Source organism: Microtus oregoni, unplaced genomic scaffold (genome assembly GCF_018167655.1).
Source record: "Microtus oregoni isolate MIOR12 unplaced genomic scaffold, Mior012 000013F_ref0000133, whole genome shotgun sequence".
Taxonomy (NCBI): domain Eukaryota; kingdom Metazoa; phylum Chordata; class Mammalia; order Rodentia; family Cricetidae; genus Microtus; species Microtus oregoni.
Window position 1 is genome coordinate 5,074,484 of NW_024543072.1, and position 1,102,797 is coordinate 6,177,280.

The following is a 1,102,797-nucleotide window of genomic DNA, read 5'->3' on the forward strand; positions in this document are numbered from 1 at the left end:
GAGATCCCAAGTGCTGGGATCAAAGATATGAGCTCTGTTTCTCTTTTAGACTGATTCAATCTCGTGTTGCCAAGGTGGCCTTGGACTCACAGAGATCTGTCTGCCTCCGGCTCCTGAGTGTTGGGATTAAAGGTGTGTGTCATCACGGCCTGGACTCTATGGCTAACTAGTGTGCTAGCTCCACACTCTGATCTTCAGACAAGCTTCATTTGCTGCAGCACAAACAAAATATCATCACACCCCTCTTTGGTTTTTTCAGCCACACACACACACACACACACACACACACACACACACACACACACTGAACACTGACAGGGGTTCGGGCCCACATTCAGAACTTTGGCAAGGACTCTTTCGAGCATTTCCACATGGAGCTGAGGTGTCACAGTGCCCCAAGGATCTTTCGGGCTCTTTCCACAGAACACATGAAACTAGCTGAGCGAAGGGCATCATACATTATGGTACCATGCACATGCCTGGATGCCTTCCCTATTTTCTTAGACTTGAAAGAACTGTGGTCTAAAATCGACTAATCACATCACAGATTACGGCTACAGCTACTGATTGCCAAACAAGCCAGAGCTAATATCACAGAAGTGTGGGCATCTGTGTGGAAGAAAGGAAACAAGCCCCTAGTGATGGAAGCAGCTCCCCAGCGTCAGGCCTACTACCGTTTCCCCACTAAGGAAGCTCACATTTCTTAGTGTACAAGTTGGGCAGATTTTTTTCCCCTGCTTGTTTCAGCCCCAGTGTTTTATTGTCCCAAATCCTTGCTCTTGACTTGAGTTCATGTGTTTCATGGAAGTACAAGTGGTAATTACAGAAGCCTTTCCTTCCCTGTCATTGGCAACAGTCACCAGGGAAATTTACAGCCCCCAATATCCAGATCTGGAACCTGGTTATTAAGCATGGTTGAGGAAAACCCTGACGTGGCAAATGGCATGCGAACAAGGACCAGCTCAAGCAGCTCTTGGGAGAGAATGGCTGGGAGCGAGCCAGTGACCAGCAACGTAATTTCATTACGTGCTTATTCTTTATGATATATTACTGCTAATAATAGCTATTATCTCCATTTTGTTCATGACCTGGCATTGTAACTGGCATTGTGTTAAGTGTTCATTTGGTCCTTTTATGATTTTTTTTTTGTAATAAAACAAACTTCTAGGTCTGAATGATAATTTGGGGTGAGAAAGCAAACAGCTATGCGGCAGGCCGATGCTGACTTGTTTGGCATGCAGTCGAATTGGAATCTAAAGAGAGTCATAAACTCAGACACACTCAGATGTTGGCAGGCAACACAATGGGTGGCCTTGGCCAGGTGTCAATTTCTAGAGGACAGTGAGGACAACGGAGGGATGGTCATCGCCTCCAACACTTCTCCACCTTCCTAAACTCTGAGCCCTCCGTGACTACGCTTTTCAAAAACACTTTTAAAATAATTTATTTTGAAACAACTTCAAACTTACTAAAAAGCTGGAAGAGTACAAAAACTGCATCTACATCTCCACGGTTTAGCGTGTCACTGCACTAGCTCCTGGGACTCTTTTCTGTCAGTGTACAAATCCATTATTATCAGTTTCTCTCAGCCACGGAACCACAAGCTACAAGGCCCTCTGAATACACCAGTATAGATTTCTCCTAAACAAGACTATCTCTGTATCACAGTATGAAGTAGGGTTCCCCTCTGTATGCTGTGAATACCATTGGTTAATAAAGAAACTGGCTTGGCCTGATAGGGTAGAACAGAGCTAGGCAGGGGGTGGGAGGTGGAAAACTAAACTAACTAAACTGAATGCTGGGAGAAAAAAAGGGTGGAGTCAGAGAGAAGCCATGTAGTCCCACCTATGACAGATGCCAGAACTTCACCCAATAAGCCACAGCCTTGTGGCAATACCCAAATTAATGGAGATGGTTTAATTTAAGATATGAGTTAGCCAGTAATGTGCTTAAGCTATTGGCCAAACAATTTTGCAAATAATATGGTTTCTGTGGTATTATTTCTGGACTGAGCAGCCAGCCAGAAACAAACAAGAGGCCTCCTACAACAAAAGCAACTCCTAAATAAGGAAACTATCTTGATATAGCACAAGCATCCAATCTCAGGTCCTCTTTAAATTCTGATGCCTGTCTCAACACATGGTCCACAGTCCCATCTAGAATCATACATACACTGTGGTCTGTTTAATTTGGGTAATTCCTCAGGTATTCTAAGTACTGAGGGTTAAACCTAGGGTCCCCATGCTTATCAGTCCCTTGCTCTACAGGAAGATATAGCCCTAGCCTTCATTCCTAATTCCTCAAGCTTTAAGATGCTGTGCTGGCCAAACAAGAAATGCCCTGGTTTTCCAACTTCTGTGATGTGAAAATGGGTACATACTGGTATTAACATTTCTTAGGGCAAATCTTTTATATGAGGTAGAATATAGGTTGCTTGATGAATTCTTACAACATAATCCTAACTTTGTAAATAATTTCTGGACTAAGAATTCAAATTCTTGCGTGATCTAGGAAGGTATTCTGTTTTGTGTTGATTTCATTGGTTAAATAAAGAAACTGCCTTGGCTTTTTGATAGGGCAGAAAATTAGGTAGGCGGAGTCGACAGAACAGGATGCTTGGCAGAAGGCAGTGTGGCAGACGCCATGGCTCTCCTCTCTGAGATGGAGGCTGGTTGGACTCATGCCAGTAAGCCACAGTCAAGTGGCAATACACATTAATGGAGATGGGTTAAACTAATATGTGAGATTTAGCCAATAAGAGGCTAGAACTAATGGGCCAGGCAGTATTCAAATGAATACAGTTTCTTTGTAATTATTTCCAGGGCTAAGCTAGCCGTGCGGGAGCCAGGCAGGACGAAAAGCAGGCCTGCTTGCCTCATCACTACACTTGTGCCTACAGGGGAATCTTAATCTTGTATTTTTCTGGGCTTTATCTGAAAAGACTCAGATGGAAGGTTCTTTTCTGTCTAGAACTGTAGGAAAGGTTGCAACGTTAGGGCATATGGCAACAATTTCTCTCCTAGCTCTGGCTCTCAAGTCAGTCACTTGATACAGTCCCTCTCAGGGCAGGTAGATATCTTGAGGCACTAATCAGCAAGTAAGAAGATGCCCCACCCCAAGCACAGGCCTGACACTGCTTAGGGTTTCTCCCTCAGACTCCATGGCTGGTGGCTAAGAGTTACAATGTTCCTGTGGGCTCTGACCAGACAGCGGCTACCTTCATATGTGGTATATGTTTCCCAAAGTAAGTTTGGAAGAAAGAAAGGAACGAAGGAAGGAAGGAAGGAAGGAAGGAAGAAGAGAAGGAAGAAGGGAAGGAAGAAAGGAAGGAAGAAAAGAAAAGAGAAAAAAAAGCTACACGGTAGTGACTGAGCAGCAGCCGCCTTGGCTTGCTGGTCTCATGCTGTTGCACTGAGCTATGGTCTTCTTTGGGAGTCATGGCGGAATGAAATGTAGCTTTGCTATGAGCTGTTCTTTTCATTGTGTAAACTGGATGCTTGCATCCTAGCACTCACTTCCTGTTTTTATTGAACCTTGAGCAGGAGACTCTATGCCCAGCAAGGAAGAGAATGAGTCTTTCACCCTCACTGAGGAGTTATGAACTCTGAGTTCTCACCTGTAGGGCTGAGTGCCCAGGAATATATATATATATATATATATATATATATATATATATATATATGTGTGTGTGTGTGTGTGTGTGTGTGTGTGTGTGTGTGTGTGTGTTTAGATTATGGAGCTCAGAGCTGCCTTGAGCTCAGAAGCATTCCACGCACGGTGGTTACAGGTAAGCACCACAATCTTCACTTGTGCACTGATTTATATTCATGAAACTTCTATTCTTTTCTTCTGTGTGTAAAGAGTCTATCCATGCAAAAGAAAAGAAAAGAAAAGCCCTAGCAGATAAATGCCCACCTTTCTGCCTGCAGCTGCTGAGCCATAACACACTCATGGGTAAGGTACAGGACTCACCAAGGTCTGTGTCCCCGAGTCTTCCTAGAGGAAGTTACCATGTTGTGACAGGCGTCACCTTAAACCAGCCTGCACTTGGACAGGGGTCTAGTCCTCTCATACTGGCTGTTTCTGTCAAAGATGCTCCCATAATCTAACAGGAAGATGGGACTGGAGGTAACTTCCATCCAAAAGGGACAGCTCAGACAAGCAACAGAAACTGTTGATCAAACTCTTTGCTCCTAAAAATTGGGAATTTTTTAATCATATTGGTACTGTGTCTTTTGCATTGCCCCCAGAACATTCTAAGGTAGAGAGTCAACCATTTATCTCTGTACCCTGCACATGTGGTGTGTATGTAAGTTCATGTGGGCGCGCATGAACCTGTGTGGAGACCATGGGTAGCCCTCAGGTGTCTTCATCCCCATTATTCTCAATTTCAGTTTTTGAGGCAGGGTCTCTCACCAGATGCAGAAGTCACAGATGGCTAGAGCTGTGGGCAGCAAGTCCTAAGAGCCTCCTTCTGCTTCCCAGTGCTGGGGTTAAGGTAGGTGCCATAACACACAGGTGGGTTTTTTTTTCACATGGTTGTTGGCCATCTGAACTCAGATCCCCATGTTTACATAGCCAATTCCCAGCCCCTACTTCAATACTCTAAAAGTCCAACACAGTGGGATGACCAGAGCGACCTTGGTAGCGAAAACTGACAAACACTGACCCAGCCAAAAGGGCAAGGTCAATATCACCAGTGCAGTCATGTTTCAAGTATGGGCCCTCCTTGATAAGCTGCCTGAAAGACAGCCATTTATCAGCTCCGTGGCCTTCCTCTGAATGGTCCTTAAGTTCCACAGGCTGAGCCCGAAAAAGAGAGAGCTGTCAAATCTCAGCAGAATGTATCCTACAGTAGACCTGATTAGTGACCTCCGGAGCAACCAAGGTCATACAAACAAGGAGAGTCTGAGTGGCTCTCAGTGATAGGAACTACGGCAGCATGACAATTAAATGCAATATGATCCCCAAGATGAAAACAGAAGAGAGGGGTGAACAGGAAGGAATCAGTATTCACTCCATCCCTAAGGTGTGATGTTACCGCAAGGAGGGGGGTACATATCACCCATTTATCAATTTCACAATCAAGAAAACCACGTATCTGTGGGTAGGGAGTCTCCTGGGTAGGCTCTGTGGAATGGGCTTAAACTGGTCTCTTATTAATACAGACTTATGCTTCATCCCACCACTGGATATCTGTGAGGGCTCCCTAAAAGCACTGCATTATGGCATTGTGGTGAAGGAACGTTCACAGACCCATAGCACCGAGTACACTATGACACTAAGTAAGGGCCCTGCATGGACTACATTTGGTCGTCCCCATGACTTCACGTCTGGTAGTTAGGTGAATGTGGGTCACGGTGGTGCTTACTGCAGAGCTGTTACCAGGGCGGATGAAGGTGGGTGCTACGACATCATCAGTTCACCGTCCTGACGCTGGCGATTCCTCAGGTCAGGTCAATGATTTACTACCTGTTTCCTTCTCATCAGCAGGGCTGCAGCTCTGGATCCAGGGTGAGGCTGTCTTCTCCGGTCTTCTGGAAGAGCAGTTCACAGAGCAGTTCACAAGAGGCAGTTGTGGGAGACTTGAAGACCCAAACCACAAGTGTGCCCAAGTCTCACCTGTGAGGCCCCAGGGAGCTCTGCAGTGGCCAACTGGTCCAACAACATGTGGGCTGCTGTTTGTCTCACCCAGGGGCTGGCTTTGTTGGTTACAAAGTGGGGGTTCCGTCTGGCTAGCTAGATTGACATGAACCATCCTGAAAAGTGCTTCAGCAGGCCTATGATGTGAGAAATTTTTCCCTGACAGAACTCTCTTTCTACAAAAGACAATAAAATGCAAAGGACAAACAAGGCCCCAGTGTACCTGATTGTCAGAAAAGTCAACCCCATAAACCCAAAGTACTGAGGCGGAATGATATTTTCCTTGTGGTCAAGGATCAGCTGGGACATCTGCCTAGACCAGTTGCTTATCCTGGACCTCAGTTTCCTCATCTGGTAAAACACAGTTTCTAGCGACCACTCAGCAGTTTTGTTCTTGGTAAGAACTGGAAATTCCATGGTGCTAACGTAATACAGAGTTCTAACGGAAAGCTGGACCTGGTTCTGTAGTCTTCAAATGGACATTGAGCAAGGTGCCGACACCGTGAGGTGGTATTGTCTATTATCCAACTCAGGCTTCCAGGGCCCATGAGTCCACACACGGGTGACCGTGGACATCCAAGCAGGGACAGTGCTGATCACAATTCTTCCTGCCTAAGTTTCCATCTCTCTTTTCTCAGATGGAGTCCACAATTTTCCCATTAGAAACCTCGTTCCTTCAGGCAATAAGGCTGTCAACCACACAGCCTCATCCTCTCAGCTCCCAAAAAAGGAAGGATTCAAAATCCAAACAGAGCTAAAATGTCTGTCCCTTTGGGGGACATTTGTGGATATTGAAAAGGAAAAGTCCCTTCTGTGAATGCTTCAAATGCCCAGAAAGATCTTTGTTACCAAGGAGAGAGCCCACACAGACTAACGCCACCAGCACAATGAGGAATGCGAAGAAGGAGAGGGGTGGGAGGGAGAAGAAAGAGGGAAAAAAGGAAAATAGAAGGTGTGTGTGAAAGGAAGGGAATGGAGAGGGAAGGAGGCATGGCCCACGACCTAACTTCCTGATCTGAACTGCATGGCCAGCTGTCCATTAAGGCAGATTTCCATCCTGGCCTTTCCAGTTAATAAAGACAATAACTTTCCTTCCTCCCTTCTTCTCTTCCTCCTTCCCTCCCTCCCTCTCCCCTCTCTCACTTTCCTTTTTGGCCTGTATGTTTCTTCAAATGGTAACCAATGGCCCCCAAGGTGTTAGAGACGGTCACCCAACATATTTGTAAAAGATGGAACGCAGTTACTTCGGAAAGAAACAAGGTTTATTTGATGAATATAAATAAGACAATCAGCACAAAGTACTCTTCATACACATGATAACAAAGTTATGAGCTGTACATACCTTGCACATGGTATTTCTACTAGACATGAGGTTACAATGACTGGCTAATACATGCCCATTGGTAGTTTTGAGGGTTCCTTAATTTTATTTATTTATTATTTATTTTTCATATCGATGTCCATAATCACATGGTCAATATCACAACCCACATGCCACTCACTTGAAGAAATATTACAAGAAGCACTATCAAACAAGGGTCTCAGGGAACTAGATACATGGACCCCTGGCAGCATCCAAATGCAACTCTACACAAAAACACGGCAGAGAGAGCTTATATCAACACATTTGAGGTCTCATCATAAACACTGTTTAAAAAGTAAAACCCACTTTCAAAGGAAAGTTGACACACTGTGAAGGTGCATACTGAATACACAAAATCATTAAATACAAAATCGAGACTGTATATAGAAATCAAAAGGGGTTATAAATACAAGCCTGCTCTTGCGCAAGGTAAGACTTAAACCAATTCCTCCTAAGGGTTAGCACAACCTTGTTTTTGTTTAGTTTCAGTCATCCCGGATTAGAAGGGAGCCTGCTCAAGGTTGCAGAAAGAAAATACCTTCCGAACGTCACAGTGTTTGTTGTAAACCCAGACACTATTTTCAATGTGTGAAAAGGGGTCTCTTTTGTAACCCCCAAACGTCAGAGAATATTACAGAAAATGGGAAAAGATGTTGTGTTAGATGGAATTCACTTTTCCAGGGACCAAATGATACATTCGCATGAATGTAAGATCAAAAATACTTTCAACCAACAAAAGTGGGGCCAAAAAAAATCCCCCAAACAATAGCTGTGACAAAATTGGCACAAATGTAGAAATAGGTAAATACACATGGTTGATCGCTTTGTGTGCTACTTCAAGGACCCCATTTACCATCCTGGTTCTCCTACTTCCTATTTCAAGTATTTAGTTGCAGAGTTCAAGTCATGACCTGGTGGTAGGCTGTGAGGACTTCTCTGAGGATACCCAAACCATACCTGGGGACCAGTCTGTGGCTTGGGTTTTCATTGCCACACTTCACCAAAAAATACTAAATAAACTTGCAAAGAACTCTGCTCCCTTCTCTAACAACGACCTACATCCTTTTGATAGTTAAAGGTCAAACTTTTAAAACACAAATGTATTTGGATCATTTATGTTAACATGTAAGCTTTACATAGTTCACAATTTACTGACAAGAACGAAGCCCACAGCAGGAAACCTGTTTGAATATATTAGTCCTGATGCACCAGGAATAAAGGGCGCAGTTCAGAAACAGTTTCCTTTCCCCAGCAAACAAGGGGTTTGTCTTCTATCTCTATGGCTCATGAGAGAGGTCCAGAGTTAATTGCACCAACATTTTGGAAAGTAATAATGATTTGATTCAATGCAAGATTTCAGCAGCTTCTGCTTAGAACCCTTTCCACAGCAGCAAAAAAAGACAATTGTATTTATTAAGGCCACTCATGCTAAAATTCACTGTTTGTCCTTTAGGAATGCAGGAAGGAGGGTTCCTCCCCTCGACAAGAATGGGTCAATACAAGAGCTGCGCATTTGCCAGGCTCAGTTGTGGGTTTTGTATGAAGTTGTAATGACTAATCATTTTTTATCTTCAGAGGAAGCAGCAGGAGTAGAAATCTCCTAAGTACCTTGTCATTGTATGTAGAAGACCTCGGAATGCGGTCTCTTTCTCTGGCATGTGCTTTAGATAACGACTCTACCGTACCCACAGACAGCCTGTGCAATGCTATTTACACACACACAACTTTTGTGATTGTTCTTCATTCATCAATGCTTGCATGTTTGATGCTGAAAATGCTTTGGAATCCACATTAGAGACATTTTCTTAAGAAAAAAAAAACAGTGAGAAATGACCCTTCATTTAGAGAAGACCCAAGCTCACACTCACTGCTTGCACAGCATTTGGATCTTGAAACATGAATGAATCTCTCAGCTTCTTCATGGAGACCTGCATGTGTGAGAACGAGAAGGGCCTGAGGCCGGGTCATGTCCCAGCCGTGCGTGGGGTTCAAGGAACAGGTGGAGTAGCCACACGCAAACGCCTCAGGCTTTTGCCACTCTCTTGCACATGAACAGGACAGTAAAATTATGAATGACCAATTTAGATGTGCCACGCACTGTCAGAGACACACACCATGTTCTCATAAGGCGATTTCTTGGCAAGTTATTAGTGGTTTAAAAAATTGATTTCATTTCCAACCTGGCCCAGAGGTAACAACTGATAACACCATCGAAATGTGGTTCCTTGACTGACAGATTAAAGAAATAGAGGAGGGCTCTCAGTTTTTGGTCTTTTGGTTTCCTCGTCAAACACTCCACGCACCATGGTGCATAAACGCCACCAGCAGCACTCACCCGCAGCAAGTTTAGACTGCACGGTAATCTGATGTGTTAGGACCACTTGGACCGACCAGCAGGATAATGGGGGATGGGGCGAGCTGTCCAACAGACACTGAATCCACAGTTTGAATCCCGTGCAGTGCCCGTGTATCCAGGAGGCAAAGCAGCAGAAATAAAACGCTCACCACGTGGATTTCAGCAGACACGGTCACACTGTAAAGGTCCAAATCCTGACAGAAAATGAAAGGACTGTCATCTTTCTCCTCCTTCATACACTTTCTTTCCCATACACCCAAATGCAGGAGGGATGAGGTGACCAGAATCACGCAGGAAAGCGAAGGTGAGGATCCCCCTTGCGTTCGGACCTGCCCCTGAGGCTGGTGGTAATGGGCAATGGAGACAGCCACGCTGCAGGAGATTACGTGGCAATGACTGCAGTGCGGAGCTTTCCCTTTAGCCAACCTTTCTGACAGCTGCAACGAGAAAGCACATGATTTAACAGGGAAGGACGCTGGCGGGACCATCTGCCACGTGTGGTGTGGTAGAGGCTTCCTCCCCTTCCCCGACCCAGCCGTGGCCACGCCCACTCCCTTTGGTTTGGGTCAGGTGAGAATGGAACGGGAGCAGAGAAGAAAAACAAACAGAACAGGAAGTGAAATTGTGTCCCACCAAGTGTCTTGAGAAAAGGCCCTTCAAACCATGTCCCGTACTGTGCACACATTACCGATAACCACAAAGAAAAGGAAGGGGAACGGATGTGTCGGATTCTCTTATGGGTCACTGTGGCATGATCAAACTGCTTGTCACTTTTTTCTTTCCATGTTTGCTTTCTACAATGTCTATGGTTTTACTTAAAAAACAAAAAAAAAAAAAAACTCAACTAAGAGACTAGAATGTTAAAGGCCATCAATCTGCCAAAAGCGTTAGCACTCACTTACAAGCCGGGTGACAGCAACCATTTGAAAGACCTGTAAGCCCTGTGAGAGCAATGACAAGTGACGGTTGGAGCTGGCAATTCCATTCACGTGTACATGCCAAAGAACTGAAAACCTGGACTCAAACAGATTCCCGAACACAAGCGCTCCAAGTGTCATTGTTCACAGCAGCACTAAGTGCCTGTCAACAAAGGAGTGGATAGCAAAATGTGGTGTACACGCTGCAGCTGCACCATGCTGGAGTTGCAGCTGTGCCTGGCTTCTCTGCTCATGCTCAACCACGTGCTCCATGCACTGCCACTCAGAGACCCTTGGAATGCTGGGTGTTTCCAACATACGGACGTCACGTGGCTATCTGGAGACTGTGGCAGGGAAGAGAGGGTGTACACACGCACACACACACATGCACGCACATGCACACACATTTTTGTCTCATTTTACTCTTTGAGACAGGGTCTTGTTACGTATTCTGACGTTGAATTCACGATCGCCCATCCTCTTGCCTCAGCCTCCCGAGTGCTGGGAATGCAAGCATAGCCCACCAGGTCCTGCCTTCTAGCTCACGTTTTATACCGACCCTTGGATGTCTGATTTGGCGGTTGATCCACAGCTACACTCAAGTCCTTCCGGCTGATGAGAAAGTCAAAGATCTCTGAGTCTGCCCCGGCAAGCATCTACCTCAGGACATCCTTAAGCAGTGTTCACGGAACACATGGCTTAGATGGGACTCGGCAAACTCACACTTTGAGGAATTTGGGGTAATTCTTCTGGTTAAAAAACTCGATTCAGGGCAAAGAGTGACTGCTGCAGAGGCAGAAATTTAGGGAGTTTCTAGTGCGGGTCAGGTTACTCACTCTGGCACATAAAATCTCTGCAAACTTTGTATGAAAATTGTAAGTCTGAGCACGCTTTCTGTTTCATGAGCTGTGCATAGCTCTCATTCTTTTGTGTGCTAAGCATTCCTTAATCATCCCTTTAAAGGGCTAAGCGATATATTAAGAGACCTGTGATGAGGCGGGAAAGAGGCACACGCGGCAGTATTAAAACACACAGGTTGTTTCCTTTGGGGAACTAAATGAAAAATAATTACGGTCGATGTCCAGTGTCTTTGATATTTTCCCAAGATAAAGCAGCAGAGAACAACTGTTCATGCGGTTTTGAGATGAGTTTCTAGCTGGCCACCAGATCACAGCAGAACACGGGTCTCTCTCATGGTCACAGTGGACTGCTGTGGGAAAGACAATCCTTATCTTTAGACAAGAGAGCTCTCAAAAGTCCCAGATGGTTTAAATACTGACCTTAAAATGTCATCTAAAAAAAAAAAAAGCTACAAACAAGAGAACTAATAAGTAGCACGCCTATCACACATTCAGTGAGGACCCCTCCGAGCCCTTACGCCAGCTACCTTTTTTAGGTCCTAGGACACTTCTTAATTCTTTTCAGTGGAAAGACGACAGAGAACATGGAGGTGGTCATAAACTATAACAGTCTACCATGCAAATAAATGATTTTTTAAAAAGTGTTGCCACCCTTCAATAAAATAGTTTTTTCTTTTCTTTTTTTTTTTTGATGAACCAATGAGTTTTATTGGGGTACACTTACAGGAATATGAGTGAGGGGTTACCTATGGGAACAGAAATGACTCAAAGGCAGCTACATCATCAAAGCCTGCCTTGTGGGTGACAACTCATCAAAGCTGTAAGCCTGGAGCTCACTGTTTCATACAACCTGAGGGTTAGCATTAGACTTAGCTTCACAAGTTAGAGAGGGCCTTTCAAAGTAGCTTGGTTGGTCTGAGACTCTTTCAGGGAGTTTGCCTAGTCTGAGAGTGTCCTTACTGTTTATATATGCTTGAAATAGTTTTTTCACCAAGAGGCTCAGATGCCTCTGAAGCTGAAAAACCAAACCAAACTAACCCCGACCGGATGTTGCCAGTAGTTGCAATGGAGAGCATCACTCCTTGAGGGGCAAGCAAGAAGGGACTTTTAAAACATTTAAAAACGAGGTGGGGTGGGATGGGGGTAAGGGGAGATGGGGAGAGAAAAGTGAGAAGGGAAGGATCGGGGGAACTTGAGGAAACAGGATGATTGGGATAAAGGAAGGTTGGATAGGGGAGCAGGGAAGCACAAATCTTAGTTAAGGGAGCCACCTTAGGGTTGGCAAGACACTTGAACCTAGAGTGGCTCCCAGGAGCCCAAGGCGATGTCCCCAGTTAGTTCCTAGGGCAGCTGAGGATAGGGAACCTGAAATGACCCTATCCTATAGCGATACTGACGAATATCTTGCATATCACCATAGAACCTTCATCTGGCGATGGATGGAGATAGAGTCAGAGACCCACACTGGAGCACTGGACTGAGCTCCCAAGGTCCCAATGAGGAGCAGAAGGAGGGAGAACATGAGCAAGGAAGTCAGGACCACGAGGGGTGCACCTACCCACTGAGACAGTGGGGCTGATCTATTGGGAGCTCACCAAGGCCAGCTGGACTGTGACTGAAAAAGCATGGGATAAAACCGGACTCTGAACATGGCGAACAATGAGGGCTGATGAGAAGCCAAGGACAATGGCACGGGGTTTTGATCCTACTTCATGGGCTTTGTGGGAGCCTAGCCAGTTTGGATGTTCACCTTCCTAGACATGGACAGAGGGGGGAGGACCTTGGACTTTCCACAGGGCAGGGAACCCTGACTGCTCTTTGGACTGGAGAGGGTGGGGGAGAGGAGTGGGGGCAGGGGGAAAAGGGTGGGAGGAGAGGGAGGGAAATGGGAGGCTGGGAGGAGGCAGAAACTTTTTTTTTCTTTTTCTCAATAAAAAATTAAAAAAAAATTTAAAAACGGGATCTAGCCTCCCAACTATGCCAACCAGGGACCCTACAGACTGTAAGGTGATTCCCTCACAAGTAAGCTTAAACCTCTCCAGTATTCTCTTGCAAGGAAGAGCCAGCTCTGTCTTCCAAGGCTGCAGACATTTCTGCTATAATGGTTATGGCCACTCCAATGCACAGTTGTTTACAGCATGCCACCCTTGTTCATAGCTCCCTGTAACCCTGCAGCACTTGGGATGGAGGACCTATGAACCCTGGCCAGGCTGGCAAGGTCGCCTTTAGTCTTTGCCCGCTCTTTATTTCTCCCCACGCTGTAGTCTCCGGCATCGCAACATTGTTCGTCTCCTAAGTGCATCATTTTCCACATACATTCCGGTCATTTCTCCATCGGATCGATCTCCTCATTCTCAGCTGAGATCCTGTGTTACCCCGGAAGTCTTCCACATGGTCTTTCTCTTATGACTTGTCTAGGCTTGCCCTACCCACTATGATAGCTGCTGACCACATGTGGCCACCGAATACTCAAAACACGCCTAATCCAGATGGAAACACACTTAAAGTGTGAAATGCGCACCAGATTGTGAAGATTTCAAACAGAAAAAAGAATGGACGCTATCTCAGGAACAATTTTTAATACTGACTTCATGTCAAAATACTTTGGATGTATTGAATCCAGTAAAATCCATTGCCCTAAATTCTACCTGTTTCTTACACGTGGAACATGTGAGCACTTCAGAAATGTGCGCTACAGAGGTGACTCTCCGTTCTGTTTCCAGTGAAACCTATAGCCCAGTTTGGTGAGGGCAAGGGCAGACTGCTCTTGCTTGCCCAGCATCCCCTGAGTTTGTACAGTTCCTGGAACAGATGTGACAGTGTGATTAGAATAGACAGGGTCCTGAAATCTCCCTCCCCAGTCTCCCTTGGAACAAGCCTTTCTACCCCAACTCCAACTCCAACCCCAAGCCCTGGTTGTTGAAGTGACCTACAGCAGACCATAATTATATTAATTAACCCAATTAGGGCTACGATCCAGTTTGTTTTAAATTAATAGAAAGGAAGTTTGCCCGAACAGATTTAGCTTAAGGATGGGGCCTTCTTTAGCACATGTCTTTCTCCTGTCATTGCTAAAGAGAAAGCCAGTGTGAAAGCTGTGGGGACACAGGGGTGTCACTCCTCAGGGGTGAGGCAGGACAACATCCTTTAGGACAGTGGTTGCTTCTCAACCTTCCCAATGCTGTGTGTACCCTTAATACCATTCCCCGTGTTATGGTGACCCTCCCCCCTCAACATAAAACTATTTCATGGCTACTTCATAACTGTAATTTTCCTAATGTTATGAATCATAATGTAAATGTCTGATATGCAGGATATCTGATACTCAACTCCCTTAAAAGCGCTGTTTGATACGCCCCCTCCCCCAAAAAGGAGGCACCACTGACAGGCTGAGAACCACCACTTTGGGTGACGAGCCTCTCCACAACACAATTGACAACCAGAGAGTAGTAAGAACCTCAGTTCTATACCCACAAGCAAGTCAAATTGGCAGTAATCTAAAAACAACTTAGAGCCCAGGGCTCCAAGAGCCTTCCCATTCAAATCCTCTAAGTTCTGCCTAGACTTGTGAGATAGGGACCCCCCACCCCCAGACCTTCTGGGCTTCCCTCAGGAGTCTATTAGCATACCAAAGCTCTCACTGGCCTCCAGGCTCTCTCAGCACCAGGAAAAGTTGTTACAGAGTCCATGCCAACACCTTGGCTCCTCTCAGCTCTTCTCACCCTACCCTCACCCAAAACTTCCCCAGTCATGCCCTTGCCCCCTCCCAGCTTCTCACTCCTATATAAGCCTGACATTTTGGCCACGTGCTGTTTTTTTTATTCTCACTCTCTCTCTTTCTCTCTCACTCTTACTTCCTGTATGGGCTGTCAGAGGGACCTGCGGGGTAAACATGGGTGTTGCTTGTAAGATGCTGTGTTTGAAGGAATCTTTTTGGAAGAACAGAAAACCAGCACTCTGCACAGGCAATGTGCCTGGTGTTGGCAGCAGTCACAGTAAAGGGCAGGGACAAAGTCCATGTCCTCACTTAGTCTACACTCTCATGGGGAAACAGACTATACAGATATACGAACTGACACCTGAAGGAGGTTTTAAATCTCTGTGCCCTGAAGGAGACAAATGCCTGCGATCAGGAAGGATCCATTTGATAGACTGATTATCAATAACCAAGAAACAGTACCTCTGACTTTGGATGGGGAAGGAGGCCTAAAAGTTCCTGGAGGAGGAGGGGAAAAAAGCAGATTGACTTATTTACACAGTTTGATCTCATGTCTGCCCCCAGACAAGCAATTACAAACATCCGCAAGTGTATGTACCCCCGAATATTGATGATGTTTTATCATGGAGGTATTTACATTTTTCTGAGAATTTTTTGGAGATTTTGAACTGAAGAGTGTGGGACTGCTGTCATGGCTGATGTAAAGAAAAACCCCTACTAGTGTCACTGCGGCCTAGGGTGCAAGAGGGACGGGGGACAATGTACCCCAACAGGGAGATTTTGGCCCAGGACATTCACCCCAGGAGAGCCAGCTATAAATGTGCCTTCAGACTGTTTTTCTTTGGAATAAAGGCACCTGCCTGGTTATGGCTTTCTTCTCTGCCCCTTCATCGGTGATTTGCAGAAACGGGCTGGGAGGAAGGGGTCTTTGGTAAACACAGAGGGGTTAAAGGGGAAACTGTTTAATAACAGTAGTAAAACGCAGGCTATTTTTGACATCTGGGTTAATGTCCACTCCGTTCCATGTGCGTCCCAAATGTGTGCAGTGTGCCCCAGGTACAAAAACAGACACCCATTCACAACAGCCACGGATGCCCCTAACATATTGCACATGGTACCCACATAAAAGGCCAGCCCCTGATAGACTAATTAACCATGGAGGAAGAGAGGGCTCCTTCAGGGCCTGGGGCATCCTATAGAACAGCTCCTCTGAGCAACTATGCACAGGAAAGCCCAATACAGTCATTTCTGCTAATAATAATAATAATAATAACATATAACTACATCTGTGTTATAACTTAACATCTTTTAAAATGGGATGGATTGGGTTTCCCGTTTTTTTCATGAAGATTTATTTATTATTGTTGTGATCAAAGTGGCAACAAATTATGTTAAATCATTTAATTTTCTTGATAGGAGCAACCACCTTGAAGCCATAATTCAAAAATATGAGTGGAGAGCAGCATTTTACCTTGAGAGTGGCCTCCTGCAGCTCACAGGGCAATAAAATGTAACACTTCGGAGTTACACTGCAGGGCTGGAAGGGTGGGGGTAGGGCTGGCCTTCCAGCCCGGGCTGAGGCTGTTGGGATGAAGAGCTGCAGGAGGCGGCAGAGGAGGGCTCTGCCTTTCATCTCTGCCCTTTTTCCGCTGGATGCGACTCACCCATATTTTAAAGGAAGGGCTTCAGACTGATATGCAACCTATACCTGGAAACGGCCTCACACGGGGCTGTGAATTCCTTGGGATTTATTTTTGTAATTATTATTGTGGTCAGGAGTATTAATGGCTCATGTTTGGAGCAGGCTGTCTGCCCAGCATCTCCTCATTAATTATCCCAAACAAGTCGTAGGGTACCACCCATCCACTTGCTTGGGTAGTGGCCCCTCGGCATCCGTGAGAACTGAGTGTTTGAATCACATGCCCTCCTTTGCCTCCTTTGAACCTACATCCTTTTGACTTTTCAGTCCTTTTTTTCTTCTTAGGTCAGAATTTCTTAAACCTCGGTCTTTGTCTCTTATCTTTCACCTCTCCAACTTGCGTGAGCTCTAACACGGATAGTATTTAACTCATATCTTTCTCGTGTAAACAACCTCTAAACACAAATACTCTGTTTCATAAAGCTTTATTTTAATACTTTAGCGGGACCAACTTTTGTCTCTTGTCTAGAATACAAGATGAAAAACTGCCTGGCCATTGCAACACGAGGCTTCATTCTCCGAAATCTAGTGGACAACATCCTGCCACATATTAGCTTTGCCTTGGACCACTCCTGACACCCAGCAATGACCTTGTCTCAGGGGAGCACCTGCTATGTATCATCTGGTCGTGCACACACTTCCATGGCCACCAGCAAGCTCTGATGCCACCTTGGTTTACATTGGGGGTCTAAGTATGGTGGATTGAATTACCTCCTTCACAAAAGCAGAAGGCAGGGGCAGGAAAACACCAAAGTCCCCCATCAGACAGGTGGGAGGAGCTCAATCTAATCTTTAACACACTGGTTGGGGAGTAATGAGTGATCTGTTGTAATTTTTTTCTTAAAAACAAACAAACAAACAAACAAAAAAAAACCAGGTCCTTGGCCAGCCTACTTTTGAAGGACTCTAGTTCAGTTTTCCTCAGTCTCAAACATATGCACAATTGTGATTGAAAGTTCTCTGCTGCCAGGCACTGACCTCAATGAATGATGGCCTCCAGTCTCCCTGACCTCTGTCACTAAGATGCCAATAGCATACCCTCACTCCTGGTCGTGACAATGAAGACTCCAGGTATTACCAGCTATCTCAAGGAGGAGCACAGCTAGTGCCAGGTGAGACTTCTTGGTTTAAATAACTGTTACGAACAAATTGGCTGGCTGTGGATTTTAAACATAGAAATACGTATGTGCATACATACAGTTACCAACCCAGAGGAGATATGAAAAACTTTCACAGAAACAAAGATTTATTTCTACACTACTTCATATTATTTGAGATACAGCTGCCTGGGCTTAAAAGTCCCTGGAAGTCGGTATAACCTGAGCACCAAACATAATGAAAATGTACAGCTATCTGACATGAAGTAGACAGGCCGCTGTGCTGAGAGAGCAAGGCACCTAAGACACTTGCTGAGCTAAGTGAGAAGGTAAAATCTAGTTTAAATTTATGGCATTCCTCTAGTGTCCCTCTAGGAGCTTGGCATTTCGCCAGGGTTCCTTGTTAAAAATTTGTTAAACGTGTTTGGCATTAACGCAAACACAGAGTGGCCATTTGTTACAAATTCTATTGGAATGCATTCATTTAAGGCAATGAAGTAGTTACTAGAAGAGAAAAAAAAGTTCATTAAGTACATTTCAAAAATACAATGATGTATGCAGTGTAAGTGTGGCGCCCCTGTGGCTATATAAATCGCCGACAGAATAACCACACATTGTGTTCAGTTTGAAACTGGACTCTCTTAAACAGAAATGATAGAACAAAAACTCGTTTTGTTTGTTGTCAAAACTGACGTGAGCCCTTCTTTTCTGGACTAGTTGAAACAGCCCACAGTTTGGCATGGATTTTCTAACATCTCCAATCAGGAGAACACACAGGTTAAAATAATGCTTTGGGAGTCTTTGCGGGAGGGAGAGGGCACTGCCGACCATACTGGACATGAGAGCTGATTCAGCAAACAGAATTCCCATGCTCTAGAGAGAAGGGAACCTACCCTGGGGAATCCTGCAGACGTTCACTCAGGTGGGGCCACACTTCCGCACCCTCCTACTCACAGGAAGCTGTTAAGTTACCCACAGAGGGGGAACCGTACGCTTTCATCACAGGGGATGGAATCCTATGTGCAAATACCCTAAGCCTGTGTACAGACCTCCCGTCTTCCTGTCCCACCCCCAGCCTATTCACAACCAAGGCATTACTGCTGAGTAATAGCTGCTCCTTGGCTGGCTGAGAATAGTTCCAAAGCTGAGCTTCAGGAGAAAGTGGCCATGGGCCATTCAATGACATGTGACCCTATAACACAGCTTACTAAGGATGTAAACTTAAAACATGTCATTTGGGGGCCCACTGAAGCTTACTTGTGGATCTTAAAACTGAATTAAAATTTAGGCTTACTCAGTCACCTTCAGAAAGTCTGACCCGAGTATTCTTGTTTCTGAACGAGCATCCCAGCAACCGAATCCTAGTTCTCAGAAGACACTGGAATAAGCCCACGTGAGTAGAACACCCAGGCCTCTCCTGTTTGGCTTTTTTGGTCCTCTGTGCTTGGTGTAACCTGGGCTGCCCTCAAAGGTGACAGAGCCAGGATCTCTTGGTCCCAAGCTTTTAAACCATTCTCCCAGTTCAAGTGTGAATTTAGAGAAAGCCTAGAATTCTGTGGGTGGCCTGAATGAGTCTGTTTTTCCATTCACAAGCGTCAAGTGGGACCAGGAGACAAGAGTGAGCAGAGGGTACTTACCTCCAACAGAGGCAAGAACATGAGATTCAAAAGGAAAAACAAAAAAACCAGAATAATGCAAAGCCAGTTTCAGTCTGTGTGCTTGAAAGTTCATGCCATTTGGGAAGAGCCTTTTAAAGAACACACACACACACACACACACACACACACACACAGAGAGAGAGAGAGAGAGAGAGAGAGAGAGAGAGGGGCGGGAAGAGAATAGAGGGTTTCACACTTGACGAAAAATACATAGCTATAAGGACACGATATAGGGTCCCTCAACAGACTCTGAAATTGAAGACTCACTCTCCATGATAAATCCCCACTTCCTCCAGCACAGGCTTGTTCTTGAGATGGAGTTTTTCAAAGTCAGAAGAGAATAAAGTAATCCATGTTTTAACTCCCTTATAAGAACTCCATGTCAGGATCAACTTGTCATATGTACGTACATAAGAGAGACCTTTCCAGAAACTGGATACTAAGAAGGGTGTCGTGTTCGGCAAAGAGATGTTCCCTCCAAGCAAGAGGGCTGGAGAAAGCATTTTGGAGAGTCTGAAATATGAAGGAACAGTTTGATAGCTGTTACCGAGCAGAAGCGGCTCAAATGACAAGTGTTTCCAGCAGGATTCTCAAGGAGCCCCTGACGGTAATTAGTCTCTGGGATTTGAAGGCACCCTTCCCGCCTTGCTGAGGTGGAATGCCATTTACTCTTGGGCTGGTGACTAATTAGGGGTCTCGTTTGAAGATCAAGGTTTTGCTATCCCTGCTTCTTAATAACATGGTTTGCCTGTCGGCCACCTGGGTCCAGGCAAGACCTCCCTTTCCCCCCCTCCCCAAACTACCAAGCACTGCCTTAGGCCAGAACAAGTGTGGGCAGGAAACCACAGATCCAGCCTTTTGAGCAGTTTAACCTCTTCCTCACCAGCATCTTGCAATCCTGCCCTTGACTGAGTTGCCCTGAGGTGAAGAAGTCTGACCTTGTTTCTCAGGCAGGGTGAAAGGCTAGGCTTCCAGGCAAAGGAAACGCTTGAAGGTGCAAACCCTCTGTACCATGCTTCCTCACTGAAGGAGAGAGTGGAGAAACTCCACTTTTCCAGACAAGCAGGGAATGAAGAGGCTCTTTGCGTTTGCTTTGAGTTGGGCCATTTCCGGAACATACTTTACGAGTGACTAGCTAAAGCAAGAAGGAGAAAGAATCCCAATGCATGAGATGCAGACTGTGTCTGCATGAGTACACCCCTCCCAGGGCTTGGTGGCCATGTGACAGAGCCTGGGAAGGGTGCTACACTCTTTAAGAGGTGGCAGGGGAGATGCCAAGGAAGCAGGACAAAGCATGAAGGTCTAACAATGTGGGCAGAGCACAAACAGCCCCTGAGGTTGGTCCTTTGGCTGTTGACCTGCTCTGGTCTGGGTAGGCTGTGGTCACTAAGCCCATTAGCATGCCAATGTGGCAACAGGTGATGCAGCAAGTTCAATCTGGCTCGGTTTAATTTCTAAATGCCCCTGCATGCCACCAGTGATGGCCAGCTGAAGGCAGGCAACCCCACCACCGTGGACACAGCCATCTTTGTCACCATTGTGAAATTCATTTTACAAACTCTTCACTTTTGGCAGATAGAAGTTTCGCATTTGATTAACTGGGCTTTGATTTCCATTTACTGCAAATTGTTTTGTGTTTTCTAAGCAATCACAAAGAGATTCCTCTAACAAAAGGAAGTAGCCCTCCCTTTGGGAGGAGACGCTCTTTGGTAGGTGGGAAGGAAAAGAGAAACAAATACAGGCCAGTAACCAGCCAGGGGGGCTGGGCTTTAAGGGTATTCAGAGTCTCTAAGGCTAATAATCCTCACCTTTCAACAATTACAGGAACAGGACAAATGCTACCTCGCTCCTGGTGGGTAGAGTGGAAAGTGAAGGAACGCATCCTGCAATGAACTGCATCCTCAGACTCAGTCTAGATTTTATATTGTCTGTGAGCTGTGCTTAGGCAAAGCACAAAAGCTGACCCATGTCCCCTTTCTGTTCCTTCTCCCCCTTTTCCTTTCCTCCCATCCCGCTGTGGGAGTCCTAGCTTTCTCAAGTGTGGAGGGCTTCCCTGTCTCTTTCCGTTCACCAGGAGCCGTGCTAAACTCCGACTTCATGCAACACGCACCTACTGGCAAGCCGGCCATTGTTTTACGCAAATCATTATGAGGAGCATGTGCTTAATTAGCTAAAGCCATGCTAAGTATCAAGCTTGATAACGCCCCGTTCATATTCACCTTCGTTCCTAGTCACCCTCGCATTCTGAGAGCGGGAAAAAGCACTGTAAGGGATGGTGGGATGGCGCTGTGCTCTGTGTACCCGGACATGGCAAACCCCCAGCTTAAAGCAGCACCCCCAGCTTCTGAACTGATCTGGGAGGAAGATGGGAAGAGTTTCCGAGGAGGAAGTCAGCCTTTGGGCTTTCCACATGTGTGCTGAAGCACGGGATCCCTGTTTTCGGACGGTGCTGACAGGAAAACACTGCGTAGTTCTCTATGTTTCCAGGGTTTTGCCAGGCCTCTGCTTCAGACAGTCTAGTGCCCCAGTGTCGGGTTACCTAGAGCTTACTTTAAAAGCCTCTGCTCGAGAGCATCAAGACACAGGTAGGTCTCTGCCTTTCCTGGGAAGACTGCTTTATGGTCTTCTGGCTTCCTGGTATTCTGGATAATTAATCATTTTTAAATATGAAAAAAATTAACATGTCTGAAGCATTCTTCCAAACTGTCAAATGTTTTGCCTTAACATAGATCCTGTGTCTCCATTTCCCAGTGAATCCAAAGCAATACATTTTCTGTTGGAAAGTCAACTCTTGAAATCCCATGCAGAAGCCCCAAGCAATATATCTTAGCATCTTAATTTCATTTAGGAGGAATGCAACGATTGATCGTTTATCATCCTGAGATTGAACGAACTATCTGGAGGATTCCAATCTATGGCTTCTACAAAATTGATGGAATATCCATATGTCTTCTGGCTGCATGGGGGCTTTGGAGTCCAAGTTATCTTTGAAGGAGTTGAATGCTAAAAAGATTACCGAGGGAGGGTCTGTCTTTAAAGACAAAGTGTAGCTCCGAAGCTTGAGTTGCTTCACTCCAGAACCTCCCCCAGCTATGACCAGGATGTCTGCTGCTGGATTACTCCCCTCTTCCATCCCTTATGCAAATCCTGTCTTCCTCCTCCTTATCCCTTCTTAGATAACCTTGAAGTGCCTGGGGAAAACAGCACAGAGCCCACTGGCATTAGTGGGACCTGATTTCTCATGCATAAACTGCCTGTTTAATGTACAGCTACTTTGTCTGAAAGGAATGTTGCTGGAGTAGAAACAAAATGAAGCCTTCCTGGGGATACAGTGTTGAGGTCCTTGGCATTATAGATGCCATCCTGGTTCCTATACCATGTATCATCATCACCCTGTATTTATGTTGCTAGGCAGAACTGGCCAAAATACTATCAGATACTGTGTAATTACTGAATAATGCTTCAGATGAGCCGGCAGTGTTACAGATCTTTTGCTACAGGTATGGAAAGGCGCAAGAAGTAACATCCTCAAGTGTATGAGTCCTACAATAGTATTTCTGCACTAAGTACCCGCTCTGTGATTTCCATAGGCTACAAAGCTGTAGGAAATGCACAAAGAAAACGATGGCTCCAGACATGTCTGAAAAGGCTTGCATCCCACTGCCCGGTGGGCCACTAGAAAGGGAAATGATGACATCCCCTCCAGAGAATGAGGAGTGTGATAAAGGCAGAGGTTATTTCGGAGAGACTCTAAGGCCAGCCATAGTCTCACAGTGCCAAAAAGCAGACATGCTCTCTGGTTTGAATTTACATTTAAGTCCCATGACGAAGTCTGACCTTGGAGGTCCGCACATGAAGTGCAGGGACCTAGGGCCGCAGCCCTCCATCTTCCATCTCCACTCCAGGTCAGGAAGCTAAGTGAACTCTGCAATTGTCCTGAGACATCAAGCATCAAGGCTCCACGTGTAACCAGAGCAGTTAACAATGGGACTCTCTCCCGGGCCTGTTCTCTCACCGCTATGAGGCTTCCTGCTATCGCACGTGTTGGACACATCGATGTGTGGGTTCTCTGAGAGGGAGGGATTCTAGACAGCTTTTTGTCATTGGCCACTCTGAAGAGCAGAGTCGAGAAAGAGCAATTTCATGACCAGCTAGGTTTCTTATTGTCTTCTAGGGCAGGCTCAGCATTCAAGATGGAAACTGTCTGGATGAAGTATGGCAGAGCAGGTGTCTGAATCTTAAGAGTAACCCTCAAAGTTCCTGCCATCCAGAGCAGCTGATTGCCAACATCCTCTGAAGCCAGACCTGAGAGTGGGCAGCACCTGTCTGGGTTGCGAGAGCTGCCCACTGGGACTTGGTACACAGTTCCTTCAGATCCGAGCACGGTGGCCCTGACCTTTTACCTAGTCACCCTCTGCTTTCCCATAGAGGTCACTCTCAGCGTCACTCCTTCGGGGACCTTCCTGCACTGTGGTTCCTGGTCTCTGCCAAACCCTTTCCCAAATTTCCTTTCCAATGTCTGTCCAGCAACCCCTGGCTTACAGTGTGTGTGGCGGGAGGGACGACGACACACATCATACATCTGCTATTGTTGGACTGCAGCCTGAGGTGGCCTTCCTGAAGATGGGCTGGGTGTGAGTCATTCACTGCTCCTAATGCACCTACCAAGAATGGCCTGAGGAGAGCTGAGTCTATTGGAGATATCAACTGTTTGCTCCGGGTTTACCATGTCCCAGGCAATCCCATAGCTTTCAGGAGTTTGACCTGGAGCATTTGCTGTTGCCCTGATCCTTAAATGTGACAGTGTGACAGGGTCTAACTGTGTGTGCATCCTGTGACCTCTTCCCCTTTCTAGTTTGGGTGACCCTGGCTAAGTCCCTACCCTCTCCCTGCCCCCTCCACTTTTCTCATCACTCTTATAAAGACAGTGATTCTCAGCACTTCAGGCTAGAGGACAAATGAATCTTCTAAAATGGCTAACTCTGTCAGCCTGACAGACTCTAGAGTCCCCACAAAGACACGCCTCTGAGCATACCTCTCAGGGACTAACCGCAAGGAGAAGACCTACTCTAAATGGAATGACACACTTCTAGGGGCTGGAGTCCAGGATGGCGGCAAGAACAAGAAGAAAACAGTGGGCTGAGTAGCAGCATCCATTCTCTGCTTCCTGACTAAGGGCGCGAAGTGACCAGCTGCCTCCCACTCCTGCCCCCCCCCCAAGGACTTGTGTTCTGCCAACCGTAAGCCAATATAACCTTTCTTCCTTGTGTGCTTCTACTCAGGCATTTTGTCAGAGCAACGAAACAAGTATCTAAGGTACCTGCCATCTGCCACCTGCCTTCTAAGCCCCGTCAGCAGCAATCCCCAAGACTTGGAACTGTCCATAAGGAACAAAGACCTGGCCATCAGGACCAGCTAGCCTGGGGTGTTCATACTTCAGATATACATGAGTTGGGCACGAGCCCTGTCATCGTCATGAAAAATAAATGTGTAGAAAAAAATGAGCTCACCAAAGGGGCCAGGAGGAACAGTGGCAGAGGAAGCCCAAGCTTCCTTCCAACAGTGAATTCTGTGCCTCCCACCTGGGCCACTCCAGTAGCCAGGCCTGTTGGCAGCCTTATGCTCTCTCTTGGGTTCTTCCTGTTGGCATGAGCCACTTTGCTTCACATAGCTTCGGGGGAGGGGGAAGCTCAGGGTTCGTTCCAGCTGTCAGACAAACTTTCAAGATACTTCTGTGCCAGGTACAAACCTGGACAGGACGGGTGGCTCAGGAAGAAATCTTCAATTAACTATCCGTAGGCGTTTAAGCCACAGGAAGGAGCAGTTCGCCTAAGTTTGGCGGAGGTCAGAATCCGATTTTTGAGCTGTGAATGCGAGCGAGTCACTGACTCCCTTGTGAACGGGTGCCAATGCAATGATCTATTTTACATTCCTTCACTGCTTGTTTTGGCTAAACACAATGAAAAAGGGGAGAGGGAGGGATTACAGCTTTTAATTCTTTAGTGGGCTGGGGTATCCAGTTATGCAAGAGTCACACCACACACGCACCAAAGCCACGGCGTTAGCTGAGGTTGCCTGCTTTCTCCTCTTGAAGAAAGAAATGCAGCTGAAAACTCAGGAGGCCACAGGCTATGCCTCAAGGTCTTCGGTGTGGCCTGTACTGGACATTCCTGATGGGAAAGCCAGATTCTAGGAACTGCCCTACTGGCCCGTGCTTAATTCCAATCGAGTCCCAGGGCCTGGAGTAATCTATGGATAACATTTTCTGGGAGTTGGAATGGTAGGGAACATTAGCAGAGAAGCAGAAAAGCCCCCAGTTACCCCCAAATTAAGAAGACGGTTAGGATAGTGTTATTTCTACTTTCTGCTTTTAAAACTTCTCTCTTCCCTTCCCTTTCCACCTATATACAAGTGATCATTCAATACAGCAGGCATTTATTTTTTCCAGCCATGAAGTAAGGTCGGGGAGTCAGTAACACAAAAGGTCCTGATATTTGAGGTTTGCAGAAATTGGGGCCAAAGAGGAATACCCGAGAAACTGCCACACTGTATGATAAATGAGCTAACTGGGGGCCAGAGGGCAGAAAGAACAGGTGGCACTTCTCAGAAGTAGCCTGAGAATCAGAAAAGACTTCGGCCAAACACCCAGGCTGGGATGGAAGGGCTAAGAAGCTGGAGCCCCAAGGAAAGGAAAGAAAGGAACATTCTACGGATCAACAAAAAGAAAGGCCAGAAGCAATACAGAGTAATGCGGACCAGAGACAGCTGGGCAGGGGAGTCTTCTCATTGATGTTGTAGACAAGGTGGAGAGACAACCAAGGCGGCAAGTTTATGGAGAGCCTTTCGGCTGCGTCATGGATGTGGGAGGCTTCCTTTAGGGCAGAGGTGGATAAATGAGTGGTTTAGGAAGGTCTATCCAGGCCAAAGGGAGATTGAATCAAAGAGATGGGAGGCCAGATAGCCTCCCCCTAGGAGACAAACAACCCCCTGAGCAGTGTGAGTTGAACTGTATCCTCTAGAAGACAGAGTCAAATCTTACTAATACATCTGAGTGTCACAGCATACCCTCGATGGCGCCCGTGGTAGACAATCACTTTTGGCTTTCTCCTGACTTTCTCACCTGCTTATTCATCCAGTGGCTTATCTAATTCAATAATCATTGAAGTTTTCTGACCACGATGTGACTTTATTTAGAAGTAGCCATCCATATACAATTTAATATAGACATGCTGGATTAGGACAAATCTTAAATAACTGGTGCAGGTGGAAGAGAGGAGGAAGACAGACACACAGACACAGCACTCCTGGCACAAGAGCTAAGTCAACTGGAATGAGGTACTTACACATCATGGAACACCAAAGAATTCAAGGAAGGGTCTTCCTCTGGACCCTCCAAAGAAAGCAAGCCATGCTGGCACCTTTATATTGGACTCTGGTCTCAAGAAGCATGAGGGAATATATTTTAGCAGTGTGTGTGCTAGTCAGGTTTTGTCAACGTGACCCAGACCTAGTTATACCTGGGAAGAGGGAAGCAGATGCCCTGTGAGCATGTCTATGGGGGCATTCTCTTGATGGCTAATTCGTAGGGGGCCTAATCCACTGTGGGCTGTGGCATGCCTGGACAGGTGGGCCAGGTCTATATACAGAAGATAGCCAGAAGATCAAGCTAGTAAGCAGCTGCCCCTGCTTTAGTTTCCTGCCTTGGATGTTCTAAACGATGAACTGTAACCGGTAAGCCAAACAAACCTTTCCTCCCCAAGTTGCATTTGGCTAGAGTGTTTATCCCAGCAATAGAAAAGCGAAGTAGGACCAACATGGGAAGTCATGCAGCTTAAAGTGCTTTGTTGGGGCAGCGCTAGGGAACTGTGAGGGTCCTGCAGCTCTGTACCCAACGAAACAAAAACTTCAAGGTGCTGGGGCCCCGGTAGCTGAGGGCCATCTGGGGGTTAAGAGGCATCTCCCCTCGTTCCACACTCCAGTTTCCCAATTACACAGCATGTGATCCGAGGCCGGGGTCAGGCTCTCTTAAGAGTGGCCATCTGTGAGAGAATTTGCACCCAAAGTCAATATTTGTTGCAGGCAGCTGTTGTGTTTGCGATCTGAAAGCCCCAACAGGTTTGTTAGAGATAGCAGCCCGTGTGGTCTCTAAGCCATCAAGTACCCTTGTCCCCAGGAAACCCCTGAAGATAAACCAACAGGACAGTGTACCACACAGTGGATTCTGGCAAGCAGCAGTTCAGGAAGCCTGAGGGGACAGACCAGGCAACGGTCTTCAGAGAAGCTGGGCACACAATTGAGGTTCTTATACTGCTGTGGGGTGCAGATGAAGCCTCTCTGCCCTCCCTTGGTGCTCATCAGCTGTTCTCAGCTGGAAGCAGTAAGGTCATCCTCTTCCCAGGGACGCTAGCTGAAACAGCTGATGGCACCGTGGGCCAGCAAGAGCACACATGTCACTACGCCTCCCAGGAGGACGACATCTAGGTGACCACAGTTCTGACCTGAGTGTGGTGTGGTCAGGAAGTACTGTCCTGGTTATTTAGTGCACAATAAAGGTCTTTGGGTAGTTTAATCCATGGAGGGTGAGTTCAGTCCTGGCCTTGTCTATGGTTAGCTGTGTAACCTTGAACCAGAATCTGGGCTTCCAGTGCATTATCTGTGAGACAAACAGAAAAATCTAAATGACACATAGAGGTGTTAAAAGGAATAGCAGACACTGTACGTGTTACTGACTTTCGTGGAGAGTTTGAGAGTTATGGAGCCTTAAAAAATATAATATATATTTTAAAATAACATGTTTGTTTTCATCATGATGTCATGAGTCACTCACCATCTCAGACGTACCAGTTGGCCAACTCTAGGCTTGGGAGTCAGGGAAAGGAAGGCGGCAGTGGGTAGAGAAATTCTCCTAGGAACTCTGCTCCCAGAGGCCATTTATTTCCTTGGTCTCTCTCGGCTATCATGACAGTGCCCATGTCTCCCCACTTCTGCTGAGGGGACCTGAGGTTGACAGTCTTTAAACGATGCGATGATTAGAAGAATAGAGACAGGCAGGGATCTTCCCTCGACCTCTATAGAACACAGACCTTCTCCTAAGTGAATTCAGGACAGATTCCTTTGCAAAGGATTTTCAGGCAGGTGGGAGAGGAACTAGGGAGAGCCCCACTTTCTGGAGGGCTTTGGAAAGTTCCTTCCTTTCTCCGACCTCTGTCCCCAAATCATCTCCAGTTTCCAAATTCTAGGAGGAGTTGTAAGGAACAGCTAGGGGCTCCTGACTCACTCCCTGGAAATTAATCTGCTGAGCCTCAGTTTCCTTATCTGTCAAATGGAGAAGGTAGCTCGCCCGCCCACAGACTTCCTGAGGCTTGAGGGTAAGATGAACATGAAAGGGTCCTGTCAGCAGTTGGGATATTCGCAAGGATGCACAAAATTATGGCAGATTGAAAAAAAGAGAACCGGAAGGAAATGGCCCAAGATAAAATGCATTAATATTAACCAACAGGTTTCTTCAGAACAACAAAGCAATGAAACAATAATTTTAGAGAAACAAAATCCTGCCTAGGAGAAGTCTGCCAGAGGGAAAGGAAATGAAGGCACAACCAAGTGGCCCTTGGCTTACCTATCTGAAAAACACAAGATGAAACAGATTCTTTGTAAACTAATATTTGTAAAAGCCCCACTGGGCTTTTTGCCTGCACAGACTGCCTATTATCTTGGCAAAGGATGAAAACAAGCGAATTCTTCTCTTAAACGAGCATGAAGCAAAGTCAGGTGAATTTCTTGGCATGACTGAGCTACCATTCTTCGAGGCCCTACTGTGTGCTGAGCACAGTGCTAGGCACTGGGCACCCACGTTCCATTTGACAAAAAAAGAAATCTTAGCCCTCTTACGGATGTGCAAAACTTAGTTATTCTCCCATTCATTCATATGTTCTGTGCCCCACAGATGTTCCTGGAGTGTATAACATGTGCACTTGTGGACTTGGCACTATATAGAGCAGATACCATCATGTGGATGGAGCCTGGTTCCTTGAAGTCGGGTAGGGTTTTCAGCCTCAGCATTTCTGATTTGGAGGAGAGGTGAGAATTCTTTGTTTGGTAACTGTGTTTGTATTCACTTATGTGTATGTGTGTGGGGAGCACAAATGTGCCAGCAGCTTGTGTGGAGGTCAGAGTACGATTTATAGAAGTTGATCTACTCCCATCATGGGGAGCCCCAGGATTGAACTCTGGTCCTCAGGCTTGGCAGTAAACCGCCTCATGTGCGGAGCTGCCTAACTGGTCCTGCTTTATAATTCGTTGTAGTAAGGAGCTGTCCTGTGAATGCTGGGATATTTAACAATGTCTCCTGGCTCTAACCACACAGATATTACCCTGCTGTAACGACCCAAACTCTCTCCAGATCTTGTTCCATGTCCTTGGTGGCTGGAGTAGGGATGAGACTGCTCCTGCTGGGAACTGCTGCTTTCGGTTAAGGGTTGAGAAAAGTGAATCTTAGAGAGGATACAGCCAAGGTTACCCTTGCAGTAAGGGAGTCGTACACATAGAGCAGAAGCCAGAGCTGATCTTTGAAGTCTATATGCCTTGTGTCTGCATGATGAGATCCACCAAGAGGTAGGAGTTCCTGGGCCTGAGCCAGCAGGACCCTATCTCCTTTACAATCAAGGCAAGTCTACCCTTCAATTACGCATTTGGATTCTCTGGCTTTTTTCCTTTCTCTCTCTGCCAGATCACATCAGCCATAAACATTTCATTCCTGAACGTAGGAGGGGACTCTAGTTTTCCTGCATTCTGGACCCAGATACCCTTGCATCTTGCTATGTATGAGACGTGAGTCAATCTCCAGCGAGCTGCTAGATTGCATTTGGACCATAAGTCATGTTTTGACTCCTTAAACAGTAAGTCAGTTGAGGCTTATGGAAAGTCCGTAAGGAAGGAGAACTGGGCTTATATCTACTATTTCCTCTGTGTAGCCCTGGCTAAAACACCATAGAACTCTTAAGCCTCAAGGTTGTGTTCCAGTTCTAAGTGTGGCCGAACAAACTTCCGCAAAGGTTACTCAGCCAATGTATGTAAGATAAAGGATTCCTTAGCAGAATGCCTGCAAGACTCCTGAGCCTGAGTTCCTATCTAATTTATAATCACCCTTTGAAAAACAAAACAGGTTCCTCTTTCAAGGAGATCACATTACCCAGGCCTCGCATTGTGCAGGGGAGCGACAGGTGTAATTTATGTGAATAATCACCCACAATCAGCTGCACTTAAGAACCAACAAGGAACATGCTCTTTAGAGGGAAAAACTGCTGAGTCACACGCTGGCTCGCTGCTCCCTAAAGGGTGCCAAGGCCACTGAGTGCTGGCATACCAAAAGGAATATGGCTGCCTATTATGATTTCGGTACCTTAGCCTGGAAGACCTGAGACCTGTGCCCATATGGCCCTGGGCTCCTTGTGTGCCCTGGGAGGAGAACTTTCTCTTCATTTCTGACTCAGTTTCCCTAAGTCAGGTCTAGGTTCTATGAGACAGGAAGGCTTCTTCTTTAAATGCCAGTGATGGCTTGCCAGCTGCAGCATCTTCTCTGAAGGCACTGCTGGAGCCTTTGAGTTTCTAGGTGAAGGACACCCATGGGAAGGACCACGACATTAACAATATCATCTCCCTGCAGACACTCGGTTGTGTCCGCATGCGTGAGCTTTACCTGCATGACCCTGTCTCTGCTGTCCCAGTGGAGCCAAAGCCAGCTATACGCAAGGACCCAAGAGACTTCCAGGTTTATGCTACAGACCACACGTCAGCAAGCCAGTAAAGGGCCAGAGAAACAATGCCCCTGTGCCTGCAGATGTTAGGGTCTCTGTCACAGTGCTGTTCTGCCATGGTAACATGGAAATAGCCACAGGTAAATATGTGAACAAGCACGGTGCAAGCTTATGAAATAAAAGAAGCTGACAACCCAGATCAGGCTATGGACTTGTGTGCTTCCAAGCACCTGGCTTGGGTCCTCTAGATTTCAGCTAGCCACTCAAGAAGCATGTCTATGCCTGAGGACCACAACCCTCTAGGTAATCACCATCAAAAGTGGTGCCATCTCCCTTTACTGAATCGGGGCTTCAACTGCCGGAGAACTCGGAAGAAAGGATGCTGGGAGCCAGGAGCACTTTTTCCAGGGACTTGGCTCATCCTTTCTGGAAAATCAAATCCCAGTGTGAGGAGAGATCTGGAGCCCAACTACTGCAGGCAGCACCTGGAGGTGGGGGGGGGAGGGGTGGCGTTTTTCCTCCCACCAGAACACCTTTTTGGCTTATGTGTGTGCACAGTTGGATCAGAAGGGAACAGTGAAGGAGCAGTTTGATTGTGAGGTCCTCACAGGGGGCCCCAGAGCCCGACTGACCTTTTGAAGTCTGCTGGGGATGAGGCGGGGGCATCTCGTTATATTGCATTTCTGACTCAATCCTGTCTCTGATTTTCCCAGAGTGTTTTCCCAGAATTCCTTTGATGGTGAGATTTCTACCTTGATAGAGAGGCACAGGCTAAGGGAAGAGACGGAGAGCAAAGCAGAAGGGCAGGAGGAGAGACCTACTTAGTAAGTGGATAATCCATACCAGGGACTTGGGCCTGCTACTCCTTAGCCCCCACTGCTGGCAAGGATGTCTTAAGGAGTTGTGACTCCTCAGGAGGTGGGGCTCTCATGGGCTCCTAGCACAGCTTCTGACGTGTGGAGAGAAGCTTCAAGTCATGTAGGAACCTGTGCCAATGCAAGCGCTTAGTTCCCAGTCCCGTAAAGCAATTGGAACCACTTCTAGGGAAGCAGAAGTGGGTCCCTCCCTATGACAAGCCACTGTGCCCTTGTCACCTGAACACTAATATTTGTTCAGCACATAGTCTTTGACTGAGGTACTTTGGAGTCCTTGGTGTCATTTTTAATGCCACCTTCCTGCTAGCAAAATGTCATAGCACAGAGAGGTCTCCAGGATGATAACGGGTGGCCTGTTACAAAACCACACCCACAAATCACCTATGCATCAAGTCTCAAAAGGCACTTTGATGGTAACTTGCTAAAGAAAGGCTCAGTGAGCTCAGGATCCCTCTGTATGGCTGCCCTTCCTGGGTGGTGGCAGGTCCTTTCCTAAGTCACCATGATAAGGAAGGGGCACAAATCTCCGCTATGGTACCATATTCAACATACGCGAAGAGTTTCAAGGTATAAAGCAAACTGGCAGAAGGAGTTCTTGTCTGTTCAAATGACTTGGGGATATCAGTAATCAATCACGATTGTCAAGGGGCTAGGCAGAGAAGATGTTGTCCTCGACTCCGTATGCTAATAACCTGCATCTAGGGTGGCCTTAGGCCCAGATCCCACGACACGTGGAACCTTTGGACCAGGCTTCTAAGACAGGATCAAGCTAAAGGACTGAGGTTAACCAGCGTGTTATAAGGTATCATCGGTGGAGGGTGTTTTAAGCAGTCAATTCCATCTCACGGGGGAGACAAGAAACTGTGGCAGGTGCATGATAGACAGGAAGGAGTGGCCAGACTGTGGCAAAAGCTCCTGGCCACAGGCTGAATCTAAGAAGGACGTGTGGCATTGTGGTCATTCCAGAACCGGGGCTAGAAGAACCCATCTCTCCAAAGGCTCTCTCAAGCCCCTGGGGTGTCCTTCCCCTTAATAGTACTTGGTAAGCATCACCCAAGGAGCAACGGTGTGCACCACAATAGCACCAGGCACCGAGCAGCCCTCCCGACATATACTGTGACATCAATTCCTCACTGCTACCCTCTGTGACAGGCTACTTCATCTCTATCCCAACCTGTACCACCCCGCCATACCTGCTGCCCTGGGCGAGAAGAGCCAAAGGAGCCAGAGCAGGAGTTGTAAAAAAACCAAAAAGGGGGGGGGGGTAGTGGTGGGAGAGACTGTGAGAAGAGAAGTTGGAGAGATGAAAAAGTGGGTGGGTGGGTGAGGGGGAGGCTAGGGCCGTGTGCAACAAGGATACAGTGTTGGATGGCCACAGCACCTCCAGGAAGCCCTCTCCTGTTTCCTTCTGAGTTCAAAGGCCCTTGTCTTTTTTCACAATGCCTCAAGCCTTGGCACTTCCCTGACACAACTGTATGTACTCCCAGCTAGAATGACCACACAAGGACGGGGGACCTTCTCAGGCCATAACTGGACCACAGCACTGTGCCTGAAGCAGAGGATGTGCTTGAGAAACTCACGCTGATCTCTTAAACGGACTTGATTTGGGGTTTAGAATCAGACCCAGACCAGGGCATGCTAAAGGGCAGCCAAAGTCATAGGCTGGAAAAATGCACAATATAAAAGTTGAAATCTACTGAACGTAATGGCTGGTACTGAATATGAAGTTTTGCCAGTGGGGGGTGGTGCTTACAGGGGCTTCTGGGAAATGGCTATGTGGGAGTCCCTTTTCCTCTTACTCAGATAGTGACAGACCCCGTTAGAAGTGGAGGCCGCCCTAGACGGTGAGCATGCTGATGGCTCCTCAGCCCTTCTGTGCGACAGGAAGGGGCTTTGAAAACACAAGCTTTTGCCTTGAAACTAGAGGCATCTTAATCCGTTGCTTAAGAACTTTTGCCACATATAATTATTGACCTGAAATATCAGTCACTTGCAAGAATTCTATGCTGACAGAGGGCAAAAGAGAAGCGTCTAGAATATCAAAAGGCAAAGAGTCCAGATTAAAAAGGGAGATGCGAAACGGGCTGCTCCCAAGTCACAGCCTCTAATTGAGTCCAGTCTCTGCACAGCACCTTGGCCCCTCTGTCCTCATCCTGCAGGCAGCTGGGCCCTGCTGACGCCATAACTCACTGCAGACCCTGTGGCTGGTCGGTCACATTTCCTGGAGAAACCACTCCTTACTACCCTTCTGAGTGCCATTAACAATCAGTGTCTGGAAGTGACGAGGCCGTTGAAAGAAGAGAGGTGGGGGTGCCCCCTGAAGGGACAGACTCCAGAAAGCATCTACAATATCACAAAGGGGAACACTAGCCTGAGATGACACCGTGTCTGGGTTGGCGATACTTCCAGTCACTGGCGATGGGTTGGGTTAGTCTTAGAGGAAGCTGGTTCCTTTGTCTGCACCCTAGACAGCTTGCCAATTTGAAGGGTTCTAGAAGGTGACTGGGATCTCTGTCCCCTGTGCCCATGCTAGAGCCGAAGTGTCCTTAAAATACGGAGTGGAGTCTTTTCCATAGGGAGGCAGCAGAATTTGGGGTAACACTAACAGATGAGGGGGCAACTCTGTCCCCTTTCAGATATAAAGAGATCACAGACTGCTGCAAAAGGAAATTAAACAGAAAGAGCAGTTCCCACGGAAAGCCTTAGAAACCAAAGTCTGTGGAGAACACAGGCCATGGGGACAAATGTCTGAGTCCCTGCGCCCTGGCCGCCCTTAGTGTCATTAGCATTTTACTTTTCAGCAAAGAAGTTCAAATGCTCAGACCAAAGGGCTTTTGAACCACAAATGTCGGGGGGGGGGGGCTATCGGTCCACAGGAACATGGCTTCCTCCCACAGCATGGGAGCCTCTGCCAACCTGCTTGTCCTTTTGAAGGCTTGGGGGAAGACAGTGGGAAGACATCTCTGTAGGTCAGTATGCCAACCCCTTTAAGGTCATTTAGGATGGGAAAGGAGTGGTCAGGCAGAGACTCTAAACAAGTCGACTGCTGAGCGGCTGCAGAGAATTGCCTCTTCTTCTTTGGGGTTTTGTCTCTAGTCCTTCTTTCTTCTTTGAATTCCCCACCAGCCCATGAGGCTGCTGAGCAAACCACAGATCTCACCCTGTCACCAGGCTGTGCTTATTAAATGTGGGTGAATGTCAATGTCACCCAGCTCATTAATAATTGATTTCCAGCCCTGTCTCTATTTGCAGAGCAGAAGCCACTTACAGAGTCTATTATTCCAACTCTGTGTGGGGGTCACGAGGCCAAAGAGGTTCCACCAGGGGTAACCTTTGTCGACAGCGATCACCATGACAACACCACACATCTCCAGCCTCAACACCGATGGCCTGGAAGGTGCCAAACCAGCCCCCCACACTGTTGACGGGGTTAGAGTTTGCTGAGTTAGAGAGCTGTATATATGAGCCGTGCAGCTGGCAAAATGGGATTTTTCCGTTTTAATTTTGGTCTTTGTTGAACAACGTTACATTCTTTAATGAACGTTTCTGGAAACGTTCATGGAAAAGGGCATTTTCTAATTCACAAAAACAAAACCCCACTTTTCTTCCTGCCTCCTCAGGCAAAAAAATAAAATAAAATAAAAATAAAGAGAAGGTAAGCCCACCCCTGGCTACTTGTGGGTCATTTTAAGTCCGTGAAACCCATATAATCCCAGAATAACTGTTTGTGTCTTTTCTACCTCAGCGACAGCAACCAGTTTAGAAAGGAATTACTGTTTTGCATTTACCTATTAATATTTTGTCCTACCAGCCATGATTCCTTCCAGCCCTTCTTTGAAGATTCCCTCAACACTAAAGTAATGTTTAACAATTAAATGAAACCAAGAGTGTTTAAAAAAAATCCTCACAATTGCGGCTCGGGGGTTGTGAGAAGTCTTTAAGAGAAAAATGTCTCTCCACTTACGGCCTGAGACCTAAGAGCTAATTACATAATTTTCTCTGTGTCTGAAAAAGAACTTAATCTGGACAAAATGCGTGAGGAATCACAGTGATAACGAGGATAAATCTGGAGGTGGGTCCATCCACAATCTTAGAAAAGGGAGCTACAGCGGCCACACAATACTCGAATGAAGCGCAGACCTGTGTGATGTGAGCTGGTAATTACCCTAAGCATGACAAGGAGGAGGAGGGTCCTTCATGAGACAAGATCCTTGTGGCCCAAATGCACTGGGAATCAGTGACTATTTTCCCTATGGTGTAGATTTCCTGACATGTACTTTTATACTTAGGGCTTTCCTAAGCCCTGTAATAAACCATATGTATGGACAAAATGTATGTGGTTAAATTTTTTTTTTTTTAATCTGGAGGTTTGGGCATATCTCTGCTTCAGGGTTTGCTTAGCGTACACAAAGCCTGGGTTCGATCCCCGGCAATAGAATTTATTTATTTTTTAAATATTAGAAAGGAATTCTTAGTTAAGGAATGTTGATTTAGATAATAAAGATTACTTACTACAAATAACACTGATTTAATATATCCTGTGCAAATATTTTCTTGTGGGTTAGCTCTTCCTGGTTCTATGGAACCTGGGCTTCCTGGAATATTCTTTTGGAAAGGTTAGTTGAATTCTGTGACTTATAAAGAAAGACCCTCAGGTACAGACAGAAGAGAAGATTCACTTGGGATCTACGGATTGTCTTGGGAGGTCTCAGGTAGTTACATTTCCAGGGCAATGCTCTGTGGGCTAGACCCCATTATGGCTGACCTGAAGTCATGCCTTCCCCTAGGGTACTCTTGGAGTCCAAGGTTGGAATGAGCTTATGCTTTTTTCTGTAACGATGCTTTTAAAGGACAACACACACACACACACACACACACACACACACACACACACACACCTGAGGACCTGGAGTGTGGTTCATCACAGCAGGTGCCCACTGAGAGAGTGTTCAGGTCCAGCATTTCACACCTCACTTCTGACTGATAGCTTGATGTGATAAGAATGATTCAGATCTAGAGCTGGGGAGCTGCACTGGCGGAGCCTAAGACAGACAGTGCTTTAAGAAAGTGGCTCAGATTAAAAGCTTGGCCACTGACTTTGTGCATGAGCCCAGAAAGCTTTCTTGGAGTCTTCAACTCCCCATCTGGAGAAGGGGAGCAGGAGACAGCTGGAGGATTCTAAAGGCCCCACCCAGCTTTGCCATTCTTTATCCTTCTCTACTGGGAGTGACCCACCAAGCTAAACCCACACAATGACTGTACCATGAATAGCTGCTTTTAAAATCAAAATATTCTCCTCTGGGAAAGACATGTCTTTTTCCCTTTAAGAACACAATCAGCTGGGATTGGCACCCCACAGTCCACTTGTTCATGCAAAGCTCATGCCATCTCTGGGAGATGCTGAGTACAGTCTTAAGATCTGATTGGCCCTTTTCCTTATAGACTTCCAGATGCTTTAGCCATTATCTCTACTATAGGTTTCTACTCCCTATGGAGCAACTTAGAGGGACAAGAATATGCAGGCTGTTTTTTTTAAATGAAAATTTTAGAAACTGAAAAATTAGATCCAAAGTTTGGGTTCAGCTCAGGTCTTCCTCCTTAGAAAAAGTCTCCATTCCTGAAACAGTATTTGAGAGAGAGAAAAAAAAATCGTATTCAGGACATCAGCTGTGAAATCATCCAGTTTTTGAAATATCAGCTTCCCAGACCACCACCCGTTATGCAAGCTATGTGCAACTGGCGATTTTTCTTGGCCAAAACACCAAATTCCATGTTTTTAAAATCGAGATCGCACATAATTGACTTTTCCAAAGATCTTCAGCCAGTTCCAAGACAGTCTAGTCGTTCTTAGGACCGAGCAAGATCACAGCTCTGCTGGGAGGCCCGACGCTGTCCAGTCTTGCCACTGGTTCTTGCTAGGGCTTGGATCTCTCATGGAGCGTGACAGCAGTCCAGTGGGGCCTCAGAGGAGAAGCCACAGACACTCAACCACAAGTCAAAGCTAGGGGCGACCGTTCTAATTCTCAGTGTTATCTGGCTTGTGCATCTGATTATCTTTGGCAAAGGGAAGTTCACAAGACAGCTTAACAATTCATCAAGAGGAGTTTGCATAACTTTCGCATTGCCTTCTCCAGTGTGAAAACTGTCCGCTTCTCAGCTCACACCATCCACGCAGTCCAAACACTGGGAGCCTAAGAGTCTCCACAAGATGAGTTGTCTGGAAAGCCAGACAAGGACTGTCGTTAGATTCCATAGAATAATCCAAGCAGGAATCTTCTTGCCCTGGTTAGTTTCACAAATGTTCAGAATAGATAAGCCTTGGTGGTCATGTGCCAAGACAATGCGCTTGGATCTCTTCAGCCTAAGACATGATAGGTCAAGTGACCAAACTGGAGACAATCTTAAGGACTTCTGCAAATTCTGCCAAAATACCCTTTCTCAAGCAGCCACCATGTTCCAGGCCCTGTGGAGATAGATGGCATGCACCATCTTTAGCCCTCTGAGCAGCCTGCCTAGTCAATATTATAAAACTCATTTTAGAATCTGAGAAATTGAGGCTTTAAAAAAATCTAAGAATTTAATCCAGGATCAAGCTTTAAATAAGACTTGGATTAAGACCAGGGCTTGTCTGTGGTTGAGCCAAGACATGAAACCTAATGTGCAAAGCCTGGCTTCTTCTCTGGGCCCTGGAGATGGAAGTTTGTTATTCTTCTCTTTAAAGGCTGTACCAGAGGTCACCACTCCGTGTGCTCCAATTCTGAGATCTCCAAGAGCAGAAGCTCTTTGGAGGCTTTGGCAAAAGCTGGGAGGTCATGGCGCTGGAAAGCAGGGATGTCTGGAGCTGGGGTTTCTTATTCCACCTGTGAAGTTAGACTAGTCTCCCAACTTGATCGAGTTGATAGGCACTCAGGCCATTAAAAGCTCACTTCTGGAGGGACCTGTGAGGAAAACGTATTTCTGGATATGTCTGTCTGTGAAGGTGGTTTCAGAGCGGATTAAGGAAGGGGTGGAGGAACTGCCCTTTGCCTCACAGACTGGGTGGGAGTGCAGGATACAAGGAGAAAGGGACCTAGTGAGCAATGCACTCTTGTGTTCTCCTTCCTGGCCGACAGTAAGTGAGCTGCTTTATTAGGCCCTCCCAATGTGCTGGACTGAAATCTCTGGAACCGTGGGACAAGACCAATCCTTCCTCCTTTAAAACTGGCCCCGCTGTATGTCACACTAATGAAGTGTTTAGCTACAGATACCAATATCAGGATTCCAAGCTCCCTGTTTTTTACATTCTGAACATGAGCCTCTGTTACACCTATCCTGAATTTCCTCCAAGGACTTCTATCTGCTAAGAAGGTGGTATAGTTATGATCTCAAGGGAAAAGCGCTTGGAAGGTTTCCCTCATGATTTCCCCTTATGACCTTTCTCATTCCCAGACACTTTAGGTCACCCTTTTCCAGTTAGGTTTTTGTATACTTCAAGGTCATCAACCTAGCTGCCTGAGGGTAGACCAGATGTCTCTGCTTGACACACAAAAAACAGGGTTCCTCAGCCAGACCCTCTCCTAGATTCCACTGTAGCCAGTATCTCTTCCCTCTTGCTTTTGATTTGCACCCAGAACCCCACCAAATTTTTCACACGGTACTCAGACGTTGGTCCTTCATAGGGATGTCCTCCTGCCATGGGCTATCGAGCTGGTTTTCTAGAACATTTGCTCAAAGCTTCTGTTGGTTCTCTACAAACCTGAGCCCCCCGTTTCCTGGCTGTCATCCGCTTCCTGAACCCACAGTGTCTAAGGCATTCTGGTATCTCTCCCTGAGGTTTCCTCTCTGAGGAGCATAGAGAAGTAAGGTTGAAACATCAACAGGACTGTGGAGGAATGGCCTGGGAGGAAAGCAGCAGCGAAAAGCTAGCCACGCTTAAGCAGTCAAATATCTGAACTCCGAGGGAGAGCTGCAGGCAGACAGGGTTTCTATCAGCCAGCAGCAGAGAGGGCCAGAGCAGGGACTCATAGGAAGAAATAAAGAATGGGAATGTTCGGCTGGACATCAAGAAAAACATCCTGATAAAAAGAAAAGGCTCCCACAAGGGGGATGTTCTCATAAAGATGAGCAAGTGGCCAGGTCATCCCTGTACCCTCCCAGCTCTGCTCCAGCGGCACAAACAAGGCCTGGCTGCCTCAGCAGCTAGAGGCCGACCTCCCTCCAGGTCCCCTCCCCTGGTAAAGACAATGGAGGTGGCTTACACAGATGATGGAGTGGAGTGAGGGGGTCACTGTTCCCTGTGAGGCTCCTAAGTTGTGAGAACGGAGGCAGCTTTTAGGCTGTATCACAACAATGGTGGTCTGGGGGAGCATCTGGCCAGTCCTTCAGGGGGTGGAGAAGTACCATGAGGTCAGCCAGCAAGAAAGTCCTTGTCCCTGGTTGTGTTTGTTGGCTCTGCATGCTGCTGGCTTCTCTTGCTTTCTGCTTACACACGACCTCAGCTCATGAGTTGGGGGCTGCTTGGTTACCCTTTTTAACTCTGGCAGGCCACCTCTTGCAGCTAATCCACTCTACCTCTCCTCCTCCACTTATACGGTTTCTCCGTAGATTTTTTTGGTTCCTGTCCTGGAACTAGCTCTTGTAGACCAGGCTGGCCTCGAACTCCCAGAGATCTGCCTGTCTCTGCCTCCCGAGTGCTGGGATTAAAGGCGTGCGCCACCACTGCCCGGCCTCCACTTATAATTCTAAAAACCATAACCTGGCTGCCCCAGGTCATCTGTTCATGGACGTGAGGTCACAGGCCCCATCCAGGCAATTAGTTGCCAGTGAGTGATTCGGCCACTAGCCTAATATAACAGTGATGTCCAGGGCAGGACAGGGTGGCGCTTACCTGGCTGCCTGGGCAGCAGATACCATAGATGGGAAGTTGTTTTTTTTTTTTTTAAGAATATGATATAGGCCCTTATGTATCACCTTACCTGGCTGGGACTATCCTTTCCCATGTTCCAAGTATTTAACTTACTCTTCCAAAACTTCAGGGCTCAACCTCCCCAGCTACGCTCCCCTCTGAGCTCCGAGTTGTCCTACTTGACTGGGTGACTGACTGCTCACCGGACAGAGGCAAGGCCACCTTCTTACTCACAAGTGAACGTCCGTTAGGTTTATTAGGCCTCAACAGCAGGCTTTTATTGGTGACTGATGTGCCATTTGTCCTGCCCTTCCTGACCTCATGCCAGATTCCACATTCCCACCCTTTGCTCTGTCTATAAAAAGAACAATCCTTCCCCACCTAGTATGCCACCGAGTCCCCCCCTCATTATTGATGCTGGATAGTGGAACAGAGGAAACGAAGAAACCGCTTCTGAGGTTCTTACCAAGGAAGGAGAGAAGGAAAGGAAAGGACTACATGGCAACCGTAGCTAAGACGTCATAGTAGTGGATGCTGCCCACCGTATGCCAGACACCATGCTGAGGCGGGTGCCTCACTTCATTCGCAAACAACCCTGAGAGCTAGGACTCGCCAGCCTCTACAGGAAGTAGATGAAGAAACACAGAGTATAAAGTTTTGCTTTCTTACCCAAGAATTTATGGTGGCACGGATCATATATGAGATTTGACATCCATTCAAACCCTAAATTATGTATACGGTTGCTATCACTGATAGGCCACTGTCGCCTTGCATGCTGCAGCTCCTGCACCTTTACCTGTGATGATAGATTGTTTTCTTCTGGCTGTTTCCTTCTGCCTCTTCCATAGAATCAACAGTACCAGGTTCTGCTGGTCCCTCCCATCTCTCTTTCTCTCTCCCCTCTCTCTGTCTCGTGTGTGATGTATATACGCATATACTGGCACATGTACACTCTAATGCCCCCATGCTGAGAGGAGCAGGAGCTGTCAGGTATTTACAACTCCGTCATTCTCTATCTTACTCCTTCAAGTCTCTCACCAAACCTGGGACTGGGCTGGGAGCCAATAAACCCTACTAATCCTCATGTCTCCATTCCCAACAGTGCTGGGGTTGCAGACACAGGTGCAGTCATGCCCAGCTTTTTAGATGGGTGCTGGGCATTGATCTCATTTAGATGGGTACAGCAAGCATTAGGACCCACTGAACCATCTCCCCAGGCCATGAATGCTTCTGTCTTTAGAATATCTCTGCAAGCCTACATGGAGGCTATAGTCCAGCTTCATAGGCACCAGGACCACATCTTCTCTCTCTCCTGCACTCCTTGCAGGGCTTCTCTGGAAGACCCACTGCATCACAGCCCTCCCTAACCATACTGCAAACAACTAGAGGGCTTCTCCTAAGAGGCAGATCCAGTTACAAGACTGTTGGGGAGGAATTAGGACGGAGTGGTGAGGCACATTCCTGCAGCACTATGGGAGGCTTAGGCTGCGATGTAGCTTGGGTGGCACTTGGAGAGCTCCGGTGCCTGGGGCAGAGCAATGTACCAGGCTTCCAGTCTGAGAAGTCTAGCCCCTGAGCATCTCAGGAGTGCCCATCTTCCAGGTAAGAGCTCTCAGAAATAACTGTCAGCTCAAGGAGCACTTGTAGCAAATGTTGCTACCTTTCAGGAAAGTATCGCATGGAGCAGAGACAGATTACACACACTGCAAAGACCAGGGCAGGGTGAAGGGGTCAAAGCAACAGCGAGCAGAGGATGACCTGCAGCACTCAGGTGTACCCCTGGGCCGGGCTTCCTGCTGGGGCTGTAAGAGGTGCAGCCCAAAGTTCCTCCTGTGGTTCAAAATGCTGGACTGGGTACCTGAGAGCCCCTACTGTTAACAGAGGGGCTCAAGGGACAGGGGAACTAAAGACTCCTTGAGAGGCCCTAAGACCCACCATCTTGTTTCTGATACCTTCGTTACACTCAGTAGAGATCTAAGACATGAGTAAGTAGAAAGTCCAGAGACGACAGAGCAGCAGCTTTCTAAACTGGCATAGATAAGCCTGGGAAATGATTCTCTTTGGGGAGAGGTGTCAAGCTGTCTGCTTCATTGTTAATACAAAGCAAAACTAGCAGAAGCTACTGAGAGCCAGGCACTGAGCGGGGCACTCTACGGGTGTCTCCAAACACCCGGCTTCAGGGTTCCCTTCCTAGCCCAGGCCTACTAGCAGCAAGGGTCCTTGCTGTTCTTGCCTTCTCCAGGAGCACCCTACCCTTGCCCCTGCTAAGTCCAAGCTCCCCATTTCCCAAGGGTCCCTGCCATTCTCTCCTTCTCCAGGAGCACCCTACCCTTGCCCGTGCTAACTCCAAGCTCCCCATTTCCCTCCGGGAGACCCTCCTTGATCAGCTTGTAGCCCCTTTTCCTCAGGCCACTCGATCCTACCCTTTCTTCTGGACTTCACTTTGTCCCAAGCTGTTCACATTTTATGGCACGCAGTGTCACTTGCTTCTGATTTTATTGGTAATCTGGCTCCTCCAAGGAAATCCAGAGCCTATAAGGGGAAATATTTTAATGTCTGGTTTTCTGCTACATTTCCAAGGCCTTCTTCGGCCCCTATTCAAAGTGTGCGCGACTTTACCACCATAACCCTGGGACACAGTGTGGTGTCTCTTCTTCTTTAACAGCCGGGGAAACTGAGATTCAAAGCAGGGTAAGGAACTTCTGAAGAACAGGCAGTCAGTGAAGCTCGCCCAAGGAAGCTGTGCACAGAGTGAAGCCCGGCCCAGCCCCTGCCACTTCAACTGAAAGCAGGGAACTAGGATCTGAACTCTGATTAACTTTCAAGGCTCTCTCTCTCCTAAGTCTGGAACTCAGTTCAAGTTCATAAGCGTTTCCTCACGAGAGGCAGAGCTGCAGGTGGTTTGGGGCACTTCCCTCCAAACAGAATTCGAGATCTGTTTTTTCTACTCAGCCTTTGGACTTGGGGCACTTTCTCAAGGGCTGGTAACAGCACCCGGCACACAAAGCTGTTGGCTGCGGAGGCGATGTCTCTCTGCTGATTGCACAGAAGAGCTCCCTGCTCCCCAGGGCTGAGCCTGTGTTTGTTCCCCATCCATGGAAACTCCTGATTCCTCTGTTCCTCTACCTCAACTTGCTGTGGACTGTGCAGCCTCTGAGAGGCAGGGCAGGACCTGGTGGGCCATGCTTGCAGCCTGGCAAATGTTCCTGGAGCCTTGTTTTTTGTTCTGTTGCTGGGCCATTTGTTTTTATAGCTTATCATTCCTGCAGGGGGGCTTTGAAAAGCTGCCATTGCTCAATGGATGTTTCCGGTTCGCCTCCATCAAGCCACATTTAATGAAAACCAGTTTAAGGCCCTTCTTTCTCATAAAATGTCTCAGTGCTGCTCCGGCAGCTCCTCTTCAGGAATAATGAAGATGAACACTCCCTTCCTCCTCTGGCTGCTTTTCCTCGGGGCTGCACACAAAACCCCAGCCCCAGGAGGAAATCAGGCAAAGCTACCCTCTGGGAGCCGGGCAGCTAGCCTCAAGAACGCCAAATATTCCACTCTGGGGCACGGGAGCTGGTTCTTCACCAGAATTGAGGAGTTAGCAAATCACAAATAAATTTAGTTAAGTCTTTCGATGAACTCTGGAGAGTCAGTACTGAACTCTGTACCTAGATCTCACAGCAGGGCAGGGTTCCCTGGGGTAAGCTGAAAAGAGAGGTGGCCTATGTGGGTTCCATCCAGAGCCCACCCCTTCTGCACTGGAGGCTCCACGAGGCAGCCAGGGGCTCTTCTTTAGTGTCTTAGCCAGCTTGGGAGATGCTCAGTGAGTAGTAAGATTGGCCTGCAGCCAGGGATGAGGAAGCTACCAGTGGCTGGTTTCACAATAGGAAGAGGTCCCTCTGATTATCCATGCAAGGCCTAGGTACCAGCACCTCCAAGGAACAGCTGCACAACCCCAGGTTCCCCTTTGCCCTCTAGGTGTGCCCAGTCTATGTGCATGACTGTGGCCCAATGGGGGTCCTTCCCTCCTATACCACTCAGCTGTTTGAATGGGCTATTTATTAATTTATTTACTTTTCTATTTTAAGAAGATTTCTGTGCACTCCTACATTCCTAGCCTCGGAGAGGTAGAGGCGGGAAGATGAGAAGTTCAGGGTCCTCCTGTATTACATGCACAGAAGCAGGCCAGCATGGCTACATGAGACCCTGTCTTTAAAAAACCAAATGGTCCCTGTGATCTCAGGCTCTTTGGCTTTAGCCTCCCACTGACTGCTGTGCCGTGGCTGCGGTGATCTAAAGGGCTGACCGCAGTGGGCCAATCGGCTTCTCCGCCTTGGAGATGTGGACCCTGTTTTCCTGCATGGGTCCCAACAGTCGCCATTAGTTTAGCCGTCACTCCTCCCACCACACATGTTCCATGTTGTACCTGTGAGCCAGGAAATGAAAGCTTGTAGCACTAATAATAAAAACTTAAGATCAGATATTGGGATTCAACCTGAAGACCAGAGAAGCAAATCAGCCTGCCACAGGCTCTTACCTCGACTTCAGTCTGAAAATGGCGATCCTGCCTCCAGGAAACCTCAGGAGACTGAGCCTGAGAGCTGTCTCCTCCCATTTTATAATCCTCTCCAGTTCTGGGATGAAGGGCGTGCATCACTTCTGCCTGGTTTCCATGGAGAGCTAGTGTGGCTACTGGGATTAGAGGTGTGTGTCATGGCTGCCTGGTCTGTAAGGCTGGCCAGTGTGACTGTTTCACTTTTCTGATCCTCAAGCCAGCTTTACTGCGTACAATGCAAATGAAACGCCATTGCAGAGGCTGAAGAGGCATGGCCACACTGATAATGCCTTAGTTGTGTTCATGACATTTTGTTGTTAGTGAGGAGAAGTGTGGGCCTGCCAGGAGTGGACTGAGTTAGGAGAGAGGATATCTCAAATAAGTCCACCCTAGTTCCGGCAGTCAAAAGCCACCCGTTTTCTGGAAGGCACTGGGTTTTTCTGAATCTCAGTTGTTCTGCAAACATGGCTGACCCACACAGGGCACCTAGTGTGTGCCCTGCTTACCTGCAAGTCAGGCAGGTAACAGTGCTGCTGGGAGAGGAAGCAAAGCTGGAGCTCCAGAGAGACCGTTGCTTTCCCTCTGGCCAACATCATTTCAGAAACGGAGCTCCTCGGGGGCCACACCCCACACTCAGTAAGAGAAATGGGAAGCTGATGTTGACACCACCTGACAAACTCTTAATATTTGGTAACAAACGCACTCAGATGTTCAAGTCACCTGGCATGCTGCAGGTTCACCAGAACAAGAGTTACAGTTGTTTTCAAAACTCTTCAGTCAAGACTATGAGATGGCTCGCTGAGTGAGGGTGACTGATACCAAGTCTGATGACCTGAGTCCGATCCCCAGGGCCCTCCTCGCGGTGGAAGGAGTCTGTTCCCTGGTTGTCTTCTGACCTCCACATATACACACACACACACACACACACACACATATACATACGTATATATATACGTATATATATATATGTATATATATACATATATATATATATACGTATATATATGTGTGTGTGTGTGTGTGTGTGTGGTATGCATGCACCCAAAATAAAAAACAAAAACATTTCAATGTAATAGAGAAAAAACACAAACAAAACAATTCTAGAGTGTGAATAAAACATACAATTGAAGTCGACTGCTTACTCAAAAAAATGGGTAACCTCTACTGCGGAAGGCTGCAGGAAGGGGACTCAGCGCTCCTCCTACGGTCCTGTCAGGATGGGGTGGGGATGAAATGAGGTCCCTTCATGAAAGCACTTGGTGAAGAGCAGAGAACTGTGCCCTGGTTATTCTCATTTTCTAAAGATGCTTGTCTGCACTGCTGAGACCCTGAGCCCCAATCTGGAACGCTGCAGCCCTCCAAGGCGGCCTTCTTGAAGCAAGATGCCTGAGACAATATGGAAACCAGATGCGCACACCGTCTTACCTCTTTTTTCCCCCTTTTCCCTGTGCTTTTGTAACTTTCAAAGCTGTTCCACATTCATAAGCTCTGATATCACTAAGCTCCCAGCTGCTCTGCCAAGCTGTTAGACTAGTTATTTCCTTCCAGAAGGGGAAACTGAGGCTGAGAGATTCAGAGACAGCAAGGGGCTTGAAATGGAAGGCCTTTGACCTAGGCAACTGCCCACTGGCAGACCTCTGCTGCAATCTACGAAAGACCTACCTTCCGCCACATGCTTAACCACCCATGCACAGGGCTGCTCTCCCGACACTGAGGAAACTGAAGCATCCTGGTAAACATTACCCTGACAGCAATAATGAGAATGGAAAAGCAGCAGCTGCTTCTAAGCAGTCCTCTCTCTCCACCCTCCTTCCTTCTCTCCCTCCTTCCTCTCTCTCTACCCTCCTTCTTTTTCTCCCTCCCTCCTTTCTTCTCTCCCTCTTTCTTTCCTTCGCTCTCTCCCTCCTTCTCTCCCTCCTCCTTTCTTCTCTCCCTCCTTCATTCTCTCTCCCCTCCTTCCTCTCTCTCCCCTCCTTCATTCTCTCTCCCTCTCCTTCCTCTCTCTCCCTCCCTCCTTTCTTTTCTCCCTCTTTCTTTCCTTTGCTCTCTCCCTCCCCCTTCTCTCCCTCCCTTCTTTCTTCTCTCTCTCTCCTTCATTCTCTCTCCCCCTTTCTTCCTCTCTCTCCCTCCTTCCTTCTCCCACCTCCTCTCTCTCCCTCCCTCCTTTTCTTCCCCCCTCCTTCCTCTCTCTCCCTCCCTCCCTCTTTCCTTCTCTCTGTCCCCCCCCCCAAAGTGCTAATAGAAAACCTGTGCCCATTATAGGTCACGATTTAGACCACAGACTTCATCTTGACTTCTAGCCTAGCCCAATCTGGTCTCTGTACCTTTGCCCTCAGCTGCCCTCCCTGACCTTATGCATACAGGCTCCTTGTCTCCTCATCAAGGCGTCTAGTAGAGATATCTGCCTCCTCCCCTCTTTCTTATAGGCCTCTCATGACTCCTTTCCTCTGCAATTCACATGTTCCAGCCCCCAGGAGGCCTCCCCAAAGTCTCCATTCTTGGTCATAGTCATCTTTCACAGAACTGTGGTCCTCTCCCTATAGGTTCTTCTCTGAATGACTTCATCTAGCTTCATCTCTTCCACTGAAATTGAAACCTCTAGAAGGCAGGGAGGAGTATCATGTCAGAATTCAAGGTTCAACACCAGGGACAGTGTGTAATAAATACCCCTTGAACTAATATATAAAGAAATATGTCAATTAGGTTCCACCTAGGCTATCCCTTAATTTGCAGGTCTGATGAGGTCTACAGGACACCTTGTGTTGAAGAAAACTGCCACTCACGTGCCCGAGGTCCCATGGCAGGATGGAGGCTGACTCGGCCACTAGTCTGCCTGATTTCCAAATGTCTGACCTAACACAATGTAAGAAGTCATGTAGGGAGCCTCGGAGACAGTCCTTACTTCTCTGGGATCTCCAGAGAAGCAAGACTTGGTTGGGCATGCCAAGGTAGAGAAAGAGCTATTTCAGGAACCTGTTTGGGTTCGGAGGCAAGTCTCAAATCTGAGAGGACAGGCTAGCTGGCTGGAATCCCGGAGGAGTCTGAAGCCTCAGCTGGGGTGTCGCAGACTTGCTTAGAGCTCACTTTCGGTTCTGCCAAGGTCTCCACTAGTTGTCTGAGGCCCAGTCCCATTACAGAGGGCAGGTTTGCTTTGATCAAAGTCCACCAATTTAAATTTCCAACTCGTTCACAACACGCCCTCCCAGAAACATCTCCAGTAATGCTTCAGTCACGATCTGGGCATTGGGAGCCTGGCAACGACACAAAACTCAGCAGCGGAACTCCTGACAGTCACTGTTCCTAGTCGGCGATGATCAGTAGGCTGCAGGATTCGCCACACCTTGCTTTTCCTCTTTCCTATGTCTAGTTTCCTCCCCCTGGTGAGCTGCTCAAACATTGCCTAGACTGCATCCCATCCTTGTGTCTGTTTCTCACTCTAACTCCAGGGCCCGCCCCCTGCAGAGCAGGTTCCCTGGGACTTAGGCGGGGCACCAGAACCAGGGTGATTGGTGGGATAATTTCCACGGTCTCAATATCTTCTATGCACAGGAAAGACTGGATACTAATGCCACCTTGGCCACTGCACGTAGGGAATCAACTCTCTGGGTTCCCATGGACACCATTGTTTCCATTTTCATGTTGGGACGGCCTACTCCCATCGATTGCTTTCTCCACTCTCTTCTCCCTCCCGGCAGCTCTACCTCTGCCACTTCCTCTACCTTGTTCTCCTCTGCCTTTGGGGTGTCTGGACTCATGCGCACCAGAGAACGGGACCTATTATAGTCTATCGTATTTACAGGCTCCGTAAGCAAGATCTAGTGACTGAATCATGGAAAATGTTCCTTATGTGAACAAGGTCATTTATGACTTTGTTCTATTAAGACTGTCCTGTATAAGGGGGAAAGAAAGAGAACCCTTAGTGTGCCCCTGTGGTCCTCATACTTTCTCACATAGCCCCAGACTTGTCATTTCTGGTGATTAAGTCCAGCTGAATGGAGTTCTCCTCTAGGGAGGAGATAAAGGGTCTGCTCCATGTTGCTTTCAAATAATCTCTCCCTTAAAAAAAAAACTGCATTAAAATTTTGTCCAAATGGACTTAATAAGAGGTTAAAAATCTGACCAGATTAATTCTTTTCTTGAGTAGCTGAATAATTTATAAACACTATTCTCACCAAGGCTCATTTTGTTTGGCCTTTTCGAGTTAATAATTGTGCTTCTGCATCATTACTGTGGAGCTTCCAGCTTTCACTGTTTTCCTTATGCTGACAACAGTGAATTATTTTAAAATGTGCAGAACGTCCTTTGTTAGTAACTGCCGATCCTCTAGGGAGCCTCATGAGGACCGAGTCACAGCTAGGAGATGGTGGCTTGAAACTCAAACTTCGCTGTCAAGCCTCTGCACCGAAGTTCAACTGCCAAAGAGGATGGGAGCCCACGGTTGTGTCTGTACTCGGACGGCTGAGCAGGGAGGGATAGGAATGAAGATGCCAGCAGGTTGGTTTTTTAACGTGTCTCGATGTTCCATGGCCATTCGTGGAACACTGAGTGCTTTTGTGAATGGTTCCTTGAGAACACTAGGAAGGAAGTAGCCTTCCCTGGCCTTATCTAGGGAAGATCTAGTGTCCCTTACAAGCATCTGGAGACACAGGAGAGGCCCAACTCCCATCTGGACATCTTTTCCCTATCTGTCTGTCTGTCTGTCTGTCTCTCATCTATCTATCTATCTATCTATCTATCTATCTATCTATCTACCTATCTGTTGCTTTTTCTGGAGTAGAGTGTATTGTTCTGGGGTACAGGACACCTGGATAATTGTTATTCATGAAGTTCGGGGGTCCTTTCCTGGTCTTCAGTTGTTCCATTTTCTTTTTTTTTTTAATATTTATTTATTTATTATGTATACAATATTCTGTCTGTGTGTATGTCTGCAGGCCAGAAGAGGGCACCAGACCTCATTACAGATGGTTGTGAGCCACCATGTGGTTGCTGGGAATTGAACTCAGGACCTTTGGAAGAGCAGGCAATGCTCTTAACCGCTGAGCCATCTCTCCAGCCCAATTGTTCCATTTTCTAGATGAGAAAGACCGATTGAAAGGGCTTCAGAGAGCCCCCTGGCTGTAAATTTCCTTGGTCCCTCTCATAATCTATGAAAAGAGCGTTTGAGATCAAAGATGGGCTCTTTTCCACCAAGTAGCCAAAGACTTGCCTGACAGGAGCACAAGGTGTCTTTAACAGGTAGACAGGAGCTTGGGGATCTCTCCTTTCTTCTAGTATGTCTATCTGCCTTCAGCAAGGAAGTTCAGAGAGGACCCGAGGGAACCCACATCCTGGTTGAGGTCCCTCTTAGGAGCACAGGCCTATATTCAGGGCGCATCAAATGGATAACTCTCTCCTGGGGTATAGTGGGTCCTAGACTGCAGCAATTGACCCTTTCTCATTATCCCCAACTCCAAACTGTCTTTCCTTACTGACAAGTAAAGACCCAGCTGGACCTCTTCCCTGCTGCTTGCCAGAGACTTTCATGCATGTCTCTACTGAGCACAGATCCTGGCTTTAAGGGCAGTGCCAGCCTTACACCTGAGTCACCAGCTGCACGTGCAAGGCTGGCAGATAACCCTCTGCCCAGACCCCAGAGAAGGTGAGGCTGGATGTCCAGTCTTTGATACCTTCAGCACATAGTGACTCTGGAAAGGAAGAAAGGAAGCAGGGAGAGAAAGGAAGGAAGGGAGAGTTCTTGGGCCTCGGCTGGCTGAAGCCAACCTGGAACACTGGCTCCCAGAAACAAGTATCCCCAGGGGGCTACTGATTCCATTCCCTACCACATGCCCTATCACTGTAGGGAAGTCAATGCTAGGTGCCATGGTCAAAAAAATCAAATCACACTCACAAATAACAGGCATAACCCTAATAGCAGAGACCTGCCGGCCCTGCTCACGGGACCAGAAAGGGCATTTGTTTCTAATTAAACACCAAAACCCTAAACCTTTCAACTCTGCATCCACAACTACTGTAAATGTTTATGAAAAACGGGAAATTCTCATTTAATTCAAACCATGCCAGAAAATGAGTTTTCGTTGTCTCAGTCTAGAAGCCCTCTGAGCCCAGCCTGAGTCCATCTGAGCTTGAAATTGAGAGAGACATGGCCTGCAGTGAGCTAGGGAGCAGCGGCCTCAGGGAGCTACTCTCAGGGAGCAAAACCGACCCTGTCTTCCTGAAAGAGATATGGCCGACTGAGCATTAGGGCTGGCAGGAGAGTCACAGACATCTAAGGAGGTCAATTATGTAGTCCAGAAAAATAATTAGGATGGGAAAGTCTAGAATCAGACAAGTCACGCCAACAGCTCTCTGCTGGAGGACTTGGACAAAGGAGTTTAACTTTCAGAGTCTTGAATACTTCAGAAATCATGACAGCCATGGAGGAGCTGAAGCCCCAGCAAGGAAGGTGGTCAGGTGGAAAGGGCAAGCAGGGACCTTACCTCTACTCTGACAGGCTGTCTGCTCCTCACTCACGTAGCTTGTCCTGAGAAGCCTTAGCAAGAGACACAGCCCTTCCATCAATTCTAGCATAACTGGTACAGTGCCTGTCTCCCAAATCCCAGTCACAGACCATAGCACCTGGGGGCATCACACCCAGAACCAGAGGGCTGTAGAATTCCCCAGGATAGTCGGGAGCTCTGCTTCTTACTCAGAGGCTGCTATGCTCCCTGAGGAGAAACATTTCATTTGGCTGATGCAGGCAGGGTAAAGAAGCCTTGGGGGCCAAGTTGACACATTTCCTAACTCTTCATTAAGCCATCCACAGATTTCTTGGGCAGATGTTTGGAGAAGAGGGTTGGCACCGAAGATCTGAACCTTCATCTCCCCAACCCTCCCCTAGTACTACCTAACACTGCTAACAGTGGTCCTTGGAAAGCAGAAGGGCTGGCTTCCCCGTGTCCCAAATGTAATGGCATAAGGGCCACCAGGCAGGGTAGAAGGCATAGGTTTAACCAAACAGTGACTATTCATCACACCTATAAGGAAGGTTGTGGCGATATCTTGTTTGTTCAAATAAATCTTCCCTGAAGATTAAGAGTGGGGAGCTAGCCACTAGCTAACTATAGAGGGCTGGAGGTCTGTACAGACAGGAAGTGATATGGCTAGGCAGGAGAGGAAGTAATAAAGCCAAGGAGACAGGAACTCACTCTCTTTTTGGCTGGGAAGTTGGATAGGTCAGCAGGCTGTGATTTTGCTCCTTCATCTCTCTGATCTCTCAGCATCTTCTCCTATGTTTGACTCCAGGCTTTTAGTATTAAGACCTATCAGAACTCATGCTACCAAAGGTAACCAGGCCCTGCCCCTTCCACCTCCAAGCCACTGGTAGATCTGCCTCTTTGCCGGGCCAACCGTAATGTCAACTCCTTGAACCGCTCTGATCTGACTCAGTGTGATCCTAGCTCTGGGCCGAGAGTTCTGCTGTGAGGAGCCGCCTTCTTTCTGCAAGAGGGGTCAGAGCCCGGAGGAGCGTGGCTGGCAGCCATCTTGTCTATCAACTAGAATCTAAGGAATAACCAACACACAGAGGAAGGCCTAGTACAGGGACATCTAGTCTTAAATATCATCAGAGTCCTTGGCGCTCAATATGCCTGAAGGTAGAGCTGGCTCTAATTCCAGTAGCCACGGAAGCTCCCCACCCGCCTGGTAATTTAGAACTGGGTCTTCTTTGACTCACAAACTAATAGGGAAGAACCACTGAGCACACGCGAAAAAGTGAAGCCTGGGGACAGCATCCAACAAATACTGTCTGTCTTCTACAACCTGGCACCATCATAGGTCAGTCATGGGGGCCACGGGTGTATACACTCAGAACCTCACAGTTTGCACCCTTTAAAGAGATACGCCACCTGTGCTCAAATGATGGCACTATAAAGAGAACCATGGTGGGCTCAGTGAGAGGGGGCGTACAAAGTTCTGTTGACGCACGGCTGAGGGCTGGAAGATGGATTCATGGAGGTAGCCTGGTAGTAACAGCTGAAAATGAGAAGCAGAGTTGGGGATAGGAAGTGACACATGGCATGCTAACAGAGTGAAGAGTATAAGAGAAGTTGAAGAAGCCATCTCTGGAACAGCAGAGGCAGTGTTGACAGACATCTGCCAAAGAATGCAAGTAGCTATTGGGAAGGGCCCCGTCCCTCTCACACACCCTGGGTGCTGCTTCTCCAGCCTGCAGCCCTTCTGCCCACTTTTGCCATTTCATGCTTCTTAGTCTATAAAGGATTTGAAATTTTGTTTCTCCTGGCTTCTCCCGGGAGAGTCATTTGTGTTTGAAGCTTCCCCATAAACTCCGCTGCCACGGAAAGTTAAACCACTTGCATGACTTGGTGTACTCTGAAGGCAGCTTCCAGCATGAAGCCACACAGCATAGGCAGGAAGTGCATCTTGGAAAAGGTCAAAGAAACTCTATTCATTGCTTTGTTTGGCCTTGGCAACCTCTTCCCACTGTATGCTGCTGTATTCCCTGAGGTGTTTGGGCTTTGCACCCACTGCTCCTTCTCTCTAGAATGGCATCACTTTAATGACTCAACTCCAAATTAGTCCTCAGATCAAGACTCATGTACCATGTCATCAAGGAAAATCCTCTTGAACTCCTAAGATTCAAATCTTCTCAGCGCAGGGTGAAGAGCAAAGCACTTGTAGACACAGAATATCGCGGTGAGAATTCTTGTGTATTTACTGAGTTGTACTCACTAGGTTGGGTGGCCTTTCTGTGCCCCAGAATTTTCATCCATAATGTTGACATGGCCATGGGAAGGCTCAGTTGCTACAGCAGTGCTCCCAGATGATGCACCCCAGTGAGCATGAGTCATCACCCCAAACTTCAGAGCGACTCTTCCTGCCTCAGAACCTCTTCAAAGGTGCAACTGAACATGGCCATGTGTCTGCATTGACATCTGCCTTTGCCAGCTGATCAGTGAGCAGGGCAATGTCTGGTTCTGCTTACCAGTCTACTTCAGGCACTTAGAACACTGGCACATAGTAGGTGCTCAATAAATGACTTGGGAGTTTGGGCCTGGATAAGAGAAACCAGAGGAGTAAAAAACAGAGGTCCAAACAGTCTCATACTTTGTAGAAACCCTAACCTCCGACTGTCCCTCCAATTAACCAAGGAACAAGATTGCCAAGGTTGCAAATAGCTGTGGTTTCAAAGCAAAAAGGTTTCTGATACGCTTCAGCCATCGGATTCCCCTTTAGCAGCTCATATTCTCCTTGCAAGTGGAGCAAGGCTCAGAGTACACATGGCCAGCCAACCAGATGCAAGAGCCCGAAGTGTGCAGAAGTCAGTCTGATGTGCATCAAATGACTCTAATCCCTCTTCTACAGTCCTTGACAGCTCCAGAGAAGTGTCTGTGTTTGTGACCTTTGGCTCAGATTTTACATAATATTTTGCTTTGCTTGGCAATGCTATTGTCTGAGCACTTACATGTTTGGGGTATGTTTTTAATACTTGTCTCATACCATATAATGGGCTAAATTCTCCTCTGAGATCCATGCTGGATCTTGGAAGTATGGAATATGTTATAGATCTGGGATAAACAGTGCTTTCCATGCCAAACTTCCCATCCATCCTAACTCCATGACCCTCCAGAGATCAGGGCTCAGCTTGCAAGTGACCGAAAATGAACATGGTGTGTAGGGAGATGCTATTCATATTTTACTCTACAGAACATGCTGAATGAATTCTTCATGAGTCTGCAAAGCAGATGGGCAGGCTGACACGGAGGGCCCAGAGGCGGGACGGTCAGCTCTGAGGCTCCAGTCTTTAGCTTCCCAAGGCCTACAGCTCTAAGTAGTGTTTAATCACCTGAGTGAGCTCAGCCTCTCTCTATGGGTGTGAATAGGAGATGCTTCCCTCCCTAATTCTTTAGCCTTCTCCAACCTGCTTGTTCTTTGCCGTCTCTCATCCTTCCCACAAAGCTAGGCATGGTTCCTCAACTGTGGGATTCTGGTTGCTTGAGGCACCCATGGTAGATAGCTTTGAACCACAACCCTCAGCTCCCCGTAGCTTCTAATGAAGAAGAAAGTGTCGAAGGGTGAAGAGATGCCTTCATGAGTTTATGTAAGGTTCACATGCTACATTGAGACTGAAACCAAGACACCAAGGCTCCAGAAAACCCATCCTGCCACCCAACGTGCCACCAGTGCCAGCCTAAACCCCCAAGGCACTGGGCCCTATCGCATCACCTCCTTTCAGACCTGCTTGACAACTAAGCCGTCAGTGCTTTGCATGCTAGAAATCAAATTATCTATACTAGACAACATGTGTGTCCCCAAGAGGCCCAGCCTGGGGAATAAAGCTGGAAGGCATCCCAAGTAAGAGGACCCAAGCCCCAGGTTTGGCCAGGTTTGTGATGTGGTACAGATCCCTGTCAAATTGTTCCCAAAGAGGCTGTGTGGGACAATGCCCTCAGCCAATCCATTAGTGCCCTCCTACCTCTGGACTCTCCTCTGGCAATGGTACACAAAGAATAAGAGAGACTGATTTCTTTTTTTGTTCCTTCTTTTCCCTCAAGGACATGACCCTGAGCAAGGCAAGTCCATGTAGACTCATCTGCTCTGGGGGAATGGAGGGAAGGTGAGCTTTCTACTTGGCAGACTAAGAGTGCTCAGTCATGATCTCACTATCATACTCCAGGAGCATAATGGAGAGGAGAGAGTTATCTCCTCTAAGCCACGGAAGGAAGTGCCAGGCAAAACTCTTGGCAGCTCAGCTCTCCACTCTGGGTAGGTCACAGGGTGGTGAGGTTCTCTTTGAGCCTTGATTAGCCAGGGCCCTGAAAGGCAGCAGTGGGTACATAAGTGGGCATGGCTATTTGCCAATAAACCTTTATTTAAAAAAAAAAGCAGGTAGTGGTAGTATTTAGCATCCTAACCACTTTTATGTCCCATACACCCAGATGGAGACAGACTTCTTACTCCAGAAACCATCTGAAAATGCAAAACAAGAGCAGGGATTATCAGCCTGCGCACTACTGACAATGGGGACAGGTAGCCACTGTGAGCTACTCAGCAACATCTATGGTTTTCCCTTTTACATGCCAGCATCATCCCTAGTTCACACACACACACACACACACACACACACACACACACACACGTCCTCAAACTTTGTCAGAGAGTTCCAAGAGAGCAAAATGGCCCACAGCAGAGATGTTCTCTGACATCTGAGTCCTTCAGCCATGCCCCTATCTGATGTTACACAGCCTCTAAGTTTGCGCATCTTCTGGTGGAGAAGCTTGCCACACGGCAACACACTGTTTTCACGGAGTGCTATAATAGCTCCCTTCTTGCTATTTCCTACAGACTTCATCAACACACTGCAACAGCCCTCCCCTGTGGAGAGCCCCCAACAAAGACCAGAGCAAAGCTGGATGGGCCCTAGATTACATGGCCAAGGAGACAAATGGAGGATCTCGTTTCTTTTTTTTTTTTTTTTTTTTTTTTTTTTTTAGAGTGTTCTCAACATAACTGTTTCTCAGGAGTTGTTTGCATTGACTTTTAGGACAGGGTCTCTCATCGTGACCTAAGACTTACAGATTAGGCAAGGCTGGATGGCCAGTAAGCCCCAGAGAATCACCTATGATTATCCTTTCAGTCCTGTGGTTTACAAACACACGCCGCCGTACCTTTTCTTGTTGTTGGGTTTGTTTTGTTGGCATGGGTCCTAGGGATTGAACTCAGAACTTAGGGGTAAACATTTTACTGACCAAGCTCTCTCCGCCACTGTAGACTGAGAATTTCAGTGTAGTGGCTGGAAAGAAGCATATGCTCTTAACCTAGCTGCTGGCCCAGTCATCCTTGCACGGGTTCTCCCTCATACAGCTAGTACTTTATATCTGAGGGCTATTTGTCTCCCCAATATACTCTACTTTTTGCCCTATAGGTGGAATACAGGGACAAGAGCTAGCCCTTGCCTTAAGCAAGAAACTCACCGAGGTCCAGTTTTAGATTCTTTGTCAATAAGTCAAGGGCAGTGTTAGTGCTGGCTATGGAATGCTTCCATAGACAGGAGAGACAATGCAGGTTCAAGGCTTTTGCACCCCTTACAACTGCACTGACTCTTACCAACATTGGTGACCATACTGCCTCGCTAGAGAAGTGGGTCTCAAACTTCCTAGCACTGGGACCCTTTAATATACTTCCTCATGTTGTAGGGACCCCCAACCATAAAATTATTTCATTGCTACTCGATAATTGTAATTTTGCTACTGGTAGGAATTGTAATGTAAATAATATCTGATATGCAACGCCTAAGGGGTTGAGAAGCATTGCTCTAAAGGTTCCTACCTGATTTTCCCTTCTTTTAATTTCAATTTTTATATTTTATTGATCATAGACTGGTGTGTTGTCTGCATGTAAGTCTGTGTGAGGGTGTCAGATCCTCTGGAACTAGAGTCACAGACAGTGTGTACTGCCACATGGGTGCTGGGAATTGAAGCTGAGTTCTCTGGAAGAGAGTTCTTAATCCCTGAGCCATCTCTCCAGCCCCCCAATTTCCCTTTACATCTGTTTTTTGGGTTCTGAGACTCCCTGAATCCTTTTCTGGCTTTCCATTGTACCACTCTTTCCAACCCAAATATCTCAGAGTGCCTTTCTTTTGTTCACATACAGGCTGAATCTGGGATTACCTTGCAGAACAGGATGAGTTATAGAAACACAGTTGGAAACCATTACTCTTGGGGTGTTCCCTAAGTGTTCAGCTTGAACCACAAACATTATTTGGGAAGTTGTAGGTTAAGGTCTCATGCAATACCAATTAGCAATGTCCAAAGATCACCCAAGAAGCACCTCTCTGCCAAGAATGAACAGCTCTGCTCTTGGGGTCCCCTGTTCTGGGAAGTCACATATTATAAGCTCCTCGGAGGCTGTGTCCTAAGAGCTCCTCTACTACAAATGGGACTGACTGTCAGAAAGTCTGGGAAAGCTGCCACTGGGTGACCCTTTAGTTATGGTGACATCTTTGCAAACCAAACAACATATGTTGTAAGGGAGTGAGTTGATTCTCCTCTGTTTCATTGCACACTTTTCAAAATGGCCACAAGAAGGGAGCTTGTTGTTCTGCCCCTTGACACTGCTTGGATTAAAATAATTGATGAACCTGGTAGAAATTGCCCATCTCTAAGACTACCAGCTTTTCCCTTGGTCTCCCGAAAGCCAAAGCTACTATGCAAGGGACCACAATACCCAGGGGAGGCCATTCTAGGAGAACAATGTAGAAGAAAAGCCTGGCCTTCAGCATCCCACCATGTCACCAGACAGGATAGAAATATCTCAGAGGTTCAAAGCTAGCAACTTACTGTCACCAAGTGAGCTCCCTGCATGCCTTATAGAACCACATCTCCAGCATAGCTTTGACGGAATGGTGAACCAAACCAGCCTAAAGACAATTTTGGGGTTGTTACTTATGCAACAAGAGGTAACTAGAAAAATTTTAGAGAAGAGGAAAAGCTATCATTATGTCACAAGTCAGCTTAGAAATATGACCAAAGAAGAACCTGATGAAGAAATATTCTGTCATGTGGCTCAGTTACTACGGTCACTGCCTGGTAAACTGCTGGACCACCGAGTCTCTAATATCCCTCCCCAAGAGCATCAAACATCTTCTAGCAAGACTCAGGAGTGGTGAGAGGTGAACTTGTTCCTGTATCTTGTGGCATGCAGGAGGTTGACTCATCAATCTGTCCATGCTTAAGTGCAAGCCTGGCTTCATCCATTCAGGCAGGTTTTGATCATCCTGACATTTTCTCGGTAAAAGGCTTACCAAGCTATCACCTTGTCTTTTTAAAAGGAGACCAAAGAGTTAAGGTCTTCTATGGATTTGAATGCAGGTAAGATAGACAACTCAGTGAACGCGGCTCTGGACTCTGTAGCTCTGTCCCAACAAAAAGTGTTTAATCTGAAGTGAAAGTCAAAACTATGCCTGCAGGTACCAATCTTCATGGTTTCTAAAGACCTTTCCAAAAACTTTAATTCTCTACCCTGAAGATGGGAGAAGAAAGCCAAAACCATGCCTGCATGTACCAATCTTCATGGTTTGTAAAGACCTTCTAAAACCAAAATTCTCTACCCTGAAGATAGGAGAATAGTGGTGGCATTCTGCACATCTGTGTTCCACATTGTTCCTTTTAGACAAGTAGGCATGACAGGCACACTTCCTGTATTATATCCATCCTCCTCATAATAATAGCACCCACAATTTCCTTGAGGGAAATTATCCTTCCTCTGCTTTTATTTTATGCCCCTCATGAGTGAGAATACTTGACTAGAATTGGCCAACTTCATCAAAACATGCCCAGGCATGGGTGGTGAGGCACCAGGATGCAAATCAATACAAGAAAAAGGACCCAAACAAACCCAAACCAAAAACGAATCCAGCCAACAGACAAGGAGAGCCTGGGATGAGAAAGAGGGTGTTTTAATGGTGTCACATGGACTCCTGAACTTTCTGGTTATATAAACTGTAAAATTCTAGATTTTCTTCTTTTGAAATTAAGCCAATGTGAGTTGAGTACTTATTACTCGAAGCCAAGAGTCTCAACTAACAGAACAAGTTCATATGTCTTAATTGAGTTTAGTGATGTCATCTGCAAGTCCCTGTGTTCTGTGTACACTATCTACAGAGAGATGAACTTCCAAGGCTGGCAGTGAGCACCAAGTTCACAGGTCCAGTTGCCTCCCTCTCTTCTTTTCACTGCTTTCCAGCTGTGTCTTTTTTTTTTTTTAATGGAGCTCATCTTTCTCCAGTTTAGACATCCCAAATGACAAACTATTGGAAGGCATTTCTCTCCATGCTAATACCTGTGTTTAACTTTTTTTTCATTGTTGGTTTAAAAAAAAAAAGATCATGATATGATAGCAAATGAATGTTGGCGAATTACCAAGTGACAGGCGTAAAATTTTATGAAATGTACATTCCAGAAGAATGTGGAAATAAGCCATCCACTGTAGTCCAGTTTGGCAGAACTATTACAAAAATATAAGTTTGGCGTATATTGTAATTCATTTAAAGATGCTTAAAAACCCATCCATCAAACATGCACTGAAGGTCAAAGAAACACATGAATCCCAAATTAACAGTCACTGGGGTACAAAGCAGAGGCCTGAAAGTCAGCTCTGGCTACCATAGAGAATGCACATGTAACAAGAATGGTGGTCTGCTTGTTTGGAAGACAGAATATCTATAACCTTACTTAAAAATAAAGAATAACCACCCATTAGCAGTAAGTAAAGCAGGGAGTGGTCCAGGAACGAACATCTCAGTTTTGATCCCTGAAGAGGATTTTGGCTAGTAAGAATATCTCCTAAGAGTCTGGATTATATTTTTGACTATAAGGACCATGACACTAAAGGGAGCAAAGAGAGTATAATCATTTGTTAGTGCCATACGGTACCCACTCTACCCTGTCATGAGCTCTGAGGGTTCACTTCCTTCTCTACAGATTACTCAGTCCTTGGGCTACAGTGATTGGCTCCAGGATGGGCAAATGTCCTGCCCAGCTCATTCATATGATCTGTTATGTGAATGCTGATATAGAAATGAAATGTAGTCATGTTAGTTAGGTTTTCTAGATGCACAGAGATGTATTTCAGATGGATAGATATTCCTTGAACCTTTCAAAGACCTACAGAATAAGGCATTTAAAATGTTTTAAGAACTTAGACTTTTCTTATCAGTGAGATATGTCTGCTTCTGGCAACACCAATTACTTCAGAGAGGTTGGTGAGCATTGAAAAAACTCGTTATAGAATTTGCCTTCAATGTGACAAGGTTAGCCGTCTGGGCAAGAAACTGTTCTTGCCTGAACTTCTTGATGTTATGCTGTAAGAACTTGGCATGAAGGACCCACAGAAAAGTGACTGCTGATCTTTCCAAAAGATAGAATGTTCCATCACTGTTCCTGCTTCGCGGAAGAAACTGCTAGACATTCTACAGGATACAGAAGAACGCAACTGACGAACTTTGCCACTAGAAGGTAGAGCAGACTTTCAAATTTCCTCTTCACTAAAAAGTCTGCCAGATATTATGGGCCTATAGGTTGAATATGGATGACCCAAAATTTATGAAAGAACTTTGGGTGACTGTCCAGGCAGCAAGATGTCTCTGTTAATTCTAGAGTTTTGGAAGTTGCTTACAATGCACTTAGGTAACAGTATATTCTTCTGGAGTCTTCGATAGAGTTGAAGACAGATAGTTATAGTTTTTCTTAGTTATGATAAAATATAAATTAGTTATGAATCTTTAGACTCACAAAGAAGCATTGTAACAGTAATTCTTGTTCGATACCTGTGTAACATGAGGGCCTACTTTGTTGGGGTTTCTGTCCTGCCCAGTTCCCACAGTCATTTAGTCCCAGAGAAAAGTCACACAGAGAGTCTACATTAGGTTATAAACTGATTGGCCCATTAGCTCAGGCTTTGTATTAGCTCTTATAACTTATATTAACCCATTATTCTTATCTATGTTAGTGACATGGCCCAGTACCTTTTTCAGTGGGGCAGGTCACATCTTGCTTCTTCAGTGATCTGGGCAGAACTGGGGAGAAATAGGCTTCCTCCTTCCCAGCATTCTCCTGTTCCCATCCTCCCTACTTCCTGTCTGGCTACTGGCCAATCAGCATTTATTTAAAATGTAATTGACAGAATACATAATTGCCCCCCACCATACCTGTTTTATTATATGTGTGTAATTTTACTATGCTAAAGCTAAAACCTTCCTTTTTAATTAGACAGAAAACGGGAGATGATGTGGGATGGCTTTCTGTATATGTGCTGCTTTTATTGGTTGATGAATAAAGTTGTTTCAGCCAATGCCTTAGCAGAGTACAGTCAAGTAGGAAATCCAGAGGAAGAGAGAGGGAGTAGATAGAGTCAGAGAGAGGCCATGTAGCTACTGAAGACAGGCCACAGCCTCGTGGTGATACACAGATTAATAAAAATGGATTAGCTTAAGAAATAAGAACTAGCTAGGAATGTGCCCGAGTCATTGGCCAAGCAGTGTTGTAATTAATATAGTTTCTATATGATTACTTAGGTCTGGGTGGCTGGGAAACAAATGAGCAGTCTTTGTTTACAGGTGACAGAGGTGGACTCTTTCTTCCAGGATACTGAACAGAAAATAATGAGGAATGTAGAGAAATGACTGCTTTCTGCCAGGCCACCATGTAAAGACAGGCAAAGAGAACAATACAATGGCGTGGGAGGGGTAAAAGATGGAGAGATAGATGGAGAAAGCAGAGGTCTGAGATCCAGCTGTGCCTGCAAGCAGAACTACCCCTTCCTGGACTTTGGAGGAACATTAGCCAATAAATATTCTTTTCAGCTTTAGCCAGTTGGAACTGGGCTTTTGCCACTTGGAATGGAACACATTTCCACGGACACAGCTACCCACCATATTTACAGCATGACCAGGACCATAAAAGAAGTTGGACGGAGCAGAAGGACGATACAGTTCTTACTTCAAAGCAGCTCCCAATCTGAGTTCAGTGTGCTGATGGTTCGCTAGGCACCTACTTGGTTCAAGGCCGAGGGAGGTACTAGCGACTCCATGGCAAATGTTAGCCAGCCCTCCCTTGACAGGCTTTTCTCCTGTCAGCAGGAAGGATGGCTTTCTCCTGACAGTTTGAAGAGAGGAAATTTGAGTTTATCTAGAAGTAAAAAGACACCATTTTGCCTGGGCAACATGGATGTGATGATGATTTACTTTTAGTGCAGTAGAAGCTACTGAGTGAGAGATCACAAAATGTCCACTCTTTCCTAACATCCTCTAGGTCCCTGGGTCTGTGAACCACTATATTCTAATCCTTTGGGATACTGAAGTGTTGTTTCTAAGAAGCTGCACAAATGCAGCAGCCCCAGCTTCCCTGGCTGTAAAGAGGAAAGTGTCATTCCCATGTTGACGGATCCTTGGGATGAAAAATTGCTAAGTGTACAACCCACTTCTTCCCTCCCTTTAACTATGGGATCTTCGATTTTTAGCTGGACTCCTGGCTACTAGAGAAAGGACTACATTTCCCAGCTTCCCTTGCAGCTGTGTCTGACCATCTGGTTAAATTTTGGTGAGTGGAATGCAGGCAGGAAGATCCTCCAGAACTTCGTCTTCATTTTCATATCCTAGAACACGGACCTCAGGGCCATTCTGAGTAGCCATTTGAATCAGAAGGTAGAAGTCACATGCACAGGCAGGTCCCAGTCAATGTGCTTTGCTGGCCACTGGCTTTCCATGGTAGCTCCTTGACTCTGCTGGTGAGCAAAGGCAGCCACGCACTGCACTTGTCCAAGGATATTTGAGTTATAAGGGCAGCTGCTGGGTTGAGGCTGTCATTTGCTGGTCCCTTGTCTAGGACCAAAGAGTGGCATAGAAGGGGAAGCCAGGTTCCTGGGGACACCATGCCACCTGCCCAGCGCCCAGATAGACTGCCATCTATCAGATCTATTTTACATAGGAGGAAAGAGGTTTCGTGATGAGGCTAGAATTTCTGTCATTCTAGGCAAAACTTGACACTAATTAAAATCACTGAGAAATATGATAGCTTTATGGTATGATTCTGTAATATAACATTATTTTACAAAAGAATCTATTTCATGCTATATTGGTTTAGCATAAGTATCAGAAATTGATATTAAAAGAACAAGGAATTTACTTATGATAATTAGATAGCTGTGTTTATATAAAAAAAAATTACCCCATACCCCAAGTTGGAAATTCAGTAGCCAACAGGCACACCAAGCCTGCTGGGAAGAGAAGGCAGTATGAGCTGCAGGCTAAAGGGGCAATTAACCCTTTCCGCTCTGAGTGGCTCTCCTTACTCTAGAGAAAGTCTGTACATCAACCCTGTGTTAGCACACTCTGCCCTCTGTTAGATGGGCCTGGCACGCCTTCCCTGTCCGGGCCATGCTCTGAGGAAGGAAGAGCCGCTAAGCTTTCTTAAACATCATAAAGAAGATGTGACTGCTGAAGCCTCGAGGCTCACTTGGGTTTGAGCTCCCAGGCTCGGCTGTAAGTCACCCTCTGGCAACCAAAACCACATGAAGCACAGTGTTGAAAACTTGCTAAATCATTTGTCACTCAGAGGCTTTTAAAATAAAATACTCTCAGAAACAGTCATTTGATTTCGGAGCCCGCACCCCGGGCTGTGCTGTGCAGGGTGTAAATACTTTCGTGAAGGCATGTCCCACACTGCTCTCCTTCGGAAGGACATTCCTCTTTCATTCCATATTTCCTCGGAAGGCTCAAACAAGATCCTTGCATCCAGCAAGGAGCAGCTATCTCGGAGGACAAGGTCCCAGGGCCTTAGCTTTCTGGCTCTGGAATTAGGTGGGTGCCCTTGGTAGGTAGGTGCCCTTGGCTTTGACTCTATGTTAGCCACTGATAGAGCTTCTACTGGGTGTGACTGCACGGGCTGAAATCCAGCCCCACTATAGACTCGGTGTAGGGCTTGGGGAAAAGGCAGACTCTCCCGAATGAAAAATAGATTCAAGGAAGAATTAAAACTACTTCATTCACTATGAAGAAAAGATTAAGCACCTGCTCAGGGCTAGATTCCATTTGAAATAAGGAAAGTAGGCAGATATAAGTAGGCACAAATCCTGCCCACATTAGAGAGGTGGAAATAGTTACCATTTCCTGTTACACCAATGATTTTGCTCGCTCTCTCTGTCTCTCTGTCTCTCTCTCTGTCTCTGTCTCTCTCTCTCTCTCTCTCTCTCTCTGTGTGTGTGTGTGTGTGTGTGTGTGTGTGTGTGTGTGTTGGAACATAGTCTATATACTGGAAATCCAAAGGAAAACAATGTCCCCACTCCCATGATTCTTGCATCAACTGCGAGAAAGGAGACAATAAACGGGTCTAATCAAGACTGGTTTCCAAGGTCACCACAGGGAAGAGTAGCATGAGGTAGTGCTGGAGAGGTGGGTCTGCCCCAGTCTCTAGGACCTGGATGCCCTAGTGAGTCATTTGGAACTTCTCGACATAAAATGAGATTCCAGTGGGATCATGGATGTGTGTGACTCTCCCTTTAAAGCCTGATCCTTTAAGAAGGGGATGAGGATCCTGTTGGGGGGGAGGGGGTGTGACACAGCAGAAGCTGGTGGGAGAAGGTGAGAAGGCAGGCAGGCCACAGGTCGGCTGATGGGAGGAGGGTGAGGAAGTGATGGAGGGGCAGAGGTTTGTCAGGAGGAGGGTGTGAGATACATTCCCCTGCAGGTAATGGATTTGGGTCTAGCGCCCTAACTGGGGCCTCAGAGAATCACCCCAGTTGAGACATGAAGCCACAGTGGGGGATGAGGTCACGTAGTGATTAGTGGAATAGCAGACAGCAGCCTGGACTATTTCCTTCTGGCCTTCCCTCTCTACTGCTTTATCACTATCCTGTGAGTATCACTCTTGGTGCAGGCTTCCCTCCTCGGGCCCTGCTGGTCTGGTTCTTTTTAAAGGTGACTGCTTTTGGTGCTTTTTCATTTTTCTCTGGACTAATTTTATTGCTCTTCGGCTGCCTTGGCAGGAAGATGCTGTATATTAAAATAGTTATTATTTTATTTCATGGCTCAGTCGAATCCATATTCAGCTCATTATAAGTATGCCGGCCCCTCTAGCCAAGTACATCTTGCCATGATGGACTCTTACCAGTGGAGATTTGTTCTTTGCCTTCCAGGTGAAGAACTGCACACGGCACAGCTGCCCTGCAGAGTGGGTCAGTGCAGTGATAGGGCTGTGCCAGTCCCATTAGGCCTCAAGGCAGGGCCCTATGGGCTATGGGCTCCGCGTGATGGGAAGGGCAGCAACCAGCAGGCAGCCAGCATTCCAGAATGACAACATTTAACTCCTATCTGCTTCCAGCTCAGGGCTTTCTGGAACTGTGTCCATTGGAGGTGGTGGCCTTGAATGTACAGAGCTCCACCTGCCTCTGCTTCCTGAGAGCTGGGATTGAGGGTGTGCGCCGCCACTCCTGGCTTCTGACCTCTTTCTTGCTTACTGCCTTTCCTTTCAAATCACACATTCTCCCTCTCAGGCCCCTCTGTTTCTCCCGTCTCACTGCTGTTGCCTGGGCCTTCCTCTCAGGTACATTTTCTGGGTTATTCCAAAAGCTTTCCTGTCTTTTTACTTCTCCTGACTGGTCTCAAATAAGCCAGAGGAATCTTATCAAAATAAGGTTAGTTTGTGACAAAGATGTGCCTGCCTTTTTCATAAAAATGACTTGACTCACTTGACTGTTCACTTTACTGTGGCCACAGGTGCCACATTTGGCCCTGGTTTCTCCTAATTTGCTCAACTTGATCATTCTGTCTGCCTTCACTATATTCTTGTTAGATGGCTAAAACATACAACAGATACCTCCTCACCCCAGGACCTTTGCACGTACTGCTTTACAATGTCAAGAGTGTTCGTTTCCAGAGGCCTGCAAGGCTTGCCTCTGCTGCCTTCAGATTCTCGCGCACTCAAGACTTTGTTGCCGGACCTTCTCTGAATCCTCTGGAAATGCTGGACTTTTCCACACCCACATATCTTCCTTTGGCTCTGTTCTTAACAACAGAGACACATTTATCACCAAGAAGCATTATCATGGGCTTATCATCTTAAAATCCCGTTCCCAAAAGCTACAACGGGAGCTGCTGAGGGGCGGAAGTTGCCCTCTTTTTTCCTCTGTGATGATCTCTAGTGATTCCTCTGATTCTGAACATACAAGGGAGGCTCAGTCAATGCTGACTCTAGTGATGGAAGGAAGAGACACTCTTTTAAAAACTGAGTGTTTAGCCAGGTGTGGTGGTGCACGCTTTTAATCCCAGCACTGGGGGTGGGGAGACAGAGGCAAGCGGATATCTCTGAGTTTGAGCCAGCCTGGTCTACAATGCAAGTTCCAGGATGGCTAGGGCTGTTACACAGAGAATCCCTGTCTTTTCTTTTTTTTTTTGGGGGGGGTTGGGGTTCGAGACAGGGTTTCTCTGTAGCTTTGGTGCCTGTCCCAGAACTAGCTCTTGTAGACCAGACTGGCCTCAAACTCCCAGAGATCTGCCTGCCTCTGCCTCCCGAGTGCTGGGATTAAAGGCATGCGCCACCACTGCCCAGCTGAGAAGCCCTGTCTTAACAAAACAAAACAAACAAACAAAAAACTCTGGCTGACTGTGTATTAGTCTAGATGTGCCAAGTTACACTGATGGCCCCATCTTTAGGTGTGGTTTTACACAATCCATATCGCTCTCATTTAGTCGTGTCTGCCTGGGGCTTCCTGTTGTGGTTACTTGGACTCTGGCTCCAGGGTCCAACAGTCAGGAAGGTAGGCAGGAGAGACCAAGGTAAACCACTCACAGACACTTCAGACTTCTCTCATTACCTCTGCTTATAGCTCATGGCTGGGACACTACTGACTTCAGGAAGAACAAAGAAGGTGGCCATGTTTCCCAGAATGACATTGGTGAAGGGATCAGGCTATGTCTGCTTCCCTCGATCTCTGCAGCCTTGCCAATTCTTCCCCTTCTGTTGGTTAACAGCCTTCCAACAGAGTCCTTTTTCTTGGCAACACACATACACACAGACCTCAAGAGCAGGCACCCACAAAGTCAGAAGTCTCACTTAGCCACTGGCACCCCAGAGCTGGGAGGGGGTGACGGTTCAGCTGGTGAAGGTTGACTGGGGAGAAGGCGGGAGAGGCCATAGGTCATTCAGCTGTGTCAGGCAGCCGTGGCACACGGTATCCTGTCCACTGGCTAGAACAAGGCCCTGCTGATCTCTGTGTGTTACCACAAGCAGCTGGAGGAAGTGAACCTTAGCTTTCTCTATCTTAAGAAAAAAAAATCTATTTTTTCTTAAATGTAAAAGGCCAGCGATGGCTAACCAGGCTATGTGGCTAGCAGAAATTCCCGATATTTCTTATTTCCTGACCACTGCTCTCAACAAGGATGTTGTTATGTCAGTAATTTAACGAACATCTAAATCTCCATTTGTCATTTTGACAACCGGTACCGAGTATCTGCTGTGTGCCAGGTACCTAGTGAACGCAATCTTTGTCCAAAAGGGAACCAAATTCTACAGGTTGACAGACAGTGAGCAAGATAAATATGTAAATATGTACTCTCTCTTTCTCTCTCTCTTTGTGTGTGTGTGTGTGAGAGAGAGAGAGAGAGAGAGAGAGAGAGAGAGAGAGAGATACTTAGAACAGGAGAGGAAGCTGAGGAGGGGACTCTTCCGTGTGGCTGGAGGTAGGTGTATCATTACCGGAAGCTGCAGATGCAAGCCCCTTGAGGATGCAGGAAGATGACATTAAGCCATCCATCACCTGTGGTCCAGGAGGCAGACAAAATGCTCCTGACTACTCACAGGCACTGCAAAAGGTGCACATGGAGGGACCATGACGTCCCATCTTCTTAGAGTGGTAAATGAGGGATGGATTTTCCATTTCCCTCAACGTCTAGTCCTCTCTCCTTTGGACTATTCCAAGAAGTTCCAGGGAATATGGCTGGGGGGCTAAGCAAACAGTAGCCTCATACTTATTTCCAGGAAATATCACCCAAACCTCAAATTCATTCTTTTTCATGAAAGAAGCTACCCTTCCCTCTGAATGGAGCAAGCCACAGTTTCTCAATTTATCAGGTTAAACAGATACTTGCAAAGACCATATTTGGCAGCCACAGAGGATTAAGAATTCCTCCACGAATGTCTTGGACTCCATCTAAAGAAGGAATTTGCATTCGTTTCCATGGCGTGATGAAGTTTAGTGGCTGCAAAGCTCGGCAGAAGCGGGGGTCCCTGTGCAGAGGGGAAGGGATGGACCACAGAGAGCTCTGCCAATGGGAGGGGAGAACCCAAGGAGGGCAAGATAAGAGCCAGACGTGTGTGGAAATATTTCTCTTTGAGGATATTCTTTGTACCAATTACTCTTCAAAGATATCACGTTAGCATTTTTGGCACAACTTGACAATTAAATTAGATGAATGGTTTCCAGTGTTTTCGCATCTGCAGCGCCTGAAACTCTCCTTAAGCTAACATTTTCGGCCTGTCACACACATTTTTAAACTTTGGCAAATCATATAAACACTGATTTCAATTAGGCAAAGAATTTAAAAACATTTCAGCATTCATCTTTTTCAAAAATGACACGGCAAATCATTAATTGGGTTTGATTATCTCTCTCTGGTGCCCACGGTTTGGGAGTGGAAAGATACAGTCAGCAAGCCTCCTGGGTGATGCTTTTCGAGGTGGCTTCATTTCTTATAGGCCGAGAACTGCCCCATCCCCACAAGGACTAATGCCTTGAGCGCCCCTCCATTTGAATTTAATCCTCTAGAGGAGCTTTTCTTCTGGAACTTCTATTCCCATGTGATGGCAGGCCTGGTGGGCAGTAGGTGACGGCTGGGACTGACCTGGTGAAGGAACCCAGGCAGAGTGTGGCCAGAAGCAGAGTCAAGCCTTTTCTTATCTCCCTGCTTGTTGATGCCCTGACGAAGCCTGATTTTCATAATGACTTCCAGATGGGTTCCAAATGGTCTGGGAGAAGAAGGTGAATGCAGAAGGTGGCCCAGGGTGATACCAAGAGGGATGGAAGCAGCCATTGTGGGGCCCTGTGTTCAAAGGTTTCCAAGGCCTCTGCCCATACTGTTCTCTAGCTCCAGGGAGGAACAGATGTTCCATGGTCAGATAAGCCACGAGGCCCTTGGAGGTGATTAGGAAGTTCAAGGAAAATTCCAGACCTTGGAGAGTCCTTCCTCTGTCCTTTCCCCATGCTGGCCTTTGCCCTTGCACAGACCTCACTTGGCTTTGTGTTTCCCTTGCTTTTGACATGCTCCAGTTCAGATTTCATTCGTCAGCTATGGCTGAGGGAGAAGACGCACTCATCTCCTTCCCTGCTTAGAGCCGAAGGCTTAGCCCACATCTTCAGGGATAATCGCTGGCTCCGCCCCAGTTTGATCCCTCAGCACACTTGACTATGCTCAGTAGTTCGCTGACTCCCTCCTTGGGAGAGGAAAGCTTTTGAGACAGGGATCTGGTGGGGTTTGTGCACTAGGGATCCATGGCCTGGCTACATTATATACTTTTCAGTTTGGATGCTTTGACAGCCGAGGCCTGAGTAGCTAGAAAAACTGTCCTTCAAGGGGTAGCCAATTCCTAGAGATGGCCATGGGATAGTTGGCCTGGCACGCAGGAAGGGGGGGGGGGTGCATTTCTTCTCTCTCTCTCTCTCTCTCTCTCTCTCTCTCTCTCTCTCTTCTCCCTCTCTCTCTCTATTGGAGGGTGGTGCTCTACAGGGCTCTTATACCTAGAGCAATCTTGCCCTGTCCCAGTGACCCTGGGCCAGGTACTAGATGTCTAGAAGAGTCCCTCTACCCCAGAGGCTGCGAAACTATTCAAATGAGTCAGTCCCTGGCTGGGCTTGCTGCTCCCCGCAGAAACCACTACAAAGGCTCGCCATGTTTTTCCTGGCTCCCTCTGCCTTCAGATCACTGGTGCTGCCCAGGTGGCCCCTGCACCGCACGCTATGGCTCCTCCTCTTGGGACTTTGAAGAACAAAGGATCTTTGAGTGACCCTTGTTGTCCTCTGGTATGTTAGCCTCAGCAATCTGAATAATAATAAAACCCCAAATCCACAAGCTCAAACCCCAGGGCTGTGCTACTCACATAGTAGACACTTAGTTAAAGACCCCCAAAGCTTGGGGACTGAGAGGCCAACCCCCAAACATACAAGTCTACTGTAACTTCCTGGCTATTGTTTCCCTAGGTCTCTTCCTTTCCCAGGAGATAAGGTCTAGAGCTGGCCACCCAGTAGGTGGAAATTCAGGTGATCCCTCCTCTCTCTGGGCCCAGGGAGCACAGATCTTCCAGCCATCCACTGGTGGGGTGTGCAACCCAGGAAGGTGAGGCTGATGGAGCTGCTGAAGGGAGGTGGCATTGGGACACTGAAGGGGCTTTTCCTCACTGCCTGTCATTGTGAGACATTCCAGCTCAGAAGAACAAAGGCAACAGCCAGGGAGCCTCTCCTTTTATGGCTCCATCCTGGCAGCACTTCAGAAATGACTTGGAGAGTGGAGAACAGGCCAGGCCGGCTTAGTCACCCTCCCATTCGTGTGGACCTGAGCCTCTGGTGCTTGAACAAGAGGCCAGGGATCGGAAGTGAGAATGGGGCTGCTGAGGGGACATCATTCTTGGTGATGGCCTTTTCTACATCCATCCCACCCAATGGTGGGTCCCCCTGTGGGCATCAAAAGGAAAGGCTGAAGCAACCATGCTTAAATTACTAAAGTGGCTATTTTTACACCTGGGTAGGGATATTTGGAATCTTCTAGAAAACAACAAATCGGGTGTCCATTTCAGGCCAGGTGTCACATGGAACGCTTTGTGTGTTACAACTGAGGACCAACCTGTACAGGAGCTACTATTCTCACTTTCACAAGGCAATATGGAGTCTGATGGGGTGAAATCACTGGCCTAAGGTCACTTAGGGAAGGTGGCTTAGGTTTAAGCATTTGCCTTCTAACTACAAAGCCCATCCACTACCCCAGACAGCCATCCTCAAATAGCAAATGTTGTTAAATGTTCAAAGACCCGTTGAGGGCCCCTGCTTTCTTTGCTCTGTTTCTCTGCTCAACCCAAAGAGCAGCAATTCTAAATTGCCAGCTTCCTCCAGAAGCTAAGAAAACTATGAGGCCTATGAAAAGTTCTTTTCTATACCCACTGTGTAAGTTTGATCACATTGGTGAACTTCTCTGGGGCTCAAAAAAAAAAAAAAAAAAAAGCAACGAATAGCACCTGCAGTAGATTTAACTGGCAAACCAGCCCCGGCTTCCCTGGCTGTTGCCTTTGTTCTTCTGAGCTGGAAGGTGAGGCTCTCTCCCGCTATCACCTCTTCGGCACTTGCCCCAAAGTAAATACTTCTGGAACATTATAGAACCACAGGACATGGCATGGTAAGGAACAGGTTTGGGTGTGGCATAGTCCTACGCTTATCTCTACGGCTTGCTGGCTAAGTACTTCCTTTTCCCTGAGCCTCAGTTGCCCCATCTGCCAAATGGGCACTGGGGGTAGCAAAGGCTGCACCAAGAACTGCCTGGGAGGAGGCGTTCTGCACAGAGCTGGGCAACAGCAGGCACTCAATAAATGTCAGCCATTAAGATGCTCGTTGAGCTTTACGACTCACTCAGTTCCTCACATGCCTCTGTATCTGGAAGGGCGCAGTGAAGAGCAACAGATGCTGGAAGCTGGAGTTGGGACACTGGGGCTGGAGGGTGGGCCCAGCAGCCACGTCCCAGCTTGCTGGAGGCATGCCACAAAAGGGGCGGAAGGGTAGCTAGATGACCCAAGGCGGGGGGGGGGGGGGTCCTCCTCATGTGGTGTTATTTCTTATTCCTCCACTTATCCAGCCAGGATCGATCTTCCTCTGATGGACTTCCCTTACTATAGTCAGCTGCCTGGCCCTTCCTCACCCTCTGGTCAGGCCTCACAGTCCGCACAAATGTCACGGCGCAGGGAGACACGGGACGCCTGTTGCACACCACAAGTCTGTCAACAAGCTTATGGCCGTGGAGAAGACCCACAATCTCCTTAGCTGAGGGGTCTTACTTGACTTTCCTACTGCTCTGAAGGGAGAAGGCGCTAACTTTGGGCCAGTATGTTTAACAAACTGCTTGTTCTCATCAGCAAAGACCCGTTCATTGACATGAGGGGCATATTAGAAATGAGGAAATATACTCAATTACGTTGGCATTTGTGTCTAGATTAGACACTGCCTTGCAGACAAGAAAGCTCACTGACGTGATGGGTGGCTCCTTGAAGTTCTCAGCCAGGCCATGGACTGCGCGTATGTCTTCCCAGCCTCAGAAGGACGCTGAAGAATCAGTGCTGCTATTTCTGTCTAACTGCTACAGACACTTCTGTCTATCAGGTGGAAGTGACCCACTGGACGCTGAGCAGCTCTGAAGTAAGGACTCTGGCTTTACGCTGTCCACTACCTGCTCCATCCACATCCTCTGGTGACTGTTGTTTCTCTCAAATCCCTGATAAAATCTGTCAGCATCTCCCTTTGCCAGAGTTCTCTAAGTAAACACTGTCCCGAATCATACTTTCACCTGCTAAGTCTCACGGCCTTTTAAGGGGCTGCACAGAATGAATCTTTCCCAGCGGGAAGAAATTCCAGTAATAAAACATGGGGAAGGAGGAGGATGCCCGAGGGAAGGGTATCACGGAAGATGCCAGCCTTAGGAAGACCTAGGGCTGTGGTTTAAATCTCCTGTCCTGTTGGTCAGTAGTAGGCACTGGACCTTGAGTGAGTCATGGAAGGGGTGGTGCTTTGGAAACAGTCTGCTCTGCCCTGAGTCTGCAGGCAACTTGTATTAAGCTATCTCAAAGTTTGTATCCTGAAGCAACAGCCAGAGTAGTCAATTGGCAACTACGCTAAAGGAGTACCTATGCTAAAGGGGTGACTATGCCAGATGTCACTACGAGAGGATGAGAGGTCACCACACACATCTGGGCTCCTCAGACATGTGACCATTGTTTCTGTATTCAGGGCTTGAGAGCATTGGCCCAGGAACATTCCCCCTGCTGAAAAGCCAGCTGCAGAGGAATCTCAGAAGGTTAGGAGCTGCCTGGCTATGGCTGGAGATACAGGCCAAATTCTGGACAGTGACACACAACCAATTCATGCCTTACTGTGATCCCAAGCACGGGTCTTTTCACTAGTCCAGTGTGACAGGAAAGAACCTCCGAGACCCAGACAGGCGATGGATGATTGATTTACTTGAAGACCACAAGGATGTAACTGAACCAGACTCAAACCAAGCTCTCGGAGATGCAAAGGCTCCTCTGGTTAACCTCTATCAAACTTCTTCCAGTAGAAGCATTCAAGCCACTGTCTCTATGGAATTCAGATCAGATCAGAGAGGACCAGGGCCCAGGGCAATGTCGCTGCAGGGACAGAACCTAGACCTGCATGGGCTCTCTGAGCATATATCCTTGGCATCACTGTGCCTTTGGTCTCTGGTTTCGCCTTATGGGATGGGACTGAAGCAGAAGCCCCTGTCTTTCTTTTTGGTTCAGAGACAAAACATGAGATGGAACAGTTGCATCTCCCTACACGGCTGACTGTCCAGCTGCCTGCCTAGCCCATGGCCCCCAGGCTCTCTCTGGCCTGGGCTGACTGCTGTGCCTCCTGCTTCCCATCCCTCAGTTTCCTGTCTTTGGCACCTTGTCAGAACTGAATTGGTGACAAGAGTTAGTCACACAGTATCCTGCAAAGCTTAGGGGAGACTCCCTTGAGGGTAAGGTCACTTTTGAGGTCCCTGAGCCCTTTTCCTCCGCTGATTGAGAGTTCTAGGACCTTGGGGATCCATGTCCAAAAAAGAGACGTGCCATGCTTCATCCTTGATAACCTGTGCTGATAGGAGACCAAAACCCAAATGAGGTTCTGACTGCCAACCGGGCTATCTACTCTCAGCCACTTCCCAGGCCCCAGAGGCCTTTGTGAGCCACTTGCAGCAAGACCACCTTCTCTTTCACAACTGATTTTTTTTTTTTAAATCTGCTCTTAATTGCATGCTGTGTGTTCAGATTTCTCGAAGTTCATGAACTGCTGTGAAATTCAAGACAGGTCTGCGTTCCCAATGGTTGCTACTTTTTAATTCTCAGTTCCAGCCACCCTCCCTGGGAAAAAAAGGGAGAGAGATAAAGTCCAAGCAGAGTCAGAGAAAATTTATGTCAGTTAGAAGGAGGAGGCCAGCAGTGAATAATTCTACTAATAAAAGGATGGCGTGTGTGCGCGTGCGTGCGTGCGTGCGTGCGTGTGTGTGTGTGTGTGTGTGTGTGTGTACATGCATGCACCAGTCAGGGTGCTCCATAAACATTGCCACACACACTAGGCCCCAGCACAAGCCTTCCGGGTGGGTTGGTAGAAAGCACAACCAGAGGAATTGGACAGCAGCCGAAAGGGGAGCCAGGAAACCTGAAGACTTCCCTGGGACACAGGATGAGTCAGAGGATCCCCAGACAGAGCCCAGGCAAGCTTCTACCCTGGGGCCTGGGAGAGGAACCCACCAGGTGGTGGCCACAGGCCCTTAAGAGGTGATCAGCAGCAACAAGCCAAGCCCTGCAGCATTTTCTGCTTTTCTCAGGCCTTGGGAAGAAGGAAGGAGAGGCCAGGAAAGGCACCACAGTTAAAAAGTGGGCAGAAGAACATAAAGTATTATCAAGGCAAGGGTTTTTTCGGTATAAGGAACTACCTCTTGTGGACCAGGATGGCCTTGAACTCACAGAGATCCTCCCACCTCTGCCTTCTGAGTGCTGGGATTAAAGGCTTGCACTGCCACCACCCAGCTACAGGCAGAAGTTTTCTTAGAGCCCACTGTGTGCCAGGCCTTGAAGCTGGAGAGATAATGGAGATGGTCCCAATGCCCTGAAGGTCACCCGCAGGCTGACACAGCAGGTGCTAAGGGTCACTAAGCTTCTCCAGCAGCAGGCAGAGAGAGGGCTTTGCTCACTCCTGCCCAGGAGTATTTGAGTCTCCAGTACTTGTCCTGTGACCTCTGCCAGGGTCTTTCAGGTGGGCTTCCTGTGTCCTTCCCTTGCCAGTGTCCCCCGTAACTTCTTCAGCGCCCTCACCAACACCTAATCTGTCTCCCTAGCCTGGCTGCTCCCTGCGTATTCCCAGACCTTGCCTCAGCCTTCCACACACTTCCTTCTGCTCTGGCCTCGGCTCTTACAATCAGCCCCCTCTTCTTGCTTCTTATTTAAAGTAGGCAGAGACTGCTCACATGGCACTATCCAGGAAGTGGTGGTCCTCTCTGAACTTCCCTCCCTTGTGGATTTCCTTTTTTAAAATTTTATTTTTAAAACAATCTTATTTTACACACCAATCCCAGTTCCCTCTCCCTCCTGTCCTCTTACTCCCTCCACCTTCCCCCAGCCCCACTTCCCATCCACTCCTCAGAGAGGGTGAGGCCTCCCATGGGAGTCAACAAAGTCTGTCTCATCAATTGAGTGAAGACCAAGGCCCTCCCCCAGTATCTAGAGTGAGACAGGGAATGGAATAGGGATAAATACTGGTTCCACGGCTAGTGGCTGCCAAAGCTGCCCAAGCCACATAACTGTCACCCACATTCAGAGGGCTTAGTTTGGTCCTAGCAGGTTCCCCAGCTGTCAGTCTGGAGTCACCGAGTTCAAACTTGCTCGGGTCAGCTGTTTCTGTGGGTTTCCCCATCAAGGTCTTGACCCCTTTGCTCATAATATCACTCCTCCCTTTCTAGGACTGGACTCCAGGAGTTGGGCCCAGTGCTTAGCTGTGGGTCTCTGCATCTGCTTTCAGCAGTTACTGGATGAAGCTTTATGATGTCATTTAAGGTAGTCATTAATCTGATTATGGGGGAAAGGGCATCTTAGGTACCCTTTCCACCATTGCTTAGATTCTTAGCTTGTGGAATCCTGGGAATTTCCCTAGTGTCTGGTTTCTCGCTAACCCCATAATGGCTCCCTCTTTCAAGGTATCTCTTCCTTGTTCTCCCTCTCCATCCTTTACCAACTCCGTCTTCCCAATCCCCCATGTTCTCCTCCCTGCTCCCCATCTCCCCGACCCACTCCCCTACTACCCTTTCCTCTCCCCCTATGCTGCCACATTACAAAAAAGATCTTGTCTACTTCCCCTTTCTGGGGATCCATGTATGTCTCTCTTAGGGTTCTCCTTGTTTCCTGTCTTCTCTGGAGTTGTGGATTGTAGGTGGTTATTCTTTACTTTATGCCTAATATCCACTTATAAGTACATACCATGTCTGCCTTTCTGGGTCTGGGTTACCTCACTTAGGATGCTTTTTTTTCTAGTTTGCCTGCAAATTCCAAGATGTCATTATTTTTTACTGCTGAGTAGTACTCCATTGTGTAAATATACCACATTTTCTTTATCCATTCTTTGGTTGAGGGATATCTAGGCTGTTTCTAGGTTCTGCCTATTATGAATAATGCTGCCATGAACATAGCTGAACAAATGTCCTTGAAGTATGGATCTGCATCCTTTGGATATATGCCCAACAGTAATATTGCTGGGTCCTGAGGTAGACTGATTCCAAGTTTTCTAAGAAACCACCATACTGATTTCCAAAGTGGCTATACAAGCTTGCACCCACCAGCAATGGTGGAGTGTTCCCATTACTCCATATCCTCTCCAGCATAAGCTATCATTGGCGTTTTTGTTTTTAGCCATTCTGACAGGTGTAAGATGGTATCTCAGAGTTGTTTTGATTTGCATTTCCCTGATGGCTAAGGATGTTGATCAGTTCCCTAAGTGTCTTTCAGTCATTTGAGAGTCCTCTGTTGAGAATTCTGTTTAGATCTTTACCCCATTTTTAATTGGATTATTTTATATTTTGATATGTAGTTTCTTGAGTTCTTTGTATATTTTGGAGATCGGCCCTCTGTCCGATACAGTTGTTGTTTTGTCTTGTTGACCGTGTCCTTTGCCTTACAGACACTTTTCAGTTTCAGGAGGTCCCATCTATTATTTGTCAATCTCAGTGTCTGTGCTATTGGTGTTCTATTCGATAAGTGGTCTACGGTGCCAATGAGTTCAAGGCTACTTCCTACTTTCTCTTGTATGAGGTTCAGTGTGGCTGGATTTATATTGAGGTCTTTGATCCATCTCAACTTGAATTTTGTGAATGGGGATAGACAGATCATTCTTCTACACGTTGTCATTCAGTTATGCCAGCATCATTTGTTGAAGTTTTTTTTTCCATCATATAATTTTAGCTCTTTGTCAAAGATCATGTGTTCATAGGTGTGTAGATTAGTATCAGGGCCTTTGATTTGATTCCATTGGTCCACCTGTCTTTGTGTGTGTGTGTGTGTGTGTGTGTGTGTGTGTGTGTTGCCAATTCCAAGCTGTTTTCATTACTGAATCTCTATAGTAGAGTTTGAAGTAAGGGATGGTGATGCCTCCAGAAGTTCCTTTATTGTACAGGATTGTTTATTGGCTATCCTGGGTTTTTTATTTTTACATATGAAGTTGAGTATTTTTCTTTGGAGGTCTGTGAAAAATTGTTTTGGGATTTTGATGGGGATTGCAATAAATCTGTAGGTTGCTTTTGATAAGATTGCCACTTTTACTATGTTGATCCTACACATCCAATGGCATGGGAGATCTTTCCATTTTCTAATATCTTCTTCAATTTCTTTTTTTTTTAAGACTTAAAGTTCTTGTCATATAGGTCTTTCACTTTTTTGCTTAGAGTTACCCCAAGACATTTTATGTTGTTTGTGGCTATTGTGAAGGGTGATGTTTCTCTGATTTCTCTCTCGGTCCATTTATTATCTGTATATAAGAGGGCTACTGATATTTTTTAAGTTAATCTTATATCCTGCCACATTACTGAAGATGTTTATCAGCTGTAGAAATTCCCTGGTAGAATTTTTGGGGTCATTTATGTAAACTATCATATCATGTGAAAATAGTGAAAGTTTGACTTATTTCTTTCCAATTTGTTATCTTCTTTTGTTGTCTTATTGCTCTAGCTAGAACTTCGAGTACTATATTAAATAGATACAGAGAGAGTGGACAGCCTTTCTTGTTCCCGATTTTAGTGGAATAGGTTTGAGCTTCCATTTAGTTTGATGTTGGCTGTTGGCCTGCTGTATATTGCCTTTATTATGTTTGGGTAAGCTCCTTGTAGCCCTGATCTCTCTAAGACCTGTATCATAAAGGGTTGTTGGGATTTTGTCAAAATCATTTTCGGTATCTAATAAGATGATCATGTGTTTTTCTTTCAGTTTGTTTATATGGTGGATTATATTGACAGATTTTCATATGTTGAATCATCCTTGCATCTCTGGGATGAGGCCTACTTGATCATGGTGGATGATTTTCTGATTGGTTCTTGGATTCAGTTTGCCAGTATGTTATGGATTTATTTTCATGTTGACAACCCTCCTGTACGAGTTAGTTATGGTATGCGACAAATTTTTCCCACAGCTATTGGATTAAAGAAGCCATCAGTTATTACTGATCATGTGTCTTGGTTAGTAGAGTAATTTGCCTAGCCTCGACTGGGCTAACTCATGCTCCAATGCCTGTTGACTGGGTGACTTATCTTGGCTTGGTTCTCTCATGTGTTCTGGAAGGTAGCTGGGACAAATAGTCGCTCTTGTACAGGCCTACCCTGGGTTTGCTTTCACACAGCAAGACAGAGTTCTGAGAAATGAAGACAGGGGTAAGGGTGTTCTGCATGAAACACAAGTTCCTGCGGAGATCACAGGCCCCACGGGACTGAGGCTCAGAAGAGACAACCTTTTATTTCCACTGCATTCTCTAGGCCACTCTCTCCAGGGAGTCCAGACTCAAGCAGAGGAGAAACTGAATCCTACCTCTTTATAGAAACAACGATCAAGTCACAGTGCAAAGAATGAGAATATGGGGAACTGGAGGAGTAGAGGCAATTTTACAATCAATCTCCTACATTCCTCCAAAGCAAGTTCTATCAGAGAAGGGGCTTCAGCGAACACATAGCACTGGCTACATACCACAGAGGTTTTCATCTGCCTCCTTACATAGTAATCGTGCACATGTGCGTGTGTGTGCGCGCCCGCACGCGCGTGTGAAAGAGCACATGCACACATGCACATACATATATTTTTGTTCAAGGTGTGTGCTTGGTGTGGTTTTTCAACTTGAAGAAAAGCAAAGGCAAATGACAAACCCTTTTATCACACTGGTTTCAGGGACAAGGTTATATTCTGGGTAAGACAAGCTACAACAGGCATCTGCAGCATGGAGCTTTTCTATGCTGGGAGACATATTTGCCCCATGGGATATCAAAATCCACGTAATAACAGGTCATGTTATAATGAGGTTTCGCTGCACATGCTTGCTCTCAATTTAGACAGCAGGCCTTGCCAGGTCTTCCTCCAGCTGCTGGCTTCAGACCTCTCTTTCCAGCAGGATAAGAACTACCTGTCAAAATGCAAAGCTCTCCCAATGAAATATACAGCGCGCGCTGTGGGAAAGCCGGCGGTTTACTTCCACAGGCTGCAGCTGGTGTGCATGGCTGAAATGATTCATTCCTCCAGCCAGCAAAACAAGTCCGCATACAGGGGCTCCGAAACAGAACACATCCTCCCCCTTCTCCGTGCTCCAGGCTCGGTGCATGATTTAACCTCCTTTGCACGGAGGAGCAGCAGGCTGGAGGCTGGAAGAGGACGCTCTCTTCTGTGCTGCCCCCTGCTCGGAGGCAATATACTGTTACAGTTCTAGGGAAGCAGAATGTCTTTTAAATCCTGCTTCAAGTATCTACACATTCCGTACTAAGCTGCAACGCTTAATTTAATATCTCCATGGCAGTGGTAAGTGTTTCAAACAAGACCGTCTACAGTCCCGGAGACACAGGAAGAGGACTCGAACAGTGATAAAGTAGCCTGGGGATGGTTGTAATTGGGAGGCAGGCGAAGACTCCACAATGAAAGAAGGGCTTCTCATGTCAGGTGTAGCCACACCTGCTTTCTAACCATGGGGAGGGCAGGTTGTTCTTTCTCCTTTGAGGGGCTCAGGGTTGTACCTGAGGAAGGGACAGGCACTGCAATGAAAATGATCATTTTTCTAAAAAATCTAAGAGCAAGAAACTCATCTAAGCTTCAAACAATGGCTTTTCCGTGTCAGAGAGCCCCAGCCCCCGATGCCTGGTAACAAGAAGAAGTTGAATTCATTCCTTTTGGAAACCACTGTCTGGATGAGAGAGCCTTAGATTTGCTACCAACTCCCAGGAGATCATTGAAATCATTTCCCTGAATCAAAGGTGCTAATTGCTTTCATAAGGGGGCAGGCTGCAGTGGAATCCAAGAACTTGGCAAATGGGATGTCCGCATTTCTCCAGGCCCGAGCTGTGGAAGACAGTCTGTTGACTGACTCCATACATGCAGATGACCCTAGAGGTGCTTGTCTATGTTCAATTGGAACCCTGCCAGTCCACAATTCATAACAGACTGACTGAGAGCTGGCATGATGACTCAGTGGGTAAAGGTGCCCGCTAAGAAGCCAGCTGACCTGAGGTCGATCCCTGGGTCCCACTTGGTAAAAGGATATAAAGTAGAACCGACTCTTGCAAAATTATCCTCTGGCTCTCAATAAGTTCACCATGGGTCTCATGTACCACCCTATGTCCCCCCCCCCCAACACACGTAATACAATAAATATAATTAAAATCTGTTTAAAAATACTAACTGAATGCCGCAAGTACTGGAACTGAGTACTCTTCTAGGCACAGCCAAAAAAGCAGCCTCTGCTCTTGGCTGTGTAAAGTTTATAAGCAGAACCAGGAGTCAAGCACACAGCTTGCTGGGCTCATGATAATGGCAGATAGCACTTAATCCAAGAGGGAGGCCAATGTGAAGAGGGCGGGTGGGTTTGGATGAGGCGATGAATCGATGCAGAAACTTGCCTGGCAGAAGGGAATCCCAGGCCGAGAGTACAGTCCTGCCAGAGCCCAGGAAACAGATGTCTAGGCAGCTGGGAAGATGGCCTGTGGAAAGAGGTAGGCGGGAAGGAAGGGGACACACTGTAGGAATCTTGGGTGACTCCACTTTTTTTTTTTTTTTTTTTTTTTACAGAATAATAAACACCTTTATTACATGAGCTATGATGGATGGTTTATTTGCCTTTCCGGGCTTTGATCTTCCTCAGATAGAACTCCAGCTCCTTGCCTTCTAGCACATAGCCATCGGCTCTGCCACACTGGCCTGGTCTTGAGGCGATACAGGCCAGAAGCTTGCCCTGCTGGAACTGCTCCTCCAGAAGACTGCTAATCTTGGCGTTCTTTTTCCTTTCATCGTATTTCTTCTGAATTTTCTTTGATCGTTTTTTGTTTAATATTTCTTCCTCCTCAGGAGTCAGCTTGGCCCCGGTAGCTCTTGGTGGCTTCCATTGTTTGTTCCTCCAAAGAATTGGTTTTTAGAGTGAACAGCTCAAAGAAGTACTAAAGGTATCTCTTTCGCTGTCCATCGTGCCCTTCCCTCACACCTGAGCCCTCCTCATCTCACTCAGACTTCCTTACCAGAGTGAAGAAACAGATAAAGAAAACTGCACACATCTAAAAATATACATGCCTTGTGGAAGAAAGGGGGCACGCAAGGGCACGCATGTTGGATATAGACCTAATCTCTTTGAGGCAGTGATCACCCTGCTGACTATTAACGTGGCAAGTCTCAAGGTCCAGGAAGAATGCTGGGTGGGTTTGTACAAAACAAACTTCCTATTTGTGGCCAGCCAGCCCTGTTTCCAAGGGGGAGTCGCGGTGAAGGTGAAAGTAGCCAGGGTCCTTGACCACTGGTCCCAAGTTCATGAGCAGGCTCTTGAAGAAGTGATTTGTAACGTTTCATGCACTAAGTATGTTTTCTTGGGAAAGGGTCGGGACCTTCTCGAAAATTTTTGTGACCTTCTACAAAATGAAGAGCCCCCTTTACATGGAACAGTATCTGCCCTAACTTTCCTTCCCATGGGAGGAGTCAGCGGATGGTTCTTCCCTTCCTGTCCCAGGATAACTCTGTCATGGGGGAGAGCATGCCCGGGCAAGGGTCTTCACCAGTCATGAGGCAGGTGCCCACGGTACTCGTCTGTGAATTCACAAGTGCTGGCCCTTCCTGTGCTCCAGTGGGCCGGACCACTGTCCACTCCTACAACTGCACAGAGGTTCTAAGCTCCAGACACACACTCTCCTCTGCTCGCACACAGCTTTTCCCTCAGCCAGCACACAGCTAAAATGACAATTCTATGCTGTAGACAGCAATGCCCTATGGCCAGCGAGAGCATGGGCTGAGGTAGCACACTCTGCATGGCCTCTATCACTCAGATGCTTAAATAATGACTTGTGACCATTTAGGGGCCTTGTAACTGAAAATGGGGATCGTGAAATATTTCACGGTGATAGGCAGCTTTTGAACTTCTGCAATAACAAAAAAGAATTCAAAATCAAATCTATGCTGAGTATGTTTCTGGCAGTGCTCATTCCTGCTGTCTCACATGACTGCCCTACATCTTGGGCTCTAAACACGCAACACATCACACTTATACTATGTGTTCTGTGTTACTAAGTCAGTGCCACAGTCTCCTGAAACACCTTGGTTCAGATTCGAGACCCCTGTATGTTATGACTGCATTGTTCCTACTAAACAAACAAGACCCTATGCTCTTACAGAAGCGTAATGGCTTAAGGAGGGAGAGCCAAGGCTTCTCTGGCGTCTCTACCACCATTCGCTAGTCTGTATGCATACAGATAGTATATCTTTGAGCTGTACTGCACAAGAATGTTTGATTTTTTTTAAAAAAAAATTCATGTTTGAGTTGCTGATGTGAACTAAAAAAAAATCACTAAATGAATTTTGGTTTGAGATTAGAACAGAATTTCCAACAATTTCTGAAATGGCCCTGAACACATCTCTGTTATTTTGTGCTGCATATTTACACGAAGTGGTTATCTTGGAACTCATGATTATAAAGTCAAATTATAGGTCAACTCTGAACAATGTTGAAGAAACTCTATGTCCTGCAGAATCCAGTGTTCACAATTTAAGTCTCTTTGTAAAAATAAGCAAGCAGACCCAGCTCACTGGTATGTAAATTTGCTTTCATCTTTAGTAAATGGTAAAGTTATATGGTTTTTTTTTTTTGTTTTGGTTTTTTTGAGGCAGGGTTTCTCTATGTAGACCTGGCTGTCCTGGAACTCACTCTGTAGACCAGACTCAGAGATTCACCTGCCTCTGCCTCCCAAGTGCTAGGATGATTAATTTTTTAAAAATAATGTTTGGCTTTTTAAATTTTATTTTAAAAAATATTTATTTATTTTATGTGCATTGGTTTTCTGCCTGCAGGAATATGTGTGCAAGGGTAACGGGTCCTCTAACTGAAGTTACAGACAGCTGTAAACTCCTTGTGGGTACTGGGAATAGAACCCAGGTCCCTCGGAAGAGTAACCAGTACTCTTAACCACTGAGCCATCTCTCCAGGCTGTAAAAATATTTGTATACCACTCTTTAAAAATACATTTCATAATGATTTATTATCAGTGGATATTTGATTTGTATACCTATTTCATGTACCTATATTCCTGGGATTGTGTGAGAATTTCTCAGGTGAAGGGGTTGCAAGCAGAAATGATAGAAGCCTGGCCCAGTTACTCCCCTTTAGAGCTAACAGGAAGCTCTAGAAACTTTCCGTGCTATAACAGAAGCATGATGAGGACAGAAGGGGGACTCTGCTCTGTCAAATAGAGCCCCAAACCTATAGGCAGTCAAGAGGCATTTATAGATGTATGTGCTGATCAATTCCTTCTCTTTTTCCGAGAGGCAACTTTATCTGAATTCCAACCCGTGGTCAGGTTAGGAGTGAGGGTGGTCTATTACAATTGAGACCGCCTGTTCTCAGGGAGTGTGGAGGTCACATCCATAAGCTATTACCTCATTGAGCAGACTTGCTTTGCAAATGATTGATCTATCTCAATGTTGCAGAGTTGACTGATTCCCATTTCAATAGTTTTCAAAGTTAGCCCAAACTGTTGACTGCCTTTCTATCATGTGCCTCTTCGGGACTCCATTCAACACTTCTGCCGGGCTTCAACCACTGGCTGTCCTTATCTAAAGGAGTATTTGCTGAGCCTGACCTGAAAAACCTCGTTAAGGCAGGTGACAGATGTCTGCTGAACACAAATTTCAACTTTGTAACATATAGCAGAGGGGCTGTGGCAATCCATCTGTGTCTCATTGCCTGCCACGTGATCAGTGCTTTGGAGAGGAAGCCCTGGTTAGAATAATGACCAGCCAAGGAGCTTTCCTAGGGTTTCTTAGTTTGTGATTGTCTCACTTGACAAAATAAAAATAATAAAGTTTTATTTATTAAAAATGGACTGTTTATCATGGAATCTGAACATAGTACCAACTAGTTATTGACTTAGTATCATTACTGCATTAGCTTCATAGTTGCTATTGTGTTATGAGGACCGAAAGAAGAACAGACAACCTTACATCTAAACCAGAAAGATGATGGTCAAGGATATACCAGGCAGTATCATTTTCTCTAATAATTTACCAGGTACGAGTGTATGAGCACTATGCTTGGTGCTAGGGTAGTATCCTAACTGGGAAATGTACTCAGCTCGGGTGAGGGATCCAGCCAAGTATATGATGGGAGAGACCCAGCTCCTCCCAAGCATTCGGGGATACACTGAGTTGTTTCCCTTTTTGTGACCTTCAAAGGGCAGCACTTGCGAGCCCACCCTTCTTAGCCTCTCCTTAAAGATACAAGGCAGGAATCTAGCTTCCCCAAGACTTCCTGGGCTAGAATCTCGGCTCCTCCACTTGTTAGCCATGCTGCTCTAGGGGTATCATGCAAGCCTTTGCTTTCTTAATTGTAAACCATAATAGCCCTGGACCAACTCTGGAGAGGTTCTTCTGTAACTGCACACTGCTTTAACACTAGCAGCCCCAGAGAACACACAACACAGCCTTGAAGCTCTAGGGCTCTGTGACCGATGTCTGAAGTTGGGTCTGCCACTTCTTAGCTCTGCGTCACTGAGGATAAGGTACTCATTCTTTTGCAGACGCCTTCCCCCTCTGCAAAGCTGGAATGAAAACAATACTCATCCCCTGAAATCTGGCTACAGATTCAGTGAGCTGCCAAGCAGGAAGCCCTCAGAACCTTGCCTGCCTGAGATCCCGGGCAATGAAAGCACCGCTGCTCCGTCAGATCTTTGTGCTTCCTAGCCAGGCACTCTGGGCTTACCGCCTGGCTGCACCCTTGGCTCGCCGCGATGGCTGGGGAAGAAAGGCAGACCCTCATCTAGATGAGCTTCTATTGCCACACGTCTCCCATCTTCCCGGTTACTTCATTGAATGAGGAGATCCAGAGACAAATCCCAGTCCATTTGCTTCTGTCACCTAAACTCAGCAGAGCAACCAAGGCTCGTATCTCCCTGCTTAGGTCATCGCTTTTGCAAGAGACACTCAAAACTGGGTGGGAATAGAGTTTAACACAAGACAGAGAACCACAACTCTTGGGAAGATTGACAAGGTAGCCCCACAAGCAAATTGCAATCACCCATGTAGCACTTGGGCAGTCCAGTCCTGAGAGGGAGGCTACCCAGATGAATGGCTTGTCTTAAGCTAAGCAGAGGCCCAGATTTTATCTCAGAGTCAATGGACAACGAGAACCAGACCTGCCTGCAACAGACCCTGGGAGTTACAAATCCAAATATGGTCTTGTCTTGGCTGTTCTGGGAGCCTGATGGATGTCAGTCCATTTGGTGGGAAGTGGAGAGGCACTCAGGTGGACACTGGCCTCCTTTTGGCTGCCTGCTCCTTCCCCAGTGGTGCCAGAGATTCGGTGATTTGGGCTCTTTGGTTTAACATCAGATCCAGACAGTGTTACCTGTTCTGTCTTCTTCTAGGAAAAGACCCCATAATGTTTTGCAGGGCTATTTGTCCTGTCTGCTGGGCAGCATTTTGTAAGATTGACGTCTCTAAAAGGAACCTCTATCATGTCTTGGTTTCTCTCGCTTGCAGGTGGTTTATGCATCAACAAAGCTCCAGGATGTCATGTCAGGTGACAGGGTTAGGCTTACCACTGCTGAACTATGGCTTCCTTCCTCCAGATGAGCTCCAACAGGCTACCTGACAATGTGGCCGCATGGCTAGTAGGGTCTAATGACCCCACCACAGGCTCAGTTTTAAGTTATAAAGAAAAAGACCCCAATACCCATGCGCTTGCCTGTTTGATTTTTCTGGGGTTCTAGACCTTAAAACTAAGATCTTAGGCATGAGATCTTTCATGTTGCCCCCCAAATCATAGGCAAGACCTAAAAGGAGGCAATAGGAGGGTAGATGTAACATTATAATCATGCATGAAAATGTCATAATGAGGCCCATTAGTATACCTAATTGATATTTATTAGTAAAAAACCAGTCATGAATTTTTTTTAAAAAAATAAAATGTCTATATGAATTCCTGCTTAGAGACTTGTTTGAGGCATGACAACTTGGAAGACAATAAAGCTACATGGTTGCTGTTACTTGCTGTCATGGCCAGGGAAAAGGCTAGTGAGCAGACTACGGCTTTGAGGTCTTTCTGACTCCCTGTCTTTCCTCTGTGGCCATACGAGCGACTACCTTTTCAATTATTAAGAACACAGCCTGACCTAGGAAAATCTGCAGGTTTCATGGAAACAGGCCCTACAAACAAGCACAGCTGGGCCCAGTTTTGATGCTGATAAACAAAGCGAAACGGGGCAGAACCCCAGAACAAAATCACAAGCCTGCCTGGGACACAGAAAAGGACTGCTTTCCCCTCAGCCTGCAGCCATAGGAGGGAAGGCTCCAGCAAGCTGTGGAAGCAGCACTGGGAGCTGGGCTTCCTGGGAGACCTGTGGGAACACGGTTCACTCAGAGGTCTCCTCTGAAGGCCTAACTTGGAAGCATGCTGGTGTACCCCCAAAAACCTGGAAGGAGAAGGAGCAGAGGCTATAGAAGGTTAAGGAACAGAAAGAAGTAAGCAAGGGGGAAGTTGATAATTCCCAAGAGAGAGGACTGAGTGGGTGGGACCAAAAGGAGTACGGCTTGTTCATACAATGGGGAAGCAAAGACCTCACAGCTCTTCTAAGATGCAACAGGGACCCTGGCCTTTAAGTGTTTCAGAGAAGCCCTGGGCAGTCATATGTGGGGCAGCCTGTGGATCCAGCACTCATTTCTATATTTTTCTATGTTAATTTCTTTTTTTCTTAAATTTTCTTTTATGTGCATGTGGGTTTTGTCTCCATGGATATCTGTGTTCCATGTGTGTGACTAGTGCCTGCTGAGGCCAGAAATGTGTGTGTGTGTGTGTGTGTGTGTGTGTGTGTGTGTGAGTGTGTGTGGCTTCTCCCGGGATTAGAGTTAAAGGTAGATTCTAGCTACCATCTGGGTCCTCTGGAATAGTGCCCTTAACCTCCGTGCCACCTCTCCAACTCCCCCTTAGTTTCTTTTAAAATGAAATTTACTTATTTGTTTTGTGTGGAATATGCACACGTATATGCATGTGTTATATCACATGTTTAGAGATCAGTGGACAACCTACAGAGTCCTCATGGTCTAAGCTTTCTGGCTGGTTTCCTTAGCCCTTTTCTTCTCTGGAAGAGAAGCTACACACCGCTTTTGTAATCTTATCATTTCTTCACCGTACGAAACAGCTGTGCTTATTAAAATTTTTATTCTAAAATGTTTAAAATATGCCAAATAAGATTGAAAATATGTTCCCATAATCCAGTGGAATAAAGCCCAACATTTTGTCATAATCCCTTTGCATCTGTTCTCCAAAAATTAAGAAACAGAGACTCTACATTAAGGCTTCGGCCACCTTTTCTGCTGTCATTCTACTCTTTCCAAACCACCATGCATGCACTGCGGTCAATAGTTTATACTCCACTAATTCACTCACTGATGATTCTCTTATGGATCTTTGAATTCCAATAAGTGTTATCATCAGGCACACATCATCAGAGCCTGCTTCACTCTTTAGAAGAAAAGCAGCTTCTGCACCAAATGATGTTGAGGAAACTGGGGATCTCCATGCAGGTGAACGAAACTCGATCTGTATTGCCGAGTCTGAACCAAACCAGTCAGACCTGGGTCAAGGGCCTTGATGTAAGCCTTGAAAGTCTGAAGGTGCTAAACTAAAGCATAGGAAGTGCACTTTAACCAACAGGCAAGGACAAGGGGAAGGCAAGGAATTGACAGGATTGCAAGAAATTAAAAAAGTTATGCGCAGAAAAATGAAGCAACAACCTCCAGAATGAGAGAAATTTTTGTCAACTATACAGGAATTAAATATCTTTATTATATAAACTTTCTAAACAAAAGACTTAAAAAACAAACAAACCCACCCTACAACAAATCATTCATCAATCGACGGACAAGTGAATTGAAAAACCAGTTTTCTCTTTGTTTTTTGTTTTTGTTTTTGAAGACAGCAGTGTTTCTCTATGTAACAGCTCTGGCTGTCCTGGAACTCACTTTATAGACTAGGCTAGTCCCAAACTCAATGAGATCTGCCTGCTTCTGCTTCCCACGTGCTGGGATTAAAGGCGTGCGCCACCACCGCCTGGCAAACAAGTTCTTAAAGGACGAAATGCAATGGTGAATAAATACTCAAATATTTGTCAATGCCTTTAGTGGTTAGGGAAGTGACATAAAAAGCTTTATTGAGATTCCATCTCACTAGAATGGAGAATGGGTTCAGCAGTTAAGAGAATTTGCTGCTCTTCTAGAGGTTTCCAGCATCCATGTAAGACAGCCCCAAATCACCTGAAATTCTAGCTCCATGGAACTTGATGGCCTCTTCTGGTCTCCAGAGGCACTTTAATGTGTGTGGCATATACTTACACACACACACACACACACACACACACACACACACACACACACACATCTTAGAAAAAATGGTTGAATCTCATCCTAGGCAGAATGCTATCATTAAGGAAATCAATGAAAGCAAATGCTAGCAAGGATCTCAGACAAGAGAACCCTTTAAACACAGGTGGGAATTGTAAGCAGGTAGAACATTTATGGAGATAAATTGAAAGTTCATAAAAAATAAACAAAACAAAAAACCAAAACAAAAAAATAGACAAAATGCTAGAAAGAGAAGCAACACAGCCACCTTATAGAGCAGCTATCTAACTTCTGGATAAATTTCCGAAGGAACCCAGCAGAAAAACATTTCCTTTCTATCCCAGCACCATCACCATGGCCAACCTACAGAACCAGCCTTGCACACATCGACAGCTGAAATGGAATTCCATCTCCAGAGCCCACATAAAAATAGCAGGTATGGAGGCACACCACCCAAGGTTGCTGCCCTCCTTGTACATGTACACACACATGTGTAAGCTAATCTCCTCACATGTGCACATGAACACTCGTGGATATACATACTTAAGAATATGCACATACATGCATTCACACAAAAATCTATTTGTAATTTATTAGTACAATGTGCTAATATGAAGTGTTTCCAACGCTGTGAGGTATTTTGCTAAAGCTTCTATTGATGAGTTTGTCTATTTTCCAATTTTTTTTGTCAATGCAAATCTTCAGTGGTTCTGTTTACACATGTCTTCTTATACAACGGTCTATACATTTTCCTAATGTGTAGACTTCAAGGTCAAATTGCCACGTCACAGTGACTGTCTAACACACGTGGGGCTAGTAATTGTTGACTTGTTCTCAAAAGTGGTTCCAAACTCCACCCCGGCAGAGTCTGGGGTGCCACTCTCTACGGTATAGCGCCATTTACTTTCCATATCTGGTGGTAACATGCTTTGGAGGTGCTCTGCCTTAAGCTGAGGTATTTACACATCAAGTCATCTGGAGAAGCCAAACTATGCCAAGGTAATAGGTGGCAACATGAGCTTCCTTTTCCATATTTGAACCCAACTCTAAGGGGAAGAATTTTCCTAGGCTTATTTTTCTTGTTCCGTTGCTGTTGATGTTATTTCTTAATTGTTGTGTTTTTGTTTTTCAAAGCAAATATTCTTGTATAGAGCGAATGGGAATTACTGGCAATCCTTCCTCACTTTCATCTTCTTTTAAGTGGGACTGATAGTCACATATGGCTTCCTGTTTACCACTCTGTGAGACCGAGCGCTGTCAAAGAGAGGTCTAGAGTTCAGAGAACTGCAATGCCAGGGCAAAGCCCCAGAGCTGGATGAGAGGAATGAGACCCTGCTCATGTGTTTTGTTTTCCAGATGTGGACACTGAGATCAGGGCACAGGCAGGGCATGGAGGATGCCATTACTCATGGAGACTAGAATGACTGACAAGCAGAATGACCACAGACAGTGGCAAGATCTGCACGGCTCTGGCCAGAGCAGCAGCTGCCTAGGTTGTACCAGACATCTGTAGCAAAGGTGAACGGTGGTCTCTGGGACTCTCCAGATAGGTTCGCTGATCTCCTCTTTGCCAGACTGCTTGTCAGAAAATGGATCTACTTTATTCTCATCCTTACCACTCCCTAGGAGACTCAGAGCAGGCAATGCAGTTCGGGAAAGTCACAATGCCTGTGACAGGAACAGACACAGAGCCCGGTTATAGCTGCCCAGCGCTGTGCCGCATACCTTCTGATGTTCCATAAGAACAGCTATGGAAAAGACTGGTGTCTGAAAAGATGCCAGCCCAAAGCTAGCCTTGTGAGGCATGGCACATCGACAGGTCCATGCAGGCTACCAGTGACTGCCAGGTGAGTCTTATTACCCTGACGCCCCTGGGTAAGTCTGCTGAGGCCTCTCCAGGGCAGAGAAGAAAGCTGTTTCTGTGCATCCAGTGTCCTGGGCACTGTCTCCATGTGCTCATGTCTGGCTATATGCTTGCTTATTCTGCTTTTCTCAGCTGTTGGTATGCATCTGAGTGGCAGTCTTTTGTTTTGAAAGGATCTCTGTGGGATCTCACATACTATGGGCACACCATAGACCCTTTAAAGATGCCCCATCTCCCCTGGCTGTATCTCTGTACAGATGTTTCCCCATTGCTGTCTGGGGATGGTACTGGCAACAGGGATGCTAGGGAAGGGCAGGGCAGTGGGGAGAGGGACAGTGTGCAAGACAGGCAGACTTAGCGTTTCATTTGGACCCTGCCCTTATTTCTCTCCCATGCCAGAATCTCAACTTCTTATCTATGGTGAGAAAGTGACTTGTTTCCAAGAGCTAGAGGGAAAAACAACGAAATTCCCTCCGATCAGATGGCCGAAGGCATAGGAACTCATTTATCTGGGAGGCAAACTGTAGGTGCTTAGCATCAGAGAAGTTCTGGCCAGGCCCCAGGCAGCTCTGCTGAGAGCAGCTCCCTCCACCCATCTGCCACTGGCAGTTGACATTCGACCATTTCAGTCAGTTCTTGCACTGGTGCTGTGCATGCTAAATTGCATATGGGAATAATAGCCCTCCCCCCATTTGTAAGGATAACGAGGTGTTTGATGATTTCTCTCCCTCCCCTTTCACTTTGCACATAAACGGTACAAGCATCTCACACGCCTCTGGCTTTGGATGACGTGATGATTGCATAGCGGCAAGCACACACAATGTGAAGACACCCTATGCTATGGGAGGGCACAGAGGAGGTGGGCCAATTAGGCTTGAGACTACAAGCTGTGCCCGTTACTCTGGATCCTCTGGGTGGAATAAGGCCTTAGTGCTTGGCCACTGTCTGCTTCTCGGCACGTCAGCCCTCTGGGTGAGTTCTGCTTGCTCTCTAAGCACAAGTGGGGATGGGAGACAACGGAGAGTCATGTGGGGGGTATGAGAACATTGGGCCAGAGATGGGATGCCAGGGTACCTACGGCTCATTGAGTATCCCAGGACCAGAGCAAGGATGAGAATTGGAGGTGGGGATGCAGAAAAGCCGTTTCCCTTCCCAGAGCTCCCGGCAAGTCTATTCACGACTGGCTAACATCCTCTGTTGTTAAAGGTGGTTGTTCTTCATGCCTAAGCCAGGCTCTGCTGACACCAGAACACTCATTTTGTAAGAAGCATCAGTTGATTGCTTTAAGAGGGCCAAGACCATGAAGCCTTACTGAGCACACTCCCTGTGTCCTTGCTGTGCTATTCAGGGATATAGGAATATTTTATGTGCTTTATGGATGAGGCGCTCCTACCCCTCCTTCCTCCACCCCAGGACCAAACATCTGCCTCATCCTGCTTGCACCTTCCCTCTCAGTTGCCTCTGCTTCTTCCTCTTGGTCCCCTAAGAGGCAACATTCTCCCTTGTCACACCAAGTATGTCTACTTCACAGCTTTTCAACTTCTCTCAACGCCTGTGGCTCCACTGCCGAACCTCCCGGGCTCCTTAGCTCTTCTTTCACTCATTGAGAGATTATTGTGTGTTCAGTGTTGGTCCTGGACAGTCTGCCTCAGAGTAACAGTTTTCCTAAGTCCTCTTCACTTCAACCTTCCTCTCTAGGAACTGTATTCTGTATTTCGTTTGTTTGATTTTTATTTTTGTTTTTGTCTTATCTCAGTGACACTATGTTCTACTCTTTTCCTACCTTGATGCTGGCCTTTGCTTCTCATGTATGCTTTAACACACACACACGCACGCACACACACACACACACACACACACACACACACACACACACACATAGATATATTTCTAAAAAAAGAGATTGCACAGACATGCCCAGAAGTACAGAATTCAAAGTTGCCCAAGGTTTAGGGAGCCAGATGAGATCAGGAGTAAACAACACAGACCAATAATCCTTAGCATTTCCTAAATGAATATACTTTCCAAAACACAACTGATGACTGAGCAGGTCTTCTGTAGGTAGGATTTTGTTTAAGAAGACCTTGTAGTAACTAGAATTGTCCAAGTAGACACTTGGAAACCATGGATAAGATCTCAAGAGATAAGTGTGCTTTTCCTCAAATACTTTGGTTACATGATAGCTTCGCAGGATCTCTTCAGTATCTGGCTATTACCACAACCACCATCTTCATCACCATTATTTCCAACACCGTCAACATTTTCGTCACCAGCACCTCCGTCATTGCCAGGTTTATCTTCTTTATAACCTGTACCCCATCAGTGCCAAATTCTTCATCTCATATCATCATCATCATCACCACCACCTCCATCATCATCATCTGATAGCATTGGAAAAACATCTCCTATGAACCAAGTTTTATGTTGTACACTTTATGACACTACTTATTGTCCACATCAATTCTAAAACATTGGTTTCTTATCTTGGTTTAATAGATAAGAAAACCAAAGCATTCATTAGCTATTCATGACCACACAGGCCCTCTACCCAGAATGCCATGCTGACTCTGCTAGATGGAGATTTGTTTCCCAGTCAAAGAGACTCGAGTGGATAAACCAAGCACACATCCAACAAAATATCACCGAGAAGGGAGGCCCTTTAAAAATGAGCAAGCAACCGGTCTTGCCATAAATTACAGATAATGCTGATACCAAGGAACGTCACCTCTCAGTCCCAGCTGGATTGAGACAAGTCTGTCTTTCAGCACGTGCACATTCCAGCTTGTTAAAATGAGATGATGGTATGGTTTTTTTTTTTTTCATGAAGATTTGTCATGTTTTCCAGATCTAATGCAGTGACTGGAAGATAAAAGGCTTCTCTTTTCCTATTTACTTAGAAAGGCCTGGCAGTTTAAATGCTTTGTCGGCTAACATATACGAGGGAGCTTACTGATGCAAAATCAAGTTATCTGTTTAGATGTCAACTAAAAGATTGAAAGAAAAGACATATGTGACTTGCTTATCTTCAGCGGGATGCACTAAGACCAAATAGACATATTAAATCTATGGATGCCTCTGAGGGTCACTCTAGGCTGAAATTATCTCTCCCTAATACTAAAGCTCTTCAAAGCCTCATTTCCCACTCATACCGTTCCGGAGACAAGAAGAGAAGAGGAGGTGAAAGCCCTCTTACAAATTGTTTTCCCCCAAATTTTGGCTGAGCAAAGATGCTTCCATGTAAGAGCAGGTGACATGAAGACCTCCCATAGGCAGTACATTAAGACTTTCCTTAGAAATAAACAAAACTGTTAGGATGAAAACTGGACATCTCTCCCAGTCAGGATCTAATGAAAATGTCAGTGTTCTATGCTCTTTAAAACTGACCACTCAACAGCTTTACAGGAGTTAGTCCATGTGTATCATCGCTTACAAGAGCTCAAATGCAGACAGAGGAAAGAGCAACAGAAGAAATCAAGTCCCTTTGCTCAGACTGCAACGGGCCTGGGATCCATGACTATGCAATTTTCAGTTACTAGTTTCTAGCAACAAAGCACAGCCTTGGCAGAAGCATGCTGGGAATCCACACTCCTAGATATAGTCAGCATGACACACTTAGCACTTTCTGTTCAACCTCACCTCATTAAGGACCCAAGGCTTAGGGAACCAAAATAGTGGAGAAGACCCTTAAACCAATCTATGGGGTGCATTAAAAGCTTTGTGGGGAGGGGTTGTCAAATCCTGCTTTAGAGATTATCTAAGCCACTAAAAAGAGAAACAGATTATGTGGCTTGAAACACAGTAGAGGGAAAAGTACAAAGCCTCAAAGCCAAGAAAGAACCATCAATTCAAACAGGGAAGTAAAAACGAGAAAAGGAATGAAAGGAGGAAAAAAGTATACTAAAATGTGCAAAACAAGACAAAGTTAGGGCACAGCAGTATTCAATAATAGGAATTAATTTCATCCATTTAAAGACAGAGACACCGGAAGTTTCTCTTAAAAACTATTCATAAAAATGGACCATTAAAAGATAAAGGCTAAAACAAGAAAAATGGAAACACACATACAAACCAAAATGATGTTGCATCAGAAATATTATCAGACAAAGTTGAAGGGGGATTTTTTAAAAGAAGTCATAAAGAGTAGCAATACTAGATAAGGCGATTCCTATATCTAGGAAAGCCGATCCTGGAAAAGAGAAATAAAAAATCGACAGGGTTACTCAAAAATGACCAAGATCTTCAATCAAGAGTATTTTCATCTTAAATCTCCTGGAGGCTTAGCAGTTAGCAGTGAGAACGCCAATCGTGACTTGGGAGATATAGGTTATATAATTTAGTAAGTTCCATTTAAAAGTATGCATTATCTCCACATGACTGTGGCGTGTTTACAAAGCCAAAAGAGTGCTCAGTCACTGAGTTGTATCAACACATCCCAAGATATGGGACACTATAGTCAACACCTGACCCGAAGTGCAACTACCCTGAGTCCCCGAGAACATGCCTTTAACTCGGGAGAGTGGGGCAGAAAGGTCAAGTGCTGCAGACCAGCAGACCAGCATAGTGAACTCTAGATAATCTGCAATGCAATGACAGACTCAGACAAAAAAAGGGAATAAAAACAGACTATTAAACTTCAGAACTTCCTACATTAAGGTCAACCCACACAACTTTCTGCCTAGAAAGCAAATTTCATTTCCTGAGACGTGTCTTTGCGTTTTCACTCTTCAGGAAAACTGTTTCTGACCGGCATAGGTCCATTCCCCTCAGTCCCAGCCACTCCACTGTGGTTTCTCCATGGCACTCACCCAAGGCGCCATCATTATCTGTATTCGCTTCCCGGTTTGCTATACTCAGCCCCACTGAACGATACATGATCTGCAGTATCTGCCTCCCGGCTTGGAACCTTGCACACGGTAGACACTCTAAGAACATTTGCAAATGCCAGCCTGACTCTCTGTAGCCCGTAGTAGTCATGGCTCCTCAAAAAGGTTTCAAAATCTAAACGGGATAGGAGGATGACCTGTGGTGCAGTTTCGAAAGGAATTGGCGAGTGGACCTGTCACCGTGCTTGTGGGATGTCCTCCATGCCAAACAAATGGCTGTTGAGCAAATGATTAGGCTACGATTCCCATGTGGAGCAGCTACCACATAGCTTAAGAAGCCATGTTGCCTGTTTAAAACCGTATCTTAGTAACCAGAGAGTTTGGCTCCTGGCTGCTTCTCCCACAGGCCTCTACTCCTCATTGTAACACATCCTGCCTTTTGGAGGCTTCAAGTGTGGACACAGAAGACAACGTGTAACACCTTTTGCACTAACTTGCCCCGTTCACGCCATTAGCCTACAAGCCTTTGTCAAATAGACTAAACTTGATGCATTCATCTCTTAAAACAGCTGCACGCAGACAGCGACCACTCTGTCCAATTAAAGAACAACTTCAATAACTCCAAATAAGAAGTGTGTTTATGTTACTAGTTCGCTGGGTAGAGGAGGAAGAGGAGGAGGAATCGTGGGGTGGGGGTGGAGAGGAGGCTCTGGACAAATGAATCATTGGCCTCCACCTCACTTCTAAATCTGCAAAATCGTCATGATGCTGGTCTTTATTTTAGAAGCAACTTTGGAGATTTGGGAGATTACTCCATTAGAATACTAAATACAGTGTGTCCTAATAACCTTGATCAATGTTGCTAAGACTTCTGGCCCTGGCAGAATAAACCAAACCACTTGGTATTGGTTCAAAAGTTTCCCTTAAGAAACTGTTTTTCATGTGGGCATGGCGGTTCCCACCTGTAACCCTAGGATGCAGGAGGCTGCAGCAGAGGACTCCAAGAACGAGGCCATAGCAGACACCTTGTACCAGAGGCCTAAGGACTGCGAGCAGTCTTAGAGGCAGAGCTCTCTCTTAGCACATGCAAAGCCTGATGGTTCCATTCACAGCACTCACTGCAAAACAGCCAGGAAGCCCTAACCAGCTGTTGTGATGACCTGTCTTCTAAATAGCTTCTGGAGAGCTACCATTAAGATGGAGTGAGTCCTAATGATCCTTTGAATCTGGTTGAATCTGCTCCTGACTAAAGCCCAGCTAGATCGACCTGCGCCAGCACCACGTGTATTTGTTAAGTGGCCTTATGGTGAAGGTTTCAAGAAGATGGGGATGGTGGAAGGGTAGCCAAGATAATACCCAACAAAGAGCAGGCTATTGCTATAGTCTTCTCTGGATTGACCCTCTTTCCTCAGAAGTGACTGTTCTAGAATGCAAACTTTCTGTCATAAACGTCTGCTTGCCAGATCTGCTTCAACACCATGGCCAATGGCAGGGGTCATCAGCCACCAAGGAGTCCCTTGGATTGTTGACTATCCAGAGAGCATGAACAGTCTTTATATTGGTTTCTGAACCCAGAATCAGCACTACTTTGATGTTGACTCTTTTGTAAATATTAGAAAATTCTAGAGGGCTATCCCCAAGAGTTACCTCCTAACCTTGCTTCCACGCAAGCAAAGACATCAGGAACTCAGCGATGCTCTTAAATATTTGTGTTCTAAAGTAGGAAATGCTTTTATTATTCAGAAGTCACAAAACTGTCTGTATACATAGTAGAGAAACTGCCATCATGGTCTAGGGATGAGTGCATGTTTCTCTATATGTGTGGTTTCCCAAGGGGCTTCAGTTCAGCACTGCTGACATTTTGGGATGGCTAATTCTGTGAGGAGAAGGTTAACCTCAGCAATGCAAATTGATGAGCCAAGCCTTCCCTACTTTGGATAACAAGAGCCCATGCTTTCTCCCCAAACTTTGAGTTATGACAAACAAAAATGATTCTGAACACAGCTAACTGTGCCAGAGGTGGGGGAAAACAGATCCCAACTGATATGTCTCTGTTTTAAAGTTTCTCCTTCTTATAGTACTTTTGAGACCATAGTTTATTGATTGAACCTATGCATAGTTTATTGAGAGAAGCAAGAATCATTCTAAGCTAGGCAAGTCTCAATTAAACTACTCATACTTTGATGTGGGAGTGTCATATATCAATTTGTTGATTTCATTGGTTAAGTAATAAACAAACTGCTTGGGCTCATAGCTTAGAACATAGGTGGGTGGAGTAAACAGAACAGAATGCTGGGAGGAAGAGGAAGTGAGGTAAGATGCCTCAGACAGAGACGCCATGCTCCGCTCTCCCGGGCAGACGCGATTCAGCTCCGACCCAGGATGGACATAGGCTAGAATCTTCCCGGTAAGTGCACCTTGGGGTGCAACACAGATGATTAGAAATGGGCTAAATTAATATGTGAGAATTAGCCTAGAAGAGGCTAGATAGAAATGGGCCAAGCAGTGTTTAAATGAATACAGTTTGTGTGTTGTTATTTCGGGGCATAAGCTAGCCAGGCAGCCGGGGTGCTGGGGACGCAGCCCCACCACTCCTAATACAACAGAACGGCACCCAACGCTCCTATTACTACAATACTTCGTATGTGTGAGGTCTTGGTCTGGCAAGGATGGTAACTTTTATGTTTTGTGCTTCTCAGATCTGATCTTTATTGGGAGCTTTGGGGTCAAAGCAGGCCCTTGCACTCTTCCACCCTGACCATGAGGCAACAGCATGTCTGCTGACAAACCACATTCATCTCTGGGACTCAGTTTCCCCACGAGTGGCAATGCTCTTATAGGGCACTGATGCAGCGGAGCATATCCAAGATGGAAAACAGAATGGGTTTCTACCGTTTACCTCTTACTAAAAATGCAGTGATGGGGCCACCGCCAGCATTAGAAACAGTGACCAGTTGCATCAGTAGAAAATATTGAAGAAGAGGTCATCAGTGAAAGAAGTTATAAATTCGTAAATTTATTCCAGAATAAGGAGATGCAATCTAGCGCTCCTAGATGATGGATGGATACAGGAATTAGATAGCAAGAACTGAAGATAAGAGATGGTCCAGCAGACAAGGTCCAAACCAAGCCAAGCAGAGATAAGTACACACAGATGGAAAACACATGGGCTTAGGGAATACCAGGCGCATGGAAAAGAGGCGAGCACTAGAATAACTTGGCATAAAGAAATAAGGAAAAACCACCCGTAAGGATCTATAAGGAAAAGAGCAGGTGGCTCCGAGGACTACAGATTCCTAGTCTTCAGGAAACAGCAGCCACGGAAGGGCTACCCATCACACAGAGGGGGATTCGAGTGTCTGTTCCCCTCACCCACTGCAGCCCAACTTCCAGCTGATATACTTGGGGTCCATTTCACTTGGTTATTGGAGTGGAAAGGTTTGAATGAGAATGTTCTCCCATAGGCTCGCCTATTTGAACATTTGCTTTACAGTTGGTGCTATTTGGGGAAGTATTGCCTAGTTGGAGGAAGTATGTCATCGGGGCTGGGCCTTGGGGTGAAAAGCTTCTTGCCATTTGCAGTTCTCTCATTCTGCTTTGGGCTTGCAGTTGAAGTAGTGAGCTCCCAACGCCCTGCTGTCATGCCTGTCACTTGCTGATATGCCTTCCTGCCATGGCGGACTCTTACCCTTCCGGAAACATGAGCTAAAATAAACTCTTCTCTGAGTTGTCTTGGACACTGTGACTTCTCACAGCAGCAGAAAAGTCATTGCTAGGTGGAGGAAACCTTCTCAGCCTCTGTGCCTGAGTTCTCAGACAGCAGAGGCATGGAATGTCTGTGGTGTCCATGTGGGACTGTTACTCAGAGGAGTGGACTGGCTTTCATTGAGAAACAGTAAGGCCCTGACTGAGGACAGGAGATCTTAAGGTACTGAAGAGACTTTCCTCCCCTTTCTAGGGAGGGCTTTACAAGGTAGGGGATGGAAGCCACATCTTCCCAAATTCCACACCTCATTCTACCTGTTTGCACCTTCAAACTGACTCATCGCCCCCTTGTAGAAGATCACAAATAAGCACCCTGGTGAGCAAATGATGTCCCAAAGCAGGGATGCTGCACTCAGATATCCATGGGCTGTTACTGCAGATACACAGCTGGGGATACTTAAGACCGCAGCAACACCCAGATCCCTTGGCCTTGTTCTCAGACTCAGAAGGTCTGGATCTTCAAGAAGCCCAATTCCATATGAAGCCTCAAATCCAATTTGCTTTCCAAAAGACAAGTCAAATGTTAAGCTTTCTCCTTTAAACGGAAGCCTGAAATATGATATTTTTCTTGTTCTTCCTTCTTCCCCCTCCTCTTTGTTCTTCTTATTTTGAGACAGGGTTTCACTGTGTAGCCCTGGTTGTCCTGGAGCTAACTTTCTAGACCAGGCTGGTCTTGAACATTCACCTGCCTCTGCCTCCCGAGCACCGGGATTAATTGTGTGTGCCACTACTGCCCAGCAAAATATGCTATTTTTACATTATAAAAATCCCGCTGGATCCTTTATTCCCAGAGTACATGGTTCCTTAATGCTGCAAAGATCCATATGGACATTCATAGTTTTTAAGAATGCAAATTCTAATAGACATGGTCATCATTTTTACTGAAACCAAACTAAAACATCAAGAGTCTTCCAGCAGCTCCATTCAGGTAATGGTGTGACACACTGAAGTGGGTTCTCCCACCCATTTATTCAGTTCCCACTCTTCCCACCTCGTCAGTTCACAGAGAAGCGCCAATAAAACACATGATGCTAAGAAGAGCTACACTCTGCTCCCTACATTCCTAATGACTTGACAGTCAGCCTCAATATGGCGCTGATAATAGTAACAATTATACCAATATATTATTGCGTCGGACTATCTCTATATTACTTTATGAATGCATCGACCAAAGAGGACAAAGGGATTAGACAATATTCTACTTTATGAAAAAGAATTAGTCTATTACTAATGCTTTACCAGTCCCTATTTCCTCCTTCCTGTCTATGTCTCTGCTTCCCCATATTTGGTTGCAGGCTTAGGGATCTCTAAGAAGGCTAGCATGCTGAGGACCATTGGAGGAGGGAGGAAGCGCTAAAAGATAAAGATGGAAGGTAGGCAGAGGAACATGCTAGTCCTTGAAGGACTGATAAACCTTTATATTCACTGAAAAAGATAAAAGGAAACCACTTGGAGTACGTTATGAAGTAAGTCCATGATATAATTTACATTACATAAAGATCGCTCTGCTTAACTGGCTGATGGGCTTATGCTTCATGTCCTTGATGGGTATCAATCTCCTGGAGAACAGTACTTGCTTATGTCCCTTGAATGTCCTCACATCACATACTGGTAAAACCAATGACTTTGAGAGTGTTGTATGCACCTGAGCACCAGAGATACCTTCAAGCACAGACTGCTTGGTCCCACAGAAAGTTTCTGAATCACTGGTGCCAGGAGGGTCCAAGTATATAGGCATTCCCAGGTGATGCCAGGAAACAGGCTGCTGGTCCAGGCATTGCACTTGTGCTAAGTCTATTGAATACATTAGCCAAGGAAGGGACGTGAAGATTCTAGAAGAAGGAGCAATGGAGCATAGCAATGTGGTTTGAGTGTGTCCTGGGAGAGCAATGACTTACTCTAACTATTCCTCTTTGTCTTTTCCAAATCATTCTCTTTGTCAGTCTCTATGATGACAACAGCAAAAGGACAAACACCCCCTACCCACAACCATTCTGAAAGGAGACATCCTACAGTGATTAGACAAGATGAGACACTGTCGAGACCACACTGCCTGGCTTAATTATATATTCAATGCCATTCATATAGATTCGCAAAAGAATGTGATTTATCTGTGTAGGCAGTTCTTATCTGACTCAATCTGGAGAGGATATGAGATGGTGATCCATCCCTTGGTAATATTCTGAAACTCAACGTCAAATTAAACTTTCCCCAGAACTCAGGAATAAAGATCATCATGGCCCATGGCTATCTGATTTGGAGTATGTGACGTTTGTGAACACACAGACCAACAACAAAGTGGATGCAAACATTTTTCTAGACGAAAACTTAGAATGCCAATCTTAGGAGGTTATTTTGCTAAGAAATATAATCTCAAGATTGCAAGGTAAATGGGACTCAGAATATGAGGACATTAAAGGGATAAAACCATGGGAGAGTGGATTTGGACCTGGAGAAGGTGGATATAGGTTGCTCCCACACACACAAAAACAAACAAACAAAAAACAAAACCAAATCAAACAAACAAAAAACAAAACCAAATCAAACAAACAAAAAACAACCACACAGTTAAGGACCTGTGGCCCTGTGGGTTTACTTGTGAAACCTTGGTTTCCATACAAAAGCATCACTCACAAGCAAGCTGTTACTGTAGGCCAATCAAAAATGAACAGCTCACACTCAGGGAGAGTTTGGGGTCTAGTAGAAGGGCCACTTGACTGAGGCTTGAGGTGTCATGGGTCCATGTTTTCAAGGAAGAAGCTGGTTAGACATGTTTCAGGCTTGGACAAGGCCATACTTAAGCATTGAGGGGTGTTCCTGTGTGAAACTGCATCTACTCAATAGGAATTCAGGATCTCTCCACTGTGAGGTCATTTGGGATGGGGGTGGAAGGTTCAAACAAACAAACAAACAACAAAATCCTTTGGCAAAAAAAAGAAAATCAATGTAGCATTCACTACATAGCACCAACCAGTGGTCCTCCTCTTTTTCTGCACAGCCAGATGCAGGACAGTGCACAGCTGCCATGGGGATGCTGTGGTAACATATATTGTGTGTTTGTTGGGCCTGGATCCACAGTCCATGATGTGGAAATCATGGAACAAACAGTGTGGCTAGGAATTAAATATAAAAATAAGATGTAATCCTATACTCTAGAAAAATAAAAAGAGTACAAATGAGTCCCCAAATCCAAGGTCTCTCTTAATCCCAGCAGTCCACATCAGTTGCAGTTACCCACCTCCGAAAGGGCAAGAGTAAACATTGGACCTGCTCTGGTGTTACAATGCCACTGGATCCTCCCCGCTGTCTCCCTCCTCCTCTTCTTCTTTACAGACAGGTAAAGTTGGATCTCTTGAAGGAACTGGGGACTCCCACTCTAGGCAAAGGTTGGACAGGTGATCAATGTATAGCATGAGATTTGGCTGTGCCTACACGTGCCTCCGACAGAGCTGGATCATCTAGGGCAATGAGAATTGTAAGCAACAGAGAGCAGCATTAACAGCATGGGCTGGGAACGATGGGCAGCACACACAGCTCCCAGGACACCCAGCAAACACTGGGGACCACGGGCAGCACACACAGCTTCCCAGAACACCCAGCAAACACTGGGGACCACGGGAAGCACACACAGCTCCCAGGACACCCAGTAAACACTGGGGACCACGGGCAGCACACACAGCTCCCAGGACACCCAGCAAACACTGGGGACCACGGGCAGCACACACAGCTCCCAGGATACCCAGCAAACACTGGGAACCACGGGCAGCACACACAGCTCCCCAGAACACCCAGCAAACACTGGGGTCCACGGGCAGCACACACAGCTCCCAGAACAACAAGCAAACACTGGGGACCACAGGCAACACACACAGCTCCCAGGACACCCAGCAAACTCTGGGGACCACGGGCAGCACACACAGCTCCCAGGACACCCAGCAAACACTGGGGACCACGGGCAGCACACACAGCCCCCCAGGACACCCAGCAAACACTGGGGACCATGGGACGCACACACAGCCCCCCAGAACACCCAACACTGGGGACCATGGGCAGCACACACAGCTCCCCAGAACACCCAGCAAACACTGGGAACCACGGGCAGCACACACAGCTCCCAGGACACCCAGCAAACACTGGGGACCACGGGCAGCACACACAGCCCCCCAGGACACCCAGCAAACACTCGGGACCACGGGAAGCACACACAGCCCCCCAGAACACCCAGCAAACACTGGGAACCACGGGCAGCACACACAGCTCCCAGGACACCCAGCAAACACTGGGGACCACAGGCAGCACACACAGATCCCCAGAACACCCAGCAAACACTGGGGATCACGGGCAGCACACATAGCCCCCCAGAACATTCAGCAAACACTGGGGACCAAGGGCAGCACACACAGCTCCCAGGACACCCAGCAAACACTGGGAACCACGGGCAGCACACACAGCTCCCAGGACACCCAGCAAACACTGGGGACCACAAGCAGCACACACAGCTCCCCAGAACACCCAGCCAACACTGGGGACCATGGGCAGCACACACAGCTTCCCAGAACACCCAGCAAACACTGGGAACCACAGGCAGCACACACAGCTCCCAGCAAACATTCCTCTCCTCACTCATTCACTCCATACACTCAAGCACCATGCCAGGCTGTGGGTGGAGAGAGAGATGAGGAACACACACACACACACACACACACACACAAACACACACACACACACACAGAGGCCCTGCTCTTGTGGATCTTTTGGGGTAAGAGACAAGGAACCACAGGACAGTAGCATTGAGAAGTCAGAGCTTGCTGGGAAGCACAAGGGCATTCAGTGATGGGGGGAGGCTTTCCAGAGTGACATTTACTATCTGATCTGAGAAGTGAAAGAGTTGGGGTGGGTCAGCATGTGCAGAACTCCAGAGATGGAGAGCAGGGAAACGAGGGTGCTGGGGTGGGCTTTATTCCCCTTCATTCTCCAGCCCATGAGCCTACACCCATCTGGAGCACCCAGGTTTGGCATTTGCTGTTCTCATCGTGGGTTGCTCCCCATAAGCCAGCTGCATTTCTCCTTTTGGTAGGATCTTACCAGAGCAAAGTCTTAGGCAGGAACTAGTTCTGTAGGAAGCGAGAAGAAAGCAGAGTCCAGAATATTCTGCAGTCTGTTGTAAAGCTCACCTAAGGGAGGTAAGCTTCACGTGATGGTGTTGATTTTAAAAGTCTGACTCAGAAGCACCTAGGGTTCCTCCCCTTGACTCTCCTACTGTGCCTGTGCTCTTCCTCCTAAGGCCCTGGCAGATGGCAAAGGAGCCAGCATCTTGTGCCTGCTAGCCTGGGTAGTTTTCATCTTCCCAGAAACCCTCCCACTTGCCTTAGGGAATTAAGAGAAACCAGACAGCTGAAGAAACCAGTGTTGTCAAGGGTCCCGACATGGGAAACAAAACAAACAAAACAAAACAAAACAAAAAGTTTGGGAAAGTCCCAATAGCTTGAATGCTGCCCAGGGTTCTAGCCGCTTCTGCGTTATGAAAGAAACCATTGTAAGGTGCAGTTAGAAAGACAACTCGCACACCGTCGTCACACCAGAAGCTCACAGCCCGGAGTGGCTTTCCTTTACGTTCTAATATTATCATAAAACACAGGTCTTGAAAATATCCCCGACTGAACCCAGGAAGAAACAAAAACCCTCCCTTCTAAGAAGGGGAGCAGGCAGCTACTTGAGAGACAAAGAGACGATGTCTTCTTACCCTCTGACAACACAAATTTGTTTAGGTTTGCCTTCCACTAAGTAAGTAAGCAATTAGGTTTTTTCCAATAAAAATATCCCTGTGCATGTGCAAACACCAGAGGCAATCATATAATTACCCTGCCCAATCAGATTCAATTGCTGACAGTTGAGTTCCCACTGCTCATTAGCCTCAGATCACAAGGAGGTCTTACGGAAGCTCTTGCCGGCTCCTCACAAAGGCTCCTATACACAGGCACAGACCTGGCAGTACCTCATGCAGGATAATCACCCCTCAACCAGCAGTGCCAAGGCAAGCCCACTCTGGCTTTCCTCTGGGAAAAAAAATGAGAGAACTTTGAAGACCCACTGCCTTAAAATGCCCTGGCTTCATTTGGGGGGATCTCACTGCTAAATATAAGGGCAACCTTTCACCCCCACACTTTAAGTGGCATAATTACATAATTAAAACCAATTATGTCATTTAACAGAGATGTTTCCAAGCCAATTACCTCAATCATTGACCTCAGAAGATTTCCCACACTGACCTGTAACAATGAAGATTGGGATAAATTTAGACACTGACTTCCGAAACAAGGCTGGCACGGCCGCTTGGTGGGTTGGCTCAGGTGCAGCTGCAGGACTGAACGGAGTGACTTGGTCTAATGACGCCATCACTGTATGTCTGCACAGTCCTCCCCACATTCTAAGGCAATGGATAATTGGTGTTTCATCCCTCTTGACAGGGACGTCTACATGGGGCTGGAAAGGGAGGTGAGGTGAGGAGATTCATAATGCTGCCTGAGTCAAGCTAGCTGACTGCAATGGTAGGGTACCCATGTCACCCCAACTTCCCTTTGCAGGCACACGTTTGCATTCAGCTCACTTGGCATGGATCCATGAAGCGCCACTCCAGCTCATGGATCTGGCACCCCTAGGTCACATGACAGTCTGCTGTCTCTTAGCATGCTTCTTGTCTGAGCACTAGTTCAGAGTGAGCGCACAACCCCACGCCGATGAGACACAGGGAGCCTCTGCTGGGGGTCTTGGGAAGGGAACCCACTTCTCTCAACTGTGCTTGGACGCGGAAGGAAGAAGATCCCAGTGTTCAGTAAGCCATCTTTGGCCCCAGGAAGGGAATAAGAAAATGGAGACAAAGGGCAGAGGAAGAACTTGGCTCTGGGAAACAACCCCCCATGAATCAGGTCCTGCAGACAGAGCATTTGGAAAGCGGGTCCGTTCTAATGGAGAGCAGGAAAATGATGAGGGCTGTCACGCCTATGGCTTGGACCCACTTGCTAACAAGGATGAAGTTAATGGAGCATGGCTGTGGGCAACAGGCTTGGCCCCTGCTCGCGACATGGTTAAATGCTGCCATTTTCTGACTTATTTAAAGAATATACCATTTTATGGGCAGGAAGAAAGACTTTAATCTGCAAGATGATTTTTATCACTAACTAAACATCCTTGTAACGTTTTGGCCCTCTGCTTTTGTCAAAGTTGTCTCTCCCCGGAGTTAAGGCAGCTGTTGGAGCTGAGACCTCCCTTAACTGTGCACTTTGCCAGTTAAGGGGATCCCTTGTGCTTACTGATGCCTGAATCCACATGGGATGGAGGAACTCAGGACAATGAACTCATTTTTAAAAAATGGGACATTTTCTCTCTTTTTCCTCAGACCTTGAGGAAACACAACATGAGCAAAAATTCCTTAAATGCCAGGGTTTCAGATAATATCATGTAAGTGTGGGACTAGAGTGTTCTGTGCTATGACGATCACCTGTGTACACTGGGTTGCAACAGCATCTTCAGCTACCTACCAGATGCCAGTATCACCCATTCCTCACTCTGAAACAATTAAAAATATCAGCAAACAGAGCCAAATGCCCAGTGATGGGACTGGGGCCAGAACTGCTAGAGAGCCACCATTTTAATACAGCATTTGCGGAATGACCAGCTCTCACCAGAGCATCTCTGAGAACATAGTGTCTTGTAGTACTGTGGTCTCGGAAGAGGGAAACATCACTTTCCTCAGTACTTTACAGAAACTATGTAAAATAGCCCTGGGGTGAGGTAGCAGAAGGAAACACAATGTCAAAAGTAGCCATCCTATCATCTGTTACAGGTGTGGAGCCTCTAAGCTGAGTCATTCAGAATCAGAGCAGAGGGAAAAGGTTTCTATAGGAGCAGTACTGCCTAAATGCCGAGAACAAAGGGCACTGAGGAAGAGAATATCACAAACCAAGGCCAGGCCGCTGAATGGGGCGCTACAAAATAAGCTTTGGCTTCCCCAGGAAAGAACAGAATTTTAAGAAGCCTTACCCTTTCTGAGGAGTGGATGGGGTCGGGGGAAGGTAGGAGAGCATGAGGAGGGGAGAGAGAGGGAAGAGGGATTGATATGTAAAATGAGGAATATTTTTTAAAAATTATTGTTGTTCTCCTCACATTCACATTTGACCAAAAACATGAAAGGGGGATGGCCTCTTTAAAGAAGACCTAAAAGTTACCTACTTTAGAGAAGGAAAAAAAGAAAGCCAAAAAGTGGTTAAACCTCACTGATTTGGACAAGTGAGAGAAGACATTTAAAAGCAGCAAAATTGATGATTTTGTAGAAGTTCTTCCAAAGAAAGGCACATGGTTGCACTGTAATAGAAGTGACTGAGAGCGGACTGTGGATCAAATGAGAAAATAAGATAAGCTCACTGACTTAACATGTCCATTGCACCACTGGGAGGAAGACTCAGTTAGCTTCACCTCCCTTCAATGAGGACAACCAATTGGCTGGCTGTTCAGCTGGAAGGCTCTGGGGTTTCCAGAGCTCTTGGTTCTAGGTACAGATTTCCAACTATCTCAGGGCCCAGTTCGGATCAGGTGAGTCAGAAAAACCATGTTAGTTTATGTGTGAATACTGGGCCTTTGGGGGCTTATTGGGATGAAAATATTTGGGTCCTAGCAACTGTCTAGGCTAGAAATTGTCAAAGGCGGAGAGTTGAAAGGGAGTGTAGGCTCCACAGAAGGGCATCTCAGCTCCCTCAAGTCTTAGGCCACCTTAGTGCTAGCTTTCAACTTCTCAACACCAGCTACCAGTGTTCCCAATCTTCTTGATCCTCACTGTCCAACTGCCTCCATGTCTCACCGACCTCTATAAAATCTAACTACAAAGGAGACATGTCTCAAGTAGACACAAAACATGAACAAGGATCTCTGAGGGGCCTTGGTACACCCTATTGTTTCTTTCTCTTTCTTTCAACGTTTTGTTAAATAACATTTAGAACAATCAGAGAAAAATAGAAGAGCGTGGCTTGAGGTTCCAGCCCATCAGTTCTCAACCTGTGGGTGGTGAAGGGCTCACCTATCAGACATCCTGCATATCATCTGTTAACATTACAATTCATAACAATAGCAAAATTATAGTTATGAAGTAGTAATGAAAGAATTTTATGGTTGGGGTCACCACAACCTGAGGAAGTATATTAGAGGGTTGCAGTGTTAGGAAGGGGGGGGGGAAACTCTGTTCTAGCAGAAGCCGCAGTTATTCTCATAAGTCCCATAAGTTAACAGCTGCTTCAAGAGGCTGGTGATTAACTCTAAAGAAGCTAGGCTTTAAGCATAAAGAGTTTTACAGGTCGTACACTCTTATAGACCAGTGTGTCTACGCTTCATATGTACTAAGTTCTTGTAGACCAGTGTGTACACCCTTCATATGTACCATGTTCTTATAGATCAGTATGTCCACCCTTCTTCATATGTACTGTGTTCTGTAGACCAGTGTGTCCACCCTTCATATGTATCGTGTTCTGTAGACCAGTGTGTCCACCTTTTATGTACTGTGTTCTTGTAGACCAGTGTGTCCACCCTTTATATGTACTGTGTTCTTGTAGACCAGTGTGTCCACTCAACACCTTTCCTATCACACATTCTGGCCCATTTGTGCCCCTCAGAGGACCTGACACTAAAAAGTCACACAGTGAGTTCTGTGGGTGTCGATAAAGGGGCATCCTAGGTAAGCCTGCAGGAATGGTACACAGACACGCCTGGTTTGTATCAAGAAGTTAAGGAGGGAGTGTCTGCTTCAGTAGGAATGTACTTCAGCTTCTGAAACAAGCCCAGGGCTCTATCTCACCCACAGAACAAGTATTGCCCCCTGATGTGCTGTCTGTATGAGAGGCACAGATCCCCGATGGAACACTATTAGAGCCAACAATAGGAGACTACCCAAAGCCACAGCTCTATACTGGGGCTAGTGTGGACTCTCACTGCCACTGCCCAGCAGTGGACAGAATCCTAAGTGGTACATCAGCTGGTATCTGGCAATGAGCTTCTCCAGACCCAGAAATTTTACAAAATTATAGCACAGATCCCTAAGAGTTTGATTCTGAGGCACAGATTTATGGCTTTTTATCATATTTATAAAGAAAAACTAAACAATGCTAGCCTTAAGTTTCTAATAATTTTCTGAAATGTAATTTATTATCAAGTTCATATTCTTGAGTGTGAAGTTCAATGATTTTGAGTAAATCAATACCAGTTTTAAAACATTTCTATGGTCCCTGCCCCAATCCCCAATCCTGTCACTGTTTACCGAAAATGTTGTCTAATTTCTGCAACGAAAGTTCTAGGGCTAAAAGAAAAATGCTTTTTAAAAAAATTCACCTTTAAAGTGTGTGTGTGTGTGGTGTGTGTGTGTAGGTCAAAGCCACTGGCTTCTCTGGAACTAGGGCTAGAGGTTGCAAGTTGCCTGACGTTAATGCTGGGAACTGAACTACCAGGAAAGTTTCTGCTCTTCTCCATTGAGTCAGCTCTCAAGCCCCAGGACTTTACATTTATTTATTTACTTTTACTTTTTATTTTTATTTATTTTTTTTTACATTTCATATACCTTTTATTTAAATAGCAACACTTCTTATACATCTGGCTGTTTTTGCCTCCATGTATGTGTGTGCACCACATGCTTGCCTGGTGCCTGAGGAGACTAAAAAAAGGGTGTTCGTACCCTTTCAAACGGGACTTACAGCTTGTTGGGAGCTTCCATGTGGACATTGGGAGCTGAACCAGAGTTCTTCTGCAAACAGAACATGCTTTTGACCCAGCCAATTGCTCTAACACTCCCAAGCCCCCCTATACTTGCTAAATATGACAATCCTAATCCAAGACCAAAGCAGAATTAAGCCAAGAAATGATTGTTTGTGTCTCAGAATGAATGGGATATTATAAAGAAACCTGAACTATTTCGGTAGGTTTGAAGTGTCTCAGCTCAGAGAGAATCAGAACCTGGCTCTAGAAAGAAATCAGCCCCAGTGACAACTTAAGGAATTCACAGCTCAATGCTGTTTTACGGGAATGCCTGGGACCTCAGGCACTCAGAGGATCATATGCCACATTTGCCTTGAATGGTTAAAGTGAATGTAATCCTTAGCCCTGTAACTCGCAATCAGAACAGGAAAAGGGACTTTTAGGGGCACAAATTATAGGGAAGTCATTCTTGAGCCTTTTGGGGGGGGGGGTCACAGATTTGAAAGCATTTGGTAAACGTTGTGGACCTTCCCCTTAAGAAAGTTCCTTTACAGTTACACTCCTTTACAAAGCATTACTTTGGAGGCAGCGTGAGCTTCATAGAGCCCAGGATATCCACAGGCCATTTAAGGTCCAAGAGGCTTCCAGGGGGACTGGCTACATAAACCCCCAAGTTCTCTGCCTTGGTAGTTCTCCCTCTTATTTGAGTGTGGATGGAAGACGCTGGGGCCACGGTGAGGAACTAAAGCAGGAAGACATGGCTGGCTGCTGTGAACGGTCTATCAGCCGAACAATGGAGCAACTCGCTGGGCTCCATGGGCTCTGGTTTCACTGTTCGGGAATGAACAGGCCAGCTTGACTGTTTGCACAGGTCATGTCCTTCAGACGCAGCAGCCAGGTTTCTGGGAAGGGCTCTCTTAGGTTCTGGAGCACTGCCCAAGATTTTGTATTAATTTTTTTTTTCTTTTAAACACTGGCTATGTGGTGACCGAAGTCAACAAAGCAGTCTTAGTTCTAAATCATCTGATTATCGGATCCCGCATCTGCAGCACAGAGGTCAGGACACAGTTGGGGAGGTTCTGGGACATTTTTCTTTGAGTCTAAGAGAAAACATTTGGCAGGGATAGAGGAGAACGACATCCCAGCCTGACCACTTTCCCATTCACCAGCACTCCTTTTCTCTTGCCAGCTGCTGGCCTTTCCTCACAGGGCAAGCAGTCTACTGCTCCAAACTGGCCGCTGGTCCTCCACATGACTTCAGTTTTATGAAGTTAACTTTCTTCGGGGGTAACCAAGTGACCAAACATAGACTGTTGAATTAGGTAATAGGCTCAACGGCTGAAGAACAGGTGTGTCCAGCTCTAAGCCTCACAGAGTTTAAAGACATCTACAAATTAGACTCAGCTAGTTTTCGGGAAGAAAACAGCCAGGGGCAGGGGTCAGTTAAATGCCTTACACAACTTTAAATACACAGTCAATGCAGAGAGCGCTATAGTCATACCGGCTTGAAGAGATTAATCATACAACTTATAATGGAAACTAAACAAGAAATAATGCATGTTTTATCCATTTATTTTTCCTCAAGACAATCTACCACTTTAAGGAAGTTTATTATTATGTCCATTGACATGAACCATAAAACTAATTCAAACGTTTATTAGTACTCGCTGACATCTCAGCAATGTAGTCCCTTCACGGTCATCACCTCAAAGACCTCGCTGTTCAGGTTTTCTTTTTCTGCCCTAGATCCTGAACAGCATGAGAACCGCATAGCCCCTGTTCCTGCTTGTCAAAGGGTACTAACGGCTGCTGGGAAGTAATGTTCTCCACTTTGTGTGAAGACTTAAGAGGAAAAAAAAATAGAGAGCTTGTGTAAATTACGGACAAAGTTGACAAATTTCACGGCTTAGTCATGGTTAACATATCAGATTTCATGCTTTGACAGAGATTAACAAGAAAATCATATTAGAGTTCCAACTATTAGTTGATTCTTAGGTATTTGGTAAAGAAACTCCATGGTCTCTGAAGTCCCACTGCCCATTCAGTAACACTTCGGTCTTTCCTGCGATGGATGCTCTCCCACCCCCCACCGCTGCCAGGCCAGCAGGAGCAAATGGGGTCTCCTAAGTTCCTGAGTTACCCTCTAGTCAGGGCAGGGGCCAGTCGGTGCTTAGCAGGGCCAAAGAGGGGGCTCTCAACCTCTGTGGAATCAGGCAAAGTCTAGTATTTGCAACTCAGCTGCTAGCACCACAGAGCTTAAAACCCAGCCTGCTTCTATGCAGTATGGAAGTCTGCCTCAGTGCGTGCACTAGGGAGGGAAATGAAATGTCACTTTTGAAGTATGATATTTGAGTTGAAAAGTAAGTTTTCCTATCTTTATGAGGAGGCCATACAGCTGAAGTCTTGCTGTTAGAAGTGGCCTGCAGGCAGGGACTTCAAAAAGCCCGCTGCCTGCCATTTGGCCTCAGGGTTCTGCATATCCTCTTTCTGCTAAGAGGCCTGCTTGCCTGTCAGCTTTGCATAAAAGATGCCAATTTGTCAGCCGTTTGCTTTTCTTCTCTCTTCGAGCCCGCGCCCATCTTCCCAAGGAGAAGCTCCCTCCATGTTCCATCTTCAACACTGCTTGTCCCACTAGCATCGAGAAATCCATTTGAATTCTCCCTGTCTCAGACCCATTTCCTTCCCAGGCTGTCCTCCTGGACCTTATAGGATGTCCTTAATCAGAACCACATTACTTAGCGAGAGGAAGTCCTCCAGCAAAGGCTGGCAAGATTCAATGGCAAATTAGTTTCAGAATGTGGAGGGTCACATTGGGAATAAAAGGCGCAGTTATCTATTGTGTTTTCTTTGGTGGAGAGAATTAAGGCAGGGTGCCAACTCTGAAGAACCTGGATTTGAATAAGGAGTGGCTGCCTCAGAAAGGAGCACCACTGATGGTGAGCACAGCCCAGGGCTGTGGAAACTCAAGCCCTTCCATTCCAGGTATCTTCTACAGGAGCAACAATTGTCTCTCTACCCAGATGGGGCTTCTTTACTTCAGTGAACCCTACGTGGGTAAGATCAAAAATAGCTAAGTTTCCTTTTTTCAAGGTAACTGTCTCATGACTACGTGTTTACACGCACTCACCACACGACATCTGTGTGTCAGATAAAGCACATTTAAAGAATAACAGCCCCCCACCGACTGTCTCATGTGCCATGATAAACACGTGCACACTTAGTTTCTCAAATCAGCACGGAAGAGGCCATCTTTGTCCTTATTTTACAGAGACCGAAGGTGACTGTACCCACAAAGTTAGAACAGAGAACCCATGATCACATTCAAGAGAACATGACTCTTCATGCTGCGTGTCTGTGAATGAGTCTGTGTACCCACAAAGTTAGAACAGAGAACCCAAGATCACATTCAAGAGAACATGACTCTTCATGCTGTGTGTCTGTGAATGAGTCTGTGTGCGTGCATGCGTGTGCACGAGTGCGTGTGTGTCTGTGTGTGACAGGCAAGGGTTTCTGAGCGTGTACTTGTTTGTGTGGTTGTGTGTGTGTGCACATGTATGTGGTGAGTGTATCTGGAGACCAGAGGTTACATAGGATGTCTTCGATTGTTCTTCCCGTTTTACATTTTGTTTTGTTTTTGTGTGTGCATGAGTGTATGGTCACGTGTGTGCCAAAGCGAATGCGTGAAGATCAGAGGACAATCTGCCCTTCTTACCACGTGGGTTTCTAGAACTGCACTCAGGTCATCAAGCTTGGTGGCGAGGACCTTTACCCGTTGAGCTGTCTCACTTTTCATCCGCCTTACATTTTTGAGACAGGGTCTCGTACCTAACCGGGAACTTTCTGGTTCAGCTAAACTGGCTGGCCAGGGAGTCTCCAGGGTTCTCCTGTGAAGGGAATCCAGATGTGTACCACCGTTCTTCGCTTTTTATGCCGTGCTGGGGACCTGACTTAGGTCACTCCGGAGCCACCTCCTAGTCCCATCAGTCTGTGTTTAAACGACTGAGCACACCCAGCTGCAGACGTGAGCATGGCTTCTACTAAGTGCCCATGTTGATAGGAGAGAGAGTCAGATTTCTAGGATGGGTTTGCAGAAGGAGCCATGTCACTTGGCTAAGGCGTGAATGTTAACCAGGGGTAGGCTTTAGCTGAGTGTGAGGCTTCCCTCACAGGATTGTAGGCTAAAGGCAATGGGCCCATGCAAGGAAGAGGACAGAGGGAGAAGTTGTGGAGAATGCCAAGATTAATTTGATGACTTTTTCCAAGTCCAGCTTGGCTGGAGAGACTGGGAGAAGCAGGGGGGCAGGGTGCTGAGAGGAAATCTGCCCCCAGCCACTTTCAAACTGCTGGCATTCCTTTATGGTGAGTGTGTGCACTTCAGAGACCTGGAAAGCACACTCCCAGGACACCCCCACCTTCTCTAACACCTTGGGGGCAGCAACAGTTTGAAGGAACTTTTTCATCAAACACCCCTCCATAAAACCATTTCCCAGGAAATGGAACACAGCATGGAACCAGCAGACCGCATTTTTCCACCAACAATGAGCTTTGTGGGGAACAGGTACTGTATTTAAATGATTTCCCTCCAGCTTTCAGCCAAGTCTGTTTTTCAAGGAGCCCTACATTGCTGGGTTAAGGTCTCCTTCCCCTCTGGCCACCAGGATTGGAATAGGGAATAGGCCCCTGTCTCTTCAACACCCATGTGTAAAACGCCAATAAACAAACCAGCAAAGACCTACAGGCCTAATTGCCTTTTAACTCCACCAAGATGATAAACTCTCAGAGCAAGAAGGAAAGACTCCCAGGGATTTAACAAGTTTATCTGTGGCCACTTGAACGTTTTCTGTCTGCCTACACTTCAGTGAATTCACTAATAAAAGGATAAAAGGGCCTGAGCCCCAACCCTTCAATGACTAAGAAATCCCAGATTTAAAACGTATGGCCAGCAAAAATTCAGCCATTAGCCAAGCTTTCCTTTGGGTGTTTGTAAAGGCTGAAGTGAGGGTGGCGGGCCCTGCTTATTCCCAGCACTGGGAATTTCCCCTCACTGACTGAAAACACCAATCTGACCTCCAAAAGAAAGACATCTTCTCCCCCAGGTCTCTGAGTTTAAGTGACCATAGTGACAGGGGAGAGAAGACCACACTGGTGATGGGGGAGGGTCCCCAGTACTCTCTACTTCCACAAGGGACTTGGAGGTTTCACTTTGTGGCTGTTTCTGTTAATTTACAACAACTCGGGAGACTGGGGTAGGAAATCCAAGCACTCCACACTTACTAGAATTAAACTGAAGAAGAATAAATAGGAAGACCAGGCAGGCACACTGGATACCGGAAGTGGGGGCGTGGCCTCCCGGGAAACTGGTTCACAACATTTGCCTGTATCAATGTGAAATTTCACTTTCCGAATTTATTCTAAAGAAGGATAGGATAAACAAATAAAGGTCAAGCACAAGGAACTTCCACAGGAGGCATTTTAACAAGGTCTGGATAGTCAAAGCCGTCGGTGTTGGAGGCACACACACATCAACATGGAAAGGCATACAATGCGTGTGTGAACTATAAAGAGCAGTTTTGTGAATTTTCATAATATAACCTCATTCTTTTTTTTAAATAAGGCTTTATATAGAAAAACTAAAAAGACACACAGTTCCCTGAAATGTTAGTATTTCTATGAGGTAGATTTGAGGGAATTTTTGCTTTCTTATACTGGGACTTGTATTAATTGATCACCAGTTAACTTTTGCAGTGCTGGGCTAGGCAAACCCTCTGCCGCTGAACATTTCAATTATTCAAAACCTTCTTATTTTGTTTTTATTTCTGTGGGTGACATGGGAGAAGGGGAGCACACACGCACCTGGAGGTCAGAGGTCTACTTGCGGGAGTCAGCTCCTTCTTGCTACAGTATGGGCAATAGTGATCACACAGGTCCTCAGGGTTGGCCACAAACACCTTTACCTACTGAGCCATCTTCCCAGCTCCAATTATTTAAAAAATTTTTAATAATAAATATAGATTGTATGCTGGCTAGTTTTATGTCAACTTGATACATGCTATAGTTATTGGAAGGAGGGAAACTCAACTGAGGAAATGCCTCTGTAAGACTGAACTATAGGCAAACCTATAGGGCATTTTCTTAATTAGTGATTAATGTGGGAAGGTACAGCCCATAGTAGCTGGTCCCACTCTGGGGTGGTAGCCCTGGGTTCTACCAGAAAGCTGGTTGAACAAGCCTCGAGGAACAATCTAGTAAGCAGCTCTCCTCCATGGCTTCTGCATCAGTTCCTGCCTCCGGGTTCCTGCCCTGTTTGAGTTCTTGCCCTGACTTCCTTTAGTGATTAACTGCAATGTTAAGTGGAAGCCAAATAAACCCTTTTCTCTCCAACTTGCTTCTCGTCACCATATTTCTTCATAGTAATAGGAACCCTAAGACATATTGCCTTTAGAAATGAGTTAAAACACATACACACACATACACCCCTCCAAAAACCCTACCACCCCCACTACACCACCACTATTCTCCCAGCAGCAGGAAGAGAGCCATGTCTAAGATGTCAGGGGACAACCTTGCTTCCTTTCATCTGAGAGACATGAACACAGGACGCATATGATAACATATGACTTTCATTGGTACAAAATCTCCAGAGAAATGAGAACTAAATGGAGCCACTAGGTGTAGGCTCAGTTCTCAGCAGTGACCTTATTGGGTAGCTCCCGTTTCTCTTGTCCCTTTCACCAGGAGACAAATGCCCTGAGATTCTCCACCACGCTGACCTGCTCATGTACTCCAGCCAGAGCAGCCCTGGAGCAGCGAGACGGCCAAGGGAACAACCTGGAGCGCTATTTTTCTATTAAAACCTTGTCCATGTTTTTCCTATTGGAACCTGGAAACAGGACAAATTCTGAAGGGATCCAAAGGAATTTCTTTAGAAAAGAATTCTGTTAACACCAAAAGCTCCCCAAGCGCCACACAAAGCAAATGCTAGACTTCATTAGGCTGAAATGTACAAGCAGGGTTCAAACCCAAAACGATCCGTCCTTCGCAGCAGGCTGGGCTACATCAGGGCTTATGCGTTTGTACACTGATCCCCTCACATGCCTGCATCTCCTTGCTTCATCATCTCCTAATCAGGTCCAGATTTTTCTATTGCTCCCACAGTGTGAGCCATGGAGTTTCAGATTTGGGAGATGCACTGTGGAAGGCTATGGAAGTACACAGGAAATCTGGATGGAAATACACTCCCAACTGAAGTTATGTTGCAGACCCCTGAGAAGGAACAAACGGAGTGCAGAACTTGGAACCTAAGTGGTCCCAAGGAACTGTTAGAACGCGGGTGCCTGTGAGGGTTGTGTGTAGAAATGGTGGGGGGAACTTCTGACCAATGGACGGGGTAAGCGGGAGTTGAAAGGATTCCTATGAGCAACACTGCATCCGTGTTTTAGGTACGCCTGCCAGAGCCCTAGACTGCTTACTGAAGGATCAGATTTATGAGGGATAAGCTTCATCTCCGCAGTTCAAACACAAATGACCTCTCGGTGGATTTCATCTGCAACTTTATTTGAAGCGCTGTTCTTAAAGTCATTTTAAGAAAGTTTCCTGACTTCATAGATGACAGTATTATATAACATGAGCCCTTCGTGGCCAAGCAAGCAACAGTCACATCTGGAGCCTGCAAATCGGGGTTAGGCTGTTTGTCATTCACCTTGAAGATAGCTCCACTCCACTGTCCAGTGAGTCCCCAGGGCAATTGTGTGGCTGAGCAGTGTTATCAAATTTATTTAAGCTACGCATTCTTCTCGAGACTGGCTTTGTTTTCATTTCTGTTTTCAAAGTGGTAACCCTGCTTGATATGAACACATCTCTTCTAATAGAATAATTAGAAAATGAGCCAAGATTTAGACATCTGAATCTAGTGTCCAGCTGGTTCAAAAGCCAGGCAGAGTGTTGGGCTACAAAAACTCATTTTAAAAGTCTGCCTTCAATTTCATGTACTCTGGAACCAGAGACAGGGAGGCATCTCCTCACAGCCCATGTGGATCTAGGGACCATCATCTACTTGCTTTTCCCAGTGACTCTGCAGATTCCAAGGACGCCTAGGCATTAACACACAGGCTTTCGCCCTCTAACCCCGCACCGTCTGCTTCCTCTGCACCATCGGAAGCATCTCCTCTTCACAGGTATATGGTCTTGGATTTGTCACGCTGAATGCGAGACTTTACGAGGCCAATAAAATGACAGCTGTATAGAGGGGACTGGGTGGCTTTTACCAGCTATGACACACCACTGCCTTTAACTCCAGAGGATCAGGAACTTGAAAGCACTGAGATCCACTTAGCTTGGCGTGTGTCATAAAGTTCAGGCTAATCACATTTCCCCCAACTTGCAGCTCTATCTTAAATCCTCAAGCTTCTCCTAGCAGACTTAACTGATGCGAGTCTTGATTATGCCTTCTCAGGCCATAAATTCTCGATATTTATAACGTAACTGTTGTCATTTGGGTCAATTAAGATGCTTTTACTGGCTTGGAACAACTACCTATGGGGCTTGTCAAATACCCTGACAGTGGTTTATGACCCTTTCTGGTGATTTTTATCTCACAGGGTTATGAAAGATGGCTGCATACAAAAATCACCAGGAAGCTTCTGAAGCATTTTCCCTGCTTCGTGATAACCCATACCTGTCTCTCCTCTCGCCCCTTTTCTTCTCACACAGAAACACAATTCAACTTTAAACCCTCTCCTCGAGTTGGTGTTTTTGGTGGCCTATTCTCCTCCCAGTGCCTAAGAGGAAGAGATAACACCTCATGAGACACTCTATCATTAAAACACAACACAAAACAAGCGCCTAAGTAGTAGGCTGGCTAAATAAGCAGCTGGAAATACCATGCTTTCCAGGGCCCAGCGTCTCTGACGAGAAGTCTTGCCTTCACTTTTCATGTGGGGCAAACAGTCCCTCCTGAAAAGCGGAATAGATGACAACAAAGAATGGAATTTATTGGGGGATTTCACCCAGACAGGTTACAGCTTCTGCCTTTCTGGGATATTACATCCTGCTGTGTCTTCCTTTCACCGAGCCCCTAGGTACCTACTGGTTTCCAGGCGCTGGGCTAGGCCAGGGATAGAGAGAGATCAAGGAAATTGGAGGGGGGGGGGTTGCTGGAGAAGCAAGCAAGAATGACGGTGCCAAGTGTTAACACACGCCAGGAGAGTTATGTGCACTAATGTCAAAGGCACTGACAAGTAACTTTGCTTCTTTAGGGTAAGGGAAGGTCAGAGATGCTTGCTCGAGAAGAAGTGTTTCTAGTTTGAGCCTTTGCAAATGCCGGGAGACAGATAGGCCAGCTGAGTGGAAGAGCATCTCCAGCAGGAAAAGCAAAAGCAAAGGGTGGCTCTGAAAAGACAGGATGCATGGGGACTTCCCATCACGCTTTGTCACTGGTAGCAGTAGGGTGAGCTGAGGTCAGAAGGGTACCACAAGGCAAGGCATTGGATTCCTCAGCCAAGCGCTTTCTCCTTCCTGAGTCAAAGGAGAGGAGGCACAATGGCTTTCCCCAAAGCCAGCTGGGTAGGAACCACTGCCCCCCGACCTCCAATGTCTATTTGCTCCATGGCCTCTCCACACCCAGGTAAATCTCCCAGGCTAACTTGGCACCCAGCATTCTGAAACTGTGGTCACACTTCCTGAGTGAGAGATTATCAAAACAGCACTCTTTGTAAAGCCAGGCGGAGCGACCACAGGTACACCTGGTAAACACACAACATGCTGACACCATGCAAGACATTGTGGTGAGGGTGAGTCAGAAGGGTGGTGGCACAGGCATGACTTCAGAGTGCAATGTGATCCCGAGGGACTCGGGGACACACACTGGATTTTAAGTTAAATGGTCTTTAACCGACTTGCTTCTCCCATCCCCCAACAATCTGATAATACAGTTCTGTTTGAAAGGGGACACCAGGAACAAACATCTACCACAAAGAAAAGATAGTGTTTGGAAGTTACATTACAGCTTGTAGAAATCCATACCACAGATAATGCAAATTACTGGCTACCATTCACTTCCCCAGACTGGCTGCTTAAACAGGCTCTGTAAACCCAGTGACAGTGTGGCTCAAAAGGTCGCAAGCCACCTAATGACAAAAAATAAATTTTCAAAAAATATTTTGGAGGTGTTGGTTGCCATTAAAAATGTAAAATATCCAGCTTTGCTTCTTTACACTCTGTTCTGTAACAAAAAGGATGAAAGCGTCTAAATGCAAATTAGAAGAGGCTCATGTTCCTAAGAACGGAGCAGGGAAGGCTGGAGTTGCATCCCCCGTGCCAGCATCAGGCTAGCTTGGAGTGGGATTTGGACAGCACTCATGTAAACTTGGAAAGCTTTTAAAACCGAGCATCCTCATTCAATACCCAACTCTCCAGCTCTGCTCCAGGAGCAGGGAGGTGCTCTGACCCACTCCTGCAAGAAAGCCTAGGAACAAAAGAGTCAACTTTCTTTCCTTTGTCCTAAGGCTCAGGTACAAGTCTCCTTGCAAGTAGTGGAGGATGGCAAAAAAGCCACAGAGCACAGGGGTCAAAGTCCCTCTGCCTGCTTCGTGCTGCAGAGTGGGAGAACACCCTTCTGTGTCCTCTAGCCGTTGACACTAATGTCAGTCTTTGGCTCAGGGTGTCATGAGGACGCTAGGCGGTAAGGCATGTAAGGGCGCCCATGACCCGTGCAAGGGCAGACCAGAAGAACGGGGAACAAACAAATAAACAAACAGAAAGCATGCAGGTGATTGCACAAGGGCCACTACCGGAATAAAGAGGGAGGTCTGAGGAATGCTGGCCACTATTCTCTCAGAACAGTGAGCTAGGGCTCTGAGAATTTCAGTAGGTCAGGAGAGGGAGACAAGGCCAGCTTCAAAAACTCAGAGGAGGCTCCTGAGGGGACATTTCGAAGCTGACTTCCAGAGAATGATTTAGGGAAATAATAAGGGCATTTAGGATAATGGCAGGCCACAATCACAAGGACCCGGGAAAAAGCAATGAACACTATTTTCATAAGAGGAAAAAACACCCCATTATCTGGGAGTGGTGGAAAATTCATAAAATCTATACAGGGAACCATCAAGGGACTAGGACTAGACACTGGAGACCAAACCTAAGCAACTAGAAACAGAAAGGGGATGGGTGAGTTGTCACGATGGGCTGGGACTGTGGGTTAGACAGGCTCCCACAGCTGTGTGTCAGGGGAATAGCCCCCAGAAACTGAAGGTGAGGGGGTCACCCTAGAACTATACTAGAACAGACAGGAGCAGTAGCCAGAAGAGGTACTCTCTGGGGAACACTGGGGAGCTTCCAGGGGTGATGAGCTACACGGGGTCTGGAGGCTACAGGGCCTGACCCTCAGTACCTCTGCTAGACCCACCAGACATGGCTCGGGCCCTGATTCATTGGCAATTCAGCTTCCCCCGTGCGGAATGGGAATAGAGTAGGCTTATTTCACACAGACTTTTGCTAGGCTCATCTTAAAGCGGGAAAAAGATGGTGACTATTTTGGTCATTTGGTTAAGATAAAGGCAGAAATAAATCAATAAGTCTGCACATGGTCCTAAGCTAGCAACTGAGACCATGGCCAATCCTCAGGTCTCTCTTTCAGGCTCACTGGCATCTAGCATCGGTCATTCCATGTCTGTCAAAGAAGTCACAGTGTCAGCCATCTAGCCTGCTTCCATGGAGGTTCCTTTCTGAAAACACAGGGCTCAAGGAAAATGATGATAGTTCTCTTTCACTTAAAAGAAATTAAGTTGCTTTAAAAAAAATAATAAAGGCTAGTACTTCTTTCCTAAGAGGAGGAGGGAGAAGATGACACATTGTACTAGTGATTACCTGCCCTGTTTAAGCCCTGTCAGCAGCACAAAGGCTTAAACTGAAGCTAAATCCAGGGCACATTATCCCTCTAAGCCCACGCCTTAACTCAAGGGGACTGAAAGGCATGTCTGCATTTCTGCAAGAGGAAACTTTTTAGGAAGCACCCTCTTCTCAAGTAGGTGTGCGCCAAAAAAATAAATAAATAAATAAATAAATCTAAACGTAAAATGAACTTCTGCTTTAGTTACTTAAAAAAAAAAATAGTTTCTCATCTCTATGTTTCCCAAAGTTCATCTTGCACAATACAAACTACAAAGACATGCTGGGTCTGACCTGGTGACCTGGTAAGTCTGGAATGAACAGCTAAGGAAGTGGGTAGCTGGAGAAATTCTTGCTTAGCATGTCTTTTTGATCCTTGAAAACCACCATTGAGGGCCCTGAGCATACATGCTTTTGCCTCTCCATTAAGCTCATGGTATTTGGAAACCAGGTTTTGAGAAAAGCCACATAATCAGAGGGGATCAGGCAAATGACCAAGTGCTGATGACTGTCAGTGACCAGCCCTGGGGCTCAACGAACAGGAGGACTTCAGATGGTTGAAGAACACAGCTGAAGAGAGGTGCTGGGGTACGGACCGAGGGTCTTCTCAGAGAGCCCCACAGCTCAACTGGCTCTTCACTGCTTGAGTGGCTATCATTTTTCCATCTCTTACTTATGTAACAGACGGATATTACAATGTAACATTAGCTTTTACTAGCCAGCTTTGCTGCCTTAATGAATCAAGTCCAAAGGCAGTGATTGCTTTGATTACAGAAGGAAACAGGTGGTTTATTGGGCTTTCTGGATGGGTAGCACCAGAAAGGTAACCTCTCCAAAATGCTTGGCCTCAAAGATTTGCTACTGTTACCAGAGGGAAAGACACCCATTCCCCTCTGCAGAAGCTCCATGGCTTCTCATGATTTGCAGCCAATGTGGTTTTGCCAAGGTTGGAGGGTTCTGTGCAGGGATTCTGGGTGACCCATAAGAGCCAGGTGTCCTTGGGAAAGCGGCAACATCTTTTGAGTCCCTTTTTCTAGCTTCTGAATTGAAACCTCCACTGGGCACTGGATGCGTGTATATGTGGGAACCAGGACACAAATATTCTCTATTGCTATTAATACAATATAAAAAAGTCACATCTTCTACCTCTCTCAAGTGTAGTGACTCAAATCCATGAGTAAATTATTTTGAATGGAGACATTTTCCTTTAGTAACACAGGAACAAACAGAAACGTGGGTTCAGTTCCATCGTCTCACTGGGTCGACTGTTTTAGCAGACAGCTCCTCTGCTCTGGATCTCCTGAACAAAGTGGATTGGCCTTGTGGGTGACCTAATGTTGTCCCTTTATGAGCTGAAAACTGTAAATTATGTGGGTGAGGGAAGAGACAGCACCTTAAAGTGATACAGCTGCAGGGTCACAGAACCGCTGGGCTGGCAGAATCCCTGAGCTCCGCTCTTCCTTGACATTTCTCTAGAATTCAGTTCATTGTCTGGACCTGGTGCCATTGTTCCGAGCACGGAAGAGAGGGTAGAATCACATCACGGCTACTGATCCCATTCTTTTAGTGACTGACAGATTCTTATTTTTTACTTAATTTTGTAATTTTTAAGGAAATGTCTGAATCCAGTTTAAAAAACAAAATCAACCAACCAAACAAGCAAAACCCCCAAACCCTAGCACAAGTATTAGTCCCTTCTCTACCTCCTTTCTCTTCTATAAACAGGACAAGGTGAGACCTTTCTGTGCAAATGAAACGTTTTGCTGTCCCAGGAGACCAGAGCTTGCCAGCACCGTCTAACGCTGAAGCACTAACTACCCACTTGACGTAGCCATCAAGCTCTTTGGAAAATGACCAGTATGATAGAGGAGCTATACTTTAGTTACTATTGAATTTTAGTGGATTCAAATTTAAACAGTCTCACATGGCTAATAAATACCTCAAAGATTCTCCTTTTACGCCTGTGAGTTATCTCTTGCTGTTCTGTTGTTGATGTTGTTTTCTATTTTATTTACTCATGCCTTTGATTTTTATCTTCTCGTCTGTATTTACTCTTACGGTTTTTATGAAGACCAGGCATTAACCAAGAGACAGATTACAACAGCACCCGTCCAGCCTTAATCCTTTATTCCATAGATCCCAGTCCTCAGGTTCAGAAGAAAACAAACAAACAAACAAAATCGTGAAAATGTAGTTGGAGAAGATGAAAAACCAAGGACTCCAGAGGAAAGCAGGTCAGGCCCTGGCTGGTGCTGTTGTCTCTCTTCCCCAGAGAAAATGCGTGGACTCCAGTGTGACCATGGAAGGGAACTGGAAGTGCTGGGGTGCAGTGTGGACTTGTACATCCACATAGTGGGATTCCTTGTAGGGTGGGGGACGGGGGCTCTGACAGATGTTACTTTGTAGAGTGTTCTGCTGGCCCTGATAAAAGGGAGAAGCTGCGGAACATTTTTATGTGGGGAAACTCTTCATATGACTAGAACTGAGAATTGGGAGGTCAACTTGTCAGGATTTCTCTGACTTAAGATAGAAACAGCAAGCAAAACACAGGTAGCTGTCCATAAAGGGCTTTTAGAAGGAAGTGCTACTCAGGTTTGCAGACAATATCCCTCCATAAAACAAGCATCCAGTACTCCCCAAGGCCTTGCTATCTGCTTCATGCCAATGAGCAATCTGCAAGCTGAAGCTTGGCATTGGCGGGACAGTAAGGCAGGATGAGAACTGAATACCTGAGGAACAATCAGAAGCCCCGAGTAACGAACTTTGGGGTGCTCAGGTCCTTTCATCTTGGATGCCTAGACTTGGGTGGTGTTGGAAAACTTGCTCCAAATCCTAAGAAGTAAAAGGGACCAACTTAAAGCGCACTGCTTAAAAGTGATGAGGGAAGTCCTTTAGATGAACTTAAATTTAGGTTTCTATTGGAGTTATTCATTGTTTATTACTACTTCTGGATTGTATTCTAAATGGACAAAGAATCCTAAGCACATATACACAGAAAGCCATTTATGCCATAAAACAACCAGCTGTACTAGACTCACAGTGGTAAACTCTACAGAGTGGGCACTCTGCTACTGAACACAGGTACGTACGTTGAAAAGCAACAATTCCTACGGTGACAAGTACCATGGAAGAGTTCAAAATAGGGCTCAGTGGCAGAAAGGCCCTGGGATATGTGGACGGCCCTGGGTTGGTGTGGTTGGGGTAGTTCATTTTAGGAAGCAACAGCTAAACTGAGACGGACATGATGGGAAACCATCAGCCTTTGAAGAGAGGGGGTGTGGGTAGTGAGCTCAGGTACAGCGGGTCTGAGACTTTGGGGGGTAATAAGCTGGGTACATTGGCAGCAGAGCAGAAAGCTGGAAGTCCAGGACTAAGTGAACATAATGTATGGTTTGTGACTGGAAGGGGAAGGGCATACGTGGGACCAGCTGGACAGTCCCTGGCAAGCAGAGTAAGGGGTACGGGTTACTGAAATATGCAGTGCCACTTTCTTTGAGGATACAATCAACAAAGACACTTCTATATTGCCTTCCTCTCTCCAAAGAGATTAGACCTTGATTGATCAGAAAGAATTTCCTCAAAGGGAAAATTTCACAGGTACCTGTTGAGCAATGAGCTGGGGGAGGAAACTGTGTTCTTCCAAATACTCACCATGCATCTCTAACCATCAAAGTCACTACCACAGGGGCTTAACAGAGTACAGGAGCCTCCATGGTAGGTACATATAGTCACCTCAGGTAGGTGACCTGGAAGCTGTATCACCTCTAGGTTTAATATAAATATTTTCCCTGCCACTGGGAAAAGTACAGAAAAATAGGTATGCCACTTGAAAATTAAATGGAGAGTAAATACCCAGAGTAGCTGGACCGAGATCTAGATAAGGGTGGGGAATGTAAGAGTGGGAAGTCACGTAACACAAAATAAGAAAGAAAGAATTTCGGCAGTAATGATTGGTTGGGGGGGGGGGTTAGATGGAAAGAATTTGGAAAGTAAGAACTTCCAGATGGCCTTGCTGGTGAAGATAGCTATATATAGAGACAGAGGGGCTAATTAGTTCCTGGGCCAAGGCCCCAGTTTCTGTTGAGTGAGTGATTGTCTTGTGGTGGTTTAGTTCAATACACACCACATCGTGAGTAAATTAAGTATTTGAGGGTTTTTTCCCCCCAAGCAATGGGAATTGCCCAACCTTAATATAATTAATTAAGAGTCAATGAATGTTTAATTTAGTTCTGGTACTTGTACCAGCAACACAATGAGCTCTTTGTCTTGGCCGAGGTTCCTAAATATTGGGAAAGGGAGAAAGGCTGGAAAAGAGCAAGAGTTAGTCAATAGTTTTTCTCCCAAATACTCTGATGCACAAATTGCCTCCCTTGCGCAGCAGCCCATTCAGTGAAAACCAAGAGCTTATCCCTGGAGAAGGCTGTGGATCTTCTAGGAGCGAAGATGTTGTCTCATGCCTCTCTGTTGGCATCAGGAGGTACAAGGAACACTTTCAAACTGCAGTTTTTTTTCACCTGACCAGACCATCTTTCTGGGTACTTCTCAGCTACACTCCCATCTTTCTGGGTGCATGCTCAAGTACACTCTCATCTTTCTGGGTACCTGCTCAACTACACTCTCATCTTTCTGGGTACCTGCTCAGCTACACTCTCATCTTTCTGGATACCTGCTCATCTACACTCCCATCTTTCTGGGTGCATGCTCAACTACACTCTCATCTTTCTGGGTACCTGCTCAGCTACACTCCCTTCTTTCTGTGTACATGCTCAGCTACACTTTCATCTTTCTGGGTACCTGCTCAACTATACTCTCATCTTTTGGGGCGCATGCTCAACTGAACTCTCATCTTTCTGGGTACTTACTCAACTATACTCTCATTTGACGTGTTCTTACTTTTGAGTCATAAGCAGGCAAAAAAAGGTTAAGGAAACATAAGGGATAGAGATGGGCTGAGTTGCTGAAATATTGTCTCTAGGATGCTATAACCAAATGAACAGCTTTGGCCAGTCTCCAACCATCATCTGGCAGATGACTAGACAAAGATGTGTGGATTTTTATTGCTGCAGAATTCCCATTACTGACCCCTTGAGAAAATTCTAGTAAAAACAACAGTGAAAGGTGCTTCCATTCACTGTGTCTACCATGTGTTAGCCCTATGAATGGTGTTTTATTGTCATTCTCTGAATCAGTGCTCACAACAGCATGAAACAGCCAGTGTTCTGACCACTCTCCAAGGAGCACCCAGAAGCTGAAGCTTGAGGTACCCTCTTGGTTAGTAAATAAAGAACCTGGGGTCACAGCAAAAGATGCTCAATCTTGCAGTCCACACTAACTTGTATTCACACCCCATCCTGTGTCAGGTTATTCTCTTAGTGAATTCTCACTGTGTGTAAGAGCTGGAAAGACAAACAGCTGGGTGAGTCTGTGTACCCCAGCAGAGGAAGGCACCGTTTCTTTTTTCAAAGAAGATGCTGGGTGCTATTTTCATTCCAGCCTGCAGAGCTGAGAAAGGGTTAGGAGTGATCCCTGGATCCTGGGGTCACTGCTTTCTCATCCTGGTCACGTTTGATTGAGAACTAACATGCTAGAGAAGAGAAGAAAGGAAACCCGGGGCACAGAAGGACATGAGAGTGGAGTTGTTTCCCCCCTGGAAGCTCATTTCAGTCCACTGCAGCACTGCAGTGAGGTCGGGAGAGAGGGATAGGGAGGCAAGGCCAAGGGGTCCAGTTCCCACTTGTCTATTCTACTAGTTTGCTTTCAGTGGAAGCACAAGGACAACCAGCTTGACCTAAGGTTAATTCACCTTCATTCCTACCACACCCTGTAGGATTTAAGTGTCCTGTGATGATTGCAGGTCTAACCTAGAACTTCATAGCAACACCACAGAAGACAACCAATGCACCACAGTCTTACAGGCTGAAAGAACCTTGGGAATTTTGGCGAATACAACTTTTTCTTCACTACTGACTTGCAGCTAACATACTCAGTGCAATTCTGTAGGGGAAGAGAGTAGAGAAGAGGGGACTGGTTAGTTTCAATTTCTCACTAGTTAAAGGGCTTAACAGTGACCCCAAGTTAGTGACCAGGATCCCTTAAGGATCCAGTTCTTAGCACACATCCTCTTCCCATGCTGCATTCTATCCTCAGCTGTCCTGCACATTCTTACTGTCTATCTGTCCATCTCTCCAGCTAATCCAGACAGAGCCCTTATTGCCTGCACCTGCTGGCACCGAAAAATGCAAAGTAAAGTTCCTTCTTTTAAGAGGCTTTAGGACAATTAACCAACGAGTGGTACTTTGCCTGGCTTACAGACACACTCAATAAATGCTTTCTTAAGATTCACACAGAAACCAAGACAGGACAGTCGTGGGAACCGGTATCGCTTCAGCAGCTCTGAGAGTACCTGGTGCAGAGAAGGCACCCATAACATTGATTAAAGGATGAATGGTAAAGTAGTGGGGTGGGCAGCTAGAAAGAAAATCCAGCCAATTCTGCACAGAAGCGGGGGTGGGGGCTTTCCAGGGACACCAGGCAGTGGTGTCTATGGAGGAATGACTCCCTTCTAAGGGATCTTGTCTTAGTTCAGGAGCTGTGATCTCAGGACTCTGCAGTCAGAAGGACCCCAACAGGAATCTTCTTCTGCCACCTTATTACCATAAACCCTGGGGCAACAGTTATTTGTCTTGCTAAGAGGGCAAAATAAGAAGCACCCTTTCTAAGTTGCTGGGAAGATTAGAGATTGGTCAAGTGAAATGCAGAGGAGATACAAGCAAATCCTACCAGGAATTCCTATCAGGCCTAACTAAAAGCTCCTCTCCATCCATCACCCATGGGTACTTCCTATTTACCAGGCATTAGCTTAGCCCTCGAGAAATGTCAACACACTGCATGCTCATAATAACCCCGTGAGTCAGGTACTGTTATCGCCCGGTCTGCAGATAAGGCAAATGGGAGCAAAGAGGGTAAACAGCTTGCTAGAGTCACGCAGGCAGGAAGTGGTCTAGCAGGGATTCCCACACTAGCAACCTGGCTAGTATCTGTGCACTCAGCCCCTGTGATGTACTGCCTGCCAAAAGAGTACAGGCTTACTTACTTCTTTCTTCTGAGGCAGGGATATGGGGTTGGGGGTGGGGACAATGTTTTCAACACTAACCGCACCTAAACCAAACCTCAAGGACATTATGTGAGATAATACATATTAATTAAAGAACAAAGAACCGTGATTGTCAAAATGGTCATATGAATATGTCTGTCATCCTGACAGAGTGTAACTGAACCCCTGTAAATGGGAAACTAGTTTCTATATACCTCTTCCTTCCCTCACCTGAAGCTGTTGCTATGCCATATTTATATGACCATTTTGACAATTCCATTTCTATTCTTCAATTACTATGATAAAAATTTATTCATTAGCTTAATTTTGCAACAACTCAATGACAATAGATGTTGCTGTCTGTGATTTGAAAATGATGTGGAGAGAATTTCCTTCATTCCAACCCCCCATCCCCACCCCGGCCAGGCCTCTTCCCAGTCTTGACACACTGTGAAGCCCAGTGCAGCCGGAGCCTGCCTTCCTGGAGATGAACCGCATTCCACAAGCAAAGGCAGCATGTCAAGGGGAGTGCTGGGTTGGAGGAGGGCAGCATGGTGCTGTGAGGGCATATAAGAAGGGCGTCTGCTCAGACTATAGGGACGTTCTTCCTGGAGGAAACAAACGGCGAGCACGGTTTGGAGCCTAAGATCCACACAAAGGGAAGAAAGAATCCAAGACCATCTGGGTTCATCCCTGTCTCGTCTGGGACAACCCATCTGGTCCTAGTGGGAGTAGGACCCATCTCATGCACTGCTCTGCCTGCCCTGCACAGGGCGTGAAGGTCATGCCCTTGTCAAATAATAGCATTTTTAACCATGGGGGAGATACTACAGGATATCCAACAAGTATCAGACATACAACGAGCCCGTGTTTCACGTGTTATCTACCATACTAAACACACACGTTTGAAAAGTGAACAACTGTTCTCTATTTCTTCACTTACTAGCCCAGTGGACAGCCAGGCACATTTGGGGACTTCATAAAATAAGCCCCTGTCCCTTGCTTATGGAGACATAAACCATTAGCTAAAACGTCTGACTCCCTTCACTGAACTGAACATCTTAGGTCAGATTCTAGTCTATTTGATGACAAAGAACAGGTATTCAACATAACATGTGCTGGCAGCACAGGCACATACGTGACTCCTCAGTGGTCTATCTTGCATGTAATAAGGGGATCTGTTCAGACCATAGGGGGATTCGGGTATTAATTGATGTTTACTATATGCCAGACACTGTCTAGTCCCTGAAGTCACAGAAGTGATGAAAATAGAGTCTGTCTTTATGGAACTTACATTCTACTGGTACAGAGGTGACATGATGTCAGTGCCTGACCCTCCTGTCTCCTTCTCTTCCTCCTCAGCATACTTACAATGCTTGGATGTAAAGGTGCTGGGTGAGAAAGGCCATGTATTCTGTCACCTCCCACATGGCCTTCTAGAGGCTCCATTCATCTTTTAAGAGCTGAGGACTTAGCCATGGAAGGTTTCAGGTGTTGTGGGCACACCAGCTGAAACCTCTGCCTTGAACAATTTAGCACAAAAGTAGGTTCCCTCTTCTTTCCAAGTATGTGGCTTTGAAGTACATCTGAAAGCATGGCTAGGAGCTCAGCTGGTAGACTACGCAAAAACAAAGACTGGGCATGAGAAGCTGCTCACACAAAGACAGACAGACAGAAGCTGAAGGCACAGCTTGTCCCCAGCATCACGTGCTGTCTGTCCGTGCATTCTCCCAAAATGCCCAGGCTATGACAACCTCGAAACTCCCCAAGTCCCATGTATATGACTGTGCTCCCGCTATTCACTGGGATCAGCTTGCTCTACTTCCACCATTTTGTCTGAACTTTACCAATCAAACGCTGTTGGTTCTGGCTATAATCTGATCCTGACTGAGATTCACCTATGAGAGGTAATCTTGACAAGCCATTCTCCTGAAAGAAAAACACAAGTAAACGCCAGCATTCTTCCAGGGGAATGGATCTGACTAAAACGTCCCCAGGTGAAGCGCCACCTGTCCGTATCAGAACCTGCCTGGAGAACACCTACACAGACGCTAAGATTAGAGCATCTTCATAAACGGTCTCAGAAGGAAGTGTGGCCCTTCTGCTATGTATCTCGTCTCCTGTTTCCAGTTAGAAATACCACCTTGCATGCATTGTGAGGAAATGCTGGCAAAGCCATGTCTAGAAGGAGCATTAAAGATATGACAAGATCTCACTCTGCAGGGGTTTCTTGCACCCTGTTGAAGTAATTCCTCCCTCTGGTACAGCAACAGCAAAAGCTCCCAGAGAGACAGCCTGCCTGGATTTATTATTTCTTTCCTTCTAAATATCCTTTTTTGGGGGAACCTCTTATCCAGATAATCAACCATTGGTTATTTTTAAAGTGTGCTAATATTCAGACAAATCCTTCTAGATCTCTCTCAGGTTGGAACAGGAAATGCTTCATGTCATTTTAATGTTTATCAACATTAGTGGTGAAATCATATCATTCTGAGGAGAAACCTTTTCAGATGGTTTATTTTTTATTTTTTTTAATTTATTTATTTATTAAGGATTTCTGCCTCGTCCCCACAACCGCTTCCCATTTCCCTCCCCCTCCCCCGATCAAGTCCCCCTCCCTCATCTGCTCGAAGAGCAATCAGGGTTCCCTGACCTGTGGGAAGCCCAAGGACTGCCCACCTCTTTCCAGGTCTCGTAAGGTGTGCATTCAAACTTTTTTTTTTTGTTTGTTTGATATGGCTTTATCAATTAGAATGTAAGGTCAGGACCAAGCAAAAAGGAAAATCACCTATAAGGCATGTACTCACCCTCTCTGAAGGTCAACAAATTCTACCATAGATTTGGTTTTTAAAATTCTTTTTGATTTGTTTTAATCTTTTCCCATTCTCACAGTATCCACAGTAACCAGGGATGGGGAGAATGAAACAAACCTAAGTCTATTATCAGAGGCGGGGTTAGCATGCAGTATCTGAGAACTGAAGAGTCTGCTTCCAGTCTTGGCTTTGCTGGCTGCTGACCTTGGGCAAATCACTCATTCTCCGTTTTGCCATCTGCAAAACGGGTAGTAGCATCCTTCCCTACGCCTCACAGCTGACGCAGGGTTGAATGCCATATCTCTGATGCTGTGGGCCTCGCCCAATGCATAGGGCATTTTAGACGATCCATAATCATCTAAATGAATGAATGGTTCTACAGATTCATCTCTCCTCACCAAACCAGTAATGCTCAAAATTGGGGTTTGGCAAGCTACCCTTGTGAGAAGCCAGCAAGTAAATAATTTAAACATGACTGGCCATATGGTTTCTATCACAGTGACTTAATTCTATGATGCTGCATGAACCTAGCCACAGAAAACAAATTAATGGGAGTGGCTGGGCTCCAATAAAACTTTATTTACAAAACCAGGCAGGCAGGAGACTAGACTAGCCTAGTAGGTCATAGTTCCAAAGCCTCTGCTTGCTAAAATCAAAGCCTTATCTGAGCATGCACATTTAACACTGGCTTAAAGGTTTTGTGTTGGACCAAATCCGGCAAAGAGAAACCAAGAGGTGAGTCTATTATACCCAGGTTCACTTCCAACACTCACTACATTCCAGTATACTTCATGGTATATCAATTATGACAATCACCTGCCTCTCATACCATCTCCTAGCTACTCACCCATACAGGAAATCAGCCTGTTGTACATCCAGTCCCTTAAAGAGACCAGGCCTATGGCTAATGCCTTGGTAGGCCAGAAGCTCTCTTGAAAGGTTCCCTTTCTCTTCCTACTCAAATCAGTGATAGCCCTTCTTTGTTTAATATTCAGAGATGAGTCAGTAACTTTATTACCCATATGTAGATAAAAAAAAAATGAAACTCCTTCTTCTACTTCCTTTCACTCTGTGGGGGATGGGCAGGCATGAGAGAAAGCTGCCGGAGGGTTGTTGAAGTAATTCATTCTCATCCTGAACAGCTCCGTGGTCCAGGCTCTGCAAGAGCTAGCTCAGTAGAGAGGCAGAGCTCAGAAAACATGGAGGACTTTCCCCTGCACCAATACTGGAGACAGAGATGTGTTGAGCAACTCTAAAGGCCAAGTTATTAAAATCTATATTGTGCTCATTGGTGGTTGACAGTGTTAACCTACTCCGTATCTTACGTAGTCAGATATTCTAACTTATTACAATCTACAAGCATTTCACAGATTAGTGGGCTTACTTTTCGGGTGTGTGTGTGTGGGGGGGGGCTCTCCTACTGGATCATAACCATAAAAGAATCAACAGATCTCCATATTCACTCTTGTCCTTGCTCCATCGGAGGCTTTTATTGTGTATCTGTAGAAAGAGACTGTAGATTGCAGTAAGGGCACTAGGTGAATCATTTGGCAGAATCATCTCTCTGACTCCACAATGGGCTGTTGTTATTTCCCCCATTTTACTGATGATAAAACTCAGCCCATAAAGGTTAAGTCTTCTAGCCCTAGGTCAGAAAGCTAACAAATGGCCAAAGCAATAACTGAACTCAGTTCTATTAAGGGCCACAACCTGACTCTTCTGATTCCGTCTAGTTCCCCTACACAATGATTCCCGTTGTCCCGGCACAGACAGTGACTCCATCGGCCCTGTGTATTTCAAAACAAAAAGCGATCGTTCTCTTTTTGCCCTGATCATGTTTGTTCCTAGTGTCTAGGAACTGCCCTCACTTATAAAAACAGGGTGATTTTCCACTGTCAATCCCCATTTCAGCCTCCTCCGAGAGATCCCTGTGTGGACTAACTCCATGCCTCACATTCATTAGGCTGTGAAGAGTACAAGTAGCTTTTTCTCCATCTTTCCATGGCTTCCCAACTGGTGAACGCTGAGTTCTTTCTTGGTACAAATACAAGGCGCTCATAACTTTTCAATGGATTATGAAAGTTATTCCCCCAGGGACTCAGCAAAGCCGTCATCTCTAGGCATAGCCTTTGCATTACGTCAGGGAATCCAGTCCTTTGCTAAGCTAATGGTGGTTCTTAATAATATTATTGGAATTATTATTACCTTCAATTAAAAAGCTGGCCATGAATGACTTACTACTTTAGAGAGACTCCCTAAAGAGTCACATCAGAATTTGGAATCTTTTCACCGAAGGGTACTGAGAGAGCAGGAGCCAGAGTCCCTGCCCATTCCCCTAGTAAATACATTATTTAATAAATATACCACATTCAAATACTTTTATGTTTTTGGCTGGTTACCAGGTTTTTAAATTGCCTCCCTTAAAGGTAGATAGGGCTGGTTAATCACTACCACTTTGTTCTAAAACATGCAAGGAAACCAAGAAAACTTGAAGCACCTACTCACCAAGGCATATTAGGATAATATTCATACTATGGCAGTGGAGTGCCATCCCTCCGGAGGTCATGGGGAGCACAGGGTGAGAAGGTCCGTGACAGTACTAGCTTTTGACAACACCTTGGAAGCCAGGAACATTGCTCACTGTATTCAAGGCCTACGGGTTCTTATTCTGTGTGTATGCTTACAATTAGAGGGGGTTCCTGAAAAGACAAATTGGAACACACAGGCAGCTCAGAAGCAGGCTTTGCTGTTCCCAGAACCTGATGTTAAGGCAGAACATAAATAGGTCCCCCACCTAGGAAGATGAAGTCCACGGCTAGGAGGGGAACAGCACCTTCAGCCCCGAGGCAGTGAGAGGAGAATAATCTCCTGGCTTAGGGACAGATCTCAGGGACTCAGGTGTAGAACTCTAGGAGATGGAATTTCTGAGGTCAGGAAAGACCAGAGGCAAAGAAGCCAAGGGGCCTGTGGACAGGAGAAAGAGTGCAGGCTCAGGGCTAGAGATGAAGATGCAGGGACACATTGTTTGGCTCCTGATACAAAATATAAGTAAATATTTGTTTAATAAGTGAATGAATAACTGAGACAACATTCTGCCTGGCCCAAAAGCTCTACCTTTCCTACATCAGCACCTACACAAACTCTGACTTTTAGTAGAAGATTTTCCCTTCCTGCCCCAACCAAGGCCAAGGCATTTGTATGAGCGGATGGCACTTTCTGAAAGTCTGTGGAGCTTGGAACTGGGTGTGCATACATGCACAGGCACGCATACACGTTCAGTTTTGTTTTTAGTAAGATGAATTGCTTCATGATCTGGGATCCCTTGAGTTCACAAAGGGTGGGGAGGAGATGGAAGGATAGGCTGGTACTGCCTAGTAGGCCTCACTGCTGCCTGGATCTGGAGGGCTGGAGCCCAAGGAAGTGTGCCATATCCTGAGGAGTTAACTAGGAGGTTCTCTGACAGACTCTCCTTGCCTGATGTAAAGGATGCTGAATAGAGCAGATCCTGAAAAGTTTTGCTTTTTGTATTTTTGTTTTGTTTTGTTTTTGCATTCCCATGAGGAAACTGAGGCTGGGGATCTGAGCTTCTTTGTCTTCCTATCCCTTTCCTAGGTGACTTCCTTAGCTGTACTGGTCCTCAACAGCCCAATCCTGATCATCATTCCTTTCTTTCTTTCTTTCTTTCTTTCCTTTTCTTTTCTTTCTCTCTCTCTGCCTCTCTCTCTCCTTCCTTTCTTTCTTTCTTTCTTTCTTTCTTTCTTTCTGTCAAGCAAAGGGGTACCACATTTATAACAAGGCTCCAGTTCTAGGAAGAGCCTGGGAATCTTCTGGCAAGCATTTCGCTGCTCTTCCTATGCACCTTCTGAAGGTCCTGCTCCACCTAGCCTCCATGCAGAACCCACAAGCAGCCTGATCTGCATAACTTGCAGAATAGAATGCACCAAGTCAGGACTCCAGCTTCAGGCAAATCCAACTCCAGGACTGGCTGGTGGTGTGCCCTTGTGACCCAGTTCTGAGATAACCAAAAGTGACTTCCTGCCTAAAGACTGAGAAAGAAAGATTTCAAGCAATGGAATCAGTCATTGATAAGGCTGAGGGGATGTTCTGGCTGGGGCAAGGATGTGATAACGTGGAGGAAGCTGGGTGAGACAGGACCCGGTCTCCATCTCTATGTCCAGTACAGCTGTGCTCTCTAGTGTCTGACCTCACCCCACAGGCTTTCCACTAGTCCCCTGCAGGGGTATTTTCTGCCCGCTTTCAACTGGCATGGAAGCAGTCTGCGGCTGCATGCTGATGCTACTTTGGAGACTCACTCTGCATTCTCAGACTCTGGGGAGGAGAGGTGATGGTCTGAGGCAGGCCAAGGCAATGAAGATTCTCTACTTGATACCCCAGGGACTGGCTCACTGAAGGGTGTGTGCTAACAGTGAGACTCCATGGGCTAGGAAGATTTTGTCTATGTTTTCCTGGGGTCTCCACATTGACATGGAAACTTGGCAGGGGTGGGGTGGTGGTGGTTCTCAACATCTGTTTACTGTCTTATGTGAATCTGATGTGTGTCCACTAGAGAATGAAGTCCCCTAGAAAGTACAAAGCCAAAGCTCTCCAGAAGCTGGGTGCTAATGACATCTTTTAAAGCCCCGGATGCAGCCATCCCTAAAATCATCAGACCCTGCTTTTGCAGACATCAAGCTGAAACAGTTGCCCTCTTCCCTTGTACTGACAATGGAAGCAGTGGCAGGGCTCGTCCACATTCAGATGGGTGGGAGAGGATCCTGCTCTCTGCCAAGAGGGATTGTGTCCCCACCTCCTACAGGTTCCTTGTGACAAAACAAGCAAACAAAGAAAACATTAGACCAAACACTCCCTTCTAACTCAGGCCCCGTGAAAAGAGCAGGTTCATCATGGGCCTATGTTCCCTCTGCCAGCCAGCCTCAGCTTAATTCAAGTACTTCCTGAAAGCTGAAATGACAGGAGTGTGACATCCTGCCCGGCTGAGGAACACCTAGTATTGACCAACAAGATGTGTACTCCAGTCACAAGGGCCAGTGCATGGTAGTGAAGTAGAATTTTGCTTCCTCAGGCAGCAGAGTCGGCTCAGGCAGAGGGGCGCATTCCGGGGGTCTCGCATACTTGCGTGCTGTGCCACCTCCGAGGAAGCACTCAGTATTTGCTGGATGAATAAAGAATAAGGAATTTGTAGAGTTGGGGACATGAGCAATTCCGGGGCTCTTGTTTTGGCTTTCTCATATCAAGGCAGACAATGGAATTTGAGGAGCTATACTCCATTGTCACCCGTGACACGTTCTTTCCCAGTAAAATTTCAAGAGCGGCTTTTGCTCTAGTCTCTGAGAAGTGTCTCTTTTAAACGCTTTGTGTGTGTGTGTGTGTGTGTGTGTGTGTGTGTGTGTATGTGTGTGTGTGTGTGCGTGCATCCATGTGTCTGTGCATGTGGGTGCTTGTGGAGGCCGGATGATGGAGTCAGAGGCTATGAGAGGCTATGGTGGGTGCTAGAAACGAAACTCCAGTCCTCTGAGAGAACAAAAGGGTCTTAAATGCTGAGCCATTTCTCCAACAGAATTCTCTTATTTGCTCTCATGCCTTTTGCCAACACGTTCTCTTCTTAAAACACAGCTACCTCCACCCAGGCCAAACAGTCCCTTCAGTGAGATGAAGACGGGAGAGGGGAGAGTTAGTTTTACACATTGACTTATCTAAGCTTTGCTTTTAAGACTAAGTAAGTAAAAAAACAGATGATAGGAAAATAGTGCTTTGCAAGACTATAGCCTGTAGGTGCATTTATTTGCCTGGAGGGAATGATTATAAAATCTTGTTACCACGCCATTTACCCAAGACCTACATTTTCATGAGCAAATGTGGCTCATGAAATCAATTCTTGGGAGTCTTAGGCTGAGAGGGAGTGGCCTGTTTGTTGGCTTACAGAGTCTTCTCTGAGGGGTTCGCTACCTGAGCTGGCAGCTGGGCTCTGGGATACCGCTTTCTGACATCCCGTTCGGGTTAAGCAAGACGTTGCATCTGTCATAGAATACAAGTCGGGGCTCACTGACAAAGCTTCTGGGTCTTTGCTCTCGTTTATGGGTCCCTTTCAGTCATACATTAAGCCTTTAAACCTCTCCTTTTGATTTAATACCAATGCTTTGCAGCTTTTAAGAAAATCTGCGAAGTGAACTTTGTTGTACAAAGTTGAACTTTCAATTTCTCCTTAAGTTTTTATTAGGTCAACAAGGAGAATAAAACAGATGCAAATTTCTCCCACAAACTATCTTTTCATTAAGGTCATAGCGATTTGTTAAGAGGATTATTCTGAAGGGTTAGAATGGAAGTTAAAAATCAGGATTTGCAACTATTAATGCTTAAAAGAAATTATATATATCTTTTATATATATATGAGAACAGAAAACTGCCCCACTTAGTATTGATATTTACTTGTCAAGAATTTTCAAAATCTTGGTCTTCTTCAAGTGAACATCAATGTATGATCATCAATCATTCTGTGGGCCCCCTCAATAACTCCATAGTCTCTACACCTTGGCCAGATAGAATTTGAACCTTCCTCCTTAACAGACAAGGTTCTTCTTACTGGAGGGAAACTGGGACTTGGAAAAGAGCACCTGCCTCTTTAACAGGACCATTTTCATAGGAATTCATGGGGAAGAGATTTGGGGTTTCATTCTTAAAATAAGACCAAATTTTGGGGAACAATTATACATAAATTATTTTTTAATAAAATTTTCATAGTTCATGAGTTTTATAAGGAGGAAAAAATGAAACAGGTGTTGGCTTATTCAGTCCATTTTTATTTCCTCAGCCAGATGGTCTGAGGGCTTGGTGAGCCATCCCTGTCTTCTGTCAGTGCCATCATCAAGAGAGTCAAGCATAGTGCAGACATTTACCATTTTACCCAGCATTGTTGCAAGCCCCTCCCCCGTCATGCACTCACTCACTCTGAAACCTCTAGGTTATCATCAAACTTATTAAATTCCCTATTTTTAATTGATATCACTTGATAACGAGCTTGCGGTGACACAAGCCAGTCTTCCCATGTGCCTTTATTAGCATGAGAATGCATGTCTTTGGAAAGCTTTATTGTCTCAGCTCCCAAGTGTCCCACAGTCTATTGCACTGGATGGTTGGATTGAAATGCCCAGATCATTCAGAAAAAGACAGACAGAGCTCAGCACCGACCTGGTGGGACGCCCACATCAAATGAAGAAGGATGTCTGGGGAGGGGAGTCAATACATTCATGGATGTTTTGATGTGATTTTGACTTCTTTGCAATCTTAAAAACACCAAAACAATGAGCTCCCGACATGCAGAACCCAAGGAATGCCCTGCACAGTTAGCACATGCTGCTGCAAGGTAGGCGCAGGGAGAGGAGGGCCCTTTCCGTCAGCCTCCTGCAAAAGTGCTGCGGCAGACTGTGGCCCATGAGGGGGAAATAATACATTTCAGGCAAGTGTAGGTTAAATAAGCCCTTGAGGACCAGTCCATGAACTCCACTCTAGTGGAAAATGAGGCCCACATTCCAAAGCAATTTCACAACACGCCCAACCCCCCCTTTTAATAACAGCCCATTTTTATGTAGGGGGTTGCCTATTCTGCAATTCTGTAATAGTGAATTTTTGCTCATTGTGTTTCGGCATCACAAGGTGTGCCTGTTTCTTCCCCGCGTATCAGTTTGCAGAAAGTAATTGCTCTTCAATTCTTAATCCCACCGTTCACGCATTCCTTTCTACATTGTCCCGGTTTGTCATGTCTGACATGTCACCTACGAGCTGATCTTCCTCAACTAAAATCCATCTGAGAACCATCTTTTCTCTTCATGATGTCTGGTATGAAGGGGTACTGTTTTGACTAAACTAGCAAAACATTTACAGAGTGTCTTTCCCAAGCCTAAGGACAAACCTGTTTGTATAATGAAATGGCGCACTTGGACTTAGGACTACTACTTAGTAAGTGTGACCTAGTGAAGAATAATCTTGATATTTTTCCTTTGCCTGTGCCACACACTATGCTAGGAATTATACACGTCCAATCCTTTTTAAATTCCTGATAATCTTCCCTGTAGGGTTTGTCCCTTCTCTATGCCCATGGAAAAGTGCCATTAGGACCAGAAATGTTGTCCCTGTCCCCTTTTATTGTTGTAGCCTTTTATCAAAACAAGCATCTGGAACAGAGCAGGTACCCAACAAGCATCTTCTGAATAATCAAAATCCCCACTTTACAGCTTGGGAAACAGAGGTACAGAGAAGCAATTTTTCTAAGGTCAAAGAAAGAGTAAGTAAAATTTTAGGCTTCAAATAAAAATTAATAACAAAACATACACTCTTGAAAGATGTATATTCTCCTCTCCCCAATACACACGCATACACACACACACACACACACACACACACACACACACACGAGAGAGAGAGAGAGAGAGAGAGAGAGAGAGAGAGAGAGAGAGAGACTCTCAAAACTCTGCCTAGTTCATCCTTACCTTTAGCTAACCATTGGTCAGTAGCTGAAGGACGCATTCATATCCATCCGAATCAACCTGTCCTTACTTTGTTGGCATTTTTAACTTGCTCTTGGCGACCTCCCTGCCCCTCTCCTTTGGTGTGCTGTGCCCCTGGACTATGGACTATTCATTGCAGCTACCACAAGGTATATAACCAATCAGCCTTGGAGAAAAGCTGTTTGGCAGCAGCCGTGAAAGCTGAACAAAGTTATTTGGAAATTAATCTGAGGCTGAATGCTGTCTCATGAGTCTGGCTTTGGGAGAAAAAAGATGAAAGGAGCCTATGCTTGTTGTTATTAACGTGAACTTACATATATCACACAGGCACACCACCAGTGCACTGACTGAAAGTTAAAATATGATTATCAAAGGATAAGAGGGACTTACAACTGTGATGTAAAACATCAAGAAATATGTCCTGGATCTCTGCATTCTGCATGGTTACAAAGTAAGTTCTGAGCTAAGGAGAGTTAAAAGAGAGAGCGGGGGTGAGCAAATTGAAATATCTTTAGGTAGACTTAAGTATAGCTTCTGAGATTATAATTCAGATCAGGGCTTGAAATCCATTTCAACATTCCTCAGCCGCTAGTCATCTGACAAAGGCCTGCAAACAGGGAGGAGGAGGACGGCTGCCACTGCACGGGAAGAGGGGCTTATCTGATTCCTGTCCATCTTTCTGCAGGTTCCAATCCTAGCACAGCTGGCCTCTCCTCCCAGAAAGCCTCAGCAGGAGAGGGTAAAACCCAGCAAGCTGAAGGCAGCGGCCTGTGGTCCTGCAGGGACCCTTCTTTGTGGGATGTACCTGGCATGTATATGCTGCTGGCAGACAAGCCAGACTCTGAGATAGGACAGCACCTGCTTGTGCCCTGGTGGCAGAAGACAATTCCATGTGGAGAGCCCACAGGGCCACCAACAAACAGTAAACCATGGCTCAAAGCCCCCCACCCCCGACCCAGGGCCAGGTAGACTTCCGAAAGCCAGAAGCACGCCTGCAGGGCTAATAAGCACTCTCCTTCATTTACATACTCCAGCATTCAATCTTCCATCCATTCACGGTCAATTCACCCACCTTCCTTTGTTCAAACTGTAACGGAGAGTTGGGGTTGAAGTGTGAATTGCACACCGCAGGCTTGTGTTTGAAGCACTTGGTTCTAAGCTGGCCATACCAGTTTCAGACGGTTATAAAGACTTGGGGGCATAGACCTCGCTGACAGATGCTGGACTTGGGATGGGTTTAGGGCGCATACCACATCTACACTGACCTTTCCTCTTTTTGTACTTCTCAATGCTCCAGCGTGTGAAAGCTTCCATGAGAGCCGCTGTCATGAAGCTGTTCTGCCACACCTTGGCCTCCATGACAGTCAATTCTTCTGCAGCCATGAGCTCGTATGCTTTTTCTTTTAAATCTGTTTCTATTGGGTACTTCTCCACCGGGATGAGAAAAGTTAGCACACGGAATAACTCAGTGCCATAATTAAATGCACAGACTTGGGTGGGCCTTTGGCGAGATTTCTGGAGAGCTCCCAAAGCTGACCAAACTCCAGAACCTTCATCTATAGAGATGGAATACCAGCACAGCCGACCCTTGAGGGCAGGCTGCCTAGAGGCCCCGCGTAATCCCAAACCCTTACTGTATTGTCTGGTGCAGAGGAAGTGTCCCACAGCCAGTGGGGTGAACACGTGGTTGAGGGCTCTGTGGAAGCTGCTGCAATAGAGGCGGTAGGTGCCAGCCTCCGAGCAAGCTGAGAAGGACCTCTAGTCTGTGTGGCTAGCACTGGGCAAGGGATGTAACACACGAGCAAGATGGAATGTACAAGAGAGCTCACCTAGAGTGTCAAGAAGCCCAAGGAAAAAAGAGGCTTAGCTCCTACGAAGATGGCCTTGTGGTTACTGGGAAAAGGAGAGAGGTAGAAGAACACAGTGAGAGACACAGGTGTCTGCCCCTCTGTGCTACTGTGGAGTAAGAAGGCCAGGAAAGGCCAAAACAGACCTAAGTTCGAACTCAGAACTATTCACAGACAAGCTCCTGAGACTGTCCTGAGGGGCCTGTTCTGAACGATGCAGCCGTCTCCTGTTCCGCAGGGGCACATCTGCCATCACCTGCAGGAAACGCATCCCAGTGCATGGCTCATCCTGGAGTCTGGCAGCGCTCATTTGCATATTTAAAACCCCAAGAAGTTCGACAATGGATAACTTGTTTAACTGGCTTGGTTCAAAATTATCTCAGCTTAAGATAATAGTTACATCCGGTACTCCACACAGGAAGAACTGCAGGTCCCGGGAGAAAGAGCGACGGGAACGGAGCTTGACCAAGCTGAACCTGATTTCTGGGGCACTGGGGAACAGATCCCCCCGTCCCTCTCATTCTCGTGGAGTGAAAGCACCCTCACGCACGCCACTGCTCTTTGCTATAAGTAGCGACAATGCTGACATGTCTGTCAAGCAGAAGTCACTCAAGGTGACTGCCTTTTAGCTAGCTACCGAAAACAAACGGCAGGCAGAATGTGCTCTCGAAGGGGTCTGACGGGGAACAGGTTTTCAGATCAGAGCCACTGGAGGATGTGTAGGTGGGCACAGAGGTAGAGAGGCAGGCAGGGGAGAGGACTCAGTACTCCACATCGGGTACCGCCCACCCCATCCCGCGCTCTCACTGGCCATGCCCTCAGTTTCCTTATGATGAAATTAAGGAATGTGCTGCTTTTCATTTCTGCCCATTTGTCACCCTAAAGCAAAAGGTCTTGTGGAGTTCACGGTGGCCACCATCTAGGGAGCCCTAAACCCACTCCTAAGATGCCATCTCCCAGCATGGCGATTGTCATGCTCTCTGTCTCCTCCCATGGACAGGACAGCATTCTCTGGCTTACAATCCTCCATAGCTCCCTAGTTCTCTTAGAACATTAGGAGGCGTGCTCTAGGCTGAAAGTCACCTCACGACACCTGTCCCTTCAGTTTAGGGACTGAATCTTTCCAGTCTGGAAGTCTCCCCACATCAGACTTTCCAGAGATTTTATCTGAGAGATTATCCTGGTTCTTAGTCTCTTCACGGACCCCTCCCCACCTCGTACTGACCATTATCTAACTAGTTCATTTACTTATTAGTATCTGATTTCTCCCAAGGACAGAATGTTATCAACTGCTCTGCATTTACCTGACTTATTTACCTAACAACTGCTTACTTGCCTGGCACAAAGACTTAGCAAGAAATGGATGCTTAGTACATTTCAGTTAGAATAAGGGGGTGATTGGTCTCTGTGAAGAGGCGGGGCCTGATTGCCCCTTCAAGGCCCATGGCACAACAGCATGCTGGAAACCACCCAGGTAGAGTGAAGAACCATGCCCCAGCACCCCCATTTTCCATCCTTGCTCCACATGCTTGTCCTGGCCCCTTAGAGAACACTGTGTTCTTTCTATCCTTGCTACTATGAAGGGAAGACCTGTGCTTGTGTTCTTTGTATCTCGGGTCTCTACTGGACTCCACAGGTCTTCCATGGGGATCAAGAACCCAGATTGCTCTCTAGACCCAAAGCATCTCTACACCATGCATCCAGGGCATCTTACCCTTAAGGCAGGAGGGGCTAGCCTTAAGGAATTGTAAAATGCATTAAATTCTGCTGTTTTCTTCTGCACATGCTTCTGCACATGCATCATCTCAGAGAAAGGACATTTACAGCAGAAATCGTACCGGTGGAGGCCTTAAACTCAGGGTTCCTGTCTCTCATCTTTGCTGGGGGTCCCTGAGCAGTCCTTCTTATCTGTCCAAACCTTGGTCTCTCTAGCACATGGAATGAACCTGAATACCCCCTTCCTTTGTTCCTACTCTGAGCCTCAGACCTCCATACCCTCTGTCTTACAGTCCATAGGCGTGGGTTGGTGAGGGGTAAATCTGAAAATTATAGCTAAACAAGTGTTTTCCCAAGAAAAGCTCACACTCAGGGAAAAGGGAGAGCAGACAGTACTCTCTAATTGGTGTTTCAATCCAGACTCCGCCTGCCATGCACAAGCTTGTACCAAATGAAGGGATTTTCGTATCCCTTTAAGATTCAAGACTTTCCACAGACAGCAAAACTGTCAAAATTATAGCAGTGCCAGTTGTCTCCCATTTCATCATTACCTACTCCTGTACGTTAGCTCAGTCTGCTCGGTCAGCAGACTCTGAGGCCGGCCCAGGAGAGCACAGAACTTCACAGATCTCCCCCAGGACGAGAATGCCACAGTTCCATGGAGGAGATGGGCCATTCCTTCTCCTGTGAACACTCCAGAGCAGGAGGCCCGCCTTCCTTCAGATCCTGGGGGCCTTCAGGAGATTGTATGACAGCTTCAATGTAAATAGGACACATCTGCATGAGTCGAAAAAAAATAGCCACATCCACGAAGGGCAGTGGCCTGTGTTTATTTATCATCCACAACTGGAAATCAGGTTCTGGTTTTGGTTCAGCTGATGGTTTCTGACAACCTCTAAGACATTTTGAAACAATTTCAGCTTACTATTGACTGCAGAAATTATCCTCCATTTGTTTTGTTTCCCAGTATTTTTTTCCTACTACCTGGCTGAGAAAAGATAGCTGGCATCAACAAAGGTGTTTGCATCTCTTGGACCAGGACCTGGCTACACGCATGTCTGATGAGACATGTGCTTCTTGCTGGCAATCAGACCCTCTTGCCTGCTTTGGCTCTCTGCTCCCTGCCTGGAGACACTTAGTGTCAGGTAGGAGGGCTTCTGAGGCATTCCTTCCTCCCATCCTCCTTACCAGTCGAGTGAGTGGTTGTCTTTGTCATCAGGAACTGAGGAACAGAAGGCGCAGGAAGAGTTAAACATATTGACAAAAGTCACATCCTGGAAAGTGTCAGTGATTACTATGGCTTATTCCTCACCATCAAGAGTCCAGACAGACAGGCAGGCAGGCATGCACGCACGCACGCACGCACACACACACACACACACACACACACACGAAAGTTACTCAGTTATAAAGGCAACATCGTTAGTTTTCCTTGGAGACACGATTTTCTCTCCTGAAAGTCACTATATTGTACATACCCTATACACTTCACATCCAAATCACCATTTCTATCATCTGTTTACCTCAAATTCCTGCACAACTTAATTCTATCGGACTCTGCAGGTAGATGATAAAAATGACTTCTACTAGCAGTAACACTGATGGTGTGTGCTGCTGACCTTTTGTTGACAATTGGTTGTCATTTGGGGGAGTGACCTTCGACGTTACCTCAAAGTTGTCAAGGGATTACTGTAACCTATCAAAACGGCACCTTAAGCAATGGCCAAGCCTGGACTGATGTGAAAAGATACCCATAAAAAAAGGAGTACAAGAGAGACGCCTACAGTTTTTGTAGAACAGCTTAAATCTTGTAAAAATAAAGTACGTGTATATATGCACCCCTGAGGGTGAGTCTTGGGAATCTCTGCAATAACATCGTTGGGGGGGGGGGCTGAGAATGTGGAAGGGAACTTTTACTTTTATATTCATTCATCTCTAGTCTATCCAAATTTTTTTTTTTTTTTTTTTTTTTTGGTTTTTCGAGACAGGGTTTCTCTGTGGTTTTGGAGCCTGTCCTGGAACTAGCTCTTGTAGACCAGGCTGGTCTCAAACTCACAGAGATCCGCCTGCCTCTGCCTCCCAAGTGCTGGGATTAAAGGCATGCGCCACCACCGCCTGGCTTTATCCAATTTTTATAAGTGTGTCATTGAAAAAGCAATAAAGAAGACAGTTTAAAGTATCTTTGGTCAGTGGGCATAGGCAGATCCAGTCACCTGCGGTGAGCGCTGCATGGTGATTCTGTGCAGGCTGTATCTCCTGTATCCCTGGACCTCCTGCCTGCTAGCTCACCTCTGTCTTAGAGCATCCACATGATCTACCTCTTTTCCTCGTTTAGAGCGATTCTCATTCCTGGTTACAAATCTCAATAGTCTTGCCTTCTGCATCCAGGCACATCAAGGCAGTTGAGAACAGATTGTACCTCAGAGGAAGCTGCTGAACTGAGTCCTGTAGACAGGGAAGACTTGCAGCACCCCAGCTGGTTAGGAGATGGCCAAGGGATTCACAGGTCACAGGCCCCAGCTAAGCAGTGCCCAAAGCTGCACCCCCATTTTGAACCAAGCCTTCTAGCTGTGCCACCCACATTTAGCATGCACAGCTCTGTGTTTCAGAAGACAGATGTCACGGTGCAATGGCAGGACATGGACCGGGTGCTGGGTAGTAGCACCTGCCAATCAAATTGCTTTTCCGGTGAGCCTACGGTGCCCAAGCTCTTAGAGTATAGTTTCCAATCTGACTTTCACGTTTCAGGCTGAAGTTTCAAGGACGCATCTGGACAAAATATGCTTTCCATAGAGGCCAGCAATTTATTTATTTATTGCTTATGACATTGTACTTGGCAGCTAAGAAGACATAAAACAATTTGAACCACTCTGCAGAAAACGGGTGCAGGGCTGTCCCCAGAGACCCTGATGGAAGATAATGAGGGCCAATGGAATGGAGCAGCTCTTTCTATAATTGACAGGCAGAGCTTTGAGAGGCAAGGCCAGCAGTTGGCATTCCTGGCAGGATCCCCCATATCTTTCTGCTCTGGCTCCTGCTTTGGCACAGAGAGGAGACCAGAGCCATATGCTGGAAGCCTCGTCTGATGGTTCAGATTGAAGCCAGTGTGAGGACCTTTGCCATCTGCCTGTTTTGCCAGGGTGCAGGGAGGTTTGGAAAACTCACAATGAAGGGCTAATTTCGCTTCCCTCCGCCTTTCCCCTGACACCAAAGGAGCCCTTCTCCTGGCCTACCCTCTCCTCCCAGAACAGAGCTCAGCCAGTGACTGACAGGAGAGGAGAGGGTGTGTACCCCAGCTCCTCACTCTTCTGATGGTTGAGGCTTAGGCTGACATGCCACAAGTCCGCTGGAACTTTCCAGCAGGCCTGTCTGCAGGTGTCAGGCACCTACAGTTAGGGTTTGACAGCTCCACTCCATTGCTTGCCTTTGCCTTCCTGTCCTGTTCCTCACTGCCAATCTGATGCTTCCTGGGCCACACTTCTCCACCATAAGTGTCTGTGTCATACCCATGTCACAGGACCTCTTACGCAGGCCCCGTTCAAACACTTCCTACCACAGTCCTGGCTAGTTTTTAAGGCAGAGGCTGAAATAAAGTCCTATGATTGTTCCTGGCATATAGACCCATGGGCCTGCACAGGGTTTAAAGTAATTCAAATCAGTGTACTTCTGTTTTTGTTTTTTTTAAAGGAAGATTTAACAAGTAAATCTAAATCTTGGCTTGTATTGAAACAAACAAACAAGAAAGGATGTAGTTATAATTCTACTGGGCATGCATTTCCTTATGGTCTGGGTGGAGATTCTTGTAAGACTTCTCTAGCCAGGCCTTAAAGGTGAACCTATTCCCCCATTGATGCTTCTGTCAATGGGCATTTTTACTTGACTCTTGAGGCTCCCTAGGTGAGCCACCTCAGCTATGAAACCAGGGGGTCTTTCTCTGCAAGAGTCTGCTTTGTTGAGGGCCGAAGGCATGGCATGCAACAAGACCTCAACTGTATGCAAAAAAAAACAAAAAAACAAAACCATGAGCTGAGGAATGGGCGTGGCCAGGGGTGCCAGAATGCCAGTCATGGAAAACCTGCTCACAGCTGGCAAGTCTATGTCAGGTGGTTGGCCAAGCCCTCCCCTTCTCTGTTTGGTCCTCACAGATGATCTACAAGGTTGTGTCTACTATTATCTTCATGTTTTACATGAGAAACTTCAACTTCAGAAAGCTGTAAAACATCTTCAACCCACACGTAAAGATGGAGCTAGGACTTTAATTCCTGTTCCTATAACTCCAGCATGCAGGTTGTTCTTTTTTCACATGATGTGGCTCAGCTCCTTTATCAAGGGCCTTGACGAGTTCAGACATCATGGCATCTTCATCCAGGCCTGACCCTGAGTCTGAGGGGTTCTAAAGGTGGACTTACCAAAAAGCAAAGGGAAAATCCATCTTCAAAAGGGCAAGACCTCATCAGTTAACAATGCAAACCAGAGGTCCCTGAGATTATTTCACCAGGACAACTGTAACAGACATATGGACCCAAGCCCTTGAGAGCTTTGGGCCAACCCAGTCTTCCCTTGTGGGAACTTTCAGGGAAGTACAGTTTCATTTACAATGGCTTTGGGCCATGCAAACATGGGAAAGAGGATGCATGGCCAGTACAGTCCTCTCCCCGCAGAAGCACTGCCTTAGGTATATGAGTGAAGGCTTAAAAATGGCTGCAGAGCACAAATAGGACTGCCTGTGATGAAAAGAAGCTAGGCATGGTCCAAAAATCCGAGATGCTGGCCAAAGGAGGCATTTGAAGGGACTGGACTAAGGCTCATTGCACTAATTCACAATAGGATGGTAGCTTTCAGGGAGTAAAATCTGCATGCTGTGGCTCCGCTTTCCACTCACCACCCTGCAGGGACCGTCTGGGTGTTGGGAAAGGGCCTGGACTAGTGCTACCATGCGCATCTCCCAGAAGCCCTTCTCCACCCCTTATTCTTTGCTCCCCTAGTAGGATGACAATTCTGACACATTTCTTCCTTTCTCGTCTCTATCTCCAGGTCACTCCACCTTGCCACTCTAGCTCTTTAGGGCCGCTCAATACATCCCTACTCCAGTCCATCCAGCTGAGCTCTGATGGCTATGACGTCATCACTCTTATTTTCACATCCTTGGCGTGTATGCATGCGTGTGCATGCATGCACATGTGTGTGTTAATCTCATCTTCCCTGACTACACAAAGCATTTCCTTTCTGTCTCTCTGGAAAGACTATGAGTTACCTTAGAGACAGAGGCAAGACAGTAAGTCAGTAAGGATACTTTACGAACACGGTACATCATAGATTACGGACTACCCCTATTGCTATTATTATTAACGTGTATCATTATTTCATCATTATTTAATTCATTAAATCTCTATGTCAAAGTTTCCTTCTCTGATAAAGGCAGATAGTTACTCTAACACAAAGATTTGTTCAGAGTCAAATGAAATAATTTGTCTAAAGTGCTAAGAAACATCAAAATAGGGGAAATATTCACCTCGAATGAAATCATAGTCATATCATTACTGATATGACTACACCATACCTTACATTTTCTCTGTTGTTCTGAGGTGTGTCTCCCACCACACATTTCAGCAAACACTTGATAAACCAGCTTGAACTAGGACTCAATAATGAATACAGTTTTGTTTCCAGACCCCAACTGGGTAATGGTAAAAGGTATTAAATTGGCCTCTGTAGCTACATCATTGAGAAGCAGGCTAAGCTGTGCTATGAAAAAATTCAGGATCTCAGATGATGTCTCTTGAGATCTCTATCTGCCTGTAATTACCCTTGTCTACTTCCTTCTTCTTTTGTCTTGACCTTCAGGCGGAGTTCTCTTCCTGATGTGGCCCGGCAGCCTGTGACATTCCATAATTTCCCATCTTGTCTTCCAGTTCCACAGAATGTCTAAGAATTAAGGCTTAGTGGTCAAGCTATGTCATTGATCTAAACATGATGATCCCAATATGAACAACTTTCTCAGAAGGAGCAGACCTGGAGAAAGCAGACTCTGACTGGCTAACTTGAGCCAGCAACACAGAACTGGCTGCAGGATAAACTCCAGACTTGCAGAGGCCAACCAGCACCTCTTAAAGAAAGTCCATCTGCCAGTATGAGAAGAGACAGAGAAAAAACTCAGGGGCAAGTCAAAGCAGAGGACAGAGGTATATCACTATTACACACTGCATGCATTTTGTACACAGACTCATGAACCCCTGCACCCTCAAACTAAGTCACAAGAGGTTAGGAGATCACCTGAGTGCCTTTCACCTGTCAGTACGTGATGAAGCTTAGCTATGGGGTTATGGTTGCCACAGGTGTGCAACCAAGCAAGGCCACCATGCTCGCTGACCTGTGGACTCAAGCTGACTGGCAGCCCTGTTGTGACATATCAAGCCAAGAGTCAGGACACCTGTTAAGACATCATCATGCCTTTGGTCTCATAGGACAAACGGGTTATAGCTGTCCTGGGCCTTTCAGAATCAGAAGCTCGCAGAACACCTTGCACCTGTCATTCTCTGGAGGCAAGCCACCTTCTCCAAAGAAAACAAGCACAGGGAAAACACACATTTGAAACAGTATCTTTTCCTGTTTCTGGGAGGATTTGGGCTTTGTTTTCTCAAAAGCTTTTGTTCTTCTGTCATTATATTCAAAACAACCCCGAGGAGGAACCTGTTCTGAAATCCCTAAGATGCCTCTTACAGGGCTACCTCTAGCCTAGAAGGAAGACCTGTTCTTGACCGGTGCCTTTGACTCTCTCTTCTCCTTCTAGTTCTTCTTCCGCTACTCACGCACGTACTCTGGCTGTCTTTCCCAGCACTGATACAATGGACTCCTTATCCATCACCTCCACTGCGCTGTCTCCGCCATCTCTATCTCTGCCTGCACTTCCACATCACATGGACCCTGAGTCTCCCTGCTGGAGGAAGCTCTGAAGCACTGGCTTTAGATACATGCCACCACTCTGCCTTTCTCCGCACATCCCCCTACGTACAAACTCTTTCTCTTCTAGCGGAACACTTTTCTGCTATGCATCCTCAGAGCAACTGGCAACATCTTCAGAATTCTGGCTGCTACCCTGTACTCATGCGTTTAAAAATGGAATCAAAACCCATGTCAACACGACAGACACATTATAGGCCTGGTTTTTGTTATTTCTGAAGTGGACAGGAGTTTCGCTTGGAGCCTTTTGCAAGTTGTTTGTTTTCTTTGGCCTTGGCCATTCTGCCTCTCTGTGTTCTATGGTCTAGATGTGCTCATGGACACTCATGTGCTCTCATATACGTCACACACATATATACATACACACATATATTCCATATAGATCACCACACTCTTCCCTACCTTCTACGCACCTGGCCAATACTTATTTCCCTTCTAACTCCCAGCTCAGGGGTCTAATTCTGGCATCCAGATGCCCTCCACACTGATCTGCAGCTGTCGGCTTTTCTAGCCTTCCTTCACTCACTTGGCGGCTCTCTGGATAAAGAGCTCAGTTTGCCCATCACCACATACTCAGCTTCCAGGGCAAACTCTGGCACAGTTCAAAGTTCATGTGTTTTACGTGTTCAAATGCATGGATGAATGAGGGCAAGGAGGTGCATGTCACATGCCTAGACCTTCCCTGAGTGAATCTAAGACCACACTCCTCCAAGGACACCCGAGGGTGCAAAGTCCTCCCTCCTGTGATAAAATGATGGTAATGTTGGGCAATTATTTTACTTGACTTTCCTTTTAGCTCCCGATACTACGTCCAAGGTGTAAACATGTCCCCATGACAGCTTTCGCCCATGGAATTGAGCTATTGGTGTGAGGAAGGCACAACGCTGGCACAGTCTAGAGCTGAAGGGACCCCTCCCCTCTCTAGAGCTGAAGGGCCCCTCCCACCCCCGCAAGGAATTGAGAAGTGTGTGTGTGTGTGTGTGTGTGTGTGTGTGTGTGTGTGTGTACGATCTTCAGCTTGAAGAGTCTGGGGAAGGAAGCTGGACGTCTCCGGTTTCACTGACCACATCTAACTGACCTTTCCTCCTCCTTGCCCTTTTTGCTCAAAATCTGATGGCAGAATATTCCAAGGGCATTAAAACAAGGTTGAAGGCTTTATTTGATGAAAGGCATTCTTGATGTTGACTGTCTGAAATCATTTAATATATGGAAAGACAGTAGTTTCATATTTATTGGAGTGGTGTAGTGTATTCATGTCTGTAATTCTGAGTGCTATGCCCTACAGACACAAGCTTGAGTCACAGTCCTCTCACTTGCCCTCTGCCCAAGGTCCTCACATCTTTGAGCCTCACAACCCTTACTAGCTAAAATGATGATGATGATGATGATGATGATGATGATGATGATACCAGAAGCATCAGTTCTTGTAAGGTGCAGAAACATCCACTCCTGCCCCTACCATGCTGGACACACTTCGACACATTGCTTTGCTTCACAGCATAACACCAGCCTTCCTTGCTTCAGTTGCTCGAGGGAGGGGGAAATGTAACAGGTTAACCCATTTCTGCTCTGGCCAACACTGAGATGCTAGGCCAGCCTTTGCTGTTGCTGTCATGAAAATGACCACATATTTAGGAGCTTATCATTGCCACCCCACAACTTACCACCCACTTGCAAATTCTGCAGGACAGGAGTCAGGCATAGCATGGCTCAGCTATTTGTCTGTTCTTTAGTGGTACATTAAAATGGAATTGTTATTCTATCTGCAAAGTCCTTGCACATCATGCATGGGTGAGTTTTGACCAAATAACCAAAGGACAGAAGTTGTAGGGCAGAACCTTTCAATTCTGCTAATTATACAATATACATTGCATTTAAAAATTGAATCAAGGGCTGGAGAGATGGCTCAGAGGTTAAAAGCACGGGATGCTCTTCCAGAGGTCATAAGTTCAATTCCTGGCAACCATGTGGTGACCTGCAACCATCTATAATGAGATCTAGTGCTCTATTCTGACATATAGGCACACATGCATGCAGGACACTACATATGCAATAAATAAATAAATCTAAAAAAAGAATTGACTCAAAAATACAATGCACAATACATAGTTGGTTTTTCATTTCTAGAGTTGTCTTATCTGGGAACTTTTAAAAGTAGTTTTTGTGTCTGTTTTCCCTCAAGAAAAATGAGACTATCTCCTTTCCCTAGGAGACTGAAAGTCAGTTTAATGTAGAGAGTTTTTTTTCTACCTATCAGAGAAATTCTATTTATTCTTCTCTTTTCTATCTTTTTTCCAATGAAGTCCATACCATATCATCTCAAGACAATTAATTATTTTAAATGTAAAGTTTTAAAGTTTTTATCTATGAAGTTTGATTCCACACTTGAAAGTGTCAGCCAGTGGGGTCTAAACATGGTGTGGGTGGGCATGTGGATCCCAAGTCAATCTCAACAGAACAGCGTGGGCTGAGAACCTTGAGACTCCGATTAGAATACATCTTCTAACTGGCAAAGAACTCTGTTCTCCCCAGTTTATTAGATCCATCTCACGTGGAAAATTAAAATCCTGGGTCTCTATTCTATATCTGCAAGTATTCTATATTTGCAAATATATACAAAACGTGCACACTAAAGTGCTTACTCCAGTCTTACCTGTCATATACAGAAAAGCAGTTTCAGCTGGGCAGTGGTGGCTCACACCTTTAATCCCAGCACCCAGGAAGCAGAGGCCAGCCTGGTCAACTTGTCTACAAAGTGAATTCCAGAACAGCCAGAGATACACAGAGAAACCTTGTCTTAAAAAAAAAAGAAAGAATAGCAACTTAAATATTTAGTAACTGTTAACAGCGAAGTTAGCTTTGCCAGGAGGAGTCTTTATTATAACAAAAGTACTTATTGTGACCACTAGAAAACAATGAGGTGGGTCCAAGCTCTCTGAAGTAGAAAGTTTGCACAGAGGAACCGTGAGGAGAGAAATGGCAATCACCAGGAACCTGCCCATACAGTGCGGTCCAAGCTACATCCACACACACTGTGCATACGCTGCAGATATACACAAAGAAACGGGGCAGATCTCAGGGGCCCGTTGCTGCTAACGAGAAGCATGAAATCACTTCAGGCAGCCCTGGAGCTGAGTCCTGGCCAGAGAGGCGGGGGGGACACTACCCTTTTCACTCACAATAGCTACCCAACACATACTGAAAGTATAAGAGAACTGGTACTGTTTAAGATGGGAAAATGTGACACCCCCACCCCCACAGCCAATTAAATCAAGTTTACTAAAATTCTGACTTACCCTGGTATAGACAAGACTCAACCCAATCTCTATTTTGGACAGCAGGAAGGAAATGCTTTTCATTATCGAATGCAGGCAAGGAAGACGCAGAATGTAGGCAACCTGGCTGTATTTTAAAAGAGAAGGAGACACAGCGGGCTCTGAAAAGCCAGACCCTCAGAGCCAGATCTGCACCATGTGTAGCCCTCTAGGATCTGCCTCTTATGCTGCACGTGGCAGAGGGCTCAGAAGAGCTGGGTTTCTGCCAGGGCTGTCCCCTTGGCAGAGCAAGTCAAGAGCTGGGATAAGTTCAGGCCAGGCTGCCTTCCTGCTTCAACCTTCAGGCCATCTAGAAGTGCTGTTCTGGTGGCCCCGGCTTCTCAAGGGACTTGGAATATGTCTTCCTCTTCAAAGACAAAGAGCCTTGGCTTTGAATGTCAAATGTCAGTGTAAACGAAGCCCCCAGCAGTCCCTGCGGACCACCTGTCAGGGGCCCGGGCTACAAGAAGGCTATGGCAGCCTCTTCCTTTTAGAGGCAGAACAGAAGGCAGTCTATGACAAAATGCTCTCAGCACTCAAGTATTATTTTTGAGTTCTTAAATGAGTTTTACATTTGGAGGCATAACTTTCACTGTGGATTTACTAGTCCAAAGTGTGGCTAGGTAAATACAGCAAACAGAAGTACCCCAGTGACCCCAGGCATTTTAACACTAAGAAAACAAGGAACCTACTTCTGACGATAGCGACTTGCTCTTAGCTGCTATTGTCTTGTTTCTGTCTGTGACAAGTTCCATCTTGCAGTGACCAGCCTGTGACCATAAGGAGCTTCTAAATTGTCCCAGATGCTCCTCCTCAGCTAGCCTGGCCTCGCCTGTTCACCAGACCTTCATGATTTTCTGATATACACTCTTCCGTTCAAAGTGTGGGCCTCACGCCGGCAGCAGGCATGCATCCCGGGAGTGGAGTTGCCAGAAATGTTCGAGACACACAAATCTAACTAGCTGGGCAGTCTTTCTACAGTTCCCTCCTCTTTCTTTCTCTCAGAATCTGGCAACTCTACCTGGGAGCTTGTCAGAAACACAGACCATCAGGCTCCACCTCGCCCCAGGGGAATCGGAATCTACATTTAACAAGATTACGGGTGGCTGTAAAAATCTTTTTGAGTCTACTTGATTCCTACAATTTTAACCTTTTGGGCTCGGCTGCTAAATTTTGATCTCACTTGTCACAAAGAGAATCACATGTCAACATGTTCAGTTGGTGTGCATGCTCCTTCACCAGAAACTCACAATATATTCTACACGTAAACCTGCATTTTTCTCAACCGGGGCACACAAGGAACCCCCACTTTCAACACCCATGAGTCAGAACTGGTCCTGAGCTGAGAATCCCCATCACTACCAGGGAGCCGCCAGACTGTGTTAATTGCTTTCTGGGTGGTGGGGAAGGGGGCGGGGCCAGCATCTAGCCTTTGATCAGGAGGGAGAAGGAATGGTTTTACTTACATCCGGCTTTGTCTCTGCATAGGCCCAGAGTCCAGGATCCATTTCAAGTTCCCTTTTTCTAACTGGTTTTCTATTACTGCATACATACCTCCACCCAGGGCTTGGGGATGTGGGAAGCAAATGTGCTTTGTGGTCCACCCACATGACAGGCTTCAAAATGGAAACAATATTTAAGTTAAACCTGGAAGATCAAGTTTGCTCAAATCTCACAACACAGGGATCTTTTGAAAACTTTAGCAGCAGGTCCCTGTTTGATGGAGAGAGGCCTAGAAGGAGAAATGAGGTTCTGTTATCAGACACCAAACCCTCTCTCGGGCCGCACCATCCCACTTGGTTAATACTGGGGATAATAAAGATACACCTAGGCTGAGTATGGAGAGTTTCAAGATGACTTTATAAGGAGAGAGGTGAAGCTGTGGAGCAAAGACACAGGCAGGATTCTATAGGAAGATGAAGATGGAGCCCAGGATGATGGACCACAAACTAAAGAACCGCAAAGGAGATTACCCACAAGCCACCAGACACTAGGGACACGGAACGGAGACACCCTCTTAGCATTAGGAGGATACCACTCTGTCCATATCATGATCAAAGTCTGTGGTACTTCGCTGTGGCAGCCATGGGAAGGAAAGATGCTGGGGGGGGGGGGGAGTTGTCATTGTGGTAAGAAAGCTGACAATGCTTCTTGCTGCTCCTCACTGACAGAGATCTCCCGATTCCCTCAGGACACACAAAGATTAACTCTGGCTGACAAGGCCCCAAGGGTGAGGAAACAGAGGCTGGAAGCTCTTCCAAGCTGAACTGCTCTGCCAGGTTCTCACAGAAACACAAGGCTGCACTGGGTTTACACCTGAGCAGCCTGACTCCAGACCCAACTTTCAGAGTCACTTAGTAAAAAGGCTTTTGGCCCAGTGGACAGGACAAGATATAAAAATCTGTCAAATACTTTCTATAATATGTCAGGGAGTTGACAACTCCCACCACCACAGTAAGGTAGAAAATAACAAGTGTTTATATTGTGTAGGAGAAGAAACAGACATTTAGATTGAATACATAGCCTGGGCTCTGAGAGCAGCTAGTAGTGGAGTGGGGTTTAAATCAGGCCTGTGAACTCTAGGAACACTTCGGTCACTGCAGGGACAGGATCTGGGATCTGCTCTACTCTTGTGTAAGAATATCACCCCACTCAACTCTCTGCTCCACCACCCAACAATACGCCCTGACTAGGATTCCATACACCATGCCCTAATGTGCACACCTATCCACTGTGTTCAGAAAGCACCTGCCCCCACAGACGCTGTGCTTCCTCTGAACAATGAAGAAGCTGGCTTCCCCCTGTAAAGCCTATGAGGAGGCTTCAGTTTGTGGACCAAAGCTCAATAATTGTCTAAATGAATTCTAAGAATTCTTCCAGGCCATGTGTCTACGTGTAGATATGAGATTCTCAACTGGGGGTGACCGGCCACATGAGGACCTTCAGCCATCTTTGAAATCGGTTCTGGTTGTTACACTGGGGGATAGGAATGTTACTAGGATCCAGTAGCTAGAGGCTCAAGGATGCTCTTCAATAGCCCACAATACACTGTGTGTAAGACCAAGACATCCCTAGTCCTGACTGTTAGGAGGACAAAGGTTGCATTCCAGGGTCTGACTGCCCGTTCACAGAAACCTGCACTACCGTTCACTGTCTGCAGCTTCCTGGGGACAACTTTCACGAACTCCCCAGGGTCTAGTTATCTTGAAAATGAACTGCTATGAGGGCCACCTCCTGGGTTTGTTAGGTAATAAGGTAGTACATGACAAAGTGCGAAGCTGGGCAGCAGTGTGGTGGCTCAGTAAAGTAGCCCTGATCCCCAAAGCAGGAGGTTAAGCCCCAGGCTACGGGGCTTCAGAAGCTGTAGCTTGGTATGATTAGGTTATTTTAGCAAGGGCAGGGGATCTCTGAATTAAGAATGGGAATCTCAGATAAGCATGGTTGATCCAGGTACTTACCATGTCTGTGCATACACAGCAGGGTTCAGCATAGAGGAAAACTCTTGTTTTAACTGAAGGCAAATATAATAAATAATTTATGTGGCCCTCTCTAAAATCATTCAAAGGATCCAGCAGTTATCTTTGCAATATTTTTTAAAGGTTTCTATGTATCAATGTAGCTAGCATGTTGCTTTTATAACACAGCAACCATCTTACATGGTTTAAAGGATTTAATTCACAAAACAACTTCATTAAATGGATACTAGCTCCCTTCTTTTTTAATTAAGGAAAACTAGTTCTAAACTACTTGGGCCTAAGATCACTGAAGGCTTTTCTAAAGTCTCCATTCAGTGGTCCTGGTTTTCCTACTGTATGTTAACTATCATCTTCCTTTACATGTCACAATCTTTTCCACAAGTAGAGGAGTTTTAGGAACCTAACAAAAGCTTTTGTCAGTGTGGTGCTTTGAACATGCATCCCCCCAACATAGACTCATGGTTTTGACTGTTTAGCTTAGAGAGAGTGGCACTATGGCCTTGTTGGAGGAAGTATGTCACTGTGGGGGCGGGCTTTGAGGTCTCATATGCTCAAGTTACACCCAGCGTGGGGCACAGTTCATTTCCTGTTGCCTGAGGATCAATATGTAGAACTCTCAGCTCCTTCTCCAGAACCTTACTTTTTGCAAGGATGATAACAGACTAAACCTCTGAAACCTTAAGCCAGTCTCAATTAAATGCTTTCCTTGGTAAGAGTTCCCTTGGTCATGGGTCTCTTCATAGCAACAGAAAACCTAACACGGCAGTCAGTTAGGTTGGATGGAGTACTTAACAGGTCATTTAACAAATAATATACTATGAGTATTATATAAGATATACGATGCACAATTATTTATATGTAAACATATGTCTCATGATTTAATTTTCAAAGCACAAGTCGGCTGATTCATATAAGTCAGTTGATGTACAAACTCTTAGAAATTCAACTATTTGGGGACAGACTTCATGTGGGGTGTAGGAGCTGTGTCTACATCACACCACCCCTAGGATGGCTCCCAACAGTCACACAGTGATGAAGATGAGGCAGGAAGTAGGATGGTAAATGCTATAACTAAGTTCCAGGCAGGCTTCTCTACGTAGCTCCATGGAAGCCTCACTTAACCTCTTCTCCTCAACTCAGAGCAAGAGAAGGGTTACACGCTGTGACTGAAGAAAAGGAAGTACAGGTCTGTGCGGATGGACTAGCCTTGATGTCTGTCCCTTCATTCAAGACACATGGAGCTGGTCATCCTGACTCTGGTTCCATGGCTGTGAATCTCACAGGACTCCGGTGGGCTTTGCCAGCTGGCTACTATCCTATATCCCAACACATCCCAACAGGAAGTCACTTTCCTGTTCTTCCTTCTACTTCATCTCTACCTTGCCCTTTTCCCCCAGTCCTGGTATTCAGGCCACACCACACATCTCTCTGTCAGCTGCTGGAACTATTCATACTAATTGGCACCTAAACACACTTGATGTTAGGTTATACAGTGTGAAGTTGTCTGATATTAAACTGGACGGCTTTAAATTCTTATGATCAGATCGTTAGATTGACAGATAATTAAGAATATTTATTGTACCAGTCAAGGTAGTACCTGCTGATAATTTAAGCACCTGAGAGTCAAAGACAGAAAGATCAGAAGTTCAAGTTTAGCCTGGGCTTTATAAATAAAAGGGTATTCTGAGATACATGAACCTTCTCTCAAAGAAAAAAAAAAGAAACAAAGAAAGTAAGGAAGGGAGGGGAAAAGGAAGAAAAATAAAACAAAATTCATTTTTCGGGTAAAGTTTTCAAAAGAAAGGGCTTTGCCTAGTTTCTGTTGAACTGCACATAGTAGGTACTCAACAAATACTGGTTGAACTAATTATTAAACAGATGAGGCCTTAGTTAAGCCTCATCTATTGTGGTATGTGACTCCTCCTTCCCCACCCCCAGTGTCGTCTTTCATTTCTTTTCAAATCATCTGAATAATTTGTAGGCAGGGGCACAAGAGCTTAGCCTTTAATCTCATCAACAAAGGACCTTCCAAAGAGGGGACATTCTTTTGGCTGTCGTTGTTGGCATTTCAGATATAATTACATTTTTCACCCTAAAATTTCCCAATGAGATTAAGACTTACATGCAAAGTCTCCTTAACTCTCTCTCAGAAGTCTGCACCGGGAGCTCTATCCACTTTCACACCGTTTCTGAGGGAGGCCAGCTGCTGGCAGCCATGAAAGACAAAGCACAAAGGCCTGTCATCCACCAGAGCAAGGCCTGCGTGCTCAGTTCCTTGGAACCTCTCTGAGACTGTATCACCACTAGCAAGTGTGTACACGCTTTTCTTCAGGCAAATGAGACACAACCCAATCTTTCTCAACACGCTGTCTCCAACATTTCCTGTTTCTACTTAAGCGCAGTGGCGAAAACCACACAGACATCTAGGAAATGCTTTAGCATTCCCTTTGCACTTGGTTGGGTTTATGGTACGTGGCAGAACTTTTCCTGACTTCAGAACATGGTGGTCATTCTCAAATAGCTGGAGATTCTAAGCCTTTTCACTAACTGAACTGCAACAGGCCACTGGTGGTACCAGTTTACTGTGACTGCCTAGGCATAGGGTTTGGAACCTGTGAGGATACAGTTTTCAGGGCCTAGACTACTTCCTCACTTCTGCCAGAGTTAGTTGTAACCCATTCTCAGCATGAAGATTCCCGGAAGGTGGTCTCCATTTGTCCATTATGCAAGAGGCGTCACTCTGAAGTGGTGACGAGGTAGATGAGTGTTTCTTTCAACCTCGCCTAGGAGACGGGAAGAAAGACATCCAGATTTTTCTCCCACCCCACAGATACTTGACTGGCACTTCTAGACACTGTACTAGCTTCTGGTGCTTCCAATCCTTCCCCCTTTTCGGACTCTGCATTCAAAGAAGGGGAAAAGAATTCTTTCCTGTGCCAATTATACTGAGGGCCTGGGAGCCTGAATGGCATTGGAGATTGGCAATGGGAAGACTATAGCTGTGTCCTTCCCTTTTAGGAGAAAGCAAGCTGTTACCATCCTCAGACGTAAAAGATTGGGAAGGGTTTCTTATGACATGTTTGCATCATGCTCCTGAGCTAGGGCCTCGTGCCAAGGAATGCGGACATAGAGAATAAATAAAACTGGTAAAACCATGCTGAATCAACAGCAGTCAGAGCCTGACTAGGAGCATCAGTTTACAGCCCAGCTCCATGAGGCAAGGAGACTCCCTTTCTAATGGCAGCTGCCAGAAATCAAGATTACACAAGGCAGTGACTAGGTGATTATCAGGTCCATTAATTAAACTATAAGCTGATCCAAGGCCACCACAGTCATCTCAAGGACAGCGGGAATGATGATGCCTCCAAACATTGCCATTAGCAGATTGACTGGGCAGTGGTGTTTCTCTATGCTCCTGTATGCCTAGAGGGACCCAGAGTGTCAATCTCAGTCAGCTACCTGAACCTGCCTGGATTCCCTGCCTGCCTGATAGCTGAACAGGTACCAATGTTATGAAGAGATGCCAGTTCATCCATGTGGAGAGAGGCGTGTGGCAGTGACTCCGTCTGGAACAACCATCATAGAAACTCTCTGATGTACAATGTACAAAAACTTTCTACAATGTGCAAAACAGTAATCAACGGCAAAAATGAATGGGGGCTGGGGGAAGTGCAAGCTGTGCAGAGAAGGGGACCAGTGTAACATTTAGTCTGGAGCTCGGTCCTGGGGTTTCCTAACCACAAATGACACTTTCTTTAAATCCTGGGTCTAACAAGTTCACTAGGTTCATTGAGAGAAATGACCTTCTCTCCCAGAGAGTATAACAACCTGTCCTCTACATCAGCGCTGCTCAACCTGTGGGTAGCCTCTTTAGGGGATGAACGACCCTTTCACAGGGGTCACCTAAGACCATATGTAAACATATATGTTTATATTATGATTCATAACAGTAGCAAAATTACAGTTATGAAGTAGCAACAAAAATAATTTTAAGGCTGGGGGTGTGGTCACCATAACACGAAGAACTGTATTAAAGGGTCATAGCACTAGGAAGGTTAAGAACCAGTGGTCTATAGCCTTCCAAGATATCAGTTAAATCTAGTTTCTGGATGGTTTGACACATTCACATTCAGAGACCTGAGGACATGCCTGTGGACAGGCAGAATCTAAAGTTGCCTATACCCCGTGACCACCAACCAACACAATCCCAAGGAGGGCCTGACTTAGGAGCATGCACTGTGTGGTGTCAAACAAGGCAAGACAGACAGCTCTAGGGTCATAGGAACCTTCATGAAGGGTGAAAGGATTAGAAGGGTACCTCCTACGGAGTCTTTTCAGTGACCTTTGTCACCTTGAGAACAGTCCTGAGAGCAGCAACAAGGTAAATGTGGTCCAGTGTTCACAGAACAGGATCCATGTAGAGAGCTGGGGCCTAAAACCCATAAAGATGAGCCTCTTGGTCTAAGGCCCCGCTCAAGAGAAGCTCCTAGCTGCTGTATGCTATTGTTCTTCCCATTAACACTGTATTTTTTGATAAACCAAGGTAGAGGAATATACAGTCCCATCTCAGTGTCTTACACAAACAGATTCATGGGGAAAGCTAAACGGGGATGGGGATTGCTCAAGTGAGAATACCTGGCACAGGAGAGACCTTGAAGGAGAAGGAAATACAGCCACTCTTGTTGGTGTACCCAGGGAGCACGTGTTCTTGTTATGGGCGCTGTTTGGCTGTCTCTTGGTGCACCCAGGGAGCACTTGTTCTTGGCTGTCTCATTTGCTGGAGCTTTTATAGATGTTTAGAAAGGGCTGAGGCTGAACCGAGAAGAAAACTGCTCCAGCCTGTGACAATGCCCACTAGTTAGATGGCCGCATGGCTGACGTCCAGGAAGGACCTATGAGCAATGGCTAAGGATGGGAACAAGAGCTGGTACCTTGTCACATTGATAAGTATTCCAAGAGGAATCCTGGGGACTCACTGAAAATACCACACATTAAAATGTGTGGTCAACACACTCTAATGCTGACGCTGTGGGGGAGCTCAGATCCACAGGCAGGGCAGAATGAAGTCCTGTCTTCATCGAGGGCCTGTGTTCTGTAAACTCCTCATCTTTCTGGGAAACAGCATGTATAATGTATGAGATCCTAATCATAAGACCGAAGCTATAGGGCAGGGTTGTCACAAATGGTCACATCTATTGTTCTGGTACCTACCAACACAGTAAGGGCTCACTGACCCCAGCATCTCTCTGCACTGATTGACCCATAGTACACTTCTAGGCTGGGCTTCCCAATGTGTGGAACTCTTTTCTCTCTTGTAATTCAGTATTTCATATTCCACCTACTCATGCCTGCATCTCTGATTAATTTCACCAGATGTGAGCATCTGGATTCCGCCAAGAGTTGCCCCCCTCCACATTCCTACCCTTTTTTAGGCCATTGGTATGACTTTTCTAACCTCATGGTGTTCCCAACACCTCCCAAATTGGTGTCATCTGTGGCCTTCCTTTGTTTGTTCTTTTATCATCTTTACAGATTATTAATAAAGAAGTTAAGCAAGACCAGACCACCACCACACTCTGAGACAAATGACAAGAGGGTGGGAAGGCCAGAGAACTCTCTGTTTACCAGTCTGGCAGAGGAAGGATGTAGTGCAGAGCCACAAAACTCTACTAGCAGCCTCCCAAGGCTAGCCCATGTCACTATCAACACTCTGCTAGCAGCCTCCCAAGGCTAGCCCATGTCACTATCAACACTCTGCTAGCAGCCTCCCAAGGCTAGCCCATGTCACTATCAACACAACACTTTGCTAGCAGCATCCCAAGGCTAGCTCATGCCACTATCAACACTGTGTTAGCAGCATGCCAAGGCTAGCCCATGTCACTATCAACACTGTGCTAGCAGCCTCTCAGGGCTAGCCCATGTCACTATTAACACTCTGCTAGCAGCATGCCAAGGCTAGCCCATGGCCACTATTAGTTTTTAACTTCTTAGCCAGGTTCCAGGTTCCATTGTTCTGAGAGTGTGGTCCTATCTGAGTCAGCATTCATACATAACTGTCAGTCAACGCTGATGAGTTCCAGAAAAGCCACAGCACGAGTGTTCCGGCTTCTCGGTCCTGCTGGAGATCGCCTATGTGAGCCCCAAGTGACCATCCTGAAGTACCGGGAGAGCTGGACTGAGACCCAGGCCCTTCACTCCCGTCCAGCTCACCCAGGAGCAACTGTTCATTACATACTCACTGGCTTCCCCTGTTACTCATTAGGTGTTCCTTTACCTGAAAGAAACACTCTGTTACAAGCATGGACAAACCCAAAATGCTTCTGAAAATCTCAAGTTTATCAGAGACAGAATTAAGTAAGAAAAACAAAAGATAATTGAAAAGAGTGTGCTTTGGGGATCACGTGCCTGCTTGGAAACATAGAGGAAGCCCATGCTCATCTGTGCTCATGAGAATTGATGTCCTATACTCATTTTCTACCTTGGTCTCACCGCCCCAATTCATGAGCCCCATAGAGTCAGTTACTCTCCTTAGCAGGCAGAGTGAGGAATGCTGAGGGATTGTACCTAACTCAACTTATCAGGTACTTACCACAGCCCTGTAATGGCTATGTGGAGCAGCCATCAGAAAAGGAAACAGAAAGCCAGATCACTATGGCGCCTGCATAGGTCACCCAACCTAGTCCATCAGTGCTGGGTCTAGGTCCAGGTCTTCCTACATCCAGAAATCATACTAGCTAGAGATGAGTGGCTCTTCCTTGGGCCTCTGAATGTCCACTGGGGATCGTGGGTGCTCTTCTAGAGGAATATGTCCGCACCCACACAGACACCTGCTAACCACAGCTCACAGACTCTGCAGGGTTCCTGACACAAATGTAAAGTTTGTGAACAATCCCCAGTCCTTTCCCGACAGCAACCACGCCTTTTCCTCTACCTGTCTCCTTTACTGAAATGAAAATTTTTACCCAATAAAACATGGACTACAAAGATTGTGGATAGGATATTCAAGTTCTAGCCCTTAACAGTAGCTTTACTGTCTACTCAGATAGAAGATAAAAATGTATCCAGAGAAATCACTAAAAGAGATAGTAGCAATGGGGACAGAAACGAAGCTTAAAACCACCTCACTCAGCTCAGGAACTGATTTTGCATCTGGAAGCAGAGACATCATCATGCCTATTCTGCAACATCTCAAAATTGTTTCTGGTTGTTTCTGAAGAGAGAGCTGAAATCACTTCTGCAGGGCAATATCAGCAACCCTTAAGTTCCAGATGAAAAGCGAAGCACCAGAGACAGCCAGAGCCTGCAAGGCACGCTGGACTGTTGGAGTCCTGGCTCTCTCAGGAGAATCCGTAGGTGATAGCGCCATTGTTCTCCCCTCTCCAGGGACTTGTTGGCCTCCTATAGCCTCAGGGGCTCTATTCTTTTACAGAACACCCTCTCCACACACACCTCCTCATTCCTTTATTCATTATTTTTTATGATGATGATTTTGTATAATGCTGGAGAAGAGCATGAGGCCTTGTGCAAGGAAGCGTGCACACTATCACTGAACTATCACCCGGGAGTCCTTATTTGTAGTTTTTATTTTGAATAGAGGGCTCACTAAGTTGCCCAGGATGATGCTGACCTAGTATCCTCCTTTCTTAACATCCCAAGTAGATTAGATTGTCAGCCTGTGCCACAAGGCATTGTTTCTTTGCAATCTTTGCTAATCAAGTTCTCGCCTTTTCTGAGAGTCGGAGAAGCCACAGTCTTAAACTTGGATTTCAGCCACACTTTAAACTCAGCTTGCATATCACTGCAACGGGAGGCCAAAGATTCCTAGGCTGTTACTCAAGCAAATGTGAAAGAGCACAGGTCGAGAGCCTACATGTGTCTTGGCCAGGACGCCCGGACATCTGGAGAAGAGTCCTGGATCCCTATTCCGCCCTCCGCCCTCCAGAAGCCTCTGTAACTCCGACACCCACAGAGGCCTTCTCACTTTCATCCCTCGTCCGACCGCCTCATCCAGCCCTCCTGGCTCCCTTTCCTAGTCTCTTCTCCAATGTGTACAATTGTCTGCATCTGTGCTGCGGCTGCCCTGGGCAAGCATCATCAGTTCTCACAGATAGTGGAAGCGCCACCACTTCTGCTTTCCTGCCGTGAAAACTTAGCCTTTCCATAGCACCCAGGGCTGTTCTCCATCTCCAACAAAAACTCAATTATGTCGTGGCCCTGCTTATGATCTTCCAATATCTGCTCTATTTTTCTTGGGCTAAAGTCAGGACTTTCTATTTGGCCTCGAAGGCCCTTTTTTTACCTCCCCACCCTCATCTCTCTGTTCTGTGCTCTACTCAAGAGCTACAGTTTCCCTGAAGGTTTTCCTGCTCCCAGCTCTCTGTGCGCCTGCCTGTGACTACGTCCTAAGCCCGTCTTTACCCGTGGTACACCTTGACTCTTACTCTTTCAAATTTGGCTGAAAATGCACTTCCTTACAGGGAACTCACAGAGCATCCTTGTCCAATAAGATCCTCTTTCACTCAGCATCTTCCTGGTTTCTACCCAAGCAACTACCAATACGTGTAAGATGGCAATAAATATGTTTAATCGTCATGTTCTGCTCTCTGTGATGACATGGTAAGAGTCACAGGGGATTGCCATGTGTCCTTTAGTCATCATCATCCTCCTTGCATATAAGTAAGAACATAACTGCTTGATGAGTAAATAAAACTGAATGGATGAAAGAACGTCTTAACATCCAACAGTACAAGGCCGGGCTATATCGGCCCAATAGCCATAAGGCCCTAAGCCAAACAGAAGCGCTGGTAAATACTTCAGTAGGGGAGGCAGGAAAGAAAACCCCAAAGGAAGAAGGAGCAGGAGGCTTCCGGCCATTCCAGTTCTCCAGATCCAGGACAAGCACAGGTGTGCTATATGCAGAGTGAAGCAGGGACTATGCAAACGCCACACTTCCAGTGGGATATCCCTTCCCCTATTCTTGCGTCTTTCCCTGGGGCTGATGTGCGGGGAGTTCCACTGGCCTTCAGCAGCACAGCTTCTGCCTGTGTTGAAATGCTTTATCTGCTGGCCACGCCACACTCATTTATTTATCCAGAGACGTATCTACCAGCATCGTGATCCCACAGCAGAACTTGCCGATGCTACGACTAATCTTTCATCAATCAGGTCATAAATTTACACATGCTCTCAATAGAGAACGACATTCCGTTCTGGTGACTTAAGGAATAAAAATGATGTTCTATGCCTGCTCAATTGTGAGAATTCATAACAAGAGCTCCAACAACTCAATGTCAAGACAAACGTGGCACTAGGTCTCCAGGTACCCCAGGTACCCTAACTTGGTCTTCTACTGCCCCACCTCCTTGAATGTGCACAGACAAAGGATTTCTTGAGACCCTAAAAGAGAAGCTTCATTCAATGAAGATGACAAGTTATTTGTTGACACCCGAGATTGTCACACCTGTGGGTTTTCCGTACGACAAGCAATAGAGAACGGAAGAGCTGCCTCTGCTGCTTCTGTGAGCACAGGAGATGATGTAGTTAAGGTTCCTTGCACGGTTTCACACTCAAAAATGCATGTGCTGAGTGAGGGGGATAGTCCAAGGATGGTGGCTGCAAACACACACCACAGGGATGCCCACAAGGACAGCTTGCTGGGAATACATCCCCAGGTAGATTCTCAGGGTAAGGAAACAGGGGTGTTGAACCAGTGGGGTCAGGAGCACACCAGAGCAACAGTTGGTCAGAGGGTGCAGAAATACATGCTGAGTACAAGTTGCCCCAACTTTGAAGTTTGGGGGACCCATTGCAAAATGAAAATGTAGAATTGCCTTGTTGGGAAATGTTAAGCATGTCACAGTGATGACAAAAGCCCTTTAAGTGAGGAGTGGGCCCAACCCTTCAAAGGGCAAGGCCCATGGACCGTATAGGCCACCCCCAGATAAAGCGAGGTCTGACCACAAGGATTAAAGGTGGAGCAAGGTTAATTCTAGGGACCATTGAAACTCCTTAGAAAAGCAAACTTCCCCAGTCCACTTTGCTCCCATAAAACACCACTCTTGGATGATCACAGGAAGACAAATAAATCAGGCCTGGGCCTCCCATTCAGAAGTGCCGATAGAGGGAGGAGCTGGTGGGCTGTTATGCTAATTCCGATTTGTTATAAATTTTAGAAAAACTTGGCCTAAATTATGATTCATTTCAGCACCAGGACTCCAGTTTCAAGTAAAGCCCTCTGAAGCTGTTATGAGCATATAACTGATGCCTACGCAAAAAGCATGTTGTAATGTTTCTTTTATAAGGGCTATAAATCAAAACATTCAAAACAGTTTTTAATGCACCCATCTTTAGTTATAAATTTAAAGTCTCTTCAGGCCTCAGAAATTGTAATACAACAGAAATATGTGATGGTTGTTCAAACATAGAAGGGTCCCCCAGCATCTCATTATTTCAACTCTTAAAGGAGCACCTTTAAAAGTCCACGGTTATCTGAGCATGCACGTTTAAATAAGTGCTAAAGAAAGATAGCACTTTCCTCCCAAGAAGTCTATAAAACTTAACTACAACGTAGTAAAGTAGAATAATATATTCACTAATTTTCTGAAGACGGTTGTTTTCTGGGATGTATAGTATTTTGGGGAACTTGACAGAGCAACACAGGGACAGGGACTCAACACTATTCTTTACAAAGAGACAGGACTCAACACTATTCTTTACAAAGGGACAGGGACTCAACTCTATTCTTTACATTTGTTTTGAGCAGACTTTCTAGTGATCTTAGAGCTGGTTCTGTTCTGAGAGGGACACAGGAAACAGAAGGGCAGATGTCCTGAGAAGGAACAGTCATTACTCAGGAAGGGACACAAGTACTGCTTAGTACCCTAACATTTGCTTATTGCAAAGGGTGTGCCTTACAGAAGAACCTTGAAAACGAACTTCTTAAAATCATCTCCAAACATGTGGAACCTTCTTTTTGCTATACATCCCTGGCATGTTTGGTGATAACCATTCCATGTTTGCTTTCCAATGTTAAAACCCTTCTCATTTAATAACGTTCTAGGTAAGTATACCTTGTCTCACTTCATGTTTTCCCCGGGCAGGCTCTTAGGGTTTGGACTCTTGCTATTGGGGATATCCTGGTGTCACCAGCTCCACATACTGACAAGCTTTCTCCTGATCCCATCAGCATCTAGAGTGTCCAGGCCAGTCCTGCCTTTCCATTGAATCGGGAAGGAGAGACAAGAACTCTTGACAGCAGGCTTTGCTTGTGGCATGGTACTTATGGACTATGCTGACAGATGTCCTCCCTGAAAACTAGTTCCTGTGTATTTCTTGTCGCCAGAACCACCAAAGTCAAATGGCACACTTGTGGGACTTTAGTAGGTTCTTTGGAGAAGTGAAACACAGTAGTGAAATCCATACCCAAGTGTGAAACACACCAGTTTGGGGTTAAAATTTCATGGACTGTACTGTATGCTTCAGGAATGCAGGGTTGGAGAAAACACACACACCAGCTGTCTCAATGCTGACTTTCCAGCACTGTGCTCACTCATGTTTGCCCCAGAACAAAGACCTGCATGTGGAATACTTTCTGACCAGAAAAAATTCCCCCAGCACAAAGTCTACCACATTCCTTGTTCTGAACAAAATGCCATGTGCAGTGTCATCAAATTCAATGGCATAGCCATGTCACCATATGAACATTCAACTTCAGGGAGTTGGAGGTAAACATTCATGGTGTACTGGAGAAGAACAATTCCCAGCTACGAGAGGTCAGTGTTCCATTTCTAACCGTGTGGTGTTTATAAGCACCCCTACTCAATTACAGCACAGAAAACAAAACAACAAAAGGAGGATCAGCTTTTAAAATAAGCAAAACCCCCTCTATAAAATGCAATGCACATAATTAATAATGCAGATACTAATCAGAGCCACAGATAAAATACCACTGAGACCTCTTTGGCGACACATCCATTCTAATTCCCGGGAAGAGTCCCAGTTACCCACGGACAATTATTATGCTTCATCCTCCTGTGCTCTTCAGAACTGCCACAGAAGGGACAGCACAATCCATTCAGCAGGCTTCTTAGAGATGACAAGTTCAGCTCCACCAGACATATACTTTTATTTTCCTTATTCCTTGCCAAACATTTGACATGACCATAAGGACACAAGAGTCACAGCACACTGGGAAATCTGGTCAAGCAAGCCGTCAGCTGCAAACATGGCTGGAGAACTGTGGCAGTTCCTGAGTCTGCAATCATGCCTTGAAAGAGTGTATAAGAACCCTAAGGGCAGCGTTTGCATCCAAAATGACATAGAAAACATTTGGATTTTGCTAAACCCAGCCCCAACAAGGCAGAGCAACAATGTAGTGGGGGTGGGGGTGGGAAAGCAAGGTGGGATGGACCGGGGTTCTTGAGAATGGTTAGAGCACGCGGCCATTCTGCGCTCATGGAACACAGTAGCAAACACAGGACACAATCACAAACGTCAGCGAGCACAATCGAGCACACACACAATACAACACTAGAATACAATCTTTTTTTTTTTTTTAAGAAAAATGATAGAAAAGATGGTTTCTCACCCCTCAAAACAAAACTGGAACTTTGGTTTACAGGCCCGGCTATGCCCATATGCCCTCCTCGTCATCCTGCGGCCGGCCCGAGGTGGGGAGGTGCACAGAGGGGAGGAGCGCCAGAATGAAAGAAGAGAAGGTTAGTCACACCAACATGCACTGAAAGCACATGATTCTGAACTTTCTGCTTCATCTGAAAGAGCAAGGAAAAAAATCCACAGTCACTTAAATTCCACATTGCTGGTTTGTCAAATGCATAACCAAGTTTTGTATCTATGGCAACCCCACACAAAAACATTCCACCCACTCAAACTGTGATTCTGTCAAGACTGGATTAGGAGATTAAAATTAGTCTACATTAGCAGATGATTATTTTTTTGGTAAGCATGCAATCTGAATTGCATATGCCTAAGGAGTGGATTAAACCTTTAAAGTAAGCAGAGAAGTAATTATAGTAATCAAATACCCTTAATTTCTCTTAAGCTTAAAGTATCAATAAAAGATGAAGAAGAATTAAAGAAAAACTTTCTACTTAGGTGGAATAAACTCTTTAGCATGGGATAACTCACATTAGCTACTTTACAAAGTCTCTGACACACCGCGGTCTTATTTTCTCGTTCTAGTTGGTACCCAGCATAGAGAAAGGTGTGCATCTGTGCAACGACTGGTTTTACATTTATAACCAAAGAAGACTGCAAACTTCTAATCAGGGCAGAATGCTTGCAAAAAGGGTATTGCTTAGTTTAACACTGTATTCATCTATGGCTAAACAAAAACCAATTTGGTTTGAATTCTGGTTGGAAATGTTTCCAAAATGCCCTGGCTAACTTCTCCTAGAGAAGTGGCCAATAAGCAGGGGGCTCAAATTCTTGAAGACAGTAGTATGCTCTATGATAGCCTTTGCTCTATGGCAAAGTCTCAACTGAGAACAGTGCTCTCTGTCATGGAGTATCTCCAAACAAACATGTAGGACAGAGTGGTCTATGAGCTGGCCCACACATCATCTGAGGGCAGGATGCTTATAACAACTCACCAATGACAACAGAGTTTGCAGGACTAGCTTCTTTGGAAAAAACTGGAAGTAAGGGGAAAGTAACTTGGAACATTTCTTCAGATTTGGGTCTGTACTGTGGCAGGTGTGGGGTGCAGTAGCAGCTTGAATCCCATGGAAATGCCACTACCTCAGACCTCCACAACCAGGAATTACAGTTCAATACACGCTTTCACACACTTCAGGAAGCCAAGGCAATTGTTATCTACTCGAGGATTCAGATATATTCTCTTTGAATTAGTTCACAATACAGTTCCCTCCTTTGTTTATCTTATGAATTTAAAATATTATTTTGAGAGAAGGTCCAGAGACAGATTGTCAAAAGGATCAGTGGTCCATAAACTTCAGAATTCCTCAAGGGACTCTCGATCAAGAGAGTTTGAATTGGGAAAGTCAGTCTGAATCTTCATTTGATAGTTTAGATGGACATATTCTAGCAGGAAGCAAACTCAGTGATCAGTTTGAAGGAGTAAGTGCTCCTGCAACACACGTCTTTATCCCTACAGGACAGAGGGACGCATACTGTCACACTCACTGACCTTCCTCTCTGTCTCTAAAGAAAAGCAAACTTGATGTCCCTTTCCATGTTAATAAAGAAAACACAGTTATAGCAGGGCACCCCAGGGCAGGATTAAGTAAGCTTTGGGGACCTAGCAACCTGTGAAAGTCAATGTAGAATTTCAGTGGGTATGTGTGTAAACATACTCTCTGAGGAGAGGCCCTGACTTTCATCAAAAGGTTCTTGACCCCCAAAGTCACCTCTGTAGGGAAACTCCAGGCATGGAAAGATGCTACAATTTGCCAGTTACAAAGCAAACTTGGAGGGTTTACTGTGAAATGCAACCCACAGACCCTGCTGACCGCTTCCTAAATGGCTGTCAAATAGTTTTGCTTGTGGAGCCATTTGTTTCAGTTTGCATTTAAAGCCCAACAGCATATTTACATGGAGATTGTTCCAAGTCCATTCATACAGGGTTTCAATTTCAAAAAAAGAAGAAAGAAAAGCCAATGCCACCAAAATCCGCCACTACTTTCCTAACAGTGAAACGTGGCCCTAATGCAAATCACTTTTAGCAAATTAAATATATTAAAGAGTGGTAATTAATTATGATTGAAACAGACAGGAGTTGTAGCTTGAAAATATACACTGCCAATATCACTACTGTTCCTCGTCCACCATAGAAATAAAAAGGAGCTCCCAGATGTCGAGGGTCATTACAAACCAGATGTTGAGATCGACGTCATGTATGCTAGCGGATAAAGTAAAGAAATATGACAGCCCAATATAAACTCAGCTAACATTTAACATGGTGCAAAGGTGGGGAAACTCCTCTCACGAACTGAGACTATTACGTATTTTAAAAAGTTCTTCATTTTCAAAGTTTAAGAAGGCTTTAGAAAAATCAGAAGGGGAAATGCTGGCCATTTCTGGTCTTTCTTGTCTTCAAAGTGTAAACACAAACTGCCTCTCACCACCAAGTCCTTTGGGTCAGAATGAGTGTCCGCTTGAGAAATAAAAAGCAAAGACGCAGGAGCTAATCTGAGAGGCAGCTCCATGTCTTCCAAACATTTGCAACTGTCTGACTGTTCCCTGCTCGCCTCTCTTTATGTAAATATAAAGTTCTCCAGCAACCTTACCCCACAGAAATGTAAATCAGAAGAAAACAAACAAAAACAAACAACAACATAACACATATGGACACTTGATCCCTAACTTCTGCCTCATCGTTTAGAGATGCCTGCAGTTTTCAAATGCCTCCTCTGACGTTTCTGTCTCCAGCAGCTTTTCTGGATTCTGACTGGTGTTTGATCCCTGGTGTGTCCTTTGTGAGCAACTGCTCTGCCAGAAGTTGCCAAAATATCTGGATGGGAAGAGGCTGTTCTGGTCCTTCAGTCATCTGTTTGCTTTTGTCTACAGCATCTTAAAGCTGGGAACATGCTCAGTGGATTGAAGCCCAGAGACGAGAGACCACAAAACAGCCAGTTCTGAGGTTAGGGGAGGCTTAACTGTCAAACAACCCCAGGATGTGTCTACAGCTCTGAGGATGATGTGACGGACAAGAGGCCCTGATGGAAATCCTTACAGTCCAGATGCCAGGCTCTAATGGGATTCTCTAAATACTGAGATAAAACAAATTCCTCCCTAGATGGGCTGCTCACTGTGGGTTTGTTGATGACAAGATCTAGAAGCAAAGGAACTGAGTCATTGTTGACAAGTCAAAAGGCTTGTTGTTATGTGTGTTGGGAGGAGGGGTGGCATTTATTAGCCCATCAAGGAAGCCCTGAACAGGAACCTGATAGCCTGGCATGATAAACGACCCAGGGTAAGCCTTTAATGGATCTCGATGTTGAAGTGGTAGGTATAGCAGGTAGGCAAACCCAAGCCCATCACTGGGTGTTTTCCAAAACATCTGTAGTCCTTTTGGAGTTATTAGAATGATTTTATTCCCCTTAAAAGTGTAAGGAGTAAGCTCTTAATGAAGACCTTATTGTCATACCTGTCTTACATAGAAAAGAGGAAGAAATCAAGGGAGAAACACTTTCAGTAGCTTTTGTCGGAACCTACCACTGTCTGCAAGAAAGTAAGCCTCACCCCTGGCCAGGAGTCCTTACTGTGCGGGATAGGGTCAGCGTGAACTCTCTCCAAACCATCCCTCACCCCTATTTTTGATCATGGCTTCTCTGAAACTTCAAGTCACAAAAGCAGGGCTATAGTGTGGGGTTCACGACATGCCCTAGCCCAGGTTCCATTAAATCATCCTCTTGACACTTTTGGCTGCAAAGTGTGCGAAGGGAAACTGGCTTGGAGAAAGCCAGGGAGGGAGCCTTGACAGGGCGCTGCATCGTCTCCCATGTTCAAGTCCAAATCTTCCTCTAAAGTCTGCTTGTTCACATCTTTTCTCCGTCTAGTTCATGGATGCTTGATCTACAGAACAAGTGTCTACTCAGGTGATGGAGTCAGGTATGATTATGATCTCATATGTGACTTCTATTTGCTTCAACTTGCATGTTCCCCAAAGAATAAGAAAGCCTCAGCCAGGCTTACATACATTTTCCTGGCTGTTTTAAGTATAAATGCTTGCTTGTTTCTGAGCTGTTTCAAAGCTACCAGCAAGTATCAGTGTCTCCTTTAGGTCAGAGAGACAACTCATAGCCAGCTGCATTTCTCCACTAAGTTTTATGCCAGCCCCCGGACACAGGTGCCAGGTAGCTTTTGGTATAGATACAGGAAGGTGAGCTGAGGGGAGGATGAGGCAAAGCACCAATGAACCTCTGGCAGGGTGCTGTGGAGCCAAGGCAAAATTCCAGACTGGCCAAATGGAAATGTGTACCTTCCTGACTCTGCCTGAGCTGAACCCTAGAAAGCATATTTGGGTCTCCCTTGGTGGTGTGTGTTGACTCTGCTCAGCTCAGGTCGGAAGTACTCTGGACCATACAGTGACCCCTTCCCTGCATGGGGATGATCCCTGCTCGTGGGTGATGCTACAACCTAGGTCCAGCCCTTTGACTCTTGTAGGAAATGGGTCCTCACAGGCCATGGGACTTGTTGCATATCAGCAACAGTTCAGCAAGTGTCCACGTCTCTGTGGGGGAAGGGCAGTACCTTACTCCTTTCAGACTGCCTGACAAGTTCTCAGACACAGGAGCCCAAGAGATATTTATAAGTGAGTGCCAATGCCAGGTTTCGTTCTTGCTTTTTCCAATGAGCCTTCTGAGAGAGAACGCTGTCTGGCTGCCCGAGCTGCCCAGGCTTGAGGATCGCTGGCCATGTCTCCATGACATATTTTTGCCCTTTCTATCACAAGCTCCATCCTTCCCTGGCTCGTTCTTTTCTCCCTGCCTGGTCAGGGCTGGAACTTCCCCGGCTGACTGGGGGAAATGAGTGAGTGGTCCTCATGTGAAAAGGCTCTGGAGCACCTCTCAGGACAGAGGCAGATGGGACAGCCTGCGGAAGCAGGTGGGCCGATCTCAGGAAGAAGAGTCAAGGCCACCACAGAGACACCCTTGCTAAAGCTCTCAAAACATTACAGACACTTGAGTGGCAGCCTTTTCCCTTTACTTTTAACTTGGCATCTTCAGGGAGTCACTCAAAATTTTAGTTCCATGTAAGAAATTTATCCTTATTCCTTTCCAGAGAAAAAGACAGCCAGAGAAGACAGTCTCTCGTGAATAGATCCAGTTCTCTGGGTTGGAGCGGAAACTGCTGGACGGCTCTCCATTGGCCAGCAATATTGTTTGGGAGCACAAAGTCAACATCTGTGAGCAGCCGAGTCACTGCCAGGGAGCCATAAAAAGGGGCGGGAGTGAGGACAGGCTTTATTTTTGCTCCTTCATCTATCAGTCATTAACACTTGGCTTTGTTAAACACAGTAAAATTTGTGTTTTGAACTGGAATATTTCTTGGCTGCTGGGACACCAAATTTCCTAGTTTTTGACTTTGTATGTCCCCCGTTGCTTACAGACAAAAACAGGATCCGTGCAATTCCCACACTTCACGGGGCGGGCACTGTGAGAATTAAATCAGGGAACGAAAACTAAACTACTTCCAACCGGGCACATCATTTGTGTTGGGAGTGTCCTGGCATTTTCTCTGCACACTAGTAATTAGGTGCACGAATCGGGATGTGTGCACTGTTGTGCAGTGCCATTATTTCACAAGTAAGTTGTTGTTTTATCGAGTACCCATCAGACTTTGTGAACGAGTGCGGCATGTGTTAAAAGAAGCCTCCAGCTCCTTTCCCTCCTTTGTCCTTCATCTGTGAAGAACTGCAAGTGCCTGCAGTGTGCATGTCAAACACGATCCTTATTACATCAGTTCAAGGGGAAGAAGAGGGAGTGGTATTCAGCAATCTAAAATGGATTTCCCTGTTTCCCAGCACTTCAAGGTTGGCCACCCCCTTTCAATAGTGAGTTGACATGCTGCCTGTTAGACAAATGTGACTGGATTAAAGCAGCACATTGAAAGGGAATCCAGCCTCTGATGTTGCCAAGCCTGAGTTCCACTACAGACAGACTGCGGAGTCAGGCTGGGCCTAAAAGCCCTGCTGACTGCAAAGACACACGGCAACAAATCTCTTAATGAAGCCCTAATACTGCAAACACAGTGCAAAAGGAAAACAACTCAGTAAACGGGAAAAGACCTGGTTTACCCTAAACAGAACAAGAGTGCAATCCTGGATAGGTGCTAGCCTCCTTCGAGGAAACCCCTTTTGATCCAAAGGGTCTCAACACCCCACGAAGCGGTGCTCTGCTCGTTTCTCACACTAAGACTTCCCCTGCAGGGGTTATCAGGTCTTGCCTCGTGAGTTTACACAGGAGGAATTAACATCCCACCCAGATTAAAGAGCTCTGGCAATAATCTACAAAGCCCAGTGCCTGCTAGCCTGCCTTCTTTCCTGGGCCTACAATGGCTGGGTGAGCATGCAACTGCTAGCTGAGGAAAGGGGAACTGAAATGCCTTCCAGAGCAGCATCTGTCCCCATCTCCCTCTCTGCCTGTGGCTCCATAGAGGCTCACTCCAGAGTTCCTGCTCTTAAAAGTAAGCAAATAGAATTCTCCTTATTGTTACTACTGGTGAGAAATGGCACATGCATTTTAGTGGCTTTGAAGATTCCTGATGGTCATTGTGAAGATCAAGAAAAAAGTGCTATTTATGCCATCTTTTTAGATTATAGATTTATTTTTCAACCTGCTGGGTTTTAAATAAAGTATATTCTAATCTACTTATGACCAAAGAAGCTCTGGGGACGAAGCAAGTGGCTTACAGAATGTAGCTTCATGGACACATCAGGAGATCCCTGGCTCAGCTCAGAGAGTTCTGGCCCCAGAGTGGCCGTGGTAGGAATCTCTGAACCTTATCTCACACAATAAACACCAGCACCCAGAGTACAGCTCTTCATGGGCTGCTGGGTTTGAAGCCAAAAGCTGAGGCTCCTTTCAGAACGTGGGCCATGGAATCAAATTTGCCTCACACAAAGCAAACAAATAAATCAAAGGGAAATGCTCCCTCGGGCAAATTTCTAGACACACCCACTAAAATGAACAGTGATACGAAGAGCTTTGGATGTATAACTTCATGGAGAACTAAAAATGATTGAGTCCCGCTCATCTCTCCTTCCCTTTCTTCCCTTCCTCTCCCCTTCTTCTTTCTTTCTCTTTCTCTCATTCTGGAACTGCAGTGTTATAAATTAGATACACAGTGGTTAATTTTTCTTCCATGTAGTAAATATGAAAATGCATTTATACACACGCGTCTACGGGAGAGAAATTCCTAGTTAAACATGATCGTGTGAGACTCTTCCATATGTGGAAAAGTCCTCAGTTCATCTGACACCGAGCGATACATACATATACACACACAGGACTCTGTGTATACATTTGTCCCTACCCATTTAACCTCAAAACAGAAAATAAATTCTTTTTTTCCTTTCCTAAGCAAAAGCTAAGAATAACAATTTTACATATAGAGTTCATCTTCTGGGGGCCACAGAGCACACTGAACTCTGTCAAGATTCAAAGGGCTTTGTTCTGGCTAATCTACTATTGAAGACATAGGGACCCAATAAAAGGCCCCAATCTCATATTTCACAAAGGGCAGAGGGGTCTCAGGGACTTTCCAATGGTTTTGTCAGACAGAAGTCACAGGGACCAGAAGGCAGACTGAAAGTACTGCCTCTCTCTGGACATATGGGCTCTATCAGATTTTCATTGACTGCACACAAAACATCAGAAGAAAGCTTGTAGGGTTTGCTAGACAGAAAGCTATAGGGCCTGGATAGGTTCTTTGTCTCCAGCCACTACCTCAGTAATGGGCTACTTGTAGAGTTGACGTTAAATTCCTCTTCTGCGGGAATGCTTTGAAGGAACAGGAGTACTCTACCTAGAGCAGATACTCAAGGCTCGGGTGTGAGTGATGCATGAGGTGAGAAGAATTAAAAGGGAGCAGGAACTCTCTTTTAATTCCCACAGTTTAACAAACCTATAGGACTTTGGCAAGTGGAAGGAGAGAGACAAGGACACATTTGGGGCCTAGAAGCCTCAAGAATAGGGCAATGAGAGTTACGGTCCTTGAAGTAGGTCACAGGTTAAGTCCCCTGAGCATCAGCCTCTGTGTGAAATACCACAGCTAAGAGGCAAGGCATGCTGGACGCATACATAGAAACCAGTGGCAGCAGAAAGAGGACCAATGATCACTATAGCTGAAGACAGAGTCAGGAAACTTGCCAAGTGGAGTAGGCCAAATATTTCTGCAATCAGTTTTCTGGGGGAATAGTTTAGCAGAGCAGGCCCCTAAAGTCAGAATGCAAAACCAAAAGGCCAGCACCTGCCAGGAGAGAACCAATACCTGAAACTAGCCCAGTGTTCCAGCTGAATGGAAGACAGGCCTGGACCAAGGGGAAAGGCCTCGATTTCTTCAGCCTCTCGTGGTGCCAGGGTTCAAGGGTGAGTGAGCAAAGGCATACTGGCCCTGGTGGTCCACACTAAGAATACTCCATGGTCTATAGTGACATGCCCACTCTGGGTCACTCTGTCTTCTCCTTGAGAGTCTCACTCTGGTGATCCCGTCGCCATAGCCGATTTTGCAAGAAGCCTTATTTTTTTTTTTAATCAGGAAAGTGATAGTAAGACTACAGAAGCATGAAGGGGGCCATGGGAAATGGCACGGGGGTGGAAAGAAAGGACTAAAGACACAAGACAGAAGGGTGGATAGAAAGCAACAAAAGTTGGGAGAAACGGGAAAGAACTGATGAAATATTTTAATTCAACTTCGGGGCTAAAGATCCCACCATTAGAGAAAATGACTATATTCAGCAGGGAAGGAAAAACACATTTGCATTCCAGAAGCTGTGGGTCTGATTTGGCCATAGCTAGGTGTATCTGCACAAAAATCCCACGCGGATACCCATACAGTTCGCAACCAATGCACTTAGAGCATGGGCACTTGCTTTAGGGTTTTGAGTTTCATGTGTTTATTTTTTTTTTAATGAATTCATTTCACTTTGTGTTTATGTGTGTCTGTCCTGCAGGGTATGTGAGTGCAGGATCCATGGACGCCAGAAGAGGGCACAAGAACTCCTGGAGCTGGAGTTATAGATAGCTCTACAGCACTCAAGTCAATGCTGGGCATTGAACTCACGTCCTTTGGGAGAGCAGCAAGTGCTCTTAATCACGTAATCCTTTCTCCAGGCCAGTTATGTGTCTTTAGATCATGAATAATCCTCCAAATACCAGTTCTTAACCTCTCTAACAGAGACATTTCCATCTGCCATTATTCTTTCATATACATAATAGGAATGGAGTAGGCAAGAAACATTATTGAATGTGCATGTGGAGGTCAGATAGGTGGTCATGTGCTTCATAATAACTAACACCGGACATCAATGCAGAATTCAACCACCTCTGGCTTTTTCTATAATTCAAGGAAGCATTACATCTCCATACTCCTGGAGTCTATAGTCCTCCTAGAGAAGTAGGATTTCTTTTAGTAAAATTAAAAATTTCAAGATCTGGAACTCATGTAGGTAGTGAAATACACTTAGCCCCTGCCATTTCCTGTGCTTGGGTTTTCCATTCAGTGAATGAGAGCAGAAGACAGAAGCCCTTTCTCATGGTCTTGGAAAGTGTTGTGTACTCTGGGGTTTCAGCTCTAAAATCCTCAGGTTCTGTGTCCTCCAGGCCCCACTTCCACACCATAATCAGAGCATCAGGTGCCTTTACATATATACGTGCATTTATAATGAGCAAGCAGTGAGATCTGGACCCTTAAAGATCTATTATCCCAGTCCAGTACCCAGGACAGAAATTCCTAGCTAGAAGGGCTGGCTGAACCGGCCTAGCTATCCTTGGTCTGAGTGGACATGTTGCTGTGCCATGCAGATTTCTCATTGATGGGTTGAGCACAAATTTGGAAGATAATAAAAAGGACTCACTAAAATGTGCCTTTTTTCTGGGACAGTAAACATTCTATGATGCCCACAAAAAAGAAAGCAGAGATTCAGTATCACCAATATGCTTACTATGTAAGGGAAAGAGCAGGTGATGTTCATGACTACAGGTGCAAAGGGCATTTAGGAGAGATTGTGTTTTCACTGGATTTGATGACATCAACCTTGGTAAGTTCAATAAAAGGTGAATCACTAATGTGTCTCCAGCATGTTCCATTTACTCTGGTCTTACTGTGCTGTGAGAAATAGCTTCTGTGCACTTTGTGGCTACTTCTTGGCTAAAGGGCCTTCCTACAATCTGGTCACAGTGTTGGGATGTTCTTTTCGACTTCCTACATTTTGGTCACAGAGTTGGGATGTTCTTTTCGGCTTCCTACATTCTGGTCACAGTGTTGGGATGTTCTTTTCGGCTTCCTACATTCTGGTCACAGTGTTGGGATGTTCTTTTTTACTTAGATATGATGACTGTAGTCATCCTGGGGTGACTGGCCTCTAGTTCTTAACTGTTCCTTTCTTAGGCAGGGGTTAGAATGCTTGCCCGAGGTACTGTCATGACTTCTTCAATCGATCTTCAAGTCCTACTATTCCCTCCTCATTTACTCGGCAATCCCCAAGGGCTGCGTATATATGACTGTCCTTGATTTCATGAGTCCTCACCCTGATTTCAGGAGTCCTGTCCTTCAGATCATCTGGGTTGTGGGTGAGAACCTCACCCTCCAGGAAACAATGGAAGAGGCGCTTTCGCTTTCCACAGTGCGAACCACTAGGGTTGGTGCCTAAAAGTCTTTTCCTCCCTGTGAAAGTTCTGCTAGAAATGGGACCAATCATATTTTAAACTAGGTAGTCTCCTGTTTTACCTGCTAGTCTGAGAACACAATTTCTCAAAGCACAGATGTTACTAGAAAAAAAAATAAAACCATGATCAAATAAGTCTGGGAAATGCTGGATTAAATAAAATTATAGAGCTTTCTTTATTATATGCCTTTTAGATCCTTTGATCTGCTAATGGCATCAGGATGCTAGGAGATAGAGTTAAAATGTACAGTACTTTCCCAAAGTTCTTGGCCCACCAAATCTTTGTCTCAAGACATCTCTCATGGGACTAATGTTCTAGAAGTTACTTGGGGGAACATGAGTTTAGACTTATAATGCTTAGATTCAGTTTCTTTCTAAGAGACATCAAAAAAATCACAGTAAAGGGCATATGGACAGGAAAGAAATGGGAAAAAATTATAAGTCTGCAAGTGCCTGGTAATTGTGTTTCCCAAAGAAAGATGAATTTCTCTGGAAACATAGCAAAGTGACTGAATTTTTCATAGTTCCTCATTTTTGTGTCTTCTGATCTCTTCATAGACCTCAGGAAACAATGGCAACAGTGGCCACTTGTCTAGAAGACATGGTTGGTTGAACCTGATAATGACCAGAAGGCCAGGCAAGAAGTCATTTTCCTTCATATCAGCTCAGCTAATTCTGCACAGTGGACACTCGATGGAATCTCACCCATACTAATTTAGTGTCTAGACTCCAGGATGCCACATTCTGATACAGGTCTCTCACTTCCTGTTAACCAGTAGCTCCAACCCCAGGGCATCCCTTTCCACAGCCTACAGAATCATGTATGGGGTAGCTCCACCCCCAGGGTATCCCTTTCCACCGCCTACACAATCATGCATGGGATTGCAATCACTTGGGAAGACTTTCACAACTTTCACAACTGCCACACTCTGTGACTGAGTTCCATAAAAATGCTAATGTTGACATCTAGGTTGTTGATACTGTGCAGGGGAGGACCCCATTTCCTAAATCTGGAGGCCATGGTCTAACAGGGACTCTGGCTCAGGAAGTCTAATGCTTCTGTCTCTGAGGCCATCCATATCCACCAGGGATCCTTGCTTAACATTCCTTTGCCCACTGAAAGGGTGAAATGTGGCAGCCTCAGTGATGCCAACTTCAAACTGTAAAAGTCCCCTCCTAGGTAAGGCCATTTTGCTTTTACCAAGTACAGAAACCATAGCCCTAATTAGCTTAAACCTTTTATTATCTATCTTGTTATGATTGACATGACCAAGGAAAAAAATTCAGTAGTAGACACTAAGGGACCTGCATTGTTGCTCTAGGGCTGGACAATAAGCACCTTGAAGTCAGGGTTTGTCTGGCCCGCGTGCGTGTTCTATTCCAGGCTCTGTATGTGCTGGCACGTAATGTCTACTCCAGGGATTACTTGGCAGAGTAAATGACTAGCAACCAGAGCATGGGATTTTCCCCTGAGGACAATGCTGCTACCATCTCCGTGCCCAAGAGTTGCTCAGAGTATTCACTGTTGATGACAGTAACAAACACGTGTCCAAGTTCCTAGGGACGTGTCTCAGTCAGACACTGTTCCGGGAGTACTAAGTTTTGGAACTCCAGCACTGCACAATAACTGCTATTCTGTGGACACATTTAGTGACGTAGACACATGGCAGGGGCAAATTGAGCAGCCAAGACACCCCACTGCCAGCCAACGCACAGGTTGGCTGAGAAATAACCATTCACAAAGCACACAGACTTGATCTGGCCACTATTTCCAGGAGAGCATGTTAGGACACACGTCTGGTTATATCAGCAGGTCCTTGTATGACTCATTCCAATTCTTTCTGGTACCGTTCCAGCTCTCCCTGTTAACTATGTCTCGGGGGGGGGGGGGGGGATACCCACGGGGGACTTCTGGCATGCATGGCTCAGAAGGATAGCCATCATGAGGTCTGCAGGCCTCCCACCAATGAAGTCTCACATTGACCTTTCATGGGAGAATGCCAAGGAACAAAGGGTAGTGTGCTAAAGGGCAGTAGCCAAGGGGAGGGAAGCATCTCAGACATGCTGGGATAAGCAGGTGTGAGCACGCAGTGCTAGGTGCCAAAGGCTGCACACAAAACCAGACAAAAACAAGGACATGTGTGGTAATGGCACATATTAATCTTTCCATCTTCCAGGTCACCAGCCTCTAGAGCTGTTTCAGAGGGATGTAGTCCATGAACTAGAGTCTTTCTGCTCGTGGCTTTGGAAACCCGTAAGTTCTAGAAAAAAACCTTCTGCAGTGCTGGGGTCTCCGAGGGGAAATTCTTCAGGGTACAAAGGCTTGGATCTCAGTGGTGTGTGTGCTCTATAGAACTGGCTCCCCCTGGAGTTTTATTCCTGACAAAACATTCTAAAGGCTAGACCTTAACTAACTTCCTTGGGATGCTAGTAAGGTGAGCGAGAGAGGAGAGGCATCTGAAAAGAGTGACAGGGGTATAATGAGCACAACCTTCCTAGCAAACACTGACACCTTCTCTACACACAGTTAATTACTGTTTCTTGCCAAAGTCTGAGATGCGCCGGCTTACACAGAAAAAGGTGCCTTTCCCTAATGCCCCACAACTACTGGAATTTATTGTATACACGATATTATGCTCATACAAAGGTACAGAAAGGAAGAAAAACTACTGATACTGACTATGTTGCTCTGCTTATTCTTATTTAACTTATTAATCTGCAAATGCATCATCTTCGGGAGCTTTGCTGCTAGTCCCTATAGCTTCTGCAGACGGGAAAAGTGCATCGCCTTCGGAAGCTTTCCTACTAGGCACTACAGCTTTTGCAGGTAGGGGAATGAGTGTGAGCGCAGCTGAAAACTGCAGGCATCTCCTCTTTTCTTCTTTGGTTTTATGGCTTTATCTTTTTCCTCGTTTTCCTCAGTCAAGGGAGAAGACAGGCTTCAAAGCAAAGAAGCCAGGCTCCTTGACTTCATTGACTCAAAGGCCAGCAAAATGGATTTCTCCTTTGGTATTTTACCTCACTATTAACTTGCATCGTGGAGGGACTGACTACAAGAGTGCTCAGAAAACTCAAGGTTTCTCTGCTTGCCAAGCTCTTGGGAAGAGTGTGGTTTCTTTTAAAACTTGGAAAGAGACATTCCAAAATAATTAGCCATTAGATATGAGCCAGCAATAGGCTGCCTATCTATGAAAGAAGAAAGGAGGGGAGGAAAGAAACTGCATAACATAAACAAGAAAAGACAAAACCTTAAAGAGGAAGGAGAAAGAAAAACATTTAGATTCCTTGAGTGATGGAAATAAATACCAAAGCTATTAGTTTCAGTTCAAAGAACGTATCACTTTATGCTGTTTATTATTTCTTGAGGATTATTTATTTTATCTTAAAATACCCAAAGCGTAAGAGGGGTTCTAGAGGTGCGCAGCAATGAAACTGACCTGGTCCGGAGAGGGCCTGTGGTTGGAATGCTGTGACCTCCCAGGAGATCGGTGGTGGTGGTGATGGTGGTGGTGGTAATGGTGATGGTCGTCATAGTTGTCTGCCATCAGCTTCATTCTGTTCTGGGTCTGTGCAGAAGGAAAAGCAGAGGAGAGCCTATCAGGAGGTAGACAACAAAGCCACCAGACACGGCACACTGACAGCACCTACAAGAAGGGCTTCAATTACTCCACTCCCAAGGTTCTCATTTCTAGGCACACTGAAACCTAATAAGAAGCTTTAGTAAAGGAAGCTTCATCATACTCTTGAAGCTATGTGACATCTGTCCATGTCAATGTTCTTTTGGGGGGGGGGGGGTAGATACATCCTAAGGTACAATCAGCCATTTGGAGTTAGCAACCCCAAAGTGCCCACCGATACATCCTACATTCTAGAGAAGGTCAGAAGGAAGCCTTGGAAGGAATGCTGGGAGAGGACTGTGTGGAAAAGCAGAATGACAAACAATATTCTCCAAGGACAAGGAAGGGAAGTCCACTCCAAAGCCGCCAAACGCAGGGACATAACGCAGGGACATTGACGGAGACGGGTCACTGCTGCAACGTGACAGTATCTCGGGAAAGGTTGTCTACAGACATTTAGCTGCCATTGTTCTTTGCGGGAACTGGTGCCAAGTCAGTGGAAAACAGGCTGACTGCTCTAATCATGTGGTGTTTGTCATAACGGAGACTGGGACTCATAGTTAAGTCCCAAGAGCCACAGGGCTATATTCCTTTGTTTCAGGGCAAGAAAAAGAACAGGGATGAATTGAATTAACGAGGCCACAATAACACACAAAAAAAAAAAATGCCCGAAGCCCATTCAGAAGGTCAGCAGAAGAAATCAGCTCGCCCGGAAAGTCAGAGAGTCTGGACTTAAGGATAGGACTACCCAGATTCAAGTGTTGCTCCACCTAACGTGCTGGCTCTGCTGTCCTAAGGGGATTAACTAAGCCTCAACTTCCTTATCTCTAAAATGGGAGGGATCCTTCCTGGGATTGTTGTGAGGAGCAAGTCTCAGCCCAATGCCTTTATTACCGTCTTCACTGTCATCCTGCACTACAAACTTTCTCCTTTGTGTGTGCTGTGTTCTCTGCCTGCAGTTCTTCTCCTTGGTTTTTCCTTCATCCTAACTCTCGAGTCTCACTAATTCACAGCACATTCTGCAGCAGCCTGCTCTTGTTCCTTCCTTCCTTCCTTCCTCCCTCCCTCCCTCCCTCCCTCCCTCCCTCCCTCCTTCCTTCCTTCATTTCTTCCTTTCTCTCTCTCTTTCTCTTCCTCCTTTTTTTACTCTCTTTTTCTTCCTCCCTTCTTTTACTTTCTTTCTCTTCCTCCTTTCTTCTCGTTCTCTTTCTTCTTTTCTTTCTTTCACTTCGACCGTTCCTTTGTTTCTTCCTATCTTTTTATTTTTTCTTTCGTCTTTCTCTTTAGCAGTGCTGGGAATTGAACCCAGGGCACTGTACATACTAAGCCTATTTTCTGCCACGGGGCAATAATCTCGGCCTCCTCTAGGTGCTTTCCTTGTGCCTACCCTTGAAGCTTGGACTGCAGAAGCAAACACCAAGCTGATACTGCTTCAAGGAGTAGCTGGAAGGATGAAGGATGCTGCCATGATAGACAGGGGCTGTACGTCTTTCTTCAGTAGGATAGGTTACCAAGAGTTGAGGACATAGTGTGGGTTGCTATAACAGTCCAAGATGACAGTGGACGACCATCAGTATTCTCCGAGAGCCAGAAGTTGGGGGCCAATTAGGGATTCCAACCAGTCAGAAGTTTACTGTGCAATATAAATAATTATTTAATAGATCTAATCTACATGGAAGGTAGAAAAAGACAAGATCTCCTGAGTAAATAGGGAGCATGGGGACCTTGGGGGAGGATTGAAGAGGGAAGGGGAGAGCAGGGAGGGAAGCAGAGAAAAGTGTAGAGCTCAATAAAAATCAATAAAAATAATTATTTAATAGCAAAGAGTATTATGGACCTAAAGTAGTACATGCTCATGGTATTTTTTCATGCCCAGTTGTGCTTTCCAAACTTCCTTTGGAAGAATTATTACTACTGTCATTTGGCAGCCAGGAAAGGAAGACACAGGCTTTAGCCTCAAGAGTCATTTCTTAACAAAGGGCATGGACATTTCTGGGTCTTTCAATTTTCAAACTCCAGGCCCCTTTCCTTGTCAGGCTGCTAGCAGAGAAAGCCAACAGCTGAACAGGTGGAAAGAGCTATCCCTTAAGTACCCAGGGTCTGTTAAGCTTTGGAAACACCTCATGTGCCAGCTCCACCTGCCAAAGGATGCCTCATAATTTATTCGTTCCATCTTTTAAAAAGTGTACAATATTTGAAAGGTCCCAAAGTGAGCATAAATATGCATGTATATGATAAAAAAATAAAAATATATAAAATAGAACAACTTAAAAATTAAATAAAAAAATCCAGGCACTCTATGGCAGCTGACAGAATTTCCATTCTTCATTTGTCCAATGGACAAGTGAGGACTCTGGGAAAGAGCAGGCCAGTAGAGCCCTTGTGGACAAGATTCTCCTTAGTCCTCCTGCCATTAGACAGGAGGTGCCGAAGCCCAGCACTCACATCTAAAACCCCAGTATCACCACGGAGCACTGTACTTTTGAACTCGCTGATTAATAAATCTGGAACAGCTTCTTCCAAATAGAACTCTAGGGGCCTGAAGGGAGCTATGAGGTCTGTGATGGCGGAGAAGGAAGGGCAAGCCCAAGAACAAGCGATCAAGGCTAAAGGAACAAATAATAACACTGCTAGTGTAAACATCGTAATGCCCTTATCCTTCAGGGGAGCCCCTGTGACTTTATGAGGTCATCCTCTTCCCAGTGACAATCCTAAAGCTCCCTACCTTTGAACTGTGTTCCATAAAAGAATGCGCAAGCTAAACAAGATGCTGTATGCAGCCCTAAATGTGTCCGCCGAGATGAGGTGTGAGAGAGTAGGCATGTCAAGGGATGAAGACTGTAAATGAATGATGTCATCTTTCCAATTTGGTGCTGAAATATAAATAAACCACATTGTTCATATGAATACCAGATCTGGGGGAAATGTACACAGAGCAATCGTGAGCGGAAGAAGCTTCTTTTGATTAGTCTGGGATGAGAGAAGAGTGTAAAACAGAGGTGAAAAATTGAGTTTGGTCTGATACTTCAGACTATTTTTATTTACCTTGCTTGTAACAGATCACTTAAACTGTGACCGAGCCCTTACAGCCTGGGTGATCATGTTAGGTCCCATAAAACAACTGGGCAATCTGGCTCCTTTAACGTGAATTGAAAATGGACTTCTTTTTGTATCCTGCCCCCACAATCTGCACTACTCACTGCATCCCTGCCCAGTTATATTGTTTTTCTACCATACAAAGAAAAGCCAGGAAGTATAAGAAATGGTAAAATAATACTCCTTAATGGTCAACAAAAGAAAACCTGTAGGATGCCAGTTTTTCAAACTCTGTAGAGTTTCAGCAGGTGGCCCACGTCCCTCCAACCAAAGGGCACATGAAAGATCCACCACACAGCAGCAGGTCTTCGGGGCAGACCTAACGGAGAACCTGAAACCGTTCATGGGGACTTGGAGATGGACAACTTTTCTGATATACAGCATCTAAGAACACAGGGACTTGATTAGGGAGTCACCTAGGTCCCAATCTGTCACTTTGAAGCTCCCATCTCTGTCCATCTGTGTTTGACTCTTTTTTCTATATGTGACATCATGATTGCTGAGACAAATATGGAGCTCCTAGCAAGTCAATTTGTTCTTCTTTAAGGAATATTCTATTTCTCAGTAAACCGGACCTAGTGCCAACCTGCCCAATTACCTCATCGTGAATAAGGAGTAGCTAGGTGTAATGAAGGGCATTTTATCACTCTTCCCTAGCCTTTGGAATACCAGGGGACTTTGGAAGGCTTTTACCAGTACCAAAAGTAAACGTGGAAAACCAAGACTTTATCCATTAACTAAAATAATTGATAAACACTGTGTGTACAAAGGTGCTAGATTCTGTATCCCTCTGATATTTCAAAAGGCTCTATCCACGGAGTTTTCAAAACAAGATGAAATCTTTGATTGACTAGTAGATGCCATAGCCTAATGACAATGCATAGCTATAAAAGTGTAATATTAAAACTTTATACCTATCTTAGTCAGGTGGCAATAAGAAATCAAGGTTTGGCCCGTCATCTAGATGATATTAGCATTAAAACCTACATTAAGTGTGGTTTAAAAAACAGAAGGAAAGTCGCATACAATAAGATTTGTTACCATGGGAAAGGAAGACCACACCACGCCATGGTAATTACAGTTCTTTTCTAGGAGGCTTTCTCTTTTCCCTCATTCCCAGCAGGGGAATCTAAAACATTGCAGAATTTTTCTATGTGTCATTCTCTACCTGATCTGAGTACAATGGAAAGTTCCTGTCTGCAAGTAAAAGATGAGAAACTGGCTGACAACCATAGAATAAGGATGAACGAATCGGGCCCCTCTGAATATTCATGAAACTTAGATGACAGTGAATCTTAATTGAGTAGGATCTGGATTTCAATGAATGCTGTGGGATAATGGTCTGTACCCTGTCACTTGTATTTTAAATAAACGCTGATTGGCCAGTAGCCAGGCAGGAAGTATAGGCGGGACGACCAGACAGGAAATAGAGGTGGGGCGATGAGAATTCTGGGAAGAGAAAGATTAAGTCTGCAGTTGTGACCCAGCAGCAAATGAAACAAACTGTGACTGCCTCGCCTAGAAAGGTACCACACCATGTGGCTAACAAAGCGAAGAATTGTGAGCTACTATAAGTTATAAGAGCTAATAAGAAGCCTGAGCTACTAGGCCAATGAGTTTATAATTAATGTAGGCCTATGTGTATTTCTTTGGGACTGAACGGCTGCAGGACCAGGTAGCACAGAACCCTCAGTCAACAAATGATTAGGTCACAGTGGACAATAAAATAAGCAGGAGATGAAGAGGCTACAGGAATCAATAAGAGGAGGCTCCATGTAAGAGCAGGAATCAGAGAGGTCAAGTGTTTATTACGGACAACTGTTCAGAAAGTCATTTTGTGCTGATCAATGACTGGAATAATTGTGTGCCAGGTTAAGTGTATGTAGCATGTACTTTTCAAAACCTTACTTTTGGGGGCCGGGGAGATGCTTAGTTGATCATCAGCATATGTGTAAAATTCTAGGGGTGCTGGTACACACCTATAATCCTAGCACTGGGGAAGCAGAGACAAGAATCTCTGTAGGAATTGCTGGCTCAGCAGTCTGGCCAATTGGTGAATCCCAGATCCCAGTGAGAGACCCTGTCTGAAAATCCAAGGTAGATGTTTCCTGAGGAACAGTATCCAGGTTGACCTCTGGGCTCTAAAATCATATGCACAAAGAACACACATAGATACTTACACCTCTGTACCTCTAACACACAAACACGCACAGTTGAAATAATTGTTCTAAGTTTACTTGGCAATGAGAAAGAGCTCCTAAGTTCGTAATCATTCTTCTCGTGAATGTAGGAACAGGGGAAAAAAAAATCCAGATTTGTAATTTCAGGATCTGACAGTAGCAATATGAAGAGTAAGGAATGAATCCAGCTGCAGAGGCCAAAGCAAAGGTCAATAAGACACATGGGTAAGGAGGACCGACTATAGCAGTGTGGGAAGAGAATGGGAGTGAAGGGGGGGTTACATGAATACCCAGAGGCAGGAGAGAGTCCCCACAGCTAAAGCTATGCTCCTTTGCAGCTAAGAGTTGAAAGTTGGCTTGGATATGAGTAGAAGGAGGCAAGGATAGGCAGGTGCTACAGCCAACCCGTCTACTCATGACTACAAACAAAAATGCAACTCAACTCAAGAACAATGGCAATGGGTTTCTGATCCTACTGCACGTACTGGCTTTGTAGGAGCCTAGGCAGTTTGGATGCTCACCTGACTAGAACTGGATGGAGGTGGGGGTTCCTTGGTCTTACCACAGGGCAGGGAACACTGATTGCTCTTCGGGCTGAGGAGGGAGAGGCACTTGATTGGGGGAGGGGGAGGGAAAATGGGAGGCGGTGGCGGGGAAGAGACAGAAATCTTTAATAAATAAATTTAAAAAAAAAACTCACAAAAAAGAAAAAAATGCAACTCAAGACATACTATGTGGATGTCACTTTCTTTATTCTTTATTGTATGTGAAAGAAACAGAAAAAATATTTGAACTAACCACTCACCCTCATATCTAAGAAGATCCTATCAGTTCTGGAAATAAGGGGAGGGCTTTAGGATAGAACCACACCCGTACACTATGTATGCCAAACTGTGATATCTCTGGGGAAATGGGCCAGGGTACTGGTGTCTGTTCACAAATGTGGACTGGCCTCTTCTCTCCCAGGCCTCACTTCCCCATTCTGCCATCACATTTTTTTGTTATTACTTCCCATGAAATGTAAAAAATTTCTGTCAGACTTTTTTCTTCTTCAGAAATCCCAGACAAAATCGTCCCGGATCATCCCCAAGCATATACCTCTCTTTTGTATGGGAATAATATACTCAAAGACCACTGGTCTCCCTTCTACAGATACTGCAGGCTTCTCACTGTCTTGAACGACATCTGTCATAGTCTGGAGAAGCAGCACCTGCCCAGCACTCAGTTTGTTTCTATCAAATATCTGCTGTGAGTCCCAGCGAATCAGTTCCATGACTCAGTTTCTGCCTCTCGGGAATGGGCAAGCATAGGAATGGGGTCTTCATCCTGGGCAGATGCTGACTACTCTCCTGGTTCCTTTAGAGAGTAGAACTTGCAGTTTTGTAGTCTCTCTCTCTCTCTCTCTCTCTCTCTCTCTCTCTCTCTCTCTCCTGCTAACATCAGAAGAGGAAGGTTATCCTATCAAGCAGCTTCCCCGCTTCTTAGGAAGCTGGGGGAATTCTCTGGAGGGTCATGCACAAGGATTAAAGCCAGTGTCTTCTCTGTCCTGCTACAGCCAGCACAGCTTACTGAGGGTGGGTGATGACTGACAGGGAGAGACCTCTACACTCTGTACATTGTAGGGAGCATGAGTTCCCTCACAGTGTGAGGAAGAATGTGGGCCTCTGCAGAATGGGCCACTTGCCAATGTCAATAGTTATCACTCTGCTTACCTGGCCCTTGCCGTACCAGGAATGGTGCGCTGCTATATCATCTTAGTTACCTGGCACAACAGCCCTGTGACAAAGGTTGGGATGGAGGCCTACTTTAATAAGGACAGAAGCCCGTGACAGTAAAAAGCTAGGTAAATGTGTATTACTGAGTACTAACCCATAGAGGTGATTATTATCCTGGCTTACCTGAAGAGGAAATTGAGACAGAGAGACTCAAGCCCTACTGTCTAGGATGGTAGCTTGCTTGTGGGACACCTGTATACTACACTTGAATCTTTGCGGATTGGTTCCCTCATAAAAAGAAAAAAAAAACAAGATTATTCTGGAAATGAGCTGGGACTCCGGAAAGACTGTCTGAACATAAAAGAGAAGCAGCTCACATGAGTTTAACATTCCTGGTGAGAAGGATGAAATCCATGGAGTCTTGACTGAGGTTCAAAGCACTAACCCTACCGTAAACTCACAAGTCATCCTTGGCAATCCTCAAGGTTCAAAGGGGTGCGTGTCGTTCACTAACCCCACTATCAACTCCCGAGCCACCCGCTCCAGTCCATACTGCTTCAATCAGCACCAGAGCGTTGGATCTGGCTAAAGAGCTAGCAACTGCAGACTACCAAGGAATTTCTAACATCCTGAGCGCTGGTGCTTGCAGTGGGGTGTTAGGGGAGGGGAGCCTAGACGTTTCCACCATTGAGCTCCTAGGCTAAGCGCAGGTCTGTTTAATTAAGTAGTGGGCAGCACATGCTATACTTAGCTTTTAAACACTTGTAAAGTCCTCTTTATTCATTTATCTTACTTGTCACTGACAAGCTCCTCAAGGACTGTAACAGTATGCAGAGCATGAAGAGCCTGGGTAAACAACACATATTTTATGTGGAATCTAAACTGTTTCAACCTGGAGAGTCAATAGAGGGTCTCAGAAAAGTCGGGACTCCTCTACTGAACTGTGAGAAGACTCTGGGCAGGGTCTGTTTTGAGCATCTCGACAAAGCAGACTTTGAGATCAAAGCTTAATTTAAGAAAAGAAAAACAAACCTGAACATATAAAGAAAGAAAAATAATTGGAAAGAAAGAAGGACGGGAGATGGAGAGAATGAAAAATAGAAGCGAGAGAAGGAAGGAGGGAAGATGAGAGGGGAGCTAGAAAGAGGGCACAAGAGGCACTGAGGGAAGGAAAACGAAAGGAAGCCAGTGAGGGAGAAAATGATAATGGTATCTTAAAGTATTATGACGTAAATTTGTGCAGATGAGGAAGGCTGAGATCTTCATCTGGTGCACAATTCCACAAATGTTTGTCCTTATTGGCTGAGAACTGCCCCACCAGATCATCTCTATCCAGTGATGAAAGCGAAAGGAAGTCCTTAGGGCCTGGCACAACGAGTGGTCAGGCCAGCGGGCCCTGATGATAGGAACCCTTGAGGCTGAGACACCAGCAGCAGCTTGAAAGGGACCACAATATTAGATGAATGAGGGAGATGTAGAGAAAGGAACAGGTGCCCACAGACACTTCATAGAACACAGAAGAGTCACAGATAGTACAGGGCCCTCTAATCGCTATATCTTTATTTTAAAACGCACTGTAATAAATTACAGCATGTGCCTCAGAGAGAACATCTAAAAAAAGTCCACCTTTGGACTCAGAAGACACACAGAAAGGCATCTTCAACATGACTGACACTTGAGAAACTACCATCACAATGAAAGAACAAAGTAAGAGCTGAGGCCTGGGCAGCCGACAGCAAACACTGGATGTTCAAAGCAGCCCAGGGACGATGAAGACACCCAAAAGAATCCTCTGTGGCAGAGGGACATTATTCACAGAGGTTTGGATGCTTGTGCAAAGCAGGGAGCCAACACCATCTGCATCTGCTCAGTTCTGAAAGTGGCCAACAGAAAGGAGAAAGCCTAAGACCTCTGAACATGAACCCTACCTAAGAAAGTAGTGACAACACAAGGAAGGGAGGGACCTTGGGAGCAAGGCCGTGCACACATGTAGTGGGGCTGCTGGCCGTACTGAGCACAGCCTGAGCCAGGAGAGAGGCTGATGAGACAGGAGGGAAAGTCTGGCAGGACTAAAGGAACCTGGCAGCCAAGAAAGAGAAAGAGACGCAGAGGGAAGAGATGGCTGGCGCCTTGGACAGGGAACAAATCGGTCTCCCCAGCTGGCCTCTGGCTTGGGTAAGACAAGTGGAAGAAATGTAAACATACTCATTCATTTTCCAATTGGTCAGAAAACAAGTAAGAAGAGAGAACTCACAGCAAGTGTCCCAAACCCCAAATCCCTGGAACCTTCTTTGTGGCACTTATCTTCTCCTGGTGGCAAGCTGGCTTTGCATCCCTTCTTTTTGTTTGACCTATGAGATCCTCGTTGGCTTTATACAACAGACCCTGAATCCACCATGGACAGGACTGGTTTAATCCTAGCTGGAGGGAGATTCCAAGTTACATATTCTACTCAGAATGGGTTTTCACTGCCTTCTTATAGATGATCAAACAAGATGGCTTATCAATCCAGCCCTCATAGGCTCTTCATGGCCGACATCCCTCTAGCGCACAAACATGGAATCTCATCTGTAGCAATCACACCTTCTCCTCTATATTTATAACCCTAAGCCTGAGGCAAGGTCCATGTCTGTGCGTCCGACAGAAACCCAACTTCCAGAAGGCAAGAAATGATGTTGTACTCCTATCATTTTCATTTTTAATCAACATATCAGATTATATTATCAAGTGGGTACATTAAAAAATAACTTCTAGTTATCTTTTAAAGACAAATCTTTTCTATAGTCCTGGAATTGAAATAGCACAAGCACAATGCTTGAACCTACACAAAATAGATATTCAAGTACATACATGATACATGTATGCTTACAGGCGTAGGGAAAGCTGACTGGAGAATGGGAGAGATCTTCTCAAAGATTCTAGAGAATTTTAGGTTCTCAAATCTTTTCCCTGTCACCAAGGACTTTCCAGAATATAGGCTCATTAAATGTTGGTGGTGGGCTACACTTTTAAGTAAAAAACTCTTACATAAGTTCACCATGGTCCAGAGGAGGGACTGAGATTTCCACGGGGTGAAGGAAACGTCACCACTGACAGAATCAGAACTGAGCTCAAGATTCTTCTGCTGAGCCTTCACAGTTGCCATCTGCCTTCCTACTGCTCTGCAAGGGAGGGCAAGTCTACCCTGCCTGAAGCCTGGAATTCCGCAGGCCCACGTCAAGACACAGCTGTGGTCTGAGTACTTCAGTATGAATTCTGATGCCATTCCCACAGTCTGGACAGCATTAAACATCCAATCAGTTTCATTTAGGTAGCTACAGACAGGTTGAAGAATTGTCCTTTTCCTTTGAAGTAGGAGCCTTAGTTCTCTGGCTGTATTATTGATTTGGCTTTATAACTGTCTTCTGTCTGATCACCCCTAAGTTTTTGTCTTACACAAGTCGCATTTGCTAATAACAAAACTAAGCAGGACCTGAAGCTGATTACAAAAAGAAAACCCCAATAGCCACTCCTGACATTGAGGTTTCTTGGCTAATATTTCTAAAAATGTTTAAAAATGCAAGCAAACTCACACACATCCACATCCTGTAAAATAAAGTATCAGAAAAAAAATAAAAGGGAGATGGCTTACTTGCTATACAAGCTGAAAGATCAGAGTTTGGATTCCTCCAGCCATGTACACATTGGGCACAACCCTGTATGTACTGTAACACTGGCATGAGAAGACGGAAACAAGAGGATCATGGGGGCTTGCTGACCAGCCAACCTAACCAAAACCAGAAATCTTTGGGTTGAGAGGAATTGTATCAAGAGTATACAGCATAGAGCAATGGAACAGGACGCCTGACATCTTCTGGCCTCTGCATGCATGCACATCAGCATACATGTGTACACACACACACACACACACACACACACACGAGTGCATGCGTGTGCTCACACACACACAAACATCACATGATTATAAATACATCAAACAATTGGTTAAAACAAATATCCACTATGTCTTGATGGTCCTACCTTGATGCATTAGGATGGAGATCCTGGGAGGCCAGAGATCTTCATTTTATCCAAGGAGATAACCCCAGGCCCCTGAGTACTGGCTGCTATACAGTAGATCTAAAGTAAATACTGACAGAATGCATCACTTGTGGACATCTGGGTGATTTTCAGCTTTTCTTTTGCCAGTAATGCTTCAAAGAATACTTTGGCAAGGGAGCAGCTTGCCTACTGACATGAGTTTGTTCTCAACAAGGATGGATGCTTCAACATACCACAGTTGTTTCCATAATAAGCTAGGAAAAGAGAGATTCGAATGATATTCGTGGAATAGAATATAAACATTTTAACCTTGGGAAGATATCACCAAATTCAACATCCAGTCTGGACCTCTTTCCCTGAACTGTGCTTACATGAACTTTCTTCAAACCCTTTAATTTTCAAACATCTCGTAGGTGAGAAAGTGTCCCGCAGGTATAGCTCCCTAATTATAATTTAAGATGGAATCTTCTGATTCACTTAGAGGCCATTACTATTTTATTAGCTAGAAGACTCCTTTTCATGTTCTTTTCCACGTCTGGGTCATCTGGAGACACTTTCTTACTTTGTAATGAGAAGAATTGTAGATGTCAAAGACAATAGTGGCGACCAAGTTTAGAAAGAGCAGAGCAAAAGTGAGGTGGGGAAGGGCATGTAGGATAGGTGTGTGGGGTTGCACACGAGACGTCAGGTTCAGGACGGAGAGCTCTGATCACTGGGGCACATCAGGATCTGCCAGGTTCACTTGTGAGGACAGAATCAGGCAAGCATCACTAGCCAGTGAGCCAGGATGCCGTCGGTTCCCCTTCTCTTTATGCTATACCCAGGATGGACGGCAGTTATTGACAGACCATTAGGAGTTTTAGCACTATCAGCCAATAAAGCACTTCTCTGAAAAAGACTTTTAGGTTTTGGCAAAGTCAAGTTTACTGATGGGAGTGTTGTGCCCATATAAATGCCGCCCAATACATCTGTATTGGGGAAAAGACTATGGTACAAACTTTTCCCTAGATGGAATTTCTATTCATAGCGGCATCTAGATGGTGACCTGGTCTTTACACATTGCCCCTAGAGATGGGAAACTCAGCACCTCAAGAGACAACGATGAAATGACTTCAATATGCTATCTCCTGACCTTCTGCTTATTTGGAATTCTCTAGTTTCATTTTCAGGCAGTTGGGCCTCTTCTGCCTTTTTTCAGTCTAGGGGGAGAACTTGGATCTTCAGATATGTGAACACAGTTATTTTATGTATCTAAACTCTAGCCTAACCACTCACAATACTCCGCACTAGCCATGCCTTGTCTCCTCCTCTCTTCTGTACTCTAACACATGCAAGTCACTATTAGGTCAGAGGAAGTCATCTTATGGAATAAGTTCCAGAACACAATCTAAACTAAAGTCTTCGCACGTGCCCCTCACAGGTATTAACACTATTTACAAACAGTTAATATGCTAGTAAGGTTCATCGATTATTCTTGAAAAAGCATAGGTTGTAATGCTAAATATTAACAATCAAAGAAAGTTATAAAATGTTAATTGATCAGATTTTGTTTTAACAAACTATTGACTATTTTTATAATGGAATATGTATAAACCACCCAAAAGAACGGTATATATTTATATTTATTAAAAGAAAAACATAGCATAACATAGGGTTGAACAGAGATAAAATAAAATCAGATTATCAAATAATCTGTTCATAGCAAATAATATATAAATATCTGTACATAAATGTATATGTATGTTTTTAAGCACATATGAAAAGGATTTACATTAGTGAGCATAAAATACTGATGACCATCACTAGATACTTAGAGTTCAAGGTAATGTTTTCTCTTTTATTCTCTCTTATAAGATGTGAATACTTAATGCATGTCATACACAAAATCACAATTATTTTTCTATATCATACACAAAAAAGAGATAAAAACTGCTTCTCAGAATATGAAATGCTATGGAAATCATTTCAGTTCTGCAGAAGGGACAGAAGTTTGGCTTTCGGGGAGAAACGGAGGAGCTTAACTTTAGAGAACTCAGGCTCCCGCCATCTTGTTTTAATGAACCCAGACAATTCAGAATTAAATGGAGGCCCCTGACTAACTGGTCATAGCCCTTCCCCTTTCACCCTAGTTTATTTCCCTCCTTCAAATTCTGGTGTTTCTTAGCCACCAGCATCAGCAATGTTTTTCTGGTTTTAGTAAAATACAGTGACTTTCTCCTCCAGGATGTCTCAGAAACCTGGCCCCTTTCAAATACTAAGGAATTCCTACTTCACAGCTGTAAGAAGAGGCATGACCGGAGATACACACACACACACACACACACACACACACACACACACACACAGCTGGATAGAAAGGGAATAAAAGTTCCCAAGACCCTGTCAGGCTCTGGACCAAGGCTCCAGTGCCAAACTCAAATCCTCCCCAAGAGCTCCGGGGACCTCAGCTGGATCAAGTCACTGTCCATCTGAATTTAGCACTGTGAGCCAGAGATAGGAGTCTCTTTGGTTGGGTCTTTTCAAGTTGAGTGTACAGCTCCAAGCTGAGGAAGCAGCCTGAGTACAGCAGTATAGTAATGTATAGGGTAAAGTCATGCAAAAAATATTTGTCTCATTCCCACACAGTCAACTTGGTAATTATATAGGAGCTTGGACATTAAGGACCCAGACATAAAGGGCTGGGTTAAAAGTGTAATTAAAGCTCAGAAGCACCATGTGCCCGGGGATATTATACTACACAACAACAACAAAGAAAAACATACAAAATCAAGTGGCGCATTGGGGTCGGCTCTTTACTGGCTTTGGGGGAAAAAGTCACATTAAAGAATAATGTTCCATAATGACTATTCAGGAGCAGACAGGAGTCGGAAAATGTTAATAAACTAGGTCTTTAGTTCTCTGGCATTTTAAGGTTAATGGACCAAAGTTCTCTCCAATTTTGAACCTTTATGGGACACTTTATTTGACATTTGTGCTACAGAGAAAACTCCTTCAGATGCCCACATCTTATAACTGTATAACTAAAGGAGGTTATATTTTTTTCTTGGGGTGACTGGGTGGAGACGCCTTAAACAAAAGAGCCAAGCCATACCCAACTGACTTCTATAAAGTCTATACACGATGAGAACATGGGAGGTGCCTAAGATTCGACAGGCTCTCTTGAGCTGAGATGATATTTCTATCTCATCCCAGGAGACATTTTATCATTAATTGAAAATTCTGGTTCCAAGCTTGCTTTGTGTTGACAGCTTTCATATCACACTCTAGCTTAGGAGAGCACAATGATTTCCTATTTTCTCGTGCATCGGCTAGAAATGGCTCAGTGTGCTGGGCAGGGCCAACGTCTCACTAAACTATCTATCTCCTCCTAGCTTCCTCCATAGAAACTCTCCCAAGAATAGTCTGTCTTTAATTACAAGGGTATACAGAATCGGCCCTTCCCTAGGGCTTCTCTGGTCTGGAACAAGCCCCTCTCTACAAAACCAAACTCTTCAACTCCATCAGAGCTGGGCTCAGGATGTACTCTATTAAGAAAATTATGGCAACTGCGAGTGTCCAGTGAGCTAAGAAATCTAGAAGAGGGGTCAGAAGTCCCTAGCCAGTGGCTAACACTAAGCCACATTGTTAGCCATGTAACCTACCAGGGTGAATGAACCTTTGATTCATTTCTGATTGTGACTATTTTTTAATCTATGTATATATGAGGCACCACCTTGAACCCGGGAAGAGGTGAAGTTCAAAGCCACTGTGCTGAGTATGTCTCTCTGCTTCCATTCAAATTCTTGTACTTTCTCTTCCCATTGCCTCTCTTACTGATTAAAAACTTTGGGTCTGAAAACAGGCATGAGCATGGCCTGACTCTGCCCTGAATTAACATGTGGTTTGTTCAAGAATTAGAATTCTTTTTATTTCACCAGGGTGTAGATCTGACATCCTAACATACCACTAAAATTCGAAGACAATGTTATATTTGACAAAAATGAAGCTCCTTCTGTCCTTTGTTTTCGTTGAACTTAAATATAAATGAATCATAATGAATGAAGAAAAATACAAATGGGGACCAATACTCTATTTCAGATATCTCTAGGTGAGAGCCATCATCCACAAATCTATGAGCAGGTCATACAGAGAGGGGAACAGGGGTTGTGGTTTTTATTCTTATCTGGGTTCCAGGGACCCTTCAAAAGTCATTTGGCTCTGCACACAGTACACAGGGACTGTTCCTGTCTTTGTTAAATCCAATTTTTATATGGAGATAGGACAATATAAGGTTCTGTTTTTGGGAGAGGCTGACGGGAAGGTACAGCTGAAAGACCATATATGACCACTCTTCCAGCAAGCACCGAAGGGTTTAAAAAGTACCTGCTTTCTCCTTGTGGATTTGCCCCAGAAGATCCTTAACTCATAAAAGTCTATAAAGCAGTTCTGCTGAAGCAAAGTGTAAATTGTAATCATGACTACAACAAGCCCATTTAAATATTTTTTTCATCTGCAAGACCACGTGATTCAGTCACCTCAAAAGCCAGACAGAGTCATTACCCTCTAGAGACTCCAGTGTATGAGGAGTGACTGACCACCAAACCCTGTGAGATCAAAGAAGAGGGAAGGGATAATTGCTTCTGACCCAAGCAATTTCAAACACTCGGCAGTGGCTTTCAGCATGCAACTGTCCTGGCCAAAAGAGGAGAACCTTTTTCCAAGCATATTTTCTAGATTCAATAGCAGCAGTGGGAGCAAAATGACAGGATCTGCCTGAGGTGGTGCCCGAGCAGACCTGGTTCAGAGTGCAGGATGCCTGTCTCACAGCCAACTTCTTGACCTCTCCTTGGAAGAAGGAAAGACCAACGTTAGTAGGCTACTCTGTCTTCCCCTGGTGGGCTTCCTCTGTCCTCAGTGAAGTTGCCATGAAGTTGCTGTCTGGGATTCATCACACAGCATTCTAGTATTTTCCTCAGAGAAGCCTTAGCTTTCTGCTTCCTTCACTCTTTTGGTCTTGGTCAGAACATTAATATTTTCTCAATAGCATGGTTTGGTTTTTTTTTAAATGGGAAGAAATTACAAAACTCAGATATTCTGGTTCATTTCAAAGAATATGTTCTCAGCTATATTCTGATACTTTTCTCCTGTGGGGGCAAGCCATAGTTGGCTGTGATTCATCTCTTTCCACCAGTTAACAATAAAAAATTATGTCCCATTCTGAAGAAACAAAAGAAAAATTACAGTGGAGTCGTGTATTTCCTTTTCCATCCCCAAAGAGAATCTGAAGAATGGATTCAATATGCCAAATTAAGCCATGAGAACTTATCCATATCTGATAGGGGTTAGCAAATGTTATAGCACTGAACATGGCTTTGACATAATTTATATTCCAAATTCTAAGGCCCTGGGTGCAGCATGGTCTGATTCCAGTTCTGACACAGCAGTTGCTGTGCTGCGTCCTCTGAGAACCCTTATCATGTGTATGACAAACTGGAGGCTCCTTGTGTGACAAAGAAAGTTTCTTTACACAGCAACAGCACCCACGAGCCAGAACTGGTAACTAATCTTACGGAACTCACTGCCACAGTGTTAAGCCTGGTCATTTCCTTGCAAGTCGAAGCAAATTGTCTGAGAGCAGAAAGCTTGATAATGTAACCTGCCTTGTCCTTGGCCAAGACAAAGTGTCCACCTGCAGCTTGGATGACTCCAGAAGCGATCTTAAAAACACAGATTTGGAGCTGGGAAGATTAGGACTCCTAAACCTTGGGCTAGCAGCTCTGGCTGGGTCTGCTCCACTCCACTTCTATCTAGACTTGCCAAAAGCACAAAGAGGCAACTGGGACATTTGCTCATTGTATCGGCTATTAAGATAAATCAGCAACACTTCAGTGTCCCAGCTTCATAAAACATAATCCCTTAGAGACACTGCTTCACTCTCCAAAATATCAACTGGTTACTCCCTTGCCTCACCAAGGGTTGCATCATTAGAAAGCCCAGGAACGCACAGGCTTTTCCTGAGAGCCAAATCTCAGCTCTGAAAGCCTCAGAAACCCTTGGCCCAACAGGCCTCCTGTTGCCTGGACTCGCATGATCAGGGATGGGAGAGATGGAATTCCTTTCTCAGAAGGAAACACTCCATATTCATCTAGTTTTTTAAAAAACCATGTGTGAGCCGGCAGCAGTGGCACCTTTAATCCCAGCACCCAGGAGGCAGAGGCAGGTGGATCTCTGTGAGTTTGAGGCCAGTCTGGTCTACAAAGCAAGTTCCAGGACTGTTTCACCTAGAAACCCTATCTCACCCCGCCCCCCAAAACAAAACAAAACAAAGAAACCATGTACATTCTTTCTGCTTCATTTATGGTAATTTTGATAATTCATGATCTGGTATACAGAAAAGCAGAAGAGGGGAATTCTGGCACCCAGAAAAGCAGAGGAAGGGGATCTGTTTATGAATGCTCATGTTCAAATTCCTCCTTGGTCAGAGAACAGGTCAAGTGGACTTTGGCCTGTGTTGAGAGATTGTCAAAAGAGATCGTTTGGAATCATCATTCCTATGACACTGCATGAAAACCCATGGCAGGCGCCATCTGCACATTCTCACACCGTTGTAGAACTTGCATGGCTTTTAAAATAGGGTCATGCACAGAATGTTTTAAATCACACATCTCTGTGGGTCAGGTAGCAAACAATAAACCCATTTTACAGAAAGGCAAGTTGACTTATTCATTCTCATCCAATCAGCAAGAGGAGACAAGTCCAGATTACACTTGCTAAAGGAGTAAGCTTTGAGTCTTCCCTCCCTACTCTCACTGACTCCTCAAAGACTGCCTGTGAAGAAGGAGCAGCTGAACCCTGGGAGGAACGGAAGGACGTGGAGAGTGGAGCCCTCCTGTGTGGAGCCATTGAGCCAGCTCATCAGCACTCTGACTGATTTCACTATCTGCAAACTGGGCATGGCGATGATCACCTGACATCTTCAACCTTCTGTGCGGGCTGCAAGAAAATAAACCAAAGGACACCATTGTGCCTGGCATATTGCTCATCTAAGAAGCACTAGCTGTGGAACAGTGCATCCTTCTTCCTCGATTGTAAGCTCTATGAAGGTCAACACTGCCCTAACCTGTGTACCACGTGCTGTGAGTGTGCCTGTGATGGATCAATCTCGGCACCACCAAAGCTCTGAGGATCTGGGAGGTTGGTGAGCTCATCCTCTTTGCTGTACAGATTGGCACTGAGTTCTTGAGAGACACGTCAAATGCACTACCCAAGTTTCCCAGGGTGCTGGGAAGAGAGTTGGGCCAGAACCACACTCTCAGTTCTACTCTTAGATCCTGAACCTTCCATACCTGCCGGGACCTTCCTGGTGATGTGAGCCATCTTTGTCATCTAAACTTAGAAAGCCAGTCACAGACCCCAAACCCAGAAAGCCTGACAATAGAAATGGCCTGACCTTGTGATCTCAAAACCTCTCTCTTACTCCAGCCTGCAGAAGGCAGAGTTGATGGTTGGGCCACAGGCTGTGTTTGTAATTCTAGGTGGGCTTGCCCAAGAGAAAGAGGAAGTAAGGCAGCCACAGGACGAGCAGCTAATTGGAGGTTTCTGGACAACACATAAGCACAGTCCTGCATTTGGCCTTCTGAGGTGCCATTCTTGCAAAGTCTCATGTTTTCTGGGATGATAGTGTTCCCTGTGATCTGAACTTGTAACCCTTGCACACGGTTCCATTACCAGACGGTGTCAGGGAGCACTAAGATGCTGACTTCGTGGGCTGTGCTCAGCAGGCATTTTCTAACGACCATATTAGGGTCAAGATAAGCCAGCTGAGCTTGGGCTGTTGTATGCACTAAAAAATAAATAAATAAATCTCATTTAAACAGTGGTGTTGTAGGGTTCTGGCTCCCCCACCTTGTCAACTCGGTAACTGCACTTGGGGAGCAGACTGAAGAATGGACTCAAGCCTTCTGGCTAAGTGTATTCATTGAGTGCTCCACATGAGTGCTCCCCCCCCCAATCCCTTTATTTTACGTAGTCTTCCTTCAGTGTATCTTTCTCAAGGATCCCCATCCTGAAGTTCTTCAGAAAACATCAGCGTTAGGTTTTCCCACTGAACTAGCCATTACTGCACGACTCTTGTTAGATGTTTTTATTTGCCTCTTCTTTGTCTCAGCCATTAGGAGATGAACTCCCTCGGGTGAGGGCTTTTGTCTGTTTTGCTCACTGGAACAGCCTCAGAGTCCAGAGCAGCACCAGGAACATAGTACGTGCTCAATTAACACTTGCTTTCTTACCCCCCCCCCCCCCCCCACAAACCCTCCCTCTGTCTTGGTTCTCTCAGTTCCCTGGCCGCTGGAAGAGCCTAGCAGCAGCCTTCCCGCAGTGGTGAGTGGCATGTATTTAGACTAGAGTCTGGCAAGACTGAAATAAACAGTTGCCAGTGGCCTAAGCATCAGCACTAGCAAATGAGAGACGTATTTACAGAAGAGAGCTATCCCCAATATTCTAAAATCTTCAATAAGCAACCCCAACTTCAGTGACTCCTCTTTGGGGTTCAGGGAAATAATTAAAAAGGCTACATATTTAAATGTTCATTAGAGTGTGATTATAAGAGCACAAACTAGGAACAAATAAAAACCCTCAAGTACAGGGGAATGAGAAGAAATAATCTGCATTTGATAGCTTTCAAGGGGACTCAGGAAACACACACAATATGAATGTACAGAGAGATAGCGAATCCTGCACTCTTCTGTGTGTCTCATCTACAGACCAATGTCTACACAATGGAATGTAGGAAACTGTAAATCTTAATGGCAGTTACTTCTGAGCGGTGGGATTATGAATGATGCCAAATTTTTCGAAGTTTTTCTAATGAGAATATATTATTTCTACACCAAAATATTGACATGCTTTCTACCATAGAAAAGTTCATGTAGAAATGGCTATACAATTGAATCGTATACAAATCAGTAAAAAACATCGAACACAAGAGAGTCCAAAACCTTTACATTTGCTGTCTAGCTTATTGCAGAGTCAACAACAGCAACACAGCCAGCATCTTAAGATGGAGTCAAATAAGCAAGAAGAAGATGTGATTTACGCCTGTGCGCAGTTTTCTGCCTGGTGCCTGCCTGCAACCCTGCACAAGCCCAGGACAGTGCAGACTGGCCTGCAGAACAGTGCAGATCCACGGCAGCATGGTGTGGCTTGGACACGGTTACTGAGGGGGTGAAGCACAAAGCCAGAGCAAAGGGCTTTTCACACATTCTGAAGTTCGGCTTCAGGAAGACACAAGGGCAGGAAGCTGGGAATTTTCCTCATTCATTTGAAATGATAAGGTGAAGACAGCCTGAAAGGACTTTTAATTATGAGGAGTAGGGAGGGGTGCAGAGAAGGAACGGGGGAGAGGGACAGGGATGGGGACATTAGGATCAGGAGAAACCGGTTTTTTTAATATGTCAAATGATGAGAAAGAAGTTGGAAAACCACCGAAGAGAAAATCTTCTAAGCAATTACCTTGAGATCAAAACCCTGCAGCCATGGGCAGGTACCAACATCTCAGGAAAGCCAGCACTCCTAATGGGATCCCTGGTGTCAGGATCTGGTGACAGGAAGAGACAGGGCACCCTCTAAAGCCGGCACAGGAAAGCCTGGGATCACGCTGGATCCAGATGAGTGTGAATGAGTGCTCGGAGTCACGGAAGGAATCTTTCTATGCTTCTTGTTTCTCTCTCTCTCTCTCTCTCTCTCTTTCTTTTGCATCATCTCCTGTGCAGAGTATGCAAGAGGTTTGGTTTGAGACCTGTCTGCGTTCTGCTTCTACCCTTTCCTAGAACTGGCACCACACAGTCCTGTTCTTTGTCTCTGCATCTCCAGATAGGATTCTTAGTACCTGGGTTTCAAGGTTACTGGAGAACTAAATGAGGGAATATATATATATATATTCTGTACCAAGTTGAATTCCAAACCAATTACTCCAGTCTAAAATGTGCACATTAAAGTCATGATGAAGAAGATTGTACCACACAAGCCTTTAAACAACGTCACCCTAAGATCCATACGTCAACACAATGTGACAATTGAATTCTTTCTCCTTACAGCATCGGCACCTTGACAAACTCCAAAAACCTGATGGTTCACTTGTCCCTTATGATGCTGTGTGCTGATGTGGAGACATCTTATCTGCACTCTGCTCTGGTGGTCGACCTGCATTTGTTGGAGGCGGTAATGAAGAGGTTAAAGTTGAGGGGATTTCAAACATGTCTAATCCAATAAGAGGCTTGGTAAAACATGCGTTATCACTTAAAGAATAAATGTTTAAAAATAGAGCACAGATGTGCAATTTGAATAAGAGAGAGGGAGGGAAGGAAGAAGGAAGAGAGGGAGGGGAGAGAGAGGAAACGAGAGAGAGAGAGAGAGAGAGAGAGAGAGAGAAGTGCAGCATGTGAGAGGTCTTCTTCGGCATCTGCATACAGTTTTGTTTGGTTCCCTAAGCCTACTATTCTGGTGTGTTCTGCCAACATAGAGGTACTATTTGGGGGCTTCAGATCACGGAAGTTGGCAAGCTGCTCAGACCCAGTCCCCACATACATCTTATATTTGCCTCCTCATTAAAATTTCATTTTTTATTTTGCTTTTGAAACATATGGCTTGGGCTGCCCCAGAACTCATAATCTTTTCGGTTCAGACTCCCTCCCACAAGTGTCCAGATTACAGATTTTGCCTTCTAGCTCCATGCTTTTCCATAAACAGGAGAACATAATGGTAAAGCTGCTTTCTTCAAGTTGTTCTACCGAAGAAAACCAAACATAAGCTAAAAGCATAATGCTATTCTTTGTCGCTGAGACATACACCAGAGAGAAAAGGTTTTAAAGGATGAAAAATTAGCATGGCTCACTGTTTCAGTGCCTATCTGCGGGCTGTACCGTTTGCCACTTGTGTGAAGTAGCATAGATGGCAAAGGGTCAAGGAGAGCAGAGTTACTCCCCTATCGGGTGCCAGGATGCAAGTGGAATATCAGAGAAAAGGTATGTCTTCTAAGGGCAAGTCCAAGTGACCTGCTTTCTTCAAATAGGTTCTAGTCTCTACTTTCCCCAAAGCCTTCAACACAAGAACCTTTTAAAAGTGGGCCCCCTCATAACCAAACACTAACAACTAGAAATATCTATTCTAGGAACCTTGACATATAATAGGAAGCATCCAAATTAGACAGGGATTTGTCACAAAAGACAGGCTTCTCATCAGACACCTCAGCAATTTCTGCTTCTGCAAGAAGCATTCTTTGATCCTGTGGGCAAGGAAATACTAAACAACAACAACAACAGAGAAACAAACAAACAGAAAACCTCCCATCTACCCCAAGCAGCAGAAATTTGCCCTGTCTCTTTCATGAGCGGCTTTAGTGGTGGTAGAAACCATAACTGTACAATCAGTGCTCAAGGATGAAGTTATTGTCTCCTAGGTTAGAGTGCCGACATATGCCAGAGGTTCTCCACCAAAGTCTATAAACAGGAGCTAACCTGTTCACATGACTTTCTGACCAGACTCACAGGTGGTCCACCAGCATCCCTTTCATGGTCTAAGAAGATGTTGTAAGAAGGTCTGGAGGAACACACAGATAACAGAAAATAGTTGGCCTCCACAGTCTTTGAACATACTCTGGGCTGCACTGGTGGTGGGACAAATAAATTCCTTGAGTGTTGGGGTTAAAGCATTAGCGTAGGAGAAGGAAATTATGCAGGCTGAGATAGCAAACCAGAATCCTGTCAAAATACAGTATATTAACAACAACAACAACAAAAACATTTTTCGTAACACTGGATTTTGCCTTCTTGGGAACATCCAGCCTTTGACCTTGGAGAAGGGATCTGAGCATGTTTGAAGAGGGTTCCCTGTAGCATTCTTCAGCCCAATGCATTGAAGTCAAAGATGGAGATGTGGCTACATCCTATCAGGGGAAAATGGACAACTTAACCCAGTGAGAGTCGGCTGGAACAACCAATGCATTTGCATTGTGGCAATTCAATCTGGTGTAGGTCTGTGATGCATTACAATGCTGGGATCAAATCAAGCTTTGTTGGAGCTCATCCAAGCACAACAAGAGGCTATGGGAACCCTGCTACATGGAGCTCCTCTATTGCTGTTTAATTGTGCTTACCCCACGCACTATAATAGTCATCTACATACAATGCAAGAGAAACAAAAGTGAACAATAGAGTTCCCGACTCTCAATGGGAGGGGACAGAGCTGGCTGATCAATGGGTTGCATTTGGCTTTCACCTCAACATGCTCAAGTCAGGCTCATATTCAGTTGTGACTAGGATCCCAGCCTCAAGAAGCTCTCTCCTGGTCACTTTCCAGGGTGGCCTCTCTCTTCTGCCATGAATGGCCATATCTGTTTAGCTAATCCTTGAGACATTCCTGACTTTTAGACAACCCAAGGGAGGCAGGGGAGATTGTGCCCTAACAGAGTATCCTGTGATAACCTGGCATGACTGACCAAATGTTTACCAAGACACAGGCCCTCCCTGCCACTCTGGGAAAACTGAATCAGTGGGCCTGTCTTCTCCTTTAACGCCTTCCTGCTCCCAACTGACCTGCTTATTTCCTGATGGCTCAGAGCGATGCCCAGATCTGGAAAGAAAGGAAAACAGAACCCAAGCACAATCTATCTGATCTCAGAAGTATTCTAACTGGTTCTGAGAAATAAGCTGGTTCTAATTTTCCCTAAACAATGGTGTCTGGCCCTCATTTAAAAAGGCATTTTCATCAAGGATGTGCCTATCAGTGCTTCAGCAACAGGGAAGCATTTGGGAATAAGGCTTAGGGGGTAAGATTTAGATTTAAGCTTTCTTCAAAAACCCTTTAGCAGCAGGCAAATCCAATGGTTTCAGAATTAATTATTTTGAAGTCAGCCCCCCTTTTTTTTTCAAGGGCAAAGGAAAGGGGTTGGGGGCTGGGGCTAGATGCAAGACACCAAAGACCAAAAGATAGTAATTTTCGATAATTTTTAAGAACTCCCTAGAGGAAGAAAAAAAAACAACAACAAAACTTAACTCATTCCCAGTTGAGAGCCACTCCCCTGCACAAATCTGGAAGGCAGATTTTTTTAAGAGGTGGGGTATACCATTAGAGGTGTATGCTTGTGAAGGAGCAGCAATGTGAAGGAAATAAAAGTTAGATTGACTCAGTGCCTCCTCTACCACAGTATGTCTCATCTTTTCTCTTCTTTTTAAAACTGCAATGGGAAACAGAAGGCTAATCTGCAGGGCTCCCTCACTCCTAGAAACTCGGTGTCAACACTCGAGGAGTATCACAGGCTTCCTTCATTGGCAGGCATAGCTGGAATTTCTGAACTCACTTTATATCACCTCTGGCTTTCCTGACAGCTGTTTAAGAGGAGGTAAGGTATTTCTCAGCAAGTTGATTTATGAGACTCTCAGGAGTTGCCAGCGTTGGAATGGAGGGGTCCCTGTCTAATGAGAATCCTCTGCTACATCTGGGAGCTGAGTGACATTTTACTCAAGAAAGACCCAGGACGCTGGAAGGGATTCAAAGGAGAACAAGGTTAAGAGATTTGGATGAAGGGCTCAAATTAACCACCCTTTCAAATGCTCTGGGCATGGGACAAGGCCCCAGCAAGCGCCTTATGATGCAGCAGAAAAGGGGAAGTACCCTTTTGACCTCTCTACCACCTTCAGGAGAGTCTAGGACCCTCGAGTGAGACTTAAGAGGTGAAGTATTGACCAAAGGGAATGCGATACTACCAATGCCCCATTTCTCATCCATTCATGCACGGAACAAGTGCTTGCTAAAAGTATACTATAAGCCTGCAGTTGTTCTGGGCCAGGAGATGCGGTGAACAAAAAGGTCACAAGGTCACCTTCTTGATTGGAGATCATAAAGTAGCAAGGCAAAAATTCATCTGTTACAAGTGCTAAGAAATCGACATGTAAACAGGGTAAAGGGGTAAAATGGAGGCTGTGACCCAGTTGGAAAGACTCCAGAAGGCTTTCCTGAAGAAGTGAGAGGGAATGAAAGAGCAAATGAAGAAAAAAGGGCAAAGTATTCTTGGCCAATGGAATGGTATGTGTAAGGTGTACACTGGTCTCAGCCTTTATCCCTACAACAAGGAGAAACAAGCAAGGGTTTCAGTATTCAAGGCTGGAGGGTAATGAGAGCAAAATGAGACTGATCTTTAGAGAAGATTCTGTTCTGCTCATTGATGCCAAGAATGACCCAGCTGCCAGCTATACTTTTAGGCTTAGACCACAGCACCACAGGAAGGTGCAGCAGTCTGCTGGCAGGCTTAGTGCTGAGGCTGCCAGTCAGTGAGGGGAGCATTCTGACAAAATGCTTTGCTCTAGGACAAACTGAAAATCTCAGGACATGTGACAGACTGGTGTGAGTCTTTACTGTAGCTTCACTGGAAGTGGCAATGCTTCTAATATGCAAGCCAACTCCTGAGGACCCTGGGAAGCTGCATCACTGGATGCTGAGATGTATGGGTTGGAGGGACCAGGCTCTGCTCTTGCGCTGTGTTTATTCTACTTCTTGATTGTTGAGACTGTCTAGCCCAGAGAAGGTCTCTTTTAGCAGACACTATACCAGAGTCATGCAGAGCTCACTTCACCCCACACACATATCTTGCTGTGTCCCACTACATCCCATTCTTCCTCACTTCCATCTGCTGCTCTCTCCTGTTCTGGTAGCTATCCTCTTGCTCACCCCTAGCAGAACACTGGCTTGCCTACTGCTTCCTGAACTGAATCCTATGTAAGGGTTTTACACAGGTTGTCCATTTCATGGACTATTACTATGCCAGAGACCTGCAAGACTCCCTCTCCCTCTTCTGTTTCACCTTTGCTCAAGGTTCTCCTTCCTGAAGAAGCTTTTCTTATTTACTTTAGTTTTAATTCCCTGCCCCCAAGTACAAGTCAAATACCTATAGGGAACTCGGTCTCACCAAGAAACCAATCCTTTCTCTTCTTTATGATCTGAAATATTGGAATTGGCTGATACCTGTGAAATATGGGACCAATGGTTCGTTCAAGGTAAGGAGCCTACTGGGTCTAGCTGTCTTTATCCTAATACCCTGGGGAGCTAAAGAAGGTCAACCATACCACAGTGTTCAGCCTAGCAGGAGCTAAGGCGTAGCGCTCTACCAGCCTTGGAGCCCAGGTCTGCACTGCAGGGTGCTATGATGGTAGTTAAGTCATCTGGCCTCTTGGAATGTTGGCTTGGGAAATTTCAAATCAAGATGATGTATGCCTTTCTCATCATGGTAGGGAAACAGATGAACCCCCAGCTCCTAGCAGAGATAGTGGCATAAAGAGCATAAGCTGGTTGAGTGCTGATAAGAAAAAAAAGACAACAGTGTGCATGTGTGCATGTGTGCGCATGTGTGTATGCGTGTGTGTGTTGTAGTAGTAGTAGTAGTTGGTATGGTACTTAGAATCTAGCAATCATGCATTCCCACAAGAAATGATCTTTGAATGTCCAGTTTGTGCTTAGCATGGTTCAGTGACCTTGGGGATGGCTAAATGAACCACTCTGTCCAGTCACCCAGGACTAAACAGTGGAGAGACTTCCTTGGTACAAGATACACTGACTAAAATGGCAGTTTGTATAACATGGCTTCTCTCATGAACCAGAGAGCCTCAGACACAAAAGCAGCTGACCCCACAACCTTCCTTAACTTCCATTTTCCTTGCCTCTGAGAGACATATGTTCTCCCCAGTCACCCAAGAGGAGAAAACAAGAGCTATCTAAGGCTCAGAGCCTTTTCCTGGTTAGTATCTATCTCCACAGGCTGAGCCCACAAACCAAGGAAATTTAATGAGTAGCATGGGGCTCATCAGACTGAGCTGAGATTGGGGTCTAGGGGTCTTGACATGTCTGCCCTATGCTCTTCCAGCGCTTGCGCGTTACGGGGAGGGCACTGGGAAGATTAGGTGCTAGCCCCCCCGTCTGCTCTCCACCATACTTCCTCAGTTTGTTCTCAGTGAGTAGCAACTCTCAGCGGGGTGCACTACAGTGGCAAGGAATAAAAAAATTAAACTGTTACCGAGAACTGGCGGGTACTGGTAATTAGAAGTCGTGCAGCAGTAGCAATAGCGGAAGAAAGAGGCCACATACATAAATAGAACACTCGTTACGTGCCAGGCGTGTGCAAGGTACTCTAAACCACTCAAGTCTCCAGATCAGTTTATTAGCTTGATACACAAAGGAAGAAAATGAAGATCAGGGAGACATCTGAAATCATTCAGAGAGATAACAATCAGTCTAGATAACAGATTCAAAGAAAGCAGTTCAACCATGAACGTCTTCGGTAAAAACCACTGAAGACTGCGTGGCCTAAGCAAAGAGCTTAGCCTCTCTGGACACTGTCTTCCTCTCTCTGAGAGCGCCAAGCCCCCAGTTCATTGGAGCTTGATGAGTGAGTGCATGCAAAGACCTTAGACTCAATCCCAGCACATGATAGGAACTCACAACTAAGACTAACTTCTAAGGCAATCCAGTACCGAGGCCTAAGAACTCCAGGCTGGCACTGGTGGAAGTCTTGACCTGGGCGTTTAAGCAATGACTTATAAAGTACTGGAACTTCCCAGTTTCTGGAAATATCTTGTTAGTTGTCCCTCAGGATTTCTTTCCACATGTGATGGGGTGTGTGTTTTGGGGATGGTAGATAGTCCTAAAGCCCAAGGCATACTACCAGCTATGGGTCTTTGGATAATAATCCTACACCCGTGAACCTGAGTTGTGTCCCCTTAAAAAGGAGAAAATTCTGCCCCGTATGTGCAGAGCTGCTGTGATGATAAGTGAAAATAAATCCCTGCGGGTCTGTGAACACATAGCCCATACCACAGCAAGCACAATAAAAGGGAGAAAGAACTGACATTTCAAGAGTCATAATCACTTGCAATGAAGATACCCAAATATGGGATTTTTATCACTGTGTGGAGGGGGGGGGGCTCGTGACGGCCTCCGCTTTTTAACGGGGAATGCAAAAGCTTCTGGGAAATGTGTCCCCAGGGGAACGCTGGGAGCTGTAGTGTTGCAAGAGAACAACATTAGGTGGGGTAGGAGAAAGGATTTCAAAGCTGAGCGTGTCACCAGGGAATCTGACTTCCTTCTTTGCTCTTCCCTTCACCATGAAAACCCTTCCAACTTTGCCTCACCCTAGGAGGAAGCCTAACTCACACAGCTAGGATTTCCACGAGTCCTATGACCCCCAAGCTGAACCTGCCTCAAGAATAAAGGCTTTATGCGGTTCCCCTCAGTTCTTACTGGCATTTGCGAAAGCAGTTATGATGCTGAAAAAGAGAGAAAAAAGCAGCTTAATTAAAAAAACAACAACAAAGAAAGGTAGAAGTGATATGGAGAAAAATGTACCTAAGAGCTGGAAAGGAAAAGCAATCCCCTGTGATTGGCTGTACCTCTCCCGCCCCCACCCCTGCTTGGCAGCCTGACCAAGCTATTTGACACTGAAGGTGGCCACCACGTTTGGAACCGCTGGGAAAAATAAAACCAATAAAATGATACTACAGATCACAAAATGATGTGGTCTTCTGTGTGGTCCCAGCCTTTATGGCCACCAAATCCTAGAAATCTGCACAAGAGGTGACAATCAAGATAAAAGTAGTTCTTCTATATTCCCCCCCTCCACAGTGGGGTGTGTCTCCTTAGCAGCTGACTGACCTGAGACCTTTGGCTCATGTGTGCATCGTAGCTGGAGCCGTGGTACTTGGCCGTAAAATCTGGGCTGTAGCCAGCATCACAATTGCACGGTATATTTGAGCACGGGGGCTGTTTCCTAGGCCTATAGACCTGTGGGAGAAAGCTACAATGGTTAGGTGCAGGAGGGGAGGGTGCTAGGTGCTCAGGAAAAAAATTAGGGGAAAGCAAAGAAAGAGGCTCATCTTGACTTACTAAGGCCAGGTGGTTGGAGAACCCAATGAAGAAGATGCACAGCCCCAAACAGAGGTCAGTTATAAGCAGTCCCCGAGCCCCGGGAACAATGCTAGCGAGGCATGCCACTTTGTGGAATGACCCCAATGTCTGGCAGCAACTGAGACCCTCCCTCTGCAAGGAGAAGGTTGCCCAGGCATGGCAGGGTTCTCTCTCTGTCTTTCAGCAAGGCAGTCCTATGGGAAATGGACTCAAGCTCACTGCCAAAGAATGCCTTTTCCTTCCCAGTGAGGGAGAGAGATGGCATTTTGCAAGGTAAGGAGGCTTATTCCAGGTACTATGTCCAGGAGAGTTCATCTTAGCAGGTAAAGAGTCAGGCCCAGGGTCCCAAATCCATGGAGACATTCTACATAGTGACCATGTGCCATTCAGAGAGTCCCACGGGTTCTAGTTGAAATGTGGCGGCCATACATCCTTGAGCTGAGTAGGCTTGATAAAGTAAGAATATGAATGGATATGCTTAACCACTGCTCTACCCAAGTCCTCATTATATATAGAAGTGATTTCTCCACCTCCAACCCATGGTGGGGAGAGAACACAGGGCTAGTCAAATTCCCCACCAATGAGCTACTCCTTGGTCCTTTGCCAAGTTACACACGGTGAAGAAAGATCATCTACAGGTTTCAGAGATGGCTTCCCAGTTACTTCAGGTACAATTATTTCTTCTCAAGCTCCTTCCGGAGAGCCCTCCCTCAAGCAAAGAGCTTTCGGTAAAAGTTAGGATTCTCCCTCCTTCCATTTCTCTAAGACGAACAAAATGGCCATAAGAAGGAAATAAAGGATAAAGGGGCCCAAAAGGTAACTTAAATTAGAATGGATCATGGCAGGCAGGTCTCTAAGCCTAGTCTAGGGGGACTAGAGTTGGGAGATGCTCCTTCACCGAAAGATCCTGGAGGAAACAGCTGGAGAACACACGCTGGAAGTAGAGAGGGAAGGAACCTCTTGAACTAGATGAGCAGGTTCGTCACAGAGCCCCGAAAGTGAATAAGACCGAAGTGAAAGATAGTGCCCAGAGTTTAACTAGGCATTTCTCGGGTTGAACTAGAAGTGGGAAGCTACTGAAAGGGAGAGAGCTGAGAGCTACTTCTGGAGGATGATGCGGATACCAAAGAAAGAAAAGCGATGCCAGTTGCAGGCCACACAAGCCCAGCCGCATGCACATCAACAGAGAAGCGGTAACGTGGTGTTCTAGCAACAGTGCAGGCCGTTCTGCTCCTACCTGGTTGTAGCTGCTTGAGCTGCAGAATGGGCATGGGAGAATGAAGAATAGCAAAACCCAGGGAAAGCACCGAGGCCCCAGACCCAGCAAGACACACCTTGCGTGCAGGACGCCCCACCTGCTGCTTTAATTGATGCACCAGCCGGTCTTTCTCTCGCTTCAGAGCCATGACTTCTTCCTGGGTCTTTTTCTTTTTGGAGGCAGACAATTCCAGCAAGGCAATGTTTGCATCTTTTTCACTAATGGCCGCAAGAAGTGCTTCCTGTCTGGTAAGATAAAGATGATTGTGATTCTTTTTGCAAAATGAAAAACAACAATAAAAGTCTTCAAATAATTGGTATTTGTAATTCAACTGAGCCACAGACTCTGACCTCTGTGGGAAAGAATTATACACAGTGCATAAGATACACTTGGCTCTCAGGTGGACAAAGTAGCTGGGTCAGAATCACTAAGATTGGCTCATTGTGTCATCTGATATAAGAGTTCTTTCTAAGGCTTCAGAGATACAGTGACAAATGAGAAATGGGAGGGGTCAAGATAAGTATCTATTCCTAACACAATTGTATCCATCCATCAACCCATTCATCCATCCTCCAAGTAAAACTCTGTCTCCAAGGCAACCCCAAAAAAGTAGGCAGCAAATTCACTATCATGTGAGATGTTTTTCATATGACTCTTTGTTTCTGATGCCAGGTAGAGATCTTCCCAAGGGTCTCCTTTCCATTTTCAATTGACTCAGTGAGTATGATCCTTGTTTTCATTTCGGAGACCTTGCCTGTGTCACGCAGCTCCTCTGCCTCGAGATTCCAGTCCAAATGTGTATTCTGCAGAGAAGTCTGTTCAGTTAGCAGCTTTCACAGCTGCCCCACCCTGAGTCCCTGCTTGGATTCTGTCACATCATACTGTTCCCCATGGTACCCTTCACCACTTGACAGGATAGCTCATGCTTACTACTTATAATGCCTATGAACTTGAGACCTCATTTATTCTCAGAGCTCAAACATTGATTCTACTAATAGATATGTTCACTTTTTATTTATTTTTACAAACTTTTTTATTACTTTTACTTTTTTAATTTTTTTTTATTTTTACAAACTTTGAAAGCATCATTGGCCTTCTTTTTTCCTCTTCAAAAATAAGAAATCTAGGGACAGCAAGATGATTCAGCAGTTAAAGGTATTTGCGTCACAAGCCTGATAAAGTAACCAGAGTTCAGCTCCCTGCAACCTAGCTCTGTCAAGCTTTTCTCTAACCTTCACATGCCTACTGTGCATACATACTACACCCTTCCACATCATCATGCATTCAAGGATGCATGCACAAATGTGTGCCTGAATGCACACACACACACACGCATGCACGCACACACGCACAAATAATAAATAAATCTACTTATGACCACGGCCTACTTAGAAGTCTCCAGCTGTCTCCTCCAATCTTTAGTCTACTTTTCAAGATGTACTGTTTCAAATTGCAATGTGGGATCGTCTGGGACAACCTTTGACAAGCAGATGGCCTTATTGGGGTGTGTTTCATAGATTCCTTCTCTTCCCCTACCCCCTGGGTCACTTCTGAAACATCCTCATAGCTCCAATAAAGCCTCGGTACTGGGAACTTTTCATGCACTTAAGTCCAAGACTAAAACCTGATTTTTAAACTAAGACATGCTTCTGGGCTGCATTTCTTAACCCTATCATCAGAATTGCCTTCTTCTAGATATTTGGACAATGTAGTCATTATTTGAATCTCTGACCCCTGTGGTTGCCCCCCTCCCCGCTCTTTTTCATGACAGGGACATGCATAGGTCTTTCTGGCCTCCACTAATGCCTGGCAGTAAGAGCTTCTGTCAGAGGCTCAAGCTCCACTTTTCAAATAAAAACTGGTATAACTCAGAATACTTGTAATAGCATCAGTACCGGCTTCATAGGATAATGTGTTGAGATGGAAGACCTGCTTTTGCCCATCTTCACCAGATAACATGTTGAAATGACAGAACTGCTTTTACCCAGCTTCACTGGATAACCTGTTGATATGGCAGACCTGCTTTTACCAGGCTCCACCAGATTACATGCTAAAATGGTGAACCTGCTCACCACTCTACAGGTGTACACATCTCTCAAAAACGCTGTGCCAAAGAGTCTGCGTGGACTTCGCAGTGGGGACAGGCCATATGCACAGGCTTACATTCCAGTTGTATTACCTACCCATGGACTCTTCACAAATACATTGTTAAAAGTGGTGACTGAGAACTGAAAATACTTTTATTTTAAGTTTTTGAATGGCTGAACCAAATTTTTACATACAGGGAAGAAAGCATATATACTTAATTTAAGCCTCGTAATTGACTCCAACGTTAGTCATTCATTCTTTCTACCAGGCCCAGGTACAACACATAGGTTCCTGCAATGTTTTACTCCACCCTAGGCTGGCATCAAAAATATTTTTTTTCATGAATGTTACTTAAAAGATGGAAGCTTGTAAATCCCAATGATTATTTCTTTATGGCTATGAAGCCACTGAAAATGCTGATAAAATTAGTGGTGTAAAAACATTTAAGGTTGCTGGGAAACCATTCATTAAGAGTCTTATGATTTCATACATTTTAGAAGTGAAGGTATTACCTTCTTTTCTGGTAAAATCATCTTTCCAGGATATGTGCACAGCAATGAGCCTTCACAGACACAGGTGGCCTCTTTCTGGGTCCAAGGGCAAGATAGGTTTACTATACCGTATCATAGTGATGAGCACTGGGCAGGCATGCCACTGCCTATTATTACAAAAGCAGGAGCAATGGGCAGGCATGCCATTGCCTCTTCCAGCTCCCTAAGCTCAGAGTTGCTCTCCTGTTATACACACAACTGCGTGAAGACGTTCATCTGATCTCTATGGGACCAGCTAAAAAGTGGAATAGTCGCAAACACACTAATGCTGATCCCTGAAGCAATAAAATGTTTTCTCTCTGGCACAGGTGTCTCTCCTCGTCTCTTGCACTCATGTTAGACATGGGGAGCCTGCTACACGCCACCAGAGGTGCCACAAACTCTCCATATCTCCTGAGATACTGTATATCCACCAGGATCCTGAATGCTGAGTGTGAGAGGCATGGAGTTCCCTTGACTAGTTTCCTGCTTATTTCTTTCTACGTTATCCTTCCTCCCGCAAAGACATCATCAGCGTAAATGCAGAGGACTCTAAGGAAATCCTGGAACCTCACCAAGAAACATCGGATACAAGCTTCCAGAGCTCTGTAGATTTAAACATTTTCCTAGAAGGAATGATGTTCTGTCTGTCATCCTCAGCCTTGAGGGCACAGAGGGGCACACAGCTTTCACATGTGCAAGCCTGGGACCATCCAGGTCGACTCCCACTTGAAAAATGTTGAGAATCTCCTAACAAGGCTTTCTGTGTCTCCTTTGCCCGCTTTGCCCACTCTCCTCTTCCAAAGTTGGATGGTGCACAGCTTGACCAGCAACTTTTAGACGCTACCAGAACCCAAAGACAGCATTTAAAGCTTCCTCTTACCCCAGAAGCCTAAAATTTAGAATCTTAAGTGTTTAATACTTACTTTTTCTTTTATGACACTATTAAAAGCCCAATAACAATAATAAAATCATTATGAATACAATAATATTATGATGAATTATGATGAATCACAGATATAATGATATTATTATCATTATTACTATGGCCAGGAATTGAGCCGGTGCACTATGTAGCCTTGATAAACACTCTATCAAGTGAGCCACATAATTTGTCCCAATAAATCAATTTTTAATTCTCACTTTAGTGCTAAAAATATGAATTAGTTTCTAATTTTTTATAGATAGTATCAACAAAAACAACTCACAAAGCAATTCTGGAACAAGTACTTTCAAGGCCATTCACCAACATTAATACTAAAAATAATCTATTTGGTTCTTCATATTTTTTTTATTTTGATTGACCAAACTGTCTTATATATGTTTGTGTAATACAATTATTGAATTTGAGGTAAAATTTATTTAATGAAGATCATATACATTTTGACCTCCTCACTGAAATATTGGCTAGAAATTAATGGTTCCCCTTAAAATATTGAGATTTATAGTAAATAACTGCATTATTTAAAACGGCAACTATCATAAGGTAATAAAAATGCATGAAGATGCAAAAGCATGATGACATCATCCATCAGGACATTTGCAAAGCTTGAGATTTGCCTCTGTCTGCGTTCGTACTGCAATCTATGCCAGGCTAAGGCTCTATGTTGGAAGAGTCATTGCACTGTGTTTTATTCAACTGGCTTCACAAAATGACTAGGGGGAAAAATTCATGAAACTGTTCTACTACCTGTAGTATTTTTAAATCATTATGAGTTAAATTCTGTGCAGTTACAGATTTTCATCATATTTACTTTAAAAGTATTCTTTTCCACAGTGACAGTGAAGATCATTTAGTAAAGATGAGCTTTATTTTGCCATCTTTACATCATAATCCACACTTTCTCAGTTCCTGGGCACCCCCTTGCCAATACACGGCCACAGAGCACCCACGCTCAAGTACTTCACTGAAGCGTGAAGACCTGATTGAGAGAGCAGAGTGGGAGGCTTGTGTGAACTATTTCCGTGCTTCCCCATGAGGAGAACTCTGCTTCGGCCACCTGAAAAGTTAAAAATATTCGCAATTATGAAGCGCCATGTTAAAACATGTCAGCTTAGAAGATGCACATGTGGCAAAAGGCGCGTCAGAGACACCAAGAGAAATCCTTCACTTTCCAATAAACACATTGCCTCCTGCCCCCAACACTAGGCTTACTCCGCTTCAGAAATCGATTCTGTGTCACCAGCCGGAAGTGTTGCTAGACCTTTAAATCACTTCCATCACTCACGCTACCCTTTTCTCGTATTCACGGACAACATAAGAATTACATATAAATACATCCTTAGTCGTTTAGTGCGGTTAAGAATAGACTGGAGGCTTGCAATATTATCCTTAGAACACTGCTCGACGCTAGGATACAGTTACTGAGGTAATCTGTCTGGGTACCAAAATATAGCTTAAAATATGAAAAGGAAGCCCAAATATGCTAGCAAAGAAGATAAGATAATGCAAAGAGAAATAAATCGCTGGGGTCTGCTGTGTGCCAAGCTGAGAAAGTGGAGCATAGACAGCGTTTTATCAAAGTGCAGCCTAAACAAATGTCAAGGAGAATAACTTCTTTAACAAATATGGGCAACAATGGAAGGGAAAGAGGAGGAGTTCTGCGCCCCCTCATGCATTTAGTAGGGGTTAACAATGGATAAAAATACGCACGGGAACACACTTAATAACCCTCAACTGTCATTCACTTTGTAGGAGGTAGTCAAGACACAGCTAATAAAACACCAGAAAAAAATGGTTTTAGCCACCCTGAAAAACATCCTCCAGGGGCTAGCACAAAAGAGGGCTGAAGGCTACCTTCTGCCACGATCAACGCCGCCTTTGTGTGTTGCCCGTGACTAACCCTCACAAGGAGAGCTTCGGTATCGGCTGACAGTAATCCCCAGCTATGACACTTATTACCGTCAATTTAAAAGGGTGCATGATAAACATTTCTGTTTCACTCCCTGCTGCTGTCATTCTGCTAATGATGATTTGAGCTTGGAGAGGGGAACTAAAATTAATTTTAAGAGTTTCAAGTGAAGCAAGCCAATTAGGGGCTGTTATAAATTGGACCAGAGCAGGAGCAGTGAACACTTTTTTTCTTGGGGGCTCTTGTTTTAGTTAAGCTGACCCATCTTTAGGAACACATTCAATTACAAAAGCAGATGCTTGAAAAAACTGCATTCCATGAAGAAACATTTGGATAATGACATACGAGGGTGGGCCTACATTATGTATGGTGCTCAGCCTCAGGCAGGCATGCTCCAATCAGACTGTGGGGGAAAAATCTGCTCAATCAACTTTACCCAGTTAATTGTTGTTTTCTTTCCCTTATGACCCTAAATCTTCAACCGTAAGTTCAGTAGGAGGTGACTTAAGACAGCCAGTGACGAAAGATCTTGCTCAAAACAGTCTCTCTCTCAGCCCTTGGTGAGTGCTGGGAGGAGGTTAGCTGTGATCACTCCTGGGAAGGGCTGCTCGTCTGCTTCTGTTGCAAAGGTGTCTTTTCAAATGGCGGCTGAAGATAGAAGCAGTCCTTCATATCGATTAACATTCACCCTGCCTACTGACACAATGATGTGTAGAACCAGTATTAGAGCTTTGGCAAAAAAGTGACGTAGCTCACTCAAGGTGTGATCTACAAGGTGAGATGTATTTGAGCCTCATCACAGACCAAGAACAGAGCAGATACATAAAGCAAGGCTCTGGCAGACTGGACTCTATAGTGTAGCTCGCTCTGTCACTCACCTATACCTGACCTTAAAAAAGAAATAGCTAATTCCAATTACCAAGGATGCTGTCTTTGAAACTTCATAGAACCCGACTGTGATTTCCTATCTCAGAGGACGCAGAGTCTTGGGAAAGTCCTTTGATCAACGCAGCGGCTTCCACCAGAATTCTAGTTTAATACGTGACCCAGCGGGGTAGCTGGTCAACCTAGCTCTCGCACGGGGACACCTGTGGTACTGAGATGGCAAACGCTAGCATGTGTAACCTTAAGGAAGGGCAAGTGCTGTGAATATAACAATTGATTTCCCCACATGAACAAGGTTTAAGGCCAGAGGAAGTGGAATGTCAGCAAAAGCTGCTAGCCCCACCCAAAACCCAGACAATTTCTATCCCTTTGGTGAAGTTGATAAAGAGGCAATGTGTGGAAGAAGACCGGGGAGGGGGGGATTGTTGTCTAGTTACCCAAGTCTATGGCTGATTACTGTGTGCTAGATGCCAAAGCAAGAAACTGAGGCAGGGAGGGCAGGGAGGGCAGGGCTGAAGGCAGGGACAGGAATAACTTAGTTTCTTAAGAAAAAGCTTACCCACATAAATAAAGTATCACTGGGGTAATTTCGAGAAGGTACTATTCCTTAGTGCCTGAGCTTTGCCATAAAACATTCCTGGAGTTGCATGTTAACATTGCTTACTGTTTAGCTAACTGGGCAATCATTTAATGTCTCTGAAACTTAGATTTCCTTGTAAATGAACTAAGGACAAAAACTATAAAAATTAAATGTGATAATGCACACAAAGACCTTTGTTCGGTTTCTGACTAGATCACGTGATATACGCTAGCAATTACAATTACAGAACTCCAACACCATCAAATTTAGAGATTTGAAAGTTTTGTATGGTGTATACCAGGACCCCCTTTGCATTAAATATATTTAAACATGTAATGAGTCTCTTACTTTCAAGACAGGGTTTCAAAGAAACTCCTAAAATTGGTTTCTGTTAACTGAACATTTGACTTTCATGAGCTGACATCTGTTTCACAAACAAACTTAAAGGAGAAAGCAGATTTTGAGTGTGGGAAAGGGTCTGTGTACCACAGAAAAGTGGCATCTCAGATAGCCAGGCCTGACTTGGTTACCAACGGTTCAGTCTCTCTCCAGTCAAAAGGCCACACAGGAGTGGGGAAGCTGTGAGTCCATGCAGCATCAGGGTGGGGAACTGGGAATGTGTTCCGAAAGGTAACTCTTTGAAAGCCAAGGTCAAGTACACAGTCAAACCAGTGTCAAACAATTGCAAAACAGCAACAAAATCCTCCCATTAAAAACAGTTTGCCGAGGGCTGGAGAGATGGACCAGTAATTAAGAGCACAGAGTCCAGAGGACCTGGGTTCAATTCCCAGCACCCACATGGCAGCTCGCAACTGTCTATAACTCCAGTTCCAGGGGACCTGAGACCCATCACAAGACATGCCTGCAGGCGAAACACCAATCTCCATAAAATACAAATAAATTATTTAAAATTTTTTTTATAATAACTGGTAAATGTGGAAATGTGGAAAAGTGGAAGGCAGGGAGGGTGAGAGGAATGGACTTCCATCATCTAACACATGGATATGATTAGATGTCAAGACTTGATCCTTTAACATCATTTGTCTTCTGGAATGAGAAGGATTCTCGATTGCCATTTACTTCCAGTAAGACCATTCTGTGTGAAACCAATCACCAGAGACCTGAGGGGTTATTGATGACTGACAGTGAGAAATCATGTGTCTGGACTTCCCTGTTGACAAATTTTGCTTAATGTCCACCTAAAAGAAATCTATTGTCTATGGTGATCAGTGACTTGTTCAAAGGTTTTAACTGTTTGGTTGGTACTCAGCAACGGCCAGAGAATAAGTCACCAATTTCAATGGTTAGCCCACAGGGTACTTGCTCATTTGTTCCTTTTATTGGCAAGTTCCAGATGTAAACATGGGGAAGGAGTACTCTGCAGAGCTGGGGAAGAGGCAGATGTAAACATGGGGAAGGAAACAATGCATCACATCTGTATGTCTTATGAACGATGGTGTGGCCAGGCAAAAGGCTTCAAGGGGGACTAAGAAGACAAAGACACAACACCTGCTAGAAAAGAGGCTGCAAGAGATGTCTACTAACTGAAAGCCCTCCCTCTTGCTGGGCACACAATGAATTGGCCAATAATTTAGGATAACCTTTCCCTGGGAAAGTAGATGCTGGTGAGGCATCTTCGTCAAAGATATAATCGCTCATGCTGTGTCTGTTACTTTGAGAAGTCTGGATTTTAGGTCTGCTATCTCATGGCCATTGCCATAAATACTGTCATTTTCTTTTCTTTACACCCGTGTTCCACCCAAGTAGCTTCAAGTCTAACATCTATATTATTAAAAAGTGACAAACAGTACTCATTTTTTTTTTAAAAGAAAAGGACATTGACACAGGACAGATCCACTTTGAATTCTAATTTCATTTCTGCCAACATATCTTCTTTTCATGAACATAAAGATTCAAAAGACTACTTATCAATTGCCAATTTATTGATACCAGATTGGGGCTGCTGAGGGGTCAGTTAAAGGTAAGAGACTTCAGCTGATTGGTTTTTCTGCTTTTATTGTCTTTACTTTAGAAGGAGGTCACTCACTGGACAAAAAAAATTGTTTCAGCATTTATGAACTTGCCAGGGAGTTGGTAGAAGAGCATCCATAATAAAACTGATTATAAATCCTCTGCAATGACACCAAGTGGATGGGATTTCCTGAAAATTATTTATGGGCCAAATGATTGAGATTACACACACATGCGTGAACATGGTGAGAGAGAAAAGCAAAACTGTATTCATCACAGCTCTAAACAAACCGGATTTTGAACCCAGGTCTGATTCCAGAGTCTGGACTCCTGGACCTTTCTTAATATGTTTGGCTGCAGTAAGAAAGAAATGTGCTTTTGATCTGGGAGGATGACCTTAGTCTGAAGGCAGGGAGGACCAGAAGGACTGACAAGCCCTATGGCCTGTATTCTGGCATCTAACACTAAGCAGAGACTAAAACACAAGTGGAAACTTAACCTTCTACCTGTAACTGGTAGGCTACATGACAGAAGGATATTTTTAGAGGTAAGGGGTTGAGACAGGGTCTCTCTATGGAGTCCTGACTGTTCTGGAACTCACTATGTAGACAAAGCTAGTCTCAAACTTACAGATATCTGCCTGCCTCTGTTTCTTGAGTACTGGGATAAAAGGCATGCGCCATCATGTTTGGGCAGGAAATTCACTTTTTTTATGGGACAGAAATAGATGAATATTGACACTTTCATGATTCAACCTAATACATTCCAAAAACAAAAGGAGTATTATTGGCCTCTTTGCTTGTTTAGCTGGTTATACCACACGCCAACAGATAATATTTTTATCCGTGAAGATTAAAAAGGCGGAAGCAGTTCACTTTCCACCACTAGAAGGGATTAACTCAGTGTTCAGCAAAAGCCTGTTACATAAATTGGAGGAGTGGGAGGGGACAAGAAGCTCACACTACTAACAGAATTCAGCCCATTATAGAAGGCCCTAGACCTGGAAAACCACTTAGTGAGAAAACATCCTGGTGACCAACCTGAAACAAATACCCATTCCCTGTGATGCTGATTTGTTTACTGATTACTTGGAGACCAAATCATCCCTCTCCCTGGACGGCTCCGAGGCTGCCCAGCTTAGGAGCCAGGGTGCTTAGATCTGAAGTTCAAGTCACACGTCAAAAGGCAGCAGTCAAAGAAGAATCAGACTGTACAGCAAGTTGCCTTTCCAAAGAGCCACTGAAGAAAGGCCCGATAAGAACACGTCCTTAAAGATGAGTGCATGCCTACAGGTGGGGTCCCAAAAGGGCAATCTAATGTTGTTATCCAATATCTTGGTGTCTTCCATATTCAGAGACAGTTTGCTAACGACAGGATACCATGCATATGCTAGGAGACAGAAGCAATTGATGAGGCCATATATTATTTTATCAAGTAAAATGAAATAATGTGGAAACTAAAGTAATAAAAGTAGACCAAAAATGGTTGATTTTTGACTCTGTTAGAGACTAAGCAAGCATGAATAATTCTCTTTATGGTTACTATATAAATGGCCAAGGCACAAGAAAGCACATTGTTTGATTTAGTCCTTTCAAGACAGCTTTTAACAAAGTTAGCACTGCCACGGTAAGGTTGAATGGTGAGACTGTGGAGTCTAAATGGAACACTCAAGATCTTACTGCATTTAAAGGAACTGGAATTTGAACCCAGGTCTGATTCCAGAGTCTAAACTCCTGGACCTTTCTTGAAATGTTTGGCTGCAGTAAGAAACAAATGTGCTTTTGATCTGGGAGGATGACAATGATACCTTAGTCTGAAGGCAGGAAGGACCAGAAGGACTGGGAGGAAAAGGGAGGCAGGGTGGCTTCTAGATGGTTTGTTTGGAGAAAAGCAAAGGAGAATCTAACATTTAAAGTGTGTCTCTCCTGCATATATATGTATGTATGTATGTACGTATATATATATATACAAATATATATATATACACATATATATGTAATTTAAATATGCATTGCTTTCAGGGTGTTGGAAGGTCAGCAAAGGAAAAGGGTGGTAAAACTAAGTAATTTAGAACTGTCAGCTCAAAGACTGTGATTAAACATATATGCAGACACATGTGCATGACCACACACACACACAAGAGGCATTAGGAGTAAGATTGCTAACATCTTTCCTGGAGAAAAAAACCATCTGAAGTATTGCAATTGTTTTTCCTCATTTTGATTACTAGTATGCTCTTTTCTATTCTATTCTTTTCTTTTTTTTTTTTTTGTTTGTTTTTCGAGACAGGGTTTCTCTGTAGCTTTGGTGCCTGTCCTGGAACTAGCTCTTGTAGACCAGACTGGCCTCGAACTCCCAGAGATCCACCTGCCTCTGCCTCCCGAGTGCTGGGATTAAAGGAGTGCACCACCACCGCCAGGCTGTATGCTCTTTTCTTACGTGATGTTAATGACATTTAATATTTGAATATTCATATTTAATAGCATTACATTGTCAAGCATATGTTGTTTTCAAAAACACTATTCCATATTTTTGTCCACAATATTCAAAGTCTAAAAGTATTCATTCTATTGTTGAATATTACTATAATTAGGATGGATCTGAGAAAACATGTTTGGTCCTTCTGTATCCTGCACAGATGGAGGCCTATCTTTCTCTTCAAAAAAATGTTCAGAATTTAGTTAAATATTGTTGAGAATGTGAAGTTGGATGACTTAAAAATGGTTTTGACTTAATTACTCCTAAAATAATATCTGTTTCAGATATGATATATTTAGGATATAGGTAGACTACTTTTGATACCAAAAATAGCCTATATCAGGCATAAGATTCAGGTTCCCTCTGGGTCCCTCAGTAACCAGAGAAGGAAGGAAAAACTGAGTTGGTTTATGTCAACCATTGGTAAAACTAAATCTGAAGATGGATGCTGTTGTAGGAGCCCACTTGTTCATTTCCCGGCTGCTCAGACTCCCAAAATAATCACACAAAACTACATTATTTAAATCACCGCTTGGCCCATTAGCTCTAGCTTCTTATTGGCTAACTCTTACATCTTAATTTAATCCATCACCATTAATCTCTATATCATCACGATGTTGTGGCCTACCAGCAAAGTTTCAGTGAGTTGTTCCCTGTCTCCAGTAGCAGCTCCATGGCTTCTCTCTGCCTCCCCCTTCTTTCTCCCAGCATTCAGTTTAGTTTTCCCTGCCTATCTCTGCTCTACCCTATCAACAGGCCAAGGCAGTTTCTTTATTCTCCAATAGTATTCACAGCATACAGAAGAGAATCCCATATCAGGATGCAAGGTCCAGGGTGAAATGCAATGGCTGCTGCCTCACCCTGCGTTGTTCCTTTGGGAACAATAGAACTTTTAACACAATGCAATATATAAATTGCTGGAACATATGAATAAGGAGATTATCAGTGCCGATGAAGACTCAGAACATGGCAGTTCTCACCTTACTTCTCTGCTGAAGTGAATTCTTGAGACACCTTCCCAAGAATACACTATGATTTCAACTAGCTCTCAAGGATACAGTCATAGATAGCTAAGAAGAAAGTTGGCTAAACCACTTGCTGAGCAATATTCATCACTGTTGAGTGGCTGCCACACCCTAACTCTGAAGGTTTTTCTGTAACAACAGAAGGTCATCTTGAACAATCCCAAGAGATAAAATCCTAGTAAAAGATACACTGTGTAACTCAAAATATGTTTTCACTCATTTCTTGGGAATGAAGCTGGAATTGATTTTCACTAGCAATCAAGTTAAGAATTAGATGGGCACTTGGAGAGATCAAGGGAGAGAGAGCCAGTGGGTAAGCATTAGGAAGGTGGGCAATAAAGTTACTCCTGCAGGAGGAAATCCCAAACCTTTCTTGGAAAGCCCTATATTTATGTCATAACTTTGTTACAACCTCCAGCTTTATTGTAAAAATTGTGATATTTGGCTTTTTTGGGGAAGAAAAAAACACTAGTTGATCTAATACTGGTCAATAAGATAAGGCCTGGTACTCCCATCATTGGGAACACACCTGGAATAAAAGGGTCACACCAAAAAGAAAGGGAATAGCTATGAGCTGGAGGCCACACTTGCGATTTACTCTAGTGATCCTATTGCCCATAGGGTCTATTTCTCTGTGTGCCAAAACCGGCTGTTGCCAGCTAGTGAGAACTATTCCCATTTCAGTGCTGAGTGCTCTGATGGTATTAACATATTCAGTCTGCATAGGAATCCATTGATGTAGGCAGTATTTTGTCCCATTTGAAAATAGGAAAAAACAACAACAACAAAAAAAAAAACGAAACAAGTGTGTCAACTTGACCAAGCTAAAATGTCTAAATTGCAAAGGAATAATCTGAACCTACATAGTATAGAGTTATTTTTCTTTAAGAGTTTTAAATTTTTTTAAGTATGTGTCCTTGGGTGCAGGTGCCCTTAGAGGATGTAGCTGGACAGTCTAGAGCTAGAGGTATAGTCCATTGTATGTTGCCCAATTTGTAGTTGTTTTGAGTTGTGATACCTCTTCCTCAACAAAAGAAAAATGTAACATGTTTGTTCATGGCAAACCCAGAACAGATTTGGCTGGATCTCAACAGGAGGCTCATCCCTCAGTCACAATGCTACTGTCAGTGGAAAGAGCCTACAACAGCTCTATACTGGAACATGGACGATCATTACTTGGGTTACCTAGGAAGCCAAGGCAGCTATAAAAGCTTCTAGCTTAATTTCTTGAAAATAGTCTCAGACTGTGATAAGATTCAGCAGACACAGACTACCATAAAATATTCCCAAATGGCCCATGAGGTCTCAACCCCAGTGAGGAGGCAGTGAGAAAACTGAAACTTCAATCTACTTCTCTTGTTAGTGTGAAGGAGAGGGCACCTAAAAAGTAGGACACAGGGGTTCAAGAAAGTGTGACCTGAATTAGATGTGTAGGGTGGAGCAGTCACTCGATTTTAGACATACTAACTGTTAGGTCTATACAATTAAAATGGTACCTAATACCAAGTCTACTGATAAGGTCACAAATTATAGCATCTGTCAAACTGCAAGATTCTAGAAGGATTTGCTGACATGACTCTGTATATCCATGCCTACAAAGCTATGTCTTCTAAAATCCAAGTAGGAAATATATATATATTCATTCTCAAATTATATCTGGTATAAACAAGCTTTATTGCAGATACTGCTTTTACCATTTTAAAAAAAAAACTTATCAAGCCAAAGGTAAATCCACAGATCAAGTGGTTGATAGAAATCTCAACTAGGAATCTATGGACAAAAGAGCAATAAATGTTTCCAAACAGATTAAAGATCAACTGTGTCCAATCGTCAAGACGTCTCATTTTGCATATGCACAGATCCCAAGATGTGTGGGGAAAGCAAAAGATTCAAAGCACTTCAGGTCTCACACGTTTTGGATAAAGGATACCCAACATGTATTATATGAGAGAGAACAGGTAAACCAGTTAGCACAGGTAGCTGCATTTATAACAAGCACTTATTTCTACTATAAATGTTAACTTAATGATTATAATTATTATTAGTGTAAATAAATCATAAATTTATTAGCTAAAAGACAGATGCATTGAAATCACCAACCTTTAGAAATCAGGAGGAAAAATATTACCTTAAAGAGGGGCTGGGAGGTATTAACAATATTCTTAAATTATTTTTCTCTACATGTTTATTCATTCCTAGTGTTTACAACAGTATCAAAATTTAACCTCGATATACAAAGCCTACAGAGTATAGGCAAGAGAAGGGAAATTAATCTGTCTGATGAATGGGAGAATAAAAGAACTGCTTCATACAGTTGGTGGTATATTCAAGATAATGTTTCCATTTAAACTTTGACTTCCTCTCTTAATTTCTAAGCAGGACTCTTGAATACTTAAGCCCATTATTCAAATAAATCATCACAGCCAAAAAATATATTCTGGAAAGGATTGAAGAACTGGCAAAATGTTATCAAGAATATGAAGTTAATTTGCTTTAAAGAAAAAAATATACATGGACATAATAATTACTCATTTTTACCTAAGGACTTTTAAAATCTCTCAACATAATAGAAAAACCAGCAACAGTAGATGCAGGTGCCCAAACGTCTCTCTGTTCTGTTAAAGAAATCTGAAATTCTTCAGCCCTCCTATCATAAACAACACAATGTGAGCTGTGACCATTTTGAGCTCAAATGGAATTAAATTTGCCTATAGATAAAAGAATACTAATGAGGTGCCTAGAACAGCCAAATAACAACTGTAATGTGACAGCTGTGCTCTTCAGATCATCCCCTTCTTAGACAAAAGTAGAAAGGTGGCAGGTGACACTGTAATTTTCCTGATATGAAGACAAAAATTAATCTCATATTTATGGCTTTTAAAATAATTTTACAAATAAGAAACTCACAGTTACATTGATTGGTTATTCATCATTCTCATCTTAGCCATTTGCTCCAAGATCAATCTACACCTCATTTATTTATTCCCCCACGAAGACTGCTTATAATTCCCTTATTCCAAATTTGAAATACTGCCCTGTCTGTGAATATAGAAGCCTAGAAGAAGTCCCAGTAATTGGTGCTTTTAGCTGACCACTTAATCTTGCTTAAATTGCCAGCATACATGAAGGGGAATGATGGAGAGGCCCAGGTTAAGAAACTACCCAAAGGAAAAGTGCCCGAGGAGGTTCATAAAGAACCCAAGGATGTTCCAAATCATGGAAACGAACAAGTCACCGAGAAAGAGCGCTCACTAGCTGGAAGCAAGGTGACAGCCAGCTGTGGTAGTTAAGACATTATTGCTTCTGTAAAGGCTGAACTCAAGTACAAAGTAGACATGTAATCTCCAGCTCCCCAAACACCCCAATTTGGCCACTAAAGATGCTGTTTTACATTTCCAAACATTTCCCCTGTCGCTACTTTTTAGACTTCAGTTCTCAGGTTGTAAGTGTTCCTTACTTGCAAAGCAGCCCCCTTTGAACACTGAATCATGGAGGCAATTGTAACTAACTGCCAAGGGGGCCTGCCAAACAAAAACTCCCTGCTGGTGACATGACCACCTAGTGACCTCTAAAAATGTTGTAACAATGTGAAAAATAGCTCCCTCTTGTAGGAAACGGCAATTTTTTAAATTAAACGTACATCGAGTGTTCACTTATATACAGATAAATGGTGTTCAGAATCACCTTCTCTGTTTCCAATTTCAATCTTTTGAAACTCAGCCCAAACCTAAATAAATAAACGTTGATACTAAGAAGAAACTAAGAACTCAAGAGCCTTGCGATTTCGCAAACAGCTTTTTTCCATTTTCGAAAATCTAAACTCCGGGCCAGACAGAGAACAGGTAATGAGAAAGAGCGGGCTTGGCAGTCCCTCTGTGGGTCTAAGCTGAAAAACACGTCAGGCAGCAGTAAGTGGCTATAATTTGGCAGGCTTAATGTCTTCAAAAGTTTGCAGCTTGCTTGAGGAAAAAATTTAAAAACAGTTATAACATTTACAAATTGAAATACAAACACTCAGCTAAAAAGCCACCCTGGTGACATCGCATCGTCCTGTGACTTTCAAAGATCGCCTTCAACTGCACCTTCCTCTGCACCTCCAGGACAGGACATAGCCACGATTGTTAAAGCTGGGCAGTGGGAAGCCACCTGATGCCGCTCCATTCGCAGTGACTATCATTGGTACATTCTGTCTACGCTAGGGATATCAAGACATTCAAGATGACTCTTGCTTTAAAAGATGAGATGTGTGCCCAACAAGACAAAGACAATGGGAAACTACATGTGACTGAGTGATTTCCAAGGCATCAGAGTGCTGTCTTCCCAGAGAGTTTATCTCTCTAAGTTCCAAAATTCAAAGTCTCAGAGCAGCAGAGGTGCGGCATGTCAAGGCCGTTTGACTCTCGTTGCTCTCTAGTTCATTCTGATGCCTTTGGATGAATTATTTGCAAACACTTGCCCAGGCCATAAAATTTCAAAGTGCTTCTGAAACAATGTGACATCAGCCACTGTTTGATTTTAAGCACCTAAGATGCCTTGACTAATGGAGTACCAGGCCTTTCCACCCCTCCCCCACACCGTCCTTGTACCAAGGCAAGGCAAACATCTTAAAGTTCCCCTCTCAAAGAGAAAGTAAGGAAATTTATGTTCTTCTAACTCTGATTTAAAAAATTATAGGATGAAAAATTATGCTTACATTAAAACAAGCTCATCTTTTCAAATTTTAGCTTTTAGAATTTGCTTTATTAATCAATGAACACATCAAGTTCAATATGCTTTGGGTGAACATGTCACACATGGAAGTAAAAGCCATTCCCCTTGACACTAAAGCATGAGGCAGTACTCAGAAAAGAATAGCAAATCATGTCCACATGTAGGCATGGGAAATCACTGTCCATGCACCTACTTCTCATTTTGTGATATAGTCTCCAACTTGAATTAGTAATTTTTAAGATGTTTTGTCTTCTAGGGAGAGGGGACGACTAGAGGCTAAAGAACACTGGCACATTACTGGGCACACTGCAATGTTGGGTTTTGTCAGGGTGTTTGAGAAGTAACTGAAGACATGCCCCTTCTGTCTCAGTATTTGAACTGTGGAAGTTCTCACTGATAGATAATTTGATCCGTAATAAATCTAAATGTATGTTTTAAGGAAATATTGGAAATAAAATGATGTTAAGTAAACCCATTTAATTCCCAGCGTCTTAGCGTGCTCATCCCACAGCCAAGACACTGTCGGAAGGCTCACTCGATTACTGCCAAAGGACTGCATTTTCCGACTTCTGAGTTGAGCCCAGTAATAATTATTCCACAGGATTGATGGAGGGAATCAATGAAATATTGCATATGACAAGTTCCACACAGGGCCTGGCACGTGGCCAGTGGGCAGTGACGAAAGAATGAGGGGCAGAAGGGACTAGAAATCCATAAATATTGTTAATTATGGTATTTCACGCCCTCAGAAACTATTTATCCCGTGAGCTGACAGTTGAGGAAATGCTGTCAGCATCCTTAGTGAGGATGACGGTGTACCTGCTCTCAGGTCTCTAAACCTCCTCTTAATGTTAGGGTCAGGTGATAGTTCTTTTTCCTAAATGACAAGGCAAATAAGGATAAAAAAACATATATATAGTTGGCTCAATATTCAAATATATATTGTTCAAATATTCATACATATATTCAAACAAATGGACACACCTTTGAATTTCAATTTGCCATATTCAAAAAGGCTGCTGTTCTTGTCTGCCTATAACTGTATTGCATGTGTGAGATGGAAGTAAATACTAGCAATGTTCTAGGTTTCTCAGAAATCCAGTATTTGCCAGCAAGTCACTGAACTGGCGCCAAGCACTACGGATCCTCTGGTATTCTCCAAAAGTTAGCATGGCTTGTTGTAAAGCCATGAAGAAGAGAAACAACTCAGGTTTTACTAAAATTTCTTCAGTGCAAAAACTATATCATACTCAACACAATAGTCCGAAGGATGGGTTGAGTGAGGACTCGGAAAAGGGGAGAAATGAGAACACATGAGGTGGATTCCATAACCAGAAGCAGCTGACTCGGCATCTGCCTTATCCTCCAGAAGCTCACCTGTTTCTGGAAGCTCAACATCCTTTGGACTGCTTCTTGGGTATGGTGAAGTGTAAGGAGGAATGGAAGGAAGAGGTTCTCTTGACCTTCTCAGAGCTCTGGTGGCCCTGTATGGTCTTCAGGGGTCTTTGGTCTTTTTGAATTCCTACTTTTATCTTATAACTTTTCAAGCAAAAATCCTGGTTTCCTAGGAAATGCTTTATTTGCATTCAGACAAGCTTTGTCAGGTTTGCAGCCAAAACAAACAAGCCATTTAATCTAATGAATTATATACAGGGACCTTTCTGTTATTATTATTATGTGCTAAAAGTGAAAACAACTTCCTTGCAAAAAGGAAAAGCACAAACTGTATAATGTTTTCAAAGATTATAGTGATTTTACCAGAAGGTTAATGAAGCAGAATGGATCAAATGTCATCTCCAGTAAGTTTTCCACCGACAAACCAGGCTTAAACATATTCAATAAAGAATTCAGAACACGTAGATTGCTAAGGTGAACACTATCCATCAGTTTCCACCAGATAAGATGTTTTTCTCCCCAGATCTTTTTAGCTAGGTTCTGACTAATGTTTTGATTATTTTAGTCTTTTGTAGTGGAATTTCAATTTGGATCAACTTATACTCCCTAAGAATTAAGCCACACAGCAAAAGCAGCTGTTTTACAACTCTGATGACTGCCCAGTTTACCTATCTGGTCCCTTTCCCAGGGACCAAGAGAACATGAATCAATGTCCATTGAATACAACGATCTGGAAAGGACACAGATCCTGAACCGGACAATCTTATTCCACAGTTCACCGAAATTATGTAGGCTTCAAGTCTTGAAAAAAAAGGGGGTTGCCATTGTCTCCCCATTGCTCCAGGAACAGACCAGTTGGACATTTTCAGTTTCTTTCATTTGAAAACAAAGACGGAGGTAAAATATAACAAGTTGGCATCTTCTATTCTCCATACAAAAGACTAAATGATAGCAAAACAGTATCATTAAACTTTACGGAAGTATGAGGAGACTCTCTTTCCTTAGCTTGTAATGTAATCAAGACAGAAAAGTGAGGGTTGGGAAAACCTGGTCTGCTCTGAATCTAGTAGCTAATTTTGCAGTTGCACATTCCTTCAGTTTATGTTTCTAATTATCGGAATGACAGACACTTTTTCAGTTTTACAGTTGATTCTGAGAAGCGGTGCACTTAAATTTACACGAAGTCTATTTTTATTCTTAACAAAGAATAGTAATTCAGATATGTTTGGCTTTCTAAGGTCTTCCTTTTCCTTCTGAAGTTGTGGCATGATGGTTGAAAGCCCTTCCAAAGTAAATTCCAGCAGGGACTTTTTAGAATGCAAGCTTTGACCTCAAGGCTTAACCTTTTGCCAGCCCCCCTCCCTGACATGAACCCCATACCACACAGTAGTTCAGGGTCAAGGTCATCACATGAAAACAGAGGACAGGTTCACCCCTTCTTCTAACAGAAGGCAAAAGGCAGACCTGACACAGGAATGAGCCGACAGGGCAGAGCCACAACACCACAGGCAGATTAATGTGCTTCCCACTGCCCGGGGCCAAGGAGCAGTCCCGGCTCTGCAGAAACCCATGGTGAAGTTGTTTATCTCCCAACCATCATTCATTCATTGTCCATAAGGAAGCAAGGATCTCACTGAGGCTGTGGAAATGTGATAGGGCACGTTGCAGACCTGGCTCAGAATCACATTGATCAACTTAATAGCTTCTTTTTTATGTTCTTTATCTATTTTTTAATTGATTTTTATTGAACTCTAGGCTTTTCTCTACTCCTCTCCCTGCCTCTCCCCTCCCCTTCAACCCTCCCACAAGGTCCCCATGATCCTAATTTACTCAGCAGATCTTTTTCTACTTCCCATGTATATTAGATCCATGTATGTCTCTCTTAGTGTTCTCATTGTTGTCTAAGTTCTCTGGGATTGTGATTTGTAGTCTGGTTTACTTTCTAGGCGAAGGAAGGGAAATCCTCTTTGACTTTAGTTTAGAAACCTGAAAAGAGGCTAAGCAAGTGTAGCCGAGTGGCTACACAACCTGGCACACACACCTACACACCTTGCAAGTTTTTTCATACATGCTTTTGAGAGAAAGGTAGATGAAAGATGATGGTTGGCCATGGCTGGACCACAATGATAAACAGCTGGAAGAACACCCTGAGAATATCACCATTAAATATGCATTTCTGATCAAATTCAGCTGCCTCCAAACTGTCTTGTGTGATTTATATGGAAGTAGTATGGCACTCACAAACAAATACAATACAAATAATTCTCAGATAAACAATGCTATAATTATTCGTTATAGCGGCTATGCAAACAAAGTGAGTTAGGCAAAGAGTGACCCATGGTGGTGATTTAGGAGTACCCAGATGTGGTTCTAGAATAATCACCTAAAGAGTGTGAATTATACCTGTGAAACAAAGAGCCATGAAGAGATACACATTTAGTCCAAAATAAGGGAGTAAAGCCAAAGCAGAGGGAGCACGTGGGCTAAGAGTGCAGGGATGTGGACTGCAGTGTCCCCTGGCTCACTGTGTGGGGCAGAACCTGCGCTAACCTCAGGAGACATGCTTTAGGGAGAGAGAAGGTAGTGCATTGGCACCGACAGCACTGACACCAGCGGCTGCTGCTGTCATTGCTCTTACATGCTGTCCCCTTCATCATATCTGTAATATGCACTGGTGTCAGCTAACACTCTCCATAAAGAACCAAGTAATTGAACATCAGAGTCCGTAAAAAGAGGTGCCAGATTCGGCATCTAGTTAAATGTCAGATAGACAGTGAGCATTTAGGTTTGTAGTAAGAGTATGCCCCCTTTACCACTGAGAGACCTAATGGGGAAACCCACTCATTGTACATCTGTATTTTGCTTTATCTACACTTCTTACGTTTTATTTGGCAGCTACTTTTATGGCCCCTTGGTCTCTGCTACAGCTATCTGCAGTGTAACAAATGGGGGCAGCTACGCTCTGATCAAACTTCACATACATAAGAAGAGGACAGATGATGTTAAACATTGACCCATGGGCCATACAGAAATCTAAAGCTAACTCTGCCCTGAATGAAACACTAAGATTTCACAAAAGGATGAACAGCCTCAAACATGGTGAATGGCACATTTTATGGCAGTAATAGAAACAGAATATGCCTGTGCACTATTCCTGAGTATTCATAGTTGCTTCTTTGTCTCAGAAAAATGCTTTTGACATCATAATGTGTGGATACTATTGCCATTGGGGGAGGGGAAATCAACAGTTCACAGGCATGCATGGTCCTTCAACAGCAATGATACCCCATCCCTATCTTTAAGGGTCTCACACTTGATGGAGGAAGGTCATTGGTTAAATAAAAAGAAACTGCTTGGCCCTCATTGGTTAGAAGCTAGGTAGGAGGAATAAACAGAACAGAATGCTGGGAGGAAGAGGAAGTGAGCTCAGACTCCACAGCTTTCCTCTCAGGAGCAGACGCCTCAGAGAGACGCCATGCTCCCAGCTCCCAGGCAGACGCACGCGATGAAGCTCCAACCCAGGATGGACATAGGCTAGAATCTTTCCGGTAAGCGCACCTAGGGGCGCAACACAGATGATTAGAAATGGGCTAAATTAATATGTGAGAATTAGCCTAGAAGATGTTAGATAGAAATGGGCCAAGCAGGGAATACAGTTTGTGTGTTGTTATTTCGGGCATAAGCTAGCCAGGCAGGCGGGGTGCTGGGACGCAGCCCCGCCACCCTTATTACTACACACACTGGATTATGAGGGTCCATTCTCAATCAGTAAAGAGCTTGTCACACAAGTAGTAGTATCTGAGTTCAAGCCCTTCATCCATCTAAAAAGTCAGACATGATGGGATGTATCTGTAATCACTAGGGCACTGAAGACAGGCAGCTCTCTAGGACTCGCTGGTCAGTCAGCCTAACTGCTAAGTCCAGGTTCCAGGGAGAGACACTATCTTTGTGTGTATGTGTTTACTGTTTTTTATTGAGCTCTACATTTTTCTCTGCTCCCCTTCTTGCCCATCCCCTCCACCCTTCAACCCTCCCCCAAGGTCCCCATGCTCCCAATTTACTCAGGAGATCCTGTCTTTTTCTATTTCCAATGTAGATTAGATCTATGTGTGTCTCTCTAGGTGTCCTCATTGTTGTCTAAGTTCTCTGGGATTGTGACTAGGTTTTTTTTTTGCTTTATATTTAAAAACCACTTATGAGTGAGCACATGTGATAATTGCCTTTCTGTGTGGGTTACCTCACTCAAAATAATGTTTTATAGCTCCATCCATTTTCCTGCAAAATTCAAGCTGTCGTTATTTTTTTCTGCTGTCTAGCACTCCATTGTGTAAATGTACCACATTTTCTTTATCCATTCTTCGGTCGAGGAGCATTTAGGTTGTTTCCACGTTCTGGCTATGTATTTCATAAATAGTATGAACATAGACATCTGACTTCCTTACATTACGGCATTTTTAAAAAAATTTTTATTGAGTCATTTATTACTTACTTTGTAGTATACTATACCTCATCTTAAAGTCAACCAACTTTGAATTAGGGTTTATTTATTCATTTATTAAAGATTTCTGTCTCTTCCCCGCTACTGCCTTCCATATCCCTCCCCCTCCCCCAATCAACTCCCCCTCTCTCATCAGCCCAAAGAGCAGACTGGGTTCCCTGCCCTGTGGGGAGTCCAAGGACCTCCCACCTCCTTCCAGGTCTAGTAAGGTGAACATCCAAACAGCCTAGGCTCCCACAAAGCCAGTACATGCAGTAGGATCAAAACCCAGTGCCACTGTTCTTGACTTCTCAGCAGTCCTCATTGTCCGCTATGTTCAGTGAGTCCGGTTTTATCCCAGGCTTTTTCAGACCCAGCCCAGCTGGCCTTAGTGAGTTCCCGATAGAACATCCCTATTGTTTCAGTGTGTGGGTGCACCCCTCGCTGTCCTGAGTTCCTTGTTTGTGCTCTCTCTCCTTCTGCTCCTGATTTGGATCTTGGGGTTGTAGTCCAGTGCTCCAATGTGGGACTCTGTCTCTGTCTCCTTTCATCGCATTACGGCATTTTTGAACACACAAAGAGAGTAACATAATGGATGCCTAGAAGCCACCACTAAAATTTCACAAATTATCATTCCTTCCTACCCTTTGTTTCTGAAATATTTTAAAGTTGACTATCAGGATATTACTCTATAAAATACAGCAGTTAGTATCTTTAAAAATGAAGAACCTTTTCCTATATACTAGAGTCTAACAAATGAAAGCCTCTTTACTTTGGCTGTCTTATTGAAAAGACACCGCATTCTCATGGTATGGTTTCCTGAAGGCAACTTTAGCCCATTCACTAAAATGCACTTTTCAGGAGAGTTATGAAGTTCCCCAAACAAATTCTCAAGGACACTTTTCCTGTTTCTCCAGCCCTACTGAGCCCAGAGCAGGGTTGGCAATGTTTCTCTTTGCATTTAAAGTAGGAGGACACATTGTCTGCATGGTTCCGTCATCAAGAGCCCCACCAAGCTCTCCAATTTTAGAAAAACCATTTACCTCTCTGAAGACAGATAATTTTCACTTAAATTGTATTTCCACAATAGCCAAAACAGATGAGAAGCGCATTCATAATTACTGTCCCAACTTATAAGCCCCTTATTTTCCTTTTTAAACAAGCTTTACTTCCAGGAAAGCCCAGGGCACTCCCTCCTTTTTAGAATGGACTTCAGCCATACATGTTATAATGTGTTAGGTTCTTTCCTCCTGACTGTGCACACTGGGTATGTGTCCGTCACAGTCTCTCATGGCTAGTAGGTGGGGAAGAATGCTGAACCCTTTGTTAGTGTTTACTAGTGCAGGAGCTACCTTGCCATCGTGGGTAGGTGAGAATTTCTTTTTCTTATATGTAAACATAGCATTCTGTTTATAACCTATGACTCTAAATTAACATATTCCAAACTAGTAAGATTTTCTGATTTTTTAAAATTCAATTGTGCATGCCATTTTTGGCAATTACTGGAATGAACCGTTATATGTATCTGATCAGAGTTTTACCGAGGTTTTACCCCCTCGCACACCCACTTGCATCTAATAAGATCAAACAGCTAAGACCTGCACAAGGGGCATTCTTCTTCAGTTCTGCAGTGAGAAGAGTGCATCTCCATTGTACAGAGCCATATGTGACGTGGAGCAATAGAACAAGTGCCAGCGAAGCCCAATTTTGGTGAAGTTTTTCTTCCTTTTTTGGCACGCACAGTGTTAGAGTCAGCTGCCAGATTGCACAGCCCTTCAACTCTGTGCCAAAGTCTGTCAATTTAAGAATGACCGATTAAAGCAATTTTTAGAAAATCCGTTTCCATCCAAGTGAAGACAGTCTTAGCAGTTGTCAGTGTGCTAATGGGCTCCCAAGTTTCCTCTTGGTCAGGAAAGTGAGTCATGATCTAGTCACCCTCTCTCTCTCTCCTTTCTCTCTTTCCCTCCCTCCCCCTCTCTGTTTCTCAGCTCAATCATCTTTTTTTTTTCTGAATGAAGCTAGAATTCCTAAAGTAGAGACTTCAGACCAAGGCACACATTCATTGACTACAGTATCCTCATAAATCAAATTATGCAAAACACTCAAAATCACCCACATTACCAACTTGGGGGAAAAAGGGAAACTTTTTTTCTTCTTCTTTGACCTAAGAATGATCTGAAATATACTTTTCTTGGCAAATTAAGTTGCCCATCCATCTCCAGCTATTGGTTCTTGTTCAAACTGGTGTAATGGTTCTACACGGGCTGGTCCTAAAGGGTCCTGAAATTTGTATTTAATCTAGAGATAAGTGCAGCAATCAATCATTCCCAGGGTCTAAGAGAGGCATTGTGTTCTACCTGCTGACACAGCACATACAGCTATTGTGAAGGCTTTCTGCCTATGACTCAGAGTGAGCATTTTCAGACAAGCCAAACTGGCAAGGAATTCTGGGGAGATGGAGCTCAGCGTTAAGGAGTGGGCTGTTATGGGAGGTTCTTCCTCTGGTTAAGTGAACGGCTGTCACTGGAGCTTACACAAAACCACCAGGCTGTCCAGAGGCAGTGGCTATGGACGAGGCTGCAAGCCAAGGGATCTCTTGCCTCATCTCTAGCCTCTCTAGTGTCTGCTCAGGTGAGCTTGGCTTAAGCGCATTTTGACAATGAGACTCCACATCTGCCTTGCCCTTGCCATTCTCAGGAAAAGATAGCCAACAACAGCAGTATCCAACCTTCGAACGGAATGCAAACGAGAAGGCACAGGGCTTTAAAGGAGTTGGCCTAGTGCCACGGCAGAGGAAACAAATCTGCTCAGGCATCCAAGCTCTAGAACAGTAAGTAGACTATGCGAATCTACAGCCCAGGCAGCCAGAGGAGCAGCTGACTAGGAAGTCCACCCCCGCTCCCACAGACCCACTAAGGGCCAGTGCCTCAGGATGGTTCTTATGGCTGCAGGGCCACCAACTAGTTTAAAAAGGGACATTTGCACTATTCAAAGGCTAGAACATGCTAGCTGGACACACACAAAGGAAACAACACCCAAATCCAATGAAAGAGGAACTGTGATGATCAATTTGGATTAATACCTTGAATAGCATGGGACGTTCGGAGGCGATGGGTAAAAGAGATGCATCTTTGAGGGCTCTGTAGATGGGAATACTTGTGTGTGTGTGTGTGTGTGTGTGTGTGTGTGTGTGTGTGTGTGTGTGTCGGGGGAGGGGCTCAGATCCAGGAAGGACAGTACAATCCCATAGAAGGAGCTGATGAAAGAAAATAAAAGCAGGGATGGGAAAAAGCTGCTAGCATGGATATGATTATTTCTTCTCCCTCCTCCACCTCTCTCTCCCCACTGCCTTCTGTCCCTCCTTTCTTTGTCACCTTCCTGGCTACCAGATGTGAACTCTTCTGCTCTCTCATGCTTTCCACACCTTACTGAGTTGAAACCAGGATCTCTCAAGTCATCTGCATCAAGTGTTCTTTCAAAGCAACAGGAAAAAAATCAATACAGAAATGGATATAAAAGTTTTAGTGTGCATAAATTTTATGGTATAGAACCACACGGCAAAGTTGTGTAGCCTTGCAAACAACTGAAGGAGGCAAAGTAATGCTGACTCTGTGGTGGAGGTGGAGTCAGTCAGAGGGGAACTTACCCCCAGGGACACTGATGGAAGAGAAGGCTGAATGAAGTGTGGGGACAGACAAGAGCCCTTTCTGCAGGAGCTCTAGGAAGCAAGTGCATATCTCTAAGTCTATTTCTCACATCTGGCACACTGGGGAGTGATGTGGGAGCCCCTTCTGTGTGCTGTGATTACCATTAATGAAACAAGAAACTGCTTTGGACCTATAGCAAGGTAGAACTTAGGTAGGCAGGGAAAGCTATGCTGAATACTGGGAGAAAGAAGGGTGGAGTCAGAGAGAAGCCATGGAGCTGCTGCCAGAGTCAGACATGCCAAAACTTTGCCTATGAGCCACTGCCACATGGTGATACACAGATTAATAGAAATGGGTTAGATTCATATGTAGGAGTTAGCCAATAAAAAGCTAGAGCTAATGGGCCAAGCAGTGATTTAATTAATACAGTTTCTGTGTGATTATTTTGGGTCTAAGCTAACTGGGCGGCCAGGAACCAACAAGCAGTCTTCCACAACAGGGGAGTGCTGGCTAAACTTTTGGAAACATCAGGTATGCTAGTACTTTGTTAGAGGCAGGACTCTGAAGCTGTAACGTTTATCATGCCTTTTCTAAGAGCCCAGCACCAGGGAGAAAGGGAGGCTAAAAGGAACTCTGTATGTTTCTATGACTAATAGCACCTGGGGAGGGGTCTCTGGGATGAGTTACCTGGCCAGTGTCCACTTTAAGCAATCCAGCTGATCATGTTCTCCTGTCACTTGCGGTTCCTAGCTTTTACCAGTTTGGGCTTTAGAACAGTTCCACTTGTTCACACAGTTAGCAAATATTTATTGAACATTTACTGTGAATCAGACTCCATGCTAGGCATCAGAGATAAACAGGTGAGCGAAATCAGCAGGCATCCTGCTACCCTCATGGGTTTATAAATGAATGAGGGAGAGAGCAATAAGAGAAGAGGTGCTAATTAATTAGTCAGGCATACTGAAGTGTCAACGTTAAATCTCTTGTGGCATACTTAATTACCATGGAGCAATTATAAAATGTAAACCGCAAGGAGGTTTTAAGGGTTTTTTGTTTTTGTTGTTTTACCAGAGAGCAGGTTCCAAGCCACTGGCTAAGGCATCTGTGGCAGGTGGTTTGAGAGACTGTCATGGCTCCCAGAGGTACCAGCAAAGCAGCTGGCTCAACTTGCTTTTGCTGCTGTCCTAACTGCAGGAGCCTTGCAACAGGTGAGGAAAGAAACATAAGCTCAGATGACAGCCAGGCAGAATAACTCAACTCTAGCCCTGCTTCTCCTGAATGCCTTAACCACCAGGAGAAAAGGCTGGAGGCCTTTCAGGAGCTTTCTAACCTGATATGCTCAGCAACACCAAGAGTGTTACAAACCAGGGGCAGCAGGGGGACTCAGACCTGTTCTGAACATGGATGACACCCTTCATGAGGGCTGCAATTAAAGATATTTTGAGAATGAGCAAGGATGTTGTCATACGTGAGGTGGAGCCATAAAAATGCAATATTCCTAAGTTTTAGTCCAATAACTATTGGAATCGACACTATGTAGGACCATGGGAAAAGGCTAATGAACAGTGTGGTACACCACAAGCTTGAGAACAAAGCAAAGGTAGCCCTTTGCATTATTCATCCCACTTTCCTGATCACCAGCTGTAACCAGTGCTGTGCTCCACCTTGGGAATACTGCTCAGACCTCCTCTTCTCCATGTCCTCTGTCCTGGGAATACTGTTCACACCTCCTCTTCTCCATGTCCTCTGTCCGGGTAATACTGCTCACACCTCCTCATCTCCATGTCCTCTGTCCTGGGAATACTGCTCACACCTCCTCATCTCCATGTATTCCGTCCTGGGAATACTGCTCACATCTCCTCTTCTCCATATCCTCTGTCCTGGGAATACTGCATACAACTTTTCTTATCCATAAAAATACTTCTTTAATCTCTAATGTCAACATTTCGTGCTCTCCTTTTCTTATGTTGGGGGTTTCTACTTAACACTATCAAAATATCTTATTTCTAGGTATAGCCACACAAAATTTCTCATTTTAAAAATATTTTTGATATCAAGTTTTTTGAGTTATTTCTATATTTTGGAGATCAGTCCTCTGTTCAATGTGGGATTGTAGTGAAGATCTTTTCCCATTCTGTAGGCTACCCTTTTGTTTTGCTGATCATGTCCTTTGCTTAACAGAAGCTTCTCAGTTTCAGGAGGTCCCATTTATTAATTGATGCTCTCAGTGTCTGTGGTACTGGGGTTATATTTAGGAAGTGGTTTCTTGTGCTGGTGAGTTCAAGTGTACTTTTTACTTTCTCTTCTATGAGGTTCAGTGTGGTTAGTTTTATGTTGAGGTCTTTGATCCATTTGGACTTGAGTTTTGTGCATGGATCTATTTGAATTATTCTACATGTTGATATCCACTTATGCTAGCACCAATTGCTGAATATGTTTTCTTTTTTTCCTTTTTATATTTTCAGCTTTTGTCAAAAATAAGGGGTTCATAGATGTGTGGATTAATATCTGGATATTCAATTCAATTCCATTGGTCTTACTTTCTCTTTTTATTCCAATACAAGGCTGTTTTTTTATTACTATAGCTCTACAGTAGAGTTTAAAGTCAGGGATGATGATGCCTCCTGAAGTTCCTTGATTGTACAGGATTGCTTTGGCTATCCAGAGTTTTTTGTTTTTTATATGAAGTAGAGTATTGTTCTTTCAAGGTCTATAAAGAACTTTGCTGGGAGTTTTGATGGGTATGCTGTTGAATCTGTAGATTGCTTTTGATAAGATTGCCATTTTTACTATATTTATTCTACTTACCCAAGAGCATTGGAGATTTTTCTTCTGGTGTCTTCTTCACCAACCCCACATCGAACAGAAAACTGATCTTCAAAGTATACAAAGAACTCAAGAAACTTGACATCAAAGAACAAATAATCTAATAAAAAATGGGGTACAGACCTAAACAGAGAACTCTCAACAGACAAATCTTAAATGGCTGAAAGAAACCTAGGAAAATTCTCAACATCCTTAGCCATCAGAGAAATACAAAACAAAACAACTCTGAAATTCCATCTTATACCTGTCAGAATGGCCAAGATAAAAAACACTGATGATAGCTTATGCTGGAGAGGATGTGGGGTAAAGGGAATGCTCTTCCATTACTGGTGGGAGTGCAAACTTGTACAGTCACTTTGTAAATCAGTATGGCAGTGTCTAAGAAAATTAGGAAACAATCTACCTCAAGACCCAGCAATACCATTTTTGCATATATGCCCGAAGGATGCTCAATCATACCACAAGGACATGTGCACAACTATGTTCATAGCAGCTTTATTCATAATAGCCAGAACCTAGAAACAACCTCAATATCCCTCAACTGAAGAATGGGTAAAGAAAATGCAGTACATTTACACAAGGGAGTACTACTCAGCAGTAAAAAATAATGACATCTAGCCAGGCAGTAGTGGCATACAACCTTAATTCCAGTACTCGGGAGGCACAGGCAGGCAGATCTCTGTGAGTCTGAGGCCAGCCTGGTCTACAGGAGTTAGTTCTGGGACAGGCCCCAAAGCTACAGAGAAACCCTGTCTAGAAACACAAAAAGCAAAAAGCAAAACAAAACAAAAATGACATCTTGAAATTTGCAGGGAAATGTATGGATCTAGGAAAAAAAAACACTGAGTGAGGTAATCCAGACACATAAAGACAAATATAATATGTACTCATAAGAGGCTTTTAGACATAAAACAAAGAAAAACCAGCTTACAATCCACAACCAAAGAGAATGTAGACAAAAAAGAGGACCCTAAGAGAGAGATATACATGGATATAAATAGGAAGGAGATAAAGACAAGATCTCCTTAATAAATTGGGAGCATGGGGGTGATGGGAGAGGATAGAAGGGGAGAGAAAAGAAGGGAAGGGAGCAGAGAAAAATGTATAGTGCAATAAAAACAATAAAAATAAAAAAACTAAATATAAAAATATTCATATAAATTAAAAACTCAACTGTAAAAATATTTAACCTATGAAAATAGCAATTTCATATATGTCGGCTTCATATCTCTCTTTCTTGCCATGTTTATCCCATCCAGACTATCAGGGAACTGTGTCAGTTTTGTTTAAGATATTCTTCCATAGAGAACAGTGTTTGGCATAAAGTAGACCCCAATATAACATCTATACAACAGACACGGAAGGTGGCTGGACGTTTCTGTTTCAAAATGTTGACGATAAAATAAACCAAACTGCTAGCAGGTACTCCCAGGGAAGGCAATTTTGGTTAAAAATGTCCTGGGATCCTTGAGAGTACACAAGGGAAAACTTTAAGTTTGTGTTTCGGTTCACTGAACACCAGGGCTATACTGAAGGGAACAGGATTACAGAGAAAAGAAAGTGGCCTTTGTGTATATACTTATCCAATTTGAGATTCTTGTCTTGTTAGTCTCCTCCCTCCAAATCTGGGCTGTTACCCCTGCCTGATACCCAAACTATTCTAACTAGAAGTCCATAATCATAATCTTTTCAAGAAAACATCCTTCTGGTTGTATTGCTGACGTTCAGCGTAATGATTAACCTCCACTGCCTGTTGAGACCCTCATTTAAGCCGTACTTTCAATATGCAATGTTCAGACTCCAGAAAGGCTAATGAGGTAGGGTCCTTACTTTGAATAGACAAGAGGACACAATCTTCACATCCACAGTAGTTCAAGAATCAGCCTGATTGGGAAGGAATCCCATGGGATTTTTTTGGAGAGGTCCTGTCAACCTCAGTTCTTCTAGTGAGAGTCTCATGACCCATGTTCAGCACCAGAGGACATTTAGACATCAAAGAAAATTCTCCCCAGACCTGTGACCTGGAGCAGAGAAAAAAATCACCCAGGCACTCCTAAACCCTATAGTCTTTCATCAGTTTCATAATGCTATGGTGTCCCTGGTCCCTCGGCTCTCCTGTGACCTTACACTGCCCTCAGACACTGCTCTCTGTGTTAAGGTGGTGTCTTACTGCCTTGGTTTGCAGGAGGTCACCAACTTTGTGCTCACTCTGCAGATGTGGCTCTATGTGGCAAGGCCCTCCCTCCTTCTGAGGCAGTGGGGGAATCTCTTCAGATTCTTGGCCTTCAGGATGGGTGGCTGCCACCAGGTAATGGGCATAGTCTGGCCCAGTGGCTAACAGGCAGCTTTCTTCTTCCCTAGTCAGCCTGGGGAAGTCAGTCTGCCTTTTAAACCGGTTCCCTTTACTTCCCCATTTAAAAAAGCAAGTCCTTCATTAATACTAATTACTATTATTTGCTTTGACAGAGTTAAGAGACATGTTGCCAGTTTTAGGGACATAAAACACAGGTCCATTTAGTTCTTGCCTCATTAATTATTCCAACAGTGATTCCATTCTCAACTACAGCTGGAGAACACATATTTTTTTTCTTCACTGGACATTTTAGGACCATCACATCCTGGGAAAGCAAGGTCTGCTCTCTCTGAAATGGACCAACATATTCCCTAGGTGTCAATCTCCTTATTGAGCTTCAAAGTTATCCACTGTCAGGGGCACTCTGTCTTTAATTTACAGTTCTCCCCACTTACTAATGGTAAAGGGGATGGGTGGAGAGAAAGGAGGGAGGAGGGAAAAAGGTGGGGAGGAGGAGAAGGGAAGAAGGAAGGACACTGAATAAATGAGAAAGGAGAGGATGGGACAGATAACACACCAAGGTTGTCCTAAACAGGCCCAACCAAAAATGTCCAGTGGGAAGACCCTTTCTCTTCTTTATCATCTTTCGAGGAAGTGTGTGGCAAGGCCAATAACCATCCAAGTGAATTCCAATTCCCATAGACACATGAACTAGCTAAACTGGCCTTTCATTTGTGCTTTTGTTTCAGGCCCAGGAAACACCAGAAACAGGTATCTGCCTCCTAAGTGGGGGGCAAAGAAATGGGCACAAGGAACTATTGTCAAAGGGATTGGAAGAAAACTTTCCTGGCTCTAAACAGAAGTTAATAGTAGAGCTGTTGACCTAGGCCTTTGACCCAGACTTTTTAACTATGAACCTTCTTTTTTTCTAGGTGGTACCCATTCCATTAATAAGGAGAAAGTGAGAGGTCACATTGATGTGGGATGTCCTTCTGTATATGTGTTGCTTTTATTGGTTGATGAATAAAGCTGTTTTGGCATTTTGTAAGCAGTCTCAGCTTACAAAATGGCACCCAATGTAGGGCCCAAACCAACAACCCAGAGATTAAGAGTCTCATGCTCTACTGACTGGCTCCTTTAAGAGAAGGTTTCCTGACTCAGCATTAGTAGCAAATACTACAAGACTTCTATAAGGGCCAGCTTCCTGGTTCATGCCAGTCCTGTTACCGAGCACTTAAATGGGATTTGTGAGCAGCATGTTATAAATTGCTTAATAGTGACATAGACCCGTTGTGTCTCTGGAAATGGGGTGCTTAGCATGGTTCACAGAGGCAGTGACCATACCTCTGTCATGTTGGACTGGGCAGACAAACAGGCAAGGCCATGGGGTTGGTCCTAACCACACCTGCTTAGCATTAAAAAAAAAAAGGTGCTCCTGGTCAGAAAATGATTACAGATACACAATAAACACAGATTCAGACAAAAATAAACTGAATGGTCACAGTGTTTCTAAAAAAAATGTACGTAGGCTTGGAAGAAACAGGAAAAAGAGTATAGACATTTATAAAAAGACAATCATAAATTAAAGGATAAAAGATAATAAAATAAATATTAAAAAGCAATAGAGCAAAGAAAATAAGCCAAACAGTCTGGATTATGTATAGTATTGTGTTTTCTTTGAATTTTTTTGACTGTGAATGGGCTAAGTACAGAGAGACATTTCATTGTATAGGCTGCTAAGCTACACCAACATATATATTTTAAAGGTATCTTGACTTCAAAATTTGACTCTAAGGGAGGATATATTATTTTGGAAAAGAGGTTCTGCTTTTGTTTCCCCAGATGAGAACCTTTTAATTCCTTCCAGGCTAATGAGGTTTGATGGAAAAAGAACCCTGCAAAAGTCTCCATGAATCCTAAAAATACTTTGCCCAACAAACAGCAGGAAGCAGTTTGGAAAAAAAAACACACCCAAATTCCCAAAATGATTGTTTAAAAATATTTGTTTTCATTAAAGGGGGATATGATATAGAAATGAATATTTTGCATTGGTATGAATCTTGGTCTATTGATACAAATTTAATATTGATTTTGTTACACTGTGTATATATATTTCTACTCTTATTTAAGGAATTATGTTTATAAAGCTCATTTAATAAGTAATATATAATTAAAATTACAGATTAATCAACATTTATAATAATCAAACTTTAGTCATATTAGTTAGGTTTTCTAGATATACAGAAATATATTTCAGTTAGATAATCTTCAACACTTCAAAGATCTACAGAATATGGCACTTAAAATGTTTTAAGAACTTAGACTTTTCTCGATAGTGACATATTTCTGCTTCTGGCAGCACCAATTACTACAAGAAGATTGTGCATTGAGAGGCTCCTTATGGAATTTGCTAGCCATTTGGGCAAGAAACTGCTCTTGACTGAACTGCTTGATAGTATGCTATATAGACTGTAGAAGTAGGACCCACAGAAAAATGACTGCTGAACTTGCCTAAAAAAGGTGAGATGACCCTTCAGGGTTCCTACTTCACAGAAGGAACCTCCAGACATTCTGCAGGACACAGAAGAAAGTGACTAACAAGCTGCCAATATAAACAAAATAGTCTTTCAAATTTTCTGCTTCTTGAAAAAGTCTGCCAGACATTATGGGCCTGTAGGCTAAAGATGGATTCCCCAACATTATAAAAGAACTTTGGGTAACTTTCCAGACAGTTAGATGTCTCTGTCAATTCTAGAGTTTTGGAAGTTGCTTACAATGCACTTCCTGTTTACTTAGGTAATATTATATCCTTCTGGGGACTTTGAAGAGATGAAGACAGACAGTTATAGTTTTCCTTAGTTATGATAAAAGATAAATTAGATATAAAGCTTTAGACTCACAAAGATAGGATAGATGATAGAGTATTTCCTTAATTTTCCAACTGTTTTATATCTGTAATTTTATTATGTTAAAGTTAAAACCTTCCTTTTTACTTAAACAGAAAAAGGAAGATGATGTGCGATGTCCTTCTGTATATGTGTTGCTTTTACTGGTTGATGAATAAAGCTGTTTGGACCAATGCTTAGCAGAGTAAAGCCAGGTGGGAAATCTGAAAAGATAGAGATAGAGATAGAGATAGAGATAGGGAGGGAGGGAGAGAGAGAGAGAGAGAGAGAGAGAGACTAAGAGGAGTCTAAGAGATGCCACATAGCTGCAGAATAAGAAGCACCCTTACCGGTAAACCACAGCCTTGGGGTGATACACAGATTAATAGAAATAGGTTAATTCAAGATGCAAGAGCTAGCTAGGAATATACCTAAGCTATTGGCTAAGCAGTGTTGTAATTAATATAGTTTCTGTGTGATTATTCAGGTCTGGGTGGCTGGGATATGAATAAACAGTCTCAACTTATAAAAATACCCGAAGCATGTACAAAGACATTAGGCATTAGACTGGAGTTAGAGTTGCCATTAGTTGCAGTACCAGTTGCAGTATTTCTGTAATGTGACTCCATTTAGTTGGAGACGTCTTAGAGAATAATAGAGCTGCCTAGAACATCATCTTTCCATTTCCTCTGGAACATTTTGCTTACAAGGCAAATGCTTTCTTTCCTCATTTCCAACCCCTTGCCCCAAGAAACAGTTAAAAATAAGTTAAAACAACAATAATATATAGCATCTCAAAAAGGCATGTGATTTCTCCTTATGGACAATGGTGCTTTACATTCAGTTTGTACCTGATGTCAACATGTCAAGGCATCAAAAAAGGATCTTCAATTAGCATAGAAAGCATGGGACTTGAGTGTAGCATCTAAAAGCCACACAGACCAGGTTCCCAGGCCACACCCTGCTGTAAACAGCCATTCCCAGTCAAAACAGGAAACAGATGCAGCTGTGCTATGAAAATCAAAGCTCAGAGAGGGCTTTTCATTAGGCTTGCAGATGCCCCAGTCCACGCTCAGGGCACACCTGGCAGACTACCTTAAAAGGTATGTCTAGCAACAGAAGTGGACACACAGGCCCCTACCACAACCAGGGGAAGGAAGGCACAGTGCAGCTCTGAGTCTAATCGGGGTGTATTTACAGCAGCCTTCAGCTCCACTGGAGATGTTGTTCATTACCCAGAAAGTCAGATTTACGTGAGTTAATTTACAACTTGAAGATGTGATGTTATGGGCCAGCCTAGACTTTGATTTACAGCAAATTTCCTACTGGCACGAGTTTTTATACAGCAGGCTTTAGGCTGATCCTCTGACCGACAAATAATGCTCCGCAATCATACACCATCGGGCAAACAAGCTGCAGTACACACTTTTACCCTTAATCCTGTATATAAATTTTACTCGTTAAACTTGTGTGGTTCTCCTCTGAATGAGTCGAGGAATACGGTGCCCATTTGGTGTGTTGTTTATTATGGTAAAATGTGACATAATTGACTATTTCCTTGGTGAAACACTTTTTAAAGTTAGTTTTTATAAGGTTTCTTAACTTTTACTTTTTAAAGGGAATCAAAGCTTTCAGGGTCCAGAAACATCTTGATGACTTTATGAATAAGAATGCTGGCTTATGGATGGCAGGCCTGACATCTTATCAATAATGTATGAAAGCGACTGTGAAAATGTATTTTAAAATTTTTCCCAGAAGAGGTTTTTTTTTTCCCTAAAAGTATTGCCATATGTGTAAGTGTGCATACTATGCACAAGTAAACACATTTATGAACACATCCACACATAGAAGGACACAAGATCACAGTGTTCCCTAACTCCTGACAGTATAAGTGTGGAGATATCTGGTCTAATAGCTTGTTTGGGTAAATCTAGCTGTTTCCAAGACAACTGCTGACATCATTTGGGATGGTGTGATGAGGAAGAAGGGAAAAAATGAGTCAGAAGTATAGGTTGAGAAGGAATATTTTGTAGATCTCTACTGCAAGTGCCTTATGGCTGTGATAGGTAATGCCAAGTTATTTTATTCATCAACATTATTTTCAAAACCTGGATGGTGGAAGAAATAAAATTTAGATCCCGGGAAGGCAAAGATTGAGATTCATATAATCTTAAAAAGTCTGTGAGACAAAACCAAGAAAGTATATCAGCAACCTGAAACTAACAGTTGTCAAGATCCCATACAAGTGGAAATTTAGATAAAAGACAAGAAGGTCAGCAAATTTTAGGTAAAAATTTATGTCTAAAATGTGACATTAGTTAAAGAAGAGTTTCCATAACAGCTCAAATGTGGACAAAAAATTAGACCAGAAAAAATCACTGAAAAGACTTTCAAGTAATGGATCAATGAAAGAATGGCCACATTGCTAACAATTGGGAAATTATGATGTCAAAGCATTAGGAAGCTGAGGCAGGGCATCCTGAGTTAAAGGCTACCATATGCCACATAACAGGTTTGACACCAGCCTGGGTAACACAGTAGGACTCTATCTCCACTAACTAACTAATCAACCAACCAACCAACCAACTACAGAAGTCAAATGACAAACAACCTCCTTCTCATAAAGTTGAATCCATTAGTAGAAAAAAGCGGGAAGGAGTAAAGACAGAATTCAAACAAATAATTCTAAAACTACCAAAAGGAAAGTTATTATAATGGATAAGAGATTAGAATATGTCTCTGTATGACCAAGCTAGGGAATACTTCCAACATAGCCGAATGTTGTTTTACAAGTCATGACATAAAATGGGCATATGGTGCAATGACAATGAATGATGTGGGATTTCCCTCTATATGCTGTGATTATGATTGGTTAATGAATAAAGAAACTGCTTTGAGCCTATAGCAGAGCAGGGTAGAGCAGAGCTAGGAAGGGGAATACTAAACTGAATGCTGGGAGAAAGAAGGTGGAGTCAGGGAGAAGCCATGTAGCCCTGACAGAGACAGACACCAAACCTTGCCAGTAAGCCACAGCCATGTGGCAATACACAAATTAATAGAAATGGGTTAAATTAAGATATAAGAGTTAGCCAATAAGAAGCTAGAGCTAATGGATCAAGCAGTGATTTAATTAATACAGTTTCTGTGTGGTTATTTTGGGGCTGAGCAGCTAGGAACAAACAAGTGGCCTCCTAAAACAAATGGAGTCAATGAAATAAATAAATAATATTGTTCAATAATTATCCCTAAAACTGGCCCTGGTGTTGGGTTATTGGACAAGAGACTACATGTACATGATCAAGAATGAACTTTTTTTTTGTTACTTAAAGGTTTCCATAAATACAGACCACTAGGCAATTTCAGCTTCAAAATTGCAATAGCTTTGATATGCAAAAGGAAGAAGCCCTGGTAAGTTCAATTTGAGATATGAAATAAAAGCTATAAGCCATAATGCCTTATAAAAAATGGAGCCACACATCAGAGAAACCAAGATGGCCATGCAGGGTTTACTTGAGGAGAGGAAGGACTGTTCCATCATCTGAGTTCTTCTGCCCAGCACTCTAATAATTTAAGAGAAGCAAATGCGTGTCCGTACAAACCAACATCTCCGTTGGTGATAGAGATCAGAAACACGAGTCTTACTGTACTGTAGAAATTAGCCTCAACTGCATCTTTAGTTCCCAAAGGGAACCAACATGTGGAGAAAGTTATTTATTTTATGTGCATTAATGATTTACTCACATGTACAGCTGTATACCACGTTCATGCCCGGTGCCCACAGAGGTCACAGGAGGTCACCTTGAACTGATACTACAAACAATTGTGAGCTGTCATGTGGGTACTAGGCACCTAGCTCAGGTCCTCAGCAAGACAAATTCTCTTCACTGATCCATCTATCTGGCTCCAGAAACTCAATATACATTTATTTGAAAACTATGGACTGAGAAAAAAATATTCAGGAGACTTCATAAAAATCAAAAAGTTTCTAACATAAAATCACGAGAAACTTAATAAAGCATGCACATTTCTTTAGCACGTGTTATCTCATCTGAGCAGTAAACATCATGTGGCGAACTGTAGGCAGAACCCACGTCTCCATACACAAGACACAGACAAGGAGTGGCACTATAGCCACTAGTATCTGCTATAGTTCCGCACGTTTAAACTAAGCAATAAACTAAAACAATAACAAGAAAACGGGGCTATAGCAAAAGCTAAATCCACTTGTGATGACTTCAGACCATTTAATTATTTATGTGGAAGGCAAAAAAGTTTCCTAAAAAGCAATTTGAAAAAGAAATCACATTTCAAAAAATCTTTTAAGTTCTCCTTTAGTCTGCCTGCCAGTTCAAAGAAAACAGAAAAACTTTCAACTCACAACAGCTAACAGGTATATGAGCCCAGTAAATAAACATAATAATCAACCATGACATCTAATTTTATAAATTCAAAACAAAAAATGTATCTTAGACTAGAAATCATGCAATAAATGATAGATACCATAATAAATATAAAAGAACATCTCAGTCATAAAACTGACTATTTAACGGGGCTGAAGAGATGACACAGGGGTCAAGAGGATCGGCTGCTCTGGCAGAGAACCTGACTTCAGGTGCCATGACACACACACACAGTGGCCTCGAACACCTGGTTAAATTCCAGAATATCATCCTCTTTGCGGTCTCTGCAGCACTTGAACTCATGCACATACCCACACAGAGACATAAACATATGTATAAATTAAAATGAAAATTTAAAGTGATCAATTTCCCTTCAATTTATGATCTATGGTGTGTATGTTAGCCTTTGTTCCACATGAACATTTTATGTATGTATATTATTTCCTACTCAGAAAGCTCTCCTATTTGGTGCATGCCAAAACTAGACCCATTTTATAGATTTTTTTTCCCCAAAGTTACAAAGATGCTGGTTTTGAGGATCCTGGAACTGGTCCATATGGTTCTGCCAGGCTACTGACCACAGCTGATGGCAGAACTCTTCCCTGCTGGTGCAGTCCGGCTTTCCGTCAGCAGGTGGTATGTCCAGAAGAGGCGAGCAGCAGGGGGCATAGACCTTCCTAACCCAAACATCCTCACAGGAAAAGAGCAACCAAAGGATTTAGGGAAGTCAGAACTGACATCTGGGGCCTCAGGTTGTGGTATGTCACCCAAATACATTTCGACATTCTGTCCTGGATGTTGATTTGGGCTTTTGCCCAAGATTTTGTGTGAAACCTTGGACAAGGAAGTCTGTCTCTGCCATAGCAAAGACTCTGTCAACAGTCAAAATAATGCTGAAGCAGTGACAGCACAGTCTGGAAAGTGATGTTCAGGGCTGGGACACTTTACAGAGGACACTCCACATTCATCACGGTGCTCCAAGTTCAGACCTGCCCATGGGACCTTTTCCAGGGTCCTACATGTGAAACCCTACGCAGCCCTTAAATGCTGGCAACAGAGGCAGTAGAAAGGGAACTCTACTCCTCAGCCCCCAAACCACAGGTCCTCCCTGACAGGCCTGTTTTCCAGGCTGGGTGTCAGCAAACATTCTGAGACTTTCCCGTAGGACCCTAAGGGAGCTGGTGGTGGAACCACTGGTCTGTGAGTTTTCAGGCTCATGTAATGGCCTCATCTCATTTTTAAAAACGCTTTTTTTCCCCCTCATGCCTTTGTTCCCTGTTCTATTTCCTGTTTTCAGAAAGTCTAAAGCCCATAAAACTGCCCTTGTATCAAAAGGGAAGAGTTATTCAAAAAGTGAAGGAGAATTAAACACAGAAGCAGTTCAGGGCTTAGAAGTCAGTCACGGGAGGGAGTGACTTTCGACTTAGCAGCTAAGCACGGACCAGGGGCTGACAGCAGAACACGATTCTGAACTTAGTCGTTAACTAGCCTTCCAGCATTCTTCCTGACTTCCAGTCTTCCCAGGGCCATGCCTGAGGATGTTTCCTAAACAAGGATTCCTAATAAACATAAAGAGTGGTCTAACATCATGGATGTTGGTCTGAAAGGAAGATGCAGTCATGAGAAAATGTCCACGTATTCACGGTAATGCGAAAATAGCAGCAGTTCAAACTCCAGCTTCTGAACAGTAGATAAAAGAATTTCTGCTTTCCACTTAATCAGCATTCTGCCCCTAATTAATGCCGCTTCTATCCCCATTTTGCAAAAGAAAAAAGTCAGTGGATAATGACTAGCTAGGGCCGGCAGGCACCGAAGCCAGGAATCTAAAATGTGGCTCCTTCCTTAGAGTTGCAACTGGATGTGTCCTGCACAGGGGGCCACTTCTCCACCCACAGACACCAACAATCTTCCTCAGGGGGACACCTCGAGGGGTACCGAGGTCACTCACTCTATCCTGCTGCAAAGGGATTTACACAGAGAAAGCAAGCTGAGTAGGAAGGACCTCCAGCAGACTCTGAGGGCTGCCTGTATTAGCGCCCATGCTAGGTGGCCACTCTAGCACAGAAACAGTTGGGGACTCAGTTTTCCCATGGATAAAATAGAAGCAATATTTATAATAGCAAGATCATAGGCAAAAATGAGAAATCAATGAAGTTATCTGAGAAAAGCATTCATACAGTGACCAGGTAAGCTGGTATTAATTATCACATTAATAAACATATTTTTTTCCTTAGCCCAGGAGGCCATCATTGTTAAATATGCCAGTATATTTGATCTAGTCGCAAGTAATAACAAATGTGGAATTTACTGCTTGAAATAATGTTCTCTTCCCCTAGAATAACAGCTCTAATGAAAAACTTCAAGTTGATCCTATTTTAAAGTACGATTGTTTCCCACAAATTAAGGACAGACAGATAATGCCATCTCAATATGCCTACCATTTGGATTTACTAAGGTTAAAGAATGCCTTCTATGACAATATGGAAAAAGAGTTATCTGGTTGGGCGACTTGTCCCTCAGATGATGACACCAGATAGACATTCCTAATGTCCCTATAGCGGAGGCCAACACTAAAAGCCACAGGTGGCCTTTGAGACACTGGAAGGTCTAACTGCACACACCCATAATCCCAGGACTAGGAGACTGGAGGAGGAAGAACAGGGGTTTGAAGTGGCCTGGACTGTATGTATACAAGATCTTGTCTCAGAAATTTTAAACAAATACTTTTTTTTTTTTTTGGTTTTTTCGAGACAGGGTTTCTCTGTGGCTTTGGAGCCTGTCCTGGAACTAGCTCTGTAGACCAGGCTGGTCTTGAACTCACAGAGATCCGCCTGCCTCTGCCTCCCGAGTGCTGGGATTAAAGGCGTGCGCCACCATCGCCCGGCGGTCAAATACTTTTTTTTTTTTAAGAGAAGAGAAAATAAACACAAACCAGAACTGTCACAGTCCTAAGGTGCTATGTCCCACGTCACCTTTCCATCTTTCCTTCCAACCACTGCAGGATACCCCACGTCAGTATTTCATTATGAAAATATTAAAAAGTAAGTTTAAATACTGACACTGCTCTGTTAAATGGGGTTGCTTTTACTATAGAGAGGGGAAGGGGACTTTTATAGTAGCTACAACTCATTTTGAACTAGGAAATGTTTCTGATGAGTTATATAAAGGAGACAAAATCCTTCATACTTGAGTTTTTATATGTTTTACTTTTTTTAAAAAAAAAAAAAAGAAAACGGTTTCTAATTTGTCATCCACGTTTTTGTGTCCCTGCACAGAATCCAAGAGTAGGATGGAAAGGCAACAAATCTGTTTCACAGCAGATTTAAGACTTACAGAAAATTGCCACGGAAGTTCATCACTTCTGTGTTTTCCTCCAAAGCAAGGAGTCCATACTGAGCTTGTCAAATATCTTCATTTTGGCTACCAGTTTGTGTAGCAAAGGCTGCCTGGTGGGGTCACTGGACCTTATGGGCAGTCATGTCAACAACAGAAGTTGTGAGACTTGGGAATACCTCAGACAAGCTCATAAATTATTGCAGCAAAGAAAAGGTTCAAGATGGTCTGTTCATTTTCTCCCTTGCCTTTTTGTTTTGTTTTTATTTTTATTTCACGTTGCTGGAGATCAAATCCAGGGCTTTGTACGTAGGAGCCAAGGGCTTCACCACTGAGCAACAGCTCAGCCCAGGAGGTGCTCTGTTCACTGTTTCGTGTTCCCTTCTTCCATGGATGCCTCAGAGAGCTTTCCTTGCTCCCTATGCCCCAGCATCTAAGATTTCTTGCTCCACTTACATTTCTTGCATTTACGTTCTATTAGCTTATCATCTCCACGAAGTCTTCTTTTGTCTATTGATATCTGCCAGGTATTCTTTGTGTGAATGGGAGAGAGAGAGAGATAACAGACAGGAGTTCAGAGGTCATGTGTCTGCCTTAATAATTCCCCTCCTTATTTTTCATAGTGTTATAATGTTTCACTGAATCCAGGGCTTACTGATTTAGCTAGGCTGACTGACCAATGAGCAACATCCTACTTCTTCCTTCCCAGGGCTAGGGTCACAGAACCACACCACCATGCCTGGTTTTTTAGGTGGGTGCTGGGGATCAGAACCCAGGTCCTCAAGCTTGCACCACAAGCACTTTACTTACTGGGCCATGTCCCCAACCCCACGAGCTAGTTCTCTGCACACAGCTAGCTGCTGTTGAGTACCCACAGAGGAAAGCCCTGCACATTTACCCAATGTGAGCGGTGAAGAAACACGGGGAGGAGAGATGCTCCCAGCACTCATGGAAACCCCCAAGCAGATCCTGATTCGGGAATTTGTTTTCTGTGTCTTTTCACTCAGTCTTTGAATGTTAGCATCACTTTTGGCTTCTCACCCAACCCCTCCCTCTTCAACTTACTGGAACAAAGGGACCGCCTAACTTGCAGTGGTCCAAGCTTTCTGTCCTGCCTCCCCCAGGGCTTTCCTTCAGTTGCCCTCCACTCTGATCTCGAATCTCAGACTTCTTATTGTCTCCATGGGTGGACAACAGCAGCTCACAGCGGCCGTGACATGAGTGTTCTTTAATGTCCAGCCAAGGGTCTGTATCCATGAAAGGCTAATTGCCCACAACACTGGGGACTTGGGAGGCAAGGAAGGGTAGTCTGAAATGTGGTAATGAAAGGACCATCTCCTGAAGCCTGCCCACTCCATACCCTCCCATTGCGTCACCTGGAAACGCCCCATACTTTGCTGTCCTCCCTTAACTAAGCCAGTTCTGTGGACCAGACTAGTCAGAGGCAACTTTCCCCACCCTGAGCCCAGTTTGTTTCCCCTGCTTCACTGAGCTCATAATGATTGCTTCTGATGGCTTCTTTAACATATGAAGGTCACAAGGAATTATAACCCTTTTCTGCAAGGTGCCAGCTACTTCCGCTCCATCTCAGTGATACTGGGGTACTGGGACTTTGAAATCAGCCATGTGGTTAAAATATTGAGCAAAGACTTAGATCTTGAAATGTGCATTTATCCTTTCATTTATTTTCTTAATTCATGAATTGAGTGCTGCTGCGGATTCCGCCTGGACATCTGTTTTAGATGTGGGAAATTTTTAAGTTCATTCATCACTTGAGCTAAACTCATCATAGTGTGTCACCGAAAGCCTGCAGAGCACCAGCTTACAGTAGGACAATTATCTTTTCCTTTGTAAATCTAATAAAAGATTGAGCCAAGTTCCACCCTGCTGTGGAGTGTATGTGCCTTGTAATGGGGGCAGAGTAGTAACAGAAGCATGGATTATCTATATATTTTGGAAGAGATTTTAGAGTCCTCTACACATCGAGCCATAAAAATGATTCAATTGCCTGTTTGGTGCCAATGTCCATGACTATCGAATATATTCTAAAGACACAAAACGCTTGGCCTCCCTGCTAAAATAAGGACTTACAATTAATTCCATGTGTCTCCGTGTGGGGAATCTGTGCAAAACACTCCCTTGTTGTCACCTCTGAGGACATATAATCATATCTATAATTTTCTGATGATTTCTATGAACTGGGCACTGGTTACACAAATTACCCAAGTATCTCATTTAGCCTTCTCAATAAACTTGTGTTAGGCAATTACAATTAGGATCCCCATTTCAGAGATGACCGAACTGCAGCTTAGAAAGGTAAAAACCATATGGCCCAAATAATACCACTATTCCTTTTCTCCACAGCTGTTATACAATGCCAGCCAAAGCAAATTAAAGGAGAAGGGGTTTACTCTGGCTCATAATTTAAACGGATATAGGCTATCATGGCAGGTGAATGAACAAAAAAAAGGAAAGGACATGACTGCTCCTAGGTATTATGGAAGAGAAAGTTTATTGCAGATAAAAGGGAGAGTATAACCAAAGACAGAGACATCTGGGAGAGTCCAGCGTGGACACGACACTGATCCTTGTGAGGGCTGGAGGGACTGGGGGACAGAGGGGAATCGTGGGGAGCATGTCTGGATCATATAGGGAGGAGAAGCCCAGCCCCCTGGACTGGGGAGTTCAGGGTAGGGGGTGGGGTATGGCAGCCAGGAGGACCCTGCTATAGGTAGGGGCTGAGGGATGCTGGGAGAACCCAGCTGCCAGATTCACTAAATAGGAGCCTCAGTAATTTGTCCCATGTATCAGGAGCTTGTATCTGAGCATGTATCACAGCACAGCTTTTTAGACCTTAATGGGGCAGGAACTGGAGAGCCAGGAGGGGAGGCAGGCAGTCTCTAGCTCTCCAGGCTCACCCGAATGGACTTCTACCTGCTAGTTAGTCCCCATGTCCGAAGACCTCTACTGTCTCCTACACAGCATCGCCATGGGAATCAGGTATTCAAATACAGGAGCCTATGGTGAAAGGGACACTTCACATCCAACCATAACCACCGGCAGTGCCACCCTGAATACATGCAGGTAAGTGTGGATGTTGGTTATCGGTTTTGGCTATGGCTAGAAGTCAATAGCAAATGTCCCTTAAGATGATGAATAATACAAAGTATTACTGGGCTGTGTCTAGAGAGAAACACGCACTCAGCTAATGCTCAGCCCTTAGGAAGGTCACTCCTGGAAGTCCATAGGAAAACAAGTTATGCAGTCCTACACTGGAATATGTGTGCACACAACACGGGCTGGGCAGACAGCCTGCTTCAATACCCGTTCTCCTAACTACTATCTATATGACCCTAGGAAAGGCATGTCTCTGGGCATCAATTTCCTACTCTGTAAAAGGAGAATAAAAATAGTATATGTCTACTAATATCTAGCATGGATACTGAGAAATTTTAGGTAAACCCCACCATCTGGATGTTTTAAGAACGATGACTGCTTTTGCTGCCCTTAGTCACACTAGACTTGATTTGGCTTCTCAGCTATTTCTTAAGCAGTAGAATGTTTCACTACTAACTTTTCATTCATTGCTTTATATAGTATCTTCTAGTTCTTAACACTTAATTATATTTTATTGAAGTGGAAAATCTGAACAAGGAAGATTTTAAAAAATCCTTTCCAGTAAATGTACAAAGATTCAAACTGAATGTCTCCTGAGCCATCAGAATTCACTGCCAAGAATTGTTAACTTCCTATCTTATCATAGGACTCTTATATGTCCAAAAGAGTTTCAAAATCAAATCTTGCAAAAACGATCATAGCTTGCCGCCCAAGAAGTCCCACGGCAGCCTCTGAAAGGCAGGGGCTTTCCAAGGCCTGAGACCTTTTGATCTCAGGGAAGAAGATGATCCATGTCCTAAAAACTGCCCCTTCTCCCTCTGGAAGCCACCACTTTACCCAGAGAGGCGTCCGACATGGTACAAAGCCCTCACCAGTGTTGCTGATGAATCATGCAACAACGAGTTCTTTTAATTCTTTCATTCTATGGCCATGCAAAAGGCTCCAGGGCTTCCGGAAGCTCACTAATTAGCCACGGTAGAATAAGGGCCTCAAAAGGAGTTTGTTGTTGGTGGTGGGTTTTGTTTTGTTTTTTTAAGATGTATGTATTTTCATTCTATGTATATAGGTGCTTTCCCTGCATGTATGTCTGTATACTGATTCCATAAAGTGCCTAAGGGGATATAAGAGGGCATCAGATCCTCTGGAACTGCAGCTTGAGGTGGTTGTGAGCTGCCATGTAGGCACTGTGAACCGAACCCAGGTCCTCTCTAAGATCAGCAAGTGCTCTTAACCGCTGAGCTCCGAGAGAGTTCTTAACTACTTTCTTATATGGTCAGTAAAATTTATTTGCCTTTACTGTTCAGACAGTCATATTGCCCCTCTCCTATCATCTGGAAGACATGAGGAATGTAGCAGAGGTCCAGTCCCTTCAAACTGAGATGAAGATATATATGTCATCCCTGAAAAATGAACAAGAATCTTTCCTGAGAATTGCAGTGTTCTTCAAACGCTGGGCAGTGATAGGCTATAGCAGGAGTCTGGGTCATTTACTAGGAAAGAGTTCATGTGCTATTTTGTAGTGATATTTTGTTTGTGTTCTAACAAATAAAGCTTGCCTGAAGATGAGAGTGCAGAACTAAGCCACTAGAGGCTCACACCTTTAATTCCAGGACTCAGGAGACAGAGGCAGGCAGATCTCTGTTAAATCAAGGCCACCCTGGGCTACACAAAATTGATCTAGTCTATAAGAGAAACAGAGTTGACACAAAGGTAATCCCAGCACTAGGGAGGTGGAGACAAGAGTGACATAGCTGGTCAGACAGAGGACTTCTAGGTGAGAGGAGACAGATGTTTATTGCAGTCTGCAGAGATGGGTGTAGTCTGAGGATGCAGTCTGCGGTTTCATAGAGACAGGATCGCCCCTTTTTGGTCTTAGGACTCGGTAGGGGTCTATTGGCTGGCTATACTGTTTCTCTGATCGCTAAGCTTTCACACCCTACTATCTGACTCTGGTTTTTATTTTAATACCAATTAGAATTCATGCTGCACTATTTCTCTTGTTTCTCTCCGAACATAATCTTTACTCCAACAGGAGAACAGTCAGCAATTCAAAAATAAGCCACAAAAGGACCTTGATCTTGTCTATGGACCATTCCTTAATAACTCAGCCTTTCTCTGCAGCTCTTGGGTCATCACCGGCTCCACACTTCCAGGCCTAACTTGGTTTGTACAGCTCCTGTGCTGGCCGTGATTGATAAGTGTAACTCCCACCATTCATCAAAGCCACTGTGTTTTGCAACAGATTGGAGACGATTAGGAACCTACAATTAGTCAAATGCAGAGAACGGCTTGAGGGGCTCAGTCCCAGTCCATGTGTCTGCAGAACAACTCCAACACCTAAGACTCGGGGAAACATTACAGAAGAACAATTGTATGAGCCAGAGGACGGAGACACCCGCTGTGTTCTAGACATGATAGGCAAGCTATATTTGAGAAACCTCAACAATAAGGTTGTTTGAATAAGATTTGCATAACGAATACACCAGTTGATATACCAGTACAGACGGGGGCAATTTCACAAGATCCCACCCCTTGATGAGGACTTCCAGGCAATCAAGGACCACTCAGAAAGAATCTGTTTTCTCCAGTCAAGATAATTGATAGGTTATGTATTCTCCAATGGCCAGCCCTAAATACAACATTAAAAGAACTTAGGAGAGAGAGAGACAGAGAGAGAGAGAGAGAGGGAGGGAGGGAAGGAGGGACACAGAGAGAGAGATATTAAAACAATCATAATTAAAGACAAGGTTATGGGTGGATTTGGACATGGGGCCAGTTGGAGGAAAGAGAGGAAGGGGTGAAAATAAAGTAAATAGAGTCGTATTCATGTGTAAAATTCTCAAAAAACTTAAAAAATATTTCAGCCACCTTCCTATACCCTGAGCTGGATATATTGAGTATATTGCATAACTACAGGGTTATGATAGGACTTACGGCCTGGGAAAAGGTCTCTTTGGGCATCACATTGGTTATATATTTGGTTAGTTGGTTTTGGCCTTGAACACATGATATTTATTCTCTGGGCCTTGGTGTACCAGAAATAAACAAAAACAGGCAGGACTAGATAGCCATTAGGATCAGCTGTCTTCCACTCATATGGCCTACAGTTTCTGTTTTCAATTTGGTCTTGTTTTAATAAATAATTATCAACAAACGGCCAACACTTAGTAATTTTTACACACCACATATGTATATAGCTGCATGAATTTTCACAAAATGATCATATCTGAGGACCCAGTGCATTTGAAGACACAAAAATCTACTTACAACCCAGAGGCTTTTTCTGCCTCTTCCAGTCACTTTGCGACTTGAGAAACCACTGTCCTCCCATTGGGGTTCTACCATTGGTGAATTTTGTCTGTCTGTTTATGCTTCACAGGGTTGTATACTCTTTTCTTTTTCTCCTTAATGGCTTTCATTCAACACGCCAGCGAAGCTCATCCCGCAGCAGCGTATTAGAACAGTTTGCTCTCATCTAATGCGCAGCACGGTGTGAACACGCCACTAGCCCAAGGCTTACTATTTGTGGTTATTACCAGATGTCTTCAATTGTAGCCTCCTTGTGTGGGTGGATACGGAATGGGATGGAGGGAGAGGATGGGGTGAACATGATTGAAATACATTATATGCATGTAGGAAATTCCCCCCAAAAATAAATAAAACATTATTTAAAAAATATCCTTGAAATCAGCATGATGGCACAGGCCTACATACAAAGATCTCAAGTTCAAGGCCAGTTTGGGCTCTAGAAGGCCTTGTCTAAACAAACAACGACTCAAAAGCAGAAAACCTCCCACAATAGCTTCAACAAGACTTTGCTTATTGCCTCTTGAGACCATGGACACCATGTTTTTTCTAAGTCCTCAGGGAAGCTGAGCATCTTCTAAGTCTCTGGAGATGCTGAGTGTAAAGGGTGAGCACACCAGCGTATTATCAGACCTTTTAGACCGCAGTGCCCACTAGAGCAGCGGTCTCAGCCTTCCCAATGCTGCGACCCTTTAATACACTGGTTCTCTGCCTTCCCAACGCTGCAACCCTTTAATACAGTGGTTCTCAGCCTTCTCAACACTGCGACCCTTTAATACAGTGGTTCTCAGCCTTCCCAACGCTGCGACCCTTTAATACACTGGTTCTCAGCCTTCTCAACACTGCGACCCTTTAATACAGTGGTTCTCTGCCTTCTCAACTATGCAACCCTTTAATACAGTGGTTCTCAGCCTTCCCAACGCTGCGACCCTTTAATACAGTGGTTCTCAGCCTTCCCAACGCTGCGACCCTTTAATACAGTGGTTCTCTGCCTTCTCAATGCTGCAACCCTTTAATACAGTAGTCCCCAGCCTTCTCAATACTGCCACCCTTTAATACAGTGTTTCTCAGCCTTCCCAATCCTGTGACCCTTTAATACAGTGTTTCTCAGCCTTCCCAATCCTGTGACCCTTTAATACAGTGTTTCTCAACCTTCCTGACGCCGCGACCCTTGAATACAGCGGTTCTCAACCTTCGCAACACTGTGACCCTTTAATATAGTGGTTTTCAACACTCCCAGTGCTGCGACCCTCCAGTTCCTCGTGTTGGGGTGACCCCAAACTGTAAAATTATTTCATTACTACTCCACAACTGTAATTTTACTGTTATAAATCTAACATAAATATCTGATATGCAGGATATCTGATATGTGACTCCTGTGAAAAGGTCACTTGACCCCCAAAGAGGTCCTGACCCACAAGCTGAGAAACACTGCACTAGGGTATACCCCTGAGGTTCCAAGTCCCTTTACGATGGGCAAGTCAAAAAGACAACAGTGTTGCCCAATCTCATGACTGACTCTGCCAAGAAGCCACCGCACAGTCTAACCTGAAGAAGATACGCTGAACACCACTGAAAGAAAGCCCTTTGAGAGCAAGGAGAGGGCTGGAGGAACACTATGAGATGACCTTTGAAACCCACTATCGTTTCTCAGACTATTAATCTTGGGGAGAATTAACTAGGAACACTGGAAGAGAAAGAAACATTGTTTCCTGCGGTGGTAATAAACAGGAGAGAGAATTTCAAGAGAAATTTGGCCACCTCTTTCAGAAACATGGAAGATTAAAAAGGGCCCCCGTGTTTGCAGAAAGACAAAAGTCATCATCCACATCTCTTGAGAAGGCCAGGATACACGATGGCATAAACAAGATGTGACGATGCAGCCAGTGTGGATGCCAGTGGGCTGTGCTGGCCTGCCGACAGACTCTAGTGCATTCTCGCCTGGGCTTCTTGCCCCTTCTGCTCCCCTCCCCACTTTCTGAAAGGAACCACAAGGCTTTTCCCCAGTTACACACCTAATCCCCACGATGTTCCCCACCTAAAGCTCATCATGACTCTGTGTTGTTCATAAGATCAAGTCTGGAGTCTTTTGTGGATTTTAGCACTTAGGCAAATGGGATCTGACTTCTGCTTGTCTGACCTGCTCATCTCTCTTGTACCTGGCTGAATGGAGTTTTTTATGGTTTTCTCTGTCTGGGTTCTCTGTCCATTTCAGGTCTGCACCAGCCATTTCTGCTTGCCTCCCGGCTCTCACACACCTGCCCAGTGTCTGGATAGGTTCCCGACAGTCTCTCCACGGTCCTGCAGTCCCTCTAACACTCAAATTACAGATCACAGCCTGGAACCCTGCTACAGATGCCTTGGTCAACACCTCACCTTCAAACCCTTAGCACTCCCTAGCATGACACTTGTCAGCCCAGCCCTATAGGGGACACCTGTGACTGCAGCTAATAATTTCCTCTTGACAAGTCGTGACTGTACAATTTGGGGCATTGGACAATACCGCTCCTCAGTTCATGGTGGAAGGAAGGCCAAAGGAGAGTGCCTCTACCTTCCACCCTTCTGCTTAAGCTACTAACAACATTCAAAAGACCTGCTTCTGAGGAAATCAAACCTAGACAGCCTGTCTACCTCCCAGCTGGACTGTGAGCTCCGGGGAGCTGGAGGCTGAGACAGCTCATCTGTCTGTAGACATCATTAGAGTGTGGGGCCGTGCAGAGCCATGTCTGCTGGATGCATGCATGTGAGCCACTCAGCGAACACTTGTCCTGCTGCTGCTTCCTATTTAGAATCGAAGAAGCCCAGCAAGGAACTCAGGCTGGGTTCAGTTCAAAGAGTGGACACCGTGCTACTGACTGTGTAGCCTGGAGCAAGAGGATGGGTAGAACATTTGAGCCCCGGATTTTCTTCTAGGCAGCAAGGGTTACAGGAGGGGCAGGGGGAAGAGTCCCCAAGGATGACACACATCTGTACATATGCTTGTGTGGGATGTTCAGGTGATTCTTTTTGAACAAATTCTCCCCACAGGTCTCGGAAGCACTGGAGGGAGGAGAATGATGTTCAAAGCAGGAGTGGATAAACAGTCTTCACAGGATCAGACTTCTGTTTTGATAAAGATTTTAAAAATCCAGAATGGAAATCAGGAAGAAAAATTAGGTTAAAAACTATCAAGACATAATTATTACATATAAATAGACATAAAAGAAGCAGTTATGGTTGCTTACACTTCTTTACCCAGGAGCTCAGGGGGAGATCCTGAGATTAAGGCTATTCTAGGCTACAGTGTAAGACTGTTTTGTTAAAAAAAGAGAATGCAAATAAGTAAATATATGTCAGGGATGTGTAGGTATCTATATCCCCTATACATAGGATACATATTACATACAAACATGTAATAATAAGTCATATTATGCATGAAGATTTTAAGTTTTTTTTTTGAACTTGCTTTTAACAGCTCCAAACACAACCATGTAAAAACTCAGAAATGCTTAACACATTTTAGGATCAAACTAAGATTAACTGGCATCTCACTGTCTCAATCCTGCCTTTATTTGAAAGACTTGTAAAAGCTACATTAACCCACCAGATTAAAAGCTTCGACTATGGGGCCAATAAAAGAAACATAATAAAAATTATAACATGGTCTAAAACCCACGAAATTTTTATCTGTGACTGAGGCTGAATTAACTGAACATCTTTTGACACCTTAGGTTTAAAGTCACCATTAATAGACAAACTTCAGAAAGAGGAGGAACTCAAATTCCTTTTCTTTCCCTTTATCTATAGCTGTTTTGTGTTCTAGGAGGGAGAACTCAGATCTCGGAAAGAACAGAGAGTGTGTGAAAGTTTTCACCCCAAGCTCTCAAAGTTAGTGCTTGCAGGGCTGGGCTTTCTCTCTCGACCCTCGCCCACGACTGTGTATCTTATGTATCTACGCACATGGAGGACATAAAATACATGTCAAACAAAATAAAGCAAGTTATTAAGTACAACAAAACCCTAAATCTTAGTGGAAGTCAACAGATAAACAGACTATAACAGTAGAATAGTCTAAATACACAATGCATAATTCATGGCTAAACCGAGGCCGGGCTTGGGCAATATTTCACAGGCTCCCCCTTGCAGTGTGAGAGGTTAAGACTGGGTAAATTGCTCTGCCTTTGCTAACTCAGCAAAACTATGGACAATTAAAAAGGAAATCTCCAGTCTCTCCAATAATGGGAGCAAGGCAGCAAGGCAGAGAGCTTAGACGGAGTTCTGTAGCTCTAGAAAATAGACATTAAACCTCTCCAAATACGAGGCCACCAATTGCCATACTGAGAAATCATTCTACAGTTGACAAATGTTCGTGTGCTGCTTCTAGTGCTGTGCTGCTGGAATTAAGGAAGCTGATGAACCTCAGGCCAGCACCTCAACATCCCCACCGTGCTCAATTCAAATAGGTCTCCAACTACCACTGCTGAATAAATGTCCTTGCGATTTCAACGTCTTGGCTACCAGCTACAACAATGAGATACGCAGGTCAAAGTGTGGCACATGCTGTTCATATTGCCAACTTGGCAGCCTAGAATCTCACTGAGATAAACCTCTGGGCATACTGTGAGGGATTTTCTAGATCTGACTAAGACGGGAAGGTCTATCCTAACCTTAGTGGCATCCCTCCGTGATCTGAAATCCCTGAGTGGGGAAAAAAGAACAAAGGCTAGCTGAGCTCAGCTCTGGCTGTTTCCTGCCTCTTAGTTTCAGGTACGTTGTGACCAGCAGCTTTTCATAGTCATGCAACCATGTCAGCCCCATCATGACAGCTTTCCTTTACACTGGAAGCCATAGCAAGCAAAAACAAACAAACCCTTCCTTACTTAAGCTGCTTTGATTAAATACTTTGTCTCAACAATAAGGATAATATCTAAGGCGGCACCCAAGAAACAGTGGTAATAGAAAGTTGAATAGTAATGAACGTACTTACTCAAGCTGAGAACTGACAAGCCCTCCCATTTATTTCCTCAAACATAGACCAAGCTAAGAAAACTAGGAAGGCCAAGCAAGACCTTGGCAAGTAGCCAATGGCGTCAGTGAAGTGCTACACTGCTAAAAACCAGCCTAACAGAGACCAAAAGGCCACATCAGCGCTGAGATACAGAGTAGAACATCTTTTTCCACACCTAAGAAATGAGAGCAGGAAACAATGCCACTACCCAGAAGCCAGCGCACTGGCTGGGAAAGCGGAGGAGGAGCTATGCTCCTGATGCACTGAGCCTGCGCTTTGGGGAGGAGCTGCATCCGTCGTGAGCTGAGATCACTGGCTGAATTTTCGTGCCTTCCAGCACTTTACAAATACTTAAAATAGCAGGACTTACAAGAAAGACGTGGGCAGAAAAGAATATGAGAACTCCACTGTTCAGACAGGCACTGCCTTTTGAATGTGCTCTGGTGGTAACGACAGATCAAAACAGCCACGTGACATGTTAAGAGAAAGGTGTCTTTGGTAGGCAGTCACCACTGACTGACACGGCCTCAAAGTGAACAGAACATACGCAGCTCTTAACAAATTCCATGGGGAGGTTGTCTCCACTAACTTTTTGAGCAGTTCTGAGAGATTTGCCAGCCTCCAGCCAGTTTTCTTTTGGTAACTATACAACTCAAGTTCCTTTGACAGATTGGTGGTATAAATAAACAACAGGCCACTACTGTTAGTGAGAACTGTAATGTTCAAAACTGATCAGAGAATTAAAGTAAAAAGTCATCTCCCTAAACATATCAGCTAGGAGGGATGGCGGCATACCTTTCTTGAAAGCCTGTCTATGGTTAACCACCACAGCTCAGTCCACCATTCATGGATCAAGAGAGCAAGGGTGACAGAGAAACTTGAGTGCCAGCATCAGTTGTCACTAACTGTGGAAGAGGATGGTGAGCTGGTGAATTTAACAAGAACAGGCTGGGCACAGTCTGGGGGACAATTTGCCCAGTGCCAGGTTTTGGCAGCATAGACACAAAAAGTAGAATTTCTTTCCAGGCCTATAAAATATATATTGAGAGCTAAGCCAGGCACCTTTCACAACATGGAAATAAAACCCCACACTCTCCATGGGCCTTCTCTGTGCTGCGCTTAAAGACAGGAGGGCGCGAAGTTGGGAGTCGCTGAGGAAGACGGTTCTATGAAAACCACATCTGCATTGGCTGGAAAGGGCTGGCGAGGACATCACCCATCATGTGGTTCAATACTCCTGTAGGAAATCAGGCCCCAGAAACTCCTGAGTATCCAGTGCCAGGAAAATCTCTATCTTCGCAAACCAGTCCACTTCCTTCTTTCCAGTAACAAGAATGGTACAATTTATTCTGTTGCCCTTTTTACCTTGGTTGCCAGGGATTTCGGGGCCAAACTGGATGATCAATTGCAATGATTATAATAGACTCTGTAGCTAAAAGAGTTATTTCCTTCAGATTTTTTTCAGGAATTTTGTTTTCCACTTTTAACTTTGCTAATCACAGTCCGTATTTCTGAGTCTGCAGTAAGGGAACATGGTAAAAGCACACACGTGATGAGGGATTTAATTGTAATTTTAGTTTTCTTTACAGAAAATGATAAATTGCATATAAATCATGATGGTTGTAGACTTAAGGGTCACGTCCAAATAACACAATAAATATTCTTTCGGTAGATCTGAGTGAGCATAGATAGAGGCCGCATCTTTCTCTCTAGGGTTAGGTAGCTATGGCTACATAAGTTATGTGCTAAGCTGCCATTACACCTAGACACATTTTATTTTGCTTACGGATTATGACTTTGACAAAATAATACACACTTATTTATAGTTGGTGCCGTGCAGAAAATGAATGCCATAATTCTGTAAAGCTCGGTGAAGCTCACGGTTACTGTGAGGTCTTGAGAGCCGGCGCTGAGGGTTTGGCTGAACCCACGGACTCTCGGCAGACAATTCATTTTGACTGCATTCACTGGGTGTTTGAAACGGACCATCATGCCATTTTCACTTTGCCTCAATGTTTTCTTTTTTTTTTAAGTAATACATATGAAATTAATGGCTGATTTGCTTCAAATGGTCTATTTTCCTGCCCCGAGCCTGTTCTATTAGCCAGCTTACATTAAAACATATTTTAGTCATATAGATTTTCCACTGACTAATAAGCAAAACACAGCTTTCCAAAATCCTAAGAAAAGTAAGTTAACCTTCTTTCAAATTGTTGTTTGAAAAAAAAAAATCCACATACATTCCCAGGCTTGGGACAACCCGGAGAGACCCCCCGAGTTTTGAAAACGTATCCATTTCCTTGCGCATGGGGGCTCTACATCCTGGATGGTACAATGCACTCAGTCCCCCTGTCAGTTAGAATTTAGGAAGTCATTTCTCTTTAATGGTTGCCAGACCTCCTGGATAAGCTGGGGCACTTTGCTCTGCCCTAGGTCTCTGCTGAGAATGGAACCTTCCTAATTCCTTTCCCTGCACCTCCCCAAGAACACTGGGATCCTGCTGGCATGGAACTGTTTTGACCCTGGATCATACTGCTGTACCTTTACAGTGGGGTTGCTGCAGTTTGGTAACTGATCCTTTCCTGGTTAACTCCAGTCAGCTCATTTGCTTCATCCGATACTACCGCCATGCTTCTGTAACTCCGCCTCGCCACCCCCTACTTCTCACTTGCTTGACCCAGCTCCAAGAATAGCTGGGGAGCCTTGTTCTTCATCTTTGCACAGGACCAAGAAACCAAGGGGCCCACACAGGGACTGTGCATCTGCAGAGAGATCTACTTGGGAAAGCTACTCAATGGTACAAAAGCTATGTTAGCCTTCCAGTCAAGTGTGCATTCTACTTACAGCACCGGCCTCTTGGAGATGCCTTAGGATCAGGTATAAAGATTAGGCGGGGTACCTACTACTGTAGGTATTGTGCTAAGTGCCGGTTTGAGGTGAGAGTAAGCAATGAGCCTGCACTCATGAAATTTGCTTCTGGTAGCAGAGAGATCAGATGCTAAGTGAATATGTGAAAATTATAAAGTTACAATTTTTGGGAACTGCTGTCAGCTAAGTGGACTGGTGAGAAGCAGAACCCTCTGAAGTGGAGATGAATAGAGATTCAGTACACAGAATGACTTGCTCCAGAGTTTAGAACAGACAGAGGTCAAGAAACTAGAGTGCACGGACCCACCGCCTGGGTCTGTAATAAAAGTCTAATTGGAACCCAGCCACATCCATCTGTTTACATCCTGTCTCCCTGCTTTTATACTAATATAACAGAGTTCAGTAGCTTCAATAGGCACACACATCCTAAATAGCTGGCCCTTTAAGAAAATGGTTGTCAATTCTGAGATAGAGTAACCCACAATAAATGTTTAAAACAAAAAAGTCATTTATATATTCTATTTTAAAATGCTCAAGAGGATAAATGTATACTGCATACCAGAATTCTTGAGAAGGAAATACTTTAGATTCTGTTTTCATACATGCAAAAGGATATTTAGTGTCAGTAAGCAAAGGGCTTTAGTCTAAGGAGATTGACCAAGGGCTTAAATGGAAAATCCTGGAAAACTTGAAAATGTGTACTATTATAAAATTATGATAGATGGGCTCAAAATATTTTAAGACTTTTCTGGTGTTATTTTTATTACTAGTGTGTGTATATTTCATACGCAAAGTCAGAGGCATCTGCTGCCAGCCTAAAGCAGGGGAGCTGCCATGAATGGCCTTAAAACACAACTGTGACTGCATTGCAGAGCTCCCAGAAACCCAGAAAGAGGTTGAGATAAACAGAGAAACACCATAGCCAAGCTCCAAATATGAGTTCAAACCAGAACCGCAAACTGAAAGGCCAAATAATATACAGGGTCACTCTGGGAGCAAACTCTAACATCTAAAGGATATAACTTTACTGTAAGAAACAGAATAAATGAAACAAAAATAATAGCAATGCAGTATAGCAGGACTACCGAGCAGTAAGGAAAGGCATTTTTAAAACAATCTGGAGAAAGGGTAACCACAATTCTCTGGACCAGAGTTAGGGAAGTAATTCTAGACACAAAAGAATAGAGTTAAGCAAGGCTTCTTGGTAGCAGCATTTTCTCGGGTGGGTTCTGCTTGCTAGAGGCAAGCATGTCTCATTTAAGAGAGGTTTCCTGATTCAGCTTTAGCTGCAAAAACCTTGAAGCTCTTTTAAGAGGCCCCACCAGAAAACACTTAAATGGTGTTTATGAATACCCAACAGTTTGCTTCTTGGTGGTAGCAGGACCTTGAAACTCCACAGAGTTGTGGCAATAAACATGGCTCCCACCAGTACCTCCGCTATGAGAATAGACTCTCAGAAAGCTAAGAAATGGGGTGGATTCAGCTGTCAAAGACACAGCTCTAATCCTAGCCACATTGCTTAGCAAATTAAAGACTCATGTGGTCAGAAAAAGAGAGATATACAGGAAAGATAAGATTCAGATGAAAGAAAACTTCTAAACAGTTTACAGTGTGATAAAAAATATATGTAGACTTGGGAGAGAAAAGAAAAAGAATAAAGTCCTTTAAAAGAGAGAGAGAGAAGATTAATCCAACCTATATTTTGAAAATGCTTTGACTTCAAAACTGAAGTCAATAAATAGGTTACTTTGGAGAAGAGGTTTTGCTTTTGTTTCCACAGGAAATGAGAGGCTGTGAATTTATTCTGGGTTAAGAAAAATCAGGTTTGATCAAAGAAGATCCCCTGAGAAATCTCCAATAAGAGCGAATGTCCCAGTTGTCTGAGTTCTACATCCAGAACAGCATCAAGATGGAGATGATCAAGTCTCACAGAATATTTCAGTCAGGAACCAGGCAGGAAGTACAGGCAGGTGACCAGACAGGAGGTATAGGTGGGGCAAGGGGAACAGGAAAATCTGGGAAGAGGAAAGAGTCAGTATGCAGATGTTACCCAGACACAGAGGAAGCAAGATGAGAATGCCTCACTGATAAAAGGTAACAATTCACGTGGTTAACACAGTCAAGAATTATGGGTTAATATAGGCTGTAAGAGTTAATAAGAAGCCTGAGTTAATAGGCCAACCAGTATATAATTAATGTAGACCTCTGTGTATTTCTTTGGGACTAAACGGCTGTGGGACTGGCTGGGACAGAAACCTCCGTCAACAAACCAGAAACCTTTCTATAGATGCAGCGGGAACTAGAAAAACAGTGGAGAGAAAATAACATCAACCTAAGAATGGATGATTTGAGACTGAAGTAAAAATAAAGACAATTCTAAATATACAAAATCTGGAAATGTTCATTGCTAAATACATTATATCAAAACTATTTCTAAGGGCATAAAGAATCATACATTTAGAAGAGAAGCTTGACATAGAAGAAATGATGAACAAAGTAATTCTTTTGAATATTATTTTTTAAAAAGATAAACATGGTGGTATAGGTCTATAATCCTAGTTTTCAGATGTCAGAAGCAGGAGGATTCCAAGTTTCAGGGCATTCATGGCATTCATGCCTGCATAGCAAGTTCCAGCCTATCAGTATATCAAGACTCAAGACTCTGGCTCAAAATAACATGCATATCACATAACACCCCCCCACACACCTAGAGAAGTTAATGAAGCATAAAGTGATAGGTTAAGAATATCAGATTGACTTTGGGAGAACAAGGGTTTGCCTTAAGTAGGATAGAAGCATTTTGCTGATGGATTTCCTACCTCTTCTCTCAGCACTTCATCAGAACCATAATTCTTGCGTGTGCCAAAAGCCTTGCATAGCATATGGAACCCTGCACAACATCACAGCCAGCTTCTGGAAAAGACTGACTGCAGAAGTAGTATATAAATGGCTCTTTTAGCTGGAAGTGCTAGTTTGGTACCAGCTGATTGACAACATACAAAGAAGTTAGGCTGCTGCCTCCATGTCAATTCAGAGTGTGCCTCAAGCCAGTGCATGGGACATGGTGTCATTTCCCTCCAGGATGAGTTCATAGACCATAAACAGGGCAAGAAGAGAGTACTTCCTCACCCAAACACCCATAACTCACTGGAGGACTATTGTTTCCACCAGAGAGTAGTGCTATGATACGATAGACTAGAAGCCAAGACTTCCCTGTGTTCATTCTAGGTTACTCATTCATTCTATTAACCCAACAATTATAAAGGAAATCAGCACTATTGCCACTCAACAGGGATAAATGTGTCATGCACAACCAACAGATTCACGAGAATGCTTAGAAGTGAAATACATGGCCAGTGAAAAGAGTAGTCACAATATGTCCAGGTCATCAAGGACTGAGATGACTTTCACCATCAAGAGGAGACAGAAAATGGAAACTGAGATTATCCATGAGCACTTGTCCCTGGGTGCAGAAATGGGGATTAGAGCATTTTTTTATTTTTGCATAACTTTATTGTTGTTTTGTTATTAATTCTTATAATATACATTAGATATGGGAGTAAAAAGGTTGTTTTTAATTTTTTTAATTAATTTATTAAAGATTTCTGCCTCCTCCCAGCCACCACCTCCCATTTCCCTTCCCCTCCTCCAATCAAGTCCCCCTCCCTCATCAGCCCAAAGAGCAATCAGGGTTCCCTGCCCTGTGGGAAGTCCAAGGACCACCCACCTCTTTCCAGGTCTAGTAAGGTGAGCATCCAAACTGCCTAGGCTCCCACAAAGCCAGTACGTGCAGTAAGATCAAAATTCAGTGCCATTGTTCTTGAGTTCTCAGTAGTCCTCATTGTCCGCTATGTTCAGCGAGTCCGGTTTTATCCCATGCTTATTGAAAACAGCTTGGTATTGGCATAAAAACAGAGAAGTCGACCAATGGAATCAAATAGAAGACCCTGACTTTAACCCACAAACCTATGAACACCTGATTTTTGATAAAGGAGCTAAAAGTATACAATGGAAAAAAGAGAGTATCTTCAACAAATTGTGCTGGCAAAACTGGATGTCAATCTGTAGAAGAATGAAAATAGATCCATATGTATCACCATGCACAAAACTCAAGTCCAAATGGATTAAAGACCTCAATATCAGTCCGAACACACTGAACCTGATAGAAGAGAAAGTGGGAAGTACTCTACAACACATGGGCACAGGAGACCACTTCCTACGTATAACCCCAGCAGCACAGACATTAAGGACAACATTGAATAAATGGAACCTCCTGAAACTGAGAAGCTTCTTACAGCAAAGGATACTGTCACTAAGACAAAAAGGATTAGAGTATTTTTATGTTTTAAATTGTCTGTAATGGTTAGTTTCTGTCATCAACTTGACACAACATAGTCACCTTTGGAGAAAACTTCACTAATGGGTTGTCAACAATGGATTGGCACTATAGGCATGTACATGCGAAAATCTTTTTAATTAAGGCAAATGATGTGGGAAGACATAGTTCACTGCGGGGAGCACCATTCCCCAAGCAGGCATTCCTGAACTGTTTAAGAACAGAGACATCAAACTGAGCACAAGCAAGCAAAAAAGTAAGCACACACACATTTATTTCTCTCTGCTCTTTATTGTAGATGTGATCTGAACGGCTGCTTCAAGCTTCTGGAACAATGATGGCTCTACAAGCTTGACTATGCCCTGAATTGTAAATTAAAATAAATTGTTTTTCCTCTAAGTTGCTTTGGTTGGGATATTTTATCACAGCCACAGAAATAAAATGAACACATTACTCATTATGCCTTTTCTCCCCTTTCTTCTCTTCTATATAACAACAAAAAGACAAAATGTATAATTGTTCTTGTTTGATATATGGTCTAAAATGTCATTATATCACAGTGACATAGCCCTCAAGGTGACTTGTAACTTTCCCTTGATAAGGACACAACAGATGTTAATATATCCTGCCCGAGTTTCTTTCTGACTTTTTATGATAAAATACACTGACAAAAGCAAGTTAAGGGAGGGCTGATCTAGTCCACAGTTCAAGTGGAAAGCCAATCACAGGAGGAACACCAAGCAGTCAGAACTTGGTCACATAAAATCCACAATCAGAATGCAAAGAGGGATGAGGACATGTCACTCTCAGTTCCCTTCTCTGCTTAGAGTCAGGGATCCAGCCAGGGAATGGGGCCACCCACAGTGGTCAGATCTTCCACATTAACATTAATTAACAGAATCAAGATAATGGCCTATAGGGATAGCCACGGGGTGGTCGCTCAGGTGATTCTAGAGTCTGTCAAGTTGACAACTAACACTAATATCACAGATGCAAGGCTTCCAGGTACTGTGCATCCATCCATTTAGCTCCATCTCATTCTTCAGCCCTCACTCCATCCCTACAGGATGGCACACTTGTACACTGGCATTCTGTGCACACTTGGGCATTCAGCAGAGTAGCTCCAAAGGCAGATGTACGCATATTCATGAGATTGGGGAATTTATTTCCTTGGTCCTCCCTGCTAAGTCCTCCTTTAAGACTGTGTTCCTCTAGAGAAGATCACCCTTCTTGGGGCAGCTCAAAATGACCATCTCTCCTTCTACATTCTAGAATTCCCTCCTTCCTTTGCCCTTTTGGGGCTGTAAGTGCTGACAACTCCGCTCTTATTGTCCCAGGTTCTTGCACAAATGTTAATAATTCCCCTATACCTTACTCACACTGTTAAAATTAAGCCTCATGAATGAGGATTGTTTGATTATCATAATTTAGAATATCTGCTTATCTATATGCATCACAATTACATGTTGCTACAAATCAACACATCTACAAGGAAAGATTCTTTGAGACATATTGTACCTAAAGATTTGGGGGATACTAAAACTAGCATTTGCAACACATGATAATATTAGAAAAAGTAGCTAAAAGATTTTCTGGGTAACTAGGGAAAAAAACAGTTCAAGGTGGTTTGAAAAATCAGCACACTTCACTTCTGGCTATCTCTTGGCTAATTTCTATGAAAAAGTCGGAAAGCTGCCTAAGACTCATCTAAAAACCAGGTAATTCTGGTTAAGTAAAATATGAACACAATTTACTGATGCCTTCTCTTGGGGCCAATGTCATATGGATGACATGAGCAGGCTTTTCTTTATTAGCAAATGGCCAACTAAACTGGGAAGAACCTGTTTGTGCCGGGTAGACAGGAGTTTTCAGACTGAGCATGCACAGGCAACCCCCTGCATGAAGGACTGGCTCTCATTTGGCAGCCCTGGGACAAGAGTGAGTAAAAAATAAACAAATGCATACACACATACATCATAGATATATTCATACATACAAAAAACTGTTAAGCAATCTTCCAAGATGGCCTGTATAACATACGCATCCCAGGATAGCTTTGGCGTGGCCTAATACATCTGTAGACTGTATTATGTTGCAGTCAGAAGGCTGGACTCCCTTGGCGTGTACACCCATTACACAAAGGCTCTTACACACTCAGAGTCTGTGAGTGCACCTGTCGCTCACGTACAGGGCCCACTCTACAGGAAGGCTTGTTATGGAACTGGCTGCTTCGGCCCACTTCCAGAGCCTCAGATTCTGCAGGGATGCAGGGGACCTGATGTCCACATCCCTAACGAGCTCCTGAGAGATTCTGAAATTGCTGGTTCAGGAACTACAACCAGAGAACCAAGGTAACATAATCAACAGGGGGAAAGATCAAAATAAAGTGAATGCTTTGCCAAATAATTTATTTAGAGATAAAATTATTTATCTGAATAGCTTTTTTTTTTAAAAAAAAAACTGGTTGTCAAGTATATCTATAATTTAAGAAGACTTTGTAAAAGCACCCCTTTATAAATTTCCAGGTATAAATGTGATGTCCTGGATAATATTAACTATTCCATATTTCTGTGTTCCTTCCCTGGCTAAACACTACCTCTGTGGCACACCATGAGTCAGCAGCACACTGTGCTTCTTCACACATTGTATGCAAATAGGTCAGAACCAGACAAAAGTGTGATTTAGAACAGAGATCTGAAGTGGGAGGTAGGGGAAGGCACTGTGATGAGATGAGTGACAAGTTCCAGGTAGGAAAATTAGAATCTTAAAAGACCATATAGTTTTTAATTATCTATTATTGGTCCACTTGAAAAAAATATAGTTGAAGAAAAACATTTTCTTTTTTACATAATTCATATTTAAGATAAAAAAGCATTATAACTGGGTGATTTCTTAAGTATTGTAAAACCTCTCTGTTGTTTGTATTTCTGAGGCTTCTGTCCTGCCTAGTCTCCATAGTCATTAAGTCCCAAATAAATCACACAGAGGTCTACATTAGTTATAAATGGATTGGCCCATTATCACAGGCTTCTTATTAACTCTTACAACTTATATTAAGCCATTATTCTTATCTGTGTTATCCACATGGCTTGGTACCTTATTCGGTGGGGCAGTCACATCTTGCTTCTTCTACAGCTGGGACAGGACTGCAGACTAGGATTTCCTTCTTCCCAGAATTCTCTTGTTCTCATTGACCCACCTCTATTTCCTGTCTGCTTGTCCTGCCTATACTTCCTGTCTGGCTACTGGCCATTCAGCGTTTATTTAATATAACTGACAATACAGACCATTGTCCCACACCATCTCTCATTTCAAGAAATTGTGAGAAATTAGGTTTACATGCTGACCTATAAAAATATATTGAAAACTATAGAATGTTGTCCTTTTGAAGTACCCAGCCTATATGACAAAAACAAAACATTTGAAAGATTCAGATACTTCACATGGAACAAACAAGCTATTGGTTGAGAAAATTAGTAAGTCCGAGATCCAAGGTATTTTTGTTGTTGTTGTTGCTGTTATTGCTGATTTTCCGTAGAATTAACATGAAGTTAGAAATCCTTCTATGAGCCAGAAGGTGGTAGCACACACCTTTACTCCCAGCACTCAGGAGGCAGAGGCAGGTGGATCTCTGTGAGTTCAAGGCCAGCCTGGTCTACAGAGCAAGTTCCAAGTCAGCCAGACAAACCTTGTTTCAAACAAGCAAAACAAAAAAAAAGAAAATAAAAAGAGAGAGAAAAGGAAGAAATCCTCCTGTGAAGATTAAACCATCTCCTTGTCTCAAGGTCACTGACACTTTATTTGCACAAACATTCTCTGGCGATGAGAGCCAATGCCAACTTCGGTGTGCTGGTTTCTTGAGTATCCGGTGTGGTTGGCAGGCCAGCATTCACCATTATGATCTTAAAGGTTGAAAAGCTCGGTTATGTGGAAGGTAGAGACTTATCAGTGCAGAACTCTATTGTTCTGGAAGAGGAGAAAACACAGGACAGTGGTGGCCCTGAACAAATCTGGTAAGTTCATTTTAGGCTTCAAGGAGGAACGGGAGCTGCAATTCCTTGTACATTCTGGCCTTTAATCCCTGAAGCCTGGAGGTTAACTTCCTGTTTTCCTGATATAGTTTACTACTTTTCTGCTTGTAATTTTGGTAAAATTAAGCAGTTGAAATTTTTAAAACCTTTAAATCAAAATGAGAAAATAAATATTTCTCCCCACAGCTTTTCCACCTTGGTAACAACACATGCCCTATACTTTAGAGCGCACTGTGATAGACACTAATGACGGAGCACTGAGAAAGTGCACGATTAGACTTTGTGTTTAAGGAAACATAAAAAGAGGCACTGTGCTGGAAATCCTAAAATCAAAAGCATTTTAAACACGTGAATATTCTCTATGATATGTTTGGTAATTTTTCTTTTTTGCAAAGCATAATTTTAAAAGAAAAGATCAAAGAGTATTTTATATCTGGTCCCTGTTGATTTATTTCAGTTTAAATGCTGATATTCCTTAATTCATGATGAAATTGCACAGAGCTCAATTTATAAACATTTCTGTATGAAGTTAACAACTGCCAACTGCAGTAGTGTGTCAAGCTGTAAACACAGTCATGGAATATTGGTTCTTTCCGAGAACAGATGTTGGGCCATCTCCACGATGGCTCTGATTTTCATAGGAAGCACAATAATAATCAGTATCCTTTTAAAGACATTCTCGGGAGAACAAACCTGGCACTTGAGTCTTTGTCACCTGCGTTCTTGGTATAGTGGTAGACATAACTAATCAGTCCTAGAACTCTCTTTGGATCTTAGACTAGTTTACACACACTTCTCAGCAACCATTACTGCTTTCACTTCCTATAGCTTAGGAGTGATAACTGAACTTATTTTCTATTTAACTCATATACTGTGTTGACTCTCAAAAAGCTTTCCTATGTAGTATATTTTCAAATGCTACAGAGGTATAATAAAAGTGTTTAAAGAATGAAAAAAATTACATATAAGTTTCACAGGCCGGGGTTGCAGCTCAGTGGTGGAGCATATGATTAGTGTGTGTGAGACGCTAGGATAAATCTCTAGCACTTGGACGTTAATAATGAAAATAATAATCATAAACAACATTCATCTTGGTTAAGATGCTTAGCTCATTTTGCATCTACTTCACCCTTCAGGGAAACTCTTGGCGGCTTTGGCTCTCTTCCTGCATGCACTTGCAGAGCAGCCCATGCTCCTGTGTCTTCCTTGTGGTCTGCTGGCAGCTATTCTTTAGATGGAACACTATACTTCATGAGTGGTAACCAGAATCCATGATCTCTAGACCCCAGGGACACAGTGTTTAGACTCTCCTGGGAGTTTCTTTTACAAGGAAGCTAAGACAGACACAGGACACTAGACTGTGTCTACAGATGTCCTCAGAATCAGCATCCTTAGATGCTCTGTCACTCTGCCCTTGGGTGAGTGGCACAGTCCAGTGACCTCTAAAGCAAGCATGGACATGGAAATGCACAGCCATAATCCTAGGATGTGGTGGTGGCTATCTTCACCATGTGGTCTTTCACCACTGCTTCAGGCAGAGGTGATTTTACTGAGGGAAGGCAAGATCTGCTGGGAGTGGTCTCCAAGGGATTACCCCTTTCCGTTTCCTTCAGCAAGCCCCTCAGAAAGCATCCCTCCATCTGACACGTGATAATTCACAGGAGACAAAGTGAATAATAGAGTTTTGTAAATAATGCAAACCACAGCCACAACAATGCAAACTTATCAAAATAACTGACATTGAGCCACATTTGGCACCAAACATTTGGGGTACGAGTTCACAGAAAAGCCATTTGCCTGTGGCTTTTTAGCCACTGACACAGGCCAGAGCTGGAATGGGGTTCTAGCCCCACCGGGCTAAACATTCTTTTCATTTTTCCTCAAGCCTGTGAGTAAGTTTGAGAATTTCTTGTTGTAGCCTCTCTGAAACAGTCTCCAGAAGCACCTGGGCTCCAAATGCCACAGGACTCCGTGGCCCTAGACTGGCTGGTTCTGCCTTTAGGCAGCCCCCACCACACCTGTTTTTTTTTCTCTTTCTCTGAAGTCCTGTGTGCTTTTCAGATCTCTCTCTCTCTCTCTTTCTCTTTCTTGTGGGTATGGACTCTCCCTTAATCCCCTTCTTGGGTTTCTGTAGCTTCAAGGTAGCTGCCTTGAAATCCAATTAGGCTTTTACTGTTCTACACAGCAGCAATCTGCCTCACATCTTCATCAACATCATCAGTAGATTTCATAAGACAATTCGAAATTCTTAAAGGGAGGGATTAATTAAAAGAGAGATTTTCCCCACATTAAAAAAGGGGACAAACCATTAAAATGGAGAGATTTGGATTTCTGTATGATAATATGCTAGACAGTTTGAAAATGAGAGGATTTGTGAAATTTAGATTTATGAAGTATCAGTTGTAAGCATTATTAGTTTATCATTTTTGTCTTATCACTTAAAAAGTTGGTTAATCTGAGTGCTAAGATACAGGCCTTAGAAAAACCAAATAAAACAGATCACAGAGATATTCAAATCCAGACAGAGAAATTTAATGAAGAGCCAATTTCATCATTGCATTTTAAGATAGGAACAGCCTAAGGTTTTCAGAAAATAACCTTAATATACCCAGTAACCTTGCAGAAATTGACAAATGGCAGAGGTTCTGTTACAGCTAACTGGATTCTTGCCAATGTTAAATTTAATGAGATTCAAGGAAGCAATAGTCTCAAATGGCATGCATTCACCTTTTGTGAAGCAAACGTTAAACTTGTGGTCAGTTTGCAATAGAATTATTCCTAAAGAATGGATAGAATTGGTTAAAGGTGTTTTAGAACCAGATCCACAATTACAATGGAGTATGTGGTTTAGAGAAAAGGCTAAGATTATTCAACAATGGAGTAAATTTAGGGGTAGAGAAATCTCCCAAGAACAAATTCTTGGAAATAGAGATTATGCTAATATAGAAAGGCAAGCTGTATATGATCACCACACCCTCGATTGATCCCATGCAGCAGCTTTGAATGCTTGAGACAGAATTATAGAACTAGGAAATAAAATTGAGTCATTTACTAAAGTATACAGGACCCAAAGGAAGCCTTTATGGATTTTTTTTTTTTTACAAAGACTGTTTTCAGCAGTAAACAGAATGATAACAAATTTAGAAGAAAGACAAATACTAATTGCATCTATGGCTTTTAAAATGCCAATTCTCTATGCAAAAAGATAATTTGGCTGTTAAAGGCAAGGTCAGCACCTTTGGAGGAATGGATTTGAGATACAATATTAAATTTCATGACCATGATAGGAAAGGTGATTTCCACAGGTTTGAGGGAAAATAAAAATGTAAGATGTTATAATTATGACAAACTGAGTCACTGTAAAAGGTATTGTAGACAGGGAGATTTTAGAAATAATGTTTGTTAATTTCAAAGAATAATCCATTCAGAATGCCTCTTCCTTCTGGATTATGTGAATGGGATGGCAAAAGTAGACATTGAACTAATGAATGTAGGTAGGTCAACAAGGAATATTCAAGGTAATCCTTTGCTGTTTGGAAAATAAGGTTCAGTCATTTCTTGCCATCATAGAGGAAAGTTCTTCCCAGAGCAATTAAAAAACATAATGCCTATAGTAAGAAACCATACTGCTCGGGATAATAGAATAGCTATAAAGAAAGAACAAAAAATTCACGAGAAACCATAAAGTGAGTATTTTGGCAAACTTCAATAAACAAAGACCAAAATTAAAAACATGGATGAGTGATGTCATTGAAGGTCTTGTAGACACAGGTGCAGCTGTAACAATAATTTCATCACAATCTTGGCATCCAAATCGACCCCTTCAGTATATAAATGTTCAGTTTTTAGGTACTGGAACTTTACCTCAGGTAAAACAGAGCATGAGATGGGTTGAATGTATAGAGCTAGAATGACGGAGAAGAATAGTAAAACCATATATGACTATCATAGCAATTAATTTGTGGGGACATGATTTGTTACAGCAATGGAATACTCAGATTCACATCCTCCCAATCTTAGAAACAAACCATAAATGAACATATGTTTCTGGGAAAAATATTAATAATATTGCAAAAATATTATAAAGATAGTCACTGACTATTCTGCTTGTACAAGAATAGGCCACAACAGCTGCTGGTATTTCAAAGGCACCAACAGCTCTGCCTTTAAAATGGTTGACAGACAAATTGGTCAATGGCCTTTAACAATAAAAAAATGCAGATATTAGAACATCTGCTACAGGAGTAACTAGATGCTCAGCATGTTGAAGAAGAAACCAGCCCTTGGAATTGTCCCGCATTTGTTGTTAAAAAAAAATCTGGAAAATAGAAAATGGTAACAGATCTAAGAGCTGTTGATAAGGTGACTCATCCAATGGGTTCTCTACAGTTTGGCATTTCATTGCCTTCTCTAATGCCTAAAGGGTGGCCTCTTGTAGTTATTGATTTAAAAGACTGTTTCTTTACCATACCTTTACAAGATAAAGACAGAGAAATATTTGCCTTTACAGTGCCAACTTATAATAATTCTCAGCTTGCTAAAAGATATCAATAGAAGGTTCTCAAAGTTAAATAGCCCTACCCTGTGCTAATATTTACTAAGTCAGCCATTGGAAATGATACATAAGCAATTTCCTGAACCTATAGTTTGCTATTACATGGATGACATTTTGCTAACTGATTGAAATGTAAATACTTTAGAAAGAATGTTTGAAGAAGTAAAGAAAATTTTGCCTTGTTGAGGTATACAAATTGCTCCTGTAAAAAAAATTCTAAGAGGGGATTCTATTAATTTTTAGGTTATAAAATAGGTTTACAAAAAATTAAACCCCAAAAGGTGCAAATTAGGAGAGATCAACTTTAGACTCAATGATTTCCAAAGATTGCTAGGAAACATTTCTCATCTATGATGCACTATTGGGATAGGGATAGGTTCTGATGACCTGATTAATTTAAACAAAACCTTAGATGGGTGACAATGACTTAAATAGTCCCAGAGAATTATCAGCTGAACTTGAGAGATAATTGACTTTGAAGAGAAATTACATAAAAGAATATTTGGATCATATGGATCCTAAACTTACCTGCATTCTGGTCATATTCCCCTCCAAGCATTCCCCTATAGGAATTTTAATGCAGAGGGAAAATATTGTTTTAGATTGGATCTTTTTTTTTTTTACCACATAAACCAAACAAAAAATTAAAAGCTTATGTGGAAAAGGTCTCTGAGATAATTCTACAAGGAAAATTGAGACTTCACCAATTAGCAGGAATAGACCCAGCAGAAATTATAGTACACTTTAATATTGATAAAATTGACAAATCACGGGAAGAAAGTGAACCCTGGCAAAGAACTTGTAGTAATTTTGGGGAGAGATTAACAACTGTCCTAAAAGCAAGAAAATTCAACTTACAAAGAGAACTTACTGGATCTTTTTTCACATGGTAAGGACACACCAATAACTGGAGCCCTATATTCTATACTGATGCGAATAAATCAGAAAAGGCAATTTACAAATCAGAAAATTTAGGTAAAGTGGATTTAAGCCCTTAAGATTCTGCACAAAAGTCAGAATTACATGCTATATAATGGTACTAAAGGATTTTAAAGAACCTCTCAACATAGTTATTGATTCTCAATATGTAGGAAGAGTTGTTTTGTATATTGAAAGAAATTGTTGAATTTATACCAGATGATACAGAATTGACACATTTCCGACAGGATAAAATTTCATAAATTTTCCCAAATGTCTGTTTCTCCTGTTCTCTATAGATATATAATGCAAATGGTCTTTTTGTAGTCCCAGTCTAATTAAAAATTAAAGCTGACTTTGGAGTTGGAATGTGGATCTCTCCTTCTCTAAACTCAGGAATGTTAGTTAAAGTAAAACCCAAAATGTCTGTCTCATGTCAGAAGAGTCACCTGATATGGGACAGAAGAAAAAAATATAATGACTATTCTATTGCCACTAATCTCGTAATCATTTGGTTATATATTGACTCCTTAACAGCTTTTCCTAAGGTATAAGATTTATAAGATTAATATATATATATATATATGTGTGTGTGTGTGTGTGTGTGTGTGTGTGTGTGTGTGTGTGTTTTAAACTTTTTGTCATGGTATTAATGGTCATGTAGAGTATTAACTAATTCTAGAATAAGGTTTCATCTACCTTCCTGTACATGATTTCAGGTTTGAGTCTTTATCCGTTTTCTGCAGTGAACCATGCGCACACCTAACAGTGACCTTTGAAGCCTCTAAAAGGAGCATGGGACCTCATAATGATGATTCCTCCAGGACTATGATAATACCATAAAGCTGAAAAACACCACTTAAAGATTGGCTTTTGACTACAAATTGCTCAGAAAAATTCCAACGTGGCTAGCTGAGATGATCCCATCTCATAGACTGCTCTAGCCAGGACTTGAAACAAGCCTTGAACTTTCCCATTACACAGAGACTGGACAGGACTTGATGATTAACCTAAATTTTCATTTTCAGGATCCCCTAGAAATATAATTGCTCTGAGACAGCAGGAAGTAAATTTAAGAATAAGACACCCACATTCATATGAGGTAGGATGGGTGTTTTTTGTACTCAATATGTTATGGATATTTGTTATTGTTCATGGGGGTTAGCTCTAAGTTGTTATTGGTATTAGTCAGGAAAAATCTAAACAAAGGAAATTAGACTCAAGGTTCTTATTTTGAAATAAAAAAGGGGAATATAAATATGATAGGATAAAAGGGTAGATTATGGAATCTACTCTGAAAAGAAAAATGGGGGAATAGAGATATGGTAAGATAAAAAGGTAGGCTATTGAATCTACTTTTAAAAAGCAACTAAACTACTAGTTTTAAAGATTTTTCATTGCATTGGACTTTTGTATATTGATATAAATTTGAGATTAATTTTGTTAAAGCATACTGTATATACATTATAATCTTGTTCAAGGTATTGTACCTATACAAATTTAACAATGCAATGCAAATTTCTAGTCCTTGAAATTTATTATAACCCATTGTTAGGATAATAAGGAAATGCAGGTTAGTAATTAATCATGTTGCCAAATTTAGGTATATTCTCAAGGTCAGAGAGAGATAGATTTTAAATAGACAGGTCATCTTGAACACTTCAGAGATCTACAGAATATGGCATTTAAGATGTTTTAATAATATCATCATTCTCTCTCTCTCTCTCTCTCTCTCTCTCTCTCTCTCTCTCTCTCAATAACAGTGAGACATGTCAGCTCCTGACAGCACCAATCTACTTCACAGAAGATGAGGGGCATAGAAGTAACTCCACATGGAGTCTGCTTTCTTTGTTGCAAAAGTAAGCCACTGGGTAAGAAAATGTCCTTACCTAGACTGCTGACAGTATACTGTCCTAATTGGACAGGCAGGACAAAAAAGAGAGTGACTGCCAAACCTTGCTCGGATGAGGCATGATAGTCCTTCAAAAACCCTGCTTCATAGAAAAGTCTGTCAGAAATCCTAGGCCTGTAGCCTGAAGACAGATGCCCTATCATTGCAGAGAAACTTTGGGTGACTGTCCAGGCAGCCAGTTGTTTCTGTCATTTATCACAGTTTTTGGAAGTCACTTGCTCACACTTCCTGCTTACTCAATTAATATTTCCTTCTTGTGTCTCTGTAGGAGTTGAAGACTAGATAGTTACAGTTACAGTTTTCCTTGTTTCTCAGATGCAGAAAGCAAGCTACAATAGAAAGTAAATTAGGTACAAGACTTTGGCTTACCAAGTTAGGATTGATAATGGAGTATTTTCACCGAATTTGTCAAATGCAAATGGACTAGACATTGTTGATATATTTGTTGTCTGTAAACATTACATAGAGCTATTGTACTTATGGTATATAGTTTTCTTATATTAGTTATAGCCTTCCTTTTTATTTTAGACACAAAAGGGGAAACATAGTGATATTTCATTTGTATTTTAATAAATAAAGCTTCCCTGAAGGTCAGTACAAAGCAACCACACTAGTCAGCCATACAGACCAGGCAGTGGTGGTCCACACCTTTGATCCCAGCACTAGAGAGGAATATAAGGTGGGATGAGACAGGAACTCACTTCTTTTTCAGTCTGAAGGTTTCTTAGAGGTAAGAGCTCTCTAGTGGCTTAGCTGCTTTGCTTTTCTAATCTTCAGTTTGAACCTGAATATCTGTTCTGGGTTTTGATTACTCATGCTACACCACCAATGAGATCAATACGTTTATCTTTACTTTTATAGGCAAAGCAGCCAAGGAAAGAGAGGGTCCCTAACCTTTCCATGCCAGCTCTGTACAGACATGTGACATGCGTGAATACACTGAGTCTTCACAATCTCCAGCATGGATATATTTTAATCTTCTCTAACTGCGTTTATTGTCATATCATCTACTATATAGTTTACCTGTTTCATTTGTTCAGTATTTTTGTCAATTAATCTTCCACTAGACTCACTGTTTATGTATTGATTCAAATCTTGGTCTGATTTATTTATCAGTATACCCCTAACCATGCACAGGTGGTTATCTGAATGAAAAGTAAGAAAGATATAGTAAGTTCCCCAATGTCAAACAGCTCAGAACTTGGTCTTTCATGATCTACATTCAATGCCCATATGCCTGCTCTCGGCTTCGTGTTGTTCACATAATTGAAGAGTTCCATCAGGTAGCCAGCAGAATGCTGTAGACAGTGCTGAGATATTTGCCATATCTCTTGAGAAATCATTTCATAGGAAATAGTTGTACTCACCAGGTATACACTAAAATTATCATTTATTTATAATTTTATTTTTGAAAATAAAGATGTTTAATGTAGAGATAGCAGATATGTTCCTAGACTTGTGGAAAACCTGAACAGAATGCAAATGATTATCATGAGATCATGCCAGCAAGTGGCCTAGGTAATTCACACTTCCTTCTCCATACTACCTTGCTGGTACTTTACCACCAGTTGGTTCAGACGGCTGAGTGACTCCTGAGGGTCAAACTCTGTCACACACAGGGGGTACTAGGAAGAGACATCCTCATTCTTAGGCAGTAGTAGTAGTAGTAGTAGTAGTAGTAGTAGTAGTAGTCTTAGTGAGCTAAAGGAACATAAGATTAACACAAAGCTCCAGATCACAGACAACATTAAAACAAAATTCAACAAGATAGCAGGATAAGACAAAAAAGAGTTCACAGATTTGTGCGCCACTAAAAAAATATTAGTGGCAGTTCTTAAAAAAAATAGAACTATTGTATGCTCCAACAACATTATTCCTGACTATACACACAAAGAAATCTATAGATACTACCTGTTTATGCCATCTCAGCACCGCTCATAAGAGCCATGGAACCAGCCTCAGAGCCTACCAAGGAATGAAAAATGAGGCATATATGCACAATGAGATCTTATTCAGACATAAAGAAGAATTAGGTCATTTAAAAAAATAAACCTGGAGGCTATCATGTTAAGCAAAACAAGCCAGGTTCACAAATACAAATACGCTTTCTCTCACATAAAATTTAGAGGGATTGAAAAGCCCCTGAAAGAAAAAAGATGGATGCTAGGAATATATAAAGAAGGAAAAGGAAGGGGTATAAAGAAGGAAGAAAAAGTCATGAATATGGTCAAAGCACACTATATAAATGTATGAAAATGTCACCATGAAATCCTCAATACAAATCACACATGCTGATGGAAAGAAAGTGAGGACAGGGAAGGATGTTCAATTCTTGCAGGGGTGAACTTGTGATTAGTTCCTTTTTCTTCTTTTCTGAATGTTAAACAGCACTGTGGTCTAGACTAAACTTAAATTATACTATACTCAAGGTAAATAGTGTCTCTGTGAAGGATTAAAGAAAATATTTCTGACTTTATAGGCCCAAATACCAAACTCTGTTGCAGTTCTTAACTTTGTTGCTAGAACAAAAGTGTTGCTTTGTAGACAATAAGTGGATATTGCTTAATTATACAAAAGTATCTGTCATTTAAAAAAAAGACAGGGTAGTTTGTCAACCCTGTGTGAAAGATAAAGGAGCAAAAAATGGAAAGAACCTGGGTAAAGGATGGACGTCATGGAATAGAACTTCCTTACCCTCTTAATGGTGGAACCAGCTTGGGAGCATAGAACCTGTAGTATTTAGAAATAAATACACACACACATCATATACACACACATACGCTCATGCATGCATATGCATGCACACGAACACACACTTTATAGCTAAGCTTTGACCTAATTAGCACATGGGTTTCCCAAGAATCTTTGGGTTTGAGAATCCCCTGGGAACCTAGGAACTACAGATACATCACAGAGTCTTCTGCAGAGGTGACATCAAGCTGTCTGATGTCTTGTGGGAGTGGTTGCTTCATCAGGGTGGGTAAGAGTTATATTCTTGACACTTACTCTCCACCAAAATGAGGCATGTGTCCTAAAAAAAACCCAAGTGTTACAGAAAACAAAAACATATCATCTAATTATATAAGGTGAAAGGAGAATTTCTTCTGGCCTTGTAGACCAGGAATTCATTATTTCTGGCTTGCTCTGCAGCTGTTTTGCTGAAGAAATGAGAAAGCAACAGTGCCCCAGGCAAACTTTTTCTAAAAATTTTTGAGACTATTGAAACACAATAGTCATAATTTTCTTTACATCCAAAATATATTTGCATTGACTGCTATATTTTAGGCAACTTGATCTCTTAGAGAAATTAATCACTGCCAAATCCTGAGACCATGACAAAGCAAAGCTAAGCTTGCCTGAGGCCCAGCCAGTATGCTTGAGCTGATAGAAACTTAGAAAATATTTTATTTTCCCATATTCTAGGTGAGAAAACAGAGACCATGAGAGATTAACCAACTCAGAGCCACAAAGTTAGGTAATGATTTTAAGAGAGAAAAAAACAATGAATTTATATTTGTGGGTCTTTTCTAAGTAGGATAAAAATATCTCTATTGCTTCATTTTCCCCTTTGCTTAAAAAAATCCAAGGAAAAATGTCAATCACAATGTTTTTATGGTGTTTGTGTGTGTGTATAGACTGTCATGTGAAGAGTCCAGATGAGGATGCTGGCTGTAGTGTTCTATTACTCTGCCATATTTCAGACAGGGTCTCTCCTTGAACATAGACTCAACCACAAGTTCCAAGGCTCTTTTCATCTCAGACCCCTACCTGGACTGGGGTAGGTAGGTAGGACAGGTGCTCTTTTCCTGGGTGTTAAGGATTGATAGCCATGTCTTGATGGTGTGCAGTTATCTCTCCAGACCCTACACCTCAACCTTTATATAAACTTTATGCTAAAATTATAACTATGAAATCAGAGTTAATAAGAATTCCAGATTTTTTTTTTACCAATTTCTTAGCTTTATTCAGTTTTGAAAGGAAATTGTCCTGGGTGGGAGTTCCGTTGGTGCTTGCCAAATAATAGCTGCTGTGTCTCAACAGGGATGCTTTCCCCCACACCTCTAGAAAACCCTACAACTCTCAGAGAGAAGATGTGGATAGAGAAGTACTAGTCACATCTACTCAGGTTTTGTGGGTTAAAAATTTCCCCATTTATTAAGTAAATTCTTACCTGAATTCCAAAGTATATTATGACTTATCTTGGGTATAGAGAAGAAGAAAGTACTGCACCAGGACACACACTGTAAGCATGGAAACCAGGCAGCCATCATTGAAGACTTCCTCTGAGCTGTAGAAGCAGCACACAGGGCATTGGGAAGGCTCCATTCTCAAGCTACCATGGCTTTGGACAGTAAGAGGCAGGACATGAAACAATTGAGATTATGGGCCTAGCGCTTTGATTTCTCTTATGCCAAATATTTTACAAAAATAGCAAGAATATAGATGATTCTCAACTTACCATATGGTAAGAAACTCCTCTCTGGTGAAAGTATTGTAAAGTCAAAAGGGCACTTAATATTCACAACCTACCATACACCATAGTTCAGAAGAGCCTACCTGCCAGGTACTCAGAACACTTACACTAGGCTTCTGTTGAGTAGAATCATATAACCCTAATGCAAAGCTTCCTTAATGATCAAGGGCAGGAGGACAGAAGTAACTTGCTGTGTAGTGCAGGGAAAGAGTGGTTAGATAAGCCATCTTTTGCAACATTGTAAAAAAGAGAAATTGTAAATCATCACAAGTCAGGGACAACTTAAAGGCATCATTTCCCCAGTGTGGTACTCATAAGGATCAGGAAGTCTAGAGCCTCATGACCATCTCTGTTAGAGTACACAGGAACTATCACCACAGCCGAAACAGTGCTGTCCCCACTGAGCTTTCCTACAAATTGGTTGGCAGTTATGCCTCAGATCATCAGGTTTGTGGCAAGGAAGTCGCTCAACAAGGCCAGCTCCACTTTGATCCCCTAGCTGCTGAGAGCAGGCATGTGCCAAGGCTCTTTACCGCATCCACGCTGCGTGCGTGCGTGTGCACGCGCGCGCGCACACACACACTCACTCACACACATATACATCTTATAGTAAGGGTGGAGCAAGAGGTTCTGCTGGCTCTTGAGCCTGGTGTCGAGGGGCTGGAAGGCTTCCCCAGTAAGGGCTCAGGCACACTGCACACTGAATAATCCATGATGACAGTGTTTTATGGAGATGATAAATCCCTTTCTTTGCAAAATAAGCATAACTCCCATGTCTGCAAATCATCAGGCACCTACCGTATGCTTTGAAAAAAAATGTGTCTCAGCTGCTGTTCAGACAAGCACTTTCATATCCAGGCATGTGCAAACACTTCTGCTCTCTTTTTCTTTCTTGGTTACATGGTTACATGTATCAAAAGATTCAGGAGACAAAGTAAAGATGAAATGTAAAAAACACACTATGATTTTATCAATCTAAAGTCACTTTCAGATGCTAGTAAATGCACGATGCCAACAGGCCTGTATTTCTCCTACCAGTCATACTTTCCCCTTTTCTTCCCTGAATACAGTGTGCAGAGACACACACCCTACATGTATGTACCAACTAACATCAACCCATGCCTTCACTATGTGTGGAATATTGGGTTTCACTATGTGCTCCTGTACATATATGAAGCTATCCAAACATAATACTATCCATTCATAAAGGCCCCGGTATTGGACAAATAAGTCTCTTTACCCTGATACACTTTCAGAAACAATGTTTTTAAAAGGTATGTACACCCATGTACCTAAACTTTTCTATAATTATCTAATTGTTTCCCATAGATACATTCCTTAAAATAATGGTCACATCAAGACTGTGACTGTATCGACGCCTCAGACCTACAGTTTCTGCATCAGGATGAGTCTAGTTCAGAACTCTCTGACAGAGCTCAGTGCTGTGGAAAAGCCGAACATCTGCACTAATACAGTAGCCACTGCCTACTTGTGGCAACCGTGCATCTGAAATGTGAGCAGTGGACTGGTTTCTAATTTTATTTAATTTTAATCTAAATAACTAGACTTGGCTAGAGGCTACTATATTCTAGGTCCTAGATCCACTTCATATTTCTTAAGCTTTTTAGAGACTATATCCATTACATCTCTTAATGAATCCCATATACAACCTTTCAACCTTGAAATTAAAGGATACTGTCTTTCCTATCAAAGAATTTTATGTCCTGTCCTTCAAAGGGGGTTTATAGCTCAGAGAGGTAAAAAAGGCCAAGCATTGTTTTGTTTTGTTTTTCTCATTTTATATATGGTAGAAACTGGAATGTGGGGAAGGAGAGCAACCTGCCAACAACTAGTTAGAATAGGCAAATGACACGTAATCCGAGCTTTCTGCTCTTTATCCATTGTTCTTTATTAATAAAGTTAGTTCATATTACCTGAGCCTAAGGCAAGTGGAGTCCTGCCGAAACTGCATGCTAGCCAGCCCACTCCTCAGCCTTGCCTCTGCAAGAGACACTGGCTGTCTCTTCTATCACCCTATCTTACCATAATCCACTTTGACATGACCCCCTTCTGCTGGAAACCTTCCCTGACTGGGACTGACTTAGGCGCCACCCTCACCAGCTCCTTGAGCCCTCACTTATGCACATGCATTGTAGCTGCCTGCTTCCTTATCTGAAATGAAGTCTGTGGATGCAAGTGCTATGTCACCTGCATTCTGCACTTAACAAAACAATTCCTCACCTAGGGTGGCCCGAGGAATACTTGCTGGTTGAGTAAGCGAAAACAGTAAAATGAATAATCCTCAAAGCATCTTCATTTGTAAGATGTAAGCACTCTGGGCTTAAAAAATAAGTTTTGAACACCATTAAAGTGATTGTCAAAAACATATACATAACACTAGAATAAATGAATCTTTCTGGAAGCTATTTATGATCTCTCCATGTATTTATTGTACATTGTACATTCCCGAGCCTAGAAGCTCCGGAGAGGATGAAAAAGACAGACTTGCTTCTGTAATATGACACAATGATTGGGAAGGCAGCGGCCAATTTCAAGCAGTGAGAAGCATGATGGATGAGGTCAATGGGTCAGTAGATACCCAGAGACCTGTAAGGAAGACGTGAACAGAGCAGAAAGTGACACACCCAGCACATGGAAGACTACCATCTTATAAAACTGTGGAAATAAAAACACAACATCCAGGTATGGGTTAGGAAAGGGGTAAAACCCACACAGACATAAAGCTATAATTAATACTTTGATTCTTGGCATAAAGGGAATGTAGCAGGGGCAGGATGTGCGTGTGTTTCTCTGACTCTTGGGCCTACACTAACAATACGTCCTGAACCAAGCAGCCTGGCTGAAACAATTCTATAATCTAAGATCCATTAAAAGGATGATGAACGATAGGCATCATACTTATTATGTTGATTCTCACAGCTGTCCAATAAAGTGGATACAACCTTCATCCCTTTTGGATCCACTAAGAACCTAAGGCATGGAGAAAAAGGCACAGCTCAACACACACAATGGGAACTGCACCGAAGCAGGTTGACCCCAGGCCCTCATCCTTTCTCCCTCACTATTCCACACAACTTCTTGACTACAGAGGACACTTTCTACAACCACACTGGACTGTTTAAATGAACTGAATCAAGGATAATTTGAAATTCTGTTTCAGAGTCACAAAAACCACACCTCAGGCTCTCGGGAGTCACAGAGAGTAGGCGGCCACCATTCAGATGAGTTTAGTCAAGGATTTCTTCACCACAGAAAGTTCTACAGGGCAGCCAAGGGCAAGACTTACAGGGCAACATGGCCCAATTCGTGGCTCCAGGATCTTTCCAGCATTCTGCCCTGCTTTACAAACTTAGCTTCCCACATGAGCATCCTTACAGGAACTTTGCCTATGAAGGCCCTTTGGATCCTGACCCCAGTCTGGGCTGACATGGTACAGGTAACCAGGTGGTCAACTAATAATGCCAACCTCGCATGCCACATTGGCCATTGTTCTTCACGAGTGAAAGACCCCAAATTGTGGCACACAGAACTGCTCAGCATGTGTAAATAGTTACATGAAAGAAAAGAAAAGGCTTGCCACAACGTCTTCAAAGAGCCGACCTTAATAGAAACACCGAATTTTTATCATTCCTTCAAAATGATTTCTCCTATTAAATGCAAGCCCCTCCATCAAAGCCACACATGCTCGTTTAGTCCAGGGCTCTCCTAGCCCTGGGCAGCACATGCTCGCTCACATCTTCTCATGTAACCCTCTTGGCTACTGTGAATGCTACAAAACCCACTTCAAAGACTGTGGGAGGCAGGAACAGGATCTACAAGGCCAGGAAAAAAGACTTCAGGGATGGGCTAATATACGAAATTTTGCAAAGAAGATGAAAGCATTTATGGATGTCTTCGCAAAACTATCTGCATCAGTAAGCTGCAAATGAAGCAAAAGGATAAACAAAAATATCTCTCCTCATCTAACTCCATTTGTAAGAACTCCAGTGTGGTAAGAAGCAGGAGAATGCTTGGCAGCGGTTTGGGAAGCTTTGGGCCATTGTGTGCACATCTCCTTTGCAGTCTCATGACAATCCCATTAGTGCACAGCAAGTTAACAGCATAAAAGTACGTGCATTTTTGCAAGTGTGAAAACGAAGATAATTTCTGCCTGAAATGGCCAGAGTGTCTACATATGATTACGATCAAAGCAAGATTTCCCACTGTCCACACTGAAGGACTGACACCATAATCTAATTCATTTTACTTTACTTTTGTATTTTGAAGTATAAGTCATATTCTCTATTTTTTCCTTTTAATTCAGACCTACAGTAGTAGGACTTGCATAAAAATGCCTTTTTGAAATAGAGTAACCCACAATATCCGCTGAAACACTATTTGTTGACCAAATCAGCACAAGAACAAACAAGAATCTAACCAGTAGTTCCAACTCCACATAGGCAAAACGCTTCCTTAGGAGAAATCTCTTTGGGCACTTGTTTTCTGAGTGGGATGGGGACTCCTGGATGTACAGTTTTGTTGCCCAGTGTTGTATCAATGAATAGATGGCAAAAAAGGACCTTGGGCATATAATTAATATCATTGAAGGAATGAAGTTAATAGGGGCAACATCCAGGATTAACCTGGTGGACCCAAGGCAACCACCTAAGCCCTTAAAAGCAGAAGAAGCTGAATATACCCTGCAGGCAGGAGAGCTAAAGAGATCTGTAATACAAACACTATACCTATGTGGTTGTCTTGTAGATAGGAAGGCCCATGAGAAAATCAAGAGAAGGAAATTATTTCTCCCACAGCTATGAGCTTGGAGCTTAGGTAAGAACCACAGGTCCAATTTAAAACTTAATGGCAGCCCAGTGAATCTCTGAGTGGACCATCCAGCTCAGCTTGGATTGTTTCAGACGTAGAGATAGCAAATTGATGTGGTATACTTCTGTACCTGTGTACCAGGGCAAGGTTCTCCCAGATGTGGAGATAGCAAATTGATGCGGTATGCTTCTGTACCTGTGTACCAGGGCAAGGTTCTCCCAGATGTGGACATAGCAAATTGATGTGGTATGCTTCTGTACTTGTGTACCAGGGCAAGGTTCTTCCAGATGCAGTCAACCCCAATACAGGAAATAGCCCAGCACAAGCTGTGAAGATAGAAGACTGATCTGGAAAATGGGAATTATCCATATAAAGGCAGGTTTCTGCAGTGCTCACACACCACTGGGGTTCTCTGGGAAATGCAGAGTGTGCCCAGTGCCACCTCTGAAAGTAGATGCTGGCCCATCAGTTCATGCTTCCTCAGGGACAGTAACCTCAGTACTCCCAACCTCGCCAGCCCCTGCTGGTCATGCAGTCTCTTCTAATGAGAAGAACACACTTGACCAAACATCTCCTCAAACAACTAGTAAGATGGGACCCCCTGGGCTGCTATGCATGTAGACAGTGGTTTACAGAAAGTGGGTAATGTTTAGCCTTCCCAACATTTTATCCCCAGGGGGAGAATTCCTCATATGTATGTGATGGGGGTGAGGCTTTCCATGGAGTGGTAGATGTAACGGACACATTTCCCCTCACTGAAGTCTGCTTCGGCACATTGCTGTATCCATTGGGGAAGCACTAGTGAGGCAGCACTGTGACAACAGGCAAGCTCCTTCCAATGTGACTGTGGGTGGCGTCTCCTCAGGCCACCGTCCATCCCTCAGCTTTAACCCATGCCAACGCTTTAATACGTTACTCTGTACTCACACAAGGAATAGGTAGTCCTCAGCTGCTCAAATCTTACAACAACTGCTTCATTCCAGAAAGCACTCCAGTTTGCAAATGTGAGATTTATGCTGTTATAAAAAATAGCTTGGAATCAATTTTCATATACCTAGAGGAGAGAACAAGCCAAACTTCTACTGAGGCCCTCTGGGTCCCGCTATCCATATTCTCTGAAACAGAATCTCTGTGGGCACCGATTTTATGAAGTTCACCTACTCTATTTTCTAGTAGTTCAAATGCATTCTCTGTGTGTAAAATTAATCCCCAAATGAGTGCTAGAAGTTAGGGGCCTAATTAATCAAAGGCATTAATGCGATTATCCACAGAGTGGGTTCCTAATAAGGAACCTCAAAAATCTTTTATGCTATTATGGCGCTCTCTCTCTCTCTCTCTCTCTCTCTCTCTCTCTCTCTTTCTCTCTCTCTCGTGTGTGTGTCCCGCGATGGTGTCACGTGAAGACCTGTATCATATGTAAATCTCTCAGTCTTGTATTTTACAGCCTCTAGAACTATAAGAAAATAAACGCATGTCATTTCCAAACTAGTTTATTTGTAGGTTTTTGTTACAGAAATGCAGAATGGAATAGAAAGGCAGCTAATGGAAACAGTTAAACTCTGAGTTTTGGTTAACCTGTCTGTCAAATGGATCATCTTAGAGTACCTGCCCATGGGCAGCTGTGAGGGTCAAGAGGAATGTATACCAGGAGCTTTGAACTCTTCCTAGACTACAGGAAGCCCTCAGTGAACATTAGGCTCGTCATAATTATTACCATGGTACCCCTTTTCAATTCTGTGTCATTAGCGACAAACTTCCAGCCAGCAGGGACACAACAGGCCGAGCGAAATCCGGATAGCTGCCTGCTAGTTCTCCAGCTGGATAAAAATCTTAGCCTTGGCTTCTCCTGCTGACGCTTGAGCCAGCCATCTGATGACTTGTTACTGTCTCTTTCACTGGACACCACACTTCTGGGGAGTCGTTACTAAGATTTAAGGTCTGTATGATTAGACTGTCGAGCAGAATTCCTCTTTTCTTTGGCAGAGCTGCCAGGACCGTCTACACCTGCCTTGGAAGAAGACCATAACCTGAAGGTTTCAGCTCATTACAATGCCTTGGGTGAAACACACATCCTGGGAATCAAGCTTCATATTAAGAGCTGAGTGCACAACAGTCAAGTCAGCCTGGTCCTGACTACCCAGAAAGAGCAACGTGGTGCCAACCTCTCTCCTCACCAGAATAAAGGACTTGGGATGAGTAAATAAACCTAGCAATCAGAATCCAAAGTGATTCCCTCAGTTCTTATGCCGAGATGAACACTATCAACATTAATTTATCTCTGAATCAAATACTGAGCAATTGTTTTCATTGACCAAATGTCACTGCATGAACAAGATGTCTATAAAATAAATGGCAAAACACTCCCATCACCCTTCTCCTTCCAGAGGCAGAGGAGGATCATGGAATCTGACCTCTGTCTTAGATGGATGGATGACTGCTGGCAGCTAGCCAGGCTACTCAGTCCTACTCCTCTCGAGATGCGGAGAGCACCAAAGTCAGAGGGCTGCTGCGTGATCATCACAACAAGGCAGCTATGTAGTTAGGACAGCACCTGGTATGTAAAACATTACAGAAATCTATTGTCTTATTAAAATGCCCCCAAAGACACTACATAGATTCACTGGTAATTCCAGTGAATCCAGCTTCCGAGGGATGCTGGCTTAATAGTCTCTAATGGAAAACACTTCAAGTTGATGTAGCCTCAAGTTCATAAATGTCTGTATGTCCAATTGGGCATGGGGAAAGGACCAGCTTTTGCAAAGTTGAGAGTATACACACTTAAAGCTCACACTGTTGACAGCTAAAGCTTCTCTCTCTCTCTCTCTCTCTCTCTCTCTCTCTCTCTCTCTCCTCTCTCTCTCCCTCCCGCTCCCCACTCTTCTCCTCAATTTATTTTTTAATGGTCCTTTCTCCACTGGGCAGTCTGGGCAGTAAGGGCTATGGTTTGAAGTAAATGCCTTCAAATAAACATCTCTTGGTGCCAGAACTGCCTTGGGCACATAGTTTTCTTTCAATGGTCCTGGGAAGTGGTTTGTTAAACTATTGTTCTCGATTAAAAACTCATGTGTTTGTTCAGTCCAATATGGGTCGTCACTTTGAGTGAAAGACCCCCTTGACATGGCGAAACCCCGACTTGTGACAGGCCTGTGCCAAGCATGCCTGAGCCAGATGCAGGCCCCGGGTTTCATTAGCAGCCACCGGATTCCATGTAAAATCAGAGAATGATGGTTTTTCTCCTCTCCGCTGAGCAAATATCCTCAGCTTTTAATCAAGTCTATATATGAGAAACCTCTATGTAAATAACACCACGCAGCACAATGGTTTTAAAACTATGGTTCATCTCAACTTTCCTGACCTCTGACTGTTTAATCTGAGAGGGACCTGTACAATAGCAACTAAAAATAAAGGGCTACACTATTTATTTTGGCAGATTCCATACAAATATCATGGGTGGACATGTGGTGTGTGGGAATTCTCTACCACACACAGAGAGAAAAGAGAGGACAGGCTCTGGAGCCCATGTCTCATTTCCCACTCGTGGGATAGCATCTCTTGGATAATGATGGTATTAGGATTGCAGGACGCATGCTGCTTTGGAACGCTGTGCCAGACTCTGTGGCTGGTTACCGGAAACCTTCTGCCCCACCCCTTCGGATGTTCAAAGGGTACAAAAGAAAACCTGGGGAACACAAACCTCTTCGGAGGGGCTGAGTCTCAGCCTGGGCTTCCTTTCCTTTCTTGTGGGCACAATTTGGGGGTGTCTGAAGTTAATTATTTGCAGGTGCATGTCAGCTGCGTGCAAGGGAATGGGTTCCCAATTCGGGTTTCGCAGGTGTAATTAGCAATTCCCACCTCAGTCTAAGGGGGCAAGTGGATAATTACGCCCACAAGGGGGTAACCGGTCCTTGTGGGGGTCTAGCAAGCATACTCATTCAAGACTGCTATCTTCACAAAGGAGGATCCCGGGCATCAGAGGGCAATGGCTGTCAGGTGTGCATCTGGGTTTAAAAGTGGAACCCTACTTGGAGGGTAGGTTGGGAGGTTTTCTCTGACTTGTTACATCCTTAAAAGAGTGATGCCACAGAATGCCATGAACAAACAAGGAGCACAGGATGCTCAGAGGAATAAAGGAATTAAAGCCAGGGCTGATGACAGAGTAATTCAAGGAAACCTACCTCTGAGGAGGGAGCTAATGAGAACCATAGAATTAACCTTTGGTAGTACAAGAAAAGGGACCCAAGAAGAAAAAAAAACAAAACAAACAAAAAACAAAAAAACAACGTGCTATTAACTTCGCAGTGTTTGACAAATCCATTTCATATAAATCATCTCATGGAAGCTCAGATGCTAAAAGTTATAATACTCAAAATTTTCATAGTAACAGAGTATTTACTGTTTTATGACATTGTTCTAAAATTGCTTGTGTGTAAGTAATGTTCTTAACACTACAAATAATGACTCTACCACTTTTAAAGATGACAGAATTGAAGCCTGTGCTGGTAAAGCGATATGCCCAAGGTCACATGATCTATGGAGTCAGGTCTCCAAAGGCTGGCTTCTGATGCCAGCTTATTCACTATACAGGATACCACAGTCTTCAAGGAGAAAATGAAGTCAGAAGCAGAAGGATCTGCCCTTCAGGGTATGTCTACATGAGGACATTCATCTGTTTAAATTTCATTCATTCATTCATTCATTCATTTAATAAGATAAGGCACACCCAGTAAGGACTGTGTTTTAGCCACTGTGCTGGCCACCAACACACAGGGAAGCATTCTTGGCACAACTGTCAGGCCAATTTATGATCTACTTTATGATCTAGAAATTTCCTAGGATTTGTGCTTAATGTGAGGAGGAAGAGAAGAGAGAACAAGAGAACTGGGAAGGAAACAATGAGCAAGGGAAAGAAATACGGAAGAAGTAAGAAAGGCAGTGAGGTGGCTCAGTGGATAAAGATGCTGCTGCCAAGCCTGGCAAACCGAGTTCAAGCCCTGGAATCCACATGAGGAAAAGAGAGAACCAACTCCTAAAAAATATCTTCTACCTTCCACATGTGTATCACCACTCATGTGTATAAAGATACATACACAAATAAATGTCATAAAAGTCTACAAATTATTATTAAAGTAAGAGGGAGAGAGGGAGGAGAGAGAGAGACAGGAACCTAGAGAGTGAAGTTAAGGGTGGAAAAGTCATCATCCTGAATTAGTTTGTCTTCTGAAGGTGAAAATCTTATTAGTGAGACAGGAAAAGTCACTTCCTTCAGCTAGCAGACGACTGAACTGTGCTGGAGAATGCTGTGGCAGTTCCTAGTGTCTACATCCTCCACTAACTGCAGGAACGGTGCCCTGGCCATGGTGGCCTGCGAAGGAGAGAATTCTGAGTGCATTGTGGCAGTCCTTCTGATGCACGGAAATGGGCCTTCTGAGGAATCCTTCATACAACAAGGCCAAAAGTTGCTAAGGCAAGCCCCACACCTGGGCAACTGAATGCATGCATTTTATCATCTGTAAGGAAGCAAGCTTTGACAGCACATTTCTGTATTTACCAGTTGGTCAGATGAGGGCCTCACACCAGAGTTGGACAGAAGACAATTTCTCTTAGGGAAGCAGGAAGATTGAGAAGGTCCCAAGACCCAAGAAACTTAACCACTGTCACCTGATAAGCTAAAGGTCTCATGAAAGAGAGATCAGACCTAGTGTGTGTGTAAGCCAAATATTTCAACGTACTGCCATTCATTTCTCATAATGGACTTAGGAGCACCCTGAATCTACAACCTTACTAAGAACTCTCTCTTTCACACACCCACACACTCACCCCCATACGCACACACAGCTCCTATAGACCCCATACTGCTGATAAGAGCTCTTTCTAGGACTTTCTGAGAACAGATGATCTGATATTTCAAAAGGTCTCACAAGAGTCAGTAGATGTTGTGGCTCGGAAATTCGCACATCACGCCCAAGGTGCTACAGCTGGCACATATCTCCACATAGCAGCGTCTGGGCACGCAGCTTGCTCACGTCACGCTGCTGGAGAGCACATGGAAATGTTTGGAAAGTGATATTTTCTTTGATGTTTCCTAGGACCTCACTTAAAACGTCAAACATCTTTTCTTTTTTGGAAAGGGTGTTAAGGATATTTCCACTGCGTGAGTCCCTTTGCTTTATCAGTTTCATGAAACAGCTGGACATCTGTCCTGCTGGCTTATGAAGGCCTTACAACAGAAAAGTACAATTCAAAGGACCTGAGGTTTTTACCTGGACTTGGTGTGGCCATCCAGGAAATTTGGAATCCAGCAGACCTCATCTTGGCATGCTGATAATTATCTACAATAATGACCTTTTAAGATCTTCACTTATTCTGCAAAGAATTTAAAAACCAAGCAACACGAGGCTCATTCCTAAAATGTATGCTGTTACAACGAAATTCACAAGCCATCTTGAGGGTCAGACCGGCTACACACCTTAGGGCAATGAGGATGCCTTAGTGAGCATGCTTAGTTGTAATTTATTTGTTTCTTTTTATATGCAGATGTACTGTTTGTGACTTAAGGAATTTTGAAGGTTTATCATGCTGCCTAGACTTTCCCGGCCTTCCTTCCTCTGTTCTCCTCTCCCTCCCTCCAGCACTCTCCAGTCAGAATAGCTTTGCCAGGATGGCTTTGCCAAGATCATTTTGGCTCAACTCGGAGGTCAGGTACTGCGCAGTGCCATTCATTTCCACTTTAAAAGACATGGCGGAACCATTTGGCTCCTTTGTGCCGAGTTAGTGGACCAAGACTGGGTCCATTTTAATGAGACACTTTATGTCCATTGTAGTGAAGCTGAACTCATTCATGAGAAAGCCGGTCATGGGCAGTCACCCATCTGAGTGATTTGAAGTGACCTCAAAAAGTTCACCTGCCCCAGAATCTGAAATTCCCATCATTGAAGAGAAGCCTCGTGCAATGCTCTTTGCAAATTTCCCACATGCTCCCCAAAGAAACATATTGTTCAACTTTGTAGCGGGCACTTCTTGTGTTTGCGGAGACCTTTCGCACTTTGGCACATGACCTTCTTCTCATGCCTTGCTGTCTCAGTGTGACTGGGGTCCCCACTCCTCCCTGCTTCTCATGGGCATTGATCTAGTCTGGGTCAATCACTGTGTGTGTCCCTCCTTCTATGATTCACAAGTGACTAGCTCAGAGATGTAGCTCTGACCCATATGAGAAGGAAGGCACATTATAGAAGGAGGTGCCCTGAAGTCATCCTGGAAGACACAACAGTAATCGCTGTGTTATAGCGCTGGATCCCTTGAGCTAACCTGTGTGCTGAGTTCCTCTCTGAAGCTCTGTTCTGACTAGAATGCTTTGGAACTACTTTGGAATCTAGTTTATTTAATACTAATAGAGGGAGCAAAAGAGGTTAGCTAAAGAACTAAGGAGCTCAATGGTTAAGACTTCTCTGCTAGAGGACCTGGCCTCGATTCCCAGCATTCACATGGCAGCAGACAACCATCTATCACTCCAGTTCTGGGGTCCTGGTACCATGTTCTGGCCTTATGGATGCTCCACACATAGCATACAGAGTGATCACTCACTGACATAGCACATAAGGAAATCATCCACGGACATAAGACAAAAGAAAGAGCTCAAATTAAAAACTACCTAAGTGAACAAGACAGGTCACAAGCAAGTGTTGGTGCAAGGCATGCCGGGAGTGTAAAGCAGGCAGCTGGCATGGGGGTGAAGACAGCTTCAGATCGTGAGGATCAGAGGGCCATGTGTAGGTAGCAAGAAGGAAATCTTGAAAATGGTACAGAAAAGGTAAGAGGAATTGAAAGAAAAGAATAAACATTTAGTACAGCCGCTTCAAAATACAGTTTCACAGTGTCTACCAAGGCTAGAAACACACACTCTTCTGGCTTATCAGTCAAATTCCAGCATTATTGTAATAGCTCAAACAGGCAACAATCAACTGTCTATCAAGAGGACACTGGCTACTTGAATTATGACATAATCATGGAGAGGTAGATGGTCATAAAAAAAATCTAGTGAATTCAAGCACACAGTGAATGTTATGGACGTTATGCTGAGCTCGAGAACCAGAGGTAAGCGTACCTAAGGTGCGGTCCCATTTGTTGCGAGGTCAGCGGGCTCAGAGTCGGACTGGGGTTAGTGCTGGGGAACGGTGCCTGGCTGTGAGACAAGAAGCTGCAGTGCTAGTCTTCAGGGTTACAGTCTAGACGCTTGCTATGGGTCGCCGGGTTTGTGTGAAGCTCCCCAAGTTCTACACTTATTTTCATATACTTTCTATGCTAATTACAAAATTAATAAAAGGAAGCTCTAGAAATGGTTCCGAGGACAAGAAACATTGCTCAGCAAGCAGAACGACCTAAGTTCAAATCCTCAGCATCACGTTATAAGAAAAAACAGGAAGGACTGGGTGCATCTGCAACCCCAGCATTAGGCAGGGGACAGGTTGCTCCTAAGAGCTTACAGGCTGGCAAGCCATCCTAGCTGAAAGAGCAGTCTTCTGGATGAAACAGAGACCTTACTCATGGAAACAAAACATTGCTATAAAAAGGAAGATACCACAGTCCTGTTCTGGTCCCTGCATCCATGCACACAGGTACACAAATCTGCACACTCAGATAGATCCATGCAACACACACACACACACACACACACACACACACACACACACACACGAAACCAGTCTCCACTCCACACAACTGCTCAATGGATATGCCTTTTGCTGGCCTTCTAGTTTTACCCATGGGACTTCTTTCCACCTCTCCTTCCAACATTCCAACAACCAGGGACTGGGACACAGGGAACCCCTGTTCTGGAATTCCACCTTTGATAGTACCCGCCCTACTCTCTCCCTTCACTCCTATGTGAAAGCTCTGATAAGGCTGGAGATAGGAATCCAGGAACTATTCTGGAAGAAGTTTCTGTAGACTGGAGGACAAGTGGGCCAAATACCGCACAATCGAACAAAGGGCACGCAAAGACTGTTCCAGACTATTCACATGAGCTCATCTGATCTGCCCAGGCTTTCATTCCAAGACAACAGTGCACTTAGGACATCATGGCTGATTCTCACTTAACAGATGAAAATGACGTGTGCCACTCCCAGGGATGCCGTTACACCCTTCCTTGTATTAGTGTCCGACGGTTTTAACAGGGTACCACAGCCCAAGTGTCTCAAACAACAGAAGCGTCTTTTCTCTGTGTGCACAAGCCCCTGTTTGCCCCTGAGGCCTCTCCAGCTTAGAGAAGGACATTTTCTTGCTGTTATCTCTCTTCTGCACACCCATACCTTAGGTGTTTCCATGTATTTCAGAGTACCAGTCAGACTGTTCCCCACCCCAAGGACCTCATTATAACTTAACCATGAAAGGCCATTGTCTTAGGCCTTCTATTGCTGTGATAAAACGCCATGACTAAAGACAATTTGTGAAGTAAAGGGTTTATTTCAGCTTATACTTCCACATCACAGTCAATCCCTGAAGGAAGTCATGGCAGGAAGCCAGAAGCAGGAACTGAAGCAGATGCCATGGAAGAAAGCTTCACTCTGGCTTGTTCCTCATGATTTGCTCTGCCTGATTTCTTTCTTTTAATTTTTATTTAAATATGAACTTTAGTGTGGTCTGACCTACAGTAGACATCACTCAGGCATGGCAAACTTTTATACTAGCACATGAAAACTGTTTGCATCTTTTACACAACCAGTGTCTATACTGTCATCCCAGGATTCCTGTCATAATGTTTAGCTTGTTTATGGCTGTAATTGCTTTTTTCCATTGAATGTATTGGAAGGTTGTTGGTTTATGTGCGCACCAAGTAGCAGATCCCTGGTCTCATTACTACGAGGAAAATATAAACTTCTGTGTTAACAAAAAGCAATACGATTCACTCTCTGTCCATTTTGGATTCTAAATGTCAAAGCAGATGCCAGTTACAATATACTGAAAGGACTTCTTGTTTGTTTCCCAACATGAACCTGGGCAGATGCTGAGGATTTCTGGAGCTCCTGACATTTTACCATTTCTGCTGGTATCACACAGTTTACATAAACGCTGCAAAAAAATGCTGTCAAACTTGATTCCTGATCATCAAAATCTCAGTGCATATGGGCCTGGAGTAGTTATTAAACCTATATGGCATCTGGATCCATATTAACATTTAAGAAGTCCTGGCATAGTCACTGCATTCTAGTTTTAAATGAACACTGTGTGGGCCCAGCTGAGCTGCTCTGGCCTGAACATGGCTGGCATTGAGGTCAGTGTCTCATTCTTCTCCATGGAATTGTAGAACATGTCTTCTCATCCTTGTTCCTCTCCTGTTTCAGATAATTCCTTTATCCGTCAATCATTTTATCACAATTTGCTGAGTTTTAAGGTTGAACACCATTTTTTTTCTTAACCATGACTTTTTTTGTAACTTTTATTGTTTTTTAAATGTGAAATTTATAGTTGACCAAGAACTTCACCAGGGCGCACCAAAGGTTGAAACCTGGAACTCTTCTTTGCATCCCCATTTCAAGCTGTCAACAGGGAACTTTGGATTTGGTGTCACAGTTTCAGGTCTGTGCTGAGGCCGGGCAGGTACAAGCTGCCTTGGCTACTCTCTGTTCCAATGTATGCATGCAGGGGTAGTGGGTTTGCCAGAGTGTGCTGGAATCTTCTTAACATTCCAGCACTGCTGACAAGTAAATCCATTTCCAGGTCAGAGTAATTAGAACACAGAACACAAAGTTTAGCGGAACATTGTCTTTAAATGATCATGTTCTGAACATCCAAAAATAGAAAATAATGCGCAGATTTTCTACATATGTGGATGCCCTTATCTGCATAGTTCTGTGTTTATGTGACTTAGTGTAATGTCACTCTTCTCCACAATACAAAGGTCTGTCTCCAGCTCAGCACTAGTCATCGTGTGTGTTTGCATACACCCACACGGGCAGGCACATGCTAGGGAGTGAGCACTAGCCACCGAGTCACACCTCCAGTCCCATCTAATAATTCTTTTCTGGAGTCACATCATGCTTCTTTTCTCCATAAATTGGCAGAGTTACTGCCTGAATAATATTAAACTAGTGCCATTTTTTTTCATGTGCAGCCATTAATTAAGTCCTGTTACAAGGTCAGTCACATCTCTAAAGGCAGTTTTCCTGTAAATCCAGCATTTGACTGGAGCAGGATCACAAAGTCTAACCCACTGGCTAGAGTTTGTATCGGTTTTGCGTTTGCTGTTTTGTTTAAACTATTCTATGGAACAACACTATTCTACTTCAACCCTTCTTCAGTGTTGAGATCTGAGCATTTCCCTTTCCGGGGACATTTCAGTAAAAAACAAATGAAACACAACAAAAACAAGGAGACGGGAAAGCAGGAAAATGCAGCTGCAGAGACCGCAACGAGCCTCCAGCATCTCAGAAAACCACATGCCTGCCAACAGCCGTCGCAGCCACTTAACTGAGGCGATATTGACTAACTGTAAGACGGAAGTGTCCTCAGGGAGCAGCTGGGCACATGGTACCTTGACTTTGTCACTATGTCCATGATAGCCAAGAGAGTCAACCCAGGGTTGTTCTAGTGCACACAACTATCATTGCCTCAAAATGATTGCAACACAGTGCTCTGGGAAGCCACTGTCATGTGATCCAAATAAGGGCTCTGGCTGACCTGTGTGACTGAATAACTATAATATATAAGGGTCTAAAGTCAGAAGTTATTCACTTCAAGCATAACTGCTTGATTGTGGCAAATCGGGAAGTTTTTCTAACTTGCAGTCTTCCCTCATCAAGAGGCAACATAAAATCCAGAATGGCAGCATGTAACTATAATCCCATCACCAGGGAAGCTGAGGCAGGAGAACTGTCACTAGTTTAAGGTCAGCCTGGGCAACCAAGTGAGTTAAAGCAAGCCTGGGCTACATAAAGAGACCTGGCCTCAAGAAAAAAGCATCCAGGAGGTAGCCTGGTGTGTGCACTGCAGTTTGTCGTGAGCAGTGATCTCACCATAGCAGGGCACACCCCACGCAGCCTGACGATCATCGTTTCCACTCGCCGCTGGTGCTGTCGAATAGACGGCCTTCCCCACCTCACCAAAGGCCGAAACTAGATCCAGAGACTAAGACCATGTCAAGGAAGCAAGCCTAAGAGCAGGACTTTCTGCAGTCATTCCTATTCCCCTATACTCATTCTGTAGAAGGTTTTCATTGATCTTTCCCAAACATTCACTAAAGTATTTATTTCTTTTCCTATAACTACTTAAAGATGGAAATGGCCTGCAAATGGAGGGGTTGATGAGACAGATCCTGGTCCAGGAGGATTACAGCCCTTCTGCCTGTCTCTCTTTGGGGCCCATGGCTATCACTGAGAGCTGGAGGAAGGAGGAGCCACAGATGAGACCGCAGCCTGCTTCACCCAGCCTGCTTTACGTGTTGCTGACAACGCCCTTCTTTCCATTAGCTACGGCACTGCCCGACTACCTGACACACGGAAGTCACATGTTCCAGTTGTTCACATTACTCCAAACAGTTCCCCTTTGAGGAAGGAACATCTTTTCCTGTGTTCTTTTGCAGGTTACTCCTGGCCTATTCCAGTGTGCTTACTCGTTCACTCTGTAAACACAGAGAGCAAAGACTGCAGTAAAAAGGGGCAAACAGGGCAGTCAATCAAGCCCTTCCTGCCGTCTACTGATGCTGCATCTAATTGTTCACAAATGCCCGTCTGCTGGGATGGTAAAGGCAGAGATGAACAGCTTCTCACCAAGGAGATCTCAGTAGAATGGACATCGGGTTTTTGTTTTAATATGCCCATTTCCCGTTTAATGAGCACATTTCTTCTCTGAAACATGACATTACTAACTCTTCCATGGTCACTGGCTCTCTATGATCTTTACTTCTCTTTATCTCCCTCACTTACAAAAGCCTGGGTTTGAAGCTATAAAATGTCTGGAATTAGAACTGTAGGACTCCTGCCTCACAACTAAAAAACTCTCACATGGAGAAATTTCTAGAATTCATAATACATGCAGAGCTCCTCATGAGGGACTAGGGGAGTGTTTACAAACCTGTTCTACTCAGAAGCAATGTAAAAGTCACGTGACATTGCGTGTATACAGGACAATCCACCACTGTGGCTATGGCATTGCGTGTACATGGGACAATCCACCGCTGTGGCTATGACATTGCATGTATACAGGACAATCCACCACTGTGGTTATGGCATTGCGTGTATGCGGGACAATCCACCGCTGTGGTTATGGCATTGTGTGTATGCGGGACAATCCACCGCTGTGGTTATGGCATTGTGTGTATACAGGACAATCCACCACTGTGGTTATGGCATTGCGTGTACATGGGACAATCCACCACTGTGGTTATGGCATTGCATGTATGCGGGACAATCCACCGCTGTGGCTATGGCATTGCACGTATGCGGGATAATCCACCGCTGTGGTTATGGCATTGCGTGTACATGGGACAATCCACCGCTGTGGCTATGGCATTGCGTGTATGCAGGACAATCCACTGCTGTGACTAACTGATTGAAACCAGCTGGGAAGTTGTCAGCCATCTTAAACACTCGCTAGGGTCACCGCTGTGCTACCAACTATGGCTGTCTGGAAAAATCGCTTATGCACTGAGGGGCACGAAAGAACAAATTCTGAGCTGAACTTTTAAGAGGGTGGGGAAAGCTCTATAATGGCAGGCAAGATTAACCCTTTATAAGGCCAATCTCTCTCACTGATGACAGCCAAAACTCTGAAAACACAAGTGTAGCTTTCTAAAGACTATGATACGCCAGTAGCAAGCCATGACACTAAAAGTTGCAGAGAAACTTCTCTTTCCTGACTCCTAAGACAATAAAAAAAAAAAAAAGAAATCAATATTCTCCAAAGGACTTCAGCAAAGGATTTATACAATATTCAAACTGCAAGTGCAAAATAACACAGAAATGTTAACGAAAAGGTTTGCTCTTTGAAGATGAATAAATTGTTCTACATCCAGATATATTGATTGAGAGAAAGAAAAAAGAATCCATATAAAACCAAGAGAGGCGCGAAAGAGCCCATCGGCAGCAGGGACCAGAAAGCATGAATAAGGAAATCTGAGTGATTTTATGTCCACGGATCTGAGAACACTGACAGAACAGATCAGCTGCTTGACAGGAAAAACAGCTCAGAAAGAAAAACAGAAACAACCCAAATAACTTATTAGAAGTCATTATAGTGACCAGAAAGGTAAGTTGCCATGGAAACAACAGTGAAGCCGTGCAGTCACAGAGGGAAGTGAGCACTATGGAAACATGATAAAAACTAAGCACACTGCTATCAAATTACTTAATATCAACAATACAGAAAAGTCCCAAAGACACTCATATACAGAAAGAACATTAGAAAGAAAAGTGAAGACTTTTACAAATAATGAAAGTTTATAGAATTGTCACCAGCAAACCTGTACTACCAAGACCATTAAAGTCTTTAACACAGAGAATCTGATACAGATAGATATTTTGAGCCATAAAAAGAAATAAAGAACAACAAAAAAAGTTGTGCACTGGTAAATATGAAAATATTTTCCTCAGTATGTATAGCTCTTTAAAAGACAACAAACCGCCCCAGCAAGCGTGATAAGAATGTTTTGTGGTCCTAAATAAAAGGAAGAGCAGCAGAAAAGCAAGCGATAGGCGAAAGCGCACACTCTGAAATTCGAGAGACAGCTGTAAATGCAAAAGCAACCACCCAAACAACAGAGGCGACAGCTTTGGTGAACACACTGACCTAGAGGACTAAACGTTGTCAGTTTTTTACAAAGCCTTGGTTAAGTCAGACCACATGGCACATGCCCACAGTCCCAGGGCTGAGTAGGCCAAGGCAGAAAGATTACAAATTTGAAGCTACATGGTGACCCCGTCTCATAGTTTTCAATCCAAAAAAGTTCAACAAAAAGAGGGATTAAATAAAACAGGAAGCAAGTTTAAAAAAAAAAAAAACAGAAGATGATACACTTAAACTCAACCATAATAAAACATCGCATTCAATCAAGTTTTCCTAACTACCTACAATTAAAAGCCAAGGCTTTCCTATTGCATAAAAAGATTCAAATAGCTGTTTGTAAGTGTAAAGACACAAATTGGGAAAAAAATATAACACTGGGAAGATGCGTGTTAACACTAATCAGAAGAGAAGTATCACTAGCAATCAGGACAAAGAATATGTGCAAGAACAGAGAGGATCTTTCTAGGAAGAGCCATGTAAGAAAGTCTGGACTATTAAAATAGCACATTGGAAGAAAATACTCCCAAATCAGCTTTTTAACAAAGAAATAAAATGTAGACTAGCAAAAAAAAACTATCAAAATTCAAAAATAAGAAAAAAGTGCAAAACAAAGAAGACAGCATGTCAAGAAATCATCAAAAGCTCTATGCAGGTGGAAACCACGCACAGCAGGAGCGCCAGCCCATCAGTCCCTTGCACAAGCCGATTAAAATTGCTCTCATGCGATAGGCATCTATTAGAACAGCTCTCTGGAAAAGACAAAGCAACATCCTCGAGTGTTGAGCAAGGTTTTCAGAAGTTGGGATTCCCATGCAATAAGGCTTGAAAAGTAAAACAGCACGGACATTACAGATAACAGTAAACAACTTCTTAGAAAGCCAAGCCTTATGTTTGTTATCAGCCACCCACTCCACTCTTGGGTATTTCCACAAGAGAAAAGGAAACATACACACACAGAAAAACATGCACAAAGGTAATGGTGATTTTGTTTATAATAGTCAAAATATAGAAACAATTCAAATGTCTAATAATTAGATGGATGGATCAACAGTATGCCAATATTAATTGCATATTAGCACTAAAATGAATCAACCACTGATTCACACAGTGTACCTGTGTAGAAAAAATAAAGCAAATAAAGGTGCATTTCATAGGATTCTATCTCAGGCTGTTAAACAGTTCAGAAACGGCAATGTAGTCAACAGCATAGTGATACACAGCATATGTGTCCACAACTGGGGTGGAGAGACTTGCAAAAAGCAGGGGTGGCAGATTACCAGGGCATTTGGAAATCTGAAGGAGCACAGAATATTTATTTCCAGCTTGACTATTTACACAACCTAACTTTAGAGCCCCAGCTTTGACAGTTTCACTGGACTGCCATTCCTGCAGGAAGCATCTTGTCAGAAATGAGCATCAACTAAGGGTGACTATATACGTGCTGATTAGATCATCTATTCTAGTCTCACTATCCAGCAAGGCTGAATGTCCAACTTCATCTTTTCTTGGTCTTCATGCAGCCAAACAAGTGTTGGATGAATGGATGCAGTGAATTAACTCAAGGCAAAAAAGCAAAATTACACCGTGGTTCTTTTTCTTTTTTAAATTGAGGCAGAGAGAAACTTTCATTGTAATTCAGTTATAGAACTGCAGCTGGGTTCATCTCTAGCCGCAAAGGTTGAGAGAGACAGAAAATCAGCAAGAGGTTAAGAAATGTGTTTAAAGTCAGAAAGAAGAGTATGAGTATGACACTAGAAGTTAAACTCAGATTGGCTAAATTCAAAGTTCAATGACAACTGTCTCTTTAAAAAAAAAAAGATGCTTAAAATTATCCTGACCAAAAATTATGCCCTTAAGACAAGCATGAGTGGATCAGAAGTGTTAAGGGCTTCAGATGAGCAGAGGTATGTACTCACAAAGGAATGTGCCTGTCCTGTCTCAGGGACAGCAATGAATGCCCAGCTCTCCTTGTCCCAGAAGACAATGCATTCCAAGCTTTCAGACCTATTGAACACTGGAAGAGCTCTGCTATTCAGCTGTCCGGCACCCTTGCTATCTCAAGGTTAACTAATTATTTTCCTTTATAATTCACTGGAGACTGATAACTATTATTCCCCTGTCCAACACATACTGACAAGTACTCTGGTTAAATATAGGTTGCTAGGAATTAGAGTGGGGAATTTTTGGATCTCAAGTTTATCAAGGGTATGTGAGCTCATGATTCCAGATCATCGCAATTATCTTGGTGGGGGGAGAGGGAAGAAGAGTGGGAGTAAATGGAAATGGATACAAAAATGAATACCCTCTTTCCCAGACTAAGACCCAAGGAAGCAAGAAGCAAGGTGTGTGGGGGGGGCTGCAGCACTCGCCATCTCCTGCTTTCCGACTGGCAAAAAAAACTTTAGTGATGCAAAGTTTGTGTGTGTACACGTGCAATGTTGGGGCATGGAGGAAACAGAGAGATGGCCATTTGGCAGGGTGTCTGTCACAAAAACATAAGGAGATCCCCAGCACCCATATAAAATTGGGGCACGGTGCACGTGTCTGTAACCCTTGTACTGTAAGGTGAAGGCAGAATGATGCCTGAAACTCACTCAACAGACAGGATAGCCAATCAGCAAGCTCTGGAGACAACGAAACTCTGAAAAACCAAAAACCAGGCAAAGCATGATTGAGGCAGGTAGCTGACACTGCTATGTGCATATCAGTGGTTTCCATATGCACACACACCACAGCCCACGCCTGCACTCCCACACAACACATAGACACACACACAACACATAGACACACACACAACACATAGACACACACACAACACATAGACACACACACAACACATAGACACACACACAACACATAGACACACACAACACATAGACACACACACACAACACATAGACACACACACAACACATAGACACACACACAACACATAGACACACACACAACACATAGACACACACACAACACACACACAACACATAGATACACACACAACACATAGACACACACACAACACATAGACACACACACAACACATAGACACACACACAACACATAGACACACACACAACACATAGACACACACACAACACATAGACACACACACAACATACACACAACACATAGACACACACACAACACATAGATACACACACAACACATAGACACACACACAACACATAGACACACACACAACACACACAACACATAGACACACACACAACACATAGTCACACACACAACACATAGACACACACACACACAACACATAGACACACACACAACACATAGTCACACACACAACACATAGACACACACACAACACATAGACACACACACACACAACACATAGACACACACACACACACACACACACACACACACACACACCCCTGAGTGGGAAACCTTAAGAGCTGAGTAATACACAAGAAGGAAAAACATAAGAAAAATAAAGAATGAGAGAGAGATGGCAAGATCAAAGTTTATAAATAAACATAAATGATAAAATCATGCATTTTAAGAACACACACTGGCAGAAATACTGGTTCTCCAAAGTTCCCATCTGAGTTATCAATGTTCACTCGTCTGTGAAACTCAACGGAAGACACTATTTTTCGGCCTCCCTGAAACTAGATATGGCCTTGTGTCAAGAGATGGGTTCAGTCGTCATACAGAGAGCACACGGACCGTACCTTTAAAGGAAGGTACTATGTTCTTTCTCATCCCTGTTCAAGGGGCAAATGCACAGACTAGAAAGAAGTATAACTAGAAGCTACACCATGCCGAGGATGTTTGAGGGCCAACACAGAAGAGTCAGGTCCCTGGGACTCTCAAAAGGCCAGGCCTGTTTACTGGCCTATACAGAAGCTGATATAAGGAAAGAATAAATTACCATTTTATGTAAGTCATGAGACTCTAGTGTCTCTTTGTTGTAGTTGACTGGCCAAAGCTCCAAGCAGCATACCAGATTTTACAAAATTGATAATTTGTATAATATATTGAAAAAGTAGAGAGCACACTTTCATTTCCTCGTGCCACTCTCTTCTACAACAACCTTCTCCAAGCAGTGAATGATGAGCTAAGTCCAGGAAGACAAGAAAAGTGTAATTTACCGTCCCAGATTTAGGACCTAGAGAAATCCAGTCCAGTTGCTGAAATGGCTCAACTTTCCATTACAATTTCTTTCTGACGATTTGAAATATTTCACCTCTACTGTGGACTGCAGGAAGTGAGGACTTCTTGATGAAAAGCACAGATTCTTCTATTCCCATAATCCCCCAGCAAAGCTGTGTGGCCCCGGTTCTGCTTGTCAGAGCTGCTGGCTCCTTCCCTTGCAAACGCTCCTTATTACATCGAAATCACACTAGATCATATTAGTTCTCCCCTCCAATTTCCGCTCTTAAGAGCTTGAAGCCTCATCACATCACAGTGAACTATTGTAAAAATATAGGGTAACAAATGTTTTCTGCCAGGTTCTGCAAACTGGAACGAGACAAGAATCCTGCATTTGCACCAAATTTACTCCAGACCAGATTACCTGTAGAATCACTTGTGAGTTCTCAGATAAAAGCAAATAATAGAAATCATGCCAAGCAAGTGAACAGCTTTCGAGTCTTTAAATATTAAATAATGATATTTTCCCCTACAAAAAGGGAAAATGCACAGCAATAGGTCCATTTTTATGAAAAATGAGGTCTATACTCTCTCCCATATATATCCTACATACGTTTCTATGTCTGCGCATACACGCAATGGAAGTGTGTGTGTGCATGTGTTTCCAAACACAAGCAGTGGAGAAGTGGGATAGCATACCTTTCCACAACAGCTCCTGTGGTGATTGGAATGAGAAATTGCCCCACAGACTTGGGTATCTGAACACTCTGTTCCCAGAGTTTGGGGAGGTTTAGCAGGTGCAGCCTTGCTAGAAAACGTAGGTCCCCAGGGCTGGGGGACTTTGAGAGAACATAAGTTTGGCCTACGTTTAGTTCACTCTGCTTTGCGCCTGTGGCTGAGATGTAATCTCTTGGCTTCCTGCTCTGGCCACCAGGCCTGCATACCATGGACCAGTTATATTTGAGGAAGCAACGCCTGGAAGGGGTAAACTTCTAGAAAGCACAAAATATTCTGGCGTTTGAGATGGCAGTAATGTTTTTATACAAGCGTACAAGTGTGTTCACTCCAAGCAAATTTATCAGCTGAAGTCTGACAATTTATGTACATTCATTTAAAGAAATACATGATTTAAAATTGTTTAAAGACTATAGTAATTCCAAAATACGATCATTATAATACTAAAACCAGAGCAAAGTGTGAAAAGATTGCTACTATTTTCCATCTAAAACACGAGGACTAAAAAAAGTGGTATGGGCAGGGCTATAACAGTAGAAGCATTGTGTCAGAGGCCGAAAAGAAGAGGGAAAACTGAAAATACAAGAGTGCTAGGAAAAACCACTAACAACGCTTGGATCTCAGCTAAATCCATAACTTCAACACTAATTGCTTTGCGTACAAGCTGCAGTTTATACTCTTTTAACCTCTCTCTCTCTCTCTCTCTCTCTCTCTCTCTCTCTTTCCTCTTTCTTTTTCTCTCCTACAATACATCCAACTGCAGTTGCCTTTCCACTTCTCCAGTCACCCACATACACACCTCCTTCACTCCTCCTCTGTTTCCCTTCATAAAAGAGCAGGCCTCCCAGGGATATTAACCAAACACAGCTAACACATTACAGTAAGACTAGGCCAAAAAAAAAAAAAAAAAAGAGTCAGAGACATCCCAACTCTCACTGTTAGGAGTCCCACAAAAACATCAAGCTAACAACCCTAAGATAGTTTTGCCGTTCTTATCCTTAAACTCCACCTATTGAATTATTTAGAATTCATTTTTCTGTGACACATGTTGAAAGGACATCAGGACATTACTTCTCCTCTCTAGATTACCCAAGGTGAGGCAGAAGCCTTTGGAGTTATAATGCCTACACCACTGGGGACAAGAGTCTTGCATTATTGTGATAGGTTAAAGGAACCTGGTCACAGGAGTTCAATTTAATTTTTAGACATGGCAGTTACCTACATCAAAGATTGTACAAGCCAAACAAGTTGACTTTTCAGAGTTAAACACAAAATACCAACTGACCCTGCCACTATGGACAGAAAGGAGTAATTCAAACGTCAAAAGGAAGAGCAGCTTCAGGATTGGAAGTCTAAGGACCGACGTATCGTTATGTTCTCCCTATACCTGCCTCCGTCCCTCCATCTGCCCCTTACCCCTCTGCAGTGGTTGTAATATCAGGCTACGTGTATATGATCTGCTTTTCCAGCAGAAGGATGCCAGAGAGATTCCAAGCTTCCATTCTAAGACAGTCAATGTTCTTACTGGTCTCCTGCAAGCAGAACATTTAAGGGAAAGCTTAAACCACAAGGTAAATGGCAAGAAGGCAACCAAGACCTTGAGCTCAGGACACATACAAATACAAACACACATTTTCAATGAGCATGATAAAGGGAATATATTCAGTGTTCCATCCATCAAACAAAGACAACAGGGGGAAGAGAGAGGCAATGCGTGAAGGAAAAAGAAGTGCAAACAGACAAACTTGAAAAACTTCCTCATTTAAATCAGTCAACCAAACAAGAGATAGATAAACAGCATTTCCCCTCATTTCTACTGGGAAGGGAGTTTCCAATTAAAAAAATAAATATTAAAAGTTGTCAAAAGTCACTGCTGGCAAATATTTAGAAATGGATTGGTTCATATGTAAAGGCTTTAGATACACAATGCCTAGCAGCAAGATCTGGAGACAAGTCCAGTATTTAATCACAAGGAATAATTAGATAGATCATGATGTCATGCAAAAGGAAGAATGCTCCCCAGATACTCAAAATAATAGGAAAATCTGTGCTCATATACAGCACCAAGCTCATACATGTTGCTAAGGAACCCGGGTGATGCTGCAGTAAAGGACTATTCTACTTTCAAGAAAGGGGAGGAGGAAGAGAGAGAGGGGGATATGGAGGCAGGGAGGGAAAAAAAATCTAAATGACTAAAATATGAACAGTGACTGTATCCACATGGTGATGGAGGTCATTCAGCAGAGCTTACACCCTTCTAAATGATTGATGTTACAATAATAGTAATCCTTTATTTTTATAACTATTAAATAGGATATGTTCACTTAGAAAAAACATGAATATAACCAAAAATAACAAAAGTAAAATATTTGAAACACACTTGGAACTCATCTTTATGACATACTCAGTCCGAGTGAAAAACCTCAAGCTGTCTTTGACTCCTTCTTTTGCTTTTCCTCCTAAAGACAAACTGTTTCCATGCTTTATTGACTTGACTTTCCCTCGACACTTGATACACATTTTCTGAATCCCACTTTGCTCTGTTTCTCCGTCTCTCTTTCCCAGCCACTTCCTCTGAAGAATCGGCTGAGATCATTGGTCGAGCCTCTTGACCTGAGCCTGGGTCCTAACATACTTCTGTTCCCTGCTACTTTTCTGATCACAGAGCCATCCTCTCGCCACCTCCAGGGACACTGCAGGCAGAGCTCACTCCGGCTCCAAATTCCTTACTATGACATTCCAACATGCTGGTCTAACTGGGCGTTGCTGGCTCATCTCCTCCACACACACCCCCATCAGTTGCCTACTCCTAGGACAACGGTCCTTTTGCTACGACTCCTGGACATTTACAGTTCCATACCATTGATCATAATGTCTCCTGATTCACCTGTTACAGAAACCAATTATTTCTCAAGATTCCCACCAAATTCAGTCACTCCAGTGACGTCTTTGCTTAATCTTTAACTTAGAAAAACAGCAAACACAAAAACAATTGCTTTTTTTGGCCAGTATCCCTTAAGAGTTTTCCTCTCTTTGTTGCAATAAAGAACTTTCTTTAAAATCCATTTTCTTTTAAATTTGTCTTTTTATCCCTTGACATGTTTTGGGCAGGACATATATGTATCTTAGACACTTGAAAAAAATGTATTATACAGAAAGTTAAGGAACACTGCTACCCCCCAGACTGTGTGCTGGGCAAAACTGCATCTGGCTGTTCTCAAAGCACACTCCGCGTTGCGGGCACTGTCACGTCTGTTTTCCATGCAGCTAGAAACAACATTGAAAGCGGAAGTGACTCGTCAGAAACCACTGGCTCTGGTAGGTCTGAGGTTCTATTCCCAGGTGGCCCCTCTCACTCCACCAGTCCTTTGATCATGTGATCCACGTTTCCACATAAATATATATGAAGTTGGATGGATCTAAACACATTGAACATGCTGCATCCAAAAATCTAGTTTCCCAATGGAGAAAATGCCCATTGTATAACTTTCAGTTAGCTCCAAGCTGAAAATCCTATACCCCAGGATCTGTTACTCCTCTCAGCCTATGTTCCTATAGGAAGGTCACAACTTACATGTTGGTGAATTGGAAAGCTTTGTCTGTGAACTTGGCTTTTTACAGAATTCAATGTGCCTTGCCCATTCTATGGTCACCCAATGTCTTTCTACCTCATCAACTACCTGGCCCTCTCCTTCTTAGTCTGTATTTTAGTCTTAGAACTCTGAGGGGCTTATGAACTGGAGAGAAAAGGGTTTCCCCAACATGCTTCTCACTACTAGTATGGGTACTAGCATCTCTGTCTACTGGAGAAGCTGGAATTCTGGGGACCTTTGGGGTTTTCCAAATCTCGAGACGCCTGGGACTTGGTCTTCACCATACAGATAAGTAATTCTACTCATACCCAACTTGGTTTCCCAGGGCTACCCCAAAAATTACCACCATGGTAGCTTCAAGTCCTGCCACAGTTCTGTAGTCTAGAAGTTCAAACACATGGCTTTAGCCAGGGTGGTTTCTTCCTCAGGCTCTGAAGGAGCAACCAACTCATAGATCTCCTCCCATTTCCACTAACACCTGGAATTCTTGATGTTCTATGATTTCAATCCATCGTTCCCATCTCGGGCATCTCCCGATGGACCTGAGCCACTGTCTCCACATGTCCTCTCTTACTCTGACTCGTAAGGACATCTGTTAGTGAGTTCGGGTCCATCTCAAGCCAGGATGATCTCATCTTGAGATAATGTTCTGTTTGCAAAGGCTGTCATCAGGCCATGTCACAGGCTGAGGTTTTATAGTGGACGACACTACTGCATTCACGTCAACATTGGCACAAGGCTCATTATACGCCAGAGTTATTTTTTAATTATTTGCATCAATTGAATTTACTCTGACATCAATGGGAAAGTAGCCACTTTCATTTTATAGATGAGGGTAATAAAGACATAGGTGGCACAGCAGTTTCCCCAGGTACCCTAACTCAGAACTTAACCTCTCTGACCAGGGGTACCTGTCGCAGACGCATCAGTACTGACCTGTACGACTGAGCAGGTGGGACCACTTCTACAGAGTCGCATTGTTAACCTCAGGGTTCCAAACCAACCATCTTTGGCAAAACACGACATATATGAGGCTGCAGCTTCTATTCAACCATATCAAGTATCACTAATTGATCCTAGAGTTTAAGTTTCTTTTCCTGCCCTGCAATAAAATACCCTGGAAAGAGCAACTTGCGGAAGACAGTGCTTATTTTGGTTCATAGTTGAAGGGTGCAGAATATCATCGTCGGGAACTCACGACAGGCGGCTGAAGCAGCTGGTCTCATCACAGCCATAATCCAGAACAGAGAGGAAGAAATGCATGCACGTTTGTGCCCAGCTCTCTTTTCTACACCTAGATAGTCTAGGATCCCCCTTCCTAGGGAATGGTGCTTCTAGCAGTGGGTGGGATGCCAATTAAGGGAATCAAGATAACCTCCCCCAGGTATGCCAAGAGGCCATCTCCCAGGTGAGTCTAGGTTTTGTCAAGTGTCAATCACAGGCTTCTTTCCTACGGAGCTTAAGTGTTCTACATGTTCACCACCCACCAGATCTAGGTACTCAGAATAAAACTTTGTCTAGAACCTTAGTTCTAGACCTCCCTCATTCTCACTTAATGTAGCAGTTTCTTTTTAAGAAAAAGAAAGATGAGAGGAAGGAGAGCGAAGACACATGAGGAGAAGTGAGGGAAGGATGACCGAGCACGGCAAAAGACTGGCGTTCACTCCTCTGGGCCTCTGGGGGCTAGCAGCCATCGTCTCTGCTTCTCGCCTGCCTTCCCCTATGCTATGTATGTATTCGCCTTCCGCAGATGACAGAAAGGGCAAGACTGGACCACATCAACACAATGGACAGCCAGACAGAAGCCCGGGCTCAAAATCCAGACCCCACCAGACTTTGTTTGAAATTCAGAGACAAGTCTGGGCTTCAGGCACATTCTTGGAAAAGCTCTGGTGTTAGGAAGAAGCCTGACTTCAACTGCTGAGAGGAAAAAAAAAGACAACCACATAATGAGTTTATTTCTACGTCAGTGATGGAGGCTGGCAGTGAATTGGGATACATATGGCAACAAGACAGCAGGTGGTGCTTCCTGGAACTGCTTCTGCTGTAGCATTCCAAAATAAAGCCCAGTCTTTAGTCTTACAACCCAACTTCTCTCTATCCATAGGCATCTCCGCAGAGAATGGCACTTTCTACAACTCTACTAGCCATCTCTCAGTCACGGCTTTTATCTTAACACACATGCCAACTGTGGGAAAACATTAGAAAAACAAGACAGACAGTGACTAACAAGGAGACAACCAGCTGTCTATGGACTGTATGTACAACCAGAACACTGGGATCACAAGGGACTCACTTGTTTGGGTCACACTTTTCTTGTGCGTCACACATTAGTAGTTAGACTTGGGCAGCTTGGTTTAGACGTGTTTCTCATCTGTCCTTCTTGTAGGTCTAAAAGCCATGCTCTAACTGAATGTGTTTCTCGTCTATTTCCTGCCCACCTAAATTTCGAAAAGTCTACATATGCCAATGACTTCCACAGTAGAAGTAGACCAAAACAAAACTGCATGTCTTAAAAAAAACAAAAACAAAAAAACAACAACAACAACAAAAAAAACCTCACTTAGTCATGCAGTGTTGACTGTGGGACTTTGTTCTCATGAGATGTTTCAATAAAAAGTCCATGGGTTCAGGTACCCATGTGTAGAGGGTGTTATTTCTTTAATGGTGGTTCACTCAGCACTGAAACAATGTTTATATTATACATCACTCTGTCATCTCTGTTTCTATCTGTCTGTCTGTCTCTCTCTGAAAGAACAGACTTGAGAGATGTGCTTTATATCATACCTGAAAGTCACTTGCTAACAACCACCTCTTCTATTTTACTCACACTGACGACAGGCTCTTACACAGGTGAGAGCCGCTCAGCCTTGAAAGATAACCTGAACCACTAAACATCTCCTGACCACTGACAGCAGAGCAGGGCCAAGAGCATGCCTCTAAACTCCATAGAAACTGATAACGAAGTCCTCACAGCTGGATTCCTGACGGCAGAGCAACATCCGCTCTTTTGAATCTTCCCAGTTTTTCTGGGACTTTAGAAACTTGTTCTGCATCTGCACATTATCAAGCCCCCGACACTTACTATGTTTCTCCCCATAATAAAATGATGGCAGGACAGACATTAATTCAGAACTACTTGCTACAAACATGGCCCGGAATTTCTTTCAGAGGTCACAAATGACTGGCATACTCACTAACCTTTGCTAAGCCACATAGTCTTGGGTAGGTGGGGCTATCCTAGGCAATGTCCTTGATCTCTACACACGTGATGCCAACAGCTCCCTCCCACTTCTTTCTTCCCCTCTCCCCGGCTGTAACAGCCCAGAATAGCATTCTCAGTAGCCAAACATACCCTTAGGAGCCATAATCACCCTAGGCTGAGAACAACTGATATGGTGAGAGACTATCTCGAAACCAGAATGACCTCTCACTTGGACCCCACCTCTTAAAGTTCCACCCCCAGCCAACAGTGCCCCCCAGAGAGCCACTGATGTATAGACTACAGCAACTTAGTGCCACTGAAATGAACACTTCAAAATGTTCGAAATGCTGAATTTCATGTCCAGCATATTCCATCCCATTTTTTAACCAAATCACAAGTCCTAATCCCACAAAGCACCTAGCTATGTTTGAAAACACTCCTGTCCTTATGCTTTAATTTTTCTGTTGTGGCTTGGTTTTTTGTTTGTTTGCTTGCTTACCTGTTCTAACTTAAACTCCTTAGCTAAGGAATGCAAGGACTAGAATCTTCTTTACCCAGAGGACTCTATGACTACTGGAGAGCAGTGTGCACACACTCACACCAGGAGAATTTCTGGAGGCTCCTGATTTAAGAGCCTTCTTGTGAAACACATCAAATCCAAATCCCCTAAGGACCCAGCCTGTAGGCCACAGAAGCCCAAAGACCTTCCAATTGCCATGATGTTCTTGACAAAAGATTGTCTGGCATTGAGCTGTGAGGCCATTATTTTCATTTAAACCATACATGTCATGTCCTGTTTGTGAGAAACACGTTAAACAACTCAGAAACACTTTTGCAGTGGGCTCTCAAGCGCGATTCGCATTCCTATGGGCTGGTGAACTATAAACTCTGGGGAGGCTGCTAGGGAGGGTGGGATGGCTCATCCTCAAAGCTCTCCTGTCACTGGAACCTTCCTGTCCTTGTCTGATGTGAGCCTTACAATTTTCTTATGCCCCAAAGTATGATGAGACCATATTATCTTCGGCAACTTGACTTCTTTAGAGATTCTGCCTTAGTAAAGTTTATCTTCATTATAATGTGAAGAGTTTGGCTAAGGAAATACCAAGAGGAAGATAACGGCCCCATTTCTACAACATTGCAAAAAGTGGTCTGTCTATGAACGAAAGGCATCATGGAGATCAGAACCCACCCAGGGTTCCTTTAGCCATTTTGACTGTGTAATTAATTTCTTGGCATTAATTGTATTTATAATATCATGCGATCAGCCCCACTATCCATGTCTAAATCTTCCATCAGTCCCAATAGAAATCTATTCCTCTCTTAATGCTACAACCATACTATATTTGTGGTTGTTTTGCTTTGTTTGAGACAGGGTCTCAATATAAAGCCCTGGCTGGACTGAAATTTGTTGTGTAGACCAGGCTGATCTTGAATACATAGATGATCTGTCTGCCTCTGCCTCTGCCTCTTGAGAGCTGGAAATACAGGCTTACAGCACCACACCTGGCCAGCTACACTATTCATGCAGAAACTAAAACAAACAAAAACTAACAAAATTTTACAAGGGAGTAGGTGGGCTGGGATGTGCATATATCATGGCTTGTTTGGGGTTGGATGAGAGGTCACTGATGAGCACGGCTAGACCTGTTATGCAGCACAGAGGAAAAGCACAGGTGGAGAAGGCATGTCTGGAAAGATTCACTTTGGGGTACAACCAAGTGAATGAAGCAAGTATGGATTCATTTCTGGAATGGCACCTTGACACCGTCCACCACGCACTCTGCAAAGTCAGCCACCAAGTCAGTCTACTCCAAACTCCCAGGCCTGGCCTCTTCTTCTCCAGAGAGCATTAACTTAAAAAGACAATGCAATTATTTCCCCATATCTTGGCATCAACTATTAATAGTAATAATGCAGAGGAGGTGTGGCCTCCTATCACTGTCACTAACCTGCGTGCATGTGCACACACACATACACACACACACACACATACACACTTACACATACACACACGTACACACACATACACACTTGCACATACACTCACACATATACACACACAGCACAACCAAAATACTTCTAACAGGGAACTTGGGCTACTTAAGAGAAAAGAAATATCAAGAGAGCAGAAGTCTTATTGGTGGAATTAAGAAGACTTAGCTCCTATTCAGCACCATACCCTCAGTTTTCACTCCTACTCTGAGCTAAAACATGGTTTATATATTACATGTCTTTGGTCCATGTAGGAAGGAATTTAAATTTACTGTGCTGGCAGGAGAAATGAATTTATAAACTCTACATACTTAAGTGTGCTTAAAACACTACTGATAATAAGCTGCCACGAGGCAAATGTGTGATCTAAATGACTCTGAGCAAAAATATTTGTCTCTGCTGCCTATCACAGAAGTGCAAGGCTGCTCACAGTGGAACAAAGATGGAGTTGCAGCCCTGCCAAGAAGCCTTCAAGTTCAGGCAGAAGGTGTGCAGCACCTTACAGTGACAACTCACAAACCAAGAAGGGACAGATTGGTTCAAACATATATCTCCACACTGGGCAGCAAGACAAACACACTCGGCAATCCAGTCACACCCAAATGCGATGCCTGCATGCGTGGCTTTGCATCAGCATGTGGCTGGTAGGAGAAGCAGGAAGAGGCCATCCTGAGCACCATCTGCCTTAGGGCCAAGCTGGATTCTGTTTTCCTAGTATGTGGGACCAAAACTTGGACTAACATTCTTGTCAATGTCCCTGATGTCAGTAAATCTTCACAGAAGGAACTGCTCTTTTTGCCTAATTCCTGTGCCCTCCTATTTCAAGAACAAAATCTTTGATATTGCCCAGATCTAGCCTGCCCCAGCATCATGAAAACTGTGTCACGCTGTGGCCAGTCACTGAGACATAGCAATGCATCTCCTAGTAGGTCCTCGCTTGCTGTTCACTCGCAGCCTCTATCTTTCGAACGTCTTCTCTAAATGACTACTCTTATTCCAAGAGACAGAACCTGAGGCTCTTTGCAACCGTGCAGAGAGGCCTTGAGACTTCTACGGCAGTGTCCCATGCTTCCCTTTAAGGATTTTTAACCCATAAAATAATTTCTTGGAAGTTTTTTCTCCTTCTTTCCACTATTCCACCCTTCTTAACACCCTGGAGTAACTCCAAGGCTTCCTTCAGGGCTTCAAACATTGCGAAGTCTGGAAGGATTGCTCCACAAAAGCTGTCTTCACCATTGTCTGTGCCACTGGGTCTGAGGGACAGAATCACCGGAGTCTCCAGGCTCTCTTTCTCACTAGCCTGGCAGGGCTGTACCTGCTGAATACCAATGGACTTCTTGGCGCCTCTGCTGGGCAGGGGCAGCCACCATGCCCTTACATCCTAACTTGTTTTGTTAGTGTTAGGGTAATGGATCATTGTGCTTGGCTGGATGGTGTCATAGAGGTGACCACATTGTGTGCATCCTTCCCTTCCCAGCATGTCCACATCGAGCCCCGGACCTCCTTTGAAGAAAGATAAGCAAGCGTGGGCCAAGTGCTCAATGCTCTTGTTTGGACGTCCTAAGCAGGAGATCCCTGAGTGGGAGATTCTTCCTATACAGGAGATCCCTGAACCCTGCTGGTGTCCTGTTATCTGTTCTAAGACCTCCTTGTGCTGAAGCGGGAATTAGCACAGAGAGGAGAAATGTCACCAGAGCTCCAGATGATGATCTGTGCCTATGAAACTGAGTGCAGGGTGGGGCTGGGGTAGAAATGCCCTTCATCCTAACCTAAAAAATGAAAAAAAAAAAAAAAAAAAAAAAACAACCAGAAATCAGATCTCAATTCACAGAGCAGGATTCTTTTCCCAAACCTCCTAGTATTCATCTTCATTTCACAGATATTTAAAGCATGTATTATGTTGCTATGGACAATTAGCCTTTTATCCAATTTGACTTGAGAGTTTAACTCTCCCACCCGAAGGTTTTAATTATACCCTCAGCCCAGTACTTAGGCCCTGGTTCCTGCAGCTGGAAATCTGCCCCAGTGATGTTGTAACCTTGTTAATGTAACAAAAGAGGAGTTTACTTAAAACTGGACTCACTATGGACTTAAGCCAAATTTACTTGAAAGAGGAAAAAGTCTGTCAAAAGTCCTACAGTAAACACGGCAAAGCGGTTCTTTCAGAGCCTCCCCTAATTCACAGCGACAAGCAATTTACATGTAAGTGGATTCATATGCCCTACCGAGAGGCCAAGGCTCCATGGCGCAGGCGCAGTGCGTGTCCCCTCCCCACACCCACCTCCCCCTTTTCTTTTCTTTCCTCCCTTTCAGGGTTTTTTTTTCTTCCCATTTTGGATATGTACAGTAAGCTGTTCTCCTGAGCAAAGCAGCATAAACCCACAATGTTTTAATCGTCCAAAGCATAATTAGGACCCTCTAAACATTTACCAAGCCAGTCGCTCTGAATAAAGGCATCCAGAATTTCTGAAAGCCACTCACAGACCTGAATGTCGTCCTGTCAAAGACATACTTTGCATTCTGTCTAAGCTGCTTGTCAAGTTCAAAAGCTTCCCCCAGCTATCGAGGTATAAGTGGGAGGTGCTGATGAAATAACCGAGCCCACGTTTGTCATGGTTGCCAAAGTCTGGCAGGCATCTTACCTTCTCTCGTTAATTAAATTACCTTTAGAGTCCACGGCAAGCACACATTAGACTAAACACGCCGTGACAACAGGGAGGGGTTGAGGGGAGATCCTTCTAAAACGTGTTAAAGAAAATGACCACTCTTAACATCTCTGAGCACATGGGGAGGGGGAAATTCTGTGGGTGATGTCCGGATACAAGGAGGGGGGAATCTCTGGCATCTTAGACTGAAAACGAAAGAAATGAACTCCCCCTACCCCAAGGAGGAAGCTAGGCAGGGGCTTGCTTTAACATTCATATTAACTGTGCTCCTTGACAAAATCCACCCAGAGCAAACACTGGCCTGCACTCAACTTTCTTTCATGCTCTCTGAAAGCTTAATTGGTTCTAACAAGATCAAAAGTTGTTTTCCCCTTTGGCATGTATCTGTATTGTTCCTGTGCTATCTGGAAGCACTAGACAACATCAAGGCGGATCCATCATTCTTGGGGCAACTCCATTCCAAGTAGTCACTCCAGTTCACATCCCCTGCACCGTACATCTTATGGGTATCAGAGAATCTGCTTGGTCTCTAGGGACAGAACAAGGCTCTGTCTCTCCCTGAAAGAGCAAGACACAGACCACAGGGTCTGGCTGCTCCTAAGATTGTGCCCCAATAAACCATTCACTATGAAAATGGCAAGTCCAAACCAGAAGACTTAGGAAAAGAATTCTAAACTTCAGATGGTCCAGAACTCAGCCTCGTTGAGGCTTTTCAACAAGCCTATCATAATGGGACCTCTTTAACTACCTCAGAATTATTTTAACCATTTTCCTCTCTTCTTCCACCTCTCTGTCTTGTTTTTGTTTTGTTTTATTTGGGGGGATACTCCATTTATAGCCTTTGGTTTCAAATTTTGAAAGGGGGTGGGGAAATTACCAAGCAAACCACCTTGGGTCTTTAGAGCTCTAGTGAGGCCTACAGGGGGACAGAGCATAAGCAGTAACAGGCAAGGGCTCAGAAGCCAGAATTACCTCTCGCTAGCTGCGTCCCTTGGGCAAGCGCACTTAGCTTCTGTGAACCCCAGTTTCCTGCTCTGTAACTGGAGAATATTACCTTCTTCACTGGACTATTGCAAGGAGTCGGTGTGGAGGGAAGCAACAGACGGTGCTGGGTCATGAGGGATGTGGGGCAAAGGAACCTTCCACAAATAGAGCGGCATCATTTCCAGGTCTGGCCCTTTAATTACACAGGTGAAACTTACCTAGGTTCTATTATTTTATTGTACATACATACTAAGAACTAACTTAGAGGTTGTGTGCAAACATCTGATTTCTCTTTGTCAAATGGCTAAGCAGGGTAGGCTCCACATTCTGGTTGTTCTTTTGCCTACCATTCTTTGCTTTTTGATGGACGACAACACGGTCATTTTCCAACCAGTGCCAACAGCACACTTAAGTAGGTGTCCTTTCTCCTTGGCAAAGTCATCTGGCACTTACCACTCTTTCTGCTGGAACACAGGTGTGATGCCCTCTGAGCTATGGTAGAAAGTTTGAAACATATAGACAAAACCTGGCCATGACAGAGAATAAAATAAATATGGCTGTCATAAGATAGATACCCTTCTAAATTTTCTCTGGAACATCTTTCTTTCCCGAGATACTAGAAATCTAGCCTAGCGCTTTTTCATAATTGGCTATTGCTGACCACATCCACTGTGTGTAATTTTTCTTTGACCCAGAAACTGTGGCTACAGAGAAACAGGGACCCTAGGACACACTGTAGATTCAAGTGGACTTAAGAGAGGATTAAGTCACCACCTGAGGTGCAGACTGCCTGCTGTTCAGCGTTGCCATTCCTTTCCCTGTCCCAGCATGCTGCACGACCACATGGCACAGTGTGGCTTTACAATCGCCTGTGATAGTCTGGTTTCCCTTGGCTTACAAATTACTATGGTTAGAAGTCTCCATGCTTGCTCTTGGTCACGCTCCAATAAAACAAGACCTCACCAGAGAGCCTGTGTCTATCCCACAGTATGCTGAACACTTCTTGAAGAACGTGTGGTAATATGTCCTCAAAACTCTCCATCTCCCATTTTCCCATTAGAGTCACTTTCATGTGGCACCCCAGGATTCTCCATAAATTGCCCTCTTAGTAGGGATTAGAGGGGTGGAAAGAGCCCTCAGTACCCCAACCCCAACAGTTCAAGCTGTCAACACCAGTAGACAGTCACACTTCACTACCCTCTGATCCTGAACGGCAAGGCTGGTCTCACAGTTGTGCTTAGTCCGCAGACACTTTAGACTCCAAGTTGGAGCTGCGACATTCTTTCTCTCTAATACCTTCTTGTTTGAGGCCAGAGCCTCGATGTCTTGATACAGTGTTGACGGGATGAACAGGGGAAACCAAAAGGGAAGGCAAAGGTGACAGCATGAGTATGTGGAGAACCTGGGACAGCTAGAATGTGCTATGACTCCATAGTGCAGTCCCCTTAATGTGGGGTTCAGAAGCCACATCTGATGTCTTCCCCTTTCCAAGGACACTGAATTAGACTCAACCTTAGAACTCTCAAAGACCACTTAGTAGAGGCTACTGCAAATTGTCTGTCTCCTGAAGCTCCCAGAAACATATACTGAGTGTCAGGATGGTTATGTGATCTAAGGAGCCAAACTTCAGAAGATAAACTGAAAAGGACCTCCAAGCCCCTCTCTCTTTAGTAGCACTTAGCAAATAAAATACAACATGGATCAGAACTTGTTGCTATGTCAAAAAAAATGGAAAAATGTTGTATAATAACAACATTTTAATTAAATGAATACATGCAAAATATCTGAGCATGCAATCAATGAAGGTTATTGCTGAGAAAATTAATATTCCTTTTGTTCATGAGCACTGTTGGTGATCTGGTATTCACTTCACACGCACAGCTAGCTCAGTTCAGACGTGCCATGTTCCCAGTGTGCAGCAGCTCTATGTGGCTCAACCTGGAGTATTAGGTAGCAGTCTCGTGCACTGCCTAGCCTCTCGCAGAACACACATGTGGATGCATATGCATATATGCATAAATATATGAAAGCCTCTGGCCCAAAGTGAGCACAGAACAATGAGTATCCTTTTGTTCCTTATTATATTACTAAGCTGTTGTACTCCCGACTCAGCTTTAGGTATATTGCAGCTTAATCCAGGAACAACTGCTAATAAATGATCTATGAAAGCGGTGCTTTTGTAGGGTCCAGCTTTGACCTGGGGATTTCACAACTTCAACGGGGGTGGTCACTATGAGATCCAGCATCTTTACTCTAGCCTATCACCACTAAGAATATAGCCACTCCCATTCCTCCTGCATCATTAGTCTAGCCTACCAATCACCACTAAGAATACTGTCACTCCCATTCCTCCTGCTAATATGTCCCTTGTCTATTTACTTATTTACTCTGTGCAGGGCACTGCACATGTGGAAGTCCGAGGAAAACTTGCTAGAGCTGGTTCTCTTCTTCCATCGTGTGGGTTCCTGGGATCAGGCTCCTGTCACTAAGCTCAGCAGCAAGCATCTTTGCCTGCTGAGCCAACTCCCTACTTTCCTAAGACATTTTCACTTCTTTACTGGCCTGCTTTCCACTCTTTAGGACCCACTCAAATCCCTCTCCAGATTTTCTCTCTCATTTATGTGGAACTGCTGAAAACACTCTTTGTATATATCTGGCTTAAACATAATGATGCAATTATGCAATATTATCTGACTACTTTCAGCTATTAGCACCAGGCTTCATACCTACACAGGTCTCAAAATAAATACAAGTTGACTGCCCTCAAATGAATAGGCTGAATGTCACTGTTTGCTAACTGATGGTGCCTTCAAATGGCAGTACCTTCCTCTTGCTTATGCATTCCTTGGACAATGATCTAGAAAATTATCTTTGAGACTTTGATTATATATATATATATATGTGTGTGTGTGTGTGTGTGTGTGTGTGTGTATTTATCTTCAAGCAGGTTATAAGTACACATGGGCCACATATGCTTATCCTTTCAGATTCTACATTCAATGGGTTTTGTGTATTACAGAATTAATAACATCATCATGATTTTCAGAAAATGTCATTTATGCCCAAACCAAACCCTGTGCCTGTTATTACAGTCAGCACTCCGCCTCACTCTTCCTTGGCTAATCACTCACTTAACTTCTGTCTTTATATCTGCCATATAAGTTGTATGATACAATAGTTGGCCTTTTCCGACTTCATCCACTTTGTCCATGTTGTAGCATTGGATCCACACATCCTACTAACATACCATACTTGATCGTCCATAAAACATAAATTGGTCATGTGCATCATTTCCACTTTCTTGTCATTAACACAATGTTGCTGTGGACATTCCTGCACCATTTACACAGAGTTGTCATGTAAACAGAAGTTTCTGTCCTTTAATCCTAGCACTAGAGGGGAATATAAGACAGGGGAGGAGACCTAGAGGCTCAGGGCTCAGTCTGCAGTCACCCAGCCTTGGTAGAGGTAAGATTTCTCTAGTGGCTTGGCTGCTTTGCTTTTCTAATCTTCAAGTTGAACCCCAATGTCTGTCTCTGGGTTTTTATTATTCATGCTCCAGGGTCACATATTCAAAAGTAGAAAATAGTGCATCTTATGAGAACATATCTTATCTCTGTGTTTACATTCTGGGAAAGTACTGAACTTTTCTCCAACTACTTTATAAATGTTCTGGCAAATGTATGAGGGCTCTAGTTCCTCTATATCCTCACTGATACTTGTTCTTTGCAGCCGTCTTAGCAGGTATAAAAGTGATGTGGGATTCCCCCTCTGTATGCTGTGAATACCATTGGTTAATAAAGGACTACTTTGGACCTATAGCAGGGCAGAACTTAGATAGGCAGGGAAAACTAAACTGAATACTGGCAGAAAGGAGGCAGAGAGAAGTCATGTAGCCCTTCTGGAGCCGGACAGAACTTTAGCTGATAAGCCACATCCATGTGGCAATACACATATTAATAGAAATGGATAAATTAGTATGTAAGAGTTAGCCAATGAGAAGCGAGAGTTAATGGGTCAGAAATGATTTAATTAATACACTTTCTGTGTGATTATTTCTGGTCTGAGCAGCCGGAACCAACCAACAGCCTTCCTCCAACATAAAGGAGGGTTAGCTGTGGCTTTGATGTGCATCTCTTCAAGTGATGGTTTTGAACCATCTTTCAGTGTTCGCATTGGGTATTTGTATGCATTCTTTCGTGAAACAGTCAAGACTGTGGTCTACTTATATCCTTGGCCTGTGTCAAGACCACAGTAGAAGCTGTCTCTATGTGACAAGGTAAAGGCTACGAGAAAGAATAATGAAGAATTCCAAACTAAGTAGACATGCATCAGAAATTAGAATATGGGTGGCAGGACAACTGGAAAGGTAGAGGTGCAGAAAGGTGGTGTAATTCAAAGGACTAGATCCTCACAGCCCTACTACGATCTACTCCTCCTTGCAGAAGCAGGAGCCTCTACCTAAAAGGAATCTGTTGTCAGGAAGGCCTTTAGTTTGTTTCCCAGCCGCCCGGTAGCTCAGACCCGAAATAATCCACAGAAACTATATTATTTAAAACAAGCTTGACCCATTAACTCTAGCTTCTCATTGGATAACTCTTAATATTTTAATTTAACCCATCTCCATTAATCTGTGTATCACCATGAGGTCATGTCCTACAAGCAAGGTTTCAGCACATCTGTCTCTGGTAGCAGATCATGGCTTCTCTCTGACTCTACCCTTCTTTTTCCCAGCATTCAGTTTTGTTTTCCTTGCCTACCTAAGTTCTGCCCTGCTATAGGTCCAAAGCAATTTCTTTATTCATTAATGGTAATCATAGCATACAGAGGGGAATCCCACATCAGAAAGTCAGGCAACCGAGGTCAAAAGAGAATGGCTGTTCTAGTCACAAGACAAAGTCATGATTCTCAAGAGACTTGAATCTCCTAGAGTTGCTAGTGAAGCAGGGCACACATGGATGGTGGGTCGGAAGTTTATTTTTTGTCATACACAATCTCTTAGATGGTGACAGTCAGTGACCATATTGAGCAGGAACCTACTGGTTAAGATTGAACTAATGTGGGCATGGTAACAACCACTAGAATACATGAAGTCCTACAACTTCTCGCAGATGGCAGCTAAAGCTTCAGGCCCATGTCGAAGACACAGAGTGACCCAGGGTAAGGCTCACAGGCACAAGGAGGCCCTCGCTGACCTAGGACACATACCTGACCACCAGAGAAAGGACAGGAACACAGCCTCTAGCCTTAAATATCAACCCCACAAAGGAAAATGGCATTAAAATCCTGGTAAGACTTAGTCCTCTCCTGAATACTGTAAACACTTGTATTTAAAGAAAGAGGAAACATAAAATTATTGAATTTAAGACATGCATATAATACATAAAACAAGGAAAATTCAACCAACAAACTAACTCCAGATGAATAAATCCTAGGCAGAATAAAAAACTGTGTGATAATCTAGATAACAGGTCTTCCCTGAGCTACTCGCCCCACAGCAATGATGTCACACACTACAGAGTCATAGTAACAAAACCAGAGTTGCAATGACATAAAACTGGAGACCATGGCCGAGAAGAGGGGAGCCACATATAAACTTCTCTGTACAGTGTCTTTAACAAACAGTGGTGGGAAAATGGGTAGACACCCACATGTAGAAAAATAAAACTGGATCATTGTATTCGCCCTGTACAAAGATCAACTTAAAATGCACCAATGACCTTAACATAAAACCTGAAATTCAGAATGTGTAATTTATAGTTTTCAAAAGAGATAAAAAAGTTTTGAAAATGCCACAATACTTACTATTGTTTTATATAAAAAGAGAGGTAATATCATTTACAATCAAGAGAAAGCACTGTTGTAAAGATTTGATTCTATACAAATATGACTCTATTCTCATCCTTAATAATGAGAACACAATGAATAGACATTATTCAATTTCTTGAGCTGTTAAGTATCTAGCCTCATAAAATTTCTAACCACCTCAATAACCATTTAGTCTTGCCATGGCAACAGTAATCTTGTCTTCTCTCCTGTGAGACCTACTATGTGTGCACATCTACATTTTAAAGACAAGTTTTCTAGTTCTTTTCATTTTATGGTGTCTGGCTCAAGTTGGTCAAACTCCCAATCCTCTTCCCTCTGTCTCCTGGGAGTCTGGATACCATGCATATGCCAGCTTGGTCCTTTAGTCTTTAAATGAAGCAACGTCTGCACCTGTGAAGCCCACTGTTTAGTATCCGAGTAGCATGTGGGGCCACACAAACACAGGTTCACAGTCAAGCCCTGCCGATAGGCAAGCTGCCCTGGAAGTGAAGGTCTTAAAGCAACCTGAGTCTTAGAGCCAAGAATCTGTACTGAAGCCCTGTGACCTGACTGTTGACTGGGTTTAAATACCCTGTAGTCTGTAGCTGATCTGTTCTGATCTGGATGTCATGGAAGTCAAAGTGAGTGAGGCTAAAAGAATTTCTGGGGACAAGGCCCTAATTTACTCGGAGTATGAAAACAAGGAAAACAGGGTATTCAGAAGTCCCTGGCAGCAGCATTGCTATTCAGTATGCTAATTGCTATGGTGGGAGTTTTTTTTTTTCCCCAGCAGGCACTGGGGGGAGGCTCTTCTGGGGACTTCAACATCCAAAACTGAAACCCCCCTGGTCCTGCACTGGCTGCCGCTCAATAAAAACAACATTCTCTTTCATAGCTTAATCATTATTATTTCCTCAACTAATAAAACTTAAAGAAAGAATGTTTTCAAAGATGGTAAAGGGCAGAGGCCCATTTTATCTCAAGTCAGACTTGGTAGGAGTCAATTCTTCTTTTCCTTAGGCTTATATTCTTTTTTAAATTATTGTATGATTCCAACTATGAAAAGTTATGCAATGGGAAGTAGGTAAATTTGGTCTCACATATTTGTTGTGTGTGCAGTTTTAGCTGCATTAACAAGCTAAACTACAAGCTCAAGTTATAAACATATTTTCTGAATTTTATTCTTTCTTTAATTAAATGCTTTCATTTATTTTTATCATGGTTTTCACTTCCCTCAAGTCCTTTTAGTCTCTCCAGCCAACTCTACATTCTCTTTCTCTTTTCAAAATCAAACAAACCAAACAACACCCCACAGAGACACCGAAGCAAACAAACAAAAGACAAGTAAGACAAAAAGTGCTAAGACAAACAGCGAAATTCCCTACTCTTGGGCATGAGGCTTGCCTTGTAGTATGGTTAATATACCCAGTGACACTCCTGTTGTCCCTCATTGGCAAGTATCAGTTGAAAAAAGCTTCAGGTTAGGGCAATCCACTTCCCTCTTTTTATGCTGGGATTCTGTCTGACTTCGGTTTGAGCAAGCACCTGCATGTTGCTCCAGACTGCATTCATATACGCATGTCTAGAAGTTACTGCAGCCTTGGAGTTGTCCATGCCTCTACCTCTAACAATCTTTTACCTCCTCTTCTGTGTAGCTCCCTGAGCCCTGAGGAGAGGGGTGTTTGCTAGGCCTGACATCTCCAGGCTAGCGTTTAGAACCACTTTCTAGTTGTTATCTTATTTTCAAAAGATCTTTTCTTATCATAAACATACAAATTATTTCTAATACCATCATGAGGGAGAGACAATGCCAAAACTTCATACCCAGTTACCAAGGACCAACACCAATGTAAAATGTCGGCATGATCTAATGTGATGAGGCCTGCCTGGCGTGGCAGCTGAGAAATCACACAGATAGCCAACAGCCTGCAGGGTCCACATGTCAAGAAGACTGCAGGCACAGGAAGGACTGCTCCAGCTCCACTTGGGGCGGGCCGATTTGTTTTAAGGCAAAGGTAAGGTTAAAAGTTAAGAGTCTTGAGGTGGATGACAACCTTGTTGCATGATTATGCATTTTGCCTACCTTCAGCCCAAATCCCCAGTGCTGTTTTCCCCCACCAGTGCAGTCACCTCATTTCAACTACTGGAGTGACTGTTTCACTAACCACTTGAGTAATATCCTTGACTGTGGTGCGACCTCCCTCCTTTGCCTCAACCATTTCCTTTATCTCTCCGGTCTGAACTGACATGCTGTTCCACCAGAGAAGCTTCCAAGGGGAGTTTCCCCTAACCACCGATGGGAGCTTCCTATAACCCTTGTGGAAGCGTCCTAAACCCCTGCAGTTGCTCTCCACATGGAACAGATACTCCAAACTTTCCTGATCAGAGCACTTGGCACACTCCATAGCAATTAGCAGCTTAGACTGCCAACTTCATCGTTACAGCATAAGCTTCACAAGGCAAGGGTCATGGCACCATGCCCAGACACCATGCCCTTCCATAGAAACTACTCAGTAGCCAGCTACTTGTGGAATATGCAGAATAATGAAAAGATCATCCAAAAGGGATGGATTTTCAAAACTCATCACAGGAAGTGAAGGGGAAGCTGAGTACTTCCACACAAACTAGAGTTTATTCTGTAGCTTGGAGAGTAGTTATAAGAAGACTATCAGAATAGCCTTAGACACTCAAGGGTTGTGACAGAAATTCTTCAGTAGCAAAATGGAAAAGACCCAAAGAACAAAAGTGCAAAACTATAAATGTATAGTATAATTGAAGGTAAATGCTTTAAAAGGGTTGAGTTGGTTTGCTGACTGGGAGATGCATCTTTCTGACTACTGAAAAATAGACTAAAAACTTATGAAGTAGAAAATTTGATATTTATATACAATCCATGCTATATATATGAAAACATACATGTATATATTCACTTGATCCTAGAACTCAAAGAGAATATGACATCATTGGATATTTTGCCAAGGTCATCTAGTAAGAAGAACAAGCATAGGGCCATGATTGAAATGCAGGGCATCCATCCCTATTCCCCAAACTCCAGTTTCTTTATCACTTCAGGAGCCAGGCTGGGGCTAAATGATCCCTTCCTGAGAGACTACTGAGAATTAAAGAATGCCATTAGAGGAAATAAAAGCTGGATGCCATGACGCCCTGTTCTGTAACACCTAATTACTGCTACTCAGGATGGCCGGGTTCAATCCAAGTGGGACCCAGAACTTCCTAGACAGGCCAGATATGAACAACACAGATTCATATCACCTGAAATTCCATGTTTTGAGATAGAAGCAGTTTTATATTGTGGAATATTATTCAAAAATGTGTTACATTATTTTATGCTGTGGAACATTTGTTTTAATGATGCAAAGATGGGTTGCATTCTTTTATGTCGCATTTGTTTAACTCTGTGAGGCTGTGTTCCTTTGCCTACCTGAAATACCTGATGGGTCTAATAAAGAGCTGAGCAGCCAATGGCAAGGCAGGAGAGGAATAGGTGGGGCTGACAGAAAGAAAGTATGAATAGAAGAAAAGAGGGAGGAGCAAAGAAAGGAGGAGGAGAGAAGGACACCAGGGATCAGCCACCCAGTCAGTAATGGAGGAGATGAAATAAAGGTACACAGAACAGAGAAAGGTAAAAACCGAAAGGCAAAAAGGAGATGGGATAATATAAGATTTTAAAAAAAAGCTGGCTAGAAATATGCCAAGCTAAGGCTGGGCATTCATAAGTAGGAATAAGTGTCTGGAGCTGAGTGGCAGGCCCCACAAGAGCAAAGAGTTAAAAAAGAAAAAGAAAAAAAAAACTACAGTTTTTTTTTTTAAACTTTCTTTTAATTTCTTCTTTGGGTATTTCATTCTTTCACATACTGCATCTTGATCCCATTCATCTCCCCATCCCTTTGTATCTACCCTCTGCCCATGCAAACCCTCCTCCAGAATGAAATAAAATTTAAGAGAAATAAAAGAAAAATTTCATCATGGAAGCTATAGCGTGACACAGTGAGTCACACAATAACCCCTTTTATCCATGTATCTTTATTTGTGAGTGTTCATTGCCAAGAGCCATTGGTCTGGTTCAAGGCTTCTGGTTTCTGCTACACCAATACTGGGCCCTCACTGGGACTCTTCCTGAATACCCTGCTGTTGCCCTGTGTCTTGGAGATCCTACAACTTTGAATCTGCAGCACCTGCTGTGAGTTCCATCAGCTCAAAGATGGGGTGGATGTTGGAGTGAGCCAACCCTAGTTCTGGCCGGGTCTCTCCCCCGACCCCATCCTCACCCTCAGGGGCTCTCCAGCATTGCCCTGACTAGTTTACCCCTTGCAGCAGTAAGCAACTGGTTCTCCTGCTTTATGCCCTCAGGGTTGGCTCTTCCACACCTACAGCAGCAGGGCCAGCTTGTTTGTGTTGCCCAGGCCAGGTACAGGGACCACTCTCCCCAGTGCTCCAGTTGGTGAGGGGAAGGGCCAGCTCTCCCACCTGCCACAGGCAGTGAGGGTTGGAGGCACCACCATATGGCAGGCAAGGGAGGATGGGACCAGATCTCCCAAGCTCACACTGTCCAGGCAGTTCACATGCACTTCTGTCAATAGTCTCGGCTCTCCTGCACTGCCCAGGTGAGGTACAGGGCCCACTTTCCTGAGTGCAGCAGCTAGGAATGAGGAAGGTCACTCCCTCATCCACCCACTTACCACAGGTAGCGGGAACGAGGGCATCTTTCCCTCATCCTTACCACTACATGGCAGGTGTGGGGGGCGTGGCCATCTATCTCACTCCCACACCCTCAGGGCCAGCTCACCCACGGCACATCCACCAACAGGGTCAGCTCTACTGTGCATCCTAGGCAAGAAGCAGGGCCCACTTTCCTGAGTGCAGCAGCTAGGAATGGGGAGGGTCAGCTCTTGGCTACCACAAGTGGTGAAGAGTGAGGGGTGGGGGCCACTTCCCCCTCCGCTCCCATGCTGCTGCATGACAGACAATAGGGTGGCAGTTATTTCAAGCTCATGCCTTGGGGGCCAGCTCACCAACAGGGTTACCTCTGCTGTGCTGCCAAGGCAAGGTGTAGGGCCTGCTCTCCTGTGTGCTGCAGCTGGTGGGCAGGAGCAGCTCTTCTGCTCTTAAGGCCCAAGGGCCAGGTCTCCCACCTGCTGCAGGCATCAAGGAGCAGAGTGGGGGCATTCTTCTTGGGATATCATCTCTCTTCAACTTCTTTTTTATATTTCTACTTATCTATTTAAACATGCATGGGTATTTTGCCTGCAAGTATGTCTGTATACCACATGGGTGCCTGGTGTCCTCAGAGGCCAGAAGATATCAGATCCCACGGAGCTAGAGTTACAGATACTTATGAGCTACTATGTGGGTGCTGGGAATCAGACCTGGGTCTTCTGGGAGAGTACCCACTGCTCTAACCCCCTGAGGCATCTCTCCAGCTCCTTCTCTTTAACTCTGCTGCAGCACTGAGTACAATGATTCCAAGTTCTTGACCCATCTGTAATACTTTCAGGAGCCATTCTCCTCTACAGTAATTGGATTTGAAAGCTGACCCCCCTCTGCCCTCCGCCCTGCCACCGAGTCTGGATCAGCTAAAATAAACCACATGATTACCTATCTATGGGTTATATGGATATGAAAACCACTCCATGACCTCTCAAGTCATCGAAGTGTTACCAAGGTTGGACCTACAATAATCAAGACTAGTGTATACTCCCAACAAGCAAAAATGACATCCCTCTGCATCAACATCTAGTGTAGTAGGAGGTTCCTAGTCTTTGCTCCACAACTGATGAACAGCTTCCTAGTTAACGTGATGTCACTGGGTCCTAGTCACTGCTCCACAACTGATGAATGACTTCCAAGTTAATGTGATGTCTCTGTGATCATTGATAAGAAACAAAGGAAGATGCTGAGTAGGTACATTCAGATCTTGCTTGATTCAAAAGCTTAATATCAGTATCGTATGGGTACAATCTTGATCTCATTCTCTACATTAATGATCATTCTCTTCATTAATCCTTGAGTGTAAAGAATGGTACCAACCACATATTTAATGTACACATGTTGTAACAAGAGTGCTTGATGGTTTCGGCCGCTGGGCAGCTCAGATTCAACCACACAGAAATTGTATTACTTGCAATACTGTTTGGCCAATAGCTCTAGGTTCTTATTAGCTAACTCTCATATCTTAATTTAACCCATTTCCAGTAATCTGTGCATTGTCATGTGGCTGTGGCTTACTGGCCAATGTTCCATCTGGCTCTGGCAGGGCTACAGGGCTTCTCCCTAAACTCCGCCTTCCTTCTCCCAGCATTCAGTTTAGTTTTCCCCACCTAGCTCTATTCTTTTGCCCTATACAGGCCAAGACAATTTCTTTATTAACCAAAGGTATTCACAACATACAGAGGGGAATCCCACATCATACAATCTTTTCAAAATTCTGTTATTAACACTTAGTCAAGGAGCAGAAATAAAACAAAATAAAATATAAATCAAGTATCAATAAAAGGCCTTCCCTTCCACAGGCATGCACAGAACCATCACTGGGTATAGGAAGAGGTTGCTATATGTCAATTCGAGAACACTGTTTAAGTATAAGCCCAAGGAGAACAGAGTCACAGGCTAAGGAATGAATCCTGTGGTATAAATCTTCAGCTCGTCCACAGGAGATATCAAATGCTCCTTTTTGTTACTCTGGAACATCCTAAAACGGTAGATGATTTGTACATTCGGTCACATAATAATTCTAACATTATGGAGAAAGGCCTTCGTTAGAATTTTTCTCCACATGAAAGCGTTTGTAATTTGTTGTACAAATGTTTATCTGAAAAAATAACATTTACACTCAAGTATTTATGACTAAAATGATATAATGTCTGGTATTTACTTCAAAATAATCTAGCCATGGGGTGGGGGTTGGCAATAAAACAATCGCTAAAGTCAGACAGAGGCCATATAGGAGCTCATTTTGATTTTAGGTGTAACCGACATTAGAGAAAAGATTTAGCGGCAATTCATTCAAGCCCATTGGGCCACCAATTAGGAAAGAGATGTTTCACACAGAAACACTCACCTCCGTCCCACAGAGGTGTCTTCTCCCTCTGGCAGAAGACAAGTTCCATCTTATCAATACCAGGCCAATAGCTCTGCCTTACTCAGGGGCTTGGGCACACAGAAGGGCAGGGTGAGACTTAACAATGTCTGACTTAGCAGGAACTCTCTTTGAGTTCTACGCATTTGCGAGATTCAACTTTCCAAACAGACAGTTGATTTCACCATAACAAAAGGCCTTCTCAGCGAATGTGAGCCTGTAGGGGGGAGCTTAGGACTGTGAGGAAATGGTTGCTGCAGAAACACAGCATGTAGGTAATGGGGAGGGTGACAAGAGTCTCCTGTTGGGATGAGCCATGACCTCACCAGGCTCTTGGGATAATGGAACCAGAGAGTCCCTTATGCCACTAGACCTTTGCAAAGGCAAGCACTCTTATCTTGAAACATATCCACTGCCCTCGATTAGCTCTGTCTCCCCACCTGCTTTTCTGTTTACTTAACACATCACACAAAGGTACGTCTGCATGATATTCTTACAACCCTACAGACTTCTCCTCTGGTGCAAGTTTATCCATGAGGTAATTCGTATTATTCTTCGATTAGACATTAAACTGTTGAGCAGATATTCAATAAATATTTGTTTAGTCTCTAAAGAAATAACCGACTGCCCTGTGTGAATACCTGCATGGATAAGCCAGTGGCTTCACAATGACAGAGCCACTGACGAAAGCTTAGCCTGTGCTGCAGTGCAGTGGCCTACATTGTAGGAACTGACACCAAATGCTTTCCTGGGAACCAAGCATGCCCTCAGCTTCACTGGAAGAACACCACACCTCTAAAATGTTCTCTTTCATTCCACCTCAAGAACTTCTCCCTTTTAGACAAACTATTCCCGAAGGGCGACAGAACAAAGGAGGATTTGCCCTGGACACTGCAGAGCAGGTGCCCCCTTCACTACTGATGACAGAAGATGACACTCGGAACCTCAGATGAAGACTTTTCCCAGGCAGGGGCTGCAGCACTCATTCATGCAGAAGGATAATTTGAAACTATTCATCTTAGGAAACAATAATTTTTTGTTTTAAAGTTCTGACTTGAGCACTAAGCAATCTGTTTGTCTTCTCCAAATTATTTAATATGAGAAATATAAACCTTGTTTTGTTTTTTTTGACAGTGTTTTTCTGGGTAGCCTAGCTGTTTTGAAACTTGCTCTGTAGACCAGGCTAGCCTCAAACTCATAGAGATCCACCTGTCTCTGCCTCTGCTGGGATTAAAGGAATGTGGCACTACTAGCCAGCTCAAAATATAACTCTTTCAAAATCATTCTAACAGATTTCACATACTTGACCGTGATAGCACAGCTTTCTGCACTGTGTCCCTCTGGATCCCAGAGGAAACAGAACTCACCATGTCTCCAGTGAGCAGACATCAGTGAAGGAGAAGTAGATAGTGACAGTAAAACTGAAGACAGAGATGCTGGAGCATTGAGAAACTAGCAACAGTAGGCAGCCATTGCCATGGGCAGGCTGAGGCGCAAAGGAAGCTGTGTGTCAACCGCCAACCCCCCACATCTAGAAGCACGGATGCATGCTGGTGAAAGGACCTGCAGCCAGAGAGAGAAACCCTGCTGCCAGGGATGTGCCTCGAAGCAAGGGACAAGCAAAGCTTTCTCTTCTCACCCTCCCAAGGCCAGTGCTTCTTGGTATGCCTAGATCCCAGTAGCAAGGGAGTCAAGTACAACTCCACACAGGGCTGGTTTCTAGAAGAAAAACAGGTAGAAACAGCTGGAGAGCAAGCACCACCATTGGTGACTTTCAGACACAGCATCAGCTCATGCGGGCCTTCCACAAGTGTCTAAGGGAACTTTTTCTTTTCTTTTCCAAGAAAACTTCTCAGAGGCATAACCAAGAAAACAGTCCCAAACTCAAGGCTTGGAGAATGGGACACAGAATGCAGTTTGAAAACTGAACAGAAAGAAAGCAATTTAACAGTTATCACAACTCTGTGCTGGCATCACTGTGCACACTCTCCAAGTCGCTCAAGCATGTGAAGCATGTGACCTAAGAACAGTGGGCCTGATCCTCCTCCAGCTTGGAATTAAGATTGCAAGAATATTGGTTTAGCCTGAAGATCATGCCAAATGCTTCAGTTCAATTTATATAATCTGCTGGTTCCCAAACTCTGTCATAAACAAGAGACTTGGGCTGGACTTGATGGAAGGCTTGGCTTTCTCTTTATTCTGGGGAACTAAACGGCAAATACATTTAGCAGACACAAAAGTGTCAGGTTCAGCTATTCTCTGTTCCTAGCAATCCTCCCATCCAGTCCTTCTCTTTCCACATGTTTGGTGTGCTGCCTGCCCGGCCCAACAGTCAAAACCTGAGTCTCACAAGACAAGTATTATGTTGGAGAAATTTAGAAAATCTGTTGAACTGTGGGGGACCCAGAAAAGCACTTGGAAAGAGAAGAAAAGACAAGGGAAATAAAGCAAAGAATATGAAGAAGAGGGGGATGAGGAGTAGGAGACTGAATGGAAAAGAAGAGCAGGAGACTTGCTGAATCAGCCGCATACCCAGGAGAGTCATGGTACATCATGGTATCACATCATCCTCTTCAGCATGTTGTTGAATGCTTAGCGGGGACCAAGAGCTTTTAAAGCCTCCTCCTCCAGATGTTCTCCTCTACAAACATCTTCACAGGCCTGAAGCCTACTGTTATACCTCTTTCTAGTAAGGACATGGACGCTGATGCCCACTCTCTCGCTACACGCTTAGGGCTGCGGCTTTCCCAGTATCTGGTCAGGGGCATCCATGTGGGCAGCAGTCTCTCCTTTTGGTACCCTCAGATCATCCACTGACCTGCATTCTAGCCTCAGTGTTCTCAGTTTTCTTCTCTTCTAAGCAAACATGGCTAAAAAGATTCCTTAGGAAAGGACCAAAATGATATCTCAGAGATATCAAGTGAAAGAGAGGAAGAAACGTGGGTAAGGAGGGTGCTGTAGCAATCATAGAGTTGGCCTAAGTCTTGAGAATTGTCCAGTTCCTTACCTTACCCCACAGTTGGAGAAATGGAAGGCCAAAGACAGGCACAGATTAAAGAACAATAGAATCATAGAATCCTGAAGCTAGAAAAGACTGTGCAATCTATAGAATAGCAGGCATTAATAGGCAGGTCTTCTAGACCCCATCCAGGCTGCAGACAACATAGGGAGTTCAGTCTCTGAAGGCTTGGCTGGGTAACATGGTGAGCTATTCTACAATACTAAGATGGCAAGCCAGAATCAGGAGGTCAAATTCACTACCCAAGCTTCCACACCACCACACCGTCTGGGCCTGATCATGATCCTGGGTAGAACAAATGCCCTGTGGCATTTATATCCACTGTATATCAAACAGAATCAGATATCAGACCCTGGAAAGTTTTCCCTTTCCCTACTTTATGAAATACCAGTCTTTAAGCCAAGAGGCTGCTCGTGGGTCTCTCGGGCTCAGTATCATGAGTGTCTTGAGTTGGGGACTATCCCAAGCCTTGCTGAACAAATTCCTGGTCTCTACCTTCAAGTAGATGGTCTATGCCAGCAAAAGCTTCCTTTCACCTGACAGCCAAAACTGTCTCCAGACCTTGTCAAACATTCCAGAGAGGTAAAATCAAACCAGACGGAAAGCAACGGTGTCAGAGAATCACAGCATCTCAATGAGATCATCTGAGTCCAAAGCCCAGCTCACAGATGGGTAGATGCAGCAGAGTGCTGGGGCTGGCCCTGGTATCCAAGTCCATGGCAGCAGTGCTTCTGGTCCCTCTGCTTCTGCGTGATGCCCCTGTCCTGTGTTTTCCTTGTGGGGTTATAGCTGGCAGCATCTCCTATAAGTTTTTAACTCAACCACTCAGACTCCTGCCAATACGATGCTGCTCTTAACTGGAAAAAAATGCCACATGTCCCTCTTTGCTCTGCCTTTTTAGGAGAGGCTGGAAGACCCCCATAAGTCTCCTTCTTTTTAAATGGTGACCTTTCCTAAGCCCCACAGACTGTTGTAAGGATAGAGATAACATGAGGTACGGTGCTTGGAATTACTTAAGTTCCACATTTCCCAAGCATGTGGATTATTTAACTGCTGATTGTGATTATTTAAGCTGAAAGCCTACACTCCTCTAACTCAGAAAATGTTTGTATTTCCATTAAAAACCACCAGGCCAATGGCCCTTTTGATTGACACTTTTCACTATTAAAACTATATATCTACTTCGTGTTTCCAGCCAAAAGACAGGGTGCCCCTTATTTTGTTTTAAGATAAGGAGCTGACTTTCAAGGTCCCCTTCATTCGCTCCCTTCCCGTCCCCCTCATTCCCATCACCCCACCCTGTTGCCCTGCTCTCCTGTCATATCTCCCCACTGCTCCCCATTTAATGGACACTGGTCCCTGCATCCATAGGCTAGAGAACTGTGCATACAGTAGCTAACATCCTATGCATAGTACTGAGTATGCTTGAACTTGAGTTCCCATCCCAAATCCTCCATGTTTGTAACAGTAGGCCAGAAACCATCACACTGACTACCTGGCAGGGGACAGCAGTGATTCATGTGACATGTCAATAACATCACATAAATATATCTTGCTAGGTTTAACCTCACAGCCTGAAGCACAGAACAGTATTTCTGCCTGGATTTGTTTGAGTCTCTGAAGGCATTTTAATCAAATAGCACATGCCTCTTTGTGGGAATTAAGGAAGGTCTTGATTCTCTATGGCATACAATTTAATCCATTTCAAAGTTTTCCTCTATATTGATTATTGATCATCATTTCTGCTTTGTTCATTTATTTCATATCTGAAGAGTGTTATGGAGGAACTCTTTAGATAAATGCATTCTGAACTGCATTTATCACAGGAAAAAGAAAGATTCTGGCAATTCTGGATTGATCCATTGTTCCAGGTCATTTTATGAATATGTGGATTGTGCTTGAAGGAGACTTTGAAATCACATTGTGTCCCTCAACAGACAACACACACACACACACACACACACACAGAGAGAGAGAGAGAGAGAGAGAGAGAGAGAGAGAGAGAGAGAGAGAGAGAGAGAGAGACAGACAGACACACACACACACGGACAGATAGAAACAGTATGGGTAAGGAATAATCTATTTGAAGTGAACGTGCAATGTGGTATGGCGGCTTACCAGCTGGTCTATTTTTTTCCTATTCTGTAAAGAATTCCAAGTTCTCCCAGTACTGCTTTCCTGTACTTGTTGATTTGCCTTCCACGGTGTTAGCTGTTCATAGATCTAGCCACATAAAGGCTGTATCTTCCTGCTTTGTAGGTAACATGTGTGACCGTGTGACTTAAAATTGGCTAGTGAGCCACTCCTTCCCACACCAGAGCATGTACAGTATTGGGTCTATGAATGGAACCTTTGTCAGGAGTATTTTCTATACCTTAAAATAGCACCTAGAAGAGTGCCCAGCGCTCAGAGCGGCCCTTATACAAAGCAGATGCTCAGCAACTCTTTCTCGAATGAGCTGTTAACTGACTCAGATGTCGGTGGCAGATACGCATAACTTCGAGGCCAGGGAGGTTCCTTTCATTTCCCTCCCTTCTGCTGGCTGGAACATGGCTTGGACACTTGGAAATGAGGCCAGGATTTCAGCACCATAAGGTGGTGGCCAAATGCTTCGAGTGGCAAAGCTTCAAGACAGAAGTTGCTACTTGTACGAGTTTTCTGTTCCTTGTGTTGGAAGCTAACTAGAACATTCCACTCTTGAAAGGTTATTTTCTTTACAGTTAAATTTTATTTCTCCACTATAAGTTTTATATGCAGCAAATGTTTTGTCTTCTGCTATGGGCATTAAGCTACCAATCTCAGAATTAAGAGTGGGAAGCAGAACTTGTGAATGACAACTAACTGTACCAATGCCATTGCCTGTAGTACAAATCAAAATCCACGCTGAACAAGCCATCCTCCATAACATCTATTCCCTCCTTCTGTGCTTACCATCTTTAATCTCCACGTGTAACTATGTAGCTACAACAGCTTCCCAAAAGTCCCATCTAACACAAATGCCTTTCAAACCTGGGCAGACATTCTAGGACATTCTAGACATGTGGCCTTAATACTAATATATTTTAAGCTGGACTTTGCGGTTTTATCAATAAAGTATTTTGAGAGAAAAAGCTACACTGCAATTTAAAAGAAAATTCTTTATTGAATAAAATTAAAATTTGAAGATATGATGACCACATCCTAAGTGTCACGAATGAATTAATGACAAAATAATGCACACTTACAAGCTTGAGATTACTTCTCATGAATGAGGATCCCATTCAATTCCCGAGACGCCTCTGGGAAATAGTAGAGCCCCCTTACAACCAAGTTTATCAATTTGAAGTAATGGCTGCCTTCAGAACTCCTCTCCCAGACTCCATTTATCCTGTGCAAATTGCCAGGCACTTAGAATTCCTCCCTGAAGAAATGTGATTTGTCTTTTCTCATGATGGCATGAGGTAAAGAAGAAATTGATTTTATCATATTCTGTACGTTGCCTCTGCTTTGAAGGGCACTTACCTAATGAGTGGCTCTCTCAGAAAGGATCCCAGATCAAAGGGGCCAACAAGAAGATGTCGTAGCTTGAGAGGGTGCCATAGCCCACGGGAATGCACTAAAAAACTCACTGTATACAAAGGCTTGAAAACTATCTGGAGGAGACGTCTGAAATCTAACCAAACCCAGGAAATGAGGATGGACTCCACAAAAATCATCAGATGAGTTAAAACGCTGAGGTTTACATAAAACTTTTACACAGGTATGGGAAATCGCCAGCAAAAATCTAAAAGACATACCTCAAATTATGGGACTGGCAAGTAGTTATTAAAGCACTTGAAGTGACTTAGCATTTTATAATAAATGAAAAGTATCAGCTGCCTGTCTGCCTGGGAAATTACTACGACAGGCCAGCCTGTCTGAGAAAATGCACAAGCAGGTCAGGGTCTCACGGTCCTCATTCCTTTTAGCTACAGATATCAAGTTCACCTGCCAGAAATTAAATGACCAAGCTTGGTTACTGGAATGTAAGGTAATTGCGCGGTGCGTAAAGCCAAACTTAGAAAGTTCTTAATAGTCTTTTAATAAAAGTCTTTCTTAAGTAGGAGCAAATGTAACAAAAATTAAACATCATAAAATGTCTTAGCAAAAGCTTTTGGATATTTATAAAGTAGAGCAATAGTCTCACACAGAGGGAAAGGTAAACACTGTCTTCTTAGACGGAAATACACAGCTATCAGAACGATGGCCAGCAGTTTGGGTACACAGCAATAAGAATCAAACTAAGAGAGTGTTGGGGAAAGAACACGATTTCTTCATGTAAATTCAGGGGATCTCCCTCCTAATGAACTTATCTTCACTTCCTGCACTGGTGAGGAAAGTGGGAAGGCATGTAACATTGTTTCTTCTCTTTCTGTATCCCAAGCTGGAACGCCCTTCCATTTGGAAATGGCATTATAAGTGATGTGTCAAACCTCTCTAAAGGTTACATAATAAAACACTTTATTCATTCATTTCTGTCACTCCTTTTACTAAAAGTGTAAGCTTGACAAGGTAAGGGGGATTTTCTATTTCTACTAGGTTAGCACCTACCTTGCTCTAGAGGATCAGAGAGAAACTATGATTTTTTTTTTAAACTTTGGTTCCACAAATGCTTATTGGTTCCCCATATGAAGTTTTCAAAGGAAACCCAAGTGCAAAGTTACAGCATGTGGTTAACTTCCAGCCAGAAGAACCAGGCACTTTCTCTTTCTAATCCTAATCTAGATCTAAATCAAAAGAACACTCTCTGCCCGCTGAAGAACAATGGCAGGAGAAAACACAAGTCAGTGTGACACGCACGGGTCTCAAGATGATATCACACCACACACACACTCCACTTAAAAAATGAAATAACTGGGAACGGAAGAGATGACTCGGCCATTAAGAGGGCTTCCTTCGTATTCTTCCAGAGTTCATTTATCAACACTCAGGTCAGAAGGCTCACAACTCAGGGGATCCACACACATCACACATACATACACACTTCAACACAACCTGAAACAGCCAAAAGTAAGTGGCTACTAAAGTAGGACCAGAGACTCTTGAGGTAATAGAACAAGCAAACTGTTCTCAGTGACTGTATTATAAAGCCACAGATGATAGATGTTTCGTGTTGCTTCTCTGTGTATCCTCTCTCTCTCTCTCTCTCTCTCTCTCTCTCTCTCTCTCTCAAATGAGCAATATTATATTCAAATATCATATAGCAAATACATAAAAGGTTATCTCTTCTATGGCTGATGCTGCTCGGGTCAATTTTGGGTAAGGAAAACATAACAATAACAACGAAAACAAGACAAGTGGGCAGAGTGCGTGGGAAAACATTCCAACTCATTGTGAGGACACATGAGCTCCTGCACTGCCACAGAACGTGGCCTGCTACCTTATGAAGTCATGGTCTCTAACAAGAATGATGCTTCCCACGGCCTGGGGAAATCCTTCATCGGCAATTACGCATACAGGAGTCTCCTTAGACCAGTTGGGAGCGTGCATCCAGCTGGCTTCCACTTCTAAAACTTCATACCACTTGATTTTTGCGATGAATTTAACAGACACACCTCTCAGTCTTAAAAGCCCACGTTAGATTTCAAAGTACTTTCACACATGCTATTTTACATGAATCTCAGTCCAGTACTTCATTTCTACCCTGACCTTAACACACTTCTATAAAGCAGGCCGGGCAGGCATTACTCCCTCCATGTTAAGGAAGAGAAAACTTTGACAATCATGTCACGAGAAAATAATGCCTTTGTCTTGACTCGGGGCCCCACCCATCTTCCCTCTGGTATGGCATGGTGACTCTCTTCCTACCAGGGGTTAGCTGATCTGCTTAAAGATGAGTTCCAGCTGAATGAATATCCAAGCTTTACTATAGCTTGATTAGTAAGCACCAGACATAGTAGTGCACATCTGATTGTTTCAGCAGCTTACACAGGGCTCAGTCAGTACCACGTAGCGATGTATCGGTTAGTTCAGATGCTTGTTCCATACCTGTCTCCTTAGTCCCAAGTGAGGCATCCAGAAGCTGGTCTGCTGGGTGAGTTAAATAATGAACTGGGTTCACATTGGGTTTAATGAAGCAGGACTTTGTTTCTTTGGCCAACAGAATTAACAGAAGAATTCTGTATTTATTCTGCAGTGGCAGCAGATTAAACACTTCAGAAATAGTGTGGCAGTTCTCCAAAGAGGCCTTAGCTAGGTGCTATCTGAAATCATGAAATTAAGTAGGAAAACATACACATGGAAATGGCTTGTATGTTTTAGAAAAATAAATCCAATTTTAGATAAATTGTACTCCTCAAAAAGCACCTTAGACATATGACATTGTGTCCACTGGTCGACAAGGCTTTATAGACACATATCATTTTCTGGGTGTCAAGCTCTCTGCTCACACTGTAAAGGAGGAATCTCGGGGTGGGGGAAGCCAACAAGGTTAAGGGTAGTTCCCTTCCACAGTTACCAGGTGAAAGTACTAGGATTGTACCCAAGATCTGATCATTCCTAACCCAGAATAGTTCATTATTGCTCCTTTTCTCAAAATTATGCAAGTACACACTCTTTTTATAAACAAGAATGAAGGGGCTCTTATAACGCATGTTGTATAATATGGGGAGCCATGGAGAACCATGAGGCCGTCTGCACACACAACAGCACACAAAGGGGACAGAAGTGGGGTGTGTTTGACACACGTGTCACCATCTCATCTACTCGTTTGCCCAACAGTCAGTGAGCACCTGCCACATGCCCAGCTCTGGGAATGGCAGCAGGATTTCTGCAGCGACTCAGGCAGACAGACGTTCCAGACCTGGTACCATGCGCACAAAGCTCCACGGAAGAAGGAGGGAGCAGAAAGGGAGGCTGAAATGGCAGGCTTTGCGCTAATCCTGGCCAGGTGGCTGTAAGCAAATTATTTGAATCTCTCAGAGTCTCAGTTCCCTGGCTTCTAAATGGTGTATAATAATATCTGTTTTTATTATATCATCTTTTATTAGACAAAATGCTATTTTATATGAGTTTATATGAAAAAAACTTACTTGTTCTTTGGTCTTGGAGAAACTGAGGTACTTGAAGAGACATAAAAGTTTTCTTCTCATTATTAAACCCTTCAAAAATATTTCATTCCATATTTTCCATGATCTAAGCTTTCTCGGTTTAATGTTAACCATGTGTAAGACTTGCTGGGTCACCATGAGGTCACTCTTCCATACCTAGCCACCAATTTCAAAGTCTGTGTTACTGGCTTAAGATGCCACAATTGTGGGAGGAAGTAGGATTTAAATTATATCTTTCGATTGTTTCATTTAACCATTTAAAGAAGTGTAATTTCTTGACTAGTTCTTTAGGAACAAATACATTGCAACTATTATTCAAATCATTTAATAATTCTCCTTCCAATCGTCCTCCATGGTGATCTTTCATTGGGAAAGCGAAACAGGAGCTGGGTATATATAGGTGGGTGAGTTATGGGGCCACAGGAAAAACTGCTTCCCAGCAACCAGCCCCACTGTATTCACAGGAGCAATGAAAGCAATACAGTCTCCTGCTACTTACCTGTCCCTCCACCTGAACCACGGTGTACCTGTTGGAAGAGAGTCCAACCTGTCTTTTATCAGTCTGCTAAATCTGAGTCCTGTGTCCTTGGCACTGAAAGTCAGTGCTAGCCAGGCACTAAACAGGAGTGAGGAGTCCTAGTTCCTCAGGGACGTTCCCGCTGACTGCAGGCAGCACTCAGACTACTGCTGGGCTGAACAAGGCCTCAGTCTCTCTGCCACCTCAAACCTTGGTGACAAACAGATCTGTGAATGCCAGTGCCATCCATAAAACACAGACATACATATTCAGAAGCTGGCTATACATGTTTAAAGTAATGGATATTGAAAAAATGTGCACAGTGAGACACCAAAGCTGTAATTGAAAAAAACAGGCAACACCTCAAAAGTCACTAATTTTCTCTGAGCTCCTTCTCCACGTGTCCAGCCCTCCCTCTTTCCCTACCCTCAAAGGGAGGCAACAAAGACCAGAGGAGCAAAGATGGCGACTCACTTCATCTCCAGGATCTCCTCCAGCTGTTTCCTCCTCTCTAGGCGGAGGTTGGCCAGGTGTGCTTCCTTTTCGGCCAGAGACTGCTGGGTCGAGGCAAGGCGCGCTTTGGTGGCATCCAGCTCCTGTCTGGTCTTCTCCAGTGCGTTCATCAGCTCCTCTATCTGAAAGGCACAGGGAGGTACAGATGTGAGCTCTCCTTCGGTCATACTCAAGGGATGTCTTGCGACCCTGTGCTCTGACAAAAAAACACAGAGAGACAATGGCCGTCTACAACTCCACACAAATGGGGCTCATTTGTCGTCTGTCACTGATGGAAAACGATGCTTTCAAACTCATGAAGCCTCCCCAACTCCTCAAGGTCTATTTAATTGGACTGGCCAATGATCTTTATAGAAACTGTTTAACGTATCTATCAGAAGGGGGTTGCTTGACCCAAATTCCAACCTATGGTTAATAATCTCAGGTACTTCTTCCAGCTAGAGGAATGTAAGACTCAAACACACTTTAGCTGGAACTATACACTTTTGTATGGAGGCCCCACAGTGCTTTGACAGAAAGTTAATCAAGTGTTTCAGATTCATTCATGTTTTAACCTATCAAAACTTTGTTTGGTTAGAGGTAATTGACGTCCACAGAGCCTCAGGAGCCTTGCTCACCTCGCTTCCCTGACATACAATCAGGAAGCAGGCTTTGGCCAAAGGTAAACAGAATTCCAGCCACAAAAGGTTCAATTTGGTTTGCCCCTGAAGCTTGAGAGGGTTCTAAACTTGAACTAAATGACATGTAACTTTTATAGGGTGCTAATACACTGTAGAAATAAGCCAGACTATCAAATATCTAGGATTTTCAGCCAGGTCTCCCAAAAATTGGACCAAGGATCTATGAGACAAGGCCTTACCCTCCTCCAAACCATCGGGGGCTTTTAAAGCCAACACACAACAAGGAGGGCAGGTGTTTATGGTCATGTTCCAGAGACTTCCATGAAGCAAGCTGGTAAAACGTCATTCCCTGTGCAGGCGCAGACTGCATCCACCCTGCTGATTCAAAAATCATGGTCTAGGAAGTTTCTAGATTCCAGAGTTGATGTGTGGATTTCTAAGACTCTCCTTCCAGCTGAACTTGGCAGCAATGGAATCATCCATCACTAAAGTCAACAGAAAATCCTTCACAATGTGTCAATGACATGTAAGGTCCCAATTCATAAAGACTTGCTACATAATTCCTGCAGTTTTACATGGACTTCATTCAGAATAAGCACTGAAGCTCATGTCCAAGGTAAATTACATGCTTTTAAGGTTCAGAAGACCCTCCATCTTACCCTAATAGAAAGAGGAGGCTCATGAGCTTGTAAATCAAAGCTAAAACTAAAAAAAAAAATTAAAAGCACAGAATATAAAAGATAACTTACAAAACTCACAGAATCATATATGTTTAACTGTAACTAGTATTACTCTACACAGATGCATAAAAGTTAAAAATCAATTAAGTTTTTTAGTTTCTCATAAAGACCATTAAGTGACTAGAAGCTCTTCTGAAAAGTAGCATATCGAAAGGAGTCTAATTCCTTTATAGACTTATTATTACATAGCAGTATTTCAAAAAGATGCCACAGGCAGAAAGGATGGCTCAGTGGTTAAGAACATGAACTAACTGCTCTTGGCGAGGACCCCAGTTCAGTTTCCAGCACCCCACTTCAGGCAGTTCCCAAGTGCCTATAACTCCAGCCCCAGGAGATGCAATCCTGCCTGGCCTCTGTCCGACCTGTACTCATGTGTATATACGTGCATGCACACAAACACACACGCATGTTTAATTAAAAATAAAGACATAACAGACGTCATTCTAAAAACCAACTCAGGAAATGTGCCTGACTCTCCACATGGGACAATCTATGTCCTCTAGACCCCGTCTTCTGTCACAAATGTTCTTTACTTCAAATACACTATTTATTCCAGGAATTATTATTTTCTCTTATTAGCTGGAACTGAGCTGTCTGAATCCGCAGATGCAGAAATATCAAACTCAGCTAGGTTTACAAGCTGTTAGCTCTCCTGCCACCATCCGGCTTGTGGTAGACGGCAGCTAGCTTCACAATATTCCAACCAAACAACTTTTAACCAGTTCTGGTTGGCAGTATCAGTTTGTTATATCAGCGATTCTACACAAAGAGCCTGAACACCTGAGAGGTGTTGGCATGGTGGAGATACCATCTCTTCCCAAATCTGGCAGTCCTAGGATCAGGCGAGACTGGTGTTCCCAACATGTTGCCAGTAGGGTTTCCAAATGCTTCTTCGGGCTCTGCCAACCCTACCCCAGTTTGTGAGTTCCTAGACAGAAAGAGCTGCCTGCCGTGGCGCTGGCCCCCAAGCCACAGTTCCCGCAGCCACCTGCAAACAATCACTCTCTCAGAGCACCGCCATGGTTATACTCGGTTTAACATTTTAGAGCTCGTGAACACAGAGGAGCAAGAGGTATTTCCTCTGGGGCAGGGGTCATTAGGCCAGGTTTCAGTATTCTAGTTCTTCACAAAATCTGAAAGTTACAGATATGAAAACTTAAGTTTTCTTTTCCTTTATAATTAATAATGTTATATTTAGTTAAGATACCCCCAATCCCATCTCCTAGAAATAAGTATCATAACAGTTTGTTGTAATTTTCTACCTGTACTTATACACATACATCAGAGATTTTTTTATATACAAATATGTACATTTGGAAATAAAATTTTATAAATGATTAAGGCATCATGTGTACTTTCTTTTGTTATTAAATAACCTTTGGAAATATTTTTCACAAATTAACAGTGCTATAGCCTCTCTCCATTTTCCTAAATATTATAATTTCCTTAGTGTTATGGTCTGAGGTTTATGCCCTACCCCAGAACTCATGCTAAAATCCTGAATCTCAAGGACATGGTATTAGGTTTTGGGGGAAGGATTAGGTCATGAGAGAAGAATCCTAATTCATGATTAACCTTTGGTAAAACAAGAGCCAGGGAACTTGCTTCTTCTTCTGCCATGTAAGAGCATGGATAGAATTCAGCACAACGGCACATGGAAGTCAATCCTCTCCTGAACTAGACCATTCTGGTGCTATGGTCTGGAGTACCCCAGCCTCCAAAATAGTGAAAAACAAGTTTCTGTTGGTTATAAGTCACCCATTCTGAGTGACTTATGAGCTGATTTTTGTATTTCTTTTGCAAATTTCTCATCATCCTTAGCCTCAGCTCTCTGCCCCAGGAATCCGAGCATAGAATTTTCCGTCTCTGGCACAGACACTGAGGGGTGGACTGAGATTCCCGTCTCTCAGTGCTCATCAGAAGTCTCTTCAACCCTTAGCTCCGCCTGCCCACTCGCCTTCTCTCATCCATATTTACCATCTGTGGTCACTTCCATATGGATGTTCTCATAGCACTTTAAATCAGCTCTTTGTCTGTACAACACCTGCCTGAACTGAATCAGTACAGTACCTCTTCCAAGTGCCAGCTTGCCTCTCCCTAGCAACCGACCATATGGGCCCAACACTTAACCATTTCCCAATCGTGTGTGTAAAACCTCAAAATCACAAGGGCCTCTTCCTCTCCTTTCTCTAACACCCCACTTGTAAGCAAGTCCAACAGTTCTATTTTTGGAAACGCATTTTCGAACCATCAGTCCACCCTAGTATTACCTTACTTTTAATCCCACTAACTCAGGTCCCCTCCCCTTTCACATGTATGACAGGGTTTACAGTAATGATACATACATGCATACATTGTGTGTCTGCATGTACATGCATGTATGTACATGTGTATGTATGTATGTATGTATGTACGTGTGTGTATGTATGTATATGCCTCTGCTCCGGGCCTCTGTCTAACCCTGCCCTCAGTGAGGACCTGGTTTCATTGTCAGCTTCCCTTGCAATAGAACCTATTTCTCAAGTCTGATCAACTTTCTAAAACATAATTAGAAAGAGGTAGCTGATGTGGAATTCCACTCCGTATGCTGTAAATACCGTTGGTTAATAAAGAAGCTGTTTTGTACCTATTGCAGTACAGAATAGGGCAAGGTGGGAATACTAAGCAGATAGAAGAGAAGAAAGAAGGTGGAGTGAGAGAAACCATGTAGCTGCCACAGGAGACAGACGCTGGATGCCGGATGGAAACTTACTGGTAGGCCATAACCATGTGGCGATACACAGATTAATAGAAATGGGTTAATTTAAGATATAAGAGCTAGCTAGAGATATGCATAAGCTAATAGGCCAAGCAGTGTTTTAATTAATACAGTTTCTGTGTGCTTATTTCGGGTCTGGGTGGCCGGGAACGAACGAGTAGCTTCCACCTACAGGAAAGTAGGTGGTAAAGAACAGACAAAAGTAAAGACCAGGAAAAAGATGTTAGGGAATAAAAAGGAAGACATCTTTCAAGCTAGGACTAGAGGGAGGTTTTGCTTGCTTTAAAGAAAGAATAAGAGATTTAAGAGGAAACGGGGGTGGGGAAGGAAAGCAGTTGCTAGTGTTTATGCTGCAGATTTCCAAGTGTTTTCTACAGGTCTGAGTCAAGGTGGGGCTTCCCTTCCCACTGTCACTTTCAGCGGTTTGGACTGTGTGTCCTGGAACTGGCCTCTATCAGTCTGGGATTCAAAGAGGCTCCACAAGAATTACAACCTTCTGATTGCCGAGGAACTACACATTATCAACATCTGTCAAAAACGTCACTGGCCTTCATCCCATATCTAGAAGGATATGGTTAGCCATAGCAGTGTGCTTCAGACTACGTGTACCAGATATCAAGGGCTCCACTAGGTGCTGATAGTTTAGCAGAATGGGAGGAGTGGATCAGCATTGGTCTCGTTCCATCATCCCCAACACAAAGGGAGTTAGAGTCTACGTTTGTTTGTCTTATTCATAGTATTTCACTTAAAATTTGACTTGAAATGTAAAAAAAAAATGAGATTTTAAAACACTAAGAATAGCTAAAAGTATAAATTAAGTTAAATTAGTCTATATTAGTAATTCCTGCCTCAACATGTACTAGTTATCAAACCTTGGGAAAGCAACTGCATCTCTTCACTGAGAGTGGTGGTAATTCCTTAGCAAGTCAGGACAGTCTGACATGAAGCGATGTACGTGAAGTTTTCAGTGCAAGGGCAGGCAAGTGGGGCGTCTGGTACATTCTTCACACAACAGGCAGCTTGGCAAGGTGCTTAGTAGACATGACTCAAAAGCGAGATGCTGTCACTTACAACTGGATAGCTCTGGATTACAAAATTTCTGGGCCTCAAGGTCCTCACCTATGAAATGGGACTAATAAAAGCTCGGCTCAAAAAGCACTGTGAGAATTAGTTAAGTCAGTTTTCTCCTTGCTGTTACCAGTACCCCTGAAGAAGCAACTTAAGGGAGGAAGCATTTATTTTAGTTCAATTTTGAGGATATAGCAGCAGATAAAACTTGTGGCTGCGCCAACAGGAGTGTGAGGCTTGTTCACACTCAAGTGTCCGGAGGCAGGGGGAGGTGGAGGTGTAGCTCACTTTCTCCTTTTCTATTCTGCCCATGGCTTCAGCCTATGAGATGGCACCTATCACACTCAATGAAGGATGATTCTAAATCAAATCCAGTTGACAACAAAGATAGCTAGAACTTACATTGTAAAAGTGATGACTTTTATTAACTAGCACCTAGGGAATGTTTGACCCGTCATATGTTTGCTTGTTACTGAATTCAATGATTTCATTCTTGCTGCCACCTACCTTCAAGCACACAGGCACATGAAAATGTATTTCTAAACTTGCCTTCCCTCCTTTCTAACCCCAAAGATGCCCACCTTCCAGTGTTCCATCGACACATTTCCCCCTTTATGCCATTCATGACCTTTCAGTGATCAAAACCTGGAACTCTGCAAGGAGGCCTGGATCAAGTGTTGTCTGCGTCTATAGGATAATTGGGAACTTATGTAATTTTTTTCTTTAAGCTTTTTCTAACATTTTATTTTTGAACTAAAATATAACTATATCATTTTAATCCCTTTTAAATCTTTCCTCCAACCATGTAAAACCCTACCCCTGAATTCTTTCAAATTTGTGACCTCAATTTCTTTAGTTGTTGCTACACACACACACACACACACACACACACACACACACGCTTTAGCTTGCTACATATTAAAATCACTTATGAAGAGGGAACAACTCCAACACTTTGACCACACATGGAGGAGAAGAAGCCAGGCATCTATACTTTCTTAAAGATCCAGGGGATTTCAAAGTGTGGACAAGCCTGGGAACCCTGGATGTTAGCAACCTCTCTTTAAACTTGCAAATTCTTCCTTATCAAGTGGGAAGACAGAGCTGTCATACAGGATTGACAGAAGTCAAACCTGAGAAGATAAAGCGCACCAAGCTCTCTCTGTCTCACCCAATGGGGCATTTACTACCCAGCCTTCCTCTACTGAGGCCAGAGGTGTTCAGTTTTCACAGTCTGCACTGATTCTGTATGACAGGTTTGGTGGCTATAGCTAGGCTATAATCACTGAGAGATCAGCACCCATCACTGCCCCTGTGTTCATGTCTAAGAAACCCTGCACAACGGGAAGAACAGGAAGACAAAGACAATTCTGAAATGCTCACTCTGACCCATTTTGTGCAAGAATGAATGAATGAAGCCTTACAGCCAACCTTGATACTTCCTGCCCTTCAAAATCTTGGCCTCTGTTTGCCTGGGACCTTTCCTTCACTGTGAAGACAAGATACTCAGGTATGGCTCCTGAAAAAAAGAAAGCCAGGGCTCACTGATACCCTGGCAAGAGCCAAGATCCCAGAGTTCCACAGTAACCTAAGAAAAATGTCCTCAGTTCTGCGACAGAGTAGAGCCCAGTGGTTCTTAGGCCTGTTCTGTACTCTGCATGTTCCACTCGGCTGAATACCAGCTACAAGCTCATCCTCAGCAGGTCTGGGTTGGCAAAATCAAAGACAGGAACTTAATTTCAGTTGTGACTTTAAGAAGGGAAGTCCTAAGGGATACAAAGGACCAGAGCAGCAGAGCCTCCCAGTCTTCTTCTTTCTTCCGGCCCTAAGGCCAGTGCTGAGTGCTCTCCACCCTGTCCTTTGAGGCAGGATCTCTCACTGACCTGATCTCTTGCCAATTTGGCTAGACTGGTTAGTGAGGTTCAAGAATCCTTCTGCCTTTGACTCCCCAGCACTAGGATTAAACTACAAAACTATATGCCACCAGGCCCGGGGCACACCCCCCCACCTCACTGGGAATTCAAATGCAGGTCCTCATGCTTGCATTAAACACACTTTATCAGCTGAACTATCTCCCCAGACTGGCTTCACTAATGCTAAAACAAAGTCCCAAACCCTAAACAACAAACAATTATCAGTTATTTCTTACTTTATTGGTCTTTCTGTGTTACATACTATAAAATGATTAAGTATTAAGATAATTCAGTCTCACTTGAATAATTCCCAACTCCACACACTTCAATAATAATGAAGCCATCAGCGGATAGCTATCTAAAGAGTCCTCTACTGTTCTGGAGAAACAAGGACCTTTGAACCTGAACAGCAGAGCATTAAAAGGATAAAATTTAAAAGCCATTTACGATATAAAATTGCTAACATGTATCAACCCAAACTTGCACACACACATGTGCAACTGAAGACTTGAAAGCCAGTTTCTCTGTTATCTGCCAAGAACACTGCCCTGTGTCCCTTTCCAAGGCCTAGCAGGCTCCTGAGCTTTGGAACTGCTCATTTGGCCTGATCTAATGAGAAATGCTTTGACGAAGCCTCCACCTGCCCCTTCATATTACATGCCAGTGACAAGTCAATAAGTAGGTTGTGCTCCTGATCTGGAATTTTTAATACTGTATTTTCAAAGCAGACTGGCTTGTCGATGGTGCGTTCCATCATCTGTCCCCATGTCCTGGGATCCATTTCTAGGGTTTCAGTGTGCCCTCACCTCAGCCAAGGAAATCCCCACAACCCGAGTTACAATAAACTGGACTAAGAACTGATCCCAGGAGAACAGTGGGACACTGACAGTCCTACTGAAGGTTGAGTCACTGGGTGACAAGACATGTCAATGGAAGGCTAAGAGATAGTTCAGGTCAATGGAAGGCTAAGAGATAGTTCAAGTCAATGGAAGGCTAAGAGATAGTTCAGTCAGCAAAGCACTTGCTGTGCAATCATAAAGACCCAAGGCTAACCCCCAGCCTCCATCACCTCCAAGCCAGGTATGGGGTGTATGCTTGCCATCCCCACACTGAAGAGGTAGAAACGTGTCTCTTCCCAGAGCTCACTGTCCAGCCAGCCTTGTCAAAGCCACAGACTCTAATGAGAGACTTCACTCAAAAGTAGGGTGGACAGCTCTTGAAGAAAAAAACCCAAGGTCTGTCTCTATCTTGCACATAGACAAACATGTGCTCCTCGTGAACACACACACATGCAAAGAAAAGTAAGGAAGGTAGAAAGGGAAGGAGAAAGGGAGGGAGGAAGTTAGGAAGGAAGGAAGGAAGGAAGGAAGGAAGGAAGGAAAAAAGTATAATGATACAGGCTTAACTCCTTCCTCCTCGGAAGCAGCAATTTTCCAGTCAGTAAAGCTGCGAGCCTTAGGACCCCTTAGGAGCCGGAACTACTGCTAACCTGGTCTTAGGACCCCTTAGGAGCCAGAATTACTGCTCACCTGCTGTTCCAATTCCCCACACCTGTGCTTGCCTATTGCCCATTCCCCCACCTCCCCACTGCTGCATTCGAGGGACATCTGTTGGAAAATGTTGACACTGATGGCCAGACTGCCCACCACCTGGACCTGACTGTCTGCGGAGTGTGTTTATAATCTTCCTTATCCTTGGCTGAATGAAGGCATCTAAGCACCCTTTCTTTCCTCTGCAAACAAAATCCACTTCGAGCTCCTCAATATTAACCTCATTTAAAATGTCCTGTTTTCCCTTTCTCTTCAGGGGGTAATCAACAAAATCACATGCTGTGACAAACAGCGGGTAGAAAAGAAATGTACAAAACACATACATCTGACCTCACAGGTACCATTAAGTCAAAGGGTACTCAAATAAAAATATGTACAGTCCAAAATGGCCCCAGGCATGATCTACTCTAGCTGGTACCAGGTTCTGTAATGTCCCCTAAAAGGACAGCTATGGGGACAGGCTTCCAGGTTTACTTTCTGTGGGAGCTCTCTGAGCAGCCGGATGGTTTTCTGTGTTCTGCGTTGCTGCTCTGAACACTGTCATTTGCCCTAATTTGGCTTGGCATTCTTTAGGAACAGCACAGAGCATGGTGTGGAACATGCACTCCCAAAGAGACTAAGCCCCAGCACACATGGGCTGTGCACTTGTCAGTCTTCTCATCTGCCAAGTATGGCTGCCACGGCACTTGCCAGGTCCTGCGGGGACCACCTGAGCTACTGCAGCCGCCTGCCTGTTCCTAGTGTGCATATGCAAGCCTGGAATGACTGTGAGGAAAGGTGGTGCTTTAAACGCTGGCGTTTAGTGTTTGGACTGTGAAAGATGACTAAGAAAGACAAAAAACTGGGTTTCTCTCCTTTTGAGTTTTCAGAAAGATGCCTATGCTTCTTCAATCCAAGGTGGAAGGTTTCAGCTTAATTTATAACAAGCCAAATTAAACATCTGTAAACTGTGCATTGTTCATCTTTTAAGCTTATTAAGTAAAATCCCAAATGTAAAGCTGGAAGGAATGGAGAGAGGTAGCAGGGCACAGTATCCGAGAGAACACCCTGCACAGTGCTGGTCCTGGATCAGCCTGTCTAGCCTGTATGCACCAACCACTTGTGGCTACGGAGCTCTAGGAGTAGGGACATTATACCACAGGAATTGGATTTTCAGTTTAATTTTAACCCACTTGAATCTAAACACCCATGTGCTCACTTAATTGGAAAGAGCAGTATTGGAGCAGGCTTATAGCTCTGATCACAAAAGGGATCCCCCCCCAATTTTATTCTCTGTGGCATGCAGTAAAACTTAAGAATTACCATTTGGTTCAGCTGTTCCACTTACATAATTTACTCTAAAGATATGATAATGGAAGTTCCCGCAGGAGATTATTCTAGGTATAAACATTCACAATGCTGTTTTAAAGTATCACAATAAAATGATATGTGTATATACATGTTACACAGACAGAGCAAAATGCATAGGTGTGTTTGCCTTCCACAGAAATGAGATAAGCAATGTACTCATATACATGATAATATTGCAAAGAATCTGTATTAAAAAAAATCACAGGCACCCATCTGTTAGGATTTCAATTAGCTATTAGACACTAAGTCAAATGATTCACTATAAAAAAAAAAGAGAGTTAGGAAAACTTAGGTGAGAAAATCAGGTTAATAAATACTGTGCGATTACAACTATGTGGGAGGATTTTAATGTATATCCTTAGGAGAAAAAACAGAAGGAAGTGCATCAAACTATTCTTATCGTTGGATGGTATCTAGCAGAGGTATTCTAGGTAATGTATTATTTTCTTCCTTGCACTTTTTCCTATAAGTAGGCACTGCTAAAGAAATAAGTAATTTTAAGACATTTCAATCCAGAAGGGTCTGCATAAAGAGTAGCTGTTCCATTGTGGGCAAATGGGTTATAGATGGACGGCAGCCTCCAAAGACGAGGAAGAGGAGGATGCAGAACTGCAGAGCAGGACAGGGCTCACCAGCCGCAGTGATGGTGCTGACTAATTTGGCCAAAATGACCTCAAAGCTGCCATACTTCCAAGCAAGAGTGCCTGGTCCTGACAGCCCTTAGATTTATACTGATTGTAACACAGTTCACCAAGGAGTGCCCATGTGCTTAGGGACTCCAGAGCTGTCAACAGCAATTCCTGCCACCTCCACCTCCACCCTGCTCTCCCCTGCACGTGTGCCTTGATCATACCTTACCTCCTTCTCCCCTCTTAAAGACTTCTTGGGCTTTCAATGATTAGATTGATAACTTGCTTTAGTGTTTTTGCTTTGTGTTAATACAGTGTTGTCTGATTTTGATACCATTTTGCTCCTGATGCACTCAAACTACACGATCGGGCTCTTGAAAATCTGAACCATTTGCCCATGTCATCTGGTCACCTTTATTAGCATGGTCTGTTCACTCCCAGGTCAACAAATCCAGGTAGTGGTTTTAGGCAGACCTACTTTCTAACGATACAAGGGAAGTACTGAGGCAAGTTCCAAAGGGGAAGAATGAGATGGGTCTCCTGTGGACCAAGCTTAGGAGGAGACACCTATTAATGCTATCAAAGTTAAATCAGATTGGCCAAATCAAGCTTGAATCCAAGTCTGGCCTCTTCTTGTTTCAGGCCACACGTCTATCTTCTTTGAGCAACAAAACTGGCTTCTCTAGACATCACCTTACTCCTTGAGCACACAAGACGCAATGCATGCTTTCACAACCTCCTATTGGGCAAAGTAGATTCTACATAATACATGATCCATAAATGACTAAGGAGATATGCTGAGAAGGGGAAAGAGAAGGCGCCATCTTCAACAAAGTACTTATGGCCCCTGACTTAAACAGTAGAGTGCTCCATAATCCATTAACTCCTCACATAGTCCTAAAGAAGATGATCACTAAGCAGATAGATAACTCGAGACAAGAAAAAGCAGATTTGCCCATGAATTGCATGGGGCTATTCTTCACTGAAGTATGAGTCTTCAAAGTACAAACACAACAGGAGAGTTGTTAGAAGGCAGGAAACTGGGAGATCTAGGAGAAAGCTCAGGGCCCCTGAGCAGAGAATGAGCTCAGCTCATTTTGGCTAGAGCCCCTATACCTGAAAAAAACACCTAGAATATGCCTGCCATATACAGACACATGCACAAACAAGTTAGTAGATAGATCTTGAATCAGTTTTGTTTCACTAAGTTCTTTGATCACAGTTCTGTTGTAAATGTCTTAGCTGGATACTTCTATAAACTTTATAACTCGGAGTTCTGTAGTCAGAAGTCTGGTAAGGTATGCCTGAGCTAGCCACCCAGTCTCTAGAGTTTGCTTTCAAGATATTGGCACATTTCATTATCATCGGGAGCCTGGGGTCCTTTTTAGGCTCATGGCAATGAGACAGAAGACATTTTCTTAGAAGTAGGTATGATGTTACTATTTTCTGGCCACTCCAAGCTCATAGAGGCTGCCTACATTCCTTGTCATTCGTCCCCTTCAAACCTTCAGAGCTGGCAATGGAGAATCTCCCTCACACGAGACTTGTCTCATCTATTGGCCCAACTTACTCAGAAAGTGCTTGATTCCTTTTCAGGACTTACATGGTAAGGCCAGGGCCACCAATAGCAATGCTCTTTCTTAAAGTCGGCTATGCTATGTATTACACCTAAAGGCAAGTTGCAGTTCTCCTGTCTCAAACGTGATGCACACACACCAGAAAAAGAAACTCTCATAGATCATCTTAGAATTCTGACAACCACCATTTCCCAAGCAATAATCATATGAAAACAACTGAACATGCTACCAAAATATTGTTCATTGTTAGTTTTCTTCCCTCTAAAGATATAAAATTGTGTTTCAACCCATCTAAAAATAGAGGAGAGCTTTTTTAAGAGAGAGAACTATGGAGGAAAATCTACAGTTATCACTGTACTTCGTAGAAACGGCTTTTCCCCAAGAACAAGGCAAAGTTATCAACAGTCTCTTGCCTCTCTTCTTCAGATACTTGGAGTTCTAGCCATTGTGATAAGGCAAGAAAAAATGAAAATTGTAAAATCTAAGAAAAAAAATAAATAAAGTTGTCTCTAAATGCAGATGACACATTGCCTAGAAAATTCCATGTAACCTCTTCAAGTTTCCCAGACAAGGAAATTCAGCGAAATTTCAAAGATACAGAATCAACACACACACAAAATTAGTTGCATTTCCATATACTAGCAAAAATATGTGAAAAACAAAATGTAGAGATAGATGCCACTTATAATTAAAAATGAAGTAGGTAATGATAAGTTTAGTAAAATGTATATAGATCTATACACAAAAAATAACAACATTCTGGAAGATCAATACAATTAAAGGCAGAAATGTAGTATCTCTGGGAATATAAAGAGCAAATACAGTAAAGATGTCATTTTCCCAGACTGATCCATAGTTTTAACATTAATTCCTATCAAACTCATGGCCAGTTTTATTGTAGGCATAGACAAGCTTACTGTAAACTTCATATGAAAAGGCCCAGGCTCCAGACAAGCTCAAAAAAGCCAGACAAAGAAAAATAGAGAAATAGCTCTACCCTCAATGTAGCTCTAGCAAACAAGACAGTGTGATACTTGCATAGGAACAGAGATGGGGTTGACGGAACAGAATAGAGAATGCAGAAATAGGCTCACACAAATATGCCTGAGTGATGTTTGACATAAGCAACTCACTGAATAGTCTTTTTAACAATGTGGGAGCAACTGGACAAACAGACAGCAAATACCAAAGAAAACCAAGACATAGATTCCCACAAAAGAGAAAGAAATGTTCAAAGCACAGTAAGCATTAATCTTACTATGCGCAAGCTGGGAAAGATCTCTGGCATTTTTAGCTGGAGATTGCTCAAACTGTAACATATCCACGGACGGGTTATTAGTGAACAATCAAAAGGAAGGAGTTCTGATACACACTGCTCAGATGGCTCTCGAGCAAATTGATTTTTTTTAAAAGTAAATCTCAAATTTACAGAACATCTTTGGTAGATGAAGTTATAAGCAGCAAGGAGGAGGAAACCAAAGGTGATCGAAAGTTCTGGTTCCTCACTGTCCAATGCTAGATCTCCAGTTGTAGATGTGCACTGTAGCTATGCAAGGCGTGACTATGGGGTGGCCTAGACTGAAAGACACATGAAATCTATCCCTATTATTTCTTAAGACTCTATATGGATCTGCAACTACATAAGAACAAATGTTTATCTTCCAAAGTTTATTCCACATAGCAGGAATTACATCCATAATAAAACAGCTGGGACCAAGGATGGGCTTGAAGAAAACACAGTCACAGATGGGCAATTACAGCATCCTCACACTGAGGATGAGTCTTTCCTAAAGGAGATTTAAGTGCAGAGTTACCATGTAAAAGCCTTCCATTCTTGAGGCAGACTATACATCCAGGTAAAAGTCAAGATTGAAATCAGTGCCTTCACACCTACTGAATCCACACACGAAGTCCTGAATCATGTGACAAAATGCCCCCACTGTGCCCTGTCTTCATAAAACAAGCTGTCACACACAAATGCATACACTTTTTAAATGCAATAGTAGCAATTGGCAATATAACACTACATATAAAATGCCACCAGCAGAGACTAGTTTCTTTATCATTTCCAGATAAGTGAAAAAATAACATGTCTTTATCATCAAATTTAATCCATTCTCCAAATGATTGGAGCATGGCATGGTTAGTTCCTCAGTGAGAGAAAAGCAAAACCTAGACATGAAGAGCCAAAAAGAAACCTTCCACTTCAATGTCTCCCTTACTTATGTTTTATAGATGCTTCGTGCTACCCTAGTCCTTCAGAAGAAAATCTGCCCAAACACATCCAGCAACATCCCCCACAGTGACTTGGCCCCCTCTTCTCATAGCTATTGCTGCTGCCTGGGAAAAATATCCGTAAGTAGTTAACTCTGGAGAAATCATACAGAGAAAGCTTGGAATGAAGAGGTCCACCCCAACAGTTCATCCCATATACAAAGGGACGAGAATGACAGATGCCACACCCACAAGGCAGCCAGGTCACGCCTCTCACATCCTGAACCCTTGCCTTCTTTACATCTTTAAATGCATCACTGGAACCTGGCCTAGCTTCCATCTTAGTAGCCACCAATGTGCTGCTCAACATCCTCCCAGGACCCCAGAGAATGATACTATGCCTTCTGGTCATCCGTCTGAACTAATTAGAACAGAATTTTGATCCTAGACTCCGAGAACTAGGTATTCTGGTTCTCCTCGGCTCTGACTGCCCCCAACCCCCGCTAGGTGCTATGATTGGTCCTGGGGAAGCACAGACTGAGAGATCCAGTGGATATCAAGGGTCATACTCACACCCAGGCTGTAAACGACCACTGCACACTTCTTGCATGCATAGTGCTTGTGCTTCAGAACAGACACTGGTCTTTCCTGATGACACACGTCTCTGTCTCTCTAGGCAGAAACAGAAAGTCCCTGGTCTTCACAGACCATGTAAGAAGGTTCTACTGGACAGCAGTTTCTACTCAGGCATTTAGCTCTGGCTTTACTAAAGACCACACTGGTTTACAAACATCTACGGTTTTCCTAAAGGGCTCTTTCTGTTGTTTGGGCCTTTGTACTCTATCTTCAAAATAAGTATTTTTGTTCTCCTAGCGGTTCTCCAGATTAAAAGTAAATTCAGTGTTTTGATTATCAATACAAGATTATAGTCTCATTTTATATAAAGTGATTAGACTAAATCCTGCATCAAATATCACTCCAGTATTAAGTAGTCTCAAGACAAGTTTAAGAAAGAGTTCGGTTCCTTGCCTGAGTGCCAAATATTCACTCAACGGCCTGGCTGCTTCAGCTGGGACCGTTTCTCTCTTTTAAAGCCTCTCAAATAAATGGCTTTGCTTAAAAGTATTCTTCATTCTGCTTCCTCTCCCCTCTTCAGGAATGTGCAGTGTTATACGTAGCTATAGCCAATCATGATATCCAGAGTTCACTTTGAGAAACAGCCTTGATATTTAAAATGCCTAACAAGGATGCATGTATTTAAACAAATACCACATTTGGTAGGTCACACTCGGTAACCTCAAAACCCCTCTCTCCAAGCAATAGTTCCTTTTGGACTACCAACAATTAGGGCCATGTAACTAACTCTGTGCTCAGTTCCTTCAGATAAACTGTGTGCGCCCAGCGAGCCACTCTCCTGCTGGCGTTGGGGCCCGCCTGTCAGGCCCACTTCTCTGGTTAATGTCAGTAGCACTATGTATAAAAGGTGACTCCAGTGTGTACAAATGTTGATCTTTCAAGAAGTCATGCCTAGGCTCACACACACATCCACTCTTTCCTCTACCAGGTCACCAGCAGGACCAGAGGACAGTCCAGGAAAGGACTTGCCAAAGGCCTGGTCTGACTTGTTAGGTTACACCGCACTTGGGACTTCCCTGCCTGAGATTAATCCATAATCCTGTTTTGTGTTTAAAGAACACAGGTTCTAAAGGCCTTGCCTTTGAGACAGTTTCAGAGGTGACGGGGACATGTTCTAATGCAGGATAACAAATTAAGTGCCGGCGTGAGTGTGCCCTGGGAGCAGGGAGCAGTCAGAGGTGGCACGAGATGCTTGCCCTCATCGCGGCATTTCTTAAGGTTCCTGTAACAGACACTAAAATCATATTTTAATACTGCAGTGTCTGTAGATAAAAATAAACACACACACACACACACACACACACACACACACACACACGTAGAACCTGTCTATAGTTTTACTTGTGGCTATGCGAGCTAAATGAAATAAAAATGCCATTGATGGGAAACACAGCCGGAGTTTCAAAGAAACATAATACTCGCTGATGTGACTTTCAAACTTCATTTAATCTGAATACCAAGTAGTAGAAATACTCTCATCTCGGTGCCGAACAATCCCGTTTTTATTATACTGAAATCATTTCTTCCCTTGCCAGCTCCATTCTACCCCCTTTTTGCTACAAAGTCGATGTCCAGAAAGTTTCGCCTTTCAACTCTAGCAGACCTGATTAAAAAAAAAAAAAAAAAGGCAAGATTTCCCACTGCTGTAGAAACGATCACCAATGTGTTTTTATCTGGATGCTTCTAATAACCTAAAGCTCTCCGCTCCGCAGTGAAGAAAGGGGAGGCCCAGGGGATGGCGCTGCTGAATGGGATGGCTGTGTGGACCCCTCCACAGGCTGTGACCACCAAGGTGTGGACAGAGCCAGTTGGACTGGTGACATCTTCTCCAGTTTAGAGAGACAGAACCAGTGATCCACACCCCTGCTTCAGCCTGTGACTTGGCTAGGCTAAGACATCACTTACAATCGTTGGCCACATGGCTGACTGTTAGAAAGACAAAAATGAGCTAAGAAAAATGTTTCCGCCTGAACATGGCAGCTTAGATCGTGTTTCCAAGTGTGGGAAGAAAAGCAGAGGAATGAAGCCGTTGTTTGTGATTTGATGTGCTGCGCGCTCACCCTTCACTCTGTATGGCTGGAGTGGGAAGGAGATGCGACCTTGCTTCCACAGGGGAGTCATCTATTTTTTTGCAAAGGGACTCTGTGGATTAGGTGTGTGCATCGCCAGCCCTGCTTGCTCCTCCGGCCATGTCCCTGTAGCCCTGGGAGAATTCTGAGGGTAAGATCTTATTTTCCATTTTTGTATTTTCAACTTTCAAGTCTTAGACTTAACGCCACCATGTGCAAAAGTCCCCTTCGAGTCTCCTTCATAAAGCAACTGCCCACCTCACACCTCTCTATATTATTCTTCATCTCAGCTCCCTAGTAGCGTGGATCACTGTTGTACATGGCTTAGCAGTTTCTCTATATTTAACTTGTGTTCTCCATGCCAAAATCTTTGCTCCATGTCTGCCGTAGCCCCTCTGCCCTCTGAAATGACCATTGTGAGGCCTGGCACCCACAGCAGTCAGTTAGTGCATAACTAGAATTGGAAGAAACAGCTAGGCTTTGCATATATACCCGTGACTGAAACCACTGGCACCTGGTATTCTTTGAGGCCGCACACCCCCATACCACCCTGGCCCTGGGGCATCTAATACTGGATCTGAAACTCTGGAGGTGCAGCCCAGCAAAATGCATTTCAACTGCACATCGTGCTTGTTAAATTATGTGTTCTACCGGTTCACAGTCATGCCCCCTCCCAAAAGGCTCTTGGATGCAGACATCAAGACGTGTCCTAAGTGGGGAAGGCAGTGTGAATGCTTTTTCACAGAGGAACTATCCTTAAATGCAAGGGACTGTTCTCTGTCCGTCCAGGGCAGGCTTCAGATTCACGAGTATGTCCGTGTTTGGGGAAAGGTGGTGGAAAGGAAATTGATCACGGTGTCATCTAGGCAGGTGGCAGATCTGGCTGAAGGGGACAGTGCCGCAGCCCAACCAGCACCGTGTGTGGCCGTCCTGCTCAATTATGGTCAGGGGCCAGATTGCAGTAGGACTCTGAACTCCCTGTCCTTGCCTCGGAGGAAGGTTCCTGAGGACACAAGCATGGCCCTGTCACTGTGGCGACTTGGACTTGACCCCACACCTAGCAGACCACTCACAGGTGGGTGTGGAAGGACGCGTCCATCCACGCAGCATTATCTGCTAAGTTTACTAGTGAACTAGCAGCGTGTGTGTGGGAGAACATCCAAGGCAACAGCAGGTAAGATGATCTCAGCTCGGTCCTGGCCACCTGCCCCTCCCTGTGCATCTCTGGCTAGGGTGCCTGGCCTCATTACTTGGAGAGAGTACACTATGCCACCCAGGGCTGCTGCAGGAACTACAGAACTGGAATTCCCCCTCAGCGTGTGGAGGAGGAAACTTGAGATGTCTGTGTCTTTGCTGTCATTTGCCTCTGTAAGGCTAATGCGGAGGAGTTAGGGAATTTTATTCCTGCCTGAGCCATAGCAATGAATGTTACGGAGACCGTCCAAACACGGGCCCTGGGACAGGAGTATTGGAGGCTCAAATCCGTGCTCTGCCACTTACCAGCTGTGTGACCTTGAGCGAACCACTTACACTCTCTGGGCTCCCGCTTTTGTGGACTGGAGATAGTAATACACTTCCCTCGGGGTCACAGTGAGGCCTAGAGATTAAAATATCCAGGAAACACTCAGCCCTGTGCCCTGCCCTTAGTAAGCACTTGATAAATGATAAAGCATCATTTGCTAAATCTAACAAGAAGCAGCCTAGGATTCCAGCACTGTACAAGTGGCAGAGGCAGGGTGAGTGGCATAGAGGAGCTGGAGACAATATAATCAGGGGAGCAAGACAAGGGAGACGAGGCTTCCTGGAAGTTACAGCAGTACAAGGGTCTTGTGAAACAGGGCCCCAAAGACAGACACTGGCTGGCGAAGAAGTCACAGCCACTAGCGAGGCCTTGCAGGGAGTGACAGGCCCCTCTGCTACTGCTAATACCCAGCATGCCTGGCTGTACTCTACTGCTAACGAGTTTCTAGCTTGATTGTCCTGGGATATCTTATTGTTGAAGTGGTACTTCCACTACAGAGAAGCAACAATAGGCCTAGATTCACCAAAGACACATCTGTGGGCTACATCTGGATCATGAGCAACCAGTGCCGGCACATTGTCTTAAAGGAGGAGTGGGTGTGGGAACTATTGAGGTATGGAACCGTATGGTTGGGGAGTCAAGGAGTGTTCTGGAAACCAGATACGCGGCAGGGTGCTGCAATGGAAGTGAGGGAGGAAGTGACCAGAAGCAAGGATCTGATGGAGACATTCCACGGTAGAATTGAGAGACGGCAGGGTAGGCAGGAATGCTGACACGGAGGAAGAAGTTCAAAGTGCAAAAGGAATAGAGACTAGGAATTCTCCGTCATTCTTCACCCTCTCCCTCTTGCTGGACCTCAGTTTCCTCCACTGTAAAATGGCTTCATGAGTTAGATATCTGCAAGGGTGTTCTCCAGCTCTGCCCAGACTGTTCAAAATACCTTCAGGCTTCACCTACAGCTCCCATGTCCTGCTGGGGGCTGCGGCTGTCAGTGCCAGAAGGAAGAGTCTCCCTTTCTTGCTTGCAGGATCATCTGTGTGGTCCCAGGAAACAAGATGCCTGAACCACTACAGAGTAGAACCCCAGATGAGGCAACACACCTAAGACTCTAACATTCACCTTCTTCACTGAACCTCCAGTTGGGCCAGACTCTGGTCCATTGGACAGACAGTTTGTATGGAGGGGGGCAGTCTGGTTACTTCTGTAGGAGAGCTCAGGCACAAGGTCAGACAGCCAAACAACCAGAGGATTAACAGTCCAACAGCCTGATGTCAGTGTCTCAGTTTCAGCCACTCTCTCACGCTACCTTCCTTCTGGAGTCTTTCAAATTGGTGTCTTTTTGAAATGGTGGCTAAAGTTACAAAGCTGGGCCACACGCACATTAATCAAGACCAAGAGCTGGGCTTCCTCCCCTGCTCCGGAGGGTGGTATGGGTGCTTTAGTTCTCTTGCTGGGGAGGGGGCATCAGGGCCTTTGATCCTCAAAACCGGGATTCCTGCTGCAAGGAGCCAACTTGTCAGAATGCTGACAAGGGAAATACGCAGGCTGCATGCAGGATTCCGCCTCGGGTGACTCAGGAGAGGTGACTATCCAGGTGCCTCTCCCTCAAGACTGGAGAAGAGAACCTGGGACCGACTAAAAGAACCAACGTTTACAAAGCCACACTGGGGCACCCCAGGGACAGCACCTGGATCAGAGATCACACAGACCATGGGCCAGTTCCTAAGCACTCTGGGTAAAAAAAAAGTCTTGAAGTTTTTCTCCCTACCAGACTGAGAGGGTCTTTCAAAATACCTGAGATTTGATTTTTCTACAAATTATGGAAGATGTGAAAAGGATTATATTTTAACATTAAATTTTATTTTTTAAAAAGTAAACTTTGGCATCTGTATATAGGGAATAAATTTGGTCACGTATAATTATTTACATGGACATATGTATCACAAAGGTTTCTTGTCCTAGGGGACTTTTCTCCATCTGATTATGGGGATCTCACCTCCATTAAATACAAACTGTACATCCAGGTTGCTTCCTTTCCTATACACTATGTTTAAGTTGATCCAATTGCTATTATGTTTTTTAAAAAGCAAATTCTATTTAAAAATAAAGAAAATATTTATATGTAGAAACAAAGATTTGTTTCCATTTCTTCTTAACATGGTATAAAATATAGTCTCGGGTATTCCCAAGTTCTAGCAGTAATATTCCCAAACTAATTACCAACAGAAAACTTTAACAGTTGTATGTGTTTACTGTATACCAGGCATTGATACAACACTGAAGAAAGTGAATAGCAGGGGCCATAGAGATGACTTGGAAGTTAAGAGCACTTGCTGTTCTTAGAGAGGAGCCTGACTTGGCTCCCAGCACCATATGGTGGATCGTAACAACCTGTAACTCCAGTTCCAGGGGGTCCAAAGCTTTCTTCTGCCTCCACAGGCACCAGGCATGCACACGGTTCACTTACATACATTTAGGCAAAATACTCATACACGCAAAAACAAATACATTTTTTAAAAAATAAACATTTTTAAATAAAATGTTTAAAAATAAAAAACATTTTTAAACGCTTAGAAGACTGAGAATAACTGTATATAATGTCACTTCTTCCTCACACTTTTTAAAAGTTAGTCCCATTTTAAAGTTGTAAAACTAAAACAGTAAAAGGCAAGCAATTTTCCCATGGTCACACAGCTAGTAAACAGGATTTGAACCTAGGCTCCCAAGCTTCAGATATGATGTTCTACAAGAAAATTTGCTTTCTAACATTTGTTGCAAGAGTTAAAGTGAGGCATTTGTCATTTTACAACTCCCTAGAAGTTTATTCACCAATAACCAAAGCGTGTTGCCTCACAGGGCCAGGCATGAGGTTCTTGGTCTCTGTGTTCATATCCCCTTTCTTCCCATCCTCCTCCTGCACCTCTCTGTCAGACTTCATTTCCAGCTGCACATTTCCTGAGGATAGACATTTGTTGCCCCAAAGAAACCTAGGGCGAGAGCTTTAGATCAGTGATAGCCTACTCACCTAGGACAGGTAAGGCTCTGGGTTCAATTATGCCTAAAATGCACATATATACAGAGAAAAGCAAGTTTACAAATTTTTGAAGCACAAATCGCTAACTCAACTGGAAACGAACCCAAACTGCTGAGACATACGGCACCCAGCACGGAAATCTGGAAGGCTTGACAGATAACGTTTGCCAATGCGAAGAAGTTTGTTCTGCTCTAAAGTCCTCAAGCAATGTGGCTCATAAAGGCCCTGGGGTTAGGGGCCTAGCTAAAGGCAATCTTCTTGTAAGGGGGAGAGCATCAGCTTCATGGCCAGCCAGCCCTGCTGACGGCTGACCAAGACTGGAATGTGAAGATAATTATCTCCCGGTCCAGTCACGGCATGCGTCTCTTTCTTACGATATCACCTTGAGGACTGAGCCAAGACATTCCAGCCTGAACGAAGGTTTATTTATGAAAGGACTCAACACTTTCGGATCTCATACTGCTTGTAGGGCCACCAATTTCCATTCCCAAGTATCCAATTTCTTCAGTTTCACAGGGCATAAATGAGATTTCAGGTCCTTGCGCAGGAGGGGAACTTTAAGAAACTGACATTCTTTTTCTTCAATGGGGTAGAATTCTCTGCTAACACATCCACAAAGTAAAATCACCACTAGGGGCTGAGAATTAAAAAATATAATCCCATAAGTCATAATACCACATTCAGGTAGATACAACTAATTGTTTTAAATAACTCCAGTTACCTGGCCTGCTTGCTCTACTCCAAGCTCCAAGGTCAATGGAGCAAATGTGGCCACAGCTGCTCTAAATGGAAGAGGAAAGCAGTCCTTCCTCTAGCCAGGAGGTGGCATCCCCACATGCCTGGTGGCCAGAGACAAGCCATTAATCTGGAAGGTTATGCAAAGTTCTTCGTGGTGTCCCAGGTTCCGCGGACATATTTTATGAGGAACTGGCCAAGAGGCCAAAGTCAGGAAAGTGTGCGGAGTGTAATAGGAAGACATGAGAGCCACAGAGGGGGGGTTGAGACGGACAGGAGATACCCCAGAACGCTGGCCATGAAGGTCCCCACAGCATAATCTACAGAGCATGGTACCAATCACTTAATGATATAGTGAATGGCAAACTGAAAATAATTTACAAAATAGGCATGAAAAATGAGAGAGCTTTTGGTTGGACGGTTGTTCTATTCTAGAATACCTGATTGTAGAGGAATTCCTAAGTGTGTGTTTGTTTTCATATAAAAACCCAACCCTCTTGGTAATCATTGCTATAATACTAAATGAACAGCCTTTCTTGTTTCCTAAAACCAATTGATATGTATATATGTGGGGGGTATGTATGACATACACACATATACCCATGCATACAACAAAGAAGGCTATTTGGGAAAACACATATCTCAGGCAATCAAAGGTGAGTTCCCTTGGCTGGGCATGCTGGGAAGACATATCTAGGTAATCAAAGGTAAGTCTCCTTGGCTGGGCATGATGATTTACACGGATAACCCTAGCATGGAGAAGTCTGAGACAGAAGAATCACAAGTTCAGGGCTAGCCTAGATTACACAGTTAGATTTTGTCATAAACCAAACAAACAAAAAAGTAGATTAACTTTATTGATTCTTATCAATATTTAAACAGTATATACTTAAAGTATTTTTCAATTCTGAAACTACAAGGAAGCGATGGAGTTAAATATTCTATTTAGAAAATATGTCACAACCATCTATAATGAAAAAAAAATAGAAAATATGAAAAAGTGAGAGGGGGAGAAAGGGAAGAGGGGGAGAATGAATAGAAATGATATCTGAGCATGTTGTCCTTGGCTAGTGACCTGGTCACTACTTAGCACAAATATTACAAAAGCACTCAGTATGTAGCTCTCCAAGGTCTAGAGAAATGCCAACCAAGGACTCTCCAGAAAGACCACACGAACCCAGGGTGTGAGGCAAAAAGGATTTTCTTTACTTACGCACTTTACATTGTTACTGACATTTTGTTCAAAATTGTTTTACAAAAGGAAAATGCCTATGACGCGCCTTGCCCTAGAAAGCTGAGGGTACAACAGCTTCTTAAGTTCACTTAGCTTGCCATCCACCACTGACAGCCCTGCTTCCAATAAAGTCGTCCTACATTACCGCAGAACAACTGCCGTGTCCCTTCGGGGAAAATCTCCCTTCAGGAAAGAAATTCTAAATAATCCACTTTCAGGTGAAAAAAAGACCTTTCAATTCCCCGCTCTGACCTTGAAGCTAATGCCATGCTTCTGGTCTCTTTCCAATTCACAGAAAGACTGTGGCTGCTGTTGTTTGGAGAGCACCTAGGCCACTGGACCAGAGGGGAAAGAGCAAGCGAGCTGATGCTCATCTTGTGCAAGGCACAAACACGGCACATTTAAAAGATATCCTCGGTGTCATGTTCTGAAGTTTGCTAATTCTATGATGGACAGATGTAACATGAGAACAAATCTCAAAACACAGAACCAAAGTTAGATAGCAGCCACTTTTGTGTGAACTAGCTTCCCAAGAACTGGAGTCATGAGCTCGCACAGCCCTCTGAACCGCCTTCCCTGCTACTGGAGCCATGGGCTCCACTCCCTTTAGTGTCCACCCTGGTGAGGCTGGATGCTAGAGGCTTAGCCTTTTCTCTTTGAACCCAATTGTTCTAACATTCTCTATTGGCTAAGAATGAAACAGAAGCTTAGTACTCGGAAGCCATGGGCCACTTCTGGCAGGAGTCATCTTTAACACCTGTGAATGCTGCCAGTATTTATTTTTTCTAGGGTAACCTATTCCTACCCAAATCCTTTCTGCGAAGACAAACACAACTCCATTTTCAGTCCACCCAGAACTCGGTCACTCTATTGTTCTTCCTGGTTCGGATGGCTGTTTCAACCTCATCTCACAAAACTGGACGCTCCAAGCTGGAAGCAGCTGCAATTCCTCTCTGAACATTCTTTTTCTGTTCACCAGCCATCCCTGCCGTTTTTTATTTATTTCCATACATGATCCATTTTCAAAAATTTATATGAACAAAAACGAACAAGGTAGAACCAAATATATCTAAAAGGCCTAATTAAACTTCACTTTTTTAGACTATTCTAACAAAGCCGATGGTTATCCCGTGTTCCATCCAAGTCTTTGTATGTGTACGGCATGAGCGTACACCAGTACACATGCATGTTGTATTGGGGGGGGGGGCAGAGGACAATGTCCTGCTGTCTTCCTCTACCATTCTCCCACTTTGTTTCCTGAGATGGCCTCTCACTGAACCTGGGCCTTGCCTATTTGCTAGCCTAGAGCTGGCCAGCAAGTACCAGGGCTCCTCCTGCCTCTGCTTCCTCAGAACTAGGATTACAGACACACACACATGTGTCTGACATATTACATCAGTGCTGGGGATAAAACTGGGGCCCTCATGCTTGCACAGCAAATGCCTAACCAACTAAGCCATCGCCCCAGTTCTACCCTGCTAACTTTAAACTTAATCTACATCATAATTGATGTATATGTACATACAAATAATTGATTGTTTGTGGTACCCTGATTAGGATCAAGGAGTACATTTATAAGGACAGTAATGGTTCTCATGTTAATCCCAACTATATCAAAGTATAAAAGTCCTATATTCGTTACTAACACTTTATATATATTTATTACTAGTATTGTTATCATTACCATCATCTTCATTATTTGCGTGTGTGTGTGTGTGTGTGTGTGTGTGTGTGTGTGTGAATGTATTCGGCTTGTATTTGGGTGACTGTGGAAACCGCAAAGGGTGTCAGATCTCCTAGAGCCATGTGGTGATGCACAGATTAATAGAAATGGGTTAAATGAATATGTCAGAGTTAGTCAATAAGAAGCTAGAGCTAAGGCCGGGTGATGGTGGCACATGCCTTTAATCCCAGCACTTGGGAGGCAGAGGCAGGCGGATCTCTGGGAGCTCGAGGCCAGCCTGGTCTACAAGAGCTAGTTCAGGGACAGAAACCCTGTCTCGAAATACCAAAAAAAAAAAAAAAAAAAAAAAGAAGCTAGAGCTAAAGGGCCAAGCAGTGTTTTAAATAACATAGTTTCTGTGTGATTATTTCGAATATGAGCTGCCAGGCAGCTGGGAACACACTAGCGGCCTCCTTATAACACTTGCGTTTCAACACATACACTTGAATTCAACCTCAGGCCCCTCCATTAAAGAAAAAATTTCGGGTTTAAGAACATGTGCTTATAATCCTAGTTCAAGGAAGCAGACACATGTGGATGCTTGGGGCTGCCTGCCCTAGAAACCTAGCCTTTTTGATGAATTCTAGATCAGTAAGGGACTCTGTGTTTATAAATAAGATGAGCAGTACCTGAGAAATGACATGAAGGTTCTTCTCTATCCTCCACTCATAGTTCACACACTCATGTGAACCCCTCCCCCTCCCTCTCCACATGAACACATACCTACACACACAGGGAAAAATAACTTCTCAAACTGGTGACACGGGCTGATACAGGAGGACCACAACTTCAAGGCCTGTGTGGGCTACAAAGTGAGTTCAAAGCCAGCCTGGGTAACTTAGTGAAAACTTGTCTCAAAATAAAATGTAAAACCATGGAAAGGGATATATCTCTCAGTGGTAGAACACTTGACTAGCATGCTTCAGATCCTATCCCAGCATGGGGGGAGGGGAGGAAGGGAGCAAGGGAAAGGGAGAAAGAGAATTGGGGAGGGAGACAGGGAGGAAGGAAGGGAGGGAGGGAGGAAGAAAGGGAGGGAGGGAGGGATGGAGGGAGGGAGGTAGGGAAGGAGAGAGGAAGGGAGGTAAGGAGAGAGGGAGGAAGGAAGGAAGGAGGTAGGAGGAAGGGGGAGGGAGGGAGAGAGGGAGGGAGGGGAGAAGGAAGGGGAGGAGGGAGGAATGCAGGGAGGGAGGGATGGAGGGAGGAAGGGAGGAAGGGAGGAAGGGAGGAAGGGAGGGAGGGAAGGAGGGAGAGAATAAAGAAAGAAAGAAAGAAAGAAAGAGAGAAAGAAAGAAAGAAAGAAAAGATATCTCAAGACACAGTTCAGAGGTCAACTGCTTGATGACCCTGCAGTGGGATGCCTGGGTGACCTCAGTACCAAGGAGAAGAGTGTTTGATTAATTTTTAAATCATCACACTCGATTGCAAAACAAAAACAAAATATCACTGACAGTCTTCCTGATAATTAATGCTTTCCTATAAGACATAGATTTTCATGGTATTTGCATAAATTCAAGCTACCCATACAGCATCTGACTCCCAGAGAGTAAACTCAAGGTAAATAAAGGCATGGGGAGGGAACTGCTGAGCTCTGCATCCCCGGTGCACCCATCCTGTTCACTGTGAGACCCTCTGGGGCAGTGCTAAGAGGTGATCCGGGCCCAGGAGCCTATATAGGCATGAGTTTGAGTCACCAAGTACCCAATTCATTCCCTCCAAATGTGGGAAATGCTGCTGGACTTCAGGCTTCCTTGCTGACAGGTTTTGAGACTGGTGCCTGTAATAGATAGTTTCTCATACTACCCAAGAATCCAGAATGGGATTCTAGACCATGACGGGTGGCGTCTATGTCTAATTGCTGTCAAGTCACACATATCCCAGACACTACGCAACATAAAAATATTTAATAGTCACAGGTGAGCAAGAACAGCATCATTCAAGGTTACATGCACTCTCCCCTTCCTTGAACACACTCTGTGAAATCTCCTTACTGGGAATTCTGTCCTTCAAGCCCACTAATCCTGCTTTCACCTTATAGAGCTAACACTGTGCACTCTGGCCACCTGAAATCCCAGGTTTACTCCAGTTTATCTAATGGCTTGGTAGCCAGCCTCCTGCCTCCCTTGGAGACACTGGACAGCAGCCATGTTTATAAGCTCAGGTTTCCTTGTATGGTAAAATATTATTTCACATTAGTAAGGGTGGGACTCTATCTTACTTCTTTATAATCTCACCCAGGACATATCCAGGAGAGCCTAGGTGTTCAATAAAATTATGCCAAAGAAGTGAGAAAAAGTTTAAAACCAAAGACCTATAGTCATAGAAATATTACCTGTATTGCAATTATTCTGTTGTTTTAAAAATAAGATCTGTTGGAAAGATATTAAAATCAGGTCCTAATCTGCACACCGAAGGGAATTCCACCACCAACAAAATTTCATCATAAATTTATCTTGTATTTTTTCTCTTCCATGACATGGAATAAATTTGAAATAGTTTACGTATCAAGTTAATCTATGTCTATTAAATCGGTTTATATGCCTTTATATATTTTCTATCAGGGTATTTGGAAGACTAAAAAGAAATGTAGTGGGAAGGGGGAATATGTGCGTGGCATTCAAAGCAGCACTCGAAGCAGGAAGAGTACACATGTAACCAAAACAGAATGGGGTACAGAATGTGATGGTCCATATTCAACATTAATTCCTAAAAGAAGCAAGTAACGGCACACCCTAGAGCACAGATGAGCCTAAAAAACACCGTTCTAGGTAAAAGAAGCCAGAAAATAAAAGCGCTGTATATCTCCACTGACATGAAGATTCTAGAATAAGTAATCTACGAAGAGAGAAAGCATGTTAGTGGTTAGTAAAAGTGAGAATTACAGAGGACAGGAAGGGATGTGAAGCTCCTACCTAATGCGTAGAGTTTCCTTTAGGGATCATAAAATTATCCTACAACTCACTGCAATTGCGACTGTAAAATTCTGTGACAATACTAAAAACCAGCAAGTATTATACTTCACATGAGTGGATAGGACATTATGTGAATTTTGTCATAATAAATCTGACATATGATTTTAAATGGCAGGGGATATCTGCTATATTTTAAATACCATGCTGGATAATCAATCCCCACTTAGACGTAAAGTCTATAAATAAAGATACTATATGCTCGTTGAGAACTACGTTACTTAAGAAAAGACTCATGGCTTTAACAGATTAAGTTAGAAATCTCAGGGGCTTATTACGATTTTATGAGGAAAGCATGCATTTTGGAAGTGGTGTTCATTCTGAACAGTCATTTTAGGTTCATTATGTCTAATAACTAAATTTTCTTCCACTATGGGCAGGTATGCAGAGTCCTAATCACTACAATATACCCACTTTGAAAGTGGAAAAAATTGCGTCCATTGACCAAAACTCAGTCATATGTCTCTCCACAGCTACAGGAGATTCTAAGCAATGTATCTACATGTGTGTACATTAAAGAAAGATGCCAAGTTTAGTTGATGACTTCCTCAGGATTTACTATTGTAAAAAAAAGGAGGTAAGGCAAGGGACATGGGAAGGTCATAAGCATCTACTTCATATCACCATCATTTCTAAGATATTTCCTCTTAACAATCAGTTGGTACAAGTCAGAGAATAATTTGTTAAAAATACATCAGAGTATTTGGCATCAGTTACTGAAATATAAGACACACAAGACCTGTGATCTAAGGTAGCAGAACTATGACCTAAAGTGGTAGAGCATAAGACACATGAACCTGTGACCTAAGCTTGATCATAAGACACATGAAGCTATGACCTAGGACAGATCATAACACACATGAAGCTCTGCCCTAAAGTGGCAGATCAGAAAGAAAATGTCATAATAGTTTTCTCCTCCTTTGTGCCTTGAATCTGGGTTGGGCTTGGAACTTAAATGAACCAAAAGAATATGGAGGAGGTGATGCTACGAGCATCCTAGAGTGTAGATGCAGAAGCTTCATGGGATGCTGTCTAGAGAACTCTCTTTACAGAAAACTGACCTTCCCAACAATGGTGAAGGTCTGAGGTCCATCAAAATATATCAGCCACAGCCAGATATATAAGTGAAGCCATGCCTAAGAACTCACTCTGATTGCAACTAGATAAAGAATACTAGAAACCACAGAGCTAGAAGACAGACTGTGTAATTAATTAGGTTATGTCAATGAGTTGGGTGTTACAGAGTAACTGATAACTGATGCAAACAAAAATTTCATCTCCAAGTATATGCTAAAGATAAATTCACACATTTTTATTCCAAGAGAAATACTCAAGAATGTTCACCAAATTTGAAAAAGAAAAAATATGGAAACAAAGATGTGAAACATTACAAAAATGGCTACATAAAATATATTTATACAAGGAACACTATGAATAGACAAATTAAGATAGATATATAGGATTCAACTTAGACAAAGTTCAAAATAATACTATTAAGGAAATAAAGTCACCACATCCTACCTGATCCCATCTTTTTGTAGAAAAGTAAAGATTAAATTCCTAAACGTATACCTTTATTCAACCAGTCATCTGGGAAAAGAAATAATTAAGTCAGACCAAAACCCCCACATCCCTATCTTCAATAAATTTGTTGTGGTGGTAGGGGACGGCCAATGGTAAAGAAAACAAATAGCATGTATAGTAAGCCACAATTGGAAAAGTACTGGCAGGTTGGAAGGATATGCAGCTTTAGATAGCATATCCCAGAACACTCAGGGGCAAAGTCATTTCCATGGAGACATGAAGGATATATAAACCTGGCCAAGAGGTCTTGAAAAGGAGGTTTTAGTCAAAAACACAGATGTCAAAAGACATCTAGGGTTTTCAAGGACAGAGGTGGGGCCAATGAAGGATAGAGGAAAGAATGAAGCAATTTTGCTGCATTTAAGAACGTATGAAATAGGAGTGTATATTTTTTAGAAAATTAATATCTAATAAAATTATAAAAATAGTCTATACTAGTTAGGAATACATACATCTGCCATACACTCATGGAAGAATACACACACACACACACACACACACACACACACACACACACAGTGAGAAGGTGTTGAAGGAGGCCGCTTGTTGGTTGCTGACTGCTCAGCCCTGAAATAATCACACAGAAACTATATTATTTAAAGCACTGCTTGGCCAATGACTCTAGCGTATTTCTGGCTAACTCATATCCTAAACTAACCCATCTCCATTAATCTGTGTATCACCACATGGCTGTGGCTTACCAGATAAAGTTCCGTCTGACTCCAATGGGGCTACATAGCTTCTCTCTTACTCTGCCTTCTTCCTCCCAGCATTCAGTTTAGTTTTCCCTGCCTAGCTAACTTCTGCCAAAGCAGTTTCTTTATTCATTAATGGTAATCACAGCATACAGAGGGGAATCCCACACCAAGAAGGAGGCTTCCTAACTGTCAACAGCTCTATAGGTATCTTGGGTAGGCCCCATTGAAAAGAACAACATCCTGCTTCATATCCATGACCAGATGGTGTTATTCCACTCATGAGGATCTACTTAACATATCAGTGCCTCTTTGCCTACTTTAAACTGCAAGCTGACATCGGAACATGGAGCTGCATTAAGGAAGACAGACAGGAAGAGGGATCCAGTTCTGGGGTGACTACGGTAACTGAGTGCTCAGTACTTGCTAGTGACTTCCCCAAATCTCTATCTACCATGGCTTCATTTCATCTTCCTCATCACCGGATGGGGCTGTCTCCACTTGCACACTGAAGAGCAGGCAGAGAAGTGATGAACCAGGATCATACAGCAGAGATGTCAAGAAGCCAGACTTCGAACCCAGCAGCCTGCGTGATGGCAGAACCATAACCTGTGAGCTTTGCAACGAGCGCAACAGCCTCCTAGCATGCCCTCAAACTTTTCCCACAACGTGCTAGTTGCAGACCGAAGTGAAAACCAACCATGCATGTGTCTGTGTGATTGGGCAATAAATTATTAACTGTACAGCTCACATTTGCTTTGGCTGATAGGATTAGAGGCTTGGGCTGAATCTATGTAAACCATAATTGCCCACTAATGTGAACCTGAAACCGTGCAGTGTCTTGTAATAAAAATAAGGCAATGAAATAGTGTCCAAAGAGTTAACCCTTTAAATGCTTTGGAACACTAGACTTCTTATGATGGGGTTGGCTTTGGGGAAAGGAGGAAGGGGATGGGTGAGGTAGGGTCTTATTTAGCTTTGAAAATACCCCTAGATTTTCACTGGAATCCACACTCCTGACGGTGACATTTTTATGTGTGCTAGTACTCCAACATCTATGAGGAAAATTTGCTTACTGCTAAACAGTGAATTCTTAGCAAGACAGTCATCTGCCATCAAAAACTGGTCAAACTTGAAAGAAACAGGAGGCGTGGCGGGGATACAAAAGTAAGAAAAACAGCTCATTGTATCATTCAGTTGGTCCCAAGGTGGAAAAGTAGCGTTAACAGGAACTTAAATACATACACCACCTATCACCTATCTATGGGAAGGACTAAGCTTTGTAACTGGAAAATCTTGTTTGTTAGGAATTATGAACAACTTCTAAAGGATATTTGATGAGACATATAAAAACAATGTTGGGCCTGGGAGATGGCTTGGTGCTGGTAAGCCCTTGCCACACAAACCTATGATCTGGGTCCAGCCCACACTGAGGTAGAAGGATAGAACTGACTCCTCAACATTGACCGCTGACATCCATTTGACTGCCCTGGCACATGCATGTGCCCACACGCAACATGGATACACACGATAAAGAAAATTCACTGGTGGCTAATTACTTTAGGGGGATAATTCTCTCATAAATGGAACTGACGATTTTCCTTATTTAAGCAATCAAATACACATCTCTATCTCCTGGAGCTTGCTGGATGCTGACACCTGCACAAGACAACCCGGAATGGCTGGCTCACCCTGCGGATGCGGGCATACAAAGACACATATTCAGAAACTCTCCCAAACACACCCCCAAGTCATTTTGTCCTCAAATTAAATAACGGAACTAGAATTTTCTAACAACTATTCCAGAATGTTTCTTATCTACAGTTTCAAATTGCTTACTTTAAGTATATTAAAACTTGATTCAAATTATGTTCTTACTGGAATCAAAGTAAACCCAATGCTCCCAGAGGGACATTTACAACAAAATCAACTTAAACTTTGCTTCACTTAAATATAGCCGACAGGAGGGAAACACCACACACATAGCAATTATGGTGAGAGAATCAAAGAACTCTATACAGGAAAAAATAAAAAACAAGACAAAATTTTAAAAAGCTGCCCCCAAAATGTCACTTGTGGAATTTGAAGATTTTGGAGCCTTGAGAGAGATCTATTTTAAGGAAAAACCCAGAGGCGGTAGCATCCCTTGTCCCTCCTCTTCCTGCCACCCTAGAGAAGGAGCAAGGGAAGATACAAGGTGCACCAGCCCCCACCCTACCCTCTCTGTATCTTTATCTCTATAGCTGTCTCAGAGCAAACCCATTTCACTCTGAAGTGAATCCCCTCCCCATTCACGGGGAGCTCCAGAGAAACTGTTGAATTCTCAGGCCCTGCGCAGGGAGGTCCCAGCAGAAACCAGAAACCATCTCTGCCTGAAGTGAATCCCCTCCAGAGAGACTGCTGACTTCTCAGGCCCTGTGCAGAGAGATCCCAACCGAAACTATCTCTGCCCCTGTGGGAAACGTGCAGTAGGAGCAAACTGGGTATAAAACGTGATTCAAGCTAAACAGACATCTTCAATGAAGATAGAAAATGTTTACATTCATCAGACACTGTGAGATGACACGCACGCACACGCGCGCGCGCACACACACACACACACACACACGGATTACTACAGTCACAGCTGGCTGGCTAGAAAGAACATGGAGGAATGAGTGCACCCCTGCACACTGCTGGTGGAATGGAGAATGGTGTATCCACTGGGAAACAAGGCAGCTCTTCAAAACCTTAAACACAGGATTACCGTATGATCCGACAATTCCACTTCCATTGTATGGCCTGAGGATTACACACAGTGACACCAGCAGACAGGGTGGACACCCCTGCTGAAGGCAACAGAAACAGTGCACATAAGATACATGGATGGGGTGGATACAAAGTAGTTACTCTGCTAATACATTATTCATGTATAATTCACCCCTAAAAAGAAGAAAGTCCAGATACACTGGGGAGGGGAACGGTAAGTGAGATGAACCAGAAATGAAACGACATATATGGTGGAGTTCCATTCATCTGCGATCCGTCAAGCAGTGGAATTTGCAGAGACAGAGACTCTGGAACTATGATTTCCAGCGGTGGGAGGAATGGTGAGCTGGTTGACCCATAGTATATTTCTGCTTGGAAAGTTTCAGTGATTCTGGAGGTGGATGCATGGCAAAGTACTTACTACCACTGAGTACTTAAAAATAGCTACAATGGCAAGTTGTATTTTATACATGTCTTACCAAAATATTGACTCAGGATATGGTCATAAACAGAATTGTTCTCAACCATTGCCTATACAAATAACATGCTCATCTACTGGAGCGTCCATGAGGGTTTAGAAATATGCTGACCGGGTTACAGAGCCCTCTGGTTAGTGTCCGTCTGCTCAGACGCTACGCTGTAGTGGACAGAACCACACCCACTCGTGTCTTTAACCCTCCTCCTGCCTTCAAAGGAGCATGCACAGATCCTGACAGACATCACTTAGCAATTTCACCACTGAGTCCTCTAGGACTCCATAATCCTTCCTGATGGAAGGTCAGACAGCCTCCAGCTAGCCAAGATCGCCTGTCAAGATGAGATTTATTCAATAGAGTGATCTAGTTGCCAGTATAGCTCTTTTACTCCCACGAAAATCTTACATATTACAAAACAGACATCAAGATAACAGCACCAGCCACAGATGTAAGGGGCAGGTTCACCCCATTCTCTGTGTATGACTTCTCGCTGCCCAGAATCTGACTCATACCCTGGAAAGTTGGCTTGGGCAACAAATACAACTATCCAGAAAGCCTTCTAATAAAGAGGAGTTAGGTGAAGAGAATTAAGCCTGTCTTTACAAAGGGCACTATTGTCTTCTGGAGCAGGCTTGAAGATTCTTTTTTTTTTTTTTTTCCTGCAAAAGGATCAGATAGTAAATATGTCAAGCTTGGTGAGCCTTCTGTCTCCATGACAACCACTCAACTCTGCATCATGACAACATACAAATGAATGAACAGGGCTACAGTCCCAAAACTTACACACTTCCCTCCACAGGTGCCATGGTGGACTTGGCTGTGGGCGTGAGTGTGCCAAGCAGAGTTCTAGGCAGTTCCCCTTTAGTCTAGATGTCTGGGAGCCTTCTTTCCCCTTCCTTTCACTACCTACAGGGAAACCATCTCCATCCTCATCTGAGTTCCCACACCCTCCACACCCACATCACACACTGGAACAGAGCCATAACTCAAGACAACTCGTCCAAAGAGCAGCACTAATCCGGAGGGGAAAGAAGAGGCAGAGAGAGAGAGAAAGGTTCCGTGAAGGCAAAACCTTGTGTTGTGTGCCATCTGAAATATAGGCACAAGGAAGAGAAGAGGTGGTAGAAGGAGACAGAGGAGAACTAAGGACTAAAAGCCAACTCCGTTGCCAGCTCCGGAGGCCAAGGGGGCTCAGCAGCGCAGAGGGACTGCTCCCTAATTTGACCTCATGCCACAAAGGCTGATACTCTACAACAAGAGAGCCAGTCATAGAACATGAATCTTGAGGATAAGCTTCTAGAGTCCATGTGTAAACCCAACATGACCAAGGCCAGTTAGTCTATAGAATGTGCCCTGTGGCTAAGGCGAGTCCAGATCACTCTAAGACAGACACGGAACAAAGACAGGTTATTTCTCCCACTGCCTCTTTCAATGATTTCTACTCAACCACAGCTCAGTGCCACAGAGTCAGTACTGTGGCTGGAGCTGAAGGGGAGAGAGACTTGGCTGATCTGCATGTGTAGCCAGGAGCCCTTCCCAAAGTTGTCACTTCCTAAAGCTGGAAGTAAGCTCAGGGGCAAAACAGGCCAAGTGAAGAACAGACAAGACAACAAGACAACCAGGCCTGACATATCCCAACAAAGAGCTCTTGCCTGTGGATCATGTGAGGAGGGGAGGTGATGGGGGAAAGACAGAGAAAGAATCAGAACAGAACCAGGGCCCAAAGGAAAGGTTCTGTCAGGATACCTTGGCATAATTCGAAACAGAGGAGATGAAGGCCAGACTGAAAGCAGAGGTGGAAGCAATAGGAAAGAGGAGCTGATCCAAGATGGTCTCGATGTGAAAACTAGCAGAACCCAGGGAGCAGTTAGATGTGAAAAGATGAGAATGTGAGGTCCAAGGGAGAACAAAGGAGGCCAACATCTGGGCTTGAGACAGCTGGGCATGGACTCAGCCATGTCTCTGTGAGGTCATCCCCCAAGATTCCCCAGTATGATCCTCCCAGTGACAGAGAGAACAGCTCACCCAACAAGCAGATGATCGTAGAAACTTTCAACATGGGAAGATATAAAGCCAAGACAAAGTTTAGAAATACCTGGTAACAAGAAATGGAATCATAATTACACACATCTAAACAAAAGGCGAGCAGATGCCAACGGCTGTCCCGTGTCATTGCTAAAGCGGCTTCACTGTACACGGCAGTATTTCTACCATGTTTTAGTGTTCTGCCTGTAAAATACACAAAGCTATAAAATGTATATCACACGTGTGTCTGTGTGTTTTACAGCCATGCCATGTCTTAGATGAACACTTCCTGTCTGGTAGTATTTCATTAGACACGGCATTTTTAAACAATGGAAGAAATTTTAGTAAATGTATCTTTCAATTACCCACCGAGGGAAAAAAGATCAGAGCATGGTTATACTGATTTACTGTTTCTAAATGATTGTTATCTCTCTTTAAATTTTTCTCGCTGTATAAAATAATGGGTATGTCATTAAATACTCACCAAATTAATGTGGAAAAAATGGCAATGAGTTGCTGGATACTTTCCTGCCTCAAGTAGCTAAAACCAAAAATGTTTGTGGGACAAGGGAATAGGAGAGCTGGTAGTAAGAGGCCCAGGGACTCAGCAAAAGTATTCCCAGAACTACAAGTGATGTCTAAATGACAGCTACGAATCATGATATTAACGCCCCTGCTCCAAAGTCCACCCTAACAGAATATTTAATAAAAACTGGAAAAGCAAAACCCTTCAGATTGGAGAATATGCTCATGTTCTGTATCACCCATCAGAGAACGCAATAAAGAAGGTCACAAACACTTCCGGGTCCAGGTTCAGGCTCTGAACTGTGCAGTGGGATGCCTGGACTCAGCTCAGACTCCAGGGTGCAGCTTCATGCTTCTCTCTGACCATTTGGAGGTAGTTAATAGAGAGCGATGTCAGAGCAGGGATTCGGATCCCCGGCCTCTCACTAGCCTAAGCTCACTCACACCGCTGGGCTGCTGTGCATGCTCTTCCCCTGGAGCGTTCTCCCTTCCCATATCCACATGAGTGCTCACTGCTTCTTGAGCTCTTGGCTTGAATGCTACACATTCCTCCTACCACAGCTATTCTTCTCCCTTGCTATCCTCTAAAATATCCTGCTAATGCCTTCAGTTCCCAGAAGAGCAACCGATTTTTTTCATCCCTGCTTAGAACTGTGATTAAAATCTTTCAAAGTACTGATGACCCTAAGGACTGAGCCACCATAGAATTCATTCTCAGTCATTCCTACCAACTCTGCCCCCCTCTGGAGATTGGAGTCCAGGACCTTGCGCACTTTAAGCAAGCACTCTATACATCTGAGCTACATTCCCAGCCACCATCCTGAAATTCTTTTCTGCTGGATGGGGTAATGGATCTTTAGATTGCTGTGGTTGTTTCATTGTGTTTTATATTTTTAGTTGTAATAGTGACTTTACCATCACTGTGATTGAATATGACCAGAGCAACTTAGAGAAAGAAGAGTTTATTTGTCTCACAGTTCCAAGAAGGAATGAGTCCATCATGGCAGAGGGCTAGGCAGCAGAGCAAGCGGCTGAGAGATCCTATTACAGGGGCATACAGGAAGCAGAGAGAGCAAACTAAAATGAGGTAGAAGCTATGCCTTCTGCCTGCCTCAGTGATATCCTTTCTCCAGTGAGGGAGAAGCTATGATTCCTCCTGCCTGCCTCAGTGATATCCTTTCTCCAGTGGGGGAGAAGCTATGACTCCTCCTGCCTGCCTCAATGATGTACTATCTCCAGTGGGGCCACACTTCCTCAACCTCCCCAGACAACACCACCGACTTGGGACTAAGTGTTCAAATGCCCGAGACTCTGGGAGACATTTCTCATTTAAAGCCCTGTGTTATTTTTACATTTTTCTTCTTGTAGAGCAATGAATCAAACCCGGGGTGTTGCGTGTGCTACACAAGCACTGTATAAGCTGTGAGTTACAACCTCAACTCTATCATGAGCTGTCTTCTGACAAGGAACCATGGGAAGTAAAAGCAATAAACACATTTCTCCGATTAGAAAAACTGTTCTTGTTAATAACTATGAAGAAAACAAAAGAAATGAATCCTAATCTCAAGAACCAGCCTTCAGGTTGGAAACAGAGAAAACTTTCATCTCCATGCAGAGATGAAGCCAAGGTAAAATATCTTTATTTCTTAGCAAAACAGCTGTATGCTGGTTTTGATTAGATCCAGTTGTAATTGGGAACTTGAAGAAATGATGGGGAAACAATAGAGAAACAAAATTGTGAGGCCATGGGAAAGAAAGAATAACAAATAGTTGTGTGTTTTTATTCCAACAGGCAAGTATACAAAGCACTTCTAAAATTTATTTCACAGTTGAAATCTGTGTTTAGCTTCATTTTGTGGCTGCCTCTGCAGGTCTTCAGGCTGTGTGTACAGGGTGTTATAAATACTTTTGGGGGTACTTCCTCCCACCCATGTACCAAACTATCAATCAAACTGACCAAGTAGCTGTCAAAGTCTATTCTGAGGACCCTCTGTGGCCCAGACCAACTGTATGCAAACCACATGGCCACAGGAGCGGAGCTGTTTGCTCCACAGATTCCTCTGTCCTGTGGCCTCTGGCCTGGAGACTGCACCCTGCCTCTTAACTCACAGGAACCCCTTAACCTCCTCTAGGGCATGGACACACAAGACCATATTTAGTTCAACCCACCCATAGTTTACTTCACCCAATCAGGTGAGGCCAGACACCAAATAAGCACACAGAAGAAAGGCCTTTCTGTCCCAAGTATCTGTTTAGGCAAAGTTAGTGACCTTTTAAAGGTTACCACTTTGGTGCCTAAGTGTCAAATTATTCTGATGTCTAATTGAGGAGTAGAAAACACAGCCAACTAATGTCACCAAATGAATTAAGGAGGCTATGATGTTTCAAGGCAAGAAAATAAAGTAAGTAGAGAGAGCATATCCATGGATGCATATATATCTATAGGCGTACATATACACCATATGTGCATGCGTGCTCAAACAATGAGGGTAGGCTTGCTGCCAAGCATTGAGAAAAGATTTAAAAATTTATGATGCTGGGAAAAAGTATACAGAGCCATAAATCTTAGACCTGCCTCCCAATCAATGCTCAACCACCAGAACAGGCATGCAAATCTTTAATACAATGTAACCAGAGGAATGGAGGATTTAACTAAAGACATAAAATTAGCGATGACTCTAACAAAACTTAACAGAAAAGGACCGAATATCTGAGCAACACTAGCTCTAGCAACAAGAAGGATGAGGAAGCGGCTGTGCTGGCCATTTCCTGAGTATGCTCCATCTGCTCAGAAAGGCAGCAATGACTTCCCGCTGGGATGCCAGCAACTGACACGAGCCACTGTGGACACTGCTCTGTCTTCTCTCCATTTTAAAGAAGAGAACACTGAGGGGAAGCAAGCTGAATCACCCTCAACATTGCCCAGTGCACACTGATAGACAGGCCTGTCTGACCCTAGATTAAAAACTGAAAGGTGAGACTTACCCCCTCTACAGCGGGAAGTGAGAAAAGAACAAAAACCAGATCCAGACAAAGAGAGGAAACCAGCACAAACTTGGGGAGTTTCTGGAAAATTCAAGCCTCCGTGGAGTTAGCATTGCTTGTGATGTTGACATGATTTTGGCAATGCAAGGTTTTCATGTGGTTATAAATGACTTTGAATTTTTCACAGTATAGAAGCAGGAATTTGAAGAGTTGGAAATCCAATCAGTGTATTATTTATATGATGCTTGGAAGCTAGAGTACTTCATTTCAAAATAAAATCATGTGGTCTGAGGGGAAAAGAGAGATAAGTTTACAAAATATGTCAGAGCATTCTTATCTCCACACACATCATCTCCAGTCTAAGGGCCGCAGCAGAGTTAGAAGTCCATGTTCCTTTACTACACACAAAGCTTTCCCCTCATGACCTTTTGAGAAATGCCTTTGGAGCCGCCTCTAGAATCTGGCACAACATTCCAATAGTGTATAAAGCCTGCCATGTAACCTTACAGACACGTGACTTTTAGAGCCAATCTGGGAACCAAATTAGGAAATGGGGTGTTTGGGGAAGAACAAGCCATGATGACAACAGAGGCCGTTTTGTGGATTCCGGAAAGCATTGGAGTAACAACTGCCATCCTGGGAAATGAATCCAGATTCCACTGGTGACAGGCAACAGGGAGAACGTTCGTTCAGGGAACTGAGAGGTCAGTACTAATCTCCTGAGGATAAGGTTCAGGTGTGGCTGTGGCATTTACACAGCCCCAGTGTGGCCGGAACTTCCCAGCACACAGCTGGTGCCTGTCACAAACTTACAGATGACTGTGACCCTGTCTGCCAATTAAATCTCTGCTGGCCCAGTGAAAAGGCCCCTGCCCATGTAATAGCTATTGGTCCAGACCTAAAGACTCAGGAAATGTACAGTTGCCCCAGAGAACTCACTCAGAAAGAGCAAACTGCTCTATGGACTATCTGCTTCCTGTGCCACCTTCTGCCAAATATTTGCAGCTCACAGACCGTGTGCGCCAAGTGTGTGCACAAAGGAAGCCAGGACAGTGGCTCCAGGGCAGGGTGAGAGCTGGGCTTGTTCTAGTATTTCATCGCATTCTTCCCTGCTCTCTTGAACGCCTTTGAAGATGCTTGCCGTGGAGTGGGTGCCCTCGGCAGTTAGCACTCCCGAAGAGGGAGGCAGATCTCCAGAGGTGCACTCAAGCGTTGACAAGCTCATCTCTGGCAGCAAATCTGTTCAAACCATGCTCTTGACAAAATCTAGATGGTGCCTGTCTGGTGTTCAGCCATCTGCATATGCTACTGCAAGAACAACTGGGGACTTATCTTTATCATTTTACACACTGAGTGCTGAAAAAGACAACTTTAAAGAATACTTTCTCACAGGGAGATCAGCACTAGGTCTCTGCCCTTTCCCTCTGGTTCTTGCCCCCACAGCCTCCTAGCTCTTTGCCCGAGGGCAGGGAGCAGGGCCAAGGCATGGAATAACTGCTGCAGGAGCTTACTGACAATATTCCCTACTTGTAGTAATTCTGTTTTGTTAGTGATAGACTACTTCTCAGCTTACCATAGGCTAAATGTATTCTGGAGGTAGGTAACACAAGCCTTGCCTTCTAGAGGAGGGAGGGAGGAGTCCTCAGGCATCTGCTTATTGGAGAAGAGGCTAGATTTACATGTGTGCAAATGACTGCTCACTAGGTTTTGGACCATGGGATGCATTCTGTAGAACTATAAGCTAAGCACTTGAGAGTGAAAGAAACAATTAATTAAAAAGAGCATCAAAGGAAAACATCATAGCAAAAAAGATGCTTGGACAGGACCTGAACAGAGCAAAGGAAGTCATCTGTCTATCTGATGGTAGACCCTTCTGGTCCCAGGCACAGCCACAGGACCTGCATAGAGTGAAGGAAGTCACCTGACTATCTGAAGGAAGTCCCTTCTGGTACTGGGCACAGTCATAAAACCTGCACAGAGTGAAGGAAGTCACGAGCCTATCTGAAGGAAGACCCTTCTGGTCCCGGGCACAGCCATATCCCAAGACCCAAGAGCAAGGCAGGCATGGAGTCTGCTGTGCTGGAACAGTCAGTGAGAGACAATCAGAAAAGAGAGGTCCCACAGATGCCCAGGACCAACTTCACAGGGTAAGAGAGGCTACAGAAGACCTTTACAGAGATACTGGGAGGACAAGAAGAGGTAGCAACTCAGCATGCATTAGCATCTTCATGGCACACCTAGTACTTCCTGTTTCCTAAATGAGCTCACTACTGTGGATCTCAGATGCAGACACTAATTCACCTTCCCCCACATTACACAGCTATCCAGGGTAGCACCAGGTCATGAGGGTTCCCATATCTAACCAGTATGAAGAGTGCATGTCTTAGGGAAAGCAATTACAACCCTGCATGGTACAGATAATCAAACGCGCTAAGTAGGAACGGTAAGGTGAGCCCTGATGGTGCTATCAATGGTTATCTACAGCTTTGTAAAAGACAGAACTCACACGCGGGTTCCTAAATTATTGGAATCAAACTTTTAGGGTGAATTTCACATTCACAGCCAACTAGTCACACCGGATGATAAACAAGTAGCTTTAAAGGGCAGAAGACAGGTGTGAAGCCCAGGTCACATTGGTCCGTGCAGTCCTAGCAAGGCAAAGGGTATATGCTATATAATAGGTGATTTTTAAATGCAATTAAATTAATCACACCAGTATCATAAGTAGATACCTAACTATATTTAAATTCTTAAATATTTAAACTAAAAAATAAGGTTCTCACTGGAAAATAGTAGATAACTTTATAGTCAAGGTGCCGTGTGTCTGGGTACAAATAATATTTATTGACCCATACATAATGGAAGGAGGTGGCCATCAGGAAGGGACATCCCCCAAACCTGTTAGAAGCTTCCTTGAGTGGAAATAATAAGCCAGCCCTGTGGGGCCCATTCATCTGCCCTGCCCTTTGGACCGTCTTTCCCATCTTCTGTTCGGCTGTATCATGATGATGTCAATCTACTACTGAGTGTGCAAGAGAAACAGGAACAGGTAAAGTCACCAAGGGGACTTTCACATCCCAAGCAATTAAAACATGCATAGACAGACTTAATTTGCTTTGGGGAAAATTAGATTTGAGAAAGAAAAACTTCATAGACTCTCTAATACCTGCTGGGTACCCCACTCCCAGATTCCAGAGCTCCTGAGGATGAAATTTTAACCTTTACTTTGGCTCCATCCTTGAACTTGAATGTACATGTGGTCCATGTAGGGAAAACTGATTTAGGGAAGCAGGACTTACTGTCAAGTGTAGCCTTAGTCCCCATTCCAAGGAAAGAATAATAGACTCTTTAGATGAGTAAAGAACTTAGCTGTTATCAAGCCAGGTTACAAAGTGGTGCCTCTCATTCACAAACTATGACCCATTTATGAGAAGAGGAGAGAGCAGAAGACAGGCCTCTAAGCTTACACTGCTCAGTTGTTCACACTTTCAGGTTTCTTTCTTCTAATCCCCTTCATGGCCAATAGAGACCAGCAAAATCCAAACAGCTATGCTGGTAATGATACAGGGTCTCCCCGTGCTTTATTTGCAAACTGTAAAACTGACTCCAACAGCCTAGGGTAAGTCCAGCATGGACTGTAAAGGGCCAGTGAGTGGCTGCTGCCAGCAAGAGGCAGAAAAGCCATTTGGGATTTTCCTTTTTTTTTTCTTCTTTTCTTTCTTTTTTGTTTTTCAAGACAGGGTTTTTTCTCAGTGTAACTGTGGTGCACGTCCTGGAACTAGCTGTTGTAGACCAGGCTGACCTCAAATTCACAGAGATCCACCTGCCTCTGCCTCCCAAAAGTTTTGATTAAAGGCCATTTGGGATTTTTAAAAATAATGTTTATTAATTCTTTAGAAATTTCACATATGCAAATATTGTATTTGTCTTGTTCATTCCCCACTCCTCCACATGACTTCTCTTGGATCTATAACCCAATTCCCCAATCTTCCAAACTTAATGTCTTATTTAGTTCTTAATTTCAATAACCCACAGCATCTCATTGTGTTGCCCTTATATGTATGAGTGTGAGACCTTTTGCTATGCTCCAACACATGGCTCCACATACTAGGGCCCATATTCTTAAGAAAACTCAACTTTCCTTCCCCCAGAGCCACCAACTGTCAATAAGCCCATAGTAAGGGGTGGGACATATGAGGCTCTTCTCCTCCATGCCAGAATGCATGTCTGGTGTGGGAAAGCACAGATGCTGTGAGCTCCTGAGTGCAGCAGTCTTGCCGCATCCAGAAGACACCGCTTCACTCTGGTTCTTCCCAAAGCCTGGCTCTTACAACAGCCCCCCTGTCGCCTCTGCAATGGTCCTTGAGCCATGGGGGAGGGTGTGTGATATAAATGTTCCATTATGGCTGAGCACGTCACAGTCACGTACATACCCTAAGATTCTGTGTTAACCACTATCCACTGCCCCGAGAACGGGATATTTCCAAGCTGGAAGAACACGCACATACTCTGCCAAAGCATCCTTCATCAAATCTGGATCTGCAGGATTGCCTAATGGGAGCTTCTAAGTAAGAGTCAGTGTGGACCTCAGAGGTGAGTGATGGGCAGGAATGCTAACTGCTTGTCACAAAGGTTTCCCCACTCCTTCCACATCAGCTTCGTTCACGAGACTCGGTTCCCTAAAAGGCACGTAGAACTGTCTCTGCCAGTCATTCTGGTAAAACCCTTCCAATCAGTAAGGAGGAACCCAAGTGAATTCTGCTTCGGCAAACAGGACTCTCTACTTCACACAGCGGCTGCTCCATCGAAAATTAAGCTCACAGAGCTTGTTCTGTTATCAGCACTGTGACTTCCTAGACCAGCACTTTTTAAGTTTAAAAGAAAAAACTCTAATTTTGAACAATGTTAGTACATTCTAGGGAGAAAACAAAGGTCTTTTGTCAAGTAATTTGGAAAACTGCAGGATTAAGGAAGGCTAAATAGTTCTCTTGCATCAGGACTTCTCCGAGTCTTTTATATAGGGTAGAGTAGGAATTTTTTCCAAAGTATTTGATAAATGGAACCATTCTTTCCTATATTTCTGTATCGCATGCGACTATCACTTTGATACACATGTGTTGAGAAATGAAAACCTGGATCATATCAACCTGCTATCTGTCTGGCTAATCCATTTCTCTTTTCCCACAGCTCACTATGACCCATACTGTTGCAGGGTGGGGAGTGGAGGGAAAGTCCTTATTGACATAATGGCATATAAAAATAACAGTCTACTTCACAAACAATTACATTTGAAAGCCACATAGATCCTACCCTTGGGAAATTAGTTACAATCCCTCACAGCACAGCACTAGAAGTCACTGCATTGTGTAACTTGTGTCCAGATTGTCATAGTTCTAATCTATCTTAGGCCAAAAGTAACAATTAATGTAGGTGTTATTATAGCCCACTGATCGAGGGGAAAAAAACATGCTGTGTCCATGCAGGCTATAAAGGTCTCTTCAACATGGCAAAGCCTGTCCTCCAGAAGGGAAGCTGACAGAGAGTGCAGAGTCATTGCATACATTGCCAGGCTGGTACCATCTTTCCAGAACCCCCCTCCCTGCAGGGTTTCCCTGATCCATAAATGGGTGGCTCTATTTGGTTGCATCCCTCCAGGTGGCACAGAAGTCACTCTTACAGAAAGTGTCATTTGGTCACTAGATATGGTCTTTCTTCAATAGTCAGACCCAAAAATTGCAGAGATGGAGGTGACTGTCCCCCCTACAAGCCTCTCCTCTCAAAGGTGAGAAAACAGAAGCGGTTAATGAAAAAACGCATTTGTTCAAGACTACCCAGCTCATTTGAAATGATGGCCACACTAGAAGCCAGCCCCACTGCCTGCTTGCGCCCTCATTCCTCCCTGCCTGGATGGCATAGGCATCAAGGAGTTGGAACAGCAGCCATTTCACTCACTACCATCACCAAGACTCAATTTGCTCATCTAAGAATGGCTTCAAAGGCAAAAGAAACCTCATGAAGTCTATTGAGAGTATCAAACAAGTCAATGTGTTCCCAGTGACTTGGTCAACTGAACTGGTGTTGAACACCTCTATGTACTAACAAGAAGGAAGCTATGGAAACCATCCACAGCTGTCAGCTTTGTTCATCAAACAAGAGTACAGCGTGATTACTGCCAGCTGGTTGCTACATAACTGGTGGGGAAGAGAACAGATAGCCACTCAAGACTACAGAACTCACTCCTAAACTGCCCTGAGTATACCTTTCCAAAGGCTGCCTGGCTGGGGTTCATAGCCACTAAGACCCATTGACCTATCAATAATAGGATACAAAAGGTAGCTCTAACCTCAGACAGCATCAATTCCCTTGACTACTCTAGCTCCAGGCAATGGCAGAGGTCTCTGTTTTAACCACAATGCAGTCGGAATGTTCCCCATGCTCCATCCTGCCCCAACTCCCTACAATACTCCAACAAAACGGATGTGGGATGTCCTTCTGTGTTTGTGTTGCTTCTACTGGTTGATGAATAAAGCTGTTTCAGCCAATGTCTTAGCCAAGTAAAGCCAGGCAGGAAATCCGAACAGAGATATAGAGAGAGTAGGCAGTGTCAAGAAGACACCATGTATCTGCCAGAGGAGGATGCCAGAAAACCTTACCAGTAGGCCACAGCCTCATGGCGATATATAGATTAATAGAAATGGGTTAATTTAAAATACAAGAGCTAGCTAGAAATATGCCTGAGTTGTTGGCAAAATAGTGTTGTAATCAATATAGTTTCTGTGTGATTATTTGGGTCTCGGTCACTGGAAAACCAAAGTGCAGTCTCCGGCTCTGCAAAACTCCTGAATGTTGTTCTCAGAGTTGCATTTTCTGCAAGAACTCAAAAGGTGACATCATCCTTAGACCAGCCTACTGCTCAGCAAAAGGGGCATTGCCATCCTTTTTGTTTTTGCCAAACAGTCCACACTCATTTTCTAGAGTAGGAAACATCATAGGTTTCTTTATGGGCAACATTCTTTATGGATGAAGAAAAATGGTAGAGACAAAATAACTTATATCAATTTTTATTGTCATTTAGAGAGTCCTAAACTCCGTAGGTTAAACTGACAGCAATTTGCTTCACCACCAACCCCACTGCTTGAGTTACTTTATCTTTAAAGACAAACAATGGGCACAAGAAATGATAGCAGATCCCATTTTTAAAGTACAGATAAAGTTTGTGGGTATGGTGGCACACGCGTGTAATCCCAGCACTCAGAAGGCTGAATTGGGAGGACTGAGAGAGCAAGGCCAATCTTGGCTACATGGCAAAATCTTGTTCCAAAACAAAAGGACCAAAAAATAAAAGTAAAAAAGATAAACTGTAGTTCACTGAGAAGGATTATTTCTTGTCATGGATGGATTCACTGCTGAGAGACACTGCATTCTAAAGTTTTAATCATTTATATCCTACACAGTGCAGCTATAGCTGCAGAGCCAGAGAGGGGCACAGATGGCAGCAGGCATGCCAAAGCCTAGGGTGCAGTTTTTCCTCTGCCAATATCTCCCTCTAGGCTCTTGAGCAGGTCCCAGATTTTTTCTGGACCCTACTTCTCTCACCAGCAAAACAAGGCGCTTATATTTAAAATAATAATAATACATAAATAAGTCTAAGGTCCGTTTTAGTAAGGAAAACTTACGCTTGCTTAACCTTGCAGGTTTTTTCCCCAGGCAACATAAATAAGTAAGATGTGGAGGTAAAGTGTAACAGTAGAGAAGATGTTAAAAGTGTCATAAATTCAAGTTACCCAGTACGCAAACATGAATTACAGGAGAGACTGTTAAATGAATGGGAACAGATTTTATAGCTATATTTTCCTTTTGCAAGGTTTCCAGATAAATCATTGCCTATGGCACTGACTGTCATTTCCTTAACCTGGAGTGTTCGAATGCATAGCTCAGCGATGGCGTGGACAAGCCATGAGTCAAAGGTAATGTTTTTTAGAAATTAACCATGGCTAGGTCATGCCTTGGGTCATGACATGCTGACATACTAGCATCTGTTAGGAAGTGGGTGTGGCATCGGGGTGACACACACTGTGATTTGCAGGTCCCTCCAGCCCCGGACTTCTGGTAGCAAGAAATGTCTAAGGGCAAAGCTGCCATAATTACCCTGGACATGGAGAGCAGGTTTAAGTGGACTGGTGTTTTTGAAGCATGCTGAACTCGACTGCCCCCTAGAGGTGGCATGAACAGAATGCATGTGAGTTACATAAATTCTACCATGGAGAAAATTAAAATGTCTGCCTGCCACTAGAATGTTTTCTTCTTTTATTCCCTTGCCTTTCAAATCTGGGTTCTTAAGCAATGCCCTCATTTATCTACTACAGAAATAGTGGGGTCCACGGAAAATACAAACATAACAGATGTTCGCAACACATGCCTTTGCTTTGTTTGTTGTCATTGTTTCGCTTTGAGACAGGGTCTTGCTATGTAGCTTTGGGTAACCTAAAACTTGCTACACAGATCAGCCTGACCTTGAACTCGAAGCTCCACCTGCCTCTGCCCCCCCCCCCCCCCCGTGTGCTGGGATTAAAGGCCTGTGCCAAAATGCCGGGCTTGTCGGCATACAGCATTACCACCCCACATCTCAGTAGTTTTCCCTATACAATTCTGGTTCCCGTTTTAACCTCAGAAAGCATTGTCTTCCACATCTTTTCAGGGCTGGGAGCAACTGTGACAAGAACAGTAAAACTCTGGAGTCTCTGCCACGTTTTACCTCTAGTGGGATCTACAATTGTCACAGAAGCCCAAATACTCGACCTCGAGGCTCGGCTTCCATGTTTATAAAATGAACGCAGCCACACTTGCCCCCAACCCTCAATGGCAATGGGAGAACACAGACAAGAGCATGCATGAAAACACCCTGGGGGCGGGGGGAAGTGACAATTTGGTCAAGGTTGGTTGCTGCTCTGTGACTGATGACATGGAATACCAGCAGTGACTTTAACAAACATAAAAAAAATTAAAAATAAATTTTAAATGCTGTCTGCAGATTATAGCCCAAACTCCAGGAGCTGTTTGGCAGAGGTGTAAGTTTGGAGTAAACAGAAGCAGGCATTCTCCAAAGGCCCCTCCTAACTGGAGAGGAGAACACCTGGAAAAGACTTACTCTCAGTATTCTCTAGAGCCCCAGGAGGGTGGCCACCTTTCCCTTGGGCACCACTGTTCAGGAACCCAAAGGTGCAAAAATTAGAAAACATCTAGAAGATGATCCCATCCTCCTTGATGGTTGCCCTTGGGATGAACAAGAGAGCACCACTCATGGGAGCCGGAGTCCTCTCGTCCCGCCCTGCATCCTGTCGTTCCAGCAGACCGTACCCTCTCATTGTGAGGATTTAAGTTGACAAATACATTGAATTTCATTGTGCATGAGCCTCAGCTTTTGGCAAACCAACATCTCCTTTACAGGGACTGCCAAAGAGCCACTGGTGGGATAAAACCTGAAAACCCCACAGAAAAGAGGGAGTCCCTCTCTAGGGAGTAATTTAGTAGGTAGATTAGGCGATACTTGATTAAGAATAAACCTCTCTTTTCTATGGATATACACAGTGTTTGTACAGAAGGGCTGAATGAAGTGGAGGATTAGGTCACAAATCCACAGGAAAAAGCTGAGGACTTTTTTCTCAGAAGAAATATGCAGGTTCCTCCACATTCGGAAAACAGTCATACTTTATTGGGAGGGAGAAAGGAAAACGGAGACATGTACACACAACAGTTTTCTTTATGGGATCTCACTTGGCTGAGAACCGGGCAGCCCAAAGACCCTGAGCAAGGCATTTGACACCCAACAGTCTAACTGCTAATAAGAGCCATGATTCGGAATCAAGCCTACCAGAAACTGATTGTCAACTGAGATTTTTCAAGACTGCCCATATACAACATAAGCCATTTGTACTTCTTGGGAATTTTAGTGTGAAAGAAAACCAGTGTCACAATAAATCCTGGTGGGGGGCAGAGAGAGCATTTCTGTAGAAACTGTCAGTACAATCAGAACAACACCCACCCCCTACCCCACAAAACAGCGTCTTCTGCATGTGAACAGTCACATAAACCCTTTTTTTATCATTTGAAACCATGAACAAACAGCTCAGGCCAGCAACATGAGATTTACCCACAAGCTAAGGGGACACCCCCAAGTTTTATGTACCTCTATACATTGAGACAGAAAAGTATGAAACAAGCAAACCTCATCCAAAGGTTAAAAGATATGTTAAATTCTAATGAAGTTGGAACAGATGTGGACACTCAAGCTGAGCTGGGATGGCCTTTCTCATCTTTCCATATGTTGAAAAAGATGGCTGAAATGAAATCTCCCTAAGTCACCGTGCGCCATGTCTACCAGACAGCCATGAAAAACTAGGAACTTGATAAATGCATTTTGACAGTGATGAATCTCTGAGCATTGACTGGCCGGGTTTCCTCTTACAGCAGTGCTTAGGTAAGTGTGCCATAACATGAGAACATAGATCATCGTTAGAGGAACAATTGTAAGCACACGAAATTGAAAGAGAAATAAATTTAAGTCCATGACTTGGAGAGATGGACAGAAAGACATGAGGCTTAAAATTGTTGCTTAATATATGCATACTGCCCTGTGAAGAAACAACTTAGCAAGCTTGGGGACTTCACAATGAAGTGTGTGTTCAATGGAAGCTGTGTATTGGAGACTTGATGTTTGTACACTTCCTCTGCTAGTAGATTCTGACTCTAATTGGAAGAACAAAGTTAAATAAAGTCCCCTGGGAGGAAATATGGATATACAAGTTTACTTAATTTAAAGTATTTCTAGATATTTTGTGATCTATTCATTTTGCTTGTTTTAGTTTTTAGAATTCTACTATAACTAGAATAAATGGGAACATTCACTCACTTTCCCAGCGAGTCACAGTGGGGTTTAATCACTGGTAGAAAAGGAACTTTACAGTTCCCTGGGAACCTATAATTTGGAAACGGAAGCACACAAGAACAGACTTTAGTTTTCAGGCAATAAATTGAAGAGAACTCTGCAGACATACAACAGAAAAGGAGCATAAAATATTGGCTTGTGTGTTTCGTAGAATGTTCGTTCATTAAGTCGATAAGCTGTACAGGGGAAAATGGAGCCAAAACCTACAAAGAGGTCCACTGGGATTTCTAATTGGCATGTTTCTTCAGCAAGAAAGGAGAGGTGGGGGTGGGGGAAGCATCCCACTCTAGTAAGGACGGTTTAGTGTGAATCTCATGAAAGATCACTTGTTGAAAAGTCTCCATATGGGTTCTGACGAGACATACAGAAGCACAAAGCCCCAGGGCCCAACATAAATATCATACTTCCATAATCTGTATCCTGGGAAAAGTTCTACAGAATTATACAAGAAAATTATAGAGATTCATATCTACCTTCATACGCTTAACATTAACTTAAAAAATGTGCGAATATTTCTTCCTTGTTGTTCCAAAGGTGCTTGACTGAAAATGTCCATCGACTAAGGCCATACTCTGTATCTTTATGGCTCAAAAAGATGAAACAGTCACCAAGTATCTGTTGGGTGATAATCCTCAAGGCTGTCATCTCCTGTCATTGAAAACTCACTATCAGCCTCTGTTGGAAGAAATGCTACAAGACTTGGAACCATACAGGACCCCTTCCCAAACTTAACCTTGTTGCATGCATCGGGGAAGATAGGGCTCACTCACAGTCTGATGGAAGGAGGAAGGACTGGGGAGATTCTCTGTTTTCATTCAGGCCAGAAAGGACCAGCATTTGAAGATGATCTTGGCTACTTCACAGCTCTTTAGCCTTCCATCCCATTCTCTTTGGCCATGAGCATACATACATCTATAAAGTTAAATCAAGAGCTCTCTTCCTACTGAGTATGAGTGTTCTCCTTTGAGAAACAAGGTGTTTTCAGACAAAAAGGAAAAAAAAAAAACCTCCAGATGAATACTAAACCGTCAGCCCTCTTCTACAGACACAATGAGCTAGGTAAGGTTCATTCTAAGTATCGTTTCATACCAAAAGAATCCGGTGGGATAGAGTACAGGCTGGGAAACAGATTATAAACCAATGAGCAATTCGCATACAGATGTGCGAACTCCCAGGTTGCACATAAAAATTCACACTGATGACTTACTTTGGACAACCAGAAGATCCCACAAGCCTATATACTCAGTTTCGTTAGAGCAATGCTCATTAGAGTTTAATGGCTTGTGTCCTCAGATGAGGCATGGGCTCCCGAATGCCTTACAGTCCTCCCTCCAATTACGTGCACAACTAAGGCCCACTATGGAGGAAATCTGTCAACACGCCCACACTTGCTTTTCCTGTAATTTAAAAATAGGTCTCCAAAATTTGTCTCTTAACACACCAAATGATTAGCCTCAGTTATTCAGTCTTTCTGATACCTGCCCCTTCCCTAAGCAGAGTGAGTTCTCCAACCCTCTAGTCAGCCATATGCCTTGCCAATAACCGGAAGTGGAACAAACACCATCAGGTCAAGACGAGGCCTATGACTTCTCCAAGTCTGGTCACTCTCCTCTGCCCCTGCTGCTGTCAGAGACCAGTTTTTCTTCGCCTGAGCTTCAGAATGAACACACACGAAACAGCTGCCCCTACGGATGTGAGCAAGTAGGACAGGCACCCAGCAAAAACTATTCTGGAGCAGTGAAGACCCTAGGTCAACATGCAAATATAGAACACCATGAGTTCTTTAAAAGCCTGAGTCTGGAGATGGTTGTTACAAGGCAACTACTAACCAATACATCTCTACCAGGCATCATCATTTTTCCCCTAACATACAAACCCATCTCTTGCATGTGTTACTAACCAAGAGAGACCCTGAAGGTAGTTGCCACCCCTGCCATGAAATTATAAGAAACAAAAAGCCACACGTCACATCTTGCTTTGACTTACAGTAGTGATTCTCAACCTTCTAATGCTGTGACCCTTTAATACAGTTCCTCATATTATGGTGACCCCTAACCAAAAAAAATTGTTTTTGATTCTACTTCATAACTGCAATTTCGTGACTGTTATGTATTGTAATGTAAATATCTAACATGCAGGCTACCTGATAGATATGTCGTGCTTGTGGAAAGGTCACAGCCTCAAAGGGATCACAGCCCAAAGGTTGAGTACCACTGACCTAGAGGCCCCAATTTTTACCTTTTGTTATTGTATCCTACAGGGAGCAGAGGAATCCCTGAGTGAGTGGAGTCCTGAGTGCTATGTGTTGTTGACATAGGCACAGCCACGTGAAGGATTTCATAGCCTCAGGCTCAGAGGGAAGACAACGCCTTCCTCTGGAGACCAAATCTCAGTGTCGAGTATGTACAGAAAATGCCCACCCTGGTGTTAGCCACCTGAATATTTATGGCCTGGGGACTACTCCCCTACAGAGACTAGTCTCGCTGAGATTAACTAAACCTGTCTCCTTGATCCAACTGTGTACCATAAGCCCTGCCTCCTTGTTTATCTGTATTTAATAACCCTGCCTTCTTGTCCAGCTGTATGCAATAATCCTGCCACCCTACTCAACTCGATGGAATAAACACACCGAGCTTCCAGGATGCTTCAGTTTCTCCAGCAGAGAGACCAGGTCACCAGAAGTCAGCTATCTGTTCATGTGTCCATCTGTCTGTTTTCATTTATTTGACACCCCAGTTAGATACAACGCTGGAGCCATTCTGGACACAACAATGCTCTTGTTTAAACACTAAATGGTAACTCTTTAACTTTGTCATTAATTTTATGTATCTCTTTCAGCTCAGCATATTCTGTCTGTCTCTGTCTCTCTCCCCTCTTTCTTTGTGATTGTGTCTCCTTCTCTGTGAGTGTGTGTGTGTGTGTGTGTGTGTGTGTGTGTTCTGCTTCCTCCCATCTTTCTCCTAATAGAGTGTCACTATATAGACACTATGTATCCCAGACGGGAGACTTGTAGTCTTCCTGTCTCGGTATCCTAGTGCTAGGATTATAGGCCTACGTGACCCCAAGCCCAGCTCTGAGTTCTTATTTGAAGCCTCTTCCAGAAGTTATTACTATTAGAGCAATGTGCTCATAATCTATTTCTAGATACCAACTAGTTGGCTGGGTAAAATCAAGGCATCAATCGTCACAAACCACCAGTGCCGAACGAATCAAATTGGCCAGTGCCAAACTTTCAACCACACCTTAACCAACCAAATAAACCAAATCCTGGCTGACACTTAAAGACTAACATAAGAACAGAAAGTACTTAAAAGAACACTAATATTAAAAATTAAGAGCATCTAGAAAATTCCATTCTCAGAAGGCAGCAATTACTGCATCTCAGCACATCTGCTGAATGATTCAGGCAAGGGGGAGATTGACTCCCTATTAACCTCAAGCAGAGACACTTCCATCTCAATTAATTGTGACTTCTTTTTATTGCATTTCAAATGTTATCCTTTATTTGGGGTGGTCAGGAATGCAACTGAGCAATTCCAGACCATGTTATCTTTTATGAACTGGTCTACGAGGCAGTTATCAAGGCCCCTTAAGAAAACACAGCTATACAAAAGTTCATGGGCCAAAAACAAGACATTAATTTCCGTAACTAGATGTGTCCTAAGAAAAGAACAAATTGCTACACAGAGAAAAGACAAAAATGTATATGCTCAATGCAAACCAGAGCACAACCATGTGAACCCTGCACATACCATACAACTCTTTTTCTTATTATAAGTGTTTCTGTGTATATGTGCATATATGTGTACATATGACGTGATAACCTGCAGGCGCTGGTCATTTTTTCCCCCATGTGGGTTTCAGGAACCCCATGTCGGGTTGTCAGGCTCAGCAGCAAGTGCATTCACTTTGAGCCATCTTTCTGGCCCCAAGCAACTTTTTTCAATGATTTCGCATCTTTTCTTGTTATTGTAAAGACAGTCAGTTATCAGCATTTTTTTTTCTGAGCACAGTCTGTGCCGGGAATGATTCTGAGCTCTTGAGAAACTCCAACTCAGCTCTAACAGTGCTCTGGAGCAGAAGCAATCAGTCCTCCTGTTAAGGCCAGGACTTTGAGAAGGTAAGTCGTCCTTCCAGGAATACTCTGGCCATATATTTTAAAGTGTGGAATGTAATCCAGAGCCAATTAAGGAATAGCAACAACAATCCCCTCAATGGAAGTTCTCGCTCCAAGCACTGTGTATTTTATGGTTTATGCTCGAACTGTGCCTTGCTGTGCCAAGCAGAGAGCACAGCATCCCACAGGAAGATGGAGGCAGAGAGCACAGCATCCCACAGGAAGATGGAGGCAGAAAGCACAGCATCCTGCAGGGGGTGGAGGCAGAAAGCACAGCATCCTGCAGGGGGATGGAAGCAGAGGCTGTTCCTGCTGTTGGGATATCTGAATCCAATCAGGCTGTTGCTCAGGTGGCATGCAGTGTAAATGGGATAACAGCTAACATACAGAAGGCAGCACAGCCTGGAACACTGAAGCAGATAATGAAAGGCAACTATGACTGCCATGTTCCTCTGCCCTCATTTGTGGAGGACAGGAGGACCTGGAGTCCTCCAGAATCTTTTTGTGATCTTTTTGTGACTTCTAATCACAACACATGTAAAGTGACCAACATTGCTCTGGGGAATAAATGTGAGAAATACATTTTTAAAAATGTGATATATTTTTTAAAAACCTACAGCACTCTTCAAATTTTAGTTACTATCTCATTCTTTAGACTTTGACCTAATATCTGTGACAGAAGAAAGACTAAGATCCCAGTTCTTAGACATGACTTGTCAAGATTACTGAAGAAGCTATGGGCACATTTCAGCTAGAACCCATACTAAAGTGGACCCGCGAGCAAAGAGGACCCAGTGTTAGCTGTGCTCTCAAGTCTAGGCCAAGCATCCATGCAAAGGACACTTGACTAGAACTGGCACCAAAGGCGTCTAAGACAGAGAGGCACCGAAACTAAGAGGAGCTGAGAAACCTCCGTCTGGGATGGGATGCAGATTTTCCCCACATTCCTTCCTTGGAACAGTTATTCATTTCTCTTTTGGGCAATTAAAAGGATGAACTATGAGTACACACTAAAATTATCTACTTCTATCTCCAAGGAGGAAACCAATATATAACTGCAGAAAGACACTAACTAATGAGCAGAATTTAACATGAACTCAGGCCCAGTTGAACTCAAATTGCTCTGGTTAAAGACAGGACTGGAGTAAATAAAAGCACTTCAAAGCCAATGTCCCATTCAAAGCCTGAATGTTTTATTGAGCACGTGGGGAGAGCTCTGTCCCAACACAGCTATGGTTAATGAGAAGAGATTGCTGTTCTGGTCTATCAGTTGCTTTCCAAGGTAAGACTATCACTGAGAGATAACTATACCCACTATATTCAGACAGAGTAATGATCTCTTCTGGAGCCCCGGTTTTTGTAAACTAATCAGAGGAATACATCTGAATGCCTTCTCTGATAAGAACACACATTCCCTCCCACACAACTTAAACACAATTCAAAAGAGACTTGACTTGCCAACCATGTAATTGTAGCCCTTACCTTTTAAGGTGAGATACAGGAAGGAAGAACCTCTGTGTAGCAATTTCAGGACTTTCCAATCTCAGCTCTTTTTGAACATTATTCCAGAAATGATGCTTTTTACTGAGAAAGCCTTATTGAATTCCCTGAGATTTTCCTGTTAGTGCTGGACTCAGGGCAAAGTAAGGCCCACCATTGCTACGTATAGATTCCTGCAGCACTGGCTACAGCAAACAGTCCATCTCTAAACATTTAGGTATTAAGAAGCAGAATGTAGACATACCTGCAAATGCTGTGAGTTGTCGACCATGCTATCTTCGCGCCGGCGGACTTCTTCTAATAACTGGGCATTCTTCTTCTTCTCCAGCTGTTGGTTGTGCTTGAGGCTAGCCACCTTCTTATTCTGATCTTTCATATGCCTGAGAAAAGCCAGCAGAGTGTGGTTATATTCAACTATATGGAAGGCATGCATTGTCACAATAGATTCAAGAAGGACTTAAGTGCAGCATATCCTGGCACAGGCTAAGGAAAACCAGGGATTGGGAGAATCCTACATCTACTCAACCACAAAAGTGTGGGTGCTCAGCACCCACAAATGTCAGGTATCAGGATGGCACTGGGATGTCAATGGTGAATAAGACATGTGTAATTGTCATTCTTAAGGAGCAGTTTGTTCAGAGGGAACATAAATACTAAAGATATACAGTTTGGGTCTCCTAAAGCTGAAGGAAGTAAACAGCATGCCATGAGAAATGGTGGCATGCATACAAGAACAGACAGAAGATGGAAGGAGATGAAGTTAGACACTGTGACCACAGAAACGGTTTCCAAAGCATATCAAAGAATTCCACCAGGAGGAGCAACCCAGGGTATCTCCCCAACAAGGCAGCTTCCCAGGTAGAAAGACATATGATACAAGACAGAAGAAACTTGACTTCAGGGGAAACAGAGGGTTACAAGAAGACTCCACTTGATGGAAGTGAAGTGAGGAAAGAGGACTCCAAACGCTAGTGGGCAGGGTACACAACATCCACTGGTCTGGGATACTGCTTTTATTTCCTTCAGAGTAGCTGCTGTTCTCATTATTATTGTTCTTTTGAATCCTGTTCTTTTTCTGAAATATTAATCCACTACTTTGACTTTTAAAATAACAACCCAGAGTCCCTGATCAAATACATTGTTAACACACAGCTCAAAATTTTAGCTAAATACAATGTTGTACAAGGCCCTGATACAGTTTCCAGTGGGTCATCCTGACATGGAGTGTCAAGATGGTAAGGACAAAGGACAAAGGATAGGTTAGGATTACATTCCATAGATGTAGGCTGCCATGTCCACAGCAGATATTATAAATCTAATCTAATACCACACGTGGCAGGAGAGCAATGCCAAGGGCTAGGGACCCGGGCCATGAAGAGGAGGCTAGGGTGTGAATCCTCGACATCCTTCCTAGTGCCGTCTCCTGTGTCCTCGGCACTCCTACAGCAACCACTGTGACTGAGCCCTGATGCCCAAGCCCAGCACACTGAGGAGCACAGACGAAAAGAGAACTAGATGATGAACAGCAGAAGCGTCGACTGAACCATCGCATGAAGGTAACTCTCCGCCAGTCATTCTTCCTTTAGTCCTCACAGAATGGTGTGCTCTCCTGATGGAGGAAGGTCATTGGTTAAGTAATAAAGAAACTGCTTGACCTCATAGGTTAAAACATAGGTGAGAGGAGTAAACAGAACAGTATGCTGGGAGGAAGAGGAAGTGAGCTCAGAGAGGCCATGCTCCCCTCTGCCTGGCAGACGCCATAGCTCAGCTCTAGGGGACAGACACATGAAGCTCAGACTTCAAGGTGTGGTAGCACACGCCTTTAATCCCAGTGCCTAGAAGGCAGAAACAAACAGATCTCTGTGAGTTCAAGGTGTAGTAGCATACACCTTTAATCCCAATGCCCGGGAGAGGGTTACATGGCCTCTCTGAGCTCACTTCCTCTTTCTCCCAGCATACTGTTCAGTTTACTCCTCCCACCTATGTTTTAACCTATGAGGCCAAGTACTTTCTTTATTACTTAACCAAGGACCTTCCTCCATCACTCTCCTCCTCCTCTGCTCCCAGAAAGTCATGCAGTAAACTTGTAGCTCACCACTTTCACTGGACTAGTTGTCTGGCAAGAACCGAGAACCCTACTGTCTCTGCACCTCCAGCTTGGAGAATGCAGGCATACATCACTACACCTGCTGCTCCCCCGTAGGTGCTGGAGAGCTGAACTCGGGTCCTCATGCTTGTTCAACAAGTGCTTTGCCAATGGAGGCACAGCCAAAGCCTGTAATTGCTTCACTAGAGAACACTCTCAGAGAAAAACATAGTTTATACTAATGCGTACCACTAAAGAGAACCAACTGCTAAATGCCCTTATCCAAGCACACACAAATAAAGTAGAGTCTGGTGGCAAGTGTTTGCATGAAGAAATGGCACAGCATTCTCTGAGTATTCCAAACACAAAGACCCCATTTCTATGGATATGACAATTTTTAATAGACAGATAGATGGATGGATACATACATACATACATACATACATATAAACATAAATAGTTACATACACAGACAGACAGATAACATAGCTACATAGATAAATAAATTCCAGACTCCAGGTCTTTTAAAGTTGTTCTTCACTTCAAATGAGTAGCTACGAAAAATGAAGATCTGAAGCTCCGTGGCTGCGGGGCAGGACTCTTTTCAGCATTTTCAGCCATTTCCTCAAACACTGCTTTATTGAAAATGCAAAATTTGACAAAAAAAAACTGGATTTCAGGCAGAAGGTAGCCAGATGATAAGATTGGATGGCAGGTGTTCATGTGACTATCATCAGCTACAAACCCAGTATACGCCTTCCCTGTGGACGTACAGAGACTTTCAAATACATTTCTAATGGCTGAACTTTATTCTGAGTTGCCAGGAAAACTAATAAGGAAGAGGAAGATTTCCCTTTGGTGGTAAGAAGGAAGCAAAGAGTGGCACTGGCACTGCAAAGGTCAGTAGTCTTTGGGTAGTAAAGAACTCGCCACTCAAATGTCCCTCAAGAAAGCCAGTTCAAGTGGTACCTGGAAAGTCAGGTAAGGGAGTTGGGAGATGCTGCAGTCCTAGGTCCCTCAGCTAAGACAGGGTCTGCTCTGCACAGAGAGTGGCGTTCAGTTCAAGCATGACCACTGTGAGCTTTTCTGGGGTGCTTGCAGCTTCCCATAACCACATCTACAAGAAGCCTGTCAGGCCCACTATCTTGCTATCTACAGAAGCAGATCCACACTTAATAAATCAAGGTGCTGAACTCAGAAGAGTCTTCTAGTGTCCCTAGTGTTTGGGAGGCAGGTTCTACAGGGCTGTAGACTCCCCACCCTCATTCTAAACTTTTTGAGGAGAATGTCATTTGTGCCTCTTTTCTAACTCCCGCCCACTAGAGTAAACCTGCAATCCCATGGGGCTCACTTAAGGAGTTTTGGTCTCCAAGGACTTGCCATTCAAAATGTATCTAAGATTCAAAATAAAGACTGAAGAGATTGGAAGACAGTTCAGCCGTAAAGAGTGTTTGCTCTGCAATCATGAGGACTGGAGTTTGGACCCTGATACTCACGTAACAAACTAGGCATGCCAGGCATGCCCATAACTATAACTCCAAAGGGGCAGTGAAGACAGGGGGATTGCCAGGACTTGCTAGCTTTTAGCCTAGTCAAGAAAAGGCAGGCACCAGGTTCAGGGAAAGCAAATAGGCAGAAAGTGATACACAGGGATGCTTAACCTCTCTCCTGGACCCACACACTCTCTCTCCCCCTCTCCCCCCCCGTCTCTCTCTCTCTCTCTCTCTCTCTCTCTCTCTCTCTCTCTCTCTCTCAGACACACACACACACACACACACACACACACACACACAATGAAGCTCACAAAAGCACTTGTGCACAAACACAGTACATTCATGAAAACATTTTTATTGAAAATAGAAATGGAAATTTGAAAACTTCCACTTGTCCGTTAGAAGGAAATTGACTGAAGAATCGAGTACACTGGCAGAATGGGGATGAGCCTAGCTAAAGGATTAAGATGAGAAAGTTCTAAGACTCCAAGACATTATAAACAGGCACAGAGAGCAGCAGGATGATTCATACAATCTCAACTGAACTGTTTATGTAAATATATAGCCCATTGGAAACACAAAAACATAAATGGGAAGCTCTGGAAATCTCACACTGGTCTACAACAACTGCTACTAAGCTAGTGGGGAAGAAAAACAAGTATGAGAATGGGATTGGGGAGAAAGGAAACTCTGTGTGTGTGTGTGTGTGTGTGTGTGTGTGTGTGTGTGTGTGTGTGTGTAGTGGGAGTCCATGCAAGAAATGCACTGATAGACATTAGACATAAAAGGCACACATCAGTGACTTCTGCCCAATCAAAACACGGAGCATTGCCCTCCCCTGCTGAGGAGTCACTAACTTCTACATATCTGGAGCATTTCACCCCTTCTTGACTTCACAGACATTGTACTGTGTGTGATCTTCCTGTCTGAAATCTTCCCTGGGCACAGAATGATCAGAGTTGTCCATGTCTTTTTGCATAGGCTTCTATACTCTGTATGAGTGTTTGCACGTGGGTGTGTGTGCCCACATGTCCATGACTGTAAATGCATGTAGAGACCTGAACAGATTTCCGGAGTCTTCCTCATTCACCCGCTACCGTATTCATTAAGACAGAATCCCTCATGGAAACCAAAAGCTGGGCCACACAGCTAGTATAGCCCGCCACGCTGTTCTGAGTGATCCCTTGTGTCTGCCCTCACGATGGGTGCTGGAACTACAGACAGGCTGCCATGCCCGTCCATCATGTAGATGAATATTGGGGGTCCACACTGAGATCCATGTGGTTGCATGGCAAGTGCTTTGCCCAATGAGCATCTCCTCAATGTACAAACATATCTGTGTGTTTGTGGTTTTACTCCTTCTTAGATCAGGTAGTATTCTGTTGTCTGAATATTACTATAGTTCAATTAGTCAGTTCTTATCATAGGTAATTAGACTATCTAAATTATTTTAATGTTATGAATAAAGTGGCCATAACTGTTTTATACCAGACTTTTGTAGAAATACACTTTCATTTCTCTTGAGTAAACAACGAATGCACATTCAGCTAGGAATGAAAACTGGCAAGAACGACCCCAGTGCAAGCCCATTTCTAGAGCCCATGGACCGGTATTTTAAGTGTATCTGTGTTATGCAGTGACTAAAAACATTATTTTTAGAATCAGATTTTCTAAGATGTCATCAGAAGTTTCCCACTTTCTAGGAGTGGCAGATATTCAATGTCTCTGTGCCTCAGTTTCTTCACCTAGAAAATGTGGGCTCCTAATTGTATCTTACTCAAAGGTGACCATGAGGAGCTGATAAGTCAGTCCATGCCGTATGCTTAAAACAGATCCGGGCATGCTCTTTCTCTGCTCAACTCTCAGCTTACAACAGAATGTCATCACGTCGTGTGAAACTGGACACACATGTTTAGTGTCTTAGTTCTCACATGTGACAGGTATCGTGACTGCCTCACACAGTGGCTGTGGAAGGCATCGGTGGGAGCTTTTTGTTCTATGCTGATCTGCCCTGGTACTTCTTTTCTGATGAGTTACACTCCCGGCTGGCAACACTGACAGCAACACTGAGGAAGACCACGGCAAGCATGGGTGTGTGAAGACACTGAAGTGAAGCCATGTGTAGATGGCCACACACACACACACACACACACAAATGCATGCAATGGAAGCCAGCAGTCTATTCTATATGCAGAATTTCTGATAATAAAAGCTTTGCTCTTAACCACTGAGATGGTCCCACTGTTTTTGGTGATTATAAATATCATTAAGTATTTTATCACAGCTATAAATTTGAAAGGGCTACCACAAATATTCTAAGGCTATTCTTACAGCCATGACAAAGGCGTTATATGTTGCAAGCAGGATCGTTCCCACTGCAGCTATTAGAATCCCCCGTCCTCCCAGCAAACATCCGTGAAACAAGACAGGGGGCGAGAGTGGATGCGCGAGCTGGTGAGGCCTCTAGTGCCCTTCTCTGGGAACATCATGGTATCAGTGTGCCACCATAGAGAGTCAAGCCTATTATTTACCCACTAATGACCAAGTGCTCAAGCCATGGACATCTGACAAAAGGAGGCTCTTCTGAGCAAGCAGACCACACACAACTGTAACAGATGCAGAATTAACTAACAATCTTGGCTCTTATTTCTTACTGTTTGCCCTCCCAACTGGTTATGGAATTCAATAAACACAGGCTGAAGATGGCTGCCTCGGGTGGCTTTCCTCATTGGGAAGAACTAAATTTAAAGGTGTTCCATTTTATGTCATCCTCATCTGAGATCAGATTATGTGCCCTTGCCCCTCAGCCCACAGAAGGAAGCAATTCCCCTTCAGGATGACCCAAAGCAGAGACCCCTGCCTTCTTCACCTGCCCAGCAAGTCTCTGGCTCAGGGTACTATGGCTCCACATATTCCCTGGGGCCTTGATCCTTGTCTCAGAGCCAAGAGAGCAGAAAGCCGGTGAGATGGGACCCTTTCCCTCCATCAGTTTCAATGCCATGACTGATCAAAGCACCATCACTTCCTGCCAGGCCCATTATGCCCTTCTTGCCTCGCGACTCTATTTAAGCTCCTCACCCACTTCCTTTTCTAACTTCTTTGACAGTTTCATGCATGTATTAATCCATAAATAATTTTCATCACCCCCCTCTTTGCCCTCTCTCATCCCCCGCTCATTCCTCCCAATAACACTGCATCTCACCTCTCTCTTTCTCCTCCTTGCCCCGTGTGTGTCTGTGAGCGTGTACACACGTGTCTTTGTTTCCTGCTGATCTCATTCCAGTGGCTACGCTACTGAAGAAAATGGTATTCCCACCGCAGCACCATTATCTCCTAGCAGGGAGGACTGAGACCTCACGGGACCCTTTCCCATCCATCATGAAATTTGGCGGGGAGAAGGGAGGGGATAAGGAGAATATGAATATGCCTTGCTTTCTCCTTTTCTTTCCTTCAGTTCACTGGCACCCTTAGCCTAGGGGATGAGCAGGTCCTTCCTTCTTACCTAATCCTCTCTAGAAATTTCCTCTAGACACACACGGGGCAGGGTGATCCTTTCCTGATCGCCAAGAAATCTGTTAATCTACTCAAAGTGACAAGACTAGCTATCACTACACTAGATACTTAGCCAAAAAATGTTTTTTAATTTTAGACTAAAGCAGAATACAAATGAGAATTATTGTCTGCTGCTGATACAAGAGCAGTATGAACTGTTAAAAAAAAAAGCACTTTAAAAATTTAGACCTACAATCCAGGGGGGTATGGTAAAACAAACAAACAAACAAACCTGGGCATTGTTTTCTTAATTAAATTCATATTCAATGAATCATTGCAGTAACAAGGGCCCAAATCACTGAGATACTGTGTGATGTGTGGGGAATATAAGTCATATGTCACCTACTTAACCTATTTGGAAAGTCCTATGTACTTGTCCCTCTCACAGATGAAGAAGCTACACAAAGTTGTGGAGCTAACAATGTCAGAGCCTCAGTTGGTCCCGCTCACAAACTGTTCCTTGGTGTCTACACCATGCTGATCAAGTAGAGAGAGTATCGTAGCATTCTTTTTTATTGTGCCCTGCCTTCTCCTATCTCAGGCAGCTGTAGCAAGGTCTAGGAAGCAGACAAGGCAAACCTCATGACACAGCCTGTGTTCTCTGTTCCAGTCCCTGTAAGCAACAGTAAACTGAACAAGATGATCCTGGGCGTCAACTTGATGGGGTGCTAGAGAACTAGACGCACAGGAGGGGACAATGCCAAAGGTGTGTCAGCCTCACAGTGGCAACAGCGTGATGAACTGAGAAGCCGCCAGGAAGCCACACACAAGGCCAGCAGGCACCTGCAACCTTCCTGTAACTGCCTGTTCTCAATATGATCACCTTCCAGTTATAAAGTCTTGGGAGCCAATCTATTCTCTTTGATCAAATTGTTTCTTGACTATAATATTCTGTGATATTACTGTCTTAAAGACTTTTATTCTAGTTGCACATGCTAACTAGAGGTAAGGACAAGAATGACAAAAACGAGTGACAATAAAATCAGATTTTAAAAAAGAAATAGGAGAGAAAGACAAAGAAGCAAAAAAAATGTTTATGTCATTTAATGGCTCCCCTGAGGATGGAACTCCAGGAAGCATGGGCAAACTCAAAACAAGGCAAAGCCGAAGTTAAAGCCCCCGCCATGCTCCTACTTCCTATCTCCTCGGGCACACCATTTCCTTCTCAAATACGAATAAAAGATGGAATCTGAACATTTAAAATCAAGCATTCAACATAATTGCCACAATTCCAGGGAGCATTCTATCCTTCTAGAAGCCTGTACCTCTGCTGTTAGACACAGGAACATTAGGGCCAATTTGGTGGGGTGTCAGCTGTATTTACAGTTTGGGGTAATATAAAAACAGATGGAAACCGTGAAAATCGACTCCCAGGAGGCTAGTGTCAGAGGAAACCAGCATTCCACAGTCTGGCCCGAGGTTGGGGCAATCTGCCCAAACAATATACAATCAGAGCAACCTCCAAGCATAGGGGCACTTGGTCTGAGCAAGACCTGTTTTTAACTGCATCTGATCTGGAACTGGATCACAGCAGTTCAGACATAAAGCAGGGGTATAACCAGGTAACAATCTTACACAATGGTTTTTCAAATGAGAGTAGAGAAATAATGTGTTCGAGTTTTGATTCTCTGCTATGAGAAATCAATAGAAAAAATGCTGTTAAATAATAAAACCTCTCTCTGCGTTTTCGGAAGTCGGAGACCATATGAAGTGCTGTGCTAAAGGCTATAAAAATATTTCTGCTGAATGAAATAACGCTCTGACATGGAGGAGGATTTTACCCCCACTCTACGCAAGAATAAATGGAGGCTTGCAGAGGCGATCGGCCACATGTCATTCGGGTTCTAAGTCGGGAGTAGAGAACGTAAGCCATTGTTTCTGGGATGCCAGAGACCACAGTCTTATCTGCTGTACTACAGCAACAGTAAAATACGAGATCTTGGCCACAAAACTGTACAGAGCTTACTAACCAGGCCTAGACACTCACTTGGGAAAGTTAACCATCTTTTCCTCTATGGAGGAAGTGAAGCACCAGCCTCAATACAACCAGTTGTTCTATGTAATCACTGGAGCATGTGGTCCCACTAAAGTGTGGCTTATTAGACTACCCCAAAAATAATTTGGACTGGTGTTAAATTAGATATACTGAGGCACAAAAACGTTCCCATGAACCTATCATCTGCAAACGGTACTCGGCTATGCCCTTACAGCCTATGTGGTTTGGTACACAGTCACTGTCTGGCCGGTTGAGACCAGGACATCATCCTGATTCTATTTCTCACCGTTAGCCTTAAAATGGGGAGAATGGAATTCTGAGTTGATGCCATTTGCTGGCCCAGTTCTTCCCTTGAAGCTGCCTGCTGGCTGGAGTTCTTCCCATGTGGTCCTCTGTCCGATCTACAATATGGAGGTTTAGTCGTTTTTGTTTGCTTGTTGGTTTATTTTTAAGATTTCAGGAGAATTGCTCCCTCCAGTCTAAAAACGTGGCACCTCATACAAAGTCATGGGAACGCTACACCGGTACCCACGTCACATGACACACATGTACAAGTGAGTAGATGCTGTCACGTTTGCCGTATTCCATCCTCTGGATGTGAGAAACAGACACTGGCCATACTCAGGTAGGGGAGGGTTATAAGAGGGTGAGAGTATTATGGGATAGAGATCATGGGAACCTTGTGAAAATTCTGTCTCCCCGTACACTACCCACCTGAATTATGTATGGAGATGGCCCTTTCTGTGCTGTAATACAGTAGCTATTCACCCCACGCGACTACTGAATGTACAAACATGGCTACTACAGCTATAGAACTACTTTGTTTGTTTGGCTTAGTTTGGCTTTTAGAGACAGTGTTTTTCTATGTAGCCCTGGCTGTCCTGGAACTCACTCTGTAGACCAGGCTGGCCTCCAATTCCAGAGATCCACCTGCCTCTGCCACCCCAGTGCTGGTATTAAAGAACTACTTATTAAATATCACATTTGATATTTTAACTTTAAACAGTCACAGCATACTAGTGGGTAGACAGCACACTGGACATTAACTAATGCACAAGTTACATGCTAATTTTAAATCTTAGTTGTACTATGCCATCTTTTTATTGTTAATTTTAAACAATTATCACGGACTGCTTGCCTCAGTGTCTACTCAACAGAATTAACTTTCCATTGTTCAAAACTTTTTCCAAACCATTTTCATCAATACAACCTAAAGAATCTTAAAGGCCTAAGTGGTGGCTGAGAAGGAATTACAGTAATTTATGCACTCTATGCTTTCCCAAGTAGTTATCCCCATGGCAACACACTACAAAATAAATGTCTGTTTTTTCCACTCTTCTTCACATAACTCAAACCTCCTCGCTTGGTTTGATGCGAAGGAATAAAACACCATTTCCTCTGAGATGGCCTCGGCATGGCCAAACAACTTCCAAATCCCACCACAACGCCACTGTTCAGAGCGCCATGCTTTTCCTAACTCGTGGTTTCCAGGCTGTCTTCTAGGACCACTAGTTCAAGATCTGTCCATAGTTATAAGCAAAAGCGGGAAGAGAAGAGAAAAGTGGAGGCCTGAAACCCTGTGGGTCCTGAGAGCACAGACATAAACCGCGCTTACTTAACACCGCCGTAGGATTCCTCGGAATGTTTAATATAAAATTACTGGGAAGCTCCGAAATGAGACAGCACTGAGTGCTCACTGCTTTCTTTCTTTCTTTCTTTCCTTCTTTCTTTCTTTCTTTATTTATTTATTTAAGATTTCTGTCTCTTCCCTGCCACCGCCTCCCATTTCCCTCCCCCTCCCCCAATTAAACCCCCCTCCCTCGTCAGCCCAAAGAGCAATCAGGGTTCCCTGCCCTGTGGGAAGTCCAAGGACCACCCACCTCCATATAGGGAGCTCACTGCTTTCTTGACCAAGACTGCTTTGACTTGCCGAGTCATCTGAAGCATCAAGCCTGAGAAGCAGATCTTCAGTTAGCTTCATAAACCTGACAGTGTACCGCTCCATAAGTCTGCCCCGTCCACCACCAACAGTGCTGACTACTTAGACATTTCTTTAAACCTTGGTACCTTAAATACGTTTGCAATTTTAACTGAGGAAGATTCCAGGAAATCACATTTCTTTGGCAGATTATGACTTCATATTTTAAAAAAAGAGTATGTAATACAAAGGTGATCACTAAAGGTATTTTGGGGCTAGCAATATAGCTCAGTGGTTTTCTTACTGTACAAGCTTGATGACCCAGACAGGTGGAAGGAAAGAACCTACTCTAAACAGCTGCTCTCTTACTTTTATATGTACTATCTATGATTTGTGTACATCCACAGCAATAAACAAAGGAGTAAATTTGAAAGGATACTCAAAATAAAAAAAAAATCAGCATGAGATTCACGACAAAGGCTTAGGCCCCTGGCTAGAAGCAACAGAATAAGCATATGCAGCTTCTTTTTATACATGAGGAGACATCCAGTCAGAGGAATCCACCAATAGGCACATTTTTATTTGGCTGCTATAATCAAGACCTTCAGGCCTTCAGGGATCTGCCGAGCAAGCTGGGAATTTACCAATTCCTAGAGTTCATCAATTGAAAACACTTCCAATGTCTTCCCTTTGTTGGACACCCAAGCAAGAAAATAGCCCCATCTGTTGTGGTCCAGGAATTTGTTACTAACCAAATGATGGTTAGCTCTGACTGTCAGCTTGACTAGATTAAAAAATACCCGGGGTGCTGGGAGGCACATCTTCAGATGTATCTGTGAAGACAGTTCCACACAAGATTGACTAAGAAGAGAACACCTGCCCCTCATGTGGGTAGCACTAACCCACAGGCTGAGGGAGGACCCAAATGAATAAAAGGGAAAACGAGAAAAGAAGCTGCATGTTAGCATATTCACTTCCTGCTTTGGCTTCTGCTGAGATAGGCGATGAGGCCTCTCAGTGGCATCACGAGTCATCCTCGCCTGCCTTCTCCACCATGATGGATTCTATCCCCTCAACCCGTGAGCCAGAAGAAATCCTTAAGTAGCTCTTGTCCTGTATTTGGTCACGATGGTGAGGAATACAATCAATACTCCAAGAATTTTAACATAGCTAACTTTTAATCTTTCCTTAAGAAAGCACAGCCCTCACCAGGATAGATAGATGTTGGATGCAACATGTGCCTTGCTCTTGCTAGGATGAAACTATAGGGTCCACATAGACTCTAAGAGTACCAGGCTAGAAGTAAGCCTCTGACAGGTCAAATGAAGAGTATCAGGCTAGAAGTAAGCCTTTGATAGGCCAAATGGAGAGTGGCTTAGGGTCTGAGAGTCTGTGTTCACACCTTAGATTGGCAACTTATTCATTGAAGAAGTTGGAACAAGCAAGTTAATTTCTCTTTTATAAATATGTTATCTGTGAGATAGGATATGGATAGTCACGTACTATGTAATCAAAGGAGAAATAAACGAGTTCATGCACAAAATGTATAATTCAGTGGGGTTCATAAATGCTGTTTTAAAGAAATTTTAATGACAGAAAACACTTATGATATCTTCTGCCCTCCTCACATCCGGGCTAGTTGACTTTTGGGTGGTAGACACCTACTAATGACTGAAAACTGTTAGACCAAGCTGTTGGAAAGAAAGTTCCCATCCTTTAAGTCCTGTACCCCAAGACTCACACTGTGCTATGAAGATGACTATCTCAAGTCCTGTACCTCAAGATTCACACTGTGCTATGAAGATGGCTATCTCAAGTCCTGTACCCCAAGACTCACACTGTGCTATGAAGATGCTGTCTCAAGTCCTGTACCCCAAGACTCACACTGTGCTGTGAAAATGGCTGTCTCAAGTCTCACAGTATCTCAGATTCGATGTTGACATCCGAGACCTCGGAGAATGCAATGGGACAGACACAGGGAGTGAGGGTTTTGAGAAGAGGCCATGTGGCATCTACAGCATCATGAAAGCAATAACGACATGGGATGCAACATTTTCTGTCTTGAGTTCAGGGAACAGACTTCTACTCTGCACTGTAAGTTATAACCACTCACCTGCCAATCATAAGATATATCCTGACAGCTCTCAGTCTACCTGCCCCTTATGGGAACTGATGCATGCCTAAAGTTCCAGATGTTTCTATGATTTCTCCACCAAATCACTGGATATACTTGGGCGACAACAACCAGAAAACGTCAAGGGCTGGTCCAGGCCGCCATTATTTTATGGAGATTCTAAAGAACAGAGAACATAGATCGCCGAGCCTGTGCAGAAACCCATCTGTGTCTCCTGATGAGAGTACATAACAGACATCATGACTCCCCAATAGGAATTCTTTTTTCTAAATAAAACCATCATTTCATAAGTCACAATTTTCCACGCAAGAGCCATCATAGGCTCGTTCACTCTTTGCCCTCCCCCCTGCCTCTCACTCCTCTCTTATAAGACACATTAAATCTCTACAATTCCCCATACTTTTTCCAGTTCCTATCCAGATGGCAAGGCTTCTAGAGCTTGTAGACATAATGTGGTCAAATCCAAAAGAATTTAGTTCTGTCTAAAATCCACAGTGCAGCCACCAGGGACTCCCACTCAGGTTGGGAAATAAGAAAGCATGTATCATTTTTACTTCTGTGTTTTAGGATTAGGCAATGCTTATGCTATACACAACATCCAATTTGATCCTTACAGCCACCTTATGGCATGGCAATCACAGTGATGCATTGCTGAATGATGTAGAAATGTCCTGAGGAATGCAGTTGGGCAATTTCGTTATTACGCATGCACCATATCTAAACGCCCATATATACTCTCCAGGCAATTATGCACATAAGCTTCAGAGTATATTCCATCAGGTGTGAAGTCCAGCATGGGTCAGGATTCCATTCCGTGCTACGTGACTGTTCAGACCAGAATGATGGTGTTGAGATAACGCATTCGGATGTTCTTCCAGGTAGAATCCATGCCAGTATGCTACATTCAACAATTCATGTCATTGTCCTTCTCAGCTTTCTGTCACTCACTAATTTCCTACTGTCCTAACTAGCCAGGATAACTGCCTCCACTGCAGGCGGGAAAGCCCACTGCTTAACGGTAAAAGTGTTAAAACTGCCACTGTCACCCTCCAACACCTGCTTGTGTTGAGAGGTGCAAGCTTGTCACATACCCATTTCCTACAACATAGGACACACACGTGTGGGTTTCATAGCCTCTTTCTAGTTTAACTCTCTCCTATAAGCCCAAGCCATCTTTGTGAAGGCGCCTCATCTTCAGGCACTACACACCATCTGAGGCTCTGTGAAGGCAAGCAGAGGAGGCCTTCTACAACATTAAAGAACCCATTTATGCAGTGAGCGGCTGGGCACTGGGAGATGACTCAACGCTGTGCAGGGTTCCCATGGGAAAGTGATTAGTGACTGTAGCTCTAACCTCATCAGAAACGAGAAGGAATGAAAAGTCAGATCATATCCACTGTTGCTCTTATGCCAGCAGCAATAAGTCATGCTCAAATTTTACCCTTGTAAAAACCCTCAATAGCAATTATTAAAAGAATATAAATACCTAAGATTTCAGATAAAGTAGCAAAGAGGAATTCCTTTGTAAAAAGCGAGTCTCTTCATCTCCCAGCACCACAGTCTCACGCGACCCACTGCAGCTCCACTTGCTGGTGTAAATCTCATTCCTTCTTGCATGGTACAAAATCAAAATTCATGCCTCAAACAAATTAGAAAAGCAAGAAGAATTTTCCTGTTTTTCAACTGATGAATTAAAAACTTCTATAAAAATCAACATAACAGAAGCCCTGGCCATGAGGAAGGCAGCATTCTAGCCAATGGTGTGTATGTGGTCCTCGGGTCCATGTGTTAACACTATTTCCACTATAGCAGCCTTAGGAGGTGAGGCAGAAGATGCTATACCCATGGGTACCATCCTTCTGAGGGAGTGAAGGCTGTTAGCGCTGGAGAGGATCTGCTATGAAAAGATTCTTGTTCTCTCTTGCCCTTCTGCCTTTAGCCATCAGATGACACAGCAAGGAGACCTACATTATAACAGATGTCAGCACCTTGACTTCTCGACTGTGAGAAATAAACGTCTTCTCATTACAGAACAGTTACGGTATTCCATCACAGTGGGAATAACACTAAATGACTTGGAAAATAAGGAGCTACAGCCCTAAAGCTTTCAGAACTCAAGTCCTACATTGCTTTTCTTTTTAATGAGATCATTTGAATGTTTGTAAGATTTTACTTTATGTGTATAGATGCTTTGCCTGCATGTATATCTGGGTACCGTGTGCGTGTCTGGTACACAAGGAGGCCAGAAAAGGCCATCAAATCCTCTGGAACAGAAGTTACATCTAAATATGAATCGTTTAGAAAGATAAGGTTACTTTTCCTCTCTACCTCCCTCCCTCCCTCCCTCCCTCCCTTTCTCCCTCCCTTCCTTCTTCCCTATCTCCCTCCCTTCTTCCCCCTCCCTCCCTCCCCCCTCCTTCCCTCCCTCCCTCCCTCCCTCTCTCCCTCCCTCCCTTCCTTCTTCCCTACCTCCCTCTCTCTCTCCCTCCCTCCCTTCTTCCCTTACTTCTCCCCCTTTCTCTTGGTTTCGCATTCTCAACATGGAAGTGAATGAAAAGGATTGTAGCTTCCCTGGCCATTGGCATCTACATTTTCTTATGGTTGTGTGGATAAAACTAATTAAGGGGAAAGTCCTGGCAACACCCAAGAACATGATAGCCCATAAAAACAAGCATCATTACCTGGGTGACTGCACTGTCGGGAGTGGAATATTCTATGATACAGAATTACAAATCTCTGTGAACCAGGAGCATTTCCAGGCCAATTAATCAATGGAACTTTTCTATGAAAACACATCTCGATTGAGCTATTCACATGTGAACCCACAAGCGGCAAGGACTAATTACAAGCTTCAGACCCGTGTGGTTTGCTGAATGCTTCTCCTCAGGCCATTAAAAACACCCAGACAAACTCGGCAAGAAGAATAAATTAACTAAAGAAAGTTATAGTCACAGAAAGCAATCGGTCAAAGCGTGTGACCTTTGCACAAGAATGATGCATATTTATTTGACACCATAGGCTCTCCTATACTTCCCCCTTTGATGGGTCAGTGTAATTCCCACTACCAATAATGAGAGATATGTGCTAAAAATGAATAGCTGCTAACTCCAGCCATCTGTGCATTCCTGGTACAAACAGAATTGAATGTCATCACTACCCTATTGGATTTCTTGGTAATGCTCTTTGCTGATAAGAACTTTGAAAAAAAAAGTTTTCTTTTTCTTGCTCATACAAGGCCTTCCCATTGCCCTTGCAACATAAAGAAGTCCATTCTATTCTGTATCCAGGCAGCCCCTAAGAGGTGGGGTGAGATAAACCCATGCTTATCAAGATAACTGTTTCCCCACTCAGTATAAATTGAGACAAAGTATACCCAGACTCGAATGATTAAAACGTCCAGATTCTTAGCAGGCTAGCTCATTATTTTCATCCCTCTCTTGCCAGTTCTGAAAGCTAAGTAGCTGTCCTGTCTTAAGAGCCTGCAGCTATCACTTCTAAACAACCCCTTTACCCAAGGACTAAGCTAAAATGGACTTAATTCATTTTCCCTTTATGAATTACTGGCTGTCAAAATTTTGAGAAAGGTCTTGAGCTCTAATGGAGACCTTTAAAAAGAAAGATCATGTGCTAGAGAACCTGAGACAGTACGCTGGGGAGTCAGAAAAGCTGGGTGACTGGGAAGCCAGCAGTCAGAGAATGGAGATATATAGGTCTTTCTCCAGTGTTTACATATGAAAGGAGATGCTGGTTTGACTTCATCACAGCCAGTGGCTGCAGAATAGAGAACGTGCCATTCCTGGGCCTGGCAGCTCTATGCACAGGTCTCTGGGCAGCTAGCTCTTCCACAGTGAGCCACCTTTCCAAGGGCACCATCACCTGCCCCTTGCTGAGGGGACTTCAGCTCCACTTCCGAAAACTCCAAAGTCCTAATGATCAGGTGGATCACACTTACTCAGGGGCCTTCCAGAAGGCTGTGGTACTAAGGATCCTCCCTTAGGTGTGATCATTAGATCTAATTTTATATGACATTCGATGACAGAACTGCTAAAAATATTTATTAGCTTGGCTAACAACTAAAGAAAAAATGGTAATCACAGCTCTCTGGAGAGGCTCTTTACATTCCTTTTTATAGCACTATAAAATGAGGTCATACCCCGCACATTCAAATGGGCAAATTATCTGGCTGGAAGTGGCTCAGTCTGAAGCTCAGTACCTCGATAGACAAAAGCAGCTAAGGGGATGTTCAAGGTCAGGGTTCATTTCAAAGACAGTGAGGATCTCACCCAAAGGTAGGAACCCTTTACTTCACGTAAGTGACTGCAAGTATGAGCGTGTTGTTTGGGGGTGTGGTGCTTGGGAAGCTTCTTATAGCACTACCTATCACACCCACAAAAAGCAGTGTCAACATAGAGCTATCAACGGATCATTTATAAGCAAAACGTATTTAACTTATAATAGTTCAAAACTCTTAAGAACCTGACTTTTAAACTTTGACCTTCATTAAAAATACTACTAAGTATAAGACAGAATTTTGTAACAGAACACATGAAAGGTAAGTAGTTATTGCCAGTATACAGGAAAAAGTAAGGCGTTAAATGAAGGTCTAGTATCCACAACACATAAAGAGCACAACTCAACAAAAGAAAAATAAACAGTTCGATTAGACATGAACAAAGGATTTCAAAATACTTTCATTTGAAAGAAGATATACAGTGGCCACTGAGACCATAGAACTACATTGTACATCATTAGTCATTAGAGAAAGCAGGTCAAAACCACTGCATACACGGGGATGGCCATGATCAAAAAAGTGGATAACAACACATCTGGGTGGAACTGGGGTGAATTCATAATGATTATATGTCACTAGTGCAGACATAAAGTGGAAAGGCACTTTGGAAAATAATTTGTTCTTCCTCGGAAGTTAGTAAGAATCACCACAGACCTAGGAACTCTGCTCCTCCACCCCACTGGTTAGAAGATCCCAAGCTACTGTTTTCATGGTAGTTAAAAAGAGGAGACAGCCTGGAAGCTGATCAAAGGAACAGGGGCACAAAATGTGATGTCTCATGCAATGCAACATTCTTCATCGATAGACATTAAAAGTCAATCAACAAACACTGCATACATGCAATGCTGAGACTAGGAAATGTCCAAACACATAAACCCAGAGGAACATCAGAGGAATCCACAGAGGCTGGAATGCAACGGGAATGAATGGGGGCACGGGAGGGAGCGGCAATGCTAACTGTGCATGGGGTTCTTTTCTGGGGATACAATTTTAATTCCAGAATTAGATAGTAGAAATGGTTATATAACCTTGTGAATATAGGAAGACCAGCTTTTAAAGGGTTAATTTTGTGTTATATGCACTGGAACTTTTAAAAAGCACGCATACTCAAAATAAAACAGAAGTTCTATAACCTCTCAAGCTACCCCAGGAATTACTCCCGCTAAGGAGTTTTCATTAATCTTTCTAGAAATATGTTAGGCATGGTGTAAACATAAGCACACAAGCCCCTCTAAAATGACAGAGCACAAATCTCTAAGATTTACAATCCGCCTTGGGTATCAAGGCTGTCAGGACCACAGTCTGTGGCATGGAGAAGTGGGATGTCAGGAGAGAGCGATGTTAGGAGAGAAGATGCTGGCAGGAACCTGAGACCACCCTCCGGAGAAATGAGGACCTGCGCCTTTCTGGAATTTTCAAACAGCTCTGCCTAGATATCCCACACGCACACATCTTAATATACTCCAAACTAAATCTCCACTGCCCCACACCCAGAGCCGAAATCACTTTCCCCTTCCTCCCCCCATCTCCATCAGTCATTCCAGATTAGGAGAAAAGAAGACTAAACCCCTTCTTCCTTGTACCCCATACACAGAGGATCACTAGGCTCGGCTGTGTCATTTAAATAAAAAAAAAAGTCTATCAAAGTAGCCCCTTTCTTTGTACCCTTTTTACTACCATCTCACAGTGTGACACTGAAGTAGCTCCCATCCGGTTTCTGGTGCCAATCAAAGTGCTCAGCTTTCCAGCTTCCCTCATCTTCTCATCCATCCACACATGTATCATCAACTAATACTCAGAGCACTGACCATGAGCCAGACACTGAGAATACAAAGCTGAAGAGGGAGTGGTATCATTAGACACTTCAATGTTTAAGGAAGCACGGAGGCAGGAAATAGAATGAGGTGCTTCCTACAGGAACATTAAGTATATAAGAATGCAAGAGAAACCCCTGCCTCTTGTCTACTAGAAGGGAATATCCAAAGTGGGAATTCAATGATAAACAGGCAATGAGAAGAAAAAGAGCATTTGCATTATGTTCAAAAAAAGCACATTTCAATGCAAAAAGACAAGAAATGGCTAGCAAGTGCAGGAAATGAAAAGAAACTCAGTAGAGATGGACACCATTTATAAAAAAGGACTAAGGAAGAGGTCATGTTCCATACCTGTGATATTAGTACGCAGGAAGGACAGAGGTAAAAAAGTCAAAAGCTTGAGACCACTTAGAGATACATAGTAAGTTCTAGACCAGTCTGGGCAACATAGTAAAACCCAGTATTTAAAAAAAGGGGGGAGGAGGAACAGCCTGGAGAAGTCTTTCAGTGGGTAAGAGTATTTGCTGACCTGATTTGAGATCCCAGCATCCACATGAAAAGGTGTAGGCCTAAAGCAAGGTAGCGTGGGGACAGAAGACTCACTAGGGCTTGCTGGCTCCTACCATAGCTCCAGGTTCAGTTAGAGACCCTATTTTTAAGGTGATATTTCCAAGACTGCTAGAGCAAGACATCTAGGTTCTCCTCAAATTTCCTTCTGTGCACATACACCTAGACACAACCATGGACCACACTTAAATGCACACACTTTTTAATTTAAGCTAATCTAAACATAAGAACGAGTTTTGTGCCTACAATGCACTAAGATGAGACCTGAAATCAACCAGAATCAAAGTAGGACTAAGTGTGAAAATCTTTGTGTGCCAGGTGGGGGAATTGCTGATAGTCTATCCAGTGTAAGATGAGGACCACAGGAACGTCGATGCACTTAACGCTCTCCCTGGCTTTATATGAATTAGAGACAGACTGACTGTAGACCACTGGTTCTCAACCTTCCTAATGCTGTCAGCCTTTAAGCCTCATGTTGTAGTGACCCTCCAAGCATAAAATTACTTTGTTGCTACGCCATAACTATAATTTTGTTATCAACAACTGTGTTTTGCAATAGTGGGGGGTTGAGATCCACAAGCTGGGAACCACTGTTTTAGAGGCTCCGGTCCACCACGGTAGGCAGGAATGGGTAGAACAGGGCAGCTCACCACATAGCAGCTAGGAAGCAGCGAAGTGCACCTGTGTTGATGTCTTTCTACTCTTCTCATTGTGACTCGAGGCTGTCCATGGCACCAGACCACTCACAGAGAAGGACGGCTTTCTCTCTCTGGAAACATGATCACAGACACACCCAGAGCATCCTTCTGTGGCCTCCTAGGAGCTTCCCATTCCAATCCAACTAACATTTACAACAAAGTACCATGACGATACACAGAGAGCAAGCAACCTAGTGTGTCTGGATGCTCATGCCTCTTGCTCTCCGAGAGCCTGGGATCAAAGCCATCGTGACCTTGACTAGGTTACCAGTAGCCTCAGTAAGTCTTGACTTATTCATTTATCCACTACAAATTAAATACTTTCTATGAAGTTGCTATGGTGACTAGAAAAACTAAAGAACAAAAACTTTACATAGAGCCTGGTCCAGGGAAAGTATGTAATGCATGGTGGCAAAGTTTCGAAGAAAAGCACTTAAAATCATCTTTTTACAAAATTACAACTGAAACTATGGTCCAATTGCACTTGAAGATAAGGTCTTGACAAAGCCGCATGTGTTTTTAAACATTACGAAACTTAATTACTAGCTCCTGAAAAGGGCCTACAGACAGCAGTTAACAGTAAGGATGCTGAGCAAAGTGAAGTTACTCACTCCGCTCACAACATCTTCAAAGCCTGCAGAAAGGCCAGTGTCTGTGGGAGAAGAGGAGGCAAAGCAAGCAGACTGACAAACAACAGGCAGCAGAGACCTCCCACTCTCCCCAGCAGCCAGACGGGAGAAGCCAGCACAGACCCTTTCCATCAGGCAACAGACAAAGTCATTAAAGCTTCAAAGTTTAAAGTTTAAAAGTTTAAAAACAAAACAAAACAAAAGGCCCCAGCTCTGTAGGAAGAAGAGCATACAATCTGATGGCATGATACCTGCCCTCTGACCTGAGGCAAAGACGAGGACCAAGTGACCGCACAGTTGGTCATTGCCCTTCCCTCTGCACTGCCAGCCCTCCCCCTTGTCTCGGGCAAGATCAAGGCAGATGCAGACATCGCAACGCAGAACGGCAAGCTCTCCTCCAGAGTTGTTTTGTTTTTACTTTGTTTTGTTTTCCCAAAGGAAAATCATCATCTATCACACCAGAGGCCTTCAGTACTTTCCAGTGCTTTATGCCACAGGGATTCTCTGATCACACTGTGTGGGGCCATGTAGAACTGTCCCAAAAATGATTCCTGGAAGAAGCCGAAAACCCCTCCTAGAAATACATCTTTTCTCTTGGCTGCCTCCCCAGAATCCCCGCCGGGAACCATCTTAAGCAAGCAGGAGGATGGATGGCCCAAGGTCTTCCCCCATCTCTGCCGTTCATGAATCTTGAAGCGGGTCCAGAGCTGATGACTGCCTTCTACAAAGATGCTGCCTCCATGGAGGCCACTGGCCAGGCCCATTCACACTCACTTCAGAGAGAGGAATTTCACATTCCTGCTCAGGAGAGGGCAAGGACCAGACCTACAGCTCGAAGAAGACTGCTTGGAGTGCCAACACAAACAGCTTCTCGGCTTCCATTGTGAGACGCTTTCATCAATGCTCAGAATCCTCTGTTACAGAAACAGATTTCCACCCCAAAAGAAGCACATTAGAGAAGTCCCCACGGTTTCTGGGGTGCTCGGGCCAAACCAATTCATTCTAATATAAAAAGTCTTGCTGTGGGATAGGACAGAGTGGTTAGACGCTGGCTCGGGGAGAGAAATGGCCATATGTGAAGGCTGTTCCACAGTTGGTAGCCGTGTAAAAGCGAGACAATTACTTCTAATCCTGAGCCTCGGTTTCCTCCTTGTAAAAACAGGACTGGTGACATCATCTTTCATCTTGCCATTGCTATGGGGGAAGCAAGAGATAAGCCTTGCAGAATGCAGAGCACTGTGCCTGGCATCAAATAGGTACTTAGTGAAGACTTCTTTAAGTTCTGTTGCTATGACAGCACAGCAACAACCACTGGCTGCTGAAGGGTAGGTGTGCAACCATTCCTTTTTCGTCATACAGTAGTTTTATATGCTTCCTGTTTCTCCTATATCACAGTTATTATTGGGAAATGACTTATTCTTCCAGAAGCATGGGAAGCATAATACAAAATTCAGTTGACTTCGCTAGCCTTTGTCCTTTAAAAAGGCAAGATGGCTCAGCAGTCAAGAACACTGGCTGCTCTTCCAGAAGTCCCAGGGTTTGATTCCCAGCACCTACATCTTATTCCACAAGATATAACATCCTCTTCTGGCTTTCGTGGAAACCAGGCACACACATGGTGAACAGACATACATGAGAGCAAAATTCTCACGTACATAAAAATATATAAACATAAATCCTTTCTACAAAAGTATGCATTCCTTATCACGGCGGTGCCTGCACTGTTCCCTCCTGTGCTTACCCTGTTTCTGCATCAATCTTCCTTCCACCTTTGGCTTCTTTCCCTGCCCTTCATCATGCGGAGACTCCTAAATGCCACTTCCAACACTCCGACAGTCCATAGTATCTCTATTGAGTATGCAAGGGATCCACTGTCTTGTCTGATCCTTCTTGTACATTTCTCTACCTACTCCACGGCCCAGCAGACCCGCCCTTTCTTTTGAGCATGCCTTGAATATTCCCACTTCCTTTACTTTTTCTCGGGCTCCTCACCTAAGACCTCATCTGCTAAAACCTCGTGCATATTTCTAGTCCCGAATAAATACCGTCCCATGCTTTGAAACTTCCCTAAGCCTCCCCTCCTCTGAATGCTCACAACACTCATAGATCCTGCTGCTCTTTGCCACATACAAGACCAAGTTTCAGTGTGTCATTCTAATTTGCCTACTGGGTGAGGCTGCTTATCTCCCCCAAAGCATTAGAAAGTAGGCTGGCTAAACTTCTCTGTTTTTAGTGACTTCTTGCCATGCTTTCTATTCCTGCTCCTATCTCCTGCAACAGTGAGACCGGAACTGTCGGCAGGGAGAGCGTATGGAAGCCAGGGAAAGCTGGGAAACTAGGATTCTCAACAATAAAAAGAAACATGAATTTCTTGTTGCATCACAGAGTGGAGTATGGAGGAATCAGTCAGGATCCAAGGTTCCTGTGGACACAGAGCATCACACTACTCTCTACAGAAAGAGCTGTAGAACCCTCCCACCACCCCCTCTCTCACTGCTTCAGCACCTCACATTGCACTCTGTGCACACAACACAACAGAATCTCTGTCTTTCCGTGGCTTACATTATTCACGACTCACACAATATGTGTTGTGTAATATTTATGGAGCATCCACTGCTTGCAGAATAAGTCACTGCCCGAGAAGATAAGGCCTCTCCAGATAGAGTGAAGAGACAGCAACCAAATGGCTGAGTACATGTTCTGTGTTCCAGGGGGATGCTGCAAGAATGCATTGTACAGCCTCGACCTGGGCTGGCTGAGCTCCAGCAAATAGCCAATGAAGGAAGTGACATTTAAACTTCACTTGACCTAGGAAAAAAATGAAGTTATATCCATACTTCAAGCCTTACACTAAGATAAATTCCAGATGGTTCAAAGGCTTAAATTCAAAAAGTCAAACCATAAAAATACTAAAGGAATGTTTGCATCCTTTCAAAAATGCATATGTTAAAATCCGAACCCACAAGGTAATATTATTATGAGGTGGGGCCTTTTGGAAGTGATGAACGGGATTAATGCCCTTATAAAAGAGACCCAAGGAAACTTGTTTGCCCCAACTACATTGTGAGGAGAGAGTGAGAAGGTCCTGTGTTTGAGTTAACAGCAGGACCTCAGTGCACAGAGACTCTGATACCACTCTGACTTTGGATTTTCCACTTTCCAGAGCATAACAACTTTCTGGTGTTTTTGTCTTTTTTTTTTTTTTTGGTTTCTATTATTTACAGCTACTTAGCTGATGGCATTTGGTTATAGGAGCTCGAACAGACTGAGAAAGATATTAAAACACTGAAAAAGACCTCAGGACAATTGTCTGTATGGTCTTGTAGTACAAAATAGAATTCTAATGACACAACTTTAGGCAACATTAGTAAGACTTAATGTGACAAAAATAAGAGCGGTTTCTAAACTGCTTCTACATAAGTAAAGCCAAGAGCAGTTATGGAAATGAAAAAGAGTAAACACTTAAAACTGAGACCAAGGATGAACTTCCCCAACATGCAAAGAGCTCCTCCTACAAATCCATATGAGAAAATCAACAGAAATCTATGGGGAAGTATAAATATACTCAAGGATATCTCTCCACTTGCACTTGTAGTTAGACCTAAAGAAGTCAGCGTTAAACTAAAATGCCATGTTTACTTGCCCTGATGACAACACACAAGAGTTAGAGACAAACACTCTCAGTCATCTGACAGACAAATGCCAAGGGGACGTCAAGGAATTAGTTCCTATAGAGAGCAACCAACAAAGTCCAAAAAGACTGGTAGTGTAGTATCCCAGCAACTTCACATCCAGGAACTTAACCTACAGATCCATCCATTCATAGCACAGCGGACAGCACCTTTTCATAGTTACAGTTCCAACTATGCAGGAAAAGAAAGGATCGGGTATACCTAAAAGGCTTTTGGGAGACGTCTGGCACATGAAATAGTATGCAAAAGGAAAAAAATTATTTTGTGTTCAGAAAGGGAAGATCTCAGATATATTTATGAAGGGGAAAATGCCAAGGTTCATATCAGTGAGCATTCTATCACTTGCATAAGTGTTATATATAATGGCTGTTAGATACAATCATAATAAATGTATATTGTATAAAATACTATCACTCTGCTTTTATGTCTTAGGATTCTTTTTCTATGGGCGGTCTTAGTTACAGGACAGTGTCTGCATCAGAGCTGAAATTCACTTGCTATCTGATAGATGTTTATAGCAGAGTCAGAGGACACACATAGATGGTGGAATCCCCTGAATATGGGATCAAGCCTCTTTAAAAAATAATCCGAACTTTTCCTTCATGAATACAGAAAGGTAACGGCTTAGTCATCTAAGTGGTTCCAGAAAAACTTAAAATGTGTCCTAATAGAAGACAAATACTGAATGAAATTTTCATGTATACATATAAGAGAGTCATCTCAATGCATAGGATGGATTTCATATCTTCCTTGGCATTTGCCAGATAATGTTTCCAAAGTTTCTGTTAAAAGGTCAACCTCTCGGTGGCCTACTGAAGAGCTTGGAGACTTTATTGCAGCTACTTGGTTTTCTGATTGGAGAAAAAATGACAGCTATCTGGACAGGGTCCTCTCTTCCCTCTTGAACTTCCTGCTCTCACCTGTTACTCTTGGCATGAAAATCTTTATCACGGCCAAACAGTAACAACTAAAATTGCTTTCATTTACAGGTCTCTCTGAGCCTGGACTGTATTCCATTTTTAGTGAGAATCATGACCCCAAGCCTGTGAGGGACGAGCCATGACATAGATGTCTCTGTCTTTACACATAAAGAGACTTGGGCATGACGTGTGCTGTCACATATACTAAATCAATGATGACACTACATTTAGAATGTACTCTATCTCTTTTCTTACATTTATTATTCTAACAATAGATAATAACATGAAAAACCTAGGAATGAAATAGTAATATAATGCCTGGCCTAGGATAGACAGACATGAAACCCAAGTGCCGTGATTCTTTATCTAGTCAGGATTCCCTAAAGAGTCCCTACTTAGCATGCTTAGAAGGTGCAAGAGTACCCACACTTAGCAGAGTGATAGGGTACCTATCTGCCAATTACCCAGTGAGTGTTTCTCACCAAGGCCCCTTCATTGCAGGTTATCAGGAGATTCTCCAGCTAGCAATTACTATAGCCAGCTGATTCCCTCCACGGTAATTATCTGTGAGCAACGCAGCATGCTGTCCTTGGAACCATCAAACTGACAAATGATTAAATAGCAGGGGCTCTGAAGTTAAATTTAAAACCACTCTCTTCCACTTCAGTTCACGCGTCCCAGTCCAGCCACAAAAATATCCCAGTGACCAATGCCAAAGGCCAGGAGAGCCCATCCCATTAGGAATGATCCCATCTAAACAAGGTGGTACTCGCCTTGTCAGGGTCTTCCAACAGGGTTTTCCCAAGACCTGAAGTGCAGATTTGTAAAGTAGTTCTCTACATGAAATTCTGCCCCACCCCACATCAAAGTATTTGCTATTTTGTCTTTACAACTAAAGACTGGAGCCTTATACATTACTTCCAAGCACTGTGGCAATCACACTGGCCCCCTTTCCCTGACAAGAACTATCTTAAAAAATAAGCAATGGTGCGTACAGCTCTTTATGTGCCAACAGAAGCAATGTTTATGCTACCCAGGTTGCGAGCCCTCAACATCTAGGAGACTACCACTGAAGCATAGGCCTTGTCATTCTTGGGCTGAAAAGACCAGTTGTAGACTCCAAGTGAAACCCACTTCCATTTCTAAGACCTCTCTATAGTCTCTGAATTCAAGTTTTACCATGAAAACAATTCTCCAAAATACACCGCATTTCCAGGAGTTGGGAAGTACAGAAAAAAAAAAATGCTGTTTCCTATCTCCAGTAACAACCAACAGTCGCCCCCAATGAAAATCCCACTGGGCGCTGGTTTCCCATCCTCCCTATCAGGTTTACTTAATTTAAATTACAGTCTGTTTCATCTATGGGACATTAGGAGATAGTAAAACCATCGCAATCTCCCCCAAAGGGAACTTCCCAAACCATTGTTCAATGTAAGAATGACTAAGTATTTTCTTCGGAGGCAGACAGCAACATCCTCTCACTTTCAAACTGGCTCACAACCCCAGTGGCTTCACAGAGGCTCTGACGGGACACAGGATGGAAATTCCAACCCTCACTGAACACGGAAGAAACATCCAGCCCCTAGGTCGTCAGGTTTCCCTACAACTTGAGCCAGCATTGTGGGTAATGAAGTGATAGAATTCACATTTCATAAGGGAGGCTGTATAAAGGAAATATGATATTATTTTTTGTAGAAAGTGATTTATAATAATACCAAGAAACCAATTTTTAAAATTCCTTCCCCATCTCAACATTTATAGGAGAGGCTAACGTATCTTGAGAGATTTACTATTTGCTGATATTCGTCCATATGGTGGCACCAAGCAAAGGCTCAGAGGGGGGGAGGGAAGAGAATGGGGGAAAGATTTTGGGTAGAAAATAGCGAAGAGCTCTGCTAATTTGGTATCTCTCAATGTGGACTGGACCTGGGGAGGGCTTCCTGGCATGAACTCTCCCCCTTGCTGCAGTTCTAACAGACCTACAGCTTAGGAAATGGCATCCCTTCCTCTCCGGAACAAAAGGAACAGCAAAAGATCTCAACTGCTATGTCAGTTGTGTTCCCTCCGTCTTCACTGTGTTTGAGAGTACAGAAAGAATGCTGGAATAGCAGCTCCGGCAAAAACTAAAACATAAAAACACCATGAAGCATAAAGTCCTGGTTCCATAAATCAGAGCCAGCTCAACGAACATTCACCATAGCAAGTCCCACTGTGGCCAGGCTGGGTAGGTACAAGCACCCACCCCTGGCTACACCTCAAAGGTTCAAAATCATTTCTAAATATAGACCCTACTTTATGTCTGTAGGAGCTGTAAATCAGGGAAAACAACTTTTTCCATCCCCAGTAAAATATGTGCACCCAAGGAAAACTTGGGATTTCTGGCTTTCCACCAGCTTTGCTTGGGCATAACACTTTCTGACACTTCGCTAGAGACATCAGCATTGATACAACGCAGCTTTGAAGAGGGAAATTATTTTCTGACCTGTGGATAACCCCTCTAGCCTCAACGAAAAGGGAAAGGGGGCTAACAGACACCCAGAAACCAGTTTTTCCAGTTATTAACATTGGAATAAGTTGTTTTTCTTGGGGACCAAAATCCTTCCTTATAGGATGTGCTGGCCTTTGAACCAGTGAGCAGAGAGGTCAAGTATGTTTTGTTGCTATATTCCATCATAAAAGAACTCCCAAGAATAGTTCATGAGAAATCAAAAAGGGAAGAGCAGAAGGAAGAGGGGAGGGAGGGAGGGAGAGAGAGAGGGAAAGAGGGAGGGAGAGAGGGAGGGAGGGAGGAAGGGAGGAAGGGAGGAAGAGAGGAAGGGAGGAAGGGAGGAGGAAATAAGAAACAAAGGAAGTGAGGGGAGGGGAGGAAAGAAGTAGCTTGGACAGAGATTCCCCCTGCCACCATTTTGTCTGTGGTTTGTTTTTCTTGAATTTTCAAATGCCTGGCTTGATTGAAAAATATTTCTTTCCTTTGGGTTTCCAGTCTAGTGTCTACCACAGCCAACTGAGAACTCATGACGATGAGGGAAGCGACCAAGAAAAGGGAGAGAAAGCTAATAGAAGGTCTTTCCTTCAAGAGCACACATTCAAGAACATCTCTGGCCTGGGGAAAAACACTGTGATCCTTGAAAAGACGATTGAAGATCAGGTGAAAGCCACTAGAAGAAGTACCACATGGCTAGGAACTGGAAAAGCAGCATCCATGCTGGGCCAGAGGTGGTAGGGCCAAGATGACCCCCCTAAGCTCCACACAAAGGCAGAGACCAGCTGCACAGTAGACAGGTCCATTCTCCCAATGCCCCTGGCATACACTCTCTACACACCATGCTTGGGGAAACAGCACATGGGACAGAACTGTCCAGCTTTCCTAACTGAGGGACTTCTTAGAACTGTTCCAACGGTAACTTTGGCTGGAGTCATGGAAGTCAGAAAAAATATCTGCTGGGAAAAAAAATCAACACTTACTCACTGGCTATGTTAACACTGGTGAGTACTCAGCTTTTATGAACGCCAGTTTCTTCTTTTCTGACATGGAAGAGACTACAGTCCCAATCTTAAAAGTGGTAATAAATCTTTAATAAATAAATAAATAAATAAATAAATAAATAAATAAAAAATTGGGGTCTAAAGGAAGTGAAACAGCAAGCAGGAATATTATGTGGATCTTTCTGTTTTCCATGAATTTCAGCCTCTAAATGTCTATGTTTCTAATGACTTTTGGCACTATTATTTTTGGGTGACCTAATAAAAAACACAACACAATAAAGAAAAAAAAGTGGTAATAAAAAGAGGCTATTAAGTCAAACGTTATCATTTCAGCACCGGCACATGGTGACTATTAACTATAGGTACCATTACTCTTTTTTCTGTTCTGTTATTATTATTACTACAATAACTATCAACCTGCACCATAAGCGTTAAGAAGAAGAATATTAGTCTTCAATGGTAGGCCGCTTTTGTCAGCTATTTTCTACATACAACTGGGACCAGCACACGGTAGATGTTCCCTATGATTTTAAGGAGACAATGAAACAAAGAACTGACTCTAGCAAATTGTGGGACAGTAAAAGGATAGCTAGGTGGTTTTCATTTTATGTCTTAAGCAGCAGGTCTCTGAGGTCTGGGAACGGTGACTTCATCTCTTGATAGAAGAACAAGGGATTGCAAGAGCACGGTGCTCAGTTGGGAGAAATGTCACAAATAATTTATTTGGGTAGAAAGGTTTGAAGTAACACTGCAGCAATGACTTATGCCTGCCGCCAGACACCAGCCATCAGTTCAAGCCATTCACAAGGAGATGTGTGACGTCTGTCACCCACAGCACATTCGTAGAACACATGATGCCCATATGCACGGCAGATCCGATAAGATTTGTTCCAAAAGCTTCTCCTTCCTCTCTGCGAGGGGACACTAAAGCCCAAACAGGCAAATATTTAAGAAAGGATCCAAAGGAAGGGGGAAGCTGGGAGAACTTTCTGGCTTTATTTGGTTGATACTTTGGCAGGAGCTTGAACTGCATCCCAAAGGATTGTTTCTTTTTTAGTCAACTCCTGCATGCATTTATCACAATAACCTGATCTGTCATAAGTCACAGGCTAGAAATGAGCAAATCTTACAAAAACCTGCCCCTGAGTACAATACAAGGATCCTGCTAAGTCTCTCCTGTTCCCACTGCCTTGTGTGCAAAGCGACTCTGCACAGAACATGTGTCCACTGCAGTGAAGACCCAAACAGGGTTAGACTATGACATGCGCACTTCACCAAACCCAAATCTAACCTGTCCACCCGGGCTTAAGCGCAAGAGCTTAGAAAGGAAATGAGGTAATCTATGAAGGCTTCTGCAGCGGAGGATCTCTCGTGGAGTTCGGAGCACGTAGAAATGTCCAAATGTTATTAACATTTCAGACGTGAGAGGTGGAAACACAGATGGCAGACCACAAACTCCTAAGCTCGGAGAGGTCAGACTTGATATGTCTAAAATCCAACGGTGTATATATACATCCACATATGTGTATGTGTGCATGCACACACACGCGCGCGCGCACACACACACACACACACACACACACACACACAAACACGGCATATGGCCCAAAGATCCCGCAATCAATTCTATTGTTCCATTTCATCTCATTTTGACTGGTAAACTGGAAGTAGTAGCAGGAGGGGCATAGCTCATTCTGAAAGTTGCCACAGCTTAAGAAAGACATCCACGTCCTCATAGAATTCTTCCTCTCCATAAGCTCAGGGCTGTCCAATTCTTCCTATACTAAAAAGTAAACATCACAATGATGGCCCATTTTCTCCTTCAGATTCAATGAAGAGATAGGTTAAATGGTATTGGAATGATCTGGACCTCAATTGAGACTGTACAGTTTATCTATTAAATTTGGCAGTTATATTTTTACCAAGCAATTCTGCGCACACTGCCCTTTACCTAGAAACTTGCTAATTACTCCAAATTCCTGTCCATGGTAGCCTTGTACCAATACTGCAGGTAACAGTCCATGTTCATACACTATGAATGAGAAAAAACCAAGTATATTGTTGCAGTTACTGATACAAAATGAGGGTAACAAATGGAAGGCCCAGGCAAAAGGAGTGAGGTATGTCAGCAAAGGAGGCCCTGTCACAAAGGCTTAATATCTAAGGATGTAGATTAAGGATAGCAAAAGGGAGAAAGAAAACATAAGAAAATAAAAAGGTAGGCAGGGAGAAAAGCTGACAGATTCGTGACTGAGTCCAAGCCCAGGAGGGTGGGTGGGGAGGGGAGGCTTGGATGCTAGTGGCTGAGCCTCCTGCCCACCTCCCATTGTGAAGTGTGTGATTCTGCAAATAGGTTCACCCATCTGCCCCACTGTGGGATCTACGAGGAACCACTGACTCTCTGGAGATCGCCTGTCGTAGGGCTGAGCTATGGACTCTGAGCAGAGCTCTGAAGCAAAGCCTTTAAGACCAGAGCTTCTTGCGGTCTGAGGAAGTTCAGGCAGTTCTTGTGTGGTACCTGAGAACCACAGACTATTCAGCCCTGAGAGCCACCAGGGCTGGGAGCTAGTGCTGAGACTGGACCAGGATGTGAGCAGGAGGCCTCCTTTTGAAATTATCAGCTGCTGATGTAAAGGTTGGTGGCTTAGGGCACAGAACAGATAGACTGGAGAGCCTCCATAAAGAGGAAAACTAGATAAAGCTTGTCTCTCAAAAGAGTAACTATACCTACCACAAACTTGGGGCTGCCCTTTTTATTTCGTTTTGTTTTATGTTTTTGAAGTCGACACAGCCCCAAACCACACAATAAGCAACCTTTATCAAAATCATAGTTTGAATGATAAAGAAGTCACTGTCAGATTAAATATTTCACTATTAATTGCATTAAATTATCATGGATTACTAGACAAAAAAAAATTCCTAGACTTGAGAAAGGGAAAATCATTGACAGTAGAAGAATCCAAAGCTGGGATAGATTTTCCAAACATAATGTCTACTTTCCTTATTCATCTTCGGGTGCACAGTCAAAAATAAATCCACTTTTATACTTGCTTCTAAGTCCTTTGCCTTGGGTGATTAAAGCATAATGCCCAGCTGATAAAAATGAAACTAATAAGTCAAAACTGAAACAATGACAAGAAGTAGCATGTATGTACACTATGTAACGAACATAACAATAGTTTTCAAAAGTGACATTAAGGGAGTCCTATAGGCCTTTGCAAACACAGTGATTTATTGGGCATGGGGTCCAGTTGGCTTGGTCTGAGCTAGTCCACTCAACCATGACGTCACCCGTGCAGGGAGGAACCCTCTCACTCCAAGCTGCACTTAGCATCTTGTATTGTTTATCTCCCCAGATCCACACCGTGTCCTCATGCAGCCTAGTTTGGTGAAAAGGTCCAACGGTCTCGCTTACTAAACAAAGGCAAGCAGCGAGCTGAGCTCGGGAGGGAGGCAGGGAAAGGAAAACCAGAGTACTGACCTGAGAGTCAAGCTGATTGGAGCGAGCGAGGGTGAGAGCAGCGGTTTGGAGACAAGCAGAAAGAAAAGGGTAGCAAAAGAGAATAAAAGGAAGGAGAAGCATTAGATTTAAACATACAGCCAACAGATGGTACATTAGCAGGTTTTATAACCAAGTGAAGGATAATAAAGCAAGTTTTATCTGATATACCCCGCCCCCCTCCAAAGCCCTGGGCTCACACCATAGGCTGTTCTGTTGTATATCATGCATAGAAAACCATATCTGCTCCCACACATAGTCACACCAGCACACGCGGCAACCAGAGGGCCATTCCTGCCTCAATACAGTGGCCACATTGCATTTTATTTTTTTAAGGAATATTGACAGAGAAAGTCCCTTCCTACCTTCCTGTGTGCCCATAAGTTTTCGTTATTTGCTATAAAAAATAAAAAAAAAAAATCCTGAAATCACTAAGGTCTAGCAGTAAGCTGTGATGTCACATAAAATTTATCTGAATAGCCGGTTGGATAGTTGCATCCTTGGAGACATTTTCTTTCACTCCTAAATCCCAAAGGAGCTGGGCAATTTGGATTTTGGCTCAAAGATTCTCAGTAAATGCTTACAGGATGCTGTGTCCAGCAGTGAGAAAAGGCCCTGTGAGGAAGGCTGGTGATAGGGCACCTCCTTCCCATCGGCCTCAATTCCTTCCCGTTAAGAAAACAAGATCTGACTTTGCCACTGAGAATATCCAGATGCTTGTTAACTTGTTTGTATGGGACTTCTAACGTGCCCCTCTAACCAGTCAGAACAGCATCTCTAGTGGGAAGGAAAGATTAGCAGGGAAAGCTGTGATCATCTTCCAAGTAAAGAGAGAAGCATGTAGTAGTTGTTTGTTTTGTTAGCCTGTAAAATGCCCTTTGAAAAACAAAGTGGACACACAAAAGCAACACCTGCCAGCTGGCTGCCCACGGGAGCCCTGCCAATTTGTGTTGAGATACAGTCATAAGGACACCACATAAGAAGGAAAAATAAATGCTTAGGATAAAGTCTAACCTAAAACATTTCAAACAAAAACAATGTTGACTACTCTTGCGGAATGTTACTTTAACTATGTAAAAATGTGTTGCATTCATTGATGCAGCATTGGTTTAACTATGTAAAGCTGTGTTACATTTGTTTACACTGCCTGCCCAAGGCACTTGATTGGTCTAATAACATTCTGAATGGCCAGTAGCTAGACAGTAGAGGGATAGGCCTGGCAGGCAGAATGAGTTTGTCAGAGGTGGAACCTCGCTCAGGAGAGGAGAGAATAAGGGAGAAAGGAAGGAGACACCAGAGGCCAACCAGCCAGCTACCAGCCAGCAGCCATGTAGGAAGCAGGGAAGTAGGGCATGCAGAATGTAAGAAAGGCCCTGAGGCAAAGTGTAGACGAAAAGGACCAGGTTAAATTAAGTTCTAAGAGCTGGTGGGACAAGCATAAGATACCTCATAATTAGTAATAAGTCTCTGTGCTATGGCTTGGGGGTTGGCGGTCCGAGAAAGCCTGCCACAAACTACAATGTTAAAACTCAGAGAAAACTTTAAAGGGCACATATGGTGAGAATGCAGCTTTAATAAGCTTCGCAGTCCAGACCCTCGGGTCAGGTGTTTTAGGATCACATATGGACCACTTATCCAAGTCAGGTCATCGCGGGGACTACGGCACCAAAGGGCACCTGCCGTTCCTAATCCTTCTGAATCCTAGGCAATTAAGCTGAGGACCTTGGCCAAAGGGTAGAAAATCCTTAGCCAGAACAGTTAACACATATTTAAGATGCAGCAGCCTTCTCCAAGGGACCCTTTCAAAGGGTCACTATGTGGTGTTTAGCCACTTGCTACTTGTTTTAAAGAAATTTCTTAGGCTGGAGAGATGGCTCTGTGGTTAAGAGCACTGGCTTCCCTTCCAGGGGACACGGACTCAGTTCCCAGTGCCTACATGGTGGCTCACAACCATCTGTGACCCCAATTCCAGGAGATCTGATGCCTCTTCTGGTCTCCTTGGGTACCAGCTGTGCATGTGGTACATACATACACACCCAAGCAATACACATAAAGAGAAACAAATACCCTAAATAATTTAAAAACATTTCTTCATTTGCAATGGAAAACAAAATTACTCAAAAAGGAAAAAAACGTGAGTATCAAAATAAGTAGACCTACCAGATCGCCCCCTTACTGTGAGGCCTTTAGAATTCGTTACCATACTCTGGAAGCTATAACATTTCAAAAGGAGTCCTGAAAGGCATCAAGGACTAATGTGTGTCAGCACATTACTGAAAAAATCAGAAGAGAAAATAAGTTTCTTTCTCAACATTAGATAAGGGTCTGCTAGGCACCAAAAACAATCTCTCAATGTCCAAATGTCTGATGGCATTAGCCCTCAGTCCAGATAATTCAGCGGTACCTAGTCTTCCGTTCTGATGTTATGTCTTATGAGTGGAGCCTCCAGGGACCCTGGTGCCCCTCCATCATCTAGAGGGATGTGGCTGAGGACTCAGTTTGCGCTCTGAACAATCACTAGGAAAATCCCTAGCAGATTTAAGATAATTGTGCTAAAGGTCACCCAACCGATTCCTTCCCATGGGTGGGATACAAGGCCAGCAGCAGAAGGCCTTGCTTGACAGACTCGATTAACCTCTCTCCTTCATGAGCCACCACGGATTAACTACGAATTTCAATAAAGCCTTGAGACTGTGAGGAGCGCTAACACAGAGCAACAATGTGTTTCGCCGCCTCCAACGTTGGGTCCGCTGCTCAGCTGTGTATTCTACATGACAGTTGACATCACAACAGAGCCAAGACATCGGCCTGATTTTGACCAACTTTCAGGTATGCTCCAGGTAGTCCCTGTGGCCAACTCCTCCAGAGCATCCTACAGTTGAGACAGAAGCTTCCAGCTGGAACATGAGCATCCTGGAGTTCATCACGGGAGGTGCCCATCCACTGAGACATAGCATGGACCTTAAAGACTGAATCTATAACGGCTGAGGAGAAACAGCATTCCTGTGGAACTGAAGGGGTAAGTTCACCAGAAACGCCAGCTGGATGCTATGCAGAATATAGCCATGTTAGGGAAACTTTTGAAAATGAGAGGATGAACAGAACAAGAAAAAGAAAAAAAAAACCCCACCCTCTGGGAGAGAAGCTGGCCCGTGCCAGGGCATCAGAGTCATTTTTTTTTTGTTGTTTTTGTTTTTGTTTTTTGAGACAGGGTTTCTCTGTGGTTTTTGGAGCCTGTCCTGGAACTAGCTCTTGTAGACCAGGCTGGTCTCGAACTCACAGAGATCCGCCTGCCTCTGCCTCCCGAGTGCTGGGATTAAAGGCGTGCGCCACCACCGCCCGGCCATCAGAGTCATTCTTAACCTCAACTGTTGTGTTGCATGTGACAGAAGTTCTGGGACATTTTAGAACATGAGCTGCTTCAGAAAGAGGGCTCTTTGCTCCGGTAGGTCATGTTACAAGTCAGAGACTACAAATTCATTTCAAGTTCAATATTTTGGTTTTCAAACTCACAAACTTAATTGCAAGCACTCTCCATGACTCTGAAATGGAGATATATGTCATAATACTAAGAAATTTAGTTCTCAACATTGTGAGGTACGAATCTTGTAGTTTCAGCCAGCAGACAGAGATACCGATGTGAAGAGAGCTGCCTGACAAAGTCGAGGAAGACGCTCTGGTGGGATGAATACACATGCAACCCAGCAGATAATGCTTCAGAAAGAGGCTAAGGCTGAACCTGCTTTTTCCCAGGACAGTTCCCTCTGGATCTCCAACTCCATCTCCTTAGGGGCCCGGACTAGGCTAGGGCTCAGACATTTCCCAGACTGTGTTCTGCTGCTGGACCCAAGATGCAGGCAGGCAGAAACATGGGACAGTCAAGCCCTAACACATGTTTTATGAATTACAGTGCCTGGGAGGCATCAGCCTTAAGGAGAGGCAAATGCAGAGATAAAGAAAACGTGCAGAAAGTACATAAAGATAAATGCCTGTAAAATCACTGCGGCTTTAATGCCTTCCATATTGAAGAAATCAAACTGTGAATATTTGTGAAGATTTAATGGCTATACAGCCCAACTAAGACCTGTTTGTCCAACTAGATAATTAAGCCATTTATATGTTGATATTTATAGGAGCTGACCCTGATTTTCAGTAACAGGTCTCAGGAACTGCTTTAATGCAGAAAAATGCCTTCTGGACGTGCAGAGCATCAGTTTCCTCTCGTGGAGACCAATGACAAAAAGGCAGGGCTCTGGTGGCTGCAAGGCCTGCTCAGGGAGGACCCTCTGGCTTCCTGTATGACTTCAGTGCTACCTAACGAGTTAAGGCATTGTTCTCGGTGGCTAGGCTTTAATTCCGATCTTAATTCTTCTGAGCACTATCATCTTTGGGAAGTTACTGGATTTGTATAATTCATGCTTCCTCATATATAAAATGGGGACTATGATAGTTTCTGTGAGTAAGATTAAGTCAAATACAATACTCCAGGTTATGTACTCAGCGGAGTATCTGGTGCACAATGGTCATAATATATATATATACTTTATGGCTATGATTATAATTGCTGGTGGTATCTAGGGCATCATCCATTGAGTGCTGCTTCGCAGAGGAGTAGACTAGAAGTTCAGGAATCTACACTATGGCTGCTCATCTCTGAGCACAGGATCAATGACCAAACTTTTCAATGTCTAGCTTGTAACAAGAATACATGGTCCTAAGCTCTTTGTGATCTCTTACTAGCGTCCTCTTCTTCAGAAAGACTGATTCTGAAATATAATTCCAAATAGCCATGTGGATAGATATATCTAAAATTAACTGTGGTCCAAGGTTTTTAAGAACCAGGAGACTGGTAGAACATTCCCACACCTTAAGATTAAAATAAAGCCCTTGAAGATTTCTTTTTAATTTTTATTATGCTTTCAATTTTTCTTTTGCACGCATGTGTTCATGTGTATGGGGGAAGAGACATATCTGTGCCACAGCATGTGTTTGAAGATCAGAGGACAGAGGTCCCTCTTTTGATTAAGTGGGTCCTAGAAATCCAAGTTGGGCTTAGTGGGAGACACCTTTATCTACTAAGCCATCTTGCTAGCCTGCCCTTGAAGATGTAAGCTTGCATAGTTACCTCACTAAAAAAGAACTCTGCCTCAAGGTGCTAAAATTAGTCACACCATATCAAACCTAATTACTGCATCAACAAAAAAGGCTATGATTATTAAAAGAACCATTCATAAATTCGGAGACTGGATAGTCAAATAGAATACTGAAAATATTGCTGAAATTCAACAGTGGATAATCTGGCCATCCAATACCATCACTTAATCCTGAGAATTCATTTGTTTTGGTATTCTGCTCTTCATAATGAGGTTAGCGTCGTACCTTATATGAAAACTGGGTGGAAGAAAAACAGAATATACTTTAATTGATTGTAGAAATTCGGTTTTCACGGGATTTAGGGCCACAATGCTGGCACATTGCAAAAGCAAAATCTGAACTCAGGTCTTTCTTTAGCAAACGCCCATTATCATTCTTGTAAGGCCACAGCGACCACGCTGCACACGTCTTGAAGCCCTGTAGTACCCCCCAAGTGTCTCTGGCCAAGCTGGCCAACATTCGCTGATTTATTCAAAATTGGCTGATCTCTTCCATATGGACTGAATCTAGGAAAACAAATTCCACCTTATTGCAGAACCAATGAGAAGGCCTTGGAGGTTATACAGAGCTACGTAATAGTGTTCAGAAAGTCCTTTTCTTAGAGAAGTGTAGGAAAAAGCATTAGCAATAAGCTTATTTTTAGTGACCAGGCTACACATTAATATAATATAGGTATGGTTTATCTCAAAATCTAAAGACACTGGAAGCCTGTTTTAGACTCTACTCAAGCAGATTTAATTCCATTTATTTTTCCAAATATTCTAAGATTCTCTTAAAAGATAAATTTCAAGGAATAATTTGTGTGGTGTGCCAAAAGACATCCAAAAAAAAAAGCATGAGGCCCCCTTCCTCTTATTTTGAAAGAAGAAATTCCAACTATATTTCTCCATATTCTTTCTACTTGTGACAAACCAAAACCACAAATGTTATCTTTAATGGAAAAGAACGAAGGTGATAGTCCAAAACCCAAATTTTTGCTTATTTTCTGGCACAAGTACCAGATCAGAGATGGCCCTCAAGAAAGCTAGACACTGTTTTCCTAGACACTGAAGAGGTCCTTAGTCCCTCCGAAGAGAAACCACGTGCCTCTGTAGTATTCCACAGGAAGACAACAGCATCCCTTGCCTGTCCAGCTATATTCCTCACACACAACTTCCTTTTAATTTATGGTATGGGTATAAAAGTTTACATTTCAAATCCATCACAACTCAGAATGTATACCAAGCTATCAGTATTTGCTCACCCCTGACAAAGCTAAGGACACAGAACTCACCTCTCAAGCTCTGCGATCTTTTTATCTTTGTCATTCTTTTCATTCTCCACCTCCTTGAGGATCTCCAGCAACCTGTCCACCTCTGCTTGCGCCTTGCCACACTCATCGCGATAGTAAGAGGCTTCCTTGTCCAGCTGCTTCAGTCGGTCTGCAAACTCAGGGTTCATCCTGGAGTCATCTTCAATATTATGTGCCTTCAACATTACATTTTTAAAGAAGGTGGTTAAGACAGTGGTTGAGAACAACAGACAGTGTAGTCACCAATGGCCCAGAAAGTAACTTTGGAGAGAAAATAACCAACAAGAATTATGGGTATTCTGTCAGTGAGAAGGCAAACTGGGAAACAAAAATGATGTATTTCAGCTACCTTAGATAATATTGGCTTTAAAGTATATGATAACTTCCCATGGTGAGGGTCTTCTACTACTGATGTTTTGTTATGTTAAATTTTGGTACTTTTGACATTTCCTTTCCATCAAAATATGTGGGACAGGTGAACAAAGAGACTTGTGTCTTTGTTATGTTCATTCAGTAAGAAAGATGGAGATAATACAGTTCCTCACAAGGCCATTTATATTAAATGTTTCCATTTTCAATCCAAGAGAATTGAAAGGCAGAGTGGTAAATTTTTCTCTAAGGCCTGGGAAGGGCCTCTGTAACCAGGTAGCATTGAGGAGACTGATTGACTGAGCATGTCACCCTAATGAGAAATACCAAAGAGAAGCAGTTTGGAATGAAGACTTCTTGAAGTAAGGAAGGGCTTTCCAGCTAACAGTCATACCCATAAATTCTTATTTACTTGAATAGGTTTAACCTAAACCATGAGAAGATGAATGAACTAGGTGATGAACAAGCACACAGACAAGACTCTGCAAACACATGCATGAGTAGATAGCACTGTACACACCAGAACAGACACGGTCAAGAACAGGCAACATCACTGCAGAATAATTTGCAGCCAAAGTCTGTGTGGTTGTGTGTGTGTGTGTGTGTGTGTGTGTGTGTGTATGTGTGTGTGCGCGTGTGTGCATGTATGTGCGTGCACGTGTGTGTGTGTGTGCATTATAGTTTATTTTTTCCCAAAATAAACTTTTGGCTGAAATATTCCCAGACAGATGAAGGAACACCGCAATGTTTGCCTACCCCTTGTTTCCCTTTATTCCTAATTGGCTTCATCAAAGAGCAGGCAGGGAGAAAACAAGTAGTTTACCAAGGGTGCACGTTCAACATAGAAAGCTCAGAGAAGTCATACATCCGTGTGGGGTCATAGAACATCAACAAGTGATTAAACGTAAGCTGTTCTGCTTTCCAGCTAGGTGGAGCACATGTCCACGGTGCTTCTGTGCACGTCTTGTATTAATTTCAGGGAAAAAACAAGGCAAGCAAGCTATAGCTACTGTGGAGTTAAATGGATCATGCATGGTTAGAAAAATTAATACTGATACTACTGTTAGAAGGTCGACAGTCTTTGCAATGATTTAGTAAAAAAAAACTCAAATTAGTATAAATAAAATAAATTTCTTACTCATGACAAAATCATTTTAAATAATATTTTGCATGTAACATTATTTAAGCATGAGGATAAAGGGGAAATAATTTTTCATATTCTTTAAGATTTCCTTAAGAAATAAAATCAACTATGATAAAGAAGTTGTAAAAATCCATCAATTCAACATAGTATTTTGAACTGGTTATTCCCTTTCACCAGCAGACCTCAAAAGCATTTTCATCTTATTTAGTGTGCACTCTGGGCCTCTTTGTAACATATTATTGTACTTTTTAATTATTAGTAAAAAAGAAACATGAATTAATATGGTTTTAGGACTTTGTTCCTATAATAATTATATTTTATACAAAGTATTTAATATTTAAATAGCTTAACATCTACTCTAATAATTTAGAGAAGATCATTTCAATTTAAAATGAACTAACTATATACTCACTGATATCTGTGATCAAAGTGAATTTCAATACTTTTGTGGCAGATAAACAGTTTTAAATAGCTAAAATATATTTTAATAATCTCTTTCCATTGTTAAACTGACTTACCAGTATTCTATGACAACTAAAAATCTTTTCATATCACTGTCAAATTCTCCAATAATGCCATTAAGATCTTAAAAAACAATTAATGAACTAAGCAATGAGTAGTTAGAAACATGAATAAACATTTCAGAGTAAAAATTCCTTTCCCATCTCTTATGTGTGATATAGACGAAAGGTTAACATTTATCCGCGATATTCTACATTGCTTTATTTTAAATTATTGAGGTTATTATTATTACTTCTACTACTACTATTATTGTTATTATTATTTTGATGAACAAATAAATGGTTAGTAGCCATGAAACATCAGTTCTTCAGTTCATTTTGTAAAAGAATTTTATACAGATTTTATTTATTTATTATGTATACAATGTTCTGCCTGCATGTATGCCTGCATGCCAGGAGAGGGCACCAGATCTCATTACAGATGGTTGTGAGCCACTATGTTGTTGCTGGGAATTGAACTCAGGACCTCTGGAAAAGTAGCCAGTGCTTTTAATAGTGTGTTTCTCTCTCTCTCTCTCTCTCTCTCTCTCTCTCTCTCTCTCTCTCTCTCTCTCTCGGATTTCACTGTTTAAACTCAGTCTGTAGATCAAGCTGTCCCCAGACCCATAGGGATCCACCTGCCATCATCATTGCCTGGCAAAGTTCTAAATCTCAATTTGTCCTACCTCATATGTCAGAGGGCAAATCAAATGTGCTGTCTAAGAACAGTGAAAAACAAAATGACAAACAACTAGAAGATAATATTCATGTTCTATTATGCTTATTTTGTAGTAATCCCAAGCATAAGACTTGTTGTATAGCTAGTTTAATCAGTTTGCTCAGTTTTCATCAACACATTCACTAGGAAAGCATCTCTGGCAGGTTTAGGAAGAATGTACAGGCTGTTTCTGGTAGGCATCCATGTCTTTAACAGTGGGTGAAATTAGAGAAGTTTATACTAGGGAAGCCTCTCTGGCAGGTTTAGGAAGAATGTACAGGCTGTTTCTGGTAGACATCCATGTCCTTTGTTTGATCATAAGAAGACAAACCAAGGTCAGTCTTTAACTGTGGGTGAAATTAGAGAAGTTTATATTCTTTTCAGTCAAATAAGTGGGTATGGATAAAGGACTCAATAATGCATAGACAAACAGAAATCTATCAAAAAACAAAAAACTGCCCTGCATCTTGAAACTACCACTGATCATTCATGCAGTGCTGAAAGTAGGTCATGTCATTAAAGCCCACTGGCAAGTTCACAACTGATCCAAGTCTGTTAGATAAAACCTGGACATGCTCTTTCCTTTTAAAAATGACTATACAGCTTCATGTGTACCCATATTTAAAATCCATCTCGCTCATCTCCAACACAAGACTACCGATTTCAGTGCAAAATATTTCTGCCAGACTACTGTCAATCCTAAAGAACCATCCTTAGAGGGGCCTTTTGATAGACATGGAAAAATGGCATTATATAAGACTTACATCAATAGAAACTTTAAGAAAGACTCATATAAGGACATGAGGAAACTCTTTCTTAGGGTTCATGTAATGGCATTGACAGTTCCTAAGGACTAGGAGATCTGTAAGTCCCCAGTCCAGTCTAAGTACAAAGGACAAATGTCTGCATAAATTTCCAAAGAGTTATCATCAGAGTTAAGCAGCTCTGAGCAACATGAACTGCAACTGTTCCAGCGCAGGTGTAAGTCTCTCGTCGGGAGAGAATGAGTGTGCTGGGCTGACCCACTGCCATGGGGCCAACACTGCACACCAAAAGCTATGGGAGGTAACCAGGTTTATAGAACTAATGCTTCCTTCAAAAGCCTAAGGCAAGAACAATCTCTAAAAATGGAGAGATAGGTAGACTGTTGCTTTTTCAAAGGACAAAAAGTTGCTGCATCTACAATGGATGTAGCCTAATGTATCCAAGATACTGCAGGCTGAACACAAAGTAATTTATATTTCAAATATAGCACCACTGTAAGAAACTACTGCCATGGCATCATTCTTCTGAATTTGAGACTTCAGTGAAAACAGACAGCAATTATTTCTTCCTAAGGAACTAATGGTCCAACAAGAGCTTGTCCAGCTGAGAACTGGCCCATGGTCTCTCTATGTCACATCATTTTCTTTCTACTTTAAGAAATCAGGAATTGGATTCCTGAAAATAGAGCCTGGTATCAGATGTCTCAGAATGTATTTATCATGAATATGATACACAAGAATGCTGACACAAGAACATCCCTTCAGTTACTAACTATTCATTCATTTAGTAACATAGATACTAAACTTTTGCATTCATTAAAGGCAAATCTGGGTATCAAGTTCTGTCTCAAAATGTTTCTTGAGGAACTTGGGGGAACTCGCAAGTGTACTGTAGAAAAACAGGAAATTGGTAAAGCATAGGACAGAATGTCAGTCTTACATGCAAGTCCTGTAAGTTTGGGGTTCTCAACACCACATCTCTTGTACTTTCGAATATATAGAAATTCCCCATAAATTGTAATAAAAACAAGGGTGGAAGCCTCACTAATGCGGGCCAGCCGCAGCATCTGGATGTGAACTGACTCTGAAAGCCGGGGAAAAAGCACAAGGGGACGCTCACCATGATACCTCGCAATTATCGTAATGAAAGTGAGCAGAGCTATGTCGGGAACCAGGCAGGATTGTAGTTGACTGATGTATCTCAATCAAGGAAAAGAGTGGCTAGCCCCAAAGCTGGCAAGGGTCATATTCACACACCTCGAGCTTATTTCTACTTAATCTTATAAAGGTTGGACACTGTTTCAGTGAAGTACTAATCCATAATTCCAGATGTCTAAGAAGGAAAACATTAACTTCAGTCCAGAACCCTGCTGTGACAGAAGGCAGGGGACATTCACTTATAATATTATATAACACTCCCTTGGAAATGGGCCCTAACAATTTTTAATAAAAAATGATTTCCCTCAAAAACAATGATTAGTTGTATCCATAAAGTACAAGCCAACTGTTAGGTAATGAAGCTGTTGATTTTTCATCCCTGCTGCTTCTAGACTGCAGCAGTAATTTGCTAAATTTATGCACTGTGAAAATGTGATTCTCAGTTACAGCACCCTGCTGTCTCAATGTCCACAGACAGTGTCTTCAACATTCCTTTATAGCATAATAGCAGGACAGAGTGTTAATAATTTTAGATATTTACATAATTCTAGGTTTCTGAAAATTAGAAACATTGAGAACTAAGGTATTATCTAGACAGTCTAAAATAAAACATGTAACTTTTAACCGTCTCATTTGGAATGCTATTCGAGTTCTTTGGACATTGAAAGACTGCATCATTTGTTGGATATGTGCTTGTGTACATGTGTGTATTTGCATGTACTATCTATATTCCTTGAATTATATTATAAATAATTGTAGTTTCCTACCATGCCACAAAATATTGGTTTAAGAGTGAATCAAATCGTTTCCAGAAATAGACTTTTAAAAAGAGGAATTACTACAGCTAACCGACAGCCTTGGCGATGTGCAAGTCAGCATGTGCGCTTCCTAGGAATGCACAGGACTGAAGGACATACTAGACAGGAATGTCTTCCTAAACATTAAGAAGATGCTTTGCTCTGTGTAGAATGGAAAAAAAATGCCTGAGTTTTGTTGTTATTTTTGTTTGTTTTGTAAATTGTTAAAGAAAACGTGAGCCCTGCACGAAGTATATCTACCAGATATAGGATTTCAAATGGATATTGACTGGCCAGGGGTCTCATGGGAGCAAATCAGAGGGGTTTCAAGGGCACCCCTGCCAGCAGCAAGGTGGCCTCAGTGCCCATAGCAAAGCACTCAATGTGTCCAAAAAGGCTAAAGATTCTTCTAAAATATACGAAAGACTTCTGGATCCTAGGGCTATAACCAAGATAGCACTGGAAGCCAATGATAAACTCTATATCTTGTCTAGAATTAAAAACGGAGGGAAGAAAATTATTCAACCTACATTTATTTACCACGACAGGCCAAAACTCCTCCAGGATCAGAGGCTGGTAGTTAGGTGAGGAAAGATTACTATTAGGAGGACCAATAATGATTCAAAAGCAAAAGCTTAAGTTCCTATGAAATGACAGTAGCACATTATTTATCAGAATGGAACAGCTAAAAAAAAGTAAGTGTTTAGTAAATGTTTTATTTGTATTCTAGAACATATTTACAGAAAGACTTCAAAGCCCAATCCTTATTTACCCTGAGTGTAGACATACAGACACTGTACTAACTGTAGCATGTGCTCTGTTGTTGTTGGTTGGTGGGTGGGTTTTTTGTTTGTTTTCCAGACAGGGTCTCTCTGTATAGCTCTGGCTCACTTGGAATTTGCTTTGTAGACCAGGCAACCCTCAAATTCACATATATTCTCCTGCCTCTGCCTCCCAAGTGCTAGGATTAAAGGCATGCAACACCATTCCTGGCTTATATGTTCTTATATATTCTTATATATGTTCTTATATATTCAAAGTGGCTATAGTAAATTCACCAGAAGTGTGAACGTGGCCATATTCAAAATAAACACACAAGAGAAAACACTTCCTGGATATCAAAACTGGTTAGAAAACAAAAGGAGAAATGTACCAGTTTCTGTAACAGCTTAAAAATTAAATATGTGCATATGCTTCATGATAGCGTCAAAAATAAATGACCCAGGCCTATAATAGAAACATGTCAAAATTGCACTGTAGAGAACCACTAAAAAAAGTTGGGCCATGTTTATGAATGGTAAGGAGTGATATTAGAAATGTATCAATGTATAATATAGATTATCATATAGGATGAATATAACTCTAAAATCACCAGCAATTGTGATTTTTTAATTGACAAAAGTAACCTTGAGGTTTACCTGGAAGGTTAAAAATAAAAAGCGAAAAACTCCTGAACAAGACAGGAGAAAAACAGGGAGAATCAACTGAGAATATGCCCCACTAGATGCTTAAATATCACAGCCACAAGAGTTAAAGTCCTCACCCAACAAGGGACAAAGCTAAAACTGAGACATTCATCCCTCCCAGAGAATACAACACAAAACAGTGGTGTCAAGGCCAGAGAACACTTGACAAGCAGTGAAAATAGCTTATAATTTAGAAAACATATTTTGCCTCTCAATTTAATAAAAATACACATGATAAGAGGTATATTGATATAAAAATAGTATTAAAAATTTTAATACATGTGAGTGAAATCAGAAAAAACTTCAAAGGCTAAAGAAAAGGAGAATATTCTAAAAAATAATTCCACTGGTCAAAAGCTCCAAAACAATTCCCTCTTTATTAAAAATTAAATAAAATTGTCACAATATGAGAAGAAGTTGTTTATAGGCTAGAAAACAACTCACATGAACCAAGAACAAACCCGCAGATTACAGACAAGAACTTAAATGGCCAAAGGAACTAATTTCCAAAAGAAAAAGTGCCAAGCTAATAATATATATTTAAACCCAAAACACATTAGAAATTAAAGAGAAGGAAAAAATGACCTAGAGAATTTTTAGAAGTTATGTAAAATGACAGCTCTCTGTGTGGGCCAGGGTGTGGTCAAAAAGTCACAAGGTCACATTAATCAGTGCTGGAAGAAATCTCTCTGAATTACAACTGAGTAACAACTACTGGTCGAGGGTTTCAGTCTATGAAATAGGAAAAAAAGAGAGGGAGAAGGAAAGAGAAAGAAGGGTGGAGGTGGAGGAGGAGAGGAAGGGACAATGGAAGGGACAAGATGGGCAGTGGGGGACTTGTCACAACTTTATTTGTGGAACTGGCACAATCAGAGAAAATGTGTGATCAAAATCAGCGTAATCATGAGACCAGAAGTATATAGCCATTAAGGGTATTCTGGAAAAGTAGTTAATTACATGAGGGAATTCTACTGTAAGAAAATGAGATATAAAAACTGAACAAACATTTTCATGGGATTTTGATCCAAGGCTCTAGGACGTGGTCTTGTCTGCTGCAGGACAACTGATAAGCTGAGGGGGAAGGGTCTCTCACTCTAGCTCTTGGCTGGCCTGGACAGTAAGAGTGGAGCAGGCAGCTTGCTTGTGGTGCTCTTTCCCCTTGGGCAGCACAACCGCAGAGGTGGCTAACCTGTCCTGAGTCGGTGAGTGTTTACCCCTAACATACATCTAAATAAATTCTTTGGAACCTCTCTCAGACTCTCGTGGATTCTCAGTACATCTGGCACCAAATGTTGTTTTTGGTTTTTTACAGGATCCCATAGAGATATCATTGCCCCCAAGACAGCTGGAATTAATTCTAAGAAAATGACGCCTCCTCTCCCAACAGATGGGAGGAATAGGTTTTGGTTTTTCTCAGGGTTGGCTATAAGTTATTATAGGGTTGGGGGCAGAATAATAAATAATAGTAGACTCAGGAATCTCATTTGGTGCAGAAGAAAGGGGAATAGATAGGATAGTATAATATGGTAGATTAGTATATCTACTTGTAAACTATTTTAGCAATTATTAGTTTTAGACAATTTACATTCTATATTTAATACATATTTAAAATTATTTTGTATTCCTGTCAAAGATAATTTTTATATTGATACAAATTGAAAATTATATTTGTCATATTGTGTGTTTGTATTTCTGTTTACAATATTTTTGTACACAAATGTAAAGTTTTTTGTCATATTGTATGTATGTTTCTACTCCTACTTAAAATATTTTGTATATTGATACAAATTAAGGATATTTTTCTCATATTGTACTACACATTTCTACCTCTGATCAAGATAATATATATATATATATATATATATATATATATATATATATATATCATTACAATTTTGAGGCCATTGTCCCAATGCTGCACATCTGTTTAAAGATTGTTTATTTTTATGATGTGAAGCTTTAGTCTTTAAGCTACATAGGTTATTAAGAATTACAGGTTAATTGCCCCATCACAACCATCAGACCCTGAAAGCTACAAATCCCACCCTGCCCTCAAACTCACCTATACCCCCCATCCTCACTAGAACTATGAAACACAGCCTGCTACTACTACAAGAGGTAAGTGACCAGCCACCTAGCAGGACACGGAACTCTCTAAGCCCTCCACACCAGGGCAAAACCTTGGGCCCCTCCCCCACTTGCCTTGGCTTCTCTAGCTAGCCAGCAGGAGAATTTCCTGCAGGTAGGTTACTCCAATACTCCCATCCCAATCATTGGACCCCAAAAGCTACAAATCCCACTCTGCCCCCAAACTTGCCTATTCCCCCTTCCCACAACCTCAGTGGAACTCTAAAACACAGCCTGCTACTACACAGAGAGGACCAAGAGGTGAGTCCCCAGCCACCCGGCAGGACACCCCACTCTATAGAACCTTCATACTGGGGCAAAACTCTTTCCCCCTCCAGGACCTGCCTTGGCTTCTATAGCCAGTCAGCAGGTGAGTTTCCTGCAGGTAGGCTGCACCAAAACCCCTGAGACACAGACAGCAATAGTACAGAGCAGACCGAGAACAGTTCCCAAGATATAGACAGTTACTGCAAAGATTGAACCAAGATGCAAAGACAATGCTGGCATCAACTGAAGGAAGAGATGGGTAGGTATCAACGTACAAATTCATCCAACAACCCTAAAAGCAACCAGAACCCAGGGATCAAACAATAAGAAGACTTGACCATCCTAACCCAGAAGAAACAGTAGAAAACGATTTTAAAAGCAATTTATGAAGATGATGGAGACCTTTAAAGAGGAAATGAAAAGTTTCCTTAAAAAAATGGAGGAAGGGCTAGAGAGAGGGCTCAGAGGTTAAGAGCACTGATTGCTCTTTAAAAGGTACTGAGTTCAATTCCCAGCAACCCACGGTGGCTCACAACCATACAAAATGAGATCTGAAGCCCTCTTCTGTCGTGTAGACAAGCATATATTAAATAAAACAAATCTTAAAAAAAATAAATAGATCAAAAAGAAATGGAGGAAAAGGTAAACAAAAAAGTGGAAGAAATTAATAAGTTTCTCAAAGAAACTCAAGAAAACCAAGAAAAAGCCATCAAACAGGTGAAACAGTTCAAAACTTCAAGTCTACAATAGAGGCAATACAAAAAAAAAACACAAACCAAGAAAATTCTGGATATAGAAAATCTGGGTAAATGAATGGGAACAACAGAGGCAAGCATAACCAACAAAAAATAAGAAATGGAAGACAGAATCTCAGGGGTTGAAGATACTATAAAGGAAATTGATTCATTGGTTAAAGAAAACATTAAATCTACAAAAAGCTTAGCACAAAACATCCAGGAAATCTGGGACACCATGAAAAGAAGAGGATTAAAAGAAGAACAAGAACTTCAGCTCGAAAACACAGGAAATACATTCAACACAATCATAGAAGAAATTCTTCCTAACCTAAAAAAGTATATTCCTATGAAGGTACAAGAAGCTTACAGAACACCAAATAAATTGGATCAAAAAAATTCCCTTGCCATAAAATAATCAAAACACAAAACATATAAAATAAATAAAGAATATTAAGAGCTGCAAAGTAAAAAGGTCAAGTAATATATAAAATTAGACCTATCAGAATTGTGCCTGATTTCTCAATGGAAACCATGAAAGCCAGAACCTAGGCAGATGTGCTGCAGAAACTAAAAGACCATGAATGCAAGCACAGACAAAGGTTTCAATCAACATCAATGGAGAAAACAAAATATTACATGACAAATCATATTTAAACACTACCTATCCCCAAATACAGCCCTCTACAAAGTACTATAAGGAAAACCCCAACCCAAGAAAGATAACTGCACCTACAAAAACATAGGCAACAGATAGCCTCATACCAACAAAACCCAAAGAAGAGAAACACACACACACTACCACTGAAAAATAATTGGTCATTAATATCTCTTAATATCAATGCACCTATAAAAAGACACAGGCTAAGAGAATGGATACAAAAGCAGGATCCGGCCTTCTGCTGTATACAAGAAACACACCTAAACCTCAAAGACTGACATTACCTCAGAGCAAAGGATTAAGAAAAGATTTCCCAGTCAAATGGATCTAAGAAATAAGTAGGTGACACTGTCCTAATATCTAACAAAAGAGATGTCAAACTAAAATCAATCAAAAAAGATGGAGAAGAATACTTCATACTCTTAACAGGAACAATCCATCAAAATGAAGTCTCAATCCTGAACATCTATAAAAGAAACATTACTAAAGCTTAAATTGCACATCAAACCCCACACACTAATAGTAGGAGACTTTTACACCCCACTCTTCCCAATGGACAGGTCAACCAGACAGAAACCTAACAGAGAAATAAGAGAACTAACAGATATCAAGTCTCAAGTGGGATTAACAGACATTTACAGAACATTCTACCCAAACACAAAAGAATAGACTTTCTTCTCAACACCTCACGGAACCTTCTCTAAAATTGTTCACATATTCAGTAACAAAGCAAACCTCAATGGTTACAAAAAAATTGGAGTAACCACCTGTATCTTATCAGATCATCATGGTTTAAAATTAGAATTCAACAGCAACACTAATTTCAGAAAGCCCACAAACACATAGAAATTAAACAGTGCTGTACTAAACCACCCCTGGGTCAAGGACAAAAGAAAAAAAGAAATCAAAGACTTTCTAAAATTCAACAAAAATGAAGGCACAACTTACTCAAACCTATGGGACACTATGAAAGCAGTGCTAAGAGGAAAGTTCATATTACTAAATCCCCACATAAGGAAAGTAGAGAAAGCTCACACTAGTGATTTAACAGCACAACTGGAAAGTTCTAGAACAAAAAGAAGCAGACTCACCCAGGAGGAATAAAAGACAGGAAATAACTGAGGGCTGAAATCAACAAAATAGAAACAAAGAAAATAATACAAAGAATCAATGAAACAAAGCAGGTTCTATGAGAAAATCAACAAGATAGACAAACCCTTATCCAAACTAATCAAACGGCAGAGAGAGAACATCCAAATTAACAAACTCAGAAATGAAAAGGGGGACATAACAACAGACACTGAGGAAATATTGAGAATCATTAGGTCATACTACAAAAATCCGTACTCCACAAAATTGGAAAATGTAAAAGAAATGGACAATTTTCTGGATAGGTACCACATACCAAAACTAAATCAAAACCAGATGAACAATGAATAGAACTATAACCTGCAAGGAAATAAAAGCTGTCATCAAAAGCCCCCCAACCAAAAAGCCTAGGACCGGATGGTTTTAGTGCAGAATTATACTAGAACTTCAAAGAAGAAGCTAATTCCTATATTCCTCAAAGTGTTCCACAAAATATAAAAAGAAGTAACATTGCCAAACTCTTTCTATGAGGCTACAGTTATCCTGATGCCAAAACCACACAAAGATTCAACCAAGAAAGAGAATTACAGACCAATCTCACTCATAAACATAGATGCAAAAATACTCAATAAAATACTGCCAAATTGAATCCCAGAACATATCAAAAAAATTATCCACCATGATCAAGTCAGCTTCAACCCAGAGATGCAGGGATGGTTCAATATATGAAAATCTATCAATGAAATTCACCATATAAATAAACTGAAAGAAAAAAAACATATGATCATCTTATTAGATGCTCAAAAAGCATTCAACAAAATCAACACGCCTTCATAACAAAGGTCTTAAAGAGATCAGAGATACAAAGAACATATCTAAAAATAATGAAAAGCAATATACAGTAAGCCAACAGCCAACATCAAATTAAATAGAGAGAAACTCAAACCAATCCCACTAAAATCAGGAACAAGACAAGGCTGTCCACTCTCTTCATATCTATTCAACATAGTTCTTAATGTTCTGACTAGAGCAATATGACAAAAAATGGAGATTAAGAGGATTCAAATTGTAAAGGAAGAAGTCAAACTTTTGTTATTTGCAGATGATACGATAGTATACATAAGTGATCCCAAAAACTCTACTAGGGAACTTCTACAGCTGATAAATACCTTCAGTAATATGGCAGGACACAAGATCAATTAAAAAAATCATAGCCCTCCAATATTCAAATGATAAAGAAACTGAGAAAGAAATCAGATAAATATCATCCTTCACAATAACCACAAACAAAATAACAAAACAACAAAAAAAATATTTTGGGGTAACACTAGCCAAAGAAGTGAAAGACCTATTTGACAGGAAGTTTAAATCTTTGAAGAAAGAAACTGAAGAAAATACCAGAAAATAGAAAGATCTCCCATGCTCTTGGTAAATAGGATTAACATAGTAAAAATGGCAATCCAACCAAATCAATCTATAGATTCAATGCAATTCCCATCAAAATTCCCACACAATTCTTCACAAACCTTGAAAGAACAATACTCACCTTCATAGGGAAAAACAAAAAAAACCAGGATAGCCAAAACAATACTGTACAATAAAGGAATTTCCAGAGGCATCACAATCCTTAACACCAAGCTCTATTATAGAGCTACAGTAATTAAAACAGCTTGAAATTGTAATAAAAACAGACAGGTTGACCAATGGAATTGATTCAAGACCTGGATATTTACCCACACACCTATGAACACCTGGTTTTTGACAAAGAAGCTAAAAATATACAATGGAAAAAAGAAAGCATCTTCAACCAATGGTGCTGGCATCACTGGATGGCTACATGCAGAAGGATGACAATAGATCCACATCTATCCCCACACACAAAACTCAAGTCCAAATGGGTTAAAGACCTCAATATAAATGTGACCACATTAAACCTGATAGAAGAAAAAGTGGGAAGTATATTTGAATATATGGGTACAGGAAACTACTTCCTAATTATAGCCCCAGTAGCATAGACATTAAGAGCAACAATAAATAAATGGGACTTTCTGAAACTAAGAAGCCTCTGTAAAACAAAGGATTCAGTCAATAAGACAAAAAAGCAACCTACTGAATGGGAAAAGATCTTCACCAACCACACATAAGACAGAGCAGTTATCTCCAAAATATATAAAGAACTCAAAAACTTAGACATTAAAATTCCAAATAACCCAATTTAAAAATGGAGTGCAGAACTAAACAGAGAATTCTCAACAGAAGAATCTCAAATTGCCAAAGACACTTAAAAAATGTTCAACATCCTTAGCCATCAGGGAAATTCAAATTAAAACAATCTGAAATACCATCTTACACCAGACAAAATGGCTAAGATCAAAAAACACCAAAGATAGCTTCTGCTAGAATGGATGTGGAGTAAGAGGAACACTATTCCATTCCTGGTGGGAATGCAAACTTGTACAACCACTTTGGAAATCAGGATAGTGGTTTCTCAGAAATTTGGGAATCAACCTATCTCAGGACCCAGCCACTCTTGGGTATATACCCAAAATATGTTCAATCATACTACAAGGACATCTGTACAACTATGTTCATAGCAGCATTATTTGTAGTAGCCATAACCTGGAAACAACCTAGATGTCCCTCAATTGAAGAATAGATAAAGAAAATGTGGCACACTTACACATTAGAGTACTACTCAGTGGAAAAAAAAAACCAAAAAACAACAAAAAATGACATCTTGAAATTTACATGCAAATGGATGGAATTAAAAACATCCTGAGTAAGATAACTCAGATCAAGAAAGATGAACATGGTATGTACTCACGCATAAGTGAATACTAGCTGTAAAGCAAAGAATATTGAGCCTATAGTTCATGATCCTAGAGAAGCTAAATAACAAAATGAATCTTAAGAAAAACTTACACTGATCCACCTGGAAAGGGCAAATAGACAAGATGACCTAACAAATTTGGAAGCATGGGGGTAGGGGAGTAAGGAGGGCACAAGAGGAAGATGAAGGGAGAAGGAAAAAGAGGAGGCAAACTTGAGGGAATGAGATAGTCAAGATGAAGGAAGGACAGAGATGAGAGCAAGGAAAGAGATATTTTGATTGAGGGAGCCATTATGGGGCTAGCAAGAAATGTGGTACTAGAGAAATTCCCAAGAATCCACAAGGATGATCTCAGCTAACACCCTAAGCAATAGTGGAGAGGGCGCCCAAACTGTCCTTGCCATGTAGTCAGACTGATGAATATCTTAAATATTACCATAGAACCTTCATCCAGCAACTGATGGGAACAGAGGCAGAGACCCACATCAGAGCACTGAATTAAGTTCCCAAAGTCCAGTTGAAGAGTGGGAGGAATGAGAATATGAGCAAAGAGGTCAAGATAATGACAAGGACACCTACTGAAACAGTTTACCTGAGCTCATAACAGCTCACCAACTCCAGCCAGACAGATAGGGTCCAAACTAGTCCCTCTGAATGTGAGTGACAGTTGTATGGCTGGGGCAGACTGTGGGGGCCACTGGTAGTTGCACCAGAATTTATCCCTGGTGCTTCTACTGGCTTTCTAAAACCTATTCTCTTTGTATGGATACCTTGCTCTTCCTATATATAGTAGGGAGAGTTACAAGCTTTCCCCAAATTAATGTGCCTTACCCTCTCTGAGGAGTGGATGGGGTAGGGTGGAGGGGTAGGTACAGGGAATGGGAGGAAGGAAGGGAGTGGGAAATGGGATTGGTATGTAAAATGAAAAAAAGGTAGTTTGTTTTCTTTTTTAGAAAATTACAGGTTAATAGTCACCCATGTTTGTCATTCTTACAATTATGTTAGTTATGTTCTTGAGATTAATAAAGATATACTACACACTGATGAGTATTGTTCAAACAATTCAAAGATCTACTGAATATTGCATTTAAATGTTTCAATAGTTTAGAATTCTGTTGACATGAGACACAACTGCTTCTGGCAGCACTGATCTACTCCTAAGAGAATGATGGACACTGAAGACACTCCATGTGGAGCTTGTTTTCTTCTTGGCTAAAATGACCTATTGGGCAAAGAACTGACCTTGCCCTGACTTCTGACAGTAAGTACACTGTCTAATCTGGATAAGCAGGACACAAGGAAAAGCAACTGCTGAACCTTGCCAAGACAAAGTAGGACAGTCTTTCAAAATTTTCCTGCTTCAGAAATGGTCTGTCAGATATTCTAGACCCATAGCCAAAGTTGGTTGCCCCATTATTGCAGAGAGACTTTGGGTGATTGTCCAGGCAACCAACTGTTTTTGTCATTTCTTACATCTTTTGGAAGTCACTTGCTTGCACTTCTTGCTTACTCAGGTAATATATTATTTCTTCCCAGATCTTTAATGGGATTGAAGAATAGATGGTCACAGTTACTATCCTCTTACTTGCTGATTGACTATAACCTGGACATTTAGTATGTGTTCCTTGCTTGATGTTGCTCTAGTTGGTTGTAGCTGCATTTTTGTGTTATGTTATTAACCGTTTTTTCTTCTGAATAATATTTATTAATTTAATATATAATTATATATATTTTGGTATTAGGGTTAGAACCTTTTTATTTAGACAAAAAGGAGTGTCAAGGGATTTTGATCCATTTAGCAAGTGACTTGGAAGAGCAAGCTCTAAGGTGTGGTCTTGTCTGCTACATGACAACTAAGGAGAAAAGATCTCTCATTTTCTTGCTTTCAAGCTTGCATGAATGGTAGGAGTGGAACATGTAGCTTGCTGGTGGTAGTCTTCCCGCAGCAGGTGTCTAACCTATCCTGCATCTGGGAGTGTTCACCCCTATCATACATCTAAATAAATTCTTCTGAACCTCTCCTAGACTCTCATGGATTTTTGCTACAAAATATTTTTGGTGCAACTTGGTGAAAAGAAAGGGTATAATGTAAGGAAAAAAAGGAAGATAAAGGGAAGGAAGGGAAAGAGGTAGGAAGAGGGAGGGAAAAAGACAGGGAAAGAAGAGGAAGCGATAAAAAAGAGGAGCCTCCTCCACACAAAGGTACCTAGCAAGAAAATGTACACACATGCACATTCCTCCTGTCTACATTGTCAGTGAGCTATCCTCTTGCTCTTTTTATCATCTCTGATATCCTTCTTTACTCTTTCAATACCAAGGACATATAATATATTATTTTTAAAACTAGGAGAAACTCAGTCATTTTTTTCAAGCTATGAAGGGTTGAAAACCCATCAATCCGCATCTCTATCAGACCCAAAAAGAGCTGGATCCTGAGAATACCTGCAGACAGGGGAGTTAATAGAGCTGGCTCTATTCCCCGAATGCCAAACCATTTGGGTAGTTTAACTAATCTGGGGAAGAACGCCAGTCTAAGGCTTTGAATTAGTCACTAGAAAGTCCACAAAGTTTCTTTTGAATAGCAGAGGCCTGGCCCTGGGTGGAAGGTTAAGGGGAAGTTGAGGATGCCATGTTATTAAGTCATTTCGTCTTTGATGCTACCTACTCTGACAAGGACTAGTGAACTCCAGCTCCTGTCTGATCATATCCCAGCTAGAAAACACAGCAATCCCTCTATGTTTCAGACACACAAAGCATGGCCAATTTGCATTCTCTTCTTGTCCCTAACATGTAAATAAAAAAAATTGTTCTAGAAACATTCACAAGAAAACATGCATTTTTATTAGGGTGATTCTTCAAGCTTCTAGATATTCTGATTTTGGTGGGAGCATCTTTCTTCACCTCTCCACTGTCTTGATCAACCTATCACTACTTCTATTCAAATGTTAAGGGAAAGAAAACTTGGGCAGTTTGTCCATTTGTTTTTGCTACTCTGCTAAAATCCATATGGGGGATGTTCTGGCAGGGCATTGGGGATTGTGTCTGCAAATATATTTGTTGGGTAAAAATAAGGGTCCAGGTAGAATTTATTAAACACATATTGGCATCTTGCCCATCACCCTGTAGGCAGGCGGAGTATGCTTAACAAATAAAACTGTGTTGACTGAATTGTTTCCTTGACACATGGTATTTCTTTTATCTGTGATGGGGATTGATAACTTGAAGATAATTAGAGGGCATTGCTGGCCACACTCGACAAGTGACACATTCTAGTCACGTCTATTCAATACACCTGCCAGTGAGTCAGTCTGGTGACAAGACAAAAAGTCTTCTCCCTTCCTTCCTTCCTTCCTTCCTTCCTTCCTTCCTTCCTTCCTTCCTAAACAAACTAGAGAAACCCATGTTTTGCACGAATGTCATTAGAATAAAGAACTAGTGGTGACATCCAAACTATTTTATTAATTTTGAACTGGTTACCTGCCTTTCAAACTTCATTAAACTAAATTCAGAATTGCTACGGTGTGTTACTAGCAGACTGTGTTAGAGCTGCTGACTTTTTATTATTGTTGGGCACGTATCAGTCCCCATGAGTACAGCCCAGATTTTAAAGCTAAAGCCAGCTTAACATGATGCAGCACACGCGAGCCACTGGCTGCTCTGCAAATGCCATCCCTGTGGCTCAGGGAAGCCTGTGCTTGAAGCATCTCAGTTCTAGAAGCCTGCATCCTTGGCTGATTTGTTTTGTTTTGTAGTCTGAGAGTTGAAGTTAGGAAGAAAGTAATATCAGAGCTGGCCAAATTTCCTTAGTCTCTCGGTTTTTAAATTTTTGAAAGAAATGGCACTGGCTCCGTGCAGATCATTTCTGTTGAGAGCGTGGAAATGGGAAGGGCCTGATTTCATTTTGGACACTTCCCCAGCGTGGCACACTGTCACGTGGGCTCAGTGGATCCTCATGCTTTGATATGTTACAGCGGGAACTTTTGGAAATGACTTACTGGGTTGTACATCTGATTGAACAACTGCTCAGCTTGCTACATGGCAAAGGTGGGGAGGCATTGCAGCGCAGACAGGGAAAGAAGGAGAGACCCAGAAAAACAGCATTATTAGCTCAGCAAACCCAGGGCTCGCACAGACGAGCTGGTCTTCAAAAAAGAAGAGATTTCAGTTTCTAAACATTCCACAGTGGAAGTGAAAGGCTCTAGGGGAATACAAATGTTGACTTTGGCTCCTAGAAAAGAATAGCTGAAACAAGAAATTTAAGGTTTGTGTTCCTTTCCCTCTCTTGAGTTAAATGCCCATGAAATAAAGAAAACTGTCCACTTCTGACGACACATGAAGTGCGGGCCTCCAACAATGAATCAGAAGGAGCGCTTCTGGCCAAGCCCACAATTTATTACCTGAACTTCAAAGATGATAATAATAAAAGATTAATTAAATCTTATCATTGAATTTATAGCTCTTCTCTGGTAGTACCAGAAGCCTACAGTTTCTATCTGGTGTCTACATTAAACGGAGGTTAGGAAACAGCAGGCTAACAGTAGGGACACATCAGAAAGCAGGGCAACACCACAATGATTTAAAGGAGCAAAGGAAAATTCAAGTCTGGAAAAAAAGCAAAGGGAACAACAACAAGTGTTGTCTATTACCAATTTCTCCTGTCTCAGTTCTGAAAGATAGCCTGTAACGTTCCAAGGGCTTTAGAGTATATATAGGCTACTGTTAAATTTGTGCACAGTTAGATGTTGAAAACATTACTGTAAGTAGTGCTCTCGACTTCGGTTGATTAAATATCTACACATTAATTTGAGGCTCAAGATGGAGGTCTCAGAGGTGCAATATGAGGGTAACTATTAATTGGTACTAGGCTGAGACACTCCTTTGAAGACAGGACACCTGTTTCTTCAACTTGAGGATAGTTAGCATGCTTTTTAAGAAAAGTCTCCTAAAGCAAAAACTGAAGTGAGTAGAAAGCATGGCACTTGGGGGTCTGTGTCTTCTCAGGAGTTCCTAAAGACACAGGTCAGTTAACCTCTACAGCTTGAACATCAAAAGAAAAAAATCACTCCGTGGATAACTAATATTGGCGCATAGATTTAATTATTATGCACACTAGTAATTATGCCTTAGCTGGTTAGTATTGTTCAATGAACTCACTAAAATCAGTAGGATTTCCTCGCACATGAGCATCTGATTGTCATTTCTAAGAGTTTCAGATAGAAATCACATAATCCCTTGTCTGTATAGAAGCACTTTTATCCTAAAATATTTGAAGGAATCATGAACCCTACATGAAAAAGTGTTAAAAATGACTATGTATGCAAACTCGTCCACAAATTTGTATGTAAAAAAATAGCTTACTTCAGTCATGCATTATTAGCAAAATAAAAAGCTAAATCCCAAAGTGGATTCCATTGTTGCTGACAGAAAAAGTTTATTTTCAACTATATACTACTAATGTATAGTCTTATATGGATTTTATGAACAGAAAGGACCTGGACCATCACAAATCTTGAGCAAAATACTACTGGGGAAAGTCCATGGTATATTTATGATACAAAATAATTATATTTTCAGCTTTCGTTTAGTAAATCTATTTAATCCACAAGTCACAAAGCTTTTCATTTAAAAGGTGCTGAAGACCCTCTTTTAAGCTTTTAGAGTTGTTTTTTTCTTTGAGGAAAGAATGTGTCCATATGTACATTCATACAGTGTAGGCTTGTGTTTTCAAGTATTTCATAGAGACCTCCTTTCTCTCTAAGGTGATGGATACTTGAGGTATTAATGAAACCATCAGCAGAAACTAGAGACTACTGAAGAAAACAAAAACAAAAACCACTTCAACCCTAAAGTTAAGTCAATACTGGAGAGCCAAATGAACAATGTGGCATCTACAGGTGAGACATAAAATATTTAGGTTATCATAACCTTTTTAAGTTCACTAAACCAAGTAAAGGTTATGTAAGTACTTAAAAATAAGTTCTCTTTTCATGAATTATATAATTCCCTTACAGGGAGACAACTCCATGTGTCACTTTAGTGCTGGTGACAGTGTAGAAAACTAAAATGTCATCAAATACCACACCAAAATGTTACAGGACTTGGACTGTGAATGTAAGTAAGTGGTGCCGACTGGGAGTCTGGGGATAAGCTATGTTGCCAGTGAGTGACCTGCTGGGCAAACCCCAGAGGAACCTAAGCAAAGTAGGTTGAACTGCGAAGATGCAGATTCAGTCAGGAATCAAGTCATGGACATGGAAACTCCAGCAACAACATTTGGACTGCTTCTCTTTGTTCCTAGAGGATTTCAAAGACCAATGCTGAGCTATCGGGACAAAGGGCAGACACCAAGCACACATGCACAGCTATCCCAGTGCAGAACCTTGGTCTCTGTGACAGCCCAGCATAGTTGATGCAGGTGCCTTCCAGGCTCTGGGTGTGTCTGAGAATCTCCTGCTCAGCACGCCATGGGTGAGGTAAGATGGTACAGCAGCCACTTCCCTTCGCTATAGTGTTGTGGGAGAGCACGTTTTATCACCACTGTGCTCTCTTATTAAGTAAAAAGCAAAGTGTATTACAGAGCACAATGTAAATATTTAGAAAATAGTTCATACACCAAATGCATAAAAAGCTATCTAAATACCTTCAGATGGGCAATTTAAACTTTTTCATAGTCCAGATTTCTGTTTAACTAAATACTACTTAAAATAAAGGAAATATTAAGAATGCCTTTCTTTTTCCGTGCCTCTGTGTGTGTGTGTGTGGGGGGGGGTTGTATGCATGTGTACATGGCTGTATGCACCAGTGCAGACATGTCTCAAGCAGAGATAAACATCAAGTGCCTCCCTCAGCTGCTCCTCCACCTTCTGTTTCTTGACATGTATCTCTTAATAACCTGGAGCTCACCAATTAAGTAAACTGGGAAGCTGAAGAGTCTGGAGATTTACTCATCTCTGCTGGCCCGGAGTAGGAATACAGGAGTACACCATACCTGTTTTTCTTACATAGGATAGGAGCTGATCACTTTACCCACCAGCCATCTCTACAGCCATGCTCAATGCTGCTTCTGAGTCTTAGTGAGGGGACTTTCTTGGTGTGCAATTTCATATGGTGACTTTCTAAAGTCCCTACATGGTAAGTATGGAATAGTCAGGTTTCAGTTTTAGTTTGCATAAGTTCATAGAAAATAGAGTATTTAAATATTAAGCATTCAAAATAATTCTTGTGTAGATACAAACATTGTTCACATCTCTGGCCATCCATGCCATCTGTCTTCATAACTATAGTTAATAAATCACTATTCTAGTGTGCTATGAATCACAATCAAATCTTATTATGTGTTTTATTATATATTTAGATTCTTATCTCTTCTAAGTTTATTAGTTGTCAAAGGGAACAAAAGACTTAATAACATTATGAGTTTTCTATGAACAATGAGTGCAGACGAACCACACAACATAGGGAAAGAGTCAGAGGAACAATGCATGACTGGAAATGCACCCCACAAAGTGTTCAGGTTGGAGCAAACAAGTGGATGCCACAATGGAAAGACCCTGCTTTCTTTTCCAAAGACTTCTGGATATAACAAGCTTCCTTAGACAGTAAACCATTACTAATTCAATATAAATCATCATTCTACAGATGCACTAGGGGGTTGACTACTTTAGTGACCATCTAGAGACTGAGTGTTGCCAGAAACATTCTTGCCCAGTTGTATTACAAAAATTGATCTGCATCTGAAACTCTAAAGTTTGATCAGAATATGAAGCGATGTCTGGATTCTTCCCTTTGCTGAGAACATCCTCCTCCACCTTTTCAAAGGGTTTAGACCCCCAGAGAGTAGTGGCTAGATTTTATTCTTTTTCATTCCTCTATTTTCTCTTTTTCAAGTTTTCTTTTGACAGCAAAATTAAGATAGGTTTTCATATTTACAAACGGATTTGATTCAGACTTCTCAGGAATCAACTTAAATGTTTCTTTTATCAGCAGATAACCCATGATAAAGAGTTTATTTTGCAAAAGGCCTCTCCTTTAACCATTTATGAATTCATCAATGAGCCCATCTACGCTTAGACTGCACTTACCTTTTTAAGCTGTGCTTCCAATTTGCTACACTCCTCCTTCTTTTGTTCGATAGCTATTTCTAGAGATTTTAATTTGGAGTCCCTCTTCAGTCCCGCAGAAGCTAATGAAGACGCATGTTCTTTGAGGTCGATTAAACTGGACTGAAAGGAGGAGAATGCTTGTAAGGAAAACATCAGGATTTCTCCGAGCAAGAGCATCAGTACAAATTCACTGGTTCTCCACATCGCAGTAAAGTATGCATTCAGCAGAAGGGGTAAGTTTTACTAAAGTAGTTAACAGTGGGCTCTCACCAGGGAACGAAAGTTGGCCAGTTTACAAGACAGAACAGACTTTCATCACAGTAGAATCAAATGTGACTAAATGGGGTGATCAATCAGGGCAGTTTTCACATCTCAAAGTCATGTTAAAGATCATGGTCCTAGGGTGATCTTTTAGCATTGTCTCTCCAAACACATGCCCTGAACTCTCCATTTGTATTTATTATAAGTAAGCTGTGCATATGCTGAGAGAGATATAAAAAAAAAACAACAAAACAAAACATGCTGACTTTGATGCTTCTTTCCCAAGGGTAAATCAAATGTAAAACATCCTACTACATTTTATCAAACTCCTCTTTAACAGAAACACATGACTAATTTTTCAAATATCTTCTAACGAATCAAAGATAAAGGTATTTGAAATTCTAGGATAAAGTAGACTCCAGAATCAATGGTCAATCTCCTAGCAGATATAGGACCGCCAAGAGTGCTCAGTTATCAACATGCCCAGAATCCTAGAGTTTCCCTATATAGTCTGAATTCCAAAATCCAGAGAAATAAATACCAGAGCATATCTCTGAGCATAGTTTTTGCTACCTATAGGGGCAATGTTTATTACCAAACATGAAACAGCTAACAACCACTATTGACCAAAATGCGCCACTTCTGCACTTATATCAACACTGCATTATCAAGGAAGACAGGGAGTACACAGTGTTCTTTCAGGACACGATGATGCCTAACACTATACAAGACTGTGTCCTGAGCACCGACTGCCGTTCATGATGAAGGCCATCATTACCAGGCAGAAAACTCCCACGCACGTTTGGAAGGACAGGTGGGTAGCACTCATTTTTCAAGACAGCAAGCTGGCGCTCACATCTGCTGTTGGTCTTGTCCGAGATCACTCAGCCATTAAAGGCAGATTCAAGTCTCAAACTTGGGTCTACAACTCTGATTTCACTTCTACAAAAAATGGAGGCCCTTATAATCCAGTTATTTTGTCATAGTGAAGACATATTATCACCCAAAGTAAATAGTAACTTCCCTGCGAACTGCAATTCTATGTTGTTCTTTTTTAAAATGTAAATTGCCAGTTGTGACAGCCCGCTTTATTTTGGCTACACTGGGCTCCTAGTTATTAATCTAGGTGCTGTGAAGACAGTTTCAGACACGACTAACGCCTATAATCAGCTGGGTTTAGGTTTTAAGAAGATTATCCTCGGTCCTCTGGGTGGGCTTGATCCACCCTTTGAAAAAAGACCTTAAGGAGCAAACCTTCAGCCTTTGTCCCAGGTGGTTGCAGTAGCAGCCTAACTCCTCCAGGTAGTCACATGACATGCGTTGGGCTTGTCCACCCTCCCTTAGATTAGAAACCATTTCAGAGTGCCCCTTAATTTAGTTAAATTTACTAATCTGGGTCTGGCTTCTTTTTTTGTTTTGTTTTGTTTGAATTGGTTTGGTTTTTGGTTTTTGTTTCCTTGGTTTTTTTTGTTTTTTGTTTTTTGTTTTTTTTTTGACAGAACATTTCTTGCCAAGTAGCAATGCCAAGTGCATTTGACAGGATCTGGAAAGGTTTCCACCACTGCCCACGTGACTGATGCTCAGACATGGCTAGCACTGCCCACGTGACTGACGCTAACCATGGCTAGCACTGCCCACGTGACTGACGCTAACCATGGCTAGCACTGCCCACGTGACTGACGCTAACCATGGCTAGCACTGCCCACGTGACTGACGCTAACCATGGCTAGCACTGCCCATGTGACTCATGCTCAATTACGGATAGCACTGCTTACAAAACCAGTTCCACCTGAAGCTTGCCACTTCGCTGAGGTCTCTTTTCCACTAGCAGTAAACGCATTGATTTTAAGGTGCAAACCCTCAAATGGCACTTCCAAGTCCAAACAGTGAGAAATATTAAAAATGTGGACAAAGCTAGTGTTCTTCTGTCACATGCAAAGACAGAGCCATCCAGTCTGGCAGTGCAATGCAGAGTCAAAGAAACAATCTCCTTTCTAAAGATCTAGGAAGCATCCATTTTAGGGACAAGAGGCTGGGTTCTGGTTCCCTCCTCTTGCATCAAAGCTCAAGTCCTTATTTAGGGAGGACTGTAAATTGTGTAGAGTTATCAATACACAAGGGATGGAGTAGCTCTGGAAATATGAGAGACGCAGCCGTGGACTAGGAAGACCCAGTAAGACAAAGGGCTTGAGTCATCCTGCAGAGTGTGCATGTCTGGCAGACAGAAATCACTGTGGCAGGGACAACTGAGGATAAGTTACATAACTGCTTCATCCATATCTCCATAAAAGTATCCTCAAGAATACTGAACATGTTACAGGTATCCTCTGGAGCGTGGAGACTGCAGCCCCAAACAACCACTCTGGAATCTCCCAGCAGGAAAGTTCTTTATAATACATTGTCCTACTGTAAAAACAGAGGTGGGATTTATATTCTGTATTCAGCTTTGATATAGTGTGAAATGGCTTTAAATAATTTATTGTACCATTAAAAAAAAAAGTTCCAGAAGAGCAGCTATATCTAGCCGAGAAATTTGTCTTCACGGTCATGTTTTCTAACCAGGCAATATTGGGTGGTTCATTTGAGAACTGCAAATAAATTCAAAATACTCCAAAAGCGTTTAATAAGTAAAGAGGAGTTGCTATTATCATTATTGTTATATACTAACTGATGTTCAAGCAAAAGATAAAAGGACCTAAAAAAAGCTTCTCTAAGCCATACAAGTAAGAATTGGTAAAGTAAAACACAAGAAAACTGCTTCTAGAGGCCACACTGCCCAACCGGCTGAGTGGTAAAGATGCCCAAAGACATCTCTGATGAAGGAAGACTCTCTTCCCTGGAACAGAGGCAGCCTTCTGAGAGGAAGGCCCTCACGTTCCCCAAGTCTTCACACTATACTATATGTCCCCAGAGACCGTTAATGAAATCAACTTCAACAAAAACGGCATTTGGAGAACTGTGGATGTGGTACCTTCATTTCCCTAGACTCACCTCTTTCTCCGTGAGTTCAGCCTGTAAAGCATTGACCTTTTCTTTGAGGTCTTTGTTCTCCTTTCGAAAGGATTCTATCTCTTCTAGTCTCTCCCGGTCATCTCTCTCCCTTTGCTCTTTCAAACGCTCTATTATTCTCTCCTGTGAGGCAAAAGAAAAAAAGAGCACAGGGCTGAAAATTCACCAGCATGCATCCCTAAGCATTCTGCAAAAGAAAATATGAGACAATTAATCTAAACGATTTTCCGTAAAATCAACATGGAAACTTCAGCACTGGATATATGTATGTATATGTATTTGTAAAATAAAATCAATATGCGATCACTTTCGACTTGTTAATGCAATTTAGTATTACAGGGTGACAAAGGAGTCTGTGTGTGCTTGTGTGTGTGTATGTGTGTATGTATTTTTGTGTATTTATGTGTGTATGTGTGCGCATGTGTGTGTGTCTGAGTGTGTATATGTGTATGTATCTGTGTGTGTTTATTTGTGTATGTGTGTGTTTGTGTGCATATACATATGGCTGTATTGTGTGGATATACATATGGCTGTATTGTGTGGGTGGTGCGTACATGCTAATGTATACAGATAGACATATGTATAGGCTGATACATGTGCATAGAAATTCTGACATCTGCTATGTTCTTTGGTCACTTTCTACCTCATCTGTTGAGACAGGGTCACTCATGGAACCTGAAACTCGCTGACTTAGATAGTTCGACCAGCTAGCTACAATCATTCTCTTGTCATCTCCACAGTGCTAGGATTACAGGTGCAAGGTGCCATGCCCAGCTGTTTTAGGGGGGCACTAGATGTTGAAGTCAAGTCTGCACAGCTATGTAGGAAGCACTTTACTGATTGAAGCATCTCTATCCCTAGAAGAGACTGTGGCACAAAAATATATCTCAACTGATTGAAAAGTAAAACCAGTCAAGAGAGAAATTATGGCACCCAAAGTTTTCCTCTTTAATAACAGCAGGATAGACTACCAATGGTCAAGCTATGGGCTGATCTTCAGCCCTGGTATCTGGGGAATGCCAAGAACACGTCTAGATGAGGGAGGTTCAGCAAACTCCCTGCACAGAGAGGGGAAGAGCAGTGGCTTTTTGTTCTGAACCCTGCTTCCTTGGCTTCATTTATCATGAGGCATCAGCTCCTGAAGATTCGTCTCGGCCCACGCAGAGGACTACTGGGCAGTAAGGGGCCTGAGACTGAACAACAAAGAGAATGTGAGACAGAAAGAAGCCTTGCATAATTGTAGGGTCTGTTTGTTTGCTTGGTTTTATTTTTGTTTGTGGTTTCGTTTGGTTTGGTGTTTGGTGTGACTGGCCATGTGCTTCTTTCAATGGCTTATTTACAACCACTGGGAACTCTAGAACTCAGGTTTTCTTTAAGCAAAATGCAGATATCCCTAAGACTGGAGCGTATTCTGTGCCAGGAGCTATCACAACCTCAAGGGTGCAAGTAGCATAACTGCTGACAGGGCAGAAGCGAGGCCTCTTAGAGCGCAGAGACACTATCTGCCCATCCAAGGTGACCCAGCTTATTGTCGCTATAGACTGGACTAATGAAGAGAATGTGAGAGAAAGACAAGCCTATCAGTGATGCGGCTCTTCCAGTGGGTCTGGATACAGGTTGTTGTTGGTATTGTTTGGTTTTCATCTTCTGTTTCTCCCAGTGGTCTCTTGACAAACACTGGGTACTCCAGAACTCAGATTTACTTTGAGAAAAATGCAGATAGCTCCTGTACTGAGAACTCACTTCATGCCAGGGGCTGTCATATGTGTTTAATGAAAAGAATGTGTTTAATGTGCCTGAATATTAGCCTGTGATTTAAGATCCCCAAGGAGGCAACTGTGCTGTCAGTGATAATGGTGCATATATTAAACGATTTGAGGAGAACAATGGCTATGGTTACCTTGCAATTTTTAAAGCCTACTAAGTAAAGTATTAGAACAGCAGGTGGCCCAGAGCAAATAGGTCTATTCATTAAGCATATCTGTTCTATTTTAATCTGCAAATGCAAGTGATAAGTAACTAGATGCTCATGGGGATTCACAAAGGAAGACATGGCCACAGTGCACGGTAAACCTCCCTTTCAGAACTTTTCACAACTTCAGATTGCAAGGCCTTCTGACCTTTGCCTGCAATAACCGTCCATTCTACCACCTGGATCTTCCCCATCCCAACCCCTATATCAAACATACGCTGGCCTGACATTCCTCAAGCTCCGAGGGGACCATATCACCTTCCTGTAAACCTTCCAGAAGCCCCTATAGTCCGGTCACATCGCATTCATTGCTATTTACTTTTACAGTTTACATAGTTTTGATTAAAGTCCATTGTGCCAGCTTAGTCTTCCAAAGAGCAGCACGTAAGTCCCAGAGCCAGGCAAACTCCCTGCCAGACCACACCACAGGGCACTTTAAAAGGACAATGGAAGGGAGAATTCAAATTAGGCATCCTCTTGGCTTCAAAGCAAGGGCCATGAAATTAAGAACTGTGGCAGCATTTAGAAGGTGTCAGATCATTTGTGACGTAGGTAAGTTTGCTTTAAGCACTGAGTACAACTATCTGAGCATGGTGGTGGGGCAGAGACAGAGAAAAGAAGCAAAGCAAGCATTATTATACATTAAAGTTATTGATGATTCAGTACAACAAAACACTCCTTCACTGATCACCAAAGTAATTAAACTGTCAGCTACAGAGGGCCAGGTGTCTAAACCATGTGATAAAAGGCCAAAATATCAGGATCTACTTGATGAACAACCAACTTGCAGAAATTCGGACACCACATTCTTGTTGGAGCCTGGTTTGCCGTGGCACACACTCTTCGGATACTCACGGGCTCTGCACAGTGCTGTTCACATTGTGTTCTATCACAGGGTAGGAGCCGCATTTCAGTGGCCTGGGGTTCTGCTATCCAGACTCCGCAATGGCTTATCTATAAGGTAGTTACCACGGGGTGTTACCAGACTAGCTTTATAAACACAGTAGGTTCGAGCTCTTGAGCTTCTGGGTGGCACAATCTCACTTTCCACTGGTGCTAGAGCTCAAGCCCAGAGCAGCCTCACGCATACCAAGCAAAAGCTCTACCACGATGCTTTGTCCCTGCCTAAGTAATACAATTTTGACTCAATGAGCTGCATCATTTTGTTTGCCTTCTACAGTTGAATTAAGTTCCTGGAAATTAAAAGAAAAAACCATTCCCCTAACGCCATAATAAAAAGAAACAGTAAGCAGAGTTTGACACGGTCTACAACCAGCCAAAGACAGCAAACTTAATTATTAATGGCTGGGGACATAATGAAGCAGAACAGCACATGCCTAGAATATGCAAGACCCTGAGTAACCAATACCATAAAAAATAGATATAATCCCCCAAAATTTACTAATCATTTTTCCTAATATACTAATTTTTTTTACACCATGTCTTATTATAGAACAATGGATCTCAACCTGTGGGTCGTGACCCCTTTGGCAAACCTGTATCACCAAAAATATTAGAATGGTTTATGATTCATAACAGCAGCAAAATTACAGCTATGAAGCACCAAGAAAAATGATTTGTGGTTGGGGGGTCACTCAATATGGGGAATTGTACTAAAGGGTGGTAGCATTAGCAAGGTTGAGAAGCACTGCTCTAGAGGAAATGTTCAATTAAGCAAGAGTAAAGATGGTATTGTCATGGAAAAGCTACTTAAGTTACATCACGATGTCCTTATAAGGACAAGATCAGAAACATTCACTCTTTGTGATGTTCAATCTCAGCATCAGTGTGACAGCACTGAGCCACACCTCAGAGATGAAGGACACACACCTCTGCTCTGTCTGCAAACCTCTTCCAGATGATCAGAGCACGAGGGCGCTGGCTCGATTTCTATGTTAACCCTGTGCTGGAATTATAATATGATGGCATTATTAAGAAAAGGGGAAATGGGAGGTAGGATCTAGTTGGAGGATGGAGGGGTGTGTCTCTTTGGGAATGTATTTTTCCTGTATCTCATTTCTCTGCTTCCTCGCCATCACAATGGAAGGAGCTCTCCCCCACCATGGCCTCCTCCCCGGGATGGACTGATAAATAGGAATCTATGAGTAAGTTGCTCCATCAGGTCCCAGCTACAGAAAAATAATTAATACAACTCTATTCCCTCACTTATGAGCCAAGTGGCCTTGGGTGAGTCAAACCAGAAGAAGCAATGAAGTTTCAACCATAGGGCAACACAGACAGGATGGAAGCAACTTCCAGGAGTGTTGGGTGACCAGTTAGCAAGTTTCACCATTAACTGATGCTGCCTACCCAGTCCAAATATCTCATTTCAAAGAAACTTATTTTACTTTATTAAGCCCCTACCCTTTCTTCAAACTGGAGGAGCAGTTTATAGTTAGCGTTACCTGACATAATCTAAAATCACCCAGGAGATGGGTCTACAGGGGAATAGCCTGATTTCATCAATTGAAACAGGAAGGGCTGTCTATGTTGTAGGGAGGAATATTCTTTTACAAGGAATCCTGGATCATAGGAAGAGAGAGAACCAACTAAGTAGTAGCTTTTACAAATGTATCGTTCCCTTCTTTTATTGTGGACAATATCACACGATACTTGAAGCTCCTGTTACGTTGACTTGATGGCCGTGAAGGACTCGAGTAATTCTTTCTCCTTGAGCGGCTTCTGTAAGAGTACTTTATACAGCGGCAGGAAAAGAAACTAAGAGATAAGCTGCTGCCAGAAGTGGGTCTGTTGATAGAATAAACTGGGGTTTTGTTTCTAGAATATGGAAGAATTCAGAACTGTAGGATAGAAAAGCCTTAGTAGAACCTAATGGGTCATTCTGGTGGGATTTTAGAAGGCCAAGAACACAGAGAGAAACGTGGACTGAGAATATTCTGATTTTAGAAGCAACAAGAAACTCTATAATGAACTGGGAAGGGGGACACAGGTGTGTGATATTTTGACCACTAATATGGCTTTCTGTATGGAGAATTTGAATAAAGTTGAATTTAAAGATAATGAACTAGATTATCTGGCAGCAGACATTTGAAGGCAGGACAGGATTCAAGTTGAGCATGGTTCCATGCCACTTCACTTATTCAGAGCTATAGTTTAAAAAAATTGATAAGATGGGCAGAAAGTTGTAAAAACCAAATAGTTTGTACAAGAGGAGAAGTTTGAACAAGTTAAACTTTGCAGCCAAAGTGTTAGTTGAAAGAAAGAGGATAATTATGAAAGAAAAATACACTGTTCTATAATAGACCAATAGAACAAGATGCCCTGAGGGCAAGATATAACCCATTGAAGGCTCTGACTTGTGAAACTACAAGCTTGTTTGAAGAGGAAGGTCTAAATTGAAACAAAAATGCTGAAAGAGTTCACTAAAATGTGTTTTCCCAGGGTCAGGTCCCAGAAACCGATACAACTCTGTTCCAAGAGATTGAAGAAGTATTGGCATGGTTGGTGTTCTGGATTCACTGAAGCTTACAGCACCAGGTCACAAGCATTGTTCTCAGGAAGTAAAAACAGCAAGTTATAGCATATCCATAATCAGGCACAGAGAGCAATGGTACCCTTGCTAACTTGCTCAGCTAGTGCTTCTTACTCTACTGGACTTACTCAAGGGGTCCAGCCCTTGAAATGGTGCTGCCCCTACTCAAGCTGGCTCTTTCCACCACAAGTAAGCCCATTTAGAAAAAGAATATTCCTCTCAGGCACGCCCACAGGAGGCAAACCTGATCTAGGCGATCTCTAATTGAGACTTTTTCAGGTGAGTCTACACTGTATAAAGTCGGCTACTAAACTAAATTATATCCACCTATGTGTTATTGTTTTGGAGGCATGAAAGAATGAGGAGGCCATGGAGAGCATCTGAGGTCAGGCAATATGGGGTAGCACCAGAATTTCTGTAAAGAGGTCCTTAGGGGGCACTGCATGTAGGTCTGAAAGTAAAAACTAAGACATCCTAGAAACTCCGGGATCGATCCTAGAGATGCCAAGACCATCCGACAGATTCTAAGGAGAGTTGCAGGCATAGAACGGAAAATGACCCACAAGATTATATGCTGAGGGCAGCAGAGCTACAGGGGTGGGGTCACCAATGCCTATTGGAACCCAAATAATCACACTATGTGCCACAGATGCCAGAAGTGGAGTGGGAGGATTTGGTGCTCTTCCTGTCAGATTTTGGGATGTTTTTACTGTTGTGGTAGTGGTGGTTGTTCATCTGTTTTTCAAGGTTGTTGTGTTTTGTTTTTAAGTGTAACTGTTCCTTGTGCCTGCTTCTTCCATTTGGAACAGGAACGCTGTTATTCTGTGCCATTATTCCTGAAAGTGTGCAAGTGTTCTTCATTGTAGAGGAGCTCCCACTTCAGAGACGTTGGAGTTTGAAAGGGTTTGAAACTCTGAAAGCCGACTTTTCATGTCGGACTGACTCTCTTACATTATAACATGGTCATGAGCTTACGGAGACAAGAAAAGCTTATCAGAAAGGTTATAGCTCACAAGCGATGTATCTGGGTGTCAAGTTGACAAGGGTGGAGTTGTAATACTTAGCGCTAATTGCCAACTTGACATAACACAGGATCACCAGAGAGATGAGCCTGTGGGCATACATTCGGGAGATTTTTATCTTGATTATACTAATTCATACGGAAATATCTATTTTACTTGTGGCCATGAACGATCTCTGAGCAGTACGACCTGGGTTATATTATGTGGAGAGCTAAGGACGTGTATGCATTTGGGAGCCTCTTCCTCTGGCTGTGAACAGTGCCCAGCTACTTCTAGCTCCCCCCCGCCTTGATGCCCTGCCATCAAGGACCGAACTGGCAACTGTGAGCTAAAACTTAATTCTTCTCCCTTAAGTGTTTTTGTCAAAGCACTTCACCACGGCAACAGGGAGCGGAACCGGAAGGGAAATTAGTGGTTTCCCAACGTATCAGAATCTCTGGTTAAATATTAAATATTACATGTCACTGTGGATCCCAGCAGAGGAACAGAGAAAACGGTGTTGTGAAAAGACCTCAGGTGACAAGACTATTCGAATACAGCCCAAAATTTCCAACCTACAGGAAGAAATAGTTTAGTATTCCAGTGATGGCTTCACTAGCTCCTTTTCAATGAGTTTTCTCTGCTTTCCTAAAACACTAGCACAAAATTCACCCCAATAAATCCTTCTGTATTGGTTTCTGGGGGTTTTTTTTGTTTTGTTTTTGTTTTTTTGTTTTTTGCCAACACAGTGGAAAACCCCAAAATCAATAGTAAATAGACTTTGTAACCAAACTAGCTCAGAAGCCAAAGCTTATCCATTCAGTGATTTTACTGGACTTCAGCATCTTCATTTTTAAGAATCAGTCTTGGATTTTTGTCCATGTCATGTTCCCAGCTCTCTCCAATCACTGACAGTCCTCCCTATATCACTAAACCATCTGACTCACTGTTGTCCCTCCTGGCTCTTCCCGTTCTCTGACTTCTAGTTCTCCAGTCGTTCTTCCAGTTCTCTATTTCAGATGCTATGAACCCAGAATTAGAAATCTATCAATCTAAATAACTTCCTGTCCAGGTGTTTCCAAAAAGCCACAAATTAGAGGGCGGGCAACTCAAAGGTTCATGAGGAGATCCAGTACTGAGTGAAGCTGTGCAGAAAGACTGGCTTCAGTTAGTGACCACAAAGCAATGAAGGCGAGAGAGGAATGGTAGGACTCCCATTAACCTCAGCTCTCTTTCTCTGATGTTGCCTTAGGCCTTGAAGGAAAAGGTTAACAAAAGGATGTTTTAGAATTGGGAAATTCCTTGGCTTTAAACTCAAATAAATGAAAAAGTCCCAGTGGGGGAAAAGATAATATCCTGTCAAAAATCCATGACATGGAATTTATATGGGATCTCTTTAAGTCTATGAATTTTAAGAAGAAGCAAGAAGGTACTAACATATACCCAAATATGAAACAGGAACACATAATTTTAATACTCTCTGAATTATTTCATTTTTATAAACAAAATTATACAGAAAACTCTAGAAATAACTTTTCCAAGTTGAAAGAATATCTTTCCCTGAAATATACTAATGTACTAAATATTCTTATAGATTCTCAAATAAAATGTATAATCTTATAGTTTAATATTAAACTTATAAACTCATACCTCTTTAATATGACCTTAAAGTCTACTCACCTAGAATTATACCCTTCCCTTTAACTTCTACATACTTATTGTATGCCACAAAGACCAAGGGATCTGAGTAAAGCATACTATTAAAGATTTCTTGTCAATGGCTTCAGCGGTTCTAGGACACTAGATTTTCCATGATAAGCCATTCTAATTCCGAACCTACAGTACAAATCACGATTAAGACTAGAAAGGGAACTGATGTACTACTTTATCTAATTCTTTCTTCCAACAGAAGATTTGAAGGCCTAAAAAATTACTTGTCAAAGTTACATATTAGAATAGAGGTAGGACTGTGTAGCGTGATTAATAAAAACCCAGACACAGAAATTGGGGTTCAACCTGAAGATCCAAAAAGAAAAACAGCTAGCCACTGGCTCTTACCTGGACTTCAGTCTGAAATGGAAATTCTTCCTCCAGGAATCTCAAAATGACACTGTGTCTGAGAGCTGTTTTCTCCTATCTTATATTCATCTCTGGGCTGGGATTAAAGTGTGCACAACTACTGCTTGGTTTCTATGGGAAACTAGCATGGCTACTGGGATTAAATGTGTGTGTCACCACTGCCTGGTCTGTAAGGCTGATCAGTGCAGCTGTTTTACTGTCTGAACTTCAGATAATCTTTATTTATTAAAATTTGAATGAAATACCACTACATTGATTCCTAAAGGCAGGATCGCCATTTCAGACTGAGGGAGAGGCAAGAGTCAGTAGCTGGATGTTTTGCTTTTCTGACCTTCAGGTTGAACCCCAATATCTGTCTCTGGGTTTTTATTAATCGTGCTACATTTGGTGTCTAACATTTGGGGTACAAATTCATTTAAAAAGGCTCTTTGCCTGAGGCTTTTTAACCACCACCTGGTGAAAAACTAGCACTCCCAACTCCTATCTGCCCTGAATTAGCTTCCCCTCCTGCCCCTCCATGGCTTCCTGTGGAACCTGCGTATTTCTGCCACCCCACATGCGGCAACAACACAACTTTCTGTGCCCTGGCAGCTTCCTGTGGCTCCTGTGGTCCCGGAGGCTTGCTACCAATCCCACATGCTGCTCTTACGTGGCTACTGCAACTTCCCTTAGCTCCTATGGCCCTGGCATATCCACTGCAGGGCTTCCCTGACCAATGTCTCTTTAACAAAATCCATTCAGTTTGGTTGTTTTGAGTTCTGCTTAGAAAATCCACAGGTTAACAACTCTGGAATAAGTAAGACCATAGCTCCAGCGTCGCTAGACTCCTTTAGTGGTATATCTGTAACACCTACCGGCCCACATCTTTATTGCACCTTAACATTCTCATCTGAACCAGAATTTTAATGGAAGTAAATCATCTGATAATTGTAGATAATATCACCATCCACAAATTTAATAATCTTTTCATTTATACTACAGAGAAATTTCTAAAAGAGGTATATGACCTACCTTGAATGTATACAATCTTAGCCATATGTGCTATTAGTTTGATAATTCATATTATATTCTTAAAGAGATGGTTTGATAATACAGTCAAGAATGAGAAACTTTTGGAAATGATATAGACGTTAAAGACTAGCAATGAGAAGTTGGCTGAAAGGATCCATATCATTGAAAATGATACCAATAATTTGACAGGCAAAATTCACTCCATGACAACAGGTTATAAAAACCTTACAAAAAGGTATTGAAAGATTATCTAAAAGGATTCATACTGTTGAAACTGACAATCAAAATACGTTAAAAAGTTATAACAAGCTATCAGATAGAACATCCCTCCTGGAAGGCACTCTATATCCCACCCAAATAATCTAAGGATGAGAACATAAATCTAATAAATAAATAAATAAATCTAAGGATGAGAAGATATCATTAATAGAAAAACTTAAATACTTGAAATCATATGTACAAGATGAGAACCAGAAATCAATTGATTTGATGACATCGTTAGAAATAGTCACTGCTCAAGAAATTCAGACTCTACAAAAGACAATGATACATAGATTTGAAACCATTGAGAACTTGTCAATTAAGGATATGAGGTTCAGACAAAAGACAATAAGAAAGACTTAATATTGCCAGTACCTCTCATTGATAGAACTAAGCAAGAATTTTAGCTACTTATCCTGTTACTATTTCTGAAAAGTAAGCAAATAGTAAATACACAAAAGGACATACAAAATGTAAATGGTAGCATATATGTATGAAAGATCTAAAAAATATTAGGCAAGCAGCAGTATCTTATGGCATGCATTCACCATATGTGAGGCAGTTGGTAAAGACATGGGCTTCAAGAAATAAGGGAACTAGCTTCAATTAGTCTCAGCAGTATTAGAAGATGGTCCACAGTTACCATGGAAGTGTAATTGGAGAGAGGAAGCTAAGGCCCTTGAACATCAAGGTAGAGTCAGAGGTTTTGCAACCTCCCAAGACCAAATTCTTGGTGAAGGCTATCATGCTGATCAAGGCAGTCAAGCTATGTACAATGAACAAATCTTGTCTCTTTTCTGTACAGCAGCCTTGAATGTTTGAGACAAGATTTAAGACTAGGAAAAATAATTGAATCATATACTAAGGTTATACAAGGTCCAAGAGAACCATCTAGTGACTTTTTGCAAAGATTAACTAAAGCTGTACAAATAGGGGTACCAGATTCAGAAGCTAGATGAGTACTCATTGAATCTCTAGCTTTTGAAAATGCTAATTTATGATGCAAAAAGATACTTGGGCTCTTAAAGGTCAGATCAAATGGACAAATTCATCCTACACATGGCCAATGTTGATTCCTTTTACTAAAAGACTGAGGCTTGGGTAGGAGAAGCAAATTCCAAAGGTACGAAGAGATATCAAAATACAAAATGTTTTAATTGCAGCAGAATAGGTCACCCAAAAAAGGGCCTGTAGACAAGGCATTCCTAGAAATAATGTTTCTTCTGGGAATGACCCATATAGAAGACCTCAACCTTCTGGATTATGCAGAAGATGCAGCAAAGGCCAATATTGGACCAATGAATGTAGATAAAAAAGAGACAAAAAAGGCACCCCATTACCAACAGGAAACTCCTTGGGAGGCTTATCAAATCCCCCAAGGTCAAAAGTGGTCCAGTCATTCCCAGTCACTGTGGAAGACTTATCTCTCTAGGAAAATTAGAAAATCCAGTCCCTGTTATAAAAAACTATACTTCTCTGAGTGATTTAATAACCATGGAGGATGAATCAACAATTCCAACAGAAAATAGAAAATGTATATTTTGATAGACTTCTATAAATGATCAAAGACCAAAGCTGAGAGCACAAAAAATAGCATTATAATTTAAGGATGATTAGACACAGGTACAGATTAACTATTATTACTCCAGAATCTTGACATCCAAATTGGCCTCTTCAGGAGGCAGATGTTCAATTCCTAAGAATTGGAACCCTACCTTAAGAAAAACAAAGCAAGAGTTTGGTAGAATTAATACAGCCAGAAGGACAGAGAGGAAGGCTAAGGCCTTATGTGACTAATATAGCAGTGAATCTATGGGGTTGTAATCTGTTACAACAATGGAATAACCAAATTAACATTCCTGCAGTATCAGAAACAAATTACAAACCAACTTATGTTTCTGGAAAGGATGTTACAAGGTATTATAAAATACACTCCCTGACCATTCAGGCTGTACAAAACCATAGAACAACCACTGGTGAACTCTCAGAGGTACCAACAGCCCTACTTTTAAAATGGTTAACTAAGAAATCTATACGGGATAAGCAATGCCTTTAACAAAAGAGAAACTGTAGGCTTTAGAACAGCTGATACAGGAGTAACTAGATGCTCAGCATATTGAAGAATCAACCAGCCCTGAGAATTCTCCTGTCTTTGCTGTTAAAAAGAAATCTGTAAAATGGAAAATAGTAACAGAGCTGTTAAAAAGGTGATTCAGTCAATGGCCTCTCTACAATCTGGAATTCTTATGCCTTCCCTATTGCCTAAGGATGGTCTCTTATAGTTATTGATTTAAATAAAAGACTGTTTCTTTACTGTATCTTTACAAGGAAAAGACAGAAAAATTTTCATTCACAGTGCCTACTTATAAAAATTCTCGGTCTGCTAAAACCCTGAGGAATGTCAACATCTAACTTCTTCCCAAACTCCTTAGAATTGCTCTCCCTTCTACCTTGAACCCATGGTCCAGCAGAAAGACTCATGGCTCACTCCACTGCCATCAAGTCTTTCTTTAAACACCATTTTCTTATCTCTAACTTGACCATAAAACCCCATGCATCTTGTACCCCTCTCTGATTTCTTTCCATCTGTAGAAAATAACACCTTCTGAAAACCCACATGTGCCACTATTTGTCACGTTCTGTTTCTCCTTCTCCCTCACTAGAATGAGAACTCTGTAAGAGCTGGGGCTTTCACCCACCCACATTAGGGTGGAACGTTCAACCAGCATCCAGTATCTACTGGGCATCCCCGTAAGGTATCCTGCTAAGCCCTGGAGATGGCAAATTAAAACACACAGGGTATGTTATCTTGCTTTGGAGTTCAGTATGAAGAGGGAGTTAATCCCTTTAAAACAGATGCACAAAAAGTTAAAATCTCAGCAATAGTTTGTGGGAGTTTGTAGTACAGAACGAGAACACTAACATGCTGTCTCTACAGAAACGATTCATTAAATAATAATGACAACAATAACCCCTCTCAACAGCTCTAAATACATTTTCTTCTTGATATAACATAATCCTCCGAGGTGGGAACTTTTATTGCCCCAATTCCATAGGTAAAAAAAAAAAAAAAAAAAAAAAAACAAGGAATGCAGAGGCTAACTCACCTAAACAATGAGTACTGGACCTAGGATTTGAACTCACACATCTTGAATATTGAATAAAACAACCTCCAGAAAGACTCACATAGAAAATCTGCACATAGAAAGTCACATCCTAAGCAAGTAGAAGCAAATGCAAAGTGCTGGAGGCAGAAGAGAACATGACATACTTGAAGCTTAGAGGACAAACAAAACTAAGGCACAGAGAAGTAAGGAAGAGACAAGCATGAGGCAGAAGTACTGTCCACAAAGGGCTCCATCAGGAAGGTGGGCAACCCTATGGGGCAGGCTAAGAGTTTTATCACCAAAATTTTAATGATAAGCTAGTGAATGCTTTTTCAGACAGCCAAGGGTGATGCTGTGTCTGAGTTTCAAAGGGATGCCTGTGGCTGCATTGTGTCCAGTCTCCTGGCTAACATGAAGTCTAAGAATCAGCTGGGACAAGAGGCAGTGTAGGGATGAGGGAAAGAACATATATTTGCATGCACTTGTATCACTCCTCCCAATTTAGTTTCTCTAAATTCTGAATGCCTGATTTGGAGGCTAAACTCACCTTCTCTGACAAGGCTTCCTCCAGTGTGGCCAGAGCAGTGTCTGTGTTGCTGGAATCTGTCTGCAAGGACTTGACTCTGTCTTTCAGGTTGGTCAGTTGTTTGTCCTTATCCCTAAGTTGTTCTTGCAAGTTTTCAATCTAAAAATAAAGAGAAACGTATTTAGTACACATTTTATGAGTAATCAAAGCTAATATTCTTGAAGCCATCTCTTTTTTATATTGATTTTTAAGATATAATATTATGGACATCAATATTATGAGTTTGCATTTGACTTAGAATCAAGAAAATTTTGAGATTTAATCCATTTAAAGTCTATATAAAGTCAATATAAAGTTCTATTTATAAGCAGAATATTATTCACCATACAAATGTAAGCCCCATAAACATTAAAATACTATTACTTCTCTATTTGTCTAGCCATTTAACCATATTTTTAAGGTTCAAGTCCACACAGTTTGCCACAGTGAACCAGAGAAACATTCCCACGGGATTAATTCATTCACTGAGCAGACACTGAGTGGGTGCCCATTCTTTACTAGGAAGCCTATCATTGTATGGCAGAGCCCATACAGTCATCCACTCACTCTTATTCAGCAAGAAACTTTGTGATTTCCCAAATGTTGTCAAGTGGCTGTTTCAAAGTGACCACATGAGAAGCCAAGTAGGTTATCAGCAGCAGACCGTTAATGGGAAGGACTTGTGATATAAGTCCTACGCAACAAGTGCTAAACACTCCACTTGGCAACTAAGTCATATGCTGGCAACCAACCAGCCACTTTATCCAGTATCTGCATCCCGAAATAAACACAGAAAACAGCCGATTATAAGGTCTGCCTGGCAGCAGCAGCAAGGGCCTTCCCTAGGCATTACGTCCATTATCATTCATGTTTTTATTCTCTGCTTTCAAATCATGTATTTCTTATCTAAGGTTTTTTTTTAAGACCACTATGCAAACAATTTATTCGTATTAAGGGTTTTAAAATGACAAGGAAAAAAAGCAGTACAACTCTAAGATAAGTCCATTCAAAATATTTGCATTCTGCACCCAGCTTTCTCAGGGACTCATTCCAAACACATACTTCCCTTTGTGCTACTCAAGGAACTTCTGAGATTGCTTGATTCTTTTCACATGAATCTGGAATGCCCATGTAAATAATGGCAGCAGTCATGGAAATGGAGAGGAGACAATGATGGGACAAAGGAGGGACCACTACAGCATCATCCAAACGGCTCTAAAGAAGACAGGTACGGTAACCTGCACTATAATCCTGAGAGTTACAAGGCAGGAGCAGAAGGCGATCATAAGTTAAGGGTACCCTGGGGCATATAGTGAGTTCCACACCAGCCTTTGCTATAGAGCGAACACTGCTCCAAAACAAAACAAAATGTAGCTCTAAAAAGAAAGGCAATGAAGCTGGAGAGATGGTTCAGCAATTAAGAGCATTGGCTACTCTTCTAAAAAGCACCGGGTTCAATTCCCAACCATCCCGCGGCAGCTCACAACTATCTGTAACTCCAGTTCCAGGGGATCTGACATCCCCTCACACACAGACAGACAGGCAGGTAGGCAAAACACCAAGGCACATTAAAAAAATTAATATTAATAATAATAAAGCTGGGTGGTGGTGGCTTACGCTTATAATCCCAGTACTTGGGAAACAGAAGTAGGCACATCTCTGAGTTCAAGGCCAGCCTGGTCTACAGAGCTAGTTCCAGGATATCCAGGGTTACACAGAGAAGCTCGGTCTTAAAAAAACAATGGGAGGGACAATGATTCATCTACGCCTGAGTTGGGGGGACCTGAACTGGGCTAGAGGACTTTTCCAATGTCACAATACATCTGAGCTAATAAAGTTAATGATACTTTGGACAAGATTGACTGGCGGATTTAGAATAGGGAAAGGATTTATACCCAAGAACATACCACATTAAGGAATGTTGTATAAACAACTCAAGAATGAGTCTTGAGCTTGGGAGACAGTTTAGTGGCTGAAAGTGATTGTGGCCCAAGTGTGAGAATCTGAAGTCAGATTCTCAGAAGACATAGAAAGCCTGAGTTGGTGGCACACGTCTGTCACCCCAATACACCTACAGCAAGACAGCAGCAGAGACAAGAGAATTCCTAGAAACCTGTGGGGCAGACAGCCTGGCATCCATAGTGGCCAACAACACAGACTCATTCTCAAACAAGGCGGAGGCCAAGGAAAGATACTTAAAGTTGTCGTTTGAGCTCCACATGGAAGTCATTGCATGTTTACACATACAGATACACCACATACACACACAAATACAACACACACATACAGATACAACACACACACATGCAGATACAACAACACGCACAGATACAACAGCACACACAGAGATACAACATATACATACATACAGATACAACACACATAGATACAACATACACACATACAGATACAACACACACACATATACAACACACACACATGCAGATATAACACACACACACATACAGATACAACACACACATACAAAATTGCTGTAAAAAGGAGTTAAGAGGGTACAAAACACAAAACAGTGTGAAGAACAGAGTTTCTGACATAACTTTAGTGATAGACACAAGCACCTGGAAGGAAAAATCATGGGAAGGAAGGCAGTCTAAGAGGCAGGTGGTGGAGCACAGCTCCCAGTTTTCACTGCTGGAAGTTTCAATAATTGCCTGCTGAAAAGTTCAAGCCAAGTAGAGTTTATTGTTTTTAAAGTATGATCATAGATGGCGCTGGCAGGGATGGAATAGCAGTTAAGAGTACTGGCTGCTCTTGCAGAGGATCCCAGTTCAGTTCCGAGCACTCAGGTCAAAACTGCCTATAATTCCAGCTCCGGGGATCAGATACCCACTTCCGGCCTCTGTGGGCATTTGAACACACATGGCATATGGCATATCCTCACAGAGGCAGACACATAAACACATACACATAAACAAAGATAAAAAATCCTTAAAACCCACCTAGTGATACACATACACATAGAAGTATATCTCTAGTATATATTGAAGATGGTAAAGATTGCTCAATGGGTAAAGGCACATGTTATCAAATCTGACAACCTGAGTTCAAGTCTCAGGACACACAAGGTGGAAAAGAGAAAGAACTCCTGAACTTCTAAACATGTGCTGTGGCACAGGCATGTCCATACTCATCATAAACACACAAATAAATCTATACAATAAAATAATTTTAAATATCAAATACACAAGTAAATAATAAACAAATACAAATACACAAGTGAGTAGCAAAAAAAAAAAAACCCAACAACAAAAAACCTATCCATATGCTACAGTTTGGGTGTGGTCTGTCTTCCTAATGGTTCTTCTGGAAGCTGGGTCCTCAGTGTGTTGAAGCTGAGAGGCAGTCGATGCTTTGACAGAAGGAAATAGAAGGTGATGATGTCATGGAGGCTTTTTTTTTTTTAATGGATAAACTCCATCTTCAATGGGTGGAATTAGTCTCATTGGATTTGATTAGTTCTCCCAAACGTGCTTCTCTATCAGAGAGCGAGCCTGTCCCCTCTGCCAGCCAGCTGTCACTATGTGACTTGACAAATTTACATGTGCTCCCATCTGAATGCCACCTGCCAGGCTGTGCTACACCGGAAGCTGATGTCAGTGCAATGCTGCCAAGCACCCAGAATCGTATTTCCCCATTATACAGAAGGAGCCATCACTGGTATTTTGCAGAGTAAATACACAAGTCACATCAAGTTATATGCACTGGAATTGCTACGAAGTAAATGAAAACATTAGAATCTAAAGAAGGTAAAGGCATTATATAAAATAAGTCAACATTAATTTTGTAAAAAATTAAGTTCTTGCAAGTTATGTGTGTGTGTGTGTGTGTGTGTGTGTGTGTGTGGTGTATTCATCGATCTCTAAGAATTTCATTTGACACTAAAGTTTTATTTTCTCTATCTTCTAGATGTTTTTCCTGAAGATAATACACAAAATAAAGATAATTTCAAATCAACTAAAAGACATCAAAATGGTCTTAAAATGAGTTTTGAAGCAAGTTTTACTTTTTTAATTATTAAAACAATCTTTTTATTTTACATACCAATCTCAGTTCACTCTCCTTCCCCTCCTCCTGCTCTCTCTACCTTCCCCCTACCCCACTCCTCATCCATTCCTCAGGGAGGGTGAGGCTTCCCATGGGGAGTCAACAAAGTCTGTCACATCACTTGAGGCAGGACCAAGGCACTCCTCCCTGTATCTAAGCTGAGCAAGGTATCCCTCCATAGGGAATGGGCTCCAAAAAGCCAGTTCATGCATTGGGCATAAATATTGGTTCTACTGCCAATGGCCCCACAGACTGCACAAGCCACACAACTGTCACCCACTTTCTAAGGGCCTAGTTCAGTCCTATGCAAGTTCCCCAGCTGTCCATCCAGGGTCAGTGAGATCCCACTAGCTCGGGTCAGCTGTTTCTGAGGGTGTCCCCGTTATGGTCTTGACCCTTTTACTTATATTATTGCTCTTCCCTCTTTATGATTGAACTCCAGGAGCTTGACCCATAACTTAGCTGTGGATCTCTACATTTGCTTCCATCAGTTACTGGATGAAGGTTCTATGATGACAATTAAAGTAGTCATCAATCTGATTACTGGGGAAGGGCAGTTCAGGCACCCTCTCCACTATTGCTTAGAGTCTTAGCTGGGGTCATCCTTGTGGGATCCTGGTGCCAGGTTTCCCACTAACCCCACAATGATTCCCTCTATGAAGACATCTTTCTGCTTGTTTTCCCTCTCCATCCTTCCCTGACTGGATTTTCCCAATTCATCATGTTCCCCTCCCCGTTCTCCACTCCCCTTTTGCCCTCCTCTCCCCCCACTTCCAAATAAGTTTTACCACTAAAAGAGCTTGTTATATGAGGAAATGTTCCTTTTAGCTCCAAAGAAATTAAGTTCTTTCTGAAAACTAAATTTTAGGAGGCTGGCAAATATCGTCCACCTTTCTCTTGGTCTCCAACTGTTAGGACACTTCCAAAAATTCTTGGGACCTTTTTCTTGAAAGTATGAAGCTGCACTAAGTTCAAATAGTAGGGATTGGGTGTTGAACAACCTGAAATCCAGGGTTAGGACTGGGAATCTTAGGGACAGGTTTTAAGTAATTTCACATTTTTATAAAGATACCACCCACCCTGGGATGCAGAGAACTCACTGGTCACTGTGACTCATAGAGTAAGACATAGGTCTGTGCACCCAGGCCTGAGAAAGACTGCACCTGCTATTGAAGAAAGCTGCTTCTGGTCAGAGCATTCTGCAACATGCTGTGTGTCTGAAGCGAGAGCTGTACTTTCAAAGCAGATCCCTGGAGAGTAAACAAGGCACTGGCGGTCTGCTTTCAGACCCCAGAGATCACAGGGCAACCGTAATCCTGACAGATTTAAGCTATCTTCTGAAATTCTACACTCCAAGAGTGTCTGTCAGAGTCCTTGACTCTCAAGATTCAAATCTATAGGACTATGACTTCACTCCTGAGGGCCCTTCGATGGGTCCCACTCAAGGTGATGCATGAGGCCCTTCAAGAGATGGTCGAGGAGCCAGAGCTAGGACTGCAGCTCAGAGACACAGCACTGTCTAGCAGGAGTGAGATCCTAAGCTCAAGGCCCAGTATTGCCAGAAGAGACAAACAAGAGAATTACTTGCTCTTCCGCCATGCCTACATGGTTACCATTCTGGCAAAATATGCTTCCAGCTCCTGGAAAGAAACTACATCTTCCTGCCTTTGGTCTGCCTCCTGTAGCTGGGAGCTTTCCCCACTCAAACTCTGCTCAACTCTGACTCAACCTTTAGATGCGGGGACACACCCTTTATCCTTGGGAAACCCTTCTCTGCCTCTGGAGCTGGGTTTCCTCCTCTGGATTGTGTACACACTATCAGAATTGCCTTTCAAGGGCTGGAGATAGAGCTGAGGGGTAGAACTTTCCCACTTGGTGGTAAGGCCAGTTACGACTAATGTTCTCACCTGAACATCTCTGGTTATTAATTTGCTGAATAAAATGGGAAAGAAAAAAGGTGAAGCCTACTAAAGAGATTATGCCACATAAAGAGAAGAGACCAGAGCAATGGCTGGGTTCCTGTGGCTCTGGGATTCCAGAGAGACTATACAGAAAGTGACAGATAGGGTCTATGTAGAGGTTCATGCTATAGTATGTTTACATTTGTCTTATGCAAAAGTGCCTTTTGATTCACTTTAGGAGATTCTGAAACTCAATTACTAAAACATCTTTCTCTCTTTTTCTTGAGAATTTTTCTGGAATTTGTATTATCCATACCTTGGGTATTAGTTAAAGTAATTATTCAGAAACAACCAGTCAAATTTGAGCAAAAAAAATGAAGGAATTAAAAAAAATGCCAAAAAGTTGAAAGTTACATGAAAAGATCAGAATTCTGTGCCTAACGTTCTGACCCAAGTGATCCAGTACAGATGCTACACTGAGCAGTGGACAGCAGACATCTGGGCTTCAGTGCAAACTACCGGGTTCCATTCCATGCTGAGCCATGGCCACGTGACCTTACTGTCACCACAGTGCAGAGATGTCATCAAATTCCTAGCATTTCAACAGCTCTGGCAAGTGCATTTGGCTAAATTAAAAAGCAGAGACAAGAATAAGCCAGTGGCCTAACAGCAAAAGAGACTAGGGATGCAAATACTATGTTCTCACCTTCTAGAGTTAGATACCCTTCATAAAGTCAGTGGGAAAGCCAGAGTCTGGTGTCCAAATAACCAACCCATATCTGCAATACCTAAGGGAGGCTTTAGTGTTCCAGACCCAGCAAAAATATAGACGTTGATCTTGATTCTCTCTTCCCTTCCTTTCTCCTACCATCACTCATTTCCAGAGCACTGTAAGTCTAAACTAACGCATGAAGTCCATACCACCCAATGATACCACCCATCCTGACTTGATAAATACTTTTCCCCGTTTATTCTGTGACTCTGAAAAGTTACACAAACATACTCTTAGTGTATATAACTTTTAGACTGGCTTTTTGCACTGAGCACAACTGCTTAGAGATTCATCCAAATTGGCAAGCTGTTCAGTAGTTCATCATCATTGATTTCTGAGTAGCCCTCCACTGTATCACTATGCCAGCTTCTCTCAGCATGGATCTGTTCAAGGGCATACAGGTTGTTTCCTGTTTTGGCTATTACAAGTCTTGTACTATGATTATTCACATACAGATTTGTGGTTTTTATCTTTGAACAGAAGTTTTACTAGGCTGGTATAAATGCAACCAGGATGCGATTTCTGGGTCACATGGAAGTTGTTTTTATTATATAAAATACTACTGAAGTACTCTCTAGAGTTTCCACATGTCACAGTTTTACTTCTTCATCAATGTAAGAATATTGGTTTAGCTACCAATGTTGTTGTCACTAGTTGTGATTTTCGTGCTCTGGCAGGTGTACTGTTACTCTGATTTCCATACTGGCTAGTGATCTTAATGTGTTTCCATGCATGCACTTCCTCAATGAGAAGCCACTTCATCCTTTTACGCCACACAGAAACATTTGCTCCAGGTAGGCTATGGCCTGAGATGCAAAGCTGCTGCTAAAGCTGCGGGAAAACCGCAGGGAAAGGGCCCGGGGCACTGATCTGGGCAATTTCTGCTGCTTATTTGTTTTTATTTTCTGGCAAAACCACAAAAGAACGAAAAGAAAAAGTAAAAATAGAAACATGAGTGCATCAAGTCAAAGACCTGTCCTGCAGATGACACCCTGGGAAATACAAGGGAGGCTGTCATTGCCTTTACCTCAACTACCAACTGCGACTTAGGAAACTCACTAGGAGACTGATGGTTCACAGTATGTAGACAGTGGCTCTCACTTAGACCTTCAATGGCTCCCAAGAGGACAATGTGTCCAATGTTTTTTTCCCACCAAGCACTCCACTGCAGAAGCAGGCAGATCTCTGTGAGTTCAAGGCCAGACTGGTCTACAGAGTGAATTCCAGGACAGCTAAGGCTACACAGAGAAATCTTGTCTCAAAAAAACAAAACAAAAATAAAAGTTGTGCCTCAATGCATAGCCAGGCTGGGGGAAGGTGGCACTGTAGGAGGGAAGCCTTAGGAGGTTTTAAGTCACTGGAACATGTCCTTTGTCCTAGATAGGGTGGTGATGCTGCTGTGATAAAATATTATGGTCAAAAGCACGTTGCGGAGGAAGCAATTTATTGGGTTCCCACACCGTACATCAGTGGAGGAAGTCAGCTCAGGAACTCAAGCAGAACCAGAACCTGGATGCAGGAGCTGATGCAGAGGCCATGGAAGGGTTCTGCTTACTGGCTTGCTCAGCCTACTTTCTTATAAGGACCCAGGACCACCAGACCAAGCATGGTACCACCCACAATTGTCTAGGCCTTCCCCCATCAACCCCTAATTAAGAAAAATGCCTTACAGCAAAATCTTGTGGAGGTATCTCCTCAATTGAGGTTCCTGCCTTCCCTACAGATAAATCTAGCCTGTGTCAAGTTGACAAAAACTTAGCCAGCACACCCTTTAAAGGAATTATGTGACCTGGTACTCCTTTCTTTCTCGTCCCTACCACAAGGGGGATAGCTTTCCTCAGCCACATGCTTCTCAGGAGGTACACCAAAGCCCAGGGAAATGTGGCTGATCATAACAGGCTGACATGCACAACTACTAAATTAAGTCCATCTTTGCTCTGTCTACGCTGATCCATCTTTAACCATCACAACAAAGCATTCTACATTCTCCTAGCTTACCTGTCGGAAATTCTAATCTTTTCTCTGTTAGCATTTCCTTCTCCACGGAGAACTTCCTTCACCAAGTCTTAAAGATTTGATACTATTAATTAGTTCTATTAACAAGTAACTCATTATTGTCCCTTATGTCATAATGCTTTCTTCTCCCTCATTCTTGATGAACATTTCACAAGACAGAGAAACTGTACTTGACATTTTTAGGATTCTCATTTAAAAAGCACAAGGCTAATTTCTCTGGCCTAAGGTTTCAGACTCCACTGGTGGTCTCCTGACACACGGAGTCATATGGCTGTGATGGCTTGGAGATTTCACTTTAATTTTCAAAGCCTGGGTGTGTATTTCCTTGAGTTTGATGATGTAAGGCTTGATCATCTTTGCACCAATGGGTGTTGGCAGAGGCTGCTTGTTCATTTCCTGGATGCCCCAACTCCCAAAATAATCACACAGAAATCTGTATTAGTTGCAATACTGTTTTAAGAGTATTTCTGGCTAACTCTTATATCTTAAATTAACCCATTTCTATTAATTTGTGTATCCCTACGTGGCTGCGACTTACTGGCAAGGTTCCAGTGGGCTCCAGCAGAGGTGTCTGTCTCCTGTGGCAGCTACATGGATTCTCCCTGACTTCACCTACTTTCTCTATGTATCTCTTTCAGCCTGGCTTTACTCTGTTAAGCCACTGGCCAAAAGCAGAATCTTTATTAACCAATGGCAATAAAACATTCACAACATACATCACTGCTGCGAGACAATGGTCTTGTACCCTGTCACTTGTATTGTTTTAATAAAATGCAGGTTGGCCAGTAGTCAGGCAGGAAGTAGAGGCAGGGCAACAAGAACAGGAGAATTCTGGGAAGAGGAAAGACTCAGACTGCATTCATCACCCAGACACAGAGGAAGTAAGATGAGAATGCCTGGCTGATAAAAGGTACCAAGCCATGTGGTAACACGACAAGAATTATGAGTTAATGTAAGTTATAAGAGTTAATAAGAAGCCTGAGCCAATAGGCCAACCAGTTTATAAGTTTATAATGTAGACCTCTGTGAGTTTCTTTGGAATGAACAGCTGTGGGACCAGGCTGGACAGAAACCTCTGTCAACACATCACCTCCCATATCAAGTGGGTTTATGCCTTTTGACAAAGCCAGGAAGCATTTCATCTTTTACTAAGTCGTCAAGTTACCTCTTCAAGTACTTTTAGCTCCATATTCTTTCTCCTCTCTTGAATTCTATATGAATATTAGACCATATTGTCACCTACAAGTCCGTGAACTCTACCCATCTGATTTCCCTTCCAGTTCCTCCATTCAGATTAAGGAGCCATGACTCAGAGTTCCCAAGCTCAATGATGCTATCTCCTGTCACATCTACCCTACTTCCCAGGGTTTCAGGGAGGGTCTCCCTCTCTGAGGAAATCTATGATTACCTATTCAGTCAATTTAATAAAAATTGCTTTAATTTTTTCACCCAATAATCCCCATATCTGACATGCTTGGGTATCAGTTGTTTCTCCTCATTTAAGTTGTGATTTTTCTTCTGTAATGGTATCTTATGACACTGTATGATTCCCTACTGCATCCAGGACATTTCTAGGCATGGAGTGTAACATTTGGTGTGCTTTAATTTTTTTTTTTTTTTAGTGTCTTCCCATCTTCCATCGTCTCAGGCACTGTGACCCTTGTTTGGTGCTGACAAAGCAGACATGTTCCCTTGGACTTCCCTGAGTCACTTGTGATGGGTGCCCCATCAGGGCTCTTCTGACAAAGCTGTCACAGGCATCCTGAGGTCACCACTTAGAACAGGCAAGCTATGACTGACAGGCTGGCCTGCTGCCTTTTGCTGGTGACATTTTGTGGGTTGACTGGATCGCTACTAAAAATCCCAAGTCTCCCTTCCCTTCCTCCTTCTCTCCATTGCTCCCTGTCTTCCCTCCATCCTTTTCTATTGCAGGGTCCTGAGACAGTCACCAGGACAGGATGAAAGCCCAAGGTGCTCTGCAAGATTTGCTTAGCATGTCATCCTGACAGGGTTCCTTCCTGCCAGCCTTCAGAGTTTTTTATGACTACTCTTACTGTTCAGTTAAGTGGACTTAGTGAATTTATGCTATCTTATCCAGATCTGAAAACCACTAGAAGCCTTTTGTTAAAATGGATTGTTTCATTTACTCTCAAAAATCTCACCATTGAAATCAATCTACAAAGATGGTGAAGTGAAAATTCATGCTCGTGCTGAGAGATGTCTAACTCCTGCTTCAGCTATGACTTCACTGTTCAGATCCCTTGCAGAACAGAGGCTCCCAGCTCTCTTCCTGCACCAACACTTTGCCACCAGATAGCAAGAGGAGGGAGTCAGGGTCTAGCGGAAAAGTAATGGAAGAACAGGTTTGCAGAAAGTGACCTTCTCTCTGTGAGTCACTCGCAAATGGAAGAAAACTCCATGGAAAGTCCATTCAAAGAAGCTCACTATAATGAGAAGTACAAGGCTGGCTATGATGCCAAACAGAATAAAGATTTGCATCGTCTCACTAATATTTGCATATTTTCAATCATGGAAACACAGTAGGCCTACAGTAATTCTTCCTTGACTGAAGACAAAAAAAAATGACCTTTTAAATACTGGGTAAAGCTTGCTCAAATGACTTCCTCGCAGACAACCTTTTTGAGAACAACCACATCGTGACACCCTGTGGAATACTTGAGATACTGCACAATTCTAGCTCTGCCAAAGCCAGAGGCTTTGCAGATGTGGAGGCACCGCAAAGGGAGCCATTCCCCAAGGCACATCATCCAAAGCTAAAGGACCCCAGTGCTGCTGCCATCGGCAGCCTGTCCCCATGGTAAGGTACCTGAAAATAAAAGGGACAACTGCTTCCCACGCTTGGCACTTCTCTGGATTCCAGAGCATTCGTGATTTCCTTTTTCTTAAAACTAATTTTAAAATGTGACCCAAACCCTTAACCAAGACAGTATGTTCTCAAGTAGTATGGAATTTTGTGTAATTTTTTTCTTTAGACATAAATGAATAAGCAGTAAATTTAAAACATCCCCAAATTGTTTAAAACAGAACATTCTTCAAAACTCCAATGACAAAATGGCAGAGTCCAAGGCAGCCTCCAGGGATTCTCAATGGTGGAAGGAGTCAAAGCTCACAAGGCGGACAAGCTCGTGGGCGCTCTGGCCATGGCTAGCAATGATGAAGAGAGGACACAAGGGGCCTGGTGAAGGGAGACACCTAATGTCACAGAAATTCATGTTTACTGAATAGACTGATGGAAAAAATTACTTTTGTTAGTTTTCCACATAAAAGTCGTATAACTCATTAAATTTAAGGTACAAAGTATTATTTCTTTCATATTTTGTCCCACCATATAAAAGGTGAAGTTCATGCAGGGAATCACTGCATGCAGCAAAAGTACATTTACATACAGGAGACCATCAAACATTTTTACGATGCTAATTTGACCTGGAAATCAGTGGCTTATATGTGTCATACAATTTGGGAGCAACTTTCAACCATGCAGAGCTTTTGTTGTTATAGTCTTCTTTGTTTATTCTAATAGTATCTGACATCAGCAAGTGTTCTGTTTATTAGCATATGCAAAACACTCTGAGAAAAAGGAGAATTAAAAAGGAAATAACGGATACGCAGAAAAATATTTTAAAAATAAACCTTTAAAATCGCATACAATTCACAGGTGACTCTGACACCCAAAATGTGTCCATTCCCTTCAGATTTTCTCAGGTGGGCTCCCTTTTAGCCTTGCACAGTTGTGTCTACTGCAACTCTATTTGAAATTTGAAATTTAGTTGACAAGATACTGCCTGTCTTTTATGCTTGCTTTATCACTACTTGATCCCTACACTAAAATTCAATTGCAACAAACTTTACAACTTGAGTCTGCTAATCTTTGACTGTTTTAGTAACTAAAAAAATTGACATTAAAGTCACTTCAAAAAAATCATTAAACTCTGCATAAAAAGGTCTTTTCTTGTCCCCACACTGTCAATAAACGACATGATAATCTTGTCACTTTTTTGGCCACTGTCTCAGGAATGCTTCTTAAGTACTCAAAGGATTAAATCAAATCTCACCTGCAGACAGGCTTTGCATTTCAGCAGAAAACCTAGTTCTCAAAGGAAAATTACTTTCATTATCTTAAGTTAAAACCAAATATTCTGTCCTGGGGAATTTGCAGGAAAATAGCAGCATCAAAGAAAACAGCTCCTTCAAGAGAGTTCGCTCCCTAAGACCTTGTCTGAAAGAATTATTTAAGGGAGAATTCCTTTTAGGAAATATTTTCTCAAGGTCATACTAAGACAGCTATAAAACTGTGTCATTTAAATTACTTCAAGCCATGCCTTTTCGCAATTTGCTTTTATTTTTAGGGGCTGAAGACTTTGGGTCTTCTTTGAGAATTATTTTATTCATGGTTACTGTTTTGAATTTTGACTGTCTATAGGCTTTTGCTTTTTTAAAAACTATATAATTTTGAGAGCCAAACATGTAAAATCCATGTGAGGGAGAAAAATATGAGATGTTTCTCTTTGAAGCTTAAGAACAATGGAAGGGATTAATGTGAAATTAAAACTGTTTATGAAACCGGGTGACAATAACCACTCTAGCACTTACGAAACTGTTCATCAACTTAAAGCACACTGTGCACTCTATGAAACACTCACTAGGGTAACTATTCACCTGACAGGAACTGCCTTCCTAGGACAAGAAACCAAGTCAACATCCTCCTCACATACCCAGCCAACCATACTGTTGTAAGACTCACTGGAGACAGGCAGGTTTCGAATAAGTCAAATTTTGGATTTTTAAATCTAGTTCCTAAATAAACAAAATCCTGACTCTCTCTCTCCCCAAATCTAATACAAATCCAGTACTTCCCCAGAGGAAGGACAGGAACCCGACGGAAAAAAAGGGACATTCGTCGAGGAGCCGACTTCATTATTTGCAGACGATTTTTTTTGGCTATTGGTTAGTGTTCTTCATGCTAACTGTTCTGTCCCCTATAGCAAATGCTCCATCTTAAAAACACAGTAACAGACGCTAGAGATAGAAACCACCAAAGAATAGTACTGGTGGCTGTAGAAGGTATTTTGTTATTTTGTGGTAGATTGGGGGAAAAAAATCAAAAAACGGTACAATGTGACTAAAACTTGGTGTGCACGAATTTCATTACTGACACAACCTAGTAACTTGCCAAGTAACTTGCCCTAGACTGCAGTTTGTTTTTAAATTGCAATCTTTGTGAAGGAGATTAAAGTGCATCCCATACCACACCATCTGCACATGAAGGCGCTCTTAATTGACATGCAGGAACTGAAATACTTGCAAGCCAACTTTTTATTTTTCACCTTAGAAAAAAGTATAAATGAGCAGTAACATGTCTATACTTAGATATTTAAGCATAACCCATACTTCAACTTCATATTATTTTCTTATGATCTATACATTTGATTCTTTACTACTTGGTACATCTGGGCCCAGCCTTGAACCCCAAGGAGCCCAGTTCTGAAGAAGGATGCTTTCCAGGCACCCAGCAGCCCTTGACTTTAATTGGATTTCTTTCTTCCATGTGTATTACCTTACCTGCAGTTCTGACTCAAACAATGGCCTGTACTCTCTGTGAGTTCCACACCTGCTACTCAGTAACTCTGGCCTTCTTTAACATTCCTCCTAACTATGTGACAAATGTATGGCAAAGAATTACTACAAATGATCTTTTTGCATGAGGCTAAGGTTAAATCCCTTCTCAAGAGTCTAAGAATATTTGTAATAATATGTTAACCATGCATAAGCATGACTTTCATTCAGAAATATTCACAAAAGAACATAAGGTAGTTTGATAACATTTGCCCCCAGGATCCCCTCTTGTTCCTCTTCTCAACTAGCCTCACCTCTACTTTCATCATGCCTTCTTGTTCTGTTTTTGAGGTGTCTGTTCTTTGTGTAGGGGACACTGGATGAGTCTCATTAGGGTTACTGGGCAGGATCAGCAGTGAGGAGGTAATTTACAGGGACACAGGCACCTTACCAATAGCTACACCACCTTTCACAACACGGATAGTTTGTGACATTCTTCATGGCATCAAGGGAATGAGCAGACCGAAAGGTCACAGACAAAAATTCAGCAGCCTCTAAGAGGTAGCGACATACAAACACAGGCAACACATAACTGAGAACAGTCAGTGACGCCAGCAGGGTCACCTACTCCAGTCTCCCCGTTTGTTGAGATGAAGAACACAGCAGCGAATTTATATACATGCACACACTTATGTATTTGTATATATTTATATTTAACTATTAAACTATAAAATATCTATAATGTTAAGGATTCCAGCTTGCTGGCATATGAGAACTATTTGGATACCTGGTTATAAGAGTCTTCGAGCCCAGGACCAGAGTCACTTATGGTTGGTTCCACAATCTGTCTGATGAACTTGTGCTATATGTAACTTAATCTAGTCGATTTTTCCAAGTCTAATACTGAGCTGGAAGTGTCACTCCACGCCTGCCAAGCACTTTGCACTTGGACTCCAACTCCCAGCCTACCAAGCCCTGACCACACAGGGTATTTAAGCTCGCACTGGAAAGAAGAACACGTGGTTTTGGGTTTGCGTGTGTGCTCTCTCTGTCTTCCTCTCGCCATGTTCTCCTGGCCACCCAGGAGTGTGTCGTCTATTAAACATGGGCATTTAACTCTGTTTGATTTGGTCTGATTAGAGTTCTTTTGTGTTGGTTGGCGGAGCAGCTTGTCTTAAGATTTTTTCTAACACCAAACACTGAAACCAAAACATTTGTATATCAAATGAGGAAGAGAAATAACAGTGTTGACCTATTTATAACTCAGTTGTTATCTTCTTTAAAACACTGAAGAGACAATGTCTCTCTAGCCTCCAGTTATTGAAGCTATGGTTTAAAGGTCTGAGGAGGTAGAAAGCATTATCCCACAACATTTAGTTGAGGCATATACACACACCACAAATTCAGAAATCCAAGTCAGGTCTGAGCATGTGGGTGGAAACAGATCTCTCTACCTGCATGTCCTCCTTAAAAACAATGCAGACATTGGGAGTTTTTGCAGCAATTTCGTGCACAATCTGAAAACCTCCATCATAAGCAACTTCAAGGCAATGTCACCAGCTACTAATAAATATTCTACATATAATCTGCCTTTGCTTGGAACACATTGGAGACTGAAAATAAAAGCAAAGACTGAGGACATAACAGATTCCCATAAAAAGCAACACACCCAGTCGATTCTAGATGGGGAGTTTTGGTGTAAATGTCCCAACCTCTGCATTTAAATCCCCATAAAAGGGCCTGGAGTCTAAACTGGACCTGGGCAGATGAGTCGAAATGGTTAAGAAAGCCTTTAGTTTTCTTCCTTTCAAACTGAATGTCCCTCATTCCTTCCTGCAGTCAGCATCTGTGTTTCAGAGGTCCGATTACAGAACAGGCAGAATTTACAAAGTCAAATAATGATGCAGGCCCTACATTCATGGCTAATGGAAAGGAGTCTGTCTTCTGCAAAGTGTCAAAAATCCAATCGCATCTGCTAGCCTGACACTGAAGAAAACACAAACCCAGCTTCTTTACCCAATTAAATACAGGGCTCCTTAAACTTCCCTGGGAGAGCGGCCCTGCTGCGCAATTGGATATTTAAAGAAGCAGTCTGCTTTGGTTTAAGCACTTTTGTTTCCCATTAAGAGCCAGAACGTGTTTTGTTCCTTTATTGTCCGAGGCAGGCTCCCCACAGACAAATTTCTGAATCCCAGGGATAGATGGTTGAGGATGGCAATCAACAACTTGATTTGTTAACAGACTGCTCAAGTCCCCTAATGCCGCTGGATGCTGTCCTAATCAGAGGCCACACTGGAGGGAAGAGATCCAGATCCGCATGGATCCAAAGGTACCACGTGCCAAGTCACTGCAGCGCTGTCCGCAAAGGCATGGAAGACGGGAAGTTGCTGCTGCGAGGCACAAAGGCCGGAGGAGAGCAGCTCAGCGTTTGTATACATTTGCTTAACATGTAGCACGAGTGAGCTACACAACCAAAGGCAGCGCCGAGGACACACAGCACGCTCAAATGAGCCCCAGAATAAACGCAAGGCGGAAGAGTGAGTGCTTGAGGTGCCGCTCTCTGAGAAGAGTGCTTGTCTCTTCCAAGGCTGCCGGCATGTTTTCAAATCCAACAGTAAAAGAAAAAGCTAGCTGTAACGTTTAAAAACTTGAGAACCTTGCTCTAGCGCCTAACTTTCTAGTCCCCCCAACTAGGCTTCTTTTCCTAGGCTCAGTAATTGCTGGCAAGAGGGGCCACTTGCACCCTCACAAAAAGGGGCAAGTGGCTAATTATTTCTGTCCGAGCCCATCTGCAGGCAAAATCAGTTGCAGATGTAGAACTGTACCCACCAAAAAAACATTGCTTCAATACCATGGGCCTGAGATATACAGGGGAATACCAAGGAAGCCAAACTACAGCCAAATTCTGACTGGGGGTGGAAAGCCCTGTTCAATCCCATAAACGGGCAGTCATGGTAATTTTCTTTGAAAACAAATTAAGAACAGGAAGCAAAATGGAGATGGGTAGAAGGAAGAAATGAAGAGAAGGGGACAGGGTGGGGAGAATGAATTTAAGGCTGTTTAGACAAACAGGCCAAACCTGCTCTCCAGATTTAGCTAGGTCTAAATGCTGAGCCTCAAGCTCCTGCCCTGAAATGCTTACTCTGATTCCATCTCCGCTGAATGTGAAAGACAGGGGAAAGAAAGGGGAGCCCTGAGCAACAAGTGTATAATGTAGTCTACAAGGGTTTCCCCAAACCTCAGGTACTGTGCTTGCTGACTGAATCCTTGTGAAGAGCCTCTCACTTGGTGACATGATCCATTTTACAGATAAGAGTTGCCTAGGGCCAGGTGGAAAAGTGGGAGTTGAATCCACAGCTGTTGGAGACTAAACACAGTACAGTTTGGTGCCAGAAAGTACCAAGTGCTAAGGAAAAACCAACCAGGCCTGGGGAATAGAGTGCTGGGGCCTGGAGCTATGTGCAATTGGCGCTCAGCAAGGAAGGTAAAAACTGAACAAAGAGGTGAAAAAAGAATCAGCAGGGAAAACTGCAACACCAATCGCCCACCCTCCACACCCCTATAGACAAGCAGCACAGGCTAGTGGTGGTGGCTGGTGGTGCAAGCCTTTAATCCCAGCACTCCGGAGGCAGAGGCACGTGGACCTCTGTGAGTTCAAGGCCAGCCTGGTCTACAAGAACTAGTTCCAGGGCAGGCACCAAAGCTACAGAGAAAGACCAAAAATAAATAAATAAAGCACAGGGGAACAGCTGCAGCAACCCTTTAATACAGTTCCTCATGTTGTGGTAACCCCCAACTATAAAATTATTTTTGTTGCTACCTTGTAACTGTAGTTGTAATTTTGCTACTGTTATGAACAGTAACGAAGACATCTGATGTGCGACCCCTGTGAAAAGGTCGTTAGACCCCCCAAACGAGTCATACCCCACAGGCTGAGAACCTCTGAGCTAGCAGCTTCACAGGCGCAGGTCACAAAACTGTCCACATTCTGGTGGCAAAACTTTTGATCCCTGGTAATACCATGATTGAGAACTCAGCAAACGCTGGAGCATTTGCCTCTTCTGTCTTTTATTCCCTCATTCGCTTAGCTCCCTGTTGAGTGTCTCCAGAATGCATGTGACGTGTTTTAAATGTCTAACTAAATGACTCAGAGATGTTCTGGATCAGAGAGCCAAGCAGAACTTGCCCCATAGAATGTTCTCAGTCTGGAACCAGATTCTGGGAGCCATGGGGCAAAAAGCGCTTTCTCTCTCTCTCTCTCTCTCTCTCTCTCTCTCTCTCTCTCTCTCTCATAAGCAGGGGAATATTTGAGATGCTCTGTGATAAAGAAATTGAGAGGTTCCAGTTACTGGAGTTGCATCTCGTGCGACAATATCCATTGACCCAAGAGAGAGCAGGACTCCTCTGGACACATGAGCAGATCAAGCTACTTCCTCGTCTGGCTGTTCCATGCCTCACTTGCCAACCAGAAGCTGAAGAAGTCGCCCCTCAGTCCAGTCTTATTTAATGATCTCAGCTGAGGACTGGACACAGCTAGGACCTGTGACATAGCAGTGAGCAACACGTCCCCGATGGAAAGAGACTTACCCAGGGATAGTGTCTTAGTTACTCTTCCCGGTGAGATAAAATACCTGGGCAAAAGCAACATAAGGCAGAAAGGGTTTGTTTGGGGGCAGAGTTTGAGGATGCAGTCCACGGTTGCTAGGGAAGCCACAGAAGTGAGACTTAGGGCAGCTGGTCACATTGTGCCTATACCTCATCACCTAGGTGATTATCATATCAAATGGAAAACTAAGATTAACCATTACAAACAGCAAATGGATTGAGACACAGTGAGATGCTTTATATAAATACAGAGTTATCACGATGCCTGGGAAGGAAGCATTACTTCATTCCTGTGGAGTCAGGAAAGAGTTCTGCAGAAAAATCAGCTATGTGGAGATTGCAGCATATGGCTCACTCATGGTTAACAACAGTAAGGCTGGATGCTGGGAGAGAGTTTATAACAGAGACAAAAGAGCACCAAAACCCTGTAAGAAGACCACACAACCATACAGACAAGACTGCTGTTAATGGCTGTACCACATGCCAATGGCTGGACGTTAACATAGGAATGGACAAACAACTGCAGTTCATCCATGCCATGGATTTCTGGTCAGTAATGAAAAGATCAGACCACTACTTCCTACAGTAACATGGATGAACCTCAGATACCTCACACCATGTAAAGGAAGCTTGGCCCAGAAGACTGAGTGCATGTGTAAGCAGTCTAAAAAGGCAGACCTGTGTGAGTGGAGGAATGGATCAGTGGTTGTGGGGTGCTTTGGTGATCAGAGGAACATGAAGAAAGTCCATAGAATAATGAGATTATAAATCTGAACTACACGGTGATCACAGCATTATAAATGGGTACTTAAATGTATAAAATTCACACTGCAAAGTTAAGTTTACTGCAAACTGTGTCTCTCTTTGTTTAGTGACAGTTAGGGTCCCAACGTGTGGGGAACAGCACCTCCTCTGCCGTTCTCAACATAGTAAATGGCACATACTCTAGACTGTCTAGGTCTCATCCAGCCTACAGAGAAAACTAGACCCTGGAAGTGGTGGACAGCGCATGCACTGTGCGGTCCTTTTACTACTTCTAGCCAGAGGAAAAGAAAGGAAACTGAAATGGGATGGTCAGGAAGACTGGATTCCAGCGTCAACCCACATTAGGTCTCACGTTAAAGAGAGAGCAGCACCTAAGGAAGGGCAGTTGTGGGGCAGCGGGCAAGATTCACAAAGACGAGTTCCCAGTTCCCCACCTGGTTCTGTAAAGAAAATTTACTGATACTCAGCCATACCCTCTCATGGATATACCTATACAAGTTTTGGTACTACAAATGGCAGAGTGTTTGTGCGAGAGACGATTGAACTTTAAGGAAACATCTGATAGCCACTGTGCAGTGGAGATGAGAGAAGATTTCTATGCATTCCTAGGAAGGTTAGCTAATCCCTTTAACCCTCAGATTTATCTACTGTAGAACGGGATGACGGTGACAAACGGTTCCACAGGAACAAGGCTACATCATTAGCACATGTGCAGAAAGCTGAGGAAAAGGCATTTTAAGAGGCCTGGCTTGGGAAAGTTTCATTTAGTGAGAAGTGCTAGTCTTGCTAGGCTTATCTGAATGGCCAGCCTCCTGTTCCTTGGAAGACGTGAGAGGCTGTACGTATGGCCTATAGGAGAGAAGCAAGAGAAGAGCCCAACTTCCTGCCCTCTGTTTAGGGGTAAAAGTTAGGCCAAGAGAGGCAGGTGAGCCAGGGAAAAACCTAGATAAAAGAAGCTGCTGAGGTGAGCAGGCAATGTCTGTTAGAAACCCAACATGGCGGCCAAGCAGTGGTGGTGCACGTCTTTAATCCCGGCACTTGGGAGGCAGAGATGGGTGGATCTCTTTGTGTTTGAGACCTTCCTGGTCTACAGAAAGTGTTCCAGGACAGCCAAGGCTGTTACACAGAGAAACTCTGTCTGGGAAAAACAAAAAAAGAAAGGAAGGAAGCAAACAAGCAAGCACACAAGCCAGCCAGCCCACTTGGGGAAACCATGTATGGCTCAAGAACATTAGTCCATTTTCTAACACTTGTTCTACTGTGGACTGAACATAATATAATAAACTGCTGCTCTGTCTTGCACAGACCTTGTGTGGGTACAAGAATGAAATTCTAAAGGAAGGTACTATGCTCTACAGTTGGGAAACAAAACCATCAGGTACCCTAGGGAAAGCCAACAGACGTGAGCCCAGTGGTAGAAAAGAGATGAAAATTCAACTGAAAGATTGCAAAGAAGACTGAGAGAAGAGAATGCTGGGGATGGGGGTGGGAGGGGCTTGTAGTGGAGGTGGATGTGGGAGAAGACACAAGATGTGCAGTGTGACCAGGTCACACATAACAAGAACTAGGCTTAAGAGCCCAAATATCATGCTCCCTCCATGATGCATGACTGCTCGCCATTGAGATTCTTGTTACCATGGATAGGGACCAGAGGAGTCTACTTCATTGCTTTCTCAATCACTTTTTTCTTGACTGTTTCTAGACCTCATTTCCTCACCCATGACATGGGCATGGTGCTCACCATCCTGATGATGCCACATGATGTGGCTAGGACTAAATGGGACAATAGGAAATGGATAAAGCCCCATCTCAATATCTCAATGCATGGTGGTACCATGTGATACACATTTTAACAAACATTAGTCATGCTAGTACTTTCAAATAACACTCCAAAGATATTGAAGGGGCTCATGTTTCTCCCCTCAGAATTGCAGGCAATAAAAAGACAACCTCCGGAAAGCTGCTGGGCGGGAGTGGGTGAGGGTGTTTGGGGGAATGTCAGGAGGCAGACTGGCTAGCTACAGTTCACTGTTCCTCTCTGTTCAGCTGAGACATCTGAGTCATCTATAAAATCCCACTCAGGTTCCTGGGAAGCTAAAGGGCCCAATGGCTATTGATTATACGGCAATCATTATATTCAGTGGGTTTTAAAATTAATTAAGGTTATAATCTTTGGAAAAATAGAATAGGACAACATAAGTTAATCCTTTCAATAAAATTGTATGCAACATCAGAATTCCAGGTTGTTTGTGTAAGGTTTGCTGGTTGGGATATTGGGTTGGGCTTGAAGAGCAACCCCAGACCTGTGCCTACTCATGGCCCAGAGTGACAGATCTGCTCTGATGGAATAAGAAAACTTAAACGTTGTTAAACAGAAAGAGGTGCCCGGAGTTAAGAGCACAGGCTGCTATTTAGAGGACCCAGGTTTGATTCCCAACACCCACACAGAGGCTAACAATTCCCTAAAACTAGAATTGCAGGGAATCCAATTCTAGCTTCTGGCCTCTGTTGGCGCCAGGCATCCATATGGCATGCAGTCCTACATACAGGTAAAACACCCCCACACATAAAATAATCATTTTAAACTCAGGAAAAATTGAGTTTGGGGATTTAAAGCTGAAATTCTAGAGTCACTCTGTTTCAAATGGCTACACTCAGTTTTATTTAGAGATAAATAGGTAAAACTGAGTGAATAATCCATAAACACCTCTCGTCTATATGACAGATACAATATGATTGGCTTCTGAATATAAAGTGCTTATTATGGTCCATGTTCTCTGGGAGGCAGTCTTTTCCTGACAGATGTATTTTAACATCTGCTATCCTATTTCACAAGCAACCCTGTGGAAGTGATATCCTCTGTTCTTACTCTTTTCGTTAGGAAACCAGGGCTAATAATAATAAAATAACTGGAGCTAATTTCCAAAACTAATGAGACTCTGACTTGTGGCACACTTTGAATACTCAGGAGTTATCTCTTTCTTGAATAGCCAATAAAATTTAAAAAAAAATTTCAATATTAAAGCAAGCAAGAAAAACTGCTCCAGCAACAACATGAAACCTTGTTTTCAGGATACGTCAATTTTTAATCAAGTGTGATGGCTCACACCTATAAGCCTAGCGCTCAGGATGCTGATGCAGGTGGATGGCCATTAATAGAGGCTAGCCTGGGATAAGTAAGTGAGTTCCAGGGCAGTCCGTTTTCACTCAGTCATTCAAAATGGCTCTCATGTTACATGTATGTACTTTTACAGCACAAAGCAATTAAGATCTGATATGCCATACTTCAGTGCCACAGCAGAGGTTAACATGGGTTTCAACTTCATTACCTTGGGAGGGACACAGGCTCTGTGTGTAGAAACTACCAGAGCCCCATTAAACTTAAATTGAAACAACAGCCCCAGCCTCACCAATTAACAACTGATAAACAGGCTGCCTCTTTCCACCAGCCAGCCAAGGGGCCACAAGAGTAATGCAACCTCCTCACTCTGAACCTGGGTTCCTGTGTCCTCCATGGAATGCAGGGCATTCTGAGGAAGAAGACAGCAGGAGGAGAAGAGACAGGCATCCCTCTACTGAATTTCAAGGACTTCTCTCTCTAAATAGACGAGCATGTGATACAAGCAATAGTCTGTCCCTCCGAAGGAATAACACTGTTTGGGGACCATAAAGTGCATGGAAAAATGAAATGGTTTGATTATCTTTAGCATCAGTAAATTTTATTGAAATCCGAGGCCAAATAAAAGCATGTCTGGTTCTAATATACAAGCACAGCTTCTATTATTCAGAGAAAAACTGACTGCAGTCACCAAGGCTGCCCCTAAGAGCTCAGGCAGACTGTCCGAGGATGTCCTGGGGAAAGGGTGACACAGACGAAATGCAAACGTGACAAAGGTTGGCTTTCAAATCTGCCACTCTCGGGAGGTCGATCTGCCCAGGAGCAGCCCAGTTGCAGGAAGCCGCCACTCTGAGGTGAATTCATCCTATTTCTGCTTCTTTACCCAGTCTGGAGTCTCTCCGCTCTTCAGCTCGCCTTGCGCCCACTAGTGTTGAGAACCGTGGCAGAATTGGGCATGGTTCTGCCTGCCCACACTTCCGTACCAGCAAAAGCACAAACAGAAGATTTTAATGGGCTGAGCTGTGAGTTAGGGTGAAGTTAGCGAGGGCTGAAGAAAGGCAAAGGCATCACCTTGAAAAAATTTACAACAAGCATGAGATCAGGCAACCAAGACTTTGGAAGAGGCCAGGTCAGGTAAGGAAGAAGGAGGACAAAGCCTTGAGCCTCATTAACGTCTTAAGAAATTCATCTCTGATGTGTAATATTGGGTGTTTACTGAGCAATGCCCTAAGACCCTTCAGATTCCTGCTTTCCGAGGCCAGGGATGTAGTCTTTGTCACATGACAATCCTTTTTCGTTCATGTTGACAACAAATGCTTTGAAAGACCTGTCCCTACAAGGGCTCAGGGTTTAATCTGCTCAACACCACAAAAATACTTCCAGAGGTCCTTGTAAGAGAATAGAAGGAAAACAGGCAATGTCATTTGGTCTTCAAAGTTTTCTTAACGTTGAAAGGATGCCTGCACACTTGGCCAACAAGAGAAGGCCAATTTGCCATGCTCCAAAGTGAAAGGAATGAGTCACAACCCAGTTCTAGTCATGACCAATAGGGGAGGAAGAAGGCAAATGAGCAACACAGACTAGGGCCAGGCTTGAGCTGCCCCGCAATAAATCTGTTTATCCTCTAGGCTTTGTCACTAGGAAAGTTGGGGTCCCCAAGTGCCACCCAGACATGTAATAAGTATGAAAGGCTATTATTACCTTTCAAGAGGTGAGAGGAAAGTGCTAGCAATCACTGGTCATGCCTCACCATATCTGAGTAAAAGATGGATGGATGCTATAGAACACGCTCTCTCACAGGCCTTGGGAAGGGGAACTCTAAAACTTCCTTTCATTTCTTCATAAAATGACATAAGTAATGTGTTAAGGGTTTAGTATGAAAATGATGCTTTCACCATTGGAATTCTGTTTTAAGAAAACAAAAAAGGATACAATAAGAGCCAGTTCTTCTTCACTCGGTCTCTATGACTCCTCACCGCTTCTTTACAGGGCAAGCACTATGATAGAGTTCATCCCAGAGATGAGGGAAGAGAGGACCACCAGGAGCTGGGTTAAGCCACAGATAGGAAAAAAAAAGCCAAAAACTCTAGCTGTTTCCTTCCTCCCACTGTCCTGATAAGATTCCTTAATTTTTCTTCTTCTCCCTTTCCTCCCACACAACATACACAGTGCCAACTAAATCTTCATACATTTTATCTTTTACTTTGATGTATTTAAATTTCAGTTGTGCTCAAATATAAATGATATATCAAATTTATCATCTAAACCACTTGAAGTGGTATCAAGTCCATCCCACTGGATGTTACTGCCATGGAGATCTTCATCTTGCACAGGTAGAGCTCTGTGCCTATAGAGCAGCCCTCTCAACATCACACCTTTCACTCCCTCTTCCTCCTTTCCTTTAATCTGCCAGCATCATATCGCGCAACCATTCCTTAGCCATACTTTGGGAGGATGGGATTTTCAGAACTATTAGGCTCATGACAACTGCAAACTCCCAAACCTTGTTAGTTCTATATTAGGGTGAAGAAAGGACCACGTTACCAACGGGAAGATTAAACAAGGTGTGTGACAATGTGCACATCTCAGCCTGTGGGTGAGATCATAGGGATAGTACCATGCTACATAAATGAAATAGAAATTGAAAACTGAAATAGAAAAAAATCTGCCAGAGAAATGACCTAACTCTGTTCAACTGAAAATATTCAAATAAAGGAATCTTTTAAACAATACATACCGCTCTGCATTATGAACATGTACACTAAATCCTCCTCTAAATTACTGGGAGTCTGAAAGAGAGGCTATCAATTTTATTTTCAACAAAGCACTTCCTCGGTGAATTATTAATTCAGGTTACAAATTTCCGCACCCAGATATCCTGGACCTGATTATTAGAAGACCTCCAGTTATAAACTCTATTATGAAATTACCCTCACACATGATGAGGCTCCAAGAACCCCTTCTGTATTCAGGCCTCTTCTTCACATGTGGGGACACATACAATGGCCATGCAGTGTACAGAGATGTAGAGCTACAGTTTGTCTCTGGTTGTCATGAACCATAAATTTAACTCCAACTGCATCTCATCCCAGGGAAAGTCCTGAGGTTGGCAGTTTCACCTAAAGACCAATGGCATCCAACTGCTCACCATGCCACCCCCAGGTTAAGGTCAGTATCACCCCAGCCACTATCTGATTGTATCTCTAGTCACTTCTACTGTTAGTAAAGTTCCCTAGTCTTCTGACATGATGTGATACTTAATTGTATGTGTCAACCTGACTAGATTACAATATTCAAATGCTTAGCTGAATTATTGTTCAAGATGTTTCATTACGGTGTTGGGGGGGGGGGTAGAAAATACATTTAAATCAGTGGTCCTAAAGTAAAATAGATTAATCTCTACTGTATGGGTGGATCCCATTTGATCAAAGGCCTAAAAACAGATAAATGGCTCACCTCCCCCCAGCTAAGAAGCAATTCTCCAGCAGGTAGCCTTCATATTTAATCTGCAGTATCAGCTCTCCTGGCTCTCCCAGGTTCTCTAACAGAGTTCCTTGGACTATGTCTACAATTCACCCTTAGGTCTCTAATACGACAACCTCCCCCATCACATTTTGAGTTCATCATGTCTCCAGAATCATGAGCCAATTTGTTAAAATAAAATCCCTGGGTGAACACGAACACCTCAGCTTGTTTCTCCAGATAAACTTTATTGGCACATTTGGTCCCTCTTCTCCAACATGGACATTTTGTTCTAAGACTTCCCTGCTCTCCTAAAGTCCAGGGTCAGGGAGGGGATCCTGAAAGGCCTTGAGGTAAGGACATAAGTGACTTTTAGAAACGTTTTCAGGTCTCTGGGCTTAAGTTTTTCTATATAAAAAACAGTGACTTAAGACTCAAAACATTCTTATATTTGCATTGTTGCTCAAAAGTTCTCTTTGAAGAATTTAGAGACCACTTTAGATATTTTCCCATTGCCATGACAAAACACCCTCACATTCAAATAAAGAAGGGTTTTATTGGCTCACAGTTTGAGGGTTTAGCCAATTATGATGGAGACGTGAAGGGAGGCGGAGCCGGGCAAGGAGTGTCATCAGGAAGGAGAGAGCAATGAGTCTCCAAGCTCAGTTAGCTTTCTCCTTTCTATGCAAACTAAAACCAAGTTCCTTTAGGATGGGTCTTTCCATCACAATTGGATCAAGATAATCCTTAAAAGACCTGCCAGAGGCTACTCTAAACTAAGCAATCCTAGACAGGTGGGCCAAGAGCCTTGCCTTCTAAGTGATTCCAGATGCCGGCAAGCTGATAATCAACACTGACCTTCATAACTTTATATTTTGCTAATTCAACACCCAAACTTGTAAGCCATAGCCTCCTGCCACCTTTCCTCCAGTCTTATGGCCATCTCATTTGGAAAAACATATTCAGCCCCAATTTCATAATCCCTACAATCTTCAACAGTTCCAATGCTGTCTAAAATTCAAAATCTGTGTCTCCTCTAAGACTCAAATAAATCTCTTAATTGTGATCTCCTATAAACTAAAAAATAAATGACATGCTTCCAAACATTCAGTTACAAAATAAATGAATAAATAAATATTCCATTCCAAAAAAAAAAAAAAGAATTGGGGCTAGCAAGGAAGATTAGACCAAAGCAAGAAGACAAACGAGCAGAAAAACACCAAATCTAGCAGCTCCATGTCTGACATCTTGTGCTCATTATGAAATTCTCTAGGTTCCAAAAGGCGTGAATAATCCCACTTCCTCAGTTCTGCCACCTGCGGGATAAAGTGCCTCTCTCGTAGGCAGATTCTACTCCACTCTATCTGCTTTTGGGGGTGCACTAAGGTCCTGGCATACTGGGGTCTCTATTATAACTCAGACTTCACCTTCACAGCTTCGTGTAGGTTCTCTGGGATTCTTTCCAAGGACTCAAACCCTGGAACACACTGCCTGGTGTCAGTGACTCTCTGGAACTGTGGAGACTGCATGACCCCAACAACGATCCATCTTTCATGCCTAAAAAATCAGTACCACATGGGTGACACTACCAATTCCCGCTGCCATCTCGGGTTGGAGCCAGTTCCCTTGAAACACAGTTGTTTCAGTTATGTATGCTGACCCTGGGGAAAGACATTCACAGGCAGCTGCTTTTTAGGAGCAAGGCCCCTCTTCAGTGGCAGTATCTGTTTCAGTTCAGGCTCATTCTCTTCAAACGAGTTTGCATTTTCACAGTTGGTCCTTTTGATTGATGAGGTCTTGCTCTCAGGGCACGTGTCCTATTGTCCCAGCGCAGAGCAGGATGTTTCTCTTTAACAGCTACAGATCCTTTTTCAGTATGCACTTTGGCTGAGACGTTTAATTTGCTAAATCTATTTTCCTCCTCAACAAACTGATGTGGTATGTGTGTGTGCGTGTGTGTGTGTGTTTGTGCGCGCATCTGCTCAGGGTTTTACTCGTTATCTCTATAGTCCTGGGTAAGATCAGTAAAAAGTAGCCAAGAAACAGCCTGAATGCTCTTGTGTCTTCAAATTTCCTCTGCCAAACAAATTAGCCTATTCTCTTCAAATGCAACTTCAATCATTTTCTCAAGACATGGACAGATTGTTGGTCAAAATATGACACAAACGGCCCTAATCTGTTTTCTTTCTCTTCTGCTCAATTTTCTTCCATCATTTTTTTCTTTCAGTCTCCCATAAGAATGGGCTTTTACGTTCAGCTTTTATCATTTGAGGGCTTTTCTATTCCAAAGCTCCAATCTCTTCAACAGTTCTCCTTAAACCAGTTCCAAAGTTTAAGAACCATACAGACAGATTTAGCCCAACAATAACCCACTTCTGGTACCAATTTTAGTTACCTTTCCTGTAGCTGTAATAATATCCTGGCAAAACGATTTAACTACACAAGGATTTATTTTGGCTCACAGTTCAAGAGTATAGCCCACCACAATAAGAAAACTGAGGTGGCAGGATCTTGAGGCAGCTGGTCACATCACATTGACAACCATGAAACAGAAAGCAAAAAATTCTCATGTTCAACTCTTTTCATTCTTCTTATGCAACGCAGGACCCAAAGCCATGGAATGGACCCGAGTTCCTTCAGGGTGGGTCTTGTAGTCCTAATTAACCTAACCAAAATAATTTCTCAAAGGCATTTCCATGGATATGCCTAGAAGTTAGTCTCCCAGTTTATGCCAGATCATCTCAAAATTACAATCCACACTGTCTACTGCAGAGAGATAGATATATTCTCTGTAGTTAGGTCTTATTCCAAATCAAACTCTAATGAGCTACTTCATACCTCTCTCTTTAGAGTTGGACTCCAGAATAAATCTACTGCTGTGATCACTTTTTCTTGGGCCATTTGATTCTAGTCTTTCCATTGTCTTGTCAGTAACTATACAACTTGATAAATTATACATATTTTACAGCAATGAAATAAATTCTTATTTAGAAATGTGAAGATTCTGATCTGCCCATCAGAAGATACTCACTTCCCCTCTATACTGTGAGGAATCTAGCTCTATTTCCACGCGTACATTCATTTTAGTTTTCTTAACTCTCTAAATGTTTACCAGACTTGTACAGTTTTAATTTCTCACTGTTCCCTCGCAGATTAGTGAGCTAAGCAAAATCTTTACCATGTGTTTACTTTATAACTATGTCAATCAGAAGCAGAATCTCACCATTTTTTAAATTGCTACAGATAATCTACTATACTTGGACCATCCTTAGTACACTAAATATAACTGTCAAATGAATAAACAAATAAATGAACACAGTATTTTTCCATGAGCACATGGATTTTCCCATGCACAAAACTGAAGAGTAAAATCCAGACTACCTCTGATCATAGCCAACCGCTACTATTTACCAGCTGCATTGCCCCTCTAAGGGTTGCCATTGGAATTTGAAGAAGAAGAAGAAGAAGAAGAAGAAGAAGAAGAAGAAGAAGAAGAAGAAGAAGAAGAAGAAAAAGGAGGAGGAGGAGGAAGAGGAAGAGGAAGAAGAAGAAGAAGAAGAAGAAGAAGAAGAAGAAGCCATGAAATGAAAATGGTAAGTGCTATGCTATCAAGACTTGTAAGTACTCTATAAGTTAGACCTGTGGTTATCATTACTAAACAGACTGACTACTCAGACCACTGCCCACATTCTAACTTTTATGTAGTAGCCCTTATGGTATCACATACCCAAAAGGTGCTTCATAAACCTGATGGCATTGGCAGTGGACCACAACAGTTCCCAAACCTCCTGGTCTGCCAAGCTTAATAAAGTGTGTTATCCATTCCTCCCAACCACTGCTGGAGATGTTACAGCCTGACCTTCTATTGATCCCTACATCATCCCAATGGACCTTGTTCCATTGTAATTTATTACAACAGCTAAATTGAATCCACATGACAGTGCGCAGAGCCAATTCTCACTGTGGTTCTCCCTCTCCCTGTCCCCCACCCCACTGCCCCCAAAGATTTGTGGAGACACTGAATTAGATGATTTACTCAATTCCAGATATTACCGCTATTGAATTCCTTTCTTTAATCTTGCACATCCAACTAGGAAACGATAAAGATTGTTTGGCATGATTTGTTTTGCAGTCCTGTAAATTTATTATTAATGCCGACTCAGTAATCTTCACTTGCCTGCTCAATTCTTCCCAGCCATGGTCTTTATCTTGAGGAATTCGAGTTGCTTGTTGCTACTGACATCTCCTATATTCCTCAAGCCTTTTTTCTCAGTTAGGAAGAAGCAGGTCCAGAAAGATATCTCACTAGCTGCAGGCACTACTTCATATAAATAACAACAGGAACAAGCAGAGGCTGCACAGGAGTTTGCCAATAGATGTCTGAGCAAATTAACACCTCCTGGGAGCTACAAGGCAAACTCAACTGCTACAGTTGATGCTCACTATGTCCCTGCAGCTCAGCACCGGGACAGTGCCTCGCTGCTGCTTGCTTTATCTCGAATTACTGATTTTGTAAGCACTGTAGACAGCGCTCTTCTGTCTTCTTCTCGCTCTGCTCTAATCCGTGCTGACATTCTAACTAGGAGACTTATCTAACAAGAAACTAGTTTGTCAACTACCATAACATTTAGCCCAGTCTGTTCAGTTCCCACATCCTTGATTATAGAGACTATAAAGGCATCAAAAGAGGGATTAAAGGATGAACTATTCAAAGAAAAAATGTTTAACTTCAAATTCTAAATAAAGATCTTGTGGCATTGAAATAAAAAAAAATGTATAAACCACAGAGAAATGTACAACAAATGTTTGAATTACAAACGGAAATGAAATAGCAAGCCAAAAGCTCAATTATGTTTCCTCAATAACAACACTTTCTAAGAGTTTAGATTTGAACACAGCAAATAACATATATTTCCTTATGACAAGGCCATGTTTACTAGAGGATTAAGCTAAAGTTCTGTAAACAGACAAATACATAAATTACCCTGGGTGTTTCAGTAAGTTCTGTATCTGTGACATTCAGTCAACATCTATAAAAATATTTTAAAAGGGAGGTTTAAGATAATACAGAGTAAAATTAGCTGATATATATGAATGAGTATTAGCAGCTATTACTATGACCAACTTAAATGAAAAAATCTTTAATTCCATTTTTTTCTAAATTTCATATTATAAATAAATTCAAATTTTCCTTGTTAAGGTTAAATATGTATTTTGTTCACTGTCTTATAAAATAAATAGATAAATAAATATATTGTATAAAATCAAAATACTTTGATATACAATAAATACAATATATTTAATAATCTGATTTTTAAATGAGAAAAGTTATATCATTTTTTCCTCAAAAAAAAATGAAGTTGAATCCATACTTATCTGTGAGCTGTTTGAAAATAAAGTACTTTATTCCTCAAGAAATAAGAGATAAATAAAGAACATAAAAAGTTCAGTTTCTAGAAAAACTTCACTTCACCATACTCAACAGGTTGAACTGACACCTTTAAAATTCAGGCCAGTTCCATGCATCTGATCCAGGGAGAAAGTGGCATCAGCCCCCAGACACTCTCTCCTAGATGCCCCTTTCCATAAAAACTAGAAAAGGGAGAGGGATCCATACACTCCCTCGTTCCTATTACAAATGGCAATCACAATAGATAAAGGTTCTCTTCGTTTTAAACATAAAACAAGCAGTGGTTCCTTTTTGTTCTCAAGTCTGCTGTTTCATGCCTTTCGCCGCATACGCCATTCACACCCACGTGCACACAAGCATGTCTTATTCTTTACTTTGCAGACTTTTAAATTAACCTTCCACCATCTCACTTCCAGAATAACTGTGCCAGGTTAACATCCAAAGCTCCGAATTCCCTCCTTAGTTCTGCCGAGGTAGTGTTAGGCAAAATGTTTGCTTTCTGGATCTTAGAATCTCCTTTCACCTCCCGTGCCACAACTACAGCTTCAGGACCAAAGACCTGTATGGTTATGAGATTATGACATGGAAAGTTGCTAAAACAATGAGATTATCTGCATAACTACCTCTAAAAGCAATAGCTTTAGCATTTACTATTGGCAGGAGCTGTAAGATTGACGAACCTCAGATGCATCATGCTAAGTGCAAGAAGCCAGACACAAGAGATGCACATAGTATTGCATGGCTCCAGCTCCATGATATTTTGGAAAACATAAAATCACAAGAAGGGGGGAATAAATGAATGCTTGCCACAGGTGGGAATAGAGACGGACTGGAGAGAGCATCACAATGGAGTTTTCTGGGGTAACAAAGTTGTCTTGTATCACAATGATGGAAGGGATCACACAATCCTAAGCTTTTGTTAAAAACCCATAGAAATACATATCATAAAGAGTAAACTTTATGATATGTAAATTTAAAGATAGATTTAAGATGGTCTCTACAAATTAGTTCCACCTGCTCCCCAAAATCTTTGCTTTAGATTTAAAAGATTTGATAGGCTTAGGGTTTAAATTCTGATTTTTATTCTAAAATAGTAATTTGTCACAGCTTAACTTGATGAGTATTTCGCTCAACACAACTATGTTAGAAAACTAAAACTGAAAGTGAGATATGAGCCTATCCTCATTTTACAGATGGGGACATCAGGCCAAAGATGACATAATTCATGTGCTTTTTACAGTCTGAGCCTGGAATGTCTACCAAAGTATATGTGCCAAAGGCTGGGCTTCTATTAGTTTGCAGTCCTACTGAGAAGTGATGCAACTTAGGAGGCCGGGCCTTGTTGAAGGACATGCCACTGAAGGAGACAATTGTTCCTAGCCCTTTCTTTCTTTCTTTCTTTCTTTCTTTCTTTCTTTCTTCCTTCTTTCTTAATCTTGGCTTCTTGCTTTCCGACATGTGGTACAGTTACTTCCATCAAGGATTCCCATCACCGTGAGTGATATTCTTCCTAACCACAGGCCTAAAAACAATGGAGTCTACTGATAACGGCCAGGAACCTCTGAAAACAATAACCAAAATAATAAATAATAAAATTTTAAGTTGATTTTCTCAGGCATTCATCATAGCCATGATAGAAAGTTGACTAATATACTCATGATTGGAATTTTAAGATCCTCTAAGCAATAGCATTGGGATTCACAGACAATAAAGCAGACACACACACACATACACTCCCTCTCTAATACAGTTCTGTCACACACATTATACATTATTTAAATGAATAAAATTAATGAGTATTTTTCTATGCCACTAAGTATTATTTTATGATACCATTTATACTGATGAATTTGCACACATAACTGTATTATTACATATTTGGATAACTCATCACTCTGGAATATTTTCACTGATTAAAAAAAACGCTTAAATCTTGTGACTAAATCAATGCTTACATCTTAATTTTTTTTCCTTAAAATGAATTCCAATGGAGAGAACCAGTGATTTAAGCAGCCCTGGTAAATGATTCCACATTTATTTTCCCCAATATCTAATATTTATATGTGTCATCACAAGGTCACATGGACCATTCCTGTATACTAAGAGTATGTTGGTAACATGGAAGGGTGACAAAGGTTCTTTGTCCCTGCATTCCTACCTTACCTGACTTCCCGTGACCATGCCTCCAGCAGTTCTGAAGCTCATAAACACTGAGAATTAGAGAGCTGTGGTGTATGCCACCCTTCATAGGCGTTTATAAGTTAGTGTATCATTTGTGACCTAAAGAATTTAGCCTCATATTTTCGCACTACAGAAAGAACTATCTCCACCCAGTGTCAATGGGGGCTATTCATTCCTGCATATCTTGTTGGCTTAGCTTGGCTTCATTCAGAATTACTCAGAAGAACCCACAGAATGCAACAGGAAGTAGGGAAGACCTCACCTTTGGAAAGGAATGACTTCCCATTTCACGATGAAGAAATGCCTGAGCCAAACAGTAAATCTGTTCCAGAAAAGAAGTATACTTTGCTCGCTCCCATTAAATATTTAGAACACATTAAAAATCTTTCATATGTGCCATGAAGGTGGCTAGATGACAGAATACCCTATAAGTTATAATAACTTTTGGTCTACACCAGAGCTCAGCAAACTACACTCCATAGGCCAACTAGATTGTTGTGAAATAAAGCTTTATTGGAATATAGCCACTCCTACTTGTATACTTGCTTAGAGGGCACCATAGCTTTGGAAAGATTGTTCATTCAGTCCATTCCATTTCACTTTTTTTGTCTTATTTATTATGCACCTATAATATGCCAAAAAGTGTGCTGGTTAAAAGGATAAAAGGGTGAATAAGACCAGTAGTTTCATAGGAAAAATGGACACAAACATATAATATCACAGTCTCAAAAATCTCAGCTACTTGATCTGATATAACGTAGTACGAGTGGTGTAATGACAGCTTACTCTCTAGAGAACATTTTAAAATAATGAATTCCCTCTAAAATTATAAAATGTCATAAAAGTTCCAATAATTCACAACCTGAAAAGTCAAGGCTGTAGAAATGGTTTTTCTGTAGACTGTGCTGCTTTAGTGGACTATAATGTTCTTTGTCTGCATGCTCTGAATACCAGTCCTGTTTATTTACAACTGAACTTCTGATCAATTATTTTCAACAAAATGGCATGCCAAGGTGATAGACTAAATCCACATAAAACCTAAGAAAGCTTGAAAAGGAATCCTATACACAAAAGAACAGAGTTAAACATGGTTTGGTAGTGGCATTTTCTTGGATGGGCTCTGCTTGCTAGAAGCAAGCAGAGGCATGCCTCCTTTAAGAGAGGTTTTCCTGATTCAGTGGTAGCAGAAAAAAAAACTGCACCACTTTGAAATGTTGGCTTTCTGTGCTGTGCTGCAAGTGCAAACTCTGACTCTTTCTGGAGGTCGGGCTATGAAGCATTTAAATGGGGTTTGTGAGCAACATGTTACCAACAGTTTAATGGCTCAACATAGAGCTACTGCATACTTGGAACTGGGGCAATGTGCACATTTTGCAGAAGTGGTGAACGAACTTCCACCATGCTGGACTGTGTGGAGCAAGCAGGCAGGGCCCTATGTACCCTAGCAATGCCACAGCTTAGGTTTTTAAGAAGCGCTTAGCATTTTAAGAAGCAATCCTGGACAATAAAGAATTACATATACACAATAGGGCACATTTAGATATAAAAGACCTCTAAATGAGTCACAGTGCTGGATAAATGTACATAGGCTTGGGAGAGAGAAGAAAAACAGTATAGATAGTTATAAAAAGAAGTAAATGGTTTAAAAAATAAAACAAAGTTTTTAAAAAGAAAGAGTACAAACAGTCATAGAATAAAAGGAGTAAAATAAGTAGGCCATGTAAAAATGGGAAATTCACAGAGAGTCTGGATTACATATACTATTATGTTTTCTTTAAATTTTTTGACTGTGAAGGAACTAAGTACAGAGAGACATTTCAAAATATGAATCTAAGGATATGTTGCTTTGGAAAAGAGGTTCTTCTTTTGTTTCCACAGACAATGAGAACCTGTGGAATCCTTCTAGACTAAAGTTGTTTGATGGACCAAGACCCCCTGAAAGGTCTCTGTGAAACCCACAAAAGAAAATGTTTTACCCAATAAACAGCAGGAAGTAGTTTGGAGAGAACTACACCCAAATTCCCTAAATGATTTTTTGTACATGTTTGCTTATTGATACAAATTTAAGGTCAGTCTTGTTATTGTATTTGTGTAGCTCACTTAAAAATATAATGTATAATTAAGAAATACAGGTTAACGGATAATCATCTATAATAGTCATACTTGTAGTCATGTTAGTTAGATATATAGATAGGTATTCTTCAAATATTTCAGAGACCTTCAGAATATGGCATTTAAAATGTTTTAAAAACTTAAAACTTCAATAATAATAAATGAAGTTAAAAAAAAACTTAGGATGTTTCATGACAATGAGACACATTTGCTCCTGGCAACACCAATTACTTCAAGAGGATGATGGGCATTGAAGAGACTCCTTATGAAATTTGTTAGCCAATTGGGCAAGAAACTGCTCTTGCCTGGACTGCTTGATTGCATGTTGGGTGAACTGGAAATGCAAAACCCACAGAGAAATGGTGGCTGAAGTTGCCTAAAATAGACAAGACAGTTCCTTGGGGTTCTTGCTTCATGAAAGACTCTGCCAGACATTCTGCAGGACACATAAAAAAGTTACTGACAAACTGCCAATATAGGCAGAACTGTCTTCAAAATTTCATGCTTCATGGAAAAGTCTGCTGGATACTATGGGACTGTAGGCTGAAGATGGATGCCCCAATGGTACAAAAGAACTTTGGGTGACTGTCCAGGCAGCACAATGTTTCTGTCAATTCTAGAGTTTTGGAAGTTGCTTATAATGCACTTCCTGTTTACTTAGGTAATATTATATCCTTCTAGAGTCTTTGATGGAGTTGAAGAATTTATAGCTATAGTTATAGTTTTCCTTGGTTATGATAAAAGATAAAGTAGATATAAACATTATAATTCTAATTCTTTTTTAATACCTGTTTTATTATATGTAATTTTACTGTGTTAATGTTAAAACCTTCCTTTTCATTTAAAGAAAAAAGGGGAGGTGATGTGGGATTTCTTTCTGTATGCTGTGAATATTATTTGTGAATAAAGAAAGTGCCTTGGCCTGTTGATAGGGTAGAACTTAGGTAGGTAGGAAAAACTAAACTGAACGCTGGAAAAAGGAAGGCTGAATGAGGGAGAAGCCATGTAGCCCTGCTGGAGATAGATGCCAGAACTTTTCCTGGTAAGCCATAGCCTCATGGAGATACACAGATTAATGTAAATGGGTAAGAGTTAGCCAATAAGAAGCTAAAGCTAATGGGCCAAGCAGTAATTTAAATAATGTAGTTTCTGTGTGATTATTTTGAGTCTAAGCTGCCAAGCAGCTGGGAACCAACAAGCGGCCTTCTCCAACACACTTAAATCTAATTCCTAAAGTCATGTAACAAAATACATCCAGTTTAGTGGCTTAAAACAACACCCACTTATCAAACACAGTTGTGGAGGTCAGAAGTCCTACCTAGACATCTGGAGTCCATCCTCAGGGATGAGACCAAGGTGTTGGCCATGATGAATACATCTGGAGTCCATCCTCAGGGATGAGGCTCCAGTGGGAAATGCACTACCAAGAATTTTCTCACTGCCAGCCAAATTTGTCATTGTAGGGTCTTAAAACTGTAATTTGACTTCCTTGCTGGTTTACATGAGAAATCACTGCCAACCTCGGGGCCTGATTGCAGCTCCTGTCACATGGCCTCTCCATGTGACATGGCCTCTCTCAAGTCAACAGAAGAGAATTTAGGATGTATTGAACTTCCTGGTCTTGCCAACGACTGACTTCTTTGTCTTTAACTGTAGGAGTCAAACTTAAAGAGCTTGAGTGATAGGTCACATATACCCAGACCATCTCCATTTCTTAAAGTCAACTGTACTTTGTACCATAACTTAACAATCAATACCAAATCTATCACAGTCACATTCCCAGGTGGATAGTCAAGGTATGGGATACAAGGGAGGTGAAAAACATTAGTGGACAACTCAGAATCCTACCACAACATTTTCGTTAGAATTATAAACTCTTTATAAAGAATCATAACTACATTAAACAAGTATGAGTTATTAGTAACATGCTTGTGTTATTGTTTTTTAAAAGCAGCAATCTAAAAACAGAAATGTAATACAAATATTATTACAAGGTCCCAAACTGATGTATATTCTATGCCATTGATTCAAAATTAAGTTTCAATAAAAATTTTTTATTTAAAGTAGTTCTATCTTTTGATTTGTGTAAACTGTATAATCTGGTAAGGAAAAAAAAGAGACACTAGAAATAATACTATAATATCAGAACAGTAGGAAGATACTATGGAGTTACAGGCCCCAGGAACGTACAACCCCTACTTAACATCTATTTGTGGGGGAAACTTACACATGTATTATATAAGCTTTGAATTATGGGCTTCCCTCACAATATACATTGATAAATGTTAATATAGATATGCATAAACCCTTCATAGCAGAGCAGAATCAATTGCCAAATAGAGGAGAAATAAAGTGAGAAAGACAGACAAAAAATTTTCCTTCCCACATAAATGAGATTGATTTAAATCAAATGGTCCGGGGAATATATAGAAAGACAAACAGAATCATCTCCAGACAGAAAAATGTAAAGGCTCAACCACGTCTAATCCCTCTGACAAAACGGCAGGCAGCAGCTGGCAACCGAGATGGCAGATGTGTTAAGTTGTCTGTGCCTATCAGGGTGACAGTCACAGTCAGGCACTCCGGGCAATTTAATTTTAAGTATTTTAATGGTGTTATTAGGTGATTATATGAAAATATTTTTAAAAGTCTGCCATGATGAAATTGAGTGGCGAACATAAGGCCTTAACCTAGTCAATTTGCATCTCTTGGTTTGGCTCAACTCTCTCAGTGAGTGAGAATCAGTTCTCAGCATGATCTGGCCAGGAACTGCATTTTGAAATAACACAGATAATCGTTATTGCCACTTGCAAGTCATAAGGGACTGGCGGAGAACATTATAGTACGAAAGTCAAAATGTCACTCAAATTTTAACTACATAATATATTTGATTGCAAGAAGACATAAAGAAAAGCCCCTAACTGGGAAATTGGTATCATAAATGGAGAAAGAAGTATGGTCCAGCTATATTAAGTTACCTTTGATCTCCCCAAACACACTAGGTTGCCTCTTCCTGCTAAGCCTTGAAAACACTCCTCCTGATGCCTGGACTAGACAGTAAGTCCCTCAACGCCAGATTCAGTCCTCAACATTGACAGGAAGTACTTCTTGCTAATTTCATTCGCTCCTATGTACAGATTCACTGATATCATGACTACAGTGAGCTGATCAATTTTAATACTAATAACTGTAGCAATCCAACAGAAAATAATATTCTCTATACTTATGGGGAAAGGTATATAAATTGTAAAACATAAAATAACAGTAATAGTTCAAACATCACTGTCCTAGTTACATTTCTGTGGCTGTAAAGAAAAGATTTTAGGAAAAAAAAGGTTTACAATCTCAGGTTACAATCTACCATTGGAGGAATTAAAGGCCAAAGGCAAGACAGGAGCTTGAAAGCAGGCCTATGTTTCCCAAAGCTTACATCCAACCAAATAATTGACTTTGCAGCCAAAGAAGTGATGCAGTAAGCATGGAGGATGGCGGGTAGGTAGGCAGACTTATACTCTGTCATATTTTTTAGACAGTACAAGAGAATGGGGCCACCCATGGTGGACCAGACTCTGCCACACCAGTCAACAGTTAAGGACAAGAGGAAGGGCACAACTATACGTTATCCAGGCCTTTTAGGAAACATAGAGGTGCTCCTTTGTCCCCATACATGTGAATCTACAAGAAGGGCGATATTGTACACATCAAGAGAATGGGCACTGTTCAAATGGAATGCTCTAGAAATATATTCCATAGCAATAGGAAGAGTCTACAACATCAGCCAGCATGCCATGTGCATCATTGTATACAATAAAATTAAGGGCAAGATCCTTTCCAAGAGAATTAATGTACGGATTGAACTTATCAAGCACTCTGAGAATGAGACATCTTCCTGAAATGGGTGAAGTAAAATGATCCAAAGAAAAAGGAAGCCAAAGAGAAGGGCACCTGGGCTCAGCTGAAGCCCCAAACTGCTCCATCCAGAGAAGCCATTTTGTGAAGACTACCAGAAAGGAGCCTGAGCTACTGAAGCCCATTCCCTATGAATTTCTGGATTAATGTACAAAAGAAATAAAGAACCTAGACTGTAAAGTGGTTTCTCTTTTTTAAAAAAAAAGAAAGAAAAGAAAAGAAAAAGAAACAAAAGCAAGTCCCCATTGACATGCCTGAGGGTCAATCTGATATAGGCAGTTCTTCAACTGTGACTCTTTTCTCAGTTATAACAAGGTTGGGTCAAGTTGACAGTCAAAAATTAGCTAGCATAATCACCTATGCACACATACCAACAACTGTAAACCACCTCAAAGTTCTATGGGAGATGCATGAACAAATGCTTCACATGTTGGCTGAGGTAATACTCAGAGCACAGAGGTATTCTGCTAAACCATGTAAAATACATTTCAAGAAACACTACCTCTAGTCAAGGGGTCTAGCTAGTCAATATAAGAAGGCAGTCCATTCGAAAGGAAAGGACTCCCATGGAACAACTTTCGCTGTGTAAGCATCCATGGCAAGTATGATCTGTCCAACAGATCACTATCACATGACTGGATTCTACCTTTCAGATGTGTCTAGTAATCTCCTAGCTGTGGCAAACAAAAACGCTGCCTAGGTAGTAGTAAAGAGAGTGGAAAATATACTGCACTAGACCCACGTTCACTAGTGTGGTTGAAGATCCAATTCCCGGACTTGCAGCTGGTTTCCTACCATCATGAAGATGCAGAACAAGTTTGCATACATCAGGTCATATGTTGGGTGCACATCTCACTACAGCTAAAAGAACCAAGGCTGGAGGTGGTAGGTGTGGGAAAAGCAATAGTTATCTCCTCTGCATGTTATTATTCATGGGATGGTTCACTCCTTCAGCCTACACGGAACATACCGTACAGGGAACAGTGAGTGGGTTTGGCATTTCATTGGGGCAAATGACTCTTCTCATAGATGACAATATTCTGAAGATAGAAGTAGATCTCAAAGAAATTCCTCTTCTTCCTAGTTCTCATTCGCTGAGATCTGAGTGCATTTTGATTGAAGGAGAGTCAACATGGGGTAAGAAGTTTGCAAAGAGATGGAGATCATAAAATTTCTCCCACAATGCAATATCAGCAAAAGAAATCTACAGGATATGACACAAAAATAAGCACAAAGCTCAAGTGAGAAGTTTGGATCTATTCTAGAAGAAGGGTTATGGATAGATCCTATCAAAGAACCATACTTGAACAAAATTTGAGGCAGTCCTAAAAGTCTGAATCCCTACTAAGTTGGAAAGGCCAGGGCAGAGATAAGGTAAGAGCACATCCATTAGCAGAGGTGGCATCTGACCACACATTTCTGATGCTGTTTGCCTCCTTTTGGCCTCCTAGTACTGACACGGTTCTTGATTATAAATAATCTCATCCTAAAGACCAATTGTTGTGATTTGGGATAGTCTTTCAATATATTTTTATACCTTAAAGCAGCCAGAAGTGATTCAGCGCTATGCACCACCAAGCAGTATGCTTTTGACAATATGACAGCTGTGGTTACATATAGGGTTGTTAGGAAACAATAGTTTCTTATTAGAATATCATTTTTTCTGGAACCAGAGGATGTCGTTTACTTTATGGACCTTTGAAACCTGGAGAAATTACTGACACATGGGGAGCATTCAGTGAAATAGTGCATCCTTACTCTTGAGTCTACTGTCTGTCAGAGTTTCAACCACAATAATACCAACCATGTGGAATGAAGGTACTAAAGTTAGCAGGTCCAAATACACCATACACAGGCACCAACTACACTCAGCCCTCCCCCCATTTTTCAAGTCAGAAGGCAATTACAAATCTGCTTTCCTCCCCCGTCATATAAAATACTCCTGCTCGTTTACATTGCTCATATGACTAAGAATGAAAATGGATACTGAAAATTTACCCGGTTTTAATGTATTTAGAGCAATTTCTTAGGTAGCAAATGTATTCTCTAAGAATCTATGGACTGCATGACAGTCCAAAACTGGTTTAAATACTGCTACCATTTCTAAAATCATTGCAAATGTACAATGTCATCAAGGTTTTAGGACATTTTCTACAAGAACTCAATAGTCAAGTTATACTTCATCAGCTGAGCTCTGTATATGGATGTGGGAACAAAAGGCTATGAGATCAGAATAAAACTCATGCTGCCCTGCCTTTGGTAGTATATCAAGTGGATAGCCTGGTGAACACTCACATGTATGCACAATCTTGTCACCTACTACAAATTTCCATACCTTGGCACTATGAAATAGAGCCAAAACTATGGCCTCAGGGTCAAAAGTCGATCCAGAGCGATCTGTCTTCCTGTAAAAGGTGGATCAGAGCTGACATGCCACTCAAGTTTCTCTATTTACTCAGCTCCAGTTAAAGGAGCAGACCCCATTCTATTAACACCATAGCACACTGCAGGTCACCAACGAGGTAATACTGCAGTTTTGACTTTGACACAAGTTTATTATTATTTCATGCCAACACACCCTAATCCAAAGCTTATGCTATTCTAATCCAGGCCTGCTCTAAATAGATCATCATGTTGAATGTAGACAAAACTCTAAGTCTCCAGATGCAAAGGCAATGAGTCATTGGCTTCTATATGATCTCCACATTTTAAAATCAATTCTTGGAGAATTTGATACATCGCATTTTTATCATATTCAGCCCTCTCTCCCAACTTCTACCAGATCCACCTCCCAATCCATACCCATTCAACTTTGTAGTTTTTTTAAACTCATCAAATCCAATTAATCCTGCATATACACTCTTGAAGATGTGACCATCCACCAAAGGGTGGTAGACCCACCAGGGACCACACCCTTAAGGGAAATTATCCACTCCCTCCCCATTTCCAAGGAACTATCAATATCAATAGCTGGGGGTAGAACTATGTGTGTACCTCTGTCCTCTATGCACAATTTTTGGAATTGTGTATTGCTTCTTTATAGATAACTTCTCTGTCACTATGATGCCATAACAGACCACGCCCCTCACTGTACTGTATCACTATGATGTCATAACAGACCACGCCCTCACTGTCTGCATCACTATGACATCATAACAGATCATGCCCCTCGTTGCATGGCGTCACTATGATGTCATAACAGATCATGCCCCTCACTGCGCTGCAGTGCTTTCACTGCCTATCCAAACATATTGGCAAACACTTAAAAAGAAGGATACATGGGCTAGGGTATGTCTAGTGGACAAAGCACTTGCCACACAAGCATGAGGACCAGTGTTTGGATCCCCAGAATCCGCACAAAAGCCATCTGTCTAAGGCAGAGAACTCAGGTAGAGCCACAAAGTAGTGGCAGCCCAGCTGCAGTTCCAGAGCACAGAAGAAAAGACAGGACTCCCTGAAGCACACAGGCTAGCCAGACTAGGGAATGATGAGTTACAGTGAGAGGCCCGGCTTCAACATAAGATGGAGATCTAACAGGGAGAAGCTTGATGTCATCCTTGCACCTCCACACACATGTGCACAAACATGAGCACACATGCATATGTACCCTCACACACCTACGAACATGAACATACATATGACACACATATATTTGAAAAAAATAAAGAGGCAAAAAGAAAAAAAATGTGGAGCTAATAAACCCTTTCAAATTTCCAAATCCAGTAAGTTCATGATTTAAACATTTTGCCTAAACAATATATACTACTGTGCTGTACGTTGTAGTGTTCTCAACTTTATAACTTCCAAACTTGTACTCAAACCTTTGCTTCTGGGTATTAGGGGAAAGTTGAAAGTTCTACAAAATATGCTCATTAGTTAAAGTGGTGATGTGTTACCTAGATGCTAGAAGTATTGCCTAAAAGTCTTCCCGACAACTGTTGCCACTTACTACTCATGTAGTCTCACTTCCTGGCAGATGCCGAGCTGAGCTCTTACCCCTCACCTCACACATGGTGCCATCATCACACACATTGAGGACAAAACAGAAATGTTTATTTATTCAATTCGCATTATCCGACTTACTCTATTTTCTCAAACACACACACACACACACAAAATAAAACCTTGTACCTAAATTACTAGGCCACCAGTCAAAAGTATCTCAAGAGTGTGTGTGACAGAGAACTCAGCACTACTATTCAAGACTCACATGTTCAGCAGATGCCAGCTTGGTTTTCTGTCACTGATGAGGATTGATGAAATTGTTCTTCCATGGATTGGATCTAAAATGTTCCCCAAGGTCACGTGATAAAGGCCTGGGCCCTAGCTGGTTGCATGTGGGGAAAAGGTGGAAACTTAAAGAAGTGGAACCTGGTTGGAGAAAGTAGGTCACTGGGGACAAATGGTAGAAGGGGGTGTTGTGGGAACTCCTTCAGCTAACAGCCTTTTAGACAGCAGCCCATTTGGGGTGTGGTCTGAGGTACTATATCTGTGTGCACTGGAAGCTGAGAACCTAGTTTCTGGCCCCTTCCTAGCTCAATGCATTTCTGAGATATCATGAGATGATAGTTTTGTCTGGCATACTTTCCAGTCACCATGATGTTCAGCTTCACTTCAAGACCCAAGCAGCAGAAGCGGCCAACCAGGGAATGAATCTTGTGAGACTATGAGCCACAGCCAATCTTTCTTTGCTTAGTTTGTCACGACAGTGGAAACTAACACCACCTTCTTTTGAGTTCTTAGAACACACTCTCATTCCTGCTGATCTAAAAGGTGTCACCTACCCTGGACAGCCACCTTCCACCTTCAGCAGGTCTCCTCTAGTCATCTTTATTAATACCTGGTGCTTTAAAACAGAAATTCACTGAACAAGCCCTTGTCCATAATATCTTAATAGAAATGAATTAACAATACAAAGAATCAAATAACCATATACTGAGAGCTCTAGACAAAAGCTGTGTAAGTCTTTAGTAAAGTATTAATTATTTAATATAACTTTGTTTGTTTGTGAAATGAAAGCCAGTGTGCCACATAGGTTTCTTTCTTTTTTTTTATTGAGAAAAGGAAAAAAAAAAACAAAGTTTCCGCCTCCTCCCAGCCTCCCATTTTCCTCCCCTTCCTCCCACCCTTCTCCCCTTCCTCCTACCCATCTCCCCCTCCCCCCACTCCTCTCCCCCTCCCTTTCCAGTCCAAAGAGCAGTCAGGGTTCCCTGCCCTGTGGTAAGTCCTAGGTCCTCCCCCCTCCGTCCATATCTAGGAAGGTGAACATCCAAACTGGCTAGGCTCCCACAAAGCCAGCACATTAAGTAGGATCAAAACCCTGTGCCATTGTCCTTGGCTTCTCATCAGCCCTCATTGTTCGCCATGTTCAGAGAGTCTGGTTTTATCCCATGCTTTTTCAGTCACAGTCCAGCTGGCCTTGGTGAGCTCCCAATAGATCAGCTCCACTGTCTCAGTGGGTGGGTGCTCCCCTCGTGGTTTCTGGTCAAGCATAGTAGGACAGGGATGCATTGGGAAGAGATTTTCCTGTTCTCTAAGAGGAAATACTAGAGATTTCATTTGCAGAGCACCAGAAGCATGGACAGGTGAGGGTCCAGACCTAGGGATTCATTGATCATCTCATCACATCTACAGAGACAAGAGAGTGTCAACTGTCTTAGTGATCTTTGTGTAGCTCATCCCTGAGCCAGATTGGTAGGCAGAGGTTCTCCTGACCACAGGCAATAATAGCAGATCCCAACCTTGACTAACCAAATGTTCTTATTCAGCACTTTAAGTTCATTCACTCATTCATTAAATATCCATTGAGCAAATATACCTGCTATGTGCTAAAAATATAGCAGTGGGAAAATAATAAAGCCTTACATCCTAGAATCTACATTCAGAAAATATCAGTGGAAAACTTTAGAACATTTTCCAGATGGCAGTAAGTTCTATTTAGAAAAATAAAATTGTACAGGTAAACCAGAGTGTTGGAATAATACACGCTATTTTATGTGTATGTGGGGGGCGGCAAGGTCTAGGTCTTTATTTTGAGTACATACTCTCAAGAAGAAAAGGCATGAGTTATATACAAAAAGGATATTTACAGCTGTTCCATCTTGTACAAAGACAATGAGATTGACATATGTAATTTTATACTTCCTAACAGCCTCAACAGACAATAAGATACAAACAATAATAATTAATTTTAGCAATATATTCTATGTCACTGATACACCCAAAACATTTCATATAAATAATATAGAAATTCCTATTGAGTGCTCTCAACATTCTACTTTTCACGACAGACCTTGAAACTATGATATGGTTACCACTCTTGGAACACATTTCAACTGAGGAGCTTAACAACTGATAGCTACCATAATGGGTCTAGAACCAGTGCCTATAAAGGTTGAAGTCCCATACAATTTCAGGACTTTGAGAGAGCATGTACGTGGCTGAAGAAGAATACACAGCCCTTAGCTACTGATATGGCATGAGCATAAGGAGGCTAGGAAGTTAGGAGCCGAACTATGCAGGGTTCTATGACCTTTGTAAGACCTTCTACCCATTGGTATCAGTGAAAGTTGAAGTCACTTGGATGGGAAAGTATGAAGGACTTGTGATTTGGGCAGCTGTGCTGGACCTCATTCTTGACTTAATGATCTACTATACTATCTTAACAGTCTCAATTTTGGGAGCTCCATGTTTTCAGTAAGACTGAGACCTATAAATTATATAGCTGGTTGAAATGGGAAAGTTCTGATCAGAGAGTAAGTAAATTCTTTGGGGATCTAAAAGGAAAATTCTAGTTTCTACATTAAGAACAGAGTGTAGGAACCACAAATGTAAACATTAAGATCCAGGTAAGAGATAGTGATAAATGACACCAAAAGGAGGGGCCAGTTATTCCTGTGTGCCTGCACTGGCAATATCACAGAGCCATGCTGTCTACAGTCACTTCCTAGGCAGCCAGTTTCTGCTGATTACAGTTTCAATAATGGCTACCCATGATTCATAAAGTCCTTTATATTTCTGACATTTTGATTTTCATACGAGAGCAGGGTTATGAATCTTCTTCTTGCTGACCTTTAAAAAACACCACCAACAACAAGGATGCATGGTATATAAAAAAAAAACTATATAAAACAGAAAATGGGAATTCCCCAAAGTAAAATATGGTGATGTCACAAAATCAGGATCCCAATAGGGAATGAAATGGACCACTGAAAGAAGGAGAAAAGACGGGCCTTAATGAGGCTGAGTATCTTATTAGGTTACTATGGTTGAACTTGTACACTCTCCACTTTTTATAAAACACTCAGTCTCAGATGGTTTGTTATAGCAGGAGGAATGGATAAAGACAACAAGATGTGATCAATCAAAGTTTATCTAACTGTAAAGTATATCAAAGATACATCTTAAGACACAATCCCTAAATACACTGGTCAACTTTCATAATGAAAAACATTAAAATCACCACTTAGGAATTTTTCTTCTTTTTTATTTATTAATTAATTTTTTACATACCAATCCTAGTTCTCCTCCCTCCTCTCCTCCCACTCCCCCTAACACATCACCACAGCTGCTCCTCAGAGAGGTTAAGGCCTTGCCTGGAAAATCAACTATGACTGTTCCATCCCATTCTTGAGGCAGGACCAAGGTTTCCCCCTAACCTCCATGCCTAAGCTGAGCAAGGTACCTCTCCATAGAGAATAAACTCCACAAAGTCAGTTCACGTGTTAAAGTTTGATCCTGGGCCCACTGCCAGTGGCCCCACACACTGCCCAAGCCACACCGCAATTTTTTTTTCCATCTATTAGTCTTTCCATTACAAGACACTGAACTCAGGGTCCCACACATGTTCTTCCCACTGAGATACAACTTCAGCTCTTATCCTGGCTGATTTGCGTTTTAGATTTGTATATAAATTGGAATATAATTCCTTATTGCTTAAGATTGCAATTTTTTTTAAAAAAAACAACTCTGTTTCTTGGGCAATCAAATAGAAAATGCACAGGTCATGCTAAAAATGACACAGTAGAACTCTTAGTAAATTAAATACCAGTAAGTAAAAAACTGATATATCCTAATCTAAATTTTAAAGATACTCTATCTCCCACAGTTCCAAAGCTCTCTGAAACGTCAAACATGCATGATAACAACACCCATCTTTGAGGACTTGTATCAGCTACTCACTTTTTTCTGAAGAACATTGATTTTTCTTTCCTTTACTTCTAACATATCTTTCATGTCACGGATCTCTCCAGCTAGGGTTCCCTTCTCTTCTGTGAGGTCTTGCAACTGTTTCGTTTTCTTATTGAGAAAAGATTCTTTCTCTTCCAGGCGTAATCTCAGCGCATCTACCTGAAATGAGGAAAAAGGTGGAAGGTTCAGTTTTATATAGAGGTTTTCAGTAACCAGTGCGGGACTTGGTTTTCCAGGGAGGTTGTTGGTAATCAGCAGGCGACTGCGGTGGGGGTGGCAGCAGAGAGTCCTGCAGTACATCACAATTAAGTCTCTGTTCAAAGACACCTTGGTGGGGGCTAGAGAAGCCGCTCAAAGGTTAAGAGTACTGGCTGCCCGTTCTTTGAGATGACCCAGGCTCAATTCTGGTATCTACATGGTGCCTAACAACCATCTCCAAGGAATCCAACCAACTCCACGGGTTCCTACACCCTCCTCTGGCAACTGTGGATACACATGGTACACAAACATGTAAGCAAAACATCCATATGCATAAAATAAGAATAAATGAATCCTTTTTAAGTCAACGCCATGAATTTTAAAGCCTATAATCTACCACGATGTGCTAATAGCTGAAGAGTGGTACTTAAAAAGAAAACTCTATATAGGTTTTGGGAAATAAGGCATTACAAAATAGTAGCATGTCTCTGTGTTTATTTCCCTACTCACGGGAAACAGTATGTTTCCTGAGGTTAGTGAACAAGGCACACTGATTCCTCCACATGAGATGCCTGGGAGGGAAAACATTGCTCATGTTTTGCAGGGTCTTCCAAGTACACGGAGAACCAGAGAACATCTGGATAAAGAAGACAGACACGCAGAGGAACTGCTAAACTAGAAAAACGCATGGGCCAGAAGGAAGCTGCGCTGCCAGGGCAAGGAAAGGCATGGGAACAAACAGTCATTCTCAAGTGGGATAATGATCGCGTTCCAGACACTTTCTCAAAAACTAAAGAATTCTTATTTCTACCTGAGATCAAACAATAGAAAATCAAAACTCTCATTTATCGAATGTTACTAGTTAAACGAAAAAAACATAAGCTCTATGTATTTTTATTTGTCTTTATATGTAGCATATGTATGTATTCATGTGATTATGAATATATGTATGCGAGGATGCATGTGAACATATGTGTTCAACCACATGAAGTGCACGAGGTGAGGAGAAGTGATATCTTTAAGTGTTCCCCACCCTGGCTTATTACTATTTTTCCAGACATGGTATCTTACTGAACCCATGCTTCACTGTTATTCCAGTTATACTAACTGGCCAGAAAGTCCCAGGGCTCCTCCTGTCTCTGCCTCCCCAGAACTGGGATTATAGATGAATGTTGTCACATTTGGCTTTTCCCTGGATGCTGGGATTCCAAACTCATACTTACAGGGCCATCTCCCCAGCCCCAAGCCTTATGTTTAATTTAACATTCTGGATACCACACACACAAAATAAGTTTTACTTCTACACTACTCCGATCAGATTATAAAAGAAAAGTATCATTGAAGTATCAAAAAAGACAATACAAAAATATGAAAACCACTGAAATTAATTTTGTCTTTTCAAATTCTCCTTATCAATTTATATCATATTCTCACTCATGTTTACAAATATAGATCATGCCAGTTTCTAAGAGCAACTGTGACATATTATATGAAGGCTTATTGTTCCTAATTATTATTAATAACTACCTACAAGTTTTTCCAAGGAAATTTTTGATAAACAATGATATCTAATGCGTTACTCCCAAGGCATCTGATTTCTCAATTGGATGTTAAAAAAAAGATTAGACATCTTTACTAAAATTATTGTACTTCCATTTTAGCAGATATCAGTGATGGCATCTGAATGGTTCTGTCTGTCTTAGATACTGTTCTAGTGCTGTTAGGAGACGTTATAACTAAGGAAACTCTTAAAAGAGGAATCACTTATTTCATTGGGATCTGCTTACAGCCTCGGAGGGCTAGTCCATTATCATCACGGTGGGAATCAGACAGGCATGGAGCTAGAGCAGTAGCTGAGAGCTTTGCATCCTGTTTAACAGGCATCAAACAGAGAGACACTGGGCCTTGTGTGAACGTTTGAGCTTTCAAAAGCCCATGCCAAGTGACAAACCTCTTCCAACAAAGACACACCTCCCCTCAAAAGGATGCACTGCCTATTTCTTCCTAATAGAGCATCAATGGAGGACAAGCATTCAAATATGTGATTGTATGTGGATCATGCTCATTCAAACAACCACACTGTCACCCCATAATGCTTAGATTAATCAATTTTCCAAAGAGGTAATAATAAAAGTGCAGAGGAAGCCTTGAGTGAATGTGTAAAGATCAGAGGCCCTGAGTGAGTATGTATTGTCTGATGTGGGCATAGCCATTTCATTCCGCGTTTCCTTAAGAAGGGACAATAAGTATGGCTACTTGGAAGGAAACACAAGAGAGATCAAGAGACAGAGACTCGCAGGAGTATTGCCTTTTCACTTTCAGTCTGTAAAGTCTTTATGTAAGTCCATGGGAAGGAAATTCTGTTCTCGAATTGATTAAGAGGGTAGAAATATGATGAAAGAATTATCAAAACTCACAAAACCTCATAGTTTTATAATTCATATGTCAAAATAGCTAGATTTGGAGTTTCAATCAAATTGAAAAAAATATAAATATTCAACCAAGAATTAGCAAACATACCCTTCTCTTTCATGACCAAGAGAACAAACAACAACAAAACCAAGTCTGGAAACTAAAGTATCACATAAGCCTTCTGAGAGAACAAAGGGGTCGGAAGACAACAGGTTACTTATGGATGATGGGATAGTGTGGTGACCCTTGATACAGAGACAGATGTCTGACCCTTGCTCTCCACAACAGAAAATTAACAGTCAGCAGCAGCATCAACCACAAGAAGGAAAAATAACCAGGCAAAAAGGGTTAGAAGTGTTAGCCTTGAGGAAAAAAAAACAAAGATTGGCAACAAGAAGTGGAAGACTATTGTGTGCCTACCAATTTGTGTTGAGAATTTTGCCTCTGTATATCATAGTGTAGACTTAAAATTTAAAAAGTGTAGGCTATAAGAATACCATAATAATGCAAAATAAAAAGACTCGTGAACACAGTGAAGAAGCAACTTGGAACACTGTAAGGACACATGTTGGGCCCAGGTCTGTGAAGATCAGGGCAAGGAACTCTCCCCTTCCCCAACTTTAGCCGCAGCATCTAGACTCTCGATGCCTGGTACTTTTTGGTATTTTACTTGGGTAAACTACCTCAGGAGAGGATACCTTGGGGTAGACATTTGCCAAAAGAGGATAATGTTATGTCAGGAGAGGATAATGTTTACAACAAGGAAGTTCCTGGAGAATCTTCTTTGTTTACCCCTGTCCAAAAATGGGTGTGTGCACCAAAACTGTATTCTAAAACGTCAGAGGCTTTTACAGTTTCTGCCCCAGAAGAGAGGACAGAGCTGGGAATTGCCATTGAGGAGAGATGTCGGGAGCCTGGAGCTATGAGGCAGTGATTCTGACTGCACTACCAGAAAGGGTAGAGATTCTGTGATCAGAGACTGAGAACTGCAGGTTCTTCACATATGATAGCTATGCCTCTTCCTATGCATTGACCTGGGTAAACAGGCTGGCAAAAAAGGTTTTAGGAGCGATTTTGATCCCCAAACCTTCACAATGAAAACCCTCGGCTTCTACCTAAGCATCTCAGGTTCTGAAGTGGCTCATCAGTATCTAAAGTTGACGTCATCTGCCAACCAGAACATCACCGTTACTTTCTTCGGGTTATCTTATCAAATAACAAAATAGGATTTGCACTTCATATTCAAAGCAAGGTCATTTGAACAGCTCCTTGATAAACAGCAGAATGTACTGTTCCACAGTATAGCTGCCATTTGAAACAGTTTTCATCAATCATAGGTGTTTTCACATGAGCTCACTCAGTGAGATTCAGAGAAGAAATATTTGACAGTTGGTGGCTTAGGCCTGCATCCTAGCTATCAAAGCAGGATGCTCTATGTGTGGACCAGAAGGAAATGTCCACCAACAAAATTGGGATAGAAGTAAATCCCAATATGCAAGGATGAGAACAGAAGTGGGTTGCAAACATTTGGAAGAAGTAGCTTCACACTGATGAAGAGTACAAACAGCATTTATGGCACTTCCTCACCACCTGGGATTTGGCAGTGCCCTGATGAACTATCCTGAGCTCATAAGAGATTAAAAGCGAGCCCCTCTACGAGAATGTTCTTCCTGGATTGAAACAGAGCAAGGATGGCTGTGATCAACATACTACTCATAACACCCAAACTCAACATGGCAGGGAAATGCCTGTGCCAGCTGAGGTCTTCTTTTGGGGAGTTTATTTTCCGTGAGCCATAAAGCATGAACTTCACTTCAAAGGAATTTGTATCATGGCCTTCAATCACCTTTAGTCTATCTTAAAAGCTTGGTACAGTCTCCTAGAATCAAGAAGGAAAAAGAAAAAGAAAAAAACGTGAGGCTCTTTAAAAAAATAAATAAATAAATAACTGACCTGAACTGCATCCAATTCTCAACCAACATTAGCTCAGCTTGCAGTAAGCAAGTATGACATCATTTCTAAAGTCAAACTTGAACTTCCAGATGGTGCAAAACCACAAGCAGGCATGCAGGCCTTCTAGAGTGCTGAAGTTTAAAGATAGTGAAGAGTAGGCAAGAAAAGAGCAGAGCCTATGAAAAATTAGAGTGTATAACTCTAAAATGGGTATCAGTGAGTAGATTAAAGTTCTGCTACTCACATGCTGCCAACAGCAAACATCATTAGAAAAAAAGAGAGAAAGAAGTTAGGAAAGCCTTTCTAAGTCATGGGCCAACATCAGGTAGAAAGATAAAAGTTGAACTGCTTGAAAATGTTGAATACCTTTCTTTGTCCTTCACTCAACACCAAATAATTTTAAGAGCCTTTGACACTCTCTCTTAAACTTTGGCAGTTGACTCAATAATAATACCTGGCAAAGCAAAAAAGTGCTATCATTTCCCAGAAAAAAAATAGAAAGAAATGAGAATTGTATGATATAATCAATGCACAAAGACCCATACAGCTGAACTCCTATTTCTCCCATATCAGTTAACCACATGAGGCTTAGCTGTCTGGTGTTTAAACTAGCAACAGCTTTCCATTTTAGGAGAATTGCTCATCTCCTTTGGATTCAGATGTGTGTGCCTGTGCATTCACGTATGTGTGTGTCTCTGTCCATGTGTGTGAATCCATAAAAACATGTAACATGAAAATGTAACTTTTTATCTTGCAGTATAAAATAAAGCATTTGTTATCACTTAGGTTTCAGGTAATAACTTGCTGGAAAGCACTTTGGCAATGAAATTGCCAAAAATTGCCAAAATCATAGTTAAGCATTATTGATCTTCATGTCAGCGCCCAGGAATTTTAACCAGTCACAATAGTGAGGTATGCTTCTAAAGGTTCTGAATAAAGAGCACCTGAGCTCTCTGACAGATTTTATGTGGGCCTTCACAGACAGTTTCAAGACTGTGACAAAACCCCAAGTGCCACTTGACGTAAAAGATATAATTTTAAAATCAAGTGGTTTTTGTCAATCTTATAACAACAGCAACACTTGAGAGGATGTAAGAGTTAGCCAATAAGAAGCTAGAGCTAATGGGTCAAGCAGTGATGTAAATAATATGATTTCTGTGTGATTATTTCGGTTCTGGGTAGCCGGAATGAACAAGCAGCCCATTACTATACAATTGGTGCCAACATGGTTGATTATAATCCACTTAAAACCTGAGAAGGCTTGAAAAGGAATTCTAGACTCAAAAATACAGAGTTTAACACAGCATCTTGCTGTTTGCTGGCCATGTGATGCAGCTCCTTTAAGAGAGGTTTTCCTGACTCAGTGGTAGCAGAAAAAAAAAGCCATGGTATTTTGAAATGATAGCTTTCTGGGCTGTGCTGCCAGTGTGACTTCTGGCTCTTTCAGGAGACTGAGCATGTAAATGAGGTTTGTAAGCAGTATGTTACAAACTGCATAATGGGTCAACACAGAGCCACTGCATACTTGGAACTGGGGCAATGGGCATGGCTTGCAGGGGCAGTGAACGGACTTCTACCATGTTGAACTGTGCAGAGCAAGCAGGCAGGGCCGTATACATCCTAGTCATGCTTCAGCTTAAGTTTTTAAGAAGCACTCGGTATTTTAAGAAATGCTCCAGGACAGTAAAGAATTACAGATACACAAGGGAACAGATTCAGACATAAAAGACCTCTAAATGGGTCACAGTGTTGGATAAACGTACGTAGGATTGGGAGAGATATGGAAAAAAAATAGTTATAAAAGGAAGTAAATAGTTTAAAAAAGGTAAAGTCTTTGAAGAGACAGAGTATAGACAATCATAGATTAAAGGAGTAAAGATAATAAAAAATAATAGATTTAAAACAAATAAGCCATGTAAAGATGGAGAATGCACAGAGAGTCTGGATTATATTATTGTGTTTTCTTTGAATTTTTGACTGTGAAGAAACCACATATATATACTTTAAAGGTATCTTATTTACAAAATTTGGGTCTAAGGATATATTGCTTTAGAAAAGAAGTTCTTTTGTTTTTCCCCAGAAGATGAGAACCTGTGGATTAATTCCAGACTAATGTGCTTTGATGGATCTGAAAGGTCACCTTGAACACCCCTCAAAAAATTACTTTGCCCAATAAAAATCAGGAAGCATTTTGGAGAAGAACTATGCCCATATTCCCAAATATTGTTCATAAATATTTCTTTACATTTAAAGAGGGATATGCTATAGAGATTTGCTTTGTTGTAGATTGGTTTATTGATACAAATTTGAAGTCAATTTTATTATATTTGTATTTCTTCTCTTGATTGAGTTATTGTGTTTGAAATATTGTGTTCATTTAAAAATGTAATGTATAATTAAGAAATATAGCTTAATAGATAGTCATCTATAATAGTCAAGCTTGTACTCATGTTAGATTTTCTAGATGTAGAGATGTATTTCAGATGGATAGGCATTCTTCAAATCTTTCAGAGACCTTCAGATTATGGCATTTAAAATGTTTTAAAAACTTAGGGCTTTTCATGACAATGAGACATATCTGCTCCTAGCAGTGCCAATTACTTCAAGAGGATGATGGGCATCAAAGAGGCTTCTTATGGAGTTGGATAGCATTTGGGCAAGAAACTGCTCTTGCCTGGACTGCTTAACTGGATAGGCAGTACCCACAGAGAAATTACTGTTGAACTTGCCTAAAGGTGAGATGGTCCTTGCAAGTTCCTGCTTCATGAAAGAGTCTGCCTGACATTCTGCAGAATACAGAAAAAAGTGACTGACAAACTGCCAATATAGGTAGACCTGTCTTTGAAATTTTCTGCTTCATGGAAAAGTCTGCTGGATACTATGGGACTGTAGGCTGAAGATTGGATGCCCCAGCAATATAGAAAAACTTTGGGTGACTGTCTAGGCAGTGAGATGTCTCTGTCAATTCTAGAGTTTTGGAAGTTGCTTACAAAGCACTCCCTGTTTACTTAGGTAATATTATATCCTTCTAGAGTCTTCGATGGAGTTGAAAAATTTATAGTTATAGTTTTCCGTAGTTATGACAAAAGATAAAGTAGATATAAATATTGTAACTGTAATTATTGCTTGATACCTGTTTTGTTATATGCAATTTAACTATGTTAAAGTTAAAACCTTCCTTTTTATTTAAACAGAAAAGGGGGGGGTGATGTGAGATTTCCCTCTGTATGCTGTGATTACCATTATTCAATAAAGAAACTGGCTTGGCCTGATAGGGTAGAACAGAACTTAGGTAGGCAGGGAGAACTAAACTGAATCCTGAGAGAAAGGAGGTGAAGCTGATGTGAAGCCATGTAGCCCAGCTGGACACAGACACTGGAACTTTACCTGGTAAGCCACTACCATGTGATGATACACAGATTAATAGAAATGGGTTAAATTAAGATGTAAGGATTAGCCAATAAGAAGCAAGAGCTAAGGGGCCAAAAAGTAATTTAAATGATATAGTTTCTGTGTTATTATTTTGGGGCTGAGCAGTCGGGAACAAGTGGACAACAAGCAGCCTTCCTTACTACAAATGGAAAACACTTGATGGAAAAGGGAACATTTGAAAACTGTCACAGACTAAATGCTACTCATGATTTACTTGACTCTTCTTCTAGAACAAAACAAACATGCCTTCATAAAGAGCAACTTTAAAAGATAATGAGCCTAGAACACTCACAAAGACTCCCAAGATGGTTTATTTCACATCCAAACTCCTTCCGCTTGTTTGTTTTGCCTAATAGTAGACTTGGGTTAAGGGTCTATTTGAATTTGATTCAACTCACAATCATTCAAATGAGAAGACAGTTTCCAAATTGGAAGGATATATAACATACACAGCTTCCAAAGATACAAACACCAAAATAACCTCAACCCCTAATCTTGCTGTGGCAACTACTCAATCTCATTCACACCCAACTCTTTTCCTTCCTGAATGCTGAACAAGATTAGGATTTCTAGCTCTATCACAGAAAGATGAAGCCTGGGGTTTTAGTCATGAGATATAAGCCCAAATGCTGCAGTACAAATGTACTCCCTGTTGGCCCTGTACCAATACTCGGTCATTCCTTAGGAAATCCTGGAAGCCACACTTTGTAGATGGTAGAGTTGCAAGATTCCAGAATCTCTGAAAGTCTGGCTCCTCAAGGGACTGAAGGAAAGGACTCCTCCACAAACCCCAGTACTAGCATGGGTAGAATAAAGACTATGAGGCCTTAAACCACTCAAAAACGGTTGTGATAACTTCCAGATTTAATAATATGTATGCATCTTAAAACTAGATGTTTTACACATTACCATGAATTTGGAGGAAATGAAAATCCCTGTTCTCTTTTACACATAGGACCTCAAATTCTACTTTAGCTCTTTTTTTACTTCACGCTAAAATAAAGGGAAAAAAATAAAAAGATCGAAGGACAAAACTCAAAGGAAGCAGAGTCAGAGTCTTTGGGAATGAACATGTGAGTTAGGTATCATGGACTTGGGGAAGAGGAAGAATGAGTGCAAAAGGAAGACTCTCCTTAAACCTACAGCATTAAGTTCAATGGATAGAAACCACGCGTTCAGACAAACAGCTCTTCACAAACAGGCAGAATTGCAGATACATGTCCAACCAACTCATAGCAATGACTGTGAGCTCCCCCACAGACCTTCTTTATGCATGAATAAAATGTGATGCATGAAATGAAGACAGTAACACTGCCTCCTTCATCCAGTTGTTCTTAGGATTAAATAATAACAGAAGTAAGGAACTTAGCACAGTGCTGGCACCCAGAAACACTCAATAAATTTTTGTTATTGTGATTATATTTTATTACTTTGCTTTCTGCACCCTCTAATCCAGTGATTTATGTACTGTAGGAATGCAATAAAGGCTGGATGATCAACAGTCCACAGGAAGAGCAGAGAACCAGCAGGTAATGCTTTGTGCTCTAACATGGACCACAGTGTTGTATATCATCCAACAACAACTTTAAAATATTTCAGCACACAATGCATGATATGTGTGTAGGTGCTGGGATGTGTCTCTGTGTATGGATACATATGTTTCCCAACTGGGAATAAATACTCCAGGGCAGCTAAGTAGTTTGATAGGCTTTTATTGAAGGCTAACAACACAGACTTAGCTACAAAAATCACCTTGATATTCTCTGCAGTTGATGAGCATTTGAAAACTGATCTATTACCATAACTGATGTGAGGATGACTTTTCTTGATAAGTGTTGTAGACTGGCTAGATCAGGCATGTCCACCCTTCTAGGAACAAAACACAAGCCCTTGTTTCCAAGTCAATATGATAATATAAGCCACACCTGGAACTTTAGATGTTCTAAGAGCTACATTATTAAACAGAACAGTAAGATTGTTTTAATAACATATGTAATATAATCCATTATATCTAGAATATCACTATTCTGCATATAATCAAAATGAAAAATGGGGGATATTTTACTTTTCAGATCTCAGTGAGGATGAGCCAGGCCTTAGGAACTCAACAGTTCTGTGTGACCTATGGATATCCTATTGCAAGGACAGGTCTGTGATTCCAGTAAGGCTCCAAGTTCCAGCTCTTGGAACATAAAACTTCGTTTAGGATTTGGTCTCTTTTGTATTGAAATGTTTCTGGTCATATTTCTGTCCAGCAACAAATAAGTTCTCTAACTCTGCTGTGGAAACACTATTATACTGTCTTAGGCTGACACACGGCTGCAGGACAGAACAGAAACTTCAGAGAATGTTTGGACATGCTCCAGACTGGACCTACTAGGCTGGTGCAACAGCGGTCCTGACAACAGTCCTATAGGCTTTATTCTATAGCCATTAGAAACTACTGACCTCTAGAAGAGAACTGAGCAACTACCTATGAGTACACCGACTGATTCTATTGGCATAATCTCATTGCAGTGTTGTTGAGAGAAGAATTCAAAATAAGCACTGTTATTAAAAATTTTTATACAAGTCTTTAAATATATCAAAAGTTACTTTTTGGGAAAAAATATCCCTTGGCAGTTACGCTACTGAAACCAGCTGTACTGATGAGACTATGTCTACCTCCTACTGAGCGCCCAGTCGTGACTCAGACTTCATCTCTCCTCTGTCGGTATCCCTTTCATATCCAGTAAACAAACAAGAAGATATGTTTTGGGGTCAGCCATTATTCTAGGTGTTAGAAAGTGCCCCTTTAACAGGGCACTCAGGTATGTGGCTTACCGTACTATATAGCTATGAGAATACAGGGGACGGTAGAGCAGCTAGGTGTTATGTCTTCAGCCCTAATAAAAAAATAAACTTCATGATAACTGGAGAGAAATACATATGTGAAGTCTAAGAAATCAAATCAAGTCTTGTAGCACTGTATTCAAATTGTAAATATCAGTAGAAAATCATAACATATGTTTTCTTTTTAGAATTTTTTTTTTGTAATTTTGTGCATTAAAAAAAAACCAAACTTGGTTCTCTCAATCACAATGAATGCCCACAGCAGATTCTGTTTTCTTAAACAGTGACGCACAGCTGGAAATTTCATTCAAGATATATTTTAATACAAGCTTAGCACAGGCTTAGGAGAAAGATGAGGGCTCAGAAAAAATCAAGGTACACTAACTGTGCGTGTGTGTGTGTGTGTGTGTATGTGTGTGTGTGTGTGTGTGCTCTGCAAATTTAAAGTCATGGAAGATAAGGCAACCCAAGTATGGGTTTCAGCTCCTCGAAGCAGAGCTGCCAGGTGATGGTTGGGAAAGGTATTTCTCACCAAAAGAAAATGTCATTGCAGAAATGTTTGACTCGAGGTCTGTATTCAGGAAGTGTTCAAGGCAATGTCAGAATATCCCTCTGACCAAAACCAACATGTTAGGAAAGCCTAACAGAGTCTGTTCACTGGACAAGACTGCAACAATTTGAAGTTACTCTTTCTTAAAATATTTCCTCAGACTGTTGTATAGAAAACAGACCACAGAAGCATATGGAGCCCGGTTACAAGTAAGCAGTGCTCCTGGCCACGTGGGAGACTGCTGCCATGAGAAGAGGGGAAAGTAGCTGTGTGTAGTCCATTTGGGGACATCCTCAGGAGACAGACGGCAGGACTGAAGGTCTATGCATGCACGGAGAGAGGAAGGAAGAGATTAAATATTATTCCTTAGATACTGGATAGAAGAAAGGAGCAGACATTTAAGAGACTGCTTGGTCAGGAACAGTCTGGAGAAAATGTGGAAAAGATATCAAGATATTAGGATTGGACACCTACAACACATGATGTTGGGAAACACCCAAACGATGAAGGACTCCGTGACCCACAACCTCTGACATGAAGAACTTGGCCTGAGGCTAACCTGTGTGCAGAGGAGGAACAGGCTAAGACCCATGGGAGGGCTTCTCTGGAAAACTGATTAGGGTAATTTCTGCATGTTTTTTCAGACCCTCACCCATTTAAATGCAGCCACTGAGACCAAGTTCAGCAAATGTGTAAGGAAGGGACAATGCTCTGTTTGAAAACCAACAGAAGCCCCTTTCTTCTAAAAGGCTTTCAGCCTTTGTTGTAATGCCTCTCCCAATCATGTAATAAGAGATTGGACCATTTCAGTTAGGGCTTTCAGGCCTGCCAGGTAACATCAGTGAGCTGTGTCTTCCTCCTGGGCACTGCAGTTAGCACCAATGCCACACAAAGGGAAAAGGACATATGATCCCACCCATGTGGAGCTGTTTCAAGAAGCTAGAATTTGGGGATATTTAGTATTAAATAGCTACATGCTATGCTTATAAAAGTTACAATCACCAACTTATTAATAGCACAAGTTATACTCTCGTATTATAAAGATGCATTTGTCTTACCTGCTTGCCAAAAAATGATACCTGAGTCCCTCACGACACCTACTCTACTGAAGATGGCAATGCTGGGTTAGAAGTGCTTGGTATCAGAAATGTAGAATTCCTATCATACGTGAGTTAGGAGGCCAGCCAACTCCGCATAAGACTGTTTTCTTACTTCGGTTTTTGGCTACTTCTTACACTTAAAATTAAATGGTTTTAAGCGACTAGTCCAAAGTTCAAAATTTAATGTTCAGTTCAGTCCCAGAAAATTTCTGAAAACACATGGGAACTGTGAGTCATGTGTTAATACTTAAAATTCTGTTAATAAAACTTCCAACGCTAACCTTACCTCATTGAACTTACCTCACTGGGTTTTATGCTTACTATAAAACCCGATCTGTCGCAGTTTTGAATTACGACAAAAGGAAGTGAGCCCTTCCAAAATCAATGTTATTTCGCAACACGATGATAGTTATAAATTCAAATACTTAAAACCAATTTGCAGAACTATCAATCTTAGTATCTCCTAACGTTTCAAAGCCATCTTCCAAGCTTTTATCCAGAGAAAGAACTAAGATGAAGAAGACGTAGGCATCTTTCATACCCGCTTCTCTTCAAAGCACACTCAATTTAAACACAAAATTACCGTAAATATTTGAAGTATTGGTTCTGTTTAAATATTCAATAAAAATTCTAAGCTATTAGTTTACTCAAAACCCTGGGTTCAATTCTCAGCGCTGAAAAAATATTGAAATTATGACTGAAGCCCAAAGAATTCAAATCACTGATTATTAAGTACTGAAATTAAATAATAATTCGGTGACATCTTAGATCAGAGTTTTGAAAAATTAATCCAGACAATTAATCTCCTACTGTATATTTATGATTATGAGTGAGTAAAAATTTAGACACTGTCCTTGCTTGTGAAATGTTTATAAAGGATAATAATTCAGAGCCTGTCCTTATTTGAGTCCCAAACCTTAAGATTTGTGACTATGAAACACCCACCACAGAAAACGGGAACCACCATTAATTCTTATAAGATTTTAAAAACAACTTTTTTTTTTATACTGTGGCATCACTTCTACTATTATCTCAAAAATGAATGTATTCTGCTTCACGTCAATGATGCTCTCTAGTCAACAACCACTTACAATATTCAAATGTTTTGTCTCTTAACTTTTATGGTGGTGTCAGAAAAATTCATGTTTGATAAAAATCCATGCATTGAAGTTAATCTTTTCTCGGGATAGCAGGCTAAAACCAACTCATAATCCTGGGCAGCAAGTCACAGTTCCCACTCTAGGGCACTGTTGCCATGCTTTGGTATTAGGCAAGTGCAGGGAATTAAATGCATTTTCCACATATACTGTTTGCTTTCTTAGCATACATTAGTCATACATATTAAGGAATTTCATTGAGACATTTCCACATAAGCACACTGGACTGGCTGGTTTTATGTCAACTTGACACAGGTTAGAGACATCAGAGAGGAGAAAGCCTCTGTAAGATCCAACTATATGTAGCCTGTAGGGTATTTTCTAAATTAGTAATTGATGTCCAGCCCATTATAGGTTGTGTCCTCCCTGGGCTTAATAAGAAAGCAGGCTGAGCAAGGCAGGAGGAGCAAGCCAGTACGCAGCACTCCTCCATGGATGGCCTCCGCATCAGCTCCTGGCTCCAGATTCCCCCCACCTTGCTTGAGTTTCTCTCCTGATTCCCTTTAATGATGAACTGTGATGTAAAAGAGTGAGCGAAATAAACCCTTTCCTCCTCAAGTTGCCTTGGTCATGGTTTCCATCACAGCAATAGTAAGCCTATGACACACACTGTAGACTTTTATCATATTGACTTCTCTATTGCCCCTTGACCCCCACCACCCCTTTCTCCTTCTGCACCCTTAGTAGAACCACTATTCAGTTCATGTTCTTTTCCTACCTTAAATTCAATATATAATAAAGAATATGTGATATTTTCCTTTGTGAGACTGGCTTATTTCATTTATTGTTTTATTTAACTTTATCATCTTCTACTTCTTTTCCTGCAATGGCATGATTTCATTTTTCTTTATGGCCAAATAAGACTCTATTGGGTAAATACACCACATTCATGAGAAACGGCAGAACTGACCTTCAAATAGGTGGCTTTATCTAATCCTGTGAAATTCCCCTTGTTCACAGCAAAGCCTTCTTCCTCTGGTGGGACTTGAAAACCCCCTCCTATTAACACACAGGGAGCTGGGAAAAGAGAACACCACGCCCCAAAAGTGGAAAGCGCAGTCACGTCCATAGTGTGTAACCAAAGTAGAGCTATGATATGTACACTCTTTGATCATTTAAAATAGTATTATCATTATAATAATAATTATTATTCATGTATTATGGTGTGTGTGTGTGTGTGAGAGAGAGAGAGAGAGACAGAGACAGAGACAGAGAGAAACAGAGAGACAGAGACAGAGAGAGACAAAGAAAGACAGAGAGACAGAGAGCTATGTGTAAAAGACCCCTGGCCTTAGCACAGCTGATGCCATTATGGAAGCACCATTCAGGCCATAAAACTGAATACACAGACGGTATCTTCACACTTCCAAGCACGGCCTGCTACCCGTTCACAGAGCAGACTTCTCTTAAGCATTATCCAATAAGAAAACAAATGTGCCAGTGGAGAAGACTAAATGGAAGTCCCCCCAAAAGATGTGCCTTGTGCTCTGAAACCCCTGAGTGGAACTTATTTAGAAACAAAACCTTCCATGAAATAATTAAGTTAACGATCTCAAGATGAACCCATTCTGTATTACCCAGGTGGGCCTTAAACTCAGTGGCAAATGTTCTTTGTCAAAGCCTGGTCTATAAGAGCTAGTTCCAGGACAGGCTCCAAAGCTACAGAGAAACCCTGTCTCAAAAAAACAAAAACAAAAAACAAAAGTAAAAACAAAAACAAATTGTATCAAGGTAAAGAAAAAAACTTAAAAAAAAAAACAACTACTGGTTACTTCAGGATTATAAATGCTATCCAAATTATTCAGGAGACAGAATTAAATGACAAGATACCTAAAACACAATTATCGTATCTTTGACTATTGTCCTTAACACAGAAATTTGGGGTGATTCAAATTAAGGAGAAAAGAAAAAAGATCCTTCTCATTTTTGACTTTTGGGCAACATTCTCAATGAGGAGTTGTTTTCCAGGCAAAGACGGATAAAATTCTGTTCTCTGTAACCTCCACAAAGATTATGAAAATGAAGTTCCATTTCATGGGATAGGATGATGTTCCCACTGATAGGCAGTCATGTTCCCATGAGGTCAGTGTTGGCAGACAAGACCTGCTCTCTCTCTCTCTCTCTCTCTCTCTCTCTCTCTCTCTCTCTCTCTCTCTCTCTGGGGTGGGCATAGGGACCTCAGTGTGACCTCCAAATTCCATTTCCACCACAGGGAGATATGCACCACAGAAGTTACTTCTGTCGCTGAGGAAGATAAGACTGTCTGCAAACTGGAAAATACCAACACATTATGAACAAGAAAGAGCCCGCTTTTTTTCAGAAGAGTCTCACATGCAAGTGCCTGCTTTAGAATTCCTGCGACAGTATTTGAGGGGCCTCATTCCAGTTTCTATTTAAAAGGACTATGTGTAATCATAACAAAACGCCACCATTTATTGAATAACTTAAGAATATAATGTCATTGTTAATAGTGAGACAGACACCATCATTTTCCAATTTGGGGGAAGGAAAGTGGAAGACTCACCTGAGACCTGTCCACTAGAAGTCAGAAGCAAGCCCCAAGGGCCTATCAAAAGAGCACGGGAACTAGGGATGGGAAGTGGAGAATATTAGTTCCTCCCACTCCTGAGCTTCTCCGTCTCTCACATTAGGGCCTGAGAAAGCCATTAGAGCACCATGCCCCCAGAATACAGGGCAGGAAGTCATTCATTAGAGATGAAAATGGTCCAGCAAGAGGAAATTTGGTTTCTCTGAGCCACAAAAGAGAGCGTAGAAAGGTCTGGGCTCAAACCAAAAGAGCAAATGAAAGCAGGCTGCATTTGTCTTGGCCAAAAAGCCTGATAGCACTTCCTCAAGCCTCTGCAGCCAGTGCTGGTGCTGGGAACATAACATACACTTTAGCTGGCCACTTCATGGAATTAAACTCTGGCTTCATGAAAATGGGACACTTTCAAGACCGGCTGTCACAGGATCCTTGTCACCTGGATGCTCTTACGCCCATGTTTAATTCAGACACTCACTGGCTAACCTTTCCCTCCCTTAGCTCATGACTCAGACTAAACTCTACAGTTGGAGCTGCCTGGCTGTGGAGATCAAGGTAAGCAATACCTGGGCCGTATGCCTCCTGAAATGGCCTCAGAGCACGCTCTTACCCCAAGAGGCAGCCACATGCCCCTCAGCTCTTGCCTGAGCCAAGAAGAAGTCAGGCTTTCTGCAGAGCTTCACATTGCTCAGAAGGAACTAGAAACCAGCATTTTGATGTGAAAATCTTTGGGTATGTTTTTTTGTTGTTTTTTAATGTTTTCCTTGATTAAAACAACAACAAAATAACAAATAAGGTCCCAAACAAAGAATACTGAGTGACTTCAGAAAGAGCTCTGTGGACAGAATTCATCCAATGTATTTTCCAGTACTCAAAACTTCTGGGAAACATAAGATAGTTATATGCAAAAAATAATAAGTACACTAAGTTAATTCAACTTAAAGGGGCAGGATCAGCATTTTTCTAAGAAAAGTTTCACTTTGAATTGAAAATAAAATAAAAATGTCCTTTTGTGTCCTTTTGATATTCTGAACTTTTCTTCTTGAAAGAAGAGGTCTTATCCAACAATCCCAGATAGCTTCTTGAACTCATTAATACTGATAAGTGATTGTCTTAAATTTTTAATTGAAATCATTTCCAAAAAAGTTAAAAAAGAATAAAATATATAAAAAATGTAAGCATGGCTAGTGATGTACCCCATGGTAGATCAAGGGGTCTATGGTTTCATTTCCAACTCCATATTGAAGGTGGTGGGCAGCACTGCTCACAGAGTTCAGTTAATATTACTTGGATAGACTTGCTATCCCTTTTTCACAAACAGCAACAAGTGCCAGGATCCGTGTGATCTCTGAGAAAAGGAGTGATTGTGAGAGACAGATCTGCCTTCATCAATGGGCTAATAACCTAGTCAGAAAGATAGACAAATAAGCAAGCCAAAGAAAGTATGGCTGCCTTTTACCACAGGGGAAGCAGAGGATAGAGTGGGGTCACCTAAGTTCATCTCGGATGAATGAGTGACATCTGCCTGTAGGAGGAAATAGGGAACTTATGGCCCAAGAGACAGAGGGCAGTAAGCTATAAGGATGACCAAAGACAGAGAAGACCTCATATCTAAATCCTGGAGAAAGCATGACTGTCGTGAGATCCTCCAACAGTTCGATGTGCCTGCAGACTCCGTCACCCGACAACAACAGGGACAGTTAAAGTGAAACAGATGAGCTGGCCACACTAAAGATACTGGATTTTGATCTGACAGCAGACGGAAGCAATGTGAACAGATTTGTTCTTGAAAAGCACCTTGTAAATTTGTTCTGTTTTCAAAATTATTATTGTGTATGTGAGCAAAACCTTCCTCCTCTTTATAAGAGGGAAAAAAATACCATCTTCTGAGTTAGCTCTCTGCCTTCTTGCTGTAAACCTCAAGTGATAGACAAGTTGATGGGAGATTCTCACCCAGGTCCATCTTGCCCCCAGGTATATTTGTCAATGTCTAGAGACCAGTGGGCACCTGACCATCTGCAGACCAGCTTCTAACCTTAAGGTTGAGTGCGAGCAAATTCAAGTTCTATTGAGGCCCATTCATCCTAAGATTGCTCCTGCAAAAAAAAAATGTCTTTTTCAGCAGTAGCTGTCTTGCCCTTCCAACCTCTTTAGGATATCTAGCAGAGATCTTCCCTGCGTTCTCATGATTGACCACAAGAGAGGATGCCATGAATATGAAGAATTTTCTGAGCCAGTCTTTATCACAGCAGAAACACCAGGGGAGCCTCCTTGTTACCACACAGACTAAGGATATCCCACTACTACAAATGGGAACATATTGCACAGACAATGGCAGGGAAGTTAAAATGAGAAGCCTCCATGAGAGGCTAGTTGGCAGCCGTCGGATCAGTCATCACCAGGAGTTGATATTTCAAGAAGCTGGCATGCATCTGGGGAGTGAAGGTTCCGGTAACAACAAGCATGGCATCAAATCTCACCAGAGCCTATCAGTCAATGTTTCTGGAGAGTATGACAGAGCCATCAACATCGCCAACAGCAACAGTGACAAGGGGGTTGGGCAGTGGAAGTTTCTCCCAGGTCCTCTTCAGATTTACAGTAAAGATATTAGAACACTTAATCTTCATTCTTAACTAAGTTTGGAAGATATACATCTGAGATTTTGTTAGGGCATTTCCAGAAAAGTTTAACTGAGGTTCTAGGCCTCACCCTGAATACAGACATCACCATAGATGGGGATTGGGTTCCAGATTGAATAGAAAGGAGAAAAATGAGCTCATAGCGGGCACTTCAGCTCTGCTTCCTGCTTCCTGATGCAATGTGATCCACTGCCTCAAGTTCCTGCTACCTGACATCCCTGTGTGATGGACAGAATCCTCTTCCCCTAGAACCGTAAGCCAGAAAATTATCCCTCCTTTCCTCCCATTGCTATATGTCAGGACACGGCAACAGCGGACTGACTGATCCAGTATAGCATCGCTTCCTCTTTCATCTGGAAATCAAGGTTGGGGATTCCTAAATAGGTTCTCACTGTACAGAATTTAAAAACATCATCTTTAGATTTCAAAAAGTCAAGATCTCCAGACACAGAGAAGTTTTCCCTTTAAAGTAATGATGGGAACTCAGAACAATGCCCTATGGGCCTTTCTCTGGGTGGCTTAGAAAGCAGGAGATTTCCATCTTTATGGCTAGTGGGTAACAGAATGGGACACATTGGAAGGGTAAAATCTAGGAAGCCTGGCAAAACCAAGCCAGTGTATATATAAATATTTTAAAAGAAAAATGAGTTTATGGGACTCCAAAAAGCTGCAAGTACACTTTAGATATTTTAGTGCAAGGAAGAATTTCTATAGATCAAGGTGAAGTAAACAATATACAAAATAGCTGAGTGCTAGACATAGAACCTGACAGGAAAGAAAGCACAGTGAAGAAGGTACAGTTTAAGGACGGCATCAGCTTACTAGGGAGCCAATAAATGCTTGTCAGAACAATGGACTGGTGAACAGAAAGATACAAGAATCAATGGATTCGACACCCTTAGGTGAGTCAAAGTAAAGAACTGCAAGTTCAATCTATCTTTGGCACCAGGCTTCAGTGTGAATATGAACTGCTGTATCAACATCTCAGCAGCTTGCTTCTGCAAATCTTTACCTAGAAAAGACGAGGTCGTAAACGAAGAAATAAGCCTACTATTTGCTTTAGGCTATTCTCAACAGTCAGTTTACTGATAACAGTAACTGCTCTCGAGGAAAACATGCCATTATGGACAATATTTAATCTGTTAGTCACATTTGTCTTCAGGACCTTCACTTTGCTGTGCCTTCTAGCAGAAGGTTGTGGATTTTGACTAGTTTTAACTGTGAGTAGGCAGAGACTGCTTTTTAGTTTTCTGGCAGCCCAGACGTGAATAATAACACAGAACTATATTAATTACAACACTGTTTGTCCAATAGCTTAGGCATATTTCTAGCTAGCTCTTATATCTTAAATTAACCCGTTGCTATTAATCTGTGAACTGTCATGAGACTGACCTACCGGTAAGGTTCTGGCTGGCTGCTGGCATCTTTCTGCTTCCGCAGCTACATGGCATCTCTCTGACTCTGCCTACTTTCTCTCTATATATCTGTATTCAGATTTCTCGCCTGGCTTTACTCTGCTAAGCTATTGGCCAAAACAGCTTCTTTAACAACCAATGGTAATAAAATATATACATAGCATACAGAGGGGAATTCTGTATCAAATGAATCTGCCTGCATGACCTATTTTGAATCCCAGAAGACCAAATCCCAAGCTACTATAAACACTCACTCTTAATTTCCCCTGTAAGAACTAACAAGGCTCAGTCACTGTAGTAAGTGCCCTCACTGGGATAATTTGCAATATCTGTTGATATTTTATGGTATTTTAAAAACCCAGAAAATAGAATTACTTTTTAGCTACTGCAGTTATTGGGATGTGTGTCTTTGAATGTGACCTGAGATACTAGAAATTTGGGGAATTTTATTTTGGGAAGCACCTAAGAGTTTGAACCAAAGCCAACATAGCCAACTATGTCATATCTTCTAACTTTGCATCAGGACTTCATTCACATGTGTATAAATATCCACAGGGTAATTACTGTGTCCTAGCTAGCATTCTACATGTTTGGATCACTGGTGACTAAAATAGCTTTCAGTTCAGTAGAAGAAGCAGGAAAGGAAAAGAAATAAGGGTAGTGAATAAAACACTAGATGATGGCAACGGCAGGGAAGGGAGACTCCTACAGTGGAAAGGGACTGTCGTTTTATATGGATCACCAGAATAGACCACACTGAGAAGTGACATTGGAAGAACACAAGAAGGTTAGGAATGTGGTAGGCTGGCATGAAAACTGTAGAGTGAAGGGCCAGGATACACAGTTATCTCCCAGGGATGAACCATGGTACGCTAAAGACACTTTCCAGGCTTTCCTGTACGAAACTGTGTCAAAAACAGATTTCAGACTTAATGTCAATTGGCAGTTGGGAGACGTGTATAAAGACACGGACACACAAAGACGCTCAAAGCACAAACAGTAACAACAAAGGGATAAACACTAATTCTTAGCACACAACAAAAAAAATTTGAAATGACCAATAATTTCTTGTGCACATAGAAAGAGAAGAGAGCTCTGAATACCTATTTTTATATGCAAATGCAGAATTTGGAAGCATATGCACATTTCAAAATATCTTAAAAGAGATATCTCTTGGGAATAACCTTAATAACATCATTTAAGAAAAAAAAAAACAAGAATTATAAGGAAATACCCTGTAATATAGAATTAACTTGAATTAATCAACTCACCCTAAGGTTATATGATGTGTGAAAACATGCTTCCTCCATATTAAACTGAGCAGAGCAAACAGGCAGGGCCCTGTTGACCCTAGCCATGCCCTGCTTAGCATTTTTTTTTTAAAAAAAAAAAAGAAGTTCTGGTCAGAAAAGAATTACAGATATGCAATAAAGACAAAAATTCAGATAAAAAAGACCTCAAAATGGGTCACAATGTTGGATAAATGTACATAGGCTTGAGAGAAAAAAGAAGAAAATATAGACAGTTATAAAAGGAAGTAAATGGATAAAATGTTTTAAAAAACAAAACCAAGTCTTCAACGAGACAGAGTACAGACTAAAGAAGTAGAGATAATAAAATAAATATTAAAAAGTAATAGAGTAAAAGCAAGCCACGTAAAGATGAAATACACACAGAGAGTCTGGATTATATATATTATTGCATTTTCTTGAATTTTTTGACTGTGAAGGAACTAAGTACAGAGAGACATTTCAGTATATGAGCTGCTAAGTTAAACCAACATGTATATTATAAAGGAATATTGACTTAAGAATTTGTGTCTCAAGATATATTGCTTTGGAAAAGAGGTTCTTCTTTTGTTTCCACAGAAGATGAGAGTATGTGGATTCATTCCAGGCTAATGTGATTTTTGATGAACCAAGATCCTTTGAAAGGTTGCCTTGAATACCCCTCAAAAAATTATTTCACCCAATAAACAGGAAGCAGTTTGGAGAGAACTATGCCCATATTCCCAAATATTGTTTATAAATGCTTCTTTACATTTAAAGAGGGGATATGCTATAATTATGTGCATTGGCATAGATCTTGGTTTATTGATACAAATTTACGGTCAATTTTGTTATATGTATATTTCTGCTCTTGATTAAGTTATTGTATTTGTGCAGCTCATTTTAAAATGTAATGCATAATTAAGAAGTATATATTAATAGTCATCTATAATGGTCAAGCTTGTAGTCATGTTAGGTTTTCTAGATGTATAGAGATATAATTCAGATGGATAGTTATTCTTCAAACCTTTCAAAGACTACAGAATATGGCATTTAAAATGTTAAAGAACTTAAGACTTTTCATGACAATGAGACAAATCTGTTTCTGGAAGCACCAATCTACTTCAAGAGGAAAATGGGCATCAAAGACGCTCCTTATGAAGTTGGTTATTCATTTGGGCAAGAAATTGCTCTTGCCTGGACTGCTTGCAAGACCCACAGAGAAATGACTGCTAAACCTGCCTAAACGTGAGACGATACTTCATGGTTCCTGCTTCATGAAAGAGTCTGACAGACATTCTGTAGGACACAGAAGAAAGTGACTGACAAACTGCCAATATAGGTGGAACTATCTTTAAAATTTCCTGCTTCATGGAAAAGTCTGCAGGATACTATAGGCCTGTAGGGTGAAGATGGATGCCCCAATGGTACAGAAAAAGTTTGGATGACTGTCCAGGCAGCGAGAAGTCTCTGTCATTTCTAGAATTTTGAAAGTTGCTTACAATTTATTTCCTGCTTACTTAGGTAATATTATACCCTTCTGGGGTCTTTGATGGAGTTGAAGAATAGATAGTAATAATAGAGTTTTCCTTAGTTATGATAAAAGATAAAGTAGATATAAATATTGTAAATATAATTCTTGCTTGATAACTATCTTGTCATATGCAATTTTACTATGTTAAAGTTAAAACCTTCTTTTTTTTTTTAAAGCAGAATATCATTGGTTAATAAAGAAACTGTCTTGGGCCTGTGCAGAGCAAAATAGAGGTAGGCAGGGAAAACTGAACTGAATACTCAAAGAAAGGAGGTGGAGTCAGGGAGAAGCCACTGAGCCAAGACAGATGTGCTGAAACTTTGCTGGTAGGCCACAACCTTGTGTTAATGCACAGATTAATGGAGATGGATTAAATTAAGATGTAAGAGCTAGAAAATAAGAAGCTAGAGCTAATGGGCCAAGCAGTGACTTAATTAATACAGTTTCTGTGTGGTTATTTTGGGAGTCTGGACAGCTAGGATGAACAAGTGGCCTCCTACAACAGTAATGCAAAGATTCAATGTACTCCACATGTGACCTTTTTAATAAATTAAAAACAAATTATATGAATTAACTGAGGAAAAATCAAAAGTCATAACAAATATTCTGAAAATGTAATTTTGTACGAAGAGCAGTATTCTGGTTACCCAGAGTACACAGTAGGGAGCCTATTGGAAGACATGACAGTAGTGATCAGGCCAACAGCAGAGAGTCCAATGACAGCAGTGACCAAAGACAAGTAATAAGTTTTTTAAAAAAAATAAAGGCGATTAAATAGATTATATTAGGATAAATTCATAATTGGATATAAATTAATTTAGATTTATGCCTTGTATTCCATAACAAAATAAATGCATTGTAAATCCTAAATATCAAGTTTACTTTTCTAAATAAACTGAAAGTAACTATACAAATTATAGCCTATGCTTGTAGTGAAATATAGCATATGAGAAATCAAGAGGTCAGCCATTTCCTTGGTTGGTTTAAACTCTGAGCACAGGCCTAAACGAAGAGCATCAAGTCATATAACTATGGACACAGGCTATGTCCAACTACAATTGTTCTGACCTTGAATCTGTATTTCACTCTCAGAAAGAATGAATACGTTCTAAAAAAAATTTAAACTATATAACATATGAAGACAGAAAATAAATACAACAAAGAGCAGAATATTTCTGATCCCTGGAAACTCTGAGAAGTATGTGATCAATTCAGCTACTTACAGCCCAAAAGTTAGAAAAATGCACAAAAACAAAACTAAAAGGTCAATAATAATATAAAACATTCGCCTTTACTAAGATAAATAATTAATATCCCTGATGCATAATCACACCAAATATTAATCAATTATTGCTCAGTCTATGCAGATAAGAAAATATGCACAACAGAAGATAGAAATATATTCAACCCTATATAATAACTACAATTATAACAAAGCACAATAATGTTATGTTGAACCCTATATAATACCTACAATTATAACAAAGAACAATAATTTTATGTTGAACCCTATAAACTTTAAAATCCCAGAGTCAGCAAGAATATGGAATTTCTTTTCTGCGGCCTTAAACCAAGTATATACATATTACCTCCAAAGTATACATGTATAAAATATCATAAATGTATAGAGTGTGCCAATCAAAATCAAATTAGCCTTTAAAATGGCAATTTAGAAGTATACAGCATACCTTAGAGATATCTCTGTGTTTTAACAGTCCAGACATTCAGGAGGACACTCTATTACCTCAGAGGAAGACTACCAACTTCATAACGACCAAACCTAGAAATACAAACCATGGCACACAAGGAGACTAAGAAAAACATAACCAGCTGGGTATGGTGACACACACTGGAAAAGGCAGGAGAAGCAGGGCTTCCAAGTCAGCCTCAGATACACAGGGAGCCAGGAATCAGCTGAGTTACACAAAACTGTGTCTCTAAAATACAAAGTTAATTAATCAATTAAATTAAATTACAGTAAAGGGGTCTAAAACTATATGGACACAGTTTTAATCACATTAAGCTAACTTAAAAAACAAAAGCTCTAAATTTGAGGTAAGTCACTAAAATAATGATGTCAAAAGGAATATATATATATACAGCAGAACAGATTTTGTTTTTGGAAAACATTTTTCTAAATTCTTTCATAATGTTAAAGTTATGACCGATTTAAACATTAATAGTATAATTATAATATACATTTTCATAGTAGAATAAATTATTTTTGGAAAATGGTTTCTAGCAAGAATGAAACAGGTATTATTTTTTAATTTCCCAGCATACAGCTACACATCAAACACTGGAAAATCAGATTATCCAGCTCTAAAAAGCAATGCAGACCATTCATCACAGACTTCTCTGCATAAAATCCTAGTGGAGAAAGCCCTTGGACCGTGTTAATCCCACATCCCTGCAGCCTAAGGCACAAGCTTACTTGGGTCTCCACTTTTCCCTCTGGGTGACTCCTGCCTGTTTAGATTGCTCATCTAACCATTGCCTTAACCATGCATGGACAGGAAGAGGGGCCTCTACAGCAAGCTCTCTGCAACTGAGGCATTGTGGCCCCGTATTCCCATAGCAGCCACGGGAACACAGTCCTTCACGTTCTTGGCACGTGCCGTTCTCACACCCTTGGCTTATAGAGCGACTGACCAAAACAAAAACATGCAGTTTTACTTTGAAGAATGTAAGCCGGTGGCCAGTCTGAAGAAATGGTGTGTCTGTGAACTCAAACCCACACTTGAGTGCCAGGACAAGCAAGGGATTCTCTCCAGGAAACTAAATGAACCACGGGGGCAAAAACAAAGAGACAAGCAGCCAGTATAGCTCTCTCTCTCTCTCTCTCTCTCTCTCTCTCTCTCTCTCTCTCTCTCTCTCCTCTGAGAGACCACCTTCTCTGGCTTTTTTGTTCATACCTGAAAGTATCAAAGCACAGAATCTGCCAAATAGAGGAAATGATACAGCTTGGACCACCGTGCAGAGCAGCCACTCCCACAGCCAAGCACGAGAGGATGCTCATGGGCCCTGCGCACCATCACACCATCGAAGCCAGGGGAAGAGGACGGGATTGCAGGACAAAGCAGCTTTCACCTAACAGCCAGTTCCCCCTGAACCGTGTCAACAGCTCAGGCAAGGCCAAATGGCTTATTATGTGAAAAGTCCCGAGGACTGGTTCTTATGTTTAGCAGCAATTGCGTGGCTTGGTCACTGCAACAAATATTGCCGAACTGTTTAACTTATGAGAGACATTTAAAAGCGAAAAAGTCCAAATTCTAAATATGTAATTCATAAAACAGCATATTTTCTTTAATTCATTTTCTCAAAGTTTACAATATATGTACTAATTCTCTGTAACTAGATATGTTCTGGATACATTCTTAGAGAATCTGTACAGAATAAAAATTTGAAACATCTTAAAACTAACTAAAAACATCTTTCTAGTATGCTGCAAGGCAAATGCTTTTTAGATGTTTTGCATTTTTATGCTAAACAGCACAGCTGTGATTGATAAAAAGCAATCAAGCTAATTTAAGTCAATCAACTCCAGGAGGTTCTCATCGCTTGGATAAAAATGCTCTCTCACTCCTCAGAAAATAAATAAAGATTTAACAGAGTGGCTGGATTTTCTTGAGTCTGCTCTCTTGCCATTCCAAAGGCAGCATATAACCAAGAAATCATGTTAAGCAATTTCTGTCACTACTTTAAAGGAGCATTCAAACTTTTTAAGTCATGTTTAATTAAGTAGTCCCGGACAATAGTGTATTCTCAGAGACTAACAAACACTGAGACAATAACACACGTGCATACATACAAACACACACACATATACACATACTTACACACTCATGCACATGTACTCTTGTGAAAGGTTCAAAATTGTGATAGAAAGGCTATCGGTTCCTTTTCAGTCTCTAAGGAGGCTATCATGTTAAACAGTTTAGTTGCCGTATTAAGATGATCCTGGATTTTTAAGATCACTGTCTAAGTATGTAAGTTCAGGGATGAGCCAGAGAGCAGAGTCATGGCTTTGGGCAGCTTCATACATGATTAGAAAACCAGGAGGGCTGTTAACAGTCCTTTCCCGTGGTAAGGGTGGGGAAGGGAGATGAAATAGTCTACATTCCCATTCCCACCAGCAGGCCACCACGCTGCACTTTGGACACTTGAGAGTGTGGCCTGATGGACTGAAACAATAGCAAAGAGGCCTTGGCAAAGGTACTAGCTACTCTGGGGGGAGAACACACCCAAATCATTTGATCTTTGAAGTAAATTGTCTCCAAAAGGCAATCTGGAAATCCCATGAGGCATTTCTGCCTCTTGTCATACAGATCCTGGGAAGCCAGAGAGAACTCTGATACCCACGCCTCCAACAGGCAAGTGTGTTAATGTCCTTTTGTAAATTAAACAGCCTAAGGGAGCACAGCCCACGCAAGTTTGCAGATAGCAGATGCTGTGTACAGCCTTCTTAGGCCATGAGTTCTCTTTCTTAACTTCTTAAACATAGTAAGGAGGAGTACATTAAGGAAAAGGCCATGATACACAAATGAGCAAGACTGGAAATCTCCATCTGAAGAACTTCTATGGAATTAGTGGGTAGTACTTTAAAAAAAAAAAAAACATGATCGGTGGATTGTTTTTTTTTTTCAGATTAATTCAGAATAAAAACAAAGAGCATCAGTCCCCTATGATCTTAGAGATTTCCCTGGACCACGACAAAGATGTCTCAAGGCTGCCACTGGCAATTATGGAAGAACTGCCTACAATATGTAAGCCAGCCACAGTGGAGATGTGTGTGTGTGTGTGTGCGCGCGCACAAATTTCTACTTTCTGCACTCTTCCAGATTTCTGTTGATACCAGATATGTGGCTACATTTGAACTCAGTTCCAGCTAATGCTATGCAGCTGGAAACAGAACAGCTCCACAAGTTAAGAACTTGTTTTGAGCCGGGCGGTGGTGGCGCACGCCTTTAATCCCAGCACTCGGGAGGCAGAGGCAGGCGGATCTCTGTGAGTTCGAGACCAGCCTGGTCTAGAATAGCTAGTTCTAGGACAGGAACCAAAACAACTATGGAAAAACCCTGTCTCGAAAATCAAAAAGAAAAAAAATAAAAGAACTTGTCTTGATAGACGGAGACAGACTGAGCAGACTGATGGTTAGTTCAGATGCCAGTTCCCAGTGTGGGTCTTGAGTTAGTCACACAACCATCCATTCAATCTGGCTACTAGGTAGCCAGTTTGTTCCTCTGACTGAATGATTTGCTAGAAACGCTCTTAGAACTGAAGAAGACATTTTACATGTGGTTAGAAGTTTGTTCTAAAGGATAAGATTCTAGAACAGACAGATGAAAGAATGTACAAGAGAAGGGGCAGGGATCACCCATTTCCCAAAGGTGTTCACCAACCTGCAAGCCTTCCACCTTTAAACTGTGTTACCTGGGTTCCACTTGGCATGCACGATTGACTGTCACAAACATGCATCAGTGTCTCTAAATCCCTGGAGAAAGAACAGGCTTTCTTTGCATTACCCAGAACATGGGAGTATTAATTGTGCCTTTTAATTTATTTTTGATGTTGTGCATCTGGAGCCTAGCTGACTCCAGCAAGCTTCTCATCCCACTCCTAGAGAAGGTAAAGGACTTACATTAGTGAGCCTTACACTTGCAAACCAACTCCCCCAGGCCCAATCTGAGACCTCCTCCATGAGGCACGCCATTTCTGAATTACCACTCCCCTTCTCCAGGATCAGGTAACAAGCAAATATGCTCTGTTCTAGTCCTTCCCCAGGTACTCATGGAATCACTAAGACTATTTATAGCACTCCTAAGCCTGCTTACCCTGACTCAAATATTCCTTCCCTGAAAACTCAGAGCAAACCTTCTCCCGATGCTCTCTTCTAACTTCTTCTGTCTCCTTCTTGACCTCAGTACTTCCCTGTGTGGCCCTTATGGGTCCTTTGAGGAATCATCTCAACAGCAGGAGACTCAAGATCTGTCAGCCTGACCAAACCTGCATGAAAATAAAATCTATTTTGAAACCTTAAGACACACTTACACTATTTTACCCTAGGCTAAGCAAGAGTGCCCAGAAGCCCAACTTCAGGAATGTCTATAATCAAGGGCCTATATTCTCCCACAATACTACACATTGGAAAGGCAGATGAACCTGTGGTTTGGAACTTGTCCTGTAAATAACAGAGTTAAAACATCAATGCCTACAGAGCAAATAGCAAGCCTCTGTACCACTCCTCAGTGGCCAAGATGGCTGACACTTACAGAAGGCACATTCATGAGGACAACGCTACACCCTTGCAGCCACATGCTCTAGAGGTATGCTCTTCAACACTCATACCATCAAGGTCTCCCCAGCCTTGCTCTCACCCTCCCCTTTCCAGCCACAAACACACCATGAGGAATGCTTGAACATATCCACACTCTTACCTCCATGTCTTGCTCGGATGCAAGGCCACACCTTCTCCCACCATTTTCCCCATCATCAGCACTCAGTAGTCTTCGGATCCCCAGTATATCTCAACAGCTGAGTGTTCCCACATGCCACCCAATTTAGAATGGTGATTTCTTTATTCCTTCCCTCATTCCTCAAGCCACTTTCCAATTTCCTTTTGTTGTTTTCTTCCCTTTGGAACCAGTTTTTATCTCTACTCTAATCAGCACAACTGGTGTGAAGAGTTCACTAAGAGGTAGGTAGAAGACAGGCTTTGTACTGCACCTGCATCCTGCCACTGACCCTTAAGGTAAGTATTCCTATCTCCTCTGCTTTAGAAAACAGACATTCTAGAAGGTTAAATAAATCATGTAAACACCTGCCTGGTTATTCTTGATGATATCTTCAATACCTACACCACTCATTGGATACATAGTAAAAAAACAGCTATTAAGTAATTCATACAAGTAATCACTAGGCACATTTTACCAGCGGTTTGTAGTATATAACCCATCATAAGATAACAAACTTATTGTGTGACACCTACATTTCAACTCAGGCCTATTGATATCCAAACCTTACTGTTAAGCAGAATACCCCATTGCCTCCCGGGAAGCTAGGGACAACCTTTGCGTGGGAAACAGACACCAAATAAATGATAAATCAAAAAGTAGAGAAGTGGAAAGAGAATTGAGCCCAACAATTACCTTCAAAATTGGAAAACTTTTTGTTGCTTGACTAAGAGTCCAAGTAATGTTTAACAGATGTGCTCTGTTTGATATGAACACTATTATAAAATTATCTAGCTGTTTGCTAGTATTTTCTTAGAAATCATAGATTGGATGAATGAATAAGTGAGTCAGTAAAAACAGGCCCCCCAAGTCTAGACTTCCTAACACTCTTAAAGTCAGAGAATCCACCAACACTAAACCTCTAGCTCCTGAAATAAAGAATCATCAACAGAGGAGCTTCTGCTCCCCAGCTCCCAGAGTTCCGGGCTGAGCCAAGTCCCCTGGTTTATGAAACATGGCTGAACCCTGTAATGTTGATACAGGAGGTGTTGGGTTATGAGGGAAAAAAAAGCAATAGAGGCAACTTAGGAGACAAGAGCTACAAGCTGAAGAGAATGACAAGAGAAAACGATATCAAAAGGAAAGAAGAGAAAAACAGGGAAAGGAAAGAGTGATTGGAGTATTGAAATCAGACAACAGTAAACATAATGAGGAAGCAGTGATACTCACTGCTAAGAGAGATGTCATCTTAGGAGCACAGAAAGGAATGGGAGCAGGAAGGATGAGTTTAGGACATTCATGGTGTCAATGGAGGCAATTCCTGTTGGAATGCTCTGACCTAGCATCAGGGATACAACAGACACTGAAGACCAAAGAAAAGTTACCCCTGTGCCAAACCCTCTGTGCCCACTTCATTCAGACCACACCCACACAACAAGATGTGACCGCGAGCAGGCAGAACACCACATTCCAGTCCCTGTGAGAACTGAGTTCAGGTCTCAGGCAAGGTCAAGGTCCCGGCACAGTGCATCATAAAGAAAGGCTCCTGGCAGTGACAGTTCTGGAAAGCCCAAAGACACAAACAAACAAAAGACAGCACCATAATTATTCAATGAGTGAGCAGTCAAGCCGGGCAAGTCAGGGGTTAAAAATTGGACACAATTGCATTTAAGTCTCTGTCCCCAGTGAGGGTGGAGATACTTATTGTGCAGAAACATTATGGTTTTCACTAGGGTCAGAATGTAAACTGTGCAACAAATAAGTTCCCACATGGCTCTCCCTGCTCTGTACACTAGGCACAGAAAGATTATCTATGCTTAGCTGAAGTCTTGTCTCTAGCAAGAACTGAATATATACATACATACATACACACACACACATACATACATTAAATGTTACAGTGTAATTTTAAAGACCATTAGGAAACTCCTTGATTTTCATCAGTGACATTGTTTTTCTCTAAAACCAAGACACATTATTTCTGAGATATGCATGACTTCCCTGAAGTCATGTATAGGACACATACATCCACTCTTATGATTTATGTTACTTATGTGTGTGGTGCTGCATGTGTAATGTATGTGTGTGGTTTGTGCGCACAAGTGTGCAGGTATGCAAAAGTGTTTGTTTGTGGACGTCAGAAGAGGACTTCAGGTATCCTGCTCTGTCACTCTTGACTCCATTACCTATAAAACAGATGTCTCACTAAGCCTGGAGCTAGGCTGGGGGCCACCTGGCCCCAAAGACTTTCCTTCTGGTGATTTCACAATGCTGGGGTTATAGACCTGTATGATCTCACTCAGCTTTTAGTACATATTTGTTTGTTTGTTTATTTAATGTTTGTGTGTGTGACACATGCCAAGGCTAACATATATGTTTGCAGGTCAGAGGACAACTTCTTGGGTTCCCGGAGATGGAACTTAAGTCATCTACTTGGGAGTGAAGGTCTTTACACTGAGCCCCTTGCTGAAGCCACACGTGTCCTCTACATCAGGACTCGGATCTGAACTCAGGTTCCTGCAGAGGCAGGAAGCACTCTCACGCACTGAGCCATCTCTCTACTCCAAGTTATGCAAACTTCTTATTAATTTCCAAAAATACAAATACTCTAACTTTCAAAGACACCAGTGTTTCAACTGTAAGCATGTTATTTCATCTTAAGGCTAAACTTGGAAGATTCGTGCTTATAGTTAAACTCTTTCATTCAGAATTACTCATTAAACTTCTATCTTTAGAAGACTGCTTTAGAAAAGCTAGCATATGCATTCAAATATGTATGTATATATAAATAAGCATATCTACGCAGTTTTTTTTTTTACAAAACTAGTTGTTAAGGGGGTATGATTTTAAGTTTTTCTGAAGGAAACAAGAATGTTTGAGCCCTCTGCTAAGGCATTCTGACTCCTCCATAAAGCATAATAAAGCTTACGAATTCTCATCACATGTGCTGGTTGTGATCCACACCAGATCCACAGACCCCTCGCCTCTCAGCCGCACTCCAGGGCCTACACACGGAACTGCACAGCCACAGAGTCAAAGGACCTCTCTCGGATTATTTGGCTTTGTCAAAATGGATGAAAATTCACACAGCCCACTTCTTCCATCTCTAATATGAGAAACACTGAAAATAAACTGTGTCCATCTACAAATGAAGGACTCACTAAAGCACTGTGTGCAGAATAATATCCAGATAGGGGCAACAGGGTACCAGCTCCAGGTATCCAGAGATCCCTAGAAGAGAGAGTAAGAAGGGAAGTTGTTATGTTCACATTCAGTAAATTCTCATTATATTGAAAGGTTCTCTCCAATCCAATCCAAAGCCTTAGCACAAACACACAGTTTGTATTGTGAGGAGACATTTCCAGTGAAAACCCTGGGGAGGGTACAGCTTCAGTGTGTTTAGAAAGAACTGCGAGGGTGGGCAGCTCAGTGGGTAAGGGCACTTACCACCGAGCCTAAGGCCCTGAGTTCAGTCCTTGAGATCTATAAGATGTAAGGAAAGGACTGACTCCTTCAAGGTGTCCTCTGACTTGAACAAGTACACAAGAGTGTGTGCATGCACACATACACACACACACACACACACACACACACACACACACACACACGTTTTCTTAAACCTTTTAAAAACAGTTGAGGGGTTGAATGTGGTGGCACGCGCCTTGAAACCCAGCACTCAGGAGGCAAGGACAGGCAGAGCTCTGTGAGTTTGAAGCCAGCCTTCTCTACAGAGTAAATTCCAGGACAGCCAGGGCTACACAAAGAAACCCTAAAAAGAAAAAGAAGAAAGGAAAAAGAAGACTTGAGTAGAATCTACTCCAGGGTCTCTAGAAGCCTATTTCCATCAATGCGAATATATTTTCATGATCTTATGATTTAAAGTAAATACACTCTAATGAAGTCCGGTTGTCTTGTTGGACTCATTCAATTCATAGTGAATAGAGAGAAATTGAAGTTTTACCGAGTAAAGAGGAACAACGTGACAAGGAAGCCCACAACACTGTGGGCAGCCATTCACCAATGCAGAAACCTTTCTGATCTGCAGGAGCACTGAGTGACTTAGATCATGCCATCCCTTCCCATTGCTCCTCTGGCTCCTTACTGATGTTCTCCTTTGTGAATTCACCTCCTCCATGCTCCACTACAGTACAGCTTCTACTAAGTGGCTCTCTGACCCATCTCATTGTCTCCACCAACCTAAGGGCTTTTGGTCCTCATAGCTCAAGTCCAGATACCCCCAGAAAACACAAAGCATATCTGATTATTGGATTCACCCACCTACCACAGAAATACTCCTCATTTCAATTCACCCATGCAAAATGCAAAAGCTATCTGGTCTTAAGGAAGTACATGACTTGTCCACACAGTTATTCTAATTAAATACCTGAGAACCTAGCCTTGAATCCTCTTCTTAATCCCATCTCCAATCCTTCCACACATTCTGATGATGGCCTGCTATGGTCTGAATATGAATTCTACTGTAATTCACTTTAGAGCAGGCTCCTTTCCAAAGTGATGATATTGGGGAGTCATTGAGAGGTAATAGGGTCAGGAGCTGGTAACTTGCAAGTGTGGGATTAGAGCCTTTAGAAAAGAGACCTACAGAGCTGGTTAGACCCTTCCCCTATGTAAAACAACATGGAGAATGACAATTCTAAGGACCGTAGCAGTGGCTCTCCCCACACACTACATCTACCCTGACTCTGGATGTCTCAGCTTCTAAAACTGTAAGAAATAAGCCACCCAGGGATTCTGTTACAGTTATCTGTAACATCTAGGAGACTACCCTTCCAAAATGGAGCGCAAACCACCCTCTTCTCTCACTCACTTCCACATTATCACGGGGCCTAAGCCATGATATCAGGGTGTCTACAGTGGCCTCAAAGTCACCAGCTCATAGAGTAGAGCAGTCTTTTTAGGAGGGAAAGCCAGTCATCTATCTACTGTCTTCCTCCCTCTAGTGACTTCCGTTATACTGTGAACCAGTCCTGTGTGTGTATATGGCAGTCCAGGGAAGGCCTGGGGTTTCTTGATCTATCACTTTCCTCCTTAGCCCTTTGGACAGGATCTCTCCCTAAACCTGGAGTTTGCTAGTTTCCACTGAACTGGTGGTCAGCAAGCCCTAGCAATCCATCTATTCACCCCATTTTACAGACACACACTTTGTCCATGAGTGCTTGAGACCAAACTCAATTTCTCATACTTGGCACAGCAAGTGTTTTTACTTGCTGAGCTCTAGCCTCTGTGATATTTTGTCTCCTGCTACTTTTTCTTTTCCCCTCCGTCTCCCCCATCCTAGAAACACTTTATTTGTCAGGGTCTACAACAAGTTCCCTCCTCTGCAGACCTCTCTTGAGTTACTCCCCAATAACACCTTAATGCCCAGAGTCTACACCTCCTTGTCTCTGCCTACATTATGGAACTTATTCTACAGTGCTATCTTTGGTTCTGGAACTACACATGGGAAAAGACTAGGAACAAGTGAATTTCACATAATGTACCCTGGCCCTTCCCAATCAATAATACATTATTATACTATATATATATGTGTATATATATATACATATATATATATTTCAGATAACTTTTAAATCCACTCTAACAATGGCCACTTTGCATATACAAAGCTATATAAAATGAGAAAACCAACCAGTATCAAGTACTACAAATGTCTAGGGATAGATTTACGGATTATTTGACATTACAAATGGGCTTTGGCACCTGTAAGTGTTTAATAAATGTGATATGATACTATCATTTGAGTCTTGATGATATATGACACTTCCTGCTGGACAAAATGTGTTCAATTGTTTTAACTCCATTAGTGACTTCATCCTACGGATTTTTCCAGTGACAAGCACTTTAATCAAGTTAGCCATCAGTAGAAAGCACCACTGTGCCAGGAAAAATAAAAACTATGAACCATAGAAATATTCCTAACGTGAATTATAAGTTCCATCCTGGAGATGATGCAATCAGCGCAGTGAGCAGGACCAAGGCTTCGTGTGAAAATGTAGAGGACCAGGATTCTAGCAGAGTCGTGACACTGCCACCAACACTTGTTTATTTTTTAACGTTTTTATTTAGAGACACAGACAGAGAGAGTCAGAGGATAACTTGCAGAAGGAGGTTTGCTCCTCTACCACATCGGTCCTAGGGATTGAACTCAAGGCACTGGAGTTGGCAGCAGGCGCCTTTACCCATTGAACCGTCTCACCAGTCCCTACATTTATTTCGTCATAGGACTGAGAACATGTAATACCTTCCAGGACTCTGAAAAAATTCCCAAACTTTGTACAGTCTTTAATATGAGCCTGCACCTAAGGATACCTAATAACAGTTAAACACAAAGCCAGATGAACAGAGCTAGATGTAGAAGACAGAGGAACACAAGATAAAAATGGCTCCATCCTCAAAAACGAAAGCATCAAGTTAGAGAGCAATGGGAAGGACTCAGTGGTGAACGCTGTAAAGACAGCAATGAAAGTGACCACTCCCCATTGGGAGTAACAGATCTCAAAATACATAGAACAACAATGCTGGGAAGTCCAAAAACAAGAGGAAAATGGGATTCCACTTGGACAGGAACACAAGCCCTTTGACTGAACAGAAGCACAACCAAATCGCTTTTGCTTTCCCTCAGATCTTATCCACGCTAAGAACTACCCTTCTCTGCCATGCCTGAGGATCTATCTACTTGCTGCAACATTAAGACACTGTGACCCTGACATTTGCTGCGCTGTACCTCTTCTGGAGCATGACATTCCTTTGAAACTCTCCTTGTAGAGAAAGAATATACATAGCAGGGCTTACTTCATCTGGACTGGCGTTTTCTTTCTCAACTTCCATAATTATTTTAAACCAGGTCGCAAACGCTACTTTATTTTATGTACAAACATTTCCAAATCTCTATCTATAAGATGAAAATTTCTTATCAAAAAATAAAACCATTACCATGTCATAAGAAAATTTACCAATTATTCCTTTACATATTAACTGTTTTACTTTTAAATTTCTTCAGTTGGCACAGAGTTTTGCTGTTTCATTACTTAATAGGATCATAATAAGGCCTGAACATTATTTTGTGTGATATATTGTTGAGTGCTTTTAATCTATGGGTTTCTTCCCTACCTCTCTTTATTTGCAAATATATAATCTAATTTATACGATCGGGAGTTTTCCACACGGGGAGCTTGTTCACTATGCCTAGCTGAATGTTTTCTTTGCCAAGTTCCTCCTAGGCTTTACTACTTACCGTAAGATTCAAACTTATTTTTCCAGAAAGACTGCTTCATTAGCTTATATGTGTAAGACAGTGCCTCATTATGTAGCCCAGGCTGGCCTCAGACGCATGGTCCCCCTTCCTCCACTTCTGGAATACTGGGGTTACAGGCATATACCACAGTTGCAGCTTTTTATCTGTCTTCATTCTTTCCCAGTGTTCAATCAGGAACTGACAACCCCATCCCCACCCTGTATGATAAGCTGTTCCAGGCAACATTTCCTGTCCCAGAGGAGGATCTGTCCACTTCTACAGCAGCCTTAACTAGGGAAATAGGGAAATGTGGCAGCCGGAGTGGCGGCTATTGCTGGATTGTCCTGAGTTCTAGGACTTTTTAGAGGAACGGCTAGAATATACATTAGCATACATCTATTTATAGTTCGCACATACCATCCTATATGCCATTTAAGAAACATGCATATGCTTATCTTTAAGGATGAAACTTTCCCCAAGTTCACACATATGTTTCAGTTCCATATGAGCCATGGTACTGATTGGAGTAACGTGTGCACTCCCTCCATCCTATGCTGAAAATCAAATACAACAAGAAATATTCCCTTAATCCAGTTCTTCAAATAATGAGTTTAGACAATAATATCCACACTACAATGAATAGTATATTGCCCAAGGATCCTTAGGGGGCTTTTATATTTCTGTTTGTCCTCAAGAAACCCCAATAGAAATAGACACACAGGTTCTAAAAGTACCTGCGATGGACTGGCTAGGTGCTCAATCTCACTGTCCAAACTTCACCTAGAGGAAACTTCATTTTCTTTCTAATTATTTAAGGATTATGTTTCAGGATAATTTGGCTTTGAAAATATATAAACTATTCTCACAGTTCAAAAGCAAATCTATAACATAATGTTCATTGAAAACATCTAGGTTCGATGGGCGGTGGTGGCACATACCTTTAATCCCAGCACTCAGGAAGCAGAGACAGGCAGATCTTTGTGAGTTCGAGGCCAGCCTGGTCTACAAGAGCTAGTTCCAGGACAGCTGGGGCTGTTACACAAAAAGTCCTATCTTAAAAAACAAAACAACCAAACAAAACATCTAGGTTCTGTCCCTGTAAACTCTATCCTAAGCCCTCCGTATTTATTGACTGATTTTCAGATTTGCTTGCAAACAAACAGATATAGTTAGAGCCCTTCCATCCCACACATAAATAGGTGAGCCCTGCTCTCTTAATCACCTGCTCCTCCCTTACTTGAGAGTGTAGTCTACAGACCACCTCTTATCAGTATACCAAGACCACATTTGTATTCTACATAGATCTACAGGAGTCCAACTATAGATCACCACAATTTATTGAATTGGTCCAATCCTGGAAGATGTCCTGATTATTTCTAGTGTTTGTGGGTATTATTCATGAATGTTAGGCATTTGCATATATTTTGTCAGTGTACCTTTGAGATCTATTTCTAGAACTGAGATTCCAAGGCAAAGATGGAAAATTGGGTAACTGTTGCCAAACTTGCCCAAGGGAATAACCATTCTGCTTAAAGAGCATCATTATTAGAGAGTTAGTTTTCCCGATGGTATGACCAACAGAAAACACTTTAAACTTTTGGATTTTGCCGGTCAAGTCAAAAATTACTTTTCAGTGTAGTCTTCCTATGCATTTATCTTATCAGATTACACTTAAAACACTGAGTACATTTACATTCATTTCTCTGTATGCTGACTGCAGACCAGACCTATTTTATAGGGTTCTTGGGTCTTTGGTTATGTACTTTCAAAACTTTCATTCTTTAGAAATATGAATGCTTTGTATATCACAAAATTTTCTAAGTTGATATTTATGTTCAATAATTTTCATATGCAAAAAAACTATCAAAAATGGGCCAGTTTTAGACATCATTCATAAAGGATGATTTGCAGGAAGCTAAGGAGATGACCCAGTAAGTGTTTGCTGTGCAGCTATGAGGACTTCAATCTCCTGCACCCACAGAAAATATCAGGGTACAGCATTAGGACTCTATAATCCCAAAGCGGGGAGGTGGCAACAGGAGGATCCTGGGATTGCCTGGTCAGTCTAGGAAAATTGGCAAATTCAAGTTTCTGTGAGAGACCTTGTCTCAAAAGCAGAGAAAAGAGGAAGACACCACTGACTTTTCACCTCTTCATACAAGTACACACATATGCTCCCACACATAGAACAGACAGATACACAGATAATAAATAGAATGATAGTTAAGGATATTTTGTCTGTTCTCCATAGGGGTTAACGAACGTCTTCTCCTGGTACTAACATAAAAACACTGTCTAAGACCAGCCACTTCTGAGACAGAAGATAATAATAGTGTATTATTAGCTCTTCAAGTATTTTTGTTTTGATTGAAATAGAATGACATCATTTTCCCCTCCCTTTCCTCCCTCCAACCCTTCTTATATACCTTCCCTAAAACCCGGCCCATGTCCACCCAACTCTCAAGTTCATAGTCTCTTTTTATTTGATTATTATTGTTTCATACATAGATATGTACAAATATATGTAAATAGAACCCAGTGAATCCAATTTGCTGTTTGTGGGCTTATGGTTTCAAGACTGACCCTCTGCACTGCACTGCACAACCAATAAGGGGCCTCGACCTTGGGTGAGGTTAATTCTTCTTCTCCCAGAGTCATTCATTGCCTGTAGTTCTTTGTCTAGGTGTGGAACCCTGCAAAATTTTATCTTTTCCATGTTGATGTTAATATAGTCATTGCTCAGGTCTTGTTTGTAAAAGCATTTCTAAACAAGACTGTTTCGCAGCAGACTTCCGGGTGTTCTGACTCTCATAATCTTCCTGCCCTAGCACCATGCTTAACACACACTAGGTACCTTAGAAATCACTCACAAGAGACCCAGAGAGGTTACCAAAATGATTCTATGACAATTTCTGTATCAGAATGCTTTAGAAAGCACATTTCCCAGAAATGCGTGTAGGCACATGCATGCACGCAAACACACACACACACACACACACACACACACACACACACACAGAGTAGGAAATACAAATGTGGCTAAAGGTTTTCCAAAGACTTGAAACTGATATAGTGAGTTAATATCAAATGTTCTTCCTGCCTGTTGACGACACTGGGGCTGAAGGGCATATTCAGCCTAACCAATACCCTCAGAAACAGCTGGGTTCTCCCTGCCCTCCTGACCTTTCCTTCCTTGAGACGCTCTCTGAAGGGCTGCAAAGGTGCTCGCCCATTGCTGTTGATGCATGGAAAGATTACTAGCCAAGAAGTCACCCCCAGCAAATGAGGAGTTGGACCCTCTCCTGTCACGATCAGAAGGTGCTACAACTCCAAGTTACAGTCTGTTCGACTTGAAATAAACAACTACCGGGAAATATTGAGGGGAAAATCCTATCTGATTAGAAGGACTTGAGAAATCATCTACATCTGAAAATGTCAGGTAAAGCTTGTCATGGAAGCCTGACGTGAGTTAAATCACAGGAGCTCACAGTGGAAGGAACGCAGGAACTCCTGAGAGTTGACCTCTGACCCGCACAAAGAACACCACGGCTCAAGCATCCATGTTCTCTCCCGGACACACATACACACTAATAATAACAAATACAATTTAAAGATTAAGTTAAATGCCCAAAATTTTATAGAGTTCAATATATTTTGTTAAATAAAACTAATTTCCGATGGTTCATGTCTGTACAACTTATTACCTTGACCATATCGCCTTAAAAAAACTAAGAGAAGAAAATATCTGTGCAAAATAAATCCATGTACTTAAAGAAAAAGCACATCTAAAAAGAAGGGGCTTCTTCTTGCAGAGGCCCTGTCATGTGATCTAACTGGGCCTTTAGGGCTGCTATAAAAATACATAGCAAAAAATCTAACTGAAGCACGTGGGTCCTTCCTCAAGGGACATGGGAAGTGGACATGCCAGAGAGCAGAGTCATATCCTAAACAGCTTTCCAACGGCAGACTCACAGATGGGAGAGGCAAATGAACATATTTAATAAATCCTGTTTTCTGTAGCATTCACTTCTAAAAAGGAAAGCACGTAAGGCCGACAGTTCTGTTGGAATTCCCCCACGACGCTGTCACATCATTTAGATGGCAAGGGGCAGCTTCCCACAGACATGGCAGACGCACAGACTACCCCCAGATAGTACTAACACAGAGACATGGGTGCTCTCATGGATGGCTGCTGAACTGGATGCTGTCACCGCCATTCTCAAGGTGTTCCAGGCAAGGACTTTACCAAGTAGACGTCTCACCAGCACAAGTACCAATGACCCACCTATTTCCTCTCAAAGAAAATAAAAGAACTCTGATTCACCATCTCTCTACCCCAAAACAGTGGCCATTGATGATGAAAGGGTTTAATACAGAAATTAAAATGATTCAGTCATCTTAATTATATGTTTGGCCACCCGGGTCAGATAACATCCCCACAGGCTCAAAAGGGACGGCCTAATTCTTTTGTTCCAGTAGGAAAATAGGTTGCTCAAAAAATGCCTACAATAGCCAGGGCTTGGAAAGTTTTTGATTAAAAGGGGATTTTTGTTGGAACACTTATAATGAGATTTGAGTTGCAGTAACAATATAAAATTGAAAGCAGAATTACATACAAAAAGAGTAGTGTAAAATAGCACTATTTTAGTACAATGGAAAATAAGGTGTTTGTGGTTTTGCTCCATAAATTCTGTGTTGTCTGCTTTTATGTACTCCTTCTTGGCCTTTCTGAATAGCCATTCTGATTTCCAAGGCCTCCTGGACCAGATTCATTTGTGGTGGGGAACCCCCACAATCAACATCTCTGAGGCTCGACTTTCTTCCTCTGTTTTATTGGCTTTTCAGGACTAATTCGGGGGCATGCATCACACTGGTGTTCAGTTACAGGGCGGACAATGAATTTTCCTAATCCATTTAGTGTGCTGACAGAGCCCTGTTCACAATTTATAGAATTTCCTTTTAGACATCTACCTATTTCACAGTTCATTAGGATCCAAACTGGACACCTGTGTTTGTAAAGTCAGAAGCAATTTCATCCTAACAAGGTGTTAAATAAGGCATTTTCCGAGAACTCGAGCAACGACTGCACTAGACTCCTGACCTGTGGAAGGGAGTGATGGCAGCAGCTATCTAGGCCGACTTCTGAAGATCCTGAAAGTGCCAGGCAGCAGTCACCGGAAGTTCTCACTAGAGCTCTGGATGGCCCTGGCGTTTCACCTTGGTTCCTTTGTCTTTCCTGTGGGTACCTGAGGAGAGCGACAGGCTGCCTGCCTAATTCAGCAGGAGAGTTAAAATCTATAAAAATAACAACCCCTTTAGCCAGTTCCTTCCCTGGCTAGCTACGAGGGCACTTTGCCTACTCTGGGTCTCCAAAGCCTGACCCTGACTCATTTTTATGTGACCCAAACTTTCTATATCATTACTAAAGAGAGAATCAAAGCCTGTAGACATTAGGGGAAGGAAAGTGTGGTGTTTGGAGCTGCCGTCATCTCTGCTCTCACAATGGGAATGCGATGCATGAGGCAGAAGTGGTGACCCCTGTAATGACTGTGGTTCCCAGCGTTTCTTTTCCTATTGGCAATAAAGCATTCTGCAGACCTCCCACCTGTGGCCACCACGATAGTTACTGCTCTGCATGTTTACGTCGTTTTCTTGCAGTTAAAAGTGTTATCAATAAAACTTTCAAACAATGCCTTTCCCCGCCAAATAAAAACATTTAAAAATGTGGGCCAATAAGGGGACTGAGCTGGAAAAATATAAATGACAAGAGGACTTTGTGTGTGTGTGTGGTGAGTGTGTGTGTGGTGTGTGTGTGTGTGTGTGTTTTCAACAAGTCCCTTAATTTATTAGTTTTAAAGACATTACTTACAAAGCTTAAAAGGGGAACACTGTCCTCACGAGGGCAAAGGGTACCAGAGCCTGCAAATCTGGCTTGGCGTGTGTGCTAATAACTGTTTAAAAAGCACCTGCATTTTAAAATTACACAGGGAAATTAGCAAAAGTCTATCTGAAAAAAAAAAGCGACAGTAGCATCTCGAAGTCTGAAGTGGTTAGAAAGTCACTCCCAGCAACCAGGACAGGAAGTGAAAAGGGAATCAGAAGTCCCTCCCTAGAAACCCCACATAAAATCAAATATATATTATGACAAACTTATATAAAACAAAAAAGACAACTACTCTCTTGTTCCAAGCTTGTGGGTCTTAAAGACTCAGTAGTGGAGAATTATAGGCCATGCAATGTTCCTGACTCCCTGTCACAGCAACCTTCATGTCACCAGACAGTGTGGCAGAGTCTGTCTCAGCACAGATAGCCTAAGGAATACGGACACGTGCTCGCGTACCCGTTTAACATATTCATTGTTAGAAATGTGGTTTTCTGAGTCATCTTAAGAAATTATAGCCCAAGTTTGCTCCATGATCAAGTTGTCACACTGAGTCACTGGTGACTAAGACATTGAGAGATGCTACCATGGGCTAAGAAAAGCCCTCCTCCCTCTATCAGTACCTTCCACAAGCCCCCTGGATTGATCGGCATACTTCTGCTACAAATTCACTTACAAAATAAAATCCATTACAAAAATACAACCTGTGTATCACAGAAAACCTGAGGCACACCTTGTTCTCTACCTCTCAGAGAGAGCACGGTAGTTAACTTCCTGTATTCTTTTACTTTCAGTACACAAAACAAACAAACATACACACACATACACCGTAAACATTTTTTATAAATTTATTTATCTATTAAAGATTTCTGTCTCTTCCCCGATAAAAAATAAAAATATTATACAATGTAAACTTTCTAAAAAGTACTAACTAACATCTCACAATAGTCTTATTATTGTGGTCATAATGTTACCTTGAGGACTCATACCCCTCCTTCTCAGCCAGGATAGTGTCACACCTAGTAAACTTAAGTCAAATATTAAGGCATTATTATAAAACTGCCAGGTCTCTGTGTGAGACCTCCATCCAGTAGGATCCTCATTGCTCATGGTGAAAACAGGTCAATGCCCAGGACCCAGTCAAGTCATTCACCATCTTCTCTGGATCTCTGACTTTACCTTAAACCAGAACAACTTCAATGGTGATTTCACAGGTGGTAATCCAGGTTTAACTCAAGTCACATTGAAAACACTCATCTGTAGTTTCTAGAACTCACTTTGGCAGCCACAGAACACTGGCCAGACATTTTAGTAATCAGACTAGATGGAAAAGCTCAAGACCAAAAACTCCTAAAATGATGCCTTCCCTACTGACCAGCACCTTGAAGACTACAGATACTCAATAAGGAACCTTCCGGTTACACACATCACTGTTATGTCAAGTTGAAGTTGAAGGAAAGGCTGAGTGGAACACAAGAGCCATCTAAAGCATCTCCAGGCACGTGCAGGAAAGCCCTGTTGTACGGAGGCCTGGAGAGTCTGCACCTCCACGTGCCCGAAACCGCTCCTCAAAGGCATGAGCCAAGCAGGTCAGGTTTCTCAGAGTAACTTCGCTAGCACTGGCTTCATCCATAGTACACATAAATAGACATTCTGAATAGTTTGCAAATTTTAATCTCCTAAGGAGCTACTTATTTATATATCTATTTCCATTCTTTTCTTCCTTCACTTGTCTGCTATTAGACAGCAGACAGAAGACAAAGTCTAGCTCAGAGTCCCTACGGGCTTACTAGTAACCAGGGCAGTGAGATTGCTAGGAGCTTATGACATTGTCAGCCACTTCTCCATCATATACCCGTGTGCTGAAGAGAGTCCATTCCCAACAAAGATAGTGTCATTGTCATGTCACAATGACACGTGAACAATGGCCATACCATATATGGCACAAAATCTGTTTTATATAAAATTGTACATGCAGTCCACAGAAAAGAAGTTGCTAATCTTGAGACTTTTGGGGAATCTATAAGCTACCTGAACCTATACATATCACTGCATGTGAATGTAAGTATATATTGGCCAACAGAAATTTTTCTGGAGAGTCTACAGACTGTATAATGTTCTCATATGTGTTGATTACATCATAAAAATAAAACCTATAGACCTTTTCTATGGAACTCACCACCCTACCTAGCTTACATTGCCCTTGCCTGTTGGAGCACAGAACTCCAATATTCCTTGTTCAGTGACAAGGACTTAGAAATATAGGCCACCTCCCTGACCTAGCTGCAACATAAATTAGTAAAAAAACAAACAAAAAAGCTTGAACATTGAGTAGCACTATCCCATTTCTTCTAGAAAGTACACATAAGATTGACCACAACAAGAGGTTTTGCAATTGTGATGAGCAGGAGAAAAGGCTGCCCTACAAGAAAGCAGAAACAAAAGTCTTTATTTGGGAATGGAGCCAACGCTCACTCAGTACCTGCTTTTATTTCTCTTTTGGGGACACACGGCTTGAACTGGCCATCTTCTATAACCCAGCAAGTCTTCCAACAATGGGACTGAAGCAGCAGCACAGCCACAGAACCTTCAACCTGCAAACTGTCCAGCCTGAAAGATGAGCTGGGGTGATGGTGACACAGAGCTTATGGGAGTGGTCAACCCACGAATGGTCCAACTTGTGGCCTTTGCCATGTGAGCGAGACCAAGCCTGACACTTCCTGCATGGCCAGGAACCAGAGGCAGAACTCCCTAGAGACCCAGGACAGAACCAAACATGACTAGAAAAAGAAAAGTCAGTGAAATGATTCTTAATGATTGTACTCACAGATTGGTGCATAGCCCACATGTCATCAGAGGGGTGTCATTGAGCAACTGATGGGAGCAGATGCAGAAACCCACAGCCAAAGATGAGGCAGAGTCAGAGGAACCACAAAAAAAGATGGGGAGGAAGAACTGTAGGAGTCAGAGGCAGTCAAAGACACCATGAGAATACAGGCCACAGAGTCAATTAAGCAGGGCTCTTAGGGGCTCACAGAGACTGAAGCAACAAACACAGACCCTGCATGGGTCTAAGATAGGTCCTCCTCACTTACTTACCTTATAGTTGTATAGACTGGTGATCTATATTGGGAGTGGGGGTGTCTCTGACTCTTTTGCCTATACTTGGGATCCTTCTCTTCCTACTGGGTTGCCATGCCCAGCCATGAGATGAAGGTTTGTACCCAGTCTCATTGTGTCTTATTAGGCCATGCTTAGTGGATATCCATGGCAAGTCTGCTCTTTTTTTCTGGGGGTTGGGACAAACGAGGTGTTGATCTTGGGGAGATGGGAGGGAGAAAGAGGAACTGGTAAGAATGGAGGGAGAGGAAACTGGTCAGGATATAATATAGGCAAGAAGAATAAAATTTTAAAAGAAACATTAAAAGGTAACTGAACTGAACTGTGAAAGTCTGTCCTATATAATCACAGAGGCTAAAGTTGCAGATGAAACTCACAAAGCTAAAATAGAAAAGATTAGAAAGAATTTAACTTGTTCAAGTAACAACAGCAACAACACTAATAACAATAACAGCAATATAAGAAACTCAACTTGTAGTTGAACACTTTACTAAAAGAAAGGAAAACTCTTTGCTGAACTCTGTATTCAGATCTTCCCCACACTTACACATGCTAACAGGGAGATGCATGCACATCCATGTACCTTCCACTTCCAAACATTATATTCCTTCACTTTAAAAAGTGCTTTAATTCCAACCGAAATAAATGCTAGGACTTTATCCTTCCTACTTTCTGTATATCTTAATAATTACAAAAAAATCCAAGAAAGAACACAAGTCAAATTATTAGCACCCCAACTGCTAAGCAGAGCATGCCTTGTTGGATGGGGTAAGACGGTGAGCAGGAAGCATTAAGGGAAATACAAACTAAGACGTGGCTGTGGGGTCCTTTGAAGCTATTTTTAAAAGTAAAATGTTATGTTAAGACTCATGTGGTGTATCTCTGTACATGTATAATTATTATTCCACTGATTTATTGCACACATGTCAAAGAGCGCCTGGGTATTTGTACAAGTTAAAACAAACCAACCAAAGAGCCAAGCCACATAGCCACAAACCCAGACAACTGGCCTCCCACCTCTCACCCCACCCTTCATCCCACCACCTCCCAAACACAAAGGTCCTACTTGCAGAACCTTCCTGACAGACAGGAACTATTATGCCAGTTCAACTGTCATTGTGCTCCAGAGGAATACCCAGTGGTGGTGACCATTTATACCACATTGCAGATATCCGGCTAAAAAGCCAGCTGGCAGCACAGATACTCCAGAGAAGCCAAGAAGAGTCTTTCCATTTTCTTCGAGTCTGGCAAGCAATTTGGAATGAGTCAACAATCAAGCTCCAAGCAACTGTCCCATGTCACCTCTTCTGAGGATGAGCTCCACATCCCTCAGCTGTGTTTAACTCACGTCTTTCAACATAGGACATAATGAGATGGAACATATCTCACCTAACGACCACTCTCCCATGAAGCAACCACTTATGAGGTAGGGAGACTGTGGCTTCCCTGTTGAGCTAAAGAGAGGAGATAGAACTTCAATGCATTCTACCGTGCTGCGATCCCTTCCCCATGATTCAACAATTATAGCTAATTTCAACAAAATTGCTTTCTTCAAGAGACAGACATCATTAGATAACTTGTTCCTCTGTTTCCACACACAGCACTCTTAATAGAAGAGAAAAGGTAAAGGAAAATTCCTTGGATGTTTCAGCCGATAGACTTATTAATGTGACACTCTCAACATCAAAGCAGGAGTGTAGAAAGACCATCTCATTGTCCTTGCAGAAGAGTGACTTCATTTCTACTTCAAAGCACCCTCTCTCCATTGGGCCATTTAATTATTGAACATGGGATAGAAGCTGCCCACATAATGTCACCTCTGTCTTTTTCATGAAATATATATGGGTCTAATTTAAACTGTGTTAATTTGAAAGAAGTAAAACAGAAAGATGGGCAGGCAGATTACCACAGGCATCAGTATCAGGCAGCGAAAGGAGAAGCCTTTCTCAACTGGCATTTCTTTCTCACTCTTGCCTTCTGGATAGGAACTGTTGGGGGACCTGGGAGCCTGTTTGTTCAAGCAGGCTGCCTTGGTCCTCACATTTCCTCTCACCCAACTCACAGTAACACAATGACAATAGCCTTAAGAGGAAATACAGATCTGCAGAGGTCTTTGTGAAGCAAAAACTGTTTCTGAACAGGAGTCAGTGAACTATCTGGCCTGTGCACAACATGAAGCGAGAAGGAGCCTTGACTGGACACCCCAGTGCCTGCTCGCATGACCTGCTTCATAATGGTCACACTGGGAGGGTTGGCAGTTGCTTTCCATGGGAGATGAGACAGGAAATACGCTCGGCTCTGTGGGCCATGCAAGCTCTGTAACAGCTGCACAGCCCCGCAAGGAGAGCAAGAAAGCCGACGTAGAGAATAACAGGCATGGTGGGTTCTAATAATATTTTATGAAATCAAGCAAAGTCCAGATTTGGATCCCGTAATCCAGTTCTAGATTGACAACTTCTAGAGGGCAGAAACGTAAAATGAGTTAAAAAAGAAAATGCCATGCAACTTTGACTGAGGGCAGTGATCTACACAACAACCCAACCAACTTGTAAGACAAATGTAACTCCTCCTTAACTACTTTAAAGTCTATATGTACAAAGACCGGTTACAAAGAACCCCAGAGAACACGTATGCCAATTATGTTGCCTTCTCCCAGAGTAATCCAAAAGGCACTGCCTCAACACACAAATCGGCTTTGTTTACTAACTTCTCTGCTATATCGCTTGTCACTTTGACAGCTGTTTGATTTATACAACAACTACTGTATAGGTTGCATTTCTTATACGACAATGTGTAATCCAACCTGAAGAAGCAAGAAAAGAGGATAATAACACATGGCATAGCTTTTTGGGGGAGCGAGGGATGCTTTTGTTGTTCCTCTATGTATGAAACAGAAATAACAGAGCAATATTTCCTTCAAGAACATTTTCTTCATTTAATTAATAAGAAATCATCTTTACAAATGATGTCAAGTAAGGCATGGGCTAGTCTAACCATTTCATGATTTTGATGAAATTTAATCATTCCAGATACAATTCCATAATTCTCAAATCCAAAAATGCTCTAAACAATGGAAAAATAGAATGGAAAAAATTGTAAATATGAAACAACTCCTTGGATAAATAACATGAAACACACCAACAGTAGACAATGAATCTGGTCTTCATCCTTATTTATCCCACCTCATTGTAAGACTGTTTTCCCTTCAGAAAGAGTCACATGTTTGGTCTGGGGGATTGCCTCAGTTGAGGGGACGAGGGGATGTCACAAAGCTATGCTACACAAACAGGAATCATGTTTGAAAACATGTGAAATTCTGGGAGTCCCAAAACACATATGGCCCCAATAGCTTTGGGAAAGGGTTCTCTACAGAATGTCTCCCTGGAAAAAACATAGTATATGGTGATGTGTCCCTGCTCTCCAGAGCCTAGACATTGCCTTACCTCTGTCTGAAGGATGGCAGCCCTCTGTTCTTTGGCAGTAAGTGACTCTTTAAGCACTTCGATGTGTTGCTTGCAATCTGAATTTTGATTGCTAAGGGTTTCAAGCTTTGTTTGTAAGGCAAGAAGTTCTGACTCCTTCTTGGAAAGTTCCTGCTTCAGCTGGTCAATCTGGAAGATAAGACAATTGCAAATCTGAGAAAATTCTCTTCGAACAGTTTACACTTGACAACTATCTGTTTCTCACTGATTTCAATAGGCAGCAATTATAGATCCAGCAGAAAACGCTATGAATCTGCTTATAGAGATGGCCCTGGTCTGGAAGAGACCCTACTGAGACAAAAAATAGGCGGGTGCCTTCCACCTCACTAAGACCCTGGGTCTGTGATATGATGAAAGCATCCTGCCAAAATCTACTTGTCTTAGAAACCCAGAAGTCTACTGTTAGCGTGCAGACCATGGGAAAGGGAAGGCAAAATAGTTATTTAACCTGAGCTACAAGTTCACAGTGGAGACAATGGCTCAAGGGTACCATTTGAAGACATCTTAAAAAGAAAAATAATTTAAGGCATTAAAGCTATTATTTTATTTCTATTTAACATAAAGAAGACAAAGGAACTTAAAATATATATGAGGTATAAGAAAAAGCAATGAAAAAACACTCATCATTTAAATCACCAAAAATAAAAATAATAATAATTAGAATTAATTTTATCAATACCATCCCATATCTATCTTCCTCTTGCCCTCTTTAGAACTGTCACTGAATTTTGGGATCATTTTTAGTTTTATCACTAACTGTTACATCCATACAGAATATATCATTTAATTTTTCATATTTTATAACTTTGTGTTACATATGCCTTAAGTATTTATGTCCTAGAGATTAAATACGTCCAAACAAACCAATGCACACAGATTTCAATCATTTTTTACTTAAAAAGAGAATTCCACTGCAAGAGTTCACCTCAACTTATTTTTATCTCTACTACTTACGTAGTATTTATTCTAAATTTTTAATCCTTTTTTGTTTTTAGACTTTTAATCTTTGCAACATTGATACTCTGAAAATATATGAAACCTGATCATATAGGCATCATCTTTACAAGCTTCGATCTAGGTGTGAAGTTGCTGGACCATGTAGCATGTATATCCATCTTAGTCATTATTCTACTGTTGTGAAGAGAATCACAGTAGTTCTTAAAAAGAAAGCATTCTGTAAACAAGTGCTTACAATTTCAGAGGTCCATTATCCTCACAGCAGGGAGCATGGCAACATGCAGGCAGACACAGAGCTGGATAAGGAACTGAGAGCTCTACACTTGAAGGTACTGACAGCCCGAAGAGAATGAAACTGGGCCTGGCTTAGGCTTTTGAAGTCTCAAAGCCCACCCCCAGTGACACAGGTCTTCCAACAAGTCCAACTGCAAAAGTCCCCATAATGAATCACAGTCTCAACAGTGTTGAAAAGTCAGTTCCAAGTCTTTCTGAGACTCATAGAAATCTCTTGAACTGTAACCCCCGGTAAAATCAAAATAAAAAAGCATATCACACACTTCCAACATATAATGGCACAGAATGTATATAACCATTCCAAAAGGAAGTAAAATGAGCATAGCAAAGAAATACTGAACTAAAGCAAGTAAAAAAAAAAAAAACAGCCAGACAAACTCCAAATCCTGTATCTCCATGTCTAACGTCAAAGTGCTCTTCAGATCTCCAACTCCTTACAGCTTTGTTGACTGCAACACCCTTCTTTCTCTGGGGCTTGTTCCACTCCCTGTTAGCAGCTCCCCTCAGCAGGTATTCCACCACTCTGGCAACTCCACCATCTTGGAATCTTCAATACAATCCAGGTTTTTACCTTCACGGCTTCACACAATGTCCTCTCTGAGTCTCCATTCAGCGACACCATGGACACATGCCTGGCCTCAGCAGCTTTCCTTAGCTAAGCAGGAATATTCCACACCCCTTTCATACATCCTTCACTCTAAAGGCAGAACCACATGGCCAAAAGTGTCAGGTTCTGCTGCTTGCTGGGGCTGGAACACGGACCCCTCATTCAATTACATCTGCATCAACTTTCTTTTGCTGATGGTTCCCTTCACTGCTTAAGATTTTAATTCCCTTTCACAAGGTGAAAACTTAGCTAGGCAGGGTCTTGTCCTGAGGTAATCATTCACTTTATTCTATTTAGCATAAGGATCTCCTTTGAACCTCTTATTACTTGGAGCAGTGGACTTAGCACCATTACACTTCCTGGTGCTCCTTTTTCCAAACTAAACATTTTGTATTTTTCCTTCCTCGGCTTGCTCCTTTCCACATAACAGAGTGGCCACTAATAACCATGCTACAGAGTCAATACCAGGATATCTTGAAACTTCCTCTTCCAACACCATTAGTCCAAAAACTCTTCAATTTAGCCTCAGGAAGATTTTTTGACAAGGCCAGAAAGCAGCCACATTCTTCCCTAAAATATCACAAGAAGAGTCTCTTGACTACTTATTAAAACTCTTCCCCTATAAAACTTCTTGAGTTGTGCCCCCACAGTCAACATTGTCTTCCATGCTATATGCTTAAAGTACCCAATCGTTTTTCTATCCCAAAGTCCCAAAGTCTTTCATATTGCTCTAAAAACCAGTATAGTTAGGGCTGTCCCAATACCCTACTCCTGATACCAACTTCTGTCTTAGTCACTGTTCTATTGCTATGAAGAGACACCATGACCAAGGCAACTCTTATAAAAGAAAGTATTTATAATTGGGACTTGCTTACAGTTTCAAAGGTTTAGTTCAATATCATCAGGGCGGGAAACATGACAACACACAGGCAAATATGGTGCTGGATAAGGAGTTGAGAGTTTTACATCCAACTCATCAGGCAGCATGAAGGGAGTGATACTGGGCATAGATAGAGCTTTTAAAGCCTCAAAGCCCAACCCCAGTGACACTTTCTCCAATAAGGCCTCCTAATCATTCTCAGGACAAACCACTTGCTGATGATAAAGCATTCAGATCTGTGAGCCTGTGTTACCCTTCTCATTCAAACCATCATAACATCTTAATCCAATTTCACCAGATAAGAAAAAGAATGTTTCCCAAAGAAGTTACGTTAATTTTCATGATCACAAGCAGCTTGTAAAAATGCCATTATCCCACAGTTTTCCCAGGACATAAGATCTTTGAAGATGCACTTTTAGGTTTGAGAAAATTTTCTTTTATTATAATCATTAAAAGAATTTCTTTAAATCATTAAAGAATGCTTATATTACCCAACATCCTACCTCCATCCCCTGCCTTTCTTCCTTTAATATGTTGTAATAAGTCACATCAATGGACTTTCAACATTATCTGTTCCTTGTAGTTTTTTGAAAACTTCACTGAGTCACAACATATAATATTTTTCAGTGCTTCTGTTTGCAGATATTCTTCCAGGATTTTCCATCTATGTTTTGGGGTAAGAACGCTCTGTTCTATTCCTGCCTGTGCTGTTGTACTTAGGTTTTGGTACACATTTATCTTTTGATGTGCTTGGAGATCTTTTCTGTAAATTTGGATTGTTTTTTATTTTGATGTTCATTAGAAAACATGGGCAAAAATATATATTTTTCCCTACTAAAAATTCTACATTGCAATTAAGTTTCTATATTAATTTGAAGGAAATTTTCATAAAACTTACTTATCTCTTCTACCAATGGTATCTAGAATTATGCATTCTCAAATATTCATCTTGATGTTTCCTTGTTTGATGTCATCAAAACTATGCCAAATTAAACGAACAAATCAGAGATCCAGTATCAAAAGTGATAGTCAGACAAGTTCATTTTTGGTTTCTGCTCATTAATTTTTGCTCTTATTTTTAAATTTTTCTTTCCTTGTGCCTTCTTTGGGAATATTCTACTTGCTTTTCCTAAATTCACCTCATTAATTTTCAGCACTTCCCCTCATTTCTTCCTCCCTTCTTCATGTGTGTGTGTATACATGTATGTCACAGTTGTGCAAGTATACATGGAGGCCAGAGGAGGATGTCATGTGTTCTCCATCTCTCCCCACCTGCTTCCCTGAGATAGGACTCTCACTGAACCTGTGTTGAGGGAGCAGCGGGGCTGCGTCCCCGGCACCCTGCCGCCCACATAGCTTATGCCCTGAAATAATTACACGGAAACTGTATTCTTTTAAACACTGCCTGGCCCATTAGTTCCAGCCTAAAAGCCATAGGTTACCAAATGGGAATCCACTGCCAGTTGGCCAGGAGTGTGCTAGGGACAACCATACAATGTAGACCATTGCCACTGCCCTTTGCTGATCATCATTGTAGAACAATTGAATAAACCACACACTTTGATCACAGAACATGGGGAAATGAAGATAGTATTGACCAGAAAGCTTCCTCCCTGTTAGCTAGCTTTCATAGTCCAGAAGGATCTGTGCAGGCTGCTTAGAGGGAGACGTCATCCCCAGTCTTACTTACGGCTGAGGTATAAGTTATAATAATAATCATTGTGTCAAGATATGCCCAAGGGTGAAAAACTGGCATGAATGCTATTGGGGTGACCAACTGATCTTCAGATTGGATTTGAGGCCCATCCCACAGGAGAAAGCACATGCCTGGTGTTATAATTATTGCCAAGAACCTCTGGTTGAAGAGCTCAAAGACCCCAAGAATAAAACTAGTGTTACTCCGCCTGCAGGTACCTGTGTCTACTCAATAAACCTCTTGCGATTTGCAAAAAAAAAAAAAAAAAAAAGAAAAACTAGTGTTACTATTGTGTTTTATATATATAGTGTTAGTATTTTGTTAATGGTAACAAACTGCACTCTAAATCCACATCTCTATACCCATAGATTCCTTTATGCAGTAAATGAAGGTTAGCACAAAAACTCACAGATGGTCAAAGTATAAAGTACTATGGAGTAATCAGATACAACTGGGACATCCCCCAAGGCTCAGGAACCATCTGAGGTAGATGTGTGAGAAGACTGCAAAAGTCAGAGGTCATGGAGGACCAACATGAAACAAAGCATTCTGCATGAAGGACCAATGCTCCCATGACTTGAAAGCAGCTGTGGTTGTCTACCCAAGACATGTATAAGATTGTGACATTAACATTTCAGCATGGATCAGAGAGGGGCTCACGAATCCCTGCCTCCAACTGAGGTGCTATTGACAGTTGACGGCTTTGAGGGGGAGAAAGAATCAATTTCTTTAAGGATATGGCCTCTGGTAGGTTGACCATGCTCCAATGCATGACCTCATATCCATGAGTATATGGGCAAATCAACTGGACTCAATGAGACAAAAAACAAAAACAAACAAAAAAAGCCCCAGGAAGTTGTGAGGATGGCATATCTGAGCAGATAAAGAGAGGAATGTAGAAGAAATATGATAAAAATAATTGTCAAAATTACCAAAGAATCAATCAAAATATTATACCATAAAGAGAAGTCAAATATATTCAGCCACTGTTACATGCATTATCTAATATCATGCCCAGCATTAGATAACTCAGGAAATTGGGAAGCTCAAATATTTAGCATGTTTTACTTTAAGAAGTCTGTTTCACTTGTTTATTGCTTAGAAGATATGTTAAAACTATCCACCGTATGAGAAAACAATCAATTGCTTTTTGTACTTCTGTCAATTATTTTAACTTTAGAAATGTTTTCTTTGTTTAAAGTCTATAGCAGCTTTTATTGTTAATATTTGTCCAATTTTCATTTCCAGTGTAACTTTGTGTGGGAGTGTGGCATGGTGTGGTATGTGGTATGGTGTGTGTGTGTGTGTGTGTGTGTGTGTGTGTGTGTGTGTGTGTAGAAGAAAGGAAAGGAGGGAGGGAGGAAGAAGAAAACAAATAAAAAAACCTCAGTTTTATTCTTTCTCTTTTTTTTAATTCTTTCACTTGAATATTATTACTTAATGCTAAAATAATTTCTAGTTTAAAGACATTTATTATATGGTAAAGAGACCTGTCACCAAGTACAGCAACTTTAGTTCAACCCTGGGGTAACGGTAGGAAAGAACCATTCCCTGTAGGTTGTTCTCTTTCCTCCACAGAAACACACACACACACACACACACACAGGGGGAGGATAACTTTTACTTTTAAAAAGAGAGGTCTTGAATCTGGGAATAGTGCCTGTCACTCAGCCGTCTTCATTGGGAAGCCAGAATATGGCTCCATGCCCACGGCCTTCACGGCAAGGGCTTCTCCCCACTTACTGACCACACAGCAAGGCTTCTCCCTACCTACTAATCATACCTTGCCTAACTCACAATCACTACAGCTGTACAACCATCATCTCAAACCTCAGAACATCTGCATCTCAAAGATAAAAATAATCCAGAGGAAACCATTCTGTTTTCTACCCCCTGTCCTCAGCTCTATGCACCCAGTGATTCCTTTCCTGTCTCTGGGTATTGTTATGCCATGTACACTTCACGTAAATGCAGTAAAATGTGACCAATGACTGAGTGGCTCCTTTCACACCGCACACTGTTTACTAGAATTATACAGTAACAGCACTTCATTCATTTTTATCACATAGTAACATTCTGCTGTTTTACTAGTGTACATTTTACTTATCCATTTACTAGACCGCAGACACTAAAATGGCATTCTGAATATTCCAAATAATGGCACGAAGAACATTTATGTACAGGGTTCTGTAGACACAATCTTCACTTATTGAATAATGTACTCCAAGAGTGAAACTGTTAAGCCACAAGGTAACAAAAAGTTTAGTATTTTAAGAAATTTAGTTTTTGGTTGCTATTTAAGGTAGTGTCTCCCACAGCTCTGTTTGCCCTCAGATCCACTGTGTTGCAATAACTCTGAATTCCTGACCCTCCTGCCTCTGCCTCCCACTGCACTGAGCTAATGAGACTTTATAGTCTGTGACAATTCCTCACCACTAGCAATGTACATAAGCTCTGGATTCTTCCAGGAACACACAAATTATGTGGGATTCCCCTGTATGCTATGAATATGCTTTATTGCCATTGGTTAATAAAGAAGCTGTTTTGGCCAGTGGCTTAGCAGAATAGAGCAAGGCAGGAATTCCAAGCAGATAGAGAAGGAAAGAAGGCAGAGTCAGTGAGAAGCCTTGTAGCTGGCAAAGGAGAAAGATGCCCCCCATGGGAGCCCATGGGAAATTTGCCAGTAGGCCACGACCTTATGGTGATGCACAGATTAATGGAGATGGATTAGTAGAGGACAATAGTCTATAATCACTATGAATCCTACACACAGACAGACACACACAGATACACACACACACCTCCCATAGTGGTATGGGAGCTCTGATTCAGCCCGAAAGGGACCTTATTATATATTATTGTCCTACAGAGCCTTTCCTTTCTATTTCTCTTATTTAATTTCTTCTGTTGTTTCCTGATTTATTAAATATTCCTTCTGCTATTGGCAGATCTTAAATAATTAAACGACTGACTATGCTTTTCAAATTCTGCTCTTATAATCTGCTATTCCTCAGTATCTTATTTAGTTATCATGAAAACTGCTTGGTAGGTTTTAGAGTCCCTTGATTGATCAATCTTCATATTTTGACCATTTCCTTTGTTGACTTTAATGGGAAGAGCACACTAATGTCATAAGCCATGTCTTATAACTTCCAACTTAGGAAGCTTTTAATTACTGATTCTATTGTATCCCTTTTCCATTGTTTTTCTTACAGATCGTATGACTTTTAAAAAAAGAAAGAAAACTGTGGAGATGTACTTGAAACTGGCATCAGTCACGTGATTATTTAGACCATTTGTTTCTGCCAGCACCTGAGGCACTCCCAACCCAGGACCCTTCAAGCTTACTGCCTAGCTGAAAGTTCTGAATCAGCTTACACAGTATAGCCACACATGATCCCTCCATGTCTCAGAGGGAAAGAAAATCTTGTGCACTTTTCTTTTGGCTCAAAATTTTAAAACAGACCATTTTTCCTGTGGTCCCTTAGAAAATGTAGAGGTGTACAGAGTAGGAGGGTTATTTTGGGTTCCCCTTCCACTAACAGTGTAGACAACTGGGACCCCGGGTTTATGTGGTGCCAGTAGTAACATTCCGATGACATGCCTCTTCTGAATTAGCTCAACTAGTCACCAGGACTTTCTTCAATGTCCTTGTAATTGTGGAAACCAAAACTCAAGTCTATCCATCCGATAAATGGCAACCTGAATAAGCATGCTGTTCTCCACCTAAAGCTCAAGTTCTACTAGGGCTTTGTTTCAGCCTTTGAGATTCCTTAACAGGTCATACATTTAATTGCTTTTAATTAACATATATTTCACTTAGCATTTTGCTGTTTTCAGCAACAACAAAAATGGCATAAGCAATACCTAAGTCACTCATGCAGCAGCTGAGCATGAGCATGGTGGTCCTATGAGTAAGGCTGTGAGTGGTACCCATGGCACCAGGAGTGAGACTTTTATCTTCAGAAGGCTTCACATCATAGAACTCACCAGGAAAGTATATGTGAAAATTAGGTTTGACTGGCAGCTTGAAATATTGTACACTCACCTAGGAAAGGACTCTCAGTGAGGAACTGTCTAGCTGAGGTTGGCTTGTTGACATGCCTGTGAAGGATTTTCCTAACTGGGTTTACTGAAGTTGAAGGACCAGTCTGGGGCTGGGGGGCACACCATTGCCTCTTGCTGACTGAATTTTTTGTCCTTCCGAGTTCCCACAGTTGTTAAGTCCCAAAGAAATCACACAGTGGTCTCCATTAGTTATAAACTGATTGGCCCATTTGCACAGGCTTCTTATTAATTCTTATAACTTATATTAACCCATTATTCTTGTCTTATGTTAGCCACGTGGCTTGGTACCTTATTCAGTGAGGCAATCACATCTTGTTTCTTCTGTGTCTGGGTCAGTACTGCAGAAGGAACTTCCTTCTTCTCAGAATTCTCCTGTTCTCATTGCCCTGCCTCTATTTCTTGCCTGGTTGTCCCGTTTATACTTCCTGCCTGGTTACTTGCCAATCAGTGTTTATTTAAAATATAATTGACAGGATACAGACCATTGTCCCACAGCAGCCTCTGAGGAGGTTCTGAACAGTGTGAGAGCGGGGGAAAGCGCATGCACGCATTCATTCTCCCTCTGCTCTTTACTGAGGATGTGACTAGCTCTTCAAATGCCAACTGCCCTGACCTCCTCGCAATGACAGAGAACACTCTGAAATTGACAACCAAATAAGCCTTTCTCTACTTACTTGTTTTTGTCATAGGATTTTTCTCACAGAATCCAGAAAAGAAACTACCATAGTAGGTACAGATGGAAAGCCAAAGAAGGAAGGCAAACCACTAACGAGAAGTCTCAGGATGTCAGGGAACACATTTCCTAACTCACCAAATCAAAAGGACTGATGGAGGGTGGAAAAAAATGGTCCCAAGAAGGATTCTGAAAGACTTCAGGAGAGATTCCCCATGACTTGTTGATGGGAATGTGACCCTCGTGAACACTGCTTGGGGGAGCGGTGTGCCAAGTGCACAGCACCCGTGAGGTTAGAGTCCTGAATCCACATTCATTTCTGTGTCGAACAGACCTAAGAGTTTCCTCTCCCAAGGACTGACAAGAACATGATGTAAATAAAGAGATTTATTTCAGAATTAGGATTACCTAAAATGATAACTTAAAAAAAAAAAAAACTTTAAGCTCTGTTGTGACCCACAGGACTGGGGCTTGGGACCCCAAATCAGTCTGTGCCACTAATCATATAGCCAGTGCACATATGAAACCCATTCTGCCTAGAACTTCCCAAGGTTGCCAGCCCAGTCTGCAGTAAGCAAAGACAAAGCTGATAGTACCAACGTCCATCTGTGAAAACTACCACAAACACCCAAGCAGAAAGTTGTTCTGGGGCTGGGGTATGGAGAAGCAAATGCGGATGAAGCTCCTAACACACGAAAAAGACTGAGTAGGAAGTAAGGAGCAAGCTCCACACATACCTACTTTCTTCCACACAAATGGGCTGGTGGTGATAAAGATGATTCAGTCTATAAATATTCAACAGGCAGTCTCTTCAACATAGCTTTCAGACTATCATTGCCATGAGGTAAATTTTAAATAAACATTTATGCAGACAATAACTGAAAAAGGATTTTCTTCAGGGAATACATTTGGAGGGTAAAAAAAACCCCACATATTTCCAAAAATATGCCTTTTTCTTCTTTCACAGCCATAAACTCAATAAAAATGGAAAGTGACGTAATCAAGCATACACAAGGATTGAAGCCAGAGAAGGCTTCTCTGTGATGGCCAGAAGAAAAGCCCATTGGAATTCCATCACCTGCCTCCTATGAAGCCCATGTGGACATCAGACACACTTCATCTTGCCTGGGAATTCTTCCCCCACTTACAGCTGTGACACAAACAAGGCTCTGGAAAACCCACCTTATTATAGAGATCTGCATTGGTATGGATTTTGGTTTATTGATACTAGTTTTAGGTCAATTTTGTTATATGTATATTTCTGCTCTTGATTAAGGTATTGTGTTTGTGCAGCTCATTTAAAAATGCAACGTATAATTAAGAAATACAGGTTAATAGATAGTCATCTATAATAGTCAAGTTTGTAGTCGTGTTACTTAGGTTTTCTAGATATATAGAGATACATTTTAGTTAGACAGATAAGCTTCAAGCCTATCAAAGATCTATGGAATGGGGCATTTAAAAAGCTTTAAGAACTTAAGACTTTTCATGACAATGAGTCACATCTGCTCCTGGCAGCACCAATCTACTTCAAGAGGATGATAGGCACCAAAGAGGCTCCTCATGAAGTTTGTTAGCTATTTGGGTAAGAAACTGCTCTTACATGAACTGCTTGACTGGACTTGCAGGACCCACAGAAAAATGATTGCTGACGCTGCCTAAAGAAGGTGAAACAGTCCTTTGGGGTTCCTGCTTCATAAAGGAGTCTGTCAGACATTCTGTAGGACACAGAAGAAAGTGAATGACAAACTGCCAATATAGGCAGAACTGTCTTTGAAATTCCTGATTCATAGAAAATCTGCCATATACCATGGGTCTGTAGGTTAAAGATGGGTGCCCCAATATTGCAGAGGAACTTTGGGTGACTATCCAGGCAGTGAGATGTCTCTTGTCAATTCTAGAGTTTTGGAAGTTGCTTATAATGCACTTCCTGTTAACTTAGGTAATAGTATATCCTTCTGGGGTCTTTGATGGAGTTAAAGAATAGATAGCTGTAACTATAGTTTTCCTTAGTTATGATAAAATATAAAGTAGATATAAATATTATAACTGTAATTCTTGCTTGATACTTGATTTGTTATATGTAATTTCACTATGTTAATGTCTTTCTTTTTATTTGGAAAGAAAGGGGAGATAATGTGGGATTCCCCTCTGCATGCTGTGACTATGTTTTATTGCCATTGATTAATAAAGAAGCTCCTTTTGGCCAATGGCTTAACAGAGTAAAGCCAGGCAGAAAATCTGAACAGAGATGTAGAAAGAGAGTAGACAGAGTCAACAAGGTACCATGAAGCTGCTGAAGAAGACAAATGCTGGAATGCTAGAATCTTACCGGGTAGGCCACAGCCTCATGGCAACATACAGATGAGAAGATATGGGTTGATTTAAAATGTAAGAGTTAGTTAATAAGAAGCCTAAGCTATTTCCCAAGCAGTGTTGTAATTAATATAGTTTCTGTGTGATTATTCGGGTCTGAGTGGCTGGGAAATGAACAAGCGGTCTCCATCTACACCACTTGGCCAAGGAAAATAGCTCTTGTTTCACTGCAGATACATCCCCCTGGTGTTGAGAAAGTGACATGCTTATTGTTATGCAGTGGGTTATGAGGTTTGTAATCTGTCAGAGGTTTATAAAATATGTTACAAGCTCAGAGTAGAAGGGGAGACCCATAACAGCACTGAAGACAAGAGAGGAGAGGTAACACAGAAATACTGAAGTCAGGTGATAAAAACTGTATTAAGCTAGGAATAAAACCTTCTACAGAAAGGGGTGTCATCACTGTTTGGAAAAGCAATTATTGATATGATCCATTACATTATCAGAAGTTTAATGATGTAGCTGAAAGTAACTATTACTTTTCAATGGGCTCTTAGACTTAAGTTTCACAGTCCAAGTCCTCGAAGCCTTTGGAAGTGGAGTAGAAATTTGAGTCTCCATCAAGGAAGAGTTTCATAGGACAGAAAGTCTTCAGAGGGGCCTTGTCTCTTGAGGCTAATATTTATATACCAAAGGACTGACTAGGTGCAGGGGTTTCTAACTGGCCAATATATACGATACCCCTGGCTTCCTGCCAGTTCAAATTCTAAAATTTGTAGTTAACACTTTTACAATTCGTCTTCTACCTTCTCCCAAAATATGCTGTCCTGGTTTGGCTATGGTGCCATGTTTACATAACAATGTAGGTCTTCAGTGCTACTTACTTTAATTACAGAGATTTTCAGAGTCCCTCCCCCTCCCCACCGCAGTTCCAATTTCCAGGGCAGTATCACACTGAGGGCACGTGCCTTTCTTGACAGTTCAAGTATTTCCCTCCAACTGACTGTAACCAGCATTCCCAAGCTTAAATAGGAATCCTGCTCACTCCTCAGTGTAGAAGAATCAAGACACTTCAATAAAGAAATGAGCAATAAATGTTATGCCCCAATCCAATAAGAACATGTTTTCAACCAGAAAACATAAAATTTGACTCCTACTAGTATATTTAGTTAATATTGATCAGTCTAACATTTTTATGAGGTATAACACATTTGTATTCATTACAAAGCCACTCTCCAAGTCAGCTCAGCAATAACAGCATTTCATCACTATTATTAATTGGGTTATAGTTCTTTAAGGATAATGTTTATAATTATTAACCATTTTTTTAGCCGAGCACCTTAACTGCATCATCTTTTTCAGCCCCCATTTAATCCGTGAGAGCCATTTCTAAGGCTGACAGAGCTGCCCCACTTCATAGAGGCAGAAAATGTCGCTGGGTGACATAATCAGTTCTCTACAGCCTCCCTGCTGGCAAAGACAAGCTGGAGGTGGGTCTGAGTCAGTTCAAGTAGTAATTGCTTTCAGAAACAAAATGGCTTGTCAGAGCAATAGAAGAGTACAGTCAAAAATTATGCAGAGAGAGTCTAAATTGGAAATATCCACTGGGTTCCTCCCCTTGGAGACAGGGAAACCCAGCAGAAGATGGGGAGGAAAGATGGTAGAAGTCAGAGGGGATGGAGGACACCAGGAGAACATGGCCCACTGATTCAACTAAGCAAGGTTTACACGGACTCACAGAGACAGAAACAGCAGTTAATGGGTCTGCATGTGTCTTCTCTAGACCCTCTGTGTATGTGTTATAGGTAACGCTTGGTGTTGGTGTGAGAATCCTAAGGGTGGGTGTAGGTGTCTCTCTGACTCTTTTGTCTGCTCTTGGAACTCTTTTGGACCAGCCCTCGATATGAGGACTTTTGCTTTGTCTTATTGTATCTTATTTTGCCCTGTTTGGTTGTTATCTCTTGGGGCCTTTTTCTTTTCTACAAAGGAAATGGGGGGGAAGAGGTGAGGTTGAGGAAGCTAGGAGGAATGGAAGGAGAGGAAACTGTAATTGGAATGTATTATATGACAAAAGACTCTCTTTTCAATTAAAAAACTGTAAAAAGCATCTCCAGTCTCAAAAGATCTATTTGTGGCTACTCATAAGCATCGTGGTTATGCCTATGTAAAACTGAACATTTCAGATCTTCCTCTCACATACAGCCCAAAGCTAAATGCAAACAAAGAGAAGAGATATAAACTAATGGAGCAGCTTCCTCTAATAACGCTTCCTGAATATTGAAGAGTAGCCAAGTGAGAAACAAACACAGGCACCACACCCAGAGCTTGCTGAGCGCTTCTGGAGGCCAGGCAAGGCTGACCACCTGCTCTAAACGAACTCTCTGCAAAATACCAGAGCAGCTCAGTGATGGAGCTACTTTTCTCATCCCTATTTCACAAAGAAGGAAACTCCATCTTAGAAAAGCTGCATTATTTCACTAAATGGAAGCACTGACGCTTAAAATTATTTGCCTTATGCTAAAAGCAGAATATCGTAACAGTACTTAAACATGTTAACAGCTTGCGAGAGCAGCGCCTTCTGAGACCCTGCTGTCCAGTGATGGGCAAGCATCAGGCAGAGCAGTACATCAAAAGAAAGACAGTGGTAGCTGGAAAAGTGGGAAAGACTGAAACCTGTGAGGTTCGGGGACAGAGAAACACAAGGCAGCCCCTCAGGCTTCCCTTTGTAGCCTTTAAATCTGAATTTAAATTCCCCGTGTTCTGCCTTACTATCTGTGTATTTCATGTCTTGAAGGCAGCAGGTAAACCATAACTCTCCCCTCGAATTGAGACCATGAAGGGCTGAGACTCTGGGACCTACCTTGGTCTTCATAAACTTGGAGTGGCTTTTGTACACCTCGATTTGCTTGATCTCCTCCTCACGATCCTCCGTGTTAAGCACACCATTGGCTTTCAACATCTGGATCTCATCCTCCAGGTCCCGGATGTTTCGCTCCAGTGAAGCAATTTTTGTGTCCTGTTGATAAAAGGGGAAAAAAAGTTGAAGAGTTTTGCTTTGATTTGTTTTTTTTTTTTATTTCATCATTGCCAAAATAGAATTTTTCAAGCTAAGAAGGCAACTCTGGTAGTGTGGCATTAGCCATGCTGCAGAACTAGCCTGGGGTTCACCAGAGTTCACGCTTTCACGTGTGAGAGTCACTTGTCAGGTGACTGCCTGAATGGTCAATGAGCATCATACATCTATGATACAGGAGCAAGCTAGACTTGTTTCACTACCATCCAGGAACCAGATTACTAAGCAACAAAGGCAAAAATCATTTAAAGTATAAAATAACCAAAAAACCTATTTCAGTGGGAAAATGTATGAGATAGTTAACCAGGGAGCATGTGTTAGTTCATCTGTAAACACAGAAGCAGTTTGTTCCTGTTTGTCTCTGTAGATTCTGTGGCTGCTTGTATAGACACGCTTGGAATTTAACTCAAAGAGAGTAGGAAATCCAAATTCAAAATGGATTCTCCTCTCAAATACAGACATAAGTGAAATTAAATAACTGAATCCTGACTTTGTATGACTGATACAATAAATATTGAAAACTTATAACAACTGGACATAATATATCACAACGTCATGATTTATTTGGCAAGCAGTCAGGTCCCTACGTGACAAAAAACATGACTACCTTGCAAGCCATTTCTAATCTATTGATTTACAGACCCGAAAAACTAGAAATATTACATTCAGATGTGGGATTAATTGAGGAAAAACATCCACTGACAGACTCTTTACACAAGAGAATGCATAATAGGAAATGATGCTCGAGGAAGCACAGGATAGAGGGTTCTTACAGGGCAATCCACCAAGCAAAACAAAAACCATCGCCTCAAGCTTCCAGAATGAGAGACTTGATGTCTAGAGATGCCCCAAGCATTCCCTGTCTCCATTTGCCTGCATTACATTACAAAGACACAATTAATCAGTGGTAAATTTGTCATGAAATACTCATGAAAATAAGCCAATAGTTCTTTAATAACTTAAATTTTTGAACCTAAAATGATTAATTAAATAATAAATACAATACATGGTTCCTGTGTTTATTAACTCAGTTTTAAAACATTGGAATTAAATGTGCCTGCCTTTTTCTGTGGCTACTGTAGATTTCCGTTTTCTTTGTTGCATGACCAGTATAACTTACATGTCAGCACCATGGCAATTCTTATTGCTATCTACCGGAAATAGAGAAAGGACAACAGAAACTACTTCCTAGATTCCCTAATGGGTCCAGAACCAAATCCTTCAAGCAGGATTAATGGTAGAGTCCTGATCTCACCCTGCCAGCCTCCAAAGGCTTCCTGGTGACTCCTCCCAGGTCAGCTGGTTAAGGAAGCTCTGGGAGGCAGACCCTGGGAACCTCACTAACTGACTTGCTTCAGTTTTGAGCTATGAAAAAATATTAGGAGGAAGAAAAGCAGCAGCAGCAATAACCAAAAGGCTATAAAAGTTTCTAAACATTCATAATAATCTTCGAAGTGAGTCACATTAAAATAACAAGTTTCTTAACTATAAAAAATGAGACAGGCTCAGGGCTATTAAAAACTTGAGAAGTTACATAAAGGATTGTGATGGATGCAGTTACTGATTCTCACAACAGTCTTAAGATTCTACTTACACTCAAAACATAGGGAAGGGTATTGGTTAAGACAGTAATCACAATGGGCTGGGAAGATAATTCATTAGTAAAGTGGTTGCCTTGCAAGCATGAGGACCTGAGTGTGACTGCCACAATCTACATTTAAAAAAAAAAAGAGTGGGATATGATGGTGGGCAGAATGGATCCCTGTGGCTTACTGGCTGGTTAGCCTAACCTTTGTGGTGAGCTCAGGTTATTGAGAGATCCTGATTCAAAATGTACGCTCAATGGCACCCAAAGAGCAACACCAGAGCCTCTCCTCTAGTCCCTATGTGCAAGCATGCACATGTGTTTGCCCACTGCCCATGCACTTGTGTGGTAGAATATTATTTTAAGATGTGTTAAATTTTTTTATGCTGTGAACCATTTTTTTCATTCTTTTATGTTGCATTTGTTTAAATGTGTTTCTATGCCTGTCTAAAACACCCAATTGTTGAATTAATTCAGTTTGGGAAATAAGCAGGCTAACTAAAAGATAAAACAATTCTATTTTTATTTAGTGTAAGAGGAAAACTCATGAAACAGGAACAAGAAGTCCAAGCTCAGCTGTGCTGCGAGGGACCCACACAGAGTGTGCACCATTTTTCTCTGGGTCCCAGAAAGCTACATCCTAACTTGGTCCCACCTCTTAAAGATAATTGGTTGACAAAGCTTCCCCATCACCTGATTAATCTAATAAAGAGCTGAATGACCAATAGCAAGGCTGGAAAAGGGATAGGTGGGGTTGGAAGGCAGAAAGAATGAATAGGAAGAAAAATCTGGGAAAGGAAGACAGAGGAGCAAGTAAAAAAGGAGGACATCAGGGACCAGCCACCCAGGGATACAACAACCCCCAGAATAAGAAGTAAAGAAAGGCATATAGGAATAAAGAAAGGTAAAGGTCCAGAGGTAAAGATAGATGGGGTAATTTAAGAAAAGCTGGCTAGAAACAAGCCAAGCTAAGGTCGGACATTCATACAAATAAGCCTCTGTGTGTGTATTTATTTGGGAGCTGGGTGGTAGGTCCCCCAAAGAGTAGAAAGCCCAAAGACTAAAGAGTAAGAAAAAACAAAAACAAGCAAAAAAACTACACCCTTGTATCACACATATATACACAAAAAATACTGATGAATATTATACATGTATGTATGTATGCATATGTGTGTATTTTTCTTTCTCTCTGTTGAAATACAAATGACACCGTTGAGATTTACAAGTGTCCAAATGCAAACAGTGAGCGCTTAACAAGTGAAATTCAATCTTTATAAGAATGTAGCTGTGTTAAAGGTAAAGAGATGATTCCGTTTCCTTCTCCTCCTATAAAAAAAAATCTACTGATTCTGAATGATCACAGTTATGTGACTAAGCACAGGTGTATACTACAGCCGTAGAATCTGCAGTTCTCATATCTTTGATACAATTTTCTAATACCTTCTGGTAATATTTCAGGTCTCAACCGTGTGGGCAAGAAGAGAAGACCCTGCCTCCAATGAGCCTTCATTGTTGATCCTAGTTAACTCCTAAGGCTCCAGTTAGCAACAGGTACAGCTATGAACACCTGCACAGGTTAGAAGGCACCTCTCTACCTGACGCTGAAGACTTACATTCTACTGAAGAAAACCAGAAGAGTCCAAGCGGGAACTTTATTCCCAAAGCAAGGCTATACGCACCTGGGTTTAAAGTTAAGTAAACAGTGGAATGGAATATTTTTCACTTCAATAATTTCCTTAAATTAACAATATTTTTCTCTTTTCTTCATAAATGTGTTTTTTCTTTAGCCACCATTATCCCAAAATGCAAAAGGGAAAAGAAGAATGAGAACGAAAATGGATGCCCTGGAAGGATCTATTTATTCTGTCCTTATTTATAATCTTGTTCCTATAGGAGAAATCTACTTTGAGGGCAACAAATTGCATTCCAAAGACCCAGACGCACAGAAAAATCCAGGGCAAACTTGAAGAGGGGACTACATTACGATCTATAGCAAAGGACAGCTACAAAGCACAGACGCAGAATTGGGTTTGGCTGAGTACAGGAGGTTCAGAATCAAGCCAGAGAGAGTGAGGAAAGTGAACTTGAAGATCAGACAGTGCGGCCGTGTTCCTTGCCTCTTGCAGGCCTCCGCTATGACATGTGTGTGACAGCATACACCAGAGGACTGTGGAAGGACACGGGACTCCGGGTGGCTGCAAGCAGCATGCTAACATTCTCTTTAAAAAAACATGGGCAGTAGCTATAGCCTGCAATGAAGATTGAAAGAACTTCAATGACAGCAGGCTGTAACAGCCCCGGGGTTCTGGAAGGTAGCGATGCATGCAGTCTCGAGAAATCTGAACACTGTAATGTTTGCCAATGACTCACATTTGAAACCATCTGTTATAGTTTTCAAACACACGTAGGTTTTTTTCACAAGTAAACATCCTCCAGAAACACAAAATTTAGGGACTGCCTTTGAGTCAGAGATAAAGAAATAAAATGCTGTATAGAACAAGTTATAATACCTAAAGGCTCTGTGCCAAGGCCGAGTGAGTCTGAGAAATACCTGTTAGAGACTGTCAGTGTTTATCAAATGTTCGCAATGCTAAGAAGTCCTAAGGCGAGGTATTTTGCTCGGGTTCATCCAGGTTTGTCACCTTTGGCCTTCAATTCTCTTTATAGACAGAGCAGGGCTAGAGAGGATGGTTCAGTTGGTGATACACATTCCACACAGGCATGAGGACCTGAGTTTTGGGTCCCTAGCACCAGCGTTAAGAGACAGGCATAGTGGCTCACACCTGAAACCCCAGTGCTGCGGAGGCAGTGACAGGAAGCTCTTTGGAACTTCCTAGCTAGCAAGCCCACCCTTGTTGGTGAGCTCCAGTGCTGTGGGATCTTGTACACTGAGAATATGTGTTGTTCTTAGTGGTTGATAAATAAAGCTACTTTGGCCTATGCCAAGACAGGACAGAGCCAAGCAGGATATCCAAGCAGAGATATAGGAGAAGGGTGGAATCTAGGAGACATGCCAGTAGCTGCCCAAGGAGCCACATGCCAGAGCACCACTGGTAAATCACGGGCCACATGGCAGTACACAGATGAATAGAAATAAGTTAATTTAAAAGTAAGAGCTGGCTAGTAACAAGCTTGAGCCATTGACTAATCATTTATAATTAATATTAAGCCTCTGGATGGTTATTTAGAAACTGCTGTGGGACCAGGCAGGACAGAAATGCCTCCGTTTACACTCCAGGTTCACAAAGAGACCATGACTCAAAAACTAGGTTTTTTTTTTTCAAGGAAAGCACCAGGTGACCTCAATATGTGCACACAGGAGCACAAACACACATGCATTCCACATACACACACAACTATATGACTCCATAAAACACACACCAATGGTTTGGATTTGTCAAGGGAAAATATTCTTCAATGATTCAGATGTAAAACTGGTAGGACTTAAATATTCAGATTACCCTATCAGCTTCTGCCACTCAAGCGGTCACTAAGCTTGGTGGCACATACCTATAACTCCCTATAACCACAAAGAGCTCTGGGGCGGTTGAGGCAAGGGGACTACAGATTCAAGGCTGGTTTAGACTATATATACAGATATAGGAGACAAGACTGGGTAATAAGGAAAGAGAAGAGAGAGAGAGAAGGGAAAAGGGGGATGTGTAAAGGGAGAGAGGGAGGGAGGGAGGGATTGAGTACCAGCAATGACTAGGGCAATACAATAACACAGAATCTCCTCATCCTGAATGCACCCTTCATGTCTTAGTTGATAGCTTCTCCACAGCCATGAGCTATGACATCCATAAAATTGTCTGTTTTAATGCTATATTGCGGTTATAGACTGTAATAATATTTAAAGATGCAAAGGGGGAAAAGACCAAAATATGTTTGTTTCTGCTACCTATGAGGGGAAAAGCCTGACCTCTTACAACCTATTTCTTCTCATGCGTGCATAAAATAATGCTTGTAAAATTTTCAAGTATAGGTCATAGTTTCCCTTTAACGATTTGCACTAAAGACCATTTTTACATCCATGAGCCAAAATAAGTATCTGATACACAAATGAAAATTAAGCCTCAAGAGTGTGCTCCTAGCAGACATGTCCCCCATAGGATTGCCATGCTAATTCTTAACCCAGCCATCAATGCTAGTAACAGCTGCCAAGTATCACTAAAGCAATGCAGATGCAAGCTGAGCAGGGAGATTCAGTAAGTTTCTTTTCTTTTGAAGAATTTAGGATTTTCTAACATAGATATGCTTCAGATTGAAATTAAACATAGGCACAGGGAGTTCTCTCACACGTCCATCCGGTCATTCCAAAAAGTTACAATGGACATCTACTTAGTACCAATCGCTTTGCTAAGTATGGGAGATACCAGGTAAGTCTAAACGAGATTCTTGGGCATCCTTCTCTCTCAGACAAGGGATCTAGATCCTTGTCACTCACAACCAGCAGCGTGGCAGTTGTCTGGGGTCTTTTCAGACACACAAAAATCTCAGGCTCCAACTCAGAACTAAGAAATCTTACCCTGCCTCTTCCCAGGTCCCAAGGAGAATCCAGTGCCCTGAATGCCTGTGACAGGGGTCCACTGTGGTGAGATTTTGTTTGTGCTGTAACAAATAAAGATTGCCTGAAGATCAGAGTGTGGAGCTAGCCACTAGTTAGCCATACAGGCCAGGCAGTGGTGGCACACACCTTTAAACCCAGCACTCAGGAGACAGAGTTAGAGGGATCTCTGTGAGTTCAAGGCCACCCTGGGCTATACAAGACACAATCAGTCTAAAAGAGAAATAAACTCAGATCTTTGATCCCAGGACTTGGGATCACATACCTTTAATCCTAGCCCTAGGGAGATGGAGACAGGAATGATGTGGCTGGGCAGGGAGGGGATATAAGGCAGAAGGAGACAGCTCAGAGCATTCAGTCTGAGGATTCTGTCTAAGAATTCCTAGAGACAGGGTCGCCCATTCGGTCTGAGGAGTCGGAGGATGGAGGAACTAATGACCCTCTGCTCTGCTTCTCTGATCTTTCAACATTTACCTCTATGTCTGACTCGGCGTTTGTATTATTAAAACCAATTAGAATTTGTTCTGCAGTCCATCAGCTATAACAAACAAGATTAAATGCAAAGAGGCCAGAACAACTTATTGGATGAGTACATGTAGATAAATATAAGCCTACTTTCAAAGGCTGTTCAGCTTGGCACATGGGCCCAGAAATCCTGTGAGAAAGCTGCCTGGGGCAACTACGCCAGTCAGAATACCACTGTAGCTCTTTCTGTGTTTGTCAAACATCGCATTCCCTTTAAGCAGCAAGAAACAGATTTCAACTCCTCTCTAGGAACCGAAGGCTGCAATGGTGAGTGGGTGGAACATTTGAAAGAAAGAAATATCAGTTCATGACAAAAAAAAATGATTATGTGAATTCTGAGCATCACAATGTACTTAGCTCTGAAGACAGCAGGAGTTAGGGGTTTCATTTTAATATCAGGACAAGAGAGAATATATAAACAGTTTTCAGAGCGCATGCAGCTCACCATGGCCACATATCAGGCCACAGGCACCGATCACCATGGGGCCAAACTGGCTTAAAAAAGATATGATGCAATGCTCAGGAAACAGGCCTACATAATTATATTACATTTTATTTAGAAAAGAATTCCAAACTTTTATTACTGGATACCATGGAGGCTTAAGAAGGCTCAGTCTTTAAAAGCCGTCCACTTGCAGATGCAAGTGCAATTGTGTAGCAAAAGCTAGCTGAGTCACACTGTAGTTCTGGAAGGATCAGCACTGTGCCGTAACCATGGTTGCACAAGCCCCAGCCAAACACTGCAGAGCAAACTTGACTCAGGCCCACAACATATTTGAAGGAGTACGTACCAAGAAACCAAAACCTCATTGTCTTGGTTGGTCCTTATCAAACTATGGATAGATAGTAACCTAGATTAGAAGACAATAGAGAGCATGCCAGGTTCCAGATGACATATTGTGTGTTTATCTGTTTGTAAAATATCTATTTCTTCGTGGGAAAATGTACAGACACAGAATCAGGCTAGATTAGAACCAATTAAAGGCAAGTTGGCCACTTATCATAGTCTCATGTGTCTACACTGATTCATTCCTAGGAAGCCCTGCCCTGGATCATGTCCTTCCTGCCACTCTGACTCTGATGTACATGGTACTGATACAAGACCAGGAGAAAAGTGCATACCTCTTATGGTACTAACTGTACCGTATGGCTTTGGAAAAGATAGCCTCTGTATATGAATTGGTTGTAATCCTTAACAGAAGTAAGTCTAACAAAAGAAGCTAAAGGGATGTGGAGAAGGGGCTCATCTATTAAGAATGCCCAGGAGGCCGGCTACATCCTGAAAGGAAACAGAGAAGCAGTGGATCTGGGAGAAAGAAGACGTGGTGGGGGAACTGGGAGGAGTGGAAGGTAGGGAGGCTGCAGCTGGCGTGTATTGTATGAGACAAGAACAAGCAAAAAGAAAAAAAAAAAGAACAAAAAATGTGTTTGTTCTTGCAAAGGAGCTGGGTTTGATTCCCAGCACCTACACACAGGCTCATGACCATATATAATTTCCACAGGCATGCACATGGTTTTGCCCATACATACATGCAGGCTAAACACACATGATCAGAAATAAATCTTTAAAGAACAGGGAGAGAGGAAGAGAGAATGATAAAACCCAGACAGGCTACATAGAAGGTGACGACAGCCTTTAGAAGCTGTACAGCTAGGTGCTGATCTCATTTCAGACTTTCACATTTTGAGATACTCAGCCTCTCTCAAATTAGAACATGCTTATGAATGTGCTAAGAAAATTACAACTGTTTATAATGCTTGGGAAATATTATCATGCATTACTGCCCCACCAGGAGTAAGGAGGAACCACCAGCATCATTCCACACCAGTGCCCCCGCTGATTCTCCAGGGGCACAGGTCAAGAAGGCAACTTCTATGTGTACTCCACCTGGTCAAGCCTGGTGAACATGTTCCTAGCATTGCTATGGGAAGACAACAAGAGAAGCTTCCAGAATAGCAATCACAGTGGAAACATCGTCTGTTTAGCAACTGCTTGGGAGTTTTGTTTGTCTTGTTGTGGGGGCTGGCTCCTGTTGTTCCGTTTTGTCTTTATTTTTTCTGATCCACTTCTTTCCCTTTTGGGAACTGTATTTGCTCAACTCGCTGTGGCTAATGTGGATCTTCAACTGTTTAGCCATGCCCAGAGACAAGAACCGTGTGTCTCAAGACTCAGTGGCCGGCCCAGGGTGAACTTAGAACTCTGACAAGGTCAGTCAGGATCTTTAAGAAAATGACATAAATGTAGTTGAGATGGAGTCATTCTCTCCTTTTCTGAGAATAATGAAAATGTTGGTTACGATACTGACAACAGTCAATAAGAACTTGCCAATGACATTCAACAACATAAAGAACAATATGGAACCACCAGAAACTAGTGGTTCTACAACAGCAAGATCTGAACATCCTAACACAGGCAAAGCAGAAGAAAACTACCTTAAATATATAACTTTATGAAGATGATAGAAACCCTTGAAGAGGAAATGAAAAAGTCACTTAAAGAAATGGAGGAAAAGACAAAAAAAATGGAAGAAATCAATAAATCTCTTAAAGAAACCCAAGAAAACTAAGAAAAAAAAACAATCAAACAAGTGAAGCAAACAGCTCAAGAAATCAAGACTTGAAAACTGAAATAGAGTAAATAAAGAAAACACAAACTGACAGAATTCTGGAAATGGAAAATCTAGGTAATGATCTGAAACTACAGATGCAAGCATAAACAACAGAATACAAGAGACAGAAGAGAGAATCTCAGTTGTTGAAGATAAGACAGAGGAAATAAATTCACTAGTCAAAGAAAAGCTTAAATCTAACAAACTCTTAACATAAAATATCTAGGAAAAATGAGACATCGTGAAAGGACCAAATGTAAAAATAATAGAGATAGAAGAAGAAGAATAGTCTAAAGGCACAGAAAATGTATTCATCAAAATCATAGAAGAAAACTTTCCCAACCTAAAGAAGGACATGCCTATGAAGATACAAGATGCTTACAGAACACCAAATAGACTGGACCCCTCATCACATAATAATCAAAACATTAAACATACAGAATAAAGAAATAATACTAAGAGCTGCAAAGAAAAAGTCCAAGTACCATATAAAGGTAGACCTATCAGAAACACAACAGACTTCTTAATGGAAACTATGAAAGCCAGAATGTCCTGGAGAGACGTTCTGAAGACACTAAGAGACCATGGATGCCAGCCCAGACTGCTATACCCAGAAAGCTTTCGATCATCAGATGAAGAAAACAAGATATTCTATGACCCAAAATCAGATTTAAACAATACCTATCCACAAATTCAGCCCTATAGAAAGTTCTAGAAGGAAAACTCCAACCCTAGGAAACTAGCTACACCCAGAAAAACACAGGCAACAGATAACCCCACAACAGCAAAATCCAAAGAAGGGAAATGCACAAACACTACCAACAACACCCTCAAAACCAAAATAATAGAAACTAACGATCACTGGTTATTAATTCCTCTTAATATCAACAATCTCATTCACCTATAAAAAGACACAGAGTAACAGAATGGAAAGGGAGACAGGATTCATCCTTCTACTGCAAAATTCAAAGACAGACATTATCTCAGAGTAAAGACTTAGGAAAGGATTTTCCAATCAAATGCACCTAAAAAGCAAGCTGGTGTAGCTGTTCTAATATCTAACAAAATAGACTTCAAACTAAATTAATCAAAAGAGATGAAGAAGGACATTTCATATTTATCACAGGAAAAATCCATCAAGATGAAGTATTAATTCTGAACATCTATGCTCGAAAATACAACGGCACTCACATTTGTAAAAGAAACACTACAGAAGCTCAAATCACAGATCAAATCCTACACACTAATAGTGGAGACTTCAACAGCCCACTCTCACCACTGGATAGGTCTGCCAGACAGAAACTTCACAAAGAAATAAAGAAACTAACAGAAGTTATGACTCAAATTAATTTAACAAACATCTATAGAACATTTGACCCCAACACAAAAGAATATACCATCTTCTCAGTACCTCATGGAACCTTCTCAAAAATTGACCACATACTTGGTAACAAAGCAAACCTCAAAAGATAGAAAAAAAAAATTAGAGTAGCCACCTTTATCTCATTGGATCACCATGGCTTAAAGTTAGAATTCAACAACAACAAGAATGGCCACAAGCCCAAAAATTTATAGAAATTGAACAATTCAAGTGAATCGCCCCTGCATCAAGGAAGAAATACAGAAAGAAATTAAAGACTTCCTTGAAATTAATGAAAATGAAGGCACAACATACGCAAGCCTGCGGGACACTTTGAAAGCCGTGCTAAGAGGAAAGTTCACAGCACTAAGTGAATACATAAAGAACTTGGAGAAATCTTACACTAGCAACTTAACAGCACACCTGAAAGCTCTAGAACTAAGAGAAGCAAACTTGTGCAGGAGGAGCAGACACCAAAGAAATAATAAAAATGGGGGCTGAAAACTCAATAGAAACAAAGAAATTAATACAAAGAATCTATGAGCCAACTAGAGTTGGTTCTTTGAGAAATCAGAAAGACAGACAAACCCTTATCCAAACTAACCAAAAGTCAGAGAAAATATGCAAAGAAAAAAAAGAAGGGGGATATAACAGACAGTATGGAAATTCAGAGAATCATCAGGTCATACTTCAAAAACCCATACTCCACAAAATTGGAAAATTTAAAGGATAAGTATCACATATCAAAACTAAATCAAGAATAGATAAATGATTTAAATAGACATATTACCCCTGAGGAAATAGCAGCAGTCATCAAAAGTCTCCTAACCCCAAAAACTCAGGCCCCCATGGTTTCAGTGCAGAATTCTACCAGAATGTCAAAGAACAGCTATACTCCTCAAATTGTTCCTCACAACAGAAACAGAAGGGACATTGCCAAACTCTTTTAAGAGATGGCAGTTACCCTGTTACCCAAACCACACAAAGATGCAACCAAGAAAGAGAATTAGACCAATCTCCCTCATGAACATCAATGCAAAAATTCTCAATACAATACTGGTAAACCAAATCCTAGAACACATAAAAAAAGATCATCCACCATGATAAAGTAACATCATCCCAGAGATGTTGGGAGGGTCAACATATGAAAATCCATCAATGTAATCTACCAAACAAACTGAAAGAAAAACACACATGATCTCATTAGTTGCTGAAAAAGCCTTTGACAAAATCCAACACCCCTTTGTGATATATGACTTGGAAAGATTGGGGATACAAGGAACATACCTAAACACAATAAAGGCAATATACAGTTATCCAACTGCCAACATCAAACTAAATGGAGAGAAACTCAAAGCAATTCCACTAAAATCAGGAAAAAGACAAGGCTGCTCACTCTCTCAATATCTATTTAATATAGTACTCGAAGTTCTAACTAGAGCAATAAGACGACAAAAGGAGATCAAGGGGGTACAGGAAAATAATCAAACTCTCACTATTTGCTGATGATATGATAGTTTACATAAGTGACCCCCAAAATTCTACCAGGGAGCACCTACAGCTGATTGCCTTCAGTAATATGGCAGAATACAAGAAGAACTCAAAAGAATCAGTAGTCCTCCTATATACAGATGATAAATGGGTTGAGAAAGAAAGCAGAGAATCATCACCCTTCATAATAGCCACAAACAACATAATCTTGGGGTAACTCTAACCAAAAAAGTGAAAGACCTGTTCAAAAAGGACTTTAAGTCTTTGAAGAAAGAAACTGAAGAAGATACCAGAAAATGGAAAGATCTCCCAAACTCTTGGATAGGTAGAATCAACAAAATAAAAATGACAATCCTACCAAACAAAAGCAATCTACAGATTCATTGCAATCCCCATCAAAATCCCAGCAAAATACTTCACAGACCTCAAAATAACAATATTCAACTGCATATGGAAAAATCAACAAAAACAGTATAGCCAAAACAATCCTGTAATTTAAAAAACTTCTGGAGACATAACCATCCTTGACATCAAGTTCTATTATAAAGCTGCGGTAATGAAAAGAACTTGGCATTGTCATAAAAATGGACAGGTAGACCAATGGAATTGAATCAAAGACCTGGATATCAATCCACACACCTATGAACATCTGAGTTTTGACAAAGAAGCTAAAAATATACAACAGAAAAATGAAGCATCTTCGACAAATGGTACTGGCATAACTGGATGACAACATGTAGGAGAACGCAAATAGATCCATATCTATCACCACACACAAACTCAAGTCCAAATGGATCAGACTTCAACATAAGTCCAGTCACACTGAACCTCAATAAGAGAGAAAGTGGGAAGCAGCCTTAAATGCATGGGCACAGAAACCCACTTTCTAAATATAACACCAGTATCATAGACACTGAGAAAAACAATCAATAAATGGGACCTCCTGAAACTGAGAAGCTTCTGTAAAGCTAAGAACACAATCAATAAGACAAAAAGGCAGCCTACTGCAAGGGAAAAGATCTTCACCAACCCCACATCAGACACAGAACTGATCTCCAAAATATATAAAGAACTCAAGAAACTAGACATCAAGATACCAAATAATCCAATTTAAAAATGGGGTACAGATATAAACAGAGAATTTTCAACAGAAGAATCCCAAATGGTTGAAAGACACTTAAGTAAATGTTCAACATCCTTATCTATCAGGGAAATGCAAATTAAAATGATTCTTACATTATGCCATCTTACACCTGTCCGTATGGCTAAAAACAAAAACACCAATGATGGCTTATACTGGAAAGGATGTGGGGTAAGGGGAACATTGCTGGTGGGAGTACAAACTTGAAAACTCACTTTGGAAATCAGTATGATGGCTTCTCAAAAAATTGGGAATCAACCTACCTCAACAATACCACTCTTGGGCATATACCCAAAGGAAGCTCAATAAAGTAGCATTATTCATAATAGCCAGAACCTGGAAACAACATAGATGCCCCTCAACTAAAGAATGGATAAAGAAAATGTGGAACATTTACAGAGTAGTAAAAAACCAATGATATCTTGAAATTTGCATGCAAATGGATGGAACTAGAAAAAAAAACATCTTGAGTGTGGTAACCCAGACCCAGAAAGATAAGCACGGTATGTATTCACTCAGAATGTTAGACATAAAGCAAAGGATAACCAGCCTAAAGTCCACAACCCCAGAGAAGCTAGATGAAAAGGAGATCTCCCTGGGAAGGAGAAATACAGAAGATCTGAGAAAATTGGAAGCGTGGGGGTGGGGGAAGAAGGGAGGGTGAAAGGAGAGGATGAGGGGAAAGGAGAGGGGGAAAGAACTTGAGGGAATGGGATGGTTGGAATAGGGGGAGAACAGAGATAAAGAACAAGGAAAGAGATATCTTGATAGAGGGAACCATTGTGGGGCTAGCAAGAAAACTGGCACAAGAGAAATTCCCAGGAATTCACAAGGATGACCCCAGCTAAGACCCTAAGCAATAGTGGAGAGGGTGCCTGAACTGGCCTTGTCCTGTAGTCAGAGTGATGACTCTCTTGAATGTCATCACAGAACCAGCAACTGAAGAAAGCAGATGCAGAGATCCACAGTGGAACTGAGCTGAGCTCCCAAAGTCCAGAAAGGGAAGAGTGAGAATATGAGCAAAGGGGCCAAGACCATAATAGGGACACCCACTGAAACAGCTGACCTGAGCTACAGGGAACTCACCAACTCCAGCTTGACAGCAGTTAAACAAGCACAGGACCAAATTAGGCCCTCTGAATATGGGTGACAGTTATAAGGCTAGGACAGACTATGGGGCCACTGACAGTGAGACCAGGATTTATCCCTACTGCTTGCTCTGGCTTTTTGGAACCCATTATCTTTGGAGAAATACCTTGCTAAGCCTAGATATCATGGGGAGGGCCTTGGCCCTGCCTCAAAGCAATGTGCTAGACTTTGTTGACTCCCCATAGGAAGCTGACCCTCTCTGAGGAAAGGATGGGGGGTGGGGTGGAGAGGAAGGTGGGGGAGCAGAAGGAGGAGAGTGAGTGGGAACTGGGATTGATATGTAAAATGAGTAAAGATAATTTTTATAAATAAAAAAATTTTAAAAAATGTAATTCAGAACAATAGCCAATGTTCACTGATTACTTTGAGAATCCCTATGCTAGCAAACTCTCAACTAATCCCCCCCCCCAATGACCTTATCAATTTAATCACCTATTTTCACCATGTTATAGTTGGGAGACCTATGGTTAGCAAACAGTCTGCCTGAGAGTTCACATTTAGTGAACTGGAATGCGTTCCTTGACAGCTTTCCCAGAAACAGAAGAATAATGCACATGGTGGGAACCTAGTGTCTCCTGACCAACCTCGGGCAAAGCTTGCTGCAGAGAAGGAGCTTGGCCTTTTCAGGTTCTTCCTTCTACACAGCACTTTTTGTCTGACAATCACAGTGTAAATTCAAGAGAAAACAGTGAAGATGTCGGGAAGAGACATAAGCGATGGAAAGGTTTCAAAAACTGCTATCAAATAAGAGCAAACACACACACATACACACACACACACACACACACAAAATCAAAGTACAAAGAACATTTGAATTCTAGCTAACCATCCTCTGAAAAAAGAGATAGACAAATGTGTGTCTTTAGTACAGCAAATATATTTCAGGGAGGCTAAAAACTTGGGTACCTCACTCTCCTCTATTTCTTTTCCAACCCTCCTCAGGAAGAAGACAAGGTGAAGATGCTCTCTGGCCATGTGGCCAACCTGAACTTATTCTTCCTTCTCCTTTTAGCCCTAGCCATGGCCCTGGTTAAGGCAGAGGCCTTCTCAGGTTCTCTGAAACATACCACAAATCTTCCTGTGTTCAACCAGTTTGTTTCATGGAAAAAACAACAGGCAGCAAGGGAATTCAGCCCACACTATGCCCAGTATGACCTGATGGATGAGGAAAGGGGATCGTGCCTTAAGGATGAAGCCTATGACGGTCGGTACACTGTCATTACCACAACTAGAAAAGGGAAGTTCACATGAGGCCTGTGGTTGACTTCTCAACTCTGCTGGGAGGGTTGCATGCCAGGAAGGAAACTGCAGTCCCTAAATAAACAACAGCCTGGGCACTGTGCAACAGCAATGGCGCAGACAGTGGCTGCAAGTCTGGACTGTGCCAATCAAGACACAAGAGAAAAAGTCAAGTTTCAATACTATGAGAATTTCACCTCAACACAGACTCAGCAGAGATGCCTTTTGAGAGTCCACTTACCAGTACAAAGCTTCCAAACTTGGCAGAATTTTTAAAGCAGGACACTTAACTGAAATCCCTTCATTTGCCAGGTAAGATCAATGCGACGCAGAGGGGGTAGGGATCTTGCCAGATGCTTGGAAGCAAGAAAAGTAAGTCCCTCGGTCATTCACTATAGCACAAACCACCATGCTCGTATGATGTGATTTTTTTTTCTCCACTGGTTTCTTCTTTCAAAGACATTTGAAAGTCTTTTCAAAATGCAAATCATGACTGTATTCAGAGCTAAGATTCTGCCTAAAGTAAGCTTATATAATTCTGTTTCTCTGGTGGTCCTTTCTCAATTGTGCCGTCCTTTTTATAGGTAAAATTTAATTACCAGATTAAAAGGGAGGGGTTGAAGAGAGCAATTCCTTGAGGATCTGTTCGATACCAGGATCTTTCCATTGGCATCTTCACTGTCCAGTCAAGGAAAACCAGAGTAATAATTTTTGGTTTTGAAGATAGCTTATTGTTATTGATAGGTGTTTGCTGGGAAAATGTTTGCTGTTGTTTTGTTTTAGAGAGGGTGTCAAGTAGCCTCGTTAGAATTACAAGTGTATGTGTCATCTTTTAACAACCCTTTTTGTTGTCTTTCCTAAATAACAATTGCAGGCCATCCCTACATAATGAATGCAACAACTGGAAGCACTGATAATTAGAAGGGGAAAAGTATGAGCACCTATCCTCCATGTCAATGTTTTCAGAAATTTTCCCCCAAGGATTTGCTCTACATTGATAAGTAGAACCTCTTGATCTGTGGTAGCTGTGGTATAACCTGGTAATCCAGGAGACTAAGGCAGGAAGATTACTTGAGCCTAGTAGTCAAGGCTCAAAACCTGCCTGGGAATCACACTGGGACCCCTTCTATAACAGTAGTAATACGTCTCTACTCCTAACATTATACAGTTATGGTACCTAAAGTAAGCATTTACAATCATCATACTGATCATCTCCTTTACTATTCTTCTTTAAAGTTAGTAGTAACTGATATATGAGATCTAATACATAGAACATAACATTTGTCTGTTTAATTCAGTGGTTTGTGTAATCATCACAGCTAATTCTAGAACATTTTTAGATCCCCAAAGCTCTGCACCCATTAGCAGAAAGGAGACTCGTTTCCCTCCTCACCCCAGAGTTGCTAGCAGTCAGTCATCTTTCTATCACTACTCTGCTCACATTGGGCACCTCACATGAAAATCAAGTCTCTAGGACACTTGGATGTTCTACTTCTACTCATGCAGTTTTTGGCAGGATTTAATTTTAATAGAATTTAGTTATTTACCTAAAATTTCAATTTTGTTATCATTAATCATTCAAAAATATGGTCTTGTTTACTTTAAGATTTGAAGTAATATTCCACTTCTAATTTGGTTATTTGAGCTGTCTCAGAGTTGATGAGGCTTCTAAGGAGCTGTCATTTTTGTTAATCTCTCAAAGAGTTGGTATTTAGCTTTGGTATTCCTACCTAGGAATATTAGCTTTTCAACTCAGTAATTTTGACTTTTACTTTTATTTCTTTTTCCTTCTACTTTCTCTTGTTTTCTCTTCCTTTGCTTCTAGGCTTAAAAACTTTCCTCTCAGCCAATGGTATGGCTCACTCATCCCCACACAATCCTTATACTTCACAGCCTCTGATGGCCCCCACAGCTCACAACCCACAATGCATCCACCCATTGTTTATAATTGTGGAAGCTTTTCAAGGCCTTCTTCTAATGCCATTCCTGCCCTCCCTCAATCATTTAATATCCTCTGGGTTCCCATGGTCCATTCTGCCTTTCTTTTCTTTTCTTTTCTTTTTTTTTTGTTTTTTGTTTGTTTGTTTTTGAGACAGGGTTTCCCTGTAGCTTTGGAGCCTGTTCTGGAACTAGCTCTTGTAGACCAGGCTGGTCTGGTCTTCTTGCCTCTGCCTACTGAGTGGTGGAACTAAAGGAATGCACCAACCCTGCCCAGCCCCATTTCTGCCTTTCTTATCAAATTCTGTAACCTGGGCATCCATTCGCTTCTATTAGCACTTTAATGACTGGCAGCTCAGTTATGTTTTCTTGTTGTTGTTGTTGCTGTTGTTTTAAAGATCTACCATATGGTGTTGTGCACAAAATACTGTTCAATAAACACTGGTGTGTGTTATTCAAATTTAGGAGTGATATTTTCACAACTAACAAAGTTAATAGCAGTGCTTATCAACTGTAAACCCAGTCAAACAATCAAAGTCAAATATATCATGGGAAGGGTTCCAGAAGGACAGGAAAAATGCTCTATTTTTTTAATCTTACTTCTTCTAAAAACAATTAAATATCATTCAGCGCTACATTTAACGAGGCATTTTGCTTTGGCTGTTTTTGGATGTTACTTAAAACCCACACTTCCCCACTTATTTAAGAAAAATAGTTAAGTGGGGCAGAAACAGTTTCAAGCTGTAAGATGAAAATATGAAGAAATTTCCCAAGGGAGGAAACTAAGCTACGGGATATAATTCTAGTATCGCAGATGAATGGAGCACATTCTTTAAAAAAGAAAAAGGCTTCTCTGGTTGGATTTAAAACCTACTACACAGGAGGAGACACTTACCTGGCACAGTAAATCTGAGTAAGAACCTATATTGGGAGCTCATAGGTGCCAGGGTGACCTACAATTATTATTCTGCTAAACGGACATAGTGTCAACCTGCACTGCATCGGTGCCCTTTTTGCAGAGATTAGTGCAGCTCTCAGAAATTTCTCCCCTCTGTAGATGGTGGTTAAGACAGACACTCCAAGCTGGTAAAAGTGAAGAGAGTCAGCATTGACCGACTGTTCATCCACAATGAGAAACATATACAATGCGCATACACAAAAGGCTCAGAGACCATCTCCAAAGAAGAGGCAGGACCATTTTAAGAGCTAGAAGTCAGGGAAGACCAGAGCAACATGGTGGTCAGGTAACAGGACCAGCTGCTCTCATAGACTCACAGAAGCTCTGGTTGCCTGTGCAAGAGGCCAAAAAGAGGAAACCAGTCCACGTCCTAGCGTGGAGGGAGATAGGATTCAGAAGCCTCCACCCCTAACTTAGGGACCACAGAAAGCTGATGGTGTCTGGAGGAGGGAGAATAAGTTCTCTTTAAAGGTGTGGCCTCTAATAGGTCAATAACAAAACAGTGGATAGCCATCAAGGAATATACAAGCAACACAAAATGGACTGAGTAAGTTAATTTTTAAAAAATGGCATTTAGTTGGTTGGGGTAGGGAGGTGGGGGAATGTGGAGGAATTAGGGAGAGAAGTGGAGAGTGGATATAATCAAAACATATCGTGGAACATTTGAAAATAGGAAATATTTTTTTTTATTTATTTATTAAGGATTTCTGCCTCCTACCCGCAACCGCTTCCATTTCCCTCCCCCTCCCCCGATCAAGTCCCCCTCCCTCTTCTGCTCGAAGAGCAATCAGGGTTCCCTGACCTGTGGGAAGCCCAAGGACCGCCTACCTCTATCCAGGTCTAGTAAGGTGAGCATCCAAACTGCCTAGGCTCCCCCAAAGCCAGTACGTGCAGTAGGATCAAAAACCCACTGCGATTGTTCTTGAGTTCTCAGTATTCCTCATTGTCCGCTATGTTCAGCAAGTCCGGATTTAAAAAAGACTTCATGATAAGACTCCTAACTCAGAATGGGAAACTGGATACATGTTGGTTACAAGAGACACATCTGAAGGCCAGATAACACATGTGTGAAACTAATCAGCCCTGCTTCACAGCACCAACGTCTATATGTGGGAGCAGAGTTCACTGCTGGCAGAGGAGGCGCTTTGCTTAGTGAGATCACTATTTTATTGCTTTTGCTCACTATACATAGAAAGAATAGAACATGCTCATTTGTTTACTCTTCATTTACTTGCATACAATACTGGGGATCAAAGCAGAGTATCACACACGCCAACAAGTACTCTACCATAGAGCCACAACCCATGGTGGTCAGAGTCTCAGGGCCCAGAGGCCTTCATTACAGCCCAACCAGAGGAAGCTGTTTACGGTACAAACCTTCCTATGAAGACAGCAAAGGGCTGGGAGAAGAAATAATTTTAATTAAGACCTCAAACTTTCCCAAAGATGAATGAAATAAACCTAAACAGAGTCTGAAGCCCAAAAGCGACCGATGGCTATCTCGGGGTACCTGGGACTCAATCCCAGGGCTCAGATCAGTTCAAGAGGGTTATTGGCTGTGGTCAAACCAGTTTTGGATTCAAATGGTCCCTTATACCCTGTAGGCCCGAATGAAGTAAATTTGATCAAAAGTTAGGATTATTCTTAGGAGGATCTGAACCCAACTGCAGGACAGCATCACCTACCTGGGCACAAAGACAAAAGACAATGCTCAGTTTCAATAATAAAAGCCAGCTTCTGCTCTGAGTCACAACTGAATGCAGCCATGCCCTTCTGAGAGCCATGGGAAGGTACTTGAGTTTTTGGTTTGTTTTGGTTTTGAGACAGATTTTCTCTGTGTAGCCTTGGCTGCCCTGAAACTCTCTCTATGGACCAGGTTGGCCCTGAACTCAGAGACTTGACTATATCTGCCTCCTGGATTAGAGGCGTGTGCCACCACTACCTGCTCACCTGAGCCTCTTACTGAAGCTCATCCTGGTACTGCTTCGTGCTTAGTTCCAACTATTTCAAACAGCCTTCAGGGATAAATGATAGTCAAGAGGAATGGTCCTTGCAGCACCTGCCTCGGGTAGCCACCTAGCTAAAAAGGGAAAGGCCCATGCTCCAACAGAAAGCCCATATTTTGCTGACATTGTGCCCCTGGCTTCTTCATCTTCCAAAGTTAGCAAGCTCCCCAGATGGAGTATGACTTCTGAAATTTGTACTGATGCTCTTACATCACTCAGGGATACTCACTGGATAAACTCTGCTGAAGAACGGATAATTTCTGCTGTACTAGCAGAAACTGGATTTTCTCTCCTTCTTTCATATATGTGGGGGTGTTATGAACATGTTTGTGGGTACCTCATGCAAGCGTATACATACATGGAGACCAGAGGTCCACATCAGGTGTCTTTCTCAATTGCTCTCCACTTCATGTTTTGAGAAAAAGCTTCTCATTGTAGCTGGAGTTGGCCAATTGCCCCGGCTGGCTGACCATCAGGCTCCAGAGACCTGACCCCTGGCCTCCACATCTCCAGAGACCTGCCCCTGCCCTGGCCTCCACATTTCCAGAGACCTGCCCTGGCCTCCACATCTCCAGAGACCTGCCCCTGCCCTGGCCTCCACACCTCCAGAGACCTGCCCCTGCCCTGGCCTCCACATCTCCAGAGACCTGCCCTGGCCTCCACACCTCCAGAGACCTGCCCTGGCCTCCACATCTCCAGAGACCTGCCCTGGCCTCCACATCTCCAGAGACCTGCCCTGGCCTCCACACCTCCAGAGACCTTCCCTGGCCTCCACATCTCCAGAGACCTTCCCTGGCCTCCACATCTCCAGAGACCTTCCCTGGCCTCCACATCTCCAGAGACCTTCCCTGGCCTCCACACCTCCAGAGACCTGCCCCTGCCCTGGCCTCCACATCTCCAGAGACCTTCCCTGGCCTCCACATCTCCAGAGACCTTCCCTGGCCTCCACACCTCCAGAGACCTTCCCTGGCCTCCACATCTCCAGAGACCTTCCCTGGCCTCCACATCTCCAGAGACCTTCCCTGGCCTCCACACCTCTAGAGACCTGCCCCTGCCCTGGCCTCCACATCTCCAGAGACCTGCCCTGGCCTCCACATCTCCAGAGACCTGCCCTGGCCTCCACACCTCCAGAGACCTGCCCTGGCCTCCACATCTCCAGAGACCTGCCCTGGCCTCCACATCTCCAGAGACCTGTCCTGGCCTCCACATCTCCAGAGACCTGCCTCTGGTCTCCAGTGCTGGGATGTTAGGCATGCATCACCATCCTGGATTTTTGTGGTGGTGCTGAGCTGAGAATCTGAACTCAGACCCTCATACTTATCTAGAACACAGCAAGCTTACTACTAGCCAAGACATCTTCCCATCCCAGAAAATGTCTCTGTTGATCATCAGCTTTACTTGTGAGTAAGGGAGCATTTTCTTTTCAATATGGGCTGTTGAGTTTCACATGAAGTTTTACACCCTATTCCTATAATCATCATTTCTCCAGCATTGGCTGCGTTCCTGTATTAAAAGCAAACCAAACAAAACCCTCATTTTTCCCTTCCTTCTGTGAATCGGGGCTGTCACAGCCATCTTCCTTAGCCAGGCAGGGAGAAATTGTCTGGAAACAGCTCTCACGAAGGACAAAACCAGAAACAGAATGAGACAAAAGTATGCATGCTGCTGTTTCTTGAGTCCCTGGATCAAGCTGTGCCTGGAATCACACCACGGTTTGGCTTGGTTTTGTTGTTGGTGCTTTGTTTTGCTTTGCTTTTCAGTTACTTGGGCCAATAAATTTCCTTGTGATTTCAACAGGTCTTAGTTAGACGCTCACTGGCTTACAAGTTCTAATAAGAAAAGTTTTCAAAACAGCTGACAATTGCAGCCGTTCACATACTCCATTCTTTTTTCACTTTTAAAAACTGGATAACGTTTATCAGTAAACTCAAGAAAGTGGAAGCTTTGGGCAGAATGCTCACAGCAAATTTATAATAAAAACCAGTTAAGGGTATGTTCTTTCAATGGCAGTAGCACTAAAAAGAGAAAAATGAAGACCCAGACTTGGAGCTGTTGTAGGCAGTTCGCCAAAAGAGCAGACAGGAACTCAGTAGGGAATCAGAAAAGAGGCCTCAGGAGCGCCACAGGAAAGAAATCTCTCAGGGAAGCGCACACGGTTTTCTACGTGCAAATGGGAGACGTACCTGCCAGACCAAATCAGGGCCAAATTTAAAACGTGGAGACTCCTGCAAGAAGATAAACCATCAGTAACTTCACTGTCATTCCCTCCTCTCAGGTTCACGCGGGAGACCTAGTGGGAGGTGCGTCTATGGAAGACTGTTCACTGTACCCCACTGGGGTGCAGATGGCCTTCTCTAGGGCTGACCCTGCAGAGACGTTCACACAGACCAGTGAGTCTGTGGGTCAGAGAGCTCAGGGATGTGGGAGCTCTGGGATGCAGCTCGAAAGCAGGATTTTGCAGACCTTCACACCAAGTCCCTCCGTGGAGCTGATGCAAATGTTTGTGGAGACAAACGGGGTTCAGAATTTCACCCTCAGTTTTCTTAAGGAACAAAAGACAAGTAAGGGACAGTCTGTCAGCTCTAATTCATGCCACCTTCCTGAAACTAGAGAACACTTTGAGACAGCCTTCTCTGCATTTCTGAATAGGGCAGGGTGGCATACGTGATCCTGGCATTTGAGAAGGAAAGACAGGATGATCCGGAGTTCACGGTCACCCTTGACTACATAGTAAATTTGAAGCCAGCTTGAGATACATAGGACATGAGACTGTCTTTAAAAAAAAAAAAAAAGTCAATTTCTTTCTAACTTCAGATTTGGCAAGGCACTAGATAACAAAGACAATGTCCAGTCAAATCCAGGGACAAAAAAAACCAATCTCAAACTCCAAGCCCTAAGTTTAGGTTCTGTTTAGTGGTTCTCCTCTAAGGCCTGTATGGTCTGGGTTCCTAACCTTCTCTCTAGTTTCTAAGGCACAAAATTAGATAAGGTCAGAGCCTCTGTCACAAGTACACAGGTTACGTAGGAGATGACCCTGCACCAAGGCTCTCTATGACTCAGTTTAGGTGGGTGGAGTCTTAGATGCTAATGGGACCAGACTTCTCCATGGATAAAATATAAGACAAAGCCCATGTGAGCCAGGAGACACGAAAAGGACAACCAAATTTGGACTCTGTTTCCTGAGAAATATATTCATCTTCATTTGTCCTAAAAATATGGTTCTATCTACTCTCAGTATCACCAGCATCCATAAATGGAAACTTCTCACTTAACCGAGAAGATGCTTATATTAATTTTGCTCTTCCATCATATGCCTCCCCAGTTAGCTAGACTAAATGAATGCTCTTTACTTACTTTTTCTATTACACTAAAATAGGAAACTAGAATATCATATAAAACAGTATTTCTACTTTAAACAGTCACCAAAAATGCAGTTGTCTTTTAAAGGGAGACATTTAACGAGGCAACGCCTACCATATGAGGCAACATGCCTCTCAGGGAATCCCCAGACTCTCCTTTTACTTTAAAAAAGGAAATTTGGAATTCGATTACATAGTCCTCTTATTGCTTTTGTGAACACAGAGGCAGTCAGTGCAGAGGCCGGTGGGAGAGAGGATGAGCCATACCTATAAAATAAAACAGCTCATTTCTCTCTTCTCTTTGTCTCTGTCATCTCTCTTTGTCTCTGTTTCTCTCTCTGTCTCATGTGTATGTTGGGGGGGGTGATGTTTTAAGTTTTATTTTTTGAGTTTTTTTTTTTTCCCCTTCAATCTAATTTCAGTTTTGGTTGCAATGCCAGCAATAAACCACTGTCTCCTAAGTAGAGAATAAAGTTACATGAATTAACAACCACAACCCACAGCGAGCACTAATCCTCACTGTTCAATCTATTTCATATTTCATTCAGATGACACTTTCCAAACCAATCTGCTCGCATATCTCCTGAATGCCCTAGTTCACGTAACTGCCCTGGAGAAGCATAGCTGCTAAGTCACAAAAAAGTTACGCTGTTGCCAGAAAACGAAGTCCTTGGGTAAAAACACTGTCACTGACACCTAAAAAAAAAAAATCTCGCCACAATTGTACACACCAAAAATTCAACAGTCACTGAAGTTTTTCTCTAGGGTCTGGGAACTTTGCACAGACAATCTGAAATTATGTACTGTGAGCCAGGAAACCAGCAATCTGCAGGCAAGCTTCGGGATTCTAATAGGACAATGGGGTCTGGGGATCTCTGAGTATGAGCTCAGATGTGCAGTCTGCAGACTGCAGACACAGTCATTCTGAAAACATTTTCTCCTTAACACAACACTTTAAATAAAATAATTTATTTTTAAAACAAATAATTTTGCCATTTGTTTCCTTCTGGCAAAAAACAAACAAACAAATACAACTGGAAATAGAAGAATTCAAATGTCTAGACACTGACAAACCAAACATGTTTCAATCACATTTGTTTCCTGATCAGAAACAAGATGTGTCCATCACCACTGACCTGATTACTCTTCACAGGACCTAAACCTAGTTGGGAGGATCTTGTTTTTCTTTTTTATTCCAAAAGATACTTTCTCTCTGTGCCTCTCAATAGTATTTCTATACTTTGCAAGCATTTAATAAACTATTCTTACTTCCAGACTGGCTAAGAAGAAAACACTGGAGTTAACAGAAAGTATCCTTCTTCGGGGATAGCAGAGTTTTCTCACTGACTACTCAATACATCGCCATGTCAAGTCCTGGATTCTCAAAGGTGTCTGTTCCTCTCCCTCCTGGGGGAGGGTCACTTGGTTTAGAAGCAAACATTTGTAATGTTCAGAAAAAGCTCTTCAAAGGCACTGGTCACACTCTGGGAAGGAGCCTAGCTCCTGTCAAACACGGGCTACTGGAGCCCTTTATTCTTTGGCCTGGAAAAGCCCTTTAATTAAAAGGCCAGTAACTGAGATGCACTAAGAAAAGCAAAATGATCCCAAAGAGGCGCTCCCTCCACGGTATCGAGAGAAAAACACTGGGTGCGTGCACATGTCTGTGAGGCACCATCCAGTCACAACAAACAGACTCCCGGGCACTGCCGGCTCTGCCAAACATGCTTAGCTCCCTACCTTCATCTCGATGACGGTCTGGAGAGCCTTGGTCTTGGCTGGCTCCGGCTGAAGTTGGCTCCTTCGGTGCAATTCCTGGGGAGGAACACGATAGAAATAAGCCTGACGGTTCATCCTTCTGTTATACCATGACCTTTACACGGCTACCACGCAGCCCACCAGGTCCAGCTCCCCTGTATGCAGACATAAACAAGCCACAGGTGCCTCTTCCCCCACACTCTTCAGCATCCCGCCTGCCTGCAGCCTGCGTTCCGGCGAAACGCTCCTGGCACATGCGCTATTTCTGAAACTTCCATCAATAATTAATGTCAACTGTGACAAAGGCAGAACGTAATCATAGTCCAAACACTGCTCAACACGGGCTGGTGCCCAGCCTTCAGATCATAATTTACTCAATTCTATTACTCTCTGCTCCCAGCACTAATGCAGCAAGGAGATACACGAAAGAAAATAACTAACGTGACTGTGAAGCTGCCGCCCGCTCGCTCGCATGGCATGGCACTCTGCTACCGAGGCAGGTTTGCAGTGAGCGATTCTGAGCCATTTCAGTCCAACTGTGACACTTTCTGGAGTGGTCTGATGAGCCCCCGAGAATCTCCTCTCACTTCTGAGTTTACACTTTAGGTTCTTGTTCAAAATCACATCTGTGGGTGATAAGCTGCCAGCTCCTGATACCAAGGAATTAAAACTGGCATTTAAAACCAACTGTGTCAAAAGAGAGGCAAAACTGGCCAAAGCCAGATGGATACCCAAGAACTCTTGGAAGGCTGGCTGAGGTTCCCTCAGTGAAAGAGCAAACAGCATCATCCCAACTTTAAGCTTGAAGGCTCCCCCGCCATATGTCTTTTCTCCAAAGAACCACTAGCCAAGACTTTGAAAAGTCATCTCAACAGAGGAAACACAAAGTTCGTTGGTGTCATGTTTTGTTTTTCTCCACGAGCATCAACAGTTTGTGGGAGTCATTGCCAGGAGGGGACTCACAGGACTTTGGAGACGCAGGCTGCTGATACAGGTCATTTATGGAGAGTCCATTAAGATTCACTTCTGGTTCTAGAAAAGTCAATTCAGAATCACTATGGAGTACCTCTAAGCTTCTGTTCAACTCCCAGAATCCAGAGAGTGGCTAATAGCCCACCATAACTCCAGTCCCGGGGAGATCCAACGCCCTCTTCTGGCCTCTGTTGGCACTGCGTGCCTGATGCATATGTAGGCAAAACATCCAGACACAAAATAAAAATAAGTTTAAAAATAATAATCTTTATGAATGTCCAAGCAAGGTGCAGCACACATCTGTAATCCCCAACACTCAGGAGGCTGAGGAAACCTGGGCTACGCAGCAAGACCCACCTTTTTAAAAGAGAGAAAGCAAAGAAATGATAATTTCATACCGTAATCAATCCTGTCCTAGAATAAAAATCAGAGATAACCTGAGGAAGTAGGTTGATGTTACATAAAACAGGTCAAAATAATCAAAAAACAACTAATTGGAATTAACGCAAAAGCCACAGAGTAAAGGTATGTGCTGCTCTTTCTTCAAAGCATGAACGCGTCAGGATAGACATGCAAAACAATGCTGAACTTGTGCAAGAATCTCCCAAAAGTAGAAATGGTTCTCTTCCTAATCCTCATACCACCTCTGATGAAAAACTAGTTCAAAATCCAGACTGGACTTCACTACATCACTCCTTAGAAAATAAGGTTCCCTGGTACCTGGAAAGTGTGGTTCTCCTAGAACTCACTCAGCAAGCCAGGCTGGCCTTGAACTCACAGACGTGCACACCGCCCCCACCTCTGCCTCCCAACTGCTGGGATTAAAGGCATGTGCTGCCATTACCTAGCTGGAAATGTTCATTCTTACCTTAACGATACTCTGTCAATCATGACTTCAGTTTGTAAGGACAGCCTTGATCTCCTCGTACCAGGTAAGAGACCATAATACCCTGTATGCAGAGTGCATGAGGGGTCAGAAGGAGCCACCTTAGCATTTTATTCATCTCTAAGATTCTGGCAAGGCTCACAGTGCCTCGGCAGAGAGGACCAGTGACCCCTAAACATCTGGGCTCCTCTTTCACAGTGTGGAATGTTAGGAAGCTCCCTGCCACCAACAGCCTTGTGCCTAAAATGAGTTTCCTAGTCAAGGGAGCTCAGACAGCAATAAGACAGTACCTCCCAGAGAAACTTCTAAGCTACTCCTAAGACTCCATCCCTTCCTATCTGCTAATCTGCTGAAGGTCTCCTAGACCCAGGAAGACAGCAAGGCCTCGACTCAAAAGAAGCCTGGGTCCCTGAAGCACGGGAATTTGAAAAGTCTGGATTTATATAAACGAAGAGAGTAAAGATGAACAGCACACTCTGTGAAGCTAAGCCTTGAAGCTTGCAGATTGCAGGCTTTACCTAAAGGAACCCCAGCTCTCTGCTTCAGTTTGTGCATGGATGCAGGAAAAAAGAACACCTTTTCAGACCTGCGCTATTTGCTGCTTCTGAATCACTGCAGACGTTCTATGTGATTCTGTACCCAAGTTTTTCCAAACAGACAGTAGATGAGTTCCTCCCAGATGCTCAAAACTACCCGTAGCCATCCGCAAAATGTTCCCACCATGCATCTGAAATAGCAAATGGCGCTCCCTGGGAGAATTTGATGTTCTTGCCAGCTATGAGGGTGGGGGAATCAAAAGTTCAGCTTAAGTGCACTTCGACCCAAGGCTTTTCTGAGTCAGAGATCTCTAAAAGAATCAAATAAAAGTGTGGTTTCTCTCTTAGAGGACACACACACACACCAGTGCATAGGGCTTCATTGTGGCCTGACTCAGAATCTTGCCTTTCAACCAGATTTGGGGCTAAACATCATTCATGTGGGATAAGAGCAGTCCTCTGAGCGTCTCAAGTCAGGAGCCCACATCCCAGCCTGAAGGCCAGGATACAGTTCTCCTCCCCATCTCCAGACGAAAGGAAAGCAGCTTGATTGGGATGTGAGAAGATGCGAGCACAATGCCTTCTAGCCTGAGAGCAGCACATGGTGAGATGCTCAGTTCTGGCTGCTGCTTCTAGTCACACCCACTCTCAGTATTCAAAACAAGAAAAAGGAACAGGGGTGGGGGGGACTGCTAATGCAGGCCCTACTACAAGCCTTTCCAGGTGATCAACCTAGAAATATACCAAGATCCTACAATAGGGGCATGAAATCTCAGGTGGCTCATTAGAGTGACTTCTCTTGACACTTAATAAGAGTCTGGAGTCTAGCATCTTTACCAGGAGAGACAATAGTGTCCAAGATGAGCCTGGCCAAACAGTGTTCCTATATATCACATACTTTCTTCAGTAGACAAGGGTGAGCAAAAAACATTCAAAACTCAACTTCCTTCCCAAAGGTGATTAGTATTTTTACCTGGCTCTATCTCACCATGGTTCTGGAAGTCTATGTTATGAACCAGCTAGCACAACTTAGTGATATTAAATACTATGTTATTATGTTCAGCAATGTATGAAGTAAGGAACGGAGATGATGTATCTCTATGGAATGATGCCTGAAGCTTGGAACAGGAAGGATTGGAGTCACCCCAAAAAGGCGTCTTTCCCTAGTCATCTTTCAATGTACCTGGAAAACAATCTGAAGACTATGCTTGGCTAGAATCATCTCTCTGAGCACCAACATATGAGCCTCAGTACATGGCCTGGGCATCCTCCAAGCACGGCAGCCTCAAGGTATTATCACGTCTTACACTTACATAGAAAGCCCCAAAAGGCGATTGCATTGTCCTTGTGGGTCTAAACCTATAGCATTGCTGTATAATCGGAAGCATGAATGCTCATTCACAGGACTATTGCATTCAGTATGGAAGGCAAAAGAATCTGTAGCCATGTTTCATGATTGCCACTCTTAGGGCTGGGGCTGCAGCTCAGGGGCAAGGTACTTGCTAGCGTGAGTGAAGCTAGCATGGGATTCAGTCCCCAGCATCATAGGGGGAGAAAAACTACTGTTACTTTATAGGCCAAGGCCAAGTGGAGGAATGAATGGGAACGTAACAACAGTTTTAAATGCCAACCCATCCACTGGGGAGGCCCTGATTTTCCATTAGAAAAACTAGACTGGAATTCTGAGCAAAGGCAAGGGATGGTAAGAGAGAATCAGATACGATTCGGCATTTAACTACTAACTATTGAACACATCATGAACTCATCACTGACCGAAATGTTACTTTAGGTCTGTACAGTCCAGTGCTTACTGTCATTACCACAATAGCCAAAATATAGAAACAACTCAAATGCCCATCCATGGATAAAAAGACAAACACAACGTCAAAAACGCACACAGTGGGGTGATTTTTTATATCTATTACATAGGTTGAACCTTGAAGGCATTATGGCGAATGCAATAGGCCAAATACAAGTAGAGAAATAAAGACTGCAAAAAGCAAGGCGGGGGGAGGATCTGGAGTTTCAGTTTAGCAAAAGGAAAGTCATAGAGATCACTGATTTAAGCTATGGGCATGGACCCATAGATGACAAAGCTATCACAGAAAGGCTGGCAGCTGGCCCTCCAGATGACCGTAGGTTCCACAACTTCACATACCCTCTCATGGAAATTTTTAAGTATACTTTCTATATATTACTGACTAGAGGTTCAACTTTATACTAACTTCTAAAACCAAGTATAACTGATTAATGTGTGTGTGTCTAACACCGAGCAGTAAATTTCACGAACACTGTTTCTGCTATATTCCCAGGAACTACTGATGTGCCTGCCAAGAGTGGATGCTCAACACTGTTCGGCCACTGAAACAGAACAAATGCATTGCACTTGGGAGTCTGGATGTTCTACAGTGCTTCCAGCCAAAAGCAGGTGCTGTGACGATAACAGCTAGGAGTTACTTATGCTAAGCAATCTTCTAAGGACTTTATAAATATTAATGTGTTTAATTCTCAAAATAACCTCCTTAGGCAGGTACTATTATTATCATCATTTTTCACTTGTAACAGAAGCAGAGAAGTTAGTAATTTTCCCAAGAAAAAGGTGATAAGCTGCAGGGATTTGTTGCAGGCAGCCTGACTCCAGAGCCTGGGGTACTGATCAAAACTCATGGTTTGCCATATGGCTTTGATCGGACATTGGAAGTAACATCTCAATTGCCTTCTTCCTGTGTGGTAACCTCCCTGTATCTACTTTGGCTTGGCCTTCTATTTCCCATTTTTAATTCAGTACTTGAAAACATAAAGAAATGTATATCAATAACAAATAAATAGTTCTGATATTCATATTAAATATTAAAGCTTAAGAGATAAGCATGAATAGGCACACAGAAGTGGGGTAAGCACAATTCTGTTCTAGTAAAACCAATGCTCTGTACCTGTGAGTTATTCACTTCTAAATTTAATCAACTATAATCAAAAAATTTAGGTAAGCCAACATGTAAGGGGCTACCAAGGCCCCACCACTAGCTGAGGAGCTATTGGCTGTTGGAGGAGAGTGAGTTATCTTTAGGGATGTGGCCAGATCATTGGTAGGTTGTCCATGCCTTGGTGGATGGTCCCAAACCCATGTGCATATGGACAGCACTTAGACCCAGTTGGTCATTAAAAGAGAGGAGAAGGTATTAGTAATCCAATGGCAATTTGGAATGGGGTAGGGGTGCATATAATCAACACACACACACACATGTTCATATATACATATGTTCATATATATATGTATTCATATATATATGAACTTTTCAATGAATAAAAATATTATTTAAAACATCTATTAGGAAAATAAGTGTCTGCACGTGGCAAGGAGACTTTTTCTTGCTATTATTCTATCAATAATAGAGTGTAGCAGTGATTTGTATGGCATTGATAATGCATTAAAGGCAATCTAGAGATGCTTAAAGCATACAGAAGAATGAGTACGGGTTACATCAAAATCTACTGTGACATCCTCTATAAAAGACGAGCATTCAGACTTTGGTCTGTGAATCCAGTGTATGGAAGTTTCAGAGCTGTGTGTTTCACCTCAGTGGAGAAAAATTGACTGACAAGGGAATCCCACGGTTGGCGAAAGATTCAGCACCCTATATTAGTTTTAGGTTGCTGGCACAACAGCTTATACACATTGAACAGTTAGACATAAATTTAGCAGCTCCAGGATGGCTCAGCTGGCTTTGAGCATATCTGAACAAAATTAAAGCATCATCAGGGCTGGGTTCCTTTTTTATATCAGTAGGCTTCCAAGCTCATTTAGCTCTTTAGCCTTTGCAGGGTCCTACAGGCCCCAGGATGGTTCTCATGGCTGTGGCATAGAATCCTTCTAGAGCTTAGGATTCCTCTGGCCTCCCCAGCTGTGGCAGTTCCTTAAGCTTCTAGTCAGAGTTTACAGATTTAAAGGGACACATACATTTATTCAGTATAATATTTGAATGTCTGAGAGTGTACTGGTTCAGACCCATCTCCACTGGACCAGACCGGTTCAGACCGGTCCAGACCGGTCTCGAACTGTCCTGACCAGTCTCCACTGGTCCAGACCAGCCTCAACCAGACCAGATTTGTCCAGACCAGTCTCTACCAGTCCAGACCAGACCAGACTAGTCTCCATCCGACAAGACTGGTCCGGACCTGTCTCGACCGGTCCTGACCAGAGCAGACCCATCTCAACCAGACAAGACCAGTCTGGACAGGTCCAGACCAGACCCGACAAGTCTCAACCAGACCAGACTTGCCCAGACCAGTCTCGACCGGTCCTGTCCAGTCTGGTCTGGACAAGTATATTCTTGCCTGGTCCAGTCTTGTCCAGTCTGTTCTGGTTGAGGGTGTGTCATGTGTTTGTCATGCATCTGTCATAGGCATGTCATGTGTGTTGTATGTGCACCATTTATGTCATGTATTTGTCAAGTGTGCTGTGTGTGCCCAGACTGGTCCAGACCAGAACAGACTGGACAAGACTGGACCAGACAAGAATATACTCATCCAGACCGGTCCAGACCAGACCAGACCAGACCGGACAAGACCAGACAAGACTGACTCAACCCGTCTAGACTGGAGCAGACTGCTCTTGACAGGATTCTACCAGTCCAGACAGGACCAGACCAGTCTCAACCAGACCAGACTGGTCCATACCAGCGATAGTGAGTGGACACACTATATATGTGATAGGGCTGTAAACTAAGAAGAATGAAATGAAATTACACTTTAAGCTAATGGACGCTGTGATGGGATCATCTTAGGTGATCTTGGGATAGAGGTGAGTTTTATTTTTTTATTAGGTGGGAAACGAATCTCTGGGAGTTAGAGTGGGGATTGTAATAAGTAGAACAATGCCACTTACCAACAGTCCTCCTCTCTTGTGTCTAAATTCTGTAAAGGTGGCACATTCTGTGGCAAAGATATTTTATGAGTGGATAGAGATAGGACCCGGCAAGAGCTGATGCCACAGCCCTGAGAGCTGTCCTGGGGCCACCCCTTTTCCTTTGTTCCCTTCCTCTTCTCCCTCAACCCCTATCTCCTGTCTTTGTCTCTTATTTTCTGCCTTCTGTCTCTCTGTGGCAAATAAGTCTCCTTTGTGCTGAGAACTTGGTCTTAGGGCTCCTGAGCCTATACTTTTTCTTTCAGTAACATTAAAAAAAAAAACTGAAGGATAAACAGCAGCCAGCATGTAAAGAGCCATAAAAAGCCAGAGCCAGGCAGAGGGAAAAAGGAGTTAGACGGGAGAACTGGCATCCCAGGGCTCCATGGATTCCATCTGAGAACATCTTTCTTGGTGCGACACTTAGCACTGCACATTCTAAAGCAGAGACCTAAAGTTGCCCAGCCACCCTTAAAGCAACCCCATCAGACACCTGCCTGCATCTTTGCCAGTTACCTCTCGTGCCCTCGTCTCTCTCCAGCACTTGAGAAGGTATGAGAGAGAGGGTCTGGCTGCTTGCCAGCTCAAGCCATAGCTCCCATTTTAGAGATGCCAGAAGGGGACGGCAAATGAATCAACAGCGTGTTCCTAGCACACCCCCACAGTCCAGATGGCAGCTCACGACAGGAGCATGGGGCAGTTCCTACGCAGACAGCTTCTCTAGATAGAGACATACTCCACACTTTAGACCACAGAAGGACACAGCGATGGTGTAGAGACGGTGACATTTATACAGAAAGGCCAAGTCCTTCTTTAGTTAGAGACCATCATTCAAACACTCATCTGTAACAAAACCTAACGCTGTAAAGAAGTAAGGGCTCACAGAACTAGAAGACACCATGGAAACCAGCTGGCACAGCCTCTCACTCCCATCTATCTCCGATGTGGGCTACTGAGCTAAAGTTTGAAAGACTTCAGAGCTGAGAGTTCACACTTCCACAGAACATCAAACTGAAAACTTCTCTCTCCTCGGCTGTGTTAAGCCAAACCCACCCCCTCTGATTCTCCTTTGATGGGATTCTCCAATACCTCTTGTCATGTCCAGTTACTTGCTAATTGCTTGGCATAAACCATTGCATGTCATTCATACCCCACACTTAGGAGGAAAGCCCTCATCTCAGACTTCGTTTTCAAGAGGAAGCAGGGACCTTCAGAGCTCAGAGAGACCAAGATCAGACCTTAGAAAACCAGAGCTGAAACCCACCTCTGTCATTTCCAAAGCGCAACTGAGACCCAGCCGTATAGCTTCCAGAGGATACATTTTTTTTTACCATCGAATGCTTCTCCGAATACGGAAGTGCACCCCACTCTCTCTCCTGGGGGCGTTTCTTATGGAATGGTACTTCCTCAGTCGCTCTTCCCAGAGCCCATGCTGCTCTCCTTCTAACGCTGATGCTCCTTTTCGGAGACGTCACATCTGCATGCAGGGAACGGTGCCCTGCCAGGGACTCTCGCCTGCACAAGCACGTACTACCTGCCTCTCCAGAGCAGAGCTTTTCACACAGCTGACTTTTAGCACCCCTTAGAGAACTTCCAAACATTCGGCTCATGCTGTCCCACAGATTCGGCTTCAAGCCACCATCCATGCCGTGACTAGGGGCTTCAGGATACATGTGAGCACATATGGCCTGCTGGGAGTGTCTATAAGCCAGCTCCAAACTTGCTCCAGGCCTTCCCATCCAGTCTTTGCAGCAAGTTCTGTGCACCTCTAGGGTACTTTCTGTGTTTTCCTTATTGTTCGATCAATACTGGTGAAAACCTAATGTCAGTGGATTGACATAAAGAATGAGCACAAGCAACGGACTGAGCAAGTAAGCACCTGCAAATTCTGCAGCTCGAAATGGCTACTCTTTCAAATGAACCTGACACTTCAGTCAGGGGAAAAAAAAAACTTTTCTAATGTGCAAAAATTAACATCATCACAGTTTCACAGAAAGCGAGCTCTGAAGACTGGTCCAAAACACAATACAATATGGCATTTGTGAATTTTTTTCACATCTCTAGGAACAGTGAGTGGGCCTTTCCTCTGTGAAACACACAGATATAATTGCCGGCCTTGAGATTGTCATCCCCATCTGGATGTGCCATAAACCAGCTGTAAAACCCGGAGCAAGTTCTCCTCCTCTCTGTCTTGTGGCCTCAGGTGTGAGGACTGGACCTCTCTGTGTTTTGTGGCCTCAGGTGTGAGGACTGGACCTCTCTGTGTTTCGTGGCCTCAGGTGTGAGGACTAGAATTCTCTGTGTTTTGTGGCCTCAGGTGTGAGGACTGGACCTCTCTGTGTTTCGTGGCCTCAGGTGTGAGGACTGGACCTCTCTGTGTTTTGTGACCTCAGGTGTGAGGACTGGAACTCTCTGTGTTTTGTGGCCTCAGGTGTGAGGACTGGACCTCTCTGTGTTTCGTGGCCTCAGGTGTGAGGACTGGACCTCTCTGTGTTTTGTGACCTCAGGTGTGAGGACTGGACCTCTCTGTGTTTCATGGCCTCAGGTGTAGACAAGCAGTAATGGGGCGCAGGGGAAGAAGGTCAGACACAGGCAGCACTGACAGAGGGGAATGCTGTTCTCAGGGGTTGCGGTTCCAACAGAGGATAAAGAGGAAGAGAGTTTGAGGCAGGGTCTGTACCTGGAGGAGCTGCCCTACGGTCATGTCAGTCAGGTGTGCACAGGTTCACTGGGCTGCTGACCTGACCACAGCACAGCACACCCAGGGCTGCATGGCTAAACTAACAGCGCCTGTCCCCCACTGTCAATCACGCTCTCTGGGCAGAAGCCAGTTCAGTCTGCTCTTGCTGTCCCTGACACCGCTCTCGCCCACAACTCCATGAGATCCGGTGATTATCTTCACTTGCAGATCAAGAAAAGACCAACAAAGATGAGGGGAATAAGGCCCAGAGACCACATGGGGCATAGATGGACAGACAGGTGATGGAGTAAGTTAGGAACAGTGCCTCCAGCAAGGCAGAAGTCTTTTCTCCTGGAAAGATGCTCCACATTCCCCATGATCCCATCTCTGCTCCATACCTGACCTAAGGTGGAGCAAGCAAATTCGGCATCCAGATCCCTACAACCCCACAATAAATGTGCTGGCATTCTCCAATGTTTGCCCTCCCCCCCCGTGTGTGTGTGTGTGTGTGTGTGTATGTGTGTGTGTGTGTATGTGTGTGTGTGTGTGTGTGTGTGTGCATACAAGCGCGTGTATGTTAGGTATAAGGATGTGTGTGTAAGTAAGAACATGTGTAGGTCAAAAGCTGACAGGGAGATGCTTTCCTCAGTTGCTTCCCACATTATATTTTGAGTCAGGGTCTCTCCCTAAATCTTCCCCCTTTGGGATGACTGACTACTGGCTAGTTCCAAGAATCTGCCTGTCTCCACCACAACAGCTGGGACTACAAGTGCGCTCAGCCCTACCAGGCTTTGGACTGGGAATTGGGGAAGTGAAATCTGGTCTTTATCCTTGCACAGACAACACCGCCCACTGAACTGTCTTCCAGGCTGCAGGTCTACTATCTTTATCTCCATTAGATATACCAGTGGACTGAAACACATAGATACTTCTGCCTAGGGAGATCATGCAATAGTGTAGCCATTAGATACTGTCAATTTTTTCCTTACTTCAGTGTCTACACTTTTATCAAGCCATAAGGTCCCTAAAGGCAAATAAAGCATCTGTCTTGGCTACAACAGTCTCTGTGGTCCAACATGGCCTAAGAAGTCAGAGAGAGTTCTTTTGAGGAACAAAATGTTCAATTCAGGGTAGAGGTACATCTACTGTATTCAATAGTACCCTTCTCCCCACCTCATACCCAAATAATATATTTGGTCAGAACCTATGAGTGTGACTTCACCTGGAAAATGCCTTTGTAGATATTTTTAAATTAAGGATCTCAAAATGAGATAAGAAAAGATTATCTGGGCAGTCCAAAATTCAGAGAGTTCCAGTGTCTTCAAAGGAATAAAGACCAGGTGAGAGCTGCAATAGGCAGAAGACACATGGACCAAAGGAGGAGACAAAGTCCAGATGATGGTGAGACTAGAGGAACAGGGCCCCAGTCAGTAAACAGAGAGAAGACTGTGCAGACAGAGGTAAATACAGAAGGGAACAGGAACACAGTTCCCGTCCAAGGACACCGAGGAATACCAACAGTCATCAGAATGAGGAGAGGCAAGAATGAGTTCTCCCCTAGAACTTCTGGAGGCAGAGGACCCTGCCAGCATCCTTATTTCAGATTTCTGTCTCTAGAGCTGTAAGCAACTGAATTTCTTTCCATTGAAACCATAGGAGTAAATGCAGGGGTATGTGTATGGACATGTCCATATTCTCTTTAAGTAAAATGTGACAATAAACTGTAGTCTGTGGTGAAGATGACCATAAGAACTCAATGTTACGTCATCAGGTTGTAACAATATTGTCCGTTGAATAAACCAAGGGGCAGCGCTGGGCCTGGGACTGGTGGAGTATTAGGCGTGGTTTGATGGGGCACATGCAGCAAGGAGAAATATTCTGTCGCTGGCCTGGTTTAAAGAACTCCAAGAGCACTGGGCTGCCATGTGTGCACAAAGCTTCAGGCAACTTTTACTGTTCCAACCCACACTGTTGCTGCCTGCACTGGAGACGGCTGTATCTACTGCCCCACACAACAGCTACTGCACCAGCATGATGATGCCTGCGCTGAGACAGAAGATGGACAGCGTTCTCAGAGATGCCAGGTGACACGGTAGAGGACTTATGACACTCTCCTTACACAAACAAAGAAAACCGCCCAACTCTCCCCGCACTGAGAAAATCCAGGCAACAATACTCGCTATGATCATGAGAGAAAAGCCCCCAAACAAGGAAGGGTAAAACACACTGAAAAGCCTATCTCACACTGGATTCTGATAGTGGTGACATCCAGGACCAGGCAGATTGCTCTCAATTCACACCTAAGGAACAGGACAGACTTCCTTCCATATATGCATACATCGGTAAATATGACCAAAACTTCTTAAGATGAATTATTGGGAAGATATAGGGGAAAGGAAATTAACTACTTTAAAAAGCTGTCTACTAGAGGTTAGCTTCTAACAGCTACAATGGCATGATTTTCCTCTTAGCCAGGCCCTTGAAATAATAATTGAACTGGCAAGTCCGTTTCTCATAAACACTTTCATCATCTCAAGTCTGATGAGGCCGAGCTACTGAGCCACAGATAAACGTTTCTTCAAGACAGTAAATCATGAGCCATATGTTAGAAATTACTCGCACCCCTATAAGTGGGACTATACCCTCTATGTCCTTTGGAAAACAGTGCAGGAGATTTTTTTTGGCAGCAAGACTCACTTGAGAACCCCTGGGGACAACATGGCTAATCCCTAGCACGACACTGAAGCTTTCAGGGTCGTATTTCACAACAGTGTTTTCAGAGTCTGCTGAGACTGTGTTTGTAAAAACAGACACTGGACAACAGAAGACAACTGGAAAAGGAGCTGCAGACATCTCGAATTGATCGAAGCTGGTAGTGCTGGCTGTGAGAAGACAAGCTCTCATCCTAGGAAGCTGAAGCTCTGCAGCCCAGGGCTCGCTTCCTTTCTAGCAGTATAACTGTGAACACGGGACTGCAGGAGCTATGAAATGGACATGGTGACAATATGGGTTTCCCAGGGTCATGAGCGGCAGTGTGACAATATAAATGTGTCTAAGCTTCCCTACCACAATTTTCTAAACTAACAGAATAGAAGTTGAAAGGCCTACTACTATAGCAAAGAACTTGAAGGACAAATGAACTCAAGGCTTCTGTAAGTCAGACCTGGAAGTAACACATTCATTTTTGTTCATACGTCATTGGCCTAAATGTAGTCATGTGGTTATGCATGCGTGGACATCTGGGAAATGCAGTCCGGCTGTATGCCCATGAACAAGTGGAAACAAAACATTGAGCAATGTAAATGTATGCCCCTGTACTCAACAGTTGCGTGAAGTAATCCCTACACTGGCCACATGAGAAACTGAGGCCTCGCATCACTCTTCTGACTTCCAATCTGCTTTAACTAAACTACAATGGTCATAAGCCAATAGTTGACTTGCCCACTCTACTACTGCTCTTAATTCAGCATGTGCTGAGGAAGTCTACGCACTATTGTTGGCAATGGTGAGGACAGTAAAGAGAGTAAAAATACAAACTAGAAAACTCCCAGTTTTTCTAAAGTCTTTGTATCTAGTACAGGACATCATATACTAGAAACTGGCAACATGAACCTAGCAAAACTTATCTAATTCCTATTGCCTAGATTGTCTTTGCAATCAGAAAAAAATTACACTTACAAATTTAGTAGCTAAGAAGAATACATGTAGACACTCTACAGAAGATACAAACAGGAAGGAGCCTTGTCCACTCTCATATCTGACACCAACACAGAACCCAGGAATAAGTAAGCATGGGTACTGCACTCTCAATAAGTGAACCTGATATGGGATTTCCCGTCTGTATGCTGTGAATATGTTTTATTACTATTGCTTAACAAAGAAGATGATTTGACCTATGGCAGGGCAGAATATAGCAAGGCAGAAAATTAAAGCAGAAATAGAGGAGGAAATAAGGCAGAGTCAGAGAGACACCATGTAGCTGCCAAAGGAGAAGGATGCCAGAACCTTACCAGTAAGCCATAGCCTGGTGGTGATACGCAGATTAATAGAAATGGGTTAATTTAAGATGTAAGAGCTAGCTAGGAATATGCCTGAGCCACTGGGCAAACAGTGTTGTAATTAATATGTTTTTGTGGGATTGTTAGGATCTGGGCATCTGGGAAGAAAGCGCAGTCTCCATCTACATGAACCATCAGGTCTTGCTCTTTGATTTCATTCCTTGGAAATCTCTCACTGCCCTGCCTAAACTAGTACACTAGTCTTTCCCTTTAGCGGGGCACTAAAGGAGTTGACCTTTCCATGACAATAATGGGGAGTCTGGGACAAAACAAATAGGCATTTTAAACAGACACCAAGGGATAATGGAGCTGACCCAACCTAAACAGAAAGCCTTGGTGAGAAGGCTCCCTACAATGGCAGGCTAGACGAGACAATGGTCTGAGCTGAGCAGAGACCGTGAAAGAAGAGGCAGAAATTCCAGGTAGCTTTGTACCACTTTGTACCACTGATCTGAAGATAAGGAAAAGCCCCCATGGAGATTGTACAGGATTCCCGAATTAGACAAGTCCATGCAAGTGCTGTTTGTTGGATGAGAAAGAGTGGAAAAAGTAGATCTGATGAATTTGACTTCCGTAGCAATCGTGTCCAAGGCACCTGAAACTCAGTCAAAAGATGCCTGGTTGGTACTGATATGTGGACCAAAGGCAAGGAAAGAATGCTGGGGAGAGTCATACTGCAGATCTCCAAAGGAATGACAGGATCCAATCATAAAAATATCAAAGACCACCACCACTCTGGATCTAGTACCACTGTATAACGGACAGAGGCAGCAGAAGATGGACCAAGAGAGAAATTAGATGTATAAGACATAAGAGAAAAAAATCACAATGCCCAGCTGACATTGGACTTTATGGCTCCACTTCTTTATCTATGCAGTGGATTCAATAAGTGTCTTCTATATGACAAACACTGTCTAAAGACTGAAGAAACAACAGTAAACAAGAAAGAGATGGCGTTCTCAGTGATATACTGAGCAAGGCAGCTCGAAAAGGAGGGAAGGATTAAAAATGAAATAAGAGAATCAACAAAGGAAACCAACAGGTACAGGGAGGAAGGCTATATCAGGATCACAGTCCAAGAGGCTTTCTTATCAGACAGCAGATACACAAAGACCAGGTGATGAGACAAAACCCAAGCAGACAGCGAAGGCAAAGGGAAGAGAACAGAAGTGTGAAAAGCTTCTGCTTCTGGGGGACAGCAAAGTAGGAAGCACAGGTTATCAAGAAGATCACTGCTCTTACCCTAAAGGCAACAGAGCGCCATCAAAGCCACCCGAAAACAAGAGTCACACGTACAACGGCATTATTTCCACTGCCCTGCAGAGAATGGGTGAAGAACTGAGGACATAAGCACCAGGTAAGATGATGGGAATCAATACAGGGCTTAGAAACAGAGGAAGAGGGAACTCAGGTGGCTTTGAAATGGAGTTTTTATAGTTTGGAGCCAAAACGTCCCCCAAAGGCTGATGTGTTTAACATTTGTTCTCCAATGACACGATATCCAGAAATGGTGCTTTGGGAAAGTGATTGATTGACTCGTGTAGCCTCTGACCACATCACTAAATTAATTTATTGATAGGCTCATGATTGGACAACTTTTTAGAAAATGGAAGAGACCTGAGAGGTGGGACCTGAGAGTGGATCTTTTGGGGTGTGTCCTTGGGGACCACACTCTGTGCATGACCCAACCCCTAGCCCACTCTTCTGGGAGAGCTGGGATGGGGCATACCAGGCTCTTCTAGTAGCCTGACAGAAATCTTAGCTTTAGTTTTTTGGTTCACTAAAATGGGACAGAGCTAAACAGACAGTCCTCAGAAAAACCACAGCCTTCTGTTGGCTCAGCAGGTGCGCTCCAGTCTCCTGATAACTAAAGATAGCTTTCCCTACCCTGCTGCTGGACAGTCTCTAACCACTAGGACCTTCCATCAATCAGCTCCCATACTAATCTTTCCTCTGCCAATCAGCCCCAGATTAAATCCTCCTCTCTGGGATTCCCCTAACTCTGATTAAAAGGAGCTTGTGACCTTCTTTGGGGGTTGCCAAATGCCACCCCAACGTTGAAACTAGTAAAGTTCTCTTGTTATTGCATAAGTGGCTGTAGGTCTTTCTTGGGGGGCTTCTCTCAGACCCTAAGGCTTCCTGGCCACTAGAGATGAGCAACTCTACACCACAGCCTCAACTGCAATGGCACTCTGCCTCCCTGGAGGCCCACAGCGATGATGCTGAACAGCCCTAAAACAAAATCATGATCAAAATATAAGTCTCTGCTCCTGAAGTAGACTAGCTATTTGTCCCCACAGTGGAAAACTATCACAGGAGTATAAGCATGGGGTCTTAGGCATAATCAGCTATACTGGGTACAATAAACATCTGGAATGATCTCTGTGCTTCCAAAGTGAGCAACCAAGTCAATAAATGCTAATCTTTCAGTCATTGTAAAAGACAAAGACTACAATGTATTACATAATCTACCAGCTGGGCCAGCACAGTAGGTAAGCAGCTATACACAGGAATCCTTCCTTATTCATTCTTCCTCCAAGAACCACCTCCCTGCCAGGTTTAACAGCCACTTTGTCCTCATTTTTACTGTCCCCCATCACATGGAATTCTGGTCTATTCTCAGTTTCTTTCCCACACACTTTGCCTACTCAAACCTTCTGGGGGAAAAATAAGACTGAAAACTACCTAGCTTCTTTTCACTAACAAGACTATCCTTCCCCAGCTCTAACAGTTACTCATGTTCCCTAGTTCCTCCCACCAAGCCACCCTCACCCAGCCGTGAATTAAAATGCATTCCTATTCTCCAGTTTCAAATCCAGAGTGTCTGTTGGCTAAAGATGCAAGTCTAGAAATTCTCCAGAGCAAAACCCATGTCCCAGGGCCTGACAATCATTCCCAATAAAACTCCTCACATTAATAGCACGGATCTCTTAGGAAGCTAATTTTTGGCAGCTTTGAGCAGGGTGACTTGAGGTGACTATGCCAAGGTGCGATGTTTGGGCTGTCAGGACCTCTGACATCACACACAACACTTGGTACTTCCTGAAATCGGGTCTTAGCAGATCAGGAGACAACCTTGTCTATTCTACATTCAAAGGCATCACTTGACTGCTACATCAGCCATCCTGGGAGTCATTGTTCCACTGAAGGCTTCAAGACCTGCAAATTAGCCATAACCCTCCTTGTCCCTTCAAGAACCAGTGGTTAAACATTTACCAGCATCCCACCAAATGTAGATTTTTTTCACCTATTGCTTATAAACACTCACTGTGCTCTAGACCTTATGCTAAGTGTTTATATGCCTCAGTCTTCTGAGCAACCCCAAATGGGACAATGAAATTTGTCAGTGTCCATCAGTCTTCTGTCTCACTGTGCCTGAGTCCCCCATTACTTCAGACCTCCTCTCCATCTCTGAAGTCATGATTGCCTCCCTAACTTCTGACCTATGGCTTCTCTTCAAGCCATGGCTGGGTCCTCAAGAATGCTAACAAACATCCATAGCTAGGAAACTGATTACCACACTCAAGAAGCCGAGGCAGGTGGATCTCTGTGAGTTCCTGAACAGCCTGGTCCACATAATGAGTAATAGGATATCTATGATTTGGTGTGGGAGAATTATCTGTATTCTGTCAATCATGTTTTAAATAAACACTGACTGGCCAGGCAGGAAGTTTAGGCAGGTCTACCAGACAGGAAGTAAAGGAGGGGTGATGAGAACAGGAGAATTCTGGGAAGAAGGAAGCCCATTCCTCCTCAGTCCTACCCAGACCACCGAAGAAGCAGGATGTGACCTGCCCTGCTGAAAAAGGTACGGAGCCATGTGGCTAACATAGATAAGAATAATGGGTTAATATAATGGGCCAATCAATTTACAACCTAATAGAGATCTCTCTGTGTTATTTCTTTGGGGCTTGCTGGCCATAGGAACTAGGAAGGACAGAAACCCCAACAAGCAGGACCTCATGTTACAATGATTAGATAGAAATATGCAGTCTCAAAAAAAAAAAGAAGGAAGGAAGGAAGGAAAGAAAGAAAGAAGGATGGAAGAAAAGAAGGAAGGAATGAACAAACCTGAAAAAATGTCAGTAGAGGGGGCACAGAAACGATATGAGAATTCTCTTGCTAGGATCAAAGGCATACACTTCCATACCCACCATATTCAATTTTTAAACTTATAAAACATGGACTAGAGTCTAGAGCAATCAGTGTGCTCTAAGAGAACTATATTCTTACTTCTTAAAGGGTGCTTTCTGGATCTGATCTGGAAAGAGTACTTTCTGAACATATTTGGTCATACAACAAGCAAGTGCTACCCTGAACTCAGACACAAAATGCAAAAACAGAGTTTGCTCCCAAGTCTGCATTTGAGCAGCCATTTCACCACGGGGTGGAGGAACCTTGGTATGCAACACTAGGCAGAATACCACTGGCCAGCTGGGTGAACAATGTTTTAGTCACTGGAACACCCAAAGGCAGCAATCAGTTTCCCTGTTAACCATTTAAAACCAACAGTGTCCTCCAGACCAAACTCCAGTTGGGTACTGAAAGCCTCTAGTTTAACTTTACACATGAATTATAGGATTTTAACATAATAATGACTCGCATTAGGGTTGGAAACCAATTTCTCCTAGTTATACAAAACATATTATGTGTGTATATAAATAGTACCCATAAAAGTAAATTAAAATTCCAAAATATCATTCTGATGACTTTGTGTTTGTAGAAAGTCTCCAAAAATGCCCTAATCAAGAAGTTCGTTTGCACATGTCTTTCGATCTAGAGCAATGGACATCTGGCAACCAAACGGGAAAACTTTGAGCATCTCTAAATTATAGATCATCGCTTTTTATTATTTATGTGTGCATCTATTTCAAAATTATGACCGACAGATTTGGATTAAACTAACGTAAGGTACTCATGGGAGACCTGACACAAAGACATTGAGAAATGGTTATGACAATGAAGGAAGAGAGTCTGAGTATTTGCAACAGGACAGGAGCCTAGGGGACATTATGCTAGATAAAATAAGCCAGATACAAAATGATGAAGACTGAACTACTTCACTTACATACAAAACCTAAAAACATTATCACATAGAAACAGCAAATGGTGGTAGTTATGGGGCAGCATCACTCAATGGGTATAAAGTGTTACTTATAAAACGAATAGGTTCTAGAAAGTTTATATGTGATATGTTAAGTATAATTCATACTTAACATTTACCTAGAGAGTGGATCTTAAATGTTCCCACCATATGAACAAAAACGATAAACAGGTAAAGTGATGGATTGACTGACATTGAGATCATCTTCCTTAGGTCCAAAGAAAGATTCTTGGGCCTTCACACTAAGAAAGTTCTTGAGCCAAATCAAGTTAGCATTGTGCCTAGGTTTGGGTTCTCTGAAAAGCAGCAGCTAATTGCCTGTGTGCAGCTAAAAACAAAACCACTCAGGGAAGTATTTCTACCTATCCGGTACCAGCTGATCAAAAACAATCAAGACTGCCCAGTATCTCTGTTCTAATTTGACTAAACTATGCCATTAAGTACCCCGATACTTGAAGTACAAGCATCTGACCTTAAAACAATGTTAGGAATTATCAGTGAAAGCTAGAGAAGGCTTTATTCCCGTTTATTGTTCTTGACGTCTGGCTAAAGAAGTTATAATTCAATCCCTTTCATTCTAATTATGACAGAAGATAACTTATTTTGAAGAATGCAATTAATAAATGATGAAACACTCGAATTATATATGTCTGCAGCAATTTCATTAAAGTCTGAATTATGGTTTTTCAATGCTTATTGAAGCGTCCATTGAAATGTTCCAGATATAATATGTTTATCAGGGACCAGGAATTGAATACCTCATGAATCATTCCAGAATTTTGTGATCATTCTCCAGAAAAACAGCAGCATATTAAAAACAAAACACCATGGAAAAATAAAACCTCACGAACTGGAGCCACGATATTTATTTACAGTGCCTATCAGAGGACCATATGTATGAAAAAAAGAAGGTACTTAGATTTACATGAATGCTGTCTCAAAATATTCTCATTCTCATAGACTAACTCAAAGAGTGCCCTTGTGCAGAGGGCCTGATGTACATTAATTTTTACTGCCACAATACAACCTTGCATGAATCCACCCATCCAGTTGCTCAAATTTCTGTGGGAGGCAAGAATGCATGTTTTGCTCACATCAGACTCTCTTCAACTCCCTACAAGCTGCCTGGCACAGAGTTAACATTCACAAACATTTTTTTTTGTACTAGATGCATGGTTTTATTTTAGTACCCTGTTAACTCTATGAAAGACCTCATTCTGTTAAGTATGTGCAAATATCTGTGATCAGCTCCTTTAAAAATTAATGACTTTTAAAAATTAATAATTATTAGTTTATTTTCTCTGTGTGTGTATTGTGTGTGTGTGTGTGTGTGTGTGTGTGTGTGTACATGGGTGTCACAGCACATGTGTGGAGGTCATAGGACAAATTATGTGTTGATCTGGGACAAACATGTGGTCTCAGGGTTCTAATTCAGGTCACAGCAGCAAGAGTTGTCTTACCCACTGAGCCACTGCACTGGCCTCCTCTTAATTTTTAATGTGATATAGACATTCAATTAGATACATATTTAGAAAACATTGAAAAGCCTTGACAGACCCATTTAAAAAAAACCCTGAGTTGTCTTTAACAGTAGTAGTTATATTGAGCAAAGAGATATGCTAAAAAGGAGGGGAAGAAAGAGAAGGAAGGGGTAGAAAGAAGATGTGGAGTAAGAAGAGGAAAGAAAGGGTTTGGGGATGGAAAAGAGGAAAAAAGGGAGAAAAAATGGGGGAAAGAAGAAAAGAGCTGGAAGGAAGGAGAGAGGGAAGAAAAGGGTGTGAGAGGAAGGGGTTTATTATGATGGCACTATATAGGGATAGCCCAGCCCAGAGTGGCACCCAACGTAGCCAATTAAATCCACTTAAAAACCTAAGAGGACTTTAAAAAAAGGGAGAGAGAGTTTAACAAAGCTTTTTGCTGTTTCTGGGTTGCGTGCTGCAAAGAAATTGTCCTGACTCAGCAACAGGAAAAAATTGGCTGTTTGAAAATGCTGGCTTTTGGGGCTGTGCCGCCATCACGATCTCTGTCTGGCTCCTGCGGGAGACAGAGCTTTTGAATGGAGCATTTGGAGTAAAGTGCGAAGGCTTGCTCGATGGCAATGTGGACTGCTGTGTGCCTGGAACTGTGCATGGCTCAGGGGCACCAAATGATCTCAGGCAGGAGCAGCTGCTCCATGCTGAACTGTGCTGACCTCAGGAAGGAACGATCATAATTACCATAACAACAGCGCAGTTAAGGTTTAGACTGGCAGTAAACAGTATTACCCCTACATGGTGCAACTTAAATTTTTAAGAAGTGCTTAACATTTTAAAAAATGCTCCTGGAGAGTAAAAAAATTACAGATTCACAATACAACAGATTCAGACATAAAAGACCTCTATGGGTCACAATGTTGGATGAATGTACATAGGCTTGGAAGAGAGAAGAAAAAGAATATAGAAAAAAAATGGGTAAAGTCTTTAAAGAGACAAAATAAAGTAAAAATAAGCCACGTAAAAATTGAAAAATTCACAGAGAGTCTGGATTATGTACATTGTGTTTTCTTTAAATTTGACTGTGAAGGAGCTAAGTACAGAGAGATATTTCATTATATGGGCGGCCAAGCTAGATCAGAATGGATATCATAAGGGTATGACTTCAGAATTTGAATCTAAGAACATGATGCTTTGGAAAAGAGTTTCTTCTTTTGTTTTCACAGAGGATGAGACTCTATGGATTGCTTCTATCCCAATATGGTATGATAGACCACGCCCTCCTGAAAGGTTGCTGTGAACACCTTCAGAAAATTACTTCACTCAACTGCCAACTGAGATGAACCTAGCAGACAAGTTATCCCATAAAAGACCTGAATAACAGTGCCCCCATTCAGGAGGAAGCAGTTTGGAGAGAAAAAACTGCGCCCATGTTCCCAAATATTGTTTATAAATGTTCTTTTACATTTAAAGGGGGAAATAATATAGGTATGAATAATTTGCATTGGTATGGATTTTAAGGTCAATTTGTTATATGTATATGCATATTTCTAATCTTGATTAAGGTATTGTGATTGTGTAGTTCATTTAAAAATGTAATGTATAATTAGAAAATATAGGTTGCTAATGGATAATCATCGATAATAGTAAAGCTTATAGTCATGTTAGTTAGATTTTCTAGATATATAGAGATACATTTCAGTTAGATAGACATTCTTCATATCTTTCAAAGACTACAGAATATGGCATTTTAAATGTTTTAATAACTTAGGGCTTTTCATGACAATGAGACACGTCTGCTCCTGGCAGCACCAATCTACTTCAAGAGGACGATGGGCATCGAAGAGGCTCCTTATGGAGTTTGATAGCCATTTGGGCAAGAAACTGTTCTTGCCTGGACTGTTGCATAAACTGGACACAAAGAATCCACAGAGAGAGAACTGCTGAACTTGCCTAAAGGTGAGATGGTCTTTCGGGGTTCCTGATTCATGAAAGAGTCTACGAGACATTCTGCAGGACACAACAGATAGTGACTGAACTGCCTTTGAAATTTCCTGCTTCATGGAAATGTCTGCTGGACACTATGGGCCTGTAGGCCGAAGATGGATGCCCCAATGGTACAGAGGAACTTTGGGTGACTGTCCAGGCAGCGAGATGTCTCTGTCATTTCTACAGTTTGAAGTTTCTTATTTCTTGTTTACTTAGGTAGGATTATATCCTTCTGGAGTCTTTGATGGAGTTGAAGAATGGTTAGTTATATTTATAGTTTTCCTTAGTTATGATAAAAGATAAAGTAGATATAAATATTATAACTGTAATTCTTACTTGATAACTGTTTTGCTATATGTAATTTTACTATGTTAAAGTTAAAGCCTTTCTTTTTTGTTTAAACAGAAAAAAGGGAAATGATGGAGGTGGGTCTTGTATCTTATCTGTTGCTTTCATTGGTTAACTAATAAAGAAAACTGCTTGGCCTGATAGGACAGAAAATTAGGTAGGCAGAGTAGACAAAACAGAATGCTGGGAGAAAGAAGCCGAGTCAGGCAGTCTCCATGATTCTCTGACCCCAGACGGATGTAGGCTAGAATCCTTTTTGGTAAGCCACACCTCATGGGGTTACACAGATTATTAGAAATGGGTTAGATCAATATGCAAGAGCTAGCCAATAAGAGGCTGGAACTAATGGGCCAGGCAGTGTTTAAAAGAATACAGTTTCCATGTAATTATTTCGGGGCATAAGCTAGCCATGTGGGCGGTCGGGTGCCAGGGACGCAGCCCGCCGCTCCTCCACACAACAGCACTAAGATGGACTGGAGTGGTCTTTAATTCTATGTCCCAGTTTTCTGGACATGACAGGACCACGGCACTTGTGGACTCATAGCTGTGGTGACCTTCACAGGACCTGACAGACATCACGCTTGTTGATACTCCAGCACGCAGAGGGAAGGACTGCATGAAGAGGAACTATGGACAAAAGATGCTTCCTGGCAGGCTGACAACTCTCTAGTGGAGTATATTGACAGCACAAACTGAACTCAAAGCTTCAGAGATGGAGGATGTGAAGGTAAATCTGGGAAGGACTGGGAGGAGTGGGAAATGAATATGACAAAAATACATTGCATAAAATTCTCAAAGAATTAAAAAAAACCTAAATCTACTTCTTCAAAGGTACTTTCACAAAACTCTTTTTAATTTAACTTTTTATTGATTCTTTGTGGATTTCACATAATGCATCTCAATTCCATTCATCTCCCTATTCCTACAAATCTGCCTTCTGCACTTGCAAACTCCCCTCCCGCAAGACAAAACAAAATAAAATTTAAAAGAAAAGAAAAATCTCATCTTGGGAGCTGCAGTGTGACATAGTGAGTACACAATATACCCTTTAGTCTATAGCTCACACTTGCAAGTGTTCATTGCAAAAAGTCTGTGAGGGAGAATTGTCTGTATTCTGTCAATCATGTTTTAAATAATTGCTGATTGGCCAGGCAGGAAGTATAGGTGGGATAACCAGACAGGAAGTAAAGGTGGGGCAATGAGAACAGGAGAGTGCTGGGAAGGAGGAAGCCCATTCTTTCTGCAGTCCTGCCCAGATCACCAAAGAAGCAGGATGTGATCTGCCCTGGTGAAAAAGATATTGAGCCATGTGGCTAACATAGATAAGAACAATGTGTTAATATAAGTGATAAGAGCTAATAAGAAGCCTGAGCTAATGGGCCAATCAATTTATAGCCTAATATAGACTCTCTGTGTGATATCTTTGGGGCTTGCCAGCTGTGGGAACTGGGCAGGACATAAATGCCCCTCATGTTACATGTCTGGTTCAAGGCCTCTAGTTCTACTACACTATTGATACTGAGCCCTCATTGGAACTTCTCTTGGATGTCCTGTTGTCCTGTGTCACGTAGATCCTGCAGCTTTGGTTCTCCAGGACTGGTTCCTTCACAAGCTCCAGAAGATCATAGATGGGGGTGGATGTTGGGGTAGGTCAACTCATAACCCTGATTCTGGGCTTGGGTGGTTGCTGGGTTGGTCAGGCAGCCAGCTCTCCCTCATCTTCCACACCAGGGTGAGCTGTCCAGGACCACTGCAGCTAGCTCTCACATCCTCAGGGCCAGCTTACCTACACCACCAAGGACAACTCTACTGTGTTGCCCAGGAGAGGTGCAGGGGCCGCTCTCCCCAGGGCTGCAGCCGCCTAGAGGCAAGGCAGCTCTCTTGCTCTTGTGACCTCAGGGACAGCTCTCCCACCTGCCACCCGCAGTGTGGGTGGGTACTTCTCTCTCTTGCAAGCTATCACATTACAGATGAGGGGTGGGGCCAGATCTCTCATGGTCACATTGCCCCTCGCCCACACCAGTCACTGGGAGCAACTCTGCTGTGCTGTCCAGGCAAGGTGCAGGGCCAACTCTCCTGAGTGCTGCAGCTGGTGACAAGTAGGGGCAGCTCTCCTGCCAGTAACAGGTGGTAAGGGGTAGTCGGGGGTGGGGAATCTTTCCCTCACTCATACCACCAGTAGGGAAGAGGAGAGGCAGAGCCAGATCTCCCATCTCCCATTGTCAGGCTGCCTCACCCTTGTCAACAGTGTGAGCTCTACTATATATCCTGATGAGTGCTGCAGACACTGAGGGGCAGGGCCAGTTCTCTGCAGACACTGAGGGGCAGGGCCAGTTCTCCCCAATTCTCTGCAGACACTGAGGGGCAGGGCCAGTTCTCCCCAGTTCTCTACAGACCCTGAGGGGCAGGGCCAGTTCTCTGCAGACACTGAGGGGCAGGGCCAGTTCTCTGCAGACACTGAGGGGCAGGGCCAGTTCTCCCCAGTGCTGCAGACACTGAGGGGCAGGGCCAACTCTGTGCAGCCTTATCCTCTCAGCCTCAGGTGGTAACAGGAGCCACAGACCATGGTTGCAGTAGGGCTATGGGCACAGACATGGCCCTTGACAGCAGCCCAGGCCTGAACATAACCATGGTGACAAACAGGCCACCCACCTCAGCTAACTCCTCAACTCCTCACTGTCTTCACCTCTTTGGATCTGCCTCTCTCCACAGAATACAAACTGTTTTCTCTCTCTCTCTCTCTCTCTCTCTCTCTCTCTCTTTCTCTCTCTCTCTCCATTCCCCAGTATTTGCTTACCATAATAGAGCCTGACCAGACCAGAGGGGCGGGGGGTATGTGCATCGTCTCCGGCTCAGTCTTAATCCACATAAACTTTTTATTTATTTATTTATTAAAGATTTCTGTCTCTTCCCTGCTACCGCCTCCCATTTCCCTCCCCCTCCCCCGATCAAGTCTCCCTCCCTCGTCAGCCCAAAGAGCAATCAGGGTTCCCTGCCCTGTGGGAAGTCCAAGGACCACCCACCTCCATCCAGGTCTAGTAAGGTGAGCATCCAAACTGCCTAGGCTCCCACAAAGCCAGTATGTGCAGTAGGATCAAAAACCCATGGCCATTGTTCTTGAGTTCTCAGTAGTCCTCATTGACCGCTATGTTCAGCAAGTCCGGTTTTATCCCATGCTTTTTCAGACCCAGGCCAGCTATCCTGAGTGAGGTAAGCCAGACCCAAAAAGAGGAACATGGGATGTACTCACTCATATTTGGTTTCTAGCCATAAATAAAGGTCATTGAGCCTATAATTAGTGATCCTAGAGAAGCTAAATAAGAAGGAGAACCCAAAGAAAAACATATAGGCATCCTCCTGAATATTAACCTTCATCAGGCAATGAAAGGAGACAGAGACAGAGACTCACATTGGAACACCGGACAGAAATCTCAAGGTCCAAATCAGGAGCAAAAGGAGAGAGAGCACGAGCAAGGAACTTAGGACCACGAGGGGTGCACCCACACACTGAGACAATGGGGATGTTCTATCAGGAATCCACATAAACTTTTAACACCCCATAAAATCATATCAAACGACTGCTTGCCTCTTAGAGAAATTTTTCATTCCTTTGAACAAAAAGACTTGATCCTTACTAACTACAACCAAGCATAAACATTTCCTTTAGTAGATTATAGCAACCACTCTTCCCGTCTTCAGATTTTGACTTTTAAAGCCATACTCTATTAAATCCCTGATCAGAGTAAGCAGGAGCCTGTATCCCACAGCTGTGGGTGACAATATCTACAATGGCATGAAAAACTTTCCTCATTAAGCAAATGTGTGGTGGCCTCAAGTCCAGCACAATCTCTCAGAAAGGAAAGATTTTGCAATTTGGGTCACAGAAGTGCATTGCAGGATCCCAATTACTCCACTGTCTGATTAATGTCTGTCCAGACTGTAATGAGACCATCCGCAACTCAGCTAACCACCTAACAACACACATCACAGGACCTGTTCCTTTATAATGTTGATTCTTTGTATCCAGGGCCTGTGGTTCAGACAGACTATTTAAAGGCATTAAAGTAACAACAGCATTGCCAGCTGTGGCAAAGCCACCAAGACTACAGTCAGGTCACAAGGCCAGATGGAACAGATGCCAGGAACAAGACCAAAAAGAAGAGAGGAGATTGATTCAAGAAGAAATATTGAACCACACAGAGCAGCAAACCCCATGGTTTTAAAGAATCAATAGCTAGTACATGTGGATTGTAACGCATCGATACCTTACAAGGTTGTGGTACCCCAAGGTCCCTGCCCAACTGTCCAGTTGACCGTTTATATTTTATTTCCTTTCTTGTCAAATATTATCTTGAACAAGGTTAAAATTTTCAGTAGAGTTGGTTTTTTTGTTTTTTTTGTTTGTTTGTTTGTTTTTTCAAAAAAGCGATACTGGGGTTGGAGACAAGACTCAGCAGTAAAAAACACCTGTTGTTCTTGCAGAGAACTCAAGTTCAGTTCTAAGGATAAAATACACTTCTGGATGCTTATGCAGAGCTTGTCAGAGAGACACACTCCTCCTTAGAATGCTCACATGTAGTAATTAGGGGCGGCGGGGCTGCGTTCCCAGCACCCCGGCCGCCTGCATGGCTAGCTTATGCCCCGAAATAATTACACAGACACTGTATTCTTTTAAACACTGCTTGGCCCATTCTCTTCTAGGCTAATTCTCACATATTAATTTAGCCCATTTCTAATCATCTGTGTGTAGCACCCCAAGGTGCGCTTACCAGGAAGATTCTAGCCTATGTCCATCCTGGGTCGGAGCTTCATCCCGGGAGCGGGGCATGGCATCTCTCTCAGGCGTCTGCTCCCGAGAGGAGGAGCTGTCGAGACTGAGCTCACTTCCTCTTCCTCCCAGCGTTCTGTTCTGTTTACTCCTCCCACCTATCCTCTAACCAATAAAATGGGCCAAGGCAGTTCCTTTTTTAGCCAATGACCTTCCTCCATCACTCACAGAATGGTATTTCGGGAGTCTGCTCAGCACGGTAAGAAAAATGAAGAGGACGTCAGGAATGAAAGTAAAATCTGGGCCTTTTGCACATGCCTACAATAGCTGTGCTCAAGAGAAAGCCACATCAAGGTTGATGTATACGAGAATGGCAGAAAAAGACTAGAGTCCTTCCAGACCTGGGCTACATGCAACAAGCAGAGCATTTCCCACACTAAGGACCATGCTACATAAACGTGGGGGTTATGTGGATGACAGAGGTAGGTTATCAATCTCAGGGCACAGCAATTTCGAGTACACGAATCTCCCAGTTCACTCACTGGCCCATTCCCATTCTCAGGTGTGCCTTCCCTTTCTTAATAAACTGTCTCCATTCCTCTGTAACCAAGCCTCAGGTACTGACGGCATGTTTGGCCCTTGGACTGGCTGGGAACTAGGAGGAGTCTGTTCATACATTCCAAAGATATACTTTATGGTCAGAAAAACATGGGTCCCTACAGAAGACCGCAGTCACTGACTGTGAAGTAGGGTAAAGATGCCCAGGATAATTTGGCTCTGGACTTGAAACCTCTCCACCTCACTGAAGTTCTAGTTAGTATATGAACCACTGTTATTACCGCCTTTCCAGAAATTCCCCTTCATATGGAAACCCAGTTATTCTGCTCTGCCTTCTCAATGTTGAACAACCAAGACCTGAAGAAAGAGACCAACTACACAGATTACCACTGTGGGACTGAAGATTCCAAAGAGACAGACTGACAGAAACATGAAAGGTCCTTAGCCTCGTGGTCTCCAAAGACAAATGCAGCCTTCTTAATTTGTAACTGTGTCACGTGTGCTCACAAACTGTTTCCATGTAACTGCTTATAACACCCCTTCTTCTCGTCTGCCCCAGAGATGGCCAGTTCCCCCTTCCATCCCCAGGATGCTGCCCCAGATGGCTCCTGCCTTTACCATCAGCTCCAGACACAGCATATGCTAGCTTTGCTTCACAGCATAGAGTGCTGGGTGTTTGCTTATTTTCTTGCTTTTTTTTTTTTAAATCATACGTCCCTGCTAGCCCGAACCGCTGGAGTTCAGGGAGGAGAGTCTAATGCCCCCTTCTACAGAATGTACATAGACAACTATCTACTTAGTTGCCTTCTGTCATCACCGAGTCCCATGAGGATGTCCAGCAACTCCACCAGATCACAGGGGACCGTGCAGAGGGTGCAGTCGCATCCAGGAGGGCAGAGAGACCGACCTGGACAGAGAGGACAAGACTGACTCCATTTGTCCCCGGAACCTATGAAATAATAAACAAAAGCCCAAGGCCCCTTAGCATGTTTACCATTCTGTTTTTGATAGCATGCTGAAATTACTAATTTTCTTGTTTCTTGCTGTAACTGCCTTTAAAATATGTACGTGCATATGAATGAAAATGGGTGTTTGGGAGAAGGCCTGATAAGTACATTCTTATGAACCAAAGTACTCCTAACTTCTTAAAACCCATTAAAATGGTATCTTGGGGTCTATAAAACCTTAAAATGTCATTTGTTTATATAAAACAACATTTACTGAGGGTATAGCCCATTCCTGTCACTGGAAGCTTTACATGGTGGCATAAGACATTAAATAGTGACTCCTTTTAAATTCCTATCATATATGTATATTTTTGGAAGCTTCTACAGTAGTAGGGAAATAACAGACACAATTGGACTGATACACATAGGAACTTACAGAGACTGTGACAGCATTTGGAGGGCCTATTGGGCAAATCTACACCAGATGACATCCTAGCACGGAGAGGGAAGTGGACACAGCCCTCCCTCACCCAGAAGCTACCTCCAATTGGTATCTGCCAACAAATAATCAGTTTTCTTTAATGAAGTGCCACGGGGTATATCAACCAATTACAGGGCAGGCCCTATGCATAGGAGTGGTTGGTCATTACAAAATGGACTTCATGGGATTTTTGTTTGCTTGGTCTTGTCTTGATGTCTCCTTTATTTTGTCTGTTTTGATTTGGGGATTTTTGTTGTGATTTGTTTCCAGGTTTTTTGGTTTTGGTTTGTTTGCTGAGAGAAGAGGGTGTCGAGATAGATGGATAGATAGATAGATAGATAGATAGATAGATAGATGATAGAATGAAAGTAATTCGATGGGTAGAGAAGTGAGTAGGATCTGAAAGGAATTGGAGGTAAAAACATGATCAAAATACATTGTATGGAAAAATTAGAAGGAAATAATTTAAATAGTGTCGTGTAAAATATAGATTTTAAATTAAGGATTGTTGAGGCTATAGAAATGATCTGATCAAAGTGAAACACAGTTGACAAGGGACACAAAATCCTTTTTTGGTATTTCCTTTTAAAAATCTATCTTATATATGATTATATATATGTCTGTTGTAAACATATGCTTCTATTTTTAGAACTATTATCTGATACCAAAATGGTTTAAGTAAATGGTCATATCAATACAAACGGTTAAGTTAGTCTGAATTACTTTTAGTATGTATTATAACCAAAAATTTTAAAACAAAGAACTAGAAATACAATCTTAGTTGAGAAATTTCTTGGTTAATGATTATGTTAGCTCTTATCCTACAAGCTCCCTGGGAAAGTCCCTCTTGCTTGGGAAAGTAAAATGACTTACAGGACATGAAGGCTCCAGGTCCTGTTTAGACCTATCTTCATGAAAAGCTGCCCTCATCTGAGGAATAGCTAGACTCTGATATTCCTAGAATCCAGAGATTAAAACCCTAACTTAGCACTACACTTACATATTTGAGTAATTAATATACTTTTCTTTATAAATGTTTTATCAAAATAATTACTTTCATAGTTCCAGAAAGGACTTGGCATGCTGCCAAGGGAGGGAAACAATTAATAGTCCTAGCCTGTTTATGATGCCTATGAATTATAACAATGACAAGCATGGCAAGACATCTCTAAAAGACGCATTCATAACCTGATGGTGACCAACAGTGGTCTAATTGGACTTCAAGGCTGCTCAACATGCTGAAAGTCATGCCTGTTACTAGAAATCTAGCCAACTGCCTGGGGCCAGTGAGGTTGTGGATCATCTACTACCACTGCTTAATTAAACCAATATAATTCCTAATACATTCTAAATATACATCCTTGTATTTTCACCTCTTATCAAAAATCTTCTCTCAGCAGCAGAGAGGAAACCACAACTGGTCAAAATGTAGAAAACAACTGACCATGGGGTGATGTAGGAGTGCCCTCTGTGTGCTGTGATTACCATTAATGAATAAAGAAACTGCTTTGGACCTACAGCAAGGCAGAACTTAGGTAGGCAGGGAAAACTAGGCTGAATGCTGGGAAAAAGAAGGATGGAGTCAGAGAGACGCCATGGAGCAGCTGCCAGTGTCAGACATGCCAAAACATTTAGCTGGTAAGCCACAGCCACGTGGCAATACACAGATGAATAGAAATGGATTAAATTAATATAAGTTAGCCAATAAGAAGCTAGAACTCATGGGCCAAACAGTGATTTAATTAATACAGTTTCTGTGTGATTATTTTGGGTCTAGGCTAGCCAGGTGACTGGGAACTAACAAGCAGCCTCCCCACTCCAACAATGGGGTGCTGATTCGCAATGATTACATCTACAACATAACTCCTGTACCTAAGGATCAGAGGATATCATGGAAGTTTAAATGGAAAAATTTAAGAGCCAGAGGACGGAAATCCACTGTGAGATTGTGTCTCCTAGAAACAACAGGGAGGCTATGACCATGATACTTCAACAATACGGCTATCTCCTCCTCTCCAACCAGCAGGCAGCACAAGTGATCTCTTCAGCAGGGCAGTAGAGGTGGACTGAATGATCATCACCCTTTGGCTTCCCAAAAAGCTATCAGGGAGAGGGAGGTTTGCTGGGGGGTTGCGGGTATACGAGAGTAGAAAATAGAGAAAGCTACATTAAGATTAGCATATGAAAGAAGTCAGTTGGCAGAAAGGGACCAAAAGAGCTTTCCCACCTGGGCGATATACAAACAGAGCATGCCCCCACCCAAAAACACATAATATACAAATTTACAAGAGATGGATTCTATGGAAATGACCTATAACGGGGTCATGAATCTGATGACCCAGGCAGAGCCTCTGAGAACACGTATTTCCCTCACCTCACAAACCCACTGTTACCCTCAGGAGTAATGCGTTCCCCTTCTTAGCAAGCTCTCTCTACTTCTATCTCTAACCACATATCCCTAGTCCAATACTTTGTCCTGGGACACAAAAGCCTGGAAACTTCAGGTAGTACCCTAGGACTTGGCATGCAGATCTCCACCTACAAGTTCAAGCCCAAACTAACTCTACATAATGAGTTCCAGGCCAGCCAGGACTATACAGCAAGACCATGTACCCAAAGAGCAAAAGAGAAAAAGGAAAGAAAAGAAGATATCTGGAATACAAGAAACACAACTACCATTGGTTACTGTTCTCCCTGCTACAGATCCACAATATGTTGGGTAGGTGTGTCTTCATGTAAATATCTGTTTTAGTTCAATATCTCACCTTCCCCTGAGATTATAAGGGAATATCGGGTTTATTTGAAAATAGGAAAAATACAGAATGATTTGGGAACAAGCAATCACAATGTTGCCACCCACAGATAGAGTCAGCAGTATTTTCTTTCAGTTTCTCATCTATGGGGTACTTTAGCTGACTATTTAAGAGATTTGCACTTCTGCACTTGCAGATAACCTAAACTAGGATGAAATAATACAAAAGTTTTGTTTTGTTTTCATTTAGAAAAAAATGAAACATTTTCAATATACTGAGACATTGCCCATCAGATAGTGTTTTAAAATGCATGTAATGGTATAAAAATACCACATCTTGCATGCTGACACAGGTTTCTGTCCTGCCCAGTTCAGCAGTTGTTTGGTCCCAAAGAAACACACAGAGGTCTACATTAGTTATAAACTGGTTGACCTATTAGCTCAGGCTTTCTTATTAACTAACTCTTACATTAACCCATTATTCTTGTCTGTGTTACCACGTGGCTTGGTACCTTTTATCAGTGAGGCATTCTCATCTTGCTTCCTCTGTGTCTGGGTGATGACAGCAGACAGACCCTTTCCTCTTCCCAGATTTCTCCTGTTCTGGTCACTCTGCTCATACTTCCTAACTGGCTACTGGCCAATCAGCATTTTATTAATCCAGTACAAGTAAAAGACTATTGTCCTACAGCATTTGCATAAGTTTAAGCATATTCTTAGCAGTTAGATGCATGAACATAAAATTAAGAGAAGATAAGTTTTGTCAACAAGAAAGCCAAGCCAAATAATGCAAGTTTTATTCCCAGGACCCACAATGTAAACGGAGCTAACTGACTCCAGCAAGTTGTCCTCTAACTTTTATGCTTGCTATGGCAAGTATACACACACACACACACACACACACACAAACACACGCATACACATACACAGATGCACACGCATGCATGCACATACACATAACAAAACTAAAATAAATTATAAAATTGTTTTATAGTGATACATTTCTTGGGAGAGTCCTTGGTTATCCATGCATATTGATTTAAAAAGAGAAAACAGATAAGTTGGCACTAGAGTTTGTAGGCCATGCTTAAACCACACTTAAAGAATTGTATACTTTGAGAGTCTAGAAAACTTCATTCCCCCATCACTGAGAGTTGCTCAAAGAGTAAATGGAGCTCAAGAAGGAAAGGGCTCACATGCATAATTATGTTTTACTATTTCATAGATGGCATTTTTATTATGTGTAAACTGCTTCCATTTTGCAAGATGCAAACTAGTTGGCAACACAGCAAAGTCAATTGTGGTCATTTGATCCCCAAACGCATGAAGAGTTTATCAGATCCAGACAATGTGGGCATAAACTGATGCGTCTTCAAGCAGATTTTCCAGTCACTCTCTTTGGAGATGTAAGCCAAGGAAGGGTAGAATTTCCATGACTCATCCTGTCAAATCATAAAGATGTCATGGGGACTGCCACAATGGACCATTAATTGTTGCCAGAAATACTAGGTTCTGAGTAAAATGATGGCAATTCCAAATCTCATAGAAAGATTCTGGACAAATATTTTTGTTTTGTTTCTTACTTATAACTGTATTCTTTTTTTTTATTGAAAAGAAAGAAATTTCTGCCTCCTCCCAGCCTCCCATTTCCCTCCCTCTCCTCCCGCCCCTCTTCCCCTATCCCCAATCCTCTCCCCCTCCCTCTCCAGTCCGAAGAGCAATCAGGGTTCCCTGCCCTGTGGAAAGTCCAAGGTCCTTCCCCCTCCATCCAGGTCTAGGAAGGTGAACATCCAAACTGGCTAGGCTCCCACAAAGCCAGAACATGAAGTAGGAACAAAACCCCAACCGGACTCTCTGAACATGGCATGGACAAATATTTTTTTAAAAAAGCTTTTGCCCCTCAATTTAAACACACTTAATTCTGTTGTCTTAGCTTTGTTTTCAGTTAGGTTCCACCTTAGTCAACAGGTTGGGGATTCAGGACGCCTGCTTTGTTTAAGTTATACTTGTCTCACGCTGAAGCTTGAAAGCCCTGCTTTTGCTGTGTCTCATTGTTTTGCAGGTGTGACAGCAAAGACTGCTAAGATGTTATAAATCCCCACGTGTCCATAGCAGTTACAGACCGACAGAGAGGAGGGGCGTCTGTGCTGGTCCTCACCCTTGCAGACTTTTCTTATCCTTGAGCTACATACAGAAGCCAACAGCTTTAGAAGTGAACTTGGTGGTGACAGACACCTTACTGGCTCCTTAGAAACAGGCAAAGGGAAGAGGCTAAGCTCACCTATAGAAAGAAGCAGAAGCACGGCACAGCCACGCATCAAGGGCCTATATATCTCTTGAAGCAGAGCTTGGAAGTTGAGAAGCACACTTGAGATGTCTCTGTGAGAACTGACAATATCTTCAGGCCAGAGGGTAAGCACAGACTCCACAACCTTGGGAACAGTGGGATGGCTGGAGCCTCAGTTGTTCATCCTTTCAGACACTCAGGCTCAGACAAAGTAGGTGTTTAGAGTTCTGGTTGAGGCCTCCACCCACTTTCCATAGTACAGCCAAGTGGTCAAATCTTACCACCTAGCTCCTCTGCTGAAATCCCTCAAAGGCTCAGCAGGAAAGATTAAATTGAATCTAGTCATGACAAAGGAATGCCATACCCAACCTCCTTTCTTCACATTATTCCTTCCCCACCCCCTCTTTTCTCTCATACCAGCTTTCAAATTCATTGATTTTTAGCTCCTGGAGAGAGTCACTTATGTTCTTTAGGGGCTGCAGCAATCTCTTGCCCCATCCTTCCCCTCTACCCTTCTAATCCCCAATCCTATATGGGTATCTACATGCTTTTTTGGCTTCTGCATCTAGATTATAGCCTCCTGGTTCATGCTTATATTCTGGAGATTTCTTTTGAGGTGTCCCCCTCATCATTTAGACTCGTTTAAGTTTCATGAGGATGTGGGTTCACTGTTCTATTTCCAGAGCCTAGCACAGTGTACACACTGTACATAGCCGTTGCTCAGCAGACAGAAACATCAGATCACTTTGTTCCAGTGGGACTCTGAAGACCCAGTGTTGGGTGTTGCCACAGAGTCCCTCAGCAGGGAAGCAGAAAAAAGGTTTGTCTGGGGATCCAGGTCTCTCTTGATGGTTGATTTGTGCCTTGGTGAGTGTTGTCAGTAGGCTCAAGTCTTACTCATTTTTAATCATCAGAACTATCAATTCTGGGCTTTAGAGAATCCTCGACCAACCTGTCCACGAAAAATACAACCGAAATTTTCATGAAGTCCCTGCAGGCAGAGGACTGTTGCTCTATAGATTTATAGGAAGAGTAGATATTCACATATTTCTCTCCTTGTCTCACCCCAACAGTCTATTATAGTATAAAAATAAACACTTTAGGCACAAACCTTAAGGGTGCTTTTTCAATCAACAGATATTTTTGCAATGTCATCAGCAGGGCACAGATAAAATATCACATTGTAAATTAAACTGCAAGTAATTTTTTTTTTCTTTTTCTCTAAAGCAACTGACAATATTTCTCTTTCATGTAAGAATAGACTACCTGGGGCTGATCAGTCAAATCTGTAAGAAGAGAGGGAGTTTTATATGATTATTACAAGGTGATCTTGGTGGTTTTTCCCTTAATATAAATTACTATTTATAGGAAAAGCGATTTGTTGAGCCTGACCAAAGAGAAAAGAGCATGCCTGAAATGGCACATCTTAAGATGTATAAGTTTAAATCTGTCTAAACTTAGATAATGCATGTAGTGGGATTAGACTAGGATGTCTTTTATGCAACTTAGTTATTTCCTGATGGTATGTTCTCCAGAGAATCCAGAGAGGTGTGCTTTGTGCTAAACCCCACATTTTACGCTCTGACCTGAGCAATGCTTTAAATGATGCTATAGGTGCGACCTTTTACTCCTGTCTTAAGTTACACTATCAGGCATTCCTCGGGAAAGTCCGTAAAGACTCAAGATTGAATTAAACTAAGTACACTGTCAAAGCCCCAAATCTCCATTCAAAGCAGAAATCTTGGCTAAACCTCTGCGCTGTCTCAGTGGATGTTGTTTTGTTTATATCTCATTTTTCAGATCTGTGTGTTTTAAGAACTGTGGCATGATATACTATGACTCGCAGTCACGCTTGATAATCAGTTACTAGAGGGCACTCGGTTCTCAAGTTTGAGCAGCTGCAATGCGATAAGAACATTACCTGCTCTGATCTATGGCAGCCCCACATATTAGACACATTAGATGTGCCCAGCACTGCTCTCCAGCACTTGACGCTCAGAAGCTACATCAACCCGCTCACTTTCAGCATGGCTGGTGACACCACTCAGGGGACTGGAGGGTGGTAAACCAGCACAGGTATTGCCATCGTCAAAGGTAAACCCTAGCCCCTAACAGCAAATCCCTTAATGTCTAATGTCTCTTCCTAAAGAGAATTTCAATTTGCTTGTTCTTCTCTAGTGAGGCGATTAGGAGAAAAGACTGAGAAAATTGAACTTACTGCTAGCCCTTGATAGAGATGTTTATCTAACTAGACATTTGGGGAATATGAAAAAGTCACGATACAATAGTGAGGAAAATTCATAAACCTTTAAGTTCCCGAATTTATAGACCAGGAGACATGAATGTAAACCAAATGACCATGCAGAGAAAGATTCTACTACATATCCTGAACCACACTCTAACTGAAGACCAGGGCATGGGCACATGACAGAGGACAGACCTTCCTCTGTAGAGAATTATCTCAGGCTGAGCTCCAACAGGTAAAGAAAGTTCTAGTGAAACACGGAGCAGTGGGGGAGTCTTGTACTTACAGCCCATCCAGAGAGACCACATAAATTAAGAACTGGGGAACAAAGAGAGTTACGCCCCCTGGTGAGCATCAGGTCCATCACAGCTCGGTTTCTGGTAAGCATTGGTGATTGTTTTCATCCTGGCAGGGAGTTGGTTTAACGACTATAAAATAAGGATAACACTGCACACACATGGCAGCTACGAGGGTAAAAATGAAAACCATGAAAAGCTCCTGGTGCAGGGAAAGGAAGAAACATAAAGAACTGGATGTGTATAGTGACTGTTTACCTTTTACTATAACTTGACTGATATGAAAAAATATAAGTAGCGTCCTTCGTGGCCACATTGAACAAACCTTGTGTCGCCTCCTTTCAGAATACCAATAACTGTCTGTGTGTGTTCCACATCGTCTTTCCCTCTCCTAACCATGCTTCTCCCCCAGGATCGGCTGGCCCACAAGATATTAAACTATGTGATGGGACTTCACATAATGCAAATATGATCAGGAAAGTGTTCAGGAATTTCTAATCACAGTCATATCCACACATTATAACATTCAGGACAATCCCCAGGTTTTGTTCCATCATGCTATTCACATTTCACAACATACTATCCCGACAAACTAATTGCATGAAATGCTCAATAAACAGCAAGTTACATGGATGAACGGTATTGGAAACAGCACCTGTGATGTAGTTACTATATCAAATGCATGCTGTGGAATGGTGTTGTCGGCTGACGGAATTAAGAATCATCTAGAAGTCCAACCACGAGGCCTAACTCAGAGAGGCCTAGCTGAGGAGAGAAACCCACCCTGAACGTGGGTATCACTGATCTACATGCTGGGGTCTCACACTGCATAAAAAGGAGAAGCCCGGCTTTCCTCTCATCTGCTTCCTGACTGCAGACACAATGTGATGAGCTGCCTCCAGATCCTGGCTATGCATTCCTTCCCGAGACGGACTGCACCCTCGATCTGAGAGCCCAAACAGACACCTCCTTCCTTAAACTGTTTCTCTCGAGTATTCGTCAGAGAAATAAGCAAGTAAGGCGATGGAATTTTGGTGGCCAACCCAAATCAGCTCACCACGGCAGAAATGCACTGAAAGATCATGGGATAGCTCGCAGGATTTCTAGGTGGGCTGCCAATCAGGCTGAAATAGAGCACCTAGGATCAGCATCCCCCTCACTCCTTCCGAACTGTTCCATCACTCAGCACTGTCGTAGCTAACAGGCCTGTCTAACTCATCAGCACACCCATTACTGGGCGTTATCACCAGCTCCACTAACTGCCCTAAAGCCTACCAGAGTTCAGACTGTGCCACTGCCACATCAGGACCAATGCAGCTGCTGGCTAAGCTAAGATGTACGGAATATTTTAATATATGACCTAAGTGAAGCAGCCTGTTGGAAGTCACACACAAACAAGTGCCTGGGGCTAGAAAGATGTCTCAGTTGGTAAAGTGACTGCTTTAAATGCACAAGGACCTGATTTTGGATTCTTTGAACACAAGGTTAAAAGTCAAATGAGTAGCTTAAATCTATTGTGGTAAGATAGAAACAGGAGGATCCCCAAGGCTCACTAGTCACCCAGCCCAACTTAATCTACAAGCCCAAAACCAATGAGAAACCTTGTAAAAAAAAAAAAAACAACCACACACACACAATACACACACGATGGATGACTCCCAAGAAATGGCCCCAGAAGTTGATCTCTCTAGTCTCCATACTTAGCATATGAATGCACACACACACACATGAACATATACATAAACACATCAAAAAAGAAAACATAGGGAAGAGACAGCTCATTCTTAAATCATCTGTCACACAAACTGTAAAGACCTGGTTCAATACCCTAGAACGACACAGAAAAGCAAAAATGGGGTGTGTGCCTATAATCCCAAGCTGGGGAGGTAAAAATGGGAGGATCCCTGGACCTTGCTGGCCAACCAATCTCATCTGAATTAGTAAACTCCCTGTTCAGTAAGAGCCATGAAGGGAGTCGCCCAATGCACTCTGACATTCACATGTACACACACATGCATGTGCACACACACAGAAATGCACACGTACACACACATGCATGTGCACACACAGAAATGCACACGTACACACACATGCATGTGTACACACACAGAAATTCACATGTACGTACAAATATTTTTTTAACATGCAATGAGGTAAGAAACTTTAAAATCCTAACGTATTTTAAATCTGACAGCTGCTCCTGAGATTCTCTGCTTTGTGTCAGGCTAATGAGACACTGACGGAGAATTCGCCAGCTTCGGGAACACAGAAGCCACCCACATTCAGACACTACGCTGGCAGCCTTGGTTACAGGAATCAAGCACGCTTTAGCTATAAGAAACTAGAGACTCCAAGCAGAAGAAGGCAATAAAAACATGCATAACTGAGACAGGAAACAGAAGACAATAAAGAAAATTGATGAGTCCCAATGATGAGTGTTGTTTTATGTGAAAAATTGAATGTTGTGAACCTCTAAAAGAAAAAAAAAATCAGAGGGTGTTATTCCAGAATGTACAAATATGATCTGTTCATTATGATTCTTGTTTGTTGAGAAGTTTATTTCTAGCGCGCACAGAACAGAATTAGCAGACACTTTAAGGAGTCCTGTACCGGAGTTTCCACCTTCCAAAAGAAGAAAAAAACTGGGAGCTAAATTTGCACAAAACCATGCTCAATTAATCTTCAAGCACGCCATCCACCCCCGTGCAAATACTCTGTGATTTTTACATCAAATCTAAGCATCTTTAATTAAATTTCTTGAATAAATCGCACAATAATACAGTGAGAGATCATGTTGACATCGAGAAGTCACCAGTGGAAGGAGAGGTGTCTCTTTTGATGTTATTTGCTGACAACAATATATTAAAATGTTTTCAGTTATCAAAGACAAAAATGTTGCCGGGCGGTGGTGGCTCATGCCTTTAAATCCCAGCACTCGGGAGGCAGAGGCAGGCAGATCTCGGGGAGTTCGAGGCCAGCCTGGTCTACAAGAGCTAGTTCCAGGACAGGTACCAAAGCTACAGAAAAACCCTGTCTCGAAAAACCAAAAAAAAAAAAAAAAAAAAAAAAAAAAGACAAAAATGTCAACAACCATTCTCAAACTCATGATGTTAAAAGTGATTGAGAGTGCTAATCCAGAACACTGATAAGGGCAGAAAAAAGACACCTTGGTTGGAAGGACGGAGCGGATTACATCCTTTGCTTTCACGTTTGGAAGACGTGTCCACAATGCACAGTCTGAACCTTATTCCGAAGTTCCCTTATCTCTAGCCATACTATGCTCCTCTTAGTTTTCCCTCCAAGTAATTTCTGCCTTTCCTGGACCCTTTCAGATGATGCCATCCTGCATGGAATGCCCTGGATACACACGTACATGCAAGGACACCACAACTGCCCCCTCATCCTCATTATCCACCAGCCAAATGCTACTCCGCCCTCAGTTTTCAGTGCTGACTTAAGAAAGCCTTGAGGGATCTACCCTTGCTGCCTGTGGTAGTGAGCTTCACATGTACAACCAACTACTTGGCTACTTCTGAAATAAAGATAGGTTTATTCTGGTTAAGTTGAAGAAGGGCAGATTCATAGGTCTGAGTCTCTGGAGACAGCGGCACAGTTTAGCAGAAGCACTGATCATGCAACTTACGTCAAATCCCAAGCCAGGATGCAAAAGGAGAGATTTTGATCTTCAGGGTAAAAGAAAGGAAGGGACAAACATATATGCCTCTAGGATCCACCTTCAATGTCCTGTGAACATCCCATTAGTCTCTCATCTCGTAGGGTGTAATCACTTCCCAATCCTGTCAGCTCAACTTTATACATGGACCTTTGGAGGACATCATCCTTCTCGTGACAGTGGCCAGCAGACCAGTCCTCAGAGTGATGTCCTTCCCCATTCTGAACCAGTACCACATTCCAACTGCCTCTCTAGTCTGGGCTTGCCCCTGGAACACAAGGTCAGAAAAGCAAGCATGCTTATCTTACCAGCAATAATCCTCTATACCATACTACAGTAAATGCCCAGGTCTGGGTCTGAAAAAGCCTGGGATAAAACCGGACTCGCTGAACATAGCGGAAAATGAGGACTGCTGAGAAGTCAAGAACAATGGCACTGGGTTTTGATCCTACTGCACATACTGGCTTTGTGGGAGCCTAGGCTGTTTGGATGTTCACCTTACTAGACCTGGAAGGAGGTGGTAGGTCCTTGGACTTCCCACAGGGCAGGGAACCCGGTCTGCTCTTCAGGCTGATGAGAGAGGGGGAGTTGATTGGGGGAGGGGGAGGGATATGGTAGGCGGTGGTGGGGAAGAGACAGAAATCTTTAATAAATAAATAGAGAGATTGAATAGATGGATGGATGGATGGATGGATGGATGGATGGATGGATGAATATAGCTGCTATAGCTACAGGAAAAATACATCTGTATTATTTCTGTGATTAACACAGAGAAGATCCTGGTCATGAAATGTCAAATGGGAGAAAGGACAGATATGGACAAGGACCCCCCGTGAGTGAGAGCTTGAGGCAATGCCTAGGTCTTTTCTCCATCCTGAGAATAACCAGTTCTCAGAATAACTTAGCTTCTGATGGAAACCACTGTACTTGTTTGCACTCAGTATCTCCCTCCTAACTTCCACGCAGGGTGCTTCGAGCCTTGCCAGGAATATAGAGATACTGTGCCATCAAAGTCCGAGTTCAGATAGAGGAATTGAACCAGTTCCCTCCCAGATAGAAGGCAGCCAACCAGGGCTGTTGACAAACGGGATTCTGTGGCATTCCGACTGTCGCCACCTCTTCCATCTTCACTTTTCAAAGGAAGCTTAGTGCCTAAAATGAGCATTTAAAAGCCAGAAATAGAGCACGCGACTGGGCCAAAATGAATGGTCCCGTTTGAGAGGATTCTTCCAGTGGGAGGGCAAGGCTTGGTGGCATTGTGGTAAGACCTCAATCAACCACTGTCCCTATTTCACACTACACCAATTGAATCGTGCCTCTAAGGTGGAGGAAATATTTTTTCTCAAACCAAGATGGCATGCAAATTGAAGGCCAGGAACTGAAAGCCACATTCATCCACTGCAGAAGATACAAATGAATAAAAGACTTCAAAACTCCAAGGACTATCAAAGAAAAATCAGCCCTTCCAATGGTAAGAGCTGACAGGAAGGGAAGCCATGTGCATCTGCTAACACTTCAGCCCTAAGCCTATGTAAGGCCCCTCTTTTGTTCAGTTCACTGCTTCCTGACAGCTTCATCTCAGTTCTTAAAGCTCTTCTTACATCTCTCTGCAATGACTACCTATGCCGCAACCCTGGTGGTAAAGAAATGAGCACATCTGTTCTAAAGTCTTCATTCCTAAGTGAATATTTCTCTGCAATAAAAATCAACCACTCACATGCTTTCCTCTCCACCACACATATCTAAAAATATTGTGTCAAGTATCATCCCCACCAATTAAAAGTTGCCAAAACTACACGTTAATTTACTCACATCATTCCATATTATTTAAGAACCTTAAGTCAATAATATATAAAGACATACCAAAAGCAATTTAGGAGAAATGGAAAATGATATGTAAGTTTAAAGCTTTGTATGTTTACCATAGGTCAATTAGATGTATTGAATTATACACACACACACACACACACACACACACACACACACACACAAAGAATTATGTAGAACCACAGGTTTACATTTGGGTCAGAAAGAAAAAATAAATCCCCAACATTAGCCATGGCTGACAAGAAAGGGGAAAACAGTAAGTCTCTTCCAACTTTGGCAGTAGAAATGACATTCTCCTTCATAACTGAGTATACTTAAATTGACTGGCCCATCTATCAAAAACAAGAGGGACTGTTTTTATTACTTGACATGGCCCAGGCACGTGCCTAGGGATTCCAGCTAGGGGATTCAAAAGCTGGTAAGAGCCCTCAGAGTTCCAGTTCCCAGCAGAGGGCATTTCACTGCTGCGCCCCTTGGTGTCTGCTGAGTGAGCTCTGCTCCCTCTCCTTCACCGTCCTGGTCTAGCCTTATTCCTCCTCTCCCTAAGCCCTTTTCCTCGAGCATTAGGCTCCCCTCAATTTTCCCTGCCCTCACTCTGACCTTCCACCCCACCACTAAGGTCTTTAGTTAATCAAGCTTCTGTCTTAAGGTTTAGTATACTTTTCTGCTCATGCCTCCATTTTTCCTATTTGTTAACCACTCTATAGGAATCCCGAAGCTGCCAGCAAATTCTGCAGTAAAAAGAAAAACGAGCATGTCCTGACATCGAAAAACTAGCTTGCTGCTCACACTAGACCATAGTAATCTCTAGACAGACATAAAAGTTCTCACAAAACACAGGCTACACGAAGTGCAACAAGACAAGGCCATGTCATAATTTTTCCTGAGCACAGCATGATAAGGTCACTATGTCACCGACAAAATACCAAACATCCTCCTTACGTGATTAAATATAAGTGACTAGCATTTTATGTACCAGAAAGAATTTTACCTCTGCTCTACTCTGCCCTGTATATAGATATAAGCTACTGACCCAGTTGTAGAATTACATTCACTTCTGACAAAAGGCAAAATCCTTCTCCCTTAGGCCCTTACTTGATTCACCAAAGCAAGTTCAAATCTTAGAACAGGTGTTATCAAGGGCATTCTTACAGAGTCATCCCTAGATGCAGCAATGCGCACACTTCCCTCACTGCTAGTGGTCACGTATTGAAGGAAGTCATCAAAAGGCATTCCACAGGGCTCCCTGATTGCACCGGTGAAGAGAGTTGTGTGTTCTGTAGAAATAGAATGCCCCTAATGATGATTCCAGCCCATAAAGGACTAGGCCAATGGCTCCCTCATAATTCCCAGGGCTCTAGCTGAAATGTCCCCTCTTCAGATGTAGCGAGTTGCCTCCCATGTTCTAAAGTCAGAACAGTTCCTTGAGTAACCATTATCGTTCCATTCATTGGATTGATATCCTGAGGGGCCTTCCACCATCATTCCCTGGGGTTGACACGGGCCAGCTACATTAACAGCTATAGGTTAAAGGGGAGAGGATCCCAATCAAGACAAATTATTTGTAATTTTCTGCAACAATATGAATCACCCACCTCTAAGGTATTTTCTGGCCTGTTTCCTGGGGCTATTTGGTTTGTTTGCAAGTTTCCATCTATTTGCCTTCTCCTCCCCAGCATTCGGCATCAAGTAGTACAAAATATAAGTCAAAAAGAGTTTCTAAAATTTGTAGCTCTATATAACTAAAAATACATGAAACGTAGCCATCAGAAGACAGGAAATAGATATAATTATTAAAAACTAAAGTGCATAAAGAAATACAGCACACATGCCAAGAAGAGGGAGAGGAGCTTAAGAAATACTACTGACCTAGACCTCTCAAAGGTATGGCAGTGTTCTATCATGATGCTTAGTGATGCCTGAAGGGGCTCAGGAAGATGGCTCAGTCACCTAAGTACTTAGCATGGAGGTCTGAGTTTAAGTGTCCAGAACCCACATGGCAAAGCTTGGGGTTATGGTGCAAACCTGTGACCCCAGCACTGTGCATGTGGGAACCTCAGGCTCCCCAGGGCTCCCCAGGACTCCCCAAACAGCCAGCCTAGTTGAATTGGGAATCTCCTGCTTCAGTGAGCAACCCTGTCTCAAAACATCAGGTAGAAAAGTGATTGAGAAAGACACATCATCAAACTCTGGCCAACAAACAGGTATACGTGTTCTAGTGTACCCAGACACTCACGTACACATAAACATGAACACACTGAGACACAAAAAATAAAAAGCATAAGAGAATACAGAATGCTGATTGATATATCTAAGGTAAGAGGCACAGCATTAGCACAGACTTAAGTGATCATGAAACTAGAAATATGTCAAGACTAACTTTCTAAAATTATATGTTGGACTATTTTATTTTTTGCTTTGACTGGCAAATATCTGTTGCTGATTACTATGTAGAAGACATCTGACTAAATATCTCTAATGAACATGAGAATAAATCATACACTTTTAAAATGTTGTTTACCACACTAGTACAATGTAACATTTATTAAATAACCAATCCAATCTATCATTTTAAAGAGTGATAAGGAAAATTTCAGAAACAGCAATAAAAACCACAACAGCACATCCACATCCACGTACCACAACTAATGTACCAGGCTTTTTTTTTTTTATTGAGAAAAGGAAAAAAGAAAGAAAAAAAGTTTCTGCCTCCCCCCAGTCTCCCATTTCCTTCCCCCTCCTCCCACCCTTCTCCCCCTCCCCCCACTCCTCTCCTCCTCCCTCTCCAGTCCAAAGAGCAGTCAGGGTTTCCTGCCCTGTGGAAAGTCCAAGGTCCTCCCCCCTCCGTCCATGTCTAGGAAGGTGAACATCCAAACTGGCTAGGCTCCCACAAAGCCAGAACATGTAGTAGGTCACCAACCAGCTCCCAAATGATGACACAGAGACAAATTATTAAATATGAATGCTTGGCCTAACTTGCACTCATTTCTGGCTAGCTCTTTTAGCTTAAATTAACCTGTTTATCTACCTTTTTGCCTTGTGGCTTATTACCTTCTTTCTTTCCTTCTATATATCTTAATTTCACTGCTTTCGTGTCTAGCTAACAGCTGCCTGGTGTCTTGTTCCAGGGCACATACCCCTCTTTCTCCTTGTTCTCTTCCTCTCTTGTTCCTTTGGAGCCTAGATTTCTCCCCCTATTTATTCTCTCTCTCCCTGCCAACCCCACCTATTCTTCCTCCTGCCTACCTATTGGGTGTTCAGCTCTTTAGCTGAACAATCAGGTGCCTTCAACAGGCAAGATGAAGCAGATGCAACATAACTTTATATAATCAAACACGCAACCTTACACCATTAAACAAATGTAGCATAAACAAGTGTAGCACACTTTTACATAGTTAAAGTAGTATTCTGCAGCATAAACAAATTAACACATCTTTCCCTAGTTGAAATAATATTCCACAACAAACTAATGGGAAGGGTAGTTAAAAACCATCCAACTTACTCTACAGCAAGAGAAAATTTATTAGGATCCTTGAATTCACTTTCTTCTATAAAATTAAATGTGATTTTTTTGGGGGGGGAGGAATAACTTCATAAATTTACACATAAGAATTAAGTATGTTCGAAAATAGTATCATAATATCTTCTTGGTGCAACTAAATGAAATTAATTATTGCAATTTCTTAGAAGTGATTTTTGTTGAAGAAATAACAATTACACATTAGTTAAAAAAATAATAAGCCATACAAATTGTTAGAACACAATCCATGAATGAAGTTGTATGAGAATTCCAAGTGCTTGTGAAAAAAACCACAAGAAAACAAGACAAGAGTCTTGTGACCTCAGTTTCTTCACAACACAGAATTGTTCTTGGAAAGTCTTTTTGTGCACATCCCAAGTGTAGCAACAGGAGTGAGTTTACTTTGGCTGCTGTTACGCATATGCCTCTGTGGAGAAACATGTTTTTCTTATATGTGCTTTGTCCTTGTGATTGTATACTTTACTCAGGCGACTTTTCTTAGCCCTCGGAGTACAAAGTGTCTGATGCTCAGAATAAAGTTGGCTATTGCACGAGACTTTAGGCCCCTCCCCCTGCTCTCCCAGGCTCACACTGCTGCCAACTAGAGCAGTAAAGAACAGATGCATCCTGACGTCTTCACAGCTTCCCCCAGAATCTCAAAGTCACAACCTATGTGCATGGATTATTAACATAGCTTCTAGATGTATTTCACTGAGTGATAATTACAAAGTTAAAAAATAATAACAGCATGCATCAGGTGCTGACTATGGGCAAAGCACCATGGCACCTGCCTTGTCTCCCACAATAACCCTATTGGCCAGGAAATACTACCACACAGATCTACAGATGTAAGAAGCAGGACTATCATATATTCTAGTTATTATTCAAGACACAAAAGACACATCAGGGCTCATGTCTTTAAGCTCCATTTACTGCATACCTCACAGTTTTTTCCCCTGGTGTCCCACAAAGCTCTCTAAATCATGGTGGTCCGACACCCTGTGTGGTGGTTTGAACTAGAATTGCCTCCTGTCTTAGGGTTATTACTGCTGTGATGAAATACCATGACCAAGGCCATTCATAGAAGCAAGCAATTGATTCACAATTTACTTAGAGTTTCAGAGGGTTAGCCCATGAACATCATGGCAGGAGAGCATGATGCTGGAGCAATGGCTGAGAATTCAAATTCACATCTGATCCAGAAGTTTCCAGCAAAGAGAGAACACGAGGGCCTGGTGTGAGCTTCTGAAACTCAAAGCTCACCCCCAGTGAAACATCTCTTTGAATAAGACCACACTTCCTGATCCTTCCCAAATAGTTCCAAACATATGAGTCTACGGAGGCCACCCTCATCAAACCATCACATCCTCATAGAATATAAAGTGTTCATCCAGAGACACAAACGAAAAACTGAAAGTAACATGGCCTAGGTCATGACATGCTCTACTGTCTTTCTCTGCCCGTTACAAGTGGAGCTGAGACCTTAAATTTACTTTACACTTCGCATTGTTGAAAAGCATCTAAGACAGATAGCTGCAAAATCAGCATACTAAGAAGGCATTGAAGGATAGAATATATACACTGAGAGGAAGGAAAATACAAACATGCTGGCGCCCCGCTCACATAAGCCATAGTTATTCAAAGACACATTGAAGCAGAGTCTTTACTCCTGGCTGCCACTCCTGTTTCTCTCAAATGTTGCACTTACAGATCTGATATTTACAGAAGGCTTACATTTGAAACCTGGCTTCAAAGCTGTGTAACCTGAGAAAACTTAACTGACTTTTCTTGACCTTCGATTTGCTCATCTAAAAAAATAAAAAAATAGTATCTCTCCCAAAGATCTGAGGTTGGAAGATCTCTTGCTATGATCATTTGATTATTTGCAATCCAAAGACAAAAAGGCAAAAGTATATCTGTCTATAAGTCGGCTGCCAAGAGAACATTTTGCAACAATGCAGTTGTTCAGTGTCTACGCTTTCCACTTAGCCACATGGAACGAGGGAGCATGGAAACATGGATGGTGAGCTCTTTAATTCTATTTAGCCTTAATTAATTTAAATGTCAATGGCCACATGTGGTTAATGGCTACCATATCAGATGACATGGGTTTAGAATAACCAAAATGCCATATCCCTTTGAAGAGAGGAAGACCTACCCCAAGGCTGTGAAATCCAAGCTGGTGGGCCAGCACCAATCTGCTATCAAATTTTCACCAGCCCACAACAGAACAGACACAGAAATCTTCAATGTTATGAATCTTTCATAAGGCTAAATGTGTTCCCTTTAATTGACCATCGCTTCTGCTGAATTTGGATGTACATTACATTTTTTTAAAAAAAAAATCTAGCCTAATCATTCAACAAGCATCTCTTCTAACTATCTCTAAGGCATTGCCTGAAGATACCCAGTAAATAAAGCAAATACCCACATGATGAACTCATGAAAGAAAAAAAAAAAAGAAAATATACCCACACTAACTTAAGAAAATTAGTCAACAAAAGGTGATACGGAGGGAGTGGAAGGAAACTATGTAAAGGTTGGGGACACCCCTTTACATATGGTGATATTTGATCAAAACTATTAAAGAGGTTAAGACTTAGGTCATGCCACCCCCACCCCACCCCACCCCCAAAAATGGTTCTTCACATGTAAGACACAGGAGTACAAAGACCTAAAAACAAAACCAAAGTTGACATACCCAAGAGAGAGGTCGGCGCTACTGGAGCCAGGCACTTATAGAAGACAAGCTGAAGCATCCTTTGAGCCTAGATTATACAGACCCTTAAAGCTATTGTAAGAGTTATTATTTTTTCAAATACATTTTAATTTTAGGAAAATTTTGGGTTTGTGGAATAGTTAGACAGTTCTGCAAGTCTGTCTCTCACTTTATTGTCTAATATTTAACATTATATACTTTATGGTATATTTTCAGAAACTAAGAAAATAATATCAACTCAATGCTATAGTAAGGAAATAACACCACTTCAATACTGTTAGTTGAATTGTAGTCTTTATTCAAACTTTAGCAATACTTCCACTAATGTCTTTTTCTGATCCAGGGCCCACTCATCCAGAATATTAGACTACATTCAGTCATTTGTATATTTTCCAGTTTCTCTGCCCTTCCTTTGTTTGTCTTGCATTATGATTTTAAAGAGTACCAACCATCTATTTTGGACATTCACCTTGGTTTTCTCGTATTTGGCCAAGCATTTAAGAAACCTAAAATAATTCCAATATAAAGTGCCTTTGTTGTCTCATTAATCTCATCACATGACATCAAAATGGCAGATTATGCTCATGAGGGACTTTGAGAAAATTCTTTAGAGGAAGACGCAAACAATAGGAGAGTTCAGAGCAGAAGAATATGGCCTTACTTTGAAAGAATTACTCAAGATTCAGGGTGGGAAATATCCTATAGGAGGCAAGAAATGGAGCACAGTCAGGAAGGAAAGAGTTGGTAGAACTCATTTAGGATGGAATACGGTAGCAATGAAGACAGCAGGAAACAGATAAGTGCTACCCAAGTGACAGAACAAACAGGACTCATTTATGGCTTAGAGGTTAATGACATAGAAGCCAAAAGATACGACCAGGCTTTTGACTTGGGTATCACATGGGAAACTGAAAAAAAGATAAAGCACTTGGTGGGGAGATGAAAAGTATAGGTTAGATTCATTGTTTCTGTAATGCCTATAAAGCATATTGGTAGAGAGTTGAGGAGAAATAAACAGATGATTCAAAATTCAGAGGTTAGGCTGAGGTCAAAGGCATAAATCTGAGAATCACTGGTAAGCAGATGGCATTTAGATCCATACCCAGCATGATTTCACCCAGGGATTGAGTGTTGAAAAAAGAGAAAAAGGGGGGGGTCTAAAATTAAATGATGGTGGTATTTGAAGATAGTTGCCCTTTCTTTGTTCAATTACAATGTTGGAAAAAATTAAAAGTCGCCAACATCAAAGATTTGATAATGCAGATGACAGATAGATAGATAGATAGATAGATAGATAGATAGATAGATAGATAGATATTGAGAGATAATATAGAAGATGCAGAGAGATGATACAGAAACAGAAAGACAGTGCTTTATTTTTAATAATTTCAATATCATAAAAGCCATAAGCCAACATAAAATCTCAAGCTCCATTGTAATCCTGAGGGTTCCCCCTGCCCACGATGGCTTCTATGGGCTGGGCATTGGTAGATTGGTAAAGAGAAGGAAGTTGGTAGGGGCCTGATGATAACAGCTCCTCTGCTGACAGAGAGCAACAATTGCTGGATGATGCCAGTGTGGTGGTCAAAAACAGAGGCTCTGGAGCCAGGCATGAGCGTGCCCAACTTGACCCCTCATGAGCGACAGAACTTGTAAAAAGCAGCTTTCAGCTGGGCATGTAGACCGGATTGTAACCAAGTGCTGCTCTCAATCCTACAGTGAACGCAGACTCATAGTTAATCACGGCCAGTGACTGTGGGGTGTTCAGTCCTACACATGACATCTATATCATCTCCTCCAAAGCCAAGGAGACACTGGGAAAGGCGGGGCAGATAAAATGTGACAGCTAAGTGGGGGCTCTGAAACGCTAACTTCTGAGCATGGTATGGCTGCGGCAACCATGAACTCACGGCAGCTGAGACATCTTGCATGGGGTCTGCATTAAGATTGGGTCTTTCAACATAAAAGCATGGATGAAGAAAGGGCTCATGGCGCTCGTCCTCCCCCTGGGATATTTCCCACCAAAGGCTTCTGGAAGTGAGATAGAGTCACTGCAGTCGTTGTGGTGAATGGTGGAGCCACTGGGGAGCCGTCCATGCTTTCCACACTTACACTCTTGCGGGCACCTAAGCCCAGCAGGTCAGAAAACAAAAATAAACCAAACAAGACAGGAAATGGGAATGGAATTGTTGATAGGAAATAAGTTGGAGGGGATGAGAGAGAGATAAGAAAAGAGTAAAGAGAAAATATGAATATATATAACTATAGTCTATATACTGTAGAAGAGTGGCAGATTATATATATATATATATATATATATAATGTATATATAATATATAGAGAGAGGGGGAGTCAAAACACAAATTTAATTAAAACAAAATAAATGAGTGGCTTTCTCTTCTGTCTCTCAGCTTGCTTCCCAATAGAACAGGCCCCTCTTCTCATGGGCCATTTGCCCTATGCATGGCACCATGACCAAAATTTTTTGTCTGCCAGCAATGTAACTGAAAACTTTAAAAATAAATTACGCATGTGGCAAGTGCAAGCTCGTGTGTGTGTGTGTGTGTGCGCGCGCGCGCGCGCGCGCGTGCACGCACGCATGTAATTGTCACAGGCTAACTTTGTCACTCTTCAGGCACTATTTACTTTCTGAGACAAGGCTTCTCATCGGCCTGGAGCTTGGCTTCAGCAGCTGGCCAGAAACCACCAAAGATGCTCCTGTCTCTGCCTCCCCAGCACCAGGGTGACAAGGGCACACACCACGTCCAGCTCTCTACATGACCTGGGGGATAGAACTCAATTCCTCACATTCAGGAGGCAAGCATTTTACTAACTAAAGCATCTTCCCCTTCCCCCCCCCCACACACACACCAATTTGACAAGCAAATTATTTGTAATTAGGGGATGAGATGTGAGAGAAGTAATTAGTGTCACAAGTAATCATTTATAGTCAATTCTTTAATACCTTTATGTCTGCCAGCTGCTTCCTTAATAGAATCTAAGATCTTTCCTCCAGATACTGATTGAGGCTTGCAATTCTTAGACTCAAAATAAAAGAGGGGGCAAAAGTTCAAAGATGGTAACTCTCTTAGAGAAAGCGTATGGAAGGACCACGAAGCAAAGCCACTCTTTCCAGACCTTGCTCCTAACACACGCATACCACCCATCTTCCTAGACTGGGGTTATCAAACTTCAGTGTGGAACAGAATCACCCAGATTTGCTAAAGCAGACATTGCTGGACCAGGTCCCAGAGCATCCAATTCAGCAGGTCTCATGTGGGCCCTGAGATGTTGGGTTGAAAACAAATTCCCACGTGATGCTGACACTGCCCATCCAAAGCCTACCATGACCATGAGTAGTGCCCATTATGTCAAGCCCACGATAAGGAGATTGGTCTGGACACAGATCTCTTTTATTTACTTCCAGCAGGAAAAAGATTAATGGCCAATGATGCCTGCAAGATTTTACCATATGATTTGCAAATCCAGCCCCAGATATTTCCTGTGTGAATCATCCTGCAACCATCCGTAACTTCCAGGAATTCATGGACACCAAACCACACTCTTTGGAAGGCCTCCCCGAAGAGGAAAGCTTAAAGGATTCCCAGGGGATATGAAGCAAAGGCATTCAAAGATAAATTCAACTATTACTTCATAGCAGCCTAGAGGCTACGTGTAATATACTAGACACTGACAACAAAAAGGCCCTAGTAACTCATGAAAAAGGCAGCCCAGGCAAAGTTTGGTTTGGTTTGGTTTGGTTTGGTTTGGTTTGGTTTGGTTTTGAAACAAAAATATTTATACCTTTTCATAAAGTATGAATCCTAATACTTTCTTTTAAGCCCTATTCCTGTTGAAGATTGATGGGAAGACAACAATGTTCTGTTAAGACCAGTCTGTCATGAAGCACAAATTTAAAAATCAGCATTATACTGAAGACTTGCACTCATAATTCAACACTGATTGATAATATACCCTGAGCATTCTCGGATAAAATAAACCTTTGCTTCTTTCCCCACTTCAGGATGCCCCTAAGTGCACAGTTACGGGGCCAACAACTCCTGTAAGTACGAGTTGATGAGTGTCGTAACAGAAAAGCAGTACTGGGAATGGAAGAAAAGCAGACCATTGCCCTGGAGAGCAGAGCTGAGATGGGCTGTAGGAATGCAGGGGTACCCTCGGTGCAAGCATAACCGGAGAGTCTAACATCCCATAGTCAGGGAAGGCCGTGGAATGTGCCAAAACTGAATGATGCCTTGGGAATGGAGTGCAGTGTGAGACTGTGAAGCAGGAGGAAGTATGAACATAAGAGACACACCCTCTGACTCACGACAGCCCTTAAGAATGTGGCCTTATGCATTGCACTCAACAGACACGAATAAATAAAGCTTCAAATACACAGAGAACGAAAAGGCGGGGAGAAGAGGTGCATGTTAAAGGATGCAGAACAGAGACGTGGGATGGACAGGTTCATAGCCTGAAAACTGAAGTAGTAAAATTAGAGGGTACTTGGGATATTCTCTCCCTCTCCCTCTCCCTCTCCCTCTCCCTCTCCCTCTCCCCCTCTCTCTCTCTCTCTCTCTCTCTCTCTCTCTCTCTCTCTCTCTCTCATACACACACACACACACATACACACATCTACATGAGAGATGACAGATTTATTAGTTTACTTTTGCACCACTGTGTCCAAAATGCCAGACAGAAACAACTAGAAGCAGGAGGAACTTATTTTGTCTCCTGGTTTTAGGGTGAGCTGTCCATCATGGTCAGTGTGGTAGACAAGAGCAGCTCACATCGCAGCAGACTAGGAAGCACCAAGGTAGCAGTGATGTGCAGCTCCTTCTGTCCATTCTGTAGGATTGCCCACATTCCAAGTGAACGTCGTCCCCTCAGCAGGTCCTCTCTGGAAACACAGACACCGTGTGCCTTGTCTATCCCCTAGGTAATTCAAACTTCAGTCATTTTGACAATGAAGATTACCCATTATGATAAGTATGTCAACCTGTTTCACAACAATTACAATATTACTATCTATGTACAGTCCATAACATCCTGTTATAAACTCTAAATATACAAAACAAAATATATTTTAACAATTAAAAGATAAATGCATAAAGGTTTTACCATGTAAAAAAAGTAATTTCTCAGATATAGCACAGAACTTAAGTATACCTGGGTCTGGAAAAGCCTGGGATAAAACCGGACTCTCTGAACATAACGGACAATGAGGACTACTGAGAACTCAACAACAATGGCACTGGGTTTCTGATCCTACTGCACGTACTGGCTTTGTGGGAGCCTAGGCAGTTTGGATGCTCAACTTACTAGACCTGGATGGAGGTGGGGGGTTCCTTGGACTTCCCACAGGACAGGGAACCCTGATTGCTTTTCGGGCTGAGGGGGGGGGGGACTTAATTAGGGGAGGGGGAGGAAAATGGGAGGCGGTGGCTGGGAAGAGACAGAAATCTTTAATAAATAAATAAATTAAAAAAAATAATAATAATGCCAGAGGCTAAAAATGTAAAATTTGAGGTTCACAAAAAAACAGTAGAAAAAGTAGAGATGGTAATCACATGTCTGACGGAGAATATTCTTATTTCCCTAAAGGCAGGCACTATGCCAGAGTGGGAGGACTTCCAGGGAGGGCTCTTGTGGGGTGCTTACAGGTAACGCTGATACAATGCCCCCTGCTGGAAAGGACTGACAGAAGTCAGGAAGCTGAGCATCAGCGGGAATAGCCAGGAACCTTCATCAGAGGTCCAGCTGAAACCCACTCAAGCCAGGGTGCTGAGTTAGAGGACATGCACCTCTGCTGCCGCGGGGGTAGCTAGCTTATGCATGGTACCTTTTCAGGGGGAAGAGCTGCAGAAGCCGTGGCAGCAGGAGAAAGGAATCAGACAGAGCGGGCTTGTTTAAATTTTTCTGTAAATCTTAGTTTTGTGTCAAAGTAAGTGCAGAGGGCCAAGGAAGAAGAAAGCATGTTGTAAGAAACATCCTCATGGCCACCACATATGCTAGCTGGTCCTGAACTTCAACCATCCCCTAGAGTTTAATTATCCATACTGCAAATAAACAGCACCTCCTCTCCCTCTCAGAATGGTCCCAGTTTAGAAGATGTGTAGAATCTCTTCGGTGTTCCCTCCATACCACAGCTAAAAAGATCACTTAGTCTGTAGAGCTTGATTCCTTCCTGGTTAGAGGAGACCACAGTTTCCCATGGTGACATGCAATGCCTGTCCTGCCAGATCCCTTCTCTGTCTGTCATCCACCCACAGTGCTGTCCGTCTTCAGCTCCATGGGAGCTCTGGGGTCTTCTGCCTGGGCCTTTGGCATTTGCTGGCTGCTCTTCCCATCACCCTCTTCACCTGCCAATTCCTACTAGGCGTTCAGCTTACCAGAAAATCCCTACCTCCAGAAATCCTTCTCTCACCAACCCTCCAGAACAGACATTTGCATTTCTTTCTTTATAACTCTTTCGTTAAATGCTTGTGTATCTAGGTATTTGGAGTTTGCCTGCGTGGAACAGTCTTGGAGGGTTCACACTGTGCCGGACCTCTCTCACCTTTGAACCCACAGAGCTTACAGCAACATCCCGTGACTGAAATGTTCAAACAAGACTACTGGGTTAGCAAATTGTCTAATGAGGAAACATATTGCAATTGTTGGTAAAGAAATAAATCTCCATTTGTAAACAGATTTCTTTTATTTGTGGGTATATTAACCTTCTACAGTTCTTGGCACAGTTCACTGTAAACTTACTGACTTAAAACAACACAGATTTCTGCCATTTCGTTCTGGAAGCATGAGTTTACAATGGGCCTCACAGTGGTTATACATAGGTAGCGGCAAGGCTGCATTCCTTGTATGGCTGGCTCGCCTAGCAAGAAGGAGGATATTCTGGACACTAATGATCTAGGATAATCTGCCCACTTCGCGGGCAGCAATCGCGTGAAATCTGAAAGGTCCTCTTGTAAGAAGGGCAGCACAATCACAGGCTTTTGGATTAGGGTGCCCCCATATCTGAGGGCCATTATCAGGCCTACAACCACTTCTGAATGGATGGATCTCTTTCCTTATAGGAATGCTGATAACAACAACCTGAGAACAGGAACTATCACAGTTCTGAATCTCAGAAACCCTCTATGAAAACTCAACTATTTGCAAGACAGAAAATATATAGTTCTTTCCATGAAAGTCTGTCTTGTGTACTGAACATCTTGGAGATTTTTCTCAAGACCTGGTGGGCATTTGTGGGATATTTGTGGACCTGTGGTAAAATACCAAAGCAGGTCCAATCTTTTTTTCTAAGATTTAATTTTCATTTACATATCCCTATCTCCACCTGTATGATTGCATATTCCATATGCGTGGGTACTTGGGGAAGGCCAGGGGAGGAGATCAGACACCCTGAAACTGGAGCTATATGTGATTAAGAACTCTTAGACACGAGTGCCAGGATTTTCACTCGGGTCCTCCAGAAGAGCACCAAGTGCTCTTCACCACTGAGCCACCCCTCAACTCCGATTCTTCTACTCAGGGTCACCCTGCTCCTCTGCTTCCATGCAACCAGCCTCTAGTTCACAACAATTGCGCAAACTTCATTACTTCTTTGGAGACCAGGAAAACAGATGATTAAGTATTCTCCTAAAATGTGTGCACTAGTAAGGCAAGGCTAATGTAAGCAACTACAGCCCCTGCAGCCAACGGACAAAAAGATAATGCAACAAGCATGCGTGAACAACCAGAGGCACTGGTAAACATCCTTGTCCGCCAACACTTACAGCCTACAGGGGCATCTTTCACTTAGTTCTCCTAGAGATTTCTCCCAGGACATCCGCGAACCATGTTTGAGACAAAACACACCAAAACCATCACTTCTTAGCTTGAGCACTTCTGTCTGCTCTCCTCTCTCAGACCCCTAAAACTAAGAAGATTTAAGATTTTATTCCCATCAACACATTCTCCCAACCCACAAAAGTACCTGAAGCTGCGTTTTCTACTTCACCGACCTGGTGTTTTTCCAGCGTCAGTGGGGATCTCCACCATACCACCAGATGACGGCATCAAGCCTCCCCAGACTTCACATGTGTTTACTGCAAGAACAAACATAAAGTTGTCTGCACTCGGGCCTTCCAGTTGGCCTGTCTAACACTCGCTTGCACTTTCATCTTCACTGTGAAGCAAGTCTGTTAAAAAATTTATTTTTCAGGTGCCACCATGGATAAATCCACCTTTTGATCAGGGAAAAGCTTACGTGAAATTGAGAAAGGACGCGTTTTCCTTTTCCTGGGAAGGTCTTGGGGATGTCAGTCACTGTAAAAATCTTTTTGTATGCACACTACCCACATCTGCAAACTGTTCTTGTAAGGCCTATACCGAAATCCCACTTAAGAGCATAGCTTTCCCCCATGATAAGCAGTCTTCCCTGGAAAACACCAACTAGGTCTCCACAGCTGGACTAGAAAGCCATGTTGTTTTAGGTTTGATTTGGCTGTTATATTTTTCTATGACAGGACAGAAGGAAGTGATTCATACACCTGAGGTCCCAAGAAATGGAAAATTTCACACAAGAGGGTGTTTTGATTTTCTTTCTTTGGAAATCACGATGAACACGTGAGTTTTAGCAAGTCTTTACCCAGTCGAGGAAAAGGAAGCCTGAGATGGGAAAGGCACACTATGAAAATGGTTCCCGTCTTTCTATGCCGAACCCATGCACTTAGGAAGTCATGATGTAGATGGAACACATACGTGGTTACTGAAGAAATTATCACCATGCCCACACCAGGGTAATTTGTCCAACCCTCGCCTCTGCCACTCAGGCATATTTTTTGTTTGCTTTCTTAACTAGGAGTAAACTAAATCAATAAAAGGAACTCATTAGCTAAACTTGAGCCCCCGCTTGGGGCACACTGAGCTGCGAGTCTGTGAGAGAATGAAACGGTCTCTGTCCTTGGGAACCACAAACAAAAAGAGACACCCAGATAGCTCTGCTGCCTTCCTTTCCCTTGTTCAGCATATGGAGCTGGAGATGTCCTCAAGCCTCCTGGGAGGCCTAAGCTGGACAAGCAGGCCCATACATCAAGAACTGGCTTGGCCTGCCTCGCTAGAGAGCTTGAGTACAGTACTACTATCTTGGGTATGGTGTGCCCAAAAGTCCTGGGCCCAGATTCAGCCTGCTCCAACAGGTCCATTCTCCCCAGAGTTTTACAGGCTACATGGCTAGTCCTACAGAGACAAAGAGGTACAGTTTCCAGATGGGAAACCAGGAAGAGCTTGGTCAGGTTATCTTCTATAGATGTTTAGTGTCTATAGTAGAACAACCTCTGGTCCCTCAACTTTTAAAAAAAAAAAAAAAAAAAGAGGATTCAATTAAGTTGCTCTAAAATTTGGACCTGAACTAAAACGTTATTATATTTTCACTTAAGTGCCTTTAAGATTAAAATGGCATAAAAACTGCAGTTTGGGGAGATTGCTTGGCGGTTAGGAGCATCTGATAGTCTTCAGGTAGACCAGAGTTCAGTTCCCAGAAGGTATGTCAGACAGCAAGCTCACAATTTTAACTCCAGCTCTAGGAGATCTAAAGCCCTCTTCTGGTCTCTGCGGGTACTACACTTACATGTACACAAACCTACACAAACACACACACACAATAAAAAAAAATCTTAAAACAAAACCTAAAGACTTTTAAAATGCAATTCAAGATGTCGAAGGAAGAACTTCTTTCTCCATAGTTGTTCCAAGAAGGAATTTGGGGTGAATTATAGCTTCTGGCTTGCCCTTCCCTACATATCAGGTTTCATGCCCTCTGAAAGGAATGTAAGTAAAAATGACTTCAACTGCTTTAAGGTCCCATATACATAAAATACCACAAACACTAAACTACACGATTTTCCGCGTGCATACGGATCATGGTTTACGACTCTATAATAATCAATTAGCAATTAATATTACACCACCTTCTTGACTGTCTATAAAATATATAACGGGGAAGGTTAAGCAAAGTGTTTCTGAACTGGGTATCCAAATAACTACTTTAAAGGGAACAAGGAGATGAGAGCACCCCAAAGGCTGGCTGTGACCACAGACACGGAGTATATTGATGATTAATTAGGAGCAATAACACTATTTAAAGGTATCTGTTGTGAAATACTAGTAAGTTTTAATTTTGTGAGATTTTGTGCTAATTACAAGGACAGATGTGCTTTTTGTAGCAGTTGCTTAGACGGTAAGCACAGTATAAGATATAACTTTCGCCTTCTCATCGGAGCCATAAATAACATCTCTATATTCTGCCCCAGTCCCATTTATCACAAAGCTGGTTGAAATGTATCTCTGGCTTCTGTAAATCATACCCAGGGCTTAGCAGAACCTCCTCCTAGAATGCAGGAAGGGGACGCGTGGCCGTGAGCTCTAGAATTACACACTGCTCAAGAGTGAGTTCCTTCATGGTACACTTTAATTGATTTGCAAAGACAGGAAGGAGGGGGAACACGAAATCTCTTACAAACCTTCCCGGCCTCTGCTAATTAGGCCAGACCCACATAAAGCACATCATAGTTTTAGAAAAATCTGAAAGCAGTGAAATAAAAAGGAGACCAGCCGGGGGAGGCACATGTCTCCCAACACCTGCGACCCTGTGCGAGGCCAAGTTACAGGTAGTGCACACACGGACCAGCTTCTCCCTGGATCACAGAAGGCTGACAATCTGGTCCATATTTTGTCTTCCTAAAGGAAGTGTGTGTGTGTGAAAGAAGCCAAAACTGCCCAAAGAGAGCATGAGAAGTCGTGCCTGGCATGGGGAGTTCAGCTAACGAAACATTAACTGAAACACACAAGATGACTCAGCTGTCAGGACCAAAGACACCGATTCTGCAAGAGAGAAACAAAGCGTGTAAACCTTCGCTTAAATATTCCGGGAGTGTTTGCGTCAATTAAGTTGCTGAGAAAATGTACAGGTTAAAAACTAAAACGTCTAAAACAAAGGGTCCTGTTCTAGAAACTCTTTTACATGCTGCCCTGAGGAACTTCAAAACTGTCTAGTATGTTTCTACATTTAAATAAAGGGTGGGTGAAAGAGGCACCTTATTTTATTTATTTTTCACTTTGTTTTTTACTGTTGCTACGGTTTGTTTTCTCTGTTTTGGGGGTTCTATATTTCTAAAATAAGTTCTGGTGGATTTTACCCCATCACCTCCTCTTGCCTCCCCCTCTCTCCCACAGCTCTTTCCTCCATCCAAGTCCCTCAGGTACTTTGCTATCGTCTGTATGTGAGTTGCTGGGTTTAATTACAGTTGCCTGTCTGAGCCTGCCTTGGGGCTGTATGTGGGCAGGGCATTGCAACAGTGGCTACCCTTCCCCCAGTAACCATCAATTTCCCATAGCCCCTCTCCTATCTTGAAAAGAAATGATGACAAGTCCCACCCTGTACAGGTTCTGACCACAGTGACCGTGAGTTCATGCATACAACAGCCTTGTCAACATCCAGGAGACAGCAGTTCACAGTACTCCCGCACATCTTCCAGCTCTTCCATTCTTTTCTGCCTTGTATGACGTGCCCTGAGCCTTGGAGGCTATAGTAAAGACGTCCCATGCAAGGCTGAGTGTGTAACAACCACTTATCCTCTAGTAATATGTCCATTTAGGAAAACAAGAGCACCCCTAAAACCCCAGGACCTGCAGGAAAGTCTTGTAATGGCACCATCAGTCATGAGATGCTCCCCAGTTTCATAAATGGTGGGTGTGCAAAATGAGTCATTATAATATGGGCATATCCAACACAAAATATCAAACATGAAAAAGACAGGTTTGTCCACTTAGAAAGTTAACTCACAAAACCCAGCCCTACACGAAGAACTAGAAGGAAAACTCCAACCTAAGAACATTGGCTATACCCACAAAAGCACAGATAACAGATGATCTTATAGCACCAAATCCCAAAGAAGGAGAAAACACACAAATTGACATCACCAACAGGGAAAACTAAATTAACAGAAGACAGCAATCACTGGTCATTAATATCCCTTAATATAAATGGACTCGACTCACCTATAAAAAGACACAGGCTGACAGATTGGACATGAATAGAGAATCCATCCTTCAGCTGCATACAAGAAACATACCTCAACCTCAAAGACAGACATTGCTTCAGAGTAAATGGTTGGGGAAAAAGTTGTCCAATCAAATGGACCTAAGAAACAAGAGGGTGAGCTATCCTAGTATCGAACAAAATAGACTTTAAACTAAAAATCAATCAAAACAGATAAAGAAGGACATTTCATATTAGTCATAGGAAAAATCCATCAAGATAAAATCTCAATAGTGAATATCTATGCCCCAAATGCAAGGGCACCCTCATATGTAAAAGAAACACTTCTAAAGCTTAAACCATATATTAAACCCCACACACTAATAGTGGAGACTTCAACACTCTACTCTCACCACTGGACAGGTCAACCAGACAAAAAAATTAATAGAGAAATAAGGGAACTAACAGGTGTTATGAATCAAATGACTGAACAGACATATGCAGAATATTCCAACCAAACATAAAAGAATATACCTTCTTCTCAGCACCTCATGGAACCTTCTCAAAAATTGACCACATACTCAGTAACAAAAAACCTCAAAAGATACAAAAACACTGGAATAACCCCATGTATCTTATTGGATTACCATTGTTTAGAACTAGAATGAACAGCAACACTAATTTCAGAAAGCCCACAAACACGTGGAAATTAAACAATGCTCGCCTGAATGAATCATTAATGGGTCAAGGAAAAAATAAAGGGAAAAATTAAAGACTTCCTAAAATTCAATGAAAATGGCCATGCAACACACCCAAATTTATGGGACACAGTGAAAGAAAGCAGTGTCAAGAGGAAATTTCTTAGCACTAGATGCCTACATAAAATAGCTTTTAAAAAATCCCACACTAACAAATTAACAGAACATTTGAAAACTTTAGAACAAAAAGAAGCAAACTCACCCAAAAGAACTAGACGGCAGGAAATAATCAAATTGAGAGTTCAAATGAACAAAAATAGAAACAAAGAAAACAATACAAAGAATCAATGAGACAAAGACTTGGTTCTTTCGAGAAAATCAACAAAATAGACAAACCTTTATCCAACCTAACCAAAAGGCAAAGAGAGAATAACAAAATCAGAAATGAAAGGGGGACATAACAACGGACACAGAAGAAATACAGAGAATTATCAAGTCATATTTCAAAAACCTTTACTTCACAAAATTGGAAAGTTTAAAGGGAATGGACAACTTTCTGGATAAATATCACTTACCAAAATTAAATCAAGACCAGATAAGCAAATTAAACAGACCTATAACTGCTGAAGAAATAGAAATAGTCATCAAAATCTCCCAACAAAAAAAAAAAAAGTCCAGGACCAGATGGTTTCAGATCAGAATTCTACAAGATGTTTAGAGAAGAACTAATACCAATACTCCTCAAATTGTTCCACACCATAGAAACAGAAAGAACATTGCCAAACTTTTTATGAGGCTACAATTACCCTGATACCCAAACCACAGAAAGACATTACTAAGAAAGACAATTACAACCCAATTTCACTCATGAACAATGATGCAAAAATACTAAATAAAATGCTGGCAAATTGAATCCAAGAATAAATCAGAACCACCATCCACCACGATCAAGTTGGCTTCATCTAGAGATGCAGGGATGGTTCAACATAAAAATCTGTCAATGTAATCCACCATGAAAACAAACTGAAAAATAAAAACCACATGATCATCTCATTATATGCCAAAAAAGCTTTTGACAAACATCCCTTTGGGAAAAAGATCTTGGAGAGAGCAGAAATACAGGGAATATACCTAAACATAATAAAGGCAATATACAGCAAGCCAATACTCAATATCAAACTAAATGGAGAGAAACTCACAGCGATTTCACTGAAATCAGGAACAAGACTTATCTGTTCAATACAGTTCTTAAGGTTCTAGCTAGAGCAATAAGACAACAAAAGAAGATCAAGGGGATACAAATTAGAAAAGAAGAAGTCAAACTCTCACTATTTGTTGATGATATAGTAGTTTACATAAGCAACTCCAAAAATTCTACCAAGAAACTTCTACAACTCATAAACACTTTCAGTAATGTAGCAGGATACAAGATAAACTCAAAAAAAAAAAATAGAAGTCTTCCTGTACACAGATGATAAATGGGCCAAAAAAGAAATCAGAGAAATATCACCCTTCACAATAGCCACAAATAGCATAAAATATCTTGGAGTAACTCTAACCAAACAAGTGGAAGACTTGTATGACAAGTACTTTAAATCTTTGAAGAAAGAAATTGAAGAAGACACCAGAAAGTGGAAAAATCTCCCATGCTCTTGGGTAGGCAGAATTAACATAGTAAAAATGGCAATCTGCAGATTCAGTGCAATGTCAAGCAAAATTCTTCACAGAGCTCAAAAGAACAGTACTCAACTTCATATGGAAAAGCAAAAATCCCAGGATAGTCAAAACAGTCCTGTACAATAAAAGAACTTCTGGAGGAATCACAATCGCTGACTTCAAACTCTACTACAGAACTACAGTACTGAAAACAGCCTGGTATTGGCATAAGAACAGACAGGAGGACCTGAATCGAAGACCCAGATATTAATCCACACACCTTCAAACACCTAATTTTTGACAAAGAACGAAAAAATATCAAATAGAAAAAAGAAAGCATATTTAACAAATGGTGCTGGCATAACTGGATATCAACATGTAGAAGAATGAAATAGATCCATATCTATCCCCATGCACAAAACTCAAGTCCAAATGGATCAAAGACCTCAACATAAAGCCAGCCACATTGGACCTCATAGAAAAGAAAGTGGGAAGTACACTTGAACGCATTGGCAAAGAAGACCACTTTCTAAATATAACCCCAGTAGCACAGACAGTGAGAGAAACAATTAATAAATGGGACCTCCTGAAACTGATAAGCTTCTGTAAAGCAAAGGACATGGCCAACAAGATAAAATGACAGGCCACAGAATGGGAAAAGATCTTCACCAACCCCACATCAGACAGAGGGCTGATCTCCAAAATATACAAAGAACTCAAGAAATTGGTCATTAAAAGAACAAATATCCAATAAAAAAAAAGTACAGACCTAAACAGAGAACTCTCAACAGAGGAATCTAAAATGGCTGAAAGACATGTATGGAAATGTTCAACATCCTTAGTCATCAGAGAAATGCAAATCAAAACAACTCTGGGAGTCCATTTCATACCTGTAAGAGTAGCCAAGATCAAAAGCACTGAGAGGTTGTGGGGAAAAGGGAACACTCCTGCATTGCTGGTGTGAGTGCAAGCTGGTACTTGAATATCAGTATGGCTATTTATCAGAAAATTAGGAAAGAACCTTCCTCATGACACAGCAATACCACTTTTGGATATATATCCAAAGGATGCTCAATCATGCCACAAGGACATGTGCTCAATTATGTTAATAGCAGCATTGTTTATCATAGCAAGAAACTGAAAACAACCTAAATGCCCCTCGACTGAAGAATGAATAAGGAAAATGTGGTATATTTACACAATGGAGTACTATACAGCAGAAAAAATAACAACATCTTGAAATTTGTGGGCAAATGAATGGAGCTAAAAACATCAAATTGAGTGAGGTAACCCAAGCACAGAAAGATATCATATGTACTCACTCATAAGTGGTTTTTAAACATAAAGCAAAGAAAACCAGCCTACAAACCACAATCCCAGAGAACCTAGACAGCAATGAGGACCCTAAGGGAGATGACATACATGGGTCTAATCTACATGGGAAGTAGAAAAAGACAAAATCTCCTGAGTATGAGCAAGGATCTCAGGACCGCGAGGGGTGCACCCACACACTGAGACAATGGGGATGTTCTACTGGGAACTCACCAAGACCAGCTGGCCTGGGTCTGGAAAAGCCTGGGATAAAACCAGACTCTCTGAACATAGCAGACAATGAGGACTACTGAGAACTCAAGAACAATGGCAATGGGTTTCTGATCCTACTGCACGTACTGGCTTTGTGGGAGCCTAGGCAGTTTGGATGCTCAACTTACTAAACCTGGATGGAGGTGGGGGTTCCTTGGACTTCCCACAGGACAGGGAACCCTGATTGCTTTTTGGGCTGAGGGGGGGGGACTTAATTGGGGGAGGGGGAGGGAAATGGGAGGCGGTGGCGGGGAAGAGACAGAAATCTTTAATAAATAAATAAATTAAAAAATTAAAAAAAAATCTCCTGAGTAAATTGGGAGCATGAGGACCTTGGAAGAGGGCTGAAGGGGAGGGGATAGACAGAGAGAGGAGCAGAGAAAAATGTAGAGCTTAATAAAATCAATTTAAAACAAAAAGAAAATAACTTACAGAAAAACAAAAAGCTTAGTAACTTCTCAGTGAGAAAATAGAATGAGTCAGTTTCCTACACCTACAATGGTACAGACAAGTGTACAGCCTGTTCCTCAAGTCTCTCCCTCACTACTCTGGTCCATGTTCTCTCCTAGCTCAGACTTCCTACAGGTGGTGGCAAAGAAAAATGCCCACTCCAAGACTAGCTTTCTATGCACATGCATACCTACATACATACCCATATACATACCCACCCTCAAGAGTAAAGTCAACAAATCATGGCATGCTAACAGAATCCAGCTTTCTAAATAAATCTTTATTTGAACACAACCACATTCCTTCTGTGTGTTCACAGTATGTGACTGCTGTCACCTCAGCTATGAAGCAGCACGGAGCAATGCCAAGACCAAGGGACTCTCAGAGCTTAAAGGCTTATTGATCATCTAGTGCTTTAAGACCAAGTTTGCCAAGCTGTATTCTAAGGCACAGACCCTAGAGTGCAGAGGCCATGTTTCATAGCCTTGCTTCCCAGTGTCAACTGACACCAAGGCAAGAGCAATTACCGTCCACTCATTTGCAATTTTAGTTATCTCAGGGCAACAAGCCTGTTTGTTAAGGTGAAAGGTCTTCTGGTACACATACATTTTTATAATTGTCCTCATTCAGGCTAATTCCAGTTGCCAAAAACTCTCTACCTCCATTTTATCCTTCTCTTGACAAGTTAAGTATGTAAATTAAACACACACAAGCTGCATGACTTAGAGTAAGTCCATCAAATTCCTTGATTAATTACATCGGCCAGATGATTCGAAGAAATCACACAAACAACATATGTATTTACACACACACAACATGGAACACTCAACCATTAACCAACTCAGCAACTTCCAAGCATCACCATTTCCCACACATCTACTGAGCATGCGCTCTGTGCAGCTCTACGTAGGGAGCCACCAAATAGCATGGCATCCATCCCCACTTTAAGAGTCAGCCTGATTTCCTTGGACTATTTCAGGGAACACACAGTAGTAGCATAAAGACAAGCAGAGATTCTAATTAGCCAAAAAAGGAAGACCCACCAAATTACATAGTAGGATTTTGCTACTAACTGTGTTCAGGGTCCTGTTGCAGTAAAATGGGATACAGTTATGTTCCTTGTATAGCTGGAGCCATACACAATTCAGGGCCAGGGGCTCTGTTAAAACATGCAAATAAAAAGCAAAGAGAAGGACACATCCTTTGGACGACTGACGAGGAACGGAATAATACTTACAGAACTGGGGTTAAAGAAGAAAGAAGGGAAGATTTTAGGAAGGGGAATATTTTTCAGGGAAATGAGTTTCAAAGACAAAATGTATTGGGTTAGGGAACAAAACAGGACCAAAAGGGTGTGCAGTCTGGTGCATCCACAAATCTTTCATAAGGAGCTGTTGCGCATTCACCAAATGCATACTGAGTGACTGTTCTTTTCTTAGGGAACTTGAGCACAAAGTAAATTCTCTTCAGGACTGAAAAACTATCATTGAAGCTGACTTCATGTTGCCATCATTACGCGGAAAGTTAAGTACAGTGTGGGTGAATTATGTGCTGAAATACAAAGCACAATAGGTAGGTAGAGATCTAACAGGAAAATGCCTGGGCTAGGAACCAAGGAGTTCACGATCCTTCCACGTGCATTGAGTGTTAGAAGATGCAATGCCAAATATGTGTGTTAGAAACTGAATCAATTAATACATTGTGATGCACATTCTGTTCATATCCTGGGACATTAGAGTTCACTCTAGACTGGTCTTTAAAACCAGGGGCACTACGGATACCAAATGTGAGTTCAAGTCTTTATCCAAGTGTATGGCTACCCACACTGAAATGGGTGAAGTCCATCATTCTGAGGACTGCAAGTGGAATCCCGGATTCATCTAGCCAAGCAGTCAATATCCTTGCTGTGCTGCCGGTCATAGGCTAAACTAAACATTATTTCTAAATGATCCCAATGTTACCATCTATGCAACTGACCGCAGGCACATGTGTTTTAGTGAAAACACTTCTTTGGGTGCCTTTTTTTTTTTAAAGCAACAAAAGCTCCTTTACTACCTGAATTGTTTTTAATGGGACCGTTGGAGAGGCGGCAGAAACGACAGCCTTTAGCAGCCTGATCCCCATAGCAGGCCCATGCTTTTCCAGCTTATTCCATCAACTCTCATTGATAATATGGCTACTTCCTATCAGCCAATTCCCGGGCTGTCTCCCAGCAAGACTGCTTCCCTGGAGGTCACAGTGGCTTCCCCAGATTTCTTCCCTGCAGCGTTTTCCCCACTGAGCTGCTTTCTCATCTCATACCAGGGTGATTTAATATGTCAACTTCTCTTGGTTATTTGATTTTACTCAGATGTCTGTTCGGTACTAAAAATGGATCTCTCCACTTCGACATTCACCTTGGAGACCGCGTCGCTGGGTGGGTGCACAGAGTTGAGGTCCTGTGTATCAGAAGACACTGGTGACATTTCTGGCCTGCACCTCTTAGATGTCAGTAGTAGATGTTCCTCTAAGCCTAAGCATGTTGCAATCTAAGGAACTTGCCAATCGCTGGCAAACGTCCTCTCAGAACAAGCACTACTGGTAAGCAGTGCTCTCTTCGGTCTCATCCACAGTGACAACAGGAAAGAAAGACATGTGCTAAAGTTGATGACTGGCCATCAACTAACTATTCCAAGCCTGTGTCTATGTCAACTCCATCCTCATCATCTTCCATTCTAAAGATGAAGAAATGCCCAGTCCGAGGCCACACTGCTACAGAGATGTACAATGACCTGAGTCCCTTGAGGCCCAGTCCTTAGCTCATAATGACTGAACCATCTGGCTTCTCTGGAAATGCACAAAACTGATAGCACAGAGTGTGCCTGTGTCTGCCATTGCCTCGTTCACAACCTGATAGCACAGAGTGTGCCTGTGTCTGCCATTGCCTCGTTCACAACCTGATAGCACAGAGTGTGCCTGTGTCTGCCATTGCCTCGTTCACAACCTGATAGCACAGAGTGTGCCTGTATCTGCCACGCCTCGTTCACAACCTGATAGCACAGAGTGTACCTGTGTCTGCCATGCCTGGTTCACAACCTGATAGCACAGAGTGTGCCTGTATCTGCCATGCCTGGTTCACAACCTGATAGCACAGAGTGTGCCTGTGTCTGCCATGCCTGGTTCACAACCTGATAGCACAGAGTGTGCCTGTGTCTGCCATGCCTGGTTCACAACCTGATAGCACAGAGTGTGCCTGTGTCTGCCATGCCTCGTTCACAACCTGATAGCACAGAGTGTGCCTGTATCTGCCATTGCCTCGTTCACAACCTGATAGCACAGAGTGTGCCTGTGTCTGCCATGCCTGGTTCACAACCTGATAGCACAAAGTGTGCCTGTGTCTGCCATGCCTGGTTCACAACCTGATAGCACAGAGTGTGCCTGTGTCTGCCATGCCTGGTTCACAACCTGATAGCACAAAGTGTGCCTGTGTCTGCCATGCCTCGTTCACAACCTGATAGCACAGAGTGTGCCTGTGTCTGCCATGCCTTGTTCACAACCTGGCCCACCTGGGAGACCAGCCCACAGTCAAGGTTATCTCACTGGCAGAGCATGAGCTTTAGCATCCTGAATTTTTTTTTTTAATTTATGCCCTGGAAATGCTGAAGCAAGCACGGGAAGCCTGTATATGGTGGTTCTGTTGGACTTGTCCATATTGGGTTTCATGGTCTACGTTGATGAGGACAACTGACCAGGTCTCTTCCTCAAGAGGGCACCAGATCTCATTACAGATGGTTGTGAGTCACCATGTGGTTGCTGGGAATTGAATTTAAGACCTTTGGAAGGACGGGCAATACTCTGAATCACTAAGCCAGCCCATCCTCCCAGAGCTTGGCATAAACGAAGTCCATGTCTATGAGACACTAACAACCCATATGAGTATGACCAGTCACTTTGGGCCTACAGGCTAGATTTTCTCCAGTTGAAGTTCCATTGTGTACAAGTACATTCTGTCTTCATGGAGCACCTGCAGGGAGGAAAGGTCCAGAAACTGGCGTGGTCCTGAGAATGTAAGCGATTGTCCGGGTCAGGCTTTCTACTGCTGCTACGAAACACTATGACCAGTAAGCAAGTTGGGGAGGAAAGGGTTTACTCAGTTCACACTTCCATATCACAGTTTATCACCAAAGGAAGTCAAGACAGGAGCTCATGCAGAGGCCAAGGAGGGGTGCTGCCTTCTGGACGGCCTCCCCTGCTTGCTCCGCCTGCTTTCTTACAGAACCCAGGACCACCAGTCCAGGGATGGCACCACCCACCATGGGCTGGGTTCTCCCCCTTCAATCACTAATTAAGAAAATGCCTCACAGCTGGATCTTATTTCCTTGACTGGGACTCCTTCCTCCCGATGACTCCAGCTCGGGTCAAGCTGCCGCACAACCTGCTCTACCCTCACGCGTGAAACAAAGCACGCAGCAACTATCGGGTAAGAGGACGTACGCATCACACACTAATTTCAACTAAGCGTGGAGAAAATCCAAGCGGGCTGTGTCACAAGTTAGAACCATTTTTTTTTCTATAAATAAGCTTTGAAAGTAACCAACAAAGCTAATGATAAGCTGTAGATTGACAGTCCTTCCGTTTAGCAAATGGTGGCACAAGTGATTGGAACTTCATCTATCCATTTATTTATGGAGCTTTCCCTTGCGTTTGAAATCTATTTGACCTCTTTAACTGGATAAACACTTCTCTTAGACTCCAGTAAGATCGTTTTTAGTCTGCTGAGTAAATCCTCTAAAACCTTCTCCCAGTCTTGCCAGTCTCCAATATGTTTATTATTAATGAGTGAAGCTTCCGCTTCCATTTCACAGCCACTGACACTTCTTGGAATAAAGTGGGGAGAGGAATAGAAAGTGGCTTTGATGGTTTTGATGAGCCCAGGACTTAGAAGAGCTAGGCCAGAGGAACGTTAGTGCTGATGGGGATGTGAGGTCCGGCTGGGTGCAGCGTGGTGCAAACAGCAGGTTCCTCTCCTCTGGGGGAAGCAGCTCTCCGACCAGCAGCTGCTCTGGGAAGCTTGGGTTTGTTTCCTCACACTGATCTGTGGTTTCAGCTGCAAAATGGAAGAGCTGACTGCAACAAAAGAGAAGCCTCCTAGAAAGGGCATCTCAGAAGGCACAGCACTTGAGTCTTCCTGGAAAACACTCCCTGTTCAATACATTTTGTTGTTGTTGTTGACTTCTATGCACTTTGACAATCACCGCAGACTTTCCATATGAAATTACTTTTGAGTCTTGGTTTTTAAAGTAAATGCACTCTTTTGGTTTATTATTCTAGTAATTTTGCAACCCTACCAACTAATGTTTAAAAAATAAATGAAACGGGATTTGCTTATGGAATCCATGATATGCTATGCATTCTTCCTATTTGTAATCAATAATCGAGATCAAACCACAAGTTGCCTTGTTGACACCCTGAATCCAGCCACTGTGTCCGCCTTTGTCACCTGAATCTGTGAGACCCCTGACTGACTCTGACAGCCATTGCACCTGCATCAACAAGATGCCGGCATCAACACCTCCTCTGGAAGCAAAGGTGTCTCACGTCTATATGATATATCATCAATATCCTTCCGTCCTGCAACAACCCCCACAAACACAATGAAGTTAAGATCCAGGCAGCTCCGAGCTTTTACAGTATTCATTATATGCCTTTAAAATAATTTATAATGGAAATTCTGAGATGTCCTTCACTACAGAGGATACTGGTCCTGGGCCCAGCAACAGAACACATGTTCATAGGTGCACACAACTGTGTGTGTGCGCAATGTACGCACACAGAAAAGACTTCTGTTCACTTAACTCAAATTTATTCAGAACAGTTTTATGTTATTTATTTTCTTGAGTTTTAGACAAGATCTTTTTTAGCACATTACAGAGGCCTGGAGGGGCTTTCTGCATAAAAGACAAAGCCAAGCACTGTTAATGCAAAGTATAGTAACTCAGTGTTTGGAGAAACATGGCCAAACATATTTGAATACGAAGCCATCGGGCCAAGAAATCTTAACGTCGAGGAGCTGAGGGCAAAACTGGCAGTGGGGTTCTCATTATCAGGAGATTCCATGCTACCTCGGGGCTATAAGGTCCAGCCTGCCTCAGTCTAACAAAGATGCACACCTACGATGCCTGAACTTTTAATATGCAAATATACCAGATCATTTGCATGCTGATAAAACAGACAGCATGAGAGATCCGATCTGCAGTTCCTGCGGCACCCATTACAAAGTAAGTGATACTCATAAGTTACTTAATGCTTCTGACCTCGGTGTCCCCATCTCAGCAAGCCAGGGAACCTGCATCTACTTCCTACAGGTTGCTGTGAGCACTAAATGAAATAAGATATCAAAAATAGCTGTTGAAACACCAGAACAGTAGGAGTTCAATGCATATCAGTTAAGATTATCTACTTTAGCTGGCATCTCGGCTTTAAAACGCACCTCCCCGCCCCCAAAAAAAATCTCCATTAAATTCCTCAAGTGGAGAGAACAAGGCCCAAATGGTTTTGCACCATCCCATAGAAATATCTAAAGCTCAGAGATAGGTGAAAAACTAGAGGGCACATTATAGAGGATAAACAAGAGGAAACACACCACAGAAGGTCACACAGCTGTGCCATTCACACCAAGAAAACAGCAATTGAGAACTTACCTTCAGCAGGCATGAGAGATTTCACGTCCTTGGGGAACTGGCTAGTGTTCAGAGATAATAAGATCTAAGATATCTTACCAAGAATTCTCCTTCAAATGTAAGCCTGAGAGAACAGGGTGAGGCTCCTGTCTCAAAGTTTGAATTCCTTCCCCCCAAAACTGCAATATGCCAGGTAATTCAGGGAGCTTTTTAAGAAGCCTCCTCATTACGTTTTTATAGCTCCCTTCCCATCATTAAAAGGGGGTGCACTTCTAGTGGGTAAACATCCTTCAGTGGAACAAACTTGGAGCAAGACGATTCCTGAGTGAAGTCGCCTTTGTTTTCTAAACCTCCTGGGCACACTTACACTGATGTGTGAAATTCCATGAACTCCAAGCAGGGGGTGTCGCTCAAATGCTTATAATAGCACGGAGGAAAAGACAGACTTTCTAATCCACAGGCCAGCAAAATCATTATGCCTAATAACTTTATTTGTAATAAAGAGTCAATAAAGAATTTACAGAACGTGAAGGTGACTTTGGGAGGACACTCAGCACGGGCTTCCTGGGCAGCCCTTCTGATAGGTCTTCACCACCTACATCCATGTGATCACAGAAATCCCAGAATCTTCATGGTGGCTGGAGGCTCTTCTTGGGCATCCAGAGCCTAAAGACCACGCCCAGCAGCCACCAGCTTTGCCCAGTCTCAGCACCCAGTGTGTCTATTTCATCAACAGAACAGCCCAAATGTCCAGTTAAATTCTGTCTGGCTGAGACATGATTGAAATCATCCTGGTTTTATTTAAATAGTACCTGGGATTTATTTTTAAAGATAGGACTAATGAGAAAAATCCTGGTAATATTTTGATCTTTGCTAGTGGCTACCTCGACAAGTGGCACTTCTCGGCTTTAAATAACTTATAAAATGTTACCAGAGAGGCCCTATGCTCACTTTCACAGCTGATCCATAGTCTCCTGTACCACAGGAAATGCCCTAACTTCTAGAGACCGGGAAGAAAATATATCTCATTCAAGATCGCCATCTAGTGGGAGAAAGGAGGCAGGTCCCATGCCACTCGGCATTTGGATGGTCTGCATTAAACCCTGTAATTTTGGAAGAAACTTACTTCAGGGTTTCCCAAAATACATTCCTGATAACAGGATTCTGTCATCAAATGCATTTGAGACTTGCTGGGTGAAGATCTGTGGAAAACACAGCTTTATTTTGGGCTATCACGAACCCTACCTATGCCAAGGCACACTGGGAATCTCTGAAGGGACAAGGGGAGTTTCTCATTTGAATTTGATCAAGCAAACTTTTTACTTATAAATGCTTCAAAACTTCTCAGAGAGCACTGGAATTTCATACAATAATGTTGCAGAACTGCTGATCTAATTTAGTTCCTACCTCCACATTTTACACACAGACTCCAGCAACAAAAGTAGTGTTTCCTTGTTCTCGGGACAGCATCATAGCCTGTCACAATCCGCAGCAGGTAAGTGGGCGTGGCCTAAAGGACTTCCTTCCTCCCATTGCCTACCACTAATACTTGGGTATGAGAGAAACTAACTAGAAATCTATCCTATTACAGACTGATTAAATATTGATTTTAAAATATTATCATTGCAAGTTCTGGTAGCTATTGTATTTTAATCTGGCTAAAGATAAACTTTAATACTCTATGCCAACATGGGGGTAGTTCACTTGCATATATTTTATTGCTATTGATATATTTGAAGATGAACGGTTTAAGAGCATGGGAATTTTTATTCTTCCCATGCATATTCCATTTAACTGCAAGCCTGAAAAACAGTAACAATACTTAGGATGATTTTGAACTTCAAATTAAAAGAATAATATCCTAAAATAATAATCTCCAAGAGAGGCAAGACTGTTATTTCCCCAACTGGGCAAGTGAGAAGACAGCGTGGGACGGCAGCATGGGACGGCTGCGTGGGACGGTAGCGTGGGACAACAATGTGGGATGACAGCGTGGGACGGCAGCGTGGGACAGCAGCGTGGGACGCCTGCGTGGGACGGCTGCGTGGGGCGGTAGCGTGGGACGACAATGTGGGATGGCAGCGTGGGATGGCAGTGTGGGACGGCTGCGTGGGACGGTAGCATGGGACAACAATGTGGGATGACAGCGTGGGACGGCAGCGTGGGACAGCAGCGTGGGACGCCTGCGTGGGACGGTAGCATGGGACGGCAGCGTGGGACGGCTGCGTGGGGCGGTAGCGTGGGACGACAATGTGGGATGGCAGCGTGGGATGGCAGTGTGGGACGGCAGCGTGGGACAGTAGCGTGGGATGGCTGTGTGGGAGGACAGCGTTGGATGACTGTGGTAGAAATTCAGTGGCAGCTGCTTCCAAAATTATTGCTACACATACAATGAAAAAGCTCATTTTCCATTTAGGAAGCACTATAAAGGGGGCAGAATCAATAGCTCAGTTGGTAAAATACCTGCCACACACACACACACACACACACACACACACGAGGGCCTGGGTTCAGTCCCCAGAACTTACAGAATTGTGCTGTTGTGTTTGTTCATTGTTTTTGAATAGTATGTAGGGACATGTGCTTATAATCCGTGCAGCGGGGATGCACACACAGACTCCGCAGGCTCACGGGCCAAGGACCCTAGCAGGCATCAGCTGTGCACCAACTATCAGGAGCATGGTGCTGCAGCTGAACCTACGGAGCATCCCCCAGAGCCATACCTTCCCAGGGCAGCATAAGTGGTAGCCACTCTCCGGTACAGACACCTGTTCCTGCATCTCCACCGCCATGTCTTTTTTTTTAAAAAAAAAAATAAAAATTTAAATGGTTTTTTTTTTTGCATTTTACATATCAACCACAGTTCCCATCCCTCCGCTCCTTCAGCTCTCCCCCCACTTCTCCCCCGCCCAACCCCCCATCCACTTCTCAGAAAGGGTAAGGCCCCCCCATGGGGAGTCAACAAAGTCTGGCACATCAAGCTGAAGCAGGACTAAGCCTCTCTCCCCTGGATCTGGGCTGAACAAGGTATCCCTCCATAGGAAATGGGCTCCAAACCATCAGTCCATGCACGAGGGATAAATCCTGGTCCCACTGCCAGTGGCCCCACAGACTGTCCAAGCCACACAACTGTCACCCACACTCAGAGGGCCTAGTTTGTTCGGTCCTATGCAGGTTCCCCAGCCATCAGTCCAGAGTCAGTGAGCTCCCACTAGCTCAGGTCAGCTGTCACTGTGGGTTTCCCCTTCATGATCTTGACCCCTTTGCTTATATAATCCCTCCTCCCTCTCTTCTACTGAACTCTGGGAGTTTGGCCTAGTTACTGGATGAAGGCTCTAGGATGAAAATTAAGATAGTCATCAATTTATACAGGGGAAGGCCAGCTCGGGCACCCTCTCCACTGTTGCTAGGCTTCTTAGCTGGGGTCATCCTTGTGGATTCCTGGGACTTTCCTTAGTGCCAGATTTCTTCCTAATCCCTAATGGCTCCCTCTATCAAGGTATTTTTTCCTTGCTCTCCCTCTCCGTCCCTCCCCAACTCAACCATCCTCTATCACTCATGTTCTCCTCCTGACTCCCAATTTCCTCAGATCTTACTATTTCCCTTCCCAGGGGCATCCATGCATGTCTCATTTAGGGTCCTCCTTGTTACATAGCTTCTCAGGAGTTATGGATTGTAGCCTGGTTATCCTTTTCTTTTATATCTAATATCCATTTATGAGTGAGTACATACTGTATTTGTCTTTTGGGTCTGGGTTACCTCACTCAGGATGATTTTTTTTCTAGTTCCATCCATTTGCCTGAAAATTTCAAGATGTCATTATTTTTACCACTGAGCAGTACTCCATTATGTAAAAGTACCACTTTTCTTTATCCATTCTTTGGTTGAGGAGCATCTAGGTTGTTCTTGGGTTCCAACTATTACAAATAATGCTACTGTGAACATAGTTGAGCAAATGTCCTTGTGGTATGATTGAGCATCCTTTGGGTAAATGCCCAAGAGTGGTGTTGCTGGGTCTTGAGGTAGACTAATTCCCAGTTTTCTGAGAAACCACCATAATGATTTCCAAAGTGACTGTACAAAGTTACAAGTTTGTACTCTGGCCAGTAGTGGAGAAGTTTTCCTCTTACTCTACAACCTCTCCAGCATAAGCTGTCATCGTTGCTTTTGATCTTGGCCATTCTGACTGTATAAGATGGTATCTCAGAGTTGTTTTGATTTGCATTTCCCAGATGGCTAAGGATGTTGAGCAATTCCTTAAACGTCCTTTTCCCATTGGAGATTCTTCTGTTGAGAATTCTCTGTTTACGTCTGTACCCCATTTTTAATTGGATCATTTGGTATTTTGATGTCTAGTGTCTTGAGTTCTTTATATACTTTGGAGATCAGCCCTGTGTCAGATGTGGAATTGATAAAGATTGTTTCCCATCCTCTAGGCTGTCCTTTCATACCCTGAAAGAATAATATTCAACTTCATATGGGAAAAAAAAAACAGCATAGTCAAAACAATCCTGTACAATAAAAGAACCTCCGGAGTCATTACCATCCCTGACTTCAAGCTATACTACAGAGCTATAGTAATAAAACCAGCCTGGTATTGGCATAAAAACAGACATGGGATCAATGAAATTAAATCAAAGACCCTGACATTAATCCACACTCCTATGAATACCTGATTTTTTACAAAGAAGCCAAAATTGTACAATGGGAAAAAAGCATCTTCAACAAGTTGTGGTGCTGGCACAACTGGATGTAGAAGAATGCAAATAGATCCATATCTATCACCATGCACAAAACTCAAGTTCAAGTAGATCAAAGATCTCAACATAAAGCCAGTTATATTGAACCTCATAGAAGAGAAAGTGGAAATAGGCTTGAACATATTGGCACAGGAGACCACTTCCTAAATATAACACCAGCAGCATAGACACTGAGAGCAACAATCAATAGATGGGACCTCCTGAAATGGAGAAGCTTCTGTAAGGCAAAGGACACGGTCAACAAGACAAAAGGGCAGTCCACTGCAACATGTGGCACACTGATGACGTCAGAGGGATCATGTGTTCAAGATTTATACTCTATAGTCCATTCCTTTTAAGACTGAAAAAAATGATCTAACAGTACTTAAATATTAAGAATGAACAAAAGAAATAAAGTTTTTGGCCTTGGGGTTTTTTGTTGTTGTTGTTATGTTTCTGATTTGGGCATTGGTTTGTTCATTTTCTTTTGCTTTTCAGTTGGTTTAGTTTATTCTAAGGGGGGGGGGGTGTTTTTGAGACAGCGTCTTCATGTGTTTCCCACATTGGCCTTAGACTTGTAGCGATCTTTCTGCCTCCACCTCCCCAGTGTTAGCATGACAAATACACAGCACTATAGACAGCCCTCCTTCCTAGATTTTAATCATCTTTAAAGCTGTGCAATACTGTTGTCAGATTCCTATTTAAAATTTCTCCTATTAAAAATATCTCTCTTTAAAATTATATAAGGGACTGTTGAGATGGCTCAGCAGTGAAAAGCACTCACTGCTCTTCCAGGCGACCCAAGTTCATTACCAGGACTCACATCTGACAACAGCCTGTAAATGCATGTCCAAAGACTCTGAGCCCACTTGTAACCTCTGCAGACACTGGACATGCTCCCATGTAGACAGGGTACACAACTAACACACAACACAGGGTACACAGGCATATACACATAAGTTTAGATTGTTTAAGAATGTGTTTCAAATTGTTTAAGAAAAATTATCCCAGTTTTTTTTTTTTATTTAAAACAATGAATCTGGGCACTGACAGCTCACACCCATAATCCCAACACTAAGGAGGTTGAGACAGGACCGCAGAGAACTCAAGGCACACAGCTCCAGATCAGTGTGTGCCAGAGAAAGAGAATAAACAAGCAAACACAGAAATTAATCTTAATGGAGATGACTCATTTCAATACCATGAGGCACAAAGGTTTTTCTGTGCTAAGACTTAAAGAATGCATTCCGTAAGGGGAACTATAGAATCCATAGATTTATGTTGACAATATTCCCTTCCCTAAATAGTTATTTCTGTTTAGATGAAGCCTGGAACTGCCTAGTGACAAGCTACAGGGGTAACTGCGGGCAACCTGACCACTCCCACTTCAGTCCACATCAAACACATGTTACAACTGAAAGGCTCTGGAAATACCGGCTTGTTTGCACACAAATTCAGACGTCAGTGTAAAGAACTCATAGGTGAGACACAAGTTCTAAAGATCTCCTAAGCTCTAAAACCTTAAGTTTTCGACAAGACTTGTCCTTCTGGTAGGTGAAGAAAAGACCTTAATTAGGAACGCAACCTCAAAGCCCGAACAGGAAATTTAATACCTACACGTGGGATGGGTGCTTTAATCGGATTAACAGGGGCCCACATGGAAAGGGGAATCCAGACAGAAGCCTTGTCAGCTAGGCTGGACTGTAGGGAGAAGGCTGGCGCCCAGGTCTGCAGCTGGCACAACTCGGAGCTAGCTGTGACTTCTCTGTCTGCCCTGGAAGGCTCGCAGCTGCAGGACAGGAAGTTGTAAGGCGACTCTGAGAGGCATGAACTGAACTGAAACATCTTCTCGGCCCCTCTTCTGAACCTCTACCCTATATACCCACCCAAGAATAAACAACATTCTTGAAGAACCCGCCCCCAACCACAAACCATTCTTCCCCATATCCAGAACTGCAGTTTATAGAGTCCCCTTTGCTTTCTGACAGGACCCACGGCTACTCCCTAAGATCCGGCTCCGAGTTGGGATGCACATATGGTAAGCATAACTAATACCTGAGAAGAGGGCACACCTGATTCATTTTTTCTTTCCTATCTTGCTCAGAACTGGATTCCTATGTAACAGTTGGTCACCTGGCACATTTGCATATTCATTCATTCATTCAAAAACTGACTGTGTTCTCCTTATGTGTCCAGTCTAATGTGAGGATCTGAGAACCCAAAATGGATGCTGATTGATAGTTCTGGCCTCATTTGCTTAGCAAAAAAAAACCGCTAATTGTCTAAGTCTCAGTTTTTTCAGGTATGTGAGGTAATAATGGTACCTGTCTCACAACATTTAATAACCGAAAATGCCTTCTAAATTAAGTTAAATAACACGGAGAATGGTGCTCATTCCATGTTCAGTATTTCAAAAGGATAGGTTAGTCACCAATGTGACTGAAAAAGGATAATAATTGAGGGCCACTAAGATGGCTTAGTGGGTAACAGCTCCTGCCACTAAGACTGAGGAACTGAATCCAAGCCCTGGGCCCTGCATGATAGAAGGAGAGAACCAACCCTTGCAAGGTGTCCTCTGAGCTCTACATGTATGTTGTGCCATGTACGTGTATATACGCATGCACACACACACACACACACACACACACAACACTAAATAGTTCTAATTTAAAATATTTTTTAGCAGATTATGGTTTTAAATTGTTTTAGAAACTATTACAAGAAAACTACAAAATATTGTTTCATATTTGATGTGCAAAACAACTTTCGAGCTCTAGAACTGATTTCCAGTGAAGCCTGTAAATCCTGCCCCTAGAAGAGGACAGGCGCAACTGACTTCATCTTGGGAATCAGAAGTAGTTCAGACTCCACTTATTGAACCGGTGTTTCTTAAGATCCACCTGCCTTCATCTTCTCATGTAACTCGACCTTCTTAGCACAGGGGACATGCTTGTGGTAGCCAGTGCCACTATATGTGTGGTGGCTAGCCTCTAGCATCAACTTTTGTCGGCTTTAGTAGTCCCACAGGATCCAACAAGGATCTGGGTTCTCCCAAGTCATCCATCTGGTGTAAATGGGAGACTCCTTTTTTGTTTCCTGGTCACCCAGACCCGAATAATCACACAAAAACTATATTAATGACAACACTGTTCGACCAATAGCTCAAGGTAATCCTAGTCAGCTCTTATATCTTAAATCAACCTATTTCTATTAATCTATGTATCACCACAAGGTTGTGGCTTGCCAGTAAAGTTCTGGCACCTTTCTCCTTCAGCAGCTACATGGCGTCTGCCCGATTCCACCTTCTTTCTCCCTGCATTCAGTTTAGTTTTCCCACCTAGCTCTATTCTGCCCTGCCATAGGACAAAACAGCTTCTTTGTTAACCAATGGTAATGAAAAATTCACCACATACAGAAGGGAATCCCACATCGGCCCGGGACACTGCATTTGTCTGCTGGAGGACTGGCATGCTTTGCAATCTCACGTCACATTAACTTCCTACAATCAGCTACTGCTACCCTTCCTACTGAAATGGAACCTATGGAAGAGCATTAGTTAGTCTCCCCAAGGTGCCCTAGAATATGTATGTGTGTACAGATGTACGTATGAATTCACATGGGATATATTCTCTCCATCTCTCAATCTCAGAAGATGTATCTGTTTGTTACCTCCCTCCTATGAAACAGGGAAGAGTGCAGAGAATCTACTCTCAGGTAGTTGCATGCCCCTGACTCCAACCACATCCCTTCTTTGATCCACCTCTTTCTTTCCTGGGGCGGGGGATTCCTCTCCTGCTATCAGGCATTTGCTACTGAACACTGGTCTGTGGACCCGCAGCAAGGGCATCACCTTGAGCACGTTAAAATAGACATAGTATTGAGTTCTAAGCCATATCGGAGGAATTGGAAACTGCATTTGACAAGATCCACAGGTGAAGGAAACTTTGTCAACGTAGACAGTGGATTGAGGACATATGTATGAGTGACCTTAAGAAGTATAGAACTAACTAGTTTCCCTGGCTGTGAAATGGAAACAATTCTATCCATTCCCAAGACTCGCGTGAGGATTCCATGAGAGAAATGAAACTTCTAGAATGAGGCAAACCTGGCCACCCTCTTCCAGATATCCCCATTAAGCTGGAAAAGCCTTGTGGTGATACACAGATTAATAGAAATGAGAAAAATGAGTTAATTTAAACTATAAGAGTTAGCCAGAAATATTCCTAAACTATTGGCCAAACAGTATTATAATTAATATAGTTTCTGTGTGATTTATCCAGGTCTATGCGGCTAGAAAAGGGACGAGCAGTCTCTACCTACACACATGCATAAATGGTACCTGACTGACAATGAATTCCATCCTTTTGAGCATAGAACACTAAAATGCATCCCCAAGTGGATGTCTCATGTTTCTGTTCACAATCACTGGCAAAATCTCTGATTCATTTGGCTTTTTAGCTTAATGCACCATGGCATAAAGCTTCATCGGGCATGGCTAGGGCACAGCGAGGCTCAAAGGACATCAAGAGCTTCAACTTCATCGCACCTGATCCCAAGGCTCCACTCCCGGTCTGAGTCCCACATAACTCACATTTTATTTTTTTTGTTTAAATTACAAAAATAGGAATATTTGAAAAAACTAGCCAACTAAAATGTCAGTTTCCATAGCATGAGGCTTTAGGCCAAATTAATGTTGATGCTTCAAGAATTAGAACAAAAAAAAAAAGAATTAGAACTAAAGAGCTGAATGTGGTGGTACAGACCCGCAATTACATCACTCAAGAAGTTGGGGCTGGAGAATCAGGGATCCAAGGTCCATGTGATCTACCTGGTGAGTTCCAAACAAGCCGGGGCTACACAGCAAGACCCTGTCTACCAAAACCAGAAGATTTGGAACGAACTGATCTTTGGGTCACTGCCTTATACTATGGTTTGAGTGCTATGAGAACACCAAATGGTCACAAGTTGAAATTCCCAAATTCATATGTTAGTGAAAATAAGAGACCCATGTTCCACTACCTATATGTTACTGGAATTTATATATTAGCAGAAATCAGATACACCTATGAAAGTGGTACCCTAGTGACTCCGTGAGTATGTTTGATAAATCTTCCTATTAAGACCCAAGCTAACAGACTTGCTCTCTCTCTCCCCTTGATCTGCTCCTTCACATTATGAAGCAGCAAGAAGATACCCACCAGATGCTCTGTAGATACTGAGCCAGCCTCTAGAACCAGGAACAAAATCCCAAACTTTCCGGAAAAAGTATCTGGCCCCGACATGTGTTTTTGTTGTTGTTTAGAGTTTTGACAGGTTTTGATGGTTTGGGGGTTGTTTTGTTTTGCTTTATTTGTTTTTTGTTTGCTTGCTGGTTGGTTGGTCTTTGGTTTGTTTTGTATCAACAGTAAGCAACTCTGAGTATGCATAATCAAGTAGAGCCAATTTTCTTGAGTGTTGCTATATAGTTTTGTTTTTTGAGATAGGGTCTCACTCTGTAGATCAGGCTAGCTTTGGACTCACAGAGATCTGCCTGCCTCTACCTCCCAGGTCCTGGGACTGAATGTAAGTATTACTATACCCAGCATATTTTTCCTTTACTTTCTTTTTTTTAACAATACTTACAGCACAAGAAATTTATCATCTTTGCCTATTTAAAAACAAAATAAGAAGTAGATTGCTGGAGACATAAGAGCAATTTCCACTAAGTCAATACATAACAGAAGTATATTCCAACTTCCAAATTCTTATCAAAGATTATGTTTCCCTTAGTTGGAGAATTCCTGTTAAGGATCCAATCTCAATTTACAATGAGGCAGGTTAACTAGACACATTCAGAGAAACTTTCTCTCTCTATGAAATGTCTCCTGTGCTTTCAGATCAGTACATCTGACATAATTTTTATACAAGACGATCATTTCTTCCTATCAAGTCGCACACAGAAGACTGGTAGTAAATAGGGCAGCCAAAATACTCTGGATAAAACAGGACACTAGACTACATGCCCGACCCTGCTAAATTGTGGCCTAGGGAAGATCCTGGCCCACCCTCAGAACTCAAATTCCTTGTGTGCACTTCACAAACCTACTACCTCAAAAGATCAAAGTCAGGGGCTGGGAAGCTTTCCTGAAAGGGCCCAGATAACATTTAGTGTTGAAGACCAAATGTCTCTGCTGCAAAGACTCAGATCTGCTGTTGTAGCTCAACAGCAGCCAAGGACAGTGAAGGACCAAATGGGTATGACAAGCCTCCAATGGACTCCATCTATCCAAATAAATGCCAACTTGACATGGCCCATAGACTGCAGCTGGCCAATCCTGAGCGACAGATACCATTTTACCATGTCTTGTGTCACATGATATGAAGAAGTAGATAAAGAGAAAAATCATAGGAGACGTCCAAAATTCCACGGGGACATCTTGAATTTTGATTTAGTTTCTCTTTACCCACAATATTTACCAAAGTAGATAAGATATGAAAGTCAACTCTTACACATTTACCAGGAAGCCATGTAGGGTCTCAACACTATGTCTTACTCTATAAATTGCAATCATCCCAACTATAATCTTTCTCACCAGTAAATTCTAATTCTTGGAAGATGCATGTTCATTGCAACTCTCCTTGAAAATCCACCTCAAGAAGACATGTCTCATTCATAGCACACAAAATTGGTTTTCCCTTCCTCTTTCAGAAGAAGAAAAAGAGTAGATTACCATACAGAAAAGAACAGATGTAACTAAGATCCAGCTGGCACTTGTAGGGAGTTTGACTTGGGTTGATTTTATACTCATTCTGTTCAGATCCACATGACAATAATTTGGCTTCTGGATACCCCTTTCCATAAGCCCAAAACATAGGGCCACAACTATATACTATAGCTGCATAATGAGATAATAGCCTCGTAAATGTCTAAGATCTATCAAAATTGCCATTAGCCCCATTTCCTTCCACGCCCTATATTTAAGCCACTCAAACATAATGCTTGTTTTACGAAAATCTTAGTTACATCTATTCTTTTATTAATAGGATGTCCTATTTTAGAGGGACTTCTATGTGCTGCTGAGTAAAATGTGTATTCTTGGTGTTTGGGTAGAACGTTCTGTAGATGTTTCAAGGTCATTTATTACATCGTGTCCATTAATTCTCATGTTGCGCTCTCTCTCTCTCTCTCTCTCTATATATATATATATATATATATGTAAATTCAAAATCTATGACTTGTCAGATTATAGCACGTATGTGGAGCTACAGAAAAGGGACGGAAGGCTGTCTCAGAGGAGGGCCAAGGCATGTGCCTCCCACGGTCTATGGGCCTTGGGATCCCACCCTGCTCATCCTCATGGCAACAACATCCAGCATCTGGACTTGACATGCTGCATTTTTCAGGGGAAAGTCTATCTTGGATGTTCTCACTGGGATTTCTTGACCAGAGTTTGAATGTCTATATATACCACACTCCCATGACTGTTTTCATCGCATTTTCCCATCCTTACTGCTGAATCTCCCAGAGAGAAAATAAGCACCCTCCATCAGTTCATGTGTTCAAGTGTACTTTCCATTTTCTCTTCTATGACATTCAGTGTGGCTGGCTTTATGTTGAGGTCTTTAATCCATTTGGACTTGAGTTTTGTGCATGGTGATAGATATGAATCTATTTTCATTCTTTTACATGTTGATATCCAGTTATGCCAGCACCATTTGTTAAATATGCTTTCTTTTTTTTCCATTTGATATTTTTTTTGCTTCCTTGTCAAAAAGAAGGTGTTCAAAGGTGTGTGGATTAATATCCGGGTCTTCAATTCATATGGATATTTAAAATGCTCAATAAAATATTTGCAAACAGAATACAAATATACAAGAAAAACATCAATCACCTTGACCAAATTGGTTGTATCCCTGAAATGTAGAATGTTTCAACCAGCATAATAAAAGTAATAACTACATAGATGGATTTAAATACAAAAGTTACATGATCATTTCCACAGATGCAGAAAAGGCCTATAACAAAGTCCAACATGACTTCAACATATTAAACATAACTCAACATATTAAAAAGCTACATGTGAGAAACTCAGGGTAAACATCATCCTAAAAGAAGAAACACTTGAAGCAACCCCATTGAAGTGAGAAGCAAAGCAGGGCTGTCCACTATGCCAACTCCTTTTCAACACTGTGACTGAACACTAGCTGGAACATCACAGCGAGAAAAGAAAATTAATGGTCTGCAAAAAAAGAAAAATAAGCCAAATTATCCCTATTTTGATATGCCATGATAATATACATTAGAGAAGCCCAAGATTCTTCCAGAAAACTCCTAGAAACAATAAACAAATTCAACAATGCAGTAAGATACAGAATTAACTTACCCAAGTCAAGAGCTTTCATATTTACCACCAACAAACGTATAAAAAAAGAGAATATGAACACACTCCCATTCATGATAGCCTTAAATAAAATAAAGTATGTAGACTAAACCTAACCAAGGATGTGAAGAACTTCTATAATGAAAACTTTAAACCTCTAAAGAAAGAGAGAAAGACAGAGAAAACAGAGACATCCCATGCTCATGGATTAGTACTAATATTGTGAAAATGGCCATTTTAACATAAGCTATTTACAGATTCAATGCAATACCAATCAAATCAACATCTCATTCATCATAGGAATAGGTAAAAATAAAATTCAAAACTTCATATAGAGACTCAAAATACCCCAGAGAGAAAGAACAATCCTGAGCGAAAAGAACAATGCTGGAGGGATTCTCATTCCAAGTCCGAAGATGTCTTCCAGAGCCACAGTAATAAAAACAATATAGTACTGGCAGAGAAAACAGACATGTGGAGCAATGGAGAAACAAATCAAAAACCTAAACATGAGTACATGTAACTTCAGCCATTTAATATTTGTCAAAGATGCCAAAAATGTGTTCTGGAGAAATGAAATAATCTTCAACAAATGGAGCTGAGAGAACCAGAAATTCTCGTGAAGAATGAATTAGGATCCGTGTCTATTACCTTGCACAAAAACTAACTCCAAATGAATCAAAGATCTAACTGTGAATGCCAGGCTAAAACATAGGCAGTTCCCTACATGATACAGTTACAGAAAAGAACGCCCTGAATAGGACTCCAGTTGCCTAAGAATCAAGGACAACAACTGACAAGCGGGACTTCATAAAATTAAAAAGTTTCTGTACAGCTAAAGAAGCAATCAATTGAGTGCACAAAACCCCACAGAATGGGAGGGAATCTTTGCCAGCTGTACATCTGAGAGTAGGTTAATATCTAGAATGAATAAAAAACTCAAAACACAAGGAGTCAAAAAAAATCGTCCATTTAAAAATTGGGCCTGGAATCTAAATAGAGAGTTCTCAAAGAAGAAAGAGAAATAGCTAAGAAATAGCTCAAAAAATGGCCATCATACCTAGCAATCCGGCAAGTGCAAACCAAAACAACTTTGAGATTTCATCTCACCCCAGTCAGAATGGCAAAGATAACACAATAACCAACACCAACTCCTGGAGAAAATATGGGGGGTGGGGAGGAAGAAAGCTTCATTCACTGTTAGCGGGATTGCAAGTTGGTCTGCTCACCCTGGAAATCAGTGTGGAGAAGTTCCAAAAACTAAAAATAAATCTATCATATGACCCAGTCATACTAACTACTCCTTGGCATATTCCCAAAGGACTAGGCAATCTATCCCACAGATACTTGCTTGGCTATGTTCACTGTTGCCCTATTTACAAACGCTAGGAAATGGAAACAATTCAACTGCCTTCTAATGATGAGTGGATAATGAAAATGTGGTACACATACACAATATTACACTATTCCGCTGTGAAGAAAAAAATGAAATCATGAGCTTTGCGGGTAAATGGATGGAATTAGAAATGCTTATATTGAGTGAGGTGACCAGATCCAAAAAGATAAACATCACAGGCTTTCTCTCATCAGAAGCTCCTAGCTCCAAATGTCCAGATGTGAATACACATCCTGGGTACCTGCAGAAACCACAGAAGTGAAGAGGGACCATTTCTGGGTAGGAGGCTGGATAGGGGAGCAATAGAAGGGATAATGACAGTGCAAGTGATCTTATGGGGAAAATGGGGGGGTCTAATTAGGGAACAGAGAGGAAAATTAATACAGAATAAGGAGGTAGGGGAGTAAAATACAGCAAGAATGTCTGGGAAGGTCATACAAAACCATGCTAGTAACTATCTGCCTAAAATGTCTCTAATATGCATAAGTAGTATACAAATATAGTGTAAATGAAATTTTTACATCTTGGCTGACAAGAATCCCTCCAATGGCCAAAGACCATCTAACAAAAACTCTAACACCAAGCTTAAGAAGCCTCTTTCAAGTGGTTGGTCATGGTTGTCCAAGAGACTCCCAAAGCAGTATACATTATTGCTATTGCCTTTGGTTGCCCCCAAGGGGTGGAAGGTAAATCCCTATTGCTGATGACACCAGGCATGTCAGACACAGGGCCCAGAAGCTCCTGAGCTGGAACTGACCTAAAAGCTTCCTCCCTGAGGACTGGCTTTCATGGCAGCAGAAGGCACCATGCAAGCTTCCAAAGGAGAAGGAAAAAAAAACAATTCTACCCAACTATGAACTACAGCAACAACTACTCAGAGTGAAGTAGTGGTATACCACCTTGGTAACCAACAGCCCTGCAATTGGATATAAGACGCCCCCTGCACATAGCATGAAGAAAACCATGCCTAGTCCTGGGAACCTAGCCAACTACCCAGGATTAGTGAAGAAGTCATGGGTCTTGGGAGAAGAGCCCACAGACACCACTTTAATAAACCAGCATAATCCCTAACTACATCCTAAATATTTGTTCTTATACCCACAGGTAAGTGCAGTCCTCACACCTCATCAAAGAAACTTCTCTTTGCAACAGAAAGAGAATATTACAAAAAAAATATAGCTAAGCAAAATGCAGAGTTGTGGAGCCCAGTCCTAATTGATCCATCTACACAACAGCTACAAAATTCATGAACCATTGTGGAAGAGGACACAGAAAGACTGTAAGAGTCAGGGGAACAGTTTGGCTGTGAGGCTGCATCTCCAGGTAATGTCAGAAGCTACACCCAGAAAGCTCACCAACATGACCACCTAAGCATAAGCTACACAAGAACAATAGACAGGCCAAGTGGACAGGGGACACCCACAAGGTCTCAACCCTACACAAAGAACAGGCAACCAAGGGATGCTGAGAGTGGGAAACAGTCTTCCCCAGAGATGAGTACACCAATTTGTTATCCAGTACCAAACGGCAAGGGCTGAGAACATATGCATACAAGCTAACATTCTACAGACTGAGCAGGTTGTGTTTGTATATTTGGAAATGCCTTTTTACACTATACCTCAGCTGGCTTCCTAATAGTATGAACGAATATGAAATTTAACATGCTGTTTGGTTTGCTCAAATTTGGTTAACTTATGTAACTTATGTGAAGCTATCCCTATTTCTAGTAACACCATGAAGAGCCAGTGAACTGACTTGGTAGTGACTGCCAGGCCTGATGACCTGAGCTGGTCCCCAGGACTCACATGGTGGAAGGAGAGAACTGACTCCCACTAGCCATCCTCCGGCTTCCACACTCATGTGTGTGCTCACTCACATACGATACACATGCAAACATCCCACAGTATGTGAATATAAGAAATAATGAAGGAAGAAACTAATTTTTAAAGGTTAAAGAAGTCATTTTAGATGCATGATTTAAAAAAAAAACAGAGAAAATGAAAGTGCTAGCTCTTTGACTAAAATATAAACACTCAAGACCCCAACCCCTTGAATAAAATTCTGTACGGATCTACAGAAAGAATCAAGGGTTCTAAGCTTCCTGAGAAAGTCAAGTTATACTGACGCTAGCTGAAATCCTTATTTCACCAGTGCCAAAACTCACAAGACGCTCTTTAGACAGGACACTACAAATCCCTGCAAAGCGCTGTGCTAAATGACTCGGTCCTCACTTTCGTCACCTGTGCGCTGTTCAGACTCTAGTTACTATAACCATCCTAACCAGCTTAGAAAAGACTCCCTGTCCAGTCCATCGCAGGTCAAGAAAGAAAAATCCAAATGTGAGGAAACTGCTAGAAACACAAATAATGTCAACTGTGAGGCGTGACCTTTGGCAGCATGGGTAAAACAGAAAAAAAGGTAAAACATCAAAAACAGAGAAGAACGAATGGGTGACTGGGTAAAGTACTTGCTGCCTAAGCATTTGTCCAAGTTCAGATCTTCAGAAACCATTTTTAAAAAAGCCAGGTGTGTGGGCATACCTGCAGGATCTGAGTCCAATGGACTCCAGGGTCTGTCTGCTAGCTAGTCTGTCCTTCTGACTGAAACAGCAAGCCCCAGATTCAATGGGACACACACTAAATAAAGCCAAAAGAAAAATAGGGTTGAGAGATGCTCAGCTAGGAGGAAGAGCTCACTCAGTAATGTGCTTGCCACACAAGTGCAAGGCCCCGAGCTCACATGGAGCACCCATGTAAAAAGTAACCAGGGTGTCACTGGGAAGGCAGAGACTGCTGGTTCCGTAGAACTTGCCAGCCAACCAGTCAAGCAAAGTCAAGATTGGTGAGCTAGGTTCAGTAAGTCATACCACAAAGAATATGATAGAGAGTCAGGCAATGGTGGCACACGCTTTTAATTCCAGCACTCAGGAGACAGAGGCAGGCGGATCTCTGTGAGTTCGAGACCAGCCTGGTCTACAGAGCTAGTTCCAGGACAGGCTCCAAAGCCACAGAGAAACCCTGTCTCGAAAAACAAACAAACAAAAAAAAAAGAGTTTAGGCCAGGATCAGCTAGGGCTGTTACACAGAGAAAGCCTGTATCAACCCCCCCCCCACCAAAAAAAAATGGTAGAGATAACTGAGGAGGACACCCAACAGCATCCTCTATTTGTTCTCTCTCTCTCTCTCTCTCTCTCTCTCTCTCCACATGCACACACTTTTTAAAATAAAAGGCCATCACTGGACACTATTTGAAGACACCCACTATTTAATAGATAAAAATAGACGCTGTTCATCTTGGCTCTGAGCTAGAAGGAAAGTTTCCAGTCTGCTGAGGCCACTTATGAAAAACGGCAGGCAAGAAAATTCAAACAGTTGTAACTTTTAAGGATTCCCTTAGAGTGTTCCATCACCTTCTAATGCTGGGCCACCCTTGGGGGGCTGTTTCATGAGGAAGGGGCCTTCTCTCACCCTGTTAGCTGCAAATTCCACAGTGGTGAACGTCCACACTGAAGGCCACTCCAGAGACACGATTCCAGAGCAATTTCACAACAAACAGCAGATGTCCTAAGCAGGCAGGAGTTTCCTCCCATGTACCCCAAATATTTAAGGTCAAAAGAGACTTAAAGTCTGAGTGGCCAAATTTGGAAGCAGTCAGATAGTTGTTGTTGTTGTTGTTGTTGTTGTTGTTGTTGTTGTTTAAAGAAAAGTCCAAGTATCCAATGAGAGCACAAAAGCAGCTTTAAAGATATTTACAGGAAAACCCACAGAGACAGCTAACCTGGCTCATAGGAACTCACAACCAGGGAGCCTGCACGAGGCCTCCCTAGGCCTTCTACATGTGTGACAATTGCATAGTTTGGTCTCCTTGTGGGACTCCTAAGAGCGGAAGCAGAGGCTGTCCCTAATACTTGGGCTGGCTGGTTTGGGGGATCCTTTTCCTCATATTCAATTGACTTGCCTAGCCTTAATACAAGAGGAGGTGGTTAGTCTTGTGGCAACTAGATACACAATGCCTTGTTGATACCCATGGGATGCTTGCCCCTTTCTGAACAGAAACAGAGGAGGAGTGGATTTGGGATGGGGATTGGGAGGAAATGAGGAAGGGGAAACTGTGGTCAGGATGTAAGACAAACAAATAAATAAACAAATAAATAAATGAAAAGCATTCAAAAAAATCTCAAAACCACTAAAAGTACCAGTAAGTTGAAAGAAAAACATTCACCTTTTCATATGTCCCCCTGAAAGTTTGTGTATAAATGCAAGCATGTTAATAAAAATAAACCCACATTGAGATTTTATTTAAAAGGAGTTTACTTTGATTTTCACCAAAATGAGCTTCCTCTTGTCAATAGCCAGGCCTCTTGGCAGATGCTCCAACAGGAAGTGATCAGACCTGAAGGGGGTCCATGCTCCAGCAGGAGGTGATCAGACCCGAAGGGGGGTCCCAAAGGAGCAGAAACGCTCCAACAGCAAATCGCCCTTTTAATCTAAGTACATTTACCACCAAGTTTTTCAGTTTCAGCATGTAGATAACTGCGAACACGCAACTTGAGTTTCTGACATCTTGTTATAGAAGAAGAAACAGCTCACATTCAGGATCATGCGAGGGATGAAAGTCCCCCCCCCAAGTTACTGAAACCTACCAAATTAAGCCAAGATGGAGACATCTAATTGAAAAGCAATCGCTCTGACCCAGACTGAGCTGCAATCACATGGTTCCTGCCAGCTCACTGGGTATATAAACATCTGTGCATTTATCTACAGTTCATCTCCATCTCTTCCTCATAGGAAGATCACAAACAAAGACAGAGCCTCAAAGGTCTCAGCACAGTCTTCACACTTCACTACCTTCTGACAGGAAAACTACACGACAATGCAAACCTTGCCCAACAAAGGAACGGTATGAAGGATGACAAGGCCGCCCAGTTGGTTCCACTTCATGTTCATCTACCTGGTCTCTGCCAGAGTGTGCAAGAACACACAACCATCTTTTCCCTGTTCCTCCAAGGCTTCCTAGAAAAGGCCTCACTACCAAGCCACTAGGATGGCTCATCACTGTGACAGTGTTCATTGTCAAGTTGACAGAATCTAGAATCGCCTGGGAGACAGCCCTCTGGATGAGCTGTGAGCATTTACTATGCAATTTGCTTAGGGAAGACCCACCTTAATGGTGAGGGGGAGCATGCCCTGGCCAGGGGACCTGGACTGTGTGAACTGGAGGAGAGAGCTAAGCATGCATTCCTTGCTCTCTGCTTCTTAACTGTAGATAATGTGATCAGCTTTCTTGAGCTCCTGCTACTGGATTTCCAGCATGAGGACCATGAACCAAGTCATGACAACAAGAGACAGAACAAAGACATTCTACAAAAAGCAACAGCATTCACATACCCCCAGGGAACAAGTTCAGAAACAGTTATTACACATAAGGGCTTGAGGGTGTAACTAGTCAGACCCATCCTTCTGCTTCCTTGAAACGTGAAGGTAACCCCACTGAGCCCCCCTGTCCATGTCAATAAAAGGAAAAACAACTGTGGCCTTTCTTAGTCAGTTATACAGGTACTAACTAAATGTTATACATGGGCCCAAAGTAAGTGTTCTGCTATGTAATATGTTGCACAAATATACACATTCATTATATAATAGTAAATATAAATTATAATGTAAATGTAATATATAATATAGTAAAAATATAAAAATTCTTATTATATTATCACTGTGACACTGTAATCATATAATTCAGTTTTAGAATATTATTTGCAGATTTCATGAACACACTACTTTCCCCTTTAAATCACAACTTACATTCAATTGAAAATCCTGCTACCATCACAGCTATAAAAATGACATCACCAACCAAAAAAACCAAAGCAAAACAAATACCAGCAACAGCAATAACCTCTAACCTCTTCTTTTAAGCCACTAAAATGATAGGCACATGCAAATACAATGCAAAGAACCCATGAGTTTATCAGTTGAACAACAAAAAGCACACTTTCTGCCTCCCTGCTTCCCCACATTGGCAGCTGCATTCTCTCCCTTGGCTTATTCAGAAGAGCCTCTGGCAGCCGCAGCTCCAATGCTGCCACACCTAGCAGAAACGCTCGCTATTCAGTTACTATTCAGATGCAGCTAAGGTGAAGCTACAGGCTCTCTCAAGAATAAAATGGAAGTGACAACGGAAAACTGCAGGAACATGAGTGATCTGTCTCCACTAAAGACCTGAGGACGAGCCAGCAAAGCTGCTCGCCTGGCCAAGGCTAAACTATGTGAACAGCCCTTGCCTCCAAAAAGCCAAGTCCTGAGCAGGCACACAGCAAGTGAAGCCTCATGTATAAGAATAACCTTGCATAATCTCCCAACCTCCAAACCAGTACCAGCTGGTTTGAGCCAGCTGGACCCTTCTGCATATTGTCATTGCTGCTGGCTGGACCCAGGTTGGCAAGCCAATTCTACCACCTCAGTGACTTCTCCACCTGGGAAGGATGGCGGCACACAGCTATTAGCAGTGGCGGCCAGATGAAAAGGATATTCGAAAGAATCCCTTTCATGAAGTATTCTTTTTCCACATTCATGAGTTATGAAATACATTATATTTTTCTCTTGGCTCTTATCCCCATTCTTTCTTCTGGGATAATGAAGTATATTATTTTTCACAGCAAAGTAGAACTCCCAAAGAAAGCTGAATTGGCAGGGCTACTGCTAGCTTACATTTCCTCTGTACAAATTAGAGAAGGAATCCCCTGTCCCAGCACTTGACTTTTTACCCATTAGAGCATCTCTGCCATAGACTGATTTTTGTTACAATAAAGGAATGTGTGGACACCTCCTGGCACACTACCCTAATACGTGTATGCAGATCTATGCTTGCTACAATATAAACAGTATCCCCTGGAGCTGTGCAGATCTATGCTTGCTACAATATAAACAGTATCCCCTGGAGCTGTGCAGATCTATGCTTGCTACAATATAAACAGTATCCCCTGGAGCTGTGCAGATCTATGCTTGCTACAATATAAACAGTATCCCCTGGAGCTGTGCAGTGCCCATCTACAACCCCACACCATGGCTCTATATCATGTCCCCTCCACACTGGTAGCATCACAACACTGTAAATAAGCTAGAGGCATGCATTACTTAGTGATATGGATATGCTCTGAGAAACGCAATGTTTGAACATCAGTGACTGTGCTTGTACCAACTCAGGTGGCAAAGCCCGCTAGACACCTCAGTTCTATAACACAGTCAATTGGCTCTAGGCTACAAAACTGCACAGTGTATTGCAGGCAAGGGAATGGCAAGGTTTTATGTATCTAAACATTTGACAGCTGTGACATCATTACGTAATGGAAGCATCCCGACTGTTATAATCTTACTCAACTGCAGTCGTGTGTATGGTCTCTCACTAATCTTTAAGATATCATGTGTGGCACATGGCTATTCTTGGGGTCTGCATAGTCTGTTCTGACAAGTCAGATTCAAATACTGGCCGTGAATGTGTGTGTATTTGTTACCTGTATTGGACGTTATTTGTTCATTATTTCATTTTTGAGATTATAATATAATTACATCATTTCTCTCTTCCCTTTCTTCCCTCCAAGCCTCCCACATACCCCTCTCCCTGCTCTCCTCCAAATTCATGACCCTTTTTATTAATTATTGTTACAAGCACACACACATGTATATATAGTTTTAAATACATATATACAACTTGCTCTATCTGTATAATGTTATTTGTAAGACCCTATTTCTAAAGACACCATGCATTTCAGAGATGAGAGGACCCTGACCTAGAACCGACCTAAAAGTCACCTTCCCTAAGAACCAGCTTTCATAGTATCTGAAAGAAAGCAACCAATATTCCTTCCCAGCTATGAACCACAACAACAACCAGCATCAAATGATACCCATAATGGTTATTATAAATGGTGGTGCGCACACCTTGATAGTAACCAACAGCTCTGTAATTGAACCTAAGACACCCCAAACACACAGCATGAGGAAAATCATGCCTAGTACTGGAAACCCAGCCAACTACCCAGGACAAGTGAAGAAGTTATGGGTCTTGGGAGAAGAACCTACAAATACCACTTTAATAAGCCAGCATAATCCCTAACTACATCCTGAATGCTTGTCCTAATACCCACAGATAAATATAGTCCTCACACTTCATCAAGGAAACTTCTCTTTGCCACAGAAAGAGACTGAAACATGATTAATAAAAGCTTAGAGACTGATAATGGGGTTCAAACTGAAGATCTAAAAAGCAAACAGCCACCCACTGGCTCTTACCTCAACCTCAGTCCAAAATGGCAATCCTGCCTCCAGGAATCTCACAATGAGACTGTGTCCGAAAGCTGTCTTCTCCCATTTTATAATCCTCTCTAGGGCTGGGATTAAAGGTATGCACCAACCGATTTCTATGGCAACTAGTGTGGCTACTGGAATTAAAGGTGTGTGTCACCACTGCCTGGTCAGTAAAGCTGACCAATGGGGCTGTTCTACTCTCTGATCTCAAGCTCTATTTATTAAAATGTAATGCCACTACAAGAAACCACTACAGAAAACCACAGCCAATCAAAATGCAGAGTTGAGGAGCCCAGTCCCAACTGATACATCTACACAACAGTTACTATGCCTAAAGTTTAGGGACCATTGTGGACAAGGACACAGAAAGACTGAAAGAGCCAGAGGAATAGGGAGTTTGCTTTGAGATTGTTTCTCTCAGAAATGTCAGAAGCTACACCCATAAAGTCTGACCAACATGACTGGCTAAGCATAAGCTACCCAAGGACAGCAACAATAGACATGCTAACGGAGATGGGGGGAGAAGGGGGTGGGCTGAGTCCAGGAGGCCTCGACGCGAGTTGGGGGCACTGCAGGCACCTAAGGAATGCTAAGAGTGGGAGGAATAGTATTCTCCAGGAAAGAGCACACCCTAGTTAGTTACCCAATACTAAATAGCCCCGAAAACAAAGCATGACATTTTTAAATAAACTTCACCCCCCAAAAACAAAACAAAAGGATCGTTATCTGTGCCAGGTTAGAGTGTGCCATGATACTATCAGAGCAACTCTTTTTCTTTTTAATTGAACTTCTTTATTGATTCTTTGGGAGTTTTACATCATGCGCCCCAATTTCACCCACCGCCTGGACCCCCCCATATTCTCCCCTCTCCTGTGCAGCACCCCCCTAAAAGAGAACAAAACAAAGTGAAGCAAGCAAGCAAACCAAAACAGAACAAAAATAAATAAATTAATAAAAATTCTTTGCTTCTTCTTTCCTGTCTTTCCAACACCTCTTCATTTTGTCCTGGTGGCATTGGGGGCTTTTGTGTTTTGTCCTCTCAGCTTTACTAGAGGATTTTCACTGCAATGATCTGCATTTCACTGCAGTGATCTGCATTTCACTGCAATGGTCTGGTTCAAGGCCTCTGGCTCCTGGTACTCCATCATCACTGAATCCTTCTCGGAAGTCCTCTGGGGTATCTCGTGGCCACCCCGAGTCTTAAAGATCCTGTGCGTCTTGTACCATAGGACCCATCCCTTCATGAGCTCCAGCAGGTCCTAGATGTTAGGGTGGGCCAACCCAAGGTCCAGCTGTGGGCCTGGGTGGTAGCCAAGCTGGTCAGTCTGGGCCACTAGGGCCACTGCATCAGATGAGGGGACAGAGCCAGCTCCCCTACACCCATGCCCTCATTGTCACCTGTGCTTCTCTTGATAAAGTAAGAAGGGACTTTTTATATCTGTGGCAAGCTAATGACAGGGGGGAAAAAAGATAAAGGGGGGGAAATCGGGAGTTCTATAACAATCAACTTTTTTCCCAGGTAGAAATGTTCATCTTAATTTTGTTTAACCAAACATCTTAGTAACGGTTGTGAAAATAATTACCCATTTTGAAATCCAGTTATAGTGACATAGGAATAGACTTCACTACATAGATACTTCTTCCCTAAATATACTTACCTGCCATCAACTTCACCTTTCCTACCCTTAGAGTCTGGCTTTTAAATTAGATCATTGAGCATCCCAAAACCCAAGATAATGAGTTTCCCAGATCCAGGAGCTCCGTTTCTAAAGCAATGGGAGGGCCAGACCAGGAGAGCCACAGCTTGAAGAAAGGAGGTAATTCAAAGGTAAAAACGTGTAAACAAGCAGACTTTGTATGTGCTGCAGCACTTCTGGAGCACAAGCGCAGACACGGGTCCTGTCTCCCCGCCATCTCATCACATCAAGGAAGCCTGTGACCGTACTGCTGCCAGGGGCAACAGGAAAGCAGCCCAAAGCAAGCGCTGATTGGGCAGGGTAAGCCTCCCAATGCATCACTTTTTTTCACTCTTTATTCCTGTATTGGCTTTCTTCTTGGAACAGTTTTCTTAGTCCCTGCTGATAGAAGAAGAAACACTCTTGCAGAGGTTAACCAATTTGCTCAAGGCCATACCCCTAGGAGCAATAAATCTGGCTCCAAAGCTCTCCCCTTCTGACCCTCAGGCTGCCCAATGCTGAGTTCTCCATCCTTGGGGTCTCAACCTCTACGAGTCCCCAGGTTTCTTGCAGATCTTACTACAGTATAGCTTCTCACTTTAGAGGCCTGGGCTAAATAGAACATTTCTAGCAAATTCCCAGGAGACTACATTTCTGCTGCATGCTGAATTTGGGTAGCAAGGCTTTGGAGCAATGTTTCTCAACCTGAAGAATTTTGTCCCCTAGGGAACTTCTGGAAATCTATGGAGACTTTATTGATTGACACAAGTTATATGGGGAGGATTGATGCCATAGTGACATCTCTAAGCATAGGTCAAGGGTGTTGCTGGGCATCCCACAAGGCCCAGGGTAGCACCCACTCACGACCAAGAAGCCATTCCAGAATGTCAAGTGTTGCAGATGACAAGGCCAGTTCTAGAAAAGGCAAGTTCATTTAAACTTTTGTCAAATCCACTGGGGTTTTGAGATCAAAGGTAACTCTATATTTCAAAGTTTCTTCCAAAAGCCTGACAGAGGCATTGATATTATGTAACCAATGGCTAGAACATCATGGAATCTAATTTCCTCTCAAATACACTTCCAATATATGAGGATAATCAAGTCAGCTGATTACAAACAAGAGCTTCAGAAACCGCCTAGCGTTTCTGCCTAGGTCTTCACTTTCTGGCACTGAAGGTCACTTGAAAAAGCAAAAGTGAAGATTTTTTAGATATAAATGTTTTAATTTCCTGTTTGAGCCACTCAGGCCTTACCCATCTCTGATTATGCAGCACTAGCTACCAGGATCCAGCGTCAGTATCTTGCTGGGATATGGCCATCCACACAGTTCCCAAACCCAGTACAGAAACCATTCATCTGGATCTTTAAGGTTCAAAGCATCAAGACGTTAGTTCAGTTTTAATATTTTGGGCTAAAATGCAAAGTCTTTACATTTTCTATCGTTTGATTAGAGCACATTCTTTAAGAAAACTAAATATAAGCATAATTTGAATAAATTAGGTCTGATTAAAACCTCCTGCCATTTCATAGAAGAGAAGAGCGTAGGAACAAATGCCACTTGAGCTGATGTAAAGCTACATGCAGTTGTCTGTCTTCGTAGCTATCTGCTACTAAACTTATCAATAACAGAGACGTGCAGCCCAAAGGCCCCGTCCGAATGCAGCCCCATTGCAGTGTCCCCTCCAGACCTACACGCGCCCATAAACAAGAGACCGAATCAACGAGCTCCCTTATCCTGGCAGATTCAGCGTTCTGGGTTCCCATCCTCTCCACACTCTTCCTTCTATTTCCATCTCTGCGCTCCTCCCTTTCGGTACCTTTCTTCCCCTAAATACAGTTTCTCCTGATACTACTGCTCTCCTCTTTCTTCTTCAATCATAGCTAGGAATCCCATTTCAGAGTGTCCTCTCCAATTCCTGTCTGTCTGTTCCCACTATCATCCCCTTAATGCGACCTTATGAAATCCCATAGACTTTCAAAACCAACTCCTAATTGATGGTCACAGGATTGAGGTGACTGGCATGATAACCAGCTTTGGAGAAAAAATGGGGTTATGGACCTGGATCTGGAAAATCATGCTAAATACCTGCTCTCCACCCTAACACTCCCTGCAGGCACACATGGGACAGTGTAACCCCATGGCTAGGAACACAGCCTTGTAACCACCCTGACTGTGACTCCCTGTGTGGTCCAGGCAGAGTAGCCCACATCCCTGTAACAAGGTGATATTAACAGGTTTATCTTCACTGAGGCTGTGGTAACGATTAAATCCATGAGTTACTACATATCAGTGGTTTAAAATAGCATCAGACATATATAGATGATTGGAAAAGTCTCCACGAATCTTCTCCCCGACACTGAGGAAAAGGGGAGCCAAGACTGCAGGGGAAGCTCACCAGCACAGACACAGAGACCAGAGGTTTGCTGCCCAAGAAAGCCTGAGTGTGAAACAACAAAGAAGCAGGAAGAGAGAAAGCTGGAGCAGAGGAGCTTGGAAAGGCCCTCTGTCCCTTCCTCAGCGTTTGTACATCCGTCTCCAGTCAACAGAGGCTGCTCAAGAGCAGGTCAACGTTTCTCTCAGATGATCCTAGCAGCATGTGAGAATAAACTACAAGTTATACCAAACTGGAAGACGTAGTCAAACAAAGGGAAGAGCAATGGGATAAAAACTCACAGACGGATCCAAGAGTGTAGAAGACGTTTCTCCCTCTCTTGGGACCCATCGATTGCCCATAGCTCTGCATGGAGGGGTAAGGCCTAATGGGTTATCCAATCCCAAGCAGTCATTTAAATCCATTACATACATGAGCAATACTGGATGGACTCGGCTGGATGCATATGTATTGTTACATATATGTGCACGTATATATGCAATGTATGTAACAAGAATTAAAAAAGAGATCCAGAACTTTAAAGGGAGTGGAGAGAGGGACATAAAGAGTTAGAGGGAGAGACGAAGTATTGGAAATCATGTAAAAACAGTGTTTATCTATGAAATTCTCAAAAAAAATAAAAATTGAAATGAAAAATATTTGGAGAAACCATAGAATAAACAAGGTCCAGTGAAATATGAAGATGCTTCAGTGTTGGCTTGAATATGGACCATGAGCCAAGCCATACCACTGGCATCTGGAGGCTGAGAAAGGTCAGGGAATGCATTCTTCCCTATGTTCTTTAAAATAAGCTATTCCTTAGTGTCTGGCATTAAAGATGTATAAGGTGTAGATATCTCTGTTCATATGTTGTACAGCATGTTTCTAGGAGACAGTTACATATCAATAATTATAAAAAACCATGGGCATTAAAATTTTTAAATGAGTAAAATATGATTCCTATTCTCAGGGAACTGCCTTGAGAAGACCAGGTGTATGTGTGCTAAATAACAGTAGACCAACACTTGCTGAGCACCTCCTAGAAAGCAGACATTACATGAGGTAAACATGTCATATTCAAGTTGCTTTATCAAGCCCTATAAATCAGATGCTTTTCACACAATATTATAATGTTTACAAGCAAATGCAAGGTGAGACCAAGATAGTAGAGAGGTTACCTGTGTATTTTCACAGTTCAGTGCAAACACCTGAACCTCAACAGTGACCTGTAAAGAGGTCACCCGTGTGTTTTCACAGTTCAGTGCAAACACCTGAACCTCAACAATGACCTATAAAATGCCAGCAGGAAAGGCTTAAGCCTGCAGAGAAAAGGCTGTGGTTTGGGAAGGGAGAACAACCTAGCTTTACAAAAGGCCAACTGACATCCTTTCTCTCCTTTCTTCAAGGAAACGTAAACACCATTTGTAGAGGCAGGCCCTGTTCTACTCTTCGATAGGAAGTGGAGAAGCATGTTAATTCACATTCTACTAGCTTGGGAATGTCTTACAAATTTCAGATCGCTGATCAAAGTGCTGAACGCTACTTGGAATATGACAACAGCTCCCCAAAATAATACAGAGCAAACACAAAGGCAAAGAAAGTGGTCAGGTTAAAATGAGAGAAAAATAATGAATTTTTATGAAAGTTTTCTAGGAACATTAGGTAACTGCTAGCAAAATAATTTTTGGAGATTCTTATTTAATAAAATAGTTAAAGAATGAAAGATTTATATGGAGAAGTGATCATTACATCACAAGGACTTGACAATGCTTAGTGAAGCCCTGATCTATTTTGCATGTATACAATTAGATCAATAAACATGCCTAATTTATTCTAAAAAAAATGAGAGAAAAAAATCAGAATACTGAAAGAGTACAGTTTTCAATGGCATTATAACAGAAACCAGATGAGAAATCTACTAGGGAAAATAAAGCCCAAAGAACACAAAACAGAGAGAAGAAGAGCTGTGGAGGAAGAAATGGCGGGGAGTCAGTTGGACTGACCAGCAGGTGATGGTATAGTTCCTCACCTCATGGGTCATGTCCTGTGAGGTCCTAGGGAAGTTACTTACTTGCCCTGACGAAACCATAGGGAAATACCAACACCTACACCTCAAAACGTTGTTCTGGAGAGGATCTGAGCACAGCACTTAGCTACCTGCCTATACCAGTCAGCAGTGGTGCTAGTGATGATGACCGTGTTGCTATTAACAGCACCTAACAGGGCTACCCAAAATGAGACTCCATGAGCCTTCCTTAGCTACTACACACAAAGCCCAGTAACCCTAGGTTATACGGTGCCCTGAAGACGCCTCAGGTGGCTGCATATCAAGAAAATAAACCACTTTGAACCACGCTCCTCACGTCTTCTACACAAGACACAAATGTCCGCAGGACAACAAACAGAGGAGTAGGTATGGATGCAAAGCCAACCACAGCCTAGCGAAGCAGAAATCAGTGACTTCTGTAAGGGGTTCGTGGCCCCTCTAATGTGACATGCCAAAAGTCAGCACTCTCAATTCATCACCTTTAAGTCGCCACCAAACTCCCACTATCATTCCACCCTCTCCACACTGCTAAGGAGAAATCTTAATGATACCCACCGAGGCTTGTGCCTGGCAGCGTTTTAAAAGTGTCTCAAGTTTCAAATGTGCAACTGGCTGGGACCCAGGCACCATGTGGTATTCTGCTTTTTAAAACAGCTAAGGTCTGGGCCTTTAAAACAGCCTAAAGCTTGACACGCATTATGAAATAACTTCAGGAGAGACCACCCCACCTGTAAGAACATGGCTAGGAATGTAGGTTCAATACCAGCATTTAGCGTCATTTCTACTATGGCACAATTAGATTCTAACTCTCTGTGTGGCCTCTGCCAGAATGAAAACCTCTTCCTCCCTGTAAAGAAAACCACCTTACAATGTATTCCAGTTTAGATATCAATGCAAAAAACAATGTCCCAAATATCATTGTCTAAATCACGATTGATACCCAGCACACTAAGAATATACACAGTTTAGAAAGGAGCTCTTGATGCCAGGATCAAACCATTAAAAAATTGCAGAGGGTATGGATTGGAGACAATGGCTTAGTGGTTAAGAGTGCACACTGCTCTTGCAGAAAGATGATGTGGGATGTCCTTCTGTATAAGTGCTGCTTTTATTGGTTAATGAATAAAGCTGTTTGGGCCAATGGCTTAGCAGAGTAAAGCCAAACAGGAAATAGAGAGAGAGAGTAGGTGGAGTTAGGGAGATGGCACATAGCTGCCGAAGGAGACCGACACCAGAGCTTAGCAGTAGGCATAGCCTCGTTGTAAAATATAAAATAATAGAAAGGGTTAATTTAAGATGTAAGAGTTAGTTAATAAAAAGCCTGAGCTAACAGGCCAAATAGTGTTTTATTTAATATAGTTTCTGTGTGATTATTTCGGCTCTGCATGGCCAGGTAACAAATGAGCAGCCTCTGCCTACAAAAGACCAGAGTCCCGTTCCCAGCACCCACACTGTATGGCTCAGAACAACCTTTAACTCCATCTCCAGGTAGATCTAATACCCTCTTCTGAACTGCATGAGCACCATCCAAACACACACACACACACACACACACACACACACACACACAATTGGATTTTTTTAAAAAAAATAGAGTTGCAGAGAGTGGGAACAGAATTCTTTAAAGAAATATGTCTAAGGATTCCCAAGAGATATAAAAAGAAAACAACAGGGGCTGGAGAGATGACCCAGCGGTTAAGAGCACTGACTGCTCTTCCAGAGGACCTGGTTTTAAGTCCCAGCCCCCACATGGCAGTTTACAGCTGTCTGTAACTCCAGTTCCAGGGGATCTGTCACCCTCACACAGACATACATGCAAGGAAAACATCAATGCGCATAACAAAATATATAAATCTTTAAAAAGTAAATAGAAAATAACAGTAATAGACAATAACAAATCTAATGGCAGCTAATCTCTGCAAATAGGAGCTATGTTCAGTATTGAACCGTTTCCTTGACAAATGACCACTAGAGTATGGCCCTTGAATATAGAAACCATTCTAGAAATCTATGAGATTCTCTACAAAAAAAAAAAAAAAAAAAGAAAGAAAGAAAGAAAGAAAGAAAGAAAAAAAAAACTCTGCCCCGTTAGTAGCTGTTAAAATCAGGCACTAAGGTGAGTTCATGCTGGTAGATCGGTTGCTTGCCAAACTCATTATATTACTTATATTACCTGACTGAGTTCAAAGATGCATGCAGAAAACAGAGAACGCCTCCAGCCTAGAGAAAACTAGTGTGTTTATCCAGGAGGGGAGAGCGAATAAAACCATCTATGGTTTAGAGTGTGGGAAAGAAAAAGAGCTCTCTAAAACCAGAGAACCTAGTCAAGTGACTCAAAAAATGTTTCCAACACATTCAAAGCCATACATGAGTTGAGATATTACTGTAACAGAGTTACATGCTTACTGCGATTTCAATACATACCTTTACTTAAGCTGGAGTAGGGCTCTGCCTGAGGCAGGATTTTTTAAAATAGCAATAATAAAAAATACTTAATAGTATTTAGAGCGAAGCATGTGTGGTCATAACGTTTTAAAGAGGAGAGAGGAAAGGCAATTCCAAACATGTGCAGTAAATTTCCACGTGATAAAACCACGGCGCTCAAAAGTGATTCCGAAGCTCTGTGGTGCTGGGGTAGGGGGCAGTCCATGTAGAGAAATATTTACTTAAAAAGCAGAAAGGGAGACTCAATGCCAACTTGAGGAAAGCAGGGACAACAACGTTTAATATAAAATAAAACTGCCAATTGATGGTGAGAGTCTGGAGATCAGAAATTGAGGTTTATATGATTTCTTGGATCTGTGACTGCCTCCATCAATGCTCCTGAGAGTTAAATGCCTTTAATTTAAACTAAATCCAAACTTTCCCTTGATATCTCTAAGATATCCCCTCCATCCCCCACCTTAGATGTTTTTTTCCAGGACTCAGATCTATATTCTGAGAGGGAAGGAAGGATGAACGAAGGAGGTGGGGTGTTACTAGGGGCAATGTCTCTCAAGCCAATGTCTTCTCTCTTCTTCCTCTTCCCAGTCTGCCCACTTTCCCCCTTCCCTACGCCTGCTGCTTTTCACGCTTGAGCCCCCAGTCCCCCTCACTCAGCACATCTGTTTCCTACTTCAGTACCCTACCCTTATAACATGGTGTTTGCGGTTTGCCCTGCCTTGAAGTTTCCAGAAACCGAGTCTGGGAAATTATGTACTTTTCACAGGCCCACGCAAGCCACCAGAAGGATATACCCTTTTATAACTACTCTGGTCTCCCAAAGTGTTTTGCCATGTCTGAAGTCACCTTTTGGTAACGGTGTCCTCTTCATGATTAGAAGAGATGTGGGTGTTGCTTAATCTAGTAGGCAGAGTGCCACTCAGCCCTACCCCAGCGCTGCTAAGCACAGCCCTCTATACGAGGAACTTTCCTGCCTGGCATGGGGCTGAGCAACTCTGGACTACAGAAAGGAAGCAATACACAGGGGCTGCCCCTAACACTGAACATGCTCATGTGAGGACCCCACCCAGGGGCCTTGTGTCCCAGAGACACAGGCAGTTGGGGAGTTTGAGGATCTCCTCTTGATTGCATCCTAGACTGAGCTGACATGTAACAACTACATAGAAACATCTTGTAGGGTGACCGGAGCACACATGAGCAGGCTCTTTCTCAAGTAAGTTCTTCAAAGCAGCTACAGGTGTTAAAAGCACTTATTGTAAAGGCCTGGTAAGTCAAAACACAGAGGTACTGATTCTAAATACACAAAATCTTAATAGAAAAAAAAAGGAGAAAGTGTGGTTTAAAAACATTTATTTATAAGGGAGGTGTATGGGTTACTTTTCTATTGCTACGATGAAGACAACTTAGAGAAGGAAGATTTTATTTAGGCATACAGTTCCAAAGAGAGAGTCTGTCACCATCATCGTAGGGAAGTGTGGCAGGAAGCAGGCATGGCAACTGGATTAGCAAGCTGAGAGCTCAAATGGTAAACCCAAAGCATGAAGCAGAAGAAGCAAATCGAGAATGGCACATGGCTTTGAAACTTCAGCATCTGTCCCCAGTGACATGCTTCCTCCAACGAGGCCACATTTCCTAAACCAAATATTCAAACCTCTGAACCTATGAGGTTCTTCAAATCACTACAGGGGGATTTCCATGACACAGCAGACACGCATTGTCACAGAACAATTCTTCTTCCACAGTGGACACTGTGGGTCCTAAGGACTGGACTCAGGTAGTCAGGCCCAATGGCAAGCGCTAGCCCTTGCTGAGGCATCTCACCAGCCCAAATGTGTATGTTTATTAGGCCAAGAAGTCCTAACTGGCTCGGATAATGAGTATCATAACATTAGGGAATTCCTCCCACACAGGCCCTCATGAATCTATCCTAACACTCACCACTCCTGAAAAAACCGCAGCCCTTTATGTTAACTGCCAATATCTCCAGGACTACAAGTCTAATCATTTTAAGGAAAGGGAGAGGCAGAAAACATGTCTTCTAACTAGAAAAACATTCCAAATGCTGGAAAATAAAATGTAGCTAGTTGACGACAGGCTTTTTACCAAACATCTTGTTTTTCAGAGTATTTATTTATCTGAATCAGAAGCCAGCATGCTTTCCTTACGTGTTAGGCTGTAAATATTTTAGAATTATAAGTAAAGAGACAATACAGCAGCACACACAAACGTGTTACATGGTCATTTGTAACTAACCACTTAAAGGGGTAAAATCCAGCCAGGCCCAGCAGCTCCCACCTGTAATTCCAACTCAGGAGTGAGAGAGGAAGATTGCCTTGAGTTGCAAGCCAGCCTCAACTACATAGTGAGTTGCAGGCTAGACTGGGCTACAGAGTAAGACCTGCCAAAATAAATAAACACTAAAATAAACAAATTGGTTAATTAATAAAGAAAGAAATACTATTATCTGTTAATAGAAGGCCAGAGTTCAAGGAACAGGCATGATATTTGGAGCTTAGGCTATATATAGTTTGCTAACTCCTAGCTATATTACTAAATATAATTTTTTTTGTTTTTTTTTTTTCGAGACAGGGTTTCTCTGTGGTTTTGGAGCCTGTCCTGGAACTAGCTCTTGTAGACCAGGCTGGTCTCGAACTCACAAAGATCCGCCTGCCTCTGCCTCCCAAGTGCTGGGATTAAAGGCGTGCGCCACCACCGCCCGGCCACTAAATATAATTTTTACTATGACATTTCAACTTGCCTTCCTCCTTTTTCTACAATTTGCTCATATGTGTTTCTCTTTAGCGAGGAGGGCACCGTTCCTTTCTGGGAAGACCTATTCATGATGCATCCTCTATGAGAACCATCGACCTATTCCACGGCTCAGAGACCTCACAGATTAGCACTATCTCGTTCAATAGGCCCTGCACAAGATGGGACCAGAACCAGGCATGGCGGTGCATGTCTACAACCCAACCACTCAGGAGTCTGAAGCAGAAACACTGCCATGGCTTTGAGGCTATCCTAGGCCATATGGGACCTTGCCTTGATTTTTTTTTTGGTTAAAAACAAAGATATAACAAGAAAAAAAAAGATCAGAGCCTTTTCTTGACACCTTGAAATGCTTTTTGCATTAGCAAAGAATTTGTATGCCCTGGTTTGCTTTCTGGAACCACGGAGAAGCCAACTCACATCCGGCATCTCTGGCATACCTATCTTCGGTCTATGGACCATGTGCCCACAGTGGACTGAGCCCTCCTGCATCCATCAGCAACAAGAAAATGCCCCCAAACATGTCCACAGGCCAATATAATGGAGGAAATCCCTCAATTGGGAACCATCTTCCCAAGTGTGTCAAGATTAGCATCAAGGGACTCAGAACAAGTCAGAAGACAAGATCCTAATATGTGGTCTTCACTCTTGGTCAGCCTGAAGTCTCTGGATGTGGTTAGGAGTGGTTGGAAATAAGATGCCTGGGAAAAACAGGCCTCGAATTGAAGCCACAACCTATCTCTACTTGTTCTGAGAAACTGCCTCATCTAAGAGGGGAAAACAAACAGACAAACAATCAAAAAAAAAAAACCACTATCTACTTCATTTGGGAGATAAAATGGAACTTCTTAGAAAGTGGGGAGCTCTACCTGATGCTAGTGTGTGTTCAGTAAATGGTACATCATCAATGTTTGTGTTCAGTAAACGTTGCATCATCAATGATGCTAGTGTGTGTTCAGTAAATGGTACATCATCAATGTGTGTGTTCAGTAAGTGTTACATCAGCAAAGCTTAAATTCCCTGGACCTCGCCGAACTTCCTGGATTGTGGGAATCATTACACGAGCATGTTCCATAAATTACTAAAACTTGTCCACCAGTGAGAAATTAGTTAGTGTTACTACTTTAGACAGGAGGACCTTAACATAGCCAAGTCTGCCTCAGTTCCCCAGGGTCATAGCTTATGAGACACACGGATGTATTCACACTAAGTGTTCATAGTCCTTTCTTAAAACTGAGCTTTTATTAGTGATGAGTGTTTTAATAAATCGTGATTGGGATTAAATCATGTCTGCTACCAAAAGAATACCGTTCAGAGGGTCACAAGGACAGCAATCGCCTCTCCTAGCACAACTTTCGGACAATCTCTGCCCTCCCCCACAGACCCCCACACTCCCACACCCTACCCCTTCTTCCTACACAATCTGCTGCTTTCTTCCTTTCTCGGCTGCTGGGACTGCCTTGTGTCTAATGGCCCCCTGGGGCTCATCCAGTCTGTTACTGTAAAATGCGGCCAATTATACTCATTGAAATCAATATGGGGTAAGACCTGACCCATTTCAAATTAGTGTATAGCATTCAACTTTAAAGAATATATTAGAATCTGAAGACAAAGCAAAAGAGAAACAGAAACAACAGCCAAAAAGAGATGAATTATTGGTGCATATTCCCTACACCATCTGAAATGGGGGGCTAAAGCTCTGAGATTATCGTCGTGGTGTATTGTGTTGTTAACTTGGTTACAAAGGGAGCATTTTCCTGAACTATTTCATTGGCATCCTCCATTCTCCATAACGTGTTTAGAGAAGATGGAACCTACTTGTGACAGAGGGAATCTATTGCCTGGGCATTTGTCTGTAAAAACTCACATAATCAAACAAAAAACCCAGGATAGCCAAAACAATCTTATACAATAAAGGTTTGTCTGGAGGCATTACCATCCCTGACTTCAAACTCTATTACAGAGCTACAGTATTGAAAACAGCTTGGTATTGGCATAAAAACAGAGAAGTCGACCAATGGAATCGAATAGAAGACCCTGACATTAACCCACAAACCTATGAACACCTGATCTTCGATAAAGGAGCTAAAAGTATACAATGGAAAAAAGAGAGCATCTTCAACAAATGGTGCTGGCAAAACTGGATGTCAATCTGTAGAAGAATGAAAATAGATCCATATCTATCACCATGCACAAAACTCAAATCCAAATGGATTAAAGACCTCAATATCAGTCCAAACACACTGAACCTGATAGAAGAGAAAGTGGGAAGTACTCTACAGCACATGGGCACAGGAGACCACTTCCTATGTATAACCCCAGCAGCACAGACACTAAGGGCATCATTGAATAAATGGGACTTCCTGAGGCTGAGAAGCTTCTGTAAAGCAAAGGACACTGTCACTAAGACAAAAAGACAACCCACTGACTGGGAGAAGATCTTCACCAACCCTGCAACTGACAAAGGTTTGATCTCCAAAATATATAAAGAACTCAAGAAACTAGACCGTAAAAGGCTAATCAACCCAATTATAAAATGGGGCACTGATCTGAACAGAGAATTCTCAACAGAAGAACTTCAAATGGCCAAAAGACACTTAAGGTCATGCTCAACTTCCTTAGCGATCAGGGAAATGCAAATCAAGACAACTTTAAGATACCACCTTACACCTGTCAGAATGGCTAAAATAAAAAACACCAATGATAGCCTTTGCTGGAGAGGTTGTGGAGAAAGGGGTACACTCACCCATTGCTGGTGGGAATGCAAACTTGTGCAACCACTCTGGAAAGCAGTGTTTCGGTTTCTCAGGAAATTCGGGATCAACCTACCCCTGGATCCAGCAATACCACTCTTGGGAATATACCCAAGAGAGGCCCTATCATACAACAAAAGTATATGCTCAACTATGTTCATGGCAGCATTGTTTGTAATAGCCAGAACCTGGAAACAACCTAGATGCCCTTCAACGGAAGAATGGATGAAGAAAGTATGGAATATATACATATTAGAGTATTACTCAGCAGTAAAAAACAAGGACTTCTTGAATTTTGCATACAAATGGATGGAAATAGAAAACACTATCCTGAGTGAGGTAAGCCAGACCCAAAAAGAGGAACATGGGATGTACTCACTCATATTTGGTTTCTAGCCATAAATAAAGGACATTGAGCCTATAATTCATGTTCCTAGAGAGCTAAATAAGGTGAATCCAAAGACAAACACATAGGCATCCTCAGGAATATTAACCTTCATCAGGCGATGAAAGGAGACAGAGACAGAGACCCACACGGGAGCACCGGACAGAAATCTCAAGGTCCAAATCAGGAGCAGAAGGAGACGGAGCACGAGCAAGGAACTCAGGACCACGAGGGGTGCACCCACACACTAAGACAATGGGGATGTTCTATTGGGATCTCACCAAGGCCAGCTGGCCTAGGTCTGAAAAAGCATGGGATAAATCCGGACTAGCTGAACATAGCGGTCAATGAGGAATACTGAGAATTCAAGAACAATTGCAGTGGGTTTTTGATCCTACTGCACGTACTGGCTTTGTGGGAGCCTAGGCAGTTTGAATGCTCACCTTACGAGACCTGGATAGAGGTGGGCAGTCCTTGGGCTTCCCACAGGTCAGGGAACCCTGATTGCTCTTCGAGCAGATGAGGGGGGGGGACTTGATCGGGGGAGGGGGAGGGAAATGGGAAGCGGTTGTGGGGACGAGGCAGAAATCCTTAATAAATAAATAAATTAAAAAAAAAACTCACATAATCTCAAGAGGTACTGAAGCCAAAATTAAACGTTTCTTCCCAGAAGGCGCAAAGAAGGAGTACGACAGTCCAGCGTGTGAGCAAAGGCGGTCACGGAATTACCATGTACCTGGAAGCACTGGTGGCCACAAATTAGCGGGTTTGCACGAAAAAGCTTGCAAGTGGCCCATCGTGAGAAATGCTCTGAGCGCTTGGGCAGGACTCCACGCCGTTTCCTCATCCCCAGCCACAACAGTGGCTGCAGAATTTCAACACAGCCAAGGCATCCAGAATTTCTCCTCAGCCTTCACAGGCATGCTGACTATTCCCACCTACCCACTGTCCCACCTCCTGCCCACACAGACCCAGCCTGCCCTTAATAAGCTCTCAATGCCTTAGCTACAAGTAGAGATGAACTGTCTCTGCAAAGTCCCTTCCATGGCCACTACCCAGATTAGACTACTGACCGCCAAAACAACCACAATATCCTTCTAACTTCATTCCTTGACTCTGTCTCTTCCTAAATCTGGCTGATCATATTGTATGCCACACACCCCAGGGTAATGCTTGGAAAGGCTCGCCGGCATTTGGGGAGTAAAAGCCAACCCTTGGTGTCTAGTACTCAGAGTTCTCAAAGATCTAAACCCAAACCAGCTGTTCCGCCACTCCCAGCCCAGCTTCCTGAACCGGCCACCATTCTCACTTCCGTGGCTTGACGTGACAATCATTTCTCCAGCCTTGCTGCTTCGCCATCAGATTCTTCTGCTACAGAAGTAGCAAAGGCACATAAAGGGAAAATTAGGAGAATGGCCGCGCTGGCCAGAGTGGAGAACAACATTGCAGGTGAGCAGGTCAGTCACCTAGCTAAGGGGCTACCCCTCAGGAAGGGGAATACATTTTCAGCCATGCTGAAGAGCTGGAAAAACAGCTCCGCAGTTAAGAACATTTGCTGTTCTTCTGAGGACTCGAGTTCAGTTCCCAGGGCCCATTCTGGGAGACTTACAAATGTCTGCAGCTCCAGCTCAGGGGGCCCAATGCTCTCCACAGGCACCGGCACTCACATACCCACATATCAGCACACACAGAGAGTCATAAATAAAAATAAAAGTTTTAAAAAGACATAGGATGAATCATCCCTTAATAAGAAAATGTACTTTTTCTTCCCAGAATTTCTACCCCAATACAACCACTATGCAGCCACTGTAGGGCTCTGTGAGGTCTGCCTGCTTTTCTGAGTCTTGACTCAGAAAGGTATAAGGCTTCTTCTCTCCTTCAGGTAGTGGCCAGAGCCTAAGCAAGCCTTCTCTAGTACTTGGGCTTTTTCACTCTTTCTCCGAAGCTCTCCTCTCCTCGGGTGCTGCCATGCAGCTACTTAGAAATGGCATGGCGTTTCCTCTTTCTCTTCTCAAGCCCCTTATCAGCTGAGTTCCCAAGACTGCAACTTCTCTGCCCTGGAGTTTTCTTTTCAATTCTAATAAAACTGTCTTTGAAACTTCTGGAGTTTCAATCCATGACTTTAAACTCTACTACAGAGCTAGAGTACGGAAAACAGCCTGGTATTGGCATAAAAATAGACAGGATGACCGTTGGGACTGAATCAAAGACCTGGATATCAATCCACACATCTACAAACACCTGATTTTTGATCAAAAAAAAGCAAAAAATATAAAATGGGAAAAAGAACTCATATTCAACAAATGGTGCTGGCATAACTGGATGTCAACATGTAGAAGAATGAAGATAGATCCATATCGATCCCCATGCACAAAACTCAAGTCCAAATGGATCAAAGACCTCAACATAAAGCCAGCCACAGTGAACCTCATAGACAAGAAAGTGGGAAGTACATTTGAACACATTGGCACAGAAGACCACTTCCCAAATGTAACCCCAGCAGCACAGACACTGAGAGAAACAATAAATGGGACCTCCTGAAACTGAAAAGTTTCTGTAAAGCAAAGGACACAGTCAACAAGACAAAACAACAGCCTACAGAATGGGAAAAGATCTTCACCAACCCCACATCAGACAGAGGGCTGATTTCCAAAATATACAAAGAACTCAAGAAATTGGTCATCAAAAAACAAATAATACAATAAAAAAAATGGGTACAGAACTAAACAGAGAATTCTCAACAGAGGAATCTAAAATGACTGAAAGACACTTAAGGAAATGCTCAACATCCTTAGCCGTCAGAGAAATACAAATCAAAACAACTCTGAGATTCCATCTTACACCTGTAAGAATGGCCAAGATCAAAAACAATGATGACAACTTCTGCTGGAGAGAGCCGGGCGGTGGTGGCGCACGCCTTTAATCCCAGCACTCGGGAGGCAGAGGCAGGCGGATCTCTGTGAGTTCGAGACCAGCCTGGTCTACAAGAGCTAGTTCCAGGACAGGCTCCAAAACCACAGAGAAACCCTGTCTCGAAAAAAAAAAAAAAAAACAACACCTTCTGCTGGAGAGAATGTGGGGTAAAGGGAACACTCCTGCATTGCTGGTTGGAGTGCAAACTGGTACACTTGCTATGGAAATCAGTGTGACAATTTCTCAGAAAATTAGGAAACCACCTACCTCAAGAGCCAGCAATACCACTTTTGCGTATATACCCAAAGGATACTTAATCACCACAAGAAAATGTGCTCAACTATGTTCATAGCAGCATTGTTTGTCATAGCCAGAACCTGGAAACAACCTAAATGTTCCTTGATCAAGGAAATGTCCCTTGATAAGGAAAATATGGTACATTTACACAATGGAGTAATACACAGCAGAAAAATTAATGACATCTTGAAATTTGCAGGCAAATGGATGAATCTAGAAAACATCATATTGAGTGAGGTAACCCAGACCCAGAAAGACAAATATCATATGTACTCACCCATAAGTGGCTTTTAGACATAAGGCAAAGAAAAACCAGCCTAAAAATCACAATCCCAGAGAACCTAGACAACATAGAGGACCCTAAGAGAGACATACGTGTATCTAATCTACATGGGAAGCAGAAAAAGACAAGATCTCCTGAGTAAATTTGGAACATGGGGCCTGTGGGAGAGAGTAGAAGGGGAGGGGAGAGGAAGGGAGGGGGAATATATAGCTCAATAAAAAAAAAAAGATAAATAAATAAATAAATAAAACTGTCTTTGAGCTTCCTTGAGAATCAGTTCTTTTTTTTTTAAATTTATTTATTTGTTAAGGATTTCTGCCTCCTCCCCGCCACCGCCTCCCATTTCCCTCCCCCTCCCCCGATCAAGTCCCTCTCCCTCATCAGCTCGAAGAGCAATCAGGGTTCCCTGACCTGTGGGAAGTCCAAGGAGAATCAGTTCTTAAATTATTTTATCAATGAGACTATGGACTCCAAGAGAAGACTCCAGTTTCCCCAGTGCAGTGACTTTGGTGGGACTACCCAGAATTTCTGGTAAGACTCCCATCTCTTGAGGATCAGCCTGCCACGTGTGAAGCCAGTCACCAGCTCTACTCCCTTTAAACTGCACAACATCTAACCGTTACTCCATGTCCTCCCAGGGAACACCCCAAGCAGTGGTCCAAGGTTTGAGCCAGACTGAGCTGCCCCAGCTCCGACATAGCTGCATGTCATTTGGGGACTCACTACTCACTCTATATAACAAGGACGGTAACAGTGCCACATAGCACAGGGCGCACAAAGTAAGCATTAGTACGTGGGATCTATTTTTTAATCACAAAGCTGACATGGATACTTGTAGTTATTGTGGGCTTGCTGCTGCTGCCTTTTGTGCAATCCCCATTTCCTGGGGGCAAGAGGTGAGAAGATGAGGAGGCAATGACTCTGAAAGATTCCAATGTGAAGACTCTTTATTGTAAAAGGGCCAGGGTTTTTATGGAGTTAGGGATATTAAGCTGCTGTAGAAACGTTTTCAGTTGGTCCTTTTGAAACTGGTAGTCACTGCTGGAGTGTTCTGATTAGCTAGAAGTTTGTGTCATTAGATACTGTGCTTTTGGTTCGCTGGCAGGTTGTTTTGTCCAGTTTTGCTTATGCATTGTGAGCTTGCATGCACTTGCTTGAGCTTGCGCTATGCCCTGCCCCAGATACTCTCATAGTATCTTGCACACCAATATATTATGTACCCAAAATAAACTACTGAAAAATTCTCTAAGTGTTTTAAATAATTTCCACTAATTAAAATATTTGCTGAACATATACAGGCAAATATTTGGGATATGAGAATACTCATAGAGTACTAATCGGGTTCTTTTTTTAAGACATTATATTAAACTGGGAATAATGGTTCATTTTTATAATATATGGGGGAAAGAAATCTTATAAAAAGACCCTGCACATATAAATGCTAAGTCTGTGTGTTCAGAATATTTTCTGTGATAAGCCTTGTGAATAGAAATAGAATGACTGAATATGTAGAGTCTGAATTAGATATGTCTACATCAGCAAAATTGTAGTGCAGTCAGCAGAACTAAGGACAGGCATGTTAAAGAAAATGAGGCCACGTGGTTTTGACAGGGCAGGGGCTGACTGAAGCATCATGTAGAAATCTGAACAGAAATCTGATAAAGGAGGTTTGATCCATCAGCAAAGACATAAAGCTCAAGGTGACAACCTTGGCCTTGGTGGATCTTCCATTAGCCTCAGAACATTCTAGATAGATAAACACATTGATCAGGAATTCACATTATCTACTTCTCACTGCCTCCTCACAGAACAGAAGATGAATTCAGACGCTGTGTCCTGAATTATGCTGACCTTGGGCTGTTAGAAGCCCCAGTGGCTTGAGGGTTCTTTGGCTTCTACTACTGAAGTAAAGCTAGCTGACCCCAAGAAATTAGCATAAAACATCAATAACCATGGCAGCACAAGATAAACCCTTCGCACCCACCGCCTGAGAGTAAGGCAAGTCCACGAAGACCTCTGGTTCTGCTCCAAGACTCCTTCAGTGTAAGTCTAACAAATGTGAGAATAGCGCATTATGGACTTTCTCTCTTCAGTGAGATCGAGGGTATTCTGGATCGTTTACACAGAAAAGCACATTTTCAGAAAAGGCTAGAGTACAAGGTAAGCCATCAAACCCTGTCTTATCTAATCGGCCTGTGTGGCAAAGCAAGGATGACGTGGTGAGTAATACTGAGTCTCGGCCGGCCCCTCACATGTCAGTGGTCGCTCCTGGCACTGATTTGAGCGTTTCGCATAAGCCGAGGTCACCACACTCATTTTGTTGTTGTTGCTGCTGTTGCTGCTGTCTCCTGCTCCACGAGAGCGGTTTGACTCTCAGCCTGTTCCAGGCCACAGGAAAACAAGCGGACACTAAAGTAAGCCACTCTGCCTCGTGTGCAATTCCTGCCAACTCCAGAGTGCCTGAAACAATGGGCTGTAAGGGGCCTAGCGATGGGAGATCTGTGAGGTCCAGCCTCTGCCTGAATATGAATCATGAAGCTGCTAGCACTCCACTCCGCCAGCATTGTACCACAGCTCTAACTTGACTGAACTGCACGTCATGAAAAAGAAATCAGGAACACACCGAAGTTAAAACCTCAAGAACACTTTAAATCCTGGTTTAAATTCATTTTAATTAGCAGAGGTCAGGCCGTTTCTATTATCATGCTGAGTTAGTCTTACTAGTTTAATAACAAAAGCTGTCAGACATATTGTTCTACTAACATTGAAAACACTGTGACAGAAGTGCATTTTAAGCCGCAGTGGAGAACATGGAAACAGCTTACAATGAAATCGGCCTTAAAGGATAATTAATGAAGGAAATGACCCAGACTTTTGGTTGGAAAACAACTATTTGTGTGTTGAATGTTTTATGGGTCAGAAACATAATTCTCTAGCATTACCATTTTTCCAAAGCATCTTACAAAGAACGCCAGTACAGTAAAAGTGAGTCACATATTTTGAGATTCCCCGCCTTTCTTAAGTCCTCTGTCTAGAAGTGACCTTTTTCTTTTCTCACAAAATGTCTGTTCTGTCCAGAGCACTCCAGCAAAGATGTTCCTAAAAAAAGGGACATAATGAAATCAGAGCTGAGACTAAGTCAACATGGTTCAAAAAACATCTCTACCATTTGCTGCCTATGCAACAGTAGCAAGCTTCTTGATGCCCTTTGTCCTTCAGGTCCCCCAGGCAAGAAGGACAAATAGTAGCGCCTATCTCCTAGAAGGTGAGGAAAACCATCTTCTGAGGTCCTTCCCTGGCTGGCTCCTTTGGTCACTGGGCTCAGATCATGATCATAGAGAGGCCTCAGCAAGGCACCTTTCCTAGCCACCAAGCTGGAAATTAGCCTCACCTGGGGCTTTATGCCTCCCTCCCTTTTTCATAACACTCCTCTGTGTGCCCACCTACTTCTCACAATAGAAATCAAGTCCAACTATCAGTTACCATCCCACACTTTCAATAGATACTCAATAAAAACGTATGCAGTGAGGGGCACACACCTATAGTGCAGGACTCCAGAGGCTAAGGAGGGAAGGTGACAAGCTTGAGGCCAGCCTAGGCTATCTAGCAAATTCAAAGCCAATCTGGAGTACTAACTAGACCCTGTTCCAAACACACGAACAAATGATTCCTCCTAACTACTGAATAAGCGAACCGCCAAATGAACGAGGAGTCTCCAGACTTCAGGGACTCAGCACACAGCATCTACAAATGACAACCACGCAGATACTGCTGAAACATTTGAACTATGAATCGATGATGACATTAAAGTCAGAGTTCTTCCAGTGTTTAACATTCCGACTCTGACATGCCCTTCTTGCTGACATGGTTAGCAAGTATGCCCTGCTCTTTCCTCAGCTGGTGAACGGCTTCAGGAATGGCTCTTGAGAAGGGGAGGAGGCCTGCTAGTCCTCACCATATGCTGGCTGGAGGTCCCACTCCGCTGATTCCCACACTGATCTCTTCATTGCCTGCTTCATCAGTCCACTTGGAAGAGGAGTAACAGTTCTGTGTGATCGACTAAGGATGCATGTGTCCGTTTCTGAGGTGGAACTAGCCCAACCATGACCAATTTCAAGTCACCAATGACTTAAGAGCAGACTCCCCAAATTCCTAAAAATTAAACCAAGGACCTCACAAGCTACTACAGTCTTCTCTTAGGAAAGAAGGTCTTTTAAACCTCTAAACTATGTTCACTGAGTCCAAATTTAAGATGTATATTTTTAACATAGGCATACTTTTTAGATATTGTCTGTTCTTGATGAGCCAAGATTAGGACAGTCAGCTGGCTGGTTTGATGATCGATACAACTGGTTGAGAGTGCAGGCCGCCCTTTCTGTAACACCTCTCAAAGTGATGTTAAGGCTCTGAACACAATCTGCACCCACAGAAGACCTCTGTGAGAACCAATCCATTTCAGAAAAATATGAATTGCGTTTCCATTCTTTTAAATGGAAATGACCACACAAATGAACCAAGACAGCATCGAGTAAGCACTACTTAGAAGCAAAATCGAAAGCAGAAAAGGAGCGGCTCCACCCTGACCACAAGAAGCCAGCATGGAGAGGGGGTGTATGTACGTGTGCGCTTAGACCGGTGGTTTCTCTGGCATCCCACTCTGGCTAATATATAACACCATTCCTTGGTCCCAAACTAAAGCAGAGAGAGATGCTCTACTACCATAATTCTGAGACAGCATAAGTAACATTTCAAAATCTAACGCTCTCCATGCAAGCCATGATGTTTGTTGTTCTTCTTCTTTAGACTAGACTGGAGAATCACAAAGGAGGAACAGGGGTGTGGGGGGGGGAGTTGCTGCTCTGTGTATTAGTGGCACACTGTTGCATAACAGATGACCCCCAAATTAATCAGCTCAAAAAACACATGTTCATTACCTCCCCCGCCATGGGTCAAGGGACCAAGCCCAGCTTAGCTGGGTCCTTTGCTTCCCTATGTCTCCCAAGGCTGCAGCTCTGGCCTAGGTTAACACTCATTACCTCATCTAATGCTCAGTTGTGGCTGCCGGTAGGTTTCATTGCTGGCTTACATGCTGCAAACCTCCTCGCCTCACTGGATGCTGGCTGAAGGTTGCCCTCCTGTTCTTACCATCCAACCTTTCTACACAGCAGCTTGCTTTACCAAAACACTATGAAGGCAACAAGGTAGAAGCTCTTCTGTAACATCACTTGGACGTGGCATCAACATCCATTGCTTCTGCCGTACTATTTCTTTTAGATGCAAGTCTCTACATCCGGTCCTCGAGAGAATGTAATTACACTAGAGCGTGAATTCCAAGTTGTAAGGACCACTAGAAATCACTTTAGAAATCTGCCCACCACGTTCACACTCTTGGAATTCAGATGGATAGAGCGGGCCAACAAAACACCTCTTTAAGTATCTTAATATAAAACCAAGCCATGTGGTTTCCAAAATATGCAGCTAAGACCTCATGAAAATAAAACAAGTGAGATTAAGAGTAAAGGACATTAGATTTGAAAATACCAAAGTCTGCTAAAATAATATTCCAAGCACATACAAACAATATGAGGGAAACCTTATGGGAGTATTGGTATCTTAGCAAATCTTAGCAAGGAAGCCACGTTTTCTTAACAGCAAACAAGGGACTCTCAGGGCAGCGGCCCACCTCAACAGGTATTCAATACCAAGAAATCTAGGCTACTGTGAAATTAGTATTTAGCACTGTCAAATATCAAAACACAAATATGCATTTTGAAAACGTATCTAAGGCCTGCAATTTGCTATGCGGTATGTGTCTCCCTTTAGCAGTTTTGCCTACATGATTCTTTTAGATACATCTCTACCACAGTAGCAAGAAAACTGTGCTGGCCATTCCAAACCCTGGCCGACACACACATTTTTTTCTAAGCTTTAACTAACCATAAATTCTCAGATATCTGAGCATCTCGACATTCAGCGGTGGTGGCCAGCCAGAGAAACTGCCTCCGGATGACTTCAAATGATTTAATACACTAAGGACGGAACACATACTCAGAAACCCTGGAACAGTCTGTTCTAGACAAATGTAAACGCAGACGAGGATTATCTTAAACCTAAATGGTCAGAGTCGCTCTGTACATTTTACCATTCTTTTCAAAAGCACACACGTCTTCTGCTTTCCATAAACTCTGTCGCCGATTCAGTTATGAAAATGCCTATTTGGTTTGTTTCTTTAGAGAGATATTTGACCAACAACCAAACTTAACCAGACCTGTCCCTAAAGCTCCCAAAACCATAGCCACCTGTGGAAAACTGACCAGAAAGCAACTTAGAGTTACTGTGTGCTGCACAAGCTTGACGGGCAACCAGATGTGTGCAAGGTGTGCAGAAGGAAGTGCACACCCAATTCCACTTTAACAGCCATGGGCAGAGCAGAGTAGGGAGCCGATGACAGGGGAATGAGGTTGAGACTACAGGCGTTTTCCAACTGATGAAACAGCTTAACAACAGATTTAGCACCGAAAACAAGGCTCTGGTGTTGGGGGTTGGGTTGGGGGCTGACTGATGGATGCCCTTACCTCTCTCAGATGGATGTTTTCCTTCTCCTTCTGGTCTAAAATCACCTCCAAGTGGCTGACCTGAGACTCGGCCTCTGCCATCCGCCGCGTGCGCTCACTGTCATCCTCGAGGCTTTTGGATGGTAACCCTTTACTCTGCAGCATCTCCAGCAGCTTTTTAATGGACTCATCTCGGGCATTGAGAGTCTGCTTCTGTGTTTCAATTCTCAATTCCATTTCCTCCAGTGTCTTCCGCAGAAGGAACAGCTCCTTGGCCTGTCTGTCGTGCTCAGCTTGGAGCCTGCGGAAGTTCTCCTCCGTCAGCTCGATGGTGAAGTGCTCCGCCCCTCGGTTGCCACTCTCTTGCTGCAGGAGGTGGTTGAGGTCTCTCTGGGTCCGCAGCTCATCCTGAAGGGCCTGGATGGTCAACTGCAGATGCTACAGGAGAAAGATGGAGCAGGAGAGGAGAAAGGAGGAAAGTCAATACACAGGTCATTGTGCTATCTGCCACTACCACACCATGAAGATGGAATGTTAATCATGAGGTCCAGGGGCCAGGTATGAAGTCCTCCACGGTGACTTCAGAAGCATGGAACAGCACATGGAGAGGGTAATTAATTCAGTGATGCTTTCTGAATGTCTTAGGAGGAGAGAAATGTACACACACACAGAAACGGTATATTAGTGTCGACCACGTGGGAAATCATACATCTACGGGGTTTAAATTAGGAAGGGCAAGAGTTAGGGGGAGGTTTTCATGAAACACATCTTCTTGGGCCCACAACACTCCAGACTCAGTATTCCTTGTTTCCTAAGATGTTCTCAATCCATCATTTCCCATGATAAATGCATAGCCATTTAAAAATGAAAATCATAGGATCCAATACGGGTAGACGCAAACAAGGACTTTATTTTTTACAAATAAAGCTGCGAACAGGTTTAGTAAACAGGATTACTGCCTCTGCAAGCAAAAGGGACTAAATGGAGACACAGACAGCACATTCAAACACACGAGGAGGTGAAGCTATGCAGCGCAAAACAAACAAGCTGCAAAGAGTGGACAAACCTTGGTTCTTCTGGCATCCAATAACTGAACAGCATGGGAAATGAAAAAAAAACGAAGCAAAAAATCAACATAAAGAAAAGTCCAGTGCAAGCAAAGGATATTCAACTAAAAGAACTTAATCAACATAGACTACCTTCACAAAAGAACAAAAAGAAAAAGGAAAAAAAAATTCTCATTACGCCAACACCCATAAGCTACACACAATTCAGAGCATTGAAGCTGGATCAATGCAAAAAAACAAAATGAAAGAAAGAACGAGAAGCCAATCGAGGCTTATTTCAATAGCCTTTTGTTTCCCCCTCTGTCTCTGACCCACCCACAATTTTTGGCTATCTTACCAAAGAGGAAATCTATAGAGTACCCAAAACATTGTTTCCTGCCACCACAGTGGAAAGCACCAGAGAAAATAGTTAACATTGGCAAAAAGAAACCCTTGAATGAAGTCAGCTGGTGAATCCACGTCTTCCTTTCCAGACCAACCTCAGACTGCTCAGAGGCGGCAGCCACAAACCTGAAGACGGTTTTTGCCCAGGGACATACCAGGAAGCTTCAAAAATAGCAGTTACTCATTCATTCACGGACTACGAACCAGACCGCAACACTAAGCAGAGGAGTCAAGCTGGACGTAAGACAGGGCTCCCGCCCACAGGGACTCATGGTGTTGTAAGGCACAGATAATACTACATCTGAGCTATATAAATATTGGAACAGTCAACATTTGAAATCTGTTTGAAGTCCTGTGGCTGATACCCAGAGGTGCTGAGATCTTTCTGAATGTGGCTTCACCCAGAAACTAGCCCAGTGTTGCACACTGCTGGATTACACTCTAGAATGTCACACTTCGTCTGCACACTCGGGAATGAGAAGTTCCTTGAGGGGTGTTCTTCTTAGCTTTGTGGGATACTGAATGCTACATATTGACATAGATTACTGATTACTTCATGATACAACACAATCTTACAAATGTAAGTTTCAGGGTCCTTTATTCACAAAGCTGTGTAACCATCAACACTGTTTTTATCTTATTTCTCAGCACAGAAAGGAACGCTGTACCTTTTAGCAATCGACTTCCCATTTCCTTCCCAAGACCAAAGCCCTGGGAGCCAATAATCTTTCTGCCTCTAAAACTTTGCCTATGAAAGACATTTCTTATCAGTGAAATCATGCAGTAAGTGGCTTCTTTGGTTTCATATGCATTCGGAGTTTAGTACTTGTTTTAGCAAGTATCAACATCCCATTGCATCCTATAACTGAATTTTATTCCATTATAGAGATATACTAAATTTTATTTATCTATTTAATCGGCTTGTTTATATACAGGCATTTATAGCAGCATTGTTGACATTGGCCAAAAAGTACAAATAATCCATGTGTCTAACAATTAATCAGTGCACATATGTGATGTATCCAGGCAATTAAATATTATTTAGATAGAAAATGGGGTGCTATAACTAAAGGGTGACCCTGAAAAATATTATGTCAGCACAAAAGAAGTCAGTCACAAAAGACCAAAAACAGCGCGATTTCACTTACACAAATCAGATAAGCAAATTCATGGCAGATTGATTACAGAAAAGAAGACAGTATAACTACGGACCTCTACGATGTTTCTTCCAGTGTGATAAACACTTTCTCAGGCTAGGTGGTGGTGTTAGCTGCACGGCTCTGTGAATATATGAGAACTGACAATTTGTACTCACGGGGTGTAAACTGTAAGATAAATCATTTTTACCTCAATAAAGCTGTCGCAGAAAGTATAAACTAAAAGCACAGGGCCATATGATCTTTCTCCACCAAGACCCCACGTCTAAACCAATCAAACATTGCACTGGAGCAACTTTGGGCCTGCTTTGGGGTGTGCTTTAGCTACGGTCTTCTGACTACTTAAATGTGCTTTCCCCTAGCATGTCTTTGTCCTTTGACAGTGGTGTGGGTTTCCGAGTTGATGCAAGTTAATTTGGAGACAAATGCGATGAATCAAGTTGATGAGAATGGAAATTGTCTTTCCTGAGAGCAACCAAAAATCATGTTTCTTCAAGTCAGAAGGAGGTTCCAAAACAAATTTGCACCAATGCTCTGATCACACGTGCCAACACTGGCAAGATAACAGGAAAAGAACTGTCCCTGAGTGGACAAGTTGTCTATCACCCTGGACCTCTGTTCTCATATCTAAACAGTAGGGCTCGGTCTAATGCCTATCTTCTTCCTGGAATAACACAGGTGCACAGTTTAAGGGAAGAAGAGGAGCGCCATTTATCCATTCAGTATACATTTATCTTCTATCTCTCAGACTCATAAAATATAAAACAAGAGGAAGAGAAAGTAGCTCATGTTCATAGGTCCTGTCCGCAGGTTAAGAAGTAAAGCCACAGAAGAGACACTGTGTCATGAGAGTCATGACAGAAAGTCACAGCTGGGTAGCGAGACTCACAGAGAAGCTATCACCATGGGAAGGGCTATGTAGATCCCACCCATGTGTGGTGACTTCAAGGAAAAATGAGAGTCTCCCCATAGCATAAAGTTGCAAACTGAAGAGCCCATGGAAAAGTTCAGAGCAAAAGAGAAAGCAAACCTACTAAGAAACAATCACACTGAAAACCTGGACAGGACTTACATCTGCCACATATGGCTCCAAGCTCTAGCCAACTTTCCTAACAGCCCAGAGAGGGTACACACTGTTACGATCTCCACGTGCAGTATGAGAATGTAGACACAAATTAAGCAAGTTGTTCCAGCTCATTCAGCTTGACAAGAGGCATAGCCAGACACTTATCTAGCCCCTCTGGCCTCCGCATCCCTGCCCGAACCATAATTGCAAGTGGGCTTAGAAGTGGAGCAAGTCCTTTAGAACGCGCTAAGAACCGAGTGGGGTGGTTACAGCAGACCGGTGGGCATGTATATCAGCTGGAGCAATTCTCACAATTTAGAATTAGCCATCCTATCCATGCTATATTTTGTAGAACGGTAGCTAAAAGGAAGCTTGTAGTTTACATGTTATTAAGAAACACTTTTCCGTTAGTCCGTTAGTCACAACATGAGCAAATACAATGGGATACTCAGTCTAAACCTCATTTCCTAAATGTCTCAAATCTATGTTTGCATTTAGTTTTTGCTCTATTTTAATGTTAATATGTCCAAACTTAAACATTCATAACCTGGTTTCTGCACAAAGGATTTCTTAGCAAAATGTATACACCTGCTAAGTCTTGATCATCTTTCCGTTCATATCCTTGAACACAGGGACTAGGAAGACATCTCCTTTGATATCACTTTCTCCCCTACCCCCAACTCTATCTCTTCCTTTTTATCTCTAATTACTCAATCTTTAAGAAACTCAGCTTGAGCCAGCAAAACGGCTCAGTCGTACTCTTGCCTCCTAAGCCTGGAAACTTGAGCTTGAGCCCAGAAACTCATACAAGGGTAGAAGGTGAAAATGAAGTATGTCCTATGGCCTCCAAAGGTATACTGTGGTGTGTATGCCCCCACACACACCATGTACACAGACACTGTAATGAAAAATAAAATTAAAAAATAGCTCAATCAGTTTCATAAATTTGCTGGATATCCTTATCTCAGGTTAGATATTTAAGAATGATAATTTCAATTTTTAAATGTAATAGCACCCTTGCTAAGAAATTTTGCACTAACAACAATAGCCTCTCAGGTTCCATGTTTGTGAGAGAGATAACGTAGAGATAAAAGGTATTCACTTCAATGAAATAAAATCACTTAATGGCGATTAAGTGAGTGACTGCTTACAAAGCTCAATGTGCCAGGCACAGAGCACACACCCCACCAGTCAGGATGGGCTAAGGTCACTTCAGAGACCGCCACAACAAAGTCCCACATTCTGAAGAGGGCAACCCACCTGCTTACCTGGAATTGGATCTTCCAGGGCTTTCAGGGAACTTAAAAATTAGGTTGTCAACCTCATTTACAAATGAGAACAACAGATGCACACAGGCTACAGGCCCAAGAGAACACATCTGTGCCCCAACAAAGACAAAGTCTTTACTTCAGGGATCCTGTGGTTGGTACTAGAAAAGCAGACAGAAAGGGCATGACTCTAGACTGTGACAACCTAGGTTGCCATGGCATGTCCTATTGGAAGGATGTGACATAACCTAAATAACTTATTCCACAGTACTGAGCCCACCCAGTACTTAAACAGTATAGGATAGCGCAAGGACAGTTGATCTAAGACCATCTGTGGAAGGAACTTGGTTGTGTGAAGAATTAAAAAGCTTGAGGGTACCAGCTGCCAAAGGCAAGACTACACTCAGTCCTCATCAGAAAAATTTCTCTGTGCAGCAGATGGTAGTTAAGACAAAAATTCATAAGAGAACAAGTGTCTGTGGAACCCTGAACCTTACTTGGAACATCTGGATTAGGCCTGTTCCCCCAAGGACATCATGGAAGAGGGAGCAGAAAGACCGGAAGAGCCACCAGTCAGGAGGACCAAAACCAAACAGTGGCTTCTGGACACGAGAAGCCACTGCACTAATGAATGAACTGACAGCTGTGGGTGTCTTCATAACATCTGCATAAGATTAACTCAGTCAATGCTCCAGCAGACCTGAAGGAGAAGCCCCTGAGTCCCCACCCCAGCTGAGGAAAGAATATGGCCCCTGGTAGGTTGGTCATGCTCCAATAGGTGGCCCACATTTGTGCATATATGAGCAACACAAACTGGACTCAGTGAGTTATTGTTTTGAGGGTGTGAAATTTGGAGGAGAGATGAGAGGTAAATTTGGAAAGTGTGGTGATTTGAATAAGGATGGCCCCCCCTAGGGTCATATATTTGAATGCTTAGTAACCAGGGAGTGGCACTATTTGAAAGGATTAGAAGGATTGGGAGATGTGACCTTGTTGGAGGAAGTGTGCCATTGGGGATGGACTTTGAAGTTTCAAAAACACATGCTAGTCCCCCACCACTCTCCCTACAGACAAGGGAGGGAAGGAGGGAGGGAGAGGGGGAGGGAGAAAGGGAGGGAGGGAGGAAGGGAGGGAGGGATTCCGTGGCTAAGAAGACATACTGCTCTCCCAGAGTACACAAGCTCCATTCCTAGCACCTGCATCTAGCAGCTCACAACTGTCTGTAACTCCAGATCAGGGAATCAGGGAATCAGACACTCTCTTCTGAGCTTCACAGGCACCCACTCACACAGAGGAGAAAGGTAATATAGCATATAGCATCCTACATTCTGGAGCATGTTCCAATCCTGGCCGGATCATATCCTAGCTGTGTGATAAAGAATGTGTTTCTTAGCCTGAGTCTGACTTCTCATCTGGAAATTGGGGGGTGAACGACTACCTTATATCACTGAGTTCAGATAAAATGTTCCTTCTTCAGCAAGTGTGAACTAGGCCATACTCTCCATATGCCTGCAAGGCTGGTCCTACATTCTGTCAAACACCACCTGTTGTTGAGGTAGAGGCCAGGACTAAGGCACTGGACATATGTAGACCCTAGGGTAGGAGCATGCTGACACCTGGCATTCAGACAGGAAGCTGGTCTGGTGGGAAGTCCCGCCTTTCTTCTCAGTCTAACGCTGTCCAAGTACAGTTAAGGGAGAAAGGTGTGGGGTTGAAGACAAATTGAGATTTTCCCATTTACCATGACTTCCCCAACCAACCTGGCCCTTTCTCTATGCCACAGTTTGGCCGACTGTTAATTGGAAGTCATTGTGGGAACGTTGTTCACAGTTACTGTGTCACGGTATTATTTGAAAGAGCCAGCAAGACTCCATTTCCTCCCGACAGGCCCTGAGCGGAAAGGAATTCTCAACTCACAATATTGACGACATCACAGCCTGAAGGAAAACACCAGTTAAACTTCATTATCAAGTTACCAGACATCAAGCGTTCTTGTGTTTTTACCAGACTAGTTAAGCCTGCTTCCCAATGTAGCTTCCCTGGAACGGCGTCCCGTGAGCTGCTCAAACGTTCACTTGGAGGCTGTGCTGAGTGGGAGGAATGGGTATATTAGCAGTAAAACGACTTACCCTTCCTTTTACACTCTCAAGCATTCACACACAAAACAAGTACCCTGTTAATCCCTACACTGAAAGGGACAGCACTGTCCCATGGTGCACGTAACAGCCACACTCAGATCCAAAAGGGAAGATGAGTCAGAGGAGACTGGGCCACCAGTCAGTCGGCACAAGGCCACAACGGGGTGGAGGCCAGGCTTCCGGTCCTCTCTGTGAGTAGTGGAGTGGTGCTGCCCTAGACCTCAGTTCACTCTGTCCCTCTCTCTCCTCAGGCCTGCCAGTTCATTCCTCTGCCGGCACAGCTCTGACGCTGCCAAACCTCTGTCCACTTCACAGGAGGATAAATCGGGGTGGCTCAGAGGATCACACTGCACTCACATCATGGGCGGATACGAGCCAGAGTCTAAACTTGAGACCAACTCTACCCTCTCGCAGAACTTCGTTTTACACAGCTCCCATGAGTTCCCATCCTCAGCTCATTTTTATAAAGAGAAAAGAAGAACAATGAAGATGCAAGAAACCAAACCATACACGAGTTTATGTGGAAAAACGAGGAAGAGAGACGCACGCTTTGCCTGAGCCAATGTTTAGAACGCCAACTTCCAATAGCTACTGGAGTCAGAATCTAATCCAGATTTCAGAATGTCTAAAATACAGAAAGGTAAATAGAATGAAAATATAATTATATATGTATGATGTGCATGGAACACACAATTATTTAAATAGGCACTAGCCAGATGTTTAGAATCTGTGTCTTATCCCCAAACATGGAAAATATGAGTTCCTGGCAGATTTTTTAAAAATTTGTGACCTTAAGCTCTTTTCCACACTGTGGGGAAAAAAACAAAAACTGATAAAGTTTTTGCACTGTGAAGCAGTTTCAGGCCCCACTGCTACAAAACTGTCTCCAAGCTATATAAAAATATGAATTGGCTTATACCCAGAAATCTTGAAATTTCTCCTTTTTTAAAATAAATCCATACTCCTTCTCAGACAAGGATTAAGTATAACTCTTTCAAAGAAAACAGAATCTCTCTGCAGACCACTTAGCCTGCTCCACTCCTCTTGTGACTTTATTTTCTTATTAATCATTTTCCCATTGTCTCTAATCACATTTTTAGGGCAGGTTCTCTGTTCCCTTTCTCTGTAATCCTGTGTGTACTCATCGTGGCTCCAAAGCTTCCCTGGGCTAAGCCATGCATGTGAAAAGACAAAGAGACCAGCTAGAAACATGTGCGCGTGCTGGTGGAAGGCTCGGTGTGCTGAGAAGGGGATGAAGGGAAGAATATTCAAACACACGGGCCCGGGCCCTTCCTTAGTGTAGGGGACAGCAAAGGGAGCTGGACGAAGTCAGAGTCCTGCTGACTGGTGACTTTGAGAGGCAGCAGGACCCTGGGCTTCTTACACAGACATGGTGTCGCTAACGACGGCAGAACCCACTTTGGTGGATACGTGGCATTTTGCCAAGATTAATAACACAAAAGACAGAATACATAAGGAAGTTTGCCTTCTTAAGCAAGGAGTTCTGGTTTTTATTACATACCAATACTCTAAGGTGACATGCTTCTGGAATATTACATTGAGCTTAGATTCAAGAATTCGTGTTCCAACTATAGCTTTGCATCCAACTAGTTATATGGTCTGGGGGAAAAAAAATCACTAATCTTAATCTGGCCTTCTGAGAGCAGTGAAGAAGAATTTTCACTCCCAATCTATCTACCCAGTACATCCTGGGTTGCTTTCAGCGAATCACTAGAGCACTCTAACTACTGATGCTTCGTCCATAAATAAAAGGCAATGATTTTAACTAACTTGTGGAGTTCACGCAAAGACAACATGAAATGCTTGTTCAGTAAGCACAGTGGTTCCCATAAACCAAGAAGCACGGGGTCTGGAACGTAAGGAATGGTATCATTATTTTGAGATAGTGATGGCTAGAGGCCCAGAATGTGAAATTCTCTTTTTCCTCCCTCTATTTAAGCAAGAAACAGAGATGGGCCTACTGAACATAAATCTTCAATCATCAAACAAATGCAACAGTGGAAAGAATACACTAAGCACTTTGGCATTTTCCTAACGAAGGGAAAACAGGAAACAGTTGTTTTAAGACCCGCTCAAAGAGTGGATGTAATTGATTTCCAATTAACTGGCCAGTATGTAATTCTGCAAGGGATTCTCAAGAATACCAACCATTCCTGTTCTGAAGGTTAAGCTATATTTCTCATACTATCCATAATATAAAAGCAACTACAGGACAATAGCATCCCCTACTGTCAGTCACCACTTCCCAACCTGGCCTAAGTTTAAAAACCAGCTGAAGTTTAAGAAGCTGGGCACAGCAGCAAAAGACAACACAAAACTAACTCTCAAAACGCTTTGTCTCGGCTCTATTTTTTTTTTTGCCATATAGCCTTTTATCAATGTATTATGGCTTCTGATCTTGTATTTATGTGGGATTTCTGTGTGTGAGAATGTGTATATGTGTGTGCATGTGCCTATATCTGTGTGTGTCTAGGTGTGTGTATGTGTGTGTATTTCTTGTGCTTTTGTATTTGGGTCTTTTTCCTGTTTTTTGTTAATTTTTAGAAGCCTATTTGTTTTCTAATGAGAGAGAGAAAGAAATAAAGGGTGTGGATTTGAGTGGGTAATGAGGTGGGGAAGATCTGGGAGGAGGAGGGGAAGCCATAATCAGAATGTGTTGTATGGGGGAAAATCATTTTCTATTTAAAAAAAAAAAGGAAAAGAAAGTTAGAAACTTTTTTAGTGAGTTTCAAGAAATAACCTCAAATGTATAATCTAGTGCTGATAGTTTAAAAAAAAACTACAGTATTAACAGTCTGAGTCACACAAGGCCACAGGACAGTACTTCAGTCAGTACTTGAGTTTAATTGCTTAGCAAACCTTTTTAGGTGGCACCTAAAAGTCTTTATTGTTCCTTTTTCCTGTTATCTTCTCTTTGCCGTCACACAACCCGTTCCTATAACAAATGGCAGCCACCTAAGTATTTCAGAGTAGGTAAAAAGGTTTATCTCAATTAATTTCAATTGCCTGGATAGATAATAATACTACCTACGTAAGCCAAATGGGGACCCTAGCTGAACTCAAACACTTCTATTCAAAACTTTAGTGAGAAGAGATTCTCTTTAGGACCACCTGCTTCTTTCTCACTGTTTCTTGGGCCATTCCACCCCAGGGAAGGGAAAGGAAGGACACACGTCATACAGTGTCCTTAGACCAGCAGTTCTAGCCAGAAGGAACAGCCACACACCTGCTGAGTAAGAATCTAAAGTTATGGCATGACCCTTGGGGCATCTGTAGACACATGAAAAATGTTTAAGAAACATCTTCAACCTTACTATTTCTTTAACCAAAGCTATTTTGCTAATAAAAATGCAAACAGAAAATGCAATACACACAGAAAGGAGGTACAGCCCCAAGGGCCTGAACGCCAGTTTCTGTGACTGATTAAGCTCAAGTAAGCTATAAACAGTGCCCCCAACACAGGGACTACAAGACAAAGAACAAGGCAGGTTATCTGTTGCTTCACAACCACTACTAACTGTTATCTGACAGGCCTATGTGCCAAGATTCCTTTCCCAGTCAGAGAAGAAATCCTATCAATTTAACTTATGTATATGCAAATATAACTATAAACCCTATAATTATATAAGATATGTAACTGTATATACTCATTTATTTTAGAGAATATAGAAATGTTAAATTATTAATGTTTAATAAATTTAATAATAAATTTATAAAATGTCAACTCTTCACTGTTATTTGATACCATTATTATTATTATTTAAAAAGATAATCTGGGAGGAGCTTTTAAATGATCATCAGAAACACCTTTCTGCACTTAACACTCACTCTTTTCCTTGGTCTATTCTGCCTCTGAGCCGCACTTCTGGGTGCCTGTCTGATGTCTCGGTGCTAAGCTGCATTTGCCTGTCTAATCTTGGTGCTAAACTACATTTCTGGGTGCCTGTGCCTGTCTGACATCTTGGTGTGATTTTCAGTGATGAGAAAAACCTCATAAAGTCAAGGTTGAAACTTCTTCAGATCAGGACTTAATGTACTAGGGAAACATGACTCTACTGGTTCTCGAGTAGCCTAGGAATTCAAAGAGTCTTCCATTTTATTAAAGCATTAGAATTGAAGGCCAGGACCCTTCTCTCTGGTATGAAGATGGGATACTTAGCCACTGTTTCCCCAAAATGTCTAAACACTTAATGTGTAAACATGTAATGAATATGCACGCAGGTGTGTGTGTGTGTGTGTGTGTGTGTGTGTGTGTGTGTGTGTAGAAAAAGAGAACATGAGTAAATGAATTAACAAGATAAAAAATGAACCACACCCCATGTGATCAGTATCTGCTTGAAGGTACTTAGAATCATCAGGAAGACAAGCCTCTTGCCATCTGTCAGGGCACTCCCAGAGAGGTTTAACTGAGTAGGAAGACTGGCTCTGCATACAGGTGGCACCATTCTGTGGCCCGGGGGCTGGAAGCTGAGCACCAGCATTCACCTCTTTCTGCTTCCCGAATGCAGAGGTCACGTGACCAGCAGCCTCACATCTGTCTGCCCTGCTTTCCCAACAGGACCGCTGAGCACCCTCTTCCACTGCGAGCAAACAGACCTTGTCTTCCTTCAGTAGTTCATGTGGGCATTTTGTCTTAGCAATGAGGAAAGGAACATAGAAGTCCCGTGAAAGGGAGTGTGGTCAATGTGTCATTAAAAAATGTATTGTCAACAGACAAAAACAAAACAGAGACCAAAGTGATCACTGCTACGTATATGGAAGCTAGAGTGACTACTAAAGATACAGGAAGGGAGAGAATGCTACATTTTATTTGGATAATTATTACTAATTTACAATGTTGTGGATATATTTTAAAATTCCCTGAATTGCAGAATTTTAAGTTGTGAGTTTTATTGTATGTCAAGTATATCTCAAAGAAGCTGTGAACAATGTTGGGTGATGGGGGAACAGTGAAATGGCTTATCAGGTGAAAGTGCTCCCTGAGCAAGCATGAGTTCCACCCCGGAACCCATGTGAAAAAAAGCCAGATGAAGCAGGACACATTGGTAGTCTCAACACGCCTACAGTGAGATGGGAGGTATGGATGCGAGAACTGGCTGGACGCTTGAGGGTCAGCCAAACTGGAGCACAGTGCATTACAGAAACAAGAGACTCTGCTCCAGCGAGGTAGAAGAGAACTGACTCCCAAATGTTATCCTCTGGCCTACACACACACATACATCATGACATGCCCATGCATGTGCATACAGACGCACACTCATGCACACACCAATAATAACTAATAATGATGATAGCGGTAATAAACGAAGAGAAGGAGAAAAGAAAGAAAGAGAAAGGAAGAACAAAGGAAAGATTGAGTGATGAGAGACAGGCATTTCACTGATACCTTCCAGGTTCCTACTTTTATTTGTCAAATAGTCTTCCCATAAACAACTTACATACCTAAAACTGTTACTTTAGTTAAGATTCTTTAGGTTGAATGCAAAAGAAATCACTTTGGCCTGTCTTAAGTCAAAGGGGGCACACAGAAAAACAGAGCAGAGTATGCCTGCCTCTGAGAAAGTACAGGCAGGGAAAGGGGGAGACGGGACATAGCAAGACTCTGAGAGAAGCGCATGACTTGTTCTCAGCACCTCCTTCCAAAATGAAAACACACAAGGCAGACGGCACACCAGGCCCAGCTTGAGCCAGATGTCCACCCCTGATCAACAGGGTGGCAGCCATCCTTTTGAAAGCCACCATTGAAATAGCAAACCTACCTAGGCTTGTGTGAAATCTTCCCACAATGCCATGGGAAAAGAATGGACTTAGAGTAGAAGAAAAAAATGGAATCACATGTGTCTGTGTTCTACACAAACAAAATCTTTCAACCATGCAAACTTTTAAGTCTGGCCATATTCATGGCCAACCTGAAGCAAACCACACAATAATCTTCTGTCTCAAATGAGTAAACCTGACTGTTGGTTGCAAAAATGACAACAAAAAAATTAATAGAACCAACCTCTAAACAGTACCAGGGGTGGGGATCAGAAGGAAAAGCAGCCTTGCTTACTGAGGATAAACTAGCCACAGTTTGTGCAAAGTCACTGCCAAGATGACTGCACCGCTAGCTGCGAGCCACGGCACCCAACCTGCAGGCACTAGTCCTCCCCATTTTTCTGCTTCTTCGACCCAGTCTTGTTTGGTACTGAAAGCCAGAGGGGATTTGATCACCACACAATTGGCGCCAGGACATGCGCAACAGCCAGAAGCAGTGGAGACCGCATGCCACCGATGGTACGGCTGCCACAGCCACTCTGAACCCCACGCTGCTAGCCGGAGGCTCTGAGGTCTGGGGACCTGGCACAGAAGATTTATTCCAACCAGGATGAAGTAACTTCTCTCTGAAATGATTTCTCAGAAAACACCTTTAAAAAAGCTTCTGAGGCTTAATCTTCTTCTGCCCTAAGAGCATACAGATTTTACAGTGGGCTTAGAGGGAGAACTGTGTAGGATGAATGTGGAGAACTAACGGGCCATTTTGGAACCTGGAAAAGGCTCCAAACTGACAACTGATGATCCCTGTTATCAATGATGGAACCAGGAGGGAAGGGGGAGGAGGGACAGAGAGACAGAGAAATGAGAACAGTCCTTTTACAATCACAATGATAAATACGTTAGTGTCTAAGAAACGATATCTTTGACAGCAATCTTGCACAACTAGCTTGAAGTCTGTTTTTTACTTTATCTGGATAATTGTGTACCTATTGTTCACGACAAAAGATATCCTTAGTGAAGATTCAGAAACCATGTATATTCATTCATGAGCACATAGAGATTTCATATGCTTTCAGATTCTTTTTCAAATCTTTAAACCAGTAAGGGAGAAGAGAATTTTTCTCCAAAGTACAGTAAAAAGTATTTTTAAACAAGGTCTTGCAAAGTGCTTCTTTCATCTATGGATATTTCTTTGGTTTTACAATTCACTTGGGACTTTTAAAGCAAAGAAGAGGAGAGAATGGCTTTCAGCTCTAGCCCTGGAACAGAGTTGACCTAGCAAGTCCAAGAGGGGTGGAAAGGATCTGACAGTGCAGGCTCGGCTGGAGCCAGAACCAGAGTCACTGAACTGCAGACAAGGGGAACCAAGGCAAGCTCTTACTCACTCCAGGCCTTCTGGGCATTCTTCCTAGGAAGATGAACTATTGGTCCTGGGTTACATAAATTTCAATATACTAAAGCTCTCCCCAAGTTACAGCGGGGCCAAAGGCCCTCCTGAATCCACACATCTGCACCCCATTTAAAGTGGATCATTGTCCCTCATCATTGTTCAGGTCTTCGGCTGTGAACTGAGAGCAGCTCGCTGCACAAACCCTTAGAGACCCAGGTCTGCGAAATGAGTGAAGTTTTTTTACTGCATCTTTGAGCATTTTACTTCTTCAACTAAAAAATCTAGAGGGAAATAAACAAGAATGTGAAGAATTACAGGTTTATGGCTATAGAAAGGAGAAAATAAACACAGCAAGAGCAGTGTCTGCAGCACACATGGCATTTATCCCTTTAAGAAAGCTTTTAAATGACGGGGGGGAGCACGTTTTAGGAAGTCTGGAGATGTAGCTAAGTTTATCGAGTGCATGGCCTAGCCCTGGACTCATCCTCAGCATTCTATAAACAGGAAGTGATGGTGCACACCTGTAATCCCAGGAGTCAGGAAGATCAAAAGTTCAAGACAATCTTAACTCCACAGGCCAGCCTGGAACACATGAGATCCTGTCTCAGTGGAATGGGGGTCAGTACCAGACAAGTGTTCGAAACTGAACTATATCTCTGGCCCCTTTATCTTTTTTTTTTTTAACTTTTCAATTTGAGACTGAATCTCATTAAGTTCCCCTTGCTGACTTTAAACTTGATTCTCATGCCTCAGTCTCTTGAGTTGCTGGGACTGCAGGCCTTCACCAACAGACAGAACTCAAAGTATCTTTGTTTTAAGTTTAATGATATTCTACAAAACAAAATTATGTGGTGATTTTACTTCAATCACTCAGTAATGTCACCTTTAATCCCAACACTCAGCAGACAGAAGCAGAAAGGGCATCTTTGAGCTAGAGGTCAGTCTGGTCTACACAGCAAGTTCCAGGACAGCCAGCCATACACAATGAACCCTGTCTTATCTACTATGTCCCAGATACAATGGTACAAAACTAGGCTTGGAGACTACAGCAATGAAAGCCAGAAAAAAGACAATATTCTCAAGCTTATAGAACTGAATATCTAGAGAGAAAATAAGGCAACCAATAAACAATAGTACATTTATGTCAAGATATGGTAAACGCATAAATAAATAAGATATGAGCACAGTAGAGGTGGGCAGCCAGACTTGGCAGAAGTGATGTCTTATGCAATATGGTAAGCAAGTGACCATGCTTCCTCTGGTAATGTTACATTTATTTCAGCAGAGACCTGAAAGGAGAAAGATATTTTCAGAGAACAGTCCACTTATCTATATTAGTCACAAAGAATGGAAAGGGCTTAAAAGGATATTTTGATTAGTTTAAATACTATTGAAATTTTAAAAAAATCTGCAGAAATATTCTACTACTTCCTATACTATTCAATTTTGAACAATAAATCAAGGGCACTGTAGTAACCATTGTGCTGTTACTGTGACAAACACCGTGACCAACAGTCACTTCGAAAAGAAAGAGCTTGGGGGTGTCTTACAGTTCCATAGAGGGTCCAAAATGGCTGAGGAGGCCTGCCAGCGGAAGCATAAAGCTAAACAATCACATGTCAAGTGCACAGAGGAGGAAGGTAGGGGGAGAGAAAGGCAGGGCAGAGCTGTATATTCGCAGAAACCGTTCAGTGACATGCTTCCTCCAGCAAGACTCCACTACCTTCTCAAACAATGCCAACTGAGACCATGTGTTCAGATGCTTGCGTCTGTGGGGGGCAAGAAACACAGGCACAGAGGCTGTTCTAAAGAGGAGCCTGCAAGGATGGGAGAATGCAGGCAAAATGTTAGCAAGAGAGGAACAACCCAAGATAAAGAGTCGCCAGGGCCTAGATGGCAGCTGACACTCCATCAGCAGAGCGGATGACCACCAACAAACAGTTGCAGAAGGCAGAGCCAACGCAAAAGCACTGCTGTGTGTGGTGTGGGAGGCATAGTGGGAAATTCCCAGGGGCAAAACCCAAGGGAAAACTAAAGTAGTGTGTGGAGCCGAGAGCTGCCGTCCAGAGGCCAGGCAGGATCGAGGAGGACGTGGTAGAAGGGGGGCCAAAGAGGAAAGGACCAAGAGGAAGTCACAGCTGAGTTTCCCCACACAACAGCAGTGAGCTGTGGATATGGAGCGATCACATCCTGAACTCTATCTCAGGGCAGAAGAAAAGGAAAATTAGTTTCCCTGAAGAAAGAGTCACCAAGGCCTGCCTGCATCTAACTCTGGCATTCATTTCACAGGGCCTATAGGTCTAGGAATACCCACAGAGAGAAATAAAAACAATTCCAGGGTACTTCTGAACAATCACTAAGGAAAGAAAGAAATCCAAAGGAAATTAAAAAGCTATCTTGAGGGAAACAAAAACAGAAACACGTATGAAAGTCTATGGGGTTCAGCAAGGCAGTACAAGGGACGCTTGCCGCCATAAACGTACACTCACAAACAAGTCCAGAGCTATATCCAAGTCGCTCACTAATAAACAGAGAAGAAATGAAAGAGAAAAAATTAAAAAATCAACAACTGTAGAAGAATTTCTGAAAAACTAAAACCGAAGTTTGACCTGGACTGAGGGAAGAAACTGAATCAGCGCTGAAGGAACCAAGGGGACTGTTGCCATGGCGATCAAAGATCATGAGTGAGAATCATGCATAACACACCCCAAACAATGAAAGTTAGCCTGTCTCTATTTTAGAATGTTGATATGTGTATGCTTACATAGATAGAACTGAAAGCTAGGACTACAAAAACTGTCAGAAGTAAAAGGATAACTTTAAAGAGCTGGCGAGGAACCCTGCAGGCATGGGGGTCACACGGGAGTCCTGGCATGTCTTCGGGGGAGTCCTGGCATGTCCTTGGGGAGTTCTGGTGTGTCCTGGGGGAGTCCTGGAGTGTCCGGGGGAGTCCTGGCATGTCCTGGGGAGTCCTGGCGTGTCCTGGGGAGTCCTGGCATGTCCTGGGGAGTCCTGGCGTGTCCTCGGGGGAGTCCTGGCGTGTCCTGGGAGTCCTGGAGTGTCCTGGAGAGTCCTGGAGTGTCCTGGGGAGTCCTGGGGTGTTCTGGGGAGTCCTGGAGTGTCCTGGAGAGTCCTGGCGTGTCCTGGGGAGTCCTGGCGTGTCCTGGGAAGTTCTGGCATGCTCAATGTAAGCAAGATTTGAGCCTGACTCTTGAACTCAAGCTCTTGTCCTAACGCTACTCTGTCAGATAAGAACTTCAGTGTATGTATGAATGAATTCGATTATTAATAAAGGTGTCTTATCATGACTGGCTCTTCTAATGTGATCTTCTTAAGAGCTCTTTCCACCCACTGCCAAGCTCCATGACAACTGGCCTTGTTCTTCACTCTACTTCAGTAACTCCATGGATCAAGGAAGAAAAGTCTCACCCATCACATTAGACTACCACATGCTTCACTGAGAAAGTTAGAACTAGAATCCAAGTCAATGGAAGAGAAAAAGTTACATAAAACTGTCCAAGAGAATCTGGAATCTTGGCAAGCAAAGGTTTCAAAAAATCCTACTTATTGAGGAAGCACAATGGGCAAGGACAAAGAGCATAGAAAGTTGGTAGTGAAGAAGGGAAAAACACAGCAGAAAATCTATAGTAATTCCCAGAAGAGCCACACATAATAAAGGCAGTATACAGTGAGCCAACGGCCAACATCGCACTAAATTGAGAGAAAATCAAAGCGATCCCACTGAAATCAAAAACAAGACAAGATTGTCCACTCTCTCCATATCTATTCAATTTAGTACTTGAGATTTTAGCTAGAGCATTTAGACAACAAAAGGAGATCAAGGAGATACAAATCAGAAAAGAAGAAATCAAACTCTTACTATTTGCTGACGATATGATAGTATATATAAGTGATCTCAAAAATCTACTAGGGAGCTTCTACAACTCATAAACACCTTCAGTAGTGTAGCAGGATACAAGAATAACTCAAAAAAAATCAGTAGCCTCTTTATACAGATGATAAACGGGCTTAGAAAGAAATCAGAGAAGCATCACCCTTCACAATAGCCACAAATAGCATAAAGTATCTTGGGATAACTCTAACCAAACAAGTCAAAGACCTGCATATTAAGAACTTTAAATCTTTGAAAAAAGAAATTGAAGAAGACACCAGAAAATGGAAAGATATCCCATGCTCTTGGGTAGGTAATATTAACACAGTAAAAATGGCAATCTTACCCAAAGCAATCTACAGATTCAATGCAATGTTCATCAAAATCCCAGAAAAAAATCTTTAGAGACCTCAAAAGCACTTTATGTGTGTGTATATACATACATATATATATATATATATATATATATATATGATAGTCAAAACAATCCTCTATAATAAAGGAATTTCTAGAGGCATCACCATCCCTGACTTTAAACTCTACTATAGAGCTAGCGTAATGAAAATAGCCTGGTATTGGCATAAAAACAGACAGAAGAACCAATGGAATTGAATCAAAGACCCAGATATCAATCCACACACCTAAGAACACCTGATTTTTGACAAAGAAGCTAAAAATATAAGATGGAAAAAAGAAAGCATATTCAACAAAATGATGCTGGCATGATTGGATATCAACATATAGAAGAACACAAATAGATTCATATCTATCACTACGTACAAAATTCAAGTCCAAATAAATCAAAGAACTCAACATAAAACCAACCACACTGAACCTCATAGACAAGAAAGTGGAAAGTGCACTTGAATACACTGGCACAGGAGACCACTTCCTAAATATAACCCCAGCAGCACAGACACTGAGAGAAACAATTAATAAATGGGACCTCCTGAAACTGAAAAGCTTCTGTAAACCAAAGGACATGGTCAACAAGACAAAATGACAGCCTACAGAATGGAAAAAGATCTACCAATCCCACATTGGACAGAGGGTTGATCTCCAAAATATACAAAGAACTCAAGAAACTAGACATCAAAAGAACAAATAATCCATTAAAAAGTGACCTAATCAGAGAGCTCTCAACAGATGTATCTGAAATGGCTGAAAGATACTTAAAAAAATGCTCAACATCCTTAGCCATCAGAGAAATGCAAATCAAAACAACTCTGAGATTCCATCTTACACCTGTAAGAATGGCCAAGATAAAAAACACTGATGACAGCTTATGGTGGAGTGGATGTTGAGTAAAGGGAACACTACTCCATTGCTGGTGGCAGTGCAAACTGGTACAGCTGCTTTGGAAATCAGTAGTACAATTTCTTAGAAAATTAGGAAACTATCTACCTACCAATACCACTTTTGGGTATAGACCCAAAGGAAACTCATTTATACCACAATAACCTGTGCTCAACCATGTTTATAGCAGCATTATTTGTAATAGCCAGAACCTGGAAAGAACCTAGATGCCCCTTAACCAAAGAATGGATAGAGAAAGTGTGGTACAAATGTATACAATGGAGTACCTCACAGTGGTAAAAATAATGACATCTTGAAATTTTCAGACAAATGGATGGATCTAGAATAAACCATATTGGGTGAGGTAACCTAGACCCAGAAAGACAAATATAATATGTCCTCACTTATAAGTGGCTTTTAGACATAAAGCAAAGAAAACCAGCCTACAGTGCACAACCTCAGAGAATCTAGATAACAAAGAGGATCCTAAGATGTGTGTGTGTGTGTGTGTGTGTGTGTGTGTGTATGTGTGTGTGTGTATACACATACATACATGGATATACATAGGAATCAGAAAAAGACAAGGTCTTCTGAGTAAATTGGAAGTGTGGGGGCCATGGACAAGGATAGAGGAGGATAGCAGAGGAAGGGAAGGGAGCAGAGAAAAATATATAGCTCAATAAAAACAAAAAAAAATTACAACATGAGTCAAAAACTTCTGATGTTTAAAGTATTGTATAAAGAACAGTTTAAAGTATAATTTTGCTTGTGGTGACGTTAAGAATGTTCACTAGTCATTCATTTCATTGGTTTGGTTTGGTTTGTTCCATCCTGGGAATGGAAGACAAGGCTCCCAATAAACTAGGCAAGTGCTTGAGCATGGAGCTACATATACCCCCAACCCTATCCCTTATTCTTTTCACTCAACATCATTGGGAATTTAAATCAGACAAATGGAGTTACACTAAATATCTAACAATGGCAATCATGTAACACAGGGTTTCATTTTTACACAATGGTTTAGAGGGTCTTCTGGTGCAGTCTACATAAGTAATTACCAAATGATTAACACACGTCAATAACCTCCATGACTGTATACCTTCCAGAAGATTCTGAAGCTCTGCCATGTTCTGAGGTGCACATGATTTGGCTCTGTTTTGTGATACAGCACCCACTGCTCTAAAGTTTCCTCCACAGCAGCCCAACAACAGCAGCACAATTCTCAAGCACTGCTTTTGTCTTTCAGATTACAGGCTCGCATCAGGACCACCCACCCCGCTGTTACCACAGTACATTTAAATCTTGGCTGCCAGCTCTCACCACTACTCTAAATGATGTTCTTTTTATCCATTCATCGCTGAAGAAAGAGTCTGGATAAACTATCGCTGACCTCCTTCCTGTGTCCAATCTACAGGTGGAAAGAACAAAGCAGAAAATGTATTACTGTTGTGTTTCTTGACTCTTAAAGAAGCGGCACTTTAAAACATCCCGAGAGCCCCAATCTTTGGAGTCCCCACACTTTGTGAATCTTAACTCCAGGATCCCCAGCAGGTTCTCCTTGTGAATACCTGAGGAAGCCTCGTTTTTTCCAGCAGTAGACTGAAAGAGATTGGCCATTTAAAATGAGCTCAGGGTGAGGAAACTACTTCACCAGAGTCTGCTTCACAGAGAAGGGAAATCTCCAACTCCAGGGGCAGGGGGGCATTGACACAGATGGAGTCTGCCTGGCCGACAGAGGCCTAAATACAGCACTTTAAAAAAAAAAAAAAAAAAACTTTAGACAAGGTTTGATTAGATTCTAATTATAGTACTCTGGTTTTCCAAATATTCTAGAATGTACTTTTTCTCTTCATAGCAATCTATGGGTCAGGCAGGTGCTACAGGTTGGAACTTGAGGCTTGTTCCCTGGAAGGTAGTGGAGCAGTAAGGAGGGCATACCCAATGAAAGGAAGTTAGGCACTGGCAGAGTCCCTTCATAAGGGATAAATGGAATGCTCCTCTTTCTCATCTTGTTTTCTATCCACCATGAAGTGACCAGCTACTTCCACAACACTCTGTACTACAATCTTTCACCTCACCTCACCTAAAAGACTGGGCCAAAACAAACCTTTCTTCCTCTCAAGTTAACTGTCTTGGAGATTTTGCCATGGTAATAAAAAGCTGGCTACCACAGGGAAGAAGACACAGTGCCATTTTAAAGAAAAGGAAACAATGCACTAGGGACAAATCTTAATCTAGTTATTCAGACTCAGTCTTGAGTGGCCATCAGTGAGCCACCTCTTCTGTATAGTCACGGCTGAAGGAAAGAAATGTAGTGAGACAGGGAAGGGCATGAGAGAGAACACCCCAGACAAAAGGAACAGTGTAAAATCCTCACAGCAAAGAGTAGAGGTAAGGGAACTCAGAGAGGTCCAGGGCACAGCACAGTTCATAGCTGAGATTGGCGAACCGGAGACACTGAACATGGGTTCGAGCCTGAGCACTTATAAACAAGTAAATTGGCGAACCGGAGACACTGAACATGGGTTCGAGCCTGAGCACTTATAAACAAGTAACTAAGCCTCTTCACTTCCTATATAAAACAGGAATCATAATTTCTATGCAATGTGTGTATAGACATAAGCCCAGCATACAAACAAGTACTGGGGTTGGAGCAGGATGGAAGAGGCACCTGTGCATGCCACATATGGCCTCAGTAAAAAGACAGACGAGGGCTTCCCAAGTAATCCCATTGGATGCCATGGCTAGTGAGAGATGCCGATAAACAGAGACAGTCTAGCTGGGCACTAACCAAGCGTCTGTCAAAGGTGGCTGAGAAAGGGAGAACAAATCCTGTGGATAGTACTGAGGCCTTAGGAAAGTTAGAGTGCATTATAACTTTGAAATTATAGTTCAGTATTATGGGTTTTATTTTTGTTTCAATTAAGAAAATTAGAAAAAAAAAGTATGGCTGAGTTTGGAACCCAAAAATCCATGTAAAAATCTAGACATGGCACATGTCTGTATCCCGACTCTTGGGAGGAAATAGAGAATGAAGTATATCCCTGAAGCACTTTGGCCTGTTGGCCATGAGCTCAGACTATCTCAAAAAACAAAAGCGGAAAGAAATCAAGGAAGACACCTGGCACCAATGCTAAGCCTACACACACACACACACACACACACACACACACACACACACACACAATGATACTTTTCCTGATGGGATAACACAACTGCCACGCTGGTAAGGTATTTAGTCTTCCTAGTCCTTGGGGGGAGGGGGTCTTCATCTGAAAAAAAATGGGGAGAGCAATTTACCTTGATCGCAATGCTTGCCATGCAAATGACCTGTTACGCTATCAATAAAGCGCATATCACGGCATCTTATAAAAACGAGCACTTACTAAACGGCAGTCATGGGCAGCAGCTGCTCTAGCAGAAGGCCTGAGTTCACACTACAGCACCAGTGTCACGTGGCTCATGACTGCCTATAACTCCAGCTCCAGAACAAAAAGCAGTTGTGTTTGTTAAACAGTTATGGTTATCTGTGGTTTCCACGGCATGCCAAAACTAGGGGTTAGATGAAGGAGGCACACTGCTGGTGAATACGGTTATCTGTGGTTTCCACAGATGCCAAAACTGGGGGTTATATGAAGGAGGCATGCTGCTGGTGAATACGGTTATCTGTGGTTTCCACAGATGCCAAAACTGGGGGTTATATGAAGGAGGCACACTGCTGGTGAATATGGTTTCCTGTTTTCAAACACTTGTGGCATGTTGACTAGTGGTGAAGATACATTTACAACATGCCCAAATGAAGTGCACCTCATGTGTCCCAAAGCACAAGAACTGGGAAACCAGGAAGGAGATCGTGCAAGACAATCAAAACCTGAAACCAAGCCAGATGTTCACCTACAACATAATAGGAAGTGGATGAGGAGACAAGTCTATTTATAGGAGAGAATTCCAGGTGTGCCCAGCCAAATATACACAAACCATCGCTACACCCAACCAAAGGATGAATTTCCCAGACAGTATTGTATGAAATACACCATTCTCCAAAGAGGAAGACTACATCATCCCATTGGAATAAAGTTTAAAATCAGGCTAGTTAACTGTGTTATTTATGAACATATACTTAGATGGTAAAAGAAAATTTTTTTTAAAAAAAGCAAAGAAGATGACCCTGGAGTCAGGGTAATAATTGATTTTGTGGGAAAAGCCGGGTTTTCAAGGGGAAAAGGATGCAGGCCATCTAGTTTTCTCTGGCCCCAGACGAGGGTGGTGTGTATATAATACTGACCCTCCAGGCTGTGCGTTCACATTGCTCCTATTCCCTGTACTTGTGTTATAGTAACCAAGAAATCTGCTTAAAAACCAAGCCATTCTTGCCTGTCCCATCTAAACCAGGCCTTTTAAAGAAGACTGCCAAGAGGGCCACAATGTATGAGCCTGGCTCTCTCTTTCCTGGAAGACAGAAGGGATACAGGGCAGGTAGGGAAGTGGCCCTGCCATCTACAATTTTTGTGACAGAGTAACTGAACCTTCATAGCCTTTCCTGTCTCAAGAGAATCTCCCAGGTCAATCTCGGTCTTGTCTGAAGTGACTTTTAAGATAAGACAAAATGAGCTAAATGAAGAAGTCTGCGACAAACACAAACAAGAAGTGAGGGACAAGGGGAAAATGCCACACGGGCAAGACATTCATCGTGCACCAAGTGCCAGGACAGTAATTGTTCAGGAGACACACAGTCAAAATCCTTCCCTAAAACACTAAGAGGAGAGAGCCCTCTTTTGCCTCAGTCTGGGAGGCTGGAGGAAGAATGGGAAGCTTGACCACATAGAAGGAGTGCACAGACAAAATGAGCCTGGGGGAGGAACACTGGGGGAGTGTTCTCTTGTGCCCAGAGAACAGACGCCAATGAAGTCAGAGAGGAGAGTTAGAGCCATTAGTTCTCATTCCTAGCACTGATACCCATTTTACCACCTTCTGCAATTTGGCCTCAATTCAGGCCTTTTCGGCTATGATAGGATAATGTGGATGAGGGCATTTACAGGATTCTAGTAACAAAAACGTAGCCAGCATGCAGGCCTCCCTCTCACGGATGCTGTTGTTTAATAAGGAAACCTTGAGGCACCGAAGGATTATTACATGGCATCACGGTTGTATGCAGAACACCTCGTGGGCCTAGAGAGCAAGAAAGATGCATCAAGAAGCACTTCAGAGGTGACCTCCTAAGCTATGCGCTGCACAAAGCTTTGGACTCTCAGGAAAATGACAGTGAAGGCAACAGGCACCGTTTGAAGTACAGTGCAGGGTTAAGGAGCTGGGAGGCTGTGCCCAGAGAAAGCTGGTATTGACAGAGTTCTGCATGCTTGGCAGGAGAAGGACAAGGTACCTGAGATTCCGAAAGCCACTTCAATACATTTGGGTTTTGCTGTGTGTAAAAGGAACCTTTAGAGAGGTTTAGCCAGGCGGGGGGAAGACTTTCCAGGGTTCAATTTACCTTTTGGAACTAGTGAAGGAGGTTTCCCTTAGTCTGCTGCACTGTCTAGCAACAGGACAAATCCCCTTTTCCCTCTCCATGACCCTCCCCAGCCTCCACCCTTTCAGCACACCAAATCTCTAAATCTCCCTTCAGCCCAGCAAGGCTCATGTCTCATACCTGTGCTCCTAGAAAAGATGGGTTCCGAATCTTCTGTGCCGCCATGAGGCTTGGGCCTGAGCCAGAGGCTCAGCAGGCAAAAACCCATGTCCTACAGACCTGACACAGAGTTTAATTCCTGGAACAGCCAAGTAGCAGGAGAGAACCTACTCGGTAGTGTCATTTCAACTGTGTTTTAATAAATAAAGACTGCCTGAAGATCTGAGAGTAAAACAGCCCGACTGGTCAGCCTTACAGACCAGGCAATGGTGACACACACCTTTAATCTCAGTAGCCACACTAGCTGCCATAAAAACTGGGTGGTGCACGCCTTTAATCCCAGCCCGAGAGGGGAATATAAGACAAGGGAAGACAGTTTACATTCAGTCTCCTTCTGAGATTCCAGGAGGCAGGATCACCATTTTAGACTGAGGTCAAGGGAAGAGCCAGTGGCTGGCTGTTTTGCTTTTCGGATCTTCAGGTTGAACCCCAGTTTCTGATCCTGAGTTTTTATTATTTGAGCTACAATACTCCCCAAAGTCGTCTTGAATTTCCACATGAACATCACAGGAATTTAGATGAACACATGACCTCCACCGCACACACTCACATGAACAGTAATAAAGAGATTCAAACAGTAAAAAGCCCATTCTCTACGCCTCCGAAGCTGTTACAAGAAGTGAATTATTTGGGTCTAAGCAGTTCAAAAACGAAAGACTCTCCACCTATAGAACAGCATGCCAACATGGGGCAACTACACCCACATAGAAAACTATAGAGTTTTTGAAGGAATTCTAGACACAAAAGAACAAAGGTAAACACAGCTTCTTGAGAGTCACATTTTGTCAGATGGACTCTGTATGGCTCCTTTAAGAGAAGTCTTCCTGACTTAGTGTTAGCAGCAAAAAACTTTCACAGCTTCTTTAGGATGCAGCTTCCTGGTTCATGGTGGCAGAAGGAGCTCTGGCTCTTTGCGGGAGGTACTGCACGTAAATGGGATCTGTGAGCAGCATGTTACAGATTGCTTAATAGCAACCCAGACCCACTGTGTCCCCGGAGCTGAGGTGGTGAGCATGGCTCACAGAAGCAGTGGACATTCCTCCACCACGTTGGACTTGGTGGAGCAAACAGGCAGGGCTGAGGAGTTAGTCCTAGCCACACCCACTTTGCATGTTTTTTAAAAAAGTGCTCCTGGTCAGAAAATGATTACAGATCTGCAATAAAGACAGAGTCAGATGAAAAAAGACCTCTGAATGGGTCACAGTGTTGGATAAATGTATGCAGGCTTGGGATAGAGAAGAAAAAGAGTATAGACAATTACAAAAAGAAATAGGTTTACAAAACAAAGTTTTTAAGGAGACAATAACAGTAATATAAAAGAGTATAGATAGTCATAGATTAAAAGAGTAAGGAAAAATAAGCCACGTAAAGATGGAATATATACAGAGCATATGGATTGTGTATATTATTGTGTTTTCTTTGAAGCTTTTGACTGCAGAGACATTTGATTCTGGGAGCTGCTAAGTTAAACCAACATATATATTTTAAGTGTATCTTGACTTTAAAATTTGGGTCTAAGGATATGTTACTTTGGAAAAGAGGTTTTGGTTTTATTTCCACAGAAGATGAGAACCTGTGGATTCCTTCTAGGCTAATGAGGTTTGATGGAATAAGACCCCCCTAAAAGGTCTCAATGAACCCAACAAAAAGCAGGAAACATTTTGGAGAAAATAACACACAAATTCCCTAAATGACTGTTTATAAGTGTTTGTTTTCATTTAATGGGGGATATGATTTAGAGATGAATGCTTTGCATTGGTAAAGCTCTTGATCTATTGATACCAATTTAAGTTGATTTTGTTACACTGTGTATATGTATTTCTCCTCTTGTTTAAGGTATTATGTTTGTCCAGCTCATTTAAAAATGTACTATATAATTAAAAATTACAGATTAATACTCATTTACAATAGTCAAACTTGTAATCATGTTAGTTGGTTTTTTAGATATATAGAAATTTATTTCAGTTAGATAATCTTCAAAGACCAACAGAATATGGCATTTAAAATGTTTTAAGAACATTTTTAAGAACATTAAGATTTTTTAAGAACATTAAATCATTTCATGACAATGAGAGACATCTCCTGGCGGTGCCAATCTACTTCAAGAGGATGATGGGCATCAAAGAGGCTCCTTATGGAGTTTGTTAGCCATTTGGGAAAGAAGATGCTCTTGTCTGTACTGCTTGATGTTGTGCTGTTTGAACTGGACACACAGGACTCACAGAAAAATGACTGCTGAACTTACCTAAAGAAGTTGACACAACCCTTCAGGGTTCCTGTTTCACAGAAAAAAAAAAAAACTACCAGACATTCTGCAGAACACAGAAGCAACTGATGAACTTTGCAATTACAAGGCATAACAGATCTTCAAATTTCCTGCTTCATGGAAAAGTCTGTCAGGTACTATGGGCCTGTAGGCTGAAGATGGATGCTCCAAAGTTACAGCAAGATATCTTTGTCAATTATAAAGTTTTGAAAGTTGCTTACAATGCACTTCCTGTTTACTTAGGCAATAGTATATCCTTCTGTGGTCTTTGAAGAGTTAAAGACAGAGAGTTAAAGTTTTCCTTAGTTATGATAAAGGATAAATTAGATATAAAACTTTAGACTCACAAAGATGAAATAGATAATAATTTATTTTCTTTAATTTTGCCAGATACAAATAAACTAAATATTATAACTGTAATTCTTCCTTGAACCTGTTTTGTTATATGCAATTTTACTACATTAAAGTTAAAACCTTTCTTTTTATTTAAACAGAAAAGAGGAAATGATGTGGGATTCCCCTCTATATGCTATGATATGTTTTATTTCCATTGGTTAATAAAGAAGATGGTTTGGCCCACAGCAGGGCAGAATATAGCCAGGCTAAAAGAGATATAGAGAGTAGGTGGAGTCAAAGAGATGCCATGTAGCTGCTGAAGGAAAAGGACTGAGAACAGCTTTGTGATGATACACAAAGATTAATAGAAATGGGTTAAGATGTAAGAGTTAGTTAATAAGAAGCCTGAGCTAATGGGCCAAACAATGTTGTAATTAATACAGTTTCTATGATTATTCAGGTCTGAGTTGTCGGGAAACAAAAAAGCAGTCTCCACCTACATATATGAGCAACCCTAAGTGGACTCATACAGCTACATGTGTGTGCAATAACAGTTAAAGATAAAGAGGTGATTAATATGGGAAAGCATGGGAGGGAACACAGGGTAGAGTTGGAAGGTGGGGGGCATAAAATTATATAATATCTAAATTTTACTTAAGATATTTTAACAAGGCTTCCTCCGTTTTTCTATGTCTACTATTCTTGTAATGACAGCATTAAATATTAACATTAAAAAGATAGGCTGGGCAGCGGTGGTGCACACCTTTAATCCCAGTACTTGGGAGGCAGAGGCAGGCAGATCTCTGTGAGTTCGAGGACAACCTGGTCTACAAGGACTAGTTCTAGGACAGACTCCAAAGCTATAGAGAAACCCTGTCTCTAAAACAACAACAACAAAAAAAGTTATATTCTGGGTCTGGTAAGATGGTTCAGTGGACAAAGATGCTTGACACACAAGCCCAAGGGTGATCTAAGTTTGATTCCCACACCCTACCACAAAGAACAGACCTGCCTACACAAAGGTGTGCTCTGATGTCCACACTAACATCAAGGCAGGTCCAAGCAATATGTGGACACACACCCACACATAATTATTTAAAAGATATATATTGATACTCAGACTACTTAGCTCAAAACAGAGAGAATACTGGTTTCATGGAGCACTATGTAGAAGACATGGGCTGATGAAAAGGACCTAAACACACACAGTTTGCTACAGATGTCAGAATGCACTGCGACTCTAGAAGCATCTAAACCCCTGAATGTATCCAGTGGGGGAGTCACTGAGGTCTTCTTTTTCCTAATTCGCAGGACATAATTTTAGTATTGTCAGTTGCCCTGGGGCGCGGTTTCCTTGAATGGAGTGTGTCTGGCAATTGACCACAAGGTGGCACCAAACTCACACCTACAGGACAATCAAGGCACTTGTGCTGGATGTTTCCATTTTGTGCTTTTAACCATAAAGCACAAAACATCTTCCACAGGATATAGCTGTGGTTCTCAGCCTTCCTAACGCTGCGACCCCTTAATACAGCTCCTCATGTGATGAGCACCAACCATGACACTGCTTTCGTTGCTATTTCATAACTGTTAACTTTGCTACTGTTATGAATCATAAGGTAAATATCTGATATGTGACCTCCATGAAGGAGTCGCACTCCACAGGTTGAGAACCACTTCTTTATAGTTTATTATCAACAACCCAGATTTACACACACACACACACGCAGAAGTTAAAACCTTTTGCCACCAGTAAGAAACTTCAAAAGTTGCCAGGTGGTGGTGGCACACACCTTTAATACTGGCACTCTGGAGACACAGGCAGGCGGATCTCTGTGAGTTCGAAGCCAGCCTGGTCTACAAGAGCTAGTTCCAGGACAGGTGCCAAAGCTACAGAGAAACCCTGTCTCAAGAAAACAAAACAAAAAGTAGACAGACCTCTTCTCGAGGCCAACCTGTGTCACGTCTGTGCAGATTTCAATAGGTAGAGGGTAGATGGGCGAGGGATGTATTTAAATCCGAAAAATAAATGTGCCTGTGTCAGAACACGGTGCAAGAATGTAGCTGTATGAGAATTCTGAGTGCTTGTCAGAAAATTACAAGAAAACAAGACAAGGGTCTTGTGACCTCGGTTTCTTCCTTTAAAACAGGGAATTGTTCTTGGAGTGTGTCTTCATGCCCTCCCAGGGCACAGACAGCAGTGAATTTACTTGAGATTTCTCATTGCAACTAGCTATTGGTCTGTGAGACTCAAGTCCATCTCCTTTTGGCTCCATTCTCCCTGGCCCCACCACCAATAGTAGCAGTAAACGTCCCTCTTCTCGGGGAGGGGGAGATAATCCTGAAACTAATTTAGCACTCTAAATGATACCCAGATTCTTTTTGTCCTTTTGTTTTCAATTTTATTCAATTGAGCTTAGATTAACTAACATACATCCTTTAAAATTCGATGTTATTTAAAAATTGAAACAGATTTGCAATTAATTCTTAGTGCGGCAGGTCATGGTCATTTTAAAGGGATAAGATCTATTTTGGGAGAACTACCCTTTCTATTCCCTTCATTGTCTTCATCCTACAAAGCCTGTTCTTGGGGGAGCTGGTCTACGCTGGTTTAGAGCCCTAAGAACTCATTATGAAAGCCAATCTGGAAACAGACACAACACATCACCATGGGTTAGAGGAGATTTCTGCCAATTAAAATGGGAGCTCACTGTGCTCCAAGCCTCTGTCCTGGAAAAAAAGTGGAGGTTTGAAGAGTCACCGTGTCCTGTCGGCAGGGGAGGGAAGCCGCCTGCCACGATAAGCTTATTTCTTCCCATTTCCACGAGTCACCACAGAAATCCATGAGAGGCCTGTGGGTTTATTAATCTTTGGGGGAGGAGCTAACATGAAAGAGCACGAGGCTGGGGATGTAGCTCAGGGGTAGGGTGCTTGCCTCGCATGCACAAGGCCTAGGGGTTGAAAGTAAGAAGAAAGAAACCAAGAGAGTAAGTCCCACTCTGAGATCACCAAGCCACCCAGTCTCAGAGGACCCAGGAAGCCTTTCTAATCCTGTCAGCAGTGCCCAAGACACCTGCCTGTTCTCCAGAACATTACTCAACCAAGGAACTTTATTGTGACTCTTGGCTTCTAGTTATTCATGACTCTCGAGACACAGGCAAACTTTTCTGTTGGTTTGCGCCTGTGTCCTAAGCATGCAGGTGGTCTGAGATTTCAGGCACAAGCCATGTGGGGAGGCCTTGAAGATCTTTCCTGGGCAATGCCCACCAAAGAGGCAAAGGAAAGCAAGTACATGTTCACACTAGCACAGCTAGTCATACTAGTACATATTCACACTAGCACAGTTTGTCATACTAGCATGTGGTCATACTAACACAGCTAGTCATACTAGTACATGGTCACACTAGCACAGCTAGTCATACTAGCATAGCCTTTACAGCTGCTCATTCATCATTCTGGATACAATGTGCAGGGTGACCCTTCCACCCTATTGCTCCCTCCATGAAGGGAGCTTCACAAAGTCACAGTCTCCTCTTCCAAGCAATGGGAAAGCCTGGAGCACTCCGGAGACCGGGGCGCTCAAATATGCCAGACCACTTTTGAAAAGTTTCAAGTCCTTTTCGTACCCTGGCTAGAAAGCTATTACAAAATCTAGAATGAGTTCAATAAAGCACTTACTCTCTAAGCAGTGTGAGAATTACATGATTTCAACAGAGGAAGGAAGGGCACGACCGAGCGGTAGTGTTAGAACCCATAACAAACACCCTTGGTTTAAAAAAAAAATAGGAAATTATCATTCATAAGGTGCTTGCCATATGCCAGCTACAGTGCTGAACACTAAAATTTCCATTTAAAAATTTACTTGATAACAGCAGGCTTCCAGGGACCCACTGTGAATCCTCGCGTGGTCCCTTCTTTAGTGCTCACATATACCACCAGACTCATCAGGAACCAGGCAGGACATGGAGGGGAAACAGTCTCACCCCCCCCCCCCCGACTCAAGGGGGTGACTGAATTCCACCAACACAACCCAGCTTTGTTCATTCCTCATCCCTGTGTCCTAGGTCTCGCTCTTCTTCCAACACAGTGAAATATCAACTTGAATACAGGGGCCTGGAAGTTGTCAAGAACCAGAGGAAATGATGTTTCATGTAGGCTCTCTTCTTAGCTTACTGATGGAGAAAAAGCTTTCCATGGAAGGGACTTTTACACAGGAGAAGTTCAAGTCCCAAATCCTGCCTGGTCAGCCTTCTGCTCCCACTCAAGCCTGGACTGATCACAGATCACAATCCTTGTCTTTGAATGTCATTACATACGACACCCTGCCGGACCATGCAAGCTTTCAGGCTAAACATTCTCATATTCTCTCTCTCTCTCTCTGCCAGATTCATCCAGAATTTGCTACCATTTAGGTACAGTTTGAGTACAGAACCAGAAGACCATGTACTAGAAACTTGGATCCCACTATGGGGCCCAGGGAGAAATGGTTAGATCCCTGGAATCTATGTTCTCAGAAGGGACAAATGTCGTTTTCAATGGAACCCTGGTGAGTTGCACAGTGGCACACTCCACAACCTGATCTCCAAGTCTCTGTGGCTGTCTGTATCAGGTGACTGCTTGTTCCCTTCTCTATAAGATCCTAACATGATGGCTGCGGTCTACCATATTGCTAATGGAGCCAAAGGAGTCCTCGCCAAGTCAACAGCATCATCACACTTGGACATTCTAGCCATCAGAACAGAAAAGCAAATACATCTCTTTATTTTATGTTATCTACTCTCAGAAAGTCTGTTATAGTCACAAAAAAGAGACAGTCAGGCCCTTGCTCTGACGTTCTCTCTCTCCCCGTCTCTCTCAATTTCTCTCTCTCTCCTCTCCTCTCCATTTCAACCTCTCTCGTTTTTTTTCCTTCCAATCTTCTTACACACTAGGAAGTTGGAAGTTCCATAGCATAATTTCCCACTAAAATATAAACCTGACAAGGGAGGGGACTTTGTCCTGTTAATCATGGGGTTTAGATACCTACAACATAAAGCTCTGTTAAAAAACATAATAACTGGGGGCTGGAGAGATGGCTCAGAGGTTGGGAGCATTGCCTGCTCTTCCGGGGGTCCTGAGTTCGATTCCCGGCAACCACATGGTGGCTCACGGCCATCTGTGATGGGGTCTTGTGCCCTCTTCTGGCCTGCAGGCATGCGCACAGACGGAATGTTGTATACATAATAAATAAATAAATAAGAAGCTCTCAGGAAGGACAGTCTATGTTTAAAAAAAAACATAATAACTATGTATTTTAATTTTAGATAATTTTATCCCCCCCACACACACACACTAAAAGGCACACAAAGTCACAGAAAGTGTCTAGCTTCCAGCAAGTACACAGAAGGGTTCACTTCATCAGGACGCTTTAGGCTACAACACAAAGTTGCCTAAGTTTTGTTCCTGATTGTAAAGCTATTTTATCATAAATTTCTTTCCATCACAAAATCTCCCATCCTCATTAGCTTTGCAAATTCTGCTCTTTGCATACAGTACCATGATACAATGTTAGGCCAAAGGATTCAACAACAGCAACCAAGAAAGGATGGCTTGTTTCAATAATCCTCTCTTTTGAAATTTACCGTTCTTTGTCCCCTGGGAACACAATGCAGGAGCTCTGGCTCCTCGCCCATCAAGGTCTGTGTTCCTGGGACTTATCAGAATAAACAGACAGAGAGATATAGAAGGATACTTCAAATACCACGTTAAACAAAATATCCTTTTACATTTGCAAAATAAACAGGATTTCATTGCTCATATCTCCTGGCTAAAGTAGAAAAAAGAAAAGCAGAGAAAACAAACGCATGGAAAGGGCCCAAGGACTCTGAGAATGTCTAATGACCAGGCTAAACTGGCAGCTTGAGCCTTCTGGCTCTGGAGTCCACTGCCCTAGCAAACCCACTCCTTCCCCCTCAGAGGGTCTGAGATCAACACATCTTCACCTGCTCTGTTGAGTGGGAAGCTCTACAGTTACTGGAACCAAGTACTTGAAAACTGTGTCTCCGACAAATACCTGCACCATCTCTCAGAAAAGTTGGAGGACGCTCTCCACCCCGACTCAGCAATTGACAAATGAGACACACCGTCCTTTAATAAAAGGTGGGCTCTGCCACCAATGTTCATAAACGGGTCTGTAAATGCGGTTACTATGGGCATGGACTGGACTTATCCCCTCTACTGAGCCGCAGCTGTCTTTTGCCTCTCAAGCCACACCTCCACACCATGAATTCCTAGCAAATAAGAAACTAGAATGGGGGCATTCCCACTGCTAGGACACCACGGGTTCCACTGTGAGAGAAGGTCACGCATTCAGCAGAGACTGGGAGCCGGCACCCTGCTGGGTCCCATTCCACTTCATCCTGTATTCATCCATCCAGTGTTCTCGCTGGCTGTGCTGATAAAGGCAGAAGTACAAGATGCTAATTTGCATGCTCATTCTCTCTAAGACCACACCCTTGAAAGACAGTTTTCAGCCTCTGAAAACAATGATGTCTGAGTGCAGGCTGTCCTGCATTCAATCATCTTCCACAGCTTTTCTTAGACATCTGTCTCCCTGGTGGCAGCCTCCAGAGACAGAGAACTAAAAGAAGAAAAGTACCAGCTGGACAGCTGGATAGACGGGCATTTGTTCTGTCAAATAACTAGTTTATATGTGTCTGTGGGGGTACAGCTATCTGTGAGGATTTAGATATGTGTTATTTTTTGAAATTAATATATAGTTATATCATTTTAGCCCTTCCTTTTTCTCCCTTTGACCTTTCCCATGCACACACCCCCCACCCCACCCCACCAGGCCCTCAAATTCATGACCTCCATTACTTTCATTGCTGAGATATATATTTTTTTCTAAGTCTATAAATACAGCCTGCTCAGTCCACATAAAGTCACTTGTACGTATATGATTTTAGATGATTTCAGGGCTGACCACTTGGGTAGGGGAGAACCAATCATCTCAGGGCTCGTCCCTGGGGGAAGACTCTCTCCCACTCTCCACAGTCCTTACTTGCCTGTAGCTCTTTGTCTAAAGCCGAGGCCCCATAGATCGCTCCTCTCCTCTCCTCATTAAGCCTATCTATTGGAGTCATCCTGGTCCAGCTCTTACGTAGGCAGCCATGTTTATGAGACTTCACAGGTGTAGCTTCCCTAACATTTCCAGCAAATGAAAGCTCACAGCAAAATTCCCAGTCCTCTGGCTCTGACTGTCAATAATAACTATAAACCATTAGGTAGTGCAATGTTCTGTTTTGATACATGCATATGTGACTAAAGAAGCCAGTGAGCATATCTATCACTTCATTTACTTGCCTTTTTGTAGTAGTACATTAAAATTTACTCTTAAAATATGTAATATGCATTTATTAACTCCAGTCTACCTGATGTGAAATAAACCTCAAAACGTACTCTTTGGGGCCCCGAGGACATGCTTAGTTTGTAAAGGGCTTGCCATGTAAGGATGAGAACCTGCGTTGGATTCCCAGAACAAATATAAAAACTCCAGGCATGACACAAAGACAGATAGCTGAGGCCACCTGTCCAGACATTCCAGCCCAATAGAGCTGCCCCCATGACCAACTCTCAAAAAAACAAGGCAGGTGATACCTGGACGATTTAACACCCAAGGTTGACTCCTGAGCAATACCTGCATACGTATATGCATGACCATGTGACCCACAGAGAGAGAGAGAGGGAAAATACAAAACAAACAAAGTCTTCCTGTCTTACCGAAACACTGTACCTTCTAAACGATGGTTTCTTATTCTCTTTCCCCTCTTCTTCCACCTCCAGCTTCTTAGCCCTCATTCTAGTCTTAAAAGGTCGATTTTTTTTTTTCATTCTGTTTATAAGAGCTATCATCCAATACTTGTCTTCCTATTCCTGGATTATTTTATTTAGCAGAACATCTATATATGCATTCATAATGTCCCAAAAGACAGCAGCATATTCTCTTAAAATGTCAAATAATATGCTATTTTATCTAATCTTCTGATGAGAGACACTTAGGTTGATTTTATACCTTGACTACTATAAATAACGCTACACTGGATATAGGTATGCAGACAGCCCTGGAAGGGCAAGCACTTTGCCAAATGTTATATAAGATGTTTCAGGGCCTATGGAAATCAAACACAGGTGCTATGGTCATTCTATTTGTCTCTAGGAACAACTGAGGCAGGAGAATGAGTATTTAATAAATATAAAAATATATGAAGTGTGGTGAAGGAGAACCAGAATTGGTGGGCTCAGGAGCGGGACAAGAGCGTCAAGTTCAGAAGTGAGGTATTTATATAAAAAGAGCGGAGGTGACGGAGAAAACAGAACTCTCAACCTGACTAAACCCCGCAGACGGCTCTCCAATATCACAGCTGCTCTGGACACAGGGGTGGAGCATTTCTTCTGTTTGTTCCTCACAGAAGCCACCATAAAAAATGAGCCAAGTGCTGACGGTGCAATGGTGAACATAGCCACTTTTGGGGGGCGGGGGGAGTGGGATGAGCCTCAGAAGAGCTCGGCACCTTCTCTTGGGACGGAGTTAGTGACTTGTGGAAATAAATTCCTGTTGAGGAAACAGAGAGCCCAGTCAGGCACATGGTGTCTAGGATTCCAGTCCTCTAGCGTTTGGGTTCCACTACTTCAACTATTTTCACTGCGGAGGCAAAGAGAAACCATGAGTGGGCTTGGGAGGCTTAGCTAGAGTGTGCCCCATATGTGTGCCCTACCACAGCCCACAGTGCACTCAAGGAAGAACCCCCCACTTTGAGCAAAGATTTAACAGATGGAGACCTACAGAGCTCAAAGCATTCACAAGCAAACAACGTAAGTAGGGAGTTTTATCTAGCTTATTGGCTGTGTCTTGGAGACAGGCTTAAGTCTAGGCTCCTACCAGTTTTGAAGTTACCATCCAAATAACAGAAAGAAAAGAGTTGACTAACGTGAGCTATTACTTATTTAAACTCTCAGAAACTCTGGGGTTCAACTTTAAAATAAAAATTAACTGAAGAAAATAGCTCTGTAAGGCAGAGCTTTTAAAGATTATTTTCGAATAAAGTGGCAGTGTACTGCATTAGTTAAAGTAATATTAAGAGAACAGTTTGTTCTGGAGTTCCCACTGACATAAATAGAGTAGGCCTGGTGCACACACACCAAAACGGTGACAGTGAAATTAGGGCCTGAAGTGGCAGCAAATTACCCTCTGCTCATCTCACCAACACCTAGGGTTCGAACACAGGGGAGGTGTCATCTGAGAGAGCAGACCATTTGGGCACACACCCACCTGCCCTGCCCTAGCCTTCCCCCTCGTGCAATTACCCAGTCTGCTAGAGCAAGATGTATATTGACCCTATAATTACCAGATATGAACAAAAAAAAAAACTGGGCCTTTTTAAAGCTTGGCTGCATCTCCCAGCTACCCGTTAGCAGCAGCAGCAGAACAAACACAGGAAATATGCAAGAGCCCCAGTAACTGAGACCCGCTTTCCCCAAGACACAAACACATCAGGCTTGAGCTCCTTTTCCAACATGTCCCGCAGAGCTAATTTCTTGGAAAGCCAGAAACACAGGAATCGGGTAAAACAGGAGGACCAGAAGCAGGCTGCACACCGAAAGAAAGACCCAAGGGATGAGCCCACCGCGGCAAACCTGCAACGAGTCTCGTGATGTTAGAGGAGTAACCGGTGGTTATGGTGGGTGTAGGCATGCGGCTCCGCTTTCAAGTTTTCCTGCTCTGGCTTGTGAACCTTCTCAGCAATCCTGTGAGATGGGCATTAGCTGGTTTTCCGAGAAAGACTACAAAGGTTTACAGAGTTCAAGCTCAAAGGAAGGGGCACAGCCAGAGCGATATTCCAGGATGAGTTCACTCCAAGCCTGCCCTGGGAAGGAGCGAAAGAAAAGAGAAAGTGAGTGATACTTTATCAAGACACAGGATGCCAACACTCTCCTCTCCGAGTCCATCACTGCCCTGCGAAGACAAAGACGAGCACAAAAATCTAAGCTTGGGGTCCAGGCCCTCTGTGTAATTTCATGGATGCTTTTTCTCTCAAATAAGCACCTACTATAACCATTGCCACCCCCGGGCCAGGAACTGAATTTTGGGATCCCCTCACATTCACATGCTGAAGCCCTAACTCCCACTGTGATGTGTATGTTGTGGTATCCTTGGAATCAATTAGGACTGGATGGATAACAGTGGAGCTGCCGTGACGAGATTAATGTCCTGACGGAAGAGACACTGGCTCGAGAAGGACCAGACGTTAACTAAAAGCCAATGTGTGCTACTTTTCCCGTTCCCTTTAACTCTGCACACAGGAAGAAAGCAGTCCTCTGCAACTCAGGAAAACATCCTGACTTACTTCCTATTGTGACAGACACTCGGACCAAAACCAGCTTGGGGAGGGGAGGATGTATTTGGCTTACACATCCTGATCACAGCTTGTGACTAAAGGAAACCAAAGCAGGAACTCCAGACAGGAACCTGAAGTCAAGAAGTCAGAGAGGCATGGAGGAGTGCATCTTAAAGGGTCTTCTTCTCCTGATGCATCCTGACCTGCTCAGGAGTGGCCCCGCCCACAGTGAGCTCCTACAGGCCAATCCCATGGACGCATTCTTTTCACCTGAAGTTCCCACTGTCCAGATGATACTAGCTTGTGTCAAGCTGACAAAAACCTAACAAGAATAGAAGATCCTCATGAGACACCGGATCTGCCAGCACTCTGGTCTCAGTCTCCCCAGACTAAAAAGCTATGATGAATTAATGTCTGTTATTTAACCACTATGTCCATTATATAATATAGAATCACTACATCATAGTAGCATGAGCAGACCAGCATGCCCTCTACCACAGGTAGAGAAACAGCAGTTCTTTTAAACATTGATTTAAAACAATAAGAAAAGAAATATTTCCTGGTAGAACATAAAATCAGGGGTTATTTTGACAGGCCAACTAACTGCCTTTGTCAAAACAATTTCCAGAACTCTGGAGAAGAAAGCAGAACTGCAGAGGATGAGGGCAGTAGGCGCTGCCCCTCTTCCTGCCACTGTCCAGCAGCAACTTTTACAGTGATGTCAGCACAGAGCTTGCTGGAGAGATGGCTCAGCAGCCACAGGCACTCGCTGATCTTGCAGAGGATTCAGATTCTGCTCCCAGCAGCCACACGGTGGTTCACAACCATCCCATAACTACACTTCCAGGGGATCCAATGCCCTTGCCTGGCCTCTAGGGGCACGGGCATCAGGCATGAACAGAGTGCACATAAAATTAACACAATCTAAAACAATTATTTTAAAGATAAAGGGAAAGCTCTTGCTACACTTATAGACTACAGTCCTGAAAAGTTCACCCAGCACAGTGATTCAGGAAGGGACCATTGGAAGAAAAGAGGATGGGAGCAGGAAAAGGAGATGAGAGAAATGGAGAAAACCCAACCATCCAAGAACACGAGGCTGCTCAACACGTGATCTCCGCCAGATTCTACAGAATCACACTTGAAGTGGCAGATGTGAGCAGGAAGGAAGCTCACGCCCAGGATGGCAGGGGAACTATTCTGGGGAGGTGTGTTAGAGGAGGGAGCAGGTTGCCTGGAGAAGTAGCACTTGGATGGATGTAGCTCTGGCACGTATACCCATCCACTCACACATGTATTCATGCATGCATGCAAGCAACAAATGTCTACCAGACCTCTACTCCAGCTGTCAACAGAAGCCAGAGATACCGTGAGGAACCTGACATGATATCCATCTACAGAAGATCACAGGCCACTAGAAAAGTACAGATAAGCACTAAGCCAATTAACGCTGCTCATAATGGAACATGTCTCAGGAACTCCAGGTGTTCAGCTGCAAGTGAGGTTAAGACAGGCTTCTGCACGTGGCCTATGATTCTGGAAGAGGAAGATGAGTAGAGGGAAAAGTAGAAGCGGGACATGCCAGAATGAAATCTTTCTATATTTTCCTGAAGGGAAAACATTTAGGTTTATTGTGAGGGAGACTCCACGTCCAGTTCATATTAAAAAATAAAAATTTGGAAAGATGGTAATGGTGCACACCTTTAGTCCCTACACTTGGGAGGCAGAAGCAAGCAGATCTAAGAGTTCAAGACCAACCTGGTCTACACAGTGAGTTCCAGGATAGCCAGGGCTATACAGAGAAACCCTGTCTCAAAAAAAAAAAGAATGATGAATGGGGGGGGGAGTGGGATGCGAATATAGGAATCCCACACTAGCTCCAAATGGGGTATCTTAAGTATATTAAGTTTGTTCTTTATTAAAAGGGAACTCACGAATTACAATGAGGAAATAGAAATGGGGTCCGACATCTAGACATCTAGGTGTGAGGCGCAGGAAGAAGAGGGGTGAGTGGCTTTTTGGTACCCAAAGCTACATCCCAACGTGGCCCAGCCTCTCAGCCATTGGCTGAAGGAGGTTCCCCAACACCTCCCCCTTTTGTCTAAATAAGAGACTTCCAAGCCCAATACAAAGTTATAAACAATAGGAAGAGAGATGAAGTATAAAAATTAGAATTACAACCAGCATAAACAATATTAAGCAAGGAGCATATGCTAAATGTTTCAATAATCATTCTATCCTAAGGAGTTTAAGTCTTGTGTTAGAAATGACTTGGCTATATCATAAGAGGAAGGTAACTATGACTATCTAATCTTCAACCCCATAGAAGGCCTGAGAAGGGAGATCATATTACTTGAGTAAGCAGGAAGTGCCATCAAGCAGCTTCCAAAATGTGCAGTAGATGACAGAGACAACTGGCTACCTGGGCAATCACCCAAAGTCTCATTTGCAATGTTGAAGCAACCAACTTTGGCTAAGGCCTAGAGTAACTGAAGACCATTTTCAGAGGCAGGAAAATTTTCAAAACTGTCTTACCCTGTCTTGGCAAGGTTTGGCAGCCTTGAATCCTTTTAGTTTCTGTACAAAGAATGACTCAAGGGTTTTTGCACAGTGGTTAAAGGGGGAGTCACTGGGATTGTAGTAGCAGCGGTTACCAAAAATTTTGGTCATATCTGCCACAAACTCTGTCAGCTTTTCATAATACCATTTTTTTGAAGAGGGGTAGGTGCGAAGGGGCTCTTGGTCAGGCTTCCCTGGCCCCTGGGCTCCACCTAGGACCACGAGGAGCCGCTGGCAGCTGAGAGGAGTGCGGCGGAGGGCCTGATGGATCTTGCAGCGGGTAGGACAGCACTGGCTGAAGGTATCTTAACATGAGGGATCTTCTTAAAGTTTTGATATGCACAGCCCTTGAGCAACAGCCAAAGTTTTTCCTTGATGTCGAAAATGCCCATCCTACAGAGTCTGAGAAGGAAATATATAATCAGGTGAATGTACTATTAAAAGATGCAGAAGGCATCCCGGAGGACTTGCAGTCATACAGAGGAGCTGGCCACGAAATACGATAGGCAGCCCAGCATCCAGCAGATGAGAAGCTGCAAGAGAAGGCATGGGGCACACTCGTGCCACCAGTAGGCAAATTAGAGAAATGTTATGAGTTTTCTCAGAGGCTAGAAGCAGCATTACAAGGCCTCCTGGGTGCCTTGACTAGTACGCCATACTCCCCAACCCAGCATCAAGAGCAAGAGCCGGCTCTTGCTAAACAGTATTGCAATTAATATAGTTTCTGTGTGGTTATTTCGAGTCTGGGCAGCCGGGAACGAACGAGCAGCCTCTGCCAACAGATGAAGGTGATGATAAGGTGCAATGTGGATAACAAAGTAGAAGGAGGTTTGGGCTACAGGAGAGGGACAGGTATAGTGACCACAGAAACTGTCCAGGCTAGAAACACTAAAGCACACACTAAAGCAGGCATGGGAAGAATAAAAAAAAAGAAAGAAAGAAAAGAAAAGAAAACCAATCCAAGAGAGACCAGTTGACACCGAAAACAACTGGAAGAAGAGTTATGAAGAGGTAAAAAGAAATCAAAGAAGTCTCAAAGATGTGGCTGGTTGTGGTTGGTATGTCAGAGATGTTCCCAAAGAGAAGGAAACAGGACAAGATGAAGGGAAAATGGCCAAGTTCAGGCCGACCTGGTGAATTATAAGTACTTGAGTCTACTGAAAGTCCCTAGATGCCTGCATTCCGTGTCCATGTATTATTCATTGCTATATGAGGGTATTACAACAAAGTTACCAGCCTAAAACAATGTATGGACATTGAGATGTCTCAGTGGCTAAGAACACTGGCTACTCTTCCAAAAGACCCAGGTTCAATTCCTAGCACCCACATGGTGGCTCACAACCAACTCTACCTCCATTTCTGGGAGGATCTAACACCCTCTTCTAGTTTCCTCAGCCACACATGTGATATATGGACATACATGCAGGCGAAATACCTGGACACATAAAATGAATACATAAATAAAATGTAAATATTTTAAATACATGTTTAATGTCTCATTGTTTATATGCTTAAGAGTTCAGGTTGACTGGGCTGGCCTCACCTGACTGCAGGATGCTTCATTTCCTGGCTCAGATGGACATTAACAGCACTTGACTCATCGTAAGCTGCCAGACTGACAGCCTCATTTTCTTGCTTGCTTGTGATGGGAGGTGCTTTTAATTTCCCGATCAGGCAGCCTTCTCCTTGGGCATCTAAACACACAGCAGCTTTCTTCTTCAAAGCAAGAAAACAATCTCCTTGAAAACTCGGCACTCCAGTCTCACGTAACACACTGTGCATACCGTCATCTCTGTGGTATTCTATAGGTCACAAGCAAGTGACAGATTCTGCTCTCATCCAAAAAAGAAAAACATCACCAATCTAGGAAATGGGGATCCATGGGGGAGAGATACACAGACTAGGTAGGTCCACCATTCTCATTTTCATTTAATCTCCAAGAGTTAGAATCTACTGGACCCGTTTCTTTGTTGCCTGTGTCCCTATAGTCTAATCAAACGCAGATCTATAATCCATGCATCCCTCCCCATCAGTCTACCTATGGCTTAACACCACCTCGCTCCTTAAACTTTTCCAGAGAGTCTCTCCCATCTCCTTCCAACACAGTATCCTAGCGCTTAAAACTGATTGAAAGTAATTGTTCTGGAATTTAAGGACAAAAAAAAAGTGCACCTCCAATCAAAATAATAAAGGCTGCCATTTATTAAATATTTACTATACATCACTCACTATAACAGTAATGCAATTTCACATTTAATTCTTATAATGATACTAACCTAAATGAAAAACTTGTTTCTATTTTGAAAATGATAAAACCAAGACAAAAAGAAGCTACGTAGTTCCCAAAGTTAGGAATACCAACTAGCCAAAAGCTACTTTGATACTTGGTGTGTGTGTGTGTGTGTGTGTGTGTGTGTGTGTGTGTTTGCTTGAGGTACCACAATCATGCAATGGCCTGCAGAGACCAGAAAAGGAGTCAGAGCCCCTGAACCTGAAGTTACAGACTGTAAGCTGCCATGTGGGTGCTGGGAACCAAACCTGGTCCTCTATAAGCATAGTAAGTGTTCTTAACCTCTATCTGTGCAACCCACAAAATGTACTTTGAATTCAAGAACACTTTCAAGCAAATGTGTAGCTTTTTCACATGCTAGTGTCTTCCAATGTGTGCATAAAGTAATGCACACACATGAAGACGTACCTTCTCCCCACAGACAATGAGAATTCACAACCATCTATAAAGTCTCCTGACTCATCCGCATGGCTCCTTTGCGGGGCACCAGTAGTCCCTGCCACATTCTCTTTGGATATGGATCACAAGTACATCAGCAGTACTCAAGCAAGGACAGTTCTGCCCACTTCGAGTTCATCTGACAAAATCTAAAGACACTTCTGTTTGTCACAGCTGGGGATGGTACACAGCTAACATTTAGTGAGTAGAGACCAAGGATGTGGCTATACCTCTCTCAATACTCAGAATATCCACCCCCCCCCCAACACAGTGTCAACAGTGTTGAGCTGCAACGTTGCAAGGCCCTGCAAATTCTCTACCTGTTTCATCTGAATCTGTCCTAGCCCTCCAAGACCAGCTACCAGAGCAGGGATCTCACGGTATTCTTGTCATTTCCTCAACGAGCACATAAATTTCGAGCATTGAGAACATCTGAGAGATACTTTGTGTATTAAGATCATGACAACGACATAGTAGGTTTTCCTTCTATTGGAGCTTTTTATCCAAGCCAGGCATAGCAGGTCACACATGTAACTCCAGAACTTGAGAGGCTGAGGCAGGAGTTCTGCAAGTTCAGATCCAGGCTTAGCTACAGAGAACACCCCAACCGTCCCCAAAACAGAAAGAACTATTTGTTCAACAATTTTGTACTCTCTCTCCAAAGTCAGAGCTTCTACCATAGCCCTCTACAGCAGTTCCTGGTGCTTGAAGTTTTGCACTATAAAATAGATCTCTGGTTTAGAAAAGGTGTGTAAATGAAACAATAAGCAAAAATGAAACAAATTAAAAACAGAGAAGATGCAACAGCAAATGCCAAGGACTGAAAGGCGTTTCTTATGCTAATTGTTCATCCTGAAATGTACAAAGGACAAGGCCATGCAAAGGGACAGCAGCCAAAACTGATTCTTTTAAAACCACACATCATTGTGAGGAGAAAGAACACTGTTCTAAAGATACTCAGATGCATTTGCTGAGCAAATAAACCCTGACCATTTGTTAGCAAAAGTAGGAGTTGTAAGTATATTAAGACGAGGACACTTTATAATTCTCAGAAAGAAATGGACCTATCATTGCATTTTCCATGTACAAAATTTTAGATCTATCCTCTAAATGATGTGTCAAATGGTCTACCACTCCAGTGAATTCTGTACCAAGTAAGGAAATGTCAAGTTGTGTATTTCAACTCCTCAGCTACCCAATCTCAGGGTACAGTCTGGCTCCTCTTTCCCCGCACAAACAAAAACAAATCCATTGAATCCCAAAATAACTCAAAGCTTTCGGGCCCCACCCACACGTCTGAGGAGACAGAATTGTTCTGTCTGCTCCAGCACTGTACTTCCCACAGGGAGCTGATTAATCAGACTGGACAGGACCACGCGGTCTCAGAAATTCCTTGGGAGCACCTTGATTGTTCCCAATTAGTAAGGCTAGCCACAGAAGCCCAGTGAACCAGACAGCTGCACAGTCCAGCCGAGGCCATTAGCTCCCACTGGTTTGTGCCCCTCAAACCATCAAATCAGAACTGATTGTGCAATACAATGGCTGCCCTGGATTACTTCTAATGAGGGCTTTAGAGAATCAAAGCAGTCGGGAAGCCCCAAAGCACTGTCCGTCACATTTAGAACTCACTGAACATTGTTTTGGAAACACTAGATCTAATTTCTCCAATACAGTTTTCCAGGCTAATGTGAACACATCCGAAAGATCAATATAGGTGCATACCTGGGCATGATAAATGGCCCACGGTAAAGTTCATCTGAGCACTACCCTGGTTCTACAGTGAGCTGATGGAAGTAGACTGATTCTTTGGATAGACTTGGTTTGGAATTTGAACTGATATGCATGAGGCTAACATCTGCCTACATCCTTCATTCACTGGCTCACACCTGACTCCTGAGCCCAGCCCACAGTATCTTACTGATAGAGCCAGGCTCCTCTTCTTCCTTGGTGACAAGCTATTCTCTAAACAGTGAGTTCCAGGATGACTGGTTCATTGAGCTCTTACAATGTTTCTAGCATGATACTCAACATTGTATGTAAGTGATCTGGTTTAGGTTTGTCTGCTTCCTTTCGTAATGCTAGGAATTAAGTGTAAGGCTCACACATTGCAAGTGTTCTATCCCAGCCCTCACCTCACTGTTCACACTTTGAGATAAGGCCTCGCTGAGTTCCCAAGCTGATGGAGAAGGGTCATCTGTCTATTGGTTAAGGTCATTTGTCTATCTGTTGCTTTCATTGGTTAATTAATAAAGAAACTGCTTGGCCTTTAATAGGACAGAAAATTAGGTAGGCGGAGTAAACAGAACAGAATGCTGGGAGAAAGAAGCCGAGTCAGGCAGTCGCCATGATTCTCCCACTCCAGACAGAGGCAGGTTAAGGTCTTTCCTGGTAAGCCAGCTCGTGGTGCTACACAGAATATTAGAAATGGGTTAGATCAGTATGTAAGAGCTAGCCAATAAGAGGCTGGAACTAATGGGCCAAGCAGTGATTAAAAGAATACAGTTTCTGTGTAATTATTTCGGGGCATAAGCTAGCCATGCGGGCGGCTGGGTGCCGGGGATGCAGCCCCGCCGCTCATATTACAACACCAGGCTATCCAAAACCCACTTTGTATCCAAGATGGGTCTTGTGGTTCTCCTGCATCAGCCTGCAAACTAACTTGAATTATAGGTCTGTACCACCATGTCTAGTTTGACTTAATTTTTCTATGCTAGGCAAATACCATTAACTTCACTTTAAGAATGAGAAAGCTGGACCTCAGAAATGAAAAATAACTTGCTCAATAACACAGATAATAAACAGTAAAACTAAACTCCATACCGATAAGTCGAGTTTAGACACTAAATAAGAGATCACAAACACTTCTGTTGGGGACTGTGGACCCCCAGACCCTGAATTTCCTATAAACAATTTGCTTGCAGCCGCTCTGAGCAAAACAACTTGTTTTCCTGTGTTTGAAGCTGCTCTGAGCATGAGACAGGGGAGTGATTTCTGGTGGCTGCAGCTGAAAGATCCCGAGAGCTGGGGCGTGGCTGGAGCACTATATAAACTGCCCCTGAACACAATAAAGTGGGCATTTTTGGCATTCTTGTTTCAAGAATGTGTTTGTGTGTTTCACTCTTCAGCCCCTTTCCCAGCTCGCGTCCAGTCCCATAGAGTGGACCATGCCATAGTGTGTAGAGCAGACATTGTGCACTACACGCTTCAATAAACAATCAAAGAGTAAATATATTTTTACAAGCCTTACATTCTCTGTAAGGCTTGCAACCTCTCTACCTTCTGGAACTCAGCATTTTAAAAGTTAGCGCCCATATTTTTATATAAAAATCAGAAGGCTCTAAAGACCTAGAAATGCTCTCCTGGTCACCCACATAGTTTATGTGTGTCCACAGTGACAGCAACCTTTTGGGGATCTGTTAGAAGCTAGACTCTGCTTATGAGGCACCCAGAAATTTTATTCCACAGTCTTCGGTATTAACATCCAAAATGGTGTTCTGGGTCCCTTGCTATTCACACATATCCACAGAAGATACTGATCAGGCCCCTGCAGCGTCTGGCTGCCAAGGCAGGTCTCACAGGCAGAGCTGCATATACACTGAGCAGTCCGCCATTGCTATGCACAGGCAGAAAAAGTATTCCAGTCCATTCTCATTTTCATCGGGCTAAACTCTGATGAGACCTTAAATTCTGTGGGATGAATGATCACCATATCATAACATAAGGCAATTTTTTTAAATCTAAAGAAAGACTACAAGCATCAAGGAAATCACTTCCCAGAAGCCCATCCACTTATGACCCATTGCATGTATATGTGATTATATTTAGAGATAACAACCTGCCAAATAGAACTACACCATTTACAAGTCTCCTCTTCTCTAGGACTTCTGCCTTGACCTTTTAAAATAAAAGGTAACCTTCCTTGCAGACTACACAAGAAACAGGCAGTGGATCCTGACAACAGAAGAGGTGCTGTTCTCCCTGAGTTGGCACTCTGTGCATGTACCAAGCAATTAGTGATGCCGGAGTGAACTTGAACCCCTCTTCCCCTCAAGTCCCTCTCTAGAATACGAGAACAAAACCAACTGTGGCACAGGGGGCACTGTGGTTTCTTGATTAAAGGAAATCATATTTCTAAGTGATGCACCCAATAGTGTCCCTCATCCGTCTCCATCCTCTGACATATTTTAATACTGAACACAATAGAACAACTGGGCTCTTGGCTGTTGTTTTACCTTGTGTGATGATTCTTTAAACTCTCTGTACTTATTACTAGGCAAGAGAGGCACCACACAGTGTCATACTGGAACCAGCTACAGTGCAGGGCAACCTTGCTCTAGCTTGCAAATTCCGTGTAGTTCCGTACTACAGCTATTGCAACATTACAAAGCTGGTCGTGTATAGCTTGCTTTTCAAAGGGCAGCTGCATCCTTAGAGGTGCAATACACACTGAATCCTAGCATCCTAGACTATGAGACCTCAAGTCAGGCTCCGTTTCACCTGTCAGCTTTCTGACTCAGTAAAGGGTCATGGGCAAGTCTACCGTCTCCACGCCTTGCTTTCCTTGACTAAACAGAAGAATGGCACTTGCTCCCTGAGTTTATCATGAAAGTAAAATGAAATCATATTCTGTAGACTCCTCATAGGAACTCAGTACCTGAAGCTGTAATTAGTACTGCTGTTAATGTCCACCTGTTGCCCTGAAGGTGACCTGAGGAACATCTGGTTCCGAATGGAGAGCTTAACAGTAATGTTGAGCAATAAAATGGCTAGGAACAATGAATGGCCTAAGGTGACATTTTGACAAGTGGATAGCTTATTTGGTAGAAATATACCTCACCATGGGTGTGTGAATTTGCAAAAGTGTGCACATGTGCAAAATCTGGTTTCTTTGCTAAAAACTCCACCATAGCATCGCCATGGCTAGAGCACAGAGCCAGACTGGAAAGTCTATCACGGAACAACTGTTGAGTTAAAATTGGAATGCTGCTGCCCAATGAAGGCAATGTCTCAATTTCCTTTCTCCTTTTTCTTCTTGTCACCCTCCTACACCAAACCTTCCTACCCATGCCAAGAATATACAGTTTAGAAAAGAGACCAGGGGAAAAAAGCAAAGAATTTCAGGGGAAATAATCAAATACCAGAACTACCGGATCATAAGCACTGTACAGCACCGATCTGCATAAGAAACTCTTATTAACTGTTCAATGCAGTTTAAATATCTATAACTAATGGGCAAGTCATGTATTCTTACTTCCACTTCAGAGATCAGGAACCAAGATGTACAGAAAAAAAATTACCTATTCAAACCCTAACAGGAAGTCTGGATTTAAACTCTACCCACGTGGTAACAAGAGTTGTTTTTTTTTTTTTTTAATAACCCTTGCCATCTCGAAGCTCTGTAACAGATGTGGGGTCTTAAACATACAGAGTAGGGTTGGTTGACTTCTCAAGGAGCACATAGTAATGGGAAAAGAAGAGAGAGCCACAACGACAAAGTGGGAAACTGCTCTCCAAGGCTGAAATAAAAATGGTAGCCAAGTACCACTGAGGAAGGTGAATAAGAAAGCCGGTTGCTGAAGAGGCCATGTAAGTAAGGGATGAGTGCCAGAGGACAAGAAAGAGGGAAACGGGCAATGGAAGCATGAGGCTAGGAAAGATCCTCCTGAGCTGAGGGAGGAAGAGGGCTGTGCATGGCTGAGGCACAAGAGAAGTCGAGTAGGACTAGAGAGAACACGGAGCTGATCAGGAAGTCTCTTCAACCATGCTGTGAAGCTGCGGGGGAGTTGGAGGCAAACTATGGGCTGTGAGAGCCTGTGGAGGCAGCTGCTGCCCCAGGACAGACTGGAAAAGAAAGATAAATGGGGAAGGTCCACTGAATGTCCTGAAGCTTGTAGGTTGGTGAAGACGGCCAGGCAGACAAGGATACCAACCCTGCCCTGAAGCATACGAAAGGAAAGATGGCGCCTGAAAGGGCTCCAACGAGACCAAAATCACTCACATGCAAAAGAGCAGCTTAGCGTCACCAACATCTAGGACACCACACTGAACACGGGTGCGCTGTCTGAACCAGTAAGAAAAATAAGAGGAAGCTTCAAAAGCAAAGGTCACCAACAGAGACCAACTGAGTCCAAACGTAGACGGTCAAGACTCAACATTCTGCTTCAAGAACTCAACTAAGAGAGATAAGAAAGGGAAAGTAACCAAAAAATTAAAAACAAAAACAGTAAGTCTGATGGGCAGCTGAGGATATCAGACTGTGGGCTCCAGAGAAGAACCTTAAAAATTCAGAGGTGGGGCTGGCCAGACACCAGGCTGCCAAGAATGACAGCCGGGTGGAAGAAGATAGTCCACTCCCACAGCTGTTCTCTAATCTACACGTGTGCATGGTGGGACATACACACAACATGTAATATAAACCAAATGTAAATTGAAGTGATAGCTTGTTAATGTTTTAACCAATAAAGCTTGCCTGAAGATCAGAGTGTAAAGTTAAGCCACTAGAGGTCAGGGAGTGGTAGCACACACCTCTAATCCCAGGACGCTGGAGACAGAGACAGAGAAATCTTTGTGAGTTCAAGGCCATCCTGGGCTACACAAGATTCAATCTGTCTAAAAGAGAAACAGCTCACACAGTGGTGATCCCAGCACTTGGGATCACAGGCCTTTAATCCCAGCACTAGGGAGGAGGAGACAGGAGTGATATGGCTAGGCAGAGAGAATAATATAAGGCGGGAGGAGACAAGAGATCATGGAGCCTGAGGTTTAGAGGAGACAGTTGCAGTCTGAGGATCGCCCCTGCAGTCAGAGGACAAAGTCTGAGGAGACAGTCTGAGGACAGGATCGCCCCTTTGGTCTGAGTAGAGGTAAGTAGAGGTAAGAATACTCTAGTGGCTCTACTGTCTCTCTGAACCTTTTACCCCCTAATACCTGACTCCGGGTTTTATTTATAAAGACCAATTAGAATCTATGTTATAATAAATGCAAATAAAAAGAGATTTTAAAAAATAGAACTTGCAAAATGGTTGATTAGGCAAAGGCATTTGCCATCAAGGCTGATGACCTGAGTTTAATTCTGGGACTCCCATGGTAGAAATAGATAACCAACTCCCAATATCTCCCAACATATATTCTATATTCTCTCTCTCTCTCTCTCTCTCTCTCTCTCTCCCTCCCTCCCTCCCTCCCTCCCCCCCCCCCCTCTCTCTCTCACACACACACACACACTAATCGTACCTTTGAATTTTTTACACTTAGAACGAAAAGAGAGCCATCACTGATAGTAGACAGTGGCAGCTAAGCCGGGCTATACAGCAGATAGTGTGCTATATTTATATAAATGGATATCTATAAAAATGGAGGTCATGCTCGTATGATGAATTACATCATATGATGTGTTACATCGATGCATCACAAATAACATATGAGGGTCATGGAAGCCAAAGTACAACCCAGGGAACAATTGGACCTGCAAGAAGAGCACTCTTGTTATCCTAAGAATTACTCCCATGATGAGCTACAAGTCATGGCTCAGCAATCAGAGGTTCTCCCCAAGACTCCATGGAGATCACACAGGTACGGAAGAGAAGAAGATGTAATCTCACTAGCAAGAGAAGAGCTTCTATCCGAAGGACTCGGGCAAGTTCCCCATAAGTCAAGGTCCACACTAAACACTACACCTCCTCCTGGAGAGGAAAGGGGAGAGAAGGAAACAGGAAAAAGAAGAGAAAGTTATAAGGAGGGAATAAAGAAAAAGGAGCATGGGTGAGAGAAATGGAAAAGAGGGAGGAGGTAAAGAAGAAAAGGAGGGAGGGAGTGAAGGGGAAGGACAGAGAGAGGAAGGGAGGAGAAGGAGGGGAGGAGAGAAGGAGGGGAGGAGACGGGGATGACAGAGAGAGGGGAAGAGAAGGGGAAGGGAAGGAGAGAGGGGGGAAGCCAGAGGGAGGAAAGGAAGAAGGAAGAAAGAGAGGTAGAGGAAGGGAGAGAGGGGGAAGAGAAAGGAGGAGAGAGGGAAAGGGAGGGAGGGAGGGAGGGAGGGAGGGAGGGAGGGAGGGAGAAGAAAGTTTACTACTTTTGCTGCCTACACAACAAAATCTAAATAAGAGTTTAGATTTTGGTAAGAGTTGGTCCGCCTCTACTTCCTAGCCTCTGCCTACCCAGAAACAGTCTCAGAAGACGCTATTAAAGGAAGACATAGGCCAGAAAGCAGAATGTACATCTTAGACTAAGCAAATGGACTGGAGAAAGCAGAACAAGTATCATATGATTCTACTCATATGAAGTGCCTGGAATGTTCAAATCCATAGTATATATATATATATATATATATATATATATATATATATATATATATATATATATATATACAAAGATTTGCAGTTACCAGGGGCTGACGGGGAAGAAAAGAATAGAGAGTTAGAGTCATTACTAAAAGGCTATAAATTTTCCATGGAGTGATTAAAACTAGAAAACTGGTGGCAAATTTTGTACAATTATAATTATATCATTATAATTATATGAATAACACTATTAAATAGCACAGTTAACATTTTTAAATAACACATTGGTAAAAATGCATAGTGTACACCAAAACCCATTAAAACGTACAATTTGAACAGCTGAGTTGTATTACATGTAAATTATAACTCAGCAAAAGTGTTAAAAAAAATATGGGCAACACGTGCATAAAATATTGGCGAGAGAAAGACAGGGAATGCAGGCACCCAACCACCAAGCAGATGAACCGTGGGGGCAAGGCATGCATCCATTCTCCTTGGTAAGCTTTTCCAGTCTTCCCCAAATTCTTCTAATGAACTTTATGATACTGTCTTGGTAGACATAATCGGTACAGGGAGGTGGGCACTGGCTATACCTGGGTAATCCTCAGCTGCTGCAGTCTGAGTCCCTATGGGGCTGTGGTTTAAGGACCCAAATGAGACTAACGATGAAGCCAGGGACTCTGGAGGAAGACTGCTGGGATTCCTGCACTCAGAGTGCCTCTCAGGACCAAATTACTCATCCTTATGTCCACCCGCTGCCACTGCTAGTAGATGTGCTGCGCTGGGTCAGTCTGATCTTGGAAGCTCATCTGCATCTGGAGCCTCCAGCTTTGACTTCTTGCCAGCCTTGTCCATCAAGAAGTCAGTTTCTGGGTTGAACGTAAGAGTTTCCACAATGGCCAGGACTGTGACAATCTCTGCGGATGTGACAATGGCATGGGTCTCAGAATTCACATCACTGCAGCCTGTAAAGTTCCTATTGTAGGAGGTAACGATTGTATTCTCTCCCCCCTTATTAATGTCTTGTCTGTACCACTGGCTGATAGAAGAGCCACAGGCATTGGTCAAGACGATACCACCCACATCCCTCAGAATCTGTGAACAGCCATCCTGCTCAATGGTGGTGTGGATCTGTTCAGAGCCTGGTGTGATGGTGAACTGGGATTTGTACTTATGTCCATGGGCCAGTGTTTGCTGGCCACAGCTGCTGACCATCCCAAGTTCCCAGAGCTTAAATTGGCACAACTGCCAATCAAACCCACTCTGATGTCACAGACGCCAGCTTCCTTCTCTGCCACAATGCCCACTTCTACCACTGGGTAAGCCAAGTCGGGGGTAAGGGCCCATCAATATGCGGCTTTAGCTCCATAGCAACCTACCGGGAAAGCCAGGCCACATCCTCTATAGTCACTGTTCTGGGAAGTCAGGATTGGGTCAGTGACTGAGCACTTCCTCATTAGTGCCTCTGCTTCCAAACAAAGATTCTGTTCTCCCCCAGACCAATCATGTAAGACCACTCACTTCTAGTGAGCTCACCTCCTTCTGCATGACAGTGACCACCAATCAGAACGTGAACCTGAAACCTTCTTATGAGTGCAGTTTTCCCTCTGCTCTGCCCGCTCGAGCCTATGCCAAACGCCGGAGATGGTGGTAGGAGCCCTTGCTGTAGCACATCCTTGATAAACACCATCTGCTCGCTTTCCTTTGGGTAGTCTTTGTTTCCTTTCAGTTGACCTGGAAATGTCTTGGTCCCTAGAGATATGGTCTGCACCGTCTGTTGCTATGGACTCAGCTAGAAACTGCATGTAGTACCCAAAGAGGTCCCTTGTGCTTTGCTGTCACAGAGTGCCAAGTCTGCGTGCAATGCTAAAGAGTGTGTGGGTGACTTCTACTCTTACACTGAGTTCCTGGCTGTAGATTCTTTATTTCCTAGAACTGGGCTTGGTTATCGGTCCCCATTTGTTTGGAGAAATTAGTCAATCCCTTTCCATGCTTCTGTCTGCTTTTGTCCTGTGTTGTACTATCTCTAAGTATTGTTTCCCATAAAGAGAACCACGAGGTACATTCCCTGTGTTGGTTGAACGTGTTATTTAATCCAGAATCACAGTCTGGGAGTTTTATAGTTCTCACCAAATTCGTGCTCACATGGGGAAACTTTATGTGGGTCATAAAAAAAAGAAAAAAGAATGTTCTCTTCCTTCCCTCTTCTACATTTACCCTGAGAACTGGCTCTAGACCAGAGAGGGCAAGGCTTCTGGTTTCCTGTAGGAGGGCCAGAGCCTGTCGGAGTGCCCTTTGCAGAGACCAGGCAGAGGTTTGGAGGTGTGAGACACAGGATACAGAATGCACATACATCACTTTCACCAGACACGGCCATCAGACATGCATGGGTTACTTAAGTCTGACCCTTCTCTTCCTCTAAAAGAAAAGGAAAAAAGGAAATATTCCTTCTTCCCGTCCTTCCATCAGAACTCCACTTCACAGACCTATCCCACATAAGTTTCCCAAAACCATCTTCCGGAGACACTCTAGAAAGTACCTGGTTGTGAGAAAATTGTTTATTTGCACCTTGGTGGGGCCGAGGGGAGGAATACAATCTCTCAGACCCAATCTTATTCACAGGGAGAGGCCTCCAAACAAAATTCTGATCTAAAATTGCTTTCCTAAAAAATAATTTGGCCAGCTCTCTCTCCTCCAGTCTGGCAAGATGCCCAACGGAAAGAAGGCCAAGGGGAAGGTGGCCCCGGCCCCAGCCGTCGTGAAGAAGCAGGAGGCGAAGAAGGTGGTGAATCCTTTGTTTGAGAAGAAGCCTAAGAACTTCAGCATTGGGCATGACATCCATCCCAAGAGAGATCTCACGAGCTTCGTCAAATGGCCCCGCTACATTAGGCTGCAGCGGCAGAGGGCCATCCTCTATAAGCGGCTCAAAGTTCCTCCTGCCATTAACCAGTTCACCCAGGCCCTGGACCGGCAAACAGCTACCCAGTTGCTTAAACTTGCCCACAAGTACAGGCCAGAGACCAAGCAGGAAAAGAAGCAGAGGCTGCTGGCCCGTGCTGAGAAGAAAGCTGCCGGCAAAGGGGATGTCCCGACTAAGAGACCACCTGTCCTCTGAGCGGGCGTCAATACAGTCACCACTTTGGTAGAGAACAAGAAGGCTCAGCTGGTGGTGATTGCCCATGACGTAGACCCCATTGAGCTGGGTCTTTCTGCCTGCCCTGTGTCGCAAGATGGGGGTCCCCTACTGCATCATCAAGGGAAAGGCCAGGCTGGGGCGGCTGGTCCACAGGAAGACGTGCACTACTGTTGCCTTCACACAGGTTAACTTGGAAGATAAGGGTGCTCTTATCAAGGGCCAAGCTGGTGGAAGCTATTAGGACCAATTACAACGACAGATATGACGAGATCCGACGCCACTGGGGAGGCAACGTCCTGGGTCCTAAATCTGTGGCTCAAATTGCCAAGCAGGAAAAGGCAAAGGCCAAAGAACTCGCCACTAAACTGGGTTAAATGTACTGCTGAGTTTTCTGTACATAACTATAATTATAAAACTTCAAAAAAAATAATTTGGCCCAATCTAAGGAAAAATTTGAGAACCTTAACATAAGCTGATTTCTCCAGGAAACCCTCATCTTCCTTTTCCTACTGCTGCTTCAGCGTGTTCTGCTCTCTCCGCCCTCCTTATCCTCTGCCCCCCCCCCCCCCCGTGCACTTCTAACCAGTCTATTTCCCTCCGTTTCCCATTAACATTTCCACACCTCAAAAATGCCAGCTGCTATTCAAAGATCCATCCCCTCTGCCTTAGGGTTTCTATCGCTGAGACAAATCACCATGGCCAAAAGCAACCTGGAGGCAAAGTGGTCTCTTTCACTTTGCAGCTATTATTAAGTCCATCACTGAGAGGGCAGGAACTGTGGCAGCAACGTGGAAAAGGGGGCAGAGGTCGCAGAGGTGCTGCTTCCTAGATTGTTCCCTGTGGCTCGCTCGGCCTGTGGTCTAGAACATCCAGGTGCACCTGCACGGGGTGCCACCACACACCATGGGCTGGGTCCTCCCACATCAATTATTAATCAGGGAAATGCCCTACAGGCTTTTCCACAGGCCAATCGGGTGGGGGGCATTTTCTTGATTGATCTGTACAAATGACCCTAGCTACTCTCAAGTAAACAAACAAAAAACAAAACAAAACAAAAACCTAACCCAGACACCAACCATGAGCCAGATATTCAGCAAACTATAGAATTTAAACCTTAGACTTTAGTTGCGTGCAAAGCTATAATTAAGGACTTCCTAAATCCAGACAAGACTTCTATTTCTAGAAGAATTTAAGAGTTATTTTGAGTGCACATGACCTGGGTTACCAGACTTTATCAACTTAAACACATGTTAGATGGAATGTAAATCTTCAACAGTTCTATTCCTCAAAAGTATCTATAAGATCTGTGTGTCTATAATAAATGAGGGTTAAAAAGAGAAAATCCTAAAAGTAAGATAAAGCATTCTAAAATCCATACCCAAACATCTCTGATAAATGTAGATCAGACCATAAAAATCATATATTTGGTAAAAAGTAAAACTTTAAGATCTTTCTAGTATAGACTAGAAAACAACCTTTTCATGCTTTTTTTAAAAAAATGTTACTACATTGTGTGTGCATGCATGTACATGCGTGTGGCACACACGTGCACCTGCAGGCACGAGTACACACAGGCACATGGCACGGCAAGGAGATGATGATCAGTGCACAGCATGCAAGAGTGGATTTTCTCCCTCCCTGTAGAGTTCAAGGATTGAATACAGGTCATCTAGCTTAGCAGCAGACACCTTTGTCCAATGAACCATGGAAAACAACTTGTAACATTAAGAAAAAGATACTAAGTTAATAGTGAGCCCTTTCATCTTATCCAAAAATATTCCCACAAGTGCTCACAGGCACACCTTCTGCTCTCCCAGGTACATACCAGCCATCCTCCTAAGAATGGCTATGTGGAAGGCCCAGAGATAGGTTCAAGGATTTCATCTCAAACCCTATATTCTACTGCTGCAGACATATATAGTAAACTATTACAAGGGACTCGATACCATATGCAGCTCTCCTCGCATAACTTAAACAGCCTCTAAACTGGGTGTACCAACACATACCTGCAATCTCAGCACTTGGAAGGTTGAAGGAGGAGAATTGCTATGAGTTCAAGGAAATGGGGCTATGTAGCAAGTATCAGGCCAGCAAGAATACTGCATGAACTTTTACTGCAGCAATGTTGTAAGGGAAGACTGTTCATTTATTTCCCGGTCACCCGGGCAGGAATAATCACACAGAAACTATAGTAATTACAACACTGATTGGCCAATAGCTTATGCCTATTTCTAATAGCTAATCTTATATCTTAAATTAACCCATTTCTATTAACCTGTGTATCTTCATGAGGCTGTGGCCTACCTGTATCTTTCTCCTTCGGCAGCTACATTGTGTCTCTTTGACTCTGCCTACTTTCTATTTCTCTGTTCAGATTTCCTGCCAGACTTTACTCTACTAAGTAATTGGCAGAAACAGCTTCTTTCACAACCAATGGTAATAAAACATATTCATACCACACAGAGGGAAATCCCACATCACAATATGAACTATGAAAACCAAAGCAATGATTTCACCAAGTATAACATGGTAACATAATGAGTTCAATGGGCTTACTTATAGGAGCATAGTAAGGAGCTACTTATGAGTGTGGGTGACATGGCTTTTGTGGCCAAGAAGCTTGATCCTGTTGACCTCAGACTAACACTCCATGAAATTTAGGAATGATATTCCAAGACACATAGAGACTTGTTCTATGAAGTGCTATGGCCGAACGTGAGATCCAAAATGAGAGCATCCTTGATTAGCTGGGTAATGATGAGGGCAATTCCAGTGACGATACTCCTGCAAAGAGGTCTGTCCTTAGGAAACCTATCGCTGACTCTGGCAGAAGTTACTAATGACTCCTCCACCCTAGAAGAGCTCCAGGTCCGTCTCAAGCCCTCAGCACAAGTGGACACATGCATTGCTTTCAGCTTCCTCTTGGCTGACCACAGTGGCAGGTCTGTCATTCCCTGCCTGCAGGAAAGAATAAACACAGTCTTACAGAAACTCTTGGCTTTCTAGTTTATCCTCATGACCTGTGAAATTTGTTCCCTTGGCCTCAGCTAAACAATTGATGCTTCCAGTTCTGAAGTTACTTACAAGGACTATTAATTATTCCCATTTTTGTCACTAAGGTCATGATTTCAGTCATTATGTTCTACCCAGGGTCTCAAGTGCTTATGCACAGCTACTCCCCATTAACAACTCCATGGTGACATAATAATAAAAAGTCAAGAAGACCTTACAATACAGTTGAATCTGGAGACAAAGGGATATAAGGTCTGAGAGGTAAAAGCAAGGATATCTAATTTTTCCTGGATGATAAAAAGAGAGGAGCACATGCATGAAGACAAAAAGGAACAATGTCAGACAGAACCTTGGCCTAAGACCCCTGTGCAACCAGCTATGAAAGTCAGGATTTGGTTAGTAACTGACCAAATTTTTCCCTATTTTTTTTCTGTCTGTACTTCCAACTTCCAATCAGGACCAACCAAAGAAAGCCAAATATTCATCCCAAACTAATTACAAGATAGGTTTCATTTTCAGTTAGCTCTGCAGGCTTCCTCCGTGGAGTCAAGGTACAAGCCCCCTTTTGTCACCAAGAGGCTTTCTCACTCCACAACAAACCCTGGGAATCTCTGTCAAACACAATTCAGTGATCACACTCATATGTACACATAAATAAACACACATGTAAAAACAGTAGGGTCATGTTCAAAAGTCTAAAAGTTCCGACAGCCAAATGAAAAGGCCCACTCTCGGTAAAACAGCACGGTCTCACCTACCTCCCAAAGGCTCAGGTTCAGCTGCTTACGCTAACCCTCTTCCCACAGAGGCCGATCTGCTGTTCTTAGAACGCTTGTCATTCCACTGCCGCACCACAGCTCTGCTCAAACCAGGAGCTGACCCACCTGATAGGCCACGGTGGAACGACCAACGGGTCACCAGTGTACAAAGAAGTCATTAATCCCAGAACCACCGTCCAGCCAGGCGTGTCCAGCCAAAGGAAATGTCACCCCAACCTGACATACAAAAGTACACTTTGCGATGCATGCCACACCTAGAGAAAGTCAAGGTAGGAAGAAGCTCTCTCTGGGCCCCAGGAATGAGTTCACGCCAATTCCCGACACAGCTGTCAGGTCCTTCCCATGGATTTTCCAATTAATTCTCATAGCAGCCTGAAGATATAAGTACTACTAACGAACCCATAGTGTGGATGAGGAAGCCAGAACTAAGAGAATTCAAGTTCTTGGGTTTCTTACACAAGACATGAGCCTCTGCCATGGGAATCTGTATATCCAAAGGGCTTCAACAAGATGCTCCAAATGAGAGGCAGATAAACAAAATCCTTTGAGAGGGGAAGGGAGTGGCCTGCCCGGGAAATGAGCTGAAGAGTTCTGTGGTAAGATGTTCCATGCTGTCAAGTTCTAAGAACTGTGTAAGTTACGGGGTACACCATGGCTCCAAAATTATGGGTGAAGGCCATAATATGCTCACACCTCCCACTAGGGGCAATATGTCTAAATTAAGTTAATTAACATTAGTGACATGAAATAAGATTGCAAACCCTAACTAATAGCATCGTAACAATGCATCATTGAACACTAACAACCTCACACTAACTCCAGACACAACTACCAAGTTTGCCACATCTTTTCTCGTGTAGTATTCACAACAGACCAGGAAACTAAAGCTAAGAGATCTGGGAAAGGGTGCCTAGAGATCAACATTATCGGTCAGACTTTGTAACTGTGCTATTACTACATCCACATTCTACATACATCCTTACTTGACTAACCACACAAGTAAACAGCTCAAGCATGACAGCCTGCGATGAAGAATAGCAATTACTCATCATTATTTAGGAACCGAAAATTAAATCTTAATATCTGCTCAGTCCATTATCAATAATGTCAGTTCCAGTTAGAGTCATGTATTGTGCTTTGATAAATACAGGACATAAATTTTTCTTCATGTCTCAATTAACTGTAGTTTTTACATTAACCTGGCATGAGCAGTTGTCTCCCAAATTATTCAAAATAATCAGTAATTTCATATAATAGTCTATTTTCCTATCAAGCCGGCATTTCAACAGCATTTTACAACCTAATGGTTATTACATTTTAGCCAATGATCCCATAAAATTACACGAAAGTCAGGCTAAAATTAGTGGAAATATCTAGACATCAAACTAACATTTGAAGGTCTTTTAAGAACTAGGTTCAGTAACTTGCAGTTTGAATATATAGTCAACTTCTATCAACTAACAGATAAAAAAATTTAAATAGCACATGGAAATCCCATGAAATCCAAATGACCATAAGCTTATTTAGTTCCCTCAGGGTTGGGATGCATAATTTCTTAAAATTGAGTATAGGTTCTTATATCAAAGGACCAAAGCAGGGGTTGGGCACTGGAGCAAGTTTAAGAGATCCAGCAGGAGGAAAAGGTTGGCAGTAGTTAGAGGAGAAGGGGAAATTTTTATTTAGTCTATGGCTTTACACACTCCTTCAAAAAACTGTCTTGAATATCACTTTTGGACCACGATATAGGCCTCGCAGACACAGCAGTGAGGAAAACAGCCATGGCTCCAGTTGTGGACAGGCTTACAGGTTGGCCAGTGGAAGAAACACAACGAAGAAATGCTTGTCTTACAGGAGTCTCAGTAGGGAGACATCCACTGCAGGTGCTACCTAAGGCAGCTTTTAGAACAGGTTTGCAAAGGCCTCTACCCCATGTTATGCACACCGTATGGAACCCTCTCCCCTTCAGCATGGGCTAAATCTAGTGACTTGCTTCTGTTGAGCAACTGTTAGTGCATTATTAAAAACTCTGGCTTCTATATTGCTTATACTCCCTCTTTCTCACTTGCTCTAAAGGAAGCTAGCCACCATGCTGAAAACTGACCTAAAGAGGCCTAAATACAAGGACTAAAAGAAGTCTCTAGTTGACAATCTAGGAGTAACTGAAGTTCTCGGTCCAAAAGCCCTCAAGGAACTGAATAACCTCAGGACAAGGTTGGAAGATGTCCCCATTCAAGTCTTCAGAAGACACTAGAGCTTTGGGTGGCATAACCATATGTTAGAGACACTGAGCTACAGGAACCAGACTCCTGACCCACAAAACATGAGACAGTAAGTATCATTTTTAAAGCACCTAAGTTCAGGAGAACATTCTTCTACAACATTACAGATAAAAGGAGTTGCTCAGAAAATGCCCACTTAATGCTCACAAGCTTCTCTGGCTTCTCACCAGGGAAACAGTTTGTAGAGCATTTACTAATAGACCTAGATGCTCTGATAACAGCAACACCAATGTGAGGCATGGTAGTAACCCCTCCTAACAGGCAAAGCTGAACTGGTCCTAATTTTGCAACAGAACACACATCAATGGGATGAAAGAAAAAGTCCATCTCATGGCAATGTGTTCAAAATAGGACTGGAGAGCTGGCTCAGTGGTTAAGAGCACATACTGTTCTTCCAGAGGACCCAAGTTTGATTCTCAGTGCCCACATGGCAGCCCACAACTACCTCCAACTCCAGCTCCAGGTGATCTGATACCCCTGACCTCCTACACACCACACACACACACACACACACACACACACACACACACACACTTTTTTTTAAAGAAAGAAAGGATGTGGGACAGAGTAGAGCGATCTAATAGAGACTGGATGGCAAACAGATACAGTGAACACCAAAGTCAAAATGAACAAGAAGCTGTTGTTATAATTCAGCTCAGGAGGATCAGCTGGACTTACTTTCCCAAGGACAAATGCATCAATGGCTACAGTGGCTCTTCATACTCTCACATCAAATGTCTTAACATCTTGAACTCTAAGTGAACTTTTCACTGTAAATCTCTCCCATTAGAGTCCTGGGTCAATGTTGTCTGGCAATGTCAATCCAGTAACTGACATACTTACTGGATCATTACTAACTAGTATAATGGCTTTGCACAGTATGAACTCAATACATATGACAAGTCATTAATACATCTCAGCTTTTGTGACAGAATATGCACCAAAAAATGAAAGAGAAAAGAAAGCCTACAAACAGAGTCAATGAAAATCATCAGGTGGAGTATTCTAAAGCTTTAGGATTCTTTGGCGCATTTGCTAACACTTAGGCATGTCTGCACAATGTCTACAATGTAAAGCAAGAACTACCAGAGACTGTCCACTCCAAGACAGATCGTGTAGGAGATACGCCATTTACTTTATAATTATAGAATCTTGAGAAGCCTGTCACAGGCTCCCAAGCTTAGTCTGATTTACAATAGATACCATCTCACTTATCAATCTGTAAACTGGAGAAATGAATTCTGAAGTGCCTTGTGGAAACTTTGAAGTACAAATTAAGAGATCAACACCTGCAGAGCAACAGTATGCAAAGTCTCAATCGACTTTTCTCTTTAAATAGAATTAATCACTTCACACATGAGAGCTCAAAAAAAATGGAAGAAAATATTGTATTAAAAAGCATCACATGGCTTCTTTAACTTGTGCCGTAACATTAGCTCTAAGCAGACCTTAGAAAGCACTGGAGCATCCAAACAACAAAACAATACTGCACCCAAGGCAGTCAATCAAATGGAAGGAGATTTTGCAAGGTTGTGAGAACTCCACAAATCTATTGGGCTAGATCACAAAAGCGGCAAAGAGTAACCACACCACAAAGCTCAATACTTCTATTGTAGGGACAGCAGCAGCTACCTGATTGAAGGTCTCCAAGGATAACTGCAGTTTTACAGAGAAACCACATTTCCTCCTTACAAGTCCAAGTTCCAAAGAGAGTACAAAGTCATGGGCATGCCATTTTTACCATTGTTTTTACCAACTTAGAATGTCTCTGTAATAGTTACTCCTGACTGTCAACATGGTGTGATGCGGGGTCGCACAAGACACTCCTAAGCATAACTAGAAAAGCATTTCTGTTTAAGTGGGGGAGGGAAGCCCCCTCCGAAGGTGATGAGCATCATTTCATGGACTTTGAGCCTCACACTACAGAGAGAATGGGAATTCATCTCCCTCTGCTTCTTCATACTCTTGGCCCCTGCCTTCTCCACCATGATCAATGCACTCCCACAAGCGAGCCAAAAGAAACCCTTCCTCAAATTGCATTGTAGGGGATTTTGTCCCAGCAATGGGCTAAAGTAACTAACAGAGTCAGCAAGCAAGCCCAACAAATCGGGCTCGAGGGACAGACTCCCACTCCTGCCTTGTTGAGAGTGAGCCAGAAACCGATCAGGGACAGTGATTAGGAGAGATGTACCTCCATTTGCAGAGCCTTGCTTCTTAGGTTAGGTTATCCTTGAGCAGTACAATAGAGATCTAATGCATGCCAAACAGGAAACTACATATCCTACCAGTCACATTTAAAAAGCAGAAAAACAGTATGTGTTCAAATTAGTTCCAATAATATGTTTTATTTAACCCACTACATCAAAAATAATTCATGTCAAGACAAGAGCAATATAAAAATTTCTGAGACATTTTATTATTTTTGTTGTAACAAATCTGTTAAATGTGGATGTCCTATTTAACCACATTTCAATTCGGAGAGCCCACATTTCCAAAGCTGAAGAGCTTCACATGGCTGTGGCTACAGAACTGGGCAGAGCAGGGTTAGTGCAGGAAAGAGCTTCTGTGTTCTTGATTACTAACCAAAACAGCTTATCTCTCATGGATTTAAGCCAAAGCCAACTATATAATAATGTTTAAAAAGGAAAACAGCCCACAGCAACTTCTACTTACTTATGAAATAATATGTACTTCTCAGTATTTATTATTGGGATGGATAGGCCAACATACACGTACATTTCAGTGTCAACACTAAGCCAAGGGTTTCATGTAGCTCATTTCTTTTACGCTCATTGTAAGTCTATGAGAAATTGTATTAGTAATCTCCATGTCATGCCAAAAAAAAAAAAAAGCTTAGAAAATCAATTAACTTGCTTAAGGTCACACTTCAAGAAGGCAGTGTTGCATGGGTTTCAAGCCCAGCACTCTGACTCTAGAGTGTACACTGATTTAAGAACAGAAAAAAAAAAGGTCAAAGTCAAGGAATCTTGCTCAGATATGAGTATACATGAGAAAAGACAGAAAACAGTTGAAAGTCTCAAAGTCTAATTTTGAGGTACAGAGAACAAAGGGAAATCCAAAACTTCAGTGAACAACAGATTCCTATCAACAGTTGGTGATGAAGATGATGATGATAAAAAACTAATATTTTTTGAATCTTCAATTTGGCCCATCTAATGTGCTAATTGATCCCTCAAATCCAACACAATTGACATCTGTGTCAAAGTAATGTTTGCGGAAGCTGTCATGCACACCGCAGGATGCTTGGCGGCTAGCTAGCACCTGTGCACAAAGCCGCTAGCAGCTCTCCATTCACAGAAAGCACAGCAATAAACACCGTCTCCATACAGCCATGACTGTGGCTCAGTGATACTTTGCTACGGTGCATGAGGCCCTGGGAAGAACCCCTAACATTGAAGGGGGAAAAAGAGAGAACAATGAATGTCTTCCCAGACGCCAAAATCACCTCTAGCTGAAAACTCATATATGAATATTTCACAATTTTTGTAACAGTCTCAATGAGCAGCATTAAAATTGTCTTTACAGTTGCCATGTGGAGTTAAGAAAACTGAAAGTCTGGTTGGGCATCACAAAGCCCAGAGATCTGTGTGCTTTCCTGCTCCAGCCGGACGCCCCTAGCTAAGTTCACCTCCTGCCACAGCCATGATTTACTTCCCCTTTCTGCTCACATGTTTTTAGCTCAAAGCCACATTTCCATGGCTAATTGTCTTTTAGGGACATAACGCTTACAGTCTGAGAATGCGCTTGTCGAGAACAAGACCTTGTGCTCTTAATACAAACAGCCACCTGTGTAATTAAAAGCAACACATATGTTTCATAAGGAATGAAGCTATCGATACAACACCTTTTCGATAAAGTGGGAAGTAACTACAAGTGAAACCTCAGATACAGCAAAATGTCCACCTGCTTCAAGTTAGAGATTTGATCTTGAAATATTACACACACGGGAAACAGAAGCTAATTATTAAGTCCTATTTTTGTATGTGAAAATTACTTATGATCTGTCTGTTAATTCAAAATTATCTTGAGTGATAATTGACTGTGAAATAGGCCAATTTACACCTACAATCCCTCTGAAACCACCCAAAATTGGAATAGCCATAAAAGAAAAACACTTCTATGAGTATCAGTTTCTTTGTTTGAGCCATCAGCTCCCAAGGTCGAAACCAGGGGAGGTGCATTTAACTAAACACTACTGACGCATATGAAAGAACTTTTCAATTTGACTATGCAACAGAAATCCTAGGACACTCACACTTAAAGCAGTCATTATTATAATAAATACATGCTAAACATTATTAGATAAAAATGAGGGCTGTCTTCTAGCTACTCCTTGTCAATATTATTTAAAGTATTATATCATTTGTTTAACGTCCCTGTTTCATCCAATGAGGGAAGACACGCTGGTGCTCAATTTAACTTTTTTAAAAATGAATTGGATGATTGAGGTGAATAGACTCAGAAGCACATCCTCCTTAGTATTTCACTGTCTCAAAGACGGAGGGAGGGAAGGAGGAGGGAAGGAGGGAGGGAGGGAGACAGACAGAAGAGAGAAAGTCTGTCAGTTACTGTTGTTATTGCTATGTCAAAACACCTGTCAAAAGCAACTTAAAGAAGAAAGGCTTACTATGGATCCATTTGAGGATACAGTCCACAATGGTGGAGAAAGCATGATTGAAATAGCAGCTCTACAGAGGGGTCAAGGACACCAGGAGAACAGCTCCTAGAACCAACTAAGCAGGGCTCACAGGGGCTTATGGAGACTGCAGCAGCAATCATGGAGCCTGCATGGGTCTGTGCTAGGTCCTCTGCAGATATGTTATGGTTGTGTAGCTTGGTGTTTTTGTGGGACCCCTAACAGTGGGAGTAGGGGAGTCACTGACTCTTTTGCCTGCTCTTGGGACCCTCTCCCTCCTACTGGGTTGCCTCACACAGCCTTGATAGAGGGTTTGTGCCTAGACTTATTTAATTGTTATGCATGCTGAGTTGATATCCCTATGAGGTCTGTTCCATGGGGTTGGAGGAGTGCAGAGAGGGGAAATTGCAGTAGGGATGCATGAAGTAATAAGAGCGGCGGGGCTGCGTCCCCAACACCCCAGCCGCCTGCTCGGCTAGCTTATGCCCCGAAATAATTACACGGACACTGTATTCTTTTAAACACTGCTTGGCCCATTCTCTTCTAGGCTAATTCTCACATATTAATTTAGGCCATTTCTAATCATCTGTGTATGGCACCCCGAGGTGCGCTTACCAGGAAGATTCTAGCCTATGTCCATCCTGGGTCGGAGCTTCATCCCGGGAGCAGGGCATGGCGTCTCTCTCTGAGGCGTCTGCTCCGGAGAGAGCTGTGGAGTCTCTGAGCTCACTTCCTCTTCCTCCCAGCGTTCTGTTCTGATTACTCCTCCCACCTATCCTCTAACCAATAAAATGGGCCAAGGCAGTTCCTTTATTAGCCAATGACCTTCCTCCATCAGATGCATTGTATGAGAGAAGAATAAATAAAAAATTAAAAGAGAAAGTGGCTTTGTCTGTGGGGTCAGGAGGAAGAGGCAGCAGAGATAAGTGCACTTGCTGTTCTTGCAGAGGACCTGAGGACCCAAGTTCACTTCCCAGAACTTCACAGAAAAAATAATATATATTAGATATATTAAATATTATAATATATATCTTTTTCTTAAAGAAATTAAAAAGCTTTAATTGTTAAGAATGGTCCATAAATATATACTTCTTAAAAGGTTTACTTTCTTTAGCTATATTTGTTACATTTATTTGGGTTTTCTATACTGTGAAGCCCCAAATCACTGGGTAGAAGAAAGTCAAAAAGACTAAATGTTTGACAACAGCAATGTATCAGATTGTTTAATTCAGGATAACCTATATGAAATTAAATTACAGTAATAATTAAGTCAAGTGAAATACCCAAAGTATCTGAAATTTCTTTGCTCTGATTCTCAATGTGTTGGCAATAAGAAGCAACTCTGATTATTCTTTTCTGTTACCAAGATACAAAGAGTGGGATCGTGGGATTATCCTGAGCTCTGTAACCCTGATGACCCTCCAAACCCTCAAGAGAAAATCTGAAACCTTGGGCTTCATCCTAACAATAGCAAACTAGTATCTCTAGCTTGGGTTCCGTTGTTTCTGATTTATATTTTCTTTCTTGAGTTTCCACTAGGATTTCTGCTATGAAACTGGGCTTGGAACCTCATGGCCCAGACATCACTCTTTAATTGGTTGTCTGTGCTAGAAGGCAGCAGCATTAGTGGTAGTCTCTAACAATGAAGAGTGACAATGAGATATAGCCTAATCACCAACAATGACAATCGAGGCATATTAGGATATATGAAAATGCCATTTAAACGTTATCAAAAATGTGCTATAGTAAAATAGCAACCATATAAGAGTCACTAAATGTATGAGGGTTTTATATATATCTTAAAGTTATGTTCAAATAATGTGGGATTCCCCTCTGTATGCTATGAATATGTTTTATTACCATTGGTTAATAAATAAGCTACTTAGACCTCTGACAGGGCAGAATGGAGCTAGGCAGGAGAACTAAACTGAATGCAGGAAGAAAGAAGGTGGAGTCAGGGAGACGCCCATGTAACTGCTGAAGGAGAAAGATGCCAGAATCTTACCAGAGGGTACAGCCTTGTGGTGATAAGCAGATTACTAGAAATGGGTTAATTTAAGATGTAAGAGCTAGGAATACACCTAAGCTATTGGTGAAACAGTGTTGTAATTAAGAAAGTTTCTGTGTGATTATTCAGGTCTGGGCAGCCGGGAAACAAAAAAAGCAGTCTCTTTTCCATTCTAATTTTAGCTAATGGATGAATGAAGTAAACATATTTGAAATATTTGGTTAACATTGACTATGCAAAACTGCTGTGAACTGAAATTGTTTCTAATTACTATGAGAGCTCTAACCATTTTTGCTTTTTTACAAAGCCTAATACACACACACACACACACACACACACACACACACACACCAACTCCACCACCAACTCATAGCCATTTGATCCCAGTCTAAAATGACGCAATCCTTAAAAAACACTCATCACGTGGGAGCTCTGGAAACCTGGATCAGGTCAAGCAGGTGTTGAGAATATTTCTTTACCATAACAACACTGTCACCTTTGCTAATGCATCCAAGCCCTCAGTGTCTTAAAAAAAGATGAGGAGCTTTTATAATCTCTCTAGTTGAGCTTTTCTCACCACCTAAACAGAACTAAAGGTAATCAAATTCCATTTCAATGAAGAATATAGACGTCCTATGTCACCACTTTCTTTCCCAAGAGAATCCTTGCAAGAAGAATATGAACCAGTAGTCAGTGCTAGAGATCTGACTGCACAGGAGGCCAAAGCAAGCCACACTTTACAATCTCTACCTCATATTTTAACAATGACTCCATTCCTACGACTAAACCAATCTGGTACGTGGAGAGAGCTAGAATTCATAGGTGTGGTCTTACTCTACTGTGGAGTCACAGTTCTCACAGGCCATTCTTATTGTACCCCCCTTCTGTCCCCTCTGCAGTGGTCTGAATGAGGAACACCCTTCCATATTCTTGGATATTTGAACATTAATCCCCAGTGGTGGTGCTATTTGGGGAGGTTTAGGCAGTTCAGCTTTTCTGGAGGACGAGATGTGAAAGTCAAAGGCCTCACTTGCTTCCAGTTTGCTTTCTCTGCCTTGGGCTTGAGGTTAAGGTTGTGAGCTCTCAGCCTTCTGCTCCCGCCACCATGCCTGCCCCTTTCTTGCCCCTCCCATCCATGGCAGATTCATCACTCTCCAGCCATGAGCAAAAAAACCTCCTCTGTCCTAAAGTTGCCTTGGTTTGGTTTACCACAGCAACAGAAGCATAGCTTACAGAGATCTTTCTAAGATGGTTTTTACAAATACAAATCATTTTCATACTGAATAGCTATGAAGCACAATGTGGACCAAGGACAACACTTAATACTGAGATGGGTACCCAAGGGAATCCACAGACCCTGACTTCTTAAAGCTTAAAGTACAGACTTCCTAAAGCAAATGCAAATGCCATCATTTCCAAGAGACCTTCCTTTCCTTGCTCCACATGCTTCTAGTATTCTACCCCCAATATGCTTTGACCTACATCAGTGTCTGTCCATGTCAGTCCCAAGCATATCTAATCTCCCCTGTCTCTCCTTGAAAAGATGGATCCCTCGTTCATTCTTGAACCCTAAGGCAGGCAAACAGAGACTTGGAACTCCACTTGTTTTGGGGCTATGCCCACACCACTCTCCAACAAAGTACCTAGGAACCTATCAGCAAACGGGACCCTTACCTATACCAGACTGTATGCACACCCTCTCTGAACAATGAACCAGTTTATTTTCCCTTTAGTGATCACCAAGATAAATAGATTCTATTCAGTCATAGTCTAGTTATGTTTGGGTTTGAGACAGAAAGGGTCAATCCAGACTGAACTAGTTTTAGATGCATGCACACTAAGACAAATTGTGTCCTCTAAGTGAACCTTAAAGAGAGTCCCTTATCTCCTATCTTACACCTATTTATAATTGGGCATATAAATGATTAAAACCAAATGCATCAAGGGAAGGGGCAGGTATAGTGAGAAAGGCTGACATAACGTAAGCCTTTCAATCAAACTGCAGATCCACCCAATGACACCACTATAACCAAACCACTCCTCTTTTTTTATTTATGGGAACAAATGCTGGTAGGAATGCAAACTTGTGCAACCACTCTGGAAAGCAGTGTGGCGGTTTTCTCAGGAAATTCGGGATCAGCCTACCCCTGGACCCAGCAATACCACTCTTGGGAATATACCCAAGAGAGGCCCAATCATACAACAAAAGTATATGCTCAACTATGTTCATAGCAGCATTGTTTGTAATAGCCAGAACCTGGAAACAACCTAGATGCCCTTCAATGGAAGAATGGATGAAGAAAGTATGGAATATATACATATTAGAGTACTACTCAGCAGTAAAAAACAAGGACTTCTTGAATTTTGCATACAAATGGACAGAAATAGAAAACACTATCCTTAGTGAGGTAAGCCAGACCCAAAAAGAGGAACATGGGATGTACTCACTCATATTTGGTTTCTAGCCATAAATAAAGGACATTGAGCCTATAATTCGCCATCCTAGAGAAGCTAAATAAGAAGGTGAACCCAAAGAAAAACATATAGGCATCCTCCTGAATATTAACCTTCATCAGGCGATGAAAGGAGACAGAGACAGAGACCCACATTGGAGCATCGGACTGAAATCTCAAGGTCCAAATCAGGAGCAGAAGGAGAGAGAGCACGAGCAAGGAACTCAGGACCACGAGGGGTGCACCCACACACTGAGACAATGGGGATGTTCTATCGGGAACTCACCAAGGCCAGCTGGCCTGGGTCTGAAAAAGCATGGGATAAAACCGGACTTGCTGAACATAGCGGACAATGAGGACTACTGAGAACTCAAGAACAATGGCACTGGGTTTTTGATCCTACTGCATGTACTGGCTTTGGGGGAGCCTAGGCAGTTTGGATACTCACCTTACTAGACCTGGATGGAGGTGGGTGGTCCTTGGACTTCCCACAGGTCAGGGAACCCTGATTGCTCTTCGGGCTGATGAGGGAGGGGGACTTGATCGGGGGAAGGGGAGGGAAATGGGAGGCGGGGAGGAGGCAGAAATCTTTAATAAGCAAATAAATTTAAAAAAATTAAAAAAACATAAATAAAAATTTCTGTCACCTGACCACATCATACTAAGATGAAGGGACGCAGAAAAAGATAAGCCAATTTATCAGCACTAGGTGGAAGTTATTTATCACAGGAGAACCTGTTTGTGGAAGGGAACTTCGATTTCAGCTAAGAAATACAGGAGAAACTAGTCTCTCCAACCAGTAACAAGAGACAGACATTACAATGAAAGAGAAAATGCAGACAAAAGCTAGGTTTTACTATGGAATGACCTTCAGACTTTTAAGTATTAGGTGTCAGGGGCATAGAAGGAATGTAGCTGAATAGTGCCCACATCTCCAGAGCTACAAAAACACCACTGTGTCCATGGCCACAGCATGAGAATGAGAAAAGTCCCCTAAAACTTAACTGGAACCATGCTACATGCAGCAGCAGGTGAGGCCCACGTGTGGCCCCACGAGTCCCATGTCAGTGGTCATGTCACACAATGAACAACAGCAGCCTGCAGACACTAGATTAGAGTCACACTTAGTTCTTGGGGGAGCGTGACTACTGCTTCTCCAGCTAACTTCAGCTGGAGCTGATGGACGTGATGTTCTTGTCCAACCCTACCGTTTCACCTGATCTATCCTTTGGTTCTGCAGCTTTAAAAAAAAATCCCCCGATAGCCAGCTCTGGTGGTATGGACTCAGGAAAGCTGGCAGCGGGCTGACCAACTCAACCACCACCCAGGGGCAGCAGATCCAGGGCTTTGAGTTGGCCAACATCTTCCCATCTAGGAGCTGCTAGAATGTGTGAAGGGGCCGACCCTGTGGAGCCATAGCTGCAGGATCCCTGTGACTCGGAGCTATAGCAAGCTATCTGAAAGTCTCTATGAGGGTGCAATATTGGTGTTGCAGCTTCGGAAGCCAGAGGCTTTCAACTAGCCTAATGACTCATTGCAACCAACATTCACAAGTAAAGCTGTTTGGACTGATTTGGTGTGTGACACACCAAAGCTCCCACTGCCACTACAATGGAAGAGTATGTGATGGAGATGTAGGAGAGACGAGGAGTGGAATGGTACGGTCACAGAATGCTGCGGCTGGGATAGGAGTGGGTCACTGCAGGGCGGGGGAGGGGGGAGTCAATGAGATGGGTTTTTTGTTTGGTCGGTTTGTTTTTCCTCTTCCTTTTCTTTTCTGATTTTTAATTTTTTAATTTTGATTTTTTTTATTAACTTTTGAGGGGAAGGCTACAAAAACGGAGGGCAGATATGGAAGGACTAGGAAATGAGTAGGATTGGAGAACCAGATGTGGAATACCCAAAGATTCAATAAAAAAAATTATTTTATAAAGCACAAATCCCCTAAGCTGGAGAGAAAGAGCACTTGCTGGTTTTCAGTTCCCAACAACCATAGGACGTACATGGCATACACACACACACACACACACACACACACACACACAAGTGAATAGGTAATATATAATTCTTCTAAAAGTTGAAGGAAATGCCCAAACTCGTGAAAAATGGCTAAAAACCTACTGGCTAAACCACCCCAATATCTTTGGCTTATGGGGTCAAAATTCCCACAATAGATGTTATTCTTCCAAAACCTTCAGTTTCCTTTAAGAAACAAGCAGAAACCTGTTATTGCACTAGAAAGACAAGCTCCACCCACTTGGAGAACAAGAACAAGAAGTCAACAACAGCAACTAGCAACAACTGTATAGGCTCAATTTCACAAAAGTTGCTTAATTTTGATTAAATAAACAGCTGGCTGAAAAAGAGTCAAAAATAAGGTTTTAAATTTCAATCGTAAAAAAATTTCTCAGTTAATAATAAAAATGATCTCAAGTAAGGTTCTTTTTCTATTGTAACCCAGTGACAGCCAAGAAAAGCATGAGCACATTAAATGCAAATTTGGAGCCTGTCTTCTCACAAAGAAAATGCAATAATGCTCTCTGCACAACTTCTCTCTGGAGGACAAGACACCCTGATGAATAAGCATGTTTATTTAGCTTTCTCTTCAGCTTTTCTATCAAGTCTATTTTACCCTGCATAAAAGGCCTACCATTCAATTTCCTGGAAATTCTCCCACTGAATTTTGTGGGTAAAAACTACAATCAACTCAATACCAGGTGTCTAGCAATGTTCTTATTTCTATGCCAAAATAGAATTCCGTGACTTTCTTTCCACAGCTTGCTGTGAAAACTAAACTGGCTGGGTCATTTCTCTACCACCCACCTAAATGACTGATCGAGGAGAATGTTGCAAGGCTTTCAAGGAGCACAAAGCAACAAAGGATGGCAAACACCAGCTGCCGGGTACTTGGAGTTGACACGGATTCTACAGACAGAACTGGGTTTCCTAGGAAAGTTACATGACTTCCTAGTGACGCCTGACATCAGAACCCAAACGGAAGTGACAGTGTGCTTATTTTCTTGGAAGCAATCCGTCAACAAACCAACTGGAAGTAGGAGGAACGAACTGAGCCGCGCATTTACCAACATGATGGTTTGTAAATTCATTGGGTTTTACCAAGAGTAAGTTAGTTCGTGGGACTGGAGTGAGCGTTCCAGCACCCACAAGGGGTGTAACTCCACCTCCAGGGGATTGGGCACCTCTGACTGTCACAGGCACCTGCATATACATGTACATATCCACATGCAGTCATACACACACCACACAACTAAAAATTAAATATATTTAAGACAATAAGCTAGCTCATAATCACATAACCAAGAGTTTACTGACTGGCCTGATGAAGAACTTGGATTATCTGATTATATGGGACAGAGATATGGTCAAAATCAACCGGAAGCAACAATAATAACCCCACTCAAGGTATAGGACATGCACATCTTTAAGGCTGTATTTCCACAGCTCAGTAGAGATGTTGGCAAGGTGCTGTGGGGGAAGACACTGCACACAGAGCACCTGCTTCTGTTTCCACGAGTGACTCAGACTGACAATGACCCTGAGCTTTTTCCATCCCTTCATCAGGTAGATGAGGATAATGGCTCCTGCACTTATCTCAAAGAAGGTCTGGAGCATTAAAATATGAGAACACAGGTGAAGCAGAGTACAACCTAGCTTGGACAAGTTCAGTCTCACACATGGGAGATATTCCAAAACTAAACCCATAAGACGTTCACTCTTGCCAATACTGCAAATTATTCTCCACCGAAGGATCAGGGGTCAGGGTTTTCTGTTGTGCCCTGGATGAAGGCCAGTGTCGCTCCATCTAAGAAGCCTGGTCACTCTCGGTGACAGAACACAAGCAGAAGTAATGCGGTCAGGTGGTGGTACTGGTGGTGACTGACACACAGCACACCCAGCACACTGAAGGCATTGCAGAGAAGACCAGGAGGTCAGCCCCCTCCCCTGTCTGTTTTCCTCAGCCTTGCTCACACCATGGCCAGCAGCTGACTGAAGAACGCACTGCTGAAATCATGGAAGCTTCCTCTCTGTTTGATAAAGACGGCAATGGCACCATCACACCTAAATAACTTGGAACTGTCAGGAGGTCAGTGGATTAAAGCCCAATGGTCATTGAATTGTAGGATATTATCAACAAAATGGAGGCTGATGGGAATGGCATCACTGATGTCTCAGAATTTTTTAGTATGACGACTAGGGGGAAAAAATTAAAGATGCAGATGGCAAAGAAGGAATTCACGAGATATTCTTAGCCTTTGACAAGGAAAGATATGGTCATCCGGTACAGCAGAACTGCATCTCATCAGGACTAAGAAGAAAAATTAGCAGATGGAGATGCAGGTCTAATGATCAGAGAAGCAGACAGCGATGAAAACGGACACCGAAATTATGAAAGATTGGTGCTTATAATGACTACAAAATGAAGACCTATTGTGGTAGTTTGAATGAGAATGGTCCTCACAGGCTCATTGTTTGGATGCTTGGTCCCCAGTTAATGGAACCATTAGTGAATGATTAGGAGGTGAGGTCGTGTTGGAGAAGCATGGCTGGTAGGGAGCTTTGAGGGGTTTCAATGGCCCAAGCCAGACCCCGTCTATTAGTGTTCTCTCCCTCCCTCCCTCCCTCCCTCCCTCCCTCCCTCCCTCTCTCTCTCTCTCTCTCTCTCTCTCTCTCTCTCTCTCTCTCTCCCTGCTACCTGTGAACTAGGAATTAAAGCTTTCTTTCAGTGACTGTTCCAGTCCCATATCTACTTCCCGCCATGGTGAACATGGACTAACTTTCTGAAACTGTAGGCAAGTCCCCAGTTAAATGTTTTCTTTTACGAGAGTTCCCTTGGTCATGGCGTATCTTCACAGCTATAGAACAGTAACTAAGACATCTATATTAAACTACTTTCTCCTACATCAAGTCAAATTGAATTTATTATTCAAATCTCTTGCACACATACACAAAAAAAGAAAAATTAAAGAAATAGGTTTATTAATTCATTCTGTTTCTTTAGAGAATGTGAATGCCAAAAGAACCTTCCATCCACACATAAAAATTATAAATATATTAGTTAATGGTCCTGTCTCCTATAGGTCAAGCTACATGTCAGTTTACAACATAAACACTTGTACTACTTAATGATTAAAAAAAAAAAGCCACATAGTGGACTCTCTAAAATTCTGGTTGCAGTGATTGGTACTGGCATTTTTTTATTCATGCAACTTGATAATCAAACAAGGTCAGATATTTGTATTAAAACTAAAAAAAAAAAAAATTTAAACCTGACCAAATGGGTTCTCATTCAGTCTGCTAGTATAAAGTGCCATAGCTGGTTTGATGAAGACAAACACACTAACCTCTGGATGATGTGCAGAAAAGGGACGACGGTTAAACTTGAGACACAGACTCAGTGTTCTCTCACATGTACCAAGCTACAGTGACACAGATAGACTGGTGACACGCCCGAGCATGTAGGCTTAGTGCTGTGTCATCTTACAGGACTGAGATGACAACAGGCTGTCACTGGCTAACCATGCTTAACGAGAAATCTTTACCAAGGGGGCATCTTTGCACTCTGACTTTTAAACCTTCTGAACCAAGACTTGGAGCCAACAAATTGGGCTGAATCTGTGGGCTTTAGAATAACCATCAATACTGCTGATCAAGAATGTGTGATCTATGTCCACTGCAAGTTGTCATGCAAGTCTTTCATTCTTTCCTAATACAAGGGTCATCAACTTAAAATAAGGTTAGTGATTGACTATCTAGAATTGTATGCTTTATCAATTATTCACTTAGGAAATCTCTCACATCTACTCTGAGGTATTGCCTCCATTTCCAGTTGGGGAGCAAGGAACGTGAGGAGAAAACAGAGAGGGGAGCAGGAACTAGGGAGCAATGAAAGCTCAGCTCCACCCTAAGTCCATGTGTGCTGCACAAACATGACCGCATTACCAGCTCAACCAAGCAGATGAACTGAGAAAACTAATGATGACCTGGTGATCTCTGCCATCACCTGGGAAGGGGCTCAAAACATGAGTCTTTTCACCTGGGGCTTCTCAGGAAGGAGAATGTGCTGGTGAGGCAACCATGAACAGCCAAAAGATTGTGGACAACATCTCTCCAGGAAGAAACTATGGCCCTAAACTATATAATTTTTATATGTCAAATTAATTCATAATTAAATATAGTAGGTTTTGTGAAAAGTATTGAAAACAATCTTCTGTGTCTCCTGGGCATCATAACGTCCCAAGTCATATCTGGTAAGAGATTAATTTTCCCGTTTATAGATGTTATTCAATTTCAATTCAAATCAAATACGTTTCACCTATTGGGTACAAAGCATGATGTAGCTGAAAACACACTGTGTAGTAAGTTAACAGATAGCCAGTGGTACTGGTTCGCATCGGGTGTGGACACTGAAGAGGCAGATACAATAGGAATGTGAATTCGCGTAAACATATCAGCCTTCAGTAGCCCAGGAACAGCAAAGATGCTGTGCCCTGCTAGATAAAGAGGCACTTCAAAGAGATGGGTTGAACAGATGAACATGTGGAGGTCAGAGGAAAGCAGGCCTCTTCCTCTGAGGCTCTCAGCCTCACTGCCTCAAGGCAGAGTCTCTCACTGACGGCAGCCAGTAAGCGCTCAGTGTTCAGCTGTCTCCATTCCTCAGCTCTGACACGCGCAGAGCCACGCTGCCTTTTTACACCAGGACCTCAAGCTTTCAGAGCAAACACTCATATTCAACGAGCTCTCCCCTTGGTCACTAGAGGACTAATTTTAATGAAATATTTCAAATATCAAGTTTATCAAGGTGGAAGTCAATTTCGACAGGCAGTTTCGACCCAGCGCACACGGCCACCTTGGAACGTTAGATGTCAGAATGATTGCTTTCCTCTGCAGTGCTTCCTGGCCCGTGGCTATGAAAGCATCTGCTGTGCTGGACTCTGAACTCAGCTTTGCTGCCTGCACAACTCCACATCCAGCCACCCAGGGCCCATAGGAGGTTGAGACCGGTTGGAAAAGCAATGTTCTACATGGCTTCAGCAATACACACGTAGTTTCAAAAATTAATTTTTACTTTTTAAAGGCAAAAATAGGTTGGCTTAAAGTCTTGACCACAGGAAAAGCACAGCTGAGGGCTGGGGAAGAGGCTGTGAGAGTGTGCGTAGCTGAGTCCTAGCACCCAGGTATTAAGTAGGCGTGGCAGCGTAAGCCTGTAATCCCAGTTCTAGTATGGGAAGCAGGGGTCTTGATGGCCAGCCAGTCTAGCTGAAGCAGTGATCTCCAGGTTCAGTGAGAGACCCTGTCTTGTCTTAAAAAAAAAAAAAAAAAAAAAGCAGAGGGAGCAATAGAGAACACACCCAACATCAATAATTGACCTCTGCCTTCCGTACATGTACAGGTGGGAGCACCTACATACACTTGGGCACACACATGCATATAACACACACACACACACACACACACACAATGATTTTAAAATGTGCGCCAGGGCCAATGAGATGGTTTGGTGGAAAACGTGTTGCTGCTGAGCCTGACCACCTGAGTTTGATCCTGAGCATCCCATGGTAGAAGAAGAGACAATCAATTCCCCTGGCTATTTTCTGACCTCTATAGATGAGCCATGGCACACCCTCCCCCTATATAACACATATACACACACATGAATACAAGCATACATAACATATAATACATATAAAAATGGTTTAATGCGTTTAGGGACTAATGGTGTACACCTATAGACCCAGCAACTCATGAAACTGTAGGAGGAAGACTGTTTAAGCTGAGAGTTCAAAGTCAGCCTAGGCAACACCATGCAAAGCTCATCTCCACCACACAGAGACATACACAATAAAGTTTGAAATGGAATTCTCAGTCCCTAGCAACCAGCAATAACTTTCTATTGTCTTGGACTTGTCTTTCAAAGGCAAGTCCACTTAGAACACAGAAATTCCTACAGCACTCTTGGGTCACGCAAGTGATAGCTGACACCCTGTTCTACAGCTTTGTCATGTCCACATAACCCATCCAGTTGCTTACTGGTTTTTTGTTTATTCGGTTGGTTGGATGGATGGATTTTTTTTTTTGTCTTATGAGACAGGGTTTTTCTATGAGATCTGGCTGTCATTGAACTCCCTCTAAAGACCAGGCTGGCCTCTAACTCAGAGATCCACCTGCCTCTGCCTCTCTAGTGCTGAGAACAAAAGCGTGCACCACCACTGCCCAGCTATATCTTATCAGTGTTGCATTTCATAGTTGGTTGTACCATTACTTATTTTTTTGCCAGTAGCCCACACAGAGATACTAATAATTTTTATATTATTTAGGATAAAATCCAGATGTGCTTCAGATAAAAGACAATAAAGATAAAATTGTCTTAATCTATCACACACACACAGAGAACATAATACAGAGCTGCTCTGACATCAGATGCCTGTGTCTTCTCCACCACCACACATTGTCCCGGTCCCCAGCTGACCCCATGGCGAAAGCACAGCTGCTCCAACTCAAGCCACAGTGTGCACATTCCAGCAAGAAGGGAAAAGACAAAGAAGAAAGACGTGCCCTTTCCCCATGCGCTTCCCAGAGTTGTATTTATGATCTGCACCGATCCCATTAGTTACATCCTGGTAACATGGTCATCCTTTCATACAAAGACTGGGAATGTTAATGTTGATTCTGTGCAGCTATGTGCCAGCATAAATCAGGAGCATGTTTGTGCTACTGTAGCATAGGGGGGAACAGCTGGAAAGGATCCAGCCTCGGCCTCCAACCTTTTGTAAGGCAAAGCAGAAAGGAGCATGCTTCTGCCACTGCCTTTCTATCCTCGTCTGGGGAAACCCTCGTGGAGTTACTATAGAGGAACAGAAGAAGCGGCAAATCCTATGGCAGTCTCACCCTTTCCGGGTGGGGAGTAAGGCAATAGGAAAGTAAAATATCTTGCCTAAAGTCACAAAATACCTTCCAACAGAGGTGAACTGTAAAACAAAATAAAGAAAAACACAACAAATTTGGAATTTCAGAATTACAAAAGCAAATTTTATTCTGTGTCGCGTGTAATATTAGAGACATACAGTCAGTCTTATGTTGACCCCCAGTAGATGGCTGAAACTGGAGATGGTACTGAATCTTATATGTTATACCAAATACCAAATGACTGGCCTTGCTAAGTGACTGACAGGCAGGTGGTATATACAGCATGGATACTCTGAACAAACGGGTGCGGATTAAAATTCCATCTAGGTCAACGGTCGATTCCATCACATCTCTCAGAATAGTATGCAATTGAGAACTTGTATACTGTTTACCTAGAGCAATTCCTGTCTAATATTGTTTGCCCATGATTGACTGAAGGTAATAATTCTTGAGAAGAAAATTCAAGTTAAACTGGACATCTTGTATTTATATTTGCTAAAAAAAAAAAAAGGTCTACCATTTCTACAGCAGATTTAGAATTTAAATCTCCTAATTTTCAATCTAATTTTTCATGTCAAGAACAAGGTGCAGCAATGATGCTTACCTATAGTCCACAGGCAAACCAAATGCCTTCCCAACAATTTTATAAGTGTTAAACAACACACTATTTGTGCTTAACAATTTGTTTATGTTTAAATTAATCGAACTTTCCAGTGTCGTAAATATATGTGTCAGGCCAACCTTTCCACAAAAGTTACAGTAAATGCTTCAGCTTGAAACCCTGGAGAGCCTATATATGCACATCTACACTAATGTGACCTATAAATCAATTTTGATTCACACAAGCTGAAAATATGCAAATCCTGTAGAAGGTCTGGCTTGCTGCAGATAGACAGAAGAACACAAGCATGGAATGTAAGTGACGAGTTGAAGTCCTGAGAACACCTATGACACTCAGAGACACTACAGAGAATGACAGCGGCTGGGTGGAGAAGCAAACTGAAAGTCTAATTACACCAGCAAATTATTTCAACATATTCTCTACCTATGACTTCAAAAAGTTAAAATTTAACTAACAAATTAGAACATCCTCATAAACTCTCTTCCTGACTATAAATATATTTTTCTGATTATGAATAATCTGTTTCTCCCATATGCTATGGAAATCCTGCAGAATTTTACAAATAAAACAATTTTATGGCTGCATGCACATTTTACAACAAGGAAACCAAGAGCCTTGGCTCCACACACGTTCCTTCCTTCAAGGGATGCATATTGTTCACCCGAAAGAGAACCATCACGGATTAAACCACTAGCCACATCCCCCACCCCATCTCAAAGGAATCTTATCTAGCTTCTAATTTTGGCTACCAATTTCCAGAATCACGAAGAATGGGGAAAAATTTCCAACTCTCTGCAGGGTTGCAATCAACAAAATCCCAGCTGCTGGAAATGCCAGAGGACAAACAACCCAGCTCTTCAGTAACTAAATAACAAATGAGGATAGGGGATAAAATGTAAAACACTGACCAATCTCTACATGTGGTCCTTATTAGAATCCTGAATTACACTAATTGTTAAAAATAAATAAATAAACTCTAAGACTTAGGAGACAATGAGAAATTTGAGTGCTTCTTGAATTAATTTTTTTTTATTTTTTTCCTCTTTGATTTTACTTGTTTCAGTTTCATACATTTATGTATTGAATTTTAGTCATCTTCACCCCATGTCCCCTAGGCCCCTCTTCTCCAATGAGATTCCTCTTCCCAACATGGGTTCCCGCTGCTCCCATGTATGTATGCCTTCTTTATGTGTATAATACGCTGAGTTTAATTAGAATTTCTTGCTCAAACACAGGTGAGAGGTTATTTCCTGGAACAAAGGCAACTTAACAATGGCTCCAACACGAAGAAAATGAGACACTGTCCTTCTAAGTGTTCAGTTTAAAGGGGCATCTTATGGAATCATTATTTGGGGGGTTTTATTTTATTGAGCTCTACATTTTTCTTTGCTCCCCTCCCACATAACCGTCTCCCATGGTCTTCGTGCTCCCAATTTACTCAGGAAATCTTGTCTTTTTCTACTACCCATGTAGATTAGATCTATGTATGTCTCTCTTAGGGTCCTCATTGTTGTCTAGGTTCTCTGGGATTGTGATTTGTAGGTTGGTTTTCTTTGCTTTATGTCTAAAAACCACTTATGAGTGAGTACATATAATAATTGTCTTTCAAGGTCTAGGTTACCTCACTCAATATGATGTTTTCTAGCTCCATCCATTTGCCTGCAAATTTCAAGATGTCATTTTTTTCTGCTGTGTAGTACTCCATTGTGTAAATGTACCACATTTTCCTTATCCACTTTGGTCAAGGGGTATTTAGGTTGTTTCCAAGTTCTGGTTATGACAAACAATACTGCTATGAACATAGTTGAGCACATGTCCTTGTGGCATGATTGAGCATCCTTTAGATATATACCCCAAAGTGGTATTGCTGGGTCTTGAGGAAGGTTGTTTCCTAATTTTCTGAGAAATAGCCACAACTGATATCCAAAGGGGCTGTACCAGTTTGCACTCCCACCAGCAATGCAGGAGTGTTCCCTTTACTTCACAACCTCTCCAGAATAAGTTGTCATCAGTGTGTTTGATCTTGGCCATTCTTACAGGTGTTAAGAAGGAATCTCAGAGTTGGTTTGATTTGCATTTCTCTGACGAAATATGGGACACCATGAAAAGACCAAACCTAAGAATAATAGTTATAGAAGAAAGAGAGGTTCAACTCAAAAGCACAGAAAATGTGTTTAACAAAAGCATAGAAGAAAACTTTCCCAACCTAAAGAAAGATATGCCTATGAAGATACAAGAAGCTTATAGAACACCCAATAGACTGGATCAAAAAAAAAAAGTCCTCTCACCACATAATAATCAAAACACTAAACATACAGAATAAGGAAAGAATATTAAGAGCTGTAAAGGAAAAGGGCCAAGTAACATATAAAGGCAGACCTATCAGAATTACACCTAACTTCTCAATGGAGAAGATGAAAGCCAGAAGGTCACGGTCAAGCATTATACAGAATTAATTTTTTTTAAATGTCATTAATTTTTCATTTATGTGCTAATAGCATTATACTTAGAACTTTCTTAAAGGTTCTTACCTGTCAGACACTAAGGCTATGACTGTATTTGTGGGAAACTGGTTAGTATGAGACCTGAGATTTGCTCAAAGTCATAGAGGAGAGAGTGGGGAAGGCAGAGGAGATAGAGGAGACTTAAGTAGAAGAAGATGCTGAGCACACAGGAGTGGGAGACCCTCATATTCTTGTGCATGTTCAGAGTCATCCATAAAAATTAGTAGCATATAACAAGACATTGTACTAAAATATGAGTAACATCATTATACTTGAAATACAGTAATATTCCATACTAAAAAACCTTAAACAATTTCTGCATTTCAAACTCCACTGTGAACAATACACTAATCCATCCAAAACCTTTTTCTTTGGAACAGTTTTTTAAAGGAAGGGTCTGACTTGCCTGCCATAAAGTGAAATGCAGAGAAATGGAATATGATTTCAAACACATTTAATTTTTCTACAAACCAGCAATATCAAGACTTCACTTCTAAAAAACAAATATTATATTCTGCCAACAAACTGTAAACAAAACTCTAATGATCAACTCCACTAATACCTGTTTTACAATGTTTATTACTCTGTGGCCCAGTTTTTAGTCTGCTATACAACTGGAAGCTCAATCAGCTACCAAAGAAAAAAATGATTTAGTCTTAATTGAAGCTTTAAAAAAATCCTATGCTCTAAAGTACCATCCCCTTTTTAATGGCTACTAAGGAGAAACTTCAACAGCCATTTGTAAAACATTTTTATTAACCCTATTAGCTATCTCCATGCACGCGCATGTGCACACACACACACACACACACACACCACTTCCTTTCTTACATCTTTGGGGTTTTCTCCCTCTGGCAATCACATAAACAGGGAAAGCAAACAAGCTCCAAGACTGAAGAGGTAAAGCAGTGCCCTGGAAGCAGAACTTCTCCTTTCTGCTTAAATCTACACATCCCAACAGCCCAACTAACATTAAAATACACTATTGGTGTAAGCAGTTGTGAAGTGAGTGACTGGGCAGAAGTCACCATCACTTCAGAAATGAAGAATCTGAGACTAAACCAACAGCAAACTGTGGGAATGAGTAAAATGCAGGTGATGTATTCAAATCTCCCGTCAACTCGTCCAAATATTTGCCTTCCCCCAACATAAACACGTGGCGATGTACAAATCATTTTCAAGATAAATTACTATTCTGTAGCCTTATCAATACTTAACTCTATCTAACATCCTTCTGTGTAGACTATCCCATCATTACAGAGTTCCAATCAGCAAAGCTGTCTTGGCACCTTGTCATCCAAGTGCTGTCCAAAGACAAGCAACATCAGTCCCAACCAAAAACTTGTTAGACATACAGAATCATGGGCCCATCCCAACCCAACTAAACCATATTCTTCATTTTAAGAAAACCCCAAATTAATCATGCACCCTAAAGTTTGTGGAGGACTGGTCTGAAAGACCCAGAGCTGAGGTTAGGCATTCCACAAGTCCATACTTCTACAGACTGCATACTCAACTTCCACCATCTCCAATGATCTAATCATATCTTCATATCATGTATTCCAGATGGAAAATCAGCATCTGAAGATTTAAAGTTAAATTGCTCCTGATCAATTATTACTATACCCTTAGATCAGAGCATCTCTCAACCTTCATCAAAGAAGTCTTTCCTTGCCATTGATGGCAGTTAACACAGAGACACACTCCCATTTTTCAGTGTGCAGAGAATAAAGGACCATGGCATGCTCAGCCCTATATGGGACATGCATATTAACTTGCAAGGTTTGTGGAAGAGAATGCAGAAAGACCGTAACATCCATAGGTGGTCCATGACATCAAGGAAAATAGTATTCCAGGCACAGAGTAGATACATATGCAAACTCGCAGTGATTGTGGCAAGACCACAAGCATAAAGGGGGTAGGGTGGACATGAAATCCCATCACCAGGTGAGTAGTTACTGGCATTGTTATGGCTTCTAGGACAGAGATGGCTTTCTTCAATGATGTCTGAGTGTGAACTTGGGAAAGAAGCTGTGTCTGCAAAGATTGATTTACTCATTAAAACCTCAGCAATATGAAAAGGTGGAGGCTGCAGGTCAAGAAGCTAATTACTCTGTCTCCTTGAACAGCCTTTCCTTTCCCAACTCTGCGTCAGAACTAACATCCCAGTGACAAACAGATAAAATACTTTTTGGAATCTATTAAACTAGCAACCCACTAGCTTCTATCAACCCAAAAGCTAACAATGTCACCAGATGGATCTGACACCTGTAGAAAAGCTTCTCCCATCTTGTTGTTGAGAGAACTGGGGGAAGGAGGGGGGGCAGACCAGGCTCTCCTAGTAGCCTGACAGAAATCTAAGCCTTAGTTTCAGTTAACTAAAATGGGACAGAGCTAAACAGACAGTCTTCAAAAAAAAAAAAAAAAAAACCACAGCCTTCTGCTGGCTCAGCAGGCACCTCAAGGCCCCCTCTGTTTGCTCAGCAGACCCCCAAAGCCCCTTTGCTGTCTCAGCAGGTGCCCCCTAGTCTCCTGATAACTAAAGATAGCTTTCTCTACCCTCCTGCTGGACGGTCCCTAACCACTAGGACCTTCCACCAATCAGCCGCCATACTAATTTTTCCTCTGCTAATCAACCCCAGATTAATCCTTCCTCTCTGGAATTCCCCTAACTTTGCTTTAAAAAAAAGCTTGTGACCTTCTTTCAGGGTCACCAAATGTCACCCCAATGTTGGAATTAATAAAGTGGTCTTGTTATTGCATATGTGGCTGTTGGTCTTCTCTGGGGCTTCTCTTGAACCCTAGCACCTCCTATCTGATATGCCCATCAATATATTTTAAAATTGTTATGACTTATGACTTCTTTGTTTGTAGAACTATAAAACTTCACAAAACTGTTCCCATGTTGGAACATGGAACCAGAGGTAGCCCAAATCTGTGTTCACTCAAAATGGCTCCAGAATAGTCTTTGAACTGAAATCATATTCTTCCAACATAGTTGCAGCATGGATTTGTTTTATAATTATCTAAAAATTTCCCGCTAGCTACATCACACTAATTACGCATAGTAAACCTAGCTAGCAGCTCCCTTAAGTTTTCTTCATTGAACTGCAGTTAATTCACACATTACCATAGCTTTGTAAACAGAGACCTGAATAATCACACAGAAATTATATTAATTACAACACTGCTTGGCCTTTTAGCTCAGGCTTCTTATTAATTAACTCTTGCATCTTAAATTAATCCATTTCTATCAATCTGTGTATCGTCACAAGGCTGTGGCTTAATGGTAAAGGTTCTGGGCATCTTTTTCCTTTGGCAACTACATGGCATCTCCCTGACTCTGCCTACTCATTTTATATATATATATATATATATATATATATATATATATATATATATCCAGCCTGGCTATTTTCTACCCTGCCATAGGCCAAAGCAGCTTCTTTGTTAACCAATGGTAATAAAATATTCATAGCATACAGAAGGGAATCACACATCATCATAGACAGGGGTAGGGATGTTCATTTAAAACTAAATTCCATAATATAATAGTTGAGCGCCCGTAAATTTTCAAATCTAAAACTTCTAAAGTGCTTTGAAGACACTTAAATGTTTCAAATTTTGGAGGCTTTTCGATTCAAATTTTCAGACTAGAGATGTTCTGGATGAGGTCTATGTAACCTCTATCTATGTTAAGCTTCATTTCAATGGCCTTTGTCTTCAGGTTTCATCTAGTTCTCGATGTATCCTAATTCTTTCATGCAACTTTGACAGCTTCATTAATGTGCTTCTCTGCCCCGGACAACCATCAACATTAAACACAAGGACAGAGACTTAGAGACCTACGGTATCTCCTTCCTCCCATCTGACATGAACCAATGAGTGTTCATAGGTATTGTTCTAGCGTGGCTATTAACCCACCTAGTGGCCTTGTGTATAAAACCACCCTTAATTCCAAATGTAATGCTGTGGTCACCAGATATTTCCCAGAGAAGCCTGGGAGCCGATTGGAAAGAGGCCAGTTTCCCACCTCCCTCCTCCACACTGACACTAGTGACGAGAGAAGAATTCATTGATAGTCAGCCTCTTAATTATCTCAAAAGGGACTGTCTTCACATTAAGATACATATTGTTATCTGCACTGAAGCTAACAAACAACAATTACACTTCCTTCTACAAAATCAATTTTCCACGAACAAAAGCAGTCCCCTTGAATAAACTGTTACTGCTTACCTCCAATGGCACAGGGTCTCGAGAGTATCTGCATCCTCATGTTTCAAGTATATTCTACTTAAATGAGTGAGTGACATTCTCAGTGAAGAAAAATCATTAGACAATGAGAGTGGCAGCCATACATTTTGTAAGTCAGTTCATTTTTTATAAATCCAAACTTTCGAGACTCGCTCATGTAGTACTTGGGGGTTGATAGTATCCCTGTAATGTCAGCAGTTGGGGGCTGCTCTTAGTTGGTAGGCCAGTCCTGGTAGTTATAGGCCTGTCTGGTAGGCCAGGCACTGTGAGATGCTGTCTCAAAACAAAACAAAAAAAAAAAAAACCCTCATTTCTCTTTTAGTATAGCTCCATCATGAAAATACATAGTAAATGACTTTTAAGACAACACAATTGATTTAAAGATAAGCAAGATAAGATTGTTTCCTGAAGGGACAATGGAAAGGGAAGACTGCACACAAATAATTATGATAGAATGCAATACACAAAGCACAGTCCATAACTAATACCATAAATGTGCTATAAAAATTCAGAGGAGGATGTAATTTCTAGCTGGGATGATTAGAATGGAAAACAGTTATCAAAGGAAGTAGTGTTTATACTGGCTTAATAGATGGATAGATTTCAACATGCGGCTAAGAGCTTTGAAAACCAGTAATGACAGAAAACAGAAAGGTTCAGAACAAGCAAGCTGCACAGGCAAATGAGTCAGCCAAAGTAAAGAATGGGGCATGAGGGCTGAAGAGGCGGCTCAGCGGTTCAGAGCACTGAGGACCTGGGGGATTCCATTCCCAACATCCACAGAGCAACTCACAGCCATCCTTTCCTCCAGTTCCAGGGAACCTGATACCCTCTTCTGGCCTGTGAAGGCACAGGTCATGCACACGGTGCACAAACATACATGTAGGCAAAACACCCAAATAAATAAATACCACTACACCAATAGACTATATAAAAATGGAAGCATAGGAATTGTGCAGTAAAGCCCAGAAAATGAGAGGTGGGCACATATGACGAAAATGAGTAAGGGAGGGGCAGGATGGCCACTGACCCTGAGCAGTGTCAGTATCCACACACTCAAGGCTGACTACTGCATTGACTTTGTGGAAGGGATCAAAGATAATCAATAATACATAGAGATAGGGAGACAGGTAGATGATGGATAGATGGATGGATAGATAGATAGATAGATAGATAGACAGACAGATAGATAATCCCCATATCATCATTTTCTCTTCAAATCTAAATGTCTGGGTGGCATTTCACCATATCAGAATAAATATTTAGATATTTATGCTAGTTTCTGTTTTGTCAACTTGTTTGGTAGGTAATTATTTATTTGTTTGTTTGTTTAAGACAGAGTCTCACTATGTAACTGACTGGCCTGAACTTGCTATGTAGACCAGGTTAGTCTTGAACTCACAGAGTTCCATCTGCCTCTGCCTCCCAAGTGCTAGGATTAAAGGCATACGCTAACAGGCTTAGATTTTGTCTATTTTGAATAAAAAAACAATTTTGATGAACATCATTTTACTTTGTGTGTATACAATTCCTAAAAGAATAATCATCAGGTCATGAATATTTTTAAACTGTTGATAGCAATTTGCCAATTTCATTCCAAGAATAAGGTACCTACTTATGCTTCCAAAAATTGTATGTTCACCTGTTTGGCTAATTCCTTCTAGATCAAAAGAACATGAACTTCTAGGCACTCTTACCTCTACTACAATGGGTGAGAAGTCAGATTAAAAAATGAGAGGAGTTACTGCCCCAAGAACACAAAAAAAGTACAGTAAATTCTGTCCTCTTGTTTTACTTGTGATTCCTCAAGGGCACCAGAAGACTTTAGACACAAACTGATTTCGTAAGTAGGACCTACGGAGCCCTAAGGTGGGGCCTGCAAGAACCTTGTGCTTGATTTAATTCTCTGCTGGATCATCTTAAAGTTCATAATAAGTTTTATATAAGCCAATCCTGTTCACACCACAAAGTGTCTAAGGATATACATACTAGACACTGTCAAAACCTCCACTGGCCGGGCGGTGGTGGCGCACGCCTTTAATCCCAGCACTTGGGAGGCAGAGGCAGGTGGATCTCTGTGAGTTCGAGACCAGCCTGGACTACAAGAGCTAGTTCCAGGACAGGCTCCAAAACCACAAACTCTGTCTCGAAAAAAAAAACAAAAAACAAAAAAAAAAACAAAAAAAAAACCTCCACTGACTGTATTATTATGTTTATAATAGGGAAGAATAATCAAACTAAGTGATCAATGTTTGCTTTAAAAGTATGCATTTTTCTTTTCTTTTTTTTTAATTTTATTTATTTATTTATTATGTATACAATATTCTGTCTGTATCTATGCTCGAAGGCCAGAAGAGGGCACCAGACCCCATTACAGATGGTTGTGAGCCACCATGTGGTTGCTGGGAACTGAACTCAGGACCTTTGGAAGGAGCAGGCAATGCTCTTAACCTCTGAGCCATCTCTCCAGCCCAAAAGTATGCATTTTTTCAAGTCATCATCAAATTACCTCCTAACTTCGGTATTCAAACGCAGAGGACAATTAAATCAAATGGTTAACTTCGGTATTCAAATCAAGAGGACAAATAGATCAAATGGAAATCAGAAAGATATAGAAGAGTCCGAAGAAACCAGTAAATAAATTTTCAATACCTAGAGACAATAATTCATAAAGACACTGAATTCAAAGTCAATGAGAAGTTGGCTTTTTCTCTAACTATATCATCTTCCCAGTGGGTTCTTGAACTGAATAAATTTAATTCTACTTGGAAATTTTCCTGGAAGCCATCTGGAAGATTACAACTGACAGGATAAGTATCTTTTTATTATCCTGAGCCACATAAGACAATTGGTCTCAGGGGTCAATAAAGACAAGTCCAGAGGAACCCATGCTGGGAATCTTCCTATTCCAAATGACTTTTACCCAACTCAAAATGTAATAGACTACTAGTATTCCTAGTGTGAATGCTGCCTTTTCTCCAGGTTTTATCTAAAGCTTAAAAAATCAAAACGTATCAGCATTCCACAGACAGATTCATAAAAGGGCAGACCCAGGACACATCAGGCTAAAGTCTAGGTTCATGTTTTCCTTTCATCCTAATTCCCATCTCAGCATTCTCATGAGCATCCTCTTACATCCTGTCTCAAGCCAACTTCACCAGAACCAGACAGGTGTTCTCAAGAATGACGGTGCTGGGCTGGACCTTCCCAATAGGTATTTCTGGGGTTAGAACTCAGATTCTTTGAATCCACTTTAGGTGAACGTATGCACAAACCGAAGCTTCTCTGAAGTGTTATATTATTTGTATTTTGGTAAATAAACCTTGCCTGAAGACCAGAGGCAAAGCTAAAGCCACGAGCAGTCAAGCAATGGTGACACACACCTTTAATCCCAGAATTTGGGAGACAAGAGTCAGGTGAATCTCTGAGTTCAAGGCCACCCTGGCTACACAAGATCAGCCAGAAAGAAATTCAGGTAGTGGCGGCTCACACCTTTAATCCCAGGTCTAGGAAGTCACACGCCTTTAATCCCAGCACTAGAGGGAATATAAAATGGGAGGAGAGAGAGGCTTAGCCTGTTTGGTGTGCAGTCGCCCAGTCTTGGTAGAGGTAAGACTGCTCTAGTAGCTTGGCTGCTTTGCTCTTCTGGTTTTTGGGTTGAACCCCAATTTCTGTCTCTGGGTTTTCTCACATCTGTGTACAGATAATCTATGGATCTTGCCAAAATACACATTCCGATACACTGAGTGTGGGTCCTGGGATATGAGCATATCCAAGAGCATCATGACTACACTAGCTATACATTAGTGTCGTTTGGAAAGCCTTTAAAAAAGCCATATTCCCAGGCCAAAGCTCGACAACTGCATCAGAATCCCTATTATTGGGGACCAGGCATCACCCTGGAGTGTGACTTTGGGCACACAAATCCTAAGTTCCCGTTGATCTGTGGTCCCACCTTAACACCCTTACTCCCCCCACATGCGCCCCCTCCACTACTGGCTACCCACTCAGCCTACTTCAGACCTTCTCTTTGCCATGGCACTGTAGCTCAACCCCACTTCTTCAGGAAAACGCCCCTAACCAATGTTCTCCACAGAAAATCCACAAGAGTCCTTGTCCTGTCTATAGTGCTCAGAACAGGGTCATCACACAGAAGAGATGTCCGTTTCTGTGTGTAATCGAACGTTTCCTTCATCCTGAGAGTCTCAGCCAACCATCAGTTTCAATTTTCAAACTGCCTTATTAAAAAGCAAAACTAAAAATGTTTGCATGTGTTTGATTGCCCTCTTCTGTGTTTGTCTAGGCTTGCAGCTTTTACACGTTTTGACTAATTCAGTCCTCATACAATTCCATGAGGTAGGCATGAGAATTATCCTCATTTCCGTGCTAAGAAATGGAGGAAGTTCAGGTGCTAAAGTCACTTGCTCAAGGATGCACAGCTGAGAACTCCTGTGGAGAAGCAGGACTAGAATCTAGGAGCCCTCTTTTCCAGGGCACATAGGTCAAAGGGAAGACTAAAGATGACTGTGGATGCCAGTCAATAAAGGTCAAGGTGCCTGTGCCAAGGTCCTCTTGCTGCCTGTAGCTCACCCAAGGCCCAAAGCCAGAGCTATGATCTGGATCTGAAACAAGCAAGGGCAGCAGGCGTGAACCAAATCATACCTCAATGTCCAGAACATTCCTTTCCACGGTACTACTAAATAAGTTTCCAAACTAACTACCACAAACTCTCCTAGAGTCCCAGCCTCTAAGCCCTAGGAGCAGAGGCCCCGCCCCTTTCTCTCGTCGTGCCAGGCCTGTGACCTTGGTCTCTTCTTGTCAGCTTCTTGCCTCAGGCTATACCTGGTGGTTTTGCTTACTTCTAAATTCGTCAAAATGTACCTCCTGTTCATATTTTTGTTACACCTGGAGGGAAAAGAGTTCTGGTAATATTTAAAAGACTGCTGATATTTAGCTTTTTGTAGGATTTTAACCTGGAATATAAAAAGAATAAGCTAGTTGGAAATGGGGGGGGGGGCAGAGAAATGACATGGCTACTCACAGTAGAATCAGAATAAAAAAGTAAAATTCCTTCTGCCTTCACACCCTGTGCCACCAAGTAATCCTCAATTCCTGAACCCGGATATACCTCCGAGTCTGTTTCCAATTTTCTGGAAGATTCTGTCACTTTTAATACCATTTGAGTAATAAAGGCATCTACTAAGTGCTGAGCAAGCCATTTCCGTGCTACTTAAGTCTTCGGCAGGAATCGCTCTCCCTTTTCCACACTCCAGAGAGCATCACCAAGAAGCTGACTTACGTATCCTTACGTATCGTCATAGAGACGCAAGGAGCAGACCCTCGTCTTTGCTGTCAGCCGTTACACTGGCTGCTTCTTTTTACTTATTTCTTAGCTGTTTCTTTTTACTTACTTATTTTTGTTAATTTCAGTTTTGCTAGGGAGGGGATGTTTCACTGCCTGTCATTCTTGATATTTCAACCTCCTGGGGGAATTGCAGGCCCAGTGCTTCTTATTTTCTTAAAACAGAGTCTTTAAATTACCAGAGTTAGCTTACACTTTTTCCTTAAAGCCCAAAACATGGTTTCAGCAGCTGTTAGCACCTGAAACTGCAGAAATTGTTTTATAAAAAAATAAAATTATATGCAAAACTGTATCCAAAATGTCAAATTTCTGAATATATAGAGCAAAGTAATCTTAATCTATATCCCTATGATATGATACAGAATTTAAATTTAGTAAATGAACTTTGATGAAGGATTTAGAGACAAGGAGTAAAAGTATATACTCATTAAACGAACCATGCAACACGGTACACAAGCATTACGCTATATGGATAACTTAGCAAGGTCACTCTATAGAGAACTCACCCACGACAGTCTATTCCTACAGTAATGACTATTTTTCTCTCTTAAATTTTATTTTGTTTTATGGGGCAGAGGAAGATGGGTGGGATCAGGAGGCATAAAATGAAAGACAAAAAAATATTTAAAAAAAAAGAATCAATGCATTCCTGTTTTCCTCTGTCTCCTCATTCCCCAAGACAGACTAGGAAAACAGGACCAAACCATTAGCTGATCTGTTTCTCACACAAGACCAAACCCAAACTTTGCCCCTGCTGAGTCCAGGCTGTTGAGTGAATTTTGCAAAATGATAAATTACCTCAGGAAAGAAAAGTCAGAATTTAGAAAGCTAAAACACATTTTTGTTACAAAACTGGAACTCAGTCAATTCCCATACAGAAGACTAAGTCCTTGAGCTTAATAGACTGATCTGTGACAGTTTGTGTCACTCAGAGAAGGAAAAAAAAACTGAGCATCCTGGAAAATCTCATAAAAATTATCTGCAAATAACGAGAAAGATGTTGAGATATTAACGCCTCCTCCACGAGCAAATTGGGATGCTCCCTCCACCACCTTCCATCTGTTTGTCTGCCTCCTCCCCCACAAGCACAGCCCCACTGCGCTCAAGGCTCATCGTCGCGTCTAAAAAGATACGGCCAAAAATTGTTTCAGCATGCCGGAAGGTATGGTCCTCACATCTCAGACACATTTGGACATTCTAATTTAAAAGTGGATAGAAAAAATAGTCTACTTGTGGGCTGCTTCTTGCCATATTTCAAACACATCTCTTACAAAACCCCCTTCTCTACTAAAATCACAGGCATGAACATGGGCTCTAAGTGGAAGCCCCAGCAATCACAGCCAACACACAGCATTGTTCTGAGCACTAACACGCAGCAATTCCCCTAGTCACCCTACGATGTCACTTTCAGTCCACTTTACAGAGTAGGAAACTGAGACTCAGTCATGTTCATCAACTTTACAGACCCAGGGCTTACTACCAGGGCTCACAACAGTCTCATCTACAGTGGTCCTTTGGGGGTAGAGTCATTGTTGCCCATTGTCGGGTACTTTACATCTCTGACGTCATGACTTCCTAAAGGACAGCACAGAACGCTGGCACTGTAGGTGAACCCTAGAGTCTTTCTCTTGGCCTTCTCCTTTTCCAGATCCTCTTCCTTCAGGCACTGTGTCTCAGCCATCTGGCCAAGATCAAGCACATCTTCCTTCGGGCATTTCAGGAAGCTAGCTCTGCTCTCTGAGTACTTACTACGCTCAACATGCACATGAGTTCTCTTGGCAAGAATCTCACCCTTAACTTGCTTGTTTATAAAAATAGAAACAGCATGCCGGGTAATGGTCTTCCAGTTTTACCATGGTAACATCTATGGGCATTCCTTTTGAAATAGTACCCTTCCTTTGATGTCTACATACAGTATTGCCCTTATTGTAAATTTGTATGTGTGTGGCTGAAAGAGCAACTCTGGTTTATAAAGGGCCTGGAGAACATGCCTTGGGTACCACTCTACTGCCCCGTTCATGTTGTCTTGGTTACTTTTCTATCACTACAACAAAAGACCATGACCAAGGCAACCTAGAACGGAAAGCATTTAATGGGGGCTTACGATTCTAACCAGAAGGTTAGAGTCCATGACCACCATGGCAGGGAGCATGGTAGCAGGCAGGCAGACACGGTGCTGGAGTAGTAGCTGACAGCTACATTCAGAACCAACAGCCATGAGGCAGAAAGAGGCCTCACTGGGAATGTGAGGTGCTTTTGATGTACAGGCTATGCCAGTGACACACCTCCTCTGACAAGGCCACAACTCCCGGTCTTTCCTCAACAGCCCACCATTTCCTAGCAATGTACACTGCACCTTCATTTTTTTTTTTTTTAGCGATCAGGGAAATGCAAATCAAGACAACTTTAAGATACCACCTTACACCTGTCAGAATGGCTAAAATAAAAAACACCAAAGATAGCCTTTGCTGGAGAGGTTGTGGAGAAAGGGGTACACTCACCCATTGCTGGTGGGAATGCAAACTTGTGCAACCACTCTGGAAAGCAGTGTTTCGGTTTCTCAGGAAATTCGGGATCAACCTACCCCTGGATCCAGCAATACCACTCTTGGGAATATACCCAAGAGAGGCCCTATCATACAACAAAAGTATATGCTCAACTATGTTCATGGCAGCATTGTTTGTAATAGCCAGAACCTGGAAACAACCTAGATGCCCTTCAACGGAAGAATGGATGAAGAAAGTATGGAATATATACATATTAGAGTATTACTCAGCAGTAAAAAACAAGGACTTCTTGAATTTTGCATACAAATGGATGGAAATAGAAAACACTATCCTGAGTGAGGTAAGCCAGACCCAAAAAGAGGAACATGGGATGTACTCACTCATATTTGGTTTCTAGCCATAAATAAAGGACATTGAGCCTATAATTCATGTTCCTAGAGAAGCTAAATAAGGTGAATCCAAAGACAAACACATAGGCATCCTCAGGAATATTAACCTTCATCAGGCACCTTCATTTTTTTATCCATAAAAGGGGAACAGAAGCCACATCTCACGATGTCATTATGAGTGACATATGTAGCTGACATGCAGTAAATGATCGATAAATGTTAGGTCTTATTGACACTCTCTTCAAGTATCTATTTAGCTATGAAGAAATGAAGTCATTAAAAGAAGACCCTGGCCATGCTTAGGGGAAAGTGGTAGATGCATGGATAGGGCTTATCTGTGGAATGAGGGACAAGCCCTATTTCTTGTGAGGCACAATTCAAACCCTTGTCCCCTTTAACCAGATCTTGCCTCTGCCCCAAAAGGAGTGTCTGGTACCACTTTCCAAATATAGGAACATTTACTGAGATATGTTGTCTTAGGGACAAGGTCACTGTGGGCAGAAGGATCCCAGCTTCTCTCTACATCTTCTTCCTTGGGTGTGGAACCCCAACAGGACAGGACAGCCCCAAGTCATCATCTTCCTCCACCTCCGTGGCAACAGTGCTTCCCCAGGAAGCCCACCCACAGCCCAGTTTTCCAGCCTCAGAAGAGAGCACCCTACCGATCCCCCTCTGCCTGTGCATTTCCGGGATCTGTACAGTAAGACATCAGAGCCACCTTCCCTCTCTAGCCCCACATTCTCCCTGAGTGTGGAGACTACATACATGGTTTCCAATGTAGTGGGTATGGGCAGCCTGGCATCCGGCAGGATACAATAGCAGGTTACACAGAACCAGAGAATCATGTGTCGAGGCACGAGCATGGGCTGCTCCACATTGATTCACACAGCCTATCCTGCCTCCCTCCTGATCTCTTTAAGTATATATTCTCCTGGACAGGTGCTGAGGAGAGGAAAGAGGAGCAATGGAATTCGGTCACCAACAACCTATGTAAATCCCTAACAAACTCAGATGACTTTCTGATGGCAATGTGAGCAATTAACTGCATTGCAGTCAGACAATAATGCCCATCCTAATGAGGAAGAGATTTTCCTAGCAGACTTCTTCTGCATGGCATTCGGACATGACAAGGAACTTTCTTAGGCTATGCACTCCCAAGTTAAATAACCATCACTTACAGTGGTTATCCTGCCCAAATCCTAGCACTGGGCTTAAAGACGCGCGCACGCATACACACACACACACACACGCATGTACACGTGTAAAAATCACCTAGTCATATGTACCCAATTTGAAATTGGAAGCAGCTGCTGGAATGAAGTTAAAATACTATGGAAATGAGCAATGTCCCTGGAAAAACCAGGCCAGGGAAGTTGATTTCATCACAGCTGTATCTGCCTGTGCTTTCCCTGGAAGTTCAAGAACATGAACAGCTGTAGAACTTCCAGTCACCAGTAAAACAAAGGCAGTTAGTTCCCTCCTGCACAAAGAGCTCTGTACAAGGGATTCCGCATCTGCCTTCTTAGCATGGGGGTGGCACCTTTGTCTATTCTGGACTTTTAATAAAAGCTCTTTCTTTGTTTTTGTGCCGTTCTCCTAGGGAACTTAATCCTCTTCATTCCCAGACAGGCACCAGCCAGCCATGACCAGTCATGATCGTGTCTCTGGCCCCTGAGAATTAACCAATGCCTGCTATGTCTTACTCATTGCCCCTCCCACGCTTCAGACCTCATGAGTGGCTCCTAACACCTTGAGACCAAATGGGTTATAAAGCTGCCCTTCCACTCAGATTCAGGAGGAGGAGGGCTTCCCGCGCAGAACTCTGTGAAAGCACCATTGTCTATGTTTTACCAACACTCTGATTCAGAAATGTCCTGATTTTACCTTAATTCTGAGCAAGTATGTATATCAACCAAGGGATGGACCACAGGAACTCAGGGGGGTTATGTCCTACCCACGGGAAGTAGTAGCTGCTTCACTTCAGCATAATGGATTCAAAGTTACAGGATCTTGTCCATATTCAAGAAAATCCTGGGAAGTGGAGAGATGACTTAGTAGTTAAGAGCACTGGCTGATTTCCGGCCTCTGTGAACACCAGGAACACATATACATATATTCAGGCAAAAGATTCATGCTTGTAAATTAAAAATATATAAATATTCTTTTAAAAAGAAAGAAAGAAAAATCCAAACCCTTGGTTTTTCATATGACATTAACCTTTCGATCTTGGGCACTAACTCCCAGCCAACTGGTAGCAAAGCCAGAATTAGTTCTAGACCTCCTAGTCTAGTGAAATTAAAAAGGCATTAACACTATACATTCTTATGCATTTCATTAAATGGCTATTTAATAAGGAAATGCTATATTCAGAGTTCTCATTTTAATAAGAGGATGAATAGAGGATGGATGGATGGATGGATGGATGGATGGACGGATGGAAGAAAGAAGGAAGGGAGAGAGGTAGAGATGGAGGGATGGACAGCAGGAAAGAGAGATAGTCAGAAACATAAAATAATGAGGGAGAAGGCAAAATATAATCCATAAATTAAACTACTCTTTAGAAAAACCTGAGAGACAACCTTTAACCCATCAATACAACCGTCATTCACCTTGCTGGAGCCATTTACTTGCAGTTGATGCTGACCAGGAAGCACGCCACAAGGTCTAGAAGTGGACAAGGAGGTAGAGATGGACATTTGTCTAAGCCAAGGGTATCTGCCCTTTTAGAAAGTCAGAAAGGGAGCAGGGCAGGTCTGAAATCCACAGGTAAAGCCTATTCCACGTTATTTAAGAACAACCTTTCCCCCTCTGCACTCTCGGGAGCATGGAATATATTTCTGTAGCATTTCTATTAGGAGGCTAATTAGTATAGCTGAGAAATGCCATCAACGGCCAAAGTAAAATTAGCCTTTACTTGTAAAACTTCTCCTGGGGGAAATGCTGGTGGCTCCTGTCTCCAGCAAGCACGGGAATGGGAGTGCTGTGTCATGGCATGACAAACAGATTGCCTCATCAGCACAGGGGAGGAGTGCCAGGATCCCTGCCTCACCTCCCTCCCCAGCTCACCTGCTTCTCAGCTCCAGCTCCTCTGCCTTCACCTGTCACACCTAAGCCCTGTGCCCATCAAAACGCACATAGTGTGTGTGCGTGCGTGTGTGCATGTGTGTGTGCATGTGTGTGTGCGTGTGTGCATGTATGTGTGCATGTGTGCGTGTGTGTGTGCATGCATGTATGTGTGCTGCATTGTGTGTGCGTGCATGTGTGTGTTGTGTTCTGTGCGCGCGCGTGTGTGCATGTGTATGTGCACGTGCGTGCGTGTGTGTGTGTGCATGTGTGCGTGCGTGTGTGCATGCATGTGTGTGCTGCATTGTGTGTGCGTGCGTGTGTGCATGTATGTGTGCATGTGTGCGTGTGTGTGTGCATGCATGCATGTGTGCTGCATTGTGTGTGCGTGCATGTGTGTGTTGTTTTCTGTGCGCGCGTGTGTGTGCATGTGTATGTGCACGTGCGTGTGTGTGTGCATGTGTGTGTGTGCATGTGTGTGTGTGCATGTGTGTGTGTGTGCGTGTGTGTGTGTGTGCATATGTGTGTGTGTGTGTGCATGTGTGTGTGTGTGTGCATGTGAAAGCCCAGAGGACAACCAAATGTGTCATTCAGCAGCAACGGTTTGCCTTTTTGGAGACAAGTTCTCCCACTGTCCAAAAGGCTGATCAAGGAGCCCCAAAGATCCATTTGCTTCCCCAGTGTTGGGGTTCCACCACCACACCCAGCACTTTTATGTGTATGACAGGGGTCAAACGCAGGATTTTATGCTCGCAAGGCAATCACTTTACCTACTCGAGTTATCTCTCCAATCTTCTTGACAAATTTTGAGTAGTATAGAGGCCCAGGGAAGAGGAAGCATTTGAAGTTATGTTAGTGTACTGTGGTTAGTATCAAATTCAAGTTTAGATTCATTCTTAGTCTGAGGCTTTCTGGGTTTTTTGTTTATTTGTTTGTTTGGTTAGTTGGTAGGTTGGTTGGTTGGTTTGCGAAACCATGAAGTCTCCTTGGGTTAAAATTATTTCTGCTTCACAAACAGGGATGTCTCATTATCTGGATATTTTCTGAATATTTCCTGAGTCTGAGGAAGAGATGCCCTGCCTTTTGCCAAAGGCTGGACTTTTATTCTTTTCTTCCAAACTTTGCCTCAGCAATATCACCCTCCATTTCCTGGCTCATTGTCGTCCTTCTGTGGCCTCACTGGAGTTCACAGAGCCAGAACACACAGGAAAACTCATAGAAGCAGAACCCAGCTCATCTTTCTACGCGTTATCCATGCTATATTAAGCACAGCATTAGCATCGCACGATGCAGAGGAGGAAAATCCTCTAAGAAAACATAACCTTTATGAGCCGATTTGTCTTCCTCCTCTTCCAACCTAAGTGCAATATCTGGAGCACAAACTCTGCCCTGAATTCATCCCTGGGCTTTATGAAGTCGGTCTCCAGGCAGGCATTTTCTAGGAGCTGCTCCTCCCACTGGAGCTGGGACTCCCTCGATCTCATCTCTGGGCCCCCCTTCTGCCCTTGTGACCACCGTCTCCAGCACCCTGCTCTCTGTATGAGTGCTTTCATCATTGCTTCCTTCTCTGGGCTTCTGAATCATTTTCACTGTATCTTTTAATGGGAGATGCAACTCTCCCCCTCCCTTTAATGGATCTTGATGCAGAACACTTCCCCTCCTGATTCTCAAGGCAAGAGCAGGGTTAGTACATCCCTTTCATAACCACAAAGCTTCTAACGGGTGAGCTCTGAACAGTCAAGGCTGTAGCATCCAGACACATTATCTGTTAGTAACAAAGTGCGTGTTTGCATTGGTTCCTGCAAATTCCAGGAAATCCAGGGGTAAGGCACAGGCTTCAAACACAAAAGACTCCAGCTCCATGTCTCAGCTGTGCTCTTCCACTCTGCCCCTCCACATCTTGGTTTTGTGCTCAGTCTGACCCCCTTCACTGTCATCGGCATCGGCAACTTTGATGTTTGTTTACACTATTAGCATGACGCTAAATATTTTTGCACGAACTTCCTACCTCTATCCAATTAAACTGAAATCCTATTAAATTTATACACGCCTTCTTTACAAGTGAGGAAACAACCTCAAAGACTAAGCTGAGCCAAGTTCCGCAGCTGGGAATGGAACCCGGGCAATCTATCTCTAAAGATGTTACTTTCAATCGCCACCAGGGACAAGCAGAAATGGAGGAAGCGGGCCCTGCTGACACCACACAGCCAGTTCTGCTCACAGAGTCCTTGAACATTGAGTGTATCAAAGGTAAAAGGAAAAACTGGGATTGGCAGGATTGCTATACACACACTATAGAGGGGTGTCATTCTAAAGTCTCCAGGGAGGGTAGGAAACACGTAGCAAACAAGTGTTAGTGACCTGTTCAGGAATGGCACCAAGTTCCGACTTTCACTACAGGTCATCAGAGGTTCTGAATGAGACATGTCCAGGGCTCATGTAAAGTCACTTTACAGCTGTCCTAAGAGCCCCCATGGACAGAAGCTCTAGCCACTCTGTAGTAAAGCCAGCTATTGCTTTGGGCATTCTTCTTATCGTTAGTCTGCCTGGGTTCAGCCCCAACCCTGCCATTTGTTATTCGTGACTCTGGGTGAAGTCTTCCCCTCTTAGCTTTGCCTCAGCTGCATTAAAAGCCGGTGCTGATAACTAACAGCACCTCCTCCATGAGATCATCACGCATGTTAAAGGAGATGCCATACATGAAAGCTTAACCCAGGGTTTCACACCCGATCTGCACCAGTGCCATCATTTATTTCAGGCGCATGCGGGCAACGCTTGGCAAGCTGAAGTAACCTTTTGATTTCTTATTTATCAAACAAGCATGTGATAGGCAGAGAGGCACGTTAGAAGGGAAAGTGATCCTAAGACTGAAGATGTTTGCCTGAAAAAGACAAGAGCCTAGACCTTTCCCTACCCCAACTTCATGCCACCTCCTTCTAGAAGCTCCACGGGGGCTGAACTGGGTGTGTTCTGTGACTGTTCCCCTGGACTCTGGCTAGGCTTCTGCAGAAGGGGGAGAAAAATCATGCCAATAGTCAATATTTATTCTACTAAATAACCTGAGCAAGAGATTTTCTTCCCTAGACTGGTTCCCTGGTAAAGACTGAGGTAGTCATCGTCTATCTCAAACAAGTGTGCTCTCACTGTGTTCTTTACTCCCTGTCTACACAGAAGAAAGAAAGTGTTCTACTACAGCTTGAGAAATGGTAGAGGGGTAGAAAGGACTTCTACTTCCGCAGAACCCTCTTATCCTCAGATGTAACTAGAAACAGTAGGTACCCAAGTAACTCTTACGTGATACTCCACCAAGATCTTTGGTTGCCCTTTCGCAAATGACTGAATTTTAGCACTAGATTTTACCTGCAATTACAAAAAGATAAAATGAAACAACTGTCTGAAGTGAACTGGAAATTTTTGAGCCCAAAACATAAACATAATGAGATAAAAGTCCTTAGTAAGAATGTTTAATACATATTTCACTACGACACTTAATATTATTCAACTCCTTTCAAGTAACCTAGTCTTGAAGGTGCAAGGAAGCTCTCCACCTCAGTCCACTGTGTCTCAATGCATGTAGGGAACGTGTTTAATCCATCAACACGGTTCTGCCTCGGCAGAAACTGAATGGCTGAAAACATCTCACCTTCCCCAAATTTCATTCACCTCATTAACTACTAGGAACTTGTTTCTGATACACAATAATGCTTGATATCAAACAGTCAGATCTATACATAGGTTCTTCACGTAGACACTGTTAGATGCTCTGGAAGTTTAGAGATGAGGAGGTGAAATACACAGAGTTCAGGTTACACACATTTTCCCCTGTGAAATTATGACGTTTCCATTGGCACCTCAAAAAGTACATGGTTTTTAAGTCCAGTGTCCAAAAGTACATAATTTTAAATTTTTAAAGGCATTTTTTTTAATATTTTCTGTTTTTCTAAAGGGGGGCAGTCTCTAAATCTGGTCTACGTGTATGTATTATCTAGCTTTTCAATCTCATATACATTCTTACCGCAACTGGTGTCAGGGCTCTTTGAAGAAGTACTAACCATACATGGCTCTTTCTAAAAGTTCTTCCAAGAGACACATTCTTATTTAGATAATATTTAGATAATATGCACTCAGGAACATTATCTTGAGATGGTTTTTTTTTTTAGAACTCAAGCTGTACACTCTTAAAATAGAAAACAGCAAATTTTAACATACCTAGTTCTAAGACTCTAGATCCGATCGAGCACCAAGTCCCACCTACTAACGTAAGATACAATTCCCACTGAAACTAAGGAAGTGTACAGAAGGTGGGTAATGGTTCTGAATTTCCCACAAAGATGCAATCTGATAATAAAGAACCATTTTTGCTAAAATATGATTTCAGCAATTCATCCTAGTATCATCTGATACAAACTTCTGTGATTTCCCCAATGGGCATAGAGAGAAAAATTAACAAACTGGGTGTGGAGGTCTAGAGGCCAGAAAGCTGTTGAAATGGCAGCCCAAGACAGAGACAATAGTTATTAAATTTACAAACCATCAAAGTCTTACTTGATCTGGGTCTTTCTAATAACTGAAACAGACAAGCTCCCAACTATGTGATACCATTGTTTTCCCAGCAATGGACATCACGACCCCAACGCCTTGCACATACATGATCTCTTGGAAAATCTATCCATGCTGTCTATTCCTCAGAGATGTTTGCACAGGCCTATTGGGCTGTGTGGCTCTAAAAGCAGATACAGACCAAGGCTTCAGACCCAAGCTCTGAGCTGGAAGTCGCAACAGAGTAGTCCTGTTGAGCGCTTGTACAGACACTGTAAAGTTGACACTTTCTCACAAGGGCAAGGGAAATCAGTTTTTCGAGAAAGGAGAGAGGGAAAGGAAGACCTTGCATTAGTGGTCATCTTCTGAATAATCCTGACCCAGCCCCTCAGGGCATGCGGCTGTCTTGTCTATCTTTTCTTCCCAGTAAGTACCCCGCTTCCACCATCACCCTTCAATTCGGATGGATCTCTGCTACTTTCGGTCACATTCTTCCCTCAACAGGCGAGGAAATGGAGTGAGTAAGTAAACGGTCTGAATTTTCAGAGGGAATAAACAGAAGCAGAAATCAGGAAGACTGAGACCCAAGAGGAAGATCTGACAGACAGGACGTGAACCTTCCCAAAGACCAAGCCTGAATGAGGGCAGAAATCAATTCAAGAGAAAGCTGAGAGATGCCAGCACAGGAACTTCTGGGCCAAGGGGCTTGCAAGCTGCTTCAGGTTCCTAAGAATGAACAAGAGATCAAGAAGTCTAGCTGAATGAAGGAGGCTATTCTCCTTAGAACCCAGCTGCACTAAAAAAAAAAAAAAAAAAAAAAAACCTGCCTGCCCCTGACAGGCCACTCATGTAGATTCAGAGGAAAGGCTCTCCTAGGTCCTGAGTGATGACCTCTCATTCGTCTGCTACCTGTAGGCTAATTGTCCTAGAGTTGCTTCTTCCCATCCTTTGTGGTAAGGTTCTCAAGCAGCTATGCCCTTCAGATATTCTCCTTTGACCTTTTACTTGACAAGAATGCATTTGATATCTCTTGCTTGCCCCGCCTCCTCTGCCACTCCCTGCCACGAGCTCCCTTCCTCATCATTCCTCTCCATCTTCTTTCCCCTTTGATAGTATCACCCTCCTCCAATGTGTGACAGCCACAAACGTCTTCAAGTATTTCCAAATGTCTTCTGGGGGACAAAATTTACCCCCAGTTAAGAACCACTAAGTTAACTTGATCAATATATATGGCCAAATGGGTAGTCCCTGGTTGACAAGTTAACTTGATCAATACATATTGCCAAACAGTTGATCCCCCACCAGGGAAGGAGACAAGATGAGAAGCTGCCACTCTGGACAACCGGGTGGTCCGCGGACAGCCAAGAAGACGAGATGAGAAGCTGCTGCTTTGGTCTTTGCTTCTTTCTTTCCAGATAGAAGACAAAATGGCCGCAAGTAGCTTCTAAAACACAGTCAAACGCTGGCTTCCCAAAGACAAGAGAGAAGAAATTGCACATGCCAGACTTCTGTTTGTCAGGCTGCCTCAGCTCTTGGCTGCGTGCCTACACTCTGCCAAAATTCTGAGATCCCAAACTTTTGAAAATGCTTTTTACAGCTTTCAAAGCCTGACCTTTAAAGCAGCTTTATCTGGGGGTTGTATGTGTGTGAGAAGGATTTATAATTCTCTACATCCCTGCAAAGCCAAGCTATTTATTGAGTTCACCTGGTGGTGGTGGTGGGCATTTGCTCACAGATGTCAATGGACCCAAAACACCACCACATGAGCGCCACCTGCAACTAATTATAGAAATTGCAATTGAGCTCTGGCCAGAAGAGAACTCAACCCCATCTGTGTTGGACAATAAAATCACCCTGGTCCTTTCCTTCTTGTCAACACAAACTTGGTTCTTAAAAACCTCTGAGAAGGTTGTCCATAGGGAACATTGTTAGGCAATGAATGTTCTGGGGACGATCAATATTCCTGACCCTTTATCCTACCTTCCCCTCCCTATGCTTGGTTTCGATAGTACCTTTGGCACAGTGGGACTAAAGGAATCTGTTCACTGAAGCAGTCCAAAATGTTTCCTTCGGTTGCATCTGCACTACCGGAATTCCATCGCCCAACTAACACGGTCCAGAAAGAAAAGAAGAAGCAGAATCATTCGGCTCTGCCAAGGTCCAGCATACCCTCCCTCGTAAGGACCAAATCTTTCCAAAGAAAACCTGAGAATAAAATGTAAGGCTACTCATGTGGTACACATGCCTGCCTCTAGGGCTGACTGCAGGAGATCACTGAGGCAGAAAACCGCTGACATCTGTGACCAAGATGTAGAGCTCACTTCAAATCATTCTTACACCCTAGCAAACAAAGAAACCCACTGTGGCACGGCGCCATCTCATCCATCTTGTGAGACAAGGAAATTCATTCTATCCTATCTACAGAAGACATTTAAAATTGCACTTCTGTCTAAGCAGGTCATCACCTAAGATTGGATAAAAGATCTTCCAGCTTTCCAGAAAACCAGGGTGGGGATGGAGGGGCTCAACATCTGAGTAGCTTCAAGGTGTCTCAGGATGAGAAGGAACTTTTTTTTTTTTTTTTTTTTGGTCTTTGTAAGTTCTGGCATTCTGTGCTGTGATGGTGCTGAGTTAGATTATCCAGTGCTAACCCCATGTGCTGGTGTAACTTTGGGAAAATACACGCACAAACATGAATGCCTCAAATGGAAATAAAGTGAAGAGCCTCACGCAGAGGCAGTGTGCTGTTGAAGAGAATGCCCAGTCAACAACGATTTACATGGTCAGAGCTTTACTTCCTCGCATGAGTAGAAATCAGAGGCAGGCCACAGAGCGGGCCTATTTCTCAGCACTTCTTTTGGTCTTTAATCAAACTAGACCGTGGCACACACAGACCCAAGCCATCGCATCAATGCAGAGGACAAGCAGAGAGGAGCGTAGAAGAGAGAAGAGAAGAACAGCTACATAATGGGAGTGGATGGGGGATAGTGCAGCAATAGCATCTTAAGGCATATTTAGTTTAAGATAAAGATTCATGGTCAAGGAAGATTGAGAAATTGATAGATTAAAAAATGTAAGTGCTGTTTAACTTCAAGAGTTGGAGCATTACATATTGTGATATGTGGTATTCGCTGGTAAGGCCCGTCATGAGAAAACACCACAAACCAAGCAGCAGGTTTCATTCTCTCTCAATTCTGGAGGCTGAGATAGGAGTGTCAGTCCAGCTGCTTCCTTGGCGGGCATGTGTCCCAAGACTCTCTCCTTTGCTCAACTACAAGGCCACCCTCTGGCTGTATGTGTTCACATCCTCTCTCTGGGCATGTCTGCATCTCTGTCCAAATTTACCTTTTTATAAAGGCAACAGTCAAACTGGATTAGGGCCCATTCTGAAGATTTTAGGTTGATACCTATGGAAAGGTCTTTTATCCAAACGAGGTCATTTTCAGACAACAGGAGTTAGGAATCTAACCTACCTTTAGCAAGGGAGACAAAATTCAACCTAGAACATATGCATTATGAGTTTTCGTGGCAAATGTTTCTAGTATATGTGTCTAAAAGTTTCTTTGACCAGAAAATCCTCTTTGGAAAACATCATTTCCCTGGCCACACTTTGAACATCCTTTCTTCAGGGACTTCTACCAATAGAAAGAGAGGACAGTGGGAAGACAAATCTACTGTAGTAACGTATCTGATTTAGCCCGTTTTCTGTTGCTATCGCAAAATACCAGAGACTTAATGACATACAAAGAAAACTAGGTTTATTTAGCTCATGGTTCTCATCAAAAAGTTATGTGGTGATAGCAACTCCTTGGCTCCTAGCGAATGTTCCAGTGCGTTGGCACGACATGGCAAGAGACATGTGCAAGGGTGATGAGGAAACACATGCAGAAAATACCAAAAGATTGGGGTGGTCTTGTTTTAAACAGCCTGCTCACACAGAAACCACCACAGTCCCTAGGAGCCAATCATCCCCATGAGCCTAAGCCAGTCTCCAGAGACCTAACCCAGTCCTTGAGAAAGACATTCCTCCACTCGTGAGGGTGAAATCGCCCCAGGACCCACTTACCTCTTAAAGATCTCACCACCTTCCAACACAGTTACACTAAGAGAAAAGCTTCCAGCCCATTAGCATTTAGGAGATAAACCATGTCCAACCCACAGCAGCATCGAACCTCCAGCCCCTTAACCCTGAGGAGACCCAGCAATTCTGGATGAGCCTTCACCACACAAAGTGATGACAGTTGGGTTTCACTGCTGTCGGACTGCCCTGCTGCAGCTGCCTCACGCCCTTCTTGTCAGGATGAACTGGACCTCTGTCAGCCCCCAGCTGGTACAGCTCATCCGAGCAGGGACTCACGATCAAACGAGAACTTCAGAACAGGGTCAAATGACTCCTATTGAAAGGCCTGCAGTTATGCATAATAAAAATATTTTAAGATACATAATAAAAATAAAAATAATGATGGGCTAGAGAATGTAACTTGTAGAATGTTGGCTTAGCATACACAAAGATGTGGGTTCAATTCCCACACCCCATAAAACTGGGTGTGGTGGTGCACTCTTGTAACCCAAGCAGTCAGGAAATAAAGCAGAAAGACGGCAAGTTCATGAGCATCCTTACCTACTTAGTGATTGCTGGGTTAGCCTGGGATACATGAAAGCCCATCTCTAAAGAAAAGAGAGAAGAGAGGCAAGGAGGGGAGCGGAGGAGAGGGGAGAGGAGGGGAGAGAAGGAGAGAGTAGAAGAGCGCTAACAGAAATGTTACTTTCTCTCGGCTTTTCCAGTTTCAGGCTCCAAATAAGAACTAATAAGCGATATGCTGAACGTGGATCAAAAGTTCTTATTAATATTGATTTAAAGTCTACTCTCTTCTGTGGGGCTAAGTCAGAAATAGAAATGATCGCATAACCATTGCTTAAAAGCTGTACCATTCCCCAGACAGGTTTACTTACACTTCTTGGGTTACAGCTCCCAATGACCTTGTCCCAGTTCTTCACAAGATGAGTAAATATTAGATCTAGTACAGTCTCCTAGTGTGTGATGCTATTTATATTCCCGCAGAGCCTTGGCTGGCTACACACAAACTAGGAAATGACTAAAAATTACTTCCCTTATATCTAATTTGGAAAAGAGGTCATTAGAACTACAAAGGTAATAGTGGTACAAAATATCCAGGCATATGAAAAGCCAGTAACATTTGTGCACTAAACTGCAAGATCAAATCCTTACAAAATTTCCATTTTTGAGTGTTTCAAGACAAGGTCTTTCTCTATTGCCCAAGCTGGTCTTGAAATCAGACTGAAGCTATCCTCCCACCTGAGTCTCCCAAGTAGCTGGGACTAGAAGTGTATAGTACTCCAACCACATTTAGGGCGTTTCTGGACATTCACTCTCTACCGTATATTCTCCCTCTGATTGCTACCATCCTGGTAGATAGTAGAGATGCAAAGACTAGAAACACCAGAAAGGTATTGGAGTGTACACCTGTAATTCAATCACTCAGGAGACAGAGACAGGAGAATTGCTACAAGTTTAAGCCAATCTGGTCTATATGCCTAGTTTCAGGACAGTCAAGACTACATTGTTAAGACTCTGTCTCAGAGAGAGAGAGAGAGAGGAAGACAAAGTAATAGAATAATCCATTATTTCTTGATAAATTGAATAACTTGACTTCTTTATAATAGTATAATAATAATATATAATAATATTATCCCCCAACATCCAGCACAACCCTACAGGCCATCAAGTAACATCAAAACATTCATTAACAAGGTTAATATTATTTAAAATTGTATTTTCATTTGTATGTATATAAGTGTTTTGCCTATGTGTATGTATTGCATCATATGGATATCTGGTGCCCTTGAAGGCCAAAAGAGGGTGTCAGATCCCCTGGAACCGCCGATAAAGCATTAACAACCATGTGGTTGCTGGAAACCACACCCAGGTCCTCTACAAGAGCTGTCAGTGTTCTTAACCACTGAGTGCCTCTCCAGTTCCTCATGATCATATTGTAAACTCCAAATCAATCTATTGCTATGATGTTGAGAACATGTGCCATGGGTTCAGCCACCTCAAAGAATAAATTTCCCAGAATACTGTGCTCTGCTCTCTTGCAGTTTACAAAAGCACATCACACAACGGAGGCATGGATGACAACAAAGAACTGTGTAGCCATGCCCTCTGAACTCTGCCTTACACACATGAAGCTAGCCTTGCATCTAGGCACTCTGGCTTACATACATAAAGCGAGTCCTGTAGCCATGCATTCTGGATTTTGGCTTATACACATTAATCTAGTCCTGCATACATTAATCTAGCCCTATACACATGTGTATGGAATTCCACACGTTAAGGTAGCCTCACCCATGCACTCTGCATTACACACATTAAGATAGCCTCCACCATGTGCTCTGGACTGCTCACATTCAGCTAGCCCCCACACAGATGCACTCTGAATTATACACATGGCCCATGACTCCAGGAGTGCAACTCCAGCAGATGTATTTATACCCATGTATTTATATCCACATGCATATTCCTGTGTCGCTGAAAAGAAGGGATGGGAAGTAAAGAAGGGATGGAGTATCCATCCAGGAACCTGATGATCATCAACACTTTGCTCGTAAGAAATCTGGGGCTACCTACCCATTGGCCCTGTAGTTCCAGAACTTTCTCTAACACTGGGAAAGAGTTCGACAGCCTCCCTTCGAATTGGAGATGGTCTCAGCTACCATGGATAGAACCAAGAGGACATCAAAGCCATGCCCTCTATAAACTGCACCTGAGGGAACATGTCTGTGCTGGCTGGGGACAACTCTATAAAAATATGAATGTCATCGGCAAGAGCACACAAGTTCCTCCGCTCCCTCCTATAATGGCTCTGCCTCCCACTTCTCTTCGTGTGGCACAGTTCGAATGTTTACAATTCTAACGTCTAACGTCCGTGGACAAGTGACATTTGCAGCTGCGGCCTCTGGCTGTTGTGAACCACAGTCAAGTGTCTCTTAAGACTTTCATGTCCCTTTCTTGCATACAGAAACAGCTGCTATGCTTTTCCCTTACCTTTAAAAGGAGAGTGCAGTTAAGTTATAGTAAACAGTGCTGATAATGTTTAAAAGTGTTCCCCCAAAATGTTAAAGGCTTTGTTAAAGGTGACGCACTTGGAAGACGGTGGGGCTTAGGAGAGGTCCTTGTGTCACTGAAGGCATTCCCTGGAAGGGGATCATGAAGCCCTGGCTGAACAGTATGCTCCTCCACAGACTCTCCATCACTGCCACCCACTGTGCCCATCAGAGGCCCAGAACAACAGCTCCACCCAATCTTGGACTGAAACCTCTCAAACCGTGACTTGAAACAAACCTTTGCTCTCTGTAATTACCTGTGTCAGGTAATAACACAGGTAGAAATTAGAAACAGCATCAAACCCATTTCTAGGAAAAATAAGGTCCTGGTTAAGAATAAAAATCCTAAATAAACCGAATTCCTAATCATTCCATTAGGGCTTATTATTCTTTTCCTCCACCATGACCTTCCCGTTATACTAGCACTCCCTCTGCTCAGTGCCCCCTTCGTAGGTAGCAACCAGAAAGTCAAGAGCCTCCTCAAACCTCAAAGGCTCTGCCACTTCCCAACCGGGCAAAAAATCTGGGCAAGCCCTGCAGTCTCTCCACACCAGCGTTTCTCTTTAAGATAAGGAAACCTCTAGTGCTGGCCTCAGATGACTGGTTGATGACATTCATAGCGTTCCGCTGGTGACACGTGGGTCACTATAACCGCAACAGATGGCCACTGGTGATGGCAGCACTAAAATGTGAGCAGCGACAGGAGCCTAGGCTGCTTCCCAAACTTTATTTCCTCTAGGTTCACTATTTTTCAATGATTTGTTTGTTTGCCCATGTTGGCTCCTTGGATGCGTAACCAAGGCTGACCTTGAACTTACTACATAACCAAGGACAAATTTAACCCTTGATCTTCCTTCCTCCACCTCCCAAGTGCTGGCACTATCAGAATTTTCCACCACGCCCGACGAGCACCACTTTTAGGACAAACCTAAAAAAGCCTACAGATTCAGTTACTAACACTCTGTCTATCATCTCTGTCTTAGAGGAGAAGACTCCACCCCCACTTCCTCCAGCTGTGTCACTGCCAGCCAGGAGAAGTAAGACATCAGTGTGACATCTTCAAGAATCTCTTGACCTGGGATAGCAATTCTCAAAGCCAAGCTTCCAGATGTAGAAGACCTGGATCCTCGTGTCGCTACATAGAAAAGATCTGACATGGAGAGTCACTTGACTTGCTTCATACCTTAGGGAATAAGAAATAAATGTCGGAGGCCAGGTATGGTGGTGTACATCTTGAATCCCAGAACTCAAGAGGTAGAAGCAGGTGGGTGTCTGAGTTCAAAGCCAGTCTGGTCTACAGAGTGAGTTCTAGGCCAGCCAAGGATACATAGCAAGATGCTGGAAAGGGAGGGAGGGAGGGAGGGAGGGAGGGAGGGAGGGAGGGAGAATATTTTGTGTTAAGTCACTGAGATTTGAGGTCTATTGTCACCCCAGAAGAACATATCCTATCCTGAGCAAGAGGGATGCATATACCTCTAAAAAGGACACTGATATACTTCTAAAAGGGAATAAAAGGAGCCTCTATTAAAAAATAAAAATAAATTTACTTCATTATATTCATTTTACTTTGTCTACATATTTTGTAAATATCAAAGAAGACATGCTGACACTGTAGCATAATGTAATTTACAAATAAGCACACATATATAAATATGGATTGGTGCTCAGCCATAAACTCAATGACAGAAGCAGAGGCTAAAAGTCATTTTAGAGCTGACAGACCAGAGACCCTTCAAGCTTTCTGCCACTGATTTCATCATTGCTGAACTGATTTAACTACTTAAAAATGAAAAAGCTCCAGAGGGGAGAAAAGCAATGGGGAGCAGAGGGGAAATGCACTTTACAGTAACATGTTCACATAGCGATCAGGAGCCAGCAAATCAGAACACAGCAGAGACAGTGGTGGGGAAAAGAAGGGAGCTTCTGTCCCAGGGGAAACGATCACATTCTCCAGTATCTGAAGAGCAGCGCCAGCTCCGCCAGATAACGAGATCAGGTGACTCCTCACAGCACACAGAAAGCCACAAGGATCAGATCCTTGCACAAGTCAGAAAAGCATCCACAGCTGCTTAGCTCTAAAGTGCTAGCATCAGAGGATCAGGGGGAGACTCAGCAGATGAGACCCACCAAAAGGCAGAAAGCAACACTAGGCCAACGGCAACGGCAAGACCAGCTGTCAGCCATTAGTTCGGCCGGTTGGGATTATCCCAGACTTCTAACAGAGTAAAATGCCACCAGGGAGTTCATGGGCCCAAGGGCACAACACCCTTTCTCCCCCTTAGCGCTCTCTCTACAGTAAGAAACTGAGATTTAGGCATAGGTGCATCTGATTCCAAAGCACTTGTGAAAACAATACTATGTAAACAGGCCTCATATGATACAGAAACGGACGCTGACCGGGCTGAAAGGGAAATGACGTTGGGGAAGCTAACCGTGGGAAGGAAGAGGAAGAACGCGGCAAGGGAAACCTCAGCTCTGTGCAGGGCGACCACGGATGGAGCACATAGCTCGGATGTGGAAGGAAGTGGTACAAGATGAGACTGGCCCAGGTCTTCCAGAAGGTGCCATGGGCTCAGTCAAGGAGGCACAATGCCTTCTGGAGATGATGAGCTTTGAGAAGGGAACAGGGGCTGTAAGCAGGGGAATGGCCACTGGGTGGTGGCAGCGCCTTTAATCCCAGGACTCCGGAGGCAGGCAGATCTCCATGTGTTTGAGGCCAGCCTGGTCTACAAAGCAAGTTCCAGGACAGACTCCAAAGCTACAGAGAAACCCAGTCTCAAAAAAAAAATAAATAAATAAAAAAGGGGGTGGGGAGTGACAAAATTCATGAAGAATCTGGGAAACTAATTTCACTAATTAAACTAAAAGATAGAAGATGGATCAAAGACTAAGAAGGCACCTTGAGCATAGTCGATAAATACTGAATGGATAAAGGCTGAAGACCAAGCTAAGGAAAGTTTCCCTTACATGGTAAGGGAAACCCATTCTTCCAAATTCTGTTTCATGTTGTTGGGTTGGCTACTTAGAGAATGCTGCTCCTTCTAAGAAACAATGCTGGTTCAACAGCAAAAAGATAACAAACAATAAACCATCACCAATCAAGTGTGACGTCCTTTTAATGTAAAATGTTTACTCATGCAGAGGCTATCATTTTCCTCTTCTATGATGAGGGGGACATCTGAACTGCTGTTCCAACTGCTGAAAAAGAGAACAAAATTAACCACGTACAAGTTGGCAATGAGGATCAATCCTCCCCCTTTCTGCAACTATGTGGAAGGGTTACTGGAGTAAGGAAATCAATCAATACATTATAGTACTTCCGGGGTTCTGCTGTGGCATCCAAATGAAACATATTAAGCTGTAACCTTCTTGGTGGCGCCCAACTTCCTTGATACATACAGTAAGTCTGGAGCCATCTGCAAAGCCTGGGAACACTGACAGTCAGAACCTACCTGGTTTTCTTCGTGAGAAACCCTCATCTGCTCCTTGAGGACAGACATCCGAGCTGCCTCCTCTTTTCTCAGCACTCTCTCCTTCTTGAGCTCAGGACTCCAGAAAGTCTTGATGCTGTTCATGGACGATCCCAGTTTGCTGTCCTTAATGTCAAGCTCCTTCCGGAGGAGGTCATTCTCTCTCTGCAGCTCTTTGAGCTGGGCTTGAAGATCCAACATGGTGCTGTCTCTTACCTGCCTCAACATGGAGGGCACCTGGTGGTGGTGGTGATGGGATGAGCCGCTCAGACCTCCGTGTTGATCCGTATAGGAAAGAACGTCCGTATGGGAAAGTCCAGCGGACGCAATATTGGGACTACTCCCCATGGCTGTGACCCGGCCTCCGTACACAGCTCGATTCGTGGCCCTGCCCAGAGTCATCGTACCCTTTGGGTAAGTTGTGGACGCCACCCCTTCATGGTCACTCAAGTACATGGGTCCAGATGTGGCATAGGCTGCATTAAGGGACTGGATATTCTCCATAGACAGAGTCTTGCCTGTCCCTCCGCCTCCCCCGCTGCTTGTTCTTCGGTGGCCCAACCGAGGAGACCTTGGCAAACGAGGTGATCTGGAAGGGCTACCTTCCAGATTAGTGATGGTTCTTGCACTTCCATACATTTTTCTTCTGTGATGTGGTGCTATTCAAGAGAAGAGATGCTAGGCAACCTTAGAGTTTAAACCAATTCCTCCACGGGCCAGAATTCTCACCACATTCTGTATAGCCTGTGCCGGGAAATGACTCCACTCAGAGATCTGCAAAACAGAGAAAGGATAATTAAAAACAAACTTCTTCAGAACTCTAACTACAATTGCATCATGTCTTAAAATATATTGATAGTAGTAGAATACTCTTCTAGAAATCACAGGGTCCTGGGTTCAAGTCTCAGCATTGAAAATAAAATCTATATGGATAGACAGACAGAATGATAGATGAAAGATAGATAGATAGATAGATAGATAGATAGATAGATAGATAGATGATAATGATAAGTGAGTGGCAAAAATGATTGATGGATGATAGATGATAGAAAGAGTAAAGTGCTCCCCATATATCTACTTTATAAAGAAAAATAATCCCAAAACACCTCATACTACATGTAAACTTTTAAAACAAATTTTCCCACCCTGACTCCAAAGTCAAAAGTGATCCAAACAGGAAGGAAATTCTTTTTTCCATAGGAAAATGAACTTATCCCTCTTGATTTATGCTAAGTATGGTTTGGAAATCCAAAAAGTTCACCATTTAGACTTTAGCAGTAGAATAACCTAGCTTTGGGGCATGGCCCTCAAATACACATAGCTTAAAATAATGATGGTGAGGACGTGCTGCTCCCTTGGGTGTCTAATATCTGACCTATGCACTGTCCTTTCTCTTCCTGCTCCGTTCAGGGATCACAAGAGCTCCCTTGTACTGCACCCTGCACAACCCTCTCGAGGCCGTCCTACCATGCACCTGCCACTGACACGGGATTTGGAGCTCACTCCGTCTCAGAGCTAGAATTAAGAGGTATTTCAACCAGCAGAACACCTGCACGTGTGGTCAGAGTCTCAGAGCTGTTACCAGGGAAACAGCCGTCCTTCCTGACTCTTCCCGTCATACATCTTCCAGACTGGCCATCTGAGAGTTCTTTTCCACATTAGCTGACCTTAATCTTCATATGAACCTCCTCACACACAAATAAAAATGGCACAGGAGAACAATGCCAGGGGATTAAAGCTGAAGTTCCTGGTCCCCTAACTCCTAAAAAACAGGAAGAGAGGCTCCCTAAGGTGGTGAGCCAAGTATATCAGGACAATTTTCTTGTAGCTGGGGCCTCAGGGTTGCAATTATCACTTCAATGCTGGGCCTCAAAAGGCCTTAATGGGGGCCTCATGGCCTCCTGCTTTCAGGAAATATTCAGTGTGTTTTGCTTTCCTTCATTTGGCAATAGGAGGACAGAGTCTAAAGAGGGGCAAACTCCACCTAATACAGACGAGATGGTGACCTTAGGCAAATTTTAAAAACTGTCACCGTTTTTACTCTTCAGTAGCTAAAATGCAGATATATACCATCTAACTCATTACTTCACAGACCAGATGCTACCTATAAAATACCTAGTTGCTACCTAACATAAAAGTCAATAAACAGTTTTTATAAAAATAAAGAAATAAATAGTTTCTATTTAGTGTCTCAGTGAGATTAAAACATTAAAAACAACACATCAAGGCAATGTTTATTTTCATCTACCTATCATTTATCTCTCCTCTCACATCTAGACACCCTTTCTAGTAATGCAATCTCTATTTTCCCTAAAGGAGCACTTTCTAAACCCATACTCCCAGTTCATAAGGACTCAAGGCTGCCTCCCACGACTCCATCCTGGAAGGTATCAGAGGTGAAAATATAATCCAAGCCTGTCTAATCATTATACTCCATTTCAAACATGGTAAGTAGTTCAAAGAATGTTGCATGACTCTCACTGGTCCCAAAAGACCCCATATCATGACTTCAGGCAGAACAGATAGTAAAGAGGAGGTCACCTTCCTTTAGAACTAGTTGTTTACAAGATGGAATTCTGGAAATGATGGCTGAATGCTCAGCCCCAAATTGGGAATCTACATATGTCCTTGAGGCTCTGGAAAGATTACACAAGAGGCAGAAAGAATGGACTGATCAGAGGACAACAGAGGTGGCACAGAACACTGACTCCCAGGTACTCCTGTGACTGAGATCACCTGCCAAGATCAGCACAAGACTGGGCCAGAGACCCATGTGGTCCCATCCCTCGCTGAAGGTCTATAGGCAGTTTACAGTTAATGAGGAAAAGATTTTTCTCAGTGATGTAGCCTTAAGTAACCCTTAGTAAACTCAATGGCTCATTAGCAAAGAAGACACAGGGATGGCAAGATCACTCAGTGGCTAAGTGGGTAAAAGTGTTTGCCTTGCAAACTTGATGACCTGAATTTTATCTCCAGGGTCCATAGTAGAGGGAGAGAACCAACTCTCAAGAGAGTTGTCCTCTGAGCTCTACAGGTGTGCCACACTCACATACACACATATACACTCTCCTGCACACATACACACTCACCTACACAATACACACATATAAACTCACATATACACTCTCCTACACACATACACACTCACCTACACAAATATAAACTCACACACACATACACACTCACCTACACAATACACACATATAAACTCACACACACATACACACTCACCTACACACATATACACTCACCTACACAATACACACATATAAACTCACATACACACATATACACTCATCTACACACATACACTCACATACACACACATTCACCTATACACATACACACTCACCTTCATACATACACATTCACATAAACACATATACACTTAGTGACACACATATACACTCTCCTACACACATATACACTCACCTACACATATAAACTCACACACACACATATACACTCACCTACACAATACACACATATAAACTCACATACACACATATACACTCTCCTACACACATACACACTCACCTACACAATACACACATATAAACTCACACACACACATACACACTCACCTACACAATACACACATATAAACTCACATACACACATATACACTCTCCTACACACATACACACTCACCTACACAATACACACATATAAACTCACATACACACATATACACTCTCCTACACACATACACACTCACCTACACAATACACACATATAAACTCACACACACACATACACACTCACCTACACAATACACACATATAAACTCACACACACATACACACTCACCTACACAATACACACATAAAACTCACATACACACATATACACTCTCCTACACACATACACACTCACAATACACACATATAAACTCACATACACACATATACACTCTCCTGCACACATACACACTCACCTACACAATACACACATATAAACTCACATACACACATATACACTCTCCTACACACATACACACTCACCTACACACATATAAACTCACACACACACATACACACTCACCTACACATATACATTCACCTACACAATACACACATATAAACTCACACACACACACATACACACTCACCTACACATATACACTCACCTACACAATACACACATATAAACTCACACACACACATACACTCATCTACACACATACACTCACATACACACACACTCACCTATACACATACACACTCACCTTCATACATACACATTCACATACACACATATACACTTACTGACACACATATACACTCTCCTACACACATATACACTCACCTACACATATAAACTCACATACACACTCACCTACACTGACACAAAATAATAAACAGTAATTTGAGGGCACATGATAGCAGAAGGGGGGCTAGCTGAGCAAAGAGGAAGGTCACCAGGAGAAGATGGACAAGAAAGGGTAACAAGGGGTGAAAGCAATCAAGATACATCAAATACATATGAAAATGTCAAAATAAAACCCACTGTATATTGTTGAGGATACATTTTCAGGCAGAGAATATAAACAGAAGGACAACTCTGGGAAAGAATGAAGAGCATCAAGAGAACAGTGAGAGGAAGACATTAGGGTCCAAACATCCAGCCATCTAGCCAATCACAGAGTAAGAAGGAAAGAACAGTATATAGACATAGAGAAAGATAAAAACCCAGAGGCAAATGGTAGTCGGGATAACTTAAGTTAAGAAAAGCTGGCAAGAAACAAACCAAGCTAAGACTAGGTATTCATAACTATAAATAATCCTCTGTATGTGATTTATTTGGGAGCTGAGTAACAGGCGCCCCAAAAGTCAAAAGAGGAAAACATCCCACAATAGTCTATAATACATAAATGCTAATTTAAAAGGAGGAAAAATAAATAAAAGGCAGGTCTCTGAGAACTACCAATTGCAAGGGGCCTCTGTGGGAGGGAAGCTAGAGCCAAGGGAAACAGAGCTGCACTTGGGAGTATGTAAAGCCAGACAAGGAGATGACATGTGATATTCTGGATCTAGTCACCACTGAAGCTCCGTCTCTAGGGCCATTTCAACTACATGTATCAGACAGACAGCACTGGCAGCCCCAAGCCTTAGCCTCGTCTTCCTTCCTTCTTCCCTCCTGTTTTCAGGTATTTCTTTACTTATGTGTTGTATGTGTGTGCATGTGTGTGCAGGTCAGAGGCTAGCTTCTGGGAGTCGGTTCTCTCCTTCCACCATGGCAGTGCCCCGTGACAGAACTCAGACGAGTAGCAAATATCCACTGAGCCCTCTCCCCAGCACAGCCTCTTCTCATTGTGGGATATTTGCATACTGTGAACATATACTACTGTGATTGGCTTAATAAAGAGCAGAACGGCCAATAGCTAGGCAGAAGGTATAGGTAGGACTTCCAGGCAGAGAGAGGGAGTAGGAGGAGATAGTCAAAATGCAAGAGAGACATGGAAGGAGTCAAACACACAGAATGGGAGAGAGGTAAAAGCCACATGGCAGAACATAGATTAATAAAAAATATGTGTTAATTTAAGTTATAAGAGCTAGTTAAAAACAAGTCTAAGCTAAAAGCCAAGTTTTCATAATTAATAAGTTTCTGTGTCGTTATTTGGGAGCTGGCTGGCAGGACAGAGAAAGACTTGTTACACCTTTTGAGTTCCTCATAATGCCCTCCTAATCTGACTCTAGGTTCAGTCCTATGACTTTGGCTAAGTGAAAATCAATGTGAATGAAGCAGAAGCCTTGAGGATAGCACCTGTGTGTTTATTCATTGTTCATTGTCCTTTACCACACCCGGAAGAACACTCTTTACCGACATGAGAAGCACAAAACATAGCCAAGTTGGCCCTGCCAGCAGTCCACCAACCCCAAGACATGAAAGCAAGCGCCATCCAGTTGAGTGGAGTTGCCTCCTCAGCAGCTGCCCACAGATGCATGAGCAACCCAGCTAAGACGGCCTGAGGAGCACACAGACCCCATCAGTACTTCTTAGAATCTCACAGAACTTTTGTGATCGGTTGTTTGACAGTATTGTGGGAGTAATGCGTGACCGATGCCTTTGCCCATGAATTTCTTTTTGCTAAATTCTATCTTACTTTGTGTTCCTAACACTTACACCCTAAGGAGTCTTCAGATATATGGGAAGAAACATTTTCTGTAAATGTTTCCCGTTCCCTAAAAAGACAGTCTTTAAAAGGATTCTCTAACGGTTTGTAGCTTAGGCACTTTGTTTGAAATGTTTACATTGCTCTAAATGCTGTTTCATTTTCCTTGGAAATACACAAAAAAGCATGCTATAGCTAAGGTTTTGGTATGAGCAATCAATCTCTTCAGTAAAAAGGAGTACCAATACACCAATAATAAGAATTCAGTTATATAAATGATAAATAACACAGACAAGGGACCAGCATGACAGCGTGAACATCAAATGAGACAGAAAGATGTTCCTGACATTCTGGTAGTGGATAAGAGCAGAGTACAAACGTGAGTGTGTGTGTGTGTGTGTGTGTGTGTGTGTGTGTGTGTTTGCGTGCGTGTGCGCACACGTGCACATGTTCCTCACACTTCTGGAAAGCACAGATATGTGCACATACTAGCAGGGAGACTACAGTGACACACACAGACTCCAGGAAGACCTGAATTCAAATCCCAGCACCCACACAAGACTCCAGGAAGACCTGAATTCAAATCCCAAGCACCCACACAAGACTCCAGGAAGACCTGAATTCAAATCCCAAGCACCCACACAAGACTCCAGGAAGACCTGAATTCAAATCCCAAGCACCCACACAGACTCCAGGAAGACCTGAATTCAAATCCCAAGCACCCACACAAGACTCCAGGAAGACCTGAATTCAAATCCCAAGCACCCACACAAGACTCCAGGAAGACCTGAATTCAAATCCCAAGCACCCACACAGACTCCAGGAAGACCTGAATTCAAATCCCAAGCACCCACACAGACTCCAGGAAGACCTGAATTCAAATCCCAAGAACCCACACAAGACTCCAGGAAGACCTGAATTCAAATCCCAAGCACCCACACAGACTCCAGGAAGACCTGAATTCAAATCCCAAGCACCCACACAGACTCCAGGAAGACCTGAATTCAAATCCCAAGCACCCACACAAGACTCCAGGAAGACCTGAATTCAAATCCCAGCACCCACACAGACTCCAGGAAGACCTGAATTCAAATCCCAAGCACCCACACAAGACTCCAGGAAGACCTGAATTCAAATCCCAAGCACCAACACAGACTCCAGGAATACCTGAATTCAAATCCCAAGCACCCACACAAGACTCCAGGAAGACCTGAATTCAAATCCCAAGCACCCACACAAGACTCCAGGAAGACCTGAATTCAAATCCCAAGCACCCACACAAGACTCCAGGAAGACCTGAATTCAAATCCCAAGCACCCACACAGACTCCAGGAAGACCTGAATTCAAATCCCAAGAACCCACACAAGACTCCAGGAAGACCTGAATTCAAATCCCAAGCACCCACACAAGACTCCAGGAAGACCTGAATTCAAATCCCAAGCACCCACACAAGACTCCAGGAAGACCTGAATTCAAATCCCAAGCACCCACACAAGACTCCAGGAAGACCTGAATTCAAATCCCAAGCACCCACACAAGACTCCAGGAAGACCTGAATTCAAATCCCAAGAACCCACACAAGACTCCAGGAAGACCTGAATTCAAATCCCAAGCACCCACACAAGACTCCAGGAAGACCTGAATTCAAATCCCAAGCACCCACACAAGACTCCAGGAAGACCTGAATTCAAATCCCAAGCACCCACACAAGACTCCAGGAAGACCTGAATTCAAATCCCAAGCACCCACACAAGACTCCAGGAAGACCTGAATTCAAATCCCAAGAACCCACACAAGACTCCAGGAAGACCTGAATTCAAATCCCAAGCACCCACACAAGACTCCAGGAAGACCTGAATTCAAATCCCAAGAACCCACATAAGATTCCAGGAAGACCTAAATTCAAATCCCAAGCACTCACATAAAACTCCAGAAAGTCCTGAGTTCAGATCCCAAGCACCCACAAAAGAGTCCAGGCATGCTGCAAGGGTCTGTAATCCCAGCACCACAGTGAACAGGAACACGAGGATCACTGCGGCCAGCTGGCCACAAACCTAGCTGCAGGTTCAGCAGGAGGGTCAGTCTCAAGGAAATAAGGTGGAGAGTGACAGAGCAGGACACCTGACATGCTCCTCCATGCACATACTGGTACATGGACCCACACATATGCACATCTTACACCATACACGCCATAGTCACACAGTAATAATGACTGTGCTTCCTTATTTAAAAAGCAAAAACATTCTGACATTGGCTCCCGGTTTCTCTGGGCTCTCTTGATCCAGGGTTAGTACCAGATTTAATGCCAGTATCAGGAACAGAAGCCTTCCTTTTTCCTGTGCTCTCAACCGGTAAACAATAGACAAAGTCATCCCTATCATGAAGTGTTGGCTAAAAAATCACATGAAACTGGACAGACTGGGATGTTGATTGCATCTCACTGTTTACCAAGTTTACCACTGTATTTTCATCTGTTATCTACTCTGTTGAAATAAGGAGCGGCGGGCTGCGTCCCCGGCACCCGGCCGCCCCCACGGCTAGCTTCACCTGAAATAATTACACGGAAACTATATTCTTTTAAACACTGCTTGGCCCATTTCTATCTAGCCTCTTCTAGGCTAGCTCTCGCACCTGGACTAGCCCATTTCTAATAATCTGCTGTAGCCCACAAGCTGGCTTACCAGGAATGATCTTAACCTGCGTCTGCCTGGAGTGTGAGAATCATGGTGACTCCTCGACTCAGCTTCTTTCTCCCAGAATTCCATTCTGTTTACTCCGCCTACCTAAGGGTTGGCCTATCAAATGGGCCTAGCAGTTTCTTTATTGCTTAACCAATGAAATCAACAGATTGATATATGACACTCCTTCATCACTACTCTGTGTCACTTACTGTTATTTTTTTCTTCAAACACAGTCTAATCCATATAGGCATGTATATGGTCCCCTTAACTAAAAAAATAAAATAAAAAAATAAAGCCATTACATTATATCCCTATCTTATTCTTAATGTTTGTATTTTTCTGTTTCTCTAGTCAACAATATGATGAATTTTTGTCTCTTAATATTTCAAAGCTGTATAGCTTTTTATTTGGCTGATGCGTTATATTTTATTGCTTTGACCTGTATCTCTCTAATCTTAATAGTAACTTCTACTGCCATTCAGTTTACTTTTGCCTTTTTACTCTAAATGTTCATTTGTCTTCAATCATATTTTCAAATAAGAACACCCATGGCTGTGTATATGTGTATACATACATTCCAGGGTTGTACTATAGACATCTCTTATTGCCAATTGTGAAAAGCAAGAATTGTTCAGCTGGGGCCAGCAAGCCAGCTCAGGTAAAGATGCTCGCTGGAAACCTGCATGTTTTCTGGCAAACATGCATGCTGGAAAGCCTGAGTCCAGTACCTGAAGCCCACGTAAAGGCTGACAGAGAAAAATGTCTCTTCAAAGTCATCTCTAACTTGCACAGTGTGCCGTGGCACACACATATACAAACACAATTAAAATATTAAATACTTTCTTTATAAATTGATGTCCCAGTGATCATCCAGGATAGACAAAATCTTTAGAGCTCGGTTCTTTTTTTTTTTTTTTTTTTTGGTTTTTCGAGACAGGGTTTCTCTGTGGTTTTGGAGCCTGTCCTGGAACTAGCTCTTGTAGACCAGGCTGGTCTCGAACTCACAGAGATCCGCCTGCCTCTGCCTCCCGAGTGCTGGGATTAAAGGCGTGCGCCACCACCGACCGGCTAGAGCTCGGTTCTTAAGAATCAGAACTTGAAACTATAATATACGTTTCTTCTAAACTGTCTTTTAGATAGGGTTCACTATGTAACCCTGGCTGGCCGAGAGCTATTCAAGCTGGACTGGCTATAAACTCACAGAGATGCACTTGCCTCTGGCTCCTGAGCACAGGAATTAAAGGTGTGTGCCACTACACTCAAGTCTTTTTTCTAATTTTAAAATGTGTCATGAACCTAAATGCTTACTTGTTAAAATAACTAATAGGTTATTATAAAGAATACATGTGTTAAAGAATTAAACCAAAGCACTCAGTCTTACCAACAATGTCTTTTCACAAAATGGTGCTTTCTTCTTGAGTGTATGCATGTGTGTCTGGATGTAAGTTTGGATGAATCAGGATTAAATTCTACATAAAGTCCCAGACCACACCCTCCTTTTCCTCAATAGTTCATTCCGAACACCATCTCCTTTTTAGACATGATTATTAATGGCTATTTTATAAAAATCCAAAAGATGGCCACCAAAAATCCCTTCCCTTTCTGTAGGTGAACATTTCTCTTTCCTACCAAGGAACATTCTATTTCCCTCACAACAGGCTTAAACCAACAAATGCAAAAGATGTGACATTGTTCTCACACTGAACTTTACCCAGAGAAAGCCTAAAAGTTTCTTTGTCTCTTAAAATTCATCTGACGTGACATAAAGGAGTTGTATTCGCTAATCCTGAGCATCAATCTGACTGTCTAAAGGCTTAGATTAGTGGCATACGCCTCTGGGTGTCATTTCCAGAGAGAAGCACCTCTGACCTACTGAATGCTTTACCCACTGATGAGTTTAAACTCACTCGGGAGGCAAAGACAGGCGGATCTCTGTGAGTTCGAGGCCAGCCTGGTCTAGAAGAGCTAGTTCCAGGACAGGACCCAAAAGCTACGGAGAAACCCTGTCTCGAAAATCAAAAATAAATAAATAAATAAATAAATAATCTCACATGAAGTCTTCAGAGGTGATGAACCGTGAAAGGCAGAGACTTGATGGAGGAAGCCAGTTGTAACGGTATGTCCTTCAAGGGCTATGTCTCACCCTACCCCTATCTTCTGTCTCCTGGCACCAAGACATAAGCTTATCATCTTGCCCTCCCCAAAATCATGAGCCAAATAAAGAATACCTCCCCTAAAGGTGTTTTCTCAAATAGTTTGGTCAGATATTTAGGTCACAACTAGCGCAGAAGTCCAAGCTGTACTATTGGAAACAGAATGTCACAGAAAATCTTCGGAGATGAGACTCTACACAGAAACACAGTTGATATGAAGATGCAAGCATCCCAACCAGCAGCCAGCACTCAGACAGGCCAGCGAGATGAGCCACCTTGAACTGCCATCCAGGATCATGGGCATGAGTGAAACTCTAACACTAGAAGCAGGAGCAGGACCATCAGTCAAGCTGCATGGCTGTGGAAAATAACAAGCTATTGTTCAAAGCCTCCGAACTTTGGAACCAGTCACTTAAAGCTTTATTGAATGATTATTGAATCATTTGTTTAACTAATCATATGACACGGGTTATTTGTTGAATGAAATGTAATAATGTTGTGATGGAAAACATTTCACAATATTTTGATTGAAAAAGTCCTAGCTGACTAATATTTTGATTGATGAAGCACTGGTTACTACCCGAGGATCACATTCGAGAAGAAATACAAGATAAAAATGGAACATTTTATACTCCCATCTTTTCCTTGGCTAGTTCCCTTCACAGCCTATGCTCTTTACTCTCAGCGTTCCTTGAAGCTGCCATCTCTCCTGAGGCTACCAAAAATCCCCAATTCAAAAGATGACTTCAACACTGTATACCCAGTAAATACACTTTCAGAGGAATAGTGCCCCTCTCCAGCGGTTTTCATCCAGGACTTCATGAGCAGTTTAGTAAATGTCTGGATTAATGTAGCTGATGGGAATTTGGTTTTCTACCAAGAAGTCTCAGCGATGTTGGAAATACAAGGGGATGAACCCAAACATGAATGCATGATATAATTTTCCCAAGATGATTTGGCAAGCGAACCCTTTTCCTTTTAATATACTTGAAATTTTCCCCTGAAACATTCTAATTTCCTCATACAAGAAATGCTTTTAGGCAACAGATTCGTTCTTGATGTTGAATGCAGGGATGAAAGGGGCCGAGATATGACAGAGCTTCTGTCTTCAGGAAACCTACTCCTAGAATGGACTTTCTTAAGCAGTTCTCTTGAGCTCAGATCCAACATGTTTGAAGGAATGGTGGTTACAAGAACTAGGTACTACAAAGTTGATCTCTAACAAGGAAAGGTAAATGATAAAAGAATTGTCTAGAACCATGCAGTTGGCCACACCTGTAATCACAGCACAAAACAGAAGTGTCAGCCATCTGAGGTCCAGCCTCAGCTATGTAGAAGGTTGGGGACCAGTCTGGGATACATATGATACTCTCTAAGACAAAAATAGAAGCACTACTAGATATGGTCAAAGTATGAATATTTCATAATGAAACCCATTATTTTGTAGAGTAAATAAAAGTTAACATAGTAAAAATAAATAAATTTGAAAACTGACTGGAGTTTTGACCTCAAAAAACTCCAAGAAAAAGTATAATTCTCTATTTATTTTCAAGCCTCAATAGTGAAGCTGAAGTGTCAGAAAGAACACGTCATCCATCAGCAGTCCATGCCGAGCAGCTGAGAAAAACACTGATATTTGCACCACCAAGATCACACTAGACAAGAGATGCTTGGTCCAAGTGATTCCACAGAAACTACCAAGTCCCAGGCGATGCAGAGGCCATCAAAACAGTAACAATTTCTTCATCACTACAGATCTGCTTCTCCCTCTTAAAATGTTTCTATGAAATAAATGACGATACACATAGCAATTGTTCCCTCTTTTCACACATTCGCAAGGATAGCTCCAGCTTTTGAAGACTTCCAGCTGGATATAGCTGAACTACTGACTCTGGATAAAGACTGTGAACACATCTAACGTGAAGTTCATGTGTGAGCTCTTGGTACCCCTTACCTGCTGTGTTCACACAGTTTCCAGATATTTAAGGAATTGAACTCCACCAAGTCATTCCTGGGAGGAAACTGCACCTTACTTTGAACTTTCTACAAAAATGATTATCTGATTAGAAATTCAATGACTGTAGGAGAGGTTGGGGTGCTGCATGACCACGGCCTAACTATGATATATCTTGGGTGATCTCCAGTACCCTTAATAGCCATTTCTTGTCCACCTCTATGTCTGACATCCTTGTGCCGATCAGGTAAAACTTCTTGGGATGTCCTAGCCTCCACCGATGTCATTACATGCATGTGTTTCTCCACTTTGCTGCTGTAACACGCCTACATCATGTCCCTAGCAATGTGCTTGCAAAGTGTGGTTTCCTTTGTTCTGTTACTCGAAAAACTTTATAGAGCTCTTATCATTTTGGGGATATGGAATCTGTGCAATCTAAATCTGTGTTCCTAGGCCATGGTCAATGACACTTGAGTCTGTAATCAACTATCTCTTATCCCTAAAAACTGTGGATATGAATATTTGTGTATGCGTGTGTGTGCATGTTTATGTGTATGCAGTGCTCATGTGGAGATCAGGGGACAAACTCGGTGTCATGAGCAAAACCTTCCTTTAATTTTGTATCACATCCCCTCCTGCCTCCGCCTCCTCCTTCTCCTCCCTCTTCCTCTTCATCTCTGACTCTTTTGCCTGCTTGTGGGAACCTTTTCTTCCTATTGGGCTGTTTGCAGCCTTGATGTGATGATATGTGCCTGGTCTTATTGTAACTTTGTTGTTCCATGTTTGGTTGATGTCCCTGATCTTTTCTGAGGGGAGATGGAGGGGAATCTGGGGGAGAAGAGAGGTGAGGAGCGGAAAGACCGAGGGGAGGGAAAACTACAATTGGGATGTAATATATGAGAGAAGAATTTAAAAAAAAAAAAAAAAGGACACTTTAAAAAAAATTCAGACCGTCACGCTTACAGCATGGCTATCATCACAGCCCACACTTCTACTTCTTAAAATTAATTTTAATTAGCAACCTAAGCCAAACACATTATCTAGAAATAAACTTCTTCTGCCAGATTTATAGATCGGGCACAGTTTCCTGGGACCAGACCACCCCTCCGGCTACTACACACAGAATTAGGTCAAGCTTGTTCAAGAGGTGCAGGTTGAGATAATGAACTAAGCTAGAGGCAGGTTCCCCAGCTGCCACATCCCCTGCACCACCTCGTGATTCCTACCTGTTCTCCTGAGTCACTCACACCCTCCGCCCTCTGCCCAGCTGTGTTTAAGCTCCCCGGTGTATTTTAAGATACTTGCTCTGACACTTAGGCTTTTTTGAGTTGTTGTCTCCTTGCTTCTCATTTACCCTGGTGGGTTTTTTTTTCTTTTCTTTTTTTTAATTCTCTAAAATGAATTTTTGAGAACAATTAAAAAGATAAATTTTAGTCAGCAATCAATAAGGCAATAATGTCTCCTTCCTGTTACCAACTTCAAGAAGACCTCTCTAAGCTTTCCTACCCACCTGTAAATGTGCCATTAGAAAGTAAGATCTTATTATTTTAAATACTTTTACAGAGCCGAAATAGGAGTCCATCAGTGGAGTTTCTTCTTGAAATTTCTCTTTAGAAAACCTGCTTATGTATATTCGTAATATACAACACTAAGAAGGATAAATTATTCATAACCTCAAACTGCAAAGAAACAAATGTTGCTGACATAAGAGAAACTATGACACCACAGGGTTCAGCTGCACAACGCCCTCCACTTTACAAACTCCTCATGAATAAATCTCAAGTCCAGGGTAAGTTCTTCATAGAAGTCAAGCGAAATAACAGATGGCTTTATGAATCTATGAGGATGTTGTCTCTAATTGCATATGGATTCATAAATAAAATATGCACTCCTCCACTTGCCCTCTTAGAAAAGGTTTAAGGACTCTCCAACTAGAGGCTCGGGGAGCATGGTTGGAAGAGCCTTAAGTCTTGTCTCCCTCAAGTGTCTTCCACTATCACAGTCTGGAATGCTCTATTTTAAGACAAAAGCACTTCCTGCTATCTGTTCTAAATTAGGTTAAGTTTATTTCCACAGATTTCAGCTTCAGTCCATCACCTGAACCCTGCTGACAGACCATGTGAGCTGAGATCATCAGTATCTCCTAAGACTTAAACAACTGAAAATATCTGTCCTTTTTTTTCTGACCAGCCTCTCCAACTTTTTAAATCTCTGGGTCACAGATGACATTTAATTCCAAAATAAAATCGTTGTACAGGGAGACATAATATCGAACAGTCTCAAGCAAGAAGGATTGACCATCAGGATGAGGCTGCTGCAGATGTGTGGGACACGGCTAATACAGGGCTGCTGCAGATGTGTGGGACACGGCTAATACAGGGCTGCTGCAGATGTGTGGGACACGGCTAATACAGGGGTCTGCAGATGTGCGGGACATGGCTAATACCCCTAGGGGTCTGCAGATGTTGTGGGACATGGCTAATACAGGGTCTGCAGATGTGTGGGACACGGCTAATACAGGGTCTGCAGATGTGTGGGACACGGCTAATACAGGGTCTGCAGATGTGTGGGACACGGCTAATACAGGGGTCTGCAGATGTGTGGGACACGGCTAATACAGGGGTCTGCAGATGTGTGGGACACGGCTAATACAGGGTCTGCAGATGTGTGGGACATGGCTAATACAGGGCTGCTGCAGATGTGTGGGACACGGCTAATACAGGGGTCTGCAGATGTGTGGGACACGGCTAATACAGGGGTCTGCAGATGTGTGGGACATGGCTAATACAGGGGTCTGCAGATGTGTGGGACACGGCTAATACAGGGGTCTGCAGATGTGTGGGACACGGCTAATACAGGGTCTGCAGATGTGTGGGACATGGCTAATACAGGGGTCTGCAGATGTGTGGGACACGGCTAATACAGGGGTCTGCAGATGTGTGGGACATGGCTAATACAGGGGTCTGCAGATGTGTGGGACACGGCTAATACAGGGGTTTGCAGATGTGTGGGACATGGCTAATACAGGGTCTGTAGATGTGTGGGACATGGCTAATACAGGGTCTGCAGATGTGTGGGACATGGCTAATACAGGGTCTGCAGATGTGTGGGACATGGCTAATACAGGGGTCTGCAGATGTGTGGGACACGGCTAATACAGGGGTTTGCAGATGTGTGGGACATGGCTAATACAGGGTCTGTAGATGTGTGGGACATGGCTAATACAGGGTCTGCAGATGTGTGGGACATGGCTAATACAGGGATGTTTAGAATTTGCTTCTAGTTGCCAACACAGAAAGATATAGATAATTAACTTTAAAATCAGAAGAAGAAAGGAAGGAAGGAAGAAAGGAAGGAAGGAAGGAAGGAGGAAAAATCTGAAAGTCTGACACTGTGATGCTCTCTTTCCTCCAAGACTAGAGCCAACCAGCACCCTCAGGAGAGGGCATGCACCTCTGCTTTCCCTATCCCTCCACTCCTTATGGCCTTATAGTCTGCCCTACTTCCTCTTTCCATGCTTGGCCTATAGGCAGTAAGATGCTGGATCACTACCACATAAAAGGCCTTAAAAAAGAATCCATTCTCCTTCATCGCCTGCTTCAAGTCCATTCTACCTGCTTTCTAAAAATCTCCCTCGAATCCATCTCCCCGTTCACACATCCTGCCACCACCCTCGGCAGGCCTCTTGTTTAAGCTAGCCCATACCCTTCTGAACCACCTCCCATTCTGACACCCTCTGCTCTATTTCCAAAACATCAGCCAAACTGTGTTAAGTTACAATTATAATCACAAAAATATCTCTACCACCCACTTAGAACATTTCCAAGCTTCCCAGTGCTGCATAGATAAAACCAAAAATCCTGTAGGTGACTCGCTCCTTCACCATCTCTGAACAGGTCTGCTTCCTGTTGCTCAAACCCATTAAGTCCCTTCCTGTCCCTCTGCATCAAGCATACGGTTCCCTTCATTTAGGTCCTATCCCCTGATAGCTTTACCTTCATCAAAGTCAATCCCTTTGAATCACATCCCCAGACCCTATGAATGTGAGATGTGTGGTCATACCCCCTTCACTTTGCAATATAAGTCCATGAGGGGAGGTAAAGAAATAGATGGACATGGGTAGAGGGGCACCCTAGTGAATAGACCTGGAATGTCTAGCTAAAGGTAGCAGATAGGGTCCAGCACTGAAAACTTAATTTGGACACGTGACATAGGTGATGAGAATTTGGGTGGGAGTTTAGTCTCTTTTAATATAGTTAGTTGGTCTTATTTGTTTTTATAGACCTAAAGGACAACACATACGCTAAAGGGAAATCTTTCTTCTTTTGGGGACATCTCACTACGTAGCCAAGAATGACCTGGAATTTGCTCAGGCGGGCACCAAATTCCCAAGTGTGGGGATTACTGGTATGTGCAACTGCAGGCTTCTATAAAGGTAAATATTAATTGCACAGACTGATTTCGTTCTCACACCTGTCACCTCTGCCACTATCAGGCCTTCCTTAGAACATGGTCAGGCACATCCAATAGCCCACACATATCTGCAAATCACTCCCAGTCCTTGAAATCTCATACTATATTCTCATCTCTTGGGGGTCTCTCTTCTGTTCTAAACCCTCATTGTGTATCCCAGGTTTTAACATTTGATCTAACATCAGAAGACTCCAGAGGGGAATTCAGGCCTGAGGACCACATCTTTGCATTCCAAATGTATACACTGAGCCGGCAAACTGGCAAATTAATCACCCTGCCTGCCTGCCTACCTCGACAAATGTAAAGGTCAGAAAGACAGTGTTTTAATTCTGAATTAGAATGCTTACTCCTCCAAGTTCTAAATAAAACCCAGTGGCAAAAGGAGGTCCTACGCACCCCTAAAACCCTCTGCCCTCACTGGTAGCTCAAATATACTCCAGGGGCCTCACATATATGAATTCTGCTAACTAGCACACTAGGCTATTTCTAGCTATATCCAAGGTAGAGAGGCTTGTTCTATAAAAGACCAAATTATGCTGGAGTTCAGGTCTTGTGGGCCTTTCGGTCTCTGTCACAAATGCCTGCTGCCTTTCAGCACAAAAGCAACAGCAGATGACTCATAACCAATGGGCAAGGCTGCATTCCAATAAAACCTGATTTTTTTTTTAAAAAAAATGACAGTAGTTGGATTTGACCCAGGGGTCGTAGCCTGCTGATATCTTGTCTATTACCTTGTAAATATGTGTCCCTTGGCAACCCTAGGTGCAGGGATGGTCATAATGGTAGCAGGATTTGGAGGCAAATCAGGATGTGTATACTGGCAGGTCACAGGCCTGTAGGTACAAGAACGGACTCTGGAATGCCAGGCTCTGCAGACTCCTGCACTCGCCCACATGAAGTCCTCCCCCACGGGGAAGACACAGTCACAGAAAGTCCAGAGTGGTCCCAGTGGCACTTCCTACACATGTCTAAGGACACAGGAGCCATGCAAACATTCCTTGAATATCTGAAAGAATAAAACTGGTACTTCAGTATCATCACCTTCATGGTAACACAGAAATCACTTTGGGGGACATTATGTGACAATTCTAAGATGCTAGCCAGCAGGGGAAAGATGTTTTCAAAAGAGAGGTCTCAAATCAGACCTCAAAACCAGGTCTGACTGGATCCACACGCATATCCATCTCACTTCCTGACATGCCCTCAAGCAGGTTCTTCCCTGGCCTTCATTGTCTTCAACCTCAAAGCTGGGAGTGACCGCAGTACTTCTCAGAGGAATTTGGTGGGGGCATTAATGACACAATGAAATGACATAAGAAATATACTCAGAAAATGCCCAACACAGAGATAGCATCCAATAAAAGCTAACCTGGATGACATTAATAAGCCTAAGGCCACTAAAAGCCCCAAATATCTCGGAATTCTCTCAACTCATTAAGGTTAACCCTGTCTGACTAGCTTGGGTCAAATTCAGCTTGCTGTTTAAAAATGCTTCAAATACTGCTTCATTTTTTGTTCTCAAGTGATGGGTTCTCTTTTCTTTCTCCTATACATAGAAGAAGCAATACCTTAATTTAAAAGTTTTATTTAAAAGTTTTTATACATTGTATTTTGATCTTATTTCTCCCTTCCCCAAACCCCCCCAGAATCTAGCCACCTATCACACTTTCTCTCTTCTTCTCCTGCCTCTAAGAACACGCACACACAAAAAAATCAAAACAAATAAGCAAAAGACCAATAAGACAAAAAATAAATACAAAACAAAATCAACAAGCACACAGAAAACGTGGTGCTCATTTTGTGTTGGCCTGTGCTGGTTGTGTGTGCTGCACTCAGTGAGACTCCACTGGGGAAACCTATTTTCCCTGGGCCAGTGTGCATTAGTTACAAACAGTTTCTTGGTTAGTGGTCCATTGTTTTTAAAAACAAGAAAAGTCTGAAGCTACAATATTATATGTCTCTAGATATTAAGAAATCTCAATAATAAACTATTTAATCTTTAAATGCCACAAAAAATTATGAATTATGGGTAAAAAAAAAATCCAACCTGGTATAGCTGAAATTGCCAAAAAAAAATGCTTCCCAGTCATTTTCCAAACTCTCTAGGAAACTGAACCATGCCTGTACACACCTCACTACTCCCCTTCAGCCTTCTCATACCCATTTCATAATTACTGTTTTCCATGTGCAGATTTAGCATGATTACATGTTCAGCTGCCTTGGATCATATTTTAGAGCCAAGCACTTGAGCGATAAGCTTGACTACATTCCATACCACAAAAATCCTTTACACCCAAGTTCTAGTTCCACCATCTTCCTGTCAGCCATTTCCATGGTTTAAATCCAAACTCTACCAAGTGATTCCAAAGGATTTAAATTTAAAATGTAAAATATCTAATAACATTTTAAAGAAATATGTTCTTAAAGTATTTAGCTAAATCTATAAGCTAAAAGCATAACAAAAAACACAACAGTATTTAAATAGCTTCTTTCTAGAAGAGAATATATACATGATCCCATACACAAGAAAAATCTTAGCAGCAAGAACTCACCCAACAACGGGAGGTGGAGAAGACTGTAAATGTGAAAATTCAGAAAAGAGCCTTCATCTGTGTTCTTAGTGTACACACATCTACCTAGTCCATCTACAGAGAGCACAGCATTCATCTGTGTTCTGAGTGCACACATCTACCTAGTCCATCTACAGAGAGCACAGCATTCATCTGTGTTCTGAGTGCACACATCTACCTAGTCCATCTACAGAGAGCACAGCATTCATCTGTGTGCTCAGTGCACACATCTACCTAGTCCATCTACAGAGAGCACAGCATTCATCCGTGTTCTCAGTGCACACATCTACCTAGTCCATCTACAGAGAGCACAGCATTCATCTGTGTTCTGAGTGCACACATCTACCTAGTCCATCTACAGAGAGCACAGCATTCATCTGTGTTCTGAGTGCACACATCTACCTAGTCCATCTACAGAGAGCACAGCATTCATCTGTGTTCTGAGTGCACACATCTACCTAGTCCATCTACAGAGAGCACAGCATTCATCTGTGTTCTGAGTGCACACATCTACCTAGTCCATCTACAGAGAGCACAGCATTCATCTGTGTTCTGAGTGCACACATCTACCTAGTCCATCTACAGAGAGCACAGCATTCATCTGTGTTCTGAGTGCACACATCTACCTAGTCCATCTACAGAGAGCACAGCATTCATCTGTGTTCTGAGTGCACACATCTACCTAGTCCATCTACAGAGAGCACAGCATTCATCTGTGTTCTTAGTGTACACACATCTACCTAGTCCATCTACAGAGAGCACAGCATTCATCTGTGTTCTGAGTGCACACATCTACCTAGTCCATCTACAGAGAGCACAGCATTCATCTGTGTGCTCAGTGCACACATCTACCTAGTCCATCTACAGAGAGCACAGCATTCATCCGTGTTCTCAGTGCACACATCTACCTAGTCCATCTACAGAGAGCACAGCATTCATCTGTGTTCTGAGTGCACACATCTACCTAGTCCATCTACAGAGAGCACAGCATTCATCTGTGTTCTGAGTGCACACATCTACCTAGTCCATCTACAGAGAGCACAGCATTCATCTGTGTTCTGAGTGCACACATCTACCTAGTCCATCTACAGAGAGCACAGCATTCATCTGTGTTCTGAGTGCACACATCTACCTAGTCCATCTACAGAGAGCACAGCATTCATCTGTGTTCTGAGTGCACACATCTACCTAGTCCATCTACAGAGAGCACAGCATTCATCTGTGTTCTGAGTGCACACATCTACCTAGTCCATCTACAGAGAGCACAGCATTCATCTGTGTGCTCAGTGCACACATCTACCTAGTCCATCTACAGAGAGCACAGCATTCATCCGTGTTCTCAGTGCACACATCTACCTAGTCCATCTACAGAGAGCACAGCATTCATCTGTGTTCTGAGTGCACACATCTACCTAGTCCATCTACAGAGAGCACAGCATTCATCTGTGTTCTGAGTGCACACATCTACCTAGTCCATCTACAGAGAGCACAGCATTCATCTGTGTTCTGAGTGCACACATCTACCTAGTCCATCTACAGAGAGCACAGCATTCATCTGTGTTCTGAGTGCACACATCTACCTAGTCCATCTACAGAGAGCACAGCATTCATCTGTGTTCTGAGTGCACACATCTACCTAGTCCATCTACAGAGAGCACAGCATTCATCTGTGTTCTGAGTGCACACATCTACCTAGTCCATCTACAGAGAGCACAGCATTCATCTGTGTTCTGAGTGCACACATCTACCTAGTCCATCTACAGAGAGCACAGCATTCATCTGTGTTCTTAGTGTACACACATCTACCTAGTCCATCTACAGAGAGCACAGCATTCATCTGTGTTCTGAGTGCACACATCTACCTAGTCCATCTACAGAGAGCACAGCATTCATCTGTGTGCTCAGTGCACACATCTACCTAGTCCATCTACAGAGAGCACAGCATTCATCCGTGTTCTCAGTGCACACATCTACCTAGTCCATCTACAGAGAGCACAGCATTCATCTGTGTTCTGAGTGCACACATCTACCTAGTCCATCTACAGAGAGCACAGCATTCATCTGTGTTCTGAGTGCACACATCTACCTAGTCCATCTACAGAGAGCACAGCATTCATCTGTGTTCTCAGTGCATACATCTACCTAGTCCATCTACAGAGCACAGCATTCATCTGTGTTCTGAGTGCACACATCTACCTAGTCCATCTACAGAGAGCACAGCATTCATCTGTGTTCTCAGTGCATACATCTACCTAGTCCATCTACAGAGCACAGCATTCATCTGTGTTCTCAGTGTGCACACATCTACCTAGTCCATCTACAGAGAGCACAGCATTCATCTGTGTTCTCAGTGTGCACACATCTACCTAGTCCATCTACAGAGAGCACAGCATCCATCTGTGTTCTGAGTGCACACATCTACCTAGTCCATCTACAGAGCACAGCATGCATCTGTGTTCTGAGTGCACACATCTACCTAGTCCATCCACAGAGCACAGCATCCATCTGTGTGCTCAGTGCACACATCTACCTAGTCCATCTACAGAGCACAGCATTCATCTGTGTGCTCAGTGCACACATCTACCTAGTCCATCTACAGAGAGCACAGCATTCATCTGTGTTCTGAGTGCACACATCTACCTAGTCTATCTACAGAGCACAGCATGCATCTGTGTGCTCAGTGCACACATCTACCTAGTCCATCTACAGAGCACAGCATTCATCCGTGTTCTGAGTGCACACATCTACCTAGTCCATCTACAGGGAGAACAGTCTCTCAGTGACATGGCTAAAGTTTATGAAGGAATTGTGCCTGAACCTTTAAAGAAAATCCAGAGCACAATGCTGAATTGGATTCAGAAACCCCTTGAAAAACTGAATTTATAATGAATGAGATTTCATATGTTCAGTCGTCAAGCAACAGAAGATCTCTTGTTTATGAATTCTAATAGGAAAAAAATGAAAAGGGACACTAAGAGACATGTGTGGGATCTACTCACTGAATATTTCCTTCCTTCTTTTTTCCTTTTTTTTGTGTGTTTGCTTGTTTTTGGTTTTGTTTTTTGAGACAGGGTTTCTCTTGTGTATCTCTGGCTGTCCTGGAACTCACTCTGTAGACCAGGGCTGCCTCGAACTCACAGAGATCCACCTGTCTCTGCCTCTCTGAGTGCTGGGACTAAAGGTGCATGCCATTACTGCCCTGCCTGAATATTTTAAAGAACAAAGATCTGGAATGTAGCTTCTAACATGCCAGAGTCCCTCCATGAGAAACAAGGTCACATTCCCTTTATCTGGATTGACATTAACAACTCAAATTGTTATACAAGGTGGTCAGATAGTTAAACCCTAGAATCAGAGGAAGGGCTCTTGAGAGTGATAGAGTTGTACTCAAAGGGCACTCAATGAAAGAAAGTGCTGTAACAGATGGAGAAAAAATAAGGTTTTCAACTAGGCAGAGTCAGGTATAGGGGACAGATCCATAATCATATGTGTTAAGGAATTTGCAAAGTTCGTGCAACTTCAAGGGTTGTCTTTATTTCAGCAGTCTGAAGACAAACAATGTGAGAATGGCCTTGATCACCACCACAGACACACCCACTGAGTTCGAGGATCTCCCTGTAGCCAAAGTCAAGGAGAAAGGAAAGAAGACGAACTTGGGAATCTAAAGAATGTGTTCCCACTAGGTAAAGGGTAAAGGATGCTCCTCAGCCTGAGTCAAAGTGACACAGAAGTTCGATGTGTGAGAGAATTGAGTCATCACCCAGGGCACAGCGGGGTAGACCAGCTGACTGCCAAAGAACCCGCCTACAATAATTAGCATCATATTCCAATTACAAGCAGCAATTTAGTTAATGCAGTTAAGTTAATGATGCTAATTTGAATTATTAATATGAAGAGTGCTCAATCTCTAAATGATTTGGATTTTATGAAAGTATAAGACTTTTAAAAATGACCTCACCAACCTTACATTTATATAATTAAAGTATTATTATAATAATAATAATTTAAGTCAATCCTAGGGTTCTATGAGAAATTTTATTTCAAAGAGTGCCCACCCGAGTTTGAGAAATCTTGGTTAAGAGATTTGGCATACATTAGAGGTGAATCCATGACCTCATACTTATTATCTGTTTAACTTTGAGCAAGTTAAGGAGCTTCCCCAAGTTTCACATGGTAGATTGGTCTTCATCTGCAATGAAGATGACTTTACAAAGTTAAGTAACGATTAGATCTAAGAACATAGTACTTAACGAACGTCTTCCAAGGCTCACAGAGTATGATCATGATCATCGATCTTGACCAACAGACATATTGGGATGCTATCTTCAACCTTTTAGCATAATATTTCTTCCTTGTGAGTAAAGTAGAATTAAAAATAGTAAAAACCTTGCAAGAAAGGGTCTTCAAAGACCCTTCAAACCTTCAAAAAAGTTTTCAAAAGTGTATATGTGAAAGTAAAATTTCAGCAGCTGCAGCATTTGTCCAGAATATTCACCATTCCTATGGTGTCCCTCTGACAGGAAGAGAGCCTTTCCTCCTCCATTGGCGCCTGACTTGGCCATGTGACTTGGCCATGTGACTCGTTCTAGCCAATGGCAAGTGAGTAGGTGAGACACACACTATATCTAAACACTCTTAGGAGCTATGCCACTGTAGGTAAATCTCTGTTTTCTACTTGCTGTGAGGCTAACTATCTAAGAATAGGCCTCCAGGCAAGTCCTAGAGAGAAGACAACCAGAAACAGAACCACAGCCCAGCCAGCAGAGCAGAGAACAGTGCTGAAAGAGAACACACACCAGTTAGGTAACATTTGGGTTAAGATGTGGGGCAGCACTCTCTCACATTCCCTCATCTTCATCATATCACCAAGCATGGGAACGCCATCCTTGGGAACAGAATACTTCACTGTATGTCTCTAGACAGATACAAATTGTCTGTAAATTACCTTTTCAGACACCAATGAATATACTCAGCCATTTTAGCTGTCTCCATGTGTGTTTTCTTTATTAGTGTATCCCAAAAAAAGACATATTCCTGATGTTTTGACATAAAGTAAAGGCAGCTGCTTAAAATGTTCACGGGGATGGGTACATCTCAGTATGCTACGATAGAGCAATACAAACAGCGCAAAGGTGAATGTCAGCTAGAAAAACAGAACTCAGGATGATCGGTTCATGTACGAATACAGGTCTAAAACCCAGATCCATACTGCAGCCAGTTGTGCCTGTCCCAGACAATGCTGTCACCATCGAAAGGCAAGAGAAAGTGGCTCCAGGCATGTGCTGTGACCCATCTTACAACAATTTCCAATTGTACTAAGCCACCAATTGCACTTGAGCCTTTCACAGGATAGATAATTCAGAACACACAGCTCGTGGAAGGCAGGGACCTTGTCTCTTTCATCTCCCTAACCCCTGTAGTGTTGTAATTAAAACTACCTCAGTGTAGAATAGTTGAAGCATGGTCTTTGAGGCCAAAAGTACAAGATCCAAATCCCAGCTCCTCCATTTACTGGGTCAGGAGCTTGTGAGCAGAGGCTACAATCTCTTCTCTGCAATGAACGTTTTAGTAGCCCCAAGAGATTCCCCACTGCCACCAGCAGCATCCCTGCCTGAGGGCTTTTTTTGAACCTTGGGAAGCAATCTTCCCCTGCAGGAGACAGAGTCAAAGCGCCAGGAAATTAAATATCCTCAAAAACATCCAACACCAAAGCTTAGAGCAGAATTATTTATATTAGCCAAGAGGTGGAAACAACACCAGCGCCCGAAAGTATCAAACAGGTAAATCAATGTGGCATATGCACACAATGGAATGTTAATCTGCCTTCAAAGGGAATGACCTCTGACAGGCACCACAAGGCAGATGCAAGAAGCACTAGCACACACTGGAATTTCACACACAACTCAATCCTTTGCCTAACGGGAATCAGTTCCACAAAAGTTAGAGAAACTTCCCAGATAGCAAACAAAATGTCCAGGACAAACAGATCACCAACACACCTTCTGATTTGGGGAATTAGGAGGCTGCAGGTTGACTGTGCCCTTCTCTCTCTGCTCTGACTTGCCATCTCAGCAACAATAAAGATATATTTTGTCTTTTTCTAGCTCCTAGAACCATGACATTCCATCCAGGTATAGCCTTTGCCAAGTACCACCTGTTTGCCAGAAAACATGGAGAATGATGTTACCTGAACATTCACCTATACCAATTGGCAAGCCTAAACAAAAGAGTAACACTCAGGCCTACTCTGTTAATAAGACTGACAAGGATTGGATAAACATTTTAGTGGTAGAGGTTAGGATTAGTATATGCAAGGTTTGGGGTTCAATCCCTACCATAAATAAATAAATACAAAAACAAGCAAACCAAGTAATGAAGAGTCTAATGTCTAGAGACAGCTTCATCTGTCTCAGGATGGTCTCAAACTCGATGTATAACTGAGGATAACCTTGAACTTTTAATCCTCCTGCATTCCCTCCTGAATGCTAGGATAACAGGCATTCACGACCATACCTGGGTTATGCTCACAATCAAATGCACGTCCTTACACATGCTAACAAGCACTGAACTACAGCCCCGTCTCATAGAACATCCATTTCTGAATACGTATTTTTCTTGGAAAACTCAGACAAATGCTGACTAAACTTACATGTTTAAAAGAAAGGAGACTATTTATATTTTGCTCTTTAACATAACTCTCAACACTTTTTTTTTCCTGCCATTTCATACACAGTAAGACTTTTAACCTTTTCTTATCCCATACAACGAGGCATAGTTGACCAAGTCAAGCTGAAGCATTTGACTAACCACCTTCATACCAGTCTTATCTAATGGCTTCCATCTTTGCTCAGTTACATTATGAAGTTCGCTTTGCTGCCTATATTTTTCTATTTACTCCTATAAGATAGTGACAGCATTCATGAAATAGTCTAGTGATTGTACAAAGACTGCGGGGACTCTCCTGAAACACAAGCGTTTTCAGGATACAAAGACATGACACAAGAGTTAGAAACATCAGCTCCTAAAAGGAGGCTCAGAATCCAGGACAACATGTAAAAGGTGCGATATCGGTGCTGCCTTCCCAAAATTTCAAGTCACAGGCAGCCAGGATACATGGTACATTACAGCCACGCTCTCTAGCGCCAAAGGGAAGCATTTCAAAGGATAACTGAGCCATTTCCACTCACGAACTCTGTCACACCACTCTCGAAGGCTATACGCTATAAGTTACTCCAAGACTTCCCCATTATTATTATTATTATTATTATTATTATTATTATTATTATTGGTTTTTTGAGATGGGGTTTCTCTATGTCACTTTCTTGCCTGCCCTGGAACTAGCTCTTGTAGACCAGGCAGGTCTCGAACTCACAGAGATCTGCCTGCCTCTGCCTCCCGAGTGCTAGGAGTAAAGGCGTGCGCCACCACCGCCTGACTTATTATTTATTATTTAGCGGTCAATTTGATTCTGTCCACTTACTGTCAACACTGACCTTTGTGTTTTTAAAGTAAGATCCACGTTCCATTCTCTACTTAAATCTCACTGAAAAGATTTTGGTCCTTGACGGCATTTGGAGAGGTTCTCAAAATCTCCAAGTGGTGTGGGGTTCTACTGCAGGTCTCTGGTCGGGAGCACCCACACCTGAAAAACTGGTCTTTGAACATTAGCAAGGCTATATGAAGTCTCTTTAGTAAATGAAGTCCAAGGAAGCATTAAGGTCATATCCAACACTCCCATAGTTCTCCGGGCCATCCTGCGATCTTCTCTCCCTGTTTCCAGCTCCTTGATCTTCTCTCCCAATTTCTGGCTCCTTGACCCAAGCCAAGCCCCAAATCATCCCACAAATTCAAGATCCGGGGTTCCATCCCTAGTACAGGAACAAACATTCAGCGTCTCCACGTCCACCGCTGACCTGAGATCCTTGAGAGGGACGCTCCAGTTCTCGTTTCTTTAGGGCTCATGGCGTCCTTGCACCCGATCAACCTCTCAAACATCCCTCACCAGACCACACACGCATCCAAAAACACCTACGTCCACCTCACAAGCCGCAAATCTTCCATCTTCTTATCTCTGGACATACACCCATACTGCTTATCCACTGTCTGTACCACCAAAATCCACGCTCTCTCTCCTGCAGCCGTCCCATGTGCTATCCACGACACCTTGAGTGTCACCATCTTCAGGGGCCCTTCCTTCATCCTTCTCTAAGAACCTCTGAAGTTCTCTGTGGCAGGCTAGCTGCTTCCCAGAAGAGCACCTGCTGCCAATGCCCACTTCCCACTCCATACTCTCCACACTCAAGTCCCAAGTCACCTGCTCTCGTCACAGTCCTCCTCGTGCCCAGAGGAGACCTGTCAGGCAAGTCATAGACACACAGTGACTATATACTATACGGCTTAGTTCCTTGGTAATAAACTCTATCGTAAAAGCACATATGCTATTTTTACTCCCTAGGTTCATATTGTAAACAAATGAGAGTTATTGAGTTAAAAGTTTGCACACATGAACACATGTGTACTTATTAGTGTGTGTTTATCTTACACGGTAACTTTGAAAAGAGCTGGCCTAAGTGATGAGAGACAGAGGTCCCAAATAAGGAGAATAATAGCAAACACACAAAGGGGACCCAGGTCTCCAAACTCCAGGCCAGTGTAACATTTCTGTAGCTAAAAGCATCCGCTCTAAAGTTATTCTAAGCAACTATTCATGCTGTGAATTCAAGGTGGGTCATCAGTGTGTTTGAAGCCTGTATATAAAAATAACAATTCTTATTCACCCTTAACAAAAATGACAAAGAATTCCCCTTGTGTGTCAGCCCCTGCTAACTGCTCCAAGGCCCCAAGCATGCACAGCAGCCACCGAAACCCTGTTGCCTTTGCCTTCATGTCCACCCAGCATCAAACAGGACTTGTCCTCACAGAGCCCACAGGAATGAGAAGCCAACATCCCATTCCCCACCCAACCTCCTGCTCACCTAGGGGGAGGCTTCAGAACAAGCAGGAGGAGGTGCCAGGGTAAGAAGGAGTAGAAGGGAACTTCACAGTGTACAGGGGACAAAGGCATTCATCGTCAGAAAAGATCAGAAACCATCTCCTAAGAGCAACGCGAAAGAGTCAACAGCCCTGCTCCAAGTGGATAATGATGCCCCCTTGCTCTTCAAAGTCACGACAGTTAGCTGGAACTGGCTACCTGGAAGGTAACATGGCAAGCCTGCTTTCACCCAGGCAAAGAACACCATCGTGACAAGGGTGTGGTGTCTGCGGTTCCACTGAGAAAATGACAAGGGCTCACAGGTCTAGCCGGCCCAAGTTCACATCTTACAGGGTTGACCATCTCCGCACCTCCAGAGAACAGGTTTCCAGCCTCAGAGCAGTTCCGGGACTCCAGAGAACCGTCAATCACTGCGGCTGCACAGAGGATGAACTCTCACCCCGACCGTCCACAGCGTCACAGTGAATTCACTGCGGGTGCACAGAGGATGAACTCTCACCCCGACCGTCCACAGCGTCACAGTGAATTCACTGCAGCTGCACAGAGGATGAATTCTCACCCTGACCATCCAGTGTCAGTGACATCACTGCAGCTGCACAGAGGATGAACTCTCACCCTGACGGTACACAGAGTCACAGTGAATTCACTGCAGGTGCACAGAGGATGAACTCTCACCCCGACCGTCCACAGCGTCACAGTGAATTCACTGCAGCTGCACAGAGGATGAACTCTCACCCTGACGGTACACAGAGTCACAGTGAATTCACTGCAGGTGCACAGAGGATGAACTCTCACCCTGACGGTACACAGAGTCACAGTGAATTCACTGCAGCTGCACAGAGGATGACCTCTCACCCCGACCGTCCACAGCGTCACAGTGAATTCACTGCAGGTGCACAGAGGATGACCTCTCACCCTGACGGTACACAGAGTCACAGTGAATTCACTGCAGGTGCACAGAGGATGAACTCTCACCCTGACGGTACACAGCGTCACAGTGAATTCACTGCAGGTGCACAGAGGATGACCTCTCACCCTGACGGTACACAGAGTCACAGTGAATTCACTGCAGGTGCACAGAGGATGACCTCTCACCCCGACCGTCCACAGCGTCACAGTGAATTCACTGCGGGTGCACAGAGGATGAACTCTCACCCCGACCGTCCACAGCGTCACAGTGAATTCACTGCAGGTGCACAGAGGATGACCTCTCACCCCGACCGTCCACAGCGTCACAGTGAATTCACTGCATAAGAACTAACAGCTGCAAAGTACAGGAAGGTTTAGTTTCTCAGGAAACTCTGCTCTTTCTTGCTATAATTAGTCATGCCATTTTAGCAGAAATGTCTCTCATAATTAGCATAAGGATTTGAGCGTATTCTTACAGAACAGTCAAACTGCTCAATTCCCATTCAAGCTCTTCTCTTCTGACCCACTAAGAAGTTACCTTGAATTAACAGTTTGCTCCTCAAGCATTTGAGGGAATGCACTTTGCTGCCTGCAGTTCATTCATACTCAAAACTGTGCAGGGTTGGAAAGCAGGCAGGCAAGAGAGAGGCGATGTTAGCGACACACAACCATGCACAAAAGTTCAGTGAGGTCAGAAGTGGCTCACCAGTTAAAGTGCTTGCCACATAAGAGTCAAACGTTTGTATCCCCAGAAACCCACATAAATGCCAAGTAGACATAGCTGCCTACCAGTAATTCTGGCTCAGAAAACAGAAAAGGGGATCCCCCAGCAAGGTGGCATGCAAGACTAGCCATTTCAACGAGCTTTGTTTAATTGAGAAACCCTGCTTCAATTAATAAAGCGGAAGAGCAATGGAGGATGATCCCAACATCAGCCTCTGGCTTCCGTATGCAACACACACACACATGTGCACCCACACAAATGTGTGCCTACATACATGCAAGAACATGTGTGTGCACGGGCACATTTGTTCATCCCCAAGCATATCCCAGAGACGGCTTTTTAACCTACCCTCACACAGCGGGGCTGTAATCTCGTCACTGACTTCCAGGAAATGAATGGTCTGCTCCTTTCCTGAAAGGGCTGGCTGCCTTCCTCTCTCTCATCCTCCCCTCTCTCTCCTTTTTAATTTTGTTGAGTGCCCACGAGGTGCCAGCAAGCAGAGATCTCCTGGGCTCTAACCAAGATGAACTCTCCCTGGCAAAGGTAATGCAAGTTCAAGAGCAGAGGAATCAAACTTGGAAGCAACAGATTTCGGAGATGCAAGAGGGGAAGGGATGCTCAAGATCCTGAGGTCACAGTCCTGGGAATCAAGCAGCGAAGTGTTGAGGGAGTTCAATGGGAGAAAGCGCTGCACCAGCCCAGGAGAAGGGTACTGGTTGTATCTCAGTTGAGCCAGTGAGGGAGCGGTGCTGGGCTTCCCCAGCGGGGGCAGAGTAAGTAGAACCCACACAGAGGCCTCAGCCCTGTGACATCCCAGCCCCCATGCTGTAGTAATTGCTTCTTTTGCAGGTATAGGGATGGTCACTGCTCCTACTGTGTCCAATAATAATGAAGCAGCCTTGAGGGTCAGAAGGATGTAGGTCTGAGGCTGGTGTTTGAGCTCTACTGCTCTTTCAGTTTATCCACTAAATAGTTAATGAAGAAACCTTCCCCTAGGTCCTAGAACACAGCCAAAAGGCAAACATCCCTTCCTTTGGAGTTGAACATATTCTTTGAATCTCAGTTGCCTTATCTATAAAATGGGAGTGATGTACCTAACTTTATGGCAATATAAAATGAGTAATAGAAAGCCCTTAGCAGAATAAATGCTGAAAAAGCCGGTGTTTTTCACTGAACAGAGGCAAGTGAGCCATGCCGCACATTGAGAGGAACTGCCTGTAGCTCACCAGCACCGGTCACAAGGAAGATGTCCGGCAGTTAATTCACGAGTGAATGAATACCTGCTTAGTTAACAGCAGTCATGTATGGCGACTGAGGATCATGAGTTTTCTCCAGGCCACAGAGATTGGACAAGTGATAGGGCACACGCAGCTTTGTCCTACAGACAAGACAAAAGCCACACACAATCAACTCCAGCCTTTCTGTAAACATGAAAACATGTCCTAAGTATGAGCCTTCCGATTTAACGATCTGCTTGTACAGAGATACACATGGACAGCTAATGTGAACGCCTGCCTATTACTTTCCCAAGTACGAAGCAAGGACACGCTGGCCAGACATCAGGTTAATCCAGAAGACAACCAAAGGTAACGTCCAGCAGCAGAGCCAAGAGTTAATAAATAGTAGGGATGCACTAAGACATGCTGCAGAAAAACACACTCATAAAATCCTTACAGCTCAAACCGTGAAGGTTTGTGTGTCCGGTAGAGTACACATTCATCACAGCTGAGTCAGGGCCAGAGGCCCAAGGGGGCCCCATGCTTCTGTGATCGTCACACCATGGAAGGTAGCTCTGGATGGACTTACATTGTACATGTAATGTTCTCCCACAAAAGTGATCCAAGTCCCTTCTAATGCATGCCTAAAAAGATGAAGGCACAAGTTTTCTTATACACATGTGTTTATCACAGGGTACACAGATAAGACAACTGGACAGCTCTCAGACTCACACAACCTTGACCCCAGGACAGTATGCAGCTGTCATTTTGCAGCAGTGACCTCAAAGACACCTCGGGCAACATAAACCTGAACTCTTGAGCCTTTACAGAAAGTCTTCTTTTTTCTGCAAATTCCTTAGTGGGGTTCAGCTAAATTTTTTTTTTTTTTTTTTGGTTTTTCGAGACAGGGTTTCTCTGTGGTTTTTGGAGCCTGTCCTGGAACTAGCTCTGTAGACCAGGCTGGTCTTGAACTCACAGAGATCCGCCTGCCTCTGCCTCCCGAGTGCTGGGATTAAAGGCGTGCGCCACCACCGCCCGGCTTAAATTTTTCTTAAGAGGGAAAAAGATTATGCAACTGGAAAACACTGGGACCTCTAGCATAAAGAGAATTCTTGTACGGACCTAACAAGGAGGGAAGAGACAAAGGTTAAGACCTGGAAAGTCAAAGTAGCCCCTCTGGTGAAAGCTCTAGAATGTCTAACAGGTGACTGCAAGAAAAAAGGTCATCGGCAGCTTCTGGAGCACCGTTGCAGCACCTCCAACTCTGTTCCCTAACACAGTGAAGCCAGGGCAAGACCAAATCCCATCAGACAAGGTCAGCAAGGGCTCCATAAAGGGTTCCGACACGGAGCAGAAACCTCCACCCTCCCGCTGAATAATGATTCACGTCCCGTTAGTAATTCTTACATTACTCATCCTTGCTTCCTGCCTGATGCGAGGCCATCAATAGCAGCTAATGCTAACCTTCGGGAAGCTTGTGCTTTGTGCTCAGAAGACTGCAGGTTGACAGAAAACCATGACTTACAGTCTCCCAATCACATTTTTATCCACATTCCTGAGGTCCGCTCTGTGCCCAGCGTCCCCACTGCCTTCAGTCACACTGACTGTCACATACCCAATCCTTGACTCCCAGCTAAGCTGCCTACTCAATCTGAGTTGAACGGCCTTTTCCGATGTTATTTCTATGGTTCTTTATACTGGCCAGCTGAAGACAGAATAAACCTAAAAATCAGAGTGACACTGTTTGGAACTCCAATCCCTCTACTTATTTGTTCTGTGATCTTGGGTAAGTTCCTTAATGTCTCAGAGCTCTAATGCTGCCACCTGCAAAATAAGTTTGATAGTGTCTGCTTTGAGGAACTCAAGAAAACACGCATCGAAGAGGGTGCTATAATGTGTAACAGGCTCTCTTGGGGGCCACCAACCAGCTCCCAAATCATGACATGGAGATTTAGTATTAGTTATGAATTCTTGGCCATATCTTATGTTTGTCCTACTAGCTCTTATAACTTAGATGAACCTGTTTCTCTCCATCTGTTCTACCTCAGAGCTTTTTACCTTTCTTTCATTCTGTATGTCCTACCTCCCTGCTTGCTTGTTGTGTCTGGCTGGTTGGCGGCTGCCTGACCAGCTGGCCCCAAATATCTTTTTCTTCTTTTTCTCTCTCATTCTCTTCTCCCTCTCGTTCTCTCTTCTCTCTGTCCCACCAGCCCCACCTATCCCTCTACTGCCTAACTACTGGCCGTTCAGCTTCTTATTAGACTAATCAGATGCCTGGACACGGCAACACGCCTTTACATAGTTAAACCAACGCAACACGCCTTTACATAGCTGAAAGAAACATTCCACAAGAAGAACGTCGTGCAGATAAAGCAGTTCTTTTGCTTCATTCACTAAGAAGTCTAGGAGGCAGGTATGGTGGCACTCAGCACTTGGGAGACAAAGAAAGCATATCAAGAATTCAAGGCCACTGCCCTGTATTCAGACTGATGATTATCTTAGATATCACCATAGAACCTTCATCCAACAACAGATGGAAACAGAGGCAGAGACCCACATCAGAGCACTGGACTGAGCTCCCAAGGTCCAGTTGAAGAGTGGAAGAAATGAGAATATGAGCAAAGAGGTCAAGACCATGAAGGGTTCATCCACTGACACAGTTTACCTGAGCTAATAGGAGCTCACCAACTCCAGCTGGACTGGGAAGGAACAAGCATAGGTCCCTCTGAATGTGGTTGACAGTTGCATGGCTGGGACAGACTGAAGGGCCACTGGCAGTGGCACTGGGATTTATCTCTACTGCACGTACTGGCTTTTTGGGATTCTATCCTCTTTGGATGGATATCTTGTTCAGCCTAGATGTAGTAGGGAGGGCCTTGGACCTTCCACAAGGCAAAGAGAGAAGGGGGGGGAGTGGGAATTTGGATTGGTATTTTTAAAAAAATAAAAGAAAAAGAAAAAACAACTCAAAAAAAAAAAGAATTCAAGGCCAGCCTTTCAAAAACAAAGCATAGTAGAGAAAGCCAGGGTGGACCAGTGCTGCAGGAAAGGGGCCATCACAGCCGGTTCCAGCTCTGCTATTAGTTAGATTTCCTTTTGTTCTGTTCTGCTCAGCTAGAGCTTACACAGAGAACTAACATCCCGCAACTCTGCTATGTTAAAGACAAGGTCTAGCTTCATTGTTATAGTTGGCACTGCCTCTCCAGGTATTATGCCTATGTTCCCAGCAGCAGGACAAAGTGTCAAAAGTCATTGGAGTGGACCAGCCAAGTGCACCCTCTTTTTTAAGCTTTCCGGAAAACCCCCACCCAATAATTTCTACTTCTATCATGATCAGAGCTCCATCTCAGGTCTTCCCTATGATGCAACAGTCTGGGAGGTTAAAATAGGCATATATATATCCTTATGTCAAAATTGGGTTACTTCAGTTAAAAAAGCAGGGGTGGGGTGAAGACTGGACAGGCAACCAACCAGGTCTACTCTACTATTAAAGTAGATGTTTTAAGTGTTATATACAGTGCCTAGCACACAGACACTTGATAAAAGCCACACTACAGCCAGATGTCCTGACGACATGAAGCTATAATCTCAGCACTTAGGAAGCTCAAGCAGCAGAACTGCCAAGTTCCAGCCTCGCCTGAGCTAAACAGTAAGGCTGTATCATGAAAAAGAAAAGGTTAGGCTATAAAAATTACTGTTAGTTCAGCTATTGCTGCTGTTCGTCTTACTTGTTTTCTGGCTAAGTGGAATAACTTGATTATAGCTACAAGTGCCCCTCGCATTCTGACAAAACTGTCTCGACCACATTTCTCTCACTGTGACAAAGCATGGAGAACGGGGCAACTCAGAGAAGAAAGCATTGCATTTGGAGGTTCATGGTCCATGACTATCATGGTGGGCAGCAAAGCAGCAGGCAGAAAGACATGGTCCCAGAGGGGTAACTGAAAGATTCCATCTTGATCCACAGGTTGTAGGAGCAGTGAGAGCTAATGGGAAAGGTGTGGGCTTCTGAAACCTCAGCATGCCCACCTCAGAAACACACTTCCTCCAAGAAGGCCACACCTCCTAATCTGCCCACTGTGGACCAAGCATTCAGACAGACTAGCCCATTGGTGGGGCGGGGCATCCTCATGCAAACCACCCTCAGTATCTACTGCTCTAGTTGTGGCTCCAACTCCCTCCTTGGCATTTCATCCAAGAATTCTTTCCCCACTCCCTGCTCCTAAAATAAGTCCCAAAATGCCAGGTCCCCAACCCTGGCCCACACCACTGCAATAACGATGTTGTCACAGAATACTAAAATAAAAATAGTGCCCTAAAACTTAAAGTAACACAAGTTTACACACACCTGCTGTGACCATCAGACTTCCAGAGTCAAACACAGTCTATCCAAAACGAAAGTTAAATAGTGTGGGGGTGTGCACGCACGTGTGTGGTGTGTGTGAGCGTGTGTGTTTGTGTGTGGTATGTGTATGTATGGTATGTGTGTGGTGTGTGTGTATGTGGTCTGTGTGTGGTATGCGTGTGTATGGTATGTTATGGTGTGTGTATATAGTGTACATGTGTGTGTGTGTTGTGTGTGGTGTATGTATTCTGTGTGTATGGTGTGTGTATATGCATGGGTGGTGTGCATGCATGTGGTATGCGTGTGTGGTATATCTGTGGTATGCATGCATGTGGTGTGTGTATATGGGATGCATGCGTGTGTATTATGTGTGGGGGTATGTGTATTCTGTATATGTGGTGCATTGTGGTATGTGTGTAGTGGGGGGGATGTGGTGTGTGTGGTGGTGTATAGCATGTGTGTGTGGTATGCATTGTGTGTATAGTGTGTGTTATATTGGTGTAGGAGGTCCTGTCTATGTGTTGCTTTCATTGGTTGAATAAAGAAACTACCTTGGCCTTTTGATAGGGCAGGAACTTAGGTAGGCGGGGAGGACAGAACTGAATGCTGGGAGGAAGGGCAGAGTGGCAGACGCCATGAAGCTCCTGCCTGAGACTGACACTGGTTAGAATCTTTCCTGGTAAGCCACGACCTTGTGGAGTTATACAGATTATTAGAAATAGGTTGAATCAAGATGTGAGAGTTACCCAATAATAGGCTAGGGATAATGGGCCAGGCAGTAATTTAATTAATACAATTTCTATGTGATTATTTTGGGGTTAAGCTAGCCGGGCCGCCAGGATGAAAAGCAGGCCCACATTCCTACAACATTATATGTGTGTGTGCACATGCATGTATGATATGAGTGGTGTATGTGCATAGTGTGTGTGTGGTGTGGGTGTATGTGTGTGTGTTGTGTGTATGTGGTATGCAGATGTGTGTGGTGTGCATGTGTGTGTGGTGTGCATAGTGTATGTATATAGTGTGTGTAGTGTGTGTGTGTGTGTGTGTGTGTGTGTGTCTGAGAGAGAGAAAAAGCCCAGAGATGAGGATAAGCAGATTAAGACTGTGTTCTCCAAGCATGAAGAGAAGGGCTGGGGCGACAGATCAGAGGGTGAGTGCACACAAGAATGGGGACCGAATTTCAGATCCCCAGCACCCATGTAAAGGCTGGGAATGGCCCTTTAACCTCAGCACACACTATGGAGAGGAATGGGGAGAGGTCTCTCAAGGAAATAATAGTGGAGGACACCCAACATTCTCCTTTGGCCTCTAAACATGCACACAGGGGCACACATTCAAATACCACACACACACCAAAAGAAAAATATATATACAAATAAGTAATAATTGTTGCCAGGTGTGGTGGCACACGCCTTTAATCCCAGCATTCAGGAGGCAGAACAAGGCAGAGCTCTGTGTGTTCGAGTTCAGACCAGTGTACAAAGTGAGTTCCAGGACAGCCAGAACTACACAGTGAGACCCTGTCTCAAAATCACAGAAGGAAAGGGAGAGAGCAAGGGAGGGAGGGAGGGAGGAAGGAAGGAAGATGGCAGGGAGGAAGGAAGGAAGGAAGGAAAGAAGGAAGGAAGGAAGGAAGGAAGGAACTATGCCCCACATGGAAGTACCGACTGTAGTTTATGATCCTTCCCCCCCTACTTCAGGCAGTCTACCACTGAGGTTGGACCTCCCCAGCGACTTCCTTTGTCCAAGAAAGGGTGTCACAGAAAGTGACATTTGCTTAAGTGGTTTGCAGAGATGCTGGGCAGCATCTGCCATAACAAGAGCAAACCACAGGTAGCTGCTACCCCTTCGACCTGGGCCCCGGAACACACGTGGGACACACTAGAGCTCAACTACAGCTTATAGTCAAGATGCTCCCAGAAGCTGGGCCTGCATTAGCCTGGGCTCAGGAGCATGAAAATCAAGGACCTGTTGCTATAGAACAGGAAATTCTGTTAGGCTGCCAGAGGTGTGCGATATAACATTACCCTTTGGTATGTGTCGGTATTTCTTTCTGTTCATTTACTTCTATCCCTTTCCTTCACCTAGAAGAGAACAGACGGAAGACGCTCTGGCTACAGCCAGTGATTTCTACCTTGGCACCAACTGCTATAAACCTGCAAGACCCATATTCTGAGCATCGGTGCTTTTCTGCTTTCTGTTTGTTCCACTGTCTTATAAAATAAGGAAACTTGAAATAAACCATCAAGAAGGTGTCCAAATATCACTAAAACTGAACTAGTAGCTGGCAAGAGGTCCCCATGGGATGGGCAATGGTAACAGGTGGTCTGCTTTGAAAACACCAGCGGATATTCTAGGACAAGAGCTGAAACAAAGACCACACAAATCAGCCTAACCAGAACCACAGCCCATCCGCCAAGGAGACTCTGAGGGCAGCACTACTACCTCGTCATCATTCACGACTGTCTGATGCACCCCAGGCAGTGACACACATGGACTTAAGCCTGTGACTTTTTACAACGAGAGAGAGAGACTATTTTAGAAGACGAATTTCAAGTGTAAGCTTATCTAGTCACCAATGAACAGATATTTTCTTGCGAGTGAAAGATGAAACTCTGATGCCTTGGGTTGCAGGACACCGAATGACTGCTGGCAAAAGCATTTACTCAGCCAAGATGCACTTAAATTGGAAATCCAAGGGATCAAGAAAAATGAAAGAGCATGAATTTTGTTTCATTGGTTTTTAACTCGCCATCAAGTTTAGAACTAACTGGCCAAAAATGCTCTATTAGAAATACACAATACACCAAGTTGTTAAATTTGTCTACCGGCAAAACCAAGAACCTTTAGATGAACAGACAAGCAGGCAGGCCTAAGGACCATTAACATCACAGTGGGCTCTTCACAGGGTGGACTCTGTATACTGGGGTCTCGGCTTCACACTGGACTTGTGGAGACCACACAGTCAAAATCTGAATTCAAGGCCATCGCAAGGTCACACAGGCTCTGTGAGAGGCAATATACCTACTTCCTTTTAGTCTCTACCATGATGCTTTAAGGGAAACAGCAACACCTACCTCATATGGGCTCTGCTATGTTTAGAACAAGATAGAGTATGTGCACAGACAACAGCACAGCAGCAATGGCGACAGTACCTCCCGACATGCCTGACATCTGTTGTCCTAACCAGTATGTTCCAGTGCACGGCTTGCTCAATGCTAACATCCAGGTCCCGTTCCCATAAGGTGATGTCCCTCTGGGTGTAACCCCCGATTTTCCAATGAATTTGGGGAGTGAGGTGATGGATCAGCCTTTGACCAGTACGAAGTTAAGAAGACCTGGTCCTTCATCGTTGATTTATCTATCTGAGTCTCACAAGCCAAACCTCCTTCCCCCAGGAATGTCAAAGGCTTTTATTAGAATTCAGAAGCAAACCAACAAGATGCCTCCCATGACAAGGTAAAGTCCCTTACCTCACTGCCACCTTTATCCTGACTGACACCCCACCAAGAAGAACCAGGCAGCCCTCACCGCTAACACTAACTTAACATGGGTTGAGTTAGACCATCAAATCTTTTTTTAAAAAAATCCTTTTTATTTATGAACCTAGCAAATCTGATCTAAGGAGCAAATTACATACCCAGAAACGGTGTGGGTTCAAAAGGACAAGGGTAAAGTGACCATAGAAAACAGAGTGCCACACCCTTCCCTCAGATAACTCAACAGTAAATCCACCTCTTATAAAGAAGACCGGAATTCTGGGGGAAAGACAGACCCTTCCAACCATTCCAGCCAGTCCAGCATTCCATGTTCGCTTCGTTCTTTACACAGACTCATTTCATGTTTAAGCCTCAGCACCCCAGGTACTACAACTAGTGGCAGACAGGGAAGTCAGAAGATCACAGGTCGAACATACTTGCTTCTAAGCCCATTTTCGAGGAGTTTGCTTCCTGCGCCTCTGCTTCCAGCAGCTGGAGCTCCTACCTGGTGAAGACCAATGGTTAAGTAAAACCACTGATTTAAAGAGCCAACCAGGAAACTAACCATGACAAGGGGGAGCAGCCCTCCTCTCCCGAGCATTGATTGGTTCTTGGGGTTCCACCGGTCCCATTCTACACACATAAGAGGCATGTGTGGCTGTCAATCACGGAGAGAGCTGACAAGTCACCGCTCTGGGAGTAAAATTGTCTTTCATCCAGCAAAGGCAGGTAGCCGCCTAAAATCGATCTTCTCCTAACAGAGCGGACCCTCCCTCTGGCGTCGAGGAAAAAGACCCCTAACTACAAAATAAATTATGGAGGGCCGAAGAGAGGAGACTCTACGGTTACTATTTTATTATCACACAGCAAAGGAGTCCTTATTCCTCACTGTCCTAAAAATGATCTTTCAAAGGTTCGGACAGTAATAAAAATAATTTTTAAAGGTACCCTTGTAAGTACCCCTTGTAAAATTAGGAGATGGGGAACGAGAGAGTAGGAATGTTGTTTAATTTCACATTTTATTCTTTCTCATTGACCACCTCCTACCCCTCCCCAGTAAATCATCTTCATTTTCCCAGGCATGGGTTTTTCATTTTTAACCTGCATCCCCTCAATTCTCCCGGAGCCCACCCAGACAGCCTGGCTCACAACCCCCGAGGCTGGGGTTTCTCTGTTCTTCACTTTATTCCGCCTGGGGTTCCACGAGACCCCCGCCCTTGCGAGCACCCCACCCCTCCGGGCAAAGACGGCAGCCAGGCACGGGGGAGGGGGGTCTGCAGGGAAAAAAAGGCGAGGACAGTGAGGGTGGCTACGAGAGAGAGAGACTGCAGGAGGTGGCCCGAACCGCCCGGGCGAGCGCCAGAGCAACTGTGCACTTGTTCCAATCCGGGGGTTTAGACACCGAGGCAAATCCGCCCTTAGGCCGCCCCATCCCTTCCCCCGCCCGAGAGAAACCCTAGGAGGCGGCTGCGTTTCCCCTCGGCTCCCCCGAAAACGCATTGCAGCTGCCCACGAGCGGCGGGGACCCGCACGAGCCCCGGCGTCGGCGTCTCACCTTAGCGATGCTCGCCCCGGCGCGGTCCCACATGGATTTTTACAACCTCGCGTGGCCGCGGCTCCGGGCTGCCGGGAGGAGCCCGAGCGACCAGGAGCGCGAGACGGCGGAGCGCGGGTAGCGCGGGCAGCTCGGGGAGGCGGCGGGGAGCGCGGCCAGCGCCGAGCGCCGGGGCCGGGCCGGGCGGGGCCGAGGGGGCGGCGCCCGCCGCAGTCCCGACACGCGCGCTCGCGGCCGCTCGCCCAGGCCCTGACTCACATTCCCAGCATTCCCGAGGAGTCTAGAGGGGCCGCGGCTGGGACCTGGGCACCTCCGCGGGGGGCAGCAGAGAGTCGGGTGCGCGCCCGCTAAGCTCTGCAGCGCCTCCTGGCAGCCTCGGACCCAAAGCACCGGACCCCCCCCCCCCCCCTCCAATCCTACCCCAGAAGCCCCTCCAAAAGCTGCCAGACACTCCTGGGGAACAAGGACAGCACTTGCCTTTCAACTTAACCTGCAGAACTGGGTTGGGGGTTCCTACCCCCTGGCACCATCCATCCCAAAGCTTCGGGTTTCTTAGAAGGATGGATTCCACAAAACAACTACTTTAGTGCTACTTCCTCGTCCCCCAAGGAAAGGCCAGACAGAAGGGTGAACCGGAGAACAATTAAGGGTCCTGATCATCATATGCGTTGGGTGTCTCCTCTGACCACCATTTAAAGATGGGCCCTGAGTTCACGCAAGCACACACTGTTCATGAGGTGGACAAGGTTTTCATTGGCAAGAGCTTCTACTCAACAAGAAGTCTTGAACCCCTGCTGCTGTCACTTCGCATTAGGGAGGGAAACGTCAGAGGCATTTCCCAGTTTGGGCCCTTTTAGTCAGTAGTCAGTTCCAGAACAGCAGTGATTTCCTTTATTCTGCTTCCAGCAACTTCAGTGGCCAGATACAAATGTCTCCTGCTGGGAAGCTCAGGCAAATAATGCAGCTCCAGCGGTGGGGTGAGTGGAGGAGTGGAGTATTAAATTCAGTTTGCTGTGTTGTTCAGCCCAGTGACTGGACACAACCCTTCCTCCCACCCTGGAAAGGAGACACTAATGTTAACTTCTCAGAGAACTGGGGGGGGGGGGGGGGGGGGTGCTTCCTATAGCAGCCTAAATGCTTCTACCCTTTATAGCCACAGCCTCTGAGTCTCCTACTCTTCGGGCCATTCCCCACAAATAGCGCTCATTCTCCTAACCCTGATACCTGAAGGACAACACCAAACTACATATTGGGTTCTGTTTCCACACAAGCCCTTGGCAGCCTGGCATATTACATATGAGAACTATTTGAGATTCTTGCGATACGTTGGATCGGGTGTTTTCTGAAGTGTGACTGTCCGCACTTGCCTCTCTGCTGCTGTGGGAAATCAATGACCAAAACCGACTTGAAGACCAAAGGGTTTATTTAGCTTACACTTCCACGGCACAGTTCACCATCAAGCAAAGCCGGGACAGGGGCGCAAGGCAGGAAATGTAGCAGAGGCAATGGCGGGTCACTGCTTACTTACTGCCTTGCTTTCTATGGCTCACTCAGTTCGCTGTGTTTTTCAGCCCAGCCTGGACCATGATTCGGAGAAGCACCGCCCACAGTGGATTTGGCCCGCCTACATCAGTCCTCAATGCCCACGGGCCAGTCTAATGGAAGCGGTTTCTCAGCGGAGGCTCCTTCTTCTTGGGTGACTCTAGTGCATGTCATGTTGACAACACTAGCCAGCACAGTGACAATGTGCTTTAGATGTATGTGTGTATACATCAATGTATATACATACATATATATACATGTATATACATATATGTGTGTTGCCTGAGCTCCCTCTTCTTGGGTTACTCTAGTGCATGTCAAGTTGACAACACTAGCCAACACCGTGACAATGTGCTTTAAATGTATGTGTGTATACATCAATGTATGTACATACATTTATGCACACATATATACATATATGTGTGTGTGCGCCAGCCCTTACACTTTCTCAGTCACTCTCACAGAAACTGTAGAATGTTAATTATCTTCCAGAAACACCAAAGGATACACCCAAGGTGGCACTACTATGGATTTCTTTTTAAAAGCACTGTTCAACGTTCCCTATTGATTGCATTCATTCTCTTTTCCTTTGACCTGTGGGTTCTAAAAGGGAACCCTTAGATGTTCCAAAGATAATGTATTATCTGTATGCAGGGCCAAGAATAGTTTTCACACACACACACAAAAGACTCACGGTTTTCAACAGATTTCTTTCAAAGTAGGTCCTTAACTCAGAAAAAGAAAGAAAGAAAGAAAAAGAATAGTCATTTTCATAGGAAACAAAGGGCTGGAGACTGGAGAGTTCTTAGGCATGTCGTCTTCATCTTCTCTGGGACTTAGTATCCCACCCGAAGATTTTAAAAGCTAAATTAAAGGAACTCAAGATCTCATCCAGCTAAGATTCTCTAGCTTAACAATAGATATATACGTGTGTACATCTGTGCACAGATACACCACCCCATACGCCAAGTGCTAACAAGTAGCCATTCCGCGGTTTTCACCCAACTGGATGGAAAATTACAGTACAATCTTGTTGGTACAAAAGACACAGCATTCACCTCAAATAGAATAAGTAACTTTATTCTGAAGCCAAATATGAGTGGCCATGGCCCAGAAACACAAATTTAGGTTATCCCAAATGCCATGTTCCAATGCGGTAAAACTTTAATGAAGTTTTTGTGGTTGCAGAACGAAACAGTGCTAAGTCAAGACACTTTTTTAAAGCACCAGGAGAAATCTCAGGTAGGCAGGTCACAGCCAAGCAGGAGAATCTCTGTTGTGGGTCTCGATGTCATTTGATGGCTTGCTTAGCTTTTGGGTTTGTGAAAGCTGGGCATCAGTACATTCCAAAAGGGTTTACCCGAATAGTCACAGTCTGTCAGGGCAACACACAGAGGGAGCAGTAGGTGGCTATTTGAGATGCTAAGAAAACCCAAGATAATTTGGTTCTGTATCTACAACATTTCCACTCTGCACAGCCACTGAAGCCACAATCGGCCAATCAGACCTGTAGTGTGTCTAACACAGGGCAGTTTCTGGTAGAAGCATCGGTGTCTGACTTTGGCCTCTTGCCCCACCGACTTTTGTTTGTTTTGACTCATTCTCTTTTCTCAGCTTCTCACATCTTCATGTAAACACTCCTCTGGCAAGTCAGCACCACTTGTAGCAGATTTTTTATTGTGAATTTATTCATTTATTTAACAAATATGATAAAAAAAAACCACACAATTCCAACTGCTTAAGAGAGGACAAAGTACTGGGAACAATAGGGGCATACAGAAAAAAGGATCAAAGAAAGGACCCCAAGACAATGCTTGCCATACCCCACCACGCCGCCACACCCCATCACACCGCCCTGCCCCACCACACCGCCATACCCATCAAACTGTCCTACCCTGTGTGAGGTCTGAAGTAATGCTACACATATATTGTAAACTCAAACCATGATGGGGTTTGTGATGAATGCCTGTCCCTGAGGGGACTATAGTGGACTCTCCTCGGTATCTGAAACTGAACCATGAGTCCATTAGCCAGCACTGAAGGGTAAGCTCTGGACTATGGTATCCAGAGGTCTTATGCATGCCTGTGATCCCAGCACTTGGGAGACAGAAGCAGGAGGATCAGGAGTTCGAGTCCAGTCTGGGATACGTGAGACCCTGATTCCAAAGGGACAACAACAAGGTCCCCATCACGATAGCAAAGTCACCCAGCAGCAAAATCTAAAATGTTTGTCCTGGGAAGCTGGCACAAAGGAAACAAATAACTACATATGCAGAAACAAGATTTCTTAAGACAAACAACTTAGTTAGTGGTATGATGTCCCACTGACCTGGAGCGAGCAACCTCCCCTAGCCATGAAACCCACTGGGCTATACCTGGCCTGACTGTGGAGCTTTCACATGGCCCTGAGGCTATCCTTTGTGTTACAGATACCTTTGGTTGCCCTACGTGAATCTTGACTTTTTTATTTTATTTATGAGTTTCTGATAAATCCAAAGTCTATGCAAAACTTGGTTCAGAGGAAGCCCAGAAAACTGTGGTGCCTCATGAATCAGGCCACCTGGTATTGTAATGTCAGAAGCTCCTATCAGTTTGTTTTGAGATATAGAAATCTTCTAGCTAAAGTGTAAGCACAGGAAAAATAAAGATGCTGGGAGGCAAAGGGAAAGCGCTGCAGTTCACAGAGACGGAGCCCCCTGCACTGCAGAGAATATGTCCATTCTCTGGCCCACGTGAACCCACATGAGCCCATACATCCACATTTGTGGATTCATGAAATATTTGTAATATTATGTAACAGTTTATTGTACATTCCCAATCAGTGTAACTCATCAGTGTCTCCAACTTATGGTCCCTTAAACATAGTTCAAGATGTTTGTGTACCAAGCCTCTTTTATCATGAGGTTGCCCATCAAATTGACATCATCACTTGTCCCATTCTCTAAGGCTAACCTAAGAATGCCATTGTGCCTCTTCTTGCTTCTCCCACACATCCAAATCATCAGTCAATTGTGTTAGCTGGGCCTTGGCCAGAGCCAAGCCACCCCAGTTTCTGAAACAAAGGAGAAAAGATTCAAAATTCTAAAGTTTTCAAATATAACTACGAGTTGTAATAGTGCATGCCTGTAATCCTAATGCTTGGGAGAAAGACACAGGGAGATGTTGGTGGAGGCTATTCATTCGTTTCCAGCTGCTCAGACCCAAAATAATCACACAGAAACTATAGCATTTGTAATAGTGTTTAGCCAATAGCTTGAGTGTATTTCTAGCTAGCTCTAATATCCTAAACCAACCCATCTCTATTAATCTGTGCATCACCATGAGGTCATGGCCTATTGGCAAAGTTTCAGCATGCTCTGGCAGAGGTGTCTGTCTCCTGCAGCAGTTACATGGCTTCTCTCTGACTCCACCTCTTTTCTCCCAGCATTCAGTTTAGTTCCCCCCCCCCCCGACCTAGCTCTACTCTGCCCTGTCATAGGCCCAAGCAGCTTCTTTATTCATTAACCAATACAAGCAACACATATACAGAAAGACTTCCTACATCAAGGACACCTGGAGTTTACGGTCATCCTTGGCCACATAGTGAGTTTGAGGCCAGCCTGAGCTGTCTAAAAAAAAAAAAAATCACATATAAAATACCTTGTTGCCCAAACAGCTGTCTTGTTGTCATCAACCCTCATAAACCTGCCAGTGTAGATATGATGATCCGGGATTGAGGGTTGGATGGAAGAAACTGTCCTGGTTACACAATGAGGTAGTGTCATAAAATGACAATTTCTCTTTCTTCTTCCTCCTCTTCTTCTCTCCTCCATTTAGTCTTACATCCATTAAGGATTCTCCACTTTCATTTTGACTTCAACAATATAAAAACAATTACACACATCTGGATGGCTCTTGCTATGTGTTAAGTCTCTCTCTAAGTAGTTTTTAATCTTGACCTCTCTGCTCCTAAAGCAGTTACACTTAAATGCTATACTTGCTTTCCTGCAAAAGCTGAAGACATCACAAAGAGCAAAAGCTATTCCAGAAACCCATGGAGGGTTCTTAATCAGAGTCCTATCTGGGTTTACATCCGGGTAAATGTTGAGATGACCTGACAGAACTTTGAAACAAGTTACTAATAGGATTTGTGTATTAATTTCTCCCTGTGCTGCTGTGATCAAAGGCCATGCAGAGCAACCTACTGGAGGAAGCACTTGTTCTAACTCAGTTTCAGAGGATTCAGCTCCTCATGGTAGGGAAGGCATGGGGGTAGCCTAGTTCACATCACGGCATGCCAGGAAGCAGAAAAGGGGCTACCCCACCACCTAACTTCCTTGAATTTTCTCAGAGCCCCCAGCCTATAGGATAACTCTTCATCCACATTCACTGCCCCTCCCCCAGTCAGGTAATACTCTAAAAACCATCCCTACATACCCAAAGAAGTGATGACTCAGTCTCCTAAATCCAGTCAATTTGATAGTGAAAATTTATTTCATTTTAAGGTGGGGGGAAAAAATCAAGGGTAAGGTGTCAGAACAGAAGAGATGCTTGAAATGTTAGTTACACACAAAGTTAAACTTTCCTCTGTTCATCTCCACAGTGACAAAACTTCTGCACTTAATACAGAATTAGGTGTCAAGCTTAAAAGTAAAAGGGAAACTAAATTAATATTTAATTATGTGTCATTCATGAAAGTAGAAAGGGAACTAGGGGGAATAATTGGGAGGGGATCAGCATGAGTGGAAGGGGCCAAGAGAAGGTGGCAGGGGTAAATGTGGTTGATTATATTATGTGCAGGAATGAAAATGTCATAATAAAGCCCCTTTTGTATAATTAACATATGCTAATAAAAACATAAAAATAATTATATGTATTCAGATAAACTGCCTATGTTGAGATTCCTTATTTATAAAATAATAGTTCACCATTCCTTTTTAATATGCCTGTGATGTGGACGAAACAAAAGCACTCAGGAAAATTCCTTTAATCCCTTAAGCATTGGCTCTGGATCTGTATGCTGGTCATGTTAAGTAAAAGAGTAATATTTGCACAAAACAGTCTCAAGGGTTTGTAACTAATCTGTGAAAGCCTATGCCAAATGCCCTAGACTACGTTGAGACAAGAAAAACTCCTGTCCTGGGTACAAAACTGAGGTAGTGTATTTGGTTACAGAGAGTAAAATTATCCCAGTAAATAAATACATTGTTTTTTAATTGTTTGTTATAATAGCTGTGCACAGCAGTGCACACCTTTAATCCAAGCACTTAGGAGGCAGAGGCAGGCAGAAGTCTGTGAGTTTGAGGCCAGCCTGGTCTACAGAGTGAGTTCCAGGACAGCCAGGACTACATAATGAGACCCTGTCTTGAACCCCCCAAAGATGTTTGTTACATTTATTTGTTTGCATAAATAAACTGAACACGTGTCATGATATATAAGTAGAGACCAGAAGTCAGCTTATGGGAGTAAGTTCTCTCCTTCCGCCATGTGGACACCAAGATCAAACTCGGGTCCTCGGGTTTGACAAGTGTCTTTTACTCACTGAGTCATCTCCCTGGCTCTTAGTTTTTTGGTTATGGTTATTTTAACCAACAAACTACAGACTATGCTTGGCTGTTTGGTTTTATATAATGTTAATAATAATAACTATCATTGGTATTGGGGCTGGAGAGATGGCTCAGAGGTTAAGAGCATTGCCTGCTCTTCCAAAGATCCTGAGTTCAATTCCCAGCAACCACATGGTGGCTCACAACCATCTATAATGGGGTCTGGTGCCCTCTTCTGGCCTTCAGGCGTATACACATGATGGAGGAAGGTCATTGGCCAATAAAGAAACTGCTTGGCCCTGTGGGTGGAGTAAACAGAACAAATGCTGGGAGGAAGAGGAAGTGAGGTCAGACTAGACAGCTCTCCTCTCTGGAGCAGACGCCTGAGAGAGACGCCATGCCCCGCTCCCGGGATGAAGCTCCGACCCAGGATGGACTAGGCTAGAATCTCCCCGGTAAGCGCACCTTGGGGTGCTACACACAGATGATTAGAAATGGGCTAAATTAATATGTGAGAATTAGCCTAGAAGAGAATGGGCCAAGCAGTGTTTAAAAGAATACAGTGTCCGTGTAATTATTTCGGGGCATAAGCTAGCCGGGCAGGCGGCTGGGGTGTTGGGGACGCAGCCCCGCCGCTGCCCTTACTACTTCATACACAGACAGAATATTGTATACATAATAAATATTTTTTTAAAAAACTATCATTGTTATTTAACATTTATAGTGGTGTGTGTGTGTGTGTGTGTGTGTGTGTGTGTGTGTTGTAAATAAAGTTTAATGGGAACTGCTGCAAAAGGAAATGAGAAAAAAAAAAAGAACAGGAGCTGCCAGTATCAAGTTTTCCTCACTAGGTTCATATGCTAGGGTTATTGGCTAACGGCTAACTTCCTAGTACAAGTTTTCTGTACCACCCAGAAGGCCAGCATTCATCTTTGCAGCCTAGAGACTCTCTAGGTAAAGAAAAACACCTACCAAGAGAATGGGCTCTTCTTGTGAGAGAAACAGAAGCCCCCTAGAAACGACTCTGAGAGATGGATAAGGTTATCGTTCAATTGGTAGACCAGCTAGCATGTTAAAAAAAAAAAACTGGGCTCTATTCCCAACACTGCATGAATCCAACCAGCCCACATCTGTTTTCTGTGCAGGCAGAAGGTAGAAAGTCACCTCTGGCTACACAGCAAGGTCAGGGTCAACCTGGGATACAGGAAACCCTTCCTCGGAACAGAAAGGCTCTTGGAAGCAAGATGAGCTTGCTACCCTCTTTTAAACAAGGACCCAAGGGCTACAAAACACCTCTTTTAGGCTACATACTTGAAAAGTCAATGAGATAAATGACTAAAATGTCCAAGGACCAGATAAATATGAGCCATTTTTCAGTAACAGGAGAATCATAAATGTAATTTGAAGAGTGGAATCTGCAGTTGTACTTCAAAGATACAAGTGATGGGCTCATTAATCAGCCTGCCTCAGGACAGGGGCTAGTGCAAGATAAAGGCATAATGGGGCATGGACCAGCAAATGGGACTGAGCAGTGCTTTTCTGTCCAAGTGGGTATCTATCCTACCACCTACAAGACACTAAATGTTCTAGCACACTGTTTTAGACAGAACAAAACTTACGTTGCCAAAAACTCATCCATTTCTTGAAACAGGTTTTGGATCAGCTTTGAGAAACTGTTCTTTTCCAAACAAAAGCCTTAACTGCACAATTAAATGAAAGCGAACTCATTTGCTTGGAGGAGAAAAATGGGGGGGGGTTATTTTAAATGGAAAAATGTGTACAAATTGGCAATAACTTTAGAATGATTGCTCCCGGGTTTGATTAATGAGATGCATGGTCAGCTGAACAAACAAAGAGCAGTTAGTTTAGGACATCATTTACCCAACCTTTTAATAAAAGTTTTTTTAAAAAACCTTAGGAAAACAGGAAGAATGGTTTTCAAATAAAACCAAAGGGGCCGGAGAGATGCATCAGCAGTTAAGAACTTACAGAGAACCCACAAGGAAGTTTACACGCACCTGGAACTCCAGACACAGGGGATCTGGTTGCCTCTCCTGACCTTCAAGGGTACCACATGCACATGCACACGGTGCACAGACATTCATGCAGGCAAAACAATCAATAAATCTTCTAACAAAAAAAGTTTTAAGCAAACTTTCCATAAACGGTGAAAATCTGCCTTCTGAGAACACTCTGATCCTCAGAGACTACCCTCTGACCTCTGATCTCTGACCACTTTTAGCAGCCTGGTGTAAGTTTCCTTGGGTCCCCTACCTCTGGTTCTGGGAATCAAATTCAGAGCTTTGCTCATGGTTGACAAGTGCTGAATTTCATCCCCAACCTGCTTGGACTTCGGAAGAAATGTCTGTGTTTCAATGGGTCTTGTCATGTCTTTTTGTGTGTAAGGGTCCCTTACCTCTAATTTCCTGGCTTCAGGAGTTCTCACACTGCCTTTTCTCTTTGGCAAAAGTGATTGCTCCAAGAGCTAGATGCACGACCATAACCATGCCATCAAAATCCATTCTTGGGGGCTGATACTCAATTGGTAGAGTTCTTGCCACAGTAGAATGAAGACCTGAGTTCAGTCTCCAGAACCCATATTTTAAAAGTAATGCTCGAGCCAGGCACGGTGTCATGTATGTTTAATAACAAAGGTGGAGGAATCTCTGCAAGTTAAAGGACCAGCTTGAGCTACACAGCAAGTTCCAGGCCTGCCGAGGCTACATAGTGAGACTGTCTCAAAAACTAAACAAAAAACAACAAAAGTCATGCATGGTGAGGTCTTGTACCAAGGGCTGGAGAAGTAGGGGAAGGAAGGATTTTGGGGCTTCATTGGCCAGTCAGCTTAGCCTGATCATTGAGTTTCAGGCTACTCAGAGACCCCCATGCCAAAAAACTAAGTGGCAAGTTCTGGAGGCATGACACTCAAGGTTGACCTCAGCTTAAACAACACACACACACACACACACACAGAGAGAGAGAGAGAGAGAGAGAGAGAGAGAGAGAGAGAGAGCGCTACTGGATCTCCACACTTCTCCAGTAAAGAACCTGCAGGATGTATTAACAATGCTGGTGGCATCTGTGGTCCACTCTTGTGGAAAAGCTGGAACTGGTGACAAGCAGAGACAAGAGGCAGACATTGCACTTTATGCTGCTGAGAACCCTGAAATCCCAGTCATTCTAAGAGCTCCTCCGTGTAACTTGTTCTTCCTGTCCATGAGTCATACCAGCATCCCTCCTGTAACTGGGTCAGCCACGCAGCAAATTCTATTTCTCACTGAGGCTATTCTTCATTGTTGTCTGCCACTTGACAACTGGGGAGCCCCAATCTACACGCTTGTCTGTGATTTAATTGCCCTCATTTAAAACTGTATACATTGTAGGCATTGCCCACATCACGGTACATCTCACACTTCCTTTTCAATAACTACCAGACCGGGGTCTGTATGAATGTTTATGACCTCATCAAGAAGTGCTATGGCCGCATCGGGGTGATGATTGATATGTAAATGAGAGGTTGGCATTGATGAAGTTCAAGTGCCAATTCCCTGGCCACTCAGACAATACTCATTAGACCTATCTTACAGCATTTATTATCTCTGCCACCTACACAGAAGACCGAATACTGTGCCTTACGCACTCCAGTTTGACCAGCATAGTGACCTTGAACTCATCTACTCATTCAAAGGGTCTTTAAACCAGTTTGCTAATGGAACATTTGGGGTGTAATTGAGTAGAGATTATATTTGTGCTAGACGTTGAGGCCTGGAACCATAAGTGTGAATTAGTAGTGAGCTTAAACGAGTCCAAAGAGTTGATACTCAAAATTCCCACCGTGCAATTTCTAAAACAAGAAGCAAAGTGTAATAGGTCAGATTGGAGATTGTCATCAAGTCTCAGGTCATCCACTTAAAAGTGATATTATCTTGGGTAATTTAGTTAGCTCCTAGTAATAGTAGGGTGTGATGGCCCACGTCTGTCTGCGATCACAGCACCCACGAGACTGAGACAAGAGAATGACAAATCTGAGGACAGCTTGCACTACAGAGCATGATAGTATCTCAAAAAGCACAGAGGAATAATTAATAGTACTTGCCTCATACATAACTTGAAGCTACTAGATAAGGAATTGGTCGGAAAGTTCCCTTGGCTGTGGCAGACCTCTAGCAAACGCTCAAAACATGAAGATTAGCATCATCTTGATGTGCAGTAAGTAAATTCAGCTGTCAGGGCTATATTCTGTTTCTGCTTTGCAATTTCCTCAACTGCCAATGTGACTTTCAGAAACTGTTCTTTCTAAAGTTTCAGGAACACACATAAAAAACTGGGTGCTGGCCAGGAAACATTTGGAAGCAAAACAGTCCTAAAAATAAGGAGAGGAGACATGCCTTTTTAAAAGCTGCGTTTCTCTTTAAGAGCAAAATTAGACTGTGAGTAAAGATCAGAATGCATTCTTTCTGTGTGACCTTGTTCCGAAGCGAAGTGTCTTGGAGCATGATGTGTGTCAGATGCTGTTCAGAGTGGCATATGCCCTTCCCGGGCCTGTTGAACATGCACTGCATGTCTGGGGGTGGGGCGGGTGGGTGGGTTCTAGCAGGTGTTTCAGAGCTAACGCAGAGGGGGGTCCTACTGCAGAGTGCAAACAGGGACAGAAAGAGTGATATCCGAAACCCTTCAGGCAAACACTCTGTGAAACAGAGTTCAGCAGCCTGTCCTTGTCTGGTTTTGAGTCCTTGGAAATTCAGACTAATTATTCATAGAAACCCTACACAAGAAATCTTGCAGCTTGGGAAGAACTGCAATTTAATAACTTCCAAGAACCAGTTCCTTCTTACCATTTCCATGGCTACCTCCGTGCCCGCCACCACCCTACCTGGGGAGCATCTGTGCAGCCTTAAATCAATGGCGCATGCCCCCGAAAGTTATTGTTATGGACTCCCTTGCTGATAACTACCTTGCCCACTGTGCTTCTCCTGCATAACCCCAGTCAGGAGGAGCCAGAAAGACAGCTCGGCAAGTAGGAAAGAGCACTTGCTGTTCTTGCAGAGGACCTGAGTTTGTTTCCCAGCACCCATATCTGATGGTTCCCAACCACTTGTAACTTCAGGTCCTGGAGAGCCAACACCCTGTTCTAACCCCCACCAGCTCTGCACTCACATGCACAGACACACACACACACAATTAAAGTACAGTAAGTCTTAGCAAGATAGCAATGGAAGTCAGGCATGGGGGCATACACCTGTAATTCAACACCCAGAAGGAGGATTTCAAGTTCAAAGTCCAACCTGGAACTATACAGAGGGACCCCGCCTAAAAAAAGGACTAGAGGCTGGAGCAACGGTTCCCCACTTAAGAGAGCACTGCTTAAGAGGACCCAAGTTCAATTCTCGGCACCTACATGGTGGCTCAAAACCATCTGTAACCCCAGCACCAGGGGATCGGATGCTCTCTTCTGACCTCATTGGGCACCAGGCACACACACAGTACACATACATACATGCAGACAAAACACATATAAAAATAAGTAAGTTTTCAGAGAGAGAGAGAGAGAGAGAGAGAGAGAGAGAGACTGGCAAGACTGAAATAGCCGACTCAAGGACTCATAGCTACCTCTCCACACACGCCTATCTGCTCCTCTTTTACCAGGAATAAGTCCACTTCCATTATGTCAACCCCAACGACAAGTCCATTGTAGTGATATGACAAATCTGGAAACTTTGAGGCCAATCTTACTTATTCAATAATTTTTCACAATAGCCTTTGGAAACTCGGCAAACAGGCTTTGCTAAGAAACTCTCCTGGAGAAGGTCAAAGACATCTGCATTTCCATGTAACCAAAAAGTATATTGATGTCACGTCATCTACATTCTAGAGAATGAGTTGGTTATCTGTTTCAGGAAAGAAGGTGATAATTGTAACAATTGGCACTAATGGGCTATATAATCAGTTAGATCTAAACAGGAGTTGAAAGAGACAAAGAACGGAAGGGAAATCTTCCCACCTGCGTAGTCACATCCGAAAACCGTTCACCATCTCCAGCCAATTTGTTTTGGTTTCCTTTCTATTGCTGCGAAGAGACGCCATGATCAAGGCACATTACAGAAGAGTTACTGGGGCTCCGGGTTGCAGAGGGTTGCAGAGTCTGTGACTATCATGGCAACAAGCAGACCAGCATGGCCCTGGAGCAGTAGCTGAGATGGGACATTCTCACCCGAAAGTAGGAGGCAGAGAAAGATAACCTTCTGTGGCAGCCTCTATTTCCTGAGCCAGTTACCCTCAGTGGGGTATCCTGTGTCACGGGGCTCACTTTCAACAGAAAACAGTGTGTTTCATTCTCGAGTAGTTCAGATAAATGTGTGTTTATCCTATATTAAGCCCTAACATATATGACTCTAACTCCACCTGCTAAAAGCATTCTATTCTGCTCCCTGATAGATGCCCCAAGGCTAGCAGTTGCAATTTGGGAGTAAGACAGTTTCATAGTTGAGTTTATTACCTGGGATAATCACAGGCAAATTGCTTCTTTCTTCTAGCCAGTTTCCAAAACTAGACACTTAATTTTCTTTTTAATTTTTTCATGTATATGGAATTTTGCCTACATGTATGTCTGTGCAGCTCTTTTATACCATTACTGGATTTCCTGGATCTGGAATTACAGACAGTTGTGAGCCTCCATGTGTGTGCTATAAAACATACCTGGGACCTCTGGAAGAGCAGGTGATGCTCTTAACCTTAGAGCCATCTCTCCAGACCCTAGACACTTCACCTTCATACATTGTCAAGACTAAAAGATATTTGGCTGGGTGTGGTGGCTTAGTCTGGATTGCCACAAGGTCAAAGCTGGATTGGGCTGCATAGTGATTTACAGGCTACATTGGCCTAAAGTATGAGAAAAAGAAAAAAAATCAAAAGATACACTGTGGAGGCCCAAATATGTAAGCCTATTTCCACCTTGTCTGAAGGTCAGAGGGTTTGAGTTTGCTTGAAGTTGTGACTTAGGGTGTTATTACGTGGTCTTTTTGACATTACGATGGACGGTATAAGTAGATCCATTCCTCCCTGATCAAATGTTAGGAAATTCAAGCTTACTTCTCCTTCTTTTGAAATAGGAGGTTTGACCTTGGGAGTGACTGCCTTCAGGATGGTCTAGAAGGGGTTCATCGCCTAAATAACAGAATGCTAATGACTTGATATCTCAAAGTGTTGAAGTAAATAACTGTCCAAGCTGCCCTTTGTATGCTGATAAAGCGGTCTTCTGTCTTCTTCCTCCTGTTGTACTGGGGTATAAAAGTGCATGGAAAATTAAACACAGGTGATTTCAGGATTCACTGGCATTCCCTCCAAGTACTATCCTGATTTTTGTTTTATTATTTTTACTAGCATCTTTGTCCTCTTTACTTATTTTTCTAATCCCCGTGCCCCTACCCTGGTAAGTGGTTTCCTTGTCAAAGCTGGTCCCTGACAATACACACATACCGAGCATTTAGCTCAGCGTGCCATCTATAAAAAGAGGTGGTAGTAGCCTTCTTTTATTACTCCTTTCAGATTGTAAGCATCTAAAAGACAATAAATAATCACATCTAATTCTTCTAGACCATTCTTCAGGCTCTTCAGTTATTTCTTCTGTGAGGAAGGTGTGATATTCCTATGACACACTGGGGGTTAGTGTCCCAATCAACACCCAGAACTGAACCACACTCTGCAGGAGATAGCTCTAAATAGCAGAGCTCCTGCAGTGGTAGAACACAGTAACCCAGGAAGAAAAGCCTTTCTCTCCTCAGGGGCACAAGGGGTATGCGGTGGCCATGTCTGCACTCAGCAGCAGTCCCATCATGCTGGTGGTTTGGGCTCAACTGGAACACTTCTGAAGGTTCATTCTTCCTGTGTTCTAGTTAGTCTAGCCACAAGGAAAACTTGGAAATACTGTTTTACTTATCTGCATTCTTTGTTTCTTTGAATAAAACTTGGGTTGTATTAATAAGTGTAATGGTCTGTCCTGTCTCTTTAAGAGACAAGCCATGCCCACTCCCTCCCCTGCCCCATCCACTGAGACAAGATGATCTTCAGCTTCCAGCCCAAGTCTTTTCTTTCCCATCTTTCTCCCAAAGAGGCAGCTTCTGTCTTGCTTCCTTCTCCCAACTTCTTCCCTCCCCCATGCCTCTCTCCGCTCTTCTTCCTTCTCCCCTTCCCTCTTTTTCCCCTTCCCTTCCATAACCCACTAAATAAATACCCACTTTCTCTGCTTGGCGTACCTAGACGTCATGGTCTCTCACCTACCATGCAGCTCCCTGCCTGGGACCCCGCTGCCTTCATGGCCCGCCATGGTCTTGGTACCTGCAGCTCACTGCGGCCCCTTGAGGACCTGCAGCATTTTATTTAGACCATCACAATAAGGAATATAGGACGATGAACATTGAGTAGGCGGTGGGAACTGTCTGCTGCACCCACTTACCAGACCTTGGCTTGTTCCCAGTGCTTGCTCCCCACCCAGCTGGATCAGCTTCTAGAACTTTAGAAAATAGGACCACGAAGGAAAAACTAGAACACCAACGCTATATTCTCTCTCTCTCCCTTCCTCCCTCCCTTGCTCTCTCTCTGCTTCATTCTTTATTTGTATGTGTATGTGTGGGTGTCTCTCTCTTCTCCACTCCCTGCTCTCTCTGTATTTCCATTGTGTATTTGTCTCTCGTTATGTGTGTCTGTCTCTGTCTGTGCATCTCTTTCTGTGTATCTCTCTCTGTCTCTCTCTGTCTCTCCCTCCTTCCTGATCACCATTATATGGGCTGTTCTACCATGCCTTCCCTGCCAAGAATGATCTGAAGTCACAATCCAAAACACATTTTTCTCCTTTAACTTGGTTGTGTGAGGCATTTGCCACAGCAACAGCAAGAAAATCTGAGTGATGCAGTGTATAAGATTCTAAAGGGTTGACTATGCCCTCCCTAGTTCACCTTGTGTGCCAATGCTCAAATCTTAAAAATGGCTCAGCAAGTGAAGGCCCTTGGTGCAAGCCTCACAACCTGCGTACAACTGCCAGAGATGACACAAAGGTAGAAGGGAACTATCCTCACAGAGCTGTCCTCTGACCGCCACATGTTACTCAGTGTGTGTGCCCGTGCACATACATGCACGCACGTGCGCGCGCGCGTGCGCGCGCGCGCACACACACACACACACATCATGCTTATACGTAGGCAATAAAATAAACCTTTAAAAGAAATTTTAAATTTTAAAATAAAGTGTAGTTTAATTATAGACTAAAGTAATAAACCGCTTTAAAAATAGAATAAAAGTAGAAAACAATCTAATTTTGCTTATTTTTCCAAAACCCAAAGTCGTTCTTCTCCGGGTAAGGAAATACTTGCACCGTGAGGACTAATCTGTAATTGTTTCTAATTAGATTCAATGCCCAAGCCATCCTAGGTGTCCGGGCGCATGACTAACACTTGCCTCACCTCACAGTGACTGCAGACGCAGCGTGGGTGAGGGTGTGAAGAGGAGGGTGGCACCTCACACTCCCCCCTCTCACCATACAGCTGAAATCAGGTCCCCCACACACACCGGATCAGGGGCCCCCGAGGCTCTTCCCAGATGTGTGAGAATGTCAGGGACACTCAGCTATTGAGTCATTCCAAAAACAGATTGGCAAGGAAATAGCTTAGAGACAGGAGATCGGGAGACCTCTGCGTTCCACAGAGGTGAGTCTGCTAGCAGAACCAGGGAATCCTGGGTGGCATCCTCGGCTGCCAGGGAGAATGGGGGCCAGAGTAACTCATATGGTCCTAAGGAGAGCTCCATGAGCTAATAGAAAGCCCCAAACATAGGCTCCGAACACATAAATAATCAAAAGTGTTTGCAACAGATATCCCACTCCACAGCCTCTATATTCTAGAAGGCCCACCAGACAAACCTAATGGGTGGCATCAGAACTGAGCAAACCTAGTTCACTTTTGAACCAACCGGACTGGAAAAGGGCCACCTGCTGCCTGTGACTGAGCAGCAGTGGTAAGCAAATGACATCTCAGGAGGAGAAAACAAGTGTTACCCAAGGAACTTGAGAGCCGCAGCTGACGTTGGGGAATGGAGGTTAAGAAGAAGACAAGTCTCAGGCTAAGACTGTTTCAGGCACTAGTGAAGGTCCCTCACCCTGGAAGCTGAATCTGCGTCTCACAAAGAGGAAACCTCTGAAATGAAGAAGGAGCCAGCTTTATTGGGCGAGAACTTGTGGGATCAGGGAGTAAAGACAGAGCCGATTCAAGGTCCAGATAATACCAGCAATTAATGCTACTTACTGCTTACCAGTAAATACTAACACGAGTCATTTATAGGGTTAATCTCATTTAACCTTCATCACCGCCCTCTGAAAAAGCTCTCATCTGAGATCTCATCTGTAAGTATGCTCGGATGAGATGACTTGCCCAAGCATAAACAGCTAGTAAGTTCAGGCTCCTTGGATACAATTCCCAGAACTCACGTAAAGATGGAAGAGAAAAAGCCTCACAGAGTTATCCTGTCTCCCAAATCCCAAATCTTAACTCACCCGCTAGACATCTGAGCCTCAGACTATCTGCCATGTTCCTGATGACGCTTCAGTGCCCACCCTAGCCTTCAAACCAGCAGCTGGCTCTTCAGAATGCGCTGCCCACACAGTCCAGGATATAAATTTGTACCAGCCTCCTCAGAGTGGGCTGTGGTTGGCTGTTCCAATTTTAATCGTCTACAGCAATGGAGTTCTGGCCATTCAATCCTCTTTGCCAGAGAAAAGGCAGCCACAATCTGAGGAAGCAAACTCTGCAAACCCATAAAGGGAGGGGTGGTGAGCAGGTGTGGTCCCTGTTGGTTGCACCTCTGCCGTGAGACCGATTTCTAAAACATGGCATGACCTCGGCTTCTCCATAGCGGAACCTTTTCCAGTTATCAACAACAATCACAAAATATTACTGTGTTTTGAGTGCATCCCAGCATCTTTCTCTCCTGGATCCTTTAATCTGAGAAAGTTAGCCCTGCTTCTAGCATCTTCATTCCATGGAGCTGAAGGGCTTTTGGGACATAAGCAAGCCAGACAAACAACAAGATTTCTGGTTGGCTTCTGTCTTTAGGACTTAAGGAATTGTACCCCCGGGAATTCATTAAAGGAAGTAGAAACAGGATGTCTGGCCCTCCCCAAGTGAAGCACCAAAGGTTAACAGGAGGACTTTATTCTGCCTCCAGGCTTCTTTATGGTCTAAAGCTGTCTCTCCTGGGGAGCACACCCTTCTGCGCATTTACAAGATCCCAGAAAATTGGCGCTAAAGGCAGCTGAGTACACATCTTAGCTTCTCGTATTTTTTTACTATTTCATCCTCCTAACAAAGCTTTGAAGAAGTGAGTGCTGATATTATTCCCACTTGACACATAAGGAAACCAAGGCATAGAGTTTGCCTGGTTTATATGGCTGGGACTAGAACTGGGAATCTCTGCGCTTCCAACAAATTCATAACTGACTGTACGTATACATAGAATGGTGTAAGGCTCCCGCTGAGAACTCTTCTCAGAGCCTAACTAATTGAAAGTGTATGTGAACGCAGACAGGCGGGCTTTCAAGGCCTCCCGTCCTAATGATAAAGCCAACTGTCACTAACTGAACACTTACTGGCACCAGACACGAGACTATAAAATTTATGTATGTACAGTTTTGCATTCACGGTCACCCTGATTCTGGGTGGTAGAACACGGTATTCCCCATTTCCCAGGTTGTCAACAATGATTTCAGTATAAGATATTTCCTCAGAAGATTCTACGGGAGCCTCAAAATGATATGGTGAGGGGTGGTCTTCTGTACTCTGCGAACATGCGTTGCTTTTATTGGTTGATGAATAAAACTGTTTCAGCCAATGGTTTAGCAGAGTAAAGCTAGGTGGGAAATCCAAACAGAGAGAGAGAGAGAGAGTAGGTGTAGTTGAGCAGATGCCATGTAGCTGCCAAAGGAGAAAGAGATCTGAACGTTACCAGCAAGTCATGAGCCTCAGGGTAAAATATAAAAACTATTAGAAATGGGTTAATTCATAGTTAATGTTAGCCAGTGAGAGGCCTAAGCCATTGACCTTATAATTGTAACTAATACTGATCCTCAGAGTAGTTATTTTATAAATGGCTGTAAGAACTAGGAAGCGGGTCCCAGAGGGTGGAGAGAAACTGGTCCAGCGGAACTGGGTGAACTGGAGAAAATCCTTCTGTCTACAATGGCATCCAAATGTCCACAGGTGGGAAATGGTTTTCTTGTTTAAGACAAGGGGCTATAGCCCATAGTGGCTCTTCCCAAATCAGGGCATTCCTGTCCTCAAAACCGTTACTGCTCACCAACAGGCCATGCTGCCTCTAGTAATTAATATTCTGGGGAAAGGAAAGGTATTTCTCTTTTGTTTCTTTGAAGTGGCATCTCATGCAACCCAGGATGGAGCTCTACTCACTACACGGCAAAATGGCTTTGAACTCTTGATGCTCCAGCCCCCGCCTCCTGAGTGCTGGGATAACGAAAGGCATGTCTTAAAAATAACTCAGTATTCTGAACCTAAAAAAAAAAAAAATTATTTTGCAAAACAAAAAGAAAAATAAAAACATGTAAGGGACATTTAAATTACTTTTTACACTGCATTCACACCACTGTATATGGAATGGTAGATCAAGTAAACACCTGGTGGCTTTGACTCATAGAATCCTAAGTCCTAGTTTCTACATTCCTGAGTGAAATAGGCCTAACATGCATAAAACACACTTTTGTTATACAACAGGCACTCAAAGAAAGACGGGTGTTACACATCATAGCAACGAGATGCTATTGTAAGCAAAATGTTTTGAATTCATATCCTAACTTTTCTGCCTCTTCTGTGATAATAACAATTACTCATTGAGGGATGTTTTGATGGTGACTTCTTCCTAGAAACTTACGTTTGGGACTTCTCTTTCTGAAGGAGCTTCCAGAGTCTTTCCACAGTGGTGGTCATTTCTCCTTGCTAAAAAGGAAGCCCAAACACCGGCAGCAGCGGGGGGGGGGGGGTGACTCATTTTCTCTGTTCAGTTTGCTAACAGCCTGGGAAACGCAGATATGCCAGGTGAGGACCACATAGGAGATGCTCACTTTTGAATTTGCACAGGAGCATCCACCAAATGGTATCTGAATGCTCACGGAGGATGGTGGCTTTCTTGTCTAAGGTGAGGAGGATGGTGGCTGTGGACAGGTCAGGGACAACTGACTTCTTAGCACCCCAACTATGTAGAAAGAAATGGCAGCAGCTAAAGCTGGTTGGCTCCACACTGGGGCTCAATGCCTTTGGAAATGTATGGATCCCCAAGCTTGTTTATCCATCAGGAACCCAAAACAGGAAAACGGCACACATACACCAATCTTGTCAAGGGTCACTGTCAGTAGCCGGGTGTTGTATAGGTTTAAGATCCCCAGTTCACACTCATCTTCATGAGGTTGGTTCACTAGACTGTAAACTGAAGGTAACAGAAAACCCAGGCGATGTTTAGAAGTCACACACCTCTGAAGATACCAGAGGTGGGGCTCCTCCAACAAGAATTAAAAGAGAAAAAAAGCACACGGCGTGGTGATGATACGGACCAGAAAGGCCTTTGAAGCCTTGGTTAGCTAGAAAACTGTTTCTCAGGCAGTGATTCTCTGCTGCCATTGTTTTCTCAGTCAGTGAGCTGTTTCTCCATTTAGAGCCACGTTTTTCCAAGAGCCAAGATATATTCCATAAATGCTAATCCCAAGAGATGATCCTGGGAGAGAAACTGGACATCACCAAATTCTCTCAGAGATTCCGGAGGCACACGAGCAAATCAAAGCTTCTGAGGAGATGAATACTCTCAGGAGAGGAAATGAGGTGGATGGTGGCTCCGCGTCCCGGTCCTGGATCCTTGGGCCCCTTATCATTTAGCTTCATGAAGCTGTTGCTCCTTGAGACACACGTTAGGACCATGGTTCCCCACCCTGCACGCTCATCACACTCTCTTCGAAAGCTCACTAAGAGTTCTTGGCCCTGCCCCCTTGCCTTAATGAGGGCCCTGAAAATTCAGCTTGCTTTAAGTCATTGCATTCTAGAACTGTCTTTTCTACAACAGTAGACAGCTAATGTGCCAGCAATAGGTCCTCTGGCAAGTCTGCCTGCTCTTTCAAAGCTTCCTGGCTTGTGAAATAGGGAGACCATTTCTTTCACGCGCTCATTTCAAAGAGAAGAGGAAATACTTGAGGCAAATCCTGTCATGTAGCACCTCCATTCAGCATGTCCATAATATCAATAGGTGCAGAAGTGTGAGATTCTCATGTTTCCTATCATTGTGATGAAATCCTCCCACAAAAACTACTTAAGGAAGAGAGAGTTTATTCTAGCTTACTGTCCGTGGCTCCTCATGGCCAGGAAGTCAAGGAGGAGCTTGAAGCCAGTGCTTACATCAAACCCACAATCAGCAAGCCAATGAATGCATGAGCACATGCTAGCATCCAGCTTGCTCCTTCCGCGTTATGCAGTCCAGCATGCCCTGCCCAGGGAGCTCCCAGGGTCTTCGGGGAGGACAAGAAGCACTTACCGCTCAAACCTCATGACCGTAAAGGTGGGAGGAGAGAACCGATTCCACAAAGGGTTCTGGTCGCCACACATGTGCCGTGGCAATGTGTCCCTACACACACTGCACACACAATAAAACCAATACATTAATAACATTTCAATGAGCCTTCACATATCAGTTAATGAAATAAAATATAATCCCTGCCAGACGTGCCCAGAGGCCTGTCTCCCGGGTAACTCTAGACTCTGCCACGTAGACGATTAGCACTAGCTGTCACCGTCCTGAGTCTGGAGTAGGGATAGAGAGGTGGCTCAGTGAGTAAAGGGGCTTTGCCACCAAGGCCTTCGGTCCCTAGGACCCACATAGTGGAAGGAGAGAACTGAACTGCCATATGCATACCACAACATGCATGCCCCATGACCCCCACAGACACACACACCAATAATTTTATCTTTACTTATATATTTATTTATTTTGGTGTTTCTTTTTTCTTTTCTTTTTTATTTTTATTATTTATTTATTTATTTATTTATTTATTTATTTATTTGGTTTTTCAAGACAGTGTTTCTCTGTAGCTTTGGAGCTTGTCCTGGAAATAGCTCTTGTAGACCAGGCTGGCCTCGAACTCACAGAGATCCATCCAACTCTGCCTCCCAAGTGCTGGGATTAAAGGTGTGCGCTACCACCGCCTGGCTTATTGTTTTGGTTTTTCAAGACAAAGTTTCCCTGTGTAGCTTTGGAGTGTATCCTGGAACTCAATCTGTAGACCAGGTTGGCCTTAACTCACAAAGATCAACCTGCCTCTGCCTTCCTGGTGCTGAGATTAAAGGAGTGTACCACCACCGCCCAGCAAAATAATTTTATTTTAAAAAATGATACAAGAGTAATATTGATCTTTTTTTTTCATTCACAATACTGGGCAGAACTTTGCACTCTAGCCCTTAAGTTGGTTTGCTAAATTCTCTTGCCAAGTTGCCTACAAGCAAGTGATCATGCTTTGACTACTATGTCAGTTACCATTAAGTTACAGGGTATTCATGAAGCGTTCAGGCTCTTAGACAAGCACATTCCATACTGAGTGGCCTCCAGGACACCTATGCAGCAAGCATTTCTCATGTATGAATCCCTTTTTCTGTTCCTGTGACAAAATATGCTGGCAAAGAAGCTTAAGAAAGGATGGGTCTGTGTGGGCTCATAGAGAGGAAATCACAGTGGTAAGAACCCGAGACAGATGGTCATGTACACAGTCAGGAAGCAAAGGAGATGCTGCCTGGGACTAGAGTAGTTGCCCTTTAAGGGTGTGTCTCTCCACTTCAAGTAAATCTGATCATGATAGGTGTTATGGTAAAAATAAAATGGTGTTGCCGGGTGGTGGTAGCGCACGCCTTTAATCCCAGCACTTGGGAGGCAGAGGCAGGCGGATCTCTGTGAGTTCGAGACCAGCCTGGTCTACAAGAGCTAGTTCCAGGACAGGCTCCAAAACCAGAGAAACCCTGTCTCGAAAAACCAAAAAATAAAAAATAAAAAAAAAAATAAAATGGTGTTGTGCCACGAGGGGCAGTGGGCCACCAGGCAGGGAGACAGAGAAGGCTAGGCACACCATGCAGAGTGAGGTTGGATATTTATTTAGTGGGTTATGGAGGCGGAAAGGGGGGAAGGGAAGAAGGGGGAAGAGCAGAGAGAGAAAGAGAAATGGGGGAAGAAGCTGTGTTTATTTGGGGCTAAATGGATGTGGGACCTGGTGGGTCAGAAACTTCAGCCAACAGCTGCCTTTTCAGGAGAGAGATGGAAAGGATGGGGAGAGCTCAGACTGGACTTGGCAGAAGTGAGGGGGTCTTGTCTCCTAAAAGGACAGGACAGACCATTACAATAGGCCCTCATAGCCAAACCCAGAAACTAATTTAATCTAAATAAACCCCTTAATGGTATGCTGGAAGCTTGCCTCCTATGTTTCTAATTCTTTCCAATTGACACCAACCACCTCACATCAACCCCAAATTATTCCCCGTTTGGCAGATAAGGAAACTGTAACTGAGGTCTCAGAAGCAAGCCCTACTACCCAGGGTTTCACAGTGCTGTATGGTCTGCCACTGAAAATCATTCTCCCAAGTCCAGCTTCACCCTTGATTGGGCAAATGCTTTTTTCATTGCCAACAGTAAAAATCACATCTGGATGTGCTCGCCTAGCAGTGGTGTAGTTTATCATCCCTTTGGAGTGAGTCCTTGCAGGGTTTCTCTATTAATAATATGAATTGCAGGCTGACTCTGAGTCAGCATGTTGAGTCTCATATCCTGCTTCTTCGAGTGCTGAGTAAGATCTTTGCCCTTGCTTTCATTTCCCTCCCCGTGGCGTTCTCCTGGAGAACTGGTCTACACCACTGCTGTGGGCTGATATGCCAGCACAACGCAGCCGCCTTCTTGGTTGAAGGACTCTAATTTTTCAGCACCTTATGGTCTCTTTTTGCCCTTGAGCTATAGCTTTGACTTTTCACTACCATGAATTCATGGCCAATTGAAGGGAAATGTTTGTCAAGGTCTGTCTGTGTGAGAGTGGACAAAGGTAAGGAAAGGAAAAGGGGTGTGTGAGAACAGTTTGCCCTCAGGTGTCATCCAGATCCTCTGGAGACCTCTGATGGGAGGGGCAGGGCTTATTTTATGAAAACACAGAAACACAGTGCAGTTAAAACAAAATCTGGGACTTTTTATTAAAATAGAATAATTCTGATCTGGGAATGGCAGTACATGCCTTTAATCCCAGTACTCAGTAGGCAAAGAGGAGCAGATCTCTGTGTATTCCTCAAAGTCAACCTATTCTGTCCACCCTTCTGTATCCATGTGGTAAAGCACTGGCCCCTGATATGGCTATCTTTGAAGAGAAAGCCTTTAAAAGAGTAATTGAAGCTAACAAGAGATCTTAATTAGAGGAAAAAGTTGTCAGCACATGGTGGCACACCCCTGTAATTCCTGAACCCAGAAGACAGAGGCAAAGAGAATCTGGAGTTCAAGGACAGTCTGGGCTGCAGAGAGAAAAAGAGGCTGACGAAAAGCCAAATAAGGACACAGCAAGAAGCCAGCCATCTGCAAAGCAAAGCGAGGCCTCAGAAGAAAGTACTCTACCCAAACTTTGCTTTGTGATTCCAGCCTCCAGAGAACCAGTTCCCATTGTTCAGACCACTTGGCCTTTGGTGTTTTCTTTGGGGAGCCCAAGTTATTGTGATACCTCCTTTTAAATTTCAAAATTTCTCCTGAGAGAGCCTTATTTGAAAAAAAAAAACGTGATATGATAATTGAACTTGTAAGAAGCATATGCATTTTCTGCTGTTGTCAGAAATCATGTGCACGACATGCATTGTGCCATTTATTTAATCAGGCACGACTGCTAAAGCCATCACAGAGGTCAATATTTATCACTGTACATATATTTCTTAGTTAAAATGTGAGTTTGGAGGTGTCTGTTATGAAAATGTATTCATCATGAAAATCGTCTCACTTTCTATGTCACGGATCGGAGATGACAAGTCATACAGCCACTTACACATAAGCGGGCCGGGGTGGAAAGGGGACCCTTTTACCTGAACTCCCTTCCTCATCGTGCTGGGTGCCATGGCTCTGTGCTCTCTCACAGCCTGGGGAAAGTTAGACTACTTTCAGATTCCAAGTTCAGTATCTTCATGTTTCTGTATAGAATTTGAATAAAATTATTTATGGAGAGCCATAATAAAAAAGAAAAGAATATTTCTCCTAAGCTACCCTCTCTGGTAGTTAATACTATTCTATTCTATTTTTTGAGACAGGCTATTGTTATGTAGCCCAGGCTACCCTCATACTCATGACTCACCTGATTCTGCCCCCAAACACTGGGATTATCGACCCTGCCCTTATTTTTAATTTTTGTACTAGATTCATTTATTTTCCTACTTAATATACCCTTTCACATAACGCTTCATCTATGTGTCTGATTTCCCAAAGCAAATCACTAACTCGTAAGCTGTGGCTTAAATCTGGAATGTCCCTGAAAGGATATGCTAAGACTTGGTCCCCAAGGTGTCACTACTGGAATAAGACAGAAACTTAAGAGGCAGGGCCTAAGTGGGGAAATTCTGTTATTGTTTAACTAACATGAAAAAGCACCAATTTGTCTTCTAAATGTATACATATACATCTGCTCTCAGCCTTAATCAGAGAAACCTTTCTTTACAGCAAATGGTGGTGAATGTAGACACTGACAACTGCACATGACGAAAATAAGGACCTGTGGAGGGGCAGCCTCCACACATTCACACGTGAGCACCGGCACCTGTGCACACATTCACACATCAGCACCTGCACGTGTGCACACATTCACACATGAGCACCGGCACCTGTGCATACATTCACACATGAGCACCGGCACCTGTACATACATTCATGCACACACACAAAAAAAAATGAAAATAAAAACAAATCTTTGAAACATGTTATGTAACCCTCTTTCATTCTTAAATGTCTAGAAGGAAGTTGTATAAATTCTGAGCATCTAATGACCAGTATCACTTCAGTAGGAGTAATCTAACTCCTACTACTTATTATATCTATGAATAAGAAATAAATTCTAAATTCTATTTTCTAAACAGAGTTTATCTAATGAGACTATAATGAGAATTAAATAAGATTAAACATGGTAAAGATTTATGATTATGAGGACAGTAGCTCATATCCATAATCCCAGTACTGGAAAGGCTCAAATAAGAAGATCCCTAAACATTTGAGATTAACCTGTGCTACATATTTAGGCCAGCCTGAGCTAGTGAGAGGGAGCTTCTGTTCAGGAAAGTCTCTATTATAAAAGAGAACCATTATTACTGTCTTCATCTTGTTCTGTAGCTGCTTCTGGAAAATAATTATCTCACTTAAAAGACACAAAATTGTCACATGTTCACTGCCCAGCACACGGTTTTCTGTCTTTCATTGTCTCTGGTCAGAGAGGAGCCAAACAGAGCTGTGCTGGTTAGACGGTTTGGACAACGGAGCTTGGTTTTCCTTACTGCCCTTTAGGAGGGAACTGAATTTGCCTCAGTCATGCCTTCTGGTTCTGCTAGTTAGATTTTGTCTTGTAGCAACGTGACACATGCAAACTTCAACCTGATTTCTCAACCAAACCTATTAAAAAATTCAGTATGGGGCCGGGCGGTGGTGGCGCACGCCTTTAATCCCAGCACTCGGGAGGCAGAGGCAGGCAGATCTCAGTGAGTTCGAGACCAGCCTGGTCTACAGAGCTAGTTCCAGGACAGGCTCCAAAGCCACAGAGAAACCCTGTCTCGAAAAAAAAAAAAATTCAGTATGGGGAAGAAATGCTAAAAGATGGGCTTGCCAATTCCAGGTCACAAAAACTCTGGGTTTTGTTTTGTTCTAAAAAAAAAAAAAACAACAACAACAACAAAAAAAAAAAACCTCAATATCTGAAACACGATTTTGAACACACTGTACAGAAAGGAAAGTTAAGAGTACCAACATCTTATTGGAAAGCTTCCCACTGCCCACATTGCAGATTGGCGTGCAATCTGTCAGGGATCTCAGCCCTTTCTGTGAGTCTTTCCTCACCACACTGACATGTGTCAGCGACATCATCTTGTGAACACAGTGTGTGAACCTCAAAAGAGTACCCCAGGCCACATCCACAAAGGTCTATGCCAATGCTCGTCTTTTAGTCCACCATCGACAAAGAGGATCCCTTTTGTGACAAATCAGGGGTCTGTGAAAGGTCCCAGGAGTCTTCCTGACACTAACTGGATTTCTTCCTCCAAATTCCCCCTCCTCTTCAAAATTCAAGAGTTTAATCAATACCGACTAAATTTGCAAACAGCAGTTTAGGGCTGACCCCTTGTGACTTAGCACAGACACACAATCTGTTTCCTCAGACCCGAAGGTCCAGTGCTCTGGCATCCCGAACATGACAGGTGAGATCTTTGAACAATATTTTATGAAGCCAGATGGTCATGGTGTCACTCAGGATGCAGAGGCAGGTAGATCTCTCAGTTCAAGGCCAGCCTGTCTATAGAATCAGGGCTATACAAAGAAACACTGTCTCAAAAAAAACAAAAACAAAAAGAAAGAAAAATTAAAAAAAGAAAGAAAAGGTAACAACTTCAGCAGTTAACTGCTGCAGAAGGGACATGTGACTTGATCTATTCAGCTGATAAGGGACTTTAGTGATTCAAGAAATTCCTAGGGTGACACACGTCCCACATTAAAGAGAGAAAAAGAGGAATCTTTGTATAAAATATTTTCTGATGACCAAAAGGGGAGAAATAATTGAATTCTCTATTGGCATTAAAACTAGAAAGAATAAAAAATTAAAAGTTATATACAGAAGGAATAGCAATGTTATCTACCTCACTATTTGATTTATGCTATTTCTTTTTATCTTTTAAAAATGATAAGATACTACCTGCTTACAGTGTATGGATACTAATGAAAATGTGTCACCAATTTTTTGTTTTTGTTCTTTGAGACAGGGTTTCTCTGTAGCTTTGGGGCCTGTCCTAAAACTAACTCTTGGAGATCGGGCTGGTCTCGAACTCACAGAGATCCGCCTGCCTCTGATTCGCAAGTGCTGGGATTAAAGACATGTGTCACCACGGCCCGGCATCCAATTTTTTAATATACATCAAAAAGAGTTAAAAGTCCCTCTCTTTTCCTTTGGCGACTGTTTGAAATAAAACCTCTGTTAATACTTCATTCCATAGTCTTCTAGTTTCTTCTGTATATGGGTGTGTGTGTGTGCACATTCAAGTATATTTACCTAAACAGACTATACTATGTATATTATTCTCTGTGTATGGGTATGTGTGCTCATTCAAGTGTATTTACCTAAATAGACTATACTATGTATATTATCCTCTGTGTATAGGTGTGTGTGTGTGAGCATTCAAGTGTATTTGCCTAAACAGAATATACTATGTATATTATCCTCTGTGTATAGGTGTGTGTGCGCACATTTAAGTGTATTTGCCTAAATAGACTATATTATGTATATTATTCTCTGTGTATGAGTGTATGTGCATTCAAGTGTATTTACCTAAACAGACTATACTATGTGTATTATCTTTTACCCTTTTTCAGTACCAAAAATGTTATGACTGTGTTTGATATAAATCAGCTTTCTTAGTAACTACATGTCTATTGATAAAACATAATTTAGCCTACCTATTATGAATAACATTTAAGCTGATTCCAATATTTTATCATAAACCTGATAGTATCATATCTGTGTGACTGTAATTGAAAGATATTGAATAACTATCCATATTTCTCCAAGAAATATTAATTAAACTCCTAATATGGAATTGCTGAGCCCAAAAGAAAATCCATTAATACCCTGATATATGATAAAAATTTCCTCTGAAATGTTGCAGCAATTTAAACACTCAAGAAAAATATTCAGCCATACTAACCCAATCCATTACCACATTTGAGAACCACAGACAATACATCTTATAAATGTACATGTTGACATTTACAGTCTCTTATCAAACACTAAATATAGGATTTAAAGTGTGGCTCAACAGGTAAGAGCACTTACTTCTAAAGCATGCTACCTGAGTTCAAATCTCTAGCAACCACATAAAACTCTGGGCATTGCTGGGCACAGTGGTGTACAGAGATAGAATGATCACTGGGCTTGCTGACTGTCAGCCTAGTTTCAGCCTCAGTGAGAGACCCTGTCTCAAGAGAATAAAGAGACTGATGGGACACCTGACAGGCTCCTCTGTCCTCCACACATACAACGACAAACACACCCTCACCTACACATATATAGCATACACACTCAAAGAAAAGAATAAAATTAAGGACACACCTATTGTTTACAAACAACGTGAAAGCGGATTTGAAAGTTTTGAATCTCTAGCCCAGCGAAGTTGCTTAAACAACAGCCCTGTTGTCCTTTCTGTGCTGCACCCTCTCCCAAATGCTTGAAAGCTAGGTAGGAATTCCTGGTTCCTATTGCTGGCTGATGCTTGTGCCTTGAACTTTTGTGCTGACAATGCCACCCACCTACCTCTGCTTCTTGGTGGCGGTGCCTTTTCTTTCCAGGGAGAAAAGCATGTTAAACCACTATCTATCAATTGCTTACGCTCCCCTTATGTGCTGGAGCTGATTCAGGCTGGAGTAACCAAAGAATTCAGAGCAATCCTACACTCCAGATTAGCACCCAACACGGATGGATTTCCAGCCACAGAGCTCTCGCAGCGGCCTTCTCGGTAGCTGCAGGATCTCTGCGCAGAGCTGTAGAAGCCGCATGCTTCAGCACCTGGACAGCTCCCTGCCCAGCGCCCCTAGAGAGAGGGCGAGAGCCCTCGTTTACTGAGCCCTCTGGCGGTCACTTTATTTGTTGCACAATTGTTCTTTTTGTTTGCTTTTGTTGTTGTTTTCACACCCCAACCAAAGTTTCCCCTCCTTTCTCTCCTCCCAGTTCCTCTCCTCTACCCACACTTCCTCCTCTTCTGTTTCTCTTCAGAGACTGGTGGGCCTCCCATGGATGTCAGCCAGCCATGGTATATCAAGTTTCACTGAGACTAGGCACCTCCTCTTCTATTAGGACTGAATGATAGGACAATCTGATAGGAGGAATGGGCCCCAAAAGCAGACAACAGAGTCAGAGATAGCCTCTGTTCTCATCGTTAGGAGTCTCACAAGAAGACCAAGTTACTCAATTGTAGCATATATGTAGAAGGCCTAAGTCAGTCCCATGGAGGTTCCTTGGTTGTTGGTTCAATCTCTGTGAGCCCTTGTGAGCCCAGGTTAGCTGGTTATGGGAGTTTCCTGTGGTGACTTTGACCCCACTGAGTCCTACAATCCTTTCCCCTCATTCAGCAGGATTCTCTGAGCTAGGCCTGTTGTCTGGCTGTGGGTCTCTGCTTCTGTTTCCATCAGTTTCTGGGTGACGCCTGTCTGATGACAGCTGGGGTAGTGGGCTAGGCACCAATCTGTGAGTATAGCAGAATATCATTAGGAATCATTGCACTGACTCTTTTGTTGTTGTTGTTGCTGATGCTGCTGCCACCGTCATTGTTGGTTCTATCCTAGGTCTCTAGAGCATCCTCCCTCTGGGTCCTGTCCCTCATGGGTGAGCTCCCTCTCAGGGTATGGGTCTCCAGCTGGGACAATCACTACTTGGGTCACTCCCACAATTTCTGTGCTTTCTTTACCCCCGCTCATCTTGTAGGCAGTACAAATTGTAGGTTGAAGGGTTTATGGCTGGGTTGGTGTACCAATAACTCCAATGAAAGTTTTGCCTGGTTGCAGATGACCAGTTCAGGCTCCACATTCCCTATTGCTGGGAGTCTTAGCTAGAGTTACTCTCATAAACTTCTGGGGGTCCCCATTGCTCTAGGCTTCTAACTCATCCCAGAGATACCCCCAGATTCCAGTTCTCTCTCCCAATACTCTCCCCCTCCATTCTCCCACCTGATCCCTCCTGTTCTTGTCCCCACTACCCCCTTCCAGACTCTCAACCCCTCCACTGGTAATGATAATCCCACCTCCCATTCACAGTGAGATTCATGCACCCTTCTCCCCCTTGAGTCCTCCTTGTTACTTAGCTCCTCTGGGTCTGTGGATTGCAGCATGGGTCTCCTTTACTTTACAGTTAATACCCAATTGAGAGTGCATACATATCATGTTTGTCCTTCTGGGTTAATGATTGTTCTTAAATTGCTCAGAAAAAAATCTCAAACATTGTTAGAAAAGATAAAAGCATCTTTTAAGAATATATAGAATAAATATCCAAATTCCCACTATTTCCTTACTGGTAATTCTGAAAACATAAAAACGTATATATACCTGCATAACAACATCTTTTACCGTGTGGCTATATTAATTCTAGACACATTCATCTTTTTCTCCTAGAAGACTTTTCATAACTGCAGCACACATATATACTCATACTCCCATATGAAAGTGTGCTCTGGTCCTGGATTGGTCGTGAATCCTGATTCTGCCATTTCCTAATCACTAAACCTTGTGATTTGTGAATCCCTCATCTGTAAAGAAGGGATTATAAAAGCATGTACCTCATGCAGAAGAATCAGTTTTATGTATGTCTGTGGTAGGCTGATCCTGCTCTAGTGTGTGGCTCCCTGCCCAAGCATATATGGGCAACACTAATTGTACACAACAAATTATTTTTTTAAAAAGAAAAAGGACATTAAGTTGGAAGGGAGATGAGGGTGGTGTCAAAAGTTAGAGAGAGGGAGTGGGGATGAATATGATAGAAATACATTGTACACATATATGAAACTATCAAAGGGTAAAAAACGTTTTTTAAAGTGTGTGCCTCAGAAGAAATGATAAAATAGAGGTCTATCATTCAATAACTCATCACTGCTGTTATCACTATGGTTAATTACATATTAGCCTATAGTATTCTGCAGAGTTGTGACTGCATGTGTTCCTCTGTATTCTTCCAGTGAAACCCAACCCCAATTTGACAGTGGTTGGGGGAGGGGCTCTGGGAGGTTGTTAGGTCATGAATGCGAATGGCTTTAGTGCTCTAAGAAACCCTGGAGTTTACTGATTCCCTTCTCCATGAAAGGACACACTAAGAGGAACGATGAGTCAGAAAGGGGCCCCTTATTCTATTGTTTCAATTATGTTTCTAGCACCTTCAGATTATTGTACCATACGCGGTTACCATTTTTGTTTCCATTCATTCTTGGGGCACTCCCAATTCGACCCAGGATCTACACATGCTAGATAAGAAGTCTACTTATCTCAGTCTACCTCCTCAGTCAAGTTTCCCTAGCTAGTGTAGTGTTAGTTAGTCCTCAGTCAAGTTTTCCTAACTAGTGTGGTATTAGTTAGTCCTCAGGAGGAGCCTCAGTCACTTTTTGTCACTGTAATACAATCCATGACAAAAGAAACTTAAAGGACGAAGGGTATATTTTTTTGAGGTTACAGTCCAGGGTAGCAAAGAAATCAGGGAAGTAGGGACTTTACTTACGGCAGCTGGTCACATTGCATCTACAGTCAGAGAATCGTGAAGGATTGTGCTCAGCTAACTTCCTTCTTTCTATGCAGTTTGGAATCCAGCTCATGAAATGGTGCTCCCCAGTCTCCTCACAGGTATGTCTCCTCACAGGTGTGTCTCCTCACAGGTAAGTCTCCTCACAGGTATGTCTCCTCACAGGTGTGTCTCCTCACAGGCGTGTCTCCTCACAGGGGTGTCTCCTCACAGGCGTGTCTCCTCACAGGCGTGTCTCCTCACAGGCGTGTCTCCTCACAGGCGTGTCTCCTCATAGGGGTGTTCCTCACAGGTGTGTCTCATTAAAAATGTGTCCCTCATAGGTATATCTTTTCAAGGTGCGTCCCTCACAGGTGTGTCCCTCAAAGCATCCGGGAAATAAACAAGCAGCCACCCCTACAGATCAGTGCGCCAACAAGTGCCAACTAAATCCACATAAAACTAGAGAGTGCTTGGAAAGGAATTCTAGACACACACAAAAAACCCAAAGTTTAGCCACATTTTTTTTTCAGATGGGCTCTGCTTGCTAGCAGCGAGCTGGAGTGCCAGGGCTCCTTTAATGAAAGGCTGACTGGCTCAGCATAAGAAATAGTGGCTTGGGGGCTGGAGAGATGGCTCAGAGGTTAAGAGCATTGCCTGCTCTTCCAAAGGTCTTGAGTTTAATTCCCAGCAACCACATGGTGTCTCACAACCATCTGTAATGGGGTCTGGTGCCCTCTTCTGGCCTGCAGGCATACACACAGACAGAATATTGTATACATAAGAAAGAAAGAAAGAAAGAAAGAAAGAAAGAAAGAAAGAAAGAAAAGGAAAATAAGTACTGACTTATTGATACTAATTTTAGGTCAATTTTGTTATATGTATATTTCTGCTCTTGATTAAGGTATTGTGTTCGTGCAGCTCATTTAAAAATGCAATGTATAATTAAGAAATATAGGTTAATAGATAGTCATTTATAACAGTCAAGCTTGTCATCATGTTAGCTAGTTTTTCTAGATGTATAGAGTTATATTTCAGAGAGCACACTGGTGGGAGGGGAAACTAGGAGATAGAGTGTGTGCTAGAATTCAGAAGGCCCTACATTCAACCCCTCACATCAAACACAAAATAAATCAGTGTGGGGATGGAGAGATAGATCAGTGGTGAGGGGCAGAGAATCTTTGCTGAGAGTCACTGGTACATTGACTTTACCAGAGGCCATTGAGAGTGTCCAGCAGGTGGCAACTGATATTCATAAGGTCAACCCACCAGATGGACAACTATCTGATGGAAAGAATCTCATAAAGCAAGGCTATGAGACCACTGCCTGTGTATAATTTTGTCACTGTCCTTTTCCTCATGTGCCACTAAAAACAGCTATAGGTATTTTTCCCACTGCTTGTGTGTTTATCTCATGTATATATTCTATCTGTGGGCACATATAGCTGTGGATGGCCAGGAAGATGATTTCTGCTTTATCTGTATAATTCTGATGGATAGAAATAATACCAGGATATTTTCATTACTCAGTCTGACATAGGAAAGTAATAGTATTCTTAGTCACAGAGACAGATAATTTTAGACTTCAGAACAAATTCAAAGCAAACTGGTTGCCCCTGGAGACAAATACACAAGGACAATTTCCCAGGTGTTCATTGCTGATTCAACGTCAGGCATGACTTTCTCGGGCAATGGACTTTCTGCATGTACTCCCAACCTCAAGGCTGAGCCAGCTAACTGTTTATTGTTTAAGTCCTGAATTTCAGGGTCAAGCTCTGTCTGGGAACCCTGACCACTCAGAACTGCATGCTTCCTTTACTCAACATGCCCAGTCATCCTCCCTAGCATGAGAGACACTGTGTGGCCAGTGTAGCTCTGTTTCTTATCATTTACTCAAGAAGCTGAGTGACCCTGAAAATGTGATTCATATTTGTCCAGAGTTGTTTCTGTAGACAGAGATGTAGGAGAGAAATGTGTGTATGTATGTCTCTCTGTGTGGGTATGTGTGTTCATGTGTGCGCACATGTGTGAGTGCACGCGCCTGTGTGCGTGCCTGTGTGTGCATGTGTGTGTCTGTGTGCTTGTGTGTGTGCACGTGTGCATGTGTGTGTCTGTGTGTGCATGTATGTGTGTGTGCATGTGTGTGCCTACGCTGAGAGGGAGATGTAGCTGGATGTGCAGGAGGAGAAGCACGAGAGATGGAGAGAGAAGTGCTGTGTAGCTGTGTGTACAGAGATGCAGCTGTGTGGAGACGGAGAGGTTTTCAGAAAGGGATTTTTTTCTTTGAAGTAAAAGAGAAGACGACCATCAGGAAGACACGTGGTTGTTACTTTTTTTAAAGTTACCATCAGAAAGCTTATTTACCCTCAGATTGAAAAAAGAAATTTCCTAAGTCCTGCTGCTCTGAAGGCATTCTTTTCACTACCCTTGGTGAAGTCCTGGCCCCTGAACTCCCAGACTGCGATAAATGCTTTTGCAGAGGAGCCAAGTTTAGTTCCCAATACCCATGGCAGGCAGTTCCCAACAATATATGACTTACAGTACATAATATATATGTGTGTGTGTGTGTGTGTGTGTGTGTGTGTGTGTGTGTGTGTGCGCGCGCGCATTGTGCAGAGCATGTATATGTATATCTATTGTGGGGGGGTAGTATATATGCATGTGTGCACTTGGGTGTGCAGATGTAGATTCACAAGTATGTGGGTGTTGGAGCACCTACTCATATCCTTATACTAGAGACACAGATGCCAGCGGCCACACTCAGAATTTTCTTAAAATATGTTCTGGATATCTGAACTTGGCCTTCATGCCTTCCCAGCCCCTTTAAGTGGGATTTTAAACCAAAACTCCCTTCTAATTCCTTTATGATAGAGCTTCTTCATGTTTAAATATCTTGGGTATATGCTGACTGTTTCACCTGCTGCCTACCTTCTCCTTTGTGGAGCCAGAGACAGATATTGATATTACTTTCCTACATTGAAGTAGATGTAGTCCACTTTGATAAGAATCTTTTCCTACATGAAGTTCCATCTTTGAAATTCTAAAGGGATCTAGAAAACAGTTCTGTTCAATCATCAAGGTTTGCCCAATTCTCCTTGCTAAGTTTCCTCTGGAGATGTAATTCTAAGCACAAATTGGCTTTATTTTAGTTCATACATTGGATTTTAAAAAGAAGCATCTGGGGCTAGAGAGATGACTCAGTGGTTAAGAACGCTTGCAGAGGACCCAGGTTCAATCCTAGCACCCACACAGCAGCTCACAACTGCCTGAAACTCCAGAGAGTTTTTTTTTTAAAAGAAAGCCAGAAATATATGTCTGCAGTAAAGGTTCTTGTCACCAAGTATGATGACCTGAGTTCCACTTCTGGTTCCCACATGATGGGAGGCAGAAACTGACTCATGCATGTTGTGCTCTGACTTCCACACGCTGTCCATGCCCCTCCCCCTTTATTTACAGATCAAATAAATATATAAATAAAATCTTAAAACTTCCAATCTAAAAGGTAGAAATGTGTCAGTGGTTAAGAATGAGTGCTACTCTTCCAGATCTAAATTCAATTCCCAGCAGCTCAACCAGCTGTAACTCCAGTTCAGAGGATCTGATGCCTTCTTCTGGCCTCTGCAGGCACTGCAGCCACCTGCACAAACACACAACACATACAAACACACATGCATATACACAGACACACAGATACACACACACACACACACACACAATTTAAAACGACAGCAAATACTTTCCAACCAAAGAGATTTTCTTCTAAGATCAGCACAAATTACAGGAGTCACGTGTGAGCATGCTGAGAACCCCGCTTTCCATGAGCCCAGAGACGGTCTATTTTTTGTATGAAATATCAGCTCTGACATAATTTCTTTGTGGGTACTGAATTACCACTCTGGCCACTGAGAAGTAGTAATGGAGACTTGAATGCAAAGCTTTATCAGGTCTGAGGGGTGAGAATGAGCTTGTTTCCTAACTCCTCCCCACATTGGGTCACCAGATAAAAGTGCGTACTATTATTGCAAGGGGAATATGTCACTTAAATAATCATCAAATCAGTCACAGCTGACACCACCTTCCAGAAATGAAGTCTCCAAAAGCATATTTGAAGCCTAAAGAAACTAGTTTGAAGGAAAATGTTCAAAGAAACCCAGCAATTTACTCTTCTGTAGAAAAATGCCTATCACCGAGTTACTCATGGGACAGGTCTTATAAGTATTTGCTATCAACAAACAAGCTGGTATTGGTATCAGTACTCTAGTGTGAGGGAAAGTTCTAGAGAGATGGATACTATTGATAACTGATTGCTAAGCCAAATTTTTTAGTAGTAACTCCTGGGCTGTTTTACGCCACCAGGGCTTTCTTTCTTTTTAACCTGGGGATTGAGCATGAGACCTTACATGTGCAAGGTGAGGTCTCTCCATTCAACTACAGCCGCAGCAGCTCTGCCACCAGGTTCAGCAAACTTAACAGTGACTGCATAGACTTCAGGACATTTATCTTTTTAGCAAGGAACCAGACTCCTCAACAATTTCATTTCGGCCATTTGCCAGTCATATTAACAACGGTCGATCCTCAGGATGGAGTTAATGTGTCTACAGACTGCCCCTGCTTGGAAAAACTTTGCAGTATTTAGCCTCCACCCACAAAAGAGGCACTACCAACCATACCTTATAGTTTAGGAATCAAGCGTGTGGGCCCTGCCCGCCTCTATCAACTGAAAAGACACTAATGATTTGTCATGCTTGTAAACATTCCTCCATAGTTCAGGCTCCACCTCAGGTTCCATGTCAGTGTGCGATACCAGGCAGGCCAATCAACTAAAATTGACAAGTGTGCAAAATGTGATGGGGTCCACCTGAAACCCAGCACTTCGGGAAAATGATTTGAGGCAGAATGGTCTCAAGTTCCTGGCCAGCCTAGATACAAAGCAAGACCCCGCTTTATATAAACACACAGCAAACAAGTGTGAGATGAAATTCATTTATCATCACTGGTATAGGAAAACATCCTTTGAACTTACTCAATGTGGAAGCCTTTCTTAATTGGCAAAATGTCTGATATGCTAAAATTTTTCCTAAAATAATAGCTTCCAAGTATACCCAGCTGGAATTCAAATAGTCTTATGTAAGTCAGAATTTAAGTCATAATCAAGAAGAATCTGTAATTAAACCAGAGTGTTGGCTAAATAGGTGCTTGTGTTTGCTTTGAATGTAACCATGGAAGCATCTAGGGCTACTTCCCAGAAATGAAATTATCCGAGAACTCAAATTGTTGTCTGCTTTTACTGAGCCTTGGGCCTTTCGTATACCAAAGGCAACCCTGAATCATCCCATTAACCAGAAGAGCTATTAAAATCATCAGATTACAAGCCTCCTGTTCAAAGAACATTTAATTTTTTTAAAGTCAGGCTCTCCAAATACAGAGACTCGCAGCTGGACAAAGGCACAGAGTGAGATACCATGGAACACTCGATTCTAAAGGGGATGTGTCCTTCAGATCCTTCTCCTCGGGGAACTATGCAGAAGAGGAGACAGAAGGATAAGAGCCAGTGGGAATGGAGGACCCAACAGGACTGACACACATATGAACTCACAGAGACCAAGGCAGTATATACAGGGTCTTCATGGTCTAAGCCAGACGGGGTTCCAGGGCTGAAAGGGAAATGAACGCAAGCCCCCGTCTCTAACCTAGAAGCTATCTTCCATTGATCACATATAGTTCTTACTTCTAAACTGTCCCCTCCCCCAACTTTAAACACAAATTTCTGTTCCATCCAAATTTACATATTTTTATATTACAGTAAGTGGAGGAGATGTTCTCAAGTAAGCATGCATGGGTCTGTGTATCCCCAGCCTTTGCTGTTATAATAAAATAATTGACTTCACCTAGAACAAGGAAAGACTGACTTTGGCTCACAGACACAGAGGTTTCGCATGGCCCATTGCTGTGGGTCTTGTAGGCTCTGAACCTTCCAATGCTTCGAATTACACAACTCCATCATTTGCATTCATACACTGTTGGGTCAGAGCGCTCGCTCATTCTGTTTTCCAATTTTGGGTCTATTTGGGGTTTCTGTCTCTGCATCTGTATGTGTTTCTTGTGTTTTTTCTTTGGCTCCTTTTTTTTTCTGTTTGTTTTGACCCATTCATATTTGTTCATTTTTATTTTTTTATCATCTTTTTCTTTTTTAAATAGCTTTTTTTTTTTAATGAAAGAGAGAAAGAAAGGGTGTGGATTTGAATGGGAGGGGAAGTGGGAAGGACCTGAGAGGAGTTGGGAAGGGGAAACTGTAATCACAACAGACTGTATAAAAATATCTACTTTAGCCGGGCGCTGGTGGCGCACGCCTGTAATCCCAGCACTCGGGAGGCAGAGGCAGGCGGATCTCTGTGAGTTCAAGACCAGCCTGGTCTACAGAGCTAGTTCCAGGACAGGCTCCAAAGCCACAAAGAAACCCTGTCTCGAAAAACCAAAAAAATAAATAAATAAATAAAAATATCTACTTTTAATTGAACAAAAAGATAGGTTCTCACGCAGCCCCATCTGGTCTTGAACCTGCTATATAGCTGAAGATGGATGGCCTTGGACACCTGATACTCTTGCACCCAATTCTCGAGTGCTAAAATTCCACGTGTGAGCCACAGGGTGTTTAAACTGCCCCTCAGAGAACAAGCACGTGGTTTTCCTGTCTTCCTTCCCTGTGTCCTGGGGGGGGGGGGGGGGGTTGGAAAGCCTTCCAGGAGCATTAAACCTGGGCTTCTTTTTTTTTTTAATTTATTTATTTATTAAGGATTTCTGCCTCCTCCCCGCAACCTCTTCCCATTTCCCTCCCCCTCCCCCGATCAAGTCCCTCTCCCTCATTTGCTCGAAGAGCAATCAGGGTTCCCTGACCTGTGGGAAGCCCAAGGACTGCCCACCTCTATCCAGGTCTCCTAAGGTGAGCATCCAAACTGCCCTGGGCTTCTTCTAATTTGGTTTCGTTTGGTCTGATTTGGCAGAGAGGCTTATCAGGGTGCATAAACTTTGCATCTGGAGATCCCACTGAGGGGGTGTTCTTTTCTTCCACACCCTTCCCCTGCACCTGCGCTCTGCCAGGCCAAGATGGACTTTGACTGGGTAGGTCGTCCTTTCCAAGCCCTTAGAGGCCCAGAGCCTCCTGTGATTTTCTGGTTGTCCTGCCAGAGATGCAGCCACGCCAGGCTTCCGACCTGTTACCAGGACAAGCACCTGCCTTGTTCCCTGCGACCCCTTTTTCAGAAGATGTTTTGTTCAAGGGAATTTCCACACACCCCTTGTTTTTGTTTTTGTCTTGTTTTTTTAACCCAAAGCCTACCACAGAGGGCACGTCGCAGGAGGCTTCCAGTCCCAGCATAGACTTGCAAAATGGGCAAGTCAGCAATTCAAAGCCTGATCCCCAAATGCCCTTAGGCTGCCTTTCTACAAAATCTTTTTAAATTGGGGCTGACACCAAACGCCCTTAATGCCTAAATATTATTGTCGGCATAGGAACAAGTAAACCAAACCCCCATATGCCCATGATTTCTCGATACTGTGCTCTTCCCCCTCCCCACCCCCTTCTCTTCTCTGGCTGTTTGCTGTTTGTCTGCATTCCTGGCATGTGATCTGTTTCTGCTGGGATTCTCCCTGAGACGGATCCCTTCTCCCTACCCCGCTACTCTGAGCTACATAGGTGTTCCGTCCTTACGCTTCTGTTCTCCCTTACAGAATCTGCTGAACTGGCCCTCAACGGAACCGCCTGTGTGCTCGCCTGGCTCCTGCAGCCTACTCCAGGATTTTTAAGTTGGTCAGCTGGAAAGACCCCCAGTGCTGGGGAGACTCTCACTCAAGTCTCGGGGTAACACGACCCCCCCCCCAGTAACTCACGAGAGACCATCCTTGCTGCAATCACACGAGGCTTTAATTGATGAGATGAGATGGGAGCCAGTGCACTGGGGCCGAGACTCATAACCCACGCAGGGGGAAGAGTTCGACCCCGAGTGACCAGGAGAAGCGATTTTTAAGGGAAGAAACCACAGCCCAATGATCTGGAATTGGCAGGGAGTGTGTCACAGAAAATTCCGAAAATACCAGTGAAGATCACAAGGGGGCAACCCCTGCCTCTCAGGACCACTCCCAAAGTCATAATCAGCTAGTTCCTAAAACACAGTACAATGACAATCACAAGGGGGGAAACTCCCTGTTTCTCAAGATTATGCTCAAGATTAAAACCTAACTTTACCTTCAGCTAGTTCCTGAATCACGGTCACTAAACTGGCTAATCCTAGATTTTTGATTCTTCTCTTCCTGCTTGGATTTTTGGCTATTCCTGCTGGGGAGGTCTGGATCTCTCCAGGTCTTTCAAGCTGACGCAACTTCCTGGGAAAAGCTTTATTCATCTGTCTGTTAATGTATACGTGTGAATAATGTGGCCACCATATGCTTGTTTTATATCTGTATGTGTATGTGTGTTTGTTTTAAAATCTGTAAAATTTGTAACTCCAGATTACAACAACTCTGGAAAAAATACAAACACATGGATAGCTGACATCTTTGGTAAGAGTATCCATGTGAGCTGGCCCTACCAAGGAGATGTTCCGCCTCTGATATACTTTGGCTTACTAAAATATTCCTTCTAATCTTCTTGCCTCTACTGACATTGGTAAGCTATAACTGATTGGGTAAACTATATGTCCAAATTTAACTTATATATTTAATTTAAATATACCTGACAGGTAATGGTACCCTGATTCTCAAGTGCTTTCACAGATCCAAGAATATGACATTTAACAAAAGAGCTTCTTATGACAGAGACATGCCAGCTCCTGCAGCATCCTATAGCTCCTCCAAGAAGATGCGTGGTTGCAGAAGCCCTTCCTCCTGGAGGCTTGCCTTTGGAAGCCACACACCCCATCAGCTGTCTGGAAAATAGACAGCATTACACCAGGAGATCAATCACCTCATCCTGCCAGAACAGTAGACCAAACCCTACCCCCCTACCCCCCCCCCCGGCAGGAAAATCTGTCAGGCCTTCTGGGCTTAGGAGCTAAAGTATACTGTTTCTAAGGTTGGTGTTCACCAAAGACCACGGAGAGACTGGGATAGCCTGGGTAGCTAAAAAAGCTGCCTCATTTCTGCTCATTTACTTACCCCTCTCGGATCTGTCTGATGGTTTTTGATGACTTGAGATACTGATAGCTCACTACTACATTAGTTAAATTTCCTGCTAAAAGTACAGTCAGGTGTTCCTCCTTCACAGGCTTTTTTCAAATGTAACTTCAAAGGTTCAAAAATTTAAATTTTCCCTAATTGTCTTCCAAAATATTCATGCCTTTTAACCTAAAGCCATAGCCTTTTGCTATGACACCAAGATATAAATCTGTTCCATCTGTCTTACAGATGGATACCTACAGGTTCCTGGAAAAAGTTCTGCTGTTGTATCAAGAAATCTGCTTGGTGAAAACTAACAGTTTCCAGAGCTTATTATGACCCCACCCATTTTCAAGCATATTTTACAGGTCACTCCTGCTGTCTGGGCCAAGACCAACTTACAGAGGGCTCTCCAGATAATACCTGCACCGACTCCTGGGACTTCACCATTGGTACCACCTCTTCTGACTCAAATCTGGCTTTAAAGGGCTCATCTGCTCTCGTTTCTCATTCAGCCTTCCTCTCCTGTACCACCAGGGCACTTCTCCAACCCTTTCATCCTGGCAGCTGTCACCCTTCCCATGGCTAGCCATGTTCATAGGGCTGATAAGAATTTTTTTTTCTCCTAGCAACCAGCCTTCTCATCTCCTTCAAGGAACAGATGCCTGAGGTTTCCAGGACAGCAGTTAACCAGATGCCTCTCCACTCATGGTACCCTACCACTGAGTGTGAGCCCACCAACTCTCAACTCCCCCCCACACACATTGGCCCATGCCCATAAGAAGTAGGCAGACTTGAGTCAAGGCCCCTATAACCAAAGAGTCTGGAATGTTTGGGTGAAGGCTTCACTCCAGCCCCTGGCATCCATATATCTAAGGAGTCTAGAATGCTTAGGTGGAGGCTCCACCCTAAGCCACCTCCCCCTGGAGTTGCCTCATTCCAGACTCCACCCCCAAGAAAGCCTGCCAAACAATGACTCCTCCTGAAGGATGCTCAAGACCACTCCCACAGGGCATTTAAATTGCCCCCTACAAAACAAATGCGTGGTTTTCCTGTCTTCCTTTCCCATCTCCTCTCTGGGTGGCTGGAAAGCCATCCAGGAATGTTTGTATCCATTAAACCTGGGCTTTTTCTAATTTTGGTTTGATTTGGTCTGATTAGGATTATTGTGTAGGCAGAGAGGCTTTTGGGGTGCAGAAACTTTTCAGACATATCACCCTTCACAATAGCCACAAATAACATAAAATATCTCAAAGTAACTCTAAGCAAATAAGTGAAAGACCTGTATGACAAGAACTTTAAGTCTTTGAAAAAAATTGAAGAAGACACCAGAAAATGGAAAGATCTCCCATGCTCTTGGGTAGGTAGAACAAACATAGGAAAAATGACAATCTTACCAAAAGTAATCTACAGATTCAATGCAATGCCCAGCAAAATCCCAGCAAAATTCTTCATAGACTTTGAAGAAAAAATACTCAACTTCATATGGAAAAAAAAAAAACCCAGGATAGCCAAACCAATTCTGTACAATAAAGGAACTTCTGAGGGCATCACAATTCCTGGCTTAAAACTCTACTATAGAGTTATAGTAATGTAAACAGCATAGTATTGGCATAAAAACAGACAGGAGAACCAACGGAACCAAATCGAAGACCCGGATATTAATACACACACCTACAAACACCTGAACTTTAACAAAAAATTAAAAACATAAAATGGAAAAAAACCAGCATATTCAACAAATGGTGCTGGCATAATAGGATATCAACATGTAGAAGAATACAAATAGACCCATATCTATCACCATGCAGAAAACTCAAATTCAAATGGTTCAAAGATCTCAACTTAAGACCAACCACACTGAACCTCATAAAAGAGAGAGTGGGAAGTACACTTGAATGCATTAGCACAGGAGACCACTTCCTAAATATAACCCCAGTAGCATAGACTCTGAGAGCAATGATTAATAAATGGGACCTCCTGAAACTGAAAAGCTTCTGTAAAGCAAAGGACATGGTCAACAAGACAAAATGGCAGCCTACAGAATGGGGAAAAATTACCCACCTCACATCAGATAGAGGAGTAATCTCCAAAATATACAAAAAACTCAAGAAACTTGACATCAAAAGAACAGATAATCCATTTTTAAAATGGGGTACAGATCTAAACAGAGAACTCTCAACAGAAGATTTAAAATGACTGAAATACACTTAAGGAAATGTTCAACATCCTTAGTCATCAGAGAAATGCAAATCAAAACAACTCTGAGATTCCATCTTATTCCTGTCAGAATGACCAAGATCAAAAAACACTGGTGACAGCTTATGCTGGAGAGGATGTGGAGTAAGGGGAACACTCCTCCATTGCTGGTGGGAATGCAAACTTGTACAGCCGCTTTGGAAACCAGTATGGTGATTTCTCAGATAATTAGAAAACAGTCTACCTCAAGACCCAGCAATACCACTTTTGGGTATATACCCAAAAAATGCTCAATCGTATCACAGATCAACTACATTCGTAACAGCATTATTTGTAATAGCCAGAACCTGGACACAGCCTAGATGTCCCTCAACTGAAAAATGGATAAAGAAAATGTGATACATTAACACAATGGAGTACTACACAACAATAAAAAATGATATCTTGAAATTTGCAGGCAAATGGATGGATTTAGAAAAAAAACATATTGAGTGAAGTAACCTAGGCCCAGAAAGACAAATATAATCTGTATTCACTCATAAGTGGCTTTTAGACATAAAGTAAAGAAAAACCAGCCTACAATCTACAACTCCAGAGAACCTAGACAACAAAGAGGACCCTAAGAGAGACATACATGGATCTAAGTAGGAAGGAGAAGAAGACAAGATCTCCTGAGTAAACTGGAAGCCTATCAGGATATAGTTGTGAGGAAAAAAAAATCTATTTTAAAATAAAAAGGGGAAATGTGTCAAGAAAGTGTGACATGTACGTGCAGTGGAACACTACTCAATCAAAAAGGGACCAAAGTACTAATGAAGGGTTCAAGAATAAGAATATAGGAATGTAGATTCCAGAAATAAGAATGCAGAAATAAAGGAATAGAAAGTTGTAAGCCAAGGAGAATGAGAGCAGGCTGTCAGCAGCTTTCTCAGCACCTTAAGGATTAACTATTAACAGTGGGTTACTCTGCTTTACAACCCATAGCTCTGTCTGCAAGGCTGAAGCGGCCCTCTGTAAACTGAGGGAGGGTCAGCTTTTAGATAACCCCCCTGGGCACCAAGACCAGCCACTGATGTGAATGGAGTTAACTTTTAAATGATGGGATGTACCTGACTTTTTGGTTATGCATTGTCCTGTGACCTTCCCTGCTAAGGGAAACTGGCAGTATCAGGGAAATCCAGAGCTTCAGTAAACAGTATCAGGGAGCACCAGGGGAAACAATGAACTAAAGGCAAACAGTATGGTCTCAGCTAGCTGATAAGCTTTTTGTGCCCCACCGAGAGTTATTTATTTTTTATTTTTTTATTTTTTCCTGGAATGATGTTTGTTTCTGGTTTACTAGACTTCGGTAGTCTGTCCCCATCTTTGCGCGAACCCCTTGGACCCAAAAAGTTGCACAATTTTGTGAATTTAATTAATGTCACTGAGTTGTTCACCCTAAACTGGCTAATTTATGTTACAAGAATTTCTCTTCAATAAGTTACACAATAAAAAACACAAAGTAGAAACACCTCAAGTAAATCTTCCTATGAATTTACTATTTCAAAAAATACTTTATTAAACATTTATTTGAATGCAAAAATGAATCCAAAATTAAATAATTTCTTCTGGGAAAAGGCCCAGAAAAGAATATAGAACTGTTTATAACTTATTAACTTGCAAACACACTGAATCTCTGCCAGGCTTCAGCATAATGTAATTCCATTGAGTGTTTGGTTCATTTGGAGCTATTTTTGCAGGCTAGGAAATGTTATTCACAGAGTGGCTCTTCAAGTATTTATAGTTAAATGTCAATCTTTGTTTTTTAGCTTCTGTAGATTGAAGGCCTCAATTTGTGGCTTATGAAACTGAAGTGTCCTTAGGATATTTGTCACTGACGACTGGGAATTTCATTCACCTCCTCAACCCATTTTCCAGGCCTTTCTTCACTAAATACCAGGGATAAGGTGACATCAAGAACAGAAGTTTAAAATCCCCTGTGGTCCAAAAGCCCCAAGATCAAGCAAGGTGTGGGCAGCTCTGCTTCTCCTGAGGCTTCTGTCCTTGGCGTGCAGGTGGCTTGTTCAGTACAGTCATCTCTGGGAGCTCTTGTGTGCAAATCTCCTCTAACAAGGACTCCAGTAATGTGGACTGGGTCCACCCCAACACTTCCCTTCCAACTTAATTGCTTCTACAAATATTCTCGTCAATCAAACATGGTAACATTCTTAGGTACTTCAGCATATGAGCTTGGGGACACAGTCCAGCCTGTTACAGCCAATTCCTAAGGAGACTGTGAGACAGGGACAGGAGAGGAGTGTGAAATATGGGAAATGGAAGCAAAAGCAGGACTTCCGCTTCAAGGAGGAGAGACAGCAGCAACCAGCGGCGAGCAAGGAGGTAAGTGGGGGTCAACTAAGAGCAAAGTGTGACAAACAAATGCATTCTTTGTATGTTAGCCTTAAATTATTTTTCAATGTATTAAATAAATGAAAAATGAGCAATTTCTAAAACTAGTTCAACATTCTATAAAAATTCAAATAACAGTATAGCATTGAAGTACACTCATTCCATTCTTTGAAAAATGACGTGCAGTTCCATATTCTATCATTCATTTTGCTTCTATGGCCAAGAGGTGAAAAAAAAAAGAGTATTAAATAGGCCATGTGTGGTGGGGGTGTATGTCTTTAATCTCAGCACTTAGTGAGCAGAGGCAGGGGCGGTCTCTGTGAGTTCGTGGCCAACCTGATTTACGGAGAGTGGAGTTCCGGAATACCCAGGGCTACATAGTGAGAAGTTATCTTTAAAATCGCTGGGGATGTAGAACAATGTGTGTCACATGCAAGGCCCTGGATTCAGTCCCCAGCACCATTCACACACACACAAAAGTCTGCTTTTCTCTTCCAAAGTCCAAGTTCCCTTTTTCCCAGCTAAGTTCCTTCTCCTGTCGCTGTGATGAAATGCCCTGACCAACGGGGTATTTTGATTCACAGTTCTGAGGTCCAACATGGAGAGGATAGCATGGTGGTAGGAGCTTGAGGCAGCTGGTGACAATAAAATCATGTGGCAGAGACTAAGAAATGTCTGTGCTCACTCAGCTCCCTCCTTTCCATATAGACCAGGATCCAAGTCCCTAGAATGTGGTGGCCTTGTTTAGGGTGGGGTTTCACACCTTGGTTAGCCTAATCAAGACAGTCTCTCACGGGCGTGCCCAGAGGTTAACCTAATCTAAAAAAAAAAAAAAAATTCTCCAAGGTAAAGCCTGAGGTTTGTCCCCCAGGCGATTCTGAATCCTGTCAACACTAAGCACCATCCTAGGCAAGTCCTAGTTCCTATCACCCAGGTCTACAAGCAGGGTGTCGGGGACCATGCTTCGGCAAGCATACCACTTACCAGGGTAGGGGCATGAAGATTAGAAAATGTTACATAGGAAGAACAGAGATAAGGAAGAATCACTAAGACTTAGGATAGTAACAGGAGAGCAACTCAGTGAATACTGAATAAAAATAATTTGTGTTTATTTCCCATACACATTTATACCCAGTACAAAAAGGGGAAGAAGACAAAGGCCGCTTTAACCCGATATAAAGGACAACTAGAACAGTTGCTTGCTTCAATACTTTGAGCTATCAAGCCATTAATCCATGAGAAAAGTATTCGGTGGTTTAGGCAGTGAACCCACCCTGTACCAAGCATCCTGAAGGCAGCTACTCCCAAGGTCGAACCTTCTATTTCAAAAGAAGGGTCAGAAGTATGCTTGAATTTCCTGACCACTGGTCAGGGTGGAGTGGATCTACCTGTATGGGCCATCTTAATGTCAAAAACACCAAGTAACCACACCCTAGTATTATATTCAGGGGGTGGCTTCATCCCAGCCCCCGGCACCCATCTTTGGAATGGAGCAGGAGCTCCATTTCAAGCCCCCTCCCCTAGGAGTTGCCTTGGTCTGGACTCCACCTCCAGGAAAGCCTGCCAAGCAGTGACCCCTCCCCAGGGAGGATCAGGACCACTCCCACAGGCTATTTAGATTGCCCCCCAGAGAATGAACACATGGTCTCCAGGTTTTGTGTGGCCTCCCCTTATCTTTCTTTCCCTCTCCATGCTTTCCCAGTGCCACCTGGGGAACACTGCACTAAACATGGCCATCTTTTATTCGGTCTAATTTGGTCTGATTTGAATTATTTGCATCAGCGGAGAGGCTCATCTGAAGAAATTCCTAACATATGGAGATTCCACAGGGGTGGGGGGGGGGGGGGTCTGTTTTTCCCATAGGCCCAGGGCCATGTATTGGAAAATGCCCTTCTGGCGCATGCTCTCGGTCAAGCTAAAATTGGCTTCATCTCAGTGAGTTCCCCTTTTGGAGTACAGGCAGGTAAGGTCCCTGGGGGGCCCATTTGCACTCCCTTATTTTTGTTGATTTGGGAGCTTTTCCATTGAAGTTGTAATTGTGCCGTGAATGCCCAATCCAAGTGGCAATCCAGGCCTCGCTGAGATGGGACTTGGGTGGACCAGAGACATCTGCCACTCATTTCTCATGAACCCCCATTCTTGACTCAAGAACTCTGTCTGGTAGACGCATTCCGACAGGCTACAGTCCTGATTGGCATGGGTTCTTGCAGTTCAAAGCTGATTCCTCAACCGCCCTTGGGCTGCCTTTTACAAAAATCCTTTAAAATTGGGACCAACGCCTAATATAAAAGCAAACAAGTCTCCAAAAGTCCATGGTTTTTAGATGTGTGCTCCCTCCCTCCCCTTTCCCCTCTTGCCTTCCCTGATTCTCTAGCTGCTTGCTGTTTGTCTCACTCTGGGAGTCAAAAACAGATCTGTTTTCCGTGACCTTCCACTCTAAAACCATTTAGCTCTTCGGTCCTTTTGTTCTTGTTCTCCCTGCAGCATCTGCTAATCCAGTCCTCAACAGAACCACCTCTGTGCTTCCCTGGCTTCTGTCACCTGCCTTCACCAGGATTTTTAAGTTGGTCAGCTGACACAGGTTTCTAAGAGTGTTTTGTTTGTCTGTCTGTTAGAATAATGTGGCCACAGTATGTCTGTGTGAGCATGCTAATATATTTTCATTGTATGCTTGCTCTATGTCTTTATGTGTGCATATTTTAAGATCTGTAAAACTAGTGGACATTGATGGTCCACTCCTTTAATCCCAGCACTCGGGAGGCAGAGGCAGGCGGATCTCTGTGAGTTCGAGGCCAGCCTGGTCTACAAGAGCTAGTTCCAGGACAGGAACCAAAAGCTACGGAGAAACCCTGTCTTGAAAAACCAAACCAAACAAAACAAAAAGATCTGTAAAACTTATAACTCTAGATTATAACAACTCTGAAAAAATACAAACACGTCGGTAACCCCCATTTTTGCGTTCTCATTGTATTCTGTTTTTATGTGTATACGTGCATACGTGTGCATGTTTTAAGATCTGTAAAACTTACAACTCCAGATTATAACATGTCAGTAACACCAATTTTGACCTCACCACCATCTTGGGTAAGAGTACCCACATGGGGGCCTGGAGAAATGGCTCAGAGGTTAAGAGCATTGCCTGCTCTCCCAAAGGTCCTGAGTTCAATTCCCAGCAACCACATGGTGGCTCACAACCATCTGTACTGGGGTCTGGTGCCCTCTTCTGGCCTTCAGGCATACACACAGACAGAACATTGTATACATAATAAATAAATAAATATTTTAAAAAAAAAGAGTACCCACATGTGCTAGTATTCTTGACTTATTAAAATATCCCTTTTAGTCTTCTTACATTTACTAGCATTGGTAAGCTATAATTAATTAGATAAAATACACATCTAAATTTTAGCTTATATGATCAGTTTAAATATAACAGATAATGGTACCCAATTCTCAAGTGCTTTTACATCTGAGAGTATGGCATTTAACAAAAGAACTTCTAACACAGATATACACCAGCTCCCACAGCATCCTATAGCTCCTCCAAGAAGATATGTGATTACAGAAGACCTTCTGCCTTGAGGCCTGCCTTTGGGTTTGGCAAAGTCACCCACACAACAAAAAGCAGCCTTCCACCTCTTCAGCTTCCTGGATTCCACCCAGCTTACAGCAAGCGCTGCTTCTAGGCTGGTGTTCTTCCAGGACTAAGGAGAGACTTGGGATTGCCTGTATATCAAAAAAAAAAAAAGCTGTTTCATTTCTGCTAATTTATCTCCCTTAGATCTGTCTAATGGCATTTGATGACTTAAGGTACTGGTAGCTCATTACTTCATTTGTTAAGTTTCCTGATAAAATACAGAGAGATGTGCCTTTTTTTAAACAAGCTTCATAGTCCAGGACTAACAGATTTTAGATGTATCTTCAGAGGTTCAGAGTTTCCAATTTTATTATTGTCTTCTAAAATAGTCATGCCTTTTAACCTAAAACAATAGCCTTTTGCTATGACACCAAGATGTAAATCTGTTTCAGTTGCCTTACAGATACCTACAGGTTCCTGGGAAAAAGTTCTACTGTGTTGTCAAGAAATCTGGTCTGATAAAAACTAACAGTCTCCAGAGTGTATTTTAATCCCACCCATTTTCAAGGATATTTTACAGGTCACTCCTGCTGTCTGCGCCAAGACCAACTTGCAAAGCGCTCTCCAGACAATGCCAACACCTGCACCAGCTCCTGGGACTTCTTCCATTGGTATCAACCCTCCTGGCTCAAGGACACCTACCAACTAAAATCTGGTTTTATCTGCTATTGTGTCCCACTTATAACCCGAACCTCACCTGTACAACCAGGGCACTTCCCTGCCCCATTCTTTCTGGCAGTTAATGACTCTTCCCATAACTAGCCCCATTCATAGGGCCAACAATAACAATATGTTTTCCTCCTAGTCACCTGTCTTCTCATCTCCCCCGAGAAACAGTTGCCTGAGGTCTCCAGGATGACAGTGAACTGGATGATGCTCCAACCACACCTCTCACTGAGCGTGAGCCCACCAACTCCCAGCTCTCTCCTCTCCCACGTCACCCCATGCCTGCAGGAAGCAGCCAGACTGGAGCCGGTGCCCCTTTACCCAAGTAGTCTAAAATGTTTGGTTGAGGGGTTTCACCTCAGCTTTCTGGCACCTCCTTATCCAAAAAGTCTAGAATGTTTGGTAAAAAAGCAACACCCCAGCTCCCTAACACCCCTTTATACAAAGAGTCTGTAATATTATATTCGGGGTCCTCATCCCAGCCCCTGGCACTCATGTTTGGAACACAGACAGGAAGCTCCATTTCAAACCCCCTCCCCTAGGAGTTGCCTTGGTCCGGACTCCACATCTGGGAAAGCCTGCCAAATGGTGACCCCTACCCAGGGAGGGTCGAGAAAGCCTGCCAAGTGGTGACTCTTCCCCAGGGAGGGTTAGGACCACTCCCACAGGCTATTTAGGCTGCCCCTCCCAGAGAATGAACACATGGTCTCTGGGTTTCCTGTGGCCTCCCCTTCTCAGTCTTCCCCTCACCATGCTTTCCGGGTGCCATCTGGGAACACTGCATTAAACATGGGCATCTTTTATTCGGTCTAATTTGGTCTGATTGGAATTATTTGCATCAGTGGAGAGGCTTGTCTTAAGAAATATTCCTAACACCTAGGTCAGAGTGTGTAACCACACTTGTCAACAACTTTGAACAAGTTAAAACTCTGACCTTCAGGCAAGATAGAAATAGGCTCACATTTTTGGGCCTCCACAGCAGGGTATAGACTTTTAAGCACAGGTATATTATGTTTTTAATTAAATAACGAATAATCAGTCTGGGAAAGCATGGCTACTCTCAGGCGAGACCCATTTATAACAGGAGGCTGAAACTTGTGTTGTCTGTCTTCCTGGAAAGATACGGAAACAATGTAAGATAATGGTAGTTCTAATCTAATGCTCTGTGAAACCCTGAATAATGCCATCCAGTGCAACAAAGTAGCATAATTTTTAAACCTGAAGATCACAAGGAGAAAAGACCAAATCCAGGACTATCTAATTAAAGAAAGCTGTATTTGGGTTGCACCCAGGACTGGCCAGTGGTTTGCCTCACCCTAAGTCAGGTTTTGAGAGAGCAGCCTCTACCAACATCTTGAGGTCCCTTTTATAGGAGGGATAAGGGTTCTCTGCTCCCAAGGGTGACAGAGTTAGCTATTATGAAGTTAGAAGATACAATGTCAGAGGAGGAACAAGGTAAGGATGTATGTTATATGAATGGGGTTTGCAAACAGTTTAACATCAGACCTAAGAAACAGGAACTTATTCGTAATTACAAATAGAAACCTTAACTTGCAAGGACTTAACACAGGACAAACAGGAACTTACTATTTGATACAAAACAGAACCCTTAACCTGTAAGGTATATCGTTCTGGTTTTGCTCTCATACAACCCCTTGAGAAGGCAACACAAAACAGAAAAGCTTTTTAATGTATACGTTGCCAGCTCAGTTTACTTGAATGAGTTAAGAATGAGCATCTAAATATACATATGCACCACTCAGCAGCTATTCCTCTCATTGGCTGAGAGAGGTTCTGGAGGAGTGAGCTAGAGAGGAAAGAATCTCACATTCTGATTTTGTTTCCCCTTTTATGTACACATTTTTTTTTGCATAAATGTGTTTGCTCTCAATCAACATTCCTTTTGTGAAATGTGTGAAGGGAAGGGAATTTGGGTACTAGCGTGTGTCTATGGCAACTCAGCCTTCAGAGGAGTGTGAGAGATCATGCGTCTGTGCTGCGGATGCCTCCTAGAGAGAAGAAGCAATCAGCTTCAGTTTGTCTTCAGTACAGAAAGGCTTTCTCTGCTTCAGTGGAGGATTGGAGTTCTTTGCAGTTTTGCCTTCCCTATCTACAGCAGCAGAGCAGAATCTCCCGGTTCATAATTACTTTCTTTTCTTTCTCGTTAGCTACACATTATGAGCACTACGAGACGACAGGATTGTTAAAGACTATTTTCATTCGGCTTTGGAATCATCAGCCTCTGTGTGTCTCTACCTCTACACTTCACTTCGAGGTTATGGATAAAATAAAAGTCAAAAATTTCCATAAACAGCTCATTTTATTTTTTATTTTTTTAAATTAATTTATTTATTTATTAAAGATTTCTGTCTCTTCCCCGCCACCACCTCCCATTTCCCTCCCCCTCCCCCAATTAAGTCCCCCCCACTCAGCCCGAAAAGCAATCAGGGTTCCCTGTCCTGTGGGAAGTCCAAGGAACCCCCACCTCCATCCAGGTCTAGTAAGTTGAAACAGCTCATTTTAATTTTGTATATCCTCTTCTAGAGAATTTTTAAAGGGAAAAGCTCTGTGCTGGTTAATTTTTCATGAACTTGACACAAAGTAGGTTCGTTTAGGAAGAGGATGTGTAAGTAAATGAACCCTTTCCTCCCCAAGTTGCTTTTAGTCATGGTGTTTATCACAGCAGTAAAACAAACTAGAACAGGCTCAAAACCACTTTTTAAAACATTCACATAACATTGGTTTAAAAACAAGACTTTAAAAATACAAGAAAGGAAAATTCCAAGTCACTTATCATCATGCAAACCAAAAGAAGAAAAGATCATAAGTAGAGAATGGTAGTATACTTCTGATATTATAGAGAATATCAGACCAATATGTTTATGTAAAAATATAACTTGCTATAACGTTAGAAAATGTATTCATGTGCTTATGAAATTTATAAATAAAAAAATAAATGATTAACCCAATTGATTGAAAAAATCAGCTTAATAAAATTAACAAAATTTTTCATCAGTGTCTAATGGAAAATGAGCTTTTTTAAATTCAAAGGGATAAACACAGAACACCTCCCTGAAAAACGCGAATAATGCTTGTCTTCCCAGTGTTTCCAATCTATCATTACAGCTGTGATCCTTCCTAGAAAGTTAGCTAAAGAAAAGGAGAACACCAGGAAGGTGGGATCGTAGAATATAGATAAAATGAAGGCAGAGTTGAGGAATAAAGACAAATTCATTCAGGGAGTGGGATAGAAGAGGAGCAAAGAGAAGACAGGAGAAGGGTTAGCCAAAACCAAGTGTGTATAGTAAAGCTGTGTGGAAACTTACAGCCTTGTAACCCAGATAACAAATAAAATAAGAGAGGACACTAGGCTACCTGTTGTTACGAAAGAGCAGGGCAGGGAATATGAGAAGCTAAAGGTTTAAGTGGTGATGGGGACGTAAGACTGGGAAAATGAGGGGATGGTAGAGCTAACCCAAACTAGGGATATATAAAAAGGCCTGATGAAATCCCACTAATTTTTAAAAAGAGGAGTATGGATAGAGGTTCTATGCACGAGGAGACAATACTTTCCCAGAAGACAAAAATTTTTCAATGAAAATTTCAGTGCCGGGCATGGGTTGCGTCCCTCTGAGTTATTGGTCCTGGAGGCTCCAGAAGTGCTGCCAAACAACACAGCTATCGCTGCTGCTCTTGGTTTCCTGACATAACCAAGATGATAATCCACTGTTGCTGAAGATACCACATACTCTGGTTACAGGAGATAGAGAAATCAATCTTGAACTGACCAGAAAATGCTCTTCTTACTGGCTAGATTTTTATAATACTAGAAGGTGTTAATGCAGAACGCTGAGGGAGAAATGCTCTTACCCAGTGGTGGACCACCAATGCTACAATATCAACATGCCAGGCAAGATGTGTCTACTGGTGCAATCGTGGCATAAATATTATGGGCGTAACCAACCCTTTCTGATTTCTCCACAGGAAAGAATTCATGCCTTATACTGTAAATCTGTCAGGAGGACATGGAGTAGTAGTTTGAATGAATACTTGGTCTCCAGTTGGTAGTTCTGTTTAAACAAGCATAGAAGGTGCCTTGCTGGAGGAAGTATGTCACCAGGGTTAGTTTTTAGAGCTTAAAGACTTGCACCATTCCAAGTTTTCTCTTTTTGTTTCCTGCTTGGGGTTTGAGATGTGATGTCTCACCTGTTCCTGCTACCATGCCTGGTGCTTGCTGCAATACTTCCCCACTGTGACAGCAATGGATTCTATCTTAGGGTTACTGTTGCTGTAATGAAGCACCATGACCAAATACACCTTGGAGTGGAAAAAGTTATGTTTGGTCTACACTATAACATCTCTTTCCATCATTGAAGGAAGTCAGGACAGGAGTTCAAACAAGGAAAGAACCTAGAGACAGGAGCTGATGCAAAGGCTATGGAGGGGTGCTGATTACTGGCTTGCTCCTCATCTCTTGCTCAGTCTGACGTCTTATAGAACTAGGATCACAAGCCCAGAGATGGCACCATGCACAATGAGCTTGGCCCTCCCACCATCAATCACTATTAAGAAAATGCCTTACAACCAGATTTTATGAAGGTGTTTTCTCAATGGCAGTTCCCTCCTTTCAGATAACTCTACATTGTGTCTTGGCACAAAAACTATCTAGCATAGAATATGGTTCTCTTTGGAACCATAAATTCATAATAAACCTTTTCTTCAATAAGTTGCTTTGGTTATTGTGTTTCATCACAGCAATATAAAGGTAATGAATGAACATGCTATGATGGTCTGAACAAGAACGGCCCCCATAGGTTCATACATTTGAATACATGGTCCCCAATTAGTAGAACTGTTTAGGAAGGATTATAAGGTGTGGCCTTGTTGGAGGATGTATGTCAAAGGCAGACTTTGAATTTTCAAAAGGCTCAGGACATTTCCTGTGTGCCTCTCTCTGCTCTCCTACTTGTGGAACAAAATGTAAGCTTTCAACTGTTGCTACCACCATGTCTTTGCTCTCTCGTCATAGACTCTAACCCTTTGAAACTGTAAATTTCGGTTAAACACTTTATTTTATAAAAGTGGCCATGATGTTTTTTCACAATAGAAAAATAACTAAAGACATGTGGTTAGGGAAGGCATAGGCCCTAAGATGAACCCTATTGTTATTTTGCTATATGGCTGTACTATCAAACTGCCTTCTAAATATTCATATTTATACCCATAGATTTGTGCTGTTTCCAACCTTAGATGAGGAAGCTTCTTTTGTAATAGTTGGTGGTCAATATAGGAATCTGTAACTGCTCCAAGTGCTGAGACCTTAAGTGCTCATCCATTCGTGGGACATCTGCATCACCTTCCTCTCCTACAATGATCAGGAAACAGTTCAAAGAAGGAGCAAAGGGCAGAAGAGCTGGGAGAAGGGGAGGGCTGCTGTGGGGTGCTGTCTCCCAAACATGACAACACTCAGAGCAGCTTGGCCACCTGCACAAGATCGAGCCAGAATCTCCTGAGGAATCGTTGAAATTAACAGGAGTATAATATATAACTTAGATGTCTAATAAGCAGATACCAGCGTCAATCACCTAATTTTTTAAGGAAGATAGTAAAGAAGCAGAAGCCACTGTGAAAAATACCATCTGTAAAACCCAAAACCACGAGACACTTAAAAGTAAATGCAGAAAATGTATGCATCTTTTTTGAATAAAAAACCTTTAAAACATTTGTAAAAAAGATTCAAATGAAGCTATATCCCCTATTCATGGGCAGGAAGATTGTTATGTAATAAAGATTTCAGTTCATCAACATGATTTCAAAGGCTTTGACAGCTGACTTTAAAATACAGAAAGAAGATAAAAAGACCTTCCAAGATATAAAGACTCACCTGGAAATCAAGATTTACTGAAAACTTAAATCACCAATTAACACAATGAGGCACTGGTATAAATTAATCAAAAATATAGTACACTTTTGGGGGAAAATATGTCTTCATTCATATTAAACCTTAATATATGATAAAGTGGCTTTGAAGACCAATAGAATCCAGATTCACACCACATACCGAAAATAAAAAAAAAAAACAACTGGATCAAAGATTCTAATATGAAAAAGCTATCTTGAAAACTTCTTTTTAAAAATATTTTATTTATTTATTATGTATACAATGTTCTGTCTGTGTGTATGCCTGCAGGCCAGAAGAGGGCACCAGACCCCATTATAGATGGTTGTGAGCCACCATGTGGTTGCTGGGAATTGAACTCAGGACCTTTGGAAGAGCAAGAAATGCTCTTAACCCCTGAGCCATCTCTCCAGCCCCTCTTGAAAACTTCTTATAAAATGAGATAATAAACAAACAGTAAAATACATATTTATATATTTTCTGTAATAAAATTATAAACCTGTGCTAACAAATCCAGGTATGGTAGTGGATGCCTGCAATCCAAGAACATGGCAGATGAAGCAGTTCAAGTTGCTTAATGGCAACACAGACCTGCTATGACCCAACCCTGGATCTGGGGCTGAGAGAATGACTCTCAGAGACAGTGAACTTGCCTCCACCATGTTGGACTGGGTAGAGTCAACAGGCCTGTACTTGGTCCTAACCATACCCACTTAGCATTAAAAAACAGGCACTTCTTGTCAGAAAGTAATTACAGATACACAATAAAGAGAGATTTAGATTTAAAAAAACTCTAAAGGGGTAACATTGTTGGATAGATGTACATAAACTTGAAAGAGAGAGAGAGAGAGAGAGAGGAAAAAGAGTATAGACACGGTTATAATATAAAAGAGTACAGACAGTCATAGGTTAAAGGAGAAAAGATAATACAATAAATATTAAACTTCCTGCCTGGGACCTGCAGCCTTCAGAGACCTGGCAGCTCTGGGGCCGCGGCCTGTCCCCACCCTTCTCCGGGACCTGCGGTGTGGTCTCCTGGCCCTCTGCCCGCTTCAGGCACTCGGGATCCCCAGCATTTTTTATTGATCCATTTCACCTATTACCCTCCCAGAAAGCTGGAGACTGACAAATCTGGTGACCTTTGCACTATCTTCACGGCTAGAGACTTTTCAGGCATCTGATTCTTTCCCAGACCCTCAGTGAAAGTTTGTTTTTCTCAGCCCATCTGTAGAACCTGTTCACATGGACTTTTCAAACGATTTCAGTGTAGGCACATCTGATCTGTGAGAAGGCAGGTAAATACCATGACAGATTCCTTGTTATGTCCAGTTTTGTGGGGTCCCCCATAAAACCATCAGGAAGTTCGCACGCCTATGTAAAAGCAGAGAGCCTTTATTCAATCTTAAGCTTGGCCTCTCTGTCCAGCACAGTGTGTGAGAGCAGGGAGTGACCAGCCCAGTTGGAATAGGGGTTTTATCATAGCAGAGGTTGGGGTAAGGACCCTGATTGGCTGGCATTTGTCTAGGGGTCTTGGCAAAAGGGAATAGATGAGTCCAGGGCTCAGGGACATCTGGTGATCTTATCTAATCTTATCTAATGGTTGGAATGTCAGGTGCTTCACTTTAGCTGCTGGCCCTCCCAGCGTGAGGTCAGTTTAAGGATTTTCCTGGGGAACCCGGGGCTGCCTACCTTGGCAGCTGTACGGCCTGGGCCCCATATGTAGACAGACTACCCTGGACCCCACATGGCCTGGGCCCCATTATGTGTGGCTGCCCTGGGCCTCACAATCCTGATAACTTAGTTATAAAATTGGCCAAGTTCGTGCCTCTTGAAACTAAACAAGATAGTTTCTGAAGAAAACACAAACAAAGGGCAATCAATCACTAATGCGCCTGACAATGAGGAAGAGGGGCAATTGCATGTGCCAAACACTTCCCCGCACCCCATTACCTTAAGGCAATAACCAAATAAGGACAAAGTCAGGACTGAAAGAGCAGATCATTTTGAGAAAGAATTCCATTTTAGACAGGGCCTGACCAGAGGATGAACTTAGTTGTAAACAATTCCAAGGAAGACTAAAAACTGCCAGGGCCGCATCAGGGCAACCCCAGGGCCGGGGCAGCCAATGAGAAACTTTGGTAAACAACATCCACAGGCCCTAGATGTCTTTGTGGCTATTGATAGCAGTTGTTTGGAAATTCCCTAGACCTCGGCCAATGAATTTAAAAGTTATATACCGCTATCCAATCCTGAAATGCCAAGGCTTGTACCACCCTGCTTCTCTTTAAAAATCTCTAACCCCAGAGGTTCAGGGCCATTCTCCTCCACCGGCTGTACCAGCGTACTGGATGATGGTCCAAACTAGAGCTTGTGATCAATAAACTCCTTTGTGTTTGCATTGGATACTGGCTCTGTGGTGCTCTTGATTGGGGGTCTTGCCACATGGGCACAACAGGACTTGTTCAGACTTGGCCAAGAATGAAAAAGCTATAGCCTTAGCCAACCCCTGTTAGTCCTAACCAATTAGAAACGCACTAATACAATTGCCACTGGCGTAGGCCAGTCCTAGATAGAGATGATCCCACTGCCTGTGTATAAAAGAGCCTGCAAGCTTTTCTTGGGGGGGGGGGGGCTGCCATTTTTGCCTTTGTGTTGGATGTGCAGCCCCACCATGCTAGTACTTCTGGTCTCGAGACAATAAATGCGCTTGCTAATTGCATCCGTGGATGGTGGTTTTTATGGGGTTTCTCCAGGACCCTAACAATCTGGCTCTAACTTATTTTGTTCTTCAAGGAGATCTATGTATGCTCTGTTGTGCAAGTAGAATTGAGCTAATTACCAGGAAAATAGTTTTTACCAAATTGTGTTGTGCTTAAAATATGCCTAAAATAAAATAAACTACTTGGAGTCAAACTCCACAAGTTTGAACCAATACCAGCCACTGAGTTGCGTTGAACAAAACTGCCTCACGCAGCTCATCACCCTGCACCTCTTAAAGCTGCAGAGACAGGCCCCATAAAGTAACATATGAGTGTCAAACTGACAAGAGGTAGACTTGTGGTACTCATGCTGTCAACAGGATAGGCTCTAGAACCAACCATTGTCAACAGGATAGGCTCTAGAACCAGCTTTTGCCAACAGGGCAGGCTCTAGAACAAACCATTGTCAACAGGATGGGCTCTAGAACCAGCTAGTGCCAACAGGATGGGATCTAGAACCAACTATTGCCAACAGGATATAATCTAGAACCAGCTACTGCCAACAGGACAGGATCTAGAACCAGCTATTGTCAACAGGATAGGATCTAGAACCAGCCAAGAGACAACCCTCTAGGCACACCTGTGAAGGAGTTCCTAAACAAAGTTAGCCACGATGATAAGACTCACCTCGAACTGTGCAGTACCGTGCCTTTCCGAGTCCTGGAAGGAGAAAGCAAGCTAAGCAGCCCTGTCCCGACCTGTCCCCACCCCACCCCACCCCTGTGCATGCACTCTCATTCTCTTCTTGTTCTCTTCTGCTCTCTCTCTCTCTCTCTCTCTATCTATCTATCTATCTATCTCCTTCATTAAATTACTAAAAATGTAGTGGAAGTCTCGAGCTCCTGCCAGCACGACTTTGCCGCCATGTTGTGCTGGACCCTTGAACTGAGCCAGAACAAACCCCTCCTTTGGTGGCTTTTGTCAGGAATGTTGGCATTAAAACCAGAAAAATAACCAACGCACGTGATAATTCACCTCAGACAATGGTAGAGTTTTCACATTCCTGCTCTTATAGTTTGGAACTCCCATAGCTTGGAGCTTCCAGCTGAACACACAGAAGACGCAGCAGGCAGCTCTGAGGCAGGGAGCTAGAGGTGCTGAAGAAGAGGCAAGCTACAGGGGACACAACGCAACAAGAAGCATCAGCTGGGCCAGGCTTGCCACCTGGGCACCTGCGACCCTGAAACAAAGCTGAAGCAGTAGAGAGAGTTACCTGGTAAAGATGGCAAGACACAGACAGCTAGGTGGGAACAGTCACAACAAAGTTTACTAGCAGTACTCAAGAAAGTAAGCCCTCGACAGAAAAGGAAGCGGTGGTGAAGTTGAAGGGAAGGGAGTGAACTGTGATGGAGATGATTACGAACGACAGAAACCACTCAGATTCTTAGTGAAGCAGTTTCTACGGCAGCTAGCATCTGTTAAGTGCTTGCTTTATTTTTTACCTCTTTTTTTTTTTTCCTTTTTTGAGACAGAATTTCTCTGTGTAGCCCTGGCTGTCCTGGAACTTGCTATGTAGATCAACTCACAAAGATCTGCTTGCCTCTGCTTCCAGAGTGCTGAGTGCCGGTAATCAGTTGTGAAAGTCTATACCTCTTTCAGAAATCTGTGTTCTGTCACAATCAGACACCAATTTCTAAAATTGACACTTGTTTTGTTTTTGAGGCGTCTGTAATACACACCGAAAAGTGATTCTAGTAATGACTAGATGGCAAATTATGTACTCTAATAGATCTCAAAAGTAAGTGGCAGACTGACAAGGAGGCTCCCTGGGAAGGGGTGCTGCCACCAAGCCTGATGACTTGAGTTTCATGCCCAGCACCTGTGTGGTGGAAAGAGAACCACGAGCAGTCACTTCAGAGGAGCTGCAGACAGCAATGGGGCAGAACTCATGGGTCTATACTGCATGAAATGTCCTTGATCTTATCTAACAAAGGGGAGGTAACTGTTAGACTATTTTTGCTTTTTTGTATCTCTTGTTGGAGCAATTGGCAGAATAGCCTAAATCATAGCCCTAATCATCTGTCCTAACTGTCCTAACCACCTGTATCTTTTAGGTTAACTCAGAAAGTCCAATTAAATCATAGGTCTGGCTAATCATCAGTGCTTTTATAAAAGTCACCTTCATTATAATTTGCAAGTAAATTGCCCAATGAGGAGTGAGATTTTCCCAAGAAAAATTACAAAATACGATGTGGGATTCCCTTCTGTATGCTGTGAATATGTTTTATTGACATTGGTTAATAAAGAAGCTGCTTTTGGCCAATAGCTTAACAGAGTAAAGCCAGGTGGAAAATCCAAACAGAGATGTACAGAGGGAGTAGGCAGAGTCAGAGAGATGTCATGTAGCTGCTGGAGGAGATAGAGCCTTACTGGTAAAACACAAGCCTCGTGGTAAATATGAAATAATAGAAATGGGTTAATTTAAGATGTAAGGGCTAACTAGTAATATGCTTAAGTTATTGGCCAAACTGTATTGCAATCAACATAGTTTCTGTGTGATTATTTTGGGTCTGGGTGGCTGTATCTGGGTTGTAGTCTTTGACTACAATACTAGATACAGTGGGATCCTTTCATATAGTAACCACAGCATGCCAAGTACAGCAGGAACATGACAGCAGCAAGTAGGAGGGGGCACAGCAGAAGCAAGGGGCATTCTGGAGACAATCCCCTGGGTAGGTGAGCTTTGCCTCTCCTGGACGCACCTAGTGTATCTTTGCTGTCCTCTGAGCTGTATTGTATAAGCTCCAGTGTTGTCTGCAGCTCCTCTGACATGGAAACCAACTTCCTCAAGGTGTTCCCTGACTACGCGTGTTCTGTGGCACAGACTCCCCAGCCACCCAATGCACAAAAAACCAAAAACATTTACAGTGAAAGTGGGGTGCTAGAAAGAAGGCACAGTGATTGAGAGCACTGGCCGCTCTTACAGAGGCTCTGCTTTAACTCCTAGTACCCACATGTTGCTGCACAACTATCAATAGCTCCAGTCCCAGGGGATCACATGCCCTTCTGGCCTGTGATGGTGCTCTATGTGCACGGTACACATACATGTAGATCAAACACTCATCTACATAAAACAAAATAAATCTACAAACAAATTTTAAACAGTGAATAGCATCAAATTTTAAAGTAAAAGTTGTCTATCACAAAATAAAATTGTTAATCCAGGTTGGTGAATTTATACCTGTAATCCCAGCATTTGGGAGGCTGAGGCAGGAGGACTGCTGTGAGTTCAGTGCCTGCTTGGGCTACATGGAGAGTGCCAAGCAAACCCAAAAGGTCTTGTGAAAACTTGGAGACAGCTTCAGGGTTTTTTGCTTTACAAGTTGATGGTGTTTATACCATAGACAGAGACAGTAGATGCAAAGATGGTGTTCACACCATAGACAGAGACAGTAGATACAACAGCAGTTTGGAAACATTCTTGCTATCAATGGAAAAACTACTCAGGATTTGAACAAGGTGTCTGAAAGATCAGAAGTAGAATTTTCTACTTCCATTTACAACCCATTGCGGGTACAATAATTTTCACACTGACACGAAAAGTTCAAAAGTCATTACAATGAATTCAGCAACTCTTTCTTCACAGTGTAGACTGGGGATTCCTTTGCTGAGCATCTGCTGTGGGCCAGGAGTAAATGCCAGGCCACTGAAGATGAAAGTCCTCCCACATTCTGCTTTTGTACAGTTGAATTAAATGAGATCAAGCAGGTCTCTGTGGAGACAGATCAAAGGTTGCCTGGGGCTGGGGCTGGTGGGCGGATTATGCATTATTTACTATTTTTAACCACGTGTGTTAGATCAGGATTGACTGGGCTGTGTGAAAAGAAAACAAGAGGAGTCTGACCTCTGGAGAAGCGACCTGATCTTCAATGAGAGTCGTGAAGGGCGGCACTCTCTCCATGAAGTGGAGACAGTGTGCCCAGACTGAAGGGCAGCACATGCCCCCATGAAATAGAAACAGTGTGCCCAGACTGAAGGGCAGTATGCGCCCCATGAAATAGAGACTGTGCCCAGGCACAGGAGGCTTGGGGTTTCTATAGTTCAGAAAAGGAAATTTTTGGTGTGAGAATTTTACCTGCACATCTGTTCTCCTGTAGTCTCAGACAAATAAACGTGTATATCTCTGTGTGGTATATAGATGTGAGTGCGGATCTTTGGAGGCTACAGGCGTTGGTCCTCCTGGAACTGGAATTACAGGGGGTTGTAAGCTACCAGATGTGGATGCTAGGAACTGAACTCGGGTCCTTTGGAACAGCAGTAGGTTCTTTTAACTGTTGAACCATCTCTTTAGCCTTCCTCTTTGATGGCAAATGACATAGTGTCAGGTCTCACTAGGTATAGACCCAGGTAGTCTGAAACTCACTCTGTCAATCAGGCTGACCTTGAACGCATATTCACCTGTCTCTTCTTCCTGAGTGCTGGGATAAAAGGTGTGTACTGCCAAGTTCCAGTACCACTAACAGACATTCTATAGTAGTCATTGATATATAATGACTCTTTATTTTCCAGCATATGGCTGCTCCAACTCATATATATTTTAAAGGTTTCTCTCTCTCTCTCTCTCTCTCTCTCTCCCTCCCTCCCTCCCTCTCTCCCTCCCTCCCTCCCTCTCTCTCTCTCCTCTCTTTCTCTCCCTTCCTCCCTTTGTCTCTTTCTCCTTCCCTCCTCACATTCCTCCATTCCAGTCAGTGTCAAGATCAAAACTAGAACCTTCTTCAAGCCAGGCAGTGCTGTGCAGATGAATAGCATCCCTAGACCAGAGGGAACATTTTAGAATGATAAAGAGGCTTTAAACATGGACAGTGAGGAAGATTACTCCTCAAAAAGATTCTCCTCAAATTCTGTGAACTTAACACATGAGGCCCAAAGCAATATTATTTTTACTTTCTTAAGATATATTTTCACTTTTAATCATTTATATACATGTATGTCTGTGTGATGGTATAGCTGTCAGTGGAAGCCAGAAAAGGCACCTGATCCTTTGGAACTATGATTACAGGTGGTTGTGAGCCTCTTGATATGAGGTTGGGAATGGAACTTGAATCCCCTGAATAGTTATAAATGTTCTAGCCGCGTGGTGGTGGCGCACGCCTTTAATCCCAGCACTCGGGAGGCAGAGGAAGCAGATCTCTGTGAGTTTGAGGCCAGCCTGGTCTACAAGAGCTAGTTCCAGGACAGGCTCTAAAACTACAGCAACCCCCCCCAAAAAAAATTGTTCTCGAAAAACCAAAAACAAAAAAAGTTCTTAACCACTGAGCCATCTCTCCAGCCCCCAATGGGATATCTAAGTTTTGCACTAATATTACAAATGCTTATATGCATCCACTTTCATGGAAAATTGACATTTGGGCATGAGAAAGGTTTCTTGGCTTATTTATTTAGCTATCTACTGTAGGACAATGGTCTGTACCCTATCAATTGTATTTTAATAAAACATTGATTGGCCAGTACGCAGGCAGGAAGTATAGGCAGTGTGACCAGATGCACCATTTGTTGACAGAGGTTTCTGTCCTGCCCGGTTCCACAGCCATTTATACCAAAGAAATACAGAGGCTTACATTAATTATAAACTCATTGGCCTATTAGCTCAGGCTTCTTATTAACTCTTATAACTTATATTAGCCTATAATTCTTGTCTGTGTTAGCCACGTGGCTTGCTATCTTTATCGGTGAGGCAGTCACATCTTGCGTCCTCTGTGTCTGGGTGACAGCTGCAGACTGAACCTTTCCTCTTCCCAGAAATCTCCTGTTCTCGTCCCGCCTGTACTTCCTGCCTGGCTACTGGCCAATCAGCATTTTATCAAAATACAATTAACAGGGTACAGGCCATTGTCCCACACCAATCTATCTATTTATTTGGCAGTACTGTTAAACAGCCCCAAGTTGGCCTCAACCAAGCGACAATCCTCCTGCCTCAGTTTCCAAAGTGAGATTCCAGGTGTGGGTCGCCACAGCTGGGTGAGAAATGCATCTAAATGACACTAGCTTGCATTACATGGAAGCACCAGGGAAGGTTTGGGGGAAATGTGACCATCCAGGCAGCAATGAAGACCCACAGGTTAAGGCACCTGTATCTCTCCTGTCAGTTGTCAGGCTTGAACAATGGGCCCACGAAACTGGAATTCTCTGGAATCTCTTGCTGGGAGGAAGAAAAGGCCCAAGTCTGTAGCGAGCCAGAGAGGGAGCTTGTTTCCTGGCAAGAGATTTCACATAGTTCTGCTCACGCATAGCTCTTGCTCCTGTTTAAACCTAACCTTATTTCTGTACCCCAAAGACGAACCTTGGGGAGGGGAAGGGGTTGTCCCTAGACCTTGGTGGCCATGCCTGCATTGTTAGAACTGTTAGGTCCAGATTCTGCTCTACCAAGTCTGGGAAAAGAAGGATACCGGAGAGAGGGAGGGAGAATGGGAGGTAACAAGGAGGGGGAATATGATCAAGTATGATATGCCTGTCTGAAAATGTCACAGTGAAACCCATTATTTTGCACATTGGGAAAACATGACAAGCAATTATGGGTGAGATACAGTGCAATAGGAGACAAGTTGGCTTAGCATGTAATACATATATACATGCATGCTTATGTATATGTATATATGTGTATGCATGTAATGTATGTATGTATATATGTATGTATATGTGTGTATTTTATATTAGCATGCAATATATATGATATATATTATACACACAAATTTTGATCTATTTTCCACAACGATTTTACCTTACAGTCATAATAAATCATAGAACTTTTACAACTCAAGTAAAATTATTATGTAAGATAAATATTGAATCATGCCTTGTAGACAATTTTTAAAGTGTCACATTTAATTAATGATTATACACAGAGATGTGCAAACATCTACCTTGGCTCTTGCAGTTTACGCTAATTCCATGTAATTATTCTCCACGGAGAATAAATAGTCCATTTAAAATGAAATTTTTAAGCATGCTTTGAATTACTGTTTTCTGTCTGCAACAGTAACAACAGTAACAACAACAGTAACAGTCCTGATTCGCAGGAGTGTGGACTGAATTTCCCAGGCAAAGTTGCACTGTGTTAAATGCTCTATGGGCTGGTTTGCTGACTGTGGAGAACGGGAAACATACACTTGGGAGCCAAAGTCATTTGGGGTTATCTTCAGACCCTCAGTCGCCCACCTCCCTGTGTGACCTACCTTCCTTTCGCCTACTAAGTAAAGCATTTAAGAAGGCACAGACACCTAAGTTTGCACCAACTCACAATCTGAACCTATTATCAGACAACCTCTGAGGCCTGCGGCAGAGGTCCCCTGCCCTGTGCCCTCTTGATGCTTCCACAAGTGCATTTGAACGTGCCTGACTCCGAGTGTCTTCATTCTGTTGCTATACAAACCTAAAATGACTATAACATATTGCGATGTGCTATTAATCTTTCATCCTTTAATAAGGGCGTTTTATACCTTTGGAATGTGGTATTTGAGGTAACCCGAATTTGTGTTCCTGGGTCAAGGTCACTCATATTTGACTACAGAATAAATTGTCTTATTCCCTTTGAGGTTAAAAAAAAGTGTTTGTTTTTGTGCCAGCGGTACTTACCAATAACCATCCCATTGCTTGATAAAATTTCACTTGTACCATTTTGCCTTTATACTCATTTAGTCTTTTGGGCAGGTTTGAACATCCAAGGTCAGAGGTATCATTCAATCCTACACACACACTTTTTAAAAAACAAAAACAAAACAAACTTGGGTACTGGAGAGCAGGCTCAGTGGTTATTAGCACTGATGTTCCTCCAGAGGACCAGGGTTCAATGCCCAGCACCTACATGACAGCTCACAACTGTCTGTAACTCCAGTTCCAGGGGACCCAACATCCATGGCAAAACACTAATGCACATAAAAATAAAAATAAATAAAAAGATAGAAAGCTAAACTGCTATAACACATGCATTAGAAAAATTAAGGCTGGGGAGATGGGACAGCTGACAAGATTGCCTTCCTTGCAAACATAAAGGCCAGGGCTTAACCCCCGGCACCCATATCTGAAAGGCTGGACATAGCGATGTACACTTGTAACCTAGCAATGGGAAATGCAGACAGGAAGATCCTGTGTCCACCGGCCAACCAGTCTTCTTCGTGAGTTTCAGGCCAAGGAGGGGAAAAAAAAGGTGGGCGGTGCTTATTCTTGGTTGTCAACTTGACTACATCTGGAATTAACTAAAACCCAGGCTCTGGGTACATCTGTGAGGGATTTTTCCCTTTTTTAAAATATTTATTTATTTATTATGTATACAATATTCTGTCTGTGTGTATGCCTGCAGGCCAGAAGAGGGCACCAGACCCCATTACAAATGGTTGTGAGCCACCGTGTGGTTGCTGGGAATTGAACTCAGGACCTTTGAAAGAGCAGGCAATGCTCTTAACTGCTGAGCCATCTCTCCAGCCCGAGGGATTTTTCTTAATCAAATCATCTGAAGTGAGAAGACCCATGTTTTATCTGGGCTACACCTTCTGCTCTGGCAGTCTATATAAGGGACATGGAAGTAGGGAGCGCTTTGCCTGCTTGTTCTCACTCCCACTGGCACATTGGTTTCCTCACTGGCATCGGAGCCTACATCTTCCGGATTCTGCCACATGCTGAGACCCCCAGACCCGTCGACTGCCCAACTGCTGATCTCGTGGACCTTCTTCTTGGTAGACTGCCACTGCTGGACTAGCTGGGCACCACTCTGTAAGCCATCCTAATAAATCCCATATACGTGGAATATATATGGGAATATATCAATTCTGTCCTTCTAGAGAACCCTGGATAATAGAACGCCTAAGGAATGATATCCAAGGTTGTTCAACACATGTATACACCCACCACACACACATACATACATACATACATACATACATACATACACATACAGGTGCATATATAGCCACATGTAAACACAAAGAGAATTAAAGAAAAATTTCAAAATCCATAAAATAGCCATGCTTTATCAGAAAGAAAGAGCCTTCCTCAGTAGTTTTTACCAACGCCCGGCTTTCTCTACCTTCCTCCTTTGTGTGTGGTATTTTAAATCTTAAGGAGGGCATAGTAATACTTTTTTCCTTTTTTAAAAGAAGCGTGCCACTGGAGAAAGGAGAGGTGGGGTCCAAAGCTGTTCATCAAGGAGGGGTCCATCCTCGACAGCCTCCACACCTGCTGTCTGACTACCCAGCCCACCTAACAAGTGCGCGGGTGCTGATGTGCTGCCTACCACTTCCCATTTCCTTCACGGTCTTTCAACACACCTTTCTTCTACTTGGAATGTCTGTAGTAATAAGAGCAGTGGGGCTGCGTCCCCAGCACCCCGGTTGCCTGGCTAGCTTATGCCCCGAAATAACAACACACAAATTGTATTCATTTAAACACTGCTTGGCCCTTTAACTCTAGCCCTTACTGGCTAATTCTGATATCCCGATCAACCAATCTCTAATAATCTGTGAGCACCGGTCTTACCAGGAAGATTCTAGCCTATGTCCATCCTGGGTCGGAGCTTCATCGCGTGTGTCTGCCCGGGAACGGGGCATGGCGTCTCTCTGAGCTCACTTCCTCTTTCTCCCAGCATTCTGTTCTGTTTACTCCTCCCACCTATGTTTTAACCTATGAGGGCCAGCCAAGCAGTTTCTTTATTGCTTAGCCAATGAAATCAACAGATTGATATATGACACTCCCACATCACTTCCCCTTTTTCTGTTTAAACAAAAAAAGGAAGGCTTTAACTTTAACATAGCAAAATTACATATAACAAAACAGTTATCAAGCAAGAATTACAGTTACAATATTTATATCTATTTTATCTTTTATCATAACAATGGAAAACTATAATTATAACTATCTATCTATTCTTCAACTCCATCAAAGACTCCAGAAGAATACAATATTACCTAAACAAACAAAAAGTAAGCAACTTTTAAAACTCTAGAAATGACAGAGATATCTCGCTGCCTGTACAGTCACCCAAAGTTCCTCTGTACCGTAGGGGCATCCATCTTCGGCCTACAGGCCCATAGTATCCAGCAGACATTTCCACAAAGCAGGAAATTTCAAAGGCAGTCACCATCTGCTTGTCCTGAAGAATGTCTTGCAGACTCTTTCATGAATCAGGAACCCCGAAAGACCATCTCACCTTTAGGCAAGTTCAGCAGTCCTCTCTCTGCGGGTTCTCTTTGTCCAGTTTATGCAGCAGTCCAGGCAAGAGCAGTTTCTTGCCCAAATGGCTATCAGACTCCATAAGGATCCTCTTCGATGCCCATCTTCTTCTTGAAGTAGATTGGTGCTGCCAGGAGCAGAGTGTCTCATTGTCATGAAAAGTCCTAAGTTATTAAAACATTAAATGCCATATTCTGCAGTCTTTGAAAGATATGAAGAATGTCTATCTAACTGAAATGTATCTCTATATATCTAGAAAATCTAACTAACATGACTACAAGCTTGACTATTACTGATGATTATCCATTAACCTATATTTCTTAATTATACATTACATTTTTTAATGAACTACACAATCACAATATCTTAATCAATAGCAGAAATATGCATATACATATAACAAAATTGACCTTAAATCTCTATCAATAAAGCAAAATCGATACTAATACAAATTATTCATATCTATATCATATCCCCCTTTACATGTTAAAGAACGTTTATAAACCATATTTGGGAACATGGGCGCAGTTTTTTCTCTCCAAACTGCTTCCTGCTGAATGGGGGCGTCGTTAATTAGGTCTTTCATGGTATAACCTGTGTGCTAGTTTCATCTCAGTTGGCAGTTGAGCGAAGCAATTTTCTGAAGATGTTCACAGCAACCCTTCAGGAGGGCGTGGTCCATCATACCATATCAGAATAGAAGAAATGAACAGGGTGGGGCCCAGACATGTGGGCAACTGAATCCATTGAAAGCCTAAGAAAGCTTGGGAAAGATTAAAGCATGTTTTCTTGATAGCAGCAATTTCTTGGGTCTGCTCTGCTTGCTAGAGGCAAGTAAGCGCTGTCATCTAAAAGGGGCTTCCTGACTCAGCTTTAGCTGCAAAACCCTGCCGCTCTTAAGAGGTCCTGCCACAAAACACTTAAATGGTATTGAAAATCTGACTGCATGTTTGTTTGTTTTCAGCCGTAGCAGGAAAAAAGTTGTGCTGTTTTAAAATGCCAGCTTTCTGAGCCATCCTGCCAGGGCAAACTCTGACTGTTTGAGGCAGGAGGGCCGACTACAGAGAGAGTACTTGAGTGTTGTCTGTTGTAGCTTGTTTAATGGCAAGGACCTTGAAACACTGTAGACTTGTGGCACTGAATGCAGCTCTGGCTGGTACCTCAGCCACAAGGTTGGAATGACAGAAAGCTAAGGAATGGGCTACATCTAGCTGGCAAAGCCACAGCTTTAGTCCTACTGAGATTGCTTGGTAAATTAAAGGCTCGTGTGGTCAGAAAAAGAGAGAGAGATACAGTAAAAAGAGATTCAAAAAAATTTTTTTAAATGATTTACAGCATGTTAAAAATATATGCAGGCTAAAAGTTGAAGTTCTTAAAGTAAAAAATTAAAAAAACAAAAGAAAGAGAGTTGTTGTGTATGGTAGTACACACCTTTAATCCTAACACTTGGAAAACAGAGGGTGATTGACCTCTGTGATTTCAAGGTGTGGTAGCACACGCCTTTAATCCCAGTGCCTAGAAGGCAGAGACAAACAGATCTCTGTGAGTTCAAGGTGTTGTAGCCTACACCTTTAATCCTGAATGCCTGGGAGGCAGAGACAGGCGGATCTCTGAGAGTTCAAGGACAGCCTGGTCTACAGAGTTATTCCAGGACAAAGATACAGAGAATATAAAATAAAAGTAAAAATAAATGAAATAGAGGTTAAAACAAAGCTGTACAAAGATGGAAAATAGACAGAGAATTTTGATACTGTATGCTATTATGCTCTCTTTGAATTGTTTGAATGCTGAGGAAGGAGCAACAGATGCCAAAAGATATTTGTTTATAAATGCTGCTGAACTAATCCAACATAAATATTTTGAAAATGCCTTGAATTTGAAATTTGGATCTAAGGACATGATGCTCTGGAAAGGAGTTTCTTATTTTGTTTTCACAGAGGATGAGACCCTGTTCATTTCTTCTATTCCGATATGGTATGATGGACCACGTCCTCCTGAAGGGTTGCTGTGAACATCTTCAGAAAATTGCTTCGCTCAACTGCCAACTGAGATGAAACTAGCACACAGGTTATACCATAAAGGCCTAATTAACGACGCCCCCATTCAGCAGGAAGCAGTTTGGAGAGAAAAAAACTGCGCCCATGTTCCCAAATATGGTTTATAAACGTTCTTTTACATTTAAAGGGGGATATGATATAGCACCAATCTACTTCAAGAAGAAGATGGGCATCGAAGAGGATCCTTATGGAGTTTGATAGCCATTTGGGCAAGAAACTGCTCTTGCCTGGACTATTGCATAAACTGGACACAGAGAAACCGCAGAGAGAGGACTACTGAACTTGCCTAAAGGTGAGATGGTCTTTCGGGGTTCCTGATTCATGAAAGAGTCTGCAAGACATTCTTCAGGACACAACAGATAGTGACTGAACTGACTTTGAAATGTCCTGCTTCATGGAAATGTCTCTGGATACCATGGGCCTGTAGGCCGAAGATGGATGCCCCTACGGTACAGAGGAACTTTGGGTGACTGTACAGGCAGCGAGATGTCTCTGTCATTTCTAGAGTTGGAAAGTTGCTTATTTCTTGTTTGCTTAGGTAATATTGTATCTTTCTGGAGTCTTTGATGGAGTTAAGAATAGTTAGTTATAGTTATAGTTTTCCTTAGTTATGATAAAGATTATTGTAACTTTTACTTGATAACTGTTTTGTTATATGTAATTTTGCTATGTTAAAATTAAAGCCTTTTTTTTGTTTAAACAGAAAAAGGGGAAGTGATGTGGGAGTGTCATATATCAATCTGTTGATTTCATTGGCTAAGTAATAAACAAACTGCTTGGGCTCATAGCTTAGAACATAGGTGGGAGGAGTAAACAGAACAGAATGCTGGGAGGAAGAGGAAGTGAGCTCAGACTGACAGCTCTGCTCTCTGGAGCAGAGATGCCATGCCCCGCTCCCGGGCAGACACACGCGATGAAGCTCCGACCCAGGACGGACGTAGGCTAGAATCTTCCTGGTAAGCGCACCTTGGGGTGTTACACACAGATGATTAGAAATGGGCTAAATTAATATGTGAGAATTAGCCTAGAAGAGGCTAGATAGAAATGGGCCTCTCTTTCTTCATCTTTGCATAACCCAGAGCTACGCTCATCTGGCCTGTATTTACTGAATACTCACGTGTGCCTGGCCCCGTTCTCTAGATATGGCTGTCTTTGACCTGCAGGGATCACAAAACAATGAAAGAAACCGTTAATAAGCCTAGAAAGTACAGCCCTGTTTACTGGGCAGTCATCACACACAGAACGGAGACGATAACTTGAAGCAAGGGGAGGGAGGAGCTAACAGCAAGACTGGAGCCATCTGCAACACAGGCAGAAGGTGAAGCCAGTTGGATTTGATGGATTTCTTGGCAGGGGGAAAGGAAAAGAAAAAATTACGGGTGTATTGTTTTTCATTTTAGGTGTGGGTGTTTTGCCTGCATGGCTGTCTGTGTACCACATGTACCCAGTTCCCTCATAGACCAGAAGTTCACCAGATCTCCTAGTACTGGAGTTACAGATGTTTTTGAGCTGCCATGAAGGTGCTGGGAATCAGAGCCAGGTCCTCTGAAGAGCAGCTGGTGCTCCGAAATGCTGAGCCACATCCTCGGCCCCACGCATGTGTTTTAGTATGGCAAGTGCCTAATAGATTCTGTGTGACTAAGCTCTGTGACAGTAGGAAATTTATTTTTTAGACTATCAACCTATAAGCCAGATGAGCAGCAGAAGTCTACAACTGTAGCACCTGGGAGACAAAAAGAGGAGGGTCAGGACTTTAAGGTCATCGCTAGCTACGTAGTGAGTTTGAACCCTAGACTACATGAGACCCTGTCCAAAAACAAAATAAAAAGACCAACCTAGGACCTTTATCCTAACACCCAGGAATGGCGGGGGGGGGGGGGGGGGGGAGCAAGGTGAGGACTAAAACTTGTGGGATAGCTATTTATTGTTTATTTGTTTGTCTGTTTATGTGATGGAGGGGATCTTGTAATGGGGCCCAAACTGGGATGAAGGTCACAGCCATCCTCCTGCCTCACATTCCTACTTACTGGGATTGCATGCATGCACCACTACACCTGGTGAACCTATAGATTTGAGAGAGGATCTAATCCATACTGACTGGATTCCATAGGAAGTTTCTGTGGGATGAGACTTCAAAGGCAGACGGCTCGGCTCTCCTCTTGCTCATCTAACCTAAACAAAGCTCTCCAACCGCACTAAGCCACATTTTTATTCTCTGTCAGGTGGGCACATTACTAGGATCTACAGCTGGGTTTTAATTTTTCCTCAACAATTATAGAATGTCATTTTATTGAAGGGTCCAAGAATAAGAATATAAAAATGTAGATTCCAAAAATAAAAAAATATATATAAAGTTGTAAGCCTAGGGGAATGAGAGCAGACTGTCTACAGCTTTCTCAGCAGTTTAAGGATTAACTATTAACAGTGGGTCGCTCTGCTTTACAACCCATAACTCTATTTACAAGGCCGAAGCATCCCTCTGCAAACTGATATTAGCCCTAAGAGAACACCCCGGTCATCCGTGATTAACGATGGAGATGAGCTGAGTTCACCTTTAGGAGGTGGATATACGTGACCTCTGGATTGTGCACTATCCCTGCTCTGTGAAACTCGCAGCATCACAGGGGAGAGCGCAGAGCTTCAGAAAACACCGGGGAACATCAGGAAAGACAACAGATTAAGTACAACACTAGCTTAACTGAAAACCTCTGTTAATGAAGATTGTAAAATAAGGCAATCTGCATCTGAGTTTTACCTCAATACTGCAAAAAAGTCCTTTGTTCAGACCTAATGCTTGGTGCCCCTTACTGTAAGAAGGTGAGCTCAGAAACCGGCCTTTACCACAGCCTTACAAACCCATCTCTGGCTGTGGTCTCAGCTAGCTGATAAGCTTTTTGTACCCTGAAATGTTTTTTATTTTAATTTTTTATTTTCTTCCTGGAATAAAGTTTGCTTCTGGTTTCTTAGGCTTGTTGATCTGTCCCCATCTTTGTGTGACCCCCTGGACCGAACATTTTTTACGGAATTTATAAAATTAAAAACATTATATTTGGTATTTTCTTTTCTAATTCTGCTATAACACCAAGCTATCATTTAAAAGCCTGGATGAAAACGCAGGACTGCAGTGGATGAATCTGTGAAGAATAAAATGAGCAAACGCCTTTCAAGTACTTAGCGCTCTGCCTAACACACAGTCCACTTTCCACAACTGTGAGTTGATTTCAATAGTTCTTACAAAACAGCTTTTTAGAAGTTTTTATTATTGCATTTTTATTTTATGTATGTGTGTATACACACACGTGCCTGGTGCACAAGGGCATATTTGCTAAGACCACAGGGCATGTGCGGAGATCAGGCATATCTTACGGAAATCCATCCTCTCCTTCTAACTGTGTGTGTTCCAGGGTTAGGACTCAGGACGTCAGGCTTGGCCACAAGTGCTGTCTGGACCCTCTGTGCTGTCTCAACTTCCCATCAAGCTGTTTTGTTTTATTCTTTGTTCAAGAATATCATGATCAAATTTTTTTGTTACAATCCAGTGATATCTTCAGAGACAAAGTTAGATAGTTCTCGCTGTGGCATATTATCGTGTGCCTGCAGACATCTGATGGAGCTCTCAAGAAAGAGTATGCACGGAGTGTAAAATAAAATGCAAAGTTAAGCTCTCATGAGTCTCCCCATAGACTGAGCATTGTTCAACTCAGTGCTTCCAAGTATCTTTGTGAAGTGACTCATTTTCAAATATTTCCAACACGGGGGAAGGGAAGCCATCTGTTGCATCATCTCGTGATATTTAGGGATTCTGCATTCTCAGAGCCCTTCCCAGGGAACGTTAGGAAAGGTGGGTGGCCAAGAAGTGTTTCTCCAGTGGGAAGGAGTAAGCAAAATTGGTCATGACTCTCTGGAAGTAAGTGTAGACAAACAACAGCAAGCAAGAGAAGGCAGCACCTCGGGAGAGGAGAGAGGAAAAACGGGAACAGGGACTCGCGGTCTGACCTGGACGGTGTGAGGCGGACACACTGTAGTTAAGCTGAGAAAGATCATCAACTGGGGACCGTAAGTTAATGCCTCCTGCGAAACGCAGGAACCCACCGGGAAAGCAATGACGCTGGAGCCTGGCAACTCTCCCCAGTACTCATCCCTTCAAAACTGTAAAGTCGAGTTCTACTCTTGTCCGCATATTTTAGGGAAAGAAAAGGAAACTCGCAGGAGCCAATTAACTTCTTCAGGTATCACACAGCAGAGTTTGCTGAGAAGCAGGCAGTTGGGAGCACATCTGTTCAATCAGAGCTGTTCTCCACCTACTGGGTGGGCCTTAGTCACGCAAGGAAAGCAGCCCATTGAAAGTAATATGGGGGCGTGCGGTGGAGGAGTGGGGACAATACGGAGACATAGAGAAGAGGATCTGGAACAATCTCCTTCTCCTGTAGAGTGTGGGGAACACCCCAGTGGCAGTGTCTGCGGCAGCCACGGTGACTTGTCCTCGGCGGGTGCTTGGCACATTGTATGGGGTAGGTGCTGTGCCCGCCCAGTGGAACACAGTTTGTAATCTCAGCACCCCAAAGGCAGAGGGGGATCCCAAGTTCTGCATAAGGAGTTGGAAGCCAGCCTGGTCTACCTGCGGCTTTGTTATAAATTAATTAATTAATTAAAATAAAATAAAATAAATATGGCTCATCAGGTAAAGGTGCCTATGGCCAAGGCTGAGTTCCTTTACTGGAACCCAAATGGTGGATGGAGAGAATCAACTTCCACAAATAGTGCTCACACATACATGTACTCTGACACATACACGTCAATAAATAAATGTTAGAAATCATCTAAAACACACACACACACACATACACACAAACACACACGGTACAGCAAGCAGGAAGACTTGCCGCCTTTTCTGCCCTTTGGAGACAGTGAACCAGAGAAAGACACTAATATCTGTTAGAAACTGGAAATTCATCCGTTAACTGGGCCCCGGTTTCTCTTTGCTTTGGTTACATATAAACACAGCTGCTGGCAAGCCAGTGTAGACTTCGTCTCCAGTACAGCCACCACCAGGGTTACCTGAGTAATAAAAGACGACCAAAGCCCTGTACAGCAATCTGGTTCTTTCTTCGGTGTCTCAAAACCGTGTTCTGAGGCTTTTTTTTTTTTTTTTTTTTTTTTTTTTTTTTGTTTTTTTTTGAGATTTTTTTCTTTATTGAGAAACTTAAAAGTCTTGGGTACATTAAATCCAATTTCTGGGAGGGGAAAAAAAATCAGAACCCACAATAGAAAAAAAAAAAGTTTACCTCCTGGGCCATAGCAGAACCCAGAGAATATATTCTCATAATTGAAAAATTCTAGGTGCTTCATAATTGACCTCTTGATACAAAATGACCTATTGAATTTGCAACTGTGTGGCAGACAAACCAGGGAGTCTTCAGACCTCAGCTTTTGCCATGAGGGGTTATTTGGCTTTTGACGCTTTTTCCTTGTCTAAGAGGTAGCAGCAGCAGCAGCAACAGCAGTGCCCACCTTCTGGGCGGCTTCTTTCTTGGCATGATGAGCCTGCAGGACTGCCACAGCTTCATCCACCTTGGAACGGAGAGACTCGGGGGACTCCAGCATGTGGAGCAGCTCCGAGTTGTCGATTTCCAGCAGCATCCCTGTGATCTTGCCGGCCAGGTTTGAATGCATTGTCTGGATGAGTGGGAACAAACGCTCCCCCAGCATCTGCTTCTGTTCCTGGGGGGGTGCTGCAGCCAGCATCGAGGCAGTCAGTGGCTCCTGGCCCTGGACATGGACCGCAGGCTGGGGTGCCTGCAGCGGCTGGATGGCAGGGTGAGGGCTGCGGACACTGGAGGCGTACTTGTATGGAGCCACAGCCCTGGGAGCAGCGGCAGCGACTGCGGCACGAGGTGCAAGGCTTGGCACGGCGGCAGGGACGCCTCCAGACTGGCAGCTGTCAGTCAGCCCTTGCTGGGCGGCACCAGCCCCACCAAAGTCCATAGCCAAGCGGTCCGGGCACTCAGACCCGACTCTCTGAGTGGTAGTAGGAAGGCCACGAGAGGCCGGAGCATTACCAGTTGGAGCCAGATGGCGAAGAGCTGGACGAGGCCCAGACTGCCGTATAGCACTTGGCATTCCCTGGAAGCCTTGAGGTCTCCCGCCTTGCTGCCAGCGTGGATTAGGCCTCATCTGTGCTAGTTGGTTAGGTGTGTAATATGGAGGTCTTCCCTGAGCCTGCGGAACTGCTGGCACGAAGTAGCCACCGGCCGCAGGCTGGAACTGATTTAAGATGGCATTAGCAGGGAGCGCTCTCATGCCAGCCACACGCTGCATATACTGGTTGGTCAGATGAGCCTTTCGCTCTTCCTTCCTCTGCGCCAGGGCAACATACAGCGGCTTAGAGCCCACAATTCGGCCGTTCATCTCAGTGACTGCTTTGGTTGCCTCTTCAGGAGACGAGAAGCAGACAAAGCCAAACCCTTTGCTTCTTCCGTCTTCTAGCATCACCTTAGCGCTGGTGATTGATCCAAAAGGAGAAAACTCTTTCCGTAATTTCTCATCGTCAATGGTGTCATCCAAGTTCTTAATGTAGAGATTCACTCCCTGGTACCGACTAATTCGCTCCTGCTTCAGCTGCTCAAATTTCCGTTTTAATTCAGCTTGACGCTCTACTTTTTTCTGTGCACGGCCTACAAATATGGCTTTCCCACTCATCTCCTTTCCATTCATTTCTTCCACAGCCTTATTGGCATCCTCGTGCTTCTCGTAACTGACAAAGCCAAAGCCTTTGGATTTCCCACTGGGATCTCTCATCACTTTGACGCTTAGGGTTTTACCAAACTGACTGAAGAGCTCTTTCAGGTTATCATCATCCACGTCTTCCCCAAAGTTTTTGATATAAACATTGGTAAATTCCTTGGCCTTGGCTCCAAGCTCAGCTTCACGCTCTTTGCGAGACTTGAATCTGCCCACAAACACTTTGCGGTCATTGAGGAGCATGCCATTCATCTTCTCGATGGCCTTGTCGGCAGCCTCTTGGGTCTCGAAGTGGACAAAGGCATAACCCTTAGAGCCATTCTCATCACAAACCACCTTACAGGACAGGATGTTTCCAAAGGCTGAAAAGGTATCATAAAGTGCCTTGTTGTCTATAGATTTGTCCAGGTTCTTGATGAAGACATTCCCCACACCAGACTTTCTCAAAGAGGGATCCCTCTGAGACCACATGATCCGGATTGGCTTTCCCTTAATCACATCAAAGTTCATGGTGTCCAAGGCTCTCTCGGCGTCAGCTGGCTGCTGGAAGTTGACGTAGGCATAACCCAGAGAGCGGCGGGTGATCATATCGCGGCAGACCCGGATGGACAGCACAGGCCCCGCAGGACTGAACTTTTCGTACAGCATGGCTTCGGTGACGTCCGAGTGCAGGTCGCCCACGTACAAGGAGGCCATGGGGTAGCTGCTGGCCGCAGCGTTCATCTCCCCACCCCCCACCACCCCGAGCCCCGCCAGGACTTCTTACAGGGCTCACTGCAGGACAAAAGGGGCTCCGAGGAGCCGTGGCCCGCGCCGCAGCGCACAGGTGGCACCAGCGACACCGGCAAAGGCTGGAGCAGGCGGGACGGGAGTGCGGGAACGCTTGCACGGAACCGCAAAAGCCCCAAAGACAAAAGGCTTTCAAAAACAATATGGCCCTCTCCTGGAGTTTGTACTCTCCAGCTGTCCTAGCTTGGGGCTTAAAAATAAAAATTAAACTAGGGAATCCCCTGGCAAAGGGGGCCAAAAAAATTTTTTTTCAAGAGGCAGACAGATGCTGCGCTCAACAGCGGCCCCGGGGACACGCGTTTCTCGATAAATATAGGCCCCGGGCTCCCGGCGGTTTACAATTACAGCGGCCCGGGAAGGGGGAAACCGAATCTTTGCGGGTGCCGGCGAAGGGCAGCGGACACGTGGTGCGGCCGGCCGGGGCGCGGGGCTGCCACGCGGCGCAGAGGCGTGCCGTGCGGGCTGGGGGCGGCTCACCACCGGACGGACTGACGCGGACAGACAGGCAGGCCGGAAACGTGCGAAAGTCACTTCCCCGCGGGCACTCAGCACGATTCGCTCTCCCGTTTTTTTTTTCTTTTTCTTCTTTGCTCTTTTTTTCTTTTCTTTTCTTTCTTTTTTTTTAAGGTTTTTAGGCTTTTTTGTAATTTTTTTTAAGCTTTTTCTCTTTTTTGCTTCAGGCTTGCTGAGCCCGAACGCAGCACTAGCTGCTGCGACCCGGGGCGGAGAGAGGCGGCCGGGACAGCCACCGCTCCATTTATACCCGCCCGCCCCGGGCGCTGCTGGTCGAAGGGCGCCTCGCGACCTGGGCGCAGTCGTGCCCGCCCACTCTGCCCGGGGGCCCGAGGCCTGTTCTGAGGCTTTTGAAGCAGAGGGTTTTGTATAAGGATAGTTTTTTAAAAAATTCCTGTGAACTAGAATTGAAAGATGTGGTGGCACACCCCTTAAAATCCCGGCAGTGGGGAAGCAGAGGCAGGCAGATCTCTGTCTGTGGGTTTGAGGCCAGCCTGGTCTACACAGTGAGTCAAGGTCTCAAAAAAAAAAAAGTCTTGTAAAAAATTTTGTTGCCCTATTATAACAAAATATTAGAATGCTTAAGAAATTTTATATGAGATTTATTTATGAAAGTCAAACTTCAACAACTAGTTCACATATTCAGTATCCAGGGAACAAGCGGCCACTTAACAATGAAGTCGTTTGTGCCTCTGAGGTCAAACAGTAAGACGCCTGTGGCAGAAGTCCTGACTCACTTCTGTTACCATCTGAGCATCTGATTTCTGTACATTTTCTGTGCGCATGCCCTACTTCTAAAATAAATAAATGTGGTTTAAAAACAGGGTTGGTTTGTGTGGAGCAGAAGACAGGGATATGAATAAGAACAAAATATATTATTAACACATTTGTGGGACCGAAGAGAGAGCTCAGTGGTTAAGGACATTTGCGACTCTTCCAGGGGGTCCTGGTTAAGTTTCTGGCACTTCCATGATGGCTCACAGCAGATCTGTAACTCCAGTTCCAGAGATCTGATTCCTCTGGCACCAGGAAGGCCTATGGCACATGCGTATGTACTCGGACATATAAAATAAAAATAAATACATCTTTTTAAAAAATAGCATACTTGTATGAAAATGCCATAATGATACCCATTATTTTGTATGTTAACTTGAAAAAATAAATTTTTTTGAAAAGGCAAAAAGGAATCAATGAGGGCTTTATTAATGAAGTGCTTATAAAAATTAACTCCGCATAGTTTGGGAATAATCTCCAAAGGACCAGGAAGAAAGTCATGATTTTCTATCATTTTCAATTTTCCGTGTTAATCATGTAAAACCATAGCTTTTCAGCTAACATAAGTTTGGTCTGCGAATACCATATGGCATTTTCTTAGAGGAAGTTGGGCCTCTACTGCCATCTACTGTGTTCTGTCAAGATCAGATTCAAAATCCCCCACATCAGAGGGATGAAGAGTACGTGGGCTATCCAAACAATTAAAATGAGAAGGAAAAAAAGTACACGGGAGAAAACATGAGTGACATTGCTTTGTGTAGGGCTATTTTATTTGTATTTTAATAAAGTTTACCTGAAGATCAGAGTGCAAAGCTAAGTCACTAGAGGCCAGGGAGTGGTAGCGCACACCTTTAACCCTAGGACTCAGGAGACAGAGGCAGATCTCTGTGAGTTCAAAACTACCCTGGGCTACACAAGATCGATCCAGAAACAGATCCACAGAAACAGATTAAAGGCTCACACCTTTAATCCCAATGTGTGGGAGTCACACACCATTAATCTCAGCACTAGGGAGGAGATGACAGGAGTGATATGGCTGGGCGGAGAAAGGAATACAAAGGGGAAGAGACAGGAACTCAGTGGAGCGTGGAGTCTGAGGTTTGGTGGAGACACGGTGCAGCCTAGGCAGTCTGAGGATCGCCCCTTCGGTCTGAGCGTTGGTAGAGGTAAAAGGTCTCTCTAATGCCTGACCGCTCTGCTTCTCTGATATTCATCCTTAGACCCTATATCTGTCTCTGGGATTTTAGTATTCACGCTACAGCTTTGTGAGATATGAGGTTTGGAGAAACATATTTGCCATCATACATTTCAACATATGTGAGAAGCATGGGGAAGGCTTATGTGTGGTTTCCCAAAATAAGATAAATTTGTAGAACAAAAAACAGAAAACAATATAACACGACTTGGCCTTCACCATCTTTACAAAGAATCTACTTCCATCCACACTTTCCGATTTCTCTCTGGTCGTATTGTCAGCATTCCTACCACAAGGAGCCACAACCATCACTCTTTTGTTTATTTATTTTGTAGAGACAGAACTACGCTGTCTTGATTACTCTGGGTTTATGAAGTGAGTTTAGTCAGGCCTTTAACTGTCTTCTCTTCCATGTACCATTGTTTTTTAGTACAGTTCCTGAGGATACGCTGACCTCCACCCCCCAAAAAATATTTTTGTTGCCTCTTCTTAACTGTAATTTTGCTGCTGTTATGAGTCTAGTGTGAAGAGCTGTGTTTTCCAACAGTCTTAGGTGACCCCTGGGAAAGGGTCAGTCGTTCTACCCCAAAGGTGGCAAGACCCACAGGCTGAGGACTGCTGAAAACTGCCAGGGTCTTGGTGGCTTGCTGGAGAGCCACCACAGCTGCTGCCGGATTGCTGTTATCAGTTGTTTCCTGAGGCAGGATCTGAGTGTCCAGCTGGGCTGACCGGGAACTAGAACTTCTCCGGCTTCATTCAGCCCAAGGGTTGGAATTACAGGGATGAGGCTCCATGCTGGGCTGGGAAAGGTTTTAACGGGTGATCTGTGAGTCGCTTTTTGCCTCAGACCACTTTACATCTGAGCAAACCCCAGAGATGCTTTCCAGGCTTGGGGAGCCTCTTCTCTCTCACTTAATCCCTTCAACAAATACAGATCAGCTCAAACCAAGATTCCTCCTCGTGGTGTGCAACTGTTTGTATCTCAATGGCCTCCCAAAGAGTCATCTTTCAGTAGTGCTCTTAGGGATGGGTGGAGTCTTTAGGAGTTGTGGCCTTGTGGAAGTTAGGTCATTGGATTGGGGTGGTTCTTAAAGGGGAAAGAGGGGCTTGGCTTTCCTCTTCCACTGTCTTTGCTTTCTTCCTGACTAGAGAGCCTCCTTTTAAGTTACCCTATAGTGTGCTGTTGCTGTGTGTGTGTAGACAGTCTTTATCAAGTTATCCTGATACCGGTTATAGTGTACTGTCGCTGTGTGTGTGTGTGTGTGTGTGTGTGTGTCCACACACACACACAGTCTTTATCAAATTAAGACTGTTTCCATCGCAGCAGCAGCCTACCTCTGCCGTCAAAGCAGTGACGTCATCACCTATCACCAGATGTCTCTCCACCATCAGCTATGGACCTGTGCATCCCTTAAAAGTGCCCGCTGGGCACAGCTCACTCTCTTGCCTCTTGTTCCTCTCTCCTCTTCTTCCTCTTGCCTCTTCCCTGTTTGTCTGTCTGTCTGCCTCTCTCATGTCCCCACTAGGACATGGCCTTTCACTCTTCCCCTTCCCTTAGAAACCTCCTGCACTAACTCGTGTTTGCTTAGTGGCATTTTTTTGACAGGGCCTGCTGAAAGGTACCCACTTCGCCTTTCTTTTTTAAAATCCTTTCAAAGGCAATTCCCTCTATGAGGGACTTTAAGTTGTGGAGAACTTAGACTGACATTTTGAAAACTCCTTTGGCAGCAGCGTGGAGAGCAGGCGTAAGAGCTCACCTGGAGAGAACTACCAGGGTGGAGGCGGTGGGTGTGAAGACACCCAACCCCAGATGGCTCTCCTGATCTTTTGTTTGGAGACCCTGAGATCAGAAGGGTTAACTGACTAACTCCTTCCCCTCCGGTAAGTGTCACAGCTCTGATGGAAAGGAATCCTGGCAATGGAGAGCCAAGGAATGCAGAGTATTACAGCCCCGGTGGAAGAGTATTCTGACAGTTGGCAGCCAGGGATTAGCACAGGTCACAATAAGCGTAGCGGTTTACACCCCTGGTCTAGGGAAAGGCTTCCCCAATGCAACAGCTCTGCTCTGCCAGGAGAGGGCGATCTGAGCAAAATTGTTCAGGCTCGGCTGGGCATTCTGGTACTCTGGAGTGTAGCAACTCTGCTAGGAGAAGAACAAAAGTGTTACAGCGGGGAGCGTTCCAGTCCCTCGTCTCTGCTCAGCTGAAGTGTTAACAGTGCCGTGCCGCTCCGCTCCTCTCCACTCCGTCGCTGCTCCGGCAAAAGATCTTCACCCACCACCTCATTCAAGAGAGTTATTGGGATGCAAGAATCCAGGAGAGAAGCCGCCGCTACCAGGGAGGAAGAAGAGCAGCCACAAACTAAACAGGCGCTGGGCTTAAACTTCTTAGGGGCGGAGTTTTCCCAAGAAGAAGAGGGATTGGTTAGTTTTTCCTGCTCAGGGATTGGTTAGTTTAGTTGGTCAAGGGCAGAGATGATTGATTTTAGGATCAACCTGTGTTTCTCTCACTGGCTTTTTTTTTTTTTTAAGCTTTTTGGCTCTAGTTTCAGGGCCAGTACATAATTCTTTCACTGGCTCTGATTCTAGGACCAAAGTGTGTTGCTTTGGCCCTGGTTTCAGAGTCAGGGTGTATTTCTTTGGTTCTGGGCATGTGGCTAAAATATTTCTTTCACTGGCTTGGGTCTCAGAGCCAAGGTGTGTTTCTTTCACTGGCTTGGGTCTCAGAGCCAGGGTGTGTTTCTTTCACTGGCTCTGGTTTCTGGGGGGGGGGGGGGTTCTTTGGCTGTCCCGTTTCCCCTACACCTCTTCCCCTGCTGGTTACATATTTCTGAAGACATTTCCCAGGATTTCTCAGTGAAGACCTGCATCCCTTCACACCCCAACAATTTATGTAATTTAACTTTGCTTTCGTATAATGCATATCTCTTTCAGTTTCTGTTGTCTGGTCCTGGAGACAGAGAGGAGACTAATTAAGTTGTTCTGTGAAGCCATACTCACAAATGAATCCCCAGCATTGCTGTGTGTACGGAGGCTAAGAGAACTCCACTGATACAGGATATGGGCAAGCTTTCCCGCTTGTGGAGTTCTGGGAGACCTTTGGTTGGTTGGTTTTTCTTTCCTTCTTTCTATTAATTTTCATACGTATGGGTGGTTTACCTATATACACATCTGTGTGCACATTTGCCTGGTGTGCACAGGTACCAAAAAAAAGGCATCCGATCTCCTGGGATTAGCATCACAGACAGTTGTGAGCTGTCATGTGGGTGCTGGGAATCAAACCTGGGTCCTCTGGGAGAGCAGCAAATGCTCATCAACCACTGAGCCATCTCTGCAGACCATCTCGGACTATCTTTAGCCTAATTAATACCTATTTGCTGCCCATTTCTGCGTCTGACTTACGGTTTTTCTTAGTAGACTACTAGCTTCCGCCACCCCAAAAGCTAAGCATGCCATCAGACAGCTCCAGAGGCTGCTAACAGAGGTTCCCAGCTCTCCTGTGTGTACTCTCCAGACAGGGCTGGCACACGCCTTTATCTCAGTACTAGCAGATCTCTGTGAGTTCAAGGCCAGCCTGGTCTCCAAGTTCCAGGACAGCCAAGGCTACACAGAGAAACCATGTCTTGAAAACAACAAACAAACAAAAAAAAAATAGGACACTTCCAAGAAGGAAGAGGACAGAACTGAGAGGAAACTTAGACTCTGAATGGCACCCAAATGCTGGAAGACCGAGACCTTAACATATCATTTTCTTTTTTTTTTTCTTTTTTTGATTTTCGAGACAGGGTTTCTCTGTAGCTTTTTGGTTCCTGTCCTGGAACTAGCTCATGTAGACCAGGCTGGCCTCGAACTCACAGAGATCCACCTGCCTCTGTCTCCCGAGTGCTGGGATTAAAGGCGTGCGCCACCACCACCCAGCTACATATCATTTTCAAAGTGGCTGCTTTTTCTCATTCTGCTCTGCAAAACACCAGCTTCAGTGGGGAAGGGTTTCTAGTCTGGTCCTCATTCATTCATTCATTCATTCATTCACCTATTCATTCATTTATGCCCCGGCAATACTTAAATATGCATGGGTAGCCCGTTTATCAAGGTTCTCCAGTTGTTCCTATCCTAGGCAGTCCTAGATGCTTGTTTTATTGTCATACCCAAGGTTCCACAGTCTTCCTTTATACTGTCTATCCAGCGTATTTGAGTGGGGGCTTCCTTTTTGCTTTATCCCGTGCACTCCTCCAAGCAGTGCTATCTTCCGGGATCTGCCCTCATTGATTCTCATAACATGGCTGAAGTATCTCAAGTGCCTTTGCCATAGCCTTCTGGAGATGGAGATGTTTCTTAATGTCATCGGTGCTCAGCCTGTCTCTTCGTGTGCCACCTAGAATCCTCCTGAGCCATGCCGTCTCGAACACATCAGCCACTGTTCTGAGGAGCGTTTCGTTGTCCAGGAGTACTAGTAGTCTTGACTATATTCCTCCTCAGCTCTTTACATTCTGCACTGGTGATTACAACATGAACCAAACTCATATACCTCTCACCAACAGAGCTATCTCCAGGGGCACAAAGAGGCACTGACCACTGAACCATTGAACAACACAGCCTATGTCTAGTTGTCTGAATGACCCCTGTTAATGTATTAAGGCTCAGTCAAAATTGTCACTTGTTGCTCTCCAGAGGCGCCAAGTTCGGACCCCAACACTCAAGTCAGGTGGCTATGCCAACCCCGTTATTGGACAGGGTGGAAGCGGGGGAGCACACACACATACTTATCTTTCAAAACAAAACAAGACAAAATTTAAAGATGGCTCTTCCTCAAGGTAGTTCCTCCTCCTGGAATCCTAACAACAGAACAATGCTATTAGGGTTGCTTTCGGAGTGAGCATGGATGACGGGTTTCAGGCTGGAGCTTGGGTGAGACGAAAGAAATGACATTTGACTGAATACAGCCAGCAAGCAAGATGACTTCTCCATGGCTGTACATACTTGGGCATCATCTCCCCAGAACCACGTGTAAATTATGGCAGTATTGTCTGTAATTGTCTGAGAAGGGTGGATGGATACTCAGAGGAGGGTCTCATGATCCTCCCTACCCACTCCTCAGATGAGGGTGTGTTAATTTGAACGCAATTGGCCTCCATAATCTCATAGGGAGTGTAGCAGAAACCAGAGACCTTAGGAGGATTCTAGGTGTCACACGAAGAGACAGGCTGAGCAGCGATGACATTAAGAAATATCTCCATCAGCCAGGCGGTGGTGGCACATGCCTTTAATCTCAGTACTCCAAAGACAGAGGCAGGCAGATCTCTGTGAGTTCGAGGCCAGCCTGATCTATAAGAGCTAGTTCCAGGACAGGCTCCAGAGCTACAGAGAAACCCTATCTCGAAAAACAACAACAACAAAAAAAAACAAAAACAAAAACAAAACAGAGAGAGAGAGAGACAGACAGACAGAGAGAGAGAGAGAGAGAGAGAGAGAGAGAGAGAGATCTCCATCTACAGAAGGATATGGCAAAGGCACTTGAGATACTTCGGCCATATTACAAGAATCAATGATGGCAGATACCCGAAGATAGCACTGCTTGGAGGAGCGCACGGGATAAGGCGAAGAGAAAGACCCAGAAAACGCTGGATAGACAGCATAAAGGAAGACTGTGGAACCTCGGGTATGACAATAACACAAGCATCTAGGACTGCCCAGGATAGGAACAACTGAACAACCATCATAAACAGCTGCCCATGCATGCTTAAGCATTGCTGGGGCATAAATGATGATGACTTTATAGTACTTCAGTATGCAAGGCTTGATGAGACGCAAGAGACAGACACACACAATGTGCCCCAGGCGTTCCTAGTCTCTCAACATTTTGTGCTAAAATAAACTTCTCCTTTAAACACGAAATAAGAGAGTTACATCTGTTGTTTCTGTCTGTTTGGAAACATCCGTCTGAGCCAAGGAGACTCCCTGAGGACGGTGGGAACCCTGGGAATTGCAGACGCCCCTACAAAGGGCAGCCCGGGGAGGCCGACTCAGGCCGAACACACCCGCTAGCATGAACCACTCTGATTGGCTCGACTGACCCTAGGCATCCAATCGGCGTAGCGTTTGTTGCGCAGCCGCGGCGACCTGGGTACACAAGTGGCCTGGCAGAGCTGCGGGTGGGCGACCGGGCCATGAACCTAGGGTAAGCGGGCGGGGACACCCTGGGCTGCAGGGCGGCGGGCGCGGGGACGGCGGTCGAGCGCGGGCTGTGGTGGCGCAGCGCCCCGGAACGGGGACGGCGCCCCGGAGGGCGAGCAGCTCCGGTCGCCACCGATGCCCTGCACCAAGCTGGGGCACCCCGGGCTGGGGCAGGACTGAGTCTGGGCGTGGTCTTCATTTCAGAAGTTCATCGTTTTTACCGGCTACCAAACCGGGATGTAGCCGCGCATCCAGAAGCTGGACGTTAGGTTCTCATGTGGGAGTTTATCCTGCCCCCGGGAGGAGAGGTAGGATAGGGTACTAGCAACTTCGGTTTCATTCAAGATGTTGCCTTATAACGTAAACATGAGCTGTTCATAGCCCTGCTACCGGATGCCTCAAACAAGCTTTCTCCCAGATTGTTTGCTTTAACAAACCAAGGCACTTTGATTCCTCTATCAAAGCAACACTGACCGAGTTCAGCTTTGCTAGTTAGACCTTGGTTTGATATTTTCTCTTTAACATCACCTTTGTCTTCGTTGCTGTTCATGGACACATTACCCATCCATCCCCAATAAAATAATGAAATACTGTGTGTGATCCCACCAGTGGAGTTGTGATGATTAACTTAATAGACAAGAGAAGTTTTGCTGGTAGCGTTTACCGTTTTTATATGTTGGTGCCTTTGACATGTAAAGTGTTGTACTAGCCAACGTTTCTTGTGCACTTATTATGATAGTAAAAACAAAGAGGCAATAAAGCATTCATGTATCATATGAAATATGCCCAAACTGGCATATTTAAGCAGCTGTCACCTTGGTGACCATTTTAAACATTTCCACGTGCTTGCAACCCTCCTTAGAATAGTCAGTCATGAACCATTACAAAACTAATAAATGGCATATCAGTGTCTTACACCTTGGTAAGTAGTTTGTGGCAGTAGCATGGGATTTTTGGTATAGAGCTACTGGTTAAAGGATGCTGTTATAACCTAATTTCTTTATTCCTTACCAGTAGCAAAAATCATGTTTCAGGTTAAAAATGGCAAACGCTTGCCTCACTGAGAAGTTATAAGTCTTTTCCTGTGATTTTTTTTCCTCTTTAGTTGAAAAATCCTTTCTAGATATTTATTTTAATTATGTGTGTATGGGTGTCATGTCTGCACATAAGACTATGGGTCACTTGTGTGCCTGGTGCCCTTGAAGGCCAGAGAGGTGGTTGTTAGCTACAGCGTTGGTTCAGCTCTTTAAAAAATACTCTAAAATATAAAGACTACTTTGGAGAGGGGTTCAGGCAGGAGGATCAGGAATTCAAAGCCAGCATGGCCTACATTAGTGAGGGTGAGGGCATCGTGGACTATATGACTATAGAGAAACAAAACCCCTGCTTTGATGGTCACATGATTCCTATATACAGTCAGAGGAATAGGTTTACTTTCAAGGTTCATATAAATATTTCTGGTTGCTATTAAAGTGTCGAAATCAATTTCTTTTTATATTGCAGAGATGGCTTAAAGCTTGAAACTGAATTACTGGATGGAAAAACCAAGCTGATACTGTCTCCATATGGTATGCTGTGTTATTGGAAGTCTAAAATGTTTAAGTTTGTGTGTAGAACATGTAGTAGTTTGGCAGACATTTTGCTTGTGATACAGTTAAATGACACTTGGAAAAAGCTTTTTCTCTTAAGTGTCTTTGAATTGATGTTTATCCGAGTAAAATCAGATTGCGACAGTGATTGCTGTTGTCCGTTTTGGTTCATAAAATGTATTCCATCTGTCATGTTTTTGATGCTAGCATACCTTCTTGCTGAATCAGTAATGCAGGTGGAGTTTAGAAAATTATGTGCTTTGCATGTTACCAAACTATTGTTTGAGAAAGTTATATTTATATTAATATAGCCATAATTGCTAAAGTATTTATTATTAGTAGTATTATTTGTTAGTTTTGAAACTCAGTATAGTTTTCAGTCTTCTCCATGAAGTTACTTGCCTACTCCCCACACGTGGGTTTGTAGTCTTGCCCTGGGAAGGTAACTGAAACAAAGATGAAATGGAGGTCACTACTTGAACCACCACATTGTAAAAGTTGGACTACTCAAGTGGGGCTTAATGCTTTTGGGCTGGTATTTTTATTGTCATCTTAAACAGCACTGAACGTTTTCTTTTGTCACCTATGCTTTGGGTTTATAGTTTAGTAATTTTATTTTCTTTTGTAGAACATAAATCAAAAGTTTCTGTGAAGGTAAGTTAAGTGATTTTTGACCCTACATGTTTCCATGTGTGAAATGTTTACTTTCATTAGTTCTAAGTGTTGAGGCAGGGTCTCTGAGTTGTACCCAGAACCAGCCAGTCTAGTCAATCTGGGCAGCTTTCTCTAGAGGATTTCCTGCCTCTGCTTTCTGAGCGCTGGGATTACAGGCTGGTCTTCATATGCGCCCAGCATTCATGTGTGCTCTGAGCATCTGAATACTGCTCCTTGAAGTTTTGTAACAAGCACTTTAATCACTGGGCAATCTCCCCAACCAGAACTTTGTCTTGATGGTATAAGAAGTAGTCATAGAACTTGGTTTAAAAAAGAAAAGAAAAGAAAAAAAACGGTGTGTAGTAATAAGGAGCGGCGGGGCTGCGTCCCCGGCACCCCAGCCGCCTGCTCGGCTAGCTTATGCCCCGAAATAATTACACGGACACTGTATTCTTTTAAACACTGCTTGGCCCATTCTCTTCTAGGCTAATTCTCACATATTAATTTAGCCCATTTCTAATCATCTGTGTATGGCACCCCAAGGTGCGCTTACCAGGAAGATTCTAGCCTATGTCCATCCTGGGTCGGAGCTTCATCCCGGGAGCGGGGCATGGCGTCTCTCTCAGGCGTTTGCTCCGGAGAGGAGAGCTGTCGAGACTCTGAGCTCACTTCCTCTTCCTCCCAGGCGTTCTGTTCTGTTTACTCCACCTACCTATGTCCTAACCAATAAAATGGGCCAAGGCAGTTCCTTTATTAGCCAATGACCTTCCTCCATCAAACAGTGTACTATGAAAAGGTGTTTATGACATAATCTCATCCATTAAGCTCTTGGGAATGATATGGGCTCTGTTGTTTTTTTTTGCTAAGAAACCTGAGCATAACAACTTTTATGGGTAAGGTTTTGTTTTTGTTTTTTTCCAGTCTCCTTTTATTATTCCTCTTTGGTTCAGAATTAACTAAGTATATCTTGATATAATATGTCATGGTTTCCTGTGTAATAGCCCTTCCTGACTGTTCTAGAACATTCACTTCATAGACCAGGCTGGCCTCGAACTCACAGATATCCCCCTGCCTTTGCTTCCAGAGTGCTGGGATTAAAGACATGCGCCCCCACTTCCCAGCTGAGGTTTTGGGTTTTGGTTATGTTTTAAGAAGACCTTTTCTGTATAACACTTCTGGCACAACTGGAATATGGCAAAATAATCCTTGTCACTGGACTGCAGTCAGTAGGTTTGTGTCCAGCAGGGATTTCCAGCAGCGTGAAGCTCCACATGGCGTCCAGCTCCATTCTGGCCTCTATTGTCCTCTTCAGGAGAGGGAGACAGTGAAAAAGCTCTGCCCTTGTTCTCCAGAAGAGCGAGGTCAGGGAGATGACTACAGTGACAGAGTTGGGGGGAGCTAGAGACCAGTGTGGAACCGAGAGACGACACACACACGAGGTGACTTTGTGATTAGAAGTTCAGAGATGAGGGATTAGTTAATGAAGTTGGGAAGTATATTCCAGGCTTTCAGAAAATATTACAAAATGCCAAATTATGAAAAATAAGTTATTGTAGAAAATGGTGTACCCAGGGACACTTAGGACACAAAGCTTGTGTGGAACGTTTGAATTTTTGCTCCAATACTCAGGCTAGCAAAGAACTTCATTGTCTTCCTGCCCCCGCCACAGTGCTGGGATTTCAGGCTTACACTACAAGCTCAGCTCAGAGTAGGAATTTTGATAAGGGAGGTGGATATAATCTAGCTTCCTAGGTGGGAAAACACAGTATGTAGCCCTGTGAAGGCAGATCGATGGCCATCACTGAAACTGATTACTGGTCAGTGACAGCAGTCTAAGGAGCGCCTGGTAAGGCACTGAACTTAACCTGGTGGTCACAGGGATGACAGGGGCCAGAAGTAGTTTCTAAGGCCTGTTATGGGAGTGCACAATACTTAGGAGTTTGAATGAGGTGATGTTTAAAGAAGTAAAGTGCCCAACGATGACACTGTCTCGTGAGTGAAGACAGCAGAGAGCAGCATTCCAGCGGCTGGAGATGGTGTGAGCTGGTGGCTGGGGTCACCTGGTGGAACCATGTGCAGTGTTTGATAATTTGATTGATAAAGTGACTTTTGAAAAACTAAAAGGACTTGGTTTTGAGGTGTTTTGTTTTGAGAAGAAGTTGGGAAGTATATTCCAGGACTATAGAAAATATTACAAAATGCCAAATTATGAAAAATAAGTTACTGTGGAAGATGTTGTACCTTGGGGACATATAGGACATAAAGTTTACCTTTATATCTCCACACAGCCCTGGCTGTCCTGGAACTCACAAGATGCACCTGCCTCTGCCTCCTGAGTGCTAGATTAAAGGGGTAAACCACACTTGGCTCTAAAATGACTTGTTTATGCCTAAAAATGAGAATCTGAAATCTGGCATTCTTGAATTTCTTGAACTATTGGAGGATCTTACAGCTAGGCTGTATCCTGTACAAGAGTGCAACAGAGCTAGGAAAGTACGGTGGCATCCTTTAGGTGAGAGAAATGCCCTGGAGATCATGCCAATTTCCATCTGGTCTAACCTATTCACCCATCATTTAGACAGTTATATTGTAAAAGCTCCAGGGATGCAAAAGCAAAAAGGTACCCAGATGCTGGAGTTATCCAAAACCTGCAGCCAGCAGCTGGAGAGATGGCTCAGTGGCTAAGAGCACTGACTGCTCCTACAACAGGGCAGCTCATACCCATCTGTAACTCCAGTTCCAGGGGATCTCACACTTCTTCTGACCTCATAAACATAAACTCAGGCACACATACATAAAATATATATTTTTAAAAACAATCAAAACCTAGAGCCAGGAATACACAAGTGAGGGGTTTGCTTAGTATATGTGACAGACTGCAGATTAAAGAATGGAAAAGAAAGGATTGTTAGGAAGGAAATGAGCAAGCGGGGTGGTGCTAGGATGGGCAGGTAGTCGAGCCCAGCATGTGTAAACAGTACTTAGGATTGGGATGTGGGAGAGAATGGGCTAGAAAGAAGGAGTGATAGTCTTTATCTAGAACTTGGAATTGTGGAGCGCTTGCAGTTGTGGGTTCTTACAGGGTCAATATAAGATCACTGGGGTCACAGTGTAACATCAGGGACACTGGGGAATTGATGTGGGAGAGTCTTCTGTTTTGTGTTGATTTCATTGGTTAATAAAGAGACTGCCTTGGCTCTTTGATAGGACAGAAAATTAGGTAGGCGGAGTAAACAACAAAATGCTGGGAAGAAGGGAAGTTAGGCAGACACCAAGGATCCAGCCACCAGGTCAGACAGTGCTGAATCTTTCCCAGTAAGACAGCACTTCGTGGTGCTACACAGGTTATTAAAAATGGTTAATCAAGATGTGAGAATTAGCCATTAGGGGCTGGAACTATTGGGCCAGGCAGTGTTTAAATGAATACAATTTGTGTGTTGTTATTTCGGGTGTAAAGCTAACCATGCAGGAGCCAGGCGGGATGAAAAACAGGCCTGCCCGCAGCTCCTTCTACAGGGAATGAGTGAGGCCATCTGGAGAATATTGGATGAGTATCAGGAAGTGACTGCCAGAAGCGTGGAAGAATTCTATGTGGCTGTGACCACGATAGTAATTCACACGGGACTGGAATTGGTGAGTGTGGCCGAGCAGCTAAGATAGTCAAGGGATAAGGACTGGTAACCTCAAAGAGAGTGTGAGTTACATAATTTACTGGTACAAAATTCAAAGCTGGCATATGAAGATGACCTATAACATACAATTTTATTTGTGTTCTCTATTACCTAGAGTTAAAATAATTTCTCATTGTTGAGTCTTCAAAGGGAAAGTTTGCACAGGTAAACACTATCTTATGGCTATAGTACCTAATTAATAGCATAATGAAATGCTTAGAGGCCTGGTTTATCACAGATTTTAAGCATAAAGATGATGTTAGCCAGATGTAGTGGTTCATACTTGCAGTCTCAGAAGAGATGAGGGGATCAAGGCCAGCTTAGGCTGCATAGCAAAACTGTGTCTCCAGACAGAAAGGAACAGGTCAGTTTTTTTCATATACTGTCATAAAGAATAAACTTGTGTTTTCACAGATGGGAAATAAGATCAAGATTGCAAAATGTCCTTTAAGAATAAAACAGACTGGACACATTCTAAGATCAACACAGAATTCTTACACTGGGAGTGAAAACGTTTTTCAAAAGAAGTTAATCAGTTCAGAATCTTCACAGGCAAGATCTGAGAAAAGCAGATTACCGTTTTCACCGTCTCAGGGTTCATGTCAGCAGCATGCAGAAAAAGACTGTCTTCATTTCCCGAAAGAGTCTTCACCTGCAGCCTCTACCGTCCAGAAGATTATAAACACCGCAGATAAATGCCGAGTGGCTCAACAGAAGCCTTGCAAAACACACGTCAGCGAAAACATGAACAGCAGCGTGGTGTGTCTAACCCAAGACCAACTACAGCAGATTTTGATGAGTGTGAGCCAAGGAAGTGGATCTGTGTCCCTAGCTGAAAATGGAACGGAGGAGAAAGCAAGTAAGATTCTTCTTAAACCTTGTTAACTATTAATTTTCCCAGTATGTACTTATGTATTTCAGATTCATTGGCTGCTTTTGAGACTGTCTCTTGAAATCTGATTTAACATGCAATGACCTTTTGTTTTTTTGGAGGGAGGGTGTTACAAGACAGGATTTCTCTGTGTAGCCCTGACTGTCCTGGAACACGCTCTGTAGCCTAGCCTGGCCTCAAACTCACAGAGATCCGCCTGCCTCTGTCTCCCGAATGCTGGGATTAAAGGTGTACACCACCATACATTAGGCCTTACATAAAATATGTAAAACTGCTTTATAATGTTGCCATATGTTAAGATTAATGCTTAAAATATTTTTTTCTTTCTTTCTCCTCCCTCCCTCCCTCCCTCCCTTTCTTTCTTTGTCAGGGTCTCTTTATGTAGCTCTGGTCTGGTCCTGGAGCTTTGTACATAGATCAGGCTGGTGCTCAGACTCACGAAGATCCATCTGCCTCTGCCTATTGAGTGCTGGGATTAAAAGCCTTTGACACTGTGCCTGGCCTCAAAATAATCTTAAAAGCTGGTTTGGGGGCTGGAGAGATAGCTCAGTAGTTAAAATATTTATATAAGCCAGCAATGGGGTTTAGCCTTATAGTCCCTGAACTCAGCAGATTGGGGCAGGAGTACACAAACTGAGGCAAGCTTGAGCCACACAGTGGGAACCCATTTCAAAAACAAAAAATTACACGCAAGGGTTTAAAAAGATAAGCCTCTGATATTGAAGGGAATCTTAAGACACCTTGCTGTGAAGACTTGAGTTTCTGAAAGACCATGTTCTAGTTCCTGTTTGTGATTCCTGGCTTCCCTCCATCCCTGCTGAGGTTGGCTATACTGTTCTTTCACTGGTATAAATCAGATGTATTCCTAGAAGAGTATTGTAGGCTTTCTGTTCCGCCAATCAGGGTTTTGTTTTAAAAGCCCACTGTCAGCTCTGAGCTCAGGCATTGTGACTGTGAAGGTACTCAGATACCATGGAAGGGTCACGCAGGCAGCTTGGGTGCAGGGGAGCTTCTGTGTGCTCCCGTCTGTGCAGAGTGGGGTTCCTTCTCCCCGTCTAGATATCTGTAAAATAAAGGAAGCTGGCTTTCTCTAGGTCAGAATTGTAGCTCAGAACTGAATAGGTATAAGGAGAGTTAATACCAGTAGAGTTAAGACATTTTACTTAATCCTGAGGTAACTTGCATTTTAGATGCTCCCTCTTCTAAGAGAAATGACACATTCAGGAGGGATCACACGGATGTTTAAGCTAGAACATGAACTTTTTGTACAAGACTTGATTTAATTATGGTAGCTGGGCACATAGACTACAGTTCACAGAAAACTTCCACAGATAAAGAAGAAAAACAAGGTCATGGTTGTTGTTTTTTTAATAAATTTATTTATTCATTTATTTTACATCCCAGCCACAGTTTCCCCTCTCTCTTCGCCTCCCAGTCTCTCCCTCCATCCCCTCTCTGTTCCCACCCCCCAAACCATTATTCCTCCATTTATTTATGGGAGGTCATGGTTTTAATTAAACTATTTGCATTTGCCTCTCTCTGTATTGTGATTTATATTATAGTTATATATAATTACAAATTACATGTAATTTTAAATTATATAAATTAAGCTATAAATATAAATTATTTTGGCAAGAGTGAATGGAGGTGTTTTGTTTTGTAACTAGGCTGGCTTCAAACTCAGGACATAGCTGAAGATTGACCTTCTGCCTTCCTGCCTCCACCTCCTGAGCTTTTCAACATAGCTATGCTCCACCTTACTGGTTCGTGCAATGCTAGAGATGGAGTATACTGGGTTGGCATACAAGCAAGCATTTCGCTGTGTTCTAGACAAGCTTAGTGGTATTCCCAGCCCTGATTCTTCTGTCTTGGCTTTGGTTTTGTTGTTGTTGTAAAAAGTCATACAGCTGTGACAAGGAGTCAGCTGTTTAACCTCTGGGCCTCAACTTTCTCTTTCTCTTGATTATTGTTTGGGGTAAGGGTCTCATGTAGGTCAGCCTGGCCCCAGTCTACCAGTACCCTGTCTCACACGAGAAGATCCTGTCAGTCTGTTTTTGCTGTTGTTTCCAGGGTCGTCTTGAACTCCTCCCAGCTTTCCTTCCCTTGCCTCCCAAGTGCCAAGACTCTAGGTTTGCTACGTGCTGGATTATGTGGTGCTGGGGTCAGCCTAAGGCTGTGTTCGTGCTGGATTATGTGGTGCTGGGGTCAGCCTAAGGCTGTGTTCGTGCTGGATTATGTGATGCTGGGGTCAGCCTAAGGCTGTGCTCGTGCAAGGCAGGCACTCAGCTGACCGGGCTGTCAGCCTTTGTTTTTGAGATGCTATCACGTAGCTGAGTGATGTGGGAGTGTCATCTATCTGTTGCTTTCATTGGTTAATTAATAAAGAAACTGCTTAGCCTTTGATAGGCCAGCCCTTAGGTGGGTGGAGTAGACAGAACAGAATTCTGGGAGAAAGAAAGCAGAGTCAGGCAGTAGCCATAGCTCTCCTCTCTGAGATGGATGCAGTTAAGAATATTCCCGGTAAGACATCAACCTTGTGGTGTTACACTCATTAGAAATGGGTTAATCAAGATGTGAGAGTTAGCCAGTAAGACGCTAGAGCTAATGGGCAAAGCAGTGTTTAAAAGAATACAGTTTCTGTGTAATTATTTCAGGGCATAAGCTAGCCAGGCGGCCGTGAGCTGGGACGCAGGGCAGCCCGCAGCTCTTTCTACAGCTGAGGCTGCCTTAACTTCTGATTCCCTTGCTCTGTCTCCTGAGTGCCAGGATTACAGGTGTGCGCTATCATTCCCAAGAGTCAGGCTCTAACTGTGTAGCCAGGGCTGGCCTGAAACAGGTTGGCCTACCTCTGCCTCCTGAGTGCTGGGACTAAAGGTTGGCGCTTCCACACTTCCCTGTTTTCATTTATTTATTTATTTATTTTGAGACAAGATCTTACTCTGCATCCTAGGCTGGCCAAAGACTTGGTATGTTGTCCAGACTGGCCTCAAACTCCGAGTGATCCTCCTGCCCCGGCTTCCTGAGTTATACCTGAGGGTTATGGGTATGAGCCATCATGCCTGCTAAGACTTTTCTTTTGACTGGATATTAGGATGATTTTAAAACATGTGTGATTTTAAAACATGTGTTTTATTTCCTAGGCCAAGACAGTTTCCAGTTGATCAGTGCCCCTAGCCAGCTGAAGGGTGTGAATGCCACAGGGTCACTGCAGAAGACGGAGGCCGTCTCACCTGTCTCAGATGAAGGGAAGTGTGTCCTCAGTAGAGCTCAAGAGGCCCTTCAGCAGTGTGAGCAGAAAATGGCCATGTATGTGACTCACATGTGTTTCTCGGGTATTTGGAGAATATGTATTTGCCTGTCCATTGCATGTGAAGTGCTCTGAAGATGTGGCCGTCAGTCACATGGAAACATAATGATAAGGCTCCTTGGTTCCTGTGTGTGTTCTATCTTAGAGAGAGTGAGTGGAAGCCAGCTGACATATTCAGTACTCTGGGGGAACGGGAGCGCGATAGAAGCTTGTTGGAAGCCAGAAGAGTGCAGTGGAAGAAAGAGCTGGGTAATTTATATGCTTTTTGGTATAGGTCTGTTGGCCCATGGGGTACTTGGTTACTTTTTAGTACATTAGCAAGTTTGGTTCAATATGAGCAGTGTGCCTCTAGCATCCTCCTGGAGTCCTGCAAGTAGTCCTGGACCTTTTCTGTTTGTGTCTCTGTGTGTGTGTGTGTGTGTGTGTGTGTGTAGGTCAGAGAACAATTTGTAAGGGTCAGTTCTCTTCTTCCACTGTTGGGATTGGATTTAGGGTGTCAGACTTGGTGACCAGTGAGCCATCTCACCAGCCTATAACTCCAGTTCCTATTTTACCTTCAGAAGTTAGTGGGAACTGAGAACATCCTGCCCTGAAATAGGTGATATATTGCCGAATTTTACAGAAGAAACCAAGGTTTAGCGTAAAAAATAGCAGTGTATCTGTTACTCATCAGGAAGAAGTTGAGCTTGGAGTTGACCCTAAAGTTAGGCTATGGACCTTATAAATCTGTTAGTAATAATAACATAGAAAGGTGGAAACGCACAGCAGTTAGCACACAGTATTCTGAGAAATTGTTTCACCTTACTATCTCTGTAATAAAAACATTCTGTCTATGCTGTACTTAAGTTTAACTCTAATTCAATGTTTTCTTTTATCCCACATCCTTCAAAGTTCCTTTCTGCCTTGTGAGTCATCTTCTCCCAAGCAAACTACTTTGATTAACTGCTACATTTTGTACTCCTTAAGGTCGTGATTTGTTTACATGATTCTTTTTTTTACAGTTTTTATATGTATTTTTTAAAAAGGACATTATTTATAGATGAACAGGTTGCCTTAAAAAAGAAAGAAAAAGAAGCTTCTCAAAAATGGAATGATCCTTGGACAAAATCTGAACTAGAATGTGAGAAACTTCACATCCTTGACCAGGCTAAGGTAAGAATATCACATTCAGTCAAGCATTCTTTTTTTTATTGATAAGTATTGAGCTCTGCATTTTTCTCTGTTCCCCTCCCTGCCTCTTCCCTCCACACTGCAACCCTTGCCCAAGGTCTCCAGCTCCCAGTTTACTCAGGAGATCTTGTCTTTTTTTTACTTTCTACTTTCCATGTAGATTAGATGTATGTAAGTCTCTCTTAGTGTCCACATTGTGGTCTAAGTTCTCTGGGATTGTGATTTGTAGGCTGATTTTCTTTGCTTTATGTTTAAAAACTACCTATGAGTGAGTACACATGATAATTGTCTTTCTGCGTATGCGTTACCTCACTCAAAATAATGTTTTCTAGCTCCATCCGTTTCCTGCAAAATTCAAGCTGTTGTTATTATTTTCTGCTGTGTAGTACTCCATTGTGTAAATGTACCATGTTTTCCTTATCCATTCTTCGGTCAAGGGGCATTTAGGTTGTTTCCAGATTCTGGCTATGACAAACAAAGCTGCTATAAACATAGTTGAGCACATGTCCTTGTGGCACAATTGAGCATCCTTTGGATATATACTGAAAAGTGATATTACTGCGTCATGAGGAAGGGTGTTTCCTGATTTTCTGAGAAATCGCCACATTGACATCCAAAGGGATTGTACCAGCTTGCATTCCCACCAGCAATGCAGAAGTGTTCCTTTTCCCCCACAACCTCTCCAGCATAAGTTGTCATCAGTGTTTTTGATCTTGGCCATTCTTACAGGTGTAAGATGGAATCTCAGAGTTGTTTTGATTTGCATTTCTCTGATGTCTAAGGATGTTGAACATTTCCTTAAGTGTATTTCAGCCATTTTAGATTCCTCTGTTGAGAGTTCTCTGTTTAGATCTGTACTCCATTTTTTATTGAATTATGTGTTCTTTTGGTGTCCAATTTCTTGAGTTCTTTGTACATTTTGGAGATCAGACCTCTGTCTGATGTGGGGTTAGTGAAAATCTTTTCCCATTCTGTAGGCTGTCGTGTTGTCTTATTGACCATGTCCTTTGCTTTACAGAAGCTTTTCAGTTTCAGGAGGTCCCATTTATTAATTGTTTCTCTCAGTGTCTGTGCTGCTGGAGTTCTATTTAGGAAGTGGTTCCCTGTGCCAATGAGTTCAAGTGTACTTCCAACTTTCTCTTCTATAAGGGCCACCTTATAGCCCCTCCTGGCATAGAGGTGCAGTGGGAACAGTTTGGAGCTTTTCGGAGCAACTGCGAGGAGATGGGAAAGCCCTTTCCATCCAGACGAATGTTTCAGGTTAGGGAGAGGCTGTGGACAGGTCCTAGGACGAGGCCCTTGTTGGGAGAATCTTCGAAATCACTTGACTGGAGGAGAAGACCTCTTTCATCTTGAACAGTTGTCCCTGAGCTAAGGTCTACCTCAGAGAAGGATGTGGAAAACTAAGCACCATTGCCCATCTTTGTACGTCCTGGGTGGTCAGGTAGTGGCAAGTGGGGCATATGGATGCAGAAGAAAGCTGTAGCCTGTAGTATTTCCTCCGAGCTGGGCATGGCGGTACACGGGGATACATGCACCGTGTATTAGATGCTATGGAGATACAGCATCTCAGATAATGAAACAAAACCCAGTGACATGTTCACTCCAAGTGCTGCCTCTGCTATCACAACTCCCCTAGAGCAGCCAGAGCTACCCCAGCTGCTTGGATCCCACACTCCTTTGAATGATAGATCCATACTGCAGCAGGAGCGTTCATCCCCTGCTAGGCTGCCGACTCCAGGTGTCGCCTCTTGTTCTTTGCCCCAGTAGGTGCCTGATCAGTGGGAACAGCTCTGAGGTGTGAGGGTGGTGGCAGTGAGACAGAAGAGCACCTTGTTGAGATGGGAATAGGGAACCTGAGTCTGGGCTAAATACGACCAATGGGAGCTTCCAAGAGCCAGGGGTGGCCCTGGGGAAGGCTTTCTCTGTGGTTCCATTTCGGTTGCTCCATGCTAGTCCACCTGTCTTGCGAGGGGGAGGGGCTTCTGTCCCTGGGCCCCAAACTTGCCTCCCCCTCATGCTTAACTTTCCTCCCCCATCACTGCACCCAGCTTATGCCTGATTCTAGGCTGCAGATGGAGGAGTCTCCTTGGTGAGGTAGAAATCCTGATGTGTGTTGCCTTTGAAGGCAGGTAGGATAGCCAAGTGCTTAGGACGTTCTGGGTACTTAAGTTTAGAAAGGCTTTGCTTGTTTGCAGCCTGGGAGCCGAGGTGGAACGAGAGTCTGTGCACAGCTGGGGAGCCCCACTTCTCCTGGGAGACACTTTATTTTTTTTTTTTCATTTTTTAATTGATATTTATTGAGCTCTACATTTTTCACTGCTGCCCTCCCTGCCTCTCCCCTGCCCTCTACAACCCTCCCCCAAGGTCCCCATGTTCCCAATTTACTCAGGAGATCTTGTCTTTTTCTACTTCCTACTTCCCATGTAGATTAGATGTATGTAAGTCTCTCTTAGTGTCCTCATTGTTGTCTAAGTTCTCTGGAATTGTGGTTTGTAGGCTGGCTTTCTTTGCTTTATGTTTAAAACCCACCTCTAAGTGAGTACATGTGATCATTGTCTTTCTGTGTCTGGGTTGCCTCTCTCAAAATAATGTTTTCTAGCTCCATCCATTTTCCTGCAAAATTAAAGCTGTTGTTATTATTTTCTGCTGTGTAGTACTCCGTTGTGTAAATGTGCCACATTTTCCTTATCCATTCTTCGGTCAAGGGGCATTTAGGTTGTTTCCAGGTTCTGGCTATGACAAACAAAGCTGCTATGAACATAGTTGAGCACATGTCCTTGTGGCACAATTGAGCATCCTTTGGATATATACCCAAAAGTGGTATTTCTGGGTCTTGAGGAAGGTTGTTTCCTAATTTTCTGAGAAATCACCACACTGACATCCAAAGGGGCTGTAACAGCTTGCATTCCCACCAGCAATGCAGAAGTGTTCCCTTTTTCCCACAACCTCTCCAGCATAAGTTGTCATTAGTGTTTTTGATCTTGGCCATTCTTACAGGTGTAAGATGAAATCTCAGAGTTGTTTTGATTTGCATTTCTTTGATGACTCTAAGAATGTTGAAAATTTCCTTAAGTGTCTTTCAGCCATGTTAGATTTCTCTGATAAGTTCTCTGTTTAGGTCTGTACTCTATTTTTTTTTTATTGGATTATGTGTTCTTTTGGTGTCCAGTTTCTTGAGTTCTTTGTATATTTTGGAGATCAGACCTCTGTCTGATGTGGGGATAGTGAAGATCTTTTCCCCTCCTGTAGGCTGCCGTTTGTTGACCATGTTGAAGTCTTTGAAGAATTTTGCTGGGCATTGTGTTGAATCTGTAGATTGCTTTAGGTAAGATTGCCATTTTTTACTATGTTAATTCTGCCTACCCATGAGCATGGGAGAACTTTCCACTTTCTGGTGTCTTCTTCAATTTCTTTCTTCAAAGATTTAAAGTTCTTATCATACAAGTCTTCCACTTGTTTGGTTAGAGTTACTCTGGGATATTTTATGCTATTTGTGGCTATTATGAAGGGTGTTGATTCTCTGATTTCTTCCCAAGCCCTTTTATCATCTGTGTACAGGAAGGCTACTGATTTTTTTTTTTACTTAATCTTGTATCCTGCTATATTGCTGAAAGTGTTTATGAGTTGTAGAAGTTCCTTGGTAGAATTTTTGGGATCACTTATGTAAACTATCATACCATGAACAAACAGTGAGAGTTTGACTTCTTCTTTTCCAATTTGTATCCCTTTGATCTCCTTTTGGTGTCTTACTGCTCTAGCTAGGACCTCAAGGACTATATTGAATAGATATGGAGAGTGGACAACCTTGTCTTGTTCCTGATTTCAGTGAAATCATTGAGAGTTTCTCTCCATTTAGTTTGATGTTGGCTGTTGGCTTGCTGTATATTGCCCTAATTATGTTCTTGGATTCAATTTCCCAGTATTTTATTTAGTATTTTTGCATCAATGTTCATGAGTGAGATTGGTCTGTAATTCTCTTTCTTAGTAATGTCTTTCTGTGGTTTAAGTATCAGGATAATTGTAGCCTCATAAAAAGAGTTTGGCAATGTTCTTTCTGTTTCTGTTGTATGGAATAATTTGAGGAGAATTGGTATTAGTTCTTCTTTGAAAGTCTTGTAGAATTCTGAGCTGAAACCATCTGGTCCTGCGCTTTTTTTTTTTTGGTAGACTTTGATGACTGTTTCTATTTCTTCAGCAATTATAGGTCTGCTTAATTTGCTTATCTGGTCTTGATCTAATTTTGGTAAGTGATATTTATCCAGAAAGTTGTCCATTTCAAGTTTTCCAATTTTGTGGAGTACAGGTTTTCAAAATATGACCTGATAATTATCTGTATTTCCTCCATGTCTGTTGTTATGTCCCCCTTTTCATTTCTGATTTTGTTAATTTGGATATTCTCTTTCTGCCTTTTGGTTAGTTTGGATAAAGGTTTGTCTATTTTGTTGATTTTTCTCAAAGAACCAGCCTTTGTCTCATTGATTCTTTGTATTATTTTCTTTGTTTATATCTTCTTGATTTCAGCTCTCAATTTGATTATTTCCTGCTGTCTAGTTCTCTTAGGTGAGTTTGCTTGTTTTTGTTCTAAAGTTTTCAAATATTCTGTTAATTCACTAGTGTGAAATTTTTCCAGCTTCTTTATGTAGGCGTTTAGTGCTATGAACTTTCCTCTTAACACTGCTTTCATTATGTCCCATAAATTTGGGTATGTTGTGTGGTCATTTTCATTGAATTTTAGGAAGTCTTTAATTTGCCCCTTTATTTCTTCCTTGACCCATTGATGAGTCAGGTGAGCATTGTTTAATTTCCATGTGTTTGTGGGCTTTCTGGAATTAGTATTGCTGTTGACTTCTAGTTTTATACCATGGTGATCTGATAAGGTATTGGGTTAATCCAATTTTTTTTATATTTGTTGAGGTTTGTTTTGTTACTGAGTATGAGAAGGCTCCATGAGGTTCTGAGAAGAAGGTATATTCTTTTCTGTTTGGATGGAATATTCTATATATGTCCTTTAAGTCCATTTGAGTCATAACATCTGTTAGTTCTCTTATTTCTCTGTTCATTTTTTGTCTGATTGACCTGTCCAGTAGTGAGAGAGGAGTGTTGAAGTCTCCCGCTATTAGTATGTGGGGTTTAATATATGATTTAAGCTTTAGAAGTGTTTCTTTCATACATGAAGGTGCCCTTGTATTTGGGGCATAGATGTTCAGTATTGAGATTTCCTCTTAATGGATTTTTCCTGTGACTAATATGAAATTACCTTTGTCTCTTTTGACTGATTTTAGCTTGAAGTCTATTTTGTTTGATATTAGTATAGATATACCCGCTTGTTTCTTAGGTCCATTTGATTGGTATTTTTTTTTCCCAACCCTTTACTCTGAGACGATGACTCTCTTTTTGGTTGAGATGTGTTTCTTGTATGCAGAAGAGGGATGGATTCTGTTTTCGTATCCAATCTGTTAGCCTGTGCCTTTTTTTTTTAAATTATTTATTTATTATGTGTACAACATTCTGCTTCCATGTATGCCCACACACCAGAAGATGGCACCAGATCTCATTACAGATGATTGTGAGCCATCATGTGGTTGCTGGGAATTGAACTCAGGACCTCTGGAAGAGCAGTCAGTGCTCTTAACCTCTGAGCCATCTCTCCAGCCCCAGCCTGTGCCTTTTTATAGGTGAGTTGAGTTCATTTACATTAAGGGATATTAATGACCAGTGATTGCTATCTCCTGTTAATTAAGTTTTCATCATTGGTGATGTTAATTTGTGCATTTTTTTTTCTTTGGGTTTTGCTGTAATGATCAATTGTCTGTGTTTTTATTGGTGTAGACATCTTCCTTGGGTTGGAGTTTTCCTTCTAGTATTTTGTGTAGGGCTGGGTTTGTGGCTAGGTATTGGTGAAATCTAGATTTGTCATGGAATATCTTGTTTTGTCCTCCTATTGTGATTGACAGTTTTGCTGGGTATAGGAGTCTGGGTTTGGCATCCATGGTCTCTTAATGTCTGCATAATGCTTGACCATGACTTTCTGGCTTTCATCATCTTCAATAGGAAGTCAGGTGTAATTCTGATAGGTCTGTCTTTATATGTTACTTGGCCTTTTTCCTTTGCAGCTCTTAATATTCTTTCTTTCCTCTGTGTGTTTAGTGTTTTGATTATTATGTGGTGAAAGGACTTTTTTTTTGGATCCAGTCTATTTGGTGTTCTTTAAGCTTCTTGTATCTTCATAGGCATATCTTTCTTTAGGTTGGGAAAATTTTCTTCTATGATTTTGTTAAATAAGTTTTCTGTGCCTTTGAGTTGAACTTCTTCTCCTTCTTCTATACCTATTTTAATATTTGGCCTTTTAATGGTGTCCCATATTTCCTGGATATTTTGGGTTAAGCTTTTGTTAGATTTAATGTTTTCTTTAACTGATGAGTCTATTTCCTTTATTGTATCTTCAGCACTTGAGATCTCTCTTCCATCTCTTGTATTCTGCTGTTCATGCTTGTTTTTGTGATTCTTGATCTTTTTCTCATGATTTCTGTTTCTATAATTCCTTCAGCTTTTGATTTATTGTTTCTGTTTCAGTTTTCAAGTCCTGAATAATTTCTTTTATATGTTTGATTTCTTTTTCTTGGTTTTCTTTAAGTGATTTGCTGATATCTTCCAAATTTTTTTGTTTGTCTTTTCCTCAATTTCTTTAAGGGAATTCCTCATTTCATCTTTAAGAATTTCTAACATTCTCTTGATGTTATTTTTTAATTCATTTTCTTCTGGTTCATCCATATTTGGTTGTTCAGGTCTTGCTCTTGTAGGATCTTTAGGTTTTACTGGTGTTGTGTTGCTCTTTGTGGTGTAGTATGTGATCTTACCTTTTCTATTCATCTTTTCCTCTAATAGGTGTGGTTGCGGCTGTCTGAGATTCTGTTGAATAATCTTCTAGGTCCGAGTGAATCCAAAGCTCAGATGGTAGTTCCTCGTGGTACAGTCAGTGTTACTGTTCTAGTTTCCCCATTGGTTACTCGGTGTTCCTGGAGGTAGCTCAGTGTTCCTGTGCCTTGCTCTGCTCACTTGCAGTTTGCTGTGTCAGGCCTACTTTGGCCTAGGTTGCTGGATTTGATCTGTTTCTGTAAATCCTTGTCTGGATCTCCTCCTGCAGAAGTACCTCACTTGGAGCTGAACCTGTTCTGGTGGAGATTGCTGACTCTGGATCTGGTCGCTGGCTCAATCCTGATCCGCCAGTGTCTTGGGACTGGGTTGGCTCTCGGGACTGGATTTGCTCCTGGCTTCTGCTCCTGGTAGAGCTATTCGCTCTCTGTCCTATGTAGCTGGTTCTGTCCCACTCTGGTTCTGGTGGAGATTGCTGACTCTGAGTCAGGTCCCTCGCTCAATTCTGGTTGCCAGGGTCCCTGGACTGGGTTGGCTTCCAGGACTGGATTTGCTCCTGGCTTCTGCTCCTGGTGGAGCTTATTTCTCAGTCAAGCATTCTGCTTATGTCTTTTGTTATTATAATTTTTTTCTGACTTGTTTCTTTCAAGGCAGTGTCTCACTAGTTTGCTCAGGCTGTCCTAGAATTCATTGTATAGACCAGGCTGGCCTCAAACTCCCAGAGATCTGCCTGCTTCTCTAGAGTAACAAGATTAAAGATGTGTGCCACCATGCCTGGCCTTTACCACAAGTTTAAAATGTGAAGTGTTCAAATTATAGAACTTACTTTGATGATTTGGGTTTCTTGAGGCAGGGTTTTGTTATGTAGCCCTGGCTGGCCTTAAACTTGTGACAGTCTTCCTGCTCAGCCACTAGATAGATTTCCAGACATATACCATCATGTCCAGCACTATAATCTTACCTTTAGTGTTTACTGATTAGAAATGAAAAACTACTTTTCTTAGGTTTGACATGGTACTTAATCATGGCCCAAACTAGTTTTCTCAGTTTCAATTTGAAATTTATAAGTTGCCTTGCTGATCTTTATTGGCATTTAATTAAAGACACAGCTTGTCTTCCTTCCCTCCCTCCTTTGTTCCTGTCTCTCTCTCCTGCTGTTTGCTCAAACATTCTGTCACAGGTTCCTTGACCAGTTCTGGCTGTCCATGCTGATGATGGCCAGTACTTAGAGCTAGTCAGTCATTGGATGGTGAGTTCTAAGTGATAGTGCTTTGGATGTTTGAACCCCTTAGTCCTTGATTTCTGTATAGCCTATTTGCCTCAAAGGAATGATTCTGAGTCTCTTTTCTTTTAATTGCCAATCATTAGATTTTTTTACTTTTTAACTTTGTGTGTGTGTGTGCATGCATATGTATGGTTTGCTTGCATATCTGTATGTATATATGTTCTCAAGTATGTACACATGGGAATGTACATGTGGAAGCCAGAGAATGACTTCTGGTGTCTTTCTAGATCTCTCTTTACCTGTTGAGGTAGAGTTTCTCACTTGTCTTGGAGCTCCCAGTTCAGAGAGTCTGATTCTGGGGCCTGAGCTCACATTCTGGATTATGGACAGGCCCCCACAACTGCCCAGCATTTATGTGGGTGCTGACAGGCCAGACTCCTTCTCTCTTACTGTCCGGGGCTTGTATCTGTGGCTCAGTAGTGGAAGTCTGAAAACCAAGACTCAAACTCCAGGACTGGCTAAGCAAGAGTGTGAGGAACGGCTGTCCTTCAGTGGTGCAGAGAGCCTCGTGCACTGTGAGCGTGTGTTATTGCAGAGAGCCTCGTGCACTGTGAGCGTGTGTTATTGCAGAGAGCCTCGTGCACTGTGAGCGTGTGTGCTATTGGAGAGCAGCCTCGTGCACTGTGAGCGTGTGTGCTATTGGAGAGCAGCCTCGTGCACTGTGAGCGTGTGTGTTATTGCAGAGAGCCTCGTGCACTGTGAGCGTGTGTTATTGCAGAGCAGCCTCGTGCACTGTGAGCGTGTGTTATTGGAGAGCAGCCTCGTGCACTGTGAGCGTGTGTTATTGCAGAGCAGCCTCGTGCACTGTGAGCGTGTGTTATTGGAGAGCAGCCTCGTGCGCTGTGAGCGTGTGTGCTATTGGAGAGCAGCCTCGTGCGCTGTGAGCGTGTGTGTTATTGGAGAGCAGCCTCGTGCGCTGTGAGCGTGTGTGCTATTGGAGAGCAGCCTCGTGCACTGTGAGCGTGTGTGCTATTGGAGAGCAGCCTCGTGCGCTGTGAGCGTGTGTGTTATTGGAGAGCAGCCTCGTGCGCTGTGAGCGTGTGTGCTATTGGAGAGCAGCCTCGTGCACTGTGAGCGTGTGTGCTATTGGAGAGCAGCCTCGTGCACTGTGAGCCGTGTGTGCTATTGGAGAGCAGCCTCGTGCGCTGTGAGCGTGTGTGTTATTGGAGAGCAGCCTCGTGCGCTGTGAGCGTGTGTGTTATTGCAGAGCAGCCTCGTGCGCTGTGAGCGTGTGTGTGTTATTGGAGAGCGTTCTCGTGCACTGTGAGTGTGTGTGTTATTGGAGAGCAGCCTCGTGCACTGTGAGCGTGTGTGTTATTGGAGAGCGTTCTCGTGCACTGTGAGTGTGTGTGCTATTGGAGAGCGTTCTCGTGCACTGTGAGTGTGTGTGTTATTGGAGAGCGTTCTCGTGCACTGTGAGTGTGTGTTATTGGAGAGCAGCCTCGTGCACTGTGAGCATGTGTGTTATTGGAGAGCGTTCTCGTGCACTGTGAGTGTGTGTGTTATTGGAGAGCAGCCTCGTGCACTGTGAGCGTGTGTGTTATTGGAGAGCAGCCTCGTGCACTGTAAGCGTGTGTGTGTTATTGGAGAGCGTTCTCGTGCACTGTGAGTGTGTGTGTTATTGGAGAGCAGCCTCGTGCACTGTGAGTGTGTGTGTGTTATTGGAGAACGTTCTCGTGCACTGTGAGTGTGTGTGCTATTGGAGAGCGTTCTCGTGCACTGTGAGCGTGTGTGTTATTGGAGAGCGTTCTCATGCACTGTGAGTGTGTGTGTTATTGGAGAGCGTTCTCGTGCGCTGTGAGTGTGTGTGTGTTATTGGAGAGCAGCCTCGTGCACTGTGAGCGTGTGTGTTATTGGAGAGTGTTCTCGTGCACTGTGAGTGTGTGTGTTATTGGAGAGCAGCCTCGTGCACTGTGAGCATGTGTGTTATTGGAGAGCAGCCTCGTGCACTGTGAGCATGTGTGTTATTGGAGAGCAGCCTCGTGCACTGTGAGTGTGTGTGTTATTGGAGAACGTTCTCGTGCACTGTGAGTGTGTGTGCTATTGGAGAGCGTTCTCGTGCACTGTGAGCGTGTGTGTTATCGGAGAGCGTTCTCATGCACTGTGAGCGTGTGTGTTATTGGAGAGCAGCCTCGTGCACTGTGAGCGTATGTGTGTTATTGGAGAGCGTTCTCGTGCACTGTGAGTGTGTGTGCGTTATTGGAGAGCAGCCTCGTGCACTGTGAGTGTGTGTGTGTTATTGGAGAGCGTTCTCGTGCACTGTGAGTGTGTGTGTTATTGGAGAGCGTTCTCGTGCACTGTGAGTGTGTGTGTTATTGGAGAGCGTTCTCGTGCACTGTGAGCGTGTGTGTTATTGGAGAGCAGCCTCGTGCACTGTGAGCGTGTGTGTGTTATTGGAGAGCGTTCTCGTGCACTGTGAGTGTGTGTGTGTTATTGGAGAGCAGCCTCGTGCACTGTGAGTGTGTGTGTTATTGGAGAGCGTTCTCATGCACTGTGAGTGTGTGTGTGTTATTGGAGAGTATTCTCGTGCACTGTGAGTGTGTGTGCTATTGGAGAGCGTTCTCGTGCACTGTGAGTGTGTGTGTTATTGGAGAGCAGCCTCGTGCACTGTGAGTGTGTGTGTTATTGGAGAGCGTTCTCGTGCACTGTGAGTGTGTGTGTTATTGGCAAGTTTCTGTTGTTGCATTTTTCTTTTTGTACATGCTAGGCTAGAGTTACATCTCCAGCCCTTGGAGAAATACCATTTTATTGACAAAGAGTGAATGAACTTGGTAATGCAAAGCCCATCCCTTTGCACTGCGCATGTTTAAACTCCTTTTATGCTTCCAGGTTAATGAAGCATGAGGTTTTTGAGATTACCCCCCCCCCATTGAAATCTTGGCTTTCTCCTCATGAATAGCACCCCAGAAGCCCCTGAAATAAAGAGTTTATGTTCTAATCCACATTTCATACAGACTAGTTGCCATTGCTGAGCACAGTCCTGCCGCTTGCCCTCCCAGACCACAGTCCTGGCCTTGCCCTCCCAGACCACAGTCCTACAGTTGGCCAGCAGAAAGTTATTTTGTGCTTTACCTAATTAAAAACAAGCAAACAAACAACCCCACCACCACGTTTTGAGGTAAAGTACATATAACTTAACATTTACCATTTTTAAAGTATTGGTTTTTACATTCTTTAGGTGTTTGTGTGTGGGGGGGGAAGGGGTGCACACACACCACATCCTGTGTGGAGGTCAGTAGGCAACATTCAAGAGTCACCGGGTGCAGGGTCACACTTGGGTCACCGGGTGCAGGGTCACACTTGGGTCACCGGGTCCAGGGTTACACTTGGGTCACCGGGTGCAGGGTTACACTTGGGTCACCGGGTCCAGGGTCACACTTGGGTCACCGGGTACAGGGTCACACTTGGGTCACCGGGTCCAGGGTTACACTGGGTCACCGGGTTAGGCAAATGTCCTTACTTGCTGCCGAGCCATCTCACTAGGATGGTCAGCTTGTACACTGGGAACAATTAAAGCCACAAGTTATTAAAAAGTCATTAATATGTGACTTAGTTAGGATCTCTGTTGCTGCAATAAAACAAAACACTGTGACCAAAAAGAAGTTGGGGAGGAAAGGGTTTATTTGGCTTATACTTCTGCACAGTAGTTTATCATTGAGGGAATCCAGAACAGGAACTCAAACAGGGCAGGAACCTGGAGGCAGGAACTGATGCAGAGGCCATGGAGGGGAACTGCTTACTGGCTTTTCCTCATAGCCAACTCAGCCTGCTTTCTTGTAGAACCCAGGACACCAGCCTAGGGATGGCTCCCACCATGGGCTGGGCTTTCACCCACTGATCACTAATGGATTCTAGAGGGGCGTGTTTTCCCTTGAGGTGCCTCCTCTTAGGTAACTGTCTTGTGTTGTCACATTGACACAACACTCTCCAGACTGTATGTAAGCTCCTCAGAAGACTAGCCTAAATTCAAAAGGATGTAGAGCGTATGAACGTTTAAAAAAAAAAAAATAAGAGGACATTAAGAACACTCAGATCCGAGCACTCAGAAAGCAGAGGCAGGCGGATCTCTGCAAGTTCAAGGCCAGCCTGGTCTACATAGTTGAGTTCCAAGAACATCCAAGACTGTTACATAGAGAAACCATGACTCAAAAAACAATTAATTAATTAAAAATAACAACTGGTGCTGGAGAGATAGCCCAGTGATTAAGAGTACATAGTGCTCATAAGGAGGACTGAGTTCAATTCCCAGTGTCTATCCTGGGTAGCTTACCGTGTCTTCAACTCCAGCCCCTGGGCATCCGACACTCTGCTTTGGAACTCTTCTGTGGGAACCTGCTCCCATGCACATACCTACACATACATGAAATTAAAAATAATAAAAATCTTTGCCTGTCCTGGAACTAGCTTTTGTAGCCCAGGCTAGCCTCGAACTCACAGAGATCCGCCTATCTCTGCCTCCCAAGTGCTAGAATTAAAGGCATGCACCACCACTACCCAGCTAAAAATCTTAAAACCTTATGCCAGCATATTAGAGAATTTTGAGAAAAAATGGCCAGAGAAACAGGGATCAAGTGGTAATATGCTTCTGAAGAAATTGAATCCATCATTCAAAGTGTCCATATTCAGGAAGCTGAGGCTGGAGGTCATAAGTTTGAGGGTAGCCTGAGCTACAATGTAGTGAGACCTTATCTCAAGCCAAAGATTAAGAAGGGAAAGAGGGGAACCCCAGCAAAGTAAATTCCGGGCCCAGATGTATTTACAATAGGAAGGTTTTGTTGTTTGTTTGTTTGTTTATTTATTATGTATACAATATTCTGTGTGTATGTCTGCAGGCCAGAAGAGGGCACCAGACCTCATTACAGATGGTTGGGTTGTGAGCCACCATGTGGTTGCTGGGAATTGAACTCAAGACCTTTGGAATAGGAAGGTTTTTAGTGCAGTGTTGAGCTAGTGATCTTGATAACCAAGACCAACAAAACACTTTTGATGTTAAAACTCGACTAGAAACCTTGGAAAAATTACAAAGAATAATATGGAGAGTAGGATTTATCCAAGGAATGCAAACTAGAGTTAATATTCACAAACTAATGCTACTTGTAGAAATAAACTTAATCAAAAAGGCTAGATTAAACTAGATGGTTGTGGCACACACCTTTAATCCCAGAACTCGGAGGCAGAAGCAGGTGGATCTCTGTGAGTCTGAGGCTAGTCTGGTCTACAGAGTGTGTTCCAGGACAGTCAAGGTTATACAGAGAAAACCTGTCTCAAAAAAAAAGTCTAAATTAAGATTAATATTTCAACAGGGCAGCAGTAGCGCACACCTTTAATCCCAGCACTCAGGAGGCAGAGGCAGGTGGATCTCTGTGAGTTCAAGACCAGCCTGGTCTACAGAGCTAGTTTCAGGATAGCTAGGGCTGTTACACAGAGAAACCCTGTCTCATTCCCCCCTCCAATAAAAATAAATAAAAATTGATGTTTATTTAAAAAGATCTTCAAAAGAAGAATAGTGGGGCTGAATAAACAGCAGAGCCAAGAGGGCCTGAGTAGGGGTGCAGGCTTGTGACCCAGTACTGGAGACGTGGAGACAGCAGATCCCTAGGCTTGCTGGCCATCAGCCTAACCTGCCTCAGGTTGCAGTGAGAAAGCCCTGCGTACAAAAGCAAGATGGATGGGGTCTGAGGAATAAACAACACTTGTGGATGATCTCTCCCTATCCCACACCCATTCCCAGAGGAAACTGATTTGATAAAATCATTTTGCTCTTAAATTACATGTCTAGATGAAGGACAGCACTAGAATATTTATATTTTTTGATTTGGCCGAAGATTCTGGGTAGATACAACTCTAAGCGTGGTAAAGAATGTGAAAAACTAGGAATTTGAACTGTATGCTAAAATTCGGAGTCACGGTTTAAGTGATTTTTAATTGAAAATATTTTTAAAAATTTAATTAAAATTACATCATTCCCCTCTCCTGTCCTGCTCCTGTACCAACTTCAGAGTCTTCTCTTCTTTATCCATTGCTATTGCACGCACATATAGACAAATACATTTAGAGATAAAACCCACTGAGTCAGTTCAGTGTTGCCCACATGTACGTGTTTCAAGGACTGAGCACTTGGTATTGAGTAACCAGGGGCCTCATCCCTGGGGAAGACTAATTCTCCCCCATTTGGCTCGTAGGTCTTCATCTATGGATGGGGCCTCAAGAGTTCCCCATCTACATTGGGACGTTGACTGTTGTTCATGTCTTCTTTAGGCAGCCGTGTTGCGATTTCTTGGTTGTAGCTTCTCTGTCATAGCTAGAAGACACACTCACAGGCAGACTTTCTGCTCCTTTGGCTCTAAAAGTCTTTCTATCTCCTCTTCTGTGAGGTTCTCTGAGCCATAGATGTAGGTCTTGTGTTGTAGAGTACACTTAGGCCTTTGGCAAGTCGTGTCTTTCTATAATGATTTGCTGCTGCTGCTGCTGCTACAAAAAGAAGCTTCTTTGATGAGAGGTGAGGTCTGTATTTACCTGTGAGTATAAGGGTAAGTATTTAGACTACAGCTAGGAACTACACTGGTTTAGGGAACTGATAGTTGTAGGTTTCCTAAGGCCCAGGATCTCATTAGCCATAATGTAGCTGACTAGGTTTACAGAAGCAAGCATGATTTCCCTTCTATTAAGCAGACCTTCCTTGAGTTCAGTTAGACAGCATTGATTACTGCCAAGATATGAGTGCCACTGTTGTCCCGTATGCTGGTCACTGTTGGGCATCACAGCTGGACGGGACTACTGGTTGCTTCCTCCCTGCCCTCCTGTGCTATGACAGCTAGTCTGCAGGAAGGATGCTCTGGCCCTCTAAGGATGTGGTGTCTTCAGCAAGATGGACTTACTGACTAGAAATACCCTATCTTGTTTTGGGAGCCTCTTGCACTCTTCTCACCAGCAACTTGAAAGGTTTCTCGTGGTTGGCTTAGGAGTTTTGCTAGATAGTCTATGGTTCTTGGTGGAGGTACAATGACCCAAATGGTGTAATTTCATTTAAACTATATACATTTGTATACATATACACTTAGATGTAATTTCAGGTAAACATAAAATAATACTTAATATTACTAAATTATTATTAAATAACTCCTGTCATCTTTAAGCATTCTTATTATTTATCCCTCCTCCATCTCCTTCCGTATTGCTTTCCCTCCTCCTATGCCCCAGTAGAAGCCCCTTCCCCTTTTCCCTATGTATTTCCTGCCATTCTCACTAGAGAACCCCTCACCCCACCCCACATCCCATTTTCTTTCCTGGTTTCTGAAGTTTCTCTAGGACAGTGGTTCTCAACCTTCCTAATGCTCTGACCCTTTAATACAGTTCTTCATGTTTTGGTGACCCCCAACCATAAAATTATTTTGTTGCTACTTCATAACAAATCTTGCTACTGTTACAGATCATAACTAAGTATCTGGTATGCAGGTTGAGACATCTGAAGACTTGGAACTAGGAGCCGTGGGCGAGGCTATTCAGCATTTGTCTTCTGTGTCAGCATATTTTCTAGTTCATCCATTTACCTGTACATTTCATGATTCAAAATTTCTTTCTCTTTCCTTTAACAGCTGAATTATATTTCGTTGTGTAGCTGTCCATACTTCATTGCCCAGCAGCCAGCAGCTGGCTCCATTTCCTGGTTCTGTGAACATTACTGAGCGAGTGTGTGTGAAGCAGGATGGAATGTTAGTTGTTGTATTGCTTTTATTCTTGGAAGATCTACTCAGTTGCCAGAATATTCTTTCCAAAAATTGCATTTTTATAGGCTGTTTTAAATGAAGAATCAAGTAAATACAACATTTTCTTTCTGTGTACCTAGATGTTTTACACTGTCTACCAGAAAATGTTTAATATGCAATTCTGAGGGTCAGAGTGTGTCTCCTTAGTGCTATGAGCAGATTCTTTGCTTATCAGCATTGCTTCTCCCACGGAAAAATGCCTTCCTGGGTTAGATCTGAGTGAATACCCCGCTAAGATGACCCTGTCGCGGCCTGACTGACTTCCTTAGGAAGCAGGACTGCTGGAGTATCCTTGCAGCTCTGCCAGACGGGAGCAGCAGAGGAAATGGGCTGCAGACTTGAGTAAACAAGTAGACGGCCAGCCAAGGAAAACAGAAGGGAAATGATATGTTCAGAGGTGACTCAGGAAGTTTGTAAGATTCCAAATACTTACAAACTTAAGCATGTTGTGAAATGATTTGGCAAGTTAAACATCCTTATAAAACCTTTCATAGAATGCATTTAGTTTGGTGTGGGGCACTGACTACTTTCCCAAAGGACCCAGGTTCAAGTCCCAGCACCCACATGGCAGCTAACAACTCCAAGATTTGACTCTTTCACACAGACTTACCTGCAGGCAAAACACCAATGCACATAGAATAAAAGTAAATAAATAAAAAAAAACTTTAGAAATGAATTTTAAAAAAATTCTCAAGATAGTTACCTAATTATATAAAGAATTAAAAAATACAATTTGTCAGTTTTTATGATGCATAAACTACTTCTTTTTGAGATTTTATTCACTTTTTTTAAAATTTGAATAGGTGCTCTGCCTGCAGATATGTCTGTCCTGCATGTGTATAGTGGCCAAGGAGGCCAGATGAGAGTTAGGGTCCCCTGGAACTAGAGTAACTGGCAATTGCCAGCTGCCATGCAGGTGCTGGAAACTAAAGCCAGATCTCTTCTTGGAAGAGCAGCTCTCTCTCCAGCCGCCACTGTTTTCGTTTCTAATTTTGTACGGGAGCAGTTGAGAAAGTTCTGGGTGTTTCTCATTTGTCACTATCAGGATGAGGAACATGACAGATGGGCAGTGCACTTTGATTCCTTAAAGACCCATGCTGGCTCTCAATCTCAGCTGTCCTGTCAGCGGACACACCAACCCCTGGAGTCCTGTTGTGTCTCTCCTGACACTCAGGAGCTGGCTGATGTCCACAGTGTTTACACACCTTCACTTGCCATCCAGCTGGAACCTTCAGAAGAACAGAGAGCCAAACCTGTTACGGATATGAGTGTGTCATACAGTCAGAAAACAAAGTAAGTTGACATCTAGCGTTTAGTCTTCAGAAAGTATATTTGACTAGAACTGTCACTATGTCCAGTTAGTTTCTGCTTGGCATTTTTCTTTGAAATGGAAGTGATTAAAGATGTAGCTTAAGCAAAAAATGGTTAACCTTTCTGGCAATTCTGAATGAATAATGTGTGTTTCACAGCTTTCTCCGTTCTATGACTGCGCTCTTGGACCCAGCACAGATTGAGGAGCGGGAAAAACGCCGGCACAAACAATTAGAGCATCAGGTATCACACCGAAGCATTTGGTGTTTGCATACTGTGCCTCACGTTGTAAAACAGTGTTCTTTGCCTTAGATGGCCAGCACACACTTAAAGTAAATGGAAAACTGAGTATTTTTTTCCCCAAGAGAAGCTTGAATGTAGCTCAGGCTGGTCTTGAATTTGCTATGTAGCCAAGGCTGGTCTTGAATTCTTGATCTCCACCTCCCAAATCCCGATTTTCAGCTTGGGTTCAGTTATATCCTGCTGTCAATCCAGTCTCTTAACACAACTGGTATACTATTAGAAATAAGCTTGGGCTGAGGACCAGACAGTATTATTGTCATGCATCCTGCCTTCTGGCGGATCTATTAAATGAGTATGTTGTATACATGACTTTGAACTATTATTAAATATTAGCTACTCCCTCAGAGTTCCATTTGGGTTTTTGAAAGAAAACATACCAAAAAAAAAAAAAAATCAAAGTAGATGTCTGATTAAGCAATCTAGTAGGTAATATAAGGGTAAGATTAAAACTCTTCAGGCTGATGTTAGAGACATTTCATGATCTAAGGTTTTATGGTTCTCTTTTCTCTGAAGAGTTTGATGTTGAAATGAGCCATGTTGCTCAGATGTGGCTCAAACATTTTCTTACCTAGTCTTCTGAGTAGCAGGGGCCACAGATATTCAGCACGATTAATAAAAACTCAGAGAGAGAAATTGGAGTTAAATCTGAAGGTCAGACCTTGACCTTGGTCTGAAAATGGCGATCCTGCCTCTAAGAATCTCAGAATGAGACTGTGCCTGAGAGCTGTCTCCTCTCATTTTAAAATCCTTTCTAGGGCTGGGATTAAACACATGCACCACTCAGTTTCTATGGCAACTAGTGTGGCTACTGGGATTAAAGGTGTGTGTCACAACTGCCTGGTCTGTATGGCTGACCAGTGGGGCTGTTCTACTCTCAGATCTTCAGGCAAGCTTCATTTATTAAAATACAAATGAAATATCACTACACTCTGTGCCCAGTACAGTTAGGCACTCAGCATGCATCGCTGTGCCCAGGTTCAGCAATTCTTTTGAATGTTTTGTGAGTAATTTGGCCCAGTTAATTTTCTTTTTTGATCACAGTACAAAGCTGAGAGTATCTCCCATTTATTAGTCAGTGTGGCGAGTAGTGAGGTAATTCCTTTAGTTGATTCTTTTTTGTGATGTACATGCTAGGAAGCACAATTATCCCCACCCTCCATTGTGTGTCTAACTGATAAATTATGTTATCATCAAATCCAGCACTACATAAATTTTTATTTGTGAGAGTAACTTGTATTTACTTCTGACTAGAAAGCAATCATGGCTCAGGTAGAAGAGAACCGCAGGAAGAAGCAACAGGAAGAAGAACAAAGAAAGAAGGAAGAGCAGGAAGAGGAGCAGCGCTTGGCTCGGGAACGGGAGGAGATGCAGAGGCAATACGAAGAGGACATTCTGAAGCAGAAACAGAAAGAAGTAGGTACTTGTATTGTGGATGTAAGGAAGAGGCTGGGGGTCTGCACATTTTGAATTGTACAGCTACATGCGGAAACATTACAGCTAAAGAAAGGGAGGCCTGACAGTGCTCCCATTTGAGGGAGCACTCCTCATATGGTCCACGTCTCAGATGCTGCACGCTTGGCATGTTAATGGGGGGTGCTCAGGGTGAGCGCAGCACCAAGCTTCATTATTATCTGGATAGCAGATACATAGAGCCCGGCTCAGCAGGTAAGGCGTGTTCACCACCAGTACCTGGAACACATGTCCCAAGAAAGGATTTGGAAAGCTGACTTATGACCTCCATATACACACTGTGGTACAAACATTACCACCTCCTCACCCCTAAATAAATCAAAAGTAATAATGATTCTAGATATTAAAAAAGAGTAATGATTGGCTGGGATTGCTGAAGAAGTTCCTGACTGTGTTAGAGGCTTCCATTGGGCTGAGCAGGTAGGGTAGTCCAGTGCTGTGTCTGAGCTGACCAGATAGAAGAGCAGAGAGAGCATCCGGTGCTGTTTCAGTTGTCAGTGGTAAAAACACCCAGGTCTGCACTTTCTTGCCAGTTTCTACTTTGTACCTTTCAAAAGTAGGATGTGGAAAGGTATGGTTTGCACCCCAGTTTCATGGACTAGGCTGAGACAGGTGGCATAGTGGTGGTACACACCTGTAATTCAACGTTTGGGAGTTCAGGGGCAGCCTGGTTTACAGTGAGACCCTGTCTAATAGCAAGAACAGGCATGTTAGAATTAGAATTGCTAACAGGCCCTAATGACTGTTCCTCAGCTGATACCTATCCCAGCACCCTCTCTGTAGGGGAAGCTTGAGTGTTTGTACTGAATGTGACCAGTCACTTCACTGAATGTGCTTGCTAACTCTTACTGGATACGTCAATCTTGCTAGGAAATCATGACTCTAAAGACAAATCAGCTGTTCCACACCATGCAGCGCGCTCAGGAGTTGGCGCAGAGACTGAAACAGGAGCAGAGGATCCGAGAACTGACTCAGAAAGGACATGACACATCCAGGCTGATTAAAAATCTTGGCAGTAAGTGACTAATTAGAATTGTATTGATAGTTTTGGTTCTGAGGATGATTTTAAATACTTGTCTACTTTAAATCCTTAAAAACACACATTAATTAAATATTTTTAAAGGAATGGAAGCTTTTCGCCCAACCACCTTGAGAAAACTGCCCTAAAACAGTACATGTTGCAATCTTTTTCATAGAAATTTTCATAGTAATCCTGACATAGGTAAAATGTGCACTTTTCCATCCTTAGATTTTCAAATTCAGCAAGGTCTAAGAATATAGGTAACTTTTAATAATAAATTTAGGCTACACTGTAAGACTAGCCTTTCAAAAATTTGACTACAGTTTCTGACAGTTGGGTAAAAAAGTCTTTGACTGCTGCTCTACTTTCCCAGGGCCTTTTGTGCTAGGCAGACACTGTCAGCAGCTGGAGTGTTAGTGCTCTGCGTGTCATTTTAAGGTCTGTTTCTCATTGCCATTTAACACAGCAATAGTGGATTATAAGGCGTGCACTACCATTTCCAGTTCAGGAAGAGATGCTGAGGAGGCTGCTGAAGAAACCCGTGCAGCTACCCCTTCCACAAACTCTCCCAGGACGGACATTGGCGTGCAGACAGGTATTCATGGAGGGCTTTATTGTTCTGTTTCACATTTAAAGTAAAGACATCTTTGCAATGAGGTGTCTTGTAGCCAAGGGTGACCTAGAACTGATATTCCTGCCCCCACGTGTGGAACACTGGGATTACAGGCATGTAGCACTGTGCCCCTGGGGATTGAGCCCAGAATATAGTGCATCATAGGAACTCGCTATGTAGACCAGGCTGGTCTGGAACTCTCAGAAATCTTCCTGTCTCTCCCTTCTAAGCTCTAATTAAAGGTGTGCACCATGTCCAGGTGTCTGATGTTCTTTAACATCTTCATACTTGTGCAGTTACCATCAGTTTTATAACCTTTTCAGTACTCAAATTTATTTTCTATGAAAGATGCTTTTTAAAAATACAGGATACATCACCAATTTGCATGTCCTCCTTGCACAGGGGCCATGCTAATCTCACCCGTTTTAGTGTATGCACACTGGAAATGAGCACAGTACTCAGAGTAACTCACAAATAAGTGGCCCCTCTACTCTCTCCAGCTCACTGTCCTACAACATTCTTCCTGTTCTGTACTTTTCGTGTAACCAGAATTATGCTGTTAAAGTGGTCTTTTGTTTCTGGCTTACTGAGCATGATATATGGGTTTATCTATGTTGTAGATTTTATTATGACACAATTCCATTTATTCCTTAGACTTCACTGTGTGAATTATACTGGATATTCTATCTATGGACATTTCAGTTATTTCTACTTTTTCTGTAGATGTTTTGTTCTCTTAGGAAAGAGTTAGAATTTCTGAGTTATGTGATAGGTATTGGGGAGCCGGTGAACTGTCATCCAAAGCATCTGTCTTAGCAGTGTAGAAGTGTTCTTATCTCTCCATGTCCTTGCAAAACTTGGATTCTAATCTGCATTACCCCAGTGACTGACTGATAATGCATGTATTTTCATATGCTGGTTTTAAATTTTAAAGACACTCCTGAATATTTTTAAAGGGATTTTTAATTTAGTATATATGTATAGGGGTGGATAGGTGTGTATAAATGAATACAGTGCCCATGGAAACCAGAAGACAGTGTCCAATTTCCTGGAGTTATAGGTAGATAGGTGCTGGGAAGCAAACTTCAAAGGAAGTACTGCTCTTAACCTGCCAGACCAGTTCTTCCGCCAGCTCCTTGGTTTGGAAGTTTTTAAGTTCTGCAGAGGCATCTTTGATTCTTTTCCGGGGGAGATGCAACATCTCACCCCAGAAATGAAGCCCAGAGAGCAGAGTGACAGCTGCACCAATGTCCCACTGGTGAACTAGGTAGTTTTATTGAGGTTACTAACAGGAGGGGTTACTACTGAGGATCAGGGATAACTCCAAAGCAGCTACGTCACCTAAGAGCCTACCCTGAAAGCTGCAACCTGGAGTTCTGCACAGCTGCAGACAGCTCCACAGCAGGACTTTCCAATGTAGTTCTGCTGGGCAGAATCTCCTCTAACAAGGCTTTTTTTTTTTTTTTTTTAGTGCTGGGAGGGGGTCCCTCAAGAATATTCAAGATTTTTCTTAGGGGCTGGAGAGATGGCTCAGTGGTTAAGAGCACTGCCTGCTCTTCCAAAGGTCCTGAGTTCAATTCCCAGCAACCACATGGTGGCTCACAACCATCTGTAATGAGGTCTGGTGCCCTCTTCTGGCCTGCAGGCATACACACAGATAGAATACTGTATACATAATAAATAAATAAATAAATAAATATTAAAAAAAAAAAAGATTTTTCTTAGACATGTGTCCTTTTGTTTAACTCTTGGGGCTCAAAAGCACCCCCCCCCATTTCCTAAAGGAAACAGACATAACCACATCACTATTTTCTGCCAGTTACTTGTGATTATCTCAGCACACCAGACTAGCCAGAGTTCATATTACAGTATGGTGATAACTGGTATAGGGCATTTGTTATCTGTGGTGCCACTCAAATGCATTCTTAAAACTGCTTTGTTAATGGTGAGGCTGAATGCTGCACCTGCTGTAGAAAACCGTACAGCAGTTGCTCAAAAAAACAGAATTCCATTTTGGGGTTTACACCTAAAATAATTAAAACAAAACACAGAAAAATTCCAGGTCTTCCTCAAATAATAGAAACTTGGAGTCACAGCAGCATTCTTGAGGTTGCTCCCAACCTAAGTGTGTATGCAGATAAACAAAATTAAGCCAGTTTTATGTAGTGGAATAAGCATAAAGAAATTCTGCAATGTGTTCAACATGGTTATAAATTCAGAGTTTTATACTATTTGAATAAGCCTATCTGTTACTTTTATTTTTTATTTTTTTTGAATAGCCTGGAACTCTGTAGACCAAGCTAGCGGAGCTCGCTCCAGTCCTCTTGCCTTTGCTTCCTTTCTGCCGGAATGACAGGTGTGTAGCACAGGGCTGGTTATGAGGGCTAGTTTCTAGAATATCAAAGCAGAATAGTAGTTACCAGCTTCTTTTAAAGGGGATAATTAACAGTTCTTTAATGGATAGTTTTATTTGGAGGATAAATTCTTACGGATGGAAGAATGGCACAACAGGTAAAGGTGATTGCCACCAAGGCTGAGGACCTCAATTCCATCCTTGGAATTCACATGGCAGAAAAAACCGACTCCTATAAGATGTCCTTTGGCTCCCATGTGTGTGACATGTGGCATCACCCACCGCACTAAATAAATAAATGTGACTAATAAAGACAAAGTCATTAAGTATCTTTGAGAAAAAAAGTGTATTTCTACCGTATGTTTTATTTAAAGTTAATCATTTGGAATTTTTATCTAGATGACTTAAATTTAGGAATTTTCAACAATGAGCTACAACACTGTGGATCATTAACAGAAAGGGGCACTAGAAACTTTTCTTCTCCAGAGATTTCTACAGAATTTAATGGACATACTAGCACTAAAAAAGACAAGCAAGAACTAAGTATTGCTAAAGGCACTAATTTAGACAAAGAAACCAGCTGGCATAATGGCCAGTGTAATCAGTACAGAAGAACAGAGAAACAAACAAAACATAGTATGAAGAAATGTCCTAAAAAGCCCGCTTGGAATATAAACAAGCCTCTGAAAAGGTATGTCCCTGCATCAGCAAGGTACCCCATCCATCTCCAAAAGGAGAAAGAAGAAAAAAAGTTAAGAAGGCAGATGGAGCTGCTTCACTTACTAGAGAGAAATAACCCTGAGAACCTCTCCCAAAATAGAGGCCCTTCCCCACAAGTTCTTGCGCCATCTCATCGAGAAACTGAGTCAGAGAACAGGTTGCAGCTAATCAAAAAGGTAAGGCTTTTATTTCAGTACTAAGTATGTATTGATGTTTCTGAATTCAAAGTAGTTACCTAAATCCATGCATTCAGAAGGCTGTGATTCATCTAATAGGTTACAGAAAATTACATCAGTGGTCAAAGGAAGACATCTATGCTTGTTATGTGAAGTAGCTGACTGTTGTATAATACCTGCACTGAGTAGCTGTATGAGAGACTGTAACACCAAAAGCCAAATAATCTTTACTCAGATGAATGCTTCTTTATTCTAATGTATACAAAACTGTCATAATACATAAATGAAGTAGTATTCAGATGTAAAGAAAATTCAACCCTATCTCGAAAAAAGCAAAACAAAAAAAAAACAAAAGCTTATAATTTAACAAGCAAATATACGTTAGGAGACCAAAAAATAATAGGCCACTAAAGAATGAAATGTAGGCAGGATACATGAATCCTGAAAGATAAAAAGCTAATTTATCTTTTTTCACAGACAAGTGAATAAAATCATGGTAGTGAGTATAAGACCTAAACAGAGCCGGGTATGTTTTTAATCCCAGCACTCTCAAGATAACTAAGGGAGTCTGAAGCCAGCTTGGTCTACATAGGAAATCCTAGAGACCCTTCTCAGGAAGAAAAAAAAAAAATCCAAAAAACTTAGACTGACCGTTCTGGAGCTTTGCTAACTTAGAAGTTCACTGTGGTATGTAGAGCTTTGGGCTGATCAAGTGTTTGAGTGCCTTCCTTAAAGTAGCTGTATGAAGTCTTTGTGAGATAATTAGAATACTGTGATTTCATTAAAACAATAAAATCCATAGAGCTGATGTAGAAAGGAATTAATTACTGGTCCTGGGACTATACTGTATCCTATACAGTATTATTTAGATGATTTAAGCATGTCTGAGAAGTCGGTGAGAAAGCTCAGCAGAAAGATACCTGCCACAGAGCCTGATGGCCTGTGTTTCTAGGACAGAAGCAGTTCTAAGTTGTCTTCTGCATTCCATGCACACACTGACACATGCGTGCATGTACATACACAATGTTTTAAGTATCTAGGGACATGTAAAGATGTCACTCTTACTTCGTGTTTGTGTTATCCATCTTTTAGGCAGAAGAACCTCTGAAAACTTCAGATATTAAAGAATGGTATGTATATTACTTCCTTAGCTACTTAGTGCTTTTTGTGTGCAAAATAAAATATCCATTCAAAATCTGGATGGCAGTTCCATGTGCAGATGAAGGCAGTAGTAGGAAAGAGGTACGGCTGGCTTTCATTGATTTTTGGTAAAGGTTTATTATAGTTTTTTTTGTTTTTTTTTAAGCTGAAGTGGACCTAAACACGTTTGATTTTTTTTCCATGTCTATGGAATAAGCATTCAGCCTGGATAAATCCGATAGGGAAACGAATTGGTTAAAAACAGTAAGAAGCAAACAAACAAACAAAACGTAGTTATTAGGTGGGAGGTTTGTAGTGACCCTTTGCTATGCACAGCCCAGACCGGGTTTAGACTCATTTCACAGTAGAGCTCTAACAGGGACTTCAGTTCAGATAGCACGGGCACAGCTTTATGGGAAATGCCCCACATGGTCTTGTTTTATGAAAAATTACAGATCTTAGGTTGATATCCATAGTATTCCTTAAAGTAGGCCAAACACATCTTGAATGAACTGCAATGTGATTAGATGTGTCTAAAACATGCCATTTCTAGGGACCAGAGAGATGGCTCCGCAGTTAAGAGCACTGACATAGATTCAGTTCTCAATGTCCACTTGGTGGCCCACAACCATTTATGACTCTAGTTCTAAAACATGCAATTTCTTACTAAAGTTTGGGTTTTTGTTTTAAATAGGTTCCAGTTATCAGCAATAAAGAGTAGAACTCAGCAAACTCAGACTGATTCAGTACACTCGCCATTAAAAAATAGTGACTATGAAAAAACGAACCTGGCCTTAGGAGACGGTCAAACTCAGCTATCAGAGGAGATGTCTGAGACAACTCACTTTATTCCCTATGTTCGAACAAATGAGATCTATTATCTTGATCCGGATGCACCTTTGTCTAGGCCATCAACCCAAGAGAACCAATACCAAAAATCTCATGGTAAGTTAAGTAGCGTTACTACAAAAATTGAAGATGTGGGCTAGACAGATGGTTCAATGATAGAGTGACTTGCTCTTTCAGAAGTTTGTTTCCCAGCACCCACATTAGGTGTTACAGTGCCACTTAACAACTCCAACACCAGGCTTTCAGCCTCCGTAGCCAGTATGTACACACATATAAGGCCAGACAGTGCACACCTTTAATCTCAGAACCAGCACTTGGGAGGCAGAGGCAGGCAGATCTTCATGAATTCGAGGCCAGTCTGATCTACATAGTGAGTTCCAGGACTGTTTCACAGAGAAACTGTCTCAAAACCAAAAAAAAAAAAAATTATGTTGAAACATGTAGGGTTGGGAGTTCACTAAGTCTATTAAAGGTTTAAGACATTACAGCTAACTATTAGTAATTTGCTTGACGATTTTAAACCTCATCTGTCCTTTAGATTGTGACCAACAAGAGCTATTTAACTCTGACCATATCAGGGATCCACTTCTTAATCCTAAATTGGTGAAAAACAGGGATCGACAGCAAGCTATCCTTAAGGGGCTTTCAGAACTAAGACAGGTATGAACTTTTAACCAAGTATAAGTAAATATTTAGATGTTTGTTCTCTCTATATGTTTGTATCCTAAGAACAAAAGTCCCAAGACAGTTTGGATATTAAGACAGTTTTTATTTAAAAATATGTACATTTAAACATCAAAACACAATAAAGTGCTAAAACAAAGAAACAAATACACAATTATGCTTTAGTGAATTTTAACCAATATGGTCCATTCTTTGTAAGTTTAGAACAGAATAGATCTGTTCCAAGAATGAAATTATATACATGGAACTATTCACCAGACACTTCTCCATTCCTGTGATTTTTTTTTTTTGTAAGTTCTTATACAAGCAAAAATAAAATCCAGTAACATTTGAAACCTACCCGGGGGCTTATTAACACTGTATTTGAGAAGAATTTGTCTCATGTCGCTTACCCTTTATTGTTCTTCCTAAAACTAGAAAACTAACCCATTTACTTGTATCCTTTAAGTGCTACCTCTGGTTACATACAGCTTGAGCACATTACACAACCTTGGTAACTCACACAAAGGAACAAGAGAAAGAAATGTGATGGGCACACTTCACCATAACCCTTACACTGTTTCAGCAGAGCTAAGACTCTCACTGTGTCTTCTCATGATTTTGAAAGAAATCATCCACGTTGCTTATATAGAAAATACTCTAGCTAGGTAACAACCAAAGGAGGAGGGACCACCACAAAAATTACTAAAAAAGATGAAACTTGAGCTATGTCCAATAACAATTCTATCCTGAGCCAATAATTTTTCCCTACCATGTATTTAAGTTGGCTATCACACCTTCACTAACTATCAATGTGATTGCAGGGTCTTCTCCAGAAACAAAAGGAGCTGGAAACGAATCTCATACCCTTAACTGCAAACCAAGAAGATAATTTTAGTTCTTCATTTTAAATATGCTTACCACTCAACTGCATTTTCCAAGCACCCAATGAAAAACTTCACATTATGTAAGAAAATGCTGTATTTTTTAAAGACAATAAAACAACTTATAGTTTTAAAAAAATGATCTCTGTCATACTAAGACGTAAACTTACTTTCTACTTACCATACTAGAGAGTCTAGAGACCTCTGACCTGTCAGCAGTGAGGGCGTGAGAAGTACTATTATTAACACACTGAGGATAAACTCTTACTCAAAGCATTCAAATTCATTTCAGAATCCTGTGGTTTTCTTTTCTATAAATTTTGTTTTCATTGTATTAAAAGTGGAGATGCCCCAGTTGTCACAATATAGATTTATTAACAGTAAGCAAGTGATGTAAGTTATAGAAGGGCTTGAAATTTATCTCCATCATACAATTTTTGTATAGATTTAGTATAGCACTAAGGTACGTAACTAGTTCTAATTAAGACCACCTCAAAGATCTGTTCCAAATTATCCAATACCATTGAAAACAGAAACTCCATCTTAAAAAGTTCATTTGACTATAGATCACACGACAGTATTTATCAAGGATCTCAAAAGACTGACAAAAATTTAAGTGAAGCTAAATTTTTACACAGCTAAACCTGAACATTGAGAAAATGCTACTTGGTATTGTAGACATAGGTTTGCTAAATTGCAATTGCACTGTTACATATAGCTTGAGGTACTGAGCCAAAATCCTATAAATATTGACACTGCTGGCTTATACCTGTGTAAAAACACTATACAAAAGCTTTAATCAAAATAAATAATTGACATTTCAGCAAAGTTATCATCTGACATTAAAGAAAATCATTTCTATTTACCATTCTTTTATAAACATCAAATTTTACATATAAAACAGACTTCATTTTGAAGCCCAAGTACAGGTAACAAATGTGAAACTGGAAGGTGCCAACATGAGATAATTTGATTACAGAATGTCCAAAAAAGGTATTTATTTCATTTTTCAGATGCTTCGAATGTTACAGGTCATCATGATTTAAGTATATGGGAAGGAAAAAAATTTCTTAAGTTAGGAAACTTGAAAAACATCAATTCACTTTTCAGAAACTGAAAAAAGTCCACAGCCTTTTTTTTTTTTTTGAGTTATTGTAATTTATCTTTGGACACATCCTTAACTTAATGAAGATTTCTCTCTATCCAAGTTTTTGTAAGCAGATAAAAAGTAATTTTCATTTTCTTGAGACTGAGTTGATGCAAGGGCATATGGTGTCCCCAGAAACGTCTGATGAGTGAGAACATTAAAGTGACTAAACTGGCGGGACATTTCTAATTGACTTTGATAAGCCTGAACGTTGCTATATGAATCTTGTTCTGCTGAATTGCTGTTCTCTCCTTCAGAGCATACTCTATCAATAGGAGCTCTCTCTTCACAATCAATATGGGAAGTCTTATCTTCTAATAAACTGTTTTGCACGTCAAGAGATGACTGCAATTCAATTTGATTATTGTTTTTTTGATCTGTTCCACTTGATCCTTTGGTCTCTCTCGCCAATATTTCTGAATGAAAACTGCTGAATACTTCTATATGTGAGATTTCGTCCCCTGAATCCAGAGACATATCCTCTTCATCCTTTTCACCGTTTTCTAAAAGAGCTACATTTAAAACACAAAAAGCCCTCCTCTATTGAAATACACAGTTTGTTTAGTTTGTAAAATTATACACTACTCACACAACATAGTGCGTCAGGATCTGCAAAGTCCACAATCCCTTAAAGCTTGGTCTTCTGCCACAAGTTCACTTAGTCACAACACTCACATTAGGTGTGAGTGTCCAGATAATCCGATGCTAAAAGCTTCTCGAAATGTGTTCACGTTTAATGTTGGGAAATCCCAACTCCCAGCTCCAAAGGGGTTAATGTCAAAACAGCATCTAAAGTTATACGGTAATTCAGTATTTCATAAGACAAATATAAAATAAAACTTCTGACATGTAGCTTCACTGAATTACTAACTGCTTATCTCTACTGAATGCTCAAGTCATCTCTGCTTTTCACAAAAAAAAAAAAAAAACAATTTAAGAACAGCTTTTAGAGTCTGGAACCAAGCAGAGGCCAGCTCACAGAAGATTCAAGGTAAGATACCCTCACTACCTTGTAATTAAACTAGCACATATATCTGAAGACCTTTCGTAGCCCAATAATCCCTCTACCTGCCTTCACAAATACAAAAACTGACAGCAAAGAGAAGGCAATAAAGCTTTTAATCCCTCAGAGGGAAAAATAAACCTCTAAATATGTACCGTCCACAGAATAGACGAATGAATGCATAGCCTATACTAATAACTTGTACTGACTACAGTATAAATAAATGAGCAGATCTTATATATAGTAAACCCTACAGTGATGTTTACTATTGACTGGAGTAAATGGTTTTAATAAACATTTCACTATGGGATAAACAAAACCATTCCTCATTCTGTCTCACCTAAAGAAAATGAAAACTACTAAAAAGTTACCTGACTGTGACTCAACGTTGTCATTGGCACCAAGCAGCAGAAGATTTTCTTCTGTGACTGAGCTGTGATAGCCCACAAGACTTTTAAAGTTTTGCATAAAGTCTTCAGCAGTTGCAACTACAATTCCATTATCTGTATAACTGGAAACCATGTTGACAGTCTTCTCTAAATTAAAGAGAGAAAATGTACAGAAACTGATATATTCAGAATTATATTAACATCCACTCCAGCCGTATCAGCAAGAGCATGTTCCTACCTGTTAGAAAGACTATGTGTCGCTGCTGTATGTTCTGAGCCTGAAGCCTGATAAGGCAGTCCATTTCCGGAGCATTTCGCGTTTGCGAGTCACAATTGTGATAGGACAAAATCTCAACCAGATGTTTCTTCTGATACACATTTAGAAGAGACAGCAGACTCAGAGCTTTAGTATTCAATCTGTCAGATTAAGCAGAGTTCAGTACCTAGATATTGGCATTTTAAAATTCACTATGGAAATTTGTTTCAGTTAACTGAAAGCACTTCTCAACTGAGGAGGCTAATAACTAACCTCCACAAGCTGTTGAGCTTATTGTCTCATGTAAGAATGCTAGTTAAGAGGGAAGGAAAATGGGAACTGTGCATCTGACGAGCATGGTTTTTGAGGACAATATATATATATATATTTTTTTTTTTTTTTTTTTTTTTTGCCTTTTTGAGACAGGGTTTCTCTGTAGCTTTGGAGCCTGTCCTGGAACTAGCTCTTGTAGACCAGGCTGGTCTCGAAACTCACAGAGATCCGCCTGCCTCTGCCTCCTTAGTGCTGGGATTAAAGGCATGCGCCACCATCGCCCGGCTTTTTGAGGACAATCTTGTAATTCAGTTAAGCTAAAACCTGAACCATCAGTCATCCTATTTACTAAGGTATTATTAGCTTTATTAATGTTAAACTTTAAGGCCATCTAAGAACAAAAATGTTGGGCACAGTGGCATACGTCTATAATTGCGGCACTTCAGGTGGTGGACAGCCTAGGCTACATTGTCTCATGAACAAATAGAGTATAATTCTTCCTAACACGTAGCTTTTAAGCTTTTTATAATACTTTAAGGTAAGAACTGGAGATATACCTTTGGGTGTGTTATGTCTACACTATATATGAACTTGCCCTTTGCTTATTTCATAGGTTGTCAAAATGAATAAGTCTAAAAAAGCTAAATACTAGCAAGGTGTGTGTTACAACTTTTTAAATTCCTGCATTCAAAGAGGCTGAGGAAGGAAGATTTTTGAGTTTGAAGCCGTTCTGGATTATATAGCAAGACTCTGTCTCCAAAAGATAGAAGTATTTTAACTATGATACATAGCAAACACTGGAATTATTTTACCCTGAATTTTCGATGTCAATAGGTGTTACAGCAATCAAAAGAACTGTGATCTAGAACTAGTTTTGGTGGTATACACTTATAATTCCAGTACTCTGGAGGCAGAGGTAGAGTTTAAGGGCAGCCTGGTCTACTAAGTGAATAAATAACAGGATAGCTGAAGTTATATACAACAAGAGGTCTGTCTCAGAGAGGGTAAAAAGTAACTTACAAAAAAGTAATTGGGGACTGAAAAGAATGGCTCAGAGAGTAAGAGCACTTGCTCTGCAAACATGAGGATCTGATTCACATCCCCAGAACCCACACAGCTGGATGTGTTCACAATCCCAGCATGGGGAACAGATTGGCAGTTCATGAGAGCTCCCTGGCAAAGTATAGTTGATATGTGAGCTGAACCAAAGTTCATGGAGAGACCCTGTTATAAGGTGATTAAGATGGAGAGAAAGAGGAAAACAAATGACATCCTGCCCTGGCCTCTGCATGAACAGGTGAGTGCACTCCACATACAAAATTCTATGACTTACACTTAGGAAATTCTAGCTGATAAAAATTCTCTAACGTGCAATTAATTATTTTTTAAAAAGTTCGTGAACACTAACAAGATACAGCATCTCAGCTGGGTGGTGGCGGCGCAACCTTCAATCCCAGCACTCGGAAGTGGTAGGAGGATCTCTCTGAGTTCGAGGCCAGCCTGGTCTACAAGAGCTAGTTACAGGACAACCAGAGATACACAGAGAAACTCTGTCTTGGAAAAAACCAAAAAGAATTAAAAAAAAAAAAAAGTTACAGCATCTCAAACTTACCAGACTAAGTGCCCTCCAAGGGAGTAACTCCCCCACATGCAAGAACCCACACAAACACACATTATAAACCAGTTTCTAACTGAGCCTTATCAGGCAGAGACCAACCCTTGGCAATTCGATTAGTTACCGAACTAACTTACTTGGACAGGGTCTGATTTACACTGCAAATATAGATCAGTTTTTTAAATGGCTTTAAATACGTCATCTATATCACAATCTTTCTCCCTAAGGCTTGGAGAACTATGTAAAACAGGGAGCAGAAATATCCTAAGAGCCAGGTGTTGTGGAGTGCTGCTGAAAACTGCCTTTTGGTCTTTTAACAGGGCGGCTGAACACAAGAACGCACAACAGCTGGTTGCCTGCCAAAGACTTGAACAAAAACAAACCGGCCAAAATTCCAGCATGAGTAGGAAAGATACTTATGAGGCCCATCCCTATTGACAGCTGACAGGGGTCTGGTAACAACAAAGTGTCATTTTTCTTCAATTAAAAGTGGGCCCTGATATGATATGCTTATGCTTTAATGGGCAGCCTAATGAAGTAGTATATGGGCAACAGTAATTGGATTCAGTGGGTTATAAAGGAAAAAAGAGAACATGAACTTGGGAGGACATGGTATGTAGAGAGGCCTGGGAAGAGTTGGTTAAGAAGTAGATAGAACCAAAAATACATTGTATATGTGTATGATATTATCAAAGAGTAAATTAATATATTTTAAAGGCTTGAAATATAGCTCACAACATGTGCTTCAAATCTAGCATCACAAAAAAATTAGATTTCTGATCCTTGTGATCATGCAGATCCACATGCAGATTAAGGCAATTCTAACTATCATACTATGAGAACTTAACCAAATTCTTTATGTCAACAAGAATATCACTTCTTACTCAAAAAGAATAGAATAACTCAGTATTTATACCCACTTACTGTCTGTTGACATACATGAAAACTTTCATAATCCACAAACCCAGAAAAAGGAAAAGTTTTGTGAGCACTGTTAAAAATCAACAATTATTCATAGCTGGGTGATGGTGGCGCACACCTTTAATCCCAGCACTCAGGAGGCAAGAGAGAGGCAGGCGGAACAGGATCTCTGTGAGTTCGAGGCCAGCCTAGTCTACAAGAGATAGTTCAAGGACAGGCTCCAAAGCTATAGAGAAATCCAGTCTCAAAAACAAACAAAAAATTCAATATTTTCTGTATCTTACCTGCCCAGTTCCTTCAGTTTCTTTTGAAATTTACAGTGGATTTTCCATTGCCATTTCCCTTCTGGAGTACTAAGTTCTTCAAGGAATGTCAAAAAAATTTTAAGGCTCTCTGTTAGAGACAATGAAATTCAGATTTTAAAGTCAGGAATAAACAATGTCTGCCATGCTGAGATTTTGGAAGAAGTGCTTGTTCGTATTTACACAGGTCTATTTTTCCCCCTATGCACCACATATTCATCATCTTGCTCGAAGGGAAAGGGAACTCCTTATAGCATTAAAACTCTGAAAACACCTACAAACAAAACCAATACCCAATAACAGCACCACCACTAGAATAATTTAAGTGTCACAGCAGGCAGTGTAGACCAGATTTACATAAAAGTACATATAAAAACAGAATGGAGAAGATGATTGAGGTGGCAAAAACTCAGGAAAAGATAGAAATAAGCCTGTTAGCTGTGAATGGCACAGTAACAATGCACTTTTTAATCCCTTAGTTTTAATTTTTCCTGAAAACCTAAGGCAACCACAACCCAGAAAAAAACACACTGAAAATAACATACTCATTCTTACCAATTGTGACAACCTCTGGATTTAGGATTGATTCATCAGACACAATAAAGCCACCAGACACAAATAACTCATTGTATGTATGGTTTTTAACATCATCCAGGCTGTCAACACCAGCAAAACTAACACATGGGAGCTTCTTTAAAGTCACTAAGCCAGGTACCTGTTAAATACCAAAAAACAGAAATAGGATAGATAAATGAACTAACCAATATATATAAGTATCAAATACCCTAAGAAGAATAAAATTAAAAAAAATACACTATATATAACTCATCATTGCCTCTGGAAAGTGACAAAATTAGTATTTGAAGTACTACTTCCCAGTAGTATAAACCAACATATATGAACATAACACTAAGGGAAAGGAATTTACATTAGGCTAAAAACAAAAACTGGACAAAATGCTAATATATTTCTAAATCCATAAACAGCCAGAATTTAAAACTAGGAGCCAGGTGTGGTGATACTTGTCATCCTACCTGAGATGAGGAGGACTAATTAAGAGGCCAGACTGGCCTGCACAGTTTGAAGTAGTCTAGGCTACAAAGGATATCAGCTCACAAGCAAACAAACAAAAGCAAAAACAAAAACAAAAGCAAACAAAAAAAAGGAGAACCTGTGGTGCTACAATAATAATGAAAGGCAAGCTCCTAAGAGCAGGGAAATACCTCCACATTCAAGGTCAATGGGGACTCACGAAAAAAAAAAAAAGAAAAAAAAGGTTTGTCTATATATGAAGAGTTAGCAGAACACCCCCTACTCAAGTACTTAAGCATTTTCTTAATTTTATGGGGAAAAAAAAGCTTTTTTCTTTTTTTTTTTTAAAGAAAAAGTTTTGTTCTTAGAATAAGATTTAACAATGAGGTAGTAGTTTTAGAAAGTAAATTAGTAAACTGGTCTTAATAGTCTACCTTGTGAATGAAATCTGCAATGTCTTCATTTTGAATAATAATCAATAGTTTATCTAAGGTTGACCTTCTTTCCAAAAACTGATCTGGATGACATTCTGTATTGCCTAATTTGGTAAGATACTCCTGTCAAAGAAAAACAACTAAATCAGCATTAACAAACTTTCTTAGCAAACATCAATTTCCAACATTTATTTAGCAAATAAAACATAAACTGATAAGCTTTACCTAGGACACTGTGAACTTTTTTGACTTTAGAAGTCTGGAGAGCTCATCATATCTACTCTTACAGTTTAAAGAAAGCATACAAAAGCTGAACTGCTGTAACAACAATAGATTAGTCCAGACCCTTGGCCCACTTACCTCCATCACAGTAAACCCAGGACCCAGCTCTTAGTGATCTGTGATGGTATTACCAGAAATACTTCCCGTCAGAATATGGCCATGACCAATGAAGTTTAATCCAAAACAACTCAAAAAGAACTCATGGGCCATCATATGAGCAGAAATGTTTACTAATGATATTACTAATTTAGCCCTTTTCTGCCAAGTTTCCATCTTCAAACACAGCAGCTTCAGTCATCAAGCATGTCTTCTGTGTTGGTAATGCAGCACCACCTTTCAGAGGGCACAGCAGTATGCTCTTAAGAGCTCCCTTGCATTGTGCTTGCTGGCCGAACCCTGAGCCCTGAAGTGAACTGCAAGATCCTGAGGTGACATTCTTCATTCCAAAGACAGAGGAGATGAATTTTTTCTACATTAACAAAGATGCTCAGATAGCATAATCAAAACTCTGCTTGTTTGACAAGTAGACTACCCAGTTGTCAAGACAACATTTTTGTATAACTTAAATGTAGGGAAGCATTTTCCACAATGATTTTGCCTTCAACTCTGCAGTTTTTAGGAAGGTCTCAAACTACCTTTTAGTTTATTAATGAAAAGGTAACCTATCCGACAGGACTAATGGCAACTGTATTCTTTGTACATTTTCAATTTAAACTTCAACTTACTGTGGATACTACTGCTTAACTAATATAGTAACAAAACACTTTGATTCCAGAAATATTTAGAAGTTTAAGTTTTTTGTTTGCCACAGGACAGCTCACAACTGTCTGTAACTCCAGTTCCAGGGGATCTGATATCTTCATAGCAATGGACACAAATAAAAGTTAAATAAATTTGTTTTTTTTTTAAATAATGTTCTAACCTAATTTTCTACAAGATTTGAAAGAGATAATTTCTTACTCTACGTAAGTAATGATAACTTAAGCTATAATTCAAAGCACCATTCATAAAGAATTGTATATCCTATCTCTTCAATACAAATGTCACATGGATGCTGAAGAATCCATTTTTAAAAAGGGATTACACTGTGTTCAACTTAAACTCTCTTGCTTAGTATTACACCAACATGCAGCTATGTCCAAAGTTCTGTGTTAGAAATGTGTTTCTAGAGTTGAGAAAAAGTTAAGCACTATGTTCAATTACAGAGAACAAAGATGCAACCAAGTCTCTCTTCATCTTCCTACGAAAACACAGAAAGTACAACAGTGGTATGTATCCTTTTTCATTTCAACACTCTTCATCTATTACTTGGGATATCACATTAAACAAGCTAACATAAGATAAACAGATTAAGCATTTGTTAATTGATACTGAGTTTCTTGAACTATTTAGTTTTCTAAGTCCCTCTGCTGCCTCTAACAAAACAGACAGAAACTCCAGTCACAATAAATAAATTACATAAATGGAACATGCAGTTACTTTAAAACTCCAAGATCAAATACCTTAAATGGTATTCTATAGCTATGGAAGTCTTTCTGATCATTAAAAGTTGTGACATGGTCACGGTATGACAAACGAATGTGTCACTATGCAATTTCTGGACATTTGTTTCCATCTGATCAATAAAACTCCACATGAGAAGAACAGCACAACCTACAATAACACTTTGCATTTTTCCTTCTCATTCATTAAAAAATAATTAAGCAAGCCTTATATAAAACCTCCAAATCAAAGGCCAGCAAGCTAGCTCAGCGGGAAAAAGTACTTGCTGCCAAGTCTCTGAATGAGTAGTGATTCTCACAAGCTGCCCTAGACTTAGACCATACATGTACTTAGTACCCTCCAAAATTTATAAAAACCTGCTTTTTGTTTGGAAATCTAATCTCAGAATCAAGTAAATCTACAGTTATGACCAGAGGCTTCTTCCTACCCCATGATAGTGGGGGGTCAAACACTTGTTAACTGAGCTGTAGCCCCAGATCCTTATACACATACAAACAATCTTAAAAATTCAACAGAAAAGATTCTGACATCTACAATGCTGGGATCATAGGTTCCCAATGCACTATTCCATTCAATTCTTAATTACTAAATTCAGAAAATAAAATATGGCCACCTTTAAGATTTAACTTTAGAGAGTTCAGACCACTGAGTTTATATAGCACTATAATTACCTTCTCAATATTTACCTTTATTTCTTTGCAAAGCACACTCTCCTCTTCTTCATGAATGTAAAATTTTACAGTATTTTTCTGGACATCTTTCATTATTTTAACCAAACTATTAAATACTTCAGGTTCTAACTGGCTTATAAAATTTGAAAGAGCAGGCTGTGCAGAAATGTTTATATCGCCAGTTGATTTTGTGATTTCTTTTTCTACTGGTTCCAGGGCAGTATCACCAGGTACAGTGTGATCAGAAGTCAAAATTAACTCCTTGCAGGGGTGTAACTGATTCATTTCTACTTCAATTGACGAAGAATACTGTTCATTAGAACTGATATCTTTTAAAGGCTCAGGACACACTGGTTGAAAAAGGTCTTTACTGTTGAAGTCACTTGAAGAAATTGATACAATATGCCTTCCCAGAGAATTCAATGCTGTTGTATGAGAATGATTAGGGCTTACTGGTGGCAAATTCCCACCTTTAGCTGATGCTTTAATAATAATAGTATTTAGTTTTTCATGCAAACCATCTACAAATTCCTGTACACCAGCTTTTGAAGTCTTAGAATATATGAACTCAGAAAGACGATTCATCTTCTCTTGTGCTGAAAAGATAGGTGTGGAAATTGTACTAACATATGAAACATTCTTTTGCTTCAAAATCTCTTCAATCTTTCTAGAAAAGAGATGGAACTCTCCTAACACTGTGTTCTCTGTAGTCTCACTCACTGCAGGAGGCTCTGCTGCTGGCACACACTGCTCTTCCACTGTCACCACCTGACCTGACACCAGGTCCTCCTCAGTGGTGCCCTTTACAGTGTCTGTAAACGGAGAGGGTGGTGGAAACTGGTAATCAGCACTTCTTTCTCTACTTATTACCCGAGGGTCGTGAGGAAAAGCCTCCAGTGGTGGCAGACACACCAGTGGTTCTCCTGGCGATTTTAGTCCTATACAAGAAGAGTTTATTATTAAAAGCGCAATCCAAATAGGTAACATTAAAAAAACAAAAAACTCATTTTTAAGAACAATCAGCTCAGGTACACATTTAAAAATATACATTGCAAAGTAAATTCAAAACATCAAAAAACTGTGAACCCTATCTGCTCTACTTATAGGCTAGGCTTTGGATTTCAGTAAGCAGAGCAGCAACGCTGAACAGTTTCTTTCTTCACAAGTTCAAAAAGTGTCTCTCTGGAAAAAGATTTTTAAGAAATTGCCTTTTTGGCATAAACACGTTAAGTCGCTTTCGTGCCATTCTGTACATCTGATGCTAACAGATGACCAATAATTATCATACCACATTAGTTGAAGAATGGAATATAAGACAACTAGAAAGCTCAACAGAAATAGCATTTAAGATCTTAAAAAGTTGCATCATTTTTAGGCTGGCTTTCACATATAGGTTAATGGATTGCCTACAGCATAACAGATTTATTTTGTCAGGGGAAAAAAGACTTAAAAAAACAGAAGAATTGAATTATTTCATAGCTATAAAAGTAGTACCTTTTAGAATGTTCTCCTACTATTTTCATTTAATTTGTAAATAATTCCAAGAAGAAATAAGCAATTTTTTTTATTTCTTTATTCCTGTAATCCAAAACTATGAATTTTGGATTACAAAATCTTTGTGCAATCCAGTGCTAACAGGACTACAACCTTTGGCTTGTAAGAACTGGCTCAATCTATTAGTTTATACTGTTGTTTTCCTCACAAATCTTAAATTCAAACATGATTAAATTTTTAAAACTACTTTTCGAAGTAAATTTTTAAAACTACTTTTCAACATATTTTTAAATATGATGAAAATATATAGAACTTTAATTTACAATAATATATTTTAGAGATAAAGTCAAAATCTTTGTCAAAAAGGCTATCACACAATTTTAAGACCTGGAAAAATTAGAATTTTTCCTTAAGTCTTTATCAACACCATTCCCTAACACATCACCATTGTAGTATACAAAATGGTGACTCTAAATCAGAAAACCCTGAATTTTCAAACCTCTAATGCTACAATGAATTTACAAGTTTATGCTCAGATGTAGCTGCATTCTTCTTACACAAAATTCCATTTTTATTTTCCCCAAACTCACAGTTTTCAATGTCATGACCACTACATTCAATTACTGTAAAGACACTAATATAGTAAGAACAACAGGCATAAAGGTCAAAACAAAACAAAACAAAAAGCAAAACACCCAATTAATTTGTCAACAATTAAAACTATATGAAATTAGTATTATAAAGTTCAAGTCCTATCTGTAAGACTCAGGAATACTGAATGTTCTATATTTAAATTTACACCATTAAAAAGTATTTAAAATAATATAAAATATATAGAAGGGCATATAAGAAATTGGTAATATTAACCTATTAAGAGCAAAGTAAACACACTTAATACTTTTTTTCCTCTCTTTTAACCCCACCCATTCTTTTTTGCTTTTATGAGACAGGCTCATGGTGGCCTGGAACTCATAAATCTTCCTGCCTCAACCTCCTGAGTACTAGAAAAATTGAGAGCAATTATTTTTATTAAAATAATAAAAGTTTTTAAAATATAGATCATCTTTAATACATTTATTTTCTGACAATATAGGTGTCTTTTAACAGATGTTTGAAATAAGAGCCAAGTTTGAGCCACCGCACCACTAGAGTAAAAAAAAAAAAAATCAGGACATGGATTTTCAACAACTTTATAGGATAGCCTGGGCTAAACAGAAAAACCTACGTCTCAAAATTTTTTTTTTTTTTTTTTTAGAGACTGTCAGTGGGTAAAAGCACTTGCTATGCAACATTAGGACCAGAGTTCAAATCTCTAGAACATATGTAAAAAGTCATGCATGGATGCCCACATGCATGTAACATTATAGGGTGGAGAAAGGTGGACCTCAGGAGCCTGATAGCAAAACAGCCTAACTTTGGGACTAGGGAGATGGCTCAGAGGTTAAGGACACTGCCTGTGCCTCCAGAGGACCTGGGTTCAATCCCCAGCACCCATGTGCAGTTTACAACTGTCTATAACCCAGTTTCAGGGGATCTGATACCCTCACACCAATTCACATTATAAAGTTTATAATGATAATAATAATAATAATAACAGCCTTTTTGAAAAGGCAGGCTTAGGCTTCTGTTTCTGTGAAGACCAACCCTCAAAGCAGTAAGGCAAACAAACCCACAATAGAGGAAGAAATCAATGTTCTCCTCTGATCTCTTTATTCACACACTTGAATGTACTCCTCTATTCCCTATATATACACCCACACATGACACTTAAAAGCCAAATAAACTTCTTCCAAAAATTGTGAATAAACATAATCTAATTTTATTTTACAAATTACTCCATATGATTTTAAGATCAAAACTTTAAAAACACATTTTTATCAATAGAGGATTTAATAGACAGATGTCATTACCTATAATACGTGTTTATTTTACTGATTGTTGACACAAAGTACCAGTCATTTGACTTTTAACATGTGAAGAATATGAATTATTTCTCAGATGGTAATGTCATTTAGATCTAACTTTCAATTATAAAATATGAATACAGTATCTGAAGGAAGAGAATGAAGATTATAAAGTTCAAACAAGTTAACTATTTTTCCTAGGAAGATTTACTTGCAGTACACGACATAGATGAAACCTTGACATAAAGTTGAAATGAAAGTGCCAAACAGGCAAGAGTGGGTTCAATTTATGGAGAAAAAAACTAAACATATTGTAAAGAAAGTGAGATTAGTGGCCACCTACTGTGAATGGAGAGAATGGAGACGAAAAGCTAGGGTGCCAGAACTGTTCTACATCTTGACTTAGGTAGTAGTCACAAAGTTATATTTATGTGGATATTACTGAGCTGTACACTACAACTTGCATACTTTCTTACATCATGTATTTTTAAAAATAAATCATCTTTCCTAGGAGATAAACATCTTCCTGAGAAGGGTTAATAATTTACTAAGAAAGCCAGTTAGCTTTCCTTCTAAATTAAGAAACCTTCAGATTTCCCCATGAATACTTTCCTCCTAAATTAAAATAACAAAAAGACACACAAGATTTTTAAGAGTAAGGTGTTGCGGGAGCTCCTTCTGCTCCTTCAGCCAATAGCCACTGAGAGACCACGCCCCAGTAGTAAGGTATTAAAACAATTGGAAACATTAAAAAGGTCACTATCAGGCTCAGGCAAGAAAATAATGCCAACAATGTTGTGCAGAGAAACTGGGTCTGACTGAGCTCAGTCAGACAAAGGAGACCCTTCTGTGTAGCTACTGCAATTAGATAATCAGTAGGACTTTTGTTTCTGGAAACAGTTTGCAATCCCTTAAACTATCTGAGAAGTTAGTTTTATATACAAAAAGTTTGGCCACAAAAAGAAGAAAAATTATGATCAGAGTATAAAAAAAAAAAAATGGCCGGGCAGTGGTGGCACACACCTTTAATCCCAGCACTTGGGAAGCAGAGGCAGGTGGATCTCTGTAAATCTGAGGTCAGCCTGGACTAAAGAATTAGTTCCAGGACAAGATCTAAAACTACAAAGATAGTTTGTTTTGAAAAATGGAAAAACAGAAAGAAGGAAAGAAAAAAAAGTGGTTATCTTGTTGCATTTTAAAAATAAAGATTGGTTCTTATAGAATACCCGAAGAAATGCGCTAAAAAACATTTTCATATTCCTTTATCACCTGATCAAAACACATCACATTTGTTAACAAGAGTATCTGATACAATTAAATTTTAAAATGATAATTAAACAAAAAGATATTGTCTAAACTTCTCTCTATGGAGCACAAAATAAATCCATTCCCTACTGATGAAGAACCAGAATCCAAGTAGCAATTCTGAGGAGGACACATTGGGCAGAAAAGCAAAGTGAGCCTTCTCACCTGGTGTTTGTTTCTCACCATGTTTCCCATGCTGGTCTTCTGGGCTTCTTGCATTCCCTCCTGAGGAAAGCATCCATTAGATTTGCAGACTCTCTTCAGATACCAGTGACACCTATTAGGTACCTTTTAGACAACCACAAATGCTAACAAAGGAATAGTCCTTTCTTTTGCCTAAATATTCTTAAAAGGTCATCTGGAAATGGGAAGCTACCTGAATGGAAACCATTCAGGTAATGGAAAAAAGCAGTACCTATATTATTTCTTTAAATGACTCAACAGCAATTATAAAGGGCTGGGATAACCATCACTTACAAACTACTTTTCTATTTTATTTCAAAGTTTCACTGTGTCTCCATTTCATAAAAGTTATCAGTTCTCTCTCCATCATCAGGTCTAGGGCCTCCTGCCTCCTCTGGTAAGGTAGGAAGCATAGAACAGTGCAGAAGCCAATGGACACTCAATTTTAGAAATTCTTCTCAGAATCCCTACAGGTCTCATAGATTATAAGTCACAAGCCAGTCTACTTTTCAGCAAAAGTCATTCTTTCTTCAATTTCTTTCCAAAGTCTAAATAAAGGTATAGGAATGGAAAAGATGTGCCCAGAAAACAATTCCAAACATACTTAGATAACAAAGACTAATAAAAACTTGAATATTAAGAGCATGCAGTGTGTTCATGGACAAGAAAGAATATTACAAATGACAATCTTTCAACAACCATCAATGCCAGTGGTTCAGTAAGTTTCCATGAGCTATTTGCATTGGTCATTTCAGGCTGTGCTCTAGAACAAACCATTAGGAAATCAAATTTCCTTCATACAGATGAGGCTCAACATGACTAATTGCTATATGGCAGATAGCTTTGCAGTGAAGTTTAGATTAGTGAGTTAAAAATTACTGGCTACCCAAAGAGCATCATTTCACTCCAACACCTATTTCCAAGTTCAGTTTCTATCAAGTTTGCAAATGATAATATGAATGTTAAAACTCCACAAAAAGTAACTATGCCCTAAATCCCTATATTAATAAGCCCTTTTGAAGATACTTGCTGATGTCAATCAAGAATTGTAATAGTAGCCGAGTGGTGGCAGCACACGCCTTTAATCCCAGCACTCAGGAGGCAGAGGCAGGTGGATGTCTCTGAGTTCTAGGCCAGCCTGGGCTACAAACCAAGTTCTACGACAGGCTCCAAAGCTATACAGAGGAAAAACTGTCTTGAAAAACAATAAATAAATAAGTAAATAAATAAATGTAATGGTGATAAATAATATAGTGCTAAAAATAAAGACTTGTGGCAAAGCCACATAAGATTATTACCTTGTGAACCAAGACGGGAATCTAAAAGAGATGAAACTCTCCAGGAACCTGGTCCCAAAGTAAAAAGAAGCAAACCTATGACCAAGTATACTAATCCTTACCTGTAATTGGAATCAATTTCCAATGTATTTCTGTCTCTTCTTCATCATGTGACTTAGAATGTTGTCTAAGGAATCCATGCTCAATGGAAACAGTGGGACACAGACTGCACTCTTCAAAATTACTGACATTAATTAAATTAGGATCCTAAAAAAAGAGTACATACATTTAATAGCTTTCCTTTTAATGTCAAGACTATACTACTTCCTCACCACAAATGCACAACTTCAGTCCGAGCATTACAAATAAATAAAACCAACGTTATAAAGTTGTAATACTCTAGATTTAAATTTAAAATACACTTTGCCAAGGCCAGGAATGGTAGTGCTTGCTTATAATTAGGTTTGGAAGGCAGAGGCAGGAAGATCAAAAAGGTCTATACCTTTTGACGTCGACCAGGTTTATACAGTTAGTTACAGTCCAGCCACAGGTTCAGAGTGAAACCGTGTCATAAACAAACACACCTCCCCCCAATAAATAAATGAAATAAACAATATATAGTGTCCTTAAAGGTTATCTGGGGCCTGGCAAGATGGCTCAGTGGGGAAAGGCACTTGCCATCAAGCCCTGATGACCTGAGGTAGCTCTCTTCAGGAGCCACGTGATGGAAAGAGAACAAACTTTCTAAAGTTATCCTCTGACCTTCACATGTACTCAAAGAGTAAACAAACAAAAAATTATAAGATGATATGAAGAACATTCAGCAATAAAGAATATCAACTGCTCTTACAGAGAACCAGGGTTCAATTCCTGAAACCCCACACAGCAGCTCACAACCATCTTAACTCCATTCCTTTCAAGAGATCTGACACCACTACTACATCAAAGATGTATGTGGTGCATTTACAAACATGCAGGCAAAACAACCACATGAAATAAAATGCATTTTTAAAAACACATAATACATTACCACACACACACAAAACCAGTATTGATTTAAAGAAGTGACTGGTAAACTTTTGTTTTAAATTTTATAGGCCATAATTCAACTCTGTTATTGTAATTTAATGATACCAACCGGTAATATTTAAATGAATAGAAATAGAATTTAAGTTATAAAAACAGGAAGAAGCCCATACTCTTGTTAAATGTATTCAAAAACATTAACAACACAGGTTAATATCTCAGTGCCTACTACACAAGCCTCCTTACCCCCATCTTTTCCCTGAAATAAGTATCTCAAAACTACAAAAAGTCTGAGGCATGCATACAACTTTTATTCAAAGGCAGAATAAGTAAGCTATAAACCCTTAAAACTATTGTACCGTCTTGGTATTACCCTCAAGGATTAAGTCTCTTTTAGGAAAGTATGGACTAATGCAGAAGTCACTCTCTACTAAGGACAAACCATACATAAACAAACTGGATTCCACAGTAAGCAAATCTGAGAATCACTCAGAGATAATCTCAAACTCCACTCATATGTATTTGCTCCCCATGTTACTAAGTTCAGCTGCTTCTTCTGCCTCATTTTGATTCTGTTACAGCAGAGAACAGCCACTGTTTAAAGGACTCATGAAACAAGATGAAATTAACTCCTACTATGCCAAGTTTTACCATACTGACAAACTTTACATTATTTATAAAGCACACAAGCATATAGAAAACAATTATTTCAGTATATATCTTTTTTCAACAATAAAAGCTTAGACTCACCCTTCAGGACAAACACTATTACTCAGAAGTATGTCTTATTTCTTTCTGAAAGGAAGGTCACTCTCTCAAGTGCACCCTACACTTTTTCTTCAGCATACACAAAAGCAAACAGATAACCAGAAAGTCATGTTTCTGTCTGTCAAATGTAGCTTATGGTCAATGCCTACCTCACTGGTAGAAGCAAGAGTAGGGTACTTTACAGACGCTGCATCAACTTCTAGCAGTGGGCTCTGAGCACCCTTAAAATGAACATTTTCAACTTTTGTACAAGCAGGCTGCTCACAGTCTTTCTTATCTAAAGGAGGATTCAGCTCATAGTCACACTTTTGTCTTAGCTCTTCACAGGCACCGCTGCTACTCAGTCCTAAGGCCTTGTTGACTGTATCTGTCAGGAATGCATCTGAGTGCCTTGCATCTGAGTGTCGTTCATTTGCTAATGCTTCTGATAACCAATTATAAAGCTTATGGGCATCTCCAATGTTACATGCCTCTTCTTGTTGCAGTCTCAAGTTAGGATCGTGTCCAAGTAAGCCAATGGACTGTGGAGACTCTAAGAAAAAGAAAGAAAAGCCATCTCTTGTATTTTGAAAGCCAGTATACTCATTTATGACAGAATGAAAAAACTTAAACTTTTAAAACCCCTTTAAACTTAAACTTTTAAAAATAAAATATAACTTAAAAATCATTTAAGGCATTTATGGGTAGGAACTAAAATATTTTAGGCTTAGATTTTACAAGTATGTGTGTACTTTACAATAACTGTTTCTGAAAAATTGAAGAACACATAAAAGAACAGTAGCATGGCCAGATCCTTGTTTGTCTGAAAACAGTCTTCAAAAGTCAAATACGGAAGAAACTAATGTTAACAAACCAATAGAGAGGCTACTGAAATGAATTGAGTAATTTAAAAACCAAGAAGGACACAAGAGATATGAGACATAGACACTGAAAGTAAAGAGATGCCAAAGTCAAGTAAAGAAAATTCTACAAAGTTATACCAGACAACAGCACCATCAAATACAACTTTTTGCAATGACTGCAATATTCCTATCAGTATGGTCCAAACAGCTGTACGGCTGGTGAAATATTGTTTTATTTCATTTTAATTACATGCAATGACTACCACAATGAATAATTCAAGAATAAAAGGGTTCCAGATGTGGTGGCACATGCCTATCCCACATATCTGGGAAGCCAAGATACCTGGGTTAGCCTGGGCTAAACAATAAGCCAAAAGCCAATCTGGGCAACTTAGTGAAATCTTGTTTCAAAAATAAAGAGAACAGGGGATGCAATTAAGTGGGTGGGTGCTTATCTAGCATAAACAAGGCTTTTTGGTTTGTTCAGAGCATAAAGTATATAATATGCCAAGGACATTAATCTGCCAAACCTAGTCAAGACAAACACATTTGAAAAGAAAACAAGTAAGGTTTCTGAGCACAAAACAAAAGGCCAAACCTCATATTTCATGCTTCTGAATTAGCCAGTATAAAAAAGTTAAAAAAACTGTATGAGCATTTAACTTATAATATTTAAACACACTACGATAACAGTCTCCCATTTCTATCAACTGAAAATAATACAACAAAGAAACATAACAGTAATTGTATGAATCTAAGAAATTTCATTTTAAAGTTCAGAAGGGTCCATTCATTAAGCAACAGTCAAAACAATCCAACAAACATCGCTCGTTTCAAAAACAAAATATAGTATAGGAGCTAAGTTCAAGCTATGCTTAAAAGTGTTGAATATACTTTATCATATTAGCCTAAACTGAACAACGAAGAAATAAGAAATATGACATACCAGGGTAAATGTTTTATATAAAATCAGACATTAAATGTTTTAAACATCATTTTAAGATCTGGCCGTCTTTTTTTTTTTTGTTTTTGTTTTTCGAGACAGGGTTTCTCTGTGGCTTTGGAGCCTGTCCTGGAACTAGCTCTGTAGACCAGGCTGGTCTCGAACTCACAGAGATCCGCCTGCCTCTGCCTCCCGAGTGCTGGGATTAAAGGCGTGCGCCACCATCGCCCGGCAGATCTGGCCGTCTTTACTGCAATTCTATAAATCTGTGTGAAAGCAGCTATGTATACAAATGAACGGTCATGGTTGTATTCTAAAAAAAAAATTTTTTTTTTTTCTTAAAAAACAGGAGACAACTCTTTCACTCTTTAGCTGCTTGAGCATCAGAAATGACATAATAGTAACTATCTGGACCAGCAAGTTCATGACCAACCAAATAACTCAAAGGAAACAAATGATTATTGAATCCGTCACCCTGGAAAGGCAATGGTAAGACATTCAGGAAACAAATACACAAAAGCAAACCAGTTCTTTGCATCTGGATTCAGAACCCATTTTAGTGGTGACATGGTAACTGAATTCAGGATGATTTATGTTTTCTTGGATTGTACAAGAAAGAATTGAGCCGTAACACAACACACACCTGAAGAACAAAGCTTGCTGAGAAAGGAAAGGACCACAGGCAAACAGCAAGAGGAACATGTAAGTTAGCACTAGCAAAAGTGGCTAACAGCCAGAAATGTAAAGCCACCGCAGTGACCTATTATCTACTGTGAGTGTAATTTCAAGGATAGGGTCAACCAATCCTGAACAAGCCAGGCAGGCAGGCATGCTCACATCTGTAACTATACTCTCTGGGAAGCAGAGAAAGGGAGACTGGTGAGCATTCCAGGCCAGCCAGAGCTCCAGTGTGACCCTGTCTCAAAAAAGATAGGGAGAAAAGAAAAGAACATAAAATCCAAACCCAACCATGTACCCAGGACATTCTGTATTTGACTCTTAGGCTTAGTAAATTGAGTATCTCTATAACATGGAAAAGAACAGAACTATTCTTTAGCTAGTTCATAAAATAGATATTATCATAAAAGTAGTGTGTCATTTTACCTTCATATAGATGGTAATTATCAGATGAATTGCTGGTTTTGGCGAATTTTCTCATATTTTCAGGTAGATCCTCAAGCTTCCTCTTCAAGATATTTTTGCTTCTAGTATCTTCTGTATCTGGGTCCCCACCCACATTTTTTTTGGTACACTGGATTAAGTTAATCAATTCTTTGACTCTATCCTTATCATAATCTAGAGAATGAGACGACTTCTGCTGTGCAGGATCAGTAGTTTCACCCCTTGAGCCATTTCGTTTTCCAAATTTCATTTTTGAACCATTAATTTCTTCATCTTGACCTTCATAATCTGAAAGTGGACTAAACTGTTGACGTTTTCGATTTTCTTCAAATAACTCTTTTAATTTAAAAATAGGTAATTGATACATTTCTGGCTGATAAATGTAGGTATGTAAGCAGTCGTCAATATGATATTTATTTCTTGGTGCTGAGTATAGGAATTTTTTATCATCTAATCGTGAATCATATGAAAACATGAAAAACTCTCGCTTACCTGAACCAAAACCTCGCTTAAAAAATTCACTTACGTACTTCTCAACAACAGAATAAAAATTTATAGTGTTTATATCTTGAAATTCTTTTCGACACTGAATCAAAGCAAACTGTAAAAACTGAGTTATTTTTAATATATCTGATATGTTCTCATGTTTCTCCTGTGGTGCTGGATTCATTATACCCTTTTGTGCTGCAAATAAACAGAAAGTAAGGCATAGTAAGGAAATTAAATATAAATCTTTTTTTTTAAGATTTATTTATTTATTGTGTACACAGTGTTCAGCCTCCTTGTATGCCTACAGGCCAGAAGAGGGCACAAGATCTCATTACAGATGGTTGTCAGCCACCATGTGGTTGCTGGGAATTGAACTCAGGACCTCCGGAAGATCAGCCAGTGATCTTAACCTCTGAGCCATCTCTCCAGCCCTTAAATATAAATCTTATTATTGAAGTATAACATCTGAACATTAATGCTGAACCAGTTATTGTTTCTAATACACATATAGCATAGCAGCCAACTGACGAGTACCATGTTTCTGCTTAAAATGGGCCAAGAACCAAAACAAATGAAAAAGGAAAACAGACTTTTTAATGAGGAAAAAACTCCTCACTAACAATCTTCACTTCCTTCTGGCCCCAAGTCAACACAAATGGTGACAAGCAAATTGCAAAGAATGGGGTAAAAGCAAGATTTGAGATTCTAAGCAGTATCAGTCTTGCAAATAGCAGTGTCAGTCCATCTTGCTCATAAAATAACAACTTTATATAAACTCATTTCCTCATAAGCACATATCCATGCACTGAGTAACCACAGCTGAGAAATCCAGGCTTAATCCCAAAGTGGGAATTCCTTAATGGTATTCAAGTTTGTTGTTAGAAAAGTTAAACAACAAAAAATCTTCTCTAACATAAATATTCCAAATTCTCATTAACTATGAATGGCCTAACTGATGTGGGATTCCCCTCTTTATGTTATGAATGTTTTATTACCATTGGTTAATAAAGAAGCTCCTTGGATGCCGGGCAGTGGTGGCGCACGCCTTTAATCCCAGCACTCGGGAGGCAGAGAGGCAGGTGGATTTCTGGGAGTTTGAGGCCAGATTGGTCTATAAGAGCTAGTTTCGGGATAGGCACCAAAAAAGCTACAGAGAAACCCTGTCTCGAAAAACCAAAAAAAAAAAAGAAGCTCCTTGGCCCTATGGCAGGGCGGGAAAACTAAATGCAGTGAGAAAGAAGGCAGAGTCAAGCAAATCCAAGAATGCAATGTGTGGTAACAAACCACAAGCCTTATGGTAAAATATAAAATAGAAATGGGGCCGGGCGATGGTGGCGCATACCTTTAGTCCCAGCACTCGAGAGGCAGAGGCAGGCGGATCTCTGAGTTCGAGACCAGCCTGGTCTACAGAAAAACCCTGTCTCGAAAAACCATAAATAAATAAATAAATAAATAAATAGATAGATAAAATAGAAATGGGCTAACTGAAGATGAAAGAGCTAGCTAGGAATACACCTGAGCCACTGACCACACAGTGTTGTAATTAATACAGTGTTCAAGTCTGGGTGCCCAGGAAACAGAAGCACAGTCTCCATTTACACCTAATATTTAATATGGCATATGACACTTTAAAATCACTAAAACTTGAATGCAAAAATGAATCAGAGAAAAACATGTCACATAAAACTTACTAAGCTGTGCTCACTTCGGCAGCAAATATACAAAAACTGGAACGATACAGAGAAGATTAGCATGGCCCTTGCGCAAGGATGACACGCAAATTCGTGAAGCCTTTCATATTTTTAGCTCAATAAAAATCAATTTAAAAAGCTTACTAAGCTGTAGTTCTAAAACAATTATAATAAAATTTCATTAATGATTAATGAAAGCACTGATCAAAAAGAAAAAAACAAATTTTCATAGTCAAAAGAAAAAGTTTAGGTAGCTGGAGAGATGGTTCAACAGTTAAGAGCACTGGCTGGATTTCAATTCCCAGCAACCACATGGCAATTCACAACCATCTGTAATGAGATTTGGCGCCCTCTTCTGGCCTGCAGGCATACATGCAGGGAGAACAAAAAAAAAAAAGAAAAAAAACTTCAAAGCCAGGAAACAGCATACACAAAAACAGGAAAGGGAACTTATCAAAGTCATGTTTTATTTTGCTTATTCCACAAAATAATCCCACTATTTCAAAGAATAATATGTACAAAAATAATATGAAGCTTTACTGAAAAGATTTTAATAATATCTATCAGCAATTACACTTCAACATTAAAAAAAAAACTTACTGATAATTAGGCATCTAGGTTCTTGAAACAGAAACAAAGCATGTAGGATTCGAGACTGGGCAGTCTGATGTTCTAAAAAAAAAAGGAAGAAAGAAAAAGAAAAAATAAAGAAGAAAAAGCCACAATATACTTTTAAATTGTAAGAATTAAAGCCAGACTACCTACCATATGGAGAAATCATCTGGTAAGGAGAGAGAAGAAAAAGATATCCTCGGTCTCCCAAAGGTTTAACAAGAACCTGCAGGTTGGGAAGACAGCAGAGGTGTATCCACTAAATTATTACTACTACTTTAGACACAACACTTACTACTATGTATAAAAAAATATAATCATTTTTAAAAGAAAATAATGCTACTAAATTAGGCTAAAATTCTTCACTACAGTAAAACAAAATAACACTCAAACCACAAAACTAAGAATGGGAACACTGACAAGACCCCAAGGCTGCAGGATCCGCAACATTCTAAGGAAGGACACTTATGAGAGTTTGCAAGCATTTAAAGTACTTATTACTTACTCCAGGGTAAGAACAGAATAGGGAGGATGGGTAAATGTTTAATAGACATCAAGTTACAAAGGTCAAATAGTCAAAGAAAGAAAATAAGAGTTCCGATGTAGCCAGGACATCTTAGTGTGCATACTCTTGTAAATCCTTCCTCTGGTCACAGTGACAAAGAAGACCAAGGGCACTGTGTCAGAGGAAAATAAAACAATCTAACATACAGCATTTTTTATTTTTATTTAGCTTCTGGATTCAAGGATGGAATGAACAGAAAAGGATATTTGTACTGTGAAAATTGTGCTGCCTAAATTGCTATTAACATTGAAGATAAAAAGTGATTGTACTAACAAAAACACTGTAAAAGTAGTGATATCATGTTTGGAGGTTCCAAGTGAGCCAACTTCCCCAGGATAACTTCTCCTCTTTAATCCAATCTATTAAAAACAACTGTCTAGTGCTCTAGCATGGCTCTTTTAGACTAAGACTTGAATAAGCCAAAACTAGGGGCAAGGGTGAGAGTCCAGAAGATCAATGATCCAGGAAGATCCCAATCTAGAGAACGTTCATGAAACTCAGGGATATTTCCCTTTAAAATAATAATAATAAAATTACACTCAGTATAGGTCAGTCACCAGATGTTTCTGATACAAAGGAAGCTTATACCAAGAGTAAGATTTTCATTTTAACAAAAATAAAAGTTACATATACCCTGAAGTGGCCCTTTTTTTTTTTTTTGTCTCCTGGAAACCATCAGGCCAGACCACATCATACTGATAAGTGACATACACGTAGCATAAATTTCAAGACGCTTAAGTTGGCCTTATAATTACCATTAATCTTTAAAGCCAGACACACATATCTCACAATACACACATAGACAATGTATGTGCAAGATTACTTCAGATCTAAAAACTTTGATCTAAAATGTTCCAAAAACATCATATGCCTTTCCTTAATAGTGTCCTCAAGTCCTGGGCATAATGAATCTGTGCGCACTGAGGAAAACACCTGCCTTTAACATCACACTCACTCCAAATATAATATCGCATTTTACAAATCCCACAAACTTAATAGTTTACAGACTATAAAGAACCATTAAAATCAGCAGGGTGTAAAAAAAAAAAAAAAAAAAAAAGAAAGAAAGAAAGCCGGGCGGTGGGCGATGGTGGCGCACGTCTTTAATCCCAGCACTTGGGAGGCAGAAGCAGGCGGATCTCTGTGAGTTTGAGGCCAGCCTGGTCTACAAGAGCTAGTTCCAGGACAGGCTCCAAAGCCACAGAGAAACCCTGTCTTGAAAAAACCAAAAAAATAAAATAAAATAAAAAATCAGGGGGGCTGGAGAGATGGCTCAGAGGTTAAGAGCATTGCCTGCTCTTCCAAAGGTCCTGAGTTCAATTCCCAGCAACCACATGGTGGCTCACAACCACCTGTAATGGGGTCTTCTGGCCTGCAGGCATACACAATGACAGAATATTGTATACATAATAAATAAATAAATATTTAAAAAAAAATCAGCAGGGTGTGTTGGCACATGCCTTTAATTCCAGCACTCAGGAGGCATAGGCAGGCAGATCTCTATGAGTTCGAGGCCAGCTTGGTCTACAAGAGCTAGTTCCATGACAGCCAAGGCTATTATACAGGGAAAGCCTGTCTCAACCTGCCCCGACACCCCTAGCCAATAAATAAATAAATAAGGTAAGCAGAAAACACAGGAATTAACAAATATGAAACCAAAGTCTGACATACTCCTTTTCCTGCTCATAAAGACTACAGAGAACGAAGGAGACGTATAACCAGAAATAGAACTAGCAATCTCTCCAGAAATTCAGACAAGGAAAAAAAAAACAACAATAGCAAAAAACAAAACCACAGTGGATATGTAAGAAATTAATACCGGCTGGGTGGTGGTGGCACACACCTTTAATCCCAGCACTCGGGAGGCAGAAGCAGGTATATCTCTGTGAGTTTGAGGTTAGCCTGGTCTACAGAGTGAGTTCCAGGACAACCAGAGCTGTTAAAAAAAGAAACCCCATCTCAAAAAAAAAAAAGAAAAAGAAATTAGTACCTAGATACTGTGATTGCAAAACACACACACACACACACACACTAGAACGGGGGGGGGGGGGGGGGGGGGGGGGGGAGAAGAGAGGAAGGGGTAGGCCCCAACCGCGAAGAGACTGTGAGAGAAGAGAACGAAAACGGAGAGGCAAGGAAAGGAGAAGAAAAACCTAAAAAGCAACCAGAAAGCCTGATCTGAGGGCACAGGCCTGCAATCTCAGTTCTTGAGAGGCTGATATAAGTGGATCACAAGTTCAAGGGCAGCCTGGAAAACTCAGACAGATACTTTCTCAAAATATAAAAGAAAAAAGGGCTGGGAATTATAGCTTTGTGGAAGTAGTCCGTGGTCTAGCGTATCTGAAGTTCCAGATTCCATGTTCCGTACTGTGGGGGTTAAGGGGATCAGATAAGCTCTAAAAATCCTAACAGCAGCAAAATAAACACCTTGTACCCACATCAAACCCTTCTTTTGGATTAGTGCCACTAATCACAGCCTTTGATAGCGAGAAGCAGAGAAAGGTCATATGAGTTCAAGGTTAGCCTGGTCTACATAATGAACAACAGGCAAGACTATGTTTGGAAACAAATGAAAAAAAATTTCTTAGTAAAATCCATTTTTTTCAAAATAAATAAATATTGTCAACCCTGAATTATGTATCTAGCATTCAACCATTATGGAATATGTATTTATAAACAGAGGACATGTACAAAAAGTGACCACTTGGGACTTATCTGAAAAACATCTGTTTAGATTACAGTACAATTAAATTAGAAATAAGAAAGCAAATAGACAGACAGACAGATAAAGGAAAGCTAATGTATACATACTCAAGGCCTGATCCCTATTCTCTAAATACATCAAAAGCTACAGTTCTCAGGACAAAATCCAAATTCCCATGCCCATACTGGCTCAAAGACACTGAAGGATATAGCTCCCTACTTTTTCCTCTCAGATGGTTAAATTTTTTTGTCCCTTTTAAACATTCACCAGATTATCTTGTTCTTTTGAATCTGTAAATGGCTCAGCAGTTAGGAGCACCTACTCTTGTGGAGAATTAGGTTTGATTCCCAGCATAAGTTACACAACCACCTGTAACCTGCGTTCCACCAGATCTGATGCCCTTTTCTGGCATCCACAGGCATTAAGTATGCACACAGTTTACATACATACATGCATGTAAACAAACACATAAAGTAAAAACACATCTTTTTGAAATAAATGCTATAGTCTGTCTCATTCAGTATCCCATGAATATTTGACAATACATTTATAATCACAATATATAATAAAAATGGATCTACAGAAAGTTTACTGAAAACCAAGAGTATTATATCTACTTATACAGAAATCCAGGCCAGCCAAGACCACATAGCAAGAGCTTGTCTCCAAAGAAAAAAAGTACTAATAGTAAAATACCCAAAAGAGACCTTGCAGGACTTTCAGTGTCAAAAATAAATTGAAATATTAACGATAACTTATGAATATATTACTTTTAAGGGATAATGGAAATATTTAAAACTTTTCACTCACAAGTTTTTCTTTCTCCAGTTTTTGCAGTAAACACTCCATGTTACTTCCAATTCTTGTCTTTTCTACAACTTCATAAAGGCTACAATACATCCCATTCTTTAAAACTAACACAAAGAAAAAATACACAGTAAAACATCAAATCAGGTCTGCTTCTTACATATTTAAGTAAAATGAAATTACTTTACCTTCAGTAGGACCCAAGTATGTGTCTTTATTAAACAATGCAGAAGGAATTTTCTGTTTCAAACAATCAATACTCATTACTGTTTCAACATCTAACTTTTCAGGACTGAAAGAAAACATAAGAGCATGTTTGGCATACCTGCATTTTTAACTCTAGCAATGTTATCAGACATATTAATATATACACTTAATAAGATACAGGCTGGGAATGCAATTCAATTGGTTCAGTGCTTGCCTAACATATAAAAGGCCCTGAGCTCACTCTCCAGTATCACATAAAACAGGTATGGTGACGCATCCTGTAATGCCAGCATCTGGGAGGTGTAGAGGGCAAGAGGATCACAGGTTCAAAGTCATCCTCTGCTACACAGTGAACTTGTAACCAGCTGCTACCTGAGACCTTACCAGAAGGTCAACAAAATAAAATACACCTGATGGGTAATGTATGCATTTATTAATAATAGTTTAACCTTATTCTAAAGAGATACCTGAGGCCGGGCGGTGGTGGCGCACGCCTTTAATCCCAGTACTCGGGAGGCAGAGGCAGGCGGATCTCTGTGAGTTCGAGACCAGCCTGGTCTACAAGAGCTAGTTCCAGGACAGGCTCCAAAACCACAGAGAAACCCTGTCTCGAAAAACCAAAAAAACCCACATGATGAAAAGACTACTACTCAGCAAGTTGTCCTCTGCCCACCTCTATGCACATAAAGAATGTACCCAAAACTCAAACTGCCTTGGGCGTCTATATCTTTAGCTTATAAGGAAGTGTTGTAAAAGTAATCAGCTTCAGAGGACGTCATGACATCGCTGTTTCTAGACAGGAGAGTAAAGATACTGGTTTTTAAAAGGTACTGGATGTGGACAGAATGAATGATGTCCTGTATTTTCTTTGTGTTTTGATAATTGTTTGCCTTAGCTTTGAGTTCACCAAATAAATGTGAATAGAAAAAAAAAAAAAAGAAAAACCAAAAAAAAAAAAAGAGAGATACCTGACACAAGAAGGTCAGGTATCTACACTCAAGTAAGTAGCAACTGGCAATACTACCAACATTACATCCTTAAATCAGAAGCTAATCCTACATGCCAAGTTTACTAATAAAAAGAATAGTTATTTACTGTTATAGTATGAGCTGGCATAATTCTCTTCTTTAGGAGATGCTGAAGATCAAACCCAAGAGTTGTATGGCAGGCAAGCATTCTACCACTGACCTTTATCTTCAAGCATTTACACCATTTTCTGCATATTAATAAGTAAACTTTTAATCCTAACATGCTATACGAATTATAAACTGTGTATGTATATTAATTTACCACATCAAAGCTCTTTTCAACAAACAAGTGTTAGCCACTACCACCCCTCTTCTGTTTTGAAGCAGACTTTCATCAGGGTCTGCAGCACAGAAGTCTAGAGCTCACTAAGCAGCCAACAATGTCTTTGAACTCAAAATCTTCTGCTTGAGCCTCCCATGTACTGAGATTACAAGTATGTTCCACCACACACAGCTAAAAATGGCCAACTCTTAAGTCTATTACATACAAGCTGCTTTAAAAAAAATCTAAGTAGAATAAAATTTTAAGTCTTTTAGACTTACAACCATTTAGAATAGACTATCCATTTTACTAGTATTCAAAGTTGAGAATCAGAGCTTGTTTGTCAATTAACTTTCTGAAGTTACAACCATTTTAGAAACACATTAACATTTATGTTTAAGTTTTTATAGACCACAGTAAAATTTAATATTGAAAAAAATAAATGGCTAGCAACCCAGGAATGGTGGTATATAATTATAGCCCTATCACACACGAAGTTGAAACAAGAAAGACTGCCTGAGCTATATCGTGAATTCCAATCCAGAATAAGATAAACTGAAATTTTTTTAAAAACAATCAAAAAACTAAAACTCAGTCTCCTTAACTGCCAAATACTATTTTCTTTTTAATTTTTAAGTTAATTTTTAGCCTCGCTATATGAAATAAAGGGTTAAATGTCATTATACTTTGTTATTTATTCCCCTTCCTTATGATCCTCCCTCTGCCCTTCCTCACTATTTTATTTTAATGTTATATACTTACAGCTTGATAGGCAAAAAGGCACGAGTGGCTGACCTCAAAGAAATGTAACACAGAAGCTTTCCTTTATTTAAAAGTTGTCCTTTCCACAGTGTGTAGTAAACTCTTTCTAAACACAAGAAATAAGAGCCCAGTTGCTTGATAGCCCAGAAGGTAAATACTTATTAGAAATGAAAATTATCTAGAAATAAGAATTAAGTACAAAATCAACACAGAAGTGACATATCCATCAGGGAAAGCTTCACAATGCTAAGATTTTAGGTTCAGTTATCTTTTCCCTTTAACAGAAACCATTCCAACTTCAATGAACCATTCCTAGCCCTAACCCTAACCAATGAACCAACTTCAAAAAACTATTCCAACTTTCCAATGAGTCCCCTCATTAGAAAGCAACACAAACAATGTAGTCACTGTCCCAAAGGAGACTGTATTAAACCTGGTTAATATCTCCTCTCTTTTGTGATAAAGAAACTTAAAAGGCAGCATTGATTTCAATCTTCGTCATCAAAATCAAAAACCTCTGGTGAATACAACGCTTTTAAAGTGTTCAATTGTAATTTATCTTTTTTTATCAATTTAAAATGCTAGAAATTCTGGTCCATCTTCAGAAGCAGTAGCATATTTTAAAAAGACTCCTTATGTTTAAATGACCAAATACTGATGCTATATATAACATGACCTCACTTATTTTATATTTCATATTATTATGAAAATAAAAAATACTGAACTTATTAATTTTTCACTGTTTATACTTTCAACTTATAAAAGTAAAAAAAAATAAGACTCTTACCTATGTTTCTATCTGCATTAAAGCTGTTAGATCTACAAATAATTTTTTAAAAAGAAAGGAAAATTATTACTGATTGGAAGCAACATGAAAGTTAACATTTAGGACCCTGACATACTTTCTGTGTTTTTGTTGGTGCTGTTGTATTTTTCAGGACTGGGGATGGAACCTAGAACCTCACACGTACAGCAAGCAATTTTAACTGAACTAAAGCACCAGCCTGTGAGTGTCATTTCCAATGGAACTACAGAAAAGAACAAAATTCTTGCAAGTAAGAAAACTTATTCTTTACAAAATAAGTAAACTTAATTCTTTAAGAAGTGTTTACTGTTCTATTACAGGCTTGCCAAAATTTATGAAAGCTGTTTTATATTTATCCATTTACAGACAGAAGACTATTAATACCTTTGTCAACTATATATACATATATATATTTCAAGATATATATATTGAAAATACGATTAGAAAAAAACGGCCTTTCTATACAAATACATCCTTAGCCATTTAACAAATATTTAAGCTCTTATTATTTATTAGGCATAATTCTAGGTAACAGAATTCTAAGTATAAACAGAAGACAGTCCCTATTTCAAACAAATTACAATCTAATGATGAAGAAAGGTAATTATCAACAAGTATAGTTTATTAGATTATGATTTCAAGAGCTACACAAAAAAGATCAAGTACAAGAGTTTATATTAAAAATAAATAAACAAACAAACAAACAAACCTCAAAAGAACATCCAATGATAGGAAAGGCTAGAGGAAACATAAAAAAACAGCTATGCAGGAACTGGGGAAAAGGAATAGCAGTAAGAGTGGGTCCCAACGCAAGGGTACTCATGGCACACTCAGAGCATAGGGTGGATGTCTCATCAATGTTTGTCTGAATCAATCTGGGGGTCAACAGAAGGGATTCAACAAAGTAGGAAAAGAGCCAGGCAACATTCAGGAGGCAGAGGAAGGTGGATCTTTGTAAGTCTGAGACCAGTCTGGTCTACTTAGCAAGTTGCAAGACAGCCATGACTACATAGACTTTACCAAAAGACAGACAGACAGACAGACACACACACACACACATAGAAGATGAAAGGGGGATAGTTAATACTTTCAGGAATATGACTTTCATAATTGTAAGTGGTTATGTCTTTTAAAGATCATCTATCAAAAAATACTATAATAAATGTGTTATGTCAGCATTCATATATATGAAGCAAAAGGAGAAACCCAACTCTGCATTATATGAACTGGTACTTGTAGAGGTTTTGAGGTCTCACTAAATACGGGGAAAAAAAAAAAGTACTGTATCAATAGGAAGGAACTGGTAGCTCATACCAATGCTCAAGAGGCTGAGGCAGGATCTTCTCAATCTTAAACCTGAGTTCTATCAATAGTAAGCTCCAGGCCTGCCTGGGCTATAGAATACAAGACAACTCTAGCTCCAAAAAGAAAAACAAACAAAACAACCAGAGTGTTCTTTATCAAGTGCATTTGACTTTAAAAGACAACAGAGGTCACCCTATAAAGATATATTTGTTTGTTTTTTAGACAGTTTGAGAAGTTACTTTATGTTTATGAACTCAAAAGAAAATATCACCTGAATCTTAAGACTAGGAATGTCTAGGTATTCCATTAAATATTTCATTTCTCTGGGAGAAAGCTTTATAGAAACTCGATTGTAAGAGAGCTAAAAACACAAAATTTCTGTTTGGGGAAGGCAGGGACTCACGTAGTAAAGATGGCTCCAAACTCACTGGACAGCCACGGCTGACCTCTATGTCCCAAGTGCTGGTAGTACAAGCATATACCACATAACCAGTTAAAATTTCACTTTTCAAAACTGCTATTTATTAAAGTACAGATAAACCTTCAAAAAAAAAACCCAAATAAACAAAAAACAGGAAGGAAGGGGGGGGGAGTGAGTGGAAGGGGGAGCCCCACAATTCAGTTGCTAGGTAAATAAAAGCACATTTTAGTTCCTATCTAGATAAGGTCAAAAAAGTTGAAGAGGACAATGATAACTTCTGAAGTATTTTTCTGTGTAAACTTGTCTTACCTCAGTGAAGACATAAACTTTGCCGTCTGTTTATCATCTTTGTAAGTAAAAGACACAACTGCATATGGACAAACATGTCTTGGTCTTTGTTTTAGTTCATCAAAGCCATACTCATAAAAATAATACTAAAAATAAGAAAGCACAAAATTAACATTTCAGAATAGGTAATAAAGAAGATATTTTATTAAGAAACATAAGTACCACCTAAGCAGCTCAGGCAGGAAAGGCTTGAGTTCATCTACTTCACCGAAACAAAAAATTGGTACTTTCTATGCATTCTATATACCAGATAACAAAGGTATTCCTTAAGTTTACTTCTGGAGCGATGACAACAGGAATGTGCGATTAACTTTCTAATGAAAATACTATACAATGGAGTCTAAGCTAGGTCAGCCCAGAAGTCAACTTGATTAAAAAAGTAAAATACTGCCAGGAAGCAGAGGCAGGCGGATCTCTCTGAGTCCGAGGCCAGCATCATCTACAAGATCTAGTTTCAGGACTGTTATATAAAGAGAAACCCTGACTTAAAAAAAAAAAACAAAAAGTAAAATACTAAGGACAAAATTTCAGCCAATATTAAGTATCATTTTCTGTTAGTGCAAAAGACTGTAAATATAAAAGTCAAGTTGATTACTTTCTCACTCACAAGCCTCTGCCCTTCCCCTCTAGTCATCAATGCTGGAGTTTTCTGACTGCAGAAAACTGAGAAAGAAGGCCTGAGTCTATAATCAAGTCCTTTTTCCTGGGAAATTACTAATTTCAATAACGTTTCAAAATTCTTCCAAAACATTTTTTTAATCTAAAGCTCTTGTTTATAAGTGCTAGAAAACCCAGTTACTAACTATATTTCAAGTCTACCAACAACATATCATCAAAAATAGTGAACTGAGGAAGCTCCTAATGCCTTTCATGAATAAAATTTTGGTTAAAACCCCCAGTCATAGGTCTCCACTAAGACACTTCAACAAGGAGTCAACAAACTATTTTTCACAAATACTGCAGAAAGCTTTTGTTATTATTTTATGCTTCTGAGCATTTGCCTATATAGAGGTCTACCCTGGTGCCTGAGGAAGCCAGAAGGCATCTGGTCCCTTGGAACAGGAGTTACAGACATGTGTCAACTATCAACCATAACATTCAGGTCCTTTGGAAGACTAGCCAATGACCTTTCTGATTTACCTGCCGCCTGTCCAGCCCCAACAAAAATTTTGAAGATTATTTCTAGGCTCACCATATATCACCATATAATACAAGAGAACAATGTCCACAACTAGATATCTTACACTACCAAGTAAAAACCCTCAGGGCCAATAACGGGTTACATCTTGTTGAGCTGTTGGCCAAAGAGGTACCTACCACAAACCCACCAACACAGGTTACTGCCAAGTTTACTGGTTACCCTCTACAACCTGATAAGGCCCTACTGCTGAAGATATTATGTCAATTAAACATGCAGAAACTGGGCTGGTACCCAAACTATTCATGGTGCTGGAAAGGACACGCTACCAGAGAAAATCAATCATCAGTATTAATCTGCTATAAACTTTGACCTACAACAGCAATTTGCTTGAAAGATATTTGGTTAATAACATTTGAACCACAATTGCACTAGCACTTGGATTGGATTAAGGTACACTCCATGAGATGGAACCCTCTCACTGCTAAGAACCTAAGACTAAATAAGTCATTGGCCCTAGTGGAAAACGTACTACTATTACTCTGCTAAACAAACACATTAATAAAATGATTCCTAATGACATATGGTTATACCCATAAATCAGTGCATCACTCAACCCTCACAAAATAAGCTTCTTGTAGTAGGTAACAGAGACCTACAACTGGAAAATGTGTGGAGAGAGATACATTGTAGCACTCGGTACTAAATAAAAATGTCTTTATCAAACTCTTCCCCACTCAAGGCTCAGGATCAATGCAAAGAGGAGGCAGAAAGATTACAAGAGCCAGACATGGTACATGACTCCAAGGAAACAGCATAATCTAGCCAGAACAGGACTAATAAACATATGAACTCACCACACCGGACCTACACAAGTTCAAAGCATATAAAAATCCCAGCATGAAGAAGGGGAAGTAGACACAAAGTACCACCCCTAACTAAGAAGACAGTTGCAAATAATTGATACTTGCTAAGTTTGAGACCAAGCTGAACCTACATAAGACCCTATATCAAAAAAGAAAAGATAAGAAAAAAAAAAAGAAAGAGAAAATAGCCTAGTGTAACGGCACAAACCTTTAATCCAAGCATTTAGGAGGCAAGGAAGATCCCTCAATGAATTTGAGGCCAGTACAGTCTACCTAGTAAGTTTTAAGCTGCCAAAGACTACACAATGAGACCCTGTTTCAAAACAAACTTCTCAACAAAAAGCTGACATCAGTACATAGCTTTAATGCCAGCATGAGGCAGATCTTTGTGAGTTCAAAGCCAGCCTGAACTACATAAAGAGTTAAGAGATACATATTGAGACCTTGTCTCAAAGATTTTTTTTTTTGAGACAGGGTTTCTCTGTAGCTTTGTCATGGAGCTAGCTCTTGTAGACCAGGCTGGCCTCCACCTGCCTCTGTCTCCAGAGTGCTGGGATTAAAGGCATGTGCCATCACTGCCCGGCGAATTTTTTTTTTTTTTTAAGAAAAGCAGAGAACAAAGCTTGTACAGTTTTCTATTATCTGGTAAAGCTTAAAAATATACTCTAAGTCTGAATTGTAATATCAAAAGAACAAAGTTTTATGAACTAAGATAGTCAAGGAGCTTGACATTTACTTTGAAAAGCAAATGGTATTTTATTCACCAATACGATATTTTTAGGGAGCCGGGCGGTGGTGGAAGATGCCTTTAATCCCAGCATTCAGGAGGGCAGAGGCACGTCTGTGAGCTTGAGGCCAGCCTGGTCTACAAAGTGAGTTCCAGGATAGGCTCCAAAGTTACAGAGAAACCCTGTTTCCAGGATAGGCTCCAAAGTTACAGAGAAACCCTGCCTCGAAAAAAAACAAACAAAAAACAAAAACAAAACAAGTAAAGATCTTTCTAGGGTTGTGAAATGCAGGCATTTCAGGATATAATAAGGTGATGCTAGAGAGAAACGGGTCAGCAGCTAAAGTGCTTGCTTGATCATGAGGACCAGAGTTTGGACCCCAGGACTGTCTTTACAAGCCAGGTGAATATCCTGTGACTCCAGCTCTGATCTGTTACCTTTTTCTTCGGCGTACAACACCTACAAGTGCAAGCACCTGTTTGCACACACTGGAAGACAGACACACACATAAATACAATAATAAATCTTTCACACTAAACTGGATCCAAGTACATACCTGAGTAAGTTCATAGGCTCTGTAAGCCAAAAGGGACGTAATTCTACTGGCATTTTTAGACACATGACATTCATGCTTTGGTGTAGGATCCAACGCATTTTTATTTAACACAGGCTCCAAGCTTTTTACACTCAGAGGATCATAAATACTCTTTATTTTACCCTAAAATAAACAAAACATTTTAAGTATATATTTAACCTTATTTTTACTATATACTATCATAATGAGGTGCTATTCAACTGCTCACCTACTTACATTACCAACATGTTATTCTCTTTGGAAACAGTTTAAATGTGGTGTGTGTGTGTGTGTGTGTGTGTGTGCACATTAGTGAGAAAGACAAAGAGGGCCAGTGAGACAGTTCAGTAGGTAAACACACCATAGCCTGATGACCTGAATTTGACTCTCAGGTCCCACAAGGTTGCAGGAAGAACTAACTCCACCACCCCCCCCCCAAGTCTTCCTCTAATCTTCACGCGCATCCTATGGCTTGTTCACTCCCCACATACATTAAACTGGCAGTGAGTCCAAGGCCATCCTGGTCTACAGAATGAGTTCCAGGACAGCTAGGGCTGTTACAGAGAAACCCTGTCTCAAAACATAAAATTCTCAAGTATCTTCATATACCACCAAATAAAGACTTTTAATTCAAACTCCTAAAGTCATGAGATCACTTAAAATTGAAGTCCAAGTTAAATGCTATCTTTGATATATACAAATAAAAATTAAAATTTTAAAATTACCTTCATTATTTTAAAAATAACAACATCTCCCACTGCCCCAACTTCCAAAGGATTAGCCTGTAAGAGATCTGCATATCTACACAGATAGACACCTAGCAGAAAGAGAAAAATAATTTGATTAGGTTTTTTTAAATCAAAATATTTAACGAATAATAATAGGGATAGGAGATATGCCAAATTTTTAAAAGAGAAATACTAAAGACAGCAAAGAAGGCTGATGCTTAAACCAGAGTAAAACAGGAAATTAATCACATTTTTCAAAAATCATTTTGACCAGAATGAAACATTTTAAATCATAGTATTTGACCAATCAGAAGTATGCAAAACTAAGAAACGAAGAAATAAAATCAGCATTACATTTCAGAACTTGGTCTCGTTATAAACAGTTACTATAGGCAGATCACACTGAGAGTTTTAAGTGGCGACTAATAGCAGTCAATAAATGAAAAACAAAAGCAAAAAAACCAAAATAATTACCCATAGAAGGACTGCCAAGAATGGTTATTTTGGACTGGCCCACTTGCAATCCTTTTTCACATATGCTTTGAACCTAAGTAAATGAAACATTTCAGTTTGAAATCATAACAAGAAAAAATAATTTGTAAAATTTCAAAAACTAATCTTCCAAACTATACATTACAAAAATTTCACAATACATTTCAGTTAAATAGTGAGATTTAATGTAAAACTTGTTTAAATTTCTTAGGTAATCCTATCAGAAACTTATCCTGATCTATGCTACTTGTAGCAGATATTCTCACAAAAAGGAAATAAGACACAAAAATAGTTAAATATTTTTTAAGATTTATTTTTAATACTCTTATTTATGAACAATATGTATTTGTCTGTGCAGTGCCCTCAAACACCAGAAAGGGGCAGTGGATTCTCTGGAGCTGGAGTTACAAGCACTTGTGCTGGGAATTGAACTCAGGTCCTCTTGAAGAGCAGCAAATACTCTTAATCTCTGAATCACCTCTCCAGCCCCAAGTAAAGAGAAAGTTAATCACTAGTGTTAATTAAAGGGGGAAAATGGCTATAAAAATACATATGAAGGGGCTAGAGAGATGGTTCAGCTGTTAAGAGCACTGACTGTTCTGCCAAAGGTTCTGAGTTCAATTCCCAGCAACCACATGGTGGCTCATAACCATCTGTAATGAGATCTGGTGCCCTCTTCTGGCCTCCAGGTGTACATGCAGGCAGAACACTATACATAATAAATAAATCTTTTTTTTTCTTTTTATTATGTTTATGGTTTATTTAACTTTATTTTATGTGCATTGGTGTGAAGTGTCAGATCCCCTGGAACTGATCTTCAGACAGTTGTGAGCTGCCATGTGGGTGCTGGGAATTGAACCCGGGTCCTCTGGAAGAGCAGTCAGTGCTCTTAACCACTGAGCCATCTCTCCAGCCCCCAATAAATAAATCTTAAAAAAAAAAAAAAGAATATATATGAAGCCGGGTGGTGGTAATGCACACTTTAATTCCAGCACTCAGGTGGCAGAGGTAGGCAGATCTCTTTGAGTTCGAGGCCAGCCTGGTCTACAACAGGTAGTTCCAGGATAGGCTCCAAAGCTACAGAGAAACCCTGTCTCAAAAAACCAAAAACAATAACTATATATATATAACTATATAAAAATAGTTTTATATATATGGAGAGAGACAGAGACAAGAGAGACAGACAGAGAGAATTTTGTTTTCCTAAGAGAAAGTGTTTAATCAAGCATGCTCTTGATTAAGAGAAGAAACAGAATGAAACTGATCAGAGAAACAATGACCACATTTGAAAAAGAAATTATAAAACATATAATCTGCCCTCTGAATCATTTCTTCTACTCATATGCCAATAAAAATGTTATCTTACAGTGAATGCCTGTAACCACAGGTGACTAGCAGCAAGATGCTCCCAAGGTCAAGGCCAACCTGATCTATATAGCTCATAAAAACAAAAACAAAAACAAACAAAAAAAAAAACAAGGCCTGGAAAGAGGCCTCTGCTTAAGAGCGCACAGAGAACTCAAACTGAAGTCCCAGCACTCATGTCAGGCAGCTCACCACTGCTTGTATTACAGCTCACTACTGTAACTCTTACTCCAGGAGAGCCAATACACATCCAAACTCATGTTCACGTACCATACACTTTATTAAAAATAAGATAAATCATAAGGAATAAACAAAGATTAGGTAAGAGGGCTTAGTAGGTAAAGGAATCTACCACCAATATTTACAACCTGAGTTCAACATATATATATTCTCTCTCTCTCTCTCTCTCTCTCTCTCGGAAAAAAAGTTACCTCATGCTTATCAAAATGTATTGTTGAATGATAGCGAAACTCGTGACTTACAATGAAACAGAACTATCTCACCTGGTATCGATCAACCATGAGAAATGCGTAAGATTCTGAAAGTTCCTTATCCAATCTACCATCAAACTTCAGTTCTCTTCTCTTTTCTGTAAACTAAAAGAAATTCATCTATCTTAGCATGATTGTTTCATTAACCTTAAAGAAATTTTTCTAAGAAATCTCAAACCTATCAAAATATCTTTCAATGTTTTCTGCTATTCAATGTTCAATTTGATTTTATTTCTTCCCATTTTTAATCCCCCATATAAAATAGTCCAAAGTATCTAGTACTTACCAATTTTAGCCAATTTTCTATTAAATATTTACTATTCCCCCATCTCCTCAAAGATTATAAATTGATGTTTTGCTATCTTTTATTTCTCATTTAACATGGTATACTGGACATAACAGGTGGTTGAATTAATTTAAATAGGCATAGTGGCACTTGGAAAGCCAGCAGTCTAGAGGCTGAAACAGGAAGATCCCTTTGAGTTCGAGGCCAGCCTCTGTTTGGTATTCTAACAGTATGCTCCATATTCATCAAGTAATCTAAACTGCTGGGTTTACTTTTAGATTCAAACAGATTATCTACTTAGAATAGCAAGCATTTTGTATTTGTATTCAGGTTACCTCTTCAACCATATACTGTAACTTCAGATAAAATTTCCTTATACAATTAACAAATAATCCCTACTATACCATGAAACCACATCAAACTACCAAATGTTTATTTTTTTGAGAACTAGTAACAGTGCCTTTCAGGAAGATATTCAAAGTTAAATTTTGTAGCATACTAGCTGATATAAAACCAGACTTTGCAGTATTTCACATCCATTAGAAAGCATTAAATATTAAACATTCTAAAATTTCATTTGTGTGTTATATCAGAATTATACATGCTGGTTTCCTATATTAAACTCAAAAAACATATAAGTTGTATGTGAAATTAGGATTCATTGTCAACAGTTGCCCTTAGTATATACTTTTACAGTAAGAATTTCTATGGGGGGAGACCTGCTTACACTTGGAAATCTGATACAGGAGGATTACTTCAAATTCAAGGCCAACCTGACCATTCTCAACTAGCATAAGACCCAATCTTTTAAAAGAAATTGTTTGAATCCACAAGAAAAAAAAAATTTCACTAAAATTAACAACAAAGCCAGCATTTTTAGAAAAAGAAAAAAGGATTATTTAACACATTAAATCTTATTATCTTTCAATGTTGACATTTAATTAACACATATAAAAGAGGAAAAAACTTGTCGATCTACAAGTAAGTACTCTTATAGTAAGCTATCCCTATATGGATGACTAAATTTCAGGATTATGCATAACTACACACTAGTAACAATTTAACACAGCAGATAAACACAGTACAGCAATAAAAGAGATACAATTTAGGAGGGGATATATCTCAGGATAGAACATTTACTTAGCATGAGTTCAACCCAGGGGTTTAATTCCTAGCACTACAAAGAAATCATTTCAAAAACTTAAAAAGGATTTCTTCCACAGGCTAAATACATACCTCTTTTTCCAAAAGTTCATTATGTATCAAGCAAGCTCTTCTATAGTTAAAATGTGTTACTGAGGATTGCTCAAGGTAAGATGAATGGAGAATATTTAAAACATCTTCAAATTCTCTAGAGCCTGGAGTTAATGACTGGAAAAGTGCTAAAAATTAAAAAAAAAAGGTACTGTAAGATTATTCTATCATAAATGTACATTTTTCTGGTTTTCATTTTATATCTAACTTCAAATGAACAAAAGGCATCAAAAGTTACATTATGACATGCAAGAGTTATTAAAACTCACTGAAGATGACCAACTGTCCCGACAGCCCAACAGGTGAAAGTGCTTACAGCACAGACCTGACAACTGAGTTGGGTCCTTAGATTAATCCTCATAAAAAGTTGTCTACCCTTCCTTGCATAACCATGTGTACATGTGTATACACAGACAGACACAAATAATGTTTTTAACTCACTGAAGAAAAATTAAGACTTACCTAGACTAACTAGTTCCTTCAGCAATGAGGATCTGGCTTCACACACAAAGGTTGCAATTTTATAAGACTCAAGGATGCTACCTACATAAGGCAATCTATTGTTAAATATTTTTTAATTGTATTTATTATGTATACAGAGCTCTGCCTGCATGTATCCCTGCAGGCCAGAAGAGGGCATCAAATCTCATTACAGATGGTTGTGAGCCACCATGTGGTTGCTGGGAATTGAACTCAGGACCTTTGGAAGAACAGCCAGAGCTCTTAACCACTGAGCCATCTCTCCAGCCCCGGCAATCTATTGTTAAATTCTCAAGGGAATCTATACATGTACTCAACTTGTCTCAATCCCTATTTACACTACACTGAAAAAGTATGCCTAAGACTATGGTAGTTTAACAAATATAAAGATTTACCATAAATGAAAGTCTAAACCCAGCACAAGAGCTCCTGTCTATAATTCCTACACTTGAAAGACAAAGAAAAGAGGATAACCAAAAGTTTGAGGTGGCCTGATCTAGAGAACAAGGTCCAGGCCAGCCAGGACTTATAGCAAGATCCTGTCTTTAAAAAAAAAAAAAAAAAAAAAAAAAAAAAAAAAAGCAAAATTCAATTTTAGATAATGCACCTATAAACTAAAATGGTAGTTTGTATTTAGCAATAAAGTTAAGAGTAGTATTATTGATTTAAAAAAATGCAACATTTTTAACTACCAAACATTAAAGTTGAAATAGGGTTTCTCTGTGTATCCCTGACTGTTCTATAGCTTGCCTGTGCCTTCATATCGCTGAGATTAAAGGTGTGCACCACCACTTTATCCTAGCTAATTGATGGCTAACTACAGATGAAGTTCAAGGACAGCTTAGGCAACTTAGTGAGACTTGTCTTCCAAACAAAAAGGAAAAAGTAATAGAACATTTGCTTCGTGTGTTTCAATAACTGTATTAGAAAACACATTTTAAAGTTTTAAAAAACTGAAATACCAGATTTGTCATTTACTGGTCTTGTAGCATAATACATAACCTAATCAGTCTTGTTCTCTTATTGTAAAATGGAAAACTCCACTTCTAACAACCACTATATGTCAAATACATTATGTAAGGCAGTACAAAGAAAGAAGTACTAAGCAGAACAAAGCAGCTGGTGCAGGGTTAACACAATTAAGTTTGGTATGCCTTGTGTTTACCATTCTACATTCCATTTAATTTTTTTTTCCATCTCTGATACAAATTCTCACTTGGGCGGCCTAGGCTAACTTCAGATCCTTTCTTTAGTCTCCCGAGTGCTGGAAATAAGCATGTCTCACCTCATCTGACTAAAATTTGTGTGCATGCATGAATGTGGGTATGCTCATGCCAAAATGTACATGTATAGAACAATTTTCAGATCAGTTTCCTCCTTCGACTGTGGTAAAACAAGCTTGCATACATAGTGAGTGCTTTTACCAGCTATGACAACTCTCTGGCACTGGAATTTTTATAACACTAATCCACTAACCTATTCGGTTTAATAACCAAGCACAGTGGCACATGCCTTTAATCACAACGTTCAAGATAGCCAGATCTTTGAGTCTGTGGCCAGTTTGGTCTACAGACTGAGTTCTAAGACAGCCAGGACAACATAGTAAGATCCCACCTCAAAATAAAAAAAGCCAACAAACAATAACCTTAAATAATGCTTAATAACCTTAAATTTCTAATGTATACATAAAAATTTCATTCAATTAATTTCAAATACCAGATATATACATATAAACTTTCCACAAATCAATGCATACTTTTTCCCTGTAGACAGAATTATTCATAGAAAGAGTTATATTCATCATTTGTATTTTTTCATTTAAAGGCCAACAAATACTAAGTAACTTTTGGGTTCCACTGAAAACACTGATGTACATATATTTTGAAACAAGGTCCCACTAAAAAAAAAAAAATCCCTAATAGTCTGAAATCCACTGTGTAGCTTAGACTGACCTCAAACATGCCATCTTTCAGCTTTAGCCTCCCAAGTACTGCGATTATAAGCATGTGCTATCACTCTCAGTTTTATACATACTATTAGAAGTATGCCACTTGAGAGACAACAGCTCAGTGGTTAAGAGCATGTACTGTTTTTCCAGAGGACTTAAGTTCAAGTCTCAGCACCCACGACATGTGGCTCATAACCTGTAACTCCAGCTTCAGGGAATCTGACACCTTTGGCTTCCTTAAACACCTGCACCTGTGAGTACATCCCCTGACACACATACACATAATTTAAGTGTAAGTAAAAAAAAAGTATGCCACCTGAAAGCTAATTATAATAAGCTATTTACTGTACTTTCAGTTCTTTTTGATTAGACTATAAAAGATACAATGTCAAGTGACATACCCATTCTTTAACTAGGCATGTATCTCAGTATTATCTCTAAAAATTAAGTTTTTGATTACAAATTGTTCTAACAATGTCCATTAGGTAAAACCCAATGTATACCTACTTTAAGACAACATAGCAAACATCCTGAGAAGTTAAACATGGTTACAATAATGTAACTGGGGGGAAAAAAAGCGGCTGTTGAGATGGCTTAGCTGTCTGTGCAAGCCTAATAACCTGAGCTTGGGTCCCTAAAAGCCACAGAAAAAGTCAGATCCTGGTAAAGTTATAAGATAAAAGGCAGAGACAGAACTGCTCCCAGGAAGCTCACAGCCAGCTAGCCTGGTAGAAACAGGAGAAAGAAAACGGAAGACTGACTATAAGCTTAAAAAAAAACAACAAATCGGGGGCGGGGAGGTGTAGAACAGAGTAAGAACTACTAAAGGTATCCTGCAATCAAATTTGTACATGTATCCAGTCTAAAATGTCACCTCCGTGAGAACACACAATACACTTGACTTGCTCACCTTCTTTCCATGTTTGTAAGTAGAAGTATGAGTAGTGCCAAGTCAATTTCATGGTTAAAATACACAGAAGGTACTTTTTTTTTAAAGTTTATATAAAAAAATTTTTTTTTCACTGAAGCATAGATCACAAGAAGGTGCTTCCCCAAGACACACTAATGAATATGCTACACTCAAAACATTATTCTCTCACATCAAGATGACTTAGGACAGACAGTAACAGGCCCACATGACCCGCTTATTATAGTTCCAATCCCAGTTACACTTGATGGTGGGGAAGCAGTGTGCGCTTTTGAAAAAAAGTGATTTACTATTTAGAACTAGGTTCATACCATATGAATTTACTTCCACATCAGAATATCAATAAAATTCAGCTACAAAGTAGACCCTGTCACAACAAAAACAGGACAGAATTGCAGAAATTCAGAACATTGGCTGTGCTTCTGTTCTCAGAGTAGCAACGAAAGTTTTACGTCGAATACAAGCTCCCACTACCAAAACGTTTGTTTTAAATGAAGATTTAGTGATAAAGCACTTCTAGCAAGCACAAAATTGGGTTCAATTCCAAGAACTGCAAACAAAATAAAAATTAAGAAAGCAGGGGCTGGAGAGATGGCTCAGTGGTTAAGAGCATTGCCTGCTCTTCCAAAGGTCCTGAGTTCAATTCCTGGCAACCACGTGGTGGCTCACAACTATCTGTAAAGAGGTCTGGTGCCCTCTTCTGGCCTGCAGACATACACACAGACTATTGTTTGTATATAAAATAAATAAATAAATAAATAAATAAATAAATAAAGCAAGCAGAGCAGGCTCTTGCTAGCTTGGCAGAGTAGAACACAACTATAATCCCAACATTCAAAAGGCTGAAACTGAGTTAATACAAATTCAAGATCATCCTAGGCTCTGTATAGAATACCACACCAGTCAGTGACATATACTGAGAGAAGACCTTATCTCAAAAGAAATTAACAAAAAATCCATTCATACATAAACACCATCTTTTTTTTAATATTTTATGGTTTATTTAACTTTATTTTATGTGCATTGGTGCAAAGTTGACAGATCCCTTGCAACTGGATCTTCAGACAGTTGTGAACTGCCATGTGGGTGCTGGGAATTGAACCTGGGTCCTCTGGAAGAGCAGTCAGTGCTCTTAACCACTGAGCCATCTCTCCAGCCCCCATTAACACCATCTTAAAACAAAATGCAAGTATAGAAAAGAGAAATAGATGTTTAAATTTCTTTTAGAGGAATGGTGGATGATTCAACATTTTTGTTATGTTACCTCCTGATAAAGAAATTTAAAGTTCACACAGAAATTACTTTCCTTAAACTAAAAACACTACTTCCAACCAATCTAATCATGAGCAAATACTAGTCAAAACACTGGGCTGGCAAAACAGCTTAGTGGTTAAGAACACTTATTGCTCTTGCAACACCCACGTCAGATAGCCTCAGGTCTCTAACTCTAGCTCCAGGGCATTTGATGCTTTTGGTCTTTAAGGGCTCCTGTACTCACCTGCATATACACCTCTCCATACACACATACAAAATTACAGAGACACATACAAATGTCACATAAACCATTTGTAAAGTACTAAACATTTCCAATTTAATCCAACGCAATGTCCTATACAGTCATGTCACGAATAACTAAAAGAGCCGAGCAGTGGTGGCACATACCTTTTTTAAGCCCGGCACTGCCTGATCTACAGAGTGAGTTTCAGGATAGGCTCTAAAGCTACACAGAGAAATCTTGTCTCGAAAAACAAAGAGGAACTACAACACCTGCTAATGGGGGAAAATAAATCTTACAAATGGAGTAATAGAAATAATCATATTACTTCAGGTCTAATAATAAATACCTGTATCCTAAGCATTTCACATATAACTCACTAGTTAGGCCACAACTATTAGTTCTCTGATTTTTTTCCCCAACAATTATATGTACAAAATAAAATTATATCATCTACTTTTAAAGATTTCAAGTCCAATTGCTGGTAATGGCAGTTTAGAAATTTATTAAGCTTACCCTTTACACATTCCCTAGTGATCTGTTTTTATCTTAAAGTATCTAACTGGAACCATCCTTTTCACTTAGTAAAGTCACTATCCAATATACTACTTCCTGGATTCTGACAGCTACTGTGTCTTATCACTAGGAGGTCACCAACACTTTTAGATACTGAAACCTTTATATGCATAATCTCAATGATCCGAAACACAAATACACGGGCGGTGGTGGTGCACACTTTTAATCCCAGCACTTGGAAGGCAGAGGCAGGAGTGAGTTTGAGGCCAAACTGGTCTATAGAGCAAGTTCCAGGGCAGCCAGGTTATAAGAAAAACCCTGTCTTGAAAAAAAAGAAAAAGAAAAAAAAAGGAAAAACCCCACCAATACAATATGTCTCTTTCTCAAAACTGAAACAAGCAACAAAACAAACTAACCTGAGACAGGTAACAGTTATGGTCACCCCAAAGCCACAAAATTAATAGAAAATTAGGTAGGTGGGACTCAAATTCAGGTTCTCTGGCTCTAAGATTATGTGTAGTTATGAGCTACCCAATCAGATCAAAAAAAATTTAATTGTATCCTTATTTTGCACACCAGAAACATGCACACAGGAAATAAACATTTTAAAAGAGAAACTGACTTCTAACACGTTCTCCACCCCATTTAAGGCCTTTGTTTAAGTGTATGGGTATTTTGCCTCCAAACACACAACTAGAAAGACATTTAGAGATAATTCAGATAAGAGAAAAACAGATAGGTACCTAAAGAATCAGAACCAGACACCGGGCAGTGGTGGCGCACGCCTTTAATCCCAGCACTTGGAAGGCAGAGGCAGGTGGATCTCCAAAACCACAGAGAAACCCTGTCTCAAAAAACCAAAATAAATAAATAAATAAATAAAGAATCAGAACCAGAGCCAAATGCATTATTGACTGTAAATCCAGAGGCGAAGGAAAGAGAATGATACAAGTCCAACCTGGAATACATAGTGAGTTCAAGGTCAGCTTGGGCTATATAGTTAGACTATGTCTCAAAAAAACAGGTTAAAAAAACAAAATCAGAGCTAGAATTCTAGAATTTTCTTTTTTCTTTTCATTTCTTTGAGACATGGTTTCTCTGTGTTTCTTTGGATCCTGTCCTGGAACTTGCTCTTGTAGGCCAGGCTGGCCTCGAACTCACAGAGATCCACCTGCCTCTGCCTCCCAAGTGCTGGGATTAAAGGCGTGTGCCACCACCACTATTTCCAGATATAGCATTGCAATCCTCACCCCACCCCCAAACAGCTGAGGCAGAATTGAGTTTTTAGTCAGCCTAGACCACATGGCAATAACCTTGTTTCAAAAAATAAATAAAAACAAATATCACAGTCAAGATCTAAGTTTAACCTAGGCCTGGCAGCAAGGCCTGTAATCTCAACTACTCAGGGTCTGAAGTACAATGACACCAAACTCTAGGCCACCCTGGGTTACAGTGATTTCAGGACTAGCTTGAGCATCTTAAATGAGACACTAACTCAAGATTTAAAGTTAAGATAGACAATGATAGAAGTCAATAGTTAAGTGCCTACCAAGCATAGATGAAGCCTTCCCTGGGTTCCTTCCCTTCTGCCACACCCACAAAACAATAGCAAAGAATAGCAACTTTGTTCTTTAATCAAAGAACATTTTCCTCAGTTTGACCAATTGATTTTGTGTCAGTATGACCTTGTATTATATATACATGTATGCTAAACTTTAGGGAACATGAGACACTGCTATCAAAACACAGAATCTAGGGCTGGAGAGATGGCTCAGAGGTTAAGAGCATTGCCTGCTCTTCCAAAGGTCCTGAGTTCAATTCCCAGCAACCACATGGTGGCTCACAACCATCTGTAATGAGGTCTGGTGCCCTCTTCTGGCCTGCAGACATATAGACAGAATATTGTATACATAATAAATAAATAAATATTTAAAAAAAAACACAGAATCTAATTTTTCGACTTAAAAGTAATTATAAATTATAACTACAGCAGCCAATGGAAGGGACTTCAACGTATCTCAGTAGAGCACTTTTCTGGCATGCAAAAAGTCATGAGTTCCATCCCAAAACCACAACACGAAAAGATTCCAGGTGCATGTATGTGATGGCATATATCTATAATCCCAGCATTTAGGAGGCTGGGATGGAGCATCAAGCTGGAGGCAAGTCCGTAGAAGAGTGCTTCTGTCCGCTCTGGTCGTTTTGCAATGAGTGACTATTATAAGCAGAGAATAAATGGTATCTATCTATTACTCCTTCCAAGGTTTTGCAACACTGGGTTAAGAAGGGACACCGAGAATGTACAAGTTAATAAAGGGCGGCATTTAAGTCAACCCTTGTGATTACCTATGCATGACCTATACAAGACAGAGAAGGGATGCTAGCGTTCCATTCCTTTCTGAGGATGTATACTGTTAATGGTTGATGGGGTGGGAGATAATTCTAAACCATGTGTTTGCCATCAGATCCCCTACCATATGGGTGCTGGGAACCAAACTAAACCACTGTCCTCGAAGAGCAGCCAGTGGTCTTATAGCCCCTCCACTTGTTAATTCCCTTTCCAGCTAGCACCCATCTCAACATGGGGGGGGGGGGGTTGAGAGGCTTAGGGTTGTTCATAGCACAGGCATCTTACCCAGTCTACAAATGGTGCAGACATACAAAATATCAATACACATATAATTTTTAAAGTGTTTAAAGGGACACAAAAAAGGGTAATGGGATTATGATATTATGTACATGTATGAAAATATAATGAAACCCATAAGCCATTATTGTATATAATATATGCTAATAAAAAGTTGAAAATTGCCAGCAGTGGTGGTACATACCTTCAATTCTAGCACTTGGAGGCATAAGAGATCTCTTGAGTTTGAGGCCAAACTGGTCTGTCTACAGAGCCAAGTTCCAGGATAGCCAGGGCCACAGAGAGAAATCCTATCTAGAAAGAAAAGGGGAAGCCAGCCTGAGCTATATGGAAAAAAAGGAAATATCGGCAAGGCAACTAGTGACCAACGGTGGTCTGTGATTATGAGCCTGAGGCAGGTTTCTACTGGTCCTAACTACTATCACACAATGTGTCCCATTTGTTCACAACCGATTTGGGTTTTTTTTTTTTTTCTTTTTTGGTTTGGTTGGGTTTTGTTTTATTTGGGTTTTTTGAGACAAGGTTTCTCTGCAGCTTTGGTGCCTGTCCTGGAACTAGCTCTTGTAGACCAGGCTGACCTCGAACTCAAAGATGCACCTGCCTCTGCCTCCCAAGTGCTGAGATTAAAAGCGTGCACCACCACCACCCGGCCACAACTGATTTGTAAATGGCTTTTCTATCTAAAAAAAATTATTCATGTTTTAAGAATGTGTTTCATTTCTACATCAATGTTCAATGAACATAGTTACAAATTCACTGGCGTAAGTCAACACAAGCCAGCAAATTAAATTTCTTGCTCAGGTTTACTTCTATGTAAAGAAAATCATTCTTCTCAAAATCCAGTTATCCATATCCAACTACTAAAACACCACAACTCAAAAAGACAACTACAGAGCCAGGTCCAATTCATGCAAATAGGGAGTTGGAGGCAGGAAGTAAATCCAGCTATATTAAAACCTGGTCTTTAAAAGAAAAAAAAATAGTCACTGCAAATTTTGTTACAAAAGATGAACATTTTTTAGAAATTGTACCACTAGTCTAGGAACTTTGGAGAGAGTTACTGTCAAATTCAATTATTAATTTTAATTTACTTTTGATGACATACTAAATGTAGAATAAAACATGGCAATGCAGATGTAGGCCAATGCAATTCTCATGGTCTTCTATACTACAGAAAACAGCCCAACCAATAAATACACACCACACATCAAAATCAGTAAACTATAGGTAGTCATCCCTTGGACTCCCTCCCCCTCTTGGGCGTTCTCAATTTAATAAATCTCTATTTGCTCTGAAAAATTAAAACACAAAACTTTTCAGAGGCCGGGCGGTGGTGGCGCGCACCTTTAATCCCAGCACTCGGGAGGCAGAGGCGGGCGGATCTCTGTGAGTTCGAGGCCAGCCTGGTCTACATGAGCAGGAACAGGACAGGAACCAAAAGCTACGGAGAAACCCTGTCTCGAAAAAAATAAATAAAAAAAAAACTTTTCAGAACATACAACCCCCCAGTATTTAATCTCAAATTCTCCCTAAGGTTGAATATAAGCTATTCTAATTTCATTGGTTTCTCATACAGCTGATCAAACGCTAACTTTAATTCTAGATTATATGCCATTGGTAGCAACACAAACCATAAACTCAACACTAAAAAGGCTAAGATAGCAGTATCAAGTGAGTTTGAGGCCAGCCTGAGCTAACACAGGGAGCTCCTGCCTCAAAGAGGGGTGGGTAAAGGGGATTCTCATCTTTCTCTGACTGTGGATGTACGAATGTGATCAACTACCAGGCTTTTGCTGTTAGGACATGATGGACTATTCTCTGAAACTGTGAGCCAAAATAAACCCCGCCTCCCTAAATAAGTAAAAATAAAATTTAGGCTATTAAGAATAACTTCGCTACACAGAGAAGTTCCAAATAGTCTACACATATTATGTTCAAATTCCATCTTCACCATTTACTAATTGACAAGTTATTTCTTAGTACTTCAGTTTTTTCCAAAAAATGGACATAATGCCTACCACAAAGAATTCTTTTTTTTTTTTTTTTGGTTTTTCGAGACAGGGTTTCTCTGGTTTTGGAGCCTGTCCTGGAACTAGCTCTTGTAGACCAGGCTGGTCTCGAACTCACAGAGATCCGCCTGCCTCTGCCCACAAAGAATTCTTGAGAATGTTATTATACTCAAAGTTTAGAGCAAGTATTAAGTTGCTATCAATTATATTGCCTGCTAGTAGTATTAGACCTCTAAAATGGCCGTATTTAGACACTATTATGGTCAAGGAAAGATCAAGTAAATGTTTCAGAGCTGGACAAGTCACTATAGGTATGAAATCATAGCACTTAGGATACTTGAGGCAAAAGAACTGCTGTTTGATGCCAGACGGGCTGTGCAGCAAGATCTGTCTCTGTTATAACTTTAAAGTCAACAAATTATACTTAGTAGTGTTTACTTTTAAGATTTTTTTAAAATTAACACCCTAACTTTAAATTTCACCAGAAAGCAGTCAAGTCTACTAGAATATGAATGCAACAAAACTTGATGCTGAAAATTTCAGGACCTATCTGTAAAAAATTTTAATCTAGGAAGTCAGATGACCGACCACTAGTACACCAAACATAATTTTCAAACCTTCCTGTTAACTATGTTGGAAAGAAACCAATACCTATACTGTTTACTTTTTCCTTTCTTCCAACAACTTGTTTTTTATTGCTCACTATAAACCTATTATGTGATGTTAAGAAAAAAATAAGAAACAGGCATGGGTGTGGTGGTGCTCGCCTTTAATCCCAGCACCTGGGAGGCAGAGGCAAGCATGTCTGAGTTCCAGGCCGGCAAGGACTACATAAGAGACCCGGTCACGAAACGAAGAACAAAAAGAAAAAGAAACACTCTTATAATCATTCTAAAGTGATAAACTATGTTTTCCTACTAAAAATTTGAAATTCCAAGACTAACTTCTTCCAATTTAGGATAAAATCCGAGATGGTAAAATAGTTGTAGAAAGCTCTCCATCTCTATCACCACTAGTAGGGAGGCTTAGGCAGGAGCATTTCAAACTCAAGGCCTGAACAAGTTAAGAAGAACCTACCTCTATTTTGGGGTTGGGTTTTTTTTTTTTTAAAGTTTTGATTTAGCCCTATCATATACTATTTGAACAACTACAGCCTGGTGTACAATTATGTTAAGAATTATTTTCAGTAAACATGAAAAGTCTATCATGCCTTCTTAACTACAGCCTCCCTTACAGATGAACATAAAACTATCCCTAAGCAAAATGGAAAATAGAAGCATTTCCCCTAAGGAATATATCAGACTCCACGGTGAAAGCAGCAGGGTTTATATTCCCTAATTCCCCATGCCACTTTCAGTATTTTCAAGTGCAGGCAGAGCAACTTCTGGATTTGGCTTATGCAATTTAAGAAACACATGCCACCTTGCCATGCTTCAACCAAATCCTAAGGCTAAAACCAACTAAAACGATTGGTTTTTTTGGGTTTTTTTTTGCTGTTCTGTTTTTAAGGTGGTTTGTTCTTATCCTTGGTCATTTAAAATCTAAAGATGTCAAGAAAGCTTGATATAGGTTGAAAATGTTAAAAAAAAAAACCTACTTTCATAAGCAGATCCTATATGAAAGAACTTCCAACCTATTCCAATGACTATTGGGTGCAACTTTTCTCAGATTAACACAACCATGCACTTTCACTACACCAAGAAAATTCACTATCTTGCCCTACATCCTTAAGTATATTACCTCATTTAAGAATATTTCTAGAAACATTCCTCAAATTAGGTAGGCAAAGGTCAATTTCTTCCTCCTCTGCGTTTCTCATGCTATTTCCTTGGCTTTGTCATCTAAAAAGAAAGGAATTTTCTTTGTATTTTTATAATATCAGTTGTGCAAATAGAGCTGGTTACCCAGGTGCGCGCTGTTTCAAGCCTAAATCTTCCTAGGTCCAAATGGAAAAAAGACAAGGGAGGGGAGAACGCAGGTTTGGGAAATAAGCCATTAAAAAAAAAAAAGAATTGTCACACAAAGTAAGGCAAGGGAAAACTTAAACCAAATCCAGAAAATTCCAAAAACCTACTCTAATAAAAAAAAGTGTTGTAAGTTTTACAATATGGCACTGAGATTTCAAAAAGTAAACAACTAATGTACCTGTTCCTATATTGATTTTAAAAACTAAGAGTATTCTTTGTAGAAATCTGAAGTTGGAGATTCTTGGTCATACTCGAACTTCTCATTTTCCTCCACCGGGCAATTAATGCACCAAGAACCTACCTTCCCATCCTTTTCAAGTACAAAAGCCATAGTAAGTTTGGAGTTAAACATGAGACCCCTCCATAATCTAAGCCTTTAAAAAAAAAAACACTATATGGAAATGAAGTGTGATGGAAAACTGGGCATGGAGCTTATATCCTAACGGAGATTTCCTAAAACGCTGGCATTGAGCACACTTCAAGTAGACACAGGGCTGAAGAATTTCCACAATGAGAAACACTTGTCCTCAGAATGCAATGGCCTTGGGGAGAGCCTCTGAATCCACGGTCACCGGCTACTTCCACAAGCGGACTTCTCAGAAGCATCTTTAGGAGGCCACATCTGCTTCTCCGCCTTCGGGAGGTCGGGAAGGAGGGGCGCCGAGCACCGTCTTCCCTCTCCGGGAGCTGCAGCCTTATGGACGCGCTTCAAACCTGAGCTCCTTCCAGCTTGCACGGGGAGAGGGGGAGCGGCGGAGCGGGCTTGCACCCTCGCCTCTCGTACCGGCGTGCGTGTTTACGTGTGTCGGGTGGGTGTGGGAGAGGAGACAGAGAGATCCTAGTGAGAAGATGAAGGGGGAGAAGAGAGAGAGAGAGGGGGGTCGGGGATCAGGGAGGAGGGGAGGCACCACCTTTCTTTTCTCTGCTCTTCCTGGGGATCTGAAAACTCCGCCTAACGGGCCTTTCGGGCTCTTCGGCGCCTTTGGGGACAGCGGCCGCGGCCGCCTCGGAAGCGTGCTGAGGCTGCTCGTGGCAGTCGCTCCGGGCGGTCTCCTCAGGCCCCGCGCCGCCGCCGACCTCCGCGGCGGCGAAGAAGCCGCCGCCGCCATCTTGTGGCGAGGACTCCGGCTCCGGAAGCGCTGGCTTCATCTCGTCGTCTCCGCCGCTGCCGCTTCCCCAGCTCCCGTCCGTCGAAGAGGCCTCGGTCTCGGCAGCAGTCGCCATGGCGCGGGCGTGAGCAGCTCCGGGAAGCTTCCGCCCACAAGGTCGACGGGCGCGCGGGGGAAAAAGACGGCGGGGCTCGTCCGCCGCCGGATTCTCCCCTGCCCGCCCTCGGGGGCCGCGCTCGCCCGCACAGACGCCTCCCGAACGTCAAGGCGGCCCCAGCGCGCCGTTCGCCCCCGTCCGAGAGCCGCTCCCGACCCGGGCGGCTTCCCCCACCGGCCCCGGCCACCAACGTGCTCGCGTCGGGCCCGGGAGGGGGCGGAGCCTTGGCGGATCCGCTCCGCCAATGGGAACGCAGAGCCCGCCTTCGCGAATGCGGAGAAACCTGCGGGGGGGCGGGGCCTCGCGACGCCGAGCCCGCCAAAAGGGGCAAGCGCCACGCCCGGCGAGAACGTCGACGCCGTCGCCTCGGGCTGAGGGGCTGAGGGCCTGGGCCGGGCGGCGCGCTGTGGGTTCCTGAGGCCTGGCGCGGTCCTCACCACGTTGGAGGAGGCCAGCCCAGCGGGGTCTTCCGGACACTTGGCGTGACCTCTTTCCGGCATGGCCGCTTTCTCGCCTCCTGAGTTCTGTGAGCCTAAAGGGGCGGTAATTGGCTGATCCCGGTTTTGTGACTCAGTTTAGCACTGGATGCTCGTACAAAGGCGCACGGTTCGATTCCCAGCAATCACATGGCTACTGACAACCAGCCATTAACTCCATTTCATGGGATTCCTGCTCTGCCCTGGCTCCTGTGGGCACCGGGCATACTTGTGGTGCTCTGTCCTGCATCAGACAAAACACATACACACGTAAAGTCTATAAGATAAATAATAAAATACGCATTAGCGCAGAGAAGAAAATGGCCTCCAGGGATAGGCTAAAGCAGGGTGGTTTCCCTCCAGACCATCTGCCTTCCAGGAGATCGTGTGGAGCGGTCCTCCCAGTCCCTAGCATGATGTAAGCAAACACTCAGTACTAGGGATCCTTCCACATGATTTACATCCTTATGATAAGGGGAGAAAGGCTGCTGGCTTTTAGATATTCCCCCTTGTCTTTTTTCTCTATAGTTCACACACAAACACACACACACACACACACACACACACACACACGTTTGCACCAAGAGAAAGTCTAGCAAAGCCATCCTGCATTACCATCAATACAGTAAATAAGCCGTACTTTCTTTATGCTAGGTAATAGTCAAATCAGTTGAACCTATATTAACTCCAAATCATTTTCACAAGAGATACCAAGGAAACGCTTCTGTACAATTTAAATGTTGCAATTTGGACAAATTGAGGTGACAAAAGTCAACAATATAAAACCAGGTCTCGGTCGGGCGGTGGTGGCGCACACCTTTAATCCCAGCACTCGGGAGGCAGAGGCAAGCGGATCCTTGTGAGTTCAAGACCAACCTGGTCTAAAAGACCAGGACAGACTCCAAAGCTACAGAGAAACCCTGTTTCGAAAAACCAAAAACAAGCTGGGCGATGGTGGCGCACTCCTTTAATTCCAGCACTCGGGAGGCAGAGTCAGGTGGATCTCTGTGAGTTCGAGACCAGCCTGGTCTACAGAGCTAGTTCCAGGACAGGCTCCAAAGCCACGGAGAAACCCTGTCTCGAAAAACCAAAAAAAAAAGAAAAGAAAAGAAAAACAGAAAACAAACAAAAAACAGGTCTCATTTCACCCAACTACTTAGACACCGCACTAGTTAAGACCCAATTTTCACGCAGCTCTGCCTTCAGTTCCAAGAGCTACAAACAAGCTGGGATAAGCCCCCCTCTTTTGACATCCACAGGTGGGGGGCAGGTTGCAATGTGAATCAGCCAATCAAAGAATATGTGTGTAAGTCAATTATTAGTGAACAGAACATAGGTGTTGGGAATTTAATTCAGCCGGATCTACTTGTCTAGCATATGTGAAGCCCTGGATTTGATCTCCAGCATCTCATGAACTGGGCTCAGGTGACAGCTCTGGGGAGATAACAAGAGAGAAATTTAAGGTCATCCTGGGCTACCTAGGGAGCTGGAGGCTAAGGTGAAAACACACTTTAAAGCTTTTTTTAAATGGTGATAGAATAAGGGCTAGGTTTAGGAAAACTCGTACATTATTGTAAAGTATCTTTTTACAATAAGTCTAATGGGAGAAGATGAGCTTGGTGACACACACCTATCCACAGCACTCAGGAGACAGGGAGTGGCAAGAGGATCTATACAAGTTTAGGTCATTTTTGGATACATAGAAGAACGCTGTATCAAATAAAATAAAACATAAGAGGGCTGAGAATGTAGCCCAATGCTAGGGATTGAGTTTGCCACTAGCATTCAGGAAATACCACAAAAATAGATACATAGATAGACAGACAGACAGATAGAGGTAGATACATCTAAGGAAAAGGCCTGCTTTCCCTAATGTGAGAGAAGATCAAAAACTCAGACCTTGCAATCCTTATATAGTAACTTTCTTTTTCCCAAATGTTTGCTTTTATCAAGTTAAAAGTTAAGTGGGGGCCAGGCAGTGGTGGCACATGCCTTTAATCCCAGTACTCGGAAGGCAGAGGCAGGTGGATCTCTGTGAGTTCGAGGCCAGCCTAATCTACAAGAGCTAGTTCCAGGACAGGCTCCAAAGCTACAGAGAAACTCTCTCGAAAAAAAAAAAATTATTAAATGAGATCTTACTGGTGGTCTCATTTAATAATCTCCTCAGCAAAAGCCAGCTTTCTTTCTTTGGAAGGAGACGATATCGACAACCAGAGTTTGATGGAAAAGAATTCTTAAAACTAAGACCAGTGAAGTATTATTCTAGCCCAAGCCAACACTTATTTTAGAAAATCGGTGAACTCAGGGTTATAATTTATATTTTTAAATTGGGAAGCTCTAAAATATAATGTGCCCTTTAATTTTGTTTTGTGCTAGGGTTTCATGTTCAACAAGCTGTCCTGCAATTGCTAATTCTGCCTCCAACTCCTTAATGCTGATTACAGGTAAGTGTAACACCCATCTGAAAATAAGTAAAATGGATAGTGACTTTAAATTCCACTGCATAAAGGTACTAACGATCAATATTAGAAATATTTCTCAGGCTGGAGAGATGGCTCAGCAGGTAAGAGCACTGACTGCTCTTCCTGAAGACATAGGCTTAATTCCCAGCACCTACACGGCAGCTCAAGACTGTAAAGCCTGTTCCAGGGGATCTGACACCCTCACAAAGACATGCATGCAGGCAAAGCATCAATGCATATAAAAGAAATAATTTTTGCTGGGCAGTGGTGGCACATGCCCTCAGGAGGCAGAGGCAGACGGATCTCTGTGAGTTCGAGGCCAGCCTGGTCAGGCGTCAAGGCTACAGTGAAACCCTGTCTCAGAAACCAAAAACAAAACCAAGAAATATTTATCAATTGCTTATGCCCAGCACTGTAAGGGATCAAGGATATGACTCTGGAGCAAGCAAACAGACATAGTTACTTTTGTCAAATTGACAGCTCAGTGGTGAGTGGAGTGTATCATCTAATTCTACTATCTATAGGGATTGCTAGGCTGAGACGTAAAGATTGGATAAGTAGTCCCCTCCAGGAGGAGCAGAAAGGGAACAGAAATTTGCTAAACTTGAGAAAAGCCGTAGCAAGATACAAAAAAATATCCTCCTACAGGTTTATATTTGTATACACATGCGTGCATGCGTGTGTGTAGATATATGGGAGAGGGGTACTGCCACAGAAGCATGTAGTTCTGAAGTCAGAGCTAGCACAAGTCAAAAGGAAAAATCTCTGTCGTCTCCACCCATCAGAAATGGGAAAGCAGAAATGCAAGAACACTAAAGAACAATACTAAGCAGTGAAAAATTAAACATTGGGACCACAATTGTCTTTGTAAACTTAGAGACGTATGTATCTAGTTCAACTATACATTCTCATTAATTAATTTTTCTAGTTCATGAATAAAATAATGAGTTTTGTTATATTTTCATATATACATATATATATATATCTCATATTTCCACCCACTACCCTCCTCTGCTTCTTCTTTCCACATCTTCCCAGTTTTCTTCCTTTCTTCTGTAGAATAGTCTTCCCTGCTTTCACGTGTCTCTCTCCTCCTCCCCCCTCATATATGTATGTACATACACAGATATATGAGACAAATCAAGCAGAATTTAGTACATCATTACATACAGTGTATGTCTAGTTCCTGTGGTACAAGGGATTGAACCGCACCCAGTTTATCCATTGCTTGGGATGTCACCCAGGGCTCCATTCACAGTAGGCCAGTGCTCTGCTGAACTCACTCTGTAGCCCACGATGGAACTCCTTTCTCAGCCTTCCCTGGCTACAATCACAGCAGTACAGCCCCACACCCAGCTTGTTTTAAAAAGGGGAAACTATGGGTAATGGTGGTGCATGCCTTTAATCTCAGCACTGGGAAGACAGAGGCAGGCAGATCTCTGTGAGTTCAAAGTCATCCTGGTCTATAGAGTAAGTTCCAGGACAGACTCCAAAGCTACACAAAGAAACCATGTCTCAAAAACAAAATACAAAGGAAAAGGGGGGGAACTATAATGACTCAAGATCACACTGCAATCGAGTAACAAGAACTAATACATGAGGGTGTGGTTTAGCATTTAACAAAAGAACATGAAGAGGTCGTGGAGAAGGAAGACTTCTGAGGCACCATTCTGAGGGTATCAGTATACCTTCTGATTAAACCTTACAGAAGACACTGTTATCTTTGTGGTAGAAAGGAACAAACTAAGACCGAGTGAGGTTTTACAACCTGATGATCCTTTGCTGTCTGACAAGATAGGCTCTGCTCTTAGCTCCCAGAGTTTATGTTTTTATTGATCCAAGACCTTTTCCTGTAATTCTTGAGCATTGCTTTTAGATCATAAAATCCACTCTTATGAGTGATGCTGTTTGGGCTTTACAACAGCCTGCATGACTTCCATGTTATCTCAGGCCAGGTGATCCTGACACCCACAGGCATTATGTTTATCTCAGTCAAGCTCCCTAAATCTTGGGCACTATCTCTAAGTCAACAGTACCCATTCTTGTGAAAGAAGCCAGGTGTGCTATGTAAGGAATCTCAGTGTAAACATGTGGGGCTGAGTTAATTGTTATCTGAATACTTTTTTTCAAAATTGTGTTGTGCTTAAATAAGGCTAAAGCAAAAGGATCTGGGCGAGACGATAGAAGTTTTGGATCAACACCAGTTACAATAAAATCGGGCTGAGCTGAGTTGAGTTTCAATCTTGTCTTTTAGTGCATCTTTTTTTTCCCTCTGTCTGCTGTAAAACCTGCAGAAAATCACCACACCTGAGTGATTATCTAATATAAAAGCAACAGAACCAAGTTTCTAACCTTGTTAATTTGCCTCCAAAAGCACATGCATTTCCGCTGTGCCATCTGACATTGAAGGTCAAGAACCGTGTTTGGTGGTGTTTAATCATAGTACCGTCCACTCACGGGCTGAGATAAAGGGATAGGAAGCCAGGAGTTCAAGATCAGCCAGGACAACACATCTACAGTAGCGCTACCCACATACCACCATAGTGGTATCACTCAGCAGTAACAGCATTACTGATGCATAAACCCAGCAGTTTTCCTTCTAGAAATCTAAACTAAAAATGTACTCATTTGTATTATAAATATTCAAGGATATCCATTATAGTGAGACTTGTGATAGCAAAGAATTGGAACTAGTCTAAATGCCTGTTTAATACTGTGTAGGTCAGAAACAAGTGAATCTCTGAGTGTGAAGCCAGCCTGGTTTCCAGGACAGGCTCCAAAGCTACAGAGAAACCCTGTCTCGAAAAACCAAAAAGAAAAAGATGGGAGGCAGAGGCAGACGGATCTCTGTGAGTTTGAGACCAGCCTGGTCTACAAGAGCTAGTTCCAGGACAGGCTCCAAAACCACAGAGAAACCCTGTCTCGAAAAACCAAAAAAAAAAAAAAAAGAGAGAGAGAGAGAGAGAGAGAGAGAAAGAAAAAAGAAGAAAGAAAGAAGGAAAGAAAGAGAAGAGAAAAGAATGAAGAATGTACAAAACAAAAACCAAAAAAATAAGGCCTAGAAGAGGTAAATCCATAGCAGAGGAAGGTTGGTGGTTTAGGAGAGGAAGGATAAGGAAGTGGATGCTACTAAGACAGGAGGGCTTTGTTTGTTTGTTGGAACTGGATGCTAATAAGTACAGGAGGGCTTTGGTTGGTTGGTTTGGTTTGGTTTGGTTTTGGTTTTTCGATTCAGGGTTTCTCTATAACTGTGGGTCCTGTACTGGAACTCACTCTGTAGACCAGGCTGACCGCGAACTCACAGAGATCCATCTGCCTCTGCCTCCCAAGTGCTGGGGTTAAAGGCATGTGCCAGCACCGCCAGGCATGCACAGACAGGGTTTCTTTTTGGTGATGAAATGTTCTGGAATTACTGATGATAGATAGTATAATTGCACAGTATTCAAAAACTCACTGAAGTGCACATCTTGAAGAGGATTTCAGGGCTGGGGTAAACAGCCTTGCAAGCATAAATCCCAGAGTTCAGTCCCTCAAAAGCCATGGTTTTATTGTTGTTGTTTTAAAGGCAGACATGTTTTCCTGAGTTTATAATCCCAGTGTTGGAAAATAGAAATAGATTGAACTTGATGACCAGGCAGCCTGGCCAGCTTGGTGAAGTCAGTCAGAGACCCTATCTCAAAAAACAAAGCGGACAGCAAATGAGGAATGGCAGCAAAGGTTGTCCACTAGCCTGCACACTCGCACACATACATGCACACACATGTGCACACACACACGCACACACACGCACACATGCGCGCACACACACACACACACAATGCATTTTGTTACATGTCAACAGGGTAGGCCTTCTTTGAGGACAAAGAACAGAAAGATCAGTGCTTTCTTGCTGCTATCTTTGTGTGGTGTTTGTTGTTTGTCTGTTTGCTGTTGTTTTATGGTTTTGTTTTGGTTTTGGTGTTGTTATTTTTGAGATAGGGTGTCTCTGAGTTGCTCAGGCTTTCCAGAAATCTAGATTCTTCTGCTTTACCCTCTAGATGCTGAGATTACAGGTATTGACCAGTCCACCTGGCCAGTCACTGGATTTCAATAAACAGATCACCATAAAGTCTACCAAGAAAAACTTGAAGAAACAGAGTCTAGACCGATCAGCACGCTACCCAGCTAAGCCAGGCCCAGGCTTCTAACCTAGGATCAAATATACAGGTATCATCCCTACCTACTAGTTTTATGTAATTCTTAAGCAATAATATAAAGATCATAATTTGCCTGGTATTTTCTAAGTCCTTTACATGCTATAACTCATTTGATTTTCACAGGAATCCTGAGGAGTTGGGAAGGTACTTACCCCATTTTTCTTTTTCTTTCTACTGTCTTTGTCTCTTCCTTCCCTTTTTTTCACATTTATTTGCTTGTTTGTTTGTTTGTTTATTGTGTATTCACAAGTATGGTGGTCCAAGTGTAAGTTTCCACCGCTGCAGCAGCCTGCCTCTGCCTCCCAGTCAGTTACCTGTTGCCAGGTGCCTTTCTATGTCAACTATGTGACATGTGCAACCTTTAAAAGTGCCTGCCAGGTACCCATAGAGACAGCTTACCTGAGCTCCATGGAAGCTCACAGACTCTGGACCGATAGCTAGGGATCCTGCATGAGACTGACCTAGGTCCTTTGCAATGTGGGTGACAGCTATGTAGCTTGGTTTGTTTGTGGGACCCCTAGCAGTGGGATCAGGACTTGTCCCTAGCGCTTGAGCTGGCTTTTGGGAACCTATTCCCCATCCTGTGTTGCCTTGCCCAGCCTTGATGGAGGGGAGGGGCTTAGTCCTGCCTCATCTTGGTATGCTGTGCTTTGTTGACGCCCATGAGAGGCCTGCCCATTTCTGAATAAAGCCGGAAGAGGAATGGCTTGGGGAGGGGCATAGATGGGAGGTGGGGGAAGGGAACAGGAAGAGATGGGGGAGGGGAAACTAGGGTCAGTATGTAAAATAAATGAAAAAAAATTAACAAAAAGTGCCCACCCTGCTCGCTCTCTCTGCCTCCTCTTTCCTCTCTTCTTCCTCTTGTTTCTTCCCTGTCTGTCTGTCTGCCTGCCTCTCTCCTGCCCTCTTTCACTTTCCTCCTCCCCTCCCCCAATAAACTTGTTGCCAGTGGCTTGTTTGCTCAGTGGCGTACCCTAGCAGGGCCCAACGAAAGGTACCCACTTTGCCTTTCTTTTTTTCTATCCTTTCACTGCCGGTCACCTAGCAGCTATAGAGTCTCTCCTTCCACCAGGTGACAAGCTCAGGCTGGTAGCAAGTGTCTTTACCCACTGAGCCATCTCTCCCCCTCCTCCACTTTCTGTTTTGTGTTTTGTTTTGTTGTTTATTTTGATACAGGGCCTCACTCTATCATAACCTAGGCTGGCCTGGAACTTGAAACAATCCTTCTGCCTCTGCCTCCTAAGAGCTGTACCTTGCCGGGCAGTGATTGTGCATGCCTTTAATCCCAGCACTGGGGGTGGGGGGTTGGGCAGAGGCAGGTGGATCTCTGTGAGGACAGCCTGGTCTACAGAATGAGTTCTAGGACAGCCTGGTCTACAGAGTGAGCTCCAGGACAGCCGTGATTACACAGAGAAACCCTGTCTTGAGAAAACAAAAACAGAGAGGTTTGCCTTGTTCAAAGACTTAAGGCCTCCATTAAATTTATCAATGGCTAAGTCCTACTCTGGCAGGTGATAATGGTTGGAAGTAAAGAACTTCCTTTGGGTGATCTGTTCATATTTAGCTTGTCATGGCTGGGGCTGGCTCCTACAAAACCCCTGATATCAAGCCACACCCCAGCTCATGTGACTCTTGTCTCCCATTTAATCCTACATGCAACTATAGAATATAAAAGGTGTAGTCTTTTCAATTGCTGGCAGCCAGCATGATCACCCTCAGATGGTGTTCATCCGTCCACCCATCCCCTCACTGACTACCTCTTCTCATCCTCTTTGGTACCTGAACCACCCACTAAAGCAGGTCTCCGGCATAAGCATCTTCATTTTTACTTTTTTTTTTAATACTATTTCTTGCAGATTTGTAGATGATTTCTGGACAGCATCATCTGGTTTCTTTGTCTAACTACTGAATTGTGAGCCAGACTTTGTTTACCAGATTCAGGTTAGAGCTTCATTATTTGGAGGTTCATAGTACCCAAAAGGTACTGGGGCTTACTTTAATCTTCACGAGTCCTCTCCAGTTCACAAAAACCTAGCAGTAAAGGGCATTTGGCATGACCTTGTCTACACAATAAATGCAATAAAGCACTGGTTTTAAAAGAACATTGGAAAGCCTCCATCAACTTATGAATGACTAGATGAACAAAGTATAGTCTAACTATAATATGGATATTATCTGGCCATAAAAAATATAAAGTGGGGGGCTGGAGAGATAGCTCAGCGGTTAAGAGCATTGCCTGCTCTTCCAAAGGTCCTGAGTTCAATTCCCAGCAGCCGCATGGTGGCTCACAACCATCTGTAATGAGGTCTGGTGCCCTCTTCTGGCCTTCAGGCATACACGCAGAAAGAATATTGTATACATAATAAATAAATAAATAAATATTTAAAAATATATATATAAAGTGCTGATAAATGCTGCTACACACGTAGAAACAGTATCCTAAATGAAAGAAGCTAGTCACAAAGAGTGCCTAGAGGCATGGAGATGGGGGAAGCAATGAAAGTCTTCTCACATTAATTGTAAGAGAGGAACCCAGTGCTACTGTCTGTACTCTGAGGCAAGAGGACCAGTAAGTTCAAGGTCAGCCTGTACTTCTTTCTTTCTTTCTTTCTTTTTTCTTTCTTTCTTTTCTTTCTTTTTTTTTTTCTTCAAGACAGGGTTTCTCTGTGGAGCCTCAGCTGTCCTGGAACTAGCTCTGTAGACCCAGCTGACCCCAAACTCACAAAGATCCACCTCTCTCTGGTTCCCAAGTGCTGGGATTAAAGATGTGCGCCACCACCTCCCAGCCAGCCTGTACTTTTTACGTCAGCTCATGCATGATAAGTAGAGAGATAGATAGAAGATAGATAGATAGATAGATAGATAGATATAGATGAAAGAGAGAGAAGGAGGGGGAGAAAGAGAGAAAGAGAGAGAGATGTAGTGATGGTTACCGTAACAAGGCCCCCAGACCTCACTTAGCACAGATGACTTCATGATGGAAATGGATTCAGGCTGTAAAAATTCAGCACGTAGACAGCACCACCTGCCAAAAATGAAAACAAAGACCTCATCCATCAAAGTCCATACAGTCCTGGGAAAGTATTGAAATCTACTCACCTCGTTTTTTAGCTTCTGCAGTTCTGCTTCTGGCTAACTGTTCTTGTTAACTGAAGTGTGTCAACCCAGAACATGGTTTTTGTGCTTAGAAGCTTGCCCTGAGAAAGGCTCAGGGCTACCCTGTTCCCAGTGTAGCCTAATAGAGACTTTCTGTTGGCTTGGAGCCACGTGTGGGCAGTCTTCTCTGGGGAATGCCCTGCATTTCCCAATTCTGAACCACTGGTGACAGCTATGTAAATGCCTGTTAGTGAGGGGACATCTAAACTGCTGAACTGGGTGCTGTACACATTACACACTCTTTAATTAGACACATCAAACTGGTTTTTTTTTAAAGAAAAAAATTAATACACCTTTTTGGGTATATTATGCAGGAAGATATTTGATTTGCAACTACTGCTTAAATTTGTGTTGACTACACAGAGGTAACAATAAAATTTTTCTACACCCCCCCCAAAAAAAATAAAATTAAAAAAAAAACCCACTCTGTTCTACAAATACGGTAGTGATGTAAAGCAAACATGATAATAAGACAAAGCGTAGGTCATTTAAACCAGCTACACCATCTGCAAGAATGCCAATCAAGTCTCCTTCATCTATTTTTGCTGTTGTATAATTGTTTGCGTTGTTTGTTTGTGCTTTTTTTTCCACTTAGGGTCCTCTGATGTAGCTCAGGTTAGCAAATCATGCCTCACCTTTTGAAGTATTGAGACTACAGGTGTGCACTGCCATTACTGTGCTCATTCTCTTTTGATTACCACATAGTCGTAATTTTTGCTAAAGTTAGTTAACATTAACCTTCATTTTAAAAAGTCTACGAACCAGCCAGACATGGTGGTGCATGCCTTTAATCCCAGTACTCAGGAGGCCAAGGCCAGCCTGGTCTACAGCAAGTTCTAGGACAGCCAGGGCTGCAGTGGAGAAAACCCTGCCGCAAAAAAAAAAAAAAAAAAAAAAAAAAAAAAAAAAATGCATATGACTAGGTGTGGTAGTTTACACTATAATAACGTCAATTCTCAGGCAGCTAAAACAGAAGGATGACTTTGAGTTCCAACCAAGCTTGAGCTATAGAGTGAAGTCCTGTTTCAAAAACACCCAAATAAGTACATACCATGAAGCATAAATTCAGTGAACTAACAAATAAAACATTCCAGATCTTTTTTTTTTCTTCAAAATAATTCCAAGGTAAAGGGAGGGGAAGAGAAAGAGGAAGATGACAAAGAAAAAGAATTAAACTATCACGTTCCTAAACCAGGCAGTGGTAGCACACACCCTGGGAGCGGAGACAGAAGGAATCTCTGAGTTCAAGGCCAGCCTAGTCTACAGGGCAAGTTCCAGAAGCCAGTTCTACACAGAAAAAGCCTGTCTCTAAATAAACAAATAAATATTCCATTTCAACTTTTTAAAACAAAATTATTTTGTCTTGCTTTCTGAGCTAGAGTCTCAAAGTTGTTATGTATTCAAAAATGACCTTAAACTTCTGATGTACCTGCCTGTACCTCCTCTTAAGTGCTGGGATTACAGGCATGTGTCACCAGGCCCAGGTCATGGTGCTGGGATTACAGGCATGTGTCACCGGGCCCAGGTTGTAGTGTTGGGATGACAGATGTATGTTTCCAGGCCCAGGTTATGCAGTGCTGGGTTACCAAACCTAGGGCCTCTACGTCCTCAGCCCAGGCTATCTGGTTTTCAAATGTCTCCTAACAAAATATTCCCAAGGGGGAAAAAATAAGCTGTTTATTTTTCACTCAGTATAATATAAAAGCCTTGGTTTAAAAAGGAGATTAAAAAACAAACAAACAAGCCAGGTGGTGGTGGCACATGCCTTTAATCCCAGCACTTGGGAGACAGAGGCAGGTGGATCTCTGAGTTTGAAGCCAGCCTAGTCTACATAGTGAGTTCCAGGACAGGCTCCAAAGCCACAGAGAAACCCTGTCTCCAAAAACCAAAAAAAAAAAAAAAAAACCACCAAAAACCAAACAAACAAAAACTTGTAGCTAGATAGTCCACATCAAGTTTTAGTATTCCCAAAAGTTCTGAAAATTAGTTAATTAATTATGATAAATTTTCTTCTAAGAAGTCTTTGGGGAACTAGTGAGATTTAAACCAGATGATGGATCAATCTGTGGTTTCAATTTATATAAATTATAGAAACATAACACCAGACATTTCTCTAATTGAGGGAAATGCAGTTTTCAGTTACTTACCGAGAGGAATTCTATTTGTGGTTAGTGCCCTCTAGTGATTCATTCATTCTCAAGAGAGTCTGAGTTTCTCTGGGGATGAGATACATGATAACAATGCTTAAAGAATCAGTTTTGCTTTGTGTAGAGAAAGCTAAAAATAAATAAATAGAAAATACTATTCACACATTAAAATCGGCATTAGAAGCCGGACGGTGGTGGTGCACGCCTTTAATCCCAGCACTTGGGAGGCAGGGGCAGGCGGATCTCTGTGAGTTCGAGACCAGCCTGGTCTATAAGAGCTAGTTCCAGGACAGGCTCCAAAACCACAGAGAAACCCTGTCTCGAAACCCCCCGCAAAAAAAAAAATTGGCATTAGGACCACACAAAACCTATCCTTCCTTAGATGCTTGCTCACATTCCTGCTAAAGGTGCCGCTTAGACTCAAAGCGCTGCCCCACTCTCTTCCTGCTTCTTGTCCAGCTCGTTCCTCTGAACTGAAACATTATCTCCTCTTGGGAGGAAAAAAGCTCCAAGACTCAGGAAGTTCAGACATCTTACAGAACTCACAAGCCCTCCCTGACGCCATACAAGCAATGAGCAATTGCTCAGACAGGAAACCACAAAGGGGCTGCCTCTGCAGATCAGGCAGAGAATTTAAGGAATGTGGCTTTCCTGAGTTCTTATCCGTGCAGGGGTACGCTTTCCCATGATGCAGCTGTCTTTGAGTCATCGCGTTCCTGTAAGTAACTCTCAATGAGGGGCTGGGGGGATGGCTCGGAGGTTAAGAGCACTGGCTGCTCTTGCAGAGGTCCTGAGTTCAATTCCCAGCAACCACATTGTGTGACTCGCAACCATCTATAAATGTAGTCCCTGTCTTCAGTGTGCAAATGTACACGCAGACGAAACACCTATATACAGAAAGTACATCAGAAATTGATGTGGAGGCCATGGAGGGATGCTGCTTATTGACTTGCTCCTCATGATTTGTTCGGCCTGTTCAGAGAACCCAGGACCACCAGCCCAGGAATGATATTGCCCACAGTGGGCTGGGCCTTCCCCATCAATCACTAATTAAGAAAGTGTCCTACAGGCTTGTCTGCTTACACCTCAATCTTCTGGATTCAGTTTCTGAATTGGGGTGTCCTCCTTACGTATGACTGTAGATTGTGTCAAGTTGACAAAAACCTAACCAGCCCACAAGGCCACTTAAATAGTTAAGCTTCAGAAATGGTTCAAGAAAAATTTCATTCTTCTAATGACAAACACTGAATGTTTATGTTTCCTCAGAATTCATATGTTGAAACTTAATCTCTGGTGTTATGACATTTGGAGGTGGAAGCTTTGGGAGCTGTGGTTGTTTGAATGAGAATGACTCCTATAGGCTCATAAATTTGAATTATTGGTCCAAGTTAATGGAACTGTTTGAGAAAGATTAGGAGGTGTGGCCTTGTTGGAAGAGGTACTTCACTGGGGATGGGCTTTGAAGTGTAAAAAGACCAGGCAGGCCCAGTCTCTCTCTGCCCGCATCTTGCAGATTAGATGTAAGCACTCAGTTACCACACCAGTATCACGCCTGCCTGCCATGATAGTCATGGATTAACCCTCAGCATCTGTAAGCAAGTCCCTAATTAAATGGCTTCCACTTAATTAATTGGTTTGTTCATTTGTTAATTTATTGGTTTTTTTGAGACAGGGATTCTCTGTGTAACAGTCCTAGCTGTCCTGGAACTAGCTCTTGTAGACCAGGCTGGCCTTGAACTCACAGAGATCTGCCTGCCTCTGCCTCCCAAGTGCTGGGATTAAAGGCATATGCCACCACTGCCCAGCCATAAGTGACTTCCAAGTAAGTGATCTTGGTCATGGTATTTCATCATAGAAATAGAACAATAACTAAGATGGGGTGATCAGGCCATGAGAGGGAAGCCCTTGCAAAGGAGAATACAACTGTTATCCAAAGGACCCCCAGAGAGGCCGAAAAGATGGGTCAGCAGTTGGGAGCACTAGCTGCTCTTCCAGAGGAAGAGAGTTAAGTTTCCAGCACCCACATGGCAATTTACAACCACATGCAACTCCAGTTCCCGAGGATCCAATGCCCTCTTCTGGCCTCTGCTAGTACTGCATACACAGTGAACAAACACGCATGCAGGCAAAACATTCCTACACATAAAATAAAAATAAACAAATCTTTAAACCAAAGAAGGGACCCCAGAGCTATCTTCCTTCCAACCATGGAAAGACACAGTGAGAAGATGCTGTCTACAAACCAGGAAATTCTTCCTCGCCAATCCCCCAACACCTCGATCTTGGACTCTCCGATCACAAGAACAGTGAAAGATTTAGTTGGGTGGTGGCAGTGGTGGCAGCACACGCCTTTAATCCCAGCACTTGGGAGCCAGAGGCGGGTGGGTGAGTTTAAGGCCAGCCTGGTCTACACTGTGAATCTGGTGACCGTCAAGAGTTGCACAGAGAAATCCTGTCCCCCAAAAACAACAAAGTAGTGAAAGATAAATTTCAAACTGGAGCTAGCTTGGGTGTTCTCCTTCATGTCAGCTAGCTTTTATAGTAGGTGCGGCAGAGGCCTCAGTGATTGTACTGAGTCATGAGCCATATTAACTATGAGATCAACCTGTAAGTCAAGATGTTCACACCTGTGGCATTACTGTTATGGGTGTGATCAACAGTTCTTCTACTGGTTTTGAGGCCCACTCCAGTACAGGGAATCCTGCCTGGTAATGTAAACCTGCTCAAAACTCATGGTGTAGAAGGTTATAAGCTCTAGGGAGGAGCTGAATACTGTTTTTGTTTTTGTTTTTTTTTTTAGCCAAAATGACAAACTGTCAAACTGCCTCTAAATATTTGTGTTTATACCCATAGACACATGCTATTCTCAGCCTTAATCAGAGAGGGCTTCCTTTCCAGTAATAAATACAGAGGCACACGGCTGCACAGGCATTGGGAATAAAATGACAGGTGAACACTTAGCACTAAACAAGCCATTTCTGCCTCCTATAAAGCATAAGGGAAACTGTGGGAGACAGAAAGAATGCAGAGCCAGGGGCTGGAGAGATGGCTCAGAGGTTAAGAGCATTGACTGCTCTTCCAGAGGTCCTGAGTTCAATTCCCAGCAACCACATGGTGGCTCACAACCATCTGTACTGAGATCTGGTGCCCTCTTCTGGCATACAAGCATACATGGAAGGGATGTTGTATACATAATAAATAAATAAATCTTAAAAAAAAAAAGAACGCAGAGTCAGAAGACAGGAAGAAGAGCTGTGAAGCACTGTCTTCTCGGCAAGACATGGCTGCTGCAGTCACGGAATCCCAGGCCCTCCACTGAACCTACACAAGACTGGGCCCATCCCTAGTGAGCCCCTGAGACAGAAGGGGCTCAAGGGGAACCTACCCAGCACTGCTGAACTCCTTGCTACTGGTAGATTCATGGAAAGAGAAAACCATTGCTTTCGGTTGACTCCAACAGGCCTCGGTAGATGGTCCCAACCAGTGGCCACAGCACGGCCTCAGTTATATTCAGTAGGTCATAAAACAAGAAGTTATAAATGTGGGAAAGGGAGTAGGAGAGGTATTGATAGGGACAGGAGGGAGATAAGAGTGGGGTGAATCAGAATGTATTATATACATGTGTGAAATTGTCAAAGAAAGCAAAAAATTCCGTTATTTATATAAACCATTTAGTGGTATCCTGCCGCAATGGTCTGAACAGACTCAGACATCTGTCTCCTCCCTTCCAAGTGGAGTGCGGCAGCGTGTCAGCACCAGGCTCCACCACCCACAGCTTCTTCTCCCTGTAGGGGAGGACTGGGGGTGCACACGGATGTGGATGCTCTAATGGTACTTACCACACACCTGCGAATTCCAGCGATTTGAGTCATTTAGAGCTATCATCCACTTAACTACGCTCACTCGACAATTTAGCAATCAGTTATTGAGCAATTTGTGTTTGCCAAGACACAGGAAGCAAAACACAGGATACAGTTTCTGCTCACAGATACACTCAAGCAAAGGGGAGCGCTAAGGCCATTCTACAGAGGAGACTAGGTAAGTTAATGGCCTTCCTCCACAATGAGGAGGAAGTGACAGGTGTGGACCATGCTAAAGGACTGCCAAGTAGAGATACCAACATGGGTTCTAGCCCACAATCACCCATGGTAAACCACACACACACACACACACACACACACACACACACACACACACACTCACCTGGTCCCAGATGCCTTTTATATCATTTGTGCTCTTCCCCCCCCCCCCAAGGTGCGTTCTAGGTGGAATGAAAGCAACAAAACCAGTTAAAACACCATTGCAAGCCTGGAAATGTACACCTTTAATCCCAGCACCGGGAGGCAGAGGCAGGCGGATCTCTGTGAGTTCGAGACCAGCCTGGTCTACAGAGCTAGTTCCAGGACAGCATAGATTATGAAAGAAACCCCATGGAAAACAAAACAGGCAAAGACACTCTTGTAAAAAAAGAAACAGAAAAACAAAAGAAAACAAAAACTAGGTAAAGATGACTTAGGACATTCAATTATTGTCAGCTCAGATACAAACCAAGATTATAGTAAGTGTGAAATTTTCAAAGGGCAAAGCGAAGGGTACAGGGGAAATTAATGGTGGCCTGGGAACAGATTAATGGTAAGACTCTCACTGGGCATTTACAAGATCGGGGGACCAATCCCAGCCTGGGGGAAAGCGTTACCGGAAGAAGCTAAGCCACTGCTGGGTTCCCGCTCTCACCTATTCCTCTCTGCAGTGTAGAATTTTATAAAAGCGTTAAATAGTAAACCATAAAATAAGGCTGTGAGATATTTTTAAAAATAAGTACAAAAATCCTTCCGGGGCTGAGAAATAGTGCTGTCCAGAAGTAGTAGCCTTAGCTTACTTTGTGTGAGCAAGGCCCTGGATTTATTTCCCCAAGCACAGCAAAACAAGAGCACCCACCACTACCACCCTGCCGCCGCAAACCCTATTCCCCCACCCCCCGCCCGCAATCCACAGTTCAGGCTATAAAGACACCACAGTAGTTTGTAGTTTAAGCATATGTCCTTGTGAGTGTCGGTGCCTATGATATCCATAAAAATATACCCTAGTGAGCATGGGTGCTTGTGGAGGCCAAAGGAGACCAAGATACCCCATAAAAATATGCCCTTGTGAGCTGGGTGCCTGTGGAGGCCAAAGGAGACCAAGATACCCCATAAAAATATGCCCTTGTGAGCATGGGTGCCTGTGGAGGCCAAAGGAGACCAGAATACCCCATAAAAATTTGCCCTTGTGAGTGTGGGTGCCCGTGGAGACCAGACGGGGCCAGAATATCCTAGAGCTGTAGTTAAGTTACAGATTCTTGTGAGTCACCTGGTGTGTGTTCTAGAAGCAGAACTTGGGTTCTCTGGATGAGTGGACAGTGCTCTTAACTGCCAAGTCATTGCTCCAGCCTCCGGAATGTTTTAATGGAAGCCCACAGGCTTGAAAGTCTAATGGAGCACAGATATAAAGGTAGATAAGACTAGACTCAGGAAGTATCTGGTGCCCATCATAATAGGTCATACGTATATAACATTTGTTTATTTGTACAATGCTCAATCACCTCTAGCCCATAAAACTTCTAGACACACAATCCTGTTTTTAAGAAAAAGTTTAACATCTCTAAAAAATAAAATATAAATAGACACAAGTAGAATGCCTGAGATACTCCTCGAAGCTCTAGGTTCTGAGAACAGAAACTAATACTAAAATGATCCACACTAAACTTTAGTCTTTTGGATGCTGAACAGATCCCCAGAGCACATGCACAAATATTCCAGCAGAGGGCAGCAACACGTCACTGTGCAGTTTCAAAACAAGTGTTTCAGGTGTGCATACATGCATACAGTATAAGGATATAAATATATGTGTATGCAAGTGTGTGTATATATAAGATATAGATTTGTGTGGGTGTGTGGTTTTTTTTTAAAGCACATGTTCATGCATCCTGGCCTGACAGAATTTTTAAATATTCCAGGAAGTAAACTGCGGTGACACGCCCCTTTAACCGGCATTGGGAGGCAGAGACTGACAGATCTCTGTGTTTGAGGACATAATGAGTTGCAAGCCATCCAGGGCTAAATACCCTGTTTCAAAATAAAATTCACCAGAAGAGTTATATGAATAAATCTGTGTGTGAATGTTTTATATAGTAATTCCGGTGTTGCTATCATAACACTTTAGGCAGAGCAGAATTCCTCCCAGAGCTCTGAGTTGGGTGCAGTTCTTGGATAGAGCCTGGAACAATAGCAAGGGGGTAAATTAGGTCACAATATCTCCATACAATCATTTGCCTGTTGTTTATGAACTTACAGAGTCATGATTTAAGGTCCAAAAGGATTCTTTTAGAAACTGATTTCTTTGTGTGTGTATGTGTGTGGGCACATATATGTGGAGCTCAAAGGACAACTTGCAAGAATGTGTTCTCTTAGCCGGGCGGTGGTGGCACACGCCTTTAATCCCAGCACTTGGGAGGCAGAGGCAGGCGGATCTCTGTGAGTTCGTAGACCAGCCTGGTCTACAAGAGCTAGTTCCAGGTCAGGAACCAAAACCACAGAGAAACCCTGTCTCGAAAAACCAAAAAAAAAAAAAAAAAAAAAAAGAATGTGTTCTCTTTTTCCACTGTGTGGATTTCAAGGTTCAAACCCAGGTTGTCGGGCTTGGCAGCAAGCCCCTTTACCCACTTAGCTATCTCACTGACCCAGGATTCTTGTTGATGTTTTGTGGTACTGAGTATGGACCCTAAGGCCTGTGCATGCTAGGGGTCTACCCGGTGCTGGATGCACAGCCCTCTAGTGACTTGTTTGTAAAAACCCGATGAGGATAGCCCTGCAAAGATGGCTGAGTGTTCCAACACTCCAGAACGTCTGTGAGGCCATTCTCAGAATCATCAGCCATCGGGGAAACAGACCCTATGAGATGTGATTACATGCCCGTCAGAGGAGGGAGACCAAAGACAGGACAATTTGATGTGCTGTTGGGATGTAAAGTGACATGGCCACATGGAAAACAGTTCAGAAAACACTTCTCACCACATGCATACTTGGTGTCGAGAACGCACCAACTGCACTCTCGGTATTTTCTCAAGGGAAGGGGGACGGACAATACAACTTGCTTATGAGTGTTCATAACAGCTTTACTTGTCAGTCACCCAACAGGTAATGAGCAAACATACAACATAGACAGACGGTGGAGTGTTACTTATCACTGATACAAGTGACAGCTTCCAAGAATACTGAAAATGTGATGAGAGAGAAAAGGCACAGGAAACTCTAGAATGAGCCTGAGCGGGTGGGAGTGGATGAGTGGGTGGGAACATGGGAATGGGCCCACACCATCTTATCTGGAACAGAATCTGGTTTATTTCTATTTTATTTTTACTTGTAGTAATAAACACCTAACAGTTACCATCTAAATCAGTTTTAAGTGCATAATATTGTTCAGTGTATTTGTGTTGCTATGCATCTGCTCCTCAGAATTTTTTCCCCTTTCTAATTATTTTTTTGAAGATGATGTTTGTGCAGTCCAGGTTGACCTTGAACTTGCAAAAATCTCTCTGCCTCTGCCTCCCTAGTGGTGGAATTATAGGTGTATGCCATCATGCCCCATTGAGCTTTCTCATCTTAGAAAACTGAACCGGCATCCATCCAATTCCCATATCCCCTCTCAGCACCTGGCAGCCCCTCACTCTCTGGTATGTGCCTGTGACTCTCACCACCTTAACAATGTCCTGTGCTGCAGGAGCTCCTTCTGCTCCTTCAGCCAATAGCGCACCTTGAACTCACAGAGGTCTGCCTGCCTCTGCCTCCCGAGTGTTGGGATTAAAGGCATGAGGCCACCACTGCGTGGTGACATTGTGGATTTTAATAAGAGACTTTTTTATTTTATATTCTTAGACTTTCCTTTGGAATGCAGTAACTTGGAGACTGTTTGATCTTTAATATTTGTTAAGCAGAATCGCAGTAGTATTTATTCCTCCACTACTAGGACCAGAGAACCTTCTGAGTAACTCACACAAGGTGCCTGGGCTATGATAGTTTTCTAGGTTGGCTTATGGGAACGGATATGATTCCCAGAACTATGAATTCTTTCTAATCCTTTTTCATAGTTTTTCTCCAACACTGAGTGTGTTCATATCAGTGTACTGATTGGTCACTGTTGTGAGTCTATGGGGACATCCCTGGGGCTGTCTCTCCATGCAGTGGTATTTGATTCTACACATGTTTCAAGAGCTCATCCGTGAAAGGTTTGGTTTGCATGTAGTCATGTTCAGAGGTGAGGTCTGGGAAGCTGATGGGATGAGAAAGGGGTCTGATCTCATGAATGGATTTATAGATTAAGTTTTCTTGTTTTTTGTTTTTGGTTTTTTTTTGTTTGTTTGTTTTGTTTTTTTGAGACAGGGTTTCTCTGTGTAGTCCTGGTTGTCCTGAAACTCGCTCTGTAGACCAGGCTGGCCTCAAACTCACAGAGATCCACCTGCCTCTGCCTCCCGAGTGTTGGAACTAAAGGCATACACCACCACTGCCTGGCCAAATTAAGAAATGTTAAAAAAAGATTTGTTTATGTGTATGCAGGTGTCTGCGTGCATGTGTGCAAGCACATGCTCCTGTGAATGCACAGAGGCCAGCGGAGGGGACTGAATCTGTTGGAGCTGGAGTTAGAAGCATCTGTGGCTGCCTGGCTTCCTGTGTGGGGCTGGGATCTCAATCTGAGCCCTCCTGATCACACAGGAAACACTGCAGGTGCTCTTAACTGCTGTGCCATCCCTCCAACCCAACTTTTTTTTTCCTTTTCTTTTTGATACAGGCTCTTTTTTTTTTTTTAACATTTTAAAAAGATTGTTCCCCCCATAAAGATGCTTTGCTGCATGTATGTCTATGCACCAGCTGTGTGCCTGATGCCTAGCAGGGCCGGAAAAGAGCATCAGATTCTGTAGAACTGGAGCTGTAGACATTTGCTGGCCACCACATGGGCACTGGGAATTGAGCTTGGGTTCTAGAAAGATCAGCTAGTGCTCTTAACCACTGAGCCACCTCTCCAGTCGCCTTGGCTTCCCTGGGACTAGCTATGCAGTCTAGGTCGGCCTTGGCTCACAGCAGCTTCCCTCCTGCACCCCCTAGTGCTTCACCATCACAGGCTTTTGTGACTCCTGGCTTGGAGTCAGAAGTTTTTGTTTGTTTTTGTATTTTTGGCTTTTCAAGACAGGGTTTCTTTGTGTCCCTGGCTGTCCTGTCAGACTGTTTTCTAGTTAAGTTAGCACACAGAGTAATGGCATGTTCAGACCTTCTTGTCTTTCTCTCCAATTTCTTCTGTTTTTATATCACAAATATCTGGATTCAGAGCCTGGTGTGCTATCGGAGCTGGGGAGCTTTAGAGAGTAGAAGTAGATCACTGGGAGCGTGTGCCTTTGGAGGACATGTTTGCTCATGCAGCAACCTTACATGATATAGAGTCACCCAGGAAGAGGGCACCTTAGCTGAACAGCTCTGATCAGATTGGCCTGGAGCCAAGTCTATGTTAGATTGTCTTCATTGACAGCTGATGTGGGAGGACCCGGTCCACTAAGGGCGGCACCATTCCCCCTGGCAGATAGGTCTCAGCTACATAAGCTAGCCGACCATGAGTCTGTGGTGCGTCAGTACACAGCATTCCCCCACGGTTTCTGTTTCAGTTCTTGACTTCCCTCAGTGACCGACTGTGATCTGGAACTGTAAGTTGAAACAAACCCTTTCCTCCTCAAGTTGCCTTTGGTCATGGTATTTATCACAGCAACAGAAAGGAAACAAGGACACCAGTTCCTCTTGGTTAACTGCTAAACTGCTATCTAGGTTGCTGACTGGGAGATCAACCATTCCTGAAGAGCTGCGATGTAATGTTTTTAAAAACTGTCTGCCTCCGGAGGATCTTTGTGAGTTTGAGGCCGGCCTAGTCCACAGGAGCTAGTTGCAGGACAGGCTTCAAAGCTATAGAGAAACGCTGTGTCGAAAAACTAAACAAAACAAAACAAATCAAACAAAAAACAAAAGCCTTTCTGCCTTCACAGACTGGAGGGATACATGTCAATCACGTGGACAAAAGATTCCTCCAGGTAGCCTTGGGGACCCTCTTCCAATTCTGCGCGGCCATTCTCTAAAACCAGGTCTTCCTGGTGGTGCTCAGGCTTTGGGGGAAATCAGGTAAAAAGTAGATGCGGAGAGGATATAAAGTTGAACAAGCTGCTCACCAAGATGGGCTGCAGCTTCCTGTCACCCTGCAGTGTCTACTGAAACAAGAGTGTCGTTTTGAGAAGTTCGCATTCTTAGCTGCTAGAGACTTCTGGGAATGGAGACTGAAGCAGTCGACAGCAATGACCACAACCCAGAAACTGAAACCACATTCTAAGTTTGCACCAAATTGCCAGCTCTGGCTGTTTTCATTGTGCCTGACTGTAAGGATTATATTTAGTTGTGTGAACTGTACCATCTTCAGAGCAGATTGAAACTCATGTAAACCTTCTGTTATTTGTACTGACTCTTCCAAATGTCAGCACAAGCAACCAACACTCTAGTAAAGATACAGCCTCTACGAGCAACAAGCCAATGCCACTGTAGGAATGCAAAACAGACACTGTCCTAAGTGGCTCCGGAGGACCCAGACAGGGCAAAAGGGAAGATAAAGATAACAAAAGGACTTTTTTTTCTCCCTTTTGGGTTCTCTAACTCTGCAGCTGACTGACCTGGTACTATCTAGCCCAGCGTGGCCTTCAATTGTCATAATTCTCTTGCTTCGACTTCTAGAGTGCTGGAATCACAGGCAGAGTTGTTTTTATTTTCCCTTGAGAAAAAAATTTGGATTTATCATTTATGTTAATACTATCTAGGAATTAACAGTATGCTAGAGAACATGGTAGAAACATATTATAAAGGCAAAACTAACCATTCGTCTTATTGAACTGTTGGAACCAGTCACTAGGAGCTTAAACCTGTTGAGCATTTTCACGAAAAACCACTTTCTGAGAAATAAAA

At 42.7% G+C, this 1,102,797-nt stretch overlaps 4 protein-coding genes, 1 non-coding gene and 1 pseudogene across 20 annotated transcripts; 2 read left to right on the forward strand and 4 right to left on the reverse strand.

The window, feature by feature from the left end:
* Window positions 1–6,894: 6,894 nt before the first annotated feature.
* On the reverse strand, window positions 6,895–899,311 carry Erc2 (ELKS/RAB6-interacting/CAST family member 2). 8 transcript variants are annotated; one of them, XM_041662598.1, is made up of 20 exons: window positions 899,053–899,311; window positions 857,864–858,655; window positions 746,201–746,224; window positions 745,156–745,572; window positions 625,735–625,809; window positions 599,858–600,013; window positions 585,468–585,635; window positions 536,276–536,443; window positions 488,187–488,324; window positions 474,698–474,838; window positions 471,425–471,565; window positions 467,339–467,374; window positions 448,702–448,895; window positions 442,257–442,268; window positions 409,744–409,879; window positions 353,520–353,680; window positions 215,864–216,011; window positions 214,257–214,385; window positions 185,372–185,500; window positions 6,895–9,799 (listed from the first exon to the last, which is right to left on the reverse strand). In XM_041662598.1, the coding sequence occupies exons 2-20, from the start codon at window positions 858,518–858,520 to the stop codon at window positions 9,353–9,355; spliced, it is 3,477 nt and encodes a 1,158-aa protein (XP_041518532.1). In that variant the 5' UTR covers window positions 858,521–858,655; window positions 899,053–899,311; the 3' UTR covers window positions 6,895–9,352. The 8 variants fall into 8 exon arrangements, with proteins under 8 accessions (XP_041518532.1, XP_041518533.1, XP_041518536.1 ...); XM_041662599.1 differs by lacking the exon at window positions 746,201–746,224 and having other exon boundaries at window positions 448,702–448,898; XM_041662602.1 differs by lacking the exon at window positions 214,257–214,385.
* Window positions 899,312–975,745: 76,434 nt separating this feature from the next.
* Window positions 975,746–978,907, reverse strand: LOC121455201 (polyadenylate-binding protein 4-like). Of its 3 annotated transcripts, none has more exons than XM_041662808.1 (2): window positions 976,078–978,907; window positions 975,746–976,027 (listed from the first exon to the last, which is right to left on the reverse strand). In XM_041662808.1, the coding sequence occupies exons 1-2, from the start codon at window positions 978,028–978,030 to the stop codon at window positions 976,010–976,012; spliced, it is 1,971 nt and encodes a 656-aa protein (XP_041518742.1). In that variant the 5' UTR covers window positions 978,031–978,907; the 3' UTR covers window positions 975,746–976,009. The 3 variants fall into 3 exon arrangements, with proteins under 3 accessions (XP_041518742.1, XP_041518744.1, XP_041518743.1); XM_041662810.1 differs by having other exon boundaries at window positions 975,746–976,490; window positions 976,626–978,906; XM_041662809.1 differs by having other exon boundaries at window positions 975,746–976,489; window positions 976,577–978,906.
* A 7,781-nt stretch (window positions 978,908–986,688) lies between these two features.
* On the forward strand, window positions 986,689–1,031,449 carry Ccdc66 (coiled-coil domain containing 66). 5 transcript variants are annotated; one of them, XM_041662321.1, is made up of 17 exons: window positions 986,694–986,754; window positions 988,254–988,318; window positions 988,968–988,993; window positions 993,079–993,523; window positions 996,697–996,862; window positions 997,009–997,112; window positions 997,903–998,015; window positions 1,015,183–1,015,253; window positions 1,015,430–1,015,514; window positions 1,016,826–1,016,987; window positions 1,017,915–1,018,059; window positions 1,018,532–1,018,660; window positions 1,021,431–1,021,927; window positions 1,023,020–1,023,057; window positions 1,023,762–1,024,012; window positions 1,024,455–1,024,576; window positions 1,025,404–1,026,621. In XM_041662321.1, the coding sequence occupies exons 1-17, from the start codon at window positions 986,744–986,746 to the stop codon at window positions 1,025,488–1,025,490; spliced, it is 2,517 nt and encodes an 838-aa protein (XP_041518255.1). In that variant the 5' UTR covers window positions 986,694–986,743; the 3' UTR covers window positions 1,025,491–1,026,621. The 5 variants fall into 5 exon arrangements, with proteins under 5 accessions (XP_041518252.1, XP_041518255.1, XP_041518251.1 ...); XM_041662317.1 differs by having other exon boundaries at window positions 1,015,006–1,015,253; window positions 1,025,404–1,026,620; XM_041662318.1 differs by lacking the exon at window positions 988,968–988,993 and having other exon boundaries at window positions 986,689–986,754; window positions 1,015,006–1,015,253; window positions 1,025,404–1,026,619.
* Window positions 1,019,036–1,019,129, reverse strand: LOC121455477 (annotated as a pseudogene).
* Window positions 1,026,626–1,079,531, reverse strand: Tasor (transcription activation suppressor). Of its 3 annotated transcripts, none has more exons than XM_041662314.1 (24): window positions 1,078,985–1,079,531; window positions 1,066,066–1,066,211; window positions 1,064,556–1,064,648; window positions 1,062,670–1,062,742; window positions 1,062,193–1,062,284; window positions 1,061,450–1,061,611; window positions 1,058,123–1,058,247; window positions 1,056,070–1,056,101; window positions 1,055,283–1,055,388; window positions 1,053,212–1,053,315; window positions 1,053,027–1,053,130; window positions 1,049,101–1,049,173; window positions 1,048,936–1,049,007; window positions 1,046,138–1,046,839; window positions 1,043,398–1,043,780; window positions 1,041,577–1,041,721; window positions 1,040,160–1,040,219; window positions 1,035,307–1,036,229; window positions 1,032,836–1,032,958; window positions 1,031,925–1,032,084; window positions 1,031,352–1,031,460; window positions 1,028,241–1,028,419; window positions 1,027,985–1,028,149; window positions 1,026,626–1,027,122 (listed from the first exon to the last, which is right to left on the reverse strand). In XM_041662314.1, exons 1-24 carry the CDS (start codon window positions 1,079,295–1,079,297, stop codon window positions 1,026,641–1,026,643), a joined length of 4,926 nt encoding a protein of 1,641 aa, XP_041518248.1. In that variant the 5' UTR covers window positions 1,079,298–1,079,531; the 3' UTR covers window positions 1,026,626–1,026,640. The 3 variants fall into 3 exon arrangements, with proteins under 3 accessions (XP_041518248.1, XP_041518249.1, XP_041518250.1); XM_041662316.1 differs by having other exon boundaries at window positions 1,026,980–1,027,399; XM_041662315.1 differs by lacking the exon at window positions 1,040,160–1,040,219.
* On the forward strand, window positions 1,048,342–1,048,448 carry LOC121455469. The gene has a single exon (XR_005975496.1). It is a non-coding gene; the product is annotated as a U6 spliceosomal RNA (small nuclear RNA).
* Window positions 1,079,532–1,102,797: the final 23,266 nt, after the last annotated feature.

What these genes read in the sequence shown, in the direction of transcription:
- Erc2 (XM_041662598.1), bottom strand. Translation starts at nt 858,520, where the DNA reads ATGTATGGAAGTGCAAGAACCATCACTAATCTGGAAGGTAGCCCTTCC. An exon ending in AAAACATCCATCTGAGAGAG is followed by an intron (nt 625,810 to 745,155) that starts GTAAGGGCATCC and finishes GTTCCTCCCCAG; the next exon opens with GAATTGCACCGAAGGAGCCA. An exon ending in CCAAGTTTATGAAGACCAAG is followed by an intron (nt 585,636 to 599,857) that starts GTAGGTCCCAGA and finishes CTTATCTTCCAG; the next exon opens with ATTGACCAGCTGAAGCAGGA.
- LOC121455201 (XM_041662808.1), bottom strand. Translation starts at nt 978,030, where the DNA reads ATGAACGCTGCGGCCAGCAGCTACCCCATGGCCTCCTTGTACGTGGGC.
- Ccdc66 (XM_041662317.1), top strand. An exon ending in GCTGATACTGTCTCCATATG is followed by an intron (nt 988,319 to 988,967) that starts GTATGCTGTGTT and finishes TTTCTTTTGTAG; the next exon opens with AACATAAATCAAAAGTTTCT. An exon ending in CCAATACCAAAAATCTCATG is followed by an intron (nt 1,024,013 to 1,024,454) that starts GTAAGTTAAGTA and finishes TCTGTCCTTTAG; the next exon opens with ATTGTGACCAACAAGAGCTA.
- Tasor (XM_041662314.1), bottom strand. Translation starts at nt 1,079,297, where the DNA reads ATGGCGACTGCTGCCGAGACCGAGGCCTCTTCGACGGACGGGAGCTGG. An exon ending in TCATGGTTGATCGATACCAG is followed by an intron (nt 1,062,743 to 1,064,555) that starts GTGAGATAGTTC and finishes TCATTTACTTAG; the next exon opens with GTTCAAAGCATATGTGAAAA. An exon ending in TAATTACCATCTATATGAAG is followed by an intron (nt 1,043,781 to 1,046,137) that starts GTAAAATGACAC and finishes TCTTTTTCTTAG; the next exon opens with AGTCTCCACAGTCCATTGGC.